Source organism: Lepidochelys kempii, chromosome 7 (assembly GCF_965140285.1).
Source record: "Lepidochelys kempii isolate rLepKem1 chromosome 7, rLepKem1.hap1, whole genome shotgun sequence".
Classification (NCBI taxonomy): Eukaryota; Metazoa; Chordata; order Testudines; family Cheloniidae; genus Lepidochelys; species Lepidochelys kempii.
In genome coordinates this window covers 26,077,191-27,228,634 of record NC_136386.1, presented here as the reverse complement: position 1 = coordinate 27,228,634, position 1,151,444 = coordinate 26,077,191, and the positions used below count along the sequence as shown (strand labels likewise).

The 1,151,444-nt window shown below is 39.8% G+C and overlaps 2 protein-coding genes and 1 long non-coding RNA gene across 12 annotated transcripts; all 3 read right to left on the bottom strand.

Moving 5' to 3' along the window:
• Window positions 1-214,745: 214,745 nt before the first annotated feature.
• On the bottom strand, window positions 214,746-232,376 carry WNT5A (Wnt family member 5A). Of its 2 annotated transcripts, none has more exons than XM_073351520.2 (5): window positions 232,308-232,376; window positions 225,087-225,220; window positions 223,798-224,063; window positions 218,561-218,853; window positions 214,746-216,946 (listed from the first exon to the last, which is right to left on the bottom strand). In XM_073351520.2, exons 1-5 carry the CDS (start codon window positions 232,368-232,370, stop codon window positions 216,488-216,490), a joined length of 1,215 nt encoding a protein of 404 aa, XP_073207621.1. In that variant the 5' UTR covers window positions 232,371-232,376; the 3' UTR covers window positions 214,746-216,487. The 2 variants fall into 2 exon arrangements, with proteins under 2 accessions (XP_073207621.1, XP_073207622.1); XM_073351521.2 differs by lacking the exon at window positions 232,308-232,376 and adding an exon at window positions 230,799-231,840.
• Window positions 232,377-251,455: 19,079 nt separating this feature from the next.
• On the bottom strand, window positions 251,456-1,085,038 carry ERC2 (ELKS/RAB6-interacting/CAST family member 2). 9 transcript variants are annotated; one of them, XM_078853606.1, is made up of 22 exons: window positions 1,084,773-1,085,038; window positions 1,056,278-1,057,079; window positions 953,108-953,131; window positions 952,083-952,499; window positions 857,206-857,280; window positions 842,479-842,634; window positions 833,976-834,143; window positions 759,244-759,411; window positions 711,463-711,600; window positions 699,885-700,025; window positions 697,798-697,938; window positions 693,705-693,740; window positions 686,589-686,618; window positions 685,777-685,970; window positions 649,333-649,468; window positions 587,524-587,684; window positions 471,370-471,517; window positions 470,045-470,164; window positions 444,946-445,080; window positions 425,971-426,036; window positions 323,536-323,725; window positions 251,456-254,323 (listed from the first exon to the last, which is right to left on the bottom strand). In XM_078853606.1, exons 2-20 carry the CDS (start codon window positions 1,056,926-1,056,928, stop codon window positions 426,010-426,012), a joined length of 3,066 nt encoding a protein of 1,021 aa, XP_078709732.1. In that variant the 5' UTR covers window positions 1,056,929-1,057,079; window positions 1,084,773-1,085,038; the 3' UTR covers window positions 251,456-254,323; window positions 323,536-323,725; window positions 425,971-426,009. The 9 variants fall into 9 exon arrangements, with proteins under 9 accessions (XP_078709732.1, XP_078709738.1, XP_078709734.1 ...); XM_078853612.1 differs by lacking the exon at window positions 470,045-470,164; XM_078853608.1 differs by lacking the exon at window positions 686,589-686,618.
• LOC140915249 (uncharacterized) lies at window positions 885,524-886,293 on the bottom strand. The gene is made up of 3 exons (XR_012160112.1): window positions 886,210-886,293; window positions 885,879-885,998; window positions 885,524-885,664 (listed from the first exon to the last, which is right to left on the bottom strand). It is a non-coding gene; the product is annotated as an uncharacterized LOC140915249 (long non-coding RNA).
• Window positions 1,085,039-1,151,444: the final 66,406 nt, after the last annotated feature.

Here is a 1,151,444-nt window from a genome sequence, read left to right as displayed (position 1 = left end):
AACCTAGCTCCTGCCTCTCGGGGAAGGGGATTAACTACCGTGATGAGAGAACCCTTCATGTCACAAATATTAAATTTACTAGGAAGATAAACAACACAAAGGTGACTGTATTAACTGTGCTGTTCCTTAACATATTTAATTAAAGACTCATTTTTTTTGCTGTAAATGAAGGTGACTCAGAATTTCCAGTCTGTCACATGAGAGTGCCGCAGAATTCAGGGCCCTAGATATGGAGGTTAAATCCAGTTTGCTTATAAGCCTTAGTTATCTGTTACTGAATTATTTATCAAAGGGATATGAGGAGTTGACAGCTAGCATGGCCTCCTTAAGATCAAACTCAAAAGCTGAATCTTTCCTTCCAGATGTGGTCTTGAACTGCACTTACGTATGCTAAAAGCAGCCATTTAAGAAGAGTTACACTTGACAATGTTGAGTCAGACTGAACCTTAACACCAGTAGTTCAAGTGGCTAATGCGGCGTTTGTTTGACTATGTTTGGATTTAGTTTGCAGCTTTAAAATAATAGGTATATCACTTAAATGAGAAAAGGAAGGTCAGGTTTCAATGAACAGCAAGAAATGTTCTGAATTCAGCTATTTAAACCTCTTGTAAGAGAGTTAACTGGTTCATAGAAAATAACTAGTTGGAATAGTTGAAGTAATGAAGAATGCTTTTGGCAAATATGCAGATAACTCCTAGATACAAGGACATGCTGGTTTCATTTCTTCTCTTTAGTGGTATATTGGCAATGGTCAGATTAGGTTTTATGAAATTTTTTTTAAAAAAGATGTTATTTTTCATTTGCACAGTATGTCACAAGAAAAAATGATAAAATAAAGTGATTTTACTATTTATAAGCAGACAGCTGGAGCTCTGGATCTTCTAACGCCACCTCTGAGACATGAATGTGATCACTACTACAGTTAGGATAGGACCCCAAGTTCCTGTCAATATTTTATTATCGGTTGTAGTTAATGAAGCTGTTTTAGATGCATCTGTCTCCATGTCTGCAGATGTGAGTGAAATAAAAAACAAAAACTCTGCTTACACTGTTTCCAAGCATCAACTGGGACAAAACCTAGACAGAGCCACAATTAATTTGTAATTTTATCATCTATAACAGACTTTAAAAAGCAGTACACGAAGACTACTGATAACGACCCTAATGGAGACTTGTGAGTTCCCGTGGTAGGATCTTTGTGGTTTTCAGAAAGATGTTTTATGTTAAGGATTCCTCTTCTTTTTGTTCTGGAATCTTTAAAAGTCTGAGTCCAGAATTTTACAAGAACACCCAGGAAATCTACCCTCTGGCAAAGTGTTAAGAGAGAATATTCTGAGTTAAATATAAAACCTAAAGCTAATGTAATACATTTAACTGTACTTAAGCATAGATACCTTAAGGCCTGTTCAGTTAATATCCTCTAGGTCCATTAGTAGTGCTACACCTAGAGATCTCTTTACCAAGATAAAAATTCTGTGAGATACAGGAAAGTCAAGAATCATTATTTTCCACAGATAAAACCTTCTCTGGCAAGAAAAACCTCAGGAACTTATAAAAGTGTTTGTTTTATAGGAACTTAGAAAGCCATTTTTCAAGTCCATTTTTTAACCCTGAAATCCTTCTGACATACGGCAATCATTATGTTTTTGCATCTATCTTGAAAGTTTTTTTTTTTTTTTTTTTTTTTTACAAAAGGAAAGTATTTAGAAGCCTTACATTTAACATATTTAGCAATAATCATTTGAGGACTACTTAAACAATGATCTTAAACAGCCTCACCAAGCATGTAAATGAGCTACAATTCCTAATGCACTAAAGACTGTCTCATATTTTCAGCTCTGCATTTGGGACCTCTAGGCGATACTGTTTCAGATTAGGATAAAGCATGAATTTCTTCACTGTGTTTCACTTGAGAGAGGAAGGTTTTATCCTTCATGGCAGAAAAGTTGGAAAGTTGTCCTGCCTATTCCTCTCCAAATATCGCAACCCTCTTTTTGTTAGGACCTGACAGATTTAAGATTAGTATAGACAGGATCCCCTATGGAAAGATTAAAGTGCTGCACGAGGAAAAGGAAAATCACCCTCTCTCCAACTGACTTTCAATGTTATATGCAGGAAGTGGACTACCTTGTAACAGAGCAGGGTTGGAAAGGGAGGAACATGGCCTCTCGAAAGGGAAGAATGAAATCACATTTTTCTTTTCTTTCTGCGGCAACAGTCGTAGAAATATGGGTGTCATATTCTTGGAACTTATCCCCTCACCAGAGTTCTTTGATGTAGCCCTCCCTGGAAAAACTCTCCCATGCCCATGCAGAGGAAATGAAAAGGCGTAAGATCCCATTTTTCTAGGTGATAGAAAGAGCAAGAGGAAAAAATATTTGTGCCTGAATTTCATTTTCATGGTTTCTGTATAAAAACAACTTTCAAGATCAGGGATACAAATCAATATTACTTGTGCAGTATGATAGACTCACCTAGATGAAAAGAGAACTGGGAACACAGTTTAATTTACAAGGAACACAGCTTGTGAGAGGAATCCATTACTATCCAAGAATGGGTTCTTTAGTATAGACATAGATGCAACCAGCTGGGGAGTTGATATAAAGGTACATTAAAAAATTAAGAAGGAAAGAGAGGAACAAGTGACATGAGATTAAGAAAACTGAGTGAACCTGCTGAACTAGGATTCAGAACTAGTCCACCAGAGGATCCCAACTGATAGAATTCCTCGGTATTATCCCCTGCGGAAACAGAGGTACAGAGAAGTTAAGATGTCAGTCCTCTGAAGTACTGAGTCCCCTCAACTGCCATTCAAATCACGGGTAGTTGAGGGTGTTCAAAACTTTGCAAAGTTGAACTCTAAATAAATTGCCCAAAGGTGCTAAATGGGTCCATGGCAGAAATTACAACGCAATGACCTAGTCACCCCATCAGTCGTGCACAGGCAACTCACAATGAAGTTAATGAAAGTTGTGTGCACAACTGATGTGATGATCTGGCCTTGTGAATTGTTACCTCCCAGTCCCTCTGCTCCGCCTGCTGAGCTATGCTGCCATGCTGCATGGCAAACTGACTATGACAAACTGTGCATAAGATGTATATGAGACAAAGATGGGAATAAGATCTTCTATCTGTCACAAATACAGGCCGGATCCATTTCCCATCGAAGTCAAGGGGAATCTTTTCATGAATTCAGTGTGCTTTAGCTTGGGCTGTATAAGATGAAGTCTGTGTCCTTTATCTAGGATAATAGTTATTTTTGAGACCAACTTTGTGATAAAAGGCTGGTTGGAGTCCTGAAGTTTTAACATGTTGAATGTGGGACATGCTTACCAGACCCTTCAGTTTTTTGCCATGACTCTTGAAAAGTGACATCTTGAAAGTTGCCTTGTAAGCCTTGAAGTATTAGCCGAAAAATTTGCTTCATAGATAAAGGGAACTTTAAATTGCGTTAAAAGCCTCAGTTGCAATATATTGTCCAGTCTTCTTGGCATGTTTATCTCTGAGACTGGGAGAAACATGATCATTTCTATTGTCTATATTTTATTCTGTTAGAAATTTGCATCTGACACAAAAGACTAAACAGGTGCTCCATAATGAGTCAATTCCCTTGAAATATCAACAGACTCGTTCTTATCTTGTCTTTTAAATTATTTTTTGAAAGATTAAAGTATCTTCATGGGTATAAACCCCTTCTGTTTCTTATTGTATACAGACATTGAGGAAAATACAAGCACAACACTAAAGAGGAGAAAGAGAGCAAGAAAATGGATGAAAAGATGACATATTCTTTTGTTCTATTGATCAGAGACTTCCAGGGCCCACATCTGTTTCTCCTCCACAGTTTTATCATGATGACTCTTTTCTGATATAGCTTATAGGACTCCATATCCTTTTAAATTCCTCCATTTTGCTTTCTAGCTCTTTTTCCATAAATTTTCAAAAACTAACTAGCATCAAGGTCTAAGATAATAATGGCCTCAGTGAATCTTTACATTGTCATAACATTAGCTACCATTAGACCTAAAAAGATCAGTTCACATGTCTAGGGGGTTAGTTTTTAATTCAGAAAAATTGATGTTTTCGGTTTCGTCATTTAGTCATTTTGTTCATGATAAGCAGAATATCATCCTCGAACGTCCTTACTTTCTGGTTCTGATTACAGCCTCTTGACCCTAGTCTATACATATGCACTTTGGTGCAATAACTTATGGAATATTAGGGGCCATGTATAGTACAAACCGGCCTCTCCAGTGGCAATATAACTCTTTCACAATCTCCGGGTCCAGTCTTCAACTGAGAATGTAAATCCTAATCTCCTTTCCATCCTATGTGACTTTTCAATATAGGGCAGTTTTCCACACCCTTTAGGACAGGTTTTCCCACACATGGTTACATCTGTTCTTCCTAAATAAATAGTTAGGCCTCTTCTAAAATGTTTAAAGCATTTTGGGGGTGGGGCAGGGAGGCAGTTAACAAAGATCCATCTTTAGGGGAGACATTTTTTCAGTTATGTTTATTTTTGACTGAGATTTTCAAAGGAGTTGGGCACACAAAATACCATTGATTTACAAAATAATTTGGGCCCCTAACCCCCTTAGATTCCTTTGGAAATTCCAGCCTTTGTTCCCATGTATTTTAATTATATATTCTAATTATTGTACTGTTTAATATTGCAATTGACTGTGTCTCACCTGAAGTACCTTGGCATGAACACTATAAACAATTTACTTTTCATGGTGCAGTTTAGAATTATGGTTTTAAATCCACTGAGAGGGATAGCGTCATGATTTATCTTATCCTTTGGGTTCAGTACCAAAAGAGACCATCTACTAAGTAACCGTATTTAGTCTCTAGTAGGGCCTGGTTTTGCAAAGATTTGAACAAAACATAAGCATTCTTTTTTTCTCCTGTTTCCTCTGGCTTTGGTGTAGCCTGCCTTGGAAAGGATCAATGTCTCATAATTTGAGAAACTATAGCATTTAGAAGGAATGTATGGGCCTGATCCTGCATTCAACTGAAATTAGCAGGAGTATTTGGTGGCCATAGAATGCAGGGATGGGCCCTTAGTATTTTCAAGGTTGTGTGTAGTTTAGACCTATGTTTTACTTGGAAACATCTCTTGAAAATCTGCTGCTTTTTAAAATTTGAACACATTGGGCCAATCACCTCCATGTGTTAACTCCATGGACTTCAGTGATTTTAGCCCATTAGCTATAACAATAGTGCTAGAAATATTATTTATGCATCCCTGGATGCTGCTTATTTTTTTTTCCTTCCTTGCAACTCTGCAAATCTAATAAAATTACCATAATCACAAAGGTCTGAGAATCTGATTCGTCTTCTGTTTTTTTTTTCCAGTTGTCCCAAGATAATATTTGACCTTTTACCTTAACTAAGGAATTTCCACATATATCTGCTCCAAAAATTTTCCTTGGATGTTCCTCTGTGGACTTCATTCTGTGTTTTGTAGGAGTGAATTATGATTGGATTAGAAAGGCGTAAATCTTTCTGAGTTTTCAGGAGATGAGGTCCTGGATTTCCACTGTTAGCAGTATGTCATTCTATCTTCACCCATACTATAGATTCTCTATCCTCATTCCATGTGGAACTGGTTTGTGCCTGGTAGAACACCATTTGCTTTAACTCTGAGTTCTTAAATTTTAACAATCAAAGTCAACAGAAAGGGTGAAAATATCAGCAAAAGGTTTTGAACACAACTGTTGAAGCCTTTCAAACCAACCAACTGTAATGCTGACTAAACAAAGTTTGGGAAATCTTTTTGTATAGATCTCACCTATCAAATGAGTTCTACTTGGTCTGAAGGAATAAAGAGAAACATCAATAACTACAGCTAAGTAAATAATTCACAGCAAATCACAGATTAATTTCATGTGTTTCATTTTGCAAATTGTGAACAGCTTACAATGTTCTTGCTTGTATTTGTTGTTCAATAGGTATTAGTTTTTACTCTTAGTTTAGTTGTATTTACTTCAGTATTCTTCAATATTCACTTAAAAATCAGCTACCACAAACATTCCCGACAGTAAATCTGTTCAGTATAATATCTGGCAGGGGAGGGAAGATGTAGAGAGGAATACAAAAGGGACTGTCTAATAAATTAGTGAATATTCATCTGAAATTTTAAATTAAACATTTTTAATATTCAACCAGCTCTAAAAAAGGCCCACTTTGTATGTAGCTCTGTCATCAATTAAAAAAAAAGTTAACTGTTTGAGTCTGTCTTCCAGTATAATCTGCTTTTCTATATAGTGCCCTTTATGCAGTCATCAACATAAAAATCCCCCTAAAGCAACAAAACCAAAACCAAAAATCATTTGAACTAGGATAGCCACAAGACAAAAACATTTAAAACCTTGCTTTAAAAATAGATGTGCCATCTGTCAATTGGAACAAACAAGGAAGAGATTCCTCTATTCCAGGATCACAGCACTTAAAGGACCATATCAGCATGCATACAAAGAGAATGTGACATTTCATTAACTTCAATAAAAATGTAAGAAACAGCAACATCAGTGGTGAAGTTACTCAGGTAATTTTTAACTTCCGAAAATAACTAGCTTGTTGTATCTCCTTGGCTTATATAAACAGCTTTTGGTCCTAAACAAGCTTGGTTTGGTCAGTTATGGGATGAAGACCTAAATGAAAATATAGATGCTTCAAGAAACATTGCAGTTGAATGAGTAGATGGAACACTTATTGTCAAGGTTCCTCCCCCACTCTGAACTCTAGGGTACAGATGTGGGGACCTGCATGAAAAACCTCCTAAGCTTATCTTTACCAGCTTAGGTCAAAACTTCCCCAAGGTACAAAATATTCCACCCGTTGTCCTTGGATTGGCCACTACCACCACCAAACTAATACTGGTTACTGGGGAAGAGCTGTTTGGACGCGTCTTTCCCCCCAGAATACTTCCCAAAACCTTGCACCCCACTTCCTGGACAAGGTTTGGTAAAAAGCCTCACCAATTTGTCTAGGTGACTACAGACCCAGACCCTTGGATCTTAAGAACAATGAACAATCCTCCCAACACTTGCACCCCCCCTTTCCTGGGAAATGTTGGATAAAAAGCCTCACCAATTTGCATAGGTGACCACAGACCCAAACCCTTGGATCTGAGAACAATGAAAAAGCATTGTTTTCTTACAAGAAGACTTTTAATAAAAATAGAAGTAAATAGAAATGAAGAAATCCCCCCTGTAAAATCAGAATGGTAGATATCTTACAGGGTAATTAGATTCAAAAACATAGAGAACCCCTCTAGGCAAAACCTTAAGTTACAAAAAAGATACACAGACAGAAATAGTTATTCTATTCAGCACAATTCTTTTCTCAGCCATTTAAAGAAATCATAATCTAACACATACCTAGCTAGATTACTTACTAAAAGTTCTAAGACTCCATTCCTGGTCTATCCCCGGCAGAAACCCAGCATATAGACAGACACACAGACCCTTTGTTTCTCTCGCTCCTCCCAGCTTTTGAAAGTATCTTGTCTCCTCATTGGTCATTTTGGTCAGGTGCCAGCGAGGTTACCTTTAGCTTCTTAACCCTTTACAGGTGAGAGGAGCTTTCCCCTGGCCAGGAGGGATTTCAAAGGGGTTTACCCTTCCCTTTATATTTATGACAGGAGCTTTCCCCTGCCAGGAGGGATTTCAAAGGGGTTTACCCTTCCCTTTATATTTATAAAAAGAAAAGGAGTACTTGTGGCACCTTAGAGACTAACCAATTTATTTGAGCATAAGCTTTCGTGAGCTACAGCTCACTTCATCGGATGCATACCGTGGAAACTGCAGTAGACATTATATACACACAGAGAGGGGGTATTGTTTCATGGTCTCTGTGTGTATATAATGTCTACTGCAGTTTCCACAGTATGCATCCGATGAAGTGAGCTGTAGCTCACGAAAGCTCATACTCAAATAAATCGGTTAGTCTCTAAGGTGCCACAAGTCCTCCTTTTCTTTTTGCAAAGACAGACTAACACGGCTGTTACTCTGAAACCTGTCTTTATATTTATGACACTTATCTTTAAGTCTCCTATTATAAGTAGAGAAATGTCCCCACTATGATCCTTGGAGATGTTCTAATTTGGATAAGTAGTAACAGTGAGGTCTTGATCACATGTGGTCATTGGGTGATGGCGCTTGTCACAAGCATAAGGGCCATTGTTAGCTTTGGTGTCTGAAGGCTAAATTCCAGCCCAGAAAGTGAGTTGCTGCTGGCATACCTAGATTTCCCATGTCATTTCAAGCAGATACATTTTTCTTCACTCCCTGTCCTTTGCTGAGTATTCCCAGAGAGTTGTGTGGGACAGTTGCTCCCTCTTCTCCCTCAGGACGCTGTGGTGTAGAATGCCACAGAGATTACATTTGGTCTCCTATCCTGTTCAACATGTATACAGGGCTGCTAGGAAGGCTTGTCTACAGGGGAAATTCACCAGAATAGCCATAATTGTATAATTATATCATCTTAGCTATGCAGGTATAACTCCTCATGAGGACACTCTTATCCCAGAATGAGAGTGCCTTTTTTTGCTTTAGACCATTGCAACACTACAGTGGTACTGCTGCAGCACCATGGTGTAGACGCTTTCTACATTGACAGAAGGGGATTTTACACCAGTGTAGGTAATCCACCGCCACGAGTGGCGGTAGCTAGGCTGACAGAAGAATTCTTCCATGGTCCTAGCTGTGTCTACACTGGGGAGTAGTCAGCTTAAATACAGTGCCTGGGAGTATGAATTTTTCAACTCCCTGATTGACTAGGTCAATTAAATTTTAAATGTAAACCAGGACTTAGTTTATACTGCTTTCAAAGTGACATAAATTAAACCAGGAAAAAAAGCACTCAGAGGCGTGTCCACCTGGAGAGTTATACTGGCACTTATAAAGCTATGCTAGTAAATTTCCCCACATAGACTGCTCTTAGTTTGGAGGTATGGACTGCAGGGTTTTCAGTATGCTGGTGCCATGCACCTCTAAATTATCATTTATCAGCCAGTGCTGTTTCATGCCTACCCCAGAGTCTGGAGACGTTTGAGGCATGGATGAGAGCTTGCTGGGAGACACTCAGACTAGTTATGACTAAAACAGTAGTAGTAGGTGGAGGGAAGCTCCAAAAGATATGGCAAGGTTAATCTCTCTATCTTTGACAGAGAGTGTTTGCTCCCCATTTGTTACTTGTGTGCACAATCTGGGGTTTGTGTTGTATTGGATTCCCAGGTGCTTGTGGATGTTTCTGTACCAACGATGTCCTGGAATCCTTTTACATCATCTGTGCCTGGAGATTGATGCTTTCTTTCAGATCCAGATCCTGACCCTTTGTTACTTTGAGACCAGACTGCTGCATTGCACTCATCATTGGGTTACACCTTAAGTCAATCCAGAAGTTCAAAGTGGTGCAAGATGCTGCAGCCTGTTTAGTAAGTAACCCCAGTGCTCCGTGGTCCGTGCTTATTGGTTTCGAGATGTTGTTTTTGACCTGTATAGCCCTAAAACAATTTCGGACCTTCCAAATTTAGAGGCTGTCTCTCCTGTGCCATAATGTCACAGTTACACTCAAAAGGGTGCTGAAGGTGGATCCCCCCTTTATTTAAAAGAGAGCGGTTCAAGCTCCGCGACCCAAGGTCCAAAATAGCCTTGGCATGCTGATCTTCAGGACATGTTGCTAGGCATATCTGGTTCCAGGTCTGCTGCAGATAATGGGGTTTGATAGGGTTTAGAGCTGCATGGGGGTTGGGAGTTTTGTGCTTGAGGTTTTGAAAAGTGTTTATTTTGTTATCAGGAACTTGCTGTTTAAATTTGCTTTTTTTTTTTTTTTTTTGGTAACTGGTGCTGTTGGATAGGTGCCTATTGTAGATGACTAGATGACCTCTCGAGGTCCTTCCAGTCCTTTGATTCTATGATTATTATAGACATTTATTTAAATAGATAAATAAACTGTTGTATACTGTTAGTGGCACTGGCATCATTGTACCTCAGAAGCGATTGTATTCCCCGGTCATGTGTGAAATAGTCTAATCAAGTGTATACAGAGACTGCAACGCACTTGTGGATCTGGCTGTTATGAGTAAAGGTTGTTATACTTTTGAATTTTGAAAAAGTGTTTCATTATCACAACCAATCAATATTCAGGAATAAGTATTGTATGTGGAAAAGATGCTAGATGACATGTGTATTTGTAAATCTCCACCTCTGCCTTTCTAATGTTAGTCTTCAGCACCTAAACAGTAGTGAAAAGAATAGTAACACCGACAGAACAAAGAGATGATAAATGGAGCTTTGCAACCCCCAGAAAAAACACCTGGAATTAATGAACCTTCAAATCGTTAAACACATTAAAAAAAGAGAGTCTTGTAATCAAATCTCAGCTGGCAGATTCAATAATTAATGAATTGGATGAATCAGATTAGAACTGTAATTAATAAAGCTGGCTGACATTATATGGAGTTGACAAATCTAGGCTAAATCTTTAGCTGTTTTTCTTCAATTCAAAGAAGTGACAAACACAGATTAGTCTTGCTGAATATAGAGATGGATGCTACTGTTTTAATTTCCCCCCCTTCTCTCTCTCTCTCTCTCTCTCTGTTTCTAACCTGAAAACCTCTATGACTTGTAGTTGATGAGCACTTTTGAGTATAATTTCATTTATTTCACTACTATTGCAACTGGACATAACCACACTATTTTCATTAAGGTAGAAGCAATGCATCTAATGAAGACATTTTTTTCTAAAGCACCATTGTCAGTTCTAATTTTGTCACACTTTTATCTTTCTTTATGGGTATCTATGGTCTAATCCCTACAGTCCTTACATTCGGCAAAACTCCCATTGAAGATAACAGGATTTTTGCCTGAGTAAGGCCATAGCACAATCAGTGCAATAGTTTGTAGCGTTCCAGGTTCCTTTGGGAAGAGAGGTGCTATATAAATTTCAATTATTATATTTAGAGCGGTTTAAAATATGCCTGCTCAAGCTTTTGACACGTCATTGAGGCGTATGTGAAAGCAATAGCAAGTCACTTTAATTAAGCTATCCCCAGGCTCTTGAGCTTGGAGAGCTTTTAGGGGAAATGTGGATTGCCATGCGTTTTTTCCCCAAGCTCTTGCAGCTCTAGTAATATGGTTTGAAGTGAAAGCAAAATACAGAAGCTTAGTTAATTTATGCCCACTTCCTTAGCTCTGTTTAGTACATGAACTGATTCCTGAATTTATTTGGTGATTCTGATGACTGGCCAATGGACTATAATACACTGGATAGTTGAATTTTTTATTCCCTGTTTAATTCTGAAAAACAGTTACAGTACATTACGGAGAAGCTATTGTAACCTTTTTTAAATGTCAGTGCTTATTCAATGTGTTTGCATTTTTGCAATTATCTTTGGGCCTTCTAAAAAACTAGTTATTTGTGCATGTTGTAAATTTAAAAAAATTACAAAATGAAGTTTGATGGAAGTGGAGTGCTTAGAACACAAATAATATTGCCAGGTGTTGTGTGACAATTAACAGCATGGTAGAGGTGGTAGTTAGAGCTGGTCAAAATTGTTGTGCAGAAAGTTTTAATACAACTTTAGTTTAACCCATATGCAGCCCAGTGTCTCCCACAATTCTGCTATGCCTGTGGCTGCTTTCCTCTCTGCAGCTTCCAGAGATTGTTCAGAGCTTGCAGCACTGCTCCTGTTGGCCATGCCCCTTCTCCCTCCTTCCCTCCAGGTCAGCATACAGTGGTGGCTTTCTTCGCTCCCATCCATTTTCTTTTACCTTTATCGTGTTGGCCATTTTTCAGGTAGTTTGAGCATTTTGTTTTGCTTCAAGCATCCTTGCCTCCTCCTGGTCCAGGGTGTGAGCATACAGTGGTAATAGCCACCCAGAGCCGTTACTGCAGCACCTCCGCTCTGGACTCCTCTGCCCCTTCTCAGGCATGGCAGAGCAGCTGCACCAGCACAGGGCAAAATCCAAAAGGTGCTCTATATGTGAGGCAGCTGTCTCAGGCTTGGCAGAAGATGAATTATGATCAGCCTGCTTCAAAACAGATGACCCTAACTCTGCTAGGGCACAGGGCTTTGAGTTAGACAGACGTACTGGGTCTCTTACCCACCCAAAGAGCTACAACTCCACCAAAGAGAAACCTAACCAGGAGAGAGAGAACAGAACAGACAGAGGCTGTAAGGGCAAGGAGGACTTCATCCAGCCTATACAAGGGGTCAGTCCTTGGATAAAACAGGACTGCAAAAATAAGATGCTATTCCTCCCACAAGTCTTGAACTGGGTCCTAGATTCCATGGGAAGAAATGTCAGGATCATAAAGAGCCCCCTTCCCTACCAATCTGGATCAGTGAACTCCAGTAATGGGAACCCATCCCCACACCTGGGGTAAGTGGGACTCCAATGATGAAGACTCAGAGCAAGAACTCTGTAGAGTTCTCTACGTTTTGTGTAAAGCAAGCCACAAGAGATGCATTCTCAGTAGCCTCGACCACAAAGTATGCCAAAAAGTCAAAAAAGCCCAGAAAAAACAAAAAGGAAAAGGAAAAGTGCAAAAAAAAAAAATCCAGAAGGCACTTGAGCTCTGACTCAGCATCCTCCTCCTCTGCTGAGGACAGCACTTGGGCTCTGAGGCTGAGCAGGACTCTGGGAAAATGTACCAAAACAATTTCCCCCTAAGAAGTTTGAGGTCATGTGCAAAAAGGTTGTGTCCATGACTCAGATCTAACCTGAGCAGGCTCCTGAGGACAAGCCTCAATGTAAAAACCTTCCCTCAAAATCCTGTCTGCAGGCTGCAATTCCCCTTCAATCTTCCTTTGAGGACTTGATTAGAAACAAGTGGAAAATCCAGCATATTAATAGACATGATCTTAGATTTCATCTAGTGCAAGAGCCAAAAAGTTCTATTATGGAGATTCCAAATTTGGATGCTGCAGTAGCATCCTTAGCAAGGGATATTGTCATTCTGTCTGAAGGGGAATCCTTTCCTAAGGATTCCCCAGACAGAATAGAGGAGGCCACCCTTACAATGAACTTTGAGGCATCCTTAGCCATTCTCAGAGTATCTCACAGCTACATGCTTTGTGAGTGCTTTCATATCCTGAGCGGAAGACCTCAGGGCCCTGAAGGATAGGATCACACAGACTTCCCTGGCAACAGCATTTGTGGCAGATGCTTCAATGGGTTCATTGAGGTTTTCATCTCAGTCATGACACTCAAAAGAGGTGGTCCTGCAGCCCTCAAGAGCCCATTCTGACAACGAACAGATAGGTCCCTGCCCAGAAATGAGTCTAGGAGGCAGAATTTACCACTTCTCAGAAGAATGCTTTATATAGACCACACACCAGATACCAAATCAGGGATACTTCCTTGAGCTACTGGCTCCACTCCATTCCTTCTTCATCCAATCCCACCCCCGCTCTCCACCAATCCCACCAACACAAACTGATGCAGAAAAAAATCTCCCATCTCCTGACATAGGAGCTATAGAAAGAGTTCCCTCAGAAGAAAAGTTCTCAGGATTCAACTCCATCTTCTTCTTTCATAGAAGCACACACAGGGAGTCGAGCCTTTTGAGAACTATCATGGCTCTAACATCTGGATGAAGAAAAAAAATCTGGATAGAGATCCTAGTTTCTATGGTGCCCTCTCTGTGTCAAGTGGGTCTCCTAACCCCATTGTACTTGGCTGATGCATATCTCCACATCCCCATCTGCCCATTCCGTCTGAGATTTCCTTATGGCACAGAGCACTACCAATAGCAAACCCTCCCATTCAGTCTCTCTTTGGCCTGAGGTGTCTTTGTGAAGAAACTGGTGGTGGTCATAGCCAGGATCACGTTACAGAGGACTCACCTATACCTCTTTCTAGATGAGGTTCTAAACTGAGCTCCAACCCAGACTGTGACACTCAATGACACAGTGCAAACTCTGCACCTCCTGGAAGCCCCTGGCTTTGTGATAAATATCAAGAAAAGTTCCTTAATCTCCTCTACAAGGCTACCCCACTTGGGAGTGGACATCCCCACTTGGGATTTACCCATCACTCAACAGGCTCAAGAAGACTCAGGATCTCATCTCCATCTTGTGCAAATGCTCCATGCCTTTAGCTACTTGGCCTCCTGGTGTCATATGTGGGAGTCACCCCATGGGCAAGATCCCACATTGGGGTCTCTAGGGTTTCCTTTTCTAAGTAGGGGATCACTCCCTGGAAAACATGAAAGATCAGGTTATGATCCTGAGTCAGGTACTTGTTTCTCTAGCATGGTGGAGAGTCCCTGGGAATGTCCACAACGGCCTTCCCACATACCTTCCAGACCCTCTGGTTCTCACAGCTGAACAGTCTGTTGAGGAACACACCTGGGATCCAGTACAGTGTGGGGCACCTGGAACCTCAAGGAGAGGAAACACATCATCAGTTTCTTGGTACCCGTCAAGCTGGATCTCGGGGGATCACAGAGCTATCTACAGGGCAATCATGTCCTGGTCCAGTCAAACAATGCAACCACAGTTGCATACATACACAAACAAGGAGCATAGCTCTACATGCAGAAGCAATGGAGGTAATGAAATGGGCAGAAATGACCCTTCCTTCCCTAAAGGTGATACACATAAAAAAGGAGCTGACTCCGAAAGTAGACTGGCTCAGAAGATGCACAGTTAACAACCTGGAATGGTATCTGAACCAGGAAGTCTTCAATTTGATCCCAAAGACGTAAAGTATCCCATCACTCGATCTGTTTGCAAGTTGCAAAAATACCAAATGGGTGAAATAGTTCGCCAGAGATGTGGATTTCAAGTCTATGAGAACAGATGTCCTATTGTACAGGTGGCTGCAAGTTCTGCTATATGTGTTCCCACCTTTCCCTCTCATTGGGAAAGAAATCCAAACGATAAAATGGGAACAAGCAAAGGTGATTGTGATTACTCCATACTGATCAAGGAGCTGAAACTGGAATCACCATTACAACTGCCACACAGACCAGACATTCTTTCCCAATGCCCTTTTCTCCATCTGTTTGACAATCTGGTTATTGAAAGAGGAGTATTAAGAGCACTATGCCTCTCATATGAAGTGATCAGGAGAGTCTTGCTTGTGACCAGGAGAGTTTTTTCAATAAAAGCCTATCCCTCCATCTGGACCAAGTTCAGCCTTTAGTACCAGGAGCACAATTCTAATTCAAGAGATCCTGGAAGTCTAGCTATCTTGGACTTTCTTCAAGAAGGTGTGAATAAAGGTCTTCAGCCCAGCACAAAACACATGAGGTATCTGCCATTAGTAGCATTCTGTTTGCAGGATGCTTGGGCTCTTTGGCACAGAATCCCCAGATAGCCAATTACTTTAGAGCAGTCAGACTGGCAGCCAGACCAGTCTTCCCTAAAATGGGACCTACTACTGGTGTTGAAGACTCTAACCACTCATCTATGTCAGCATTTTATCTCTCCATCAAAACCTGTTTTCTGGTCACCCTCATGATTACTATGCAAGTTTTAAAGCTGGCACCCTTCTCTATGCAGGAACCTTACTGCGTGTTCTGTGATGATAAGGTGGTACTAAGAATTCTGAAGTTTTTTCTCACCAAGGTGAATTCTTCTTTTCATACCTACCAGATTTTCCTTCCTTCCTTTCTCTTCATAACCATCGAGAAGCTGCAGAACTCAACACCCATTGAGAAGCTGTAGAACTCAACCCTCACCGGGGGGGGGGGGGGGGGGGGGGCGGAAATGGTTTTCTGACCAGCTCTACTGGTAATAAGAGATTGGTGTGTTTGAGCAAAGTGATGTAATTCACATATACCAGAGAATTAAAAACAGAAAAATACAAAAGAATGACAGGTTGTCCCAACAAATTTACTGATCCAGATGCCTGTTATTTCACTAATTCAAAATAATCAGCCACCACCCGCATAAATCCAGTCCTTAGCACTGCAGGATTCTCACAATTTCCAAAAGTCAATGTGGTTCAGGCCCTGATCCAACAAACGCTAAAGAACATGGTTAACTCTGAGTGAGTAGTCCTGTTAATGTCAGTGAAACCACTAATATGCTAAAAGTTAAGCATGTACATAAACACATTGTTGGATCAGGACCCAGCTTCCCAAGGGAGTTTGTTCCCTATAAGCACAGCGCTTTACAAACCAAGTTTTACAGGAATTATGTACACAATGTGCTCTAGAGCTGTGCTCAGTGATGAATATATTATTTGTTAAGAAATGTGTGTTCATTTTGGATTTTTTGGTTCCAAAATGTGGATTTGAATGCAAATAAACATGAGTATGAGCCAAGTGAGAGACCCTCCTCCTACATTAAAGTTATTAAAAGCCTGATCATCCTCAATTAAAAAAATAAACAAAAAAGGCATGACATGACATAATAACTGGCCTGAGACAGTAACAAGCATTTACTTATGTAGTTTTATTTATTTTTTCATGTGTGTAACTGAACACTATCTAGGCAGACCCACAATAAATTACATTAATACATCAGCTTTAAACATCTGCTCACCCCATGTTAGCCAGTGTAAACAAACGAAGTCCCCCATCAAACGAAGAAGCCCTAGGACCTCTCCCCCTTAAATAATCCTCTCACCAAATGCCTGAGGAAATGCGTGAGCCATGCAAAAAAACTTGGTCTCTGTTGGATCAAATAGGGGATCAAGTTCCAGAGCTGAGGACTCTGTTTAAGGAGCATGCTGCCTTCACCCACAAGACAAACATGTGTTATCATATACCCCAGCTGATCATATACCCAGCTGATTTCAAATGACAGGTTTAAACAAAAGGGCACACCAGCAGCCTCTACGCATACAGGACCCAAACTATGGAGCTAAAATGCCAACACCTTATGAACTTCACCTGTAAGTGAATCTGCAATAAAATCTATGGCAGCATCCTAGCAGTTTGGGTAAGAACCTCCTATGCTTGAATTATGGTGTCCGCTATAGAGGCTGAGAATGGTTGCTCAGTTTTCATCTTTATTTTTTATGCAGAACCTGGAGTCTATAGTTTAAATTAATAATCTGCAAAGGAGGCGGTGTAAATGCTATTTGCTACAGCAGAGTTTCTCAATCTTTTTGATACCGGGACCGGCTTGTTGCCTTCCTCAACTGTGTCAGGGAGATCTCAGGGTGTGGTGCCAGTCCACGGACTGGTCATTGAGAAACACTGTGCTAAAGGACTAGAACTAATGAAAGAATACACCTTTGTGTCACAGGAATGAGACAGACCTCAATGTAAAATAGTAAAAGCCTCTAGGCAACAGCAGTGAAGACATTGTGTTCAATGAAGAAATACACAAAGGGAAAAGTTCATCATTGTTCCCATGCCCAACACTTAAGCTCTGTGTTAAGGGCCAAATTCTGGTCAACTATGAATCAATGGTAAAGCAACCAACAAAACGGATTAGGTGATAAATGCTTGAATAAGGCCTCCATGGGCCCTTGACAATTGAGTGAATTTCAACCAAAATGACTATTCAAATGGAGGACCTGGAAGAAAAAGAAGGAAGAATGAATAAAGCTAGAGGGCTGGATGAAGCATTTAATGGTGTTAAACCTTAAACAACAACAACCACAAAAACCTAACATGACCTAGATTGCTCTTTAGGACACAGGACAAGATCATGACAGTATGGTAGATAAGCGAGTGTCATGAGCAGCTGAAAATTTTAGATAGAAAATTCTAGCCCATCTTGGATGAGGGAGAGGATATAATGCCAGCCCTCCCCTGTCTTAGTAGGGGGGTATTTGATCACACCAGGGGGAACAGACAAACTTTGGGGTCCTGGGAAGAGCTGGGGAAGGGCAGGCTCAGCTGCTCTGGAGCTTTCCCAACCCCACTCCTGGGTTGGGAAAGGGCAGGGGAAAAGGGAGAGGTTTCTCCCTCTCTTCCTACTGCCATTGGCTAAGCTGAGGCAGGAATGGAGAGCAGATTGGTGTTGTTGGGTATAAAGTGCACGCAACACCCATCCTGCTGCTGTTGCTACCCTGTTCTGTAGTCTTCTCTAATCCCCAAAAAGAGGGAGAGCTAAAACTGAGGCAGGTAACCCAAAAAAATATAAATGTTAAATAAGTTGTTGTGATGGACTCCCTGCCATTGTTAATAATTTGTGAGCACAGAGGATGATAAGCAAACACCTCACTGGAAGCACCAGGGTTGTGTGCTTTCTAAAGTATAATGTGTAAAGACACTTATTGTAGCAATTGCCGCATAGTAATGACTGATTTAAACCATGAAAACAGACAGGCTTTTTTTCTGGATGCGTTGTAATGGATAAATCTCAAGTGATTAATGAGTTACTGGCGAACATGTATAGACCCAACTGATTACTTTGCATGGCTTTCATTCGCTGTCTGAACACAGCTATTCAGTTGGAAAAGCCTCAGAATGTAGACCTTTGAAAAGCTTAAACACATAAAAATGTAACACTTTTTTGTGCCTGCAGTAAACATACAGTAAAGCAAGACCTCCACCACATATTTAAACCACATACGGATGGAGATACACACACACACACACACACACATATAGAGTGAGAAATAAAAGAAAGTGAAAATAGTGTTCTGAAGCTATTCACAGATATTCTGCTGCATCTTTTTAAAAGGATTGTGCTAGAAAGAGAGAGTGAGAGAAAGCGAGAGCTCACTCAATATTAACAAAAACAATTTAAGTAAATCAGATTTTCAGACATCACTCTGGTCACAGAAAACAAAAAAATATTCTACAAGAATTAATGGGAGAACTAGACCATGAAAGCCAAGAAATGGGGTCTGAAAATAAGCTTGATTAAGAAGATAATGCTCAAGACATACAAAGGAAGACTGATTAGCATAGATGGGAACATCGGGGAACAAGCAGAAGAATAAATCTAACATAGACAGCTGCTCAGATCAGATTGGAGCATATTTAAAAGATGAAAGACAACATGAGGAGCAATTTCTCATTTAGACTGCAGAGGAAGGCCTCCAGCTGATGTATTCCTTCTAAATGGCTTCTGGCCAAGACACAAAGCTCCATCCACAAGAAAATGTGGTAGGTGGTTTGCTTTTATCCTGAGAATCTTTAGAAAGACTATGACAGGAATTCCATTATGAGAAAGGAACTCAAACAGATGAATAAAACAAACTACATCAACAATTATATTTAAAGGTGGAAAGGCTAAGTAGAATTTAAAAGGATAAATATGAGAATCTGACAGGTAGTTCATGTATATGTCAGGTATGTATCCACTCTACCTCTCAATGATTTTGGAGGTAAAGGTTTTCTGTTGATTTTTAAGGGCAAACTCCTCAACTGGTATACACTGGCATAGCATATTGAAGTTAGCTATATGAATTCACTGTTGTTGTTGTTAAATATTTATATTATGGTAGGGCCCAAAGGTTCCTGATGTGATTGGGGCCCCATTGTATGAAGCCCAGTACAAACACAGGAAAGAGACATATTCGCCCTGAAAGGCATACAGTCTAAAGACACAATAAACGATAAGATGAATATGGTGAAGGATTCTTACAGCTTTGTTAGTTACATGTATTGCATGGTTTGTTTTTATTTTTTTTAATTGGGTGAAGAGGCAGGAGGAAGGAAGCAAGCAGAAAGATTGTGAAGAGGGATAATGACAGTTTGTCACCTATGACTTACACAAGATGGGGACTGGCCCCTTTTTTTTTGGTCCCCAGAAGAGTACCTGAAGAGGTGTTAGAAGGCCTCATTTGGCCAACACTCAAATGTGATTCCTATAAGCACTGCTTTCTGGTTACCCCTATTCCTGGACTGAAATTAAAATACAATGGCCTCAACAAGTCTAAGAGCACTCAGTGTTTGGGTATTTTGTGTCAGGCACAGGCAGTCGTGGGCTGATGCTGTTTTCGTGCTGACTCCTCTCTAATCACTCAACACATTTTAAAATAAAAAATAATGATAGCTTACACTGCCAGAAGAGAAAAATCAACAGAGTATCCAAGGGAATATGAAAAGAAATGAAAATTCAAAATATATCTGGAAAAGAAATCTAACGGACAAAAAAACAAAACAAAACAACCAACCGCCAAATAAAACCCTTCAATATAGGCAAGTTCTAAAACCTTGGCAACATCTTTGCCTGTCTCCTTGTTTTGCTTTATGTCAATTTGTATATCCAAAATTAGAAAATAAAAGGAAGTCTGTTCTCTTGACACATTCAGCTTAGTTTCCAGGCCTAGTCAGGTCTGAACATAATATCAGCTCAAATGGTTGGATACTGTTAAGAAATTTAGAATGGAGAAAGTTTTCCATTACAAGAATAAGACAACTTTCTGGAGGTCACAGATACTAGTTTCCATTAAAAAAAATCAGCATTTACAGGGCTGGCCCATTTGGCACCTGAGGCAGGGAGCTCAAATGATGCCCCCATGTCCCCTTGCTTGGACCAAAAAAGGTCTCAGTTCTGACTTTTTCCTGTTCTACTTCTCTCATGGTACTGCTCTGCTACCTACACCAATAAAGGAGAACTAAGAACTTAAAATGCCTTGTTCAAAAAATTTAAGAAACACTTAACTTTCAGACGCCTGAACAGCAAATGTAACTTTTCTTGTCTGCATAGTAAACACTAGCATTTTTATCTGTTCAAAGAATCAAAGTGGTGCTTTCCGTGCCCTCTTGGTTGCAAAGATTTTAACTGCTTCCTGAAGGTCCACGGTCTGGGCCAGCTCACGCTCTACTGAGATGGTTGCAAGGCTGACCAGCCTCTCCTGTGTCATTGTGGAGCATAGATGTGTTTTTATAAACTTCAGCTTGGAGAAGCTGCGTTCTCCACTGCAACTATTACAGGAAGTGTTAGAAGTATGCACAGAGCAACAAAAGCATTTGGAAAGAGGGTGGTCATCTTATTTGTGCACATATATTCCAGAACAGCCTTTGGAGTTGATCCTGCTGAAATGTACCTTGAAAGGGCTTTCAGTTCATCACCTAAATCACTCGCATCAATATCCCGCATGTCATCCTGTGTCAACACTGTCTCTTGTGCCCTGCATTGCTGGTGTAGGTCTTCTTCAGGTATAGTGAGGAGTTTTGGAATATCATACAACATCCCAAATATACTGCTGTGTTTCTTGAGCTGCATGAAACATTCTTCAACTGACTGTATTGCACAATCGAGCAGCTGGTTAAAGAATTCAACTTTGAATTGTTGTTTGGGGTCTCTTATGGGATTATCCCATGCCTCGTAATCAAAATGTCGTTTTCTTCAGTAACACATGTATTCTTGAATGGGTGGGAAAACCGCTTCAGTGTGAAGTTCCTCTGCACTCGTCAGAATGTTTTGAAATCCCTCATCTGACCGGTAAGACTGTAGGTATGACTTTGCTTTGTCCAGTTGTTCTATTGCTCCAGATATATCAAAGTCAACACCTTGGAGTCTCGTGCTTAAAACATTTATTTCGAACAGTAAGTCATGCCACAACACTAAGCCACATAGAAATTTGAAGTTATGTATGTTTCTGGTGATTCCATTTCCCTCTGCCACTGTTCTCCCATGAACAGTTCCTGTCATAGCATTATCCTCCATAATGGCAACTATGGCATCCTCTGTCTTCCCAGTTTGGTGTTTGATAGGCTTTATCGCCTCCACGCGACTTTCCCATTGTGTGGCACTCAGTGGTTTCAGTGTCAGAGAGGTTTCAGAGGAACAGCCGTGTTAGTCTGTATTCGCAAAAAGAAAAGGAGTACTTGTGGCACCTTAGAGACTAACCAATTTATTTGAGCATGAGCTTTCGTGAGCTACAGCTCACTTCATCAGATGTTTACCGTGGAAACTGCAGCAGACTTTATATACACACAGAAATCATGAAACAATACCTCCTCCCACCCCACTGTCCTGCTGGTAATAGCTTATCTAAAGTGATCAACAGGTGGGCCATTTCCAGCACAAATCCAGGTTTTCTCACCCTCCACCCCCCCACACAAATTCACTCTCCTGCTGGTGATAGCCCATCCAAAGTGACAACTCTTAACATAATCAAGTCGGGCTATTTCCTGCATAGATCAAGGTTTTCTCACATCCCCCCCGCCCCCATACACACACAAACTCACTCTCCTGCTGGTAATAGCTCATCTAAACTGACCATTCTCCAGGATTAAATCCAAGTTAAACCAGAGCATCTGGGGGGGGGGTAGGAAAAAACAAGAGGAAACAGGCTACCTTGCATAATGACTTAGCCACTCCCAGTCTCTATTTAAGCCTAAATTAATAGTATCCAATTTGCAAATTGACTTGATTGTCATGCACATTGTGTAAAGAGTTGTCACTTTGGATGGGCTATCACCAGCAGGAGAGTGAATTTGTGTGTGGGGGTGGAGGGTGAGAAAACCTGGATTTGTGCTGGAAATGGCCCACCTGATGATCACTTTAGATAAGCTATTACCAGCAGGACAGTGGGGTGGGAGGAGGTATTGGTTCATATTCTCTGTGTATATATAAAGTCTGCTGCAGTTTCCACGATATGCATCTGAGGAAGTGAGCTGTAGCTCACGAAAGCTTATGCTCTAATAAATTGGTTAGTCTCTAAGGTGCCACAAGTACTCCTTTTCTTTTTATTGATTTCAGTGAGTGTTTTGGGTGCTCCAGGAAAGCCTGCTCCAGTAACATATTTAACTATGCACTGAATTGTGATCATGTGACTCTTCATAATGACTTCCATGGGACTACTGACATGCTGAAAGTTAATTGTGTTCTTCAGCGTTTTGCTGGATCAGAGCTGGAATGCCTGAGTGATTCCCCGCATGTGTAACTTACTGATACATGAAAATGAGTACTTGTGGCACCTTAGAGACTAACAAATTTATTTGAGCATAAGTTTTCGTGAGCTCACTTCATCGGATGCATCATAAACTACTATACCACAAGTCCTTCTGTGCATTTGAAAAGCACATGATCTTCAGTCTCAGATAATGAATTCTTCTTTTAATTTCTGTGGAATGTCAGTAGAAGGCTTGAAAGCTCTTTGGGGCAAGGACTGCTTTTTGATGTGTGTGCAGCACCTTGCACAGTGGGGTCTTGGTCCTTTATTTCTACTCCTAGGTGGTATGGTAACACAAATAATAATTAATAATAATAGATTTAAAAATGTATTAGACCCTGAATCTTTATGACCCTGAACTACCCTTGTAAACGAGCTTCAAGAGATGGCTTGCAGTAATTGCAAGAAAATGTTACATTTACATATTATATTGTAAATTAAATAGTAATACTTTGATACCACAAACAATGCATTCTAATTCTATGGTTTGTTCTCATAACTTGCACTTAGTTTTAAAAAAGCACTTCAGGAAAAAATTCATACTCCATGACGATCCAAACAAATTGGGAAATAGTTCCATACGTTAGCTGAGTAAACCACTCTATTCAGTTTCCTAATTGGTGATAATATATGCATTGTAGAAATCATCAATCTTTTTTGTTTCAAACTACTACCTATAATTTCTAATATATAGATATCTTGTCTGGTTAAAATGTTTTCACCTTGGCTTTGAATACTTATTGAAATCCACCTACTGTAAAATACAGGCTAAAATATCCTAGCAAAAGTCTAACAGAAATATACAATCAAATAATAAAGAGCAAAGTCCAGTTAAAAGTCCAATAAGATAATTTACTGAAAGCTGCAGAGTAACAATATAGAATATTTTCCTGAAATTCAACAAAGGCTTCTCATATGATAAATCACTGAAAACTATGTAGTTTATCTTAAGGATTTTTCAGTATGCTCCATCACCGAACAAGATGCAACAAACCCCTTTGATGCAAGCTCTCTGGTTTTTAAATCATGGTTGATGTTTCTCTAGTCCTGTTTCCGCTAAGGTGATGTTGCTTAATCAATGTGCAGCTATGTACAGCTGACATCATTTTTCTATCATCGTAGTGTTTCCCAGAATGTAAGTAAACTTGCAGCTGTTTTAAAGATGCTAATTTAAAAATAATAATATTCTGTCATATTGACTCATTTTAGGTCCATATAGTAATGGGTAAACATCACAAAGTTCAGAGGTCTGGTTTGGATTCTAATCTGAATGTTATTTGCTGATTTATGAAAGCATTCATATCAAATCTTGAATCCGTTTGAACAGGCTGTAATGGCTGTTGCTTTCATGAACCTCAGACTATGACCCATGAAGTTCACAAACATATGCTTCCATCAGGTCTCAGAGTGAATGAATTCAGGGGCAGAGTCACTATTGTGTAGGTTCAGGATTAGCTAATCTCTATTTTAGTAGCTAGGGAGCCTGTAGCAACTGTGTATTTTGAAATATGGCCCATACATGCTAACACAGCGTTGGGAAGGAACTCATAATAAATCCTAGCACAGTGTTGCTAGGGAACCCTTCATAAAGTCTAGCACAGTGTAGCTATGGTTACAGAACATTTCTGCTCTGCACCCAGGTCTTTACTTAAATAGCTACAACAGGGAGTGGGAATGTTTCCATGCCCCTGTTTCCCTACTGAGTTTGTATTTGTGCTCTGCTTTCTCCCACCCCCTCCCCTTTTATGAATTGAGGGGGAGAAATCCAGACCATGCAGCATGGTAAAAAGCCTTTTAGAAGGAAAAATGGCTGCCTGGTATCTCCTAAAGTTTGAGGAGGGGGCCACCCAGTATTAGCATAGAGCCAGGGGCAGGGCATGGAACATCCCTTAAGATTTCAAAGGTAAGGCAGAGCAAAGAGATCCACTGCTTAAAGTTAAGCATATGCTTAAGTGCTTTGTTGGATAAGTGCATAATTTATATAAAGAGAGAGATGTATAGTATTCTAAATGTTTATTTTCCTTGTGTTCTCTTCCAGGTTTGAATTTATTTTAGATTAAAAAGAATCTAAAGCATGGAGCCATGCTCTTTTTTCTCACTCTATCTAAACAGATTTTTTAAATGACCTATTATTATTTTTTAAATTCTGACAAGTTTAGGGGAAAATATTTAACGTTGTAAGATTATCATCCTGGTCTAGGTAATATTCTGATGCCTAGAATGCATCAATATCTTGTTATGAAAAATTACCCTAAGGCACTACCTGTGCCATAATAAAATAATAACAGTGAAGTCAAAAAGAAATAGAGTATATAAAATAGCAACAGCATATGATACCAATTATGCAACAGCCAAAAATAATACTTTTGGGCATGCTGTCCTCAAACGATGTACTGTTAGTGCTGCTTAGAAATAGGCAGTTTTCTATGTACACTTAGAAATATTTCTATTTAAGAACTATTAGGAAAATATTTTGGAATTACAATGTTTGAGCATGTGGAATGAGTTACCTCCCACAATTATGTGAACTACTGTATTGCAGAGCTACATTAGCTTCCCTGTAGCTAATGAACCATGTAATTAATTACAGACATGAAAAATAAAAATTACGCCAAGGCAAGCCAAATATTTACAATAAATAAAAGGGTCAAGAACTACAAAGTAGCCATTTGATTCTAAACCAATTGTGCTTAATTTTTACCCTCATTCTTCTCAAATTTAATTTGAAGCAGATTAACCTGATTTTATATGTCAAATATGACAGCTATATATGTGCCCACAATGAAAATTCTCTCAAAGGTTACGATCGCTCAAAGACTTCCAACAGAAGTGTGAAGTACTTTAACGAACTGTTTATTACACTCCTGGCTTGCTCTCACTCTGTGATCTTATTGGATATAGCTAAGAAATTAAGTTTTGAAGTATTTCCCTTTGACTCATTGAGAAAATGACCTTAAATTATAAATGAAGCATTATTAAATTGGTGAATAGTAGCCACAGTTGCCCACCTGATATGTGAAGAGGCTCACCACCCCAAAAGGGCTGATTCTGCCTGAAATGCAGTAATGTGCCAGAGCTCTGGGACCTGCAAAGGAAGCATAGCGGCTGCATAAACCTTGAAGATGGTGGAGTGTCTGATCCCTGCAGTTCCCAGCTGCTCTGCAAGCCATGGCAGAAGGGAAAAGGATCCGTTAGTCCTGTCCATCCCTCCTCACTCTCTTTGTCTTGGCTAGAACTGAGAACTATAGGGTTAGTTGTGTCTATTGTGCAAGGACTGCCATCGTGTCCCACTGACTTCAATGGGCATTGTAAGCAGTGCATTCAGCACTTTGCATGATTAAGCCCCTATTATCTTAGGCTGTGGCATATCACAGGCCCAGATCCTAGAACATCAGAGAATGCTGAAGAAGTCCATCACTGTTAAGTTTGTAAATTTATTGGGATGGATGGTATCCAAGAAATGCCTGTAAGTGCATTAGACAAAGACTGAATGGTCCCAAATGAAGTCTTACTTTCCCCCAACATTAATAGCTGCTGCTGTTCAAAAGCCACAGCATCTGTTATGTCCACAGGAAAGTAAACCTGCCTTATAGAGCAAATGTCACTTCCTTTTGTTATGTTTCACAGCATAAACATAGAGAAGTTAGATAAAAACAAAATACTGTTGCTGGAAGGTGGCAACATAACACTACATTATTTCCTAAAATTCAGAATGTTAACACACAAGAACCCAGAGACAGAGAGAGAGAATGGACGCTGCTTCATAAAGCAGAAAAGTAAAATGCACCCTACCTTACTCTAGCTGGCTGCCTGCTGACTATCTGCTTCTAGGCCTAGGTCACACACTTCCTTACAGAACTCCCTGCAAGCAGGACCAGGAAAAAACCTTGAGCATTTAAAATGACAGCTTACAATTTCAGTACACCACACTTCCTCAGTACAGGTGTAATCATGCTCCAGAGTTCTCACTCAGTATGTTTTCGCCCTGTGTCACAGGAGTACAAGTGAGAATAATGGCCTCCATTTTGAATATAACATTATTCTTTTCCTTCTAGACAATGGAGGAAAATTCTCCCACACCAAGCTTGCTGTGGATCTGTGTAGCTAAGAAATAGATGAGCATTCGGTACTGCATGCTGAAAGTGCCACTGTTCATTCACTTTCAGCTCTATTATTTGACTTTTTATACTGAAAGTGGGTTCAATAGAAAAAGATCACATCATTGTTAAAAGGCATATGCTTTTCCTTACTCCGCCCATTGGATAGCCCTTTTCATGGCATTACTGAAGAACAGTCTATATGACAGACTGTATGTGTATGTTTCAGATGAGAACAGGTTACTTGATTATTGTTTGAGGTACCTGGTAGATTGCTTATTTCAACAGAGAGAGACTTTGCATTGACATCAACATGCTTTGGATCAGGCCCTTTGGACTGTTACATTAGGCAGTCAGGTTTGAAAATACTGACCTTTATGTCGGTCTGTTTTTAAGTAATTACTTTTAAACAGTAGAATGGTGCGGAAAAAATCTCATTACTGGTAAAATTTGTGTTAAAAATATTGTTTGTGAAATATTTTGCTTGTTCATGTCCCACGTTTAGGTGAAGATCAGGCCTGAGAAATTTAAGAGATTTAGCTTCTCTTGACTCATCGTGATGGATTGTCTTAATCATATGTTACATCACCTATGCTTATTTAATAATTTATATACATAGCACAATTTGGCACTCCATCTTCCCTCTTCTTTCCTCTGGAAACCACATTGCTACCTCTCCAAAAGCCAGACATAAAGTTAGACAGATATGCTGAACATATGGATACCAAGCAAGTGGTTTCCCCAATGAAAATAACCACATAAAAGCGCCTCAAACTTCCTCCTCTACAAATGTAACTTTTTAGTGGTTGGGATGATGGAGATAATAGAAGCAGATAAGCATCCCATCTAAATTTATTGCAGGGGATAAAAGCAGCCAAAATGATAAAATATGGCTGCTATTAAGAAACCAGAAAATGTCCTGGCCAGGGCTCCAAATTATTTTCATTTAGTTTCTATTCTATTCATGTCCATTTTACCAAAGTAAAAAGAAAAAGAAGAGGACTCAGTGAAAGGCAGTAACTTAAGTCGGCTTTGCTGGAATGTGAGAAAGTTGCTAAACTCCATATTAAAATCTACAACTGCCTTCAAAATATGTCACGGAGACGAGGAGGCTGTTTTTAATTAAATGGAAGTATCACCCACAAATAAAAGTATGTGTAATTAGAAAAAATTACAAATCTTTCATTCATTAGTCTTGGGATTGATTACATGGTAACTTTAAAGTGACAACTTTTACAGCTGTACTAGGCATTAGTGGTGAAATTCTGGATTCACTGAAATCAATGGCAAAATACCTTTTGACTTTATTTGAGCCAGGATTTCACCACAGAGCTCTGTCTTCTCTCCTTCTTACTTGATAACTGTACTGTGAAATAACTGGCAATTTTTTTCTGCATAAATCCAGATCAAAATTCCAATTTTCTACTCAGATCTCAAGATTATTGTTCTATTTTCTGACACTTTTGGTTTGGTTTTGTTGTTGGGTGTTTTTTGAAGAGTTTGAAATTATTGTCCATACCATGACATGTTCTAGAGCTATATTGTCCATCCAGTTGTGTGGATGGAGAGGATAAAAATCCAACAGATGTGGAAGGTTATCAGGGCCAGTAACTGAAAGGGGGAAGTGCAACCTCTGGGGCATTGGTAACCACTTTCACATGACCAAAAGAAAACCCTTCTTTGGGCTCCACAAGGGTATCACATTCCACAGTTTTGGGGAGTGTGGGGTAGGAAAAGGATGTAGGCGGGTCCATGGTGTTGTTCCCGCCACCCACCACATGATACTTCAGTTGATATATTAATGCTTATACTTTGAGGATTGATCCCATTTTATTGAATTTATGCTGGCACCTGCTCCTACAAGCTACTAACTGCCTTAATGCTTTGATTCACCAAAGCATTTAAGCACATGCTTAATTTTTAAGAAAGTGCTTAAGTCCATGTTGACTTCAATGGGACTTAAGCATGTGTTTAAAGTTAAGCATCTGCTTTGCTGAATAGGGAGAGACTTAATACATACTAAAATGCTTTGCTGAATTGAGGCCTAAACTCCCATTGAACTCAATCCTGTGAGGTGAGATGTTCATTGGACTTTTTAACCTAGAGGTACATTTGGGGAACTTATTACCTCGAAGCAGGCCCTCTGCATAGTGCAGGATAAGATTGCTAATGTGTGTGGAAGAGGGATTTATGATGCAAGTTAAGAGGCTCATAAGACTCTTCTGATAGAAGATGAATATTTGCACCTATTTATGGGAATTTATGCCTCTGAACATAAATGTTAATCTAGAAAACTGCATGAGATTAATGAAAACTCAAATGAAGAGAAGGAAAATGTAGAACAGAAAATTATAGATATATATTAAACTCTTACTTTGCATCATCATTTAATTCAAATGTATCTGCCAGTCGTATCATTTCAACTGCATAAATTAAAGATCATCCAGTGTTACACCGTCCAACCCACCTAATATTCTTAATGTCCAATATAAGAACATGATGAAAAGCAATGGTGATTGCATGCCTCCCTTCTCTTACACCAAACTTGAACCAGTTGCTTAATTTTCCACCAATTCATACAGCAGTGAGGGAGTCTTTGTACATAGTTTTTATAATTGCAATGATCTTATCATAATGCTTCCCTTAAAAATAAATCAAATGCCTTTTGAAGTCGATGAAAACATCAAACATCTTTAATTCCCATTCTTGCTTTTTTCCATCAGCTGTTGGAGGGTGAATATCTGATCAATGCAGCTCCAGCCTGTTCTAAAGCCACACTATTCCTCGACTTCTACTTCCTCTAAAACTAGCCTTTTTTTGTTAAAAATTACTTTCCTCAAGATTTTTCCTGGTACTGACAGTAATGTTTACCTCTACAGTTATTCAGATCAGCAGGATCTCCTTTCTTCAAGACTGGTGCAACTATTGCCATTAGCCAGTCATCTGGTAACTCCTCTTCCTCCCAGACTTTCCCATGTATTTTTTTCCAGTGCTTTGATATCACTTGTCCCACCATCTTTTTGCAGCTTAGCTGTTATATTGTCTATTCCTGCAGCTTTCCCGTTTTTTATCTGCTTCGCTGCATTTTTCATTTCTTCTTCTGATGGTGGTACACTGCTGATATCCATTCTGCCTTGCAAACTGCCCTATTCATTTAGCATGTCTAGAATTATTGCATCTGGATGAACCAAAGGGTTCAGCAGTACAGCACTTTGTCAAAACGCTCCTTCCATACTTCCAGCACCTCTCTGGCATGTGTTCTCAGTTCACTTGCACTGTTGACTTGATAGTGTTTCTATACAACCTACCTTTTTGCATATTATTTTTGTATTCTGTTTCCTTGATGCCACCTCTAATTGTTGAGCCTCCTCTTTTCAAAACTTTTGCTTGTCCAATCTTTATGATTTCTTTGCTGCTTTGAACAGTGCGTTTACTACTTCAGTTTTCCCAGCATTCTTAGCTTGTTTACATTTTTCCTGGAATGTTCTTGTTTTGTTGATGGTTCAGATTTTCCTTCTTTGCTTACATGTTCCAATAACTCCTCCCCGCACTGTGTTTTGTTTCGCTTCCTTGAATATTTCACACCCAGTCTGTAAGTGAGACTTCTTCATCTCAAATTAATGGCGTGAAATGCCCTAAAAGTCCTACTTTCTAAGCCTCCTTAACAATAACCTTTAGTTTATCAAGATCGAAATTTGGTCTTGTTGCACCCGTCTTTTATTTGGACTTTAACTTAATATTAATCTTTCCCATTAGTAGTTTATGATCGCCTGCACTTTTAATAACTCTCATATCCAACAGTGACTCTCCTTGATAATAATGTGACCAGTCTGGTTTTTGGTTTGACCATCTGGTGAATTACACATAATTTTGAGTCTCATCTTCTGATTTGAGAGGAAAAATAAGTTTTTAAAACTTCTGTTATCATAGCAGAGCAACACAACTATGGGAAGATGAGGTAGATTATTCTCTGGCACATTTATTAATTAAATTTCGATTCCAGAAGCTTATTTTTTTATTGGTAATGACAAGAGACCTATAAAAACCACAGCTTGACTTTCAGATCCAGAGGGAGTTTGCACAGATAGCAGTTAGGATAAATATTATATAACTAGTTGACTGATTATTTTTGTTCTTGAAGATATTGAGAGAGAATAAACAGAACCCCACATTGCCATTTTTAGAGAGTCACTTTTCAGAGAACAGTATTACCGCACTTTGTTTGAGATTACGTCAAGAATCTATTTGTGATACTTCCATGAAATTCAAGATGGTGGGAACTAGCAAGACCTACCAAACATTGCCAGAAGGATTGTATATTGCTTCTTTACTGTTTCAATATGCCAGTTGTTTTTGCAGCTATGTGCAAATCCAGATCTGCCATGTGACTTCATGATGGGAACTAAAGATGTGTGTCAAATGACAAAACCATGATACTAGCTAAGACTAAGGATTTAAGTAACAAGCAATGGTTGAGGAAATTAGAGTTGTTCTCACTAGGAAAGAGGAGACTTTGTGGTGATCTAATTGATGTTTTTCAGTATATGAGGAGGACTGATAAAATTGATCTAGACAAACTTTTCCCACTGGCAAAAACACAAAAATAAGATGACATAATGCCCGGACTAGGAAATTAGGAGCAGATAGGAATTTAACACAAAACTACTGTATTCCACCCAAAGGGAAATACACATATTGAAAAGATTACAAGGAAGGACCAGGAGAGCTGGCAAAATCAATTTGTTCAAGAGATAGTTAAAGAAACTGCAGGCAGAGATGATTGAAGGGCATGGGGAAAAACAGTACCCTGAAAATGAGGGAAAGGGCAAAGTGTTCCTTTGGTTTTCATGCACCTACAACTTCTTAGTCTTTTGAAAAAACATAGACTGAGAAACATGGAAGCAGGAACTTGAGTACTGAGATATTGCAACTGGTTGGTTGAACTCTGAGATACCAACACTGAAATACATTTGTAACTATTTTCAGATGACAGGATTTCCCCCAACTTCCTCTGAAATTTAAACAGACCAGAGTTTCTGAAGATACGAGCAACATGTACCTTTCCCGGCCATCCCATGCTGATGTTGGTGAAACGTCCCTTGTGATCACCAGTGCTTGCAGCACTATTGAAAAGTACCCCTTGTGGTTTATGTACTCGCTGGCTTGGTGCTCCTGTGCCAAGATAGGGATATGGGTTCCGGCTATGGCCCCACCACAGTTAGGGAATCCCATTGCAGCAAAGCCATCCACTATGACCTGCACATTTCCCAGGGTCACTACCCTTGATATCAGCAGATCTTTGATTGTGTTGGCTGCTTGCATCACAGCAGCCCCCACAGTGGATTTGCCCACTCCAAATTGATTCCTGACTGACCGGTAGCTGTCTGGCGTTGCAAGCTTCCACAGGGCTTTTGCCACTCACTTCTCAACTGTGAGGGCTGCTCTCATCTTGGTATTCTTGCGCCTCAGGGCAGGGGAAAGCAAGTCACAAAGTTCCACGAAAATGCCCTTCTGAATGCGAAAGTTTCGCAGCCACTGGGAATCTTCCCAGACCTGCAACACTATGCGGTCCCACCAGTCTGTGCTTGTTTCCTGAGCCCAGAATCAGCATTCCACCACGTGAACCTGCCCCATTAGCACCATGATGCCCACATTGCCAGGGCCCCTGCTTTGAGAGAAGTCTGTGTCCATGTCCTCATCACTCTCGTCACCGCGCTGACATTGCCAACTCGCCCGATTTCGCTTTGCCAGGTTCTGGTGCTGCATATACTGCTGGATAATGCATGTGGTGTTTAATGTGCTCTTAATTGCCAAAGTGATCTGAGCGGGCTCCATGCTTACCGTGGTATGGTGTCTGCACAGAAAAAAGGCGTGGAACAATTGTCTGCCGTTGCCCTGACGTAGGGAGGGGCGACTGACGACATGGCTTACAGATTTGGCTTATAGGGAATTAAAATCAACAAAGGGGGTGGCTTTGCGAGAAACAGAGTGGCCCCTAAAGGATAGAACTCAAAACCTCAAGGATAGAACTCAAAACTGGGTTTAGAAGGCCGTTGATTTCATGGAGGGAGGGAGGAGAAAATGAATACAAAACAAATCTGGTCTATTTCTTGTTTTGAGCCACTTCATCTATATTTATACATCTTGCTGGCAGCAGACTGTGCAGTACGACTCCTGGGTGCTTGGCAGAAGACGGTGCAGTATGACTGCTGGCCATCATCTTCTGCTGGCTGCTGATTAAAAGACAGTGCACTGCCGGTAGGACTCAGTCGCCATGAGACGAAACTTAAAAGGGAAATGACCTGGCTGAGTCACTCCCATGTTTGCCCAGGCGCCCCGACCTCATCGAGGTCAGTTAAAAGAGCACCCAGGACTACGTCAGTGATGGCTACCAGTCATACTGCACTGTCTGCTGCCAAAAAGCAGTAAACTGCTGCTGTGTAGCAATGCAGTACCGCGTCTGCCAGCACCCAGGAGACATGCGGTGACGGTTAGCTGAGCGGGCTCCATGCTTGCTGTGGTATGGCGTCTGCACAGGTAACTCAAGAAAAAAGGCGCAAAACGATTGTCTGCCCTTGCTTTCACGGAAGGAGGGAGGAAAGGGGGGGCCTGACGATATGTACCCAGAACCACCCACGACAATGTTTTAGCCCCATCAGGCACTGGGATTTTTACCCAGAATTCAAATGGGCGGTGGAGACTGCGGGAACTGTGGGATAGCTACCCACAGTGCAACTCTCCGGAAGTCGATGGTTGTCTCGGTACTGTGGATGCACTCCGTTGACTACATGCACTTAGAGCATTTGTGTGGGGACACACACAATCGACTGTATAAAAACACTTTCTACAAAACCGACTTCTATAAATTCTACCTATACCCTAAGGGTATGTCTACACTGCAATTACAAACCCACAGCTGCAATTACAATTACAAACTGTGTGTTGGGACCCCAAAGTGAGTCACAAGCCCATTTTAATGGGGTTGCCAGGGCTGGCTTAGATTTGCTGGGGCCCAGGGCCAAAGCCAAAACCTAAGCCTGAGCCCCACCATCCAGGGCCAAAGCCCCAAGGGCATCAGCCCTGGGTGGCGGGGCTCAGGTTACTGACTCCCTGCCTGGGGCTGAAGCCCTCAGGCTTTGGCTTTGGCCCTCGGGTGGTGAGGCTCGGACTTCAGCTTTGGCCCTCCCACCCAGGACGGTGGGGCTCAGTTGGCTCGGCCCCCCTCCGGGGGTCATGTAGTAATTTTTGTTGTCAGAAGGGGGTTGCGGTGCAATGAAGTTTGAGAACCCTTGCCCTAAGGTATACCCGTTGGCTTCAGTTGTCTTTGGATCATGCCCTACCCTCCTGTCTCCTCATTCAGGACATATATATATGAGCCAATCAGCCCAAAAGCCATTCAGCGGTATCCACAGGCAACAATGTCTTTCAGCAATTTGGCTTTTACTTGCATGAAAAAATACTGTCCCATAATAGAGACATTTAACTTGAGATCAAGGATGAGAAGTATTGCATTTTCTTTGCTTCAGGAAGGTGAAATATTTGCGTACACCCCTAATTTTCCCTTTAGAGATGGACCAAATTGTAAGTCACTACACCTATCTTTCGACAGATCTTTAAACTGTTGGGACTACAGTTTTTCTCATCATTGTCAGAAAGACTGCTTTCAGAAGGTAAGAGCTGAAAATTCTTGCTGTGTCATCTGAACACTACTGTCTATCTTTGTGATGTTATTTTTTAGGAAGCAACCATCTGGGAATGGAGGCGAAATTAATATTATTGGCCTCTGAATTTAAATTGTGATTGTGATAAAGGATCTATTTTTTCCATTTTTTTTCTAGCATTTTTGGCTAAACTTGTTATACACTAGGGGCTAGCTTTAGAAAAGTATCTAGGTTCCTGCAGATGCAGAGAGGCACCTAGTAGGATTTACAAAAGTGGCTAAATCCCACTGACTCCAATGACACTTGCTTAAAGTTATGAGCATGCGTCAATGTTTTGGTGTATCACGGCTTAGGGCCCAGATCCACAAAGGCACTTAGGGGCCTAACCCCCAGACTTAGGCACCTAAGTCCTGTTTATAGTCACCACTGTGACCCACAAAACTGCAGCTTGGGTGCCACCTAAACTCATTTGGCACCTACATTTTTGCAGTAAAAAAATTGCACTGGACTATAGCATCATTCTCACTCTTTCTCTGGCCTAATTAATAGTTAATTATTTAATTAAAGTGGAATGCCTTCAATTGGAGTGATTGCAGGAGACCCACATCAGAATATCCTGTAGTCCAGTGGTTAGGACATTCCTGTTCTAATCGCTTTTCCTCTCATCAAGCAGCTTAAATACGGGGTTTAAGATTACAAGCTATTGACCCTCTCACTCTTTCCTATGTCTTTGCCTCTCATTCACCTTAACTGTCACTGAATGAGAAACACACACAAATTTTTATAAACCAAAATACTGTCTTTTGAAAAAAGACTTCTCTGTGGATGACTGAAAACCTTATATAGATGTTAGTGGGTTTAAAACTGTCCTCTGATAGATAATGTACTGAACACTAACATAAGGATAATTAACCTTTGGAACCGATTACCCACGGATGTGTCAAATTCTTTATCACTTTACATCAAAGTTGGATATCTTTCTAAAAGATGTTGGGCTAGTTGCAGGAACCACTGAATGAAATCTGTGGCCTATGGTATGCAAAAGGCCAGACTAAATGATCATAATGGTCCCTTCTGGTCTTAAAATTTATGAATATACTATTTTTTGGCAGTAGAAAAAGATACCCTGGACAATATGAATAAAATATGGAGGCTGATGCAGGTTTTCCTTTACAGAAACAAAAAAAAATGTATTTGAAATATTCAAGCTGATCAAGAAAAAACTTTCTGTGCCTCTTGAAATGCATATTTTGCATCTATTGTTCCAATACAAACCCATCACACAAGTGGAAGTGTCAGCCTGTGGGCTGTTGAGTACTATGAATATTTCCAACATGTTCCAACTCAGTTAAGGCTCAGGAGGCTCTGCGATGGCACAGCAGACAATTAAAGTGGGCTATCAGGATTTAAGAGAGATTTATAACCAGTGTAAAGAAAGTTTATCGATTAATTATGCTCCCCTTATTCAAACCCCAATTTAATATCATGGTGATTTTTGCTAGGAATATAATCAGCTGTTGTTTATTTATAGTATATTGCATTTTTATAGCAATGTGATCTAGGGTTCAGTTTACAATTTTCACATTAGCTTAAAAAAAGGCTGTAAGCTTTAGGACTTTTTTCAGCAACTGCTACAAAAGGATATCGTCCTACTTTCACTGTAACCAGTAGGATTTTTGCTATTGCCTATAATGGGAGCAGGATTGGATCCTTGGCTTTCATTTCCTTCTCTTTGTATATTTTTTGATCAAAAGATTTTTTTGGTTATCTAATCTGAAGTGCACTTCCCCATCCATTAGCTGAGATATTTTAAAGATCTGAGGTTTTAGTTTTTGTTTTTTTTATCTCACCATGTTGTTCCTCATTATTTACTGCTCTTTGAGATTGAGTATTATTTGAAAGCTTGGAAATCTTGCTTTCAGTACCAACATCCAAGTAATTTCTATAAATAAAAAAGCTGGAGTCACTTAAAATAGTTTCAAAGACTCCCCCACATGATGTTAAATTGAATGGTCTGTAGTTTTCTGGTATTAATCTATGATTTTATTTTAAATAGTAGTATTATGTTGCCACTTTCTTTAGTCTTCTGGATCACTCCTGAAATGCATAAGGTTATACAAATAAATGATAAATCTTAAGAATGCTAAAGTTTCTCTAATTTCTGCTTACTCTCATTAGCTCTTTGGAATATATTGTCTTGTTTTCAGACCTTATCAACTTTAAAAACCTTTAACCCTTAAATAGCTAATATCACTGTTTCATGAATATATCTTAATTCTTAAGAAAGGGCAGATTGTTTACAACTATATATTGTTCCAAGGAGTATAGATAGGAATAACTCTTAAAGTAGGAGTTACATCTAAACAGAAGAAATTATAATAGCAATCTGCTCTTCGCAGGGAAATTAGCATATTGTAGGACTCGATAAACTGATAGCAACACACACATGTTGAGTGGCAGTTTGATATCACACTCAGTCCTGAATGTTGCAGCCAAAGTGAATATTGGATTCATGCAATGTAAGATAATACAGATATTGCAGGACTGCTTATGCATCAACTTCTTTTCCTTGAATGACAGACTTGGCTGTCTTTTTTCTGTCATAGTGGTTTCCTTGAATTAGCAGAAATATTCTGAACTCTACAAAGAAAATCAAACCCTTTTCTGGGAACTGAATTCTTTGACATCCCATCTCTGCTCATCAGGGCATTTCCATTCCATCTGATGATGGACAATATATGCCACCCAAGAATACAGGTACTTAGGAATAGATGACATTATTGTCTGAAGCAATGATGTCCTTGCTATAAATATTGCCTTATAGATACAGTGCCCATTGGTACCTAATCCCATATACCCTTACTCACCCAAAGAGTCCTTTCTTATGTGAGAAGTCCCATCAAAGTCAGTGGTACAGCTCATGTGAATAAGGATTGGTTTCATGAGTGTTTGCAGAACTGAGTCTTTGGTAAGATACAATAACATTGTAGTCCCTTGGTGTTTGATGTACCTCCAGACACTGTACAATGAGGTTTTGAGGGGTACCCACAAGCAGCTAGGCAGATTTTCCAGATGAAAGTTGAGTCTAAATATGTGATTCCTCTCAATCCACAATTTTAAATCTACCCTTTGAAATAATGATACTTTCCTCTAAACTGTTGTCATACACAAACATCTCAGAACTAGCAATGATATTTCCATTAGACACAGACCCAGCTCAGATGCCAGAACAGAATCTGAAACAGCTCCTTCTCATTCCTGCTTGTTCATTACTCTGCATACAAGGCATGAGCTCTTAGTATCCCCAGAATCATCTACTTTGCTACATGCATTCCACAATCCTAGTCACTATCAGATGAAAATGAATTTTTTCTTTTTTTCCCTTTATTTTCTTCTGTCTGAATATTTCCTGTTCTGACTTCTCTTGTTTTACAATTACTCATCTGGCTTTAGTTCGTCTTTAGCTCTCTCTTCCTTGGTGGTTTTCTGCCTCTATCCTTTTTCTTTGGACAATTCTAGATCAATCCAACATATTATTTCCCTCTTTTTAATGAAGGTAATACAGCAATTCATTTTCGAATCAATCTGGTATAGATTGTTTTGATGACAGTAGATTTTTAGTTAGAATGCATATTTTTAGTAGAGCTTGGTGAAAAATGCAAGAAAATATTCTTGAATGGTCATTGGAATAAAATCCAATTCATTTCAGTATTTGCAACCCTTTCATTTACTTTCTGCAAGCATTCAGACAATTGAATTTTTGAATGCAGTGAGATTTATGGAAAGAGTAAAAGTTGTGAATATGTATTTGCATGACTATTTATGTTAGAAGTCTTTATGTGGCCATCCTGGAAGCCCATTGTGGGTTTGGGATTGTCAAGGTTCCTCCCCCATGCTGAACTCTAGGGTACAGATGTGGGGACCTGCATGAAAAACCTCCTAAGCTTATCTTTACCAGCTTAGGTCAAAACTTCCCCAAGGTACAAAATATTACACCCGTTATCCTTGGACTGGCCGCTACCACCACCAAACTAATACTGGTTACTGGGGAAGAGCTGTTTGGACGCGTCCTTCCCCCCAAAATACTTCCCAAAACCTTGCACCCCACTTCCTGGACAAGGTTTGGTAAAAAGCCTCACCAATTTGCCTAGGTGACTACAGACCCAGACCCTTGGATCTTAAGAACAATGCACAATCCTCCCAACACTTGCACCCCCCCTTTCCTGGGAAATGTTGGATAAAAAGCCTCACCAATTTGCATAGGTGACCACAGACCCAAACCCTTGGATCTGAGAACAATGAAAAAGCATTCAGTGTTTTACAAGAAGACTTTTAATAAAAAATAGAAGTAAATAGAAATGAAGAAATCCCCCCTGTAAAATCAGGATGGTAGATATCTTACAGGGTAATTAGATTCAAAAACATAGAGAACCCCTCTAGGCAAAACCTTAAGTTACAAAAAAGATACACAGACAGAAATAGTTATTCTATTCAGCACAATTCTTTTCTCAGCCATTTAAAGAAATCATAATCTAACACATACCTAGCTAGATTACTTACTAAAAGTTCTAAGACTCCATTCCTGGTCTATCCCCGGCCAAGACGACTACAGACAGACACAGACCCTTTGTTTCTCTCGCTCCTCCCAGCTTTTGAAAGTATCTTGTCTCCTCATTGGTCATTTTGGTCAGGTGCCAGCGAGGTTACCTTTAGCTTCTTAACCCTTTACAGGTGAGAGGAGCTTTCCCCTGGCCAGGAGGGATTTCAAAGGGGTTTACCCTTCCCTTTATATTTATGACAGGGATAGTCCGTCAGGGATAGTAATAATAGCTTGTGACTAAGGTGACCAATTAGAGCATTTCAAATAGTGAATTTAAGTATATGTAATGGCAAATCATTTTTCAGCAATCCCAAGGCTGAAATATATTCACAGTACACCACCGATGTATAATTTTAAATAATGGTCATATTTCTAAAATTTTAGTAGGGTCACAGATAATTTTCTAACAAAAAGGGACTAACTCCATCAAGTAAATTGTTTGCTGAGTGTAGTTTGCCACATTCTATCTTTAACGTTCTGCCAGTTTCTGATACTGTATATAATTCATTTGTACAGAAGGAATTTGCATTCACTTATCTCTTAGGTTTTTTCTCCACTTCTCTTTATGTCTATCTCCAAGGAATGATCATCTGTTTGTATTGTTGGTTTAGTACTTTTCTTGTCATTCTTCTATTCTCCCACTGAGAATGTCTCTCTCCCAGTAAAGACCATCAAATAAGCAGAAAACATAACAAAACACATAGTTGAGCAAATCAGATGCCTACCTAGGAATTTTGTTAAACTTAAATTTATACAAGTATGTATGAGAAATTAAATATATATATAGCAGAGTGTTCTCCCTTCCCTGGCCAACAACACATTATACAACTTAAGAAATATTGTTCTTAACATGGCAATTAAAAAGAAATTCTATTTTTGAATAATGTTAAAGGTCAGCCATCAAACCACAGAAGCCAGGGCATTCAAATTTAAGGTTAATAATCCACATAGCTCATACCACTATGACTTCTTTTTTTCACAGTAGCAAGAGTTATGGGTGGTGTGTCAGGGGCTCTGTGGCTTTTGTTGGTTTGTGTAGTAATTTTACCATGACTGAAACATAATTTTTTAAATACCCTTTTATTTGCAGGATTCATCATCATCTTTTCATTTGAAATTTGACAGTATTGACTGAAATCCAAATATTGTAACAAAACAAAGGATCTGGTACTGCTATGTAACAATGTAATATGCCAATGTATCTTTTATTCATTAACTTTATATGCGACTTGTACAAACACTCACTCAAAGAGATGGATGGATAGATATAGATATGAAATCTGCTTTTCCCAATCCTCTTTATCAAACCTCGATAAATTCTACTTGGAATCTCAGCCCATATGCTTGTGGGAATGAACAAGCTCTTATCGAGTTGTTCTCCCACCAGAAGCATCTCTCTGGGAAGCAGATTGGAGTGGGCAGAGGGCATCATTCATAAGGTCAATCAATTCGTTTTGAATTACTTTGCTGAAGGTAATGGTCCACAGCTTCTTTATGAACTACTCAATGTAGGTGCTCATGCATGACATCATCGTATTTCTCAAAGAGCTGTACCATACTGAGGAAATTACCGTTATGTTCAGTGAACAACTTATCCAATGAGCCCCAGAAAGCCAAATTATTCTTTTTAAGGAAGAAGATTATTGAGATCAGATGCTCAAGCATGTTCCTCCTATGCTGGGTTTCTACATTAATAGTGTGCTGGTTTTCTGCATCTGTGCATTTATTCAGCTCGAGCCTGGACTCCATCTCCATCCATTTGGAGTAGGTCATAAAATGGCTGGATGGCTTTTCATGTTGCTTCAGAGCATCAGCTAAGTTATGCCAATAATTGTACCCGGAAAGTGCAAACAACGATTTGGCATTCTTGTCAAATATTTTGCAACAAAACCAGAACATTTTGTCAGTTGATTTTGAGTAAACTAGCTAATGCCGATTCAGTTTCTCACCATTTTCAAGCAATCTTTCGCAATGTGACTTTGAGAAGTGTCGCTTCTTATTTACTGGAAACGTCATATCCTCAGTTTTGCCCAGCCCATTCAAAAGTGTACAATCAATATCAGCAGAGTTTAGGATTGCTGGCCATAAAGCAGAATTTGATGTATCAATTTGTGATGTGCAGTTTTTCTCACTGATGTTTCTGTCCTCATGCAAAGCTGATTCTTCTTTATTGTTTCTCCCCTTTTCACGTAAACCAGATTGTTCTTTGCAATTACTCTCCTTTTTCATGTGAGCCACATTCTTCTTTATCATCACTCTCTTTATGCCACCAGGAAAATTGAATGATCCTTCATCACTTTTCTCACATTTCCATTCCTTATCTTCAGGTAAATCTGCTAATTCCTTAATAATAGGACTTCAATAATTTACGCTTCACTCCTCAATGTCTTCTCCTCTGGGACGATTACTTCTGCCTAAAGTCTGGTCTAGGTTGTTCTGTTTCAGATATTTTTCCATCAAATTTGCCCCTTGCTGCAAACTAGATTGCAATTGAGCTTTTCACTTCCTATATTGCATCTTTTATTTTCTATGGGGGAAAACAGACAGTATTAGGGAGAGCAAAACTCTATGTTCTGCAGTCTTAGAAAGTCATCAAACATGTTAAGCATGGCAAAAGAAGTAACAGTATTTCTTTTATATTGTTGTATGGATAGGGGTTTGGTAGATATCTCTGGCATCTCATTAAATATGTCCTTTAACACACTTTTCAAGTCTTAAAACACAAGTACACTTCCATAATTACACAGTAAAACAAGGTTCGCAATATTGCAACTGGGCTCTCACTTCACTTCACTTCATTTCTATATCTCACTGACTGACTAGTGATGTCCTGCCCTTTATATACCCATCAGGGCAGGGATGACAACATTCTAGAAGGCTGAAGGAAAATGTAGTGCTCAGAAAGTCTGGAAGGTTCCACAAGATTCTACAAAGGTCCAGAACGTTCTAGGAGGTTCGTGAAAAATGAATCTACATATGGAATACCTGAAACATTTTACTTCAAACATTCTCTTTTTCCTTTTGTTGCTAACGATAAAACCAGCACCCTGAGTCTGGCATCCCCTCCCCCAATCCCAGCACTCCAGTCAGTCCCCTGGGTCGCCTGCCCCTAAATCCAGCCCAGAGCAGAAGCTCCCATGCAAATACTGTGTGGAGCAGTTGCAAAGGCATCTTTTTGTGGAAGACTCTCCATTTCATCCTGAGACACATCATTTGTTCTCCACTCTCGATATTTAGATTTGCTGGGTGGCTGGCAAAAACATTCTTCCAAATCAACACTGGAAGGAGGGCAGCTTAATCACCTGACAGCAGCTAAGAGAGAGGCTGTAATTCTCTAATTTGGAACTAGGTGCCAAAGGATTTTGTCAAGCTGTGTAAATTGTATTGCCACTTACATGGGATTCCACCAAAACAGAAAGATGACTATGCGAGAGGATAGATTTTTCCTAGTGGGTTTTGGATCCATTAATGATAAAAATACACTATACTTTTCAGTTCTACAGGAGTTTAGAGGAGCTGCTGGAAATACCAGAAGAACCAAGAGAAGAAAGAGAAATGGTGTGTTTGATTCTGTGTATTCTTCCTCTCAGTCCGGTCATTAAACTGTCCACTAAGGCACTAGATTTTAAAAAATAAATATTTTTAAGTGTCACAGAACATGCTGGGCCCTTTAAGAATGGATGGTGCTAACCCAGCCATTATTGAGGCTTAGCCCGGTTAGGAGATGGAATGCTGGGAGAATGAGTCTGGAGGACTCCTGGGAAGTGTAGTCCCAAGGATCAGATGACTTGTAACACCCAAGCATTACAAGAGGCTGCTTGAGCTATTCAACATCCAACAACTTATATTGGTAGCATTACAGAATTACAGCCCAGTCTTGCAATTTGGTACATGTGGGCAAATACCCACTGACTTTGAGGGGGCTCTGTGTGGGCATAGGAGTCCACATGCATGGAGTCCATTTTCTTAGCTTCTAATGTTCTTAAATTGTGGATCAAAACAAGAAATTGAGTTATTATGATAGCAAATTACAGTAGAATATGATAGGAAAATTCATGTTGGAAAATTATAACATTGACATATTAGGTACATAAAAAATACAAGGAATGCCAACTTGAGAGTGAAAGACATTCTGTTCCTAGCCTTATCTTTGAATATGTGCATGTACAGTACTTTATAATCATTAGTTTACTCAGACGTGTATGAAAGAAAAAGTTTATCCTACAAAACAATATAGGCCCAATTATGCTCTCACTTACATCAGTTTTACATTGGCATAACTCCATTAATTTCAATGGAGTGTAAATTAGAGCAGAATGAAGCCCTTTGACGTACAATGATGCTACTGCAGTGTTTTGAATCTGTAGACTACTGTAGGTTTCTTTTATAGGGTTGACATGATTTTAGGAAAATAAAGCATTATCCAGGTTGCGATGTCCTGGAGATGGTATATTATCTCTTGGCATCGTAATGGTCATGGGTCATTTGAAGCCCCAAGTTGTGTACCAAAGAATAAGTGAGGAAATCACCAGACATAGTTTCACCACTGCTGAGATAATCTTTAGGGAGAATGGATAACTGTAGTGGTACAGTGCTGTTCACTCTCTGTCTGACTTCACATTAAGTCTGATTTGCTTGCGTTGGCTTTCTTGACTGTTAAATTCATACTGGCAGAGTCACTTTGACTTAGTGAGACATCTGTTTCCTGAATCTGCTCCTTGCTGTCCAATGTCGAGAGTGATATTGCATTGTTTCTTCTTCCTGTTTGCTGACTGTGTTTGCATATAGCGTTGTGCCAAGGTAAGTTGCAATCTTTCCATTGTTCACTATTTTATTACTAAAGTAGCAAATAGTTATGCGGCCAGCATCTGTTTCAAGTTGAGTGTTTTGCCTGAGTAAGGGCAGCAAGTTTTTTCTAATTTTTAAAATTGCTATCAGATGCATGTTATCTTTGAAATGGGTCATTCAGATCTCAACCCTACCTTTCCTTCCCTATCGAAAGTCATAGAATCATAGAATATCAGGGTTGGAAGGGACCCCAGAAGGTCATCTAGTCCAACTCCCTGCTCAAAGCAGGACCAATTCCCAGTTAAATCATCCCAGCCAGGGCTTTGTCAAGCCTGACCTTAAAAACCTCTAAGGAAGGAGATTCTACCACCTCCCTAGGTAATGCATTCCAGTGTTTCACCACCCTCTTAGTGAAAAAGTTTTTCCTAATATCCAATCGAAACCTCCCCCACTGCAAGTCCATTGACATTAGACACTTTCATCTTCTATTGCCATAGAGAAATCTGAGATTTTAACTCTCTGTAGCACTTTTCTAGTTTTATATGTCCTCCAGTGTCCAGAATTTGTTTTAGCTTAGCTATTTGCCATTTTTAGCAGGACTTTTGGCACATTTCATCCCCTCTAGTTCCTCTGTCTCATATTTTCATTTTTTAGATTTAAGAAGTCAGCTCACCTGTTACATAGAAAAAACCTGAGGGAGAGGTTTGTCTCCACAGGGCCCAGGGTGATAATGCTTCAGAGGCTGATGAGCCCCACCCCTTCCCAATAGAAACAAGATACATCCACAGATCTGAGTGTCAAGATGCCTCTGAGGCTGTAGGGGATTGAATTATACATTGAGTAATTTCTGCTACAGATTGTATTTGTCATTGTTTAATGTTATTGTTAGCTTAAAAAAAGTAATTTCAATGCATTACAATACTTGCAAACTATAACTGGTAATACTAGATGATAATATTTTGGCAGGAGTAGCAGCTTCTTCCCTATGCTTTTGGAAACATATTTTTATTGAATGGCTTTCCTAAAAGTTAAATGAACTTTTTAAAACATTCATGTGGTCTTGCCATACTCAAAATGGAAAATTATATATTTTCACTCTCTGTGACTTTTATATCAGATCGGCAGAAAACACCAAAATTAAACAGAAAAGAAACAGAATTTTCCTGAGAGCATACAGTGTCTTCCTATGTAACATGCAAGGTCAACTCTGCTTTACAAAATATTAAGTGACCGTGATGACAAGTAAGCCTCAGAAATGGGAAGGTGTTCAGAAAGTTCAGAGGTAATAAAGTCATAACAGTTACATATACCACAATGTGTTTGGTTTCAGTTCTGGTCCAAGGTTTAAATAGTTTGTATTTTGTTCAGGCTGGTTGGTTCATGTGGCATAAATACTCATATTGCAGCTAGTACATACATGTTAGAAGCAGCTTTCAGGGCTGAAGATCTGGAAAACATTCAAAAACAAAAGATACAAGTATATAATCTGCTTAATTTGTGGATCAATTATTCATCCAGTATTTGATTTCATAATGATCCGCAAACACAATGCCCAATTTTTGGAATATGAGCATTTGTACAACTGTTTCTGTGTATCTGTAGCTCTGCAGTTGAACTCGCAAATTACAGAGAATAAGAATTAATGAAATCTAAATGTTCTGCAAGTCGCTCAGGATTAATATGCTTGGTTACTCCAGTAATATTATTTTAATTTTATTTAATCTTTTTTTCTCAATGCAGTATACAACACTGGTCTTCTAGAAGAGATTTTCTCTTGATATATCTTAGTAGAGAATGGATAATATTTATATTGTGCCTTAGGGTTTTAAGGTGTAAATTTTAAATTTTAGTAGTTTCATCCATAATCTTTTATATTCTGTGGGATAGAAAGGTGTGTTTTAAATTGTTCAGCACCAAGTAATTTTCTCCAAAATGACTAACATTTTATAAAGTAGAGAAACAAGAAATGGTAGGGGCCAAATCCTAAAAATTGTCTCTTAATGCCAAAGCTGGGATGTGACTCCCGCTATTTTAGTAGTATCTCCTTCATTTCATGAACATGCAATCTGCTTAATGAATATGCAGCAGAGTTGTGAATTGTTTTTGCCATTGTGAGGAAAATTCTCAGACATCTTTAAAGACAGAATTTTAACTCTTTCTTCTATTCAGCTCATTTTCTGAAATATCCCTTTAGTTCCATCGACAGCTGTTGAAATTCTGTTTCAAATGAGTCACAACACGTGTATTTCCTATATATATATATCTTTCCACTCTTAAAATAGTCTTTTTTAAACTTAAAAGACTCTTAGAGAGACTTTAAATGGTCATCAAAGAGGGTATTGTCTTTTCTTTTTACCAGTACTTGGAGAGGTTCTTCTTGTTTTCCTAAGTTTTGTAAGTAATTGCATAAGCATTGACAGATAACTAATTAATTTCCCAAATAATAAAACTATTTTATACTGTTAGCATCTTACATTAGTAAACTTTTATAGCATCAAATGATCCTGCTATAGTTGTACATAAAACATCTTACTATTTACATAACAGTGGTATCAGGAAGTTTTTAGTATCAGGAAAGCTTCCATTTACATTCAAAATATTTGCAAATATACATCTCAAAAGAAGCTTATATCACCTTAAACATTTGAGAAACAACCAAGGTTTTCACCTTTCAGTGGAAATACTTCTGTAAAACATTTTCCAACCATAAATTTTCTCCTTAGAGTTTAAAGAATGAAGACTTTAGATTGTTTCCAAAAGAAATAAATAAGAATATTTCTAGAGATCTTTGTGTGTGTTTAAAAAGAGTGTTTTTCTTTTTGTGAAGAGGAGGGATAACTAAGGCCCACTTTTATGACTTTATAGAACTGATAACACAGCCCTAAGCATCACCCCTTTTTGATCCTGGATAGAGAGCACCCTTACACAGCCAGGTCTCTTTATCAAACATAAATATCCCAGCAAGTGTGGTTCTTGCAATAAAGATCATATCTATACTAGAACTTGTCACAGGTTTGAATTTGAATTTCATGGGAAATATTAACATTTCAAAATTTGTGTTTATTCCAAATTGGAATTAAAGCAAATATTTTCGAATTTTCCAACAAAATGAAAATTGCAAAAAACAATAATTTTGAAACTTTTCCGTTTGGAACAATTCAAACATTTCATTTAGAAATTTATTTTATTTTCTGATTTTTCTTTTTTAAATTATTTTTACATTATTTTCATGATGTTGGTAGTTGTACTACTTACATGACATGCCATTATGCACTACTATGACTGACATTAATAATAGTCAAAATAGTCTATTTTTAAATTGATTTTATTTTTTACAATCATTAAAGGCAACTTCTACTTTGTACTGATTGAAACATCTTATTTTCTAGATCAAAGTATCTCTTGCTTGTCTGGTAAGGAAATAGTTTGACACTTTTGGTATGTCCACACTGTGTTGAAAAACTCATGGTACCGAGTCTCAGAGCTTGGGTCAGCTGACTTAGGCTTTCAGGGTTCAGGCTGCAGAGCTAAAAATAGCAATTGGGGCTCTGGCTCCAGCTTGAACTCGAATGTCTACACTGCAATTTTATAGCCCGCAGTCTCAGCCCCATAAGCCCAAATCAACTGACCTGGACCAGCTGCAATCTTGCCACAGGTCTTTTATTCATAGAATCATAGAAGATTAGGGTTGGAAGAGACCTCAGGAGGTCATCTAGTCCAACCCCCTGCTCAAAGCAGGACCAATCCCCAACCAAATCATCCCAGCCAGGGCTTTGTCAAGCTGGGCCTTAAAAACCTCTAAGGATGGAGATTCCACCACCTCCCTAGGTAACCCATTCAAGTGCTTCACCACCCTCCTAGTGAAATAGTGTTTCCTAATATCCAACCTAAACCACCCCCACTGCAACTTGAGACCATTGCTCCTTGTTCTGTCATCTGCCACCACTGAGAACAGCTGAGCTCCATCCTCTTTGGAACCACCCTTCGGCTAGTTGAAGACTGCTATCAAATCCCCCCTCACTCTTCTCTTCTGCAGTCTAAATAAGCCCAGTTCCCTTAGCCTCTCCTCATAAGTCATGTGCCCCAGATCCCTAGTCATTTTCCCTCCACTGGACTCTCTCCAATTTGTCCACATCCTTTTTGGGGGGGGGAGCGGGGGGAGGAAGGGGGAACTGGACACAATACTCCCGATGTGGCCTCACCAGTGCAGTGTAAATATACCCTTTCACTTTTAATAACAAAATAAAATAAGCATTCAATGTAGTAGTTACAGGAGCAGCTATTTTTAGTACTCTTGCATTAGCCTGGAATAATTTTTTCAAGGATATTTTGTTAGAAGCTACTTGACTTGATGTATTTTAAGCTTATATTTGCCTTTTTGTTAAAATATTTAGTCATGTAAAAAGATTTCCCCATGTGACAGTAGCCACTGATGTCATGTGACAGGGGTATTAATCTTTTTTTTAACCATGTCAGCTGACTGGGGCCAGAAGACATAGACTAGTATCTTACCAAACTTTTGTGTGTCACACCTTTAATTTCAGTCTTCTGAAGAAGTCAGTAACAAAAAGGTATATGATACTAAAAATAATCCAGTATGGAGACATGTATAGAAGCTGTATAGAGCTGACTACCAGATATTCTATCAAAGCAGCGTCCCTCTTTATCCTAAATGCATTATTGCTACTCTGTAAAATTTTGACATCAAAGAAAGAAACTCAAGGTTCCATTGCAAACTTTGTAAAGGTGATCTCTGGGCATTGCTTGTACAATAATTCAATAGTTTCCTGTATATAATTTTGCTGACTATAGGAAGGCTGTCTCCTACCTATAGTACCATCTGAACAAAGCTGGCTTTGTTTTGAGTTGGTATAAAGCATTGTGCTGCTGATTGGCCACAAATATTTCAACAGCTATAATGGAAATATTAGTTCCAATATACTATAATGTTGCCTGTTGTTTACAAATACCATATTCCCTTCCCAATGTGTTTGTGCACATTTCCCATCAGCAATAATAATGGGGGTTACATAGGTAGTTTTAATCTCTGCAATATGGGGTGGTATCACATCATTTGATGAAGCCCCAAGATGCCGTTTCCTCTGCACAATAACACTGCTATGCCATTAGTTTATAAACGTACAGAGATATACTAACTGCTTTTAGTAATCCAAAACCTGAAACCCTAAATCAGATTAATTGTAATCTCTGGTAAATGTGGGGTTCCTAGAACATTTAAGCTGTGGGCGGATTATTGCCTTGGGCACACTCAGATCTGATGGAGAGAGGGTGGCACAGAGGGGCCTTATTACAGCTGCAGCCACCCTTACTTTGCCTCCCCCTCCCCTTTTGGACAGCAAGTGCCCGTGGGAGCACTAACCAGGAGCAATTCTACATGCTGCATCAAGATTCTGGCTAGTACTTGCTCCTTGTACATTTCTCCCACCTGCCTTGCACTCCCATATCCAGGCTGGAGAGAGAGAGAGAGAGAGAGAGATGATTTTAGGCAGGGGAAAACGAAAGACAAAAGTCATGGGTAAATTTCTCTATGGTGAGATCTATGAAACTGTGCAGTCACCTGCAAAAGGGCAATTTAATGCCCTTTTACTTTAATCCTTTACAAGTGACTGAACAAAGTACAGGGGACTACACTCCATGGAACAATCATGCACAGGCACAGGTGTGAACTAGATGACCTCATGAGCCTTTTCATCTGTAGCTGATTTTATCCTGTCAAATACAGATATCCCCTGTTTAAATGCACAGCAAATAACTTTGGAATTTAGTTGTATTTCCTGATCTAAGGGGGACTCCACCATTGATTTTAAAGGGTCTGGAGATTTTGTGACCTTTAGTTGAACTTTTGTTCATTTTATGGTTAGAGTCTATTTACTTGCAGACAAATCTGTTAACCTCAGACTTACCTGTTTGAGATGCAAATCTGTTTGGATTTTTTCAAGCACTTGACTATACACACCATGACATGAATGTTTTCCCTATTTTAGTATGATAATCAATTTTACCCATGACAACAATGGCATTTCCCTGGTCTGCATTTATAGTCCAAATGCTTTTAAAGTTAAGAATTTAATTTCACTTTGGGAGCAAGTGGATTTTGTGGTAAATATAATTAAAACTCTAGAACATTTAGTTCTAACAACCTTTTGTGGAGCCGGGGTATGTATTTGGTAAATATAGCCACGCTATTGCTGCTATAGTCTTTTCTTTACACAGGAAATAAGATTGACGTTTTGTTTTGTTTAAAATGCTGAAGCAACATGTCAAGTTTTAAATTTCATCATTTTTTTAAAAAAATAGGCTAATATTATGCTCATTATCAAAGTTTAAAAAGAGCATTTTGAAGTGTAATAAGGTCTTACTGGTCTTAAGATACATTACTAACTTTAAAACCACTAACTGCCCCTGAGAGCAATGAGTTTAACATTACAAAATGTGTGGAAAGTTGACAAAGTCTTTTGATATCTTATAGCAGAATATTTCAGCTAATAGTTCTTTACTTGAAAGTACCTTTTCATACCAATGGTTGCAAGTGCATTGCTGCATCTCTGTAAGTCTGATATCCATGAAAAGACAACCAAGATCTGTTTCTTATTGTGCATTAAAGAGGATTCTCTGGGACTTGTTGAATAACTCCACAGTATGCTCTAAATCAGTTTTATGGATGACAAGGGAGATGTCATCTCTGTTGCATCTGTACATAGTATCTTCTTGAATCTTGTAGATACTGCAATCTACATCTTTTTTCAGATAGGAAGCACAGCCTTAAAAAGCCCTGTAAATTGGCAAATACCAGGATTTTCAATCCGGAGTTTTGGGAATCAGTGTAATGAGTCTGATTAAAGAAAAGAAGAAGCGCCTTCTGCTTCAGAAGCATAACAAGGTTCTGTTTTTTAATGCTGAATATGCTTTATCATTTAAATTCTTCAGATCTCAGTCTCAGAGTGGATAATATTCAAAGCTGCTACAAATTGGTTTGTCCTCCCGTAAAGGTCAGAACAGCTGGCCAGACAGTGGAGACAAACTTTTATTATATTTTGGTGTTTAGATTTACTTCATTCTGTGTTTATCTCTTTTGTACTTGTAACTAGAAATGGGCAAACCCTTTCAGATTAAGATCCAAACTCCTTCTCACTCTGAGAGAGGCCAACATGAGAGTCTCAGTTGGCTATAATCTGCAAAACAAAAACAATAAAAATCAGAGCTAATCATGCAGTCTTTACACCAGTGGACTATACAAGGACTAAAGAAGTTGGTGTTTAGACTTTGCAGCTGATGCCCTTATCTTGAGATTGAGTATCTAATGGTGCATCCCTATTGCCCCACATGTAGTCAGTTGCAGGACTGGAGCCATAGTTGTTATCCATGGGATTCACAAGACATGAAAATTAGTCACAAGCCCAGTAGTCACAAGCCATGGTTTAGGATAACCAGGTATGCCTTTGCAGAGCACTATGGGGCAAACCTGTGACGGTTCTTTGGTTGATCAGGTGATTCTGTCTCTATCTGAGAAAAGACACTGGAAGTCCACAATGAATACTTTGTCTAATTGTGCTTGAGGCACTGTGTAAAACACATTACTACAGCCTTTTGTATAGCTAGTACAGGAAGCCTAACTGAGAAAGGAGGAAGTCGTTATTCCATAGGACTGAGTAGAATAACTTTCAGACTTTACTAATTTACTGTAAACATTCTCCTTCTTAAAAAAAATAAGTAGAGCAGTCAAGCAGAGAAATAAAGGGACAAAGAGAGAAAAAAAAGGAGTCTTATATGTATTGCTGTTACAGCTGGATAGCGTCACAGACCAGCAGAGATCAGATCAGCTGCATAACATTTTGACACACATTTTTAAATACAGAAGGGACAATCATGTGTCAGGCAACGGCAAGAAGTGATTGACCATGACTGAAGAAACTTCCTTCACCAGTTCATTAAGCAGTGCCAGTCCAATGTCACTGCTATATCATTAACCAATGGCATACAGTCAATCTAATTTTTTTTATTCTGAAAATGTTTGGAATGGTTATTAAGAGGATATGGCAGTGGAGCCCCTTCCTCATATTCCTGATCTAAACCCAAAGAGGCCATCTCTGGTATATCCTGTTTGCACAAGAGCAGAGTGTCCCTTCTGACAATAAAGTTACTACATGACCCCTGTGGGGAAGGGTTGGAGCCCAAGCCCCACCATTCTGGGCGGGGGGAAAGGAGGCCGTATCCCAAGCTCTGCTGCCCCTGGTAAGGGGGAGAAGGGGTCGCAGCCCGAGCCCCACTTCCCCAGATGAGGGTGGAGCTCGGGCTTCAGCTTCAGCCCTGGGTCCCAGCAGTCTAATGCTGGTCCTGTCAACCCCATTAAAATGGAGTTGCAACCCACAGTTTAAGAACTGCTGCACTAGAGATAGTTTTGGCCTAATGTTACCCCAACAGTAAGATTTAATAGTCATCTTTTTTACCACAACAGTTCTACCACCAAACACATGTCATCAAATTTATCCCTGGTTGAATTTGTTCCCTGATATAACAGAAGCAATGACAGCGCAATTCACATAGAAAGGATGGTCCTGTGTTTATGCAACAGGCTGGGACTCAAATGATCTGGGTTCATTTCCCAGCTCTGCTGCAGACTTCCTATATGGCCTGGGGCAAGTTACTTAATCTCTCCATGTATCTGTTCCTTGTCCAGAAACTCCATCCTGTCCTGCAGGAGGATTTCCTCCTCTGTAGAGTGAATAGCATTGAAAATCACTGAGTTCCTGTACAGAGGCATTTCCTTGTGGGAGGGGAGCTGGAATTGCAAGGGTCTAAGGCTGTCATATCAATTTGACAAAAGGGTTGTGTTTGTGGAGCGTCAGCTAAATCCTTTCCTTCCACTCCTTTGATAATCCTTTAGAAAAGACATATAGAGTAATAACCTCAAGGTGGCAGGGAGAATTTCTTCTTGCTTTGTCTACCTGATGACCATCTGCCAAATCTCATTATAAAAGGTGTGACTGGAGCAAAATTAGATGTCTGATCGCGTATGAGAAATCAGTATGTGTGTCTCATTCACTTTGTTTGGTGGGATGCAGAGAATGTAAGGTTTGCTACTTAGAACTGGTCTGTGCCATACTGAGAGACTGGGGAAAAGACAGAGGAGTCTTTTTCCAAAACACAGGGCTACAGTTAGCTACCAGTTAGTAGAACGCTGGAGGTTAGAGATGGGAGAGAATTACTTTTAAAGTCTATGTAACAGTCTGAGCAATAATAAAGAAGAAACAAAATGGCCAACCAGTTGGACTCAAGATCATACTGAAGATGACAGGTCAACACAAAACATTTTCATTCCAAATTCTCCCCTGTGCATAAATCAGTAAAGTCCTCTACACCATCAGCATCTTCAGTTTCCGCTGCAGCACTATGGAGCCCTTTCAGATTTATCTGCCTGGTTGCCTACTTTGTGACTTCTTCCCACACAGTGCAGCCGTGGCAAAAAAGTTAAAAGGTAATGACCATCCCACCACTCGATCCAAACTGGGATAAACTAACAGCAGTGTACCCAGTCTGGACTTGTTACATTGGTATCACTGAAGATTTGTAATGATTATATCCAGATCCATATTTCTCCAAAATCCAGTGTGTTCACATCTGGGATATTGGGTCAGCTCATTATACATGTAATTGGTCATCCATGAAGTTCGGATCTGAATCTGGGCTTCCCTGAAGTTTGAGATGTTCAGATGCAAGGTTTTGATCTGAGCCCATCTCTAATTGCTGCTATATCTGACAAGTAATTAGTAAAAAAATAATTGTAGAGTCCCACTGAAAAGAGCAAAATTGATGAGTGGGGTAAGAGGATGCTCTTTTCTCACAGCTGTTTCCACTGTTTGCTATGTGCCTGGTTCCTCAACCTCCCTCACAAAGAAAATGTGACTTGCACAAGCTAGAAGACTGTTAGTATTAGTTTACTAAAAAGAAGACAGAATGATCAAGTTATCAGTTTTACTCTACGTGCAAACTTTCCCCCCACAATTTTCGTTCTGATGATATACGAGTCAATCAGATCAGAGTTGCTCTGTGGTTTAAGATGTCATCAAAAAAACTTGATGCATTTGGTGAGAGCCAATTCTTAGTTGCCAATCATGTATGTCTGTATAAACAGCACATCTCTATATTTACATATACATAGATACACTGGTATATGGTATTAATATATTTTATGTTTGTATAAACGGACTCCTAACACTGTGCTTCTCCCAACCAGCTCCCTATAAATCTCGACCTCCAGAGATACCTTATAATGACTTAAACATTATACCAAAAGAGGGATTCCAAGGGGACATGATCAGGATATAATAATGGGCCAATGTCAAAAAGGATTTATGATTATTATTCATATGATTCAACCATATGCTCCAGCTACTGCTGTAATCTTGCTAGTCTTGGTCTGACATCTGTAGTGATAATGAGTAAAATTGCATTACACCACACACACAAAAAAAATCAAGACACTTAAAAAATAACTAGAGGGCTGCCAGGAGAAACACTGACCTCCTCTATGAGGTCAAGAGATGGTTTTAAAATATGCTGGATGCTCCTGACAAAGTTGAAGCAATCTGTGGGTCTGGCAACCAGCTGTTCTAACATGATTAGGGAAGAAATGGCATATAATAGAGTTGCTAAAGTATATGTATTTATCACTGCAGTTAAATATCAAGCATGATCATATCACATTGATTAAAAAAAATCAAAGCTACCTATTTTGTCCAGTAAATTAGGAAAAATAGTATATGTATTGAATAATACAAAGTGAGATTGTAAGCTGGGGTAAACTCTGAATGTGTCTGAAATAATTCAAGATGCTTCTTAGTTGTTGATATTGTATATTGCATAGTCAAAAAACACTTACTCATATGTTCTTAATTATCTAATGTTATATGTAAGCACAGAAGTTTCCAAGGAGCCAGAGAGAAAAGCAGCAGTTTCACCATTTTATTTCTCAGCAGCTCTGAGGCTGCTCTCTCTGTTTGTTCATGAGTAGTGTTCAGCTCTTCTGCATAGTTCTGGCTACATAGTAGACATAGATGCAAGTTAGAACATAGGTTGCAAAAACATATCAACATTTAGGGTTTACAGGCACCTACCTCTAGCCAATAAAAACATAAAAGATATAAAATGACTCCTGCTGATCAGATGTGCATATATTGAGAATTAATTAACCTGTAGTTATTGGACTAAAATAATTTTGTACAAGACACATATCTAACAGTATGGATGTCCCTGTTTTGTTTTCTTCTTTTTAACTTCACTAAGATTCCGTTATCAATTACAGCACAAGAAACTGAGTTATAAGAGGGGAAGATACCTTTTTGAATTCTTGCTAAGAGAAGGGAGTTGAGAGAAGATTGATTGATATCATGTTTCCTAATCTTTTCGTGGTGTTTAGTGGAAGGGCAATGGAGAGAAAGCAAAGAGAGGTGGATGTATAACATGGGATAAAGACACTGTCACAAACTACCAGAGTTGCTACAAAATCAAAGCCAAACATAGCAGTGAAGGACAAATATTTTGGGCAGTGTCAGTCAGTCAACTAATGTGTGTATCATCGTATCAGTGAGGAAATCCCCCTAAGCTCCATGGGAGGTTTTGCTTTGATCCTAACAGCACCTGCCAGTCTGCTGACACTTTCAGCTGTAGGATTTACAGTCAGAAGACAGGAGACAGTGGTTCACCTGGACTTGTAACGTGGCTCTCTAAAGGCAAATATCTACTGCATTAATTCAAAGAGCAGGGTGGGCAACTGGCAGCAGGTGGGTGGCCACGAGATGTGAGCAAGAAGCAAGGGGGCAGAACAGAGAAGCGAATCAGACTTGTATTGAGTGGGACGTGAAGCTGTTCTGCCTGCCAGATGGAACTGTACGTAAAATTGCTGAGAAGTACCCACTTTACCAATTATTAGTAGCAGTAAAAGTTCTCCAGCCCTCTCTCTCTGTAACCACCCCTGTGAAGAATTTGGTATTAATTTTGTATGTTCTCAGCTTTACTTAAACTCTTCTTGCCCTCTAGAGTTCTTTGGCCAGCAGAAATGCTCAACATCTGCAGCAAAGCCTGCACTTTTGGTGGTTTGCACAATCCCGAGCCATAGTCAAGTCTGTGATGTTTTTTTAAGCACCTGGCATCCTCCATCTATCTTCTTTATTTTTAATTATTTCTAGTCTATAGGGTGAGCTAATCAAATAGGCTCCTGTCTGATGTCAGGGTTTTTTCTTTGCTTTAATCTATTCTCATTTCTGTATAATTCTTTTTTTTTCCTTCTGGAGCTATCAAAGTATTTTATTTAACAAGCCCATCAACTAAAACAAAGTCTGCATTCTTGAATTCTAAGTCACACATAAACTTTAAAGATGCTGTTTGTTCAACGTTGACAGAAGCAGTCGTCTGTCCTAATTTACCTTCTTTGTATGTTTTTATTAGTGCTGTGAGAGCATGCAAAAACCCACTGGGGAGACAAGCTCACTAGATTGGGTTGTGTTTTTTTAAAAGCTCTGTCATCAGCCCAAGCTCAAAAGACTGAGATACTGTCTCTTGTACTGGGGCGGTAATGCAAATTGTTTCTTGTGACACTTCTGGTACCTGGACAGCTGTCCCTGGGAACACCCCATACGCATATAGCCACAGGTACATGGGCAAGGTGGTCTTCAAGGGATCGCCTTTGGGAAGTTTCGTTCTTCCCTCTACTGATCTTAATTTCCTGCTTACTCATGGCAAGACAATTAAGGGGGCTTGAACCCAGGGAAACTTAGGTTTAGGTTCTAATGTCCTTTATTTTAGGCATACAAACAGAGAACAGATAACCATGAGCTGTAGCAGTACATGCTTCTTCCCCATTACTCACCCATGTGGGTCAGCTCTGGCCTGCAGAAATCACTTCGAAAACAGAGACGTTAGTTAAGTCTCAACGACCATTCAGTCCTTGCTTCTCTGCTGAGATAGCCAAGCAGTTTGCCAGACTAGTACCAACTATAGGGTTGCTACTGGGTGCACTGAACCTGGGAGGCTTCATGCAGTCTTGCTATCACAGGCCCCTGGCTCACATTGGAGCAGTCTCAGTGCTGCTATAACTTGTATTGGTAGAAAACAGCCCACAATTGCTGGAGTGCATTACATTCCAGCCCTGTCCGCTGCCATGTCCCGAGCCTGCCCCAGAACGCCCTCTGTGCCACGGGTGGAAGGAGGGGCTGATGTAGGGCTGGAAATGCCAGTCCCTTCTGACATGGAAGGGGGATACTGAGCTACTGCTTTAAGGCAGCCTTACATTTCCTTTTTGCCACTAGTGGGGTTGAGGATCTGGCCTTAAATGACTAATATATATTCCAAAGCATTTAGATTGATATTTTTTTAAAAGCAAAAACATAAAACAGACCCTACCGATAATAGGTGCAGGTAAGTATTTGGAAATGTAGAACTCGCTGTTAAAATCATGTAACCTGAACATGTGGCTTCCCATAAATCTGTAGATGGTAACACATTCTGTGCATTTTTGTTTTCTTCTTTTTTTAACCACACTGAATGCTGGCGGCTGAATTTGTTCTGAGACTGAGCCCCAGCATAGCTCCAGGACTGAGCACATTCTCGCACATGATGTTCTAATAACTGATATTTTGTGATCTATTTCACTTACTGCTGCCGTCTTCTGTGTGTCTGTTCTCTATTTAGAAAGTTAGCTATGGAAAGGAGTTTGATTATTTTGCAGGATGTCATTTGCTCACGTCTTACACATATTGTTTTCTTGCTTTTACCTGAAAGAGAAAATATCAAACATTGCAGATTCCCAGATGGACTGTCTGGAATTTAGCCTTTTTAAAAAAAGCTCCATCCTAGCAGCAGACCAGATTCCAGCAGCAATTTCTTGAAATGTGAGCACAAGGATATGGAGAAAACATTTTGGGGTGAGTGTGCATGGGGTGGGCTGGAAAAGAGAGCAAGGGGTTGTTTTGTTTTTATTTGCTTATATCCGTTGTCATTTTCACTTTAACAGTGATCATGGCAGCAATTACCAATAGCATCAAGCACACACTTTCTCCTACAGTTTTGTTAGGGTCTTAAATTTGTGCTTAAACTTGTTAAACAACACTTAACATCGTGCTAGGTATTTGAGAGGACAACCAGAAAGACAAAGTCCATGAACTGAGCAGCTTACACTCTTGGTTTACATGTGACATGTCAGCTGGGGTTAAGAAGGAGAGAAGGGGATGAATGAAAAAGGACAAGGCATACATCAGTAATACTCAGCTGAGACACAAGCACGTCTATATGGTTCACTCAAGGTTTGTATTTATTTTTAATTAATAATAATAATGACTGCTTTACTTGTTGTGGCTATCCTGGAAACAGTGCATCTACTGGAGGGATTTGAATGAAGAGCGTTTCATAGCTTTGAGGAATGGAATTAGGAAGGGATTCAGATATTATGGGGCAGCATGGTCAGAGGCACAGAGACAGTCGTAGGGTATTGGGGTTGGCATTAGTGGTACAGCCGGCAGGAGTAACAACAGCTGCTGGAATCAGTGGAGAGTGACTTCTGCTGTGTGACATGAGTAGGATTTTTTGTAACCTTGACGTATGCCATGTGACGGTGGCCAGGAAATAAAATAACACTCTCTTTCCAGCACTCCTAGGAGTCACACAACAGCACTGACGCAATTATTAGAGTCTAGATCAGCACTGCAGTATGCTGAATTATGTAGATCCTTGAAGATCAAGACATGGCATTTAAACTCAGTGTGGTGGAGAATGGATAGAAGTGCAGAGATTCAAAGAGGGCGTGTAGGGTTGCCAACTTTCTAATCGCACGAAACCGAACACCCCGCCTCACCCTTTCTCTGAGGCCCTGCCCCGGCCCTGCCCCGTCTCTAAGGCATTGCCCCCCACTCGCTCCATTCCCTCTCCCTCCGTCACTCACTTTCCCCCACCCTCACTCACTTGCACTGGGTTGCGGCAGGAGGTTGGAGTGCGGGGGAGAAGGAGGGTTCTGGCTGGGGGTGTGGGCTCTGGGGTGAGGCCAGGGCTGAGGAGTTGGGGGGGGGGGCAGGAGAGGGCTCTGGGATGGGACTGGGGGTTGGAGTGCAGGGGGTATGGGCTCTGGGCTGGGGGCATGGGCTCTGGGTGGGGCCAGAAATGAGGGATTCAGGGTGCAGGAGAAGGCTTCAGGCTGGGGCAGGTTGGGGTGCAGGGGAGTTGAGGGATCTGGCTGGGAGTGTGGGATGAGGAGTTTGAGGGAGGTGAGGGATCTGGCTCTGGGGTGGGACTGGGGATGAGGAGTTTGTGGTGCAGGAGAAGGCTCAGAGCTGGGGCAGGGGGTTGGGGTGCAGGGGGGGGTCCCTTTTCGACTGGGCTTCCAGTCAAAAACCAGATACCTGGCAACCCTAAGGGCATGCCATGGATCAAATAATTGATGAGGAAGATTATTTCATTAGCTGCATTTTGGCTCGTGCAGTTTATACTCACACTTAAGGAAAGTGAGTCAAATTCTCTTCTCCCTTACACTGGATCATGGTTTACAACGGAGCTATCCTAGATCAACGGAGAGGAAAACTTGGCCTATCTACTCCAGCTATTTTTAAACGATACTATTGTGTACTTCGCTATTCAGAGAAAAATATCTAGTGAATAATTTAGTCCACACTGTCTCAGGAGGAAAAAAGAGATGCAACGGCATACACAACATATTCTTATTCTGTACCCATTTGTCATCTTTCTTGGTATCAATACTCTTAGCTGACTGTGGAATTGGAAATTGGTCTTAATAAATGTACAAATAAATGCTTAGTGCAAATGCTGGGCTGGCTATTAGTAAACAATTTCCTCTTTGTTTCTTCACTTCAGACAGCTTGGGCCAAATTCGGAGAGATACTGAACACCTTCAGCTCTCACTGAACTGGAAATGAAGGCACTCACATTTGTTCTGGGTATAGTCTCTTGAACAGATCACGTGGAACTATCGAAGGGTTTCCTGTGAGGTGTAGATAAGTGGGTTCTTGCCACAGATGATTAACAAAAGAAAGGCGGAGGTGGAGGAGGGAAAGTGGTTAGAGCATAATGCTTTCTTCTACCTCCAGTTCAATCACTGGGAAGAACTGAAAATACGACCATTTAAAATGTCCCTGAGCCAGATCCTCAGCTAGTGTAAACCAGCATAGCTCTGTTGAAATCAATGGTACTACACTAACTAACACTAGTGGAGGAGGGAGCTCCCTGACTTTTGCCAAAGCCTGTTTGAAAGAACACGTTATGCTATGCGGTATAAGAAGTTTTATCCTCCTGATGTTAGCCATTTGCAAATTACTTTGTTCATGCAGGTACCTGCATAGAAATGCTTTAGCTTTGCCAAAGGTGATGAAAAAGTCCCATCTAAATATAAATAAATAAACCCACTTGCCGTGAAAAGGATCAGTTGGCAGGTTGTAGCCTGTATCTGCTCATGACAGCATAGCTAATACTATAAAAATCTATAACCCAGTCATGTGGTATCTAAAACCAAACCAAAAGAAATTTTCTTCCCAATAGTCACAGTGTGAGAATAATCACTGCCACTTTTGTATCAGAGGGATTTCATATCTTTCAACAGATTTTTCTATCATCCTTGCAGTAGTGGTTTGTGTAACGAACTAGGTCCCATAAGTGAAAACATAAGTAGAGTAAGTGACCTTTGTACATACTGGTATAAAATAACAATTCAAGCATTGCATCAACCCAATAGCAGAGTGTGCACAGAGGGAGGCAGGCAAAATAAATTAAACCAATGTTGATATCTGCTGTATTCCCCAGCATCTCAGAATCCCAGAAATGTTGTATGCCTTTTTTATAATGATGATTTCAACTGCTCTTTTCCAGATCTACAACAAAAAACTAGGATCCGTGATTTTGAGCAATTTAGCTATAATTTGACTTAAGTGCTGCCACAAATCCACTAATTAATTGGACTGATAATTTCATCATAAACCTGATGGCATGTAAAGTAGAGATTTCTTATTTTCAATAATATTTTTCAAACTGTGATTTCCCCCCCCCCCCCAGTATGCTCCTTGATATGGTCCTTCTGTCATTTTGGCATTGATATACACTGCCATCTTAAAAATTAGAACAGAATAAGGGGTAATAAAAAGAATTACTTGAATTATAGTGTAGACTGTATTTATTAGGAATATTTTTCAATGAAATACACTGGTGAAATAATGTTCACGTATCCCAGTAATAAATGTATATTTAGAAAAATGTATCTGTAGAAGAAAATCAGAACCGGAAAGGGGTGGTTGCTGGTAGTAGCACAGCCATATGCAATGCCAAGATTTGGGATCAGTCTCTGCTCATTGTTGTAACAGTGTAAACATGGAGTAATGACACTTATTTCGGTAGCGTTGCTCCTTATTTACCCCATGGAACTGGAAACGCAGTTTCTCCATGTAAGTGCCAATAAAATGTTCATTGCCGTACCTGCCTTTAACTGTTAGTGGTTCTAGTCAACTGCAATAGGAAACTTACATGTGGCTCTGAGAGTAAATTTGGCCCATTTACATTGTTTTACCTTGAAAGATATTCATTGTTCACTAAGTTGGCACAGTTTTTTAGAATAGCGTTTAAATGTTATTCCCATAAGAATGCCTTCCATAAGTATAATTATAACAACACACTGAATTTGATGGAGTTGCACTGGGGAAGAAATTTGGCACAGTAAACTTAGAACATAGTGTATATGTAATTTGTATATGTTATTTGCAATACTTTACTGTGTTAGGATGATTATCTTCAAATCTTACACTTCATCTCAGTTAAAAATTGAGTGCTAAATTATTGAGAGTTAAAAATTTCCAGTGGGTGGAGGTCCTGATGTACATACAAAATGTGTGTCCAATTTGTGTTTTCAGCAACCCCAGTCACATGTGAAAATGGGTATATAGATATCTATATATCCAATTACATGCAGAAGCTGCAGAAGCACAGTTGCACAAGCATTTTTGGTCTCAGTCTATAGCTATATTGCAGTCTTATACTTCCTTCCATCATCAGTAGTGACTTAAGTTAGAAAAAACTCTCCTGCACATGACACAGGTTTAAATTGGAGAGAAAGATCTGGGCTATTGGTCAGACAATTCAAAGGATTGCAGTGTTTATTTTCTTTGTGATTTCAAACATACTTACCCTAGTATAATATCTAAAGAAATATTTTAATAGATGCCTTTTTCCTAGAAGAATATGTATTATTTGCTTTGTATTTTTTGTGTTGAAGACTATCTTCAGCCAGTCGTTTACAACATTTTGCATTGACATAGATTTTGGTGTGAACTAGAGAACACATTGTGTTTCTGCTTTATTAACCTTTGAGTTTATTTTTTTATTAATATGTCTTTATTATTCTCAATATGTTTCGGTTGTTTTCCAGGAAAAATAAGAGTGCCCTCTGGTGGTCAATTTAACACCTGTAAATTTTCATGTTTCTTACAACACGAAAAGTGGGTAACCTATACGTTAATGGGTTTCCCTTACAGTTCCAACTTGATGAGCAAAAATACTTGTATGGTTTTATCTTTATTTTGTAGAAACACATGTCCTCTCTCAGCATCAGATGGATCGTTATATTTTCATCACAGGCACTTCTATTATTCAAACTTATTTTTGTTATTGTAGTTAGTGAAAAATGTTCAAACGGATCCATGTGAGTAGTGCCTATTCTTGTGAGAAGACACAGTGGGTCTGATTCTTATTTATACAAAAGTCCCTTCACACTGATCTGGCAGAAAATTACATTTACATCCATTTTAGGGCCGCTTTATATTTGTAGAGCAGTATAGTGAATGTATTACTAGCATTATTATACTGACACTACTTATTAGTAAACAGCAGTACAATAGCAAACTATAATCAGACCTATTGACTTCAGGAGTAGTATTCAGTGAGTAAGGACTACACACGTGAGGGGCAGTTACAGGACTGGGACCCATAACATAATGTAAGGAATTAAACTTCTTGTGCTGTGAGCGTCTCATCAGGGTAGGTTTCAGAGTAGCAGCCGTGTTAGTCTGTATTCGCAAAAAGAAAAGGAGGACTTGTGGCACCTTAGAGACTGACCAATTTATTTGAGCATGAGCTTTCGTGAGCTACAGCATCGGATGAAGTGAGCTGTAGCTCACGAAAGCTCATGCTCAAATAAATTGGTTAGTCTCTAAGGTGCCACAAGTCCTCCTTTTCTCCTCAGGGTAGGTTACATATATGAGGGTTCATTACTCAGACTTGTGTGTACTCACATTGAATATTACTAGGATAGCTGTTTTTGCCACTATAGCTAAGATTACAGTATAGTTTCCATCCTAACCCCTGATTACTCTCTCTCACACACACATTTCCAAAACATACAGTTTGGGGAATAAGATTTTTACATATAAGGCCTCTGCCACAAGGCGATTTTTTAAAATGTTCAGCAAAATCAATTTAGCCAACTTTGAGTTATGAGCGGATGAAAATAAGGTTCTTCCTATTGTTGAAAAAACTTCTAACCGCCGTTTATTTCAGCAAACAACAAACAAAACCAGACTGAATCCCACAATTCTAGAGTCTCTCCACAAATCTCGTCTTCTCCAATCATGCTGAGTTTCTCAATTTTCCCTTTTCAGCCTGCAATGTTTTTTTCTCACTAATTGCTAGAAGCTGGGAATGGGCGATGGGATGGATCACTTGATGATTACCTCTTCTGTTCACTCCCTCTGGGGCATCTGGCATTGGCCACTGTTGGAAGATAGGATACTGGGCTAGGTGGACCTTTGGTCTGACGCAGTACGGCTGTTCTTATGTTAATTTTCATCAGATTTCTCAGGGCTCTCTTTCTTTCTCCATGACCTCCTTCCCCTCCAAACTTCCTCCTATAGAGTAATTTTTCTCCTTCCACATCAGCTCCTCATTGTTTCTCTCTCTGTATCCCTCACACTCATCTCCACCCAGATTGTCTCTTCTCTCATCCCCCAAATCCCCTCTGTGCCTCTCACTCTCCCCAAGTATATCTTCTTTCTCCCAAAGCATTATTTTGTCTCTCTCAATCTCAAAAAAAAAAAAAAAAGTAATCCCCTTTGTATCCTTTCTTCCTCAAATCCCTTTATCGCCCAGAAATTCCTGCCTTTTCCCATCTTTCCTCAAGCCTTTCCACTGTTCCTGTTCCTCTTCAGGGAGGAGAGGTAAAACCAGCAGGTGCCCATTCTTCCTGCTTTCTCCCTAGAGAGAAGAGCCAGCAGGTGCAATGTTATCAGGTTGGCAGAGACTGGAAGACCACAGTGGTGAAATTCACTCTCGTGCAGAGGACCAGGGTAAGGCCCCAATGTTGAAGGTCTAAGGGCTGCCCCTCTGCATGGCAATATTTCTGCCTGCTTAATCTCAGGCAAAGAGATAGATTAGCCAGGCAATAGAATACTAATTGCGGACCCCATGGCCTGCTGCTTAAAACCGAGCTGCCTGGTTTCCATTACTAGTCAAGTGGAAGCTGTGTCTGACAACTTAGGGGACATACCCCTGAGGAGACCACTGCTTGGAAACTCCTGCATTGATTTTCATTCTCTTTAGTTTGTCTACTGTTTAAGTTAGACAAAGAGCCCAAACCACCTGCGTCCAGTTCAGTGGAGCTAGCAAGAGTGTAGGCTGGAGCAGGATTTGGCTCCACTACTCTATGATGCCATTTCACTTTATATTAATTATGCTTTTCTGTACATCAGTTCTGCAGGAAGCAGTGGCATCTGATGTTTTAAACTAATCTTGTTGCATTACCCTTCCAATACAACACATTGCATTGCTTGTTAGTTTGGTTTATCTTTACTGTTGTCTACCAAAAAGTTACAAGTGCCACATCTTTTCAAGAAACAAACACAACAGGCAACAATCATTATTCAAAAAAACTGAAGCAAACCACATTTTCTGTTAAGATTCATAATAGCATGGAGTTAAAAAAAGAGAAAATAGGTGCTTTGGAGCATAACATCATAAAATGCTAATGTCAGTGACACAGTGGTGGACTGAGTAAATATAGAAAGGATTTATTATAAAATTCTTCAGTGTTGTTGGCACTAACAGCAAATTGCTGGGCAACATCATATCACCAAAATCCAGGAAACAGCACAAACATTGAACCACGGTATTTTCAATGACAATAATGAGGGAAGCTTTGGTATTGGTTGGCATCACCACAAAAGGCACATGTTGGCATGTTCAAGAATGTAAATGATAGATCTGCTGCTTGAAGTTTATAATTATTTAATCAAACCCAGACTGCAGAACCTGGAGGAATAGTGTGTAGCCTTAAAAAAGAGAGAGAGAGAGAGAAAGGAAAAGAAAATAAATCCATATTTTGCAAATGATGGCATATATCAGTCCCTGGTGTGTGCCTAGCCACACACTTGTGATTGCTACAGTTTTTGTGGGTGATCTTTACTGCCTGCTACATCATAGTATGTGTAAGAGTTCCTGCAGAAAACAAATTACCAACAATCTCTTTTATGTGCTGATGGAAGTCAGATCAGCTCTTTCCATTTCCTTTCAAAGAAGAAAATAAATGTACAGATCAGGTCAGGAAACAACTCATCTGATGAACTAGATGCGCACGCATGCACATGCTCACAAATGATTTTCATCTCACATTTCATATTTAGCTGATTATTACGGAATGTTTTAGAACTCTTATTTTCTTTCCATATGCTAAAAATATGATAATGAACATGCCATTTTTCAGAAATAAATCTCTCAACACTGTATGTCCTGGCTTGTAACAGACTAAGTAGCAGAAGTCGGGTATGTTTGCAGCCTGGGCTTTGCTCACCGACTCAACTTTCAATTTAGTCCAAGCCTGATGGAAAAAGAAAAAGTCTTTCAAAAGCAGTAATTGTGTGTTTCTGGGGGGGAGAAACAAATTACTAAATTAAATTAGCATTACATTTCATTCCTAGCCCCTAGGAGATTCAGGAATTTACAGAAGGTACTTTCTTAAATTCTGATGTTAATTTAAATGTTAAGATTTTGCATAAAAGCCCAGAGAAATGGTGCATAGTTAGGTGAAGTCATAATAAAAATTTATAATGAAGGAGGAAATGCTTTAGGTTGAGATAGTAGCACATGGTTATAACATTTAAAAATGAAAGAAATGCATTATTTTAATATATTTTAGACAATTTAATGTTATTAATCCTTTTATTCTATGTGTGGTGACTTAAGAAATATTTGCATAATACTTTTTTCTGTACTATCCCTGGTCTGTTTTCTCTCTCTCTCTCTCTCACACACACACATCAAAAATATTTGCTGTAGGATATTCCTGGACATACAGGGTGAAATCAGTGGAAATTTTGCTATTTACTGCAGTGGGGCCAATAATTCACCAAGAAGTTCTAAACAAGGTGAGTGACATAATATATTTTATTGGACCAACTTCTGTTGGTGAAAGAGACAAGTTTTTGCACTACACAGACCTGAGGAAGAGCTCTCTGTTGCTTGTCTCTTTCACCAACAGAAGCTGGTTCTATAAAAGATCTCTCTCTAGTATCCTGTGACCAACACGGGTAACAACCACTGTTCCCTTTAAGCTGTGCGCATGTGCATGTGCACACAGATCCTAAACCCCCCCCACACAGTGAAACACCATGTGCACAAAAATTTGCACAGAAGCACAACAATTTGCACAGAAGAAATATTTTGCACACAAGGCCTGTCAAAAATTAGAGGGAACATTGGTAACAACCCAGCAAATTAGGAGTGCTCAACTTTATTCTGCTTGTGACCCCAACAGAACAGACTTTTTTCTCGAGTCACTCCCTCTCATTCCAGAATCCTTTGTATTTCTAGCTGAGATTATAGCAATTTTTTCAGCCCCAAAGACAGCATAATACCATGAGAAATCCACGATACATGGGTACTCCTCTGCAGCCACACAGAGCCACATTGATAACTATGGCAATGAATAGCAGGACTAGGGCCTAATTTTCTTTAATTTTCTTTAATTCATTATGTCATAAACTATGCCACAGTGAATAAAATAAAATCATGCAATGTGGCAGCAACATTCAGGGTACATACATGGGATAATTTCATATTTAAAAAAAACCCAAAGTATTTAGATACATTGTGCAGTTCATGAACTTCAGGTTTCTAATATATTTTGAATTATTAATATTTCACAGTGCCAACTACAGCAGTCAAAATGGGACAAAATATTTTTGGACCTTAAGATATATACCTTACTGTATATGTAATATTGCACATAGTTATTTAAATCGATCTATTTCTGTTTAATAATTCAAGACCAGAAGATTACAAGAAAACATCTGCTATATTTAATTTTCTTTAAATGATATGGAAAAAACCCATAAAACATGGACAGTATTACAAAAGGTCAAACAAATCTATAAATGTGCAAAATTATTGTATGTATGTTTAGAAGTTGGACTAATTTTTTTATTCAAGAATTGCATATGCATTTGAGATATACATGCTACATACAAGTTTGTGAAATAATATGCAATATATTTAGGCGTAGCAAAATTAGCTTTTTATTTTTTATAATTTTGAAGAATAATATAAATGTTTACTTTTAGCACTTTTTAATTTTTATCTATTTCAGTTTTCATAGTTGAGGGAAATTATAGGGGGCGGTCAGACAATAATAAATGATAGACTTTGAGACTCAAAAAACTAAAGCTTTATGACCATTAAAATACAAATTGTCAACATCAGATGTCAAAATATACAATGTAAATATTCTTAAATCAAACTCTAATAAGTTCTCAAGCAGCATTTTTTCTTTATCTATTCATAAATTTTGATTATTATCAATAGACATGTTTTGGTTTGTGTGAATATGGTGAAATCAGTGTTTACTGAAATTTACCAAGAAAAATCTAATCTTTTCAAGTCTAAATATATTCAGTAAAACTAATTACTAAGTAATTTATATTTGGAAAACTATCTTTACAGGCAGAGGGATAGAAATATTTTTACAAAAGAGAGTTTAGATCCCAAAGATAATTTCATATATATAATCTGTGTATGGAAACAAGAACAATATTGGCAGAATAAATTCAACTGATGAGCTGCATAATGAAAAATATGTTGATTGCAAAATAAACAGCACAATGCTAAAGTTCCAGGTATTTTTAAACACTTTTAAAATAATTATGAAGCTAAAAGTTGGGTACATTTTATAATTTCTGCCAAAAAACTTTCTGCTTTTGTGTAAATCCAGATAATGTGCATTCACATTAATACAGTAATGAAAGCTAATGCTGACCTTTCCCTCTTAACTCTGTTTTCTTGCTTCTTTTCCTGACATGCAACATGAACTTTACACTTGAAAGTTTTTCAGCATTCAAACCTTTTACATGATTTACATTTTTTTCATTTAATGTTTTTTCTTAATCAGAATAAAAATCTTCATTTTACCTCTACTGTTAAAATCTCATGTAATGTTAACATGTTTTATATAATGTTTATGAGTAAAGAAAGATGTGGGTTGTTTTACAGTTTTTCTTTCTTTCTTTCTTTCTTTCTTTCTTTCTTTCTTTCTTTCTTTCTTTCTTTCTTTCTTTCTTTCTTTCTTTCTTTCTTTCTTTCTTTCTTTCTTTCTTTCTTTCTTTCTTTCTTTCTTATAATGAATTAAAAACTGTCCCAGTTGGTAAAGATCATTACTCACTGAGTCATCAGTAATGATCAGAGATGGGAAGGGAACAGCCATAAATTCTAATTTTAGTCAGATGAGATATATAACCATTGTTAATTTTTTCTGCCAGTGTTGCAAGTAGCCTCATTTCCTGCTAAAGTGTTCCTTATAGTCTACAGTGAATTCATGAGCTGCTTGCCTTTCTTAAGGACCTTATTTTCAACTGAGGCTAGCCCATGATCCAAATATATTGATCACACACAAACAATGGGTCTGTGGGAGATCTTCCATTGATTTCAGTGGGCACTGAATCAGGCCCTGATTCAGCTTAGCTCCACTGAAGTCAATGGAGCTACACTGATTTACACCATCTGAGGATCTGGCTCAGCTTATTTTATATGTGCTCTTTTGAGAGCTGGCTCATTGTCACAGCACATAAATGTTGCAATGCTAGGTATATTTTAAATATATATTGAGAACTGTAATAGATTCGTTCACAACAATTAAAAAAGATCAAATTCTGCCCTCCAATACAGAGCGGAAACTCCAGTTGACGTTCCTGGGAGTCAGACATGATTATTTGAGGATAGAATATAACTAATAATAAAAATATATTTGAGGGGATGCCCCAAGGTTGTTAAACCAATATTTTTCCACCCTAAATATTTTTTTCTGCATTTCCCTTAAATTCTGTTAATTTTCCTTTCTCCCGTAACTGTCCTATAAAGGCCCTAATCCTTCAGCCCCTCCCGAAATCTTACCTGCACGCTGCAATACATTTTAAACTACAGTTGCACACCTACTGTAACCTTATGAAAACAAATTCACGGTTCCCACAATGAGAGGCACCCAGATAGCAGAAATCTTCTATCAGTACAGTATTGCCTGATCACAAGAACTGGGAAAAGAAACCCAGCAAGAGAAAAGGTGACATAGGTACTGGATGCGATTATGCACGTGCATTTATGCCTGAGTTCCAAAATACATTTGTCGTGTCGACTGATATATACTGACCAGCAACTATGTCCAGTTTTGTGCTTTGCATGGTGTGTGTGTGTGTGTGTGTGAATGAATATCATACTATCAAATCAGTTTACATGCACACTTCTTATTTGACTTGTCTCACAAAAATTAATATATTTGAATTTTACCTAGGAATCAGAAAGGCCACACATGTTCCTCCTGTTTTACCAAGGCAGCCGACTGCATTAGCAGCCTGTATTTTAGAAATGAGGAAAATGTAAGTTAAATGCCAGATACTGCATATGCCTAAATCATCTGTTGATGGGGAGTCCGATTTGTAGCCAGGTATTCTTGGTCTCATTCAGCACGTGGAAAGTTTGCATTCATTAGATACATGCATAATCTGCCATTTTATCACATTCTCAGGTAAGTCAACGAAATAAAGAGTTAGCTGCCATAGAACAGCCAATAGTTTCCACTTTGGACAACATACAGGCTGTAACTGCTGAAGGCGAATGTGTTGCTTCAGTTTGTGCTGCTACAACTACAGTTAGCATCTCTGTATATCTGTCTTCTACTTCTCACTTAGGAAACCTAAATTCATTCCTTGAAGAGTTACACGCAGCTGAGGAGTTCACGCAAGAGGACAGAAAAAAATATTGCCAATACATTTGTGCTACTGGATTCCACTGGTATCTATGAATATAGAACTCTATACGTAATTAGTGCATATGAATATGTACACGTATCTTTGTATCTAATTTGCATAATACACCTTTCCCAGTTTGCACTTATGTGAAACAGTTAAAAACACATACATCTCTTTCTTCCTATGTCAGCAATGCTATAGAATGCCCCTTTCCTTGCCCACAGCCCTCCTACAGAAACCTAAACCCATCACCCACTGGGACTGATCCACTAACTACTGAAGTCATTTGGAATCCTTTCTGTCAATTTCATCGGGCACTGGCCTGGGCCCATACAACTAAAACACACCAGAAATAACCAAGGCAGTATTAAAAAGAAAATATGAGCGCCAGTCAGAAGTTTTTTGATGGAATTGTTTTCAGTCGAAAAAACAGCAGCTTGATGGAAATCTAAATGTTTGGAGGAAATGTGTTGATTTCAATTAAAATTTTTAATGGACATTTAAAAAAATCATTTTGATAAGGTAAAAATATTTCATTCTGAGTTTATCATTTTGAATCGCTTCATTTTGATGTAGTATCTTTAAAGAAGGAATATTTAAATTGAAGGATTGAGTAAGGAAATGCACATTTCCCCACTCTGTGCCTCAATTTCCCCAACTGTAAAATGGAGAGTAACAACATTGACCTCCTTTGAAAGTGCTTTAAGATCTACTGACAAACTATGCAAAAAGAAAAGGAGGACTTGTGGCACCTTAGAGACTAACCAATTTATTTGAGCATAAGCTTTTGTGAGCTATAGCTCACTTCATCGGAGCTTATGCTCAAATAAATTGGTTAGTCTCTAAGGTGCCACAAGTCCTCCTTTTCTTTTTGTGAATACAGACTAACACGGCTGTTACTCTGAAACCTGACAGACTATGATTGCACAAACAAACATCTATGACCAGCTCCTCAGCTGAGCTGTGCCAGTAGCAAAAAGTTGCCCTCAAGCTGGCTTAGCTAGCTACTTGCAGATTCTCCTTGCCTACGGAAATTTTAGATGGTGTAGAGCCACCAGAGTGGCTCCTATATCACTTGTTCCATACACGCCTCAGCACAGTTACTGAGATCAGAAAAAGGGGCTTTGTCAGGAAATCCCTAAAAAGCTGCTCGAACAGCCCTTGGTCGCTGCTGGCAGCTGGCATAGTTTAGAGGAGCTGTGCCAGGAGACCTGGGTGGGGTTCAGAAGGCAGTTTTGCACTGCCTCTCTGAACTCCTTGGCCATACCTCAAGGTCTGGCCCCTCATTTAGCTTTTAGTCTCTGATCTTTGCTTCCACTGAAGTCTATGGCAAAGCTCCCTTTGACTTCAGTGATGCAGTATCAAGTCTATATAGAAGAACTAAGTAGTAGAAGAAGTTGATAGAGTGCTGCATGAGTATGGACCTGTCCATGTGATTTTCTTTACATGAAGAGGGCCTGAGTTAGGTAACCATATGAACTGTTCTTCATTGCCCTTCTCCTCCATTATAATATTTGTTAGATCATGGTTCAAAGCAGAGTGTAAGCTCTTTGGGGACTGTAAGCCATGTCTCCCTATGTGTCTGGGTAGCACCTTGTACAATGGGTCTGCTGCCCTGACTTGGTCCCTTCGCAGCGAACGGGCTGCAAATATCAATAATAACTCCATATCAACCTTGGCACTGCTCTGTATTAGACAAGTGGACTGTTATTTATTCCAGGCAGAATATTATTCCGGCTTATAAAATGCAAAATTGATATAGGAATAATACACTGTATAGACTACATGACATACATTAATCCTTCCATATTAAATTAATTTAATACTCAAGCTAATATGATACTGTGCTAATACAGTGGAGTAAATGCCTTCTGATATGAATATGATACGCATGTTAGTATACAGTTAGACAAATGGAATGCACTGTTAGATACTACATTGAATGCGCCTGGTTTTGCTGAACATTTGTCATTTAGATCTTTTATCCTGTCCTGGATTCTCGCAGCAAATATTTTTGTTATATGCTGCAAAGTAAAGTCTTCATCCTATCATCTTCAGTTATGAGAATGAAATGTGCCTTCACATTTTCAGATTTGAAACTAAGCACATATTATATTTGTGTTCGCATGACTCAGCTCCTCCAACAGGTAATATCCACACTATGCTCAGTCAGCAGGTAGGCTATATGGCTGAGTTTGCATCCGATGTGCAGTCCAGATGTTCTCCCCAAATAATATCCCAGGGTGTAGAGTGTAGGAAACAAGATCAGGATCAGGGTCTGGGGTTTGAATCAAAATAGGTCTTCAATCTCCACAATTAGAAAGGTGCCTTTGATGATAAAAGCACATGCATCTTGAAGCATAAAGGCACTAGTTGTCATAAGCATATCCTTATGGTTCTCTCCCTTACACATGTGTTACACTTTTGAATGCTCCAAAATGCACAAGACCTTTCTATGCAATATAAGAATCTGAAGATTATTGAATGATCTAAACTACACGCTTGGAAAATATTGGAGATTGTGGAGATATTGGAGATTGTGTTGTCTCAGCAGAAAGTGCTGCTCATTATCATGCAAGAGGACTGGGTTTGGGAACCTCCAGATGAATCTTCTGATTGTAGTGTACAACCCTGAGAGAAACACGTTGCCTCTGAGCGCAGTGGGTGGGAGGTAGAGCGGTCTGGCAAAATTGCCATGAAAATTGATAACCTCCTGTTCAAATTCTACTCACACACTCTTTACCTGGATGATGGAAAAACTAATGAAATTTTACTCATCAAATAAATAACTGTCTGTGAATTAGTGACTTTTACTGAGATGTTGAAAATTGCATCTGATTGCATGGTGGGTAGTCATAAAAGGATTAATCCTGCAATATCTGCATTCATGTGGGAAAGGAAGGCAGGATTGTGCCCTGTCAGGTTTCTTTCTTTCCATTCATGGTGTGCTTGCTGAAAGAAAAGGGCCAAAAGGTGACCCTGTATAATGTGGAGACTTTAGCTTTGCTTTCATGTTAGAGAAGAGGCAGGCCTGTGTAGTTCCATTCTTTATTCAGCCTTCTGGGCAGAGCGTCCCTGCAGTTCTCCATAGCTCTTTAGCTCTTAGGCTGACTAATAAAGCCTGTGATGTGTAGTGTCCCCACACAGGGTTTCTCCCAGGCTACACTGTTGCACGTATGCTCACATACATTCCCTGTGCCTGCACCCAGGGTCCACATATGCTGTGCTGAACACAGGTATAACACTGTGTACACATGAAAGCCATATATACACTGCCACAGTTGTTATGTGACATTACCACTACCATTTCAGCGGTGGTATCTTAGGGTTCTGTGCATCACAGAGAGATGCTCTAGGAACAGCTTTGCTGTATGGCATTGGCACTCTTCCCCTGCCTTCGCACATCTTCTGATGGCAGTTCCTTTTCATGTCCCACCTGCCAAACTGGGTGGCTGACATGGAGCAATGGGATGATGATGTGGTTCTGCTGCGGCTGCTTATTGGCGGACAAATGGTTATGCAATGGAGCAGGTGATTCATGAGATGCTGGCAGAATTTGGGCAGAACTTTCTGACAGTTCATTCAGTTTCTGTGGTACAGATAGGGTATTGCCACGGTATGCCTGTGTATAGACCATTGCTTTTGGTGCAGGAGAATCAGCACAGTTTGATGGGATCACATCATTTTGGAAACCTGGATAACCAGCAGTGGCTTCAGAACTTTTGAATGAGGAAACAGACCTTCATGGAGTTGAGGGAGGAGTTTGCACCAAACCTCAGTGCCTGAACTTAATTTGGGGAAGCCATACTGGTGCAAAAGCGGGTGGTTACTGCTCGGTGGCAGCGAGCAACACCAGACAGCTATAGGTCCATTGCAAACCTCTTTGTGGTTAGAAAGTCCACAGTCGGAATTGTGCAGGGTTGTGAGGCAACTAACATTGTGATATATCCATGGGTTGTTGCCATAAGAAAAGTTCCAGAAATAATAGCTGGATTTCAGAGGATGGGGTTTCCAAAGTGTGCAGAAGCCACTGATGGCACCCATATCCCAGTACTTTGCCCGCTAAAAGGAGCAAGTATGCAAACTGAAAAGGTCACTTTTCACTTGTTCTGCAATACTTAGTGGGCCACAGAGGCAGATTCAAATGTTGGAAACACTGGAAAGGTTCATGATGACAGGGTGCTTAGCAGATTGAGACTGTACATGAAGGGCAAAAAGGGACTTTATTCCCCTGAAATGACATGGTTCTGGATGGTGTGTCTGTGCCAACTGTTATTTTGGGGGATAGCTCATACCCTTTCCTAACTTGGTTCATAAAAACATACCCCAACATTAATGACCTTGGGAAAAGGGAGTTCAGTTACAAACTCAGCAGCTGCACGATGGTTGTGGAATGTAAATTTGGTAAGCTGAAATCTTGTTGGATGCCAATGTGTCCAACACTATTCATATAATTATCATTTGCTGCACACTTGAAAACATTTGTGAGGGTATAGAGGAGTCCTTCTGTCCTGAGTGGGCACAGGACAAGTCTGCAAACTCTATACAGGCAGCCAGATCCCACTCACATGTACACTGTCCCAGTCCAGTAGGCAAGTAGAATGAGGGATGCCATATGTGCAAGCATCTTGGCACAACAGGGAGGCAGAGGATGACATCTGCCTGTGCTGAGGGACACCTTCACACCCTATGCAGCTGCTGGAAATGCAAATGAGGGAACATTGACACATACTTGTGGGGCTATGTAGCTTTATGAGGATTTTTCCCCACTGTAGTTGAATGTCATTATCTGTTTGTTCCTGTGACAATTTACACAAAACAGATCATTATAATCTCCTCTGGTTTAATACCTTTGAGTTGGCTTTGTGCTTTGGGGGGGCGTGACTGAGCTATAATGTGGTTGGAACTGGTCAAGGTTTGGGAAGGGGAAGGGAGAGGCTGTTTAATCATTGGGTAGTGGCAGATGCTTTCTTTGCCCGTACTGTTACTTGAAATGTGTTTCGTATTTCTGCATGTCAACCAAGCCATAAAGACTCTACCCATTTTCTGTGTTGTGGGTTCTGCTGCATTTAGAACAGCAGTGCTTTCTGTGAGCACGTAACACTAACTGAACTTTCCCTCCCACCGGTGTATCCTTAGGACTGCAGATTTTTTTTAACCTGGGGAGGGCAGGGTGGGTGTGGGACAGACAGAAAAGTAGTCACATTATGATAGCACCAGACAGTTACACCATACCAATTCCTGCGCTCTGAACTGTGGGGCCCAATCCTGAATCTGAAAACACCTTACGTTCCTCATACTTAGAAAGGAGGGTCCACACATAAGTCAAGGAAAGTCTAATATTTATTAGCAATATTATATGGAACATGTAATTGAAATATGTTAAAAAACAAATGGAGATCCACAAAACATGAGAACTGAATCTGTGAACAACAGCCCAATGTAAATGTCTCTGCACCCATCTCCTTGCCCTCCCCTGACAAAGGGTGAAAGATGTGGGGAAATTGTTCATGGGGACAAATGGGAGGGCCTTGTGTGGCAATTTGGGGAGGCTTGGGAGGCTTCAAGGACTTCTTAAGACTCATCATTCCCCTCCTGGATGCTCAGGGGAGTCTCCCTGTGAGGGGTTCCAGATGCTGCTCTAGCGTATGGTCCTGGAGTCCTGCAGGCTCCTGCAGGTCACTTGGGGTGGTTGGGCCCTCCACTTTAGCAGCACTCTGGGGCAGAAGTTGGAGGGAGAGGCGGCCGCTCACGGAGAGGTGCCGTGTCCGCAGCAGCAGGCAGACCCCAAAATTGTTCCTCTACCAGTTCTATCAGCCTCTCCATGAGGGAGTGCGCCTGTTCCCTACGGTGTGCCTCCTGCTTCATGAACCACTTCATCTGCCTCCTCCTGCTGAAGTGTCCCAGCCTCCCATGCCCGTAGGAATTAAACCTGTTCCTGGCTTCTTCCGTCCACGCCAATGAGCAGCTTCTCCACAGTCCTCCTCTGTGTGCTGTCTCTGATGAATAGTTTCCATCTCAGGAGCCAAAGGTGTCCAGCCCATTGAAAAAGAAGGGTCGCATTATTTTTTCCCTGTGGAAGAAGCTGATAAATCCCCCCATATAACATGACTTTTTGCTGTGGAAGGTCACAATTTTGATACTTTTCTGCATTCCACAAATCTGACTGCGAGACTACCCTTGGTTCAGACAACTATTGTGGCCCAAGAGGAAGGAGCAGAAGCCAATAACGATAAGGAAAATGTACTAATGTTTTAAAAAATGTAAAAAGTTCATAGTGTCTAAAAGGTGGACTGGGGTGCAGTGGCAGTTTCTTCCAGGGGCTATGTTACGAGATTGCCATGTCTTCTTTAAAGCCTTGTCAACTTTTGGAGAACTTAGCAGTTTTCAAAGTACCAGAATGGAAAAGAGAAGTGACTTTCCAGTCCTGTGGAGGAGATCCAGGAATCGATGCCAGAGAGAGGTTTCTGCTAATGGTTATCCCTCTACAAATTGTTGAATGCTGGGGTTTGGTCAGCTATGAAGGTGGACCAAGCAGATTTGCAGTGCTGTTGACCCTCAAGACCCAGCTGGAGTTTCTGCTACACCAGAAATTTATTGAAATGTGCTTACAGGACTGGAAATTCGACTGGAAATTGACTGTATTCTCAACTAGCATATGGAGTGTGCAAAGGGAGATGTAAACTACATCATCTGTTTGTAAGGGGATGGTAAGACCGGGGACAGGGTGAAGCACTGAGACAAGGGACAAAAGCCAGCTGTAGTTAACTATAAGTTTTCTACAACTGTCCCATCCCAAATCGGGACCTTTCTAAACCTGCGCCTTCCCTTCCTCTGGTCCATGCAGCCCTGGGACCATCACTGCCTAGATGCTGATTGAGAAATGCACAGACACCAGGGCACAATGATTGTTCCTTAATAATGTTTTATAGCTTCTGCCAAATGCATAATAGTATTAATAAGAAATCAATAAAATTGTTGACTTATAGCCATATCTTCCTTGGGGATCATTTAAAGGGTTGAAGCTGAGCGGGAGCTGGGCTTAAAATATGTATCATCAGAGCAAGAGAGGATATAGGGAGAGTGGGGGTCCATTGTAATGTACCAGCCTCGGGTTTTGGTTGCTGACACAGCTCTCAGTCCTCTTCGGGTTTGACAGGCCCTGTTGGACAATGAGACCAGTGGGGTTGAGGGGCTTGTGAGCCACTTCAGGCTCTGTACTGGGAATGCTTAACATCACCCTGCTATTTAGACTCACTCACACTAGCTCTCATCCAATTAGTGTATGTGTACAGGGGCAGGGGGATCCTACCAGTAGCTCATAGTGTAGATATAGCCTGAGGGGCCTGATACAAAAAGGGTGTGTGTGAGAGAGAAACCATGTTAATTACAGCATTCCTCATTGAAAAGAGGCAAATGAGTTAGCACACTCTTCAGTGTTGTCTTATTATCCAGGTAATACTAGAAGTTGTTTTTCTGTAACAATAAGATTTGACAGTTGTTTTTCAACTTTTGATTATTGTGCAATAGCACTGCACACTGTGCTGAATTTCGATTAGCACTTGTTACGGTTTTCACAGGAAAATGATGGATAGTGCCATTACTGGTACAGCTTTATGAAAGAAAAATGAAGCTTGCGCTTTTTACTTTTTGTAGTTATGGCAATTACCCCAATTACTTTCAAATTATAGTTTGCACAGGACCTACACCACATCTGAACAACCGAGAACAATCATTCTTCAGCTTTCTCTGATATCTGCATGCACAGCATCCAAATTCTGGGCCTTTTACTGACTCCCATGAGCCTGTGGAAAGGTCCTCTGAGTTTAAGAATATAAAGTACTTACAGAAACAGTACAGGGCCATTTTCATAAAACTTAACTATTGTACATGCAGAAGGGCCTTACACCTTAATTTATATCACTCAGGGCAGTTGGGATCAAGCCCTATAATAATAATGGCACATTCCTTGCCATCTAAATTCTATAAATAGATAAATAATCTATAATCTGCGTGACTGTATGTCTCTGTATAGCACTGCTCTAATTTGGCTATATGTATATCTAATACTTGTACCGGGGAGTCTGTAGCTAGCAGAGCTGAAGGAAGCGTATCAAGGTCAGGTGGTCTGTTGCCCTTCCGTTAGAATAGTGAAGTACATAACTTCCTTACTCCTAAATTTTGTGTAAAATCCTGCTCCGTTGTAATAGAGAAGCCCACAAGTATAAATCCCCTCTGTTTCTCTTAGTGGACCCTCACCCTTAACATCCAGGGTAATTCAATGCACCTAATTAGACATATAAAAAAACCCAGATGATATTATTGAAATGGAAATTCAAAGATTTAGGATTGCTACGAGCACTACCTATCACATTTACAGTGACAATAACCATATCATTTTTTTTATTTCCATATAAATTGCTAGTCATATAAGTCAACATACTTCATGCTTGCTTCTGATCTGTTGTGAGACTAGCAAAATGTATTGTTGTGATTTAGCCTGATAAAGTTTTACCCACCGTACATAATATGAAACACAATCATTCTTACCAACACGTTTAGTTTCTGAGGAAAAGAGATTCCCCTATCTTGTTTCTTGTAACCAACCAGTTATCCTCATTCTTACAACCCCCCTTTTCATATCTTCCTGTTGACAGCATGATTTATTTTTTCTGGTAAAGCAGCAGCATGTTGATCAAAGGTTTATGGAGCCTTGCCTCTCCCTGAATTCACAAACAAAGGAGCAACAAAGACAAGATCTAAAAGTTTGCAAACCATTATCAAAGCAACAGAACTGGCAAACATCAAAGGATCCTAAACAAGTAAAGAGATGAGAGCATCTGTGCTGTGATCCACATATACAAAATCCATTGGGCTGTAGAATGAGTTGTGCAGTACAATGCACACTGATTCAGACCTTATTTTGTAAAATTGTGAGGAAGTAATCCAAATATTTTGCATCAAATCTCCAAAAATATTACATCTGTAACAGAGCTGAGCCTGTCCTAAATGTCAGACTGAACGCCCTCAGATTCTGAGGAAATTCTGAGGGGCATCAAAACATCGCAGCTTAAGCCTGTGTCTAGTAATACACAGTCTTTCCCCTTGAAGGCAAACTACAAAATTTGTCTGGTTTCTGGGCTTTTTTTTTTTTTTTCCCTTCAAATCTATGATGAAATCCTGGCCCTATTGAAATCAATGGGAGTTTTGCCATTAACTTCACTTGGGACAGAGTTTCACTCCTGGTACTCCAAGGCTTGCAATGGTTCTGGAAATATTCAGGTGGAAACAATGTGAAAATCAATTATATTGTTCTGAGCCAGGCAAAAGGTGAGCACGATAGGATGAGTTTTGTTTTGAGTTTTTGGGAACTACAAATGTCACATACACCTTACTGCAGCCACACTGTGCAATAGGCTGTGAGATACAAGGGAGGAGGTGGTGAAATGCATAGATTTTTAAGGCCAGAAGTGACCATTAGTTCATCTTGTCTATCCTGTATAACACATAGGTCATAGAACTTTACCCAGTTACGCATGTACTGAGTCCAATAACTTGTGTCTGTTTATCTTCCAGATTTACACACATTTGTGCGCCAGCCTTGATTTGATGACACTGAGAGATGGCGAATCCCCCACTTCTCTTGGTAATTTGTTCTAATGGTTAATCACCCTTGCTGCTAAAAATGTGTGCCTTATTTCTAATTTGAATTTGTCTGGCTTTAACTTCCAGCCATTGCTTCTGGTGATACCTTTCTCTGCGAAGTTAAAAAGCCCTTTAATACCCGGTATTTTCTCCCCATGAGGGTAATTGTACACTGTAATCAAGGCACCTCTGTCATTGTTTTTGCTAAGTGAAACAGCGCTGTTTAAGTCTCTTACTATAAGGTATTTTTCTCCAGCCCTCAACTCATGTTGATGGCTCTTTTCTGCACCCTCTCCAATGTTTCAATGTTCTTTTAAAAAATGTGGAGAGCAGAACTGTCTGGTGGCGGAGGTACAGAAGGAATGGCCCCAGTGCAGGTTTTTATTGTGGGCCCCCTCCCCCAAATTTAAATGTGTGTAACACTTATTTATACACCTCAAACATGCCCATTCAACTGTTCTGTCACACCCAGGATAGAAACTCCAAAATCTAGCCCCTTCTATGTACCCCACATCCAGCCCTGCTCCCCCTCAGTGTCCCTGGGAAGGAGTTGCCATTGCAGCCTGGAGTGCACAGACCTGGTTCAATAGGATCACAATACCACTGAAATTTGGCCCAGCTGCCCTTCCCTCTGGAACAGCAGAGGGAGAAGCTGGGTCAAATTTCAGCAGTGTTGCAACCCTAGGCATCAAATGCCCAAACACCACTCTGGCCTGGATTTCAGGTGCTGGAGGGATGCTATGTGCTACTCCAGCAAGAGTACTTTCTTGCCCTCTACATTGCGTGGACCCTGGTGCAGCTGCACCAGCTATTCCTCCACCCGTGGAACTGTACACAGTATTTTAGTATCAGTGTCACCAATGCCATATACAGAGGTAAAGTCCCCTCTCTACCTCTACACACTACTCTTTTGTTGATATATCCAAGGAGTGCATTGGCCTTTTTAACCACAGCACCACATTGGGAGCACATGTTAATTGTCCACTATGACCCCTAAATCCTTTTCAGAATCACTGCTTTTCAGGATACAGTTCCCCCATTCTGTAGCTATAGTCTTCTTCTTGTTCGCTTTTTGTTTTGTTTTGTTTTGTTCCTAGGTGAATGCCCTTTTATTTTACTGTATTAAAATGTCATTTGAATGGGCCCAGCTTACCAAGCAATCCAGATCAGTTTGTATGATTGCCCTGTCCTCATCATTATTTACTACTCCACCAATCTTTATGTCATCCACAAATTTTATCAGTGGTGATTTTGCATTTACTTCATCGATAAAAATACTGACTAACATCAGGCCCCCTACCAGTCCCTCCCCATTCAGTGATGATTCCCCACTGGTGACTAGTTTTTGAGATCTGTCAGGCTGCTCCTGTGATCTCTCCCCCCCCCGGTCTTTTGTGGACACTCCTTCCAAGACACAGGCTGCTTCTCCCTGCAGTCTTTCCAGAATGGGACTCTGTGGTTCACCCCACCTTAAACTGGATCACCAGGCTACAACCATGGGCATAGTCTGGCGATGCACGGGGGCGGGAGGGGGGGCGCATTGCCTTCCTAAACAGAGGTGTGTGTGTGGGGGGGGGTTACGCGGGGTCACATGTGACTCCCCCTCCCCTGATTTCTGGGAGCACCGAGCTCCTCTGCAGCAGGGGTTGCTCTGCTCAGCCCACGCGGGGGCGGAATTGGGAGCTCTGTCCTTCCCACGCTGCACCTCCCCTCCCAGCACATTTCGGCTCGCGGGGAGTGGATGGGGCGGGCCGGAGCAGCTGTTCTCCAGCGCTCTGGGCCGCTGCCTCAGCAGCTGGACACCGCCTCCTGGGTCTTAGCGCCCGCCTGTTCCCTGTAAAAGGGTGCGTGCCTGCAGGGCAGGGGCGGGGTGGTGTAGGGGGGAAGAGACAGTGGGGAGAGGAAGGGGGAGGAGACGGGGAAGATGTGAAGGGGATCTGGGAATGGGAGGGCGGAAGCAGGAGCCCGGCATGTGTCATTCCCTTGGCAGCAGCCGCAGGGCAGTGATATCGAGGCAGCAGCTGATGCCGGAGTGGCCCCCAGCAGCTGCTGGGGGCTCCCCTGTTAAGCCTGCACCCCCCACCCCCAATCACTGGCAACCCAGGTATCACTCCAGACAGGGGGAGAGACCCAGTGAGCTCTTTGATGTATCTCCATGCAGTCAGCCAGAATAATAAGTAAGTAAGTAAGTAAGTATACCGAGGCACATATAATCATACAAAATAGTTCTCCACGTGATATAACATGTACAGGGCTAATCTTTTTAATCAGAAAGTTGTGTAGTACTAAGTCAAACTTGCACAAAGTCTACGTATTTTACATCTATGCAGTTACCTTTATCAACCAAACTTGTAGTCACCTGAAATCAGGTTTGTCTGACAAGATGCATTTTTCATAAATCCATGTTGACTGGCATCAATTATATTCTCATCCTTTAATTCTTAATTAATTGAATCCTGTATCACTTATTCCATTATTTTGCTTGGGATTGTTGTAAGGCTAACTGACCTACAGTTATCTTGATCCTTCAACTCGTCTGCTTTGAATAATGGCACAATATTAGGACATTTCCAGTTTTCTGGAATTTCCCCAGTATTCCAAGATTTTTAAAAATAACATCAGGAGGCCAGAGATTTCCTCAGCCAACTCTTTTAGGATTCCTGGGTACAAGTTATTCAGGCCCACTGATATAAAAATGTTTAGTCCTAGTAGATGCTGTTTAACATCCTCCTTAGTCACTAATGGATTGGAATATAGTTAATCATCTGCATGTGATATTTCTACATCTTTCTGCTTCTTTCCAAATACAGAACACAAGTATTGAACACTTTTGCCTTTTCTGTATCATTATTAAGAATTTTACCATATCCATCTAGTAACAGAGCTATATCATTGTTAGAGTTGTTTGTTCCTGATATTTGTAAAAAAAAACAAAACAAACCCAAACCTTCTTATTATCTTTAATCATGCTAGTCATAGCTTTCCTCTTTATTTCTTTTGCTTTCCTTATCACTTTTCCATACTTCATAACTTTTATTTTATATCAATTGCTGTCTGATTCCCCTTTCTTTCATTTCATGCACCAGTATCCTGGGGAAATGTCTGTGCTCAGAAAGAAAACTCATTGCAAATACCATTCAAATTTAAACACATGAACAAATGTCACAACTTACACTGAATCCTTCCACTTTAGAGTTCTTTTGACATACTGAATCACTTAATCTGTGCTCTGACAATTTATTATTTCACCAGATGCCCTAATGCAATTTCTTCCATATATTACTTTTTGCTAGTCTCTGTTTTTCTGTTTAATTAATAGTATGGGATTTTTAGTGAATCCTTTAAACCCATTTTGAATGCATCAAAATTCTCTTCGTCTTTTAATGTTCAAGGAAGTGTAGTTATGCCAGTATGATCAGTACATATTGTCATAGCACATTGCAGATTAACAACATCTTCTTGACATACTGAAGCCTTCTTTCCCATTTGACTGGTCACTTAGTGCGTAGCAGGCTAGTGTGGTGCAGATTTATGCCCCAGCTCACCATACACTTAGCATCTTTATGGGGTCAAAGCCTTAATCTAGAATAACTACTGATTTCAATACAGTTACAACAGTGTAAATAAGATCATACTCTTGCTCTCTTGTCTTTTTTCTTCCTCCCATTATTTCATTTATTTTGTTTTAGCCTACGTCACTTCCCCTATCATATGCTAGTCTATTTCAATTTATCCTCTGTTCTTCTCCTCCTCCACCATCCAATACAAATATGTAGACTTGTTTAAAATGAGGTAAAATGGTATTTCTCCTGGATTACACAGAAATACACCTGTAGGGAGCACAACGCTGCTTCCCCATGTCTTTTATTTCCAAAACAATGTTAATGGCATAGATTAATGGAGAGAAAAGGACAATTATAACTGATCCTAAATTTAGATTTATGGGCCTGATACAAAGCCCACTGAAGACAATGAAAGTCTTTCCATTGACTTCACTGGGTTTTGGATCAGGCCCAAGATTACTTTGGTATTTAACACTGCTTTATTTTAGAGCTGTACTAAGAACCAGGAAAAACTGCCTTGAAAACTAAGCCCACCTTTATTTTGAAAAGGAAAGCTTGACAAGTTTTGCCGGCTCTGAAGCTTAATTAAAGTAGTGGAAAATTTCAAAGTGACAAGTAACTAAAGGCCTATTTTTATTTCTTTTCTCTTTTTCAGTTCTTGTGAGTGGAAGAGCAAATGCATGTGGATCAGGTGGAATGAAAGAACAAGACTTCCTTACATGTTCTCAGAGCTTGTTCATTCATCCAGATGCCCACCCAAACTCCCTTCAAAAAACAGAAAAATGACTCCTCTTGACTCCTTTTTATATTCTCCTATAGATTTTTCTCATGAATTAAGCTGTGTGGGATATCTCCAAGTTTCCATCTGTTTGCACTGGGATCACAGAGCTCTCCCTTCTTGTGATTTTAAAAAAATGTTTTGTGCTGAACATTTCTTAAAATGAAAATACACTCCCCCCACCGCAGCTTTCATTGGTACTGATCCTAATACCAATCTAGCTAGTGATCTCTCTACACCATAACTAAGTTAATTAGGTTTCAGAGTAACAGCCGTGTTAGTCTGTATTTGCAAAAAGAAAAGGAGTACTTGTGGCACCTTAGAGACTAACCAATTTATTTGAGCATAAGCTTTTGTGAGCTACAGCTCACTTCATCGGATGCATACTGTGGAAAGTGTAGAAGATCTTTTTATACACACAAAGCATGAAAAAATACCTCCTCCCACCCCACTCTCCTGCTGGTAATAGCTTATCTAAACTGATCACTCTCCTTACAATGTGTATGATAATCAAGTTGGGCCATTTCCAGCACAAATCCAGGTTTTCTCACACCCCGCCCCCCCACACAAACCCACTCTCCTGCTGGTAATAGCTTATCTAAAGTGACCACTCTCCTTACAATGTGTATGATAATCAAGGTGGGCCATTTGCAGCACAAATCCAGGGTTTAACAAGAACGTCTGGGGGATGGGGTTGGAAAAAACAAGGGGAAATAGGTTACCTTGCATAATGACTTAGCCACTCCCAGTCTCTATTCAAGCCTAAGTTAATTGTATCCAATTTGCAAATGAATTCCAATTCAACAGTTTCTCACTGGAGTCTGGATTTGAAGTTTTTTTGTTGTAATATAGCAACTTTCATGTCTGTAATCGCGTGACCAGAGAGATTGAAGTGTTCTCCGACTGGTTTATGAATGTTATAATTCTTGACGTCTGATTTGTGTATAATTCTTGACATCTTTTACATAGAGACTGTCCAGTTTGACCAATGTACATGGCAGAGGGGCATTGCTGGCACATGATGGCATATATCACATTGGTGGATGTGCAGGTGAACGAGCCTCTGATAGTGTGGCTGATGTTATTAGGCCCTGTGATGGTGTCCCCTGAATAGACATAGAACAGAACAGATAGATAGATAGAACAGATAGATAGAACAGAACGCCACTAGCCGTCACCTTCAGCCCCCAACTAAAACCCCTCCAACGCATTATTAAGGATCAACAACCTATCCTGAAGGATGACCCAACACCCCCACAAATCTTGGGAGACAGGCCAGTCCTTGCCTACAGACAGCCCCACAACCTGAAGCAAATATTCACCAGCAACCACATACCACACAACAGAACCACTAACCCAGGAACCTATCCTTGCAACAAAGCCCGTTGCCAACTGTGCCCACATATCTATTCAGGGGACACCATCACAGGGCCTAATAACATCAGCCACACTATCAGAGGCTCGTTCACCTGCACATCCACCAATGTGATATATGCCATCATGTGCCAGTAATGCCCCTCTGCCATGTACATTGGTCAAACTGGACAGTCTCTACGCAAAAGAATAAATTGACACAAATCAGATGTCAAGAATTATAACATTCATAAACCAGTCAGAGAACACTTCAATCTCTCTGGTCACGCGACTACAGACATGAAAGTTGCTATATTACAACAAAAAAACTTCAAATCCAGACTCCAGCAAGAAACTGTTGAATTGGAATTCATTTGCAAATTGGATACAATTAACTTAGGCTTGACTAGAGACTGGGAGTGGCTAAGTCATTATGCAAGGTAACCTATTTCCCCTTGTTTTTTCTTCCCCCCCTCCCCCCAGACGTTCTTGTTAAACCCTGGATTTGTGCTGGAAATGGCTCACCTTGATTATCATACACATTGTAAGGAGAGTGGTCACTTTAGATAAGCTATTACCAGCAGGAGAGTGGGTTTGTGTGTGTGTGTGGGGGGGGGGGGGGGTGAGAAAACCTGGATTTGTGCTGGAAATGGCCCAACTTGATTATCATACACATTGTAAGGATTCCGATGAAGTGAGCTGTAGCTCACGAAAGCTCATGCTCAAATAAATTGGTTAGTCTCTAAGGTGCCACAAGTACTCCTTTTCTTTTTGCGAATACAGACTAACACGGCTGTTACTCTGAAAATTGTAAGGAGAATGATCAGTTTAGATAAGCTATTACCAGCAGGAGAGTGGGGTGGGAGGAGGTATTTTTTCATGCTTTGTGTGTATAAAAAGATCTTCTACGCTTTCCACAGTATGCATCCGATGAAGTGAGCTGTAGCTCACGAAAGCTTATGCTCAAATAAATTGGTTAGTCTCTAAGGTGCCACAAGTACTCCTTTTCTTTTTAAGTTAATTAGTACCTCATTGCATGTAGTACTTTGGATATCTATAAAGGACCATACATACAAAATATGATTTTAAGCAAATCTCTTTAAGAATTCTTGTCTCTGATCTGCAGTGCAGATTTCAAGCCTAAGCCACCTGTCATTGGCCACTGTCAGAACACAGGATACTGGGCTAGATGGACCTTTGGTCTGACCCAATATGGCCGTTTTTATGTTCTTATGTAATCCTGTTCCTATAAAAATCAATGAGCGCAAGGTTGGGCTCCTCCCACTGCTTATTTTATACTTATTCCATAGGTTGACCTCCCATGGCTATCAGTGGAAGTACTGGACAGAGCACAAATGCAGAATATGCTATGGATATCTGTAGTAGAGCTCAGAGAGGATGCTTTTAAAAGCCCATGGTGCTTGTATGTCTGTATGTCTACATATTCAAGCCCACCTAGAACCCTAGGTATGTACTTGAGCTGCTAGCTTCTGGTCCTACTTGAGCTGCCATAGCTTCAGTGTTATTGTTATTCAAACTAGCTAGATCAAAGCTTGCTCAGGTATATCTACATGTGCTTCAGTCACACCTCTGATTGAAGTGTAGACATTTCCAGAGAGGCATATGATATATGTATTAGCCTGTGACAGGTTGCTCTACTCACAGCTGAATGGCGCAGCCTCCTGGAGGTTCTGGGTAGTAGCGTGGTCAGGCCAACACTCTCTTTATCTACAGCCCTGCTCTCGCTCCAGGAGCTGCTGCGGCCTCTTCATGACTCAACCCTCCGGGGTGGGGGTTGGGTGGGGTGGGAGAGTCTTTTCTCCCACACAGGCTCAAGCAGTCTTCCTATGCACTGCCCGACTGGTGCCACTTTCCCAGTGGCTGGTTGGGGAACCCGGTAAGCTTCTTCTACTAAAGGCTTTCCTCTCCGCTTTCAGCCTAACAGGTTAATTGGCCCAGCCTGGCCTCCATTAACTCTTTCAGGGTGAATGTGGGGTGCATTGTGCATCACATTGTGATATTTTTAAAAGTTTGCAAAGGGAACATGCATTACACCTCCCTGCACTAATTAAGTCAACTATCCAGGGATGGGATTCCACCCTTTCACTCTGCCCCACCCCATAAGTAATCTGCTATGGGGGTTATCACATCTGTTTAGGCTCTGACTACCTTGTCCCACTCAGTGCTGTACTCTTATAGTTCACTGGTATAAGGTGGGGTATAGTTGCTTTATACCACTACAACTTGATTTCCTGTTAAGACTTTCTGCCAAAAGGGACATTTGGCTCATGCAGAAGTAAATCTGAGCCAGTATGTTTATGAATATGCAGAGTGTTTATGTTATTGGAATTTTATGTTGAATATTTACAGTACACTATGTAAAACTGACCTACATGGTACAAAATGATTGGATGGCAATAGTATTTGCATACATTCAGGTTTCTTTGCTAGGACTGATTGAAAATTCAAGCTTTTCATTGTTTAGATTCTCTATCTAACTCTTTTTAGATAACAAGTACAAAACCACTATCTATTCCAAGTTGGAAAACAACATAGCAAATTGAGAATGCTATTGTTCTCTTTTTGCGGTTTATAATGTACTGTAAGATGCAGGTTTCTAACAGTCCCTTAGGGTAAGTCACAAACAAAAATTATCACATCATCAACTTAATTGCCTCTTCCCAGAATCCCTAGTGTGTCTGTTTAAAGTTTTATTTAACAATGGACTGTATCAAAGGAATATCACCCTTAAATGATTACATCCATTCCAAATTCAGTGGAAAAGAAGAGTGGGCTGAGGTTTTTCAGGCAGCAGCCAGACCTTGGAAAGTTCAATTGTGGACATTCATAGCTAAAGCTGCATTTTTGTCTCATCAGTCATGGGTGGCATGGAGTCCATGATTTTCTTGTTTTTCAACTATATAGCCATGATTTTTGGCATGTGGGGATTTTTTCCTGACGGGTGGATGGACGTTGCGGTAACTGTTCAGTTGATTTCACCAAGAATCTCAAGTGCTGCCAAGTTAAACCCCAGACTGCATGGCTGGTTTATAAAGAGCTCCAGGAGCTCGGCAAGAACAATACAGTGATGCAAAGGACCCAACCAGCGAACTCTGGGGATGATGAGGTTTCTTCCTCCCTCAAGGTAACATTCTGTAAGAATGGAGTTTGGTTGGGGTCATAGTAAGGAGAAAAAACTAGTGGAACTATTTTCATGCACCGCTTTCCATAACCATTCCTCTTTGGGCACTGCTCCCTTTGCCTTTTCATGATGTCTTCTGCTGCTCTCTCCTGGTGATTGCTGTCCCTCTCTCTTTGAGGCTCATTGGTGCTTTCTTTTGATGTCCGTTGGAGGCTGCTTGCCTCTTTTTCCTGTTTTCTGTGGAAGTAGTGTCATCTCATTCCCTGTCATCTCCTTCCCCATCAGCTGGCATGAATGAAATTTGGGTTAGGTGGCAGAAAGAAGGTTACATGCTGGATCTACAGTTTTGCAGATTAGGGAACTACTTGATTGACTATGCAGAAGACCCCAAGTATGTCTCAACCAGATCCAGAAATTCTCACTGAAATCAATGAGAGCTACATACATGTATCTGAGAGCAGAACTCAACTTTTAAGAATTAAAAATCTTGTTTTCAAACTTCATACAGTTGAGAGAAGAGAAAATCAGAGCATATGTTTATAAGCAAAATAATTTTTAAAGAGTGGGCCAGATTGTCAGCTTTTTGTCCAGCTGTTTTGCCATTCTCAAGCAACAAGAAGCAGTACTTTAACTCCCCTAATGGGTTTGGGGGTCTCATGGCATAGGGCATTCCCCATGGTACATAACCATAGCTTTGCCACCTGCTTTCCCTCGCTTAGGAGGATGTGGCTGGAGTGTGCAGCATTCCAGAAATCTCCTGTCAGTAGAACAGTCCGTAGGGTCTAAAAAGTGCAGAAAATCCTACAGTTAACGTGACGTAAGAGTAAGTGATTAAACTGAGCTGTGTAAGTTAAGAACACACAACAAGCTGTTGATCTCTGAATCTCTCCAGAAAGATTCTCAACTTGAAATAGTTGGAAGTGTCTTTGTGGTGTTCCCAGAAGTCACCTACTACAGGACAGGCCTAACAAAGAAAATAACAGAACGCCACTAGCCGTCACCTTCAGCCCCCAACTAAAACCCCTCCAACGCATTATTAAGGGATCTACAACCTATCCTGAAGGATGACCCAACACTCTCACAAATCTTGGGAGACAGGCCAGTCCTTGCCTACAGACAGCCCCGCAACCTGAAGCAAATACTCACCAACAACCACATACCACACAACAGAACCACTAACCCAGGAACCTATCCTTGCAACAAAGCCCGTTGCCAATTGTGCCCACATATCTATTCAGGGGACACCATCACAGGGCCTAATAACATCAGCCACACTATCAGAGGCTCGTTCACCTGCACATCCACCAATGTGATATATGCCATCATGTGCCAGCAATGCCCCTCTGCCATGTACATTGGTCAAACTGGACAGTCTCTACGCAAAAGAATAAATGGACACAAATCAGATGTCAAGAATTATAACATTCATAAACCAGTCGGTGAACACTTCAATCTCTCTGGTCACGCAATTACAGACATGAAGGTCTCTATCTTACAACAAAAAAACTTCAAATCCAGACTCCAGCGAGAAACTGCTGAATTGGAATTCATTTGCAAATTGGATACTATTAATTTAGGCTTAAATAGAGACTGGGAGTGGCTAAGTCATTATGCAAGGTAGCCTATTTCCCCTTGTTTTTTCCTACCCCCCCCCCCCCGACGTTCTGGATAAACTTGGATTTATGCTGGAAATGGCCCACCTTGATTGTCATACACATTGTAAGGAGAGTGCTCAGTTTGGATGAGCTATTACCAGCAGGAGAGTGAGTTTGTATGTGTGTTTGGGGGGGGGGGGTGAGAAAACCTGGATTTGTGCTGGAAATGGCCCACCTTGATTATTATACACATTGTAAAGAGAGTGGTCACTTTGGATGGGCTATTACCAGCAGGAGAGTGGAGTGGGAGGAGGTATTGTTTCATGGTCTCTGCGTATATAATGTCTTCTGCAGTTTCCACAGTATGCATCTGATGAAGTGAGCTGTAGCTCACGAAAGCTGATGCTCAAATAAATTGGTTAGTCTCTAAGGTGCCACAAGTACTCCTTTTCTTTTTGTGGTGTTCAAGTTTTCCATATTTAGTGAACATTAAGGTTCTGATAGCTCAGCGGGAAACTATTAGTTTTTCAAGTTTCCAGATGCCTAGATTCCTCTCTACCAGTCTCAGATGAAAGACATCAAAGACTTGACTGCACTGATGTATACCTTAAATTACCCAATACAAAAATACAGTTATGTTAGATATGGTCTCACTGATGCTACCTGAACAAAACCGTGGAGCAAATCACTATTATCTATCCTATTATCAACAGCAGAGCTCGGGAGCAAATCTGCTTTAAAATGTGGCTATTTTGCACAATAGAGCACCTTTTCACTAAGGACAGATGAATTCCTCTAGATAAAACAAAAACCAGTAACCTGAAACACCATTCACAACTTGGAATGTACTCTAATAGCAGGGTTTTGAAGTTCTTTTTTTTCCCATGCTTTTTTATTTGCATGGCCGTCTCTTCTTTCTAGGTTCTCAGAGAAACCATACTTGCAGTGTTTCTGACCTAGGTGGTAGCAGAATGTATCTTTACACATCATATTCCTGAATCCTGCCATATTTCTAGTTCAGTTTTTCCACTTCTGTGAGTTTAGGTGTGAAATCTAGGGTTACCTGGACTGGTCCTCTGAAAAAATTGACATTTTTAACACATGGGCATATATGCCCTAGCTTTGTCTCAGCACTTCTGGGGTGGGTTAAATTCTTGTAGCAGAAAAATGAGTTGATGCAGACTAAAGCTATTCTTTACTAGCCTCTTTTTATATATAGTAATATGCATATAGTTCCTACCAATGCTGTAGCTGAAAGAGCAAAAATAGAAGAATGCTTACATATATACAGAACACAAGATTTCAAAAACCCAGCAAAGCAACTCTGGTCAAAATGTTAGTCAGGCTATTTGCACACATAAGCTGTTCCCAAAAGCTAAGCAAAACTTGTGTGCCTTAATTCCACTCCAAACAGATTCAAATCCCTTGGTAACAAAATGTGTTTGGGGTTGTCCCTCAAAGAAAAGAAAACAAAAGAAAAGAAAACCCACAGTCCACTGTATCCAGCTCCAGATAGGTATCAACATGTCTAGGGATTGTCTGGATTAGTACATTAAACTATTTTAAGATAACATATTTGCAGGAAGTTCAGCTTTTGAAATGTGATTCCCTCTTTAAAAGTCTTAAGTACTGATGGGTAAATTAAGCCCTGGAATAAGCAGGTGAAAATCCTGTTGCCTTCAATGAGATTTGCACCGATTTATGACACAGATTAAATCCAACCCATGTGGTAACCCCCCTGGAAACCTTTCAGGAAGCCTCCCTTCAGATTTTCATTCCAATAAAGATATTGATTTAATATCTTTATCACTTTTCAAGTAAAGTTAGCACCACAGATATGTAAAATTCATGAATTTTCAGTCTGCAAATATTTTAAGGCAAAAATGTTCATGAAATCAAACTCTTACCCCTTTTTTGACCCAATGGTTAGCCAACTTTCAGGGTTGTGTGGGTTGTTTCAGTTAGGAGGAGAAATTAGTGACAGAGTCAAGTATTTCTTTGCTGCTATCCTGTTTGTTAGAGAGAATATACATAATGTCCTGTTTCCCTGAACACAACAAGAGTCAAGCAACAAGAGACAGTTTCTTTGCTCACAGTTCCAAGACCCTTTCAAGCCAGCAAGTAGCCCAAGAACTCTCTATCTCTTTCATCTTTTTCTCAGGGTGGCACTACCAATGCTTGTGTGACAGTGTCTGGTTCTTCCTTGCTACCCTCTCTCTCGCTCTCGGCTTCGTTGGTCTCCTGCTGCTTCTTCCATAGACACATACACCTCCAACCAAACAATAGCCAGTGAAACCTCTCTGCCAACATGTGTCTGTGTTTTGGGTGGAGGCTCCTATTGTTTCAGCCACCTACTTCTATAAAAAGCTTAATCTTTTCTTACATGTGTCCCAGAAGGAGGGTAGCTGCTACACCCACCAGCTTGAACAAGGTTTAATCCAATCCATAACACACACTGATTTTGTGCACATGCAAACAGCCAGAGTAAAACAGGGCCCAAAATTCACTGACTTTCACAAAATCTGGCTTTTTTTTTTTTTTTTAGAGAGAAAAGGTGCTGGCATTTTGTGTGACTTTTATGTCCATCAGGAAGGACTATTGCTATTTTTAGCAGAGCACTGTGCCAACAGATGGTTGGACATGAGGAACTTATTCTTGGATCATGATGGAGGAAAACAGCCCCTCTTTCCTCCAAGTATTAACTAATAAGACACATATATGATACTTAATAATCAGAAATCTGACATTTATACATCTTTCATTCTGGAGAATCTTAAAACATTTTACAAACATATTTTGGGATTGTAAAAGCAACATAAGGGAAGTTAGCCTCATATCTTCCACATTTGAAAACCTCAGTTTAAATTCACAAGTAGTTTACAATAAACATGTAGCACCACTGAGTTGAAAGATGGCAGCCAGGAGGGCAAATGGCACAGCCTAAGAGTGAGCCTAGCTCAACAGTGAGATGAGGCAGTTATTTGCCTGGAAGACCATAGTAACACGCTTCATCTTATGAAATATGCCATTGGGAGACAGACTTGACCTTGGTTTTTTAAGGTCCTAGCTATGGCATCTTTGGTTCATTCCCATTTAGCTGCAGCATAACATTTCCACTATATGGGGTAAAATGTACCTCCAGTACTGTCCCATGAACTTGGCACATCACTTTCAAGCACTGATGCTTCCAAAAAACGCCCCTCTGTTCCACAGCAGTGTCATGCAGTGAAGCCAAAGGGATTGGGAATTCAACAAATAAGTGTCATAATCACTGAAATAAAGTGTATTATTTAGTAACTTAATTAAAATCCTGGCAGATTCTGAAGCTCATACTTCTTGCTTTGTGTTGCCCATCACAAAACCTGCTTTTTATGTGGTGTCACATTATCAATGCTTTCTGTGCTGACTGACTTTTCCTTTTATTTCTCGGCGTTAGCTCATGACTACTTATTTTTTCACTCTTGAGAAATGTCTGTAGATGTTTGTCGTGCTTCAGCTTTATGACTCTTGGCATTAGCCCCTAAAGGCAAACAGGCAACTGCTGCTCTCCAGCTACCATGAAAGTGCCTGATTCTTCTCCCAGTCACAAAATTCTGAGATTAGCTACTGACAGTTAAATTCATGCATAGTTGGTTAATATGATGTGGTATGTGAAACAATCCAATCCTGTTCACAAATTCCTGGCATTTTTGTATTATTTTTCCACCCTTATTTTGAAATTGTGAAATAAGTTTGTTACCATGAGTTAGAGTATTTCTCCAAGTACTAACAAAAAATTGAAATTGTCTCATTGTTTCCTTGTACCGTCTGTGCATCTGTATCCACTTGTCTCGTCTTATTCTTAGATTGTAAGCTTTTTGGGTCAGAAACCATGTTTTTGTTCTGTGTTTGTGCAGTGCCTGGCACAATGGGGTCCTGGTCCATGACTGTGGTTCTTAGGCATTACCACCATACAAGTAAATATATCATTATAATAATAAAAATGATGATAATGCAGTAATTTGACCTAATGTACCTCAAAGAAACACAAATCAGTGAAAAGATAATTATGGTGATAGTTTCACAACACATTTAGTTTTTCTTTTAATGAATTCAGTGCTTGTGAGAGGTAGATCATCAGACTCAGAGACTACAGTCCATTTATGCATAGCAAAAGAAAGAAGAGGAAAGGAACTGAATATATATATATACAATTATGACACATATGTCAATGATAACTTAAGGGCCACAAATTAAGAGTTTCATATGACTTCATATGAAGCAGCTTTCATATGACCTTGCCACTTAATGTACAGTCATACCACGTAATTAGAGGAAATGAGGCTGTGCTAAATGACCTTGGGAGTCACAGGTATGAGGCACTTCAGAGTTTAATACTTTGTTTATTATTTCCCATAATGATGCCACGGAATTACTGTGTGTTGTATAAATATTATTTAACATTCAGATTACTTAAACAGTCTAAATGAAGCTTTGAAATAAATTCAGATTGGTTCCTAGGGAATTGCTGAATAAGAGAACCAAACCTAGAAAATAAAACCTGCAAAGCTGTTCAGCAAATTTTTTACCTTAGTTTGTATCTTCGCAGGAAATGGATTCTAAGAAAACCCTGCTTCAACCCTACAGCCAGAGAAGTATTTCAGGGACTGCCAGGGAGGACCCCTTCTGTCACTTCTGGTCAATGGCACCTGCCTATGTTTCCAGGTAGGCTGTCACAAGCCAGTTTCATTCATCTCTATCAGACCTGGACAGGGGCTGAAGGCTCCAGGATCAGTGACAATAAAGGAGGGTGAGCAGAAGTAGCCTCAGTTCTACTCCACCTGGAAATTTATCCTTCACAGCCATCAATCATAAAAGAGTTGGTTACATTTACCACCTTAGAGAGATTGATATACCTGCCACAAGCTTTTGTGAAGATTTCAGATTTGTAGATTTAGTGTCTCCTGAGGGATTCCATTTACATTGTTCAGATATCACAGTATGTTGTGTGGGTTTGGTGCGGCAGAGCACAATCCATGTTTTAACCTTTACATATTTGATAACTAGGATCATAGTTTTTAAGCTGAGGATGAAGTACCCTGGTAGTAAAGGTTAAAACAGTCCCCTCATTGATTGTGGGGGCAAGCAGTGGGTAACTGGCAGCCATGGTTTCCCCAAGGTTGGGAGTTAAAGTATATAATATTGTTAATAAATCATAAACACACTATCTGGAGTGGACATGGGATGTGTCAGCAGATATAGGCATCCTATATGTGTGGAATTTTGTGTATCCAAGAACAGTAGCTAGTCATAAACAAGCCTTATTATAAGCCACAATATCCTTATTTTATAGGTTAGAGGACAGCTTAGGGACATCGTGCCCCCGCTCAGTGGTGAATGTGTTCTGAAAGGACTGAGGCCAGTGATGGGGAAAAGACTGTCCTTGCCTCTCTCCTTTCATCAGCTGCCAGCTCACTTAGCCTGTGGGTCTAGTTTGTTTTTGTTTGTCTAGTAATCAAGCTGTGGCCTCTTTAATCATCAGAACATAACTTTTCTTGTTCACATGTGGCTATGACACACAGGTCCATCACAATTCCTTTCTACTGAATGTAACATGACCGTAACATAGCCTCATAAACCATGCTCCACCAACAGCTTGATAGCCTCAGTTCAGACTCCCATGTTGTATATACTCAAACCACCACATTTCTCAATACAATTTGCCACTTGAGAGGAGCTCTCTAAAATGCAAAGCTTTAGGCTAGAGAGGCAGTTGATTCTTGATTCTTATTTACTTATTGGGTATGAACGTAATTGGACTTTCATCACAAAATATTATCATTAGCTGGTGCAGGTTTTGTTTGACAGGCCTGATAATCATCAGATGTCACCACTTGTTTTGCGGCATTGTATTTCATCACTTGGTACAGTATGTAACATTATGAAACACAAGTTTGTTAACTATTTATTTGAATGGGTTTCACTATAAATAAAGGTTCTCTCTATATTTTTTAAATAAAAAAGTTTATTTTTACACCAACTATTTGCTTTCCTGTGCTAAATCTGTGTCAAGGAGAAATCCAGGACTGAAGGAGCATGAAAACCGATTTGTTTCTCACCTAGAATGGGTGATCCTTCCAGGTCAGATAAGAGGCTTTTGGTGGGTTACTGCTTCACTGGTTCAACAGAACTTGTATTTTTTTCCAGCACTGTAAGTCACTTATCCTTTGAGAAAGAAAAAGAAGGCTGGTATAGATTAGATATGGTAATGTAAAGCTTCTACCCACTGCATAAAATTCTTTCAAATTAATACAAGCATTAAATTGTCAATGCTTTTTCCATATACTGCAGATATTAAACAGGACATGCCCGCTAGGGTTGGTATAAAGTTTTGTCAACATTTTTGGCATACAAGGTCTCAGCCTCGGGTCAATATTTTCTTACCAAATTTTGTTGTTTCAATTGCCTTTTTTACACTCAGATATAGTAATTCAAACAGTTAAAAAAAAAAGAAATTTGGCAGGCCATTAGTCCATAATGTGGTCAATGCCTTTGGGTATTTTTTTGAATGTAAATCACCAAGATATTTAAGGTTTGAGGTTTAAAAACGGTGCACACACTTTATCAACTTCTTTTAGAAATATTTAGTATGCATATTTACTGCACATGTATCTTATAGAGAGTGGAGATTAAACTGCAGATTACTTGCTAAAATATGCAAACTTTTATCCAGGAATAAACAGTCTCGTGCACTCCTATTGAATGTTTTTTATTGTTACAAAAGTTGTGTTAAAATTACAATAAAAGCAAAGGAAAGTAAGATGTGAAAAAGCAACGTTGAAGTAACAATAATGGCTTAACTTGGCTACACAAAATAAAGAAGTTCATTTATTCTCCTGGGATCTGATCCAAAGCCCACCAAGATCAGTGAGAGTTTTTTCTATTGATTTCAATGTACTTTGGATCAGGCCACTGCTCTATTGCTAACTTACCCTATTGTGCTGATCTGTTGCAGCATGAATACAGAGCACAGTAGCACATTCATCTCAGTCACCTGCAGAATGTATTTTATACTTTGAGGCAAGTCACAGATGGCATAGAAGCTTTAATTCTGAATTTCTTTGCTTCTGTAAGTTTGAGTCAAACAGTTTCAGATTTCAGAGTAACAGCCGTGTTAGTCTGTGTTCGCAAAAAGAAAAGGAGTACTTGTTGCACCTTAGAGACTAACCAATTTATTTGAGCATAAGCTTTCGTGAGCTACAGCTACTCATGAAAAGCTTATGCTCAAATAAATTGGTTAGTCTCTAAGGTGCCACAAGTACTCAGTTTCAGATTTGTGTTTAATAGTCTATATTCTTCATTTATTAAATAATAGAGGCTCCAATTGAAGAACACAGTTAAACCCCTGTATAGTATTTAAGGGAAATATTACAGACTTTAACAAACATACTTAATACAATGTACATAGGTTAGGGAATTCTAACAGATATTACCTCATCTGAAAGTAATTTTTAACAATTAGCTTAGAAAAGTATTTTGTAATTTTTGTTAGACTCACACAAACTACACTTTTCTTGTAATCAATTAAAAGTGGCAGTGTAACATACAACACTCATTAGGAAGTGATTCCTGAAGTTCACGTACAATTTGTTCCTTATAGTGATTTGTGGGAGCTTATAGACTCTTACTGAGATGCTGGCAACATCCACCAAACATCTCAGACACATTGTCTTTCTGAACCTGAACTTTTTTAAAGGTGCTTAAACATGTTGTCTGCTTTAGTTTCCTGTCTATCTTCATCATAAGCCAGCACCTGTTTCCAATAAATTATACACAGTGCTGTATCAGCAACACCTTGGCAACAGCTGCCACCCCTAAAAGCAGAATGCCCTTGAGGACAATACACCTGTGAACACATACAGTGTTTATTTAGCTGAAAGCCAAAACTTTAAGTTACATAAAGCAATTATCTAAAGCCTAATGTATGCCATTATTAACACAAAATAACCTTGTTCTTAAAAACCAATAAAAATCTATTTAAAGGATTTTTTCCAAATCCCGGTGAAACGTACTAGCACCGCTGATCTGCTATTAGCCTAGGACTTAAAAGTCTAATGGTGGGAAGGGGTGGGAGGTTGTGTGTGTAGAGTTACAAAGTAATATTCATGGCATAGATTTGGATTTCATTTTACGGAGAGAGATGGGAGACAAAGCCAAGTATTTCTGGAGACATTGTTGCACACTCATTATTTTGGTTCTGTATCAAGAAGTAGCATTTTGTTGTTGAAGAATATAAGTATCATGTTAAAATAGAGTTTGATGTTTCCATTTGCATTAGGCAGTAACAGCTATTATAGCAAAAAAAAAAAGCTTTCATTGCTAATACAAGTAGTCTTTCACCTCTAACAGCATTATCCTTTAATGTAACATTGAACCTCATCTTAACAGCAGTAAGTGGTGTTTGGCTGTTTGTAGCAGATCACAGGATAATGCAACTGAAAAGCATTATAATTAAAATAAAACAAAAGTATGAAATAAGCTCTCAAGATATGGTAGAGCAAGGAGAAACTTGAGGAACTCCATAATTTATTTTAAATAAACTGTAATACTGTATACTTTCAGCCAAATATTTTTTTTATAAAAAATGTTTTTTATAATACTTGGCACATATACCTTACTAGTACTTTGTACTTAATGTCTCCAAAGTTAACATTAAATATCAAAAGTTATATGTGTTCTGTATTAAAATGTTGTAAAACACTAACATTATTTTGCTCACAGTTTACAGTGCTTTAATCCCTGGCTATGCTTCCTGATGTCATTTACCGAATGAGCCCATATGCTCTTAGGTGACAATGTGTGTTAACACTTCCGTTTGGTCAGAACCAAAATTTGGAAGAACCTGCTAATGAGCATTGCTGCTTCAAAATTTCTAAAATATCACTCTTATCTACCCTCATCATATAGAGCAAAAAACAAGTGGAAATATACATACAGTATCAATGCCAACATATAATTATTCTTGCATTGATAGTTTTAGAACTAGATTCAGTGGGCTTTGTTATGCTTTATGAAGTGCAGTATAAAATTCTGAGATAATCACATTAGTGTGGTCTCACAATGCATGCCTTGTCTTTCAAGAGCGAGTCCCAATGTCACAAATAAATGTAATATTTTATTTCATATTTTATCAGCTAGTTGTAATTTTATTATCCTCTACATTTTTTCAGTTGACACTTTTTAAACTGCACGCCATTTTCACCACATAACTGAGCAAGGTATATTTCAGAACTTCCAACCTAAAACATATGAAATGATGCCAATGATTGATTCAGTTGCTGAAACGCCAAATGACTGTACTTGTCAGACTGATTGTTCATGGTAATAACATGGAAATCTACATTTTTGCCAACTTCCCTTTAGTAGAATGATTAGGAAAATGTATTTTATTCCTTTAATGAGCCTAAGAGTATGATAATTTGATGTTCTCCATGTACAGACAGGCTTCCTTCTTTGATTTCAGTCCTTGATTAGGAACCTCTCATATGATTGAATGAAAATGCTAAAAGCACCTAGCTAAGATTCCAGACAAGAAGGAAATTCAGCTGTGGCTGCAGAATAAAAACTATTTATTTTGCCCTGGATTGTTCAGCTTTTTTTAAAGGTCAACAAATTTAGAAACATACTTTCCTAATGGGAATGCTTTGTATGGGAAATAAGTCACAAGCACAAGTTTGTGTAGATATGGTTTCTAGTTTTTAGATAAATGGGGTTCAGAGTGCTGAAAATGTCTCAAAAGCATTTAAAAATCTATTGGTTTCCTTGAATATTTCCCATTGGTAATCACAGAATGCCAAGTTGAGATTTTGAGTGATTAATGAAATGGGACCTACATTTGTGGTTGTTTGATATTTACTGTGATAATGAGTCCATCTATTAATTTCTTTCCTGTTTATTTTCCCATGTAATATTAAACCAGGATGTTAAGTTGTCAAATATGAAATTTGCAAAAGAAAAATTGTTGCTATACTGGCAACTCTCGCTTTCTGTACTCCCCAATCAGAAAGAAATTCTGGAGTATCAGTATAACATGCACTGAAATCAGGTTAGTGCTGGAACAAATAATGAGATGTACCAAAATAAGGGGGCATGCCTCTCTGCTTCTAAGGGTCTGACACTGTACTCCTTATGCAGGCTAAACTCCTATTGACTTCAATGCAGAATCCACAAGAGTTTGGCCTGCCTAGGGACTGCAGACTGGAAGTGGGATCAGACATAGGGAAAATGACTTGCATATGAGAGAGAGCAAACTAAAAGTGATGACTCAAAGAGAACCAGAAGGACAAATTATGCAGAGCATGTTAACTTTGCAGCAGACTCCAGCCTGCAATACAGGTTCCTGTCTATGGATTTCAGAGTAACAGCCGTGTTAGTCTGTATTCGCAAAAAGAAAAGGAGTACTTGTGGCACCTTAGAGACTAACCAATTTATTTGAGCATGAGCTTTCGTCTGATGAAGTGAGCTGTAGCTCACGAAAGCTCATGCTCAAATAAATTGGTTAGTCTCTAAGGTGCCACAAGTACTCCTTTTCTTTTTGTCTATGGATTAGATCCCATTGCTGAGATACCTGAAGCTTAATGTATGCATCAGCCAAATACAGACCTTGCTCCAAGCCTCCAGTCACATTACAGCCACAGAAACAAATTTCACAAGATATCCACTGTGTTGCTTCAGCAAACCACACACAGGAAAATACAGCTTCAAAATGTGATTTGAAAGAACAACAATAAAAACAAACCAAAACCTGTATTTCAAACTAATCTACAAACTATGATAAATAATTCTCTCTGTGTATCAGTCTTTCTTCTGTAAGATCATTTCACCTCAGCCAAAATAAGGTGAGGAAAGATCCATCAGTAAGAAGGTTTCCTTTATGTAATAATGCTTTTTTTTTTGTGATTCTTTTTTATCATAATGAACAGAACAAAATGCTGAGGGTTTCTTTCTTTCTTTCTTTCTTTCTTTCTTTCTTTCTTTCTTTCTTTCTTTCTTTCTTTCTTTCTTTCTTTCTTAGATATACAAACAATAAAGGGAAGCAACATGAAAGCTCATGGTATGTAAGACTAATCTTGCTTTGTAGGATTTGGTTTAAACACATTTTAAACTGACATTTCATTGTTTAAAAATGCACACCTGCACATTACTAGTTGTGGTAAGGAAGTTTATTAGCAAAGGAATGTCTGAATGCTTACTGGAAATCCCATATAAATGCAGTAATGTTTTCTGTTAAGATCCCCTTGTGGTACGAAACACTATCACATTGCCCTGCTCTTGGGACAAAAGAGGTAGATGATGTAACAACAGGCAGGAAAGATGAAGGTAAAGAGATTCACAGAGCCTATTGACTGCATCTGTAAATATTGTTTTAAAATAGGGAAAAAATGAATGACTGTTAGCCATTTTGGCTGTGATTCTGTCACCCCACTAACCTGGAATGGTACCTTACTTCAGCCTTGTGAAATCAGTGGGACCCCTTTCAGAGTAAAGTATTTCTCAACATGAGTAAAGGTGGCATAATCAGGGCCTTTATGATCATCTGACAATCTCCCATTTATAAAGCCAAATTCTCTTCTCTGACCCCAGTGCAGTCCCATTTAAATTGTGGTATTTAGATAATACAGTGATTGACACTATCTAGATATACAGACACGTGAACAATGATGTTACGGAGAAGTACGTTTCCCCATACTATTTTATTTGGAATGTGGACTGTAAACCCTTTTTTTCTAATGGACTATAAAAATGTGCTCCAAATACTGTAATAGGAGTCTTTAAGAATGGATAATCTGTCATCTATTTAAGACAAATAAAAATAGGAGATATAGCCCTGCTGTCTATGGAAAGATCAGTTTTGCTAAATAACTCTTGCCATATATTGGGTGAGGAACATGTTTTTACTCTTGCTGTAATATTTATCACTAGAACTTTATTTTGGCCATAGGGTGTCACTTCTTCCTTCTACTACAATCTCTGGCCTAAATCATTATTCAAGATTGGATGGCTATAGCCAATAATTCCATAATTTACTCTTAAAGAACTACAGCATATGACTTAATCAATATAAACAATATGCACTTTGCCAGAATAACTACCCTGTTTCTCCTAATGGAGATTTTTACCATTTGAGTGGCTGAGATTGGATACATTTCCATGTACTGAAGTGTGACTTTGTGATTTTCATTAAAATCTCATTTATTTATTTTTTAATTAGTAGAAGGGGTTCAGTCCTTCATCTCTCAAATTATCAAATTATCAGGTACATAATTTTTAATGTATTTTAATATGTATGCCTGAGTTGGCATATAGCTCCTATAAGCAAATCTAAAAATTGAATTACTTCCAGGGTTCACCCAAGACACTTTGAAGATGAACTGTTTCTTTCTTGTATGATTCTTTCTTTCAGTTTTGTAAGGGTTTAGATAGAAATCAGAAAGATTATTCTGCAGTCACTGAACATACTGAGATTCCATGGTACCTTACAAAAAGAGACCTAATGCTAATAAACTACATGTACATTGCTGTGTATTCTGATAATAATCTTTTCTTACATGCACATTATAAATGAGAGATTATAATCACACCTTGGGCAGGCTACAGCAATGTACTACATGGTCTTCCAACTCCTTGTGGGAGTAACTACAATATTACTCATTCCAAAAATACCAGGTGTTTTAATTGTTACTTTTATTTGAATATTCATCTTTAAAGAAGACAGGATTTCACATTAATTCTAGATATGTACAGACAGTGTATGTGCGACTATTCATCTGAAATTGTGGTAACTCTCAACAAGCCTCTATCTGCAGGGTATTTCTGTTGCTCAAATGCTTTAAAGGAGATGTTCATCAGGATGCCAAGTCAAAGGTAGAGTCAAACTTGTGAAATCTCTAGATTCCATTAATTTTCAATTAATCAATCAGTTCTTTGATGAAATAAAATGAAAACCAACCTGAACCTGCACCAAAAAATTCCAAAGAATTTTTGTAAGGTTCAAAAAAGTTCAGTTAAATTTATTTTATGTTTAGCTCCTTGCTCTATACTCAGGTTCAGTTAAGGACTATCATATGAAGCTTTTTCGTGGTATGACCAGAATAGGAATTATCCAAAATTTCATAAGTGCTATTCAGTTTTTATGAGATTTTTCAAGTCATTGTAGAACAAAGAAGTTTGAATAAACTTTATTAAGCCATCCACCGTTAGGGTTACTTATCTGAACCAAACCAAAGCTTTCAGGTAAAGTCTTCCCTAATAAGTATCCTTGTTACTAAATCTAGAATCATTTTCATTTCCAGGAGATGTTTGTCCCATCAAATCAATTACAAAGTATGTGCAGATCTGGTCAGATTAGCTGCTGACTTCCAGTCTCGCAAACTCCAGAGCTTCCCTAGGTTCAAAGGCATGGGATGCAATGTGGAGTGCCTTGTTGCTGGAGTTGGAATGCACAGGAGAAGGTAGAGATTTTGGATATGGGGAGCAGATAGGATGTGGAAAAGAGAAAAGGAAATCATTTTCAATGTACCTATCACGGTAGCATCCGATCACCATATATAGAAGTTCAAAACATTAGTTGAGTCCAAAAGGAGCTCATTCCATATCTCCTAAGTGATTTTGATACTTTGGTATTCTTGTTCTGTCACAAAGAAAGATACTTCTAGACTTTCTGAAACTTTTGAGGGAAAAGCAAAGAAACACACCTTGGATTGTACTCTGAAGGTTCTAAAACTCGACCTGATCCTGATTTCCACTGGGAAGGATTTCTACATGAAAGGGCATTCAATTAAGAATAGCCAGCCCCCCAACAGTTTTCAGCTTGGGCTCCACCAGCTGCTGCTGCCCTCTTGGTCACTGCTGTTACAGAAGCTTGTTAAGTGAGACACAATGTCTAATATAGCTACTTTCTAGCTAAGACTTGGAACTTGTGTTGAAAGTAAACACTTCCTGCTGAATTGTTCTACCCCTAGAACTTTTCCCCTGCCACCTGGTACTCTTCTCCCTCTGCTCATGCTTCTTGAATACCTGGTTCCTTTCTCCTCTGGGTATACCACTCAGTTGTCTGATCCTCCTCACTCTCATTCCTGGACATTCCTCTCCAAACAGCAGTCCGATACCCATTGTCAGATCCTGGCTCCTCTCATTCAAGAAGCTTCAAGCTCATGTCCCTGAAGGTAATTCTCTCCTCGGGGAGGCATCCAGGCCTTCAGCATCTTCTTCACAATGAAAGGGGTGGATGCCTGTGGAAATGAGGAGGAAGAGTCATCAGCATGTATTTGTCAACTCTATGGATCACCAGTCCCCATTTTGAGGACTACAGCCTAGAGACACTTCAGCCAATATCAAGACTACAAGAGACAGTATCAGGAGGTAATAAGCTTTATCACAAAGGAGCTATGGTAACAGTTCAAAAAACAAAAGTTGTACAGGAGTCTTGAGATGTATTAGCCAAGTCAAATGCCAATAATGTGGCTGGTCAGCTGTGGTGGTACAATTGTTATCTTCCACATGGTGCAAAGGCAAAAATAACACACAATGTGTATGCACGAGAAGAATCCTGTTTGTATGGTGAATAGGTGAAGATCAAAGCACACAAAATCGATCACCTGGATGTCATCCACATTCAGGATGTCAATATGAGTAAAATAACACTAGGAGCTTTGACTATCTTGAACAAAAACCTAAAAATTACCTATCAATTTATAGTGCGTGTGTGGAGACTGAAGAGGCCGTCAGCTATCCTCACTGTTGTCTATGATGTAATTGTTTTTGGTGGTCAGAAAAATACGAAACAGAACCATTACATTTTAAAACCAGGCTTGATGTCTCCAGCTTAGCCTAATACATGATATTGTCCTTTACTGGAACTGTGTACACACTGAAAGAGAATGACGGAACAAAAGAATGGGCTTTATGCCATTGCATTAGATAAAAGGGACATTGGTGGATATTTGCCATGGAAACACTTGACTTTTAAGCACTTGATCTAATGTCTGTGAAGTCATGGGAATGGAACTAGGGAACTCAAGAAACCTCAAGTAAGTCACTCCTATTACATATACAATGTAATCTGAAACAGAATTTGTCAATGAACAGTTGCTAACGGTGTTGGTGGAAGAAGCAAAGATTTCCACAGATCCACACTAAGATAGATGTGCCTTTTTCTTCCATATATGCTCTTTAATATCAACAAGATGGATAGTCTGGAGTTTGCAATTACTCCAAATAACCCAACAGCCAAATTGTGTGCTGTTGTTAGTAGTAAGAAAACTTTACTTCCTGCATCTTCAGGATAACATGGGGAACATTTTAGAAATAACCAGATATCAAGTTCTTGCATCAGATGAGTTTTTAGCTAGGTTCATCATTGCAAAGCCATGCCATAGATAGTTATGGACAAGATGATCAACTCATTTAACGTGACTTTTTAAACAAAAATGTGAGAAGTCTCATTTAGTTTCTTCCACATTAGCGTACTACCATTTATCTTTTAAGTTTTGCAAAAATTGTCATCTAAACCAATCAATGTGCCTCCACAGAGAAAACTCTGTTTCAAATCCTTCCTTAGCCCAGAGCAGCTAACTTTGCTTTTGTCAATCATCTGCAGACACCTCACATTAAACAATTTATGCATTTTTAGCTAACTTCCTAAAGGGGATTTTTTCCAGTACTTAATAGAAACCACCATGCCATGTGAATCATCACGCACAACTAACATATTGGCTTTAACAAGCCCAAGACAGAACAACTGTGAGTCAACCATCTAGAGTTATTATTCTCACTGAGAGACACTGGAGAGGAATTCAGAGTTATTATACAATTAGCCAACATAAATAAACACAATTTATGAAATACCTGAGTTACTGTAGGTATCAGTATAGTGAAGCAGTGTGGTGGTGAAGAAAGGGACAGAAAATTTAAAATAATCTCTGAATGCATAACTTTAGAAGGTAGTATTCTAGATACCAGTGTAATAGCGGCCAACAGTGTTCTTCCCATGCTGCAAAGAGTTAGTTGTTGCAAGTCTTCTTGCCTAGCTGACCTGCTGCCTTGCTTCAAATCTTATCTAAAGCCATATTTTCTTCCTTTCCTATGCCTCTTAATTGCCATTATTTTCTGTAGCAAGTTAAAGAACAGTTAAAGTTGCAAATAAGCTTCTATTATTGCCATATTTTGCCTCTGATACTCCACTAAAATTGAGACACAGTCAGAACAGCTTCTCCAAAATCGTCTCTCCAGAGATCCCCTTTTGCCTGCTACAGATATCCCAAGCAGAAGAGGAAGCTACAAACTTCATCTGAGCTACAAACTTCAGAAGGTGAGAAGCTGGAAGGAGGAAATTGCTCTACTAAAGCTCAAGAACATAGAGAAAAATAGAGAAGAAGGTTCTAATCCCACTCCCACAGCATCAGCTAGCCTAAACACCCTCTGTCCCAAATCCCCTCTATCAACCCCAGCCTGATGCACTAAAATCTTCCCATATGCAAAAACTGCATGCTCAAAATCTTAGCACTTTAAGTATTGTTTATTGCTGAAAAGTGACTTCATCTGGATTCCATATCCACTGTCTTCGCTATCAAGTGTTATGATTTTGTTTTATATAAACCATTCGCTTCCAGTATGCTTTCTTATGATCAGCTGAATCTCTGTTCTTTCATAATAAACTTATTCTTGTTTTCACTATAAAATTTTATTTAAGTGCTGTGTGATAAGCAGAGTAGTGATCCTGAGTTGAATCCAGTAAGCTGGCCTTTGCAAGTAGAGAATCTGAGCATTCTGGGGGTGTTTAGCGGAGGGGCACTCCACAGAAATGCTCAGAGGACTCGGGGGTTAGTGTGTGCCTCTTGCTAACTTATACAGAGAGTGCAAGGCATGAGGAGGCCTGAAAGATAGTGCTTGTGTTGCCAGAGGCTGGTGCATGCAGGGAACTGATCCACATCAGCACAAACAAGACTTCCTCATAGTAAGGTCAGGTGGTAGCAAGATGCCTCCCAACCCTGGGTGTTCCTGGGAACCATCACAGAGATGCTAACAAGAGAGGTGTGTCCTAAACCTAAACCTTGTCCCTGTCACAGAATTTGGCACGTAAGTCCAGGCTGCAGGGAGGTGCCTACCAATGCTTGTGATCCACAGCCAGGAATGCCCACTTCTGGAATCAAGCAGCTTAGATACCTAACTCATTTCCGATGGAAATGAGGAAGGCAGGTTAACTCCACACAAAATGGCTGTGGGTGGGAGGAGGCCTTTGTTATAACCTTCAGTGCAACGAATAAGGCACTCATTAGGGAGATTGTGATTCAATTAACCCCTTCTGTCTGATCAGAGGGGATCCAAACGGGGTTCCACACCACTGAGGTGAGTGTAGTAACTACTGGAGTGTGGGTCTCTCAATCTCTTGAAGGTGTTTCACGTTAATTAAATGGTTACTGGGCCAGTGAAAGACTCTATAGCCCAGTGGTTAAGGCACTCACCTGAGTGGTAGGAAACCTCTATTTAAATCCCTTTTTCTCATCAGGCAGAGGGGGAAATTGAACTGGGGTCTCTCCCATCCCAAGTAAATAATCTAACCACTGGCCACTTTGTGAGGAGCTAGGTGGTCTTTGAGCCCATCTACCTGATCCAGCCCCACAACCAAGATAGGGGCTCCTCTCTATCTTCCCCCAGGGAGCCTCTTTCCGTCCCACCCAGTCCCAGGGGGCTGGTTACAGATAGGCAGGTATCCTAAGCCTAGCAGCTCCTCCCCACTGCCAGCCAGGTCATCTGCATTTTCACTGACCATTTCCCTCTCCGCCGATTGGTTCCCTGGATTCAAATTCAGATCCTCGGCCGTTACAGGAGCAGGGCCTGGATCCTGTCCCAAAGAGACACAGTCACCCCCCAACAGGACCTCACGGCCCATATCCTGGAGAGCCCCAATGACCAGCCAGCCCCACCCCTCCTGGGTCTGCACAGGGATCTGGGCCACAGGCAGGGCGAGGGGCTTTGTCCTTGGGACCCTCACCCAGCTCACACAGCCCCTCAGCATCTGAGGCTGCACCACCCAGGGCCTGACACCAGTTCTCTCTGTCGCAGGATCTCGCCACCCCAGAAATGTCTCCCCATTGACCATCACCTTCCGCTCCCACTGGAGGTCTGAGGGGCCTGACCCCAGGAAACTCCACACAGACACATAGGCTGGGGCCGGGAGCCTGTCCACCTCCCCACCCATCGGGCTGACGGTGTCTATGGCCTTGGGACCCAGCAAGGGAGCTAGTCACCGGGGCTGTTCCACAGGGTCCCCTGGTTCAAATCGCCAGCCTGCTCAAAGGCAGTGAGGTGGGCATCCACATCCCCCCCCTTAACCAGGGCAGCAATTTAGTCTCGAGGTTCCCTGCGGAACTGGGGGTCTATCCACACTCACCCCTGGGAGGTCCCCTGTGCCTCTCCGCTCCACCATCACCAGTTCATGCTGCTGCTTTTCCTGCAGCTCTTTCTTTGGCTCTCGCTGTCTCTCATAGTCCTCGGACTCAGCTCCAATCCCGTCCGATTCCCTGATGGCAAACCCGATTGTGAAGACCCCCGTCTGGTTGGGGACAGGAGTCTTGGGGATGCCTGGCTACTACTCCAGCTGCTCTCAGATCCTGCTATAGCCCCATTTGGGGTCAGGACTCTGTTCCTTAGGGCGGTCATCGTCCTCCAGCTGCACGATGAACTATGCTTTGGTGATCTTTCCCATGCGCAACCCTCTCTTTTTGCACAGGGTTATTATCGTGGGGAGGAGGGATAGCTCAGTGGTTTGAGCATTGGCCTGCTAAACCCAGGTTTGTGAGTTCAATCCTTGAGGGGGCCATTTAGGGATCTGGGGCAAAAATTGGGGATTGGTCCTGCTTTGAGCAGGGGGTTGGACTAGATGACCTCCTGAGGCCCCTTCCAACTCTGATATTCTGTGATTCTGTGATTGCACCAGGGATTAGGCCTGAGGTAGGTGTCTGGACACCTAGAGGGCGGCGGCAGTGTGAATGCTTAAAGGCAGAAACTTTTACTACAAAAACTTAGATACTGAATGAGTTTAGGTGCCTATAGCATTAGGCAGCAGCCAAGTGAGAGTTTTGTGGATTACAGTGGTGCCTAAAACTGTGACACATGTTACATCTACACTGAGCTAGTAGTGTGATTCCCAGCTTGCATACACATACTCACCCTAGCTCGATGAGAGACAGCGAGAATATGAGTAGTAATGTGGCTGTGATGCCATGGGCAGCAGTGGCCAAGTATGTACCTAGGGGGTTCAGGTGAGTTGTATTTGGTATGGCTAAGCCATTCTTCCACTGCTGCTCTGCATGCTCTGGCAGCTACACTAACTACAACTTATACTAGCTTGAGTATGCACATGTGAGCTGGGAATCACAACCCTAATTTATTGTGTAAATGTAACCTGAGGTGCCTAACTCTGGGTTTTAGGCACCAAAGTCCCTTTCTTGTTCTGGGTCTAAATGTAAAGCTGAGACAGGTTCTTTCCATCTGATGCATCATCACCAACAAAAATGAGGTCCTCAGTAACATTTGTGCAGTACTCCCACTGTCTTCAGACTATGCCCTCATTGACAACTGTGCATAATCTATGAGTTTTCACACATGTAATTTAAGGTATGGTGCAGGCTGACAGTAGGAGGACTACTCAAATGCACTGAATTGTCGCTCTATGTATGGGTTTCAGAGTAACAGCCGTGTTAGTCTGTATTCGCAAAAAGAAAAGGAGTACTTGTGGCACCTTAGAGACTAACCAATTTATTTGAGCATGAGCTTTCATGAGCTACAGCTCACTTCATCAGATGCATACTGTGGAAACGTTTCCACGGTATGCATCCGATGAAGTGAGCTGTACCTCACGAAAGCTCATGCTCAAATAAATTGGTTAGTCTCTAAGGTGCCACAAGTACTCCTTTTCTTTCTATGTATGGGGAGACCATAGGGGAAAGGAAAAAAATCATGAAAGTCTCAGTTATGGGATTATTCACATGTTTAATGTTGGGCTTGAGTACCTGGCTAAACTGGGAATTGGGACCTGTATGATACCTTTGTCTTGTGTATGTGGATTGCATTCTGCATACATTGCTGCATTCAGAAACTCAGATGTGTGCACAATTTGGCATGAGCAATCAGGCTTTCACGCATTATTTACCTGTTTTGAATGCAAAAGGCTCTCTGCCTCTGTCTCCAGGCTGTAGCGGCGGCTGCGATAATACAAGAAGTGGCGGCCGCAGCAAAAGGGGGGAAGCCTGTTGGATGCTGCAGGAGAGTCAAGCTCCCTTTGTGTCTGTGGGATTGTTCTCTGACCTCCCATAGCTTTTCTTACTGTGCTTGCCGGGAGCACTGCTGATGGAGAATCCCTGCAAGACTCCTCTGCTGAAGCTTCTCCTACTCCTGAGCTTGTGTCCTTTGCTCCTGGGGCATGCCACAGGCTGCAGTGTCTGTAGAACTGTCTAACATGTGCTCCAGCTGCCCCATGTAGACATGCTGGCAGACTCTAAAGATTTCCTAGAGCGAGTTAACATAGTCCTCTTTGAAAGGGGACTCTGTCAATGCAAACTAGATACCTTTTAGAGTGTGCCAGCACTGTTTACGTGGGACATTTAGAGTGTAACACATTTAGAGTGCTCTCCAGTCTGTGACTGGTGCAGTGAATCCACCGCCCCAACCCCACTACCATAGCCACAGTGCACACCTGAGTCAGACCTTGTAAATCACTACTGAGAATGTGCTACATGGGTGGTGGAGAAGAGTGCCCCACAACCTCTATAGGTTTGGTGTGTTCACATCACTTGTGAGTGACATACACACATCAATTAATCACACACACACACGTGTGTATTGATGCACACACACACTTTGGTGGGGCAGTGCCCCAATGCCCTCTATACAAAGCCCACGACAGCTCAAGGCACAGGTGAAACCTGTATCCCTTTCATTGTGATTTCTTTCTTTGCTCTCCATGTCTTGTGTTTCTCTTTTGTTTCCTTTCTGTTATTTTTCCCCCAGTTTTCACTCCTGAACTGGTTTTAATATGGGCTTTCTTTGAAAAACACACATACAAATACAAACGTACACCCACACACAAGCTTGCCCTCCCAGTAGGTTTTTCTAAGCTCTCACAGCTCTAGTAAAAATACTATATATGTGGGTATTGCAAACCAACATTATTTTTGCTGTAAAAACACCATGTGCATGTTCTTACACATGAGTCCCCTGTACAGGATCTTTCACACATACAGAAACAGCTGACATTTCATCACTTTCATGCAGAGAAAAATAAAAGAATAGTGGAAGAGAGCTGTTTCATGCTCCACCGACCCAGGTATCTACTTCTCTGGTTACACTTGCTGCTTCCACCAACATCAGTGCTGCTGCTGCTGCTATTTCTTGCAAAACTCGGTGTGTTATATATCGTCTGCTTCAGTAGATGTTACTGCAGAGTTTTTAATTATTCCTTACAGCAGTGTGCCTTGTCAGCTGTCACAAGCCCCTTGCAAAATAAGAAGAAACCCAGTTTCCCAGACCATTTTCCTGCTGAATAAAGCGCAAATACAAACCTAGTGCGTTCCTTGCAAGTATGTGAAAACACTTAAGCAGTGTTCTGAAATAGAGCAGAGCCTATGTTCAAAAGCCCTTGGATGAAACAGGCAACACATGAAGTGCAATATGACTGGGGGGGCACCTATCAGCAGTAGTGAAATAGAAAATGAGAAAGCAGTACAAGAAGCTGAGCAGCTAAAAAAATGTAATCTGCAGTAACTGGAGATTTGTGTTATAGTCCTTATAGCACACATAGCGACTCTTTATAATGTACATCTCATATAGTACAAGTGCTCAGTTTCTCTTCTTTGGCCAACCATTAATGGAAAAAAGGAAAATTAAGCAGCAGGGAGAAGAATGAGAGCAGGAGGGCTTTGTATAGTGTTAGGGGTAATCTGTCCATTTAAAGTTTATGAATTCTGTTTGATATTGGGGAGTCTCTACGTGTATCGGTGTCAGACTGCAACCTCTATTTTGATTGGAAGGCTGGTCTTTGCCTTCCTGCTGTTTTTTTACTTTCATATCTTGGACTGACATTCCAAGGGTGGTGGCACAGAACTAACAATGGAGGGTTACTAGACTTTGATGATCATCCATTTAACATAGCACCCTTGCACAAAGAAATGGCTACCACCCAGGGCAAACCAGGTTTGCAAGGCTAACCTCTGGGGGCGTGGTAACTAAGCAATGGATCACTTGGTTGTGATCTATGATCACCTGATCAGGCGGTCACCTGACAAAGGCATTTGGAGATTCCAAAAGCAGTGTCTCTCAGCAGCCATTTTAGAGGGAAGGGTGGCATGCACTTCAGCGGTTAGTGAATGGCAGCATTGTGATTTGAAGGAGAGGGCAGGGGAGAGAAGGATCCTGGATTCCTGGAAGGACTCTGACCTATGGCCAAAGAATGCTCAGGTGTGGTAAAGAAACTGAGGTAGGGGAAAGCGTATAGGTGTTTTATAGTTTGGGTTTTGGAGCCCTTTAAAGCCCATGTATCTGTTTGCCTTCACCTTTCATGTGTCACTGAAGAGGTGAACTGAAAACCCAGTGTGCCCACAAGGTTGGAGCTCTGGGGAAGTGTGAGCTTAAGCTACTGTGGAATCTGGGGGTGTCAATGCTGGTCCTTGGTGCCTTGGGTAGTTCGACCATCTGATCCCATTTCCATGAAGGGATAGCAGAGTCTGTGTCTCAGAACTGTGCCAGAGAGGGCGGAGGGGAGGGGGAAGAGTGCTGCAGCATGCTCTGTCCAACGGAAACTTAAAAGCACACGAGCCCGGTATGTGAGGTCCAAACACAGCAGCCTGGTAAGTGTCCAACCAGGGGGAACTTTAGCAGGGCTGTGTGTCACCGTATGTACACATACATGTGTGTATATATAAAGTGATCTTACGGCCAGTGCAATGTAATCTGATGAAAAATGTTTGATGCATTAAAAAGTTACATTAGGAAAAGAACAGTTCAGTGATAGATAGATAGAGGTGTTAGGTGTGCCAAAAGTGCAGTTAGATTAACTATTTAAATGGTCAAATTAAACAAGACCAAATTAGTTGATTTTCACACCCTTAACCCCTATCTAGCTGAGGGAAGTTTTCTAACCCTCCCCTCCCCATTGCTAACAGCAGTTTTGCTTTACCCAATCTTAACAACGTTGGCAATCTGTTATGGTTCTAGGACTAGCTGCACTTCTGGCACCTTTCTGGTCTCTCTGGTTGCACTCTGTTACATGGCAGCTTGCCCCTTTAAGGGCTGGGGTGGAGTGGGGGGTGGGGAGTGAGCAGCCAGCCCTATTCTGGAGAGGAGCCTGGCAGACCAGGTGCTGGGAATCCTCTGACACAGCTAGACAGCATCAAGTGTTTGAGGTGGCTGATTTCCAGCTAGGTGGTATAAATGAGGGCATCTGGGACCAGGAGAGGGCTGGGAGTACCTGCTTCTGTGTCCGCAGCAGAAGACGGTGAGTAGGCCTTGTGGCTCCTCCTGGAGTGGGGAAGGTCCTAACTATTGAGTGGCTGGAGGCTAAGACCCCCACAATCTAGGCTGAGAACAGGATCATTACTTTGTTACTGTTCCAGATTTCCTTGTCTCTTGTTGAAGAATAAACAAGGCCCTGAAGTAAGAGCTACAAACTGAGCTAAGCATGGCCAGTTGGTTTTTCTGAGGCCTTGTCTACACTCACTGGGGGTTTGAAGCACAGCAATCAATGCATCAGTGGTCGATTTAGTGGGTCTTCACTGCTAAATGGACCACAGATTGTCCTCCCATTGACTCCTGTACTCCTGAACGAGAAGTGCAAGGGGAGTCATGGGAGAGCGTCTCCAGTTGACATCACAGAGTGTGGACCCCACGGTAAGTAGATCTAAGTATGTCGACTTCAGCTACGTTATTCATGTAGCTGAAGTTGCGTAACTTAGATGGATCTCCCCCCGTAGTGTAGACAAGGCCTGAGGCTGGTGATTGGTTCCACCAGTTTATACATTTCCTTGGGCGTTTGGCTTTGTGCCCTTACCAATACTGAGGTGGAGTTTCAAAGTTTTGACCCACATGCTGTGAGCATCCTCCATCTACAATATTTTCAATGGTAGAGCAATTTTAAGAGATGAATTTATTTTTTGTAAGAAAACAATGTTTCAGTTGGAGGATTATGTTTCAGGAACTAGTAAGAAACATCTGGGGCCAGAGTCTGGAGGATGTTACTCTGCTTTGCACCCACCTCCAAGGTAAATCTGTTTTTTACCAGAATGCCCAGTCGAAAAGGGACCTGGTCTGGTCGGTAGCGTGACGGGACTAAGGCAAGCTCCCTTCCTGTCCTGGCTCTGCACAACTCCCGGAAGTGGCCGGCACATCCCTGAAGTTCCTAGGTGCAGGGGTGGCCACAGGGACTCTGCGCGCTTCCCCTGCCTCGAGTGCTGGCTCTGCAGCTCCCATTGGCCGGGAACTGCAGTGAATGGAAGCTGTGGGGGCGGTACCTGTGGGCATGGGCACCATGCAGAGCCCCCTGGCCCCTCCACCTAGGAGCCGGACATGCCGGCCACTTCCGGAAGTTGTCTGAGGTAAGTGCGGCCCGGGCGAAACCCCCACCCCTCACACCCTCCTGTACCCCAACCCTCTGCCCCAGCCCTGAGCCTCCTCCCACACTCCAAACCCCTTGGCCCCCACCCAGAGCCCCCTCCTGAACCTCATCCCAGGCCCCACCCCAGAGCCCACACCCCCACCCGGAGCCTTCACCCTCTCCTTCATCCCAACTCCCTCCTCCACCCTGATGAAAGTGAGTGAGGGTGGGGAAGAGTGAGTAACGGGGATGGAGTGAGCAGGGGACAGGGCCTCAGGGAAGGGGTGGGACAGGAGTGAGGCAAGGGTGTTCGGTTTTGTGTGATTAGAAAGTTAGCTATCCTATATGGAAACACAGAATAACACGGGTTGTTAAGCAATCCCTGCTGCCAGCATAGTAGGGGAAGTGTTGCTGGAGGAAAGGAGGTGTGGCTGGAATATTCTTTGCTGCACTGATTCTTGGTGGCACTTCTGGCCCCTGTGGCCATTGTCGCCTGGCATAAATTAGAGCAGCCCTTGGGCTTTAGAGCACTGTTTCCCATACACATCTGACCTGTGCTCTGTACTCTTTGACCAAACCCAAGAGCTTAGCCCATGATCGTAATATGTGCTGTGGCTGTACTCTAGATAACTTACACGTTATCTGTTTCCTGCTGTTGACTTATTTTAATAATTGAGAGCCAAACTCTGAGCTTGGAAGCCTGTAGTAAATCTGAAGAAACATTTTCTGTTCAATGAAGTTTTGCAGGATTTATATTAGTGAAAATGAGGTTAGAGTTCGGTCTTATGTGTGCTGAAACAATATCCATTAATATCTGAAACATATAAAATATGTTCTTCCTATTTCAATAGCTAGTGCCTAACAGCGTCGTCCCTCCCTTTGTTGATATCTGAGCATTTGTAGATTTAGCCCTGAAGAACTCTGAGTAGTACAGGGCCCAACTGCTCAGACTGGCTGTTTAAACTCTATGATAATACGTATTTGTGCACGCTGACATCTATTCACACATGCAAAAGCAGGATTTGGATACACAGTTTAGCTGACTCATCTGAAAAAGTCATGTTGAAGCTGTAGCATCTAAAAGATTTGGATCTGCACCATGTGCTGGTTGACTGAAGTATTAACACAGTAAATTGCAAAAAGGTGTTCAGAAAGGCTGAGTTCCTATCGTCATCAGTAATGTATTATTTGTGCTACATTTCTGACTTATGCTGTCATGTCTGGCTATTCCTATGGAACTGACCATAAAAGGGCGTGATTTCCTAATGTCATTATATAACTCCAAATACTATTTGTATTTTTCCTTAATAAACACTGAGTATTCAGTATACCTCTGTGCAGGTAACCTGTTTGGCATCATACATGCTGATTAATAGGTTTAATTTACAGCAATAATTCAATGGTAATACAGCCCCCTAGGAAAAAAGTTCTTTTCTATTGAGATAAAGCAGCAGCAGCTCCATTAGCTCAAGCCAACAGTGACTTTTTTTTTTTTTTTTTTTTACTGTTCCCGCAATTGCTTTGACCAAGATTTTTCTTAACATCTATGCATCTGAAAAAGGCTAAAATATCTGAAGAGAACTATTAACATGCATGCTTTAGCTTAACATCTTTTTCATGTTTGGCTCTGGGGGGAGGGGAGGGATTATCATATTTTGATATAAACATCTGTTTTATGTTTTTCTAAATGTGAGCTTAGTATGAACATTAACTCCTGAATTTTCAGGGTGTTGTGTAGGGTTTTAGCCATTTATGAAGTCCGGTTTGTTAAAGACAGGTCCAGCACTGCTACAGAAGCAGTCAGCTCTGCCTTCTGGAAACATCTAGTCCACACTGGACATGCTTAAAGGCTTAGGGCTGGTCTATACTGAAAAGGTACATTGGCATAGCTATGTCTCTGAAAGATGTGAAAAATCCACACTCCAAGGAAGATTCCGCTAGGTTGATGAATTAATTCTTCTGTTAGCCTAGCTACTGCCTCTCAGTGAGGTGGATTACCTACAGCAATGGGAGAACCCTCCCACTGCTGTAATAAGTATCTATACTGAAGCTCTACAGCGGCCTAGCTGCAGTGTGACAGTAGTGTTTTAAGTCACTACCATGCAATTATCCTTTGCTTAGGCATTGCAATACCAGTAACTTGATATCTATTGTCCCATTATTGCACATTCTAATGGTATTCATGGTGTTTGAATCCCAGTTGTTCTTTCTAGAAATGTGTTTAGTTACTAACAATCTTGTTTAGCAATGTTAAAAATACTGCAGAGTACAGTAGTCTCCTCAGAGAGACCAAATTCCTATTGATTTCAATGACCATTTAGCCTCATTAAAGAATTTCAGGATCTGGCCCTAATATTTTTTAGCTCCCACGATGAAAGCAATTGTGTCCTGTTAATGAACAGTATATAAGCTCTAGGCAGTGACAGGTGGAAAATCTCCAAAAGTTGGGAAAGTCAATTCAGTTCAGACAAGCACCTAAAATGTCAAATACTTTTCTGAATTATCCATACTCTCTGAGCCAACAGAACTGGGCTTTCTAGTACTTTCTGCTTCCAGCTGGGTCAGGACTACTACAAGAAAAACACCTCATGCGAAAATTTGGCACTTCTCTTTCACAGTTTCAGGGGAAAGACAAAAGCACTTTTTTAAATTTTTTTTTTAACAAATTAAGAAAGACGTGATCTGAAATGTTTTGAACTGCCCAAATTGTTTGATTCCTGGATTACATGAAATTCTGAGTCAAATGCTATTTATATATTGACAAATATGTGATTTTGGGTAATTGGCATGCCCTCCAACGTATGGATATGGTGAGTATTTTGATACTCCTCAATCCATCCTTTACATGAGGGGAAACCATTGCTTCCCTCACCATTGTGGTAAACATTTGTATTGAGAAGCACTTGAAAAAATTCCAGCAGTTCTGCCTTTCAAGGATGTTGTCCCCCACAAAAGATGCTTAAATTCCATGGCTGATGAGTAGCTGGCCTTTCATTACCTGTGCATAGTTGACAAATGCAGCATGTATTCCATTGTATTTCTGAGGCTGTCAGTGACATCCAGTGGCCAACTAGATTAAACCTAGATATAATCCATATGCTTCATTTCCATCCCATTGGTGCTTGTTTTAATCAATTAAATTCATAGCGTTAATTGTGCGATTGGGTTTTTTAGTCTAATCCCTACTCAGGACTTCAGTGAGAATGTTGCCTGAGTAAGGATTGCTGGTTTTCACTTTCTCACTATTGCCTCTCCTTTCAAATTTTCAAAGTCAAAACATTCCACAGGAGGCAGAATTATGACATTTCTGTTCTGTCTTTTTTATTACAAGAGCATGGCAAAATTGAAAATATACCCTTTTGCCTCTTTTGTTGTGAAGCTTTAACTAGAGTTGTCAGCCTGAGTTCAAATAGATATGAATATATTGCACAGTCTAAAAAAAATCTCAACATTATCCTATTTCTTGGTGTTTTATTCATACAATTTCATTTGTATTGAATGAATAATTTTGAAAATGGTTAATTTGTTTACAAACTAACATATAAACAGCTAACAGAAAAAGCAAGCAGAACATATAAACATTTGCTATAAATGGCAATTTTGGTGAAAGAATAAATGAGAAAGGGAGGAACATCCTTGCTGCCGTACCAGCTGATAAGCATGACACATACATGGCCATGGAATAATTATGACTTCATTGAATATCTTCTTGTTTTGTGGGTGAACAGGGCCTACAACAAAGGGATCCTATCTTTGATTGGGGCCTCCAAGTGCTACCACAACACAGATAATATATAATAATAATAATTCTATGTTGTGGTATTTCTTGTCTTATGATTTCTCATAATCTTAGCTGATAGGTGGTTCAGGTGTTATGAAAATTTACTAATGATTATACCCCTAGTTTTCAAAAATCAAACAACACACACTTTCATCTTAGGAATAAATACAGTACACTTAAAAAAAAAAAGGCAATTCATGCCAACTGCTACCATTGTCATATTTGTGATTTATTTTTCCCCATTATCCTTTTTCCATAGCTGGCACAAACTAAAAAAAAAATTACAGAGGGCTGCTCTTGAAATATAGTTGTGGTCATCAGAAATGAGAACAAAAAATAATAAACTCCAGAACTTGAATTTAGAATAATGTGTTTCATCAACAGGATATATACCATAAGCATGAAATAGCAACAAATGTGGATTAAATGTCTGGTTTTTGTTAGGGAAACGGATAATGAATTACCAGTATTTTAATGATGATAGCATATAAGGTCACATTCTGCTATCATTTATATCCGTGTAAAAACTGGAATAACACCAATTAAGTTAATAAAGTTACACCATATTTACATTAATGTAACTGAGAGCAGAAACTGACTCAGTTTCTATGTACCATACTTTGTTTCTTTAAAAACATAAATAGTATGAGTTTTTATTGCTTAGAAGCATCCTTTTGTTTGAGAAGCCAAGCCCAAAATTCTGGTTTCATGATCTTACATATTTTGAGTTCACTAACTACCCCTTAAACTCCAAGATAATGTACGTTTACTAAATATTCTTGATTCTTGCCAAGGACAGCCTGGCTCACAGATATGCTAGACTACAAGAACAAGCCACAGCAGATATGCCATCTCCTCACTGCTGAGAGATGCACTTCGTCATCTCTCAGTGCAAATAGACATACATGTTCAACCCCACCGGCTCTTTAGCAGCCAGGCAGTCATCTTAAATGGTGGTTCTGTGTGCTGATAATGCAAGGGAGTGGTGCTGGGATTCAGAGACTGCATTTTTTTTCCCCCTGAGCACTTAACTTAGTGGTCCTGGGTAGCACTGGTGTATTCTGAGTGGAAGGTGGCCGTGAATGTCATAATTCAAATTCCAACCTTGATATTTTGCATCTTTTCCATGCAAGAATAGCTGTTTCCCCAAATTTCACAGAAAATAAAAAATGTGAAAGTTGCAAAATTATTCTAAATGAAAGTGAGAAAACAGTTTGTGCATAGTAATTGTCTCTAGTAATTCCCCTTACAAGACAGTTATCCATTTAGGTACTGATGACCATACGTGCTAGGTATTATTGACAATTAGCAATAAAAAAGTATTCAAATAGATGGAATACTACCATTTTGCTAGGTTGTGCTGTTTCCTGTTTGTTCCTTATAGGTATTTTTACGGCTCTCATCACTGTAGTTTGTCTGTTTTCTATGGTACAGAAAACTAAAGTCCAGTGTTCAAACCACCAAGAAATTAAGATAACAGCGTAGTTACTTTATTGTGGAAGTATTCCTAGAACACTTACAAAAGAATTGGCCTGAGTGAGCCAAACATCACATTTTAATTGGATCTTTGACCCTTCAAGCTCTTAAAATCACCATGGGGTCCATTTTCAAAACATTGCATGGGGCTTCAGACATATGACTCCCATTGCTTTTAATGAGTGTCAGCTAAAATCCCACCCAAAGCTTTGACAGTATAGGCCAGTGATTTTCAGTGGGAGCTTCTACTTCAAGGAGTCCATAGGAAGAAGTACCAGATGGCATGTCATAAATTAAGAAGCACAGTTACTGGCAGATAAAAGATCTGTTCTTTGTAAATAAAGGATCTACAAATGCTGGCTGTTGTACACGTTTGTGAAACTTAAACAAATAAAATGGGGGAATACATATGTAGGGAACCAAGATTTTGAAATCTGCAGAATCTGAGTTTGGATCGTGGAAGCAGAAAAGCCAGGTGCAGCACAAGCTCTCCTGCTGGTAATAGCTCACCTTACTCGATCACTCTCATTACAGTGTGTACGGTAACACCCATTGTTTCACGTTCTCTGTGTATATAAAATCTCCCCACTGTATTTTCCACTGCATGCATCCGATGAAGTGAGCTGTAGCTCACGAAAGCTTATGCTCAGATAAATTTGTTAGTCTCTAAGGTGCCACAAGTCCTCCTTTTCTCTATGTATGGAGTTAATCCAGATTAAGAGTTTCCCCACAGAATTATTTAGGAATAGCTATTGTGCTTTAAATTCACACTTTACCTTAATCAGAATTAACTTTCAAGCAGAGGCAAGCCCTCAGGTGTTGAAAGTGTGGTATTCTAAGCTGCACTGTGGGATTTTCACTGTGCTGTAGCAGCTCTACAGGAGATGTTACTGGAGGGCAAACTAGTGTGCTGCAGATTCACGCACTAGCTTGCTGCTCAGTGACTTGCTGTGTAGACAAGCCTTCAAACTGCCACTTGCCCGTACATGGCTGAAGAGCACTCTAGCAGGAGAGAGAATTCTCCCACGTGGAAAATGGGACAAACATTTAAAATATGACTCCTTCCTTTTACCTCCAAAATCCCTAGGAGACTTCTGCCTCAAGCTCCCCATTTTCCCCTGAAGCCAATCAAGGAGTGCGGAGGCCCGTTTTCAGATCCTTAGAGTGAGTAGGGTAGGGTTCAAGACCTAGAAAATTGGGACCAAAGATTTCATTTCATCCCTAGCAATGCCACCACTGAAATATGGTACTCCTGGGGCTGACTGCCATTTCCACAGCTGTAACAGAATTCTTGGGAGAACTATCAATCCTTGGTGGCTTATTTGGAAAGACCATTTTACAAAATGGTCTCCCATTAGGTATTTAAAAACACTTCGTTTTTTTGTACCCTCAGAAGTAGCTAAACCTTTATTGAGGTAGTGGAAGCATCCTCCAGTGTATCTTTGGAGGTAAAACCTGGATGAGGGTGGCATTGCAAAGAATACTGATCCCTCCCCTTCATGGTCCCTCCAGCATCAAGCACCCACCTGCCGGCCTACCTGCCTAACTCTGCCCCCAGAATATGCTACCTGGGATACTGAAGTGCAGCTAGTGCTCCAAAAGTACTACTTTGCGTAGGGCCCTCTTTATGATGGACAAAAGACAGGTTTCAGGGGTATGAGCACTTTACTGAGGTTGCTGAGCACACCTAGATACTGGCTCTCTCCAGCTCGCAGACTCGGGACGCAGCAGCCTGTCACCACTTAGAGTCTTCCTAAATCTTGGTCTGCATTAAAGCAACTTTAGAATGTCTTGTTGACTACACTACAGCCCCACAAAATGAGATCCAGCTCAGTTTATATAACCTTCCTTATGTAGAAAGGTGATGAATGGAAGCCAAATGTATTGCACACCGAGAGATGTAAAAGTTAAAATACCCATTATATACTTGAACCTGTGGATTGCAAACTAATGATGTACTTTTGGTATGTTGTCTGTCCTGCAACGTTTGGGACAGATATTTTGAATGTCATTTACATTGCCAAAGCTTAGACTGAAAAGAATATACAAAAGTGAGAATGTTTTGATCTTTAAAAGAGTCTCAACACATGTTTATAATCCCCTAGATAGCTTACCAGTTTTACTAATGTTGAACTTTCCTCATCAGTCCTAGGGAATTTATTTTAGCCTACACGTTGCCCTAATTTTCATCCTGTATGATGCCATAGATTTTTTTAGTGCAGTGGTACATCATTGCTCTGTTTAGCACATTTGCTTTTTAGATATAAATAATGGCTTGCTTCTATGCCGTATTATGGATAATAATAAGTAAAAATGCCAAAATACATAACATGCATGAGAACCTAGTGAAATTAACAGTTTAGAGGCACCGAACTTCTCAAAATTATATTTATCTACTCATGTGGTGTGCACCTGCAATATGTGGCTAGTACATTTGGCTGCAGCATGAGACTATAAAGATATAGTTACATTTGTGTTTTTCACATGTGAGTTTCTTGGATTTTATCCTCCCAGACACACTCTTTAAACAACTGTAGCATAGGCATAGAAATGCTCCACCAAGTTATATGTAAACTCTTATTTTCAAATGTGCAAATATGTATGCAGGAACAAAACCACAATGACAGGTTGTGCCCCTACATAGAAAAGATGGTGTATTGGAGAAGACCCCTTGAGATGTTCCCTGTGCACTGTTCTGTTAAAGGATGGGGGCAGGGTTTTCCCCCTTTCTCTTCCCTGGCTATCCTAGAGATCCCCTTTAAGGGTGTTTCTTAACATCAAAGGAATTCCATAATAAAGTTAATTATCCTCACTAGTCTGATGGGGACAAGGGTACATAATCTGCATGCCCAACAAATCCTTCCCTAATCCATAAAATCCCAACACCCTTTCTACCCAGAGATTTCAGGGCACACAGCTGTCCTCTGTGGGGTTCAGAAGAAGGGGGGAACACTCCTAGAGGTGGCTATGCCATTCCATTTCAGAAGGGGGGTGGTGATTTATGTTCAGAGGATCCAGTCTGCAAGCAGATCCTTAGGAAATGACCTTGCCTATATTTAACAGGCAACATACTATGTTATTTATTATACTTTGCTCTTATATCAAATATTTTCTCTGAAGAGTTCAGTAATAAATTGTCTTACAACCCTCTTCACCCTCCCCCTCCTCCCAGTGAAGTAGGTACTATCATCCCCATTGTTTCTGATGGGTAGGTGGAAGCATACGTGCTCAAAGTCATACAGCAAGACAGTGGTTAAGAGTGAATTGATCACGGAAGTCCTGGCTCCCCAGCCCATGCACTAAGCACTAGAAAATACTTCCTTTCAGAGGAAGTTAGGGCTCTGACAACATTAGAAACCACTAAATATTTGCTTTTATTGTTCATGTTATCCTCTTTAGCCCTCAGTTGATTTAGGCGAATGTATAATCAGACTGTAATCTTTATTCTAGTCGGTATAGTCAAGGGAGAGGTCAGAGAGACAGTTTCTTCAGATTTAAAATTATAGAGTGCTTGGATTATCCACAAATACAAAGTTAGTTTTTAAAAATCATATGGTACATATAGTACATAATCAGCAATAACTGAGATTTAGGTGAATGAATTTAATACAGTTTAGATATTAGCATCCAAGTATTCAGGTACATCATTCATGAAGTTATACAGAGTTCGGTGTGGAAAGCATAATATATCAATCAGTGAAGATTGTCCCTCAGTAATTGAGAATTAGAGTAGGTTGTCCATTTAGAAAATACAATCCATGAGGAAAGTATTTCAGATACTTTCCTGACTGCGCTTCTAATCAGCACTCCAGCTCATCCCTCCTGGTATTGCCAATGTGCAGTGATGTGTTCTATGTAGATGTCCCTCGACCACCTGATGAAGTCTGACACTATGAGTTGCTGCATCAGCCAAGCGTAATGTTCACCAATTCTGCATTCCCACAACACTTGCTTGTTACTGGGGTCCCATGAGCCCAGGGCTCCAACGATCAGCGCATGTGTCTGGACTTGGTAACCCCTAGCTCTCAAAGTGTCAGCCAGAGGGTGTATTTCTCTACCTTTCAAGCTCTGGCATCGTGGAAGGCCGAGGTCCTGTTCTTGAAGAGCACTCTGATGTCCACCATGATGATCATCTTCCGCTCCTCGTTGCTGGTGATGATGTCTGGTCGCAGTTGGCTGTCTGTTCCGGGGATGGTGGAGTTCACGGCAACCTTCCCTACAGGCAGTGGGATGGATCTGACAATCTTGTATGGCATTATGTGGCAGCTGCCAGGCTCTAAATCAGTCCAATTGTGTTATGTTGTTTCAACATAGTAACAAGCAGTCTTATTAGGTGGGCAATTTATATTAAGTATAAGATCACAAACAAGAAAATAGTAATTATGCTATACTAATATGAACAGGATGAATTTTCTAGGGTCTTAAGGCTCCTAGTGTGCCCATATCTTATCCAGGTGATCCTCCACAGAAGAGTATTGGTCCAATCTCTACTTCTTTCTGCAGTCACTAGGACAAACCTGAATTTTGTTCAGCTTTAAACTCTCCTTTTGAGGTTTATAGTAATAGTTTTCTTAATTTACAGAATAATCTCTAAAGAGTATTTTAGAGACTTTTCTTGTCTTAAATCTTTTCCTTTCATTCCCCTTTCTTATGCCTCACTTGCCTCTTGCAGCTGCTTATTCTTGGTGTCAGATCATTGGGTATCCTTCGATACAAAGCTCAGTGATCACAAATGTATAGTACAGTCAACGTTCCATTAGTAATAATAATCCACCTGGACAGCACCAGGCAATCTTTCAATAAACACACCTGCCTCTTCTGACAATCCATCCTTTGCTCTAAGGTCTTATTTCTGCTTGTCCCTGAAAGGTCCATGTCTCCAGTAGCTTCTGATCTCATAAACCAGATTTTCTATTGTCCACTTTCCCCCTTCTCTTGTCTGTGTCTGTCATCTCCCTAATAACATAGTGGAAAGGTAACTGTAAATTAGGCCATAGCAAGAGGAAGTAAGTACTGAAGGAATAAGTAGCATGATTACAAGTGCCTCAGATTATTATGAAACTGCAAATTTGGCTCATCTATACTATAGGTACCTGGAAGTAAAAATAAGGATAGCTCACAAAAAATTACTCTCTAACGGGTGCTGCATCATTAGTGTTATTATTTTGTATTATGAAAGTGTCTAGAGCCAGGGCCCCATTAATATATGTAAAATGAGGGCCATGAATCTATGGCTATTCATCATATCTAGATTTTATTTGGCCATTGTACTTTAACCAAAATTGCCTGCACAGATCAGATTGCTAGAATACCTTGTTCAGTTAGGATACTGCTCCCATTAAAAGCTGTGTTTAAAATTCCCATTGACTTCAGTGGTGGTAGGCCAAGCCTTTCAAGAGGTCCAGAAGCTCAAAGGAGGGACAACAGAACAGAGTTGATATAAGAAATAAGGCTGCAGGCTGATCTAATTTTTCTAATTTATATGACCAATCCTTCCACACTTTGATCTTTTTCAGACCTTCATTGTGCTTCTACAGAACTTTTCCTGAACTCTGTCAGCCAAGTCTATATTAGGTATTTCCATGGCCCTGACCGTATCACCTCAAAAATCTTATGTATTTATCCTCACACCATCCATGTGAGAAGTGCTATTATCCCCATTTAACAGATGGGGAACTGAGGCACAGAAATGCTAAATGACTTTCCCAGGGTTATATAAGAAGTCTGTGGCAGAGTAGGGAATTGTGGAAAAAGCAACTTTTAAGCATGAATCTTTGACTTTTTACCAAAAGCAAATTTTGAATTATATAGTTTTTTGTAATATTTGTAATTTGCAATTCATGCGGTGCTGGTTAGTTACATAAATCATCCACTCAGGGAACAGAAACAATACCATGTCTCCTATGTAACTCACAAAGCCTTTTGAAATTTGACTATTGAATAGTTGCAATAAATTGATTTGTGAGCTATTCAAATGGCAAAAACCATTTTGAAGAAGTTAGCAAATACACAAGAAAGTTGCAATTATTCATGGTAGATTATTAGCTCGGCTTTATTCTCAAACTGAGGTCTTGTTCCTGCAAAGAGAGTCCTTGCACCCATGCTGTCCCCTTTGCAGGATCAATACCATAATAATATTTTGATATAGTACTAGTACGCAGGAGAAATAGATATATTTCTTGTTTTTTCTATCAAATACTATAATTATCTGGAATAGCTCTATTAGAGAAGATGGCTAGTTCTAGAAAATCTTATGGACTTTTTGAGAAATATAAATTATTACAAAATAAATATATTTGTTGTTTTCTCATTACAGTTGTTATCATTGTCCTCTTTAGATGAGGTCTGTTGTACTTTTGACTTCTCCTAAATTGTGTTTTCTTGTATATCACTTCAAGCTGATTTTTTTCAATAAGTTGTCACGTGGCTGCCTGCCAACCTGAAAATCCCTGTAAATGTGAAGCTAGCCTCAGCGGGTCTTTTTGGAAGCACGAACGCTTTTGGTTTCAGTAACAGACAAGGCAGAGTCCAAAAAACATTTTGTGATATTTATTTATACAGCATGAATGAGCAAAACATTCCATATAGTGATGATGGGGCCCTAACTCTCAAATTGCAGCTTAAAAAATTCAGGGTTTTTTCCACAATGAAGCCTGATTCTTGCAGGGTTGAAGAGAAGGAACTGAGATTTCTTGAAATGTTATAAGTTACAGATGAAGAGTCAAATTTTACCTCAGTTACACTAGTACAAATCTGGAATGATGCCATTGATTGTACACTTAAAATCACTCCACTGAACTCAACATAAATGATAGTAGAATTTGGAGCTATGCGACTTGATTCTGTTTCTTTTTCAACTCTGCAGGACCTGCCAAGCTTAGGCCGTGTTACTACACACTCTTACACAGGTAGGGCTCAGTTGTGCAACCTCCAGAGCACTCAGGCTCCAGTGTAGCAAAGTACAAGCATACACTTAATTTTAAGCAGATGAGCAGTCCCACTGACTGAATAGGACCTGATCACAGTTGGGGCTGACATTTGACCTCAATGGGCTTACTCAGATGCTTAAAGTTAAGCCCATGACAAGTGCTTTCCTGGATCAGGGCCAGAGTGCTCACCAGGATTAAGAGCACCAAATGTGATCAACGGGAGTTTTGCTATTGACTCAAGTGGGATCAGGATTAGGCTCCTGAGCAATCCTTCAATGGGATAACTTGCATGAGTAAGGCTTACTTGTGTGAGCAAAGGTTTTGGGATCAGACTGCTGGCCTTAATTTTCTTGTCTTTCCATTAAATGAAGCAACTGCATAAAAGGTACTTGAACAGTAAACCTTTCTATTGCACAATAGAAGCTAGAGATAGAAAAGCTGTAGTAGATCATCTAGTCTCTCTCTCTCTCTCTCTCTCTGCCAGTTCAAGAAAAACAATGGTCACTGCCACCAACCTTTGCAGAGAAACCACAGTGGATTCGTATCAGAGTAACAGCCATGTTAGTCTGTATTCGCAAAAAGAAAAGGAGTACTTGTGGCACCTTAGAGACTAACCAATTTATTTGAGCATGAGCTTTCGTGAGCTACAGCTCACTTCATCGGATGCATACCGTGGAAACTGCAGCAGACTTTATATACACACAGAGAATATGAAACAATACTTTGGATGGGCTATCACCAGCAGGAGAGTGAATTTGTGTGTGAGGGTGGAGGGTGAGAGAACCTGGATTTGTGCTGGAAATGGCCCAACTTGATGATCACTTTAGATAAGCTATTACCAGCAGGACAGTGGGGTGGGAGGAGGTATTGTTTCATATTCTCTGTGTGTATATAAAGTCTGCTGCAGTTTCCACGGTATGCATCTGATGAAGTGAGCTGTAGCTCACGAAAGCTCATGCTCAAATAAATTGGTTAGTCTCTAAGGTGCCACAAGTACTCCTTTTCTTTTAGTGGATTCATAGTTAATTTCTTTAACTCATTCAGCTACAGTACAACTGCAACAGTCACCCTACAAAAACTACAAACAATGAATTACAGTTCATTTAAATTACATCTGAAAATACTAATATAATCAAATGTAGACTTCAGAAATTCTAAAAAATATCCTGAAATCAAAATAATGATTTTTATCCCACAGCACACAGCACCTGCATGATACTCACAATTAAGAAAGGCTGTGTAGAATTATGCAACTGCAAAACTGGACAGCCATTAGGGTATAAACAGGACTGCTACTTTCAAACAGAAGTGGGGGGTGGGGTCTCCCAAGTTCCTATTAATTTGCAGTGCAAATATATAAAATACATGAGTAATTTGTATTGTGCTTAGATCAGTTATAGACAAATTAAAGGGAAGAATAAATAATAGTAAGTATATGATGATGTGTGTCGATTAAAACAGGAAAGGCTTAGGTATGCATTTTAGAACTACCAAATCTCTTTTAGAGATTTGGGTTAGGAAGCAGAAGACTCTTGGATTGAAATATAGCAATGGGAATTTATTTGGTTACTTATTACATGTCTAAAGTGCTCATTGCTGTAGTATTCTTTGTTATATTTCACAAAAGAAAATATTTCCCCAGAGATATGCTCGTTTAAAAAATACAATGGACTAGATCTTTGGCGGTACAGATTGGCATAGCTTCATTGAAGTCAATTAAGAGTTGGTCCAAAGTTTTTATTTCTGAGCAAAATATGAGAATTTAAAAACAACAGGCATTGTGCAGTAGTAAGTAAATGTTTGATTTGTGTTGCAATAGTGCCTACAGCTCCCTAGCACTGAGACACATTGGGCGACACCTGCAGCAGGGGAACCATCTCGGCAAAACCGCAAGGAAAGGCAAGAAGAAACCATCACAATGGTCTATACCTGAAAACTCTTGCACCGTGCCAAATTCCTGAACTTTACTAACTGAAAACTCTACTCAGCCAAGCAGCTGGGGAGTAACAGAATTACGTAGCCACTACAAGCCTTCCTGGACTCTGCTGTAGTCACTGAAGCACTCACGATCACCTCCACAGATTGCCTTTGTTCTCACAGAACTGGAGTCAGAAGAGGGAGGAGATATTACTTGATACAGATAGACTCCGATTTAAAGAATTTCTACAAACCTATGCCATTGTCCAAAAGGAAGCAAAGAGTTCTTACAAGGCACATTCCTTCTGAGCCAGGTAATGGTACTAGCAGTGCTAGCTAAGCTTTTCTGTTCTGATGCTTGTAGCCAAATTAGGGCTGTCTCCTGTACAGACAGGATGAATAGAAAATTGGTCTTCCATAGCACCCCACTGCAATGGCATTTAGCTGTTCCTTTTAGGCTTTCTATCTAAGAACTGACCTAGCCCTCCCTCCTTCCCCCCACTCCCAATCTACGAGAGAGCTGACAGAATGCATAGCACAAGGTGCTGTGGCTGGAGGCCAGATTGAAACAGATACAGTATCTGCTCGTTTAGGGGAGACCATCCTATTTGGGCATTAGAAATATTTAACATTCCATTTGAAAACCTCACACTAACAAGGTTTTTATTTAAAAAAAGGAAAACTCAGTTTGATTTCGGTCATCATTACCTCAGCTATTGACTGTCACATTTCATCATCCACTATAACTGATATTGGCTTATTTAGTAGCAAAGCGGTGTGATATACAATTCTTCATGGAAACAAATTCTGAGCTATGTTCATGGACAAATCTCAATGAACTTGGAGCAGAATCTCACCATATATAATATAAATTGTTCCGGATTGTAATAGTTAATAGGTGCTATTTCTGAATAACAAAGCTCTATTTTTGAAGGGAAAAAATAGCATGCTTCTATTTTTGGCAAGAATGTCCCTCTCAACCCTGGGGGTAGACTGAGTGTGTAAAAGGAACCAGCCATTATGAACTGAATGATTAAGAAAGAAAACTCTTCTCCTGTTTGCAAATAGAAAAGGTTCATTTGTGTATTCTATGTAAAGCTCACAATAAAGTCTTTTGTGTCATAAGCATAGAAAGAAACTTTTATACAGGCAGGAGATTAGGACGATCAGCAGGAATCCCTGCCACCAGAAATTCAAATGTGAATGGGCAAGTTCATGGGAAGTTGGGATTTTAAAGGGATTGTTCTGATGATGCCAAAACATAAGTCTTCCATGGGGCCATCCAAAAGCCAAACCCCAGTGGTGTCTCCCAGTGAAGATATGCTGCGGGGGGAGGGTGCACGGAATTATTTATACTTTCCCATAACACTCCTATGCAGAAAACAGCCGTAAGGGTGTTGTTAGATGCCCTGAGCTCTAGGAGGATTCAAGTGATTCTGGAAGTGCCCAGCACTCCAGAGTGGATTTATCTGGGTGGAGTGGGATAAGGTGCAGGCCCCAGTAAGTAGACTCACCTCTTCACACCAGCTTGTTTTTAGAGGTCAGTGCCGGTAGTAGAGCTTGAAAACGGGTTTAGAAAGGGCCACTGATAAAATCTCCCAATCCCCCACAATGCCATTTTCCTGCTGAGGCTTTAATCACATGCCTAATGTACATGAAAGTTGAATTTCTTGGTCAAAACTGCCACATAGGGCACACACAGAAGCCAATAGCTGCTGCCATGCTGAGGCTGCAATCGTAACCACATAGGGAAGAAGTGTGTATGTGCAGGCCTGCCCACAGCAATTCTGGGCACCAGGGCAAAACAGTCAATGGGCCCCCTAGAAAGGGACGTGGTCCGCTTGACATTGGGGTGATGCTGCTGGCTGCGCTGCTGGACACGCTGTTCCGGCATGGCCAGGGCTTCCACATGCCCACCCGGCTGCCGTCACTGCTGCTGGTACCACCCCATGCTCCAGAATGTGAATACAATGTAAATTGGCAGCATCAGTTTAACCTGGCTCGTCTTCCTCGTCCTATCTGCAACAGGGAGATATTAATACTTAACCATCTCCCATTCGAGGCAGCTCAGTAAGCCTTAATATTTGTACACTATTTGCAAATGTAAGGCGCTGTGGAAAGGCTAAGCAGTGGCTGGCAGCGGACTCACTGGCTGGCTCTCTTAGTTGCGCACTAAGGAGGAAGAGACCGCCGTGCTCTGGCTGTTCGCACCCCCTTGGTCCCATGAGGGGTTTGTAAAGCCAGGAGGTTTGAAGCAGCGGTGTTATGTTACCGGCCTTTGCTCTAATTTGCGGGGGTTGTTCCAGTGCTGCCTCCAAGGCCTGGGAATGGGGACCGGGCAGTGCAATGGGGCTTCCCTTGGTTTGGGGGACCTAAAAGGGACAGCACCCCCAGTTGGTTGCCTTGATTCACAGCAATTCACATGCAGATAAACCCGAGCAGCCCAGTTCTTATTTCAGTGCACCTCTTCAAAGGGGCAGCCAGCTCCTCACTACTCCCTGGGGAAGTAGAAATTAAGTCTCAACACCTCTGAGACCTGCCTGAAATATTTTGTCTGATGCTATTTAAATGCAGGGGGGAGGATGTTAATACAAACAGGGCTTGGCCAGACATAAAGAGAGGCCCCTCTGCGAGATCAGCCCCGTGCACTGCTGTGAGATCCTGGGCCACACCTCCAAGGGGGAGTGTTGGGGAAGGCTGGCTTTGGGCACAGCCAAGAGGCCACCATCCCCATGTTCCCAACCTTCTGATCAGCCAGGAATGGGCAGTGTCTGCGAGTCAGTCTCCAGGCTCTGCATCCCAACAAGTCCCACACCCTGGCCTGGCTCTGCAGGGTGGCACTAGGCACGGGCATTGCTGCTGGCCCTGTTCTCGCTGACTCAGGGTAGCTACAGGGCACACGCCTAGGAGCCCTGCGGCCTGCCCTGGCAATTTAAAAGGGCCCTGGGATCCCAGCCGTTGCTGCCACCAGTACCACAGAAGTGGTGGTGGCCAGGGACTCCCAGGCCCTTTTAAATTGCCTGCACCCCTGGGCAATTGCCCCCTTTGCCTCTCCCTCCTCCTCCGTCCCCCCCAGTTGGAAGGCCCGTATGTGTGTGATGTAGGGTCTTATTGTATTTTTTTTCTTTTTACTCTACTTGCTGCTGTGTGTTTCTATTAGAGGAAGAAAGTTCAAAGAAGTACACTTCAAAGATTTTGTTTTTTGTAGGCCATTCCATTTTCTTCTCCTTTGCCAGTATGCTGGCTAATTATTTAACCTAGAAGTGGCCGAAGTGCAATTCAAGGCCAATCTCAGCTTTCTCATATATGAGAAAAAAGTAAAAAGGATGTAGGGTTAAATTTTGCCATTCTCAGGGGTGGCGCACGTGGTGCAGGGGCACGCAGAGACAAACCAGCAGCCAACCGCTTCTGGGAGCGGCATGACACCACAGCATGCAAGCAGCCTGCCTAAGTCCTGCTGCACCACCGGCTGGTAGCAATCTTGCAGCCCCTCCTGTACCCCAACCCCCTGCCCCAGGTCAGAATCCCCTCGTGCACCAAACTCCTTCCCTGATCCTGTACCCCTCACCCTCTGCAGCACCCCAACACCGGAGCCCCCTCCTGCACTCAAACTCCCTCCCAGAAAGAAACTAATATAACAGCTGTTCTAAGGTACGAAGAAGGCTATTTTGAATTAACTTAACTATATTCTACACGTGTTAAGACTGAAATGTAACCACAGAATGGCTTTATGTTAATTAAAAGGCAAGTTCAGTATAGCGTTAATAGTCTTGATGCCATAAGTGTGATCATTTTGTTTTAAATTAGGAAAGAGATTTGTATACAGGGGCCCCACAAGAATCTTATAGCCCCAGGCCCACCGGAGAGTTAATCTGGCCCTGCTTGAACCTAGTGGAAGATCACATTATACGTCTGGGACTGGTATGCCAAGATTTTTAAAAATGACTAGCGATGGGCCTCAGCATTTGAGTGCCCTGTTTGAGAAGCCTTAAAAGGAGCCTGGTTTAGGTGCCTGCAGTCTGTTGCACTTCAAGCAAAATGTGATCCTAAGCAAAGTGTGAGCACCCCTGTTTTCATTCACTGTGTAACCTTAAGTAAAATGGTTTTTACTAGAGGTGAAAGACTTTTTACTTTTTTAAACTATGCAGCTCTTATGCCAAAAATATTTTTAAGACCATATGAGCTGACTTTCAAATAGATTCTGATCTTTGTTTGGAAACCATCTGGCTGAAGAAAAATAGCCAACTGTTTCATCTCTTCTTCCCCCTTCTTCCCCCCAAAATATGTTTTGAGATCAACATCCCTTTTTGAAAAATGTGATTGAGGACTTAAAAATTCAATGTGTGTATGCTATAAATAACAGCGTGCACACTATCGTCTTGTAGCAGTAAACTACTGTACTTTTCCCCCTACAGATGGTGCTGTAATTATAACTTAGCTCTCTGACTCTAACTCAAGGTGTGGAAAAGATATATTAAGTTTGTACACATGCTAGTCCACACTTTTTCACAATTTCAAATTTAACCATCTTTTTTTTTGTTTTGTTTAATGGTCATGTTGAAAATCTCCTGTTGTAACAGTTTGGTTTTTTGCATAAACACCTGGATTCAGAGTTTCCTAAAGGAGTCATCTGAAAATAGGTGCTTTCTGCCAAGATGTCACGAAGATTTATGTGCTTATATTTGTGGATTAAATGGAAGACAGGTGGGAGAACACTCAAGCATGAGGAGGAATGATAGAAAACTTATATGTAAAAAAGGTTAGTTGTTATGATGACTACTACTGGTTTAGCTAAAACGGACACAGGTCTTGTAAAAAGGAAGGTGTACCATGCTTGAAAAGCAATACTTCAACAGGCAAATAATTATCTAGAAGACCATGTTTCCTTTAAAACAAAATAGAGGCATTCTGGAATTGAAAACACATACTGTATTGCATTCAGCCACAGTGCTAAATGCAACTTGCATGCCTTGTGGCACATCTGAACAGATGGTTTAAAGAAGAGTGGAGTACTGATGTTGCGAATCTCAGTGGGTCTGATACAAACAGAGGAGTACTCCAGTTTGGCTTCATTATATTGGATGGAATAATTTCCCTCCATCCACACTCTGATTGGTATATAGAGGAAACTACTCCCACGTATCTCTCTAGTCTCCACTTCTGTAGGGATAAGAGAGGGGCTCCACTGTTCCTGCAACACCTCTCCCCCACCCTCGGAAGGTTGGTCCATGGGTCTGGGATCCATACTGGGGTTGTGGGCGGGGCAGTGGGGCACAGAGCTCAAGCCGAAAGGTAATGCCGTCTGGACTATACTTTTTAGTTAAGTATTTATTTTGTACATATTGCCCACAAGGGTCTTGGAAGCAGCCACAGCCAGGACTACCCCCGGGAGTGTGCTGGGAACCAGAGCTGGATGACCTAGCCTCCCATGATTCCCTTGTTATCAGGAAGGAGGTATCACTGCCCTCCCCCACTCCAAAATTAGGGTTCCTTGCTGAGATTTCCTTTTGTGGAGCTTTCCACAAAGGGGGATGTTGCATGAACATAGGAATTATAGCAGTGATTTTAAAATCATGATTTTCATCAATGAGAGAGAAGAATCATGCCCAATGACTCTACTTTTTTTATGGAGTCAATTATATGTATGTAACTACTCATTTTTTAATGTGACTCCTATTTTAAACACTAACCAATCTAAAATATATCATCACTTGATGGGCTGCTCCCTTATGGCCTGATAGGAACAAGTGCTGTAGTCTGTGGATATCTGCCTACCTATATTGGAATTAAGCGGCGGTGGGGTGGATTTTGCATTAAAAATACTACTATGTACATTCTCTTACCAAAGAAACACTCAAATTGAATTTCATGCTGAAGAAAACTGCAATATAACTCAGTAGTCAGCCAGGTCAGCTGTATTATTACTCTGTAAAACACGACCAAATCCACCATTGGCCTCTGCAGTTAAGATACTTTATAAATCAAGCTGGCTGCTATATTCCTTTTAGATTCAAATTAAAGTTCAAGTTGTTCAAATCCATGTACCAAAGGTTTACTGTGTACTATTGTTACTTTTAAAATGGTGGTACAATTAACATTAAAATATTCCCAGCTTTTAAATCACTACAGATGATTCCACCAACACAGATGAAATCTGAAGCATATTGACAACTTCTGTTTCTTTTCCTCTGTAGGAAATTACTGTACTTTTAGGCATGCTAGTGTTCCACAGAAGTGTACTGTTATGGGAAAATGACTGCTAAATTGACTAACTATGTAGCTGGGAATGGTAATAAGAGTTAAAGGAAATCAACAGAGAAAGTACTGTGTAATTCCCAAACTTTTTGTGTAAGTTTATTTAGTAGAAAGACTAGAGGAAAAAAACATTTTAAAATTGGGTTTGCAAGGTGTTAATGGTTTGATTAGATAAATGTTTGCTTCCAAAGGTCAGATGCCAGAAGAAATTTTAACACGGTTAAGAAGCGATACAAAATTCTGCCATCCAAGAAAAACATGTTGTTCCGCGCACAAATGAAACTATCGAGTATTGTATCTTAATGTAACTTTGGTGTACTATTGTATTTCATTTTCTAGACTCCAGGACAGCTCTGTATTATTGTGTTATATACATTTCTATACATACATTTATTTTAAAATGCTTAGAAGGAAATTGCAAAAGTATGTTTCATAATCTGAATTTTTAACTCCGTATTGTTTGTAATAATTCCTTGTAAGTTTGAAGCTGAAATCTGTTTCCTCCCTGAATGTATTTTGCCTGCACTGCACATGCATACTGGTTTATTAGTATAGGGGATTCTCATGATTTCAGAGCTGCTGGAATAGATTTTCTTACTGGCACTGAATTAAATTAGTTACACTGCCTAACTGCAGGATCAGGCCCGAAATACAAAAATCAATATACCTTTTGCAAACAAGTGGGACTGAAAAGCAGATTGAAATTTAGCATCTACCAGCCTTAGCAACATCCCTTTGAATTGTAGCTCCATGCAATTTAAGAAGCAGCATTTAGCTGAGTAGATTAGACACTTGCCAAGGTCAATTTGACAGTCTCAATACAAATGTTTCCCATTATTTGAGTTATTTCATATATAGGGCTTGATTCTTTCACCCTTAATTATGCTGAATAGTATTTTAGTGCATGAGTAGTACTATGGACTTCTGTGTGGAGCAAGGTACTACTCAACAACATAAAGGTTTGGCCATTTATTTATTTTTGAGGGGTTTTTTGGAAGATATTAATCTATTTTTTAAAAATATTTCTATTCATTTTACTCAGCCAGGTACCTTTGATACCTCTAGGTCTTGATTATCCTAGAAATTATACAGTAATATTTCTTGTCAAGGGGCTACCAGTTTAACACAACCTCTGAAAATGTTTAAATTAAGTTAGACTAACATGTTATAGATGCATTGTTTGCAAAGGGTTTGTAAACTAGTCACATTCAAAGCATTCCTCCTCCTCAGCAGGATATTATATTCTATAATCTGTTTACACAGTGGGGTCAAATTCTGCCCTCCATTTGCATCTGCACAATTCCACTCTAATAAATGGGAAAGAGAAGATGAAAAGGCAGGCAAAATTTAACCCTACATCCTTTTTACTTTTTTCTCATATAGACAAAACTTCACATAGCGGTGTTGTTGTTCTCTGGAAAAACTATTAATTAAAGATCAAATTAATCACGAACACAACTTCATTGATTTAACAATTGTGTTACACCAGGGATGAATCTAACCCCACTGCATTTTGTTGGTCTCCTTTAATAAGCCACATTATGTCACTCAGTTTGCATGCAAAAGTATCTCTACTATTATTTAGTTACTTTGTTTTTGTAACACAAACTACCAGATTCAGTTGCGTGTAACCAGCAGATTTGGCCAAATCAAAGTTGTGCACTCCAATCCAAATATTTTTTACTTTGTTTCTGCACACATAATTGCATGTGATTTATAGTTGTGTACAGAATTTTATGATAAAACCTCATTAATCACAAATTTATCAATGCAGCAAAAATATATCTAGGCAAACATGGTCTAACATTACAAACATAAGACATGTTTTAGGATGGAAAGAGGCCAGGATCCCCATCTTCATCTATCCCTTAACGTTTCATAAATGACAGTCATCATATCAGTGGTTTTCATATGGAAATATAAACACCACTGGAATTCCATACACTGTAAATGACTATGACTCTAGTACTTAGAATTACCAAGAGTACTGCGACTCTTGAGTGGTGTATTCAACATCAATTCAAGAAAGAAGATAACCCAGGCAATTGTGTTAGCGTGGTCTAATAGATAGGGCATTAGAGGGGGATTCAGGAGACCTCAGTTCTGTACTACTGACAAGCTGTATAACTTTACAGGCAAGTCACTTCTTGTTGCCTTTGTTTCCCCTCCCATCCCTTTTCTGTTTTGAAGTCTTTCAAGGTCTTAGGGGCAGGAACTGTCTCTTGTCTTAGTACATGTGTACAGTGTCTAGCACAATGGGGCCCTGATCATAATTGGGGCCTCTATGACCTACTATAACTGAAATTAAAATAAATAATAGAAGATATTAGCCAAATTCTGTTCTCCTTCACATAATTTTAAATCTGAAGTGAGTGGATTGACTCTAGGTTCTAGATTTGTAAATCTAATGGGGCATCTCATGCTATTGATTTTTAAGCCAAATTCTATTACAAATTGCTGGCACAATGGGCTCAAAGAACCACACCTATATTATTGTTTTTAATGGCTTTCAGTTAAGAATCAGACAAGCTATTTTGAAGGACCAAATTATATCCTGTTTGCACACTGTATGCTGAGACTAGTTTGCTGGTTTGACAAGTGAAAAAAGACTGAAAAATCATGCAGTACATGTCCAAATCCTTACCCAGGCAAACCTCACATTGGTTTCAGCAGGGATTTTGTCTGTGTAAAGACTGGAGGATTTGGCCCATTTTGAACAAGCTAGTGGTTAACATCTAGCACTAGCAACCCAAGCCAGTACATCTAACATAGGTACTTATGTGTTTCCCATCACCATAGTATTTTAGCACCTCAGACATACTGAAACACACTTGCGCTAGCCCTCATCAAGCTAGAGTGTAATTTTCCTTCTGCTGACATTCACCCCTTTTTGTCAATTGTTGAGAATAGGCCACTTCACCTTGATTGAATTAGCCTCATTAGCACTGACCCCCCCCACACATACACTTGGTAAGACAACGCCCACCTTTTCATGTGCTGTAATATATATTCTGCTTACTGTATTTTTCACTCCATGCATCTGATGAAGTGGGTTTTAGCCCACGAAAGCTTATGCCCAAATAAATTGGTTAGTCTCTAAGGTGCCAGAAGGACTCCTCGTTGTTTTTGCTCATAGAGACTAACACGGCTACCACTCTGAAACCTAAAACTAGAGTGTAACCACAGCCATGTGAGCGGTGGGATGGGCTAAGTGCCCCAAATACATGCTGGGAGCTGGGTATGTACTCAGGGCTGCTCGCCCCTCCCACAGTTACTATCATCCTCCCTTCTTTCCAGTGCTTTGTTACATGCACTTCTTATGTATTGTCTTTAATATTCCAAATATGCTTAGGGCAAGGAGTGACTCTTACTATGTGTTTGTAAACAGCCTAGCACAATAGGGTCCTAATCCAGATTCTGGCCTCTGGGCACCATTATAATACAAATAAAAAAAAATTGGACTTGTTACAGACACATTGAGAATAAGTCTGCTACAGTTATTTATGTTACAATTACCTCAAGCTTTGGAACATATCTGGGAACAGCCACATCCTTGATGGGGATTTAGATACCAAACGCCCATGTCCAAACCCTTTTGCCCTTTCCTTTTAAGAGTATATTGCTTCTGCAGCCATGCTACACCCTAATTAAGTGTTTTTTAAAGAAACTCTTGAAGGTTTCTCTAGTACTCGGCTCTATTTGTATCAGTTGTTAATATTGATCTAAAGAGCAGATTACAGAATTTAAACCTGAGAATATGTCCGCGGCACAGGCTACACAGTATGTTAGCCTTCCCTACTTAAAATGGACTCTTGATATGGGTGTTCACTGTAAGAAATTGGAATCTGACTTCTTATGCAACTTGTGAGCTGCTTGAGTCAGATCTTGTAAACTTCATCTCTCCTTCCAGTTTAACAAATAAACCTTGTGGTTGTGGAATTGGATATTGATCCACTTCCATCCGGAGTTTTGTGGTGACTACAGTCCTCACAAATCCTCATTCTACCATCAGATTTAGGAACAACACACAACCGGGATAACCCATTCACTAACTCAACAGGTGAAGTTATTTCTTGCTTCTATAGTTCTTCTGATTGTCTTTTTTTGGATTCTTGCAAAGTGTAAGGCACATGATCAACCTTAAATAATTTCAGTTTGGTATTTTTAATCAGGTATCATTTTTCTTGTATGCCTTATACTAAACCTATGCAGGAATCAAAAACTGATTCATATTTTCCATTTCACTGCTGGATCTTTCATATGATGTAAAGTACACCAATCCAGCTTTGTATTTTAACCCAGTTTCTACCAATTAGTGAAGCAACCTTTTCTTCTTTAATAAATAATTAAACTGTAAACAAACACATTCGGACTTTGTATTGACTCAGAACATCTCAGTAACCATATTTCCATTTGACTGTATTTTTGCATCAATTTTTACAGGTACAATATGCTTCAATGCCTCTGAATTTAACATTTGCAAATTTGTTAGTATTTTAATTTCAAAGTTACAGATGCTGGACCAGATGCTCAACTACTGTGAGTTGATATTGCCAGTTTATATTAGCTGAGGATCTAGCCCACTGTATCAAATTCTATCCTCATATTTACATCACTTACATTGGCCTAATAAGGAACATTGGAGTCCATTTAGTCATGTGTCACAAACATCTGAGTATGATCACAAGTCTTCTAGTAATGGGCAGGTAAGTTTTTGTGACAGGTTGCTCCCAATTTACATAGCTGGTAAGTATTTTCAGGCCGATAGGTGATAATTACTTCATTTCACTGAATTTCTCTCTCTGCTATTGTGCATAAGAACAGGCCCTGCATTCAGCTTATTGACAGAACATTGCTCTGAATGATGTGATGTTGCCAAGTAAGAGAAACTCGACTTCTTCTGGCTTCCTGGGTCTAGTGACTCCTCAGACAAGAAGAAAATAGGACTAGGGGTTCCCTTCCTTTACATGATGTGTAGGCAGAGGTAATCTTATTGAACTAGCAGGCTGTGCTCACTGCAGCATCCAGGTGGTGACTCCTTGCTTGGTTTGCTGGAGGAAAAGGAGTTCTCACCCCCTTTAAAGGGAGCACTTCCCCTTACAATAGGTAGTGGAGGAGGAAGGAGGAAGTTTACAGGAATGGAGCAGGGAAGGAGATACAAGCAGGAAGCAGCTGGAACACGTTGGGGGAAGGCACTGCCCTTCGAGCTGACTGGAAAATTATGTGTGGGTATTTATGGCCTGTGCAGTCCCAGAAAAGCCCGCTCTTACCAGAAGTGGGCTGGCAGCACCCACTCTCCAAAAGGACTAGGCTGTGGGCATTATGCTGGTCATCCTTTTCTGTGGTGGCTGTGAATCTTTAATCTTACTGCCAGATTGGCTGAAGTAGGGTAGGATGTTTTTTGGCTTCCCCGCTGGAGGTCTAAGGGCCCAGTGAGGTAGAGGAGGGGGGTTAGGTTATAATGTTGAAACTTAGTATGTAAAGCTTGTGGCAGATGTCCAGGGCAGGTACTCAGTATGGATAAAATAGATTGGAAAAGGATTTAAATGAAAGCATCCCTTAAAGGAATGGAAGAAGCAGAGGTTGGGGGCTCCTGTGTCTCATACAGTGGGGAGTGACCTTTTTTTTTCTAGCCCCCTCTTAAGGGAGCTGAGGAAGGGGAGTTCAGGGCTTCTACATCTAGTACAGTAGAGAGCCGATCCCCCTCCTTTTATAGCCCCGTTTCACCTGTGACAAGAAGAGCGGGACAGGGTGGAAATGATGACCTGCTCTATACAATTTATTGCTGAGAACCCCCAGATATTTTAGGCTATTAAAGTTGTGGCCTAATTAAACCACATCCATTGCCACCTGTCTGTTTTTTCAGTGTGGCTGGACAAGTTCCTGTTTGTAGACACGAACATAGTGCGATATCCACTGCTCCTTCCAGGTTGGGTTTTTCACTCAGTCACATCTCTTTGTAACTGGATGTCTGACTCCAAACAAAAAGTGATGCCTGAGGGCTTTTCACAGATGTTTCATGGCTGGGAAATATCCAGCTCTTCCGTTTCTTCAGTGAAACTTATATCTCTGAGGTAGGAAGCTTTTGTGGGGAACATAGTGCTGAGCACTTCAATCAAGTTCTCATCGTCTGTCTCAAGTGGTTCTTGATGAAAACAAAACTTCAGGGCTGAAACTGTTCCTCTTTCAAACATAATTAGATTAAAATATGGATCTTTTCCTGAGTGCCTGTGTCATTAAAAAACTGTATTTTTGTACAACCTGCATCTTAGAACTGATGATCAAGTGATGATCGTTGAAGTCCCTGCTTTTTGAGAGCATCTTCTTTGCTCACAAAAACATCCACACACTCTGCTCAGCTTATATATTAATTTTTGACCACTTGCACAGCCTTTGGCATTTATATCACAATGATGAAAGTTCAGAATGAGTTGAGAGAGACTAAACCTCTGCTCTCTCCCACTTCCACTGGCTTTCTGCACTTAACAGTGGAATGTCTATTCCTCACTAATATCAGAACAAGCTTTCAATGTGAAAGGTTCCTTTCCTAATTCCTTCAGACTTTCTGTGAGCAGGGATGAAACTGGCTTTTGAAATATATAAGGATGTTATAGTTAGTTCTTCTCAGGGGTCTGTCATATGATATTAGCAGTTATCTAGTCATATTAGTGTCAAAATGTGCTGGCAATACATTTAACTTTACTAGTACCATATGAGTGTCTATTCATGTTAACGTACAACCTGTGACTCAAGTGGCTGAAAATGAACAGGGTATAATGGAAAAAACTGCTAATGATTTTAGATTTTCATTGTTGCAATTATGTTAGTAAAGGAATAATATCCTTCACCACATAACAACTTGTATGCACGCTGTGTGGTGATGTGGTCATGTGTGCTTTTTTAAAATATTCCTCCACCTCTTTTGTGTCCCCATTCTTTTATACTCCAGGTATTCTTGTCCCCCTCCCTAAATCCCCTTAGATCCATTCAAATCCCTCTCTACATCTGATTTGTGGGCCAAGTTTTCATTGCAGCTCAGAAGTAAAACATGTCTGCTTACTCTACCTAATAACATTAAATTTTTCATTTGTAGTCACTTAAGACTATTTTATTAATAGAGCCATATATGTTTAATCATTGTGAGGGATTACTAGTAGATATTCCAATAAATAATTGTTCATTTTAAGGATAAAAGCAAGCAGAAATTTGCTTCCAAAGCATATTCATCAGTGTACTGACAACTTACTGTTGATACCTTTTAATTACATAAGGCTTTCTTCTAGAGATTTATCCTTAAATCTCTTGATAATCCCAGCAAATAATGGACCACTCCCTCTACAATACAATAGTATACACCTGTCAAAAAAGCAATCTAAATTATTCCAATCCCTTTTTGTTTGGGTTACATGCCTTTCTCCAAAGATGGAAAAGGCAAAATTCAACTAAAGCACTTTGCTCTGCAATTTCATCTTATAAATAGTTTATTCAGACTCACAACTGAACACATTTTCTTAAAGGGGGATAAATGTACCTACAAAAGCTCAAAAAGGGGCACTTACAAAAATATTTGAGATTTGTAGTCATTTAAAATTAACCAAAATACAGTTTTTAAAATGTAATTTTGGTCATAAGCAATTATCAATATCCTAGAGCTGCTCTGTGAAATTAAAAAGAAAAGAAAAGAAACTTGGGTGTGAACATTCAGTTGATCTGGGCATTAGGCAAAGCGCCATCCATTAAAGACCCACGGAGGTTTTGTCCACATTTTTCTGATTGAATACTATTCTCGTAGTCAGTCAGAATGCAGTACAAGTTGCCAGAAACCATTCATCAGACCCTTGCAGAAAAGCCTGTCAGCTAGGGCTGTAGGCCTAGAGCCAGGCTGTCAAATTTTGGGATTGCAGCCAGTCTGTCATGGTCTGAGGCTGGTAGCCAAGCAGTAACTTTGATGTTTAAGGGGTTAGCCAACTGGTATGTGAGGGTGGCCTATCAGCTCAGAACTAATATACCACACTCAAAGGTCATGAGTTCTGAAACTAATCTGGCTGTTAAAGTATCTCTAATAAAAACTGAGGTAGACATTTTATATTGTAAAAAATGTTCAAATTATTTCAGCATTTGTTTTGATTAAAATTTCCATTACACGTGCTTTTCATTATGCAAGTCAATTAGTATATAAAAGATTTTCTGTTTTAAAATGTTCAAATGAGCATAATTGTTCAACTTAGAAAGATTACAATGCTTTTATTTAATTAACACTGCAATAAATACTTCATTCTGTAATGAACCCCATCCTTTTAGGCCATTAACCATTCAATAAATGTACAGTATGGAAGGTTCTTTATGGGGAAGAAGATAAATAAAGCTATTTAAATCAATGTGCAACAGCTATGATGGTAAGCAGCAAATTATAGCTTTTTGCTTCTCATCCACTAGAGTTGTACCTCGATTACAAACATATGGGACTGCAATAAACACTAAACATTTCAATTGCAGTTTCGAACATAAGCTACACTCTGTTCTTTCAAATTCTGCAAAACAGAAATGCACTCTGAAGTGATGGCATCTTACAAACAAAAGAAGAAATTAACAAACACCTATATATATAGAGAGAGCGCTTCTTTGGTTATACAAACTGTTGTCAGAATTTTCAGATTTAGAGCTAGATCTTTTATTTCCAAATGGGGGAAGGGGAAAGACTAATAAAACTCGATACTATTAAATAATTTACCACAGTAATAGGGCCAGGAAAAAAATCCCCTCACAATACTGAAGCATGGAGCATCCACATCAGAACAATCTATTGCATGAATTAATGTAGTACTGAAATTATACTTTGAACCTGCTACTGTAAATGGGCCCCTATACTACATTAGGAATACTGTACATACTAATTCTCTTCAGCCCCTCTGTTCAAATAACATTAGCTATTGGTATGCTCTCCTCTTGTGCAATGTAATGTGTGCATTTAAGTATGTAAGTCAGAGGTAAAATTGAACTATGCAAGATTCAAATGTAAAGCAAAATCGTGTAATCCTGGCAGTTCAGTGGGAGATTTGACTGAATAAAGAGGGAAGGCCCTAAAAGACAAGGTGTTAAATGTGTTCTAATTCCATCCAAGTCAATGGAAGCTGAGGGCTCTCAGCACTTTGCAGGAGATTCTCAGCATTTTAAATTATCCAATCATGGCTAGACTCCAGGATTTGGTCCTAAATTTGTAAGGCTTAAAGGCACCAGTAAGATTTAAGAGTAATTTAAGGGAAATTCCACTCTGTTGTATTTCGTGTCATTGCACTGTCATATACAACAATGTAAAATGTGGGGACAAAACTATTGGAGCTTAAAAATGGAGGCTCAGCCAAAAACTCACTGACCTGAAGCTTGCCAAAAATGGCAACATAACCACTAACTAAATCTAATTTGTGAACTTCACAGAAAGAAGGCCTCTTTGTCAAATTGTAATATCATTTAGGAATATGGATACATCCAAGTTTTTGTGGGACAAAATATTTTATTGTTTGATTAGCCAAACCATCCTTTTTGCTAATCCAGGTTCAACACGCTGGAGCCTTAAAAAAAATAATTTTTTTTTAAACATTACTGTTCTTTTAAAACACATTAAGTTTTTGAAAACTAGTGGCTAGCATTCTTGTATGGCTCCCACTGAAGTCCCTTACTATGTTGCACTTTTAAATTATTAGAAAGTTAAATTAAGCCGCACAAACATGTAGACAGTCCTCGTTATCCGGAATCACCTAATAAAATTCTTGAGAAATGTTACACAACACTGTATTTCTCCACTACTATTTGAAGTGTTTGTTTCCAACCTGAAAATAATCTATTTACCTCATATAGAAATAAAATAAAATATTTATTTGAATTTTATCCCATCCTGTATAATTTGAAAACTGCTGAGTAAAGAAAAATCAACAATTAAATGTTCGAAAAGCCTAAGACTACAGTTTAAAAACAGAAAGTACTGCAACAACTTCTATCAATGTAAAGTGTTTTTCAGACCTTTTAAATACAGCTGAAAACAAGTTAACATTTAAAATTAATTTTCTCAGGAAGTTTAGCCACCGGTTTTTGTATATTTTGTGGAAAGGGAAAAAAAAACTATATTCCTGTTATGCAAAAATAAATTGTATAGTTTGCAGGCATTTTATTTAAAGAGTAACTTTTTAAATCCAGCAGTGAGATTTCACACAAGGAGTCTCCTCCTTCTTCTTCTTCAAGGATGCTTTAAATAAGGATATGCCTGTTTTTAAACTCTAATGGTTTACAAGGAAAAAGGAGCAGAATACTTTGACATATTAAAGTCTTGCCAATGAAAGTGTTAAAATCAGGTAAAAGCTCAGTATGCTACTTCTGGTCCGTTGTCTCACATAATTGTATTAGCTCATAGCACTTAAAACCTAATGGATTAGATTGTGGGTTCTGCAGACATTTAGGACCGAAGTAGTATCACCCGCTTTTGATAGTCCCTTGTATATCAGTGGAGCTTGTCTCACAGTAAGATGCTTAGGTCTGGGCAACTAACTCTGGGGTTTCGATGCCTAAGTCCCACTTTTTTGGCTCCACAAAACTCCTGCTGAACCCTGTAGGAGCCTAAATTCTCTCTGGCCCAATGACTATTTAAGTATTTACCCACAGTGGAACAGTCTTTTAGGAATAATGGGTGAGAGCACATGTCTGACTCTGTAGTCCAGTGGTTAGGGCGCTCACCTGGGAGACCTACGGTCCAATCCCCCTGCTCCAATCACTCTTTCATTATTTATCCAATGGCTGTTGTTCAAGTCACTGAAGACAGGTAGCGAAACGACAGGTTTCAGAGTAACAGCCGTGTTAGTCTGTATTCGCAAAAAGAAAAGGAGTACTTGTGGCACCTTAGAGACTAACCAATTTATTAGAGCATAAGCTTTCGTGAGCTACAGCTCACTTCCTCAGATGCATATCGTGGAAACTGCAGCAGGCTTTATATATACACAGAGAATATGAAACAATACCTACTCCCACCCCACTGTCCTGCTGATAATAGCTTATCTAAAGTGATCATCAGGTGGGCCATTTCCAGCACAAATCCAGGTTTTCTCACCCTCCACCCCCCCACACAAATTCACTCTCCTGCTGGTGATAGCCCATCCAAAGTGACAACTCTTTACACAATGTGCATGACAATCAAGTTGGGCTATTTCCTGCACAAATCCAGGTTTTCTCACATCCCCCCCGACCCCCATACACACACAAACTCACTCTCCTGCTGGTAATAGCTCATCCAAACTGACCACTCTTCAAGTTTAAATCCAAGTTAAACCAGAACATCTGGGGGGGGGGGGTAGGAAAAAACAAGAGGAAACAGGCTACCTTGCATAATGACTTAGCCACTCCCAGTCTCTATTTAAGCCTAAATTAATAGTATCCAATTTGCAAATGAATTCCAATTCAGCAGTTTCTCGCTGGAGTCTGGATTTGAAGTTTTTTTGTTGTAAGATAGAGACCTTCATGTCTGTAATTGCGTGACCAGAGAGATTGAAGTGTTCACCGACTGGTTTATGAATGTTATAATTCTTGACATCTGATTTGTGTCCATTTATTCTTTTGCGTAGAGACTGTCCAGTTTGACCAATGTACATGGCAGAGGGGCATTGCTGGCACATGATGGCATATATCACATTGGTGGATGTGCAGGTGAACGAGCCTCTGATAGTGTGGCTGATGTTATTAGGCCCTGTGATGGTGTCCCCTGAATAGATATGTGGGCACAATTGGCAACGGGCTTTGTTGCAAGGATAAGTTCCTGGGTTAGTGGTTCTGTTGTGTGGTATGTGGTTGTTGGTGAGTATTTGCTTCAGGTTGCGGGGCTGTCTGTAGGCAAGGACTGGCCTGTCTCCCAAGATTTGTGAGAGTGTTGGGTCATCCTTTAGGATAGGTTGTAGATCCTTAATAATGCGTTGGAGGGGTTTTAGTTGGGGGCTGAAGGTGACGGCTAGCGGCGTTCTGTTATTTTCTTTGTTAGGCCTGTCCTGTAGTAGGTAACTTCTGGGAACTCTTCTGGCTCTATCAATCTGTTTCTTTACTTCTGCAGGTGGGTATTGTAGTTGTAAGAAAGCTTGACAGAGATCTTGTAGGTGTTTGTCTCTGTCTGAGGGGTTGGAGCAAATGCGGTTGTATCGCAGAGCTTGGCTGTAGACGATGGATCGTGTGGTGTGGTCAGGGTGAAAGCTGGAGGCATGCAGGTAGGAATAGCGGTCAGTAGGTTTCCGGTATAGGGTGGTGTTTATTTGACCATTGTTTATTAGCACTGTAGTGTCCAGGAAGTGGATCTCTTGTGTGGACTGGACCAGGCTGAGGTTGGTGGTGGGATGGAAATTGTTGAAATCATGGTGGAATTCCTCAAGGGCTTCTTTTCCATGGGTCCAGATGATGAAGATGTCATCAATATAGCGCAAGTAGAGTAGGGGCTTTAGGGGACGAGAGCTGAGGAAGCGTTGTTCTAAATCAGCCATAAAAATGTTGGCATACTGTGGGGCCATGCGGGTACCCATAGCAGTGCCGCTGATCTGAAGGTATACATTGTCCCCAAATGTGAAGTAGTTATGGGTAAGGACAAAGTCACAAAGTTCAGCTACCAGGTTAGCCGTGACAGTATCGGGGATAGTGTTCTTGACGGCTTGTAGTCCATCTTTGTGTGGAATGTTGGTGTAGAGGGCTTCTACATCCATAGTGGCCAGGATGGTGTTATCAGGAAGATCACTGATGGATTGAAGTTTCCTCAGGAAGTCAGTGGTGTCTCGAAGGTAGCTGGGAGTGCTGGTAGCGTAGGGCCTGAGGAGGGAGTCTACATAGCCAGACAATCCTGCTGTCAGGGTGCCAATGCCTGAGATGATGGGGCGCCCAGGATTTCCAGGTTTATGGATCTTGGGTAGTAGATAGAATATCCCAGGTCGGGGTTCCAGGGGTGTGTCTGTGCGGATTTGATCTTGTGCTTTTTCAGGAAGTTTCTTGAGTAAATGCTGTAGTTGCTTTTGGTAACTCTCAGTGGGATCAGAGGGTAATGGCTTGTAGAAACTCGTGTTGGAGAGCTGCCGAGCAGCCTCTTGTTCATATTCCGACCTATTCATGATGACAACAGCACCTCCTTTATCAGCCTTTTTGATTATGATGTCAGAGTTGTTTCTGAGGCTGTGGATGGCATTGCGTTCCGCATGGCTGAGGTTATGGGGCAAGTGATGCTGCTTTTCCACAATTTCAGCCCGTGCACGTCGGCGGAAGCACTCTATGTAGAAGTCCAGTCTGCTGTTTCGACCTTCAGGAGGAGTCCACCTAGAATCCCTCTTTCTGTAGTGTTGGTAGGGAGAACTCTGTGGATTAGTATGCTGTTCAGAGGTATTTTGGAAATATTCCTTGAGTCGGAGACGTCGAAAATAGGATTCTAGGTCACCACAGAACTGTATCATGTTCGTGGGGGTGGAGGGGCAGAAGGAGAGGCCCCGAGATAGAACAGCTGCTTCTGCTGGGCTGAGAGTATAGTTGGATAGGTTAACAATATTGCTAGGTGGGTTGAGGGAACCATTGCTGTAGCCCCTTGTAGCATGTAGTAGTTTAGAAAGTTTACATTCTTCTGCTTGCATGTGTGGGATCTTCTTGGTGTTCTCCCCCTCCTTCTTTTCACCATCGCTGTTGCTCTCTGGTTCTGCTGTTTCTCATACCAATTCAATTATCTCATGCTCACGAAGAAGAGGGGGTCCATTCTCATATTTATCTGCGTTTAGCCATTCCTCTTGTTCCTCTATGGTGATATCCAAAAACTGTCGCTCTTCAGAAAAAAATTAGTTGATTCATTTCCATCTGATCATTGTTTTCCGAATTATCTCATTCAGTGTTATCAATACATGGCCAAAGTGCATTCCACCAGCATCTCACTCCAGGACTCAGCACAGACATAGACAGCATCCTTTGATTGTCACAAAAATCTGTGTAAGTTTCAAATGGCACTGATCCCAGTAATAATTACCGTAAGAGGTTTCACTTGTATCGATGTTTCATGTTTTCCAGAACACCTTGGTCCTTTGGCTGAATGAGGTTTATGACATTTGGTGGCAAAACCAAACACCGGATGCTTCCGTCTTCCGTCAATAGGTTTTCAATGGCACGGTGAGATGGAGCATTATCCATGAGCAGCATAGCTCAGACGGGTAAAGATTTTGACATAAGGTAGTCTTTCACAAGTGGAACAAAGCGTTTCAAAAACCAGTTGCAGAAAATGTATCTATCCCTCCAAGCATGGTGCTGGCTGTAGTAATAGATGGGTGGAATTGACAAAGTGATTGCAAAGCAGCGAGATTTTGCACTTTTGTGAATGAACACCAATGGGAGACGGAAATTCTCACTTGCATTAGCAGTAGCCATCCATGTGACCCGATCTTCACTGGACTTGAAATTCTTTGCCTGTTCATTGGAAAAAGTAAGGATCGTCTTTGAGCATTATATTTGATCTGGTCTGATGCCTGCATCCAGTTTAGTTGAATGAAAAGACAGTGGAAGATAAAAGCATCTCACCCTGCCCCCACATGAAGTGTTAATGAAGTGACAGCTAGACCAGAAATAGTTTCCTTTTAATTATTTAATTATCTTGAATGTAATATCAAATGGAGAATGAGATTTAAGATAACGATCACTACATACCTAGAGTGGAAAAAAAATGTAAAGAAAGAATCAATTCTTATCTTAAAAAGAAAAGGAGGACTTGTGGCACCTTAGAGACTAACCAATTTATTGGAGCATGAGCTTTCGTGAGCTACAGCTCACTGGCCCCAACTCTTAATCATTGTCATCTACTACTAACTGTGCAGTTAAGTAGCTCCCAATCTTTGGGGGGCAACTTGTGTCATTTCACCAGACTATATGTACTTATTTGTGACCACTACTTTCCATGCGGTTGTGCAGTGATGGTTTGGCTGATTCTAACCCCTCTTCTGCAACTGCAACTGCCAATACTGGTATAGTTAACATGAAGAAATAGGAGTAAAGCTAGAATGGGATCATTTAAGAACTGAGAAGTAATGAGCAGAAATAGAGTTGGACAGCAAATTGCTCAAGATTGAGCTATTTGAACAACAACAATGAAACAGAGGATAAATTGTATAGACAAAAGTGGAGATGAAACACCAAAAACTTGAACTCGGGACTAATGTCAGAGGCTGCCCTGAGCATTACCATGAAAAGAAAGTAACAAAAAGGGTGAAGGAGAAAAGGATTACTTTAATTTAATCTTTCAATAAATCCTTTAACGCTAAAAAAAATTAGGCCAAATTATGCATCCTTTCTGCTAGCGCTGGTGAAAAAATTTCTATCAAAAGTGTTTTTCAACAGATATATATATATTTTTTTTTTACAAAATGAATTTTTTCCTGAAAAGTGTTTGCTTTTCATTTAAAAAAAAAATCTAAAAACTGGAAAGTTCTCTCTCTGGGGCTGAAACCCAACAAAATTTGCTTTGGAAGTACACCACCACAGTGCCTTGTCATGGTAGTTCAGTCTCATATCTCCCTTCTCTTCTATAGGCCAGGGTCCCATTCAGACTACAGCTCCCATGATGCTTCAATGCTATGGGACCCATGGTGCACCACAGCTTCTCAACAAGGGGGAGATTGTGATCATAGGATACATAGTATGGCCGGAAAGCCCAGAACATAGTGGCAAATGTGATAATGAAATACCTGAACTACAACTCCCAGGAAGCACTGCAGTGACATTTCTGAAATAAATTTTTCAGGTTTTTACATCCCCAAACTTTTTGGTTTTCAACTGAAAGTTTTCATATTTAGATTTTTTTTTTGCTGTAATCCTTCTGCCAGGCCGAGTTGATAGCAGCCAGGGCTGGGTTCAGTACACAGGGGTTCCCTCTCATCAAAGCAAATGCAAAACTGGCCTGAGCCCTCACCCAGTGACCTGGGAAAATCTTACACACACCCCTGGGCACCTCAAAGAGGCAATACTTCCCCTCTCGCAAGCACAGAGTCTCTGTGTAGCAGAGAATCTTTAATAACATGAGGTAAACGACATCAGCATTAAATTGGGAAAACACCACAACTAGGGTTCATCAACCAAACCATGAGCAAAGACGCACCCCAGCAAATTGGGCCATGTCCTTTCCCTCAGGTTCTTGAGTCCCACAACCCAAACGTCTCTTGAGTCCAGCAATCCAAAAATCACCCAAAGTCCAAAAAGTCCAACAACCGCAAAAGTCCAGCCCCAGAGTTCAAAAGTTCATCTGCAGAGTGTTACTCCCCAGTCTGGGTAAAAATGTGCAGGGGGCGAGGGGAAGAAGAGGTAAGGGGCACCTTATGTGACCTGAAGCTGACTTCCCCACAGCTCCACAGGGCTTCACTCTGATCTGCTCCACAAGCTGCTCTGCTCTGATCCTCTACCCATCCCACGAACTGCTCCGCTCCACCAGCCATCCCACGAACTGCTCTGCTCTGCTCCACCCAAGCAGCTCCCGCCGTCCCACGAACAGCTCCGCTGCACTCTAGATCTTCAGGCTCCCCACTACTTTGACACAGTGCTCAGTGTTTTCAGCTCTTAGTAATTTTAGCTCTTTAGTGATTTCAGCTTGTAGTAGTAGAAGCCTTAGTGCTGGTACACCATAAGGCCAAAGTGAATTCAGCACAGTACCTGTAGCTAGACTCTTAATAGACCCAAAATTAGCTCTGACATTCTATAGTGTAGAGAGACAGCAGTGCAATTGATGTTAGATCCTCACAAAGGGAGCCCACACCACCAAGTACTAATACCTGTCCCCAGCCTCTCTCAATTCACAGAGTGTTGGAACCCATGTCCCTTGCCTAGCGAGTGCTACTTAGTTGATGGCGAGTCCCTCCATCATAACAAAAGGCCAAGTACAGTTCCACTGTCCTTGATTCCCATAATCAGGGTAATAACAATTTATTCTTCCTGCCCCAATAACAGAGACACTGGGGATCCCACAGCAGCCAAAGTGACCATTTGGGCAGCTATGGCCTCATTCTAGGCTGGGCGGGTGTGCCTATGCAAATGAGATCAGCCCCTGAAGTTCTTTTCCACAGCTTGCCATACCTCACCACCAAATGTCAGGGTGGAGCTCATCCTGACTCTGCTTACATTGCCAACAAGTAGAATTTTATTTTTTTCCAATTTTTATTTTTTTTTGCTGAATTTCTCTGCATATAAACAAATTCCAGCCAGTTCTACTCACCACATATGGAACTCCCACTGGAATTCAACTGTTTTATTTCCCTGAGAATGCTGTGCTTGTAGGATCAGGCCCCTTACATGGAACAGAAACCAGATTAACTGATAAGTATTGGAATGTTTCATAAGGGCAACAGTGGGCTTGGCAACAGGTATGCCTGAAGAATGAGAAAATGTTTGGATTCAAAAAGTATCCACACACTTTCCAACATAACTCTTCACCTTCTTGCATTTCAGAACTCTGTCTTTATTCCATACAAGCCTGTATAATCTTTAGGGCTTCTGGTTTTAGGGGTTGAATAATTTCATTTCTGAGGATTTTGAGTTTTATGTAGATGTCCAATAACCAGGGTTTTGTATATATTTTAATGAGCAATGTACACATTAAGCAATCGTTTTGTAATGTTCCCTAGTGCACTTTAACATAGTACTGTTTCAAACAGTTCAAACTCTATTAAAATGCACTGGGGAACTCTTAGCGCACATCAGTAGGGTCTACAGGACCCAATTAATGCTCAACACGTTAGTGCACTTTAGAAACCTCTCTCTCACACACACACACACACACACACACACACACCATACTCCACATTACTGCTCTGTGTAGACATGTCCTTGGATATAAGTAACCATTTACAGTGTTTATTAGATAAACACCGATTTCATACAGTAGGGTTTTGTTTTTTTGTATCTCAGGTATTTTATTGGTGTTTCTCAGTTAAAACTGAAAACCAGAAGCCCTATTAATCTTGTATATCAGAAACACTGAATTATGAAATTTAGGTTACAGAAAATGTTACTTTTGATAAAGAATCCCACATCACTAAGCTTCCTGTAAGGTCATCTGGTCTGTGTCATTCAATTTGGCATTTGCTCTACATTGTATCCCATATTTAGACCTCAATTTGTTCATATGTAGCTTTATAGATATGGCTAAAGACAGCAGGATTTGTGTGTGTGTTTGAAAAGAGAACCAGAAACTCAAACTGACTGTACAATGGGTGTAGCAACAAATAATGTATTTATTTTCATCGGTTCAAGATGCCAATTTAATTTATGAGCAGTTGAGTGAAATGGAGCCATAAGTGAATTCAAATAGGTGGTCATCCCAAATGAGTAAAAATAAGCAGCCTTCCCCCGAATTTAACCACTGGAGATGTCTGTCATGTTGAACTGTATATGTTAACTGTGCCGAAAGGGGTGGAGCTACTTAATGTTCTTCAAGTTTTCTAAAGTTTGAAGGCATCGGTAAGCAATTGTGATGCAGGAATTTGGGTGGTTGGTTGTCTTGTACTGATCTGGGAGTTGTGTTCTCTCTGCAGCACATGACAATAACATGTTGGGATGCCACAAGTATGTGGGTACCACTTGTGTAACCTTCAGCCTTTGTGGGAAAATAAAAGCTTTTGTTATTTGGGTTTGACGCACGACCAGATGGTATGAATAAATGTATACAATGCCAATGTTGCTCAGCTGAGCTGATTGATTCTGTCTTACCGTCAGAGGTAGAAAGTGCTTAAATAACTGATTCAGTATGTAGAAAATATTTCTCCTTTCCTGTTGCAATGGTTTTATTTACAAGCAATGCCATTCTGTCTTCCAGCTTCTCAGTCTGAGGTATGCCTGAAGTATGCAAATATTTTTCAACTTCACAGTGGAGTTCATATGGCAATTCATCTCCAGACCTGCCACTCACTTTTAATTCCTAGTAATGCTCAACACACAGTTGTCACTGTTTTTGCCCATACTCTTCTTTTACTAACCATAGTTCATGCAATATGAAACTATGAACCAAATCTACATTAAATCCATGGTGCAACTCTAATCTGGCCTTTTTAAGACAGAATTTTTGCACAAAATTCCTTAAGCTCTTTGGGACAGGAACCATCTTTTGTGATGTGTGTGTGCTTATAATGCCTAGTGCTATGAGCCTTGATCTCTGACTGGGGCTTCTAGGTGCTAACAGTACAAACAACAAGAAGCTAGAACATACTGGATCTGTTCCAAATTTCTTTTCTCCTCTTTTTCTACCCTGTGGGATCCAGGGGTGTGGGTGCAGCAGTCAGGACTTCCACATGTAGAGACACTGCCACCTCACTAGCCTTGTCTGTTGGTGCATTAAATCCCCTAACTTCCAAACCCCAGTCCTCTCCCCTCCCCCTGCCCCAACATGATTGATCAATGAAGCTTACCCTAGTTCCATGTAGTGTGTGAGCTCTATTAAAGCTGTGCAACAGTTCAGAAATTTTGTTTTACAGAATTTCAGCTGAAAATTTGTGTAAGTCATTTCATACATCATCATCATACCCCCCTGCCCTCAAGTTTTGCTTGATGTGAATTTTTGCCAGAATGGCTATTTGTGCTTTGAAACCACATGGGAAAAGTGGTCTACGTGGCTTTGATGCAAAAATTAACACATTTGCATTTTTAAAAAATGAATTAACTTAGCAATATTTGTGTACAGACTTGTAATCATTTTGTTCTTCCAAGCTGAGAACTATTTTAACTTCTCTTCTCCATCTGAGATACATTCTGTCACTTTGGGTGCTATGAGAGCTCATAATCTTTAAAGGGTTTCCCAGTCTATCCATAAACCATCTGCAGCACTTATCAGTTATACTCCTGCAAATAATGCCTCACTTTTCTTAACATGCCACCTCAAAGCCTCTAGCTAATCTTTTGGTCTTATGGTCTTTATGAAGGGGAGGGATGCTCCAGGCTGTACAAAGCTATTACTACAAAAAAAGAAAACTCTGGGACAAATTCTGCTCTGGGAGGAGTAATTCCACTGAAACCAATGGTGTTACTCTGTATTTACACTACTGTAACTCAGAGCAAAATTTGCCCCCCTGAATTTATAAAAGATGCACAAGTGCACTGAACTCCCAGGTTCAGAGCCAACCTTGTGTCTTTTTTGTTTTCTCGTATGAGATGTTTTTAAGCTTTTCTCCCTAATCTTTACGTGGCTTCTGTGTATTCTTAAAAAACTCTCCCCCCATCCACCTGTTTTAAGAATACAAAATGTATTTTAAGTAAAAAAATATGCATCCACTGTAAGTAAAGAGGAACAAATGTAAAAGGAAGGGATAAAAGTATATCACTGAAGTGGTACTGAGCCTATGTCCTATCCTATATGTTTTGTAACTAAAGCTTAATGTTCAGACTAGATTAGTGGATCTCAATTGCATTTATGTTTTGGATAACAGTTGTGTTGGAAAGCACTTATAAAATTAAAAACTATACCTGGTTATCAGGCTGTTTAACTATGTTAACTCAGTGTTATGCATTTGCCTCTGCCATAATCCCTGTGCTCCCTGCTTTTGCCTGTGTAATGCTTATAAGAAGCACATGGGATTTTTTTCAGGGGAAAAGGCAATACGCCGCGTTTACTGAAGATACAACAATTAGCATATGTATTTAATTACACCACACACACACACTGTCCTGGCCGTTGATGTTATAGTTACCAGTTTAGAGTTTGGATCAATTTAGTGGCCAACTAGGTTGATCACGAGTAGGAAGGAGCTGAGTCCTGTCGGTCACGACACAATGCTCCGGGGAAGTCTTGGCAGGACAAACCCAAAGTTTCATGGCAAGGCATTTTGTTTATATAGGGATTTTTTTTTATTGGGACCAATGAGTTTTGCACCGTTATGCTGTAATTAATTGTTGTTTGAGTGCTTGTTTCTTTAAATTGTTCTTATTTTTTATGACTGCTATTTTGTTTTTTATTAAATGTTTTAGGGAGTTATTCCATGCTGGTTTTGATTATCGCTATTTTGTCCCCATTGATAAGTGCCTGTCTCATTTTTAGAGTCATCAGTCTGCCCTCTTTTGACATTTTAATAAGGGCGTGTTGCCCTGGTGCCATTGCTCCTCCCTAGGCCATCTAGGTTCAGCAATGGCCTTTACAGTTTTCTCTTAACCCACACATTCCGTATTCACACACAAAACAGAATAAATTTACACAGAACATTTTGAACAGGAACATCAAATTGCAATGCAAAAGAAAACAATCATGGCATTCCTTTACTTAATTTAAAATGCTAAACCTACAACAAATTGGTGACTCTGTTACCTGTTACTGCCTTGAAATCAGTCCAGACACAGATTCTGGCTGCTGTATCTCTACCAATGGCCCATTAGGCCATTCCTTTCTGCTATTCAAAAAGGGTGGCTGGCAGGATATGATCAACTCATACACCAATATATTTAATACATACTACATTATTATTTTTATTTTAAATTATATAAAATACAAACAGAAAATCTTACTATTACATGTCCCCCTTTTGATAGTTCAAGAACAATTCATGAGTGGGTCATAATTTATACAATTGTTTTATAGCAACATACTGAGAGACAATATGAGCTTGTGGTTGTAATTTAACAAACATTTTTTTTTTGTTTACCAGCACATACAACACATTTTTAGCAAGAAAACACAGGACAATACTAACACGACTAGTAAGGGGTGAAATATAATAGACGATATGCCCTCAGAGGTCGGGGACCAGCCTGTAAAAACATTGTACCAGTGATAAGCTGTCAGGTTTTTTTTTTAGATTTAGCAATTTTTAGTATATATTCATTTGCATGTGATATTTGAATGACACACTTTTCTATATTCTTCTATGTTTGTTGCAAAAACGGAGTCACCTTTGTTTTTGACAATAAGTGATTAGATAGATTGTGCCAATTCAGGCCAAGGGTAACAGAGAAATTAACTGGGGTGGAGGTTACAGTGCTCTGTGCTTTTTTTATTTTTGGAAAATAGTATGTGTGATTGCTAGTATATAATACAAGGGCATTAAACCTACATTCATCCACTGGAGGTTGGCTAATACTTGCATTCTTTAAAAATACATTTTTTTAGGATGTAACACATACACATTGTTTATTGTACAAAACACGTGTTGCATTTTTTACTTTGTTTTATACATATGTTTTCAATTATGTGTTTTTGCTGCATGGTTCTGTGGTGACAGGTAGGGATAAGCATACCCATTTTTGAGGGCTCCATTCTGTACACCCTTGGGTGTCCAATAATTTTTTTTTAACCCATTGACCCATAACCCCGGGTAGCCAAAAGGATTCCATGGTCAGTTTTGGGAGTGGGCTTACTTTCCATATTTTTGTTTTTACAGACTGTTGGTGAGCAATTTTAACAATAATTTTACCTAATAACAAATTAAGCTTAACCATGCTGGAAACATATGGCATTCATTTATATTTGTAGGTGTTAAACAAGGACCTTTTCCATTGTTTTAAAAGATGCGTTAATACCCAAACATTTCCAGATATTACCCAAAAATTTTGTGTTCAAGTGATGCTAAACTAAGAATTTGCATTTTTGTACATTTTATGGCCAAGGCAGTTTTATTTTCTAATTTTATTTGTTGTTTATATAGCAGCCAGGAGGTGGTGTTTAGCCACCACCACATATTTTATGTTGCTTTTAGGTTTCCCCGATTTATTTGTACCAAATTCACAGTAGTGTTTGTGAATGAGACTATCTTGCAGTTGTGACAAGAAGCTCAATTTATTTTTAATTACCTTTAGGTCTATAGTATTTATTATTTTTACTTCAAATTTAACTTCTTTTAATATGGTGTTTACTACATTTTTTTTTTTGGCTTGGCCATTGGAGTGTTGATGTGTTTTTAGTGAGGCCATTATAATAGGAAGGGAGTAGGGTGAACTTTGGGGTTCCACGCTCAACTGAGTCCAGTCTATACCAATTTTTATTTTTACTAATAGTGGGTTTAACAAAACTTTTACTGGATTATTTTGAGTTACAAACAATTTTAGGTTTTTTAGTGTTCCTTTTTTGAATGTATATTTTTGGTCCAGGTTTTGGTGCATGGGTTCGGGAACCATAGGTTCAATTTACTACAGGGTAGTGGACAGTATTGCACAATAACGGTTAGTATTGTTCCTGTCTTAACAGGCTTATTTTATGATATGGAAATTGTGAGTAGCTGGAACTTCAGGTGATATCCCTATAGGGACCTTTTATTTTAACCTCTATTCTTTTAGTGGTTTGGTATTTTTGAGGTGTTTATAAGATGAACCTTAAGTTCCACTCTTCTTTTTTAGGCATACATACTGATATTTTTAAGGGTTTTAAGAGCTGGCTAGTATTTTTATTACATTATTTTATGAGGATTACTGGATTACGGGTAGGAAGCATGATTGGTTGGCAGGGAGTGAATTATATTTTAAATATTGGCATATGATATTGGCTGCATTTTTTTTCATGATTGCTCTAATTATTTGGGCACTAAAAGTTTTCAGGAGCAGGTAAAACCAGACCTTACACTGGGGTCTTATTTTTTGTGGATTAAAATTGTGGTGGTTAAGCAGTACTTCATGTTCAGGTTCTGGGATGTCCCTTTTTGAAAAGAATTTAAATATTATTATTTATGTAAACAATTTAATTTGTGAAACATGTACCCATTTGAGTTTTTCGTTTTTTTAAATATGGTATAGCAATGGGCTAAGGTTGTTCACTCATAGGCGCTGACTTCTACTCGAGCCAATGGGTGCTCGAACCCCCTCTGCCCCGGCCCGCCCCGACTCCATCCCTTCCCCACCTCCATTCCAACCCCTTCCCCGAAGTCCCCACCTCAACTCCATCCCCTCCCTGCCCCCATTATGACTCCTTCCCCAAATCCCCACCCTGGCCCTGCCTCTTCCCCACCTCCTCCCCTGAGTGTGCCACAGTCCCGCTCCCTCCTGGAGCGTGCTTTTTGGTGGCGGCAAGTGCTGGGAGGTAAGCAGAAGAGCGGGGATGTGGCGTGCTCAGGGGAGGAGGCAGAGGCGGTGGGGAAGGGTGGAGGGGAGGGGAGCTTGGCTGCCAGTGGGTGCAGAGCACCCACTAATTTTTCCCTGTGGGTGCTCCAGCCCCGGAGCACCCAGGGAGTCAGCGCCTATAGGTTCACTATGGAGTAAGGGCCTATTCATTTTGATTCCAGTGAGTAACCCCTTTTTTTTTATTTTAAGGTACATGACTTGGTTTCCCACAGGGCTGCCCTTGTGGGCCTTTGTTTTTGAATTTTGTTGTTTATGTGTTTCGTGGCCTGATTAACCCTATACTAGAGGGTGCTTTTATTTTTTTGTAACTGTTTGAGCCACTGAAAATAATTATGCTGGTTATATTAGAGCTCTCTTCTTGACCCTGAACCAGGTAACTAAGATTAATTATTAGGTGCATTGGATGTCCAAACGGGATTTGGAAGGGTTGAATTTTTGTCCTTAGTTTATTACTGTTGCAAATGGCAGCCAAAATCAGAGGCAGTTTATTTGGCCAGTTTTTTCCTGTGTTATTTACTGCCTTTTGGAGCAGTAGTGTGATTCATACACTTTACTTGGCCTGAGGACTGAGGCTGGTATGGTATAGGGAGCTTTTCTTTAATTTTCAAGGCTTGTATTATTGTTGTAAAGATTTTTTTTTTTTAACAAAGGCTTCCCTATTATTAGAATTTATTATTTTGGGGGTGCCATATTTACATACTACCTTATTAAAAAACTTTTTGGCCACTAACCTGGTGCTATTATTTTTAGTAGGAAATGCCTTTACCCATCCTGACAAGGAATTGATTATTACCAATAAATACTGGAATTTTTTCTTACTTTTTGGCACTTTTTTTTGTTTCCTTTGAATTCTGTGCCATGGCCCGAGCCTTCACTGGTGCGTCATGGGTTGCCAATGCAGAGGACGAGCCTTGTCCTGAGCGCACCGCACACAATTTTGCACTGTTTTAACATAATTTTTATACACTTCCATTTTGCTACTTGCTCTAGCCTTTTTAAAGTTTCTTTTTTTTATGTCTTCATGTATAAACTGATGGGCTACATTAAGTAACTTTTGTATTTTATTTATAAATATAAATATACATAGGCCGTGGGGAATTTTCATTTTGCCTTAAAACCTGATAAATTGCGTGGAGCTCGGCATGCTGAGCTGATCCATGGTTTAAATGTCCCTGAATGACTTTTTTTTAAGTTAATGACAGTGTATTTTACACTTTTTTTTAACTACTATTGCACTTCCATTAGTAAAGCAGACGTGCTTTTTTTGGCCCACGGTATTTAATACTTCCAGTGGGGGTGCCGCTACCAAGGCAATTCTTTGCTCCAGAGTGACCTCTGGACATTTATGTTGGTTCCCTTTTTTAATTAGGGCATGTGTTGGCATGTCTAGCTTGGACGCTGTTTTTGTAATTACCTGTTTTTTGTGGTTAATTAAAGTAAGCGTTCATTGAGCCATTCAGGTGTTTGAGACTTTACCTGCCATTAATTTTTCTGATAAAATGTACTTGAGAGGAGTGTGGGTGCTTTGGATAGTAATAGGGGCCATTCCTGTAAGAGGCTCAAAAGATTGTACTGACCAGACGGCTGCTAGACACTCACACTCACAGGGATCAAAATTTATTTTTGCTCCTTGTAATTTCCTGGATTTATGTGCTTCCGGCACTAGCTTTCTCTGTTCGTTATTTTGTAATAGCGTGGCAGCCAAGGCCATGTTATTAGCTGCCAAACGAATACCAAAAAGCTGTGATTCATTAGTGAAATGGAGGCCTGGGGCTGTGAGGGTTACAGAGGAGGGGGAAGTTACAGAAAAGGGGATCATGGGTGCAGGCTCCGGGTGGTGCTTACCTCAAGCGGCTCCCGGAAGCAGCAGCATGTCCTTCTCCGGCTTCTACATGGAGGAGTAGCCAGGTGGGTCTGCACGCTGCCCCATCTGCAGGCACCACCCTTGCAGCTCCCATTGGCGGCAGGTCCTGGCCAATGGGAGCTGCAGGGGTGGCACTTGGGGTGGGGGCAGTGTGCAGAGCGGAGCTTCCTGGCTGCCCCTATACTTAGGATCCAGAGGGGGACCACGCCACTGCTTCCGGGAGCCACGTGGAGCCGCCCCCAATCCTGCTCCCCACCTAGAGCACTGGAGTGGAGCCATGCCATTGCTTTTGGGAGCTGCATGGAGTAGCACCCCCAATCCTTCTCCCCCGTGAGAGCTTGAGGGCTGGATTAAAACAGCTGGTGGACCGCAGTTTGCCCGTTCCTGGTCTAAAGGTTTCATGACAATGCTATGTCTATTATATACTCTATCAAAACTATTTAAAAATTATATGCACAAAACAGTTGTTAAAAAGTCTGTGGCCTAAACTATGGTAATTTATCAACATTTCCAATCAAAAATGTTAGCATGAGTGTAAAGAGCATTTGTGACTGGCATTGACCTCATTGTGAATTGCAGGTTCTTAGCACCTCTCAGGATCAACCCTGTGTATCTTGTATTGTGTTGTATTGTATTTAGCACCTCCAGGCTGTACAAACACACATGACCGCTCCTGCCCCAATCTAAAAGATTGTAGTTTGTGTAGCACTCAAATGATACAGCGAGAAGCACCAAAGGAATTCCTTGTACATACAACACATTCTGTTCTGGGTTCACTGCTCATTGCAGCAGCTTATTGCCTATGCAAACATTCAATTTCTGCTTCCTCAGGGAAACTTGCTTGTTGAATCTCATTTATATATAATGAGTTTACATCCCAGAAATGGATTTGGCATATTTCACTGTCAACTCACTTGCATATGTTTTCATCTTCTTGAGCACTTCATATAGCTTATATAACTAAATGTAGTATTCTTGTCCTCTCTGAACTTATTGTGCATTTTGCTTCTTTAAAAAGTCTGATTAGTGTTGCAAGCACAATGGTCTAGTATGACTATTTGTTAATACTTTTCCTTATTATTTTTACTAAGCTTCAAATTACATTCAAGGAACAACATGAAGTCCCTCCTACAGCTAATGTAACATTGGTACATTGGAAAGTCAGCCAAACAATGGCTGAGGTGTTAAAGGCATTGCCTTTTGTTTCAAAGGTTGAGAGTTTTAGTCTCATTCAAATTGCTATTAACTTTTTTCAACAGTATTTTATAGATTAATTTTTACCACTTTTCTAAAGGATAAATATTTCTCACCAAGATATTTCACATGTTAAAAAAGTCAGGGTTTAAACCAGTCATTTATGGAAAGAGACAGATCCTTCGGGGTAAATTGGTATAGATACACTTCAATTTCTAGATCAATGGAACTACATTGATTTCCACCACTTGAGGATCTGTTTCAGAATATCTCTAAAACAGCCACTTTGTATGGCTGACTGGTTTTATTCAGTCTTTTCTGTTTAGATGTGAAATGTTTTGGACTAGATATGTGATTAATCCAGTGGAAATTTGCTCTTGTAACCCATGACTTTTCAGCAGTTTGATTTAGATTAAGGGAGTGGAGAGATTGTGTTTACTGATGGAGGAGGAAAAAAACTAACAGCAGTTATAAACTCCACTCTTTGACATTGCTGATGCACAGGAATGCCTACATACCATCCTGTCAGCATTGCACCATGTTTTCATAATTCTCATCTCTCACAGTTTACCTGAGAGATTCAAGATTCCTCCAATTCCCAATGTGCCTAACTCTTGTAATCTGAGGCAAAAATCAACCAGTCCTTATTAATTTCAATGGACAGTTTTAGCCTCCCCAATTTGTAGCTTTAGGATGCAAAAGATCATTTTTCACTGTTTGGAGCTGAGGAACGTACACTTTGTAACTAGATAGTATCATCTAATTAGAAAGATGTGTTTCTGGCTTAAAATATATGACATGGAAGAAACAGATCAGCCTTCCCCTCTCATGTTCCCCAAACCAGACTTCCGTATGCTCCTGTGGCATCCTCATCTTTACAGGAAGACAGCAAGGGAAGGGGTGGTATGGCATTTAAAATGAATTTAGTGCATTTATTAGGGTATCAACCTAGACCACTTGGTGATCCCCTTTCCTCTCTCGGACATACACACTGCCAAGCTGGGGAGCCAGTCTCCTTTTGATTCACACCCAGACCAAGATCAGCAGGCTCCCCTTCTCCCTGCAAACTAGCTCCTGTTGTCCTCTGTTTGGCTTCCTTATCGGTCTACCCTATCTGTGACCGTTTGCTTCAAGGGCATACAGAGTTCTCAATCCTGTCGAGCTCATAATGTGAACAGAAATCTAAATAATCCCACCTCCAAGCCTCCTCGATAAATCAAGGAACAATTTTCCTCACTAAATCATAATTACAACCCTCTCGCATGTCATATCAGAAAGTAACTCAACAAATTTGAATCAGTTATGCCTGTTTACTTATTAAAAAGATATTGCATAAGCCATTTCCTTTTCATTGTAGCAGACAATTACAGTGCTGTAATATTGATACTGCAAATTATTATAAGGCAAAGGTCCTCAAAATAATTCATAGTGTGGAACACGTTAATATATTGTCTCACAGACACCTCCCCTCCCATTAGTGACTGTGGGGACCACCTCATATCTCATTGCATAGTATCCCTAGCACAGCAATTGCTAACAAGAGAAAGTGTGTAATGCATTTTTAGCTGTCTTTTAATGAGATGTAGCAGGTGGAAATAAGGAGAAGAGAGGTAGCCACTCACCACAGACCACCAGTGTTCCACAGACCGCAGTCCAAGAACTGCTGTCACAGGGGATTAGTTCTACAATGTTGAATTAGGTTCCCGGCACTCAATACTGCTGGCTCCACACATTCAAAAATCATGAGTCAGACTCCCAAAATCATAAGATTGGTTTAAAAATAATGGGATTTAAAAGTAATACTTTTTTTTCAGTTGCCTGCTGATTCTGAGCCTTTAGGGTTCACATTTTAAAACTTTGCTCTGCAGCCATGAGGGGTAGAAACTTAAAAAAAAATAAAAAAACAAAACAAAACAAAAAACCAAGTTGAGCTCTCCAGTAATCACATGCCTCTGGAAAATACCAAATATTGCAAGATGTGAGATTAAATTGTAATAGTGGGGAATGCTGCTAACAGCCAAGGGCCTCATCCAGTAGAAAGGGATCTTTCACAGCTGCTGACACCACAAATGCTAGTGGCCTCCCTGGCTATGCAGGCTAGTGCGCAGGAGACTGTGTCAGCACCCTGACAACGAGGTGAGGTGAATGAGGTATGCCACCTGATATTTGCTGGGGAACAATTTTAAAAGGGCCCTGTAGTGGGGTGGTCACCTGCTCCGGCCCTGACAGGGTTAAAACAGCTGGGGGAAAGGGCTGCCCCGAGGGAGCCAAAGGCTAGGCTGATGGGGAAGGCAGCCACAGCTGGGGCTATGCCCAGAGATGAGCTGCCAAAATCTTAACAACGGGTTCCCTCCTCACCCAACGATGGGGTTGTTGCCCCCCCCGGACTGCTGCCCCATCCAACACCCCCCCCTGCGTTCCTTGTTGCCCCTCCCCAGGAGCCCTGCCCCATCCACCCCCCTCTCCTGTCCCCTGACTGCCCCCAGAACTGGGCAGGAAGGTCTCGTGGGCCACCTAGAGGGTGCCCACCCCACCCCACCCCACCCCTAAGAGCCAGAGGCACCTGCCGGGGGGCGAGGTGGGGAGTCCTGGCGGTGCTTACCTGGGGCAGCTCCCAGAAAGCATCCAGCAGGTCCCTCTGGCTTCTAGGGGTGGGGGAGCATAGCTGGGGGGGGAACAGGGGGAGCAGCCGCTCCCCCACTGATCACATCAAAAGTGGCGCCTTAGGCGCCGACCCCCTGGGTGCTCTGGGGCTGGAGCACCCACGGGGAAAATTTGGTGGGTGCAGAGCACCCACCGGCAGCTCCCTTCCCCGCCCAGCCCCAGCTCACCTCCACTCCGCCTCCTCCGCTGAACGCATCGCCCCGCTCTGTTCTCCATCCCCCGCTCCCCCGCCCCGCTTCCCGTGAATCAGCTGTTCAGCGGGAAGCTGGGGAGGGCTGAGAAGCAGGCGGCAGCTTCACACTCAGGCCGAGCGTGGCGGAGGTGAGCTGGTGCGGGGAGCGGTTCCCCTGTGCACCCCTTCCCCGGGTTACCTGCTGCGGCGCAGGCGGGCATCCTCTGGCCCCTGTCCCCAGCCCAAGCTCACCTCCGTCTCCCTGGGCCTGAGCGGGAAGCCGCCGCCTGCTTCTCAGCCTGCCCCAGCTTCCTGCGCGAACAGCTGATTCGCGGGAAGCCTGTGGGGGTGGAGAAGCAGAGTGGGGTGGCGCATTCAGGGGAGGAGGTGGAGGTGGAGTGGAGGTGAGCTGGGGCCGGGGGTGGGGTGGGGAGCTGCTGGTGGGTGCTCTGCACCCACCAAATTTTCCCCTTGGGCTGGAGCACCCGTAGAGTCGGCGCCTAAGGCGCCACTTTTGGCTGGTTAAATTTAGAAGCCCTTTTAGAACCAGTTGTCCCTCGCGGAACAACCGGTTTTAAAAGGGCTTCTAAATTTAACAACCAGTTCTAGCGAACCAGTGCAAACCGGCCCCAGCTCATCACTGGCTATGCCCTGATCAGGCCAAAGGCTGTGAGCCAGGAGCTCAGGCAGTCTCTCTCAAGCTGCGGAGAGAGATGGGCCAGGCTGCTTGGGAGCTTACCAGGGTACCTAGAGTGAAGCAGGGCTGGGGAAAGGACTGGGGAGCTCGAGGCTGGAAAACCCCAAGCCTGCAGGCCTTGCTGAAGGCCTAAAGCAGGCACTGGGGTTGCAGAGGGGTAGCCCATGGTTAGGCAAAGGCAGCAGGTCCAAACCCTCCTTGCCGATGACGAGTGGCCATTACACTGCAGTCTGTCCCAGGGAGCGGGGACTAGATGATGACTGGCAGTAGCCACTGAGGCAAGGGGGGGAATGAGGGTTGGGGATTCCCTGGGGCGGGGAGACCCAGAGACTGTGGGAGTGCTACAGGGGGCAGAATCCTGATGTAGAGGGACACCGGGGTCTGGGAGAGACATGGGGGCCCGAGGCAAGTGGGACACCAGCCTGCAGCGGGCGCTCTGGAGGCTGAAGAGCTAATTCTCGGAATGACCAGCGGGAGGCGCCACACCGGTGAGTTGCGCCTTGCTACAGGCCCCCACAGACAAAGATGCCTCCCTGACTAAGGGTGTTGGGGCCCATCAGCAAAGTAAGAGAGAGTCCAACCGGCTGAATACCAAAAAATGTGTATGGAAAATACAGAACCCTCCACAAATACCTGCCTCTCTCCAGAGATTTTGGGTGAGAGACCCCTGCCAACTAACAGCATTGTTTACATGGTTTTATATACAGAGTGGCTGGTCCTGAAAAGGAAACATGGTCCCTTACTGGGTGAACTGCCATATCTATTCAGCTGATGCTCTCATTAGCTCAAGTGGTTAAGCAAATGGAGATGATGTCTATCTCATTTACAACCATGAAGTCCTGTACTTCCACAGACCCTCCTACGTCATCCAAGTCTTTGTTTCTCTCCCACTCATGGAGTGATGCCAGGGAATTATTACAATTTGACTGAATGGCACATCCCCAAAAGGGGAAGAAGGATTGACCCAGTGTCAGGAATAGCTGAGCATGGGGTGGAAAAAGGAGCACAGTTACTTACTAATCCTGAACTGCTCTACAATTCTCTTGCACCCAGGATTGTTTAGAGCTTACTCTACAGTAACGTGACCAGAAGCTGGAATAGGCTGGAGAGCCAGCATCCAGAACCTTTCACAGCTTGTTTGGCTCAGATTCACTGTGCTGGATGGAAACCTTAGATATTAAATATTTTTGTAGTAAGACCAAATTTCTAACATCTAATTTAGTTCTCTAGTAGTTTAAGTTGAAGTCACATGCTGTTTTCCAGGCAGCATTTAATGAAGACTGATTTGGTAAAGAAACTATTTATTTGCTTAAAAGTTTTACATCCCCAAGCTCCCTAAAGTATCAAATGGAATTGAATGTTAGGTTTATAATTAATGTGGGGTTTTGTTTTGTTTAAATTTTTTACATAAAAGAACATTTCCATAAATCATGTCTGTGATTGGAAAAATATGGTCATAACAGATTCTACTGCTTCATTCTGCATCTGTTTCACACATATAAATGTGTCAGGTTTACATAATTCACACTGATAACAATGAAAAATAAGGCAAGAAAATGATAAAAAAATAGCCTATGTTGTGTCAGTAACACAACTTTTATAATAATAATCCATGATACCATTGCAACCAATCTCATTACTTTTCTCGCCAGGTTTAGTTACTTCTTACCTTTTAATAACTTAACTTTAACTGAATTAAGTTCTTATTCCAACTCTGGAAAAAACTGGCAAAAGCAATGTGTTTAGATTTTTTTTTTTTAATGACAGTTTCAAAGGTAATGACCCCAAATGGTCTCATCCCAAAGCTCAATTCTACATCCACATGCCAAATGAGGTCAGATTAATAGCTTTGATTTCATGGGCCAGATTCTCAACTGGCATAGCTCTATTGATGGCAAGGCAGCTACATCAATTTACACTCGCTCAAGATCTGGCCCTGGTTCCTACAAAGTAGCAGCAGCAAAGGAAAAAAGGTTGCCAACACAACCACTTATCACGTGCAGTGTCCTACTCTTTATATTATTTCAGCAAAATAACATGTCTTCTGAATAAATAATTCTGCCAACAATCTGTTACTAATAAAAAAGAAAACTAATAAATTTCTGCCAGATATTTTTAATTAAAATATACTTTTTGACTCTACTTGACTTCTTTTACCACAGGACAGCAATTTGGCATGAGATACTGAAGAGAAGAAGAATACACAGCAAAAATAAATTAAACATTTAGCCTATCAACATTTTGGTGGGAAAATCATATGTAGTAAATTATTCAACTGTGGTAATGATTTTTACTTTTTTTTTCTTAGTAGTTTCTTAGTAGTATTTTTTTTTAAAAATACAAAGGATGGCCATTCCTTTTTAAAGCAAAACTTTTTTAAACAATTTTTTTTAAATTTTCTCATGAACTAGTTTCATTTATTCCGGAATCTAGCATGTTTACTTAGGAGTTAAACATTTAACGGTTGTTCCCTCTGTCTAGAAACATTACTCAGTTCTTATTTGATACTACATATTGTAGCAGCAGTATGGATACCCTGAACTTTTTTTGTGTGAAACCTGTTTATGGCTTAACTTCACTATGTCATGCAAACCAGTGCTTTTATTTTTATGAGATTTCACTTAGAATGTTATTTTCTGTCATTAATCTGTAAGGTAATGAGGTAGTAAATAAAACTATAACTTCCAAACTTATCAAAGTTGTAGCATGTGTCTAAGTGTTTAAGGGAGGAGCTGACTACTCTTACTTACACTCTCCTCTTACAAGTTATTTCTTCTGCTACACTGCTCAGTTTGACTTCCTCATTGTGCCAATTCTAGCTGCTTAAACCCACTTCCTGACATGTGACAGCCCTTTGGACACTTTCCTGCAAACTCTACCAGGTACAGTGCTTATTACTATATACAGTCCAATTGAATGTACTCAGAATACCAAGCACTCCACCCACGATTTATGTGTGTACAGGATTGTAGTCTTCCACACCACCGCTGCAGCTGTCCTATAGTGGCCAAGCCAGTTCACCGTTGTCAGAGAAAGTTGACCTGACTGAGAACTATTGGGCAGCAGAGTCTTCTCCCTCTTCCTAGCTGAGAATGGAGAAAAGCAGAGTTAGGGGTGATAAACATTTTTAAACCTATTGTATTTTTGTTTATTGATCATTGATTTATGTACTGCCCTATCTTTGACTGGTATTTGTCAAAGTTTACACAAATAGTCCTGATCCCTGTTTCAAAGAATTTACAACCTAAAGGCCACACTGAGGCTGGCTATTTTGTGGGTAAGCTCGAAGGTGTTCCCACTTGCCCTGTACAGTTCACAAAAGAATCAGTCAAAATTGCAGTCCCTAAATTCAGTGATGCATATGGACTGTTCCCTCCCTGACATCTCTGTGGCTGCAATCCATCCCAAAGCGGGTTTGGATAGGCTAGGGCCATGGCTCCATCCCCCCTGCGCTAGCCCAGAAAATGAGACGGGACCAGAAGACATATGCTAGGCCACCTTCCCCTTGTGTACCAGGGAGCTTGCTGAGCTATTCTGCCTCTCCTCCCACAGCAGTGATATAGCTCTGCCCCACTCCTTACCCCAGGCAATGTGCAGTTTGCACAATCCAGACCCAAGTCAAGCAGCAGCCCACAATTCGGTGTCACTTATTACAAAATGTTAACCACGGGCTGGAGAAATGAGTTTAGATGGACTGTTCACATGCCCCGCTCTTGAACACTTTACTGACGTGTATACAATGCTTCCTTGAACGAATAAAGGTTGAAGGATTGGGCCCATAGCTTGCATCATGAATTTTAAAATGAAATATTTCTGCTGTTGCTTTTATATTCCAATCTCATGCATTAGCCAGCCTACATCGTTGCCAAATTAAGGCTCTAGCTTAAAAATACCAAGCAAGAATCTTCTTCAGCTCTGCTATCTCAAAATGGTCACGATATATTACTCACAAACTAAAAATTATACTTTTGCCAAAAATTCTTTATTAGGGAGAGGCCTGCTTAGACTGCTCACTTTCCAAATGTTTCTGCAAATTACAAATTCTTCTTAACTGTGAAAGCATGCCCAACACACCCTCAGTCTTGTGTCATGGCACCATGCGAGACTGGAATCTGATGTGAAAGGATTCATTCTGCTGCCAAAAGAACAGATGTAGGACTAGCATGGCCCATTCAGGTGCCTCCTGAAGTCTCAAACTCTGAGTGACTGCTGTGTTATTGTTTGGTCAGTGGAGATCATCACTGTACATCTTACCACCATTAACAAATGTAGTCTCACAACACACCTGTGAGGCAGGCAAGTGTGATTAGCCCCTTTCTACAGATGAGGACACTAAGGCATAGACAGGTTAAATGCTTTGCTTATGGTCACACAGGAAGTCAGGCACCCAGGCAGAAAGAGACCTCAGCTATCCTGATGCCCAATCTAATGCTCTAATCACAAGCACATCCTTCATCTTTTCTCTCTGAAAATGACCAACAGTAACACTAGGGCAACAGTTCTGGGAACTAAAGATGGGCCCATCCCAAAGTTTCATTCTAGAGGTTTGGAAGCCAGGATTTTGGTATGGCCCGTTCTAGAAATGGTCAGCCATGAAAGTTCAGACCCAGAGTGAAAACTTGCCCTGCCTGCATGGTTTCTGGTTTGAGTACAATGCCTCTGAAAACCTGCTGAATGAGAAGCTATAACATTGTTCAGTCCAGAGTAATCATTAACAACTAAAACAACAGCAAATGCTTTGCATTTCTATAGCATCTTTGAACAGGTGATGTCAACGCACTTTCCAAACCTAAAAGAATTTAGTCTAACACAACTCGTATAAACTAGGTAAGTATTTATTAACCCATTTCACATTGTACTTTTAAAAGTACATGGCAAGAACAGGGGCGGGCGAGCAGGAGGCAACCACTGAACTGGGACACGTTATTGACACACTTTTTTCCCCAAGGCAAACTAGAAAAACCCTGAGGATTCCAGGCAACCTCAGATGTGTGACCAAACAGATTTTTGAGCACATGTGCTCATGAGCAATGGAAAAAAAATGCACCTGCTGTGAACACAATTTGGCTGTCATTGCCTAACCAAGAGTTAACTCAGCCCTGCTTCAAAGGGTGGGGGGGCGAGGGGCTCTGTCAAGTGTTTACAAATCTTCAGCCCCTGAGAAGGGTTTTTGTTTGCTTGGTTTTTTTAAGGGCAATGGGGACAATGGCAGCGATCACTCAACCCTACAGATACTATGACATTCCAGGAAGGAAATCCTCATCATGGCCGTTCTGCACAAGGAAATTTACCAGCATAACTATACTGGTATAATTCTACTGCTATAGTTACACCAGTATAACTCCTCATGTGAACACTCACTTCCAGACTGCGTGTGTTTTTTTACTTTGAAAACAGATTAAGCTAAACAAAAACAAAAACAAAACAAGGTACTCTGCTACCCCAGTAAGAGTATCCACATGGGGCGTTATACCAAGGTATACTATAACAGAAAAATATACCAGTATAATTTTGCTGGTACAGTTCCATATGTAGACAAGCCCTCAGAGGCATGCATTTAGAGGAGACTATCTGGACGTCTCTCTCTTTCTACTATTGCTTTCCCTCTACCTGCTTCCCGCTAGCATCACAATGCCTTCTGAGGCCAGGTCTCCACTTAAAACTCTTGCTAGTATAGTAATGCTGATTAGGAGTGTGACTTTTTTTTTTATACCAACAAAAGCCCCAGTGTAGATGCATTTGTACCACCAACAAACTAGCAATTGCTCCCTTTTGGAGTTTCCCATAAAATGCATGTCAATAGCTCGGCCTATAAGACCATGCGACATCAGATTTCAGAATAAAAAAATATCATTCAAAATGTTGCAGAGAATCAACATTTTATGCCAGCGTTATTACTTGCCTTTGCTAGATTCATTTTTTAAAAAAAAATAGAGGGTCCTAAGGAAAAAAAAAAGGCTGTGTGCATCAGAAAAATGCTGCAACTGTGCCATTTGCTAAAATTGGCAAATTAAAACACGTTATTTCCTTAGGTGGGGATCAAAGCAGCTGTTCAGCTTAGTCTCCACCAGGGTGGCACAATAGGGATATGGAAGGCGACCATCCAGCAATGTAGTTTCTTGTATATAAATTTAGGATTTTTTTCTTTCTTTCTTTTGCACAAAATCTTGGTCCACATCATAAAAAGAACATGTTAAGTAGCTATTCATCTAGGGAACTAAGAAATGGCAGCATTGAAGCTAAGCAAGTCACTTTGAAAGATATTTTGAGGCACTCTGTTAAGGCTTTTAACAGTATTTGAATCCCTTTTATCATATTTAAGCAATTTATATTGCTCCATTATAGATGTAATGATGTCCATCAACATTTTTCCATGCAACTCAGTCTTTCCCCATCTCAGGTTTGTGAGATGTGGATGTGTGTGAATGTGTGTGCGTTATTTTATTTTTACTCATAAGATCACTTGTATCCTCATCAGGCTTGTTAATGACACTTCTGAGGAAAGTGATGTGCTTGACATTTCCTGCAAACCCCGGGAGTTTTCAGTCACTTAGCAATTGGTCGTACAACATTAAAGGTAAGATTAAATTTACTAAGCACTGAGGTACAGACCTGCTAATTCTTGCCAAAGCCTGTCAGAGTTAGTTGTTCATTTCCCAAATGGTTAAGTGATTTCCCCTTGGAATCACTCAGTACAGTATCCTAGTGTAAGTACTCTTCTATTATAAATACAGATTGGCTCTGCCATTAACATTTTGCTGCCTTTCCTGCTAGTGATAAACGTCTGAAATTACCCAGTTCCCCTGTTGGCTGCTCTAGCAAAAGGGTTTCTATACCACTTCTGCGGGAAGGAGGGACATTATATAGACTATGCCATAAGCTTATTAGGTAATTTTGCATTCTCATTCACCCTTTTTCCATCATCATCCTTTAACAATAACCACATACCAGTGTACTTTTTTTTAATTCCAGAAAAAATGATTTCAGCGTCTGTCTAGAATGGTTTTTCTAAAACTTTTTTTTACATTGTGCAATCATGCTCCTTATGGACAAGAATCTGACACCTTTAATTACACTTGCATAGTGTCTTACTCCACAAGTTGGTCCATTTCAATCAATAGGATTACACACAGAGTAAGGTACAATGTGAGTAAGGGGTTGGCATTTGCCTCTAAATGATTTGGCATAATTATTTGTCATTATTGTCCCTTCCAGAGTGTTGTCTAATATGTCTGAGCCAAAGTCATTCATTCATGTTCCCCCTTTCCAACCTCCTGGCCACTTTTCCTAGGACGACCTTGGTCTAAATTGCACACGAGCTCTTGAAATTGGGAAAAAAGAAAAAAAAAAAGGCTTCTGAGGCTTCTTCTACAAAGTCATTAAAAGTAAGATCTTCTTTCTTATGCATTATACAATTCATTTTTTACAGATTAGTAGATTTAGGAGGGTTTCTGTTACCTTTAAAGAAAGTGCTGACAAGCTACCAGAAGTTTAACCAGCTAAGTTGCACAAGAGGGAAAGTGGTGCCAATGACTGTTTGTTAAAAGACTGCTCATATCTCTTAAAATAATAGTTCCTGGTGCAGTTGAAACCTGTTTATCTCCTCAGTCAATCTTTATTTACCTAAGAATGCAAGGAATATTACAAATGAGACAACCAGTTTGGGCTATTCACCTTCACCTCTCGCACTTTTCTAAATGCATTAATTTACTCGTTTCAAACCATTAGAGCCACTACGGGTATGTCTACACTACAGTAAAAGACCTTCAGCAAGCCATTGTCAGCTGACTTGGGCTTGCAGGGCTGTAAAACTGCAATGTAGACATCCGGGGTCAGGCTGCCTTGGCTCTGGGATCCTGCAAGGGGGAACGGTCCCAGAGCCCACACTCAAGCCTGAGCCTGGGCGACTACATTACAGCCCTGCAGCTGAAGCCCCTACATGCCCAAGTCAACTGACGTGGGCCAGCCACAGGTGTTTTATTGCAGTGTAGATATACCCTAAGGACATCGTCCTGTGAGGTGCAGAGTCACTGGGAGAAGAAGGTAATCAGCACCCTCCCAAAGGCACTCAGCAGCTTGCAAGATCAGGCCAAAACTCAAATACTTTGTTGTCAGTATTAGTATCCTGGCAATGCCTAAGAGTTGCAGTCATGGACCAGGACCCTGTTGTGCTAGGTACTGTACAAACCCAAAACAGAAAGATAGTCCTTGCCCCAGGACCTGGGCATATGAGACAGAGGGTACCATTTGTCCATTGATGTGTTTATTTATTACAGATGTATTGGATTTTATCACTTGAAGCAGCTAACATCTCTTGACCTGAAAAATCTATAGCCAAAAAGTTCAAATGTTGATATTGAATCCGATTTCAGGGTAGCCTCATCGGTAACCTCTGTAAGAAATAAATGAACCTTTTAAGACAGTCCTAAAATAGTGGAACTCTATCCAAATCTACTACATGGAAAACAAATGAAATGTTTTCTAGGTCCCAGGATTAGTATTCAGTGTACCGTTTGTAGGATTCAGGCAAACAAGAGAAAAAATAGAAACCCAAATCCTTAAAATTGTAGCAGATTTATACCTGAATTACCCAATGTAATTATACGGACATTTACTCTGTTTCTCAGTTCAACATGTTATTAATACAAGATAAAGGCATACCCATTCCTCAACTCTATTTCTACTTCCTTTTAAAACTATGCAGTCTTATGTGTTCCTGCATGCAAAATTACCCACACACAGTTGGTATCATGAGCATGAGAAGAAAGATCATACACACATTTTTTTTAAAATTCTCATGACTTTCAAGCCAATCTTTTGATGTTTTTTGGTGAGGGGAGGAAGAAGGAGCAGGGAAAATTCAGTTTTCGAATTCTTCGAGCTGTAATATTGATATTGTATGAGCAGCATATCTAACCCTAAAAAAACGTATTAGCTGTTTTATGCCCCATGAATCCAGCCATACCAATATTAGTGTAATTAAAAAGGAAGAGGTCAACTTTCAGAATGAAAATGTTCTTCTGCTGTCTGTGTCTTGGGCCTAAATTGGAATTCTCACCATATGGATTCCTCATTTTAAAAAATAAAATACCTAAAGCATTGTAACAAATCTTACAGATTTTACTGGACTAAGTAACAGAGCTCCCCCTAATGGTTTTCCATAGATATAGCCAGAAACCAGATTGTGAGACCTTGTTCCTCCGACTTTTTGTTAATAAAGTTACATCAAGACGATCTCCATCTGGGTGTGTGCATGTGCATGCATGCACACAAGTGCCTGTGTTCACATAGCTGCACACACACACCTCACAAAGGCTATAACCCAAGAAACCCTAAAAGTTGACCTCATAGTCTTTCTGGCAAAGTCCTATAGAATTTAATGGGGCAGTAACCAATGGTGAGGCATAAAAAAACCACTCTACATCCCTAGATAATTTAAAAGTTACTTCTTTACTTTCCATAGGACCCTCTACTTTTTGAACCACCCTATAAAACTCTATCCAAGTGATACAGTTCTGTATTAAATTCTGCAGAATGATTTTTTAAAAAGGGTAAACGAAATGTATTGTTCTTTATTAAAAGCTACAGGACTTTTCCAAAAGAAGAATGAAGGACTTGGTGCAGCTCATCTTGAATAGCTAAAGGATTTGTCAGGGAAAAAAAGTTTTTTATAAGTGAAACAAACTAACAATAAAAGAGAGACCACATTAGCCTGTTGACAGGGTTTTATATGACTTTTTTTCTGCTTGTGGGTACTACTTAGTTATTCCCTGTAGAAAGAGGGATTGGGGCTAGTTGCATGATGAATTTTAAGGTTTAAAGTATAAATTCCAGGGTCAAGCTGGTTTGGGCTTGCTTAATTGTTTTCTCATCCTCCTATCTCAGCAGAAGAGAGGCTGCTGCTCTCCTGGGGATATTTCTAGCACTGCCATTGTTGAGGGGTGTGATGAAGTGAATACAGGATGCATGGAAAGATACATTAGTTGACAAAGAAAAAGTAATACCATGTTAAAGGCTTGGTGATTTAGTACAATAGTTCACTTGCCTCTCCTCTAGAAATTGGCCAAAGACAGAACCGTTTCACAGAACCTCTCCCTGCCCCACCCCTGATCTGTGGGAGTTCAGATGAAATGGGACCTAGATCCAAACCACTCCTGGTTTTGGTTTTGAAAAACAAAACTACGATCAAGTAGTTTTTTACAAAACCAAAACCATCCCAATTTTGGCCACCACAGCTCTTGATTCCATAGATCTATGTTCAAATAGGCTTAGGTCACAAATGAAAGTGTGTTTAGTGGTCTCATCCTGGTCCACATTTGGACACATCACAAAACCACCATAGAGCCTGGTACATTTTAGCAAAACTGACAGCCTCTCAGCTCAGTGGAAGTGTAGTAATGAAATGGAAGGGGTACTGCCAGTCAAAGTTGAGGTACCTTGACAGGGCTATGTGAAAAAGTCAGTGCTGTTAGTCCATCTCTAATACAAGTACAAAATTGACTCATATGTTTTAAAATTGAACAGGAATACTCTACTCATACATAATGATGAAAGAAGAATGAAGCAAGGAATATCTTTCCCGCAAACATTAAAAAGGGAAAAGGGAAAAAATCATCAAGGCAAAACCTTAACTGTGCACAGTGGTATTTATGTGTATTTTTGTATGTTATAAAAAATATGAGCACACAACATGTTGGTTTAAGGGGAAAAAAAGAAACAGAACTACTGAGTAAAGTACAACACACCCTTGGCTAAGTATCCTAGTCTTTCTCCCCAGAGAGAGAAAGCATTCTATGGTAGTCAGACAAAGAGGAAAGAGAGGATTCATTATTATTGTTGTTGCTGAATTATATTCTGCATATAAAAGATGAGGACAGGCAGAGGTCATTGATTTGAACTGTCTGATGCACTTAATTACTAGCACACACGGTAAATAATTCAGTCTAGCTCTCGCTGCAGTACCTGACCATAAAAGAGTTTGCCAGTTATCTGGTCTTTATTAAGTGTGTATGTATGTATATATATATATATATAAAGGAGCTGGATTAAGACCAGATTTTTTACCATACCAACTATATATGTACTATATATATAATTTTTACTATTAAATATAGTTGGCATGGTAAAGAATCTGGTCTGAATCCAGCTCCTTCTTTCTAAGTAGGGTCTTAGTCACGCAGCTCAAAAACCTGTTAATATGGGTTCCATTCCTTAGCTCTTGCTCTGCAGGTATATGGGTTGAGTCTCTTTTAGGTCACTGTATGTAGCAGTAGTGGGTGGCACTAACATTGGCTTATTTGATCCTAAGTAACCATCTTATTTTAGCATGAAAAGCTGCCTATTTGTGGTTTTCAAATTACGGAATGAGCTTAATTAAACTGTAAAGCATTAAACAACAGTTGGAAAGATGATACCCCTGTGGGCAAGAACAATAAATCAAGTGCTTTGCAGAAAATAAACGAAATGGTGGTAAAAATAGATCAACAGTTTCCAGTCCCACCCATTGCATTGCCAGTTGAGATAACAAGGTGAGTTTGCCTTTATTTAAAGCAAATCTTTCTCAAGGAAAAGAAAAAGAAGAAGAAAAAAACAAGTCCAAGAGGAAGTTAACACATATAAATGTCTTCTGAAAAAAGCACACTTACTCAGGTCTACAGAAGAAAAGGGTAGCGCTACCCATGCTAAAAGTTACACGCAAGGAACAGTCAAAATGCTTTCTGGAGATGAACTGAAGGAAGCTAAACTATGAATGACTGTAACTTGTCACTACAACTTTCCAAAGTTGAGGGAATTTTGAAATGTTACAGGGGGCAAAGTTACAGTGTTTCCTCCCCCGCTCCCCCCATTTGTTACTCTACAAATTTTACAGAGTTGGAGAAGTTTTGAGAAGTTTCAGAATAGAAAATGGGAAAAGGAAAAGAAAGAGGCAAAAGCAGAGAACAAAACCAAACCAAATATCATGCATTCTGTTACAAAACAGTAACAATAGGGTGGGGGAATGGGAGGGGCACACACAGCTACAATATTTTAAAAGATATTCCTTTTTCAAACATTGAATTAAAAAAATTCACTTTGAATTGAAACCAATATTTCCTGTATAAAAATGAAGGACTGCTTAAAATCATTCTGGTACAAGAGACAAAGCATAAAAAGTGAAAGCCCTTGCTCTTTAGGCAAAATGTGGAACAACCAAAAAAATGTTTTTCAGTAGATCTCAGAGAACAACCAGGAATGTGGAGACTAAGACAATCAAAGATTAGATAGGCCGTGACTATGTAACACCTTGCAAACAAGCAGTGCAATTTCAAAACCAGTATGGAATTTGACTGGCAGCCAATGCAACTTTTTCAAAATAAATTAAATGTGCTCCTGTCATCTCCTTTTCATAAGAAACCTGGCAGCCACATTCTGTTCTAGCTGGAGTTTATGTAAAGTCCCTGTTTCCCTGAACATAGTGGAAATCCAGTCTATGCTATAAGTATTTTCACTGCTCTTCTTCTGAAGTATTCTTGCACCCTCAAATACCATCCTGTGATTTTTTTAATCATTCTACTGTAATGAAGAAGATTTAATGGGAAGAGCCAGTTAAATCAAACTGATGAAATACTAGAAACTAATTTATTTATCATTACATGCCTGCATGAATGTAATGATCAGCATAGATATTCTGTATACACCCTTATGTGCTTTAAAATCTGTTCCAGCATTTGTAGGAAAGAAATACATGTCTTAGTAAAAATTCAAGGGGAATTGTTCCAGTATGAGATAAATTTTGCGTTTGGGATTAGTATTTTTGAAAAATACTTAATTTAAAATATTTTATTTGTGGCCACTTCTGCTCGTAGGAAAGGAATTTTGATGTGCTATTCACTATAAGAAAGAAAAAATTCAGTCTCACTTGATTCACTGAACTAGTAGCAAGTCAAGGAGAACCAGGAAGGTATCATAAAATCAGGAAAAATTCAATCTTTAAAAAGGGAGAAAATAGCAATCTTTGCAATTATGGCACATTAATTCTAACTTTAGTCCCTAGTAAATAATGGAACAAATAATCAAGAGAGAAAAATCTAGGTAAACAGAGGAGAATGGAACATGCACTAAACAATAGGGGCCAGATCTTGAGCTGGTGTAAATCAACATCACTCCATAGCAATGCTGATTTACACCATCTGAGGATCTGGTCTGACATTTATCAAAAACAAATTATACCAGGTTAATCTGATTATTTTAAAAGCAATTTACAAACTCAGGACCAGATTCTTATTCTTAGTTATTTGGATGTAACTCAGGAAAGATTCCACTGCAGTTCATGGAATTACTCCAGATTTATAGCAATGTAAATGAGCAGAGAATCTTGCTGTAGTCGATGGAAAGAATGCAGTGGATGGAATGTATTGAGACATCAGAAACATCTTATACTCAGTGTCGCTCAGTCTCACTTGAAAAAGTAATTCAGATTGGTGTGTGCACTTACACATGGATGGGAAACTGACTGAGGACCATGACGTTCGAACAGTCTCCACGGGGTTGGGAAAAGGGATCCAGTGGAATGCCAGACAGATCGGTGTTGGCCTCAGTTTTATTTGAGATCTGTATTAGTCATCTTGAAAAGGGGGGGAAAACAGCATACAAATTAAATGTGCAGATTATACTAATTTAGGAGGCATTGCAAACCCCAGTCAGGACAAAGAATACAAAAGGACTTGAAGAGGTTAAAAACATGAATAGGAAATAAGAAATGGGATGCAATATAAGAGAATGGTTGCTTATAGATCAGGAGTATGTGTGTACTACCTATTGTATATTATACACCTAACTTGGCAGTCTTGTAGTAGACCATGCAACTGTCTCCCAAGGCAAGTGAAAGACCTGATGCTTACTTCATTTAAAACTATACTGGACATAGCCCTCCAGAAAATCTTGAAGGGGATAGCCCTGCTTAAATCATTGGTCTTTTCCATCTCTAATTTATATAGGTCATATTTTGCCATTGGTTTTTAAGCAGAGTTCCCCTTTAATTCCATGTAATTCTACTTAAAAACTGATGGCATGATATGGCTGAATTATTCTAGTTTTAATTTGTAAATATCTTTGTTAGGTATTGAGTTTTACATTTTACATGTCATTGTCTTTATTATGTGGCTTCCATACAAATAATTGCTCTTTATCATTCAGATCACTATGTCTCAAGATAGCTGAAAGTTAATTAGAAATTGTTCAGTGGTTAGCCAGTACAGTCTTTGATCACTACTTGCTTTTAAAGTTTGTACCTGTGCCCATCCTGCATTCTCAAGATGTTTTCATTTACTGTCAGGCAAGCAGACAGAATTAGATCATGTCACAGGAGAGAAGTGCTGAAAGCATGAGTAAAAGCAATGATAAAAAACTGTTATAGTTTATCCCAGAAGTTAAAAACTCAAAGTATTTTGTCAAGATAATAGTGAAATAGGTATGACCCTTCCAAAATGCTCATGACTAAAACTGCAGTGTGGTAGCCAAATACCCAGCACTTATTGCTTACCTTCATAGCTCCTTGTTAGTTCACTTTGCTGGAATATTGTAGTTATCATGTTGGGGAAACCTGACTCACCCACAGTTGTTCTTCGGCTCTCCCTCAACGCGAGGATGATGTCTGCTAAGGGGGTTCATTGGTGAGTTTTTAAGTGGCTGGGGAGCCCAATTTGTGCCCTGCAGATTTTCCCACAGAAGTGACAAGTGTAATCTTGGAGGAGACACAGTTGTTGGTTGTGCCCTTTCTTTCCTCCTTTGTCACTTCTCTGTCTCATGAGCACATCTGTTCTCCTCAAAGTGAGCTGTTGCTTGGTGTATGGGTGATGCCACTGTGTGCTGTTCTGCGCCAAGTCCTCCCAGTTTGTTGGGTTGATGCCTCTCTTTTTAAGATGGGAGTACTTTCAGTATGCCTTTGAAGTGCTTCCGCTGCCCTCTGAGAGTCCTTCTTCCCAGACTTAACTGAGAGAAAAGTACTTGCTTCAGGAGGCAAGTGTCAGGCATATGTACACAGTGGCCAGCCCAGTAGAGTTGGTGTTTCATGACCTGTGCATCTCTACTGCTGAGAGAATGCTGATGTTAGTGCATTGGTCTTCCCAGGTGATACATGGTCAGATGACACAGTACAGCTCCCCAACTCTTTATTATTTTAGATCTTTCTTCCAAAGCCTCATCATGCCTTAAAGATGAAAGGCAGATTCAAAGTCACTAGTGCTGGGCTCTAGTTTTGATCCAGAAACCATGAGAAGGCTCTTGCCATGTTTCGGTGTGGACAAGGAGACTGTTTATATAGTACTGGATTAAGCTCTTGGAGATACTACTGTATTCAATATCACAGCCCTGGTCAAGCTGCCCTGGACTTTCACTCCAGCCTGCTAAGTTTGGATTCCACATAGATCACTTTTAAGCATTCCTGAGTCTGAGCAGGATGCAGGCATTGCCTCTGGCTCTGGGTTTCTAGGCATATGCTCAGTGGCAGAGTCTTTTTCTAGCATCCCCTTCTGAGGGCTGACCCTCGTGAAGGTCCAGCTACTTAGGTCCTATGATTATTGATGGCTCCCCAGACTCCCCAGTTTCTTAAGCACAGCCTTTCCCAGAGCTCCAACTTTATGGATACTCTGATTTACACTCTACTTTTTCAGGGACACGTGATAATTGAAGTAAACAGACACAGGCTTTTCAGAGGCCTTCTAAAACAATTACTCTTTACTTGAGATAGTACATGAGATTTACAGATCTAGGTAAAACAACAAAACGCCTATATATCATTCCCTGCCCCAGTTTACTCACCACCGTTAAATGTTTCTGAGATTTGGTCAGTGTCCTCTAGGATGTTCAGGATCCCCCTCCTGACACTCATGGTGTCTCCTCCAACTGATGGAGCCTCTCTGTGACATCAGTTTCCTTCAGCTTTGGCTGGTCCCACTAAGAGTCTCCTCTCCCGCCAAAAGTCAGCCCCTCTGTTCCTCTCCTGCCCAAAGTTTCCTTTGAGTTTTTAAATGCTAGTACTAACACTTGTGTTCTTCATTCCACTGCTCCAACACCCCTCTCCCTGCAAACCACCTTGAATAACCAGAGTCTTCCAGCATCTTAGCCTGCCCATAGTCCTGCCAGAGTAGAGTCATTAGAATGTTAACAACTGCTTTTGTTTGTCCTGTCGCTTTTTCTAGACAGGGTGTATTACACATGAGAGAGTCCTTGACTGCCCATGTCTACTTTACTACACATTGAGGGCTGAAGTTATACTTAGGGTTCATAAAATTAATCTGAATTCAAAAGATGTACATAGGCAGAGTCCCCAAATTGTCACACAGGTATATGATGTGGGCTAGTAGACAGTTTATGTAATACTGTCTTAAGCTCTTGGGGATATTCCTGTGTTCAATATCACAGTCACTGAGGAAGATATCAGGACTATCTCAATACCCTGATGCATTTTATACTTGATTAGGTGGCTATCTTGCCACAAAGGCTGCTAAACAGAAGTATCTCAAATGGCTCAACTGTCTCAGCATATGAGATCTGGAACCCACCTCTGATTCCCTCATTATAAGTCTAAGTGTCTTTGACCTCAAGCAGAACATATTGATCCTATTTAATTCTGCAGAACATCTACTTCAAAGAATTTTCCTCATTACAAGTTCTAGTAGGAGGAAGCTCGACTACAAAGGGCAGCCTAGCTGACTGCACAGCACTTATCAATACTAGCTCTCTCCAGTGACAGCTAGATAGCTCAATAGCACCGTGTTAAGGTGGGCGCTTGGAAATGGAAACCCAAGTAACTAATAGGGGCTCAGGTAAAGTTTCAATTAAAATGCTCCCCAGCAATGGTGATCAAATTTTGTTGCACCCAGAGTTTTTTCTGGCAACATGCCGAGGACCACACCCAGTGGTTGAGGTAGGCCTGGTGTACAGCTCTGCCTACTACTGAAAATGAGTAGTTAGTGCTTCTTCCTCATGTGCCTTCAGGAAGTACAGAAGTTGTGATGTGTGCCACAATGCAAATGTCATGAAAAAACTTACATTTTATGCTCCATCTCCTTTTGAGATTTATTCAGACGTCTACGTGAAGCTAATTAGCAGGACTTTCCTGACATCATCTTCACCTCTCCAAACTCCCTGCAGCCTTTTGGGAGCAAGTGAACTGTCCAATATTTTGGCTACTGGGGGACATTTTCTCCTTCGTATTGTAGAGGAGGAAATACGGAAACTAGGAGAACATGCAGAGTGTCAATCCACACTGCATGTGTGTGGTGAACAATGGTGCTTTTAGCCTCTTAGATGTTCTGATTGCACACAATATGGACTGCGTCACAGATATTAGGCCATCAGTATGGTTTATCTGAAGGGAACGTATAGGTGTAACTTCCAAAAGGTTTTGCGTTTGTATTATAGATACAGCACAGATCTGTTGTAGTTCATTGTCTCTGAAGACGGTAGCTAGTGGTTCTGCATATTTAACTCACTGTGTATTGTGTGCTCCCCTAGAGTGGCAGTTTCACATAAAAGGATAAGAGTCAACAGCAAGCGCTAGTTGCTGCTTTAATTCAAGCAGTCAAGGCTTCTGATTTTAGTGATGAAGATCCTAAGTTCAGTTCTTGCTGCCAGCCCATAGTGGAGAGATTATTAAGTTTGCAGACACAGTTCTGTGATCTCATTTCTGTGTTGCTCTTTTGGAATTTTCTTGTGATTGCTAGAGCTGGCACTTGAGAAAAGGGTAAGTAAGTCTTCTGTTTCCATCCATGTCTAAAAATAAACTTCCAGCACCACCCAAGCAGCACGGCAGACTACACTGGGAACTGCATCGGCTATTGTAAGTCCTTGTGTGGGAGACTCGGACATTAGATTTGAAACAAGTCATGTTGCAGAGCAGGATTTGATATATGGAAGACTAGACTTCTCAGAGACTGTCTCTGCTATTGAAAATAAAGTGGAGTCTTTTTCTAAGAGATTAGTAGGTGCTGAAAACAGGTTTGCTGGTCTGCAAACTAGCTGTGGAGGATATGTTGGCATGTTTAATACATTGCTCAAGGAAAATAACGTGTTACAATACAAGATGGACAAAGTAGATATAAAGCCAGAAATTGAAAATCTAAGAAAAGCTGGTGCACCTGAGAAAACTGAAACTGGGAAACTTGATGGTTTTTTTGCACAATGGCTTAAGGATTTGCAGTGCTGCTAGGAGGAGGGTTGGGCATCAATTACTTTGATCTCTGCCAGAAGACTACCATGGAAAAAGTCTACAGATTCTACAGGATTCTTCACTCCTGTGGCACAATAGAAGGTCCTACAATAAAGGTAAAACTTATCTGTGCCGGAGACAGAGTTTTCTCAGGGACCAGACAAAGCCTGTGGAATGAATTCCCCTCAAGAACTAAGGGCCATCACAAACTAAATTCCTCTCCTAGGCAAGGTGCATTTTTTTTACCTTGACTTCTCTAATATATATATCAGAGCATTCTGCCAGATGCTGGCAGCAAAAAGGGCCAGGTTCCTAGAGGTTCCTTCTGAAAACTTAAACGACGCTATCTCAATGCCCCAACCAGAAACTTGGGGAAACTAAATTAGCTCCCTTGGGCATCCTATATAGGCAATACTGCCCCACTCACAAGCATAAATCTGGGAAAGCCAGCAACTACATCATCAACAATATCAGGTAAGACTCCAGAGTGTCTTGGCATTTGGCAATTGTCTTAACCTTAGTCCTCCTTTCACGGTTGTGAGTGGTTAATGAGGCAATGCCTTCTAGCATTAGCCACTTCCCTCCTCCCCTCTCCACTGCTCCTCATTGCAGTTTCTTTTCCAAGGTTGGCAGACTCCAAAATTAGGCAGGTGAGGGTCCACTCCCTAAAGGAAGTGGTGCCTGGAATGCTCAAGGGCTCAGCAACTTATCGCAGCTGAAGTGATCAGAGCTTTGGTGGTGGGTAAGGAGGCCCTTACCAGAATCCCTCTGCTAGGCTGCTGCTCTCTGCAGTTTCAGCCAAGCTGACTCCACCCCATCTCCCACTTCAATGCTGTCTCTGCACTAGCTGCTTCCTGAAGGTGCTTTCATGATGTCTGCCACCTCAGCTCTACCCTGAGTCTTCAGAGATGGAGCTTCAGCATATACATCCAGCACAAAGCAGAAACCTCTCACCTGTCTCTAGTCTTTCCAGGCTATCTTACCCAAACATGACAGACTAAAGTTATGGTCAAGGTGACTCCTTGCTGCAAGCACATTCAGGCAGTTCCCTGGCCTGTTAGTTTCCCAACAGGTTTAGTAAAGTTGCATCACCCTCAAACTTCAAACTTAGCCAAAATGCCTAAAACTATCACATAACAGAAAAGCAGATGGGGCCTGGCCCCTTCAGCCATTTCCCCATGCTCACCAACAGATGCCGGCAGAGCATTCCCTCTCTATGGAATTTCTATCCAACTGGAGTTCTCAAGCAGCTCTGAGCTGCCTTTTTCCCTTTCACCTACAGGTGTCAATAGTGAGCTCCCTACTCTTTAGGGCTTCAGGACACATGGTTTACATATATAAACTACCAAAAGAAAGCATTCCACAGCACACATTTTTCCCCCAGGGACAGTATGAGAAAGCAAACAGAATGTGACAGACATTAGTCCTGCCACTTAATGCACAACTGGAAGGCACTCAGATATTACCGTGGTAAGTGTGGCATAAAGAACCTCTACAGAAAAATGCAGCCATCCTCACCCTGACAACTCTGCACATCCCTATTTATCCACTCTTATATCTTAGCTCCACTCGCTCTGCCAATGATACCACCTGTTTGTGCCATTCAGCTCAAATTTATCGTTGCTTTCTTCCATGCTGTTCTACATGACTGAAACACCCTCCCTGAACTAGACCATAAAGCCAAAAAAACTCTTCGCTTCCCAATTCTTCCTTAAGACCCTCTTCTGGCATACCACCTAAGAGACGTTACTGGCTCATAACAACTAGGCTGATGGCCAGTAGGGACTGCCAAAATCTACTTCCTGGCTGAGTGAAGCACAGTCTTATGTGCAACTCAATGGCATTTCTCTGTTTGTCTGCAATGAAATATCTTTTGGATGCCACAGCTGATCAATTCCAAGGAATATTCCAGCATCAATGGACAGAGCCACAGTGATTTTGTTGTGAATATAGCACAATGGGTATCTGATCTTGACTGGCACTACAGTAATATAAATAGACAATACCTGCAGGTTGTTGAATCTAGAAACACAGCTTTGGCACATGCCTTAACTACTCTGCATTAACTCCGCAAATTCAGCTGGTTTAGAAGTCTTTGAGTTGCATGCAAAGGCAACAGATTCCTTCAGATTGCCTGGTTCTTCCAGTCTTTCACTTCTGCACACTATCATATGGGAAGATAAACAATTTCCTACATGACAAAGTAAAGTAAAGGTCATACAAGCTGTTTGTTTCAGAACCAGTGAAAGCAATTCTGTTTCATTTTCTCTCCTGATGATATTATAGTATAGGTATAAGATGTACAATATAAGGACTAAGGAACCATTTTGCAAGCACCTATACTTTTCCCTTGTCCGTAGTCCCAGACCGATGGGACTGTTCGCATGTATAGTTATCATGTATATCAGTGAGGGCAGGCTGGGGCCTAAGATGGGTGAATCTCAAAGAATCAGAAATTTTGTGCACTTTGTGAATTATTTTCCAGAGTTCACAAGACAAATACTCTGACCTTGCAAGCCTTTTGCCTGCCATTCAAACACATGGTTTTTTGTTTAAGGATGATTAATATATTTTAATGTTTTTTCTATCTAAAGGGAAGCCTGTGGTATATATTAGAGGCAGTAGAAACATCCCCCCGCCTCCCGCCACCCAAGCTGAGCTGGCGCAAGTGGGCGGCCTGTATATGATTGTTTTTAATTGTTTTTTTCCTTAGAACTTCGCTCGTTCTCTCCACTGTTTTCCTACAGTGTCTCTTTGCATTTGTCTCTCTGCCCTCTTTTGGTTTTATTTTTCACCTTATGCTTTCACTGGAATATTTTCTCCCGCCTCATCTTTGCTCCTCTTATTTCCCACAGTTAAGTTCTAAGTAGATTTTGAACCAAATGACCTTTGAGTTTGAGTCAAAGTTTCAAAATCATGATGGTCAAGTAAGTCTGAACTTGGCCAACAAGGCCCTAAACCTGAAAACACCAAAACACATGCTTAACTTTGCTCCCATGAGTAGTACCATTGAAATCAATAGGACTATACACAGCAGTAAAGTTAAGCACATGCATAAATGTTTGCAGGATTAGGGCCTTGGTTTCTCCTCTCCCTAGTGGAGACACTTCTCAAAATGACAGATTGAACAAAAGGGGGCGGCTGCAAGTGGATGTGGTCTGGAAAAAACAGAGGAAATGTCTACCAGCAAAAATTGCAATATGAAAAAAAATATGTTTATCTGAATGCATAATACTTGGTAAACATGCTTAAGCTAGGGGAGATAACAGGTATAGTAGGAATGGCCAAATTATCATGAGGTCAAGGTCGGTGGTCAAATCCAAGAAAAACCTCCTGTTCCATTGACACATGGTACAACCTTTATCTTTTAGTACAAGAATCAAATAAATAGTATTCCAGGAGGCATTGACATTCATTCATTCATACCCTCACCATTTCCAAATTATAGATAAGACCTGGGAATAATTAACTGTATTTTACTTTACATTCCCTGCATTTGCTGCTCTGAAATGCACAAATACAGAAAGAGAGCCTCCAAGCACTGTGCCCCTGTTTAATGCTCAGTGTAGAGTTTTTGTTTTCAATAAAAGTTTATTTTAGGCAGTGTTCTGCTATTGAAAAAGGAAGGGCCCAGTTTCAAGGATGTATCATTTAAAAAGAAGCACACTACCCTAACTGTGTAGAGGAAAGGCAGATTACCCCCTACCAGCACATTTTAGAGCAGCTCAGTGGGGGAAGGAGTCAAAGGAAGGATGTAGTGAATTTCCAGATGGGAAGGTATTGGGAAAAAATACATGTCATCAGAAGAATACATTCTAAATGAATCCAAATTCTAATATGGAGATATGTGTAAAGTAGTCTATAGAGAAAAAGAGATTCTGTACTATCCTTGTAAATATATACAGTAATATAGAAATATGATTGAGGTATGCATGCTGTATTATTTATTTCTATATATAATATTTCTCTGTATTCATCTATATTACCTATTTCTATATCTCTATTATATGTTCTTGAAAAGGATACAAGCATGCATACACAGAAGATGAAGCATATTGCTACATCTGAATTATATATATATATACACATACAAACATTTTTCTTCTGTTTGATATTAAAAACCTCTTCAGAAACAAAAATGGATGCTTGGGTCACATTTGACAAACATTACAATTTATATTAATAGCCAAGTGCCTATGATGGCTCTGTTTAAAATATTTTTGGGTGTAGTTTACTTTTTTTAAATACATTCAAGTATAAATAGTTCACAAGAAAATGCAAATGAAATCTAACAGAATGAGAGGGAAAAGAATCAATTAATGTTGACTGACACCTAAAATGTAGGCTTTGTTAATGTTTTCTTATTACCTTAGTAAATATTTTACAGGAAGTGTAGTAAATCCACCACAGACGTGATAAAAATTAAAGCCTCTTTTAAAGTAAGACTATCTATTTAAAAATAACCAAAAAGCATGTGCAACATGGCACCATAATCTCTCTACTAGCTGGTGAAACAATAGTTAACACTGAACTAAAATGTTTTGTTAAGATTATACAAATAAAATCTTTGTTCATCTACAGGAAACATGCAAAATCAACATTTTCTCTTCCTGTGTAAGGTATATAATAAAATGTAATTAGTTTTTTTTAAATGGAGGTCCATTCACCATAGCACCATGTCATCTATCACATTACCACACAAAACCACTTGCAGTAGAAGATATGAGATAATGTAAGGTCTGGATTTCCCTTAGACATCAGCTTGAATTTAGAACAAAGTTCTTAATATTCAAAGTATCTGCACAAGAATTAAGATCACATTGCGTGGAATCCTGGCCCACTGAAGCCAATGGCAAAACTCCCATTGACCTCAATGGGGGTAAGCTTTCACCCATTGTATTTTTTAAGCTTAGATTCTCTTTGCATGTCATATGATGAAATACTGATATTAGGTATACAGATATCAGTCATTCAGTGGCATATAACTCCTATGTACAGATAAATGTACACCCCACAACTGGCTGGCAAATTAATAATAGCTATATGCATGTTAAATCAGTACTTACATAATTTAGCTTGACAGTATGTGATACAATCTGGTATATTTAAATGAGGGCTTAAAAATAAGAATGAAAACTAAGGCTTTAGCATGATAATGTGTTGTATGTCAAACTACTCCAATGAGTCAGCTGGAAATATTCTACGCACCTTTTTGCAATTATAATATACTATTTTGCCATGCTACCAAATACTCTAGACAGTGCTTTTAAGACAGCAAATGAAAAAAAATGTTTAAACTAGTGACAAACATCAAAAAGCACACGAAGAACCCAACTGACTAACAGAATCGCTTGTCTGTGTCTTTTTGAGAACTAATTACAACCTGCATATTACACACTCGTCACAAATGTGGCAGATACAAAGTATAAGAAAATAAGTGGAGATAGTAAGGCTTATGGGAAATATAGCCTTAGGCTCTGATCCTGCAGACATTTACACATGTATTTAACTGTACTACCATGAGTAGACCGTTTCAATCACTAGGTGTACTCACAGCAATAAGTGTTTGCAGAATTGAGGCCTTTTATGTGGTCACAGGAAGTCCCTTCATACTGGAATTCTAACCCTTGTCTTCCCTATCCCCATCTGTGTGAGTGATAAGAGTAACAGGAAAGGCTTCCTCAGGAACAAGGCCAATCAGTAGATAGGACTGAGCAAATTGGCCTCTGCAACTGCCATATATGAGACATTAGTTTAGATCTTTTGTTTGAAGTTTTATTTTTAATAAAAGCTCACTCATTCTTGCTCAACAAAAAGTATGAAAATATTCAGAAAAGAACCAGTGCATGTGTGTTCCATAACATATCTATATAGAATATTAAGTATACATATATTTAACATTCATATGTGTTAGTATAAAGCTTTGATTGGCAAGAACTAACTGCTATTCGTGAGTAATCTCGGCATGCCAAATTTATGCCAAGAGCACTTATTTACAACCATACTTCAGCATGTTTTATCTCAGATACTGTAAAATGTTCATGTGTACATGTGTGCCTTTATATAAGCATGCACACATAGTTCAAAAGCGCTGTGCCATAAATAATAATAATAAATCAAGAGGGGAAATAGTTGCTTCCTGCACACTAAACTCACAAATAAACATGGGCGATGTATGGACAAAAAACGTACTTGAATTTAATCATGATGTAATTGCTATTACAGAATCACACTGAGAAAGTTAACATTTTACCCAAACTGACGTGAAGTAGACTATTTGGCTGAAACATTAAATTTCTTTCTTTTGGTCTTAAAAAAAATTACTGCCAACTAGGTACAAATAAATAAAATATTGAGAGTACAACTCCATTCAAATGAAAAATAGCACAGTATGAGGATCTGAACCCTAGTTCTTAGGCTAAATACCCATTGATTTTAATGTGGAGTTTTGCTGGAATGTGGACTGCTAGGTCAAGGCCTGATAAAACAAATATAAGGATTCAAAATGCAACATTGCATTTTACAAGGAAAACGGGGGGGGGGGGGGGAGGTTGTATTCGTTTATTTAATAAATTATTAAAATAAATAATTGCAGTAAGTACACAGACATTACAGCCTAAGAAATTTTCCCTGTGGATGGAATACCGAATTTGGTTCATTACATTTGTTTTCCATACATTTTATACATGTTCCTATAACTGAATTACATTATGTCTTAAAGCATTATATTTAGATAGGAACCTTAGCTTCTGAAATTCTGCACTCATTTACTTCCAATAGTTTTACACAGGTGCAACCAAGAGAAAATTTGTCCCCAAGTAATTCAGAAAAATACCGGATCAAATTTTACCTTCAGGTAAATATGCAGTTCCCATTGAAGTTAATGGTAGGTACAGTTTCTAAGGATAAAATTTGACAAATAAAAAGAGCTGGAAACCTATTTGGAATCCATTTGGAGAACTGAAGGCTTTAAAAAAAACCTATATTTTGAGAAAGACAAAGACATATGTCTTCCTGAGAAGCAGAAAATGCACGGGATGGTAATGTTCAGCTCTAAAGATAACAAGCATTAGAATTTGTATGTCAGGTATTTATCCAAACCTCAACAGCACCTCAACTTCATCCTCAGCCCACCATACGGGAATGCTCTGTTTGTATAGGGCTGCCATAGCTGTTCCTTTCCAATTCCCCCAACACTTGCCAGGTCCTAATATCCAAAAGGAGCTTCTCTATGCCTCAATAATTCCAGGCTGCTGGAATGGCCCCTCAGGTCAATGGGTGTACTTTAGAGCATCCATAAGGCTGCTCTGGGTTCTACTGGATGTCCAGCCAGGCTACAGCTGACTCCAGGAGCAGGCAAACACAAAGGTGGCTTGGAGCCGCCTTTGCCCCATTCCAACAACATCAAGCATATCTTGGCTGTTCTGTTCCTTAGGATTTAGCCTCATGACTGTAAATGCTGCCATGAGTCATACGAGTTGCATCTGCTAGTAAAACTGATATGATTCTTTTTACATATACTTTTCAGGATTGCACTAAATTTCTTATAGTCCAAAAACCACATCAGTTATAAAAATGAATTTAATCCACACTATAAAAAAACATCAAAACACCCAGGTCAACACACAAGTTTGCCATATAGAACACTCTGAGGACTCCTAACTAGCATGATAGATAGAAATGTCTATAAAATGTGGACAGCTGGAAATAATATCACAGCATAGATGTCAAGGACTCTGCTTATTGTGCATTAAACTCCCTCCATTTCAATTTAAAAATGCTTAAACAAACCAGCATAAACTAAGAGCAAACAGCATTTCTGCTATTTACCTATTCACCCTTGGGTAAGAAAAACAATTAAAAGTACTTATAAAAATAAGATTTTAATGTGTGTTCAGATAAGAAATACAGATTACCAGTACATATAAAAAAGTCCTTTAATTTTAAAATATTTTAGAATGTGTCTTTATAATCTGCCTTCATATGGCTCTATAAAATATTTCTTTATAAACTAAGTTATAGGCAGAAACGACAGACCCGATTTTCAGAGGCATTTCAGCTGAATGGCTCAGCACCTCTGAAAGTCAGGCCCTGGCAAAATAGAAAAGACAAGTGTGTAAGATGACTGTGGTTATCTGCCAAACTATGACCTAAGATACACATGTACAACTCCTGTTGTTTTTGTTGGCCTGGTTTTCAGATGTGCTGGGCTCTTTCAGCTCCCTTGACTATAGTTGGCCTCGTGGGTGCTCAGTACTTCTGGCAGTCAGGTCCCAGGTGTGACCATCCAAAGGCAGAATTTTGCCTTAATTTTGTACCTGATTTGAGGCTGAATGGCAAAACCATGATTTTTGTAAAAATAATGGCTCACACAAAGATAAACACTGGGTCAAGGGAATTATAGCCTTCCTCTTGCCTTTCCAGGTGCAAGCCAACTACCATTTCAGCAGAAAAATGAAAACCATTCACAAAATTTTCAGGGTTTATCTCAAGCCCAGGATGACAGCTACCAAAATATAAATAGTCAAAGTAACCATCAGCTGGTTCTATATTAGGCGCTTCAAAAAGCAGCATTTCAGTGCAAGGGCTTATAAAAAGCATCCATCCATTTAAATCAAAGGATCATATAGGGTGTGTTTTTAACATAAAAGTAGTAGACCAGCTGCTGAGCTGTATTAGAGAGGCTTTGTGCTGCTTCCCCAATGCAAAACAGGCCTAAAGCTGGTTTAACTAGCCCCAGGAGAAGAGCCATCCAACCCAGGGTTATCCTTGGATTCCAAAGTGCTACAATAGCAGCTCCTATGCCCTCTTGTCCTGGCAGCTGGTGGAGGGGTGTAGCCAGAGAAAAGGGAGCATGGCCCCACCCACCTGGTCCCTGAGAGTCATAGCCCCATGGGGCCACTGCCACCTGGTGCAGGTTTGACCAGTTTGTTCAGAGCAAGTCTTGGAGTGCAGCTTGCAAAAGGCACTTTCGTAACCTTCTCTTCAGCTCCCTTGAGTGCTCCTTGACTGCAGCTGAGGATCTGGTGCAGGACACCTGAAAAAATTATGACCTGTAGTTGCTCATTGTTGAAACAATAAGCTGAGCGGTCAGCGTACTGCTCTAGCTCATGTACATGTTTGTTAAGGGGGTCCTTCATCTTTTACATACAACATGCTTTGTAACATTCGGGGATTCTACACCAAACAAAATTTCAATCGCCAGCCAATAATCTCAATAATTTCTGTTGTGAAAATTAACAAGACGTGAATTTCTGTTTGTGACCGATGGCCCTATCAATCAAGACTTACAGTTTTAGAAACATAGGAACTGCCATACTGGATTAGCCCAATGGTCCTTTTAGTCCGGTATCCTATCGCTGGCAGTAGCCTGCAGCAGATGCCTCAGAGGATGGTACAATAAATGCTGCAACAGGCAGTTATGGAATAACTGGCCTATAGAGAAAGATTCTTCTGAATCCCCATCAGAGAGAGGTTAACTTATGCCCACAAGCATCAGTGTTTACAGCTCTTCCAAACTTTTAACTTTATTTATGCTTAATGTTGTAACCCCAGACATAATTTTGTATGATCTGTACATTGTCTGAATACATTGTACTCAAGGTCCCAACCATCCTCAGTTCTTTACAGATAGGTATTGGGAAGTATGTATATGAAATCAAATAAATTAATGACTCCATAGGTGAGTGTCAAAGGGATGACCAGGCAATAGCCTAAATCACTTCTGCTAATTAAGGAACTGGAGAGAGGGGAAAATCAGCCAAATCTGATTTCAAACTGATGATTGACATATCTGAGCGGGCCATTAGAGAAAAAAAAAACCTGACTTTCTGATTAAGTTGGAAGCTGTTTCCCAGAATAGCAATGGACACACAAGTATACACAAGGCTGAATATGTGAGCTGAACTAATTACAAAAAGACAATTTTAGAAAAGTAGCACAGAAAGCCTGTATGATGAGCCAGCCTTTGAGCAGTGAGTCAATCCCACATACCTAGTATCCTCAGTGCCAGTATGGGAAGCAGTTAATTCTTGAAATTTGATGGAACTTCTTTAACATATGATGCCCCATCCCAGCTGCTCCCAACACCTAGAGTTTTGTTTGTTTTTAAACACTGCTTCAGAACAGTGGGATGGAAAGGGCTGATATTGTGAAAAACATTGGCCTTTGAAGTCTTGGTTCAAACAAAAGGTATGCAGCCATCTGCTAAAATAAAGTGAACATTGTTTAAAACAGCAGGCCTGATTCTACATAGCCTTGCACTTTGTGTAGTTATACACATCTTGCCAAGTGGGTTTAAAACTATCGCCCAATCAGCACTATCCACTCACTTGCTCACACTGGAGCTCATGTGTAACCATTCTGCACAAGTGTAAGTGACAACATAAGGAACAAGGCAGTGGAGAAGCAGGCCCGATACTTTTTCCTAGACATGGTCACTGAGGCCCCGGCCCCTTTTCTCTCTTATTTTTGTTTCTAATTTTTATTTGGATGGCCCACTCCAATCTCACCCGTCTACAGACACCCCAAGACCAGAGAAGGGGGGAACCATTTTGCTCAGACCAGTTTTCTGCCCATCTGTCAAAGACGTGCTGGAATCCTGTCAATCCCAAATCATGCAATTAGCTTGAAGCTAGGAAAGTCTCCTCTCAGTCAAGCTGTCCCAGTTACCACATGAATATATACAAAAATCGAATACAGCACAAAGATCAAGCCCTTTCTAATGCTGTAGTTTTAGAAGGAAGCTATAACTATCGGTCACAACATGGCATGTGATTTGCATATCATCTGACCAGAAATATGTGATGTGAGATAATATTCAGAAGGACTCAACACTTTCAGACATCTCTGGCTTGGAAAACAAACACAAACCTCCCTACCCCTGCAATGCTAAAAAAAAGTTTCATAGTGTGTTGGGATGTTCTCCTATCTTTTCCCATGCTCAGGACAAAGGCTAAATAATCCTTGGATTCCTCATACCAGAGTCAGAAGTTTGATATAGTTTTAAAAAATATTTTACGACATCTTAAAATATCTCCTTTTATCTTTTCTTCTCCCCCTATAGCATTTGTAGATTATGAGCCGATTTTAAAAAACCCTTGGGTGCCACTTTTGGAGTCAAGAGGATGCATATGGTGTGCACATTTCCCACTGAGTGATGACTTCCATGAGAAGCAATATTTGTGGGTAGCAAGTATTACATTTAAATGCAAAATTCAAATAAGGGCATGAATTTTCAATAAAAAGAAACAAATTTGATGGGAGAAATTTATTCGCTGCCTTCAAAAGAAGAGCTTGGTATTATCCCAAGGCTGCACAAAATGGCAACATGGAAGATCTTTCTTCAACAAAATCTGCATGGGACTTCATCATTAGTCTCCTTAGATGGCATGATCCAGTGTACTGTTCCATGACAAACATGAATTGGTTGCATTTTGCCACGTGAACTAGGCACAGAAATATTCTCATGCTCAGTTCTAATTAATTCAGAATTAGGGCTCATGCACATCTTTCTCCATCAGAAGAAACATCTTTAGATATAGGTGGTGTAAGCACCCACTCGGATTAAGTTTTATGAGGCCTCTGCTTGCGCATTCAGTTCCCTCCCTTTAACTGTTTTACCATCACCCATGCCAGAAGCCAAACATGCTGTTGTTAAATTACCGCACTTTATTTCAGTTCCCATTTTTAAATATGATATACCCATTTTAAAATGGAATGAAAGTTAAACTGAACAGAAGTATTTTCTTTTCAGCACATAATTGGCATAGAGATGCTATGGCTTTAATTACCTATAGCAGTGGTGTTGAATTACATTTTCTGGAAGGCCAGATAAGGCAGTGTGCAAATCTTGGGAAGCCAAAGGACTCTTCAGGTGTTTGCTCTCGCATGAGCCTCTGAAACCGAAAACACCCTATATTCACACCCTACATATTATTGCAATAATCTTTGTGCACAATCTGCCTTGTGAGGTATAATTTAAAAACGAGTAACATGCTGATCATTAATATTCTTGTATAATGTATGTACAAAATGTATATTAAGAATTATGAATATAAACTGAAATTAGGACTACAATGTGTTTGACCAGGCGAGTCAGGGAGGGGGCTAAACCTGTTTCTCAAAGTCAAAGGACAAACTGATGGGTCTAGCCAGGTGTCATCAAAGGTGATTGGCAATCACCTGTCAAGTGGCCATTCTTTAGCAAAGAAGCTGGGACAGGAACAAATTGGTTTTCATTTTACCAAACACCATCATCAAACTTCTTTCACCATGAGACTCCATGTCTCTGTCCTCACAGCAGGAATGAACTTTATCAAGGGGTAACCCTGAGCAAAATGCATTTCAAAGCATGACTGGACTATAAAAAGACTATAAAGCACCCCCAAGCCAGCTCTCTGTCATCTAAGACGACAAAAGAACCAGCCCTTTGACTTAGTGGGGAGCTCCTGACCTGAGAATTTGGTCAGCCCTGCGGCTGGGACCATGTGGTAAGGAGTTTACCTTGTTAAGTTTTCGCACTGTGTTATGTTTATTTCTCTTGTAACCATTTCAGACTTTAATACCTTATATTTGCATTCACTTAAAACCCTCTCTCTTTGTTGTTAAATAAACTTGTTTTATTTTTTAATCTGAACCAATACAGTGCTGGGTTTAAACTAAACTGTTCTATAGCTCCAATTAAAGTAGCAAACTGTTGAATATTGACCCTTTACAGGGGCAATGGACCTTTAATATCTGAACTGTGAGCCATCCCTGCTCACAGGAGGGGTGGGAGGAAAGAGGTAGTGGAGCCACCCTGAGATACAAGCCACCCTGCTCCTGCTCCTAAACTAGGCTCCTGAAGCCAAAGGGAGAGAGAGCCCTGCTGCTTCCTGAGCAGTTCTGATTGGCTGCTGCGTCCCATGAGGCATGAACAAACAGCTGATGGCCCTCTTGGCTGACTTTGGCCAAGTAGCTGAAGAATAATGCTATACAAGTTGCAGTGGGGGAGGTTTAGGTTACATATTAGGAAAAACTTTTTCACTAGGAGGGTGGTGAAGCACTGGAATGCGTTACCTAGGGAGGTGGTAGAATTTCCTTCCTTTGAAGTTTCTAAGGTCAGGCTTGACAAAGCCCTGCCTGGGATGATTTAGTTGGGGATTGGTCCTGCTTTCAGCAGGGGGTTGGACTAGATGACCTCCTGAGGTCCCTTCCAACCCTGATATTCTATGACATTGTGTCTGTTGGGGGGTGCTCAAAAGCAAGACCCTAGGCTGTAGCTTCTAAAGTCTCTGCATTAATCCAGCCCTGGGACTCCCGACGATTCCAGGATGCCATGTTAGACGGCAGGCTTTTGAGGCTGGCCAGCCATCATTCATTAGTGCATTACATCGCCATGCTGGGGTGCACAGAGCAGGCACTTACCCCAGCTTGTTTGTATTTTATTTTGGGTTTTTCTGGCCTAGCGCATGCGTACCACTAGGGATACCCCTGATCCTCAGCACTAGAGAAGCAGTTACATTATTTTGTAATATAGTGAGGATCATCAGTGTTCTTAACAGTGCAAAGTACACTGATGAACCCTCTCCCCTTCTCTAAGGAGTTTAGGGCCCAACCATGGAGAAAATGTACTGGGTTGGAAAAATCATGTTATAACATGGTAATTTCCCAAATATATTATAACATGGTTTTCTTCTATCTGTGTACACCATGCTACTGAATGGTGTTACAGCCCTGTTCTTTAAAGTAAATGTTGACAGGCCCTTCACTGGACTGACAGCACAGTAAATAGTATGAGAGGTGACCACCAGAGAGCGGGAGGTCCAGTCTCAAACTGGAACAGATCTTTTTATAAAATGTTAATTTAGTTAGTGACTTAATAATGAAAATTTCCATGGAGGAAGTGGGTTTTAAGAAGGATTTGAACACAGAGAAGGTGGGGGGGTTGCCTGTTGCACATGGCCGCATGCCCAAAAATAAGTGAGAAAAGGATACAAAGTTAATGAGTCTTGGGTGGCAAGAAAAGAGCAAGAAGTTGCGTAGAAAAAATGATATGTGCAGAGTGGAAACCACTGTACTATCCAGGGATCAAATCCCACTAGTATCTCATATGATTAAGAAACTCATTTTTTCCTATCAGATCTAAGACTTATACCAAAGGAGAAAAATGGTTTTTCACTTGGCCTATCATCAAAGTATTCTCGGAAGTCAAGGAAATCCATACATCCCCGCACTAAACTAAGAATTTTGTGTAGAGGGAAAAATTACATTTTTCTCCTAATTGGCTATTTCTACAGATTAAAATTAGAGTAGGTGGGAGGAAGCTTATATAGATGCCAGATCTTCCCATTCCATCTTAAATTTGAATTCAGCCAGGACACTACCCTTATGGGAGCCTTTAGTGGTCTCATCCAAAAGATGCCACCTCATGAAGGTCAGCTCTGTGCTGAAGTATTCATCGAGTATTGACTCAGAGAAGTCACCTACCTACTCGATCACACCTGAACGTTCTCTAGTAGTCTCCCAAGCAAGTACTGAATAGGCCCAACTCCACTTACCTTATAAGAGCTGATAGATTCTGACTCAGTGGGGGATGGTTGCAGACTTGAAAGACACAATGCTTAAAAGGCTGTCTCATGTTTCAGTTGACCATGTGTTTTCTCTTAGTAGCCTGAGAGTTCAAATACTCTGCATAACAAAAGTCAGATTGAAAAGGTATTTGTACATAAAATAATTCTTATCCAGGTTGGCACAAACTTTTTTCCTTTTTCAAAACAATACAAAAATCGGTTGTGTGGTATTAATTCTAATTTGTACCAATAATGGAGCTACTTTGTATTAAAATGTTGGCACTATTGTGTCCTGTTACATGCAATAAAGCTGGTAAAATATTCAGTCTTGGTTTAAAAAATACGATCTGCAACAGCACTTATCTTATAATGAATGATACCATTAAACTTTGGAAATACGTTTTTTGAATCATCAAGCAAAATTTTAAAATATAAGATATTAAAAAGGTAACATCACTGAAAAGGCGGCTCCCACTTAAAATTAAATCCCAGCAATTTGTACAATACATTTTAACTATGATGCATTGCTATAGTAAACTGATGTGAAATGAAAGTCAACATGACCTGGAGTGAACATTATTAATTTCCCAGTGCCAAAATGTTCAAAAATCACGAGTTGGGCCCCCCAAAATCATAAGATAGGACTTAAAATAATAAGATAAAAATGGTAGATTCATTTTATGTGCCTCTCTTAAAGCATTTAAGGTTCACGTGTTCAAGCTTTTCTCCACAGTCATGAGGGCTAGAAACTTACTTTCACTTTAAATGAAAGCTGAGCTTCTCGGCCAGTAATCTGACTCCAGCAGCTGGTGATCTAAGAACAACAAATATCAGGAGGTTCACTATAAAATACTGAAGCTAGCATATTGGCGCATATTAATCTCTGTTGGAACTGTTGATTTAAGTGGAAAAACAAATTGAGTAAGATAATATATGTTATTTGACCAACTTCTGTTGATGAAAAGGACAAGCTTTTGAGCTGGGGTCTTCAACACAGCAACAACAAAATCGCAAACAAGAAAGGCAATTTCAACTGAGTTAATTAATGGACCAAAGTCATCTGTAGTGTATCTGTCAACTTCTTTTTTAATTTACTTTTTAGTAGTATTAAGAGCTGCTCAGACAGAAAGTCCTTAGCAGTGCAACAACAACTTTATTGAACCAACATATTTATGAACAATACTTACATACCACTTGATGACAATCTTTCCATATACTAACTTTTTACATATACATATACAGTATATAGAAATACTTCTTTTAGTACAGAATTCTAGATGTAACTATTTATGCCAGGTCTGAATTTAGCCCACAAACTTGTTTTCCAATCGTTATGCTATTTATATTTAACTGTCTTCTGAGAAAGAACATGTTATTTCTATGCCTGATCTTGCACTCTTTATATATACCTCATTCCTGGTGAAGTCAATGCTATTATATCTGTTTAAGAACTGCAGGATCAGGCTCATAACAACAACTGACAACTAAAAATAGCACCAATACCAAACTCAAGAGAAAGGTCCATCTCTTAGTAAACAAATGTGTGAGTCATCCCATCAGAGCCATCCCAAATCACATAGCTCCATTGACTTTGCTACACCAATTTCAAGTCATTGAGTATATGACCCACAAGGCTCAGTACAAAGACTATCAGAAGAGACACATCATGTATTTGAGCCAGCAGCAGTCAGGAAAAAAAATCACCTCTTGCTGTAATGTCTTCGCTGCAGATCTGACTAATTTCTTTCTTGGTGTTACTGCTAACCCCTCTCCCATCCACACACAAAACCCTCTCACCCAAGTTTCATGATGCTTCACACCCAGACTAGCTGACCCAGATGGAGTAGAGGCTAGAGCTCAGATGCCACTTTCACTTGAGCTGATAACCTGCCCACTTTGTAGTGAGGACATAAGGTAAACCAGTTCAGTGCTGGTAGTCCTCCAGTGGCTACATGTTCTCCCATAATCATGGGGGGGGGACATAAAGCAGCAGCTTACTTCAGCACAAAGAACTATGGAATATACCCTTAGAAGTCCTACCAAGACACAGTTAACATTGCAGTGAGGACATACCTTTGGAATAGTATACTCCTTGCGGGGGGAGGGGGGAGGGAGTGGGAGGGTGCCTGATACAAAACTCAAAGTGTGGACTATTCCTGACTGCATTTTTCTCTCTCCTACAGTAAATTTCTTTTCATGTAAGTAATAAAAGTGGCCATGAGATTGATTTTCCTTTATTAAAGTAGAAAGGTGTTTCTACTATATGTAAGATGAACTTGGTATCTAAGTATAACATGATGTATACCTTCCAAACCACAAGGAATAGGCTTTAGACATCACCAGATTAGCAATAGTGAAGCTTTTCTCCCTTTTAGGAGAGAAAATCTGGAGGACTTGTTTTAATTCTGATTTCTAAATTTCTTTAGAAAATGATGTATTCAGAGTTGCTATAATTAAACAAACATAGGTATTTGGGTAATACCTTAAATTAAGTATCTCATAACCAACCACTGTATGTTTCATTGCTAACTATATAAACATTAACTTTATTAGAGTGGCCTTGTGTCTATTGGCATAGAGCCAGAGTACTGGGAATCAGGACTCATTCTATTCTTGTTTCTGTCACTGACTCATTGTATGCGGATGGGCAAGACTTTTAGGGTGAATCTTGGCCCCACTGAAGTCCGATTGATTTCAATATGGCCAGGTAATCTTTCTGCACATTTTATCCATCTATAAAATATCTATAAAATATAAAATCAAATATAAAATTTGATGATAATGATCTACCTACGAATTGCTTTGTGAAGCCTATTTAATGTTTGCAAAGCAGGTTGAGCTCCTCAGATGAATAACATTACTGCAAAATATAATCAAGATCTACAGTAGTTGCATAATCTAAATCTCACAACTTTTCATAACATGGGCAAAACTCTTCAGTCAGCAGCATTTCTACCATCCACCACTCTTATACCCTGATCCTGCAAACATTTACATGTGTGCTTAACTTAACAAATATGAATAGTCTCATTAAACTCATAAGGCTACTTATGTGGTTAAGTGTGTGTAGGATTGGGGCCTAAATTATTACTCTTTGAAAATCTATAGAGAAGATCCCAGCAACATCCCTCAGGCTCCATTAATACTTTTTTATTAGCATCTGCAGAACTCAGAGCAAAATATTTTATATTAGAAGATTGTTTAGCTAAACAGGACAGTAGCATCAAGATATCTAAGGCATTAAATAGACCGAATCTGAAATAACTAAAATAAATGTGAGAAGTAAAAAATCAACAGCCCTGATTCTTGATGGTAATTTCTGGGTGCTGACATACCAAAAATAAGTCATATTACCAATAATTAACTAGTTTTACTGGGTATGTGCAATATGGCTATTAATTGTAAATGATTACAAAGGAAAAAAGGATCTAGGCTCCATGATGTAAATTTTAACTGTGAGAAAATGTTAACTTAAGCTATTTCTCACTAAATCGAACCCAGACAATTGTTTTGCTCCCTTTACCCATCACTAAGTATTTTCTTATAAACTTTCGGGGCAGGGGGAAGTGGGGAGAAAAGTGAAGAAGGGGGAGGCAGTAACACTACCATCGATTTATAGATGAACATCAAAGTAAGTTATTGGTCCATGCTGCTGAAAGGCAGGAATTGATATTTGTACCAGAGCACTCAAGACGTAACCAAATGGTACAAGGGGAAACCTCTACAAGACCTAAAATCAATTCAACTTATTCCATTATTTTGCTAATTCACAAGTGTCTCCAGTAGGACACTGTGAGATCCCTACACTTCAGTGAAAAGCCAAAGGGGTCAGCTAATACATGCAGTCAATGGTTTATTAGCAGCTTTGATTCCCAAGTCCAGCTGTGACGGAAGAGGATATCAAGGTAAGAATAGTGATAAAGTAAAATTCTAAGCAATCACTGAAATGACATATTGCTTTCTTCTTGCAGATCTATCCAATGTTATGTTTAGCATTGGGACAGTTTAGGATTCTCATAAGACCAAAAAAACCACACACAAACAACATTTGAACAGTGGTTAGATTGCACTTGAGTAACCCAATAATCATGCTTCAAGGGAGAAAAATGATTTCCTGTCAGAACTGCAGACTGAAACTGCCAAGCCAGTCTCTCCAAAACTGCAAGCGTATTGCCATTCATCCATTAGCGTTGTGATGAAGAGAGAATCACAACTCCCTAAGCCAGCACATAAGCCACAGCCAGCACATCACTAAAAGGGGGCGGGGAAGCAGACGGTACTAGAAGGGAAGGTGGATTGAATTCCGGTAAGCACTTGGGTTTCAAAAACAGAATTTATAGAAGTCTGTGGTGTAGATGAAAATATACCTACACTGTGGTTTACACTTTAACATTTCTTGTAGAACGCTGGCAGTGTTTCGTATTATTCATCGGGCCATTTATTAACAACTTTCCAGATACCGACAGCCCTCAAACATCACCAGTTCTGATGCTGTATGTTAGTGGAAATATCATGTGTAACAGTATGTCTGCATTAGGAGGTCATCTGTCTACTAATGGGCATGTGTTTGGGGGCAAAAGATCAGGCAGCAAGTGCACGAATCTCCCGTGGCTAACTGCACCCCCCGATTACAGTCTGTTAAGTGTATTAAAGTCTGCCACCTTTTAGAGATCACCACCTTTTAAAATTAAATAAAATGAAAGGCAAGTTTGCTTGACAGGTGAAATTTTTCCAAGCTAATTGAACTGCATTTCCGCATCTGTAGCGGGGACCTTGCTCCCAGACATGGGGAATCAATCATAGAATATCAGGGTTGGAAGGGACCCCAGAAGGTCATCTAGTCCAACCCCCTGCTCAAAGCAGGACCAATTCCCAGTTAAATCATCCCAGCCAGGGCTTTGTCAAGCCTGACCTTAAAAACCTCTAAGGAAGGTTTTTAAGAAGTTACACTTCTTTTCCTTTTTAGGACACCAACAATAGGAAACAAAAAATAAAACCCACACAATTGCATTTCCCGCTTCTGCTGACTTTAACCTTCTTGGCCTCTTCTCATCCCCTTCTGTTAGAGTTCCACTTGCTGAGCCTGAGGCAAGGTCACACCCCAGAAATGGATGACTGGTTTGTCACCACATTATCTCATGCATCTCGGAGATTCCCAAAATGGACCAGTGGCAATAAAAATGTCCATTCTTTTTACAATGTCCATTGGAGGCCGGAGCAAGAGACAGCATCATCATTAATATCTTCTCCGATGTATTATTTCAACCCTCCAATGAGAAATGGGCTGCAAATACACTTACCTATCTCTACAAGCAACATGTACTATGTAATGAAAACCAAAGCTCAAGTAGATTGCATTTTTTCATATGGTCCTACAGGCCCAAAACTGATCAAGAAATGAGACCCACAGTAGGCGCTGATGCTAATTGTGAATTCTGACACAACTTCCCTAATAATGATTAATGACCAAGGGGGGGAAAATGTGGCTACATGAGTAAATGCCAATGTAAACTGACACTAAGACATAAAGCTATTTTAAATATTTTCCTTTCTAATTAAATATTTCATTCTACTGTATAAAACTCAATATAAAAATGGACTGGATCTATTGTCTATCGTGAAAACAGCAGGCAAGCAAGTTAGTTAAAAGAAGTTATTTTGACTGCCACAACTAAAGAAACAGCATTCTTCCCTTTCTAAGCCAGACATAGAAATAAAGGACTTCACTCTCTTCTCACACCAGTGTAACTCGGGACTAACACACTGAAGCCAAGGGAGATACACTGGGTGTAAACAAGAGGCAGAATTACAGCTCCCAGTTTTGCACCTGCAATTCACTGGGCATGAAAGTAACGCTGGGCCAGCACCTGACCTATGCACCACGTAAGTCTGATTAATGAGCACTGCACGAATGCTCTACAAAAGAGAAGTCTGTATAGATGAAGATAGTTAATAAGTAAGGCTATGATTATGTCACAGAGGTCACGGAAGACATTTTCTGCCCCGGGACTGGAGCTCCCAGCCCTCACCAGCTGCAGCAGGGGGCTGGCAGACCAGTCACGGCAGGCGGCGGGGGACTCCCCGCAACTGTCCAGCCATGGCTGGCAGACTCCTAGCAGCTGCCCAGCCGCTAGGGGCAGCCAGCGGACCCCACAGCTGCCCAGCTATGGCCAGCGACTGGGGGACCCTGCAGCTCCCAGCTGCTCCAGGGTTGAGGAGACTCCGCAGCAGCCCAGCCCCACAGGCAGGGGGACTCCAGAGCTCCTACACACCTCAGTGGTGGGGAACCCAGGAGCCCCAGTGGCAGTGGGTGCTGAACCCACCTACCCCTTTTGTCAGGGATATTTTTAGTAAAAGTCAGGAACAGGTCTCAGGAAATAAACAAAAATTGATGGAAGCCCGTGACCTGTCCCTGACTTTTATTAAAAATATCCATGACAAAAATTAGCCTTATTAATAAGTAATGTGCCAGTAGATGGCACACAAAAATATTCAGCATTGTTCATAGGTTTTCTAGATCCAGTTACAGTGGCTCTTGTGCACTCCCCATGGCTTCCAACATGCAGCTCTTTATACCATTGGTACATAGCCCCTGGCCTGCAACACAGAGATGCATTTCACAATCCAGGTGCAAAAAATTGGGTTAATTGTTAACACTTAAGTGTCTAGCTATCTCCTTCCCAGGTGTAAGTGAGAGAGTTCGTTTCCAAATGTTCATTTCTACCCAGAACCAACTGCGGGTGCAAGATTAGAGGCTGGGTTTATCAGCGAGGTCTCATGCTGTTTATTACTCCCCAAAGTGGGACGTTTGATATTCAAATTACATTCCCAGTTCATGAACTGTGGGAAGCTATTGGGTGGTGAACATATGACAACAGTGCAGGAAAGGGAGCCCCCAAATCAGTGGTGGCAAGTCAACTATTCCTTTGGCAGGGGAGTGTGGGAACTCCAGTCTCTGCCCCATCCAACAGGGACCCCATTCTTGTTCCCCTTTATCCCTCCCTCCTTCCCTGGGGACTGAGAGTATCCCTCAGTCAGGGAGTCTGCCCCCATCTTACCACACAGTGCATGAGCTGGTGCTGCCAGTAGAGTTCTTGGTGAACCCCCCTGCACACTGATATACAGGAGCAGATTCCCCGTGCATGACAACTCCATTTGGCTCAGACACCCCTCCATTTCAACCGAGAGGCAGCCAGGCCAAATTTCAATGGTGGGTTACAACACCATGCACCAGCTTGCAACATTACTCATTGAAATTTGGCCCAGCCAACCCTCTGTATGTATGGAAAGATGGCTGGGTCACACTTCAGAGGTGTTGTGACCATGCAGCTGTAGTAGCTATACTGATTTAGTACAGGACCACTTTGAGCAAGTGAAAAACTTTTGGGGAAGGGCAGGGGGTTATTGGCACCACTGCTCCAAATATGTCAGTGATTGGTAACTTTTATTGTGCTTTATACCCAGATACCTCTTTGCAGTGGAGTGGTCACAAATAGTGGACGGAAGTCTTTGCAGAAGTAGACATTTTAATACATATTATGCAATTGTTTGGGAGAAGTAAATTTGACTCCCCCACAGTGCAGGTATTCAGTGACGGCCAGACTTGGAAAGTGCAGTGGACCCATAATCTCTATTGACACCAGTGGAAGTTGAAGCCCTAAGCAGAATATATTCAGCAGCACCTTGCAGAATTAAGGCCTACATGGGAATTCTTTAAACAAAGAAATGTTCCGCATCGAGTTTGGGGAACAGTTAGGTTAGCTCTGGCCCATTAGAGTAATGAGGCAACTCTCCTGAAAACTTTTTTCTAGCTACCTAAAAGGATCCCCTTAGTATAAAAGGATCCCCTTAGTACCATGTTGTCAGATAATACAAATACCGTGCTTTCCTCGGGGAATTGATGAAGACTATGCCAAAACTATTGTAACAAATAGTCTTCAATGATGTTTAAAATTGCACCGTTTGCCCTCATAACAGCCCATGTAAAACAAAAGGAATGAGTAAAACAAATAAGCTATTTAACCTAAGTGCTCTTACTGCTGAACACAAATATAGTGTATAAAGTGATTAAACACCATCAACACGCTTTAGCCAGAACTCAGTGCAATGTTATAACTTCTCAGAAATCCTTCCTCCTCCACATACCTTCCACCAAGGGATTTTATGTTGAGTCAGTCTCCCATCAGGCCCTGAGACTAGTTGAGGCCCACTTCTGTCAGATCTTCTTGCTGGAAAGGTAATTCTGTCAAGCTGACTTCTATGACCACGCTGCACTTTTAAGCAGTGTGGGCAGGAGCGTGATATTTGGCTGGCTGGCTGGCCGAATGAAGGGAACAGTGCTTTATGGCTTGGGTGGGGAATGAAAACTGCTGCAAAAGGGTCAGCATGGTCGCTGACTCATCCCCTGCGAATGCAGGATTTAAAAGGGGCAGCTCTGCGCCTGAAGCCTCCCTTTCACATGGAGCAGGCTGAGGCTCCCTTACCACCAGTTGGGGATTTTTTGCCTTCCCCACAGCTGGTTCTGGTGGGCTCTGTTCATGCATGGCATGAAGGGCGGGAGGCCGTATGTCACAACTCATTATGGAAGTGTAGGACAGATTTCCACTTCAGGTACTCCATAGGGAAGGTATACAGTGACAGGATAAATGGCTCCGAAAAGGACTTAAAAAGAGGTGTTCATTAAAGGAACAACTGGCGGGTGGTTGGAGACTCCTATGATTGGTATGGCAGGGAGCCAACTCCCCATTCTTATAGCCCACCTTTACCATCCATCCCCACCTCGTAGGAAGGTTAAGTCCTGGCAATGGATTTGCTGGAAGGACCTGGATGGAAAAAGAGTGAGAGCTGATAAAAGCCCCCTGGGGTAATTATGGAATAAACATGGGGGTTACCTGAACAGTACACTGTTATCGGCCAGGTAGTCCCAGACATCTAATAATAAAGTTGTGGCCTGATTAAACCCATGTCAAATGTCTCCTGTCCCTCTTTCGGTATAGCCAGACAAACCTTCACAACAGGGAATCTAGGGATAGTGGTAGAGAGAGGGCTCCCATCACAGAGATGAACATATAAAAAACTAAATAAAAGTGATCATTCTGAAGCTTTTCACAAGGAAATCTCACCTTACTGTACAGCAACAAAAAACCTAATAGTTCTCCCTCCACTCTGGTTACCAGCAGGGATGGGGCGGGGAGGCACTTATAATATTTTAAAACATTTGCAGAGTTTGAGAGAAACGGTTTCTGTTTAACTGTAGCTGGTTTAGAACTGCCTTAGGCCTGGAGAAACACATTTTTGGACTGCTCTTAAAGAACAGCTTGAGCTTTGAAGTTTGGGTGTGGTTTTTCTTTCTTTTTTTCTAAGATTAAATGTTAAATTAATAAACATCAACACTGACAAATCTGCATGAGATCTGCACACATTTTTAGCTAAAAAAAACACGTATTAACATTGACAAAATGTATAATTTTCTTTCTTATTCTAACTTTGTGCTAGATTCTGCATTTCAAAACCTGTGACTTATTTTGCATGGATGTTTTTGTGGTAATGAAACATGCTTGAGTAACATCGCATACTTTCAGCTGGCCCCTGAAAGTCATGAAAATAAGATTGGTGTGTGATAAGGTTATTGCAGAGTTATCTAATGAATCTTTACAAATGTATTTGTAATCTTTACATAGTAGTATCAGAACAATATATTCACCTTTACTTTCCTCATTACATATTTGGCAGCCATAATACGCTGTGTTCTGCACAGAGCTGATTGATTAAGAATTTTTCAGTAAAAATGTAACTCAACAGTGAATGATCATTAGCGGTTGATAAAAAAAATTATAGTGCTTCGGAGTTATTCAGCATCCTCTGAATTTTTTGCCCATTCTTTCTAACTGAGGGGTTTTAGTAATTCACAGTTGCTATCAGTGGGTTGGACCTAATTCACCTTTCATTAGCTGGCTGAAATGAAATTACTATTGGTTTAAACACCAGATTAAAGTGGAAAAAATAGGCCCACTGTTCCAGCAGCTACAAAAGTTTAACATGATCCACCCTAATTGTACCGGAACATTCCTACAGTAAAATGGTATCTGAGGTAGGATTTTTGATTATTTTATCCTTGTATAATCCTATTTTGGAATCACTCACTCAAATTTGGCCCAGCTGTTCCCTCCATGAAGGGGGCCCAGAGCAGTGCAGTGACCCCAAGGGCCAAGTTACCATGCTTAGAGTGGTGAGCTGAAGCCAGCTAGCCCCTTCAGACTGGAGCCACCGTTATGGGGTCAGTGCAGGGCGGGCTCGGTCTGCAACTTCTCCACTCCCCCCCCCCCCCACACACACACACACAGCCCCCAATCTCTGGGAGGCAGGACCCATCCCAAACTAGCCACTGCAAATGTTGGGAGGTATGAACTAGCAGCATCAATGGTGCCAAATCCTGAAGACCTCATTCAGTTCCTGCAGAAGCAAAACTCCTATTGAAATCCATTCAAGGTCTTCTGCCTACATAAGAAATAAGTTGGAAATGAGGGCCATGTTCTGCTCTCGCTTTATCATTGGCTTCAGTGGAGTTACTTTGAATTTACCCTGATGTAACAGAGAATTTGATCTTGGCTCTAGACAGCATGATTTGACCTACGAGTAGAATCAGTTGCATAGGAGGAGAGGGGCATGGAAAGGTGACACTACTGGATGAAAACAGGAGTCTACCAAAGCATGGATCATGCCTTCTAACTCCCAGGCCCCACTGCACCATTCCAAAGCTTCTGTCCCACAAGGAGCCCCTCAAAATGGCCTGCTTACAGGAGCCAAAGCAGGAGTGAAAAAACTTTCACTTGAAACTTTCACTTGAGTGTTACTGTCTGCTACCCATGCCAGAATTTTGCTTGGAGTGTTTGTTGTAGACGGTCATTGAGACTGCCTCCTACGTGTACCAGAGAGCTCAAGGCAAGGACTAAGACACCTTTTGTGATGCAAGTCAAGATCAATTTATGATGTATATAAACAAGAAAGAATTAACTTCATCCCATTTTTAGGTGTCAACACAGCATCATGAAGACTGAGGAATTCATAACTAACCATCTTTCCACAAAATGCACATAACCACCCAGGAACCACTCAAAGCCTATCATCATCAGCATTTGTCTAGTCTTATGTCTATAAATCAGACAGCTCTGCAGATTATTAGCAATATATTGTCTTTGACAGAAGTAACCAGTTGTCTGTTTGAGAGCTACAGGAACACTAATTCTTAAGAAAAGTATATTCGTCTGCCACATCTTGCATTGTTTATCTTCTTTATAGTGGCTTTTATCAGGCCTGGTTTTTGGTTATGGTTTTACTTCCAGTTCATTAACTTCTCAGATTTGATTTACTTTCAGACTCTTTACCCATCAACGTACGATGTAAGAATATGAAAAGTAGTAATGGGGGAATTATTCTTTTCCCTCTAAAAAGCAGAGCTGCAGAACTATACGTCTTCTCTGTTTTCCATGAATTTATAGGCAATTTTGACTGAGACAGTTCCTTGCTTGGCATACTAAGTCACTATATTTGCCTAACATAATTTGGACTCTACTTACCCACTGTCTTTATCCACTAGTTCTTATCTTCTCAAATCAGGGTAATCTCTCACTTGCTCAGTTTTATAGCCTGTAGCTTGGATAGTAAATTACAGTACTACTGAACTCTCCCTTCTTACTCCCAAGTAGTGGTCAATTCAAATTTGCTCAAGCATTACTCTTTACTTTTGCAAGGCTGCCAATTTACAAAGTAACGAGACATTGGAGGATTCCTAAAAATGTTTGCTTACCAAGCAGGATCTCTGCTGAGATCGGTAGTTATTGAAAGCAAACCCCATCTTACTTGGGAAAAGAAACTGTGAGAACATGCCACTCTCTTTATGAAAAAGAAAGGAAAAACTTACCAGGAGGTAGGAGTGCTTTACCAGCTGGAAGAGAAAAAGACACAGGAAACTGCAACCAGTAGCAAAATAGTCACTTTTGAGGAGCAGCTGGTTGGCTCTGCCAACTTTAAAGGGATAGTCCATGAGAGTGTGCTGGGGGGAAAGGTTCTATAGGAGGGCAACCCTGCACAGAGGAGAATCATTAAAGACCTGGAAGTCAACAGGACAGGCTACTTTTGCACTGTGCATATGACAACTATATCACAGGAACAGTCTCCAGTCATCCACACTATTCCTTTGTCGTGAAAAGACTGTGAAAATTTTTTCTAAATAAAAGAAGCCCTTTTGGAATGGGATGCATCTTGTTTGAAACTGTTGAGCCATGCTATAAACTTTACGCTTCAGTTTGCATATTTTAAATTCCTTGAAAATGGATCTGGAATAAATCAGCAATGGGTCAAACTGGTTCAGAAAATGTTTGAGTAACTCTGTCTACAGGAGCCTTCAGGGGTTCTCGATCAGCTGAATATTTTGACTACTGCCGTTCAATCGCTACTCAAGAAAGCAGAACCGCTGGGAAAGGCAACACATCATAAAGCAACATTGATTGTAAATGATCCAGTACTCATTACCTCAGGTCCCAAGTTTTGGCAACAGCATTTCCAGAAGCAACTTCACAACATCGCACCACCCCACTTAGTCAAGCCCTAGCCAACATCACACAAAATCAAAGTTAAGAGTTTTTAGAAGGGCACATTGCTTAGATAACCTAACCTAAATTTATCTCACTAATAAAAAAGAATCTGAACTTGCATATGACAAATAACTATTTTAAAAGTGAGAAGCAGCATAGAATCTTGCCAAACTTCCCCCTTTGATAGGCAGGATCAGACATAAGTAAGTGGGTGGTTTATGGTGAGGGAGAAATGTCACTATGAAAATACAACCATCCTGTATTATTGCTTTTCAGCTGCAGCCAAAAACTTTCCTGTGTGTGGTTTACTGGCACACACACACACACACACACACATACACAATTTAGAGCAATATGAAAAGCCACCTGCTCCCAACACAGTTAGCATCATGCAGTGCCACTGAAGTTGATAGCATGGTATCACCGAGAGCAGAGTTTGACTCAACAGATATACAAACTATCAGCGTAGTATAAACAAATGCACACAGCCCTCATGTAACAGAAACATGGATTACGCGAAATAAATTAGAATTACAGGTTGTAATCACAATTTTTTTTTAAAACTACATCTACCAGTCTCACGCTACCATCAAGTGTGGTTCCCTTCCTCCCCTATATTTTTATTTATTAGATTTTTCTTTTTTTGTTTTTAAATGCTATCTCAAGAGAATTAAAGGAACAGATTACAGAATGCTGGGACCAACCGCAGAGCTGGCTCAACAAAGTCAGTCAAAGTTTGCAGCTTTCAAAGGAGTTCATACATAAGTCATATGTCACTACTGTTACATAAGCCTTCCACTCTTTTTTCCCTGTGCCCGGAGATGATTCCAATTTGCACATATACTATTTGTATTAAAACAAAATAGTGTAGGACAATGAACAAACACAGAGATTTAATTTTGTAGCTGGATCCAGTTGTCATGGATTTGTTTTACTAAATAATATCACAACCTAGAAGTCTTCTTTGTTATCATGTTTAAATATTAATAAAGATTCCAGTCTAGTTTTAAATTCAAAGAGAAATTAATTTGGACTGTTGATAGAAGTGCTGAGAAAAAGAAAGATTTTATTAAATGGTGAAACATTAGGATCATATCTCTAAATTTGTTCAGAACTTGGATTTTAATGCCAACGTGTGTAACATTTCCTATAGAAACAGCTTTGGGGGGTTTTTTGGGGAGGGGGGTGTTTCTCTTTAAAAAACAAACTATTTTTGTTTCACCATTTCATACAAAAATGATCATTGAGAAATAATATGACCTTCCCCCAATAAAAAGTTTTGGTTTATATAGCACATTTGCAATATTTTAGGCACGCTATCTTAAGGAGGCTGATCCAAAGTCCATTGAAGTCACTGAAAAGACTCTACACACTTAGTATCAAACTCTTGTGTTGCATGTGTATGACATCATAGAACTGAAAGCTTCTCTATAGAGATGAAACATTTTTGATTTCCATTTCCATACACTGCCTGCCTCTGTTCCAGTTCACTACTCTGAGTTTTCTCCCTGTTCCTGGTACACTTCTTGATAAAACCAATGGCTTAAATAATGTTTGGCAAAAGCAGATTGAAAATTGGTATTGGCAACATCACAACAATAAGAAAAAAGGTGTGTAAAGGTTTCTAAAAATATAGGGGTCCATCCAAAGGATAATAGCACTTTAAAGAATTGAACAGATAAACTTCACTGAAACTTAAAGCAATCTCCCTTGTGTCAGAGGCCATGACTATTTTGAACATGGCTGTTCGGTGCTGCCAATCAATTTGTTTTTTGTTAATTTTCCTGCTATTGGGAAGAGCTTGAACATAATCCAGTCCAAAAAATGCTGACTTTTCTAAATAGGGGCTGTGTTTTTGCAATAAAGAACACTGGTCAATATACAACTAAAGAAAAACTGAACCAGATGTGAGTAATAGGACCACAGAACTTTGCATTTGCCCAGAATCGCTATTTTAAAACACACAGATGTTGGTCTACTGTTTTTGTGGGATAATACATTCTTGGCAGCCAAAAAGGGGTTTCAGTATGTTAGAAGGTTATCCTGGAACAAAAAAAAAAAAAAGGCAAAAAGAAAAAAAGAAGGGGGGGTGCTAATTTATCAAGCTTTCCGCTATGGCAAAAATTTCAGAGGCACATTCAGGAAATCAGTTCAGAGGATGCTGGTCTCAGGACAGCGAGCCTTTGCTTTTTACTTTTGTTTTCCTTTGCTAGTTTACTTCCTTGCTTGTAAAATTTCATTGTGCTCTTTTAAAAAAGGAAACTTATGTTGATATATACACTCCAAATTTCAGGACAAGAAGTCTGTGCAGAACTGTTGATTTTCCATAGTTTCAACTAAAAATAATCTTTTTAGACTAAAAATTTAGTCAGACAAAAAACAAAAATCCAGCTACAATTCCCCACGTCCTACAAACTCTTATTCCTGGATAAAGCTTTGATTCACACTAGTAGCTCAGTTGAAGCCAGTAGGGCTTCTCGGGTAAAAGCTATTCAGAGGATTAAAAGGTTTACAGGATCAGGCCCCCATGACTCCAAAACTGCTAAAAACAAAACAAACCGCTAAAACACTGAAAGCTACATGCATAATTGTTCAATAATTCAATTCCTTTGGCCACTTGTCAGCTGGGCTCCTAACCATCTACAGAATATTTTGTGGTGCACACAGTCATAAGGTTTTTTTCCCCAAAAAAGTTATTACATTGGTAAGCTTTCTTAATATAGAATAAAATTTCAAGCTGTACTTCGTCTGTTTGGCATAGGGTCGCTTCCTTGTCTTACCACGTAGTAAATTTTTAAAAAGTCAACCTTTTCATTGTTGTAACAAATCCTCCTCTGAAAGATAATTAAAACTGCTTCCCAACATACAACCAAAGTTTTATTTTTATAGTCTATCTTCCATTATGGCGTAAAGCCTTTCAAAAAAAAATTTTTAAACCAGTGAAATATACAAATCACGCAAGACAGAAATATGTACATTAAATGTACAGAACAAACAGAGGAAATGACACAGAAGATTTACATAATATCTGAATGACAAGTAAAATATTTTACATTAAATAGTATTTTAAAAGCTAGGATCGTTAGACTCAGCTCTGCTCACAGACACGAGTCACTAAAAAAGGAACAAGATGTGATTCAGCAAATAAAAAATGACGATGGTTTTTGTATAATAAAAACCCAAAGTGACATATTCAATGAAGTAGTGCCTTTTTAAATTTTAAGATACTTTGTTTACAAACATCTGGAAGAGAGGGGTAAATATGTTCTTAATAAATTAAGAGCAATAAAGCATCATTTAAAAAGCTGATAAATGATCAAGATGAACTTAATGCAACAGCTTATAGGCTTGTGAGAAGTTAAGGCTTTGGTATGACTAAGCTAAAGTGGAGGATTTTACTTGTTTGGTATTGAATGCCAATTTGTTTAATTTATGGGATGGGAATGATTTGGGGTGAGGTTTCTGAACCAATGACAAATGCTAACTGCGTTTTTGTAAATACGCTGTACTGGGCGAAATGCAAGAAGTTGCTGTAGTAGGTACTGATTTCCATCTCAAAAAATTTAAAAACCCATAAAACAAACCAAAGGCCAAATACAGTTTGTGCTAGGAAATTTTAAGGTTTCTGTTTCAATGATAATCAATAATGCCCTTGCAGGAAAGTAGAAGAGAGAAGCAGTCTCCAAACCAGTGTGAATTCAAGTGCGTGGTACCTTGTCTACCTGTAGCCCAAGAAGCCCCCTTAGGTTGAGAAAAGGCTTACTCCTTTGTGATTAAAATATTCTTAAAATCTCTGTATTATGACACCAAGAATTCTCAAGTCAATATAAAAAACCCTAAAGAAGTGATTTGTAAAAGGAAATGGGGGAATAATATGCTCCTAACTGATGAACTGCCTCTGTAACTTTAGCAGTTTTATTAAAAAATCACTGGCTGTATTGAAATATATATGTACAAAAAGCTCTGAAATATCAGACACCAGCAGACCACAGTTTTCCCGTATATATATGTAACTGCTCAAGTATAGTCTGAACAGTTTTAATGTATACCTGCAATATATTATCTAAAGCATGTGTACTGAAGACATCAGATGATAAAGTTGGCATTGCTGCAATATTTCATTGAACTAAAATAGCAACTTAACATCAAGACATGAAACTATTGTCTCCTCAAGTCAAAGCTTTCCCAAAATCCACAATAAACCAACCATCTTGAGAATGATTGATGGTTAATGATTAATTTCCTTGGATAAGAGGGGTTATTTACTAAGCTGTGTTTTCAAAGATGGCCAGCTATCACATCACTTTTTTAAAAAAAGGCATTTCAAATTAGGGGAATTCTGTTTCCTAAAGGGCTTTCCAGAGAGTGGGACAGTGAAACAGCTACAGTGGTGCAATTTCTATTGGGTCAGACCAGAGCACACTGTTTGGAGAGATTCAGAGGTCACTTGCTCCTGATATTCTTTATCGGTAAGGCATTGCTTGCTACGATAGAATACTCACACTTCATACATAATTAGATGAAGAGCTGATCGGTCACATCCTGCTTTGATGTACACCTTTAGTGTCAATCAAGGCAGATTTTCTCTTGGTCTTGCTACTTACTGGACCCAAGACTTTAGGTCCTGAATAGCACAGCTGAACCCTTTAGAAGTCTTATGCACTCGTACCCTTTAATTATCTCACATTTAAATTGGCACCTTGCAGTCACGTGATTGACATCATAGTAACTTTGTGCTGAGCCCTCCTGTGGATATACCAACCCTCCTTTTATGGACCCCTGGATGTATTGATCAGCTTTGTATGTATCTATCTGACTCGTTTTGGTGACTGAAGCTAAAATCATGTACAGGTTTGTGGGTTATTGTGTTCATAAGGATCATTCTCAGATCCCAAGCACCTAAGAATTTTTTGCCTGCTGCACATGTACTCTCTCTCATGGGACTAAGTTAGGATATGTTGGATTTCCCTTCAAACTACACTATTTTTTGAAAGTCTTTTTTTTTGGGGGGGGAAATAAATATTTTCTCGGGTTCTCCCCCATTATTGCCAAAAATATAAACCACACAACAGCCCTAGGATGGGCGCAGAAAGGGTTCCAGTCACTTCTTTTTGTAACTTCTGTAAAAAAAAAAAAAGAAAAAAAAAAAAGAAAAAACTCATTGGACTCTATAAATAAAGTGGAGATTGTCCTGGGAGTAGCCCCCCCTGCTGGCAGGTGGGAGAAGCTCCTTCCACCTCCTCACCCCCTATTTGCACACAAACTGGTCCACGATCTCCGTGCACTTCTTGCATTTCACATAGCAGCACCAGTGGAATTTGCAGTGGCAGCGCTCCGTCTGCACGGTCTTGAACTGGTCGTAGCCCCGGCCACAGCACATGAGTTCGCAGCCGTCCATGCCCTCTGAGGTCTTATTGCAGAGGCGGCTCTGGGTGCCCAGGGAACCGGTGCTCTCGTTGCGCACACAGTAGTCGGGGCTAGGGTCAATGTAGACCAGGTCATGGATGGTGGGCGTGTTGAAGCGGCTGTTCACTTGCACCAGCTTGCCCCGGCTGTTGAGTTTCATGGCAGCCGCGCTATCATATTTCTCCTTCAGGGCATCGCCCACTTTGCGGAAATCAGCCAGCTGCAGCCAACAGGTCTTCAGGCTGCAGGAGCCAGACACCCCATGGCACTTACAGGCCACATCAGCCAAGTTATACACTGTCTAAGGGAGAGAAAAGAGGAGGAGGGAAAACAAAAGTGTCAATGTGGTTGTTACACAGCCTGTGTGCTCCCCCCCCCCCAATCCCCATCATCCCTACACACATGGGAAGAGAGCCCCTAAAACTCCCCTGCTTTCCCTCCCCCACCCACACCAAAGGGAGAGAGCTCTCAACCCCTCTCTCACACACCACGTGCACACGAGTCCTCAGTAGAATCATTCATGTTGCATTCAGTTTTAGGAATTTGCCCTATTGCTGGGGACAGGAGTTTGCTGTTTCACTGAGAAATTTCAAATAGCCCTTTATTTTATTTTTACTCTCTCAGCTGAGCTCAGTTTGAGGTTTGTACTAGAGAAAAAGAGTTGAGATTTCTTCGGTTACAGGCTGTGCGGCATGGATTATCGGCTCTTGGCTCAGCAGTACCCTCCCGTCCAAAATACTGCTGTGTAAGAGAGGCTGCATCCAGAAGAAACCCCCAAACACCTTTGGGTGGGGGACTGACCTACGCAACAATATCCATTTTATAAAGCTTTGGCAGCAAGAGCTCAGTCATTTACCCTGTATAAATAGAAATAAGAGTCAGGGTTGACACTGCCCCAAAAATCCTGGGGTCTGACACATTAGGTGGATACTGTATGCAACTTCCACCCAACATTTAAAAAGAGTTTCGATGCTGCCAAATGGCACTGCAAAGAGAAGGCTGGGAAGGGGGGGGGGGGGGAAACTGCTGGAGTATCTGTAGACAACTGTGAAAGTCATTTTTCTTCTTTCTAGTAGTAAACTGACCTTTCCGTTGCTTTCAGATGCCCTCCTCTCACATTTAAATAATATTAATTTTCAATAATCTTTCATCCGTCCTCACCTTCAAACACAAGAGTAAAGTCTCCAGCAGACTATTTCTGGCACCACAGGCTCAAGGAAAATAACGACTTTGGCTCTTTGAGTTCACAATATTGTAAAAAAAAAGTTTACACCTATTCATTTAAGGCATTTTCAAGATAAAAAAGCCATAAAAAACATGTTTCACCACAGAAGAGGGTGTTTTCTAATAATAAGCTTTTCACATCCTCAAAAGGGGTGGGGGAAATTATGTTAACCTTGCAAGAATATTCCGCTCTGGGGAGTTTCGTGCTTCTCTTTTCCTTCCAAAGCAAACTGGATTGGTTGGAAATATAAACCAATAAAACTCTATTCTGCAGATAACTCACAGTGAACTGTAGGGTTTTAACTACCAGAACATGGAGGAAGATAAGATACGCTGCTGTCCCACTGATCCTACGGGAAAGCCAATGGCAGTGGTGTTGTCGCTCAGGAATACTCATACACACACACACACGCTCTCCCCCTCCCCATACTTAAACCCGTCATCACACTTTCCCCCTGCATTTGAAGAAGACTAAGTATTAAAGGTTTTGATTTCTGAGCTCACCAGCAGATTTCATTGGGGACTAATAAGAAAGGCAAAGAAAATATTTCCTTGAAAAACCAACATGTGCATGAGCTAAGGACCTTCAGAGCAAGTTATCCATGCCACTGTTCTTTCTCTCTCTCTTATTAATTAGGTGTGTCCCTTCCCAGACAGGCTGCTTTGGGGAAGGAGCCACTCAGCCACTTACTCGTCTTCCAGCCTCGTTGTTATGCAGGTTCATCAAAATCCTAGCACTCTCGTAAGAGCCTTTCTGATAAATTCTCTCACGCTCCCGAGCATCCACAAACTCCTTGGCGAAGCGGTAGCCGTATTCGATGTTATCCCCACAGCCACCCCACAGCCAGTCCCGGGGTAAATCTTTGGGCCTGGCCGCCCTGCTGCAGCCGCAGGAGGAGAGCTCCCCCTCTCGGCAGGCGCGGCTCATTGCATTAACCACCCCGGCAGCGCTGACTGCGTAAGTAAAGGCAGTCTCCCTACTGCCTGCAAGGAAAGAAAAAACAAGTGTTAAAGGCAAGTCTGCACAGGTTCTATGACATTCAGTACAGGGCACAGGGAAATGCTATATATGAAATTCATGGGGTTTTGAACTGTGCTTTAGCCTAAGAGGTCTCCATGGAAACATTTTTATTCCTCCCCTCTCCCCCAAAAGCAAACAAATCAATGACAGAAGGTGGAGGTTCAGTGATGTAGAGAAGGCACTGGATTCTCCTCTTACACTGTTTTTTCACCAGGGAACACTGTAGAGCAATAATGGCACAACTGAGACCAGACTCAGGCCATAGGAGTATGTTTAGCAATGGGTTACAACAATAATTGTGTCCAGGGGCTAGAGAGCCTGGCTGCTTCCCATCTTCTCTTTTTAAAGATGTTAAAATACAACTTTTAGAAGTCTGCTCCTTAAATTACTACTTCTTGAACGTGATTTATCTACTGTACTCATTTATTCCAATTGATTTAAAGTTATAGCATTTCACAAAGCCTGCTGGTGTCAAAGAAAGCACACACCAGAATTATACTTGTTAATATTCTGCCCTGCACATAAACTGGCCAGCAACTTTGAAGAGGGCTATTTAAAAATAAAGATATAATACCCCACTGCCCTCTAGTATCTAATTACCCAACTAATAGGAAGATTTCATACAGCAAAAGAAGCCACTGCCAATCATTTCTATAAGTTGCAGGGAAGAGTGAGCCTGGGACAGGATCGTGTTAAATGTTTTAGTCAAGGACTGATGATTCCCTTACATTCAAGTTTTTCCAACTTTCATTTTAAGATAAATAAGTTTCTTTCAAGGTGATGACAGAAAAAGCTCTTTGTTCATATGTGCTTGTCACAGGATATCCTCACTGGAAGATAAATTCATTAACAGCTTCCTCAACAAGACAGCACACAGATCCATTTTTACCTATAACCCAGCTACATCCATCTCCTTTCTCAGGAATGGCAAGAGTTCTATTTTACAACAAATGTCTTCCATGAAAACAAGGCTAACATTAGAGAGTCTTCTGGAAGTCTGCATTTCTTCTTATCAGCAAGTAGGACCAAAACCGCTACTTTTCAGGCTCAAGCCTGAAGTCCTTCTCCAGGAAGGACTACCAAAATGACTGCTGGATCAGTCTAAAACATAATTTGAAGTTGAAAATCAAAGAGAGTTAGCTATTGGTTTAACCATTAGGTTTTACTTCTATTCTTTAGTCCAAAAATAGAGTTGGTCTAGGTAAATCTCTTTTTTACCAAGCTTGTGGGAGGAACATCTTTGTAAAAATCAGGGTTTTGTCAGATATGATTTTTAGGTAACAGTTCTTTGAGGCAGGGACTGTTTGTACAGGACCTACCATCAAAGGCTCACTTCTGATTTAGGCCTGTTGGCACCACTGTATATTAAGAACAGTACTCACAGTTAATCTGTATTTAACATAGATCTAACACTATGTTCAGAGCAGCTCTGTTAATGTAACAACTGCTGCCTTTTCGAATAATTTATGTTCTGATTCTTTTCATTTAAAGAGGTCATATACTGAGGAAGACCATTTCTAAAATACTAGAATCAGAACCACCGTTCCCCTCAGTACTAGGATCCATTCCAGCAGATACTCACTCATTAGACTACTTGCAAGAGTTATGCGTTACTCCTGAGTGTAAAGGTTCACAAGAGTAGTCTAAGGGGTCATAATAACTTTGGTGTTATATGTTTTTGATTTTGCATTTACCATAAATTAACTTAAGGAACTGCTTGAAAATCTTTTCAAGCTAAATTCTGGATTGTACTGTAATGCATGTTTTGGATTTATTCTGCCGTTCTTATTCAATGGGATGTTTGCCTAGGTAAGGAATGCAGAATTTTTTCCTTTGTTCATGATCTTTTTTTTGAAAAAAGGTATGGTTAGTTCAGGTTTAGACATATTAATTATCTTGTGTACTGCATAAAGTTAAAAAAAAACCCGAGTTTTAAATCTAAGGTCTTGGTGCATTTTTAAGGAATCCTTAAGGAAGAAAGGATGTGATGGAAGGGTGTGAAAAGAGAAACAAGAGGGAGAGAAAACTGTCCCTAAAAGAGCAAGCTGAATATATTCAATTCCATTTTTTAGTTAAAACAAAATTTGGCTAATCCACTGAAACTGATCTCAGGGCAGGCAGTTTTAGATTGCACAACCAGTATTATCCCGACACATCACCCTACGTCTCATTGACTTTGGCAACATTTCCACATGGATAAATTGCTCTGGAATAGTTTTTCCAGAGTATTTAGGTACAAACATGTTTTCCTCCAGCATCCAACATGTCTGTCTTTTTCCACATTTCTTCAACATCCATCTCTATTGTGACCATTGCAAGAAAACACACTATCTAAACATGTTTGAGTTCCTCTATGTCCTTCAGATGTAACATAAAAATAGGACATTGTTCCACATACATATTACTGTTTAAATTTATTTTTCTGTGGCACTTCTCTAAAGAAACACAATCTAAATCTGGGCGTAAGATACAAAACATTCTCTTTGTCCTGTATTTCAAGAGCATCCAAAACTATCAGGAGACATGATTAGACTGGACCTCTCCCATGCAGTTGTTGAGAAGATTTGTTTGTTTATGTTAATATTCCTTTCCTATATTTAAAATATAGTCCAAATATGCCTTAGTTTTAGTCCTATTGAGAAACTAAAGGACAGCACAATATATTGCATATAGCAGGATTTTAATAGTCTAATTAAGAGATGATCAACTGAGAGGTAGCTATGGTAACAGAATAAAAGCCCTGTAAATTTACTATGTTCAGTAAACTATATATTCAGTTTCTATACTCAATGCTTGGTTTATTGGTATAGCTTTAGATAACTTTGCCTGATAAATCTTAGAAGAAAAAATATAAATGGACATAGTGTAATAAATATCATAGCTAAACTATCAAGTCAATGCTTTTCTAAAAAGATTCCTCAATGCAGAATTACTTATGTTTTAGTCATTAACATAAATGACAAAATCCTACAAAACTATGCAGACTCAGGATCCAGTTATGATCATCTCACACTAGGGAGAATAAGGAGCAACTCTACTGACAATCAAATTATTATTCCAATGGAACACTGGCTTAAGTATAATCAGACTCAGACTTTTTCTCTTATTCAAGAGGAACAGCAGCTAGTCATGTACTTCACATCAAAATGTAAATTAATACAACTATAAAACAACAATACTTTTCTTGTTCTTAATACACTTCTTAGGATCTCTAAGTGTTTGCTATACCCACTTGTATCTGCAGTTACTACAAGTGACTTAATTACATGATAAATTGCTACATAGCTATTAATTAATACAGTCATATAGTCGTGAAGAAGGCAAAGTTTCTCAGCTTGCAATAAACCCCTGGGACCAGATGTGTGACACTCTTGAAGGTGTGAGCCTTTCACACTGGAAACATTGTCAACACAGATACGGGCCCAATCCTGCCACCTTAATTCACACCACTGAATCAGCTGAACGTAATTGAGTAATGACGGTTGAAATTTGGGGCCAGAAATTTAAAGATTTCTTTACTGGTTTTAGTTGTAACCTCAAGAAGATTAAAGCTGAAAAATCTCAAGGTTGTTATATTTGTTTTTCATGTTTAGCTTGCTTTTTTGGCTCTTGCTCAGCTTGAACAATGAGAAGCGAATTTAAATTTAAGGTTCTCAACACTCGGGTTGCAAAAAAAAAAAAAAAAAAGACGACCAGGGAATGTCTATTTGTTTAAAAAAAAAAAAAAAAAAGTGTTCCTTGGATATTTTTAAACTCTGGAACTTTTCTATTCATTTCAGGTTTTATAAAAACTTTATTTTTACAAAAAGTTAAGTTTAAGGCCAAATGTAATTGACAGTATTAATGTAATTTAAAACCATTCCTTTTTGAAACAGGATAGGAAAGCATTGGAATAAAGGATTTAATTTAGATCTCAAATTAAAAAGCTACTGTACACAAGCTATGAGCTACAGCAGTGTTGAGATTAAATGCCAGTACAAATGTTGTATAAACCACAGAAGACGATAGAAAGTAGATTCTTCTGGCTACGGATTCAGTAGATAGAGAAACAGACTGGAAAATTTAGAGGAAAGTTCCATCTTTGGGTCCAATCCTGTACCATTGATGTCAATGAGAATTTTGCAATAAACTTCAATGGGAACATGATTGGGCCCCTAAATTATAAGAATTATTTGTACTATGTGGGTTGCGTGGACCAATTGAATTTTGAAGACGGGTTTAACAGGAAAGAGGATGGAACCCCAGCACACTGGGATAGGCAGATTCCTTTGCAACATCCTTTCCTAACAGCTATGTTATTATATGCAACATAAATTACAAGTACACTCACACACTTTGTCCTGATCAAACTGATTTTGTATGGATTATAGAGCTGCTTCATTTCTGTTATAAAGCCAACTTTCTTTAAACCACAGAAGGATTTTGCCACAACTGGCAGTAAATGAGAAGGAATAGTTTATAAACACTATGGAGATTTTCAGTGAACTGTTGAATTAACGAAATAATCAGTGAATTAATTTATTACACAACATGAGCAATTTTGGAACCCAGATATTTTTGCCACACACTACTACTTTTTAGTAAGTTTTAAACATACCATTATTTTATTTCAGATTTTTTCCTTAAAGTTAATGAGTATTTTAGTGCCACTTTTTGTTTCCTACTGCATTCTTGTATTCAGATGCTTTTTTGCCTTCACTTTTTTGAGGGGCAGGAGCAAGCGGAAAATCAACTCTGACCAAAAATAGTGTGTGTGTAGGGGGGCGGGGGGTTGTCAGCTTCAATGACACTAAATTAGGTACCTTACACAGATTAAGAACTTGGCAAGAATGTCTAATACAGAACATTAAGTAAACATCACACACATTCTTAGGCAACAGTTTGATCAGAAAGTTTTTGCTTCCTACCTATCTGCATGACTCTGCCAAAAACAGAGTTGTTATCCACAGTGCTGCAATTCCATCTTCTGTGTCTGAACTGATACTGGCATTCCTTAATGCCTGTCTTTGCCCCCTCTCCAATATACTGCATGTGGTCCTGATACAAGTGGCAGAGTTTCTTCTGTCCTTGGGAAAGTCCTGCTAGTTGACTACATAGTGGCTGTGCTCCTATTATATATACCTCTGACATCTGAACAGGGTTCATAGGATTCATATGATTCATACCTAAAGACCTGCATAAAGAAAGAATTAGATTAACATTGGGAGGACAAATACAGTATTAGTGTATAAATCTACCCACTCCTGCTCTTGAGAGCAAGAGGAAACTTTTGAAAAACAATGAAGATCATCAAACTCTTATTTAAAGGCTGTACATGCATGGAATGATGGCAGCATGCTTTAATGGCTGTCTTTGCCAACACTTCAATGTACCTGAATGCCAGGATTCAAATTTCACCCCATCCCTACAAATTTCTGTGGGCATGGTAAAGCTACAAGAAGTCCCAAGCAACTGCCTGGTCATAGAAGTACATAAAACAACAACAAAACAATTCCCACCATACCACAGGATTTTCAACCTCCACTTTCAGTCTTACACAATTATGAGAAAATAAGGAAACCCTTAAGTACTAACAGTTAGATACTGTTACAGACAACTACTAGTTCCTTCTAACTGATAGAAAAGATACAGAGGCACGTACAGACACTAAACAAAATCAATCATGTTTTCCCAATTCTTAAGAGGTCCATATGTGCTTTCACATGATTAAAACAAGGCTGCAAGTCAGAAACTGTTCAGCTGAGAGAGCAAAGGTTTTGCTTTAAAAAAAAAATCCTCAAATAATAGAAACATTTAAAAAATATCTAGATATTAACTAGAGTTTTCCCCCCCAACAGCTACAAGAAATATAAACTCAGCTCATGGGTCTCTTTAGAAAGTTGTTTAAATAATAATTAAAAAAATATCTGTGTGTTGAATTTTTTGTACATGGAATTCAGAGCTTTCCCTTACATTTGTTATTTCAGACCCTGTAGAATGAGATTTTAAGTGACCCATTTATAAATTTAATTTTGCTACTTTGATGGTGATAAAAAATAAATTCCCTTTGGATTTACAGTTATCCCAGAAATTGAGTATTACTAAAAATCTCCTATTCATACAGCACTTTCCCCAGAAAGAGATAAACTATATTATAAACCAAACAAAAATTAAATATATTATTTTAAATAAAGTCAGTATATTATAAGATGCTTACCACCAAGAGCTGGCTTCTATTACAACCTGGGCGAAAGAGGAGAAAATGGCCAGAACCACTATGAGGTACTTGGAAGCCATTGCACTGCCAACTGTCCCCAAAGCACCTCCTTGAACTAATATTCCAATGGATTTCTGGAGGAGAAATAAAAGGAACAGATTGTTTATTGTTTCTCAGATCATTTTCAAGCATACAAGTTTAAACAAGGGCGGTATCCTGGGTCCCTTTTAAGTTGACTCTTGACTGACTGCCCTTCTCTCAAGTGAGTTTTTGGTGGCAAAACGCAGGCAGTTTCTAGTCCAAATTAGTCCACCCACGCAACCTGACAAGGAAATTTTATTCACTGCGATTCTGCTTGTAGGGCTGCCCAGCGACTATAGACATGTCTCAGTGCCGTTGAATTACAGCTCAGTGCCAAACCCAATCTCTTGGAAAAATCCCTTATTCTCAGTCACACACTTTAACAGCAGCAAAAACACTTACTCTACTTTCATTCTTCTAGGAGCAGTCTACAGAGTGCCCGGACAGGGGAGAAGCAACAAGTGGAGTAGACACATCAAGGGCAAAGTGAAGATGATGCATCAAGTTGCGGGGGTGTTTTGGGAATGGGGAGGGCAGGGAGATTCAGCTGTTACATTAACTCCAAACTAACAATGGATGTTCCTCGGCCCCCAACCCCCACACACAAACGACACCTTTATGGGCCATTTTGGGAGCTGTTTCCAGATGAGAACCACCGAGGCAGCTCTCGTCCGAGAAAGTAGGTGCAAAGCTCATTCCGTTGTCAGGCGATGCCTCTCTAACCCAAAGGGGGAATTCCGATTCTCCTCATTTGGGAGACAGACATTTGGGCCCTCCAAGAATCCCCATTCCCCAATCTGATTGAGGACGGAGGTGGGGCAGGGAGCTAAGAAAGCCACCAAGGGAGTATGGGATAAGATGCCGGTGTGTGGGGATCTCCCGCTTGATTTCGCCAACCTGGGCGGGGGGACAGGATCGCTTTGCGCCGCCACTACACGTAGGGCGCCTGGGAGCTGGAGGTCGGGTAGGGTTTGCTGCTTCTGCCAGGAGGCGAAGCGCCCGCGGGTCGGTATTGTGTCCCCGGCTGCCCCGCGCACCCCATCCCAGCTTCGCCAGCGCGCCGGGACTGGGGGGTGACCACACGGCGCTTTGGCTGGGGAGGTAGCAGCGCCGTGACAGGAGTCGATTCAAAGCAGCCCCCTGCGGGAAGAGCCGGCAGATCCGTCCCCGGGGAAGAGGGAGCGCGGAGCTGGGACGCGGGTTCGCCCGGCAGCAGCCCGGGGAGGGGACGGGGTCCGGAGCGCGCTCAGAGCGAGTGACCAGGCGCCCCGCCAGCCCAGCTCCGGCCGGCTTTCAGCAAAGGAGCCGGCGATCCACTCCGGGGGAGAGGCAGCTAACTGGGCCCTGGGGAGCCCCCGTCCGTCAGCGCCGACACGGGGGGGCCCCAGCTCCCGGGGGAGTCGGGCGCTGAGCTCCGCGGCCAGTGGAGCCTGGGGACGCTTTGATTCAGTGACGCGTGGGTTAGCTCGGGGTGAGGCTGGGACTACCCGGCGCGGAGCACCTGCAGGGCCAGGGGGCTGGCGGTGGCACGCAGCCCGGGAAGGAGCCTTCCCGTCTCCTGGGGCGCCGACCGAGGCCCTTCTCCCCGGGGTGTGGCGCGCCAGAGGCTCCCTCGGGGCGCGGGTTGCGGGACACTGCGCGCATTTGGAGACGGAACGCGGAGAGGCTACGCTCTGGCTTCCCGAAGTTCCGCGCACTCCGGTTTCCGATTGGAATCGCCGACAGAGGCCCTGCTCCGGATGGGTACTATTAGCCTGGGGTCTAATTGCTATTAAACACTCCCAGCTGCCTAATAGGGGGTTTAAGGTTTTCAGAAGGAGTTGAAGTGGGAAGGAAGGGGCGAGCCTCATGCCCACAGATTAAGGGAATTTCTTTGTTACAGGAAAACCTTCAACGATTCCCAACAGCCTGCAGGGAGGAGAATCGGGATTGTCAGGAACAGTCACGCACAGAGTTCGCTAGGGATCAGAATCCCCGAGATTGCTGCCCGCTCAGCATGACGGGGAAAAGCAAGGACTCCCCTGATGGCTTTAAACACTTTGCGTCGAAGGCTTTCAATTGGATTTATCCAGTTTTTCCTACCTCGCCTGAATGGTCTGAAATAATCCTGAGTTACAAAAGGGCATTGCTCTGAAATCCATAAATCCAGTCCTGTGTTTTTGTTTTGTGTTTAAATAAACTCCCCTTCCACGAGCACAGCCAACTCTCTGCCTTTACAAGGTTTCAGGGGAGAGCGGCCAATGCGCGCGGCAGAAAAGCCAATGGTAAACGGAAATGTGTGTGTTATTACATCCCAACGTCTCTGCCCGCGCATAAAATATCGATGCCAATTAATAAGTTAAACACTTCCAGTAAATAGGTTACTCGATCGGACTTTAGTTCATAACGCAGGACTTATAAGGAGAGTAATTTAATTTTTTTTAAAGACAGTTCAACACTTGGGGGCTCCCTATTCATTCTCAAAAACGTTAGTAGCGAATTCAAAGGTGCTCTTAATTCTTCTTCCACAAGTACTTCTTTTCTTAATTCTTCTTGATTTTTTTTTTTTTTAGGGGGAGAGGGGGGCACTTGGAGAGAGAGAGAGAAGAACTGTCACAGCAATACAGGAAATTGATGATAACATGAAAGCTGCCCGGACACACGCAGGATTCAAGGGGCACAGAAAGCTAGGATTGGTATACAGCCACCTGCCTGTGCCTGCGTGCGATGAGCTTTGTTACAGCCCCACCCTCTCGGTCACTTGGGATGCAGGGCGGTAGCACTAGGGACTTTAGATCCGCTTGCTTTCTCTTACTAGATGGTAAATGGTTCCTCCTCCACCCACTGCGCGTTTCACACCAGGCAAGTCACCCAACGCGCTGAATACTGTACTAAGGTTTTAAAAATATGACAAAGAAAATAATGTAAGCTTAGAACTCAGACTGGCCTCTCCTAGGTGACAATAATTAAATCTGGGGAAATTAATGTGTGTATAAGTGACAGTTTGCGGAGGGCACCGTAACTATTAAAGTTAAATGTACTTTTTAGCAGCAGTTTAGGAAATCATAAAAAGATTGATGCACCATAACCTAACTTCACAAGATTGGCAGTGGACTCAGACACCCGAAATAGGGATTTGGACGAATTTGGATATTTCGGTGCCCAGAAAAGGATACAAATTGAAACCTAATTAACTGATCGGCTCCTACTGACAGCAACTAATTAGACATTGCTCCAACTCAGTTACTAGTCACTTGTCTTCACAAGCATCTGTAGCGCAGATGTGAAACGAGCGGGTGTCTCTGTCATTTCGGGGTAGAAATGAACTTTATGGGGACAATGCGGGCGGTTATAAGAGCAGCAGTACACCCATGCAACCGAGGTTGATTTCGGTTCCTAGGCGCCCTGCCAGTGACACCCTCCCGAGCGTTTCTGCAGGAGGGAGATTAAGCGTCACCACTGCAAATCATTGACAAGTCAACTGGTTCATGGAGCCAAGAGCGCAGGCTCTTTATGGCCAGCAAAAGCAGCCAGTCCTCCGGCGCATAACGGGCCAGCCTCGCATGGGGGAGTGCGCACCTACAGGAGAACCACTGTGAGCAGAGGCAGGCCTTAGACGGCTCTTAGAGGAGAGCTCAGAAAGGAGCCACAATCAAAATCCTGCAGAGCCAGAAAAATCCCAATGAGTAAACATCTGGGGCAAGGTCAAGAAGGGAGTAGCCGCTCCCCCGTCCTGTAACAGCTCTCACTCCGCTGTGTCTCACGCAGGATGGCGCTGTCCCTTAGGTATGCTGGGTTTCAGGAATAAAAGAGAGGGAAGGTGTAAAAGGAAGTTTAGAGGGCTGGAAACATTTTCTTCTGGCTCAAAACCCTCTGGCCTGTACTCCGATTGTGCGGTTGGGGAGTGTTTACATGGGGATTATTACACTTTGCTGGTCGGACACTAGATCATTCACACACAGCCCGGAACGTTGTCGGAAGAGTGGAGTCTGGCGGGTTTCGTTAGGTGGAGTGGAACGAAGTGGGCCTCGCCTGGTGCGGGCGGCACCCGTTCGGGGAGTCATACAGCCCTTCTCCCGACAGGGGGCAGCCTCAGCCGCCAGAACCCCCGCCAGGACTGACGCCTGCTTCGGCGCGGAGCTCCATCGCTACCTCCAGGTTGTTTTGCCCACCCCCGTTTTTTTTTTTTTTTTTTTATTAACACTTTACTGGGACTCCCGTCTGAGAAGTAAGCCCGAGAAAGGGAGATGAGACACCTGCGATCAGTGAAGACACGGTCAGTCTCCGCTGCTGCAGCCACTTCAATATCACGGAGCTCACAAGTTGCTTTCAACAAACTCCTGGAAGTACCAACTATCGGCCCTAAAGTCTTACCCACCAGTTTTACTTTGTGAGGCGCTTTTGGGGAGGGAGGGAGAGAAGGGGGTAATGCACCAAAGGCTGAGCAGTAGGCTCTTCGGTCAGATGAAAATGGACTCGTACAGATTCAGCACAGCCCTGGAATCGCCTGTGATCCTGTTTTTTACACAGCGTGTCTGGAAAGTCTGTTCAGGCATCTGGTTTTATGGTAGCTTTTATGTGAGCACTGCCTTTGGTAAGTAGGCATCCAGAGAGCCATTCGGCGCTGGTGGGTTGTAAAATGCAGAAACGATTGCTGTATGCTGATTTGCTCCATGGTTTCAAAGCAAACGATTGACAAAAGCGATGCCACCCCTTTTCCCTCCAGTGGTTTTCAATAAAAAGGGGTACGTGTATTGCAAATTTGTAGGGTTCAAGTTTATAGAAAAAGCCACTTACTCTGACACCAATGTATATAGTTAATTCATGGAGAAAAAGGCAGAGGGTTTTTTTCTTAGATTTTTTTTAAAGTAGACTCCAATACTTTACACTAACAGAGTTGAATGAACTTAGAAAAGAGTCGTTTCTCAGAGAAACTGAACTTTCCCTGACCCTCCGAGTGTAACTAATTTAGCATGCAATTGACAATTAAAAACAAACAAACTAACTAACAGACTTTCCAATATGGAGTCCTTAGAGCATCAAAGGAGCACCGAAAAACCTCGTTTCTCCTTTGCAGACCCCAGCAGCAGAATCCTTTACAGATGCCAAGTGACAATCTCCAAAATGTAGAATAAAATTAAAAGGGGGAAGGGGGAAAAATAAGCCAGGTTCGAAACTGGCCTTGAGCCAGAGTTCCTTAAAGGTACAGGCCTCCATTACTGCCTGCTCTCGCTCCTCCATGGCTATTCTCCCCAGAAATGAAGTCCCGAAAGATGTCTTTAAAACTTCGGCTACTAGAGGTTGCAAGAAAGATGTACCGCGTTAGAGAGCTGAATTAAAACAAGTGTCTTAAACACTCTTCACTTACTTTAAAAGAAACCGGTTCATGATAGGCAGGGGGCAATTTGGCCGTAAGAAGTGGGGTATTTCAGACCCACAGATCTCCAGCAGGACTAGATGAGTGAAAAAGCTTAGAGTTTGGGAAGGGGGGGGGGCAGGGGGTCGCCAAGGCTGTCCGTTGGGGGGGGGGGAAGGGGGAGAATCCCACACATCTCACTACCGAAATACATGTAAATTCTCCACCACCCCCGGACTCACACAAGCGAGCTCAGCGTCTTAACAAGTAGCCCCTCATCCCAGCCTAGGACTCACCTCCATTGCAGGGGGATTCACCGAGCGAGGGCAGCCAAGTAATCCAAGAGGGGACCGGGGGAGAAAGGGCGAGGAGGCGGCGAGAGTAAATCCGGGATCGCAGGAGCTATGCGGTATCCTCCAAAGCAGCGAGCGGCGGCGGCTGCCGCCAGGGGCCAGGAAGGGAGCGAGCCCGGAGAGGGGGAGCGCTGGGGCCCGGCGAGCTGACACCAGGCAGACGCAGACCTCTGTCCGGCGCGGGCGCTCCCAGTGCGGAGCAGGGCACCAGGGCAGGCTCCTTTCCAAGGTCCATCAGCACTGGCAGTAATTAGGGCTCTCCAGCGAAACACACGCGCGCGCGCGGCGGGCCCGTGGGCGTGATCGTGCGGAAACACTTGGGAAACAAACACAATCTTCACGGGCTACTGCAACGAAAGCGCCCTGGGCTACGATCCTTTCCACCAGCCCAGCCCAGGTGGTGCACCGCTGCCGCCGCCGGAGCGGGGCTCGCCGCTCCCTCCCTAGCAGCCCTCCGAGGAGCTCGCTGGCTGCCTCTCGGCCGGCGCGGCCCCCGCCGAAGCTCCGTGCGGGAGAGGGGCGTGAATGGAAGCGCAGGAATCCCCCCCCGCCGCCGCCGCCGCTCCCCTAGAGGCTGGGCGCCGCGCAGCTGGGTGTCCGGGGCTGCCGAGCCATCCGCGGGCTGCGTCCCTCCATTTTAAACCGAGGGGGAAGCCAGACTTGACTCTTCGGCGCAACTGGGGAGGGGGTGCGCGTCTTAGAGGGGGCGGCTTTTCCTGCAGCCCAGACGGGGGCTCGGGCAAGAGGAGCTGGGGGAAGGAGGAGGAGGAGGACGGGGTGGGGGGGGAGATCCCGGGCTCAGGGGCTGTAACTCTCCCAATCCATTGCAGGGCAAAGCCCCTCAGCGCCGGGCACCAGTTACACACAGGCGGGACCCGGAGCGGTGGCGGAGCGGCCGCGGCGTTTCCTTCCTGCGCCTCTCGGCTGGGTCCCCGCGCGCCGCAGACAGCCCGCTCCCCCCCCCCCCTCCCCTAGGTCTCTATCGCTCGCGGCTCTCCTCGTCGCCCTGCCTCTGAGCAGTGCACGGAAAAAGTTATACGGCCAACAGCGGCCGAGAAACTTCAGGAGGTGCGCATGCGCCTTGCGCCGACCTATGGCAAAGCAGAGGGGGTTTTAAAGCTGTACCGCAGAGAGGACCCCGGCGCAAACCTCTGCAATACAGAGATGCTCCACCCGCCCCCCCCCCCCCCACTTCAAACTGTTCTCAGTCAGTTGCATCCTTCGTAGGAAGGAGACGCATTCCGATAGATTATGTGCCGCCTGCTGTAGCCAGAGCCTCCTTCATCAGTGCAGGCGAGCGACGCGGAAACTCCCATTAGACCCGCTTCCCCTAGGCTCGCTCTGGGGGGACCAGGTCTGGGATTAAAACCTGTCTACGTGCCCGCCCCATAAAGGGGAACCCACGAGACGTGATTATATGTGATATTAGAGACACAAATACACGAACCCTACCTTGTGTAGTGTAACTTTACAGCTAATCCACCGTGTGCCCATTCTCTCCATACACAAATACATACGCTGTGCATCACGCGAGAAAGCTTTGCGCGTGCGTACAAATACATATGATTCGTGTTTGTTGATGAAGGTCTCATTTGACAAGTGGATTTCTTGCGTGCCCAAGGTTGTGGATGTGCTTCCCCGGACGCTTGACAAATGCTGGGTTACTAAGCAGGCTTGATCATTTGATTTCCCCTCTTCTCCAGTGTTTATTTCCGCTGTAAATTTGGCAGGTTGTTGTCAAAACTGTTTAAGTTAAATAACGCAGGACCTAATGAAAGCCAAAGTCGAGGACGGTTTCCTGAAACCTTTGTACTTCACAATGGTTTCTCCACACCAATCCTCCACCAAAGATTTTATTGTGTTTCTCGCATCTCACATGCCCCCAAGTGCAGGAAGTAGCAGCATTCCCTGAACCATTTCTTAATTCCCTATTATTTCCCTTTTATTCCTCTATAACTGGAGGGCCACTGGGGAGGGGTGTGTGTGTGTGTGTGTCACATTATCAAAGCAGCTCTGGGAAATCCAAACAGTGCTGAGAAAGCAGCCCCAGTATCAGTAAATGCATTCACTCTTTCCAAGTCATTCCAGTGCAAATAAAATCCCTTCGGGAGTGCAACAGGGGAAACACAACACATCTCAGCTGGTCTGATTCCACTACTGCGGTACACACTCTTTCAGGGCCAGGCAGCCTCTCTCTCACACACACACACGTAAGTACAACTTTCCTTTGCTCTTTGACAACAGAATTTTCTTAGCACAGTTGAACAGCCTAAACAGTGCAAACCACGCTCATTAAGACAAAAATGTAGTGACTCTTCTGGGGGCAACTGTTTGTGCCCGGTCACAGTGTAAAATCGCTTTTTTAAAAAACATTCCTTTCCTTCTCAGTTATTAACCATTTCTGTAAACAGCCCTTCAGTTTGTCCAATCATTTCAAAACCTATTTGGCTCGTGTTGAGTTGTTTCTGCTGACAGCAGACATTCTATAGGATCAAAGTCGTTTGTAAAGCCCGTTTATTTCATACTTACGTTGGAAGATAGTGGCAAGGGAAAAGGGAAGATTTGTTTTGTAAACTTGCTGAATCTCCCTGTTCAACTTTTAGAACCCCAAAACGAGATTGCAAGTACTAGAGGCTGCAATGAAAAATTCAGGATGCTGTCAGACACATAACCACGGATGGATGTGTAATGTACGGAAGAACTGTACCAAAGCTCGTTCTGAGAGATGAAAGTTTATGGAGAGGCCTTATTTGCACATGCCACTCATTGAATGATCAAACGAACACCGTGTAAAACAGGACTGTAAAAAAGCACAGATCCTTTATTCCGATAGATTTAGGTTTAAGGGACAATAAAGTACTTCAGATTACTGCTAACTGCCTTGAATCTTATCTAAGCACCTGAAACAGAGAGCGGTCTGTTATCAACACAATTTATTGTTCTTGTTAGCTGTTCCTGTTATTTAGCAAACCTCTCCTTGGTTTTAGGTAGATCTTCAAAACCTTCAGTGGGTGTGTAATCAGTTATTTGTGATAATCAATATCTAACAGAAAAGTGAGGAGTCCAAAGAATGTATCTATTCTCATCAGGCACAACAGAACAGTCACTCCTCGCTTTTAGCAATAGCAAAGGACTAAACCTCACCAAACGAAGTAAAAAAAGGAGGACCTGTGGTACCTTAGAGACTAACCAATTTATTTGCTCAAATAAATGTATTAGTCTCTAAGGTGCCACAAGTCCTCCTTTTCTTTTCGCGAATACAGACTAACACGGCTGTTACTCTGAAACCTCACCAAATGAAGTAAAAGAGCCAAGTCCCCAGCTGGGGACAGGCCATTAAGAATGCTCGCCCACGTCTGCACAGTACGCAATGTGCTGGCCCTCCGCTCCCGAAGCAATGCAATGGCAGCTTTTTTATAAAAAAAAAAAATCAAACTTTTGTTGAGGTGTTTTCCTCTCTCTTTCAAACACAAACACACACACACCACTACAGGCAGAGTACCCCTGTAACACGCTGGTTTTATACTATTGAATGAAAATACTTCGTATGTAGTCCATTGTAAATAAATCACTCTTCACAACTTGAGATTTGGTTCCTTCACCAGAAACTGCTATCGAATTTATACATTACATGGATCACCAAACTTCCAATTCCAGGCGGGGGAGGAAATAATGGGGGTTTGTTCGTTCCTTTTAGGAAGACCAACCTTAAGTTTTATGCCTAGTAAATAATATTTTATTGCCTTTGATTTACTGGGGCATTTCTATTATCCCCCTCCAGGACTCTGCAAACTGCTTGGGTTAAAGGTCATTTGCCAAATCACTAGAATTAGTGAAGAATAGCAGAAACCTGTAAAAGGGGGAGGGGACGCGCAGTCAAACAAGCAGGATCACCTGAAATAAACTAATAAAGAGCCCCAAGCTCTCCCGTTTGGATGGCAGAGGGCTGTTTATCGTCGTGTAATTGAATAATGTTATCGGGCAGAGGAACACGCCGAGCGCTGGACGATCAATAGAGAAAGGCGAGCAGGCGGACGTATTTTAGCAGCAGTTTGGCAATAACCAAAGCAAACGCTGAATCGTTTCGTTGCTGGAATTCTTGGGGGGGGGGCAAAGTCATATTTCTGAACAGGGAATTGGTAAATCTCAGGCAAGTTTTCAAGTCATGGGGCATAGGAGTGGAAATAAGAGGCAGCAAGCCAAACAGCCTGCAAGTCTTTAAGAATTTTAATTTCTTCTCGCTATTTAAAACAGCTGGGCGAGGCAAAGGGGCGGGAGAGAGAAGTATCAACAACATTATAGCCTCTCATGCTTCCCCAGCTTTTGTTTTCCAGTTTTTGAGCAACAGAGATCTCAAGTTACTAGAGCCTTCATTCCTGTATGTCTTCCAGCTAATAATTAAAGTGTTTTCATCAGAAATCATGCTAATTATAATTTATATTAAGAGGAAAATCTATGGCTAAATATCCCAAATAGGCAAGTCGGGACACAGCAGTTATTGACTGATTTTTTCAGTGCTTTAGTTCTTTTTAGTGCTGTTATAGAGCCTGTAATATGATTAAATATTTTTAACATGGAAAACACATTATTTCTTATCTTACAGATACACTTACATAGTTAACTGCACAGTGTAATTCATGTTAGCAGAATACTGGATACATTTTGTGTGTTCATTTCAACATGAAACTCCATATGATTTATATTCTGACACCTTGGCTGGTGGCCATACAAAAAGCAAGATCCATTCAGAGGTTGATAGAGATATTTCTCCTCCATCTACAAACTGTTTGGGGGAACAGGCAGCTGTTTCCTAGAAGAGAAGGCAAGATTTTCTAAATTACTCACCTTGAATATATTAATGCATATTGAATGTTATTTTAACTTGTGTGTATGTGTAATCACACACGCCTAATCCTGCAAATACTTGTATATGCCCTTAACTTTTATTTGTCCTGCATAGTCCCAGGAGCATATGTGTTTGCAGGATCAGGGCCATAACTGGTAGTGGGAATGGCCATGTGATAAAAAAGCATTTATCATGTTACTTTGATCTCTTCACCTGTACTCTCACAGAGGAGGCAGTGTGGCCTAGAAGATAAATCACTGAACTGCAATTCAGGAGAGGCCTGGGTTCTAGTCCTAGCTTTGCCACTGACCTTAGGCAAGTCAATTTCCCACTCTGCCTCAGTTTCCCCATCTGCAAAATGGAGATAATGATACTGACCTCCTTTGAAAAGAGTTTTGAGATCTACTGATGAAAGGTGTGATAAAATAGCTTCACCTGCACTCTGCTCACTAATTCATCTGCCCAGGGACTATTTCTAACATTTCAAACTCCTAAGCACTTTCAAATAGCTGCAATTAAAAAAAAAAAGCAAATAAACAAAACCTCTCCAGGAATATTTCCGTCCCATACCCCTAAATGTGGAATTTTTCTCCTCTACCAATCATCCATCTCTACCCCACCCCCTAATAAAACTGCAAACTTGCCCTGAGGTAGAGAGGTTAGAATGTGTTGCCAACTCGCATGATTTTATCTCAAGTTTTGCAATAATTGGAGTTGGTCCTAAAGTCCCAGCTGCTGTTCAAGAAATTGCATGAGAAGTTCAGCTTTCATTTTTTTTTTAAAATAACTTTCTAGTCCTCACAATTGCAGAGCGAACTTTGAAAAGGAAAAGCAAATGCATCCAAAAACTTCAGAAACTAGAAGGCAAGGGAAGAGAATCCAACAGATAAGACAATGTAATATATTTTAAAGTCAATCTCCTGATTTTTAAGCCAATCTCATGAATTTTTTTGGTCAGGAAGGGGACTTGATTCATGATTTTTGAACATCTAGGGTTGGTAATATTGGATACAGAAGGGGAAATATTGAGTCCTGGTTTAGAGACACATTTCATTCTTATTTATATCTATTATTGTAATAAGGTCATGCAACTACTTAGTTTTGGTCTATGCACATATTAATGGACCTGTTAAATGTATAACAATTTAAAAAAATTGTGTGTGTGTGTGTGTGTGTGTTAACTCCTTGTATTGGGTCCCTCTGAGCTGTATAGACAGAATGCACAGAACCTGATCAGCAGGGGTGGAGATGAACCACTGAACTGCAGTGAGTGCCGATCAGTGAAAAGGTGTGCACAAGTGGCTTAAAACTCAATTTTTATTCCACAGGGGAAGGAACACAAGCCAGAATAGGGAAGGGACAAGTTAAAGAATATTTAGATAAATTAGATGTATTCCAGTCAGCAGGGCCTGATGAAATTCATCCTAGGATACTTAAGGAACTATCAAAAAGAAAAGGAGGACTTGTGGCACCTTAGAGACTAACAAATTTATTTGAGCATAAGCTTTCGTGGGCTACAGCTCACTTCATCGGATGCAATCTCAGAACCATTAGCAATTATCTTCCTGAACTCATGGAGGATGAGTGAACTCATGGAGGATGAGTCACAGACAACTGGAAAAGGACAAACATAGTATCTATCTTTAAAAAGAGGAAACAAAGACAACCTGGGGAATTATACTCAGACCACACAGCCTAACTTCAATACCGGGAAAGATACCGGAACACATTATTAAGCAATCAATTGGTAAGCACTTGGAGGATAATAAGGTTATCAGGAATAACCAACATGGATTTGCCAAGAACAAATCATGCCAAACCAACCTAATTTCCTTCTTTGACAGGGTTACTGGCCTAGTGGATAGGGGGAAGCAGTAGATGTGAGATATCTTAATTTTAGTAATGCTTTTGATACAATCGCACGTGACATTCTCATAAGCAAACTAGGGAAATGTGGTCTAGATGGAATTACTATAATGGGGTGGTGGTGGTGCATAACTGGCTGAAAGACCACACCCAAAGAGTAATTATCAATAGTTTGTGGTCAAACTGGGTCCCACAGGAGTCAGTCTTGGGTCCAGTACTCTTTAATATTTTTATTAATGATTTGGATAATGGAGTAGAGAGTATGCTTATAAAATATGCAGATGACACCAAGCTACGAGGGGTTGCAAGCAGTTGTGGGACAGGATTAGAATTCAAAACAACCTTGACAAATAGGAGAATTGGTCTGAATTCAACAAGATGAAATTCAGTGACAACAAATACAAAGCAAAGTACTGTATTTACAAAGGAAAAAATCAAATGCATAAATAGAAAATGGGGAATAACTGGCTAGGTGGTAGCACTGCTGAAAAGGATCTGGCGGCTACAGTGGATCACAAATTGAATATGAGCCAACAATGGGATGCAGTTGTGAAAAAGCTACTATAACTCTGGGGTGGTATTAACAGGACTATCAGAGATAAGAACTAGGAGATAACTGTCACACTCTACTCTGCACTGGTGTGGCTTCAACTGGAGTATTGTGTCTAGTTCTGGGTACCACACTGTCGGAAGGATGTGGACAAACTGGGGAGAGGCCAGAAGAGCAACAAAAATGATAAAGGTTTAGAAACACTGACCTATGAGAGAGACTAAAAAACTGGTCATGTTTAGTCTTGAGAAAAGAAAAACTGAGAGGGGAGTCTGATAAGTGTCTTCCATTATGCTAAGAACTGTTATAAAGAGGATGGTGATCAATTGTTCTTTATTTCTACTGAAGGTAGGGCAAGAAGGAATGGGCTTAATTCGCAGCAAGTGAGATTTAGGTTAAATATTAGGAAAAACTTTTTTACTGTAAGAATAGTTAAGCTCTGGAACAGGTTTCCAAGGGAGGTTGTGGAACCCCTGTCATTGGAGGTTTTTAAGAACAGATTAGACAAATACCATTCAGGGATGGATAGGAATACTAGGGCCTGCCTCAGTGCAGGGGGCTAGACTAGATGATCTCTTGAATTCCCTTCCAACAGTCCGTTTCTCTGACTGTTACAGCTGTCTGCAGGACTGCTCTCCCTGTGCTTCATCAGAGCAGCCTGATGGTTTCTCTAACTTATGCTAGGGGAGAAAAAATGCAGCTGAGGATTGGAAGGGTGTGATGCTGTCTCACCCATGCCCTCTTTATTCCATCGGTGCTTTCTTTTCACAGTTATAGCATCAGAAAGGAGAGGGGCAGAGTGGGAGCCCCTGTGCTACTTGTATGCCATCGGAGGATCAGCCTTACACAGGGGGGATCTCTCTGTCAGTGCTTTATAAACTGGCTGCCCCAACTCAGAGATTCTGACCCATGTTTGGAAGTGTGATATTAGATTGCAAGCTCTTTGGAGCAGGGACTATCATTTTGTTCTGTGTTTGTATCCACCTAGAACAATGGGGTCCTGGTTATTGGCTAGGGCTCCTATGCAATACAATAATACAAATAATAATAGTATGAAAAATATTTTTCCTTCCAGGGCTGCTCTGCTATAAGATCTGCTTCACAGTGCTGTTAACACAATGGGAGGTTACCGCTAATCTATGAAAAATATTTATGTAAGCAGTGTCAGGATGAGCTCCACCCTGACATCTGGTGGTGAGGTGTGGCAAGTTGTGGAAAAGAACTTCAGGGGCCGATCTCATTTGCATAGGCACACCCACCATGCCTAGAATGAGACCATAGCTGCCCAAATGGTCACTTTGGCTGCTGTGGGATCCCCAGTGTCTCTGTTATTGGGGCAGAAAGAATAAATTGTTATTACCCTGATTATGGGAACTGTGCTTGGAACTGTATGTGGCCTTTTGTTATGATGGAGGGATTCACCATCAACTAAGTAGCACTCGCTAGGCAAGGGTCATGGGTTCCAAAACTGTGTGACTAGAGAGAGGCTGGGGACAAGTATTAATACTTGGTGGCATGAGCCCCTTGGTGAGGGCCTTACATGCTAATTGCACTTCCTCCTCTCTCCACTGTGGAATATCAGAGCTAATTTTGATTTCATTAGAAGTCTAGTTGTAGGCTGCTGAGCTCATTTTGGGCTGACAGTGCACCAGCACTGGGGCTCCCCGACTACAAGCTGAATTCACCTAAGAGCTGAAATCACTGAGTGTTGTGTTAAGTAGTGGGGGAGCCTGAAGATATATTGTGGAGCAGTTTGCGGGACGGCTGGAGTGCCTTGCGGACCGGCTGGTGAAGCAGTTCGACGCGGAGCAGTTTGTGGATGGCAGGAGCTGCTTGTGGGCCGTGGAGCTGAGTGAAGGAGTTCGTGGGGCAGCTGGCAGAGCAGAGAGCAGCTGAGCGAAGGAGTTCGTGGGGCGGAGCGGAGCGCTGCTATGGAGCTATGGGGCGGTCAGCTTCAGATCATGTAAGGTGCCTCTTACCCTGTCCCATTTCCACCCAGGTTGGGAGGTAAAGCTCCGCAGGTAAACTTTCGAACTCTGGGGCTGCCCTGACCAGGGACAGAGACTTTTGGGGCATTGGACTTTTGGGACTTTGGGTGATTTGGGGTTGCTGGACTCAAGAACCAAAGGGAAAGGGGCATGCCCCAATTTGCTTGGGGTGGGTTTTTTTTTTTTTTGCTCATGGGTTGTGTTATGAATCCTGTTGGTGGTGTTTCCCCAACATAATGCCACATTGTTTCTCTCTGTTATTAAAAGGCTTTTGCTACACTCAGACTATGTGCTTGCGAGAGGGGAAGTATTGCCTCTTGGAGGCGCCCAGCGGGGGTGGTATATATTTGTCCCAGGTCACTGGGTGGGGGCTCGAGCCGGTTTGCATTGTGTTGTTCGAATGGATCCCCTAGATATTGAACCCGGCCCTTGTTGCTGCCAACTCTGACGGGCAGAAGGGTTACATTTATCATATGGTATTTCACATCATGCTATCTGATTGGCTGGCCAAAAGGTGCAGCAGAAGCCCATTGGCTTCCACACACCTGAGAGGAAGGCATTTAAGCCCTTTCCTCCTAGCTGTGCATTATTGCACACCAAGAACAGCACTGTATGAGTTATTGCTGGATAGTTACTGCAAAGCAGGGCATCGACACACTCTATATCAAACTATTAAAAGAAGCAAATTCTGACTGCACTACAGATATAACTTTATTTGATACCCCCATTCACATCCCAGTTAAGAACAGTGCTAAGGAGACATGATTTCACCAAAACTCTTCACAGCCTGCCTTGAAATGGGAATGAGGCAGATGAACTGGAAGGGTGGACTCAACATCAGCAGAGAGCAGTTTAACCATCTCAGGGGTTCGCGGACAATATTGTGTTGATCACTGAAAATACTATCAAACTATAGAAAATGCTGCGAGAACTCAACACAAAAAGCAGCCAAGTCGGACTGAAATTAACTGCTCCAAAATTAAATTTCTGTGATCTGATACCGTACCAAAAGCCCAAATAACAGTCAAGGGAGAATAAATAGAAGAAGTCAAGCAATATGTCTATTTGGGCCGAGAAATTAACCTGCACCACGATCAGGAAGGTGAACTCTCACGAAGAAAGAAAGCATATTGGTGTGCATTCAATTCTATCAAGGATGTCCTCCAAGGAAAAATCAACAAGGCAACATGCACCAGCTTCTTCAACTCAACAGTACTGCCAGCAATGTTGTACGGCAGCGAAACATGGGGACTAACAAAGACAGAGGAGCAGCAACTGTCTGTCACGGAGAGGACGATGGAAAGAAGAATTCTGGACATTTCAATCCGCGACTGAGTCCCCAGTGAAGTGATCAGACAGCAGAGTGGAATGCAGGACGTCATTGCTGAGAGCAGGCATAGTAAAATGCTATGGGCTGGGCATATAGCGAGGCTCACTGACAATTGATGGACTACAGCTGTTGCCAAGTGGTACCCATGGGAACTGAAATGATGACTCGGTCGACCTCCAAAGAGATGGGAAGATTTTATAGCGACAAGACAAGGCCACATATGGAGAAGGAAGACCAGGTTATGAGAAGAATGGAAGATGTGTTGTGGATCAGCGCAATCTATATGAGGGCTGAAGGACCGATCGATCAAGGTGTCCAAGTTACTGGAGGAGTTTAGTTAACAAAGTTGCAGTCTAGTTAAAGCATGTGCCTTGCATCTTGCGTGTCTTCCTGCATGTCTGGGACAATTCCAGGTCACCTTGTGAGCACCATTGTCAGACTGAAAATTTCTCTTGATACTCCCAGATGGGGCTTGGTAACAAACTGGGTGAGGGCTGTTGGGGTAAGGCAACTGTCTAGTCAGCCACCCTGGTGTATACTAGATATCAAAGTCCAGTTCCTGTGTGCATGAGGGAGGAAAACCACCACACTGGGTTCTGGTGGGTTGCTATTGTAATCTCAGATCTACTGAGGTTAGGCCTCCATTCTCCACTATACTCTAAAGCAATCCTTCTCATTCGTGAAGTAGCTTCTTTCTGTAACAGTGACAGGCACTCACCTCTACCCAATGTGCTCCTTCAGACTACTGTTGTAACCATCCACTGTTATCTATCATTATTACAATCTTTCTTCCAGCTGAGCATTCTTCGGTAGCAACCCTTAGTTCAAAACCTAGTAGCCACAGTGTACCACTGTCAGCAAAACAGCCCAGCAAAGTAACAGCTACAATCACAGATACGCACCTGTCTGATGATAATTGCTCTGTTGTAGTTAATTATAACTGTCTTTATTGTGGGTTGCCAATTTAGCAACATTCATTCACTTAACCAGCTCTCCCTCGAGCTAGTTATTGTGATCCTCACACAGCACTTCCTTTCTGAACTCCAAGGGGTCATATGGTAGCATGTCCAGATTACATTACGATTGCCAATATTACCTATGGGGTGAAATCTTAGCCTTGATAGAGTCAGTAGCAAAACTCTCCTTGACTTAAATGGGCCCAGGATTTCACCCATAATGAACATCAATTTTTTTTCTAATGGGCTACTTTTATAAATGAATTAAGATACTGTTGAATGGTGACACCTAATGTGTTATCTAGTTTTGAAGGCAACTGTTGCTTTCTTGAGTTGACCTGAGGAGGACAAAGAGAGAGAGGAGGAAAATAGGGAAAGGTGAATAGCAAAGGTTGCGTTATCTATTATCTCACAATCCTGCTGCTCTACAAAAACTTCACAATCCCATCTGTAAATAGTAAGATGTTCACAGGGTGGGAGAAGGAGGAGGAATAATAGAGAGGGAGAACAGAAGAGTAGGTGGAGAAGGAGTTCGGTCTCCTTCAACCTGTCTATTTTTCCCATGTGCAGAGAGCCTATAAAATAGTGTGATGCAAAGGTTTTACTGACACAAGTTTGGGATGGTTGTGTTACTCATAAACAGCCAAGCCATGAGTGAGTTCTCCATGCAATCCCAAAGGAATGCTGGTAGAGCCTTTATCCCATACTACACAGTCAAGTCTCAAGGAAATTACCACCAAGTGTTAAAATATTTTATTTGCCTATTCTTTGTATCCTTCCTCTTGCTTAGACAGGTGCCTTGTCTACTGTAAGTCCCACTGTATAGGCCTCAATGGATGAGAAAAGATTAGAACAAATACATTTTAAAACCTCTACAAATTACTTAACATAGCTTTTCTATACATAAAATCGTCACCAACGCAATGTCTGATACTTCAGTACCTTCCACTGCTGTGGACAGCTGGGACTCTCCCCTTTGAAATACTAGACCTTAAACTTGTCTTTGATGCAGGACTGAATATTGTCAGTCTTGCACCGGATACCAGAGTAGTTTTGGGGGAAGGGAGGAATTCCACTTTTAAAATATAATTTGAACATTGACTTGTGTATTATTTTGTCATGACCTTGTGAGTGTATAATCATTGTTGGAACTCTGCGCGGGAGGGGGAGAATGATGTTGACTTCACAGATTAGGGTGCACAGAGCTGAATATGGCCCATGATCTCTCTAAATGATCATATATTTGGCTTTTGGATAAGAAATCACCTATTCATAAATGAATCATCTAAAAGATGCTGTCCAATCTAAGATTGCTTAAGCTTTACTCAGTTGAATTAATGAAGCATGTAACAATCATTTTCACATACTGTACTACTTTAAAAAATATATTTACGTTTAAAATTCTTTGCTGCATTTGTCTGGATGGGATTTTTAAAACCAATCCAAAGTGAAATCAGATTTTTCAAAATATTTGTTTTAAAAAAAATCAAACTTCCTATAAATGTGGTATTCATTTTAACTAGATCTCCTGTATTTAATCATAAATGTTAACATTGTCTTTGTCATGTAATTGCACCAATTGTACTATGAATCTGCTCTGAAAAAAAGCAAATGTTCCTTGCATCTTAATTCTTGTGGTGCAAATAGGATATGCATAATATCAAATATCTCTCTTCAACCATCATCTTTTTTGTAACATATGGGTTACGTAAGATGCTTTCAAATGCTTTGGTTATGCAGAGAGGAAGAAAGTTACCAAAACATAAAGATCAGATTTTTAAAATTGAGAGACTTCCTAGTCTACACATGGTTGAACTGCATAAATTGGCTATCATACATCAAGGCATCATGCATGATTGGTTTCATCTGTTTTACCCAAATTGAATAATTATTTACCTTATTTTCAGTCTCTAGTTCAACATCTTTGCCTTTAAATAAACTATATTCTTATCAGAATGGGATAAAATGTCAAGATCTGACAAGTTTTTTAAAAAATGCCTTTTTAGTACAGTATATTTAGGCTCGGCAGAATTTGATGTTTTTAATCATTTGACACATCATCAAAGCTTATTTTAAGCATTTATTTATTTTTATCGCTTAACATTTTCACAGTTGCACAAAATTATGGGGTGGTCAGACAATTATTTAATGACAGTAGAAGCTGAGATTCAAAAAGTTAATGCTTTATAATTAAGGCTGCTTGTCTGTCATGGACAGATTCCATGACTTTCTGTGACCCCCGTGACTTCTGCAGCCAGTGCAGCAGGCTCAGGGGCTGCCTGAGCTGTGCAGCCCCTGGACCAGCAGCAGTTTGGGTGTGGGAGGGAGCTAAGGGATGGGGCAGAGTGTTGGGGTGCAGGGCAGTGCTTACTGGGGGCGGGAGAGCTCCCTGGCTCCCACTGGCATGTCCCTGCAGCTCCTAGGCAGAGGGGCCAGGGGGCTCCGCACATAGCCTGCATCTGTAAGTGCTGCCCCCACAGATCCCATTGGCTGTGGTTCTCGGCAAATGGGAGCTGTGGAACCAGTGCTTGTGGCGGGAGCAGCACGTGGACCACCCCGGCCACCCATCCTCCTAGGAGCTTCAGGGACATGCTGCCAGCCCTACCAACCCTCCCCACAGCACCAGTGCGGGTCCTGGGCTGCACACCGCCACCTCTCTCCCCACTGCCAGCATGGGTTCCAAGCCACACACTGCCGCCTGCCTCCCCCCAGCATCAGCAGGGGTCCCAGGCTGCCTCTACCCAGCACCAGCACCCGCGGCCCTCCCAGCCCAAATTTTATTTAGGGGGAGATAGTAAAAGTTATGAACAGGTCATGGGCCATGAAGTTTTGTTTGCTGCCCTGACCTGTCCATGACTTTTACTAAAAATAGCCCTATTTATAATCATCAAAACATAAATTATCAACATCACATATCAAAATAAACAAAGTAAATATCCTTAAATCAAACTCTAATACATTTTCAAATGGCATTTTTCTAACTTTGCTTATCTGTAAATTTCAATTATCATTGGAAATAGTTTTCATCAGTTTGTGTGTGTGTGTACAGTGAAATCCATGTTTATCAACATTTACTGATAAAAATCGAATCCTTCCAAGCCCAGGAATATTTTTATACAATTTCTCATTAGTAATATGAGTTTAATAAATATGCAAGGCCAAATGTGTCACAATTAGTATTTTTAAAAAGTAGAGAGCTGAGAGGGAAAAGTAATCTTCATACCCAAATGATTAGAAAACTGAACCCTTTGAAGAATTGGTACTTCAGAATCACCTCTTTTCAAATTCCATGATACACTTGGTAGCTGGAACCCTAATAATTAGGACCTAATGATTCTGTCAGGAACATTGAACAGGGTTCCATATTAGGGTCCAGTCATAGAATATCAGGGTTGGAAGGGACCTCAGGAGGTCATCTAGTCCAACCTCCTGCTCAAAGCAGGACCAATCCCCAATTTTTGGCCCAGACCCCTAAATGGCCCCCTCAAGGATAGAACTCACAACCCTAGGTTTAGTAAGCCAATGCTCAGACCACTGAGAGATCCCTCCCCTTCAAGGTACTGAGCATCCTCAACTCCCATTGCATTCAGTGGAAGTAGTGTATGTTCACTAACCACTTCACAGGGTAGGGCTTCTGTAGATCTGTGTTGAAAGGTGTGTTTAATTACAAAATCAGTCTTAACTTAGGTACCTCCTGGAGCCAGCTGTCCTATGCTGCAATAGACAGCTCTTCTAAGGAGCAATACAGAGGAGCCTAAAGGAGCAAAAGATCTTCATGGTTCTTCTGGAGAAAGTTTGTAAAGAATGGATATGGCATCTTCAAGTGAGGGAATTTTAAGTGAGAATTGGAAAATGGGTAGAAAGTTATGAAAGGACAAAAAATATCATTTCTTTATGCCCAAATGGCTACATGCTGACTAGGACCATGGCTATATAATGCAACATATTTTCAACTGGATCTTTCCATGTGAGGTACATGGTCCGAACAAATGTAGACAAGGATTATCATGAAAGTTATCAGTATCATCATGGGCACTCTTGTAATCCTACACAAATTACAGTGGGGTTTTAGGCTCCAATCCTGCAAACATGTATATATGTGAGTAATTTTACCCATACGAGTAGTCCAATTGGGCCATTATTATGTAGCCACAAAAATATGCTCCTTAGGGGCCAAATTCTCAGACCCATACTCATTTGAGAAGCACCTTAATTTTATGAATAGTGCCATTGATTTCAGTAGGATTACCCATGGAGTTAAGATGCCACTCTCAGAATCTGCCCTTAAAATTAACATAATTTATTTGAAGGACACAGACCAGAATAACACCTCTTACAATCAACTGAACAGTAAGCTAAATAATTTTAGCATACTAAACTGTTTCAGAATAGGATAACATATGTTAGAGCTAGTTACAATTTTTCAACAGCACAGTTTTCTGTCAGAAAATGTTTTCAAATCAAAATGGGAATCAACAGGAACACGATTTGACTAAATTTTTGACAGAAATTTCAAAACAATTTGAAATCACAATAGAGAATCAATTTTCTTGTTTGTGTTGACTTTCTTGTTTTGTTCTGATTGTTTTGTTTCAACTTTTATTTTATTTAACTTTTCCCTATATAACAATACTGTAATATTTAACATTTTAAAATATATTATAATGTTTTGACATTATCAAAACAATATTTAATAAGGTTGCTTTGATTTTCCTGACCTGAAATATTTCAAAATTTCTGCTTTTCCTATGGGTTTGTGATGGGAAAAAATCTGAAATATTGGACTTTTCCACAGGACAGAAATTCCATTTTCAGACTAGCTCTTTAAGTATATTTTAGTTCCAGATGGAGGAAAGACAATAATGAATCTCAATTAATTCCACCATGAATCAGTGTTACCAATCTTTGAAGAATGATCAAGAGTTCCTTCTCAATATTCAAGACCTTAGAAGAAACTTCCACTAAAGTCCTCTTTGTCACTTTGTTTTTCTAAGCAAGAACACATTTTTATTTTTTTTAATCATATGAGCTGGTCGGGTCTTTTCCTGTATTTTTCAAGCCCTAATGTTTTATTAACCAAACTCGTTGCTTTAGACTTGAGCTCATGTTCTCTGAGGAAGTACAAGTGGTAATTATGCAAGTCTTTCCTTCCCTGTCATAGGCAACATTCACCAGGAAGATTTACAACCTTTACCTTTCAGATATGGGGACTAGTTGTTTAACTAGAGTAAGAATAATTCTGACAATGTAAATACTATCAGAATTGGAACAGTTCCTCCAGGAACTAGTCATTTGGAAGGACCTGGGACTTTATTCTTGTATTGTTGGGGGTTTTTTTGTTTGTTTGTTTTGGGGTTTTTTTTGGTATAACACATTGGTTCTACTGTGATTCCTGAGACAGGAATTATTTGTATTTTGTTTAGTTTCAGAAGCCAGATAGACACTTTATATGTGATTTGTTTTACCTAACTGCATTTGTAAGAATCAAGATAACTTTCAGTCTGAATGATACCTATTCAGACCTAAGAAATACTATAAAATAACCCTGGACAAATTCTTATAATTTGGAGAGATTTTAATAGGAGATTATATTCTTTCACAGCAATGGAGTACTGATCTCCAAAAATGCAATCATGAAACCTATAAACAGACATTCTGTAAATTAACTTCCATATGAAGCCATAATGTGGTGATTTCATTTTCTAGCTAAAGAGTTCAACATATGGGATACTCAGTCTGTCTCAATTCCATATGGGCCAAATTCTGACTCATGTGGGGGAAATGGTATTGCCCCCCATTCCTTTAAACAAATATGAGCCAAAAGCAGTAGCAGGGTCTGAACCAAAGCATGTTGAAGTCAGAGAGAGTCTTTCTATTGACAACAGTGTGCTCTGGATTTGGCCCCTAATGCATATGCTTATTCTGATTGACAACAGTCCTTTGCACAACTCCTGGCTTCACATATTCTATTTGAGCCAAAAGTAGGGCTAAAACATGGGAGCGGTGTGTGCGGAGGCTATGCAAAAGGCTTGGTTCAGACAGGTATTGTTTATACAGGTATAATACTTCTAATAACCAGGTCCCTCTGTGCCATGCATCAACTTTGTCACTTTTCAGTGGGGTCATAATAAGGACCTTTTTTCATACCAGGTACAGATTTGTTCAGTGCTTTTATGGCCTATGATTGTGCTTACACCTAGACAGAATTTGGCCACCTATGTTAAAAACTACACAAATGCCCCTCATAAAAAAATAAAATTAAATGTAAACTCTATAAACAAACTGCATATGGAGAGCCAAATCTTTAGACGTCAGCACCTAAGTTAAAGCTAGTGCCTCCTCCTTCATGTGCTTGCACCATCAATTTGGTGTCTGGAATGGAAAAACACCTAAGTACCCATAGCAAGTATTTCAGTGGACAAGTGAAGAATTAATCTCAGAGTATTTTTCTACAACCTCACTCTTTTATTGTGTGTGTGTATTGACCCAAACGAGTGGTATCGTTTATAAAAAATAGAAATATTAAAAAAGACAAAATAACAAAAAGCAAACACATGTCCCATGTAAAATAGGTGATGACAGTATGATGTGCGATATTTTTATTACCACATATTTGGCAAGACTTGGATAACTCACATTTAGCCAAAATATATATAAATAAAAATTTGCTAGTACTCCACACGATCACATATTCGGTATGTATATTTCCTCTCATCATATATAAAGCAGACATTCCTTACCTTACCTGCATTCTGGTTAATCATAGATCAGCAGTAATGTCCCTCAGGTTGTACAGCCTTTTAAAAACTGGACAGGTAATCGTGAACTGTCATGTATCATCACTTCACTGCCTTCTGGAGCCATCTAGTTTCTCTTCACTGCCTTCCACAGCCCTCTTAGCTGGCTGGTACATCTGAAGTTTGCTGGCTGCTCTTCACTGAGCTCTGGGATGGAGAACCCAGAGCAGTTTACAGCTGCCAGAACATCTGGAGTCCACTGGCTTCTCTTGGGTAGGGACCCAGAGCACAGTCTTAACAGCTGTGCAGCTGGCTCCCCCCTTCATCTGAAATTGTGTTTATCCAAAGGTTTCAGACTTTGCCAGAGACCTTTGGATACATGGGTTATACTGTGCATGTATGTATGCTCTTCTATATTGCAAAACCTAGTGTTCATTTCAATCATTATATACATTGACATTAGGCTGCATTTATAGATGTCACTAACTCTCCCTCATACAAGTGACAATCTTGTGCTGCAGTAGCTAATGTAGGCCAAAGAGGAAAGGCAGAGAGAGTATAAAAACAAACAAACAAAACAAGTCCTGATTCTACAATTGGATCCATGTGGGTGGACATCTGTGGCTGGAGCTTCATTGTAGCATCAGGGCCTATTTGGAATAAACAAAATACATAGTGGTGGGGCAGGCTACATCTAGTGGAGGTAGGGGTTTGCCCATTGTTTGAGAAGCCCTGCAAAACTCACTCATTGCTCTGCTACATGTGTAAAATAAGGTCACTCCAAGCTGCTTGCAGTAAAATGCAGACAGTACCCTACATCATCAAATATCCTTTCTTATCTCTGGGCAGCGTTCTGCCCTGGGATCTGTGCAGAGTCCCAGCTAATTTCAATGGGAGCTGCACATGTGCTTTAGAGGGTAGAATTGGCTTTATTTCCCATGGATCAGTAATTAAAAGTTTTACTTTTTGGAGTAGAGAGGTGACCCCAAAATCTGAAACTAATGGAAACAAATTCATATAATTACAAAGCCTCCTGTTTCATACTTCCTGATAGGTCTTAATGCCAGCCAGGATGTACTTTACGTAGATTACCAGATTTCTTTCAGGGCCAAATCCTGCTCTCAGAGCATAGCACAAGCAACCAGATATGAACTGGAACTTCTACAGTCGATCAGTTGGCTTCCCCCAGGCTACAGAGTAGCATTGAGCCCCTCTGTCCTATTACTCATCCTCAGAGCTGCAGCACTTCTCCATCTTTGAGCCACTGGGCAGAAACACAGATCTGTCACCTCCTTCTGCACAGCCAAGCCATAAATCACCTGATTCTGCTGTGCCCAAGATGGGAAAGAGGCAGGACCTGCCCCTAAAAACAAGTAGTGATCTACTATGAAAAGCAGAATTAAGAATGAGCATTGATATGTTGCTGGCTGAATTCTAATGCACCATATGTGTTGTCCGAATAACGAGCCAAGCAATCATGAATGATTACAGTTGGTCCAGAAAGAAGATGTTATGAGCAATCAATGCTCAATTTATAGTGTTCCAACTCCAATCCAGATAGCATAAGTAAAATACATAATAAATATAAATAAATGCATTTAGATGTAGTTAATAGTGCAACTTAATATCCCATGTAAGTACAATATTATATAGCCTTATATTGCTCTTACCGTGAGGAGTAATTTATAGGTAAAGAAACAGAGCTTAAAACTAAGAGACTGTGTTTTTAAATAATCTACCTGAAAAGCATACTTACTTACCTTTTCTTCTCCTGCTATGCGTGCACTGAGTTGGTCCAGGGAGTTCTATGAGGTAAGAAATTCCTGCCCAACAAAAGTTCCTTTTCTAAAAAAATGAACATAATGGAAAAGGCGAATAACTTACCAGGCAGCTGAAAAAGGAGCTGACTGTGTAGAGAATTTCACACCTAATGGCTTTTGGTCAGTAAAGTATATAAACAAAATGTAATTTTCTATGCAATTATAAAGGTCACACAAAATACTATGTTTTAGAAAACCACTCAAAGACTATATTGCTCACTAAGTCCTTAATTCTGAAAACACTTCCTAGCATGAGTAACTTTACCTACCTTACATAAGTAAAGTTACTCTGGTGTGTAAGTGTTTGTGGGATTGGGGCCTAAGAGACAGTTTTCTTTTTGAAAAAGTTTGTGTAACAGCAACAGGAAGATAAATTACTTTGAATGGTAGCAATTAGAGAAATGAGGAGTGTGATGAATTTACCATGTGGAAAACATCTTATATTGTTTATAGTCATTAAACTTAGCTTTAATGACACTACACTGATTTTCAGAAAGAAACAGTTTATTTGATGAATAGAAACAAGCTGATCAACAGTAAGTACTTCCCATACACATGATAATAATGTTATGATCTCTAAATACCTTGGTACTTCACACTTTTACTGGACATTAAATTACAATGACTGTCTAATACATGCCCACTGGTAATTTCTAAGGATTCCTTAGTTTCATATCAATGTCCTTAACCACATATCAATATCACAATCCAGAACATGCCACTCACTTGAGAAAATTATTACATGAAGCACTATCAAATGAGGGGTTAAGGTAAATAGAGAATACTGACCCATTGTTGTAGAACATCACATTCCAACATCACTCTACACAAAAAAACAAAAAAACAACCCTCCCCCCACACACATTGCAGATATAGTTTGTGTCAACACATCTGAGGTCTTTTCATAAACACTGTTGAAAAAGAAATTTAAACCCACTTTCAAATGAAAGTCAATGTGCAGTTACGTGCATACTAGATACACAAAATTCATTAAATACAAAATTCATACTGTACATTTAAATGAAAGAAAGAATGTGCAGTACAAGCCTGATTCCACACTAAAATAATAATTATCTTAAATGTTAGCCAAAAGTTGGTTTAATTGGTTACATTTGGAAGGGGTGGGGGAGCTACCAAACATTGCTGAAATAAAATATTTTCCCAACATCACAGTGTTTATTGTAAACCCCGAGATTCTATTTCAGTATATGAAAAGATTTTTCTCCAAACATCATAGATATCACATGAAATGAAAAAAACAAAATGTTAGACAATTTCTTTTTCTTTTGGGGCTAACTCATAGCCCCTGATAAAAGTTTAGGTCAATACTCTTACAATATGAATGGAGCAAAAAGTGCTCCTAAAATAATGTCTGTGACAAAATTGGCACATACATATAAATATCTAACTATACAGTTTTGTTTTTATGACCCTATTTTCCCCTAGTTTATTTCCTACTTCAAGTATTCAGTTGCAGAGTTAAGGTAAAGACCTGATTGTAAGAGACACAGAAGGTTGTCCCTTACTGTGACAACAAGTTCTTCACAAGAAACTAGTTCTGTTGTCTGAGTTTGCAAGTGCAACATTTGTCATATGTGCTAAATAAACTCCAAGAGCTTTGCTGTTTTGAAAACAAAGATCTAAAATTCCATTGATAGTTAAAGGACAAACTTTTTAAACATGAATGAATTTGGATCACTTATGCTATCCTAATTCTATACATTTTATTCTATTTACTGAGATGAAACATCAAGAAGGACTCCTGCTTGACTTAGTTGCTCTTTATTTGTACCAAAAATGATGGTACAACTAAATAAGATACTGTTTTCTACACAACAATCATTTTAAAGGGGTTAATATAGGTATGGCTCACACAGGATGTTACTTCAGGGATAATTGCACCAATGATTTAAAAAAATAACATTTTTCTAAATTCAGTGCAAGACTTTCGGAATAACCACATTAGAATCCTTTTTTTACAGCAGCAAAGAAAAAACTACTAAGAATTAAGGCCACCCATGCTTAAATTCATTGTTTGTCCTTTAATAATGCAAATATTCAATTGCCACTCACGTCAGTATAGAACTACTTCTTCCACTGACAAAAAGAGAGATGCATCAGTAAAACAGCTGAACATTTGCATGTTTGCCAGACTGACTGAAAATGGTTATGAAGTTGTAAGGATCCTCTCTCTGAGGAAGTGGTAGAGATTTAACTCTCATTTGTGTCTCATCACTCCATTAGAAAGACTTCAGATTTTTCTTTTTCCTGGCATGTGCTTTAAATTATTCATCTTTACTTGAAATTCTTTGTTGACACAGACAGCTTTTCATTTCTCCTTACTCACTGATATTTTCTTGTTTAACATTGAAAATTCATTGGGATCCATGATGGAGGCTGTTTGTTCACTATAGAAAACAATGACAAATGGTCCTTCATTTATAGGAGGCCTAATGCATATACTGTATTCACAGCATTCTTATCTTGATATATTTATGAGTCCCAGGTTTTATTAATACATACCTGTATGCATGTGGATGGTAAAAGGTTGATCCACTTCTGTATATGTGTGCATGTATACACATATGTACATTTTCATACCTCAAGCTTTTACCATCCACTAATATATAAATTTGGTATGTAAATTATTGATGATCAATTTAGATGCCCCATGCATTGTCAGAGACACACACCATATTTTCATAAGGCTAATCCTTGCCAACAGCAAGTAGTACCAAAAATTGATTTCATTTCCAACCTGGCCCAGAGCTTAATACTCGTTACACTATCAAAATGTGATTATTTGAGTAACAGTAGATAAGAAAACAGAGGAGGCTTTTACTTAGTTTTTACTTTTCTGAAAAGCCCACTTCTAACTGGGGGTAAGATTAACGCAGACTCCATTATATAACAGTGTACTAATTCCTTGAATGCACTTTAGAAGTGTTACTGTAGAATACGCTAGGCAGAATCAGCAGATGAAGATACTGCACCTAACAGAACCTGAATTACACATTAAAAATCAATACCAATTAATCAGCATTGCTTAAAAGACTCCATTTAACTGAACTTCATTAAATAATAATATTCTGAACACAAGGCCCATTAAAGGTGGAAATGAAGTTCTTACAATTTCTGATTGAGTCCCCTTCATTATCATCCAGAGTATCTGACTTCATAATGACTACAAGAAATAATGGAGAAGACACCAATTTATGCAGCATTTCATCTGTTAACAACCTCAGCATTCATCTTCTGTTTCTATGATCTGCTCCAGGATGTCATGGTTACATTTGGAGATCCACTGCAATAGAGTATCAGTTTAATTCTGCAGTGCTGCATTTTTTCCTCTTCTTTCTCCAGCTCCTCTGATAACTGTAACAACACAATAAACCATTCCAATTATTAAAATGCTTGACAAGTACAAATAGTCCCAATTCTTACCCAGTCAAGGCTCTCACGGAAGTGAGAAGAAATTTTGCTTAAATAGAGAGTGAGTTAGAACTTAAAGATGTCCAGATTTGAACCTATTATATTTATAGAATGCCAGTCATCCTAGTACCTAGGCCCATGTTTATTTCTTCTACTGTTTATTTGTACAGCAAGATCTGAAAGACTGGGCTGCTTTTAAATTTCAAAGATGTGAGAAACCACTGGATATTGTGATTTTTTTTACATGTTAAACATATTTACGTTTCTTATGCAAATGGGCAGGATCTTAGGAGTGGAAGTGGTGCAGTTGCTGACAAACCTAAAGGTCTTTATTTTGAAAGAAGGCAAGATCCTTTCATTTGCCTGCAAGTAGAAAAGCAATTACTATTTGAAATAAGAGCCTGGTGCTGCTGCCCCCCGCCTCCCCCCGCAAGAGGTGCTGAGGGCCCTTAATTCCCAATGAATTCCATGGCAGGTCAGGGTATTCCGTACCTCTCAGGACCTTCCAGAATTGAGAGTACTGAAAACAACAGAACATTTTACCAGTATATTTTAAAGTAAGTCCATTTCAATTTGCTAGAAAGTAGATTGAGGTATTTTAGAAATGCAAATCTCAGATTTATAGAAGGTTAAAATATACAAATGTTCACTATGACCATTTTTGTCCTGTAACCACTTACCCACAAGAATTGTACTTACTAGTATGAGTAGTGTTATTGAAGTCAATGGGATTTCTCAAAATAATAAGCACTATGGGCCGGAGTCACAACCCTAGGAAGTTAGTGGAAAGACTCCTACTGCCTTCCATGGGCTTTGGATCAGGCACAAAATCTGGTAGTAAGTATATGCAGGGTCAGGCCCAACTCATTGTAATTGCAACAGAACTCAAGTAACAATAAAATGCCTAACAGCCTTGAATACAGTGCAGTCAAACAGTCTTATTCAGTACATGTATACGTCAGAAAGTGGGAGTGGGGAGAGAGAACCAAACAATTATCCTGCAGTGCATGTGCACATTAATTTACTGAGTTTGTGAATAAAAAAGGACAAATGCATTTACCTACTAGGATTCTCAATTGTTGGTCTCACTTTCACGTAACTGACAAGTTTCCCTAATGTTCGTTTAAAAATGACATAAAATATATTATTACATTCAACAAATCATCTTTCTGGTCTTGATACTGTTAAAAGACTATGATGAAGTTGTTTTGTAAATAGAATTATTTGGCTAAAATGGCGTTTTATTTTTAAAAGCTAACACTTTATCAGTGTGGTTATTCTGAAAGTGCAGCTCCACACTGCTTAAGTGCTGTGGACAAACAAACATGCAAATAATTTGAAATCTGTATTTACAGGTACATATCTGTGTGGTGGCTGCGTATATTTATAGTCAGATGAACTATCAATCTTCCTACAAGAACTTCTTACAATTCTTTTGGTTAAAACACTTAGGGCCTGATCCAAAGCCCATCCAAGTCATAGGAAAGATTCCCACTGACTTAAACGGGCTTTGGATCAGGCCATTGAATAGGAAAAAAATGACTTCTGCAGAGCTGGAAAGCAAGGGAGTTCCTAAAGTAGATCATGTTACTAGTTCTGGCACATAAAATCTTTGCAAACTTTTTATGAAAACTGTAAGTCAGAGCACGTGTTACATTTTGTGAACTGTGCATAGTTCCCATTCTTTTGTGTACTGAGGATTTTATAATCATCCAAAGAGATATATAGATACAGGAAACACCCATGGAAATTAATTAGAAGTGTACATTCCTGCAAGTATTAGAACAAAAAATGTCTACACCATTTTTTTAACAGGTTGGGAAATGAATAAAACAACCACAATGACTGTTTTATCACAATCTTCTATATACCTTGATATTTTACAAGCTAAAGCACCTTTGCAATTAACACTCATTTATGCTGTTAAACGTAAAGAATTCAGATCAAACAATGCTAGTCTGAGGAAAAGCAATCAAAGGCAAAATACAATCTCTCTGAAGTCCATTTTCCTACTTTTCATTTAGGGTTTGATGTACAATAACAGAACTCCTGGATAAAACTCCACCCACTTAATCAACCAATCCATTCTTCAGGAAACTAGATTATTGGAAGTACACCACACATGGGAAATGCACAAAATTTTTCAAAAAAGTCAAATAAATATATAAAAGGATATTGCTGTCAAACGCCTACTAGGTCTGAGTAAATATAATTTATATTTGTGTTTCTTCAATGCAGTACACAGCCTACACTGAAAAAAATATAAACCTAAGATTTGGCTAGATATATTGGACCTGATATTCAGAAGTGCTGAATACCCAGAACTCCGAACGATGGCAATTCGGGAGCTACAAGTGCTCAGCACCTCAGAATGTCCGTTAGATATCACTGAATGAAAATTACACAGGGATCTGAAGATATAAAAAGTGTGATTGCTCATAATGTATTTTCAGAATATTTTTCTTTTGGATAAAGACACCTGCCTGATTACTAGTTTCTGCCTCCAGTCCAGTTCCTTTCAGTGGTTATTTGCAGAGAGGGTAAACACAAAGGGGTTAAAGGGGAAACTGTTTAATAACGGTAGTAAAATGCAAGCTATTTTTGACATCTGGGTTAATGTCCATTATGTTCCATATGCTTTCCAAATGTTTGCAACAAGCACCCTCATACAAAAACAGATACTCATTCACATAGCCTTAAATTGCCCTCTTCTAACCTGTTACAAATTGTACCAGCAAAAAGACCAATAACTGATATGGTCATTAGTGAGTGAGAGAGAGAAAATAGCCAGTTATTGTTAGAAAATTGGTATCTAACCAAATGTTGGTACTACAAAGCTATCATTAATCAAAATCCAGTAGGGCCATTTCTGCTCCTTAACAATCTATTAGAAGACATCTGCATTATGACTTAATATCTTTAGAAATGTTGTCAGAATGAATTCCCTGTATTCCTAGTGAAGATTTATTTATTATTATGATCAAAGTACTAACAGATTATGTTAAATAATTTACTTTTCTTGCTCTAAGCAACTAGCCAAAACAGTAATAATTCAAAAATAGGATTAGAGACCATTGATACTAGCAGTTTTAATACTGTGCTATGGAATGCCACATTATAATCTGAATGCAATTGCGATCCAAATGCATTCTTAAGTATTTGTGGTCAACCCCAAACTATGAAATATTGAGATGGGTAATGAAAAATGGCATGGAATTCTATTCCTGATTCTGCCACTGACTCACTATCTGACCTTGGGACCTTTCTATGCCTTAAACCCCCTTATATCGGAAGGTAATTAACACAGAACTACCTCACAAGGGGTTGTAAGGCTTAATACCTTTAATGTGCTTTGAGATTCTTGGATGGGTGCTAAATATTATTATTTTTCAGTCTCTGTATTTGATTAAAACTATATGTCATAATAAAAGATTACTTTCATATACTGAATTACGAGTAAAAAGTGAGTCTGTGGTTTGTTCAGATACTTGTAACTGTCAATATTAGCATGTATTACAGAATAGGTGATTCCCAAGGTCTTCAGTGACAAGTACCATGTGGGCATAACTGAAAAACTGCAGTTGGATTCAGCTAAGAATCTGCTCACGACTTCAGGGCAATCCTGCATTTTAGATCAATGAGAATCTTGAGGACTGTTTTTCCCCTTCCTCTCAAGTGCAGATGCAAACATAGTCAAAATTTAGAAACTTGAAATTCAACACTCAGGACAACATTGGGTGCTTTTGTATGCAAATCTAATAGAAATGTGCTCCACTATAATTTTTCTTATATTAATACATTATTGAACACAATAGGCTACCTACAATTTGAACTCCTCTGTCACTGCAACCTGAGGACTTGTATTTTTCCTGTAATTTTTTGACTGCCAAATTCTTGGGAGGGGACAGTCAAATCCACAAAGAAGATTTTAAATGAATAAAGATCTGCCTGTTTCTAAATGAGTATAGCATTCTGTCAAACACTACTATATGGATTTAAAAGTCTGTAGCAAAGAGGGCCAAACCAGGAGAAATAATTAAAATATAATTTTTTATCCAACCTGAAATCGAAAACTTGCAATACTGAGATGCCAAAGACACCTAAGACACTTGCTGAGTTAAGTGAAAAGGTAAAATCTTGTTTGAATTTATAGCATTCCTTCAGTGTCCCTCTAGGAGTTTGGCTTTATGCCAGTGTTCCTTGTTAAAAATTTGTTAAACGTGTTTGGCATTAATGCAAACACAAAGTACTCATTTGTTACCAATTCTATTGGAATGCATTCATTTAAGGCAATGAAGTAGTTACCAGAAAAGAAAAAATGTTCATTAAGTACATTTTAAAAATACAATGATGTATGCAGTGCATAACTATGGCGCCCCAATGGCTATATAAATATCTGACAGAATAACCACAAGTTGTGTTTGGTTTGAAATTGGACTCTTTTAAACATAACTGATAGAACAAAAACAGGTTTTGTTTGTTGTCAAAACTGATGTTAGTTTTTCTTGTTTAGAACTAGTTACAATAACCAAAGTTTTAGCATACAATTTCTTACATCTCAAATCAATAAAACATACAGGTTAAAATAATGCAGAAGGAAGTCTCTTGCATCAAATTGTAAACTGAGCACTGCATATTCTATCCAGAAAACAAAACACCCTGCTTTCAGGAGAGCAAATTTTAGTCATTCTTAAAAATGCCACGTAGAGGAAATGACACCTGTTAGTTTTGCTATTGTCTGACAACATTTGGGTACATGTAGGCAAAATGGGCACCGTTTAGTCATAGTACAGCAAGAATAAAACAAACATCCCAAACCCTGTTTAAACAATTTAAATCTTAATAACTTACCCTCTTCTTCATGGTAACATTAAATATTCCTGAATAATGATAATTTCTTTATGAGAGACCATTTTGAAGTTTGTTTCTCAGACTTTAGAGACTATCATTAAATTGTTAAAACAGAATCATTCTTCCTCTTACTATACATTGCTTTACAGATCATTTACAGTAAATCTTAAAATAGTAGAAGTATGAGATAAACTATGCTTTTTGAAGATTCCAAATAAAAGTAGATAGAGTGAAGTAAGACGATGCAGGTATAAATATTTAGTGATTCGCAATAATCTTCTATAAAACCAATACTTTTAAAGAAAGGACTTTGTTCATTTTCTGGAAGGGTAATTCAGAAATGATCACATTTTGTTATTTATGTTTTAAATTCTTTACACAATAAAGTTAATCTGCACAAAAAGATCTAGAGCTGGTGGAATTCCTGCATAGATCTGGTGAATTTTCCAGATTTCTATAATGCCAGAATTGTCAAACTACCCTAACAGCTTTCTTTGACAGGATTGTGGATGGAGGGAAGTGGGAGATGTGGTACATCTTGACTTTAGTTAGGCTTTTGATACTGTCTCGCATGGGTTTCTCACAAACAAACTAGGGACATACAGCCTAGATGGATCTACTGTAAAGTGGTTGCATAACTGGTTGGAAAATTGTTTCCAGAGAATAGTTATCAGTGATTCACAGTCAAGCTGGAAGGGCATAGCAAGTGAGGTCCCGCAGGGACCAGTTCTGGGTCCAGTTCTGTTCAATATCTTCATCAATGATTTAGATAATGGCATAGAGAGTACACTTATAAAGTTTGTGGCCAATACCAAGCTGGGAGGGGTTGCAAGTGCTTTGGAGGATAGGATTAAAATTCAAAACGATCTGTACAAACTGGAGAAATGGTCTGGAGTAAATAGGAAGAAATTCAATAAGGACAAATGCAAAGTACTCCACTTAGGAAGGAACAATCAGTTGCACACATACAAAATGGGAAATGATTGCTTAGGAAGGAGTACTGTGGAAAGGGATCTGGGAGTCGTAGTGGATCACAAGCTAAATATGAATCAAATACGTTTAGTTTGGAGACGAGAAGACTGAGGGGAGACATGATAACTGTTTTCAAGTATATAAAAGGTTGTTACAAAGAGGAGGGAGAAAAATTGTTCTCTATAGCCTCTGAGGGTAGGACAAGAAGCAATGGGCTTAAATTGCAGCCAGGGTGGTTTAGGTTGGACATTAAGAAAAACTTCCTGTCAAGGTAGTTAAGCACTGGAATAAATTGCCTAGGGAGATTGCAGAATCTCCGTCATTAGAGATTTTTAAGAGCAGGTTAGACAAACACCTGTCATGGATGGTCTAGATAATACTTAGTCCTGCCTTGATGCAGGGGACTGGACAAGAATTTCTCTTGAGGTCCAGTCTTATGATTCTATTTTATGAATTGCTAACCTGAGTTACGAACAACAGCAGATACCATAGGAATGAATAAAATCAAATTGTTCCAAATCATCTGGGCAATGAGAGTCCTTGAAAACTACTGTACCATTATATGATAGAACTAGATGAAGTTTGTGAGCCTTGAGACTATTTAGACAAGGATGCTTTCTCTACTAGGAATGTTTATAAATCAAAGTTAGGACACTGATGTTACTTGATAGACTTTTTTAAAAGATACTTTTTTATAAAAACAAGTCTAGTGCAAAAACAATGCTAATCAGAACTGTGCCAAAATTTAAAACATATTCTTCAGTGTGTAATTTCCACACTGAAATAAAAAGGAGATCACAGGAACTCCACTGAGAATCACTTCAAAATGTGTTCTCACAGGGCCTGAATCAAAGTTTACTGAAGTCAATGGACAAAATGCCTTTGATGTCAATGGGCTTCGGATCAGGCTCAGAGAGGGCAGAAAGGAGTAGTCACTAGGGCACAAAGCTATTTGTCAGGATGCTAATGTCTCCCCCACGGCGCAGAGTTTGAAACAGGACATTTGCTAACATTTTAAATGAGCAGAAATATTGAGTCATGAAGTGGCTCAAACGACAAGAGTTCCCAACATGATGCGAAAAACTAGCAATAGTAGAGATCACCTAATGAAATTTGATGGAGCCTTTTTCATCCTTGCTGATGTGGAATGCCATTTATTCTCCTGCTAGGGACTAATTAGAGACCTTGTCTGAAGATCAAGGTTTTTCAATCTCTGCTTCTTAATAACATGGTTTGCCCGTCCGCCACCTGGGACAAGGCAAGGTACTCTCTTTTACTCCCAAACAGCAGGCACTGCCTTAGGCCTGTGCATGTGCAGGCAGGAAACTGTTCTGGCACTTTCAGTAATTTAACCACTTCGCTATTGGCCTTCTATAACCATACTCAAAGTCCTGAATAAGCAGTGACCCATCCAACAGGAGTGCACCTATTTAATATAAATTACTATGTGATTGGATATCAGATAGTAAGGGAAAACTTAATATATAATTATGATAATAAATGATGACATCAGAGCTATGTGGTCTATTTATAGATGAAGCGGAGGACACAAATCAACAAACCATTTATTTTGTTTCAGAGTCAGAGACAATTCAAACTTTCAGTGGCTGACAAATTAAGTGGTTAAATAAAAGCTGTGTCAAGCCCCCAATCTAATAAGTCATCTTATTAGGAAGTTGTGATGCCCTGCTTGCCCTGGCTTGTGGCTTGTCTGCTCTTCTGAAAGATCTCCTGCTGGGACCTTTGTGGCATTACATGAGGCAGAGAAGGCTGCTGCAATATATGAGCCTTGATTCTGAGCAGCCAAAACAGCAGGAGAACTAAGCTGCAAAGAATTAAACATGTAACAACTCTACGGCACAGACAGTGATTGAGGTTGGCCCTTTTGCTGTTGACACATTCTGGCCCCTGTAGGTTGTGGTCACTAAGCCCATTAGAGTTGCAGTGTGGCAACAGCTAGTTCAGCAAGTTCAATATGTTTTTGTTTTATTTCTAAACACAGGGCGCAAGCTCGCAGTGATAGCAGAACGAAGTAAGGCAACAGAACCATGCTATAAACACAGTCGTCATTGTCAGGGATGTGAAATTTGTTTTCAAACTGTTTATTTTTGGCAGATGGAGGTTGGATGTATTTTTGCATTTTGTTAACTATATTTTAATTTCAACTAACTGCATACTTTAAACAAAAAAAAAACCAAAAGCCCTGAGTGATGTTATTTCCTTTTAAAAGAGAAAATTGTCACTAGTTAGAGCAATCTCTTTGTTACTAGGAATTCATGGAAAAAATGAAAACAGATGGCATGAACCCACTAAAATCTCATTTGGGGTCAATCCCATTCACTGACACTCACTATAATTAAATCCACGCTCCTCAGAAGTCTGGCAAAAAGATATGCAAAATACCTCTCATTCAAAAAAAACCCAGAGAACGTGAAATGAGCTCTAAATGCTGAACGCACTTAAACAAATGACATCTCTATATGATCAAGACAGATTTAGGGCAAGATTTAAAAGAAAAAAATCCTAGGCAAGTCATTTAAGCTAGGCGATATGTATAACACAAACATTTTAAAATGGTGATCCTCCCTCCACAGGATTAGGCTTTTCGGTGCACTCTGCGAATGGTGAAAGCTTCTACTCCTTGCCAGGTAGGGTGACTATCAGGGTGTTCCTGGATACTGAGAGGGTTCTCAAAAATGAGTGTTTGATCCCGTTTTTCTAAACTCCTGCAGACCTGTCACCTGAAGGAGCCACTGGCCAGCGCAGATGGTGCAAATGACAGCTGGCTGAGTGTATGTGTCCCTCAAAGAATTCCTTGCCCACCAAACCTGTTGTAAATTGCCAGCCTGCTTTTGGCCCACCTCAAGGCCTCTTGGAGACTGTCTACCCCCACTGCATGAGTCCTCGAGCCTAACATTCCCCATATTTAGACTTAAATCCACAGGGCGGTGGCGAAGGAGGAGGAGGAGAAGGGAGCTGCTTGGCTGAGCAGGAGAAGGAAATTTCTCTCGGTCTATGCATATTTCCCTGACACCCTCATCCCATCCCTGCACAGGTGAGGTGATAGGCTTTACACTTTAAAATATGGTCACTTAACATCATTTAGTTGCTGGTGAATTTGCAACCCCATGCAGTATGACTAGTAGATTCTGATCCTACTATTTCATGGGAGTAGCCAGCTACCTTTTCCAGACAGACACAAAGCTGCTGGCAAGAGCAAAGCACATTCTTTGTCAGCTACCACTGAAGAAGGAATAGCTTTCCCTCCCATCCCCCATTTTGTGTTCTTGATAGTTGGCCTGATCTGAGTTAGGACGTAGCTGTGGAAATCCATTGGTTGATGGGCTCTGGAATCTCCAGTTTTGTGGGATTTACCTTTTCTGTCACGCCTAGAATTGCGGATAGCACGTTGGGGATTAGAAGGGAATACTCCCATGTATCTTGGCCTGGCACTGAGAAGTTTGTTCTAGTTTCCCCTGCAACAGTCAGCTGATAGTTAACAGTGAAAACTGTCTGTAGTTGTGTTTAGCTAACTCAGGTTACCGTGGGTTTCACTGTGCCTTGCTCCTGGAAGCATATTGGTCACTACATTTTTGTTGTGCTGGAGTGCCTCGTGCTAGTGGTTGGAGACTCAATGCAAAAGGATCATAAGCACAGAGCAGGGATGCAAGGGAGCTAGTTTTGTGCCTGGATCAAGAGTGTGGACAGATGTTAAGATGGAACACAGATTTGAAGTACTTCATGTGTGGGCCCGTTTCTTTCCCCTGAGGAAAAGGCTGGATTCTTGGCTTGGGAGGACATGTCTTCTTGGAAATGCTGGGCACAGAGTGGTGTTCTTGGAGCTGATGGCTCCTGTGAATTGGCAGAGAATTGCTGGGATTATCGTTTTTGGTCTGGTAGCCATTTTGTTATTTGATTTAATACAAGTACATCGAGCCTGAGATGACATGTACATGCTTTTTCCAATCATACGGGGGGCAAAAGCAAAGTTTGTTTATTTGTAAAGTTTTGTGTAAGCTAATGAGCTTGACAACCTTGTTCCTTGGATATGTATATTCATACTGACAGTTATACCTCTAGTCACACAATGGGCTTGTCTATACAGCACCGGCTAAGCACGCTAGAGAGGAGTGCTCTAACATGTTGAGCGCCAACTGCCCAATGTAGACCCTGCTGGCATGCTCTGAAAGGTAGCTAATTCACGTTAAGATACAGAGCTATGTTAATGCAAAATAGATACCTTTTAAAACACACCAGCAAGGTCTGTATAGGGCAATTAGAGTGCATCACATTAGTGGACTTTACAAATGCTCTCTGGCACAGTTTGACACACAGTGTAGACAAGCCCTCGTTGTTGCTTTTTGGGGTTTTTTTGTGATTTAAACAAATTATTAGCACACTGTTTTACTAGTGCATTCTGTTAGCTATTAGTCATGTACTGCTCAAATGGAAGTTATTAGAATCTGAAGCCATCACTTGATTGTTGTAGTGTGTTGCAATTAGGGTTGTCAAGTGATTAAAAAATTAATTGCGATTAATCTCATGATAAAAAATGAATCGTGATTAATCGCACTGTTAAACAATAATAGAATACCATTTATTTAAATATTTTTGGATGTTTTCTACATTTTCAAATATACTGATTTCAATTACAACACAGAATACAAAGTGTACGGGGCTCACTTTATATTTATTTTTGATTACAAGTATTTGCAATGTAAAAGAACACAAAATAAATATTATTTTTCAATTCACCTAACACAAGTACTGTAGTGCAATCTCTTTATCATGAAAGTTGAACTTACAAATTTAGAATTATGTATAAAAATCCCTTGCATTCAAAAATAAAACAATGTAAAATTATAGAGTTTGCAAGCCCGCTCAGTCCTACTTCTTGTTCAGCCAATCGCTCAGACAAACAAGTTTGTTTACATTTGCAGGAGGTAATGCTACCCGCTTCTTGTTCACCTGAAAGTGAACAGGTGTTCTCATGGCACTGTTGTAGCTGGTGTCACAAGATATTTATGTGCCAGATGCGCTAAAGATTCATATGTCCCTTCATGCTTCAGTCACCATTCCAGGAGACATGTGTCCATGCTGATGATGGGCTCTGCTCGATAACAATCCAAAGCAGTGCGGACTCACACATGTTCTTTTTCATTATCTGAGTCAGATGCCACCAGCAGAAAGTTGATTTTTTTTTAGTGGTTCGGGTTCTGTAGTTTCTTCATCAGAGTGCTGCTCTTTTAAGACTTCTGAAAGCAAGCTCCACACCTCGTCCCTCTCAGATTTTGGAAGGCACTTCAGATTCTTAAACCTTGGGTCGAGTGCTGTAGCTATCTTTAGAAATCTCATATTGGTACCTTCTTTGCGTTTTGTGAAATCTGCAGTGAAAGTATTCTTAAAATGAACAACATGTGCTGGGTCATCATCTGAGAGTGCTATAACAGGAAATATATGGCAGAATGTAGGTGAAACAGAGCAGGGGACAAACAATTCTTCCCCAAGGCGTTTAGTCAGAAATTTAACTAATGCTTATTTTTTTAATGAGTGTCATCAGCATGGAAGCATGTCCTCTTGAACAGTGGCCAAAGCATGAAGGGGCATATAAATGTTTAGCATATCTGGCACATAAATACCTTGTAATGCAGGCTACAAATGTGCCATGAAAATGCTTTTTCTCACTTTCTGGTGACATTGTAAATAAGAAGAGGGCAGCATATCTGCCTTAAATGTAAACAAACTTGTTTGTCTTAGCGATGGACTGAACAAGAAGTAGGACTGAGCGGACTTGTAGGCTCTGAAGTTTTACACTGTTTTTGTTTTGAGTGCAGTTATATAACAAAAATAAATCTACATTTGTAAGTTGCACTTTCACGACAAAGAGATTGCACTACAGTACTTGTATGAGGTGAACTGAAAATTACTATTTCATTTGTTTATCATTTTTACAATACAAATATTTGTAAGCAAAAATAATATACACTTCAATTTCAACTATAACACAGAATACAATATATATGAAAATGTAGAAAAACATTCAAAATATTTAATACATTTCAACTGGTATTCTATTATTTAACAGTGAAATTAAAACTGTGATTAATCACGATTAATTTTTTTAATTGTGATTAATTTTTGGAGTTAATCATGTGATTTAATTGCAATTAATCAACAGCCCTAGTTGCATTATGTGCTTATTTTATTGCAAGATAAATAATTCTAATTATGAAGCAAATGAAGACACCTTCGAAGTAATTTAGAGATGTATTACATATGGTAAGCCTGTTCTTGCATTAAACAAAATATAGTTTCACCTTCTGCTCCTTCAGACGATTCTTAAATAATATATTTTTGCACATGGCTTATCACAGGAACCTGTTCATTTATGCCTAAAGCTTGATAGTTAAAGTGATATCTTATTTTAATTTCTAGAGGAAAGATGCAATTCTTTGAAATGCTAACATGATTTGTTGTTTTGAAGCTGGACCAGCTAGCCGTACTAGCTCTTAGAACTGATAGAACAATACCATGCCGCCTGAACATGAGAAGCTACTTCTTACTTTTCAAATACCAATCCAAACAGCATGCAACAATATGAAATCTAACCCACGTGGGCTAATTATGCAACACTTAATACTTTAGGCCCCAATGCTATGAGCTGCTCTACTCTTCAGGTCTGCCCATGCAGTTTTCAGTAAAGGATCAGGAAGACTTAAGGCCCAATTCAGGTGAACACTTATGAACACGCTTTAATGTTTTGACTTCAACAGGATTTAAACATGCACTTAAAATTAAAAATATGCTTAAGTACCCTTTCTGAACAGTGATGCTTTCCTGAATTGGGGCCTTAGAGACGATCTTTCTACGATGGGGCAGTTACAGAGCATGGGTAAGGATATATCATGGAGTCACTGACAAGTCTGTACAAGAAGCATTGATGCAGTAAGGAAGGAAAAAATAAAATAGAGACAACCAATGTTTTTTAACGAGACCTTAAGCCACAATCCTGCAAAGATTTACGGGTGTTCTTAACTTAAAGCATGTGAATAGTCCTACTGAGGTTTACAGGACTATTTGTGTACTTAACAGTAAGCATGTGTAAGAGTGTACAGGATGAGGGCCTTAGACTACAAGTTCTCAAAGGCAGGTAACAAAGTTTGCTATGTGACTGTAAAGCACCATGTAAATTTACAGCACTATATCCATGAATTTCAATGTTTAAATAGTAATACAGTATAACAAAGGGCACTATTAAAAAAGCAAACCATTTCTACTTGGCATGTTACTACACATTTGGTATATTACAAATGAAACTAATCTAAAAACTGCACTTATTTTGGGGTTGTGACCTGACAAATAACAAAAAATAACCAGAACAACCCAACACACAATTGCAATGGTTAGTATTTTTATCCCACAACAACTTCTTTCCCCTCTAGCTCATTTTCTTTTCCCCTGTTGTTCCCTCATTCAAACTGTGGCTGGAGCCTGGAGCTAACCACCCCTATTTTCCCTTTTGTTTCAGTTGTGCTCCTTTCCAAGCACCTTTCTTTTCTCCCCCTTCCCCTTAGTAGTGCTTTTACTGCTGTATCCATCTTGGTTGCCAACCTATGAAGAGCTCATTTTCTGAGTGGTGACATTGTGACAACTCAGAATTACCATCAACATCTACTTTACTTGCATACTACAGGCCTATTGATTGGAATGAAGAGAGTCATCATGGAGGTGAGTCACAAAGATATCTTTGAGGTCAGCAGAGCTTCAGTTTAAATAAAAGAGTAAGAAGAGAGAGACCTTTATTGTGCATCCACAGGGCACTAAATTTTAAATGGCGAAACATCAGTGGAAGTTAATTCCTGAAGACAAACCTGTGAAATTATAATAGAGATAATACAGCCCACACTTTGCTACTTCTGTTAGCTTCATAGGGACTCCCAGGAAAGTCAATGGGACTTATACTCCTATTTCTCTTGGCTGCTTCTGAATCCCTTTCCCACAGAGACTAATTCTGACACAGGTTACATGAAAGGTTGGTTGATTCAACCAAAGTTCAATGCCTTGTGCATGCTGGTCCCTTTGATTCAGGAAGGGGCAACAAGATTTTATAGTATTAGAATGTTTATCAGCCTTTTCCCCTTTCTCTGAATTGAGCCAGAAACTTACATGCTGAGGACTAGTGTAGGTTAAAAAGCTCTCTCCTCTACCAGCACCCATCTCTGACCTTCCAAGACTGGTTTTTTTTAATACCTAGATGACTGGCCTCTTTCCCCAGCTCTCATATGCAGCAGCCAGGAAATGGCATAACTGAAAGAAAAGATGGCAGGAATCAACAGAGACATTGCTCGAGCATGCAATTCATTTCTGAGGTTATGAGGAGAGATTATGTGGTCTAGAACATAAGGTGTGTGGAAGAAGGCTGCACTGCAGTTGTGGATGGGAAGACATTTTTGGTGCGGATGCTTATCCATTCCAAACCAAACCAACTCCAATCTTGCTGAGGTTCCCCAAAGCTATTTGTGATTTTGGAACAAATCATTATTTGTACTTTACATCCCTAACCACAGCTTATCCATTGCTTTATAGGCAGAAGCATTTGATTAAATCAGGAGTAGCTTCTTAGCAGCAGCTCAATAATCAAAGATAGTGTAGGTAAGTAGCTGTACTTTCAACCGACAGAGTCACAAAATTAGAGAAGGAAAAGAGGTAGCAACAGTCCAGCCCTCTCACTGCCTCCGCAGGATTATTTCCCACAAAATACTTTCTAATGTTTTGTACAGTTTTATTTTAAATGCCTCAAGGGATGGGTCTTACAGTGTTGCAAAGTGACACTATAATCAAAATAAATGGTTTAATAGGGGTTCATAGAAAATTCAGCCAGTTAAAACAGTTAAATTATTTTCCAGGTTAGAAAACCATTTAGGACCTGATCTCTCCCAGGACTGGAAGAAGGGAGAGGAGCAGCAACTCACAACCCAACTGAAACCTCCCTCCCATCCTCCAGCAATGGGAGTGGAGAGGGAAGCCACTCAAGACCGAATTTCCCCTTCTGGCTTCTTGGGGATCTGCCATAGCTAGAGACCAGAGTTGATTATATGTCTATAGGAAAACTTCCCTAATCAGAGTCTTATTTAATTTATTTAACAAGATAAAGAATTGGAATTATTCACAAGGGAACATTTTAATGAAAGTGAGTTTACATATATTGAGATGAAACAATAATTCTAAATAATATTAAAGCAGTTTGTGCATCATGATTTAGAATATTCAGCTATGCACCAGTGTATATCTTTGTAGAATGCAATTAGCTACTAATGGTGGTTGACACAATCTACATTTGTCAATATTATGACAGTATCAACCTATGTTGGGATTTTGTAAATATACTGAATAAAACAGTGCACTTTTTCCATCTTTATTCCATCCTGTTATGAGCACTTCCTGTTGGCTGAAGGTAAACTGCTTTGCTTACTTTCAATGGGCTTGCTTGGTGCTCCTGCTGTTAGATAAACTTTCAAGGATATTTTTGTGACAGTTACAAACCTAGACAGGAAAGCTTGTGAAGAAACCCTAAATTAATTATATGTCAACATTCAAGCCACAAGGAGCAGCAACTGTCATAAATTTTTTGAAGGTTAGAATCCAATTTTAGTTGAAAATGTAAAGAAGTTCACTAACTCACTTGTAAGTCAGTGCCAAAAAAATGATATATTTTACATTCTTTAATGGCTTGTTTTAGCTAAACATAGGGGAAAAGAAGTTATGATTTTATTCTCCTGAAAATTGAATTGTTAAATCACGCAAAATAATGACAGCTATGAGCCAATACCAAATAGTGTTGAATTTACACATTGAAATTCAGCAATCCCTAATCCTCTCTGTTTTGTTTGTTTTTCAAAAAGATATATAAGGGATAAAACATTTTTGTGCTAAATGAAAATATCTTCACCACTTGGAATGCAGTCATCCCATGCTCATGCCAACAAAACCTTTATACTATACCACACATCGTACATTCCCTTTGTCTACGTATTTATATGCATGCACGCGCGTACACACACACACAGAGTGTATAGTTGGTTTTATACATGCTATTAATATTTGAACACAAGAGGGGTTAGAAGAGGGAGAAAAGAGCGAGAGTGTTGAAACAATATTGGTCCACTGAGAGTTGTTTATGTTTGGAAATATTTACTGTAATCTTAGTGCTGCTACAGGTTTCTTGAGAGCTTTTCAGTTTATGTTTTTCAGCCACTGACGTTGACGTGTCCTGGAGAAAACTCTGGACGCTGAAAACAAGAACGAATATGTAGTTAGAATGCTCCACGGACACTACAAGCTGGGAGGATGGCGGAGCTACACGCTACCCTGTTCCCCTCCATCTCTAAATTATTTTTTTACAGGAATGTGGCACAGTACAAGAACTCTAGCTGTGCCCTTGCCCAGCAGAGTTTCCTCACAGTAGCACAGATCCACACGGTCTTCATTCTGTGCCTCAGCTGGAAGTGCTATTGTCATCCACGCCTAAATGAGAACAGCTGAAAAAGCTGACCATGGTGCGTCAAGGAAGTTACTAGTACAATGTCCTTGTGCTCTATCCTGGTAGGGGTACACTTCCAGCCAAACAGTCTAGGGAGGAAAAATGCTAGGTTAATTATAGCCTTAGCATTAAGAGTGATGGGATTGGGGGAGGAGAAGGGAAGGGAAAGGATATTGGGCCACATTCTGGATGCCGATGTGGGCAGTACATAGGAGCCAGTTATGGCCCCCGATTCTGGGGGCAATTCTATGATGACCCTGGCAGAGATTAGACTAGCCAAGGGGCTGCTCTAAATCAGGACGACTTGACATGGACCTCAGGGAGGGATATAGTCAGGTGGGTATATAGCTGTAGTAAAGTGTGCACGGCCACAACCATTACTTACTTCTGTGCAGGGGACTGTAGTGAAGGTGGCTGGCTACACTGGCTCTGTACCTACCTGACATTCCTCATGTAGGAAAATACCAAGCAGGGAGATCGAGCTGTTCTCACGGTGCAAAGGGAATGGAGAAGTTCAGAGAATGCAGCCCCTTGCACTGAGCATGAGTAAGAGGGACGAAAAGGTAGCATGAGCTCTTGATTAGAGCAGAGGGTATGAAAGAGTCCTATTACTAACTTGGTGTGAGACCCTGGCACTCAACCCGTTTTTCTCAGTCACTTATAAAACATGGATAATACTTACCTGGCTTTGCAAAGTGCTTTGACTGCTCTATAGATCCCAAACAAAGCCCACTGATGTCAACAAAAGTCTTTCCAATGATTTCAGTAGGCTTTAGGCCAAGCGCTATACATGTAAAGCAATATTGTTATAGTCCCAAAATGCCAACACTCAACGCACACATGCAGACTGTTTTCACCAAATTCTGGCTATCAACATATATATGTATACACCAGAAATCCTGCAGGCAGCAGCATGAGCACATTGCAGTTAGCTGGCCACCCTGACTGCTTCTTCTGAAAAGCTGTGGATAAATCACTCCACATGTCCTCCATTGGGAAGAGGAATAAGTGATATGGATATCTGGCCACCTGGATATTTTATATGAAAAAATGCTTACATTGTTTGTCCTTATGAAAAGCCAGCCGTGCAAATTATTCCTACTCTTCTCAGGAAAAAAAAACCCATCAAACAAAATCCATAGATCCCAAGGGACTGGGCATAGTGGCTAGTGTCAAGAAAAACAGAGTGTATATTCATGCCAGTTTTGCGGTCTATACATGTGTCTATGTATTGATATGGTGTGGGAGAGGGGTTGTGTTGCTTTCTCCACAAGCCATTCTCACAAAAAATTGATTCTATATGGTGGAAATCTCATGAGACACACAAACTTGCAAGATTTTAATCATTTTAGGCCAAAATCTATTCTCAGGACTTTCTGGCTGCATCTGAATCTGAAACAAAACGTAGGCCCCTTATACATTTGGATCTGACAAGAAACCAGAACTAAAGAGCTGGAGATTTGAATTCAAATCCCTTGACATTTGAAGGGGATTGGTTCTGCGGTTTTTGCTTTGGTCCATCTTTAACACTTCTACATTTGTATGTAAATAATGTTTACATATCTGTCAAACTAGTCCTAATTCTGTATATTTGATATGTGTAAAAATTAAAAATAAGCTGTACCATGTTTTGCTCTGGTTGGATACTGACCATTTTACCTATACAAGGAGACATATTAGCAGCATATTCTTCACTGTTAAACATCCCACATGGCTGATTGTTACGTTTGGACATTAGCAATTTGTTTATTTATCAGAATAACTGTGGATAATAGGATGGCCTGAAGTAGTTTCACTTCCTCCTAAATGATAATAAATTGGCAGCATGAGTGCTGACTTGCTGCAAAACAATTTCATTATTTCAGAGGTTAACGGAGCAACTTCTTTCTGTTGATCTTCCTGTCACCATAGGCTACAAAAGACTGTCTGACAGAGTCCAGTTTTCAGGAGAGGTGTAAGTATAACAGAGATTATCAACATTCAAAGAAAAACTGTCCTCCTCCACTAAATTCTGCAGAGCTAGCATGCAAACCAGTGAAAATGATGAAAGGATTGCAAAACTCAGCAATATGATTTGACTTGTACTAAAATAAAATTAGAACATTACAAGGGTTATGACTCAACATGACTGATAAAATGGCTTCCTGGCTTACAAATAAACACTCTTCTAATGAAGAGATAGAACAAAATGGGAATACTTTAATTGTGAGGTAAAACATCAGTGGCTTCAGATCTTGAGCTGCTTTTTACAGTGGGTCTACAGGACCCCCTTTTACTGTATCTTTCAAGTAACCTTGTCAATGATTTTGTCAAGCTATGTAGACTCCACATTCTTTTGAATGCTGAATTTATGTTTTTTGTAGGAGATGAAGACTGAACGGGAAAAGGTGGCCTCTGAGAATCAGAGAGGATTAAATTTATTGCTGGTTAAGTGAATAACCTGCTTAATGAAAATGTATTCACTTACAGAAATGTGCCTCTCCTTTTTGTGTGTTGCTGGGCTGAAATGCCTTTAAGCCATAGTAATTCTGTACAATTCAGGACTCCTGTTGATCACTAGCAACACTTGGAAAGAAAATATAACCCATGCTATTTGTGAGCAGACAGCATTGCCAAAACAAGCAGAATGCTTCACACATCTTGTAAAAAAAAAGAATTGGGAGTAACTTCCAGGGGAAAGTATTCCTCCTACACAAAGCACATTAACGTGCTTGCACAAAGTATTCAGTCTATCTAGGATGGTAGCTTACTTGGTGTAGATATCTTAAAACTGCCATTCTGTGGGGAGGAAATTAATTTTGCTGTTTATGCCCAGTTTTTCCCTGAAATATGTTTGTACCAAAATGTGAGCTTAACTTGTGTTTGCAGTTACCATAAATATATGCACAAATCAAGTAATTGTACCTGCAAATGGCCAAATATGTTTCTGACCATTTGTGAACACAATTACCCAATTTGCACATGCAATTACTGTAATATCATGTACAAACAAGGCAAAGAATTGCACATACATTTTTGTGCATGAAGTTGGCCATTCATAGGTTAGAAAATCAGGCCCTAAATGGCTTGGAATTGGGCCACTCTGGATAGAGCCACATTTGCAACTGACAAGGACAAAGAGGCTTTGAGGTTTTTGAGGCTTTGAGTTTAATTCACCACTAAAATTCATAGCTTTTCTCTTTAAATCTGTATCCTTTCAAGAAACTGCAAAAATGTGAATGGGTACCTGTAGAATTTTAGAACTTTTCTTTGATTTCTTTTGCTTTTTATAAAACCCTGCGAATAAATGTTCCTATTGGTTATGTAGAATTACATTGTTTGACTGTATAAACGTTTTCCTTTGATCTCTGATGCATTAATATATTTTCAAGTAGTAAAACAATGAAGCTGAACTGCCCCCACTAATTTTTTTTAAAAGACTATGACATTTCAAAGTCATTAATCCCTTATGCAATAGGGTTGGGTGAACAGAATATGAAACAGAATTGGCCTCAACTTCAGCCTCTTTCATTACTCCCTTTTCCTTCCTGCAGTAGGCCTTCTGATCCAGCACTTGATCTGAAAAAGACACTCCTTTCACTCTGTTTGATTTCAGGCAGTCCAATCAATTTCCCCTCCTCCTAATTTTGATATGGAGTTCAGTAGGTCTGACAGTGTATCTCCTGGGTACAAGCATGAGTCCTCTATTCAGATCTTATTTTGTGGCTGCCATATTTAGAAGCAAGCAGTTCTGAGTGGGGAAAACCTCAATCTGAATAAAAGTGCAGATCTTATTGACATAGTGCCAGGGCCTCTGGACTTTCCAGTGAAAGGGACCATCAAAAGTAAGAGGGGAGGAAGGAACTGTTAGAGATGATGGAGAGGGGGAAGACAGAGAGCCTTTGTTGAAGAGGTGACAGAATGGAACAAGAGCATGTTGAGAGTCCAGAAAGGAGTAGGGCTCTGGGGAACATAGCAACTAAAACTCAATGCCCTTACACACTTGTGTTCTAGTAGTTTGAACATGAGACAGGGACTCTGGGTTACTGGCTCACTCTATGACACTGAGCAAGCCACTTAACCTTTCTGTGCCTCAGTTTCCCCATCTGTAAAATGGGGATAAGAATACATACTGTGACAGGGTCGGGCTAGATGGCTACTGGAGAGTAATAGAAGGCAGATATATTAGCCCCAGGCTAAGTAGGTCCCTTTTCCCTGGGTAAGGGAGCAGGGAAGGTTCCAGAACAATCAGGAACCTTCTGGAGACAATTAAGACAGGCTGATTAGAATACTTGCAGCCAATCAAGAAGCTGCTAGAATCAATTAAGGCAGGCTAATCAGGGCACCTGGGTTTTAAAAAGGAGCTCACTTCAGTTTGTGGTGTGCGTGTGAGGAGCTGGAAGCAAGAGACACTAGGAGCTGAGAGTGAGAACGCGGACTGTTGGAGGACTGAGGAATACAAGCATCATTAGACACCAGGAGGAAGGTCCTATTGTGAGGATAAAGAAGGTGTTGGGAGGAGGCCATGGGGAAGTAGCCCAGGGAGTTGTGGCTGTCGCACAGTTGTTCCAGGAGGCACTCTAGACAGCTGCATTCCACAGGGCCCTCGGCTGGAACCCGGAGTAGAGCGCGGGCCCGGGTTCCCCCCAAATCCTCCCAACTCCTGGTCAGACACAGGAGGAATCGACCTGGACTGTGAATTCAGAAAAACGGCCAAGCTGAGGGCTGCCGTGAAGCTCCAAGGCAAGCAAATCCGCCAAATAAGTGCAAGACCCACCAAGGTAGAGCAGGAACTTTGTCACAGTAGCAAACATGGTAAAGTGCTTTCAGATCTATCGAGAAAGTGTGATGTAAGTGCAAAGTATTATTTTGTCTTATTGTATGTGGTAGTAATTTTAATGCTTTAAAATACAAAATATATGCAATGTGATTGAGTTATGATTATTTCAGAACTATGGCCTAACATTTTAAAAGACACTTTAAAGGGTCCTGATTTTCACAGAGTAGGTGTTCAGCACTTGTCAAGACTCAGGCCCCTTTAAGGTGTCTCAGGTTGGGCATCCAAAAGTCAGTAGTCAGTTTTGAAAATTTAGGCCCATAGTTTTGAACTTCTTGACTGTTGTGCATTTAAATAACTACTATAATTTTTCCTTATATCTATTTTTGTGCTGAATTTCCTTTAATATAATAAATAAGAACAAAAAAAATAGGAAAATAAATGTGTATTTGAATGCTCATCTGCAATAGCAATCCTGTGTTTTCTTGACGCTTGGGATGGGCACTCCAGGGATCACTGAATTCCAGACAGCTTGAAACATTTAAAATTTCAAGTATTGGAGTTCAGCAGGAAGAATGCCCTATGTGTTTGGCCCTTTTCAATGTCATGTCTACAAGTAGTTGTGGGAATTTTGGGAAATTAATATGGGGAGGGAATCATTGCTCAGTGTAGTTGATGTTCTCTATGCAAATAATTGATGTTTATACAGGCACACAGTGAAATCAGTAAAGTCAAGTCTTGAGTGCATCAGCATTATGTTATTCACCCAGTATTTCTTAAATCTCCCTCTCCTCTTCTTTGTTTTAAACTAAGCAAACACACATCCATGCATGGAAGTCTACACACTGGACAAACCTGGAATAATCAGTTCAAATCATTGATTAATTATCTGAGTGAGGATGGGGAAGCACGGGAAGCACAGAATAGTGTCTGAGTTTACTTTTTCACTGTGAAAAAACACAACGTTTTCACCCACACAGATAATTCAACACTTTTTAAAAAGTCAGCTTTCCACACATGAGAAATTTCAATACCAAGACTACATTTTTGAGATATTATAAACACCAAAAAAGGGGGGCTGATAACAAGAATGACTTTTTAACCCCAGGGAAATTTCTGTCTCCCAAACTTAAACAATTGTAGAATGGATACAGTGTATGCTTATCAAAGCAACATTATAGTGAATCTGTATTCTGACCATTAATGGCCACAACCCTCTTAGTAAGAGAATTTTTCCTTGAAGAAAGGATAATCAACTTCAAGGGTAGGTGGGTGAGAGATGTAATAGTAGTTGACAGGTCAAAGATGTCTGAGCACAAAGACCATGCCTCCTGGCACCAGGATGCCTTTCTACGGCTCCTGTAACAAAGCGCCTATGGAGTGCCTTGTCCATAGGTTATAGAGGGGAGCCAGAATTGAGGTGGAGAACTTCCATCTCACATTTTCTGTGCCCATGAGTCTTCTGGCATGCACCCATGGACAATTGGACTGCCAAAATTTGACTGTTTAGTGAAGTATTGCTACTGCAATGCCAGAGCACTTTTCAGATGCAGAATATTTATATTATCTAGTTAAGACTCGTATTATCATGAATACTATTCATGGATTCATTTATATTAGAATGCTTTGTTTCAAAAAACATGGAGAATTTTTTTTGCACTGTAGAGATTATTCAGTAATTAATCCTAACACAGTGTATTTGATTATAGGTGGTCAGATCAGATAATGGTTATAGTAAGTGGATATGAACAACGGGGAATCCCAAGATAGCAGAGTGGGTCTTTCGCTCACTGCTATGGTCATATGCTCTCAGTCTGATATCAGGTACCTGTTTTATTTAATTTTTTTATATATTTATTTATAGGTGCTCATCACTGTATAATCTTATCACAGCTACACACTTTGGCAAACAAAGTCAGCAGATCTCACCCACTGAGTTCAATTGAGTCAATCAAGCCTTCTCATTGTCATAAACAATGATTGAGCACGGACAGCTGCTTTTTAAATGCAACTATCTCAGTGCTAACACAATGAATGTTTTTCACAAATTTATTTGTACCAGATAAAGTGGAAAAAATGAAGGATTAAAATCAATAAACATTCACAGTAGAGAAGAAACCCTTTGGAGTTTATTTCTTAATTGATTTTTGTCGTTACATACCTATCACTTTTTTATTTAAAAACTCATTAATTTTGATTAAACTGACTTCTTAGCTATAAAATTGCGACAGAAAAAAACAAGACTACCTGTAAAAATCTGTATTTTGGATGAAGTAGCAAGTATTGGAAAGGGGTTTTAGCGTTGAATAGCTGATATTAATAAGAACACACTAAAGTTTATGTCTATTTTTTTTTATCTTTGTTTTCATTTGCTTGGTAGAAGCAATTAGCGGGATGAAGTATTACTGTCATGAATGACAGAATAGATTCTCCAGTGTAATAAACACAAAAATTATCCATCAGAAATAAAACAAAAAGCTTGCATACATACTGTAGTCTCTTTTTTTCTTGAGATAAATTTTTATATTGGGTATAATGCTAGCAAAACAGAATTTTTCTATTCACTTTTTTTCCCCTATTGAAAAGCGACACTCTCTTTATCTAACCTTTTCAAAACCACCACTGAAAATTGTATTTTCTGATTCAAACAAAACACTATTTTTCTTTCTGCCTCATATAGCTAATAATAAAGACTTGAGGTAAATCTCCCTACAGCTGCTTTCAGTTCATTTAAAGTCAATGAAACCTATATAATCCTGAAATACAGTCAATTGTTTCTTTTCCACTAGGCCTGAAGGGCTGCAAGCTCAGAAGGGAAAGAATGACTGTTTTGCTTTTAAGCACCTATTAATATGTAGCCCCTCCAGTGGTTCTTTTTTCCCCCCCTTTGAAGCCTTTTCCCCACTAAATTAATGTTTAACAATTAAATCAAGCTGAAGGAGATTTTACGAGATCTAGACAATTACTGATTGGGTAGAAGAACAGGCCTTTAATTTAAATGGGAAACATCTCTGAAATGAAGGTATGAGACCCCACAACTAATTACATAATTTTCTGCATCTGAAAAAACATAAGCTGAGAGAATGCAAATAGAGCCACACGTGTAATATTAGGAAGAAAAGCTGGAACTATAACATCTACCTATTATCTTTGAAAATAGAGCAACTTGTAGAAAAACAAGCTTTGTGCTACTAGATCTACAGAGAGAAAATACAACTTTGCAAAGAATGAGAAAATCCAAGTGATGGTGTCTCTTTTTTCAGTCAAATATTACTGATACACCTGGAATGGTATCACTAAACTTTCTATACAAACATGACAAGCAGGCCTCAGAGCTCTTTTGAAACAGCATATTCTTAGTATACATAATATGCTTTTGTATACTTGCAGGATACAAGTGTTCTAAGTTTATACTTTCTTCTAAAGTAATGAGTTAATTTACCTCAAGAAACTATAGTGCTGAAGAACAGGATAATGGTGGCATTTTTGGTTTTTGTCTTATGTAACTAGAGATTGGCTTGAACCAACCTCAACACCCAAACTTTCAGGCTGGTTTAGTGGATACCTCATCTGTTAGAGTGCCATGTCAAGCCATTGTTTACACCAGTCTCCTTAACTTAGATGGCTCCTTTGATGCTGAGCCACTGTCAGGTGCATGCCCCTTGTTGTTCCTTTGGATCTGACTGGAGCCTTGTTAAACACTCAGATCTCCACTTCTACTACCACTTCTCCTTCCTAATCAAGGGAAACTCCATCTGTTTCAAGCTGATGATATCAATGGAGAAACACAAACAACTGGGTTTCTGAACATGTCTCAGCTCCAGCTCTGTCTTGAATCCAAGACTGAGTGATCAGTCGAGTTGTTGGAATACTTGGCACCCGGACCATGGAGTAATTCAATGTAGTCAATTACTCTGTCACAGTCTAACCGACGCAGATGTGGAATCAGCTGAGGGAACTTGGAGCATCTTCTAAGAAGCAGCATTTCAAAAAGCACTCCTGAAATCAAAGACAAGGGGTGCAAACTGCACAAATGGAACCCGCTTCTGGAGATGGCCCTTTGCACAAGCACTTAGGGACCAATTTTGAAAGGCATTTAGGCACCTAAAGCAGCAGATAGGCACCTAAAGAAATGTATAAAGGCACCTTAGCAGGTTAGGTGCCTAACTCCCATTGTACATTTTCTAAGAAAATAAAGGAACCTCAGAGGGTTTAGCAGTGCTGTTCTGTTGGGATAATCATCCTGAAAGCATGCTTCCTTTGGATGCTTTCCTTTGGATGCTTCCCCAAACCTTATCCTTTCCTCTTGGTGTTTCAAAAACTGTCACAGCAACTCTCAAAGGGGGGGATAAGATTTCTGGTACTTCCTGTCAGTGGACAGGCCAGAAATTCCAAGACCCATGGTATTTTGGCATTCATATTTCTGTCTGGAACAAGACAATGCAGAGCTAGATGAAAATAATAACAGTAATGATTAATAAAAATTTTAAAAGGACCATTAATAGAGCTGAAAGGTTTGGTTTGAATTTTGAGTGTGGTTTTATTTCATTCAAATAGGTTTAACACATTCCTAAATCAAATCAAAACATCATCTGAGCAAAATCATCATCATTCAGTTCTATGAGCCATTGAAACTTTTCTGACACACTAAACATCTAAGCCCACAATCTGTTATACAACCTCAATGCAAGTAAAAATTACTACATTTTTGGCTAGCAATCCAAATTCCATCTTTAAAAAAAAAAGATGACAGACTACTATAAAGGAGATATGCAACCAACTAAAAATTGTCTGGCACTTCCAGGAATTAAGTCCCTTATTCCGATAACAACAACACAGAACTACCACTGACATAAGAAAGTCATGTCCTTTCCATGGTTTCAACAATTTTTTAATCAAGTCTATCAATTTATTTCCACTTTTCTCTGCATTATTAACAAAGTAAATTCAACCAGCACATTAAACAGCGAGGATAAATTTCTCTATACAGAAATGTAACTGATTTTATGTGTACGTACAGATGTATGGGATTGTATCCCTCTCCAGATTCCTTTCACTTAACCCCAAAAGGGATGCATGGGTAATGACCCCATGTTTGCTTAATTTACCCAATAATCTGTACAAACGGTGAAGCTGGGCAGAAAATATATTTTGTGCACTAAACCTGGATATATTATAGTAAAAGTTTATATATTTTCAAGAAGGTATTAGATAACTTTTGGGAAATATATTAATATAAATTAGTGTATCAAAGTGAAATTCATCCTTGTACAGAGGGCTAACACTGGACTTATTTTCAATTAAGTTCCACTTAAGCCTTGCTTTGAATATCATCTCTAACTTGGTAACCAATAAATAGCGAACAAAGATATATGTACCCAGTGACAACAGTCAGCATTAAAAGTAAATGTGGGAAGCCTGGAAAATGTAAAAGGTATTTATGTTGCTAGGCACAGGCAGTGAAACAAATTCAAAAGTAGCACCGTGTGTCAAGTAGAATTCTGTGAAGAAGAATTTGAGAAACAGAAAAGGCGAAACTGAATTGTTATTTAAATTTCTGGATTTGGAGTCTTTCCATAATCTGACAATGAGAAATGATAGAAAATTCATGACATCTGTGACAAGGAAAGAGGAGGGTGATACTCAGTTCTCAGATATCATTAGCTAACGGGCAAAGGGAGGTTTAAAACTATCACCATTTATAATGGTGATGATGAGTGAAAAGTGACATGGGGAACTTACTGACTGTTTTTAATCACCCTTGGGTAGCTGTTAGACACACAATAAAATGGCAAACAGGACATTATAAACAGAGCAAGCATGAGTGCCTTCTGTGACAAGGAGAATTGTTACAGGCTCCTTTACTCAGACAGGTTGGCTTAAGTATTCAATCTGTCATCTTCCACAATTGGTTAAGGGCTTTGCCCAATTCTAGAGATATCTAAACTTGTCCAAATTGGTTTGGCCCATCTCAGGTTCAATATAAAAGAAAGAGAGGCTTACAGGATAGTTAGTTTAAAAAAAAACACTCTAAAACACTTTTTTTTTTTTTTACAAACAAGTGTTTCACAATTTTTTACCAAAAGATAACAAAGTTGGTTTCAAAAACTTCTGATATATTTTAAAACACGTTTAAACAAACTGGAATACTTGGCAGGGAAGTACTTTTTCAGAAAAGGCATCAGTTACACTGGGTTAGGTTGGTTTTGATTTTCTTGAGCGTTGAACTTCATGGACTTTTCTGGCTGTGTCAGAACTGAGTCTTGCACGTCTGTCTGCAAAACACTCAGCAAACAGCATTGCACAACACTGTGCTTTGATCTGTTTTTCAGTGATGCTTTGTACCTGCAGCTCCCATTAAAGTCAACAGCACACAACTAATGGAAAGGTACTTGAGCACTTCTGTCAATCGGAGGTATTGGTGCTGAGCACCTTTGAAAATCAATCTATTTATTCTCTGAACACAGCAGACAGCATTTTAAATTCCAGACATCACTCACAAATTACTGTGGTGTTTCCAGTAATCTGGTCATAACCCTAAAACAACATAAACACAAATATCATTATTTATGTTGTTTTTGGATAGTTGGGTTTGGAAACAAAGCAAGGACTTTATTTTATTGCAGCATGCAAGTTGTAATGCTGACAGTAAAGTAAATAACCCTTTACAACAGGCAAAGGACAATTTTAACTCTGTTTTGGGCATCTCTTTTATTTAGTTATTACATTAGAACAGTGAGTACATGCACATATTTATTTTGTTTTGGACTTTGAGCACAGAAGGCAAATACATTGGGTTTAAACCAGTTCCTCTCTGTGAACTACATGAGGGTCTCTACTTCTGAAAGCAGCCTATCAATATTTGTATTATCTAAATATATTCAATGGCGTTTTATTCCACTGCATTACAACAAGTTACCTTAACATACAGAACACAACTAATGTATAGGAACTTCAATGCCTAAGTCACTTCAAGTCCTTACTCATCTTCCTTTATCTATACATGTGTTCCATGTTTGGCTAAAATCACTTGTCAGTCTCAGAAATGTAAAATAGAATGAAAAAAACTCTCCAGAGAGAAAGCTAACTTCCCACAAGGCTTACTGTCATGGAGGACTAAAGCATTCAGAGGGGAGAGTTTACATTTTCTGAAGTGCTCAAAAATGAACAGGTGTTCACAAGACCTGAGTTTTCGCACATTTTTACCCTTCCTTCTCTCCCCAAACAGAGCCGAATATCATTTTGAGACAATGAAGTGTTTTGTGTCTGTGTGTGTGTGCGACCAACCTGAACAATAAAAACGAAACAAAGGCAGAAAGAACAAATTAGAATCTTGAAAGGAGATGGAATTGTAAAGAAATAAGAGAATAGATAATGCCACATTCTGATAGGACTTGTTCTGAAGTGCTTACTTCATACATGCTGTGTTCCTTGGCTCATAACTTGCAGCAGCATTACAAAGTTTTTCCTTCCCGCTGAGCATCTGACTAATAGCATGGATGAGATATGTCTATGGGCATGGTGAGAGCTACAAAGTTTGTACTGAGAGAATACATAACCCTTTGTTATCACAGGTTATTTGCATGAGTCTGGGGGAAACAAGAAGTGCATCCACAAGTCAGTTACACAGTCTCACCTCAAAAGGCAAAGGTATGCTGAGTAGGCCACACATTCAATATGCCATAACAAATTGACATCACTTCTTGAAGTCAGTAACATGACTTCAGCAATGGATATTACATATTATGCATCCAATGAAGTGAGCTGTAGCTCACGAAAGCTTATGCTCAAATAAATTGGTTAGTCTCTAAGGTGTCACAAGTACTCCTTTTCTTTTTGCGAATATAGACTAACACAGCTGTTACTCTGAAACCCACATTTTTACTGTTTTCAAAGGTTCGGTTTTTTGTTCTGTTGTGGGGCCATTTGTTTTTATGGCTTACTGTTTCTGCACAGGTACTTTGAAATGTCGCCACTCCTTCTATGGCCATTTCCATTTTACTTCATTCAAGAACAATATAATGAAAACCATTTTAAAGTCTTTTCTCTTATAAAATATATCTTTATAATTGAGTTCACTCTGAAATAAGTAAGATTGCTCAATGTGAACTTAGAATGGAAATTTTGCAACCCTGAGAAATCTCGCACCCCCCCATCATAAGAATATTGCAAACATCAACTTAAAGATGTCATAGGCAAATGGAGGGAAACATCTGCAAGGTCTTTCTGTCATCAGTTCACCCCTTCTATGCTCACATCACTTGAATCTGAAAAGTGGGCATGATCCATGCTCTGGCCCCATCTCAAGAACCCTGAGAGAAGGGGAAAGAACCAAAAGCTAGAAATGAAGACGAAAGTGGTAATAGTTGGAAGAGAGTTGGATAATAGGAAGGGAAACATGGAAATAAAAGTTAAAAGCTGAAGACAAAAAAAGAAGTGAAGAAAGACCAAAACAGGACAGAACACGGGGAAAATAAAGAAAGAAGGTTTTAAGAGAAGGAAAAGCAGATTTTAAATTGGCTTCTTTTAATAATTTCAGGGGTTAGTACCAGCATAAAGGAAAATTGCACTACAAGACTTGTGCATGATGGAGCTGGTGTATGTGCTTGTGTGTCACAGCCATATCCAGACCTGCATAGACCTAAAATGAGGAGGGGGCAGGTAGTGATATGAGAGATACCCATCAACCCCACCAAACTCCATGGGAAATCTGCCAAAAAGTTAATGCAGCTTAGCATTTAATTAAACTATGAGCAACTTACCATGGCACTGTGCCAATCTTTCCTTCCTCCCCACATTTAAGGAGCCATGAGGGAGAGAAAATGGGGTACCAAGAGTTAGTGCAGAGGCACAGGGCCTCCCTACAGATGGCCTGGTGCTGCTAGAGGATCCCCTGAGGCCCACACAGGACTTGCTGCCCATTCTACAGAGGAAAACCACACTGCCCCCTTCTCACCCTCCATGACTGAGAAACTAATGTGTAGAAATCCACAAGGGGAATCCTGTGGAGTTTTCCTCCTCTCCCTTCTTGAGGGTATGTCCATGGGAGTGGGCAATCTAGTGCTCTGATGTAGACTTTTTTTTAAAAGTCTGTGAATTTAACCTGAAAGTGTCCCTCTAAGGAAAGGATTTTTTAATTGTTCTTTAAAAAGCATATTTCTGAAATCATTCCTTATCAATGGAAAAAATTTTCTTTCTTTGGTTGACCGTAGGTACACATATCAGTGTAAAACAATAGCTTGATTACTTGAGCATTTACGTAGTTTTAATGAATAGTTACTAAAATGCTCCAGCAATTCCACACACAAATATTTAACCCCAGGGCTGCAGTAATTTATGGACCTTCCAAAAGTATTCTATTTTTTTTCATAACCATATGTTTCTTTTGCATTGCACTTGGCCTGTTCCTTTTATTGCCAACTCCATATTCTCTCACACTCTTACCCTATTTTTTTGAGCTGTAAAATACTGTCACACATAATGGAAAGGAGTCTAGTTAGACTGTTTACAAGCCAGGTAAACAAAGTATAAGGAATCATGGAAAAGTTCACTTTCTGTGGAAAAGTTGATTACATAATTTTTTGTTTTCCTATAAATACTGAGTGGAAAGGTTCCCAAACTTAAAGCTAGGGTCCTTAATTTAGGTTCAGTGTGATGTCAAGCACATTTGCCCCTAATTAAAAGTCAAAATCCTACCTTTTCAAAGATATGTCAATAACTAATGTAAATGTTAATGAGAGGAAAAAACTGAAATTTTCATTTAACTCAAACCATACTAGAAACATGTTTGTATTGTCTAAACTGGTATAGATACTATATCATGCATAACTAGAGCATATTATAATTTTCATTAAAAATCATTATTCAATTATGAACAAAGTACTGGATGTCTCCTTATAAAGTCCAATATAAGTAATATATTCCAGTGCTAAAAATCCCATGATTGCAACATTAAAAAGTGACTGGGGAGGAAAGGAAGACACCCAAAAGTAACATCAATCCAATTAATAAATATTTTTCCAAATACCAGAAATGGCTATAAAAATCATTTGGATATGGAAGAAAAGCTTTGGTGCTAAATTAGATAATGAAGACAAAGAACATTTTAAAGTAAAAAAACCAAAAGACTCTCAAGGACTTCTGTTGAGATTTAATATTTACATCCCCGTCCCCAAAGAGAGCTTCACAACACACAGAGGATGTGAAACTGATAACAAAGAAAAGATGCCAAGAATGTACAAAATAGGAGGAATTTCTGCATTCCTGCTCTGAAGATGGAAATCCTCCCTCTGAAACAATTAATCTTGGCTGAGGGATAAGTGAAGTGGGGTGCCCAAGACAAACCTGTCAGACAAAGATATATTTGTTTGCTTTCTATTTATCTTAAAGTCAAAAGTACAATACACAACAGTGCTAATAAGGATGTTTCCCAAAAGATCTTCACTCTTCAGTGGGATATGGTGGGAGAGAAATATTTGTTCTCAAGAGAGGATGGATCTGTTACAAACTGTTTTTATCATCATCAGATTTGTAGCACCTGAGGCCCCAGTCTCAGTTGCAGTCCCATTGTGCTAGTTCCTGTATAAATTTATAGTTAGAGGCAGTCTGAGCCATGAAGAATTTACAGTCTAAACAGACAAGATTAAGGATGAGAAGAGAAAAAAAGACAGAGTGTTGAAGTGATTTGCTCGAGGTCATACAGTAGATCAGTAGCAGAGCTGTTTACAGAACCCACGACTCTTGACTCTCAGTCCAGTGCTCTAGTCACTAGACTACACTGCCTGACCTATGCTAATCTCTTACACCCAGGAAGGAACATAGGTCCCAAAATTAACATAACAGTCATTTTAGGCTGTCCTGTTGATACTAAGAAAGATAGAAGGTGACACGAAGATCCCTTTTTCACATTTTTCATTCCAGGCTGTTTGCACTGAACAGCTGCTTTTGAAGACAAGTTACTATATAATAAATATATAATAAATAAATTATCTGCAGTAACATAATACTAGGAAATTTACTTTAGGGAATAATTCTGCAGTGCAGGGAGATGGACTTGATGAACTGATAGGTCTTTTCTATTTCTAATGTCTATGATTCCCTAAATGGACAACAGCTGTATTTGAAAGCTAACCCCTGAGTAAGAGTCAGTGAAAGAGTATAAGCTTGGCACTTAGAAGAAATGGCCAGACAAACAAAGCTCTACTATAAAGAATTATAAGTGTATTCTGATCATAAAAAGTCAGAAGTTAATATCGGAGGATTTCGACTTATCCATACTGCCTTTTCTGCCGGGGCGTCATCTGCTAGAGGCAAAGAGGGCAGTTTTTTCTCCTGCAACTTTTCATAGGTCTATATGCTTCATTATGCCTTCCACTCCCCACCTCCGAACTTTAATATAATAATATAATCACATATAATGTTCTATATGCTGACACAACTTTGTCCGTCCCCCAATTTTCTGTAATGATGCCCCCACTTTTCAGGTGTCACAACAAGAATTCCATCATGAGGAATTTACTATAGATTAACTTCATGGGAAATGACTGGCTCAACCAATTCATTTATGCCACTTAGCTTAATTAATCATACATTATATTATATCACTTAGATAATTTTTCTTATCAATAGTTTTTTTTTTAAATGATGGGTGTAACATTAACATATTCTTAATTTATTTAAAAGTTTCAGATTGCTAATGTCTAGACTATTGAAAAAAGTCACAGAATGGTTAGGACATTAAAGTTCAGAGGGATCATTCTGGTATTATTGGCTGTTACATGTTCTTTGGTAACAAGAATAAAAAATGGCAAAGCCCTAATCTTTTTCTTGACTAAACTTGATCAATTCTTGTTAAAACCTTAAGGAGTATAATCTTATGAATCCTTTGGGCTTTCTGTGTTTGGACAGTGCTAATTAAACTTTATTATCTTATGCAATGAAAACTGATGCAATCTGACATCATGCACGTACCACTCTGCTGCAAAACGGTGACAAACAAAGCCCTGATTTTGTTGTTCCAAAGGGGTGAAAATCCTCGACTGACTGATTTCAGTGGGAGAGGAGGGTGCTCAGCATCTTGCAGGATCAGGACTTATTAAAGGGATAATAATAAACTATTTGTTATCCAATACTTAGCAGTTATATGGTGTACTAGAACACATGATGCAGCAAATACTCCTAACTTGAACTTGTCTTCATAGTCCTAAAGCAACCTAAACAATGTTATTTATTTACAAAATTGCTTTGAAGACAGAAGATATCTGTTGCAGTTCAATAGTTTCTGGTAAATAACTATAGACTAGACTTTGTATTATGGTATGGTTATGTATTTCATACTACAAAGGGAAACAGATGTAAATTAAGAAAAGCATCAAAATAAGGAGGAAAAAACTGCAGAAAACAAATTAACAAATTTCAATTTTCTTCAGGTTTTTTTTCCTGTTGCACTCAAATCTGTTCAATCGTATGCTACAAATGGGGTGCATTTTATAATCTAAGCAGGATTGGGTTGGGTCACTGGATGGGAAACCTCCAAGGAAAATCTAAATGCTGCAAGAAAAGGTTATAGTGATTCAGTAGGTGTCACTCCTCCTTCTAAGCCAGTGTGAGAGGTTGAGTCTGTGCTGGCATCTTATTAGGGGGCCTTACGTTGCTGGAGATACTGCCTTTCTAAAGTCCAACTCCTGACCACTTATGGTCATTACAGATCCTATGGAACCAATTGTAACAGGAGTGTCTTAGCCAAATTTCAAATTAGCCAATTAAATATGCCTGCTTAAATCACACACACTAGTCATTTCCTGTTTCAATTGGATGTAGTATTCTTTACTTTCTATTACACAGAACTGCTGTCCACAGTTAGGGAACTTTTCCCATATTAACAGATGCCATGATTCTCCTCAAAGATGGCTGCATTTCAATGGCTGGGGAAAATGATCCCTATGTATAGTTCGACTATTAGTTTAAGTTCCCTTGGAATCCTTTGGAATGAATAATAAGGTATTACTACTAAATTACATCTGTATAGTTTGTTTTAGATTATTTAGTGTTTTCCTCAGTCATGTGTGTTTGTTACCATATCAACAGAAACACCTCTGGTAATTATCAATTCAGAACAATTTCAGAAAGCAAACTTTAAGCCTCGAATAGTTCCTTTCTGACCCTCTACTAATCTGTGCATTAAACAGGCTTTTCACCAGTTCTGGTTCACATGTCATTGTAACTTACAGGGTTAAGCTAGTAAGATCACACAGGAGAAATTTCCACAGAACATCAAATGTGGAGTGGAACTTTCAGTATGTAACACATTCTCACTCATGGATCAACATCTGACATTTACTTTATAAACAGTCAGTGACTAAACTGCAAGAAACAAATGTCAATATGTTGCCAAACCTAGCAACAGCCTGCAATGTGTACACACTTGAGAAATCTGCCATCCTGAGTAAGAAACTGGGCCAAAAATCTAAATCTTGAACAGAGTGGAGTGTAGCATGTTGTGTTTTCTACAGATTTTAGCCCTAAAGTACAGAAATCCTAGAAAATTATCCCCTTTAAAAAGATTCATATAAAATGCAAAACATCTAAGCACATGATCTTCAGCTCCTTGGAATACAGTGCTATAAGTGTTGTTATGAGCCTTCCGTTTAATTGCTCTGCTGTTTGTCCCCTAACACTGTGCCTCTCAACTTTATATGGTTACAAATAGGATTCAGTTTGTTCTAGTGTTTCGTATTCTCTTACTGATATAAACAGACTTGTTCATTCATTTTCTTTCAAGCATGTCTATTTCTCATGGTGCATAGTTTGTATTTATACAGGTATGCATGATGCGCAAACCTCAAATGCTTTTGCCCCATAAAGTTTGGACAAGTAACTGAAGGTTACTTGACACCTTTGAGGTAATCTTTCCCTTTTCCCCATACTATAACTTTCTCTCAACCCTAACCAGAACCTTTTCCCCCCATCCTCTAAAATCCAAGATGATCCATCTTCCTCTCTGTCACCATTCTCCCCTTCCTCAGATATGGGGCGGTGGTTAGGATCAGGTGGTATCTCGTGTTTTCTGTCCTCCACTCTGCAAGCTTCTGGGTCCAACTCCACTAAGTCTCTGATTACCAACAAGTCCTTTAACTTTTAGGACCATGTGAAAGGTTCCCATTGAACTAAGGACACACCTGAACTCAGGTGGATTTCCGTTCTGTTTCTTCTGTCATCCTCAGCCCAGGTTTAGGAAAGGGTCTCAAACCTGCGTGGTTATGGTTTATATAGAACGTCTTCTGTCTGCCCTACAGTTACATAATTCCAATTAAATACTGCTGCTGAAAAATGAGAGAATGAATTTATATCAGATTAATTTGGATTAGTGCTTATTGATACAGCTCTGGATTCTGCACTGTAAGGTCAGTGTTAATGTTCTGTCTTCAGATATTTATAACTTCTGCTTCATGTACAGACAAGATGGGATCAATTGTCCACTTCTCACTAAGGAAGCTTCTCATTTGAAAATTTTCACTGACCAAGTCCCTGATTCTACAAGTGACAGACCTCTGTGCCCATGCAGAGACCACTTGACATAAACAGGGCTCTGTGTGGGTTCAGGAGTACTCCCACACAGAGTAACTTGGCAGGATCAAGGATCAAGGCTCAAGGTGATTCTTTCCTTGAGTGGAGCTGTCAACTCAGTACAGGCCCTCAATTTAGGTTTTGTTGTTAAAAAAAAATTACAAAAGCTAAGAGGAACGGAAATGTTTTGACTTCTTTACAAGTAATTTAAATGAATAATTTTGTTTTGGATTGAGAGTCACCTACAGTGTTGTGAACCCAAATGCAACAGGAGAGTGTATGCAAACAAGGAAGTGAAACTAACTATAACCAAATGTGAAACTGACCAATCTTGTTTCATTGTTTCAGCTGAGTGAAATGAAAAAGTAGTCAAAGAGCATAAAACCTACAAAAATAAATACTAGTTTTACATTTCCTTCATTATTTAAGAAGAGGAGACTTTCCCTTACAGATTCAGTACCAAACTCCTTTATTGCACCTTTACCTATACACATTGCTCTTGTAACTGTCTCATGCAGGTCGAATGCAATTTTGGAAGCATTGTTGCTGTTATTAAATAAACCTTTTTAAGTTCCTTCTAGCTATATCTTTCTTACAGGTGCAGCTTTCTCCCCAAAAGATATCATTAAGTACTGTTTGCCTTCTAAGATATGTGTACCTATCTTAGTACCTGCATTGTAATTTATTTAAAGTAAAACATGAGGGTGATGTAATAACAAATGAATGTTGGCAAAATGTCAGATGACAGGCATAAAATTTTATGAACATGCACATTCCAATGTAATGTGGACATAAACCATCTACTGTAGTCCATTTTGGCAGAAATATTACAAAAATATAAGTTTGGCATATATTATAATTCATTTAAGGATGATTAAAAACACATCCATCAACCTCCAAGGGAAGGTCAAAGAAACATATGAATACACCAAATTAAACAGTAACTGATAGAAAAGACAGCCTGAAACTCAGCCTTAGAAACTGGATTGAACAGATGTTTGAAGTCTGTTTTACTGGTTTCTTAATGCTGGTTGGGGCTAGATGTTAAACATAGGTCTAGAACCTGAGCTGGCGTAAATCAGTACAGCTACATTGACTTCAGTGGACCTACTTGATTTACTCCTACTGACGACTGAGCCTATAATATATATATAAAAAAATTAAAACCTATTAGAATGAAGGTAAAATGTAAGTCATTCACATTTTTTGCCTGTACATATTTTGGGCCACATTTTTAGAAATCCAGAAGTTGGTTTCCAAGTGTTCATTCACAAACCCAATGGAGCAATTTGCACATACAAATGACTGTGTGCGCAAAGACGATGCAATTAGTTGCAGGCACAAAATTGTAAAGACAGGCTGGAAATCTGGCCCTCTAAATCTTCCACATGTCACCACTTAACAGTATAGCATCTGAGCTGGCTATTCTGATTACCAGCCAAACCCTTCACCCTTCACCAATCTGTAGCAGCAAGCAGGGAGAGTTGGGGGTGGAGGCTGTGAATCTGCAACGATGAAAATCTAGAAGCCAAAAAACACCATTTATAGCAGGCCTGATCGAAAGCCTGTTGAAGTCAATTGGATTTTTTCCATTGACTTCAGTAGACTTTGGAACAGGCCCAGCATATGCAGTGATCACAGCCATTGGATTTAGTAGGGACCATGAGGCAGCTATCGTGATTCTGTGTGACCTGCCACCAGATTGGGTTGCAGTCTGTCACTTCCAAACCTCTGTGTGGGTCCCAGGAATAAAGATTGTTTGTATATCGCTCAACCATGACTGAAAAAAAAAGTTTCTTTGTAAATCCATTTAAGCCTACTATGGATATATAGCCAACATTTGGTAGTAACTCACTTCATAGCAATATGAGTGTGAGTGAATTACAGTGTTGAAAACTTGGTTAAATCATTTGTCACTCCTAAGTTTTGCAAATAAAATATGTGTTTATACATATGAAATCGAGTAATTTAAACACTGACTCCTTGGGAATTAGAAGCTTTCAGGATGGATGCAAATCTCTCTCTCTCTTTAAATAACCAATTCAGATTCATTAAGCAAAAAATGATAACATCTGCCTCTTTGGGCCTAATCCTGTGAGGTATAGTATACCCTCAACTTCTAGTGAGCTAACTCAGCCCCTGGCAAGAGGGGGTCAGCACCTTGCAGGATTGGTCCCTTTAGATCTTTATCCACTGTTCCATTATTATTAGATTTATTAAAAAATAAAAGGGGTACCCATCCAAGGCTTTAGGGCCCCCTTCATAAATTATTAAAGTATATTACATCTCCTATAGAATACCAAATGCCCCTCACCAGACAACACCTGATTTCCCTCAAAGGCCCACCTCCCGTGCAGCCTGTGTCTTGCAGATGGATAGGCTTGAGCTATTTCAGACCAATGGTGAACATCTGTTCCAGAGCTGAGCCTCATTAGAGATAGGTGATGAAGCAAGCAGGCAGAGTAGTTCGAAAGAGATCTTTATTGAGCATGCACAGAGGCCAGCGTTATATGCAGAGAGGCCTGCATTTACCTGCTAACAGCAGGGCCCCCGCTTGCATTCCTGACCCACTCATGTCTTACCAAACCAGGTCCCTTCTGAAAACTGATCCTATTTCTCCAGTTCCACTCATCATACTACATGCACTAACAAATATTATTTCTTTTGGTATCACCCAGTGACACCATTTAGGACTGGGGATCCATTGTGCTGGGCACTGTAAAATCAGAGATAAAGAGGCAACCCCCTACCATGGAGAGGTTATAGGCCAAAAGACACTAACCGGATGAAAGGCTTGGGATGGACACATAGCATACAAGAAAATGAACATAATGATGAACTGGCATAGTTTTCTTGAGTATGTAGCTTTTTTTCATTGGGTTTTATAAAAGGGCATAGAGCTAGGATAAAAGGGAATGCCAGAAATGAGGGAGTTAATAATAATACGGGACTAGAAATGGGAAGGAAGGGGAAGAGGGACTCAGTCACATCTAAGTCACCTGCCATTTTTGTCATTCCTCAATCCTTAATTATTTTGATCTTTAGTGATAGTACAGACATTTGGCTCGTGTCTATTTCCTGAGACATAAACACAGGCAACCTGAGAAGCCATTACTGCTCAATAAACAGGCACACTGTATCTGGAGAACAAACTGACCAGAATGAGCTTCCCAACCTGTCTGATTAAACAAATAAAGGAGAAAGACAGACCTGGTAAAACTAAAGGATTTAAAAACCCTCCGTGGTTACCATTATCTGAGCAGGATCTAAAGAGCATATCTGAACACACTCTGCTAATGTGATAAAACTAAGTGGTTAAAGAAGATATTCACAGAATAAGAAGGAACCCTATGCTAAGGAAAAGGAAGCTTCAAGGAAGAAGAAACTTTAATGAGGGCATGATAAAGCCCAGACATGTGGAAATATTTCTCTTTGAGGATATTCTTTATACCCATTACCTTCAAAGATACCATATTAACTTTTTTTGGCATAAGATGACAATTAAATTAGATGAATAGTTTCCAGTGTTTTTGCATCTGATGTGCTAAAAAATGTTCTTTTGCTGACATTTTTAGGCCATCACCCTCATCTTTTACTTTGGCAATTTCTATAAACACTGACTTCAATTAAGTCAAGAATTTAAAAACATTTCAGCCTATTCATCTTTTTTATGACATGACAAATCATGAACTGGCTTTCATTATTGTTTCTTGTTTTCCAAAGCTATTGCATAGGGAGAAAAATTGCCAATAATTTTCAACATCTCTATTACATCTTCCAAATTGGCTTATTTTCCCATTTTTATTACAACCTTTTTCCTCTTAAGGATTAACAATGTCTTGAACTTTCCAACCCTGTCCAATTTCATGCTCAAAAATTTCCTTTGTCTTGATGTGCTTCTGGTATTGGCACAGTACAGAATAACAGTACAGTAATTCCCTGATTAAACTAAACACTAGGACACAAAGAGGGAACCTTTTCTAAGTAGCAGGTACAAAAGGAAGAGGCACACATGCATCTGAGTATTTGCCAATGGGATAAATATCTCTAACTTCCCTGCACACTTTTTTGAAAAAATTAACCCTGCATCCCAAAGACAATGTTTCAAACCTAGTCCTAACAAACTGTAATAATAGCAATGGTCTATTTTCTTTTTTGTTATAAAAATCCCTTTTCTCTGAATATCTGCGGGAAGCTTATCCATTCTATGACAGTTTTGTGAGGCTCCTGCACTCCTCATTCTTTGGCCATATTTTTCTAACTGTCTTTATATCATGGCCATAGCCCACACTTCCTTGCTTCCTAAGACCCTTGGAAAGTTATGCTGGGCCCTTCCTTTTCTTCCCATGACCGTACTGATTTATTCTCTTTTTCTGTAGCCCTCCAGTAGGTCCTTCACTCCCTTCCTGCATCCATCCAAAGGTCCTGGCTCCTTCCCATGTTCCCCATAAGTCCTTTTTCTTCATGAAGCCCTATCTTTGAAGATCCTTCTGCAGGGATTTTCTGGCCTCTGTTATTAGATTCCCATTTCTCAAGTTCTGGGACTATGCTTGTCCCAGATAAGTGACAACAGTGAAATGAACTAAGTAGAACAACTGGGGCACATGCTATCTTCAAAACACTGTGAGGAAGTCCATGGGAGTTGTGGCCAGTTGGGAGCTTATGGCAAGGAAGTTAGCCAGGGTTTACTGGAAAATAGCAGAAGAGAAGGAAGAAAATTGCTCATAGAATGGAGAGTCATGGGGAGGGAAATGTGCAAGGGAGAAAGGACTACTCTTTTGGAGATGGGTCAAGAAAATGTTTCCTAAACTAGTTCATCCATCCCTTATTTCCATACAGTTTAGCTCAACAAGTCCTTAGTCATGCATTGGAATGCATATTGCACTCTGCATCTTATTGGGACCTTGAGATAACAACCTTAGACAAGTGACACTAAACTGCTGTAACTTTTATAAATCAGGTTTGTAGTAAATTTAGATTGGCAATGCCTTTGCCTTTTACATTTTGAAACAGGTAGACAGCTCATCTCTAACTTTTTTTTTTCAAAAAGAACAGAAAACACAGTAAATAAAAAATTAACACATACATTAAGAGGATGCCAATGCAGCAAAATGGGCACTACGTGCATCAGTGCCTTTCTGGATTTGTCCCTCAGTGTATGTGTCCCAATTCCTTTTGGATCATGGATCACACAGTCAAGTCTGGTTCTTACCTATTCATATCTTTCCCGTTTCACTACTTAATGCAGTATTTTAGTCTTTTTATTAGATCAACTCTTTTACAGTATACTATTTAATATCATACTCATTTTCTTTAAAATGAAATGTATCCTAGCATCCTCTGAGTTTTATGCCCACATTTCATTCTATTTTACACTTTAATTGATTAACATGTTAGGAGCTCTTGTATTAATCAAGAGCAACTGGATCTAGGTGATGATAGACTATACATTCCCTACATTGCCTAATGCTATAGGGAACATTTCCAGGTGTGTTCAGGACTTTGTCAGTATTTTTTGTATGAAATAGTAGCTCATGAGCATTAAAAACCCCTCAAATCATAAAAAGAAAGGAGATATTCTATGCCTGTTACTAATGAAAATAACTATAATTTTGTACCTCTAAGTCAGGAATATAACTATGTTTTTTTTTAATTAGGAAAACAAGATGGATGTGAGAGGAAACTATGTAATTGTTGTACTCTTAGACAGAGTCATAAATCTGACCTGACTTAAGTGCTTTGCTCAAAATTAGTATATGAGGCAGGAAACATTTACCGTAGTTCTCCTAGTCTTCCTCTTTTTCCACAGCACAGTTTTCACACCAACGAGCCAGTTAGCATTCATACTAGATCTTTATCCTCAGTCAAAATAGGTTGATCTTGCACCAGACACACCTGGTACTTTGACAGAGTTTGTCTTCCTACCTATTAAACGAGCTGCTTCTTTCTGCAGGCAGCCAAGCAATGGCACGCACTATAAATGCTAAAGGAAATATGAATGGAGACGGTATTTGTACAGCAAGGTGTTTTAGCTTGCTGACTATAATTACGGAACATTCCAGTAAGCGTGTGGAACAAAGCAGTCAGCATACAGCCTTTTATGGTGAGACACAGGTCTACCAGTAATGACAGCAGTGAAAGATGACGACACAGAATGCCTTTTATAACACAGTTAATTCACTACAGATTACAAAACACATCAGCTACAAGACAGAAACGCTGCATATATTACAATCAACTCCTGCATAAAATACAGTCAAGTAATTTTAAAATGGGTACTTTGATAAAAGACACTGCAGACATTCCAACCAACACTGGACAGTTACCTTGGAACTATAATGCTGATAATTATGAAGAAAAGTCTGAAAAAAGTTATTGGGTGAAAAATATATAAACTTTAATTTTTGGCGAATACATTTTAGAGGTCTTTTCATCGATGTGTGTGTGTTTTATTCTTTCTTTCCTAAATGCTGTATATTTCTGGCTTCCTATGGACACTACTTTAGAAGGCGGTGGTGTGCTTGTTCAGGATTAAGAATCCTCGTAAGTGGAGTGTCCAAAATTTGTCTAACTGTAGGCTGAATCTAATCAGCATTAGGTCACTGATGACCTTATCTTTAACACAGAAGTTTTACCTGTGGAAACAACAGGCATTCTAAACATGGGTTTCTAGGACCTATAATCTCCAGAAGCCACAACTCTGTGGGCCACATTCAGTTCAGGTTTCAGAGTAGCAGCCGTGTTAGTCTGTATCCACAAAAAGAAAAGGAGTACTTGTGGCACCTTAGAGACTAACAAATTTGTTAAACTCTAAGGTGCCACAAGTACTCCTTTTCTTTATTCAGTTCAGAGGTTCACTTTAATTGTTTTTCATAAGTGTGTGACTTAGTCCGAACTTCTTTGGTGCCAAACATGACGGTTTTCAAAATATGTAGGAGCTGATCAGTTGGACTGAATGAAGAACAATGTCCTCCCCGATATTATTGTATAAAACACTGTGTAACAGTGTGACTCAGCAGCTAGCACACCCAGTTTTGACTGGGTGCAGTGTACCAGGTTCTCCTCCTTTTGCTGACAGGTACTCCTGCCCTGGGGTGTTGTGCTTCTTCTTGCAACTTGGTCCTCTGGCTGGGTCACATACAGTCCCAGCCATTCTTGTGGAAAGTGATAGTCTATTGACCTAACAGTGGGCCTTTGGTCTGACTCCAGACTCACAGGTCCTTACCCCTTATATCAGGGGGTTTCAATAGTCCAAAACCTTTGTGCCCAGAGGGTTTTGCCCCACCTTCCTTGGTGGGCCAATGGGAGAATCGAGGCCCTTCCTATTATCTGGGTTCCAGGCCAGGGTCCCTTTAACAAGCAGACAATGCCTGGCTATACCAACCCCTTGCTGCCTCACTGGACCATTTCCTACCTCAACCTGACTGAGGTCTTTCCCACAGACTCTTCCCAGGCTCATTGTGTATCAGCATCATTCTCTCTAAACCTAATCTCCAGGTTCATTGCAGAGCTTCTTAGCACTTTTGGCCATCCAGCTGATTCCACTCCTGGAGAGTTTTCTCAACTTCCCTGGCAGAGCAGCCCCTGTAGGAATCTTCCTGCTCCCTGCAGGCCTCTCTGACAGCACGGAGAACCCTGGGAAAACACCCCTCCCCTAGTTACCCTTTACAACTGCCTTACACACCCTGTTGCAGGCCTACCTTCCCTCAGGGAGGCTCTGCCTGCCAGCAGCCCAACTCAGCTCTCTAGCTCCAGTCAGGCTTCTCTCACTGAGTGATAGCTAGCTTCTGCTCTCCTTCCCAGTCAGGCCTCATCTGAGCTGGCTTCAGCCCTTTTAACTCCACCCAGCAGACAATTACTGCAGGTTTAGCAGAGTGGGGCTGATTGATCCCACGGATCCTTCAGGCTCAGAGTTGGGTTTTTACTGCTAAAAGACTATCTTTCAAAATTACATTTTATTCTGACAATGATTAAGAACATAATAAATCAGGTTAAATCTCCTCTGAAGTGGAAAATTCTTACTTTGCTGCATTCAGGCAAGGTTTTCACCAGCTTTTTGAAAATACCTAGTCCTGCAAGATTTCTATAGGATTGCACATAAGCCCCTCAATCTGCCTGCACAGTTCTTCTTGAAGGACAGGGGTCTAAATGGCTGAAAACAAGGCTTTATCTGTGTTAGGTAAAAGATGTTGATCCCAGAAATGAAGCACTGAGGATGTTTAAAAAAAAAAGTACACAGGGATCCGTTTTCAGGAAGGCAGCCTGCTTTTTGCAGGGGTAATTTGTGATAGCAGTTGAATTGCAGGTACCATTTTGAATACTTACAATTCTACCTGACTGTGGGTGAAAATAAAAACATGTACCTGTCCATTCTCTGCACTTCAAAATGAGAAAAGGAAAATATAGCTATTAGAATGACTGTATGTTTTCAGTTCTGGTAGTGCTTGGATGACACTGTTATAAATGGATAGAGACCTTTCGTTTGTCATGAGGTAACCTTTACAGATTTCACAGAACCATAGTGAAACTTTATACACTTTTCATTCAGATCACATTGGTTCTCTATGTATGTTTCCTTTCAATGTGTGCAAAATCCCACATATCTAAAAAAAATGTCAAGTTTTGCACAGAAAATTTCCTTTAGGGGAAAGCAGAATTTTCCTCCACTACCACATTTCATATTCTAATAATATGTAAGTAAGAGACTGAATGGGAAAATGTCAGATGTACATATCAGAGAGAAACTGTGATCGAGACTTGGGACCATGCTATATGAAGATTGTCCGGAAGTAGAGTTTTTCACGTCCTGATATTTGTGAATAAAATATATATGTCCTACCTCAATTCACACAATATAGACACTCTCTTTTGCCAGGTCCCCCCACCCCCCATTCATCTGCTGAGTTTAGACTTCATATGAAGAAGAATAAGGCCTACCTGTCAAAATAAAATAAAATGCTATAATAATGAAATATACAGCACATGCTCTGGGAAAGTACTCAGTTTACTTACATATGCTGCAGCTGGTGAGTGCTATTGAAAAATGATTAATTCCACCACCCAGAAAAATAAGTATGTTTACAGAATATTTTAAACAGAATACATCTTCATCTTTTCACATGCTCAGTGTTCAGTTTTTGATTTAATATTAATGCTCTTCACTGCAAAATACCAGTTCCTATGCTGAAAAAGGTTAATTCCTATATTTCTTGATAGTCCAGTGCAATATATTCTTACATGGTGAAGAAATCAAAATGTCTTTTAAATCTTGCTCCAAGTACCCACACATTCCATGTTAAGCCGCAATGCTTAATTTAATATCTGTATGGCAGTGGTAAGGGTTTTAAACAATAGACTGTGTAGCCTAAGGGACATAGGAACAGAATTCAGAAGGTGCTATAATAGGTTTGAAAAATGATTATATATTTGAGATGAGGCAGAAAAACCAAAAGCAAGGAACACTTTACCACAACTGCCAGAAAATAATGCAGTCACTATGTGAGCACACCCTGAGGCACTCCTCTGTCAGAAAGGGAGAGAAGTCCACAGTACTGTCATGGTCCACAGGCTACAAATGTTCCCAATGTAGCTGGGTATTCAAAGCTTTCTGACATAAAAGCTCAACAGCTGTGGTTCACTGGAAGTCTGGGGGCAATAATTCTGTATTTTAATTACATAAATGACAATAGTTTTTCAACAAGAGAAAGAACAGGAGAGGGAGAGAGAGAATGGAAAATAAAATTAGTCTTATTTCATTTCCTTTCTAAATTACTTCTTGGAAACAAGTGCAAAATATCATTCCAAATTCCCTCAAGTGCTTGAAATCATTGTTCAAAATGAAAGGCATTAATTACCTGCAGCAGTGGTGTTCATCAAAATGCAGTTCCAGATTTCATTTAGCCTGTCATCCTATTCTCCTAATAGCCATTCTTGGTCTTTTCTTTGAGGTGGTGAGAAGAATCTGTATTTGTTATTACAAGATTCAATCCCAAATTCTCCCACTAAAGATCCCCCCAGAACAAAACAACCCACCCAAACTTCCCCTTAGATGCTTGCATTTGTAATTTTTTGAATACGTAGTGGTACTGTATGTATACTTGTGTTGTTAGTAAGATGCAAAACAAGTACCGTACATAGCACTGTAATCTGCAAAACTATGAAATGATGAAACAAAACAGACTGTGGGGGGAAATAATAAATTTCCTAGATCATGATAAACAGAGCGTTTAGGATGAGCTAAACTATATTCTACTCAAGGCTGATTTCTACAGCTTGGAGACACCAGTCGCACAATATTTACTGGACTCAAATGTAAAGCATTTTTTAAAATACTGATAATCTTACTTTGCACTTTGTGTGTAAAATTCTGTCTATTCCTTGATCTGCTTTTGATTTGTGATGGGGAAACCTCGCAAGATTCAGTCCAGATAAGACACTCAATAGATTTGTCTTCAGCTCCATTGAGTCTCCATAATCTGTCTTTAGACTCCACAGTATGCCGTTCCTCCCATTGATGATGTATGGCAGCTTCATCTTCCTTCCCTCCTTCAATGACTTCCTAACAGCCCGATTCCCAGACTCCTTCTCTATCATCTCCATGAGCTAATCTTGAGATCCTTACTCAGTTTTTACTCTTTCCATACTCAGGCAAACTCACAATAAAGTTAATAGGTATTTGCCTAATAAGGAATGAGAAAAAATTGAGGAAACAGTCTTAAAAAATTTACGCCTGTAGTTGTCTTTACGCACATGAGTAGTCCCATTGACTTCAAAAGAATGACACACGTGTATAAAGTTAAGCATGAGTATAACTGATTGCAAGCTCATGACCTGGATGAGGACCTCGAGATCTGCCTCCAGCAGCACAGCCCTGAGTAGCGTGTGCTGATAAGTCTTATTTTAACATTAGTCAATGGGGTAAGGCACAGAATGCTGTATGTTAAAAAGGTTTTAAATACACATGTATTTTATTTAAATAATGTTGAATTTCTGGGCATTCTCCCCAAAATTCCTTTAGTTTCCTTAACAATTAGAGTCAGCTTTGGCATATTTTTGTAACAATGCAGTGAAAGATTAAATTACAAACCATATGTATATGAAATGTATATAAACGAGGCATTCAGTGGAAGAGAAAAGTAAAGGCAGGCACAAATGAGACAGTGGGTTCTGTTTTATTCTCACTATGGCTCAATTTTAAGGTAGAAAACTATCAACTTTATTAAATAAATTCATCCTGGCTTGATTTCTACCCAGAACTGAAACAAAAGGTGTACAGCATGCCTCAGACCACACAAATTCCCATTCTGGGGCCACCCTATCACTGATGTACAGTACTTCTGAGGCATTTGAGGAAAAAGATAGTGAAGTAGCACATGGAAAACAACCACAGGTAGATAGATTCTATGGGAATATGGAAGTATTGCCCTGTGTGAGGGACTCAGACAGAGATAATTTTTATAAAGAGTAAGATTGTTTAAACCCAAACTAACAATATATGTCTCATCCTTTAAGAGAAAAGGGACAAGATTCTCATTTCTGCCTGCCTAGTCACTTTGCTATTAAGCATTTGCAAGCTTCAGAACATGGTGACTGGAAACTACCACTTTTATATGTAAAGATACAGAGGGGCAATTAGCTATCTAAGCCACACAAATTCAGGAGGCATTGCTAAGGTACAAAGAACATAGCCATAGTTTCCTGTTTATCTTGTTTGCCAGGGGCTTACCTTTATACAAAGGATGTGTGAGCCCTTCCCTTGTGGTATGCTACAAGCATTTAACACCTCAAGGATTCACGGAAGCCATTCCAAAGCAAGATTCAGAAGTACTTGAAAATGGAATGGTTTGCTTTCCACAATTCTAATGGTATTTTTTCTTATCACATTTGTGGCTTCTTTGGCCTTTCTGGGTTGGTGTGATCACAATTGCCATGTAAATTCCCGTGAGCAAGGGGCTTCTTAAGAAAGCAGTATACTTAGGACACCCTGCATGGATGCACAAGGGGGAGATAGGGTTCAAAGAACTTTCACCATCATCCCCTTGTTCCTCTGTGCAAGAGCCAGTTACAATGGTGTTCCTGTTACCTTGGAACACAAGAACTTGGCCAGTCTAACACTGTTGGTGATGGTAAAAACACCCTGAAAGGGGTGCAGGGGGTAGTCCCTCACGGAGCTGAGATACTGTGCAGTGAATAAGTGGCAGCATGTGCTGCACCCAGTTAAGGACATAGCAATGAACAATGATCTCTGCATGGTGCCAGCATTTACAAAGATATTGTGCCCACCTCAGGTAAAAGGCCTTCAGTGACTTTGTGCCTCGGAATCCTTCTCCACTGGAAGATGTGGGTTAAAAGCCACATTAGAGCCATCGGAGCAGTCACCATGCCATTCTTCCATATGGGTAAATGTTTTTAGAAATGAGAGATACCACTTTATTTGCATCTACCTCAGCTCTAAATCAACTTTTAAAATAAGTAAGTAATAAAATATTCCATTGTCACCTAAAGTTGTTTTTTAGCCATTTTGAATTAAAGAAGGTGTTATAGGCAGAGCCAAAGAGTGACAATAGAAAGTTAAAGTGCAATCTGAGAGATACCCCACACAGAATCTAACACTCATTGCAGCTAAACAGATCAGTAGATTATGAAAAAAAAAAAAGGAGTACTTGTGGCATCTTAGAGACTAACCAATTTATTTGAGCATAAGCTTTCGTGAGCTACAGCTCACTGCATCCGATGAAGTGAGCTGTAGCTCACGAAAGCTTATGCTCAAATAAATTGGTTAGTCTCTAAGGTGCCACAAGTACTCCTTTTCTTTTTGAGAATACAGACTAACACAGCTGTTACTCTGAAACCTGTCAGTAGACTATGGAATCCTATTCCATAACCTTCCACATATAGAATAAATAGTGTCCAACACTTTAGGCCAAACTTTCAACAGGCTTTCTGGGCATTGGTCACAGTAGTTTGAGTGAGATATTGTAAATTAATCATGGACTAAAAGGAATTCTACCTCTTAAAATCCCAATAGTTAAAAAAACTGAAACCCAGAATAAAAGGATGGTAAAAAACAAAAATGTTAAAATGAAGCCTGCCTCTCACCCATCTGATTTATAAACCAATTAAGAAAAGCAGTTGATGTGGTTCATGATCCAGTTAAAAATACTTAACACAATAACGTTTTTATGTACATAATTACAGTAAGTTTACTAAAATTGTTGTTACCATACAGTTTCAAGTTACCTTAACAATAAAAAGTTAAGTACTATGTTTGACTACAGGTGGCCAGACATTAGTGAAGACTGAACCTATTAATCAAGTCCACCCTCATGTTTGTGGACTGTTCTAATAAATGAGCCAAAGGAAGCCTCCACGAGATTAGCAAGTAGGAACTAAAATAATCTTGTCTCATACTGAATTTGCTCTTTCCATATCTTATATTTCTCCTTATCTTTTGTGAGCTGATCCAACTCTCATTTCCAACTGTGATTCCCAACTGGCGGTCAAAAATTGAAGCAGACATCTGAAACTAGTGAAGACCCCTTTCAGGAACCTGGACTTGCTGTATGTGCATCTAACACCATCAGACTTGAACTGGAGCCTTGTGATCTGTAGGCAGCAGTTCTTTTAGGTCAGCTGCCCTACAGGGAAGCTCTCTCAGGTTGATTGTCTCTTTGCATGTACTGCATTAACAATCCCTCCCCGCCCCACCCCCTCCAGCAAAAGATGCCTACTGGTATTATGTCTCCCCAACTCCCATCATTCTCAGTTATCTGGGGACCAGAACACATACATACACTATATGCGCACACGCACCCTTCCCATTCTGGGGCACCATGTCTGTGATGCACACTGCTCTTGAGGCACCGGGAAAAAGACAGGAAAGGAGCACATAGAAAACAATCACAGGTGTATTGTATTATATACTATATATTATATGTTTCAGAGTAGCAGCCACGTTAATCTGTATTCGCAAAAAGAAAAGGAGGACTTGTGGCACCTTAGAGACTAACCAATTTATTTGAGCATAAGCTTTCTTGAGCTACAGCTCACCTGAATGCATCCGATGAAGTGAGCTGTAGCTCACGAAAGCTTACGCTCAAATAAATTGGTTAGTCTCTAAGGTGCCATAAGTACTCCTTTTCTTTTTATATATTCTATGGTATATCAGCTGTAAACTGTGGATATGTAATATATACAAATTATATATATAAAATGCCTGACCTGGTCTCACCTTGAGTCCCATTTACGCTGTGAACTGATAATGCCAAACATTCCATTTAAATGAACGGTGCACGATGCACCTGGAACAAACAAATGAAACAAAAACCTCCATTCCTAGGTAAGCAGTTGCATTCGGAATCAAATGACTTTTCCAAGAGTGATTTTGTAACAGAATCAATATACAGAATCAATGCCATGGATTCACATGCTTGCTCTAAAATTCTAATGCAGGCATCTGTTCATCACAGATATGCAGCAGTGTGCATACATCAGCCCGATAGTGGCACCTGATAGCTTCTATGCAGCTGTTTGTGTTATTAACTAGATATCCTGTGGCAGTGCTAAGTTAAATGCTTTCAATGGAATGTTGTTTAGCTAAACTACTGACTGTTCATTGGCCTGGATTTACAGTAGTATTATAAACATATTGCTGCTTTTGACATTTTGCACTTATAGAAGATCATTAGTCACTGAGCTTTGAGACTTATTTACTGCAGCTTTACCCACAAACAAACAATGTAACACATGTACCAGTTAATTCCCTCTTTAGATTCCCAATTTAGATATATTGTTTTTCAGCATATGCCATATTCATTATTATTGCTAATTGGTTTATGATGAGCTAAAATAGTTTTTGCCCATTTCAGGGAAAGATCAGCCAATAGGTATCTTCTTCCAAACAAAAAGAATACAGAGCATAAATGTGCAATAAAAATTGAAAACAGATTACAAAGCATTTTCCTTTTGAATGAGACAAAAGCAAGGAAGGATTTGGATAGCTCTGACTGACTTTGTTTCAGAGATTCAATAATTCACTTCTTCTTTAGTACAAAGAAAAGGAGTACTTGTGGCACCTTAGAGACTAACCAATTTATTTGAGCATAAGCTTTCATGAGCTAGTACAGAATTTAAACTGCATTGAGACAGTTCACATGCTGTTTTCTGTAGTACAGGATGTTTGGTGAAATTTTTAACTAGTATATTTCTAAATCTTGGTCCACTTGAATGGATTTAATCTACATGAATGGATTTAATAATTAACTAAGGGTAAATCTAAATTATTTTGACAGTCTCTGAAAAATGTAATTAAATTATCTCTGGTCAAATAGAAACATTATTAACTTCTGAATTACTTCTGAATCTGAGAATTCAGAATTCACACTTCCTGCAAATACATTTAATTTAGACATAAATCCAATGTGAATATGGCATGAATGTTTTGTATCATAGACCTCTATACATCTTTATTAATACTTATTCTTCTGAAAGTACGTTTTTTCACAGATATGGTCCAATTGATTGATTGAAGAAGTTACTGTAAAGCCTTTTAAAATTCCATTCATTCTGCTTCTAAGAAAATATATGCAGTCCCTTGATCTCTGTTATAGGCATACCAACTCCATTAGATTTAATGGAAGACACCAAAGCCTTGCAGCAAAAAAGTTGTGAATATTCTTATCATTGGTCATTTTTGATGTGCAATTTACCTTTAAATGATGCAAGTCAACAGGCTAAGGGTCTGGCTAACAAAATACTTTGTGTTGTGTGCTCTTTGTATTATTAATAATTATTATTATTATTGAAATTATATAGGAAAGATTGAATTGTTGAAATAATAAGAGCACCCATCAACCCACACTGAGGGCAAATATTTAGTCAACCTTGCTGCTTTTACTTCCTTACCAACAGGATAGTCTTTCCCAAGATTATTAAACACAGTAATAACAGTAACACAGATACTGACTCCATAGGACTGCTGAAGCACATAACTCAGCTGCTCACATGCACCGAGACAGTATCATTCATATAAATACCTTACAGCACTTTTCAGTTACTACGCTCACATCAAATAATATTCAGCAATTTAAAGCTTGATTTCAAACTCAGGCCACAGTATGCCAAAAGACATGCACGCCTTCTTAAATGTGGCAGAGAAGATCCCACATATTGGGGGATGCTGAAAATTTACTTATGAAGGAGTAGTAAAGCTCTCAGTACAAGACTAATGTCAGTAGACATTTTGGCAGCCAAGTTTTGAAAAAAGTAAAAATCACAATTTTTTTTAAAGGTAAGAGAGGTGGCACAGAGACCAAGAAAAAGAGAATTATACTAATCCTAAGAAGAGATGAATAGGAGCATGCATATTAATCTGGATAGTCTTTACAAGGGCACACATATGGAGACAATGGCAAAGATCTAGATCATAGTTAGTGAGACTGCAATAAAAAGGGAACAGTTGCCACACTGTGGTATCTCAGATATTAAATCTGAAAGACCACCATGATTTCCTATTCTAACCATACTATGACTTCAGTATAGGGTGACCAGATGTCCCAATTTTATAAAGACAGTCTCGATATTTGGGGCTTTTTCTTATATAGGCGCCTATAACCCCCACCCTCTGTCCCGATTTTTCACATTTGCTATCTGGTCACCCTACTTCAGTGTATCAGACAATACAATGTGATAAGTGTTGTTAAATACTGATTTTCTAATAGAGACCACTATTTTTTGCTATTTTTTTGTTTGTATTATAGTAGTGCCTCTTTCAGGAATGGAACTTAATGATCAGGCACTGCTATATAAAAACATTTCTTGTGTTGCACTAATTACATTAGCTTAGTAAGCAAAGCTCTTCAGGGCAGGGACCATCTTTTTGTTATGTATTTGTATCATATCAAGAATAATCAGGCCCTGATCCATGACACTGGCTCCTAGGAACAATACAAATAATGAATGAATGAAAAAGAAAACATCATTTTACTCTGCTACAACAAGAGCAAATGCCATAGTTCATTTATTAAACACTATGGGTTTGATTCACTGCTAGGGGAGGGCTGGTGGAATTACCACTGATATAAGGATTACATTGAGTTTCGCAAACTTAGTTTGCATCTGGGCTTTATAGGAAACTCAATGGAGGAAGCTAAAGATCAGTGCATCGCCAGGCTGCCTGGGTTTCTCCCTAGCCAGCACTTGTTTTGAGTTGCACTGGCTCCCTAAAGTTGCTCCAGTAAAGACGACATCTGGCAGATGTACAGCTACTGGTGGCCTTGGATCTTGGTTTACACCAATAGAAGACAACATGTACCAGGTTGGGGTGACTCTAGCTCATGTGTAATGTTCAATCTGCTGGCACATTCTTTTAAAAAACATAGTCTAACAGAAGACCATCTGAGATTTCATATTTGCAGTCAAAATCCATTATAGCAACCCAAATGTGAGTTATCCATATTGCATTTACTATTTATTTTTCTTCCTTCTCTCTCCTACTTAAGAAATTCACTAAACAGTAAAGAGAAAGGCAGAGAGAGATGTTATCTATTTACTGAACATCTGACATGTGTGCACTGATTGTGGGATGAGGTAGCTGTCTTTTTGCCATTTTCTCATCTTTGTGGAGGGTACTAAATGAGGGGTTGCTACTTGAGGATACTGGTATTAAGTTAATAAGTCATCCAGTGAGTGGGATTTTTCTTGTAAAAATCATATTACCTCAGTCACATGTGGTTTGCCTAAAGGCTCTGTTCAGCTTGCTACAAGTGAGATTGCTATACATCCCTGCACAAAAGCTTCACACTAGACTAGCTGGGTATCTTAATACAGTCAAATATAAAGAAGAAAAGCTAGTCTTGTGGCTAAATCATAGGACTACCATTCAGGAAACCTGGGTCTATTTCTAGCTTGTAACAGTTTGGGCATTTTGCCAGTGTCCCCAGTCTGATTTTGAGGGGTGAGGGATGTATTGTAATTCAGCCTCCATTTTGAGTGTAACCTTTCACTCTATATGCTTGTTATGTTGGATGGCATCATCCCCCTTGTTTGAGGGAGGGTGGGTGGAAAGGTAGATGGGCTGGTGCCTACGTGTCTGAACCTGAATGAAATCAACAATTAAATAGCCTTACTGTGGCAGGATAATGGGTGTTACCAACCCTCTGCCCAGCGGAGCACCCAAAGGATTGGAAAACGGAAATACCCCAGGGCAAGGATAGAAGGAGAAAAGGTGTCAGACTGTTTTAAAAAAGACACACTCACTGTTAAGGAGGGGGGTCACATTAATACCAGAAAAAGAAGACTGGGCAGGAGGAGCCTGGACCAAGACCCAAAAGGACACTGACCAAGACCCAAAAGACTCTCACAAGTGGTGAGGGATATGGAGGGAGGGAATTGTGTACAAGTGTTTGTTGTTTTTTCATAGATCTGTAACTCTCTTGTGCTTTCTACTGGCAAAGTGTGCTTGTGTTTAACAAGTTTCTCTGCAAAGCCTGAGTGTTCCTTACTGTAAACATCATGTGGTCCCTGAAGGGTTAAACTGTAAATCAGAGTGCCCATGGGGGACACCTCTAGGGACGACATGCATAAGCTACTGGGGATACTTGCAAGGTTTAGAACTGGTCCTGAAGCCTAGCACAGCTGGACCATGGGGTCCCATATCCCAGAGAAGGGGTACCAGACAGGGAGTCTGCACCCCAGAAATCTGTCTGAGAGGCTGCACTTACAGACAGCATCTGGATGCTGCTAAGACCCAGGGAGTTTGGAAGCTTGTGGAATCCAAACGCTGGGTACAACAAAGCAGCCTGATTATGGTCCACAAGGGGGACCTCAGCCAGGACTATCACACCGTTCTACCACACACTCCCTTTCAACGTTGGACAAAACACAGACAAATATTCAAAAGTGGCCACTGATTTTTTGTGGTTTCAGAGTAACAGCCGTGTTAGTCTGTATTCGCAAAAAGAAAAGGAGTACTTGTGGCACCTTAGAGACTAACCAATTTATTTGAGCATGAGCTTTCGTGAGCTACAGCTCACTTCATCGGATGCATACCGTGGAAACTGCAGCAGACTTTATATACACACAGAGATCATGAAACAATACCTCCTCCCACCCCACTGTCCTGCTGGTAATAGCTTATCTAAAGTGATCATCAAGTTGGACCATTTCCAGCACAAATCCAGGTTTTCTCACCCTCCACCCCGCCGCCACACAAACTCACTCTCCTGCTGGTAATAGCCCATCCAAAGTGACAACTCTCTACACAATGTGCATGATAATCAAGGTGGGCCATTTCCTGCACAAATCCAGGTTCTCTCACCCTCTCAGCCCCCTCCAAAAACCACACACACAAACTCACTATCCTGCTGGTAATAGCTCATCCAAAGTGACCACTCTCCCTACAATGTGCATGGTAATCAAGGTGGGCCATGTCCAGCACAAATCCAGGCTTTCTCACCCCCCCCCTTTTTTTTCCCCCGGGGACACACACACACACACAAACTCACTCTCCTGCTGGCAATAGCTCATCCAAACTGACCACTCTCCAAGTTTAAGTCCAAGTTTAACCAGAACGTCTGGGGAGGGGGGTAGGAAAAAACAAGGGGAAATAGGCTACCTTGCATAATGACTTAGCCACTCCCAGTCTCTATTTAAGTCTAAATTAATAGTATCCAATTTGCAAATGAATTCCAATTCAGCAGTTTCTCGCTGGAGTCTGGATTTGAAGTTTTTTTGTTGTAAGATAGTGACCTTTATGTCGGTGATTGCGTGACCAGAGAGATTGAAGTGTTCTCCGACTGGTTTATGAATGTTATAATTCTTGACATCTGATTTGTGTCCATTTATTCTTTTACGTAAAGACTGTCCAGTTTGACCAATGTAAATGGCAGAGGGGCATTGCTGGCACATGATAGCATATATCACATTGGTGGATGTGCAGGTGAACGAGCCTCTGATAGTGTGGCTGATGTTATTAGGCCCTGTGATGGTGTCCCCTGAATAGATATGTGGGCACAGTTGGCAACGGGCTTTGTTGCAAGGATAAGTTCCTGGGTTAGTGGTTCTGTTGTGTGGTATGTAGTTGCTGGTGAGTATTCGCTTCAGGTTGCGGGGCTGTCTGTAGGCAAGGACTGGCCTGTCTCCCAAGATTTGTGAGAGTGTTGGGTCTTCCTTTAGGATAGGTTATAGATCCTTAATAATGCGTTGGAGGGGTTTTAGTTGGGGGCTGAAGGTGACGGCTAGTGGCATTCTCTTATTTTCTTTGTTAGGCCTGTCCTGTAGTAGGTAACTTCTGGGAACTCTTCTGGCTCTATCAATCTGTTTCTTCACTTCCGCAGGTGGGTATTGTAGTTGTAAGAAAGCTTGACAGAGATCTTGTAGGTGTTTGTCTCTGTCTGAGGGGTTGGAGCAAATGCGGTTGTATCACAGAGCTTGGCTGTAGACAATGGATCTTGTGGTGTGGTCAGGGTGAAAGCTGGAGGCATGTAGGTAGGAATAGCGGTCAGTAGGTTTCTGGTATAGAGTGGTGTTTATGTGATCATTGTTTATTAGCACTGTAGTGTCCAGGAAGTGGATCTCTTGTGTGGACTGGACCAGGCTGAGGTTGATGGTGGGATGGAAGTTGTTGAAATCATCATTTTTTGTGCCAACTCAAAGCACATATGGTGGATTTTCAGAGGTGCTGAGCATTGACCCCAAATGGAATTTAAGGATTTCATCTTCATGCAGGAAGTGTAGCTAGAGGCTGTGATGGGATTTTTGTTTCCATATCCTGGTTGTACAAGAACCATGAAAAATAAACCTGTAACCACAGAGAGGTTTGTTTCTACCCTCTAAATCTGGCTCTTCTGCAAAGTTTCTCTCCAGCTGTCCTATACTCTGGTCCTGCCACACTTGCCCTTGTGCCAGAATATTACACTTTCACATTAACCAGTTATGTTTATTTGTAAAACATACTTTGCAATATACTTAATGAAAACAATTAAAGCAGGGCCAAAACCAGAGACCCTTGCTAAGTTTTTAAATAGTCTTACTCATGAAAGCTCCCCCCTAACTTCAACAAGAGCCTTTAAAAATAAACAGGGCCTTATTCTTTTTTCTTATACAGAAAAATTTAAGATTGAGATGTAGGCACAGGCCCAAATACAGTTTTGGTGTAAGTGGGAACAATTCCTATTAACTTCAATGCTACATCTGCTTATATCAAGTCTGAATTTGTTCTACAGGGTCTGTAGAATTTTCTTATATTTTAAATTAAGATTATACTGTTGATAGTTCTGGTTATATCTGAAATGTGCAGCCTTTTGATTATCTTTTTCTCTTTCTATTCTATTCTATTATCTTTTGCTCCTCCATTATTCCATACAGTACATATTTTGGATAATTAGAACTGTGAATATGAATACTTTAAATAAATTCACATAGTACTTTTTTTATTTACTGAGAAAGAGCTAACAGGAGAAGGGGTTTAAAGTGTTCTCTTGGTAAAGTGTCTAAAAGGCGATATACCCAAATATCTAGATATCTGTTTAATGTAGACAGAAAGAAAGAGGTCAAAAAGGGACAGATTTTAGTTGCTTATCTAGAACAGGATGCATTTAAACTAAATAATTGTTTAATAGCATCTCTCCAATATTGGATCTCTTACTTAGGCCTTGGCTTATTTTACACTGAAGGAATTCTGTCCCACATCAAAGACCTCTGTTAAAGAAAAAAAAATTCCTTTAAAAAGAAACTTTGGCTGAACAAATAATTTTCAATTTAGGAGCAGGTGACAGTAAGATATCTCCCAAGGGCAGACTATTTAGACTTTACATAGAACTAAACAACTCTGTTATGATGAAAGCCGGACATTCCTCAGCACTGGGATCTAATGAAAACGTCAACATTTTATGCAGTTTTGAAGCTGACAATTTAACAGTTTTACATGATCCTTTGAACATTTATCATCAATTTCTACAAGTTAAATTTAGACAAGGGGAATAGTTACATAAAGCAAACAATTTTTGCATATACTAAAAAAACTGCACAAGTTCTTTAAGAAAGCAAATGTGTATTTAACTATTATGTATCTCTTTGCAATAAACTGTCAGTATTATGGAGTCCCATACACAGGAAATCAAATGTTAAAAAAGAAGAATAAATGATTCATCGTGCTAGGCACGATATGCTTTCTCTCTTTCTCTGGAACATATGTTGATAACTGCCACCAATCCCAAAGTCTATTGTGTACATGATTGATGTCTTGTGCAGACAAGGGAGCCAAGGTCAGGATAGCCCAGTGTAAATTATGGTGGCCCAATCTTTCAAAAACTTCTTGTCACTCTGACAAGGAAAGGAAGAGGTGGAAGTGGTAAGATGCAGCCCCAACATGCAAGAGCAGAATTTCAGTTTTGGAAACAGTGGATTTGAGGTGATGGCGACACATCAGTGAGGAAAGGTCTGTAAACACTTTGAGACAAGACAGGTGAGAATGGGGAGAGTCTGGAGGTACATTTGGGAATCGTTTGTATAAAGTTACTAGTTGAAAATATGGGATTGGCTTTAGTCACCAGAAACAGTACAGAGGGAGAAGAAGAAAAGACTGAGGATACAGCATTAAGATTCATGATGAAATAGGGCCAAAGCGGAGAATCACTAGAGAATACAGTGAAGGAGACACTGCAAGACTGGATGAGAACCAAGAGAGAAAAGGAGTTGCAGAACCTAACAGAAGAGAGGAAGTGGAAGCAGACAAATCAAAAAGAATGAGAAAGTGTCACTTTGGATTAGCTAGCCAGGAGTCATTACTAAGTAGAAAGGTGCAAATAATGGAAAATTACTAACTGAATAAATTATTCAAAAATATTGTAGAATTTGTCAAATAAATTATCCAATTAATATTATTTACTTGACTCTATTAGTAACCTGTGGCAGGATGGCTTTGGTGGAGTGTAGAATAGAAGCCAGATTGGAGGGAATTAAGATCAGAGTTGATGTTGATAGAGAGCACACTTGAGGATTTTTAGGTAAAGAGGGACCCAAAGTGTCAAGGGAGTTGAGGGAAGGTTTTCTGAAGATGGAAGATACAATGCAAACAGAACATGGGCTTGTAACACATGAAACAAAGGAAGCCTTCATACTTCAGCACTGTGCTTTAAATATTGTACAGGTATACAATGGCATGGCACTTAGTTAAAACAGATGGAAAAATTACTTCAAAAGAGAGTTTTAAAAGTTTATGCTATTTCACCAAGTGATATTCCTGCTGCTCCTCATGCATTTTGTTTTTAATAATCCTTTGATTGAGAACATTAATTTAATGTATGAAACATATATAAGAAGCCAGCTTTCCACAAGCCTGTTTGCAAAACATTATTTCCAGAAGTGTAGCTTGCTGTCATTAAACATATTTAAATGTTTGTGCCTAGATCATGAATTCATGAATGTGTAATTCATTTCCCTTTTCTAAGCATTCATTATTTTAGAGTTCTGCTTCTGTGAGAAAAAACAGATCTGTATAGAGATTTACCAGTATACCCTTAATTAGTATACAAAAAAACTAAAACTGCTGGAAATGCACAATGGTGGTTCAAGCTTGCCTGAATGTCAGCACAACGACCACACCTGGGACCTAGAAAGCCTATATCTAATGGGTAGTGAAATATAGTTTACAGAAATGGATTCCTTATAGCAAATGTAGAATGACAATACATATGTGGGATATGATTCCTTTACACAAAGTGCCTTATGTACTGTTTATTTCCCATCAAATAAATTTATTAGAGACTGTCATAAATATAAAGGGAAAGGTAACCGCCATTCTGTATACAGTGCTATAAAATCCCTCCTGGCCAGAGGCAACATTCTGTTACCTGTAAAGGGTTAAGAAGCTCAGCTAACCTGGTTGGCACCTGACCCAAAGGACCAATAAGGGGACAAGACACTTTCAAATCTTGGAGGGGGGGGAGGACTTTTGTTTGTGCTCTTTGTTTACGTGGTGGTTGTCTCTTGGGACTGAGAGAGGCCAGACAGAAATCCATCTTCTCCAACCCATCCTAATCCAAGTCTCCAATATTGCAAGCAGTATAGGTAAGCCAGGCAAGGTGGATTAGTTTATCTTTTGTTTTATGTGAATTTTCCCTGTGTTAAGAGGGAGGTTTATTCCTGTTTTCTGTAACTTTAAGGTTTTGCCCAGAGGGGGATCCTCTGTGTTTTGAATCTGAATACCCTATAAAGTATGTTTACCTTTCTTTTTTTAATAAAATCCTTCTCTTAAGAACCTGACTGATTTTTCCATTGTTCCAAGATCCAGGGGTTTGGGTCTTTGATGATTTTGTAACCAATTGGTTAGTATATTATTCTCAAGCCTCCCCAGGAAAGGGGGTGTGTAGGGCTTGGGGAGATATTTTGGGGGGAAGACCTCTCCAAGTGGTCTCTTTCCCTGTTCTTTGTTTAAAACACTTGGTGGTGGCGGCATGCTGTTCAAGGACAAGGCAAAGTTTGTACCTTGGGGAAGTTTTTAACCTAAGCTGGTAAGAATAAGCTCAGGGGGTCTTTCATGTGGGTCCCCACATCTGTACCCTAGAGTTCAGAGTGGGGAAGGAACCCTGACAGAGACTCTTTAGGGCGTATCTGAGAAACTATTTACCTGCACCGGTCAACTGTGGAACAATTCTATCAGGTGAAGTATTTTTTCATATGCACCCTGAACTGTTTATTCATTGTTAGCTTTTCTTGCAGGTTACCCAATTTTTAAAAAAAAATATATTTAAAAATATGCCACATTTTAAGATGTATTTGTCTGCAATTAACATTTGGTTTACTTCTCCCTGTTTCCCTCCCAAATAGCTGAATGCTACATAATTAATACTTCTGAACCAAGAATAAAGCAAATTATTGTTTTCTGGTAACTAAAGGAGTAAGATACAACTAAAAAGAAATAAAAGTAACCTATCATTAGCACACACGAGTTAAGATATATACAAACTGAAATGATGTTTTAGCTTCATATAAAAATAATATTTGGAGCTCAAAGTCCAAAATTTACCTAAGTACATTATTAATTTAAGTCCTCACAGCACCTTCAACCCACAGTGGGTTAAGTAGGAATGCACTTAGTACCTAACTGAGGTACTTGGGTTGAATTGTTAATTCACTGTAACTGGAGGCCAGTTTCTAGTTAAAATGATAAAATAAAGGGTTCCCAGAGTTAAAAGGCTTGCAGTTTCGTGATGGGCCTCGGGCTCATGGGATAGGGTGAGGCCTTCGTGGGCCAGGGTCATTACAAGTCAAGGTCCCAACCGTTCTGCATCCTCTGTCCCCCTCACAGGAGGGAGGGTGCTTGGACTCAGAGAGAGCTGAGTCCAGTGGGGAAGGCTGAGAGGAACATACCTCGAGTTATGGGTTACATGGTAAGTAGCCCTGTAATCCCTGCACTGAAACCAATTAAATGCCTGGCGTGGAAGAGTATGGGCGATGGGCAAGTAGTGCCCCTCCCCTGTTCTAAAGTTTAAAAAAAGTTACAGCCTGCCGCTTAATTCCATGCATGTGTCTGTCCTCAATTTGCTGCTGTGTCTGCGTCAAATGGCTACAGCTAGGAATTTGTTTTGCAGATCTCATTGAAAAAGTCTGCTTGAAGAAAACTTTGAAGAAAATCAATTCAGCAGCTTTGAAGTTGCGGGTTAAAAACTAAAATTTTGTGCATAACTTTTCTTGTATTTTTCTACTTTTTAAAATACATGTATTAAGGACACTGCATTACCGAAACCAGCAGAGGCTGAAAGTGTATCTACAGGCCAAGGAATTTATTAATGCTCTAGGCCAAAAAGCTCTGTATTAAGGAATTTAAAGGATTAATTAAGGATTGCTCTATCTGCTGGAGCCAGGAACCGGGGAGTTGTATGGTGCTCTGCAGAGGAGAGAGTTATTGGGCTATGGAGCCTTTAGTGTAGATATTTTACTAAAGTGTTTTAAACAGGTTGATTTACATAACGTATTTCAGCATAGGGATAGCACCAAAGTTTAGGTGTAAACAGAATAGCTCAGTTTCAAACAACTTTCAAACTCTACAAACTGATTGCACTGGACCAGGGTATACACAAGTTCTGTGAGCAAAGCATTTCTTTTTTTCATATTTCTTTTTCAAAACCATGAAAGTTTAAAACAAAACAAAACAGATTAATTCAATGTTAAGGTTCAAAAATCAAGACCTCAAAAGTCAGGAAATTCCCGGCATGATTAAAATTAATCTGATAGCTGTAACATGACCATGCTATCAATATGTCACATTTTGCAGTTTTATTTTCCTTGTTAAATGAAAACCCAAATTAATATTGTCTGCTACTAATGTGTACCATAAAATAAGTAGGATGTGCTCTGTGTCTAAATTAATGTTGTCAGAGCAACCTTAGTTTTCAGAAATTCCCAATTTTTGAGACTTAAACTTCACATGCCATTAACACAAGTTCATTATTTTTAGTGATGTATGTTTGTATTTATATTGTACAATGCATAAATGTGGCTTTATGCATTTAGGCCTTGGTCCTGAACTACTAAAGTCAGTGGGAGCTTTACCATTGACTTCCATGAGCATACGGTTCAACATTTAAGGAGCTAACAGTAACCACTGCACCTTGTTGCAGATGTGCTGTTATTCTCTCATCCTCTGGAAAGGGTGAATATCTCTAGCTGTGCATGTTTTCCCCTCTTTATGTTGCAGAACCCCACAAAGGGGCAGGTATGGCCAGAGTCAGTAGAATTAACATAGTATCCCATTAATTCCTATATTACCATGTGAAACAGAAATAGCTGGAAGAAAAATTTAGAGTGTAAGTTATTATTAACTTTGCTAAAGCAGCATGCACTTTTGTGCCGCCTCAGGTATTCAGTGAATAGATATAACCATTATCAAAATAAAAGGTAGACACTGTACTCCTTTAAATGTAAATTATTGGTTTTGTAAAGTTAAATGGAGGAGATTCACGTTAATTAATTAATTGTTTATGTGTAATGCATAGTAATATTGTTTCTATACATTACATTTATATTTTGTTTCTTGCATTGTATGATTTTGCCTTGTAAACAGTGTCCATATGTGCTATATTTATAATTGTCTTTGTTTTAAAAGACTCGTTTATAATTAAATATATTCTATGTTTGATCATATTTAAAAGGCATATTACAGACAAGAGGATCGAGACATTACAGAAGGGGCTGATCTAACCACATTAAGTGGGTACGCAGAAAATCGTTTAAACCAGACTCCAAAATATAACAAAAACCTTGTCTCATTCCAAGACAAGCCTGGATGGACTGTACCACTGGTTGTAACCTAGACTGTCCCTCCAAATTTCATATCATATGTATCATATAGACAAAGTATTGAGACATCTGGGAGAGGGTGACAGCAACAAATGTCCATGTGACAAAATCATGCAAACTTTCATTCATAATTTTGCAATGCATAAATGTCACATATATACCACCACTGCACTATAAATATAAATCTATATAAGTACACTTTTAATCAAAATTTTACAATATGCAACTTGTTTGGTATATTTTTTGCAACTATCCATCACAGAAGTATCTTTCACATTATGCATAGGGTTTTTTTTAGCACAGTCATAAATGTATGTCCAATTCATGCTATTACCAGTTAGGAATAAAATCATTGTGCTTTCAAGTAAGAAAATTACTAGGAAGTCTGTTCTGTATTTGTAAGCAAAAATGAGGCACCTTGAATGAAGAAGGAGAATTAAACTAGCCCCAGATATGGCTGAACACTGGCCATGTGTTTCTGAAGCGGGTATCCGCAAACCCCTCCCCACAGAGTCTTTATAGCCAGATCTGTAGACATATAAATGTGAAAATCAAGACATAATCTGGACAAGAATTTGCTGCTATATAGCACATGGAAATCCATCCATTTTTTAGCTTAAGCATTTTTTTTTCTAAAGGGCAGCATTTGGCCTTTGAATAAAATATTTTAAAAGACACTCCCAGCCCCCAATTTATACTGAAAGCTTATTCTATGCTTGAGATCCTATATTTACTTAGTTCAAATATTTATGGGTGTGATGTATATACAGTATTGAACAAAACAGAAACCAGATTCATTCCTTAATGAGTGAGAAGGAATAGAGTTCATATGGGGTGGCTAAATATACCATAGTGTTAAAAAATTGCCAGTTGTTCTTTAAACCAGCAACTCCAAGACATTTTAAGTTATCCCAGTTATTGAACAGAATAACAAAAACAAAAGAAAGTGGCATTAGTTTTTCTTCTATATTATCCAATTTTTAAGACAATGGTTAGAATGTTCAAAAATGTGTTTGAATTTATTCAGCTGTTCTCATAGTTTCATATTTCCTGAGTGACTGCTACACTGTGTATGTTCCTATATGAGTGGGTTGAAGCTATCTGACAGGCTGGTTAAAGTTATTAGTCCAGCATCTGAATGCTTGTTCAAATCCTCAGTCATCATTTATTAACAAGCTGGTAAATTCAGATTGACATCTCCATTTTTTTTAACAAAATTAGTAGCTGGTATTTTAAAGGCCAATACATGAACAGATTGCTTTTCCTCTAGACATGTACATAAACTAAAAATGGTGTTAAGTCTTTAAAATACCAGCATTCAGGGGATGGGTAATGGGATACACAGCGCCTTTCAACTGTAGTTCATAGGTATAAATACAGCTCAGGTTGATCATGACCAAAAATCATTATCATCTTATAGATGTTTGTTAGCCTATCCAAAAGATATGGTGGATTCAATCTGCTTTCTAGTGGACAAATGACCACATCAAAACCACCATCACATCTGGCACCCTCACTGGTCATCTCCATAGAATGAGTAAGTACTGAAAGGGCCTAGAAATAAGCCTGACGATAGTAGCTTCATATATCACTTCAACCATCAATGCCACATATTCAACTTAATTCTTTTGTAGAAGATTATCATCTTCAGGTGTATAAAGAACAGGATAGAAAATAATATGGAAAATGTTATAATATCATTAAATAAACTGATGATATACCTCAAGTGGAATATTGAGTTCAGTTCTGGTTACTCCACCTAAAAAAGATACAGCAGAAACAGAAAAGGTCCAGAGAAAGTCAACAAAAATGATCCGACGCATGGAAAGACTTCCATATGAAGGGACTGTTTAGTTTACAGGAGATATGAATAAGAATGGCCTGGAAGAGGTGTATAAAATGATGAATGTTATATATTGTGGGTTCTTAACCTAGGGCTCGTGACCTCCAAGAACAGTTGCAAACAGGTTCCAGAGGGTTGTGAATATCCTCCTTTCCTTTATAGCTAAATTAAAGGGAATAAGGCAATGTGGGGGTCCTGACACCTTTTTCTGTTGCAACAAGGGGTCAAAGCATGGAAAATTTGAGAACCACTGGTGTAGAATGCTGTTATTTAATCTCTCTTTATAGAAGAACGAGGGCATATCCAATTAAATTGAAAGGCAATAAATTTTAAACTGGTAAAAGGAAATACATATAAGCATGAGATGCCATATGAACATTCTTTCACTGAATGTCGCTAAAATGGGTATCTTCCTACTGTTCTTTGGAAGAGAAACACCTCTATTGGAGCTTTTAGCTAATCTATATCTTTTACCCATTATATCCATAATCTTGGAGTCATTCTTGATCCCACGCTCATTATAAGTTCTCATAGGGCTATACTGCAAGCCTGCCTATCATTTCCACAACACAGCCGCCCATTGGCTACGGTCTTGATACTCACTCGGGTTTCTCATTCATCACATCATAGAATCACAGAAGAATCATAGAAGATTAGGGTTGCAAGAGACCTCAGGAGGTCATCTAGTCCAACCCCCTGCTCAAGCAGGACCAACCCCACTAAACCATCCCAGCCAGAACTTTGTCAAGCCGGGCCTTAAAAACCTCTAAGGATGGAGATTCCACCACTTCCCTACGTAACCCATTCCACTGCTTCACCACCCTCCTAGTGAAATAGTTTTTCCTAATATCCAACCTAGACCTCCCCCACTGCAACTTGATACCATTGCTCCTTCTTCTGTCATCTGCCACCACTGAGAACAGTCGAGCTCCATCCTCTTTGGAACCCCCCTTCAGGTAGTTGAAGGCTGCTATCAAATCCCCCCTCTCTCTTCTCTTCTGGAGACTAAATAAGTGCATTTCCCTCAGCCTCGCCTCATAAGTCATGTACCCCAACCCCCTAATCATTTTAGTTGATTACTGTACCTCCCTCCCTCTACGGTTTCCCAAAGTCATGCATACCCAACCACCAGTCTTTCTAGAACATTGTAATAAGTGTGACCACTCATAGGTAAAAACACAACCATAATACACCCATCCTGAAAGACTTCCACTGGCCTCCAAAACCCCCCCCATCCATTAAGAAATTGCTCTCATCTTCAATGATTTTCATAGCTATGGTCCTACCAATTTCTCTCTGAACTCCCAAATACTCTGTCAACTCAATCATCCTTTCAGACCCCCCAGTCTCTATCTTCCTATTTGAAGTCAATACTTTTTTGACACTGCACTAGCTATCACAAACAGTGTATTCACTATCTAGCTAGTTATATCATATTCACCACCTTGGTACCACTCTCTACTTCATGGACATAATTGTTTTGGAAATGCAGCTCAAAACCTACCTCTTCTTTGCAGTGTTCAACAATCATCCTACTAGTTAGTTCCATGTACTGGCACATGTTCCCATCACCTCATTACACTTCCTATGTACTGCCCCCACCTAGGTAAACTAATTATAGTACTGACTTATAACACCTATTGTTGTATTTGCCGTGCACTATGAAATACATTGTTTATGAAATATATGTAGCAATATTAATCTGTAGGCATTGTAAAGAGATGGTCCTTCCAATGAAAATTTAAGGCAGAGTGACAGAACTGAGTGGGGAACCATGCACTGCTGCCAAATGTGCTGTATCTGTCTTGTGGAGAAATAAAGGACCTCAGTTTCAACAGTGATGAAATTATCATCTTTCCCAAAAGTATCCTACTTTTGCACAGATTCTACCACCCCTGCTCATACTGATTGCTTCCTTACTCTGTGAGTAGCCTCGCTGCAATCAATAGGGATACTTGTCGAGCAAGGTACTAATTAACATAAGCATGAGTGACAGAAACTGACCCTTTTTAAAAAAGGGCTCTGTGTATTTAATTTTCTGTTTCTGTTTTATATTTTACCAGTTTATGTGGCATTTAAAGGGCCAGTTCACAATATAGCAATTTCAGATACCAAATTAAGTGGTATATCTACTGGATGCAAAGTAACAAAAATATTGCACATCACTTGTTTTCTTGAAGTATTTGGAGCAGACATACAAAAGTAACAAAAGGATTGCCAAGCAAATCTACAGTTCTAGTGTTATACCAGCTACATCCCTCAAGAGACTTTAAAAATATTTCTCAGCTGTCATTATGAAAACTAACATTTTAGTGCAACCAAAAAAAAAAATCTGGCCTGATATTGCAGACTGTTACTCACATGAGTGCACACATTTAAGTCAGTAAGGTCTACTTGCATAAGTCAGGACTACATGTGTGATTAAGCATCTGCAGGTCTGGGCTCAACGGTAGCATAAATAATGAAAACATATATTATCTAATCAGAAATATTGATTAAATATTCAAATTGATTTGATAATGCTAGTGATCTAGTCAAGTTTTCTAGGTTCATATTTAATGCTTACTGATCCATTAAGTTGTATCAAAAACATTAACATTTAAATAGATTGAACTGCCTTCAGAGCTGGGCACCCGGCCAGCAGCCACCACTCTCTGGCTGCCCGGCTCTGAAGGCAGTGCTGCGCAGCAGCTCCTAAGTAAGGGTGACAATACCACTACCCCCCTACAATAGCCTTGCGACCCCCTTTTGTGTCAGGACCCCCGGTTTGAGTAACACTGGTCTCTCTCATGAAATCTGTGAGTAAAAGTACACAAAAGACCATATTTCACAGTCCGTGACATGTTTTTCACGCCCGTGAATTTGGTAGGGCCCTAGTAATAAACATGATTAATAATAACATTAAATGAATGAGAATTATCTAAAATCTCATACACCTTTTATTTATTTTTTACTACCAAATTGGAAATGGAGAACATTAATAAAATAGAAATAGACCAGAAACCTTAAGGTTTCATCTAGAGTAATTTTATATTATAACCGAACAACACAAGAACATATGATAAAGGAGTATTCTCAGGTTAAAAATAATATTAAAAAACAAACAAATTTCTTTACTGTGTTACTAATGTTGCCTTGGATTGTTATATTTGAAATAATTTTTAAATCTAACCTTTCAAGATTTATATTTGTTTAGTCTTTGCATTTCATTTAACAAACATAATAAAAATTGACTCATCACTTTCAGTATCTGGTTCTCGGTTACAAATATTTTTACTTTCAGGTTCTCGCTCACTAGCACAACATTGCAATTTGTGGGTTGCAAATCCTGCAGGAGAATGTTTAAATCCAAACAAAAACTGTTTACATTGAAATTTCCACTCTAACAATTTCATGAAAACATTTCTGTTTTTGCTAAACCTTCTTGGTACAATATCTACACTCTCGGCCTAAACCTATATATCAGTGTCACTTTCAATAATATCTCATGAATGGAAATGTACTGCAAATACTGTTATATCAAGACAGTTCAGTTACACAACAGATCTAAATGGCTTCAGCATATTTACTCTATCACACCATATGTGAGGCTGTGGTCTCCACAACAAAACCTTTACACACTGAAGTCATTATCTCTATGAAGTCTGCAACTGGCATTTAAAACTTATTGATGGCCTGGGTATTGGTGGCTCAGTAGGCAGCCCTCTTGCCTGAGGCCCACAAGGTCACTGGTTCACATTCTGCTTAGGAAAAAAGCTGGACATATTCCAGAATTGTGTGTGGGCTGTGCTAGGCTCCTGGAGGGGAAGTCCTTAGGATAGTAAGTGAAACCCTGTCTGTTTTGTGCATATCAAGGTTCTCATGGTAATGGAAGAGGAAGAATGGGTAAGAAATGTAAGTTTAATATGCCTGGAGCAAATGAGTGTACGTGTTGAAGATCCTGCATTCAACTATGTAAGCACAGAATGGTAGAAGAATAACATAACCTCCATATTTTTGGACTTCTTCACAAATCATTTCTGACTTTGTATTAGGCATGTTTGCAAGAGACATGTTCAAAGACACCACTAAACATGATCATCATTAACTGATTTCTTTATACTTGCTGGACTGACCTGGGATTCAGTTTCACACTTTGGGCCTGTGAAAAATGTATGCATAATTTTGGTAAGTAGGACGTTTAATCAAGAAATTTTTAAGATGGTAAAAACTTGTCACATACTGCAATCTGTCTGTTGACATTACAATATGCATCAAGGAAAAATCTTCAGCAAATATTAAAATCAGTACTGGCAACTGATTTAGAAAACAATATAAAATTAAGATTCAACCTGCTCTGGTGTTAATCTTTGATATGTGGTTATCCCAGATGTCTCTCTCTTCCTCCTCCTCTTTATAGACAGGTAAAGATGGATCTCTTGAAGGAACTGGGGATCACACTCTAGGCAAAGGTTGGACAGGTGATCAATGTACAGCGTGAGATTTGCCATGGCTATGTGCCTCCAACAGTGACTGGATCATCTAGTTTAAAAAGACAACACATTCAAAATTGTAATATTTTATTTAAAACATGCATAAGGGAAAAACAAGTATGGGGAGAAATAGTGTATTTGAAGAACAAGAAATATATCCAGATGACCAAACTTGTCATATTGTAAATTAGCCCATTTCATTTATTTCCCTTTTTAATACTCTGTTGCCTTAATGATTTAACTCAAGAGTCAGGATTTATTGGCCAGCATCCCAATACCACTGATTGGATGTGTCCAACAATTGTCAACAAGGTGCTAAATTGTTCTTGTCATCTTTAGTTTCCTGCTTGTATCTCTTCAATGACATCTGATGCAACTCTGAAAAGTGGCATGCATCACCAGTACCATGAAAAATCAGGGATTGATTCATTGCGCTAAATGGGCTTTGCATCAGGACTTTAGTAAATAAAATGAGATTTCACTCAGCAATGCCCTAGAAGGCAACTCTAAATCCAGTCTCATAAGAGTGCAACACATTGATTCTGTCAGCTGGCAACTCCAACTCTGATATAGTAAATAACTGCCTTTTTTTTTAACATGGGAAACCCAAATAACTGTTAATAACCTGGATCCTTAGGTTTAGCTTTGGCCAATGTTCATTTTCTAGATGGAAAAACTATGATGTATTTAAGCAACAGATTTTGCACAATTGAAAGGGATCATGAATGACCAGCATCACAAAATCTTTAGGGTATCACCAAATTCCAGAGTAAGTAATAAGATTCACCCCGAAAAAAAAAAGACAGCATTACTTATATTTTAGAAAAAATAGCTTAATATAATCCTGCTGCAAATCAGCAAATGTTCTAAGGTAAAACAAATTCATTTTTTCTCTAATATATAACAAGAAGCCATTTCATAGAGGAGTGAAGGATATCCTCTTAACCTGTGATAACAAATTTGTTTGTTTTTTTCTCTTCTTAGTAAGAAAGCAATTAGATTTTTCCAATAAAAATATCCTTGTGCATATATAAACACTACTGGTAATCACGTAATTACCTTACCCAATCAAATTAAATTGCTGTCAGTTGAGTTCCCACTGCTGATTAACTTTCGTATATTTTAAATCTAAATGAAGTCTTTGGTAAAGTGCACTTAGCCATTTACAAAGCTGTCTCTATGATTCTACAAGGCATAACAGCAATATATTATTTGCCATAATCATCCAATGTTCAAGGTCAAGGATAGCTCATACTGAACCCCTTTTATAAAGCCTTAAAGAAACACAGAATTAAACTATGTTGCTTATTTTTGTGTTCTTTGCCATAACTTCTAAATGTAATAGTAACCTTTGACCCCCACACATTAAACACTGTAATTATGTAATTAAAACTAATTATGTAATTTATCTTACATATTTTTATCCTACAGGAGGCAGGTCAATTACTTCACTTGTTGACCTTAGAAGATTTCACAATTTGAAGCGTAACAACAAGGTTTTAAAGTACAAGTAGAAAAGTACACTACATCTACAAAACTCATCAAATGAATATTATGGAAGCACTTACAAATCCTTATACTTTATATTTTGTAAAATAAATCTCTTGATGATTATTTCATTCCCTTATGTATCTTCCATAATTAGAAATATTAACATATTATTTATGGACAAATCTTACATACAGTACCTGCCAACTGTAATTGCCTGTGTAGGGGGGTTCCATATTTCCCTTCCGTCTAATCTGTCCTAATTTCCTCTCTTATCATACACTCTTCTCCCTACCGTTTTCCTTTAGTCTGCTCTGCATTTCTTTCTCTTCTCTCTTTTCCACTTATACTCTCATACCTTTTTCTTTCCCTTTTTGTCTTCTTTGTTCTAACTTCTGTATCCCATCACCATCAGGAAAACCTATTAGTAGGTGAAATATTCTCTCAGTGCCGTAGCTGTACTACTGGTCTGTTCTCATCCCCACCCGCAATGCTGCGCTGACATTTCACATCAGCTAATGACCACCCTGCACTTTTAACCGGGGGGGGGGGGGGGATTTGGCTGTCTGGCTGTCTGAATGACGGGAACTCTGCTTTATGGCTTGTGGGGGAGGAGATAAAAACTGCTGCAAAAGGGTCAGTATGGTTGCTGACTCATCTCCTGGGAATGAGGGGCTTAAAAGAGGCAGACCTGTGCCTTAACCCTCCCTTTTTCGTGGTGCAGGCTGAGGCGGCACAGACCCTTCCTCCCCTTTAGGTGGTAAAATACTAGGTTTGGTCTAGACCTGCTGTGGGCATTACGCTAGCCGCCCCTTTGTTGAGAGGGGCTGGGACAGAATTTTTCCCTTGCTACCATATTGGCCTAGGTGGAATTGGGTTTTTTTGCCTTCCCCACAGCAAGTTCAGGTGGGCTCTGTTCATGCATGGCATGAAGGGCAGTAGGCCATATGTCACAACTCATTATTTAAGTGTAGGGTGGATGTCCAGTGCAGGTACTCCATAGGAAAGGCAACCAGTGACCGGATAAATGGCTTGGAAAAGGACTTAAAAGGTGTTCGGTAAAGGAGCAAATAGGGGGTGGTTGGGGACTCCTATGATTGATACAGCAGGCAGCCAACCCCCATTATTATAGCCCACCTTAACTCTCCTACGAGGGTGGGGGGTGGATGGTAAGGTTCCAGCAATGGATTTGCTAGAGGGACCTGGATGGAAAAAGAGGGGGAGCCGGGGAAGCCCCTGGGTATGGCAAGGTCCCAGGAATGGATTTGCTGGAGGGACCTGAATGGAAAAACAGGGGGAGCTGGTAAAAGCCCCCTCCCCCCCGGTAATTATGGAATAAACATTGGGGTTACCTGCACTGTACACTTTTATCTGCAGGGTAGTCCCAGACATCTAATAATACAGGTGCGGCCTCATTAAACCCATGTCAAATGTCTCCTGTCCTTCTTTTGGTATAGCCAGACAATGGTTGGAGTGGCTTCTGGTAGTAGTGAGTCAGCAAAGGGAAGGAGTAGTGGATTAGAGGCAATCACAGCGAAAGCAAGAAAACATGGTACAGTTTAAAAGTGGGCCTCTCAAATGTACCATATTTTCCAGCATGAGAAATTTGGTACAACTGAAATACATACAACTAAATTATTCAGTGTGTATCAATTCTTTAATACCATCTTTAACCTTTTTGAGAAGTACACACAGCATTATAAGTTTTTAAAAAATTACATTTAAGGCACATACAGTACCTCTTGATGCATGAGGAAATCCTCATTTTTGTGGTATGGTAAAATGATGATGATCATCATCATAAATCAACCATTTTTAACTTTTCAGTAAACTAATTCCTATGTAATTTTGGTCAAAGCTGTCTCTCAACAGAGAAAGGCCAACTGACAAAAAAAGCAGGCATGTATGCCTGTATGCTCTAGCTCATTAAGGGCCAGACTGTGATTCCCTTACTCAAGGAATAGTACCTTACATCACAAGTAGTCTCTCTGAATTCAACAAGTAGTCTCTCTGAATTCAACAGAGTTAATTGTAGAGCCAAGCACTAGACAATCTGTCCCTAAATTTGCTCTGTTTACGTTTTGCTATGTATGGGGATCAATTTATACTTTTACAGAAACCAGTTACTGGCAAATTCAAGGTAGCTATAAGTCTTTGCCATATGCCAAAAAGTAAAGCAAAGATAGCTAAAACTGATTTCCTTACAGAAGCATTTTTGGTCATGCATCAGTTATATCAGACACACCATCTTCCTTTGTATTCTCACCTTAGAAGAGGCTGACCACAGTGAAAGAACTAATGAAGGCTGCGTACAGACAGGTTGGACGGATATCAGTTAACCTTTGACATAATAGGAACCAAGATCAATGAACTCAGAATAGAGAGTTATAACAGGAAAAAACAACTTAAGAAGATAGCAAACCTGACTTCAGCAGGAAATCATGAACTGTAGCTGATTTATATAATATTAAAGTACCATAAAACTTTTGGACAACAGATCAAAGGAGAATATATATAAATATATATTCTACCCAGGGGAGTTGAGGAGACTGTTCCTTATGCTTTCCTTTGAGGAAAAGGTCCCTTCTCTTTTGAAAAAGAACATTAAAACTCTGAAATCAATATATGTTGTCCCAGCTTAGAGAACCTCACATGGAAGAAAAAGAATTTGCAAATGAGACCAAATACGGTGCTATTGAAAAATACTGAATTAGAGGAATTGGGACAGAATCCTACAATTGGCCAAATAGCAGCAGGAAATCAGCTTCTAAAACAGCAGGATTCAGTTCTTTCCAGACGTGAGTGACATAATACAGGCAAAACAAGGGCACTTTTAGCAGATAGATGTATGCTTTGGAAAAAGAAACTGATGTAGAACTTACGGGTGATTTCTCTAAACGCAATATACATTTTGGAAGATTATGTTGTATATGGGTAACACGGCATTACATTTTTAAGACAGGAACAAAGAAGAATCATCTCAATGTGGGATACGTATGACTATATTCTGAAACTGCTGCATCAGAGGGATAAAGCCAAACACATTTTTGATACTTTGGCTGCTGTAGAAGCATGTCTTCAATCTTTTGCTGGACAATTCCCTGTCTATTAATTTGAATATATATGCAAATATTAGTCCAAAATGGCTGAGTTATCTGGAATGAATCAGTAACAGAGTGTCTATGTAACTTTTACTGATTATTCATGTATTTTGTGTTATAGTATTCATGGAAATGAACATTTAAAGGTTCTGCAGGGAACAGTTTTGCGTTTGCAGAAAGATGAACTGGATAATCTTACAGCTCTTAGATACCACAATAAAAGGTGTTATATGAAAACAGAAGATCAATAGACAGATCTTTTCCATTTCCAACTTCTCTATGATTCTATGAAATTTTACTTTTCTTATAAACTCCTATTTTCTCAGAATGTTCCATTTGGGGGCTGAGATTCCACATGCTTTGTCTCGTGCCAAATGTAATATTTTTGGGAAAAGCTTGAAGAAAATCCATTTAGATGTTTTTGAACTAGGTAACTGAGAAAATTCTGCTTACACATTTCAAATGGTTTCCCCCACTCACAAATAATTCAAAAGTGACTATTTTAAAGTATTTTACAACTTGAAGTAAATGTCTCTAGTTCTCAAGTAATAGGTACTTAAGTAAGTTTGGAAAAATTATCATTCCCTCCATAGGCAGAAGGATCCCAGGGATTCCAGCACAGGCCACAGCTACTTCTACATCATCATCTATCCCTTCTCTGGTTGTCTGGAACACTGCAAGATGCAAGATTTCAGGATGAGAGGGTTGTTGGAAGAGCTACAGAGATGGCATCCCCTGTGGTTCTGTTTAATCCTTGTTAGCATTAATTTACCCAATTTTCTTCTCCACAGTTTGGAAACCACCCTTAAGTAGTTCCCCATGGTAAATGGATCCAACATAAACCATGCTAAAAGGGAGAAGGAGCCACTCAGAGAAGAACCAAACCTCAGTGCAAAGGCATAGGTTTTCTATGTAAATAGCAGGTTTAGAGGGTTGGAACTCTTGGCAGAGCTAGGAATAAAAGTCAAGTGCTTAATCTCTTGCTCACTCTACTAGTCAATATGGCTTTCCTGTCAACTACAGTATTGAGTAGTTGCATAAATAAGTAGCCATCTTGTTTTCATCATTACAGGGAGTGTGACGACTTACGTATGTGAATGTATTGTACATTTATAGCATGTATGGTGCAAAGCAATTCTGTAAAAGCTGATTAAGACATTAAACTCTGCTAAAAATTGGATGTTCTGTGAATGTTTGCTTTTTGGCCTTTTCCCAACCTTTTCCCCTACCAAGTGATGGAGGACAGCTGGAATGGACTAACATTCGAGAGACAAGAGATTTTTTTCCAGTTTGAAGGTATTACTTGCATGTTATTACATTTACATAAAGGATTCTCATTTTTCCCATATATAGTATTGTGCTACAGTATGTGAATGCTCTTTAGCCACCTCCTCCCTCAAAATGCAAAACAGAATTATGCTCACTGTCATTCAATTGTTTTCTAAACAAAGAGCTGATGCAAATCTACTTTTGTTTGGTCTGCATTATGCTGACAGCAATTAATTCTGTATGTAGCCTAAAACATAAAGGCATACAACTATCACACATGTTTTTAGTCTGCAAGCAAGTTATCCAATTATTCTAGGTAAACTTTATGATCACAACCATTCTTACCAACTTTCATATGATAGGTTATTTTCTTCTTAATGGCTTAAGACTCATATACTTAGCTATGAGGAATCTACTCTGAGTGCTGGTCATGTTTTACTTCCTGATCTTGAAATAATATATTGAATGTGCACACTTTGTTTATACATATTAGTAAAAAGATACTAAAAGCATGCTGAGAAATAACGTTCCATGCCTCAGGACTAAAATAAGTTCTCCTTATAAATAGAGCCTGTGTAAATCATGGACAAAGTTGACAAATTTCATGGATTAGTCATGGTGAAAATATCAGATTTCATGGTTTAAAACAGTTTAATAGGAAAGCCATATTAGAACTCCTGATTAACAAAGCTTCTACATATTTCTGAAGAATAAAATGTAATGATTGTGCATAGAAGTCTGTTAACCTTTTTACACTTGTACAATGTCAGTGTAGTATAAATCGTTCTCATCTACCGAATGCATTCTAAGGCTCTGAAATCTACATTTAGTTACATTATGCATGATACAGTAGAACCAAAAGGTCTACAAATCAAATTATAAGAAACATTACATTAATGTTATTATTGTCCATTCCTCTATTCAATCAGCTTTCATTGCCATTTAATGAGAAAATACTTAAGTCATACAGAAAAGACATATGCCTCAGCATCAACAGAATTACAGTAGGAAACACAAACTTAAAATTAAAATAGTTGATCTTGCAGGGTAATAGGTTATATCTAGTGTATTTCATTAAAGAAAGAGCGAAGGGGAAAAAAATCAACTCCAGAAGTGCCACTTTAACAGAACATCTTGGTACTATGGTAAAGAAATAAATTTCATATAAGTGAAGCATCACTTGGAGGAAAGAAAAACAATCATTTTTTCATGTAAAACTTTTAAGTCATTCCTGATGATGTAATTTAAAATGAGGCCTTATTTAAAAGAGAAGTTACATGAGAGCATGTGATTCAAACAAATGTGTTGACTGTATCACTATCTGGCCTGAAGCCCACATCTCCTCTTTCTGGTTAGCCATATAGACCACTTGTCATGTTTGCATATAAAGACAGCCAATTTGTCAGACATTTGCTTTAATTCTCTTTCTTTGTCTTCTTAACAATAACCTACATATATATCATGGTCATCAATATTATATATCTGACTGGAGAATGGAAATTCATTTGTGTCTACGACTTATTTCCTTTGCATGCAATCCTCCTGGGTCTTTTAGGATGTACTTAATAAGAACCACATTATTCTGCTTGAGGAAGTCCTTGAGCAGACTTTGAGAAGCAGTATGGCAAATTACTTTCAGAACATGGAAGGTCAGGTTGGAAATAAAAGCTGCAGTTATCTGTAGTACTTTTTTCAGTTTAGAAAGTAAGAAAGGGGGGGGGGGGCTAAACTTCCAAGAAAAGATTTGTTGTCTCTTTGTGAAGGGTATGTTTATTTACTCCTAATACAATAATGCCTTAAACATTAACTGTAATACATTCAAACTACATTTTTCAGTTAAACTGCGTGTTTTGAACACACAAAATGGAGCTATTTTTTCCAAACATGTTTAAACACTTTTGTTACCACAAATCTAGGAGATCCAGGCTACGTCTACACTTGGACCTACAGGTGTAACTCTCAGCTCACATAGGCATACTTGCACTCACTCTCATCGAGTTAGCATGCTAAAAATATTAGTGTAGTCATAGCATGGGCAGCCGCAACACAGGAAAGCTACTCTAAGTACAAACCTCCTTGAACCCCTTGGGTATGTACTTGAGTCAGCTAGCCTGTGCCGTCGCTCACTGCTATTTATGCTACTGTGACTACACAACTATTTTTAGCATGCTATCTCAATGAAAGGTATCATGAATATGTCTATGTGAGCCGGGACTCACACCCCTAGCTCCAAGTGGAGACGTAGCCCCAGTATCACATACATTAAAAGCATATTAAAAGAAAAATATTTTGGTTGCAAAGTCAAGCACTTGAAATTTATGCAATGCCCGGTTTAAGCTTGCTCGTGGAACCTTAATTCTGCTCCCTTGGGTATATGCATTATGATAACCCTGTTCCAGTCCTTAACTACACGATAACATGCTATTATCTACACAGGATCCGTGCCTCATTCAGTGAAAAGGCTGGACAGTGCTAAGGGAATAGGGCATCTGTTCAATCTATAAAATATTTCTTATTAATCTAATCTTTTAATGTGTGTCCCTATACTTTATTAACTGCACACCATCCAAATCCAGCCTTTATTTATTATGAATTGCTTCACAGACTTTTCAGTGCTGCTCATCATCACAATATCTGAGCACCTCATGACCATAAATGAACTGACCTGAATATTTCCCCTGTGACACGGAGAGTACATTTAGCAACTTCCCCAAGGCACAAGTCCTTCCTTGTCCCTGGATGGGTACTGCTGCCATCACCAAGTGAGTTAGATAAAGATTCAGGAAAAGGACCACTTGGAGTTCCTGTTTCCCTAAAATATCCCCTCAAGTTCCTTCACCCCCTTTCCTGGAGAGGCTTGGGAATAATCTACCAACCAAATAGGTTAACAAGGTGAGCCCAGAGCAGCCCCTTGGGTTTTTAGGACACTAAAAACCGATCAGGTTCTTAAAAACAGAACTTTATTATAAAAACAAAATAGAAGTACCTCTGTAAAATCAGGATGGAAGGTAATTTTACAGGGTAATCAGATTTAAAACATAGAGGATTCCCCTCTAGGCAAAACTTTAAAGTTACCTAAATAAATAAATAAATAAATAAATAAACAGGAAAAAACCTCCCTCTTAGCCTAGGGAAAATTCACAAGCTAAAACAAAAGATACTCTAGCACATTTCCTTGCTATTACTTACTATTTCTGTAAGTTTAGATGTATTGTTCAGTAGGAGCTAGATTACTTGCTTGGTCTCTCTCTTTGTCTCCTGAGAGAACAACAGTCCAAAACAAAAACCTTCCCCCACAGATTTGAAAGTATCTTCTCCCCTTATTGGTCCTTTTGGTCAGGTGCCAACCAGGTTATCTGAGCTTCTTAACCCTTTACAGCTAAAGGAGGGGTTTTATGCTACCCATATCTGTATGTTTATGACACTTACTTATTCTCTTTGTGTAAACTTGGGAATCTATCCTGAGAGGCCGATCTAACAAAAGTGGGGGAATAAGACCTTTGAGTTCTCTAAACCCAAAGACTCTCTTGCTGACTCAATATGGTCTGCACCAAGGGCTACTGAAGTCAATGTGAGTCTTTCCATTGACTTAAGTGGACATTGGTTTAGGCCTATATGACCTCAGGCAAGTTACTTAAATAGATAGTCATCTAAAAATAATGGGCCTATTTCTGTCTTTGCTTGTATCTATTTTTCACTGATGATAGTCCATTGACTTCAGTGGAGATCCTCCTTGTTTACATTAGTGTCAATGAGATCAGAATCAGCTTCAAAGTTTTAATCAAATACATTTGTTCACATAAGTAATTAATATATCTTTAAAAAAAGAAAAGGAGTACTTGTAGCACCTGAGAGACTAACCAATGTATTTGAGCATAAGCTTTCGTGAGCTACAGCTCACTGCATCCAATGAAGTGAGCTGTAGCTCATGAAAGCTTATGCTCAAATAAATTGGTCAGTCTCTAAGGTGCCACAAGTACTCCTTTTCTTTTTGCGAATACAGACTAACACGGCTGTTACTCTGAAACCTGTTAATATATCTTTAGTGGCCCAATGACGCATCCATTAAAGAAAATGGAAGTTCTGTTGTATACTTCATTGGGAGCATGAGATTATTAAACCTGAATAGTTTTAAAACTCCAATTTATTTATCACCATTTCTACTTGTACTTTTTCTCATTACTTATTTGTTTCTCTTTTCTTGGTTTACGAGTAATAATGGAGCTAGTTTCACTTTTAGGTTCTCAAGAACTGGGGCTCTAAATACTTCAAATGGAATGTTTATTTGTTTAAAAACAACTGTTAACGTTGAAATTAAAAATAAACCTGGAAATATTTCCATTTGCCTTCTTAAAAACAAAAATTGACACAAAATCTAAATTTTGGGATGAATTTTGAGTTCAGGGTGTCTTTTTCAAACTCTCTGCTTCAGTTTTGTAATATGGATATAACAATACCTACCTCACTGGGATATTGACAGGTTCAAGTAACCCATGTTTTAACGTGCTCTGAGATCCTCAGATGAAAAGTACAGCAATGTAAAGTATGATCATTGTTACTATGAAAAAAATGTCTAGTTCTGCCCACTACGCTCACTGCCTTAAGTAACACAGTGGGTACCCTGTTATTAGTAAAGGAATAAACTTTTCATCAAACACTCTTTATGAAAATATTTCCCTGGAAATGTAACACAGCATGTAGCAAGACTACTACAATTTTCCATCAACTATGAGTACATGGAGCACAGGTACTGTATTTAAATTATTTTACTTGAGCTTTTTGGCAACAGTTCCTCTTAAGGAAACTTAAATTAACCTGAAATTTAGAGTCTGTTATCCCCAGGCTAGCTTTGCTGGAATTTTTAATATGGCACTGTCTATTCAACAGTTGTGTGTAAAATGCCAATAAACTGGCCAGAAAAGAGCTGAAGGGCTAATTGCCTTTTAACTCCACTGTGATGATAAAGTCACGTAGAAAGAAAGGAAAAACTCCCACTGCTTTAACAAGTTTATCTGACTGCCACTTTAACATTCTCTGTCTGCATGCACTTTAGTGCATTCACCAATAAAAGGATAAAAGCATTCAGAATCCTATACCCTCAATAACTAAGAAACCCCAGATTCAAAACGTATGCTCTGCCGGAACCAGCCCATTAGCTCAACTAACTTTTTGTATGGTATTTGACTTCAGCAATATAGTATCTGCAGAGTGGCCACTAACCTAATTTTTCAGAAAAATTCCAGTTTTCCTTTTGCTTTATAAAGATTATAAATTCGTATGAAATGTAAGAAAAGAGTAGCATAAAAGAACATTTGAGCCTATTACCTAAAAACCAAGGAAGAAAACTTGGCCCCATTCAAATCAATGGCAAAATTTCCATTGACATTAATAAGGCCAGGATTTTACCCCAAAAGAACAGAATTTGTGCAAACTATAATTTTTATTATAAAAGTTGAATGAAGACTTGTGTGAAAGTAAATGTTTTTCGATCATTTTCATTCAGTGAACCATATTTTTACACCATTTTTCTCCATTGCCACAGCTCTCTGTTGAAAAATTCAGTTTTTCTATGAACTATCTGTTTTCACCTGATTTTTCCTATGTGCTACAGTATCTTTTACCTTAATTGTCATTGTAGATAAATGAGGAATAGTAGGCATGCAAATGGAGAAGAGTAAAATCAAAATGATACATGAAATGAAAAATCAGAATTAAATTTGTATATCTGCAAAGAAGTCCATATTCCAGTGGGTTTTTTTTTAAATAAAGCATATTCTCCATTCCCATTTAAGTAGCAACATTTCTTTTTTTCCTAGATGAATATACAAATGACATGGATCTTAAAAGACACTACACAAAATGTTTTAAAAAAAGAGAGGTGATGGATCGCTCAAATTCTACCAGTTCTTTATTTTATTTTCACCAGGGAAGGAATATATCCAGCTCTTCTATTAAATTGACCTGTTCCACTTAATAAAATAAAAGCAGCAATAGAGGCATTGTGATTGTCAGCTGCAAAACTGAGTGTTGTTTTTCTATTAGAATCTCTTCCACATTTTTCTTATTGTAACCTGGAAAGAGTACGAATTCTAAAATTCAAAGGGATTTCTGTAGAAAAGAATACGGTTAACACCAAAAGTTCTTCAAGTACTAAACAAAACAAACACTATATCACATTACAGTGAAATTTAAAAGCAGAAGTTCAAACTAAAAATAATATGTCCTTCATAACAGACTTCATGTGCATCAGAGCCTGTCCATTCATGTGCTTATTTCCATACATTTCTGCATTTGCCTGCTCCATAATTTCATAATTTGTTCCAGATTTTGTTATTTCTTCCACATTTGAAGTCACATTGTTCCACATTTGGGTGATGAAAGGTTGAACTGGATGGAAGTAAAGTGAAAAGTAAGATAAAATGAAAACAAAAATGAATTTTTGTTTTCAAATTACAAAGTAGTAACAAATCTAAAGAAAATGTAATATTAAATGATTCCCTGACTGGTCATATGGAAGGATAAAGACATATATGGTCACAATGCAAAATAAACTACCATGCTAGCAGCCCTCCTATTTTTAAATGACCATAGCTAAGGGAAGTGATGAACTTGTATATAACAACATATTAGATTTAGCCTGGTCTTTCACTGCAGTAGAGGGGTACTCCTGAAGTTTAGATCTTTGTTACTAGATTACAAAACAGGGTAAACTAAAAGATCAAGTAATCTAGGATAAAGTTCTTGTCCATAGTTCAAAGACATTGGCCTTTCCCCAGGTTCAATTGCAAGTTTCTTTGAAGACTTGCCCTCAAGTTCATTAAAGAAATTTTACTGACTTGAACAGATTTCAACATTAAAAAGATAATGTGAGCACTTCACCGCCAGAAAAAAATGACAATCTGACTTTGAAGCTTTGTTAGGCAACCTTACACTATCTTTCATTCTTCCACTCAAAGACTACTTTATTCAAACGTACCTTCCTGTTTAAAATAAATCATTAGGTGATTACTCATTTGCTTAATTCTTCCTGAGGAATCTGAACTCAGCATCACCGATTTTTCTATTTTATTTCTAATTTGACAATGTTTAAAGATGGCGGTAGCACATAATAAATTATTTATTGCTCCTGCAGCACTGTAGCTGTCCATGATGCTTTGCAAAGAAATACAGAAAGAGAAAGAAGGTCCCTGCCCCCAACAACTTGTGATTTGACTAGATTTACATCAAGATTTAGATTAAGGGTACACACTTGTCTCCCTAACAGTGGCCCAAGAATCTGCGTTAGCTGTAATTTTAGCTAGGAAGTTCTATTTAAAGTGAATCCAACTTCCATTGACTTATTATCTGGGTATATCTCATTTAATCATTTCTCTGCCATTGCACCATGGTCCCTTCTATTCTCTGCCTGTGACACACGATAGTCTAGTCTTCTATGGGTCTCATCTCCATTCCTGAGTTTAGTGAGGGGGTGCTGGTGATATACAGGAGGTCAGACTAGGTGATCTAGTGGTCCCTTCTGGCATTAAACTCTATGAGTTTAATGGGGGTTATATCTAGCCCTTCAAATATAACTTTGATTTTCATGTTGGCTTCAATGCTGAACTCCTTAATCAGTCAAGATTCCCATTGTCTCCTTAGGGTATTCAGGATGAGGACTATTATTTGTACTGCAAATAAGAGGAGAGAGAGAGATTTATAAAGTGTCACACTTTCCAGAGTTATTGAGGAAATGTTTGCAAAACATTCATGTAAAAATGTTTTTAAAAGATTTCACTTTTTCTAGACCAACAACAAACATATTCGTGCCAGTTTATGGAATAAATATTCACACACCCCTAATCGTCTAGCCATACAATATGCAATTTAAAATGTTTTATTCCTTGCATGCACCTGCGTATTCAACTTAGGGATTTTGGAAGCTTAAATTTTTACAATGCAAATAATGCAAAAACTGTTTGCAAATTATAGGAGTTGTGAATTTGCGACAGGGTGACTCTTTTTTATTCAAGAACTCCGCCTCCAGTTCCTAACCAAAATCATGAAATTTAATTCTTAAATTTCATTCAGTTTTGCACATGTTATAAAGCACAAATTTGCTAACCAGTTCCCATCAAATAAAATCCCTACATGAAATCTGACAACTATCACTTTGTAAACTGATAGCTGATGCATGGTATTTTGCTTTCTCAGGCCGTAAATTCTATATATTTATACCTGAACTGTTGTCGTTTAGGTCAATTAAGATACTTTATTGGCTCAAAATAACTAGCTACAGGACATATCAAATATTTTGACAGTGCTTTATTACCCTTTAAACTATTTTATCTCATAAGGGCACAAGAAACTGCTGGACAGGAAAAGGCCATTTGTACCAACAAGCCTGTCCCCTTTAAGTTTATTTGAACCCCACATCCCTGTCACTGTATTCTTCGATGCTCTCTCTCTTCATAAAAATGTCTAGCTGTCTCTTAAACCAATTCATGCTATTTACTTTGATTGCTTTTTTGCTTCAATGACTTTATAATAGTTAGAAGTCAATGTTTACAAATTTAGTTCTTATAGTAAAAAAGATATCTATAAATTGCTTGACCTTTAAGTGTATAGATAAAGTTCACTTAAGGAAGTTGTGTTTTTTCAAAAGAATGAAATTGATCAAAAATTCTAATTATAGTTATAAGTGAAATGACAGAAGAAAGGCTGCTATAAAACTATTTGTTTAAGATTAACATTGAAATTTAAATTGCAGATTTTATCTTTTCACCAAATCAGTCATCATACTTTCAGCCTCACATACCAATCAACAAGTAAATACCTGCTGATAACAAAGGTATTGGGAAACTGATCCCCCTTCCTGTCACCCAGATTTAATATATTTCACTATGATTAAAGGCCAACTGTCAGTAAAACACAGATAATTTTTTCCTAAAAGTATACAAAACTAATTTGTATCAGTTTCCTACATAGTCTCCTGAACATGTATATATTATTACATACAAAAAAATGTTAAATTAACATTATGTTAAAATGCCAGAATTAAGGTTGCCTGTGTAACCTTAATGTAGTCCCCTTGTATGTATTTATGGTACTGTCTTCAATTACATGAACACACTATTTTCTACAGGACCCATGCCTCATTCAGTGCACAAAATGGACAAAGTTCTGTTCAATATTGTTTTCTCATAGTTGTTCAGTTGTGGCTCCATGCCTTATTTACTATTCAATATATTGAAACGCTGCTCTAAAGACAAAATTATTAATTTCCTCATCATTTTCCTATGGTGCTCATCACTATGGTATGTGAATGCTACACAAATATTAATACATTTATTTTCACAACACCCCTATGAGATAAAGGTGGTATTTTCCTCATTTTACAGTTGGGGAGCTGAGGCACTGAAAGATTAAGCTCAAAGTATTTACTAATTTGGGGTGCTCAATTTGAAACACTTAGAACTGATTTTTCAGGCATTATATAGCATATATAGCATTTCATATATTCAAGCATAGCTCACATTAACTTCAGGTACAGTTGTGAGTGCTTAGCACTTCTGCAAATCAAGCCCTAGAGTCTCAAGTTAGTCACCCAGAAATTGAGGCTCACACAATTAGTGAACACTTGTGAAAAGTTTGGTTTAAGTGACTTGACTAACATCACAAAGGAAAAAGAGGTTATTTACCTGTACAGTAACTGATGTTCTTTGAGATGTGTACTCCATATACATATTCCAGTTGGTGAGTGCATATCAAGACTTACCCTCTTCTCATGCACTTTGAGAGGGTATAAAGGGCAGATCCACCCTGCCATATCCATTTCCTTCACCTCCAACAAGAGCCCAGGGCATCAGGACCCTGAAGTAGTGAAGATGGGGAGTAGGTCACAAAATATGTATATGGACTACACATCTCAGTTACTGTATAGTAACTTCCTCTTCTTCAGTACTAGTCTGTATACATACTCCACAGTTGGTGACTCCCTCCTTAGGACCGAGTATGAGGAGTCTCTGTAAATATGTTCTGTAACACAGATCTTTCAAAGCTTGCATCGTCCCTGGTCCTTTGCACCAATCTGTAGTGCTTCATGAATGTGTGTACAGATGACCAGGTTGGTGCTCAGCAAATATCCCAGATTGACAGGTTTGCCAGAGAGGCCACAGAGGTGGACTATGTCCTGATGGAGTGGGATCATATTCTGCTAGGTGGCTGCTAGCCCTCTAACTGGTAGCATGTCCTGATGCATTGGGCAATCCAGTTCAATGTCCTCTGTGTAGATATAGCCTGTCCATTGATTCTCTCTATGTAAGCCAGAAATAGCCTGAAAGATTTCTGGAAGGGTTTTGTCCTGTCCAGGTAGAACTATATAGCTCTGCGCACATCCAGCATCTGAAGCCTTTATTTCACTCTCCCACAGTAAGGCTTGGGGAAGAACACAGGTAGGTGGATGGCCTCATTGATGTGGAATTTTGACACCACCTGAAGAAGTAATCTGGGTTGAGATCTAATGGATATTTGGTGCTTGTGGATGACTACGTAACATGGCTCTGCCATCAGAGCCTGTAGCTCTCCAACTCTTCCGGCAGATCTGATTGCCCAGATAAAAGCCTCTTTCATGGACAGATAGGGCTGTGATCATGTAGCTATAGGTTCAAAGGGAGCAGTCACCAGTTTTGAGAGGACCAGGCTGAGGTCCCACATTAGAGCTAGATCCCTGACATGCATGTACAGACTCAATATATCCCTCAGGAACCTCTTTGCCATGAGCTGGGAAAAAACTTGGGCTTGGTCAATCACTGGGTGAATCACTGAAATGGCCACCTGATGGACCCTCAGTGAGTGGCTGTAATGCTTCAGGAGCAACAGGTACTCAAGGGGATATCCTGTGCTGTTTTGCCCAGCTTATGACCCTTGTCTGTTTAGAGAGGCAGTACACCTAATGGAGTCTTTCCTGTTACTAATAAGTATCTGACAGATGTCTCAGGAATAAGCCCTCTCTGCTGGTGTCGGCCAGTGAGCATCCATGCTGCGAAGTGGAGGGAGCTCAGGCGCAAGGCTGAGCTCATTCTGAACTAGAAGGTTGGGTATCAAGGAGAGATTGATTGACGGTGCTAAAGAGTGATCATGGGACTCTCTGAACCATGTTTGCCTTGGCTCTGCTGGGGCAATGAAGATTATTTTGTCTTTCTCCTGCCTGATTTTCTGTAGCGCTGAAGTAGGGGAATGGGAGGGAACACACAGAATAGCCCATCTGTCCACGGAAAGAGAAATGCTTCTGAAAGAGAGCCCAGACTGTGACCTTCCCCTACAAACAGAAGTGGTGAGACTTCCTGTTCTCCACTGTCACAAAAAAGTCAATGTACAGAACCCCTCATTATTGGAAGATGTCCTGGAGGATCTGCTGGTGCATCAATCACTCATGATTGCTGACTACTCAGGCTGTCTGCTTTCACCTTGTCCACCCTCAGGAGGTGGACCACTAATAGAATAATGCTGTGTCATATGGTAAATTCCCATAGGCAGACAGCCTCCTGACACAAGGACTACACTCTGGCCCCTCCCTGCCTTTTTAGGTAGCAGACTGCTGCCATATTGTCCAACATTGCCATGATTGTCCAGCCATAAATGTCTGGAAGGAAGGCCTTACTGATGTGTAAGGCTCTTTCTGTCAGTAACCACAAATCCTGCATCATGAGATCCCTCTATGTTAGCCCCTTATCCATGAACTGAAGCAGTATGGAACATCCTTGTGAACTGGAGTTGTATGGAACCCTCTTGTGAATGTTGTCAGGGTCTTTTCATCAATCTAGTGTCTGAGAACTACTGGAGGGAGATGTACTGCCTTGTCTAGGTGGTATTTTGTCAGGTGATAGACTGAAGTCACCAGAAGTAGAGTCTTGCACATGAGGTAATAAATGTATCTGCATGCTGCCATAAGACCCAGAAGCTTGAGGCAGGAACAAAATTGTTTCAGGGGGTGGAATCTGTTGAGTGGTAGGTAGGCGGTCACCACTTCTGTGTCAAGTACAGCCTCAATCAATTCTGGGTTGGACTAGATGACCTCCTGAGGTCCCTTCCAACCCTGATATTCTATGATTCTATCTTCCTCACAGGCATTAATGTGCAATTCTTCTTGTTCAGCAGCAGGTCCTGTGGAAAGTGGGCATGACATTGACTAGGGACCTGAGATTCTGAGGCATCCCTGACCAGCCATTCATCCAAGTATGGGAATACCTGGGTGCCTGTCCTTCTGAGGTAAGCCACCACCATTGCAAGGCACTTTAAAATAAGTGGGGGGCCAAAGAGAGCCCAAAGAGGAAAACCCAATACTAGTAGTGATTAGTAGTGATTGTTGTCTAATACAAACCTCAGGAAGCACTTGTGTACTGAGTGTATCATGATGTGAAAGTATGCCGCCTATAATGTGGGGGCTGCATGTCGGTCTTTCTGGTCTAGGGTGGGGATGATGGATGCAAGGAAGACCATCTTGAACTTGAGCTTGTTGACACAGATGATCAGGCCTCTGAGGTCTAGTATTGGCCAGAGGCTCCATGTCTTCTTAGGGATGGTACAGGACCTCAAATGGAACCCCATTCCTCTTTGCTGAAGGGAAACATCCTCAATAGTGCCCAGAGCATGAAGGAACTGAATTTCTTGTCAAAGCAGACACTTGTGGGAGGAGTCCTTGAACAGGCATGGGGAGGGAGGTTGGTTGCACGGGTAGAGAGAGGAACTGGATGATATAGACTCTTTGGACCATCTTCAATACCTCACACTCTGAGATGATGCTCAACCAGGCTTGTTGGAAGCGAGCTAGACAGTTGTCAAAAAAAGAGGAAAGGAAGGATTGTAGAATGAATGGTAAGTTGTCCTCAGGCACGGAGTCAAATCTGCTACCTGACTGGTGCTGAAGCAGAGTGGTGTGACTCAAAGGTAAACATACACCCCCTGGGCTTTTTTCTTGAGGATCTCTGCCCGTGGCTTGAGGATTCAGGCAGCCTGCACTGGAAGAACAGTAGCAGCTGCCATGATAAGATGCTTCATCTTCTTGTCCTGGGAAGTCAACTTCTGGTGACCCTGATTTGTTTTCTCATTGGCCAACATTACCATGAGGGTCCCTGGTACTGGATGTAAATAAAATAGTTCACATCAAGTAGCCAGGAGCTGGTACTGTCTCTGTTTGTCCATTTTTTATGTCTGTGCCAATGATGCCATTGTCTGCCAAAGGCTTTTGTGGGCTCCAACAGCTCTTGTTGATTGCTGTGTTCTGGTACTGACGAGTATAGGATATGGAGGAGTTAGTGTTGTGCATCCCACACCACTTCAGTAAGTATCCCCAAGGCCATGGTTACCTGCCTCTTGAGGTCTTTGAACATGTTGTAGCCTCGTGGAGTGTAAACTGACTGATCCAGTGCCAAGTTATTGTCTGGAGATGATGAGGATGTGGCTGGTACCATCTGTTCATTGTCCCAGGCCTGTTGCACCGAACCTAAACACTCTTGTTTCTGCTCCCGGGGATGCAGCAGGGATGGGTCCAGTGTCTGGTGCTCAGGCAATAGTCTGTGCCTTAAGTATGCTGTGATGCCATTTCCAGTCTCCTTTCCACCAGGCTCTTTGTCCCAATATACTCCTCTCCCGCAGATCTGACCTTTGTCCTCCCTGCATTCAGATCAGGCACCTCCTGCTCTCAGTTCCTGTGCCTGGATCTGGTACGGCCTGCAGCACCCCAGAGCTGTCATTGCAGAGAAAGTCCTGCTCAGTCCTGGGCTGGACCATGCTCAGGGTGGAAGGACTCTGGAGGGAACTTACAACTACAATACCCACCTGCTGAAGTGAAGAAACAGATTGACAGAGCCAGAAGAGTACCCAGGAGTTACCTACTACAGGACAGGCCCGACAAAGAAAATAACAGAACACCACCAGCCATCACCTTCAGCCCCCAACTAAAACCTCTCCAATGCATCATCAAGGATCTACAACCTATCCTGAACGACGACCCGTCACTCTCACAGATCTTGGGAGACAGGCCAGTCCTTGCTTACAGACAGCCCCCGAACCTGAAGCAAATACTCACCAGCAACCACACAACAGAACCACTAACCCAGGAACTTATCCTTGCAACAAAGCCCGTTGCCAACTGTGCCCACATATCTATTCAGGAGACACCATCATAGGGCCTAATCACATCAGCCACACTATCAGAGGCTCATTCACCTGCACATCTACCAATGTGATATATGCCATCATGTGCCAGCAATGCCCCTCTGCCATGTATATTGGCCAAACTGGACAGTCTCTATGTAAAAGAATAAATGAACACAAATCAGATGTCAAGAATTATAACATTCAAAAACCAGTCGGAGAATACTTCAATCTCTTTGGTCACTCGATTACAGACCTAAAAGTGGCAATTCTTCAGCAAAAAAATTTCAAAAACAGACTCCAATGAGAGACTGCTGAATTGGAATTAATTTGCAAACTGGATACAATTAACTTAGGCTTGAATAAAGACTGGGAGTGGATGTGTCATTACACAAAGTAAAACTATTTCCCCATGTTTATTTCCTCCCTCCACACTGTTCCACACACGTTCTTGTCAACTGCTGGAAATGGTCCACCTTGATTATCACTACAAAATGTCCCCCGTCCCCCCCCCCACTCTCCTGCAGGTAATAACTCACCCTACCTGATCACTCTTGTTACAGTCTGTATGGTAACACCCATTGTTTCATGTTCTCTGTGTATACAAAATCTCCCCACTGTATTTTCCACTACATGCATCCAATGAAGTGAGCTGTAGCTCACGGAAGCTTATGCTCAAATAAATTTGTTAGTCTCTAAGGTGCCACAAGTACTCCTTTTCTTTTTGCAGATACAGACTAACACGGCTGCTACTCTGAAATCTGGAGGGAATGGAGCTGATAAAAATCTAAGTCTCTGCTGAGCATATGTGAACTGTAATTTTTCACATATTTATAATTTGGCCAAATAGTAGATTTTCACAGGAATGCCAAAAGAAATCTCTCTGATACTAAGACCGCTCTGTTGCCAAGTTTTAAACTCTTGCTCTAAAGCATAGAGATGCTAAATATTTTTCAAATAAAAGGTCTCCAGAATATTTTACATTGGGCAAGACAATGTATTTTTCCTTAGCCTTGTTCTTGGAAATGGCTACACTGTTTTGGCTGAAATTTTCCAAAGTCAATCAGGCTGAGGCAGATACCTGGCAAGAAAAACTTCAGCCGAAGTGATTTAAAAGATAAATGGAAAAGATATAAGTAACTGAAATGGGTTCTTATAATGGAAAGTGTCAGACAACCTTAATAATAGGCAGTTCTACCACACCTGGCTATAATATTCATAATAATTAGATAAGTTCATGGAGCATATGTCCATCAATGGCTATTAGCCAATATGGTCAGGGGTGCAACCCCATTGCTCTGGATGTCTCTCAATCTCCAACTGCCAGAAGCTGGTACTGGACGACAGGGGATGAATCACTTGAAATTCCATTGTTCCATTTCCTCTGAAGCATCTGGCACTGACCACTGTCAGAAGACAGGATGCTAGGCGAGATGGACCATAGATCTGACCCAGTTTATGGCTGTTCTTATGTAAAATACACACAGAGACACACTTTACAGTAATATTCTCAAGTACCTTCAGTTGTTTCCCCTTTAATGTTAAAATTAGGAAGGAAAGTCCATATTGCTGTACTTATAAAGTAAAAAAATGAAGATGATCTTTGTTCATGCATATTAGCTGTGACAGCTGAAAATCTGCTTGGAAAAATGTGACGTAACAATATTATACAAAGTGTGATAATTCATTGTCAAAATGTCTCATTGACTTTTCTGATAGTCAAAAATCTACAAAGTCCCATTATTCTAGCTGAGAAATCAAAAACGACACCCCAACAACAAAGCTGGTGCAACTAAAAATATTCTGTAAAAAGCTGAAAAATATATAATACACTTTCAAATGTCATTTTTATCAGAGAGAAAATTTAAGACACCTAGACTTGGCCAAATAATACATACATTGATTCACACTTATTTTTGTGCATTAAACCAGAGATAGTTCATATCACTATTATCTGCAGGCTCATATTATTAGTGATATTGTGAGTAGTCATATTGTGAGTAATCACTTGGTCAACAGCCATATATGAAACAATTGGAAAATCTCAATAGTTTAACAAATTTTACATAAATTAATATTGGTCTGAAAAATCAGGCTGGAGGTGCACTATTCATTATTTACCACTTATAAATAATTAATTATTCTATCATTTTAAATGTTTCAATCATCCAATCACTGAAAAGAAACAGTAACATGACACTTAGGTTACTAGTCAGACAATAGAAATAGCAAACAGTCCAAGTCAGTAGTTCAAAAGCAACCGAGGGTTTGGAATTTGTTCATATAAATTATTAGGTCAAATTTATAACAAAGTATTTGTAAATTGAGGATCAGTTTGCCAATGATTCATGAACAAAAAAGGGCTCCTGATTTCACTGTCCCTTTCTAATTTCCCTCTCTCACAAACTCCATGGCAAGACCTGCTGCTGGATCCTCATAAGCTTTCCATTTGTCCCAGGTTCCTGCTCCACCACCAAACTTTGGCACCCCAGAACAATCCTTGAAACCTGTTGATGCTTACTTGCTATTCCACCCCTTAAAACGCTCACATTACAATCCCAGTTAAACAGCTTTCTCTAGATGGTCTCATGGTTAAGGCATCAGATTGGAACTCATAAGTGCTGAATCCTATTCCTGGCTCTGCCACATGACTTCCCACATGACCTGCATAGGTTACGTAATCTCTTGTTACCCCAGTTCCCCAAAATGGGAATAAAACTTCCCTGCCTTAAAGGGGTGTAGTGAAGATTAAATTCATTAATTTTTGAGGCACTCAAATACCACTTAAATGAAAACCATACAAAAGCTTATAAATAAAAAAGATAATGGTGCCTGAGCAAGCCCCGAGTAGTATGGCAGTGAAGGTATCTTAACTTTTAGGACTTGAGGTAATACCCATTAAAGTTAATAGCAGATTTTCAATTGACTTCAGAGGGTATTGGCTCAGACCCTTATTCATGATTGGACAAATTCTGGTTTTCATAGAAGTGATATTACAACCATGAATACCGTTGGTGGAGTCTAACTATTCACCAGAGTGATATCATAGAATCATAGAATATTAGTGTTGGAAGAGACCTCAGGAGGTCATCGAGTCCAATTCCCTGCTCAAAGCAGGACCATTCAAATGTTAAGATTTAATTATATTTATTTTTATATGGGCTACCATGTTTAATACTGCAATCCATGTACATGAAGGGCACTGAAAGCATTTCCTTTTAATTTTTGTTCCGTTGGGTAAGGTATTAGCTGTACTAGCTCTGTTTCTCATTCTAAGTGTAAAAATACCTGCTTATGCGAATAACACCATACCTAATTATAAAAGGTAAAAGGAAACCTTTTAGGGGTGCCCCCTATACAATACTATATAAATGTATTGACTTCTTAAGCACATAGAAGTGAGAAACTGATAGCACTAGTTAGTGCGGAGGACCGTGCTGCAAGTGCATTTTGGCTCCTTCTAAGTCACACCCCACCAATAGTGTTTATTTGTATACAAACTCTACAGAAGTGAGCAGTGGGTATATTTGCCCAGTGGACAATGTAGCTCCTCCTCCAGCAGATGGTGTCTGTAATAACCAAGTGAAATCATGATTCCATTGAAGTCAATGGCCACCCATCATTGTTTAGTTTAATAAATGGGAGTGCTTATTGCGATGGGACACCCCCCAAAAAGACCCCAAAATCTAGTACAAGGGGAATTCTTGAGTTAGGATCACAATAATTTGGCATAAAAGTTATCCAGCACTATCTGATGACAAAGAAAATGCTGATTTCATACAAACTGCCTCTATGCTGAGCTCAAGATGCTCAAACTTTAACCCAAAGCTCATTTATAAGAACGGAAACACACTTCATCTTCCTCAGGCTCTCAAGAATGACGTTTTTGCTAATTTAAAGCTACTGTATTTTCCGTCTTAGGGAACCTTATTAAAACGCAGCCTCATTAAATTAATACCTCATATAAAATTCAAAATGGCTGGCTCCCAAGAATGATGCTATATGCAGAATAGATTTATTAGCTTATTGCATTTCCTTTTATCTTCAGCCAATCCACTTCCACAACAGAAACCAATTTTTTCCAATAAAATTAGAGTGCAGAAAAATGTTGATTAACTCTATGGTTGAAGTGAAATTATTAAATCAACAAATGACAAGTCCTTTGTATTTTATATCATGAGACAAAAAAAGATGACATTTTGAACCAGTGATTTACCTGCCCTTTTAAGCCCTGTCAGCAACATAATGGCTCAAACTGAAGTTAAATCCAGGATACATTAACCCATTAAGCGGCTACTGTATTGATCCAGGGGTTTGGAAGGTGCATCTTTATTTCTATAAAGGGTTATTTTTAAAGAACATCCCCATTGTTTAGTCCTATTTAGAGTTGTAAAGAACTTTTCTTTTGTCTCTTACTGGAGTTTGTAGAACCATATACATATGAAAGCACTTTATTTATTGAAGAGTTGAGTCATCTCATGTTTGGTTGGTTTTTTTGTACAATATAAACACATGCAGAAATGCATAATATTAAATGTATTCATGTCTGAAAATGAAAGGCAATGAAGTATAAGCCAGAGTGAAATTCTTCATAGGCATTAATTCCACCCCTCTTTCCCTCACCATGCATTCTTGCCCCTTCTAAAATAGTCCTTGATGTTTAGCAGCTTGAAATCATATGTCTGTCTGTTAAGCTGCTAGGTATGTGGAAACAAAGTTTTTAGGAGACCCATAAAATCAAACAAGATCAGATTAAATTATCTGCTGCTGATCTGCACAGATACACTACAGCTAGTCACTAAGCCAGTCAATTTAGGTTCTGAAAGAAATCAAGGGTAGTGAACCATAATATGCAACTTCATTGTGAGCTAGTTAAGCACATTATCTGACAGAATAAGTAGTTCAGACCTTCATAGTCGTCAACCTGGAAAATAAAAAGACTGATAATTACTCTACATCTTTGGCACTAGCAGAGACCAAAAGCAGTATTATAGTCTGATTAATCTTATTACATCCTCTGATTTCCTTTTGATTACAGATGTATACAGTTAATTTTCATTTGGGGTAAAGAAATTATTGTACAGGGAACTCTTCAACAAAACCACCTCACCTCACAGCCTAATTAATTTTATGGCATAAAGGCTACAACTTTAATCACTCTCTCCAGCTCCAGGCCCTTCCAGAGACCTGGATCACTCTAGCTGACACTGCCCCTGCGGTCACTCTCTCTTTCTCTCTCACTCCGCATCCTGGATCAGGTCGAAGCGAGAGTATTGGGCTTCACCTCTTCTATTCCTACTACTTCCAAACCCTCCTTCCTTTTTCCATTTCTTCTCCTCTTTTGTACACACTGCAACAGACTCTTCTCCCTCTGTGTTGGTGTCCTCTCTATCCCCCTTCTCTTTGACTTTGGCTCCTATGTCCCTCTCTTTCTCTAATAGACTCTCAGATTTTAAGGGCAGAAAGGACTATTGTGACAATCTAATCCAATGCTTCTAAACCTTTTCAAACTGGTGACCCCTTATTCTAAACTAAAATGTGTTACAATCCCATTACATTTACTATAAAAGTCAGAGTAAAAATGTAACAAATGAGAACAATGCTAAACTTATATAATTTATTTGCATGTGTATTTTGAGAGCTTGACAGAGAATGCTTAACTTTAAAGGAAAAGATTGGGAAGGGAGTGGGGAGCAAGATTTTCTTTGCTTTAGATTATAACAACATTTTCAATGCCTCATAAGCCCCCTGATTACTTTGCATGACTCCCCACGGAGTCAGGACCTACTAGATGAGAAACATTGATGTACTCTGATCTCCTGCATAATACACAGGCCATAGAATTTCCTATGTGGGTCCTGCATCAAGCTCATCACTTCTGATTTAGCTAGAGCATATCTTTCAGAAAGGGTCCATTTTGATTTAAAGACTTCAAGTGAAGGAGAATCCACCACATCCCTAGGCTAGTTATTCTAATAGCTAATTACCTATGCTATTAAAAGTCTGCAACTTATTTCTACTATGAATTTGTCTAGCTTCAGCCACTGGATCTTGTTAAAATCCATTCCATCACAATCTCCCACACTGTCCTTGATGCCTTCAACTTCTCATCCGAGTCCACAAGTTGTTTTACTCCATGTTCACATCTCCTCATTTGAGCTACTCTCTCACTCACCAAAACATGCACTAACTTGACCCTATCTTCACAAAGCACAGCTCTCTCTCTGATCTCTCCATCACTGTGTTCCCCCTCCTTGGCCACCACCTGCCCATCAATCTTTTCCCCTGTCCTTCCAAGACATCAATGTTAATAGAGTAACAGCCGTGTTAGTCTGTCTTTGCAAAAAGAAAAGGAGTACTTGTGGCACCTTAGAGACTAACCAATTTATTTGAGCATGAGCTTTCGCGAGCTACAGCTCACTTCATCGGAACTTCATCCGATGAAGTGAGCTGTAGCTCACGAAAGCTCATGCTCAAATAAATTGGTTAGTCTCTAAGGTGCCACAAGTACTCCTTTTCTTTTATCAATGTTATTGCGTCTCTTCTATCTCAGTTCTCTCCTTTCTGCTCTGTCTTCCTTTTCTTACATTGATATTGTTGTTGATTCTCTCCATTCTACACTCTCCTTCACCTCTCTCCCATTGCAGGATCCACCCAGCCAACCTCGGCTCACCCCCAGCATCCACTTCCCTCGTTCTTGCTCTCATACAGTGGACTGTTTCTGGTAGAAGTCCTGTGAACATGCTGATTTCCTCCACCACAAATTTGTTTTCTTCTCCTCAATTCTATCATTTGCCTAGCCAAGCAACTCTCCTTCTCCACCTTGATTAACTCCAGCATCCACAATCCCAACTGCCTATTTGCTACCTTTGACTCCCTCCACAAACCATTCCCTCTTTCTAACCTCTCTACCCCTCTCTGCACAAGATCTTGCTGACTTTTTCATACTATCATAACTGATATCTGACAAATACAGATGTTAGAACTTAGAAATGGAGAAGGCCTGTTTGACAGATAAAATTCTATTCATATGCAAATGAAGGATATAGGTCCTACATAGGGTATGAGATATTAAACTGATACGACAGGATAACAACCAAAAGACAGAGGATGATGACTTGGTAGGTGTATCTATCTAGGAATTTCTAGTGTTTGGTTTGGTCCCACCAATAATTGTAATTGTTTCTTTGCTTCACAATTAATTTTGACTATTTATTTAATTTAGCTAGGATTAAATACAAAAGAAACTCATAAAACTTAATAATTCTGTTCTAGTATGACAATTGACAGACTAAATGCCGCTTTTGGTAGCCATTTTAAATATAAGACATCAACTGAATACAAAGAGTCATTCATCAACAAGCAACAGCTACAGTATTTTAAACAGCTAGTATAAAGTAGACAAGAATAAAACAAGCCTGAAGGATTCAAAACAACTCTAAATTTAGAAATAACATGGGAGTAATATGTATGAGTGAGGTGATGAAACACTAAAAATGAAAATTTATTAAAACTTTGTCTTATGGAGACAGACTGCCAGTTATAGCAATAATACTCACAATACACTGAAAAGCCCTAATAATAAAAATATACAAAAGCCAAATCAGATGGTGTATTGGTTATCAGCATGCACTGGTCAAATATTACACATGGTTTCAAATTATGGCAGTAGAGCAAATAGGGAAGTGTTTTAAAGGTAAAGATGTGAGAGATTTGAGTGACAAACTTCAGCCAGAGTTTTGTAAGCCTCTCATAAAGGTCTACATGTCATAATACCCAACATCCACCCTGGAGGGGATTAGAGAACAAACTCATGATAGCTGTTAGTCATGTTGCTTAATGCACTACTAGAAGGTGCTCAGATACTAAAGTGATGAGCATGGCATAAGAACCTGAATAGAACAGAACAGCATCAGTATAAGGTGATGGTTTTACAGATTTTGACTGGAAGTTTCCCCATGCCTAAGGGGCAGCCTGAAGGAAAGTGCAAAGTTGTTTGAGAAGAAGTGGACTACCTGGCAGTAAAGATTGGAGTTGCTGATGGAGCAAAGGCAGGAGTTGACACTGTGATAAAATAGTAGATACTAGAGTACTGGCTATTAGGAAGGGCAGAGCTAGATGACGAAGGGTCTAAAGGATAAATTTCTTATTAAAAATAAAAATAAGAATCCTAAACGTCTCCAATTTATTGCATAAGCTTTCTTGAACAGCCAAAATGCCTTTCTTAATACTGACTGATTTTCATCCTGATAACAGAGACCCTTCATTTTTCCTCCTACACACACTCCACGGATCACAAGCTGATTCTTCCATAGGTGAATCAAGTAAGAAAAGAAGGAATCCTTGAAAAAACAAGTCTGATTGCATTTTTGAACCCACTAAATTACCAAAGAACCTGCTTTTCCTAAAAATGCTACTACTTGCTGTATAGGAATCTAATTATTTGAATTGTATTGATAAAAGATACAGTCTGCTTTATACTGACTTTGTCAAGAGCTCGGTACCAAAATTATTTGCATATAATGCAACAGATGGCAGCCTCTCCTCTGTAACCTGTAGCTGATGCCCATGTCCACACTAACTTTTGTAAAGGGCTTTGAGATCTTCCTATGGAAATTGCTATACAAGTTGAAAGTATTATTTTATTATAGAACTCAGCAGCACACAATATTCCTCACTTATCTGAGTGGAAGACTCTTTGGAATAAATTAGAACATTACATGCCAAGAGTCTCTTTGTGTTACACTTCCATATTAAAGATGAGGGAGGCCAGGCCACTGACATTACCATGGAACTCTGTGTACTACATCTAAACAGCACTCTGAACTCTCTGCTTTATACTAAAAGGATTTTTTTTTCTGAATTTCTTCACTTACTTTAATTTTTATATTTAGCCAGACACACTTGCTCCTATCAACAACTATTTAGAAAGTGACTGAGTGACCACATAACAAACTTTTAAAAGTATAACAGTTGAAATTGCCCAGCACTCAGTTATAACTGTGCAGCTTGTTTTTGGCACCTCTTTTAAATGCAAGACTTTCTCTCACATAGATGAAATTATGAGTTTTACACACCTGCATGCCAGTATGTGGGAGGGATTTAGGATTTACATGTGGAAATCAACTGTGGAGAACCAGAAATGCCACTTTTATGATATACAAAAGCTGGTGGTATGGTCAAAAGATGGAATGTAGCCAGATCCTCATTACAGCAGTCCCATTTACATTGGTACAATTAAGGTAGAGTCAGTGTTTCCACTGTAAACTCCTATTTGCAAGAGCTTATAAATTGTCTGTAAAAATTCACTCCAGGCAAAACCTTAACACACAAGGTCTGAGGATAACAGTACATTATATATATATTATTATTGTTCTATATTCAAGTTACTTAGTAGTGCAAAACAAGTTTCCTATTCTTGTTTTGGATATTCTCTGCACTCCTTTCACTCAGAAAGACTAACTTTTAAGTGAGTGAAATAATGGAATTTTCCATTCTAATTATAATATTCCATAGTGGATAGCAGTTTTATTTTTTATTATTTTTTAAAATACCCTAATTTATTAACTAGTTTTCAAATGTTATCATCTTTTGAAATAATATTTTAATATGTAAGAGTTACATTATAGCCATTTTACACAAGAATAAGTACAGCTCTACATAATGTATCATCTTGGTTGAAAAAGACCCATTATAACTTTTCAGCATATTAAAAATTACCAGCAATATAAAAGACAGGATTCAGTTAACAAAGTGCCCAGTTCTCTATTCCTGAAATCAGTGAAAAAACTTCAATAGGACTTCAATAGGAGCAGGATCAGACCCAAGTTTTCCAAATGTATGGTTATGCAGTACTATAATTCGGTAATCATTTATTAATTCTCCTGCTTGCGTGCACAGTTCAGATCACCCATTTCTAGGAAGTCCAGTCTCTTGTCAATGTTTCTGCTTACTCTATATTAAGGCTGAGGTCAGAAGCTATGTTATCCCTCCAGCATGTAAGAGGTTATCCATGAGGTCTTCTCCATCCAGCTTTTGTTGGATCATCTGGTGGGCTGGTATGGTCTCTGGTATACAGACCAGATGGCCAAGCCACCTGAGCCAGTGTTGAATCACTTGGGAGGACATTTGAGGCTGGTTGGTCTGACGCCTGACATCCTCATTCATAATGTGATAAAACCACCATATGCCTTCAACATGTCATTGCTGTTTCATGTCAAAAGCGTCCAGCTGGTGCATTTGTGTTTCTGTGGTGGCCTCGGTTTCAGAGTCATACAAAAACACAGAAGCCACTGTTGCTTGATAGATACAGCATCTTAATCTGAGTTGATACATCATGTTAATGCCAAAGAGACTTTCAAAAAGCATGCATAAACACCCGTAGCCTTGCTGATTTGATGTTTCATGCCAGCAAGACAACCTCTCTCCTTGGTGACAATGGAGCCAAGATTTAAAATGAGCTGACAAATTCAGTTTCTTGTCCACCAGTTATGATGGGTATGGGTAGAAACCCATCAGCCACTTTCATGAGTTTGTCTTCTTCCAGCTGACTTGTAGACCAAATTTCCTTGCTTCCTCCATAAATATATTCAGAGCATTGATTAGATATAGTTCACGAGGATGTGTACATAGCCATGCCATCTGCATATTCCAGATACGTTGTGCAGAAGTCATGAAGTACTCCTGCCAGTATGTGGCTAGTGATGGCTTCCATTATTCCATCAATAACAGTATTGAATAGATCGGGGCAGCCATGCATTCTTGAGGGACACAACTGTTGTAAATAAATCAATTGGAGTTCCTACTACCTAAGTGAACACAGTTCTCACTTTGGTGGTGCATTTCTATGAGAAGGTAGAGGAGCTTACCAGTCACTCCAACAGCTTGCAGTCAGCGCCAAAGGGAGCGATGATTAACAGATTCAAAGGCAGCTTTTAAATCAATAAAGACTATAAACACTTCGTCCTTACAGTGCTGAACTCTTGGGCTTTCTCAAAAATTTGCCTAAGGCATAAACTCAGTTTGCTGTAGATGATGTAGATTCCTTATGGCAGGCGTAATGTGAACTGTTTGCTTGGAATGGAAAGCAAAGTGATGCTGTGGTGACTGGAACACACCAGAACACCATGTTTTCCTTTCCAAAATGGGAGAATTATCCCATGGTGCCAGTCACTGGATTTCTCATGAATCCATACTTTGTTGATATTATGGATCAGCCACTCCAAGATGGAATCCCTGCCACACTTGTTCAGCTGAGGAGCTATAACCCAGATGCCAGCAGCATGGCCATTCTTGAGATTATAGACTATGCTTTGAACGTTTTTGACAATAACATCGTCTTTATTACACAAAGAGGCAGTCACTGGACTCTGCATGCTCTTGGAGCTGTGGATTTGCAATATTGGTGGGGTGGTTAAGAAGCCCCTGAAAGTTCTTTCCATATACTCACACATTCTGCCTTGGTGTTCAGTATGTTAATACGTCCATTTTTGAAAAGTGGGGATTTGTTCCATGGACTGGCTTTTAAAGTGCACATTTTTTTATAGACAGCACCATAGTCATTTCTGGCCGGTGCAGCTTCCATCAATTGAGACTTAGTTGCCCAAAACTTCCCACTGTCCTGCTTTAAAGCTGTGTTACACAAGGCACTGACATGTTGGTATCCTTGGTTGTTCCTATTTAAGCAAGTCACATATCATTTTTCTATGGCATCCAGGGTCTGTTGACTGATCCATTGATGCTTAGGGTTGGGGCGCCTTTTCTCCAGCACTGTGCTGGTGGCATCTTATAACAGAAGACTGGAAACAGTTCTTCAAATTGTTGCTTTGTTTATATTCAAGCCTTTCATTTGCAAGGGCAGGAGTGTCAAATCATTTTCGGAATTCAGCCTGATATTCAGCCTGATTTTTTGACAGTAGCAGAGTCAGTTTCTGTAAATCTAAATGAGTAACGGGTGACTTGGTTTGAGTTGCCTTCAACTTCAATTTCACCATGACCATGAGAAACCTCTGGTTGATATTGCCAACTTCAGTACCCCTGAACACTTGACAGTGGTGTACCAGCTTCTCCACTGACTGGATATGAGACTATGAGCTAGTGCTGCGTGGATTCATCCATCGTTCAAATACCAAGTCCACGTGTATATGTCCTTCCACTGAAAATCAGTGTCAGAAACACGGAGTGTGGCTGCAGCACAAAGCTTGAACAGCTGCTCACTGTTATTCTTCATGGTCACATCGACAACAATGGTCTATACTTTCCAGTAAGTGGATACTCTGCTGATGACATCATACATTGCTATATTATACTTAATTACTAGCATTACTTAATATTCATTGAGAGTTGACAGTGGGCTCAGTGCTGGACAAACCAAAGAAGACACATCCCTGTCCCTTGGAGCTTACAATCAAAAGACAACAATTGACACATAAAACACCAGGCAGTGGGTGTAGCTCACAGTAGTGCACTGACATATTTGTTTTCTTGTAAATAAAGTCGAACTTCGTTGGGGACAGATAGTCTTCACAGAAGTGTGGTTTAAGGAGAGTTTGAAAAAAGAGGGATAGCATACTTCTAGCACTAGGGCTCCCACAGCCCCAGTCATAAGGGACAGTATAGCACTGAAGAAAAAAATAAACCTCTAAGGACTCAATAGCCAATTGTTACAGAAAAATGTGTAGATACCACTTTCAAGAAGCTGAAGTTATATTCAGTACCTATATTGCTCAAGGGGTTTAAGACACATGGTCTTTGGACTTCCCAATACATGTACCCCATGCATAAGAGTATCCCATGTAATTGCATGCCTAGTTATGTATTAGTGCTCTGACTGGTGAGGAGAGATATATTTAAAATATTTTTTTAAGTGTAGGTGAAGTCTTTTGTGGTGGTGTTTGTTGTGAAACAGAAAGGTAAATGTAAAGAAATATCTTGTCTTTTTAAGGTCCAAACACAAATATAACTAGACTTCCCTCATTCAACCCAAAGAAAGGCTCTAAAGTGAGGCTTCAGCCAAGTTCTGGAGACAGGGAAACTGGCATGATTCTCTTTTGATCTTCCTAGAGATTTTTCTGGTTGGTTGGTTTGTTGTGGACTCACAGTAAGCTGAGTGTCTTTTTTAAAAATAAGTTAGTTGAGTGCAATAATGATTGCTTTGTAAAAGAAATAGAAAAAAATCTTCCAATGGGACTGGTACATTATATATTAAGTGTGAAGAGAGACACTCAGATCCTGCATGATACCTGTCAAGACTGAATCCCAACTCTGTCACTCCGAGTGCAGAAGTGGGGCCTGCAAGGATTCTAAAAATTAATACCGGCCACTCCAGGCTTGTATTAAACTCCCAAGGTTACAGCTTTTCTCTGATCTGGGCTTGGTAAACGCTGCCACCACCCAAATGCAACAAAACCCCCTTTGAACCCAGGAAGGCACACTTGGGAATTCCTCCCTGTGGGGTGCCCTCAAGCCCTTTCACCCGCCCTGCAGGGAAGAGCTGAAAAAGGAAACAAAGGAAATTAGCTGTGGCTACCAGCTAATCAAACAACATACACAAACCTCTTAGGACACCAAAAATCCAATCCTGTTCTTAAAATAGGTAAATTTTATTAAAAACAAAAAGAAAGAAAATACATCTGGAACTTAGACTTTTGATAGATTTTAAAAGAGCAATTCCAAAAATCGAGCACCCCAAATAGCATCCTTGGGGGTTCAGCTAAAAGGTTACAAGCAAACAAAAGCATCTGGGGTTAGCACAGAGGAGTCCACAAGCCAATAAGAAATAACCCTAATCGCATCTAGCTAAACATTCTGATCTACTTACACAATGGTGTTCAGATAAGTAGTTCTAGGCATGATTTGATGACTTATAATCATACCTGGCTTAGTTGCTTATAGCATGGCTGCTCTGACCCTTCAGCCCAGAGAGAACAGACCAAGGGAAAGTTTCTTTCCCAATTTTAAAAAGTTCTACCTTCCCATTGGCTCTTTTGTCAAGTGCCCACTTTTTCTTTCTTTACTCAGGGGACTTTTTAACACTTTACAGGTAAAACAAATAAAGGACAGCTACCAAGAAAAAAGAAAAGGAGTACTTGTGGCGCCTCAGAGACTAACAAATTTATTTGAGCATAAGGTTTCGTGAGCTACAGCCCACTTCATCGGATACATCCGATGAAGTGGGCTGTAGCTCACGAAAGCATCCAATGAAGTGGGCTGTAGCTCACGAAAGCTTATGCTCAAATAAATTTGTTAGTCTCTAAGGTGCCACAAGTACTCCTTTTCTTTTTGCGGATATAGACTAACACGGCTGCTACTCTGAAAGCTACCAAGAGGGATTTTACAGCTAACCGGCTGGCTGGGTGTCCATCAAACGGAGCTATCACCCCCCCCCTTTATTTATTACAGCACCCTGAAACCTTGCTGCGTTGTTCCCCATTGGAGACCCTAGAACAAGGCCTTGCCACGCCAGACACCAGCCTGAGTTTTTGGGAGTTAACTGCCAATTCAAGTTCAGTGTCAGCTCAGGGAGGACTGAGCCTATCAGCTCCTTAAAGATACTCTTGGTTGACCAGAACTAAAGGCAGGGTATTCTGAGGAAACATAACAGTCACTGTCTTTGTAGATTTGTTTTGGAGTTTACTGGCTGTAAAACTGTATGGAAGGTATTTTGCCATAAACTCTAATCAAACTTTGTGTTATTTCAGTTTATGCTTAGATACAACTCTCAAGAGAGGATGATGGGGAGGTGCAACACCCTAGCAGGAACTCCTGGAGGCACTGTAACTTAGGGCATGGCTACACTTGCAGATGTAGAGCACTTGGAGTTAAACCAGCCTTCGTAGAGTGCAGTAGTAAAAGAGCTGCAGTCTGTCCACACTGACAGCTTCAAGCACACTGGCGTGGCCACATTTGTGGCACTTGCAGTGGCATTGGGAGCAGTGCATTATTGGCAGCTATCCTAACATGCAAGTGACTGCAACGTGCTTTTCAAATGGGGGTGGGCTGGAGTGTGACAGGGAGTGTGTGGTGTGTATGTGGGGAGAGAGAGAGTGGGTTTTTGGGGGGGCTGAGAGTATGTCAGCCTGCTGTCTTGTAAGTTCAGACAGCAGCAGACCCCCTTCCTCCCCCACCTCTCTCTCACTAATTCCACACTAATGGTTGCTTTGTCTCGGAGCAGATAAGCAGCCAGCTGTCAGAAACGGAGCTTTCAAAGGGCATATCTGCATTCATGCAGCGATTCAAAAACAAGGACAAGAGTGGCCACCTGATTTAAGGGGATTTAAGGGAGGCTGGTCAGAGCCCAGTAGTCCAACACCTTGTTCACACTGATGCCCAGGTGTTTCAGCCAAGACGCAGCAGGCGTTAATCTTCTCACTGAGGTGGAGTTCCAGGAGCGCTCTAAATGTGGAGTCAGAGCGCTCTATGTGCCTTGCCAGTGTGGACAGGTAGTGAGCTAGGGCTCCTGGGGCTGCTTTAATGCTGTCTAACTCACAAGTGTAGCCAAGCCCTTAGATAGGAACAATGGGCCAAATGCTCATATTTCCTCCCCCAGGCATTTGAAAATGGCAGGGAATTATAATTGTCAGGGTGGGCCATAGTGTGAAAAGAAAGGATTTTATGGTGAGTTATCTTAGGCCTTGGCTACACTTGCGAGTTACAGCGCAATAAAGGAGCCCCAGGCGCACTAGCTCACAACCCGTCCACACTGGCAAGGCACGTAGAGCACTCTGACTGCGCGGCTACAGCGCTGCGGGTTCTCCACTTCGGCGAGTGGAATAACGTTTGCTGCACCCCTGCTGGAGTGCCACAGCACCAGTGTGGACGCCCTGGTCCTATAGTGAGCTCTGATCGGCCTCCAGAAGTGTCCCACAATGCCTGTGCTAGCCACTCTGGTCATCACTTTGAACTCTACTGCCCTACCCTCAGGTGACCAACCGTCAGACCTGCCCTTTAAATTCTCTGGGAATTTTAAAAAATCCCTTCCTGTTTGTTCAGCCAGGCGTGGAGCGCTCTCAGTGAATCTTTCCAAGTGACTATGCCTCCACGGGCCAGGCGATCCCCAGTATGGAGCAATGGTGAGGTGCAGGACCTCATCAGTGTTTGGGGGGAGAAAGCTGTCCAGTCCCAGCTGCGCTCCAGCCGTAGGAATTACGATACCTTTGGGCAGATATCAAGGGACATGATGGAAAGGGGCCATGACCGGGATGCACTGCAGTGCAGGGTTAAAGTGAAGGAGCTGCGGAATGCCTACTACAAAGCCCACGAGGCAAACCGCCACTCCAGTGCTGCCCCCATGACCTGCCGTTTCTACAAAGAGCTGGACGCGATACTTGGGGGCGACCCCACCTCCACTCCGGGGACCACCATGGACACTTCAGAGCCCAGTGCAACAAGGCAGGAGGAGGAGGAGAAGCAAAGCAGGAGCAAGGGTGCTGAGGTGGAGGAAGACACCCCAGAATCCCTAGATGCATGCAGTTAGGAGCTGTTCTCAAGCCAGAAGGTGGCAGTTGCGGCAGCCGGTGCTTGGGGAAGGACAAACATCAGAGGAGGTTCCCGGTAAGCGGCTTTTATTTTGGGAAGGAAATTATTCGGTGCGGGCTCTTGTGACAAGGAGGGTTAGGGCTGCATGCAAGCCTAGATGCGGAATAGGGCATTGATGTGCTCTCTCACATCGCGGTAATCGGCCTCAGTGATCTCTTCATAGGTCTCATCCAGAACTTGGGCAATGCGCTTGCGCAGGTTTCTCGGGAGAGCCACGGTGGTCCTTGTCCCAGTCAGGCTAACTTGTCCATGCCACTGTGCTGTGAGGGCGGGGGGACCATTGCTGCACATGGGCCAGGGCAGAAGCCGCATTGCAGTAGAAGACCCTCCCTTGCTTCCCAGGTCACCCTCAGCAGCGAGATATCTTCCAGGATGAATTCCTGTGGAAAATGTGGGGACAGTGTTTAGTATAGGAGCCCCCTGCCGCTGTTGGCTCTCCCCAAGGCACAGAAACCCAGAGAACAGTACAGCCATGAAAGAATCAGTCACACTTGACCTGTGCTTACTCACCATTTTGGGGCTCCCATGGGTTATGTGTGCTCGCTTTGGGATGGGCAAATTATGCTATTGTGTAGACTGTGCTTGCCCTTAAGTATGGGGGAATCATTGCTCTGTCTGGTGTGAACAATGCTGTCTCAGTTAAGTGTTGCATTTTGCCTTTACAGATGCAACCTTGAGATCTCAGCCATCAGTGTTATCACCGGCTGAAAGACTCCAAAGAATGAGAAAGAGGCCACATAGAAGCAAGAAAGACGTTGCATGAAGTAATGCAGCATTCAAGTAATGAAAATCAAAAAGTGCAGGAGTGGTGGGAGAGTGAAAGGAGGGTCTGCCAGCAGAATGCGGATCACCAGCACCAAAGCATGGAGCGGCTGCTAAGCATCATGGAGCGCCAAGCGGACTTGATACAGGTTCTCGTAGCAATGCAGACAGAGCACTACCATGCCCGCCCTGCCCCCTGCAGCCCTTGTCCCAAAACTCTTTCCCTTGTGCCCCCACGTCACCTCCAACCCACTTTCCCCAACAGCCAGGTTCTTACCGCCACCAGCTGCCTCCAACACCTGTAGTTTCACCCCCCGGCCCTGAAAACGATGACCCTTACCCACTGCACTCCACCCCCATCACCATGCAGTATAGCCATCCTAAAGTGCAGCACTCATTGCACAGCACTCCAGATAGGACATATGCAAATCTGTGATTGTACTGTTCCCCACCTCCTTGCCCTTTCTGTTTCCCAAGCTGTTGTGCCTCTTTTCAATAAATGAATTTTCTTTCCAATAAAAGGATTTTTTGGCTTCGAAAACATTCTTTATTATTGCATAAAGTAAAAGATACCTCAGCCCAGGAAAGAAACAGGCACTGCAAGTCAGTGTATCATATGTAGCAAACACAGATTCCTACTAACATTGGAACTACTGCACTTCGCTCCCGTGCAGGGCACCAGACATTACTGGTGGCTTTCAGCCTCAAATTGCTCCCTCAAGGCATCCCTAATCCTTGCAGCCTCGCACTGGCCCCCTCTAATAGCCCTGCTCTCTGGCTGTTCAAATTCAGCCTCCAGGTGTTGAATCTCCGAGTTTCATGCCTGAGTGAATCTTTCACCCTTCCCTTCACAAATGTTATGGAGGGTACAGCACACAGATATAACCGCAGGGATGCTGTCATCGGCCAGGTCCAGCTTCCCATACAGAGAGCACCAGCGGCCCTTTAAATGGCCAAAAGCACACTCCACAGTCATTCTGCACCAGCTTAGCCTATTGTTGAACCACTCCTTGCTGCTGTCAAGGCTCCCTGTGTAGGGTTTCATGAGCCATGGCATTAAAGGGTAAGCAGGGCCTCCAAGGATCAAAATGGGCATTTCGACTTCCCCTACGATGATCTTCTGGTCTGGGAAAAAAGTCCCAGCTTGCAGCTTCCTGAACAGGCCAGCGTTCCGAAAGATGAGTGCGTCATGCATCTTTCCGGGCCAGCCTGCGTTAATGTCAATGAAACGCCCATGGTGATCCACAAGCACCTGGAGAACCATCGAGAAATACCCCTTCTGATTAATGTACTCGGAGGCTAGGTGGGCTGGTGCCAGAATTGAATATGTGTGCCATCTATCAGCCCTCCGCAGTTAAGGAAACCCATTTGTGCAAAGCCAGCCACAATATCATGCACGTTACCCAGAGTCACGGTTCTTCTAAGCAGGATGCGATTAATGGCACTGCAAACTTGCATCAACACAATTCCAATGGTTGACTTCCCCACTCCAAACTGGTTGGAGACTGATCACTAGCTATCTGGAGTTGCTAGCTTCCAGATTGCAATAGCCCCCCATTTCTCCACCATCAGGGCAGCTCAATCTCATGTCCTTGTGCCGCAGGGTGGGGGCGAGCTCCTCTCACAGTCCCATGAAAGTGGCTTTTCTCATCCGAAAGCTCTGCAGCCACTGCTCGTCATCCCAGACTTGCATGATGATGTGATCCCACCACTCAGTACTTGTTTCCCGAGCCCAAAAGTGGCATTCCACAGTGGTGAGCATGTCCGTGAATGCCACAAGCAAACTCGTGTCATATGCGTTACTCAAGTTGATATCATCGTCAGAGCCCTCACTGTCACTTTGGATCATAAGGAATAACTCGACTGCCAAATGTGATGTGCTGGTGAGACTTGTCAGCATACTCCTCAGCAGTTCGGGCTCCATTCCCGCAGACCGAAAGGGAAGACAGAGCGCGCAGTACAAAAACTGTTGAAAGATGGCACCAAATGTGGACGGAAACAAAGGGAATGCTGGGATGCGAACCGAAGCATCACGGGGCGTTGGGACAGGACCCAGAATGCCCCGCACTCCCCGCCCCCTTCCCACATACCACAGCACCAGAATGGGAAGAGGTGCTCTGTGGGGTAGCTGCCAATAATGCACTGCTCCCAATGCTGCTGCAAATGCTGCAAATGTGGCCACGCCAGTGTGGACAGACTGCAGCGCTTTCCCTACTGCGCTCTATGAAGGCGGGTTTAACTCACAGCGCTCTACATCTGCAAGTGTAGCCATGCCCTTAAACATGTTATGCCAAAGTAGTCTAAAGAACAAGCATTCCTATAAAGTGAAAGTAAATAGTGTAATTAATTGATTCAGTTGACTTACACTAGTGATAAATTTAACTCAATGCCTGCAGGAGTACTGGGGTTGAGGAGGGGCACTGGAGAGTATGAGGCAAAAGCAGTGATTTTTAAAATCACTAAGGTGATGTAACAGACTCCCTTCAATCTACTTACTACTATGTAATGGAATTTAAGTTAGTGTTACTTGCAAACAAAGAGTTGGAAGGAGGTGCAAGTTAAAATAACCCCACAATTCTTATTTTAACAAACATTTATGTTATTTTTTCTTGCTACATTACGCTCTTCTTATGCCTCAACATATAGGCCAAACCAATTTACTCTATTAAAGACACCCTTGTACTCTCTTAAACTCAGTAGACAAAATTCAGAGGTTATGTGTAATTTACATGTTGGTAACTAGCTATAAATCAAAGGGAGGCTAGAGGAAGTATAAGCTGGTATAATGTACGTGTTGTGGATATGGAAGGAAATTTAAGTTAAACCTCACTGGACTCCATCCAGATTAACTACTCACCTCTGAATTAAGTCTTGGACCACCAGCTCCCAGGTAGGTGCTTGCAACTATTTCACAGTTTATCTTTATCTTGCAACTATTACATAGTTCTCAAATAGTTTGAAGAGTGAAGCATAGATAGTGAACAAAGAAAGAACTGAAGTTAATAAATGACATGAGTATGATGAGACAGTCTTTTTTCAAATATCCCTGGTGTAAAAGCTTAGAATTTCAAAACACTTCCAAGTTGGATGCAACCCTGATAAGATGCTTTTCCACATATCAGTGTACTAGAATGTTGGATGTCAGGTCAATGGATGCGGTTCTGTAGACAGCACAGAGACATTTATGTTTTCATTCACATCTCTAAAAGTCTCTGTATAATTGTCCATAAAGCTCTCTTAAAATATACTTCAGGTGGTATATTCTAATCTATTTATTGCAAAGCCTAAATATCTCTGAGGATGGAATGTCATCACTTTTGAGGGATTAAATAAGGACTTTAATGGGTTACATTTGCATATTTTAAGGTCTATGGAAAGATTGCTTTAGTTAACGTTGAGTGCCCATTATCATAACTCTTTGTGCATGTGTTCTAGTGAGAGCTGGTTGGGAAAATTTTGACAAAACAATTTTTTTTGTCAAAAATGTTGAAAGGTTTTTGTAGGTCAAGGATCGCATTTCTGGTCAAAATGAGAAAGAGAGAAAGTCCACCCCAGAATAGCCAATAGTCTTATGGTTAGGACACTCACCTGGGAGACCAGGTTCAAGTCTCTGGTGTGCATTATCAGGCAAAGGAGGGACTTAAACCTGGATCTCCCATGTTCCAGGTAAGTGCCCTAACTACCAAGCAATTGACTATTCAGGTGTGGGGGTTTCTCTTATTTTTTGTCAAATGTTTGCAGTTTTATCCTGAGATGCAACAGGAAATATTTTTTGGGACAGGAAATCAATTTCCCACCCAACTCTAGTTCTAATCCAGTTATTCTGATTTGAATAAGACTGAAACTGGACATAGCCTAAATGAAAGTTTTAAATAAACCCTAACACCATAAATAAATCTCTATATCCACTGTGTTAGAAACAGCATGATAAAAAATGATAGAATGTGGGAGGTAAGAATTCTATTTATCAATCATCTTCGCTAAGTAAAAAAGGCACTTTAAAAACTAAAATATCTAAAGGATCTGAAATAATGTAAATTAGAAGATACTAATGAATTATATTTTTACTTTACAAAAATCTCAGGAGCACTAATGCAATGACAGTACATACTATGTTATGCATTGAAGGAAAATATGTTCCATTTCTAGTGGATCAAACTCTGTCTGGTACTAGAAAAAAGAAAAAATGTAGCAGAAAACAAAGAAGTGGTAGAAGTGATTTTCCTCCATTTTGGCTTCCACTGACAGGGCTCACTGAAGGTCTTCCAAAGGTACACTGTCAGGGCAGATATATAGGGGAATGAGAAAATAATTTGTGCTTTTTTAAACATATACTCCCTGATGTGGTTGTGGTCTAACTTAACCCCATCCCACACTGATTGCTCCTGATCCTGACAGGAATCTTCTCCATGGTTCGGGGAAGGTGCATATGCAGGTATTGGATTAAAGCCAATCAAAATACAAGCACACATGCAAAGCTGTCAGGAGACTCCCTTCAGATCCTCTGCCCTTCCTGCTGACAGCTACTGACTTAATGCAGAGATTACCTTCCCCTTACCATTGAATGAGGTTTTTTACTTCCAGTTGACTTCCCACTGCAATTCACTCCTTGCAGATCTTGTCTCTGCTGCCCTTATCCTCTCAGCCTGGCCCTGTATCCAAAGTTTTGTTCTTTATTTAATTTGTTAAAGATACATACAATTTTAATTTAATCATAAGCATGGTGTGGGGATGCATCATTACACAGGGGAGTGCCCTAATCAAGTGGCTCCACAAGGGCTGTGTATTGACTCAAACTGGCCCTGACTCCTGTGAGACTCCAGGGGTAAACTTCAGTGTGGTGTAATATGGTATAGAAGCCTTAAATCTATGTTTTTTACCAGTAACAATTTAACAATTCAATTTAATTTTAAATGTTGCCATTTGTGTTTATTTAACAACTGAATGGAATAGCAGCTACCTTTTGCAGATCATCCATTACAGCAAAATTAAAGATACATACAAAAATTACATAAAATCAACGAAAAAGAAAAATATGTGAAAACTATTTTGGTTATTTCTTAATATTTATAGCCAACCATGTTTTTAATAAAATAAAAATTAAAATAATCATAACATGAGAAACAAAACTCACCTACACAGGATTAACAACTTTGAATACACTTTTACTTGAACACATATTTCATTAACTGTGCAATCTTTAAAACTGCATGACACACTGAAGTGTTTCTCAAGTTGCTGTCTCAGAAGAAGTGTTGTCCCAGTTGATGGTAGGTGACTGTCAAGGTAAAGTATAGGTTTTTTCCTTTTTATTAAGCACTAGAAGAAATAGGCTTTAAAACCTGTGTCACCTCTTCACACATACATTACAACTGCACCAAGGCTGTTACAGCTTCCACAGGGTTGATTTTTTTTAAGTTTACAGTTCTTTTTTCTTGTTTTTAGTATTGCTTATGTTAGAACTAGTTATAGCTCCATCAACTGGCTACACACATTCTGGAGCTCAGCTCTTATTCAGAGAGCTGTGCATATTTATGCCTATATACATTTGAAAGAGGGAGAAGTCTAGGAAATTTCAGACACATATTTCTGATGTAATAAAAATAGTTTATATTTTAAAATGAATTAATTGCAATTAATTTATTTTTATTTTTATTTAAGTAAATTCAAAATATTTATTCATAGACAAAGAACACAACCATTAGTTGTGAGTAGTTAGTAACTGAACCAAATATCTGATAAACCCCATATGAAAAGAAATCATCTTAACCACCAGAAACGACATGTATATCTCCCCTACTTGGTGCATGGTGGGGTACACTGCAGGGAGGGGGGATAAGGAAATCTTCTGTTTTCTTGAAAAAGGCTATTGCAGATATCCTTGGTGATAGCCAGGAAATATCACGTGGAAATGAATGGGCACGTTGTCACAGAAGTTCAACCTCTGGTTAGAAATTATTTTGTGAGTGAAACAATATGGAAATGACATCTGAAATCTATCAAAAGAGAACATGCTTTGTGATTTATGGTCTGCAATAATGGGAAAATTCTCTTCCCATTGTGCTGAATCAGTAAAGATGTCACTGGGTGAATCTGTTTGAACTGTAAAAGAACTGCATAAGTAGGTGAAATGCAAAGATCTTAGGTCAGAGAACTGAACTGGACACAGGAAAAATGAAAACTGTATTGGTTGAGTGAATCAGAATTAAAAACCCAGTATCATCTGGTTCTCTTTAAAATAATATCTTGATGAAGGGCCACACAACTATGAATATTAAAAATGTTAGTTTGCATACTATAGACCAGAGGTTCTCAAATCATGGGCCGGGACCCCTCCGTGGGTCACAGCCCTGTTTTAATGGGGTCACCAGGGATGGCATTAGGCTTGCTGGGGTGGAAGCTGAAGCCTGAGTCTCATTGCCCAGAGCCAAAGCTCAAGGGCTTCAGCCCTGAGTGGTGGGGCTCAGATTAGAGTCCCGCCTCCTCACCTGGGGCTGAAGCTCTTGGACTTTAGCTTTGTCCCCCCGCCAGAGGTGGTGGGGCTTGGGCTTTGGCGGGGCTCAGGTAGGCTCTGGGTTTGGACCCCCATCTTGAGGTCATGTAGTAATTTTTGTTGACAGAGGGGGTTGCGGAGCAATGAAGTTTGTGAACCCCTGCTCTAGACTTTCCATATACATATTGTTCTGCCTATTTTGCTCTTTTTAAATATTGATGCTCTCTTCTGAGATGTACATTTTAGTGAATCACATTACATGAGTATAAAAATGATAGTGAATATGAGTTTACTAGAAGGCTACGACATCTAATGAAGGTTAAACTCGACAATTAATAGCATGTTTATTTGATTTCTATTTATCTCACCTGAAAGCTGGGTTAATGGATGGCTCAGGGGATTAGAAGTGCAAATTAAAATCTGTCATCTCTAAATAACTGGTTCAAATCCACCCCAAATTGGTAGTGACTGAAAGTTGTTGCTGTCTGTTTGGTGGCCTATGTGAAACGTTTACTTCATCTCAGCTGAGTCCTACTAGACAGTTGAAAAATACTATGACATTTGGCAGGAATTGCTTTATTTGTGATCTAAACAGAGAGGCCAAGGACTGAATGGGCTTGGAAAATGAATTACTTTCCGATGAAGTGAGCTGTAGCTCACGAAAGCTCATGCTCAAATAAATTGGTTAGTCTCTAAGGTGCCACAAGTACTCCTTTTCTTTTTTCTCACCACTAGAGATGTCTTTTCCAGTTTGAGGTGATAGTAGATTAATAAGGTAGCAGGGGAAGGTTTGCCCTGCTGCCCATATTGTGGTAGAATAGATGACATAAGTCTCCAAACCTATCAATTCTTTCATCAGCACTAAATTAATTTTAATACAAACTATCTATAAACATTATTTGTATAATTATAGGCAGAGAGATGAACATTGTTAAGGTTGCACACAAGTGTTTTCATTCTGAAGGGTCATTTTCAAATGAGTGGAACAACGTCAAAGTTTTGCCATTTGTGCTGAAGTTTGGCACATTTGTTCTCAACTGAGCTGTTATTTTTTCTGAAAAACTTGAATAAAATAATTCAGCGGTTTTGAACAGTTCTAGTGTTCCAATGGAAAGTGGTAGAAACTTGAAATTTGGCAGGAACATACAGTGGGAGTTTCAAAAGTGAAAAAGTGACTTAGAATTACAAGTCTTATTGACTTTCGATGGAACTTGTACTCTTAAATCACTAAGAGACTTCTGAAAATCCTTAGGTTTCAGAATATCTTTCAATAGCCTTCCAACAGAAAATCTCTTTTTATTTGGCTGAGTTAAACAGGTGTAAAACATGTACTTTTCTTTGATAAACTATCTGCCAACATTCAACTGACACTGCATATGTGTGTATATGTTCTAATAAACTGAATGTCAATTTCAACTGAATATAAATTTCTAGCAAGTCTATTGGATTTGCATATGTGGGAATAATAAAGTGCACAGGGTGAAGTATGAATATGGGAGAGGTCAGAGGACCTTGTGAGGTATCGTTTGAAAACTAATAACTCACTGGTGAATAATATCATGAGGAAATGTGGGTAGCAACATTATATGGAAAGCTATAGTAATAAGCTGAAATCAGATCTGAAATGCGTTTCCAGACAAATCTGAGTAAACCAGTTTCTCAGCAAAAGGGCAAGGTGATGCCTCTAACTAGGTGTCCTCAAAGCTGATGGGCAATCACCAGAAAACCTTTTGTAGCGATAATCGAGGTGGGCCATTTCCAGCAGTTGACAAGAACATCTGAGGAACATTGTGTGTGTGTGTGTGGGGGGAATAAACATGGGGAAATAGTTTTACTTTGTGTAATGACCCATCCACTCCCAGTCTCTATTCAAGCCTAAGTTAATTGTATCCAGTTTGCAAATTAATTCCAATTCAGCAGTCTCTTGTTGGAGTCTGTTTTTTAAGTCTTTTTGTTGTAATATTGCGACTGGATACAATTACACAAAGTAAAACTATTTCCCCATGTTTATTCCCCCCCACCTACTGTTCCTCACACGTTCTTGTCAACTGCTGGAAATGGCCCACCTTGATTATCACTACAAAAGGTTCCCCTCTGCCCCCCCGCTCTCCTGCTGGTATTAGCTCATCTTAAGTGATCACTCTCCTTACAGTGTGTATGATAACACCCATTGTTTCATGTTCTCTGTGTATATAAATCTCCACACTGTATTTTCCACTGAATGCATCCGATGAAGTGAGCTGTAGCTCACGAAAGCTTAATAAATTTGTTAGTCTCTAAGGTGCCACAAGTACTCCTTTTCTTTTTGTGAATACAGACTAACACGGCTGCTACTCTGAAACTAGACTTAAAATGAAGCAGAAAGTTTAAACAAAACTTGAGATCATAAGCTTTGCTTTATATTAAGTTTAGATTCAAATCCAAAGAAACGGATACCCTAATGGATTTATGTTAACTGTGGTGAGTTTGTCAGCACTTATCAACCCTCACAGAATATTGTGCATTAGTCAGGTTTAGCATGGAAAGCAGTGGTTCCCTTGTCCTCCAAAGAACATGATATTACAACTGATCTGAGTTGCTGCTTGGAATTAAGGTCATTAAGTGCTACAGACATGAGGATGGTTTATATACATCTGTGTATTCTATATGTAATCACATAACCATAAGTAATTTATTTTCTTTGGATATTACATTTTATGTACACGTGCATTCTTCAAGTACATTATCCACAAGATTGTCTTAAAGCTACTTGCTATATATGCATATATATATTAGCTTGTTCCATTTATTAGGACCAGCTTGTTCTCTTTCTGCAGTACTGTCTGAACCATAGCTATTAAATATTGTCAATCTTTTCTGTAACATAATCCCAACTGAAATTCACATGCAAGATGTAATCTCAACAAGCCATTTGGAATCATTTCTAAAAAATGTAAAAACCAGCATTCTTCTAAAGGAATGAACCAGTACGATAAAAATGTCTAAAATGGAAGTCTAATCTGTTCATATGAGAACCTGTCAGTATACCATTCACTTACACTGTAAGATTAACCCATCTTCATAAATCGTCATTATAAGGAAGAGTGAGTGATCCATTCAGTTAAGGTACTTCTCTCAGATTTCCAGTTAAAATCTTCGTTTCACATTTTTAGTACGTTTACATGGAAAAAAGCATCTCTAGAGCAAATATAAAAACATTCAAAAAGTCTAATATTGCTCACAAATCCTGAATAATTTTATTCCTCAAAACAAAGGCACCCTCCACCCAAATTCTCCCCCTAGCTTAAGTATATAAACATTGACTACTAAAACAATGTTTTTTCAAAGCAGCTCTCAGTTGTGACCAGCTAGTAATTCTTTTTAACACATATTCATTTTTCAGTTAAACCTTCAAAGATATATTTAAAATACCAATGAAATCAGTTGTATACTTTTTAAATGTAGATAATGTGCCTAATTCATAATGATGATAGTAATACAGAAAATACATTCTATGTCTGAGTCAAGGTTTAAATAATGAGGAATCCAGATATCAACTTAATAAATTATTTTAAATGGAAGCGAGTCTAAGATGCCACATAAAATAGAATTTTACATAAACCAATCAAAAGACCAATGATGCCTTTAATCACTAAAAAACAAACCTTTCCAAGATAAATATGTATGGCATCTAGTGACTGAAAACATTATTTGGTGATGCCTATGTAATGGAAAAAAAGATATTTTACTTTAGAAAATAATTTCTATTGACATTTTTCTCATTACCATTTTGCCTGGGTAAAAACTATACACACTTAAAACTACTCCTCCAGAAAGCAAACACCTCTACCACATAGTCTCCACATTGATTCAGTAACAAGGGGCTACAATGTTAGATTTAAAAACAGTCAGTAGTAGAAGAGGAAACATCTAGATTAGGAAACACAAGATGAGTAGTAAGCAAACTCTGACAACCCTATCAATTACATGGCAAACCATCTCAACAGAGAATTTGGAAAATCACGACGACTTACATTTTTATAATGTCTTTCATCCAGAATACTATGCACATAGTTTATAAACTATATATACTGGAATCATTTCACACAGCACAGCCACCTTTGGGATGAAACACAGCTATTAAACTATTAAAAAACGCAAAGCAACACAAGAGAATGCTTTAGGATAGAAATTGAAGAATACGAATCTCCAACTAAAAATGCCAGGGAAATTTTTAAGGGAAGGATGTTATCACAAAAATGATAACTTGATTAGTACTTCCCTACCTCATTAAAGATTAATGAGATGCTCAGATATCATGGTAATGGAGGGCCATATATGAACCTATGATAGATAGATGCCTACAACATACTGTCCCCTAACCTCACGCTGAGGCACTGATTCAGTACTCACTCAAGAGAACTGTGTTACCATGGCATACTACCCTGCAATTTATTTGGTGAAGTCTCATCCAAATTCTGACTAGGCCAGACTTTGTTTGGCTTGTGCGATCTCACAAGAACACAGCCCAAATTAATGACATCATAAAAACTGATAATATAAAATATCAACTCACAAACGTAGATACAGGTGCAATTTTAATGACAGAGTTAATAGTTAATATTTATACTGATATCTGTGTGCATTTAATTTCTATGTATTCAAACCTGTAATTAGCATAAATTTACAATTGCATACAATCAGTTACAATAATAAATTAGTAAATATTGTGCTATGGGATGTGAGAAAGTTGTATTATTATTTACTTGGGCTGTCAAGCAATTAAAAAAATAAATCGCACAATTAAAAAAAAATCATGATTAATCGCGCTGTTAAACAATAATAGAATACCATTTATTTAAATATTTTTGGATGTTTTCTACATTTTCAAATATATTGATTTCAATTACAACACAGAATACAAAATGTACAGTGCTCACTTTCTATTTATTTTTATTACAAATATTTGCACCTAATACAAGTACTGTAGTGCCATTTCTTTATCATGAAAGTTGAACTTACAAATGTAGTTTTATGAACCAAAAAAAAAGGATTAAAAAAAACAATGTAAAACTTTAGAGCCTACAAGTCTACCCAGTCTTATTTCTTGTTCAGCCAATCACTCAGACAAACAAGTCTGGTTACAATTTGCTGGAGATAATGCTGCCATCTTCTTGTTTAGAATGTCACCTGAAAGTGAGAACAGGTGTTCGAATGGCACTGTTGTAGCCGGTGTTGCAAGATATTTACGTGCCAGATGCACTAAAGATTCATATGTCCCTTCATGCTTCAAGCACCATTCCAGAGGACATGCATCCATGCTGATGACGGGTTCCAAAGCAGAGCGAACTGACGCATGTTCATTTTCATCATCTGAGTCAGATGCCTTCAGCAGAAAGTTGATTTTCTTTTTTGGTGGTTTGGGTTCCGTAGTTTCTGCATCTGGGTGTTGATCTTTTAAGCCTTTGAAAGGGTAACAAGTCTTGTGGATGGGGGGAAGCAGTAGATGTGGTATATCTTGACTTTAGTAAAGCTTTTGATACATTACCTTCTCATAAACAAACTAGGGAAATGCAACCTAGATGGAGCCACTATAAGGTGGGTGCATAACTGGTTGGAAAACCGTTCCCAGAGAGTAGTTATCCGTGGTTCACAGTCATGCTGGAAGGGCATAATGAGTGGGGTCCCACAGGAATCAGTTTTGGGTCTGGTTCTGTTCATCCATCTTCATCAATGATCTTCATCAATAAATCTTCATCAGTGATTTAGATAATGGCATACAGAGTACACTTATAAAGTTTGAGGATGATACCAGGTTGGGAGGGACTGCAAGTGCTTTGGAGGATAGAATTATAATTCAAAATGATCTGCACAAACAGGAGAAATGGTCTGAAGTAAATAGGATGAAATTCAATAAGGACAAATGCAAAGTACTCCACTTAGGAAGGAACAATCAGTTGCACACATACTAAATGGGAAATGACTCCCTAGGACTGAGTACTGCAGAAAGCGATCTGAGGGTCATAGAGGACCACAAGCTACATCATTCTGGGATGTATTAGTTGGAGTGTTGTAAGCAAGAAACAAGAAGTAATTATTCTGCTCTGCTCTGATTAGACCTCAACTGGAGTATTGTGTCCTGTTCTGGGCACCACATTTCAGGAAAGATGTGGACAAATTGGAGAAAGTCCAGAGAAAAGCAACAAAAATGATTAAGGGTCTAGAAAACATGACCTATGAGGGAAGATTGAAAAAATTGGGTTTGTTTAGTCTGGAAAAGAAAAGACTGAGAGGGGACATGATAACAGCTTTCAAGTACATAAAAGGTTGTTACAAAGAGGAAGGAGAAAAATTGTTCTTCTTAACCTCTGAGGGTAGGACAAGAAGCAATGGGTTTAAATTAGAGAAAGGGAGGTTTAGGTTGAACATTAGGAAAAACTTCCTAACTGTCAGGGTGGTTAAGCACTGGAATAAATTGCCTAGGGAGGTTGTAGAATCTCCCTCACTGGAGATTTTTAAAAGTAGTTTAGAAAAATACCTGCCAGGGATGGTCTAGATAATACTTAGTCCTGCCATGAGTGCAGGGGACTGGACTAGATGACCTCTCGAGGTCCCTTCCAGTCCTATGATTCTATGCTCCACACCTCGTCCCTCTCAGATTTTAGACTGCACTTCAGATTCTTAAATCTTGGGTCGAGTGGTGTAGATATTTTTAGAAATCTCACGTTGGTACCTTCTTTGCATTTTGTCAAATCTGCTGTGAAAGTGTTCTTAAAACAAACGTGCTGGGTCATCATCCGAGACTGCTATGACATGAAATATATGGCAGAATGCAGGTAAAACAGAATAGGAGACATAATTCTCCCCCATGGAGTTCAGTCACAAATGTAATTAACATATTATTTTTTGAACGAGCATAATCAGCATGGAAGTATGTCCTCCAGAATGGTGGTTGAAGCATGAAGGGGCATATGAATGTTTAGCATATCTAGCATGTAAATACATTCCAACACAAGGTACAACAGTGCCATGTGAATGCCTGTTCTCACTTTCAGGTGACATTGTAAATAAGAAGCAGGCAGTAGTATCTCCCATAAATGTAACCAAACTTGTTTGTCTTAGTGATTGGCTGAACAAGAAGTAGGACTGATTGGACTTGTAGGCTCAAAAGTTTTACATTGTTTTGTTTTTGAGCGCAGTTTTGTAAGAAAAAAATCTACATTTTTAAGTTATACTTTCATGATAAAGAGATTGCATTATGGTACTTGTATGAGGTGAACTGAAAAATACTATTTCTTTTGTTTATCATTTTTATACAGTGCAAATATTTGTAATAAAAATAATAATATAAAGTGAGCACTGTACACTTTGTATTCTGTTTTGTAATTTAAATCAATATATTTGAACATGTAGAAAAACATCAAAAATATTTAATTAATTTCAATTGGTATTCTATTGTTTAACAGTGCGATGAATCGTGATTAATGTTTTGAAACGCAATTAATTTTTTTGAGTTAATTGCATGAGTTAACTGCGATTAATCGACAGCTCTATTATTTACTTTATACTAGTGTCTAGAATCAAGTTCAGGGTCCCATTATACTAGGACACTTGCAAACACATGTAGTAAGAGACATTCCTTGCCCTCAAAAAAATTATTAAATAGTCAATGGAACATCAATTTCTATTCCCTTAAGGCTGACCCTATTAGGATTGTCCATACAAACATACATATAAACACAGAGCCTGGTGATCAATGCAGAGGCCACCTGGGAGGGAGTGGGTATATAATACCTAAAAAAGTGCCATGTATGCCTAACAATAGGGACCAGCTCACAGAACCTGCATATGCCTTCAGCTATACAGGTTTATTTTGGCCAGATCAGGCCCAGTATATGCTATTTCTAACATTTAGTATCAACAGTATACTTCTTATCTCAAAGGATTCCTGTTAATAGCTTATCCACAATACATAAGGCTACTTGTATTCTGACTCCGATATGCTTTTAAGTCTTTTTTTAAGTCCCTCTCCACACTGTGCACTCTGTTAAACCATCAAAAATCCTTGACTCAGCATCAACTTTTCGTAGCAAATTTAAAAATAATGCTACAACAAAAGGATTGCCTTTCAAGGGATAAAACACCATCCCACAAGAATATGTTTGAAGGAAACGTAAATAAACTTAAAATGTGGCGGTTTTAGTTCTTATATTGGAAATGGTTGTTTTCATATTTAAAACTGCAATTTGCACGCCTCTGCACTCGAGGTGGGGGATCAAACATTTGTAATTTGTTGTATTTTAACATGAAACATGTACTTCTTGTATACTGTCTTGTGAATGGGTTTATAAACCTGTGGGGAAATTATAGATGCCACAGGTTTAAGGTTAGAACAGTGACAAGAACATGAAGGAAATAGCAGATTGATGGGATACTTCTGTGAATAAAATAAATTTATTAACAGCCTTTACGCACAGAGAGAGAGAGAGAGAAAGAGTGAGTGAGCGTATGCTGAGAAGGCAGTGGTGGAATCCAGATTAGAGTTATAGACAGGTTTCAGAGTTGAGTCTGTCTAAACATGGTGTTAGTGATTTGGATTTTGAAAATCAGCTTGAATCTTGCAAGCTGTTCTCATGAGATTTAGGGTATATTTACTCTGCAGCTGGGAGCGAACCTCCCAGCCTGGGTGGACAGACTCATGCTAATGGGGCTTCAGTTAGTGTGCTAAAAATGACAAGAAGGATGTTGCAACTTGAGTGGCAGCTTGGCTCTTAGGCCCACCCAACTCCTTGGTTGTGAGCTTGGATGACTAGCCTGATCTCTATCAGAGCCGCAACCTCCACACTGCTGTTTTTAGCATGCTAGTTCGAGCGCTGCTAGCACAAATCTATCTACCCAGGCTGGGAGGCTCACTCCCAGCTGCAGCATAGACATACCACAAATTACAAGGACTTTGCAAGACAAACTTACTAACAAGAATTCCATGCTCAAATCTCATTAGGACAGTTATTGTTATGAAATTTAAACTGAATCCAAAATCAGGAATGGAAAACTGGCTTATTTTAGGTTTTAATCTGACTTGAAACTGAATCAGTAGGGATGGGCCTGAATCTGGGAAACAGAATAAAAGCCCATCACTCACAATTCAAAGGTTTTGACGTGGAGTTCTACTTTTGCCTCCACTCTAGTACTATTAATCAAAACATGAAAATATGCACGTCTGCAATCAGAGACAGATACTGACAATTGAGAGTGGTCTTTTATTTTTGTGTACCAAAAGGGTGGCCTATAATGTACAAATAAAATATAAAGGTCATTCCCTCCAGGAGATATGTTATTCAACTGACCACCATTAGACATTTTTACATTACACCAGATTTAAGATACTGAACTTAGTACTTCCCTTTTTAATGTTTTTATTATTATTATAATTTAATTCAATTATAAGGTTGGTCAGGAATGACCTATCACTTCAGAAGAATTCCCGGAAGAGTCAGGCTAGAACAATTTTTCTGTTTTTTAAAGAAACCTATAAAAACAAGCACTTGCTCCCCTGACCCCCCCCCCCATAAAAATACATTAATAAATAAATGTTATTAAAATATTTTTATGTTTGTGGCTGGTTGCCAGAGCTTCACTTGGCCTCCTTGAGAGGCTGATAAAGCTGTTTTAAGCGCTACCACTTGGTTTGAAAAAAAAAAAGAATGAAAAACCAGGGCAGTTAAAAATGTCTTGGTTTACATTCACTAATATATATATACAAGAGGGCAAAGAGCGATAATGGATACAATAAGTATAGCTGAGCCAATATTCTGCAAAGAAGAAAAGCAACAAAAAACATTTGAAAATAATTCCATCTTTCTTTGGAAAGTTTGTTGTTCTAATTGTTTTCTGTTAGGGATTGGCTAACTGGTTAGACCTGAAACTCAGCCCTTTCTCAGAACTGAAATCAAGCCTTGCTGAAGCTTTATGGAATTTTAAATAAGGATATTCATAATTTGCCTACATCCTGGACATTTATTCTACTCTCCTTCCTTTTCTGGGATGACCACAAAGTCCAATTATTCCCTGATCATGACACACTGACAAGATCCTTACTTCCTCCTAATGGCTCCCTACCAGGAGGATTCTAGTTTGCTCCATCTTTTCCTCCATCCCCAAAGGTGCTTGATGTTATACAGGTTCCTTAAAGATAGTAGGGCATGAGGAACCTGGTTCCTGTTTGGAGGATTGCAAAGAGATTAGCCTCAAAAGGTTTGAATAAGAAAAAGATAAGCTATTCTGGATACAACCACTATAAACCTTCAACCCTTTCTAATATTTACACATCAGAAGAGGTAAGAGAAAATTTCAGAAACAATTGTAAAAAACTGTTGACAGTGTGAGTATTTTCTCCAATTTTTCAGATATTTATAGGAATTTTCCAAATTTATGACAGGATTATTGTTACAGTTTTGCAAAGCACTGTGATGATCAGTCACATATTTTCTTACAAGTAGTTGTAGCATGCATGTTCTTTTAAAGTAGTTTAATCAGGTATATTCCAGAAGAAAGTACTGTAACTAAGCAAACCAAAAAGTAGCTTGAAGTCAAAAACAATATTACACACAAGCTTCATAGATAAAACTTAACAGAAGATGAGCTTCTGCTATTTGATCTTTAAGACTCTCCCGTGTGCGTCTGCTTTCCTCCACAAATACAGACAGAGCTTCTGAGGTTGAAGAGTCTTTGATTTCTGCTGTCTTCCTGTTATGAAACAAACACCTTATCCTGCAAGGTGTTGGGTATTCTCAGCTCCCATTGACCTAAATGAGAGCTCAGGGCATTCAGCTGAGGCACTCAGCAGCTCCTAGGATCAGGCCCAAAGTTTATAAATTGGTGCACATGATTTAAAAAAAAAAAGTGACTGATTGTTCCATTTTAACCACCATCTGCTTTTGAGCAGAAATGTCTGAGTCCTCCAGAACAGACAAAATATTCCTGCATGAAAGTTAACAGTCATCATCTCTGTGTTGTTACTTTTGCAACACCAGGAAAACCTAGAACTTTGTAAGACCCCCTCTTCCACCAATGTACCACATAAGCTAGCTGTGCAGGCAAGGCATGATGTTCAGCCTAAGCCCTAGATACAAGCAGTGTCCTTCAGTTTTATCTCAATTACTTGTGCGTATGTGAACTCAAGCCTCCATGGTTTATAACTGAATTAGCAAAGCGCCAAACCAGACATTTTGTTCTGACCTTTCCGATATCTAAAGTTCCAAGTAGTAAAAAGTCTGCTTATGGGAAACAGTTGAGAGAAATTTCAAAATTTCAGGTGAATGCAGTTTGAACAACTAAACTGCACATTTGCTCTTTAAATCAAGTATGGGGTAAAAATTACCAACTCTAAAATGCAATACTAAGAGCATTCCCCAGATGTTCCATTTGTCTTTTTTAGTTGGATAATCTTTCACTTAATGGTTTTCTCTGAGCTTATAAAGTACTGAGCATTTGTGAATTGCTCCCTTATTGCTTTTTTCCCCAGCAAAAAGGATCATCCTTTTGTCTCAGAGTGTGTCTATGCTGCAATTGGAGGTGTGATCGCAGCTTGTGTAGATATATCCAAGCTAGCTTAAATCTAGATAGAGAAGTGGCTAAAAATAGCAATGAAGATGCGGTGGCTGCATAGACCTGGAGCAGGCTAGGAACACAAGAACATACCTAGAGTCCCTAGTGGGTTTGTACCGCCTGCAGTAAAGCCGATGTTACTGCATCTCCACTGCTATTTTTAACGATACTAGCTTGATTAAAGCCCAGCCCACGTTGCAATCATATCTCCATTTGCAATGTAGTCATACCCTCAGTCTCTCACAGTTTAATTTCTATTCTACTCACCAAACCCTGCAACAACCAATATTAGTCCATGATCTGAAGGGCTGAGTGTATTGAATTTAATTTCTTCCCAATTATGGGCTTGTTAGAATAATGTGACACTCCAGGAATAAATCATGCCTGCAGAAGCCTGTGTGTTTCAGTATCTCCTACTGGTGAAATCTTTATTTCCAGGTATTCAAATAGCCCATGACTCCAAACATTTAACAGAAAGCCTAAGATGTGTGGGTGCTATCTATGGTGGGAGTCTACTATTTGACAAGGTAATGAATCAAAAGAGCTACTTGAATTGCTCAACAAGCCAGAGAAACTTTATATGTCACCCAGCATCTTTCAAAAGTATCTAGTAATCAGCTTAAAGTTCCTCTGCACTGCTTGTTATTGTGGTTCACAATTTGGGAATGGTTGTGGTCTCCCAGTTGTTACCAGATGACCTTTTTATTCTACTGACCAGGAAATGCTTTTCCATACATTCCAAATCCTACACTGCTGAGGTCAATGGAAGTTTTGTCACAGATTCAAACGGGAGCAGGATCAGGCTCCATATGAGACAGAGATGCAGAGCATTTCTCCATGAGGGTCCCTTGCTTCTGGATTTCACTTCCCCCTTGGTCCAAAATTGCCTGAATTTGCTGACTCTATTTAACTCTATTTATCTTGACCCTGTCAGAGAGTCAAGTGTAGAGTGGAATGGGGTTGCTGTGCTTTGTGTATTGACTGAAGTGTTAACATTTCTTATTGTATTGGTCTGCTGGGTGTTACTTTTACTGACTGCAAATTTAATTGCTGGTAGGGTGCCAAGACTTCATGTAGATATATTTGTATTTTTTTTAAATTAAAGAACAAATAAGGGGAACACATTCAACGACACAAATGACAGCTAGGAACATAATCCTCATCCATTGCCTCTGAATGAGAATTTTGACTCAGTGCCATTGAAAATCTCCTCCTAAATAAAACAAAGTATATCCATTTGGAACAAAGCCCCAGAAAAAAAAATGTTCAAGCCCTTTTTGCTCAACATTATGACCAATGCACTGAATGAATAATAGCAATGAGAACTGTAGATTTCAGAATGTTAGCCATGTTAGTCTGAATCAGCAAAAAGAATGAGAAGTACTTGTGACACCTTAGAGACTAACAAATTTATTTGGGCATAAGCTTTCTTGGGCTAAAACCCACTTCATCAGATGCATGCAGTGGAAAATACAGTAGGAATATATATATACACACATGCCCATGGCAACCCTCAATTTTTCATGTTCTCTGTATATATATTTTCCACTGCATGCATCTGATGAAGTGGGTTTTAGCCCACGAAAGCTTATGCCCAAATAAATGTGTTAGTCTCTAAGGTGTCACAAGTACTCCGTGTTCTTTTTTTAAGGAGAACTGTAATACACATGTCATCTAACCAGACTAGGTAACACAGTGCCTGCATCCCAGTCTATGTAACAGCTTGCCTCTGTTGCTGCTACCACCACAGGAGAATTTGTAGATCTGATTTTCCCTAGTGTAAACAAGGCCTGTGTTTAGCCATCCATTAACTTCTCATCAAATTGTTCTGTTTCTTCCACCTCACATTGATTTGCTAAGAGCATATCATAGTGTTCCTTAATCTAAACTGTCATAACCCTTTTACACATTCCTTCCTGCATTGTTCTAGCCTATCATGTGCTCCAATGAATCACTTGGCATTTAGCTTTTTTTCCCCTAAAACCATTCAAGAATCAACATTACCCATCAAAGAATTTTTCATGCTATTATGTACTATTAATATGATCAGTTTGGATAATTCAGTCCCACTGCTGTGAAATCTGTAGCATTTAAATGTTAATTCTACCCTAAAGTTAAATTGAAATAATTTGGAGCAATGTGAATATCTCAGAGCATGGGATTACTCAGAAGGTATTCTGGCTTCCCCGCCTACATAAAATTATCCAACACCTCCTCCAAATAGTATTTTTCCAGGAAAGATTCCCAGAATTGGAGAGTAGTGTAGTGTGCTAAAATCTTTCTTAGTAGTACTGTACCACCTTCTGGAAGAGGTAAAGTACTTTAGGTAATAATGCCAAAGAGATGTCCACTCCAATTTCAGGGGATTCAGAAGAAAGGTGGGTGTGTTCAGTGGTAACCTAAAACACACATTTTTCAAGATCCCCTGCTGATTTTGTGCAAGTCACTTGGCCATTTTGTGTCTCAGTTTCCCCATCAGTAAATTGGGGATAATTATATTTCAGTATCTCACAAAGATGTGAGAATCAAAATGTTTGTTCTCTGCTTTGAAGCTGTAAGGTGCCATATGTACTATGATAGTCAGAATAATAATAAATGTAGCCTTAAGGTTAAAATTGTATACTCCTCCATTTGCTTTTATTTGTTTGAATTTAAAAGGCTGGTTTTCAGTGTGCTTATGCTACACTGTACAGCATCCCAAGGACCTTGATGGGAGGAAGTGCATGATGTATAAATAAAATTATTATTTAAAAAATCCACAGTTAGAGGTTTTCCCCAATGTATATAGTTTTGTGACCGAATTTTACTTTTGTGTTGAATCCTTAAGCTGTGAAAAGGGACCAGAATACACCAGAGAATCTGGCTCAGTATTTCCAAAACAGTCTGTCTGCCGCAAAATAAGACCCCACTTCTGCAGAGACTTATGCATGTGCTTAACTTTATGTACTGTGAGGAGTTGTCCAGTGATGTTAACAGGGCTGCTCACAGACAGTGAACCAAAGCCCATTGAAAATAACTGGAGTCTTTTTACAGACTTCCAAGGGCTTTAGATTAGGCCCACAATGCATAAAGTTAAGCACATGCATATGTCTTTGCAAGATCACGGCCTATGAGTTTGAATGGAAGTTTTGACATTTTTTTAAATAACATATCAAGAGGAAATATGCATTGTTCCAAATATTTGCCCTGGTAATAATTTACTGTCAACTTCTGAATGTGTAATATTTAACAACTTTAAGTGCTACTTAATATACCTGGTACATAGTGAAACACACATCAGGTACTGCTAAACGTATAGCATTTGGAAGCAATAGAGTTCCAAGGGATCACAGGAGCTACAGTGAAGTCCAACAATAAAGGAGTTAATGAAGATGCATAAGCCAATTAATATGAATTTCAAACATGTTTATTTGATTCTACTGGACATTTAGAACAAAGTAATACAAATATAATTTAAGGGCTAAAAATAAATAAAAATGTTAAATTCTATTGTTAGTGTGACACATCTCATACGATACCAGTGAGTGAAAAGATGGGAGACTAGAATCTCCTTTCACCAGGCTTATTTGCTAATATATCATTGTGACGGGATCCCCGGTGTGCAACCTGATACTGTGGGACCACTGTGCTCCCTTAACCCTCCAACCTGGGCTGTCTTTCACAATGCTTTGCTAGTGACAAGCAGCAAGCCCCTCCAGGTGCTGTTATCACTCAGCACAACCTCATGTGGAGCCCCACACCTGCTAGATTGCATGAATGCTCCCAGAGCCACTCATGAATCACACAGAGAAAGGCACCAGCCAAATTTGCCCCAGCTCCCAGCCTTGTACCTCAGGAATATACTTATATATCTTGCACTGCTCAAGATGAGCAGTGCAAATCTATTAATAGGTTCACCACTTCATCAATGGAAAGTGGATATCCACCAGCCTTTGCAAACCTGACACTTCACCAGACACTTCAGGCAGACTCACTGGTAAAGATAAAAGGTTAAATAAATGTACTGACTACAAAAGACAGATTTTAAGTGATTATAAGTGACAGGAAAAAGTCAATTAATTACCAAAATAAAATAAAATATAAGCGCACAGTCTAAACTCTCAACCCCCTATTAGACTGAGCAACATGATTAAGCAGTTTTTCTCACCGCACTGGATATTGTAGTTCTTAGTTTACAGGTTTGTTCCTTACACCTGGGCCAGTCTCCTCTGTTGGAGTCTTTAGTCTTCTGAGTGTCTTTGAAGTTTGCAGCATAGGTGGGGGAAGGAGAAAGGCCAAGCATGGGACCCCCATGTTCTGTTTTATACCCTTAGTCCTTTTGCTTGGAGAACACAAGTCCAAGCATGTGTGGTTGGCATTGCTGAGTCCCCAGGAAAGGTTGAGTGATTCCCCTGGTGTGGCCTTATGTAGGTGAGTCATTGAATTGTAACTCCCTTGCTGGCTGTTGATGGTTGTTTGATACGCGCCCAGACGTTGGTTATTTTCCTTGCTGTTGTCTCGGGGGAGCTAATATCTGGCCCATTCCCCAACTTACATCATGTTTTACTGACAACCATACAACACAATCTCATAACTTCATATGCACTAATGATATATATATTTAGACAGAACAGTGAATTTCACCAGATCAAAACCTTCCCCCTGATACTGTACATGGCATACTTTACACGCAAGATCACAATTATATATAAATGAGGAACATGGGGGTTACAGGCTACTCCCCCAAGGTATAGAATGTCACAGTCATATCAGGCCAAGTTTATTCCTGCTTTAATTCTACTGACATAAACAGAGTTTCAGCAGAGGTAAAACTGGTGCACCATTTTATATAATATATTCATAGATGTATGTTACCAACAATCAAACAGGACCAGAAGAAACTGAAGGTGACCATTTCTTTAGACCTACTTAGCTTCTGGCAACCCTCACTGTTTGTCAAAGCATTTGGGCTCATTTCCTAAATAGATTATTTCTCATCATTAAAAAAAATTCCTTATAAGTTCTCATGTTGATAATTCTCACTAGTATTTTGTGTCAATAAGGGCCCACTTTTTATTCTGTGAAATGCAGAAAGAGCCTTGCTATGGGTAATTGTTAATTATAACCGCCACAAAGTATAAAATGGCCTGTGAAAGAAGGTCTATTTGGCAGCAGCTGTGAAAGCTGAACCAAGCTATTTGGGGATTAATCTGCTGCTGAATGTAGTCTTACAAGTGCAGCTTTGGAAAAGAAGATAAAAGAAACTAATGCTGTTCAGCCACAAATCACTTCAGATAAAAAAAAGTCTCATAAGCCATCAAAAAGGCAAATCATAATCATAAGGGTTGACAAGGAGAAATCTTACAGAACTACTATCAAAGGACAGCCAATGTCTTCCTGTTCTATGCTTTTTAGTTTACAGTGTTATCCATGTATTTTTGACCCAAGAAGAACAGAAACAAAAGCAAAAATATCTTTAGGCAGATTTAAATATATCTTGTAAGATTATAATTCAAATCACGCATAAAGCTCAATTTCAGCATTCCTTAACTGCTAGTAATATTACAAAGGCAAGCAAATTGGGAGGTAAAGCTGCTTTGGAAGTGATGCTTATCTGATTCCAACACATCTTTCTTCATGTTTCAATCAGAGAACAGCTGCTATCATCCTACTGAGAAATTAATGACAGCACAAAACATAACAAGCCTTAAAAACTACTGATACAGGAGCCCTATTATTGTGGGAATAACTCATCTGCAGTTAAACTGCCCTTACAGAAAATAATTTGTAGCTAAGGTGAAAGGATTTATTTTAGCTGCAACATTCTTTCAAAAATCTCACTACTCCTTTTTAAGGACTTAGCCTCTATAGTGCCTGAGGATATACAGCATCTATTGTGTGAAAGAGAATTTAGTTATAGCCCTGAGATTGTTCACTCCATGTCCACAGTGGTCATTTAGTCCTTGTGCCCTGCCACTGAGTAGGCATCAAGTGTGGGGTACCTGCTATGAACAGGAGTTTCACAAGCTTTTCCTGCACTGTGATTGCTTGGTTTAAATCAGCTTGATCATAATCATTGTGGGAGGGACAATCATCATGTGCTCCTATGCTTGGAGAGCACTAGGATGGTTCCTAGTTCTGCCATAGAAGAGGTAGCTCAGAGGTGGTAGGGACTTCCCTGCCCCCTGGCATTAAGCAACACCAGGTAACCAATGGTTGAGGCAGCAGTTGTGGGCTGGGGTAAGTCTCTCCCCTGCAGGTAGTGTGCCCACATAACCATCCCTTCTGGAGGGCAGCAGAAGCATTTGTTCCCATGGTTGGAGAGAGCCAGGCTCCAGCGGCATTTCCAGTCCCTTTCTGCCTTGAAACAGCAGCAGAAACTAGCAGCCAGGCAATGACAGCCATCAGAGCAGCACTATTCTTCTAATCTTTGAGATCATTGCAGGTGCCACAGGGGTTATGGTAGGGTAGTGGAGATCAATAGGTCAATACAGGTTTACTGTTCCTACACACACACTTCCAGCCACAGATGAGGTGGATACAACCCAGGGTACCACCAGCCTTTCAGCAACACCTAAGTGACAATGGTGAGTGAAACCAATGTGTTTGGATGAAAAAGCCTTCCTTTTTCACACTGGCTAGCTTGGTGGCCTCTGGGAATAATGGCAACCAGTTCATGTCATCAGCTTCTGCTCCATCCCTGGCATCCAGTGCCTGTCTCTTTGCTACATCAGTGGCTAATGGTTTGGGATTTCCAGGCTTCCCCCATTTGGCACAAGACAGCACTAACCAACATCCTGGAAGGTGTGAGGGCTTCCACCCTCTCTTCACCAAGAGGTAACAAGCTGTCTGGTTCTACTGGCTCAGAAGCAGAGTTGACTTAGGTTTTGCCCTCAGATGTCCCTGACAGCTCTGTTCCCACAATGATAGGTATGCCTAGATGATTTGGCACTTTGGGTGCCAACAGGCCTTCAAGACTTACATGATAGAGAACTACAAGGACAGATGGCTCTCAGGTAACTGTTGGCTAATCTGAGTTGTTATTAATTATCATTATTATTTATTATTTATATTGTTGTATCAACCAGAAACCCTAATCAACAACAGTCAGGGACCACAGGTCTTGAATGCTGCTCCATAGGGCTCTTAGGAGCTAACAAGTTCCAACCTGCCACCCAGTGACCTGCTAACAGTTGCCAGAAGAGAAGCTGAATCCTGACAGAGGAGACCAATCCGGGAATCTGATTGGTGGAATGCTGGGAGTCCTGACTGATTCACAGCTTCTATATAAACCAAGGACAGGAACAGGAAGTTGTCTATGCTTTGGGTTCTCCCTGCTTAGGACTGCTTCCCCTGCAATACCTGCACCTACTGCGGATCTCCTGGTCAACTGATCTGTCTGTCTCCTGACACCTGGTTTGCCCTCTGGCCTGCCTCGGACTGACCTCCTGGTCTTGGCCCAGCCTGACTCCTGCTTTGACCATTAAGGAGGGATTTGAAGGCAGATAAGGCAATTGCTTCCTGAATTTTTTTTATGGAGTGTGCTGCATATAGGAGCTGGTACGGGATAAAGCAAGGAGGTACTTGCTGGAGAAGTGGACTAATGGACGGTAAAGGCTAACAACAGTATTGGAGCTAAAGCAACAGTCAACAGAACGTTGAGGTTTTATATAAGTAAATAATATAATAATAATAATATAATATAAAAAGAGGCCTTAAACAAAACAAGGTGCCATGAGTTTTAATGGCATCACTTGCAGCTGGCTCCAGCAATTCATTGTATTTCACATGTAACAACGAGAAGTTATTTTAAAACTATCTAATTATTGTGCTGTCTGGACTGTTATCTGGACAGTGCACTGCATTAGATTTTTTCATTTGTTTTTGGATTAGATAACAGTAGACTTCTCCAACAGGAATACAAAATATTCTTGATATCTAATAATTTATTTAGAATAGCATACTGGGGTGTGTAGCAGATTTAAACCAGGTTCTTCAATTATAGCTCAGGTGAAAATCATGTTTAGGTGAAAATCAAGGTAAGAGTTAGTGTAGTAGCCTGTAGAGAAATCATCCACAAGGGAAATGCAGCAATAACACTATAGTTTAAATACGAGCATTATCAGTGGTTCTTAACCAGAGGTACATATACCCCTGGGATACACACGCCCCTGGTGGTAGGCAGATGTCTTCCAGCGGGTACATCAACTCATCTAGATATGTGCCTAGTTTTACAACAGGCTACATAAAAACACTAGCAAAGTCAGTACAAACTAAAATTTCATATGATAACTTGTTTATATGGTTCTATACACTACACATTGAAAAGTAAGTACAATATTTATATTCCAATTGATTTATTTTATAACTATATGGGAAAAATGAGAAAGTAAGCCATTTTTCAGCAAAAGTATGCTGTGACGCTTCTGTATTTTTATGTCTGATTTTGTAAACAAGTAGCTTTTAAGTGAGGTAAAACTTGGGGGTGCACAAGATAAATCAGGTTTCAGAGTAACAGTCTGTATTCGCAAAAAGAAAAGGAGTACTTGTGGCACCTTAGAGACTAACCAATTTATTTGAGCATAAGCTTTCGTGAGCTACAGCTCACTTCATCGGATGCATAGTGTTGAAAGTATAGAAGATCTTTTTATACACGCAAAGCATGAAAAAATGGGTGTTTACCACTACAAAAGTTTTTCTCTCCCCCCACCCCACTCTCCTGCTGGTAATAGCTTATCTAAAGTGATCACTCAATGCGTATGATAATCAAGTTGGGCCATTTCCAGCACAAATCCAGGTTTTCTCCCCCCTACACACAAACTTTGGATGGGCTATTACCAGCAGCCCATCCAAAGTGGTAATAGCCCATCCAAGTGACCACTGGTCACTTTGGACGGCCTATTACCAGCTGGAGAGTGAGTTTGTGGGGCGGGGGGGCAGAGGGTGAGAAAACCTGGATTTGTGCTGGAAATGGCCCAACTTGATGCTCACTTTAAATAAGCTATTACCAGCAGGACAGTGGGGTGGGGGGAGAGAAAAACTTTTGTAGTGGTAAACACCCATTTTTTCATGCTTTGCGTGTATAAAAAGATCTTTGCGTGTATAAAAATGAGGTATTGTTTCATGGTCTCTGTGTGTATATAATGTCTTCTGCAGTTTCCACGGTATGCATCCGATGAAGTGAGCTGTAGCTCACGAAAGCTCATGCTCAAATAAATTGGTTAGTCTCTAAGGTGCCACAAGTACTCCTTTTCTTTTTAAGGGGAAACAGGTTACCCTGCATAATGACTTAGCCACTCCCAGTCTCTATTCAAGCCTAAGTTAATTGTATCCAATTTACAAATGAATTCCAATTCAACAGTCTCTCTCTGGAGTCTGGTTTTGAAGTTTTTTGTTGTAATATCGCAACTTTCATGTCTGTAATCGCGTGACCAGAGAGATTGAAGTGTTCTCCGACTGGTTTATGAATGTTATAATTCTTGACATCTGATTTGTGTCCATTTATTCTTTTACGCAGAGACTGTCCAGTTTGACCAATGTACATGGCAGAGGGGCATTGCTGGCACATGATGGCATATATCACATTGGTGGATGTGCAGGTGAACGAGCCTCTGATAGTGTGGCTGATGTGATTAGGCCCTGTGATGGTGTCCCCTGAATAGATATGTGGGCACAGTTGGCAACGGGCTTTGTTGCAAGGATAGGTTCCTGGGTTAGAGGTTCTGTTGTGTAGTTTGTTGTTGCTGGTGAGTATTTGCTTCAGGTTGGGGGGCTGTCTGTAGGCAAGGACTGGCCTGTCTCCCAAGATTTGTGAGAGTGTTGGGTCATCCTTCAGGATAGGTTGTAGATCCTTAATAAAGCGTTGGTGGGGTTTTAATTGGGGGCTGAAAGTGACGGCTAGTGGCATTCTGTTATTTTCTTTGTTAGGCCTGTTCTGTAGTAGGTGACTTCTGGGAACTCTTCTGGCTCTATCATTCTGTTTCTTCACTTCCACAGGTGGGTACTGTAGTTGTCAGAATGCTTGATAGAGATCTTGTAGGTGTTTGTCTCTGTCTGACAGGTTGGAGCAAATGCGGTTGTATCGCAGAGCTTGGCTGTAGACAATGGATCGTGTGATGTGGTCAGGGTGAAAGCTGGAAGCATGCAGGTAGGAATAGCGGTCAGTAGGTAGATTTTTATGGCTGACTTAGAACAACGCTTCCTCAGCTCTTGTCCCCTAACACCCCTACTCTACTTGCGCTATATTGATGACATCTTCATCATCTGGATCCATGGAAAAGAATCCCTTGAGGAATTCCACCATGATTTCAACAATTTCCATCCCACCATCAACCTCAGCCTGGTCCAGTCCACATAAGAGATCCACTTCCTGGACACTATAGTGCTAATAAACGATGGTCACATAAACACCACCCCATACCGGAAACCTACTGACCGCTATTCCTACCTACATGCCTCCAGCTTTCACCCTGACCACACCACACGATCCATTGTCTACAGCCAAGCTCTGCAATACAACCGCATTTGCTCCAACCCCTCAGACAGAGACAAACACCTACAAGATCTCTATCAAGCATTCTTACAACTACAATACCCACCTGCGGAAGTGAAGAAATAGATTGATAGAGCCAGAAGAGTTCCCAGAAGTCACCTACTACAGGACAGGCCTAACAAAGAAAATTATAACATTCATAAACCAGTCGGAGAACACTTCAATCTCTCTGGTCACGCAATTACAGACATGAAAGTTGCGATATTACAACAAAAAAACTTCAAAACCAGACTCCAGTGAGAGACTGTTGAATTGGAATTCATTGGCAAATTGGATACAATTAACTTAGGCTTGAATAGAGACTGGGAGTGGCTAAGTCATTATGCAGGGTAACCTATTTCCCCTTGTTTTTTCCACCCCCCCCTCCACCCCCAGACGTTCTTGTTAAATCCTGGATTTGTGCTGGAAATGGCCCACCTTGATTATCATACACATTGTAAGGAGAGTGATCACTTTAGATAAGCTATTACCAACAGGAGAGTGGGTTTGTGTGTGTGTGTGTGTGGGGGGGGAAACCTGGATTTGTGCTGGAAATGGCCCAACTTGATTATCATACACATTGAGTGATCACTTTAGATAAGCTATTACCAGCAGGAGAGTGGGGTTGGGGGAGAGAAAACCTTTTGTAGTGGTAAACACCCATTTTTTCATGCTTTGTATGTATAAAAAGATCTTCTATACTTTCCACAGTATGCATCCGATGAAATGAGCTGTAGCTCACGAAAGCTTGTGCTCAAATAAATTGGTTAGTCTCTAAGGTGCCACAAGTACTCCTTTTCTTTTTAAGATAAATCAGACTACTGAAAGGGGTACAGTTGTCTGAAAAGGTTAAGAACGACTGATTTAACTTACAGGTGTGGAGCAGGGAATCTAAGATGACAGTGTGAAATTTTTGCAAACAAAATTAATGTTTCAATTGCTCTAAAAGTATCCTGGCATTATAGCAATAATCTCCACATAAAGATACATAAATAAATTTTAAAGCAATCCTGATATATATTTAGCACTTACATATAACTTTAAATCTTCAAAAATCTATCTGAACATTAATTAATCAATATTACTAAAGGACAGACTTTCTCACTCTGAACTGGACAGGTGACATCTTCTTCTAAAAGGCAGGAAAAAGGAAACCTCTGTGGAACCACTTTTTGAAATTAACATCATGCCTGTCACTTCCAGGGCACATACAGTGTAGTTGTAGCCATGTCAGTCCCAAGATATTAGAGAGACAAGGAGGGTGAGGTATTATCTTTTATTGGACCAACTTCTGTTGGTGAGAGAGACAAGCTTTCGAGCTACACAGAGCTCTTCTTCAGGTTTGGGAAAGAAACTCCCAGTGTCACAGAGGTCCCAAGGTGGAACAGATTATTTAGTGTAAGTAGTTAGCACATATTGTAGGGTACCATTCAAGGTAGAGTGGAATGTTAACAACTCCGCAGTCACAGGACAAAAAGGGTAGAGTCACTAACTTTTAAAATCTCAAAAGACCAAAAACAACAAACCACAAGCACCAACATATTGAAATTCTAATGGAAATAATGTCTTTTACTGTTTTGACCTTGCAATTACAGTTGTTGTGCTGCCTTAATAAATAAAACAGCAGATTAGTACTGTGCTACAATCCTACAGTTCCCTTGTTAACATAAGAAATTCCCATGTAGAAAAGTGTGAAAAGGATACTTCAGATCTGGATGTGCTCTCTTTGCCAGTTGCTAACCACTCTGGTAAGTAAAACTTCCTGGCAATATGAGCAACTAGATCCTTTGGGAAGGAAAACTGGCATGCTCCACCTCATCATGCTGGCTCTCTCACCACACAGCTAGTTAAAGAGACATTCACTAATTCACACAGAGATCCCAGCATGCATGTGTACAGCTCAAACACTAAACTAGACACAGCAGACTGCAGATGTACAGCAGACTATGTCATTCTTTCTAAGCATCTCTCCTATATCTCATTCCCCTTTTTATGCAGAATCCTAGAGAACCACATTTTCAGACACAATGGGCTAAGCTGCACTTACAAAAAATATGTGCACTGTTTTATTGTCCCCACAAAAAAAATACTCACAAATCAAATAACTACATATGCAAATTACCCTGAATGGGCAAATACCAAGTGGATATGCATGAATTTTCTGTGGCTTTAGTTAAGGTGTCAATGTGTGAAATAACTGGCTCTGACAAATAAGGATGAATATGTGAATGTAAACCTTTGGTCAATCTAGTCCATTTCCTTGACTGTTGGCAAGCAAATCAAATGGACTGACCAAAGGAATGTAGACTTTCATGAACATGTTAGAATGATAAACGACTACATAAAAGGACTTATTCACTAAACACAGATACACATTACTTATTCTCTCAGTCTAAAAGGTCTATATATTTATGTTTTAAAGTGTGTAAAATTTTCATACATTCAGGAGATTTCATAATGACAAAATCCTTAACCCAAACAGCACAAATTATTTATTTCTGCTTTTAAGTTTTCAAGTGTGATGGCAAATGTTAAAAGGGAAGGACTAGACATAGCAAATACATCAAGGGGCAATTGGTGTGATTTACTTGCAGTGGATAACAACACAGTGACTAGGTAACAGATCTCACAGACTAGGGAAATCATATCTGACAGTCCCTATATTTTTTTATTGTATTTTTTAAAATAAGCAGTCATGGACTAATCTACAATGATGGCACTGTAATTATCACAACTCTGCCTCACTAGCAGTACAGTAATTGATTGGGTTCTAGATAACCATGTGGTGAGATTCCTACTTGGAACTCAGTAAACAGCATTGTCCTAACCACCAAACCAAAACAGATGAGTCTCAACTTGGGCTGTCAAACGATTAAAAAAATTAATCGCGATTAATCGCGCAATTAAAAAAAGTAATCACGCTTAATTGTACTGTTAAACAATAATAGAATACAGTTTAAATATTTTTGGATGTTTTCTACATTTTCAAATATATTGATTTCAATTACAACACAGAATACAAAGTGTACAGTGCTCACTTTATATGTATTTTTGATTACAAATATTTGTGCTGTAAAAAACAAAAGAAATAGTATTTTTCAATTCACCTCATACAAGCAGTGTAATGAAATCTCTATCATGAAAGTTGAACTTACAAATGTAGAATTATGCACAAAAACTGCATTAAAAAACAAAACAATGTAAAACTTTAGAGCCTACAAGTCCATTCACTCCTACTTCTTGTTTAGCTAGTCACTCAGTCAGTCACAAACAAGTTTGTTTACATTTTCAGGAGATAATGCTGCCCACTTCTTGTTTACAATGTCACCTAAAAGTGAGAACGGGGTTCGCATGGCACTGTTGTAACCGGTGTCGCAAGATATTTAAGTGACAGATGCGCTAAAGATTCATATGTCCCTTCATCTTCAACCACTATTTCAGAGAACATGCATCCAAGCTGATGATGGGTTCTGCTCGATAACAGTCCAAAGCAGCGCAGACCAACGCATGTTCATATTCATCATCTGAGTCAGATGCCATCAGCAGAAGCTTGATTTTCTTTTTTGGTGGCTTGGGTTCTGTAGTTTCCATATCGGACTGTTGCTCTTTTAAGACTTCTGAAAGCATGCTCCAAACCTCGTCCCTCTTAGATTTTGGAAGGCACTTCAGATTCTTAAACTTTGGGTTGAGTGTTGTAGCTATCTTTAGAAATCTCACATTGGTACCCTCTTTGCGTTTTGTCAAATCTGCAGTGAAAGTGTTCTCAAAATATACAACATGTGCTGGGTCATCATCTGAGACTGGTATAATATGAAATACATGGCAGAATGTGCGTAAAACAGAGCAGGAGACATACTATTCTCCCACAAGGAGTTCAGTCAAAATTTAATTAACACATAATTTTTTAAACAAGCGTCATCAGCATGGAAGCATGTCTTCTGGAATGGTGGCTGAAGCATGAAAGGGCTTACAAATGTTTAGCATATCTGGCATGTAAATACCTTGCAATGCTGGCTACAAAAGTGCCGTGCAAATGCCAGTTCTCACTTTCAGATGACATTGCAAATAAGAAGCAGGCAATATTATCTCCCGTAAATGTAAACAAACTTGTTTGTCTCAGCGATTGGCTGAATAAGATGTAGGAGTGAGTGGATTTGTAGGCTCTAAAGTTTTACATCATTTTATTTTTGAGTAGTTATAAAAAATAAAATCTACATTTGTAAATTGCACTTTCACGATAAAGAGATTGCATTATGGTACTTGTATGAGGTGAACTGAAAAATACTTTTTCTTTTGTTTATCATTTTTACAGTGCAAATATTTGTAATAAAAATAATAATATAAAGTGAGCACTGTACACTCAGTATTCTGTGTTGTAATTTAAATCAATATATTTGGAAATGTAGAAAACATCCAAAAATAGTTAATACATTTAATACATTTAAATTAAAGCTTATGCTCTAATAAATTGGTTAGTCTCTAAGGTGCCACAAGTACTCCTTTTCTTTTTGCGAATACAGACTAACACGGCTGTTACTCTGAAACCTACATTTAAATTGGCAATCTATTGTTTAACTGTGAGATTAAAACTGTGATACATTTTTTTTGAGTTAATCACACGAGTTAACTGCGATTAATCAACAGCCCTAGTTTCAACTTTTAAGACTTGTGAGTAACAGGCCTTGTCTGTACTAAGAATGGATAACTCTTGGCGAAACACTAAGATTCTGATTTTGGATCTGTTAAGTCTGCTTTCGAGCAGTCCTCTTGCACAAATCAGGCTTAAATTGGCCCTCTCACATATTACCACAGCACTGTTAAATTCTCTGACGTAGTGGTGTTCTGGCCTGACACTGGAGCAATGCAAAGGGTTTGCATTGGAATGCATGTCTATCCTAGAAAAATGAAAACTTCCTTTGGCTGAAATGAAGAAACTGTAGCTATCCAAGAGGTATATTTTTTCTTCAGCTATCTAAGCAGCTGAATAATAATAGAGTTGAATTCTGGAGTTGGTGGAATTTCATTAGATGTAATGAATGTAAATACATTTAAGAAGTCATACCAATTTCAGACAAACCAAGATTTTCAATCCCATGTGCATGATTGACTTGTATTTGATGCAATACCCCAATTAGTATGTGCAAATTGGGATTTGTGTACATAAAAGGTGTACAAGAAGGGTTTGAAACTCTGAGCCTTGGCATGTTATATCATATTGCATTCTAGTCTTATATTATGAAATGTTTTAGTTCTCCTATTTGTGAAAAGCCCTTGATCACTGACTGTGAACGTGAGTAGATGTTCATATCGTTAAGTTATTTAAAGTATGTACATGCCCTGCAGATTAATATGTGCCAAATTCTCCCATTGTTTCCAAGTGGTTGCCCTGTTTAGCTGTCCTAAACAATAGAAGACTACCTCTGCCAGCAACCCTGCTGAAGTGAGAAGAAGTGTTCAAGATTGCCTTCAGCAGTTGCCTTGGAAATTGGCACTGGGGAACCTAAATTCTTTCTCTGCCGCCCAGCAGAGATCTCTTCACCCATTCCCGATTTCCCTGTGCCCAATTTAAGGGGAACAAAATTTTACTGTGAATAATATACTATGTGCTTCTTAATAAAATCTCTCCTTCAAATAATACAGCCAAACAATAGTGGGAGTTGTGATTTTTGTTTGTTTGTTTGTTTGGTTTTTTTTGGGGGGGGTAGGGAGGAAGGGCATAATAAAAGATTCCTGTTTAATGATTATTTGAAAGTTTAGACCTCAAAAACAGTTTAAGGACAAAGTTCTGGTGGGGACGGAGTGGATGGCAATGACCCCATAAATAGCAGGCAATCTACTCTCCCCTGCCTTTTAGGGCTAAATTAACCCTTTACACATTTCTAGACTATTGTGTGCATAAAAATAAACCAGCAATAACTATATGCTGGAAAACACAGAACACCCTGTTTTAAAGATTACTGATTGATGCAACTACTTCTAAAATTCAAAGCTTACTTCTTGTTAAAGCTGTACTGTAGTTGCTCCAACTGATGTCAAGATAAGTCATGAGGCAAATGGTACAGCCATAGTTTGAGTGATTATTTCAAAACATTTGTCAATAAGATCTACTTAAAATAGATGCTATTCCTGCAACTTTACAAACTGGAATCACTGGCAATCCCATGTTGGACAAGTCTAATGAAAAATGTTAGAAGTCTAAACGAGCTCACTGATCCTGCTTGATCTAGACATTTTTGGCAAGAAATATGTAATTTCTCATCCAATGTAACTCCAATTTGTTTTGGAGGAGAACAATAACTCTGACCAAATGTTCCTCCTTTTACTCAAGGCTATTTAAGAACTAGCTTTAAAAATGGAATAGAAAGAAAATCACATCCTTACTGTGCATAAGCCACTGCTATGTCCCTGTGGCAAATAATAGTATCTGAAATAATTAAATGTACTTACAGTACTGGAGTCTTAAAATTCCACCTGTCCATTAGATAGTGAGTGTCTGTTTTACAAGAATTCAGCATTATTCAATAGAATTCATCCTGCAACACAGAAAATCCCTTGCAGGACATGAGGAATTATAAGGTTTAAAGGACTGCAATTGAAGAGTTAAACTGTTGTATTACTCAACACCTATGTAATTTCTGTATCAATAGTCTGTAATTTAGTCTGAGATCACTCCTCCCAAAGGGCCTGATTGTACATCCCTTTCTCACACTGATAAGTACTTGCTTACTTGAGTAGTTCACTGAAGTCAGTATGATTACTCATGCGAATAAATGCTCACTAACATGAATAAGAGTGGTGCACTCTAACCCAAAGCAGAGAGAGAAGAAAGAAGGCCTGACATGCCTGAATAGGTGGGGATTGAGGATAATATCCCTAGACACCAGGAGTGGGATTTTCAAGAGTGCTTAAATGACACAGGAGCACAAGTTGGAAGCTTTGAAGCTTGTCTAGATGGGAAAACTGACCAGCACAGCTATAGTAGAATAGTTATTCCACTATAGCTACACTGATAAATTTCCCCATGAAGACCAGCCCTTAGATGAGTGCAAATTAAACTTAATGGGCCAACTATGGCTATGCCTTCACTGCAGAAATGGTGGAATTTTTATGGCAGGATAACTATTGTGCTTTCGCTATCCTGTTGTATAATCCTAGTGGAGACAAGGCACCTGTAATTTTTAATTACAAAGTAGCTCATTGAGGTCAACACTGTGCCCATGGTTGACCTGGCCTGGTTTACCTTGTGGTAAAACTACAGTGCCTTGTCTCCACTAGGATTTCACAGCACAATAGCTAATGCACAATTAGAATTGGAAAAGAGAGAAGGGCAACAAAAATTATTAAGGATATGGAACAGCTTCCATATGAGGAGAGATTAAAAAGACTGGGATTTTTCAGCTTGGAAAAGTGACTACTAAGGTGGGATATGATAAAGAGCCATAAAATTGTGAATGGTGTGGAGAAAGTGAATAAAGAAGTGTTATTTACTCCTTCACTTAACACAAGAATAAGGGGTCACCCAACAAAATTAATAGGCAGCAGGTTTAAAACAAATAAAAGGAAGTACTTTTTCACACACTGCACAGTCAACCTATGGAACTCATAGCCAGGTGATGTTATGAAGGCCAAAACTATAAGAATTAGATAAGTTCATGCGGAATAGGTCCATCAACAGCTATTAGCCAAGATGGTCTGGGATGCAACTTCATGCTCAGGGTTTCCCTAGCCTCTGACTGCCAGAAGCTGGGAGTTGACAACAGGGGACAGATCACTCACTGACTGCCTGTTCTGTTCATTCCCTCTGAAGCACCAGGCATTGGCCACTGTCAGAAGACAGGATACTGAGCTAGATGGACCATTGGTCTGACCCAGTATGTCCATTCTAATGTTCTTACATTTATGTTCTTATGCAATAAATAAATTGCAGTAAAAACATTTTGGGGCAGAGGGTGAAGACAAAGCCAGTATCCTGCTCTTTAAGTCTGAAACAAATATCCTAAAGGAATTCTCACACACATAGCCTGAAGCATGTGTTATAAAATGTCTAGCTAAACCCAAGGGAGGGAAAGGAAAAAAATACTAATTTTAGCTCCACACCTCTTTTCCCCTCTAAACTCAATACCTGCTCTTTGGGGATTCAGTTGCCTATTGCCACTGAGGCTCACATACATTCCTGTGAGAGTCATCTGCAGATCGACTTAGTCTTGTTAGCATTGCATCTGGTTGGTGGGTTGCCTAGGGAATGGTTTGTACTTTGGGGGTCCTTCACACCACCACAATAATTAAAATTTCTTCTTTTAACTGGCAGCATCAGCTGCCCAAAATAAATGGTGAAGCACCAGGTAGCAATCTCCCCGTTCCCTTGCTCCAGCTTGATAAAGAGGAAGATAATAAGGTAGCTATTGCAGAGGTTTTTCTGGAAGCTCCTGCCAAGTGTGAGGGGCAGCATGCAAGAAAGCACAAAGATCCTTGTTTGAGAATTTAACAACTGGCAATGAAAGCTGGCATCCTAGGTCAGTTGGAGGCAGTAGTTGACATTTCATTAGTGAATGAGAGATGATCGATTGGGGCAGAGGGATAGACTGTTAAGGGCCTTTAAAGTGAAGACAAGCAACAGAGGGACATTTGCAAAGACCGGGGTGTGATGGGTGAAAGCAATAGTCTAGGAAAATGATCTTTGCAGCAGCATTCTGAACAGATATGAGCATGGCAAGATTACAATTTTCCAAGGCTAGAGAGAAAGATGTTGCAGTAATCAAGATGCAGAATGTTGAGAGCCTGGATGAGAATTTTAGCTGTGTGGATGGATTGGAAAGACTGTATCTTACACCTTGCCTACACTTGCGGTGGTGTAGTTATGCATCACAGTGAAAAGCAAGCTGCATCCACACTCACTGAAGTGTGTAGCTCCACGGGACAGTGAAAGGCTCTGGAAGGGGGGGAGGAAGCTGGGAAAGGCTCCAGTAGTGGGAGCTGTCAGGGCCTTTCTCCACTGCCTCCCTCTGCCCCAGCTTTTCCCCACTCCCAGAGTCTTTCACTGCGGTGGGGGAAAGGCTCCAGCAGCAGGGAGGCAGCAGGACACTACACTGCTAAAAATAGCAGTGTGGATAAGGGAAGCACTGCTTGGGGAAGTCAAGAGCCATGTGGGCTATATGCCCTAGGGTTCATGTGTGTAGGGCACTGTACTCACCTAAGCAGTGTCTCACCATCTACACAGATATTGATACCTGTGCTAGCTGGGCATGCATTGTCTGTACTCTATAAGCCATCATAACTGTAGACCTATACTTAAGAACTATTATGCAGAAAAAATTGGAAGATTTAGCCATAGCCTGGATGTGAGGACCTAGAGCGGGGTCCAAATAAAAGATAATGCCATGGGACAGCATGACAGGCAGCATGGTGATGTCATTCACAGTGATTGAGAAAGGAGGTAGTATGGAGGATTTGGAGAGTGAAGATCAAGAACTCTCTTTTACCCATGTTGAATATGAGCTGATGGCTCGACATCCCTAAGGAGATGTCAGTGAGATGGGTTGAGATTTTAACTTTGACAGGAGGAGACAGGTCTTGAGTAGAGGTAGATCTGTGAGTTGTCAGCATAGAGATGGTAGCTGAATGTATGTCTGGGGGATGAGATTACTCAGAGATAAATTATAGAGGGAGAAGAGAAAGGGATCAAGGACAGAGCCCTGTGGAACTCCCACAGAAAGATGAGGAGGGTTTTCCAAAGGTGTGATTTAAGAATTAGGAGAAGAACCATACTTCTCCCTCTCTCAATCCTTGAATGCTCTCTCCTAGTCCCAAACTCTCATCCTAGAGTCAAGCTGTACCATTTATCCCATCAGCATCACCACACACAACCATTTCATGCACCAATTGACTCCATTCCCTAGTTTGTTCATCCCTACCCAAACCAAATCCTTTCCCTTCTGGTGCCAAAACTCCCCATGTCTCTTCAGCTTCTTCCATCTCTACCCCATCCACTTGGAAATACTGACACACACCTGTGCCCAAGAACCCTTGCTATTTCTGTCTAGCTTCTCCACAGCTCAGAACCAAGCTCTGAACTCTCTCCTACTTGGCACTTTCAGGCTTGGAGTATCCCCTCCCACCCAACTTTCCAGGCTCAGAAAATCAATCCCTCAGTTCAAAACTATTCCCATTCCTTACCAACATGTATCATCACTAGGTTTGTGGCTATGATAGTAAAGAGAACCAAGAGGCATTCAACCCAGCTAGAAGCACTGAATCATTAGGAGATATGCAGTAAGTCGGATAATGAGGAACCTGTCTTTAGAGGAATGGAATGAAAAGCTATAGGGAATACAATTTATGGGCTGCCTTTTGGTAGCGGCTTGCTTCATACCACAAGAGGTTTATCAACTACCCTAAGATGGTAAGCAAATATCATCACAGTGACTTCATATTAAGATAAGTGAATAGAGAAGTTGGCAACGGACACAAGGACAACAGGACAGTTTGCTATCTCCCTGAAGTAAAAATACGAGACGTAACTGCAAAGTTCGATGGGATTATGAAGTCGTCTGGCAATTCTCCATTGGTGATGATACACACTGGAACCAATTAAAAGGCAGCATGTGGAATTACACAGATTTTTCTTTTCTTAACTGCCAAGACCCAATTTGAATGGTCTGTGTTTGGTTTACATTTGTTGGGGACATCACAACCATCCCTCCCTGATGCCATGAACTGTGGTAGAAGAAACCCAGAACTCAAGAATAGATGGTTCAATGAAAGATGCATGAATTGCCAAACATTTTATTAATTATTGTTATTAGTAGTCATATTTCTTTATTTGCAATACAATAGAGCTAGAGACCCCAATCATAGATCAGGAACCCATTACACTGGGGCCTAGACAAACACGTAACAAAGAGACAGTCCTTAAGGACCTTACAATCTAAATATAAGACAGAGAAAACAGGTGGATACAACAGATAGACAGGAGGAACACAAGGAAATAATGAGACAGAACTAGTCAGTATTAAAAGCACATTTGCCATTTCTTAAGTCTTCACATATGTTTTGTTCTTAAAGTAGGACCTTAACACAATTTAAAATTGTTCCTTAAAAAGCTTTTCAGTTCACAGTACCAATGGAGTATTTAACCCTAAGTAAGTCTTCTGGTTATCACTTTGCTATAAACATATAAGAGTGAATGCTCCTTTTTTCCTTTCCCCATGCCCCAATATATTACTGGGAAAGCCAAGTTCTGCTGGAATGATTTGGATCAAGAGAGGCTCCAGGGTACAAACTATGATGCAGTTACAGCTGGTCAAATAGTATTCATTGAATAATTTGACAGGTTTCACATAATTTTTAAAATTTTAAATATTTTGTTATTAGATTAATATGTTTCCATTAGCCACCCACCTCTAGCTGAAACAAAGTAAACAATTACTGAAATTTCATGGACCATTGAGTGGACCAACAACCCACCACTTTACTCATTTATGCTTAGTAGTCCATTTGTTTTGGTTACCAAGACAAACCATAAAAAAGAGACAAAATATAACTTACCATACTATTGATTTCAAAATGTACATTTAATATTCTATGTACTCGGCAGTACATGTTTTCATGTATCAGCTGTACGAAGGCACCTGCCAATCAAACGGCTTTTCCATGTGACATTTCCCATGAGCTTCATGTTTGTGGTTTAAAGCTAACTTTTATGTTTTAATCCAGTATTTCAAAGCAGCATCTGGGCAAAATATGCCTTTAATACAATCCAGTGATTTATTTATTTATTGCTTGCGACACTGTATTTTGGCAAATGAGACATATATAACAACTCCATGCAAAACAGCTGCAGTCAAACACATGCAGTAAAGAGGGCATTATATACCTTAAAACAATTATTTTTATAAGAAAAAAAGCAGTCAATCATACGCATTTTAACTGAACAGTACATCCAAATTTAAAAGGCAATTTCCAGAGGACATTTACATTTGTGAATCCCTTTCCTTGTTCTTTTTATTATTAATTATTATTATTATTATTCTCTAGATGATAGGTGGCAGTGCATGACAAATGCATCTAATTTCAGTGGGCTTGATGTCAGTTTGACTGTTTTAAAAAAATATGCACTTGATTGTGCATTAGGTGAGAGGTCAGTGACACTGAACACTGGCAGGTGTAATAACAACTATAGGCTCTTTGTATAGGAAATGCAAACAAGAATTTACCCCGAAGACATTCATGACAGTGCCTGCCTGCTTATGGTACCAAATGATTGACAGTTGTGACACCACGTCAAGGGCAAGAGTCAGGACACTTGCTGGTGCTTCACAAAGCTTTATAATAAAAGAGGCTTCAGCAGTGTCTCAGTGGAACTGATCCTTGCAGTTGATACCACAAAGCAACACAAACAATACATTGTATAGGAAAGAAGCTTTCCTATTTGCACAAAACCAACCTAAACTACATAGAATTCTGACTGCATCTCAACACATGTTTTGTTAAGGTTCCCCCCCCCCCCCCCTTCTTATCTGTCATTACATAAAACACCTTTAGTGAAGCTACCTAATCATTAATCATTGAGATTCCTGCCAAGATAATTTTAGATGGTTTGGAAATCTTTAGGCCCATGTGTGGAGAAAATGCAGACAATGCAAAAACTTACTTAAAGTACTCTTATTTCACCATATTTTCACAATCTTTGCATGAATTTCTAAAATATTTCCCTCCCCCAATTTTGGTGGTTTCATACTACAACTCTTATTTTTCTTAATAGAAAGTGACTGTCTGACAAACAATATTTGTTTTTCTTAAGACTGCAATGGGCTAAACTTGCAATACAATATCAAATGAAAGACATGTACTGCAGAGAGATTGTGCTGCATTTTTGCTAGTCTAAATGCAAAAGATTAGCTACAAAGGAAGTCTCCATTCGAATTTTTAAAGTTTTTTTTTGTATGCAACATGCATATTCTATTTCTGGACACATGCATTTGTGTTCCTTTTTAGCCAAGATTTCTTTACTTCATATGATTTTAGATTTTGACAATGCAGCTTTGTTATATAGGCACCTAAATAAAAAAGCCTTGCTTTTCAGAGTAAGAGGTGAATGCTCAGTGCCTCTGAAAATCAGGCCACTTTTATTTAGACATATAAATATGGATTTTGGTACTTAGCTAAAGGCACCCACATTTAAAAATGTTGGCTTTTATCTTTTGCAGTTTATAAAGCTTCTGCAGTGTATACAAATAGTTTGCAAAGCACTTTAATGACTTTTGGTATAAGTATGATATACATATAAATATGATTAAGATATTGTTCATTAGTTCATCTTCTCGTGCAGTCTTATGTACTTAATATATTTGAGTGTGTTGTACAATCAATTAAATTGATTTAATATCATGTCCCCTGAGATATAATGCTACAACTGCTTCGGTAACTCAAAAAATTCTCTACTTTACTTACTGAAATCCTTCCCTGAAATTAAATATTCCAAATAGCAGTGTGTTACTGATTCTAAAATGAAAGTCTGAGATGGCATGATTATTTTTTTCACCTGGTTGAAAAGTGTTAGAGATATTTAGCATTTATTAAGATTATGGTCTCCAGATATTGCAAGTGAGGTGACTAATTGATAAGATTTCTACCATTAATAGAACTTTACTGTCATCCAACTCTCAAAACAATGAGAGATGTGTTGAATTTCTGAAGTCATATTCTGAAATGAATATAAGGGAAGTCAATACATAACCACAGAAGTAAGGACAATATTGCTCAAGTCAGATCCTTTTTAGAGTCACAGTGTGAAATCTTGTTCCCAGTGAAGTCAATGGCAAGACTCCTATTGACTTCAATAGAAGCAGAATTTCACCCGTAGTGTTTCAAAAGGTGGAAAGGTACAAGGAAAAACACTCATCAAAAAGGGTGCTCACTGACAAATTATTAAGGTGGTAAATTTACCTTTGAAATTTCCAAATACAGTAGAGCAAACATAAGCCTTTGGACACACTGCAGTCCTAAACTGAAAGGTGATAGTGAGAATTGTTTAAAGTATAATTTTAGTCACTATAGAATTTTGCTTTATTTTCATTTTTGCTGAAATAGGTATTTTCAGATACAAAACCATGAGTGTGTATGTTTTCAATGTGAATCCTGCCCTGTTTGTGCAACTTGGCCAAAACTACATAGTTTACAATGAAAGGCAAACCACTTCATAGGATGTAACTAATTTTTTATTTTATGATTATTTCATACATTATGCGAGAAGTCAGCTATGGATAAAGACAATATTACAAAAAATACGTATAGATACATTATCACTTGAGCATAAGCTTTCATGAGCTACAGCTCACTTCATCAGATGCATTCAGTGGATGCATCCGATGAAGTGAGCTGTAGCTCACGAAAGCTTATGCTCTAATAAATTGGTTAGTCTCTAAGGTGCCACAAGTACTCCTTTTCTTTTTGCGAATACAGACTAACACAGCTGCTACTCTGAAACCTGTCATTATCACTTGAAAAGCTACTGACTTAGGGTTTAGCTGTGTTTGATGATTTATAAAAATTGTTAGTTCCTTTTGGCAGTGTTTTGCTCTTCCCCATCAGCAAGCACACATTTGGCACATTTAATAAATAAAATATCCATGGTGATTCCATGGGAAAACACAAAGCAGTACTTTATTTCCTGGAGAAACAAGGCAGAACAGCCTTTGTCATTAAATTTGAAGTAAAAGCAATCTGTGGTTTACAAACCTTCAAGTTGCTTAAGTCTGCCTCTGAATTGCCGTTGAAATTAAAATTGAGGCCCACCACACCCTGTCTTATTGTTTTCATCATGCTTTTATGTTTCCAGAATTTTATCACCCGGATGAGTATTAATGAGTATTTTTTCCAAATGCAGAAAGTATACATGACTAGAAGATATGCAGCATTTATTTGTGTAAATGGCTCATTTTCTGAAAGCACAAAACACAGCTTCAAGAAGTAGTCAGGTGCTGGAGCCAACTGCTTGGTTTTCCTTCCTTTGCAAACTTGCACATTCTCAGATAACTCAGCAGACAAACTATATAGTGGCAAACTTACTTTCCTGACAATCATTTTAGATCACATAATCTCATTTACAAACTTGAACTTGCAAAGAGTTTTAAAAATATTCCTGACACCAGTTTACCTAATGTTTGCTTTGGGGGCGCTAAGCAGATATTTAGTTTTGTCCAATCAATGCCACTTAGAAGAGAATGTACTTATGTGTTAATCACCTGCTGGGTGGTGGTGGGAATCTATCCTTTGATCAAAGGAAGAAATACTGGTTTTACTTTACATCCTGTCTCTCTCACTCTCAACTGGCCCATAGCTGGAGGGATACATTTCAGGACTTTTCTTTATTCCTAGTATTTTGTTACTTATTGCATACCACCACCCAAGGCATCAGGACTAACACCAAACGCTCTTTGTGGTGCACCCACATGACAGACTTCAAAATGGAAACAATATTTAAGTTAAACCTGCAAGATCAAGTTTGCTGAAATTTTGCAACACAGGCAGCTTTTGAAAACTTCAACATCAGATCAAAGTTTGACCGACAGACTTAAGTAGCTATGAGGGAAATGGGTATTTTTATATAAATCTCCCTACTGTATTTTCCACTGAATGCATCCGATGAAGTGAGCTGTAGCTCACGAAAGCTTCTGCTCAAATAAATGTGTTAGTCTCTAAGGTGTCACAAGTACTCCTTTTCTTTTTGCGAATACAGACTAACACGGCTGCTACTCTGAAACCTTTAAAACCTATGAATCCCCAAGTAAAATGGAGTGTAGAAGTAAAAACGTAGTACTGCAAAGTGATTATTTTGCCTTGGTGCTTACAGTTGTTAAATTTTAGTACAGATTTCAGCTGTTTGTCTGAGTAGTATCTTTTTGTATAGGAAAGAGTGGGCTCTCTCTCACCTTGTGTTAAAATGTATATTTGGAATCTACAGGCCCTCAATCCCGGAAGAGGAGGGGCTTTTCTTCCAATTTAATTATTCTGGGACATCATTTTTAGCTAAAACACCCACAAACTCTTTTTTCTAATAAGTAAAACAGTGTCTGCTGAGGATTTACATATGACTTTAGGAGGAGGATTACTGTTAGTGTTCAAGCTCTCTTTCTTGCCCTTTACCAAAAGTCAAGGTATTCCAAAACATTACAATCACTGAACAAACAGGCTTCATCTCATCTGAAATCTTTTTTCTTTTAATCACACTGAAGATGAGACCTTCCCTCTCTTCAAGTTAGTTGCAATCTGATCAGCTGACAAATTCAGTTCTAAGAAAACCCATTACCACTGGAAGATTATTTATTTTGTGCTTAAAATAAATTGAAAAACTGAGTTTCTTAAATATTTTTCTATCAAACACACACCTTTAATGGATTATCAGTCATATGGCAAATGGTTGGGCAGCTTCCCAATGGTGGGACTGCTAGCCAGAAGTTGGTCCAATAAAAGATATTACATCACCCATGTTGTGCCTCTAATATCCTGGGACCAACACAGCTACAACAACACTGCAAACAACCAATAGCAGAGTGTCATGCTGTTCAGTTTTTTCATCCTCTTTCCTTTGAACTGATATTGCTGTGCTTGCCAGAAAGTAGGACAAAAGGATATCCATTATAAGGCTTCTCTCAATGACTCTAGAAACATCTTAAACAAATCTCCAAACAACAAACCTAACACCAGAAAATGATAAACTGCAACCCCCAAGAAAGGCAGAAGAGAAACTGGGTTAACTTCCTGCTAATGAAGTTAGGGAAGAAACAGTAAACAAACATTTTGAAGTATTCTAATGCTGAAAAAGGCCAATATATAGCTGAGAAATTATCATTTCTGACCCAATATCCCACAGACTGAGTTTATGGGTGCTGAAGGAACACATCTTACCTCCTAGACAATTTGGTCTGTCTAAAGGGAATCAAAATAAAATGACAGAAGGTGGAATGATGTCTAGATGAAGAGCGAAGAGTGGTGTTGTCCAGCTATACCAAAAGAAGGATGGGAGACACTGGATATGGTTTAATCAGGCTGCAACTTTATTATTAGTGTCTGGGACTACTCGACAGATAAAAGTGTACAGCACAGGTAACTCCATGGTCATTTCAATAGCTACCTGGAGCTTATGCCAGCCCCCAACCCCCTTTTTCCATCCTGGTCCCCAGCTAACCCATTGCTGGGACTTTACCATCCCCTCATCATATGAGGGTTAAGGTGGGGTATAAAGGAAGGGGGAGTTGGCTCCCTGTTGTGCCAGTAATAGGAGCCTCCTCCCCCCGCCCCATTCAGTTCCTTTAAGTCCTTTTCCAAACCATTTATCTAGTCACTGGATCCTTTCCCTGCATTGGACATCCATCCCACACTTACACAATGAGTTGTGACGGCATAGAATCATAGAATATCAGGGTTGGAAGGGACCTCAGGAGGTCATCTAGTCCAACCCCCTGCTCAAAAGCAGGACCAATCCCCAATTAAATCATCCCAGTCAGGGCTTTCTCAAGCCTGACCTTAAAAACTTCTAAGGAAGGAGATTCCACCACCTCCCTAGGCAACGCATTCCAGTGTTTCACCACCCTCCTAGTGAAAAAGTTTTTCCTAATATCCAACCTAAACCTCCCCCACTGCAACTTGAGACCATTACTCCTTGTCCTGTCCTCTTCCACCACTGAGAATAGTCTAGAACCATCCTCTCTGGAACCACCTCTCAGGTAGTTGAAAGAAGCTATCAAATCCCCCCTCATTCTTCTCTTCTGCAGACTAAACAATCCCAGTTCCCTCAGCCTCTCCTCATAAGTCATGTGTTCCAGACCCCTAATCATTTTTGTTGCTCTTCGCTGGACTCTTTCCAATTTATCCACATCCTTCTTGAAGTGTGGGGCCCAAAACTGGACACAGTACTCCAGATGAGGCCTCACCAATGTCGAATAGAGGGGGATGATCACGTCCCTCGATCTGCTCGCTATGCCCCTACTTATACGTCCCAAAATGCCATTGGCCTTCTTGGCAACAAGGGCACACTGCTGACTCATATCCAGCTTCTCGTCCACTGTCACCCCTAGGTCCTTTTCTGCAGAACTGCTGCCTAGCCATTCGGTCCCTAGTCTGTAGCTGTGCATTGGGTTCTTCCGTCCTAAGTGCAGGACCCTGCACTTATCCTTATTGAACCTCATCAGATTTCTTTTGGCCCAATCCTCCAATTTGTCTAGGTCCCTCTGTATCTTACCCCTGCCCTCCAGCGTATCTACCACTCCTCCCAGTTTAGTATCATCCGCAAATTTGCTGAGAGTGCAATCCATACCATCCTCCAGATCATTTAGGAAGATATTGAACAAAACCGGCCCCAGGACCGACCCCTGGGGCACTCCACTTGAGCCTAACTTCTTTCCCTATGCACCATAACAAAGCCCCCTGAACCTGCTGTGGGTGAGGTGAAATCACCTTGGCCAATCTGGTGGTCAGGGAAAAATTCCTACCCAGCCCCCCAAGAAAGGAGCAGCTAGTACAATACCCACAGTGGGTCCTGACCAAACCTGATATTTTGCCACTTCCAAATTGTCTTGGTTCTGACACTCGGAGAAGAAAATGGGAACACAAATACAATTTGTATGTGGGCACTTGACTGTTAGACTCAAAAAAAAAATCTTCAGAAATGAGTGGCTGTACCAATAGCTGTGGAGGAAGTTCTGCACATACTACAAAATAAGAGTATTTTAACGATGTGGTAAATAGGAACTATATGTTTCATTTTGGAAAAAATATGCGATAGAACAGAGGAAAGGGTGATATCTATTAAGAGGCATGCTATTCCTCTGGTGGACAACCAGAGGGCCACATGGGGACCAACCAAGATATTTGTGTGAGTCATCAATTTCTGAAGACTTTCTGCAGAATTTAAGCTTGCCCTGCAAACAGATCGCCAAAGGTGAAGCAATGCATTGCTGTCATGTTGAGTGTGCAGACTCAAAGTCCAAAATATTAGCTGCAAGAGAGCTTCAATCTGTCACCATTTATACAAATGTTATGTTGACTCTGAAGTCTAATGACAATATTGCTGGCAAATAGAATGTCAAATATTTCATTGATGATTATTTTAGCAGAAATATTTAGTTAATGTTCTCTTCAAGTATCACTGAGTCTCAGAAAAATTAGATGCGGATCAGACCGTTCAGGCATATATACCTGGCTTCAATATCTCTTTGGAGGAGGAATACTGGCTAGAAGGGCATGGGGAAAAGAAAGGAGAACTCCAATACGTATAAGGCAGGTTGGGTAGGTTCACAGCACAACTAATCTAGCACATTTGCACGTCTGAAACCACTTCTTGACCATCAATGATCGACCAAGCATTATTTTCAAGTACCTAAAATTATTAAACTTTGAAGTGGGGACATCATTGGCAGGTGAGGGAGGGTCCAATGACTTTGCTGACAACTGGCAGTACAGGAGAGGCCTCTGAGTAAGGCTGAGGTAGAGCACAAAGGATAGGGTGTCTAAGCTTTCTGTGTTATGGGAGAGTGAATTAACGGGAATAACAGGCTGGCTTGGGTAACCAACAAATTGTTTGAGGGAGGGTTAGTAAAAATTGGTGTTTCTGAAACAAGACCCATCTCCATCAACACAATATTGAAGTGGGAGACTGCAGAAGGGATTTTTCTGAAGTTGTTGGCATCACAGTAGAGAGTACTCCATCAATCGTGTGAACAAAGTGGGACATAGTATCACTCTACACCCATCTGGATGATTTTGAAGGAAGATTAATTTGGTACGTTATAAAAGCTGCATGGGAAAGATATAGGCATTAGTGATGTCATGACTGTAGTGTTCACTATGTTGAACTTGACTAGCTCACATGGCCTAAACTGGTCTATCCATCTACACTACATTTCAATATTGTGCTCATCACTATAGTATTGTATGTAAATCATCATCAATGTAAAGTTATCCTTGAAGAAATCAGAGATGAATAACATGATCTGCTGCACTAGACTGTTGAGGAGAAGGACTTTTTTTTTCTTTTTTTTTTAAGAGATAAAGGCTTTTTAACTGGCAGGGACCAGTTGAATTTATTTATTCCAATTTATAAAAATCTCTCTATACGTGCTTGCAAATTATAAATGGTCCTGGGATATTCCATTTTTCATATAATTACTTACAGCAAAGTGAATAATTTGTGAAATTTCAACTTTATTCGGTCATTAATTGTCCATAAATAGTTTGCAATTTACACAAATGTATCCGTTATTCAAAATTTACTGAATAATTTTTGGACTGTGTGAGGAATGTAGATTTTGAGCACTTTGTGATTTTTAAAAAATATTTGAAATTCAAGAAAGTGTTACTTTGGATGGAGATGTAGATCACATGGTTTGGTTTCTGTTTCCTGATTGGATTAATACAACTCAGACTCAAGCTTCCAGTGTGAATATTTATGCTTCAAGTTCCAAATTCACTCACTGTATATATTCACTATCAGTTGCTTAAAATTCAGTCTTTCCAGGAATGTTAATGCTACTGAACCTGTGCACTAGTATATCTGTGGAAAGAAATCACAAAAAAGTGCAGAAACACAACCACAACAAATTTGTATTTGAACAAATATCCACTATATTTTTAAAGATATTTGATCTGCTTTAGAGATGACATCGTATCTAAATTATTTGATTTTCTCAATTCAAGATAAAATCAATTATTTTCTGATATTGTTTGTAAGCTTCCCAAACAAGGCTTTTTCATAGACAGGTTAAATATAATGGCATTTTCCACTTTCTGACTGAACAATTTTTAAAAAATATTAATTTCCATTACATAGCATATACAGGTCTCAAACAGGGATCAGGGTCCATTGTGCTAGGCATTGTGATTTCTATGCTGAATGGGTTGAGAAGCTTCAAGGTTTATTTCATTAAACAAATTTTCAGGTTGTTTACAGTCCCATTTTCATCTGTAGCCGAAGAAGCTGAGGCCAAAGTTGAGACGGAATTGACCGATTTACATTGCTATGATACAAGTTTCAAGAAAGAAACTTATTGAATTTATATAATAAAAATTCCACACCTAGCTACCAGGGTGACTGCTGTAATATAAATACCAGAGATAAGATAAGGATTAGATAACATAAATGCCTGCCTAATGAAAGCCAGAGTAAGATTATAGACCTGCTATTTGTGAAAATCTCTTTGGAAATACTTATATTTGTGAACAGATCTTTTTTCTACTATGAATAGGAACAAATCAAAAGACTGTAATTGCCTAACAGACTCTGGGTGAAATCCTGGCCCCACTGAAGTCAAATAGTAAAACTCCAATTTTACTGTCTGACCTTAATACTGTAGTATATTTTGCCATATCAGAGCTAAAACCAAATATCAAGAAACTGGTTTCTTTCCAGTCTTCCCGTTGATTCTCCCTCCTCTGGAGATCTCATGGCATATATTTTGTGTTTGTGAGAAGTATTGTAAAGTGCTGCATTCACTTACAGCACAATACAAATTTATTTTTTTTAAAAAAACCTGTGCATTTAGCTAATTGAAGGGCTATGTACATTTAATGAAAATTAGCTCTGCCTTGTCCACTCAAGAGCAGAACTGACATAAAAATACTAGTGATGACATTCTACAGACAAGGATGAAAGTAACTTCATGCTTACTTTGAAAGTTGCACATTAAAACTATAGATATTTCTAATAAAAAGAGAAATACTATCACAAAACAGAGAAAGAGTTCTCCTAAGTCCCTTCCCAGCTTTCAAAGGAAAGTTCCAGGAAGGATTTTCCTTTTCTTCAGTAAAAACAAGTTCCAGTAAAATAGTCGAACAACAAGCATACCTAAAAGTCTCAAATCCAAAAGGCCCTTGGGCTCCAGACTATGTAGCAACACCTGTCTAGCTAACTAAACATAGCTAGCATTTATACACTCACGAGCCTTCTTTTTTTCCACTGCTTTTCCCTGCTATGGACACTAATTTCAAAGTGAACACATTTTTCTAAAGCACTGCCTAAACAGAATATTCAAACATGAAAACATTTATTTACAAAACATTTGATATAATGAAATAAAAAGTGAACAATGGCTATTAGTTACTTTCCTCCAACATATCCTCATTTGCATAATCTTTGTGATACTTGAAAGTGCTCCTAGGAAAGAACTTTTAAAAAGGAGATTAAAATGAACATCTCTGTACATGCAGTCAGATCAGATACAACACTATGTATTGTGTTTAATTTGAAAAACAGCCCTTTCACTTCTCTTCTCTTGCAGGGGACATCAGAGACCAGGGCCGGCCCACAACATTTTGGCACCTGAGGCAGGGAGTTCAAATGATGCCCCCATGCCCTCTCACTTGGGTCAAAACTTTGAAAGGTCTCAATTCTGCCTTCTTCCCGTTCTACTCCTCTCATGGTACTGCTCTGCTACCTACCTCAATAAAGGAGAACTAACAATTTAAAATGCCTTGTTCAAAAATGTTCGGTAACACTTAACTTTCAAACGCCTGAACAGCAAATGTAACTTTTCTCGTCTGCATAGTAAACGCTGGCATTTTTATCTGTTTGAATAATCAAAGTGGTGCTTTCTGTGCCTTCTTGGTTGCAAAGATTTGAACTGCTTCTTGAAGGTCCACAGTCTGGGCCAGCTCATGCCCTATTGAGATGATTGCAAGGCCGACCAGCCTCTCCTGTGTCATTGTGGAACGTAGATGTGTTTTTATTAACTACAGGTTGGAGAAGCTGCATTCTCCACTGGAAACTGTTACAGGAAGTATTAGAAGTATGCACAGAGAAACAAAAACATTTGGAAAGAGGGTGGTCATCTTATTTGTGCACATATATTCCAGAACAGCCTTTGGAGTTGATCCTGCTGAAATGTACCTTGAAAGGGCTTTCAGTTCATCACCTAAATCACTCGCATCAATATCCCGCATGTCATCCTGTGTCAACACTGTCTCTTGTGCCCTGCATTGCTGGTGTAGGTCTTCTTCAGGTATAGTGAGGAGTTTTGGAATATCATACAACATCCCAAATATACTGCTGTGTCCCTTGAGCTGCATGAAACGTTCTTCAGCTGACTGTATTGTACAATCTAGCGCCTGGTTAAAGAATTCAACTTTGAATTGTTGTTTGGGGTCTCTTAAGGGATTATCCCGTGCCTCGTAATCAAAATGTCTTCCTCTTCGGTGACTCTTGTATTCTTGAATGGGTGGGAAAATAGCTTCAGTGTGAAGTTCCTCTGCCAACTTCTGTGCACTCTTCAGAATGTTTTGAAATCCCTCATCTGACCTGTAAGACTGTAGGTGTAACTTGACTTTGTCCAGTTGTTCCATTGCTCCAGATATATCAAGGTGAACACCTTGGAGTCTCTTGTTTACAACAATTTATTTCAAACAGTATGTCATGCCACAACACTAAGCCATAGAGAAATTTGAAGTTATGTATGTTTCTGGTGATTCCATTTCTCTCTGCCACTGTTCTCCCACGGACAGTTCCTGTCATAGCATTATCCTCCATAATGGCAACTATGGCATCATCTATCTTCCCAGTTTGGTGTTTGATAGGTTTTATTGCTTCCACTCAACTTTCCCATCGTGTGGCACTCAGTGGTTTCAGTGTCAGAGAGGATGTTCCCAGATGTTGCTTCAAAATTTGCCATTGATGAGTTGATGCAGAGAAAAATAAATAGATGCTTTGAATTACATTAAAAAATTCAGCAGCCTCACTAGAAGCTGATGTTACATCACTGACCACCAAGTTCGGTGAATGAGAACTCCATGGGACAAAAAAAGCTCGAGGGTTTAACTCTCTGATCCGTGTCCACACTCCTCTGTTGTTTCCTCTCATGTTGGCACCATTATCGTAGCCCTGACCTCTCATGGTCAGTTTTCACAATTCCGATATCTTCCAGCTTTTTAAGAAGCACATTTGTCATACTAGCTCCCATAGTATCATCAATGTCAATAAATTCTAGAAAATGTTCTCTGACAGTCAGGTTCTGTTGTTGTTACAAAACGCACCATTAAAGTCATTTGTTCCGTATGGCTGATGTCAGGTGCAGTCCAGAATAACAGAGTAATATCTTGCTGACTTCAAATCTGCCACAATCTTCTGTTTGACTTTTGTTGCCAGTAACTGTCTGATCCCATTTTGAATTGTTTTTCCAAGGTAGTGGTGTGTGTACATTTCTTGGGTGGTGACTCTTCTTAAGATGCTCCTGGAGTACAGCAACAAACTCAGCCATCAGCTCCACAATTTTAAGGAAGTTTCCATTGTTTGGCACATTCAGCTGATCTGAAGTGCCACGCAGTGCTAGGTTTTGGGTAGCGAGCATTCTCACAATGGCAATGAGCCTTTTCAGAACATTTTGCCAGTAAAGAGACTCTGATGCAATCTTCTGTTGATGCTGATCATCTATGGCGGCCTTTAACCTTAGTCTCATCTCAACCTCTTTCCACCTATGGAATGCTCTCTGGTGATTTGCTGCCTTCTCATGGCATGCCAGATTTCTAGCCAGATTTTTCCAGTCCTTTGTTCCTGTAGAACCCAATCTGGTTGGAACATTAGACTGGAAGAGTTTGCAACGAAAACAGTAGGCAGCATTCTGGGTTTTTGAGTACCTAAGCCATGGCCTCTTCACTTTGTCACCATTGGGGATTTCACGCCAGTAATGTGTTGGATGGAAACTTCTATTTTCATTGTCTTTGGGGAACATGAAGTTTTTCACTTGCTGTGGCCCATGCAGTACAAGGAAGTCCCTCAGGCTACTGCTCAAGTGGGTCCACAGTCCTGGGTCATCTAGACTTAAGGAACTAAACTCAGCAGCAGCTGTTTCTTGCACCTCCACCACACTCTTCTCTGATCTACACTTTTCTTCAGGAATGTGCCTGGTTACATCCATTTGAGACGGAGATATGGATGCTGCAGTAGCTGCCAGGTCACCTGCATTCTGACTAACTGGAAGATCAGGCATCTCCTCACCACTTATATCCTCACTGGGGCCGGAAGGCTCACCGTGAACATTTGTGTCTATGTATCTCAGGAGTGCTCCTTCCTGCTTAGATAGAAAAGCTTCCTTTGCTTTCTTTCTTTTTCTGAATGCTGCCCCAGAGGGGCATTTTCTTTTTTCACTCATGACTGCTGTTCTGTGCCAGCTATAGTGGCTCTCAACACTCAGTTGAAGGGGACAAATAAGCAGGCTGGTAGCAGGGCCTGAGTGAGGGAAGATATCAGCGTCTTAAGGGCCTAACTGGCTCCTTATACTTCAGTTGACTGCCTGTTCTCCTCAAGTGGGTTCAGGGAAGCAGCAGGAAACAGGAAGCTCCCTGAGAAGCTGGTGTTAATCAGTTCAAGTTCCTCGGGGTGCTAGAGAGGTACTTAAGAGGGTCCTCCTCCTCTCTCTCCCTGCAGCTCCTGCTGCTTTCTGTTATTCCCTCTCACCTTTTCTCCTGCCTGCCTGTTATGTCTCTTGTGCCCTCCTTCCTCCAGCGCAGCACTCCACCATCTCTGTGCATCTAGAGCAGAGAGAATACATGTGCACCAGCAGCAGACACAATTTTCTACACTTTGGGTCCTAGTGGCGCCCTCCCCCCCACAGTCTGCCACCTGACGTGGCCACCCCAGTTGGCCTCATGGTAAGGCCTGTCCTGTCAGAGACACTGAATAGCTACCAGGTACCAGTAAACAAACATTAAAACTATGTTGCCTTAATCTTGTTAATAGCTTAGAAGCCTTAAAATTGCAACCATACTGCAAACAATTCCTACTTTGAAGAAAGGTTCCATTTTATAACTCTAAGGTCTCTCTAGAGAAGATATTCCCTTACCACAGTCTCTAAGGGGCCACAAGGACTCCTTGTTGTTTTTGTCCTTACCACAGTGACTCCTGGACCAAGATTTTAAAAATGAGTACCTGAAGTTGGGTCCTAAATCTATATTTAGAAGCTTAACTTTAGATTTCTATTTTTGAAAGTGTTGGTCTTAGCTTGTAGTTGACACTACCTAATGGTGAAATTCTTCCCTATGCATGATTTAAATCCCGGTCAGCCTTAGGGATGACTAAAATCGGACATGGGCCTTCTACTGGCCTTAATCCCAGGAGTGAATTTCACCCTGTTCTCAAGATAAAAAAATTGTACAAAATATCCCTATACACCACCATGTTTGATTCATGTCACAGCTGCCAAAGAATAAAATCTACAGTACTGGCTGCCAATCTGTTCTGTGTCTATTTGGATTACAGACACACATGGATGAGTAGGTGGCAAAGTCCCAACTATCTTCCCATGTCTGCTGCAATTTACTGGTAAACAATAGAAAATTAAAAGTGAGAAGTTATATTATGCCTGCATACCTCAGGTGTGTCATGAGTCATGCTCTTTGAAAGCCAGGTGGTTTCAGTCACCCATAATAGACTGCTATATAGCCTAAATTCTTAAAACATGTTATTGCCTTTATAGATTTTTTTAAAAAAAAGTTAAAGGTCTTGTTTCTAACAAGCCTCAACCAGTACAGTTGCATGTACTGTCAAATTTGTTGGCCAATCAGATTTTCCCATATAGCCAGTCTGTTTCTTAATGAGTGATGAGTGCTCTGTGACCCTACAATACATTCCTATCCAGTCAGTCTTTTGTTCCCCCATCTCTCTCTCTCTCGCTCATTCTTTCATGGGATATCAGCACCAAAGTGGTAAAGTTAAAAATTACATTAGAGGACTATATTCTACCACTTTTACTCATGCAGAGAAGTACCTTACAAAGGAAGTAGGCCTGTTGATTTTAATGAGACTACTTGTGTGGTAAGGTACAAATCAACACGAGTAAGGCTGGTACAATCTGATCTAAAGAAGGTAAATAATGAACACAAGGCAAAATTGGAATCTAGAACACAAACCCTTTCAAATTTCAGGGACTTTTGAATTCAAACTCTCAGGTCAGGACCTATTCCTACAGTTCTGATTGCAATTAGATCCACAAATAGAATGGGCCTATTTGCCCAGTTAGATGTAGGCAAAATCTCAGAAAAATCTCAGAAAACCTAACTCTCAAGCAATTTCAAACAAAAGCCATAGTCTAAACCTAATGTCAATTCAGTCCTTGAATACCAGAATGATAGCTGCTACATAAAGCCCATAGATAGATACATCTAGATTCAAATACTGACTCCTCAATCTATCTCTTAAAAAAACTGCTCCTAATTCACTGCCACACACAACTACTAGTTTGGCTTAAATTCATAACCATTCATGCAAACATTCTGCTTAGTTATGCAAGGTACTGAGGAGGTACCCAAAAGAGGTGTTCAGCACCCCACAAAATCAGGCTCATTATTGGCCAATTACATGAAATTATTCACAACATTAGTATTTCATCCACCTCTACATCTCCCCATACTTTCTGCAACAAAAAAAACTGAACAATAAGTGAACTCTGAACTAGATCTTCAGAGATTCTTCAGAGCATCACTTACTGAAGATTTGTGCCAAAAGCAAACAATATATGGCAAGTGGGAAACACCCTTTTTTAATCACAAAGGTTTTACATAGCAGGGATTTATACTGAAGTTTTTCTCAACATGCAATTACGTCAGAGTTGAAGGTGAATGAAAGAAGAAAAGCAGCAGTTAATTTCACCACATTCTGACTCAAGACATTCCCAGAGGCATTCCAACACTGCTATTGCAGCTACCTCTGTATCAAAATAAGGAAATAAAATAGTACTAATAGAAAAATATAACATTTAAGTTTGCAATTCTAGTCCCTATTCTGTGAATAGAGAAAGAGAGCAGCATAACCTGCAACTTTGTTTAAAAACTGTTTTGTGCACAGAATAGCAAAGAATTTTGAAAAGCTAGAAGAGTTCAAAAGACATGAACAGAAAATATTTTATAAGGCAATGAGCATCAGAAAAAGTCTGACTGCAAATGAGTTAGCTGATTATGAAAATCCCACATCCTTTGGTTATTCATTCAATATACTAAGATGGATCAGTGAAAACAGAAAGTTATTACTTTTAACACTGGAGGCTGCAATTTCATTCGCTGAAGTAAAAAAGTACTAAGTAAAAAAAGAAATTGTGTCTGTTGAGAGTTCCAGGAGAGGGAAATGAACCACCAGAGCTCATGTGGAGGAAAGGCAGTCTATGGAAAAATTGGTCTTGTGGTTAAGGAACTAAACATGGACTCTGAAGATGGGGGTTCAATTCCTGTCTTTGGTCCAAAGGTGTCCATGAGCTCCAGGGTAAATCACTTAACCTCTCCGTGCCTCAGCTTCCAATTTGTAAAATCAGAGCTATTAATACTTCCTACCAAATAGGGATGTAGTGAAGATAAGTTAGTTCATTTTTGTGAGGAGCTCAAATATTACAGTGATAGAGGCCAGACAGAAAAATATCTGCAAGGGAGAGCAAACCATGGACATGAATGGAAAAATCTGGAGGAAAGTCCAGGGAAGGGGACAAGGGGAACCACACAGCTTTCTGCCTTACTGCTTGGGAAATTTCACAGGATTTGGCCCATTCAGAAGCTCACTTATCTTTCCCAACTCTGACAATGCAATTCTCTCAGATTTTTTTGAAGTGGTGAATGCCTATCAACTGGCATTGCAGTCATAGGAGGAGATGCCTTGCCATCTGTTTATGGAACATCCTATTTTCACACCTTGCTCAAAAATGAGTGTTCACCAATACAGTTTTTAAATTTGCCCACAAAAAAAAAATCCAGGAGCAGTTTTTGTCTACAAAACATTTAAAGAATTTACTGAAACCACTATTATATTACAGAATTATATAAAAACAGACGTTTATGAATTTTGGATATCTGCTAGCTTAAAAAAAGGATTTCTTAAACACAATTATTTGGCTTTTCAACCCAAAGTGTGTCCCCAATTTTAGACTTGTCCTTTGAGCTGAAAGGAAACTAATGTTTCCACTGAACTACATATTGGGGAAGATTCCAACTGGGGGGAGGGATAGCTCAGCGGTTTGAGCATTAGCCTGCTAAACCTAGGGTTGTGAGTTCAATCCTTGAGGGGACCATTTGGGATCAGGGCAAAAATTGGGGATTGGTCTGCCCTGAGCAGGGGGTTGAACTAGATGACCTCCTGAGGTCCCTTCCAACCCTGATAGTCTATGATTCCATGAGAAGAAAATGTTGCCAGTGCCTCAGCTCACAAGAATACAGCCTTGGCTTCAACCTTCAGTTAAAAGCAGCTGGCACTGTGACCATACTTTAAAAGATTCAGAATTAAAATTGGAAACATTGTGAACAACTTTAAGAAGTGAAATTTTGAAACATATTCTCCTGAGGTTTATTTCTCTAGCTGTTGATTTTTTTAAGCTTTAATTTGAATAAAGAGTCCAAATAAAATAGCTCAGTGGTTTGAGTATTGGCCTGCTAAACCCAGAGTTGTGAGTTCAATCCTTGAGTGGGCCATTTAGGGATCTGGGGCAAAAATTAGGGATTGGTCCTTCCAACCCTGATAGTCTATGATTCTACACGTACAGCTTACGTAACCTTTATGGGAACTCCACATTCAAAAAGCGTGGAATTGACTTGCTCTAAGAACTGCAACTTTCAGTTCATGAAGTTCTAACACTTAATGCCCCAAATGGTAAATGTGCAAAAATAACAAATATGGGTTTATATTCAGAGAGAAGGGAAGCGATGGATTCACTTTTCAACTGAAATGAGTCTATTATGAGTGTTGAGCAAAAATTTTTGTCTGAAACTTTTTCAGCAAAATATGTGGAAACACCAAAATGTTTTGTGAATTCATGTCAGTTTTGCTGAATTGTTCAGTTTGGAAAAAAAAAAAAAAACAACACAAATTTTGGAAAGGTAAAAACATTGCATTTTGATATTTTTGGAATCAGGCATTTTGATAGTTTGTAATCAAAATTACTTGTTGCTTCTAAATTTCTTTTGATTTGCAGCAACATTTTGTTAAATTCTTTAAACGAGGATGCAATAAATTTGGGGGTCCTGATTCTCCAGCTGCGGAATATGAGTGATTTCCATTGATTACAATGGGAGTTATGCATATACATTAGCCCTTCTATGAAAACTAAGATAAACTAAAAATGGAGGGGTTGATGGCCACAATTGTCTGGCTATGCCGAAAGGACAGGAGACATTTGACATCGGTTTAATCAGGCCACAACTTTATTATTAGATGTCTGGGACTGCCCAGCAGATAACAGTGTACAGTGCAGGTAACCCCCATGTTTATTCCATAATTACCCAGGGGCTTTTACTAGCTCCCCCTCTTTTTCCATCAAGGTCCCTCCAGCAAACCCATTGCCGGGACCTTACCAACCATTCCCACTTCGTAGGAAGGTTAAGGTAGGCTATAAGAATGGGGAGTTGGCTCCCTGCTGTACCAATCATAGGAGTCCCCAACATCCCCCACTTTCGTTCCTTTAATGAACACCTCTTTTTAAGTCCTTTTCCAAGAAATTTATCCGGTCACTGTATACCTTTCCTATGGAGTACCTGCAGCGGACATCTGCCCTACACTTAAATAATGAGTTGCGACATACGTCCTACCACCCGTCATGCCATGCATGAACAGAGCCCTTCCTGAAACCCGCTGTGGGGAAGGTGAAAAAACCCCAACTGGACCCAAGCCAATATCATGGCAATGGAAAAATTCCTTTCACAACCCCCCTAAAAAAGGGTTGGCTAGCGTAATGCCTACAGCGGATGTTGACCAAACCCAGTATTTTACCACCTAAAAGGGAGGGAGAGTAGGCCCTGCCTCAGCCTTGGTCTGTGTAAAAAGGAAGGCTCCCAGCACCACGCTGTTCCTTTTCAAATCCTGCATTCCCAGGGGATGAGTCAGCGCCCACTCTGCCCCTTTTGCAGCAGTTTTCACCCCGCCTGCCCGCAATAAAGCACTGTTCCCTTCACTCGGCCAGACCAGCCGAAAAAAACCCCTACTTAAAGCTGCAGGGTGGTCATTCTCCCAGTTAAATAAAGTTGGGGGAAGCCAGAGAGAGTTCCCTTTTAAAAATATTGACCTTTCAAGCTGTTGATCCATGAACTAAACAGATTACCATTCCCATTTGATTGTCATTTACAACTATTGACTTACTGATACCTTGCCATTATACAGGTACATATTCATAATTTTTCATTTTGATTTGAGCATGGATCCTGCTGTAAAGGGGACCTGATCCTCAGCTAGTGTAAGTCTGCATAGTTCAGCTGGAGTCAATGGAATTACACTGATTTATACCAGCTGAGGATATGGCCCAGGATCTCTGCCAAAACATATTAATGTCCACATCTGTATTTTTTTATGAATCAGATCCTAAAAAAATTGCATATGTTTCTAATTTTAAAAGACTTATTCTACTCTAGTGCTTTTAGAAAATAAAAATGTTCTTGTATTGCATGAGACAAATTCTGCCCACAGTTATGCTGGTGTAAATCTGGAATAAATCCATTGAGTCTGATGGAGTCACTCAGATTTACACTTACATAATTTAGTGCAAATTTGGTCCCATGGCTTTATTATTATGAAAATTCAATGATTAAATCATCACTGCAAATTGCCATTCTTGTGACAAACTCAAATTTAATTCCGACTCCAGCATGCATACACTGTACATGCAGCTCCTCGTATGCCACATAAGCAGACCTCTTAATTTTAGTAGGAAAAGCAATGTCTCTCATTTAAAAATCATCCCTTTCAACTCAAAGGCTGTTTGTTTATTTGCTATTACAGCTACAAGAATTACATTATTATGTCTTTAGGCTCTTGAGAAAAGAGTTTTAACAGCAATATATACTTCGTATGTAAGTTTCTGAAATCAAAATTAATCTGACTCTAAAATATCATTATTAAAATGTTGCTCATGCACAAAAATATGTAGTAGAATAGAGCTGTTACACCCATAATTTACAGTTTGAAATGTATAACTAAGAAGTATGGGGGAAAAAACCAACCCCTCATGAACTACCAGAACTAAGGTGAAGGAGTTCCCTAGAAATCTACATACTTGTGGTCCAAGTGTTTTCAAGTTAAACTGTTGCATGCTAACTTCAATTTTCCTCTGACATACTAATATTCCTACTTGTCTCTTGTTTCTCTCTTATGTTCACAATTAGCTTTTGATATAAGTTTGAAGCTAAAAAAATGTCCTACAGGGAACATAAACTGAATTAAATTATACTGAATTTGAGGTTTAACATTACTTCAGCTGACTGAAAAAATTGGTTTCTATGTATCATACTCTTTGCTTTGGAAAGGGGGAGTCTGTTTAAGATATGTCTTGTCCCATGTATTGATGAGTCTCCTGGGAGCTCTTAAATTCTGGAGGCTGAAACCATCTGTTCACTCTAATACCGGGTACAGTGTAAACTTCCCTTCACTCTCAGTTATCATCAGCTTCATTGACCACTGACATAGTCATGTCATCCCTAGGGGTTTATCACCACTGGAACTACTTCTGAGCAACATTTTTAAAACTGTGGTAAAATTTTCACAGCAATTCTAAAGAAGATTAGATTTTTGTTACAGTTAGACAAGTACATTCCTTTAATCTTTTACCATTGGTGAAATCTGAATCTAAATAAATGTGAAGGGTTAACTAATATTTTCTGCTAATCCCAGTTCATTTTACTTATCTTTAGATCTACTTTATCTATCCAATGAGATGTTATGGACCAGACTCACTGGACCACTCTGCTCCAGAGTGCAGTTAAAATACAGCTGAAACCACCCATATCTTCTCATTTAGTTCTATACTACCACTATCCAGAGGTGGTGGCTGGAGTGAGGTGTGCCTCAGTTATGTTCAGTCCCTTGGGAATCATTGTTAGCCAGCCTCGGTTAGGATAGCTCCCAGGTTGCTCTCAAGTACACTGAGACAGAGCTCAGTAGAGAATATGGAAGTGGAACAATGCTGCCACAGAGAATCTATGCCTTATCACTTTCGAAGCCTGGACAGAAATATTAATTATTGCCATGAATGCTATTCCCATTATAGCACTAAGCCACTTAAAAATCCACCAATGAACCCCTCTTGACAGACATCGTCCTCGCATCGAGGGATAGCCGAAGAAGACCCATTGTAAAACATTTTTATTATTTCTATTTTTAAGATCAATAAGACATTCCACCATGTTAATTTTTACTTGGATTATTACTCTTCTTAGTTATTAAATTCACTTAACCTTAGGCCTTATCCATCACACCAAGACATGCTCTTATTGACCAATGCTTTTGCCCAATGTGATTCAAAAACTCAAAGGCTAAATCTCAGACAGTATTCATTCCAGTTTATCTCCATAACATCTTAAATGAATTCTAACAAGAATATTACTTAAAAATCTTGCAGAACAGTCCAACAATCATGCTAAATGCCAATGTCTTTTTGTGCAAAATAAATTTATAAAAATGACTGGCTTTACAGATATTATGCTTCCTGCGTGGTACACTCAAACTGGTCAGTAGTCTTGTAACATATCATTTCTTTCAGAAACGTATCACTGTCCAGGTATAACATCCAATATCCACAACTTCAATATCACAATTAATATAAAATCTAAATAGAAACTGAAGAGAAGCCACTTCTCATAAACTAGACCATCATGGGCCTGATTCCTCTACCTTACAGAATACAGGCTGCAGGCCACTTGGCAAAATGTCTCCTGCAGTCAAGCCACTGTCAACTTCTGTTCTGCTAATATATCAGGATCTAGCTGGCACAGCCTGCAAAGTGAGTGGAGCTAGTCAGGGAGAAGGTGGGGCCAGGCTAAGCCATCTAGGGCAACGTCTGCTTGTAGAGCTCCTATGAAGAATCAGTGAGAATTTAAAACAGTCTTCCCCCATTCTAATCCCTGAGGGAGGAAGAAGATGGTAATGCCTCCTAAACTACCTGACGGGAGTACCCCTGCAGGCAGAATGGGGTCAAATTGCATATGTGTGATCATATGGGTGAATCAAGCTCGTAGCTTTCTTCTTTCCTATGGCCATAGTGCATTATTATAATATTTGTTTATTTTTATTTTGTTTGAACTCAGATTGTGGATTAAAATAAAACACATACATCTTTACAAAATGAACATAAGATGCCTTATTATTACTCACATTTACTTTCAAAAGCCTATTGTCAAATGAATACCCAATTAGTTATTTTTCCCTTAGGAAGTGGTCTATATCATGAGGTTTTCACTTTATGATAACCTATCCCGAAGGTCCCACACTAAAACCATTATTCTTCTGCATCAGGAGGCCTGACTGGGATTAACTTTGAAATCACTTTGTATGTGAGACAGCCTCCCACCAGGGGTATGATTTGCTACATTTGCGGCACTCCCAGCGTATGCCGACTTGGAAAGAAAGATCAAATATGATATTTATCAGTGCTCTGGAATACAACAATATGATATAAATTACACTGGCAACCAAACAAAAAAGTCTAAGACTAAAACTTTGTCAAAACTGGAATTACATATGTGCCTGAAAAGTAAACAAAAATCTGCTTTACACACCCAGGACAGACGAAAAGAATCTGACAAACAGTTGAGAACTCTGCTACTTGTAAATCACAGAAGAAACTTATTGAAATAACATACAACTTTAGCTGAACAGCACTTGCTAATTACTCACAGCACAACATGAAAACATCAAAAACACAGACCTCTGCTAAATTTTCATGTGAAACAGAACTAAAGTTTTGGTGGGTTTTTTTGGGTTTTTTTTTTTTTTTAAGAGAACCCTTATTAGCAGGAGAGAGGAAACTGGGACCAGAAGTAGTTAGAATATGTATGCTAGGTGCTGTTCCATTGCTACTATACAGGGTGTGTGTGTGTACACATTATACACACATACATTATATAAACACATGATATAACATTTTAAGTTGAATCAGAAAAAATAATGATTTTAATTGTATTTTGATAAACAAGTTTGGTTTTGTTCAGATGCTGACTGGTACCACACTGTTCAGAATAACCTTTTTATTTTACTACCATTGGGTGTTAAATTTCACAATCTGATGTAGAGTTTTAACACTTTCTTTTTTAAAAAAAACAGAAACCATTAAATAGGAATATCACTAACTCAATATCACCTTACAGTCATTATGTACAATGAATACATACTTTCAATTAACAAGAAATTACTGTCATGAGGAAAATATCTATTCTGGAGATGTGAGTCTCATCAAGTCAAGTCACTAAATCTTATACATCCATTTATAAAATTACAATTAATTCATGTAATTTTCCATTTTTTGATGACAGATACCAGAATCATCAGAAAAGTAATGTAGGAAACTTCAACAAGGGCTTGATCCTGCAAATTGTTACTCATGTGAGTCCTCCTTGCACCCATAAACACTCCCACTGAAGTTAATAGAACTGTTCCAGTGAGGAAAGCGCCACTTACGTTATAAAAGTTTTGCACACTTAAGCCCAGGCGCCTGATTTTCATGTACGTTAACGCCGCTTGACACGGCCAGAGTGGTGTAAAGTGCCCTTAGTTTAAATAAGAATCAAGCCCAATGTCATAATCATAGGGCCACTGCCCTATTTTGAGCTATATGTTAAATATAACTTACAAGGCAAGAATCTATAAGTGGCTACTCATTGAACATATAATTGACAAGTAATGACAATATAATACTCATAGTTGAAAATAATTAGCATAATAAGCCACATTTTTCTATTCTTAAACTTCATGGAGACAACCTAGGATGTCGTCTGTCATATTTGAGTCAGAATGGAATTGGTGTATGAGAAGATTGCAGCTTTCTTACCAAGCATGTACTTCTCAATTTAAATTTTCACAAAAATATAATATTCATTTATTAGCATCACTTTTTCATGCACATGAACATATCAGATTCCTATGGGATGCAATATCTAAATTGTGCCAAGTATTTTAAACAACAGACATTCATTTTTAATCTGAAAAAAACATTCTGAAGTGAGCTGTAGCTCACGAAAGTTTATGCTCAAATAAATTGGTTAGTCTCTAAGGTGCCACTAGTACTCCTTTTCATTCTGAGTTCTTATATTGGCTTTCCTAGCTGACGTAACATGGCAGGCTAACTCCAGTTTAAAGTTTACTGCTAGAGGATATCATTCTTATCTACTAGTGACAGGAATCCATTATTCACAAGAAATCCACAAGAGTGGATGCAAATTACTTGGAAAAGAGCACTTTGGACCTATATATTATGAAATAGGTTCTTAAAAAATTAAGCTGCTACAAATTGAAAAACCCAAGAACTTATACTGGGTGAAGCATCATAGTTCCAAAAAATTGCACATCATTCTAATCCCCTGTGGCACATAAGAAAATTTGACATTGTTACTTAGATAAATTTCAAGACACACATCTATGAATACAGTTTAAAATTAAAACATTAGACTGCAACTTGAAATAGATATAAAAGATCATTTCTCACCCCTCAGAATAAAACTGGAACTTTCGTTTATAGGAATGGCTATGCCCATATACCCTCCTCATCATCCTGCGTGCCAGATATTAGGAGATTCACAGAGAAGATGTTAGCATTGGAATGAAAGAAGAAAAGGTTAGTTACCTTGGTGCATGTTAAGGCACAGTGATCTTGGCTATTAAAAGCATGAGTTACAAAGAAAAAAGTTTTGCACTTTTAAGCAGCAAAAACAACTGAACAATAGTTTTCTGTAGATCAGAGAATCTGCATCTGTAGCAACCAGAATAAGAACAATGAAGTAAAACATTCTTCCCACCCAGTTAAAATTAAATCCAAAAGTGGATTATAAAATTAAATTTTAGAAGATTATACTTTTTTAAAAGCTGATTGTTTGCAGACGATGTGAATTCATGCTTACTGCAGAAACACTTTAAACCTCATAAGTAAGCAAAGAAGTAATTACTATAATCAAACAGCTTCACATTCTGTAAGGTTAAAGGATACAATAAAAACTGCTGAGGTATCAAAAATCTCTTTTCAGTGAAGTACACTTTTCTAACATATAATCAATCAAATATATTATTTAACGAAGCCTTAAATACGGTATATTGCTAGAATACTATAAGACAGTTTCTTTGCTCTTTTACAGTTATTATGGTAGGGTTTTTTTGCTTGTCTCAGTGACAGTTGCTCATGGAATTTTCATAAACTCATATTTTAAAAAATCATTATTTGGGATACTGCTGTAACGAAAAAAGATGTTCTTTCCATTTATTATAGGCTTGAGGTAAAAAGGTTCACCAGAAGAATGAAATGTTCCTCCCCGAGTATGTTTATTTGCAGATTTCAGTTTTTAGTATGTTCCTTAATCTCTCTGCTCAGAGATGTATATATATGTACACATGCTACACTTGTCTCTCTGGACTTTCATCCTGAATGCAAGAGTTAGATATGTATGAATATTGGGAGGAAGATAAAACAAGGAATAATATATAATTTTACCTGGCCTTTTTTTTACATGATACTCAGATACCTATGTAGACAGACAAGCATATACCATGTACATGTAATATGTGTTTCATTTAATTTAACATTTCAAAACAAATAAAATCTTATATTTTATATCCACCCATTTATATTTTAGAAATTAAAAAAAAATACATGGAACTTTTCAGTTTCCTAACATTGAAAGCTAGCTGGTGTAATGTAAATTGCTGGTACTTAATTCAATTTAAAAAATAAATGAAATGAGTGGCAATTAATTATGATTGAAACAGACAGGAATTTTAGCATGAAAATATACACTGCCGGTATCACTACTGTTCCTAGTCCATTCTAGGAATTAAAAAAAGAGCTCCCAGATGTCAACTGTTATTAAAAACCAGATGTTAAGAAAGATGTCTTCCATGTTGCTGAATTAAGTAAAGAAATCTGACAGTCAAATATAAACTTAGCTATCATTTAACACAGAAGAAAAGTGGGCAAATTCCTTTAAAGTTAACTTGGAATATTTCTTAGTTTTAAGGTTTGCACAACTATAATAGGCAGTAAAGAAAGTGTAATGTCTGAATATTATTATTCTCAATGAAGGGCCAAAACTTGCAGAACTCCCATTTGGCTTGATGCTCCGAAGTGACAAGATATGAATAGGTCCCACTGAATTCTGGAGGAGTTACTCAGGCCATTCATTTTGACTGAAAGAAAAGGAGTACTTGTGGCACCTTAGAGACTAACCAATTTATTTGAGCATAAGCTTTCGTGAGCTACAGCTCACTTCATCGGATGCTCAAATAAATTGGTTAGTCTCTAAGGTGCCACAAGTACTCCTTTTCTTTTTGCGAATACAGACTAACACGGCTGTTACTCTGAAACCTGTCATTTTAACTGAATAATTTAGAAGTCATCAGGAGTTTTGCTAGATTAAGGCCTGAGGAAAGACTACATGATTTCACTCATATAGAGTAGTTTGATCCCATTTTATTCACCCAGGAAACACAAGTTATGTTAATCTTTGTTAGTAACTTAAAAAAAATAACTACAGAAATCAACAAACATAGGGAACTCCATGTTTACCAAGAACCTTCCTTAACCACATACAGCTGTTCTACTGTCCAGTCCAGTGATGGGCAATGTGGGCTGCACGTGGCCTGTTAGGGTAATCCGCTGGTGGGCCGCAAGACAGTTTGTTTATGTTGACCATCCACAAGCATGGCTGCCCACAGCTCCCAGTGGCTGCGGTTCGCCGTTCCCAGCCAGCGAGAGCTGCGGGAAGTGATGCGGGCCGCAGGGACATGCTGGCGGCCGTTCCCCGCAGTTCCCATTTGCAGGAATGGCACACCGTGGCCACTGGAAGCTGCGGGCGGCTGTCCCTGTGGACGGTAAATGTAAACAGACTGTCTCGCGGACTGCCAGCGGATTACCCTGACAGGCTGTAGGTTGCCCATCACTGGTCTAGTCCATTGTTAATTTTCAATAGGCAAATATTAATTTCTTCTTTAACTCTCTCAAAATTAAGAATTATGGCCTAAATTCTGTTCTGAGAATGCCGATGGACTTCAAAGGCAAATATACCCATGTACCTGAGAACAAAATTTGGGATTTTCAATAAAGAAAAGAAAAGGGATACAAACATGGAAAATGTTCACTCCTTACCTCCATAACATGGAATTAAACTCCCATATTCTGCCCTCCCTATATGTGTGTCTCTCTTTTTGAAATAGAGAAAGCAAAATATCAAAATTTGGAGAATGACCTCACCCAGAGCCAGCGCTAGACATAAGCAGACTAAACAATTGCTTAGGGCCCTGAGCAGCTCAGGGTGCCCCCTATTAATTATTAGTATTTTGGGGAGGGGGAAAAATATTCCTGAGGGGTCCCCAAATGGGCTAGCCCTGGCACAGATCTCACCACACGTTAAGCTGTGGGGGTCATTTTCTGGTTTGTTGGAAAATGTGTGTGCTCCTTTAAGGGCTAGAGAAATAAGTGACTTTTTGCTGAAGCTGCAGACCAGGTCAGTGTGGGGATGCTGAGCCATCCCTGCAGGTTCAACCTGAAGCAGAAAAGGGCTTTTCCTCAACCAGGCAGAGCAGCACCCACCCTCCCACGCTTGGGTTTTGTCAGAATTTGCTGTGGGCATTGTGCTAGTCACTCCTTTCTTGGGAGCCTGGGAGGAATTTTTCTCTTACTTCCAGATTGGCCAAAGCAAAGTGTGTGTGGGGGGGGGGAGGGTTGCCTTCCCCACAGCAGGTTCATCTTAGATTGGGTGAACATGGAATGGAAGTTAGGCTATGATGTTGCAATTTATTATGTAAATATATGGCAGATGTCCAGTGCAGGTACTCTGTAGGGAAAGGCTACAGTGATGAGATAAAGTGGGCTGGTAGAGGATCTAAAGGAGGTATTCTTTAAAGAGGAGGAAATGGGAGAAGAGGCGTTTTGGGACTCCTATGACTGATATGGCAGGGAGCCAACCCCCCTCATTTATAGCTCCCCTCCCCCCCTTAATCCACATTCAAGGGGAGAGAGAGTGAGGTTGCAGCAGGGCTGGATTAATCTTTTGTGGGCCCAGGCAACCGGACCATGGCCATGACCCCTGCTCTCCCCCAAGGCCCCACCCCACTCAGCCTCTTTCCCCCAAGGCCTCACCCATGCTCCACCCCGAGTTCCCACTCCCGCTTGGCCTTGTCCCTGCAAGGCCTTGCCTGCCACTCGCACGGGGGTGAGAGGGCAGAGAGGAGTGAGCAGCAGGCAGGGCCTCAAAGGGAAAAGGCCAAGTGGAGGTGGGGCCTCAGGGCAGACAACAGACAGACAATGATGGAGTTTGTGGTTTTATGAGACACCACAGTTGAACTATTTCTTTATATGACAATTCCTTTCGCAGTGCTATTACAATTTTTGCATTGCAAAACTAAAACTACTGTACTGAGCTATGGTAAAAACTTATCATGTATATTATACTTGCTCACTATGCATATTCCTGTCAACAGTATTGCATACACATCAATAGGAGAATAGGTCCAGGTTGTGAACTATGGGTATGTCTATACTACCTGCCGGATCGGCGGGCAGTGATCGATCCAGTGAGGGTCGATTTATCACGTCTAGTCTAGACGCGAAAAATCGACACCCCCCGAGTGCTCTCCTGTCGACTCCTGTATTCCAACGGAGCAAGAGGCGCAGGCAGAGTCAACAGGGGAGCAGCAGCAGTCAATTTACCACAGTGAAGACGCTGTGGTAAGTGGATCTAAGCATGTCAACTTCAGCTATGTTATTCACGTAGCTGAAGTTGCGTAACTTAGATCGAGAGCTGCCCCTCCCCAGACAGTGTAGACCAGGCCTATGTAAGAAATACCTGAGGGTTAAGAAACTCCACAAGATTCCACCTGTGGATTTGTGCATAATATGATTGGCAAAATGCAGTTTTAGTGTGGTTATAGAATGATTTCTAGGGGCCAAATTTTACTCTTGGATTTATTCACATGACTACCACTGACTACAATACAGAGCCATTTGTATGTGATCTTATGTTAATAAAATCATATGTAGTTAGATTGAAACTGAAGTTTATTGCAGGTGGATTGTTACTGTATTCATTTGCCTTTTCTGATTGTTTTCAAAATTATGCTATTCAACTTTTCTATTGAATTCACCATTCTCTTTGTGTCTTCCCCTCTTTTTGAAAAGTTTGGTTCTTTTCACAAGCTTTGTCTATCTGTTCAGTTTTAATTTTAAAAAATATGTTTGCCACATAACTCAGATTGGCAACTGATTATCATAATCTTTTATAAAGAGAAAAGGAGGACTTGTGGCACCTTAGAGACTAACCAATTTATTTGAGCATAAGCTTTCGTGAACTACAGCTCACTTCATCGGATGCTGTAGCTCACAAAAGCTTATGCTCATATAAATTGGTTAGTGTCTAAGGTGCCACTAGTCCTCCTGTTCTTTTTGCGAACACAGACTAACACGGCTGCTACTCTGAAACCTTTTATAAAGAGTAAATTTATACAAATTGTTTGGAGGATTTCAATATGGGGGACAGGTCTCATGCTGCCACTAGTAAAGAAGTGACTTCAGAACTATTAGAAATCTTTTCCTCTTGTAGAGTCTGATCGTGTTTTTTAATCTAACAGAAAAAGGCATAACAAGATCCAATGGTTGAAAGCTGAAGCTAGACAAATTCACACTACACATAAGGCATCTTTTTTTTTTTAAAGAGTGAGGGCAATTAAACAGTGGAACAATTTACCTAAGAATATGGTGGATTCTCCATCATTTGCACTCTTTAGATCAGGATTGAATATTTTTCTAAAAGATTGGCCTAAACTGAAACACAAATTATGGGCTTGATGCACCTGGGTGAGGTTCATTGCTCTGTGATATACTGGAGATCAGACCAGTTGATCACAATGGCCCCTTCTGGCTTTCAAAACTATGAATCTATCAATATTAATAAACTTCCTCTTCCATCTTTTTCTTTTTCCTACATATGTTTTGTTGTGAGACACTTGCAACAAAATCTTATTTTGGGAAAGTTAATTTAGTTAACACTATAATCTATTATGCTGCACAAATGAGTCAAAAACTTTAGCTGGATTTTTATTTTTCTAACGGTAAAAACAACATCAGGCAAGTCTCAATTTACCTTGTCTAAAAATCTACGACAACATTATTGTGACTTAATTTACAGCTTCTCTAGAAAATAAATTGCATACTACATCTCTACTTCCTACCCCACACCCAGATTATGTACAGAAGACCCCCAGTATTTTATGATCAAAGACATATGCCCACCATAATTGGGCATATCCCCAATCTCAACATCTCTGAAAAAAATTATCTTAATTTATTCATTATATTAACTTTTGTGTCAATACTCATAATATTAAATTATGGCTTCTATGGATAATAGTGATGGACTGACCTAAAAATATTGGGTGCTGGTGTGTGGTTCAGACAAAAGCTGAAAATTTTTGTCCATTATCTGTCTCATTGGAGCCTCCTCCCTATGGTACCTTAATCTATCTCCAATATCCTGATGGTTTAAGATCTACAATTTTTGCCTTTGCTATTGTGCACTCTTTTTATCAGTTTCCCAGGATTACACTGAAGCAGGGGTGGCCAGCCTCAGCCTGAGAAGGAGCCAGAATTTACCAATGTACATTGCCAAAGAGCCACAGAAACATGTCAGCAGCCCCGCATCAGCTCCCCTCCCCCCTGCTCCCAGCACCTCCCGCCCACCCGCCCACTGATCAGCACCTCCCCCTCCCTCCCTGCACCTGCCGATCAGCTGTTTCATGGTGTACAGGAGGATGGGGGGGAGAGGGGAGGAGCGAGGACACAGCAGGCTCGGGGAGGGGGCAGGAAGGGGTGGAGTGGGGCAGGTCCTGTGGCAGAGCCAGGGGTTGAGCAGTGAGCACTCCCCAGAACATTGGAAAGTTGGCACCTGTAGCTCCAGCCCTGGATTCAGTGCCTATACAAGGAGTCGCTTATTAAATTCTGAACAGCCACATGTGGCTCCAGAACACAGGTTGACCACCCCTGCACTAAAGTGACAATCTCACTGATAAAATAATTGTAAATCTTGGCCCTGGTAAATTTAACACAATTACACAGAGGATAGGGATATTAAAAGGACCTATTTACCATTGTCCACACAAATTATATGTAAGATATGATTTTTCATATCCCTGTAATACCTAGTCACAGTGGTTTCTGTTAAAAACATGAGGACTGCTTCTGTACTATCTTACACCTTCTGTAATCATTTATGCTTGTGCAAAGTGGTGTAAAATGGTACCAAATCAGAACCATAGCACTTTACACTCACCTTGTAATTCCTTTGTTTAGATATAAATGATTATCCAAAGTTCAAGATACTGAAGAATCAGGATGACAGTGTTCAAATCAAAATATTCTACTATGAGCTAGAGTTTGATAACTCAATGAAGACAGATAAGTCAGTGCAAAAATGAGTCTATGATTCTTTGAAGTACACTGAGGTATATTGCCAGTCAACACATTATTGATGCATTATGGTGCAAACTGAAATTTTAAAATGCCCCAGCAATCGTTACTATCAGAGACTTGCACCAGAAGAAGTGTTAGTCTCTCATGTCAATGTGTACCATAGAGAGTCATTAATCTATGGATCTTTCAAACAATAAACCATAATCAAGCAATTTTGACTAATGTATGTGTATACATTAGCTGCTTTTCAAACCTTGATATTTCAGTTGGTTTATACATTTTAAAATGCTGAAAAGATACCAGCTCGCATTACAGATTAATGGCATCCAAAACTTTAAATCAAAAGCAAGTTTTCAATTATATACATGCAAAAAAAGCATCTGAAAGCCAACATATATCTTTATTTTTGCAGTGTTATTTACTAAAAATGGGTAATGATTGCATGCCACGTACATTTTGATAATCTATGTATAAATCTTTTAACTTGGCTTTACCACAACACTGCTGGCCATTGAGATCAGTCTAATGCTATTATGATGGCCCAGTGATTCTGATCTAGTACCTACTGAAATTAATAGCAAAACTTCAACTGACTCCTGTGTTGCCTGGTTGGGCCCTTAACTTGTTATGCTTGATGAGCTTGTATAAAATATATTTGTTATAATACTGAAGTGTATCTAAAAATTGATTTCACAACCATATTTCTCAGCTTCCAGATCTTTAAGGTCTATCTATCAACAGTAAAACTGTGGCAGCTGAATGGAACTCTACTAAAGAAGGCATTAGAAAAGGGGTATCATGTTAGCCATGGCTAAAATAATATGTATGTGAATTTTGTAACACATCAGGTGACTGAAAATTATAAGCCCAAATGACTGTTGCTATGCACATTGGGTACTCCTGTACACAAGTGAGCGCAAATTGAATGTAAAAGGCTCTCATTCTGATATGGTAGCATCCTGCACTCTGTAGTTCATTGGCATAAACAGCTACAAAAAAGCACAGAGCAAGAGTGAATCAGGCCTTATGTGTCTGATTCAAAAGCGAGCCAAGAAATCCCTTCATGAAGCTATAATACTGCAAACAAGGTATTTTTTCATTAACAACATTTTAGTATTTTTATAACATTCTTTATCTAAAATAAAATAATTCTAAAATATTAGCTGAGATAAAATCTCTTTTTAGATAAAAGCTCTCACAACACAGGTAACAGAAGAACCTAGATGAGTTAAGCCATTCTGCCTTTCTTACTACAAGAGACGACCCTACCTGACAAGGCTCATCACAGCTCCCTTTCATGTTGCATGCATGCTAAAAATTAACGTCTTAATGTGGGGTAAGTAAATGTGGTGATAACCTGCTCATCTCTTGAACTAGCTTTCTAAAGACTGATTTACAATCATATCTCCTTATTGTGTGTGGCTAGTGATGGTTCATTAAACATGTAACTACAAGTCCTGAGACATTGCAAACAATGATGCTTACATATATTAATTCCCTCAGAGCTATTTCTATTTCCTTTGATGTGCACGTTTACTTGCTTTGTAATAAAAGGTCTTTAAATTATACCTTTTAAACTCAGGAAATCTTAAATATTTATAACAACTCTGAGAATGTTTTATCTGTTAGTCACTTATAAGAAACTTGAAAGGTCAAATATATCTTAGGGCCCAATCCCACAAGCCTTCCGCACATAGAACAATAGTTGATTTAAGTGAGAGTTCTGTGCACGAATGACATGCAGAACTGAGCCTGTAACTGGAAAATGGGAAGAGACTGGCTGTGAAGATTCATTTGCAACTTTGGTGAATAGAGCTTTGGGAGCTTCATATTCTGGGGGTCTTTTTTATACTCAGAAAGTTGAATAAATCTTAAAAATTCCTTTAGCTTTAGCTACTGGAGTCACAGATATATTTTCAAATCTGTCCATGACAAAAGTGGTCACAATTAATAATGAGTCAGCAAGTTATAAGGAGGGCCTTAAAATAAGTTCCATAATTTGCCTATTTGTGTATACTTAAGATGCACCCAAATATAATAAGTAGGGCATATAGCTTGTGACCACTGACTTTATCACTCCCTTACTAACAATAATATGAATAAGATGTTTCACCATGTACTTATGTATTTTAAAGCTTTGTCACTAGATGAAGCAGAAATCCAAAGCTTCCTACAAGAAGCGGTCCATGAAATTAGATTTGCAATGCAAAAATTTATAATCTCCTTTGTAATGAAAGCCTATGACATGCTATCTCACGTATATAACCAATATTAGAAGTATCAGATATGCAATTTTTGTTATCAAGTTACTGTAAATTACGGAATGGAATTTTTTTTGCCTCTTTCAGCTGCTTTGTAAACCTACTTTAGACTGTGATGGTGGCAGTTAATTTTTCTACTAAGCAATGTAAGATAAATGTAAACCTCTATATAAGTACTGTATATCCTAATGCACACACTCTTGGGAAGTGATGGGAAGAAGTTTCTACAGCTAAACACAATCTCAAGAAATTCTTCCATATGTGGAAAAGACTCTGCAAAGCTGACATATAAATATAGATATATATAAATATACACACAGGACAGTATGTATACATTTATATCACATTCATTAAACCTCAAAACATAAAATAAATTTATTTCTCTAAGCAAAGGATAGGTATACAGAATCCATCTCCAGGAGGTAACATAGACAGTAAAACCAAACCTCTGCACTCCAACTTATCCGCCAGAAAAAGTGCAACTTTAATATAATTAAAAGGCATATGAAAATTCATATTGATGTAATAATTATAAATATAAGGCTAGGGATAACAACAATAATAAATATTTCAAAACTACATAGCTTTTTACTTGATTAAAGAGCTTACTAAACATTAATTAACACTGTGATATGAATATAAATGCAGCATTGTCAAATTAGAATAAACTAGGGATGAGCCTGAGCTACAAAACTGAGATGCAGATCAGAACTTCCCCAAAGTTCAGGGCTCTTTGGACATAGGGTTTTCATCTGGGCTATTACAAATATAAAAAATCTGCTGTGAAACTTCAGTGTGAAACCAAATCCAATCTTCCCCAAAGGCCAAAGGAGGTTGGATGAAGGGTTGGTTCAGTCCCCTTTTTGGAATAAAGTAGGTATTAATGGCTATGTAAATATTAAAGGCAGGACTAGTCCTCTGCACATTCTCTAATCTGCAGTATGAAGTCATCATTAAGGCCTTGAGTCAGGAAGGCACATAAGCACACGTTTAATTTTAGGCACATGACTAGTCTCGTTTACTTTAGCTAGTTACTCAGTCAAGGCCGAAGTCTTGACTTTTGACTGTATAAAGAGAATGAGAAATACAGTGGCTGCCACTCAAAGGCCAGCATTAGCTAACAGCTGGCACACAGTAGTATGTGATATACCAGTTTTCCTCCATGCCTGGAACAAAAAATAACCGTGACAACTGTGTACTACATGATGCTGACCATGATAAAAGTTGTTTTTATTGTATTTATCTTAATAAGGGTGCAATATCTTTATTAAATCATAATATTTTTAAAATAAAATATTTGTAAAATAGGCAGGATTGACTGTTTCATCTGAGGAATGTTCTATTTTCCTGAGCTACTATGACCACACGAATTGGAATTATTCACACCCTAAGCGCTCTAAAGTGCATGTGCCCAGCAACATGTGAAAGTAAGGGGAAATACTGTAAAACCTGAAATTACTTTTACTATCACTTTGCACTTCACTCTAGCATCTTCATCTTTGCATCTCAAAGTGCATTACAAGCATTAATTAATTAACACCATCCCTGTGTGGTATTAATTAATTTATTATTACTATTATTATTATACAGAATCCATGCCAAAGTTGTATCAATGGTTTAGTAATTTTGTAGTTTAATGTTTTCCGAAAGTCAAACAATGAGTCAGTGTCTGGAACCCATTGACACTGGCTCTCAAGGCTGTGCACTAAACTGCTATACCACAGTAGCTCCTTCTTATATTAGAAACTGAGTTGGTACTTTCCTTATCAGTCCAATTTCTATTGTTTTTGAGACATGTAAAACATTTAGTTTTACATACTGATGGGCTTAGAAAGCAAGCTTTGGTTTTGATTGTGGCAAACTCTCGATCATGTTTTTCTTTTCCAGTCACAAACCAAAACCAGACCTAGTTTAATTTGGGTTTTTGATTCACAGCCTATATTTTATACTTTTCAAATTACCATATTCACTTGATATATTAATAAGCTAAAGCTCCTGGCTAACCCCCTGTCCTTCCATAAATTTGTAATATTGAACCTGGTTTTTTACATTTCCATCCATATACTTAGAAGCAGGGTAAGAGTCAGGTAACAGAAAAGCAGTGTTGCTACCTCTCACCATATCTGGTGGTTTGTTTTCTTTTTAAAGCCCAGGGTCCTAGAATCCTGTGATTATGTGAGAATCTCAGATTTCCTTTTAATAAGGTACATTTGTAATCCTCGTGGCTGCAGAGAAAAGTATGAAAACATCACCAATGTGTACCCTAAAGGCTCTAAAACCAGAAGGCAAAGAAAAAGCACCTAAAATATTACTTTTTAAAATTTCATGATTTCGTGTGGGTCAGAGTAATAATTGTTGAATGCTTGGTATTAGCAACACTAACAAAGATCAGATTTCTTAGGTTTTGTTCCTGGTTCTGGGAGCAGACTTTCAGTAGAGAGCGCATTATCACATTCTTTCTGAAAGGCAATGTGGCAGAGTGGATGAACATTGGGTCTGTAATTATAGAAACCTGTGTTCTATTCCCAGTTTAGCCTGAAGTGAGCTGGTATCGGCCCCTCTATTACCTTATCTGTAAAATGGATGAATGACAGTTGCCTCCCTCTAAGGCAGGGATGTGACACCTCAGTTAATAAAAAGGGTTGTGAAGCACAGAGAAATATTATCAGCAGTCAATGGAAGATCTGGGACTAGAACTCAGTCTGCTGGTCTGAAGCACTTTCCTCTAGACTACAAAGTGTTGGGAGGAGGAGAGTCTCTCGAGAAAAAGCTTCCTGGAGGTCTATACAAGACTAAGGGGTCAGGAGTGTCCAAATCTGGGTGTTCAACTTTATCCCCCATGAGTTTTTTTGTTCCAGTGATCCAGATTAAATTATTGCAATGCACTCTACATGGGGCTACCTATGTTACAGCTACTTGGAAACTGAAGCTAGCTCCAAACGCTTATTAAGGAGAATTTCATTTTGGGAGCAGATTAAGTCAATGCTCCAGGATCTGCACTGACTGCCAATAAGTTTCCAGGTGGAATTTAAGTAAGTTGCCAACACTCAGGCACAAGCTGAAGGGAAAGAATCAAATAATCTAACTACAAAGTTGCAGATTTAATTTGTTTTTAGAGTTTGTTAACAGCCAATTCTGGATGAAAGAACTGAAAATTACAAATACTGTACTGAGGTGTATTTATTTTACTTTTTTGAACTTACTCAATACCAATAAATACTGAGAAAGATTTTTATACAAAAACCAGAGGTACAACAATCATGTATGTACATATTGTGTCTGACTCTCACATTGCCACACAGGGGAGTATGGGAGAGTAAGAATATCCCTATTGCCTATGCGGCTTTCTTAGGGCTTCTCTGGACATCGAGTCCAGACATATGAGGCTAAGCTGGGGCTGTGTACCTTTACTCCCTCCTCTCCCAAACAGGTGGGCAGAAAATGAGGGGAAGAGGGGCAGGGAGTAGGTAGAGACTTAGTTATTCTCCCATAACACACCAGTCAGTGGATTTGATCAGGCTGAAGAGGAGGAGTGTGCTACACCCAGTAAAGGAGTAGTCTCCTCGGCCAGGAGTCACAATTCCTACCCTGGGTTACTTCTGGGGCAGCACACCCTCATGCTGCTCCTTACTCAGGGTGAGCTGTAAAGTCTCAATCTTGCCCTGACATAGCATCTGTAATGTAAATATAATATATAAATTACAGCTTGAGCAAACAGCATCATGTGAAAAATGGGAGTGTGTTTATTCGTCGCCTAGGTTGTGTGTATATGTTATCTACATATAGATTGATAACACACCCTCTCTCTTTATAGCAAGCATATGCACACACAGACATACATAAAGGGCAGAGATGGCCTTACTCTCCCAAATAGATGCTGAGGGGTAGAAAATCTCTTACTCTCTAATGCAAGCGCACACACACACACACACACTTTTTCATATATGCAATATATAATATCAAAGTTTTCCAGAAAGATATGTCTCTCTATATAGATACATGTCTAAAACTAGCAACATTCAAAATCATCAATATCAACTCAATACAACTTTGACAAACATATTTTTCAAAGTTAATGCTGTGTGTATTTCAAATATCTTTTTTCTGTCAAGAACTTATGCTTTATCTTTTGGAATTTCTGCTTAGTCTTCAAAATTGATAGACAACCTTGAAAGGGTAACTAACAGTCCCTGTTAAGTGGCATATGTGTTACAGTGTGCACCATCTTTTTCTTCTTATAAAATTAAAAATACCCCCCTGACCATTTACACGTTTATTTTTCCAGTTTATTCTGTGGTTTCACACCATTACCAGCATGTTGGATCATGGTCACCAAAAACCACACATCCAGAATTTTGTATGCAATATACTGTTGTGAATGGGAAATAAAGGTTTGCATAATAAAACCACATGACAATCAAACTGCAATAACAAAGAGTACCGTATGGAATGGCAAACAATAACGGCGCACAGACAGAGAAGAATGATTCATAATTGAAAAATGCAAGCACAGGCTAAGATTAGTTCTCTCATATTCATAGCTAGCATGCTGTTCTGTTGGAGATTCTTTTTACAATGATTAGCCTATGGATCTATTCATTTTCTCGATGCATAATTAACTAACTGCCATGGTTTAATTGCTGTACCATCTGTTTGCTGTCTTGCTGGTTTGTTGATATATTCACCTTCCATTTTATTGTTACCTCCTGTTCTTCAGGTCCTGGACTGCATAATCTTCTCTCACTAGTGTCCTACAATTCTCATCACACCTCTTTTCTGAGTCACTGCTCCCCTTCCTCCTCATCTCACTCCTCTCCCTTACTTCCTGTCATCTCTATCTCACATCCCTTCTTCACTTCCCCTTTACTGCTCCAAGTCCACCCACTCTACCCTCAACCCTCTGTCCTCTGCTCACACACAACTGCAAGTCCATATCTCACTTCTGCATCCTCCATCAATTCCCCTCCTTGTATCTGACATAATCTGCCCAGAAACCAGCTTCTCAAATCCCACAACCATCTCTGACACCATCTCCACTCCAGTGGCTGCCCCTTCAAACCTTATACCCATCCGCACCTTCAATACCTTCCTATGCTCCTTCTCTTGCTCACTCTGGAATACTTATTTCACTCAAAAAGAGATGACTGCTATGCAAAACCTCCTCATCTCTCCTTCCTTCCATCTCTTCCTATCCACGGAAACAAAAATTTCCATTGCTATGCCACATCTCTGCTTTGGTAGCTGCTCTTTTTTGGCCTCTCCTTCTCTTACCTTTCACTCCAAATATCAGATAGTGGCATCGGGCTACTACTCTCCTGTTCCTGCTGTTTACAACTCCCCCCATTCTCACTCATTCTCCTCCTTTGACCCTCCCTCTCATCCACCTGCTTTGATTTTGACACCTGGCTTTCCCTCTTCTTCACCTAACATTCCTTCACTTTCACCTTGCGTGATTTCACCCTCCACATTGATGCTTCAGCCAATTATTTTTACTCTTACCATTACTTCCTCTTTATGTACTACTCTGGATCAACTCTCCCATTCACCCAAATGGACACTTCCTCACCCTTCTCTTCACCAGACATGATTTATTTTTCTCACCTCTCACTCTCCAAGTTCTCTCTGACCAACTTTTGATTTCCTTCAACATCGCCCACCTGCCACCTACTTCTCCTCCTCAGTCTTTCTCCAGCCTCCACTCCACCAGTGTAATGATTTTTTTTACTGCTCATATGCCTTCTTCTCTGTTCCTCTTCCGTCTTCTGACTCAGCTGTAAACCCTCTTCAGTCTCTCGTTCTCTTTGGGTTCATTCCTCTCACAAGCATGTTTTGCTCTATCCTCAAACACCTCAGCTCCACCTGGCTGTCCAATAAAGCCCAATTTCCCTTCATATCCAAACTCAGTCAATGTGTCATCTACCATCACTGACCTAAGTTTCATTTGGACCCCCCTCCACTCTGGCTTTCACTCTCTGAACTGAAACTTCTCACATTAAGGCTCCAAGTACTTTCTTCTCAACCAAATCTTATGGCTTCTACTCCATCTTCATCCTCATGGACCTCTCTGCTTTCTTTTTACACAGTTGATCAATGTACTTCATGATATCTTATCCTCTTCCCAGGGCTTTCATTCTTCCAGTCTCTGCTAATTCTCCTACCTCTCTCTGGCTGTTTCTTCAGCATCTCTCATCTCCATGGGAGGACCATAGGATTCCATCCTTGCCTTCTCCTCTTCTTCTTTTACATCCTTTCTTTGTACAAACTCTTCTGCTCATATGGCTTCAATTGCCATCTTCATGCATGTCTCTCAAATCTACCTTTCTATATCTGACCAGAATCCCTCAGTCTAATACTGCACCTCAGCCTCTCTCCTCCTATATGTTTCACCATTGACTTAAGCTTAACATGGTACAGACTGAACTCCTTACCTCTTCCCCTGCATTTTCTGTCACTATTGACAATAGTACCATCCACACTGGCTGAACATTCTCAATTTCTTAACATTTGTATATTTCATGGTTGTTTTTACAAACCACACAATTTTTTCATACCATTATTTAATTTACCTGCCAAAATAAATGAACTACCAAATGTTATTGGAATAGATTTTGCATTCTCGTGCACCAGTGTAAATCAGGTGTAACACCATATTGTCAATAGAATTGTGAGATCAGAATCAGGCTCTCTTCCTCCTCCTGCTATAGACCCTGTGCCTTCCTCCTATGAATTTTCTTCCGTGCTCTCCTGTCGAGCTGGTTCCCAGACCCTTCCTCCAGTTGCTGATGGCTTCATCATGCTCTTCAACTCCTCCCCACTTCTTCCTAGTCTGAGCATACTATTGCTTTGACCCCTCCCTTTTCTTTTAAGCAGCACCTGCATCCTTCTCTCATCCCTGCCACCCTCTCCAAACCCTTCCCCCACACTCACCTAATACACTGGATTTCATTCTTGCTGCAAAAGTCTCTTATGACCATTTTCAAACTTGATATTTTAAAAAGCCAAACCCAGCATTCAAAAAGTTTTCATCTATAGCTGGCACATTTAACTTCCACTCTTTACTAAGCACATTCCATTGGAATTTGGAAGGGATTATTAATGGCTACCTGACTGCAGTGGAAATGCTGTTGAAAGGTATATAGAGATATATAGATATATTTTCTTATCTTGAAATGTAAGGTTGGTTCATTAAATAGAATAATTTCAGGCTCAGCTTCTTTTAATTGTATTTCCTCTGTAGTGAGGACTCTAACATCCTTTCTTACGATAACAAAAATGATAATAGGCAAATATCATATCCATGTGCTCAAAAAACTTTTAACAAGTATGTCATTGCTTTGGTGTTCTGCAGAAGGGTATCAACGAAAGAGTTCAGGCTCTTACCAGACTCCCCAAACTGTAGGATTTAAATGACATTTTGGTAGGGACATGTTAATTCTTTAGCATCAGTGTATCTGTAGAAAAATCTTACAAAATCTATATCTCCAATTTTAAATATTTACTTTTAAAGACCACATTTTTTACTGAATATAAAAGTGTGTATGACTTCTTTACAATGCAGCTTTTGACCTGCAGTCATATTGTGCAACCTGCAAAATTGCAGCACTATGTTGGCTGTGCTCTTATGGTGCAGCACAGTGTTGGCTGTGCTCTTATCAAGTCTTACTGTGACTAAGCACAGCCCTGAGCAAAGGTTGGTGTCCTCTGTAAGTTGCCACCAACAGAGATGTAACTCTGGGAGGCACTGTGAGTCACAATTCCTCCCTCCCCTGCTTCCTTCTTTCTCCCTTGGAGGTAGAAAACCATTTACTGCTTGGTAAATGGTTTGGAAAACTAGTCCCTGAGTATGTCACGTAATCACTTAGCAGCACCTGGGTGGTGCAGGAGTACTGAAATAACCATCCTATGTACAGACAAGAGGGCACTATCATATGTGAAGATACTGTATCAAAAATATCCTAATGAATTCAGCCTACTTCTAAGTATAGTCTCTTCAGAGGAAGACAGGGGGCCATCAAGTGTCTAAACTATAAATAGAACAAAGTATTGTATTATTCTTTTCCAACATACTGAATATTTCACAAACCATCTCATCTAAAAACTGACACCCAGAAGCACAATACTGTAAGAGATGCTGCTGAGTTTCGCTGTCTTGGTTTGCTGTGTTGGTCCTCTGGCTCTCATCAACCCCACCCCACTGAGCTAGTTTCTTCTAATTAGTGGTGAGGAAAGGAGAAAAGGGGGAGGAAGAAAACCAGAGGTAAAAGAAAATAAGAAGGAAAAGATTTTGCAGATAGCAAACAAGAAAAACAAGTATTTCAATAACACGATATAAAGGAAAAGAAATAAAAATCGTAATCCTTATAGTTTCACACAGTTAGGGTCAAATATAATTTGGTAATAATAATGTAATATAAACAAAAATTTAAACACAAATATTCTGACAACTGTTTAGCAGTTTTCAATACATTTCTCAGAAATCCACTTCAAAGCCCCAATCCTGCAAAGACTTTAGCATGTACATAACTTTATGCATATGCATAGTCCTATTAATTCCAATGGCACTACTCATATACATAAAGTGATACACGAGCTTAAGTCCTTGCAGGATCAAGGCCTTAGCATTTCAGAAAACAAAAGGCCCTCAGTTTCTGTTTGAAAACATATCCATCTTAAACATAACAAAATCATAAAGTTTATTGTCAAGGTATCCACTTTATGCAGATTGCTACAATCCAAGATTACGGAGGCTGAACATTTGACACTTACCTATTATTTGCCTATTTATAGCAACATTAACTGCAGAACCAGCATAAAAAAAACTTCCTAAAGACAAATTTTTGGGGTGCCAATAAAATTATGCATATTATGTATTAAAATTATAGGCAAGGTGATGTACATTGCCCTAGAAATTGTGCTAATACAAAATTAAAATGGAATCACATTTGAGTAATTTTTGATTTACTTTTTCATATTTTGTAAAAATATTAACATTTTAATATCATTATTATAAACAAAACTTGCATATTTTTATTTAAAAAACAAGTTCTGATATTTGTAAAAGTGATTCGTGATTTAGGTGATGGCTCAATTTTGGGGTGTCCAAACTGACATATTAATGGGTCCCAATTGTCAGAGGATAGTTACTCTGAAACAAAGGTCTCTTGAAGATGTTTCAAGTTCAGCACGCAAAGACTGAGGCCCTCCAGAATCACTAGTCATTTTTGAAAATTCACTCTAAAATATATCCCAAAACATTTACATTTTGTTTACTATAAGACAACCAAAACTGAGTTAATGCAATATTTGCCAATGAATGGTTTCAATTCAAAGATATTTTCATAGCCAGCTTAGGAACAACTGAACACAAGCTCATACTGGAAATGCTGACCAAGTCTTTGAATAACAGTTATTCCAAAAAGCAAGTACCTAATAGTGAAGTTGCAGTAACTATGCAGCTCTCCAGTAACTTTCTATTTAAACAGTTGAATGGTAACTCTGCTTAGAAGCTTAAAGCAAAAGAAAAAGGAAGAGAGGGAAGGAAAATATTATAAGACAGACAAAAAGAAAAACAGAAAGAGAAACGAAAACGTTTAGATTCCCTGAGTGATGGAAATAAATACCAAAGCTATTAGTTTCAGTTCAAAAAGTGTATCACTTATATTGTTTATTATTTCTTTGGAATATTTATTTTATCTTGAAATTTCAGAATGGTAAAAGGGTAAGTGTGAAGGTAAGAAAGGAGGTGACTGACCTGATCTGGAGAGGGTCGGTGATTTGAGTGCTGGGTCCTCCCAGGAGACCGGTGGTGGTGGTGGTGATGGTGGTGGTGGAAGTGGTGATGGTCATCATCATAGTTGTCTGCCATCAGTTTCATTCTGTTCTGTGTCTGATCAGGGAAAGGGACACAATTCCATTGATTGCCTGTTCTGTTCATTCTCTCTGAAGCACCTGGCAATGGCCATTTCAGAAGACAGGATACTGGGCTAGATGGACCATTGGTCTAACCCAGTATTGCCACTCTTATGTTGTTAAGTGCTGGAACATATCGGTCAACTACAGACTTGAAAGGATGTACAGTACGGCACCCACAGTTCTCCTTTCATTTCAAAATCTAAAAATGTTATCATAAGTCAAATTCTAAGCCCTTGAGCCCATGATTAGCTCTATGTAGGTGCAAGGATCTGCCAGCAGAAGCCAAAGGCAGGACTGGGCCTAATTAAGGAAAGAAAGAAAACACAGTTTTGTTTGTTTCTGTAGATACCGTTCCAACCCCACTGAAGTCACTGAGCCAAATACGGTGTCAATGCCCCATGCAATCACACTGATTTCTACACAAATAGGATCACAGAGTGCAGAATTTGGCCCAGTAAATTCACTGGCTTTTAGGACTGTAACAGAGCAAAATCTAGCCCAATACTTTTATGTTACTATTTTAAAACATGAGTTCCTGGATATTTCTTTTTCAATGTGTAAAGTCTTACTGAATAATTGCAAGATCAGATTAAAAGGAATATAAATTTTCATGCATACTAGCAATTACATTAGCATTCACAGTAACAAAAATGAGAAGTTATGGTGAACGCCGTATCTTCGCCTATTTTTAGGGTTTAATTGCAAAGTTTTTTCTTTTACTAGGATCAGGCTGTTAAAACAATCAGGTATAAGAATCCGAAGACTGTGTAATACACATACAGGTACACCATGTTAATCAGTGAAAATAAGTTTTAACCAGATTCAGATTATGAAAACAATTTAAAAGATTTGTCATTTCAGTTATTGACTTCTAGAGGTAATAAAATATAGATGCCACCAGGTAATAATAAATAAGACACTGCCTATAATTGCAATTACATTTATTTCATATCATGTGACACTCAGAGCTCAGCAATCCAGACCTTGGTGGGTCACACTAAAATATCTGTATTATGTAATTTCCCAATCATGCAAACACTTATAACTGGACAGAATACTTACTACTGTCAGTAGTCATTATTTAAAATAATTTCAGCCATGCTTGATACATTGTAATCAAGAGATTACCTACCTGCACCTGACAAACCCATGAACAAAATTCAGTTGTTTTCAAATTCCTTACCCAGAGTTTGTTGGAGCAATTAGATGAGGGTGCAGTTAATATAATTTAGATGTCAGAATGATATCATAGGAATCTGCACCCATGTAGTTTTAGTATTAAATAATCCAATACAAACTTGAGTTGAACTACTGTTTGGGAACATTTCATTCTTAAATATGAAAATTAATGCTTACCATTAAATTCACCAAATTTTGCAATTTTTTTCAAGTAGAAAAGCAAGAGGTCTGTACAATAAACAACCCAACAAATAAATACCATATATTCTAGTGCTACAACCAAATTTTATATATAACTATTTTGCTGTAGAAAGGCACAGTATGGGGGAGGTTGTGAATTATAGGGATAATTGAAAATAGAGATGTCGTATTTGTACTTACTATACAAACATATACTACAGCAGAGCTCCCCAATAGGATTGTGTCCATTGGGTTGTGATGAGGGCGAGCTCTGTTACCTCAAGTGAAATACCACAAAGCACCCACAGAAAGTGCAGGAGCAGCCAGAGGTAAGATACATAAAACCTCTTGGCAAACACTTGGCAAATATTTAGTCACTATCAATATTTTTATAGTATCTCGGGGGCAATAAAATGTTCAAAAAAGGATCACCTCAGTGTTTCAAATAATTAATTCCTCCAAAGGCCAGGTGGCAGAGTAATTGGAACAATGCCCCATCCTTGTAATCAAATACACTGCCACATGCTAAGTCACTGACAAACCCATATTTTCCATTTTGTTTAAAAAGAGATGATCTCCCATTTCCTTTTAAAACAATGGAAGGATGAACAGCAAAAATGACTGAATACCAGAGCTGGTTGGGAAACAAAGTTTCAATTTTGTGGGAAACTGTGATTTCTAAATGGGTTTTCTACTGAATAGAACAAATGTCAAATGTAGAAATTCCCCACAAAAGAATTTTTGTGTGCAAAATTTTGTTTTTGGGACAATCAAAACATTTTGTTTCAATTTTGACTTTTTAAATGTTACTATTTTATTTTGTATTACTGTTTATTTTATATTTTAAATTAATTTTATAAATATAAAAATTGTACAACAACATAAAAACATAAAATAAAAATAATAAAAACCCTATAAAATAAAAATTTCAAAATGAAATGTTGAAATCAACATGTTTTCACAGAATGTTTTGACTTCAACAAATAGGTATTTTTAGACCAAAACATTCCACTGGAAAATGTCTGACCAGCTCTACTGAAAATCAGCATGAGTAATGCAGAGGGAGTAGGTGAGACGGAGGAAGAGCGAGGAGGCCTGTAGTTTAGGAGAAAATATGAAGTAACGGAGGCTGGCAAAAGGGAGCAACAGTTGAATATGCACCGTTGGCTTCACAAGAGCAGCCACTTGAGGCTACAAGGAACAGAGCACTTATGAAGGTGGAAAATTTGGAAGCTACTACCAGCAAACTTATCTCAAAGAAAAATATATGGAATGGCACAGAGGTACCCCAAATTTTGACAGGTTTCATGGTGAAGATTCTGTGAATCTGTCAAAGATGGGAGTACAATTAATTTTCTGTCTTATCCCCTTGCCCTTTATGCACTAAAATAAATACCTACAAACTGAAATTGAACAACATACTAATTAAAAACATACCCTTGATATATGTTGCATCTTTAAGTTAATTACTGTAATAAATGAACCTACATCCAGACTCTTGTTTCAAGGGTAAGAGGTATAGGAAAGGAAACCTCTAAATAGGACAATGGTCTAAGATCTGTAGAGGGTCTTCATTTACAACTGCTCTTGCATTTGGATTAGACTTCCTGCTAAACAATGGAAATGGGTTCCAGTCTTTTATCTTTGGGCCTTCTCTGTACCTGAAGCAATGGCAGCATGACTTGCACAGGTGCCATACTGATATTAAATGGTGGTCCACGCCTGATACTCATCCAAACCCCCTCATAAGATGTGTGAAAGCTGCAGAGAGGATGTTATAGCCTGTTATTCTAAACTGAACTGTTAAAATTGGAACCACTGGAACTATTGGTTAAGTCTAGCTGACTATTATGGAATTTTTGAATTATTATTCCGTTATCTTTAAAATGGCAGACACTGAATTAGCATGATTTCAAAATGTTTATAAAGATAAATGATATGCATCTTAAGAAATCAGCACCATACCAGCCAGCTACCTATAGTTTAGCAGAAAGATTAGTTTAAACAATCAAACAAGCTTTGGGTTCTTTGCAAAGAAGACAATCAGTTCATGAACACCACAGACAACATGCTAATTTCTTTTTAACTTACTGAAAAACAGCAAATGCCACTAAATGGAATCTTTGGCACATCTAATGTTTGGGCAATAGTAGCATACCTACTTCATCTTACACTGGTCACCTGAAGAAGAGCTCTGTGTAAGCTCAAAAGTTTGTCTCTCTCACCAACAGACATTAGTCCAATAAAATATATTACCTCAACCATCTTGTTCTCTAATATCCTGGGGCTGCAACAACACTGTATACCTTGGAAAAAAGACATTTAATAACTGAGTTACAACTTACTACTATGATGTATATTTGGAATAGGAAATAATGTTGCTAACTCCAGTAACGCAGTGTGGAAACTACCGGTAAAAGGTGGTTGTTTTTTTAATTTCAGTCAACAAGGATAACAATGTAGGCACAAGACAACAGGCACAGGTAGAGAAATGAGAGTCAAGAGTCAACGGCTGATATTTTAAACCCAGACAAGCAGTTCTAGATTATACCTGTGCTACAGGTGTTAAATGGTTCCTGCTAAAAAGCATACCCAGTGGACATGTAAAACAAATTCACATCGCAGAGACATATTGAGCAGGCTTTATCAGATGATGAAGCTGAAAGTTCAGCAGTGCTAAGACAGGTGGGTGAGATGCATGTGTGACAGAACTTTTCCATCCTAGAACGATCTCCATCATTGGTGTCAGAAAAAAATTTCATACCTGCTTATTCCATATTGGCACCTGATTCTTTTTAGACCTCTATTTTGCCTGTCAACATTCCAGTTCCAGTGCACCACAATACATTCAACAAGAGTCGACACCTCCCAATCATTTCAACATAATTATAAATGGAAATTACCATGGTTGGGGGCAAAATAATCCTGGGCTAAGAAAGGATTTGCAGTAGTGTACCCTCATTTTCTGCTTAACAACAGTGTAATAGAACATTCCTAATACGTGGAAGGAAAAGATGATATGTATTTTCATTAAATGGCCAGAATCATTTAATAACATGGAATGGCTGCAGGCATCTTAAATCTGTGTCTTTACTAGAAACAGAATATAGAGTTTGTGCTGACCTGTAGCTGTGTGCTTGTTTGTTTACATTATAAACTTAATAAGAGGAGGAGAAGAGACCCTGCATTAGTATCTTTCTCATCAGCATAGCACTGAATGTTTTCAGTACAATTAGGGCCATTCTGCTTCCTCCACACTGGATAAGGGGAGAGAAGCATATGACTGTGTGTACTTATGAAGGAGTTTCTTCTAATTTTACCAGAGGATCAACTCTATCTGAATTATAGGTAGATTGTTTGCATTTATATTCAAGAAGGAAGGCCTTTTTCACAAGGGTGAAAAACATGGAGAACTAATGGACAAATAATAACCCAGTTACTGTAAATACTGTAATATTTTTCCCCTTTGGGGAAGCTCCTAAGATTTTATTAGTTTATTTTCCTATCAATGAACAGCCTTAAATTTCCTACCTTTCAACTGTATCCCATAAAAGAATGCAAAAGCTAAACAAGATGATATATGCAATCCTAAAAGTGTCTCCTCTAATGAGGTGCTGGGGATTAGAAGTGTCCTGGGATAAGAACTGTAAATGAATGATGTAATCTTTCTAATTCGGTGCTGAAATATAAATAAACCACTTCTAATGTTTCTTTTTTGTGAATTCCGGATTGCAGTAAAAATATGCACAAAGCAACTGTGAATGCTATAGGAAGCTTCCTTTAACTTGTCTATACTGGGAGCAACGTAGTAAGAAGTGCAGAACAGAGATGAAAAAAAAATCACATTTTGATCAGACACCCTAAACCTTTTCAAAAATCTTGCTTTTAACTGGCCTCTTAAAAATGGCACCAAATTCTGGTAAAATATGTTTTGTTTGGTTATCCCTCTGCAGGAATGAGTTAATAGGAACATTTTAAGATTAAATTTTTGTTTCACTTGATGTACCATTAAAAATACAGTACTTCTGTATTAAACTCTATTTTCCTTAGGATGTTTCTTATAACTTAAGAATGAGATCTTTTGTAATCTTTAAAACATTTTATAAATAGAAGTCCTTTTTGGAAAAAAGTAAACACAGTGAGGAAATATAATAGAGGGATATAAAAATCTTTTCCAGCCCTTTCTAAAAAGCACAATACTCTGTACATTACGGCTGAGTGTTTCACTTGCAAACTCTTTTAATGTTTGGTAAGCTTTGAAATGTCAGGTATATTTTTATTCCCAGAAGAAATTAATTAATCACACTGCAGATACCTCAGGGCGTCATACCTACACTTGCAAAAAATACCATGGGATTTTTATTGACCACATGTGTTTACAGCCTAGGTTTAGCTGAAAGACAGCACCTCCAACAGTAGTGTCCCAAGACAACATGCTAGAACATTGGTTAAATACTGACTCAGAGGGAAGAGTGCCACCTACTGACTTGGCAGTACCATCACTTCCTGCAGCATCTTGAATTTACTTGAAGATTTCCCAACCAAGCGCTTGCTAAAAGTTTTCTATTTAGCTTGTGACGCTATAGTACATCAGAACCTACAGTTTTAGTTTAAAATATTGGAATCTCTTAATCTTAGAACATGTATAGTTCAGTACAATCTATGTGGGTGTTTAAAATGTGTCAACTTCAAGTCTGCGCCACTTTTGGCTTTATAACTATTATTTAATAGCTCTTAAAGGACAGTTTTTGAATATGTGGTATTTAAATTGTCCTCTCAAAACCATTTTAAATAGAGCAGAATAGGGTCTTAAAACACAATTACAACTGCCAATTATTCCATTAGCCAAAAGCTAGTATGTTTTGGGTCTAATATATCTTTATATATTTACTCTATATATTTTGTCAATGATGCCACAGTACCAAATATTGTCCTATCTTCATTTTACTAACTCCCACTTTATTCTGTAATTCCACAGATAAAAAACTAGTCCAACACATGCACTCTTTAAGTCAAGACTGGATATCTTTTTAGAAGATATACAATAGCTCAAACAGAAGTTATGGGTTTAATGCAGAAATTACTGGGTGAGGTTCTTTGGCCTGTGCTATTCCATTGTTCAGACTAGATGAGGATAATGGTCCCTTCTGACCATTAAATCTATGACAACTCCAAGAGAGTGTTTTCTCAAATGCAAAATCCTGGATATCTAGGTATCGTTTTAGTAATATATGTTATTTACTTCAAATTCTAAAACAAAAAGGGATCGACCTAAGTTTCTAAATGCCCAGCTTCACTTAAAATTATATTTGATATTATGGAAACAAATAAAGGAACACAATAAGCCTTGCTTCTTAGACATATTCAATGACAATAAAATAATAAATAAGCCAATACACCATTCCACGTAGGGCCTTATCCCATCCCACCCCTTATAACCTCACCATCTCCAGAAGACTATGAAAATAGATGAGCCTTACAATTTGCCCTGAAGATCAATATATTTGCATTGTTTTCAAACAAGAGTGAGGGAATAAATTCCAAAGGCTGAGAGGCGAGAATGCAGACTGTCCTTTTGGACCCTCCCTCTCTTTTATACTGAAGTGGCTCCAGTTTCAACATCTCCACTTACCACCCCCGTGGCAGTATGGCACAGGGAAAGAGAGAATCTTTCAAGTAGCCAGATCCCATTACAGTTAAGGCTTTACAGATGCAAAACACCATCATATATCCTATCTGGAAACCCAAAGGAAACTCGTGTCTTTGGCTCCTAGTCAGACTCTCACAAAGTAGGCAGCAGCATCCGATGCTAGTTTCAGCTTCTCAGTAGACTTACTCCCCAGAACAACAGAATCTTTAAGCGTGTGCTTAAATCCATTTGCTTTCTGCAAAGCCCTTAAGCATATACCTAAGGGTTTTGCGAACTTGGGACTTAACTTAGCAATTTTGATATATGTTGAAACATGTACAGAGTCAAACCCCTTTTTAATAAAAAGTAAATTAAAATAATGCTTCATTAATAGAAATATTAATCACAATTGAATACAGAATGTTGGCTACATGCAATACCTCAGGCCTATAGATTCAAAACAGTTTTTGCAGTGAAAGGTGGCAAACTGACATCTTTTCATGCTATCTGGGATCCTGTGAACTCAGTTATAAATTAAAGTTTGGATGTAATAAAAAAAAAACAGATACGTAAAACTGGTACCTTACTACTTAGCAGATCTTCTCCTTATATCTATTCAGAGTAATGAACTTTTTACTAATTTTTATTCATGCTAGCAATGCAGAACTAATTTAGTTACTGGTTTGAGGGAATAAGATGGATTCCATTCTGGCTCACACATCATCAACGTAATTTTAACTATGCTCCATTTGTACAGTATTCATTCCTGGTGATAAAGCACTAGCCAGAAAGACCTGAGCTTGATTTTAAGATACCAAGTTGAATTTGCAGGACTGGCAGTTTGAATGAGATATCCTTTTATGTATAAAATGAGCATATATGATATAAAATAGCTGAAAGACAATGAACATGAAATTCTACAATCTAATATTTCCCCCAGTCACTTTTCAGAGTACATTGTTAATACATGAGGCTGGGATTCAAAAGATGAGATTTTTCTTCCTGATTCTACCATTGGTTCTGTGTGGGACAGTGACATATATCTTAATTTTTCTGAACCTTATTTTAGCTATCTGTAAAATGGCAGTTATAATACTTCATATTTGTAAAGCACATAGGGGCTTTGGCTGAAAGGTGCTATAGAAGTGTAAAATATAATAATTATTGTTATAGTTTCATTGCATAGTGTATTGCGGATCCTATACTATCACAACAAATCATTTACTTATTTTAATTCTATTTTCTTATGTTAAAAGTGTTACCTACTGATATTACTCACACGAGCTTTATCCAATTGAATATTTTCTTATTTCTTGTTATGATATTGTTTAGAGTATTTATATTTATAATGAAAATAGATGAAAAGCCTGAACATACAAAATGCAATATATTAATTAAATGTATCTTCTATAAAGATAACTAATTTTAGCCTGAACAATATAAACTTGCCAAAACTGTTTACTCTGAAGGAGTTAATAATTTATTGAGTAAATACAGAGGGGGGCATCCCTTCTGTGATATGGTTATGTAATCAATGAATGAAAGAGAAATTAAAAGCAGCTAACACCAAGATACATAAGTATAATAATCTTTAAGGCTTGAAGCAATTATCTTTGATCATTCAACATTGCTATTCGTTGAGTTTCCAAAGTCACACATTGTGGGGGTAACTGAAATTTCACCCATTTACTAGAGAATTTATGACTAGCCTCTGAAGGAAAACTGACAGACATTTCATGTCCTCCTAAGATTCAGTGGCATTTAAGAAAGGATCTACTGAAATGAAATGAAAGTCTTTGATTGACTGGTAATAGACTCAATAGCTTAACAACAATATGTAGCTGTAAAACTGTAATATTAAAACTGTCTTTAAAAAATATTTTAGCAAAGTAGCAATAGAGAACTATGCTTTGATCAGTCATCTGGATAAAGTTAACAATAAAACTCTCACAAATGTGGTTTAAATGAAGAAAAAAATAGCAAGATTTGTTGCTAAGGGATATATAGAGATAATATCGTTCAATAGCTATTACTTACCTTTGGATTTTCTCCCCCATCTCTCCTCACCAAATGGAATTTGAAATATTTTCAGAATATTCCCCTACTGTAGCTTATTTCTTTTATGTAAAGTGGTGAGGAGGCAGATATAAAGACTACTGCTATGCTGCAGGCAATGCGGGCTGATCATTAAAACATGCAGTTGGAAATCTGGACACATGCATTCTAGTTCTGATTTTGTAATGGATTTGTTTGACTTTGGGCAAGTTGCAAAATCTTTGCTCTGTGGATGCTAATACAGACAGGGATCCTAATATTTACTCACTTTCATAAAGTACTTTGAGAACTTTACATGACAAGTGCTATAAAAGTACAAAGTATTATTATTAATGATTTATTATTAGTAGAGATTAATTTGGTCTTTTTAAAGATATTAATTTTGGAAAACAAGTGACATCCCTTTTAACTTTGATATCCCCTATATAAGAATTGAAATAAGAAACTATACAGAACATAGCTCAAATAAAGAACCAAAATATTTCCAGAATATGTATAGATCGGTGGGACCAGTTCAGACCTAGTGTATGTAAATGCAACACCAATTGCTTTTTCAGTAGCACTTGCACCGAGAACTCCAGGACTAAATTTGGTTGGATAACCATTAAAAAGTTTTCCTAAACAAGTCATCTAAATCCAACACTTGTGATCTCCAAATAAAATCAAGTATTTTGTCTTAGAACAGCATTTTTACACATACATTGTAAACTGGTATCAACTGCAGACAAGTGAAGAATCTCAAATGCTTCTTGTTTGTGCAAGACACAGAAAGCATTAACTGCCTATTGGAAGACGCTGCTGTAACTGATTTGTAGCCTGACTAAGTTACATTTAATTAAATACTGGACAATACACACTTTACTTAGCTTTAAACACTTGTAAAGTCCACTAAATCAATTTATCTTACTTGTCAACTGACAACCTTTTCAAGGATTGTAACAGTATGCATGAAATGAAGAAGCCTATGTAAACAGTATGTATTTTTATAAGCTAAGGAATCCAGACTGTGCTCCAACATGCAGACTGAATATAAATATCCATTAGAGGGGGGTATTCCTGAAATAAAGTATGAAAATACTTTGTGAAATAGTTATGACTTTTTAAACGAACATTATGGTGACTTCTAAGGATTAGTGAAGTGGCAATAGCAGGCATTTAAGATGGTGTCCGCAGAGCCTGAGCTTCCAAAAATTTGGCAAAAGAGAAGTCCAAGTTTCTACTTAGTTGTTTCACTTTGTTGCTCGTTCACCATTTAGTCTTGTGAGTTTCTGGAATCAAAATTGGTAACTACAAACTCCAGTTTGATAGGCCCTGCACACATGTTCAACCTAACTGCCATTTATCTTCAGATCCCGAACCATTTAATTTTGAGTATATTATCACTGATTAGTTTCAGAGTAACAGCTGTGTTAGTCTGTATTCACAAAAAGACAAGGAGTACTTGTGGCACCTCAGAGACTAACCAATTTATTTCAGCATAAGCTTTCGTGAGCTACATTGAGCGTATGCTCAAATAAATTGGTTAGTCTCTAAGGTGCCACAAGTACTCCTTTTCTTATCACTGATTAGAGAGCTAAATCTCCCCAGATAAGTGCTCTGTCACTGAGACAATCAAATACTAGGTTTAATTTACCAGCTAGATATGACACTTAACCATAGTCCCTTCTGCATGAGTTAAGCTGAGCCTGGTGGCTTTGGTAATTTTTTTGTTTAGCCTCTCAATTGTAGTTATGGATTCTCTGAGTGTGGATTCATTGTTGTGAATGCACCCTGGCTAAAGCAACACAGATATCCTTGAAAAGCTATGAAAATTCTTATGAGACAGCTTTCAATTCTAAACAGTTGATTTTTTTCCTGTTTATGATAACACACTCTCTGGATCAACAGATGACTCAGAATAAAACCTTAATCTCTAAAATGCCATCAGTAGTACCTGTTCTGAAAATAACTCTGCCACAGGGACTTCCTTGAACTGAACATGGCAATTCCTCCCTCGTCAGGAGAAAGGATTGCTTAATGGTGTGGACTATGAATATTATGATATCCATGGAATCAAGCACTGAATTCCACTAAGAAAATTTTTAACAGGAGCCAAAAATGAACGTTAGCCCCAAAACACCAGGATTGAGATTTGCAAAGCTAGCTGATTAGGAGATTTGGAGATAAAAGAAGCTGGTGAAAATGAATGAGTGATAAGTCCGAATCTTCTAGTTAGCTTTAAAAATCTTAACGTAGATCTAAGAACGGCATCATGAGATTCAAAGGTCGAAGACCTGACATTTTGGGGAGATAAGTTATATAGAACCTTAATTGACATGGTAAACATCTTTACAATTTCCTCATACTTTTACCTACATATTACAGAAGTGCTAGTAATTAAAGTTGAGTTCCATTTTGTAATTAAATCAGGGATCCAACCTCTGTGTCTCCTCCCCAAACTTACAGCACCTACTCTTTGAGTACAAAATGAATTTTCTGAGAATTTACAAGTAAATCTAGTAACAGTTTATAAATTAAACAATTTTTAAAAGTGTCCTTTACAAAATGTAGCATCTGTCAGTCTTTTCTTTCTCCCAAATGACACAGACCCTTCAAAATCTCCATATAATTAACATTCATTCCAAACTTATGTATTAGCTTAATTACAACTAATATCTTTCAATATAGCCAACTTATTAATGTGTATTGTTAATTATTGTTCTATCTAATTGTTATGCTTATACAGGCTACAGACATCAGGTCATCTCACGTAACTCTTAAGTGATGCCATTGTAATAGAGGTAAGTCAACCAATCACCATCCTTCATCTGAAGCTAATTTACATGCAACAATTCTATAGGGTTGTAATGAGATGGACTGGTCACATGTCAAGACTTCTCATTGGTAGTTTATTTGCCCCTTTATCATTGTTCTTTCGAGGTTCTGTGGCTGTATATTAACTTGGATATCAGTGCTTGAAAGGCCGCCAAGGACACACTGAGGCAGATGTATAGGGGAAAACTGAGGCAGTAATATAAAGGGAGCCATTACATTTCAGACACATTGAGGTGCAGGGACTATGATCCCCCCTTTCCTGTAGAGCTTGCTGGTCTCTGTATAAGATGTAAGGCTCATATTATGTATCTTGACATAATTTGAAGTATTATTCTTTGGCTTTCTTATTTATTGCTCATGTATTATATTTATAATAATTTTTTAAAAAGCTATGTTTAGATGAAGATAAGGTAGTGAATGCAGCTCAACAGCAGAAGGACAAATAAAAGATGTCAGGGATGCTGTAATTATTATGGGAGGGAATATTTAAATGTTTCTTTGAAAATCAGTTTTATTTAGTCTGAGATCACAAATGCTAAAACGCCTTAATCATGATTGTATGGTTATTGGATGGCATCACTACAGAGCAGAGTTTTAGTTTGTCTGGGTGACTTAATTGTGTATTTCCACACTTTAACATGTTTGGATTTCTTTTAAATGTAACCTTGCCTCTGAATCTCCTGGGTTTGTAATTAATGGTTTGGGATCATTATAACATCTCTGTAATTTTTTTTTACCTTTAAACTACTGATATGTACCCTCAACCTCAACTTCATTTTAACATATTTTTTTAATCTTGGAATATAGCATAAAGCACTGCAGGTATAATACATTTGAGAGGTTTCTTTGTTTTTAGAGTTCTAACTCCAGACTGAATAATAAGGGTGCTGTTTCTCTTACTCATACAAGAGATGATTTATGATGAGAAGTGTGCTGGTCAAGATAGATGCAGAGGCATGACATTTTATTGAAGATGGGTTTAACTATTCTTCTACTTCCAATTCCTGTGCTGTGACCGGAGAGACAATTAACTTTGACTGCAGTTGGCAACGTATTCTGAGCATGGATATAAGAATTTGAAATGTTCTTTTACCAAGGTAAAGTGTAGGAATCCATGGTGCTTTTGGGCTATAGGAAAGACAAATTCTGTGTTCTTTTCCCTCCATCCATATGCTAGTCTATATTAAACAGAGCCTGCATGGTATCTAGAGGGTCCACTAACATGGACAATCGGTAGAAAACTTTGTAGAGTGCAATCATTGGCAGATGTGTGCTTGAGCAGAAATGTCTGTCATCAAGGTCTAAAGTGCCTGAGAATAGGAGTAAGGAATAATTGTGAGGAATACTTTAGTTCTCTTAAAGGCCAACTTTCATCCAAGATCTCACACAGCTGCAAATGAGACCCAGATTAGATCCCTGATTAACTGTGTAGTAATATTTTAGGAAAGAAAAATGTTGGCAGATTCTGTACCAGAAATAAAAGTACAATTTATCATGCAAGAAAAATCCTAGGAAATAAAAGCAGAATGAGCCCCCAATAATTAGCTGTTTAAAAAGTGATGGAACAGTTTGCAGATTTTTTTTTAAATTAACTGCTAATTTGAAAGTTAAACAGAGGTATGTCATGGGGTAGAGCTCAAAGAGTAAGTATGTGATGCAGAAAAGATCCTGGGGGAAGTACATGGCATGAGTCAGAAGAGCCCTGGATGGCATAAATAAACCTTCGAGCAAAGCAGTCTGTCTGCCTAACCACCTGAAAGCAAGTTAGGCCCAATCTTTCCATTCAAGATCGCTAGAAATGATGAATGGAAAGTAGATGGGATTGGTTTCCTCCCTCCCTCTGCCCCCCTAGTGGACCCTGCCAGAGCCTCTGATTTGATCATTTAAATAGCTGAACAGTGGCAGATAAGCTTTGCATAAAATACTATTTAACTGATATTAATGGCCGTGACACCTGTTGCCATGCAATATTCCAAAATGTGATTGACTTATCCTGAGACAAGACAGAGTGCCTAATAAGTCTCTCTCTTTTAAAGCTGAAGGGTAATAGTCCTGTCACAAACACCAGCTGGGATATTAGAAACTTGGCAGACTGAGACAGACTGCAATTCCAAGTGCCAGGTAAACACTTATCGGAAGTACTGAGGCCAAATTTCAACTTTCATGACACTTGTGATCGAATAAAGTTATACTGATCTGAACATGGTCCATCTGATTTTTCTGTTGTGGTTCACTACATTTGCAGCTCACGTCTTCTAAACCTTTTCAAGTTCTGTGAATTAACAGCATGACTCACGCACAGGAAATATCTTGTAATAATACAGCATAGTCAGTAATGTATAGGTTAAAGTCATGCTAAAAGTATCTGTCTGAGTCCCACTACTAAACTTGGTAATTACAAAGAAGTATGGAAGAACACAGACACAAAGAAGTAGGTTAAAAAGCATAATTAAAGCTCTGGAATAGAAGCTGCCTGGGGACATTTCAGGCCAGGTCCTACTAAAAGCAAACAAGCAATGTAAGGTTGTAGGTCTCTTTTTTGATATTTTACAATGACAGGAAATAACTCATTAAAAGGATAATGCCCCACAATAATTATTTAAAAACAGACATGAATCAGAAGCTACTGTAGCAAACCAATATCTTTAATGCTGCAACTATATGGCTAACAGCACCAATTGTCTTTCCATGTCTTGTAGAATCTGCATGATACACTGAATTTTTGCTGTTTCATTTTTGGGTTCAGCTCTCCTGCTTGCACCATGTAAAGTATACAACCCAAGTGGAAAGTACTGGATTTTTTCCTTAGTAGGCAAGAAACAATTGAGAAAGGAAATATCAATTTCAACCCATTGTTGGCTTATTAGAATAGAGATGGGTGGCAAAGAGAGAGAGCAAAGAGACATCACAACACTATGCTTAGCTTTTTTTTGTTCAGGCACTCTATCTATAACCAGTTCTTCTTTGCAGTGGTGATAGTTTGGTCCAATATCACAGGGACATTTAAAAACTAAATGTCTAATGGGGTAGCTAAATTTGAGATCAAATAGACACTACCTAAAGCACAGCCTACCTTCATTAAGCTTTATCACAGTTGAAAACTTAATAATAGACCTGAATGAATTTCTCCATTTATGCTTCATAAATGCCTCATGGAGAAAAATATATTTTAATGGAGATTCACGATATTTTTAATATAATGCAAATGTTTTTCATTTTCAGGGCAAAAATGGTAACACTTGGGACGTGTAACATCCTTTCCCAATCCTTCCAGCCAAACCAAAAGCTACATCTTCCCAATTTCCATTGACCGCCTAAACAGCAGCCTTTTGGCTAGCCCAGAGAAACATACATTAAACCTCAATTAATTTTGAAATACTTGCTTGAACAAAGTTAATTGCAGCTGCTGTGGCTGTACAGAAGTTATAGCACAAGTTTAAACTGAGAAGATCACCAATGAAAAAGATTATCACTAGACATCTCTATGGCTCATTAAGGATTTAGGACCCTCAATAAGCACAATGCTGAGAAGTAGGTGGTGATTCTAGCTTAATGCATCCGATGAAGTGAGCTGTAGCTCACGAAAGCTTATGCTCAAATAAATTTGTTAGTCTCTAAGGTGCCACAAGAACTCCTTTTCTTTTTGTGAATACAGACTAACACGGCTGCTACTCTGTAACCATGAACTGGTATTCTAGGATTGATGTACATGATGGACTAATATATTACAAAGATTTGAACATCATTTAAAACAAGCCAACCATAATAAAACAAAGTAAAATACAGTGCACACTGGAATGTGAGTAACATTAGTGACAAGAAAACTTCATGACTGAGAAAAATAAAAAATATTAGAAAGTAAGTTTGTGGGACTATTCATGTGCTTAAAGGCAGGCATAGGCTTAAAGACTGCTGAATTAAGGCCACTATTATAAATGATAATAACAAACATAAGTGGAAGGGAGAATAAAGGTTACAGCAATAACATCAAGTAGTTGTATCAGTTAGTAATACACATCTTGACGTTTTCATAATATAAGATACTGTTACTATGACAGAAAGACTGGAGATGCTTGAGTAAATACTGCAAATACTGATTTCCACATTCAGTTCTTGTTTTCAAGCACCGTGAACAGATATGCCTGCAACTGGAGAGGCTGGTTGAAAATATGGACTTTGATCTTTAACTTTCAACATTGTATCCTGGCATTACAAAGGTCCCAGATGTGTATATAATTATGACCAAGAATATCAGTTCACTTGGAAACCCATCCTGTCCCGACACAATGGAGTCAGCAGCAAAACATCCACTGACTTTGGTGAGAGTAAAATTGGACAATATAACTCCCAGTGAAGTTTTTGGTTGGTTAAATCCACACACCATACACTGTTTTGAAAATTCACCACAATGTATTGCTAAATTTCTTTGATTTTGTTAGTTTGTGTCATAGCTAACATTATTTAAACTTTTTTTGTGAGAAAAATACTTAAAAGAGTCGGTTTCTTTCACAAAATATACTTAGTTTGAGGCGAGGAAGAGTTGGCCATTGTTCACAAAAATTTCAACCACTTTAAAATAAGAATTACATCACTTTCAAAAGAAATGAAAGATTATAGCAAATATATGCATTTCCTTACAAGCCCCTGATGAAAAATTATGGAGAATAGGGTCCAACAGTCTGCCAAGTCCTCCTCTAATAAAGATCTGGGATGATGATAATAATAGGAGTAATACTTTTCATTTCTATAACATCTTCCACCTGAGGAACTTAAAGAACTTTACACACATTAATTTAATTTATCAACAACTCTGTGACATAATTAATTGCTGTCTCCATTTGACTAATGAGGAAACTGAGACAAAAAAGTCATTGAGGGCCAAATTTTAAAGAGCGTACACAAAAGTGCATTCTGCTTGCAAGTAATAAAGCGGGATAAGATTGCAACTGGTGATCTCTGCAGAGGATGTAAGAAAGTAACACTTGGTATTTTGTCCCCTCATTCCCTAAAAATTAGGAAAATTAAATCCGATGAAGTAGCATTAATGTACCATTATAGTTGCAAAATGCAGACCCCAGGCGTCTGAAATTCCAAAAAATTATGTTTTGAACTACAACAGTAACTTGGTCACATCACACATTTGTAGCAATTTCTATTCCTGTTTTCCTTGTTAAATGTAAATATACTATTACTATTTATATTTCTGATACATAAAATATACGGGATGTATGCAATATAGCTGAATGAATGCTGCAAGAAAAACCCTAATTTATGGAATTTCCTGACTTGAGTTCTTGATTTCACCCCCTTAATGTCACATTAACACTATTTGTTATGTACTTAAGATGTATAATGCAACATGTTTCTTTCATTTTTCTCTGGTGTTGCTGTAAGCACTATTTGCACATATACCAGCTCTAGCTCATAGTAAGAAACACTTCCATAGATTGCTTGAAAGAGAAAACATTGCTAGCAATTAACATTGTTGCGATATTACAGGTTCCTTGATTGGTTCTCACACTGTTTGTTCCATCAGCAATATGTTCATGTGCTGAAATATGAAGCAATGAACTAATAGGTTAGAGAACACTGCCAAACACCAGTTTTGCCTCTGGCCAGAGTATCCCATACACCTGCAGTCTCAAAAATGTTGGAAAGGTTTCTAATTTCTTGTTTGGAGAAGAAGAACAAAATGCTCTCAAGGAGTTGGAAAACCTCTCAATTTGGCCAATTCCACTTACGTTTTTGGCTGAACATCCCAAAAGCGTAAAGAGACAACTGGGAAATTTACTCACAGTATCTGAGATCAGGATAAATCAGGAACATTGAATATCTTCTGTTCTTAAAAAAAATCCCTTGAGTTTTTTTTTAATAATGGGCTTTAGGTTAATTATTTCATGAAGGGTTGCATCATTGTACAAATGTCACTAACAATAACTATCTCTGAATACTCAAAAGGAATCCTTGCTAGGATGATTAGACATATTATACAAGCAGTCAACCACAGCCCTAGTGGTGGGTTAATACTTTATTTCTGAAAGCTCTTTTAAACCTCACACAAACATTGTGTTTGAGGCCTATCAAGCATTCATCATTAGTATACACATGTAAAACACTCAGAATGATCCTAATTGTTCAGTTGTTGGTGTTTCACTGTGCTTCACTTTGATTTAAACTCCTACATAACGAATATTTGGTTTCAGCTCTATAACAACTATCTATAATTCATTGCACTTAAATGGTGGCATCTGCCAGCCAAAGATCTCAAAGTGCACCAATTGGGTGAACATTATTATCCCTGTTTCTGCAGATAGGTAAATTGTGTCACAGAGAAGTTAAGTAACCTATCTACAGTTATCAAAACTACATAATACAGAGAGACCTGTTATAAACAAATGCATCTTCTGGAACACAGACATTCACTGGTCTTTTAAATGGACTATCTCAGCAAGATTCTGTGTGTGTATTACACATTTTATGACGAGTTCAGGCATAAAATAATATCTTGATCTTCAATATGTGTCTCCATTCATATCAGTCCATAGATTTGCAATGTGTTGTAATATTCTCATTTGTTTATGCAAACACTTACTTTATTTCAAGTATTTAGGGTGTCGCTTGTGTTTCTTGCATGCAAGGAAACATGACAAGCTATTGCTTCACAACTCAGAAGGGGTATGCCTATGTGGGTTGGGGTTCCATTCACTGCCTAGCATGGCAAATGCTACATTTTTGTAGAGGTCTAGCAACTCCTGCTGCTGAGCTAGTATGATTGGAAGCATTAAGTCTGCACTACCACTGGAATACTTTGACTAGTCAGAGAGACAGCCCACCACATCGGTCTAAGAGCCACAATTTGGCCCTATATATTTAAAAAAACCACCAAAGATGTGAAATTTGCAGTGAAGTCCTCTAAGCATAAATATTCTATACCTTGTTTTATTTACTTTTAGTTTAGCTTGCACTTACGATTTGCTTTGCCAACTGCCACTTTCATCACAAATCAGTAAATTTGTCAATTGAAAAAAATTATTATTGAACTGATAGAGATATTTGAAAAGACAACGCACAAATCTTTCTTTTAAAATGTAGCCTTTATTTTTATCATTTGATTTTAAAGCATGGTTATCACCTAAAAAGTGAATATGGAAAAACAGATTTTGCAAGTTGGGTGTCTATTGACTTTCAACAGTTTCCAAAGCAAATTTTACTCAATTTACAAACAATATTAGGTGTTTCTAATTGCAAAATCAAATTGGAATCTGAAAGTCAAACTGAGTTCTTTCTGACAGCAGGTAAAATTCAGAGAGTGTACAAAATCCATTTGAGCAAGATCGCTTTATTTATTTATTTATTTACTGTAACTGTGTTTGAATTTTAATGGGTTTTAATCTCTTCCTCCTAGCCAGGATGATGATAAATAATAAATAATACTTATTGATAATAATAATAATAATCCCACAACCCTAAATAAATAATTTTTAAAATTAAATATTAGAACAGATATTAACAAGGGCGTTATGCACATAAGGCCCACCTATTTCACACACATAATTAGTGTGACAGTACATGTATGGGGAGGAGGAGAGCAGACCTGAGCACTGAAAGAACAGGTTAAGGACTATTTAGAAAAGCTGCACATGCACAAGTCCATGGGGCTGGATCTAATGCATCTGAGGGTGCTGAGGGAGTTGGCTGATGTGATTGCAAAGCTATTGGCCATTATCTTTGAAAAAGCATAGTGATTGGGGGAGGCCCCAGATGATTGGAAAAAGGCAAATATAGTGCCCACCTTTAAAAAAGGGAAGGAGAATCCGGGGAACTACAGCCTCAACTCTGTCCCTGGAAAAATCATGGAGCAGATCCAACATGGATTCACCAAGGGCAAGTCATGCTTGACCAACCTGATTGCCTTCTATGAGGAGATAACTGGCTCTGTGGATATGGGGAAAGCGGTGGATGTGATAATATCTTGATTTTAGTAAAGCTTTTGATACAGTCTCCCACAGTATTCTTGCCAGCAAGTTAAAAAAGTGTGGATAGGATGAATGGAATATAAGGTGGATAGAAAGGTGGCTAGATTGTCAGGCTCAACAGGTAGAGATCTAGGGCTCAATCCAGTTGGTAGTCGGTGTCAAGCGGAGTGCCCCACTGGTCGGTTCAACATCTTCATTAATGATCTCAATGTTAGGATGGATTGCACCCTCAGCAAGTTCACAGATGACACTAAGCTGGAGGGAGAGGTAGATACGCTGGAGGGTAGGGATAGGGTCCAAAGTGACCTTGACAAATTGGAGGATTGGGCCAAAAGAAATCTGATGAGGTTCAACAAGGACAAGTGCAGAGTCCTGCACTTAGGATGGAAGAATCCCATGTACTGCTACAGGCTGGGGACCGACTGGCTACACAGCAATTCTGCAGAAAAGGACCTGGCAGATGACAGAACAAGGAGAAATGGTCTCAAGTTGCAGTGGGGGAGGTCGGGGTTGGATATAAAGAAAAACTATTTCAGTAGGAGGTTGGTGAGGCACTGGAATGGGTTACCTATGGAGGTGGTAGAATCTCTATCCATAGAGGTTTTCAAGGCCCAGCTTGACAAAGCCCTGGCTGGGATGATTTAGTTGAGGTTGATTCTGCTTTGAGGACAAGGTTGGACTAGATGACCTCCTGAGGTCTCCTCTAACCCTAATCTCCTATGATTCTTCTATGATTCTACATGCAAATAGTGGAATTATACATGCAAATTACCATAATCAATCTGCTTGCACAATTTTCTGTTGTTTTTTTTCTTGGTTTTGTTTTTTAATTGAATATGTTCTTAAACAGTATGTAAAATTTTGAAAGCATTGTGTGTGTGCAACTATATGTCTTAAAAAAAAAACCCTGGCCCTAATTATGAGTTATGTAGAAATGTGCTTTTCTGAAGTATTGCAAACAGACAAATACTTGCACTGAAGACGACATATGGATGAAACTTCAATGAAAGAAAAGGGTGCAGCTGGCTAAACTGTCATACATGGGAAGTAAATGTTTTTCTCCAGTTTTTTTTTTTAACTAAGAATTGACTTGGTTATAACACAATTGAAAATAAAAGCCATTAAATAACGTTAAGGTTATGACACAGACTGACAAAAGGAAGGAAATTCATCGTTAAGGTGGAAGCATAACATATGGCCTCTGAGGCACAATGGGGCTGATTAAGAAAGCTGTTCAGGTGCTGCCCGGTTATGCCTAGCTATTGAAAACCATATGGTACTTTTCTCCGTCACAGGGGAATTTCTGTGCTTTCATCAGTTTGTGGTACACCCTTAATGTTCTTTTGAAACTATCTTGCAGAAGTGTTGTAGAGAGCCAATCTGCTTCCATCTGAAGTACTAAATACACCATGATGCTTTAGGACTCTATCACAGCAATTAGAGCAGTTTATCACAGTGTAAGCCTGTGGTAAATCCAGACACATTTGCATTTAGGCAATTCAATCTCAGTGTAAATCTGCGATGCATTACAGCACTGTGATAGAATCTGTTTTTCTGGCGTTAATCCAATCACAATAAAACTCTATGAGAAACCTCAATACATTGGGTTACTCCACTGAGTTTAATAGAGTTGACCTCTTGAACTGTTAAAACACAATAATAAAAATCTACTACATACTGTCCCATATCTCTTTAAATATGAAGCAGATCTTGGATGCCTATATGAATACACACTGTGGGAGTACCAGATCCTGCTGTAAAGTGTTTTCGGCAGCAGTAGGCGAATTTGCAAATGTTTAGATGTTCCTGCCAGATAAGCACCTAGACATTTTAAATCAATCTTCGGAGATGCTAAATATTTTGAGGTCTCCCCACCAAAGTTCTATGACCCTTCCCTCACACCCTACCTCCATAGACCCAACCCAGATCAGAACATATTGGGAAAACTCCTCGGCCCTCTCTCCTGCTGGCAGAGGTTTTAGGAGGGAAGCTTCAGCATTTTCTCCCTATCAAAGAATCTGGGGATCTCATCCCCATCAACAGGACTGTCCCCTGTTCCCCCACTAAAAACTTGAGATTTCAGGAGGATATTCCATGGCTCCTCATACGAATCATTAAGATTCGTTGGGAAAGGCAGGGGGGAATTACAGTCCTCCTTCCTATCACCCTCTATGGTTTTCCCTGCTCCCAGGGCAGATTTCTTTGATGGAAGTTTAGGATCTCTGTGGCCTATCAAAGACAGGAATTTCCTAAATGAGACACTTCAACTTCCCATCTCCATTAAAAACAACAGGAGTTTCCAGAGAGACGTTACTGTGGCCTTCCCTACCAGTAGCATCAGGACTTTCTGAGACACTGCAATCATTCTTCAGTGATAGTATAGCAGACTGGCATGCTAGGTTCCACATCTCCCAGTGCACAATGTTGTTCACTTTGAGGCTTCACCATTTGTGATGTCCCAGAATGAAATGTGGTTTGGAGACTTCAGAACACAAGAGTTTCTCTCATGTGTTATGCATTCTGGGCTGCCACCGGAGCAGACAACAGCAGGGCCAGGGAATGTTTGCAAGACTGAAAGAAAGAGACCCCAGCCTTAGAATATGGCAACAAAAGCAGAAAACTAATGAAACAGGTCTGAGATATATAATGGTGCATCTTGAACTTTGGTCAAAGTTTCAGGACAGTTTTTATTTAGGCTGAGCTGATTTGCCTATAGTTGATGCTTTCAAAATAACAGCTGATTCAAACAGTATTTTCTTAAGTCAGCCACAAAAAGGCCAAATAAATTTCTATAGTTTTAAAAGGATAAACCATCTCCTGACAGAGAGCCAGATTATTTGCTTGCTAAAGTTACTAATCTTTGAAAACAGAGATGTAAATGGGAGTGCTAACTGTAATATCATTTTGGAATCATTACAAATCAGCTATTCTGTTTTAAATAGGAGATTGGTAATTATCCCCTGGTACCTGATTCATACCACATGTCAGTATCTAGAAGGGATATGGGAGGGCTGCTGCTTTTATTACATGACTATTGTTTTCTCTTTTGGAGCAGTAATAGTAAAATGTGTCTAACTGGAAGGTAAAATGAGAGGCAGTTCAGCAGAGAAGAGTAAAAAGTTAGCGTTCATTAGACCAAAACCTGGAGAGCAGCACAAAGGTTCCCATTGGAAGGTATAAAAAAGAAGGGAAAAAAGAAACATTTCTATTTATACTGGCGCACAATAGAAAGTACCAGTGTGGCATGAGTGTTATGAAGAAACCTCCTGCAAAATAATTGATATAACTGGAACATTGTAGATCATGCAGCAATACAATATGGAGATAAATCTGTTTCATACATATTCTTTGCTACCCAAGCTATGGCTGAATTCCTGTACAGGAAATGAACACAGTACCATAAAAGGCAGAAGCTGAAAACTCCCTGTGAGCAAAAGACAGTCTAGGCACTGGAACCATTAAATTACCCATTTCTAACCTCATTTGCTCTCACCTACTGATGTCTCTTTGTGAAATAAAAAAAGTCTACTCTTTGTTCTGCTAAAGAGATTCTCAGCGACACCTCTTCAGTCTATTTATAGTGGGTGCCCAAGCAAACCTGTCCCCACATTACCACTCTCACTGCAGCCTCACTGATGAGGAAGCTTACTCTGAGCTAGTATGGGGGGTGGGGGGAGTTGGTCACTTCAAGGACTGACCTCCTCTACGCCCCCCATGGGCACCCAGCTTCCTTGTGGGCTTGAGAAGGGGTGCTCCTTGGCTGATTGGCTAGACAGAGGAGTATAGCGTAAACCTATTAGCTCCTGTGCACCCAATGGGAGGTCTTACAGGCCTATCGCCCTGCTTGAGATGCCAGCCTGTGTGCCTTGAATGAAAAAGCTCCCTCACTCGGGACTAGAGTAGGACTGGGTTTTGGAACCTTGCTATTTGGCATCATATAATCACCTTTCTGCTCTGGAAAGGAATATTTCCTTCCAGATTGGTCTGGGCAGGGTGTTTTCGTTTTATTTTTTGTTAGTTTGGTTTTTTTCGTTTTGTTTTGTTTTGCCACCCTCTCTTCTCAGGCAACAGGGATAGGTTAGCTTGTAAAATTAATGTTGTCACTACTTGGCAGATGCCCATCATAGTTAATTATTCAATAGGGTCTGGTTCCCCTGATAAATCAGAATTGGAAGCAGATTAGGAGAAGGCATCTCCTAAAAAAGATGGGGAACAGGGTCAGGGTTTCTAATGTCCAATACAGCAAGGAGACCACCGCCTTTCCCTATACCCTTAAATCTTGCATGAGGAGAGGGTAGTGGTGACCAGCAATGAGGACTGATATCAGCCCTCCCCCAGATCACACAGATTACAGAAGGAAGGATGACCTACACTGGACAAGTTATTTTCAGAGGATTCCCAGATGTTTTACTTAATAAAGTTGCAGCCTAGTTAAGCCACATTCACGGTATTTTCTTTTTCTTCTTGAGATGTCCAGGACAATAAAATGAGGTAATTTTGTCATAAATTTTATGTGTATTAAAGCTGTAAGTAGTGAAGTAGCATGTAGTACTTGGTTAAGTTTCTAATCTAAAATATCCAAAATAATGCTTCTCTTCTTCTTGCTTACATCTGTTCCTACATTGTGGCTGAAGGAAATTATGGATGTTTTGCAAACTTCAGAGAAATCAGTTGAAGAGAGATACTCCAATAGGTGTATAGGTATCTACAGTGCATTTCAGAAATATCCTTGATGGACACTGTAAAGGTACGGTGCTCTATTGTTTCACTCTTCAGTCAGGAAAGATGAAGGAGAAGGAAAGAAGGAACTTATCTGAAGTGGTCACAGGAAATATCTAATATCATCTAACAAAAAGAAAGAAAGAAAGAAAGAAAGAAAGAAAGAAAGAAAGAAAGAAAGAAAGAAAGAAAGAAAGAAAGAAAGAAAGAAAGAAAGAAAGAAAGAAAGAAAGAAAGAAAGACTACCATTGTTTGAATCCATGCTGCTTGGCTGCAGCATGGAAAATCCTGGGATCAATAAGTGAAAAGAATGAAAAAGCACAAATGTTGATGTATCTACTGGGTATATGGTATTGGCTGAAATGTCTCCTAAATAGCTGACTGACCTGAGACATATGTGCATCATGGCTGGAACCCAGGTACTTGGCAGCAATGTCTGTGATGAAGTCAGCATCACAAATGGATGATATGTTCATGCTCAGGGGCTGTTTCCTATTTCTATAGACCTGTGGGAAAAAGCTATAATGATTAGGTGCATGAGGTCAGAGCTATAGGGAACTTAGCTAAGAAGCAAGGGTTTTCCTTAATTTTCTGTTGCTGAGTGAATGAAAATCTACAGTATGCAATGTATGGTTCAGAATAAAGAATCATAACATTGTCTAACTACAGTATTAACATGGCATGCTCACCTGTGAAATGACCCACTGATTGATTACTTTGAGAGGCTGAAGGGACTAGCATGACTTTGCCTTGTGATATTTTCCTGCTTCTCAGGTAACAATCACAAAACTCAATGATGACACTACCAAACAAAGGAAAACACCAAATACAACACTATCTACCAGTCACAATCTGAAAACATCCTTCTCATCTCTTCGCTCAGCATTACTAGAGAAGGTGTTTGACAACATGCTCATATGACACACGACACAGATAGTTACTACTTAGGTTATCTGAGCATCCTTCCCTCATTTACTTGCTATTGAGCCTATAGTACCTACAAGTGCTGTGACAAAATAGAGAGCAGTCAGTGTACAATGTGTGTTCACATTATTGAAATTAGTCAGTGAAGATGTCCGTAGATACTGTATGCTGTATCACATATACATCTACAGATGTCCGTAGATACTGTATCACAAATGGTGATTTTCCTCATTTGTAAGATAGAAAATAAAATGACATTTACAGAGTTTTTCATATAGCAAAACTTATTTCTAGAGCCTATAACTAAGCATTCATCTGCTACAATGTATTTATAAAAACAAAGATAAAAGTATTTTTATTAATTTTGGGGTTTGTTTTAATCACAATTATGATTTCCAGATAACCTCTCAGAAAACATGGAACCTTCTGAACAAATAACTACTTACTACAAATGTACACATATCTAAACAGGTTTGAAGCGATGCATCTGCTCTTTGATGTCTTTTGTGATAATGAAGGTGGCAGCTTTTATGGAAGAGGGAAAACAGAAAGTGTGTTGGCCGCATATAACATGAGCCAAGCAAACATGCATCTAAATACTAAACAGCCATCAATTAAGTAATAGTACGGCAACATTTACACTATTCTTACCCTACCTTGCACAGCTGCTGATACAAGATAGACTTGGCTTGAAGACTTTCAATATGAGGTTAGAATAAAACAGTGAAAATGAAAATACCACCAAGCCGCAGCCCCCAACAGAAGAGTAAAATGAATGTTCTCCCACCTGTTGTTTTAACTGATGTACTAATCTGTCTTTCTCTCGTTTAAGAGCCATTACTTCCTCTTGAGTCTTCTTCTTCTTTGAAGCAGACAGTTCAAGCAAGGCTATGTTTGCATCTTTTTCACTGATTGCAGCAAGCAGTGCTTCCTGCCTGATAAAATAAAATTAAAAAATGCTATTGTTTCTCATTTAAATAAATCAGAAAACACATCGGAATATTTCTTGTAAGTGATAATTGAAAAATCATTTATACTTTGAGTAGTCATCCAGTTGCAAACTGTGGCAGGTGTCATGAAATCATGAAAAGACTATGTGCCAACAAATTAAGAGAATGGGCTCTCTCTTCATCCAAATATTTCACATGACATTTAGCTGAATACATGTAGTACATTATACAATGCAATTTTTAGAAACGTTTCTTTGAATTCTGTCATGTTAGAAACAGTCTTGGGCATATAGTTTTAAAACACACTTTGCTTAATCCAAGTAAACTTGTCACTAAAAATTCATATTAGAAATATCTAACAAGAAAGACTTAAATGCTACAAATTAAATATATTTTTCCAATCAGTTCTTTGTCTCTGCCTCCTGGAGATTTAACCACACAAATGACAGGTCTCTGGACCTCCCTCTCATTTACTCAATATTTTCCTATTATTTATAAGCATCAAGCAGGATCTGTTTTTAAATTATCAGTGAGTACCATAATACAAGAGTAATTTCTGGCAAAAAGTGAAAATGATGAAACATGGACTTCAGGGTTACTCCCTCTCCTTCTCTCACTCCTCCTTCCTCTTAATCCATGCTTTGGAGCCATTTGCATTTGCCAGCCATGGCATTAATTAAAATAATCCTGCAATGGAGATGCAGGGAGTCATGAAGGGATGTGGAAGGATCTTACTCCCCCTTACATTCCCAAGCATCCTTGAAGTCAAGACAGCAATCTTTCTCTTAGTTTCTTAAATAAGAAGAAGAATGTATTAGATTTGTGTAATGTGTGCAATGAGAGAAACAAAATATTCCAGCTCAGAAAAAACACATAGTATATAAAAGCTTTCAGAATAGCATACATTATGGCTTAGGTCTTCCTCCAGAAATACGTAAGATCAATCATGAGAAAAAATAAACACAGATAAATGAGTCATACATTAACCCTAAACTCCACCTGTTAATAGCTGTAAGAATATGGCTCATGAACTTCATACAGTCAAGGTAAGCTAACAGGCTGGAATTTTTATGGCCTCCAAGCTTACCAGCAAAAATGTCAAGAGAGCTATATCACTTTTATTTCAAAGTTTCTAATGTATTAATGTAAATATTTAGAGGACAATATTTCTGGTGGAGCCAAAGAAAAACAACCCATATATTCTGCTCTCAAAGGTATGAGATGTGGATTAATTTTAGATAAACAATTGCATTTTATACATAGACTTAAAATTCTCATTTATTATTCTGCCTGTTCATTATAATCAAAGTTTCTTTGTTTTTAATTCTATTTTTTACAAATCATGCATAGAAGGATGCCATATTTCTCCAACAGTCTTTGTTTAAGTACAAAGTGACATTAGAAAGCTTAGTTTTATAATTATTATTAATCACAAAATATGTGATTACATGAAACTAGCTAAGCTTAATGATTTGATTCTTCAGTTGATAACAGACATTTTTATTACCATACATAACTAAAATTACAAGCAAAAATTGGCCATAATGTCCTATGGTTTTTGTTAACTAAAAGAATATTTCTGAAATAGTCAGTTTTTTTCATTAGCTTCCATTGAGCAACCAATTTTTGTCAGTATCTTGAACAATCCTTTAAGACGGCTTTTGCTGTATTAGTCTTGCTTTCAGGACAGCTAGAATAAAAATGTGCACTGCTTTACTACATTAATGCTAATGGGCTCAAAGCCATTTTATTATTTGTTGCTATTAAAGTAGATACATCAGATGAATATCAAGTTATACCATACCTAGAACTTCTAATAGGAAGTAGAATATATAATCACTGTTTGGATGTGCAGTTGCAAAAGTTCACAGAATGGTCAGAATAAAAACCTAACAAACGCAGGCTGAGTACGGACTAGATGGCCATATGGCTGATTTTCCAGTGGTTCTTAAATCTGGTTAAGTTAGAAATTAAGATATGTAGATACAGTTGCATATTCTCTAGTAGGTTTCACTTTATATATTTGCCAGCTGGTGGATTTCAAATTTTCAGTTGCTACATTGTCATATTTTACTAAGTGTAATACAGAGTTTACCCAGCTGTAAAAGAAGAGGACTCTCTCAAAGAATCATGTGGAGAATGAAAATGTTAGGTCAACATGAAGGGATAATTTTTTTGTCAACTGCTAAGGAAACTAAATAAGCTGCTGTAGTGAATCTTTATATTTCCTCCAGAATTAAACTGGTAGTGAGGCCCCAAATCTGAATAGAGAGCAAGGGCAGTCACAGGTATTGGTAAATCTGGTAGCATTCAGACAACTGACACTTAGATTTACTCATATTTGTCTTTATTTTTCTACCTGCCAAAAATGCCATATGTACTTGAGACCATAGAAGTGTGTGGATTTGTAACACTATACAACCCCACTTTTAAGAAGCAGATGGGTACACAAAAAATCTTCTGAATATCAAGGGAGCAATCCAAAAAATGTTGCCAAGTCTGCACTCTGGGTCCTCCAACTCAGTGGACACCCAGACATGCAGACCTACAGCAGTGTTTCATAACCAATGGCTTATGTCCCCCACATACACACAGGGGTATGAAAGGCAATCTAAGGGGGTTGCAAGGCACTGACAATTTTTTACAATCTAAAAACCCCAAAAATCTTGATCCCCAACTCCCTGCATACCCTTGCTCTCAATGTCAATTATTTTCTGTCAACCTCTCAAAACATGCACAAAAAATACAGGGTTAACATTAAAAGAAAAGGAGTACTTGTGGCATCTTAGAGACTAACAAATTTATTTGAGCATAAGCTTTCGTGAGCTACAGCTCACTTCATCGGAAGCATGCAGTGGAAAATACAGTGGGGAGATTTTATATACACAAAGAACATGAAACAATGGGTGTTACCATACACACTGTAACAAGGAGGGGGGAAACATTTTGTAGTGATAATCAAGGTGGGCCATTTCCAGCAGTTGACAAGAATGTGTGAGGAACAGTGGGCGGGGGAGGGGAATAAACATGGGGAAATAGTTTTACCACCATCAACCTCAGCCTGGACCAGTCCACACAAGAGATACACTTCCTGGACACTACCGTGCTAATAAGCGATGGTCACATAAACTCCACCCTATACCGGAAACCTACTGACCGCTATGCTTACCTACATGCCTCCAGCTTTCATCCAGACCACACCATACGATCCATTGTCTACGGCCAAGCTCTACGATACAACCGCATTTGCTCCAACCCCTCAGATAGAGACAAACACCTACATGATCTCTATCAAGCATTCTTTCAACTACAATACCCACCTGCTGAAGTGAAGAAACAGATTGACAGAGCCAGAAGAGTACCCAGCAGTCACCTACTACAGGACAGGCCCAACAAAGAAAATAACAGAACACCACTAGCCATCACCTTCAGCCCCCAACTAAAACCTCTCCAATGCATCATCAAGGATCTACAACCTATCCTGAAGGACGACCCATCACTCTCACATATCTTGGGAGACAGGCCAGTCCTTGCTTACAGACAGCCCCCCAACCTGAAGCAAATACTCACCAGCAACCACACACCACACAACAAAAACACTAACCCAGGAACCTATCCTTGCAACAAAGCCTGTTGCCAGCTGTGTCCACATATCTATTCAGGGGACACCATCATAGGGCCTAATCACATCAGCCACACTATCAGAGGCTCGTTCACCTGCACATCTACCAATGTGATATATGCCATCATGTGCCAGCAATGCCCCTCTGCCATGTACATTGGCCAAACTGGACAGTCTCTATGTAAAAGAATAAATGGACACAAATCAGACGTCAAGAATTATAACATTCAAAAACGAGTCGGAGAACACTTCAATCTCTTTGGTCACTCGACTACAGACCTAAAAGTGGCAATTCTTCCACAAAAAAACTTCAAAAACAGACTCCAATGAGAGACTGCTGAATTGGAATTAATTTGCAAACTGGATACAATTAACTTAGGCTTGAATAAAGACTGGGAGTGGATGAGTCATTACACACAGTAAAACTATTTCCCCATGTTTATTCCCCCCCACCTATTGTTCCACACACATTCTTGTCAACTGCTGGAAATGGCCCACCTTGATTATCACTACAAAAGGTTCCCCTCCGCCCCTCACTCTCCTGCTGGTTATAGCTCATCTTAAGTGATCACTCTCCTTACAGTGTGTATGGTAACACCCATTGTTTCATGTTCTCTGTGTATATAAAATCTCCCCACTTTATTTTCCACTGCATGTATCCGATGAAGTAAGCTATAGCTTACGAAAGCTTATGCTCAAATAAATTTGTTAGTCTCTAAGGTACCACAAGTACTCCTTTTCTTTTTGCAGATACAGACTAACATCACTGCTACTCTGAAACCAGGGTTAACATTGTTCTCATTGTTACTGTTATTTTTATACTAAATGTTAGAAGATCATGAACATTTTTGACTTTGATTAAGAGGTCATCAACCTGAAAAGGCTGAAAGAGCATAAACTCTGCTGATGCCTTTTCATTGGGACTAAGAGACATAGATCATGCATGACTTGAATAGTGACACAGTAACAATCCCAAGGTAGACAATCCAACTGTATTTGACCAGGAGTTTTGGTTAACCAGAGTTCAGTTAATCAGATTGAACTATATATTCTACCAAAGATAACATTTGATTACTCTCTCTTGTCTGCTTAAATTATCAAGCAAGTGGTAGCTCAAAACAATATGCATTATCATGACATATATCACTATAATCATTGAGGTTAAAAAAAAAAAACAAGAGCCAGACTATGACAGACCTTTATACAGGCGTATATAGGGACACTAGAAGCCCTCCCCATCTTTTTGTGGCCCGTGCCATGTGGTCCTAATGCCACTGCAGTCCCTGCACTCAGACTCCATTAAATTCCAGGAAGACATAGCTTAATAAAATAGGATATTGGAGGTTTTACTAATTTATTTTAGGTGAAGTGAACTGAGTGTTCATGGGAGAGGCCAGATCCACAGCCTTGGAGCCTAAAGGTCTCTGTTGTTTCATAGAAAATGTGCAGCTCTGACAGCAGCTGTGAAAAATTCACCACACTACCTTGCCAATGGGCCTGAAACCTCCTCTGAAGGGAACTCTGAGATTCATAGATTCATAGATTCATAGATATTTAGGTCAGAAGGGACCATTATGATCATCTAGTCTGACCTCCTGCACAATGCAGGCCACAGAATTTCACCCACCACTCCTAAAAAAGACCTCACACCTATATCTGTGCTATTGAAGTCCTCAAATTGTAGTTTGAAGACCTCAAGGAGCAGAGAATCCTCCAGCAAGTGACCCGTGCCCCATGCTACAGAGGAAGGCGAAAAACCTCCAGGGCCTTCCAATCTGCCCTGGGCAGTTCAGCTTCTATGCCTATTAAGGATGGTAACTACTGCCACTGTTGCTGGTGGATTTTAAAGCCATGGAACAAGAAATTAAGTGGCAACTAATTTCGTATTCACTATCAAAACAGCCATTAGATGGTAATGACTTTCTCACTAACCAACATGGACTAAATTTGATTCAGTGACCTAAAAAGATGGGAAGCTCCATATATAAATCTCCCCAAGTCAGAGATGTACCATTCTTATCCTGGCACTACTAGAAATTGAGGCCTACAATGTATGCCCTCTGAACATACAATTTGAAAATTAGGGTTTGAATGGCACTGAGTACAACATAGAGTCTGATACAGTCTCCTGTTCACAAACTTAAAAGCATTAGCATCATTTATCATTCTTAATTACATCCCAAGTCAGCAAAAGTAGTAAATATCAAAATACAGTTCTATAGAGATGTTATCACGTATTGCAGCCAAAATGTCTCCTTAGTGTTTAATAAACAATAGTAATAAAAATACATTTTAAAATAATTTATTAGAGCAGTGAATTTAAAAACATTCTCCAGCATTAATATTTACAGACAGCAATCCTTTTTGCTAATAGTAACTTGTCCCTGTGTCCCCAAACTAATCTATTACATAAATATTAGAGTAATATTTCTAACATCAAGAAAAATTAATCCAGCCTTACACGGTCAAATTAGAAAAATCTCTAAATTAACAAAATAGTCCCTAAATCCATCAGCATTTTCTTCCAATTTTAATAAGAATTCCTTCTTATTAGTATTGCACTTTGAATCCCTTTTATCCATGTAAGGAAGTCATTCTTGCCATTCCTCCAAAAAACAAAACAAAAAACAAAATAAGCAAAATATAGTTAACTACTAGAGAAAAATACTGCTGAAGATGCAGCTAAAATATCAAAATCTGGTTGTGTATTGCAGTTACATGATGGCTGTGAGGAGGGAGGGTAGTGACGTCCCAAGGCTGCACACTCGCTTTGACTGGTGACTGCAAAGCCCTATGGAGTCTTGCAGCTGATCAGCTCCCAAGCCAGCCAACTGGCTAAAAAAGACAGTGAATGCAACAGTTTCTTCATTATTGCACTTGCCTGACAGATTCACTCAGCCGATCAGACAATGAGAATTTTGAGACACTGGGGAGAGTCATTTGTTGATTTGGGAAGTTTTGTGGAGGTTTGTCTACTTTAACTTATTTTTGTTTTCTATATTACAGTTTAGGGCCTAATTGTGCAACCTTGGCTCATGCTGAATAGTAATTATTCAAGCAAGTAGTAACACTGAAGTTAGTGTCTTCAGACACTACTTACTTGAGTAAATACTACTCAGTATAAGGGTTGCAGAATTAGGCCCTTAGAAGGAGGCGGTAGTTTACATGCTTAAAACTAATTTCCTATCTGTGCATCTACAGTTCATTTTTTGTCACATATTCATGAGCTATTTGAAACATTTTGGACCCCATTCAAGAACAAGGTAAGTCTTTAGGATACGCACGTTTTTATGCAAATTATGGTCAGAGTAATTAGAAAGGGAAATGACTTATTAGAGCATAAAGTTCATTCCTCAGAAATGGCAGTATGCAGTGCTCCACCCAGAGAAATGTATCAGTTATTAAAATGATAATACAATGGATTTTACACAAAGGCACAGTACTTTAAAAATTTGTACAACCTGCCTTTTTTGTGTAACAGATCAAAAAAATTTATTAGCAATGGATGAACTGACTTGGATACTAAAATCAAGCTGAACCTTTACTGAAAGCCTAAGCTAAATCTTTTGAGGTTCAAAAAGTTTACTTTTAATTTTTGGGCTCCTCTGTGCTCTGGTTCCATCTTGGATTAGAAATGGAAGTACTAGAATACTCCGAGCATTGCAAAACTTGTTTTATTTCCAGCATGGTTGGCAGCAGATTCTGAAATCTCATGTATCAGTCTTGTTTCCACTCCTACTTTACAGATCCAAAAAAGTTCAGATATATTCGGACACTACATGTTTGAACCTGCAAAGCTTCTGAGATGTGTTGACTCCTTACTGAAATTCAATAAAATATATATCTAACCACTACTCTCTGCTCAGCTTGAATATAGATTACTATTGATTTAAAGATAATACATAAAGTGAATAATTCATCTTGACGGTTATCTAATATGCACAGACGAATAGGATTGCTACCTCTCATGTCTGAAGTCTGCTTAAGTAAAAGTTTGTGTAGCATTTGGCAATACATTCACTCCAGTTATATATTTCTGATTATGGTCACAAACTACATTCAGAGGACATGCATTTTGGGCTATAGAGAAAAATCATAAGCAGTACATGATTACTTAAATGTTACTTAAAGGTTTAACATCAACAATGAAGCACAACATTTATTAACTTTATTAATGTTCATAGTATCTTATATTAATATATCAGTTTACTTTCCAAATGTTCCCAAAGCAGTTTACAGATATTGGCCAAATTCACAACTAGCATATGAGGTGCAACTCTAATAACTGGTTTGGATGAATGCAACTCATTTCTGATGTTCTCAAAATATTGTTGGATCCCAAGGGTGCAAATTGTGGGAGTGTGTGTGTGATGACATTCTTCCATTCAGTAAAATTATCAAAACATTAACACCCAATGCTAATTAGTACACTGCTATTTTAAAAACATCTTCAGACAGATGATACTGTTTGGACGAGGGACAGTTGGCTTAATCTCAACCTGTACAGAAACAATGTTGTGCTTCGGTATCAACAGTAACATACGGAGGGTTTGTGGATAGTCCATTGGATCCACAGGTTTGGTTAATTCAGAGTATTTAACTCTCTCATATACAGCATTCATGTGCCCTTTTTAGGTGACAGACCCTCAGTAAATTACCTTAATAGCAAAATCAGGCAATAATTTTGGTGTTACCTTATGAAAACATCTGACTATGCCCAGTTTACTTAGGCCCAGATTCTGCTACTCTTACTAATGTCTGACCTTACTCAGCAAGCAGTCCCACAGATTTCATTGGGACTTCTTGTTGCTAAGTTACTACTCAATGTGAGTGAGGGTGGCAGAATCGAGCCCTTAATTTGATGTCTCTGGGAGCAAGTTTGTGGCCCATTTCTAGAACTAATAAACAAGGATCCAGTTCAGCAACATTTTTAATCAGAATTACTTATGTGTTTAATGTTATGCATGTGCTTAAGTATCTTGCTCACAGGGACAATAAACAACTAAATAGCTCCACTATCTAAAGGGCTAAAACCTGTAGTCCGTATTAATGCAAAACTCCCACTGAAGTCACTGGGAGTAGCTTTAAAGTATGTTAACCATTTTTATTTACACAAAAATATTGGCTATGGGACTTCAGAAAGTATAAGATATGTAAAGCTGCACATATTTAAGTGTGAGCATAAAACTCGCAAAACACAACCCCTAGATGATCTCTAAACAACAAATAGAGGCATATACTATAAGTTTGTGAAACAGGCTGTCTTGGACTGAAAAAAAAAATTACTTAATATAAAAAGGAAGCCCAAGCATGCTAAAAGGAAGATAAGATAATGCAAAGAGAAATAAATCCATGAAATAGTCTGCTGAATGCCAAACTGAAAAAGTATACTGTACACAGTATTTTATCAAACTGCAGCCTAAACAAATGTCAAAAGGAATAATTTCTTTAACAAATACGGGCAACAACTGAGGGAAAAGGGTTGTTCACTAACATATATTTAGTCAAGATTAACAATGGATAAAAGAATGTACTAAGAACAGATTTAATAACCCTAAACTGTCATTCACCTTGTAGGAGGTATTCAAGATACAGCTAATAAAACACACAAAAAATGGTTTTAACCACTCTGAAAAAAATTCTCTGTAGACTAAAACACTGAAGGATGACCACTAAGATAAATGCTCTCTTTTGAGTGCTGCCTTGCCGTTAACCTTCATAAGGAGTCTCACAGAAACCTACAACCGTAATACATTGCATTGCTACGTTTGACAGTCAGTTTAAAAGGGAACTTCGTAAATGCTTCTATTTTATTCCCTGACTGTGTTAGTTTATCAATAATTTTCTCAGCTTTAATAACAGAACCCATGACAATTTTTAGGGGTGGAAGCTGCAGACAGTACAATTGTCACATAAATAAAATGCCAACATTAAGATTTATAGAAACAAGATTCTCTAACAAGAACCTTTACAGTCTTGATTACTTGCGCCATTCTGCATAAAATACAAAAATGCAATTTAAAATGTAGCCATTAAAATAATTCAAGTCAGAAATGTTTGAACTAATGATATATACAGAGTACACAGCCCACTTCTCATGTGCTAATCATACCGAGGAAGAAAAAAAACAGCTCAATCAACTTTTCCCCTTTAATTATTGTTTTCTTTCCCTCATGACCCTGAGTATTCAACCTTAAGTTCAGTAGGAGGTGGCTTGAGATAGACAGTGATGAGAGATCCTGTTTGAAACAGCTTCTCTCTGTCACCCTAAAGAAAAAAACACTGTATGTTAAAACATGCCGTTAATCCATTATGGATGCACATGCATCTTTAGAAAATAAACAACGGAACATTATCTGTATTTTAAATAGAAAATGTGTCAATTGCCTGCATCAATGTAAAAACTGTACATTCAGTTACAGAGGTATGAATCCAGAGTCTCTATTGACTTCATTGGGATTACTCTGGAATTATATTTCTGGAGCTAAAAGCAGAATTTGGTCCACGCAGATTACATATTATTATATAATCGGTGAGGGCACCATTTATAAACTATTCTATTTAAAAGCTAAACTATTTAAAAACTGTTTTCAAACAACAACTCTCTTTAGTGTAAGCTATTTTCCGAAAAAATAAACAATAATATGAAATAGCAATGCCGGGGAAGCTGAATACCTCTGTGCCAAGCCATAAGTGCATCAAGGGTTCTAAACAGCATAGACTTATTGGGGAGCAAAGACAGCAATGTCAAGAAGGCTCTTTTCAGAGTAGCAGCCGTGTTAGTCTGTATCCGCAAAAAGAAAAGGAGTACTTGTGGCACCTTAGAGACTAACAAATTTATTTGAGCATAAGCTATCATGAGCTACAGCTCACTTCATCAGATGCATGCAGTGGAAAATAAAGTGGGGAGATTTTATATACACAGAAAACATGAAACAATGGGTGTTACCATACACACTGTAAGGAGAGTGATCAGGTAAGGTGAGCTATTACCAGCAAGAGACAAAAGAAGGTTCTTGAAACACCAATGGCTTGGCATCAAAGCACTGGCTTCCTCTGCCTCCAGCATATCCATATGCCCCCAGTCCCACCAATCTAATCACTCTCCTCCACATCATCCTCTTTCCTTCACAGCTGGGGGATTCTTGCACCCTCTGCACCACCCTGCTCATACCCTCTTGCCCACCATGAGATGTTGAGGGGAGGCTGAGTGCCCATGTAGAGAGGACATGAGGATAAGAAGGGGAGTGGAGTGAACTTGAGATTGTGAGCAGGAATTCAAAAGATGGCAGGGTTGTGCAGAGGAGCACAGAGAAGTTGCATTTGATTTGGAAGTTCAGAATGCAAGAAATGTAGAAGAGAGAGTCATCAAAATGCAGTTCTCTTTCCATCCTCCCCTTGCCTCCCGCATTTCTCTTAGAGCAATCTTTTCCTCCCTCATTTCCCACTATGTCCCCTCTCCCCATTTAATATCTATGTTTTTCATATTGGCAACACTGAATAATTCTTTTATTTTCCAGCTGCCTAAAATATACAAATGGAACTTTTGTCTAAAAAAAAATAATTAAGAAAAAAAATTAGGTGCAATTTTAAAGGCACATATGGGAGCAGAGTACCTAGTGAACTCCCACGGACTTTCCATTAGGGCTAGGCATACAATTCCCCTGTGTGCCTTTGAAAACCACCCCCTTAGTCCCTGTCATAATATACTTTTTACTTATTAACTTGTATTTTGTTTCATTAGTGGCAGATAAAGAAAACAGATCCCTTGGAGAGGAGATATATCTGTCCATTAAACTAATTACATCATAGTCTCACAGACCATGTCTTTCCAATAACTGCCATATCATTTGCTACAAATTGATAGGAATGCTCACAAGAGTAGGCAATACCCATGTTCAGGCTGTGTAAGGAATTTAGAGACTTCTCAATGGTGACCTTTGGTAAATCAGGGTAAACCCAATGCCAAAGCTATTTCAATGCATAATTAAAAATAATAGAACACATAAATCTGTGAAAAAATGATGTTAAAATATTATAATTATTTCTGGTTACTCCGATTCTTAATTACGATGTGTTGTTATTTGCCCATTTTGCCCTGGTGCTCTGCATACCAGCACAAGCTTGCTTGTCTAAAATACCTCTGCAATGCAGAGGATTAAGAATGTTAAGACCAATGACATCTGAATGCAGGGGTTTGTGTTACAGTGGGACACAGCACTGCACAAAGTCTATCTAAGCTAAACAGGAAAACAAAACTATAGGTAATCTGTCACTGTCAAACTACTTGTCTTTCAACATTGCTCCTGGTGTTTACAATGGACAAAGATAAAAGTAGTTTTCAGGATGAATGGTTTGATCCCCAGAGTATAATTTTCAGCCAATTTTTTAAACTACCAAAATGACAGTGTGCTTTTGAAAAAAAAGTTACTATTGTTTTGTTTGCTTAAATTTTATAGAACTTGAAATATCTATTTTATAAAGATTTCTCTCATATGTTAGAAAACAACTTTTTGTTTAATTTTTTATTTTATTTTTATATTTATAGTTGACCAAATATTCCAAATTGCCAACCCAAATTGCCTACATCCAATTTTTCATAGCATTTTGATAATGGATCTATGAATATGATCCTTTGGGCAAACAAATAATTAACAATACACTTGATGACTTCTCGGCGTTCCCGTGCATAGGAAATTTAAATAGAAGTATGGTGCACATTTTTGATGCAGTTACGTGAGGGTTTCCCCCTTAATTTCCATATACTCACAGCAACAGCACTTTCAAGAGTAGGAATTTCAAAACTAGTAACCCTCAAAGACTGGCAGGCTAAACTTTTAAGAGAACCATCAACAGAATAATTAGCTCCATTCTGAAACAATAAATAGAAACCCATATTTATTTGTGATAAAACATGTGCGTCAAACTTTATGACATACTGGTAAGCAATGGCCAGAGAAAGGGCTCTGTTTGAATAGATATTTTTACCAGAATGCACTTTTCATGGGGGTACATGACTAATATCATTTGAAAACTGAAGCTAAGGCAGAATTTGCTCATCGTAACCTTCCATGAGAGGGATCTTTATCCGCCTAGTTGGAGGAAAAGGCTTGCCCTTATAAGGGTTCCCCTACAGTAGGTGGGCAGTTGTGGAAAACTTTACAGGGAGGGATAGGAAGGGCAGGTCAGGGAAAGTCACTGTGTAACACTGACAGACCCCAGTTGTCAGTGGGCAGAATCGAACCTAGGGCCTCTGGAGCTTAGTGTATGAGCATCTACTGCATAATCTAAAAGCTATATGGCCCTTAGCGAAGACTATAGAGCAGACTCATTAATCTGCCTCTCTCTCTCTCTTTCTCTCTCTCTCTCAGTGGTCTTGGTGTCACTAGCTGGGACAGCACACCACACCCAGGAGGTGTGTGAATTACAACTGCACTGCCCTTTCTGTGTAGGAGGGTGGGGTACGGATACCACAGGTAGCCCTGGGATTGGCCTGGCAGCAGGAGTAGCAGGGATCCGCTGGCAGCAGTGTCTCCATGTGCAAGCAGCCTATCAGACGGTCTGGATGCCTGCTCACCATAGCTACATGGTAAGACTGGAGGTGGGGTGGGGAGACACTCCCCTTCCAGCAGGTGCAGGTCAACTAGAGGAAGGAAGGGAAATCCCCTCTCTGGGCTTCTTTATCAGCATGGCTGGGGTGGTTGAATCCCTTCCTCCTATGCAAGAGGAGGATTTAATCTATACAAGGGAAATGGAACTGGGCTAGGGCACAGAGAACTCGGTCTTTACAGGGAACATGGGCTGCCCTTGAAAGGGATAAAGAGGGCCTGGGAAACCCAGGTGGAGACCCCTTTCCCCAAGTAGCAGGGGTCACTTGGAGGTAAACCCTGCCAGGGCAGTACAACAAGCATTAAGGATTTGGGGGAGGCCAAAACTTGATTGAAATGATGCATGATGTTGTAGCAGAAGTTATTTCAGCATCAATTCAAGAGTTATAGGGTGCTACAAGACAAGCAGAGTCAGACCAGGGGGATCAGCTACCTCTAAGACCCAAGAGGCAGAGCACAAGAATGGCAAGAGACACAATCACTAATGGCAGGGGTGGAACAACACCAAGGAGTGGTTGAGGGGCAGGACAGTTCAGGAGAGAGAAGTGTAATGGGCATAGTTTGGGAGAGCATGGTGCCACAACCAAGGGAGAGCCTTGCAGCAGTTCAGGCACAGGATAGTTGATACACGGCTCTCTCAGATGTCAACAACTTCTCACAACTGTTACAGATTAATTTACAATTGTTTCAGAGGCCAGGGGCTTACCTCACAGGGGAGTCCTGGTCACCATGCATGGGTTCAGCTTTGGGATAAAGGAATAACTGGATGCTGCAGTCCCCAAACAATGGGGTCATTAACACAAGAAGCATGGGAGAGAAAAATTCAGGGATAGGATTGCCCTTGAAGGGGTACCCAGAGAGCCTCGGGACTTTGAGGGATCCATGGAGGTTAGTTAGGAATATGGTAATGCAGAAGCATTGGACCCAACAGGAATTTACCTTCTCTCCAATACTAAAGATAAGATATTGAGAGGTGAATACATAAACATTGATCGCTGCCTGACAAGGAAGCTATGAAAGACAATAAGACGGGATAGGATAAGCAAACCAGTCATAGAATCATAGGGTTAGAAGGGATAACTAGGGTCATCTAATATAACCCCTTGCCAAGATGCAAGATTTGATGTGTCTAAAACACTCAAAAAAAATGGCTATCCAGTCTCCTTTTGAAAACCTCCAGCGAGGGAGGTTCCATGACCTCCATAGGCAGTCTGTTTCATTGTACTACTGTTTTTACAGTTAGGAAGTTTTTCCTGAGATTTAATCTAAATCTGCCAATGTCAAACAACCAAGGCTAGGTACAATCTGAGAAAATTGGGAAGCAGCTTTTTTAACCTACACATATGTTATTTTGGAGCAATACCCCGAAAGAAGCCCAGCATTATTAAAATATTTGGACATAATATGGCAGGCATTTAATACATTTGGGGGCATGGACTGGTTTAATTGTGATGAACAGTTTAGGCTGAGGGCTGCAACACAGGCTAGAATTCAATGGGGACATCCCGCATCACATGTTCTGGTTGGGGTGGATGAAACCATGGGGGCCAGGTGTTCATACTGATAGAGGCCTATCTATTACTCAGCAAGCCCAAAAGAGAGCCCATGGTCTGAATGACATTTGCTAGACTTTTAACAAGGGCAGGTGTTTGCTTTGGGGCCCACGCGGCCCACTATTGCTACAGCTTTTGGGGAAGGCCAAAATGTGGTATAACATTGAGGTAAATCCACTTCCCCTCCTGCTTGCTTCGGGGTACAGGGACAGGGGCAGAGTAGCTGGCAGCAGAGGTATTGGCAAAAGCTTCTAAGTCCAGTTAAACTCAAAGTGTTATGGTTACTCCTTTGGGATTATCCCCAGCAAAACAGATGGATTGCATTTATGGAACAGGTTTACATCAGGATTTAGGATTCTCTATATGGGGATAAGAAGTCATGTAATGTCCACAAATCTGAGGTCCATAGAATGGTTAGAGAAAATGGTAAAGAAAAAGATTGCACAGGAAATAAATGCTAACAGAGTTGCAGGCCCATTCAATCATTTACTTATGAAGAATATCTGAGTTTCTCCCTCCAGTCTTGGCTCTTAAGAAGGCACCTGGCGCTTGATCCACCATTTGTCCTACTCACACGATAGTTCAGTTAATGATGCAACAGAGCCTGAATTATGTTCAGAACATTATTCTTCCTTCAGTGAGGCTGTGTGCATGGTTAAGACCTGTGGCCTGGGGGCGCTGTTGGCAAAATGTGACATCAGGTTGGCTTTTCTGTTATTGCCAGTGCATCCTTCTGATTTTAACTTCAGGATTTCTGTTTCAAGAGTCAGTTGTATTTTGATAAGTCACTTCCAATGGGATTGTCTGTCTCCAGCTCAGCAAAAATTCAGGACAATGCTGGAATGGGCAGTGACGTGGGAGTCTGGTTTATACCATGAAGTATGCTATTTGGATATATCTTGTTTGCAGACAGGGCAGATTCTGAGGAGTGTTCTAGATTACTAGCCACACTGCAAGGCCTGGCTGGTAAGCTGGAGGTACTTCTGTGGAAAAAAGAGAGGAGCACTCTTCGAAGCTGACCTACCTGGGGATTGAGAGAAACACACAGGCTGCTATAGCTAGACCCTCCCTGGATAAACTGGAGGAACTTCTGGGATTGATCATCAAGACTAGAGCAGCAAAGAAGGTTACACTGTGGGAGTTGCAATCTATTATTGGGCATCTTAACTTTGCATGCCAAGGGGTGGTCCTAGAGTGGGCATTTTGCATCAAATTGTCATCTGCCACACAGAAATAGAAAAGTCCAACTATTTTATAAAGGCTAATAAAGAGATAAAGGAAGATTTAGAGGTTTGGGAACAGTTTCTGAATCAATTTAATGGAGTGTCTTTTTGGAGGGAGGAATGGATGATAGAAGCAGATTTAATGGTTCATTCAGATGCATCAGGAAGAGTAGGTGTTGGAGTATTTTACCAAGGCAGGCGGTGTGCCAAGAAATGGCCCTGAGATTGTACAGTAAAGAATATCACATTCCTAGAATTCCTTCCAATTTTGGCAGCAGTAACTGTTTGGAAAATGGATTTTTCAAACAAAAGTGTGTTTTTGAAATGACAGCATGTCAGTGGTACATGTTATGAATCACCAGTCCTCCAGATCACTCAGGATTATGAAGTTGGTAACAGCATTTGTATTACAGTGTTTAAATCTTAAAATGTTTCTCTGCCAAGCATGTCCCCAGGACATATGAATTGCTGAGGCCACACCTGAAGCCTTCTGGCAGGGGCTCCAACTCACTGCCAACTATGCTGCAGAATGGATTGGTAAAGATTAGATTTCAAGAGAAGCATCCCTGATGGGAGCTGAGTCAGGGGGTGTTGGGGCTCTTACATCTTGTACAGCAGGAAGCTGATCCCCCCCTTTTTTTTCTAACGCCCTTTAATGGAGTTGAGGAACGGGGGTTGGTGCTCCATCTGGAACAGCAGGAAGTCTACCCTCTGCTTTATTCACTTCCTTTCACCTTATGTGAAGGGAGGGTGGTGGGGTCCAGGTAGCAGGATAGCTGGGACCTGGTTGGGGATTATATGGAAATGTTCAAGGAAACCTGCACTGTAAAATTTGTCGCCTGCCAGTGCCAGATATTTTAAGTGGATCAAGTTGCAGCCTAATGAAATCACATTCATTGCCTCCTGTCTTTCTTCTGGTGTGGCCAGACAACATGACTGCCAATTTATTAAGTACAGTGTCTTTCAGAAATTACGTAACACCAATGCTCCATAATTTCCACTGGCTAATAATACATGCCAAAATGGAATTCTCGTTGTTGGTTTTCACCTACAAAACCTCTCATGATTTGAGTCTGGTTTGCCTGACATGTTACCACTCTCTGTGCCACACTACAACAGGTGAGACCAATAAAGTCACTCACACAAGAGTTTCTAGATTTAAGATTCACAGGGCTGCTGGCAGAATTTTCTCTGAGAGTCCTTAACTTTGGAATGTGTTCCCCATTATGGTCTGTCGGATTTTGAATTTACTAACCTCCTGGGCATGCTGCAAAGTCCATCTTTTTTCTTAACTATTTGGGTTGGTGAGAGATATGGTGGCTTTGATCTGTTGTAGTCATTATTATAATCAAGTGGTGGCTTATTGTTTAGCATTGATGTGTGTGTAAATTCTGTAAGAAAGTGAATTATCTTAATTTTATTTTAAAACTATAAGCAATTTTACCAATAATTGCAACAATTTATTGCAACTTACTACTTTTTGTTTTTAAAAATACAATGATCTAGTCAAATTTATTTATTTGACAGGGGATTGCGATGTTAGAGGATGAATTTTCTTTCACTTCCCACAGCATTTTGTCTCTGAGGATTTTCTTATACTGTAAAAAATTATCTCTTTACTCATTAACAAACCACAGCAAACTTGTTATCATATTAATATTCAAAGAAGTTTGTCATATCCCATTTATTTAATTTTATTTTTTATTTTTTTCAATTAAGTATACTCTGAGTAATGAATAAAGGGTAACCAAATATTTCAATCTTTATTTGCTTTCTGTCTATGGAATACCAATAGTTTTAATTTTGTGAAGCACCTAGAGACTAAGGGTTAGATTGCAAACACTGTACTTCCACTGGTGTGCAGTTACTAAAGTAAGCACTATAAAATCTAAATAAATAAATAGAATCACCATTTTGCTCTTGCTCATTTTTCAGCAGTAAATGAACACCTTAACTTCTTGAGGACAACTGTCCTGTCTAGATCAACCAACCTATTCCAGCAGTAACTATAGCATACAAAATGAATGCTTTCAAAATGCAACACATCAAGAGGGAGAGTAATATTGGGAGGTGAAGAGAACATGGAATGGCTCCAAGGTATTTAAGAAGGAAAAAGAGAGGAGATCAGACAACAGTACACAAATATTTCCCTAATTAGTATCTTAAAAGACTGGTCATGAAAAAAGAGGTAGGATACCAGAGTCATGTTGACTAATTATGACTTCCTTGTTAAGGGAGTTACTGAAGGCATTGCCAGAAGCATGCATATCATCATATGATTCAAATTTGTACAGGACAGCTGACTCATTGATCTTCTTTGGTGGGTAAATGGTTTCAAAATTTGTTTCAGGCTAAAGAACCAATTTAAAAAAAGACAGATGTACAATTTTAGGGATGAAGACATGCATTGATCAAGAACTGGAAGACAGATTACACTGGCTTTTTCAAACATAGACAAAACAAACACAGTGAATATCACTGAACTGTAGCAATAAGAAGACATTTTGCCCAGTAAGATCTATGTCTGCATAGTAGTCAAGAGTCATTTGTTTGGGCCACACAATAGGAACCTGATAGTGAGACATTTATGTCAGGCACTTCCAAAGATAAGCATTGTAAAGGCAAGTTTTAAACAGGACAGGTTAATAAAAAGGGTGCTGAAGTAGGAAATAATATTTCAAAAGATAAAATATCTACAAAAAGTAAAAATAATTGACAGTCATCAAATGGAACAAAGGAGCTGATGTGAACATGAAAGGGAAAAGATTTAGAACTAATTTCTGCTGTCTGTCACAATAATGCAACTCCAATTAAAGTTAATGGAATTCCATTGGTGTACATGAAAATAAAATTTCCTAATTTCTAAGTGACTAATATCACCTTTCAGAAATATAGCCTATAACAGACTCATGTCACAGCTATAGTAGCCTATGAGAATGTCTGGAGCAAAACATTTATAAAACATATTTCTATGTGAAAAAATTAAGTGCTTGTTAAAAAGGTACCAGATTGACAGTATGGAAACTGAAGTTCTCCACTGATCCACAGAACTGCAGACAGTGTTCTAAGTAACTGCTTGCAAATGCACTTCAGTATGAGGGGCCTTTTCTAGGAGTCAGAAAGCAGTTAAGTCTCCAGTAACTACGGTATTTGTTCCTGAGCTTCCATGTCAGACTGCCAACAGGGAGTGTGCATTACACTAGCAGTATTGATGACTGTTTCTATGAACTGGGCACCTGACCTCACAAATCAGACTGGAACGACCAAATTCATTTCACATACAGCCAGCCACTAAAAAGTTGGTTGATGGTAATGACTTGGAGGTAAAATGCCCTATATCCTACTACCAATACCCTGAGTGTGATAATCAGGTAGCCAGGCTTCTCCTCCGTCATCTCAAAGCACAATGTTTTAAATATCAAGGTCCTTGCCTATTTACATCTTCCTCTTTCTTAGATGTCAACTAAGAGGCATTAACTTCCAGACACTTATGTCTGTAATCATTCAATCACATTTTAGGGAACCAAAGCATGCAAGATTCATCCATATGGCACACAGCTGGGTTTATCCCAACAGTAAGACACATGTGTGCTGGCAATGGATGTAATGCTATATTGTAATAACCTTCAAAGAGATAGTGAGGTGTAGGGCTATGTTTGGCAGCTAATGTCTGTATATGTTTTCAGATTGTTTTGCCCCAGTTTAGAATGCAAATATCTACCATCAAGACCTTTCCTCTTTCTCCTGCTGTATAACAACATGAGGTAACCTCTGGAAGCTTGCAAATGTTCATCTCCTGGCCTGCACCTGAAAAAATCTACAGGGCCTGAGAGCCTTGTGCCTCGCTTATTGTAAATCAACTGGGATTGGGCAGATGATATTTCTATTTGAATCACAATATGAATTTGTCCAATAAATACTTGTATGAATGAACCTGACAAACAACAGCATTTCTTTTTACAATTCCCTAATAATAGACCATGGATAAATTTTTAACACTTTCACACTAACAGCTGAAAAATGCCAAATGGAAGTTATTTTGCAAAATTTGGATGCATATATCTTACAAAAAATGATGTAAGTAGTGTGCCTTTTGTTGAGGAACATAGCAACAAGGAGACATTTGTGGACTCATTTTTGGAGGTGTTGAATACCAGAGCCTCAGCAGCACCCAAGAAAGTCAGTGGGATCTGTGGGTGCTTAGTACCGCTGAAAATCAAGCCACTTAAACCTCATCCAGATCTTAGATTATATTATGGCACCGGATAATTCAGAAGCAAATCGTACTTTTGTTTAATGACAGAAACCAAATCAGAGGCAGATGATAACAAATAGCTCTGAATATTAACTGAAGGTTGACGATGCAATTTTTTTTTTTTTTTGCCAAACCCATGATACACAGTATCACAGTTGACTATAAAAACATTAATTGCTGGAACAAACATTATAAGAATAGTTGGTGAAAGTAGCAGAGTTGAAAAGATTAAAAGAATTATAGGATGAAAAATAAATAAATCCAGAACTTAAGAACATTAAACAAAGCAGCAAATCATTTAAACTTTAATTGCTTTGATTCAAATCTGCAAGTCAAAAGAGGGATAACCCAATTAAAAAAAATAGGGCTTTTTCTTCAAACTGTAACAATGTTAGAAAAAAGGAAGACAATGTAAAAACACTAATCTGTGCAATATATTCACACTATAGGGATGACCAAATTTGCATTGTAACAGGGGAAAGCGGTAGCACTACTAGAGGCGAATGAATCACAACCTATAAATTACATACAGTTGCAGAAGCATATTCAATAACCATAAATTACTTTCAGAGAGCCTAAAATTCAGATCAACGTCATAAATTTAAGGAAGAAATGCTGCCTGTGGTATATAATGGCCAAGAAAATGAAATAAAAGGAGAGTGTAGCATGAACGTGACCACAAAAGGAAAAAGTACACTTCACTGTTTGTTGTGGTATCAAACGGAAGACATTTTCCATTAGATGAATGGGTCTGTATATGTTTCAATGTATTAAAATAACGTACAAAACTACAGGTCATGATGACCTTAAACAAACTATAGACTCCAAAATATAGAAGAGAGAAAAGGTTTCGAAGAATCATTTCAAATACTACTTGAAACAACAACACATCTGGAAAGAATTGTGACAGAAACAGTAAGAACTAGCTGCTATGGAAAATGCTCTCAAACTTAAAGTATGGGTGGCCTAGTGGGTCACACAAGTGATACTTTCCATTCTGGGATGAACTGCCACTAAGAAGAAGGACTACTACTTAAAGCAAATAGCATCATAATTACTATTTCTATGTGAAATGAAATCCTTGAGAGTCTTTAGAGACATCTGTTTACTTGCCACACTTGAAAAAACACATTGAACAGGTCATAGGAAATAGCAGTCTATGTCTTCAATATCAGTACTACTATTCAAAAGATCCAGTGCTGATAGAAACAGTGCCTGCATATCCATGGGAAAAGGTAGGTTCTAGCTTTTTCCATTGTCATGTAAAGGACTATATGTTAATTATTAACTATTATTGTACCTTTCTGTAGAGAGCTGTCCTGTCAAGCATATCAAGTGTTGCAATTATAAAATCCACACATCTACAATCCAAATCCAAATGTAAATGAAATTCATATTCTCTAGGTATATAATCCTTGTAACAATGGTCCACTGTATTCTGGCAATGAATTTAAAACATTTGCCTCAACCTCTGAGTCAGGTTACAAACAAGGCCACTCTTTCCCCAAGTAAAATGGCCATGCAGAAACTGGGGAAAGGGATATTGAAAAAAGAATCAGAAGGGAACACTAATAGATATTTGTATTTTTCTGGATTATGAGATGGACCCTAGCTTAGTGCTGTGCAAACTGCCCCGCACAAGAGGTACGGGGGGGTGGGGGGAGCCATGAAGAAACTTCAGCCTTTCACCCTTTTAAAAAACAAACACACAAATAAAAGTACAGGCTGACTTATTTTCAACAATTTAGTAAATTTCATAACTACAGTAGGCCTACTATGCCTTTAAATTAATTTTAATTCTCATTCATTTTAATTCATTTAATGATTAATTGATATTAAAAGACATAAATTGGCAACATATATCATAGTAGTTGAGAGCCCCTAACCTCTTGAATGAGTTAGATGTTCTAACACTAAACCAAATGAATGAATAATCTAATCTCTGTGTTTTCCCTCCACCTTCTGGAGTGAAAAAGAGTTTCAGATTACAAGTAATACCAAAAAAAAACCAGTTTCAGATTCAGTTTATTACATAAAAGTACTTCAGTCTAGCAATCAAAGAAATGATTACTTACTGTAACTGTGGTTCTTCAAGATGTGATGCAGACGTGTATTCCATTTAGGTGACTCACAAGCAATACCCTGTCCAGGGGTGGGGGCTCGGAATCTACTGAAATTTCAGCACTATGGCATTGGAAAAAAACTAATTTTCCCTGAATAAGGGATGAAACACTGATTTTGCTGCCAAACGCACTCTCGGTGAACTAAGCCCAATTTCTGAAGACGTAGGAGGTACTCCAAGATGTCCTGGATGGAAGTTCCTGTCGGTTGGGTCCCACGGGCCAACGACCACACCAAAAACCTCTTTCACTCTGTTAAGTAGGCCATCCTAGTGGAGGGCTTCCTACTGTTGAGTTGTACTTGTTGAACAGACGCTGAGCACTGCTCTTCCTCTTCATTGAGCCATGCAGCAGCTGTGTTGTAAGGGGCAGAGAGCTGAGCACAGGATGGAAGGTGAGGTCATGGATCTGAGTGAATAGGTCAGGATGGAGAGGAAGTATATGGGAGGCTGAACTGAGAGAGCAAGAAGGTCTGAGAACCAGCACTGTCTCAGTCACACTGGAGCAATGAGGATGAGCTTGGCCTGATCTGCCTTGAGATTCAGGATGACCTGAAGAATTATCAGAATGGGGGAAAGGCCTTTGGAAGAGTCAACTGCCAGCTGCAGTGGAAGGCGTCAGAGAGGGAGCCCGGGTTGAGCCCCTCCCCCAACCCCCTTCCCCCCCCCCCCCCCCCGGAGAGCAGAATAGGCAATATTTTCTGTTTTCTCTCATCACAAAAAAGATTGATCATAGGGATGCCCCACGTTGTCAAGATGACCCAGAGGACACTCAGCATCAGGGACCACTCAGGGCTCAGAAAGAAAACCCTGCTGAGATGGTCTGTGAGACAATTCTGCATCCCTGGCAAGTAGACTGCTACTGGAGTGATGTAGAATTGCCACAGGTTGATCACCTCTAGGCAAAGTAGCCTGGAATGTGCTCCCCCTTGTTTGTTCACATAAAACATCACAATGGTATTGTCGATGAGTATGTAAACCACAGAGTGTCTAATATGGTCCCAGAAGGCGCGACATGCACTGTGCATGGCCTGAAGTTCCAGCACGTTGAGATGGAGTGAGGGTTCCTGACCACAGGCCCTGCACTCAGTGAGCCCAGATGTACCCTTACAACCCAGAAGGGAAGTGTCGGTAACCACTGACTTGGTTGGAGAGGGCTGAGTGAAGAGGATTCCCTGGCAAACATTGCCTGGGGCTGCCCACCAGCGGAAGTAGTATAGGACTAGTGGAGGAAGGTCTATCCAAAGAACACAGAGCAGGGCAGTAGACCTGAAGTGGGCGAAGGTGCAATCTGCCAAACTGGACCACCTGCGTACAAGTGGAGATGTATCCCAACAGGCTCAGACACTTCTGGACTGTCATGAAGGGCTTGCAGACTGAGGCAGAGCTGTTGAATTCCCTGGATGTGGTCAGTCAGCAGAAATGCTCTCGACTTTGTGGAATCTAACAGGGCACCAATGAACTTGATTTTTGCGTGAGAGCCAAGGTTGACTTTCTGATGGTTGAGCAAATGCAATGTGGGGTTGATGCTACCCCTCAGTAACCAATTGTCAAGGTCCAGGAAAGTATGGATTTCTTTCTCCTGACACATGCCATAACCACAGCCATGCATTTGATGCAAACTTTGGGGGAAGAAGAGAGGCCGAATGGAAGAACCACATCCTGAAACTGGCATTCTCCTACCAGAAAATTAAGACATTTTCTGGCTTGGCAGAACTGCATGGAAGTAGGTGTCCTGAAAGTCCAGAGGAGGGATCCAGTCATTCTGAGACAGCTCTGGGAGGATACCAATAGAGTGACCATGCAAAACCTCATGTATTTGATTGATTTGTTGAGCCTGCAAAGGTCGAGAATGAATCTCATCCCTCTCTTAGGTATTGGTATCAGGAAGTAGCAGGGAGCAGAAGCCATGGCCCTGCGTTCCAGCAGAACTTCCTCCACTGCTCCCAACATCAGCAGAGAGCTGACCTGCTTGATGAGCAGTGTCTCATGAGAGGAGTCCCTGAAGAGGGACCATGATGAAGACGGGTGAGGAGGGGGTGAGGAGAAGAACTGGATAGCATAACCCAATCTGACTAAAACCCAACTGTTGGAGGTGATCAAGCTCCAAGCACGGTAAAACAGGCCATCCTGTCACCAAAGGGAAAGGGGAATGAAGAGTGTGGAGCAATGACGGAAACACTGCTCTGGAGCAAGGTGTCAAGGTGGGTGCTTAGCAGGCACGGAGGAGGCTATGAGGACTGGTCAAACCCCAAGCCCGACTCCTTCCTCTTATGAGATCTAGCCCTCTTTCTGGATTAGGTCCAATGCTTCAGGGGGAAAGGCTGTGCAAAGGAGTGCTGTGAGCAGCATTCTTGCTGCTGCTGAGCCCCATAGAAGCAACTCTGCATGTACACTCCCATGGACTGCAAAGTAGCCCTTGAATCCTTAGTATCAAAGTGTCATCAGCCTTTTCCAAGAACAAGATCTGTCCGTCAAAAGGCAAGTCCTCACTAGCTTGCTGGAAATCCAAAGCAATCCCAGTGTTTTTCAGCCAGGAAGCTCTCCTCATAGTAACCGCAGGGGCCATAACCTTGGCTGAAGTGTCTGCAACATCAAGGAAAAGACTGAAGGGATGTTCTGGCTACAAAGCAGCCTTCTGTGATAAATGCCCCAAACTCCTCATGCAAGGCCTCGGGCAACAGGTTCAAGAAAAATCATATTTGGAAAGCAAAGCTTGTGCATTTGCGATCCTCATCTGTAGGGACAATGAGGTATAGATACTCTCTGTCCTTGGGGGTGGACATGAACTTATCCTGCTGAGCCCTATCAGTCACCGCCATTACAACCAGGGAATTCAGGACTGGATGGGAATAGAACCCTTCAAATCCATGCATAGGAATGAAGAAGCACTTCTCCATGTGCTTAGCCACCAGTAGTACTAAGGCCAGTATACTCCAGAGGGCTCTCGACAGTGTGAGGAGTGCATTATTAATCGGGAGGACCATTCTCCAGGAACAAAGGGCTATATAAAATGTTCACCAGCAGTGGGTGTTCTCCTAGAGAAACTCTATCAGGATGCCAACGGAAGTGACTATGTGGCGTAAAAAGTCCTGGTACATCTTAAAGTCCTTTGGTATGGAAGGGGAGGATGAACCAGGCAACATGGCATCATCCGGAGATGAGGACAAGGCTCTTGGTTGAGCCAAAGCCAGCTCTTGCTCACAGGATGACGTAGCCAGACAGGAGGACTCCGCTCACTTGGCAGGGAGGAAAACTGCCAATCCCTGGGCTTGTGGCTGATCCATCATTGATTTGGTGGGTGATCTTGCCTTTGAATGAGAGATGCGGAGTGGGATCTCCATGGGCGAGGAGCGTCCCACTGAGTCCAAGGAGGCCACTGATACGGGTAGGGCATTGTGGCCAGTAGGAGCCAGGACACGGGTCCTCCATTCAGGCCACGGGTTGCATGCCAACCCTGGGAGCCATGCTAGTCCATTGGTAGCCCTTGGAGCTCATCAGGTGATGCAGAGCAGGAGGATGACTACAATAACTTGGAAGCAGAACAGCCCCAGGATCTCAGAGACATGGTCAGAGTGACTGCCAAAGGAGCCAACAGGCAGTCTGATTCACTCATTGCCTAGAACAAAGTAGGAATTGGTGCCCCCAATGAAGGTAGTATCATTGGTACCGAACATGTCGGTGCTGCAGGCAGGGCTGGTTCTGGCTCAAAGAGCCGCACTGTAGCACCCGAGTGCATCAACATTGAGGGTAGTGAAAGTCCCCATGGAAGTATCTGCACCACCGACTGTAGTGGGGCTGTCGAGGGTCCCAGTACCGAGGTCCCTCATATTGATTCCAGTATCAGTTCCATCCCAACCCCTGGAAGGGGAAGATCTGGATGTGGTATTGAGGGGCTTGAAGATTCAGTAGCATGCTCCATTGGAGGGGCTGTCAAAAGTGCAAAGTCCCAGAAAGTCCTGGACCAGTGATGAGACTGGAACCAAAAGGCTGAGAAGGTCCGCTGCAAGCTGGTACGTCGACACAGTGGATACAATTGGTGCTGGCATCGCCCTTGTCGGTACTGGACTCAACAGATGCCTGGAGGCCAGAAGTGGAGACAACGGTATGGGGTTTCTGACCTCCCTCCTCAGTTCCAGGGAAGAGTCAGAGGTACCCGCGACATCCCACACACTGGAGCCGGCCCTGTACCAGTCTGCGCTTTTCCTGGGGGAGGCAGAGGAGTCACCCTGAGACCTGCGTGGTCTCAGTCTTATAAGAACTTTTCCTCAGCACCAACAATGGAGAACAGCTCCTGTTTCTCTTCGGAGTGATGCCTGTCTCAGAACAAGATGCAGCAGCACTCTCCAAGCCCAAGGGTGATCTTCGGCAAAGAACTTGGTACTAGATCAGGCCGCATGGCCTGCTTAAGCAGGTGCTGCTTGAGGCAACAGTCCCGTGCCACATGAGTCCTCTTCTTGAACAATCTACAGACTGAACAACGCTATTTAAGCTGCCCTGAGAGCAGTTTGACTACACTCCCATTGAGAACAATGTGAAGCGGCGGCCATTTTGAAAGAAGGCATTTTGCTAATGGCAACCCCACAGCTAAAGTACAGAAATGCACAGTTAAGGCATCCAAACAATCCAAATTTAACCCTGTCGTGGCACCATAAGAAAAACAGTATTTTTTTTGTTTAGAAACTATTTTTATCTAATCTTGGATTATATACACTGTTATGCACTAACAACAACTCTATGGTTATTGTATAGTGTCAATAATAGGTGGAGTAAAGAATGTTTGGATGTCTTAACTGTTAATTTTCATATCTTAACCTGTTTGGATTTATTTTAAATTTTTACATTAATTATGAATTTTCTGGATTTGTAACCTTTGTTTTTGGGATGATTACATCCCTGTAATGTTTCTACTCTTAAATTATTGATGTGTGCTTGACCTTAACTCTAGTTTAACAGTTTTCATCTGGGAATACATAGACTCAGAGACTGAGACAGAAAACAGTATACTGCTGAGTAGAACAATGCTGGTTGATAAAAAAGGCATTCAGTACAGGGATAACATCAGCAAATCATAATACCATCTAAATATTGTGGGACGAAATACTCTTAAAGACCCAAGAGCCCTAGTCAGGAGTTTTCAGTAAATTGGGAGATTTTTTTCCATGTTTCTCTCTGCACATGGAAGTTGTGAGCAGAGCTTGAGGGCCATACCATAAAAAGATATGACAGACAAGGCTGTGGAAAGACACTGGGTTGTGTACAAAAATCTGTATATGGAAATGGAGGCAGTCACAGATAGGAAGGTGATGGGGAAGAGAATGGCATTTCGAATGGGGAATGGGGGAGGACTTAGCATCTGCTGAATTAAGCAATAGTGAGAGTTTAGTCCCATAACTGCTCTTGCTAATAAACAGAGATATGGACATGTAGAAAATGGAGAAAAAGTACCAACTACAATCAAAGTTAATTTCTTTCCAGGACTTACTTGGTAGCCTACGAGTTGGCCCTCAAGTCCTCTCTGGTGCTTGACTGCAAGTTCTTCAAAATATAACTGTAACTGTGTGACAGAATTCTGTAGACCTATTCTCTTATCGCACTGGAACCTTTCAGTGAAATACTGATTCTTGCTCATTCACTGTAATGGGGCAGCATACAAGAATGGTGGACGTGGCTCTATGGGCATACGAAACAGCCATATTTAAGCTTACATTTTTGTTGAGGTTTACATTTTTAAATAAGCTTACCCACTTTGTTGTCCAGTCTAATTGTGGAGAGAAGCCAAACAGTAAAGGTGAATGGCTAGATCAATGGAAAAGTAAAAGCGGTAGTTCCATGTTAATGAACATTTGTGGAAGTCACTCAGATAAACACAAATATCTCCAATTGTTTGGGCTGAATGGAATGTACTTGATTCTTATGAAGGTCGATATATTCAGTTCACATTTATAGGATATTACTGAAGCTTCCATGAAGTCAGAGATTAAGCAAACTTCAGAAGATCATGGAAGATTGAGTATTAGTGCTTACCCCCATAGGAAAGTTGTAGTTGATAAACAGAAGCCTTTAGTGACTGGGAAAGATACACTCAGGCATGTTAACAGCTTACCTTGTTTTCTAAGAGGGGGTTGTCTGGTCTGCCTGTATTGTAAAGGAGAAAGGTCTACTCTGGAATTACTGCAATGTCTAATAAATGCACATTTTATGGTGAAAGAAGATAAACTGCTAATTAATGTTTGTACAGGACTTTTGATATGTAAATCTGATATCTAATAGTGATGGCCAGATCCACTGTTATAGCAAAGGAGTCCTTAGTGCATTTAGTGGGATGGGAAGGGGGAAGCTGCTTTTATACCCCTTTCATTCTGGGCCAACCAGCTGATGATCTAGTACAACCCCTTGCATAAATGAGAGCTGCTACAGGGGTGCTGTAATTTGTACTAGCTGCAAACAATGTCCACCGGCCATTATGGTAGCTGAAAATCAGGTCTACCTCCTTCACACATGAAAGAGGGGTGGCATAGTAATCACTACAGTGGGTATCTATCCACAAAGAATCCCTCTGTGCTGGAAACAGCTCTAATGTATCAAAGGACAAGTCCTATGCATTTATTAATTACTGTGACTGTATTGGAGTTGGGCTTAGTTTTGCAAGTGAAACTTAATGCCACAGACTAAAAATGGCAAAGTAGAAAAACTGTCAACAGCTATGATCCTTCCCTAGTCAGTAACAAAAGGAATCCCTAGAAATCAGTGTTATGTTGTTGATGTGCTAAAGCGGTTAATGATGAAACATTATTGTTGTAAAGTTGTGCCCTTCATTTTTCTGAAGATAGTTCAGTCACTGATTGTCTTAAGATAAGATCCCACTGATGGAATAAATTCTTAGTTTCTATAGTCAAGAAGGCACCAGATGGATGCTAATTACCTAACCAACTAATGAGATTAAATGTACCATCTCCAGACACTACAATTCTAGCGTCCTCCCTGATGGTGATCTGGACAAATATTTTTTTTCTGCATGAAAATAAAAAGTACTGAATTACAAATAAATTGTCATTGTACGTATGTTAATACCCTATTCTAGACTTTACTCTGTGTTCACTTACAAGGAACAAAAATTATTTGTGTCTCTCTTAAAAGCACAACTATCTTACAGAAAAATTCCAAAGAGGTTCACCATTCCTTCACTGATCTTCTACAAATCTCTTTAGAGGGTTGTATTCCATTTATTTACATGACTATTAAGATCATAGCTAGATGAACTGTTTCAGTCACACTAAATCTGAGCTTGTTTGCAGGTTTGAACCCTTTTTTCCCCACTCTGCTACCTTATACGCTAAAGAATTCGACATGACTCCTACAGTTCCTTCCAGAAACTAAATCCCTTTAGCTTACTGGTAAAAGAAAGCTGAACTGTATGGTAAAGATTGTCCACACCACTGCAATATGAGAAGGGGATACTCCCACATGCAGATATCCCCTTTCAACATGGCTCAGTTGCCTCTGTGGCACAATCGTCTCTGAGTCTGGAGGATTCAGACTGGGCTAGCCCACTCTGGCTCCACTCTGACCGTGAAAAGCTTGGGCAAAAAAGATAACATAGCCCAATATGGGGCTGTATTTGCATGGAGCATGGGGGGTGGTTTTGGAGGCTACTGTGGCAAGTGGGAGTAGAGTGGACACCAGAGGCCAGTGCTGGGGTGCTGATCAAAGTAGACCCTACAAGTGAATGATCAGGGAAAAACTTCAGGATGATCAAGGAGATTACCTCCTTCCAGAGCCCAACTATAGGGCTTTTTCTTCAGGATGGGATGCTCTGATCACAGCTGCAATAGTATGATAATAGTCATAACTTCTGTACAATATTCACAGGAAACAAGTGCAGTTTATAGTAAAAGAGAGAAACTACAATTATTGCTAATATGTACTACTAATAAAGTGTGTTTACATATACAGTGAAATGAGAATGTTTTCAGTCCAGCTGATAGTACCTTTACCTTATAAATACTACTACTAAGTAAAGCAGTTGTCTGCACATTATATGTTGATCAATTAAAAATAGTAAAGATTAAGAGAAGCAACTTTCAAAATTGGTCCTTTTTCTTGTTGTGTAAGTCAGGTCTAATTTTCCTCTAGAGGCTTTGTTATTAATATTTTTCTTTACTTTTAAAAATTATTTTGCATATTCCTAGGCTCATGTTAAATAAAATCAGGATTTTTATTCATCAGTGATTATTGATTATCCAAATACTCAGAAAAACAGAATCTATTAAACAATTATGGTGGGTTCTACAACAATTATTGTAAGAGCTCTAACTATATCCCAAACCAAGGACTACGGCAGACTCCAAATTAACAGTGCTTTACTAACTAGAAATGATGTGACTGCCAAATGCAGTAGTTAAGATATTATTGCTTCTGTAAACTCTAAACTTAAGTATAAAGTAGACATGTAATCTTCAACTCCCTAAACACTCCAATTTGGCCACTGTTGAAAGATGCTGTTTTACATTTCCAAACATTTTCCCCTGTCACTACTTTTTATACTTCAGTTCTCAGGTTGTAAGTATTTGTTACTTGCAAAGCAACTCCTTTTGAACACAGAATCATGGGAGGCATTTGTTACTAACTGCTAATGCAGCCTGCCAAACAACAACTCCCTGCTGGTGACATGACCACCTAGTGACCTCTAAAAATGTTTTAACAATGTGAAAAATATCTCCCTCTTGTAGGAAACAGCAATTTTTTAAATTAAACGTACATTGAATGTTCGCTTACATACAGATAAATGGTATTCAGAGTCACCTTCTCTGTTTCCAATTTCATCTTTTGAAACCCAGCCCAAACCTAAATAAATAAACGTTGATACTAAGAGGAAACTAAGAGCTCAAGAGCCTGGTGATTTCACAAACAGCTTTTTTCCATTTTCTAAAATCTAAACTTCAAGCCAGACATAGAACAGGTAATGAAAAGAAACAAGTTTGGCAGCCCCTATATGGGTCTAAGATGAAAATATGTCAGGCAAAAGTAAGTGGCTATAATTTGGCAGACTTAACATCTTTAAAAGTTTGCAGCTTGCTAGGAAGATTTTTTTTAGCATATAAAATTTACAAATTGAAACACTATCACTGTGTTGAAAAGGCACCACGACACAAAGTCATCATCATCAATCTTTTGAACATAATTTTATCATTATGTGCCCTTTAAGTACTAGCACAGCACAATGAACAAATAAATTATATCTATATTTGTGATGGTGAACATCCTATGTGAAAATAGTTTATATTGTTTTAATACCGTTAGAGAATTTTGTTTGTCATTTTATGTTACCAGGCCATTAGCAGCCTTCATGTCCAATATAATGTTGGCCAACTACAACAGATTTGATATAGACCTAATTTTCTTATGCAATCTGGACCCAGAAGAAACAACAATGAATTTTATGTGAAAATGCTATTTATTTTTGTAAAATGTAGGAATTGTTGTAATAATTCCTTTCCGAGCTATAATTATTTATTTTTGAGATAGTATTCATAAAAGGCCTAAATTTGCAATACTCATTCCATCAATAGTTCATTAATTTCACTAATGAATGCATTAATCTCAAAAAGAGTTTGGGATTAATCAAGACTGCAGGATTTGGTCTCGGCCAAATATTTTTTGTGCTAAATTTTTCCCTTTGTTACTCTGGTGAACAGAAATGCAAAATTTAGCCTTTATTTCTATTATGATTTTTTCCAACTTAAAGTACATTTAAAAGGAAGATACACATTCAGCCTAGTTTTACCTATGCTGTGTCCTTTGCTTATCATCAAAAACACCTGCTATGATTTTAACTTAAACAGAAAGTAAAGAGTGCAGCACTCATTTTGGAACTATTTTAGTTATTCCAAACAAGACAGATAGCTTATTCCAGTACGTATTATCTATATACGAGCTACTGAATCATCATGACAATTCCAAGCAGACTGAGATGTTTCATTTCTCAGGTAATTGTCCCAAGCTTTACATAAAGTCTGTTAAGACTTTCAGTATATTTCTGTGTGCATCAGTTAGAAGAGGAAGGGATTAATCTACATAAGTGTTATTAAAATTAGGCATTTTCCTTTTATTATCATTTGGCCAACACCAATATCCCAAATACCAAAGTAAAAGTATTTTAGTATCTATGGAGTATATCCAGCTTAAAACAGGCATAACTTTCAAGTGCATAACACTGATGGAAGTCATGGGTTCTGCAGCTTCTAAATTATTGAAGTGACAACACACTGAAGTGGAGAACATAAGAAATGTCATTATTTTTAAGAAAGATGTGTGTTTCAGTTTCCTCACTCACTTTTGTATTGTTATCTACTAGGTATGAAGAGGTTTTCTTTTCTGGGATGGAGGCTAGCAATTAATTGATTGGGTGTGCATCATGTAGACATGTCTGGGTTGGAATGAATGGTCTGTCAAGAATAGACAACATGTGACTGGACTATCTTGGAGATACAATGGAGACCAACAACCAGACCTCTAACTTTTAATGACTGCCAGCCAAGAGGATGTCTGTGGACAATTATCTGTCTTCTGACCACAAACTCTTCCTTGCCTGACCTCAAGGGATTGGGAGCCAGGACATGTGAAAACAGGATGATTGAAATGGGAGACAAACAACAGAGGTCTGTGCAGACTGTAATGAGAATCCTGCTTTCCTAGTGCAGGGTAAGGCAATCCAGGACAACTGGGCAAGGCAGGGAGTTTTGCTGCAAGCATGGGTCTGTCTTCCAGGCCAGAGCAAAGCAGGCCTGCCTAAGTGAGCAAGCAGAAGTTGAGAAGTTAGATGAGAGACCTGCCTGTAAGCTTTGTTTTACCGTTTTAACGCAATGTCACTAAATACTGTATTCCAGTTGACAAATAATGGCTTGTTTTGAAAAGGCTGCCCTGGGTCACGGCAAACATTTGCTTTGGTTGCAAGATGGTAAATCTCCAAAGGAACCTAAGGTCATTTGTATCTTCTGAAGGAGCCCCAGAGAGAAACAAGGGTGATGAAGATAAGGACCCAGTCTCAGAGTAGCAGAGTCCTGGGGCTACCCCTCTGTAAAAAGTGGAGCCCAAGGGCCTACCACAAAGAAGGGTCCACTCACAGAAAGACTGTAAAATGGGTAGAGATATAACACAACCTGTGGTTTTGTGACACCATATAAATATATATATTTTTGTTTAATTCCAAAATCAGGGAGGCTACATGTAAATTTAGTGCCATCAACAGACTAAGATGAACAGAAGACACTATGGCCTCTTTCTGCATTTGGGCTTTTAACACAAAGTTATAATTTAAGCTGTCAGGGACTGAACTGCTGAAATCTTGATATCAGTCAGGCTCTGAAAGCTCTATCCAGGGCATTTTGAATACGCTGAGTAAAGTCCATGTTACATCAACATAGTTTTACTCGCTAGGGTTATTATGGTCTGACTTTCAAATCCACCCTACTCAGTTCCAGGACAACCAGCATCCATCATTATTATTGGGCATAGATTAGTTGACTTCTGGAGTCAAGAGGAACACTCCCTCCAAGTACTATGATGGGAATGCCACCAAACCCTACAGGATATGCCATTTCAGTATATCAGAATTATAGGATATTCAGAGATACCCAGAGATCTATATATAACCAACAATTAGATATGAAAGGGATTTTGGTGCAGAGCTGTCATGAGCTATTCTAAAAACTTACTCTATTGAAGCACATCCAGAGGTCATACAGCTGCAGAACGTGTCTGCTTGATTGTTAGTTAGTTAAACCCACCTTCTGTAACTACATTGGCTGCTAATGGTCAAAAGGATGTAATCCATGGTCTTAATATTGACATACAAAGCTTTTAATAAGGTAAGCCCTAAGTACCTTGAACAATTGCCCCTCACCCTATTTCCCTGCCCATTAGATACTGTTACTTAGGTTGGCTTATATCTAGTTCCTGGCTGTAATCAGAAGAATTTTAGACCAAGGCTTTCTCAGTTCTAGGCCTCTCTGACTGAGGATGTCCAGCATAGTCCCTCACAGATACTAAGGCATATGTATCTAGGCATTCCATGGTATGGAACAGTCAGACCGAGTCTCTAGGCTGATTACACATTTGAGAATACAACTGATGAAATAAGAAAAATATTAACATGGTTCCCCTGTGTTACAACTGTTTTACACTCATATAGGGCCACTGACTTCAGTGAAGTTACTCCTGATTTACACTAATATAAGTGAGAGGAGATTCTCACTTGCACACAGATCAGATTCTCACCCATAATCTATGCATTTAGAACATCTTCATCTAATGTGAATTCCATTTAAACTAATGGATCTACACAGTCAACACCAGCTAAAGATCTGGCCCAAGGAGCCTTACAATGGACCCCACTATCATACATTTAGAGGTGAAATTAGTTACCTATGTTTGCAGTTCCTTTTCTTTATGTAATCCAAAACAAAAGTTGAAGTAAGAATTAGGCAATGTGCTTTATTACTCTCTCAGATATTTACTATTTTATCAGAGTTCTTTTCTATATTACAGACAACAATGCCGGGTTTTCACTATGTCTGAAAACTAGAACTAGCAAATATAACATATAACAATACTATGCATTTTGAGCTCTGCTATTAGGTTTTACTCACTACTCAAAAGATTTCTTTTTTTTTCTTTTCTGTTCACAACAGCAGGAGACATGCCAGCTGGGATATTTTAACTCCCTTTCATTTTAAAAAAAAAAGGTTAAGGTCAAAATAAGTATGATAAACATGGTAGTTTCTATTCTGAATACTCAAGGATGAAAGACTAAACAGAAAAGAATTTCTAAACCTCACTAACTGTAAAATCAAGGTTTTTTGTGCAACACAATTAGAGGTAAAACTTACTTGGGAAAACAACAAAGTTTTTACAATAAAATTCTTGTCTTTTAAATGTCTAGTTAATTTAGCAGCTGTACATTCCTTAAATTTATTATATGTTTTCAATTATCTGAATGATTGACACTTTCAAGTTTTATGGTAGATTATGAAGAGCAATGCACTTAAGGAGAGATGAAGTATATTTTCCCTCTGTAACAAAAAGAATTCAAATTGTATTTTGGTTAAATGAGTTCTTCTTTGTCTAAAAATTCCTCAGTGCTAGGTCTTGGACTTTCTTGCCTGTAGGATTAAAATGTAGTAAATTCTATCACTTTGATTTCTTACAATAAAATACTTTGTTACAAGAACAATAAAATATGTTTCCAATAATTTGCCTAGAGGAAAAACAGTTTAAAGGTTATCACGCTAATGGGGACAATAGATTAACTTGCAAAGAACTATAGTCTGTTTCTTTTAAAGGGAAAATAAATTTATAACACATCAAACTTTTACTCCCAAGTGGTTAAAATAACTGAAATGCTGAGATCTAAAACTGGTAACAAGTAGAGCTGTACAAAACATTTGTAATGAAACCTGAAACTTGGCAAAGTTACTCAGAGGTGAAGGGGAGATAGGATAGGGAGCTGGGAAGGTAGACCTGTTCTCTCCAAAATCCACAGCAAAAATCTTCTCAGTGGAGGAAAGCAGGCAGCAACCCCCAATTATGCAGTAGAGGGTTCTGAACAGGTCTTACTGGAATGTATTGAGCTTGCACTGCCATATCAGTCTACAACGGGCAGATATTCCAGATGGTACCCTACAATATCTAGCAATAAGAGTACACTGTAGTAAGGGGAATCTCCCTAAGGCCTAGAGTTCTGTTATGTGGACTCTAGATTGACCTGGTGGAGCATATTAGGTCCCGTTGGTACAAACCAGGCTGCCTTCTCCCCCCGCTAATCCTTCCTGGAGATTCGGAATGGAGAATAGTCCTACTCCGCTGTATACATCCATTCATTCCCAAAGACTGAAAATGTTGGAGTGGGCCAGTCAGTTGTGCATAATTAGCTCGGGAGAGTCAAAAGGATCAATTAGCCTCAACCCTCAAGGACATCAGAATTAAACATCAGTTTACCCCAGCAAATTAATGCTGAATCCTTTGGAAATAAACTATTGAGATCGCTAGTAATTACCTTTCAACAGAATGCATACACAGTACAGCATCAATATGTATGATGGCAGAAAGTGCTCCAGATACATCTCTCATTGGAGGAGGAGAAACTTCCTAGTAAGTAAGAGAAGGAAAAGCAGCTGGAAATGGAGCAGAGTGTTGACAGCTAACAGCCAAATTCTGTCTTGATTTAAGTACTGTGCAACCTCACTGGGATCAATGGAGTTGCATGGAGAGTAAATTTGGGCAGAATTTAACCTTGCATGCCCTTCTTGGACCAATTATTGTGATGCTGGATTACTGCATTTAACTCAATATGAGGATACTTTTAATAGCCGGTGCAGAGAGAAGTTCGAGCTGATGCAGAGAGCAGCAATCCATTTGGTAAGCAGTGTATTTTAGCAAAATAACTTGACACGAGTGCTCTATGACCTGCAATGACTGACTGCCAGTTTCTGGGTGAAATTGAAAGTGTTAGTTTTGATCTACAAAATCCTACATGGCTTGGCACCCACTTGAAATTTAAAGTGTTGGTTTTGAGCCACAAAATCCTATACGGCTTGGCACCCACTTGAATGACTCTCTCCTGTATGTGCCTTTGTGGTGGTCAGCAGAGGCACTCAATGTTGGAGCCACTTGAGTTTAATACAGAGGGCTAGTGCTATAGCTTTTTCCACGAGGGCCACTCAGCTGTGGAACAAGCTTCTTCTCTTGGTCTGACACAGCCAAGGATTATTGACTTTCAGGGTATGCTACAAGGACCATCTTTTTGCCCGGGTATTTGAAAAGCATAGGTCTTGGCAACAGTGACTGTTTCTGGGTGCCAGAGTTTTAGTGGGGAAAGTCCTAAAACTTCACTGTGTTAGTGATGAGGTTTTTGTGAGTCTTTGCTGCTGATTTGTTAATGGTGTCCAAAATAACAGGGGTGTTATGTGTCATTATCAATCTAAAAAAATAAAATAATCATCCTTTAATTTAATTTAATCTTTCACATGATGCCCAGATACCATGGTGAAGGGCACTGTCTATTAATGATCAACATTTTTATCAGTACTGTACACGATACAAAAGAGGAAACAGACACCAGCCTGAGTTGTTTACAGTCCTTGTTTTCAATGGGGCTATTTTAAAATTACAACAAGGTTTTTACTGAGAGCAGAATCTTGCCTAAATATAAAGACAGATGTTGAGACCACTGGAAATAAAATTCTGTAGAAAAACTTTCCAGATAAATACCCTCTCCACAACAGTAATAAATAAGATTTAGAGATTTATAATTGAATCTTCTTGAATGATCGATGTAAAGGACATTGCTTCTATGACCATTTAAAGAACACTTTCACTACTCATTACACACTGTCTTTTTTGTGCATTTGGCAACACATTTTTACTTTAGTAGAGAAACAGTTAAAATGTACTGAATCAGAGAATAAGAAAAAAGTCATAAAATACAGTTGTTATTCAATATATGATTGCAGTATTTTTACATACACCCTGGAGGAAATGATAGAAGAAACAGGCTGCACAGTTAATACATGGTTCAGCTATGAGACTACTGTATTCAAACAGTAGATAAAGTCTGGGAGATCTCCCATAGGATATCCCTATTAAATACTCATCTGTGATTAAATCTAGTTAACCACAGGGTGTCAACACTGGTCCACGCAGAAACAGCTCATTGAACATATATTTGCCAATTTAAAAACGATTCTGAAATAAAACAATCTAGAAATAACAGTTTGAATAATTTGACACATACAATAAACATATGGAATAACTTACTAAGAAAGGGGATTGAGGCAAAAGAGAAAAACTGAGTTCAAGAGAAATCTCTACTTTTTTCTGGAGACGGGAGACAATGAGAGACCCTGAATCAAATCCTGTTCACTTAACACTGAAGCCAGTAGGATGGTGTATGTGACTAAGGCAAACTGGATTTAGGCGATAGTGAAAAAGCAGGAGGTTAAGATTAGGATGAACTGAAAAAAGATGGCCAAGTATGTTGTTCTCCATGACATTTTCCTGTTCCCAAAATTTCTTCCCAAACAGACAGACAATCTCATTCCCATTTACTCTTCGAAAGTTGATCATACTTTAAAAAATCTTTGAATAATCCATCAGAGAGAAGAATAACAGTGTAGGATGCACCAATATTGTCAATGCCACATCACAGGTTTTTCTCTTTCCGACACATTGCCAGATTTAAAAAAATCAACCCGATTAAATGAATTAAATCAGCAGGCCCGATCCAAAGCCCATCGAAATCAATAGAAAAAGTCTGAGGGCATGTCTACACTGCACACTGAGCAAGGGCTCTGACTCAGCTTTGAGCCCAAGCCCCCTTTCTGTACACACACAAATCAGTCTGACTTGAGTCAGCAAGCACTCACAGATGTGGGTCAGAGCCCGAGTCCTGCTGAGATGCAGGTTTACAAGATAGCGTGATAATCAAGCATGGGCTTAGAAACACCAAGTCCTACAGACGTGGGCTGTGTGTGCAGACATATCCTCACTGATTTTAACAGATTTTGGATAAGGTGCAGTATTTTCAAATCTCTGTACAAATCACATTCCTACTGTGGTCCCAACAAATAGATTGGATTCATATTTTTGGCCACAGACACAAATATATCTATATCAATGTATATAAAGTACTCATAGAGTATGTGTGTGTGTAGTTATGTAGTAATAACAATGGACAAACTACAATAGAGCACAGAAAACATTACATACCATACAAGTGCCATTACTAAGAAGAAATTTAGAGGATCACTGGCCTCACTTCAAATAACGTGTTGTTTTTTTTAAAAAATACATCATTTATCAGTGAGAAACTAAACTCACAGAACTGCCTTTTTTGTGGAACCAAACATTTTTGCTTTTTCTGTTGATTCAACCCAAGCTGTTTACTATCTAACAGTAATCCAATATTGTGACTTTGCTGGCCTCTTTGTCATCACAAATGAAGGGGTTTTAGAATGATAGGCTATATTCCTAACTTGAAGTGGAAAAGTCTGTTGAGAGAGAGCGCAACAGGAATTTGAATGGTTCAGGGGACTAAGAATAACACCTAATTCCTATCTAGTATTTTTCATGTGTAGATCTCAAAGTGCTTTACAAAGGTGGTAGGTATCATGGAAAATGATTGCCTAGGAAGGAGTACTGTGGAAAGGGATGTGGGAGTCATAGTGGACCACAAACTAAATATGAGTCAAAAGTGTAATGCTGTTGCAAAAAAAGTGAACATCATTCTGGGATGTATTAGCAAGAATGTTGTAGTAAGATACAAGAAGTAATTCTTCCACTCTACTCTGTGCTCACTAGGCCTCCACTGGAGTATTGTGTCCAGTTCTGGGTGCCACATTTCAGGAAAAATGTGGACGAATTGGAGAAAGTCCAGAGAAGAGCAACACAAATTATTAAAGGTCTAGAAAACATGACCTCTGAGGGAAGATTGAAAAAATTGGGTTTGTTTAGTCTGGAAAACAGAAGACTGAAAGGGGACATGATAACAGTTTTCAAGTACATAAATGGTTGTTATAAGGAGGTGTGAGAAAAATTGTTCTTCTTAAACTCTGAGGATAGGACAAGAAGCAACAGGCTTAAAATTGCAGCAAGGGAGGTTTAGGTTGGACATTAGGAAAAGCTTCCTAACCATCAGGGTGGTTAAGCACTGGAATAAATTGCCTAGTTAGGTTATGGAATCTCCATCATTGCAGATTTTTAAGAGCAGGTTAGACAAACACCTGTCAGGGATGGTCTAGATAATACTTAGTCTTGCCATGAGTGCAGATGACTGGACTAGATGACCTCTGGAGGTCCCTTCCAGTCCTATGATTCTATGATCATTATCCCCATTTCACAGATGGGAAAACTGAGGCCCAGATACCATGCTGAAGAGCAGCTTGGGCTATAGACAGCTCCTACACACCACACACCCCTCAAACCATTGTGTGCACCCTTAAATGGTAATTTGCTACATCTCTCAGCACTCTCATGTGACATGTGAAAGAATTCTGACTGGCCACTAAAATCATGCTCAGCACTGTTCATGCAGAGTTTGTGAGTGGGGGATGACTCCAGTGCACAAGCAGGGTCAGACTTTAATGTCTGTACAGATCTCATTAAATATAAAGTGCTATGTACTTGCTAATTATCCTTATTAAAGAAGGGTGGTGGCATTCTTATTAAACTAAAATATTTTCAGAATTCTAAAACTAGAGGGAGGAAGGCTGCTAAAGGCCCAGGACTCTGACTTAGGGCTTTTCTGTGCTAGCCTGCCCTGTACTATGTCATTGTTTGGACCCTACCACACACTAAAAGTTCTGTCGTGAGCTGTGCACTTTGACCCACTATAAGTCTTCATATAGACAAGCCCTAAGAAAACTTAGGCTCAGATTTTAAAAACGTTTATGTGAGTAGTCCCTTTGACTTCCTGTGCTACCTTCTGCATGCCACAGCCTTTCTATATCTCGGTCAACTCAACTATCAAATAACACGTAGCTAACTTATGGTGTAGAAGACTAATTTTATTAATATCTGCAAAACATTTTGATGGCCTCAGATGGATGACACTGTAAACATGCAAATTATCTTTATTACTATAAGAAAGAAAAGTTAATTTAAAATGTAATACTATATAATTGATTTTGTGTCTTTTTAAAAGAATTAAAAATACTCCAATAATTGCAGTGCCATATTTTGCACTAATAAAACATATTCTTCAATAGTCTGCAAAATAAGTGAGACCAAAGTGTACCGTACATTTTCTAACTGATGAGAAACTTGCATATATTGGCCTATCCAGCATTACTCTGAAAATTTTTGTTTTTAATAGCATAAATCTCTCCATCAAAACCTGATGAGTGCGTGTTGTGAGCATTAAGATACATGCCAGCTGGTGATATTTTCTGTTGGTCGTTTTTCACAGTCGTGACCTATGGACTTTGAGCACAGCTGCCAAAACCTGCAAAGCTATTCTGCTTTGGCAAACCCTGTACATTTTTAAAAGTATTTCCTTATTCAAAATTTCTGAAAGCAAGTTGTCTCATTATGTAATAAATTTTGGATATTTCAATTAATTCAGACTTTCCTCAAAGGAGGACTCTCCTCCCTTCTACCAAAGACTTACAGGCTTCTCACATGCAATGACAGCAGCTCACTGAAAAATGCTTGGTTTTGCTCTACACCAGTACTTTGTAACAATCAGTGAAATGAGGATCTTCATCTATGCTACTATTAATCAAATGTAATAATTGTATAGTGAATGAATAAATTTTATGTTCATAAGTCAAGAACAATTCGCAGTACTAATATTAAGGTGCTGAAAATATACACAGGTCATAACACAAATGCACATGTGACTCTTGCATGCTGGGGAGTCCAAATGTGTAAAAAGAGCTCTGCAACCACCTAAAACTCATTTTGGTGTAAGGGACTATTTTCCAAGACAATGGAATCAACCTAGGATAACTTCCCTTGACTGATTCAAGGAGGATCCTGTAAAGTGCTGAGCACTCTGGCCTCAGTCCAGCAGAGCATTTACGCATGTGCTTGGTTGTAAGCACATAAATAGTCCCATTGAAGCCAGTGAAACTGCTCATGTACTTACAGATAAGCATGCGCTTAAATGCTTTGCTTGATGGAGCCATAATACTCAGCATCTTGCAGGAGCCTTAAATCCCCATTCATCTGTGATTGTAGGGGCTGGTACAGATTAGTGTAATAATTCTGCAACATTGACATTCCCAGAATTTTTATTTAATCTGTAGTTAAAGACAGCCATCAATCTTTTCAGCATTCTGTGACAACTATGTTGTTCACTGTTAAAGAAAATGATCCTTTAGTCTTTTGTCCCAATAACTTAAAATAAATATTTTCAAGCCATCAAAAAAGCTGGCAAAAACCAATCACTGCAGAGGACAGATTTCTGTTTGGATTCTATCAGTGTTTTAGGAAACATCTGTCAATTTGCTCTTTTAAAAATTATTTAAATTTTTCATTTTCAGAGAAAAACAAAATTATAAAACAATATTACATGAGAATGATCTCCTAAAAGGAATATCAGAATAGGACAAGTGAGTCCAACACAAGAAAAAGAGGATAGGAAGGAAGTGGAGCTATGCTATGTTTATGGAGAAATACAAAATATCTTTTGCAGTCCACAGTTACCAGTTTCACAAGTTCAAGGACCTTTTATTACTTTGTATTGGGACACTGTTGGCACATGCTACTGCTCCACATCATTTTCTCAGATTAACAGAAAGATTGTCTGTGACACCTTTGGCGTTAGCTCTTCAAGGGAGTCTGGACTGACTACAGTAGCAACTTAATATCTTTAGGATACAGTGTCTTTAAAGAAAACAAAAATACTTGCTGTTTTGAGCTGGTACACATGTGATCCTCTGGTCTCTCCTATTACACATCTCATATAAGAGAGGACATGATATACTTCTGTATCCCCCATGACAGTTGCTCATTTCTTTGCTATCAATCGCTTTTGGTCCATGGTGGCTTCACTAAATCAGATCGTCACAACCAAATTTTCAAAAATGGCCACTGATATTGAGTGCATCACATCAGGTTAGTGTCTTAACCTAAACATCAGAGGTAATGAGCACCCAGAGCTGCCACTGATGGTGTAGTTGTGCATGCTCAGAACTTCTGAAAATCATGTTAATGTTTCTAAAGTTGAGCACTCAAAAATGGAAGTATCCAATCAATGGCCACAGTCAAGGATTAAGCCACCATTTTATATCAATGACGTCATACGACTCCTCCCCTAACTTCCTTTTGAAGCTTCTAATTACCAATGTAAAACTGTAATTCTAGTAACTTCTCTAGGTTACAACTCCTGATATCTCATGTTGATATAGCCATTTAATTTAATGAGCCTTTATACAGTGTAAACCCTTACTGCTTGACTGGACTAATCCAGTTCATTATATGGGGGTGCCATCTTGTTATTTTCTCCAGGCAGCTGTAGTTTGTGCAAAGCTTTCATGCCAGAATTCTTTATCCAATTCTAGACCCCAGAGATCATTACTTCTCTGCTGAGAGACTTTACAGAGAAGCAGTGAATCAATTTTAAGATTCTTTTGCTAACAGACAGTGCTCTGCATGACCTTGCACTTTGCTCTATCATGTTTACATTCCCTACTACAGTATGTCTCTGATCCCCAAAGTGTCCCCAAGGGAACTTAGCTGTTTCTTAAGTCAGAAGAGTGCTGAACTTTGCACAATATACCCAGTGCAAACAGAAGGCATTTGAGCTGTCCACAAATCCCTCCTTCCTATCATCTTACTTTTCCATTAAGTGTTAATGAGGGGTTTTTTGTCATCATATTAGAAAGATCTTCTAGAGCTCTGGTGTTTCCACTCACCTTTTGCTTTCTTCCTGTAGTGATTTGTATTATCCTAATGCTTAATATTTACACATCATCCATTACCCTGATACCCAGAAATTAATTGCATGGGTAAAATGGGGTAATATTTTCAATTCAGAGGAGCAAAATCCAATGCTTTCCTGCAGCCAGAGCTTTTAAAACAAAGAAAAAGAAAAAGATCTGGCCAGCTGGCTAAGTACTGATCCACTAACTATATTTAAGGACAAACTGCTGTGGAGATATCTTCTCTCACTACATTTCAGCTAGTCTGTCTGTTATCCATTTTAAAAGTATGTAGTGTGGAGGGAGATAAATAGCAATGTTTAGCCCTTCTCTTTAAAAAGGTCCAGTGCGATAGCTACCAAAAACTTATGCATGCATGTGTGTGCTCGCTGCACATATAAAAACAGAGAAAGAGAACAAAAACTCTGAACTGTGAAAACAAAAAACACTTTGGCCTCTTCTCAGCATGAAGAGAGAAGGAAGGGGGAAAGTGAAAAATGCCCTTTTTCCATTGTAAAATATCGTGATAATTTTTTAACAGCCAAAACAGGTGGCAGTTGGAAACTGACATGAAAAGAACTCTCAGTGAAGAGCTCTGTGTGTGAAAAGTAATTTAACTGTACAATGAAATGTGTATTCAAATAAACTGCTGCAAACTGGAAGGGAGGACTGAAGGGATCCAGTGGTCTTTGTATGGTTTCATGCACTCAGACAAAGAGTTCTGAGGAAGTCCTTGCCTTAACCTCTATAGAGAGGGGTTGAGAAAGGTATCCTCTGGACTTGGTAAGATGCAAAGGGACTGAGAAACAATACCTGTGTAATGCTTTATTGATAGTATCATATTTCCACCTAGTTAGTACTTCTACTGGGGGGCCACTGGACTAAAAGTAACCAATGGTATAGGCCATTCCAGTCAATTTAAAAAAAACCTAAAAATCTAGTTATGTGCCCTGCTCAGCTAGTAGTTGATATTTTATCATCAAACTTTGTTTTTGGTGGAACAATAAAAATTTGCAGAGGTTGAAGACCTTAAACATGTCACTGTGTAGTCAGTGGTTGCTGTGTACAAATTCAAAACATCCTTCTGAAAAGAATGTACAAAGTCTGTGGCTCCTCATCTCTTAAGTGCTGTGGACATATTAACATGAAGTTTGGACATTTTCTTGTCAATGTGAAGTTCTTGTAACAATGAGGAATCTTGATTGGCTTGTGAGGAACTTGTTTTCCTTAAAAGAAACACCTGTACAGATTATCGATATTAAATGTATCGGATACCAAGTGTGACAAAACAAAGTAAATTTATTTATTATTAATAAGTGTCAATGGGCATAAACTCTTAATATGTGAGAGGGCTCTTCTGTTTGCCATAGAGATGCCTGAACCACTCTGTTTTGTGGTTCTTTCACCCTTTCCACTCACGAAATGCCTTTTTCCATATACAATGTACTAAAGATATGATTTTAAAATTTTACAAATAGTAGAATTTTATATAAACTAACATGATTAGAATCTCAATGAAAACAGTTCAAAAGTCATTTTAAACATTTTCTGCTCGTGCTGTGAACCCAAAACAGAATACATCGTGCATCTCTGCTGCATGAGAATCAGATAAGAAACAGACTAATAACTGAAGTAGGCATCGTAAATAAAATTGAAAGTGACCAGGCTATTTTAATTGTCTAAACAAGAGAAATGCCAAATATAAACAAAAAACATAAATGGCAGTTTCAACATAAATATGAATTTTATTTAAATATTTTATCTTGATAGCTTCTTAGAACATATGGGACTGCACTCAAGAAAAATACAGTTTAGAAGGCTAAAATACATATTCACATGCATAGGGTAGAGCTTGATGTACTGAAGTGAGACTATAACAGTATTAGAATGATTCAGGAAAAATTTAACACACCTTTCTATGGAAGTGAGTTCATAGAAATTCTTATCAATTTATGAGATAACACAAGTTCCATAACTGGAAATGCTTACAGAGTGAAAACGAGGTTCAAAGTTCATTCTGTAGATGAAAAAATGAACTGTGACATATATTTGGACCAAATCCTGAAAGTATAAAAAGTAATGTTTTTACTTTTTAGGTTAGGAATGGTTTACATTTTCAAAAATATTGATTTATTTCAGTCTCCTTAGGCACTTTTTTCCACTGATTAAGAAAAAATAGTAATGTTTATTTTTTTCAGAAGGCTCAATATCTAAAGTTATACTGTAAGGTCATCATTTTATCAAACAAAGTTTCTCATGGGGGATGTTATTTTTGCTGCAGTTTGTCAGGCTTTCCTTTTCAGTCATCAATATATAGTCATTAACAAAGGATATATTGCCCAGCAGTGTAGTAAGGAACAATCATGTTACATAGAGTCTGGAATATCACCCTCAACTTGATCCTGAACTAACTTCACAGAAAGATAAATGATATTTCCATTGCAAAGTCTCCGCAAACTGTTCAGTGTTTTAACAGCTTGTACTACAGACCTGTCTTTTTCTGTAGTCTTTCAGAAGCTACATTACACAATATATTACAAATTAATAATATTACAGGAAAAAATAATTTTGTAAACCAGTATCTATATATTTTGCATTTTTAGGACAAGATTATAACTGATCCTACATAAGTGAACAGGGGTATGGAGAAGGCACAAGATTGACAATGTAGCCATCTTCAGTCAGGGTGGGGTCAGGGTATGCAGGTTCAATGTTAAAAAAGAAGCTGCTCAAAAAAGGGCTCAAAGATCCCCTAGCCTTGTTAGTTCCTCCGCACCAGCCAGCAAAGCTGAGCCAACACGAGGAAAGATCGTGCTCTCCCATTGCAAAATGTGCCACAGCTTCTGTCCAGCTTGCTCTCCCTAAAGCCCCCCAGGAGGAATTCTGGCTGAGTTTGTCATTGCCACACCACACATCTAAAAAGCAGCCAGTGGTTTAAAGATGTAATCTGGCCAATAACAAGCCTGTGGACTTAGGGAAGAAAAAACAAACCATAGAACTTACTCAATATTTTCTAAATATTTGCTTGCTGGTTGTGGAAAAAAGTTATTTCAGTACACATATTACAGAAACCCCACAAAATTAAGCTATCTACAACTGTTTTCAGTAACTTAGTGCCACGATAAGGCATCTGGTAGTAGTGATGTAGCAGGTATTTTGTTGAAGTTACCTACTACTTGAATAAACAATAAATATTGCATTGAAGACAGGGTGACCAGATAGCAAGCGTGAAAAATCAGAACAAGGGGTGGGGGGCAATAGGTGCCTATATAAGACAAAGCCCCGAATATTGGGACTGTCCCTATAAAATCAGGTTTCAGAGTAACAGCCGTGTTAGTCTGTATTCACAAAAAGAAAAGGAGTACTTGTGGCACCTTAGAGACTAACCAATTTATTTGAGCATAAGCTTTCGTGAGTTACAGCTCACTTCATCAGATGCATACTGTGGAAAGTGTAGAAGATCTTTTTATACATACAAAGCATGAAAAAATAATGAAAAAATACCTCTCCCCACCCCACTGTCCTGCTGGTAATAGCTTATCTAAAGTGATCACTCTCCTTACAATGTGTATGATAATCAAGTTGGGCCATTTCCAGCACAAATCCAGGGTTTAACAAGAACGTCTGAGGAGGGGGAGAGGGGTAGGAAAAAACAAGGGGAAATAGGTTACCTTGCATAATGACTTAGCCACTCCCAGTCTCTGTTCAAGCCTAAGGTAATTGTATCCAATTTGCAAATGAATTCCAATTCAACAGTCTCTCGCTGGAGTCTGGTTTTGAAGTTTTTTTGTTGTAATATCGCAAATTTCATGTCTGTAATCGCGTGACCAGAGAGATTGAAGTGTTCTCCAACTGGCTTATGAATGTTATAATTCTTGACATCTGATTTGTGTCCATTTATTCTTTTATGTAGAAACTGTCCAGTTTGACCAATGTACATGGCAGAGGGGCATTGCTGGCACATGATGGCATATATCACATTGGTGGATGTGCAGGTGAACGAGCCTCTGATAGTGTGGCTGATGTGATTTAGGCCCTGTGATGGTGTCCCCTGAATAGATATGTGGGCACGGTTGGCAACGGGCTTTGTTGCAAGGATAGGTTCCTGGGTTAGTGGTTCTGTTGTGTGGTATGTGGTTGCTGGTGAGTATTTGCTTCAGGTTGTGGGGCTGTCTGTAGGCAAGGACTGGCCTGTCTCCCAAGATTTGTGAGAGTGTTGGGTCATCCTCAGGATAGGTTGTAGATCCTTAATAATGCGTTGAAGGGGTTTTAGTTGGAGGCTGAAGGTGACGGCTAGTGGCGTTCTGTTATCTTCTTTGTTAGGCCTGTCCTGTAGTAGGTGACTTCTGGGAACTCTTCTGGATCTATCAATCTGTTTCTTCACTTCCGCAGGTGGGTATTGTAGTTGTAAGAATGCTTGATAGAGCATTCCCAGAAGGACAGGAGACACTTGATATGGATTTAATCAGGCCGCAACTTTATTATTAGATGTCTGGGACTATCCAGCAGATAAAAGTGTACAGTGCAGATAAACCCTGTTTGTTTTCTAATTACCCGGGCGGGGGATCCCACCAGCTCCCCCTCTTTTGCCATCCAGGTCCCTCCAGCAAATCCACTGCTGGGACCTTATCATCCCCCCCACCTCGTAGGAGGGGTAAAGTGGGCTATAAGTAAGGGGGGTTGGCTCCCTGCTGTTCCAACCATAGGAGGCCCATACTCCACACCGTTCCATTCCTTTAACCAGCACCTCCTTTTTAAGTCCTTTACTAGGTCATTTATCTGGTCACTGGATGCCTTCCCTATGGAGCATCTGCCACAATGAGGTGCCAGCAATTAGCTTGGCTGCCTCCCCCTCCCACACCTACTTGGGGTCCCAGACATCTTCCAGTGGACTTTTGTTTAGCAGCCCAAAAACATGTCACCTCTCAAGTTTGATAGGTGAACTCCCCTCCCCGCCCCAATGAACATGGTTGTCCTTTGCACTACGCAAAAATCATCAAGGACTCCAGCAGCTGGGTTGCCAATGCCATGTACTGCAACACCCATCCTTTCCTGATGGGCCATACAGGTTACCAGCCTCCCAGACCCTCCTATGCTACAGCTCCATAGCCCCAGCGGCATCGACTTGAGTTAGTCGTTAGCTCTTGGTGCAGGCCCCCCGCACTCTGTTGAACTGCATATGAGACAGGGCATGTGCTATGCCATCCTCCAACTGTGGGCACATGCTTGGAAGGGAAAGAGATGTTAAGGCTCAAACACCGTGACACAAATTCGCTCACTAACTTCATAATCCTGTGTGAGATGGAAGTTTGGCTGCCATGTTGTCATACAGGAAACACATACTTTTATTGGGAGTGAGCTGTAATATGCCCGCCTTTGTGTTCACTCGATACCCAGGTATGCTAATGTAGTGGAAGGGCCCTCTGTCTTTTCTTCTGAATGGGTACCCTCAAATGTTTTGCCAGGCCATCTGGTTCATTGTAGTGTGAACGGAGCTGCCTCCTGGGTATGAAAAGTGATGTATTACTCGATACTCCCTGGGAGTGCTGTTGGGGACTGAACCCAGAGGGGAACCCTTAGGTTCCCTATAGGCAATTGATTAATTTTTTTTTACCTTACATGGGTGCTACTCCCCCAAAAGGGGATCAAAAATCCCAAAGTTACCCCCCTCCAAATATGCCACATGCGCTTTATTAGGGTAATACCATAGGAAACCCTGAACACCTTAAGCCTAACTGGCAATGGTGCCCATGCCCATTGGACTGCCTCCAGCTTGTGTCCCCTACCCTGCTTGTGTTCTGTATCTCATGACCTGCTTCAGCCGAGCCAAACCTGCAGTTTGCACTCCACCCTCCCCCAATCCTGTTTTCCCCTTGTGATTGTCCCCTACCGCTTCGGCAAGAACTGGCCAAATGGGTCTCAAAGTATATCTCGCACACATGCTTGAATCTACAGGGGCTATGAAAACAACCATTGTTATTAAATGCCCAGCAAATATTATGTGACTTGTGCCCCTCCTGAGCTTGCAGGGGAAGGAACAAACCACAGTCCATGTGAACTTCTGGTCCCCGTGGAGTCATCCACTCTAACCATAGTGTGTGATGAGGTATTTCCCACCGGATCCCAGTTTCTGTTGCTGCCCTTAATTGAAGCTGCTCGTCATAATTAAACCAAGACATGCCCCCAAATGTATTGTATGCCCGCCTGATTATGTCCATATACTTAAAGAAGGCTAGGCTTCTCTCTGGATAAGCCTGCATAGATAAGGAAGGTAGTCTCCAATTTTTCCAATTTCTAGGCACCTGTGGCTGCTTGGGCAACTCCTTAGTCTGTGTGATCTGTCCCAGCTTCCTCTCTGTCAACACCCCCGTGTTCAAGACTGATAATATGTCCATGTATTCCCATCTCAGGATTTTAACCTCAGTTGTACTGAGCAGGTGAACTCCCATTGGGTCACCCACCCCAGCATAACCGGACTCGGGACTGACTGATGGGGCCTCCTCGGTGCCTTGTTCCCCCACAGCTTCCCCAAGAAGCTCAGTTGTATTCCAGAAGGTTATCTGTCTTAATGACCAGTGAGTTGACATATGCCATGGGGTTTCAACCACACCGTTTTCCCCCCACCCATGCGGGGGTTCTGCTCCATCTGCCGGTCTCCCGCCTCCCAAACTTGTGCCCATGCTGGGCCTCCCCGGAACCCAGGCCAGACCCATCACCCACAGATGCCTGAAATTGTTGCAGCAACTGCAGATTAGCTTGCAGCAGCTGCCCAACACCCTTAGTGTCCCCAGCAGGGGTATATCCTCCAGATGCATCTGATATGGATTCTGGGACTCCCATTCCTGGCCCTGGCCTATTTGATAATCTGCAAGGCTCACCACCTGAAAAATCGCTGAAGCATTAGCCAGTTCAGTGTATCCTTGAATCTGTATATAGTTCTTTATTTTTACATAAAAAGAGAACAGAAGCATATCCGTTTTCTTCAAGTTACTGATATTAATGCATACAAAATAGCTTACATCATGTGAATGAAAAAATATATCAGAAACACTTTGCAAACTAATATATAGGGCTTGATCCTAAACGGTGCAGGTGCAGAGTAGGTTTACATATAATTGTTTGGTAAAAACAGAATAGAACAAGGAGTCAGGGGGACATAATATTGCATTAATGAGAGCACTGCTGCAAGGCCATCCAGTTACTTGGCTTGTAGCACAAGGGCTACGGCTAAATACCCTGCTACAACCTATAGATTATCCATAAACCCATATTTCCCCAAATATTAACTATTCATGCTCAACCCCTTTATCATTCTGCACTTGAAAGTAAGGGAGCAGGTGTGCAAAGGGCTTAAGCATCTGATTGATGCAGAGGACCATACAAAAGGCCAGATTTTCCAGTGTTCAGCACTCATAAATAGGGCCACATTTTTGGAAGAGCTCAACTCTAATGTACAGTATTGATTATATGTGGCCACATTTTCATGCACACAAACTGATGAGCTTTTTTGAAAATCTGGTTCTTAGTACATAAAGGCTCCCCATAAGTACAAGTGAAGGTGTTACCACATGAGCTGGAGGGCAACAACCTTGTACTCCTTGGTGTGCACCCCACAAGGATTACAGGATCAAGACCCTCATTGTACATGACTATAAGTTTAGACTTAAAAAATTCCAAACACTTTCTATTCACTCAGAAGTTTTGTTTGTTTGGTTTTGATTTTTGCTTTAATTTTCTTATGTTGCTCGACAAGATTGCAGATGCAGCAGGTAAACAAACCGGCCCTGCCTGCCAGGGACTTTCCCTGGCAGGCCGCGTGCCAGAGGTTGCCGATCCCCGCTCTATTGTATAGAATACCAAAGTAGAGGGTAGGAGGGCAGATAGTGGAGCTGTTGAGAAAAAAGAAGAGAGTAATCTTCTCTTCTTCAAGTAACATCCCTATGGGTGCTCCACTCCAGGTGACTACCAAGCAGTACCTCTACAGAGGGGTGGGGCTTCAGAGTTGAGTCAAAGATTGAAGACAGTACAATAGATCCAAACATGGCTTTACAAGCTGAGGCAAGAGTGACCGCAAAGTGTTCAGAAAATGTATGTACGGAGGTCCAAGTTGTGGATCTACATATTTCTGGAGCATTCTTAAGACAAGCTATTGAGGTAGAGTGTATTTTCTTGGAAATTGGAGATCCCCTAGTTCTGTCCGCAATGGAGAGAAACAATCTGGGAGATTTTCTCAAGGGCTTAGTCCTGTCTAGATAAAAGGCTAATGCCCTCCTGACAGTGAATATATGTAATGCCACATCTCCTTTATCCTAGTGTGATTTAGGGAAGAAAACTGGTAGATGGGTAGATTGGTTTATGTGGCAGTCTGAGGATACCTTTGGTAAGAACTTGGGATGCTGTTGCAATGTGACCTTATCCTTAAAAAAAAGACTGTGAAGTGGGTATGCCATCAAAGCCCCTAACTTTCCGACTCTTTGAACAAATGTAATGGCTACTAGAAAGGCTGTTTTCCTAGACAAGCGTAGAAGGAAGCAGATAGCCATAGGTTCAAAGACGGAGCCTCGTAAGGCAACTGAGCACCAAGTTGAGGTCACAATAACTGCCAAGTGCACCGTAACAGAGTTAGAGACAATCCTGTCATTTTTAGGTCTATTGATGTAATCCAGTATAACTGATAATGGAGAGGATGTAGGTGACAGGTCCTAGGTAACAACAGTGACTGAACCTTATCCACTTTTGCATGTAGGTATCATGAGTGGATTGTTTCCTACTATGTAACAGCACTCTCTTTACATCCTCTAACACTGTGAACCATCTATCAGCCATACTTTGAGACAAAGAACCTTGAGGTTGGGGTGAACAATTTGACTGGCATTCTTAGAGAGAAGGTAGGAGGCAGTCTAGAGGGAGATCAGTTGACAAACAGTGAGGTGGGTGAGGTAAGGGAACGATGTTTGTCTTGGCCACATTAGAACTACTAGGATAAACCTGGCTGTATCTTTTTGTATCTTGAACAGCACCATGGATATTAAGGGAGTTGGGGGAATGCATACAGCAGGCCTGAACTCCAACAAAGATTAAAAGAATCCCCCAAGGAGTGGTGACCCAGCTACTTCTGGAGCACTTCTTGCTCTTGGCTATGGCAAACAAGTCTACCAGCAGGACACCACAACACTGAAATATCCAGTGGCGTGTAATGGGATCTATCTCCCATTCATGATCTTGAAAGAAGCACCTGCTGTGATGTTTTGTATACCCAGAAGGTAAGCGCTGAGATATTAATCTGGTTTTGTATGCACCAATTCCAGAGCCTCACTGCTTCAGTGCAGAGTGAAGGTGATCTCATTCTCCCTTGACAGTTGATATAAAACATGCATGACATGATGCCCATTATGATCTTCACATATTTGCCCCTGATCAGGGGAAGGAAATGGAGACAGGCATTTCTCACGGCTCTGGTTCTAATGCAGGATGGACTTGAGAGGAGACCCGCTGTCTTGAACAGTCTGAGCATCTAGTGGGCTCCCTATCCTAGTAGGGATGTGTCTGTTATAACTAACATTGTTGATGGTTGATCAAAGGGGAACCCTTCACAAACATTGTGCGTGTCCTTCCAGAAGTCGAGGGAGCTTTTTATGATCTAAGTCATCAAATCTAGTTTGTTGAAACTGTTTTCTTGGCAAATAAACAGTTCTGAGCTACCCTTGGAGGCAGCACATGTGAAGTCTTCAATGCTTTATTACAAAAGTGCCAGCCAGCCATATGTACTAACAGCTGGAGACCATTTCTGGCTCATGTCTGGGAGCTGATCTGGACTATACTGGGTAAATTGGTGAGGGTTATGAACCTATGCAAATGGCGGTATGCTTTGTCCATTATTGCACTGAGGTAAGCTCCTATGAACTCCAAACTTTGCACTGGGGTTAAGGTGGATTTTTGAATGTTTAATTGTAGTCCCCGTCTGAGAAATAGGTCGATGGCCCTCTTAGTGGCCACTGAGGCTTTGTTGTGGGAGCATACCTTGAGAGGCAATCATCGCGTTATGGGAATTCCTTGTCTACGAAGATGAGCAGTCATCACTGAAAGAACTATATAGCCAGGGGTGCAGGGCACAAGGTTGCAGGGCATGCATACACTGGCTGAATAGACACAGCTACCAAAAATCTGTTATCTGATACGCATGGGGTGCAAGTGCACCTAGATGGAGCATCCATAGGGAAACTACTAGAGTGCAGCACCATTAGGGACACTACTCAAAGAAAAAGTAGGAGTTTTATAATCTATACCACCAGACCACCAAATTCATACAGCTTGTGATCTACAATATTCACCATTTGAATCCAGATCTCTGAAAATAAAAGCCAGGGTCAATTTGTGCTCTAGTCTCAGTTTGAATAATGGAAACACAAGTTGAGGTGTAGTATAGGATGTCAATTTAGCAAAAACATTTCTTTTGGAGTGAGGACAATAATTGCAAGTCAGCAGGAAATGGTAATAGATATATTTTCTTGTCAGTTTTGCGGACTGCCAAGAATTAAACTTTTAAATACAACAAAAGAATAATATGATTCAATTACTTATGTTCAATTTTATGCAATTTAGTAACATCCCTAGACCAGTGAAGGAAAGATACAAGATAAAATAAAAGACACTATGTCCTATTTTTTGTCTTACAATTACTATTATTACTGCTTATAGTGCTGCACTTTCTCTCAAGACCCTCACCCACGATTGTGTATCTTATGTATCCATGCACATGGAAGACATAAAATACATGTCAAACAAAACAAAGCAAGTTATTAAGTAGAAATAGACCCTAAATCTCAGTGAAAGTCAACAGATAAACATAGTATAGCTCTAGTACACCCTAAATACACAATGCATAATTCAAAGATGAACTAAGTTTATAACTTATTGCAATATTTCTTATTCACAGAGAAGTCTGGTATATTAAAACTTGGTCTAGTTACTAATTTAGCAAAACTACAGAATCTTCTCTTCTTTCTTCTACAGTAAAAAAAAAGGGGGGGGGGGAATGCCAGTACAATGCTGTCTCTGCCATGATTGACAGGACTGGAAAGAAATATCTTTTGTCTGTATTTGTGTCTAAAATTATCACTAAATTGCTTATACACAATGCTCTCATTGCCACATACACAGAGTACTGTATATATATATTTTAAAAAGTCTGAGTATACCACCATCAAAAGTCTAGACACTGCCAAATAAATTCTGGTAGCCAATATTATCGGAATGAGTTAAAGTGGTAATGGGAAATACCATATGAATATCAATTGGAGATTGTATAGAGAGGCATTTATCTTGGTCACCATTAAAATCTTGGCAATTATCTTAGATAATGATACTCTAACTACAGTTTAGGGAAGTATAGAAAATACTGCAGGTTTTAAACTAGCATTAGCTAAGGCACGGTAGGCAAATCTTTAGAAGATGACCACTCTACTGCAGAGAAACACAGTGGAACACATTTTGTCCTGTCTGCATCCCATACAGCCCAGAAAGGTGCAAAAAAAAATTTCAGCATGTTAAGGTAGGTTCTGGTCCACACCCTGTCCTAATTAAATCTATCCAGGACCAGAGACTTTTGAGTTCAGTGGATGTCACAGGTTTCTAACTGACAGCAAATTCTGGTCCCTAAAATAAATTGGCAATTTATTAAAGGTCCATATAGTGTGTGTATATGTGTACTGAGTATATGTAGTTACATAGATCAAGATGGATGGTTTATAAACTAATGATCTATAGAACGGATATGATTTTTGGGCCAAATCATGGCTTTCCAGAAACCCCATGTATAGGGAAGTATGCAATAATGCTGACCGGCAAGCTGCAGAAAAGTGGCAATCTAGTAGCCTCTGCTCAGTCCCCACCCCTTTTGCCCATTTCCTAGGCCACTCAAGGAGGGGAACAAGAAATGTATGAGCTTAATAGATGCCACTCTCCCTTCCATGCTGTTACAGTATAACAACACAGATAGCTGGTGGATGATGCCCTCTTACTATTCTATGCCCAATCTTGCCCTTTAAATAGATCTGTGTAAGACTTCAATATTTGACAATAATTTCCCCCAAGTTTTTTTTTCTTATCTCAGGGAACCATAAAAATATTCCTTCGGTAAATATCTTATTTATGGTAGAGCGGGCTTGATACATATAGCCAAAAGGGCCTAATACTTTTAAACTATTCAGACCGAATTTTTTCCATGTCTGGTGTCTGCTGCAAGCTGATTTTTTTGTTTTTTTAATTTCAGCAAAAATGGTTCAGCCATTTCTGAATACAAGGTTAGGGGAAAATGCATTGTTTTACCAGTGTTATAAAAATGTGTGTAACCATTGCTTTGAGAAGCTCTAGTGCTCACATACTCTGGAGCGGGTTTGGCAGGGTGGTCAGCTTGAGGTTAGAGAGGTGCCCTGTGCTGCCCCATGAATATTCACCCATATTTGGCCCAAGTTATAAGCCTCTGAAAATCACTTTTTCCACATACTCAAGAGGCCTGTCAGAATAGATGGCTAAATTTTTGAAAGATTCTGTCTGCTCTGAGTATGCTAAAGCCCAGGCTGCAGGGGCTAAACAGAACTTCTCTTGCAATTGCGGGGGCCCACTGTTTGCATTGGGCACCAGAACTGACATCAGGGTAATTGTGTGTCCTGTGAGCTCAGTGCAGAGAAGAGGTGGCAGGGGCATGTAGATGGGTACTTGCTGGAAATAATAAGAGTAGGGGAGACTGGGAGAGAAGAGGGCAAGTTGGTTGGGATAGGAGTGGAGAGGTATGTACTCACTAGTCCAAACTCCCCTGCAGAATCAGGAATAGAAGCGAGGCTTCCTGAGGCTCAAAATTTCTCTGCTGTCTAGCAAAAAACAGTAAGACCCATCTATAAAGTGTGCGTCTCATTCCTCTACTAATTGGTCCACAGAGAGCATAATGTCTAATATTGCTAATGGTTACCCTATTAACTTGCGCTGTCAAGAGATTTTAAAAAAATTAATCGCTATTAAAAATGTATCTCGATTGATCATGCTGTTAAAAATAATAGAATACCATTTATTTAAATATTTTTGGATGTTTTCTACATTTTCAATTATATTGATTTCAATTACAACACAGAATACAAAGTGTACAGTGTTCACTTTATATTTATTTTTGATTACAAGTATTTGCACTGTAAAAAAACAAAATATTTTTCAATTCACCTCATACAAGTACTGTAGTGCAATCCCTTTATCATGAAACTTGAACTCACAAATGTAGAATTATGTACAAAAAACTGCATTAAAAATAAAACAATGTAAAATTTTAGAGTCTGCAAATCCACTCAGTCCTGCTTCTTATTCAGCCAATTGCTCAGACATACAAGTTTGTTTACATTTGCAGGAGATAATGCTGCCCACTTCTTGTTTACAATGTTACCTGAAAATGAGAACAGGTGTTCGCATGGCACTGTTGTAGCCAGCATGACAAGATATTTATGTTCCAGATGCGCTAAAGATTCATATGTCCCTTCATGCTTCAACCACCATTCCAGTGGACATGTGTCCATGCTGATGACGGGTTCTGCTCAAGAACAATTCAAAGCAGTGCCGACCAATGCATGTTCATTTTCATCATCTGACTCTGATGCCACCAGTAGAAGGTTGATTTTCTTTTTTGGTGGTTCGGATTCTGTTTACACATCGGAGTAGTTTACACATCGGAGTGTTGCTCTTTTAAGACTTCTGAAAGCATGCTCCACACCTCGTCCCTCTCAGATTTTGGAAGGCACTTCAGATTCTTAAACCTTCGGTCACTGGTACCTTCTTTGTGTTTTGTGAAATCTGCAGTGAACGTGTTCTTATAAGGAACAACATGTGCTAGGTCAACATAGAAGACTGTTATAACATGAAATATATGGCAGTATGTCGGTAAAACACAGAGCAGGTGACATACAATTCTCCCCCAAGGAGTTCAGTCACAAATTTAATTAATGAATTTTTTTTAACGAGCGTCATCAGTATGGAAGCATGTCCTCTGGAATGATGGCTGAAGCATGAAGGGTCATATGATTGTTTAGCATATCTGACACGTAAATACCTTACAATGCCAGCTAAAAGAGTGCCATGCAAATGCCTGTTCTCACTTTCTGATGCCATTGTAAATAAGAAAAGGGCAGCATTATCTCCTGTAAATGTAAACAAACTTGTTTGTCTTAGCGATTGGCTGAACAAGAAGTAGGTCTGAATGGACTTGTAGGCTCTGAAGTTTTACATTGTTTTGTTTTTGAATGCAGTTATGTAACAAAAAAAAATCTACATTTGTAAGCTGCACTTTCACAACAGAGAATGCACTACAACACTTCAGTGAGGTGAACTGAAAAATACTATTTCTTTTGCTTATAATTTTTACAATGCAAATATTTGTAATCAAAAATAATATACGCTTTGATTTCAAACACAACACAGAATACAATGGATATGAAAATGTAGAAAAACATCCAAAATGTTTAATAAATTTCAATTGGTATTCTATTGTTTAACAGTGCAATTAAAACTGTGATTAATCACGATTAATTTTTTTGAGTTAATCGCATAAGGTAACTGTGATTAATTGATAGCCCTACTATTAACTCAAATATTAGAGATCTGTACCATAGAATGGAAGGATCCAACCCTGCTGATGACCCTTGTCAAGGTTAATAGGGTCCCATATGATGTGATTTCTGTTTATTTCTGTTTGCTTTTTAAAATCTTAAGATATTGCATACAAAAACTATGTTAAAGGAATGTTAATGTTGTAAAGTCAAGCAATCAAAAGTTAGAAATTGATAGAATTAAGGTTGCCTGAGCTGATGCAAATAGAAATATAACAAATGCATATGTGATTTTTAAAATAAATATTTTATTGGATGGCAGGATGCTTAAGTTAATTGTCCTGGACAGAACTATACTATATTATATTATATACTTCAGAACTAGCCCTCGGGCTCCATTATTTCAGAAAGTGCCCTTCTTGTCTTGGTTAGTTCTGGAAACTCTTAAAATCATATTGTAGTGCTGGTCTTGGCACTTATCCAAGGACAGGAAATACCATAATTCTTTACTCCGAACTTCCACCTCTAGGAACCAATACAGAACTTTGGAAAGTCACAGGCCAAATGCCAAGGTTTAAAAGGATATCTGTGCTCTAATGTTTAGAGATTTTTTATTTGTTTCTAAACTTTAGGTTTAGAATAGTAACAAGGACCTCCATCTCGATTCTTTATCGGTCAGATAAAGTTTACTGGCAGTATGTTAAGTGCCTGAGGTGAAACTATCCCAGTGAGTCCTTATCTAACTGATAAAAGGCCGCTTCATCAGTCCATATTGCTTATTATAAACCAGACAGAGTGTTGATTGGTGCAATAAAGGTCATTATCTCACAGATAAAGTTTTGCCACTAAAAACAAAAGCTTGTTTAAAAATAACTGTGTTCAAAACAAACAAATGTAGAAAGTGCTGCTGCTCTTTGGTAGCAGAGTACATTTTAATAGTACTGCACATTGGTATAGCCACTGAGCTCTCATTAAAATCAATGGCTGTCTCCATTTTCCAAAGAACTTTTCAAGAATTTCCTCTTCCCCTGCTGCTTGCTTTCTTCATTTTTCTAACAGCACTAAATATCTTAGTTTAACTTTTTCTCCTTGTTTCTCAATAGCTATTATCTATTATTTGTCCTGGCTTATTCCATCAACAAAACAGGAAGCTGATGGCATCCCTAATTATTTTTTGAATGTTTTGCAAATTTTCCTTACCATTTTTCCAGTCTGCTTTCTAGAACATCACCCATGTACACTGCAGCATATCAGCATTAAAATACTGCTGCTAAAGCAAAATAGCTTTTATTAGTCTAAGTGTATATGTGACAGGAGACATATCTCTCATGAGTGCCTCCTGTCAGTGGGGTGTGGTGCTGCAGTCTTTTTTCTCCTGGCTCTTCTTGTAGGTTGTCAACCTTGTTAGGCAGGTCTTCAGTGGCTCAGCCATCCAGTCCAAAATGGACAAACCCCTTCAAGAGTAACTAAAGTCCAGCTGAAAATCCAAACAACTATCCAAACAAATTATTCTTTTCTTTCTTTTGACTTATTCATCACCTTGCTTTCTGAGCTTAGTTCTCAGCCCCTTCTTTAAGCTAACTAAGTCCTTCTCTGATTGTTAAAGAGCACTGACTCCACAGCTGCCTTCCCTGGAGTTCTTCTCATTGTCCATCATTTGCCCTGTTCCCTGTTTTTTGCCCCTACATCTAGGTTCTGCAGAATTCTTCTTTGCTCCTTTATCTGAGCACTGCCCAGGGCTTCCTCCCTGGAGACTCAATCTTCACAGGTTCTCACTACCTCAATTCTCCAGTGAGATCATCTCTCAAGTTTAGTCCCCCTTGCAAACAGTTCAACAAACTCTGCCATCGCTAGGGTCTTCAGCCGTGCCTCTGGGCCCTTTAAACTCCAGCTCTTTCTTTGTCTTTTAAAATAGCCATGTCCCCCTTTCTCCAGGGCTTAGACCACTCCAGCCCTGGCTGGTGGGGGGGAGGGGGAGGGGAGTGGACCCAGGCCTGCTCAGTACTCTGGGTCCCAACCTAGAGACCCTATACACAGGAACCACGTACCTCTGCCTCCAATCTAATGCTGCTCTTCCCTGGGCTCCGTTTTCCTATGTAGCCCCTTTCCTTTCACCCATTACCTTAGGGTTGTCAGATCTTGTCATTGCCAGAGCCAGTAAACCAGCCCATCAAGCTCCTCTGGCCAGAGTGGAGCACGCTTCTTCGCCCCTCTGGTCCCAGCCAGGAACTGACCTGCTTCAGCCATTCAGCCCCTTTTTTCTGAGCCTGCTTGGCTCCAATTGGCTGCTTCTATGCAGCCTCTCCAGGCAGGCCTGGAGGACCCATCTCAGCTGCTCCTTCCTGGGGGTGCATGTGGTAGGACCATGTGGCTTCCAGCAGGGGGCCTCAAAGGGCCTGGTATGCCACCACAGTATGTTTTACACTGGAAACATTAAGGAGCGCCAATGCAGCACTGAAGCTGTGCCACTGTAATGTAGACACTTATTACAGCAACAGAAGGGGTTCCTTCCACTGCTGTAGTAAATCCACCACTCTGAATGTGGTAGTGAGGTTGATGGAAGAATTCTTCCATCAACGTAGTGGTGTCTATACCAGGGATTAGCTCATCTTAATTTTTCACAGCCCTGAGTTATGCAACTAACTTTATAGTGTAGACACTGAATTTATGTTAAATAGAATGGTTACATTTTGTTTTAATGTCATATAATTTTTAAGATTTGAAATTATGTAATTATACTAGCACTTGATAAACCATCTTTAAGGATTTCACTGAGGTTATGCTATCATTTTAAAAATTCCATTCTTTATAGTAATTTTTCAGATACAAGGGTTTAAAAAGGGGTATTATAGATAGAAAGACAGAACTGAAAACATTAAAAGATTATCTTATATTGAGTTATTAGTTTTCAAGAGCAGCATGAGTGCTAGTTTTCTTTTCCTTTGTTTAATCTCCAAGAGATTTCTTAATATAAAAAATCCATATCTTAACAAGGCTGGATAAGTGTGACAGCCTCCAACACAAATCCTAAAAAGCCAGGATATGACAAATTATGGGACACCTCTTAACTGCACTCTAATGCCCACACAGTGCATTTCCACTGACAGTGACAGGTACTTCCTTCTGTCGCCAACTGATGAGGAAACACACCACAGACAAACACATTAATCTCCTTCACAGTACAATGTAAAACTTTAATTACAACCTCATGCTTCCCTCACAACCACAGAACACAACACATACTATGTACACATATGAACTCTGAATATTTGCTAAAGTTGCTGAGCGTGTAATCAAGGTTTTGCATTGTGCCATGAGGGATATTAATGTTGCATACAGTATGTTTCTGTATCAGTTGTGACTATGTAAAAGATTTAGTTTGAAAATCTCCAGAAAATTCAATCCTTTCCTTGCAGATTTTGTTCTGTAAATTCAGACAAACGCACAGTTTCCTCATACAAAGAGGTCAAAGTCTCTGCTATAAGTGAAAAACTGAACCCAATCTTAATCTGGAGATGCCACCACACCTGTATAATAAATGCAGTTTAATGAAGAAGTTAATTATTTTCTAATGTGCTGTATGCTGATCATACTCAACTCTCTAACAATTTTTAGTAGAACCAAGCCATTGTGTTTCTTTGTTTTCCCAGTTCCTGGCTTCAGTAGAGGCCTGACTGAAAACTGGCTGAGGCTCAAATCAGACAAAACTTATCCCAAGAAGATAAAATGTTGTTTGAAAAGGGGAAGCAACTAGAGTATTGAAGGGGGTTGTGACAGCTCCATCAATTGGTGGAATACATTCACATTTTGATTAAAAGGATGAGAAACATCAGCATCCTTTTAGATTGCTGCCTGATCCTGAATCCCAAGTGACTTATGCATTAGTACTTATTTTCATGTGGTTAGCTATGAAAGTTTGGCCTTCCCTCTTTTTACCTCCAGCTTGCGTTACTGTAATGCCCATTACTTCACATTAAGACCACTAAGAAGCTTCACTTAGTGCAGCTCAGTGCCTAAAACTCTGGCATGAAGAATGAGAATGTTGATTTCTGAACTACCAGTCACTGAGAAACATGGTCTATTCCAAACATATTTAGTAATTTTACAAAGGCTTTCAAAGAAAATCTGAAGATCACACTACAGCAGAAAATGATTTTTCATTACTTAGTAGTATTATCACTTTTATAGTGCCTTTTAAAAGAAAAGTAATTGCAAATATACAGCTTCAAACTGAAAACACACGATGTGCCAATTTCTTTGTTTCTCTAAAATGTCATAAAAAGGTAAACTCTGAAAAAAGTGCCTTATCTGCAGAGGTATGCCAGAAAAAACATGGATCATCAAATACTTCCAAAGAATGAACCTGTTCCCAAAGTCATTTTCAAAGAATTACATTCCAGCCCCAAGAACACAATTCCAAGAACTTCTTGTAAAAAATTCAAAATTGAAGACCCAGTTATATGAGGAGTTCAGAACCTTTAACTCTCCCTAAAGTCAATGAGAGTTTAGTATGCTCAACATCTCTCAGGAAATGCTCAGTATCTGGCAGGATCAGACCCTAAAAGATGGGACTGTGCTATTAGGTTCTGGTCATTTTTACAAGGTTTTAGTGAAAACAAAGATCAAAAGAAATGTTTGTATCTGGTGTTCTGTTGATTTATATCAGTTTAACTGCCAATATTTCTTAATTCACAGTGAAACTGCACAGGCCACTGTTCATAAATATTTATGCAAAATGTTAGACGACTGAATTTAAGTAGTGTGTCAAGCTATAAACAAATTCACAGAATATTTGTTCCTTCAGAGAGCAGATGTCAACGTACCCAGCTTCTTTATTCATACAGCCAATCTAGAGGCATATCTCTTCCATTTTCTTTTAGTAACTTAGTATTCAGATGAATGGTGATTATTTAGACTACTAAATGTGTTGGAATTTAGATTGTGAGGTAGACCCACTATTTGTATTGTTATAGGATAGACCTGCAATCTATTCTTGAACATGAAAATTACATGTAATGAGTAATTTCCTGAGTGTACGATTGCTTTTTAGGGCTATTTATTCATTATAAGAAGTTATTTTTAGTGATTATCTTAAGTGAAATGTAATTCTAAAAGTAACAGGAACCATACATATGCTACAGTAGTTTATTTCTTATATATTATGTAAGCATCATGCATTGGGTAATTCTTATATCTTATTACCATTCATCTCTTTTAAGTGTCACATGAAATATCTGATCTTCTGCCTATAGCTTATACAAAGCTGAAAGGTTAGTACTTCCACCTTAAGAAAAATGTCACTAATAGATCCTGTGGATGTGTAAATGGTATTAAAAAAGGTCAGAGAGACCAAAGTCTGGTTTTCATGAGGTCTCACAGCTACAAGGTGTTTGGCTTTGTTGTTGGTGCTAGTTAAGGCATGTCTGGGTTATTTGATCACACAGATTAATACAAAGAATATATTTGAACTGTGAAGGAAAAAATACACAACAGGAAGCTTAAATGCAGCCACATGGCCCATCTGATTCTTTCAACCTCCTAATAGATGATGGGTTGAAATAACTGCCTTTACTTGTACGCTAATTAAATAGTCCGAACAGTGTATAAAATGGCTATAATAAAATTGAGTTTAACCATAACCTCCAGCTGTGTTCCACTATGACTCACATTCTAGGGCATCTTACCATATAATATGTAACAATTTTGTTAGCTGAGGTGTAATAAAACCCCAAATATATTCACAGCTTAAAAAAAAATTCATTAAAAAAATTAATGGCATTCATAGCTAATTACACAAAACACTAAGTTATATATTAATATGCAGTACCAGGTACCTTCCCTATCTATGATAATTCAGACTATTTAGCAAGAACAAATGATTTCCTTTATGTTGATTAATTCAAATACGTTCATCACATTTTCTTAACAATTGCTCTACAACAGGAGTGACCACCAAGCGCTCTTCCATTGACTCCAGTACTCCACCGGAGCGAGAAGCGTAGGCGGAGTCAATGGGGAAGCGTCAGCAGTCGACCTACCACAGTGAAGACACAGCGGTAAGTAGATCTAAGTACGTCGACTTCAGCTACGTTATTCATGTAGCTGAAATTGTGTAACTTAGATCGACCCCACCCCGTGTAGACCAGTCCTAAGATATCTCAATTATTTTCCAGTGTTAATATAGAGAAATACTATGAAATCACTGTCATATCATAGAATCATAGAATCATAGAATATCAGGGTTGGAAGGGACCCCAGAAGGTCATCTAGTCCAACCCCCTGCTCAAAGCAGGACCAATTCCCAGTTAAATCATCCCAGCCAGGGCTTTGTCAAGCCTGACCTTAAAAACCTCTAAGGAAGGAGATTCTACCACCTCCCTAGGTAACGCATTCCAGTGTTTCACCACCCTCTTAGTGAAAAAGTTTTTCCTAATATCCAATCTAAACCTCCCCCACTGCAACTTGAGACCATTACTCCTCGTTCTGTCATCTGCTACCATTGAGAACAGTCTAGAGCCATCCTCTTTGGAACCCCCTTTCAGGTAGTTGAAAGCAGCTATCAAATCCCCCCTCATTCTTCTCTTCTGCAGGCTAAACAATCCCAGCTCCCTCAGCCTCTCCTCATAACTCATGTGTTCCAGTCCCCTAATCATTTTTGTTGCCCTTCGCTGGACTCTCTCCAATTTATCCACATCCTTCTTGAAGTGTGGGGCCCAAAACTGGACACAGTACTCCAGATGAGGCCTCACCAATGTCGAATAGAGGGGAACGATCACGTCCCTCGATCTGCTCGCTATGCCCCTACTTATACATCCCAAAATGCCATTGGCCTTCTTGGCAACAAGGGCACACTGCTGACTCATATCCAGCTTCTCGTCCACTGTCACCCCTAGGTCCTTTTCTGCAGAACTGCTGCCTAGCCATTCGGTCCCTAGTCTGTAGCTGTGCATTGGGTTCTTCCGTCCTAAGTGCAGGACCCTGCACTTATCCTTATTGAACCTCATCAGATTCCTTTTGGCCCAATCTTCCAATTGGTCTAGGTCCTTCTGTATCCTATCCCTCCCCTCCAGCGTATCTACCACTCCTCCCAGTTTAGTATCATCCGCAAATTTGCTGAGAGTGCAATCCACACCATCCTCCAGATCATTTATGAAGATATTGAATAAAAAGCGGCCCCAGGACCGACCCTTGGGGCACTCCACTTGATACCGGCTGCCAACTAGACATGGAGCCATTGATCACTACCCGTTGAGCCCGACAATTTAGCCAGCTTTCTACCCACCTTATAGTGCATTCATCCAGCCCATACTTCCTTAACTTGCTGACAAGAATACTATGGGAGACCGTGTCAAAAGCTTTGCTAAAGTCAAGAAACAATACATCCACTGCTTTCCCTTCATCCACAGAACCAGTAATCTCATCATAAAAGGCGATTAGATTAGTCAGGCATGACCTTCCCTTGGTGAAGTAAGATATGATTTGGTAAGTGTTGCCTTCTTAATGGCAACTGCAGTATGTAAAACACAGACACACACATAGACACCCCCCTTCTATTTGTTCTTTCTGAACAGTACCTGCTTTATTATTTGTTTTGCTATTTACTTTAAACTTAGAGATCTTCTCTCCATAGGCTTGTCTTGACCCATAGCTAAATCACTATGTACGATAAGAGTAATTTCAAATATTATTGTTCATGGTGTATACATATCTTTCATATACCAGTTCCTTTTCGAATTCTTGCTCTGCCAAGTTCAGCAGAACTTTCTAGTAACTTCTGCAGCTGGAGAAACTTCAGGAGGCATGATCTTTGCAATTGCAGTGATTTTTCCCAGGGTGACTGAAAGGTAATGTATGTCTCTGATGTTTCTCAAAGACAATTGTACATATAGATGCGTATTTATTTCTCCTGGACAGGAGCAGCCAACAAACATTTCTACCACATGACTTTCATGAGAAGACATGATGAATGTCCCTCTCAACAGCCCATCCTTCCATAAAGAACTCACAGGATTGCAATGAATATATTCCCCAGATATCACTATCAATTACCTATTTGACATGCACGGTAATTGTGCTAGGTGACACTACAATCTTTGAATAACATGGAAGTATGCCATCTAATTGTGTAGCCTTTTAAGACGGTATTTCTTTCTGTTTATTGCTTAGGGTTGTATTTGTCTGTCTTTGCTAGAGAATTTGAATTAATTACAATTTACAAGGCAAATGGTGCCAAAAATTGTGATGCAGAGGGCTTTTCACTGGTCCTTCACACCGAGTGAGTTTTACTCCATATGTATATTTGCAAGATCACTTTTCTTCTTCACATATTACAGTTTCATGGGCACTAAATACTGCAGTTTTTAAAAGGCACTGATTATAAAGTGGCAGGGTGAAATCCTGGCCCTGCGCAGATCAATTGGAGTTTTGCCTGATTTTCAGAGGTGCTCAGCATCTAAGTTCCCTCTAAGCTGTGCGGCCATGCAGGGCCTATTAAGCACCATGCAGGTTCGCAGGGCTGCGGTGAGGAGAGATGCCTCTCCCCCAGCCCCAAACCTGCTGCAGCGGGGATAGGCACTCCTTCCCCAGGCCCAACCCAACCCAGCACCAGACCAGCCACGGCTGGGGAGAGAGGTGCCCCTTCCCTGACCCCAACCCAGCCCAGACCTGCCGCAGCTGGGGGGAGAGGCACCTATTCCCCCCCAGCCCAGGTTCTGCTGTGGGGAGAGAGAGCTGGGGGGAGTCCTCTCTCTCCACTGTAGCCCTGGGGCAGCCTGTACTCCAAACCCCTCAGCCCCAGCCCACCACATTAATTTTGTTATGTGCACCAATATGGAGCACCATACTGGAGTACCATATTGGTGCACACAACAAAATTCATTCCGCACATGGATGTAAAAAATTAGAGGGAACACTGCTGAGCCTCCATAGGTCCACTGGAAATCAGTAAGAGTTGCTGGGTGCTCAGAATCTCTGAAAATCAAGTTTATGACCTTGATTCAGTGAAGTACTTAAACAAGTGCATAACTTTAAGCACACAAATGTTTAAATTCACTGCTTAAAGTTACACACATGCTTAAGAAATTAAACAGAAAAATGTGAATGAAAATTGGAAGCTGTTTAAGAACATTTTAGTAGATGCCCAGAAAACCAGTCTCAACTGAAAAAGAAAGCTACATTGATTAAGAAACTAACCTGACTTAGAAGGTAAGTGAAAGCAGCTATACTAGGAATTGTAGATAATTGATAAAGGAAGTAAAATGACACAAAAAGTCATCTATGGCCAGCAAAATTAAAGCCAATAAGGAGTTGTTAAAGTATATTAGGAATAAAAGAAATCCTAACCATGGTATTGGTCCATTAGTAGATACATATGATATAATTGTCAATAATTCTATGTTTTTATTTGGGATAAAGCCAGATGATGATGGTGACATCTACGACAATGAAATACTTCCCATTCCAACAGCAATTAAGGAGGATGTTAAACAGTAGCTACTAAAGTTAGACAGTTATAAATCAGTAAGTCCTGTTAAATTGCAGAGGTTTAAAAGAACTGTCCGAAGAGCTCACTGGACTGTTAATGTTGACTTTCAATAAGTGTTGGAACACTGGGGAAGTTCCAGAGGACTGAAAGAAAGTTAATGTTGTGCCAATATTTAGAATGTGTTTATGGGATGACCCATGTAGTTCTAGGTCAGGCAAAACAATGGAATGGTTGAGACAGGACTCAATTAATAAAGAATTAAAGAAGGGCAATAATTAATACCTATCAATATGGTTTATGGAAAATAGGTCTTGTCAAACTAACTTAATACCATTTTTATGAGATTAAAGTTTGGTGATAGTATTGATATAATATACTTAGACTTCTGAAAGGCATTTTACTTGGTACCACACAACATCCTGATTAATAAACTAAAATGATACAAAATCTACATGGCACACATTACAATGATTCAAAACTAGTTAAATGATAGGTCTCAAAATGTAATCATAAATGGAGAATCACCACTGAATGGATGGGTTCTCACAGGGATCAGTTCTTGGCCCTATGTTATAGGGATAAAAGTGATCTGGAACTCCTGGTAAACTGGGCACAGGCAAACAATACATGTTTCAATATGCCAAATGTAAGGTCATATCTAAGAACAAAGAACATAGGCCATACATACATGATAGGGGGCTCTATCCTGGGACGCAGCGACTCCGAAAAAGACTTGGAGGTCATGGTGGATTATCAACTAAATATGAGCTCCTAGTGTGATGCTGTGGTCAGGAGGGCTAATGTAATCCTTGGATGTATAAACAGGGGGATATTGAATAAGAAGAGAGAGGTTATATTACCTCTTTGTTTGGTGCTGGTGTGTCTGTACTAGAATACTGTGTCCAGTTCTGGTGTCTCGCTACCAGAAGGATGTTGAAAAATTAGAGGGGGTTCAGGGGAGAGCCATGAGAATGATTTTAAAGAATTGAAAAAACCCACCATATACTGAAAGACTTATAGAGCTCAATCTATTTAGTTTATCAAGATTATCTGTAACTACCCAAATGGGGAACAGAAATTTGATAATAGAGATCTCTCCAATCTAGCAGACAAAGGTACCATGAAAACCAATGGCTGGAAGTTGAAGCTAGACAGATTTAGACTAGAAAGAAGGCATAGATTTTTAACCGCAAGGATTATTAACCATTGAAACAATTTACCAAAGGTTGAATTTTTTAGTTAAAATTGGATGCTGTTCTAAAAGATATGCTCTAGTTCAAGAACAGCTATTGAACTTAATGAAGGAATTAATACAGACGTTCTATGGGCTGTGTTACACAGATGGTGAGACTAGACAATCCTTTCTGGATTGAAAATCTATGAATTATTACATTACAGGAGTAACATGATGCATTCTGCTCCTTTACTCCCTGAGCAAAGACAAAGGACGAGCCACAATCTGATTCTTTGTGATTCAACTTACCTATTTTCAGTTTCTAACAATGCAACATTATACAACATTTAAAATCACTATGTTATCATGAAAAAAATCACTTAGTGGGAATTGATCATTCATTCATTTATAAAAGTAAATTTATGACTTTTATCCAGATGATGTTTGCCGGGGGAAGGAGAGAACTGTTTCGTTTCGCTACCTTAAAAAACAACTTAAGTGATGTCCTAGTCAGGGTTTATGCCTTCTCCAGCTGCATATTCCATCCACATATTTCATACTGTAAGTTTCTGAAGGCAAACAATAAGAATTAAGTATATTAAAAGAAAATATATTTTCCATAAATGTTCTGTAGGAAATAAACCACCAGCTATAATGTGGTTTAAGTAACACAAACAAATTTACTGCCGAGATTAACACGTGGGAATGTCATAAATGCCTGTTATCACTGACAAAATCCTCTTTGGACAGGCTAAAAGTAGTATATGCTTGGTCTCAGATTATAGCTATCTCTGCATACAGCAACTGCTGGTATGAGACTGATAAACTTTAACATCTCACTAATGTGTACTTTAATGCAGAACCTAAATATATCTGTTAGGAGAAATAATATTCTTCTGAAAAATAATACATTAAGTGCCATATAAATAACAAAAATGTTAATTTTAGTTGGCATATTTGAGTCATATTAATACTGCAATTTCCAAAGCTGCATAAGACATTTGGATGCCCAACCTTACAGCTATTATTCGATATAGCGTTCACTAGCATTTCAAACATGCAAACTGCAAACTATTAATGTTCACTTTTGGAGGGAAAAAGTTTTACTAGATTGTTTATAATTTCCTTGATGCTTGAAGTTGCTGCTATTACATTCTGTAATTTAGTAACATCCAAACCGAAATTACAAGTTCTGTTTTGTACAAAAATCTGTAAAAGGTTTCCTGGGTATTGATTGCTGTATTCTAGGTACTGATCTGAATTTTTGCACTGGATAAGCTCTTGGATACAACACTGTCTTCTTCCTCTTTATTCTGATCGTCTAATACGTTTCCATTTTGGATTGTAGATCACAGAAATGTCTTTTCTTCCTAGTCTTTTTTGAGCCCCTCATCAACATGCAGCTCATCTTCAACTGTTTCATAATCTGCATCATGCATACTATTCAATAGCCAGTTAGTTCATCAAAAGGCTGCATTTAATATTTCCCAGAGTCACCTGGGAGAGCAGCAGTAGAGATTAGGATTTTGTGTATTGTCAAATTAATAATAATAAATTATGATAATGCAGTGTTTTTAACCATCCTGATCTTCACCACATTTCAACCTGCAGCAGTTATACTTTCAAGTGCATCCTGGTTATCAGTTAAACTTGTCATTAAATGGTAATGATAGAAGTTCTTAAACAGTTTGGGCTAGAAGTTCAATTTCATTCAATGGAACTATATTGCTTCGTACCAGGTGAGAATTCTGGTCCTTTGCTTAACACAGAATCAATTTTGTTGCAGATAAGAGGGAAAATCTGGCTCTCAATTACATCATTATGGACCTGGAAAAACTCCACTAGCTGCAGTGAAAGTGTTTTAGATTTACACCAGCATAATAGTGCAGAGTTTGGCCCTGGATGCACAGTTTACTTTTTTATTTTCAGATTTGAAATATTAATTTTAACTTAAGTAGGGGCACTGTCTATACAGATGTCAGCAGCCTCAATACACAGTTTTTGAAGCTTACAAAATAATTATGTTTTCAGGTCTTAAACCATATGTTAATAGCATATAAAAAGTGTGTCTTGACTGTTTTGCTGTCTCTTATACCTGATTTTGCAATAATTGTTCAATAACAACAGTGTTCTTCTGTCTTACAGCTTTAAACTATCCATTCATGGTTTCACTAATGGCCCTTTTTTTTTTATTTAAGTGCCTGAACCATCAACATTTTTCTCTCCCTCTCCTGTTTCTGGGAATTTCCTGGCTCTCTATTTGACCACAGGAACCACTTCTGCTATTTTCCTACTGTTTTTAATGGTCTAAATCAGGGGTAGGCAACCTATGGCACGCATGCCAAAACGCGGCACGCGAGCTGATTTTCAGTGGCACTCACACTGCCCAGGTCCTGGCCACCGGTCCGGGGGGGCTCTGCATTTTAATTTAATTTTAAATGAAGCTTCTTAAACATTTTAAAAACCTTATTTACGTGACATACAACAATAGTTTAGTTATATATTATAGACTTATAGAAAGAGACCTTGTAAAAACATTAAAATGTATTACTGGCAAGTGAAACCTTAAATTAGAGTGAATAAATGAAGACTTGGCACACCACTTCTGAAAGGCTGCTGACCCCTGGTCTAAATGTCCATGGATTTCTTTTGTCTCCCAACTCAACAATTTCCATTTGGCATTCTTTTCTTCTTCTCTGTCAGCTCTATTCTCTGCCCCTTTGCCTACAACTACATACATTGGCACTCTTTCATTGATACGGAGACCAGCTTACCAGATTCTGATTTAGCTTCCCATCTGACAGCATTAGCAGGTGGCACTGAATAAAATGGCAACACAGGGTGGATCAATCATTGGTTGGAAAAATACATCATCAATAGTCACTTTTCATAAATGCACTAGATATGTGTGTGAGGGGGACATTAAATGTGGCAAATTCAAGGAATCTCACAGTCATTAAAATACTTTACTTTAGAGCTTTCTGCAACAGGTTTTCATCATATTTAAAAAACGTTTATCTACAAAAAGGAAGCTGATGGCATATAATAGTAATTTGCAGTCAGATACAAAGGAGAAAGAAAAAGATGAAAATGCCTAACATCAATAACTGCAAGAATAGGAGAGTCAGGTAGGACTTTTTTTAGACTGAGGATAATGTCATTAATTATATACTTTGAACCATTATTGTGCCCTCTGACCAAAGACCACAGCATTCTTTAGAAGCATTAATTAAGTCTTTTACCTCTGAAAGAGAAATTTGTATTATCTCCTTTGAGATCCAGAAAACCAAGGTATAGATTGATTAAATGATTTGCTCAGAAAATCTGTGGCAAAGCTCGGAAGAGAACCAACATCTCTTGATTCAGTGCTTTGGTCACAAAAGTATCTTTTTCCTCCTTATTAGAAGCCCATATGCCTACATAATTAACCAACAAAGCAGGCTAGAGGCTAGGATGTGGGGGATTCAGCACGAGGGGGCAGTAATATAAAAAAAGATTTGAGCAAATCATGGCAAAAACCGGGTAAAGTACAAGCCCCCATGGCATCTCTAGAAAAAATGAATTAACTGGACAAGTGAGTAAATGACCAGATACAATGTCAGGAGTCAGTGAAAGAAAAGATACAGGAGCTTAAGAAAAAGACCACAGTGGAACAAGGAATTCTTGTGAAAACATTAGTCAAAACAAAATGATGAAGATTGGACCACGAGGTCCGGTCACACAACTTTAGAATTCATGATCTGTCTGTTGATAAAGATTTGCCTGACTCAGCAAAATTTGCTGAAAGATCATAGAATCATAGAATATCAGGGTTGGACGGGACCTCAGGAGGTCATCTAGTCCAACCCCCTGCTCAAAGCAGGACCGATCCCCAATTAAATCATCCCAGCCAGGGCTTTGTCAAGCCTGACCTTAAAAACTTCTAAGGAAGGAGATTCCACCACCTCCCTAGGTAACGCATTCCAGTGTTTCACCACCCTCCTAGTGAAAAAATCTTTCCTAATATCCAACCTAAATCTCCCCCACTGCAACTTGAGACCATTACTCCTTGTTCTGTCATCTGCTACCACTGAGAACAGTCTAGAGTCATCCTCTTTGGAACCCCCTTTCAGGTGGTTGAAAGCAGCTATCAAATCACCCCTCATTCTTCTCTTCTGTAGACTAAACAATCCCAGTTCCCTCAGCCTCTCCCCATAACTCATGTGTTCCAGTCCCCTAATAATTTTTGTTGCCCTCCGCTGGACTCTTTCCAATTTTTCCACATCCTTCTTGTAGTGTGGGGCCCAAAACTGGACACAGTAGTCCAGATGAGGCCTCACCAGTGTCGAATAGAAGGGAACGATCACGTCCCTCAATCTGCTGGCAATGCCCCTACTTATACATCCCAAAATGCCATTGGCCTTCTTGGCAACAAGGGCACACTGTTGACTCATATCCAGCTTCTCATTTTTTTTATTTTTTATTTGGCTATTGTGGTTTAACTGAACATAAAAAAATTATCTAAATTTTGCTGAGAAGTATTACACAATCCCTCCTAGAACTTCCAACATGGTGCATGCTGATGGCAACTGCTTCTGCATTTCCCCCAAAAGAAATGCTTTTGTTGTCTCTATTCATTGTAAACCACATCATTTTGTAAATTGTCATTCCTCTAAAATGGAAGTTAACTGCTCCTTTAATATTTTCCAAAAAAAAAGGAAGTTTTAAAACAATAGCGAGCACTACCTATGTATATGATGTGACTGTTCTATAGCATGGAACCTTAAATGAAGAGTTAGAGGATAAAATTACTTTTCCTTTCTGTTCCTCTTGAAATAGTCATTTTTGGATAATGGAACAAATTTACAACATCACAGATTGCTTGCAAATTAATGACTCTGATCCAGGCTGCCAGACACAAGTTTGTCTTTTTCTGGAAACCAACTATCAGTGTCACAATAATTGCAGACATTACAAAGATTTTGTAATGTATAAGTCTATTTGAAGCACTGGATTTCAGCCATACTGATATTGTGAAAGCATCAAATTAAACTTCAGCAAGAACTGAAAATGGAGTTCCATGAGGCCAAGACTGACCATCATCTGCTCTGTTGAACTTTTGACCTTCATGGGTGCCCCTTTTTATACTTTGTACTTAGTATCCAGACTGAGATGCTTTGATTCCTGGAAAGGGCACAATGTTTAATCAAGTTCTTATTTTAGTGTATTGTAGCAGTATACATTGTACACAGTCGATAGCGTGTATAGTGGGAACAGTCATACACAATCTTAAGTATAATCATGCTAAGGGTACAAGTGCTGCCATAAAAATGTCCTTCCTCTTACTCACTACAAAATATAAACAAAATGTTAGAGATAAGAAAATTACTGTTACTCAGATATTTTGCGAATAATGGTTTTTCTCAGACAAAACTAAACTGAAACATTCCTGGTTTTCTTTATTAGTATCCTCAAATACAGAATCAGGGTTTTCTCTTATGTAACACAAGGACTTAGAACAGACACATAGTCTGCTGTCCGTATTCTGCAATATTTACAAACAAGCACACTTCTATTTCTGTTACTGTGCCTTCCAAAAATCTTTTATGTCTGAAATTCTGTACACCACCATCTAATTTTCAGTGGTTCAAAATGAGACCATTTCTCTATCAGCACAACTATAGGATAAAGAGTTTGCCCAGTCATTCATACAAGTTGGTTTGCATTTAGCAAAAACCTCTTGACAGCTAGCAGCTGCAGTAACTGGCAGCCAAGTTCTTCTACCTCAAAAGTGCAGCCAAATATATATACATTAAACATTTAAAAGACATTTTCAGCATTGAATTGTAAATTATATTATAGGTACATTCAGGTAGCTTGGCTGGTATATGGAAATGAATGTTTTACACTTCATAATACCATAAAATATAGCCACATGCTGCATTATGCCATACAAATGTCTATCTATACGGTATACTATACATTTAAGTGCATACATACACATAAAAAGACAGAAAAAAAACTTAGTGACAAGGAGGCTAAATAAGTGGATTAAAGAGATACAAATATGTTAAGGGATTCAGTGAGGCGATTATAGCATTTTGTCTTTGTCCACTGAGATTCATAATACAGAAGTGTAGTGTCAGAAGCGTGAATTAACTTTAACAATAATCAAAATATGGAAACGTTTTAAAAAGCTGCCTTTGCAAATGGAGAGCATATGTAGAATATTACCCCATTTTTATCACCACAGTATCTCAGTTCTATTGTCTTCTTAGTACAATGGTGTGCTGTCAAGAAGTTGGAATTCACCTCAGGGCAGTGGTAAAAAGAAATATGCATAGAAAATTAGAATATAGCCAAAGAGGATTCCCATTATCAAAGTAAGCTTTCAGAAAATCAATAGAGAAATTCTGAACTATACTACAATAGCATAAAAACAGCAGGATAAAGCAAACTTTGTTGTTTGAATATATTCAAGCCTCAGGGCTTGAGGCTATATTTCATTAACCATGCTATAGAAGAAAATAAAACAAGGAATATGGACGTCTCAAACATCCAGTCAAGTAACTGGCTTATTAAGTTACTCTTTTCATTTCACCTAGGGTCCCATACACGCAGGGTAAACAAACATCACTCTCTCATACAATTTACTGCCAAACACCTCAACTAGTGGCTTAAGCAAAGCTATCTGCAACACATTCCAACGCAAACAACATCATCATCAAAACTAACATAGAGCATAGAGGGCTATATAAAATATTATATTAAAATAATATAAAGTCAATAAAGCCACAATTATGATACACAAACAATAGTCACATGTAATATTCCCTGTGGATATTCGACCAAAAGAAAGTAAATGAAAGCACTAGAAATGCGTATTACCAAAGGTTTAGAAAATATTTTAGAAGGGTTTTTTAAATAGAACTATTAACCAATCCACATTGCTTCCCCTCACATATGCACCCTATTAAAGCTATTTTGATCAGCCTGCTGAGTGAGACCTTTGCTCAGCAAGGAGCATTTTGAATGGTTGATAAATGCTTCTCTCTTCTGAAGGGTGGATTGTTGCAGTTCTTTACTTGCAGGAGTTCCTGACCTTGCTATCTCTAAAATGCAGCAGCTCACACTATCACAGGCACTCCATTGTTTCAATACATCACTCCTATTTAAAAACCTTAAACTGCCTTTCCAGAAAAGTTCATATCTTTAAAATTCTGCTATTTAAATGCAAGAAATGTAATATTTCGGTCCAGCATACTTGATGAATTTTTAAATTTTAATTAATGAGTTTTCTATTGCACTCACTGAACTTTCAGAACTTCTCACTAACATTAATGGCTTTATCTGACAATCTCCCTAAGGTAGGGAAGTATTATTGTGCCTATGTACCAGGGCATGCAGATGCAGAGCGGTTAGGGTCTATGTTTTCAAAAATATCCCCTCCTATTGAGCGCCTCAATCTTTGGGTACCCAGCACCTCTTAAAAATTTTGTCCTAGGAGCCTCCAGTGGGACCCCTAGCATTACTGGGCACTTTTGAAAATTTGAGCCAGAGTTGGCTAACCCAAGCTCACACAGGAAATCTGTGGAAAACTAGGGAATAGAGCTCCTATCTCTTGATTTCTATTCCAATGCCTTAAATACTAGGCACTCTTTTTTTTTTTTTTTTTTTTTTTTACTATTTTTGCAGTCAGCTAGGTCAAAACCATCTGGTTACTTAGGACTAGATTCTGTACTCAGTTATGCATATGCAAACTATCATTGACTTTAATAGTATCTAAAGAAAGATTTTTGACAGTAGCCCTAGTTATAACCTTTAGATGTTGGAAATTAGAGTACTCTATATTCCATGGCTACAGACTGACTTCCCGAAGTACCTAAAATGTCCTGTCCGTCCTGGCATTTAACATTTATCATATCTTTGATGCTGTACTCAATCATTTCTATAAAACAAGAATTTCTATCAAGTATTGTACCATGAAATACCTTACAATTTTTGTAAAATATGCTATATATGCACATTCATATGATGGATACTATATAACAATAGCTAACTATATATTATAAATTAAATCTATTGAATACATACATAATATACTGTAGTGATACATACAACCCAGTACATACAATTTTGGATCAAATGGGCTGATTTCATTGGCTTTAATTTGGATTTACACTAGTGTAACAGAACAGAATTGGCTCCAGTATCCATATCATATACTCCCCACTAAATCACATATAGCACATCTACTTATTGGCATTACCGTTTAGCTAATTTTTATTTTATTTTAATTTTGAGGGGGTCATTTATATTTTGTTTTCTAAATTGACTTTGAATATTTTTTCTTTTGCTTTGTATATTGGGCCCTGGCTTGAAATAAATGCAAATAAACATTGTTCAGTGCCAGAATTGCCAAAGGCAAATACTTTTCTTTCAATGGTCCTGGGAAGTGGTTTGTTAAGCTATTGTTCCCAATTAAAAACTCATGTGTTTGTTCAATAGAATATGGGTCGCTGCTCTGAGTGAAAGATTCTCTTGACATGGCAAAACCTCTAATTGTAGCAAGTCTATGCCAAGTATTTTTTAATAAGATGCAGCCCCAGGTTTGATTAGCAGCCACTGGATTCCATGTACAATCAGATAATGATAGTTTTGCTCCTCTCTGCTGAGCAAACATCCTCAGCTTTTAACCAAGTATATATATTATAAAACCTCTACATAAATAACTATGTGCAGCACAACTGTCTTAAATCCATGGTTCATCTCAACTTATCTGACCTTTGACTGTTTAATCTTAGGAGGACCTGTGCAATACCAACTAAAAATAAATGGAATAAAATATTTATTTTGGCAGATATCATACAGATATAGTAGAGGGACATGTGGTGCATGGAAATTTTCTGCCCACATGTAGAGTGCACAGAAAAGCCTCTGGAATACATTTTTGTTTTCCCACTTGTGGGATAGCATCTATTGGATAATGATGATATTAGGATTGCAAAGACACGTGTCATTTTGGAACACAATTCCAATACTCCTTCAGCTATGCCTGAGGAAAGGTGTTGAAGATTGGTGATTATTTTATTTAAGAGGGCATCTAGGTCGATGTTTGCCAATACAAGTTGAATAGTTGGATTTTTTTAATTGTACATATTCACAAAGACCATTATATTGGTGGACTTTTATAAAATGTTAATAAATATATAATTTTCTAGATACATTTACATGGATGTTCATAATTAATAAACATGAAACTGAAACGTTTTAATCTCCATACAAAGTATGTTATTATAACTGTTCTTAAGAGTAACTCAGTGCTTTTATCATGGGAATAAATACAGTACATATTATCCCTTAACAACTGTTCAGACTATCTCAACATAATCTTGCATATAAGGTTTTAAGTAACTGTCCCTCCTCCACACAGTGTTGTAGAAACAGCTTTTATGCTCTAGTTTAGCTTGTTTTGGTCAGGCGTTAGATTTCTATTCAAAAGCATAGAATGAAATACAAAAGCATGAGGTTAAAAGGAATGGAAATTAATTTGTTATGAAAGTTCATCTTTATACTATAGGGGAAATGTAAAATGAACTTGAAATAACAAAATATCAAGATTAAACTGAGGACTGTTGGGGAGAAATACTTCTGTATTTCCAGATGCTTATCTTTCATAAACAGCAGGAACAGGTGTTCTCCAGTATTGCCAAAAACATATTTTCCCCTCACGGAAGTATCAAAAGCATAATGATTTATTTTCATACAAGCCACTGTTGTTCTTTCAGTGAACAATGTGTGTGCATTTTTGCTTCAAAAATATGTCAAAATGCTAGTCATTATAGAAATTCATCATAAACTTATATAAACTGTAAATATTATGAGTTTCACTTTGATTTGCTTGCTACTGAAAGTAAAGCAACTCTTCATTTAACTACATCTTCAGGGACACCAGATGCAGGCAGCACTGGTGCTCAGGTTTCTGAAAAATTTCTTTCATGAAAATCTGAAAATGGTATGGAAAAAGTAATTGAGGGCACCTCAGTCATGCTCTTTGGACCAAAGCTGGGTAGCTCTCTTATTCCAAGCAGTTTTATACTGTAATATTTTGAGAAGAGGAGGAGAATAAAGTTAGTACACTTACAGACTCTAAAATTAGACTTACTGGAACAGTTTCTGCCTTTTATAATAATGAACAGAAAACAACAGAAAACTTTTCAGTTTTCAGCACTGCTGACTTAGAGCATTTGTGGTTTAATTTTTCTAATGAAAGTTGATACAGTGTAACATTTGATAATGAAGTTACCTGCACTATTTTCTAGACATCTGAAAAGAATAGTAGCATCTGACTGTTATAAGCTGCAGGTGAATTTTCACTAGAAAGGCAAGCAGGGACAGAAAGCACTGCAACTCAGGTACAGTCCTACTAGCCTTGCTCCTTGAGACCAACTATGTTTGGATTGTGCTGCTTTTTATCTAGCTATGTATGTTATATCTCTTTGTGTCGGTCATGAAAATTCACACTACACTGAGCAAACAAACATCAGTAGACTTCTTAAACATATAGGAAACAACAAATCAGTGAGTAGGTTAAAATAGGCATATATAAAATAGATAAACTAAATAGATAAACAACAAATCTACCTGTATTAAATTACCACCAACCAACAAAGCAAAATAAAATGTCTAGGATAGCCATATTATTATGAATAGAGCTCTTAAATCCATTATTTGAGGTTACATTCACTCTTACAAAAGCAACAAATTCCTAGAAAACAACTGAACTAAAACCTAAATTACATAAAAACGCTGTATACTTGCATATACTCCATGCTATATACTCTCCACATACACAAGTCTATTAGGGACCCTTACAGTTTTTGCAGGCAAAAATGTTAACAGATACTGTGGCGACAAAGACACACACATAAGGCATATTTTATCGGTCTCTTTGCAATATTTCCTGCTAAGGACCCATCCTCACACTAATTTTGCAGAGTCCTTTTGAGCACTTGAACTTTTCCCACTTTCAAAATAGGTGGAATCCCTTGAGATTTTTTTCCTATTGGAAGGCAGAAATTTCCCCAGTTTTCTCATGTCATCACACTAGCCTGGACCCCTATATGTATAGGACCTGTCAAGTCCTCCCTTTGTAACTCTGCTTGCTGGACTAAAATAGCTTGGCTAATGTTCTTCTTTTCCTCTGAGTGCTTTTAATATCTTTTAATATGCTGTAAATAAGAAACTTTACTGTGTGTGAAATAATGCACAATTTGTTTGACTTGGTAAGTTGTACCGTAAATTAGGTTTACCATTGCCAAACATCTTTTGAGTGCACAGGTTGAGATATCTGCCTGTTTCTGAAGCAACTGGCAATTTGAGACAGAAGAAAATTAGCACATGTAGGTTATTTTGCCAAATAGCACTCCTCCCTCCCTCCCGTCCATAGACGGGTATGACATATGGCAATACCCTTTTTCCACAAATAAAATCACAGGAATTCCAGCTGACCATGAGCTGCTCAGAGTAAAAGTGGCAGGCTGAGAGAGCGGCAACACAGAGAGAGAGAATCTGAGGTCTGAAGGTTTTGTGGCAGCTGGAGGAAAGGAGAGCAATAGGGGACATGGTAGATTCAATTGGTGGTATGGCAGGTTGTGGAGGAAGAGGGCTGGCAGATGGGGGCAGAGGAGAGGTATATTTTTCAAATTCCTAATCATTAAATGTGTGCAGGTCTCTGTACCACCATGAGCCAGTGAACCATGAGGGATTCACCCCCAGGGAAGAGCAGGAGGTGTTTCCCTGCTTTCCCTAAGGGACTATATTTTGGGGAGAGTGTGCAGAGGGTACAAGGTAATATTCTGGATCAGCTCATCTTCTGGGCCCTGCAGTCACATTCCTCCAAGGCCGGTTCTCTGCATTTTTGATTCAGTGTTGGCTGCCAGCTAAACTTTCTGTCTGGGAAAGGAAATGGGCCTTGCACTGTGCCCTGAACATAAAGAAACTCTGGCTTTGTCAGACCAGGGGGGAATGAATTCCTAAGTCAATGGACCTCCGCTGAGAATGTCCTGCCACCAGATGTTTAAATCAAGGGATTGTTAGTGCACCAGCTGATCTCAATTGCTGTGGTGGTACAGGAGACGCTTTTGGCTCTATTGTTTGATTTGAGCTGTTGGCTCTCTAGGTGGGGGCTGTCATTTTAATAACAGAGAGCATTGTACTTCCCAGTAGGAGGCCCAGTCTTATGATCCAAAGTAGGATGGGGAGAATTAAGCTCCTGTTTAATATTTTGTTGTTATATCACATCTCACAAATCACACTGTTTTATTCTAGAATCCATGGAAAGATCTCATGCATAAGATTTGTTTGGAGAAGACAGGATTTCCAGTTTGGCAGGTAATTGTCTGGGATTCAGCAACATTTGGGAACTGCTTCAAGTTCTGACACACATCATGAATTGTCCAAGCATTCAAGTGGAGTTTGTAAGCTTACACTTCAATCTGGCACATACACCAATGAAACAAAGCAAGGAGTCCATATGTAACTTACAAACATTGAGTGTACAAAATACATCGGTGCTGGAACTAAGGGTCCTGTGAGTGTGGAAGCACCCCCTGGCTTGAAATAGTGTTCATTATATACAGGGTTTACAGTTTGGTTCAATGGCTCTCAGCACCCTTACTATATACAAATTGTTCCAGCATCCCTTACAGAACATATAGACTTTAGGAGCTCCACCAAAGATATGATATACTATAAAAAGTAAGAGAGGGACACAGAGATTTTGTGTGGTCTAGTGATAATGGCCTGGGCTTTCAGGGTCTGCAGCTCCTGGACAGCCCTTCCATGCAGACTGCTCCAGGATCAGGGATCCCAGGGCCTTGAGTCTCCCAGCTCTGCCATAGGGAGCCTGGAAGCCCTGAGAACCCTGGTTACCAAACTCAGAGGCTCTTAGCTTAGCTGTGGTTCCCAGGGCTTCTAGGCTCTCTGCTGCCTGTCAGTCTTCTAAGGCTCACAGGGAGCCAGGAGACTAGAAGCCCTAGGAGCCCAGGAGCTCCCAAGGCTCATTTTTGCTTCAACATTTTCTAAACAAACTCTTTTGATTATTTCTAAACAATTTTTCTTGGGATTTGCTTTTTGGTATATATGTCAAACGTCAATGGAATAAAATGAATGACTGTACTGATTACAACACTTAGCAGACACTATTCAGGAATTAAATGAAAGTACAACCTGTCCAAGAGGGCTTAAACCATAAAAGACATAGGAAACCAGTTTAATTTGTCAAGATGGCAGCCATTAACTGTGAAAGGTTATGCAAATACGGCAGATGGATGATAAAGTGCAGGCCACCTCCACTGCGTCAAACATAAATAAACTCTATATGAAACTGACAGGTAACAAATTTGTTGTGTAGGAAAGGCAGGTGAGGAAATGCTTCAGTTCCACAACAGCCTGCTTTATCCCTCCCATCGTTGGAATTGTTTTTGGGTAAAGGCACATGTACCATCATTATCTGAAAAATAGCTCCTCTGGGCTTTTTGTAAATAACTAAATTGTGCATATCACACTACCTAGGGTTTTCAGAAAAAAAAATTCTAAATCTCTTGAAATATTGTATCTTTGTATCATGATGGAACATGTCAATTGATAATTATAGACTTCTAAGAAGTAGTGAAAGATAATTTAGGTATAAATTTAGATGTAGGGATTCTAATGGATAACATTCCTGACATGAAAAACTTCGATTTTAAGAATACGTGATGTTGTTGACTTTATGGGAACATTCACACATTCATTTTCTAAAAATACATATTTTCTGAATCTAAGATGATATCAGCAGAGGGCAAAGGCATCTTCCATGTTTTGAAATGCCCTCCCCCTTTTCCCCCAGCCCTTTCCTATATAAGTATTTTAAGTCCCATAATAAACAATTCTGAACCAGACAAACATATAAAACACAATGGGGCACAGATGAGCTTCAGAATCCAAGCTGCAACTTCAAAGCACTGTCTATACAGCTATTCTTATAATGCTAGCATGAGCCCGCTAGCCCAAGTCTGTCAACCCGGGCTGGAGGCTCACTCCAAAAATGCTCTGTAGACATACCATTAATAGCTCTAGCCAGCTTGGAATGGGGTGGCGGTTAAGGTTTGTGGGGTCTCAGTTTGGACAAGAGAGAATCAGACTGAAAGACCCCAAGACACTCAAAGAGGATCTGGGCTGACTAGAAGAACATAAGCTAGTTCTGTTCTACTCCTGTAGGGTATGTCTATGTGGCAGTCAGACGTGTGACTGCTGCATGTGTAGAAATACCCAGGCTAAAATCTAGCTAGCTCAAATAGCAATAGCAGGGAAGCAATGGATGCATATGCTAGCCACTTGAGTACATACCCAATGTCCAGTGTGTGTGAGAGGTCAGTTGTACAGCCCAGGCTTCTCACTGTGCTTCATAGTTTACACATTTACTGTTTTGAAAAAGGATTTGAAACTTCAAATAGCAGAGAATACAACCTTAACAAACCCATAAGACATATTTATGAACATTATCAGTGCATATAAGCATATCTCAACTATGGGAGCTGTATCATTAGTGATACTTATGTTGGAAGAGCATTGGGGGAAGTGAATCTGCTCCACCAAGGGATGCAGAATATACTCCAGCCATAATGAATACCAGCTGAGAGGCATGGAGAGGCTAGCACGGCTGTAGGCAGTAGTTTCACCTAATCTTTATGGTTATGGAAGCTCGAAGTCTGCAACTGTACCTGGTCTTTGAGCCCCTAACTCTACTCCATTTGTGCAGGTCCTATAAGGTCTGACACATTCTGGCCCTATATGTTTTGACTATAGTGATCCAATAACTTCAGATAGTAAAAAAAAAAAAAAATGTGTTTTGGAAAATCTTGCCCACAGAACAATAATACCCATTTTTATAACCTTCTTTAAATCTTAATACAGCCTATTTTATCCTTACTAACAGTTGGTCTTGAATAAATGGACTCCCTATTCCTAGAGCCCCATGTTGATTAATCAGATTATTTTCTGTAACTCAACTCTACAGAGATTTCACTGAAAATAGCCCATTGAACATACATTCCACAGCATCAAAAATGTAAAAATAACACAAATAAAACCTCCATTTAAATACCAAAATCACAAAACAGCTATGTTCTCTGAGAAGCAGTGTAATCTAAAATACACTATGACACAATGTGAGTTAAATTCAGGTCTTGGCTCCCATGACCTTCCGCTCCTGGGCTTGATTTTGGAAGGTGCTTAGCCCTTTGGCTCTGATCCAGCAAAGCATTTAGGCATATGATTTGTCCAATTGAAGTCAATGGGATTACTCATGCTTAAAATTAAGCACATGCTTACATTCTTTGCTGAATCAAGGCCACACTGCTAAGGACCTTGCAGGATTGAGCTCTTTATTTAATTCCTACCTTGAGGAACAACGTTTTGGTATCTTTCTAGCTTCCCTTCTTCACCTATCTGTCAGTGTCCACCTTAGGGTCCTCAATCCCCTGTTGTTCTCTCCAAACTCTCTACTGGCAACTTCATCAACTCCCATGGCTTCAACTATTAACAAATCTGAAAGACTACTAATCAGCCTCTCAACCACTGAACTCTTCTCTTTCTGGATTCTACTCTTTAAGTTTCTTTCTGACTTCTCCTGTTGGATATCCCACCACCATCTGAAATATAACCTTTCTAATAATAAACTTCTCATCTTTCTTTCTGATCCCTCTACTCTGCTTCCCTAGTCTCTTAATACTGAAAACTCCCACTATCCTTTCCCCTGTGAGATTTACAGCTTTGCTGTAATCTTCAATTCTCCAGTCCCAGTCTCTTACTACGTGCTGTAGCATCTTCTCCTGTAATACCACCAAAACCCACCTTTAGACCATGATCCCAATTGCTAAAAAACCCTTTCCATTCCTTGGTTAATTCTTTCTTTGGTTACTGAGGAACTCTCCTTTCTAGCCTTCCTTTGTCTCACATCTCTCAACTGCAATCTACCAAACATGCCACACTACTATGTCATTTTCATTTCCATTCACTCTGAACACATAATCCCTTTAATCCCTTCATTGGCGTTCTGTTTTTAATCCTTAATACCTATTTACAAGGTCTTTCACAATCTTGTGCAAGAACCACTGTCTTTGGCAAAGTGGGGAACTTGAACTTTGTAAGCAGTCTATTGAAGGAGAAAAGTTGGGTTCAGAACCCAACAGCACAAACAGGGAAAGTTATCACATTATCCTATTGGCCAAATACTGTACAGAATTCTTCTCATAACCTATTAATGCTGTTCTTTTTTATAGACTATAAACTGGCCAAAAATGCCAGTGGCATGGGGCAATACTTGTACTTCATGAAAGCACTTCTCATACTTATCAATATGTTTTTTCACAATTAAAATGGTTAAAAAAATCTTTTTATTTGTCACGTTTATCCAGAATAGGCTCTCCCTTTACTCATTCATTCCGCACAGATTTAGCTGGGTCGAGAGGTTTTCCTTATTATCTTCATCTCTGAGAACTTTCTTATATTATTTCATTTCCTACAGTTGGTTGCCATACAGAAGTGTCAGACAGGAGAATGAGCAAATGGCTCATTTTAATAGTAAGTGACTATTCACATAGTTGATTTTCAAATACCCCAGCAAACTCTGGAGCACAAATGTACATTGTGTTTTCAAGCTTGAAAGAGCCAGAGTAACTGACCAAGGTAGATCAGATCCCACTGCTGCAGAATGAAGGCATGGGTAAGGCAGTTGCCCCCTAACAGAGATGAAAAGGGGAAATTAGGTGTAATTAAGAGCACCAGACCACCTCCCTAAAGAAGTAACGGCAGTCTAGACAAACATTAAAAACATCACACGGAGACAGCAAACTTCCCCAACCCATCACCACAAGAAGACCTACTACAGCAGCAAATGTGAGGCACAGCTGAGGAAGAATCCTCACTCTCAACCCTGCTCCCACCCACCTAGTTTCCTCTGGGAGTGATAGAAGGAAATCTTATCTGAATATATTCACATCTTAAAATATGAGCAATCTTGTCAGTCTTATATAGGACAATGAAAGTTTGGGGGGGCATGAGGTCAGGGGAAGGAGTTTCTATTTGTTTGAACATGTTTTCCCCTTCCTGCTAAGTTCTTCCCCCCCATCCCCCCTCCTTTTTTTTTTGAATATATGAAGTTTGAAAAAGATATGGAGCCACAGGAAATGTGTCTCCGAAATTTCACTAATGAACAGGCAGATCTTAAGGCTCTTGCTGCTATTGAGCTCATTTATGTTTTTTATGAGCTCATGCACTTGTGGGAAGAAAAGAGACAGACTCTCTACTGGCAGATTAACCAGCCCTTTAAGGGTGTCTGCTGTTAATTTTGATTATTCATCTACACATCTGTCTCTGCCCAGCTGTGACATGAACATAGCTCTCTGCAGCTAACTCCATTTAATCAGAAGCTTTTCTCCACTGAAATCTGTCAGCTTGTTTTGACCTCCTAACAGATCTGAATCTAGCATTACAATCTAGTACAAAGTCAGATCTAGCACTGCCAAGAGCTTGGATAAAGAGAGATCTCTGGTATCTAGGTATCTGGGCCTGGTAGCTGTTGACCCTGGCTGCCACAATCATGACCTCTGATAATTTCCTTTAGAAAACAGACTTTGGTGGTTTTTCACACCAAGCCAGAGACTGATAGAGCTTCAACTCTTTGGGCCAACTCACAATGCCAAGATCTGTGATTGGAATAAATACTAAATCCTCTCTCTCCTCAGAAGGTTTGATAGACAAATTTCACTTATCTTCTTATGCAAGGAAGATTAATTTGTACCACTTTTGAGAAAATAGATTTTATTGTGCCTTCAACTAGAAAATTATCTTTTATTCTATGTTCTGTCAATCCTGGGTCATCTGTCTTATGCGCCTGAATTCCAAAGAAACAAGACTATTGAGATATTTAAAAATGTATATGGTACATTACTGTGCAGTTCACTGAAGCTCTGTGGATCCTGTCCTACTACTGAATCAACTCATTTTAGGTTAATACTGCAGATTTCTCTTGCATTTCACAGAGCTGGCAACTAGGAAATGGAATCTGTTGTTGCTTTCTTCTCCTCAGTATTCATAGCTGCTATAAACTCATACCTATGAAAATAAAAATTATCTATACTCCATATACTATCCACTGCACACATGTATGGGAACCCTGTATGACTACTTGTGCTTCATCTGATATAGTACCATGTGATGCAGCAGGATCAAGCTTTTATCGTATCATATATGTTGTGTTGGTGTTTAAATATACTTTTGGATTAACTTCTACATTAATAGGCCCTAGGGTAGACTGAGGATTACTATTCTTCTCAGCTGAGGAACCTACTGTGAAACGTTCACCAGTGGAAGACACTGGAAGACTATCAGCACTGGAGTGATTTAGCCTGCATCTTCACTGCAAAATGGGTGAGTTACCAGCCTGAAAGAAAGCAGAACCCAAGATCTAGGTTTTTGTGGGGATGGGAATGTGGGTAAGGGGCAACACCAAAGAAAGCACGGGCTAACTCTGCAGTGAAGACATATCTTTGGTGTCTAGGCACTGACAACGTACAGGGATAATATTTCTAATTTAAGTGGGCTCCAGGATCACCCCCCCTACAGGAAGGTCCCATACTATGCCTCTGTCCCCGGACTGGCTTGGAGTAATTCTTAGAATCAGATTTCTGGTGTGAATGCTTACTTATGTGTTCAAAATTCTCTAATATTTACTGGAAATGTGCTGTTTCCGTAAGCAATTATGTCAGTAAATTCCCTTGCTAAAATATTTTCACAAAGCAAACAAAAGAAACATAAATGGAGCTGAAACAAATTTTTTTTTATTCCAGTGAATATTCATTGAAATGTTTCTAAAGTATTCACTGACTCTAGTGATAATGTATTTCAGAGAAGTGTATATTATTCAGAACCTTTCTTCTTGAGTAGGTATGTTTTTCTACAGTGTATTTACTTTATTCAGTTGCCATTAGTATGGACTGATGGGATCTAAGTAATAATTCCCCAGAGGGGGAAAGTCAAAAGACCTATTTGCTGATTGCTATTTGTAGCAGCATGCTCGTTAAATATTCAGGAAGACTGCCTTGGCTTCTGTGTTTTAGCAGGAATTTTCTGATGGAGAAGTTAGGTCAAGACTGCATAGTACTACTATCTGATCAGATGTTGTATTTGAACTGAGAGCTAGAATTACTGTAGATGTCCCAGAGAGCACTGTTTTGTTATCACAAGATTTCTTTAAAGCATAGTCTAATTTTTCTACAAAGAGACAAGAGCCATTAAAACAGAGAGATAGGAGCTGAAGTTTATCTAAAGAATCTCTGAAGCAGGAGCCAAGCCAGAGGATCCTTCTGGCCAGAACAAAGAAGCTCATATTTGTTGCCAGTTGTACTGAGTACTGGGAAACATCCATTAGGCTGTAATTGTCATATGCATTTACACATAGAAAAAACTCTGATTCCTGAGGAAGGTGAGACCAAATTATATGATACCCACTCTATAGATATCCAAGATGAATATACAGTAACCTCCAAGCTCTGGACCCTTTGAAATATCAGAACAGTCTTTATGAAAATTATAAGACGCTGATCAAGCTGAACAGAAAAAGATTCCGTATATGATGCTACAAAAAGTTGCACTCCAGGAAAAAAGAGAGAGAATTCCTTAATTTCTTTAGACACAATTTTTTATAATATAGATATTTTTTGAAGAGTTACTTAAGTAACTCAGATAGCAGCTATTATCTCTGCTTTAGAAGAGAGGCAAGTGCTTTTTTTCTGGATGTCTTGAGAAAAACAGGTAGACCATTTTCATCTAATGTGTCAAGCATTTAAAGGTTGTTTTGAGAGTTAAAAACTGCCATTCCTGGGATCCCCAACAGGAGTGATGGGCACAAGATTAGGAGATGTTATCCTTACTGCCCTGCTGTACAGCTTCAGGGTAAATACACCTGTATTCCCCCTCTGACATCCACTAAGGGCACCCACTTTTAGGCTTCCGGTTCCCAGCCGTCACCTCTCTTGGGGAGAGACCTGCATCTCTCTCCCTCCTGACCAGGGAATCTTCAAAGGCTGCACAGTTCCTTGCCTGTGCTGTGATATTCCCAGCAAGCCAGAAAGCCTAAACAGGCCATTTGCACTTTCCTTCCTCTCCAGACGCTGTGAACAGAGTAATTGTCAGCCATTATAAGCTGCCATTCAGCTCTTCTTAAGCAAACACATTTATTCTTAAGGCAAAACCATTCAAGAAGACATACTAAAAACAATAAAAGAACCTACACACATGCTAAAAAGCTGACCAGAGGTCACTCCAGCTCCAGCCCTGGCTCTAGTAGGTGTCAGTCCTTCAAAACCCACAGATGGGTTTTTCCTGTGGTTTCAAGTTCATGAATGTCTCAGATTCAAAACCAGAACCCAGACTGGGTAGGTCAGCCTGTTTTTATTAATACAGCTTGGATCTTTGCTCTCCAAACTTCAGGAACAGGTAATCAGAAGACAATCAACTTCTCAGGGTGCAGCTTCAAAAGGCTCGGTTTTTGCATAACCAGAGAGGGAGGGGGGAATTTACATTCACCTCTCCCTAAATATTTCCCACAAAACCTCCTTTACACTAATTGTCCCAGAAGTCTATTTTTTCTGGCACAATTTCAATATATTCCCTTGAATTCATAGGCCTTATATCACATCTCCATGGTAGCAGGTTACAAATAATCCTGGCCCACAATAATAAATAAACTTGGCATTTAATACAATAAGGTTTTTCAATGATATTGCAGGAAATTGCCATATCTGTCCCAACTGCTATCTAAAAAGGTCTCCGTGACTCATTGGGAAGTAGCAGCAACTATTAAGGGAGAATTCATTTTCCTAGAACAAGGACATTCTCAGAGGAGACTGAAAGAGGTCCAGGATCTGTGTGCCACTGGGAAGCAAAGAAAGCTTGATTAAACCATGAATTAACCCTGGAAGCAAGAAACTGATCAATCAAAGGCACCTTTTTCCACGTGCAGGGAAGCATTGCTTTCTTACTCAAGATATTCTTCTGTCAAAATGTCCTGTCTAGTCAGCATAAACTCCAGGGATGAACCAGATGAATAAGCATGAATTGTGAGTTCATTTCCCTTTGAAGGGGCACTTGAAGTTCCTATCTCCTGTGGAGATTGCAGGCTTATGGTTTAGTGAAGTTTCTTTCCACACCTCCACCAAACTATATATTATCTATCTCTTAACATTCAATAGCTCCCCAGACAGAAAATGTGCTCACTGCTACTGAATGTGATGACTCTTTGTCTGGGCAGCAGGAAAAGAGGCTGGTTTTCTACTGCATTTGGGTCATGAGGGAGGGGAAAGGGACATGTACTTAACTGAGCAGAGCCGGGGGGGGGAGGAAGGGGGAGGAAATGGCCAAACCAGATAGTGGTGCTCACTCAACATGTGCATGAGGGAAGGGGGGGTATTTATTCTGTACCCCTGTATTCTGGAACTCTCTCTGTCACTGATAATCACTGTGTACTGTCCCACCCATGGGATCAGAGTAGAACTGAGATTTATAATCTGATTTGGGCTTGCGGTAGTTGCCTTTTTTTCTTTGGGACTGGAGAAAAATTTTACCCTCACAATCAGGGGTAGGGTGGGGTTTTTTTCTCCACTTTCCCCACCGCAGGTCAGGGATCCACCCAGAGAGGTAGGTAAGGAGGTTAGGTTAAGATGTCACAACTTAGTAGATGGCAGTCTTGCAGTACAGATCTCATTACAGAGAGGCTATAGTTCCATGATAAACAAGAGTTGGAAACAGATTTAGTGCAGAGGATCTCAAACTGTGGTCCGTGAACCACCAGTTTTCCGCGAGCTCCATTCAGGTGGTCTGTGGATAGTTCCCTCTAAGGTGCGTGCCTGGGCAGCCACACATGAGAGAATGAAGGGCCACCCACCTAATTAGTAGACAGGTGTGGCTCCACTAATTAGGTGGCTGGGCCCTGGAGAAGACACATATGTAAGGTGAGGTAGTGGCCTTGGGGGGAATAGGCGATAGGTGGGAGGGGGCAGTGTGGTGACAAGATGGAGTGGGGGGAATTTGGGATGTGCAGGGCTGTGGCGGCCAGAGAAAGAGGCGACTTTCCCCAGCTCCAGGGCTGTGGTTGCCGGGTAGAGATGGCCCTCCTTCCCAGCGTCAGCTCTGTGGCTGCTGTGGCGGGGGAAGAGACACCCCACCTCTTCCCAGCCCCAACTCGGGGGCTGCCACGGTGGGGGAGAGAGGGAGAGACCTCCCTCCTTCCCACCCCAAGCTCAGCGCATCCATCGTATTAGAAAGGTAAAACTACTGATATTAAAATATGAGTTGTGTGCTTTTATTTGTAGAATAAAAAGCAGCTTATTATAATTGTTTTTTTATTTAGCGCTTTTATCCAAAGTGCTTTACAATAGTTACCTAACGGTACAAACAACATTTGGAAAGATCATTAAGTGGTCCACCGAGACACTCAGCAATTTTCAAGTGGTCCGCGAAAAAAAAGTTTGAGAACCACTGATTTAGTGGAAAACGTCTCCTAAGGAAGCAGGGAGTTGTGGCTCCTTACATCAGGTACAGCAGAGAGACACCTCCCTCTTTTCAAGTCCTCCTTAAACCTCGTACCAGAAGAGGAGCCCCAGCAATGGGCTAGCTGGAACCCAGTGGGAGGGGGTGGGCTGATGGTAGCCCTGCCAAATAGGTGGAAACAATTAAGGAAAGAATGATTACCTGCACTGTATGATTTATTGCCAGGTATTCGCAAGAGATCTGAATAAGCATCCATATTTTGGAGCCCTTAACTACACCAAACTTTTGATATATACCCATCATTTCATCTCAACAGAATAATGGTTTTGATCCTAAAGTTGTGCTTCAGCTTTTTTGCTCCATTCAACAGTGCAAAGTGGTTCTCGATCTGGCAGATCAGGCCACCTTGTATAGGAGGATCATCAAGCTGCCATAGCAGCGCTTTGCCATCCTCCTAACTACTCAGCCAGCACAGGGGATGTGGTGGAGGCAAAGAGGGATGGACTCTGGCTAGACAGCATCTAAATGATCCTCAGTTGTTACAAATTCCCCTTGGGACTACTGACAGCCGGTGCAGGTTAGAGCAGGTCTTGTAACCGATACTGAAGGACTGGTGTGGTGCTGAGTAGCACCAGGAAACACAAAAGCATACAATTCCTCACCTGTGTCAAGCATTCCTCAAGCTCAGCTGAGGATATGGCCCAAAGTTAATAAATGAAAGGAATGAAAACTGATATTTTTGAGTAATTTACCCTAATTCAGTGAGAGCCACAGTACAAACAAGGTAGTGCTAACCAATAGGTCCTCATTCTGGAATTCTCACTGAAGTGTACTTTTGTTCTACATTTATGACAAATAAACTACAAACATGAAACTTAAAAGAAATATTAAATACCAATATTAGGTAATGGCATATGGAAAGGGATCTGGGGATCACAGTGGACCACAAGCTAAATATGAGTCAACTGTGTAACGCTGTTGCAAAAAAACAAACATCATTCTGGGAAGTATTAGGAGGAGTGTTGTAAGCAAGATACAAGAAGTAATTCTTCTGCTCTGCTCTGATTAGGCCTCAACTGAAGTATTGTGTCCAGTTCTGGGCACCACATTTCAGAAAGGATGTGGACAAATTGGAGAGAGTCCAGAGAAGAGCAACAAAAATGATTAAAGGTCTAGAAAACAGGACCTATGACGGAAGATTGAAAAAATTGGGTTAGATTAGTCTGGAAAAGAGAAGACTGAGAAGGGACATGATAACAGTTTTCAAGTATGTAAAAGGTTGTTACAAGGAGGAGGAAGAAAAATTGTTTTTCTTAACCTCTGAGGATAGGACAAGAAGCAATGGGCTTAAATCGCAGCAAGGGCAATTTAGGTTGGACATTAGGAAAAAATTCCTAACTGTCAGGGTGGTTAAGCACTGGAATAAATTGCCTAGGGAGGTTGTGGAATCTCCATCATTGGAGATTTTTAAGAGCAGGTTAGACAAACACCTGTCAGGAATGCTCTAGATAATTAGTCCTGCCACGAGTGCAGGGGACTGGACTAGATGACCTCTCGGGGTCCCTTCCAGTCCTATGATTCTATGACTGGGATTAAAAAGATATTCAGTCTGTAAAGACATGTCATTTATACCATACTGGCTCAGGATTACTATTATGTGAACAGAACAGAACAGAACAGAACACTTTCATGATAGCGGTTACCAAATACCAAACACGGAGACCTTAAAAACAAGTTGCTGAACTATGCCTCTCTAAGGGATTCTGCTTTAATCTGAGCTGATAAGATCCTCCCCTCCACCCTGCATATGAAAAAATCTAAAGTGACCAAAAGCATGCATGTTTGTGGTTTGATCACACGAAATATCAGGAGAGAGCATTTGGAGATACAGCTATCCTACATTTTTCACACATGCACGCCACTTTTTAAGAATTAGACCAATCCTAATAGTTTTCATTTAAAACAATCCTAGCTCAGAAATCAATAACAACTATGTGAAAATGTTGTAATTTAAACCTCACCATAAAAGAGGATCATATTCTTCTGTTGGAGGGTTAATTAATAACACTAACATAATGGAACATTTCCAAACTAAACAACAAGAAACCTAATTTTATTGGAATAATGAAGGTTAGTCACAATAATAACAGTATCTTAATTTCTAAGTTCTCTTATTATGTCCCATTTGCTTCTATTCAAAACAAAAGAAGTCAATATTGTCGCATTTTAAAATGTGATTTAAAATTTGCTATGTTCTAAAGGGACAAAATCTATTTACTTTAAAATATGAGCTGCTATTCAAAATGTCATGTAAAAATACCTCTGATGTTAAAGTACTAATTAGAATTTTTTTGTTCAAATGCGAGTTGTCAGTTCCTGTTAATTTGGACAAAGCACACAGTAATAAAATAGTAAAACCACTATATCACTACCACAATTATATTATTTTTGGTATCTACAATGAAGTACAGAAAGAATATTACTGTGTGCTGAACAAGGGGGAAAAAGGGGAGGGGGGTTGAGGAGGGAACCTGGGAGAAATAACATAATTAGTATATTTAAGTTAGCATTCTCTTCATTTATTTTATTTGCAAACAAAGTTGGAACCAGGGTGTGTCACTAGTGTTCAAGCAGAAGTATCCATGGCAATCAATGCTAAATTCCGCTTAAAAATCATCAGCATGGTCTATCTTTTGATAAAGCAATTTCTGACCAAAACTCAAATCAGTATAATATGAATTAAGACAAACAAATCTACACAACAGCCTAAAAGTAACATGTAAAATAATCACACGATTAAGTTGGTTTAACAAATGCTATTTCCTTGTTTAAAATTATAGATCTTATTTCAATATACTGGATGTTTTCAGATTGTCTTGGTATATTTGAACAAAAGTTTGCAGATTCTTTTATCTCAGCACATACTCTATTTGTCTGTTTGTTTTTGACTTGCCAAAGCACCATCATATGAGAGTCAATGGCAATATTTATTCTGCTCTTGCAAACCTCTATGCTTCATTCCAAACTTCAGTTTACCTTGGGTTGTATACCATGGATGCCCACAGCAACATTTACTGGTTATGATGAACAGTGTTTGTATTTCCCCAAAGCAATCCCAAAATGCTGAACATTTTCCATCAGACTCCTTAGCAACTCAAAATCATAAGGTTCCTCAAATCTCCCTCTTCAGATTTTCCCTTTCCCAAGGGAGCAATCACTGAGAAAAGCAACTATAGTTCTATTAAGGTATAGAAACTTGCTTCTCCCCAGGGATGTGCTTCTCTAGCAGTGGGAATCAGCTTGCATTACTTTGTAGCAGTAGGCTCTGCATGCTTAGTTCTTTAGTATAGAAAGTCACTTCATCAGTTCAATTCTTTGTTTCCTCTTTTTTTCCCTCCAAAGTAACTCTAAACTACTTTAAAACACCTTCATTACAGAAATGATTCAACCACCACGGCTGCAAACTGTGGAAATGTAAAAGCTGTTAAAAATGTATTAAATGTTGTCCATGCCACAAGGGTACTAGTGTAAAATGACCTTAAGTTTAAAGGCTCCCTATGAAGGCAGAACAGTAATCTGCTCTGCTTCTCCTAATGAATAACAAATGGGCCTTCACAATTCATTTACTTCAGTACAAGCTGCCATTACAAGTCATTTTGTTTTTTTAAAATTTTGCAGTAATGTATCATCTTGCCTGACTGTATGTCATTTTTAGAAGGTCACCAAAGGTATGTAACTCCACTTCTTTCTTTTTTTTCCTCTAAGATATGACAAACTTTGACAAAGTGCTGACCAGCCTGTTCTGATATACTGTATCATACATCTTGAACTCATACAAAAATACTTCCTGTTTTGTAAAGGAAGTTGGGAAAATACTATATTCTTCAACATGACTTTGTGTTATTAAATGAATAACTAAAATATGACAAATGAAGGACTAAAATTAAGACTTTTAGTTTTCTATTTATTTATTTATTGTTGATATTTGTTGTACCCTAAAATTTAATTTCAAACTGCATGTTCAAAAGTCAATTAAAAGACCACTCCTATTTATCATTATTTCACAGGTATTTGGAAACACGTATTACATTGCTGTGGACAATTAGCCTTTTATCCAATTTTACTTGATAGTTTAACTCTCCTACCCTAAGGTTTTAATTATCCCCTCTGCCCGCGTGCTTAGCCCTCAATTCATGCAGCTGGAAATCTGCCTCGGTGATGTTATAACCTTGTTAATGTAACAAAAGAGGAGTTTACTTAAAACTGTACTGACTATGGACTTAAGCCAAATTTACTTGAAAGAGGAAAGAGACTGTCAAAAATCCTATAGTAAACACAGAAAAGCAGTTCTTTCATAACCTTCACCTTAATTCATATAGACAAGCAATTTACATGTAAGTGGATTCATATGGCCTGCAAGGGGCCTCTTCTCTTGAGCTGGACTATTCTTTGTACCCTGCCCCCACATTAAAAAGAAAAAAGAAACAGCTCACTTTACTGAAATGGCAGAGGATCTGCAATCTTTTTAATCACAATAAAACATAATTAAGATAAACATTTCTAAAGCTACTCAGCATCAGTAAAGACAGCATGAATTTCACAAAGCCATTTTCAACTTCAGCTGGTCCTCTGTCAAATACATATTTTAAATTCAATAGAAGTTTTTATGTGAAGAGTGTAAAGTTGCACTTCTAATGAGGTAATAGTTACATTAGCCTTAAGTGGAAGTTGCTCATCAAATATTGATATCCCCCATTCATTTAGTTGCCAAATTACAGTAGGGATTTCCTAACTTCATCTGTTAATTAGATTCATTTTAGGGTATATTCTAACAAAGGCTTACATTAAACCAAACAAAACATTATTATATGAAAGTGTTGAAGGGAGATCTTGCTAAGAGAGCAAAAAATATAAACCATATTTCTTAATAGAACTGTGAAAATACTGTAGGCATTTTTCAATCTGATTGGATCCCTAGCTTTTTATTTTTTGAGGGGGGAAGAGAATCAGATGTGTTGGGGGTGGGGGAGAAGAGACTGGACTGATTTCCCAAAAAAAGCAGAAAAGAATTTGTGTTTTTGTTTCAGCAGTTTTATTTCAGCTGTGTTCTGTGACAAAATCCATCCTAAAGAGAAAAAACTGAATAGCAATCAAGTTTCTTTTATGCACACTGAAAGTTTAAATATTTTTGAATAGGTAAAAAGTTTTTCTTTACGCTCACAAATGTTAGAGTATTTTCTGCTCTGTTAAGAGGGATGTCAAATGAAGATCTATGACAGTGCACAGGGTTCTATCTTTTGGATGCTATTGTAATCCATGTCTACTTTTATGCTACTGAATCACACAGCATTTCCAACACCTACTCTGCTCTAAACTCCACAGACATGCACATAGTTCATTCCCCATTTGCAGACAGACCACACAGAAGACTAAAAGAGAAGATCGCAGACTACCCACTTCTTGGGATAGCCATAAAAGACCAGAATTAGGCTATTCAGTTTCTAAAAATATTTGTAATTGAAAAATACTTTATAAAACATGGTAATACTCCAAAATGTTAGATCATCAAAATTTTACATAAATTGGAGCTATTTTTAGTGACTGCTGGGAGGCTTTTGAGTCCTCCACTCAGGGCTCAGAGAATTAATTATTATTATTATTATTATTGATTTCTAGTACGGTAACAGGTAGGAGTCTAAGTCATGGACCAGGACCACACTGTGCTAGCAAGCAGCAGAAGGGACTAGCTGCCCCACCACATACGTAGAGTTTCAGACAGGATCGTACTTGGGGAAGCTAGCTCTTCCTAGCTACAGTTCAATTTTTAGCACACTACCTCACTCAGAGCTAGCACGGGTATGTCTCCTCAAGATAGAATTTACGCATTCCAACTCTAGTGTAGACATACGTAGAGTATGGCTTAATTTTGTTTCCTCCAATTCCTCCCACCCTCCAGGCCCTACACTATAAGCATTACCCCTTGACCTAAAGAGAGCAAGACATAACTACTACCAGAGCATTCAACGATACTCATGGATTATCAAGTGAGATCACTGTAGATTGATGTGGTAACGTTCCTCTACTTATGGTTGAGTGCCTTTTCTCTGAAGCATTCTCAATTTGGTAGATGTGAAAAACTAAGTTTGTGGACCACTTACACTGATGTAAATTCAGAGTAACTTCACCGAAACCATGGGATTATTCTGGGTCTATACCTATGTAATACAGTATAAATTTGGCCCCATATCTCAAATCAGGTCCCACTTTATTTTTGTACTGTCATAAGACTCCCAAGCAGGCTAAGGTCCTTACTCTGTGAACACTTAAGCACATGTATAATTTTATTCAAGGATCAGGGATTAAATTATACACACACACCTTTGTAAAACATTGCATCAACAGGCATACATTTTACAAAAAGAAAAAATGTCTGTCAAATGGGAATATATTGATAAGCAAGGATTTTTTTCATTTTAAGCTAAATGTTTCAAATCTTTACTATATATTGTGAATGTGAATTCTTTGAGGAAAATATAAAATAGTAAGAGAAAAATACCTTATATCAAATTACTTGTAAATTAAAGTGTAATAATAAAATAATAGTAAAATATTACTTTTGTATAGGACTTTAATAAACATAATGTCAACACTCCCGCGAGGTAGGAAATAGTATTACTTCAGTTTTACAGTTAGGAAATTGAGACACACAAGTTAAGGCCTAAATTTTCAGAGGCACCCCCTAATTATAAATACTGCAATTTCTGGTTGGTTAAACTGAAACACACAGGACTTAAATTTTAGTGATGTACCAACAACCCTAATTGGATCCAGTAAAAGGAAGGACGCTTAGCACCATGAAAAATCATGCCTCAAGGTGATAACTCCAAATTAGTGGACATGTGTGAAAATGTAGGGCTAAGTGACTTGCCAAAGGTCCCACTGGATGGCTATGGTAAGGCCAGGAATAGAAGCAAAGTTTCCTGACCCTCAGTCTTAGATTTGTTACATACACAGCTTGGTGGCAGAAACACAAGGGAGCAAGGTTTAGAAGCGTCTTTTTCAGGTCTTTTCTTCTTAGGCCAGTAGAAGTCAGAGTCAGGCAAGGCAGGACCAGAGTTACAGTTGGACCCATAGATATAGAAGAGATTTATGTTCTCTCAAACTACCCAGTTGCTAGTGAGCACCTGGTTAGGTGTGTTTCTCCAAAGTGTTCAAGGCAACAGAGTGAAACTGAGTAAAATCTAATGCCTGGCCTGTTGCTAGTCTGGAGAAGCACAATTAAGCCTAAAATGACACAGGTAAATTATTTATGAAACAGACAGTGAGTTAGGTATTGCAAGTACCAAGACTAGCTTTGGTTCTATGATCCACAAGGAGGGGGTGGGGGTGAAATATTTTTAGCTTTCACATTACACAGCACCTACCTAAACTATCTCTTAGGGGCTTACATGTATTTCCTACACATTAAAGCTGCCCATGGGGCGTTGAAGAACAAGGGGATAACAGATGATAAACTTCATGATTGCCGCCACTTGACTAATCCACAAAGATTAGTCACCTGTCCTCTTGACTGGAAGATGAGCACTGTATAGTTAGTCACTGAAAGAAAATGAAGTTAATTGAAAGGAGCATACTCGAGGAGTTCAGGGATAAAAACAATAAGTCCTAGAAATTAGAAGGACATGGGTATTAGGCTGATCTTCAGGAGCTTGTGTGGACTGGTTTTGATCAGGGTCAAGTGCAACAAGGATAAATGCGTGCATATTTGAGGTGGGGGATTCTAATCACAAAGTCTTTTTAGATTTTTAATTTAGGCCAATGAGTCATAGTTGCCCTTACTATCTACGCATTTACAAAACCAAAACTTGGTGTACACGGAGAAAAAAATATTTATTCTAATAAAGGAAGAGTGTCTTTCACCTTCTTGTTAACTTGAAATACTTCTAAAAGAACAGTAGTAAATATAAGATGCAGCATAATAAAATTGAATATCAATTAAGAAATTTGCATCATGCTAACTCTTATAAATTGCTACACTATTCACCAGCAAAGGTCCAAAATACAACAGCTTTCAACAGTGATTCTGCATGGTTCTGGAACATTACTAATATCATATTTTTAATAAGGGAAAAGTGTATCTGTATAGGAATAGAACATGGTGATATTAAAAATGTGCTCCAACCTGATTGTCACTTTGTAAAACAGTGAGTGTCAAGGTTAGTAATGGCTCATTATGGGTAGCATTTAAATAGATCCATTTAAGTCCCCTTTCTCCTTCCTAGCCTTTCTGATTGGGAGATTTCTTGCCCCTCTCCCTAAAAGAGGAAAAGGTCCTTTTCCTTTGTATTTCTATGTCAGCTGGCTTCTCTTCTAATCAGGATCATATGCCATGTCCATCACAGTGGCACTTGAGCATCATCCAGTAGTGCATTAAAGTGATGTGAGTAGCAATATTACATGCAATCCTTTCCTTTTCTCTCTCTCTCCTCTTCTACACAGGGAGAAAATTGTGTGTGTATTTATTTTATTGTTAAGAACAAGATTGAGGAAGTGCACTCTACACTTGAAACAGTAGTAATGAGATTTGTGGTTGTTCTTAGTTTTTGAATTAGTTTGTTCCACAGTCTTGGGATGGCCCCAAAGAAATGCTGGCAGTGTATGGTTGTTGTTTTTTTCTTGCTTTTCCATCTCCACAATTAAAGCAGGATTCTTTGGATGCCCTCTGCTCCCCCAAGACAGCCATCCAGAGCACATGAGGTTGCCCCTTGCTGCTGTCTGGAGGGAGCCCTACAGGTCCTCTTCTCAGATGTCATAGCAAGAAGTGGGGCTGATTCCTGGTTTGGGGTCCCTAAACAAAAATTAGAAGTGACTGGTCAACTAACGTCCTTAAAGCAGCCAGAGATGACCAATGGAGTATTCTCCCTCTGCAGAGAAACTTTCCACTGGCATACGCCTCCAGTGGTAGAAATGGCTATGCCATCTCTTATGCCAGCTGTACATAAATTAGGACTGAGCCCATGCTATCCCTCCTAATTTATGCTGGGCCCAGACAGCTCTGGATCAGGACGCTACAAGCGGGATAACATGGAAAATCAGGGCTTTATTAAAGTAGCGTAAATACCCTTTAAAGATTAAGCACCACTAACGTCAAGGTGATCCAGTTGGGTTTTTTTGTGGACTTTTAATACTTTAGAGACCTAAATTCAACAAAAATCATAAACAAATAGGATTTGGATGATTTCATCCTAGTTCCTACTACAAACGGCCATCACACAACTCACCCTAATTTGGCAGCAGCTGCTCAAGAATGGTCCAGGAGTAAAAGCAGGGATGTTATCTGTTAAAAATTATGTGCCTTAGCACAGTTGTGTGGGAGTAGTTTTCATAATGGCTACATATGCAACTTAAAGTTCACACCTCACACCACTATTTTGGATTACAAACCATACTAGAACCAAGTATTTGCCCCCCCCCCCTTTTTTAAGGCTGATGATCTGTTAAGCAGTTTAAATGAATTCATCTTGAGAAATATACAGAAATATTCTAGGTATGCTACTTTCTGTACTTACACTGTTTCCATGTTATTTTCTAATATGCTAAGGAAAGGAAATGCAAGTATTAAGGTAGATAAAAGCAGATGATTGACAGATCTCATCTGACTTGTCAAGAATATTATTCAAATCTTTCCCTACCATGCACACCATTTTAGACATTATGTAACATCATGTTATAAGCTGCATTTATTTGAAAGAAATGTCTCATGTAAAATTTTACAATATATAGTACAATACATATTTCTAATGGTTTTTTTTTTACTTCTGTTTACACAATACTAATTCATAAGCAATCAATTTAGTTTATATGACATGAACCCGTTAGCTTTTTGGTTCTCCAACTTCAAAAATTCAAGTTTTCACTAAGTCCAAAACCATACTGCTAGCGAGGCCATCATCTTTTAATTCCTATTGTTAAAGTGTCATGTCCTACATCTCAAATATGCAGGATTTTTGTTGGAAGAAGTGAAAGACTGACCCATCCTATTTTGAACGCCTAAAATACAGACACATCTCTTTGAATAATAACCAATTTGTTGGCTGAGGTTAGCAATATTGGAGCCTGCAGTTGATCAGTGCTGCCCTAGGTGTCACTGAGGCCTACGGGAATTACACTAAGAGGGTTTCAGCAGACAAGGGTGTAATTCTGTCAGTTTACCACAAAAAAAAAAAGTCCCTAAAAACAGAAGCTTAGCTTTTCTTTCAATTTCCCACTCCCCCATTGCCGTCTTTGGAACCACTTGTTCTTCTGACTATGGTATCAAAAATGAATGCCCTCACATTCTCTCAATGGCTACAGTTCAGTCCAAATATCATCCTATTTCATCATTTTGACCATTCCTATTTCCTGAGTTAATAAAACTATAAGAAAGCATATTTTAGATTATATTAAAAACCAAAGCACAGTTTGACTGAGATCAGTCCTGGAGGAGTACAGCTTTCTTCCTGTGGAATTATTTTTTTGATAAAATTCTTGTATTTTTATTATTTTCAGATTTTAAAACTAAAATTATGCAATGGAAACTTTAAAAAAAGTTATTACAGTTTTCAATATAAAACATTTTTATTTTCATTTACAAAGTAAAACTAAGCCAAACTCCAAAATCACTTAACTTTAGATTAAATTAAAACATTTCCAAAGAAAATTAAGTACTACTTCTAAACCTCAGTATCCCTTGATATAATCCAGATCCACATTTTCATGATTTAGATCTGTAAGTCCATCTTCTTTTTATGAGGACAACTTTTTAACAATATATACCAATACATAATTAGTGTATGATACAAGTTATTTTTGTATAGTGTTATTCATACTAAAGGATTATGAAACACTGAGCATGCAGATAGCCTGCACTAAAGAGGCACTTTAATTTGTCTTAGAATAGATATTTTGCCAAATTCTCAGCAAAATTTTGATATTTGGTCTTGGCTGAATCATTTTTCAAATATCTAGTCAAAGCTCAATAGTTAGCAGGCAGCACTAGTCCCCCACCTACTGTACTGGCTGCATAAAAACCTTGCCTGTTTCTCCTTCCTTCTGGCTATTTAAAATATTAACCACAACTACTCAGGGAAAACAGGAGTGATTTTCAGGTAGGGTGCCCAGACATCAAGTATGAAAAATCGGGATAGAGGGTGGGGGGTAATAGGCACCTATATAAAACAAAGCCCCAAATATCAGGACTGTCCCTATAAAATCGGGTCATCTGGTCACCCTGTTTTTAGGCAACTCTGGTCCTTTCCAATTCTGCACCGCCACCCACAGTACTAGCCACTTACTGTCATACCTTTCCTGGAGTCAGCTAATTTAACACCCTCTCCATTGCCTTCCTGCCTCTATATCCCTAACCGCCATTCCTTCTCACTGTTGTTCCTCTTCAACAGCCTCCCCCAGTAACTAAACCCTGCTCCCACTCAGGAATGAATCTGGGAACCTTGGAATACTGGAAATCTGAGGTGTGCCATGGACTAATCTGCCAAATTAAAACCCACTCAAATAATGCAAGTTTGCAAATTCAGCACAAAAGCCCCTGGGTTTGCATGTCACTCATGGGAGACTATAAGAAATAGAACAGTGAGACACTGGAAGAAACACAGGGGAAAAGGGGATTAAAGAACAAGCAGAGTGATAAACCCAAAGAGGATGAAAATGCATAAAACAGGCTCTCCTTTGGGTATAAGACTGTTTTAAAAACTTAACTATTCTTGAAAATATAATGGTTTAAAATGATAAGAGAAGGGTTTACAGACTACAGTACCTTGTAAACTTAAAAGAGTAGTTTATACTGTTCTTAAAACCTAAAACTTTGTGAGTTTTGCCAATCCTCTAAGTATTCTAGTCCCTAGGGAGGGCACTTGTCTCAATCCTCACTCTTGCAATCTGTACTTTAAAACTATCATTTTGCTACTTGTATCCTCATGCAGACTCTCTTATTCCCTGTAGGCCAATAGCACAAGCAAAAGGGCATTCAGAGTTACGGTCTTTAACCTCTCCAGTGTGCATTAGTTGACTTCATGTAACAGGTTCTTGAAAAGAGATTTGAAAAGTCATCAGGTTATTAACTAGGTGCAGTCAGCCTGTTCCAGCCCATGGTGGTAGTGTGGGAGAGAGCTTTACTGTCCACTATGGAGAGAAAATAAATATTTTAGGAACCTAGAAAACATGATTAAAAAATAAAGGTCAAAGAGACAAAGGGAATGTCTTGGGAGGTCCTGGAAGAGTCGGAGGGAGATTTTATATTGGAGTCTGTATCAAAAAAGCCCTGTGAAGATTTCTGAGGTTGGGGGTGATTTGTTCCCATTTCAGAATAAACATAAGACAAGCTGCCATGTGATGGAAAAATTGTAGTTTTTACTGTTTGGACACAGTGAAGCTATGAAGAAAGGAATTACATGGCAGGTTTTTGTTTTGCTTTCCACTTTTACTGACAAGGAAATAGAGAAGGAACAAATGGGTAATATTCCATACATAAAAACTAGAGAGATGATCACAGGAGTGTGGAAAAATAAAGATGGGGATGATAAAAGCAAAAGCAGCAGCTGCACCCCCTTCCCTTCCAGGTTCTGCAGAAGACCCCACACTTGTCTGTTTCAGTGTGCAAGGTTTGGGTGGTATGTGGCTGGGCACATTCAGAGCTGGGGGTTTGCCACTTCATGCAGCAGCATCACCCCTAAACCCATAACAATTCTTTGTGGAATTTCCAAAAGAGATAATTACTTAAGCATAAAACCTCTTAGTTTTCAAGATCTACATCTCTTTCTCCCCTAAACTGACTGAGGTAGGGTATAAGAATGTCTGGAGAACCAATGGCAACATGATCTCTAACAATAATATGCTGCAAGGAGATAGGAACTCAGAAAATAACACACAGGGGCAGCCCTTCCATACATATTCCCTTCCTGCCTTGCAGATGCCTCAGAAATACACCCGAATCACTGGTCTGTCTCACAATTAGAGGGCCATGCCCATGGTGGAAAAGAAAACCCTTTGGCTGGAAGGGATGGTACCTCAGGAACCTTGCAAGTTAAAACTTGCTGTTTCCCAAGTTACATACCCTGTGCAAGGAAGATGATGATGTAAAACAAGATAAGTTTAATCTAGTTACAACTACAGCCCTGTAACACAGCATCTTACAATGTAAAAATGATGAGCAATACAGTACAGAAAAAAAATCTCTTTCCAGCACCTGTTTGAAGGGGATCTTTCCCCTAGAATCCAAGCTTGTATATTTCATATTTAGAGAGCTGACATTTGGCAACTCCCCCAATTATGAATTGTCCAGATTCAGCAGCTGTTACCATACTTTTTCTAATTGGCTGGGTATGGCTGGTTGAATTCCATGTAGATCAAAAGGATTAGAATGTATCCTTTGTAATTGCACACTGTGTGCAGTTGAACCACTGTCATTTGGTTTATTGTGTGACGGCCATATCGTTAGTGAAAAAAGCACGGCAGCCATTCCCTAGTGAAAAGGAAAACTGTGGTTTTGGACTGTACACTCCTAGCACTTCCTACGTGCAAGGGCTGCTATTCTGCTCAACTGCTGCAAAGGGAACACAAGACATGACAGAGGCTCCTTGCACTTTCTCTTCCCTGGAAATACTCAGGCAAAGACCGGACACAGTACTGCCCCTTTTTTCATATTCTGAAGATTGCCTGAACTGGTCTAATGACATTCCAATGCCAGGTGCTGACACGTTATGAAAACAAATTATAACTATAACCTACAGAACAAATGAAAGGAGGAGATGGTACACTTTCTTCCTTGGGGGAATGAATAATCAAATGTCACAGATTTTATCAAATAAAGCCATGGAGAAACCATAGTATTTCACCCTAAAAGCACTATTACTGGGTTCTCATCTAAACAGACATGTGGTGATAGTCATGTGTCTTTAAATGACTGAAGCAGTTTGCCCAGTAAACAGTTCACTCAAATTATTCTCACAGAGAGAAGCATTTTATTGCCCTGTTCCCCTTGAGTGTTTTTCTTTTTTAAACATCTCTTCATTTTGGTCAAGCAAACTTCTGTTCCAGAGAACAAAGCCTTCATTTGGATTCCTCTAATCTTTATGGTGTTTGCAAGGTGGTGTCAAAAAAGTTAGTCAAAGCATGCTGAGCTACAGGTCTGTGGGGGCAAAAAGCTGTCACAGGAGACTTTCCACCCACCTTAGAAGGAGACCACATTACCATTCTAACTACTTCCTATGGAAGTCACAGTTGTATCAACATCCTGCTGTTTTGTTTGTATTTAACTTGGGATATGACTCTCTATACTCTCAGCATGAATCCTACAATTAAATGGAAACAGTCCACAGGTTACAAAAAACAGCCTACTATTCCACTTTTCAAAAGGTATATTTTTAGAGAGAATCAATTTGTTGCCTATTTACTGATCATTATAGTGAATATAATTATAGCTCAAACAAAATAATGTAAAATGTTAAATTAGTTTAATGAAAACACTTTTTCTCCACAACTATACATTAGCAAAGTATCTAATGCATATTCAAATCAACAGCTGGCTGCTTAAATAATTTATATCATAGGGAAACTATTAGAACTATCTTTCCCAATATGTAGCTTGACATTCATAGTGCTTTGTGTTAGGACTGAGCAAACGATTTAGAGAAAATTGTTCATATGCATCCTATTTTCAGAACAGTAGACTAGAAAAATCTGATCCTGGTATTTTTGGGTAGATTTGGAGTTTATCCAAACAGTATAGGGAATCACATAATATCATACATCCAGTCCTATTTGTTCTACAATTATCCTCAAGGCACTGCTTGTTAGAACAACAGTCTTGAAACTAATTCAGTGATATGTCAATATTTTTACAGGAACATCCACAAACATCTTCCAGGTACCAGGTGCAGAGAGAGATTCAGGTAAGAGACTGTATTATCCACTTACTTGTTTTCCTCCTTGAACAAGAACAGTGTTGCAAACTATAACAAATGAAGGAGGCAGCATCACTTCACAAACAGATGTACATTAACAAGACATCATTAGCTTAAATTTTGGTAGTTTTAAAAAGTAAGGTAAAAGTACTTTCAGGGACTAGACCTACCCCTAAATCACGCTGCTAATCTTTTCTATTTTGTTCATGTGCTTTTCTCTCTGCTATTGCTGCATGAGCGACCCACACAAACAACAGGGGAAACTAAGTAACTTGCTGACTACACACAATGACTTAACCACCAAAGATAAGGAAAGACAGAGAACTTCACAGTACTGAGAGTCCTTCCCCAATACACTCCCCCAAAGAGGTCCCAAAGAGTATATGCTGCCTCCTTCCCTCCTATATCTTCGCCATCAACAAAGCCCTAGAAACACTTCCTTCCCCCACCAAATTCCCCAAATGAGACTGTCCCACTGAGCTCCACCTGGACCCATCCAAGGTCTCCCCCACCAAAAAACAAAAACCCTTTCAAGGCAGGCAGGGACAGAGCTGATCAACTTTAGAGACCAGCCTCCTGCCTGAGACTGGCCTCTAGTGGCAATTGCAGATGCCTCTTCCTTGCTTTGCAGATCAGCTCAATCATTGATTGGCGGGGAGAAAAGTGTTCAGCTCTGCTGCAATATGCAGCAGTCTCAGATTTTCTCTCTCCTGCTCTGCTTCTTCATTCACTCTTCTGCCCTCTCCCTTCCTTTCCTTTCAGGTGGGGCTAAAAGTTTGGTGGGAAATAAACCATGGAGCGTATTCCCCTTTTCCCCCTAAAATTGCAAACATAAGAATACACAGCTGCTGACAAAAGCACAAAGAAAACATACCGAAAAACAGAGACAAGTAATGTTTTATTTCCTATTCTCTTTCAGTTATAATAACCACAAGTGTTCCTGTAACAATGGAAGTGATTTTTAAGTTGGTGATATCAACCACTCATTGGAGAATCTTATGAAAAAAATGAACGGATTTTGTGGATAGCACATCACAGTGTTCTGCTTGTGCTATTCAACGTGGGGGAGGATCGTTTCGTTAGGGACCACAAAGTATCCTCTCTTTATGAACAAGCCATCGACTTGGTACAATCTGGCCCATTCTAAAGGGCGAAATAGTTCTTCACAAATATGTTTTTCCTGAGTATCAGGATTAAGTCATCTCCGGCTGGACTGCTGGACTGGCTGGACTAGAGGGTACCTACCTCTACACTTCAGCTGGGAGCTGCTTCTTAGTGCAGGGAAGCAGACATGCAGGAGCTCTGCTCAACTAGCATGCTAAAAAATAGTAGTGCAGTCAGGACAGCAGAAGTGGCATCTTGGGTGAATAGCCTGGGTAATCCCACCCAGATTCCCCAGGTACATACTCAGCCAGCCCAACCCATTGCCCCTGACATCGTGGTTAAACTGCCATTTTTAGCACGATAGCTCAAACGGAGCTAGTGTGTGTCTGTCTACTTGCGCTGGGAAGCACACTCCCAGCTGCAGTGTAGACATACCCATTGTGATGGTATGAACTATCAGAGACAAGGAAATTACCCAACTTTCCTTTCAAATTGCTGGCAGGAATTGTGTTCCGGGTTTACTAAGAGTCCCCTCCAATACATCACTAAACTGATCAGATGCTTAAAAGAAAAATTCACTGCATAATATTAACGTCTCAAAAACTATGGCTGCACTGATCTTCAAGTCAAAACTGTGATGTGCAGTTTCTGTATAATGTGTGGAACTGATCCTGTGAACACTTATTACCAAGTGTAGTGCTTACCACCCTCATCTTCATTGACTTGATTAGAACTGCGGAGGAGTCAGTTTTTGAGATCCTAATTTTAATCACTGCATTCTGCAAGAAGTCAATTCGTGGATTTTTTTTTAAAGGAAAAATATCAGTCAGTTTAGGTGTTAAGGAATTTTGTTAATGTTTAATGGTTGCGGTTTGGATTTTTTATATATAGAATAAAAAAATGGAACTAACAGGATGTGTGCTAATTATCACTCTGCCATCTTTGTGTGATATATCCATTCCCCCACTCTTTGTCTGTCTTCGTCTTAAGACTGTGAGCTCTTCAGAGCAAGAATAGGATCTTCCTCAGTGTAAGATAATACTGACACTTTTAGGAAGATAATAGCGACCCTATCCACACATTGAAACCCACTCCACATGAGAAAAGTATATTGGTTTCCTGTGCAGAGATAGCACAGCAGTTTTCATATGTTGCATGTGTGAACTACATGTGATTCCATATAAGTCCAATATAGAAAATAAGAGCAATTTGCAATTAAGTGAAATATATTTTTGTTCAATGTGGGCCTATGAAAAGCCTTTGGCAGCAACCTCTGTCTGGGACTGAATGGAAGCACTGCTTCTGGGGAAATTATGCTGCCATGCAAAAGGGAAGCTAGGCCATTGTGAGTGCCCTGTGATCTGAAAAAGCTCCTCACAAATATGGGGTCATCTGAAAGATTGAAAGGATAGACCTGCTGCCCACACCACATAGAAGAAACGCCTCCTTCCCCACATTCTTAAGTTTTAAGATAATGGAGTGGCTGATATGTGACTTGAGTAATAAAGAATTAAAGGAAGGTAATGTAATTAATGCCAATCAACAAGGGTTTATGGAAAATACAGCCTGTCAAACAAACTTAATTTTTTCTCATGTGATTACAAGTTTGATTGATAAGGGTAACAGAGTGCATGTAATACATTTAGATTTCTGCAAGGCACGTGACTTGGTACTGCATGACTGTTTAAAAAACTAGGAAGATATAAAATTTACATGTCACACATTAAATGGATTAAAATTTGGCAAACTGATAGGTCTCAAAGCGTAATAATAAAAGGCAAATCATCACAGAACATGTGTGTTTTTAGTGGAGTCCCCCAGGGATCAGTTTTTGGTCCTATACTATTTAACATTTTATTAATGACCTGGAAGAAAATATTAAATCATCACTGATAAAGTTTGCAGATGACAGAAAAATTGGGGGTGTGCTAAATAATGAAGATGATGGGTCACTGATACAGAGGCATCTGGATCAGTTCATAAGCAGGGTGCAAGCAAACACGGTGTATTTTTATATGGATAAATGTAAATGTATACATCTAGGAATAAAGAATGCAGACCATAGTTACATGATGAGGGACTCTATCCTGGGAAGCAGTGACTTTGAAAAAGATTTGGGATCATGGTGGATAATCAGTTAAACATGAGCTCCCAATGAGACGCTGTGGTCAAAAGAGCTAATGTGTTTCTTGAATGCACAAACAGGGGGATCTTGAATAGGAGAAGAGAAATTATTTTACTTCTATATTTGGCACTCATGAGACTGCTATTGGAACGATGTGCTCAGTTTTGGAGTATACAAGAAGATGTTAATAAATTAGAGAGGGTTCAGAGAAGAGCACAACAATAATTAAAAGATTAGAAAACATGCCTTATAGTGATAGACTTGAGATGCTCAATCTATTTAGCTAACACAGAGAAGGTTAAGGTGTGAATTGATTACAGACTATAAGTACCTACCTGGGGAATAATTATTTAATAATGGGCTTTTCAATCTAGGAGAGAAAGGTATAATGTGATCCAATGACTGGAAGTTGAAGTTAGACAAATTCAGAATGGAAATAAAGTGTCAATTTTTAAGTGAGAGTAATTAACCATTGGAACAACACACTAACCGTCATAGTGGATTCTCCATCACTGACAATTTTTAAATCAAGATTGGATGTTTTTCTAAAACATTTGTTCTAGGAATTATTTTGGGGAAGTTCTACGGCCTGTGTCATACAGGAGGTCAGATTTGATAATCACAAAGATCCCTTCTGGCCTTGAAATCATGAAGATGAAAGAAACTTTTCAAGGTAAGCGTTATTGAGTTTCCACAAGATTTTTAGTTTTCCACTCATTAGGTATAAGGAAAGGATTCAGCCCTAGTATGTATTTTTAAATTGCAGGGTCCAATTTCAAGACAACTGAAACATTTTAAGAGACAGTAAATAATTTCTGAAATCTATATTAAGTTATTGACATTATGCAAAACAGAAACTTTTGAAAAAATAGTATATTTTACATAATAATTAGCTCAGTGATTTTATTATGTTTAGAAGGCACCAGTTATAAACCACGCAGAAAGCATTAGGACAAATAGGCAAAATGATGGATTTGAACATATGGTATATTTTAACAAGTATGCATTACTCTCATTAATGCCAGTATGAATTATGTGTGCAGATCGAGAAAATAATATGCACCATAACACAAATATTTTCTCTAGAAATTATATCACTCTTTATTGTCAATAACATGCGACTCTTGCTCCAAACTTTAATGTTGTGGAATTCTTAAAAAAATAAATCTCATCTTTTCACATGTTAACATCAAGCAAAGAATATAAGGAGATGTTTATCTCATTCCAGTGAACTTTCTCTTCTTTGAAGGGCACTTATCTAATGAGTGGTGCTCTCTCTCAGAGTCCAGATCAAAAAGCCCAACTAGATAATGCACTAGATTAAGTTGCTACCTGGTTTTATTCTAAACTTCTTTAAATAACTTAGTGTACATGGAGACTTGTAATGACAACTGGAGAATTTGTCTAAAACTGACAACTGATTATACCCAGTGAATTAAGATGGATCTTGGCAATTTCAGCCAGATGGGTTTAGAATGGAGAGCTACGTTTGGAACTTTAAACATAATATAAGCATAGGAAATCATCATGAAAGTTCTTAAATACACAATTCATGCCTATGTGACTATAAGCCAGCAGTCACAAATTGTATCTACTCTGCATTAAATAATAAAATGGTAAATATCAGTTATGGAGCTATAGTCTGGTCTGCTAATTAAATTAATATATTATCAGAGAAAAAGCAGATGAATAAACACTATGCTAGTGTATTACTACTATGTAGAACTGTCAGTATTCTGTCATCAGCCGTATGGATCTAATTTGATTCACGGTTTGGTTATTAGAACATAATGTATATTAATAAAAATAATTAAATGTGTCATAAATATAAAGGGAAGGGTAAACCCCTTTGAAATCCCTCCTGGCCAGGGGAAAGCTCCTCTCACCTGTAAAGGGTTAAGAAGCTAAAGGTAACCTCGCTGGCACCTGACCAAAATGACCAATGAGGAGACAAGATACTTTCAAAAGCTGGGAGGAGGGAGAGAAACAAAGGGTCTGTGTCTGTCTGTAGTCGTCTTGGCCAGGGACAGAACAGGAATGGAGTCTTAGAACTTTTAGTAAGTAATCTAGCTAGGTATGTGTTAGATTATGATTTCTTTAAATGGCTGAGAAAAGAATTGTGCTGAATAGAATAACTATTTCTGTCTGTGTATCTTTTTTGTAACTTAAGGTTTTGCCGAGAGGGGTTCTCTATGTTTTTGAATCTAATTACCCTGTAAGATATCTACCATCCTGATTTTACAGGGGGGATTTCTTCATTTCTATTTACTTCTATTTTTATTAAAAGTCTTCTTGTAAGAAACTGAATGCTTTTTCATTGTTCTCAGATCCAAGGGTTTGGGTCTGTGCTCACCTATGCAAATTGGTGAGGCTTTTTATCCAACATTTCCCAGGAAAGGGGGGGTGCAAGTGTTGGGAGGATTATTCATTGTTCTTAAGATCCAAGGGTCTGCGTCTGTAGTCACCTAAGCAAATTGGTGAGGCTTTTTACCAAACCTTGTCCAGGAAGTGGGGTGCAAGGTTTTGGGAAGTATTTTGGGGGGAAGGACGCGTCCAAACAGCTCTTCCCCAGTAACCAGTATTAGTTTGGTGGTGGTAGCAGCCAGTCCAAGGACAACGGGTGGAATATTTTGTACCTTGGGGAAGTTTTGACCTAAGCTGGTAAAGATAAGCTTAGGAGGTTTTTCATGCAGGTCCCCACATCTGTACCCTAGAGTTCAGAGTGGGGGAGGAACCTTGACAAAATGCCATGCAGTTTTGAAATGCTCTTTCATTATGTACTTCTTTCAGTAAGCAAGTATATAGAATCAAACTCCTTTGACACGTATTTGTGAATTATTCTTATTGAACTATTTAGTAAATATATTATACAATGTACTGCAGATTTTATTAAATCAAACTACTCCCTTAATATATATATTAAGATGTAAATTCATATTATAAATTATACATCTTATATGTTCTGAAACAACATTTAGCATTAATATAGCTCTTTTCATCCACAGAACTCAAAGCATGATTTATTACATATTTTTTTATGTTTTCTAAACTTTTTATTAAGGCAAAGTTACAATTTTTTTTTAAGTAGCTTTAATGCAGTAATAAGATTGTGGTAACAAGCACTTAAAAAGTAACAACATTAAGAAGTTGAAGTGCAGGTCTCCACTAAAAAGGGCCTTTGGAAAAATGGCGCTATGAAGTTCCACATTAATGTGTACCTCATTGCTTTCAATGTCATATCAGCTCTATTTTCTATCTCCTGGCTCTGCAAAATCATCCTGGATTCCGATAGTCATAATAAATTCTTTCCATATTACACATCATCACAAGTGATAGAGGTTATGCTGACCAAGGCACAGATACACCCGTGCAGCCCGACTGTGTTAAAATTATATCATCAGATAATCCCATTCAAATGTAAGGATTTTCCCAAACATTAACTCAGCCTTATATCACATCTCACATAGCAGTATTTTATGGTATGCTGTAAAACAATAATACATTAACATCTGTTTTATTTACCAAGGAAAGTAGGCCCAATCCTGTTCCTCCCTAAATCATTAGCAAAATTCACATTGACTGCAATAGGACTGGATCCCTGTTGTAGGCTCCAGGGAGATCCCACATGTCTAGAGAGAGAAGAGACTTCACAAAAGGCACAGGTTTAAACTCCAAATCTCTCTCTGGAGTTTTTAAAAATAGATGGAGTTACAACTGTTTAAAACTGGAGTAATAGTGAATCTGGGACTTTCACTTAATCACACTGGCCTGCAAGTGGCCAAACTGCAAGAGAAGATGACAGTTAGCAGACCTTCTGCTGCCTATGAGTAGAGCCCTACCAAATTCACGGTCAGTCCATTTTGGTCAATTTCACAGTCATAGGATTTTAAAAATTGTAAATTTCATAATTTCAGCTATTTAAATCTGAAATTTCACACTGTTGTAACTATAGGGGTCCTGACCGGAAAAGGAGTTTTGAGGGGATCGCAAGGTTACTGTGTGTGTGCGGGGGGTTTGTGGTATTGCTTCCCTGACTTCTGCACAGCTGCTGGCAGCGGTTCTGTCTTCAGAGCTGGGCAGCTGAAGAGTGATGGCTGCTGGCCAGAAGCCCAGTTCTGAAGGCAGAGACACTGCCAGCAGCACTGCAGAAGTATGGATGGCATGGTATGGAATTGCCAATCTTACTTCTGCACTGTTGCCTGGAGAGCTGGGCCTTCAGACAGCAGCTGCCACACTCTGGCTGCCCGGCTCTGAAAGCAGCAGCACAGAAGTAAAGATGGCATGGTAACGTATAGCCACCGTTACTTCTGCACTGCTGCTGGCTGGGCACTGCCTTCAGAACTGGGCGCCTGGCCACCAGCCACCGCCCTCTGGCCTCCCAGCTCTGAAGGCAGTGCAGAAGTAAGGGTGGCAATACTGTGACCCCCCCCCCGCAACTCTCTTTTGGGTCAGGACCCCCAGTTTGAGAAACTCTGGTCTCCCCCATGTTATCTGTATAGTATAGGGTAAAAGCACACAAGAGACCAGATTTCACGGTCTGTGATGTGTTTTTCACGGCCGTGAATTTGGTAGGTATCCTTTATTTATGTATAACAAGTAAGTTTGCTTGGTTTAGGTGTTTTGTTTTGTTCTGTTTGCTTGGTTTAGGTGTTTTGTTAGTTGTCCTGGTTCATATTTTAGAGATAAACGTTGATTTTAAAAAACTGTATGTTAAGGGTCGAACATACATGCATTCACAAGTCTAGAAAAATTATAAACCAAGAAATTAAAAGGCCACAATGTAAAAAATAATTAAGCTGGCTGTTAAAAGTAATTATCAAAAGCTGAAGAACAAACAACATTGACAACTATGTAAATGAAGTAAAAACAGTATCCCATCCATCACAAATACTTATTTCCTTAATTAGGTATGTGTGTTACAAGATATTGTCATCACAGCATTAGTGGCTCTGAGAGCTACTAATTGTCTGCTCCTATATCCAATCTCAGTCTTTGACACCTTTCTATTTCTGGGCTAGGACAACTGAGGTCTTCTATCCTCTCTTAGGTGCTTTATCCATAAAGGTAGGTAACCCATTTCTGTCCAAAGTGAATTAAAGCTCTACATAGGCTTTAAAAGCTAAGAATCTCAATCAAAAGATGCACTCCAAATATGTGTCTCCAATACCCATGAGTGTCTGTACAGCCACCCAAGCATCCCACAGAAACAGCCAGAACTTCCCTTACAATCTTTATTAATGTTACCCAACAATTGATAGTTGTGGTCAGTCATACCAAATATGCATCCTTTCCATTAAGGCGGGACCTTATCACTTATTTAATGCAATTGACTACAGCAAACAAAATTATACAGTCAAGACAGATGATCATTTGAAGTTGTATGGCACTAAGCCTCTGATTCAATCGCAGCTGAATCAGCAGCTAACAACTATCTATATGAAAGAAAGCTATAAGAAAACAGCAAAGTAAATAAAAACTGCTTATGACTGCATCTGGTTCCCTATTTGCTCACTAAACAGTAGTATCATCAATAATGAACCATGTACATTTCCACTTTTTAATGTAGACCAGAGTGAAAACACCCATTGACTTCATTGGGGATATGATTGCACCCAGATATTTATAACCAACCTACATATTATTTGATATCCCTCTTTCAGTTTGACATATGCAGAATTATACCATATGTACCATATACCAGCTTTTTTCAGGATTCTTACTGAAAGATGTGACCGCATCCTAGTTTTAACATAACTCAGTGGACAAATTTGCTTTGTGCCACAGGTGAACCCTTTTCACATCAGAATAAGGCAGAACATTATGGAAATTTAAAACACTGATAATGAATGGAGACCGATTCATATTAAAATATTTCAGAAACTTTCAACTTAAGTTAAACTGTGCTGATACTGTATTAGTATCTAACACTACAAGGCAAATGGAAGTTATAACAAAACACTTTTTCAAGAATTCTACCTGTGCGTGTTGTTGACTTCCCAATAAATACTACCTTCATAATCCAAGGATATTTTATTGTATTTCTTCATTTTAAAGGGAACCTAACTCACACACATTTCTTAAGAGGTCCTCAGTTTCAGACTGTTTAAATATGAATACAGAACATATAGAGCAGGGGAAAAAATGGAAATTGCAATGCATCTAGTATCAAGAGGAGTAAATGTACTTACTTCATTTCTAATATTTCTTCAAGCTGTTTTCTCCGCTCTATTCTGAGGTTAGCCAGATGTGCTTCTTTCTCAGCCAGAGACTGCTGTGTTGAGGCAAGACGGGCTTTGGTAGCATCCAATTCCTGTCTGGTCTTTTCCAGTGCATTCATCAGTTCTTCTAACTAAAAAGCATAGATTGTTTAAGTTCCATATTCTTCATAGCAAATAATATTTTATAAACACAGAAAAATCATAGTAGGGATGAATATAAGTGGAAGCATTGTTCAAATCCATTCCCACTTTTTACTGGTTAAAAAAAAATCAGTTCTTAAACATCAGGAAATGATCAAGTTTCCAAAAATCCATCTAGTCACCAATAACATTTATACAAACCATTGAACTAATGTACATTACCAAGAGCCCTTCAACCTGTGCCATTGCCATAAATACTTCCTACACCACCTAGTCTATGGAATTCATTATGGACCTGTGGTAGTAACTCTATAGTTCAGGCTCTAATAGCACTTCCATTATAAACTGATCTTGACACCACACAAAACTTTCACCAAAAACCGCTCCTTTCAGACTTACGTTTAACGTGAGAACTGGTGAGAATCTCTGATGAGTGTATGGAGCATGCGGAACAGGGGAAGAGCTAAAGTTCTGACATTTGAACATCTATTTTTTAATTCGTGGAATATATTCTCAACCTCAGCTCCGTTTTAGCAACTTTTTGGGAGATTTCCCAATAAATACGAAATGCATTCATGGGGAATTGATTAAAAAAAACAACCCTACTTTAAAAAATAGCAATTTAGAAAAAAGTGTAGGCTGTGTTATAAAAGTGACATAATATTATTTAAAGAACAAAACTCAACCTCTGCAGGAAGGAAAATATATATTACACTTGCCTGGCAGCAGCAGGACTGTCTTGTGGGTGGATCATTACATTTACAGAACTGTTAAGTTTATATGACAGGGTAGAAGGTCACTACATGGTTACTGCTAAAAAGCACATTAACTCCAGCATGGCGTCCCCTTACCCTTGGCACAGAAACTCAGCAAGTTAATGAATGAGATAAGACTGAAGACTGCAGGCCAATCAGACTTGATGTCATCCACAGGTCCAAATTTTGCTCATGTGTGAGCAGAGAATTAGGCTTCCAGTACATAAGTGCAATGGTCCTAAATTGGGGTTTTCACTTTGAGTTTTTTTGTCAGAGTAAAACCATTTTGTATTTGTTATATGTACCTCCTACAAACACATGACGAATAAAACACTTGAAAAGTAAGATTGGTCACTACAGATATTTTGTTGCTCTTTTCTTTCTTTCTTTCTGCCTACTTGTAATCTGCTAAAAATATAGTAGCCACTGTAGTAACTGCCACATCACTAAATACAGACTGTGGTATACTTTGGGGTATAATGTGAAGTTTTATACTTTTTGAAGAGTTTTGTGTGAACAATAGGTGGCAGATTTCCCCAAGATCCTGCAATTATGATATTTAGAGAAATTGTGACACACTTTCTGTTTTGTTTTCTTACTCACCCACTCCCCTCTCCAAAAAATTAAAATGATATAAATTAACCAACAGCGGAGGAAAATATGTGATGCATTACATGAGACTAGCCAGAAAGTGATAGGGGAGGGAGCCAACTGGAATATATCCAACCTGACTGCTTTTTTTTTTTCTGTGCTACCATATTGTTGATACTATGGAAGCCAAGCAAAAATGTTTGCTTTTGCTGGTGTACAGAAGAAGTCTGACAGAATTCAGCTACGGTCATATAATCAGCCTGCCTACAGAGAAAATAAGATGTTTTCCCCAAGTTCATTTTTAATTACTGCTTGTCTCTATGTTGTTATTTAAATCCTACTACCATGCAATCAGCACATATAAACCACATACTTCTTTTTCAAGTTGAGCAAATACTGTGTTGCTTTTCTCCCACATAACAGCTCTATGAAGCAGAATGAACACTATTATATGAATCAAACAATAGTAATCAGACTCAAACATTATTTAAAAACTTATATATTACTTAACCCCTTTACCATAAGTACAGTGCAGCCATTCTCTATTGACATTCCTTTGAGGTTGATGGGAAATTAGAAAGTGCCTGGTACATTCAATACAGAAGAAGATATGTTCTACTAGGACATACCTAGAATTGTCCAGCTATACCGAAAGGACACTTGGTATGGATTTAATCAGGCTGCAACTTTATTATTAGATGTCTGGGACTACCTGGCAGGTAAAAGTGTACAGTGCAGGCAATTCCATGTTCATTCAATCCAAACGGCTACCCTTCCTCTGGCAAGACTGGACAACGTCCGTCCTGCTTCAGGTGCAGTGCAGTCATTAGCAACAGCAATGAAGTGGTTAATACCTTTCAATATCTTTCCACCCTGCCCCTCAAAAAGTAAAACTGGCGAAATACAGATATAAATGAAACAACAAAGAGAAATGATGTTCATCCTGCGACCAGTTCTGTGCAGGCGCAGAGTTACACTGATGCAGAGCCTCTTGCAGGGTGAGGACTTCACATTTATTTGAAAATAGCTATTACTGCCTTTCCACAGTGACTACTTTCTAGAAAAGTTATACTTGGGAAAATACATATTGAAAAAGAGAGAAGATCTGCACTGTGACCTACAGAAAAAAAGAAAAAGTGAACAAAAGGAAAACTAAGGATGAACACAAGGGGGTGGGGGTTACTTGCAATAATTTATATCATCTTTGATCATATAATGTCAATATGTTACCATAAAAATACAAATAGAATTTAATGTTCTACATAGTCACATACAAAGGCATGTGAATTACCTTACCTTGTCCCCAAAGAAGTCCAACTATATATAAAACTTAACTTAATATTTTTCTTGTTTTAATAGGATTATTCCAAAATCTCATCCTTAAATTTCTCCAAACCCTGTATGCTGTTTTATCTACTCAATTCACATTAATAATAAGTACCATGTAATTAAGTCCCCAATCTATTACTTAAAGTCAGTTGCATCTGTTAATAGTAACATCTATAAAGATCCAGGCCTACAAAGTGATTCAAATGCATGGACCCTTATTTCACAACAGTGACATCAAAGTCAGTGGGACTCTGGAGGTGTGGGCCTGTATGCAGTACAAGACCCTGAATTGGAACAACAGCTTCATATCTAAAGTTTTAAAATTTACTTTTTCCTTCTCCTGAAGCATTAGCCAGATTTGTCCTACTGTGTGTTGATAGACACAACTCACATCAAGTTTCCTATCAAATCATTTGAGAATATTTTTAAGCATGTAAAGCATGTAAAACGATCATTATCTTTCAACTGTTAATGTGATGACATTTTTATTTATTTATTTTTTACTTTATTTTGGGAAATAAAAAAGTCAAGTAGATTTGTAAAAATATCTACACATAGAAGTGATGAGATTTTAAAGGTAGAGAGAATTTTTTTTGAAAGGTGAATAAAAAAACTTTAAGACCACAAATCATTAGCATGTGTAGACTCAAAAGCTATACATACATTTACATTTTTAACACAATATTTGCAAATCAATTCCTCCTTCACTTTTCTGACAAAACTTAAGTTCAGGGTTCTATGTTTCCTTACCTACTTATCTCACAAATATCTAAAGCAGTACCAGGATTTGATTGGCAGGCAGGCTGGTAGCATAGAAGTGTAAGACTGGAAGGGACCTCCAGAAGTCTTCTAGTCCAGTCCTCTGCACTCAAGGCAGAACTAAGTATTATCTAAACCATCCCTGGCAGGTGTTTGTCTAACCTGCTCTTAAAAATCTCCAGTGATGGAGATTCCACAACCTCCCTAGGCAATTTATTCCAGTGCTTAACTACCCTGATAGTTAGGATTTTTTTTCCTAATGTTCAATTTAAATCTCCCTTGCTGCAATTTAATCCCATTGTTTCTTGTCCTATCCTCAGAGGCTAAGGAGAACAATTTTTCTCCCTGCTCCTTGTAATAGCCATTTATGTATTTGAAAACTGTTATGTCCTCCCTCAGTCTTCTCTTCTCCAGACTAAACAAACCCAATTTTTTCAACCTTCTCTCACAGATCAAGTTTTCTAGACCTTTAATCATTTTGCTCTTCTCTGGATTTTCTCCAGTTTATCCATATCTTTCCTGAAACATGGCACACAGAACTGGACACAACACTCCAGTTGAGGCCTGGAACAGTGGAAGAATTACTTCTCATGTCTTGCTTACAACAGTCCTGCTAATACATCACAGAATGATGTTTGCTTTATTTGCAACAGTGTTACGCTGTTGACTCATATTTAGTTTATGATCCACTATGACCCCCAGATCCCTTTCTGCAGTACTTCCCAGGCAACCATTTCCCATTTTGTATGTGTGAAACTGATTGCTCCTTCCTAAGTGGAGTACTTTGCATTTTTCCTTACTAAATTTCATCCTGTTTACTTCAGACCATATCTCCAGTTTGTCTGGATCATTTTGAATTTTAATCCTATCCTCCAGAGCACTTGCAACCTCTCTCAACTTGGTATCATCCACAAACTTTATAAATGCACACTCTATGCCATTATTTAAATCATAGATGAAGATATTGAACAGAATGGGACCCAGAACTGATCCCTGCAAGGCCCCACTTGATATGTCCCTCCAGCTTGACTATGAACCACTGATAACTATTCTCTGGGAATGGTTTTCAAACCAGTTATGCACCCACCTTATAATAGCTCCAGCTAGACTGTATTTCCCTAGTTTGTTTATGAGAAAGTCATGTGAGACAGTATCAAAAGCCTTACTAAAGTATAGCAGGAAGTGATTTTCAAATACCTTCTTTGAAAATGTATGTGTGTGTGATTGCTAATGTCACAATCAAGGTCAGTGCCCCTACATATATATATATTAAATATACACACTCACATTATATTATAATGTAAAAGTATCAGCCAATCTTAACTATAGACAACGTTGCCAGCTACACCTGTAATACATTTAAAGTTCTAGAAAGGGAGAAAGATCAACCGTAAGCCCGTACCCTAACGACAGAACCTATTCACATCCCTGACGTTGGGTTAAAATGATAAAATGTTCCAATCCCTGCTGAGAGGAAGAAAGGGAGCATTGGGGATTTTTTTTTCTTCCCTCTCCCCAGAAGGTAGAAAAGTGACAACAGATTGCTGTACTCTGTTCCCCTGGAGGAGCAGTGAGACCAGCACTAATATTATCCTGTCTCTCACAGGAGTTCTTCAATTTCTCCATTGTCCATGGAAGGTAGCTGAGGGATCAGCTTATTGTTGGTCAAATAGCAGCTTTATGCGTTTTTCGCACACCTCTACAAAGTATAAGAGAAAGTTTGCACTGAAGGACATATTCAGCAACTTCCTAACTTTATTAGTCCGGCCTTTAGTGTGGATCCACTTTCCTTCCATAGTGAAGTGTCTATTCTCCTGTCAGTCCATGTATGTACATTGATAGGATATTCTATATACAAAAATCACAAGAAGAATTTCTCTCAAAGTCACTTTCTCATCAGTAATCTAATTCAAAATCCAAGCAGTATTGTAAAGTATTTTAATTATCTGCTGATGGCAAGTAATGATAATCTTATTCTTCTAATTACCCTTATTATGGGATTTTTCTACCCTCTATTCTAGCTCACATCTCTTCAGCATTACTGCCTTACAGTGACACCTATTGGAAAAGGTTGAACTTGTAGCATCCAGAAGCTCCCCCATGGCTGTTGGCTTGATGTTGTAATTACTAAGTAAAGGTTTTATTTTATCTCAACTGTTGGAAGAATTTATTTTGGGGATCTCATTGAATTTCGGGGTCGGTCTTTTAAGACGAAACCCTGAACATCCCGAATCCATTACTAGTCCCTTTTTACATTTCTGAAAGGCCTAATTTCACTAGTTTCCTTATTATAATAATATAATAATTGAGCTATTAAAAACAGTGAATTTTTTCAACCCAGAAAGCTTAACCAAATGTCAGCATTTTGAGGATCTCACTTTGACTAAATATGTTTATTCACAATATCTGAACTGAAGTTCATCATTTCTGGGTGGCAGAAAAACAACAAGCCAAGCTATATGCATGTAACTCTCATTCTTAGTTTTCAATATGTTTTAAACAATCCTCTCTCCCTCCAAGTCCAATTAACACAGTTTCACACCAAGATATGAAAAGAAAGAAGTGAATGTGCAAAAAATATACATCTGAGTAACCAGATTCTGTTAAACTAAACAGGGTTAGAGTTCAAATGAATGACAGTTTGTTAAAACTGCCCTTGGGCATTCTTAATTCCAGATTGGATTCGGCTCAACGCACCTCACACTAACATAATACAGCTCCAGTGAGTGGGAAAAGAGGGAGGGGGGAAGGGGAATCATATGTTTTTACAGTTCAAGTATGACATATTTCTGCGAGATGACGAAAAACTGGCGATCTTCCAACAATCAGGACTAATATTATTAGTAATATTATCTTAAAAGGCTTGGCACTTCATTTTAACAACAATAATCATGATAAATACATGAGTTTTAGATTTCCCTTACTGATTTTTTTTCCACATACCAGTATGCACAGCGATCATACTAATTTAAAATGTAATATTTTGTTAGCATATTTAGACCATTTATGAATTTTACATACTAAAATACATGTGGAGATATCGCACTACTGCTTATGTAGAGTTATCTTAGTTACCACTGTTATCTAAACAATATTAGAATTAGTGAGAAGAGGTTATCAAGAAAGCTACAAAAAACAACAGATCTTCTATTGTATTTGCTCAACTGAGAATCAACTGGTTTAGAAGTTGTTTCAGTTTTCTTGGAAAGTTATTTTTCTTCACATCAGCTGGGAGCAGTTCTCATTCTTTTGAGATCAAACTCTATTCTGTGTAGACTGCAATAATCTGCAGTTCTGTGAATATGGAATTGATAGGAGCTAGACAGCCCTTCCAGTGTAAAAATGTGGGACTGGCCAAAGAGAATGATTGCGTAAGATTCTCGTCATGTAGCAACTACCAAATAGTTCTATCTTTGGGTTGGGAGGGCAAAGTTTGTCCCTCTGCAGAGCCAGGCCCACACCAAATCACACAGATGGGGGAGCAGTGGAAGGCCAGAGCTCTTCACACACAGAGGCCTCTCATAGTGTAGCCCTGATGGGAATTCCCCCTGGCCACAGCTGTCCCCACAGTCTCACTTAAATGGTGGGGTTCCCTACCCCAGGGAGCAGATGCAGGCAAGATAATACAGACCCAGCCCAAGTAATGGAAGACAGAATGAAGATGATTGGATGTAGAAGCTGCGGCACATACATGATCCTGGAGGGGGTACCTGGAAAGAGTTTTGTCTGCATGAAGTGCTGCCTGATAGAGCTGATGGAAGAAAAGATCCGAGGATTGGAGATGCAGGTGGAAACGCTGGTTGAGTTTAGAAGAGGGTTTGAGCAGATGATGGAGCAAAGACATGAGGAGGCTGAAGGGAAAAGCTCAGATTTGCAGATGGAAGCAGGACCAAAGAACTCTGAGGGGATACTGTTGGGTGAGGAAAGTGGATAGTGGAAGCATGTGACTAAAAGAACGAGGCAGAGGAAAAGATGGGCTAGTGAAGGAGAAACAGAGCTCAGGAACAGGTTTGCGGAGTTGGAAAATGAAGAAGGGGCACAGCAGGTGGTCTCTGAAGGTGAGAGGGCAAGGAAGAAGAGAAGAGCAGCTAGTCCTATAGGAAGAGGGCAAGAGTCAATGGAGATAACACAAAATATGAGCCCTAGGAGGATACGGGATGGGATACAGAGGATTGCAAGGGATAATAGGAATCGAGAGGACTTGCAGCCTAAGGGAACAGGGGATAGACTGGAGAATTGTACCATCACCAGGAAAAGACAGGTCTACGTCATTGGGGACTCCTGACTGAGAAGGATACACAGGCCTGTAACAAGAGCATATCCAGAGAACAGAAGCGTGTGCTGTCTGCTGGGTGCTAAAATACAGGATGTGGACCTGATGCTGAAGAGGATTCTAATGGGAGTGGGAAAGAATCCACTGATTGTCCTTCATGTGGGAACAAATGATACAGCTAGATTCTCGCTGGAACATCTGAAGGGAGACTATGCCAGGCTGGGGAAGACGCTTAAGGAAATTGAGGCTCAGGTGATCTTCAGTGGGATTCTGCCTGTTCCTAGAGAAGGGCAACAAAAGTGTGACAAGATTATGATGCTCAATAGATGGCTCAGGCACTGGTGCTATAAGGAGGGCTTTGGGGTGTATGGCCACTGGGAGGCATTCATGGACAGAGGACAGTTCTCTAAGGATGGACTTCACCTGAGTAAGGAGGGAAATAGACTTCTAGGATGGAGGATGGCACAACTGATCAAGAGAGCTTTAAACTAGGAATCTGGGGGAAGATGGCTGGGAGATGTCCCGGCAATCTCCATGCTGGATTTTAACATTGAGAGGGAAGAAAATGAAGTAAGAAAGGACAGAGCTGTTGGTAGCAGAATGGACATAAGGAGGAAGGGTAGTGTACATACCAGTCTAATAGGTGATACTGGTAGTAGAATGTCTGTGCCTAATCGGGTAAAGAATGTGAATGAGGCCAAACAGCAAAAATTAAGATCTTTGTACACCAATGTCAGGAGCCTAGGTAACAAAATGGAGGAACTAAAGATACTGGTGCAGGAAGTGAAACCAGATATTATAGGGATAACAGAAACATGGTGGAATAGTAGTCATGACTGGACTACAGGTATTGAAGGGTATGTGCTGTTTAGGAAAGACAAAAATAAAGGCAAAGGTGGTGGAGTAGCATTGTATATCAATGATCAGGAAGACTAAAGAAATAAGAAGTGATGGAATGGATAAGACTGTCTGGGCAAAAATCACATTGGGGAAGAAAGCTACTAGAGCCTCCCCTGGGATAGTACTTGAGATGTGCTATAGACCGCCGGATCCAATCTGGATATGGATAGAGACCTCTTTAATGTTTTTAATGAAGTAAATACTAATGGGAATTGTGTGATCATGGGAGACTTTAATTTCCCAGATATAGACTGGAGGACAAGTGCTAATAATAATAATAGGGCTCAGATTTTCTTGGATGTGATACCTGATGGATTATGTATGGATCACCAAGTAGTTACTGAACCAACAAGAGGCGACGCCATTTTAGATTTGGTTTTGGTGAGTAGTGAGGACCTCATAGAAAATGGTTGTAGGGGACAACCTTGGTTCAAGTGATCATGAGTTAATTCAGTTCAAACTAAACAGAAGGCTAAACAAATATAGATCTGTGACTAGGGTTTTTTATTTCAAAAGAGCTAACTTAAAAAAATTAAGGAAATTAGTTAGGGAAGTGGTTTGGACTCAAGAACTTGTGAATCTAAAGGTGGAGGAGGCTTGGAATTACTTCAAGTCAAAGTTGCAGAAACTATCAGAAGCCTGCATCCCAAGAAAGGGGAAAAAATCCATAGGCAGGAGTTGTAGACCAAGCTGGATGAGCAAGCTTCTTAGAGAGGTGATTAAGAAAAAGCAGAAAGCCTACAAGGAGTGGAAGATGGGAGGAATTAGCAAGGAAAGCTACCTTATTGAGGTCAGAACATGTAGGGATAACGTGAGAAAGGCCAAAAACCATGTAGAGTTGGACCTTGCAAGGGGAATTAAAACCAACAGTAAAAGGTTCTATAGCCATATAAATAAGAAGAAAACAAAGAAAGAAGAAGTGGGACCGCTAAAGGTAGATGGAGATGGAGTGGAGGTTAAGGATAATCTAGGCATGGCCCAATATCTAAACAAATACTTTGCCTCAGTCTTTAATGAGGAGCTTAGGGATAATGGTAGGACGACAAATGGGAAGGAGACTATGGAGATAGATATTACCACATCCAAGGTAGAAGCGAAACTCGAACAGCTTAATGGGACTAAATTGGGGGGCCCAGATAATCTTCATCAAAGAATATTAAGGGAACTGACACATGAAATTGCAAGTCCACTTGCAAGAATTTTTAATGAATCTGCAAACTCAGGGGTTGTACTGTATGACTGGAGAATTGGTAACATAGTTCCTATTTTTAAGAAAGGGAAAAAATGTGATCTGGGAAACTACAGGCCTGTTAGTTTGACATCTGTAGTATGCAAGGCCTTGGAAAAAATTTTGAAGGAGGAAGTAGTTAAGGACATTGATGTCAATGGTAATTGGGACAAAATAGAACATGGTTTTACAAAAGGTAGATCATGTCAAACCAACCTGATCTCCTTCTTTGAGAAGGTAACAGATTTTTTAGACAAAGGAAACACAGTGGACCTAATTTACCTCAGTTTCAGTAAGGCATCTGATACGGTTCCACATGGGGAATTATTAGCTATATTGGAAAAGATGGGGATCAATATGAAAACTGAAAGGTGGATAAGGAACTGGTTAAAGTGGAGACTACAATGGGTCACACTTAAAGGTGAACTGTCAGGCTGGAAGGAGGTTACTAGTGGAGTTCCTCAGGGATCAGTTTTGGGATCAATCTTATTTAATCTTTTTATTACTGACCTTGGCACAAAAAGCGGGAATGTGCTAATAAAGTTTGCAGATGAGACAAAGCTGGGAGGTATACCAATACAGAGAAGGACCAGGATATCATACAGGAAGATCTGGATGACCTTGTAAACTGGAGTAATAGTAATAGGATGAAATTTAATAGTGAAAAGTGCAAGGTCATGCATTTAGGGATTAATAACAAGAATTTTTGTTATAAACTGGGGACGCATCACTTGGAAGTAACAGAGGAGGAGAAGGACCCCAGAGTATTGGTTGATCACAGGATGACTATGAGCCGTCAATGTGATATGGCCGTGAAAAAAGCTAATGCAGTCTTGGGATGCTTCAGGTGAGGTATTTCCAGTAGAGATACAGAGGTGTTAGTACCATTATACAAGGCACTGGTGAGACCTCATCTGGAATATTGTGTGCAGTTCTGGTCTCCCATGTTTAAGAAAGATGAATTCAAACTGGAACAGGTACAGAGAAGGGCTACTAGGATGATCCAAGGAATGGATAACCTGTCTTATGAAACGATTGCTCTCTATAAATATATCAGAGGGACAAATACCACAGAGGGAGAAGAATTATTTAAGCTCAGTACCAATGTGCACACAAGAACAAATGGATATAAACCGGCCATCAGGAAGTTTAGACTTAAAATTAGACAAAGTTTCTAACCATCAGAGGAGTGAAGTTCTGGAACAGCCTTCCAAGGGTTAGCAGTGGGGGCAAAGGACATATCTGGCTTCAAGACTAAGCTTGATAAGTTTATGCAAGGGATGATATGATGGGATAGCCTAATTTTGTCAATTAATTGATCTTTAACTATTAGTGGTAGATATTCCCAATGGCCTGTGATGGGATGTTAGATGTGGTGGGATCTGAGTTACTACAGAGAATTCTTTCCTGGGTGTCTGGCTGGTGAGTCTTGCCCACATGCTCAGGGTTTAGCTAATCACCATGTATGGCGTCGGGAAGGAATTTTCCTCCAGGACAGATTGGCAGAGGCCCTGGGGAGTTATCTCCTTTCTCTGCAGCGTGGGGTACGGGTCACTTGCTGGAGGATTCTCTGCACCTCGAAGTCTTTAAACCATGATTTGAGGACTTCAATAGCTCAGACATAGGTTAGAGGTTTGTTACAGGAGTGGGTGGGTGAGATTCTGTGGCCTGTGTTGTGCTGGAGGTCAGACTAGACGATCATAATGGTCCCTTCTGACCTTAAAGTTTATGATTCTATGATTTTGCAGGGGCTATGAGGGAACACTGTGTTACTCTTCAACTTTTTTCCACCCAACAGAGGACTGCATGTCCTTTGTCCACAGCCCATCTGGGTCCCTCCACCTTCTTCTTGAAAGGCTCCCAAACCAAGAAGAATCATTCCCAAAGTTTTGGGAAGGTGCTGATGGATATGGTGCTGTGGAAAGTGGCTGACCCTGCCCCTTTCTGCATGGAGGGGTGTGATCCACATACAAACAATCCCCCTGATATCTGGAAAAGGGGAAAAGAGAAGTGGATGAACAGGCTCTAGAAATGTAATACATAGGCACTGGAATAAACTATGTGAATGATTTAACAAAAAATTAAAAATAAGCTACTTGGATTCCAGGAGGGTAGTTAATGTTCATTTTGGGTCATTTGATAATGGTATAACCAATGTAAGGGACGAGGAAATTGCACCCAAGAAATATCAACCAGCAAGGTATTGTACACATTTTTAGTAAACATATACTGTATAATTTAAATCTGCTTTAATGTAAATTAGCAACAGCATTTAAAATGCCACCCTGATTTGGTTGGTTATCTTTTCAATAAGAAGGCAGTAATAATTGTCAAAGAGATGTCATACCGCTGACAGCAAGTGCTGAAAAGAAGGTCCATTATTTCAACCTTATAATTATTGCTTCATAGTGAGTAAAGTAGGCTTTTAAAAAGGGTGTTTTACTGCTTATGACATGTACTAGACTGACATCTCAAGTAGCTGAAACCTATTTAATGACAAAAGAGAAGCAAGACAGGTACCAGCATGAGTTTCCCCACATGGCCCTACCAGGATCATTACTAAGGATGAGAGGCAGTTCAGTCTCCCTGATATTCATGTATTGCTTTCTCAGCTGAGTTTATCAACAAGATGCCAGTTATTGTCAGTTGGGCCTTTATGATGGGGATGCCTGCCATCCCTATGTAAAAGTCCTGTAGAATTTAATAAAAAAGTATGACTTTCCTTTAGGTATTTTAACAATTTAAAAGAAAATGATAGCCCTCCTAAAGAATTACATAGGATGATTAACAAAGAGATGATATAATTCTCTATTAAACTCTATAATAGACTAATTTCCATAGAACCGTATTCATTTAATATGTATTAAATTCTAGAGACTTGTCCATAAAGGTTCTGAAAACTGGACTGAGCCCAGTTCTGGAAAATGGACCAAGTTCACTTCATGTAGGCAACAGATAATTCATCAGATGAGAGTTTTATTTTTAACTTCATTAGTTAATTAAAAAACAAAAACAATACTGTGCTTCTTGGATACATTACCCACTGTTACACTGAATGTGATGATTTTGCCTAGAAATGATACCGATTTTCAGTGATGTATTGTGTCCAAATATCCAAACTTAATGAACAGTTTGGGAAATAGTTGAGTGAATTGGTTACAAAAAAAAAAACAAACCACTCTAAACTGGCTCATTATTGGGTACAATGTATCATCTAAATGGAACTTAAAGCTTGTATCCATCTACTCTCCCTCTTAGAATTAAATACAGTGCGCTTTAGCTTCCCCACACATCTCTCTGTCTCCCAAAGTACATTCTGCATAGGTGCAGAAATCACTCCCACCCGAGTCACACAACTCAGAGGTTTCTCCAACTGCTGTCTCAGGACTGGAGTATTCTACACAGACCCTCAAAAAGAAAAGGAGGACTTGTGGCACCTTAAAGACTAACAAATTTATTTGAGCATAAGCTTTCATGAGCTACAGCTCACTTCATCGGATAGTCTCTAAGGTGCCACAAGTCCTCCTTTTCTTTTTGCGAATACAGACTAACACGGCTGCTACTCTGAAACCTGTCATTACACAGACCCTGCCTCCCATCTTGTGCAAGACATCTGGTCTATGGATCCATATAGTGGCAGATCCACCAGATCAAACATCTCACCACTCTCAAGTCTCAGCTGTGCAGACGGGTGCAATGAGCCATTGCGGAGCTGGACTTTGTGGTGCAGACTCCCAAAATTCTGCTGTTCCTACAAAATTGAAATGCAGGGGAAGATTGGCAAAATCCTCTGCACACGGAGTAGATTTGCTCCTAAATAGAAATTACTACAACAGCAGTGGATTACTGTATGAAGTTTGGTAGCCTAGACAAGGGCCTGATTCTGATCTCTCTGGCACCAGTAAAAAACAAACAGGAAGAACAATTACATTAGTATAAAACTTAATTTTAACATAGGTTTTAAATATCAGAATCAAGCGCCAAATATTTCTTTATAATTACAGCCTGCCAGTTGAAGGCTGCTCATATTGATGTTACTGATTTTTTTAGGCCGGAGGAATATAAGCAATGTTTCAGTCAAACACTCTGAATAATTTGGAGAAGAATCTTTTTGCTGCTGCTAAAGAATACATGGCAAATTAAGAGGTATTCTCATTGTGCACTTCTGAGCTCAGATTCCTTTTGTTACTTTAAACGTTAAACTGTTAAAAACCTATCATAAATAAGTATAACAAACATACTTTTATCTGTTTGCAGTCATTCTGATTATACACTGTATTTTTAAAAACATAATTAGCTATAGAGTCAGAATACTGTTTTCTAGATAGAAAAGAAATCTGATCTGAAAATATCATCATGTAATGTTAAAGACTGCATATAACACAGTGAAATAAAACCTGTCCTCATTGTACCATGCAACTCTATTCCCTGCACTGGGTCGCCAAGGTGTAACTGTGGACAGGATTTTGCCTGGAATGCATGCACTTTTACATTTAAAAGGTATATATATTTACCTGCCGAAGCAGTATGTTTAGGGGCTAGAGAACAGGATTAGAAGTCAAGAGATCTGTATTGTATTTCCTACCCTGCCATTAAGGATTGCTACAAGGGAAAATTTAATTGAATAACTATAACACCACAATTATAACACTATAGTTATAAAAATAATTTCTCATGTGGATACTCTAGTAATTGGACATCTAGCATAGTGAATGCCAGTGAAAATGAAATAGGAACAGAGGCTAAAATAGGGAAAAACAAGTTAAAAATTACTTAGACAAGTTAGATGTTTTCAAGTCACCAGGGTCTGATGAAATACATCCTAGAATACTCAAGGAGCTGACTGAGAAGATATCTGTGCCATTAGCAATTCACTTCAAAAAGTCATGGAAGATGGGAGAGATGCCAGAGGATTGGAAAAGGGCAAATATAATGCCAATCTATAAAAAGGAAACTGAGGACAACCTGGGGAATTACAGACCAGTCATCTTAATTTCAGTACCTGGAAAGATAATGGAGCAAATAATTAACCAATCAGTTTGCAAAAAGAAAAGAAGTACTTGTGGCACCTTAGAGACTAACAAATTTATTTGAGCACAAGCTTTTGTGAGCTACAGCTCACTTCATCGGATGCTGAAGTGAGCTGTAGCTCACGAAAGCTTATGCTCAAATAAATTTGTTAGTTTCTAAGGTGCCACAAGTACTCCTGTTCTTTTTGTGGATGCAGACTAACTTGGCTGCTACTCTGAAACCAATCAATTTGCAACGACCTAGAAGATAGTAAGGTGATAAGTAAATGGTCAATATGAATTGATCAAGCACAAATCATGTCAACCCTAATAGCTTTCTTTGACAGGGTAACAAGCCTTGTGGATGGGGGGAAAACAGTAGATGTGGTACATCTTGACTTTAGTAAGGCTTTTGATACTATCTTGAATGACCTTCTCATACATAAAAACTAGGGAACAACCTATATAGATCTACTAAAAGGCAGGTGCATAACTGATTGGAAAACCATTCCCAGAGAATAGTTATCAGTGGTTCACAGTCAAGCTGGAAGGGCATAACGAGTGGCGTCCTGCAGAGATCAGTTCTGGGTCTGGTTCTGTTCAATATCTTCATTGATAATTTAGACAATGGCATAGAAAGTACACTTAAAAACTTTGCGAATTATACCAATTTGGGAGGGGTTGGCAAGTGCTTTGGAGGATAGGATTAAAAATCAAAATGATCTGGACAAACTGGAGAAATGGTCTGCAGTAAATAAGATAAAATTCAGTAAGGACATATGCAAAGTACTCCACTTAGGAACGTACAATCAGTTGCACACATACAAAATGGGAAATCATTGCCTAAGAAGGAGTACTGCAAAAAGGGATCTGGTGGTCATAATGGATCATAAATTAAATATGAGTCAACAGTGTAACACTGTTGCAAAAAAAGCAAATATCATTCTGCAATTTATTAGCAGAAATGTTGTAATCAAGACACGAGAAGTAATTCTTCCACTCTACTTTGAGCTGTTAAGGCCTCAGCTGGAGGAATGTGCCCACTTCTGGGTGCCACATTTCAGGAAAGATGTGGACAAATTGCAGAAAGTCCAGAGAAGAGCAACAAAAATTATTAAAGATCTAGAAAACATGACCTTTGAGGGAAGATGGAAAAAATTGGGTTTGTTTAGTCTAGAGAGGAGAAGAGAAGACTGAAAAGGGACAGGATAACAATTTTAAAATGCATTAAAGGTTGTTACAAGGAGGAGGGAGAAAAATTGTTCTCCTTAACCTATGAGGATAGGACAAAAACCAATGGGCTTAAATTGCAGCAATGACAGTTTAGATGAACATTAGGAAAAACTTCCTAACTGTAAGGGCATTTGTGCACTCGAATAAATTGCCTAGGAACTTTGTGGAATCTCTGTCATTGGAGACCTTTAAGAGCAGGTTAGACAAACACCTGCCAAGGGTGATCTAGGTAATATTTTGTCCTGCCATGAGTGCAGGGGGACTGGTCTAGATGACCTCTCGAGGTCCCTTCCAGCCCTTCGTCTCTATAATTCTATGATTCCTATACACAAGTGTTCTTTTTCTTTTTGAGCTTTATATTACTTTGAAAATTATATAAACCAAGGCACTCTTATTCTAGAATAAAAGTCTTCACATGGGGACCGTTGTACCACCAGGGCCATCCCTAGCCATTTTAGTGCCCTACGCTACACCCCCCCGTGGGGGGGCTGTGTGGGACCCCAGGCCTCCACGGGGGGACAAGAGGGAAATCGCCCACCGGCACGAGCCAGCGGCATGGCTGGGAGCCGGTGGTGCGAAGTGGGCTTCGGCCTGCTCGCTGCACTTACTGCCACCCAGTGAGTGCAGGCCTGACCCCTGCTGCAGTCCTCAGGAGAGCATGGGTGGGAAGAGGCGGGGCTAGGGCACAGCAGGGGTGGGGGCCATAGGGAAGAGGCTGAGCAGGGTCTGGAGCAGCATGCAGCTGTGTAGGGCACCAGGAAATTTGGTGCCCCACATTTTCTGGTGCCCTATGCAGCTGCGTACTTTGTGCATGGGTAGGGATGGTCCTGTGTACCACCATAGTTACGTTCATAATTTTCACGATGTCAACAAGTCCTAACTTACTGGAGGCCCAAACCAACACCAACAAAGTCAGCATGATCTGCCCACTCACTGTAAAGGATGCAGATCAGTACCTTTGACCGGCCGTGGGTATCTCAAGTTGATCACCAAAAATCAGCGGACACTTTGGCAAACTTTGATCTTAACATCGTTGTGCCTCAATTTTAAATTTGCAAAATAGGTATTAACACTGTCCTTGCTCACGTTTTTGAAGTACACTGATATTCTCTGAGGCTACTACAGGCACTGTCATCCCAATTTAAGAATATGCTGAGATGCTATCCTGGTAGGGATGCTTTCCTGAATCCGGGCTTGTGTATGTGCAACGTATTATATTTACATAAAAGCATTTGCCTATAATTTCACTTCTCCTTTTAAAAAAAAGTATATTATTTGCACTGTTTGAATTAATTTGAAAAGTAAGGTTTCAGAGTAGCAGCCGTGTTAGTCTGTATTCGCAAAAAGAAAAGGAGGACTTAGCTTATGCTTAAATAAATTGGTTAGTCTCTAAGGTGCCACAAGTACTCCTTTTCTTTTTGACAAGTAATTCTTTCCTTAATCAATTTTACTGCATCTCCTCTCCTTTTTTCATTTCAGCCTCAGTTGAACATGTTGACGATAGCTGTAATGAGATAGGAAAAAGATAATGGACAATATCCTGCTCTAAGTTACACTAGTTTGACATCATGTAACTCCAATTATACAAGCAGTATTAAATCTGATTTCCATTGATATAAGTGAGAGCAGAATTAGACCTGATATACGTATGTTCACAAATCATACAGTCTAGCCTAATATTTCCAAAATTATTTAAAATATATATTATAGTAACTATATCTACTATCAAATTTATATATATTTCAATAGATACAGTATCTTGTAGGGTAACTGAGTGTATCTGGATGAGAACTCTTTTAGACTGAAAACGATTAGGCTGTGTGGTTTTTGTGTTGAGTCTCTTTAGATAAACTGTGCAAGTAGAGCAGAGCAACTCTTTTGCTGGTGTTAAAGTACAGCGCTGTCAGTCTGGCCTCTCTGGTTAATGTCAATAGCACTGCATATAAAAGGTGACTAAAGTGTGTACAAATGTTGATCTTTGGAGAAGGCATGCCTAGAATCATACACACATCTACTATTTCATCCACCAGGTCAACTTGAGGGGGAGGGGGCAAATTAGGAATTTTCTTGCCAAAAGTTGATTCTTAGCACACTTGCTAGGCTATTCTACACAAAGCTACTTCCCCTGCTGCATTTAATCCATAATCCTGATATATTATTAAACTTAGAAATGCTTCTCTCATAGAATAGTTTCAAAAGCAGCAGGGAATGTATGTGTAATGTGTTATTGCAAATAGGTATTTATGCAAATAAAGTAGTTTTGTACTTGCATTACGTGTTTAAACTTTGTCCAATGTGAATACCTGGATGTCATAAAAGTACCTGAATAGCTTGACATGGGAAATTTTAAAGTAATGTAGTGTGACCCAAGAACCCCTTAATGCCAGCTGCTAAGAGGGTTACAGGAATGTCCTGATTCTGGTTTGTACATTCTGGCTCACCTAATAATACCAGGTGATGTCATAAATGAAAGCTGAAGTCACATTGGTCATTAATACTGTTGTGAAATGTAAGTATAGATACTATGTACAGAGTTAAGTATATAGATTGAAAATATGTTCTGAGAGTCTGTATCAGGGTATGAGTCACTAGAAGAAGTGAAGAAACAGGTCTTCTGTCAGACAAGAGATGTTTATTCACCTCTCTGTCAGATGTAAATTAAGTATTGTAAGCTAACACTATGGATGCCCATTTACATACAAAGTTATCACAGAGATGTGAAGTCAGTAGGCATGAGCACAAAGGGAAAATAAGCAGTAGGTGATTAATACGGTCTCTTGGTACAGACAATGGATTTTGGGGAGCAAGTAGAAGGCAAAGACAACATCCATTTATCTTGCACCTACAAAGTAAACAAGCAGTGTGTTTATTCATGAAAACAGGATCTCAGCCAACCATGGTTGAAATGCTGCTGAGGACTCTGAGGTTGGGAGGGGGATAAAACTTCTTTAGACAGGAGATTAACCTATTAGTTATACTCGCTATCATTTGAATCTCTGGTAATAAACTTATTCTTGTTTGCACTATAAACATATCTAAATGCTATGATATTAAGCAAGGTGCTAATCCTGAGCTGATTCACACAGGCTGGTGTGTATACTTTTCCTTTGGGGACAGCAGACCCAGTATTTTTGTGAAGGTTCAGTGGATACAGGTCTGGACCCTACAGCAGAATGCTTCAGAGAAATCTTGGAGACTGCCTTGTGAACCTGCAAGGCAAAGAAAGGGCTGGCATAGCCCAGAGGAGAGTGTTTGAATGGCTAACAGGCTGGTGGAGTCAGGGAGCTGACATCCAGCTAAGCACAAACAAGTTTCCCTCTCACTGATGGTAAGGGGTAACAAAAAAAGTGACTCACTCCTGGGTACCCTAAGGACCATCGCACACAAGATTTACTTTGTAGTGTTCTTACAAATTTAACGCCAGTAATCTCTCTTCCTCTGTTTACTTTATTCTATAGCACTTTTGCGATATACATATTCATATATATTAGTTTGTAACTATGGCAGATCTACAAAAAACCCAATGAGTCACAAACATAATGCATGCTAAAAAAGCCCACATTGCTACTGTACATAATGCACATCTCCATAACAAATAATTGTAAATGTATTTATGCTTTTGTTATAGATCAAAGAGTAAAGTTCTTATTTTTGGTATATCATTTGTAAACAGACCTTTTTTAAAAAAGAATTATTTGCTGCTATGCAAAGTAATTCATATTCTAAGTAGTATTTTATGGAATTCCATTTACAGTCATATGTAAAGTACAGCAGAACACATGGAAGAGAACTAGAAACTGTTCCCCAAATTCATTGTATGATACATGGCAACCCACAGAGTGAAAATCATCCAGTGTAGAAGACCCAGAGCTTGTGTATGCAGCTCTGCCATTTGGATGACAGAGGAATTGCACTCACTAGCACGCTGTCCTGCAAGTGTGAACTAAAAGTTACCTATTTTGTGTTAACACAATCCTGTTTGGAAAAGTACTACATTAATATGAACTAGGTATCTTTCATTTTGCACCAGCATCCACATGGGGCAGATAGAGCACAGCATGCTATTAAGCACAATTCGCACCCACATAGACGGATATACGGGGCTGTGTAGACATAGCCTCAGACTCTTAAAACATGGATTTACGTTTCCTTCTTCCTCTGATATTTTTCTTGCCTTTCAGATCATGCCAAATGGTGAAAAGGTCTTGTAGAGGGCACTTTAATTGTTTTTAATTATTATTATTTTTAAAACAGGACCGTGCAGCAGCAGCATTTGCTCAGGGTGGGCCACCTCTGGCAGAGACGAGCCAGCAGGAGTCAACACTAGAGCTAGGCAAGAAATGGTTTTCCCATCCAGCAAACATTTTTGAGATTTCACATATTTTTCCTGTTCTGCATCAGGAGAGATCCAAGGCCTTTTGGTGTTTTTTTCACAAAAAGAAAGAGGCCACCCCAGAATAACCAATAACCTGGTGGTTAGCGCACTCACCTTGACTGTGAAAGACCCAGGTTAAAGTCCTTGCTCTACCTGATTCAGAACAGGGATTTGAGCACGGGTCTTCCACATTCTAACTGAGTGCCCTAACCACCTGGCTAGTGTGGGGTGGTGTCCCTCAAGTTCTCCTGTTGGAGCTATTTGACTCTGTATAAATAATTAAATAGTCAGCAAGGCAGAAAAACTGTATAGACTGGCCATTGGAGCACTCACCTGGCATGTGGGAGACCCTAGGTTCAAGTCCCTGGAACTCTCTCACTCTAATACCTACCCTAAACCTGAGAAATCTTTCGAGTCAGAAGTTTTGTCAAACCTGTCCCTAACCCACAAAAAAACTGTTTCAGCGAATCATCATTTTCTGACAAAAAACGTTTTCTCGAAATTTCCTGACCAGCTCTAGTCAAGACTGAGGGACTTGAGAGCCTTGCCAGTTTATGTCAGAATAACAAAATATCTGACAATAAAACTCTATCACTGGAACACAAGATCCCGAGGAGTGAAGACCATGGAAGAGCACACGACTCAGCAAAAATATCACCCCCAGAATGTGACTGCAGGAACTTCACTATGATGGTAACTTGCAATCAATATGCAAAATTCTATGACTGCTGAGTAAAAATCTGGTTCTGAGCTCCCGCTTAGTAAAACTATCCCCATCTCTATGTATGCAGTAATAACTCTGCTGGATGAAATGGTCAGGTTCATCCTACATCCCTTCAATAAGATGGAAAACAGTTCCCTAAAGGAGGAAGAAATGGTGCTGAGGGAGCAGCATATCTAGAAGTTGGACTGAACTCAGCAGCAGTCAGCATAGGAAAAGGCAGTCTCAAGAGTCAGGAAGTACTCTGTGCGCAAGAGGGAACCAGATCTGAGTGAATGCATAGCCTATTCTCCCTGGAACTATGGCAGCAGGCAGTAAGCAAGGATTGAGAGGGAAGTACGAGACATTGCTATGTTGCTGCATAAAGGAGACCCACAGACATAGTAACTCAGAGGGAGTACTTGTGGCACCTTAGAGACTAACCAATTTATTTGAGCATAAGCTTTCGTGAGCTACAGCTCACTTCATCAGATGCATACTGTGGAAAGTACAGAAGATCTTTTTATACACACAAACCATGAAAAAATGGGTGTTTACCACTACAAAAGGTTTTCTCTCCCCCCACCCCACTCTCCTGCTGGTAATAGCTTATCTAAAGTGATCACTCTCCTTACAATGGGTTTAACAAGAACGTCTGGGGGGGGGAGGAAAAAACAAGGGGAAATACGTTACCTTGCATAATGACTTAGCCACTCCCAGTCTCTATTCAAGCCTAAGGTAATTGTATCCAATTTGCAAATGAATTCCAATTCAACAGTCTCTCGCTGGAGTCTGGTTTTGAAGTTTTTCTGTTGTAATATCGCAACTTTCACGTCTGTAATTGCGTGACCACAGGGATTGAAGTGTTCTCCGACTGGTTTATGAATGTTATAATTCTTGACATCTGATTTGTGTCCATTTATTCTTTTATGTAGAGACTGTCCAGTTTGACCAATGTACAAGGCAGAGGGGCATTGCTGGCACATGATGGCATATATCACATTGGTGGATGTGCAGGTGAACGAGCCTCTGATAGTGTGGCTGATGTGATTAGGCCTTGTGATGGTGTCCCCTGAATAGATATGTGGGCACAGTTGGCAACGGGCTTTGTTGCAAGAATAGGTTCCTGGGCTAGTGGTTCTGTTGTGTGGTATGTGGTTGCTGGTGAGTATTTGCTTCAGGTTGGGGGGCTGTCTATAGGCAAGGACTGGCCTGTCTCCCAAGATTTTTGAGAGTCTTGGTCATCCTTCAGGATAGTTGTAGATCCTTAATAATGCGTTGGACGGGTTTTAGTTGGGGGCTGAAGGTGACGGCTAGTGGCGTTCTGTTATTTTCTTTGTTAGGCCTGTCCTGTAGTAGGTAACTTCTGGGAACTCTTCTGGCTCTATCAATCTGTTTCTTCACTTCCGCAGGTGGGTATTGTAGTTGTAAGAATGCTTGATAGAGATTTTGTAGGTGTTTGTCTCTGTTTGAGGGGTTGGAGCAAATGCGGTTGTATCGCAGAGCTTGGTTGTAGACAATGGATCATGTGGTGTGGTCAGGGTGAAAGCTGGAGACATGTAGGTAGGAATAGTGGTCAGTAGGTTTCCGGTATAGGGTGGTGTTTATGTGACCATCGTTTATTAGCACTGTAGTGTCCAGGAAGTGGATCTCTTGTGTGGACTGGACCAGGCTGAGGTTGATGGTGGGATGGAAATTGTTGAAATCATGGTGGAATTCCTCAAGGGCTTCTTTTCCATGGGTCTAGATGATGAAGATGTCATCAATATAGCGCAAGTAGAGTAGGGGCTTTAGGGGACGAGAGCTGAGGAAGCGTTGTTCTAAGTCAGCCATAAAAATGTTGGCATACTGTGGGGCCATGCGGGTACCCATAGCAGTGCCACTGATTTGAAGGTATACATTGTCCCCAAATGTAAAATAGTTATGGGTAAGGACAAAGTCACAAAGTTCGGCCACCAGGTTAGCCGTGACATTATCGGGGATAGTGTTCTTGATGGCTTGTAGTCCATCTTTGTGTGGAATGTTGGTGTAGAGGGCTTCTACATCCATAGTGGCCAGGATGGTGTTATCAGGAAGATCACTGATGGATTGTAGTTTCCTCAGGAAGTCAGTGGTGTCTCAAAGGTAGCTGGGAGTGCTGGTAGCGTAGGGCCTGAGGGGGGAGTCTACATAGCCAGGAAAAGGCCCAACTTGATTATCATACACATTGTAAGGAGAGTGATCACTTTAGATAAGCTATTACCAGCAGGAGAGTGGGGTGGGGGGAGAGAAAACCTTTTGTAGTGGTAAACACCCATTTTTTCATGGTTTGTGTGTATAAAAAGATCTTCTGTACTTTCCACAGTATGCATCCGATGAAGTGAGCTGTAGCTCACAAAAGCTATGCTCAAATAAATTGGTTAGTCTCTAAGGTGCCACAAGTACTCCTTTTCTTTTTGCGAATACAGACTAACATGGCTGTTACTCTGAAACCTAACTCAGAGGGGAGCATTGTGGCAGAGAGACTGAGAACCTTGCACAGCCAAGGAACGTGCAGCTTTGCACAGACAGAAAGCATGTGTATAATTACACATAGAGCATGCAGCATTACAGAGTAACACTACAGTGAAGAACAGAGGGAGGGTGTGCAGAATTACACATACAGAACATGGAGAATTGAATGAACAATGTGCAAAACTGCTGTCCCTCTTAAGTTTCCTTCTGCATCCCTTCTTCTGCACGTACCACACAGCTGGTATTCCAAATTAAGATCTCCTCTCTGGGGTCTGATTTATAGATCATTTCAAGCAAACGTATTTAGCTCTTCACCCTTGCTTCTTGGCTTCCCCAGCTCCTTTCTGGCCCGTCCTCAGGGCTTCATGGTTACCCCTAATATAAGGATTTGGACCTTCTCCAGGACCTTCTGCTAATCTTTTTGCTGGACTCCTGCCCCAGCTCCGTATGCACACGGAGCTCTTCTCATCCCATTCTGGCACCCTGGCCACAACTTTTCTACTAGCTGCTGTGGAGTGATCCACACCAGATTTCTCCAAGTCTCCAGTTTTCATCAAATTGCATTTAAGATACTTTTGATAGAATCCTCACAGGAACTCATCTGACTCCCTAAACAACATGACTCTTCACAGTGATGTGGTCCCTCCAGTCAGGTGCTTCACCTGTCCCACCTGGGAGAATTACAGAACCAACAAATCCCTCTCTAAGACTTAAAGGATGGAGGGCCATAATAGACATCTTGGGGTGCACGCACACGCGCAATAGAACCCACAACCTGTTACGCCACTTTATAAAATATAACAGAGAATTGCATTCAAGCAGTACAATTCTGTGGGGGGAGGGGCTAAAACTACAGAAAATACATCATTCTTCATTAAGTTCTATACGTTTTTATAGAATATTCATAGAACACGACTACATTTCTGTAGAATCCTTTTGGCTTCATTCTTATTTCATTCTATAGGACTCTCTCATAGGGGGTTATGATTAGCTTCTAGCTCTTAGTGGAACAATATTGAATAACAACCACCATTTATATAATTTATCTATTTATATTTATATATAAGCTTTTCATCCTGATGTTTCGCCTACTGCATTTCAGATTTTGTGGGTGAGTGATTCCTATATACAACGGAAATGGAACCTCTTTGGGTTGAACATGGTAAATATCTTCACTAGCAATATTAAACAAGTTTTTATATGGGTAAGTGAAAAACAATTTCTACTATTTTAACTTAAAGGGAAATTGAAATATTAAGTCCCAGTCTGGACAAATTGAAATAAAATCCAGATACTCCATGAAATTCATTGAGACTTCATTAGGACAATCATTTTTTACTTGTAAGGCATTCAGATACCATGGTGAGAGTGGCGGTCTGAAATCCTAAAACAGGCAGATTCACAACAGAAATTTTTAGACAGAATACATTCAGCAAGGCAGAATTTGGTTAGGACACTGGTAATACCATTGCATATTGCTCAAAAAAATCATGGAATCTTTAATCACCATGAATCAGCAGGATTGAAGTGTTGTATAAAAATAGAAGCATGTGAAAATAGAGGATCATACTATCAGTAATTGACTTGCAACCTTCAAGCCTTTTCTCCAGGAACAGAATGTCTCTGATGAACAGAGCAACAGCAATCTCGAAAATTCTTCACACTTTGGGAGCTCCTACACAAGTTGGAGGTGCAGATCCAAGCGTGAGATGATATTACAACTTTCCTTTTGGAGTGTCAAGGTTCCTCCCCCACTCTGAACTCTAGGGTACAGATGTGGGGACCTGCATGAAAACCTCCTAAGCTTACTTTTACCAGCTTAGGTTAAAACTTCCCCAAGGTACAAATTAATTTTATCCTTTGTCCTTGGAATATCCACTGCCACCACCAAACTCTAACTGGGTTTACTGGGAAACGTAGTTTGGACACATCTTTCCCCCCAAAATCCTCCCAACCCTTGCACCCCACTTCCTGGGAAAGGTTTGGTAAAAATCCTCACCAATTTGCATAGGTGACCACAGACCCAAACCCTTGGATCTGAGAACAATGAAAAAGCATTCAGTTTTCTTACAAGAAGACTTCTAATAGAAATAGAAGTAAATATAAGTAAAGAAATCACCTCTGTAAAATCACGATGGTAGATATCTTACAGGGTAATTAGATTCAAAACACAGAGATCCCTCTAGGTAAAGCCTTAAGTTACAAAAAAGACACACAGACAGAAATAAGAAAAGGAGTACTTGTGGCACCTTAGAGACTAACCAATTTATTTGAGCATGAGCTTTCGTGAGCTACAGCTCACTTCAGCATCCGATGAAGTGAGCTGTAGCTCACAAAAGCTCATGCTCAGATAAATTGGTTAGTCTCTAAGGTGCCACAAGTACTCCTTTTCTTTTTGTGAATACAGACTAACACGGCTGTTACTCTGAAACCTGTCATTATGCAAGGCACTGCATTTAGCCGTATGGAGTGGAAATCTATCAACTGCATGAAAAAACTTGTACAGATACAGACAGACATCATCTTCCTTTCCAAATGCAAACAGATGGACATCGTACCAAAAGGACTGAAGGTAAAAAATCCATTACAATCTACATACCACACAGACTATGCTGACAGCTTGTGCCACACGCTCTCAAAGAAACTGCGGAATCACCTGATCAACATCCTCTACAGCAAACAGGGAAAGATTAAGAATGAGCTCTCAAAAATGGATACTCTCATAAAAAACCAACCTTCCACACAAACTTCCTCATGGCTGGATTTTACTAAAACTAGACAAGCCATTTACAACGCACACTTTGCTTCTCTACAAAAGAAAAAGGACACTAAACTTCCTAAACTACTACATGCTACAAGGGGCCACAGCAATGGTTCCCTCAACCCACCTAGCAATATTGTTAACCTATCCAACTATAATCTCAGCCCAGCAGAAGCAGCTGTTCTATCTCGGGGCCTTTCCTTCTGCCCCTCCACCCCCACGAACATGATACAGTTCTGTGGTGACCTAGAATCCTATTTTCGACGTCTCCGACTCAAGGAATATTTCCAAAATACCTCTGAACAACATACTAATCCACAGAGACCTCCCTACCAACACTACAGAAAGAGGGATCCTAGGTGGACTCCTCCTGAAGGTCGAAACAGCAGACTGGACTTCTACATAGAGTGCTTCCGCCGATGTGCACGGGCTGAAATTGTGGAAAAGCAGCATCACTTGCCCCATAACCTCAGCCGTGCAGAACACAATGCCATCCACAGCCTCAGAAACAACTCTGACATCATAATCAAAAAGGCTGACAAAGGAGGTGCTGTTGTCATCATGAATAGGTCGGAATATGAACAAGAGGCTGCTCGGCAGCTATCCAACACGAGTTTCTACAAGCCATTACCCTATGATCCCACTGAGAGTTACCAAAAGCAACTACAGCATTTGCTCAAGAAACTTCCTGAGAAAGCACAAGATCAAATCCGCACAGACACACCCCTGGAACCCCGACCTGGGATATTCTATCTACTACCCAAGATCCATAAACCTGGAAATCCTGGGCGCCCCATCATCTCAGGCATTGGCACCCTGACAGCAGGATTGTCTGGCTATGTAGACTCCCTCCTCAGGCCCTACGCTACCAGCACTCCCAGCTACCTTCGAGACACCACTGACTTCCTAAGGAAACTTCAATCCATCGGTGATCTTCCTGATAACACCATCCTGGCCACTATGGATGTAGAAGCCCTCTACACCAACATTCCACACAAAGATGGACTACAAGCCGTCAGGAACACTATCCCCGATAATGTCACGGCTAACCTGGTGGCCGAACTTTGTGACTTTGTGCTTACCCATAACTATTTCACATTTGGGGACAATGTATACCTTCAGATCAGCAGCACTGCTATGGGTACCCGCATGGCCCCACAGTATGCCAACATTTTTATGGCTGATTTAGAACAACGCTTCCTCAGCTCTCGTCCCCTAAAGCCCCTACTCTACTTGCGCTATATTGATGACATCTTCATCATCTGGACCCATGGAAAAGAAGCCCTTGAGGAATTCCACCATGATTTCAACAATTTCCATCCCACCACCAACCTCAGCCTGGTCCAGTCCACACAAGAGATCCACTTCCTGGACACTACAGTGCTAATAAACAATGGTCACATAAACACCACCCTATACCGGAAACCTACTGACCGCTATTCCTACCTGCATGCCTCCAGCTTTCACCCTGACCACACCACACGATCCATCGTCTACAACCAAGCTCTGCGATACAACCGCATTTGCTCCAACCCCTCAGACAGAGACAAACACCTACAAAATCTCTATCAAGCATTCTTACAACTACAATACCCACCTGCGGAAGTGAAGAAACAGATTGATAGAGCCAGAAGAGTTCCCAGAAGTTACCTACTACAGGACAGGCCTAACAAAGAAAATAACAGAACACCACTAGCCGTCACCTTCAGCCCCCAACTAAAACCCGTCCAACGCATTATTAAGGATCTACAACTATCCTGAAGGATGACCAAGACTCTCAAAAATCTTGGGAGACAGGCCAGTCCTTGCCTATAGACAGCCCCCCAACCTGAAGCAAATACTCACCAGCAACCACATACCACACAACACTTTTAAATAATTAGTTATTTAAAAGTGTCATCTCTCTCTCTCTTTTCACAAAATATAGATGAACATTTCCTAATGATGAAGCCTAAAAAATTCTTAGGCATTGTCTACAATAAATAAAATACACATGTATTAACTGAACAATTTTAAAAACAAAAAAGTGTTTCCCATCCATCTCAAGGCAGTTAATTCCTAAATCTGATTCGGTTAATGCTTAAATTATAAGTACTGTATCAGGTGGGCTGTTTGGCCTGCAAATTAGCTCCAGTACATACTACTTGCTACTGTAAATGAAATTTGTTGAGCACCTGATATGAAAAGCCACATTAACATGTTTTAAGGGATCTGACCCTCAAATGTTCAGTGGAGAACTGTAAAATCATATACTTTCATCCACAGAATGTCAATGAAAATAGAAACTATTAATCCCGGACCACAAGCTGAATGTACTTTACCACCATTTGATGGCTTAGTTAGAAGAATGCCACAGGTTGCTGAAATTAGGGATAGTGTGTTAACAACATGTAAATAAGGTGCAATGACCAGCAGGTTTTACAGATATTAAAATATTTTTCTTCATATATTTCCAGTAAGGAGCACCATTTATATAAAATCCTTGGGTCTGAGGCTAGTCTAAATATAATATACTTGTAGGGGAAATAACATTTGCTTCATTTAGACCTCAAGCACTGCTGATTGCAGAACAAGACTGGAATGTGCAGATAATTATCTTTGAGGCTAGTCAACTGCTATAAGTCCTTCATAATATCATCTTTAAGATCAAGCCAAGACATTCCAGTCTGAACCAAGGTTTATTTATTAAAGGATTTAGCACTTTTAGATCCCATATTGCCTGGAAGACCACCAATTTCTATTTCCAAATATCCAATTTCTCCAGTTTCTTGGTACATGCACAAGACCTTCAAAATCACTTCATGCATACACCTACTCCCACCCCTAAAATTCCTTTCCCTCTGTGAGGAGAATTCCATTGAAAACTCCTCCACAAAGTAAAATCTCCACAGAGACTTGTGGAAGATTTGACTGGTTCATAAAATCTCAATCATTTAAACACTAACAGGGGGAAAAAATCACAGGAAACAAACACAAAACATAGCTGGATGGTAGTAATTTAAAGAGACATGAACCATAGGGACTGCTTGCCTCCTTTACTGGTTCATGATAGGTAGAATTCACCCAAATACAGAAGGCCTCTGCAACCACTTAAACCTCAGCTGAAGGGGCAAATCCTACCTACCCTTCCTGAGTATGGAAGATCCCTCTTCCAGTGGAGCCAACCTGTGCAGTAACACCACAGAAGGGGAAGGGATTAGTAAAGGCTGTATAGGTGCAGCAGAATTCCTAGTGGGACATCCAAGTTTAAGATGCAGAGCTGGGCTGTAAGTGTCAAACTACACAACATTTTTATACACATTAATAGGACACAGAAGTATGGACATTTATTTCTTGGTTTGATCTCTTGCTGTTTGTCCAGATGCATCTTTGTCTTGTACTGGATATAACCTGTTAGTGATTTGGTGTTAGTTGTATTTGTTAACATGTGGACCAGTGGACTTCTTACGTGATGATCAGGTAGTAGGGATACTGTGATATCTACTGATTATTTGTTGTGCTTTATATATTAAAATGTTGCACTGGGACAGAATTGTGGATACTGAGGTACCTTATTTATCTTTGCATGTTTAACTCTTTTTAAAAAAATCTTGATTAAAAAGTAGAAACAGATACAATTGTTACCCATAATTAGAGCTCCACAGTCCTCGGATTGCAATAAATTGACATTGTGAAGAGATTATCATTTTGGAATTGGTACTACTATTTTTTTAAAGTTCACTGTACAATAACAAAGGCAATGGCTTACAATATACCATCTGTTCTGTAAATGCAAGTGATAGTGGAATATTAAAGAAGCTTTATGTACAGGCACAGAAGATAAATACATGTCTTCCTACAGAAAATAGAGCTGGTTAACAGAAAACTAAATATTCACACTATGAACCTATTTCAGAGTAATAGCCGTGTTAGTCTGTATTCGCAAAAAGAAAAAGAAATAGAGACTTGGAGTGGCTAAGTCATTATGCAAGGTAGCCTGTTTCCTCTTGTTTTTTCCTCCCCCCCTCCCCCCCAGATGTTCTGGTTTAACTTGGATTTTAACTTGACGAGTGGTCAGTTTGGATGAGCTATTACCAGCAGGAGAGTGAGTTTGTGTGTGTATGGGGGTGGGGGGGATGTGAGAAAACCTGGATTTGTGCAGGAAATAGCCCAACTTGATTGTCATGCACATTGTGTAAAGAGTTGTCACTTTGGATGGGCTATCACCAGCAGGAGAGTGAATTTGTGTGGGGGGGTGGAGGGTGAGAAAACCTGGATTTGTGCTGGAAATGGCCCACCTGATGATCACTTTAGATAAGCTATTACCAGCAGGACAGTGGGGTGGGAATAGATATTGTTTCATATTCTCTGTGTATATATAAAGCCTGCTGCAGTTTCCACGATATGCATCTGAGGAAGTGAGCTGTAGCTCACGAAAGCTTATGCTCTAATAAATTGGTTAGTCTCTAAGGTGCCACAAGTACTCCTTTACTATGAACCTAGTTATCCAAACTTCCTCACTGTATCTAATGAACTGGTAACCTGTCTTCCTGTCTCACAATGACTCTTAATTATACAAACTCCCAATTATCCAGAAAAATTTAGACAATCTGTTTGAATAACTGGCATCCTACTGTGCTGCATTAAAAATATGTATAGTGTGACCGAAGCTATATCTTAACATTAATGTAATATTATGCGATACTCCACCCTCAGGGAGGAATGAGATAAGCCACTTCAAAAGAGTAACTCTTGTTTGTATAAACCCACCCACAGTGATACATGTCAATATTTAATTAGTTTATTATTTGGTATGGTTATAATGGTGCAAAGGTATTTCACAAAAGTATATGATCTTAAATTACCCCTGACTACAGGAAAAAGAAAATAAAAAAGACCAGTATCTACTTCTCCAGGATATGTCTTTATCAGAGTTGTCACATTCATTTCTCTCCTTTACTTTAGTTAGTAGACAAGCTGCCAACAAGAGACCCAGGAAGATATAAGATTTCCAAGTGTGAATCCTGGTAAGTTTTCCTGCATATAGGAAAGAAGATTCAGCCCTTTATTCCACAAAGGTTTTTGGAGGGCAACAAAATCAGTTAAGCTAGGTCAGGAAAGAAAAGCAGTTTATACCCTTTGAACTCGTGGGACACATTCTGCTATCATTTATCTTTTTTGACTTCGGCAGGGTTGAACCAGTGAAACTGAAAGCAGAATTTGGCTTGCTATCATTAATTTTCCAATCTGCATGTAAAATTCACTTACGAAACAAAAATAGTGATCATGCTAATCTTTCTTAACACAGACCTGAAGAAAAATATCACAGGTGGGCCCATGCAAACTATAACAACTAGAATTTGAAAATTGTGAGGAAACAAAGCAAAGAGAAGAATACTGCTGTTCTTATCATAGAGAACTAAACATGCCTCTCCAGGAGAAAGATATGTAAAGCATTCAGTTTCTTAGTGATGTTTGGTTTTATGTGTATAAATTATGTGCACAAATACTCAATGCTGGTATAACCAGAACCACAGATATCATGCAACCAAAAGGGGGTGGAGGGGAGAACCAGGAAGTATAGGAAATTCATAGATACATAGAATATCAGAGTTGGAAGGGACCTCAGGAGATCATCTAGTCCAACCCCCTGCTCAAAGCAGGACCAATCCCCAATTTTGCCCCAGAACCCCCTAAATGGCTCCCTCAAGGATTGAACTCACAACTCTGGGTTTAGTAGGCCAATGCTCAAACCACTGAGCGATCCCTCCCCCCAATGTGGATATATGATACATTAGGCAGATAAATAAAACTAGAAAATTTATTTGAAACACTCAGTTGTGCACATTTTTACAAAAGCAAAAACAAAAACAAATGATGTTGACTCAAGCATGAAAACTGTCAGGAATCTGCCATTAGGTCTCCTATAGTTTACTCTATTTTTCTCCTCCAGACGTTGCCAGTGGGAGGTTTTATAGGATAATGATATACTGAGAAACTTATGACAAGCATGTCCAAACAATGTAAAACATATTTTTCACAACACGGTAAACTCTGATAACTTTAAAGCCATGGAGCCAAGGGTAGTTTGACGAATAATTATAACAGAATTGTTAACCTGAAAAACCTGTTTAAGGTATTTAAGTATTCTTGATTTTTTTCCAGAAAATACTTTTACTGCAGAAAGTAACTTTTATAAAACAGAGTAGAATGAACTATTAAAAATGATTGGTCGTAAAAGTATTTAAAAGAAATGTGTTTTATAGCTTGATGAGAGAAAGAATAATAGACAAATACCATAACTAGCATCAATTAGTAGCTTTTCTATCATGTTCAGCAGAAAAAACAAGGATTGAGTGGGCATGGAGCTTGCTCTACCCTCTCACTCAGAGAAGTTTTCCCTTCTAAGTCACACTTAATGTACACTGTGGTGAAATAAGAGAGTGTACTTCTAAGGCTGCTGCTGCTCATGCTAAATTTATAGTATAGATGGAGATCTCGTCAGTCTTCAATTCTATCAATCCAGCATCTTTTTCTTTACAAACACCACATTTACTTGAGAAATAAAAAATCTTGAAAAGCCCATTTTAAATATTAAAATAACCTAGTACATGCTTTAAAAAATAAAAGACCAATACAGCAGAGCAGAAAAAAAAGTATTGTAAGTGTAAAAAGTATTGTAAGTGTAAAAAGTTGGGCTTTTTTATAGTTTATTGAAAACACAAAATATTTCTAAGAATTTTCAGCCTCTCATAATTCAAATCCTGGCCCAATGAGCCCCTTCACCCTGGAGCCAGCCAGAGCTACACAGAATAGGAGGGTTTTGTAGACTCAAATGCCGAAACAAATCCTAAGATTCCTCTATTTTGGTGTGAAATACTTCTGAGGCTAACCAATTCTTTCACAAGGCCAGGGCAGAGTCTAAGTTTTAGCCACTACCTAAGTACTGGAAGTTGATGTGAAGAGAATACTGAGCATGTACATTGTCTCCCAGAAATTCACTTGTAGAGGTGAGGAGGTTCCTCCCTGCCTGATGTGCCAGAGAGACAGATAAATAGGCCACAGGGACCAAGACATGGATTTCCAAGCAGAGATATGTAATTAAGCTGTCAGCATGCAGCAAAATCCAAGAAACTGGCCTTCATGGTGGGAGAGGACATGGTCTTCCCTCTTAGCAACCTTACATTGGCTGCCCAGCTACTACTTTTCTTTCTTTAAATTTGGAAACCCATCCATGTCTTTTGATGCCTATCCAGTAGGACCCTCACCAGGAGAGGGGTGACATGGGTATGTGTTCAGATGGCCACAGAGAGGAAAAATCTCATCTGCAGAGCTTTACCCACTCCCAGACAGCTGCCTGGGTTACAATCACACAACCATGTCAACCACTCTTCCTCATGATGCTCATCTGTCCTCAGGAATTGGTAGGCAGTTGGGGAGCCAGGTTTTGCAGCAGGCTAACATACTGAGCAAGCTGCTTTTAAAGTAACGTCAGGATTTGGCCCTAGATGAGTAAATTAAGTATATTTTTAAGCTACTGTTTTCAGATACAGCAGTGAGAGCATAACACAAATTCCTAATGCATCATTCATATTTTAATCTGTAAATTCTCTAAAGTCTGTTGTTACTGAAGTCCTACCTTAAATACATATTGACTAATCTATGGTTTCATACATCAAGTGGACTATTTTTCACATACAGACTTAAATCTGGCTTTAAAATTGTAGGATGAATTGTAAAAACAGCTTAAAGTTATGATTGGCTGATAAAGTGAAACTGTACTCCAGTTCACTTGGATTACTGTACAGCTGCAAGATATAAATTCTGTGTGAGAAACAGTACATTTTTTAATGCTCTTTGAATTATCATGTTTTTGTTAAATGAAAGACAACTGGTTTCATATGCAGGTAAAGAAATATTGGCATAGGGAGTGTTATTTGATTTTAACTGAGTCATGTTGCCAGAATGCATGAAACAGCTGCTTAAGTTGAGTATCTGCCTGAGGCTACAACTAACTTTCCCTCATCCCCATACCACCTGACTGCTCTAAAGTTACTGGATATTAGTAGGTATCAAACCCCAGTGGGATCTTTAACTACCATGATGATGAAGTGCATTCCACACTACCCTAAACAACATCTTGACACTTCCCATAGACATGCATTTTACAGTATGGGATAGGACATTATTTCCCACCCATCCCCTCTTTTTTTTTTTTTTTTTTTTTTTTTTGCTTGTTTACTTGTTTTTAAGGAATTTCACAAATAAAGAATATCACAGACATACAAAATGGCAAGGCTTAATTGAAGGTGTGTGACACTGAACTTTATTTATTTCACTCTCTTCAATACATCTATTCCATTTCATCTATGTGCTTTTATTATATTTAGTGACAAAATATGCAACAAAATGTCCAGACAAAACCACCCAGACTAGAAAAATACTTGCCCCAAATATTTTCAGTAACAATAAACTTCTCCTTCTAATAATGCCAAATTTCTCAACTCACTCCCATGAGAAAAGGTGAGATTTGCACTATGTCGCAATGATTAACAAATTCAGACTTTTTTCAAACCAGAAGGGGGAAAAGGTTCATAGGTTTAACATATTTAAAACATTAAATTGATTAGAAGCTAGCTAACTGCTAGGTTTCAAAATGTAATTGTAAACAGGGAATCATCCTCAAGCAGGTGTGTTTCTAGTGGGGTCCCAGTGGGATCTGTTCTTGGCCTTATGCTATTTAATATTTTTATCAATGGTCTGGAAGAAAAAAGCAGATCACTGATAAAGTTTGCAGATGACACAAAAATTAGAGGAGTGGTAAATAGTGAAGATGATAAGCACTCATACAGAGTTATGTGGATTGCTTGGTAAACTGGGCACAATTATGCGTGCATAATTAATAACGTGCATTTTAATACAGCTAAATGTAAAGGATACCACCTAGGAACAAAGAACACAGTTTATCATTAGAGGATGGGAGACAATCCTGGGAAGCAGTGACTCTGAAAAAGATGTGCAGTTCTTGGTACATAATCATCTGAACAGAAGAACTAATGCAATCCTGGGATGCATAAGCAGGGGACTCTCATGTAGGAGTAGAGAGGTTATTTTACCGTTCTATTTGGCATTGGAAGTAGAGAGGTTATTTTACCATTCTATTTGGCACTGCTGGAACACTGTGTTCTGTTAACAGTGAGAGTAACTAACGACTGGAACAATTTACCAAGAGTCGTGGTGGATTTTCCATCTCAGACAATTTTTAAATCAAGAGTGTAAGTTTTTCTAAAAAATTTGTTCTAGGAATTATTTTGGGGAAGTTCTATGGCCTGTGTTATACAGGACGTCAGATTCAAATATCACAATGACCTTCTCTGGCCCCAGAATTTAGGAATCATTCCTCATGGAAAATGCCCCGCCAACAACTCACTCTCTTTATAGCAGGGGACTAATCGCCTAAGCACCCTCACTGAGTACAGCTACAATATATAGTGTCTCTCACATCCCAGATCACAAACCACTTAGAGCTACAGAGCTCAAAACCAACACCCAAAACTCTACTCAGATGCCACTGTAATTTATGCAGTCTGGTATAGTGTGCTCTCTGTGTAAAACATTACATAATAAGCAGGCAGGCATATTCTGCAGTAACTTCAGGTTCAGAATGTTAGCCACAAATAGGATCATTTAGAACTCACTAATGAGGCCTACTATCAGGTGATGAAGTCTTGGGCAACTGTGACAAGGTCCAGATCTGGGAAGAAAGTCATAATCATTTTGTCACATACTGATGAAATCACACCTGGCCAGAACTGCTACAGTACATGATCAGCAAAGGGTTTATAAGAGTAGAAGCAAAAGTTTACATGTCATTCTTCTGCCTCTACACTTCTGCATACAGTAAGGAAAAGTACATTACATCCAACGGTTTATCATAGCAACTGGAAAAAGCATAGCAAAGATGCTAGACTGCTGCATGAAAATAAAATAAGTACTTAGGAAAGAACAAAATATACCAGACATTGGAAAGGCTCACAATGGTTATGGAGGGCAAAATGTTTAGCACTGAAAAACGAGATGCCCCAACCTGACAGAAACCAGAAGCTTGTGAACTGCCCACTAAACTCAAAGAGAAGGTCACGTATTTCCTACTCCCACGCTTTGGGAATCCTTCACTGTTCAATAGACAGCTTTGCAAACATCTCAAGTTGTTCATAGGGATGTACTTTAGTTGCTTAAGTACAGCTGTATGTATGGCTAGATAAGAGGAACAGATAGAAAGACTTAGGCTCCTGATGTAATAAGGCAGCAGTTCTCAACTAGGGGTTCAGGACCCCTGGGGGGCTGTGAACAGGTTCCAAGGGGGTCGCCAAGCAAGGCCAGCATTAGACTCACTGGGGCCCAGGGCAGAAAGCTGAAGCCCCACCTCACAGGCTGAAGCCTGGGGCCCTGAGCCCCACCACCCAGGGCTGAAGCTGAAAACTGAGCAACTTAGCTTTGTGGGGGCCACCTGCAGAGTGGGACCCTGGGCAATTGCCCTGCTTGCTACTCCCTAACGCCAGCCCTGGCTTTTATATGCAGGAAAACAGTTGTGGCGGCACAGGTGGGCTGTGGAATTTTTATTGCATGTTGGGGAGGCCTCAGAAAGAAAAAGGTTAAGAACCCCTGCAGTAAGGCACCCCATAGTACAGTCTTGTGTAAATCACAGCATGCAGCACTGCAACACAGCATTCTTGCCATGACAAAACTGCATGTTAAAATGCATACACATTGTGTCATTACCTATATAGTAACTGTGGATAATTAAAGAAACTGTAAGTGTCATAGCCACATTAACACTGCAGCAAACCCATAGGTCTTAAAATACCACCTTACAATTCACATGGCCCATGAAACCTGACACACTGTAGCTGCCCTTTTGGATTATTTCCTGAGACAACGATAGTCCCAATGGGTTGGATTAGGGGCCTTGATTTCTGAAGCTTATTCTGGGTTTTTACAAGCCAGTAGTGACTTACACACTGAAGTTGTTTACATGTTCAGTATGTGCTGTTGTAGAATGGTGGAAAAGTCAAAGAAATCCCTATGACTCAGTGGAATTATTCTCCAGGTACAGCAGGTTAAGACTTTTGTTTAGATTTAAAAGTAAAAACATCTCTATAGAATAGATTTATTTCACAGCCTCTTGAAGGAACCCAAACATAATATTTCTAGCTTTTTTCCCCCAGTTCCAGAGATTGCAAAACCTTCCCTTATGTATTTCTTTAGCGTTGAAGTAACTATAGAATTGGTTGATGGCTGGTATGCCAAAGTATATAATTCAAGATCTTACTACTAGTCTATAAAGCCCTTTAAAACCAAGGACCTAAATAACTGAACAACCACCCCTGGCACTATGTCCCTGCCCAGCAGTTAGAGTAGGCCAGGCTTCATCTGTATAGTAATTGCTAGTCTGTAACTGTGCTCAGAGATTGCCCACAAACAATTCTAAAAATCAGGGCCCAAATGTTAAAAATGAATGCCCTCAGTTCTGTGTTAAAACATTTTTCAACTACCGTGTGACACTACAATTTGAGACACTAGAAATTCTTGTGCTGTGTATTTTACCCCATTACCACCCAGTAGTCTCATTCATTACCAGTCCTGATTCTTCTTATCGGCTCTTGCTTTTGTCTGACAATTACACTGTTTTTTCCCCCACTGTCAATTAACTTTGTGACATATTAACAGGAGAAACCTTTCACCCACACATGCAGCTTCACAAGAGCTTAACTGTAGGGTCTGTACTCTACTGCTCCTTCCAGGAAAGGATGCTGGAAAGGAGACCGGGTAAGTGATCCATGCCCACCTATTCAGCAGCCTGAATGGACATAACAGGGAGAACAATTTGCTCTGTCCTATTGATGGAGACTGTGCAGTCTCCATGTAAATGGAAAAGCCTGGGAGATTGTGGCTGGGTGAGCTCCCTGGTGTTCCTTTGTGGGGCACCATGACCCCCCACACACACCATCATGCAGCGCTGTGGCAGAGATATCACAATTTAGCCTTTTGCCCTGACACCCTGTGATATATTTTTAGGTAAAAGATACACAAACATCATTTCTGACACCACTGAAATGCAGTCACTTCTGGGGTGAATGCAAAGCACTAACATCACCTACTAATACGGCAAAGCTTTTTAGGCTAAGAAGCAAAAACTTACATGGTATCAAATTAAAACTAAAGAGGGAATTTAGGAAGGTAGTATGGACAATAATTACTGGAGTTTTATTTGATCAGTACACCAAGATTAGCATTCCTACCCTTCAGTAAAGTGGCAAGGGATCCTAAATGATGACATGTAGTCTTCATGCCACATCTCAAAGACGGCCCACTCAGCAACTTAGCGCCACTAAAAAAAGATCTGGGACGCTACCTGAATACTGACTTGGAGGGAAATTATCAGTGACTCAAAATCAGCACTACCTTCTTCAGCTCACCTAGATATCGTGTGCAGATCTACATCAAAGTACTCACCCTGCTTAGTTTATGAAATGTAATAGGGAAACAGCACAGGAAAATGCAATCAAGAGAAGAAAAGAGCTGGAGGCATATAAACAACAATTCTACTAGAAATGTTAAAAAAATTACTTGCATGCTCTACTGCATTCATAGTGCCAAATACGGTACGTATCAACACATAATGAAAATAATAATAATTTTTTACCAAAACATATACTGAGTCCAAGAGGAAGCATTGTCTGCAGTCACACACCAATTGATTTCCAACAAAAAAATACTGCACCTCATATTTGTAAATGTTTTTAATTCTAGCTCAGTCTTATTCTTAAGAGTCTGAAGTTTAAACTAAGATTTTTAAAAATAACAGGTAGTAACCTAAAGCAAGAACAACAATTAAAAGAACATTTCAGGGGTGTCAATCCTGATACAAAACTATAAAAGGATGTAAGATAAGGCTAATATTCTGTCTTTATGTTAAGGAACTGTATGTGACAGGATTCACAAGGTTGCATTCCTTATTTAGAATACTCTATTATTCTACACTAAAACAATGGTCCAAAATATCGAAGTAACATGTTTGTCGTATTACTACTGTAGGATACTGGAATGGTTCTTTTAAGCAATGGGTAAGCATTTGTAAGGTATATGCTGAAAAACTAAGGCACAAAAGGGAGAGTTAAGAGCAAATAATAGTGAACATTGCTTGCTTTTTTCAGTTTCAACCACAGCTTTAGCATTACTGAAACATCAGTGTTTTGCACACTCAGATTGGACACAAAGGTATTTAAGTCCTGGCACTTAGAAACAAGAAGTCCAATTTTCAAAGGTGCTGAGTACTTACAGCTCCCATTGGCTTCAGAAGGATTCAGCACATCTGAAATTACTTTTCATGGAAGTAGGTTTCCTTTTTGCATACAGACATGCATCTGTTGTTCCTAAAGTCACTTTTCATACTGTATAGATTTCCTCCTTTCTGTAAATCTATATTAAATCCTTTCTTCATGTTTTGCTAGACAAACTACCCTTGAGAGTTGTCCTCATTCTAAATTCTTTCATTGTCAGTCATAAAATAATTCAGTATTTCAAAGTGAGCATAGAGGAGGCAGCAGGAGGCAGTCATTGCTACAAGAGACATAAGATTTTCATATAAAACACCTGTAAGGCTGGGAGGGACAGCACAGTCAATCAGAAGAACTGGAGATAAGCACCTTCTAAGTAGGGTTGCACTATTAAAAAAAAATTCATGAAAAGGTACTCAAAATAAAGTTGCAAAAAGAAAAGGAGTACTTGTGGCACCTTAGAGACTAACCAATTTATTTGAGCATGAGCTTTCGTGAGCTACAGCTCACTTCATTGGAAGCTCATGCTCAAATAAATTGGTTAGTCTCTAAGGTGCCACAAGTACTCCTTTTCTTTTTGCGAATACAGACTAACACGGCTGTTACTCTGAAACCTGAAAATAAAGTTGGGAAATCATCAGTGAAGACTGCTTGGAAAATTACTTTTGTTACTGGGCATGCAACAATTCCCATGCTGGAGTCCTACTTTATTAAATCCAAATTAAACTTGAAATAAAGTCTTTCCCTTTGGATTTAGGGGTCACACAGCCCTCCTGCTTGGGGCCTGTGTTTCTCTGGGAGCTCCTCTCCATTAGGAAAACTCCTCACTCTGCAAGTACCTTCCTGCCACTGAGCCCCAATGGACTTTTATCAGGCTCAGGTGTTCTTTATTCAAGCATGAGATAGGCATGTTCTATGTTAATTAGCTTGTCACAGGTGGCCCTGGACTCCGTTAAAGGAGCCCAGCAACCCTGTGACACCTTTCCACTTAACTTCTAGTTGATAAATACATTAAAATATTACAAAATTAACTTTTCAAAATGAATCTTAACTTCAGTCCATCTGTGCTGTAATATTTGGCTAAGGTTGCATGTTAAATTTTCACCACTCTAATTCAAAAATTGCTTGGCTGATCCGCTTCAGACCTTAAACAGTCTGACAGCATGAGCTTAACCAGGAGAATTTTTAGGCCAAAAGGAGGCTTAATGTATAATTACTTTTGCAACCTTAAAAATGGAACCATGAACTTAGCTCTATAATACAGACAGTAGTAAGTTTTTTTACTTGAGCATGTGATTTAAAAAGAAATAAAATTTGTGGGGGACAGCTTGATGGACTAAGAGAACTTCCCAAATCCCGTAAGGTATGTGTACTATTTACCAGATGTATAACAGTTGATGTGCATATCTGGACTGTGGATTTGAAAGGCACTTTCAGGCTCCCAGTTTCAGGAGTTCCAAATAACGAGTAGCTTGTATCCTTAGCTATACAGCCATGACTATGTCTCAACAGAAAATACATAACCAGAATTTGAGAGAGACTTATTAACAAGTGTTAGAAGTTCAGTCTAGCAGTCTATTTCTATTTAGATGTGTCAGTTACATCATTTCTTATTCTAAAGCTATATCAAGAGGGTTACGTTTAACCTTGCGAGAGATACCAGAAAAAAATATTGCAAAAGATACGCACATCTTATGGCTTTTGTCTGAAATTCAGAAATACAGGTAGATATTTGACATGTTTGAAAATGTGCTATGCACTTGAAATAATTAAGGTAAAAGCAAATACAGACAAAACTGAAGAGCTTTTACTTTTGTAGCCCAGTTACCCATGCAAAAAATGATTTTACTGAGTATATACATCCCTATACCCTCACAATTAGAAACACAGATCTCAGCCATGGAAAAATGAAAAGAAAAAAAGAAAGAGGGAAACTATTATCATAATTAGAGCTATGTAAAACTTGGATGTTATGCTTTGCAGGGGTTCATTCAAACCTGTTCTTTGGCTTTGGCTCACATCCCAAATGTTGCTTTGACTTTTGGGCTCAATGGAAGCCAAAAGCTCTAAATGAAATTTGGCCAAAGTCAACATATTTTTACAGGTTTGGGGTCAAAACCGTACAAACCCACCAAGTTCCTCCTACAACTATAAATCAGCTCAGGTTTGCCAAAAAGTTTGTAAGCTGTTTGGCATACCAAGCTTGAGCTTCATTATCATAGTTTGATAAAATGTTACTCAAATCCATCCTCCATTTCTGTGTGCAGTCTCCTCCCTTTCTCCAAAAGTATTAAGGCCCAGTGCTGTAAAGTGCTGAGCATCCTCACCTTCCACTGAGTTCAGGGTCACTGAAGGCATTCGGTACCTTTCGTGAGACACTCTGCATCTTGTAGTATTGGGTTTATAGTGAATAGTTAGGCATTTGGGAGTGCAACACAGAAACACATTTCACTTTTATTCCTGGTAATAATGATTAAAGTTACATAAATAGCTGTAGCATATTATCAGAGAGACAAACTGTATCTGGAGGCACCTTCAACCAACATTTGCAATAGGGCAATATAGTTTGAAATATGCATACACTTTTGTAAGCAACATTTGAAAAAGCAAATTCATACTTTATGTCAAAAGGCGTATACGGGGGCGGGGGGCACAAAGAGAAAAAAAATAGGTCCTTATTTAATTTTTCAGCCTTGTATGAATGTTCATCAACAGGTACTCCACCCTACCCCAAAAAAGCACCCCAAACCTGATTAAAGAATTAGAAAACATGCCTTATACTGATGGACTTATGGGGCTCAATCTATTTAGTTTAACACAGAGGAAATTAAGAGGATGACTTGATTACAGTCTTTAAGCATGTATATGGGGAACAAACATTTAATGATGAGCTCTTCAATTTAACTGAAAAAGGTATAAAACTATCTAATGGCTCAAAGCTGAAGATAGACAAATTGAGAATGGAAATAAAATGTACATTTTAAACAGTGAGAGTGATCAAGCATTGAAACAATTTACCAAGGGTTACAGTGATTCTCCCATTGCTGAATTTTTAAATCAAGATTGGATGTTTTCATAAAATATATGCTTTAGCAATAATTTTGGGGAATTCTATTGCCTGTGTTATACAGGAGATCAGATGTGATGATCATGATGGTTCCTTTTGGCCTTGGAATCTGGACCTATGAAAAGGAGTCAACAATGCAACGCAGTTGTGAAAAAGGCTAACATCATTCTGGGGTGTATTAATAGGATGGCATTTGTATAACAGAGTCCCACTGTACTCAGCACTGGTCAGGCCTCAGCTGCAGTACTGTGACCAAGTCTGTAGTAATATCAGGAAATATGTCGACAAATTGGAGAAAGTCCAATGATAAAAGGTTTAGAAAACCTGACCTATGAGGAAAGGTTAAAAAAAACTGGCCATGTTTAGCCTTGAGAAAAGACAACTGAAGGGGATCTAATAATAGTCTTTATATATGTTAAAGGCAGTTACAAAGAGGACCTCAATCAATTGTTCTTTGTGTCCATTGAAGGTAGAACAAGAATTAATGGGCTTAATCTGCAGCAGGGAGATTTAGGTTAACTATTAGGAAAAACTTGCTAACTGTAAGGGTAGTTAAGCTCAGGAATAGGTTTCCAAGGCAGGTCGTGAAATGCTCATCATTGGAGGTTTTTAAGAACAACTTGGACAAAAACCAGTCAGGGATTGTCTAGGTTTACCTGGTCCTGCCTTTATGGAGGGGTCTGACCTTGATGTCTTCTCGAGGACCCTTCCAGTCCTACATTTGTATGATTCTAGGATTCTTCACCTTCTCTATTTGTTCATACTTCAAATAATAAAACAGAAGGAGAGCATTCATTCCAGAGAAAATAACAAATTAACAATGCTTTCAAACCCCCACTTGTTTTTGTATTGAAAGTACACCTACACGATTCATACAAGAGGTAAATATGGACTGTAAAAAATATACCTGAGTACGTAAAAGTGCACATATTCAGAATATAGGCACTAGACTGACTAAATTTCTTTCAAGTCCTCATACTCAAACTGCTGGTGATTTTCTTTTACCTATAAATGTTCACCCAATCGTAAGCATCTCAACTTACAGTAAAAATAATAAAATGTATTGTGGCATTCTAATAATTGGAAAGAGACATTCAAGCCTAATCCTTTTTAATATTGGTTCATTTAAAATGTATTTCACATTTACTAAGTTTTCCTTAAAAACACAAATGCTATTGTTACATTGTGCCTGTTATTCAAACGAAAGATTTGGCACAGTTGTTTTATTACTTAAAAACTAGTTTGGGGAACAATAAACGTAACAGAAGCCATCATCATAGAGGATATACAAAAAACCCAGACCATTCAGAACATGGCTAGAAGAGATAGGTTTTTGCTTGTAACAACAATATATTTGGGTTAGAAGACAGATGTTCACAGTGCACATGTGGTTTACCTGTGAAGGGAAATTTTATACATGTGCCCAAAACCACAGGGTAGTTATAGTTTTAAGCCTGTAATAGGAGCAAGAAAAAAATGTCTGTAAGATGAGTAAATGTGTAAACCCATCACTAAATCAGGTTAAGAGAAGAGCATTTCATTTAAAAATTGGGACCTTTATGATAAGGTTCAGGTATTCAGCAAACATTTAAGAATATTGTTCAACTGTGAGCATTTTAGAAACTGCGGTTTGCTAATTTCTCATAAGGTTCCTTTCACAAGGAAGAAGTGCAACCAAAACAAAAACAAATCTGCTGTAATGATACAGGGAAGCTGTGTGCTTCATTTTCAACAAGTATAATTGACTTTGACAGCACACCAGTAATTTAATGCACTAAAATCAACACTATATACCTCAACCATCTGGGCATGAAGAGGGCAAACCTGCACCTATATATGAACTTTGACAATGGAAGCATTTTCAAAAATCTAAGAAACCTCATTAAAGAGAGGCAGCAATTATGTCAATATCTTCTCCAAATCAACCTTCTGCATTCAAAATCTAGAACAAGCATATATTTAAAGCCAGGCAGTTATACATCCAATATTCAAACCATTTCAATGAAAAAATTGATTGGCGTAAACTTACTTTCTAGAAAATATAGAGAATATAAGTGTTTTTGTCCATTTTAAGAACTTTTTCTTTAATTAACTTGTTGTATGACTTTATTCTAAGGCACAATTACAAGAATAAAGCAGAACAGCTCACACCTCCTCCTGGGTGTTCAGGCTTCTTTCCATGTTTACTTGCTCATTGGCATATTTTCATTGGGAGAGGACACCCCTGTTTATGCCCATTGCACCAAGAATAAGGTGTGAGTACTCCTTCCTAGGCAGACATTTCCCATTTTGTATGTGTGCAACTGATTGTTCCTTCCTAAGTGGAGTACTTTGCATTTGTCCTTATTGAATTTAATCCTATTTACTTCAGACCATTTTTCCAGTTTGTCCAGATCATTTTGAATTTTAATCCTGTCCTCCAAGGCACTTGCAACCCCTCCCAGCTTGGTATCGTTCACAAACTTTATAAGTGTATTCTCTATGCCATTATCTATATGGTGAAGATATTGAACAGAACCGGACCCAGAACCAATCCCTGAGAGACCCCACTCATTATGCCCTTCCAGCGTGACTGTGAACCACTGATAACTACTCTCTGGGAATGAATTTCCAGCCAGTATGACACCGCTACATGGCTAAAGAATGAGTGTAAAATACCTTTCACTAAGCTGTTGCTATTCTGAAGTATTATTGAAATACTTGTTAGCTAAACCAAGGAACAAATGCAATCTTTACAATATTTCCAGTTAGTGCATAGAATCATAGAATCATAGAATATCAGGGTTGGAAGGGACCCCAGAAGGTCATCTAGTCCAACCCCCTGCTCGAAGCAGGACCAATTCCCAGTTAAATCATCCCAGCCAGAGCTTTGTCAAGCCTGACCTTAAAAACCTCTAAGGAAGGAGATTCTACCACCTCCCTAGGTAACGCATTCCAGTGTTTCACCACCCTCTTAGTGAAAAAGTTTTTCCTAATATCCAATCTAAACCTCCCCCACTGCAACTTGAGACCATTACTCCTCGTTCTGTCATCTGCTACCATTGAGAACAGTCTAGAGCCATCCTCTTTGGAACCCCCTTTCAGGTAGTTGTAAGCAGCTATCAAATCCCCCCTCATTCTTCTCTTCTGCAGGCTAAACAATCCCAGCTCCCTCAGCCTCTCCTCATAACTCATGTGTTCCAGTCCCCTAATCATTTTTGTTGCCCTTCGCTGGACTCTCTCCAATTTATCCACATCCTTCTTGAAGTGTGGGGCCCAAAACTGGACACAGTACTCCAGATGAGGCCTGACCAATGTCGAATAGAGGGGAACGATCACGTCCCTCGATCTGCTCGCTATGCCCCTACTTATACATCCCAAAATGCCATTGGCCTTCTTGGCAACAAGGGCACACTGCTGACTCATATCCAGCTTCTCGTCCACTGTCACCCCTAGGTCCTTTTCCGCAGAACTGCTGCCTAGCCATTCGGTCCCTAGTCTGTAGCTGTGCATTGGGTTCTTCCGTCCTAAGTGCAGGACCCTGCACTTATCCTTATTGAACCTCATCAGATTTCTTTTGGCCCAATCCTCCAATTTGTCTAGGTCTTTCTGTATCCTATCCCTCCCCTCCAGCGTATCTACCACTCCTCCCAGTTTAGTATCATCCGCAAATTTGCTGAGAGTGCAATCCACACCATCCTCCAGATCATTTATGAAGATATTGAACAAAACCGGCCCCAGGACCGACCCTTGGGGTACTCCACTTGATACCGGCTGCCAACTAGACATGGAGCCATTGATCACTACCCGTTGAGCCCGACAATCTAGCCAGCTTTCTACCCACCTTATAGTGCATTCATCCAGCCCATACTTCCTTAACTTGCTGACAAGAATACTGTGGGAGACCGTGTCAAAAGCTTTGCTAAAGTCAAGAAACAATACATCCACTGCTTTCCCTTCATCCATAGAACCAGTAATCTCATCATAAAAGGCGATTAGATTAGTCAGGCATGACCTTCCCTTGGTGAATCCATGCTGGCTGTTCCTGATCACTTTCCTCTCATGCAAGTGCTTCAGGATTGATTCTCTGAGGACCTGCTCCATGATTTTTCCAGGGACTGAGGTGAGGCTGACTGGCCTGTAGTTCCCAGGATCCTCCTTCTTCCCTTTTTTAAAGATTGGCACTACATTAGCCTTTTTCCAGTCATCCGGGACTTCCCCGGTTCGCCACGAGTTTTCAAAGATAATGGCCAATGGCTCTGCAATCACAGCCTCCAGTTCCTTCAGCACTCTCGGATGCAACTCGTCCGGCCCCATGGACTTGTGCACGTCCAGCTTTTCTAAATAGTCCCTAACCACCTCTATCTCCACAGGGGGCTGGCCATCTCTTCCCCTTGCTTTTTCAGTTGTTACAATTCATTTTATTTCTCTGGGACTGGCTTTTGATTTCCGATGTTTAATTTAACATCGAGATAAATTTTTATTAAATTCATTGGAACTTGATAAGGGATCCCAAGTAGGCCCTTTCCTCTGTATGCTGGATTCCCCAAAATGCCATTTAATATGTGAATCCATTCAGCAACATTCTGTATAGTTTAAGATTTTTAAAAAGTTAACATTGCTACAGACTAGTTATATACAGGGTAAACTTTTTAAACTGGTTCATCTCTTTTTAAATTGCCTGTTCTCTCCGCCAGTGGCCACAACCACAGACCCTGGCGGCAAATCCTCAGCTGATGTAAATTGTCATAATTCCATTGTTTTCAATTAAAATTAATGTATTCATTTAATACAATGGGAATATTACAATTTACCCACTTGAGGATCTGCTCCCATATATTTCTACTCAGGGAGTCTTTTTCCCGGTGAAGGTTGAATACAGCATACAATGTTTTCCAGATCCAGTTAGGAGCCCTAATGTCTCCCCTAACATTCCTCTACTCATTCCACTCTCTCCCTTCCTCCCTAGCAGTTACTGTTCTTTCATGTATTCCTGTTTGCTCTTTATGCAGCCCCTTATCACATTAGATCAGTACAGTCATACAGGAAAGTCTAATAATCAAATACACCATAATTCCCATTCCTGACCAGGTCCCTTATAGGGTTCATAAAACAGTTATATCTCTGCATTCATAACAATATTACATATCAGCTTCACATCTGTCCATTATATGTTACCAACTCTATTTTTGCCATAAAATTCTACTTTGGATTTTTTTTTAATGAATTTGTCTTCTTTCCATAATGGTAATTTAGACTTTCTTATTCATTGAATAAATTATTATACCAGCTATGACCTTGCATAACCTACCTACCAATCACAGTAGCAAACCAGATAGAAAGGTTAATCATCAGTAACTGAAGTTATTTAAGTAGATTGTCAATAGATATCCATCCCATTCTTAGAATGTAACTGATGCTGCACCAAAGCTCGCAACACTCCGGAAAGCTTTGATCACTGGGAGAGATAGGGACTTCAACTCAAGCTATGGGATGTTGTAGGAGGCACAGCCTCTCCATACCCTCACACCTTCCCACTCTTTCAGAAATCAATGAACACTGCAAAACAATTGGGATGGAGTGTAGATGGTGTGGATATGTGCTACTGATAATCTACTCAAAGAATTCCCATTTCAGCTAAGTAACCTTTCTTTCTCCAAGCTAATGGACCAGGTGCCTTAGCTTGGAGGCAGTACCAGACACATAAATCTTTATGCATGGTCTAGCCACTAGAGGGAGACAAATAGCCACACTGGGTTAGCATATGCTACACACACGTGAACACAAAACAAAAGGAAATTATGACATTAGGTATTTCACCCTCATATGGCCTGTTTTACTCAAAGTTTTTTCAAAGCCTTCTATTTTCTTCAGACAACCTCTCAAACTAGTCACTTATTTTTAGACAGTAGAAAAACATTGTTATCTGAATGAAAGTGAAGCAAAGTATTTTCCATTAAATTCTTGCTGTATATAGCTAATTATATTATATAATAGTTATATTTATAGCACCTGAAAAATTATGTCAGCAAATAAAAGAAAACGGGTTTGCTTGCAAAAAGAAGTTCAGCATAAGCATCGTTTCTGATAAACCAGGTAAATAGGATAATCTATATCATGAAACTGTCTTTACATTACACAGTAAAACTTCCCAAATTTGTGTTAAATGAAGGACAACTACAAAAATAGGTTCAGACATTTTATTGCAGTTTTGTTTGCAGAATTTCAGTCTAAATTATTGTCTTTGTCATTGATTATAATTTATATAATCTACCATGTTTAAATATATAACAGCAAGATACTGGACAAACTATAAGTCAAAATTAACATTAAAAAGCTAGCAATGTGTGTTTTGCTACACTGGACTGTGATGTGCTGAAATACTAACATCTATTATAATGAGGTTATTGATGTAGAGTTGACATATGACTTGATTCGCAGATGCCCTACTGACTAACCTTTTGCAACTATATCTCACTGTAAACCTGTGGTAATTTTTGCTGGTAGGGAGAGCTGGTTTAACCGAACTATTTCTTTTGATACACACTGAATGTGATTTCCCCCTGGAGATTACAGGAGTCCCACATGTGTGAGTTATTACATAAATACTCAGGGGGGGAAAAAAGGTGTATCACATTAAATTTTCCCTGTTTCTTATTGTTTTAGGGTTTTTTTCCCCGAGAACTATTTTTCTTAAAGTGCCCATTAATATATATTACATACATCTTTCAAAACATTTATTAAAGCATATGTTCTATAAACTGTACCCTTATTAGAAATAGTCATTAGAAATGTTGTTTAATGAAACATGCAAATATTTTCAAATAATTTTTCATAGACTTTAAAGTAACTGTAACTGGAATATATGAGTAAAACCTAGTTTGTGATATCAGGATATCTTACTGTATTGCTTAATGGATTTAAGTCCTAAAAGTCAGGAGATCCAGGTTTTAGGTCTATTTCCGCTGTGTTTCTTTGGGCAATCCCACCTAAAATCATAGCTCATAAGAACATAAGAATGGCCATACTGGTTCAGACCAAAGGTCCATCTAGCCCAGTATCCTGTCTTCTGACGGTGGCCAATATATGGGGAAATATATGCTTGCCAAACAAATAAATTAATAAATAAGAAAAATCATTATTTCTGATGCACTGCTAAGACAGGGAAATCTACATTCAGACTTTTAGATGAAAGATGCTCCAGAAGTGCAAATAATATTACCATGGTTGTTATAGTGAAGTATTAATAATGTTCTGTAGTACTCCTGGCTTAAGTCACAAATCCTGAATGAGATTAACATGTTTTTAAGAATAAAATCAAGTTATTGAATATGTATATGTAAATAACTGTTGGTGAAGAAAAAGAAGATATGAAATGAAAAAACAATTGTAGTTACAAGATATTACATATTTTTGTAAATGGTCAGTTAAAAATACACTGTACAGAACACTGTCATTTCTGTCAGTCTATCAATTACTACAAAGAAAGAAGGATTTTAAGAGACTGCAAGTCTACTCGAAACTGATCTTCAAATACGATTTTCATAGATTGTCTATAGGGACCTTTTATAATAAAAGTCGTTTTGGCTTCTGGGAATTACACTGTGCAATGAAAACAAATGTCAAAGCAAATCCCAAAAGAAGAAAAACACTTCTGGTATTGATCCTCAGACCTACCAATCAACCTTTCTGCCCTCTGTAGATTCTCAAATAGTTAGAACTTTTCTTCATCTGAAACCTTTTAGAAAAATTCTCTTCAGCATAATCTTAAAACATTGGCTGAAGTTCAACACACATTTCAGCAACACATATGGAATTTATCCAGAACTTATGGAATCTCCACTGCCCAAGAAAAGAAAATGCCTAAGTGTTCATTCATGTTAACAATCTGAATTAATATTCAAATGTATGTAAGCTATCTGTGTCTTTAAATGTATTTATTTTGATTATTCTGATTTTGTAAGTATGCTATTTTTTAAACTTATTGCAATAAAACATCAGAAGCAGATTCAGCTTTTCTATGACTCCCATCATAAATCTCAGTACAAAGTCTCAACATCAAAACAAAAACAATACATCATAGTGGAGGCAATTTCCTCAATTTAAAAAACAAATAAAATATATATTATAAATATGTGCATATTATAGGTATGCATACAAGATGAATGCTTTCAAAAATGCAACTGCTTTTCCCCCAGAGATATTTGAAGGAAAAATCCCTCAGTGAACTGTGTGAAATTCATAATAAACTATACATTTTGCTGAGGCCTGGACATTTTTGAGGTTGAAGTTATTAGTTACACTTCCTATCCTGGCAAAATTCAACTATAATTAGAGAAGCAGAGAAATGGCAAAGGAACAAATGCCCAGGAACAAATCACTGATGTGCACAGTTGTGTAATCTACCATGCTAGGCTCTTTCTTTTCATACCTCTTGTTTTATAAAGGGTAAAAATATTCAATACATATACGCTCCTTATTTTTTTTAAACTGATCACACTTCAGCTTAACCACTGGAAAAGAAGAAACTTTACAATCCCTAAGGAACCTATAATTTGAAAACGGAAGCATACAAGAACATACTTCAGTTTTCAGGCAATAAATTGAAAAGAATTTTGCAGATGTATTACAGAAAACTGGCATAAAATATTGGCTTTTACATTTCTTCATATGTTAGTTCATTAACTCAATAGACAGTATATGGAGAAAGCCAAAAATTACAAAGATTGCCCATTTGGACTTGAAATTGGCTTGTTTATCCAAAAAGTATTTGCCAAGACCTGGAAAAATGTATCCAATTTAAGTAATGAAAATTTAGTGTGAACATCAGAAAAGAAACTTGTGCTGAAAATTCTTCTGTGGAGGCTAGGCTACTACATTAGAGCTCTAAAGCCCCAGGTATAGTAATGAGCCTCAGGATCTATAATCTTGTCTTAAACTGCAGCTTTAACCACAGATATGTTCAGGTAGCACAGGTACCTGGTTCAGGGTAGCAAAACTGTCACGCGTTTTAATAATAATCAATGAACTTATTACCCCCACATTTTTCCAAAACAGATTTTCAGAAGCTTTAAAGAGAGGCCTCTTTTCTAACTCTAACGCGGATATATTTGAAACCTGACACATTCTCAAATTCTGCCTTCAGATCTTTACCACAGCTCTCTAATTTTTGTATTAATTCATGAGTGAAGAAAGGAAAACAACCTTTTTATATATATAGTGATGAACCTAAATTCTGCTATCTTCCCAAATGTGAGTAGCTTTTTAACCTATGCTGTCAGCAACTGAGTTAGAAGCTCTCCAGACAATAGGCCAGATTGTCCATGGCTTTTATGCCGAGGGGAAGGCACAAACAGCCTTTCCTCCACCACTTACACAAAGTCCAAGGTCTAGTGCACTTGTGCCCCCCTCATTTCCCCCGGGTATGCACCACTTAAAATTCAGTGGGAAGAGAGAGAAGAATGTGGGCTAATCCTCTTCTCAATCCCTTCCCCTTCGCCACCCCATCTTTGTGTAGCTAGGCAGCTGTAGAGAAGGGCTGAAACAACCAAAGGTATAACACACTATGCATTTCCCCCTTTCACAATGAGGGAAGATCAAGGAGGAATTGTATCCTGAAAGGCAAAATCCTAACCTCAGCTCCCTCTTCCCACACAATGAAAGCCAATGGCTGAAAGCCCAAAATTGTATTTACACAAAATAACCAGAATTATTAAAACCTTCAAGATACTACATCTTCTTTCTGAGATGGATAGAGACCCAATTTCAGATAAATGCATGAGTTAAAAACTCTTTTGTTTGCTGTGTCATTGTAGCTATGTTAGTCCCAGGATATTTGAGACATAAGATGGGTGAGGTAATATTGAATTGAATCCGCTTCAGTTGGTGGAGAGACAAGCTTTCAAGCCTCACAGAGTTCTTTGTTAGGTTTGGAGGAGGTAACCAGAGTGTCCAAGCTAAATGCAAGGTGGTATGGATTGTTAAGCATAAGGGGTTCACACATGCTGTAAGGGATGTATTAGCATGAAATGAGCAATTAAGGGTTAGCAAGCAGTAGGGTGTGTTACAAATTGTTGTGATGAGCCATAAAACCAGTGTCTCTGTTAAGTCCATGTTTTTAGTTCCCAGTAGAGGGGTGAATTATGCTAACCCTTACTTGCAGAGTTTATTCTAAGTGGTCTCGCTACAGCATGTGTGAACCACTTATGCTTAACAGCCTATCCCACCTTGTTTTAACTGTGACACTCTGGTTATCTTCTCCAGACCCAAGGAAAAGCTCTGTGAAGCTTAAAAGCTTGTCCCTTCCACCAGCAGAGTTGGTCCAATAAAAGATTGCCTCACCTACCTTGTCTCTAAATTAAAATTAAATTTGAATACAATAACTTATGATTTTGAGAGTCCTGAAAATGGGAGCAGTGTGTGTTTCAGTATGAAGTGAGCTGTAGCTCACAAAAGCTTATACTCAAATAAATTTGTTAATCACTACAAAGCTGTAATTTTATGGATGGGATTTCATCCTACCTTGTTTGAAAATTCAGAAATGCATACTGACATCTGTTTGTGTAATGCAGTCACACTGCTTCTTTTATCTCTAAATAGATTACACTGTTGTATTTGTTTGTGATACTTCATCTCATCTTCAAATCTTCTCTTTTTATTAACATTTTAATATCACTGTTTTTGACATGTCAGAAAGAAAATTCCTTCTACAGCATATCATAATAAATGTACATCAGGTATACCACTTGGTTAGGTTTTGGTTATATTTTAATTTAAGAAGACTAGAGAAATGAGATGTGACAACACATTCTGTCTTCAATGTATCTTCTATTTCTAATGCTGTTAGGGTGGTAGAAATTATACCAATGTGTCAACAAACTGGTAAATAAGATTGAAGGATTGTTGGGGTCCTAGAGAAAATGGAATTGTAGAGCACAAAACAGTTTAGTGCTGAGTTAAATCACTTGGGACCTAATTTAATTGAATGGGTGTCTACAGACTTTCACATGCCGAGAATCATACTTCTACAAACCTAGAACCATTTTGCTAGCCTGCAAATAGCGGAGAACAATTTATTTAAAGGAATAGTACTGTGGATAAACTGAAATCCCAGATTACAATATTCCAGATTAACCTGGATTTTGCTCTTAAAGAAAAGGAAATCTCTGCAAAGAAAAATCTCTCTTCATGATATGGTCCTCTGCTCTCTTCTACTCAACCTGCTTTCAGGAGAATTATTATTAACTTATTTGTTTAAATTTACAAAGGAGGCAAAAAAATTTCATAAAATAAATCTCAGGGGAAAATGACAGAAACAGATTTTGAAGTTGAGCAGATCAGAACAAAATAGGCAATGAACATTTTTTACTTCTCTCTTCCTGCTGGCCCAAAAATCTACCTTGGGACATGTATGTGTGTTGCTGTTTAGATAAATACACACACACACACAACTGAGTTATTGTGCTCAGCATGAATATAATATGTCATGTTTTTGATCAAATTTTATAGTGGGAATTCTACATTTATGAGATGTAAATCAGGCACAAGTAGAAATGTTTCCTATGAAAGTTATTCTGATAATTTACTTTGTATTTGATAAGAACAATTTGTGTAGTATTATGTGCAAATTTTCATTGTTTAATATTGTGGTTGGAGCACATGAGATACTCTTCAAATAAAATTATAATCACCGTACAGTTTGTGAGGTCCACTGGATACTTTAGAGTTCTTTTAAAAGTATTTAGTTTCAGACTAAAGTATTTGGTTTCCAGACACTCTGCTGTGATTTAAGATTGTTGGTGGCTCATGCTTCTGAGGGAGTGCGTAGGCCATGCTGCAGTGAGGTAATGGCTATGTCCAGTCCCTTCATTAGCAGTATTCAAGCAATTATGGAACTGGTTGAAGTAAGACTTGACCTTAGATTTTCTTTATGTCTGAGATACCTTTACATTGTTTTAGTGTATAAGTTTTTATAAACACATGTGATTATGGGAGTATTTTAATCTATATTCTTAGCCAGTTTTCTCCACTCCCCCAGTTCCTGCCATTTACTTCTTCCTCTTTAGAGGATAGAGAGAGAGAAAACTGACATCTACAAAATCAGTCATCCACTTATTGGAAAACAGTGCTGTTTACTTGAACGGCAAGTTATCAATAAGAGAAAATTTTGGAATCACACAGGATGGGAGATAATATTTTGCCATCTTCCTCTATACAAGTCACATCAAGACATGCTAAGCCTCCTTCTGGCAAGCAAAGGTATTTTCCTATTTTAAAAAAATCAATCAACATATTTTTACAAAAATAAATAATTAGTATATCAAAACAGGAGATGGTCTGTAAGCATTCTTAACTGGATGTTGCCTTACAAACTTAATTTTATTCTTATTGAGAGGATTGGGAACTCAATATTTATTAGCAAGCAAATTAGTTTGCTGAAAGTAACAAGTCATAACACATGTTGGCGAGTTATTCTGATATCTAGACAATATAGCATGAAAGCTTGCCCTGTAATAAAAGAGAAAGGAGAACTACAGAAAGATAAATAGTTGAGGTTTTTTTCAAACTTTTTACAGCTTGGAATCCACACCAGAAAACATAGATTTGAGAAGTTCTGTGGAAAGCTGCAAAAAACTTTAACACTGAACCAAAGATTTTTGAGGGCCAGGGGAAAAACTGAAATACTCAAATTAAACAAACCTCTCAACTGCAAATTAAAAAAATCATAAACAGATATAATGATCTCAGATATCTATACATGTTTTGATAATATTTTGTCTTCAAAATGTAAACAGATCTTTGGCTTTATAGTCAGGGGAGTAAAAATCTTCCTTCTTTGAATGCTTAATTTCACGATTGAAAAAGCTGTGTATTGATAGCCATCTGTTGATCCCATATCCACAATAAACTGCATAATTTACTCTAAAATAAAGTTTAAAATGTAGCAGGAACTACTGTGTGTTTTTTTTTTAAAGAGAAAGAGAGGGTACTTACCAACAGTAATAGCTGCAGTCCTTCACACAGATTACCAGTATAACCACTTTCAAGTTTTCCTAGGGACCTATGCACTTTTGGCATTGATGTCACGACCCTTCAAAAAGCAATGGTATGATCCCTCATGCAACCAATGTTCAATAAAAAGAAATATACAGAGCTACACCCCCAACTCCAGCACAGTTCTTTTCCCATTTATCAATAACATAACAACAACGATAGAGGAAGGAATGTGTACAACTTCCTATATTAGTCAGAAAACCAGCATCCCTGTTATTCTGTAGACCCAAACAAGTATATTTCTTGTTCCCACTTGCCGTAAAGAAAAGTATTTAAGAAGTTCGTCATCCATGAAAAGACTGAAGTCACCACGAAGAGTTTGAGAGACTATCCATGTTGATCACTATAATTTCTGCTCAAGTCATCTGCTTGCAAGACAGATGAAGAGCCAGGGAAGAGAGGGGATGCTTGATACACCATTTTCAAAGTCACACAGCTTCTTGACAAAATGGACATGGGCAGCTCCTCCCTCTCTTACTATTTCAGTAATATAGGCCAGTGTTTACACGGTGTGCCTCAGGATTCGCATTGGTCTGCCCTTGATTTGTGAAAGGAAAGCTCTGAAAACTATATAAGTAACCTTAATTTCCAAGACATTATTCTGAAGTCAGGCCTCTTCATATTTCTGAAGGCCCCTAAATTTTATAGCAATCCAAATATGACCCTAAAGTTATGCCTGAAACATCAATCACAATTTAAGCCAACAGCTAAGGGAGATTGAAATGAATTCCCCCAGCAGACGTCCTTGGGCATTGTCCACCACAATAGGGGGTCTAGAATCTTCTGAGACATGATCACTAAAGGCTGGAGATTGTCAAGCCAAGAAAGATACTCAATTCTTAACCAGCTTTGAAGGTGCCTCACCCTGAGCCAAGTGAAGAGTATCGTATACTCACAGGATGCCATGAGACCTCTAAATTTCAGGAAGAAACTGATGTTGTTGTGAGGCTGAGGTTTCACAGAAACTACTGACTTCTGAATTTCTTGAAACCCGTCACATAGCAAGTAAGCAGTTGCAGTCTTAGGGACCTTCTCAGCTGTGTAAACTAGATGGAAATCCAGCTAACTTATTTCCTTGGGTTTTCCCTAGGGCAGTGGCTCTCAACCTTTCCAGACTACTGTACCCCTTTCAGGAGTCTGATTTGTCTTGCTTAACCCCAAGTTATACCTCACTTAAAAACTACTTGCTTACAAAACCAGATATAAAAATACAAAAGTGTCACAACAAACTATTACTGAAAACTTGCTTTCTTTCTCATTTTTACCATATAATTATAAAATAAATCAACTGAATACTTACATTTCAGTGGGCAGTATAAACAAGTCATTATCTGTATGAAATTTTAGTTTATACTGATTTCGCTAGTGGTTTTTATGTGCCTGTTGTAAAACTAGGCAAATATCAAGATGAGCTGATGTACCCCCTGGAAGACATCTGCTACCCCCAGGGGTACATATGCCCCTGCTTGAGAACCACTGTCCTAGGGGAATCTCCAAGTAGCCTAGAGCCAGCTCTATGGTCTCCCGCACCAACTCCTTCCCAGCTCCCAGTGTAGGAGCCCTACCTGGGGAGAAAGGGGATCTGGCCAGAGCTACACTGTGCTCCAGCACAGGATGTGTCCTGAACTGACATATTAGACCCTTGGAGCCACAGCCAGCTGGCTATGGCCTCACATATTATCAAGAATCTATTATACTTGGTCAAAGAATTTTAGGTCACTCTTTACATTAAGGTTGCATTTTTAAATGGTTTATAAAAGGTTAATAATTTAACAGATGTTATAAGCATATACAGACATGAGTAATATGTGCTATAAGCACATCCAGTAGAAGGTATTACAGAGGGATATAAGCCACATGAATAAAGCAACATATTGAGCTATTGGACTCTATAGTAATGTATAAGAATTAATTCACCATGTATTAAAACATCCACAAATAATTTATTAACTATTTATATACTATTTATAAATGAAACCTTAATATAAAGATTAACTATGTTTTCCATTTTATCTGGTTGTTCGTTGGGACAACACTAAAATCACATCTATGAATTCACTATGTGCCCATTTCACTAAAAAGGATTTAAGCAGAAGCCACACAGGTTCAAATTCTATCTACTGATATAAAATATTATCATACCTTCCAACTGATAACAAATATCCATATTCCAGCAGTGGGCTAATTCCTCATTGGGAGAGAAAATGAGTAGACACAAGTTACCTCATTATAATCTAATTTATTTACAATATGTATCATTTAGAACACAGATATTAGAAAGCAAAAGCCGAACACAGTAGAAATTCAGTATGCTCACAAATGTAGTCAAAAGCTCAGAGACCTGCAGAAAGCAGCTGTATTGCATCCCTCCAGCCAGATTCTTCGTAACTAAGTTTGCAGGAGTATTTATATTATGCCAAATAAATTAAATTATTTAATATGATGAGGTGCTAAAGTTTTAAGTCCAAGTCCCCTTCAGTCAGATGCCTCAGATGTCAATCAAAATCACCTCTGAGTTAGTGCAAGCGCTCTGGGTCAGTCTAGTCTTTTCTATAAACATAGCCATTTGTATTTCCAAAAGATCTCCATTTCACATTTCAAAGATTTCTTTTACATTTGACATTGGTTTCTATGAGCTCTCTGTTCCTCACTTACCTGCTTTTGAACACTTGCCCTTTAATCCAACCTGCTTTGCACCCCTAATCAATGGAATGAGAGACAGTCTAATTCACTGAGGGAGCGGACAGCAGAGAGAGAACACATCTAGTCCAGTGAAAGCACAACAGACATCAACAGGGAGTGGACAGAAAGAAGTGAGAGCAAGGAGTGAGGAAAAGTTATCCAGATAGCCAGTCAGCTAATAGTAAAACCAGGATAAAACTTGGATTTCACTGGAACAGGACAACACTAGGACTGACCCTGATCACCTTACTTATGGGTTAGATTGTGCCATAGTAAGGAGCAGTGTTGAGCTGCCTCTCCCCAGAGAAAGCACTCATAAGCATTCTGCAGCAGAGTCTGTCCCAGAGTTTCAAGCACATAGAGGTTGTGGACCTGCTTCTAAGGCCTTTGTGTGGTTCAGGATATCAGTAAGCCCTGTGCAGTCAGCTAGATCTGCTGGCTGGTGCTTTGTGGTGGGAAGGGGCAAAGCCATGGCCCCACCTCCTTTTCACTTCCAAGGGAGTAGAGAAGGTACAATCCAGCACTCCTCCTGAAAGCAGGAATTGCAACTGCCCAAAGGGAGATGGAAGCTCATTGTACCCTGACCCTTCACATGTGCATTTAGGGCCATGCAGAGTCTAACTCTACACGATGGATACTACTCTGATCAAGATGCCCTATAATGTCAATTCCCAAGTTATAAATAAAGATTTGGTATCACTGGCTTTTACTCACATTACATTATATCTTGCAAAGTGTTGAGCGTCTCCTTCAAGATGCTCGGAACCTTCAACTTTCAGTGATGTCAGAAGGCACCTAGTGGTTCAGAAATCAAGCTACCAACAGTGAGGTAACTTTCAAGGACCAGTGCGAAAGCCGGGTCTGAGAGAGATTAACCTCTTTTTTTGTTTTGTCAGATCTTTTAATGCCTCTTTAACCTGTGGGTCACAGTCCCATGTGAATAAGGCCCTCATGTTAGAGAAAGTTAAAGCACTTTCCATTTAGGAAGAGGTCATTCAGTTTTTCTGAACAATTGTATCAGACTTCCCTCTCTTTTTACCTACAATATGCCACATATACTATTACTGGGTATATTGTTGTTTACAGAAACAAGTATCCAAAAGTTGTAAACACACCCAGGACGGAAACACCACATCTTTTAATTTCCAGATAAAGATAACCACATATGGTGCATTCCTTCTCAAGGTAAGTTTATTCTGTTATACAGGAATTAAACACATTATAGCGGACATTTATTTCTGCCTCATGTAGACTTCTAAAATATACATTTTAAATGAAAAATTAATGTAATGAATATAAAGAATATTAATATTAAAATAATTGTTCTTAATTATTTAACATTTTCATAATTAATTACTGGCAAATGTTTGATAGCAACTGAGTTGCAGAAGAGGGATATATCCGAGGCGCAGCTTATTCTTTGAAAATTCAGCCAAGGTATCACTCTGGTACTATTTGATGGGCACATTATAATTATATATAAGAAGATAAAATGAGAGAGATATGAAAGCTCCACATGGTTTTCTCTGAGGGTACCACATCAAAGACTTAGAAAGAGAGTTCTGAAACTATCTTTTAGTGAATGTTTCCACCACAACAGCCTTCTGAATTATCAATGGCAAAAATAAAGCGCTCTCAGGCTATTAAATCAGATTCTGTTTACTGGGATAAATTAATTTATAAAAACTAATTCAGTGTTCTAAATGGTAATTCTGTACTATAGAAATCTAATTTTATCCTTATAAATTACATGGTCCATGGTAAACCTACATAAACTTCATGATTTCTTTTTTTAAAACCCCAGATAGTATAGTACAGTGCAGTATACAACACTGCAATTTATAAAATTTCCAAGAACTTGGATGATATATAATCTCCTATATCTGATTCTGACATATCTAGCAGTTGTAGAGCCTACACTAGGTAGCAAATAGTGGTGTTAAATTCTCCATATTGCACACAGACATACTTGGAAACACAATACAGAACATAGCACATGCAGGCCAAATTTCATCTATTAGAAACCATTCAGGGAGCCACTATACCACCAGATCAAGCAAACAAGCACCTGGAGTACTGTAACTTAAACTTTACCTATACACACTGATTCCAGGTATCCCCATGTGGTTCACAGAATTTTGTAATATTAGATACTTTTGATCAGAGGTTATTTTTAGTCAATTGTCAGAGAAGGCTAAATAATAACTGAATGCAGGTATCAAAATGATGTGTTAGTCTCTGCTACAATATTACTTCGTCTGTACCCATTGTATTATTGAATTGTATCAGCTGATTATCTTGCAGAATCTTTCTCTCTGAATTTTGATGATCCATTAACTGTATAAACTCTTCTGAAACCAAGGTAAAAACCTGTCTTTAAAAATGAGGATCTGTTGGTTCATGAAGGCTCTGCTTTTTCCTTGTGATACTTGTTTTTAAATCTTTGAATGTTTTTATATATATATATATATATATATATATATGTGTGTGTGTGTGTGTGTGTGTGTGTGTGTGTAAGAATAATATAATGCTTAACCTATAATTATTTTACAGGGAAAAACACACAAAACAAAAAAATACGTTCACATTCCTTTCATTTTGAGATAAGTCAGGAAATGGAAATGGAATATCCTTCTTTCCTTTACACTAAGGGAAAATGATGTTACACTGAAGAGAAGACCAATAGATTCCACTCAGCATTCCTTCAAATTACTCATACATAAGTCGGGTCACATAGGTATAAATGGGTGCAGAATTTGCTCCAAGGAGTGCAAGTGAAATAAATGTAAGAGAGAATTGTATGGCTATACTATACAGATTTAAAATTCTCAATTCAAATCAAGTTGTCAGCATTTCATATCTATGATTAATACTTAATGTATTTAGCAAATTCTCATTCAGAGTCTTCTTATTCTGCATTGCATGGAAGATCCCCTTCTAGCACATATTGGACCTAATCTTGTGAGGTTATGAATGCCTCCTCTGATGGGAGTTGAGTGATCACTGTGTTGCAGGTTCAGACCCATTATGCATCTTTGAAACAACACATAAATTGGAAAAATACTTTTTCTGGCAATTTTAAAGTGTAATTAGTAAACCAGTATACAATTATGAATTAAGAAATCGGCTCACCTGCAAGTGCTGAGAGTTGTCTGTCATATTGTCTTCTCGCCTACGAACTTCTTCCAGCAACTGCGCATTCTTCTTTTTTTCCATTTGTTGATTGTGCTTCAGATTGGCCACTTTCTTGTTTTGATCTTTCGTGTGTCTAAGAATTGTATGCATATGTCCGTTAATTCTGATGGCTACAATCACGTATCTCTTGCTCCAATTTAAACTTGTGAACATGATTTATCACCAGACGTCACGTTTAAAACATAACATTTTATCCTGTTTTTAAAATGATATATCAAAATGGTCTAGATGAAATGAAATTTCCAATGATAAAACAAATATTCTGGCCCACAGATTATTTTCATCTTTGAAACCTTCTCACAAGACATATTCCAAACACTCTTTATGCTAAAATAGATGTATAATCTCATGATATTGCTGTCATACATGACATAGTAGAGAATTTTTTTTGAAGAGTTTGTTGTATGTTTGGCTGAATGTGTTTGTTATGAAGCTGCCTGCTTCAAAAAGAATAGTTTCTGACAACGGACCAGATCCTGCAGTCTTCACACAGGCACTGACTTCTCAGACAGTTTTGCCTGAATAAGGATTACAGGATTGGACCTTGCAGTAATATTTAATTATTAAGATACAGGGAAATAATAGGTAAAGTATACTGAATGTTCCAGCTGTGCTGTTTGCTGAAGTATGCTGCACATTCATATTTTTACAGTTCATTTATGGATGGCTTTTGGGGGAAAAAGATAAAAACCAGAGGAGCCTTATGTTTTTAAATGACATAATTCTGATTTCTACAAAGGAATTAAGTAAATAAATCATTCCTGGCTAGCATTTCATGAAATTAGAAATATTTTCTCAGAATTAAACATTTTGTTAAGACTGAGCTCAACTTAAGCTAAAAATTATATTATTCAATTGTTTCAAAGTTGACTCATATTTCACTAGGAATCCTATTTATTAAAATATTCAGAATTCTCCTGCTTCTTGTACTTAGAATATTTCCCTAGATAATGGGGTAAAACACTTTTTTGCCATTTATCCTACATCGTCAGCAACTGTCATGTCAAACTCTGAAAAAATTCTTAGAGCTGTGTTTTCTACCTGCTTGGGTTCCTAGATATTATTTTCTTTGACTTTCTTTTGATTCTGAGGAATTTGCTTCTTTTTATCTATATAATAATAAAGTCATGTGCAAATTCCTAATCAGATCTACAGGCTAATCCTTTTTTGCCAAATGAAGGGGATATTTTCCAGTGTCTATAAGGAAATTCCCCAGTTGCTTCTGCAGTGGACACTTTAAGAAAAGGTCTAGTTACAATGTACATTTGCTGCACAGATATTAGGATGCTGCAACAATTGGGCCATGTTTTATAATTTTAATTGTTTTCTACTGACAGTGCCACTTACTTCCCACAATGGGTCCTGCCATTTATTATTTACACTACAAACTTTCCGGTGAATCTTAAGGAAACAGCAGTGTCATTATGCTTTTTTTTAAAAAAAATTAGAAAAGAATGGCATAGAACAAATTTGTAGGTACAGCACCATTATACAACAGATAGTCTATTATTATTAATGGAAAAATCACCAGTAACTATGTAAGAGTAAGAATTTATAAAAGCAGTTAAATTAAAAACCAACACTACTTGAAAATAGCCTAATGTATTTCTACTAGGAAAAGCCTTAAAAAGTTTCAGGGAACAATGCTGTCTGATCAGAGATATAGAACTCTAATTATTGCAAGTACTATAAAATTAAATGAATTTTCCCCAGATCTCAGTCCAGCCACACAGGTTGAAGAAGGGCTTTGCTATTCTGAAAATAAATCTGGTAGACAAGGGAGCTGAAACCTCTATTTTTCCACCAAGCAAAACTAAAAAGGGCCTGATTCTTTGTTGCTCTCAGCACCTTACCTAGTCATTTGCAACAGTGAAAAATGAGTGTAAAAGGCTAACATCATGATTTGACAGCATTTTACTTTTACTTTGCACTGGCATAAGGGACTACACAAGGTGCAGGGCAATGGAAAATCATGCCCAAGGTCACTTTTGTTGGGCAATCTCATATATTCTGGGTCAAGCAGCAGCAACCAGATTACATGACTATCTCTTAAATACTGTTGAAGGCAAGGGCAGGGATGTACAAGAAACTAACAATGACTGAAACAGGACTCAGAGCATGATATTGATTTCCTTCCTTTTTTGACATGTTCCCTTTTTTCCCTTCCAGCACTGGGGAAGACCTCCCGATAAATCCTTGGTAATGCAATGTTCTTTCACACAATGTATTTTTTAGATATATTACCAGTGTGAGACTGTATAAATGCTCTATATTACATCAATTAGAAGTTAAGATGGCAGAGTAAGAAACTGGAACTTTATCCGTTACAAATCTTCAATTACTCAGGGTTTCTCCCTTTCCGTGTAATGATGGATGCCAACATATAATAGTTTGTTCCTTGGTGATTGGTTTTGGTTAGAGTGCAGAGTGGAGAGACTGGTATCCAGTGCCGCCAAAAGCCGAAAGGGCCAGCTTCTGAAGATAACAGAGACCTGGGTTTCACTGGTAGACCTTGTGTCTGTGGAAAGAGAGAGCCTGAAGTCTTCACAGACTCCTTTTGTACCTTCCTTCTACCCCTTTGCAGGAGGGAGGGTGAGAGGATTTGAAGTGAGCTGAATTCTAGAATTAGACTGAGAATGGTCTACTCTAAGTTATGGGTCATATGGTGGGAGTCCTATAACCCCTGCACTGAAATCACTTCAGTGCCTGGTACATGAGAGATGTGGGACATACAGCACACCTCCCCAGTGTTAAGTTAATAAAATTACAGCCTGCCACTTAAATCCATCCCTGTATCTGCCTTCATTCACCTACATGTCCTGATCATGCATGAGATGGAGGGAAGATGGGAAGTTAGGTGGCAATATTACAGCATCACATGCTGTTTCTCAGATTATACAATACAACATACAAATGTTTCTAGAATTTTAGACAATGTAGCACCTTCTGTTACTGACTACTACATAGCATATGGCAATAAGAGAACTGATGAACTTCATATAAAAGTAAGTATGCAAAGCTGATATGCAGAGCTCTGCCTCATTCACTGTGTGAAAGAGGCACTTTACAAAGGCTGTAGAAAAATATGTATGAAAGTTATAACGTATTATTTAAGAAAGAGTTTTTGATCATGTGATTATTATTATTTGCATTGCAGTAGTGCCAACATCCCCCAATCAGGGATTAGGGCCCAACTGAACTAGGCACAATACAAACAAATCAAAGACGATCCATGCTCTGGACAGCTTGCTGTATAGGGTTATGATAAGAGGCAACATATAACCAGCCAAATGGGTGGTGGATGTTTAGCAGTAAAGGTCAATATATGTGCATAGCATTCGTAATCTCAGAGCTCACAGTAAAGATTGCATCCTAATATGCATATACAAAATAGAGCTAAGGTTGCAAGTGGAAACCCCACTGACATTCCTTGACTACTGGGTACTTAAAATGCACAGCTAACCATTTCTTGAGAAAGATTTTGAGAGACTCTGCTAGATTGTGGTTATTTTGTATATTTGTTTATTTTTTAAAGAAAAAAGAAATATAATCTTAAACTATATTGCTAGAAGTCTCTGGAATGCTCTCTCTTGTACACTCCGGTCCCTATTCAACGAAGTGCTTAAGCAGGTATGCAACTTTGAGCACATTAATCCCAATGACATTAATCAGACTAATCACACTCTTTGCTGGATTGAGACCTCATCTGGCGTGTCTACACTGCAGTTAAAATCCATGCCAATTGACTCAGGCTCATAGAGCTCAGCCTAAGGGGGTGTTTAACTGTGGATGGAGCTTGGGACCTGGGACCCTGGACCCTGGAAAGTAGAAGGTTCGCAAAGCTTGGGCTGCAGCCTGAGCCCAAATGTCTATATCACAATTAAACAGCCTTTTAGCCTGGGCCCTGCAAGCCTGAGACAGCTGGCATGAGCCAGTTGCGTGTTTTTAATTGCAGTGAGGACTAGCTTCTGTATAATCCTTTCTCACTAAGAGCCAGATTCTGCCACTCTACTTTCACTCAGTGGTGCTACTCACATTAGCAGGACTACTCAAAAAGTGAGGTCACCCTCAGTGGGCAAGATTGACACAACCCTTACTCTGCTCTCCAGATAAGGAATAGGGTAAAAGGCCCCCTCCTACCTCCCACTCATAACAGGTGAGATTGTGATTCCAGCTGCAGTGGAGAGAGAGAGAGAGAGAGAGAACAAGAGCTATTTGCCTGACACTCCTTGCTGTGAGCAAGTGGTGAGGAAGGGGTGGAGGAGTAGGACCCTTCCCCCTCCTCTGCCCTCTCCCCACCTGCCACTAGCCATCCAGAAAAGTTAGCTGGGACACAATAGGGGAAGAAGCTGCTCTATAAAAAGAGCTAAAATAACTTCTCTCCAGAATAAGGAGCGAGCAGGGGAGGATCGAGACTCTGATTCCCGATTAATTCTCTGGTCTGCTTCTGGGGCACTGGACTGTGCATCACCCTTTAGTGAGGCCAGATCATAAGGTTATAATCTAGCTCACAATTTGGCTGAGCATGCACCTTATTTAATGAGACAAAGACTCATTTCCTGCACCAGTAAGTACATTTCAAATAAAGCTGCAATCCTACAGAAAGATCTGGTGCACAGACCTTAGAATCTTTCAATTTAAAATGCAGATGTGCATGTACCAAAATATCATACACAGATATGCACATGTAAATTTGCTTACTAACAAGTGGATAATCGGCCTCCTAGAATACAGTATTTTCATCTGTTTCGTGACCATTTTTAACTAACTGAAATTCCCCTAAAGCTAAACACATGGGTTGGTATTTGAACTTTCAGTGATTTAAGTCCTTCTATATAATTATTTCCAACACAATCGCTTTTATCAAAGGGTTTTCATGATAATATCTAGGAAGCAAAATAATAAAAACAAGAGAACTTTTATTTTTAGAGATTAATCGAGAAAGAAAGAACTCTGTGTTTGTGCTGTTAGTTTTCTTTATCTTTTCAGTGGATGGAGAAATGATCTGTGACAAAGACCCTGCTTTCACCAATGCTTGCAGGAGAATAAAGCTTTTTTTTTTTTTTTTTTTTTTGCGCTGCACAAACTATTGCTGTTGTTGATGAAACTGTCTGTGGAGTTGTATTAATATATTTTACGACCATTCAGTCAGCTTTGCAATGTTTCCAGCCTCCAGCCTCTCTCTCTCTCAGTTGGAAGAGTAACTTATTGCATTAAATAGAAACGGAAGCTATCATGACCTAAATGCTGCTCAATTTAGGCCAGTTATTGGGAAGTTCAATACCCTTCACTTTTATAGGATAGCCAACAAAATTGCTATCCAGGGTATCAGAGAACTTGATACAGATGAAGTAATGGTACAGGAATGTTAGGTTTTCACCAAGGGAGCTTCAGAATGGAAGGTGAGAGCTTAACAGCTTCAAACTTAACAACAGTGATATTTACCAAAATGGGGAACAGAGCTCTGAAATAAAACAAGGCACTCAGTGAACTAAAAGCAACAAGAGTGCTGTGCAATTTCCCTATTCATTTCCTTTTCTGAAACCTTCAGCTCCAATGTGAACACTTTTTTAGCAAACTGGTAGATTCGATGTAGCTTGCTTCAGTACTACAACATGTATGTTTTCTCTATTTGGTTTATTTCTTATCTTAAATGTGTTAAGAATTAACTATGAATTTAGTTCATCTTCCTGTAATTTTCAAAACAGATTTAAGAAATCAAAGATATATGCATACAGAAAACAGTTCAAGACGAAGACAGGATGGTATCCATTAATGAAAAATAAATAAAGATAAAACAGAACTATAAGGATAAAAACAGCAGACAAACAAACAAAAAGTCAAAGATAAAGCCAAAAAACTAAAAAATTTGGAATGACAGATGCACTATACAGTAGTACTAAACTTGTGCTATATTGTTGGAGTTAGATGATTAACGAAGACACACAGATAAGGTAACCTGACTCGAGGCCCATTAACTACCTGTGTCTTTTATACTCAACTTCTAAGACCAGAAAATAGAATTTGCAAGAAAAGCGTATGCTTGCCAACATTCCATGTTGTTGTATATATTAAAAAGCACAACCCTCTTCGCAGCAATTTATTTTCTCAGCTCAGTTAAGCAACACAATCAAAAAGTTTCCCGCTTAAATCACCCTTTGGTTAATTCAATCACATTTTGAGTTACACAAACCAGTAACTGGAGTATGATAAACTGAAATCCCCCAGGCTGAGACAAATAATCAGGAGCTGAGATTTTGGGGCACTGGAGAGCTCGAGGCTTTTGTTTGTATCATCATTAGAGACGTAGAGTAAATTTTTTGAGAGGGGGGAATCTTATCTCATATCCAGATGAGGAACACTCCTCTCGGACAGCATAAACCCAGCTCCATAGGTGCTGGAACTAGGGGTGCTGGCTTGAAGTGGTTTCCATCAGGGTTTACAGTTTGGTTCAATGGCTGTCAGCACCCCCATATACAAATTATTCGAGCACCCCTGACTAGCTCCCAGATGCATTATTATAGACACTCTCTCCTTTAGACATGTCCTTGCAATTTGACAGGAGTAAAGGTTCCGAACAGAGAAACACTTTCTTCCCAGCCGCAAGAGGCCACCAATATCGTGCCACAGCTGCCTCCTGCCGAAGATGCAGAATCATATTTAAGTCAATTCAATTTGATTTGGAACTGAAGAGCAAGAAATACACCAGACGATGGTGAGAACCACCACCACTGGGTCATCAGGTCCACTACAATAGATTTAGTAATTTAGTTTAAACACGGTCTTTTATCACACTGTTACATGTAAGGAAAGGTTGATGCTATGAAATACACAACAGTATGTGCCAACAAATAATCAGTAACAGTTAGGCAACATAGAGCTAAGAAATAGCAGAGATATTTCCATCCAGGTTGTACTGCCAGATTATTGGAGGTGGGGGGTGAGGGGAAATACACAAAGTTTTTATCAGTTTGAAGCTGATTCTTAGATATAAACAACAAAATGGGTTTAAACCCACAGTTCTGTATCATTTATTAAAATACTCTCAGCATCTGGATGAAGTCACTTCTATTTTTATAATCGTATGCCAGTCCATATGTTAGAAGTATTGTGCAAATCCAAATGAAAACAACTCAATTACATGGGTTCATGTAGGGAAGATCTTAAGTATATAACCATTTCTGCATGGAAAAAGGGCGCGCACACTGTGAAATGTCTCTTTCTGGCCTAACAGTCTGATGTGGTGTTCAACTGAATGTAAGCAGTGTATTATTCAATTTAGTATGATTGGATGTTATGGTGCACCCTTCCAATGAAAAATGGTTTTCAAACATAGTGCAGAGTAAATGATAAACTAATTTACATTTGGCCCCTATAAAGGGGTTTGTCTTTTCTGACTGAACTACATGCTTCTTGTCATCACCTTCCCCCTCCATTACTCCCTATGCCAGCTTCTTTCCTGTAGTGTGCAACACAGAATGGCAAATGATAACAAGCTCTAATCCTGTTTCAAAGGGCCTAGATTTAAGCACATTAACAAACTATTAATGAGTGTCAGGTGGCAGCAGATGGAGCATGGCAGGCTCGTGTGGGGTAGATTCACACTTCAGCTTGCCATGAACTAAATGTTTGCATAGACAAACCCTCAGTCCCCATTTATGGAGGAGGTCAGCACATCTGCCCTGTGTGGATGTGGTGCCATACCTGAGGTGCGTGGATGTGATTCAAAGTGGAAGTGAAAAGCCATTTGGTTCTTTGGTTGGGTCCTTGTTGTGGACGTTAGTGTCCTTCCACCTTGCTCACCGCTGACCTTTGGCAGGAGCTCAAGTCTTTGAGCTCTTGCATTGCAAGCCAAAAGGGTCTTTTGGATTGGAAATCTCAGTATATTATTTAGTATATTATTTCATGTACTGGAAGATCCTCATTCCCTCGAATACAATGGCACTCCCAAAGGATTCTCATGTCACAACAAATTTGGGATGGATAGATGTGTGCCACAGTTGTGGTGTGGTATTGATTTTACTGTGCCCGTAATGATCTGCATGAGTGTATTACGTTGAAGATTAACAAGTGATGTATGTGTTCAGATGGGGGAGCAGTATTCTATAGTGGAGCAGTCAGGGGCCAGCGAAGAGGTCTCTAGAAGTTTTGCATGCCAGTATTCCTGCCAGTTTCTGGATGAGATTTATATGCATCTTTATTCTGTCATGGATAATTTTCAGGTGCTGGTGGCATATGAAGCTTCAGTCTAATGTCACACACCAAGACTCATCCCACAAAAGTCCCTGTGCAGTTCCTTTCTAGCCTTTCAATCTTTTAGATGAAATGCTAACACATTAGTCTTCATGGGGTGTGGTTTTAACTGCCAATGCATGAAATATTCTTCCATGGTTTTAAGAGCCCTGGTTAGAATTTGTTCTGTTGTGGGTAAATCCATTGCCTGTGTAGTCAGAGGAATATTATTAGCATAGACAAATTTCCATGATGATGTTTGGGGAAGGTCACTGATGTATATAACGAACAGGACTGGTGCTAGAACTGATCCCTGTTGTGGGCCATCGCTGAGAGTGCATGGCCTGCTGACCTGGTCACCAAGGAGAATGCAAAACCTACACTTGGTCAAAACTTTGTGGAATAATTTTATCGATGCATTTCATAGGATAATTTTGCTGGCTTTTGCTTGCCATCCCTCCATACAGTTCTGTAGACACCATATAAGTCTATGAAAGTTGCCCCCGTCTTGAGTTTTTCCTGGAATCCTGCTTCAGTGTGTGATGTTAAATCTAATACTTGATCACTACAGCAGCAGCCTAAACAGACATGGCTTGTTCATTCAATAACATTAATTCTACAAGAAGCATATAATCCTTGCTGGTAATAGTCTCTCTGTGAATTTGTATGATATGCAGAGGAGTGATACAGGCCAGTACGATAAAGGGTTACTGGTTGGCTTCCCAGGCTTAGCAATAGTCAGTGAATCCAGTCAGTCACTGTAGCTTCTAACAATGCAGTAGTATTATAGAAAGCTTAAGAAACTAAGGAACTAACTTTGTGGGAGAAAGTTAGTAGAGATTAATTGTAAGAACTATTTCAACCATCAGTAGCGGGTAAGTGGTACCCAGATAGTACACTATATGCATATTCCTTAAACTCCAACTGATCTTAGTGTCAAAGTCACTTGAAGTTTAGCATATCACTTATATACAGGCCACTGTATATAAATTAGGAAAACTGAGACAAAGTGGTCATAAGTTTCTTATTCAAACACATTTCAATTCATTGTAATCAAGAAAAGTTTGCTTATAATCCGTTGCAGTGTGTAATAATTCTGGTTTCAGAGTAGCAGCCGTGTTAGTCTGTATTCGCAAAAAGAAAAGGAGTACTTGTGGCACCTTAGAGACTAACCAACTTATTTCAGCATAAGCTACAGCTCACTTCATCGGATACATAAAGTGGAAAATACAGTGAGGAGATTTATATACACACAGACCAGGAAAAAATGGGTGTTTATCACTCTCCTTACAATGTGTATGATAAACACCCATTTTTTCCTGGTCTGTGTGTATATAAATCTCCTCACTGTATTTTCCACTTTATGCATCCGATGAAGTGAGCTGTAGCTCACGAAAGCTTATGCTCAAATAAATTGGTTAGTCTCTAAGGTGCCACAAGTACTCCTTTTCTTTTTTAATAATTCTGAGTTTCTCACTGATTGCTAACTTTTAGGTAAAGACATTACAACAAAACCAATTTAATTTCCATAGGGTTTCACTTAAAAAAACCCCAAAAGCCAGCAAACCCCCCCCCACACACACACACACAAAAAACCCTTTGCCTTTCTTTTACATTTAGAATTGGCACCAAAACATCCCTTAGAATTATAGCTCTTGCACACTACACTGGTACACCTGTCAGTAGCAGAAGAGGGAAGGGTTCTTTACATCAGGGTCCTGGTCAATTAGAATAAACTGCAAAAAAGGTTTAGACATTACAGAAACTTTCTATTTCAGCTAATGCATACCACAGTTAAGTTTACAGGACATGATTTCTTAAATGCAATAGATTGCTGTATTTTCCACATCAAACTTTACAATTTTCCTAGAGCACCATACACAAGAACCCCCCATCTGTAGTTTCATATTTCATTATATTATACTTCCTATAATTCTTTCAAACCATTTCACCACTGAAATTTATGTAAATTGTGGAGACATAATTTGTAGCTGTCTTGGAGAATGCAGCACATTATGCAGATGCCCCTCAAAAAAAAAAAGAAAAAAGAAAAGAAAAGAAAAAGAAAAGAACAACCTTATCTAAGTATTTTCCCCCATGAATACATACATAAACTGGAATATTTGTATCTTTCCATTTTTCACATTTTGTAAAATTTGTAGTCTACTATGAAATGAGTAACACAGATGATCTGTTATGTAGGTGGCAGGAGAAAGTAATCAATTAAGCATAAGAAATAGAAAAATTCTCTGGAAAGAGTTCAAATAAAATACTATTGTTTAAAATAAATGTTTGAAAAGTCTGAAATGTATTCTTTATGGGTATGGGAAGTTGAGTGGATCTTATTGTCACCCAATCTTTCATGTTACATGTTAAACTGCAGAGAAGAAAGGACAAAGGCATGTGGGACTTTACAGGTGAGGACAATGTGACCTCATAGGTTTAATGCAACCAGTTCTGTTATCTAGTAGAGAAATGTGTTGCATCCAAATAACAACCATACCACAAAGAATATGAGCTAAAGGTATAAAATAAACTGTTGAGCATCATTTCCGTGTAGGAGGACTTCAAACAAGCATAAAGGAGGAAAGATGAATAAATTGACACATTTGTCCAAGTATTAGTTATTAATTTCTAAGACTGTGGGGCTTTTTAATACTAAACTTTTTTCAATTATATCCCCTCATTGGTATTTTAGGGCTAGACTGAACCTTTGCTCTGAACCCTTAAAATAGGGCAGAATATAGATATGCTGCCCCGGGAGAAACTCCCAGTATCCTCAGAGTCTCAAATTTTCCTCTCTGTTGCCTCTTGCTCATGGAAGGAAAGGGAGAAAGGGAATAATTTTCTGCAACTTTTTACAAGGCATACCATGTTCCCTACCCACACTCCAGCTCCTCTCTGCTGGCCAGTGCACAGGGGCAGGAAATGGAGCCTTGGCTCTGCCTACTTTCCTCTTTACTCCTTCCATTCACCTGCTCAAGAAGGGTATATACCAGGCACACAGCTCCTACTCTCCCCACCCCCCATCCTTTGGCCTAAGATCTGGGGGAGCCCTAGTGCGGGGTGTAAGAGGGGTACTTATTCCTGATTACTTCCCTGTGCAACCACATTAGGGATAGTCACAATTTGGACCTTAAACAGAAAACTTTAGTAGGGAATGGCACTGATATACTACCATGATGGAGACCACATTAGAACCTAGATCAATAAAAATAATACAGAAACACCAAAGTACTTTATGTTAAAATGGGTATTATTTTTAACTGTGTTAAACTTTGTTCTTGTTCTTCTGAAAGAACGTTACAAAAGCTGATCTCTTATCCAAGCAGCAGGTCATTTTGCTCCTTTAGTCCAGAATTTTAAAATTCCATTCAGCAGATAGATATAGATAGGTCTCTTTCAGACTTCATCTTACAATAGTGCATAGCTATAGTTCACCCTCAAATGACTCGCCTTCTGATATTTACAGAAAATCAACCCACTGCTAAGTTACCAATTTTAATTAGAGGCCTGGGTGCCTTGGCCAAAAACTAAGCAATGTCAGCCAAAACTAGGCAATGTCAGCCAAAAATAAAAAACGTTTCATGCTCATAATAGCCTTTATCGGATATCGCAAAGTAAAAATTGTTTTGTTGTTGTTGTTTTTTAAAAACTTCCAAAAATGCAAACATGCAAAAATACTGCTACAAGAGGAAGAGCAGGGTTTGTAATATTCCCCTAAGGAATACTTCATTTCAACAACTTTGATCACATTAAATATCATTACAGTGGGACTACCAGTCAGAGCCAATTAAAAAACTTCACCATTGTACCAGAAACTCTTACCTTTCACTGCCAATTTCAATGCAAAAACATGCAATACTCCATGTCTGGAATAATATACAATAGGAAATAGGATTAAAAATGCTCTGTTTTATGTTTCTAGCACAGGAACAAAATATAAAAATACAAAATGAAACAGTCTTACCAAAAACATGATAGACCATGTTTTTAGTACAAAATAAATCAAATTTTTAATTGTATAAGTGTAACAATTTAGTCTAAACTACTAAGCATTTTTAAATTATTCATGCCCCCAAACTAGATGTGATGAAAAATCCTAAAACTCTACACGTTAATTTAGAAAGAAATCAAACAGATAGGATAACATGCAGTGAAAGATGTACTTTAGTAAGACTCTTGCTGAGCTTGCTACTTGAAAATATTTTTCTGAAGAAATATTCCTTGAAAAATAGAGTATGATGATTTTTTAAAAAATCTGTCAGAAACGAATATCTTCTTCCTTTATCAACTCTACACCTTAACAAATGACTCTAATGTATGGATATTGCATTGTACCCTGACAATTTATTATATCTACTGGGTTCAAGTAATCAGCCTCATAGAAGATGCTGTAAAGTTTTAAGACTAATCCTGCAAAAGCTATATATGTCAATAACTTTATGCATATGAATAATCTCATGGAGCTCAAATACTTCTGTGGGATTCCACATGGACATATCTGCCTGTCCAGATCTGACCTTATACCTTAAAAATAAAAAACATATACAGAAAACAGGAAATGTCTTCCTTTAATTTAGGTGGTTGTTTTTTTTTTTAAAAAAATCCATTTTGATTTTCTAATTGAATCAAACCTTAACAACAATAATGTATGTTATTTTAAAAAATATTTTAACTAGTTAAACAAAAATACATTTGCTCCATAAAATTCTTAGGATGTAGGGTCCAGTCCTGCTCCCACTGAAGCCAATGGGCAAATGAGAAAACTCCCATTGACTTCAAGAGGAACAAAATGAGGTCCATATTTTGGAATATTACTGGAACATGAAGATCTGTTACTATGAATATACAAACCTGAAGAACAAAGATGTTGTTTTGTAGCCATCACAAATCTATATATCTAGATTGTTCAGCAATCTAACTGCTGTTTCGTCCAGGGTAGCAAAGGACTGCAGTCGGCCCTCTGAGAGTTGCATGTGCACTCCACCACCATGTTCGATTGTCTGCATTGCTGCCCCACAGTTACACTGCCAGGAATGAGCTAAGGAAAATTTCTGCATTGTGGCAGTCACTCTTGCCATTCCAATTAGCAGCCTGTTCAGCGTAATCTGGGATGTGCATCCCAGGTTACAAACAGGTGGATGAAGGTTAGGGCTTCTGAAATTTGTCAGCATGCTTGTCTCTCTCCCCAGAGTTGCTGCCACTCTACAAGCACAGAGCTGTCGACCCTGATATGCAACTGTTCATCTGAGATTGGCACTGAGCTGGCAGCTCTGGACATGAGTTCATGAACAGCTGCCATAAAAGAATGTCACCAAATCAGTCATGGCAAGTCAGCAGGGACTGGAGGTGTATGTGTTTTCCTCCGGATGCAGGCAGATCTTACAGGAAGTGTGCACTGCTTATTTGTAAATGTTGGAGTCACTGTCAGCCTGGCATACTTAGCTGGTTGTTTTCTTCGGTCATAGCCCTCCTTGTAGTTTTAAGGGTAATGGCTACAACAACCACTAATGACATAGGTGACTATGTTCAGCTCTGAATCAATTAGATGTGTATGCCATCTGCTGCCTCATTTTGTGCTGGAATGAATACCAGCACCAGCACTGAGGTTCATTAAACAGTTACCTCTGCTCCCCAAAAGGTTCCCACTAGCATGGGAGGTGATCTTTTTATTTCAGTACTCTAGATGGGACTGGTACATTAGACTGCAGTCTAATTTGATTCCCAATTAAGTGACAACTGGCTGGAAAAGGAGTGGAGGATCCTCAACACAGATTGTAAGCAATTGTTCACATGTAATGTTGTGGCCACCATCTCAGACTCAATTTAAGTGTCCACTGACGAAGGAAAGAAGTCTTGTTGCCCAGATAACTATGTGGGGCACCCTCCAGGGTTAAATAGGATGGTTGGCCAATCAGAGGGCCACAGGGTACTATCATTCTGGGTCCCTTGGAGAGTACTTCCTGTGGCGCCTATTCTCTATAGTGCTCCTTGGCTGTGGCTCTGCATGGGCTCCTGGTAGCACTGTGGGGACATCAGCCATGCCAGATTCTGCAGACCGAGGTTCTAGTCCCCACATCCTCAAAGAAACATCGTGTGAGTAACGGCAGTAGCCTAGTGAAGTAGGAACTCTATATGGATATAATCCAGGCCTGGAGCCTTTCCTCTTTTCATAAGCTTTATGCCTTGGTGAGGTGTTGAGAGGGTTACTGAATGAATTCATGGCTCAAACATGAAGGGAAATTGTTTATTTGCTTAAAATCCATAGATGGATTGGTCTAGGGAAATAGGTATCATTATGATAAGAAAACCCACACCCACTTTAGACTGAAATCTTTGAAATAACAAAGAAAACACAGTTGAAATAAGCAGCATTATTTTCTTCAAGAAAACCCTAGTACTCAAATTACTAAATTAATCAAGGATACCTAGATTATAAATTATTAGGATTTACAATAAAACACGTTATTAAAGATCTGACACATATTTTAATAGGTAAAAATATCTAGCTGTGCTGTCATTTGAATTTTATATACTTTCAGGATTAAAAACAAAAACTATGCATCTGCAATCCAGAAAAAGGATTATGTTCTTCAACCTGAAGAATGCCTAATGTCCAAAACATCCTTGAGTACTTTAATCTGTTCCTTATGCCTAAACCCTTCTTGCTTTGCTTTTCATTGTCTAACCCATTTGACATGATGACCAAAAATGAGAAAGAATATTTTAAATGCAAAAACAAGATGAATCATTAGAACCATGGAGAATTAATTACCTTGACACAGCCAACATTTCCAATACAGTTGGCCTTGAAAAAAAACTTGGTATCCTCAGGGAAGTTCTGGTCTGGATAAGACCTCTGTTTAAAATGTTAGATAGATCTCTAATTTTAAACAGACAAATAACATTACTTATGGGAATGACAGTTCAAACATTTCAATCAACTTTGTACTTCTATTTGGCAAACATTTCTATTAGTAAAATTAAAAATACCAGCTCAAACGCTGTAAGGGCCACATCCAACCCTCATTAAGTAAAGACTCCCACTGACTTGAATTGATCTGGATCAGGCCCTTACACAAGTCCCAAAATAAGATGGGCAAGAGCAAGATAATGCTGTAAAAACAATGAGAAAAATCAGACTGTCCAGGAATACTTTCCTAAATATGGTACCTGCCTTACCCACTGTGTATGTTTGTTATAATGGGTCACATTTTAGCTCATGTCAAGATAATAATATTTGTGGAGTGTAAGAAGTGCTATTGTGCCCAGCCCTTGTGCATGATAGGGGAAGGAGAGAACAAGGGCTCCTTGTGTTCTCCTCCCCCATCTTCACATCCATACTATACCCAGGCATAATCTGGCACAAAGTGATGATCATAAGCACACAGTGTACAATTTTAGATAACAGAGCTCTTACTATTTTATCTCAGGAATGTTTTGTTGTACAAACTGCACCTGGGCTGTATCCAACTGCAAATCCAGCTCAAAACTGGCACCCCCAGCAGTAATTTTCATGGGAGGTCCTCACATGGCAAATATGTTAGAAGGAAGCAGAATGCAATTACCAGCTTCTGATTATTAACTTATTGCAAATATAAGAGCAATTGAAGAGGCAGCAGCTAAGCGCAAAAACAAAAGGAAACGAGTGCTTTTCACTGGAGCAAAATCAGGAGGTTGAAAAACCAAAAGGCAATGATGGAGATAGTATCCGTCCTGGAACAGCTATGATTCAATTCCCGAAGCTAAACAGGAATTGTCCCCCAAACACACAGCATTCTACACACTTTAGAGAGCTTTTCAGGAAAGGTGAACAAATTCACCACTGCCAACATCTTTGGTGGGCACCTATCAGTACAGATCAACAATTCACACAAACCATGTGCCAGTTCACCATTGTCACAATCTAATCCACCCTAAAAACATGCAAAGCCTAGGATGGAGCCTAAGAAAGCCCAAAAGCTAAATTTAGGAGGTTTATAATCTCTACATCCTTACACCCCACAGAGGATTTTTTGAGTTGTGGTTTCTGTCTTTAGTTTGGTTATCAGATCTAGTTTTATATGACGTATGCTATGAATATGTGTTACTCTTTTAGCAACAAGACCAAACCCTATAATTAGCTCTCTGCATAACCTCTTTTATTCCATTTTATAGCACTATAACATGTGTCCATGCCCTGAGCATTTGAATAGCCAAATTATTGGTTTTAAGAGGAAGTGACTCATGTAGAAGCACCAGTAACTAAAATATGTAAACAGATTTTTATTAACTGTCAGTTTCTATTTCAAAGGTATCTCACAATTTTAAAAAATTACCTTTTTCCATTCATTTTGAATTGAGGAATCTTTAATTTAATGTAAATGATTAATGTAATGTAGATGGCAAATGTAAATAAGCAGCACAGATAGATAGATACAATAACATAAAAAATGTGAGGGTAATGGAAGCTCCACCCTATAAGTATATCAAATTGACCATCTGTTGTTGAATGGAGCCTTCTTGCACGAAGCATCCTTCCTTGCAAAAGGCTCTCTTGATTGAATAGGACTAAATCCTGAGGGTCCTTACTTGGTTTTTGGTAGGCAAATTTCCAGTGAAATCAATGGGAGTTTTCTATGATGAAAAAATGAGTAAAAACTGAGTAAACACCATAGAATTTGGTTCATTGCAACTTTGAGTTCAACATGTTTTAATTTCTGTGATCCCAAAGACCATGCTTAGCCTAAGTTCAACACTTTAGATGCAGTGAGGCACAAAGGAGAAAAAAGAACAGGAGTATTTGTGGCACCTTAGAGACTAAGGAGAAAAAAGTTTAGCAAAACAGTGCTTACTCTTCCACACTGTAAAATCTGTGCCTCCTAATCCAATTCTTGATGGTGCTCAAGGGTTTTCATTTACTTTGACTGTGGTTGCTGATCAGAAAAAAATGTAGAAGTTTGATGCTCCCTTCAGAAGTCAGCTAAAGGTAAGCAAGGAGTAGTACAGGGCTTTCTGTGAAGAGGGGTCATGTGGGAAGGATGCCCTCTTATTAACCATGCCCAACCCAATATCTTTCTATAGCAGAGATCTTTCTTTATTCATCTCTAAGAGCCTTAGAGGAAGGTATCACAGGGATCCATTTCTGCCTCCTTTTTAGAGACCAAGGAGAGGGAGAAGAAATTTTGGTGGGAGGCAATTCTTTTTTCCCTCCTTCTCCTAGAGACTCAAATTCTGTCTGCTGTCTAAGTTAAGTGAGCATTACTCCTAGTTACTCTCTGCTGCTTTAAGAAGGTGTCTACAGAATGAGGCCAAGTAAATGAACAGCATAAAAAGTGGCTGAAAATACCTGGTTCAACAAATATGGCTAAAATTTTAGTTATCTATACATGATCTGATTCACCCATCACTAGCTCTCAAAGACACAGTAGAACGCAAGTATGTTACAGTACTCAATGTTGCCAACTCTCAAGATTAACGTATCTCATTATTTGGTGTTCTACTTAAATGTCCAGCTCCTCCAGTCTAGTGATTACATGAGAACCTCAACTTTCAATTAAAACACAAATTTGTCATGATTGCAAACAAGAGCTTGAAAATGTAACCCAAGTGTATCCTATAGGTGTAAAGAAAAAGAACCCTAAATTTACTATTTTTAAAATTTCACCATTTTAAAATCTCATGAATATTTGAAGCCTGATTTATGAATGTGTGGGGTTACTGAGTGCTTCAGTGAGGCCCTATCACTTTGTCACAACAAACATCTACAAGAAAATATTACTGCATTGTGCACACCAATGTCTTGGCATTATGAGTCGGTACAGCAGAATGTTGTCACAGAATTTGTATCTCCCACCTTGAAAATAAATATCTGTGATTAGATATTTATTTAGCAGATGTATAATCTGGGAATTTTTCCAGAGTCATTGTTTAAACAAAAATGGTACTTGATACATTACTCATTACATTAGCTCACTAAGTGGAGTCCTTTAGTCTGCAGCACTTCCACCTAAAGCATTGGAGACATGCTGGATTTGCATGCTGGAGAGAGAAGTGCATGGAGGAAAGCAGAGAACTGAGATTCTCTAGATTCCCATTGCTACTTTTTTCATAATGTCATTTGTGACTCAGACCAGTTTCATCTCCACATACGTCATGGATTGTGACCACTGAAAGCTCAGTACAATATAGTTGCTTATCTCATCCCACTCTTACTGAATAACACTTTAGATGGTTTAATTTACAATGAAAACGACTCAAATCTAAATCAGAGGGTTCATCTGTCACAGATCCATTAGACCATCAGGTGTGTGTGCTGGGGAAGAGGGCAGTAAAGAAGTAGTTTGCTTGTTCAGCTGTTATTTTTAGCAGCACCTTTAGCCACAATCACAACAGAAATTAAAAATAAAGTTTGTTTTCTGGAGGCCTGATACCTGGAAAATGAGCTACGATTACAATTGTGGACCCCAGTTAAATAGACCTTCCTCTGTTCTTAACTTAGGTTAGCTAACTGAGGTTAAAATAGAAGGCAACTCATATTTTAATTTGGGTTAGCAACTCGAGGTTTTAACTCAAGCACCTAAACTGAGTTAAAATCTGAGTTGCTTTAACTTCCCTGCTATTTTAACCTAAGTTAGCTAATTCAAGTTAAGTTAAAATATGCCCTCAGAAGAAAACCTACCCAAAGACCAAACCTTGTGTATCGCAGTAGGCCATTGAGAGTAACTTTCTCCATATTTCAAATCGATAATCTATAATTAGAGATGTTTCCGAGTAACAGCCGTGTTAGTCTGTGTTCGCAAAAAGAAAAGGAGTACTTGTGGCACCTTAGAGACTAACCAATTTATTTGAGCATAAGCTTATAATTAGAGAGTTTTCTTCTATTCTAGTTAGCACGTCCTTTGTATCATTATCCCTCTTTGGTCTCCACAATATTTTCTATGCTGCTTCTTTCCTTTACACAAAAAGAATGATTTTGTGACTTAGTGAACAAATGAAATAAATGTACATCTGCCAAATGAGGGACCATCTGACTGCTCCCCAAACGTAAATCTCTGATGCATGGGGGAGTCATTGTGACTCAGCCAGCTGCGGTATACCCTGGAAAGAAAGAGCAGAATGGCTGCTTCACCGTCCTGTCACATGGTGCATGATATGCTTGGGAGAAACCATGGCCCTGCCCTCTTTGGGAAGATTAGTGCTAATAGCGACACAAGGGAGCATAAAGGCTGTCCCAGTGCTGGGAAGCATGGAATGGAAACGGAGAACAGTTTCTTGTGGCCCTGCTTCCCGAGCATATCAGTGGACAGCCAAGTGCATTCAACCCAAAACAAATTTTTGTACTCAGGGAATTAGAGAATCCTCACCCCACCTAAGTTATGCTGCCCTCTCACATTCAACTTTGCCCCCTAAAATTTGCATGTCAAAATAATAAATTACTAGGAGATTATAAATTCTCCTTTCTTGTTCAGGGATCAATTTCTAATGATCTCCTAGTAATTTGTTATTTTGACCTTTGCGTATAGTTTAGCACATTGTAGGAGGCAAAGTAAAATGTGGGTAGGGTCAAATGGGTGGGATAATGGTGAGCAATGAAGGATTATATTGCAGAGAGGAACAGACTGGATCTTTTAACTGTTCATCTCCAGGTATTCTGTTTGTTGATTTTTTTTAAAAGATTCAGAGTTTTTTGTAAAGAAAGTGTAATAGTGACTTTTATATGTTAATTAGACTCCACTGAAACATACTTTTGACTTTAATTATTTTTTTACCAAAATATTTTGATTGTGAATATTATTTATATATATATATAAACAAACAGATAAGAGTGAAGCATCTTTCATCAAATCTTTAAATATTTTTACAAGGCAGTCTTATTCAGTAACACACTATAACAGAAAAAGATGACAACACTCTGTCAATTACCCAGTAAATATTTACAACTATGATTTTCACCAAGACTAAGCAGTCTTTCTGAAAAAGACAGTATATCTAGGATTCTCTCAGTGCTCATTAGTATAACTATCTCATTTTCTCCAAGGTGATTATCTTTGAACAACATATCACACTGCTCTTGGAACCATCAAACTGACATTTAACAAAACTGCAGAAGGCAACTAAGTTAAATTTAAAATCCCCTTAGACCTTGCCTTGCTCATCTCATTGAGCTTTAACCTCCCAAGAAAACAATTAGGCAGACCAACAGCTAAGGCTGGTGGGAAAATTTCTTGCATTTCTCAGTATATTAAAATCTGTTGGAACACATACCCTCCTACAGTTTGTCTATATACAGAAATGGAGGAGGTGGTTGCAATGTACTGTAACCTAAATGAGAAATATTAAGTTGGTTCATTAAAAGTTCAAAAGTGCTGTTTCTTGTATTTAGGGCTTATTTTATTTAACAGATTGAAAATGTAATCATTTCTATAATATATTGTATTCTCTAGTCTGCCATCAGTATAGAACATTATGTTATCATTTAGACACCACATTCTAACAACCACAAAGCAAAACAAACATAATTAAAAAAACACAGTTAGCAATACATTGATTAACATAACTGAACAATTAAATACAGCCAGTTCCTAAGTGAAGCTCTGACACTAATGATTATACAAGCTTGGAAACCTTAATGCAATCACTGGAATCCTTCAATAAACCCACATTGTACTCTAGTAGCCTTAACCAAGACTCGAGGGACAAAATTTGGCAGAGTTAGGACAACAGTTTTCTTTAATGAGGTCAACTACTCTTTTAGGTCAATATAACAAAACAAGAATCACACCCACAACCACAGGACAGATATTTCCACACACCAATCATTAAATACCACAAAAATTCAATGCATGGCAATAATATTGCATGATATTCTTTCTTTAACTTTTATACTGCAGATGACCTTTTCAATATATATTGAATATTTGCTGACCCAAATGCTGTAACACCAACATTAAAATATTAAATTCATCAAAGGTTATCCCAAAGTAAGCATCTCAAATTCACATCTGGATGGAATAAAAAAAGAAAACTACTGTTTTTCAAGTGTTGCAGTAATAAGCAACCAATGATTTCCAAATAAATTGTTTCTTAATGATTTTTTTAATCCTTGGATTTAATTACTACTCAGCCCAGCTTCTCTAGAAGCTGTCTATCCTATGCATACAATAAAGAAGAAACTAAATCAGTGTTCATCCAGTTTACTAATGCTGTTGACTGCAAACAGAATAGGATAATGATGAGATTCAAATTTCACGAAAAGCAAACTACATATGTAAAGAAATGAAATCAGCTTTAGTTGGAAAATGATTTATAAAAGCTAAGCTTAAACACTGAAAAAATGCTATATGTGAAGTTTTAAACAATGAGCATCTTCTCCAAAGATTTCAAAATTGCCAATATTTATCCAGATTACCAAGGTAGAAGACTAACTTTGAGGCTGATGTGAGAAAGATAAAGATTTGTGACAAGCTCATCCTTGTAGGGCTAGGAATTTGTTGAACATTTTTCTGTCTGAGGTTACAACTTGAGGTTTAAGAGGCCTGCAACCTCGTTAATATTTGTCCTCCATAAAATTGCACCCACATATCCCTCCTCTTGGATCCTAATCTGCAGCAACCCCCCCCCTTGGAAGTGGGCTGAGTGCTCATTTGTGGAGATAAGATACAGCATCTCTCCCAAAATGATCATCTGGCCCAGCCTCAATATACAAAGAATAACGTGGGGGTAAAAAGTGTGAATTAGCATAAATGTAGGCTTTCTGAAATGCTCAGATACAGACATGTTACAAAGGCAGACTGAAGATTCTGCCATAGCTCTATCTGAATGTGACATCAGGCCATCCGATACCTGGAACCTTGCCTGAGAATGAAAAATCTGTATATCTCACAACTATCTACCTGGGAAACCTCTGCATTGAGATAGGCTCATCAGTCTGGATGATTTCTGGGGCAGGGGGAAGTTCTATCTAGATATTGTCTGAAAGCCTGCCTTAGTGAATGGAACAAAGCTGCCAAAATAAGCCATGTAGTATGGGGAAGAAAACTAGCAGACAAATGGACTAGTTTATGTGGAAGTCAAGAGACCACTTGTAGCAAAAACTTTGTATGAGCTTGAGGCATCACTTCTTCCTTAAGAAAAATGATGAATAAGAGATGAGTTTAAGAGCTCGGATGTAGTTTATACAACTGTCAGGGGACCATAAAAAAACCCCACATCCTAGGACAATGATTAGTACGATGAAGGCTTGAAGAAAGGTTTAAAGGAAGGGATAATCAATCACCTAGGGACCAAAAGCCCACAAAGCAGTTGGATCCTTCAACTTGAAGTAGGCTTTTAAGAAGCTCTTCTTCATTCATTTCCAATGGCAACAGCCATTCCACAGGAATGCAAAAAGGAAAATATAGCTGCCAAGTGTATTTCAGAGAAGATAAGTGTGAGCTAAATTTCATTAGCCAAAGTGTGTATTGCAAAATGGAGGATATTGAAATAACTCAAGGCAACAATGGTTTACTGAAAGCCCAAACAGAAAACTTTTTCCACATTAAAACATAAGTGTTATGCTTGGAAGATTTATGGATTTCCTAGAACATCTAACACTTCACGGGAAGCACCAAAGTTTCTACAGCTAAGAGCCCAGAATCTACACTGCTAAGTACAGAAAACCAAGACCTGGGTCTGGTACCACTCTCTCTCCCTTTCAGCTAGAAAGGGTTGAAAATTTTCTGAAAATGATGATTTGACTAAATAAAGTGTTTAGAAGGAATGTATCAATTTTGTCAAAATTTTCAATGAAAAATTATCAAAATGCTTCTCTCTGAAAAGGTCAAAGTGCTTCATTTTGATAAGTGTTTTGTTTATCATTTTAACTTTATATTAAGTTAAAAAATTGAAAGAAAACACTTTGACCTTATCAGAATGAAACATTTTGAAAAGGTAATTTTGATATTTCCCACATTAATAATTTTTGGGGAATTTCATTTCACAGGAAATTTTGAAATTATGATTTTTGTTCCAATTCTAGACAAAGGGAAAATTCAAAATGTCAGCATTTCCCCTGGAACAGAAATTCTGAGTTTCAACTAGGTCTACTTTCAACTGCAAGCATAAAATTATAGAATAAAATATGAGAGGCAATTTAGTTGTATGTAAATGTGATAGGGATACAGTACAGTAAGGTAATTGCAGAGCTACCTGAATTTACAAAGGATTTGATTTCAAAGCACCTCTAACTGAACTTTTGAGAGAGACGCTATAGAATTCCTCTGAGAGGGTTATAAAAAGACATCTGCAGTACAATCACCATGAACTCATCTGTCTTAAACAGGCATCTGAAAGGGGGCTAAATCATATGGAGAAGTACAGTAAAAATTCTTTCTGCATCTAAGCACCGTAACTCATCAAGCCAGTTTCCAGCTAAGTATTTTCTTCAACTTCAGCTATGATAAGTAATGGAAAATATTTTTTTAAAAAAGCAAATTTTCTATTGTATGTTGTTAATAATAAGGACCAAGAACAGAATGCTTATTTCTAGAGTCCCTGTTATTTTGATATGTTGGTTGATATAAATAAGTGTTATTTTCTTGGAGTATAGGAATGGGTCGTAAAAATGTCTATTACTTATTTTTTATTATTATTATTACTGTTGACTAGAGCTGGTTGGGAATTTTTTGATAAGAGGTTTTTTCTTTGGAAAATGTCCATTTGTTGAAATAAACTTTTCACAGGAAAGGGTCTTTTTTAATGAATTTTTCAACTCAACATTTTTTGAAAAAAGTTTCTAAATTGTCAAAATTAAAAATTCCAGGTTTCCAGTTCACAACAATTTTTCATTTTGAAATGTAAGCTAATTATAGTTTTAAAAAATCTAAATTAATAAATGTTTCAAAATTATCTAAATGAAATGTTTAAAATGATCTGAACAGAGGGGTTTTTTCCGATGTTCAGTTCACAAACATTCTCAAGATTTAGACTTCTCATCCTGACTTGGAATAGAAACATTTTTCGATATCTGAGTTTACAATCATTTTCTGTCCAGCACTACTCTTGACAGCTTTAGAAACTATTATAATGTAGATACTTTCATACTGATAAGTTTTGACTATTTCTTAATGAACTTTTGGTTTATATCATGATTTATTGAGCAATCTTCCTCCCACTAACAAGCAGTATGACTTTGGTAAGTCATTTCACCTTTCTGTGTCGGTTTCCCTGTCTAAAAAGTGTGGATAATGAGACTTACCGTTCTTTGTGAAGTGTATTGATATCCATGGATTAACAGTTCTATATAAAAGCCAAGTACTATCATTTACCTCTTTTGCAATAGATTTATGGACCTCCTCCACCCTGATTCCCTTGCCCCCACCTAATATAAGTCTCCAATATCCCCTTTCCATTCAGACCCATGTGGCCCACAAACACACCCTTGCCTTGGTCACGCCAACCCCAATGGAAATTTATTCCATCCCTTAAAACCAGGCTTGCAAAACTCAACACCTTGTCCTAAATCCATATAACAAACATTTCTAGTTCAGAGAGAGACACTCTCATACCTTCTGGCTAAAGTATTGTGAACCCAACAGATCTTCACTGTTCTCTCTAAGACCAGAACTCATTTCTCATTCTAGTTCTCTAGAGTTTGGCAATGCCATCCCACAGCACATTGCACAGCGCAAGTGGAAAATAACCAAATCTCGGCACAGTTTGGAAAGGAAAAGGAACCAGGGATCAGCAGAAAGACTGGAGAGCTGATAGGTTCATGTATCTTTCATGAAAGGTCATGGGACTGGATTTAGGGACCTGGAGGTGAGATGGTCTTGTTCTTGATGGGGGAGTGAGCTGCCGGTCTGGAGATTTAACTAAGCAATCCAAACCTTTAAGAAGTTTTGATTTAATCTGGCAATAAGAATGAAGCTTGAAGGTTGATTCAGCCACCCTTAATATTTCTCTCTGCTGGACTGGACTTTGTCCAGTCACAGAAGTGGGAAATTGGAAAACTGAGGCACAATTGCAGGAGGAGGGCAGGATTAAAGTTATTCACCCCCATTCTGGTACTACCTAAAAGAAATCCATAGAAAGGCTGCTCCAGAGACCCATCCTATAACAGGAGCCTTGGAAGAATATACCAAGCATGGATTGCAAATTTATGCATGTATACCCCTTGATCCCATGAAATGGCACCTATGTGCCTACACACATTATTCAAGAATAATGCACTTGAATCAATTATAGCAAGAATAATATGAATCAAAGAGAGGGAGGTTGTGTAGAGAATTACTTCTGACCAGAATACAAATTAACACTGCATTTGTGCACCTGTTTGGGGATTATTTACATATTAGTCCTTAATTTGGCTCAACTGACATCCAGCTGCCCCAAACAGCTAAAAGTTTCTGATCTAGAGGTCAAATTTGCAGAGTAATTTATTCTGATGCTCATACTTGCTCTGTTATATTTACAATAATTCACAACAGTATCAGTATTAAAAGTGAGTCTTTGATTATCAATATTTTTGTATGCTATTATTGCTCACATTCTTTGAACTAGTACATGACATTGTATGTAAATGATGAATTCCTTAATAACAATAAAAACAAATTTAAAAAAGTAAAAGATCTTCACACAAAACAACATGTGGATTCACTATGTGGCTAAACCACTTTTTCTTAGAAAACTTTTTAAAAACGTTGTGATTTATTAAAATAAAATGGCTTAAGCTACAATGTTAACATAGCTGCTCTACTACTGCCAGAACTTTTGTTGTATGGAAAATGTATAACATTGTTTTAGCCCCATCATTTTACACAGTGCTTTAGAAAATGATGATTGAGCTTGAAACACAACTGGTGATCTCCCAGTAATTTCTGACAAAATTATCATATGAAAAAACAAATTCTGAATATATAATGAAAATGATGAAAAATAAATTGTAAGAGGAAAACCATTTAAGAAATATATTATATCAATGAGAAGATCAAGCTTCACTGAACAGCGAGTGAGGTAAGAGAAGAAAGCAGAAGGTACTGACCTGGAAGTCAAGCTGGTTGGAGCAGGGGTGAAAGCAGCAGTTTGGAGAACAAACAGAAAGGAAGGGAGATAGCAAAAGAGAATAAAGGGAGGATAAATATTAGTTTTTTCCAACAAATAGTGAGCAGATGTTATAACAGTCTTTATTTAAAAAAAAAGGCAGTAAAATAAAACTTCTGTATAGTATTTCTTTGATGAGCATGGACCAAACAAAAACTTAAAAGCAAAAAAGTCACCTAGTCACTTACGGACTATAGAAAACTATATATGTTTATGAACTCACTGTGTACATATACAAATTGTAGTTAATAATATAGGTGGCAATTGTTAAGGCATTTGTTTGGCAACCTGCAGTAATCGTCATGAAACCATTATTTGAACCAGTGAGGATGACCCACATTCAGCATGTCCTCTTCATCCATGAGAACAAAAAACCTAAACAATTTGGCTACAGGTTCAAAGATTTTAATTTTAGAGGTTCAAAGTATTGCACCTAACAATGATCAAAGATATTGCTTCCGTATCCCCCCCACGCCCCCGGTAATACAGTCCCTTTCAAAGCTGAGAGCAATTTTTTTCACTTCTGAGAATGTGGTTAATACTTAATTACTGAAAATATCCAGATGCTTGATAACTTATTTGTACAAAAATATCTAACGTGCCCTTTCAATTAGCCAAGACCAAAAAAAAAAAAAAAATCCCTAACTTATGCCAAACTAGAATAATTCCTAGAGTTGTCACAGCTGCACATTGAAAGATAATTTTTTTTAAAAAACCACAAAAATAGCTTTTGACAGCTATTCAACAGGCTGATTCCTTGTATTTTGCATACTGAATTATGTCAGTGCTGAACGGCTTGAATGCTGGCAATTTTTATAGAATAGCCATTGCTTTTGTTTCCACCTCAATTCACTACAAAAATACCCAGTGAAATAAAGTTTTAGACTAAATCCCACAAAAGTCAGGATATTTGAAATTGAATATTCATAACTGTGCATCTCTAAGGTGGCATGCGTAAACACACAGTTGCAGGTGTGAAGTGGATAATTACATGCACGAAAGAACTGCAAATTGTGGGCTAGAATAGATTGTGCCATTTAATCAAAGCCTGCAGTGAGAGGCATACTGCACTACACTGTTCCAGGTGATCACAGGGGAATTCTGCTCCAAAGAGGCTGAATTGCTCCCTGGAAGAACCCAATTGTGCTATGGAGAATACAATATGATCCTAGCTCTGCTGGGTGATGTGGAGGGGGTAGACTGCTTGTCTATCTTCCCAGTGCAGGAAGAACTAATGCCACTCCCAAAAGTGTATTCAGGTCTTTCCTTCAGGGCAACAATTTTATTCTTCAAATACAAAACTCACAAACACACACATACAAAGCTATTCCCCTGAATAAAGCAAGTTGGAGGGGCACAGAGGCCTTTCCCCTTGAACCTCTCCTCCCTACTCTAGGACCAGCCACAGGAGCTAACTTTCCTGCAACACTCCTCAACTGACCCCTTCTCAGTTGGGGCTGATATAGGAATAGAGCTCGACTGGCTGCAGGCCCTTAAAGAGGGTGGATCGATGGCTTTTGGTGACTTGCTCCCAGGAAGACTGGCAGTGGAGCAGAGAGGCCATAATTCTGACCTTGTATTAAGAGAACGCTATCTTCCCTACTGCACAGTCACCTAAGGACTAGCTCCAGTCTAGCACACCACAAAGGATTTCTGATGCAAATGCTGGCAGACTCTTACAATAGTACTGCATATATTTACTATACAATTAAAGTCCCACAAAGAGAATATAATCAAATTGCATCTAAGAAAATGCCTCAGCAGTGTCTTTGCCTCAAAATAATATCTGTTAGAAATCTTTGTAATTCCTAAGGGCTCTGCTAAGTGGCTGGATTCAATTTAACAAAATGATTAACCAGTCTACATTTTCCTCCCTGGCGTAACTCCAGGCTTCAGGGATCTGCATCACGATTTACTCTCTCATCCCCCTCCATCAACCTCATGGCACTTCACTCTTTATCCAACATCAGGCTGGAATGACTCAAGTATATACCTGCAGATTGCCAGATGGGTTAATCTGGGGCTATAGCTCATAGAAGCAACACACATAACTGGACAAAACTGTAGCTTAGACCTGTTTTATCTGTTAAAAATCAACATGTGCCTGATCTGTTTCTGCTTCCCTCAGGGGTGGTCCTCCAAACCTCTGTTGGAGCTTAAAGACCCACAATTTCCTAAACTGGTTTCTTCTGCAGAGTAATTGAGCTGATTTTTTGGGCATACATTGCACAGGCTGCTTAAAGTGATTCATGGAAAGGGCTGTCCAAGCAGAAGCCCTCTCCAAAAAGAAATTTGTTATTAATCTAGTCCATTTCCTTTGTGGACTTTTCTTCAAATACCCTCCTCCATGGGATGGAATTTATCATCCTATGAAGCGTGCAGTGCTCTTTAAACAAATAGAGTCCAGACATTTGCAGGAAACTGTTTATAATTCCCAAATCTTGAGCTACAAATGAGCAGGGACAGCCTCCCTATGCTGCTTTTCAGCGACACACGCTGTAGTGCGAAGACAAACACGAAGAGCCATGCTTTAAGTAGCAATTATAGAATTCCCTGAACTGGAAGTTCCCTCATTTATTAAGCTCTATGATGCAACATATAATGGTACTGGTTGGTATGTGTAGAGGACCAGGAATTCTATAAACTACTGTACATCTTCCTTTCTTTATAATAAATTGAAACTTAAATCATAAATCAGTGTCTATACATACAATTCAAAAAAAACTTCCAATTCCTCAAAACTATTTACAATACTATGTCCCTTTGCCAATCCCATTTACATACTCCTGAGCAATATTCAAAAGATCAAGCCTTTGAGGGGATCTGATCAATCTTCCAGACCATGTTCTCACTTTTGTTGAGTTTGTGTGTGCAGTTCTCCAGGGAAAGGAGGGCTCACTTCCTGACAGAGTACCTGCAGGTCCCAGATCCACGCCTTGTTGTGTTGGGAAATATTTAAGCTGAACCAGATTTTTCTAGAGAAGTCATTTTGGAGCCTCTACTAGGTAGGATCTGGGAGTGTCTGCCTGGTTCTGAACAGTTCCAAATGTCTGGGAACTTTTAAGCCAACCTTTGCTCCTTGGTCTCAGTTCAGGTAACGCTTTTGTTCTCTGCCAATCACTGAAGTTTTGTTGCTGCTTAATTTTTATTTCAGAATCCCATTTTCAAAATTCCTTCAGGTTGGGCTATTTAGATTTAAGCACAGATACAGGCATCCTTAGTTGTCTTCACAGCAGACATTTTGCTGGGAATCGACCAGACACAAGTGATGTTGACTGCTAGGCCCTGGGTGCTTTATATAGGTACATTGTTTTTAATATGTCTTTTTAAAATCTACACTGCTCTCTCCATCTCACCGATGCTCTGGAGGAAATGTGGACTACTAGTACAATATTAAAAATCAAAGTCCTGTGTGAATGGTAAGCATATTTCAAGGATAAATTGACACCTATTGCTTGATATGGAGACTTCAGGAACTCCATGTTTTGCAAATATTCACTTCAATCTCTGGCTGTCCTGTGCTGAGGAAGTCTAAGTAAGTATAGCCAAGTCAATATACCCAGAAAAGTAATCAACTACAATAATGTGTGTCCTTTCCAGAAAAGCAAATATGTTGTTACCCACGGTCAAGCTCCGTCAGGTAGTTTTGTAGAGATTGGGTTTGTAGAGATTGGCTCTGGAGATTGGGTTTTCTCCCCCCTTGTTTCATACCCCACAGTCCTCTACAAAAGTCTGCATTTGCCCACTCAGACTGGGTCACCACCCAGACTGTTGTGTTCATGCTCTGCACTTGTTTATTCCTTGGTGTCCTGTATGGATTTTGGAGAGAATTTCTTTTTGTAGTACTGTAGGGATAAAATTGTTCTATCCTTTCAGAAACAGGCCATCAGCCCCAAGAAGGTCCTTTCATTCCTGCCAACACAACAATAGGTCTCTTGGAAGTTGACTCTGAGCCCACCATCTTTGGCAGAGTTGAGTAATTTCTGGTAAGTTTCATCCTTTAGTTGTTCACCTCTAGTTAGCTGAAGTCAGCTGACAGATGCTAGAATCATTGCCAGAACAAAGTCAATGTAGACTTTGACATCTTTCTCTAAACTCTTTTCCTTTTCATTTGGTGGCTGCTTAATTGGGGTTCTAGAGTAGAGTGTCTACTGTTATGAGAGCTTTCCCTAGTACATGATCAATGTTTAAAGAAAATTGCATCAGCTGTAGTTGAAATCTTTGAATCTTAGGTGGAAGATCCTCCAGTGGTTTTGAATCCACTAAGGGCTTATGGTGTGTTTCTATGTTAAAATCCAAGCTAAACAGATATGCACTGAGCTGTTCACAGACGTAAGTGTCTGCTAGAGCTTTCTTTTTCACTTCAGCATATCACTGTTCAGTTTCTGAGAGGCTCCTTGATATAAATGCAACAAGACTCCGGTTTTGTTTGAGTTCTGCTCCTAAACCATAAGACGATGCATCCACTGCTACTGTTGATGGGTAGTTTAGAGTATTGTGCCAAGACAGGTGGCGAGGTCAGTAGTTCTTTTATTCTATTAAATGCATTTTGTTGTGTGTTCACCCAGATCCGCAAATTGTGACTATTATGGAAATCTCTTAAGAATTTTGTTACATGAATAAATTTGGTAAGAATTTCCCAAAATGGTCTGTCATGCCCAGGAACCTTTTTACACCAGAAATGTTTTGTGGTTTGGGTAAGACAATTAATACTGTCAGTTTGTAAGAATCTGGCTGAATTCCCTGTTTGCTAATTATGTGGCCTACAAATGTTATCTGCTCCTTTCCAGATTAACATTTCTTATTCAGAGTGAGTCTGGCTTCTTGAAAGCACCTCAGAACTGTGTGTAGTCACTCATTATGTTCATTTTTATCTCTGACATATACCAACACCTCATCTGCATGGAAGAGGATGCCAGGAAAACCTGACAATCTGAGAGATTCTCTTTTTGAAATGTTTCTGGCACTGACAATATGCCAAATGGAAGAGGAATGAAACAGAACCTTCCAAACCAGGTGATGAATGTAGTTAATGGTACAGATGTTTTAGCAAGGGGGATATGCCAGAAGTCTGTCATAGTATCTAACTTTGAGAAGACTTTGGCCTCTGATAACATAGCTAATGCCTGATCAGCTGCAGAAAGCATGTGTCTTTCTCTGCGCACCTTTTTATAAAGTTGTGTAAAGTCCACACAAATGCAGAATTTGCCATTGAGCTTTACTACTACACCCATTCTCACACACCAGTCAGTCAGTTCTTCTATCTGGTAAATAACCCCACTCTCTTTAATTCTTCTTTGACTTTTCCTGGAAAAGGTATAAGGATGCACTATGACCCTGAGAGAGCCGAGGGAGTTGGTGATGACACTGATTTTATTTTGTACTCTCTTGACAACATTCCTAGTCCTGAGAAGATGTGTGGATACATGTCCTGTATGGTTTGCTTTCTGCCATTAATGCATTCCAGTTTCAGTAATAGGTATAGTCCTTGTATTGCTGGAAACTCTAGTAGGGGAGTTGTTAGTCCTAGTATGACACATATTACTTGTTAAAGAACTTTCAGTCGTTTCACAATTTCCTAGGGAACTCCCCACAAACATCCAAGTATTGTTACTAGCCCCAAGTAGAATCTTATTTGATCTTTGCTGATCTTCATCTGGGATTGATTATAAGCTTTTGGGAACTGCAGTGACTGCTGCTCCAGTAACAATTTTAAATTTAAGTTTTTGATTGTTTAGATTCATGCTTATGTATAAAGATATTGCCTGTTCTATTGAGGATATAGTCCTTAGAAATATAGACTCACTGTCATCTGATAACAATCCCTCTTGGACAGTTTCCACTATTCTTGATGACCTGCGTGCTATTGCAAAATATCCCATTTTGTGGCATCTCTTATATTCTGCCTCTTTAGCTGCACATTACTGCCAGCTGTAGCTTGGTGTCTTGCCAGATCTTCCACAGCTTTTCCAGCCATCCTTTCTATTAAGGTTTAAACAAATGGAGTCCAGACATTTGCAGAGAACTCTGTTTACAATTCCCAAATACCGAGTCATCCATGAGCAGGGATCGCCTCCCTATACTGCTTTTCACCCACACACACTGTAGTGTGAGGACATACACAAAAAGCCATTCTTTAAGGAGCAGTAACTAAAGAACTTCCTGACCAGGAAGTTCCCAGGTTTAGTAAGCTCCCCACTGCAACACATCCTGATCCTATTTGGTTACCCTGGAGGGCCAGGAACTCTTTAACCACTCCACCCATCTATAATTTAGCCCCTGGTGCACGATGTTGGTAACAGGATATCTGCATTTCTCAGGTTCTGGAAGCACAAGATCTCAGTTCTCATTCCCTTAACAAACCACTCAAGATGTGAACTCATAGAAAGTTAGATAACATAAGATTGTTGTGGGAAAAGCATATTAAAGACTATTAAGAGTATATATTGTTATTGTTAGTTATATTGATACTTGTACAAGAAGATCTTTTACACTTTATTGAAAATGAGTATTAGACCGATAAAGCAGAAAAAAAACCATGACCAATGCAATAAGTTACCAATGAGTGCTAGAAAACTTTTAGGTTTATCAGATTGTAACAATAACCAATTTGAAAAATAGAAGTCTTTTATTGTATATAAAACGTAATTAACATACAGACCAACCTACAGTATACATGATGTATTGTATACACTATAGGCATTTGTTAGAAGTAAATGATTAAACTGTCAGAAATGCAGTGATTTCTGAAGTAGAAATATAAAGTTCAAGCCAAAGAGAATTACCATATGCATAAAAGTTCCTTCAGTTTTGTTAATAATTCCTGCCTGTCTGCTATTCAGCACGTACATTTCTTAGACTCTGTCCTAAATCAGACATCTTTTCTTTCAAACATTTGACGTTCTCTAGTATACTAGTCAACTGCACAGTTTAAAAAGTGATTTCTCTGTGTTAAGTTTTATTTCAATCTCTAAAATACAAATTTATTTCAACAGTTTTTAAATTTCAGATTAAAGGGTTTAATTATAAACTTCTCCACAACTCTGAAATGGAGATGTTTTATATTGGTAAAAACACTATAACTAATAATATTATGAAGTATGACTTTTATAGTTCAAGCCAACAAAATTAGATACTGGGCAATTTAAAAGAAGAGTACCTTGCAGTGCAAGGAAGATGTTAGAATAGGAATACACATACAGCTCAACAGATTATGTATCAAAATGCATACCTGGACAGAGCACTCACTTTCCTAAGAAATCCCACACAAGCCCCTGTAGCTGGAGCATGTGCTGTCACTATCCCTAAACAGAAGACAACTTGCTCTTTGGAAACTGCACAGGCGAGTAGGGAACAAGTCGGAGGAAGCAAGTTTGCAGAGCTGCAACTCATCTTTTTACCCCAACAAGGAATGGGTGGAGAGTAGGTAAAGCCTTGGCTCTGCTTTCCCTCAGATAACCTGCCAACAGAGCTGAGCCATCACAAGGGGGAAGTATGCAGCACCTTGTAAAAAAACTGCAATAGTTTACTTCTCTCTGGAGCAAGCGGGAATCTCTGAGTCACAATTCCTTCACTGGTGTACCACCAGGTGGCACAGCCATACATAGATTTAGACATTAGGGACAACATTGTCAAAAGAGACTAGGAATTATAAGTGTCTCAAACTTTGGGTCATATTAAAGGAGCCTGATTTCCTAAAAAAGGTTAAGCACCAACATTCTGAAAATCAGGCTTCTTCATTGTTTCTCTATACCTAGAGCAGATTACTTTTCCTGGTGTGCTCACCACACATTCCCCACCCCTTAATGCAGGAAGGTGAATATCCTTATGCTTCCTTGTTCTCCCACACAGCAGTCTAAAACAAGGGATAATCTAGCCCTTACATTCTAAATAGATGAACCGACAATCTATTTCTAAATCAACATCTGTGTTTTATTTTGGAATAGTTAATCTGCTTCTTTGTGGAATACTTTCTTATGTACATTGTATATCTAGGGCTCAATCCTGAGAAGTGCTGAGTACTCTAGCTCTGATGCATGATACATGTGCTTGACTTTAAACATGTGAGTAGTCTCAATGAAATTAACTGGATTCCACACAGGGGCCAGGGGCCATTCTAGCAGATCTCAATGCAAGTTAGAGGCTAAAATTTATAACATTTTATAGCCACCATCTGGTCATACTCAGCTATTCAAATAGACTGTACACAACGTTTCTCAGAAATACGTCACCAATTTTGTCACACTCAGTATACATGTGATTCATTTCTTTGTGTGAAATTGAAGCAAAACATGTAAAATATCCACTACTCATTAGAATCCTGGCCATTTGCTCTATAATCAATTGTCAGTAAATGACTGAAACTGCTTCATGTTCAGACTAAGGTTCACATAAATCAAATAAAAATATCATGCAGGAAATCACATTCATATGTATGAAGAAAACCATATGATCTATTCTTATATTTATGTTTCTGTATTTGATTATATCCTTTTATTAACTATGCTGGAAGTAAACTATTAAACATATTATTTACAGTGTGGGAATCTAAATCTTTATTTTGCCAAATTTCCCAAAACAAGAAGGTTTAAAAGGAAAATTGGGGCCCAATCCTACCAGGTGCTTGGCACCAGTAACTTCTGCTAACTTCAGCAGATGTCAGTACTTCTTAGCACATTAAGGCCTGCAGTTACTATAATTCCTGCTCTGGGCAAGGAGAATTTTCTATATATATATATATATATATGTATATCAAAAATGTCACAGTAACTTGTGGGTATTGTGCACATCAGGTACATGTATTTATTATGCATTTATCTACAAAATTTACCTATCATCCATCCTACATCTCCTGGGCACATGCAAATTACTCATACAATTATATATTGTAATAATAGTAAATATATTGTATAGTAAAATAATATGTTGAACAGAATGTTGTTTTCGTGATTTTATTCTTAAGCATTTTATTCTACACCATCCACAAGCAATTATTGGTAACCAGATCTTTGTCAAGTGCCTGCAAAAAGTAAATAAATAATTACAGTAACTTTTGAACATCTGAGTTTCAAACCACGTAAGAAGGATGTTTTACCTCTAATTCACACAAGCCTCCTTCTGTAAAAAACAGATCTTGGCTTTCTCCCTCCAATAACAATTGAAATAACTAGTGGGTCTGTTTTGTAGCAGGATCTTTCTTCTGGGACAGTGCACCACTTTGTCCAGTAGTAGCTGATAGATTGGCAGGATCTAGCAACAGTTATACTAGGACCCACTGAACTTGCTTTTGATTTATGTGGCCCCTTGGGGCTCTCCTCTCACAACACAACCACTGGAATACACTTTTGAAACACCCGAACACACAACATTGCTTCCTTCCTTCCTTCTTTCCCATAAGAGTGGCTACTCTGGGATAGGAATGGAGAAACCTCACAGACTCAAGAACTTCAAATATATAGTACAGCCTGGGGCACAATCTGCAGGAGGAGCTTTACAGTACTGTTCACTTTGAAAGGAACAAGATTAGTGGTTCCTATAGCATCTCTCCCTCCATTAGAGAAAGGCTGAACAACTTCCCCACATTTAAGAAGAAAGGATACTTGCCAACCTTCAAAGGATACCTGCCAACAGAAGAATGTGAGGTACCCCAGAAAAATACCCAAAGAAGATTTACCACGTCTTTCCAGAATTTCTCAGCGGTATACTGTACATGCTGTTCCAGGCAAGGACAAATGTCTGGAATGGTTCTTATTTGGGTTCACCTAATACTAATACAGTATCAGTAAAAAAGCATAATTACTCCCATAATGCAATATCTCACCCAGGTTTTGCAGACAGGGATGTTACTATGTAAACTGTGTGGTAGTTTCCCTATATATACACTCTTTGATATGTAGACTACCAAGCCTTTTCTAGCCAAAAGGAGGAGATTCCAAATCTGCTTCAAAGCCAGCACATACACTTGTTTCTTAGGTACAACTCGTGAAGTAATGTGAATTGACTTTTTTTGTTATTTTAGGTCTTTCCACAATGGAGATCACTTAATAAAAAGGCCATTCAGTATAAAGCAAATAATACAAAAATTACCTTTCTAGCTCAGCAATTTTCTTATCTTTGTCATTCTTCTCATTCTCTACTTCCTTGAGGATTTCTAGAAGTCTGTCAACCTCAGCTTGAGCTTTACCACATTCTTCTCTGTAGTAAGATGCCTCTTTGTCAAGCTGTTTCATTCTGTCTGCAAATTCTGGGTTCAGTCGAGCTTCTTCTTCAGCTTCATGAGCCTTTAGTGTTAAGTTAAAAAACAACAACAATCATTTAGATAGTTTGGTGGCGCTACTTCTGCAGCCTCAGAGTTCAAGTCTGCATGAAAAAAGGATTATGGGTATTTTTGTCAGTTGGAAACGTATTTCCATAGAGGCACAGCAAAGAGAAATGAAAATCTGTCTGTATTCTTTCTATAATCATCAGAGGTTTGTATTCACAAAACTGCATCATGAAGAAAAAATAATAGATAGTAACAATTTAAAGGAAGGAATCAGTGCTGTTTTTAAAGGTAAAACTAGAAGAATGCTTTCAGCTGACAGTTTTAACCCAAAGCCTTTTTTTCTACTGTTAATACTTAACCTGAAACATCAGAGGAACAAGCCCATTGGTGAACAAGGCACAAATAAATATACCTGGCAAACACATGCATGGGTGGGTGGCAATTTCACAGACAAGAAAGAACACAATGAAAACAACAACAACAGTGTGGAGTCCTGTCCTACTCCCACCAGAACTAATGGGAAAGCCCCATTAACTTCAATGGGAGCAGGATTGGGTATAAAAGTGTTTTAAACTGTTGGCTGAAATAATCACAGACAGATGGAAACAACAATGCATTGCAATGCTTAGCCTACCCCTTGTTTCCCATTATTCCTAATTGGCATCTTCAAAGAGCAGGCAGGAAAAAAACAAGTAGTTTAACCACAGTGCACATTAAACATAGAAAATTCAGAGAAAATGTACAAAAATTTACAAAAATTAATTAGAACAGTAGGTCTTCCTGCTATCTTACTAAACAGAGCAGATGTTGATTTGTTTTATTTTTAATTTCAGGGAATAAACAAGGCAAGCAAGCAATGAAACAACTGCTGGTCAAAATGAAACATGCATGTTTTGAAAAAAAGATCAGTACCACGAACTACTACGGTTAGAAGGTTGACATTCTTTGCAATGATTTAGTAGAAATTTTTTAATATATATTTTTTTAAAGTTTTGTGTTTAAAGGAGGAAAACAATAAATTAAATTACTGAAGAACAAAAATATTTTGTTTCTGCATGTAACATAATTTAAGCATGAGGATAATAAGGAAATAATGATGCTTTCAAATTCTATTTTTCTACTTGGGGATTTCTATTCACACAGGAGATCTAATTGTGAAAAGAACAAGGAAGTGACATAAGAAGCTCACTATATTTGTTTTTCTTGTTACTCCAACCTGCCCCTCTAGACTATATTACATTCTTAGGGTACAAGCTTCACACAGATGCCGGGATCTCCCTACACTGAGCTCATTGCAGGGTCTGGTACTCAGAGTATTTCAACTATATTGTTCTTGTGGCACATTTACCAATAAAATATTTTTTATCCTTCAGAAATCCACAAAGTTGATAAATATCACACCGCGGCGCAGATTAGCTACAGTCAGTGATGAGCTGCCAAAATCTTAACAACCGGTTCCCTCCTCACCCCACGAGGGAGTCATTGCCCACCCCCCGGGAATCCTGCCCCATCCAACCCCCCACGTTCCTTGATCCCCTACCCCCACCCGGGATCCCTGCCCCATCCCCCCTGACTTCCCCCAGAACCGGGCAGGAGGGTCTCGTGTGCCACCGTACTGGGTGCCCACCCCGCCCTTAAGAGCCAGAGGGACCTGCCAGGGTGCCGACTCCATGAGTGCTCCAGGGCTGGAGAACCCACAGGGAAAATTTGGTTGGTGCAGAGCACCAACGGGCAGCTCCCCACCCCGCGCCCAGCCCCAGCTCACCTCCGCTCCGCCTCCACCCCTGAATGCACCGCCCTGCTCTGCTTCTCCACCCCCTGGCTTCCCGTGAATCAGCTGTTCACGCAGGAAGCCTGGGAGAGCTGAGAAGTAGGTGGCGGCTACATGCTCAGGCCCAGGGTGGCGGAGGTAAGCTGGGGTGCGGAACAGTTCCCCTGCGTGCCCCCCAGGTTACCTGCTATGGCACGGGTGGCCCTCCTCACGTCCCCCCACCCCAGCTCACCTCTGCCTCCCTGGGCCTGAGCGCGAAGCCACCGTTTGCTTCTCAGCCCGCCCTGACTTCCCGCCCGAACAGCTGATTTGCGGGAAGCCGGGAGGAGGGGGAGGCCGAGAAGCAGAGCGGGTCGGCGCATTCAGAGGAGGAGACAGAGTGGAGGTGAGCTGGGGCCGGGCGCGGGGCTGGGTGCTGCCGGTGGGTGCTCTGCACCAACCAAATTTTTCCCGTGGGTGCTCCAGCCCAGAGCACCCACGGAGTCTGTGCCTAAGGTGCTACTTTTTGATGTGATCAGTGGAGGGAGTGGCTGCTCCCCCTGTAGCTATGCTACCCCACCCCTAGGAGCCAGAGGGACCTGCCGGATGCTTCCTGGGAGCTGCCCCAGGTAAGCACCGCCGGGACTCCCCACCTCGGCTTTGCACCCACCAAAGAAAACCCAAATTCCCTGAAGCCCAGACACACACTATACCCACTTCACCACATTGCTTTACAGAAATAGTCTCTTTAATCATTATGGATGCTTTAATTAACGTTAGTTTGCATGCCAACTTTAAATTAAAATTGTACACGTTTGATGCTGCTTTATATTATTGTAACTGTGAAGAGCGTTATATACATGTACTGGATGTTGAAGGCAAAACAGTCATGTTTTCAATTTTTCGTGTTAAAATTAGTTGTGTAAAATGAAATCACTTGGAAGACTTTTCATGTGAACAATAATAATTCCCGGCGGCTCCAGGAAGGGGAAGTAAATGGCATCAGGAGACTCTCTATTCCCCTTTGCACTCCTGTTCAGTAGCCAGGAACAATAAAAGCCCAATTATTCCCCCAACAAAAGAACTATGCCTAGCCTGCCCAGTATTCAAGACACTTCAAAAGGGGAATGGTGAAAGCAGAGCCAGGATTCCACACAGCAGAGGCACCAGAGCTAGCTGGGCATGCATGCAGAAATACGCTTCACTCACAAAAAGGTATAGTTGAAGGTATATTCCCCTACATACTGGCAAATTCCATGAGGAATTCCGCCTTCCAAAGGCACAATTCCTCCTGGATACGTTCCCCCTGGAGCAATGCATCTCCACACCACTCCAAGCACGAAACAGTGCCTATAAAACTCGAGTAAGCCCAGAACTGATAAATTACTTACCCCACCCTACCAAGGCTCTGAAGATGCTTCACAGAGATGCATAACAATTGAAATAATATAAAAAGCACAATGCAAATACCAGGATAAAAACATTCTAATCTAAAAACATTAGGAAATTAAATACTGGGCCCAGTATTTGAAACCATTATTAGGTTGTGCCTACTTGAATGGGATTACCCATTCAATAGATTGGGACTAATTGGGAGAATAAGGGTTGTTTTGCAGAAGGAATGCAGGATCAAACCCATGCACACTACTAAATGGAAGGAAAAAAGGAAAGGTTCTAAATATATGGAGGGCTGTTGGAGCAATATCATAAAACATCTTTGAAACAGAAAAGTTTTCTGGTGTTATTCAAAATTTGCAAAGGACAGACTGATTGGTTGTAAATAGAAAGTGAGGCTATGTCTACGCTACAGCCTATGTCGGCAAAATTTATGTCGCTCAGGAGTGTGAATATTCCGCCCCACTGAGGGACTAAATTACACCGACATAAGCACTCATGTGCACAGCGCTATGTCAATGGGAGACCTCCCACCAACATAATTTATGGCACTTGCGGAGGTGGGGTGTTTTTATTCCAGTGAGAGAACTCTCTCCTGTCAGCATAGAGCATCTTCACCAGACGTGCTACAGCTGCACAGCTGTACCAGTACAGCTGCGCTGCTGCAGAGTAGTACGTATAGACATGGACTAAGTTCACAACTAAGTTATTCAATTCTCTCGCATTGGGGACAAATAGAGAGACAAGGTGGGTGAGGTAGTATCTTTTATTGAACCAACTTCTGTTGGTGAGAGACACAAGCTTTCAAGCCATGCAGATCTCTTCCTCAGGTCTGGGAAAGACACTCTTGGTTTTACAGTTAAATGGGCTAACTTAGGGTTGCCAAACTGTGGCTTGTGAGCCACACATGGCTCTTTTACCTTTAAAGTGTGGCTCATGGTGGCCCCCCACCCCCATTCTTCACCTACCAGACTGGGTGGGAGGATGCTCAGGACCTTTGCCTTGCAGCAGGGTGATGTGGTAGGGGCTTCTGCCCAGCGGAGAGGGGGGTCTTGGGGCTTCAGCCCTGTGGGGAGCACCTGCCAGGGCTCAGGGCTTCAGCAGGAGCAGCGCTGAAGCCCCAACCTCTGGCTCTCGAACTTCTGAAGATTGTCGTATGTGGCTCGGAGGGCCAGTAAGTTTGGCCACCCCTGTGCTAACTACTTGCTAAACATTGCGTTCCATCTGAACAGTTCTTTACAAGACAAAATTTTCTTATTAATATTCACCAGTTACATATTAAATATAAATGCCTTTAGCTTGTTTGTTAATTTTAGGGGCTTGATACTATTTTTAATTTGAATAGTACTGTAACCATCTAACAACAGTTTCTCAGTAATAAAAGTTAAATATAAATACACACTTCTTATTCCAATTATTAATTGGGATGTTGCATTTTAAAGGAAATATACTACTTGCATACAATTATTGAATTGATACTATGCTGTATTTCATTTTGGAAAATACATTATTATTTTTTGCAATCCCCAATACATGCAAATGAAGAGACTGTCACACTAATGTTTGAACTTCTCTGATTCTAAAAAGCATTTCATATTTTCAACCCTGGTTTTTATTTTGCATTCCACAAGTAGAGGCAAAATATTTTTTCTATATAATTACCAAATTGTCTACAGAAATATTAAAGTGTGATAAAGACATATAAAATTAATGAATTTATTATATATTATGCACACATCCTGCATTCATTTTTCTGTATCAGATGTATGCATTGGAATAGTATACCTTAATTTAAACTAGCCAAAAATATCAAATTAGAGCTTGAACAAAAATAATAATTAAATGAAACAGCAGAAATGTACATGCAAAAAATACTTTCTAAGATCCTTCAAATTTTATCTGGTTCAATAATAAATTAAATAATCTGTTCTCCTCTTAAATTTTAAAATGTCTTTAAATTTAAGTTATTTTTAAGCTAATTCCTGGGACTGAGCTAAGCAATTTAGAACTAAAGTTTGCTTTGGTTTTTGATCTTTCATTGTTTCTGCTCAGTATTTGCAGAATCAGGTCCTCAATATTCAGAAGCAGCTTGAAGGACTAGAAACGATCCAATAAATTGTAATACCATATTACAAAAAAATAACAACCATGCAACTGTTTTCTAACCATTATTTACTAGCACAGGGCATGATTGTATAATTTAAACCGTGTTCACATCTACACACAAAAGGCCCAAATTCTGTTCACATTATTCAGACAAGTAGTCCCTCTAAATTCATTTTGAATATTCTCATGAACAAGGTGACCAGGATTTGGGACCCTTTTATATTTTTCCACTTTGCTACCCAAAAAACTTAGAAGTGTGAAACAGAGTAATCTGTTTGTTCTGTGCATTTTTAAAATGTAGCTTCAGTGATAAGAGTTTCAGAGTAGCAGCCGTGTTAGTCTGTATCCGCAAAAAGAAAAGGCGTACTTGGGGCACCTTAGAGACTAACAAATTTATTTGAGCATAAGCTTTCGTGATAAGAGTGAGTGCCCCATAGTTGAGCTTATGCTCAAATAAATTTGTTAGTCTCTAAGGTGCCCCAAGTACTCCTTTTCTTTTTGCGGATACAGACTAACACGGCTGCTACTCTGAAACCAGAGTTGATAGTACTCTGTGGACTAACAAAGGTTTATCATTCTACTGAAAAAGGAACAGGCAGTATGAGGGAACAAAGGCTTACTTAAAAATGGATTGTTAAATGCCAGAAAGGTTTAAAATGAAGATTGGAGTTCAACAGGACTGTATTTTGCCATCCACTTTATATAAAGTCATTTATCTCATATATGGAAACACACATTTGGCTAGCTTTCTGTTAATGGCAATCATGTAGTCTAAAGAACAAGTCTTTAGATCAGTCTGAAAAAATATTATTCTCACATTGTCAAAAATAAACACAGAGGGAAAAATAACTAAAGAAAATGTGCATTGAGGATAAGATGTAACTACCTGCTACATTAATTTAATATAAAAGATTTTCCATCCAGTGGTTTTGAACCGCTGAGAGATAGTTCTTGTAAAAAAGAAGTATGCAAAAAGTTAAAATTGATAAGATTTGGGATACTATATGCAAAAAGGTTAATGGTCAACAAATAGCAATCACTACAGCAATGTGATTAAAACTGAAATAATGAAGGGAGTGGTCTACATAGAGCAAGAGAAAAGGTAACCGAGGAGTCAGCAATAAACAAAAGGTGTGCACAATAAGAGTGCGGAGGATGTGCATGAAAGTATGTCGTCTACCTATGAAACAATCATGTATATGACCCAAACTAATATAAGGAAACAATGCCATTGTACAAGAGTACAAACCATTTGATCACTACAGTATGTTGGATGAGAAAGTGGGTATATTATTAGGTTTTATGTTCTCTATGAACAAATTATGAGTGAATTTCAAATGTAATTACATGATTTTCAAGAAGTAAATATGGTAGATTCTATGGGATCTATTCCCCCATTTATACACATGAAATTTCCATTACATCAGTAGAAATACTCAGCATCAGCAACAGCACAACGGACCCTAGGGATGAAATCCTGGCCCACTGAAGTTAATGAAAAAAAAACCCATTGACTTCAGTGGGACCAGTGTCACCCCAAGTGTATAATACCATATTTTTATAGAACCCTATAAAATCAAGATCTATCACACCTTCTGATTGGAATTACATGGTAATTATATTTAGAATTACTATGTAATCCAAAGGTCATAAATTGCTATGTTATCACAATCCAGTTACATCTTTATTTCTGCCCTGTGATGCTCACAGCATATTTTTAGTGTTAGTTTGTACCAGCCAGAAAATCTTCTACAGATAAGAATGTGTTTGTTCTTCCTCAAATTGAAAAATGAATACAATAGAGACAAAATAAAATTGCTTAAGAAACTATATTAAAGAAGGCATCAAAGAATAATCCCAAACAAACAAAAGTATTATTACATTTTCTTGTTTAAATTATAGAACAACATTGCAATTTGTTTTCATCATTCTATATTTTCAGCCTTTTCTTGGCAAAAATATGTTTTTTAAATGTATAAATACTGAACATGCACATTCTTTTACTGAAAAACTGATCTTTTGCCTTCTGAACTAATGTGATCATACTGCAACTTTACAAAAATATGCTGAACAGACATTTACTAGGTATTATTACTGATATTATCAATTGAGATATTATAAATAAATCACTGCATATTATTTTGAATTTGAAGGATCCAGTAAAGTATTCGATGAGCATAGCAGTAAAATAAAATAAAACAAAAAACTATCTTCTGCATGCTTTTAAAAAAATATATAATAGAGAAGTTGAGGACCTGAAGGCAATGACATTTGAACTTCGGAGGATGTTATATTAATCCAATTACCAGTTAATACATATCATATTCAAAAGAAATGGCCTTGAAGTCCACAAAGCTCATTTATTTTGACATAACTAAAACAGGTGATCATCAAAAAAGTTTTTGCAAAGCTCCATAGCGGAAGAACACAACACAGTGTCAGGTCAATGGATCCTCATGCTTTCATATGTTACAGCGGGCACTTTCAGAAAGGACTTACTGGATTGTACATCTGATTGAACAACTGTTCAGCTTGCTACATTGCAAAGTTGGGAAGGAGTGAAGCATAGACAGGAAAAGAAGGAAAGATCCAGGAAAACAGCGTTAGCTCAACAAATCCAGTGCATTTGCACAGAAGAACTTGTCATAAAAAGTAGAAATTTAAGTTTCTAAACATTCCTCGGTGAAAGCGAGAGGCACTGGGGAAACATAAATGTTGACTTTGGCTTCTAAAAAAGAATAGCTGGAGTAAAAAATTTAAGGTTTGTGTTACTTTCCCTTTCTCAAGTTAAATAACCCATGAAATAAAGAAAGGTGTCCACTTTTGATGATACATTAAGTGCTAGTCTCAAGCAATGAATCACTAGAAGCGCTTTTAGCCAAGGCTGCAATTTATCACAAAAGTTTCAAAGACAGTAATAATAAAAGATTAATTAGACTTTATCACTAAATTTATGGTTTTTATTTTGTATCAACACAAGCCTGAATTTTTGATTCAATATGACTTTTGAACAGTACAGCTTGGCAAACAGTAGTTTAGCGACAGCAAGTATGTCAGTAAGCATGGAAATTTAAAATCCATGATAAACAACAAAAGAAGGAAATTCTAAAGTGGATAATAAGATTCAGGAAAGCAACATAAAAAATAATTAACTACCTATGAGGTAATTCCTGCTGTTCCATCATAATTAGCAAAGGAAAATAAGTAAAAAAAAAAAATGCCTGTAGAGTTTTGGCACAAAAGTGTTGGGAGCTCTCCACTCATTTTGTTCCCATCAATTCCAAATCATAATCCTTGTAACAAAAGGCTTAATAAGCATGCTCATGGTTTTAAACAATTTTGGTGTACAGTAAAATACAATATGAACACAGGAGCAATTATTCTTTTTGAATGCTCTCCTATTTATTGGTTTTTAAACACATATGCTATTTCAATTAATAATGGGGCTGCGGTTCAGTTTCTTGTAATCAAATATTTCAAGTCTGCCTCAGGATTTTTGTTTTACTTCTGAATATATTCTTTCTGAGTCTGCATATTTTCTCCCCCAGAAATACAAGTATTGTATAGTGTCAAGTATATAATACTGAGAAATAGTTATAGTCAAACCCTGGGAAAAAGATCTTGGAGAAACAAAATTTTATATAGAGAGAGATATATAGAGATGTATATAGACATATATAGATAAAGGAGGAATATAAATATTTGATAGATAGATATCATCAAAAAAAGGAGGAATTTAAAAAATAATTGAAAAAGGAGAGGAACAAAATTCCAAGGCAAAACTGTTCCTCGTCACAAGTTTGATTAGGCGTTGTATCCCATAAACACTTCTTCGGGGCATGCTTAGGACTATGACTTCTCAGAACTATTCACTGTTGCAAATATGTTCTGGATTAAATCAATGTTTAGGAATAAAAATTGATACAACTAAAGAATCATAGCTAACGCTGAGCAAGTTTACTAACAGTACCGCCACTCTGATTTATTTATTTTTTAAGAATGATAAATGATATGCAAGTTGTTAATATTTTTTAAAACGAATGGATACATATTTGGAGTTACTTTTCAGATTATGTCCAATGAAGTGCCACATCTCTCACCTCTGCAGTGTTGAGTGTTCATTGATACAGTGAGCATCCATATGGGACATGCAGATTTGTACACTGTGTATAAGAATGAAGAAATGTATACGCTCCCTCCCATCTCCATTCAACAAAATTCTAAAATCCTCCCAAAACTGACTTCTGTTTCAGTTAGTTTGTTAAGGGATAAAATCAGCGACTGAAGGTAGGTTTCAATTTCTGGAGAGCGAGTTACTTTTATCACAGGATATTTTTAGGTTTAGCTGAAATTAAAGCTTTTACTAAAGTAAATGTAAAATTAAAAATTACTGTTTGCAGTCCATTGTCATTAACAGCCAGTGTTTCTATTCTCCTAAACACATCCAACAATGTTGAATCTGCATGTTATTGTGGAAATACCAAATCTCCTACAAATCTTGGGCCAGTTCCCATTGGGAATTCATGTTGTATTTATGGTATAATCAAACAATTATATTTTCAACTTTCATTTGGTAACCCTTTGTATTTTATTCATAAGCACCATACTTCCTTTTTATTTGAAAGGAGGCCCAGACACTTACAGACTTTTATAACTGCTTATTTTTCCATTACTAAATGATGTGTTGATATATACATTCATAGATGTTGACTTAGAATTTCAACTATTTCAAGCAGATTTCAATTTTTTTTAAGATGACGGGTGCTTTAGCATTCTAAAGAACTATTTATTACAAAAAACCTCTCAAAAATAAGGCCACTGAAAAAATATTTTGAACATGTGAATTCATTTGAACTAATACCGCTAAAAGCAACAACATGAAATATGAAAGTTAACCATAGAGGTAATAATATTTAAATTATAATTATCTGAACTATAATGCAAATAAAGATTCTTCACACCTTAAGTAAATAATATTTATATTTCTTTTAATAAAATAAAAATGATCTCTGGCTACATGCTTTATGTAGGTATTTTAAGTCTAGTGCAAATGGCATTGATAACCTATCAAATATTTACAAGAATTTAAGATTTTGTTAAAAGCTCTCTGCATGCAAGTTATTTGAAAAGATGCCCTCCTCTCATCCAAAATACGAACGGCCATAATGGGTCAGACCAAATGTCCATCTAGCTCAGTATCCTGTCCTCCGACAATGGCCAAAGCCGGGTGTTTCAGAGGAATGAACAGAAGAGGTAATCGTCAAGTGATCCATCCCATTACCCATTCACAGCTTCTGGCAGACAGAGCCTAGGGACACCATCCCTGCCCATCCTAGCTAATAGCCATTGATGGACCTATCCTCCAGGAATTTATCAAGTTCTTTTTTGAACCCTGTTATAGTCTTGACCTTCACAACATCCTCTGGCAAAGAGTTCCGCAAGTAGACTGTGTATTGCGTGAAGAAATACTTCCTTTTGTTTGTTTTAAACCTACTGCCTATTAATTTCATTTGGTGACCCCTATACGGTCATCGCAACAACTGTATATATAGTGTGTTTTATACATGTAAAATTCGTATCAGATCATAATATTTTGAGTGTGCTCTTCTAAAGTATACATTACAGCACATATACGTACTCTAGAAGTACGTAATAAAATCAAAATTTTAGGTAAAAATATAAGACTCAAATTCTGAAAGCCTTGCTCATGCTTGAGTAATACCTTACTCCACAGGTAGTCCAACTGAAATCAATGAAGCTAACTATTCCACATGAGGAAGGGTATGATAATCTGGACCTAAAAATGTCAATATTCAAGCTAAAATAATCAACCTCTTCTAGATCACATAAGCATATAAATCCACGTCCAAAGTATGTTGGGGGTTTAAAGTTTTATCTACACTTCTCACTGGCTTATTTAATAGTTGCAGAAAGAAAATATGATGCTTAAACCCACTTAGTATGTCATGAGTTTGGTGTTCAAACAATGAGTGCAGACACTACCAAATGACACAGCAAAAAGTCAAATAAACAGATGAAAGAAAATGTGAAAATTTGGAGATCAGTTAGTATTGTAATGCAGTAATCTACATATAATTATTCGATAAGTATTGTATTTCTGAAATATTTGTCTTTAAATGTTTGCTTCTACTTCTTGGTGGATATAAATAACGCCAACTGTGATATATTAAACCTTATTTTCTTTAACTACCTCAAATTTAAATTCATTAAATAAATAAAATTAAGGAGAATTTCAATATAAGACCTAGACATTTTTCACTAGAAAGAGTAGTTTATATTCGTACATATAGTAATGGCTGGTTTCTATAACTCCCCGCCCACCCCAGTATTTTCACCAGTTTTTTTCCCAAGTACCCCTTAGACAGGAAACTTAAGATAATTTTTCAGGCTCACAGACAGCTTTTATACATGCTTCTTAAGAAAAAGTCAACATTGTTTGATGCTAGTATCAGCAGATAGCAGAAGACTGCCAGATTTTAAAATGGACCTCTTGCTTCATTGCCAGTTATATACTAGAGAAGTGAAGAGTTTAGTCCATTTCACAATAAGAATTTTCTTAGAAGGCACTTACCTTTTTCAGCTGTGCTTCCAACTTACTACATTCTTCTTTCTTTTGTTCTATGGCTATTTCTAAAGACTTTAATTTGGAGTCTCTTTTCAGCCCTGTTGATGCCAGTGATGATGCATGTTCTTTGAGGTCAATTAAATTAGACTGAAAAATTATCCAAAAAAAGAGGAAAGAGATGGTGTTAGAAATTGCATTGATCCTAGCCACGAAGAGCGTAAATTATCGTTATCAGCTATGTTTTCAGTCAAAAACTTTGTTTACATAGTACATGTATGCAGACATGGGGATGGGTATTTACAGCATAGTACAATATTATTAGATAATTTTTAGAAGGTTAACAAAAAGTTGAATGTTTATGAAAAAATTACTTGTTTTTGAATATGCCATGTTCCCTCTGCTGAAAGAATAGAGGGTAATTTCATCGGGGAAATGGATGATTCACCTGTATTTTAAATGTAATCCTTGAGAATTAGAAAATAGTCGATTCTATATTTTACACTGATCAGTGTTCTCCTTCATATTTAGTTTAACAGATTTTACTTTTGCCAGTTACCCTATGATAGAAGGGTGGCGGTAGCTGCACACCTCAGTATTCTACATATTCATCTGTACTTAAAATATTATCAACTTCTATTGTTAATTTTGTCTGTTTTACTTATAATAGCCTAAGAAGCTTTAAAATAAATTAGAATCATAGAGGTTGAGCCCCAGAAGGGACCACTGGGTCATCTAGTCTGACCTCCTGTATATCACAGGCCACTAACACCTGCCCAGCACCCACACAGTAAACTCAAACAATGAAATTAGACCAAAGTATTACAGCTCTCAGGAGACAGGCACAGAAGCGGAGGGACTGGGATTCACCAAGACGCGAGACCCCTGCGCCTGCCGCCCACCCCTGACCCCGCCCCAATAGCAGGGAATTGATTAAGTGAGATAAATACAGATAATCCTGCAAGTGACCCACAACCCGTGGACTTCTCACCATCATTTCTTGTAGCCCCTGCAAAAATGGCAGCAGGCTTTTATTAAAATCATCATCATCAAGCTGGTGGTGGATTTAAAAAAAAAAAAAACCCGAAGATGGATTTGAATAGAGAAAACATTGTCCATTAATTCATCACAACTTTAATTACTTATAAATTCTCACTTAATATCTTTACTTTAAAGGGTACTCAGACTCTACAGTAGAAGTATTCAAGAGGAGAAAAACCAAGAAGTATCTTGCAGCATGACATGAATAGGATTTAATATTATCACATAGTTTATAAGAATCTAATGAAATGAGCACAGAGCAGTGGTATGCAATGGCACACCAAAACTTTAGTAGAGAATCAACCAGACCAGGGACTCACCAAGTAAAACCCCTTATCAATAATCAGTCTGACTGAATCAAATACTTGTGGACCTTACTCTCGGAAGGTCGTGCTCCTGCTAAGCCCATTAGTTCAAATAAAAACTGAAAATAGGACCAGCAGTGGAATACTAAAGCCGTGTCAAACATATGTAAAGGAAAGGAAAGGAATATAAACAAAGAAGAAATAAGGGAAAGAAATATACTGCTTTAGGAGTAAGTTTCTAAAAATAGTTGAAAACCAATAGCTTAAACCAGGTTTCTCAAACTTCATTGCACCGCGACCCCCATCTCACAACAAAAATTACTACATGACCCCAGGAAGGGGGACGGAAGCCTGAGCCCCGCTGCCCCAGGTGGGGGGGCTAAAGCCAAAGCCTGAGCCCCACTGCCTTGGAGCAGGCCTGAAACTGAAGCTTGAGGGCTTCAGCCCTGGGTGGATGGGCTGCTGTCACCTGAGCCCCGCCACCCAGGCCTGAAGCCCTTGGGCTTCAGCTTGAGCCCTGAGCAGTGAGACTCAGGCTTCGGCTTCAGCCCCAGGCCCCAGCAAGTATAACACCAGCCCTGGCAACCCCATTAAAACAGGGTCATGACCCACTTTGGGGTCCCGACCCACAGTTTGAGAACTGCTAGTTTAAGCAATTGGATAGTGTCTCTAATTAACTTGTTTATATCAGTGAAACTTGTTAGAAAGATCAGAACAATAAAGATTTTTAATTTTACTGCAAAGGCTGACCTCCTTCTCTGTTAGTTCAGCTTGTAAAGCATTAACTTTCTCCTTCAAGTCTTTGTTTTCCTTTTTGAAGGATTCTATTTCTTCCAGTCTTTCTCGGTCATCCCGTTCCCTCTGCTCCTTCAAGCGCTCTATTATTCTCTCCTAACAATAAGAAAGAGTAATAAAAATGTAAGGTATGGTACATCAATTCAGAAAACAAAAACCCTCTTTGTATTAAGTTGCACTGTGAAAATTGATCTTTGGAAGCACATATATCACCTTAATTTTCGAGATAAGGGAAATAAGAGGAGGATCCATCCAACACTTACTGAAGACAATAGAAATACTTCCACTAGCTTCAATGGGCATTGGATCAGCCCCAAATGCTGAATTGTGGTACCATCCCAGACAAAGTTCAACAAAATTTGATATTAATGCAAAATACATATACTTTAAAAATATTTAGAGAACATATTTGGACAATGCACCTGCTTTGTTGTTAATCCATAAATTATGAATGAATGGTCAAAATGACAAAACCACGTTTTCTACTGTACTCAGTTTGAATTTTCTTATTACTTATTATTTACTTATTCTTATTACTTACTTATTTATTTGTTATTAAAGTTCTATGCTGGTTGCAATACAGTCTTCATGAGAGTTCTAAAGTTTAGTTAACAATTGTCTGGTAATTTAGAATGCAAGCAACAATCTGCCAGTTATCGGTAAAGCTATATTCACAGGTATTACATTTTGAGGCAACTAAGAAAAATATTGAATGAGACCGAGAAAAAGGTACCTTTATTTTGATTGTTTATTGATTTATTAGATTATGGGATAAGTCTCCCATGGAATGTGATGGAAGCCATATCACTCGGGAAAGTTAAACCTGAAATACTACTACACTGGCAGGAAAATGGATGGCATAATCCATCTTTTCTGATTCTTTTGGTGTGCCATTTTAGTGCTCTTGATTGTTTCTTTTTAAGTTCTTTTTATACTGATACATGAAATCTCTATTATAAAAGCAGTACCAACTCTTAAAATACTGCTGCATAGCAACATATGACCATGGCTAGTGAAAGTCTAATAGTCAGAATAACATACATTCTCTTTCTCTCATGTTAATTTGCTCTATGCATAGCTTGTTATACTGTAATACATGTAATGTTTTATTCATCAGCTCACTTTATTTGTAAAAAGCTTAGCTATCGTGTAAGGGGGGGGAAGCATTCATTCATTTACAGAACTTATACTGAAATTTATTATTAAGAATATCTAGTTATTTAACTGTCCTCTCTAGACATTCAGTATAATCCTTCTTAGAGGCTTAGAGGCCCTCCAAAACTGTTCCCTTCCTATCCCCCCAAACTACAACAGAAATCTGTAAAAGGCATAACCTCAACCTTTAAGACACATAGAATGAGAATAAAGTGAGGAGTGTGAGCCTAACAAGTTCAGCTCCCACCCCTGCAGCAGCCCTTCCTTCCTCCTCTCCTCTTTACTCTCCTTCCTCCAATGAAGACGTTCCCCTTCCTTAGCCCACTCTATGAAGCATCAAAAAAGTCCCTTTCCTCCAAAAAGGCAGAGCCTTGCATTCCCCAGCTTCTGTACCACAGTCACTAGTTGCTTTCCCTCACTTTCCCCAAATATCTACCATGTGTTCTTTCCCCACCACTGTCTTCAGTGGCCATCATGTATTGTCTGCCTGTTCGCTTCCCAGCATGAGAGAGGGTGTTGGAACTGAGTGGTGGGAAAAGTGGAGCATGAGTAGTGTTTCCAGCAGACAGGGAGGGCTTTTCCAGGCCTCACCAGTCTTTTCAGCTTCCATGGCTCCAACTTTACTTAAGCACAAAACCCTTTGGTGATAACAAAAGATGTAGGTGTCAATAGAGGAGGTTTGGGAACAAACTGATAAATTAAACAGCAACAAGTCACCAGGACCGGATGGTATTCATCCAAGAGATCGGAAGGAACTCAAATGTGAAACTGAGGAACTACTAACCAGACACATGGAGGATAGCTAATGTGATGCCATTTTTTTTTCTAAAAAGAGCTCCAGACATCATCTTGGCAATAACAGGACAGTAAGCCTAACTTCAGTGCCAGGCAAACTGGTTGAAACTATAGTAAAGAACAGAATTATCAGACACATAGATTAATACAATTTGGGGAAAGAGTCAACACAGCTTTTGTAAAGGAAATCATGCCTCACCAATCTATTAGAATTCTTTGAGGGGTCAACAAACCTCCGGACAAGGTTAATCCAGGGGATATAGTGTACTTGGACTTTCAGAAAGCCTTTGATAAGGTCCTTCACCAAGGGCTCTTAAGCAAAGTAACAGTCATGGGATGAGGGGGAAGGTTCCCTTATGGATCAGTAATGGATTAAAAGACAGGAAACGAAAGGTAGGAAAAATGGCCAATTTTCAAAATGGAGAGAGGTAAATAGCAGCATCCCTCAGAGATCTGTATTGGAACCAGTGCTGTTGAACATATTCATAAACGATCTGGAAAAAGGGGTAAACAGTGTGGTGGCAACATTTTCAGATGATACAAAATTACTCAAGATAGTTAAGTCCAAAGCTGACAGTGAAGAGTTAGACAGGGATCTCACTAAACTGGGTGACTGGGCAACAAAATGGCAGATGAAATTCAAAGCTGATAATTGCAAAGTAATGCATATTGGAAAACACAGTCCCAACTATATAGGCACAAAATAATGGGGGTCTGAATTAGCTGCTACCACTCAAGAAAGAGATTGTGGAGTCACTGTGTACAGTTATCTGAAAATATCCACTCAATGTGCAGTGACAATCAAAAAAAACTAACAGAATGTTAGGAACCATTAGGAAAGGGATAGATAATAAGACAGTAAATATCATAATGCCACTACATAAATCCATGGTACACCCATACCTTGAATATTGCATACAGTTCTGGTCACCCCATCTCAAAAAAGATATATTGGAGATGGAAAAGGTACAGAGAAGGGCGACATAAATTATTAAGGAGATGAAGTAGATTCCATATGAAGAGAGATTAAAAAGACTGGGACTGTTCAGCATGGAAAAGAAAAGACTAAAGGAAGATAATGATAGATGTCTATAAAATCACAAAGAATGTGAAGGGGTAAACAGCACTTTTTCCTACACATTACACAAGAACCAGGGGTCACTCAATGAAATTGGTAGGCAGCAGGTTTAAACAAACAAAAGGAAGTACTTCTTCATACAATGCACAGTCAGCCTGTGGAACTCATTGCCAGAGGATGTTGTGAAGACCAAAACTATAAGTTCATGGAGGATAGGTCCATCAATGGCTATTAGCTAAAATGGTCAGGGATGCAACCTCATGCGCTTGGTGTCCCTAAGCCTCTGAATGCCAGATGCTGGTACTGGATTCCAGGAGATAGATCAGCTGATGACTGCCCTGTTCCGTTCATTCCCTTTGAAGCATCTGGCACTGGCCACTGTTGGAAGACAGGATACTGGGCTAGATGGACCATTGGTCTAACCCAGTATCGTCATTCTTATGTGTTTCTTGCATAAAACCCCTTCAGGATTTATCACTTTCCTGCAGTTTAAAGGGCACATTATATGTATTTACTGGGTTTTTAAAATAATATTCATTTAATGGGGTCTTTTGAATTGAAATAAATATTTTCATTATTTTAATTGTGCGAAGAATATTGTTCTATGGTCTTGTGATTAAGGGGAACGTTTGGAAGTCAGGAGGAGATGGCTCTCCTGAAGATCCCTCATGCTCATAAGCCCACCTGGAAGTGGAACTATTATTAATCTCCAAATGTGAGAAGAAAAATTTACCCATTCACCTAGCTCAGAAGACACCCTGACTCTCAACTATGTCCCCTTCCCAAATCAAACTGTCTAAAAAGCTTTTCAGACATGAATGGCCAAGGGGGAGATAATCTTCATGCTGCAGTGGACCTAGATAGAGCTGGAGGTTAGGTAAACCTGTAATGGTTAAACAGGAGAAAAGAAGGCAGATGATGGAGACCAGGAAAAATATTTTTTTTCCTTTTTCAAAAATCTCAGGAAATTAAACTGAAAAGTCTAAATTAATAGGCTGTCCAGTGCAGGTACTCCATAGGAAAGGTATACAGTGACCTGATCAATTGCTTGGTAAAGGACTTAAAAAGGAGGGATTGTTAAAGGAGCATAATGGGGGGGGGGGGCGGGGAAGGTTTCAGGGCTCCTATGACTAGTACAGTAGGGAGTCAATTCCCCTTTCTTGTAGCCCACATTAACCCTCATTTGAGTGGGGGATGGTAAGATCACAGTACTGCGTTGCCTGGAGGACCTGGATGGAAAAAGAGGGGAACTGGCGAAAGCCCCTCAGGCAGATACTTTTATCTGCCAGGTAAGTCCCAGACATCTAATAATAATAAAGTTGCAGCCTGATTAAACCATATCAAGCTTCCCCTGTCCTTCTTTCGGTATAGCCAGACAATGCTAAATGTGTGCTTTACAGTATGTACAATGTGAGCATAGCTGCATGACCGTGAGAATCATAGCTTTCACACTTCCTAAATTTTGTGTTTAATGTGCAAATACCACTGTATTTACCCACTTTTAGCATTTATTTGTATAACAATGTTGCAAATGAAAAGATAAGGAAGTTATCAGCTATTTGCTTCAGGTATAAAAATTGGATGTTTAATAATGGATAAACTGAGAACTCAGTCATGTCTCCTGCTTGATCTGTACATGTAAAATATGTGCTATGTTTCAGTAGTGATCATTATAGACCTGTTTTATTAGTACTGAAAATATTTGTGCTTCTCCAAGAAGTTTAACTGTTTCCTTCTGTTATACAATATGGTACATCAGGCTATCGCGCTTCCTGTTTCATCAATCCTTCAAAGCAAAAACGTACATTATATTGAATGCTCTGTAATTTAACTGTATGTATTAGCACAAAACTAATGTTTAATAAGGTTGTGAGTTTTTAACGTTCAAGTGAAGGCTTTTTTAACTATATAGTAAGGCTTCACTTGCGGGACTTTTAGTACATACATTTGGGAACTTTTTGACATAGGAAAATAATCAGCACTAGGTTTGATGTTCTTGTAATAAGAACATTGATACAGAACAGATATTATTTGCTACTGCACTTCTGAAGAGCAATTTTTTAAAGAGCCTGAAATTCAGTGTTCTTCTCTCATTTTACATCCTGCATTTACTTGTCAGAGAAAATCACCTTTATCCCCTTGGATAAGTGTACATCTATATTAAAGAGTTAAACACTACTACGAGAACCTCCGGCTGAAGACAATGTTGAACAATTATATAGTTCTCTTTCTAACATAGATAAGCTACATAGTGATGACATTCCTTTATGTACTTAGATGTGTTCCATCTTGCATACAGCAAAAAGAAATTGTCAAAGGCAGAGGACAAAAGGCCGACTAGCCATTAAAACCCTTTCCAAGACTATATAATTTTTACAGTGGTAGGCTGCCCAGCTCTATACACCATATTCAAAAGAGAGTGAAATCCTGGCTTCATACAGTCAATAGCAAAATTCCCACTGACTTCAGAGAGGTCACGATTTCATCCAGAGTCTCACAATTTCCTTTAGCCACTTCAATATGACTTTGTGTAGGCATAGAGGTTCGCCCATGTGGATGACGCTGCAGGAATGGGGCCTTAAATAGAAACATCATCACTTTTTTTATTTGAGCAGTATGACAAAAGTGTACTAAGTTTACTTTTTAACATGTCACATATTGTGAGCTACACAAGACATGGATGATGTATGTTATTAAGAGCCCAAACTCACTCCTAATAATAAATACATTCCCAGTTTCTTAGGCGGATATTTAAACTGTAAATTCAAAGATTATCCTGCTGCATTGAATGTAAATTAAGAAATGTTAAAGTATATACATGCTGTAGGCATAAATTACTTTAGAGTGTTTTTATTTTGTTTTTCATACCAATGCCACCTTGAAGATTTAGTTACATAAGGTAATATTCCCTATATAATGAACTATATTAAATGTATACATAATACTCACTCTGACATTTTATTAATGGTTAAATAGTATAAAATTATTCTCAGTCAATCACAAAAGAAGGCTAATTTAACTGTCAGCTGCAGGGGGCTAGATGTCAAAAACGTGTTAAAAGGGCCTAATATACCATGTTTTACTTGATTAACAGCTAACTTGCAGAAATCCCAACAATGTGGTCTTGTATTAGTCTTATTTGCACTGGCAAGCTTTCCTTGTGCACTAATCTAGTACCTCACAGGTCTAATCTACTTGCACTTTATCACAGAAGCAGGAACTGAATTGTAGCAGCATGCTGCTTTATTATCAGACATACTCAATTGCTTATCTACCATGTGGGGCTACAGCAGTTGTATGGCAAGACCAATTTCATAAATATCTGCTTCATGAAAGCAACCTCTTGAGCTGGGCCAGTGCTAAAGCTAAGCTATTTGAAAAGTTTAATATTAACATCAAGGAAGTCAATAGTGTTTTTACCTATTCTTATTTTTAAAAAATTATCTGGGCAGGAATAAAATTATTTTTGGCTTAATACAAAGTGTACCTTTAGTCTTTTTTAAAGAGCTTTCATTGCCTAGAAGAAACTGCAAATATATCAATTAATTATTCCTGCATAGTCCTAACTAATTACTTCCTTAGAATCTTGCACATTATTGCAAGTTATTTGACACCAGAAACAGAATCAATCCTAATTATTCTCAACACCAAAACAGCTATAAACATTTGGTATTTTGGATAAAGGACTGTTTGCCCTATGATGTGATTGGAATAACAGAGACTTGGTGGGATAACTCACATGACTGGAGTACTGTCATGGATGGATATAAACTGTTCAGGAAGGACAGGCAGGGCAGAAAAGGTGGGGGAGTTGCACTGTATGTAAGGGAGCAGTATGACTGCTCAGAGCTCAAGTATGAAACTGCAGAAAAACCTGAGTGTCTCTGGATTAAGTTTAGAAGTGTGAGCGACAAGGGTGATGTCGTGGTGGGAGTCTGCTATAGATCACCGGACCAGAGGGATGAGGTGAACGAGGCTTTCTTCCGGCAACTCACGGAAGTTACTAGATCGCAGGCCCTGGTTCTCATGGGAGACTTCAATCACCCTGATATCTGCTGGGTGAGCAATACAGAGGTGCACAGACAATCCAGGAAATTTTTGGAAAGTGTAGGGGACAATTTCCTGGTGCAAGTGCTGGAGGAACCAACTAGGGGCGGAGCTCTTCTTGACCTGCTGCTCACAAACTGGGAAGAATTAGTAGGGGAAGCTAAAGTGGATGGGAATCTGGGAGGCAGTGACCATGAGATAGTCGAATTCAGGATCCTGACACAGGGAAGAAAGGAGATGTTTTCTAATTCAAAATCTAATTATTTATGTGCAATTCTCAATGCACTAAAATTTGTGGAAATAAATTATAGAACTTGCAAACTGTATGCACACAAAGTTTGCACAGCTGCCCTTTGTACGTGCAAATCTAATGTAAGCGATAGTGTGCCTAGAATCATACACACAAAACTAAAAGCCAGTTTTAGGGCCCTTTTTACAGTAAAACATTTTAAAGGAGAAAAACAGTTAAACCATCTGATTGTGGGGCATCAAGTGGGATTTTTTGTCATTATTTGGTTTGCTATTTTTATGTTTTAATATTCTCTGGACAAAATTCTTCTGTGGAGCGTTTTCAAATCAAGCATGGACTTTTTTTTTTAAAGATATGATCTAGTTCAAATACACCTATTGGACTTAAGTCATATGACTTGTGTTATGCAGGATGTCAAACTAGATGACCACAATGGTCCCTTCTGGCCTTAAAATCTATGAATCTCTGAATAAAGCCTTGTCCACACTAACAAAAGTAAACTGACTTTGAATTCAGTTCAACAACACGCTTAAGTGTTTTGCTGACTGAATTTTCAAAACATGGTTTCCACATTCAGTATTAATACTCTGGGAACTGTTTTAGCACATACAATAGTAGCGAACTAGTGACCTAAACTTCAGGTCTAATTTTCAAAAGTGTGTGAATTAGAAACATAAGTCTCAATAGGACTTACCTTTAAAAATCAGGCTTTAAGTGACATAGGCTATTTAGGTGCCTAAACTTGCAGAGAGACCCCTAGTGGGATTTTCAAAAGTGCCTAGATACCTAATTCCCATGTATTTCAATGGGAGTTTTGAACTGTGTTAAGTAGACCTAGGTTAAACCACAGTCAGTGAATAATCCACATTTCACATAGTATAGACAGGGCTCAAAAAGTCTATCTGCTATTTATCTTGTGGAGATCAAGTGCTGACTCCTGTTCATTAAGACCATCGTTTGCATGGCTGTGAGAATGTATAGAAATCTGTAGCACTACATAACAGTAGATCAGGGATTAAATATCTGCTGGGAAAATCATAACTTTTTTGTGTGTGTGTAATTTTTCTTTTAATGTGTGGGGTGATCTTACCCTTATTAGTCATAAGTGTTTAAGAGGGAGCCTTTTGGGGGAGGGGGAGGTTTACAAATACTTTTTTAAAATGAACCTACAAATAATCACTTTAGGGAAGTGGCAAAGCCACTTTTATGGCGATTGTCTAAATGGCAAAACTGTTGAGCTGATGTCTTCTGCTGAGAACTATAAGAACTGTTCTGAACAGCCACAGGCATCATGATCATGCACTTCCTTCCATAGCATTAGATAGTGCAGAGAGGGATGTCTCACAGATAGTTTCAGGAACAACAGGAAACCTAACAATGATCTAAGTCCTTTATTAGATGGTGTGGTGATTTGGGTGAGTTGTCTGTACAATTTATTAAATTGTAAAGTCCATTTGGAATGTAGGGGCTAGTGGTCTTCTCTGTTGTCCCTGAGTCTCCATGTTGGACTGAAATTCCAAGGCTTAGTGACACAGTGCTGACCATAGAGCATTGATAACTTAGGGTGGTCCTCTATTCAAAGACAAAGACAGGAGACTATATATGGATTATTAACTATCCACTATCACATTTGGAGATTAATAATAGTTAACTTATATATTGATAACTTAGGGTGGTCCTCTATTCAAAGACAAAGACAGGAGACTATATTGCTGGCTCCCACCCAAAAGAGCTGGTTTGTCAGGGGAGAGGTTGCCTGGCTATGAAGCCACATGATAGGAGTATGGGATCACCAGTTGAGGCTGATCTGGGGGTCATATGATGGAGGCACTGGAACATTATATAAAGGGCAGAAGCTGATCTATTCAGGGTATTCACCATCTTCAGCTACTCAAGAAGGGTGATGCAAGGGAGAACCCTGCCTACCTGAACTCAGGTGGTCCCCCAGGGAAAGCATGAGTTGGAAGGAGGAGCATTGCATTCAGCAGGTTTGATGTTTTTATATGATCTTTACTCTCTCTGTTTAATCTGATAGTGAAGAGCAATGGTGGTTTAGGTCTTGTGCAAAGTGCCTGTGTGCTATGCGTTGCACCTATCATATGACCCACTGAAGAGGATGTTGTTCATCCTTCAAGTTCGAATCGGACCATGACATCACTGATTGGTTTGGTTTCTGTGAACACGTGAGGCTGATCAGGCCAATTTGAGCTTTGAATTGTCTGTGGCACACTGAACAAGAGATGCCACTATGGCTTACTTCATTACTGGCAGACATGCTACTGTTGCGAGATTTATGCTGCTGGTGCTTCTGCTCTGCCTCAGCAATTCTCCTCTGTTCATAGACTGTAGCTCAAATACGGATGAGGCTTCACAAGGTAGAACAATCATGAGTGAGATCTTCCCAAAAAAACTCTCAGTCAACATTGAAATGCCCCAAGGATAACTTGAGGGTGACTTAAAACATTTCTTCTGGCCTCCCTAAGAGCACCTTTCCCTCCTTTAGCTTGGCATAAAAGATCTTCTTTGGCAGTCACCCATCTGACATTCTGGTGACATGGCATGTCCATCTTATCTGTATTTTCATCAGAGTAGGGATGCTTGGAATGCCTGCCTGTCTGAGAACCTCAGTATCTGGAACCTTGTCTTGCCATCTTATCCTCATTAGTTTCCTCAGACAGCACATGTGAAAGTGATTGAGCTTCATCGCATGATGTCTGTAAACTATCCAGATTTCATAGGCATACATCAGAGTTGACAACACAATGGCTTTGTAGACCTTCAGCTTTGTTGATTAATGCCTCTACGTTCCCACACATTTGCACGTAGTCTGCCAAAGACCACATTCGCTTTGGCAGTCTCACGTTGGTTTAATCAATAACGTGAACTGCACATGAGAGTGTACTGCCGAGGCAGGTGAACTTGTCCACTGCATACAGGGTTTGGCCATTCACTGTGACAGTAGGCTCTACATGAGGCTTTCCTGGTGCAGGCTGATATATCACTTCTGTTTTCTTGATGTCAATTGTGAGACCAAAGTTGTCACAAGCTGAAGAGAAATAGTCCATACTTCACTGTGTGTCAGACACAGATTTGGCATTCAGGGAACAGTCATCAGCAAACAGAAGACTGCAAACAGTCACTGCCTGTATCTTTGTCTTCACCTGCAGTCTCCTCACATTGAAAAGCAGTCCAGTATCTGATGCCAATCCTGGTGTCTCAGTCACAAAGGGCATCTGTAAGCATGACAGAGAACATCATACTGAAGAGGGTTGGGACCAATATACAGTCCCGCTTGACTCCACTGGTGACTGGGAATGGTTCAGATAACTCATCTTCCACAACACGAGCGATCATGCCATCATGGAATTGCCGAACCATTGTGATGAATTTCTCCAGGCAACTGAATTCTGCCATCATCTTCCAAAGGCCTTCCTGACTGTATCAAATGCTTTTGTCAGGTCAATGAAATTCATATACAGGTTGCAGTCCTCTCCTTGGACCATTACCTTGTTGCGATGGAGAGTTTTGTGTGTCCCAATGATCCTCAGAACTATGCCAGCTGGAGACTTGTGCTCCTATTAGGGCCACCCTTCGCAAACTGAAGAGGTAAACTATAAGGCTCACACTTTTGGGTGGAGTTCTGGAAGAGGGGGAGTTCAAGGTATGGGGAGAATCTGAGGGATCAACACTAGTTTTAGGGGCTGGGCAGGGGATTGTATAGTTGTGGCTCTCAGGAGGGGGTGCCAGATAGATCTGAACCCCAAGAGTTTGCCCAGAGGCTCTAAGACAGTAGTAATGCCAGGTGAAAACAAAACCAGGTTATGTACTACACTGACTTGGGTACCAATAGTCCCCACCCCTCTTCTGGTCACCTGACCATCCCCACACTGACCTAGCATGGTGCTGCATGTGCCTCCGCTCTGTACCAGGTAACTTTCTGGTTCTCTAATCCTTAAAGGTGGAACTCACCTTCTCCAACAACCCACCACTTAATGTGGGATGAAGTCATTTGCAAGTTAAAGGCATAAAACTCCAAATAAAAATAAAGAGCAGATTATTTAAGGGTTAATTCTGTAATTTTACATAAACTTTCTTTCATTTCTTTCTTTGGTGCTCCACCACTTCAAAAAAGCATCTTTTTATTCTGGACACACTTCACCCCCTCATTGAAAGAGCACCGTATAACACTGCTACATGCTAAACATTACCTTCTCTGACAGAGCTTCTTCTAATGTTGCTAGAGCTGTGTCCGTGTTACTGGAATCCGTCTGCAACGATTTCACTCTGTCTTTTAAATTGGTTAGCTGTTTATCTTTGTCCCTAAGTTGCTCCTGTAGATTTTCGATCTGAAAATAAAAATAGATCACAGTATTAATCAATATTTTCTTATCATTCAAGCAGAGAGTTGGGCCATAATAATCTGCATTACTAAAACAGCTACATGTACATGCACTGTGCTGTATCCCTCAGGATACTGCAGATCTTCTATACCGCACATGATGAACAACAGAGAAACTTCTTCTTTTGCTCAATTCTTTCAGTATTCATGGTTACATATTAGAAAGTTTTGGGGCAGAAGGGGTGGATTTGGAGGGTGTTGCGGAAGAAGAAGGGAAGCCTCAAAACCTATGGATAAGCGTCTTAAACTTCTGAATGTTTATTTGAACCAAACTCTTGGAGGTGCACCCAGCATTCGTTAGCCTTTTGAAGGTGCAACCAGCAGTACTGAATATGTAAACTGCAGCTGGTCAGGGGTAGCTCTAATTTATATGTCTAGATTTTTTTTAATGATACATATTTTGACACGATTCTCTCATTTTTCTGAGTGCTCCATTGTATAACCTGAGCATGGCCCCAAAGGCATAATTCACAGACAACTAGTGGGGCTTGGTCCATCTTAAATTTTTGGTGGAATGCACAATCTGGGCAGCCAGTCTCCACCAGCACTTTTGCTCTTAGCCACGGTTTTGCTAGCATGAATGTATGAACATTAAAAGTTGGACCAACTTTCACTTCTCAAAGGCAAATACATAGTAACACGGCAGGAATGGTCAACTATGATATAAAATGGGGAAAATCTGTTGAGGTATCAGTTTATAATATATGTCAGAATATCCCTATTTCCACACAGTTAGAACTAAACATATCCTCCTTGTGCACTGAAAGCTCCTACTGACTTCAGTGTGAATCATGCTCACAAAGATTTCAGGACTGCAGCTGAAAAAATGTGCCAAATCTGTTGAGCAAAGTCTATACCATAAAATATTTTTGTGGGTAACTGATTTAAAGTAACTGCATGTAAAGCAGGCTCTTAATAGGAAGAACTTGTGATATGGATCAAGTTAAACAAGTATGAAACAGCATATTTGGCAAATAAACCATGTACTGGCAGCAAACCAGGCACTTTTATCCATTATCTATAGCCTGAGAACAAACAAGCTAAACTGCAGATTATAACTCTTGTACATGATTGGTAGCCTGGATCTTCTCCTGGGGACTACATTAGTTACCATTGACTATATGCTTTTATTTCTCTTACTTCATATCATGTGCCTCTTATCTAAAAAAACCCAGCATATGCAAAATATTCCTTTTTTACAAACTTAAAATGTCAAGGAGGAAAAATAATACGACTTAAAAATACATACATTTAAAATATTTCTTTTGCATTACATACTTTTAAGGAACTTTTTTTTTATTATTATTATTATTATTATTATTATTAAAGAATCATGTACAAATTGTATCTCAACAAAAACCCCAAAGAACATGCTAGAACCCACGCAGGATATGATCAAACAATTACAACCCATACTTGATGAGGATCACATCATGGAAGATATCGTTCCTGAACCCTCTCCCCCTTCTGGCCTTCAAACAACCCCCCACAATCTGGGCAAGATCATCAGCAGAAGCAAGCTCCTCACAGGATTAGGACACACCAACTCAAAGCGGCACCAGACCCTACCAGAACAACAGGTACAAAACATACAGATATACCTCCCCTGCTACAATGATCAATACCCCCCCAACACACCTTTCAAGATGCATGGGTCCAACACATGCCTATCACAACATGGTGTGTACCTCATCCAGTGCATCAAATGCCCCTACAACTGCCATGTGGGTGAAACCAGACAATCATTACACTCTCAGATGAACTCACACAGAAAAATGATAAAAGACAAAAAAAACCCTATCACTCACAGGTGAACACTTTTCACAAAGTGATCACTCCGTATCTGAACGCTCAGTCCTCGTCCTCAAAGGAAACGTGCACAACACCTTCAAAAGACAAGCCTAGGAACTTAAATTCATAACTCCGCTAGACACTAAAAACCATGGACTTATCAGAGACACTGGTTTTATATTACCTCACCCACCTTCTCTCTCATATTATGTGACCAACAGTGGCTCATAGCCTGGCTGCAACAACACTGCAAACAACATAAAATTTCTTAAGAGTAAGAAGGCAAACATGAGCAAAGCTTAAAAATATACAAGAGGGAAAACAGACCAAATCAGAGCTGATAATATGGCTATAACTACAACGTATATAAAGTGTGACAGGGTCAGGACAGATGGCTACAAAAGAGTGGTCGAAAGTAGATAACCTGGAACTAATGTAAGCAGGTCCCTTTTCCCTGGGTAAAATAACAGGGACTATTCCAGAACACTCAGGAACTTTCTAGAACTAATTAAGGCTGGCAGGCTAATTAGGACACCTATAGCCAATTGGGAAGCTGCTCGAATTAATTAAGGCTAATCAGGATACCTGGTTTTAAAAGGCTCTGACTCCAGTTAGTGAGGTGTGCGTAAGGAGCTGGGAGCGAGAGGACATGCTGCTGGAGGATTGAGGAGTACAAGTGTTAACAGACATCAGGAGAAACGTCCTATGGTGAAGAAAAAGAAGGTGTTGGGGGGAGGCCATGGAGAAGTAGCCCAGGGAATTGTAGCTGTTGCACAGCTGTTTCTGGAGGCCCTCTACACAGCTGCAGCCCATAGGGCTATGGGCTGGAACCCAGGATAGAGAGCAGGCCCGGGTTCCCCCCAAACCTCCCAACTCCTGATCCAACACAGGAGGTTCCACCAGAGGGGAAGGTCTCTAGGCTGTTCCCCAACCCACATGGTGGATCAGCAGAAACTGTGGGGATTGTTCTTACTCTTTTTTCCCCCATGCTGGCCACTGATGAGGTTATCTGAGTGAACGGCAGATTTGAGCCACGAAAGTGGCCAAACTGAGGGCTACTGTGAATCTCTGAGGCAAGCAAAATCCGCCAATAAGCGCAGGACCCACCAAGGTAGAGAAGGAACTTTATCACAAAAGCCATATTTATGTAAGCTTACAACTTTCAATATTCTCAAATCAAAAGAAAACAGTCTAGAAAATCAGTGCCACTTCCATCACTTCAGCTTTCCCCTATACTCCTTATGTTGTTCCTCCCTCATTATGGTACTTCATTTTGATTTATCTTATTGAATGCTTTAGGGGTGTTAGAATCGGGAATCCAGTGTTCTATTCCCAGCTCTGCAAATGACCATCTCTAAGACCTTAGCAAATTGCTTAAGCTGTCTACTATGTAAATGGGCATAAAAAGAGTATAACCTTATCTTTCTGAAGTTTTCCAAGTGATATGACATCTTCAAAAAAGCATGCCTTTGGATAAGTGTGATATAAATGCCACCCCGAATGGTCAGAAAATGTCATCACAGAGTAAGACAACTTTCATTAATCATTCTTGAAGCTGATTTTCTTCTATTACATGGAGTTTAGTTAAATATTTTTAAAAGTTGATTTATTACCTAAGGGTGCTCAATTCCAATGGACAATGTACAGTAAGAACCTATTCCATATGAATACCTATATACACACACGAATGCAGAACTATCATAGCAGTTTTAGTTTTCTGGCTGTTGTCCACTTCATATCTTCAGAGGTGGATTAGAATAAAGAGAATGATATACCCACATGTATCAAAAATAGATCAATGGAGCTACCATACGCAATGTTCCCGTTTGTGCAACTGATCCTGCAACAACAGAGCCTTTGGTCAGGTTGCTCTACTATCATGTTATTTCTGTTGACAGTAGTCCCTCAAGTACAGATCCACAAGTGAAAATAAACACAATTTATGGCAAAAATCACTTAAATTAAGAACGTTACACCTGGCCATTATTCATCTAAGCAGCAGCCCTCGGATAGTATCAGATATTATATTCACTAAAGCTTAATGAAGGAACTGTCAAGGATGTTATCCTCTTCCTCTCCCGGATGAAGCACAGAACTATTTGGCTGGAGGAGGGTTAAACATACAGTAGTGTTAAAGGCTCAACAACTATGTTTTTATACTCAGAGATACTGTAGCTTGGGCTTACAAGATATATGAAGACAGACTCACTGGTTGAATCACTTTGATTTTCCTCTACTTAAAAATAAACATTTTAGCTACTATGCTCACTTTCACACAAACGTGTCTCCAAGAATTTTATCATATATATTTTTAGGCAGTTTTATAAAACCCTTATTCTTCCTTAATATATTATAGATGTGAATGGCCAAGCAACTGCCACAGACTTCCTGTCATTGACTTACTACTGTGCATATATAAAACCTGAAGTTGGAAGATTATTTCATAGCTGTTGAAAATCTTTACAACTAAAGCCTTATATGGTAGAAGCCAACCACATAATGCTGAATAAATAGACATCTTTAGCATTGTGGTTGGTTTATATGAGTCTTCTAAGAGTCCCATTTGAATATTGATGCAGGATAAAAATAGACCACTCTTTTCAATAGTGTTTTGTTCCTGCCTTTTATGGCTGATGTAGGTTATATAAAATCCCATAATATATTAATGCATAGTAATAGTAAAGGAAGATAAATAATGGGAAAACTGCATTGAGAGGTTGTCAATTTATAATAGAACAAGCTGTCATGACATTTTATAAAACAAATTCTGAGACGCTTAAACAAACATTAGTTTGAAGCAATAATGTATTGATTAAATTATCTATATTCTGTCATTTTTAATAGGAAGCAGTTTTTTAAACTTCCCGTATGACATTTACATAGGTCCTGGCAACCTGGCAAAAAAACAACAACAACGCTGAATATGATGGAAACTGCAACCTTAACGGTTCAGTGGGGCCTTTATTGAGGAAATGCTTTTCTCAAATCACTGCACATCAACCTCATGGGTGATCAACATGTTCCACATTAATCACAAAGGTTCAGTGTACAGATTAATCCAGCTGCTCCAATGTTATCTCTCATTAGTTTAACATTAATCTGGAAAAACTGTATAAATAATGTGTTCAAAATCCAATTGCAGTGAAAGTCATTAAATGGATCAGTGCTCCAGTCTCTATATGAAAAATATTACCTCTGCAGAGCTTGACATGTGACCTCATACAGGCAAAAACTCCCATTCATTTCACTAAGTCTTCCTACTTAAGGTCTTCAGATTAAAGCTCCAATTCAGGAAAGCATCCCCGGTCAGGACAGCAGTTAAGAACATGTTTAAAATTAAGGAAGCACCTAATCACTGTTTTGAATCAGGGCCTGAATCTTTACTTTGATAGACTCCAGCAGAGCACACATTAGACCAGATGCTGCATGTGCTGAAATCAATAGAAAATTTGCCATTGACTTCATATAATAATGCAATACTTTGCACATGCAAAGCAACTTTCATCCAAAAGAGCTCAAAGACTTCAGCTGAACCAGAATCAGACCCACTACTACTGTTATAGCTGAACTAGATTATTTAGAGGATACTAGAGTATTTATTACAAACCTAAAGCCAAATTCTCTGCTCATTTAACCCCACTGAATTCAGCAGAGTTATGCCAGCAGAAATTTGGCCCCTAATAAGCAAGAATGTATAACCACTGCAAAACGGGGATGCACATTGGCATGAAAAAACATCTTAAAATGTGTGAGGTTAATTGAAGATATTTTTGACAACTTATAATTAGCAGTTAGGGCTTGCGTGTAACACACACACACACACACACACACAGAAAGAGAGCGCGAGTCTGTGCGCACATGCTAGTGGTAATTTCTTTATCGAAATGTGTTGCAATCTGAAGAGTGGCTAGGTCGATATGTCAGATAGTACTATGCCAATACTGTATCCTAATTTAAACTTCTTATAGTACAGTGATGTGAGTATGACATTATTACTATGGGTAAGAAATCCCTACTTGCTCTGTGACACAGTAAAATACTAGCTTTAAAAAAAAGACACACCAAGTATACTCCATACATTTTCATCATTGCTATCAGCGATATTGGTGACGCTATTTTAATTTTGACATTTAAATATATAAATATGCATCATAGCAACTGGACAAATTCTGTCCATGTCTGGAATTTGGCTCTGTATAAAGAGTTAAAGCTCAAGAGACACTACATGCTCCATCTCTCTGAGTATTACTGGATATCTGTCTTCTTCGAGGAAACAGAAAGGGAGTGGGGGTGGACAAGACGCTGGAAAGATATTATGTAGATTTCTATTTCATACATAGTAATATTTTTGTTCATGCATATATTTTTGTTCAGACATAGATATAGGAGATAAAAGTTCCAAACTCATTAACACCTATTTTATGGCATTTGTAACAGTCACATCCAAAATTACACTAACTGGTACTTCGAGATTTGCACACCATGTTTCTTTACTTTTATCCAAGTATTAATGATTCTAACAACTACTTCATGACCCCCTGTGGAATATTTAAGCCACTGCATGTTTCAGCTTCATCAAAATATATTTTCAAATAGAGGGGGGAAATACCAGGAGAGTGTTTCCAAAAACATGTAATCAATATTCAAAGTTGGGATCTGCTCTTCTATTATTATCAGCTTGACCTACCCATGTAGGCACCCCAAATTAAAGTACTTATTTCCTATGTGCAGTGCTTATCTGAATTCCAAAGTATTTTATACGATTTCCTTCCCCTTCAAACTAATTTTAAAATATGATCCAAGCCTTAACCAAGAAAACATGTTCTAAAATATTACAGCATTTAACAAAATTCTTCCCTCAGAGGTAAAGAGAACAGGCAGCAAATTAAAAACATCCACATTGAATTACAACGGTTTTAATGACAGGTTTCAGAGTAGCAGCCGTGTTAGTCTGTATCCGCAAAAAGAAAAGGAGTACTTGTGGCACCTTAGAGACTAACAAATTTATTTGAGCATAAGCTTTCATGAGCTACAGCTCACTTCATCGGATGCATTCCTGTTTTAATGTAGATCATTCAGTTCATGGCCCACAGATAAAGCAATACACAAATAGCCTCTTTCGTCTCCTACTTACACTGGTACAAATCTGGAGTAGCTCCAAGAAGTTATTTAAATTATACTGGTGTAAAATGAAAGGAAAAAGTCTTTTTTTTTTAAAAGAGAGGTTGGACAGGAGCTTAATAATCATCTTCTAGCACAGAAAAGATCTCATGGTTAGCTAAACTTGGACCGATCTCTCAATAGGGGTAGGGAGCACAATGGGATTTTGTATTCTTAAACACTAAAATCTTGTAACACATCAAATTAACTGGCTCTTCGTGGGCTTTTTAAACTGAGAATGATATAGTTTATGACAGGTTATTGGTCTCTCTCTAACATACATGTAGGTATGTACATGCATATATATACACACACACAGATACATATACACACATATACATACACAGACCCCTACTATCTGAGAAGATAGATTAGACAGAAGCAGCCAGTTTAGCCCATTAGAGATGTTAATTTTATTTCTCACATGCATGCCTCTGGCAAGGTGGGACATGCATTACCATCAGGTTGTCAACATGTAATCCCCATCTACCTTTGCTGCCCTGACATTGCGCCACTATCTTTAAAAAAATAAATTCATCTAATCTTTCAGTATTTTAATAAATGTGTATATTCTCATCATTTAAATTTGACACTACTGATACATTTTTTTTAAAATACATTACACTTTCTGATAATAGTCTGGTCTATTAGGCATCCTGTCCATAAACTGCAAGTGCTAATCCTGTCACTTTTGGGGGACTGTCTCAGGAACACTCCTTGAATACTCAACGGATTAAATTAAATCTCACCTGCTGACATTATTTGTAATTCTACAGAAAGCTACATTCTCAAAAAAAAATTTCATTATCCAAGTTAAAGCTAAGATACTGTACTCTGTAATTTGCAAGAAAATAATATAATCAAAGACAATTTACAAAATAGTGTCTTTAACGATCTATAATAAGGTGTAACAGAATTTTTCAGAGAAAATTTCCTATGGCCTTTTTATGAAACCTTAAACATTTGCTAATACAATTAATTTAGCTCAACATACTTTCTACTCTGCTTTGGATTTATATGGGTTTTAATTGACTTAAACAACAAATATTTTGTAATACTGGCTCTTTGAGTCCTAAAACTAATTTTGTTTGACTCCTCTTAGTTTCTCTAGACCTAAATCATTTTCTGAAATTCGTTTCACATTACAGAAGGAATCAACATATTCCAGTAAAGTGATTCAAAAAAGATAAGATTAGTTTCATTTACATCGAAAAGGAAAACCCAGGAAAAACAGAATTTGTGATTATAAATTTTTTTCATTCTTTATTTAGTAAAAAAACTTATGTATTTAAAGAAACCAAATTCCAAACAATATTTTGAAAATTATTATAACATTCTAATGAAAAAGTTAACAGAATCTGAGAAAGATTGAATAGAAAAAACATTTATGCAATGGAAAAGACAGAATTTCAAGCTCCCCTTTTCCCTCCCCAGATATGTTTTTTTCTTCAGAAACTGTTTTCGTGGTTGGATTTTAAGACTAAGAATTTTGAACCCTAGCATCCATTCTCACATGTTAGTCCCCTCCCAGAGGCACACAAACATAATGAATGATACAAAAATGAACTACTCAACTGAAAAAAGACAATATTAAGGGTAGCTCAAATGCAAATAACCATACCTGGTTATTTAAACACAATTTACTTTATATTGGTTAGTGTGACTCATGGTAAATGTTCTGACTCACACTGCAAATGGTCCATTTCAGACACATCTCAACATACTTCAGAATCTGGTATCACTAAAGAAATAACTCTGGTAAGGACCTAATACAATAGAAAAATAAAAAAATAGAGAGTTGTACAAAGGACTGTGCACTTTACTAAATTTTTAAGCCGCTGTGATAATACATTCTTAGTTAAAATCAGTTAGAACAAAACCAATTTTTTTAAAGATGCAGATTAAACTTTTTTGCCTACTGTAACATACTCGGGCAAAAAAATACGGCTACATGATAGGCAGATAGCACAGGGAATAGTTTTTGGAAAGAAGCATTGATTTGTATCCAGAAACATTTCACAGAGTGAAGTGTGGTCATCAAGTGTCAAGGCAGATGAAAAGTAATTTTTAATATTACTTTAACAGACTTTACGGTAACTACATAAGGTCCTGATCCAGTAAGAATATACACAATCTGCCTCCACAGCCCTACATCAGCTTCCATGGCATGGAAGCTGCACTCTTATTTTATTAATCAGGGTTTTGAGTAACAAAATGTTTTCACTGTGCACTTCTTTTGCTTCGATAGTTTGACATTTCAGAACACTGTAATGATCAAGCCAGAGAATAGTCCTTGTAAGTGCTTGCAGATTTAGCACATGAACAGTGAACTTTTGTTCTTCTTTGAGGGGAAAAAAATTATACAACCTACACTTATATAAATTCAAAAAAATCAAAATATATGGTTATAAGACATTTAGATATAAAAATTACAATAAATATGAATTAGAAAAATATGTTAAAATACACAGCATTTTTTGGAAAAATGCAAGATTTTGTTTATGAAGTAGAGTTAAAGGAGGAGGATTTGCTGCTTCCAATTACATATATGATGGTAATTTATTTGTTATTACTATTCTCTTGTCTTTATCAGGGTAGTGAGGAAATGGTCTATAAATCTTTTCGAAGTATGTTAGATTTTCTTCATTTTTGTATGTCGTTTCAATACTTATCACAGTTCTGAATCATTCACCACACTCCTAGTGAAAAAGTGTTTCCTAATATCCAACAGGTTTCAGAGTAACAGTCGTGTTAGTCTGTATTCGCAAAAAGAAAAGGAGTACTTGTGGCACCTTAGAGACTAACCAATTTATTTGAGCATAAGCTTTCGTGAGCTACAGCTCACTTCTTCGCATGCATACTGTGGAAAATACAGAAAACCTGGATTTGTGCTGGAAATGGCCCACCTTAATTATTATACACATTGTAAGGAGAGTGATCACTTTACATAAGCTATTACCAGCAGGACAGTGGGGTGGGGGGAGAGAAAACCTTTTGTAGTGATAAACACCCATTTTTTCATGATTTGTGTGTATAAAAACAAACATCTTCTGTATTTTCCACAGTATGCATCCGATGAAGTGAGCTGTAGCTCACGAAAGCTCATGCTCAAATAAATTGGTTAGTCTCTAAGGTGCCACAAGTCCTCCTTTTCTTTTTGCTAATATCCAACCTAAACCTCGGCCACTGCAACTTGAGACCATTACTCCTCCTTCTGTCATCTGCTACCACTGAGAACAGTCTAGATCCATCCTCTTTGGAACCACCTCTCAGGTAGTTGAAACCAGCTATCAAATCCCCCCTCATTCTTCTCTTCTGCAGACTAAACAATCCCAGTTCCCTCAGCCTCTCCTCATAACTCATGTGTTCCAGTCCCCTAATCATTTTTGTTGCCCTCCGCTGGACTCTTTCCAATTTTTCCACATCCTTCTTGTAGTGTGGGGCCCAAAACTGGACACAGTACTCCAGATGAGGCCTCACCAATGTCGAATAGAGGGGGACAATCACGTCCCTCGATCTGCTGCAATGCCCCTACTCATACATTCCAAAATGTCATTGGCCTTCTTGGCAACAAGGGCACACTGTTGACTCATATCCAGCTTCTCGTCCACTGTAACCCCTAGGTCCTTTTCTGCAGAACTGCTGCCTAGCCATTCGGTCCCTAGTCTGTAGTGGTGCATGGGATTCTTCCGTCCTAAGTGCAGGACTCTGCACTTGTCCTTGTTGAACCTCATCAGATTCCTTTTGGCCCAATCCTCTAATTTGTCTAGGTCCCTCTGTATCCTATCCCTATCCTCCACCATATCTACCACTCCTCCCAGTTCAGTGTCCTCTGCAAACTTGCTGAGGGTGCAATCCACACCATCCTCCAGATCATTAATGAAGATATTGAACAAAACCGGCCAGAAGACCGACCCTTGGGGCACTCCACTTGATACCGGCTGCCAACTAGACATGGAGCCATTGATCACTACCCGCTGAACCTGATGATCTAGCCAACTTTCTATCCACCTTATTGTCCATTCATCCAGCCATACTTCTTTAACTTACTTGCAAGAATACTGTGGGAGACTGTGTCAAAAGCTTTGCTAAAGTCAAGGAACAACAAGTCCACTGCTTTCCCCTCATCCACAGAGCCAGTTATCTCGTCATAGAAGGCAATTAGATGAATCACTTGCCCTTGGTGAACCCATGCTGACTGTTCCTGATCACTTTCCTCTCCTCTAAGTGCTTCAGAATTGATTCCTTGAGGACCTGCTCCATGATTTTTCCAGGAACTGAGGTGAGGCTGACAGGATCCTCCCTCTTCCCTTTTTTTAAAGATGGGCACTACATTAGCCTTTTTCCAGTCGTCTGGGCCCTCCCCTGATAGCCATGAGTTTTCAAAAATAATGTGTTTGTGCAGTGTTTAAGCACTACAACATTTTAGAGTTGGAACAGCAGCATTTGTGACATGACATATGTTTTCACTTCATTAGAAAGTATCATAATCTGGCTTTCCATCTTTGCTTACTCTTGTCTACAACAGTACCTTAAAACAATTTAGAATAAAGCTGGATTCAAATTTTTAATGTGAACTGTGTTAACCATAAGAACGGCCATACTGGATCAAACCAAAGGTCCATTTATCCCAATATCCTGTCTTCCGACAGCGGCCAATGCCAGGTGCTTCAGAGGGAATGAACAGAACAAGTAATCATCAAGTGATCCATCCTCTGTTGCCCATTCCACCGTTAGGCAAACAGAGGCTAGGGACTCCATCCCTGCCAGTCCTTGCTAATAGCCATGGGTGGACCTATCCTCCATGAATTTATCTAGTTCTTTTTTGAACCCTGTTATATAAAATATATGCCATACAGTGATGCTACCAAGTTACTTATTTAGGACATAGCCTTCCCTTGATAAATGTGTGCAACTCATATTAACATTAACAAGAGTTAGAATGCACACAGAGCTCAAGAGGAGACTATACCCCCCCACGCACATGCATGTGTGCATTTACCCTTGTATGATGTACTTACATTTTGAATTAAGTTGCACACTTTTATAAATGCACTGAGTGTACAGTATAATATACTTTTAAAAAATCAAATTCTTATTATTCTCAGTTATTTTAGGCCAAATTTTTAAGAGGAACTCTTCAAGCCGGGACACAATTAAGAAACACCATACTCAGTCTTCTCTGTTGGGCTTAAATATATATTTATTTAACTCTGCACCAACACATTCACAACTGTGAAGTGTGAACTGATCAAGTACAATCTAAAATAAAACCTAAAAAGCATTTTTAAAAAGTCATCCTGACATAGAGGTATGTTTGATTGCTATGTTTGTTGTTCACAAAATATTCTCCTTCCCCACATCACTGTATGTTACATAGGGAAACAACTCTATAGCAGCAAAAGAGAATAATTCAGACTCTTCCAATAAACTGCCAACCGTACATGGCAAATGCATGAATAACTATCGACAATCCATGGAGAAGAAAAACAACAGTAGTGGCAAAAGTAGGACCAGGGCAACAGATCATCCCATAAATGAACTGCAGGTCTGCCTAAAAGCTCCACCAATTCAGCTGATACCAAATCCACTATAAGTATATACACAAAAACCTGATCCAAGGCTTAATGAAGTCAGTGGGGCATCTAGCAAGAGGGGTGGGGGAGAGAGAAATAGCACCAGAGCACTCCTTTGCTTGTAGACTTATGGTTCCATTTTGAGTTATTGCCAAGGGGATGGGTCTGAACTCATCAGCCACCTCTAGGTAAGTGACTTGCATATTTTTTCTTCTGAACTTAAAGATTTATGGTAAGATTTTTCAAAGTTGCTACAAGGATCTGGACACCTATTTGCTCTGGTGGCATAATAAATCCTAGCCTTCTGAAGCAGATATTGGTTGTTCCAGAATATACACAAACCTTCCGTTTTAAATTCCAAAAACAGCAACACGATATTTCTGAAAGAGTATTTAATTTAGAAGTATGTCGTAAACAGAACTTCTTGCCACCAGATTAAGATTGTCAGCACTTCTGTTATACACATCTATTTTCCTTAGGGAACACTGGCAGGGTACTGTCTGAGAGGTGTCCTGGATTTTGGAACTGCTCCCCACTATGTTTGCCAGAGCCCAGATTTGCAAAACCCATTTGAATGTTAAGGTTGTTGAAGAATGTATGAGCTAAGGTAGATATATTTAAGGGTAGACCTCTGTTTATGTTTATACTGTGATATTTAAGTTATGGGATAGGAGCCCAGAGCACTGGATGGACACCTGTACTTATATTTCTAAAAACACCCTGAATAAATAGAGAAATAAAATAAATGGAACAACTTGGCTGTAAAAATCAGTTCCAGGCTGAATCTTGTCATATACTATTGTTTTCTACAATTAGAAAAAAATTCTAAGTGACTGGAGTGTCAGAAAATAAAGTTTGGACAGAGATATCAAACACATTTTAGTAATCTGGCAACTCAAAATTAGTTTTGTTTTCCGAATTTAAATTCACCATCACAGTCCCAAACGCTGCTTTGATATTTTAGAGAAAAAATATAAGAAGACCAACATAGAGAAACTTATATTTTAGGAGAAGTACGATGCTGGCATTTAGCAAGTTTATAAGTGTACTGTTAGCTCAATAAAACCACTATAATATTTAACGTAAAAAAATAGTCTCAGAGAACTAGATAATACAGGAATGCACACCACCTTCAGATTTGTGGGATGATGGGAGGGAAGATATAAAGATAAACTCTGGGGAAATTTCTCTCACACTCACTCCATTGGTGTAACAAGATAAAGAGAAATAGGACTTCTTTCTTGTCACTAGTCTGGGATTTCCAATGCCTGGAGTCCATTTTCTATGGGAACATTACAAAGAGACTTTCAGCTCCTGAATCACACTCAGCTATCACAAAAGCCTATCAAGGTTCATTGGCCGAAACTGCAGAACTCAAACTTTCTGCTAAATAGACCTAACAGTTATCTCTATTAAACTTGATTTTGCCATGGATAACTTAACCATTTGTTTAAGTTTGTCTGCTCTGTAGTAGGAAACAGCTAACTTAGGAATTCAGAAATATTTTGATGCCCATGTTATATTTGGCTAGAAAAAGACAGCTGTGAAATTCTGTAGTAACATGGATTTACTGTATCTTTAACTTTCTTATTTCACAGTCCACTCAATTTTAACCAACCAGCCCAGAACAGCTCTAAAGCTACTACCAAAGAATAGAAAGGATATGCTCAATGGAAGGAACTTGGTAAAACAAATAAAACCAGTGATTTTGACTTGAATAATCTGGAAAGGCCAGAGATTGGGTAAATAATATTTCATAGAAGAAATTAAAACGATCATTAATACTAATCTGTTCAATAAATAAGTTTTAGTAAACTAGACTTAGGAAGAATAGTCTAGTGCTTAAATACACAAGATGAGGAATCAAGAGATCTGGGTTTATTCAAACATTAGCAACAGACTTCATGTGTGATTAAGCACAAGACGCTCTTTGTGCCTCATTTTACCAATCTGTAAAATAGGAATAACATCCATCAATACTAGTAAAAAGCTTAAACTACTCAAAAGAAAAACTCTACAGATATGTAAAGTGTTATTCTATTATAAAAACAGAAATACAGTTTGGTTGTAAATTAACTGGGGGAATATTTCCCTTGGTTACAAAATACGTACAGAAAAGAATTAACAGCTCTACAAATAGTCACTAAAAGATAAAAACATATACAACTATGCTGGGAACATGCACTTGTACACATACGATACAAGGGGTCTTTAACATACAAAAAATGTACAGAAAGTTTTTTCTGATTACTTTGTAATAAAAATACCTCCAATTTGCTAATAACTCCTGTATACTTAGACACTGCGATAGTATCATGCCTAAAAGGTATGATTTGGTCACGGCGGTCATGGATTCCGTGACTTTAACCCTTGGCTTCAGCTTCAGCCCCCCCATGGCAGGGCTCGGGATTCGGCTTCAGCCCTGCCTTGACCATATCATGATTTTGTACATTTTTACCATGACTGCTCCATGAATTTTGCCTAGTTTTACCATAATGAAACCATATCCATAATCATGCCCTATCGATGAATGAGTTAAAGGAGTAATGAGAAATGATCAGTACTAGCAGAACTGATCAAAAATGGGAGGGAGAGACATTTTTACTATTTTTCCCCTACAAAAAAATCCATTCTCTCTCTCTCTCTTTGATTATATATATGTCTGTTTTCCATGAATAAACTCTGCTGGAAAATTTCTAACTAGCTCTAAATACTATGGGAGGATTCCATCTTTCCCCCATAGTATATAGGATGCAAATTTACCTGTTCAGGATACTGAGGCAGCCACATGGCCTTCAGAGGGAAGGGACTGGCTGCTGAGTTCCCACAGAGCAACTAGGAAAAAAAGGAGGAGAAAGCCAAAATGAGCCGTGGGGAGGGAGCTGCCCTCGAGCGTGCTGACAACTTCTACAGAACTATAAAAGCTGGTCAGCGGGCAGACTAAGCCAAGAGAACGGAAGGCTGTCAAAGGAAAAGGAGCTCCTAGACTGAGGGCCTGGCTTCTACTGCCAGACTCCAGTTGAGAGCAAACTGGACCCTAATGCTAAAATTAACCTCTAACAGGAAGCTGACCAAAATAAGCCTGGGCTGATACGATCCACTTGTGTATCTGGAAATACTCATTTTGTGTCCCTTCTAAACTCTGAACAAAACAACTTTGCTCTTGAACTCTTTTAAGCAAGACTCATACGCCACACATCCAAAATGTATTGGGTTCTTTCTAAATACAAAGGAAGACACGCTCAAGGATCTTACAATTTAATTAATATATGCTACACCAAGATGTGGACAATCCTCCTTACTTGTTAATCCTCCTTACTAGTAATTTTCTGTAGGTGCATTGGCCCAGCTGTTCAAAAGACTTCAGCATAATGGGTGTGAACTCTTGAAAATGTGTCCCTAAGTGTCACAGTGGAAGCTGCTGGGTGCTGAGCTCTTTTAAAAGTTTGACTCTGGTTGTGTATGCTGAGCAGTTGAAACTCTGACCCCTTATTGGCTAGAATACAAAGAAGTCTGGCTTTGTTCTAACTCCTTGTATGGTTTGTTTCACCAGATGATACTCTCAGGCGCTTCCAGACATTTTGTGGCTCTACTGCACAGGGCCATTTTTGTACTGATAGTTGGTAAGGCTGCACCCAAGTAGGAGGCAGTGGCATAAGCAAAGAATTTTCAAGCAGATTTTGCAGTAAGTTGCTATGCTATTTGGCATGAAAGACACAGAAAAGCATCTGGCCTTAAATATGCACTAATATAAACAAGTTGAAAACTGGCTGCTGTACAGTATTTGTATAGATTAATACACATCACTTAAAGTGGACAAGCAAATCCCTTTCTGTGAATATCATCTTGTCCACCTTACTCGATGCTAATTTTAGGTGGACAAACTTGGGGGCCTCTGTCTAAAGTGAGAAATTACAAAGGCTCTTCGGAAGAAATTAGAATCACAGTGGATAGTTTTGTTCCAGAAGAGAGAGGCAGCAGAGAAGAGGTATATATAAATATCAGGTGATAGAACTTATCTAGTTCTTTTTTAAACTCTATTACAGTCTTGGCCTTCACAACATCCTCTGGCAAGGAGTTCCACAGGTTGACTGCGCATTGTGTGAAAAAATACTCCCGTTTGTTTTAAACTTGCTGCCTATTAATTTCATTTGGTGACCCCTAGTTCTTGTGTCATAAGTAGTAAATAACCCTTCTTTATTTACTTTCTCTACAGCAGTCATGATTATCCCCCCTTAGTAGTCTCTTCTGCAAGCTGAAGAGTCCCAGTCTTATTAATTGCTCCTCATATGGAAGCCATTCCATACCTCTAATCATTTTTGTTGCCATTTTCTGAACCTTTTCCAATTCCAATACATCGTTTTTGAGATAGGGCGATCACATCTGCACATAGTATTCAAGGAAGTCAACTTACGTGTGCATGTGGCGTGAGTATTTATAAACTGTCTCATTTGCATATAAATTAGGATAACAACTTGAAAAACTAAAGAGCAATCTGCTTTGGAAACAGGTTATGTATTTTGGATCCTCAAGTGTCACAAGGAAGGAAACTAAGAAGCACATTATTGGAAACTAGGGTTGCCAACTTTCTAGTCACACAAAACCGAACACCCTTGCCCTGTTCCTGCCCCACCCCTCCTAAGAGGCCCTGCCCCTGCCCCACCCCTTCTCCAAGGCCCTGCCCCCAGTCACTCCATCCCCCCTCCCTCTGTCGCTCGCAATATATATTGCTGCACTCCACTCTAAAAAGGTTTCCCCTACACTTACAATGTTATACTTGACCATTTATCATATATAATGCCTGCAGTCAGTTTTCAAGCTATGTCTAAGATGAGCTGATTTTTCCTTTATTTTTATTCCTTCTCTTATTCTTCACTCTTTGTATAGTTATCCAAAGAACTTCACCTCATAATGCAGGTAATATAAATATTTGACATATAAAGCTACTGGCTCTACTAATTCTTCCCTTTCCATCTCTCCTATTTAGAGATTATGTATATCTCTATTGACTTTCCAGTTATAAGAATTGTCAGGGCTGATTCCCCACTCCGGCACTTAGAGTGCAGAAGGTGGGGGCCCGCAAGGATTCTAAAAATTAATACTGGCCACTCCAGGCTTGTATTAAACTTCCAAGGTTACCCTTTCTCTCTGACATTGGATGGGTAGATGCTGCCACCACGCAAATGCAAAAAACCCCTTTGAAACCAGAAAGGCGCATGTGGGAATTCATTCCTGTGGGGTACCCTCAAGCCCTTTTCACACACCCCCAGGGAATTGCTGAGAAAGAAAAACAAAGGAAATCAGCTGTTGCTACCAGCTAATTAAACACATATGCACAAACATCTTAGGACACCAAAAATCCAATCCTGTTCTTTAAAAAGGTAAATTGTATTAAAAACAAATAGAAGGAAAATGCATCTGGAACTTAGGCTTTTGCTAGATCTAAAAAACCCACTTACAAAATTTAAACATCAAGAATAACCTTCTTGAGGTCCAGCTTAAAGGTTACAAGCAAAACAAAAAACATTTGTGATTAGCACAGGGGAGTCCACAAACCAAGAAATAAACCTAATCGCATCTTTCTAAACATTCCTGATCTACTTACACATTTGGGAGTTCCAAATAAGTAGTTCTAGGTATGATCTGATGATTTATGATCATACCTGGCTTAAAGCTTCTCATAGAATAACTGATCCCTGTTCCCCTCTTTGCCGGAGAACACAAAGGGGAAGTTATTTTTTTCCTCCATTTTAAAAAGTTCTAGCCTTCCCACTGGCTCTTTTGGTCAGGTGCCCTCTCCCTTTCCTTTACCTGGGGACTTTTTTAACCCTTTACAGGTAAAGCAAGCAGAGAACAGCCACCAAGAGGGACTTTATAGCTAACTGGCTGGCTGGGTGTCCATAAAAGGGAGCTAACCCGGCCTTCATTTATCACAAGAATTAACACCAGCCTTAGTCTAAACATCATAGTTTAGTAATATTGCTATTTTTTCTTGATTTCCAATCTCCTTGCATTTTCATGAAGACACTTTAGTATCTCAAGAGTTTTCTCATTCTTCATATTTTGCTTCAGAACTTCACCTAAATTTCCTTTTTACTTTAACTATATACTTTGCTTTCTATTGGTGCATTTCTATTTCTATTTGCTTTCTATCAATTTACCATTATTTAAGATATAAGACTATTTGTGTTAACCAAAAGTTCCCCTTTGTTCCCTTTCCTAGATAGTTTAAAAAACATTTAACAAACCCTGCCAGTTTTGAATTTTGGAATTCAATGAATCTTCTATTTAAGTATAGACCATACTATAGCCCCGATCTGACTCTAATGGAAAGCTACAGAAGATACAGGAACTAAGGAGGAAAAAAGGAAATTCACATTTAAACATTAGGCTGTGCCACAAACCCACTTAAGCAAGAGAATACACAGTTATAGCAGAAACGTAGCAAGTTTCTGATGTATATTTTCTAGGGCTTAAGTTGACTAAGTTGGCCACAAATTAAATTTTGAATTCAACTATATTTTTACTTGTATATGCGAGTTTGTAACTAATTTTACATTATTTATGCAGTCTTCCATGAAAATGATAGTTGGAGTAATGGCATTTAAAAATACGCATTGATAATTACCTCTGGAAAAATATGTAAATTTATATCCTATTGTTCTCATACGTGACTGAACACAGAACATTTCATACTTGCTCTCATTATTTACAGCATCAGTTAAATAGAGAACTCGTAGGGCACAAAATGTTCATACAGTAGTGTATAAATCGCTGACTTCACACTTGAAAGGGAAAAAGGCTGTGAGCCAAACTCTTCAAAGTTTATCTGTCATCTGTACTTCTGAAATGTATATTTGTCCCCACAGTCCTCTAAATTCTAATTTTTCTATAATATTCTTGATAGACCAATATTTCCAATAAAAGCAACAGATGAAAGAATTCAATTTTGTTTACTGATCCACAGGCCTACTACTTGGATTTGGGGCAAGGAAGGATTTTGAACAAAATAAGAATGATCTATGGTAGAGGTATTTTTCTGAAATTTAAAGTAAGAGAATTATATTTATAGGTCCAGATCCTCAGTAAATAAGCATAGCTTCACAAATTCAGTGGAGCTATGCTGCTTTACACTACCTGAGAATCCATCCCCCAAAACTGTATACAAAAGCTTGCTACAGGTAATCTGATTTTAACTGGAAAAAGTTTTATATACTTTTTTTTCAAAGCACTTATTAGAAAATATACATTCAAAAAACTCACAAACATCTTAAGTGGTCACATGCTATTAATGAAAAGAAATACTCCACTGTCTGAGATACCTTTCAGTTTGCACTGATGAGAGGTAATATCTATTTTTATACTGGGAATAACAAGATTTTGTTTACTGTGACGAGTCAAGCCAGATGACTACAGGAGAGTAATTTTTTTTTTTGAAGCAGAAAAGAATTTTATCTGTGTAACACTTACAAAGAATCACCAAAGAGGATAAAGCAAAACTATGCAACAAAACAAGAGCAAACAGAAGGTATAACACAGCAGCCTTCAGGAGGGAGAAGTGTTCAGGCTAGCCTGGGCCCAGAGCGGGGGGGCTTCCTCGACACTCGTGGTCTTCCACCCTCCTGAGTTACCTGGTGGCCTAGAGTGGGGGGGCTTCCTCAACACTCGTGGTCTTCCACCCCCTCGAGCTACCTAGTGCCACACCCAGTGTCACTGATTATTCCTCTCCTGAGAGTGCCCGACAAGATGGGTACGGCTGCAGGGTGGGCGGTTTGGGGTGGGGGAGGGTTACACCCACGTGTTATAGGACCCCTCCTAGGTGACAATGATGATGGTATCCACAGCGGCAAAGGCTGGGGCTGGGGTCTCTCGCTCTTCCCCTCAATCAAAGGGTCAGGCGGAGGGAACCGGACGGGGTCACCAAGCAGAGAACCTCGGACAGCGCCCACCGTTCCTCAAAGGTGTCAAGGGAGTCGGTGGACGCTGCCCAGAGGAACTCTGCCCGGATACGTGAATGTACTGAGGATCGGAAAACGGCCCTACAATCGCAGGACGCTTCATTAGCCAACCTCCCCTCTCCGGTTTTATAAATGGCTGTTTTAGCAAGGGCTAGGAGGAGGTTAACCAGGAGATCTCGCGATTTTGTGGGGCCACGGATGGGGAGTGTGTAGATAAAGAGGTGAGGGGGAAAGTGTAGCCAAAAGCGTAATAAAATACTCGTGAGGAGCCGGAAAAGGGGCTGCAATCTGGCACACTCTAAATATACGTGCGCCAGGGTTTCCCTCACGTTGCAAAAAGGGCAAGTATCCTGGATGGGGGTAAACCGTGTCAAAAACACGCCCGTGCTCACAGCTCCGTGAAGGAGCCACCAACTAATGTCCCCGACGGGCCTCGGGACCAAGGTGGAATACAGGCTGGCCCACCGAGGTTGCTCACCCTCCAAAGGTGGCAGGAGGTCCCGCCACTTTGTATCGGGGCGGGATACCAGGGTGTGGGCGTGAAGGGTGTGAAGCGTGAGTGTGTATAAATATTTCCGTGGCGCGATTTGGAAGCTGACCGGCTGCAGTTCATGCAGCCGGCTTGCAGTGAAAGGGTGAGGGGTTTGTTGGGATCTATGGGGTAGTGGCCCAATTGAAAGGTCCGGCGGGCCTGGGGTAGAGGGTGGGCGGGGTACGCCCTCGCGCAGGGCTCGATTAAGATAAGCCTGAGCAGCGGGCGTCAAGGCGGCCTTCACCTCCTGAAGTGGTAGGGGGGGTATGCCGGGGGGGGGACGAGGTCTGGAGAGCCCCATGCACCGGGCGAGCGTCAGGGGATCCAGCCAGTCTCCCCGGTCGCAGTCCAGGAGGTCTCCGACTCTCGTGACTTCCACCAGGACCAAACTCTGGCGCACCGAGAGGGACTCCGCCACCTGCACACGGAGCTGGGGGTAGTGTAGCAGGGGCTCCGTGAAGAGATCTGCTCCCACGGTGGCCGCCATGGACCTGGTCATTGAAAACAGTTTCCAGGTCCGGAGGAGGTCTTGGTAGAAGACCGGCAGCCCGGAGAGGTCTCGCGGAAAACCTCTCGGACAGAGATAAAAGAGCTGCCGGTTGTATCGGAGCCCTTGGAAGCGGCGCAGGAAGGCGTGCGCCAATATGCTCCACATCGAACTACCTGCACTATAAAGGAGCCTCTGCAGGGCCTGGAGGCGGAACACACGGACCTGAGTGTGCAGACACTTCAGGCCCTGCCCTCCTTCCTTCAGGGGTAGATGAAGAACCCCAACAGGGGCCCAGTGCATTCCTGACCAAAAGAACTCTAGAATCAATGACCGGAGGTTGGTCAGGAAACCCGGGGCTGGGACCAGGGTATTGAGCCAGTACCAGAGCGTGGACAGGACTAGTTGGTTAAGCACCAGTGCTCTCCCTCGGAGGGAGAGACATCGGACTAGCCTCGTCCATTTCCGGAGCCACTCTATCACCCCGCCCTCTAAATTTTGCCAGTTCTCTGGCGGGGAAGGGTGCGTGGCAGAAAGGTAAACGCCTAGGTAGAGTAGTGGACCGGATGGTCCACTCCACTGGATGGTCTGAAGCGTGGGTGGGAGGGAGCTCACCTGCCGCCAGTCCCCCACCGCCAAGCCAGAGCTCTTGACCCAGTTGACTCGGGCAGAGGAGGCTGCCGAATAGATGGCCTGGCAAGCCTCCACCCGCGCCAAGTCGTCCGGGTCCTGGACCACAAGGAGCACGTCATTGGCATACGCCGACAGGACCAGCCGCAGCTCCGGCTCCCACAGCACCAACCCTGTCAACCTCCTGTGGAGGAGACAGAGGAAAGGCTCGATCGCCAGAGCGTACAGCTGGCCTGAGAGGGGGCACCCCTGCCGTACTCCTCGCCCGAAGCTGACTGGCTCGGTCAGGGTCCAGTTGAGCCTAACCAAACACTCCGATGAGGCGTACAGCACCCGGAGAAAACTCACAAACTGAGGTCCGAATCCAAACGCCTGCAGAGTGCTCAGGAGGTACTCATGGTCTACTCTACCGAACGCCTTCTCCTGATCGAGAGACAGGAGGGCGAACGACAGACCATCTCTACACCCAAGTTCCAAAAGGTCTCAGACTAGAAATAGGTTGTCAAAAATGCTGCGACCCGGGACAGTATAGGTCTGGTCTGGGTGGACCACGTCCGCCATCACGGACCCTAGCTGCAGCGAGATTGCTTTCGCTACGATTTTGTAGTCCGTGCTAAGGAGTGAGATGGGACGCCAGTTTCGTAAATCGCGGCGGTCCCCCTTCTTTGGCAACAAGGCGAGCACTGCTCGCCTGCACGAAAGAGGGAGGACCCCGCCCTGCAAAGAGTCAGCCCAGACAGTGGCTAGGTCTGGGCCAAGGATGTCACAGAATGCGCGGTAGAACTCCACGGTCAGCCCGTCCATGCCCGGAGATTTATTGGTGGGCATGCGACGGAGGGCTTCCGAGAACTCGGCCAGGGTGAGAGGTAGCTCCAACCGGTCTTGGTCGCCCACGCTGACTGTGGGGAGTTCCTCCCAGAGCACCCTGCAAGCGCGAGGATCGGTCGGATCCGGGGAGAAAAGGCTTGTGTAGAAGTCACGGGCCCTCTCACACATCTCCACCAGATCAGTGAGGGGGGCGCCGTCCTCTGCTAGAAGGCAGGTGACGTGTTTCTTGGCCCCCCTCGTTTTCTCCAGGGCGTAGAAGAAACGGGAGCCATGATACATCTCCCGAAGGAGGCGGATGCGGGATCAAACAAAGGCACCTCGGGCCCGATGGTCCTCGAGGGCCCGGAGCTCCTCCCACTTCTCCCAGCATGCTCCGCAGAGGAACGGGTCCTCGGGGCTGGCGGCCAGATGCCTCTCCATCTCTAAGACCTCCCATTCCAACTGCTCTATCGCTGCATTTCTCCGTCGGCTGGTGCCCTGGGTGTAGTCACGGCAGAAGAGCTTGGCGCGCACCTTCCCTAGATCCCACCATCGCCGCGCCGAGGGAAAGGCATGCCGCTGCTCTCGCCAGGCCAGCCAAAACTCCCGGAAGGACGTCACGAAGCCCTCATCCTCCAACAGGCTGTTGTTAAAGTGCCAATAGGCCGGCACCAGCCTCTCTGCACGGAGGGAGGCTGTTATGGTGGCTAGATGATGGTCTGAAAATGGGGCTGGCCAAATGTTGGAGGAGTGGGCCTGTGAAAGATGGAAACGGGATAAATAAATACGGTCCAAACGAGAGTGGTGTGACCGATGGGTCTCCACCCGAACAAAGGTAAACGTGTAAGTGTCATCTGGGTGGTGGTCACGCCAGACGTCTACTAGGGAGTGATATTCAACTATTTCTCGGAGAACGTTCGCAGAGGCCGGGCTCAGCTCGGCCCCTGAGCGGTCCCGTTCCTCGAGGGTGGTGTTAAAGTCCCCTCCCAGGACTAGGCACTCGTGAGAATCTAGGGTGCCGAGGAAGTCGGACACCCACTGATAGAATTGTGGCCGTTTCGGGCTCGTTGTTGGGGCATAGATATTAACAAGGTTGACCACAAGCCCCTCCATACGGACTCGGAGATGCAGCAGGTGGCCCAGCACGGCCTCAGTAACCCCTAGCACCTCGGGCCGTAGGTTGGGGGAGAACAGGGTCGCCACTCCAGCTTGCCACATCGTGAAGTGGCTAAAGTAGACCCCGTCCCCCAACTCCAGCCGCCAGCTGTCCTCGGCGGTCGGATCTGTATTGGTCTCCTGCAGGAAAACTACAGAGTACCCCCCTTCCCGAAGGTAAGAGAGCACCTGGGACCTGCGGAGAGCCATCCTACAGCCCCTGGTGTTCAAAGTTGCAATAATGAGAGGCGTCATACGGAGGGCTGGGGGGGGTGGGGGGTCTCGTATTGGCGGGGGGGTTCAGGGCCCCCGGCGGGTTGCATAGCAACCCATGACCCATCCCGTGGGTAAGTAGATCGTGTCGGAAGCTGTGGGCTCACTCGTAGGCCGCAGCACCGCGCTTTCCTTGCCCCCTGCCCTCCTTTATAAGGGCTCTTGTGGCCTGGAGGAGTTGATCAAAGTCCCCCCATAGCCGAAGAGCCAGCTGTGCCCTATCGCGGGCGCCACGGGAGTGCTCTAGGAACTTCCGTAGCGCATGCCGCAGCTCATGGGGGGGTGGGGTTACAATTCCCGAGGTATTCCCTGATGGGCCTCTTAATACAGCCTCGTGGTCCGCTAAGGCAGGTAGACAGGGTGCGGACCACCGACGGGGCGTCTGACAGGCTGGGGTTATTAAATTCATTTCACGCCTTGGGGTGGAGGGGGATGGCAGGGGAAAAATTGCCACTCCTAATGGGTCGCGACTAGAAAGTGCAAAGACTGCTCCCTGGGGGGAGTCTGCAAAAGGCGGAAAGGAAATAACCCCAGGGGCGGCATTAACATTGCAGGAGGAGGGACCTTGGGCAGGGGCAGGGGTGGGGGCAGGGGCAGGGGTAAGGCTCTGGGGTGCAGGAGGCGAGCAGCTAAAGGAAAGTGCCTCCTGAGCAGAGTCAAGGGTTAAGGGGGAAGGGGAGGGGCTCCCAATAATGCTAGGTGCTGGCTCCATGGTGGTCTTAGCAGTCATGGCATCAGGTGGTGGACCACCTTCTGTAGGGTGCCCGCCCGGGAAGGCGGTTAGGGGGAGGGAGCATGGGGAAAGGGGGACTGGGGTGAGGTTGCCCAGATCGAGGCCAGCCGGCAGTAGATCATCCTCTCCCTGGGTGACCGGGGTCAAGCCTAGGGCCTCAATCTCCTCATACATGGAGGAGAGGTCGTCTTCTGCTACCCCGGGGGCCCCTCCTCTGGGGCCCGCCTCGACGGTCGCTTTGGGGTTCACGGGGGGTTCGGGTGGTATCCAGGTAGAAGGGGCTTCCTCAGGGGTCTCGGAGGGGAGGGTCTCCCGTGGAGGGAAGATTCTACCTTCCAATGCCATTCTGTCTTCCCCTCTCGACACCGGCAGATGGCTCTCACTCGTGGGCATAGCGGAAGGCTCAGTATCAGTGCCTCCCTTCCTGGTCTTCCAGGGGGCCTCCGCAACGGATGGGTACAGCGGAACTCGAGTCTTCCGCTTGCCTCGCTTCCCCTGGACTAGGGTCCAGCCCTCCATAGCGTCGTCTGGGGGTTGGTTAGCAGGGATCGTGTCGGGGGGCAGAGGCGATGGTTCAGGAGTTCGGGGGAGTAACGGTGAGGCAGCATGAGGGGCGGGGGGTTCTCCTTGGGGCGGGCCCTCTCCTATACCCGGTAATAGCTTTGCTGCACCCTCCTCCATAGGCTCTGCTGGATTGTTGCTAGCAAGGGTGGGACTCCCTTGCTCGTCTGGGCGTTGTAGGGGACATGTCTCTTGGGCCCGGACGGGAGCAGCGGTGGATCGAGCAGGAGGAGAGGTGGTTTCAGGTGCCGGGCGGCCAGGGCCGACGTCCTGCCAGGTCTCGGGGGCCCCTCCCCGCTGGGTCAAAGAGCGGTCTCTTCGGACATGCCCCACTGAGCGGCAGAGGTAGCACCGGGCCGCTCCGGTGGAATAAAAGACCCGATAGCAGGCTCCCTGGTAGGGGACTAGGAAGGACCCCTTGAGCACCTCTCCGTCACACGCTGCCAGCAGCAGTAGAAGCTGCACTTGCCGGCAGAACAAGAGGACGTGACGGAGGGTGGGGTCCTTGCAGCCCAAAGGGAGAGGGCTGATGACAGAAACAAGCTTCCCCAGGGTGGAGAGAGCGGGTAACAGGGCGGCATTGGGTAGAAAGGGAGGGACGGAGGTGAGGACTAGGCGAACGCCCAGGTCCTCTAGCGGCTCCAGGGGGACAAACACCCCCCCCACCGCCAGGCCCTTCTCCACCGCCTCCTGGGCGGCAGCCTCCGATGCTAAGAAAAAGACAACCTTCCCGTACATTTTGGAGGCTGCCACGATAGCCGTGGGTCCTACCACCCTCGCCAATGCCTGCACGTATGTCTCCACGTGGGGCGAGGAGGGGACCAGGAGGCAACGGACGCCGCGCCTCCTGGTCATGGTGGAAAAGGGGCCCCGGCCACTATTGATGGTAGTGGAGGCGGTGGGTGGGTGAGATGACGAGGCGGCAGGCGGGGGGGGGAGCTGCCACCGCCCGGGCATACGTCCTGGGGGCTGGGGGAGGGACACTCACAGACCTGGTGGAGGGAACAGCGGGGTGGGACGCCATGGTCGATGACGAGGCCACAGCGGTAGGGGCAGCCCCTGCCATGGAGGGCCTGGTGGTTTTAGTGGGGCCTTTTCCTTTCTTCACACCCCTTTCCGGCCAACTGGGGGGGTTTCCTAGAATCTGGGGGGGCGGTGGACGTTGCAGCAGCAGTCGTCGCCCCGGTGTCTCCTACTGCCGATGCCCCAGCGGGGCGGTGGTAGATGTTTTGATAGCAGTGGTGGGGGGGAGGGGCAACTGAGGTTGTTAGAGGGGCCTCACCCCTCTCATTCCCTGCCATTGTGAGCAGGGAGAGATGGGGAGACACCAGAAGGAGGAGGGGGGAGAGGGGAGCAGATTAACCACTCCTCCCTGCTGGGCTGCAGGCGGGGGGGGGTGCCAAATGGGTCGGACTGGATGGGGGAGGAAAACAGGAATTGGGGTCCAGTAATAGGGGCAAACTGTGGGGTAAACAGTCCGGGGGGGGTGGACCCACGCACGTTTGTCCAAAGAGTCTCGTTTGGTCGGCTGTTATGTCTGGTCCGAAACGGCAAAATTCAAAGCAAACAGCTGAATCCAAAGGCAGATGGAAAGTTGCCAGCAGGGACGGATAGTGGGGGGGCCGTGACGGTTGTAATAGTGTTGGGGGGGGGACCGATGGATCGGGGGGCAGCTCCGTGCCACACCCCCTGTGCCCCCACAAACGCAATTAAAACACAGTCAAACTCCCCCCACACGAGAGTACAATTCAAAAGTTACTCAGTCTTATGGCCCCCTCCACGATGGTTCGTAGCTTCCTTGGGTGATTTTTTCTGTCAGCTATCTTCTCTTCCGGCTTTGTAATGAGGCTTTCAGCAGGCCAAGAATGTTGCAGAGATAAGAAGAATCTTCCTAGCTCGGTACGGGTTTAGAAATAACAGCAAAACGGCTGGGTCTGGGGGCTTCCACTCCCCTCCTCCGGGTAGCAGCTCGGCAGTCCTCCCCCCTCCTCCGGGGGTTTCAGCTGGAGCAAAAGCGGCGTCTGAGAGCAGGCGTGAGGGTGGCGGGGGGCTGGCAGCAAGCTGGCAACCGACCAGCACTTGAACGGCAGCAAAAAAAAACAGCAAAAAACCCAAAACAAAAAAAAGCGTCTGACCCAGTCAGGCGGGTAGGGGGGGAACTGAAGCGGGGTCAAAAAGTAAGAAAAATCCAGGCGAGGGGGCTTTAGGAAAGAATAGAAAGCAGATAGCTGAGCAGCAAGCGAAGGAGGTCCATTTTCCCTGGGTAAGGGAGCAGGGAAGGTTCCAGAACAATCAGGAACCTTCTGGAGACAATTAAGACAGGCTGATTAGAACACCTGCAACCAATCAAGAAGCTGCTAGAATCAATTAAGGCAGGCAAATCAGGGCACCTGGGTTTTAAAAAGGAGCTCACTTCAGTTTGTGGTGTGCATGTGAGGAGCTGGGAGTGAGAAAGCGGACTGTTGGAGGACTGAGGTGTACAAGCATTATCAGACACAAGGAGGAAGGTCCTATGGTGAGGATAAAGACGGTGTTGGGAGGAGGCCAAGAGGAAGTAGCTCAGGGAGTTGTAGCTGTCGCACAACTGTTCCAGGAGGCACTCTAGACAGCTGCATTCCACAGGGCCCTGGGCTGGAACCCAGAGTAGAGGGCGGGCCCGGGTTCCCCCCAAATCCTCCTAACTCCTGGTCAGACACAGGAGGAGTCGACCTGGACTGTGAATTCAGAAAAATGGCCAAGCTGAGGGCTGCCGTGAAGCTCCAAGGCGAGCAAATCCGCCAATAAGTGCAAGACCCACCAAGGAACTTTGTCACATTACCTAAAAGAAAAGTGTAGTAGGAGGCATCTATAACATTGGTCTTCGATTTTTAAAGATGCCCTTTTTTAAGTCATTCAAAATTAACATATGATCAGTGTATGTAGATGAAATTAAGAGTTGAAGTGTTTCAAATGTTCTTCATCGGAGACCTAAGGATTCTCATTGCTATGAGATGTAATTTAATATTTTCAATATAGCAGTACTAAAAAGACAATGCACGTATTGAGTTGCACCATTACTTACTTCAAGCCAGACAAAGACTTTCTATGTGTATAAACTATCAAAGTACCACTAAACTTAAAAAGAAATTTTAAACGCAGCAACTTGGGCCTCTTTAATCAACATCTGTTTAACAGTTTGTACCTTTCAATAGCAGCAAAGGTAACAAGGCAATGCCTTAATACTATAAATGTCTGAAGAGGAAGTAAAATAATCTGAAATAGTGCTGTGTTCAGGATAGGTGTTTTCGGTGTGAAGAGACATCTGCATTTTGTTTTTTGCTACATTCATTTTGTTTTCTCTCTCTTCCTTTGACATAGCAAATTTGCATACAAAACTTATATCATCTACAATGAAAATAAAAACATCCGATGAAGTGAGCTGTAGCTCACGAAAGCTCATGCTCAAATAAATTGGTTAGTCTCTAAGGTGCCACAAGTACTCCTTTTCTTTTTGCGAAGACAGACTAACACGGCTGTTACTCTGAAACCTATCTTAGTGTAGTATCTGAATTTTCCTCTTTTCAACAATTTGTTTATAAAAGGTTCTGTGGTGTCATTAACATGTCTGAGATTTATTATCTTACACAGCCAAACATGTATTTACCCAGCTTTCTTAAATCCTATTTATTGTGGAAATTAAGTGATGAAAAGATCTCTTACACCAGCCTTTCTGGCAAATGAAGAATGGTTCCTTACAACAGTATAATGAATTTTGGAGGTGCTTTTAGATCTCATCCAGTGCTGCAAACTTAGTTGACACTGATGGCCAAAATCTTCATTTCTCATCTACATCTGGTAAAGCATTTGCAATACTTCTCAGTTCTGGATCTCATTGTAATTTTCTACATTTCTGGGACCTCTAGGTTGGATAATTTTAAGGTTTCCTACAATGCGGGCGGGGGGGGGGGGGGGAGAGGAAGGAACTAACTTTGAAGTTTAGAAGATTCAGCTAGCGTGAGATGCAACTGCTTGCCTAGTGATATTAGATACAGAAAGCATGTTATACCAGTTCTCTAGTTCCTTACCGACTCCTGGGTCCAATTCAACTACTTTATTTGATATACAAAGCCAAACATGGCTACCTATGAAATTACATTTTTCATAGCACACAAGTTAACATACCATAGATTTTAACTTCACGAAACTGGTGGCAAGGAGTTTTCAGCTGCTGGACCTTTGAGTTCAGATGATGATGATGCATTTATTAAAAATACATTACCTCCCTTATTTATCTTTCCTAAGACTGGAACTATGACAAAATGTCTTTTCAGGCTTTCCTGAGTGTTGAGTGGATGTATTTAATATGGTTTGTTTGGGGAGTTGGGAAAGGACAAGACTATCCCCCCCCTTACTTTGTCTTTAAAATTAATCTGTTAGGTTTCCTAAGCATCATTTGACATATGTTTTTATAAGTGAGGACATTTAATACATTAACAATTTTCATTTGTTTTGTTGCAGGTCTTTATAATGGCACAGAGCAGACTGGAGTGGCAGTAAATAGTTTTGCTTTTCCAAAGCTGCTCCTCCAGCCTTGTTTCAAATTCTAGGAAGAGACGCTAGGGAAAAAACACAAAATTTTTGTTTTTTGTGGGTGGAAGGTTTTGTTTTGATTACTTTATATTTTCATGTTTACTTTAGTCTTAAAAGGAATAAAATAAAGATAAAAGTTGTATGTAATTTGATGTTCATTAGTATTTTTCTTGACCTCTATAAAAGTCTTTTAAAGTTTTTATCCAAAATTCTTGGTGTCATTTATCTTTGCCCTGTGAAGTTTCCAGAATAATGTCTTAAAAAGAACTCACTATGCAATATAGAATTCTTATAAAAATATTTATCGTGTTTCAGTAAATTTTTTTTTTTATTTTACATGCCACTGTAGGTCATAAATGTAAGTCTGTGCTCCAGGATTCATTCTATGAGGTGCTTTACAACCAAGGATCTGATGTGCTTGAATTTGCAAATAAGTATCTACCATCATGTTCCATAAGATGACAGATAACAGTAATTGTCTAGACTTTAAGTGACTAGCAGATGTCTAGTTTAATGTTTATCAACTTACTGCAGTAAGCTCATTACCTAACAGACAAAACTAACACAATAAAAAGTAAAATAAAAACAAATATTAATTTCCATTGCACTATCCAAGACAAGCACTAGTTTTGGTTTTACCATCAATAGAGAGGTATCATAGTATTTATAGATAGTATGTTAAACTTTACCAAAAGCAGGAAAGATCTCTCATGCTAGTTTCTGCAATGTTTTTCAGCAAAACACTTAGGACTACATTTTGCATGGTCCTTACATGGCTGCACAGCCCATGTAAGAGCCAAGAAGATTGCAGCTACTACAGCAGGGAACATAAGGCCTGCTCTGTCTCTACCCCCACTAAGAGTGCATAGTGCCTCCGAGGTAGGGTGACCATACGTTTTGGGTGGGACAATCCCCCTTTTCAGCTCTGTTCTGGCCGTCCCTACTTTTTCACTGAAACTGGGCATTTGTCCCTGATTTGTGCAGGCAGCGCCTGCTTCAGTGCTGTCCCCCCAGGCAGCCGCCCCCTCTCTCCAGCTGCAAGGCAGAGCAGAAGCTGCTGCTGGGGGGAGTCACTTCTGAATGCAGTACGGTCCACCAGCAGCATGATGGGAGAAATTTGCTGTAGACAGGCAGCACTGCTTTCAGAGCTGTCCCCTCCCAGGCAGCAGCCCCACTTGCCGGCTGCAAGGCAGAGCAGAGAAATAAGGGTGAGATGGTATCACCACCCTTACTTCTGCGCTGCCTCAGAGTCTGAGCCTTCCTTACTGTTAGGCTCAATACAGACTGCTTTGAGCATTGTGTAGGGTTGTAGGATGCCCCACGCAGGTCGTCCAATGGGGGTTAGTGGCAGTGCTCTAATTTGTAAACGCTGATTTTTGTTGGTTAGCTGAGTTGCAGCTGCAGGCTGAAAGCAGCATGATGGTCTCTTGACAGCTCCAGTGTTTGCCTAGCTTGGGCGCCTGAATGATGAGACAGTTTGAAATAGGAAGGGTTTTTAATTGCAAATTTTGTGGTAGCTAAGGAGTCCCCCTGAGCCAAACAGGCTGCCTGGCGTAGAGGCAGAGTGCGGTGTTCAGATGCTGGGCTAAGCCAGTGTTCAGAGAATGCCTTGTGAAGGAACACTTGCAAATCAATTCTACCCTGGTGTTTCAGTAGCAGATTTACCAGGGCACAGAGATCTCTGGTGTAAACCCTTCGACTTGGAGGTTAACTTGGCCCATAGCAAGGAATTGGTTCAGCAAAACAGGGGCTGTCTGGAGCAGGGTCCCAGCCAGAGGCAGGCTGACATCATGTATCCAAACATCCCTGCAAGGAGCATAGACAGTTCGTTCACACACATGTTCTCCTTTGTCAAGGGCTGGTTGTGTTAGAAGTAAGGGTGGCAATACCACCATACTACCCTTACTTCTGTGCTGCTACTGGAGGGGGCGCCATCTTCAGAGCTAGGCACCCCAGCAAGCAGCTGATGCTCTCCATTGCCCAGCTGTGAAGACAGTGCTGCCACCAAACACATGATGTTGCCAGGTGATGCTTTTGTTCCTTTTGTGTGTGTGGGTGGGGGGAGGGCTTGCGCATACCTGTGTCATTAGAAGAATCAGTAGTTTGTGTGTGGTCAGCTTTTGCTATTAAAATGGTCTAGGAAACATCCGTGTAATTGTAATGAAGACCTCCAAAAGCAGTTCAAGTTTTTGTAAAAAGACATTTCAACATTGGACAGCAGCAAAGTTGTATGCAAGGACATGTGGAGCACATTTCTCCATTCCCCAAGGCGGTCGAAATGACATTACTCAGCACCTTCAAAGCAAGAAACACAGAGATGCTGATAAAAGTAAGCGTTTAACACCAAGTGTTTCAGGATTTTTTCTGAGGCAAGACAAAGACGATGAAAAAGCACTGGAGACCTGCCTTTGAGTGCACCCAAAAGTTTGAGTGGGCTCTGCTGAGAAACATGCTGCACCGGGAACAAATGCAAGACAGCCTCGCTGCATGCCACACCAGAATTCCCACCTTAAATACATGGGAAGAGAATCATCTCTTTGACAAGTGATCTAGTGCAAAATCAATTGTCTCCAGTTGTCTTTCAGACTGAAATTATCAGACAACGCCCATCACCGAAAAGTGGCAGAAGATTTTTTGAGAGATGGACTGTAGTGCAGTATAATACAAAGATCTAGCCAATGCTTTGGAATTTGTGCTATGTCTGCCTGTTACTACAGCGCCTGCTGAACGTGTCTTTTCAATTATGAATGATGTATGGTCTCCTGAAAAATCACATCTTGCGTGTGCGAGTTAACTTTTCTCTAGACTGTCCTGCATTCTACGACAAGTTGCTGAAAGACAAGCAAACCCTGACAAAAATAGCATCGTCGGAGAAATATAACTGGTATCAAGCAGCTTCACACCCTGAAGAATGGCAAGACAAGGAACAATGCCAGTAACTACTGAGTTTTAGGTAAAATATATGAAACCATGAAATATATGAACATATATATAAAACACATGAAACTGCCTTCTTTTTTGTGTACTGTAAGTAAACTCCCCTGAGTGCTGACCATCTCGTACCCGGTGTCCCATTTTCTTTTTAGGGAAATATGGTCACTCTATTCAGAGGGCAAGGAGGAGGTAGGGACAAAAAAATCTAGGCCAGCACTGATGAGGTAAATAAGCTGCACCCACAAAAGAATGTAGTAGCAGGAATGCAGCCTTTGCACACCCAGGAATTTTTAGGCAGAATATGTTTTCCTGGGGTAGGGCAGCTCCATGTCTCCACATAAACCCCTCAGTCTAGCCCTTACTGAATAGTATGAGCTAGATTGTGACACTGTGTCAAAAGTTTAAATGGGGTAGATGTAACGACAGACAGCCCTAGCTGGAACTCCAGGCAAGACCGTGACTCAGAAAACACAAACCCTCCCAATCTCTCAAAGGGAGTACACCTATTGTGCCATCTGTTGGATTGGCACAGATTGCTGTCAGCTCTGCAGCCTGCCAGGTGTGTGAGATGCAACCAGGAGGGCAGAGGAGCCCTATTCCTTACTGCTTTTGAGTGCTTTGTGGTCTTCCACTCAGGGAAGAGGTTCTGATTATCCCATGCCCTTAAGGAGGGAGGGGTTTCTTGCATGCATACACCACATCCACTACAGTACACACGCATAAGGACAGGGACAATCTGGCTCAAAAGTTTTTAGTCAGGGAATTAAACTTGTGCTTTTAAAGCTTTTGTTAGGACTGTGATCTTAAGGCAAAATATTACTAATTTATGAATTTAGAAGACAGGCTGAAAGTAACCTTTTTTATTCAGTTTTAATGGAAAATAGTAAGAACAGTGCAAGTGCAGTGAGAACAGTGAGGAACACAAGTTGCCATACCAGAACGATCACCCTTTGTAAACCTAACCAAGCTATATCTGTAATTTGTTACCTTGATCAGAATGGTATCTCATGACCCCATAGAGGGGACTGAAATCCTCTGTGATAGTTTACTGGCTTGATCGGTTATAACTAATTTGCTAAATTCCTGCTTTCTATTATCTTACCACACAGTCCATGTTTTAAGCTTTGCAGCTCTCAAAGTTTGTTCAACTGTTTACCATCATATCCACCCACTGACATGCAAAAATCCCAAACTCTCAAAAGTCATGGATTGTTTTAAACAAACATTAAAATCATGTTATTTATGGCTCCCCTGACAGCAATGACAAAAACCCAGACTTAACTATGGATGAATATTTTAGGATAGCTCACAGCAAGTATTTCACTGGAGGTTAAAATATATCTCTACATACTTTCAATCCTCTTTATCAACAAGCAGCTGCTTTTAAGACTAATTCTTTAAAAATTCAAGCGGCACGTTAGCAATTTCTCACCCTGAGTGAGGAATAGCAATGGGCACTGTAAGCAGCTGCACCCAGAAGCTCTCTTGTTCTGATCAGCAGTATGGTCAATCCTGCATAGTGCTGCGTAGATAGTAATAACAGGACTCTAAGGTAGACTCATATGATCCCCATGTTCCCTCCAAGACTAGAAACAGATTTGTGCCTTCGATGCATGACATTTCTTATGCAATAAAAACAGTGGGGCTGATCTTCCTCTCACTTACACAAGGTCTTACACTGTCATAACTGACTTTAGTGGACTCACTCCAGATTTATAGCTAAGTGAGAAGAAAGTCAGGCCTAGCATCTCTTTCACATTTCAAGATCAGACAATGTTATGCCATTTTCCTCTTGCTTCTCCAAGTAACTCTTCACCCCATGCACTTTATTTCACTTTGATCTTAGCACTGTATCTGGTTAGATGTTAAAATTAAATTCAGGTGTATGAGAAGGAAGTGAATTAGCTTCAGATTCTATTCTGAAGTTGGTTATTTCTACACTTATTCAAACATACCACCATAGGTTCTACCTCCAAGAAGTACATATTACTTGGCAACAAGAAAGTTATCAAAACAATTGACCAAACGGGCACTGTTAGCTCTGACTACATCTGGTAACCATAACATGAAGGGGGAAGCATAAGGAGAACAAAGAATTCTCATTTATCATTACTGTTAAACTTAACTACAGTATGAAGTCTTCAAGTCTTTGAACTTCATGCTTTCATAACACCAATAATAGCTTCCCTCAAAGGTGAAGGTGATGCTTTTCCAAGAGTGGTAAAAGGTCAAAAGCATTAACTCACTGGAAACTCTAGCGATAGTATACACAGTAACCTGGACAGAAATGACCAGAAAAGCCTGACTGCTAGCATCAAGGAGTTCCAGAAATGCAAAAGTTATGGGGTTTTTGTTCTGTGGCAACGAGAGAACACAAATGTAATATACTATATGTAAAACAAATTCTAAATCAACAAGTCTATTTTTCATATTTATTAGCAAATTTCCAAAGTAGATTGAGATAATTCAGCATAAGGCACTCTTATTCTGGAATAAGAGTGTTCACACAGGGAGTTAATCAGACATACCTATTCTGGAATAATTCTCTGTGTAGTGTGACAGAGTGCACAGGGTGAACAGCAGTGCCTGCACTCTGATCACTTAGATCCAATTAGTTCCCCCAGAGAAAGCTGACTGAAAAAATTAGATAACCAGGTGGGGATGGGGGGCTGCATGTGATAAAGAGCCAATTTACCTATCAACCCAAATCTGGTGATGAGGCACAGGAAGGAAGTGCTGGGGTGGGGAAGAGAGGGAAACAGGGCTAGCTGAGCCCAGTGGCAGACTTCTCAGGGAAGGGAGACTTTTTTTTTTCCCCTCATGTCCAAATGAGAGGGTCAAAAGCACACAGGATACCATAAACAGACTGTTGCATGGGAACAGTGGTGGTATTTGTGGAGGAAACTCAAAATAAACAGCACTGTGAATGCATAACTAGTGGGGTTTGCACAATTTCTGCAGGACAAGACAAGAGGAGTGGAGCTGCATCCTGTTACACTAGACAAGCCCTAAGAAAAAAAAAATTTTGAACCACTCCCAGAAAAATGGTTAATGGAGATATATGGAAAAAGGGTTCCAAAAAGCAGTTCTCCCAGTAACCATAACTGTAGCCTTCTTTGATATCAGTAGATGAAAATTCTAATGCAGGTTTGTCAGAATATGAATATATCTCACTAGAGAAAAGAGAGAATGATTGCTGGCAAATCTATCCTTGTAATTTTTGACAATTTTTTTTAAAAAGGAATAAAGAAAAGCATGACTGGGCCATCCTGTATTTTAAATAATTATTGTTTCTAATTTCTACAAAGATCAGATGTCTTCATGCTAAGTTCAGAAAGCTATAGGCAATGAGACATAGGACATCTCTTAATAACAAGTTTCTATAAACATTCTATAAGTCAATATAGTTGTGAACTACAAATTTCAACTTCATATTTTATATTTTAAGAAAGCAATGTTTCCATCTAACTTCTACAGACTGTATGCATAGGGAGGAGTCCCCTGTTTGCTTAGGTTTTCTGCAACCTTTACTCACAAAAAAGGTACAGAATACAGCAAAAACAAGTGAAGGCCTCATCTACTCTGAGCAAATGACTAACTGCTAATTGCACTGCTGAAGGGTGTTCAAGTAAAAGATTAGGTAGAGTCTTCAAAGAAGTATACCGTGTTCAAAAACATGAAGTCTTTACAGTACTTCATATAATATATCATTTTAAATTGCCATAAAGACTGTTATATCGTGAATTGCCCAGGGGCTGTTTTAACTTGAGATCTAGATAGTCACATGAAAACCTACATAAACGCTTCTACATGTTTAATGTTCATTAAATATGGGTACTTGCCATAGCAAATCCATTACAGAATTCACCCTTTTACAAACTTACACACAAAGTACCCCCTACTTTAAAATGTACACTCACTTTATTTTCTCTTTTGCCATTTTCCATTTTGCCAGGGAAGATATTGTTATAATTAAGGATATTTGGGGCTTTTAATTATAAATGCTGTTTTTCAGACACTTTCAACAATCTTTTTTGGAATATAGGATGAAATCCTGATCCCACTGAAATCATGGGCAAAACTTCTATTGATTTCAGTGAGTCCAGGATTTAATCCACAGTGTTCAGAACACAAGTTTAGCACATGAGGAAATGACAGAAGTTAGATCATCCAGAACATCTTTCTGCCAATGCAAAAATTATTCTCTCAAGTACATTTTGCACTGCTCTCTTCTGTTTTATTTTTTAAATTCCCAACCATTAGGGCTTGTACCACATCCTATGGGAAACTATTCCATAGCCTAATATGTTTTTGTGTGAGTCAATTTTTGTTTTCTTAATCGCATTCCATTATTCGTAGTTATACCTCCATGTGCCACACTAAATAATTCCTCTCCATTCCTTAGCATCATCCAGATATGTACTTTTTTCTGTCATTACTTAGCCATATTATATATAGCGTAGTTCTCTTACACGGTGCCAGAAGAAATTTCCTCCAGTCTATTGAAAATAAAACACCACTATTTTCCTTTGCTTAGCTTAGTAGTCAGTTCACATGTTGGGAGTCACTTCTCAGCATGAATAAATGTAGTATCTTATTTAAAGATCATTATTTATTGTTTACTTAATAAAGATAATTGTTAATTACTATTGACATTTCAGAGCTCAGCAGCAGCTATCTTGCCAGCAAGTGACATTGGTAGCATGAGACCCTTATGTACAGGTCTCATTAATTTCACATTACAAATGTCATACAAATCAATAAAGGTACTTCAGTATATTCTATCTAAACAATTCTGAACTATTAAACAGTCACATTTTTGTATGAACTATGTTTGAAAATAACTTTGTCACAACTTGCTACCATAAAGCTTACAATGGGCACAACTTATTTACTTATCCTGTTAAAAATTCCCTATCAAATCAAACCTCCCTGTTCTCCCTTCACATTTGCCCTATACCCACAAAAATGTGAACCTTGCTCATATTTTAATCTTTTATTATACTTTATATTACTTTTATTTACCCCACACCTGTTTATCTCTGTTCTATATACATTTTCCCCAACTATTTGTCTACCTATCATCATTATTAGCGTTGCAGTAGTACCTAACAGCCCCATCCTGGACCCGGGCCCCATTGTTCTAGGCACTGTACAAACATATTACAGTAGTTCCTCTCCCAAAGAGCTTTCATTCTTCACTCACACACACACACACACACACACACCCCTCAGAATGACCTCAGATAACATGTCCTCCCGCCCCCCCTCTCTGCGATGTGTTCTCCACACAGGGCTGGAAGGGGTAGGTAGGCCCCTGCAGGCGTGAGGTGCAAGAAAACAAAGTCCATCAATCACTACTGAAGCATAAATTTCTGATAGTGTCTATAGCTGTAAACCACCCAGTGTCTAACTTCCTACTTGGTTACACAAAATAGTGAAGAGTGAATTTGTGGACTTACCTTTATGAAGTTCACAGTCTCATTAGATACCTCTTTTAATAGTTCCAGTAGCATCTTCTTTGATGCCTATGCTCTGTGGTGAACTGAACATGGCCCAGGATGCAATGGATTCTAGTCACACAGGCCAGATTTTTAAAAATATTTTTAAGAGTATGAATATGTAGTTAGGTGCCTGATGGGATTTTCAAAAGCTCCTAAGCAGCAAACTCCCAATGGCACCATCATTTCAAATACCAACATAGTGACGTCAGTCACAACATAACTATCATGAGACACAGGGCACAACAATGTTTCCCCAATTATAAGGGGCTCACTAGCTTACACTATCTGCAGTGATACCAACTATGATGCTCAGAGAACTTTCATGTTTGCAGGACTGCTACTTAATAAAACACCCTTCTGATTTTGTGAACTCATCAGCTTTCACTTGAGGAATTTAGTAGATTTCTTTTGTCACGATGGATGCTTGCCCTCCAAATGGCTCACTGCTCCCTCCTTCTCATGCTAGAATCCTTCACCAGCTACTGAGAACTGACAGCAATCTGGTAGGTGATTTGGTCTAGGTGTGCTGTAGAGGGAAATGAAGGCTGTAATCAGCAAATCCACAGTGGAGGGGCAAACAGTAAGAAATGATGAATGGTCAGGAGAATTGTGCTGCCACACTCCTTAGAACAGTACAGGGAGAATGTGCTGTAATCCAATTAATTTCCTCTTGAAGGGAAAACTAGAGAGCAAGCAGCAGCACAGGCAGGTCCCAGTAGAGCAGGGAGACAAAGCAAAGTATTGGGTGCTCAGCCACAGCAAAATGGCAAATTCCACGCAAAAATGGTAGATTCAGCAGCACAGTAGAAAAATCCATGACTGTAGAATCACAAAGTCCACAGAGTCTTGAGTGAGATAAACGCTTTGAGCTATTGTTTCTGGCTGGCTGTAGATACAGGCCAGTATAACTGCATTAGTTTATGCTCAGTTTGTTTTTTAGGATCTCTCTCTAACCATAAGGGCTAGAACCATAATTTTGTTAAAAAGGGTAAAGCAGGGTGTGAGGGGGGAAGACAGTGGTCATAACCACACTGAAATCTTTTCATGAGCCCCAACAGATTAAGAACAGCCCTGATTTAGAGGGACTGATTGGGTCTGTGCTAGAACTTGTCGGGGATTGCTAACAAAATATTTTGTCAGAAAATACAAATTCGTTTAAACCAATTCTTTTGCCCAAGAACATATCAGTTTTGACTAACCATTTGTTGGAAAGGTTTCTCGGGACCAGAATGGAATTTTTAATGATAGACAGCAAGAGGAGGAAATAGCACTCCCAAATTGCAAAACGCCCAGTTCTTAGGGCACTCACCCAGAATGTGGGAGACCCAAGTTAAACTGTCTGCTCTGAGTCAGTCTCTCTCTGGCCCAATGAACGTTTAATTAGTTATACAAAATGGAACAGCTCCAACTGAAAAGACTGAACCAAAGAGAGACTGGCTCTATAACCCAGAGGTTATAGCGCTCACTTTGGCTGTGGGAGTCACAGGGACTTGAACCTAGGTCTCCTACATCTCAGGTGAGTGCCCTAACTACTGGACCAGTGGTTATTCTATGACAGATAGCTCTCTCATATTTTTCATGACAATATTTGCAAGGTCTCAGTTTCATCCCACTGGAAAATAAGAAAAATTTTAAGGAACAGGAAAATAATTTCCTCCCTGGCTCTAATCTGTGCTTTCTAGTTTTATTTTATTTACTCAGCCAGCCTCAATTTGTTTCACAAGTATTGTTTAAATGCTCTAAAGTTGAGCTCCATTACAGAACCAATTGAGATTGCTCTGATATCAATTCTATGATGGTATGTTCTTGGATTAGTGCTGATAGTCCAAAATAGAGTAGTTTTTCCATCTGTGTGTATCTCCTTTTTATCCTGGAGTGTCCAAGGAAACATTATCTTGTGTTGCACAGCTTCACCCATCAGCAGATAGTGACAACATTTTCTGGCATTCAGTACTTTGAAGACAGTATTCTTATCTGGGGTATCTACTTCTACAGGTGTTATTTCTTCACATGATACACAAGCCAACCGTCACCTGAGCAGCTTTGATGTCATCATTACCTTGCAAGTAACGGTAATTTTTTAAACAACAATCTGCTGTCAGAGCCCTGGTCTGTTTTAAGCAACAATTACATAGTGCAGCATGTGTTGTCTCATTCTAGCACTAATGCGGAACACTATAGTTTGGTTATTTCCAAACTCAGTTCATGTTGCACCTTATTTAAGAGCTCTCTGACACAGTTTGTAGTAACATCCAGTGCTCTACCACCAATGTCTTGCCAATGCTAAGATCCAGATTTTTGAAAAGGTATTTAGACATTGTTGCACTCAGCGTTGCAATGGTTAACTGAACCCAAATCTCATTTTCAAAAGGGATTTAGAGCACTTAGGAGTCTAACCCCACCAACTGGATTTAGGCTCCCACATTCCTAAATCCCTTTTGAAAATGAAATTAGGGCTCCTAAATCAGCTAGGTGTTGCAATACTGACCGCAGCAATGCCTAAACACTTGTAAAAATCTGGGCATAGGTATTTTCAGTACATTCCCCCTGTTTCCTAACAATAGTAACACCTGCCATTAAATATTCTGAAGCTTGCAGTGGGATTTTGAGACCACACACCAAATTTAAAAATCTATAAAAATCTGATGCAAACTATTTTAGTGATGTGCTTAGGCTTTACATGCCAAGCCAGGTCCAAAGGTGCAGCAGTTCTTCCTGTTTCAAGGCATGAATGTTCTGAATTCAGAATGTGCAGCTGTTTCATGCTTCTCAGGCAGAATCCCTTGCCTATGTAAATTGATAATATTAATATAGTTTCAAACTTTTTAAATTCAAGATTAAGACTCATTTGCTTGTTTCAGTATAGCCTTAATCAGACAAGATGTAAATTTACTGTTTTTAGAAGATACTGAACCACAGGGCACACAACATACTGTTCAGTACATTATAATTTAATCTCAGAAACACACCACCACCAAGTGTGCAGCATCCAGCTGCTATGCATGCACATTCTAATTATTACATTATAGTTAAGACTTCAAAGTTTGTAGGAAATATCATAATTAGTTGGTAGTTTAGGGCCTTCAATCATGTAGCACTTCATCAGTCATGAAACTTAAATTAGTAGAGATGGAAACTATAACAATTTTACATGAAAAGTTTATGTGTTGTAGGGGAAAGCAAATAGTCTCTTAACCCACTTGTATTATCTCATTTTAATCCCCTACCAAAGTCTCCCTAAAAACTTCCACAAGCTTCTGTCCTAAGAAAATCTAACATTGACTCATCTACTTTCTCCTCTTTCTACAAAGCTCCTGTTTTCAACACCAAAGAGTCATATATCAGGGTGGTATGTAACTAGCTTTCAAACATCTATGAATTCCAAGGGCTAAATGTATCAGGATTAGCCACTGTATTCAGGAGGAAATTGGGAACACAGAAAGACATAAAAGACTTGTCATCCACTTCAGCACTTTCTGCCTTCTGTAACACTGCATATCCCTTGGCCTTTCAATCTACACTGTGGCTGCAGTCATAGAACATGTAAATATTGGTAAGAAATACACAAAGATTTCTGAGGTCTGCCCCTCTGCATACTAAACTGACAGATATGAGGTGCAGGACTAGCTTTGCCAGGTTAAACATGGTTATTAAAGCAGCATACCTAGTTTTACTGGCACTAAAATGAAATGCTGGTGCCAAAATTTCTAAAAGAAAGAAATATTAAGCAACACTGCACCTCTGACATTGACATAAGTTTATTATTATTCCATGCCAATGCACCTTGATCCAAATCATCCAAGTGCATGCTGTTCCAATCCTGGGGCTCCATTAAGACTGACAATTATACTGAATAGTGTAGTGGTTTTCCAGTTTGGTCAAAACTACACACAGTCTCTCATGTGCATATGGCATCTGCAGAGCAAAATTCTATGGATATAGTTGTAGGTCCATAAGCCATTTCAAGACCTCTTCTGTGATGTTATTTGGATATCATCCACAACTACACTGAAATTACTGAGTAAAAGGAAAGTGCATTAATCACTCAGCATCTAGCCCACTACTTTTCTCTACTATATTTTGGCTACATGTGCTCAGATGCCTACCTGTAGAACTCACCTCATCAATTCTGTGAGGATTTTTTAGTTGTTTTTCATATGCATAAGAAAGACTCCTGGCTATCAAAATATTCCCAATGCTTTTCTTTCTTTCCCATCTTTATTAATAAGTACTCAATAGAATCATTTTTATGCTTCCACACTAGCAATATAAAAAAATAAGTTAGGGCCAGATTCTGATACTCTGCCTTATGTTGAGTAGGACCTTAATCAAAGTAGTCCCACGGGGGGGAAAAAAAAGACTACTCGCAGAGCTAAGTGTTATTCAGCAGGGAAAAAAACATCAAAATCTGGCCTTGCATAGAAGAAAACGAAGGCCTTCCTAATTAGGCTTGTAATACTTTCAGAAGAGGCTAAGGACTAGTTTGAACATTTTAAAAATTGCAGTTCCATCATATTCAATGTTTTCAAGAGACTAACTTGGCAAGCATGCATTTATCTGCAACCCAGCAGTGGTGCTGGAACAATTATTATAGAGGGGGTGCTGAAAGCCATTGAACAAAACTGTAAACCCTGTATGTGATGGAAACTACTTCAAGCAGGGGGTGCTGCCACATCCCCAGGTCCCCTAGTTCCAGCACCTACGCCAACTTGTTCACTGCAAGAGACGTGATATTTCACTAGAAGGACCAATAATCTGTTTCTGCGGAGGCTCTTATGTTCCATCTGAAAGAGTTCATATTCCATTTCACATAATATATTTGGAATATACAAAGTTCTTGCTAGAGATTGGTGAATCTCAAATGTTAAGCACCAAAATGTCTGGCTGCCACCAGCTGAAGTAAAGGCCCCACAGGGAGAGAAAATCCAAGGGACCAAAAAGAAAAGTGGAGCAGTGACTGGACACCAGTGGAGCATGAGAGAAGGATGGCAGGGATGTATATACTAGGGGAGAAAAGGAGAAAGGAACCCAGCAGCAGCAAAGCACAAATAGAATAGGGAGGCTAGATTTAAAAAAAAATAAAAAGAAGAAGAAAAAGAAGAGGAGGAGGAACAGAACCGGTGTAAGGGGGAAGACAAAATGAAGTGTAATTAACTTCTCAAAAAGGACAAACTTACTGCATTAAACACAGCTAAATACAAATTTATTATTTTACAAATATAATTTTTCCTTGTAAGCAATTGCTGTAGAGGCCAAAGTGATGTTATGTGGTCATGAATCTGAGGGAAGTTGTCCAGAAATTGTCCAAAAATATTACTGTAGTATTTGGGGCTACTACTATAGAATACTGTAGTATTAACAAAAAATAAGACATGAAACAAACAAAAACAAACATTGAAAAAACAGCATATGGTCAAACTGAGCCAAACTTTCTAAAATTAAGACACAGAATATAAAAGTCTATAAGGCATGAAGATAACAAATGTCCTCCGCATCTTTAGCGGATAAAGGATAAAATAATTTACTGGGTCCTGGAGAAGGGGTGAGACATCCCTTTGGGACACACGGGATAAAAATGGGGAGTGGCTTTTTTTTTAAAGGAACACATTCTGCATAATCAGTCTCAATATAGGGGGGCTCAATAAAGAGATTAACTTTTTAGCTTTGTGTAGAAAAGTCTGTATTTTTGATGGAAACCTACAGAATTTCTACTTTGGGATTGTACACCAGACAGAAGGAAAATAAACAGAAAAAAATTCCTTTATAGTGTCATGATGTGAATTTATTTAAACAATTGGGGAGAAAGGGCGATAATGTTTCAGTTTGAACTTTCTTCAGATAAATCATCTGTGAATGAATGTAACCTTAAACATATTCGTACACTACTGAAGGCCTCATACTAAAGTTGTAAATGTGACCCAAAGGTAAGTCTAAAAGAATTTTCCATGCATTATATCCATACCATACAAATAAAATTATGATATTTACACAATAATTATGTCTGGGCATGCCAGGGTAAATCAGCACCTAGATGTTATGGCAATGGGCTCATTAGACATACCCCATATAGTCTACATCTACACATACATTTAACTCTATGATCCCAAAGAATGATTTAGTGCCAAATCCCCATGCATGTAATCCCATTGATCATTTCGTCTGGAAGTAAAACAAGAATTTGGTCCTTAGCGCACAACATGGACATCAGACATATCCTGATGCAGTACATTATTCAAGTAAAATAAAGTCAGGCACTAATTCCAACGTTAGAGAACCAATTCGGTACAGACTCATTTTGCAATTAGTTCTTACGAGGATTTATTTCTGGCACTGTATACCATGCACACTCCAGGGAAGCACTGAGTAGACTGTAACAGGAGTTCACTCTGGGATTCAGTTGGGAGGGGTAGTGCAACTCTAGAATTGTTATTGTCAGTAAAAAGTCAGATATTTTGAAAGGCTACAAGTCTATTTATATATGTATGGATATAAAAGAACAGACATGCATTTTAGTTAATTGGATATGAAAGTGTACAACTTTGGGATCAAATGGAATGAAGATCTTTTGGGCAAGATTATTAGGTAACCCAGGGTTTTTTACAAAATGTATGGTAGGTAGAGAATTTACTGTATCTTTTCATACACCAATGGAATAATCTTAAACCATAAAAACAAAAATAATGCAATACAGTGTATATTCAAAAGCATACATTCACTATGTATCAGAATCATAGAAATGTTAGGCTGGAGGGAAACTCAAGAGATCATCTAATCTAGTCCTATGCGCTAAGGCAGGATCAAGTATACCTAGACCATCTCTGACAGGTGTATGCCTGACCTGTTCTTAAAAACCTCCAGTGACAGAGATTCTGCAACCTCCCTTGGAAGCCTGCTCAGAGCTTAACTACCCTTACAGTCAGAAAGGTTACACTAATATATAACCTAAACCTCCCTTGCTGCAGATTAAACCCATTACTTCTTGTCCTGTCTTCAGTACCTAAGTGTAGTACTTTGCAATTGTCCTTACTGAGTTTCATCTTGTTGATTTCTGATAGTTCATTCTCCAATTTGTCAAGGTCCTTTTGGATTATAATTCTGTCCTCCAAAACTATAGCAACTCCACCCCAGTCTAGTGTCACCCACACATTTTTAAGCACATTCTCCATTCTATTAGCCAAGTCCTTAATTAAAATATTGACTAGTATTGGACACAGGATGGACCCTGCAGGACCCTACTAGATATGCCCTCCCAGTTTGAAAGCGAATCATTGATAACTAGAGTTTTTCAACCAACCAGTTATGCACCCACCTTATAGTAATTTCATGTAGACCACATGTCCCTAATTTGCTTATGGTACTTCTGTGACAAATTACATTTATCAAACCCATTTGACCACCTGTCCTGCACTCTGCCTAGTGATCTGTATCTCCCAGAACTAATTTTAGTGATATTCCAAACCTCTGACCGGCTTCAAATAATTGCCCCCCCTTTTTTTTAAAAAAATCACAAGCCATAACATTTTTTCCCTCTTCAAAATTATCCTCATTTGAGGCCCAGAACAAATAATATTCAGTCCAGGATCAATGAGAGGTTTAAGATTTGATATCTTCAACATCATCAAGGTTACAAACTAGAATTGAATATCCAAGAATCTCAACTTGTTTTTTTCTTAAAGAATTTCATAAAACAAAAACAGAGGGCAGGGATCCAAATTCTGGTCTTGAACTCAGTCCCTTATTCCCTGGGCCTACAGGGACAATGTTCTCAATTCCTGAGAATGCAAGTACATCTTGCATTGCTCAAGCATCTACATCTAGCCAACCTTCAATAGAGCCACATGCAGCCCATATGAACCCTTGAGTTCTAAAGACGGAGGAATCCTGGAGAAGGATATATTTGGTTTGCTTTTAATTTTGTTCTTATAATTAGCAACAGTCTGTTTTAAGAAGTGTATCATTTAGACATACTATACATACATTCATATGTATGTATGTATGTCACAAAACATTGAGCAGGGACCTGTTGATAGGCTACAAATTGAAAGTGAATTTATTTTTATTTTTAAAAATATACATTAAAACATATTTGTTTCCAGATACTAGTGGACCTTGTGTTTTCTTCTCTTTCTTCTTTCATTTTATATAGGGAGAGACTGTACACAGAACAGATGCAGCGCTATGCTAGTAGCATTCCAAAAAGGTTTCCTTCCCTAGAGTGGACAGTATTAAGGTAAGGCGAACTTCCCAAATAGAGTAAAGTGAGTTAGTGGAATCTGTGGAAAATTTGCTATTTTTTACAAATTTGGGGAGTGGGTGGGAGGGGGAATAAATTGAGTCATGATGGCATTTGTTCCCCTTTTGGGGGAGCATCTTTGGTTTCTTGGATTTTTGCATACACAAACCACAGGATATAAGAGCTCAAAGAATTTAGGTTCTCTAATTAGGTTTTTTTTCAAATCTTTAAAATGTGTAGTATAAAAAGTGAAAGAGTTTGAGCCACATTCTGTCACCCTTTCATTTAATAGTACCTTATTCCTTAAGCAGTCCCATTCACTTCAGTGACGCTACTCAGTGTGAGTAAGGCTAAAAGAATCTGGCTTTTTTGAAAGTCAAAGAATTTTATCTGAATTTATTAAAGAGTTTTTTCCTTAACTTCACATTACTTCATATGGTGTTCTCTATACTGAATGTAATAATTGCAGATGGTGGGCCCAATCTCAAAACCTTCACTTATGTAAATAATCCTTACAGAAATAGTCCCACTGAAGTCAATAGGACAAATCATGTCAGTAGGAACTAGTTCCATGAGTAAGGATTGCAGTCTTAGTCCCTATGTTTTACATCACATTAAAGGCAGTACACTGTAATAAATGAATACATATTCTTGCTGGTTTCTCACATATTTTGTTAGAAGTCTTACCTTTTTCTGAAGGACATTGATTTTTCTTTCCTTTACTTCTAACATGTCTTTCATATCTCGAATCTCTCCAGCCAAGGTTCCCTTCTCTTCTGTGAGGTCTTGCAGTTGTTTTGTTTTTTTATTAAGAAATGTTTCTTTTTCTTCCAGTCGTAATCTCAAGGCATCAACCTGTAATCAATAAATGAAACAGAAAGACTTTAAGGAAAGAATAATAGTTAATGTTACATAAGCTTTTCCATTTTAACCATTTTCTGTTGCATCTGAAATCTTCAATTTTTGGGCTAAGATTTTCTCTGCCCAAAATTGTTTTTGTTTTCTTAAGAGAATGAAATAAACATACTCCCTCATTAAAACATTATCCTTTAGAGTTGTGGTGGTGTTTTGTTTGTTTAAAAACTCTAAAACAGTAAAGGTCGGAGTACTAAGTTGAAATTTGATGTTAAAACAGCCTCAACTAAATTGAGGTGCTTATGAATGATCTAGGAAAGTTCATTTTGATTTGATAAACATATAGTCCATCGAAAATAGTACGTGAACATGCAGTGCATTTTACTTTGAGTTTTCTTGCTGAAGTCATGAAGTACACAGCTAGGGAGGGTACCCAGCCTATGCAATACCTGAGTACTTTATCTGTAGAGTGAAATAGTGAAGGTGCCACTGAATAATGAGGTTTCAACAGGAGCCTTTACCTTCTTCAAGGTACATCATCTTGTAAGGCTCTCAATAAATGAAGTATAAGAGTACTTCCTGTATTCACTGCAAATCTTGTAAGATAAAAATTGAACATATCTGAAGGAGAAAGGTCCTTTCCTCAAGTCCTTGTGAGGTGTATCTAATCAAGTTGTTCTATATTATGGATTTTCTTTTGTATTTCTTTGTAAAAAACAAAACAAAAACAAACTATGAAATTCCATCCAAATTATTAATAGAGTGTTAAATTTAAACCAGTAACCACCCCAAGAGTCAGGAAAATACATATTCAACTTTAACTGTGTCATTTTCTGCTTTTTGAATACACAACCATGCAACTTTGCTGTTCTTTTAACATAGGTTGTTGGTGGAATGTATTAGTAAGATAAAAATACATATTGAAACAGTTGTCAGAATATGGTCAGCAGAGCACTTGTTGGTGATCTGGAAAGAATTGGTAGGTCATGTGATACTGGTTCCTACTTGTGTACAGCTGTTTCTACAGGCAGCTAGATTTTTCATAGCAGTTAGGAGTCTGGATATTTGTAAAAGCATTGGAAAGAAGGGGGAAAGCAAGGCCACCTGTCTACATCAGAAATAAGAGAGGAAAAATGAAGCCATCTTCAGGGACCACAGGCACAAATTGGATTGAAGCTGACACGCATTAAGCAGAATAATCAACAGGAAAGGAATGTCCAGTGGAGAAAGGAGCAAAGTAACCAGGCACCATAACCAGGGTAAGCATGGGAGGGGATGACCAGGTGGCTAGGCAGCATGTCCCAGGAAGTAGAGAACCAGGCACTGGGCAGTACATATACTGTAGACTGAGACAAAGCAGACAGGAAGTACATACAATTGTAAAGTGGAAAGAGGGCCAGGGTGGCAGACAAGCCAATGCCAGGGGGAGAGAGGGGACAGAAAAGATGGAAGAGGATGATTGAAGAGCAAAAAGACAGTGTGACTTTTTCAAAAAGGACTAAATTATTATGGCACTACACAGTTAAAATATGTTAATGCTTTTCTCATGTGACATTTCTATGTAAACAACTGCTCTACAGTAGTTGCCACAGGGATATTGCATAGTTAACAAGTGGAATAGGAGTTGGGCTACACCATTGTGGATGGGAGGGGAAGAGGTCCACAGGACATTCTTTGTATGAGCGCACAGTCTGCACTAAGATGTAGTATGCAAACTTGACATAGTTACTATCCATACCATCAACAATCAGGCTTTACTGTGTTTGAAATTTTCTTATTGGGCTACGATTTATGATAATCAAAGGCATTTGAAGTAAAACAGTTTGTCACAGCTTCTTTAAAATAATAATAATTGCCCAGATTCAGCAAAATACTTAAGCATGTGATTAAGTTAATATATGTGAGAAATTCCATCCCAACCAAGCAAAGCACTTAAGTGCTTTAATGAATAAGGGCCATAATAACTAATACTGGAAAATGTAACAATATAGGATTTAAATATGCTGCATTGTACATGGAACAAAAGAATTAAATGATCCAACACTGAATAATTTAAGATTGAAAAGATCCAACCTTGGAATGACTATCGAGTATAAAGAAAAGGAGTACTTGTGGCACCTTAGAGACTAACAAATTTATTTGAGCATAAGCTTTCGTGAGCTACAGCTCACTTCATCGGATGCATTCAGTGGAAAATACAGTGAGGAGATTTATATACATAGAGAACATGAAGCAATGGGTGTTACTATACACACTGTAATGAGAGTGATCACTTAAGGTGAGCTATTACCAGCAGGAGAGCGGGGGGCTGGGGGGAAACCGTTTGTAGTGATAATCAAGGTGGGCCATTTCCAGCAGCTGACAAGAAAGTTTGAGGAACAGTGGGGGGTGGGGATAAAACAAGGGGAAATCCACCAATGTGATATATGCCATCATGTGCCAGCAATGCCCCTCTGCCAGGTACATTGGTCAAACTGGACAGTCTCTGTGTAAAAGAATAAATGAACACAAATCAGACGTCAAGAATTATAACATTCAAAATCCAGTTTGAGAACACTTCAATCTCTTTGGTCACTCGATTACAGACCTAAAAGTTGCAATTCTTCAACAAAAAAACTTCAAAAACAGACTGCAATGAGAGACTGCTGAATTGGAATTAATTTGCAAACTGGACACAATTAACTTAGGCTTGAATAGAGACTGGGAGTGGATGGGTCATTATACAAAGTAAATGTATTTCCCCTTGTTTAATCCCCCCCCCCACCCGTTTCTCAGACGTTCTTGTCAGCTGCTGGAAATGGCCCACCTTGATTATCACTACAAAAGTTTCCCCCCCCACCCCCCACCCCACTCTCCTGCTGGTAATAGCTCACCTTAAGTGATCACTCTCGTTACAGTGTGTATGGTAACACCCATTGTTTCATGTTCTCTATGTATATAAATCTCCCCACTATATTTTCCACTGAATACATCTGATGAAGTGAGCTGTAGCTCACGAAAGCTTATGCTCAAATAAATTTGTTAGTCTCTAAGGTGCCACAAGTACTCCTTTTCTTTTTGCGAATACAGACTAACACGGCTGCTACTCTGAAGTCTGTAGAGTATAAGAGTCCAAAATACACTGTGTAAGCTGTGCTGAGCTTGACATTCAGTAACATTCATGTATAAGTTTTCCATTTCTGCAAAAATGGAAAGTGCAAAAGTAACATCTCTTCGCTGGAAAATGCAGTAAAAGATGGTGCTTAAGTAGCATAGACAGTGTAGTAAATAAAGCAGAACTGGAAAAGAGAAATAACAGAAAATAAACTGAATTGGAAAGTATACCCATTAAATACATCTCAATTTTTTCTCTACCCTAAGCATTACTGTTACAGAAAGGGCTTGTTGCACTGAAGCAAAAACCAAAGGGTGGGGGAGGGAGATAAGCCCAGGTGTTTAACTTTTTTTCTTTATCAATCATATTGTTAAAATGAAACACACAAAAAACAATTAAATCCTCATCAAAGCCCTAACTAAGCAAAGCACTTTAATACACACTTAACTGTAACCATTATTACTGAAATGGGAGTTACAATTCACGCTTGGTTCCTTGAATGATCACTTGAAACATCTCCCTCTATATGCATACTGCTGCACTGAAATGAAACTAGCTATGCTGCAGTGAGAAGAAACCAAGCGGCAGAGATGGGGAGGGGAAGTTTTGGCCAGGAGAACAGAGTAAAGGCATTTTCTTCCCTACTCTGTTATTTTTAGTTCAAAATAGCTAAAACAGTTTTTTTGTAGTCTTCTTGTGATTAAGTTTAATTTTTAAAAAATAATACACGTATTCAATCATGAAATAGCTCACAGAAAAATCTATAGCCACAAAAATTTAAGATAGACTAGCTGAACGTAAAATTTGATCATCTAACATAAATCCATTCAAAAGTTCCTCTTCAGAAATTCCTCCTTTTTAAATGCCACTGGAGATCAATAAAACCAAACCACTGTTAGAGCTAAGCTTTATGGATTCAATTCTACATTCCTTGCACACCCCAAACTCCCATCAAAGCCAAGCATGGGTTACAGAAATAAAAACAATTTACTCTTAACTGAAGTATTTCTGTTTGTTTTTCCAGAAGAACGGCTACTAGGCCCAAATTTTTAGCTGGGGCCCTCCTGGAATGGGAAAGGAGATGCCAAAAATGGTATTATATGCCTACTTTCAGGGTCTGCTTTTTGTCCTCTGGAGAGGGAGGACAGTCTCTGTCTACAGTTTGGAAAGCAGAGGCGATTTTGGGGTGGAGAGAGCCTGCAGGTAGTCCACCAATACACTGACATTATCACTACTTGGAAGTTAGAGAATTCAGATTAAAACACCATGATACAAAGAATAAAGCCAATGGCACATGCAATACTCCTTGAATGAAGGTAAAAAAATTTGGACCCTTTTTTCTCTCTATGGCTGATCCCTGAAATCATCCACTGTCTGTGTTAAATAGATCTCACCAGGCTAAGTTAAGCAGTAAGTTCCACTCAGAGAAGGCATTATTATACTTTTATAGTACATGGCAGTGTAGTCCTAGAACACTTCTCAGGGAGAAATTTTAGATTTATAAATCCAAAATTTCAAATATAAAATCTGTAACACCAGAAAGTGGTGGATTTGGAGTTAAATCAACATTTTACTGAAATATGAGAAATTTAATTCACAATAAAAAAGCTAGCACTAAGTAACAATGATAAATGTTATTTTGGCATTTTTAAGCAGTGCAATAAGCCTAGTCAGAAAGGGTCATGTATATTAATCAATCAACCTTTATTTCTAGTGGTTAAACTGCACATTGTTAGAGTACAAAATAATCTGCAAAGAAATCTGATTTGTTTTGATTTATATTGTGAGTTTTGTAATGCTAAATTTGTTCTGAACAAAAGTCTTTGCAAAGCCATTTTTAAAATTCAGTTTGGGACCAATTTAGATGATCTATTGAATCTCAGGATGCGTGTTCTTCCTGCTCTTAAAATGGCTCATTGCTTTTCTACACACTGCGAAAAAGATTTACACTATAGTTTATTGGATTTTTTTTCTTTTCTTTTTTATGAAGATTTTGAATAAGAAGAACATAACAGTAATAGGTCTTACAGTCCACCCAGCATAAAATGCAAGCCTCAAAGTGACATTTAAAACAAAACAAAAAAACCCAGGAGACCTGCTATGTTGCCCTAAGCAAATCTATTGTGCCTTTTTAAGGCACTAGCCTGCGACTGAGTGGATGAGAGGCATCACTGCAGCAGGAGCTCTAAGCGCGTTGCTCCTCAGACAGGCGTAATGAGACTGATTCTCAGAAGTGCTGAGCATTAGCAGTTTCACACAAAGTCAACAGGAGCCAAAGCTGCTCAGCACCTCTGAACATCAGAATTGGTACCTCTCAGAGTTCCTACTTGTGCAGTGGAACTATGGCTGCTTCAAGGGGTGCAGCACACACTTCCCTCTGCAGACAGCCTGCTCTCTTGGCTAGATTTAAAGGGGATAGGCCCATGGCCTCCTTCCTTCCATCTCCCATTTGGTGGTTAACTGCTAGGCCAGTCCAATTACATTTAGATTAGCACATGTACTGTGATACTGCAAATTGCCCTTCCACACATGATACAGTAAGGAACACTTTATGGCTTTCTACAATATTAAGGTAAAACCCAAACCTCCAAAAGTATTATTTTTCTTGTTAAAAACTGTAATGGCTAAATTCTTGCTCAAGTCCATCAGAATATTTGCACCTTATCACAGTGATGTGTTCTGTTCAGGCCTATAGGCGTTTTGTACACTGCAAAGTGAGCAGATCATGGTTCCCCATGTAAAGGCTCTTTCATTGAGATTAATTACACTCTTCCATAAGTGGCAGGATCTGGCCCAAGGCAGGAATAGATTTAAACATAAACTTGTGCCTAGATTCCCAGCTGTTGGGATCAGGTAATTATGACAGTATTTCAAGCTTTCACTTTGAAAAAAATAAGTTTCTATCTCTAATGGTTGCAAATAAAAGCTTGAAAACATGATCCAAGAATAACTGATGCAGTGACATCTGCCTGCCAACATCCTGTTCAATGTCCCCTGTTCTTCTTTGTGCAGAAACTGTGCGTTTTATTACCAGTTTTTAATCAATACAGCTTCAAATGTATGCTAGGCACTTTACATACAAGCACGTGTGAGAGCTCAGATTAAAACCTGCAGGTGACAGAAAGTCCACTGCAGATCTAAAGCAGAATATTAGACAAAGTACACAATTTACATGCCATCTATAACATCCCCGTCGCCCTTCTGGCAGCTAAAAGAAAATGGTGAGGGGATGTGTGCTGGAACTTAACACACACATTCAAGCTTTCTCCACTCCTGTTCTCCAGGGGAGGAGGTGCAGTTCAAGTTAGTAGCTGCTCCTTCTTCCCAAGGCGGCTGGCAGGGGGAAAAAATAACATTATCAGGTGTTCTACCACACCTCTAGGACTTTTTCCTTTACTCTCCCAGTGGTGAGTAGTCCTATGCCTAATGCTCTGCTGTCTGCCTATATCCAAAGGGTCAGCAGGTGATCCTCACTGTATCACACAAAGGCAGCAGCAGTCAGTCCCTGTGATCAGTGCTCTGCGCGAGCCTATTCAGAAGGGCAGTCAGTTGGGAAGAGTGAGTTGGCACACATACTGTGTAGGGCCTTGCGAATATGGATTTATTTTCCATTCACAGGCATACATATGGCATTTGCAGGAAAATTGATCATGCTGATCAGTCATTTCCGCTGCTTTTAAATTTTTCTCTCAGCCTTTAATAATCATGAGCCAAAAAGTTTGCATTTCTCAGAAAGTTAAACTATCTCAGCTGAACTGCATTCAACCTTTTAGAGTATATCATCAGCTTGGTACTAAGCAAGAATGACATTTCATATGTCAAATTTGAACCTCCAAATGGTGTGAAACCAAAAGCTGTTAAATCATCTTCATGCTCTGTAGAAGCTAAGGAGCAAAAGAGTGTATTGTATACACCCAGGTAGGTTTTCAGAGGTTACAAATTATCTTTATCTTCCCTAAAAATGGGATCACAAAATCATGGGAGAGAAGAAAAAAACAAAAACAAAAACAACTTACTGCAGCATGCTATGAAAAACTGTCCGCCTCTTCCTCTTCCGCCTAACTGCATTTTAAATATGATCAAAAAATAACTGGAATGTAGCTCATATTACAGCATCAGATGCATGTGCGCGTATATATAAGCAATTTTTGTACACAAGAACCCTCTCTTTGTTTTTTCACTCAAAGTCCCTCTTCACTCCCCCCACCCCCTTCAAACTTTGGCAGTTCACTTACTAATAAAACTTGGCAATTTAGAGAACATTATCTCTTCCCGAAAAAGAGAGCAAAATCAGATGAGATACCTCATACACAAACACCTTTCAAAGACCACTGTACAAAGTAGACTGCTTTTTATTTTTTGTCTAGCTTATTTTTCTCCTACTTATTTCATTAAATACATTAATTTATAAATTTAATACATTAAAACCTGTCATTTGGTCTGGCAATATGCAACACTTCTATAACATTTCAATACTAGGGTATACTTTAAAAAAAAAAAGGAAAAGTTCATGTAAACAGCAAAAAATGTCACATTAAAAGTGAAACTTTATTAGTCTTCATGCCAACGCCCTCTACTCATGTCCAGTTCCACTAGTGATGTCTATTTTTGGAAGAACCTCATTGTTAAATGTTTAACTTGTATGCCATATTATATATATATTGTTTATGAAACTGCTTTAAAGGTTGTGGAGTTCTGCTAGGAAATAAAATGTACAGAAGTAATGCTGTGTTTCGCTGGTAAGAATTACTTATTTTAACACCACAATTAAAAAATATTTGCTAAGACAGAGGTTTGGCTATATTTTTTCTTTTTAATGTGTTAACAATACACTCCTGATTTTTCAAGTCCAATGCTATGGACTAGATCATGAGATAATGATCTCTACTGAATAAAAGGCAGTGAGAGTCTCCCTCTCAGTCCATCTATTGCTCTAGCAAGCAAGGGAGACTAAACTCAGCTGGGTCTCTATTTGGCACAGAATATCAACATTATCACAAAGGTTGCCAACATTGTATTTAAAAAATAAGGGACTGTTTTCTTAGCACCCCATCCCATCCCTCCTCCCGATATTACTAATTATCATTAATAAATAATAAACGAATAATAAATAGTAAATAATACATTCACCAGGAGTATTTCTTGCTTCTTTCTGCAGCACTCAGTAACTCCCAATCTTGTTGTACAAAGATGAAAAATTACTGGACTCCCTTGTAGTAAGGAACTATTGGCAACCCTACTTAGCACGTAGGGGGACAGAGCCACGGTTCTATCCATTCTTCCCCTTGTTCTGTCCCCTCCTGTGCCAGCTCTGCAGATCCTGCTCCACTTCTGTGCTGCCACTCATTACATGGGCAGTTGGTGCAGCAGCCTTAAGGGGTGCCACATCTGATAAACTAAGAAATGCCCCCTCCCCCATCAGAAATTTGTGTGTGCTCATCCGCTTGTAAACACACAGACCTGAGTTGTACATGCACAAAAGGTGTTTTTCATGCTTTTTAAAATTCTGCCCTATATTTTAAATGAAATTTAACCATAAAATAAAACTAAATTCCCACCATATTTGCCTGTCATATTTTTAAAGATTCAAATGTTACAAAACAGAATGTATCAAATACAAACTTAAATTGTGGACTTGAATACACATCCATTTCTCAAAAGAAAAGGCAGGAACACAACACACCCATTTAAAAGAAGAATTTTTCCCTGCTGCAAAATTGCAGATACTTGAATCCTGTGCAATTGAATATTATACTTTTACTATATGGAACTATGTGAAAATGTAGAATGGATACATTTATTACTACTCAGGCAGTTTTCAGATGCTGAATTCCTGACGGGTTGGTGAGATGGTTAACCATTTCCCAGGTGGATCATCTCAGAAAAACAGGTTCCTAAAATGTTTTAAAGTGAAGATTTCTTCTTAACAAAAAAATTATGCACTATGCCTGCTAAAATGGCCCCATTCTGCACAGCAGTTCCCTAATCCATGTTACCCAGGACATGATCCTTGTGACAGGTAAACACCAGAGATTTGTATCACAATGTATCATATACTGTTTTATAATATATGGCTCCAGTCCCATAAATTCCTGCATGTGAGTGGACTCCTATCCCCATATAGACACCCCCCACACACACACAAACTGATTTCCATAAGGCTCTACAGGAGCATAGCAATCTGCCTCACACAGGAAGATGCAGGATCAAGATCTGTTGTAAACGCTTGAATTTTATCATTTAAAAAAATACATTCAATACCCATATTTGCATTAAACTTTTAACATATTTACAAGAAGTTAAAGATTCTTCCTACTGAGATATTTTGATGTGCTTTATAGGATTCATCAACACTCCCTTAATTGTCATAGCATATCTAGGTATTTCTGGAAGTGTGTATCACAACAGATTCCTCCTAATTTAAGTGACACAGGCTGACTCAGCTCTTTTGCTATATGCCAGCATCCCTGAAGTATGAAAATCAGAAGCACTCATTTTACTTTTTGAGTGCTAAGTTTAAATTCTGTAGTTGCAGACCTCGCTGAATTTTTAATTCAGCAATTTTTTTAATCTTAAAGAGTTGTTTATTGATTAGAGATGTAATCTGATTTAGTATCCTCCTTTTAATACTTAAACAATAAATACTTAAGGAATATTGGCAGAAGGGGGAGAGATGTATGGCAGTTAACTCAGTTTTCGCCTAGGAAGGGAGGACAGCCTGAGATCTAGGCTAGAACATAGTTTGTAAACACATAGCCAAACTGTCCCCTGCATGTATATAGAAAAGGAAACTCCACAAAGTTCTCTTCATGGGAATCCCACCAGATGAATTCCATCCTGTAGGGCAAGGGAGGGGAAATCCCCTTTCAGTGTAATAGGCAGGATGTATTAACTTTTCCAGTGATTCCCCGCTTGTTTCTCAGTGGGGCAGTGGTTGGACACTGCATGAATGACTCCCATTCTGCCATTGCAGAGTCTAGCTAGACCCCTCCTCTAGTGAAGGTCCCCAACTTGGCAGCAGGCTCTTCATGCTGCAGAGGAGGCTGACCCTCCTGTCACTCTCCTCTAGGTCAAAATTTGCTTGGTTATCATGCCCTCCCCATGGAAGTAATGTTGGGTGGCCAAATAGTATTAGAAATTGGCTTAGATGGAAGAGAGCTTAAATCGAGTATAAAAATCATTCCTTCAGTCAGTTTGAAACACAGTGTAGATTGGACTTTACATCATCTGCAGCACGGAATTCTGATCATATTCGGATTAACAATGCAGCCAACTGTATAAAAGAAGCTATTTTATTAATATGTACATTTTTGGCTACTTCTAGCACTAAAATTAGGTGGTTTTAAGTGACTTGTCCAAAGTTCAGAATTTAATGTTCAGTTCAGTTCCAGCAAATTTCAGAAAACACAAGAGAATTGTAACTCATGTGTTAATACTTAAACTTTTTGTTAATAAAACTTCCAACACTAACCTTACCTCATTGAACTTACCTCACTGATTTTTATGCTCACTATAAAACTATAGCTGTCATAATATTTTCTGAATTACTGCAAAAGGAAGTAAGTCATTCCAAAGTCAATGTTATTTTGCAACATAATGATAGTTGTAAATTCAAAATACTTAAAACCAATTTACAAAACTATCAATCTTGGTAACTTAACTTTTGAAAATCCTGTATCCAATAACCTTCCGATTTTATTTTTAAACAAATAGAAATTAAATTCCTCACACCCAACGCTCTTCCATAAAATTGTGTCAATGCACTGAACTGATTCATGCTAAAATAGTGTATAATTTACTAATAATGTAAAAAGGTACCAATGGATATCAACTACCTTTATATATAACAAGTACCAAGAAAAAATGGCAACAGTGCCGCTTTTTCAGATTATTTTACTATAAATAGTTGAGGTCAATGATTATAAATAGTTGGGATACCAATCTTTTCCTGAAAACTTATTAGGTTGCTAATTTAGTCACAACAGCAAAATGCACCTAAACAAAGGACTTGGAAATAGATAAAATCTCTATTCTATAAAGGCAATGGGCCTGTATACTGGTTTGGGGGTAAGCTGTATCTTTGACTTCTCATTCTCTCCATGAGCACCTCTTTCAAATGACAGGCCTACACTTCTTCAGAATTGAACATAATCCTGCTTTGACACTGGATTACTATACTACAGGACCCCCCTGTTTATCAACTGTGTTTTCCTCAGCAGATCCAACTGTTTGGCCCCTGCTATAGAGAGCTCTCTCCGGGAGCTGTGACCAGTTGATAAATGCAGTGACACAACACAGCTTGTTCAAGCCAAAGTATTACTTGTTTATCCAGAGTAACATAACCAACAGAGTAAAAGTGTTAAATAACAAGAGCTTAAAGGCATACGGTCTTACCTAAGCTTCATATTTCCCTCAAGTAGTTTGAAAGGCCCAACTTAAGTCTTGATACAGCCTGCTTTTTTGCAGACCCTCAGGGGTCTCCAGTCTCCTCAAAGGTTCAGCTTTTAACCATTTTCAAACTCTTTATTTCACAATTCCCACCTGAATCCCCTTGAGGACACAAGCCGGGACCTTCTCCCGCTTTGGGAAGCCAGACTCTAGATTCCATATTAGTGGAGGTAAACTTCAAAGGAATTAACATTTACATTTTCTGAGTAGTTTCAGAGGAGCAGCCGTGTTAGTCTGTATCCGCAAAAAGAAAAGGAGGACTTGTGGCACCTTAGAGACTAACCAGTTTATTTGAGCATAGGCTTTCGTGAGCTACAGCTCACTTCATCGGATGCAATTGGGGACCCTATGGCCCTGATGAACTCCCACTCCTGAACGCTCCCCAGGCTGCTGTACCAGACCCAAACCTTGGGTACCACATGCTCTGGACTTGCTGAGGCTAGGCACAATTTAAGCCATGTCTCTCTGGCCCTTGGCATAGGTTTCGGGTGCAGACCTCACGTCTGAGACCTCTTTTGGCAGTGGGGACCCCACAGTTCAATAACCTAGGCCCTGAAATCAGTGGCAGCTCTCCCAAGCCTCTCTAGTAGCTGCTGAATGCTCCCAGTATTCCACTAAACTTGTGGACTCTCTGGTTTACTATTTTCCTCTTTGGGAGTTACATGACCGCGTAGGAAAGCAACACGCACACTGCAAAGGAATTTCTAAACACACACACACTTTACTCTCAGAGAAAGCACAAGAGATATACAGATCTATAGAAAAATAAACACCTGTACACAAGACCCTGCCTCAGCTTCCTCACCCCTCCATGTCCTTTGCATCTTAGCCAGTGTTTTCCAGGAAGTTCAGGATTCTTCTGCACCCCATCTCCTCCAGCCCTGTCATATTCTGGTCTTTCTCTGCTCGAGCACACACAGAAGCCCTCCTGTTTATAAGCACAGTTTTGGTCATGAGTCCCAGTATGGGACCTCATGTCCCAGCCATGCTGTACTCCTTTGTCTCACAGGGGGTAGTGGGGAAGAGTCATTAACAAATAAATAGCCTTTCCAGGGAGTCTCCATTGTCCTGCTAGGGCATGTTTATTCAATTGTCCAAATGTACTCACACAAAGTCTACTGTATGTACATATCCGGGGATCTGCACAGGAATTTAAGTATGTGCAGGAGAGTTTGCTTGCATGCAAGTCAGTTGTACACACTTTGGAAAATCTGGTTCAACCCTCTGTGCTTCAGTTGACTCATCTTTAAAATAGAAATATTACTCATCTTGTGTGGAGGCTTAATTCATTAATTTTTGTGAAGAGTGTAGTAGGCAGTCTTCAACATGTGTCTAAGTAAATATGAAACTGACACACTGATGTGGGGAGTCACTACATGAGTGCAACATACGAAATCACCAAGTTAAATATATTTCTCTCTCTAAGAACAGCACGAGTTACTCCAAAGAGAAATGCTTGAGTCATAACTCCTGCTTGATTCCCCATAGAATTCATTTTGAACAAGGAACAGAATATCTATAGAAAAGTATGTCTTCAGTGCATATACAATTGCATATTAGCAAGAGAAATGGGGAACAATAATTAAATACCAAGAGACCATTTTCATATAATGTAATGTTACATAATTAATTTTGCAAACGTTCATGTAAATACTTTTAAAAGAATGTGAATTAATAGCTGTTAATCTGTGCCCTTTAGAACTGTATCTTCAGTCAATATTTCTCTGATTGACAGTATGTAATTTTACATTGCAAACTAGGCAATGATTGTAAATGTGGTCTGCAGTGAGATACTTTCTCTAAAAGGTGTACTATAAGGAGCTGGTTTGTCTGTATTTGATAGGGTATTTATAGTGACATTTACAAGATGGAGAAAAAAATCATAATAAAAATTAATGGGCCGAATTAGAGCTACCACAAGGAACCCCGGGCCCTCCTTCCCAAGAGTCAGGCTTAACGAGATGGCCTGCACTCATTGTGCAAAAGAGTGGAGAGACGATGCTGCAGAAGCCACTGACGAGCGTGTACCTTTCTGGGTGCCTTAAAGCATTGTGCTAATTCTCAAATGGTGTAAATCCACTAACTTCAATGGAGTTATGCCAACAATTGGCCCATTCTCTCTCTTCCTGGATTATGCAAGCATTATGCACCCAGGCACCACTCCCTCACTCACATGGACAATCACCACTCAAGTACAACAACAGCTCTGTCACATCCACCGTACCATAATCTGGTCCAAAACACACAAATTAAACATGACTGACGAAGCTCCCCACAATGCAGCTACAGTGACTTGCTGCCTGGATGTGCTCTACCTTCTCCAAAAGGGCTCACAAAGCAAGTTCCTTATTTCTTTCCCCTGCTTTTCAGACACACTCTTTGTGACCATGCAGATCATTGGTCACACATTTTCCTGTGGTACGAAGTTATAAACATCATTGTACACAATTATTTTCTTAACTCCTTTTCCCTTCACATCTCACAGTCTGGGGTGCAGGATAAATATCCTGACTATTCAACAGGCAATAGATAAATTAATCATTGCTAATGCACAGAAAGCAAATAGAGTATCTGGGATGTTTTACCCAACCTATAAAAACAAAACAAAAGCAAAGCAGATACAAAACAAGAAATCTTTCTTGGAATACAAAACGACTCTCCATTTTTACCCCCTACCACTCTGATTGAACCATGCAAGCGTAGCAAAACTTTGCAAATCTCAGCTCAGAGACTCTCTGTTCTGTCTGTTACCTTTATTCCCACTGAAGTGAACTTCATGGACGGTTGTGGCCTTGTATAGAAAAGCAGCCCATAGTTATCCCAGAATGCCCTACTTTGGGAAAAAGCCTGATGACTCATGCGGTCTCAACCCAGTGTACATATACTGCAGTCTAAACAGAAGCTCTGCATAATCCCCATCTACACAGGTGGGATAATGTCAAAATGTAGTCTCTTAAATTAGACTTCCAACTCTCACAGTGTGTAACTTGCTGGTTTTGAGGCCATCCATAACTTGTAAATATATTTATCATTCCACACAGCCTGTTATATTTATCTGTTAACAGAAAGGGCTGTTTATTCTTCTGTATTCCAGGATCCCATGCAACAAGAAGCAATTTAATATAATAGTCATTACCCAGACTCTTGCAAAGTCCCCCAAAACATATCTATATTATTACTGCCTCTTCGGATGAGGATATGACAGACACCACAGCTGATCTCAGAATTTTTGGATGTGCCCACCACATTTAATTATTGGTGGGGCCCCCTCCCTCCTTGATCCCCAAATCTACTCCACAATTATCACAATTCTATGCAGAAGGCCAGTTTAACTATTTCAGAAAGGATTAGCTAGATGGGAATTTAACGGTGTCATGTTGCATCAGATGTATGTGTGGAGAGACCATTCAAGTACCCCTAGCCAAATACTGCAAAAGTAGAGCCCAGCTGCTCATTTCTTTCAGCTGTAGAGACTGATCTACATTTTCAAGTCTTAATTTACAAGGGGAAGGGCTACAGAATTATTTTTAAAAATACAATAAAAGCTGAAATTCTCTTTTGTTTCTAGTTCCACCAAATCAGTGGAGACATTAACTGCAGGTTTAACTCTGCTAAATGAGGGAGATTATATGTTGGATTCTTAAATTACCTCCCTAGTCTTGAAATAGGACTAGAAATTATCTAACAGCAGAATCTGTCATAAGAGATGCAGTACTTCCTTGTTCCTCAGGTTGTGAGCTCCTGAGAGCAGGGACCATTCTTTCTTGAATGTATGGAAAGTAACTACTTTGTTATGGGTGCTACTATAGAGAAATAGTATTTTTCATTATTTCAAAGCGGAAGTTCTCGGTGATTCATCCTTGACTCTGGAATTTACTTCTCCCCTTCTACTAACAAAGCTCATTTCAAGGACTGTCAAGGTATTTTGCTCCATAAAAGCCTTGGGAGAACAGATGCATCCTGCATGAGGTGGAAGTTGAGAGGGGTTAAGTTGGAGGGGAAGTTGATGTCTGAGAGAGTCATTTCTTGTCATTATGCCATTTCATAAATGTTCTTGGTGTTTTTTTAAAAGTACATGTGCTAAGAGAGTGTTGATTAGTGCATTTTAAAAGATGTAAATCAATAACTATGAGAAGCTGAAACAATTAATCTTCTCTCTTTTTGACATTACTGAATAATTAGGCTAGCACAACAGTTTTCTGTTATATATTCTCCTGATGTTAGGGAATTTTAGAAAATTGTAAGCCTTTGCCTTTTTGGGTCACACAGATTTTGCCCAAGGCATTATTCCTAGTAAAACTAGGCTTCTGTAAGATTTGCTGGCTGAGTAGAGAGTTTAAATTTAATTTTCTCTCATCACCTTCCTACAAAGTAATTGCATGTGTGGAACTAGCTGTGAGGGGTGCAGTCAGATCCTTTTCTGACTCGTTTAATTTCCGCTGTGCCAAAGTAACTCTCTCCCCCTGCTGCGTCAACTAGTGTCCCTTTCTATGTAAAAATACACCACTTCCGTTGCAGATACTTACACACGCATTCATGAAAGTAAACGCGATCACTGAAACATTGGTGGTAAGTGAACACAAAAGGAGTATAAGCAGAGATTAAATGAATTCATTTTTAAATTCAAGTGAATGCTAATGGTAAATTTGCCTCAGTCACCGAGCTGTAATTCTCCTAACAACACTATTCCTAGCTATGCTGAGTTATTCAGAAAAGGGGAAAATATGATATTCTAATTGTTCTTTAAACAGTAGAGCTTGGATAACATCCTCTTGAAAAGAATGGGGGTACCCAATAATCTGTCATAATGGGTCTCAGAAGACTGTGCCTCAAACACAGGCTAGATGCTTTAGATGTCAATCGAGGGAGTCAGATGCTGCCTGAAAAGTTCTGTTGTATTTCTCCAGATTGATTTAAGGGATTCCCAGAAAGCATGATTCCTGCAGATCAGAGAAGAGCAAAAACCTCTGCTACCTTTACAATTTTAGGAGGTTAAAACATTTTGAAGTCAGAGGCTTCATTGAGAATTAACTAGAGTGAGTGGTTCTCACAGCCCCTAATATACAGCTCTAAATCCAACTAGAGAACCTTGGCAATGTGCCCTTTAATTCCCTGAAGAAAAAAGGACTCCAGCTCTCTCTCTTTTGCCTTTGAGTGTTACAAAGGGCATTTCTACACTTCAATGTAAGCCCAGGTTTAGTAGCACTCAAGTTATTAGATCCTGGGTTTGTTAAACTAGGAGGTGAACATCTGCACTCATTTGTAACCCCGGATTAGAAATTGTTGAACACAGGCTCCCAACCCAGTGCTCCATATCTACACTATATTATGCAGGTCCAAATCCAACCACCCATATTTTAGACTTCCTAGCGCCCTCCCAAAATACGCTTTGTTCATGGTGCTGTGTGGAAAAACTTGTCTATCCAACAAATTTGACTGTCCAGTGGAGTAAAAGTCAGCCTTTGGAATTGTGGAGTACTTTTGGCAGACTCCCAGAGAATGAGTCCAGGGGGATTGTATCTATACTGCAAAGCAACAGGGCTTGAATCCTGGGTCCTGGCTTGGCTCAAGCTCGGACCTTCCACTACATCTGGGACCCTGGGTTCAAGCTCTGGATTAGCATAATTTGTGCATAGACAGAAAGGGGTCAGGCTTGAGCCTGAGCTCAAACCCTGGGTTTACATTGCAGTGTAGACATACTCAAAGAGATCCCGAAAACAACAGGCAGTCCATTCTGGAGCATCAGATGGATCTTGTGACACTGAACCCTGTTTCTCCTCCAGAGGCTGCATAGGAAAAAATCTTCACACCCATGAACCTAAGAATCGATAGAACCGAGATGGATATAGTACCCTTACATTTAAAGGGAGCCTTTGATCCTGTCATCAGTTCTTGGCCTTTCAGATTCTCAACAGCTTGATTCTCATAAGGAATCCTGGCCTTAGGAAGATTAATTAGTCCTTAGGTCTGAGCAGGGAGCCCAAAAGAACCTTAACTGTTCCTACCCAGAACCAATGGAACTGACAATTCTGGAACCAAGTAAATTGGCATCTACAATTTCTGACAATAAGAGTCTAAGAAAAGATCCATCCTCGTCTTTTTGCCTACAGTGGGAGGGTCTGATAGATGGAGCATCAGAAAGGGAAAACCTTCTCCCAAGCAAACAGGGCATCAAGTGTGTGCGCATCTGAAAATGGCCAAATAGGAAGCACAACGTGAAAACATGATCCTAAAACACGGATCCAACAATCTGATCAGCAGCTTATAAAATATCGCCCCCTGTGCAGAGTTGTGAGGGTCTCCACACTGAGATGCTTGCTCATATCACCACTAAGCTCGGCACAGAATCAGTAAGGCAAGTAGTTCAGCAAAGATCATGGTATCAGAAATGGACCCACTGATCTGGGCAGGTCAGAGACCTCAGTGATACAGAGCCACTAGACAAGTGACAACAGTAAAAGCACAGATCCAGTCCCTTCTTGATAACTATGCTTGGCAGTTCTTGATATTGACTTCTGAATCTGGATTCAGTCTTTGACACTGAATCCAAAGACATACTTATCAGCCACAGATCCATACATAGTGGGTGTGTATACTTTTTAAGTTCTGGGTCTGTGCTCTCTTGTGGATCAGAGCTTTGTAGCTCCCAGATACACGCCTGGCTGCCAGATCTGGGTTTTGCAGATCCAGATCTGTTGTAAATTGGATCTAACTGTGAGATAGCCACTTTAGGCACACCTCAACATCACCTAGGTTAACCTGTACAGACCCAGAGACCTTGACAGTAGCCAGTCAGATGCCTCCCTTGTGCAGGGATGTGAGAAGCAGCCAAACCTCCTCCAGCAGGACAATCTTCAAAGTTGACACTAGATATATTCAAGTGCCAACTTAGCAGACTGGGCCTCAAGAGTTTCTCCCCATCAACAGTAGGCTATTCAGCCCACTCTTGCAAACCCAGACAAAGCCCAGGCTGTACAGGCATCTCCTCTCACCTTTTAAAAGGAAAAACCCAGCTAACTATAAACTTAAATTTGCCTCAAAAAGGACAGAAAAAGAGAAAAGAAAAAACTATAAGTAAAGTACTGAGGACACTATGTGCTATCTGAGCTTGCTGAACATTTGCTGATTAGAAAGGAACTAAAGGGGTGACTGGCTCCACTCCCTCTTTCGTACCCACAGAATCCTCTGGGATGCAGAGCGGGTGGGAGGGGCAAGTGGCCCCAATGAACACTGCTTTCCAGAAGGTTCAGGAAGCATGAGGCAGAGGTGCCTGGATTCTACAAGAAAAACTGTAAATGCCATAATTTCTGCTGGAAATTTTGGCATCAAAGAGGAAACTCACTGCCGACATCACTGATTTCTTCCTGATTGATGAAACTAAAAAGGATTACAGTTCCTTTTACAAGTCCATTGTGGTATTAATGTTATAAATCATCTAAATGGAAATTTCTAACCCAGGCACTGATGATGATCCATATGAGCAGTGTGACAACCTGAGTTTTGAATATTAACTTGAATATTAACTCTCACTTCCCTCCAGGGGAATAAAGAGGTGCTTAACACATGCAGCTCACACAAAATCTACTTCTTTATAGGAGGAGCGACAAGACAAGATTTCGCTTGAGGAGGAAGTAAAACTTACCATGTCAGTTTGTGAAGAAAACTTTAGAGTCCCAAATGATTGTAAAGGAGAAATTTAATTCTCAAATCAAAGGATGGCAAAGAAGTCTCCTTCTCCCAGCTTACTAAGAAGGGGGGGGGAAGTGAACTGGATGAGACCCCTTATCATGGGGCCATTGAGGTGTGCCAGAGTGTCTGAAAGACTTCAGCCAAGTATTCCTTATGAACAGATATCTCTTCTATTTCAAAACACTATATCACTGAATGTGTCCATATTCTTTCACAAAAAAAGGAGAAGGATAACCATACCTAGGGAGGACTGCCTGATGCTGTAAAAGTTCAGTCCTCTGATTCTGCAACCATAGGGGATAACAGTATGACAGGAAAGCTCCTTTCTAACTGACCTTTGTTGCAGTTTAACAAGTTTATGAAGAACCCCACTGACACCGGATTTTAAGCTTAAAAAGGGCCTTGTTAAGAAGCATAATAACTGAGTTCAGAATGACTTGTAGAGATGAGGTAAGACAAGAACTGAGGATCATACATGTATTGAACTTCCTAGTGTTGACCTCATCCAGATCATCAACAGTCATGCCTGGTTGACTTTCCAATATTATCAGAGAGGAATTTCTGAAATTTCAACACACTGTAGCATAGTTGTGTGTTAGTCAAGAGTAAGGAGTCTGCCAAATAAAGAACCAGATTACAGCCATCCCGAGCACCTGTGCAAGGGAGCAGAGGTGGTATAAAGTGCTTCGACTCCACGCCATCATACCAGGCATCCTGGATAATGTGACACATCAGGGAGCACACATTGTGACAGATAGTCATGTTGAGATTTAGTCCTTCACCAGAGCAGTGCGGAGGTCAGGAGACAGGGACTCTGACTCAAAGTCACAATCTCCTTCTCACACTGCTCTAGGGGGAAGGCAACAATGGTTAGATCATCTAGTCTGACCTCCCGCACAACACTGGCCATAGTAATTCACACAGTTGCCCAATTACCTGTGTTTGGCTCAAGCATCTTCTAGAAATACATCAGTCTTGACTTGAAGACATCAAGAGATGGAGAATCCACACTTCTCTTGGTAATTTGTTCCAATTGCTATAAATGTGACATTTCTAATTTGAAATTTTTTGGCTTTAACTCCTAGCCATTGCTTCTTGTTATGCCTTCCTCAATGAGACTGAAGATCCCTTTAGTACCTGGTATTTTCTCCCCATGAAGGTACTTATACACCATAATCAAATGACCTCTAATCTTTTTATAAACTAAACAGACTGAACTCATCCAGTTTATTACTATAAGACATTTTCTCTAGTCCATGAATCTTATTCTGTAGCTCTTTTCTGTGGCCTTTCCTTTTTAAAATGTGGACACCAGAACTGGACACAGTTTTCTGATATCATTCTCACCAAATCCACATACAGAGGAAAAAGTCATCTCCCTACTCCTACTCACTACCCCATTTGTTCAACGATGATCCCTAAATCCTTTCAGAATGACTGTTTCCTAGGATACAGTCATGCCCTTCTTCCCCCAGTCTGTAGGGATGACTAACATTAGGTGTTAAAACTTCTTAGGAGATTTTACTCCAACATTAATTTGTTCATCCACCTTTATGAACTCAAGTATTACAAATGGAAAAATGGGAACATCAAAGTCTCCAAGAATTTTTTTCTAATTATTTCATTAGATTTTTCTTCGTATTCTTCCAGCCCACTTTATTTTCTTTGGTTTCTTTGTGAGGAAAAACTTTGACACACACTAGTATCAAAATAAAGTAGCATAAATGCGTCTGCCTGCATAATTTCAGTCTTTGTTTGGTGCCCAAACCTAAACAAATTGCTGTTTTGTCTCCAGATCTTATGGGGATATTCTTAATGAGGATATTCTTATCCTCCAAGTCTAATTAGGTCTTCCTAATGAAGAAGGTCTTATCCTACTGAGGCTCCTCAGGTAAGTACTCTTTCCTGTTATTCTGGGCATCCTTGTTTGAGCACTCCCCTTTCAGGTCTGGGCAGTTCATTAAGGGCTTAGTTAAGGTCTGGGGCCCTAAAATTTTGCTTGATCAATGAACCCAGGTCATCAGAATTTAAGTAGAGGGTACATGCAGGGCACCTGAGGATGGAATCATCTACAACATCAGATGTAAAGCAGCTGTGGAGCCACTCTGAAGTTTTCAGTGCCACTGCTAGACTAACCTATATTGAAATGGATTCTCTAGCCTCACCCTCAACCTGTCTCCTGCTCAGTGCACGTGGGCATGCAGTAAACTTATCTCCATGGCTTTCAGGGAGTGCACACTTCAGCCATTGCATTGCGTCCAAATCCACAGTCCCACCCAGCCCTTTCTTCTGCAGGAAAGTAGTTTCTGCTTCCAAGAGGAACATTGCACCTGCAAAGGAAGGGGCAGGATTTTCCCCTAAGAGCAGTGAAGTATATTCATTAGATGAGCCAAGACCTCCATTTTTCTCAGAGGTAGACACCAGTGACATTTACTGAAAGAAGAGGCTGAAAAAACACTAAAACAAGAACAAAGCATAAAAAACCTGTACATATTAGAAAACAATCATCCAAATTCAATTTTATAGTTGGGTAGATGAAGCAGTGGAGGAAACATCTTACTTTTTCCACAGTAGCAGTGGGGGAAAAAAACCCACTTTAAATATGTCAATATTGTAAACTCAGAACTGTTGGCTAATTGGTTTTCTGTATAATGCCACTTGTCTTCCTAGTTCATTGACAGCAATGGTACTTCATTATAAACATGTTCATGTAGCACAAATGTAGAAGCCTAAAATGCAGTCAAGACATGTAAGCAACGGACATTAAAGCCTTTTTGAAGCTTTAAAACAGTGTTAGTATTTGCTAATTAAAGGCCTATCCTGCATTCCTCACTTAGGTTAGCATTCCCAATAAAGGGGTACAGTCTACTATCTCTTGATTAAATTATCCCGTGAAGTCAATGGAAGTTCCAGTTTGAGCAAGGCATAACCCATCAGGCCTAATAAGTGAGCAGTGTAATGCATCAGAAAGTCTTCAGTTAATCTACCATGAGATTTAATAATTAAAGCTACTGAAAGGGAATTGTTCATTTTATCTTCTCACAATCCAAGTGTTCTGATATTAGATTGTTAAATAAGTAATCACTTTTCCCCAGCTTACTTGCACAGGAATAAAACTTCCTCCAAAGCTGTTTTGGCTATAATCAGGCTACTTTCTAAAATACATAAATAGACTAGAAGACTGAACACAAATTATAGCCATCAAAATTTAGGTGAAACCTAAATGTACAAATATGTCCTTGAATAATAAGGAAAACATAACTGTTAAAAAAAACCCAACCATACAATGTTGAATTAAACAGGGTCAAAACCAAGCACAAGGACAAAAACATGCATTTCCAAGAGTTTTGTAGTAACTTCTCTTATTTACATTTCTGTCTGGTACAACACTGTTTCTTCTTATAGCTATATTAGGTTCCTCCTGTAACCTAGAGGTGTATCCAAATACGTAATATTGTAACTGTTGGCACACATTAGAATACAGATTATTTATTACAGCAGTCTCTGGTAGCTAAAAGCCAAAACCTTAGAAGTTTAAACATCTATTTAATATATTTAATGTAATTTTATATATTCAAATACAGTATATAATTTAAGAGTCCAGGAAAAAAGCTTTCATGACCATCAGACTTCAAGAATAAAAAGCCACTAAGATTGCACTATTTGTGCCCTTTTCTTAATTAAAATATAGAGGATACGGTCAAGACAAAAACAATGGGCTAAATTCTCAGAATGGAGGTGAACCAAAGCTGCATGTATCATTTGTGGTAGTGGGAGGGATGAAGGTGGTTTTCTGTCCCCTGATCCCAGGAGTAGCCAAGCAGAGTATCTTCAGGGCTTTTCTGTGTTGCGCAGACTTTTAGTGTCGTCATTGCATTGGCTGGCGGGAGCAGAGTGCACTTGAGACATACCCATCACTTTGGCAACGAATAGGCAACAAAGGGGTGGTGTAAAGCAAACAGAAATATAAAAAGAAAAGGAGGACTTGTGGCACCTTAGAGACTAACAAATTTATTTGAGCATAAGCTTTCGTGAGCTACAGCTCACTTCATCGGATGAAGTACCACAAGTACTCCTTTTCTTTTTGCGAATACAGACTAACACAGCTGCTACTCTGAAACCAGAAATATAAAACTAGGTATTATGCCAGCTACTGTTTCCAAACACCAGGGAAATCTCAGTAGCCTGGATAGGAAAACTTTAAGTTCTACCAACAAAAAAGGGAACTTTCTGTCAATTGGGATCTGCCCAATATTTCTGAAATAATATGACAATTCCTAGTCTACAAGTCCCTATATCCCTGGGATTATGAACAGTTAAAGTATTTTAAAAATCTATATTCCAACTGTCACTTCTGAGAAGATTCAGCTAATCAGCATCTCACCTCAGGAATGAGGGAGAACCCAGAGCTATCTACACATGATCTCCATCTTTCTAGAGCACATGGAAACTAGAACTAGTCAGTACATGATTTGGTTTTCCCTGTGAAAAAAAAAAGTAGTTTTTTTTTAATTTTAGTAGAGTTTTCATCAATGAAAACCCAAAAATATTTAATTCAAGTATTCTCTCATGAAAAATAAATTGTTTTATTGAAAAAGCCATTTTAACAGAAAAAAATTCAATGACCACTTTTCAATCAGCTTTAATGGAATTGATTCTATAAGAGCTAGATGAGGCTTTTTTTAGTTTGGCTAAGGAGTAGGTGTATTTGCTGCCTGCAGCATTCTCCTGTTTCTATATGTAAAATATTCTAGCAGATAATCATGCTGTGGTGGTGCTCACTCATCCTTAGAATGCCCCCTTGCATCTGTGTGGGATGTTGCCACTACATTTGACTTCAGTTCCTCCTGCTTGCTGCCTGTCTCCGATTGTAGATCTTCTCTGGCTCAGCACTCAAGGCAAGTCACAAAGTTCAACCCCCTTCCAGGGTATCACAAACAAATCCAAATGAATCTGGATAATTCCTATGCCTCCTTGGGCTACTTAAGTCCTTTCTTGCACTTGCACAAACCTGATCTCGAGGCTTCCCTCACAGGAGCCTGCACTGCTCCTGTTATTGCTGTCTTTTACCAGAACCCTGGGCTTCTCTCAACTAGAGAGACCTATCTTATCCGCAGTTTCTCCCTCAACTGAGCTCCACCCACTGTTGCCAGGAGCCAATTAACTATTCACCTCCCCACCTTTATCCCTCCCACTATCACAAAGTGTGCCACACACAGCTTTGGTGCACCTCCACTCCGAGGAGTTAGCCCATTGTTTTTGTCTTGACAGTATCCTCTGTATTTTAATTAAGAAAGGGGCACAAATAGTGCATCTCCCCACATGCATTCACTAGCTTTGCAGGTGATGGGGTTGGGGTTAAGACCTATCACACGTGCCTAATCTACTACTTGTAGCAACTTGAATTTTGGTTTTGGCCCTGCATCGCTCCAAGAAGAGAGGGAGTGATGGGATAGTTGCCTAACAGCAGCTTAGGGACCACAGCAGCAATATAGAAGACAGCCCCAGCTGAGAGTTTGGGGTTTCCCTGTTCTACAGATCTTGAGAATATACTGAAAGGCCACATTGCCTGTTCCCAATTGGCTGTTCTTCACACCCAAAATGCATTTTGGGGAACATGCAATATGATATGGGGAGCAGCTGCAATGGTGCTCTTACATCTGGCTCATCATAGAGCATATGTGGAGTTTTGTGCTACCAACACAATCAGAGTAATATGGAGAGACTAGGCAAAGTTTTAGCAACACTCAAATTATGAGCCTAAACTATTTGACAAATGTCCCTTGAACTCAACACCAGCAAAAATTACTGCCTCTGATACAGATGGTGGTATTCATCTGTCCAAAAGAGAGCTGAGCCAGAAAAAGAAAAGATACTATGCTAGAGCTTATTGTCAAGTTCTCACACAAGGAAACAGCTGCTTGTTGAGCAATAAGTAATTACAGAAGACCTGACCCACATGACCTAAGATTGAAAATCTGTTGCTGGAATACAAAACTCTTATTCAACATGAAGTCTCATCTTATACAAAACTATTTTATGTTCTGTGTTAAGTTGGTCACTTCTATTGTAGTTACTTGCCTTTAACCTAAAGCTTTGACAAGTCATGGAGACTAGCTGCAGTGGGCTAGTCTATTGTGTCCCCTCACTCATGCTAGAAGGCTCTGAATGGCTTAATCAAAGGTTGCTTGCCCAGTGGCAGTTGCCAGAGGTTAACTGAAGCCACAGGTGTACACGATTTCCTCAATGCCTTTTCCTTTCAGTGCCTTATAGAAAAAGTTAAAGCACCTAGTAGTAGTAGTAGTAACAGCATTATATTTGTAGCCTGGTGTGTGGATCACTCGTGGTCCCCAAGAATCATAGCATCCACTTGCTTGTCCCTCTTCATAAGTGCCTCTGTGGCCCACCTTAGGACCAACAGGTCCTCGATTCATGGTGCTTCTTAGGTTAAGGGCAGGACTCAGTCTTTAATTTGCAGGTGTTGCCAATTCTTGCAACTTAATTGCAAGTCTAGTGATATTTGGTGTTTTTCTTAAAAGTCCCAGTTCCTCCCATCATGAGAATCTCAATTTTAAATTAAAGAAAAAGTGTCTAGCCCTCGTGGTTTCAGAGAAAAGTTTGTAAATGTAACATGCTTCAAAATGTGGATTCTATCCTTTAAAAACACAGTAATCTTTATTATCTCAGTGTAAAAGCCCTCACTTGGGGTGTGGTTGGGGAGCATGGCCTAGTGGTCATGGCTGCAACCCCTGACTGCCAAGGGGGTTGTGGAGAGGAGAGCCCAGGCCCTCCCACTCCATCAGGCTCTGACCCAGGGCCCTTTGGGCTACCAGTAGTCTGGCAACCAAGCTGCTTAAGGCTGTCCTCTCTGGGCCTTTTCCTCTCCTCAAAGGCTTTCCACTGTTGGGGAAGTCAAATCATAATAAGTAAGGGGGGTTACCAATGTCCAGAGTCCACAGATGGGCGGGTATACTTCCCTTTCTGATTGTCTCTGAGATGAGTCCTCCCTTCCCTCAGGAAGAGCCCCTTTAGGCTTCCCTCTGCTCTGCTCTGCGCTGCACTGCTGCGCTATGGGCTGCAGATCTGCTCACCTCCAGCTCTGCCACCCAAATGAGCAGATTCCCTGATTTTTAATTTCTCCAGAAGATGGCACATTTGCTGCAGGTGTACCAGGGTGGGGCTGTCTGAGCCCAAAATAATCCCTTAACCCCTTGTTGCCCAGTGTGGGGTTTGTACTCCCCATCACACTCAGTTAGTACAAACATACAGCAGTAACCCAGTATCCTGTCACAGAGTACTCCACCCCTGTTGTCCAGTCCCAGTTTCTGGTAGTCAGAATTTTAGGGACATCCAGGGTTTGGGGTTGCATCCCTGACCATCTTGGCTAATAGCCATTGGTGCACCTGTCCTCCAGGAACTTATCTACTTCTTTTTTGAACCCTGTTATACTTTTTGCTTTCAAAACATCTCCTGGCAACAAGTAAGGTGACCAGGTGTCCGGTTTTTGCCCAGAACACCCAGTTGAAAAGGGACCCTGGCAGATCCAGTCAGCACTGCCAATCAGGCCATTAAAAGTCCAGTCGGTGTCTGCCCAGCTAAGGCAGGCTAGTCCCTACCTGTCCGACTTTCTGGCACCGTGCTGTGCTGGGAAGCAGCCAGCAGGTCGAGCTCCTATGCTGGTGGCGGGTGGGGGACCACAGGGCTCTGCGCGCTTCCCCTGTCCTGAGAACCAGCTCCGCACACCAATTGACCGGTTTCCAGCCAATGGGAGCTGGGGGGGGGGGGAGCAGTGCCTGTGGTTGAGACCAGCACTCTGCGCCTCCTAGTCCCCCCCCACGCTTAACACCTGGATCTGCTGGCAGCTTCTGGAGTGCACTGTGGTGCCAGGACAGAACAGGCAGGGAGCATACCTTATCCCTGCTGCACCACTGACTGGGAGGGGGAAATTTAGAGAGTGGGGGCGGGGCCTCCAGAAAGAGGAAGAGGGTAGGGTCTCAGGCTTGGGTGTTTGGTTTTGTGCAGTCAGAAAGTTGGCAACCCTAGCAACAAGCTCGACAGGTTGACTATTCATTGAGCAGAGACACAGGGTCAACTTAATTGAGTCTAGGGGTTTTAAATGATAAATGGGGTTTTTGGAAATAATGACATCCCTCCCAACTGCCCTGGATTCTGGTTGGCCCCAGAATCCACTGTTCCAGGCTTGGGAGCTTCAGGCCCTGAGTTCTGGCTGCCAGGGTTTTTTTCTGTTGGTGCTGCTGTTGCACCACCCAGGTACGGTGGCAGCCCTCCCCTTCACTTCTGATTGGTCAGTGTAAATAAGCGGTAAGGAATAGGTCATATGTGGTGGCAAGTTAAATATACACGCACAGTCGGCAGTATCACTTGATAAAACTTCAGCCATACTTATATGGCTGGGTATATACATATCAGAATCTGGGGCATCTACTTCCTTATCAGCATTGTCCTCCATTTGCTTATCAACATCATCCTCTAGCACTCCAGGTCCTACCAGTAGCTTGAAGGCTTTAAAAAAAAATGGTATCATAGGTATGTTGTCACAGACAATGTTTTTGTTGAGTCCAGATCTAACAGAGTGGATCTCAGTCAACAGAGAAACAATCTTGTTGTACAAATGTGTTCCAACAATGTGTTGGAAGCCTAAGACTGCTGCCACTCTTGTTAGGTTAGCTGAGTCAGTGCAGTAAAAGGTAATACTCGAGCTTCTTGCTTGATGTGTTCACATGTGTGTTGTACAAACATAAGGCACAGATGCCAGTTTGTTTTTAATTCTTTCAGTAACCGAGTTGTACTGTCCCATTAATTGACTTTTTAATGTTTTCTGCACACATAACAGTGGCCTTGTGAATAATTTTGTGAAGTACAGTAAGTGCAAAAACCACTCCCTTCATCAACCAACAAGGGCAGCATATCACTAACAAAATACAGTATTAACGTATCTAATTTTTCTACGGACACTAGTCCACCACAGAATCATTGCTACAGGAAAGTATTCAAACAGGGAACCTTGTACTCTGGGGTTTCTGAAGATGCTGTGAACAAGTCATCACTAGCTTACTTGCATCCAAAAATCCATACTTTTGCATGTCATCTTCAAATATTTATCTCCATTGCTGCACAAGAAAAATAACAAAACTATTTCATTCAGCGCTACTATGTATATATTAACTTTACTTAATGTTCTGATCAAATACAAAAGGAAAACAAAAAACTAAATTCATGTACAAAACATACCATAAATACAGCTTGTATCTGTGTTTTACTAACATAAAAAGAGTAAATATGGTATCATAGAATATCAGGGTTGGAAGGACCTCAGGAGGTCATCCAGGCCAACCCCCTGCTCAACGCAGGACTAATCCCCAACTAAATCATCCCAGCCAGGGCTTTGTCAAGCCTGACCTTAAAAACCTCCAAGGAAGGAGATTCCACAGCCTCCCTATGTAACGCATTACAGTGTTTCACCACCCTCCTAGTGAAAAAGTGTTTCCTAATATCCAACCTAAACTTCCCCCACTGCAACTTGAGACCATTACTCCTCCTTCTGTCATCTGCTACCACTGAGAACAATCTAGATCCATCCTCTTTGGAACCTCCTTTCAGGTAGTTGAAACCAGCTATCAAATCCCCCCTCATTCTTCTCTTCCGCAGATTAAATAATCCCAGTTCCCTCAGCCTCTCCTCATAAGTCATGTGTTCCAGTCCCCTAATCATTTTTGTTGCCCTCCGCTGGACTCTTTCCAATTTTTCCACATCCTTCTTGTAGTGTGGGGCCCAAAACTGGACACAGTACTCCAGATGAGGCCTCGCCAATGTTGAATAGAGGAGAACGATCATGTCCCTCGATCTGCTGGTAATGCCGCTACGTATACATCCCAAAATGCCATTGGCCTTCTTGGCAACAAGGGCACACTGTTGACTCATATCCAGCTTCTCGTCCACTGTAACCCCTAAGTCCTTTTTCTGCAGAACTGCTGCCTAGCCATTCGTTTCCCAGTCTGTAGCGGTGCATGGGATTCTTCCGTCCTAAGTGCAGGACTCTGCACTTGTCCTTGTTGAACCTCAACAGGTTTCTTTCGGCCCAATCCTCTAATTTGTCTAGGTCCCTCTGTATCCTATCCCTACCCTCCAGCGTATCTACCTCTCCTCCCAGTTTACAAACTTGCTGAGGGTACACACCATCCTCCGGATCATTAATGAAGATATTGAACAAAACCAGCCCCAGGACCGACCCTTGGGGCACTCCACTTGATACCGGCTGCCAACTAGACATGGAACCATTGATCACTACCTGTTGAGCCCGATGATCTAGCCAGCTTTCTATCCACCTTATCATCCATTCATCCAGCCCATACTTCTTTAACTTGCTGGCAAGAATACTGTGGGAGACTGTGTCAAAAGCTTTGCAGAAGTCAAGGAATAAAGTCAAGTATTGATGGCCTTTTCTGGCCTAGTGCACAACTACTTCAGGAAACTTATGAAAACAGCACTTGAAAAAATGATAAATATGTCCAGCTGAGATGAAAATATAGCTAGCAAAAAACTGAATGAACTATATCCAATTAATAATATGTAATTATTTACCTGCACATGTTCAGTGAAATTTGATCGTGCCTTATTTTGTCCATGAACTGTCTTCCTTTTTGGTTTGCCACAAACTGCTTTAATAAAGTTCATCATCTTCAACACCACCTTTTGAGAAGTAAGTTCTCATAACAATCAGGAAAACTTCATTTTCAGACTCTTTCATTGTTGCTCTCTCTCTCTTCCACTATGTGCTTATACTATTTAGGTAATTGTCCATGCATGAATCAGACAAGTGCAGCGAATACAGGAGTTGAAAGTACTTGCACTTGTACTTCTACTTATGGCTCACGCTGCCTCTGAGGATCACAGTCGGGAGTTGACCAAAAAGGTCAGTCACTGTGCATTCCCTTTTGTGTATGCTTTACATAAATGTGCACACTAAGACACAAAAACCAGAAGGCCAATAAAAACAAATCAAAATGAATTATCTTTATCTGATGTTTTGGGGACCTCATTTGTAAACACTTGTTTGGCAATGTTCCTGGAGCTAACCTACATTCTTAATGTGAGGTACTTCCACTTAGTGGGCTGGGAGCCTTTTACTGACCAGCAAAATATAGCTCTCTCTCCTACCTTAGGGAGAGCAAATGGGGGGGTTGGGGGGGAAGAAGAATGCATTTACTTCTGCTGGTGGAAGCAGACTCCCATACCCAATTACAAACAGCATGCTGGTTTGTGTGAAGGATCCGAGCCATGTGCAGACTATTCTGGACTTGGCAGGTTGTCCTTAAATTGGGAGCCTTTATGCCTGACTGGTTATTACCTTCCCACACCAGGGCTCAGCCGGTGAAGCATACTGTGATCACAGAAGGCTCAGGAGTTGGCATCTAAAAGAACTATGTGACTGTGCATTTCACTGTATTCTTCTGATAAGTTTACAATTCTATTGCATAGGGGTGATCTGTTGACCTTCCAGCTACTCCATTACCTGTATCTCCTTGGCAGCTTGATGGAAAGAAGTTCTACTGCTTAATGTTAAATTTGACAGACATTAATCTAATCTGTATGGTGGATGTTTTCCAACAGAATTTACAAAAAAAAAAAAAGTCTATATAGCATTCAACACAAGTAAAGGAAAGGACAGTAAAATATAACAAGACATACTCAGTAATATGAAGATATGATGAATACTGAATACTCTGCATAGTGTAGGTAATTATTGCTTTTGTAGAAAAAAAAATGTTGACAACTTCCTATCTAGCTGAACCACATGAAATTTCCAGTAATGACAGCAGTAATCTCAGAGGAAGTGCTATCTGAGCTGAGGGGCAGGAGGAACTGTCTAGTAACTACATCTCTGATGATTGATGCATCAAATACCCTGAATTGTGTTGGAGAATGAAATATCAATGAATAAGCTTACACGGATAAAATAACCATAGATTCAGGAACAGTTTCTCCCTTATAGCACCTTATAGAAGTTATAACACAGAAAAAAGCAAGCAGGCCTTAACAAGAAGTCTCAGACAGAATATTAATGTTGCTTCATAGGAATTACGTTTTCTTCCAATTCATATAGGGCTGGTGAAATTCCTAACTGTTTACAAATTCAAATTAACATTCAGTGTTAAGTAGTGTAAAACCTATTTCACACAGGTATTATAGATTAGTTTTAGTGGTTACAGCACAGGATTGGCAATTAGGAGACTGATCTAACAGACACTACCTCACTATAAGAAAAGGAGGACTTGTGGCACCTCAGAGACTAACAAATTTATTTGCGCATAAGCTTTCGTGAGCTACAGCTCACTTCATTGGATGCTGTAGCTCACGAAAGCTTATGCTCAAATAAATTTGTTAGTCTCTAAGGTGCCAAAAGTACCTTTTTGTGAATACAGACTAACATGGCTGCTACTCTGAAACCTAGCTCACTAAGTGTCCTTTAATAGGTTCCCTCTAGATCTCAGTTTCCCTAATAGATAAAATGGAAATACTTAGATCTCTCTCACACAGGACTATTATTAGGCTTAAACAGTTTGGGACAGATGACTGGTACCTTACACAGATACACAGGGGAGGGTATAAAGAATATGCCTATTGCCCCAAATACAGTAGGAAGGAGGAGGGGTATTGAAAGAATAAGACTGCACCAAGGGTAGGAGCCACAGAACTCTATATAGCTCCCTGAGATGCAGTACACCCAAAGAAGTCCAGTGACTGATTGCTCCTGTTTGCCCCTTAATGTTTGAAGGCCTCTGTTGGAAGGAACAATATAAGTGTTAACGATTTCTATTACTGGGCAACCAGAGATAAATGTGAAAAATAATTAGATAAAATATTCAGTGTTATGTGCAGAGTATTATTTTGCAATCCAATCCCTGTTAACATTATTATGAATAGTGTGTGAAACTCTGAATATTAACCCTGAAACAGTGAAATGCACCCTTGTCCAGATGGCCTATGCAACTCCACATCGTTTGAAGCTGACATAGGGTTGCCAATTTTGGTTGGACATATTCCTGGAGGTTTCATCACATGACATAATCTTTAATTAAAGATCAATCTTTAATTCCTGGAAATTCTAGGATAATCCTGGAGGGTTGGCAACCCTAAGCCCACATGAAGACTAAAACTAGGGCCAAGGGTGCTGCATGAGTCCCAGAATGCTAGGGTAAATTTCACTTGAAGGGTAAAATCCCAGTGGGGCCAGGATTTCACCCCAATGCATTGTTGAACATATGTGGCCCAAATACTCAGCTACCGTAAACTGACAACTGTGTATTCAGGTGAGAAAACAGGAAAAGGGTGTACAAACAGGAAAGTAAGCGATAAAACCTCTGCTATGTGTATTTGGATATCCTGATTTTTTTTGATGAAGTTGAAATAATTCATAGTAGCTTCTGGTTAGTATAAAGTACAGTAAATAGATCACCATGTAAAGTATCTTGTTAGTACCTATCAAAATTTAATATTGCAGAAAGAGCATTAGTGCGGAATATACTTCATGAAAAATCAGCCTATTCACTAATTATTATATAACAATATAATTAAGGCAATGTGTGTCTTACAGATTGAAAAGGGGAAGTATGGTATGTTACTTCCTCGTAAGTTATGGTAACACTGCTATCTTGCTTAAATTTGACACTGCAGGTGAAAGATAGTAACATTTTATCATGACCTGCTGCAAATGTGTATTTTATGATCATTTCCAGAGCTTACAAATTATTAATGGAAAAACAAAGGTCCTAGCACCTCCTAACAAAGTGCCCTGCTCTGTTCTATAGATTATTAGAATGTTCATCTAACAATGAACATTATAGCTGAATCATTGGTACTGCTTTGCAGATTAACCAATCACTGGTGACTTTTTCCACATATTCATGCAGTTCTGAAAAAATCCCCTTTTGATCTGAAATTTTTCAATCTAATTATCTGTGTTCTTATATTAGTACATATCACCATATCTGAGTGCCTTTTCTTGGTCTGCCCAAAGGTGACTTTTGGACGGAAGTGTGAACAAAATCTTAAGAACCATTTTTGAGCTCTGTGAAGGTAAAAATAAAGTTTTTCCACTTTATGGAGAAAAGAACTTAACACTTTTTCCATACAAATAACTTCAAAATGCCTGAATTCTGAAATGTGGCATGTAAATGGTCCTCAGTGAATACGGCCTCACTGATGAAATAATGAGTAAGCTATGATAAACTGAGTATACATTAATGCATGCATACCATAGAAAATTTAGTTAAATCTGTGTTAGAGAAAAACATTGTACATGTATACATCCTTTCATAAGTGTGATGTTAAAATGGATTAAGCACTTATGTAGCCCTGAATACTTAGACAGTAAAATGTTATGTCATCTTAGGTGTTTATGCCACTGCAATGCTGCTTTAACTGTTAATGACAGGTTTCAGAGTAACAGCCCTGTTAGTCTGTATTCGCAAAAAGAAAAGGAGTACTTGTGGCACCTTAGCGACTAACCAATTTATTTGAGCATAAGCTTTCATGAGCTACAGCTCACTTCATCGGATGCATTCAGTGGAAAATACAGAAGATGTTTGTTTTTATACACACAAATCATGAAAAAATGGGTGTTTATCACTACAAAAGGTTCTCTCTCTCCCCCCCACCCCACTCTCCTGCTGGTAATAGCTTATCTAAAGTGATCACTCTCCTTACAATGTGTATGATCATCAAGGTGGGCCATTTCCAGCACAAATCCAAGGTTTAACAAGAATGTCTGAGGAACAGTGTGTGGGAGGGAGGGGTGGTGTTAGGAAAACAAGGGGAAATAGGCTTGAATAGAGACTGGGAGTGGCTAAGTCATTATGCAAGGTAACCTAAGTTAATTGTATCCAATTTGCAAATAAATTCCAATTCAGCAGTCTCTAGCTGGAGTCTGGATTTGAAGTTTTTCTGTTGTAATATCGCAACTTTCATGTCTGTAATCGCGTGACCAGAGAGATTGAAGTGTTCTCCGACTGGTTTGTGAACGTTATAATTCTTGACATCTGATTTGTGTCCATTTATTCTTTTACCTAGAGACTGTCCAGTTTGACCAATGTACATGGCAGAGGGGCATTGCTGGCACATGATGGCATATATCACATTGGTGGATGTGCAGGTGAACGAGCCTCCGATAGTGTGGCTGATGTTATTCGGCTCTGTGATGGTGTCCCCTGAATAGATATGTGGGCACAGTTGGCAACAGGCTTTGTTGCAAGGATAGGTTCCTGGGTTAGTGATTCTGTTGTGTGGTATGTGGTTGCTGGTGAGTATTCGCTTCAGGTTGTGGGGCTGTCTGTAGGCAAGGACTGGCCTGTCTCCCAAGATTTGTGAGAGTGTTGGGTCATCCTTCAGGATAGGTGTAGATCCTTGATAATGCGTTGGAGGGGTTTTAATTGGGGGCTGAAGGTGACGGCTAGTGGCGTTCTGTTATTTTCTTTGTTAGGCCTGTCCTGTAGTAGGTGACTTCTGGGAACTCTTCTGGCTCTATCAATCTGTTTCTTCACTTCCGCAGGTGGGTATTGTAGTTGTAAGAATGCTTGATAGAGATCTTATAAGTGTTTGTCTCTGTCTGAGGGGTTGGAGCAAATGCGGTTGTATCGCAGAGCATGGCTGTAGACAATGGATCATGTGGTGTGATCAGGGTGAAAGCTGGAGGCATGTAGGTAGGAATAGCGGTCAGTAGGTTTCCGGTATAGGGTGGTGTTTATGTGACCATCGTTTATTAGCACTGTAGTGTCCAGGAAGTGGATCTCTTGTGTGGACTGGACCAGGCTGAGGTGATGGTGGGATGGAAATTGTTGAAATCATGACGGAATTCCTCAAGAGCTTCTTTTCTATGGGTCCAGATGATGAAGATGTCATCAATATAGCACAAGTAGAGTAGGGGCTTTAGGGGACGAGAGCTGAGGAAGCGTTGTTCTAAGTCAGCCATAAAAATGTTGGCATACTGTGGGGCCATGCGGGTACCCATAGCAGTGCCGCTGATTTGAAAGTATACATTGTCCTTACCCATAACTATTTTACATTTGGGGACAAAGTCGCAAAGTTCAGCCACCAGGTTAGCTGTGACATTATCGGGGATAGTGTTTTCTTGGGTTTGTGTGTGGCGGGGGTGGGGTGGGGGAGAAAACCTGGATTTGTGCTGGAAATGGCCCACCTTGATTATCATACACATTGTAAGGAGAGTGATCACTTTACATAAGCTATTACCAGAAGGAGAGTGGGGTGGGGGGAGAGAGAGAACCTTTTGTAGTGATAAACACCCATTTTTTCCATGATTTGTGTGTATAAAAACAAACATCTTCTGTATTTTCCCCCGTATGCATCCGATGAAGTGAGCTGTAGCTCACGAAAGCTTATGCTCAAATAAATTGGTTAGTCTCTACGGTGCCAAAAGTCCTCCTTTTCTTTTAACTGTTAATGGTATCTTAAGGGTTAACTCACCTTTAAATCTATGCCACTGCAAAGTTTTAAAGTAAAGTAATTTAAATACTTAGACCAGCCTTATTATTTAAGGCAATTTAAAAGCTTACCTCCTTCAGCATTTAGGCTGTCTACAACACTACATTTCTGTCTGTAAAACTTTAGTCCATCAAGGGGGGGAGGGGAACACACCCCCAGACCAACAAAAGTTTTACCGACAAAAAGCGCCAGTGTTGACAGCACTTTGTCGGAGGGAGACACTCTCCCGTCGACAAAGCTACCGCCCCGTGTTGGGGGGTGGTTTTATTTCCTGCCGACAAAGAGCGGCTACACTGCGTACCTTACAGTGGCACAGCTGTGCCTTACTCTGGTTCAATTGTTTATACCACTTCAAAGTATCTCTCCCCTTCCCTCATTTTTCCCCTCTTCTTTTAAAAACCTGGACATAAAATACACCTGTGCTAAGACTACATTAAGACCCGAATCCTGCAAATACCTATACACACGCTTAACTTTACGCACATGAATATTCCTGTTGAGGTCAGATTACTAACAAGTGTAATCAGTGATGAGCTGCCAAAAGCTGAAGAACCGGTTCCTTCACACGCTCCGGGTCTTCAGCCACACTTCGGTGGCGGGTCCTTCAGTCGCTCTGGGTCTTCGGCTGCACTGAAGGACCTGCCGCTGAAGACCCAGAGCACCAGAGGGTGAGTAAAAAATTGAAAAGGGATTCTCAGGGGAGCCTCCCCAGCCGAGAGCTCAGGCGGGCCGGACAGGATGGTCCCATGGGCCACCAGAGTTTGCCCACCCCTTTAACAACCGGTTCTAAACCGGCTTCAAAATTTAATAACCGGTTCGTGCAAACCGGTGTGAACCGGCTCCAGTTCACCACTGAGTGTAATCACATGCATAGTAACCTTATGCAGGATCTGGGCCTAAGGTTGCATAGTTAAAGTTACCAAAAATCAGGAAACTGGAAGTTCTACATCAATGTTAGTTTATCATTAACTACTAAATGTTGTACTAACACTATTTTTCACATTTAATTTTTAATTGCAACAGAAACAATATTTGTATGATTTAGAATGAAACATTGTGTAGTGATCTCATATTCCAACAGCTGGAGACCTGACTTCTGTATCTTCTTTATTGGTCAGATGAAGGTGCTGCTGCTTCTAGAGATCCTAAATTAATTTCCAGTGAATGCTGCTTAGACATTGCATCTTTTTATAATGGTCTTCTCTAATTCAGCTGATTCTATTTTTATGCATCTTGAAGTGTAGTGGTTCTCTGAAAAGCGTCTAAATAAAAATGGCTCCTTCTTACTAAAGTGATTTGCTCCTATTGTGAATTCAAAACAACATAGTCTTAATTTAGTGACAAATAAGTTTTCAATACTTTAACTCTTGCTAGCCAATGCAACTACAGGAGAGGCAGCTAGATTCTATTCTCGTTCTTACACTTTCAACAGAACTGTGAACTCTTAGAGTTTTGTTCACTTATGAGATAGTCAAGTTCTCCTTGCATTTCTACTTTTTATTTAACCAGGATATCCCCAAAAGACCCATCTTTCCCCGACGTTAGCTCCTGAAACTAAAAGCAGGTTCCTTAAGCTATCTACTTGTGATATTAAATCTTTTTGGAGTAGTGCAAAAGCCGTTTCCTAGGTACTGTGGATGCCTTTAAAAGAAAACAAATACTATAGCGTGGTCAGGACTTTTCCACTGCATTTCCTATATTTGGAATACATCATATAGCAAAGTATTTATACTGCATTGCAATAACTGTTCACTTTTTAAAAGGTGCCAACTGTGCATCTACATTTATTGCTTAATTGTTCTTAATATTCTTCTTTAGTGGGAATATATGTATTTTGATCACTGTTTATACTACTGATAAAATAAGGGAGTAAATTGTTTAACCACAAAATTAGATGTGACATGAAAGCAGATTTCCCAGGGAGATGGAAACAAAACCTTAGTAACAAAACTCATTCTCCAACATCTGACAGTTGACAATAACATGGGAGCCTTATAAATCTGCCATTTAAGAATATTCTAAAATAAAAACATATCATTCCTCATCTGGTTTTTTTTCTTTGAAACATTCTGAAAGTGATCTTTTTTCCAGACGTAGATTATTCCGCATGAGTGAAATTCTGCTCCTTTTTCTAATCTCTTCAAAAGATTGTGAAAATACAGATACATTTCACAGAACAGGATAATGCCAGCATACAGAAGCAGTTTAATATAAAGTCTACCAAAGATTAACTGCAGAAGGTCCTGCACTATGCAAATTTAATTACATATATGCCAATAAATGTATCACCATATCATCTCAGACAAACAGAAAAGCTGCTTTCTGACCTTGTTAAAGATGACATGCTAACATTTCTGTCTGTAGCTGTCCTAGGCAGTCTCCAATGGCTTTCACTAACCAAGAATGGAATGGGGCCAACTCATATGTAGTGGCACACATTTCATAAAGTTCAGTTAAATGGAAAAGCACAAGAGATCATTTAAGCTTAAAAGTATCCTTCCAACAGTAAAAATACAGTCAAAATAATGTCTATAGCCAGGAACAAAGACTGTGGTTGGTAACATTTAAAGTGGAAGTCAGGAACACAGGAAATTTGAAGAGTAAGTAGTTAAAGAAAAAAAAACCAACAGTTACCAAATCTATATAGTTTACTATGAAAAGTTGTGCTGTAAAAATAGTTGTGGGGATTCAGGCTTATCAATCCCTATGATTTCTATCTCATATGTGCTCCATTCACATTTTTTAAAATGTTTTTTCCCCTGCCAGTCCTGAAAGTTTAAACTAGGATCTGAACGTCAAGCTTGGTTCTTCTCTTCAAGTATATATGCCCTTATTGGCTCCTATGCAGTCCCTTTACCGTCAATAAGTTTGCACAGGTGTAACTAATTGCCCCTGTAATATAAAGTTAAACTCTTCTATTACTGATGCACAAAAAGAAATATAATCTAGATCATGCACTCCTAGCTCTATTGGTTCTGTTGGACTCACAGGAGTAAGACTGATCAAACTTACTTTTAGACACTAAACTCAGAATATATACACATGATTTTGAACACACACAAGGAAGAAACCCGAGGAGTAAGAAATGTGTCATTTTTAGTCACTCGCCAAAAAGCTGTACCTGTTTACTAGGAAGCACTCCCTTCTGGGGATTATAAAAGAGCAGAGGTCAACTCCATTATGAAGCACTTGCTCATAAGTTTGGTTAAGGAAACTGAATATCCATGTGTATTGGATCTTCTACTATTTTTAACTATCTTAAGTCAAAATGGCTGTCTAAAGACTTAAACTGGAACCATCATGCTAGAAACAAAAATCTGTTACTGCCCATAACTGTTGCTCTTCAAGATGTATTGCTGAATATAGGTGTGTAGTTGCCCTGAGCACCACCGCCAGAAGGTTTTTCTCTCAGTGGTACCCATCAGATTGGCTCTGGTACCCACTAGCATTGCACACCCATGGCACTAGTATAAACAGTCCCATCGACCTGCTACCCCCTCACTTCCTCCTTACTGGCTAACTGTAACAGAGAGGTGGGGATGGGGTTGAATGAACATGAACACCACATCTCAAAGAAAAACAATTATGGAAAGTTAAGCATTTTTTCTTCGAGTGCTTGCTCATGTCCTTTCCAATGTAGGTGACTCCCAAGCAGTTATGCAGGTGGAGGGTTTGGAATTTACAGGCATGCTTATTCTAGTAATGCTTGGCCAAATCCTGCATCATCTCAAGACTGTGGGGTAATGGTGTACTGAGACGCAAAAGTGTGAACTGAAAACCACGTAGCTGCTCTCCAAATGTCCTGGATTGGAATTTGTGCCATTTCTCCTGAAGATGCCTGGGCCCTTGTGGAACGTGACATCAGGGCAGTAGGTCAGGTCATAGCATGTGCAGATACAGGAGGTGATCCATAATGAAATTCTCTGGGCTGAGACTGGAAGACCTTTCATCCTGTCTGCAATGACTACAAATAGCTGAGTGAATTTCCAAAATATTTAGCCATTTCTATGAAGAAGGCTAGTGTGCATCTAACATCCAGCAAGTGGAGCCTCTGTTCCTCTCTGTTGGCATGTGATTTCAGGTAGAAGATCAATAGGAAGATATCCTGGTTACTATGGAATTGTACTTTGGAAGGAAGGCCGGGTGCGAATGCAATTGAACCTTGTCCTTGAAGAATATTGTATGAGATGATTCTGAAGGGAGGGCACGGATCTCTGAGACCCTTCTGGCCAAGGTAATGGCACCAGGAAGGCTACCTTCCATGACAGATGGAGCAACAAGCATGTTGCCAGAGGTTTGAAAGGAGGTATTGGCAAGACTGACAGGACCAAGTTGAGGTCCCAGGGAGGGATTGGTTGCCATACCTGAGGGTATGGTCTCTCAAGGTCCTTCAGAAACTGACTGCAGATCGTTTGAGAAAACAGAATGATCATTCACCCATGAATGGAAGGCTGAGATTGTGGCCAGACGGACCTTAATAGTTAACACAATTAGCCCTTGCTGTTTCAGATGGACTAAAGTAGTCTAAAATGAATGACAATGTTGACTGCACAGCTGAAATGCCTTTTTGTGTAGACCAGATCAAGAACCTTTTCCACTTTGCCAGGTAGGTGGCTCTGGTGGATGGTTTCCTGTTCCCTTAAAGTACTTCGCAAATAGGCGCTGAGCAGGGTAGCTCCACAGAGTTCAGCCATAGAGCTTCCGGGCCATGAAACGAAGTGACTCCAAGTGAAGATGACGAAGGCAGCCATGGTCCTGAGAAACAGCTCTGGAAACAGAGGTAGACATACTGGCGTTTCCACTGAGATTTAGGAGTGTGATGAACCAGTGCCGAGGTGGCCAGGCTGAGGCTATCAGGATGACTCGTGCCTTGTCGCTTCTGACCAAAACCTTGCATATGAGAGGGATGGGAGGAAATGCACAGAAAAGATGACCTGTCCAAGAGAGGAGGAAGGCATCCGCAAGCTGCCCCAGGCTGTAACCCGGGAAGGAGCAGAACTGGAAACACTTCCTGTTGTGCTTTGTAATGAACAGATCTATCTGGGAAGTCGCCCACTTCTGGAAGATGATTTTCACAATGTCTGAATGGACAGACCACTCATGGTGGTTGAAGAAGGATCTGCTGAGGTGATCTGCTAGCTCGTTCTGTGATCCTGGCAGATAGAAGGCCTCAACGTGAACCGAATGGGCTATGCAGAATTCCCACAAGCGGAGTGCTTCTCGGCACAGATGAGAGGAGCACTATCCACCTGCCTGTTGATACAAAACATCGCTGTTGTGTTACCTAAGGACTGACATGCACTTGCCTACTACATGGAGTTGGAATGCCTGGCAAGTCAGACAAACCACCCTGAACTCTCAGATGTTGATATGTAGCAAGAGCTCTTCTGGAGGCCCTGAGTTCTGAGGGACCCCAAGTGAGCCCCCAAGTCCATCACTAAACAAGAGACGCTGAAGGTTACAAGAGACGCTGAAGGTTGGGGTCCTAAGAATGGGACCCCTACACACACTGTCTACGGGTCTAACCACCAATTCAGCAAGGCAATCATCAGTAGGGGGACTGCGATGACTCTCTCCAGATGGTGTTGGCTTGGTGGGTATATGGATGGCAGCCATGCCTGGAGAGGTCTGAGCCAAAGTTTTGCATGCTGTAACATTTAGGTCAAGGTGAGCACATTAGAATGGGCAAGCACTCAAAGAACTAAGGATACACTAATCCAAAGAATAATAAAAGGTTTTGATCTTGATGTGGGAATCTTGGATCAAAACCACATTTCAAAGAGCACAATCTGAGATAACAGCATATAATAAAGAATAGCTGATTTCTGGTTATTTGACATAAAAACAAGAATAATTTTAACATAATTTCTGTAGCAATTCTTGACAAAGCGTGTGTGTTTCTGTGTGCACACAGGCACATACTCTTGTGTGCACAGGCATATGTTTCCTCTGAATTAGCTAATACTGAGCATCTAAGGAACGCATAGGAGCACTTGCCTGGAATTCAAGTCATATACTACACTGATGAAAAACAGGTCCTTGTGTAAAATGGCACAAGTTTGATTTTGCATGTGGTACAGCCCCCAGAACACGGTACTGCAGAAATCCAAAAAGGACAGCAAGACACTCTATACACACACAAACTCACTGTATAGAATATAACCATCAAACAATAGCGTTACTCAGGTCAGTTTTCAAAGTTGGGTTACAATCAACAAGACTAGTCTAAAATTCTCTCCTCTGATTTTGACAGAAATTTAGTCTTACATGACTTCTGGATTTTTCTTTCAACCATGTCACTGTTCAGCCAAGTGAAACTAATTGCACATTACATTAAAAATTCTGGAGTCTTTTTCTTTTGGTATTTAACAACAGATGCTTGATTATGCCACTTCAACAAATCTCTCTGAATTGTTTAACTTAGTAACAGTTAAAAGCTAAAATACCCAAATCCTAAATATGCAATTCATAAAGCAGCATATTTTCCTTAATTAATTTTCTCAAAGTTTACAATATCTATACTAATGCTCTGTAACTAGATATGTTCTGAATCCATTCTAAGAGAATCTGTATAGAACAAACATTTGAAGCATCTTAAAACTAACCAAAAACATCTTTCTACTGTGCTGCAAGGCAAATGATTTTTAGATGTTTTGCATTTTTATGCTAAATAGTGCAGCTGCAATAGATAAAAAGCAATCAAGCTAATTTAAACCAATCATGTCCAGGAGGTTCTCCTCACTTGTATAAAAATGCTCTCACACTCACTTTAAAAGCTTTACCACAGCGAATAGTGTTTTCTTGCTTTCAGTTTCCTATGATACAAACAGCACCTTATGTAACTAAGAAAAGGACGGTTGTAGATTTTCTGATAGTAGTTTACAATATAAATCAAACTTCTAAATCCTATTCAGGTAAGAAATTAGGTAGACAACAGTAACTCATACTAGGATTATCATTAAGATATAATAATGGCACACCTTAAATGTTTTGTGAGGCAACAAGTCAAAGACAGAGTAACCTTTTAGCACTTGAGATGTACCATTATTATCCCATAAAGCACAATCTGGAATATATTATTGGGGTCATAAAATGTGTTTTGAATTTATATTTTCTTCAATTATCAGTTTGCCACATCACAGCTCCTCATCCTGGATTTCCTCTCATCTGCTTCATTTGAAACTTTAAATGATGATTTGTTTTAATTTTAAACATTTTAACTGTATTTTAAAACCAAATAAACCAGCTTTTAAAACTGTGGAGGAATTCCTTCTTTAGACATAGGGGGTCACTACAGTAGTTAGAGAAGCCTGCAGAGATTGGAGGAGAGCAGCATTGGGGTGGGGGTGAAGAATCTGCCAGATTTGTGTACCCCTTACTTTATAGCTCAGGGTCTGAAGCCAGACAGAGTAGCCAGTAGCAACTTTTAAACCACATGTCTGGCTTCTTCTCATGTTCTCTTTGAGCAACTGTCCATCCAGAGTGCTTGTCCAGTGCTCCAACATGATAGTTACAAACATCTAGGGATGCTCCCTCTCTTCCTCGCCTACCAGACAGGTTCTTCTGATTAGCTTAACCAGGGCCACATTCTGAAAAATACTCCGGGAAACTGCTAGTCTAGCCAATGTCTCAGGACTGTGAGGCAAACCACTATCAAGCAGACTGGGCCCTCAATCTCAAATAGCCCCCTGGCTCCAAGTTTCAGCTTTCTCCAATTGCTTCTAGAGGTGTGTTCAACTCAGCAATGGGAAAAATGTGGACCAGATGCATGTGGTAGAGAGAGGTACCAAGCAAAGAGTAGGGCAAAGGGCCAATGAGCTGCACTCTTTGGTGTTTTTCTGACCACAAAGTATCAAGGGGGAGAAAGAGGGAAAGTTATTAATCATTGAAATAATTTTCCTGCTTGATCTTGGTCCAAGATTGAAAAAGATCTGTTTGAATTAAACAGGAATGATTCCCTCTTTATTAGTAGACTATTACTCAGATTTTATAAAAGTAAAAGTAACACATTGTAAACTGCAGTCTGTTCACCATGGGATTTAAGTTGAATTAATAATAGATAATGGCTCACTATTAATGAGTAATTACATTTGTCAAGGGGTTCACTCTGTCCCCTGACTTCTATCTTAGCCCCTACTGTTTGTGTTGTATTAATTGGCAGTATTCATTTGTGCCTCTTATTGTTTGCTGATGTATTTTATTTGAATCCGATTTTTAAAAAAGAAAGAAGGGGAGGTAAGTAATAGTACCACTGGAATAAGAGGATACTGACCCAGTCACGTGATCCTTTTCAACTGTGACTCACATCATGTTATCATGTTCAGGAAGTATCACACCTTTACTACAAAGTGGGAATGAGGATATTAAAATAAAGATCATGAAAACAGCTACTAACACACTAAAAGTCAAGAGAGGCTAAAGGCTAGATTTATTTGAGAGGCTACCTTGGCATAAACAAGTATGTCCTGGTATATGGCCTTAGTGGCATAAAGTCTACAAAGGAAACATGTAGGGGATGAGAACATGCCAAAAAGGTGGCACTTTCTAGAAGGAGCTATTCACAGCAGCTGGAGGGCCAACATTAAGCTAGCATAGACCCTCAGCAGCCTCTGTTTTTGATGCTTCTACGTAGCCCATGCAAGAACATAATGCTGCTTTCCCCTGGCATACTCTGCAAGGTAAGGCAAAGATGGAATCACTGCCTGCCTGCTTCAAGAGTGAATCTCCCCTCATACCGGCCAGGATGACACTGGAAGCATTAGCAGCACATTCCTCCACTACAAGAAATGAACATCACCCTATATAAAGTGAAATGGATACCAGTGTACAGTAAATACAGAAAGGACAACAACAAAGAAGGTGGCATGATGAAAGAAGTCCTTTTCAGGTTCTGTTTAGTTACACTTGACGCATGCTGTGATAACAGGTACAGCACAGCAACATCTCGTGTACTATACATACAGCAGAAGTGGGCAAAAATGTACCAACTGTGAAAGAAGGTGGGCCTTGTGGTTATGCTGCAATCTGAAAAATCAGGTCAGGTTCTGGTCCCAGCTCCACTGCAGACTTTCTGTGTGACTCTTAGGTAAGTCCCAAACACACTGTACTTCAATTTTCTCAGTTTTAAAACTGAAATGATAATATAGCACAAGGATAGCATGATGTTAAAATTTACCAATCAGAGATCCTCCAATCAAAGGTGCTGAAATAGTATTTGTTAACTATTATTATAATAAACAAAAAACACAGGAGATAGTGGACTTTGATAGTGGACTTACAGCTCAGCAATTGCTTTACTAATTTTCATTTTTGCTGCAGATATTTACCCACACAATTTCTCACAAAATTTTAGTTCACCCTGGCCACACCTAAAACACTACTTAGTCTCATCATTGGGGGGGGGGGGGGCAGGGAGGAGGGGAGATTTCAGTTATGGAAAAGCTGTCATTTAAAAATTTGTGATAACACAATATTCTTGGGTATTTTAAACAATCTGTGAATGCACTATTCTTCTCCCAGGAAGAGTCTGAATCACATGGCCATCCTCTCACTATTTGTGTGAGGACCTGTGTTACCCTTTGTATCAGAAGAGGCACTTAGAATACTATACTGGGCCATTACCAAGTATGATGGGGCATGCTCATTTCTTGTGAGCACCTCCTGTTGGCTCTTGGCCTCGTCAGGTGGGTCTTCAGTAGCTCAGCCCTCCGGCCAAGTCTCACACAATCAAATGTATGGATCCCTTTCCAGGGTAACACAGTCCAACAAATGGTTGGGTCTCTTCAGGGTCTTCAGCCCCATCTCTAGGCCTGTTTAAATTCTAATCCTTTCTCAGGCTTTTAGTACTGAGTCTTATTCCCTTCTTGGGGCTTCGGCCACTTCCTCAGTGGCAGGACCCAGACCCACACCCTACACCAAGTCCCAACCCAGGAACCCTATGAGTAGCAGCCACTTGCTGCTTTAATAGTTGCTGTTGCTGCATTCACTGGGCTACTTCCCACTCTGTCCCATCACCTTCTTGGATTCCCTGTCTGTTCCCAACAAGGTCTCTCCTAGGCCTCCTTGCCTGGAGAGTTTCCCCATTTGTCCTGATTTCTCAGGGTCTTCCCTCAGGTCTCTTTGCCTGGACAGGCTGTAATAGTCTCTGCCCCCTCTTTAATCAGGGTTCTCTCTCCCAGGCTTCTATGCCTGGAAAGCTCTCGAGTCCTATCCATGCTTGAGCAGGGTTTCTCCCTGGTTTCTTTACCTGTGGAGTTTTACTGCCTTTTAATCCTTCTTCAATCCTCTGGTCCCAGTCAGCAACTGAACTGCTGAGCCTTTAACTTAGCCTGCTGAGCTCTGATTGGCTGCTTCCCTCCAGCCTTTCTAGGCAGGGTTGGAGGACCCATCTTCACTGCTCCTTTCCTGGAGTAAGGTGTGGTAAGATCACAACGCCTCCAGCAGGGGGCCTCAAAGGGCCTGTTACATCTAAGTCATAGGTCACCAACCCAAGTGGGACCATCAACAGTTGATGTGGGCCTTGGCAGATCAGTGCACTGTGCCTTGGCATGAGTCACAGGCATTGCAGGTTTGGGCAACGGCGTACGTTACCAATGTATATGAATCTGTGTCAAGTCTGCGTACGTTACCAATGTATATGAATCTGCATCAAGTCTGGCCAGGATTTCCTGCCTGATTAAGGTTAGCTTATTTGGTTCAGTTGGTTATTTAATAAAAATTGAGACACATCTGTCTTTATTTGCGGCGTGGCACTTGGCAACATAACCTTAGCTATGTTTACAGTTATAGTTAGGAAAACTGCTGTGAATGGTTTCCCTCCAATTGCAAGCATAAACTAACAAGCAGTATTAAATACATACTATTTTATTTACCACAGCTTTGTAAAATTTTCAAAACATCCTAATAAGATATAAAAGTAAAACTGAACTCAATATTTTTGCCAATTCCTGGCAACTTCGCAATAACATCCTTGCATTCAAGGATCAAACCATGCCTTTAATTTATATATAGTTTAACAGAAGTTGAGTTTATTTTGGGCCAGCTTATTCAGTTGTGATTTATTTGATAAATTGAAAAATTAGATCAAAACTGGTTTGTCGCTCTCCTGTAACAGGTTTGACATTAGAAACATGGTTTGGACTCGCAGGAACTTTTTACTACAGATCTTTACTCTTTTTACTGTAGAGTGAAGTTTTCTCAATAATCCACCATTCTGGACCCAAGTAGCCTGGAGGAGAAGGGTGCCTGATTTGAATACAGAACGCACAAGAGCCTGATCTGTAGTGTGGGCAGGGGGAACAGACTGGAAGAGGTAGTTATGGGGAAGGAAACTTTGACTAGCTGGGGAAGGAGACTGGACTGAGAACCAGTGGCTTGAGGCGCCCCCTACATCACACACTTTTTTGATGCTGAGGGGTGGGGGAGACTGGGAACAGAGCTTCTTTTGGAACTGCTGCCTCATCTAGCAGCCCAGGCTCCTTCTGTTGCCTCATACAGTCCCCAGGTCTCTGCTCCACTCCCCCATAGACAGCCATTGACCACTCATTGGCCCAGCTGCCTGCCTGCCTGTCTCTCTCTCTCTCTCACACATACACACACAGGAGGGCTGTGTCCATGGGAGAGTGGAGCAGAGGCAGCAGCTTGGGAGTGGGGATGGTGCAACCTAGAAGCTGGGAAAGGCCAGAAGAAGCTGCTGGGAGCATGGACTCTCCTCACCGTCTGCCCAGTACCTTATAGGGAGATATGTTCAGAGCAAGGACAAAAGGGAAGGACAGGAGCACCTTACTCAGAGCCAGGCCCCAGGGCCTAATAGAGACTTTCCATCCCCACTGTCACTTCACCCCCAGTGTAATACCCTCCAAATTTCACTGCATCCTCAGCACTTTACCCCAGAGAGACACAACCCCAGTATGACCGCAATCTCCATTGAATCTCACTGCACTTCCAGACCCTTATCCCCAAAGATATCTCCAACCCCACTGAATCTCACCACAGCCCTCATCCCTTGAGACCCCCTCAAATCCCACAGAACCTAAACCCAAGATCCCAAACCCTACCGAATGTTGCTGAACTCCAGTCCCCAGAGACACCCCCAACTTTGCTGAATGTCACTGTCAATGTGCACCCCATGCACTAGCCTCAGAAAGATCCTTGACCACACAATCTTACTGTACCCCCAGGCCCTAATCTCCAGAAAGACCCCCCCCAACCCCACTGCATCACCATCCCCAAAGAAAGCCTGCAAATTCCAGAGAACACCCCCCCATCCCAGTGACTCTTTGCACCGCCAGACCAAGGGAGATCAACCCCACTGAATCTCACAGCACCCTCAGCACCCTACCCTACCCTAGAAAGACCTCCAATACTACTGAATCTCACTGCACCCCCATCGAGAACCCCTACTCCAATGAATCTCACGACATCACAACCCCTGCATCATCAGTGACCTCTAACTCCACTGAATACCACTGCACCAGAGGCCTAGCCACCAAACTCCCAGACTGTATTGTAAGAATTTGTATGAAACCTGCTGCCTTCTTTAAAAACAAGTATAAAGAGCTTCATGAGCTAAACAGTGAATGTTTATGTAATATATAAAAGAATGTGAATTGTCTGTATCAAGTGCATGAGAATTTACTGCAGCTGGGATCATGATAGACCCCCCCACACACACACTTTTTTTCAGACCACTTAAAGCACTGGCTTGGGAAAAAGGAGATGAGAGAAGCATGGATACAGATCTGAAGAGGAACTGGTTTGTAGGGGGAGAACTGGAACTGGCTGGGCAAGGAGACTTAGACAAGGAGATGAGGGGTTGAGACAGGACATAACACAGACTGAATGAGGAGCCTGGGGAGGGAAATTGTAACTGGGAGACAACGGGGACAGGCAATGTAGGCAGAGGACAGAGGCAAATCAGATGAGGAGCTGGGAGTGAGGAACTAGATTTGACTGAGAAAGACGATGGGGATAAGGAGCTGTAGGTTGGTGGGTGATGGAACCAGTAATGGCTGAGCAGAGACTGGGTTTTGGAGGGAAAACTGGGAGTCCAGGAGTGAGACTAGGACTTGCTGGGGAAGGAGACTGGAACTGACTTGGTGAAGAGAACAGAACTGGAACAAGGAACCAGTGTGGGGAATAGAGAAGATGTGGACAGAGAAGGAGGGGAACGGGCAGAAGTGTATGTGCCCAGTACAGCATACTCCTTACCGGAACCTGGAATGTAGATTCTTGAATTTCACCATTCCTCAGCGGTCAGCAAATATCAGTGAAACCCTCAGCCAAAGTGTCCAATCTCAACATACTTCAAGAATGATAACCCAACTACTACTGCTGCTGTCAATTACTCCATTCGCTCAAGTGGCAAAGGTCTGTGCAGTAGCAAAGTTCCAACTCTGCTGATGAACCATGTGGTGTCAATATGATGAAATTTCTGTTTTTTCACTTAGCTTTTGGAAAAATCTAGGAAATTACACAAACTACATTACTAGAATATTAAAGTTGCAAAGTTAAGAACTCAAAAGTTAAGGCATTTTATGCTTTTTGGACTAAAGCAGCCATAATCTGAAAATCTGCCTCTACAAATTCTAAAGTATTCAGCATCCAAAACTGTGCTAGATTCGCTATTGGGTGGAGAGCACTTTTGCAAATCTGGCCTCTTCACTATAAGACCCTGTTTTCTGTTTATAACTTTATCAATTTTTAACTATTCAGGCTTAGAATTTCCTTGCCAGGTGTCTACTACAAACTGAGTGTTTTTGGGAAGTGTCCGCAAAAATTTAGCTAGGCTAAACCTGATTGGTGCTGCAGTCTCATGCACCAGGTCACAATGCCGCTCACTCAGATTTTCCCAGCACAAAACCTGGAGCAGAAAGCCAGGCCCAGACCCATGGTACAGAAGCTGCAAGTGAGGGACAAGTGAGGAGTGGGCTTGCTCTCCTAAGCATGACCTCCCTGGTGCACTGGGCTAGGATTAGGGTTGTAGTACTGGGTTGGAGAGTGCTGCTGAAAGAGGCTGGTGCCCCCTTGGCGAGGAGGAGGATGTAGGCCTGTGATTTTTCCCCCTCTCCCACACAAATTTGGACCTTGGATGGGTTGCAGAAAAAGATAAAAATGCAGTTTGTGAGTCACCTTACTAAAAAGTGTTGAAAACCACTGTACTAGGGGACAAAAGTCGAAGGAGATCAGCTTCAGAGAGCCTGGGGCATAAGGCTCTGTACCCAATAGAGAACACTCCCCTCCAGAACCTGTAACAGAACCCCAGGATCTGAGTATCCCAACATTGCACAGCTGTTTAGCAAATAGCTGTAAAACTCATTGGCAAAGTGTGTTTCTCGTCCTCCACTAGTGGCTGGTCCACAGAGAGGTTAACAGCTCACTACTGCTATCACTTACTCCCTTCGCTTAAGTAGGAGAAATATATGTTCTAAATCTAAAGGTTTCAACAGTACTGATGGCCAATGTCAGGATCAACAGGGTTCCACATAATGGAATTTCTGGTTTTTCAGTTTGCTTTTTTAAAAATCTAGGAAATTATATATTTTAAGAAATATGTTAAAAGAACATTAAGGTTGTAAACTCAAACCCTAAAAAAGTCAGGAAATGCCAATTTTTTTAAACATGAAATACTCTCAGAATTCAAAATGCCTTTTTAGCCCACTATTACAACACATTTTTAATAGATTATAGGGCAAGAAGGGACCACTGTGGTAATCTAATATTATCTCCTGTATAACACAGCCCATAAGACTTTTAACAAATGAATTCCTGTTTAATTAGAGCATATCTTGTAAAAAAACATCTAACCTTGATTTTTAATTTTTCAGTGATGGAGAATTCACTGCAACCCTTGGGTAAATTATCCCAATGGTTAATTACCCTCACCATTAAAAATGTGTACTTTATTTGTAATGTGAATTTGTCTAGCCTCAAAATACGGCCATTGGATCTTGTTATAGCTGTATCTGATAAGTTCAAGAGTCCTCTATTATCATTTTTCTGTTCCTCAGAACTAGTAGAAAAGGAATCCTGAACTATAGAGAGTTCTGCTCTGACTGACTAAAACACTTGGTCTTCCTTCCTTCAACAAGCCTGTACTTTAGATCACTGAACACAGATTCCCTTCCCCTTCTCCCATTACTGCATTCATTATTCTCTCATCAAATATCAAGGCTTCAAGAACACTTAACTTGCATCTTTACAACTATTGACTTTATTCTCTTTTTTAAATACTTTACCCTTTGTAGTTTGTATTACATAATGTTTAACAATGAAAAGAGATACATAACTGTAAACCTAAATATGTCCATGATTATTTTTTAATGTTTAGGTGCTACATGTGTCCCAAAATACGTAAAGATACAGTTCTGTCCCGAAGAATACACCATGTCAGTTCAACATGACAAGTGCAGTTCCTCAATAAACAAAAGCGCTGATGGAATGGACATGGTAACACAGTAAAAAAAAATCACATTAAAAACAAGGATAATAAAGATAAAATCAAATAACATCAGTGAAGACATGGAGGATTTAATTCCAAAGGTCTGGACGATTCCATTAACTTTTCCCTCCCTTCTTGTCTTCTCCTACCTCACGTCTCATAAATATAATGACTAAGTGGGTGTTTGGGAAGTTTTTGAATTAGGGAAATGGTCTGGTGAACAGGTTTGGGAAGGTGTTCCACAGAGGAGGAGAGATTCAAAGACTTTCTTTTTTAAATCTTATTTTCCCCGTGACAGACAGCAATCCTAGCAATTATGCAAATTTATATTACATAATGCTGCATAGCAAGTACCATTTCTTTAGCAATTACATTTTAAAAAATTAAATATACAGAAACAGAAATAATTTGACAGACAGAGCAAATATAATATGCAATTCAAAATAAGAGAATACCAGTATACAAAGAAAGTGTGCATAACATTGTACAGGAAATGCTCCTTTCAACTGTTTGTTTCAAGGACTAAGATTTAAATTATTATTACAATAAATTAAAGATTACAGAAAAAGAAGGAAAAAGGACCTACATACTGGGGAGGAAGCGATACCCAAGATGGCTAACAGACAACACTGATTCAGCCGAATAAACAGTTTCCTAGTATCTCAATTGCTTCAGTGACTAAAAGTATAAATAGACCATTTACCCAAGGAAATTAAATAATTCTGAAGTTATCATAATACATTATTTTTCTTCTAGAAAAACAAACCCAGCAAACTCAGAAGTTTTGTATTTTGCATTTTAATTTAAAGGTATTAATTCAATTAATAAATTTCTCATTAATTCTGTCTCTTAAAAATCCTGCTGTAACAAAGCTATTTTTTTATCTAGGTGTTATTATGCACAGTAGTAGTTTAGTTCAGTTTCTTCTCAAGTATAAGACCACAACTTTCATGGCTCACTGTGCACCACAATTGTAATTCCTCCCTGCAGCAACTGAAAACTCAGAAAATTGTTGCCACATGTCAGTGCCAGCCAATCCACTCAGGCTTTTATTTACTAACGCCTTCAGGCTACACACAACTCAGCTACCATTGCTCACCAGGGTAAAACCCTGAAGTAGCAAATCTACTTCAGAAAGACAGCCTTTGCTCCACATGTATTATTCCTTGCCTGAATAGATGAAAGAGCACTGTTGTGTCTGGGTTTTTATATTGCTCAGCTTACACAAATAGAAAAGTTTCAGAGTAGCAGTCGTGTTAGTCTGTATCCGCAAAAAGAAAAGGAGGACTTGTGGCACCATAGAGACTAACCAATTTATTTGAGCATAAGCTTTCGTCAGCTACAGCTCACTTCATCGGATGCATTCAGTTGACAATACAGTGGGGAGATTTATATACACAGAGAACATGAAACAATGGGTGTTACCATACACACTGTAAGGATAGTGATCAGGTAAGGTGAGCTATTACCAGCGGGGGGAAGAAGGGGGGTTTGGACACAAACTTTTCTTTTATGATCTAGGCTCTAGCTGTACTCTGGACTCTGAAGGTAAACAATGTTATTATTTTCAATTATATAATCTACCTTCTTAATATATATTTCACCCAATTTTCTCTGTTAGCATGGTTCTCGTTGCAAGATCGGGGCCTTAATATCAGGGCCATGTATTAAGGTCTTTTGATAATAACCTTTTCTTCGTTACTTCTCACTTAAAACATGGTACTACATTGACATTAACTCTCACTAATTTAATCTAAACACTACCTTTTTATTGTAATAAGCAAGATGAGATTTAGGACACTTCCCAAATACACATTTTACTAATCCGGCAACATCTATATAACTAGATTAAAGAAGACGAGGTTTTTTCATATGAAAAAAATAAAGCATTCTACCTACAGAAGTGACATGTAAATGGAATCCTCTGTTGACTGATACTCACTGATAGATTTCAGAGTAGCAGCCGTGTTAGTCTGTATTCGCAAAAACAAGAGGAGTACTTGTGGCACCTTAGAGACTAACAAATTTATTTAAGGATAAGCTTTCGTCAGCTACAGCTCACTTCAATGGATGCATTCAGTGGAAAATACAGTGGGGAGATTTATATACATAGAGAACATGAAACAATGGGTGTTACCATACACACTGTAATGAGAGTGATCACTTAAGGTGAGATATTACCAGCAGGAGAGCCGGGGAGGGGGGGGGGACATTTTGTAGTGATAATCAAGGTGGGCCATTTCCAGCAGTTGACAAGAACGTGTGAGGAACAGTGGGGGGCGGGGGAGATAAACATGGGGAAATAATTTTACCTTGTGTAATGACCCATCCACTCTCAGTCTGTATTCAAGCCTAAATTAATTGTATCCAGTTTGCAAATTAATTCCAATTCAGCAGTCTCTCGTTGGAGTCTGTTTTTGAAGTTTTTCTGTTGAAGAATTGCCACTTTTAGGTCTGTAATCGAGTGACCAAAGAGATTGAAGTGTTCTCCGACTGGTTTTTGAATGTTATAATTCTTGATGTCTGATTTGTGTCCATTTATTCTTTTACATAGAGACTGTCCAGTTTGACCAATGTACCTGGCAGAGGGGCATTGCTGGCACATGATGGCATATATCACATTGGTAGATGTGCAGGTGAACGAGCCTCTGATAGTGTGGCTGATGTGATTAGGCCCTATGATGGTGTCCCCAAATAGATATGTGGACACAGTTGGCAATGGGCTTTGTTGCAAGGATAGTTTCCTGAATTAGTGGTTCTTTTGTGTGGTGTGTGGTTGCTGGTGAGTATTTGCAGCATGGAAAGAGCAGATTCTACAGGGCTCTAAATATTCTCAGTGCATGTGAATGGAGAGTGGGCAGAACACTCTCTCTGGCCCCTCATCTTGCTAGCCAGTGCTGCTGTATTGCAGACATATGTTGCACCAGATATACGGTCAATGCACATTACACCCCCGAAGTTCAAGGAAACAGGAAGACAGTTTGTGATTCTCCAGGTCAAATTTTGCTTCCTGGTCTGCTCCTGGGACAGTACAGCTACACATGCCCCCATAAATAAGATTGTAGCATGGGCACAATTGACTAGGCTTTAGATTTCAAAATGTATTTCAAGTACAGCATGTTATCATGATATAGAACTAAACACACTTATTAAGTTCTCTCACTCACATAACATGGCTTTTTAATAAAACAATTAAGTTGTTAATACACGGTCAATAAACATGACTCGTTGATCTATATGATTCACTGTAACTAAATTAAAAATAGCTTCATAAAGGTAATATTTAATCATAATTTTCATAAAATCATAGGAAAATCTCTTCAACTGTTAACATTCCAGAGAACATTCTAAATAAAAATCCAAAGGAATTTAACTTTCTAAAACAAATGCCTTCAAGAAGAGAAGAAAATCAGACTTCAACATACACTCATTTTGTACAGATTATTGTGGATGGGGGTAAAATTAGAGAGTTAAAGGGCTAATGAACATTCAAACACAACTCAGAATGATCTTAAACCTCTCAATGGTAACTGGTGTTATAACACGTTATAAGCTGCCCTGCTTCTCATCCAAATCACACCATACTCGCATCCCTTAATGTTTCCTGAATAGTTCTGTCACAGGTGGTAATCATTTTGGAGACTGTTTATAATTCTGACATCCTGATTTATTATCACTCTACTAAACAATCCCATTAAATGTTCCTCAAGAGTTTTTAGATCTTCCTCATTATATATTGTCAAATCCTAATGATAGAATTTAAGATGAGTCACGAGCAGATTAATAATTACAATGCAGCATTTGTGAAAGGTAGCAGATTTTTCAGTGTAATTACCAATGTGATTTTAAAAAAATAATTTTTTTCTGTTAGAGAAATTAAACACGTGTGTGAGAAAAACCATTCAGCTGAGACTGTCAAAATTCAAAGGTTTCAGAGGAACAGCCGTGTTAGTCTGTATTCGCAAAAATACAAAAAAAAAAAAAACATCTGATGAAGTGAGCTGTAGCTCACGAAAGCTCATGCTCAAATAAATTGGTTAGTCTCTAAGGTGCCACAAGTACTCCTTTTCTTTTTTCAAAATTCAAAGAATTTCTAAAGGAATAAAGAAATCTGTTAGGTGCCAACACTTTCATAGAAAATAAGTTAAATGACTTTTTCCACTTCTTTCTTAGGTACAGCAACCAATATGCATGTTTAAGATAGCAATCAAATGCCTTTACTTTTAGGAACTATATTAGAAATTTAGAAAAGCATTTCAGCAGAAAGAATGAGTCTCGTACAAATATTTTAGATCAGGTTAGGGTGCCCCTGATGTGGTTCCACAAGTTGATGTTACCATTTCTGATACTGAGATTGCCTGGCTGAAGAGGAATGAAAGCAGGATCATAACTAACCATGGTTGTTTCTCCTTGCAAAAAATTGCGAGTCATGGCTCTCTCATAGCGAAAAATGCAAAACTCAGAATCTTAAAAAAAGAAAAGCCATCATACACAGCATTTTACTGACATTTATTTCCCAATAGAAAACAATAGTTAAAAGCATATAAGGATAGGGGGGAAAAAACAAAATAAATATATATGCAACATTTTATAAAACACATAATTTCATAAAACACCAGCTAGTTAGTATGTTAAGGGAAAGTATAGTCTTGTGGTTAAGGAACAAAAATGAAAGCAAAGAATTCTATGTGGGTTCTGTTGCCGGCTCTGCCACAAATTTACCATGTGATCTTGGGCAAGTCACAAAAGCCTTGATTCAGCAAAACTCTTAAGCAGGTGCTTACTGTGTTGACGTACCACAGACTTCAAGGTTAAGCCTATACTTAACTGCTTTGCAGAACTGGGACCTTGTCTGTCTAAGTTCCCCCATTTCCCCAACTGTAAAATGGGGCTAATAGTACTTCTCAACTTAACCAGGATGTTGTGAAAACAAATGTATTAATATCTGCGAGGTTTTTAGATACGTCAGTAATGAGGAAATTTCTACAAATAAATACATTTTAAAATATTGGCCAAATTCAAAAGTAATGTATAAGTGACAGTTAAACTCCCTTACATTCAAACTCCCACAAACCAACTTATGCCTTTTCCACCCATGTGTAAAGGATGGAGTCTCATTGGTCTAATTTATCCAGCAAGGTGGTTTACAGAGGTGTAAGTACGGAAAAAGTGAGACTACTGTAGCTTATATCATCTTCTAACTCTTTGACATATAAACTAGACCCCCTTACACATAAGGAGATCAGGAGTAAGTAGATCTAAGGCAGTCTAAGTGAATGCAGTGTGTCCAAGAATGTGCATAGAAAATTTGCTGCACCCTATGCATCACTTCTGAATGTGGTCCTATGATTCATTCTGAGAAAGCATAGCATGACAGGTCTCCTATAATTTCTAAATGCATCTTTACAAGAAGAGAGGATGATAAAGACCTTGTTTTTTAGGGCCACGGGTGTGAGACTGGGAAGAGGACACATGTTTTTGTCATATAAATCAAGGCCGTGGTAGGTATCTAGCCTTAGGCCCTGAAACTGCAAACTGATGCACCATCATAGGATCTTACACCAGTGCAGAGCCCTATAAGCCAATGGAACTCGAAATAGGAATGAGGGACTGCACCAAAGTATCAACTTGCGGGACTGGGGCCTTATTTCTCATCAACAAAGGTAACACCATGTATGTTGCTCCAACTACCATACACTGGACAAAAACATTAAGAAGATACTGGATTTCTTTTTGTTTAATACATATATAAACTTGCTGAATTTACTAAAACAAAATCTTTAACATATTAAGTATAATGGTTTAAAATAAAGTTTGAATTTGGGTCCTAACAGCAGAACCTGTCAAACAACACACTATGGTCAATGATGGGAATAGCTCCACTTGCCTTTCCCCTATACACAATAGCTAAGGACTCGTCTTCTCCCACCTTCCAGTTTACTGTTGTTTCACACCTTGCAATATAACTAGGAGTAATTAGATCAAATGAAGGAAAGGAAAACTTCTTAAGTGATAAGAAAATATTGCTCTATAAAATGGTTAAAATAAAGAGATGGCAGTCCCATTTAGAATTGGACTGATCTGGAAAATTCACTACTAGGAACAATCCTGCATTACCTCCTAAAGGATGGACTAGTTGGCTTTTAAAGTCTTTTCCATCTCTAATATCAAATACATTCCATCTCATGGTAAGCACGTTAGATGGATGATATTACTAAAACCATCAGCAGCAAAATAGTTAATCATGTTTATATTTAAATTCTCATTGTAAGGCTTCAGAGTTAATACCCCTCTGAAATGAATGGAGCAATTCCTGTCTCTCTTAAAACTGCTTGTTCTGGGTCTCTGCATACTGATTCAGACAACACAGCATGTTCAGCAGGTTTTCTTCTCATATAGGTCAATATTTTCAAAACTTAATTGCATTTAAGGCTGCTCAGCACTGCTGAAAATAACACCTTTATTTCAGTGCCTCAAAATGGAACTAGGTTTCTTTAAGAAATCATATTTTTTCAATTTTGGCTGTCTTTTTTTTTTTAAAATGAAATGCTTAAATTCTATATAAATTGATGGGAGGCACCAATAACTACTGGAACAGTATTACAGACAATTCTGGCTTTGGTATAGAGAAATAAGTGCATGATAGATGAGCCACATTTGAATCTAATGATGACTAAATGTTCATACCTGAGGGCTATATGCATTATTACAAGTAGATCAAGGGTTCATGATCAATACTTTGAGGCAGATTCTCTGCCCTGTTTATCTCCCTTTGTGCTGTTCAAGTGACACAAAGGGAGCAGAAGTCACCCACAATTCTCCTGTTGATGATTCCACAAACATGGTATGTTCCTTGTGGTATACAACCAGCATAATTGATTCCTACACTTACTTGTACACAGCCCTCTGCTGTACTGATCATGGAGAAGCGAAGTGGTTGGAGCACACTGAACTGAAGCACACTAACAGTAGGGATCTATTATTGACCACCTGACCAGGACAGTGATAGTGAAGATGAAATGCTAAGGGAGATTAGAGAGGCTATCAAAATAAAGAACTCAATAATAATGGGGGATTTCAATTATGCCCATACTGACTGGGTACATGTCACCTCAGGTCGAAATGCAGAGACAAAATTTCTCAATACTTTAAACGACTGATTCTTGAAGCAGCTGGTACAGGCAACTCTCGATCTAGTCCTGAGTGGAGCACAGGATCTAGTCCAAGAGGTAAATATAACAGGACCAGTTGGAAATAGAAGACCATAACATAATAACATTTAACATTCCTGTGGTGGGAAGAACACCTCAACAGCCCAACACTGTGGCATTTAAGTTCAGAAAGCTTAACAACCATGTAAAAGAAGCTGTGAGAGATAAAAAGGCATCTTTTAAAAAGTGGAAGTCAAATCCAAATGAGGTAAATAGAAAGGAGCATAAACACTGCCAAATTAAATGTAAAAATGTAATAAGAAAAGCCAAAAAGGAGTCTGAAGAACTGCTAGCCAAAAACTCAAAAGGTAATAACAAAATGTTTTTTAAGTACATCAGAAGCTGGAAGCCTGCTAAACAACCAGTGGTGCCCCTGGACGATCGAGATACAAAAGGAGCACTTAAAGACGATAAAGTCATCGCAGAGAAACTAAATTAATTCTTTGCTTCAGTCTTCACAGCTGAGGATGTTAGGGACATTCCCAAACCTGAGCTGTCTTTTGTAGGTGACAAATCTGAGGAATTGTCACAAATTGAAGTGTCACTAGAGGAGGTTTTGGAATTAATTGAGAAACTTAACAGTCACCGGGACCAGATGGCATTCACCCAAGAGTTCTGAAAGAACCCAAATGTGAAATTGCGGAACTATTAACTATGGTTTTTAACCTGTCCTTTAAATCAGCTACTGTACCCAATGACTGGAAGATAGCTAATGTAATGCCAATATTTAACAAGGGCTCTAGAGGTGATCCTGGCAATTACAGACCAGTAAATCTAATGTCAGTACCGGGCAAATCAGTTGAAACAATAGTAAAGAATAAAATTGTCAGACACATAGACGAACATAAATTGTTACGCAAAAGTCAACATGGTTTCTGTAAAGGGAGATCATGTCTTACTAATCCATTAGAGTTCTTTGAGGGGGGTCAACAAACATGTGGACGGGGGGATCCAGTGGACATAGTGTACTTAGATTTCCAGAAAGCCTTTGACAAGGTCCCTTACCAAAGGCTCTTATGTAAATTAAGTTGTCATGGGATAAGAGGGAAGATCCTTTCATGGATTGAGAACTGGTTAAAACACAAGGAACAAAGGGTAGGAATAAATGGTAAATTTTAGAATAGAGAGGGGGAACTAGTGGTGTTCCCCAAGGGTCAGTCTTAGGACAAATCCTATTCAACTTATTCATAAATGATCTGGAGAAAGGAGTAAACAGTGAGGTGGCAAAGTTTGCAGATGATACTAAACTGCTCAGGATAGTTAAGACCAAAGCAGACTGTGAAGAACTTCAAAAAGATCTCACAAAACTAAGTAATTGGGCAACGAAATGGCAAATGAAATTTAATGTGGATAAATGTAAAGTAATGCACATTGGAAAAAATAACCCCAATCATACATACAATATGGTGGGGGCTAATTTAGCTACAACTAATCAGGAGAAAGATCTTGGAGTCATCGTGGATAGTTCTCTGAAGACGCCCACGCAGTGTGCAGCAGCAGTCAAAAAGCAAATGGGATATTAGGAATAGTTTAAAAAGGGATACAAAATAAGATGGAGAATATCTTTTTGTCCTTATATAAATCCATGGTATGCCCACATCTTGAATACTGCATACAGATGTGGTCCCCTCATCTCAAAAAAGATATACTGGCATTAGAAAAGGTTCATAAAAGGGCAACTAAAATTATTAGGGGTTTGGAATGGGTCCCATATGAGGAGAGATTAAAGAGGTTAGGACTTTTCAGCTTGGAAAAGAGCAGACTAAGGGGGGATATGATAGAAGTATATAAAATCATGAGTGGTGTGGAGAAAGTGAATAAGGAAAAGTTATTTACTTGTTCCCATAATATAAGAATTAGGGGCCACCAAATGAAATTAATGGGCAGCAGGTTTAAAACAAATAAAAGGAAGTTCTTCATTCAGTGCACAGTCAACCTGTGGAACTCCTTGCCTGAGGAGGTTGTGAAGGCGAGGACCATAACAGGGTTTAAAAGAGAACTGGATAAATTCATGGAGGTTAAGTCCATTAATGGCTATTAGCCAGGATGGGTAAGGAAAGGTGAGAAGAGAATAAGAGACGATGACTACTTGGCGAGAAAAAAATGAGCAAGCTGAGACCCACCAGAAAAACCTGGAGATCCTTTTCCACGTCCTGCTGACCTCAAAGAGAATGAGATAAGAGGTCTATACGAGTCCTTTCCATTTTCCCTGCTGATGTGATAGAGTGAACAAAGGCTGAAGAAACGAGGGCTCCACTTTATTCCCTCCTGTCAACTTTAGTAGAATCCCAGGTGGGAGAATATCTTTGCCCTGGTCTCAGCATATGTACACCTTACAAATTGTGCTGGGGTTGGAAAATGACTTCTATACACTTTACAAGATGTGTAAGAAAGAACTTCACTCTGAGGCACCTCTAATATGCCTTAGCAAAGATTTCCAAATAGGACCAGGAGGAGATGGAGTTAAGTTCCCACCTCAACTATTCACTGGCTTGTAGAGCAGTAGCCATGCACCACAGTGAGTAAGCTTAACCATATATACACAAAATGTCTTCCAGTACTTTCTCTGGGGCAGTACATCTCTGCATAACCCAGAATTATGAGCTGTACCTTAAATACAACTGTGTGAGAAATGGTTTTCCCATCCTGCAAAATATTCAAAGATTTCAAAATTTTTCACAGTTTTACATTGGGGCAAAACTGAGACCTTTTGAATTCCTTTTGTGAAAAACTAGAGTAAGAGAGAAACCCTAGGATACCCAAGAGCCCAGTGGTTAGGCCACTCACCTAGGATAAGGGACACCCAGATTCAAGTCCCTGCTCTGCCTGATTTAGAGCAGAGACTTGAACCTGGGTCTCCCACATGAGTAACCTAACTGCAGAGCTATTAACTATTCTGGGGGGGTCTCTCTCTTTCTCTCTCACTGAATTCCATCCGAGACCTGAGAAACCTTTCCCAATGAACTTTTTACCTAAAGTGATAGGTTTCTGCAAACAGTTTTGATTTCAATGAAATGGCATTTTCCAGCATAAAAAACGTTTACTTGGAAAATTCAGCTCTAGATTTAAAGTCCCTAGTAATCAGTATGTTGGGAAACAAAAGCCAGAAGAAGACAGGCACAGTGCTACGTCGGGGTTTGTCAACAGAATACATTAGCTACATATATTCAAAAATCAGGCATTACAAAACAAGGAAATTTAGAGCTAAGGTTATATTTAAAAGAAATCCAAATAAATTAAGTAGTGGAAATGCACAGTTAAAGCACCCAAACAAACTTAATATGTTCAGATTTCATTAACAACAGTCTCATAATGTTTGATACTCTTGAGTTACTCATAGCTACTGTCTATCTACTGTATTTATGTATGAAGGGAATACACCATATTATTCAGACAAAATTGTTGAATCCCTTCTTTACGTGCAAAACTCAACTTGACCTTATAATCAATTAATCAAAAATTGATAATTTTATGGGTTCAAATTTACTTAATAATTAAAGAGACTTCAGATAACCAAGCTTGACTGACTTTATTAAAAAACTGTCAGTCAGAACATAACAGAAAAGATATGCGCTACCAAACCAGAGTCTGTTAGATCCAAGCCTAGCAGCAGTGGCATGTTTGATCTCAGCTGATTTCAACCTGCATGATTCTGATTGTCTGCTTTTAGTCTGTTATAATTATACCCCTAGGTTTTCAGACCATTTATAGTTTCAGCTGCTGTTCGTTAGACTCAGACTCATACACTTTAAGGTCAGAAGGGACCATCATGATCATCTAGTCTGACCTCCTGTACATTGCAGGCCACAGAACTTCACCCACCCACTCCTATAATAAACTCCTAATCTCTGGCTGAGTTACTGAAGTCCTCAAATCATGACTTAAAGACTTCAAGTTATAGAGAATCCACCATCTACACTAGTTTAAATCTTCAAGTGACCCATGGCCCATGCTGCAGAGGAAGGTGAAAAAACGCCAGGGACTCCGCAAGTCTGACCCAGGAGAAAATTCCTTCCTCTTTTCTACCTGAAATACCTCTTATTTTAATACATATCCAGACTGTCATATTTCATAAATTTCTTAACTGCAAAATTAATATCTGCTGCTTACTCACTGAGGTGATACATTACATTTATATATCTTCCTGCCTGTTGCAGTTAAGACATTACTTGTGGAATCATTGGGCTCTGTGTTAAAGGTCAATATATCTTTCCTAACACGTTTAGTAAGCTTGTATTTTTCCCATTTTAGCATGGCCATAGACAATTATGTGAATCTGGTTCATGAGCAAGGTATAGGCCTTATAAAAGTCTGGTTCATAGATGAACAACCTTAACCATTAGGTCTTCACCAGAAGTACAATAATTAAGATTGTGTAAATCAGGGATAAAGTAAAAAATGCTAATTCACTATAAGACCATGAGAACCTCCCGCCACCTTTTTTTTTTAAGCACTGGTTGGGAGGCAGATGATCTGGGTTCTACTCCTGGAGTTGCCAAGTGTCCAGTCTAAAAGGGAACCTGGCAGTATCTGGTCAGCACTGTGGATCAGACACTAAAAGTCCAGTTAACTGCAGTAACTGGCCTCCATCACTGGGGGGGGGGTAGAAAGAGCAGCAGCTGCTGCTGGAGCCTGGAGGAGCAGTGGAGCACTAAGGAACAGCTCCAGTGGAAAGAGGTACCAGCAGCTCCTCCCACCTCCCAAGTGCAGCTCTCCCTGCCCTGCCCCACCCCAATATGGCTCTCCCTCCCCCACCCTGCCCCAGTCACCCCCCACCCCAGTGTGGCTCTCCCTCCCCCACCCTGACCCAGTCACCGCCCCTCACCATTGATGCCTGGCTCTCCCTGTCCCTTTCTGGCCCCAGTTACACACCCCTGGAGCCTGGCTCTCTCCAACATCCTGCCCCAGTCACCCCTCAATTCCTAGAGCCCTGCTCAGCTGGCAGGGGGAGGGTGGTGGAGAGAGCAGCGAGCTGGGGGAAGAGAAGCAGGGGTCGGGGCCTCAAAGGAAAGAGGTGGAGCAAGGGGCGGGGCCTCGGGGAAGAGGTAGAGCAGGGGAACTGGACTCAGTGTCCAGTTTTCACAAATGAGAAAGTTGACCACCCTACTCCTGACTCTAACAAAAACTGCCTGTGTGACACTTGTTCAACACAAACTCTATCTTAGCTTGCCTAGCATGAGTGTTGTGAGGCACAGTTCAGTGAAGCTTGTTAAGTGCTTTAACGTGCACATATGGAAGGTACTATACACCTGTAGAGTATTAATACTAGGGTTGTCAATCGATTAAAAAAATTAATTGTGATTAATCACACTGTTAAACAATAATAGAATACCATTTATTTAAATATTTTTGAATGTTTTCTACATTTTCAAATTACAACACAGAATACAAACTCTACAGTGCTCACTTTATATTTATTTTTATTTACACTGTAAAAACGAATATAAATAGTATATTTCAATTCACCTAATACAAGTACCTTTGTGCAATCTCTTTATAATGAAAGTTGAACTTACAAATGTAGAATTATGTTCAAAAAATAACTGCATTCAAAAATAAAACAATGTAAAACTTTAGGCCCTACAAGTCCACTCAGTCCTACTTCATCCAATTGCTCAGACAAATAAGTCTGGTTATAATTTGCAGAAGATAATGCTGCCCATATCTTGTTTACAATGTCACCTGAAAATGAGAACAGGTCTTCACATGGCACTGTTGTAACCAGCATCACAAGATATTTACATGCCAGATGCGCTAAAGATTCATATGTCCCTTCATGCTTCAACCACCATTCCAGAATATATGTGTCCATGCTGACGACGGGTTCTGCTCGATAACAATCCAAAGCAGAGTGGACTGACACATTTTCATTTTCATCATCTGAGTCAGATACCACCAGAAGAAGCTTGATTTTCTTTTTTGGTGGTTTGGGTTCTGTAGTTTCCACATTGTAGTGTTGCTCTTTTAAGACATCTGAAAGCATTCTCCAAACCTTGTCCCTCAGATTTTGGACCGCACTTCTGATTCTTAAACCTTGGGTCGAGTGCTGTAGCTATTTTTAGAAATTCACATTGGTACCTTCTTTGCGTTTGTCAAATCTGCTGTGAAAGTGTTCTTAAAACGAACATGTGCTGGGTCATCATCTGAAACTCCTATAACATGAAATATATGGCAGAATGCAGGCAAATCAGAACAGGAGACATACAATTCCCCCCCAAGGAGTTCAGTCACAAATTTAATTAACGCATTATTTTTTTAACGAGCATCACCAGCATGGAAGCATGTCCTCTGGAATGGTGGCCAAAGCATGAAGGGGCATATGAATGTTTAGCATATCTAGCACGTAAATACATTGCAACGCCAACTACAAAAATGCCATGCGAATGCCTGTTCTCACTTTCAGGTAACATTGTAAATAAGAAGCAGGCAGCAGTATCTCCCATAAATGTAAACAAATTTGTTTGTCTTAGCAATTGTCTGAACAAGAAGTAGGACTGAGTGGACTTGTAGGCTCGAAAGTTTTACACTGTTTTGTTTTTGAGTGCAGTTATGTAACACAAAAAAATTACATTTGTTGGTTACACTTTCATAATAAAGAGATTGTACTACAGTACTTGTATGAGGTGAATTGAAAAATACTATTTCTTTTGTTTATCATTTTTACAGTGCAAATATTTGAAATCAAAAATAATAATATAAAGTAATCACTGTACACTTTGTATTCTGTGATGTAATAGAAATCAATATATTTGAACATGTAGAAAAACATCCATAAATATTTAATAAATTTCAATTGGTATTCTATTGTTTAAAAGTGCGATTAATTACAATTAATTTTTTTAATCGCAGTTAGTTTTTTTTAGTTAATCGCATGAATTAACTGCGATTAATCAATAGCCCTAATTAATACTAATGTTGAATTATCTATATAGTGGAATCAGTAATTATTATTGATTCTCTAGAAGGGTAGTTCTACACTGTCTAGCTTTTGCACTACTATAGCTATGAACGACTTTATAGAATTCTATATGTGCAATGTAATAAAAAGGATTGATGAAAAATTAAGAATGCCTTTGTATAAAATTGACAACAGAAATTATATTCGTGTATGAGCATTAACATGGCATGTTATGTGCCAAAATAAGTTGAGAATCTGATGAAACCTTGTTGATTTTTATTATGTACCTAATACACCTAGTATTCTAGAAATTCACTAAGTACAGGGAGTATAATTCATTTCTAGATAACAGATAAAGTCTGTTTTTACAGTATAAAAATAAATATGACTGTATTTAGCACATCTGGGACTCAAGATCATTCAAATAGAATGCAACAGCCCTGCCAGTAAAGTAAAATATATATCTACAATAAAGCATGAGAAACTATGAAGCATTGAGTATATTTCAAAGGAACTGAAAATGGAATTTCTGTAATATTACCTAACGTATACACATTAGGTAAGAGTATACAATCAATGTATATAGTATAAATGAATAAAAATTTTAACACAAGTTATTTAAATATTCTGTTACAAAGAATATATTTTAAATGTATAAATAATATTAATATTAATAATATTTTAATATTATTAATATTTAAATGTATACACTATAATTGTATGCATCCCAGAGAAACACAGACATTACAGAGTCAACTAAAAAGTATTCCCCATTCTAAATTTCCAGGTAGATGAAAATTATTTGGTAAGCAAATTTCAAGGAATTTCATTTACAATCTTCTTGAAGTACATTGCATATATTTGTTTTGAATTGGAACTCATTTTCTTTTTGTGACTTTTACTGTATGCTGAAATGTATATCACTGCATTAAGACTAAAACGCCTATTAACCCATTACATAAACAGAGGTTCTCATTTCTATCTGATCTCCCAGGGAAAAATAAGTCACTTTAATGTGTTCAACCCTGCGGCCAAAAATCTCTTGCACATGAACAATTACAGCTAATTTAAACCCAAATTGCTTCCTCTAAGAGGTGGATATCATTAAGCAACTTTCCCCATTTCCTTTCACAAAGAGATCTTAAAGAGAGAAAAGAACTAAAGAAAATTCCTTGTGATGCAGTATGATAAAATCATTAGGCCTACACTACTTACTTCAAAGAAGAAGTAAGCTTTTCTATGGGGCATATAAAGTAGCTTGCTGTGCTTCAAAGCCTCATCAATTTATTAGGTCATTTAATTATTAAAGTGTGACCAAAACTGTTCAAAATGTCAACAGGTTTCTTTGTGGAAGACTAGATCATCGTGTTTCAGGTTTAGTTATAATCATTTATTACTTAGCAAAGCAGAGAGGAGAAAAAGACAGTTAAAGTTAACATATATAAAAATACACACACACATATATAATGTATACATATATATATGAAAACACAATTTCTGGTGATTAAGTCATTGACAAGTTCAAGTCCACTCTGCATGGATTTAGCCAGCCCCTACAGCACATTCAGGCTTCCCCACCGGGTGCCAGTAAAAGCCATAGGAAAAATGTTTTAAAAGTGCAAGATCTCCACAAATACAGAACAAACTTAAAGCCTTGCTTCATTCATAAACAGATCAAGTCTTGTCTTCTGGCACAGAGGTGAATTAGATCCAGATAGCACTGGGAAGTGATGATATTCAGCAGGAATTATATAGCACCTGTTCTTCAGTAGTACACAAAATCTACTGCTATATGGATCCTTTTCTCATTTAAAGTTAACAGTATCTCACACTATTGGATCAAAATCTCATTACCATTTATATAGTACCATAAATATACATGGCAAATAATAAAAGTCAGGTATGTTCTCTGCCCTGAAGAGCTCACACCGTACCATTCCACCTATCCAATCATTTGAATATTCATCTTTCCTTTGGTTTTCCTGAGAGGCTAACAATAAATGGATGTGTAACAATTGGATCACATCCTTTGCACATCAGACAATTAGGATAATTTTAACTCAAACTGCTTCCTGTAAAATGTTCAAGCTTGAGCCCATTGTCGTGTAGCAAATGAGACCAGAAGGGACTGGAAGCACGGGTAAAAGAAACGTCTTCTCTGTCATAATGCCTGATGCCAGCAATGCATCACAAAGTACCACTGCAGTTTCAGAGGAAACGGTCAGCCCTTTTTTGCCACAGTCCACATGATAACAATAAATGCTGCACTTCCCTTAACGTGTATTGGCTAATGAAGAATTAGGTAATCAAATCAGTGGAGAACTAACTGGAATACATCACTATCAGTATGGCAGGGAAATTAGCGGGGGAATCTGCTCAACATCTTAGATGTCTGTACACAAACACAAGGAGTATGGTGAATAAACAGGAAGAACTGGTGTATCTGTCCATACGCTAATTTATGACTTAACTGGCATCACAGAGATGTGGTGGGCTAAGTCTCATGACGGGAATATTGGTATAGAGGAGTACTATTTTTTCAGGAAGGACAGGCAGTATAAAAAAGGAAGGAGGTGTTGCATTATCCATCAAGAAGACTACACTTGTTCTGAGATCCAGAAGGAGGTGAGAGGCAGAGCAGTTGAAAGTCTCTGGGAAAAGATAAAAATGGTAAAATGATAGGATAGACTAATAGAGACCTGTAAATCAGAAAGAGGAGGTAGATGAGGCATTTTTACAACAAACAGAAATATTCAAAACTCAAGACCAGATAGTAATGAGGCACTTTAATTACCCAGGTAGCTCCTGGAACAGTAATATGGCAAAACACAAAATTTCCAATAAATTCTTGGAATGTATTAGGAACAACCCTTTGTTTCAGAAAGTGGAAGAAGTAACTAGGGGAACTGCCATTTAGACATGATTCTGACCACCACGGAGGAATAGGCAATTAGGGTGAAAGTAATCGTGAAATGATAGATTTCAGGAGTCCAGGGAAAGGATGGCGTGAGAGCAGCAGAATAAGAACAATGGACTTCAAAAAAATCAGACTTTAACAAACTCAGAGGACTGGTAGTTAAGGTCCCATTGGAAGAAAAATCTAAGAAAGAAAGGAGTTCAGGAGAGCTGGCAGTTGCCAAGGAGACAATATTAAAAGACACACTGCAAACTATGCGATGTGAAAGAATTATAGGAAGAACAGTAAGAGGCCAATACAGTTCCATCAGGAGCTCTTTAACTACCTGAAGATCAAAAAGAAATCCTACAATAAGTGGAAAACATGGATAAATTGCTAAGGAGGAGTACAGAAGAACAGCATAAGCATGTACAGACAAAATCAGAAAGGGTAAGGTAAGGGTAAGGAGTTATAATCTGAGTTCTAAAAAGGTTCATGATGACAAGATACTCAACACAATTAATATTAACAACAATGGGGAAGAAAAATAAGCCAAAACAGGGAAAGGTCAGGTTAGAGAATATTTAGGCAAGTTAGATGTATCCAAGTCAGCAGGACCTGATGAAATTCTTCCTAGGGTATTTAAGGAACTAGCTGAAAAAATCTTGGAACTGTTAGCAATTATCTTTGAGAACTCATGGAGGATGGGCGAGGTCCCAGAGGACTGGAGAAGGGCAAATATAATACATATCTTTAAAAGGGGGAAACAAAGGATGCTGGAATTACAGACCAGTCAGCCTAACTTTGATCTCTGGAAGGATACTGGAACAAATTAATAAACAACCAATTTGTATGCACCTAGAAGATAATAACATTATAAGGAATAGCCAGCATGGGTTTGTCAAGACAAATCATGCCAAACCAACATAATTTCCTTCTTTGGCAGAGATGCTGGCCCTAGTGGATAGAGGGAAACAGTATATAGGATATATCTTGCTTTTAATAAGGCTTTTGTCATAGTCCCACATGACATTGTCAGAAGCAAACTAGGGAAATGCAGTCTAGTTTCATTTAATATAAGGTGGGTGCACAACTAGTTGAAAGACCATACTCAATGGCCAATGTCAAACTGGGAGGGCCTATCTAGTGGAGTACTGCAGGGGTCATTCCTGGGTGTGGTTCTATTCAATATTTTCATTAATGACTTCGATAATGGAGTGGAGAGTATACCTATAAAATTTGCAGATTACATCAAACTGTGAGGGTTACAGTTAATCCTGGAGGACAGGATTAAAATGCAAAAGAACCCTGACAAGTTGGAGACTTGGTCTGAAATCAACAAGATGAATTTCAATAAAGACCCAAGTGCAAAGTACTTCACTTAAGAAAAGTCAAATGAATACCCACAAAATGGGTGGTAGCACTGCTGAAAAGGATCTGGGCTTTATAGTGGATCACAAAGTGAATATGAGTCAATGTGATGCAGTTGCAAAAAAAAGGCTAATATTCTGGGGTGTATTAACATGAGTATTATAGGAAAGACATTGGAGGCAATTGTCCCATTCTACACAGTACTGGTGAGGCCTCAGCTGGATTATTGTGTCCAGTTCTGGACATCACACTTTAGGAAAGATGTGCTCAAATTGGAGAGAATTCAGAGGAGAGAAATAAAAATGATAAAAGGATTAGAAACCTGACAAATGAGGAAACATTAAAAAACGGGCATGTTTAGTCCTGAGAAAACACCAGATAACAGTCTTCATATATGTTAAGGACATGTAATAAAGAAGACAGTGATAAAACGGTTAACTACCTATAACTGTTGTTCTTCGAGATGTGATACAGATATGTGTTCTATGGGGGGGCAGGGTGTCCTGTGCAGTGGAGCCGGATAACTTTGCCTAGCAGTACCTGTAGAGGTATGCTCATGCCCCGCAGGCATAGCCCCTCCTCTGGTCATATAAAGGTGGCTCCACCCTGACCCTCTCAGCTCCTTCACACCAAATATTGTAAGTGCAGACTCTGATGCAGAGTAGATGGGGGGGAGGGGTGACAGAAGTAGGTAACCATTTTTTCTTCTTTGAGTAAATGCAGCTGCGTATTCTATGTGGGCGACTTGCAAGCAGTACTCACAGAACATAGGGCTTGGAGATTATTTAAAGCAGGATTACAGGACTGCTTTCCCAAAGTTTGCATCTGATCTGGATGCAGCCTTAATGGCACAGTGGTTTGTACAGATATGCACAGAGGACCACGTGGTCACCCTGCGAATGTCCAATATAGCAACGTCATTTACAAATGTCGCTGATATCACCGGAGCTCTGTGAAATGAGCTCGTACCCCTTGAGGAGTTGTAACCTGGGCTATGCTGTCATGATACAGGAAGTTATCCACCTGGAGACTCTCTGTGAAGGCCTGTCATTCGGTCTCCACAGGAAACAAACAGGCGTGGTGAGGAATGGAAAGGTTCAGTTCTGTCAAGATAAAATATTAGACATCACCTAACATCCAGAGTGTGGAGCCACTGCTCCTCTGGGATTGAATGTGGCTTAGGAAAAAACATTGGTAGATCTATGTGGTTCAAATGAAACTTGGATTCCACATATGAGAAAAACTAGAAGTGCGGACACATGGTTTCTTTGTCTTTGGAAAATTGCATGTAAGGAAGCTCTGCCATCAAAGCATAGAACTCGCACACGCACCTTGCAGATGTTATCACCACAGGTGAGGCAGTTTTCTGACACAGAAGGGAATAAGAAGAAGTTGCCAGAGGCTTAAACAAAGATACTGTAAGAGCTACTAAAATAATATTAAAGCAACCGGCTCTTTAACCGGATAGGTGGAGATGAGCGACATCTTTCACGAACCTCACTGCCATAGGGTTTGAAAACACAAACTTCCCATGGATAGGTGGATGAAATGCTGAAATTGACACCGGTGGATCCTCAGTGAACTAATCACAAGGCCAGAAGACTGAAGGTGTAATAGGTACTCCAAGATGTCCTGGATACAAGCCCATGTTGGTTGAACTCCCCAGGCTAATGACCATACTGAGAACCACTTCCACCCTGGCAGAGAGCTTCCCACCGTTAAGCGAGACCTGTTGGACTGCCTCCGAGCATCATTCCTCCTCCTCATGTAACCATGCAGCATCCATTCTGTGAGATGCAGGGAACTGATCGCTGGGTGAAAATCCTGACTGGGCTATTGAGTCAGGAGGTCACGATGAAGAGGAAGGGATATGGAAGGTTGGACCAACAATGTGAGGAGGTTGGAAAACCAATATTGTCTCGACTGCACTGGAAAACAAATCTCAAGATGATCAGAATTGGAGGAATGACATATAAAAGTGCCAGTTCCCAGCTCAAGTGAAAAGCATCAATCAACAAGCCTGAACTGAGACCCCCCCCTTGGGAACAAAACAACTGGCATTTCTTGTTTTCTCTCATAGCAAACAGGTCAATTGTCAGCATGCCCCAGAGTGCAAAGACAGACTGCAGGATGCTGGGCTTTAGAGATCACTAGCGATTCAGGGAGAAACTCCTGCTGTGGTGATCTGCCCAATGAGTGTGGGTCCCAGGCAAGCAATCAGCCACGGGGGTAATGTTTTCCCTGGTGCAAAACTGCCAGAACCTGATTGCCTCCTGACAAAGCACATTGGAGTGTGCTCCCCCACTGCCTGTTCATATAATACATCACAGTGGTACTATTGGTGAGCATGAAAACCACTGAGCCCCTGATGAGATCTTAAAAGGCCTGACAAGAATCATAGATAGCATAAAGCTCCAGGACATTGATATGTAAAGAAGTTTCACATTCTGACCACAGGCCTTGAACCTTCAGTGACCCCAGATGCAGTCCCCAAACTATTAAAGGAGCCATTGATGACAATAGTTCTGATGGTGGTGACCAAGTGAAGGGAATGCCCTGGCACAAGTCCTGAACCATCCACCACTGCAAGAAATCCAGGACTGGGAGTGGAAGACTCACCAGTCTGTCTAAAGGATGACAGTATGGACGATAGGCTGACTTCAGTCACATTTGAAGAGGATAAAGTCACATGGCATATTGGACTACCTGTGTGCATGCAACCATATGGGCTAGAGACCTCAGGCATACTCAGGCTGTGGTTGAAAGCTGGGTCTTCAGCTCTAGACATAAGTGACAGATTGCCTGGAATCATTTGGTCAGCAGAAATGCTCTCGAATTCGTAGAGTCTATCAGGGCCCAATGAGCTTGATTCTTAGAGTTGGAACCAAAGTTGACCTCCCGCTGTTTAAGAGGAGATACAGATGATTGAGTAGGCATAGTGTGAACTAGATATGACAAAGGACATGCTCTCTTGACTTGCCACTCAGTAACCAATCATCCAGATAACAGAAGATATGAATTCCCCTCTTCCTGAGGTATACTGTTACTGTGACCATCCATTTCATAAAGACCCCAGGGGCAGAAAACAGGCCAAAGGGCTAGTGTTGGTCCACCACAGCAAACCAGTTTGAGAGAATTGCTACATGAAAATAAGCATCCTGAAGGTACAGGCAACAAACCAGTCATTGTGGTTTAAGGCAGGAAGTATTGTTGCCAGGGTGACCATCTGGTATCTCATGTATCAGACATATTTGTTAAGATTACAGAGGCTGAGGATATGTCTCCCAAGGGTTTGGGAACCAGGAAATACTGGGACTAGAATCCCTGTCCCCAGTGCTTCAGGAGGCCCTCCTCTACAGCCCCAAAGGCCAGTAGAGACTGAACCTGCTAAAAGAGTGGTGTCTCGGGAAAGGGGTCCCTGAAAAGCAACGTGGGAAGGGTGGATAGAGAGGAACTGTATGGCATAATCTTATTGGACAGTGCTTAGGATCCAATTGTCTATTGTAATAGAGTCTCAGACATTATAAAAGCAGGTCAGTCAGTCCCCAAACCAGGGGAATGGGGAAGGAGAAGGTACTCCTGGATCATTGTCCTGAACACATGAGTCAGAACAGGCATTTGCTAGGCGCTGTGGGGATGGTGATGGGAAGGGGAGGTGTAGCTGGCTACACCCAGAACCAGAAGACTGCCTCAGTCTCCTTTGGGATCTGTGGCTCTTTCTGAAGTAGTGGTAGGCAGCAGGATGTTTTTACTCTTATTCTATCATCATGATTTTATATTTATGTTTCCTTCTATTTTATTTGACCGATGAAGGCAGATTTGCAATTTCAATTTTTTATTTGTACCTTATTAACATGTAAGAGGATGAATCCTGGGACATGCAGTTCAATAGACACCTAGAATCTCAGAATATATATTTTAAAAATAGAGATTAATGTCAGCTAACTTTTCTCCGTGAATATGATGAACTAAAGTGATATTTGGCCCCTGGAATTCCTTTACCTAGGATTAAACTTTGAACTATCAGGCAAGAAACCAATCCATTTAAATTAGTTTACTTTCCTGAATGTAAAGAGTTTATTTTCCTTTTATAAATGCAGTGTCTAACTGTTCATGTTCTTTTAAAATGCACACCAATTCAAAACTTACAAATAAAACAGTTAAAATATAAATTTAATTCTTATTTTGTGTTTCATACCTTCACAGTAAAAAACAGACATGGAAAAGGAAGACCATTTTTGTGGAGAAGACCATTTTTAACACTGAAATGGTTTATTTAATCACATTTGAAAACCATCTCAACTGCGTAAAGCATATTTAAATATCTATATTTTCAAGCTCTGTACTTTAGACACTACACATTAAAAAACCCTAATATACTGGTCTATTAGGATTAACAATCTATTCACATTTGAAAATCAAAGCTAATTTTCTAAGAAACAAAGACTTCACACCAATAACCTACACCCCTCCTATATTTATGCACCCTTCAAAACATATAAACGCCCTCTCTCTTTAGAATTGAAATGTACAATAGAAGACACAAAAATGAGCATTAGGTCTGAGGAAACAGGTCTGAGGTTCCAAACTATGTCAAGACAATTTGAAATTAGGAGTGAAAATATTAAGAAGAAATGAATTTAGTGGAAATATATTTCACTAAAGACTAGGGAAATCTCAGCTACAGCTACACACCCTTAATGTTGTGGATTCCATACATGGGTCCAATCTTGCAATGCTAACACATGCAGGACTGCTACTGAAGTCAGTAGGTTCTTTTCAAGAACTGCAGGATCAGTGTTAACATACTGTAATAAGGAAAATATGCTAAATGTATTAGCACATGGCAGGGTCTAAGCTGTTACACTATTTTTAACAAATTGAAAAAAAGCCCAGAATATATCTTCTGCAAAGATTTGTAACTAATACATCATTTTAACCCTGACACACTCTGTTAACTAAACACTTATATTGCATTGTATGATGAGAAAATAACTTACCTCTGTCTGAAGTATGGCAGCTCTCTGTTCTTTGGCAGTAAGCGACTCTTTAAGCACTTCAATGTGTTGCTTGCAATCTGAATTCTGATTGCTAAGGGTTTCAAGCTTAGTTTGTAAGGCGAGAAGTTCTGATTCTTTCTTTGAAAGTTCCTGTTTCAATTGGTCAATCTGCAAAATTAAAAAATATTGTTTTACATCATTAATCTCCAATTTATACTCACATGAGTTTGGAGAGATGAGAATAAATCTCCTGTGATGCAACCCAGCTACCTTCTGGAGAGGCAAGAGAAGCATTAAGGTTCTGACCCTGAGATGCTCGGCACCCACAATTTCTATTAAGTTTATGTTTGCAGTGTTGTTATAGTCATGCTGGTCCACGGATATAAGAGACAAGAAGTGAGTGAGGCAATGTCTTTTATTGGACCAACCTCTGTGGTGAAAGTGACAAGCCTACGAGCTCCACAGAGCTCTTCTTTATGTCTGGGAAAGGTAATCAGAGCATCACAGTGAAGTGAGCAATTAATATTTTTTGCAGTTAGAGGACAAAGGAGGGTAAGTGGGGTATAGATTGTTGTAATGAGACATAAATCCAGTGTCTCTACTCAGTCCATGATTTTTGATGTCTAGCAGTTTTGAATTTAAGCTCCCAAGATCAACTTTTGAAGGTGTTGTGCAGGTCTCCTTTGAGGATGAGGTCAGATATGGAGTTATTGTTTTGTGAAAAGTGTTCACTCATAGTTGATAGGATGTTTTTGTCATTTATCATTTTTCTGTGTGCGTTCATTTGAGAGTAGAGTGACTTTCTTGTTTTACCCACATAGTAGTTGTTGGTGCATTTGATGCACTGGATGAGGTACACCACATGTTGTGATGGGCTTGTTAATTGTCCATTTTATTTTGAATGGTTTCTATACAAAGGAAACATAAAGCTTTCATGCATGTGTAGATTGAATGCAACACCATACTCCCTACAAGACCACAGTTATCATTACTATTGGCTGGGGTGAGCCCAGGTTATGAGCGTGGCAGTAAGAACTAGCTGTAGATGAGGAATTTAACCAGGGGGTGGAGAACAGAGTGATAGAACTCTAACCATCTTCCACTTGCCACACAGTTAATGTCCTTCACCCTCCATTTTCCTTCCCTGACAACTCATGCGGAGCTCACCAGTAACAGGAAAGCCGAAGGAAAAAGTCATAATTAAGAAAAGGTTGGATGGGGCGGGGAGAAGGAGAGAATTGGGGAAAAAAATTCCAAATGGTAAGTCTATTAGACTGTAAAAGTTGTGGAAATCCCATCATTTACGACAGGGGTTCTCAACCTGATGCTCATTAACAGGTGTCAGAAGGATCACAGCTACCCTGCCCTTCCCATATTGCTAAATGGAAGAAGGTGTCCTGGGATGGAAAAGACTGAGTATTTCAAACATTTAAAATTGGTCAAAGCACTGGAGAATATATTATAAAGAACAATCCTAAATATAAGATCACATAACAGGTATTCTTCTTCTCAAACTTCTGTGTGACAACAGTGGACCAGCAAATTAGCTACTCAAATACTTTATTGTGAGATACTTAATATTAGCTATTTAAATTACCAAATAACTTTAGCCTGCATGGGGCTGAATGGGCAGCAACTTTTCAGAGATATTATTTCAGTCTGTCCCTCTGCTAACTGTGGCAGGCTCTTGGTTTTCATTTAAAAGTTTTTCCTCACAACCAAAAGGGCCAGGAATTTTTATTTTAAATCAAAGTTTAAATGCTATGAAAGTGACCAAAGAGGAGCTGGAATTGCCCTATCCATTCTCTCCTTTCAGTTTAATCCCAAAGGCCACTTGGGATGAGGTTAAATCTAGAGCTGAAGGGAGTGGTAGCCCAGAAAATAAAAGTTTGTCATGTTTAACCATATCCTCAAAATCAAAACACAATAATATATCACAGCCATAATTCTGAATTACACATTTAGGGTTATTCTCTTTTTCTCTTCACAGGTTTCAGAACATTTTGTATCCACTAGATTGGAGAATTTGGCTGGTCACCCTTTGTCTATTGCACAAAATCCTAATCTATACAGGAAGCTAAAGCAATAGCCTTTATAGTCTTAATTTAGCAAAAGAAAGAAAAAGGAGTGTAGAAAAAAAACAGATGTTGGGAAAAGTAAAGAGAAACATAAAACATGTATCCCAAAACTACTCAAGAAAGAAAAAAAATTCAGCTTGAAAGTAAACCTTCTTCTCTCCTCCCCATCATTTATTTATTTTGCCAGCACATGTAAGAAAATGCGGAAACTAAAACAAAAAGGTACTCAAAATATAGACTGGGAAAATCTGAGTACATAATATAAAGGAGGAACCCTAGATCTGAGGCCAATCTAATTGTATTACATGTTTTATACTAGACCCTTGTGGACATCACACACACCTAATCTCTACTGGAAGCTTTTCACAGCTTTGTTCATGACACTACCAACACTCTGAGAAATAAACAGCCAAGGAAAATGGCTTCATTTTCATCACAGATATGCTCCTCATTGCTCAGAAACTCTCTGCTCATTAGCATGCAGTTCCGGTTTGAAGATCTGTGCACTGTAAGGAGTTCAAGAAAATGTGTTACAGGTCCCAAACACAAAAGAACAGATCCAAGTTAGGATACCAGTGTCTGCGGCAAACTCTTTAATAAAATTAAAATAAAATAAAACAAAAATGAAAATGAAAATGAAAAAGAATGCAAGAGCTGGGACGTCTCCCTTAAAAAGAAATATCCAGGACAGAACAAGACCTCACAATTTTTATCTGATACATTCAGTTGTTAAAAGATTCTTGTACAGTATGGTTCCCTGTAAAAAGTTATGCACTTCTTTAAACAATTCTTTGTCCTCGCTGAAGTGGTTGCATTCCCACTCCATTAAACATCAAGGTGAATGTAAGAAGAATGTTGACATGATCCAGTGAGAACTCACGCCCCCCTATTGGAGTCAAAGTAAAACAATGACCACAATTTCCGTGTGAGTTAGAAATAAAGACTACAATGAAGATTTACCTGGATGTCTGGATATAGATTCTAGATCCAAGTCCAGAAGGGACCCATTGTGATCATCTAGTCTAACCTCCTCTATAACACATCACAAGCCCCAGAACTTCCCCAAAATAATTTCTCGAGCATATTTTTAGAAAACCAGCCAAACTTCATTTAAAGTGGCCAGTGATGGAGAATCCACATGACCCTTGGCAAACTGTTCCAGTGGTTAATTACCCTCACTGTTAATGATATACACCATTATTTCCAGTCTGAATTTGTCTAGCTTCAATTTCTAGCTATTAGATAGTATTTTACCTTTCTCTGCTAGATTGAAGATACCATATATGGTACCCCAGGATCACTAATTGTCTTTATTCCTGACCCTCTCATTCTCTGGAGAAGTTTGGAGGTGTGTGTTTATTATTAGTGTGTTAGACTTTACGAAGAAAATACCTTGATGCTGTACAAATGCAATGTTCACTAATGGTCTTCATGCAGCTGATACACCTTCCTTTCTAGATTTAAATTAAGAAGAGATGTAAACTAAATACCTATTCTTTAAGTATAATAGTATAAAGAGAATTCTAACACCTAACCATGAAAAGAGCCTTGTTCTATTGCTTGGCATCAATCAGGACTTATATTTATCAAAACTTCTTATCAGCAATCTCAGGTTCGACAGACCAGGTATAATAAGATCTGCTTGCTGACAGCCATATAAATACTTTTTCCACCATGAAAGGTTCTCTGATGAATGGCAGAACTAGTATCTTTTTCTGCAAATCTCAGTTGTAAGAGGAAGGACAGGGCTGGTGAAAGAAGGTGTACAGTGTTTCATCAGAATGTGACATACTTATCCAAGTACTGATCTGAAGGTCATGATGAAACAATGGTAGGTATAACAGTCTTCTTCTCATTCATCCGCTCTTTAGAGAAAAGAAATATATTGAACCTCTTCCTCTCAGTAACACTGGAACTCCCCCTTTATATACAAGATTTTGGACATTATTTATACCTTAAAAGCTTCAATATATTTTCTGAGATATTGTAGTAATTACATTGTAAGTCACTGAACTGCATACTTCTAGGTTAACCACATGTGAAAGCATACTGTAATCTCACTAAGGGTAACCCCACTTATGAGTTTTAAAAGACTGTATTGAACATAAAAAGTGCTAAAAAAAAAAAACCTTTAAAAATAAAGTAAGCTGCCAAAAGGGCCATAAGCTTTCATTTCTCCAGTGGGAAGAATCTAAGACATTAGCTAAAACATGGCAGGTGGCATGGGATACTGAAGATACAGGAGATCCCACACTTTCTAAAATTAAGGTATTTTCTGAGCTGGCAAATCCTAATACCTTTAATACCATACAATGATAATTGTTCTCATTGTCTCCATTTTATGGTCGGTATAACTAAGACTCAGAGAGTAAAATGATTTGTCTAGAAGCCAATGGAAGCTGCAGAGGCAGTGCTCAGGGCAGGGCAGGGGCATGTGCAGAGCCGCCTGCTGCACCTCCGCCTAGGAGCAACTGGGACAGGTCACCGCTTGAGGGGAATCACCCAAAGTAAGCACCCCCTGGATCCGGCACCCCGCATCCCCTCCCATACCTCAGATCCCCTCCTGCACCCAAACTCCCTCCCAGAGCCCACACCCACTCCCGCACCCGAACCCTCCCCCCTTTCTCCCTCCCCCCGCATCCAAACTCCTTTCCTCTTTGTTAACTGGCATTTTTTACTTATCAGCACCTCTAATCCCCAAAACATTCTGGATAAAACAGCTTTTACTGTATCTTGACTACAGTAAGGCTTTTGACACTGTCTCATGAATTTCTCATGAACAAACTAGAAAAATATAGCCTAGATGAACCTACTAAAAGGCGAGTATACAACTGGTTGAAAACACAAACAGAAAGTAGTTATCAATGGTTCACAATCAAACTGGAAGGGCCTTTTGAGTGGGGTCCCACAGGGATATGTCCTGGGTCTGATTCTATTCAATATCTTCATAAATTATTTGGATAATGGCATAGAAAGCACACTTATAAAGTTTGTGGACAATACCATGCTGGGAGGGGTTTCAAGTGCTTTGGAGGACAGGATTAGAATTCAAAACGATCTTGACAAACTGGAGAAATGGTCTGAAATAAATAGGATGAAATTTAATAAGGACAAATGCAAAGTACTATAAACAGGATGGAATAATCAATTGCACAAATACAAAATGAGAAATGACTGCCTAGGAAGGAGCACTTCAGAAAAGGATCTGGGGATCATAGTGGATGAGAGTCGTCAATTTAATAATGTTGCAAAAAACCCACCATAACTGTGGGATATATTAGCAGCAGTGTTGTAATAATCATGCCATGAGAATTAATTCTTCCACTCTACTCAGCACTAATAAAGCCTCAACTTGAATACTGTGTCCAGTTCTGAGCACCACATTTTGGGAGAGATGTGGATAAACTGGAGAAAGTCCAGAAGACAGCAACAAAAATTATTAAAGGTCTAGAAAATATGACTTATAACGAAAGACTGAAAAAAAAACCTGGGTTTGTTTAAGCTGGAGAAAAGAAGACTGAGAAGGGAAATAACAGTCTTCAAATACATAAAAGGTTGTTATAAAGAGGAGGGTGATAAATAGTTCTCCTTAACCAGTGAGGACAGGACAAGAAGTAATGGACTTAAGTTGCAGCAAGGGAGATTTACGTTAGACATTAAGAAAAACTTCCTAACTGTCAAGGCGGTTAAGAACCGAAACAAATTACCTAGGGAGATTATGGATCTCCATCCCTGGAGGTTTTAAGAACAGGTTAAATAAATATCTTTCAGGAATGGTCTATATAATAGTTAGGCCTGTCTCAGTGCAGGGGACTGGACTAGATGACCTATCAAGGTCATTTCCAGTCCAACATTTCTATGATTCTCCACCAAATCATGTGGGTTCCTCAGAAGCAGATGTAGCACTGCCCCCTTCAGCAGCTTTTTCAAAATTCCTAGCTACACATTTAAGCACAAAAGGGGCTTTTCCAAAAATTATCAGCCCCACAAAATTTCACATAAAAATAGATGTTGGATGCAGAGGAATGAATGCAAAAAAAAAAAAAAATCAAGAAAAAAAAATGTAGTTTCACAACCAAAATTGCTACAATGCTTTTGACCAGCTTTACTCTGTTTATTATGGTCAGTCTCAACTTCATTATAAATAGTCAGCCAGCTGTCCTTCCTCTCCCGCATTCCCCTCCCCACTCACTGCTCCTTCTCATCTTAAAGGAACTTATAGGTAAAATGCCTTCTTTCCCCACTTCCCGAGATTCATCTATGTGAATGTTTCATTCCCCGCCCCCCCCCCCCCCCACCACCACCACCCCATCACTGCTGTCCTGGTTTCTCCACTTTAAAAATCTGATCACCGTACACCTGTATTGTAGAAGGTAGCTCCCTATCAGTACCTTGTTACTTTATAAACAAAGAAGAATATAATCAGAAACACAAATTTTGGAATAAACTCATCAATGTTTGTATTTTTAAAAAAACTATTTAAAAAAATTAAATTGGTTGAGGAAAGAGAATCGGAAAAAGTAATCCGAAAGTACAAAAATAAAATGTTGGGACTGCTCTTTAACTACAACACAGCCAAACAAATGTAAATTAAGTGTGGTAAAAACATGCAGCTGGAATCACAAGTTAGGTGCCAAGCTGAAGTTTGATTATTTTAAAATAACTGAGTGGCTGTATTGTTTAGTGAGTCTAGGAGGTAGGTCCCTGGGGTTCTATTCCAAACTTCACTACTAACTGGTGTGTGACCTTAGCCAATTCATTTAGTCTCTCTCTATATATACATCTGTAAATTGAGGATAATAATGTGTATCAACCTTTGTAAAATGTTTCGAGATTCTTAAGTTAAAGGCACTGTGTAAGTGCAAACTATCAGAATTATTCAATTCCAGTTTTGTTCAATATCTTCATTAATGATCTGGAGGATGTCGTGGACTGCACCCTCAACAATGAAGTGAAGTGAGCTGTAGCTCACGAAAGCTCATGCTCAAATAAATTGGTTAGTCTCTAAGGTGCCACAAGTACTCCTTTTCTTTTTGCGAATACTGACTAACACGGCTGTTACTCTGAAACCTGTCAACAAGGACAAGTGCAGAGTCCTGCATTTAAGATGGAAGAATCCCATGCACTGCTACAAACTAGGGACTGAGTGGCTAGGCAGTAGCAGTTCTACAGAAAAGGACCTAGGGGTTACAGTGGATGAGAAGCTGGATATGAGTCAACAGTGTGCCCTTGTTCCCAAGAAGGCTAACGGCATTTTGGGCTGTATAAGTAGGAGCATTGCCAGCAGATCGAGGGACGTGATCATTCCCCTCTATTCAGCATTGGTGAGGTCTCCTCTGGAGTACTGTGTCAAGTTTTGGGCCCCACACTACAAGAAGGATGTGGAAAAATTGGAAAGAGTCCAGCGGAGGGCAACAAAAATGATTAGGGGGCTGGAGCATATGACTTATGAGGAGAGGCTGATGGGACTGGGATTATTTAGTCTGCAGAAGAAAAGAATGAGGGGGGATTTGATAGCTGGTTTCAACTACCTGAAAGGGGGTTCCAAAGAGGAAGGATCTAGATCTCAGTGGTAGCAGATAACAGAACAAGGAGCAATGGTCTCAAGTTGCAGTGGGGGAGGTTTAGGTTAGATATTAGGAAAAACTTTTTCACTAGGAGGGTGGTGAAGCACTGGAATGCATTACCTAGGGAGGTGGTGGAATCTCCTTCCTTGGAGGCTTTTAAGGTCAGGCTTGACAAAGCCCTGGCTGGGATGATTTAGTTGGGGATTGGTCCTGCTTTGAGCAGGGGGTTGGACTAGATGACCTCCTGAGGTCCTTTCCAACCCTGATAGGCTATGATTCCATGACTTATAAAATTAAATTTTTTAAAACTATTAGAATTTTAAAATACTGTACATGTAACACACATTTACAATGGAAACAACAACTCAGCATCATTTATGGCATAGTGATACTAACCACAATACCATTATCAAGGTAATGAAAAAATTAACAATTAAAATGGTATGAATATATTGTAGGTCAGAATGGAAACCAATAAAGTCATAAAGCAGCCTTTGGGGAGTGAAAGCAGGAGTTATAAAGCTGAAAGAAGAGAAAATGAAGAGACCATATATAAGATGTGTAGGAAAGAAAAAGAAACATAAGGAAGAGTAAAACATGAGAAATGTAGTAAATAAATTAATGTTTTTGCCACTGAAGTGTGATAGATTAGCCTCCGCTCTACCTCTCCTGAATCAATACTTACAAGCGCCTTTTTTTTAATCCAAAAAAGGTTCCTGCAGCAACTCCTTTCAGTGCCAAGTACTGCAGATCTACCATAAGCAAATTCACAGAGGACTGCTTAAACTGAAGAGTACAGTTAAAGCTTCTGTTCACATTATTTTAATACCATTAAACTATTTTATTAGTAGACTGTACCTTATTTTTCATGAACTTTGAGTGACTCTTGTAAACTTCTATTTGTTTGATCTCTTCTTCTCGGTCCTCTATATTCAGAACTCCGTTTGTCTTTAACATCTGTATTTCATCTTCGAGATCCCTTATATTGCGTTCAAGTGAAGCTATTTTTGTGTCCTGGATTAAAAATTTAAAAAATAAAGAGAGAGAATGTTTTGTAATTATATGAAACCTGGATGTTAAAAATGCAGTATTTGTAGCAACGTAGTACAATATTAATACACCAGCACAAGAAACTGGAACAAATTCTGCTCTCATTTATATTGATGCAGGGGTGCTGGAATCATTTGTATAGTGCGGGTGCTGAGAGCCATTAAACCAAACTGTCAATCCTCTGTATAACGGAAACCACTTCAAGCCAGGGGGAGCTGCAGCACCCTCAGTAGCCCAGTTCCAGCACCTATGATATGTGTATTGATGTAAATCCTAGGTAATTCCACTGACAGTAGCTTAAGGGAAAACAGAATTTGGACCTCTGCTCTCAAACGAAAGACAGCACAATGCTTGATTTTATTTTAGTATCTATTAAGAATGAGCATTTTGATGCTCATGCACAGTCTGGGCAAAATCCTGCCCTACTTCCTAGAAGGCACACAAAAGAAGGACAGTAGATGAGGATAGCAGGGCCAGACGTATATGGAAATACCTTATAGGCCTTGCAACTACTCAGGGCTATCAGGAGCTGGCTGGCCTCTCAATCTAGTGGTCTCTCGAACACAAGGTTACAATCCTGTCCTGCTGTTTTGAGAAACAAGAGGAGTCTCCTTATGTCCATTTCCTCCACTGGTATACCCACATATAGCCAAGGGCAGGATATATACTTTTCATCCTACAGTCTCAAAGAGCTTTACAAACAGTATGTAACCAAGTTAATATGCAACAGAAATGCTACCTCATATACCACGGATTATATGTCACCTCATAGACTGGTTATCAGCTTGTGCCAGTACAGCACTTAAAAAATCCAGTGATTCAGCTCTCATTTTCATTTGTTGTCTGGAAACTAAAAAAATCTACTCACTTGGGGATGGATAGAGATCATTAGGACTTATAATACCTTCTCACACAACTTTCACTTTGAAAGAATATAGCAAAATGACTCAGTTGGCAATCTGTTTTCAAACATCTATTAGGGAACAAATTCTCCATGGATCAAGAGGAACAGCCGTGTTAGTCTGTATTCGCAAAAAGAAAAGGAGTACTTGTGGCACCTTAGAGACTAACCAATTTATTAAATTTAATAAATTGGTTAGTCTCTAAGGTGCCACAAGTACTCCTTTTCTTTTTCCATGGATCAAGCGCAGCAAAATTAAGTCCAAGAATACAAAGTAGCCAAGACATATTAAAAACTGGGATAAAATCCTTGCCCCACTGAAGTCAATGGCAGAAGGCCTATTGACTATAACGAAGTCAGGATTTTATCCATTTTCTCCCACAAAAAATACAAGTTCAACCAAACCTTTTCCCAAGACAACTAAATTTGAACCTCTGTAGTAAAATAAAACTTTGTTTCTGTTTTCAGTTGACTGTACTGCCTGTCTTTAGCCAGAAGCTGAAGTTCTGCAATATTAAAAAAAGGTTATTCCTACACTACCTACAGACTGTCTTAAAGTAGTCAGCACCCAAACTTTTGCATGATAGCAAAGCCTGTTTTCAGGATACGGTCAGGCTAAATTTGCAATTTCAGAGGTTGGATAACCTGGATACAGCTCTGATAAGCATCTGAACTTTTGATTACTAACCCAAAATGAAACTTTGAACCTTTCAAATTTCACCAACTATTGTTATAAACAAGAGACTGCCTTGTGAAATATTACCTTTAATGGATAGACCCCAACTATCAACTGGCCAATATTGCCTCTAATATCTGCAATAACATATGGTCACTGCGTGAATCTTTAGAGTGCTACAAGCTATTGGAAAGTCTCTTACATAGCAATAGCTAGTTGGCAAGAGGAGCACAGAACGTCAGCTTATTTGACATCTTCTGAGGGGTTATGACATCAGGGCTGTACCCATCGATGGAGACATTCCATATCTGGTAGTAGATGTTTGATGGTACCTGCTTGCTGGATCCAAAGACCTATTTTCAAAGTTATCCTTACAATTTAGAGGGCCTTTCTTCTCAGTAATTCCACTTAGTGATAAGGGTTGTATATTTTGAAAGAGGGACACTTATTGTCAGGAAAGTGGGAATAGTTGCTGAATACCTATCCTTACTCTAAATTTTGGGGATTATAGATTTGATTGTGTATGTCACTGTTCTAAAATAAGATAAATCGAGACACTTATTTAGGAGATTAATTTGGGATTTAGGATACTGACTTTCCATTTTTGAAAATATTGCTATTAATTAGCCAAAATGCAATATAGTATTATAATGTCTGTCATATGTACCTATATTACTCCCTCTTAAAAAGATTTTTCTATAATCCACATGTTGTTGGGTCACTGCGCCCTATACAGCACTGTGGCAGAGCATGGGGCAGCAATGGCTCTGCCTCAGTTTTCCCCATCAAGGTTTCCAGTCCACTCTGGTGGCTTATGACTCTGGCCAAGTTACTATGAAAGTTCAACACCTGCATTTCTGGGGTAGAAAAGTCCAAAGTCACATCCCCAAACAAACATGAAATAAATGACTCTCAATCCCAGCTATGCTTAGTTCTCAACCATTCTGAAGTTATTCACCGATTCACCCTCTAGCCTCTGCTCTCAGACCTCCCCCACTTCCCTTCAGGTAGCTTAACCACCATGGCAGATCCCAAATACTCCCATGTTAGGCATGCCCTCCCTCTTCTGAGGCTCTTTCTGGCTGCAGCCTTATTCAGTTTTTGGCTCCAGCCAGGTTTCTACCGCAAGTGAGAGCAGTTGCTCTCCTTCCCAGCCAGCTGTACCTGAGCAAGCTCTCCTCTTTTCAGCCCCTTCCCTCAGTTCTGACATCCACTACTGGTGCAGTGGTTGGGGATGATGTTGCTCATTGCAATTAATTAATCCTTTCCAGCCCAAGTGGGGTTTGTAAACCCCATCATACCAAGCAAAAGGAAGTTGTGAGAGGCCAGATCACTGAGTATTAGTGCAGCTGTTTTGTGCTGCCCAGCAACAGATTCAGCCCATAAAGCCAGCTTAACCTGCCACAGGAGAATCACCCTAGTGTAAGGTATCATCCAGTAGCATAGAGCCAATAGAGTGGCTTCAACACCATTCTCCTTCTGTACAGCTGTGTCTGGGGCTTCCCTGTGGCCTGCAAATTTCTGTCCTGGAGATTTTGGCAGAAATCACATTTTAGAGCAGCCTTCATGTTGATTTAATTTACACTTAGGGACAAGCCCAGCACAAACTCAGAATGAAATGCAAAGGCAAACTGTATACCATCCTTGTATACACTCCCACACCCCTTCTGAACTGTACCATATGCAAGATGAGCTGGCCACAGGATCTGGCTCAGGGTTTTTACACTGGCAAAGAAGACTCTTTTTATAGTGTATTACTATGCACATATTTTATTTTATTTTTTTTTAAGTACAAAGCTATGTGATGTGCATTTCCCAGTCTAAGTAAGACGATATTAACTGAAGACTACAGAGTCATTGAGCCACTCTCTAACAGAAGAACACTAAGTAGACCAGTAAGGGCACTGAGCAGATCTTGTATGGTGAGGACATTGGTGAGTGATTGCATCCTCAGCACATGGATGACTACCAGGTATGCTACACATTGGTCGCAGTAGTACCATATTCGGGGTCTTAATCTGTTTTAGGCATAATGTAAATCTTCTTGTGATATCTGATTCATTACTCCATTTTAACTGAGAGGAGAGAAATTTAATTCATTAGCAACAGTAGCAAGCAACCACCATATTTAACAATCATATTTTCTACATATGAGTTAGGAAGTTCCTTATAACATTGCACAATAGCTGGGGAAAACAGCTGTTTCCTATTCTTCCAATAACCCAGCAATACTGCATGGCTCAGCCTCCACTTCCATTTTGGGAGAGAAGATTATTTCCTCCTTGATCACCTTCCTCATAATTCCCACAGAAACCTGTTCATTCAGGCTTGCTACTCTGACATGCAGTGTTTTAGGAGGCTAATCTTCAAGAATGACAAGGTAACAGTAAGAATATTTTCTATTTTTAATACTATGACTCTAAGATGGAATATCTGGTTCTCCTTCCATGGAAGGAATATTTCTACATTCTACTTGTAGATTATATCAGGTTTCGCCCCCTTTGGTGATGACTCTCACAAACAGTTATGTAACAGAATTAATTATAAAAACAACTGTGCGGACATTCCCATCTTAGTATCGAAAATGGTGGGTGGTTTGTTTTTTGCGCCTTTTCTTCCTTCTGTTTAAAACAAAATGTCTTGTTAAAGACCAAAGTCACACAAAATGTTACATCCTGGAAAATTTGTGATTTTATCTAATTAATTCCCTTTGTATTTAATCATGTAGGCAAAATGCCATCCAAATTACCTAGTTTATTAGGTGAAACGCTCTAATATGACATGCTTCCATAGACAGAATCATAGCTTATCACCATGGTACCTAAATCTTGACGAGAGGATCAACATTATTCATATTCGCAATGAGAAGAGCTTGGAGAATTAAGGTACTGAAAGAAGCAAACAGAAAAATCTCTTTGCCATTACATTACCTACTCAGATAAAACTCATCTATTATTAGGCATTTATTGTGCTATCTGCAGAACATTTTTCTGAAAGGCTTTTGTGATGAAGGAAAGAACAAAGTGTGTGGTGGAGTGTAAGACAAAGAAAAACGGAGGTGCCTGTTGATAGAATTCGTCTTGTTTTGGTGAAATCATCTCCCCCAAAAAAGGGAGGGGGGGCAAAAGAGCCACCAATTATCATGGTTATGATCAGCCTTAAGAAGGGACAAGGGTGAACAAACAAACAACTACTGTCGTACCCTATAACATGGAAAATTCCGTAAAGGAGCAAACCAATTTGCTCCAGGCAACCCCACATCCTATTTCTAGCATCTTCTTTTCCCCGTTACTCCAGAGTACGACAAAATTAAAAAAAACAAAAAACTCGTAACTGTGTTTTACTAATTCTGCAATTCTATCCTGGGTGGGGCGGGGGTTACATCTCCCTACTTTCACCGTCATTGGTTAGTTTATGCCCTGAGGCATAAAATTTAACTCTTGTAAGAAATTTCTCACTTAATGCCTTGTAGCTATTTATGTATCTGTTCACATAAGCCCTGAGTGCTGAAATCAAACATTTATTTTTAGTCTCTACTCGAACAGAGTGTTGTGACTAATGTTGTGGGAAAATGTCACATTACTGATCTTTTTTCATTCAGAATCAGAATATAAACCTCAGAAATGCAAAATTTTCTGCGGCACACAAATTTTTGAAAAATTCCATTTTGGAAGAACTGAAATGAAATTTTTCAAGAATTTACATTACAGCAAGCTAGCTCACCAGCTGGGCAGCCAGGCAGCCTAAGAGTCCCATCAGGCAAGCTACAGGGGAACAGAGCAGGCTGGGAAACCTACGAGGCAGGTAGATGGAGAATCAGGATAGCTGGGCTGCTAGGGAACTGGGAAGACTGGCAGGAAGTCTGCCCAGCCAGTCAGCCTCCCTGGTTTCCATTCAGTTGAATCAGCATTTCAGACAGAAATCTGTTCTCTCAGAAAAACTTCAACAAGTGTTAGTTGGGGCTAAATTTACAGACACTTGGTTTGACAACCTAACAACCTGAAAGAAGAGCAGATGCAGTAGCGCTTAATTTGTTCAAGGGCTTGCCAGGGCTGAGCCTCAGCACCTCTAGGTATGACAGTTCATAGCCCCAGCACCTCTGGGCTTGCTGCATCAGTTATAAATGTAAAAAAATTGCTTGAGCCCCAGCACCTCTTTCATTACAAATTAACCACTGAAATGCAGTATCTTCTTCAAGCCTGTGGTTTATCTACACCAGCAACATTCCAAATCTGGGATTGTTGGAATGATGTTGGTATAGATAAGCCACAGAGCTTGGGGCTTGAATCACAAAGACAGAAGGTTTGGCTACAGTAAGATGAAGGAAGAAGTATAATATTACTAGGACTAATAACTCTTCTGAGTTCTCCAAAAATATGGCATCCGTGATTGAAGTTAGGCCTTCCAAACCCTGTTAACAGACACAGAAATATGTAGCAGGACTTTCTATACTGACTCAGACTATTAATCAGAATTGGTACACTACTTCCAACAGTTGCCAATGCTTCAGAGGAAGGGACATCTCTCCTCCCCCATTAATCACCCTACCTAACAGTGCAATCCTATATTTGGCCTGGGAGAAGATTCCTTCTTTACTGGTCCCAGCAGCGTTAAATTTTTGCCTTGAAGCATAAATTAAGAGAATTAATTAATATAGGATTGTCCTGATTATGCAGAGAAAAGTTGAAGTAGTACTAGGCTGACTCTTCAGATTAGTTTCCAGTGATAATGACTCATATATCCCAGAACATTATGACAAAACTGCTGGTAGCATATTGCCTGACACATACACTGTAAAATATAGAGCTGGGCAAATAATCTGCAAGACATAATTTATTCAGGGCATTTTGCCTCTTTTTCTGTTCATGTCAGCAAGCAAATCACTATTCCCAAATGTATTTGTTACTTAAAAGCATTCATCAAACTATTTCCGTGAATAACTCTGTAGATTGTTCACAAGCACTCGATGGCAGTATTCGATATTTGAAATTGCAAATTCAATCTGTCTTGATCAGTTTTAATTGAACACACACATCACATAGTATGTTTCTATTCCCTCAATTGAGAAATAGAGCCTTTAGTTTCATGTGTTTTTTTATGTCAATATTTGAGCATTTGATCATTGCCTTTTTTCTGAAAAGATTTATTTTCTAAGGTGATAGTATCACCTTAAGGTTAGGCCCAAAATTTAAGTTCTATAAAAAAAGGATATTAGCAAACCTATTATGAATAGACATGGTTTCATTATTAATTTCACAGAAAACAGGTTTTTGGGATAAATATTCACTGATTATAAGCCCAGCATGACAGCTATTGCAAGAGAGCCAAAAAGAAAAAATCCTTAGGGAAAAAGTGAAATACAAATAATGATAAATAGACAGTGTCTGTATAGATTTTAAAAGTACAGTGTAGAAAATATTCTGGTTCACCTTTAAAACAAGAGAAAGGGAAGATTCGTGCAACTGGAACAAGAAGAACACTTTGCACTACACACACAAGCAGTTTTCTAGTAACATACCTGAAATATCAAAGCTGGATCAATATATAAAGATGGTTGTTTCTGCAAGTAAGGTAAAATCACAAATATTTTCATTCACTTGAGATCTTGCCATTTTAAATGCTTTTTGCTCTTGTCTCTGTGCTATTCGTACTTCAGCTTGATTGTCACTAGTTTACAATGAAGATGAGCATTGTGCCAAATTGGTAGGCAAATTCTGCCTAACTTACTCACACAGGTAGTCTCACTAGTTTAAGTGGGACTTTGCATGAACAAAATTTGGCCCTGGTGTTGCTAAGTACACAGTATTAGTTCTTAATACAAACAATATATTCAACCTCCTTTTCTTTTAATGTTTTAGGTTATTTTAACCAATAGTAACCAATCTTACATGCTTATATGCCAAAGAGCATATAAAATTATTACAACACATATCCCAAACTTAGAGTGTAAGTGGGTGCAATTCCATTGGAGGCAATGGATTTAAATACACCTGCCTCACTCACTATGTGTCCCTGCCTCATTTATGTACATCATTCAACTGGTGCATTGAATGAGGCAGGGGAAATAATAGTATGATCATGTAATGAAAGTCTATATCATAGTGCAGATGCACATGGAGACAGAGTTAAGGCTGCATTACACATTTCTGGACTTTTTAGTGTTTAGCTTGGTACTATTATATATTCTTAACTTTGTTATATCATGTATATTCCATACTAAAAAACTAACTATACTGCAGTAAATAACCTAGCATTAACATATCTTCTAACATTTAAAAAAAACAAAAATATACTACTACTACTCATGGTTTTGCCAATTAAATAAAACTCATTTCCGGTTTGCATACATAATTGTTGGTAAGACTTCACAGTAAAACAGTTTTCATGTCATGTCATGTTCTGCAAAAATGGAAGATTTGAGATGGGTGACAGCTGGAGAAACTGTCCACACCAAAACATGGTTTCTTAAGCAAGAGTGTAACAACTGCTTCTTTAAGAAAATCCGACACCTTGCCCTTGTTAAACAAGACACTGACATTCGCCACCCTGCACTTAAGCAGGGAGGAGTTTGTCTGGCTGGCCAGGAGAAGAAGGCAATGCTTTCTGGCTTTGGGGAGCAGGGGAAACCTAAACCTGCTGAAAGAGCAGTCAGCATGGTGGATGACTCACCACCCAGGAATGAAGGGGTTTAAAAAGATCAGCTGGGCCTGGCCCCTCCCCTCTCCACTGAGAACAGGCTGGGCAACACCCACCTTCCCTCCCTAATTAGGTCACAAATATGCCAGGTGTTTAGCTATATCTGCTGTGGGCATTACACTAGCCATCCCACGAAGGGGGGCTGGGAAGGAATTTTTTCCTTACCACCATATTGGCCAGGTGCAGTTCGGGGGGTGGTTCGCCTTCCTCACAGCAGATTCAGGTAAGCTCTGTTCATGCATAGTGTGATGGGCAGTAGGCCACATGTCACAACTCTTTATTTGAGTGTATAATGGATGTTCAGTACAGGTACTCCATAAATTAAGGCACAAAAGCATAGAAAAATGTCTTGGAAAAGGAATTAAGGAGAGTGCTTGGTAATTGAGCAAGCCGGGGGCAGTTGGAGACTACTATGACTAGTACAGCAGGGAGCCAACCCCCCATCATTATAGTCCACCTTAACCCCTCCTACGAGGGGGTGTGGTTGGTAAGGTCCCAGCAAGGAAATTGATGGAGGGACCTGGATGAAAAGGCGGGGGAGCCGTGGAAGCCCCCCACAAAAAAATTGGCTGGAATTGGTAAGGTCCCAGCAGGGAATCTGCTGGAGGGACATAAATTTTGCACCTGCACTGCACACATTTTCTCCGCTGGGTTAGTCCCAGACACCTGTCTAATAATAAAGTTGCAGCCTGATTAAACCCATATCTAATGTTGCCTGTCATTCTTTCGGCATAGCCAGACAATCCATTCCAACAAGGTCCTCAACACCTCATTGCTGCTTTTCACAAGCAAGAAGAAACATGGATCTAACATACAGGTTTTGTCCTGTACATCCTCAGCTTCTCCACATTCATCAAATAATAAAATGCAACATAGAAGATGCTGGATTTGTTCCCCAAGATTTAGCCACCATGGATACAGAGAACTCAGTCCAAATATGAGTAATTGCATATTACAAGTAATCTGACAACTCCTTGCAGAAAGAAACACACACGTGATCAGATGCAAATGATCCAATTTAACTAGATTAACCATCAGGAACAGTTCCACTGACTGGATCTTTGCAGAAAGCTACAAAGGAGGTGAAGAATATTTTCTTCAATGCCTGCACAGCCACAACATAAGATCTCAGAAACTCTATGTCGCCAGCACTCTAGTTTTCTTCCCTTCCACTTCATTACTCATGTATCATCTAAATTAGCACTGCAAGGACAAAGCTGAGGAAGAGGATGTGACAGATCATTTCTATCACTGGTTATGGAAACAGATCATTATAATATCTTAGCAAACAATCAAAGGAGTTTATTGTCAAATCCAATCTGCATTTAATGCAGGACATACACAAAACAAGTATGCCACTTCTCCAACACTCAATTCACGCTGAACTACATAGCTAGCTGGAGGATCTGGACTAACAACAGGCCTGAGGTATCATCCAATAACCGATGCCTATTATATTATTAACCAACGACCTTTCATTCAACAGAATAATCAGAATAGGTTTACACACATCACAAACTCCTACAAACATGCCCTTAGCAAGGCGGATTACACCAATATTACATGCTTTTGGCTTACATCTCATTCAGAGAAACTATAACCTATACTAATTCAGTTATTCACTTAACATTTTGCTAGCATATCAGAATACCTCAGATTTTCAGACTATTTTTTAATGACCTTCTTCCTAAAACAAGCATTTTATGCCTGGGTATTATTTTAAGGAGGGAGAAGAAAAAGGCAGACTGTCCCCCTGCAAATTTCAGCCTGAAAAAATTAACCAAAAAACCCTACCACCGTTTGTCTCCACCAACTTTCGCCAGCTAGTGCAGAGCAAGGGGAAACAGCTAATGGGAGTCTGAAGCTGCTGCTTTAGGTACCAGTGCTCAGGAAATGCTCCCTGCTTTCCATTTCTGGGTGAGGATCAGCTAGCTGTTTATTTGATTTGCTCAGCTAACAGGAGGCAGCTGCAGACACTGCACTGAAGTCTCCCACAAATAGCTGTTGCTGTGCTCCTTGTTGGGCAGGCAGGAGACGACAGTTAGGATTCCTGTTAAGAGGTGAACTCTCCCCTAGCCGTCTAGCTTCCAGCTTGGAGAGGCTGAGGTCAGCAGAATGAGAAGGATGTTAGCCTGCTGAAGAGGAGTCCAAGTTACTGGCTTTCTGCCTGCCCAACAGCTTCTGCTTTTCCTCCTCTGTGCCTGAGGGACAGATAAGGGGATGGAAGAACACAGGTGGAGAAAGGACAGAGGAACCTTGGGGAAAAGTGGGGGCTGAGAAATAACAGGGACAGATGGGAACCCCAACCAGCGTTGCCAACTCTCTGTCTTGCAGTATTTGTTTTCCTTAGTGAACCAACTGATAGAATCAGGAGTCTACATGAGGATCTCAGCTTCCATTTTAAAAAAAAATAAGATTCTTGCCTTCCTGGTTGCAAATTACAGCTTGAAAATGTAAAGCAAAGCACCCTAAGGCTCAACAACCAGAAGGCAAATAAAAATACCGCAAAATGTATTACTTAATAAACCTCTTGATTTGAACCCTGATTCATGATGTTTGAACATTTGGGGTTGGCATTACTAGAACTCTGGGAACAATAGCCTACAGAGTCAGTGAATACTGACCTCCATCATATGACAGGAACATCTTGTACCCCATCCCATGTAGTGTGATTGATGCCAGGAAATAAAGAGCATGTCTATGTGCCACCCTTATTACAGACAGGAAACTTGGGGAGAAGAGACCCTTTAAGACCAAGGAGTAAATCTGGATAAGAAAGTTTGGGAGAACAATACATCTTGAAGAAATGAGGGATAGGCTGGGACAGAGAGCTGCAGTTTCCTGGCTCTAGGCGATCACTCTGTCTTCTGACCCATCTCAGCAGAACCGTGCTTTTGTGGAGAGTGAAGGGACAAGGGAGGTGAAAGATACAGGGGAAACTGAGGAGGAGCTAGGCACTTTGGAGAAGAAGGAAGAGAGTGGAAATTAGGAGCAGGAGGCTGTGTTTGAGGAAGCAGGCAGGGAGAATTAGGGGTCTGGAGAAGTCTGGAAATTTGGAAGGAAAAAGCGAGTAAGGAATTTTGAGACAGAGAGGGGTTGGTATCTGGGAAGATAGGACTAGGAAAAGAGAACATGGCAGTTCTGAGTGGGGGGAAAGGAGAGATGAGGAAGGAAGAGGATTCTGGTGAAGAAGAGGAGACATGGAGAGTGTAGGAATTTGATGAAAAGAGGACAGGTTAAAAGGCTCTGGGGAAAGGTAAAAGTATCAGGTGAGGGAATTACAGACTCAGCAATGACCAGTGAGAGTGCTCATTACAAAGATCTTCCAGGTACTAAAAGCACTGCTCTCAATCCTTTTTCAGTGGAAACAATATATTTCCAAGCCTCCTGAGGAGCCAAAAGACAGGACTTTCTGACTTCAGTGGCAGAAAAATTGTGAGACTACCTGTGACTCTGGGACGTTGCCCTCCTACCAAATGGAGAATGGGTTTGCGGGTTTGCAGAAGAATTAAAATTTATTTTGCAGCTTAACCTTTAGGGCTCTCTTTTTGTTGTTCCTATCCTCACAGGTGCAACACGTCAGTTTGACTATTTTTTAATTGATCTTATTCAATATTAAGCAGTCAAAATGGTCATCCCAACAAAACACAGTCTCCTACTTTCTAATATGCTGTAGTTGATGAATTACTGCAAAAATGCTGGGCAATGTTCTTGTATCAGTTCATACATGGATTACTAGACTAGAATCAACAGCAAGTTCTGCATAAAATATACAGCAGTGTACGGGACACTGCCATGGGTAGAACATTTTTTCATTAGACGTATAGGGTAATCCAAGCTAATAATTATCCATTAAAAAGGCAAGTCCTGTATATTTACTTCAGCATTCAGATTCACTTATAATAGAAGTCAGTGGCAAAACTAAGGTCCTTAATTTGCACTTCCTTTATGACGGAAGTGAAAGACCATCGTTATCGTATTCAGGATGGTTTGCCAACTCTCAGAATTTTATCATGAATCTCATAATATTTGGGTTATTTCTTAAAGACCCACCTCGTGCATTTACATAGTTTTGTGAAAATCTCAGCTTTCATTAAAATATTCTAGCCCTTATGGTTGTGGAGAAGTGTTACAAATTGTTACCCCTGCAGAGTCAAAACCCAGAAGGCAAATAAAAAGATCCCAACATAACTCTTCTTTAAATCTCATAATTTTAAACCAATCTAATGGTATTTTTTTGAATGTCTGAATTGGTAATTTTTGAATGTGTGATGTTGGCAATGCTATATATCAAACAAAGCAATCAAGGACTCTTCGCCTTAGACAAATTTCTGAGTTGTCTCCAGTGTGAAAATGGTTTTAAGAGACAGGAAGGCAAAATAAGCAAGTGACCTTCAACAGAAAAATTATTTTTAAAAGGTTTGTATGAGAGGCAGATTTCAATTATTTGGTCAGAGACAGGCTATTAATTTTTCTTTTATGCCTGATCATTCTCTTTGGGCTTAGCACACCTGGAACTATGTATTGAATATTTAGCATTTATTCCTTAATATTCAGCAATAGAGTACTTAGTTTTACTAAGCCTCAAGCAAAAAAAAAAAAATCCTTTGTTGTCCCCATTGTACCTGAATTTCTTTGTGCTTCCAGCAGGTTGCAAGGAGCCCAGCAATTTACAGACTGAGAAAAAGTGGCTTAGACACAATAATTAAATATAATAATCAAAAGAACAGTGAATTATACAGAAACAGATAATGGCATAAATACCCAGACGTCCTGTTAAAAAAAGCTGATATAAAAATATACCTTTCATTAATATTCATTTATCCACTCAGCTTTGACAGTAGTTTGGCAAATCACACACATAGTTTTGGGAAAGAAATAACAGCTTTGTAATAGAAGAATTTCACATCCAAAAAATGAGTAATATGCAGCTCAGTGCTGAAGAGTCATTTATCTTTTAAGGTGGATGATAAGGTTGTTTTCGGGTTTTTGCCATTTATAATATTGTATCATATGACAAGTGTGCAGCATAAATACATAGGGCTTATTCAGACTTCCTTTACACCAGATTTACACCACTGTAACTTCATAGACTTTAATGGAGCTAGTCCAGATTTACATCAACATCCAACCAAAAGCAAGCCATAAGCAAGTATTCTCATTATCTGTGGCAAAAGCTGGGGGGGGGGCGCGGTATGTGTGTGTTCTGCACTAATTCTTTATTAATAAATGTATGATCCAATCCTACTAACTCTTGCTCATGTGAGTAGCCTCATCAAAGGACTATACACAGGCATAACAGTTTGCAGGATCAGGCCTCTGAAGTTTTCTAATTACTAAAGCTAAAAAAGTTTCCCTGAAATATACCCCAAGCTGTTCTGATAACTAAAATATGATAATGCATTGATTGTCCAACTTTTTTCTGTATGTTATTTAATTGACACGCCCTAGAATGTAGCCAAATTATCCTTGCAAAACTTCACTGAGCAGAACTTGTCTGCTTTTTGAAGGGGACTACTAAGAACAGTGATATGAGTGTGTGGAGGAGAACCACTAAAAAGGAGGTTAGTAAGAGGAAAAAATGTTTACTATGCTTTAGTAGAATATGAAATTCTACTGTATGATTACAGGAAAAAGGCCACTACTTTCTGTATGATCTAGTTTCTATGATCTGCAAAACCAGTTCATCAGCTTGCTCACTGGAAATCAGTCATCTTTCTAATGCGGGGATGATTTATTGAGGAAACAGGTGGAAAGGGGAAAATTATTTAATTTATCAATAATGGGTTTGGAAAAAGATTAATTATTTGTTCTTTCTGGAGACAAAAGAATATTTTTATACCTTTCTCGGAATGCTATTCTCATGTTTGTGAAATTGCAGGCCTTAGTTTTTCACCAAAAAGAGGTATTAATCAAATGCAAAAATGTATGTGCAGTTACTATGAATAAGATGTTTACAAGAGCAAATGGTATCTAAATTTATTTTGGGGAAGTTCTATGGCCTGAGTTATACAGGAGGCCAGACTAGCTGATCACAATGATCCCTTCTGGCCTTGGAATCAAGGAATCTAAACAAACTGTTTTACAGATCTATGAAATTTAGGAATTATTGAGGGGGGGGGGAATACTGATTATCCTCTTGCTTTACACAAAAATGAATTCTATAATAAAAGCTACAGCTCATTTCTTGTTTTAATATTAACTGGTATTAACTGAGTTCAAACTAAAAGACTGCGTATTGGCAAGCATGCAAAGTCCATACCTTCATCTCTATAACTGTCTGAAGAGCTTTTGTCTTTGCTGGTTCAGGCTGAAGTTGGGTTCTTCTGTGTAGTTCCTGTGGAGGGACACGATAAAAATAAGCTTGACGACTCATCTTTCCATTATTTTGTGTCTCATATAAATGTAGCACAGTCCACAGCAAATTAGAAGTCTGATGTTCAGGACTGCACAAGTCCAAATGCTACAGGTGCATCTTTCTTATGATCCCTCTAGCATCACTGCAGTCTCTATCTTATATTACAGTCATCGCTGTCGGCACATGCGCTATTTCTGAAACCTCTATCAATAATTAACGTCAACTGTGACAAAGCCAGCAAGTAATTTCTTAGTCCAAATACAACACTGCTGCTTCTGCCCAGACATCGAATCATAATTCATTCAATTATAGTACACTGTGTTGCTAATTCAAAAACTAAGAAAAATAAATGCCGTTTAAAATCTTTTACTGAAGTTCTCTGCTTAGAGTTTTTCTACCAATATTTGAAGCAAGCAATTTAAAACCATTAAATTCAAATTTGACATTTTAAGAATAGTAATTATATAATGGGTTGATGCAGCACCATCTACAGTAGCTTTTGCATTTCAGTTTTCATGTATTCACAGTATGATATTTTTCACAGTTTAATCTACAGGTAATAAAAATATAGGGGTTACAATTGCTACACAAAGATGTACAATTAACAAAAGCAAACATCAGCCACTCTTCAAAGCTGAAGATTGGGGGTAGATATTGACAACATTGAGAACTGTGTACAAACTATTAATTGAAAAATATTTTAATATATATTCACAGTAGTGCTTCTGATGCTGATGTGAATGTTTTTCACATACTGTAGGTGACTGTAAAGTCCATGATTTTCCATATGTGGTTATCTTATAGTCTCTGTCCATGTCTCCTTCACATGCATGTGCACAATTAGAACAAAATGGGTTTCAGATGAGGTACTCTAGGGTTCTCATAGGATCTGCTGGAATTCAGAATCATCTGTGTAAAGGCTATTGTTTTCTGGCCCTCTCAGCCCCACTGACCTACATGAAAGTACAATGCCATAGGACATTGCCACCAAACCTTCCTACAACGAGTTTCAGAGCTGTGAAGGGGGCGGTGACTAAAATAATGCTGATGGGTTCAGAATTAGCTTACTTGATGATTCCTTGCAGGATTAGTGGGAACTATACTATGGACAGGCTCTATGTCCTGCAAGTCCTAACTTGTCCATTCCAACCTTATTCCCATCTATAAAGCTCAATTCCTGCAGAGACACATCTTCAAGGATGGAGGGCAAATGATTCTGTGGATGTGTCATCTTCCCTCCTGCCCTCTTCCTTCATCCATATCAAGCAATTTATCATCCCTGTCTTGTTGGATCTCCATTCTTTCTGGTGAGACTTCAAGGGGCCATATTTTGGATTTTAATTACATAATCCTGTATTCATGTTTCTTCTTTATAAGCCCAAATAAAGGTGCCTAAGAGACCCTCAAACTATATCTTTAAGCAATTGCTTTTGATGTTGTAAACTAGTCCCTTTCAAACCAAACACTAGAAACAGAGGGAACACGTTCCTTAGAGTATCTTAAGAATAGCCTACTCCTTGGACTGCTAATGAAGTACATTTTCAAGGGGGGGGAAAGCTTCTCTGTAACTGTCAATGGGAGTTCAAATGACTTGGAGACTGTTTCATAACCTGGACAGTACAAAATCAACATCCAAATCTTTCATAAAATTTGGTGCCAAATGCTGCTCTCAGTTATATCACTGCATCTCCATTTCGTGCTGTCTTCCATATTGCTCCTTATGAATGGGCAAAGCTTCCTCTCAAAACCCATAAAGCCATCTCATCATCATTCAGTTTCCTCCTCAAAACTCATCTCTTTCCATAATGCAACAGTAAAGAACAACCTGATAAGGGCTAAGCAGGTGGAGAGCTGTGATTATTACTACTAACCAGATAAGTATTGGGCACATCCCATTGTCTCAGACAAACAGAAAAAAAGAAATGATGCAACAGATGTGTTTTAATTAGACCACAACTTTATTCACTTAACTTATCTGGCAGTAAATCATACAGTGCAGGTCATCACTCTTTCCTTAATCTTTTTTACCTATTTAGGATGGCTGCCAACAGTAATCCCTCTTCCCAACCTAGTCCCACATCACTGCTTGACCCCACTGCCCTCCCCTCATATGGGGGAGGGAGGGAAGCGTCTGGAAAAAAAACAAGGTTCTCTCTCCATTGTACCAGACATTAGGAGCCCCAACACCCCCTTTTCCAGCATCCTTAGGGCTTGCCTTCCCTTAAATACACTTCCAACTCCTGTTTATCAGTGAACTATATCCTCTGTAATGAGTACCTGCACCAGACTCCTGCCACATCTGCTACCTACTAAGTTGCAACATCTCAACCTCCTTACCTACCTCATCAGTTCCTGACCGGCTGTGGGAAAAATGGAAAAAAGCACCCTGTCTCAGCCAATCTGGCAAAGATGGAAAAATTCCTTCCCAGCCCACACCCCACAAAAAAAGAAAAGATAAAAAGCAACCAGCGCAATTCCAATGACAGATCATTAAAAACAGTCATACTTTCACCACATGGGTGAGCTGGTGGCTGCTGCTGATTGTGACTAATGAGAGAGTTCTTCCTGAATATACAAATATCTTCCCTTTCCCCCACCTGGTCCAGCCACTTACTGTTCCCCCTTTGGCTCCACTAAGGTAAATCCCTTTCCCCTCCTTGCAACCCTAATGTAGTAGGATCCCTATCCCTTTTTTGCTACTGTTGCCCAGACAATGAATGACCAACAGCATTCAACTGCAGTGAGCATATTATATTTATCTCATCTTCCCACTCCGGCACATTTGTTAGTCTTATCCACCCATTACACACCCTTCTCTTTTAGAGTACATCTACACTGCAATTAAAGACCCACAGCATGGCCGCAACTGGCCCAGGTCATCTGACTTAGGGCATGTCTACATTTACCTCCGGAGCGATCAATCTAGTGAGGGTCGATTTATCGCGTCTAGTGAAGATGCGATACATCGACCGCCGAGCACTCTCCCTTCGACTCTCGTACTCCACCAGAGCAAGAAGTGCAGGCGGAGTCAACGGGGGAGCATCAGCAGTCGACATACCGCAGTGAAGACACCACGGTAAGTGGATCTAAGTACGTCAACTTCAGCTACATTATTCACGTAGCTGAAGTTGTGTAACTTAGATCGAAAACACACACCACACACACCCGTGTAGACCAGGCCTTAGGCTTAAAATTGAAGTGTAGACATTTGGGCTCAGACTGGCACCTCAGACTGAGACTCCAGACTCAGTGCCACAGGGTTTTTTATTATACTGTAGACCTACCCTTACAGGTTAAACCTTTGTAATCAGGGGCTGTCATTTATTATATCTTTATGCACAATGGAATCCAACCCGGTTGCAGTTTTTAGTTGCTACCACAATATAACTGTTAAATAAAAATAACTAATTTGGCTCATCATATTAAATCAATTACTACAGTATTTTCAGACTCTAAAAAACACATCCTGAAGAATTCAGGATTTAATATTTTAAATATCTATACAAACAACTGAAAAAAAGGAAAGCCAATTAGTTATGAGTTTTCCATGTAAGTCAGCAAAGATTCTTTAAACAACAGTAACTAAACGACTGCATACAAAGGAAGATGTCAATAATTAATACAATAAAAGCTCTTCTTACACAAAAGAAAATAATTATTTAGCAAAAAGGAACTCTTCCAGCAAAAGGTTTAAGAGAAATGCATTTTCACTCAGCTTCCTGGCTAATTGTATTTCTTAACCCTGCTATGCCTGTATGTGATGTTATAACTCTACAAGACAATAACTCAGCAATCTACACCTATATAGCATGTGAATGAACTCAATAAATCAATACAATTTTCCAAAAATCTTAATTTTCACAGTCAAAGAATCATTTTATACTTAAAGCATACAGGAAAAGTAGTATGTCATAGGACAGAATTTCATGAGATTTATCCAGAAACATTCATCTTTGACAGTCCATACATCTTTGGCTAAAGAGAAGGAAATGATAGCTGTTTCCATAGATAATACATGTAGTTCTATTCATGCTTATGATCAGTTTGTATTACATTTGGAACAGTTTAGTATTTAAGTTATAGTTAGGACATTGGTATGCTGAGAACTGCCTATCACACTGACCAATATTTTCTCATTGTTTCCTTTAAATCTCCCTCTGTCAATATCCATCTGTTGTGTCTTGTTGTATACTTTGTGACAGGGATGGTCTTTTTGTTGTTGTGTATGTACAGTGCCTAGTACAATCGTGTCCTAGTCCATGTCTAAGATTTCTAATGCTCCAGTCAATACAAACAATAAATATTAATAAAATAATTCATACTTCTTGATAATCACATAGGAGTTGGATTTACTCTGACTGGCTTGTCTTATTCCACCACTTCCCCCAACCCCCATGGCTTCCATAGAAGGAGGGCATGATAAAAGTCCAAACATACCATTCAAAAATTCTTACTTCTGGCCTGCAGAATCCCACTGACCAATGTCATACAAAGCATCATGCTGCAATGCCATCACTACCAGAAATTGCACTGGCCATAAGGGCTCTGGTAATTAAGGATAGCTTGTAGTGCTGCAAACATTTGGGTGTTTTAAATTTGTTTGTTAAAAGATATACAGTATTTTGTTTTTTAGAAGTTTAAAACTACCAATTTTTGGCCCACTATGGTGCATTACACCAGTGAATTTCTAGTACCTGCCCTAAAAATATTTTTTTAAAAGGTGCATTTAGAATAAAGCAATTAGTGAATGCCCCTTTACCCTTTCTGTTCTGAGCATTTAGCACACAACTAATTTTTCAAAAGAAAGAAAATAAACGTTTACAAGTCACCTTCAATGATGAAATCTCTCAATCACTAACTGACTGTCTCAGCAGACAGTTGAAAACATAAAAATTAATTAAATGTCAACCTCATAATGGATTTAAACACTAAGTGAATGTCCTAGATTTGTAATTTTCTTCTTCCATGGAAATTGTGGGGAAAAATAAGCTGGCCAATCATTTCCCTATCTGATCAACAAAAATTACAGCTAATTTTAAGACTTGACACTGTTCCCAAAGGGCATATAAAGTGAGTTGGAGTATGAACAGAATTCCATACATTACCCAGGGAAACAAACCAGAGTTCCACCCCTTTGGCCAAAGATGAACAGACTGCCAACGATGAGTATTCCTAGATGTCTATCATAGCATAAAGCCTTGCCTCATAATACTTTTCCTGTTAGCTTTATGAATCAATCTGATGCAGGGTGACTTAAAAGCTTTTATTCTCTAGCCCTGCTGGAAAAATGCAGCAGACTTTGGGATTCTGGAGAAGATCAGAAAATGACTCCCAGTTTATTATTTTGTGGGGGTTTTCTTCCAATCAGGTTCAAACATGTGGGGATATCACAAGGCTGAGTTCTTGAATTTATGTTGTTCTGTGTACAATTTTTTCTATAGGGAAATTGATTCAGAGACATGTTGATATCACTTTATGTGCATAATATATTGTTTTTCTAACGGAGATCATTTAAGGGGCTTTATAATTTGATTAAACAGTTACCTAAGTGACATTCTGAACATGCAGTTACTATAATATAAGGAAAGCATATTTTTCCACAGTATGTCTTTTTTTGAATTGATGCTAGTTTTGTCTTTTGAAATTGCTTTTATTAAAAGGACCAGGGCACCTTCTAGAACTTTTTTAAATAAGGTAGTTTTTGATCCTGAAATTTTTGCCTGAAGCTCCATTTGCTTACATTACAAAATCTTTAAACTATCCCCTGTAACTAGCAAGGCTTCTACAAATAACCTTGGAGGCATGTTCAGTTATTAATGTATGCTTTCATTATATCCCATCTGAAGTCTGGATTGTTGCAATTCCTAGATCTAGATCTTTCTGGTTAATTACTTTGTATGTACAATTTAAACGATTCTCTCAAGAGCTACACAAAATACTGCATACTAGTACAGAGATACCATGATAGTGCCTGGTCATTATGGTGACAAGTACACAAAAAATAGATCTTTTCTTTGGCATCCATGGAGGTTTTAGATTTACTATAACTTTTTAGGGTATATGGGGCCTAAACTAGAACTAACTGGTTGCCCACTTTCCCCTCCACATGTATTTCTGGGGTGTTGGATTTGAATACTGGAATGGAACCCAAACCCAAAGTACTAGTTTGGTTGTACGCAAAAAGCAGAAGGGGAATAGAAAGGGGGTCTCGTCTCAAAATTCATTCCAGATGGCATCCCAAAATGGTGGAAACCCAGAAGATCAGTTGATAGAGATTCTGCTATTCTGTGCTGAAATTAATCAAGAAAAGCATGCAACATTTGAGCACTATTGAACTGGTATTCCACACCTGGTTCAGCCCTAGACCTGAACCCTGAACCCTAGTCTGAACCTAATACAAATATAAATCCTGCCTTTTCGTTCTCACCTCTTCATCTCAGCTATACTTTTAAAACAATTTACCACCTTCTCTCAGGAATGTTTAGGTACTGCTGACTGATATTGCTTTTATTCTACTTCTGCTGTGTTTTACAGAGTTTCCTAAGACTTCAATGGCTACATTCTATTTTTAGTATACGTCCATGGTCTGAAATTCTTTGCCAGACAAGAATAAAAAGACACTAATATGTTTTTACATCAAAAATACCTAGAAATAGTAACAAATTTCCTACACATTGAACCAACAAGTAGGAAAAGGATATAACCCAAGGAGTTTATATTCTAAATAGATGACATATGAACATGGATTTGCTCCTCAGTTTTAAATTTACCTCAGTGGTTACATACCTTTAATTTTAAGATGGACTATTAAAACCTGCAATGTCAGCATTCATTTTTACTGCTTAAAACATGGCATAACAAATAGTTAGTGTTCTTTAGTTTTGTTCATTTTTGATCATTTAGCTTCTTAATTACCCTATTCCTTATAGTGATGTCTCCCACACTAGAATTGTCCTTTGTACAAGGCATAGGAGAATTTGTAAGATCTGCTGTACAGAACTTACATGGTCCCCATATTGTAGTGTCGGAGCACCTCACAATTTATCATCCCAACCCATCAGAGTTAGGAAAGCGCTATTATTATTTTTCAGATGGGGAACTGAGACACAGAAATTAAGTGACTTGCCAAAGGCAACACAACAAGTTTATGGCTCGCCTTGTGAGGATTCGATTTTTATCAGTTAAATGCCAGTAAACATTGATTTCACATACACACACAAAAACAGACAAACTATTTACATTGATAATAATGGAAATTTACAGATGGGCAAAGAAAGAGAAATGCTACTTAAGAACTTTAGAGTTTGAGTTAAGGTATTTACTTTGTATATTTTGGTGTGATGTTGACAATTTGCTTAATAGTTACAAAGCTTTGACCTTTTGAATCTCAACATCTACTGTCTTTATTGTCTGCTCCCCACTATTTTCTGACAGACCCTATAATTTCCCACACTAATGAAAAAATTTGAAAAAAAATGTTTAAATATAAACATCTAAATTATTCCTCAAAATTAAAAATCAAATTCTGCCAAGTCTATTTATGGCAGAGTGGGGACAGGCTAACACCCTCGCCCCTGAACCATCCTTCTTCTCTATCTATCCCTGTGACAAAGGTACATCTGTGGCTATGGGTAAAGCAATGGGTCATTCCTTGAAAGCCAACCAGTTTCCATCCTTGCTCCCACTGATGTCCCAGGAGGCTGAAGGCTTAGGCAGCAGCAACTCAGAGGCCCAAAGATTTCTCCTCTGAGGCAATTAGAAGCTGAAAGAGTATGTGATCCAGCCCCAGGATGGTAACAGGGGATGCCCCTCTCTCCAAGCAGCACATAACCTTCTGCAGAGTAGGGAACACAGAGGAGGAGCCACAAGACAACACAATCAGCCTGTCTGAACTTTAAAATTGGAGATCAGCAGTATTTTAACATTCTGATCAATTATTTCATTTAAATAAAAGCATAGGCACTTAACTAAATTGTCAACTTAACTGTAGTGTCCTCCAGCCAAAAACACCATTACAAAGACAGATCAAATTATATTAAAACCAGAATCCTAAAAAAATTCTGTAACGTAAGAAAGTTACATTATTCTTAATTTGTCAGCATACACTCCGCCTCTGATCTCTCCCACTTTCCCCCCCACACCAAAAAACAAAATAAAATACGGTCATGAAACACTTGAGATAGCATCTCAGTAAAAAAATTATGATCAAATATATTTTATCTTTCTGAGACAACTATGAATTGACAACACTGACATATTCCATGCCTGGCTGCAGCAGCTAGGAAATAAAACAGCATTTTTGCTAGGTGGTGTTCCACATTATCTTGCCACTAACCTTCTGCTAGAGGCCCTCCATCACATGGAGGAAATAGTTGAAGGACATTTTGTTGTGTCAAGTGTATATTAAATCAGTTATTTAGTGTAATAAGACATGGGATGGCTGGTATTGGAATTGGGAGCATAGCAATTCACAAATTTGCATTCTATAAACCTCCTTTGAGGTATTCCACGACAGGGGTTTGGGTCAGAGGGCAACATCCATTTTAGCACATTTTCCACCCTTCTCTCCTCCATATGCACCTTTATACTTCTTCCATTTGTACTCTGTGTGCCCAGTTCGAATTTGGACAGAAGATGGGTAAAAAATAATTTCACCTTTATCCCTCAAATGGGGGCAAAATGGTGCTGGAAAAACAAAGAGAGAACCGAATATGAATCAGAGCGCAAATTATCATATGTCCCTTATCCTACACATATGGCAGCCAGACATTTTAAGATTGTTGAAAAATATGCCATCATTAACATTTTTAATTGGTTTTAACAGTTAATATGCACTAAACTTTAAGGGTACTGTATATCTTTTTGCATAATTCACTGTTGCAAACTACACACATCAAATATAAGATTTTTAGTAGAACTGGCATTGCAGATAGCCTGCACAGAGCCACAGAAAATGCTGGCTACAGCAGTATGGAAGGCAGAAATCTGTACATTTCTGATAAACGGTGACTATTAGCAATGTTTTTCTTTTCTTTTTTTTTTAAAGGAATTTTATCTTAGTTTCACAATGTTGCAGGTTTATAGTTTAGAATTTGTCAATATCAACGTTTGCATTTAATTTTTGTCAGTTTTCTTAGCATTGTGCTAGCATAAAATCTGCTGTACCTTGTGCTTCCTTGTTTGTCTTCACTTTGGGTTAAGGTGACCAGACAGCAAGTGTGAAAAATCAGGACAGGGTAGGGGGTAATAGGTAACTATATAAGAAAAAGCTCCAAATATCGGGACTGTCCCTATAAAATCAGGACATCTGGTTACGCTACTTTGGGTCAATAAGTCACTACCCTAGAATCATTTGATTTTCTTGGTTTCTTACTCTCTCAGCCTCTGAGATTCTTTTTTTCTAACCAAGGGCAAGTGTTACCTATATTTTTTTAAAACATCATTAGTTCAGGCTATATGGAATTTGTCCAACAGGGCTCCTTCAGAAAATGATGCCAAACCTAGATCCCAAAAAGGGGCAATCAGAGAAGCTAGTGAACTATTTACAACTTAACTCCAATGCTGGATGATGTGGAGAATTGACTGATTTGTGAAGAAAAAGTTCTGTGGTGACAATAATTGGAGCCTTCTAGAAAAGTGGGACCTTTCAGCTTCTGTATGACCACAACTGGGGTACATCAAGTTTCATCAATCCTTCCCTTTGACAGGAAAACTGAAGCCCACTATTCCTCTAACATTGTCCCCCTCCCCATGAATCATATCCCTCAGTTTTACACAGCTGACCTATTCTATTCTATTCCTATCCAGATAGCATAATATAGGAATTTTATAGTATAAGAGTTTGGGATTTGGCGGGGAAGGGTGGGAAATCACACACTGAATCTTCAAAAAGAAAAGGAGTACTTGTGGCACCTTAGAGACTAACAAATTTATTTGAGCATAAGCTTTCATGAGCTACAGCTCACTTCATCGGATGCACGCTGAATCTTGGGTGTTTCAGTTGGTGGAGAAGGATCCAATAAAATATCTTTGCACAGACTCAGTCCTAGAGTTGTTTGAACTAAATTTGTTCATAAGTATGAACTGCTAGGTAGTTGGATATGGCTTCTCCATCTGTATTTTGAAAGTCAATGTCTCTCCTGTTAAGGGTTTGCTTTTCAGCCATTCTTTTTGCTAGGTTCTCAGTTATGTCAACCATATGGGATAAACAGAATGCTTAGAAATACTTCTCCATACTTATTATCTTAAACTTAATAGAAAGCCAGTATAATGTTTTATTTCATTTCTACTTATTAGGTTAAATGATTAAAAATAACTTACCAAGTGCTAGCATAGTAGAGCATCTGAGGCATTGCAGAATTTTCCCTATTCTTAGAACACTAAGTAATACAAGTACCAGGGGGTAGCCGTGATGTATCCACAAAAACAACAAGGAGTTCGGTGACATCTTAAAGACTAACAGTCCCTATTCAAGCCTAAATTAATGGTGTGGTTGGGTCCTTTGATGGTGGAGGACCCAACCACATCAGCGACACCATCAGTGGCTCATTCACCTGCACGTCTGCTAATGTTATATATGCTATCATGTGCCAGCAATGATCTTCTGCCATGTACATTGGCCAAACCAGACAGTCCCTACATAAAAGAATAAATGGACACAAATCGGACATCAGGAATGGTAACATACAAAAGCCAGTAGGAGTACACTTCAATCTTCCTGGACATTCTATAACAGATTTGAAAATAGCTATACTTGAACAAAAAAAGTCAGAAACAGACTTCAAAGAGAAACTGTAGAACTAAAATTCATTTGCAAATTTAACACCATTAATTTGGCCTTTATTATGGACTGGGAGTGGCTGGCTCATTCCAAAAGCAGCTTTGCCTCTCCTGGAATTGACACTGCCTCATCAATTATTGGGAGTGGACTACATGGACCCTGATTGAATTGGCCCTGTCAGCACTGGTTCTCCACTTGTGAGGTGACTCCCTTCTCTTCATGTATCAGTATATAATGCCCGAATCTGTAATTTTCACTCCATGCATCTGAAGAAGTGATTTTTTACCCACAAAAGCTTATGCCCAAATAAATCTGTTAGTCTTTAAGGTGCCACCGGACTCCTTGTTGTTTAAGTAATACAGTATCTCATATACTTTGATTTGGTAAACATTAACTTTTTAAGGAGAACCACTGTATGTGATTATAATTCTTTAAGATTAGTGATGTTTGTCAGTAACATGCTCTTTTAGAAAGTAGATGCATTTATAGGGAAAAAGACTTGGGACAATATATCCTGTGGAAGTTTCAAACCAAACAAACACTGCTGAATGCTATCTCTTAAGAATAAATATTACTATTCTAAGCCTAATTAAATACTATGCTATAATGAAGTAAGGGAAAGTAAGGAATCTGCAAATATTCAAAATGTATATACCAAAATTCTGAAGCTGAGATAGTAGATGCTTGACAAATGTTTTGTATTCTCTCAATTCCAGAGGGAGGTGCAGGTTGCAATGTTCTGCCCATTTAATGTGGCCAATGTTCGCAGAAAACTGCAGTCAGCAAAGAGAGGGCCTATAGCCTGATGTCACTTAATATTTTTTACTATACTCTGATACCTACAATGTGGCTGTATTAGTTTCTATTCAACAATAAAGTAAACCTAAATCTTGAATTCAGAATTAAAAGAAAGTACTGGACTGCAGTGTACATTTGATTGATGCTAGGCAATTAAACTGCTTCCCCTTATTTTTTGCAACGTGTGCATTAAAGCACATGTACTTAGTTTCTTGTTTTTCCTTCATTTCTTTCTGGAGACAAAAAAGGTACACTTCTTTTTTCCTGACTTGCAATTTTGGGATCTCATATTTTTCTTGGATATCAGTTGGATGGCAAGAGTCTATTGCCAGATATCCATGGACATTTTACAAAAGGTATTTTAAACAAATTTACCTTTAATGAGACTTTAATAGGTTAAGTTTGTTTCTTCAGAGTTCTATTGCTTAGATGAGCCCACCTCTTCCATACGTAATAACACCCCTCTACCACATACAAGATAAAGCAGATTTTATAACATACGGTTGCCATTTTGGGAATGTAACAAAATATACAGACAAGACGATGTTAACCAAACACAAATGTGTCTTATTAAAGGAACAAATACAGGTTATGAATAAATTATGTTAGTACTTGTATGGAAAGTTTATATGTTAATAGTGATAAAATAAAAAAAAAAACATTGAATGGTTATCCTTCCTGAAACTGTCATAGAATTTATTTTTTAAAAACAGTCTTCTCCACTAAATTGAATCTCCAATTGAATGATAATGGCTCGTGTACTCTTTTAGCTAAACTGCTCAGAAGGATGCCAACTGATTGCACAAGCACCTCAGCCAAAACTAACTATCTGCTGTATTGCAGTCTGTTGCAATGACAGATCTTTTGTAGGGACATTTGATGACTCATTATGAAGTCTTAATTGAATAGCAAGAATCACGTTGATGAACAGAGGGAAATTATTAATAGTACGACTTCCAAGAGGGGAACAGTATCAAATGGAATTTGCAGCAGTGATAGTGTTTGATATTTTACTCTCTCTAAATACTTATATTGCTCCCATCACTGTAGTATCACAGAGCCTAGTTTAAGTATACTAGAGCATGCCAAATTAGAATAAGGCATAAATGAAACTATGATTAGGCATTCCAGTACTACAAAAATAAAATTAAAATAAAAGCTGATGCATATCAATCATGCAGAATGACAGCCATAAATTGTTGGGTCACTTGAAGAGATTTGGAAGAGTCAGCCACAATGCAGCAAGATGAAATTCAGTACAAATAAATTTGAAATCCTACATAGTATTTTGAGATGGAAAACAGACACATTTGGGGACAGCTACTGTACTTTATTTAGAAAGTAATAAATTCACTGAAAACCTAAACTCACAGGTGAACAAAATACAAAACAAATTTGCTACACATGTATGTGGTGAAGAAACCTACTGTTGTACTAAAGTCTATATACATAGCCATGGTGTCAACACAATTCCAGTCCCTTCAGTTCCAGAAGGATCATTCAGAGAAGAGACAAAATACAAAGGAAAAGAAAAATGATTAGATACAAGATTGATGGATAAGTCACAAAGAGGGATTGAGGAAGCTAAATGTACATAGTTTAGTACAGAAGACTCAAGATCAGTCTATCGACATCCATCAGGTAACGCTACATATTATGGAAATGCATAAATAATTCATAATTGTAGAAGCTGATTAAGAGCACAAAGATCTAAAGCTATAGTAAAGAATGAAAAATTAACACTACGTCCTCAAAATTTTAACAGTAAGAAAACTAGACAGGTGAAGAGACAATCAAAGATTGGGGGTTAAGACACCATCGTAATAAGTGATTTTTTAAAGAAAAATGGTTAGGGAATTAGACAGTAAATAACTAAGTGGTCTTTGGGGACCATAATCTAGGATTATTCAAACAAGGTGCCACAAGTCCTCCTTTTCTTTTTGCGAATACAGACTAACACGGCTGTTCCTCTGAAACATATCTCCATTAGTTTTTGTTTTGATCTTGATAATGGATGAAGATGAATTGTGGCTTGTGCAGAATAGCTTAGAACATGGACTAAGCTTTGTCATATTTTCAAGTACTCTGTGATCCAATGTGTGTTATCTCTCAATACTATCTTTTATTTTAAAATACTTTCCATGACTTAAAGCCTGTGAATACATAGATACTTACAGTTTATGGCACAAAATGTTCAGCTACCTTAGCTATGTTGATTATTAAAGTATGTTTTCATTCTTCTCCACCAAGAAATATGTTTTTATCAAGAACATGAAAATATTGGGTACTTTTAGGGAAAGACTAAAAACTTGTTTGAACTACTGTAGCATTTTAAGCTAATTTATGGAGTTGGCTATGGCTGGTTTTCTAATGTAAAACACCTGGAAACATTTGGGGGGGGGGGAGAGCTCTGTTTAGTTGTTATGATATGAAATTTCATTCAAATGCTAAAGACAATTGTCATCTGTAATGAAAAGATGTTTTGTGTCTTCAAATCAAAACAGCGAACTTAAACAGCTAATAAATGACATCAGCTATTCTAGAGAAAAAAATTATACAGAAGTATGTGACATTATTGAAAATACTGATTTTGCTCTTAAATCTTTTTATTTAGAATGTGTTTTTGGCAAAAAGAAAAGTTAATATTGTCTTTAGGCTGCTATTTCAAGAAAGACAAAGCAGAAGCCCCTTTGTCCTGGTGAAATCTAATCTTCTGCTGGAAAATATTTTTGTCCATTAACAGCTTATCAAGGACCATCAAGAACAGGATCACCCAATGTCTGTCTCCTTATTTACTTAATTAAGCTGTCACAATGTGCTTGAGAGATACTGGATAGCATTACCAATTTCACCCTTAAAATAGCTCTGAATATTTTAAAAGTTGAAACAGACAAGACTGCTCTGACTAGTTTTGTAGTTACTGAACTTCAGCTTGACCACTGAAGAGAATTCTTAAAGATATGAACAAAATACTTCAGGCATGATGTCTTTCAGCTTTGTGATACACACATGAAAGAATGGTTTTCAGCAAGTGCACACCAATCATCTAAACCACAGTAGAATGATTTCATTAATATTTTAGCATCATTCCTTTTATTTTCAAATAACTATTTATATGCAAGGTGTGGACTGAGTAGGTTGCATATTTAATGAAAATTATTAATTGTATTCTATTTTATTAGAAGCCAGGCATCGGATAGTATTGAATTGTTTGGGAAATGTTAGTCAAAACAGCCAGGACGTTCTCATTAAAAGTCTAAAATATAGTGGCCCATGTTCCTGAGCAGCAGCAGAAGAGTGCTCAGGAAAGGAGGCTGGGGAGGGGGATGCAGTAGAGTTTTAAGTTAGGCTACTCTTACTACTCCCTGATTGTGGGGCATACTGCTGTACATTAGAGCAGCTCTTAATTGTGACACCTGTTGATGGCCCGAAAGGTCCATTCCAGCAGCGAGGGATCAGTGGGGCATAGGGATGCCCAAGCCACCCTTCCTTTTCTCCCAGTTAAACACTGTGTAGAAGTGAAAATAATATAATTAGATCAGTTATAGACTACTTTTTATCTCTTTGATGTTACAAGAAACCATGACCAAAAAAAGACAAATTTCTACCTCTACATCTTCTCTGTGTGTGATTTCTATTGAGACATCAGTGCCTTCCTCTGCTCTGCACATGTAGTGCCTGTCTTGATTGTCCATTTACCAAATTTTTTTGATAATCATCTGTTTGTTCACAAGAATCTCCCTGTAAACATCCACAGCGCCACCATGTTGTCATTAAGATCTTCTCGAAACTCTCTTCTGCTATCTGTGTTAGATACTTATACAGCCGGTAAAACCATAGTCTCTGAGTGCCTCACAATGTTTAATGCATTTATCTTGGAGGTACAACAACACCCATTTTACAGATAGGAATCTGAGGCACAGAGACCCAAATCCACCAAGGGACTTAGGGGTTACAACACCTCACTTTTAGGTGCCTAGCCACCCAGTAGACTCCACAAACCCTGGATCAGGCACCTAGGCTCCCTAAACAGTGCATAGGGATCTACAAAAGCCAGCATACTAGATCAGGAGCCACTTATGCTAGCCAATTGCAGTTAAGGGGACAGAAGGCTAAGCCCTGCCCCTCTCAGGCAGTTAAGTATTTAATTCTAGACTGGAGGGAAATGACTATCTCCACATGGGATCCACAGCCATGAACCCTCTCCTGGAGTCAGGTGACAAAGTAATTTCTTGCAAGACAGACAATAGCCCATGCCTAACTCCACACAAAAAAGTAGGAGGTGGCAGCAGTGACGGCAGCTTTCCTTGCAACTTTTAGTCCAGTGATGAGGACACTCACCCAGGATGTGGGAGACCCCAGTTTGATTCCCTTTTATGATGAGAAGAGCATCTCCCATCTCCCAGGTGAGTGCCCTAACCTCTGGACTGAGGAGTAACACTCTCCCAATGGCCTAATGCATATTTAATTATTTATACACAGTGAACACCTTCAACAAGAAAAACTGAGACATGCATCTCAGAATATCCCATAGTTCAGTGAGTAGGGCACTCACCTGAGAGGTGAGAAACCGACATTCAAATCCCTTCTCCTCATTAGGCTGAGGCAGGAATTGAATCGGCTCCCACACCCTGGGTGAATGCCACCCTAGAGGCAGAAACTTAGGGGCCTCAGGGATTTTAACAGTGAAAATCTAGGTGCTGAGGGACTTTAGATGCCTCCAGTATTAGGCAGCATCTTAGCTGGCGTTTTAAGGATCTCAGTGGCACCTAAATTTTGTACTTCAGTGACTAAAGTGGGAGTTAGGTGCCTACGTCCTTTTGTGGATCTGGGCTAGAGAGACTAAGTGGCTTGCCTATGGTCACACAGAGTCTGTGGAGGAGCAGGGAATTAAACCCAGGTCTCCCAAGAGCCCTTACTACTGGACCACCTTTATTCTACTGTGATGACATTGGTTAAGAATTTGGTGTTCTACGACCACTGCTTCTCATGCTGTTCATAATCATATCAGTTATCTTTTCCTGGTATCCACCTATTGTTTCTCCTTATATTTAGGCTATGTGTGCCCTGCTTGTGTGCACGCACTCATTGAGTTAGCACATGTATAAATAGCAGCGTAGCTATGGTAGCATGGGTAGCAGCAGAGACAGCATGGTTAAGCTGTGCCGAGTACAAAACCATCTGAACCCTTTGGGTATGTAGTCAGCATGGGTCAGCCATGCTTCCACTGGTGCTACTTGTGCTACCGCAGCTACACAACTACTCATCCTGGCACTAGCTCTCATTGAGCTAGCAAAATCACTTATACATGAGGAGGGGAAGTTACACCCCTAGCACACAGCACACAAGTAATCTTCGATTATAAACCCTCTGAGCTCAGAACATCTGTTTGATAATTGCCTGCACGCAATGAGGTCTTGGATGCCTGACTGAGGGTTCTACCATCACCACCACAACGTAACCCTTCTACCAGGTGGAGTTGGCAGCAACAAGGACCAGGTTCAATATCTAGGGACTTCCTCTTAACAAAACAAAACAGAACAGAACAGAACTGGCTCGAGCCCCCTCCCAGTAATCTGGAAAAACTTGCCACCACCCCTGGATGCCTCTAAAAGGTGATACTTCTGCTCTCACAAGCACTGAGACTGTATATAACAAAAGAGAAATTTTATTCAAAGGGAACGGGAACCTAGCATTAATTTGGGAAAACACCACAACCACATTCAAAAACATGCGACTATAAGCAAACCCAACCTCACAGTGCATTGGGCATTAGACAGATTTGTAACCCAAAACCAGCCAAAATTTATCTACTGCACCTACCTAATATTTAGATCCATTCCACCCTTCTGCTTTACTTCCAAGTAGTTGAAAATAAGTGTAAGTGAGTTAGGCCAGATCAACACACAGGAACCTATATTATCTGAAGACAATCCTTATATACACTGAATTTATTTTAATGATACAAACTAACCAAAGAATATTAATGTGTATGATGTATTAATTTCATTAGGGATATAATTTTGATTTAGAGGTGTAACTGAAAATGATTTTAAGAGACAACATTTAATCCTTGTATAGATTACACATCAGTAAAAAGGTTACTTTTGGATAAAAAGCACTATTTACCTGTAAGGTCATGGCAAAATATCTACTATGGGAGGAAAAAACTATCATACCATAGGTATCTAGGACCTCTAACCTCTTTACTTGGAATGTCACAACCTCTCCAGATATCACAGCTGAGGTACAACTCTCTCTCTTTCAAGGGTTTGTTTTTCAAAAGATTTCAATATCAAACATGCACTTCACTCCTTTCTAAGTATCCTTTTCCCCAGAATAACATTAATGCATCATTATAAAAGCACATTTTAAACCCATAATACTCTAAAATAGTTTTGAAATTGCAGAAAAGAACTACAATATAAAATCAACCAGATCCTCAGGTTTTACTGTACCTGAATCACAATAACCAACCCACACATACTATTTAATATTCGATTAAATATTTTATCCTATGATTAAGTCTATCAATGTTTTGTTTAGAGTAAAGTTCATACATCAACTCACTAAAAGAAAAAATGTGTTTTAAAATTAAAAGAAACAAATCCACTTAGCAGTCGCTATCTATCTCCATTGCCTGGGAAACAGAACAGGATTTTGCTGTGGTAACCTGAATTCAGCTGACCAGCAATTTCCCTTTCTCAGTCTTCTGCTTCCATTGTTACCAGCCCATGAAAGAGTATCCGACTATAGCGGATTGTCCTCATGATACATAAATGGCACTATGTCCTCATCCATATTACAGTTTTGACGATGGTAAGAAATATTTGAGATAAGCTCTTGAAATCATTTTCATGATGTTTCCAATCAACATTTTTGTTTAAAATATTTTTCCTTATCCATGAGGCACATCCGTATAGCAAGTATGTGGTTGTGAGTGCAGCCTACACATTATTATACCATATATTGTTATTCACCACACATGTTGACTACTTAAAATCAGCAATGGTGTCTAAATGACTGAATTTCTCTCACTACTGAGAGAGAGGAACTGAAATCAATGAGGTCACACCTGTGTAAAGCCTGTGAGAGACCAGAATCAGACCATAAAGAGAGACTGCCAACACTTGTGGCTCAAGAATTCATATCACAACGTAGTTATTGTTGAACTGATGGTTTAATTATGTCGATGGGAGAGCTCTCTCCCATCCGCATAGAGTGGCTACACAAGCGACCTTACAGCAAGTGGTATAGCTGTGCCGCTGTAAGCTTGTTAGTGTACACATGGCCTAAGCCCACTGTAAAATTGTTTAACTATTGTTAAAATCATTTTAGAAATTATTTCAGGAGCCCAATTTACACAAGTAAATTAATTGTTTCTATTACATTTTATGCATAAAGTTTTTTAACTTCCAAGTATTCAAAATATTTGGCAACAAAGTAGAGAAGATTTTCAGCAATGTGATATGTGAAATGTGTGATTAGTTTTATCAGATCCAGACAATGTAGGAATAAACTGTTGGTTCTGCAGGCAGATTTTTCAATAACTTTTACAGTACATCATCTTAAATAGGGTAAAATTTCAACGATTCTGGCCATCAAATATCAAATCATAAAGATGTCAAGATGACTGCAACTAGCAGGAACACCATTTACTGCAAAGAATTGCAAGCCAGTAACTTCTTACTGCAACTTAGCGACATAATATTTTATGTAGAACTTTTTTTAAAAAAGTAGAGTTAGTGCCATACAGTCAGAAAGCCTGATAACCTTAGATTTTGACCCCTTGTTATTGATTAAATGCAAACTACAAAGTAACAGTAAGGTTGAAATTACAACTTTGCAGAAGTCAAGTCAGTCAAAGTTACACATCTGTAGCAACAGTAATGCAGCTCCCCCTCCTCCCCCTTCATCCCATGCCAGCCCTTCCATGCTATTGTTTGGGGAATGAGGTCACAGATTGCCATATATCCATGCCAAGGCACTTTCATATCATAGTGATGAGCACAGTAAATTCATGCATATATCAATGTGACAATTTGGGGAATCTGTATTTGACATTTTCTAACTCTTTTTGCTATTGAAAACTGTGTCAGACCACAAACTACATTTGAATGTGAGACTTGTTGCCTTTTCTATTGTCATTTTACCTCCACGTTGGATCAAAATTCCAAGGGATGGTAACATAGGGGCATGGAGCCTACAAACCTATCTTAGAGACAGTTGTTTAGGGCTGTTAACTAATGAATAGAACTGGCCCCCCAACAGAACAGTAAGATGGCTGAAGGTGGTGGGGAGCCAGTTTGCTCTAACTTCTCTGCAGGAGATTGGAATTTGAAGAGTGGACTTTCGTCAGCAGCTGTACCAAGAAACCAGATTTTAGTGGTCGGACTTATAAACTTAAGGGACTCACAAAGTAAGAGAAAGAGGAATCTGTGGACAGGAGGGGGAACAGAGGGGCTTTTGTAGCAGAGGGGTCCTGTTTAACAGTAGGACCAGCCCAGGTCAAAGAAAGCAAAGAGACAGACACTCCATGTTTCAGAGAAGAAGCCATGAGCTGCAGGGAGAGCACCCTGGACAATCCAGAGGACTCAGAACTAAGCCCAAGCATGCTCCAGAGTAGTGAGAAAACTGAGGCAGGGAAATTAGTATAGGTGTATTTATTATTTTTGTCTAGCTCTGTAAATCTTCTGTGCTATGTAAATAAGGAGTAAATTGTGTTTATAATCCTTTTAAAAACCTATCTGTGGGTCTGTCTGCCTCATCTATCAAGTATCCCAGAAGAGAGAATTGTGGACTTCAGCTATTAAGAAGTAGGGGGGCAGTGCTGATCCTAGAGCATTTGGGCCATGCAGACCCACTTCTGTGAAGGGGTAAGAGTGCTGGTGCCCATGAAATGCGCCAGAGAGGCCAAAGAGAAAGACTGTGCGGTAGTCTTCTCAGATCCATGGAAGCTTCAAGCACACAACTCCAGCAGACTGAGAACCAACACAGCAGCCTGGTGCATGTCCAGCAGAGGGAATTTTACCAGAACTGTGCATTACAACCACATACAAAATTAAAGCCATTTTCCAACCCAACTACCTCCCTGAGGTCACAGTTCCTCTTCAAGGGGCCCCTCAATAACTGTCCCTAACAGTTCTGAAATCAAAGTCATGCTAATATCACATTAAAAGAAAAGTTTTACAGAAATAGAAAACAAAATAAAAGCCAAAATAATGTGTGTTGCCAAATACTAATGCTGACACTAAGCTTCATTTAAAAACAATATTGAAATTTTACCTGTTTCCTGATGAAAACAAAAGGTGTCTTCCTCTCTCAGATTTCTCTTTCTGCCTGTCAGCTCAATCTTGGCATATATCCAAGAGCATAGATGGGTTTTGGTATATGTAGTGGTGAGCTGGAGCCGGTTCGCACGAACCGGTTGTTAAATTTTGAAGCAGTTTTAGAACCGATTGTTAACCTGCTTCCCTGCAGGGGGCGCTGAGGCTTTGATGGGCTCCGGCCGTGAAGCGATGTAATTCCTCCTCCGGCCGCCGGGGGGCACTGTGCTGCGGGAGCCATGTGGGCTGCCGCCTGGCCCTGGGCAGGAGCCCTGTTGCTGCTGCTGCTGCTCCCCCGTCCCCTGGCCCTGGGGCTCCCGCTGCTGCCTGGTGGGTCCCCGGCACCCTGCCCACAGCCAGCCCGTCTCCAGCCACCCCTGCACCCTCTGCCCTGCCCGCAGCCAGCCCCTGCCGCACCACCTGCCCTGCCCGCAGCCAGCCCCTGCCAGACCCCCTGCCCTGTCTCCAGCCAACCCCTGCCACACGCACCCCCTGCCCTGTCTGCAGCCAGCAGAGGGACTTTTACCAGGACTGTGCAGTACAACCACATACAAAATTAAAGCCATTTTCCAACCCAACTATCTCCCTTAGGTCACAGTACAGTTCCTCTTCAAGGGGCCCCTCAATAACTGTCCCTAACAGCTCTGAAATCAAATTCATTCTAATGTCACATTAAGTCAGCCCCTGCCTCTGCCCCGCCTGCAGCCAGCCCCTACATCTAGTCAGCCCCTGCCCTGCCTACAGCCAGCCCTGCATCCCCTGCCCTGCCCGCAGCCAGCCCCGCATCCCCTGCCTCCAGCTAGCCCTGCCCCACGCCTCTGTCTCCAGCTGGCCCCACGTCCACTGGTGCCCTGCAGTTCCCAGGGCAGTAACCCTGAACACCTGCTTCAATGAGGGGAGCAGGGAGCAGCTGGGACCCACACATGTGCACACCATAGGGTGACCAGACAGCAAGTGTGAAAAATCAGGACGGGGGTGGGGGGTAAGAGGAGCCTATATAAGAAAAAGACCCCAAAATCGGGACTGTCCCTATAAAATCAGGACATCTGGTCACCCTAGCACACCCCCAGGGAGTGGCAGGGACCCACACATGAAACGGAGCTCATTTCTAGTTCAGGCCCATCTTTTTAAAAAAGAACTTTAGGTAGGGTTAACATGCACCCATATTTTCCCAGACAGGTCAGGCTTTTTGGTTCTTAAATCGCTGTCCGGGAGGAATTTTTAAATTTTAAAAATTTCTCCCGGGAAAATACGGAGGTATGGTAACCCTAGTGGTACAAAAAATACATACTGTGGCACATGCCTTAAATCAGAACTTTTTATAGGGAACCGGTTGTTAAGATTTTGGCAGCTCATCACTGGGTATATGGGTTTTGGCAGTTCAGTCTCATGTTTCAATTTGTATTGTACATTAGATCACCCTTCCAACCCAGATTAAGATAATTTCCCTTTCCAGGTAATACACATCAGTAAATCAAGATAGATTGCTTTGGGAATGACAAATTATGACACAACATTGGTTAGCCTATCTCCAAATATGTGAATATCACTCAGTAGTCTTGCCACGTTGCCTTGCCCCCTCTAAGATTTGAATACTTAGGCCCCAATGCTGCAAACACATATGGAAGGAACTCATGGGTCCCATAGTCCAGGCTCCTGTCTGAGCCCAGATATTTACACTGCAATTTTATAGCCCTGCAGGCTGAGCCCCTCAACCCCAAATCAGTTGACACAGGCCAGCCACAAGTGTTTTACTGTATTGTGGACATATCCTAAGTGATTATATTCTGCCCTGTCATTTGTGTGCAGGTAATTTTTGCTAGTTACATGTAAATAGAAGATTAATATAATCTGTGCACTTATGGGATAATATACTCTTCAACCTCTCGAGTATAGCTAGCAATCACAATATGTGATCAACAATGTTTCTAGAAGGTACAATCTACAAGCAGCTTTTCAAGCCCATGTCTCTTACTGACTCCTGTGCTACATGCTACAAACATTAATTTAAAAAACCTCTTCAAAGTACTTTTTGCTATCAACCAGACACATATAATATCTACCATGCAAAAAAGATGGAAACACATACAACACATGGCGTCATAAGTGAACTGCAAACACAATTGCCGATCTTATTTCTTCCTTCTCATTACGAGACAAAGACTCCATTTTCATACAGCAGTGAAACTACCTGTGGGCTGATAAGTCTGACTTACAAAAGCAGACCTTGGCACAGGAAACTACATGTTACCATGGAGATTGCATTTGTGGAGTTTGATTTAATAAGAGCCATTATCTGTGGAAAACACAATCTGCTGAAGACTTCCTAGCTGTAACAAGAAAAAACATTCTCAAAAAAATGGCAAGTCTGTCAGTTTTCGAAGCACTTAATAAATTAGCAGCACTCAAAAATTCTATGTACTCAATAAAAACTTTGCATAACAACAGGATTTCTAAAGAAGTGTAGAGAGGCATAGGGTTTATTCATTTTATCCAATGTGGTATAGAAATCAGAAGAGGGGATTGGGAATCACAGTTCCTAAGTTTTTTTTCCCCCACTCTGCCACCGTGACTTGTTGTTACTTTCATAGAATCATAGAATATCAGGGTTGGAAGGGACCCCAGAAGGCCATCTAGTCCAACCCCCTGCTCAAAGCAGGACCAATTCCCAGTTAAATCATCCCAGCCAGGGCTTTGTCAAGCCTGACCTTAAAAACCTCTAAGGAAGGAGATTCTACCACCTCCCTAGGTAACGCATTCCAGTGTTTCACCACCCTCTTAGTGAAAAAGTTTTTCCTAATATCCAATCTAAACCTCCCCCACTGCAACTTGAGACCATTACTCCTCGTTCTGTCATCTGCTACCATTGAGAACAGTCTAGAGCCATCCTCTTTGGAACCCCCTTTCAGGTAGTTGAAAGCAGCTATCAAATCCCCCCTCATTCTTCTCTTCTGCAGGCTAAACAATCCCAGCTCCCTCAGCCTCTCCTCATAACTCATGTGTTCCAGTCCCCTAATCATTTTTGTTGCCCTTCGCTGGACTCTCTCCAATTTATCCACATCCTTCTTGAAGTGTGGGGCCCAAAACTGGACACAGTACTCCAGATGAGGCCTCACCAATGTCGAATAGAGGGGAACGATCACGTCCCTCGATCTGCTCGCTATGCCCCTACTTATACATCCCAAAATGCCATTGGCCTTCTTGGCAACAAGGGCACACTGCTGACTCATATCCAGCTTCTCGTCCACTGTCACCCCTAGGTCCTTTTCCGCAGAACTGCTGCCTAGCCATTCGGTCCCTAGTCTGTAGCTGTGCATTGGGTTCTTCCGTCCCAAGTGCAGGACCCTGCACTTATCCTTATTGAACCTCATCAGATTTCTTTTGGCCCAATCCTCCAATTTGTCTAGGTCTTTCTGTATCCTATCCCTCCCCTCCAGCGTATCTACCACTCCTCCCAGTTTAGTATCATCCGCAAATTTGCTGAGAGTGCAATCCACACCATCCTCCAGATCATTTATGAAGATATTGAACAAAACTGGCCCCAGGACCGACCCCTGGGGTACTCCACTTGATACTGGCTGCCAACTAGATATGGAGCCATTGATCACTACCCGTTGAGCCCGACAATCTAGCCAGCTTTCTACCCACCTTGTAGTGCATTCATACAGCCCATACTTCCTTAACTTGCTGACAAGAATACTGTGGGAGACGGTGTCAAAAGCTTTGCTAAAGTCAAGAAACAATACATCCACTGCTTTCCCTTCATCCACAGAACCAGTAATCTCATCATAAAAGGCGATTAGATTAGTCAGGCATGACCTTCCCTTGGTGAATCCATGCTGGCTGTCCCTGGCCACTTTGGTGGTTCCTGGCCACCTTGGTGAATCCATGCTGGCTGTTCAAGGCCACTTTGGCCTTGAGCTCATTATATAACTTCTCTCTACCTTGATTTACACATCTGTATCATATAGATATCCATACATACCTCTCTCAAATATTAATAAATTATATCTGATAGATTCCACAGTTTGGAAAGTGCTTTCCAAAAGGCACAATCTCTGCTCTGAAGAGTTTACAATCTAAAAATATTGCAGCGTTTAGTTATCTGTAAAGCTTTTTGAAATCATTAAATGGAATACCAGTACTAATATTACTGCTGTGGAATTCACTCTACATTCTCATTGCACTGCTTGATGCCAAGCCTCCAGAGATTAATTAGCCCACTGTCTCCAACAAGTTGAACTATCCCCGTTAACTCTTATGCCTAGTTATGAGAAAATAGATGTTGACATTATTAACTACTTCAATGCTTATCATCTTTGCAGAAACATTTATCTGCTTTGAAATTAAGAAAAGACCTGGAGTAGGGGAAACTCCCATTTTCCCACATTTACCCACACATTCAATTTGAACCCCACGTACATCAACATATAACTGGTATCATATTCTTATCCACCTTTTACCTTCAGGGGTATTCAAACTTTTCAAAGCTCTTTCACCCATCTTTAACTATCAGTTTTTCTTAATACTTCATCTCATTTTTTTTAGATTTCCCTAAACATTTGTTGAAGTCTGACACTTTTCTCTTTAGGCACTTCACAATGGGTATTCTATTTTTTTCTTGTAACTATCACACTGTACATAAAGAGGCTTATCAATCTGATTTAGTCAATTTGCTTAGTCTCTGTAGCCCAGTACATACTGTCCTTTGTCTGATGACTGCCTGGAATGTTTTATTCTGCACATACTTCACATCTGCTACTCAGCTTTATATAGTCTTGGACAAGATCAGTCATAATCATCTTCAGCACAGTGGTATACTTTGTACAACTTACAGCATCTGCCTTGGAGCCAGTTGACCTATGACCCTCATATTTGCACCTAAATTCAGCTCATGAGCCTGGGTTTTATCTCCTTCACTGGTCTCTAAAATACACACCACCAATTCTTACAGGCCAGATCCTCAACCTGTGTAAACACAGCAGTTTACACAAGCGGAGGGTATAACCCCACCTTTTTTTTTTGCTTGAAATTGATTACTACTGTATATTTGAAAGGCCTCAGATTTTATGTACTGTATGTCATCATTATTGACAAAAAACAGCCACTTGTTTAGTAGCGCTTATAAAAAACAAGTAGTTGTGTTGCCCTTGGCTCTGAAATAGCAGTTAACTAATAACATTTATTCCCAGAGGTGTGCTGACACCAATTAGTAAAGTTAATGCACAAAGATGTTTTGGCACAAGGCTCCATATAAGATGAAACTAAACACACATGAGCTCCACATGTTAAATTCAGTTCAATTTAAAACATTAGGGGAAGGGAGGGGAAATCAATATTTGTCCAATAGAAAAAACCCAAACAGTGGAGAAAAATAAATTTTAAACTTTATTCTAAACACTAGGCTTTGTACTGTAACTATTCTATTTAGGGAAGTCCCATTTAAAAAAAAAACAATGAGAGTTCTAAGTACTACTTTATTGCAAAAATCAAGCTCCAATATTATTAGGAAGGTAGAATATTACAAACTGTGTAAAGAAAGAACCAAAATTTAGAAGCTATAAAAAGTTACCTGCTGGAAGCTTTCCAACTCTCTAACCTTGCTAACATAATATCGCAACAATTTGCCTCTTATTTTACTCATTCCATTGCCTCTTGGTTAAATGCTTTCTAGTTATTTATAGCTCTCTATAGACTCTCTCCATAGAATCCAACAGATTTTCTGGGCCCACATACTTTACTACATGGCCTCCATTCTTAAAGAGCTAGTCTTTTACCTGGTCTTTCAAACTGACCGATATCCCATGAACATCTACAATTCTTGGTTTCCTTTGAACCAAAACTCTCTTCAGAAATAGGTACATAATCCAACATCTCAGTGTGTTGAAAACTCCCTTCAAAATACATTTCATATTTTCTATTAGTTGATATCACAATATGCTGTTCTTCAGGAGGCTGCATTTTAGTGGTGGGTGAAGTGATCCCTGTAGATCTAAGGCCTGATTCTCATCATACTTCCATCCGTGTAAGACAGGAGTAACTATTAACTAGTGGGATTTCATTGATGTAAAACAAACATAAACAAGATCAAAATTAAGTCTGTGGTCTCTCATGGACCTTGGAATAGAAAACTATGTACAAATTTATATCTGTATGTTTTAGCTTTTCCATATGTCACTCAGAGATCATAAAAAGGACATATGTAGAAAAATTCTATTTTAAAAAAATTGTATTGCCAGTGTGTTTGCTACCAGAAGTTAGCTCTAGCTTATGCATGTCTCCCACACAGTTTCAGAGGAACAGCCGTGTTAGTCTGTATTCGCAAAAAGAAAAGGAGTACTTGTGGCACCTTAGAGACTAACCAATTTATTTGAGCATGAGCTTTCGTGAGCTACAGCTCACTTCATCAGATGTTTACCGTGGAAACTGCAGCAGACTTTATATACACACAGAAATCATGAAACAATACCTCCTCCCACCCCACTGTCCTGCTGGTAAAACTTCAAATCCAGACTCCAGCGAGAAACTGCTGAATTGGAATTCATTTGCAAATTGGATACTATTAATTTAGGCTTAAATAGAGACTGGGAGTGGCTAAGTCATTATGCAAGGTAGCCTGTTTCCTCTTGTTTTTTCCTACCCCCCCCCCCAGATGTTCTGGTTTAACTTGGATTTAAACCTGGAGAATGGTCAGTTTAGATGAGCTATTACCAGCAGGAGAGTGAGTTTGTGTGTGTATGGGGGTGGGGGGGATGTGAGAAAACCTTGATCTATGCAGGAAATAGCCCGACTTGATTATGTAAAGAGTTGTCACTTTGGATGGGCTAGCACCAGCAGGAGAGTGAATTTGTGTGGGGGGGTGGAGGGTGAGAAAACCTGGATTTGTGCTGGAAATGGCCCACCTGTTGATCACTTTAGATAAGCTATTACCAGCAGGACAGTGGGGTGGGAGGAGGTATTGTTTCATGATTTCTGTGTGTATATAAAGTCTGCTGCAGTTTCCACGGTAAACATCTGATGAAGTGAGCTGTAGCTCACGAAAGCTCATGCTCAAATAAATTGGTTAGTCTCTAAGGTGCCACAAGTACTCCTTTTCTTTTTCCCACACAGTGTAGCTCCTCCAAATTATTAATTATTATCTGACTTTTTAAAGGGAAATCATTGCAGAGGGCGCTTATGGTATTTACATCAATATTCAAAAGCTTTTTACACTTTCAGTAAAAATGTATATTTAAAGCACACTGTGTGAGTTAAATACATTCATTTTAACAAACTTTTTGTAATTTTGGATGTTACTATATACTTTAGATCAGTTTACAATGTAAGGAGGTATCTTTAGAAGGAAGACAAAGTGTAATTTAATCCTTGTGTAGACAGCCTCTTCAGAGTCTCCCATCTTCCTGTATTTTCTCGGAGGAAACTAGCAAGTAAAACTGGATGACATCATCATATACAAGATCTATAGGAGAGAAAAAAAAGATACTATATTACTTGAATACTTTTACCTTTCATACTCACAATCCCATTATCTAATTATGATCTGTATTATTTATCTGTATGATCAATACTCTGCCTCATACATATATGCCCACACAGCATTCTTACAATACAGCTAGTGCACAATCCTCACATCAAATGAAAAAGGAATACAAGTCAAGGAATTGTAACCTTACCTGCCTCAGTTTATAATCTTTCAGGCCCAGTTGGGGGGAAGGGGAGAGGAGGGAAATCATTAATTCCCTCTTCTTACTCTTCTCTTACAGCAAAGTAATTCCTAGAAGATGATACAGTATCTGCAAGAGAAACAAAACAAAACCTAAATTGATCACATCCTTTGCCAAGCCCCTCTCCCCCACCAATAAAGATGATGAATGAAGAGGAACTGAAAAATAATGTTAAAGTAAATTCAGTAGAAAACAGAAAAACAGAAAAATGAGTTCAGTGATGACAAATGTAAACAATGTGAATATAGCTGCAAAATAAATTCACTCACTATAAACTTACCACAAAAGGGCTCCTCCTAATGACTTCTGAGTGGTTCACTGGGAGAAGTGGACCTCTGCTTAGGCGCCTCCATTGTTTTTCTTCTGCTGCACCCTCTGCTCTCGATAACTGCAGCTCATGTATGCACATGGAATGACCCCATTTACAAGAGTAAATGCCCAGTTGTGGTTTTGGTTGTTAAATGATCATCTGCAGTTTTGCAGAAAGAAACTGTCAGGCCATTAGGAATCTTTGCTAAGAAAGCAGTGCAGGATCAGGCTCAAAGTTTCACTAATGAGTCCATTCCTATTCCTACATATGCTAATAAGCGCAAACAAAACCCTCTAGCTAAACATCTCCAAACTTTAAACTTAAGCAAGCCCATGTTACAAAGTCTCTTATATCCCCCAAACAGTTTCAAGATCAATTCTTGGGCATTGTTCCAGGTTACACAGCTGGCTTGGTGTTTAAATTATTTGTTAAACCGTTGTCAAACTATTGAGTTAAGGCTGTAAGTATGTATAAGAAATTTAGGGTTAAAAATACAGGGATGTCATAATTATGCCCAAAATAAGCATTACAAACCCAGGATATTCAGAGTTAACCTTAAGTTTAACATGTCGGGTTTTACTTTTAAGATATGGAAACACAGAGTTTGGATATCTAACCAACCATAACTCTGCCATGTAGTGGGAATGGCCGGGGGGAGGGATGTTTAAAAAAAATCAAATGTATACTCTGAATGAATCAGTTTACTCTGATCTGGGTCTATTAATTGTACAGTTATTGCATGATGTTGTTACAAGGAAAAGTTACAGTTGTTAAAGATGTTACCCCAATATAAGGGATTTTTTTTAAAAAAGGGGGGATAGCAATTCATACTGCAGGATACATGACAACCACTAATCATCTTGGGTTAGGGAAAAACAATAGGTACATTAGTCTACAATTGTCCAGATATTACAAAAGATTTCACACATGTATATTTCTATAGTTCAGAAAGGCCTGTGGTCCTCCAGAACAAGGGAGAATCAGGACTCTTAGTCTAGAGCAGATGATTTTTATCCTTTAGAATTTTCATATCATGTTTTATAATAGGAAAAGGCTGGATCTATGGAGGAGCTTAAGAGAGTTAGGCACATACAGGGAGTTGTTCATCTGCCTCCTTGAGGCTGCTTTGAAAATACTATCCACAATATTCAGAGTATACTTGCAACAATGCTTTCTGAGTACACACGTCCATGTATAAATAACATTAAAAGCAATTTTTGGTCTTGTACATAACAAGACCAAGTAAATTGTTTAGAAAGTGTATTAAACTGATATTTGCAAATGAAGATTGAGGTTTAGTAATCTATAAATAAACTGTCATATTAAAAACTATTTAGAGACTGGTGAAAACTAGTAGTAAGTTGGTTAAAGACTGCTCTTCAAGACAGAACCTTCTCCTCCAATGGCTCAAGGGAAAGCATCTTTGAAATGAAGAAATTTCTCAAAGTGAACTGTCACAAGTATAATTGACTAGTTCTATTTTTTTCCAAAAACTAATAAGCTATATTTATTATTCATATTGTTGTCAATTTTCCCTGTTTTTTTCACAAATATAGTTCACAATTGAACTATACTACTAAGTTCAAATAAAAATGACACCCATCCATTTTGTATATTAACTCTCTTCAAAGAAGTTGGAGTGTACAATCTTACCAGTCAAAGGGAGGGAACCTGGAGAATCCTTATTTGCCTAGGTAAGCCGGGGGCGGGGGGAAAGGAAAACCCTAAAGATAGCAATATAAATTGAGAAAGTGAATTAAATAAGGAACAAATATTATTTCCGCATAAGCCAATACCACAAAGGAAGATTTAAACATGCTCTTCCCTTTTTGAGTTTAATCAGAAACATAGTAAGTTGTCCGATACTATGTTAAAATCAGCAGATACCCAGCTGTTTGACTGTTCTAACTTCAGAAAAAGGGATTTGTCTACCTCCACAACAGATAGGCATTTTCACATTATCTTATGGTAATAAGTAAGGCCCTACTTGAATTGTGGGATGACTGTCAAAAAATTACATCTTAGTTATGGACAAGTCATGGAAAATTGTGGAAAAGTAATAGTGGACTTTATTATTTGCAGTTATAAAATCCATTATTACTTGTCCATGATTTTCCACTGTTGGTCGCCCGAGGCTGACAGCGAGGGCTCCCACTGTCAACCCCGCTGCACAGTGGGGGTCCCACTGTCAAAATAACAGTGGAATCTGAATATGGTAGAATCCGCAATTTCTACAATATCAGAAGTAAAGTAGGGCCTTAGTAATAAATATATTACAGAAATAGGGATACCTTAGCATAAAAACTTGCTAGACAACAGATAGGTTGATCTTGAAGCATCCTGAGACTATGACAGTAAAAAACTGGGCATATTTGGTTTTGAGAAAAGAAGACTGATGTGGGACCTGATAATCTTCAAATATGCTATGGGCTGTTATAAAGAGGATGGTAATCAATTTTTCTCCATGTCCACTAAACGTAGCAATGGGCTACTCTGCAGCAAGGGACATTTTAGGTCAGATATGAGGAAAAAATTTCTAACTATAAAAGTAGGTAAGCTCTGGACTAGACCTGCAAGGGAGGTTGTGGAACCCCCATTACTGGAAGTTTTTAAGAATGGGTTGGACAAATACCTCTCAGGGATAGCCTAGGTTTACTTGGTCCTGCCTCAGCACAGGGCGGGCTGAACTTTACTGTGAAGGCCCTTCCAGCCCTACATTTCTACAATTCCCACAAACAATGGAACTCTTACAGGCTGTTTGAGAGCCAGGAAGTTTCCCCAGTGTGGTTACCGAGGTAAACCCTGGACTATTTGGTAATGTCTGGCTACTTTAGCACCACTCTGGAGACTAAAGGTTTAGTGGTACAATGAACTGTCTCCCTTTTTTCTGCAAACTCCCTAAGGAGTGCTCTTCCTCATATCTTAAGAAATTAAGTTTTCTTAGTTCCTGATAATTCTGCTTTGCATAACTTCATGTCTATTGTTCCACCAAATTCTAGCTTTTTCTGATTGTTCTCATTGACAGAAGTACATGTAAAGATAATGTTTTCAGGTGGAAAGCCACAGTGTGATTGAAAGTGAATTATGCATGACTAAGCCTGTACTCCTGCCATCTTATTTCTCTCATGTTAGGATAATGAGAAATTTCTAATAAATAGCATGGAGAAGGTGAGGAGAATGAGTTATTTGTATTATTTTTATGAATATCATATGCACCTCAGTTTACCTTCTTGATATTATCCTACCTGACTGCACAGAGCTAAATTCAAGGAGCCTATTGGAGGAAACAGACACGCATGGAAACAATGATAACAATAAGGTACCACCAGAGAGAATACCAAGGGTCATTAAGGAAAACAACAAGGGAGTCATTAATAGAGAAATGCCCCCGCCCCTGGCCTAGCTCCAACCAGGCTAGCAGGTTAATTTTCCCTCAGCCCAAGCATAAGATCAAAGGGATGAAAAGGTGAGCAGGGCAGCAGTAGTTGGAGATGAGTCTCTGGCAGAAAGACTCAGAGACTGCTGCAAGGACTGTAGGAGTAGGGATGATTGGACTGAGTGAAATTTACCAAAAACTTCAAGGAAAGAATAAAACTCAAGTGAGATCCTTAACCCTTTTCTCTACTTATGTACCTTTGGATGAATAAATATTTTGTTTGGAAGAAGCTATTTTTGAGTCACTTTGATCAGCCACTGGTCACAGGCTTTCAAAAGGAAGAGTTTTCAGGTGCCAAACAAAGTTGGAGATGTCCTATTAACACAGTTGGTAAATGGGGGTGGGCCTACAGCCCAAAGATCCTGTCTAAGAGCAGTAGGACCACATGGATCCATCCAGAAAAAGGGACGGTAGCAACACCAGTCACCAGAGAAGTGTACTTGACAGGGACTAAAAGTGGGTCTGAATCACAGGATGCCCTTTAACAATGACACCAGGTATTTTGTTGGGCTGACAAGTGATTTAAAAAATTGCAATTAATTGCGCTGTTAAAAATTAACAGAATACTATTGGTCACGGAGTGTGCGGGACTCAGGGCCCTACACCCCCACTTCCTGTGATTCACCATGACTCTCAGCCAGCCAGTAAAATGGAAGGTTTATTGGACGACAGGAACACAGTCCCAGACAGAGCTTGTAGGTACAACCAGGACTCCTCAGTCAAGTCCTTCTGGGGGGCAGGGAGCTTAGATCCCAGCCCTGGGGCTCCCTCCATTTCCCCAGCCAGCTCGAAACTGATACCCCATCCAGCCGTCTCACCCCACCTCCCCCTGGTTCCTCCTCCAGCCTTTGTCCAGTTTCCCGGGCAGACAGTGTTACCTGGCCCCAACCCCCGACCTGGGCTTTCATGTTACATCCCTCAAGGAAAGTCTCCCATCCCCAATGCAGACAGTCCAAGTAAAACTCACCTGCAACATTCCCAGGTCAATACTCCCCCCTTCCTGCTGCGTCACACTATTTATATAAATATTTTTGATGTTTTCCACATTTTCAAATATTGTTTTAAATTACCACACAGAATACAAACTGTACAGTGCTCACTTTATATTTTATTATAAATATTTGCACTGCAAAAATAGTATTTTTCAATTCACTTAATACAAATACTGTAGCACAATCTCTTTATCATGAAAGTTGAACTTACACATGTAGAATTATATACAAAAAATAACTACATTCAAAAATAAAACAATGTAAAACTTTAGACGCTACTTCTTGTCCACTCAGTCCTACTTCTTGTTCAGCCAATCGGTCAGACAAACAAGTTTGTTTACATTTTCAAGAGATAATGCTGCCCGCTTCTTGTTTATAATGTCACCTGAAAGTGAGAACAGGCATTCGCATGGGATATCTTGCAACGCCAGCTACAACAGTCCCATGCGAACGCCTGTTCTCACTTTCAGGTGTATAGCAGCGTCCTTGCAGGGTCCTCCTGGCTCCTGCCCCCACTGGGCTAAGAAAGTCACACAGAGACCTTTAGATGGAGTGCCCACCTGAGGCTTTTATTTATATGCTGTGCTCCCACCACCTTTCCACCATACAAGTAGTCCCTTTCTTGTAGTCCACTGGCAGGAGAGAGGGGGCAAGCTATCTCTCTCTGCTTCCCCTCACTGCCTTCCCTCTACTGCAGCTTTCCTCTTTCCAGCACCTGCCCCGACTGTCTTCCCCTGGGGCTCTTATCCAACCCGGCCTGATGAATCATGTTGTTCAAGCTTCCCCAGTCAGGGCCAGGTCAGCTACCCAGCTCCAATTCGTCTCCCTTAATTGGAGCTAGAGTGACAGAGTGTAGTTTTCTGCTTAGCACCCTGGCACAAGGTGACGTTGTAAACAAGATGCGGGCAGCATTATCTCCCATAAATGTAAATAAACATGTTTCTTGTAGTAGTTGGTTGAACAAGAAGTAGGACTGAGTGGACTTGTAGGCTCCGAAGTTTTACATTGTTTTGGTTTTGAGTGCAGTTATGAAACAAACAAACACAAAAACTACATTTGTAAATTGCACTTTCACAATAAAGAGATTGCACTATGGTACTTATCTGAGGTTAACTGAAAAATACTATTTCTTTTGTTTATCATTTTTATAGTGCAAATATTTGTAATAAAAATAATATACAGTGAGCACTATACACTTTGTAGTCTGTTGTTATTGAAATAAATATATTTGAAAATTTAGAAAAACATCCAAAATATTTAATAAATTTCAACTGGTAGTCTATTGTTTAACAGTGTGATTAAAACTGCGATTAATTTTTTTTAATCGCAATTAATTTTCTGGAGTTAATCACGTGAGTTAACTTCAATTAATTGACAACCCTAGTATTTTGGTTTGTGAGTTACAGTGCACATAATAGCAAAAATATCAAAATGTAAAATTATTTATTAGGATGAGACAGCCAATTCAACAGGGCAAGATCTTTTAAAAGTGGAGAGAAAGGAGACTCTAGATTACACCAGGAAGCATGCAGAGATTTTCCTTTAATCTAAAGTTCTTAACATAGAGTTGTCCAACACAGAACCATAATTTTATACTAGTCATAGTCTTTAGGTAGCAATTATACAGGCTGTATGGAAACAGGAGGGAATGCAATAGGAGAATATAAATTGTAAAATAAATAAAAGTTTTGGCTTGATAATGTTATGAAGTGACAATGGCCAATCACATTTACACCTGCTGGGTGACCTTGGGCAAGTCATTTCCCTTCTCTGGGCCTCAATCTCTCCAATTTTAACATAAGGACAAGAGAACTTACCCACCTATGTAAAACATATGAAATCGACAGGTGAAAAGCACTATAAGGGCCAGGTATTATGATGAAAGGCAAATTTTCAAAGGGGGTGCATTGGATGAGTTCATAAAAGTGCTTGTGTACCTAAACAATTCATATTACACATGCAAGTGGATAACTGTGTTCAACTCCAAGTTAGCAATAACAAACACTGGATTTGCATGTGTAAATTTTAATGAAGATTCAACAGTGCTCACCAGGCTTTAAAAATGCAAGTTTAAATACATCTTTTGATGTCTAGATTTTCTATTTAGATAGAATGCTAGCCCCCTTGGCTCTCCACACCTCTTTCAGTACTTCAGGCTTGAGCTCAAAGAAATCAAGAATTTGATCCTGTGAGATTGCAAATACCCAGAACTCCAACTGAGTTTGCTCAGTTGGAGCAAGAGCTGGGCCCAAGTTGAGGTCAATGTCAGGAACACTTGTCATAAATATAAAGGGAAGGGTAAACCCCTTTAAAATCCCTCCTGGCCAGAAAAAAAAAATCCTCTCACCTGTAAAGGGTTAAGAAGCTAAAGGTAACCTCACTGGCACCTGACCAAAATGACCAATGAGGAGACAAGATACTTTCAAAAGCTGGGAGGAGGGTGAGAAACAAAGGGTCTGTGTGTCTGTCTATATGCTGTTTCTGCTGGGGATAGACCAGGAATGGAGTCTTAGAACTTTTAGTAAGTAATTTAGCTAGGTATGTGTTAGATTATGATTTCTTTAAATGGCTGAGAAAAGAATTGTGCTGAATACAATAACTATTTCTGTCCACCATGATTTCAACAATTTCCATCCCACCATCAACCTCAGCCTGGTCCAATCCACACAAGAGATCCACTTCCTGGACACTACAGTGCTAATAAACAATGGTCACATAAACACCACCCTATACCGGAAACCTACTGACCGCTATTCCTACCTGTATGCCTCCAGCTTTAACCCTGACCACACCGCACGATCCATCGTCTACAGCCAAGCTCTGCGATACAACTGCATTTGCTCCAACCCCTCAGACAGAGACAAACACCTACAAGATCTCTGTCAAGCTTTCTTACAACTACAATACCCACCTGCGGAAGTAAAGAAACAGATTGATAGAGCCAGAAGAGTTCCCAGAAGTTACCTACTACAGGACAGGCCTAACAAAGAAAATAACAGAACGCCACTAGCCGTCACCTTCAGCCCCCAACTAAAACCCCTCCAACGCATTATTAAGGATCTACAACCTATCCTAAAGGATGACCCAACACTCTCACAAATCTTGGGAGACAGGCCAGTCCTTGCCTACAGACAGCCCCACAACCTGAAGCAAATACTCACCAACAACCACATACCACACAACAGAACCACTAACCCAGGAACTTATCCTTGCAACAAAGCCCGTTGCCAACTGTGCCCACATATCTATTCAGGGGACACCATCACAGGGCCTAATAACATCAGCCACACTATCAGAGGCTCGTTCACCTGCACATCCACCAATGTGATATATGCCATCATGTGCCAGCAATGCCCCTCTGCCATTTACATTGGTCAAACTGGACAGTCTCTACGTAAAAGAATAAATGGACACAAATCAGATGTCAAGAATTATAACATTCATAAACCAGTCGGAGAACACTTCAATCTCTCTGGTCACGCAATCACAGACATGAAGGTCGCTATCTTAAAACAAAAAAACTTCAAATCCAGACTCCAGCGATAAACTGCTGAATTGGAATTCATTTGCAAATTGGATACTATTAATTTAGGCTTAAATAGAGACTGGGAGTGGCTAAGTCATTATGCAAGGTAGCCTATTTCCCCTTGTTTTTTCCTACCCCCCCCCCCCGATGTTCTGGTTTAACTTGGATTTAAACTTGGAGAGTGGTCAGTTTGGATGAGCTATTACCAGCAGGAGAGTGAGTTTGTGTGTGTATGGGGGTGGGGGGGATGTGAGAAAACCTGGATTTGTGCTGGAAATGGCCCACCTTAATTATGCACATTGTAGGGAGAATGGTCACTTTGGATGAGCTATTACCAGCAGGATAGAGAGTTTGTGTGTGTGGTTTTTGGGAGGGGGGTGAGGGGGTGAGAGAACCTGGATTTGTGCAGGAAATGGCCCAACTTGATTATCATGCACATTGTGTAGAGAGTTGTCACTTTGGATGGGCTATCACCAGCAGGAGAGTGAATTTGTGTGGGGGGGTGGAGGGTGAGAAAACCTGGATTTGTGCTGGAAATGGCCCAACTTGATGATCACTTTAGATAAGCTATTACCAGCAGGACAGTGGGGTGGGAGGAGGTATTGTTTCATATTCTCTGTGTGTATATAAAGTCTGCTGCAGTTTCCACGGTATGCATCCAATGAAGTGAGCTGTAGCTCGCGAAAGCTCATGCTCAAATAAATTGGTTAGTCTCTAAGGTGCCACAAGTACTCCTTTTCTTTTTGCGAATACAGACTAACACGGCTGTTACTCTGAGACCTGTATCTTTTTTGTAACTTAAGGTTTTGCCTAGAGGGGTTTTCTATGTGTTGAATCTAATTACCCTGTAAGGTATCTACCATCCTGATTTTACAGAGGTGATTTCTATTTACTTCTATTTCTATTAAAAGTCTTCTTGTGTGAAAACTGAATGCTTTTTCATTGTTCTCAGATCCAAGGGTTTGGGTCTGTAGTCACCTAGGCAAATTGGTGAGGCTTTTTACCAAACCTTGTCCAGAAAGTGGGGTGCAAGGTTTTGGGAAGCATTTTGGGGGGAAAGACATGTCCAAACAGCTCTTCCCCAGTAACCAGTATTTGTTTGGTGGTGGTAGCGGCCAATCCAAGGACAAACGGTGGAATATTTTGTACCTTGGGGAAGTTTTGACCTAAGCCAGTAAAGAGAAGCTTAGGAGGTTTTTCATGCAGGTCCCCACATCTGTACCCTAGAGCTCAGAGTGGGGGAGGAACCTTGACATGGTGGCATAGTGGTGGGATTAACCTGAAATCATTTTGAGATCCAGTTGAGATTTTTTGAACTAGAAATACCGATTTTAAAAAGGAATTTTTTTTTCCTTTGGAAAGGAAGTCCAGAAAGCAGCTGAAACTGAAAGCAGCTTGTTTTTTCTCTGCTTTGTGGCCAAGTAGAGACAAAAGGGGATTATCTTTGTGAATTGCAGGTTTTCTTTGCCTAGAGGCAGGGTACTTAACTCCTGCAGGGAAATTCACAGTCTTCCAACCCAGTTTTTTTTTTTTTCCCTAAAAGTAAATAAGGGGAAGTGGTGTTCTACCCATTTGCCTGGAGACAAAAAAGGCAGGGGTTTTTGGTGGGTTTTTTTGGATTTTGATTTTTTACAAGGAGCACAAGTTTAAAAAGGAATTTTTTTTTTCCTTTGGGCTGCTGGTAAGCAGGTTTCCAAGTAGTTCAAGGTTTTTTGCTTTGATTTGGGCCCAGAGCAGAGACAAGGGAATTGTCTTTTTCTGTAGGCTGACAATCACTATCAGAGAATAGGTATTCTATTCCAGCACAGCAAAATTTTACAGCCAAGTTTTGTTTGTTTATTTCTAAACCTCAGGTGTAAAGTTAGTTAAAAACAGAGAGGTAAAGATGTCAGGCACCAAGGCACTACACAAATTGGAGTTAGCCAAACTGGAGACAATGAAAGCGACCGAAAAAGCTCTAGAAGCTGCTCACAGGAGAGCAATGGAGGCAAAGGACAAAGAAACGGAGGCAAAGGAGAAAGAAAGGGAGGCAGCGAAAGAGGCAGAACAACACCAAGCGGTTGCTCACAGGAGAGCTATGGAAGCAAGGGACAAAGAACTGGAGGAAAAGGAAAAAGAGAGGAAGCATGTGGAGGAGATGGAGAAGATAAAGGCTCAGCGGAATATACCAACAAACCCTAGCAATCCTTCTCCAGGTACCACTTCCCATCCCAGAAAGTTCCCCACCTACAAGGCAGGTGATGATACTGAGGCCTTCTTAGAAAACTTCGAAAGGGCCTGCCTTGGGTACAACATCTCTACTGACCAATACATGGCAGAGCTGAGGCCGCAGCTCAGTGGACCCTTAGCTGAGGTGGCAGCTGAAATGCCTAAAGAACACATGAACGAGTATGAACTGTTTAAATCCAAGGCGAGAGTCAGAATGGGGATAACACCCGAGCATTCTCGTCGGAGGTTCAGAGCCCTAAGGTGGAAACCAGACGTGTCATTTACCCAACATGCCTACCACGTTGTGAAACATTGGGATGCCTGGATATCAGGAGCAAGTGTTGAATCTCCAGTAAATTTGCCCTTCCTAATGCAAATGGAACAATTCTTAGAGGGTGTTCCTGAGGAAATAGAAAGATACATCCTAGATGGGAAGCCCAAAACTGTAATCGAGGCAGGAGAGATTGGAGCCAGATGGGTGGAGGTGGCAGAGAAGAAGAAAACTGGTTGCAGTTGGAGCGGAGACCAGAAGGGACAACCCCAGACCACACCCTATTACCGGGGGCCGCCCAAAGCCCCACCTACCTCCCAAAGAACCCTCCAGACCCCTTATCGTCCCACCACCCCATTCTCCAGCAACCCACCTCACCCCAGTGACCCGTCAGCTGGACGATGTTTTAAATGTAACGAGCTGGGGCATGAGCTCTGTTCCGGAAACTTCTATCAGGACCCGGTCAGAGGTGATGGACCCGGACCCCAGGCCAATGTCTGCAACAGCAGTAGTGGATCCAGTCCCAGAGACCCAGACGGAACCAGTCCCAGAACCGGAACCAGCCAAACAACCAACACCAGACCCATTGCCAGCACTGAATCCAGTACTTGCAACCTCAACACCAGAGGGCCCCACCGAACCTGAACTGGCAGCAGCCGATAACCCTACACAAGAGGCTCAGCCGGAGCCTGAATCCCAACATAGTGCACCAGTGGAAAGCGGTTCACAGTCAACGGAAACAGCCCCATCCCCTACATCGCTTCCAGAGGGACCAAGCCTAGGTCCACAATCCCATGAGGGACTGATGTCTCCAACATCAAGGGAACAGTTCCAGACCGAACAGGAAGCAGATGAAAGCCTCCAGAGAGCTTGGACGGCGGCACGGAGCAACCCACCGCCTCTCAGCTCTTCTAATCGATCCAGGTTTGTTGTAGAAAGAGGACTTTTATACAAGGAAACTCTTTCTGGTGGACACCAGGAAGACTGGCATCCTCAGAGACAGTTGGTAGATCCAACTAAATACCGGGCCAAGCTCTTGAGCTTAGCCCATGATCACCCTAGTGGCCATGCTGGGGTGAACAGGAACAAAGATCGTTTGTGGGGGTCATTCCACTGGGAGGGAATGGGCAAGGATGTTTCTACCTATGTCCGGTCTTGTGAGGTGTGCCAAAGAGTGGGAAAACCCCAAGACCAGGTCAAAGCCCCTCTCCAGCCACTCCACATCATTGAAGTTCCATTTCAGCGAGTAGCTGTGGATATTCTGGGTCCTTTTCCGAAAAAGACAGCCAGAGGAAAGCAGTACATACTGACTTTCATGGATTTTGCCACCCGATGGCCGGAAGCAGTAGCTCTAAGCAACACCAGGGCTAAAAGTGTGTGCCAGGCACTAGCAGACATTTTGGCCAGGGTAGGTTGGCCCTCCAACATCCTCACAGATGCAGGGACTAATTTCCTGGCAGGAACTATGGAAAACCTTTGGGAAGCTCATGGGGTAAATCACTTGGTTGCCACTCCCTACCACCATCAAACAAATGGCATGGTGGAGAAGTTTAATGGAACTTTGGGGGCCATGATACGTAAATTCGTAAATGAGCACTCCAAAGATTGGGACCTAGTGTTGCTGCAGTTGCTCTTTGCCTACAGAGCTGTACCACACCACAGTTTAGGGTTTTCCCCATTTGAACTTGTATATGGCCGTGAGGTTAAGGGGCCATTGCAGTTGGTGAAGCAGCAATGGGAGGGATTTACACCTTCTCCAGGAACTAACATTCTGGACTTTGTAACCAACCTACAGAACACCCTCCGAACCTCTTTAGCCCTTGCTAGAGAAAACTTACAGGATGCTCAAAAAGAGCAAAAAGCCTGGTATGATAAACATGCCAGAGAGCGTTCCTTCAAAGTAGGAGACCAGGTCATGGTCTTAAGGGCGCTCCAGGCCCATAAAATGGAAGCATCGTGGGAAGGGCCATTCACGGTCCAGGAGCGCCTGGGAGCTGTTAATTATCTCATAGCATTCCCCACCTCCAACCGAAAGCCTAAGGTGTACCATATTAATTCTCTAAAGCCCTTTTATTCCAGAGAATTAAAGGTTTGTCAGTTTACAGCCCAGGGAAGAGACGACGCTGAGTGGCCTGAAGGTGTCTACTACGAAGGGAAAAGTGCTGGTTGTGTGGAAGAGGTGAACCTCTCCATGACCCTTGGGCGTATGCAGCGACAGCAGATCAGGGAGCTGTGCACTAGCTACGCGCCAACGTTCTCAGCCACCCCAGGACTGACTGAATGGGCATACCACTCCATTGACACAGGTAATGCTCACCCAATTAAAGTCCAACCTTACCGGGTGTCTCTTCAAGCTAAAACTGCTATAGAACGGGAGATCCAGGATATGTTACAGATGGGTGTAATCTGCCCCTCTGGAAGTGCATGGGCATCTCCAGTGGTTCAAGTTCCCAAACCAGATGGGGAAATACGTTTTTGGACTACCGTAAGCTAAACGCTGTAACTCGCCCAGACAACTCTCCAATGCCACACACAGATGAACTATTAGAGAAACTGGGATGGGCCCAGTTCATCTCTACCAAGGGGTACTGACAGGTACCGCTAGATGAATCTGCCAAGCCTTCACCACACATCTCAGGCTGTATGAATTTAATGTACTCCCTTTCGGGCTGCGAAATGCACCCGCCACCTTCCAAAGACTTGTAGATGGTCTCCTAGCGGGATTAGGAGAATATGCAGTCGCCTACCTTGACGATGTGGCCATATTTTCAGATTCCTGGGCAGACCACCTGGAACATCTGCGCATAAGGGAGGCAGGACTAACTGTTAAGGCTAAGAAGTGTCAAATAGGCCTAAACAGAGTGACTTACCTTGGACACCACGTGGGTCAAGAAACTATCAGCCCCCTACAGGCCAAAGTGGATGCTATCCAAAAGTGGTCTGTCCCAAAGTCAAAGAAACAGGTTCAATCCTTCTTAGGCTTGGCCGGTTATTACAGATGATTTGTACCGCAATACAGCCAAATCGCCGCCCCACTGACAGACCTAACCAAAAAGAAACAGCCAAATGCTGTTCAGTGGACCGAAAAGTGTCAGAAGGCCTTTAACAAGCTTAAAGCGACACTCATGTCTGACCCTGTACTAAGGGCCCCAGACTTTGACAAACCGTTCCTAGTAACCACAGATGTGTCCGAGCGTGGTGTGGGAGCAGTTTTAATGCAGAAAGGACGTGATCAAGAATTCCACCCTGTAGTGTTTCTCAGCAAAAAACTGTCTGAGAAGGAAAGCAACTGGTCAGTCACTGAAAAAGAATGTTACGCCATTGTCTACGCTCTGGAAAAGCTACGCCCATATGTTTGGGGACGGCATTTCCACCTGCAAACCGACCATGCTGCACTGAAGTGGCTTCACACCGTCAAAGAAAATAGCAAAAAACTTCTTCGGTGGAGTTTAGCTCTCCAAGATTTTGATTTCGACATCCAACACATCTCAGGTGCTTCTAACAAAGTGGCTGATGCACTCTCCCGTGAAAGTTTCCCAGAATCAACTGGTTAAAATCGTCCTTGAGATGTAGAAAATATTGTTAGTCTTTATATACATGGTAGTATATTTAGAGATACATGTGTCTTATTAACTCTGTTTTCCTAGAGCTCCAGGAAGAAATCCCAGCCAGTGTTTCACCCTAGCGGAGATTTGAGGGGCGTGTCATAAATATAAAGGGAAGGGTAAACCCCTTTAAAATCCCTCCTGGCCAGCAAAAAAAAATCCTCTCACCTGTAAAGGGTTAAGAAGCTAAAGGTAACCTCACTGGCACCTGACCAAAATGACCAATGAGGAGACAAGATACTTTCAAAAGCTGGGAGGAGGGTGAGAAACAAAGGGTCTGTGTGTCTGTCTATATGCTGTTTCTGCTGGGGATAGACCAGGAATGGAGTCTTAGAACTTTTAGTAAGTAATTTAGCTAGGTATGTGTTAGATTATGATTTCTTTAAATGGCTGAGAAAAGAATTGTGCTGAATAGAATAACTATTTCTGTGTATCTTTTTTGTAACTTAAGGTTTTGCCTAGAGGGGTTCTCTGTGTTTTGAATCTAATTACCCTGTAAGGTATCTACCATCCTGATTTTACAGAGGTGATTTCTATTTACTTCTATTTCCATTAAAAGTCTTCTTGTATGAAAACTGAATGCTTTTTCATTGTTCTCAGATCCAAGGGTTTGGGTCTGTAGTCACCTAGGCAAATTGGTGAGGCTTTTTACCAAACCTTGACCAGAAAGTGGGGTGCAAGGTTTTGGGAAGTATTTTGGGGGGAAAGACGTGTCCAAACAGCTCTTCCCCAGTAACCAGTATTTGTTTGGTGGTGGTAGCGGCCAATCCAAGAACAAAGGGTGGAGTATTTTGTACCTTGGGGAAGTTTTGACCTAAGCTGGTAAAGAGAAGCTTAGGAGGTTTTTCATGCAGGTCCTCACAGCTGTACCCTAGAGTTCAGAGTGGGGGAGGAACCTTGACAAACACGAACATAAATCTCTTATCTCTCAGGCCCCTGCACTTGAAGTGTTATTTAAAGACTAAACACATCTTGAACACTCAAAGTTATGGCATCTTAAATTTCCCAAAACATTGGTGAGAAAATAGCATTGTAATGACACTAATACAATTCACAAGAGTTTCCCTTAGTCAAAAAAAAAACCACTGCAATATTTTTAATGCCAGTAATTTCTAACAGAAAACATTCTGAGCTCTGCTCAAGTTACAATGAATGTGTGTTGTTTTTTAGCCTTTGCATTACAATAACACTGAATTATCTCATCTAATTTCATTTTTCCAAAACCTGTGGAAAATGAACTTTTTGCATGCCCTGGATGTTTGTTTATTGACTAAGAAGTGTACAGGAACTGAACTATCTATTACAGTAATGGAGGATATTAAAGAACAATGCTACAGTCTAATGGTCTACAGAAAGACTTCTATAGTACCAACTTGTAGTTATTGTTTTCATCCCAACACATGTCTAAAACATATAGTAAGACAATAATATTTATTGTTCTTGATTTATATAGGTTTTTCTCTTCTCCCAAAAAGAACATTAAAAATAGCAGATGTTCACTAAAAAATAACAGCACTATTTGATTAAATTGGGTCTATTTTATTGTGGAAAACTAGTCAGGCAACATCCATTACTGCTCATGATTGTTTCCACAGAACACTCTTATAAGAATTCCTCACATATGATACTTAAAGGTCTTGACCTCCACGTCCTGACTCAGGCAAAATTCCCCTCATGCACTGCCCAAATGTATCCCAGCATATTAAAATTAAACAAATATTAATGTTAACCAGGGGGAAAGAGTCAAAAGGCCAAAGACATTTTCACCAAGTATTATCTATTTCCCATTATACCAGATGGCCCTTAGGCCTCAGTGGTGGTGGTGGTGGTGATGAGGGAGAAGAATGTGGGCTCTAGAAAATCCCACAGGTTCAATAGACTAAGTAGAGGAGGAGATGATCAACAGGACTATAGTTGCATACAAAGGTCCCCATTCAACATATCCCTAACCCCACTGAAGTCAACTAAACTACTCTCCTACTTAAAGTTAGGGATGTACTTAAGTTCCTTTCTGAATGCAGGCCAGAATGAACTGTTTTGCAACTTCTCCCTGGAGTACTTTTTTTGGTCTTGCTGAGCAGACCACTTTTTCCCAGTATAGGTGGGCAGCAAGCATCCACAGCCTTTTGATTATTTCTAGCTGCCTTAGGGTGACCAGATTTCCCGATTTTTTAGGGACAGTCACAATTTTTGGTATTTTTCTTATATAGGCTCCTATTACCCCCCACCCCATCCTGATTTTTCACATGTGCTGTCTGGTCACCCTAAGATGCCTCCAACCCTAAGTAAAACTGAAGTAACATGCAGATATGGCTATTGCATATTTTTTAATCTCATATTTGAGAAGTCTTAAGTCAAAACTGTATTTTTCTTAAACTCTTGTATTAATCCACAATATTCAGAAACAGTTAATTCTGTAATTTGCCTACAACAAAATAATTGTATACAGTATATTAGTTTTTTCAGCCCCCAAAGACAAACACCTGAATTTCATTGCACTTAATGCACAATTATACCATCCTCATAAACTTAAATGTATAGGGAAAAAAACCTTCAACATATACTTGGCATCTAGGAAGTGTGGTGCGAGCATCACAGCATTCAGAAATCAGCAGAGACACTCCTCACATATACAGCATGGCATGATAATTAATTCTGGATTACTTCTAGGGAAGTCTGCATTTTAAAAGGCTAGAATTTATTTTTTGTGTCAGTTTACTAGACACTTATCAGATGTTTTACTTTTCCCCACACACACACATTTTTCTTCTGCAATCTATCCCTAGTACACTATGGATCTCAACTAACCTTTTGGATGACCCAGAAAATGAACCAGATCACAGAATTAACTCCATGCTGAATCTCCACTGGGAACCAGCTTTATGCCCTTCTACCTTGACTTCCCCCTCCCAAAAAACAAAACTCCAACAGTATGCCTGGTGAGGAATATACATGTATACAGAGGAACCATGTAATGGAATCACTACGTCCTTCCTCACCCCCATCGCATGTTTCACTATTCAAATCTTGAGCCTTTTATTCAATTCAAATCAATCAAATTCAAGTCAGTGGAACTTCTCCTTTGTAAAAATGGTTTCATCAGGTCCATAATGTACAAATAACAAGGGATTTATTTTGCTTTAAAAAAAATGGATCTCAAATAATCTAACACCATTTCCCACAATTCCTTTCCCTGGTTAAAAAAAATTAAAAAGTTTCAGACCAAAGTAAAATATGACTTTTTACTATAAAATATACAACTGTGCGTTGTTTTTCTGTGTTCATTACTTTGAAGGGGAAATTGAATACCATAGGGCAGAACAATATATAAACATCCCTTTCTTGGGTTCAGTTGATTTAATCTGATGTGTAGCAAATTCCAGTAAAACAAAATAAAAGCTATCAGATCTGTGATCCTCCCATTTACAGGTTGTAATCAAGTTTAAGCCCAACCCAAAACAAAAGCAGAACTTAAGTAAAACTTGTATTCACACACAATCTTTGAGAGATACCCAACTGGGGAAACTTGTTTACTCTTTGTTCCCCTTCTAAGGGAAATCAACTTTTATTATAACACAAAAAACTATGCTAGAAGAACATTGTTAAAGCTTCAGCTTCAAGTGAACAAAAATTAGGAAAATGCCAGTGCTGCCAGGGTTTTAAATTTTTCCCTATGCATAATTCATTATGAGATCACATATTGTTTCTATCTGCAGGTTCATTCAGGCTCTGATTCAACAAGGTACTTATGTCCATTTAAACTTTATACAGACAGAACTGCTCACATTGTTAGTTATGCATATGCTTAGCTATCTTGCTGAATTTGTGAGGCACTGTATAGGTTGGACAGTGATTAGTGAATGAAGTAGCTGTTCAATATTTGCTCTCTCAAAATGGTGGCCTACACTTTATTTACTGTGCTAAACAAAGCATGGACCACACACTGAATGAGAAATTTAGTATTTAGCTTAGATATGGACGGATAGGCAGGCACTTCTGCAAGTTTTGGCCTTAACGTTTCTCTCTCTCAATTCCCCATCTGTAAAATCGGGATAATTCCAGCTCCCTACTTCTTAGGAGTCTTGTGAAGATAAATTCATTAATATTTGTGAGAAACTTAATATAGTGATGATTACCACAGAAAAAGCTCATCAGGAATTTAAGTACTTGTGGCACCTTAGAGACTAACCAATTTATTTGAGCATGAGCTTTCGTGAGCTACAGCTCACTTCATCGGATGCATGCCGTGGAAACTGTAGCAGACTTTATATATACACAGAGAATATGAAAAAATACCTCCTCCCACCCCACTGTCCAGCTGGTAATAGCTTATCTAAAGTGATCATCAGGTGGGCCATTTCCAGCACAAATCCAGGTTTTCTCACCCTCCACCCCCCCACTCAAATTCACTCTCCTGCTGGTGATAGCCCATCCAAAGTGACAACTCTTTACACAATGTGCATGATAATCAAGTTGGGCCATTTCCTGCACAACTCCAGGTTCTCTCACCCCCTCACCTCCCTCCCAAAAACCACACACACAAACTCACTATCCTGCTGGTAATAGCTCATCCAAAGTGACCATTCTCCCTACAATGTGCATAATTAAGGTGGGCCATTTCCAGCACAAATCCAGGTTTTCTCACATCCCCCCCACCCCCATACACACACAAACTCACTCTCCTGCTGGTAATAGCTCATCCAAACTGACCACTCTCCAAGTTTAAATCCAAGTTAAACCAGAACATCTGCGGGGGGGGGGTAGGAAAAAACAAGAGGAAATAGGCTACCTTGCATAATGACTTAGCCACTCCCAGTCTCCCCCCCCCCCAGATGTTCTGGTTTAACTTGGATTTAAACTTGGAGAGTGGTCAGTTTGGATGAGCTATTACCAGCAGGAGAGTGAGTTTGTGTGTGTATGGGGGTGGGGGGGATGTGAGAAAACCTGGATTTGTGCTGGAAATGGCCCACCTTAATTATGCACATTGTAGGGAGAATGGTCACTTTGGATGAGCTATTACCAGCAGGATAGTGAGTTTGTGTGTGTGGTTTTTGGGAGGGGGGTGAGGGGGTGAGAGAACCTGGATTTGTGCAGGAAATGGCCCAACTTGATTATCATGCACATTGTGTAGAGAGTTGTCACTTTGGATGGGCTATCACCAGCAGGAGAGTGAATTTGTGTGGGGGGGTGGAGGGTGAGAAAACCTGGATTTGTGCTGGAAATGGCCCACCTGATGATCACTTTAGATAAGCTATTACCAGCTGGACAGTGGGGTGGGAGGAGGTATTTTTTCATATTCTCTGTGTATATATAAAGTCTGCTACAGTTTCCACGGCATGCATCCGATGAAGTGAGCTGTAGCTCACGAAAGCTCATGCTCAAATAAATTGGTTAGTCTCTAAGGTGCCACAAGTACTCCTTTTCTTTTTGCGAATACAGACTAACACGGCTGTTACTCTGAAACCTATCAGGAATTTAATCATAGGTTTTTTCCTATGGCACTCATCACCATGCTGATGTCTGACAAATATGAATTAATTTGCCTTCACAGCTCCTCTGTGGACCAGGGAAGTATTATTTCCATTTTACAGATGGGAAATTGAGGTACAGAGAAATTAATTTCAAAATTTGCAGAATTGTCACCTAATTTTAGATGCGTCAGAGATTGGGTGCTCAACTTGGGACATCCAGAACCTGATTTTCACAAGTGCTGAGCATCTTCAACTCCCATTAACTTCAGTTGCACTTTGAGTACTCTGTATTTCTAAAGATCAAGCCCTAAGTAAGCTGAGCACCCAGAAAATGAGGAACACACACCTGTGAAAAGTTTATCAGATGTGAAATTATATAGGTAATAAAGTAGCAGCTGTGTTAGTCTGTATCTGCAAAAAGAACAGGAGTACTTGTGGCACCTTAGAGACTAACAAATTTATTTGAGCATAAGCTTTCATGAGCTACAGCCCACTTCATTGGATGCATAGAATGGAACATATAGTAAGATATATATATATATATACATACACACACACAGATAAGTTGGAAGTTACCATATAAACTGTGAGAGGCTAATTAGTTAAGATGAGTTATTATCAGCAGGAGAAAAAAAAATTTTTGTAGTGATAATCAAGATGGCCCATTTAGACAGTTGACAAGAAGGTGTGAGGATACTTAACTTAAGAAAATAGATTCAATATATGTAATGACCCAGCCATTCCCATTCTCTATTCAAACCCAAGTTAATGGTATCTAGTTTGCATATTTATTCAAGTTCAGCAGTTTCTCCTTGGAGTCTGTTTTTGAAGCTTTTCTGTTGCAAAATTGGTACCTTTAAGTCTGTTACTGAGTGGCCAGAGAGGTTGAAGTGTTCTCCTCCCCGTTTTTGAATGTTATGATTCCTAATATCAGATTTGTGTAATACACACCTGCTGAAGTGAAAAAACAGGTTGACAGAGCCAGAAGAGTACCCAGAAGTCACCTACTACAGGACAGGCCCAACAAAGAAAATAACAGAACGCCACTAGCTGTCACCTTCAGCCCCCAACTAAAACCTCTCCAGCGCATCATCAAAGATCTACAACCTATCCTGAAAAATGATCCTTCACTCTCACAGATCGTGGGAGACAGACCAGTCCTCGCTTACAGACAGCCCCCCAACCTGAAGCAAATACTCTCCAGCAACCACACACCAAAAACACTAACGCAGGAACCTATCCTTGCAACAAAGCCCGATGCCAGCTCTGTCCACATATTTATTCAAGTGACACCATGATAGGACCTAATCACATTAGCCACGCCATCAAAGGCTCGTTCACCTGCACATCTACCAATGTGATATATGCCATCATGTGCCAGCAATGGCCCTCTGCCATGTACATTGGCCAAACCGGAGAGTCTCTAAGCAAAAGAATAAATGGACACAAATCTGACATCAGGAATCATAACATTCAACAACCGGTAGGAGAACACTTCAACCTCTCTGGCCACTCTGTAACAGACTTAAAGGTTACAGAAAAGGTTCAAGAACAGACCCCAACGAGAAACTGCTGAGCTTGAATTAATATGCAAACTAGATACCATTAACTTGGGTTTGAATAGAGACTGGGAGTGGCTAGGTCATTACACATATTGAATCTATTTCCCCATGTTAAATATCCTCACACCTTCTTGTCAACTGTCTAAATGGGCCATCTTGATTATCACTACAAAAGTTTTTTTCTCCTGCTGATGATAGCTCATCTTAATTAATTAGCCTCTTACTCCACTTTTTCGTGTTCTCTGTATGTGTGTATGTGTATACACAAAATTATATATATCTTCTTACTATATGTTCCATTCTATGCATCCAATGAAGTGGGCTGTAGCTCACGAAAGCTTATGCTCAAATAAATTTGTTAGTCTCTAAGGTGTCACAAGTCCTCCTGTTCTTTTTATATAGGTAATGTGTGGCAGTGCTCCCAACTGAACCCAGTACTTCTGGGTCACAGTCAGCTGCCTTAACCCACCACATTACTTTTCTTTCTTCCTTCTTTACTTTTTATTCATTATATACTTTCCAACTACTGCAAATGGGGCTAGGGTCCTACAAACAGCCTCATTCACTACACAACACTGATTCAATAACCGAGCACTGTCTATCTTGTTCACTAAATGAGGTACAGGTCTGGTGGAAAAAATAGCATATAATCATGTAACTAAAGACCATATCATAACATATATACACAATAGCGTCAAAGTAAGGTTACATTGGCAACATTAATTCTGCACTTTCCTTAATCTGAGTGCTTGATTTTGCAACCTCAGTAAAATTCTATTAACAAATGCATGGCATGGTTATATTTAAACCATTATATTTCTTTAAAAGTTGCATACAATATAATTGAGTGGTAGGGGAAAGAGGGGGAAGCATTTGGCAAAAGTAGAGTAGGTACTCATCCATCAATAATGTTTTGTAGACAAGAAAGGGCAAACCATTAAAAACCTCCCCAGACTTTCCTAAAACTCTCCCTCAGTATTTTTGGGCCAGCTCTTCTTAAATATATTAGCACACAAAACCTCAGCCACTTTATCCTTCCCAATCATTGTTAAACTGTGTTTCACACACATACCTTTCAGCACCCACCATGCACTAGGCATTTAAATAAGCAGAACAGTGATTTTTTGCCTCTTAGGGAAAATGGTCACAGTTCCATGGTAATCACCAGATCAGACATATCATTTGCAATTTTCATATGCCACTGTATTCATGCAGTAGTGGAATTCCTTAGTTAGCTTCAGATATTGTTCCCTTATAGCCACATTTCCATCCTTTGCATTGCAAAAGCAGTAGCAGGAATGGATGATCTACCAAGAAGAGTCTATGGCCTTGTCTACACTAAAGGGAAAAGTCTATCTAAGCTATGCAATTTGAGTTACGTGAATAGCGTAACTCAAATCAACATAGCTTAGATCTACTTACCATGGGGTCCAAACTACACGACGTTCATGGGAGATGCTCTCCCGTCGACTCCCATTACTCTTTTCGAACAGGTGAAGTACAGGAGTTGACAGGAGAGTGATCGGCGGTCGATTTAGCGGGTCTTCACTTGACCCGCTAACTCGACCACCGATGATCCTCCGGTAAGTGTAGAAAAGCCCATAGTCTTATATTGTTACTCAGTTTAACACCATTCTTCAGTTCACAGGTATGGACTTTTGTTTTTGCCAGCAGGTTCTTCTCTTTGCTCCTTCCCCCATGCGTGTGGCAGGCAGGGCCTTGGGGTGAAGGGGCTGAGCGGAGACGGGACCTCCGGCCCTCTGGGTGCTAAGCACCCCCTATTTTTTTCGGTGAGTAGTTCAGCCCCAGAGTACCCACGGAATCTGCATGTATGCTTAGTTCTTTTCTACTTCATACCACATAAATATACCTGACAGACTTCCCTACATTAAAAAGTCAGTAAGCATTGCTACTGTTAAAATTTTTCAGTAAGAAGCATCAACTTCTCAGTGTTTTAAGGTTGCCAAGATGAAGTAATCAAAAAACAGCTTAACTAATCTTCTGTATGCTATTAAAGCAATATGAGGACCCTTACCACAGTCTTTGGTGGGAGTGGGAGATAGACAACATATTACTTCCCTCTGTCACCTACACAGACTGGACAGTGATGAAAGAACATTGACATCTTTTTCCTATTCCCTTCCCCTCGGTCAATAGTTATCCTGTTCTCTTCTCAGGATCAAAAACCACAGTGAGCTTTGTCCTTTGCTGCTCTGTTTCCATCTTAATTATCTTGATGTTTTCCAGTTAGGTGTGAATTTGTCTCTGTGGATGATGAGAGTTCACATTCCTGTGCCCTACCGGTATTTATTACTACAGAAATATGCAAAATATATCCTACCTTCTACTTTAGTTTGTCACTGCTAATATTCACTTGCAATTTCCATTATCAGTTAAGCAACCTCATTAAATATTTTTATTTTTCAGGCACCACTGTGTATAAATCCAATCCTGGGAATACTACATGTTTGATCTGGCTGAGAATATACTGAGAATTTTAAAAGGATACATTTCCTTTTCCTGGCAAAGTTTTGACAGGTCATTCATTGGAAAATGGTTGGAAAAATCTTTTCTTACAAATACCATCCACATCTGCAAGACGTTCCTTTAAAGAATGTGCAGAGCTGCATCTGAGAATACTGGTTGGTGCATGAAAGCAATTCTTGCTACAAAATGTCAGCTTTTTATTTAGGGCTGAGGATAAAGTAATACAGAATTTTGCCCTGTATCTTGAAGAATGAAAGGAATGATTCACGCACCTACATTTCGAAATATGTTGGAAGATGCAAACTCAGCAAAGCTAGTAAGGACAATCTGTTTTTACTCTTTTTGAATCACAAATATGTACTGCATATGGAAAGCATTCCAATATATTTAAAACAAAAATCTTTTCTGTCACTCATCCAATTTTTACTTTGTCATTAGAGAAAAGTTACTTGTGCATTTGTATATACATATGGAGATACACCTTTTTGCCCAGAGGAGGCAACTATAGTTTGCACAGCATTATCAGTGGGGATCTTTACAGGAAGAGTAAGGAGCCATGTTTTTATACAATATGTTTTAACTTGCCATGTTTAAATACAATATGCTTCTTTGCACACTCGTCTAAATTATCTTAGGAAAGAACTCTTGGCTGAATGAGAGTTCTACTTTATTAGACTGCATTTCACATAATATTCATGACATGCAAAAGAATGTCATTAAGAAAAAACGATCACTCAGAACATTTTTACAGACGGACAAAGAATACCAGAAATTCCACGGTAACTAAAATGCTGCATATCATATGAATTATGGTTTTTTAACCATTAGTTGGTCATTGACGGTAGCTACCATCCCACATACAAATCTCTCCTGAGACACTTTACATTGCATTGTGTGAATGAAATCTGACTATCTAAAAAACAATTGTATTAACAAAGAAAATCAATGAGCCCAAACACTTAAAAATCAAATCTCCAAGCACAGAAACAATGCATATTGTTTACTGATAATAACTTTCACTTTTAACTTGTACAAAGCTGTATTTTGTAACCTCAGTGTGTTTTCTAGTTTCTCAATTTTTTTACACTTTTTAAACTAAAAAGAGATGGATGTATTCAATATGTACACTAATTGCACACCAAATGTGATATTAGGAACATTGCAATTCTGGAGTATTGAGTATAATAAGGAAAAACAAAGTACTACAGAATAATTATATTGGTTTGAAGCCTATCCACAACTACTCAGTAAACACATACATTGCAGTAAAACCTAAAAAGTTACACGAAGTAGCACTCTATGGCTACAGTGTTTTCCATGTTCACATTTAATTGATCTACCTAGACCGGAAGGGAGTGGAATATAAAACATTTTTAGACTTAGATCATCCTATTACTTTGAGAAAGGTACAAATAACTTTACAGGTCAAACGAAGGCCAAAAGCTAACAATACATAAGAGTTTGGGCTAATTTTCTTTTATCAACACTTCTGAACCTAAGGTAGTAAAATGAAGATATCCAGACACCAGTGCCATGTCAGTATATCAAGTGAGCAAAAATCTATAGTTAATGGATGTGTTGGCTGCAATGACCAAACTACCAGACATCCTACTGCACTACTGAGTGACATTTCTGAAGTTTCAATCAAGATTCTGCCTTTATGAATGAAATCTACAAAGTGAGCCAAAAATATCAAGGTCTCCATGAAAACCAGTCCTCTACATCTTGAGAAGTTTATTTAACAGAACATTAACTGACACTCATAAGTAACTAATCTGTGTCATGATTTAAGGCATTAGTAAAAATGTTTCCAATCTTTAACTTAAAGGTTGTCAAGACCTTTATTCTACTAACTGCTGTTGACTTTAAATTTGATAATAAAATCTATAGCTCTAAATAAAATTGTGAAGTGTCAACAAATTATGAATATTAGGCAAAGTAACATACATGTTCACACATAGCACACAGTGTGTTAGGGGTCTGGTCCTGTAGCTAGCAAACCAGCAGAACTCCGATTGAATTTGATGGGTAGTGTCTGTTTTTATCTAAATCTATGATGAAGAGATAAAGATCAATTCATAGGAATATCATGGGACAATGGGAAGGGAAACATTTATTTTCATGAGTTAAAAGTAATGTCATCATAACTCAAAATAACATCAGAAGTATGCCACTCATGATCTCCCATGTTAAGTGTAAATGAAGCTTATTAGTATGGGACAGTTGATCCAATCCCTTTTTTCAACTGGAGCAACTGCTTGGTGAATTTGTGCACTGCTTCCCCCATGCCAGGCACATACTGATACATTTGCCACCATCTATCCTTTTTCCTGTTTGTTTCTCTCTTGCTTCTCTGCTCTTTCTAGTCCTTTCTATTTTGTGAGTCTTGCTCTTTTCCCCCCTTTCTTTCTTTCAAACTTTTTTAGTTTATAGTACGACAAGACAGTCATCACAAGTGACTCAACCAATAAACCTAATTACTTTAGCTTATATGCATTCTGCAGTTCTATTTGATGTCATAATTCATGGTGATTATATCAGAAAACCAGGAGGTCCCAGCTGTGAAATGTGGTTTTGAGCATGTAAAATAAGAAATAGCTAATCAGTCAATACATGTATTTTATTGTATTGCTTATGCATTATCACCACAACTGTATTATCTCATCTAATTTGATTGTTCAAAATTTCTTGAAAATGAATTCTGTGTCCCCTGAAAGTTTGTATCCATCTTTCCATGGCGTACACAGAAGCAGAAAAATTCAGAGTTAAATGTGAAACTCCGTCTTTCATTTACAGTGCTGACCCTGATCATTCAGTAAAAACCTGTGGGATGCAGCTCTTGGAGAAGAAATTTCTCCCTGATCATTCCATTCATAGGGTGGGGTTTGCCTACCCAATCCCAAGAACAGATCACAGAAGCAGCCCACAAGCCTGATGGATTCCTGGGAATCTGCACAGCCCTAGGAATGCAACACCCATCCAAGCATTTGTCTGCACAAGATTTTTCCCCTGGCAGCACAGCTCCACTGGATCCACAATACCAAGGACTACACCTGATCACAACAGCTCTGGAAACAACAAAGGAAGACTCATCACAAGTGTCATAAATATAAAGGGAAGGGTAAACCCCTTTGAAATCCCTCCTGGCCAGGGGAAAGCTCCTCTCACCTGTAAAGGGTTAAGAAGCTAAAGGTAACCTCGCTGGCACCTGACCAAAATGACCAATGAGGAGACAAGATACTTTCAAAAGCTGGGAGGAGGGAGAGAAACAAAGGGTTTGTGTGTCTGTCTGTAGTCGTCTTGGCCAGGGACAGAACAGGAATGGAGCCTTAGAACTTTTAGTAAGTAATCTAGCTAGGTATGTGTTAGATTATGATTTCTTTAAATGGCTGAGAAAAGAATTGTGCTGAATAGAATAACTATTTCTGTCTGTGTATCTTTTTTGTAACTTAAGGTTTTGCCTAGAGGGGTTCTCTATGTTTTTGAATCTAATTACCCTGTAAGATATCTACCATCCTGATTTTACAGGGGGGATTTCTTTATTTCTATTTACTTCTATTTTTTATTAAAAGTCTTCTTGTAAAACACTGAATGCTTTTTCATTGTTCTCAGATCCAAGGGTTTGGGTCTGTGGTCACCTATGCAAATTGGTGAGGCTTTTTATCCAACATTTCCCAGGAAAGGGGGAGTGCAAGTGTTGGGAGGATTGTTCATTGTTCTTAAGATCCAAGGGTCTGGGTCTGTAGTCACCTAGGCGAATTGGTGAGGCTTTTTACCAAACCTTGTCCAGGAAGTAGGGTGCAAGGTTTTGGGAAGTATTTTGGGGGGAAGGACGCGTCCAAACAGCTCTTCCCCAGTAACCAGTATTAGTTTGGTGGTGGTAGCGGCCATTCCAAGGATAACGGGGGTAATATTTTGTACCTTGGGGAAGTTTTGACCTAAGCTGGTAAAGATAAGCTTAGGAGGTTTTTCATGCAGGTCCCCACATCTGTACCCTAGAGTTCAGAGTGGGGGAGGAACCTTGACATGGTGGCAGCGGTGGGATTAACCTGAAATCATTTTGAGATCCAGTTGAGATTTTTTGAACTAGAAATACAGATTTTAAAAAGGAATTTTTAGGAAGTCCAGAAGGCAGCTTTGAAACTGAAAGCAGCTTGGTTTCTCTCTGCTTTGTGGCCAAGCAGAGACAAAAGGGGATTATCTTGTGAATTGCAGGTTTCATTTGCCTGGAGGCAGGGTACTTAACTCCTGCAGGGAAATTCACAGTCTTCCAACCCAGAGGTTTGGTTTTTTTTTTCTTTTCTTCCTAAAAGTAAATAGGGGGTGTGTGCTCTACCCATTTGCCTGGAGACAAAAGTGGCAGGGTTTTTTTTAGGATTTTGATTTTTTTTTTTTGTTTTACAAGGAGCACAGGTTTGAAAAGAATTTTTTTTTTTCTTCGTTGGGCTGGGTAAGCAGGTTTCCAAGTAGTTGGAGGTTTTTTGCTTTAATTTGGGCCCAGAGCAGAGACAAGGGAATTGTCTTTTTCTGTAGGCTGACAATCACTATCAGAGAATAGGTATTCTATTCCAGCACAGCAAAATTTTACAGCCAAGTTTTGTTTGTTTATTTCTAAACCTCAGGTGTAAAGTTAGTTAAAAACAGAGAGGTTAGAATGACCAAATCCTCAGCTCGACTACAGCTGGAATTAGCCAAATTTCAGGCTGAGGAAAAACAAAGGGAACATGAAAGACAGATAGAACTCATGCGGCTGGAGAAGGAGGTACAGGAGGCTGCCCACAAGAGGGAAATGGAGGCAAGGAAGCATGTGGAGGAGGAGAAGGAAAAAGAGAGGAAGCATGTGGAGGAGATGGAGAGGATAAAGGCCCAGCAGAATATACCAACAAACCCTAGCAATCCTTCTCCAGGTACCACTTCCCATCCCAGAAAGTTCCCCACCTACAAGGCAGGTGATGATACTGAGGCCTTCTTAGAAAACTTCGAAAGGGCCTGCCTTGGGTACAGCATCTCTACTGACCAATACATGGTAGAGCTGAGGCCGCAGCTCAGTGGACCCTTAGCTGAGGTAGCAGCTGAAATGCCTAAAGAACACATGAACAAGTATGAACTGTTTAAATCCAAGGCGAGAGTCAGAATGGGGATAACACCCGAGCAGTCTCGTCGGAGGTTCAGAGCCCTAAGGTGGAAACCAGACATGTCATTTACCCGACATGCCTACCACATTGTGAAACATTGGGATGCCTGGATATCAGGAGCAAGTGTTGAATCTCCAGTAAATTTGCCCTTCCTAATGCAAATGGAACAATTCTTAGAGGGTGTTCCTGAGGAAATAGAAAGATACATCCTAGATGGGAAACCCAAAACTGTAATCGAGGCAGGAGAGATTGGAGCCAGATGGGTGGAGGTGGCAGAGAAGAAGAAAACTGGTCGCAGTTGGAGCGGAGACCAGAAGGGACCACCCCAGACCACACCCTATTACCGGGGGCCGCCCAAAGCCCCACCTACCTCCCAAAGAACCCTCCAGACCCCTTATCGTCCCACCACCCCGTTCTCCAGCAACCCTCCTCGTCCCAGTGACCCGTCAGCTGGACGATGTTTTAAGTGTAACGAGCTGGGGCATGTAAAGGCCAACTGCCCCAAGAACCCCAACAGATTACAGTTCATTGCACCGGAATCACACCAGAGGTCCACAGGCCCAGATACCTCCCAGATACCCTTGGAGCGGAGGGAAACTGTGAGTGTGGGCGGGAAGAAGGTCACCGCGTGGAGGGACACCGGAGCACAAGTGTCAGCTATCCATGCTTCCTTAGTGGACCCCAATTTAATCAACCCAGAGATCCAAGTGACGATTCAACCCTTCAAGTCCAACTCTTTCAATTTGCCTACAGCCAAGTTGCCTGTCCAGTACAAGGGCTGGTCAGGAATGTGGACTTTTGCAGTCTATGATGATTATCCCATCCCCATGCTGTTGGGGGAAGACTTGGCCAATCATGTGAAGCAGGCCAAGAGGGTGGGAATGGTCACCCGCAACCAGGCTAAACAAGCCGTGAGGCCTAGCTCTGTTCCGGAAACTTCTATCAGGACCCAGTCAGAGGTGATGGACCTGGACCCCAGGCCAATGTCTGCAACAGCAGTAGTGGATCCAGTCCCAGAGACCCAGACGGAACCAGTCCCAGAACCGGAACCAGCCGAACAACCAACACCAGACCCCGTGTCAGCACTGAATCCAGTACTTGCAACCTCAACACCAGAGGGCCCCACCGAACCTGAACTGGCAGCAGCCGATAACCCTACACAAGAGGCTCAGCCGGAGCCTGAATCCCAACATAGTGCACCAGCGGAGAGCGGTTCACAGTCAACAGAAACAGCTCCATCCCCTATATCGCTTCCAGAGGGACCAAGCCTAGGTCCACAATCCCATGAGGAACTGATGTCTCCAGCATCAAGGGAACAGTTCCAGACCGAACAGGAAGCAGATGAAAGCCTCCAGAGAGCTTGGACGGCGGCACGGAGCAACCCACCGCCTCTCAGCTCTTCTAATCGATCCAGGTTTGTTGTAGAAAGAGGACTTTTATACAAGGAAACTCTTTCTGGGGGACACCAGGAAGACTGGCATCCTCAGAGACAGTTGGTAGTTCCAACTAAATACCGGGCCAAGCTCTTGAGCTTAGCCCATGATCACCCTAGTGGCCATGCTGGGGTGAACAGGACCAAAGACCGTTTGGGGGGGTCATTCCACTGGGAGGGAATGGGCAAGGATGTTTCTACCTATGTCCAGTCTTGTGAGGTGTGCCAAAGAGTGGGAAAACCCCAAGACCAGGTCAAAGCTCCTCTCCAGCCACTCCCCATCATTGAAGTTCCATTTCAGCGAGTAGCTGTGGATATTCTGGGTCCTTTTCCGAAAAAGACACCCAGAGGAAAGCAGTACATACTGACTTTCATGGATTTTGCCACCCGATGGCCGGAAGCAGTAGCTCTAAGCAACACCAGGGCTAAAAGTGTGTGCCAGGCACTAGCAGACATTTTTGCCAGGGTAGGTTGGCCCTCCGACATCCTCACAGATGCAGGGACTAATTTCCTGGCAGGAACTATGAAAAACCTTTGGGAAGCTCATGGGGTAAATCACTTGGTTGCCACTCCTTACCATCATCAAACAAATGGCATGGTGGAGAAGTTTAATGGAACTTTGGGGGCCATGATACGTAAATTCGTAAATGAGCACTCCAATGATTGGGACCTAGTATTGCAGCAGTTGCTCTTTGCCTACAGAGCTGTACCACATCCCAGTTTAGGGTTTTCCCCATTTGAACTTGTATATGGCCGTGAGGTTAAGGGGCCATTGCAGTTGGTGAAGCAGCAATGGGAGGGATTTACACCTTCTCCAGGAACTAACATTCTGGACTTTGTAACCAACCTACAAAACACCCTCCGAACCTCTTTAGCCCTTGCTAGAGAAAACTTACAGGATGCTCAAAAAGAGCAAAAAGCCTGGTATGATAAACATGCCAGAGAGCGTTCCTTCAAAGTAGGAGACCAGGTCATGGTCTTAAAGGCGCTCCAGGCCCATAAAATGGAAGCATCGTGGGAAGGGCCATTCGTGGTCCAGGAGCGCCTGGGAGCTGTTAATTATCTCATAGCATTCCCCACCTCCAACCGAAAGCCTAAGGTGTACCATATTAATTCTCTAAAGCCCTTTTATTCCAGAGAATTAAAGGTTTGTCAGTTTACAGCCCAGGGAGGAGACGACGCTGAGTGGCCTGAAGGTGTTTACTACGAAGGGAAATGTGCTGGTGGTGTGGAAGAGGTGAACCTCTCCATGACCCTTGGGCGTATGCAGCGACAGCAGATCCAGGAGCTGTGCACTAGCTACGCGCCAACGTTCTCAGCCACCCCAGGACTGACTGAACGGGCATACCACTCCATTGACACAGGTAATGCTCACCCAATTAGGGTCCACCCTTACCGGGTGTCTCCTCAAGCTAAAACTGCTATAGAACGGGAGATCCAGGATATGTTACAGATGGGTGTAATCCGCCCCTCTGAAAGTGCATGGGCATCTCCAGTGGTTCTAGTTCCCAAACCAGATGGGGAAATACGTTTTTGCGTGGACTACCGTAAGCTAAATGCTGTAACTCGCCCAGACAACTATCCCATGCCACGCACAGATGAACTATTAGAGAAACTGGGAAGGGCCCAGTTCATCTCTACCTTGGACTTAACCAAGGGGTACTGGCAGGTACCGCTAGATGAATCTGCCAAGGAAAGGTCAGCCTTCATCACACATCTCGGGCTCTATGAATTTAATGTACTCCCTTTCGGGCTGCGAAATGCACCCGCCACTTTCCAAAGACTTGTAGATGGTCTCCTAGCGGGATTAGGAGAATATGCAGTCGCCTACCTTGACGATGTGGCCATATTTTCGGATTCCTGGGCAGACCACCTGGAACATCTACAAAAAGTCCTTGAGCGCATAAGGGAGGCAGGACTAACTGTTAAGGCTAAGAAGTGTCAAATAGGCCTAAACAGAGTGACTTACCTTGGACACCAGGTGGGTCAAGGAACTATCAGCCCCCTACAGGCCAAAGTGGATGCTATCCAAAAGTGGCCTGTCCCAAAGTCAAAGAAACAGGTTCAATCCTTCTTAGGCTTGGCCGGTTATTACAGACGATTTGTACCGCACTACAGCCAAATCGCTGCCCCACTGACAGACCTAACCAAAAAGAAACAGCCAAATGCTGTTCAGTGGACCGGAAGGTGTCAGAAGGCCTTTAACAAGCTTAAAGCGACACTCATGTCTGACCCTGTACTAAGGGCCCCAGACTTTGACAAACCGTTCCTAGTAACCACAGATGCATCCGAGCGTGGTGTGGGAGCAGTTTTAATGCAGAAAGGACCTGATCAAGAATTCCACCCTGTAGTGTTTCTCAGCAAAAAACTGTCTGAGAGGGAAAGCAACTGGTCAGTCACTGAAAAAGAATGTTATGCCATTGTCTACGCTCTGGAAAAGCTACGCCCATATGTTTGGGGACGGCGTTTCCACCTGCAAACCGACCATGCTGCACTAAAGTGGCTTCACACCGTCAAAGAAACTAACAGAAAACTTCTTCGGTGGAGTTTAGCTCTCCAAGATTTTGATTTCGACATCCAACACATCTCAGGAGCTTCTAACAAAGTGGCTGATGCACTCTCCCGTGAAAGTTTCCCAGAATCAACTGGTTAAAATCGTCCTTGAGATGTGGAAAATATTGTTAGTCTTTATGTACTTGGTAGTATATTTAGAGATGCATGTGTCTTATTAACTCTGTTTTCCTAGAGCTCCAGGAAGAAATCCCAGCCAGTGTTTCACCCTAGCTGAGATTTGGGGGGCGTGTCATAAATATAAAGGGAAGGGTAAACCCCTTTGAAATCCCTCCTGGCCAGGGGAAAGCTCCTCTCACCTGTAAAGGGTTAAGAAGCTAAAGGTAACCTCGCTGGCACCTGACCAAAATGACCAATGAGGAGACAAGATACTTTCAAAAGCTGGGAGGAGGGAGAGAAACAAAGGGTTTGTGTGTCTGTCTGTAGTCGTCTTGGCCAGGGACAGAACAGGAATGGAGCCTTAGAACTTTTAGTAAGTAATCTAGCTAGGTATGTGTTAGATTATGATTTCTTTAAATGGCTGAGAAAAGAATTGTGCTGAATAGAATAACTATTTCTGTCTGTGTATCTTTTTTGTAACTTAAGGTTTTGCCTAGAGGGGTTCTCTATGTTTTTGAATCTAATTACCCTGTAAGATATCTACCATCCTGATTTTACAGGGGGGATTTCTTTATTTCTATTTACTTCTATTTTTTATTAAAAGTCTTCTTGTAAAACACTGAATGCTTTTTCATTGTTCTCAGATCCAAGGGTTTGGGTCTGTGGTCACCTATGCAAATTGGTGAGGCTTTTTATCCAACATTTCCCAGGAAAGGGGGAGTGCAAGTGTTGGGAGGATTGTTCATTGTTCTTAAGATCCAAGGGTCTGGGTCTGTAGTCACCTAGGCGAATTGGTGAGGCTTTTTACCAAACCTTGTCCAGGAAGTAGGGTGCAAGGTTTTGGGAAGTATTTTGGGGGGAAGGACGCGTCCAAACAGCTCTTCCCCAGTAACCAGTATTAGTTTGGTGGTGGTAGCGGCCATTCCAAGGATAACGGGGGTAATATTTTGTACCTTGGGGAAGTTTTGACCTAAGCTGGTAAAGATAAGCTTAGGAGGTTTTTCATGCAGGTCCCCACATCTGTACCCTAGAGTTCAGAGTGGGGGAGGAACCTTGACAACAAGAAATTAAACACTCCCAGGCTCTATTATTGCTTCCACATAAGCTCTTCATGGCCAGTGTGCATCCCCTTAGCCCAGCTGCTCATTCCTCTCCCTGGCCTGACTAGTCTCTGTCCACTCCTCTGTGTGGTACATGGGCCCTCATATCCATGAGGGGTGTGGAGGAAGTGGGTGGAAGACCCTCCTTCCCCACAAGAAGGGACAGATCTGTGCATGGAGGAACCCCTCTATATATATGTTAATTCATTTTACAATAGAAATGCAGAGAGGCCCTTAACCATAGTGATGGTAGCGGGTATAAGTGTTTGTGCATGTACACACACACAAACAGTACATATAAAATGTTAACATACAAAACAGGGTTCTGTTCACTTAACACAAAACTGTTCTGAAAAAAATTAATTATTTATTTCATGAGTTTGAGATAAGATTTTTTAGCACATTATAGAACCCCATAGGAGCTTCCTGTATTAAAGTCAAAGTACATAACTATACATATACAATGATGGGGTCTAAATTAGCTGTTACCACTCAAGAAAGAGATCTTGGAGTCATTGTGGATAGTTCTCTGAAATCATCCACTCAATGTGCAGCGGCAGTCGAAAAAGCAAACAGAATGTTGGGAATCATCAAGAAAGGAATAGATAATAAGACAGAAAATATAATATTGCCTCTATATAAATCCACGGAATGCCCACACCTTGAATACTGCGTGCAGATGTGGTCGCCCCATCTCAAAAAAGATTTATTGGAATTGGAAAAGGTTCAGAAAAGGGCAACACAAATGATTAAGGGTATAGAACAGCTGCCATATGAGGAGAGATTAATAAGACTGGACTTTTCAGCTTGGAAAAGAGGCGACTAAGGGGGGTTATAATAGAGGTCTATAAAATCATGAGTGGTATAGAGAAAGTAAATAAGGAAGTGTTATTTACTCCTCCTTTTTACAAGAACAAGAGGCCACCAAATGAAATTAATAGATAGCAGGTTTAAAACAAACAAGAAAGTATTTTTTTCACGCAATGCACTGTCAACCTCTGGAACTCCTTGCCAGAGGGTCGTGTGAAGGCCAATACTATAACGGGGTTCAAAAGAGAGCTAGATAGATTCATGAAAGATAGGTCCATCAATGGCTATTAGCCAGGTTGGGCAGGAATGGTGTCCCTAGCCTCTGTTTGCCAGAAGCTGGGACTGGGTAACAGGGCATAGATCACTTGATGATAACCTGTCTTTTCATTCCCTTTGGGGCACCTGTCATTGGCCACTGTCAGAGGACAGGATACTGGGCTTGATGGACCTTTGGTCTGACCCAGTATGGCCATTTTTATGTTCTTACAGTATTATTAATGCTAAGTATAGGAAAGTCTTTAGAAATACAGCCAAACATATTTGAATATGTAGTAATCACACACAAAAAAATCTTGATGTTGCAAGCTGGAGTAACATGGGCAGTTTGGTTTTCATCTGTTTTGTTTGTATGCAACTTTTTTGCAATCTTGTAACAACATGACCTGTTCTGACTCTGCATCACAAAATCCTGCACCCAAATTCCATGCCATTACTGTCATGTTATTTAGAAACCTTTGCTTTCTGACCAGACTATTGATTTTTAAGCTTAAGGCAGTGATACTCAGACTGAGGCTTGGAAGCCACAAGTGGCTCTTTAACGCGTCTCCTGCAGCTCTTTGCAACACATGATATTAAAACTCTGTGTGATTTAATTATTAACAAGTCTAAGTTAATAACCAATCAGGATGCTTTTACTAACCAATTATTATTTTATTAACCAATTGTAGTTGATAAATAATAATACTTGGTCAGTCATTTTGCTGAGATTAGATTAGAAAAGATATCGATATAGATTAGATGTTGAGTTAATGCTGCTTGAAGTGTCTCTTGAGGTGAAGGCAGCATATTAACATGCAGCACAGATGTTTCCTAGTTCCCTCATCTGACATTCATAGAATCATAGACTTTAAGGTCAGAAGGGACCATTATGATCGTCTAATCTGACCTCCCGCACAACGCAGGCCACAGAATCTCACCCACCCACTCCTGTAACAAACCCCTAACCTATGTCTGAGCTACTGAAGTCCTCATATCGCGGTTTAAAGACATTCTTCCCACCACCTCAAATTCCCATGGTCCAAGCAACCTTATAGGCACATAGAGCCACTTCTGCCTGCTTGGGGTCAAGCAGGAGTATGCCACATACCCATGTAGCCAACTAGTTAGAAGGGTCCCAAAACATTTTAAGTCCTTTGTTCCTACCTGCACTGTACAGCAAAGAGGAATATTTAGTATTTAAACCCCGTAGCCACTGAATGTCATTCAGAAGCTGCAACGGTTCCTCAACATAACTGCCCATTCGTAAGGGAAGAATTATTAATGCCCACTATCCATGTACTGCACTGATTTCAACTCTGAAGTTGTTCAGTTCAAGGTTTCTTTACAATATATAAAGTCCTAAGTGTCTGCCTCTCTCCTATATTGCTCCAAAGCAGTGGAGTTTGCCAAAGGTCTCCGCTCTCCATCACAAGTTTAATTCTAAATCAGGCTGCTGGCAAAGCCTTTTTAGAGTCCAGGAACCCTTTCTATCTAGCTCGTTCCCCAAGGATATCTATCAGAGTCCCACTTTGGATCCACAAAAGCTTCAATGTTGGGCAGAAGGTAAGTTCTATAAATGCAATACCTAATTGGGTGATTACATCCTAGGATCAGCTTGTACTCCCCTCTTTCATCAGCTCCTCTCTTTTCAATATTTTGCCCTCCAGGTTTGTTTGATAAAATAGCTGTTTTTTTTCTGGCCCACTAGATCCAGTTTTGGTTTAATCACTGTTTGCATTTCGTTCTGCATCTCAGCTAGATGGAGATGGGCAGTACAGAAAATATTAAAACAACTACATACACATCACTCATTGAGTTACAAATACACATCCACATTACTCACTGCTGAAATGCAGTTATTTATAGAGTGCAACACAATGACTGTTTAACAATCCAGAGCAAAGCTAATCAGTTTAGTATGTGAAGAATACTGAAAATATCACATCCCACTAAAACTGTATTAAGTGAAATTATCATCCATTCCAAAAAAAGATATATTTTTTCTTTACACTCAAAACATTAAAACTTAAAAGGTGGAAGCTTGGTTAATTTTTTAGGACTGAGCTTGTATGTTATGTAAAGAAAGCTTCACTATTCTCTGTGTCATCTTTGCGTCAGTTCTTACTTGCGATTGTTCCACACTGCATTTAGTTAAACTGCTCTTATAAAAGCCCAATAAGTGTCCCTGATATCAGTTTAAAATAAAAGTTTCCACCTTCTCTTTATTTCACTACAACATTATAAAAGAAGTGATTAAAATAAAAAATTGGGACGGATTGTTTGTGAATGAAATGCCAGCCCAGGAATAAATCACAAGCCTCATTCAAGAGTGCCATCTAGTGACAAAAAATATACAGGTTTCAGAGTAACAGCCGTGTTAGTCTGTATTCGCAAAAAGAAAGGGAGTACTTGTGGCACCTTAGAGACTAACCAATTTATTTGAGCATGAGCTTTCGTGAGCTAGAGCTGTAGCTCACGAAAGCTCATGCTCAAATAAATTGGTTAGTCTCTAAGGTGCCACAAGTACTCCTTTTCTTTTTTAAAAAATATACAAACACACTATATTATTTATGCAGACAGAACAAGTTATATGGTGAATTATTTACACTTGGTCAGATTGCCCCTCCTGGCTCTGTGGATGGACAGGTTGACAGGCGTGCAGCTGGGGATCTTTGGGGTAACTGATCAGAAAGCAGATTTATTTTTAGTAATTATGGGGCATTTCCCCAATAACCTGGCCATGCTGCTTAATATAGTAGCTAGCCCAGTAGCCACAATCTGGGGCTTGTATTTTGTAAAGGCTGAGGAATATAAATTTGAATATCTATAGCCCCAATCCTGTGTGCATATGTATATTCATATACATTTGAGCCTGATGATTGTGTTCACATAAATTTATGTCTGTATAGGACTCAGACATTCTTAGAGAGCGACACAAGTGATTTGATATGGAGATTTTGTTTGGAGGTTGTTGTTTTTTCCAACTCATACATGGATTACTTGTAAAGTAATAAATGACATCCATTTTTAGCCTAGCAGAATAAATTGCTAGGCTCTCAGTTACACCAGTAAAACTATACTTATGGTGATGGGTTTGTGGTGTAAATAAAAGAGTAGTGTGGATCTTAAACTGATGACTACAGTCCCAGTACTAAACACTTAAGCACTGTACAACCTTACTCACATCAAACTACAGACATAAAATTGTGCATGTGCATAACTCTTGGCAGGATCAGGCTTAAAGGTCATATCCTGTTCCCACTGTAGTGAATGGCAAAACTCTTGTTGACTTCAACTGAGGTAGGGGAAAGTCTTAAAATAAGGTCATTTTCCACAAGTTATACAAGTGTCGGGAACTCTTTGGGTGATTTTTTTTAAAGTACTCAGCTAGGCTATATTAAACCCCAATCCTACAAAGATTTACATAGATCCCTAACTTTAGAGACTGAGACATCACACTGAATACCCACAGACTCTAAATTTAGGCAGCTGCATGAGTCTTTATAGGATCAACGCCTCTGTGACTAAATGACTGCAAAATATACACTATATATAAAGTTAGGGAGTTATTTGGTGGCAGGTTAAAAAGTTTAACCTGTATTCTTTCATTTTACTAATCAAAGTAGTAAAACTCTTGAACCCAAAATTAAACATTCCTTGCTCCTGGACTATTGCCTAGTTTTTCTTTGTTCTATTATAATGTCACTCCTCCACAGTTTCTCAGAGGATATGAAAAAAAAAGTATACCACATCAAGTTTTTTCTTGACTTCAGGTTTTCCATATGAGTTACAGTGTGAAACCCTGAAGAATGGGACACAACCTTCCCTCTGACATTATGAATACAACAGAATAATATGAGAGCCCCACATTTTCTGAAACTCCATTTGGTTTGAAATTCCTCTAATATATATACTCACATAAAATAACATCCTCTATTTTGTCCATTTAGCATAGTAATTGGACTAACAGCACATCAAAACCACACAGGAGAGTTTATCAACTTAAAAAAATTCTTGAACCATATTTTAAAAATCACATGTTCACATCAAAAGCATTATGTCTTTTCTTTCCTATTTCACTGGGGCTCTTCAGTACATTACCCATTAGCAAGATGTTTTGCCAGAAGAACAGTTAAGAATGAACAACTACCATACTTCAAAGGAAGTCATATTTGAACAAAAGTCTGAGCATTCTGTAGTTGTGCTTTATATATATATATAAACACACACCCCAAAAGTTAGCAACTTGGTTACCAAACAGCTGTTTCTGATCAAAAGTTATCATGCAGAACAGGTGTTAAACCTCATTCTTTTTCTGACATTTGCAATTATGCAATTTCACACAAAGAGGAGAAAGCTGGTCACAGGATGATGTTAAATCAAGCATTAAAAAAATCTTGTGTATTACTAATAATCAAAAGGGTTTATGTGATAAATGCCAGCACAAATTAATCTCACTATTTTTGAATGCCTTCACTGGCATCTAATCAATAAGATGTTATTACTTGTTCAATACACACATAGCATTACTGTAGTTAGGAAATCTTTTGGAATCCTACCTGAATAGAAAAGGGTAAATATAAATCCAAACAAACTTACCATCACTTTTTAAGAACAGATTCATATGAGTTCATCTTCTGTCTTCCTCCTTAACAAAAATAGCTTGTGTTGATTTAGCAAACTTCACATTCGTGACAATCTCCTGTCTGGGAAAATATTCTTCTAGAGTAAGGTATTTTTATAAAAGGTATTTGTAGTAATAACAATTTAAAATGCATGAGGCATTCTGGAACACAACTTAGCTTCCTTCATTTGGATAAGATATGACATGCATAAAAACCAAAGAGCCTAAGTGTCCTGACTGCCCCTAACAGTTTTAGTTAAAGCCTAATGAGGATTTGTTTGAAGGTTAAGAAAAAAAGTGAAAGCACCTTGAAAAAAGAGAGAGGCAGCAGTTCATAAATTAGTCAGCTGTTCCCTGTGTCAGTAGGATCATATCCATTTCCATAAGTAAAACTACATAAAAAGGGATTGCACATTTTTGCCATTACCAGAAAAAGTACCTATGTGATTTAATTTTTAAAATTTGGTTACAAAAGTAAAATTTAAGGTCCAAATGTTCATCCCCATACATGTATTTCCACAAACACATGAGGTACCTGAGTTAGTACCTCAGGTATTGTGGGAGAAGGAACACATAATGCTATCAACAGCAGTCAGAGGTAATAGAAAGGGCATGTTGCAAATGGTAGGTTATGAAAGAGAGGAAAAAAGTGTGTTCAGAAGCATGGTCCCTTTAATGAGGTGTACGTTTTCTTCTGCAGGGCTATCCCCTTTCAGGAAGCTTTTGAAAGCAATGTTTGCTGGAAGTGAGTTAGGAAAGCGATCACTTGCATAGCAGAGCAATGATAGTATAAAGATTCAGTAAAGTGGAAAAACAAAAGTAGCCAGAATCTGTTTGCAATTATCAAGTCCAGAAGCAGCAAAATGGGTAAGCAGTCTTTTCAATTTTAATTATTTATATTACTACTTTTCTTTTACTAGATTACAACAGTTTGAACTATGTACAGAATCTACTGACCTCTTAAATGTGTAGTACAGAATATGAACTATATGTGGTAAATTTAAAAACTTCAAGTAAAATATTTTGTGTTTGTGTTCTGTTGGTTACACTATAGCTTCTTTGCACCCTACACTCAACTGGGACTACAGCTTGAAAGACTAGGGCTCCCAGTTGCATAGCTGAATATATTTTATTCTGCAGCTAAACTAGACAGTGTTTAGGAACGTTTTGCTAAATGTTTGCATTTGCATGAATATTATAATTGAAAATAATGTAGTCTACACCAAAACTCAGGAAACCTAATGTGTTTAAAAAAAAAACAAAAACAAAAAAAAACACCTCACCACACTAAACTAGGAGCTCAGCAGGACACAGAGCAAGAAATGAATGAATGGATATTAGTAAGTCATGGCACATTTATCATATACTTGAATCCAGTTTACTGTGATGACAGATATAATATATCTGAATGGGAATTTACAGAAACTAAAAAATATAAAGAAGTGCAGTTATGATATAATTTATTTGGAATTTTATATAACTAATGTTAATTTTCTTTAGCAATTTTATTTTGCATAGGAGTGCAAACCCAAAGGCCAGATTTTTTCTTAAGCAGAAGAAAAGTCTTTTATACATTTGTCTGTTATGCTTCCATACACTTGCACAATGTTGATCTTATAGAATATGCACACGCTGTATGTACCTGAAATCTTAATCTTTACCCTAAAATGTATTACACTAATAACTTAACTAAGCTCTCAACACAAGACTGAGAGGCAGAACCAAACTCTACTCCTAGCTTCTCTCTGGAACACTGAGGAGGTAAAGATATGGAAAAGTAGCAGCCATGTGGGGGTACTCTGAGGTATTCTGCCTATCCAAGGCAGACAAAAGCAGAATGCCTAAGAGAAGATGCATGGTAGAACTCCTTACAACTTCTTCAGTGAGTACTTCCCCCACTGTCTAGAGCCAATTCTCCATATCCCTCATTTATGGCCATACTAGGCATGCTAACAGGCTTGTCTTTGATTGTAAGCTGTATGGAGCAGGGACTGTCTTTTTGTTACATTTCTACAGGGGAGTCTAGCAGGGGATCCTCGTCCATGGCTCGAGCACCTAAGCACTAGAGTAATGTAAATAACAACAACCCTGTTCTCAGGAAATAGTATTAACAGTATTCTACCAAGGTCCTGCACTGGGCATTGGAAGAAGAGTATCCCTACCCCTTTTGCTGTGCAATACACTTACATAAAACAAGCCAGAATTTAGCCCATAATAAACAACAGATACAAAAATTTTAAATTTATAAGATTATATTTAATCAGAGCAGACCTTTTAAAATAAAATAATATTGTTTTGCACATATAGAGTTCCTTTCAATGAGGGATCCTAAAGTGCTTCACACAGGGGAGTAGGTATCACCAGTCTAGATAGTTAGGCAGAGACTTACCCAAGGCCAAACAGTGAGACTGGCAGACAGGAATAGAACCCAGCTAGGATGGCACAATGTAGTGAGAAAGTTTTGTTTTGGGGGTTTTTTGGGTGGGGTGAGCTCTTTTAAAGGATCCAGTGTCATCTGAGCAAAAATGGGATTTATAAAAGATAGGAATTAGCAGAGTATTCAAATAAATGGAAACGAATCAGCTTGTGTTAAATTCTTCTGGTCAGCCAACTATATTTCTATCTTTTGAATAAAGGTTTTCCAGAAACGAGCTTCAGTTGAAATAGCCTGCATTTTTTAAATACGGTATTTTACCTTAAAATAATTTTAGAAGATGTTACTATTCTGTCCATCAGTTCATACTATGAGCTATACCTTGAATGTGTATGACCTGAGGGTTTTCTTGTTAAATACATTCTGTTGGGATGGCAGAGCCTACAAGACTAAATAAAAAATTTTCTGGGATACTAACATCTCTGTGACTGACGGATACTATAATAGTTAGGCTTGGAAAGATTATATATTTGTCAGTAAAAGTTTATTTCATTGTACACATATAAACCAAAAAAAAGAAAAATTCCTTCAAGAATAAAATTTACAGACAGACAAGTAAGAAAAAGTGATGCTAGAGAACTTATTAGAATTTTATTTAAGGATGTTTACTTAGTATATTTTGACATGTGATGTTGACAATTTGTGTATTAAACAGTTATAAAGCTTTAACTTTTTGGATCTCAACATCTGTCATTAAATAATTGTCTGATACCCACTGTGTGACCCTTCCCCCATAGCTTCCTACAACTGTGAAATTTTAAAATAATAAAAATATAATTTAAAAGGTTAAAAGCCATTATTCTGTGCAACTATGAACATTTAAATCAATAAAAATAGGAAAAAGTAATTAAAAATAAATATTGATATTATCCATCGATTATAAAAAAATAAAATCAAATTCTGCCAAGCCTAATGATAGTCATTAAAAACCTCTATCTGAAAGGAAATGACTATTGAATGTAAAACACTATGTAAAGTTACAGAGTTAGATATTTAAAGGAAATGGGACCACCAATGTTGTTTCTTCAGTTGTACAGCCAAAAGGATCTATTATACAATAGTTAGGGGGGAAATACTTTATTTTAAATTTGGAAGCTTACATTGGTTCAGATTCTAAACTGGCTATGAGAAAGTCAGCAAGAGAAAGTCTTGAAGAGTCTCCATTATTTTAACACTTCCTGTTCTTCATGTGCATGAGCGGACTCCTACAACATCAATGGTAAAGGCGCCATGGATTTCAGTGGCAGCAGGATTAGGTCAAATATATCTTTCACTTAAGACGTGGTCAAGCATCCAGGGCCGCTGGGTCATTTAAGTTGTGAAAGAGCTCCAGTGCTCCTCCAATGCTTCTAGCTCTGCATCTCTCTTGCAAATTTTATCATGGCCAAACTTGCCCTTAGAATCATGGAATCACAGTATATCAGGGTTGGAAGGGACCTCAGGAGGTCATCTAGTCCAACCCCCTGCTGAAAACAGGACCAATCCCCAACTTATCACCTCCAGGTTCAACTGTAATTTTAATATAGGTGCATGGGACTCAATCACATCTGTTCACCACGAACTGCACTGCCTGCAAGTAAGTCTATCAGACACTTCAAAGTCTTACTGCTACATAGAGCCGTTCATAATTTAGGGCCAAGGGACCTGCAAGACCATCTTTTGTCTCCTAATACTTCCTATTGTACCAAAGAAAGTGAGACAGGTTGGATTATTATCTTAACGCACATTCTAAAACAGACCAGGGACTGGCCTCTCTCAGTAGGTCTTGTCAATGGAACTCCTTCCCTGTGGGCATCCCTTGGACTCCAAGGGTGCTTCTAAAATTAGAAGGTCATTAGAAGACTTCTGTTTGAAGTCATTTTATCTATTCTTCTGTACAAGTGAAGAGTTGTGTCCTGAGGGTTCCCTAGCCAGTCCTTTGGCCACAGACAATTTTTAATTAGATGAATTATTCTATTTACTACATTTCCTCCAGGAGCTTTATTGGATATGGATGCTCAAATTTACAAAAAATACTACAGAAAAAGTTAAATGTAACAAATCAGCTTCTGAATGCAATCAGATTCTGAATGCTGCTTTTTGCCACTTTTGAATAGCATACAATTCCAGATAGTCACACACATGCACACTGTATATATAATCTAAGTGTTCCCGTCCAGTGAATGAAACGTCTATTGCATGTAAACACAGTAGAGATTTTCCAATGGTCATAAATAGGTACAAATGAAAAAAAAAAAAGTAAGCCAAATAGTGGCACAACTCTTCAATGAGGACTATGCCCAGGGCAAGTTTCCGCCATTTTGAGCGACAGTAACAATGTACAAATGAAAAGTGTAGTCAAAAAACCACAATAAGGTTTTTTCATCCTAACTAAATTCAAAACTTCTAAAATGTTTTTGCTTAAATTGAAATGTCAATAATTTATCTTCTGACAGAAGCCAAATATTTCAGCCCAAAATATATTTGTTCAGAATGTTTTAAAACTGCTGAATTTGTGACAGATTGATTCTGCTGTCATTAGAGTTAATGGGTGTTGTGCCATTGATTTCTGTAGAAATAAATCAGGGTCCCAAAACTTTAATTGACAACAAACAAGTAAAATAAGGCCCTAAATCTGCAACAGGATTACCATTAGAATAATTATTTTTTGCCTAATTAATGTTACTGTTGTATTCTAAATAGCAATGCTCACCTTTTACAACAGTTTCGATCCTAATATCTCATAAATGTACATATAAATAAATGAAAGGCAGCTTTTTCTGAAAGTAAAAAAACAATGCCTCCTTCCATTTTTCTCTTCTTCCCTTGGTCCTTTGCATATATTAGGAAAGAACTATCTTGACTAGGCAGACAATGTGCCCTTAAAAATTTTACAGTAAGAGTCAGCACACTGCTATGTGCTGGAAGCCTAAATGCGGGCTCTGTCGCTCATCATTGCTCAAGAGTCCATCTCCATGGTCTGGATAAAGGCTGCACTATTCACACATGTATAATAAGAAAGCACCTGATACTTGCCAATTAATCATTCTGTCTCTTCCTTCTCAGAAGTCTCTGTCTAATTAGCATGTGTGCTGCACTAGCAACAGCAGTTTCAGTCGGGGGTTCAGAAAATACATAAAGGAAATATCAGCGCTAACAATGACAAAATGGACTTTGCTAATACTCTCCTGCTTTGATTGGGCCTACAGAGGCAAAAGAGCTTTAGGAAAATAGGTCTGTTACAAATGGAATTGTACTTTACAGATCTATTTTACAAAACTTGAATTTCTGTTTAGCTTTTAAGTTTCCTGGTGGGGGAAAAATAACCTCCTGTTCTGCTTGGTTCATCTCTATAGCTAAAAACTGTCAATTTGGGGGCACTGCTGCAATAAGTATGGTAGTATTTCCTCAACATTTGTACAGTAGAGGAGCACTATTAATCATAACAAAAATTAACAACTTTGATATAAAAGGTTCTATAGAATTATTTTTCAGGCAGTTTCTCTTTCTGGATATTGAAGGATTATACATCTGGAATAAAATATGTTCATTTAGGTTTGAGATCTAACTGGCTATCAAATTTCAAGTATCTTATGCTCTCTGGTTGAAGGTCAGTTGGGTTAAATTACTGCAGATTCTTGTATTCAGACATGGTTGTTATTCTGACGCCTGCTAAGTATGATTGTAGTATTTTTAACCTTCTTTTTATTGAGTTTTATACAGGAAGACAGGTCTGACCATATCAGACCAGGCCATTAACCGATCAAGTCTGGTATCTAGCCTCTGGCCAATAGCTCATGCCTTAGAGAAAACTCAAAAAGTTTCCTAATGCAGTGGCTCTCAGTCTTTCCAGACTACTGTACCCCTTTCAGAAGTCGGATTGGTCTTGCCTACCCCAAGTTTAACCTCACTTAAAAACTGCTTGCTTACAAAATCAGACACAAAAATACAAAAGTGTCACAGCGCACCATTACTTAAAAATTGCATATGTTCTCATTTTTACCATATAATTAAAAAATAAATCAATTGGAATATAAATATTGTACTTACATTTCAGCGTATAGTATATACAGCGGTATAAACAAGTCATTGCGTGGGTGAAAGTTTAGTTTGTACTGACTTTGCTAGTGCTTTTTATGTAGCCTGTTGTAAAACTAGGCAAATATCTAGATGAGTTGATGTATCCCTTGGAAGACTTCTGCGTACCCCAGAGGTACACGAACTCCTGGTTGAGAACCACTGACCTAATGCATTTAGCCAATTGTGCAATGATTTTGGGGCGGGAGGAGGGACAGAGAGAGACAAAATGAGGATGGAACATATGGTCTAAAGCAAAAGAGGTTCTCAAACTGAGGGGGCCACAGAATGTATTTGGGGTGGGGGGGAGCATGAGAAGCTTTAGAGAAAAAAACAAACTTACTGTGCACATTCAGAGCTGGGTGACTAGAGAGCAGCAGCTGCTGGCCGGGTGCCCAGAGGAGGAAGGCGTAAACTACTACAGACACAAAGAAGGGGGCATGATCAAATAAGTTTGAGAAACATTGGTCTGAAGTGTGAGATTTTATTAGCTTAAAGTTGTTAGCAGTCACAAAATTGTTCAGTCCAGTCCTCTTTCTGAACCACCTATATTCCAGGAGTAAAATATACTCAGGCATATCTGATCCAAATTTGCCATTTTTTAATTTTAATCACATAATATCTGGCGCTAATATTATGGAACAAGGTAAAAGGAGAAACTGAACAGTTTTCATTACACTCTTCATTCTGAATACCTCAGCTGCTTTTCTTTTCCAATCTAAATAATCCTATTTTGTGGAATCTATCTTCATATGCCACACCTACTGTACATATAGCCATCTTTACTGCTCTTTTCTAAATCTTTTCATTCTCAGCAATATCCTTCTGATGGTGAGATGACCAAAGTAATATACAGTATTTCCTAGAAGGACAGACAACTCTTCAATATAATGTCAAAATATCTTCTGTATTAGCTTCTACGGTGTCCTTGGGCCCAACCATTCTACTCCTATTTTTAATGTTGCAGGTCCACTTACATGCTGGACTGAGAAGAATAATAGTCCAGTGGGACAGGAAGGATGGTCCAGTGGTTTTAGGGCACTGGCCTGGATCTTGGGAGACCTGGGTTCAATTCCATGCTCTTCTATAAACTTCCTGGATGACTTTGGGCAGGTTGCTTATTCTCTCTGTTCCCCATTGATAAAATATTGTAAGGTGCCCAGATGCTGTGGTGATGGATATCATATAAGTACCTAAGACAGAGAGGCCAACCAACATGATAGTTCCTATATGTGTCTTGCAAGTTCAAAGTCTATCTGAATATGGTTAGTATTTATTACCTTACACTTTTCCATATTGAGTTTCCCAAGTTTCCCAGCTATTGTGGTATCTAAGATCCAAGATATAAACAGGCTACCTCTTGTGTTTATGAAAAATAAGCAATCATTCACTAAAATTATCAGTGGGATTTTCAATCCATAACAATGCTTTCCCCCCTTTTCCATGCTTATTTATTTTCCTTATAGATTCTCTAATAGCATTACCATCATCATCTATTTTAACTATTTCAAAAAGCGCTGAGAGTTTAGAAATTATGATTTTCTGTTACAGGATCAAGCAAACATTACTTTTGTCAGGTACTTTCCAAGTGTTGTATTGTATACTGTAATTAGACATTCTCTCAGTCAATCCAATTTCCTTGCAATCTTGAGAAAGCAGAATTACTATGTTCTCCCTTCTTTAAAAAAAAAGGCACAACCAACCAGCAGAAGAATTATTATAAGAAGTCTTAATTGTTAACTGATTGGAACAGGATCATTAGATCAAAATGTTTAGAAAAAGAAAACATTCTGAAAGTAGCAAAATACCACAAAAAGAAATTTTCAAAGGCATCATTTCTAAGTATAAAATGAAAAAAAAATCTATTAAATAAATACTGTAAGCCACTGCATTTCAAAACTGAAGAATATGCTAGCTCAAACTAAGATTTTATTACCAACAAGTAAAAATTTTGCATCCCATAAACTATTGTTTAGGACACTAACTGGAATTTATGGTGGCTACAAATTTATTTCTAAATTGTACTGGGACTTGGTAAAAGACTGAAGCAGATGAGAATTTTATAAAGGAACTTAGAGCCGGACAGCCAGGGACAGCTGGAGGCTGGGGAATGATGGAAGGTGTGAGCCCACCGATATTTCCAGGCAAGAGCTGAAACTCTACCTGGGGAGGAAACAGGGTGAAGAAACACTCCAGTTACAAAGGTGGGGTGAGGCATGGTGAGACGCCAGAACCATATTTGGTGTTGGACTATTGGAACAAATTTATTGTTTGGACTGTGCTTCAGGGGATTCTGGTTTATGGCAGTGGGATTTTTGATATTAAATTAACTGTGCAAAAAGGGTTAACTCTGAAAACCGTACTGAGTTTGAGGAATCAAGAGGGAAATTGAGACCACACATTTACAGTGACCCAGATGCTCCAGGCCACAAGACAGATTACTGGCCTTATACTGGAAGAACCAATGAAGTGATGAACAGATACCTACAAAAAGCACCTATTATGAAGCACATACATGGAAGAAAAGGCTGGAAACTGGACAGTGAATGACACAACTGAAAGACATAGCAGTTCTGGAAAAGTGACTAAACTTCAAAGAAAACATGGAGTATAAAATGATCTGGACACCAGATCCAGAACAACCAGAATCTTAAAAACTAAGCAATGACTGACTTCTCTCAGACTCATCTGTAGACTGGGAGAAGTTTGCTATTTCATTGCCTTTTAAGGTTTCCAAATTTCCAGACTGATGTTATTGTTACCAGCATCCCATTCAGGTAAGGGCCTGTGCTAACATGTTTATGACTATATAAAATTGTTTTCACCTATACAAAAATAAAAAGTCCAACAACAGCAAAATTAAATATAGAAGGAAGGAAAAGGTATTCACATGTGTCAGTCTTTTTTGTTGTCAGATTCAGCTGTGATGCACTGTGTGAAAATGTACCAGTTACACCAAAACTGACCAATTTTGGTATCTGTTCCCAACTATCATATATATTGTCTCTTCCCCCACATCTTGATATTAACTAAAGTTATGCCAGGAAGGGTAATGAAGAAATACTTTTTGTTAGAGAAAGCAGCTCTATGGCCCTCCTTTCTGGCTTTGGTTACCAGTCTCAAACCTGTGAAAATGAATATTTAACCACTGTATTTAAAGTCCTTCATTTGTCCTACTACCGTAAGGACCCTTTCTCCATCCCACTGATCATAATTATGTTGTGTTTGCCCTGTTCTTGTGAGTGAGGATCCTGTAATGTGTAAATGGGACTGTGTGCCTCGTGTATTTATTAACTTTAAAAGTAGTTTTTCAAAAAAGGCTGTTTGATTCAGAACCTTCTTTTCACTGGGTACATTCATAGTACATTTTTGTAAATTGGCTGCACGTCCTGATCCAGTAAGCACTCAGAGGCCACCTAACTCCAAATAAAACAGCCAAGGAGGGGAAGGGAAGAAGGAGGACCTCATAGCCTTTAGCCCAGTGGTTTGGGTACTCAACCAGGATGTGAGAGCCCCTGGTTCAAGTCACCCCACTCAGGTGAGTGCCCTAATCCCTAGGTTATTGAATATTCTGATGAGGATCTCCCTCAATTTCTCCTACAAATGTTGTTTCACATTAAATAATTCAGTATTTAATCTGGCCAGAGAGTGACTGTATAGCCCAATGGTTAGAGCTTTCACCTCAGAAGTGGCAGATTCCCGTTCAAAACCCCCTCTGCTTGATGAGAAGGTGACTTGAACCAGAGGGTAAGTACCCTAACCACTAGGCTAAAAGTTATAAAGGAGGTCAGAGGTGGGAGATTAGCATAAATGTTTCTCATCAGCATCTCCCCATTGGTTAGCTTAGGCAGTTCCCTGCCTAGCATGCTGGCTTTATCAATCACATTCTAAGGCGCCTATCTCTCCCTACTGATTGCATAAGAGCCTTGGTGTCTAACTCAGACTTTGTGGATCACAATGTTGTTCCTGTGATTTTCTAGGTACTAAGAGTTAGGCATTGTGACCCTGGGCATCACAACACTTCAGTCCTGTTTGTGGATCCAGGCTAGTGTGACTGGATAATGGAAAAGGAAGAGAAAAACAGGGAAGATATGGAAAGAAATAAGAGAAAATATGGTGGAAACAAAAGGAATTTCAGGACTTCTCCATTTAGTTAATAGTCTCCTTAGATGCTTATGTCAAACCTGCAACCATCAAAAATGTGTGTGGATTGGACATGCAGCCCTGCCACAATATAATTTATATACTTGGGTCTAAAGTTACAGTTTTACAATTCGAGATAGTTCCTAGAAAATTACCTTCTGAAAATTGCACCTTCCAGGAATGCTGTCAAGATGCCTTTATCACCTCCATGTATTGGAAGGTATAAAAACTGACTTATCCGTAAATTCTGGATTCCTGCAATACCTTTGTTACCTCCACCTATGATTATTTTTTCAAATCTGCAACACTGCAAACTACTTCTTCACTTGTTACTCAGAAGTATCCACTGCAGTTTTAAACTGACAGATTTATCATGATACAAGTTCTAAACTTGTTGTAAAATCTTCATTGAGAGTGGTTCTGTCTTTTAAAGAAACTGAATCTTTAGTCTGTAACCTTTCCAATTCTTCACATGCACTGTACAATGTGTTGTAACTGAGCACCCTCACAAGAATAATATGGTGCATAATGAAAATATAGCTGAATAGGTGACATTAAGAGTAGTTACTGTCCTCCAGGGGATAATCATATTTCTATTTTTTCATATCTGGAGCAACTACTACGATTGCAAAGTCCTCTTCCAAACCTAAGAGGTCACCTTAAAATGTACATATTACATTTACATTTTGATAAAATAATTGCCTTAATGAGGCTCGTTTGTATAAGGATGTATTTTTAACCAACATATTAAGAATCCTGTATTAAAAAGGTTTAGGGAGGCCAAATTTAAATTTTTGACTTAATCTTTTTAAAATAGAAGGCATTCTTCTAGTAACTGATTAGATTGATATTTTGAGCCTGGTCAGTAGAAATAAAAGAGAAAGAGGCACTAATGAGCCTAATAAAGAGGTTTAGTCTAGAGTGGTTGTTAATCTGTATAACTAACTTCAGGGGGAGAAACGTTTGGTGTTGATAAAGTATTTCCTTAGTAAATTACTACTGGCTCCAATGCAAGGCATTTACAGTAAACATTGAAAGTCTGCAAGGCATCTGTTCTATTCATAGTGGAAGAAGGAACTTTGTTCCATTAATAACTTTTAAAACATGCAATAACTAATTCATGCTGGCAGTTCAAGTCCGATCATCAACCTTCAGTATTTGACCAACTGAGTTCAAAGATAGAAGCAGAATTTTTTTAAAAAATCCTGAAAGTTTGAAGTACACAAATTATAATCAAAAAGTTTTTACAAAGTATAAAAAACTGTAGCTATAAACTACACATTATAGCATTATTTTAAGAATACATACAGGAAAAGGGTTAAATTGCATGTATGAAACTAAATATGATCTCAGATTCAGTTTTAGCGAAATTATACATTATATAGGAGATGCTGTGTGTTATATATAATAATACTTACTGGAATTTTAACATTTGACTTTACTAGAAATTTAGTGGGACTTTGCCTAAGGCAAGTTTTTAATAGCAATAATAAAAAAATACTTAATGGTACTTAGGGTAAATCATGTGTGGTCATCATGTTTAAAAAAAGTAATACCAAACATCTGTGCTAGATTTCCACATGATAAAACCACCATATTACCTAAAGTTCTCCCAAACTTATGGAGAAAAATGTTTATTTAAAAACCTAGAAAAGATACATGATAACCAATTTACAAAGTATAAGGCAGGCATCTCACATTTTGTGATAGGAATGTATGTTTAATGATCTTCATAATATTTAATTCTGAATGCCAACCAAACCATAATAAGACTTCATATGACTTCAAACACATTTTAAACTTTTAAAATGCTTAATTTAAAAGGGACACTGCAATGACTAACACAATCTTTTTTCTTATGTGTGTATATTTGCAAGGACCATGTAGTTCATTATACTGTATGTGATTTTCTTCTTCAAGCAAATGCTTCAATGCACTCACCTCTTAAAAATATCAGTACAATCCACCTAACACTGAAAAACCCTAACAAAATGAACGTGTGTGTACAATTAAGGCAAACAGTTACAGACAAGGGTTCAGTTTTAAGCTGTTGAAATATGATCATGAGTAAAGAAGTTCTAAAAATCATGGAAAATAACTCCCTGTCCTTTCAAAAAGCTACTCTTTAAAACTGGATTCAAAATTCAGTATAATGCTTTGGGTTATTTATATAAATCTTTTTTGTTCAAAGAATGACACTAGACTGTGAAATAGCACCTCATTCACACTGTATGTTATAGATGCAGACACCCGAGGAATATATAAACCCGTTTTTTCCTTTCTCAGAAAGAAATATATTAAATATATTTAAATTTCTTAAAAGATGGAATATAAATGAGACCCCTCTTCAAAAAAATCATATCACACCCATACAAATATTAAATATTAATATTAATAGCTTAAATATTTAAACTAACTACATTGACATTTTTCCATTTCTGTGATAGGATAGCAGGATATCAAGTTCAGTCTAGCTAGCTTTTTTCGCCTTCTACAAACCTCAATAGGCCTCACTCCACTTTTACTTGCCTCTCTACAAATCTTCCATTCCTACAGGTATATCTTCCTAACATGACCCAGAATGACCCTCTCCATTTAGCCTTGAGTCCTGTTACTTGTGATCTAAAAGGTGCAGTTTTCATGTATTCCAACACGAAGGCTTTTCTGATCTCACTCCAGGGAATGTATCACTGGAGTAAACATGATATGACTGCACGGTTACCTCTTCGCTGCTATACTAGTTAGTGCAACTGTAACAGCAAACACAGTAGAGCGAGTGCAATGGGTCCAGGATTGTGAAGCACGAAGTGTTAAATATCTCACAACACTGATTCCAATCAATTAATAATAGGAAAAGAAGAAAAGAAGAATTTTTATTTCTCAATGTTATTCCTGCTTGTTGGACATACTAACTGCTTGTACATCTCTCTCCCACGCTCTAATCTCCACAGAGGTCACTGAAATGGAAGGAAGGGAATGCATAGGACATATACTTTCACAATACCAATGACAGGAGGAGCAGGAGCACACAAACAGGAGGCTTCTATCATTACTTCAATTGCTGCTTAATCTCTGAGCCTGTCCTTTCTAAAGGAAGAGTTTGACCTTTTAGCCATTCTCAGGGATAAAGACCTATCACTAGTCTCCTCAAATTGCGTCTACTAATGATGGAGTCAGCAAAAGGCAAGAACACTAAAATGGCTAAAACAACTTCTTGTAAGAGGAACACTTCTTGCCTTCTCTCTGTTATGCTTTTCAACTGAAAATAAAATTGTTCATCTTCAATAAAAAACAAAAATGGGAGACTTAAAGAACAGGAGAAAAAGTGAGAGAAAGATTCAAACCTTGGCACCAAGAATTCAGTGAAGCTTATCATTTGCATTTATAAAGACTCTTAAATAGGTTCTCAATGCACTTGAGAGACATGAATAATAGAAGATTCACAACAGACTTAGGAGGTAGGGAAATATCGTCATTTTACAGATGGTGAAACGTCTTCCTAACATGGCCCACAATGACCTTCTCCACTTAGCCTTGACTCCTATTACTGGTAATCTAACAGCTGCAGTTTTCATGTATTCCATGAATATTAAGTGACTTACCCAGACTCACAGCAGATCAGTGGTAGAGCTAAAACTAGATCCCATCTCTCATGACTCTTGGCCCTGGTCTACACTACAGGGTTAGGTCGAATTTAGCCACATTAGGTCGATTTTATAATGAATGCGTCTACACAAGCAACCACGTTCTGTCGACCTAAAGGGCTCTTAAAATCGACTTCTGTACTCCTCCCCGGTAAGGGGAGTAGCGCTAAAATCGACCTTGCTGGGTCGAATTTGGGATAGTCCAGACGCAAATCAACATTATTGGCCTCTGGGAGCTATCCCAGAGTGCTCCAATGTGACCGCTCTGGAAAGCACTTTCAACTCCGATGCACTAGCCAGGTACACAGGAAAAGCCCCGGGAACTTTTGAATTTCATTTCCTGTTTGGTCAGCGTGGCGAGCTCAGCAGCACAGGTGACCATGCAGTCCCCCCAGAATCGCAAACGAGCTCCAGCATGGAGCGAGCGGGAGACACTGGATCTGATTGCTGTATGCGGAGAAGAATCTGTGCAGGCAGAACTCCAATCAAGAACAAGAAATGCTAATATATATGCCAAAATCGCATAGGACATGATGGACAGAGGCTACAACAGGGACACACAGCAGTGCTGCGTGAAAGTCAAGGAGCTCAGGCAAACCTACCAAAAGACAAAGGAGGCAAATGGTCCTTCTGGGTCAGAGCCCCATACATGCCGCTTCTATGATCAGCTCTATGGCATTCTAGGGGGGGACCCTACCCCTACACCACTACTGTCCGTGGACACCTGCAAGGGGGGAGTCTCACGCAACACGAAGGAGGATTTTGTGGGTGAGGAAGAGGAGGAGAAGGAGAATGCACAGCAGGCAAGCAGTGAATCCGTTCTCCCCAGCAGCCAGGAGAACGGATTTTCTTTTCATCACTCTGGAGCCAATACCCTCCCAAGGCAGGATCCCTGATTCTGAAGGCAGAGAAGGCACCTCTGGTGAGTGCACATTTGTAACTACAGTACAGGGTTTAAAAGCAATAGTGTTTAATGTTTGATTTGCCCTGAAGACTTGGGATGCATTCGCGGCCAGTACGGTGACTGGAAAAGTCCGTTAACGTGTCTGGGGATGGAGCGAGAATCCTCCAGGGACATCTCCATGAAGCTCTCCTGGAGGTACTCTGAAAGCCTTTGCAGAAAGTTTCTGGAGAGGGCTGCCCTATTTCGTCCTCCACAGTAGGACACTTTACCACGCCAAGCCAGGAGCAAGTAGTCTGGAATCATTGCAGCACAAAGCACGGCAGCGAATGATCTTGGGTTTTGATCGCATTCAAGCAACATTCAGTCTTTATCTTTCTGAGTTAGCCTCAGGATAGTGATATCATTCATGGTCACCTGGTTGAAATAGGGGAATTTTTGTAAGGGAACAGTAAAAGGACCCTGTTCATGCTGGGCTGTTCACGCTTGGCTAAAAGGGATCATCCCATAGCCACACGGCGGAGGGAGGGGTGAAGGAATCATCCCAAATAGCCACACGGCGGGGTAGAGGGAAGCGTGTGCTGCACATCCACCTGAAAACCTCAGCCCCTCCTTTTAAATGGCAATCCCAACCGGCATTGCTTGCTATGGGAAAGGAGTATGCTGCAGTTTGAAAACATTCCCACATGTTATGAAGGCGTTAGAAGCCAAATCCGCATACCCTTTGGCTTACCATGGCTGCCTGGAAACCGAATTCTGTTGCCCAGCCGTGTGTGATGTGTCACCATACCAGTAGGCACTCAATATAAAAGGCAAAATGCAACCTTGTACCTAAAACACATGTACTGACTGCTGTGAATTGCTTGATTCACTGTGAAAGAGTCTCCCTTTTGTTCTCAGAAATGTATCATCTTAAATTTTACTCTCCCTTTTTATCCCCCTGCAGGTGCAAATGTTTCTATGCTCCTCCCCATCATCTCCATCCCTGAAGTTATTGCAGATTAGAAGGCAAAAAAACACACTCGCGATGGCGTGTTTTCTGAGCTCATGCGGCCCTCCCACACTGACAGGGCACAGCTGAATGCATGGAGGCATTCAGTGGCAGAGTCCAGGAAAGCATTAAGTGAGCATGATGAGAAGAGACAGGATGCAATGCTGAAGCTAATGGGGGAGCAAATGGACATGCTCAGGCACCTGGTGGAGCTGCACGAAAGCCAACAAGAGCACAGACCACCGCTGCATCCACTGTACAACCGCCTGCCCTCCTTGCCAAGTTCTATATCCTCCTCACCCAGAGGCCCAAGAATGCCAGTGGGGAGGGTTCCAGGCACCCAGCCACTCCACTCCAGAGGATGGCCCAAGCAACAGAAGGCTGTCATTCAAACAGTTTTGATTTGTAGTGTGGCTAAAATAAGCAATGTGCCCTTGTCCTTCCCTCCAACCCTCCTCCACCACCCAACCCTACCCCACCCAGTCTACCTTATCAGTTATCTCCCTTTTTTTGTTTATTAATAAAGAAAGAATGCATGGTTTCAAAACAATAGTGACTTTATTTTCTTTGCCAGCTGTGATCGAAGGGGGGAGGGTGTTTGGCTTACAGGGAATTAAAATCAACAAAGGGGGCAGGTTTGCAGCAAGGAGAAACACACACAACTGTCACACCGTAGCCTGGCCAGTCATGAAACTGGTTTTCAAAGCCTCTCTGATGCGCAGCGCGCCTACCTGTGCTCTTCTAATTGCCCTGGTGTCTGGCTGCTCAAAATCGGCCACCAGGCGATTTGCCTCAACCTCCCACCCTGCCATAAACATCTCCCCCTTACTCTCACAGACATTATGGAGCACACAGCAAGCAGCAATTACAATGGGAATACTGGTTGCACCGAGGTCTAACCTAGTCAGCAAACAGCACCAGCAAGCTTTTAAATGTCCAAAGGCACATTCTACCACCATTCTGCACTTGCTGTCCTGTAGTTGAACTGCTCCTTACTACTGTCCAGGTTGCCTGTGTACGGCTTCATGAGCCATGAGAGCAAGGGGTAGGTTGGGTCTCCAAGGATAACTATTGGCATTTCAACATCCCCAACAGTAATTTTCTGGTCGGGGAAGTAAGTCCCTTCTTGCAGCTGCTCAAACAGCCTGTAGTTCCTAAAGATGCAAGTGTCATGCACCTGTCCCAGCCATCCCACGTGGATGTCGGTGAAATGTCCCTTGTGATCCACCAGCGCTTGCAGCACCTTTGAGAGGTACCCCTTGTGATTTACATACTGGTTGGCAAGGTGGTCTGGTGCCAAGATAGGGACATGCATTCCATCTATCGCCCCACCATAGTTAGGGAACCCCACTGCAGCAAAGCCATCCCCTATGACCTGCACATTTCCCAGAGTCACTACCCTTGATAGCAGAACGTCAGTGATTGCATTGGCTACTTGAATCACAGCAGTCCCCACAGTGGATTTGCCCACTCCAAATTGATTCCCGACTGACTGGTAGCAGTCAGGCGTTGCAAGCTTCCAGAGGGCTATCACCACTCACTTCTCAACTGTCAGGGCAGCTCTCACCTTGGTATTCCTGCGCTTCAGGGCAGGGGAAAGCAAATCACAGAGTTCCAGGAAAGTGGCCTTACACATGCGAAAGTTTCGCAGCCACTGGGAATCACCCCAGACCTGCAAGACTATGTGGTCCCACCAGTCTGTGCTTGTTTGCTGGGCCCAGAATCGGTGTTCCACTATATCAACCAGCCCCACTGCCACCATGATGTCCCAATTGCCACAGCCCATGCTTTCAGGGACGTCTGTGTCCATGTCCTCCTCACAATCATCCTCGTGCAGCCATCTCTTAGCCAGGTTCTGCTCATACTGCAGTATAATGCACAAGGTATTTACAGTGCTCGCAACAGCAGCAGTGAGCTGAGCTTGCCGTGTTATGGCGTCTGCACGGGTAACCCGGGAAAAAAGGCGGGAAATGATTGTCTGTAGTTGCTTTCACGGAGGGAGGGAGGGGAGACTGACAACATGTACCCAAAACCACCCGCGACAATATTTTTGCCCCATCGGGCATTGGGAGCTTAACCCAGAATTCCAATGGGCAGCGGAGACTGCGGGAACTGTGGGATAGCTACCCACAGTGCACCGCTCCATAAGTCGATGCTAGCCACGGTACTGAGGACACGCTCCACCGACTTAATGCACTTAGTGGGGACATACACAATCGACTGTATAAAATCGATTTCTAAAAATCGACTTTTAAAAAATTGACCTAATTTCATAGTGTAGACATACCCTAGGGTCTTATGCAGTTAGCCATAATAAAATATGCTTGGTTCTGCTGCCTGACACTCAGAGCAACCTACTGTCTAACAATCCAGTAAAAGGTTTTATGTGGTTCTTGGACATGCAAAAAGTTATTTTGAATGAGAGGAGGATTTTGTTTCACCATTCCATTCGCTAATTTTTTAATCGAGAGGCTCATTTTTTAAGAAGAGCTTGTGATAATTTTGACTTCTTCTCAAAAGAATCTGAATACACTGAAACAATATTATTATGACAGGAGTTGTGTGAATCTTCATTGATGCTGGTGGGCATAGTAGCCACCCTTCAGTCAGGACAAATTTAAGAAGCAGTTAAGTGTCTTTGTAGAGAAAGATAGCTGAAACAATAACAGCCACTGTCCAAAAGAGAAGCCACATGCAAGGTCAGTCAGGAGCCAAGCCAGAGGTGGGCAAACTACGGCCCGTGGGACCGTCCTGCCCAGCCCCTGAGCTCCCGGCTGGGGAGGCTAGGCCCCAGCCGCTCCCCTAATATCCCCCCGTCCCCCATAGCCTCAGTGGGCAGCCAGCGCTCTGGCCCGCCACTCCTGCCAGGCAGCGCAGGCGGCGTGGCTGGCTCCGGCCAGGCGGTGGGGCTGCGAGCTCCTGCCACTCTAAGTGGCATGGTAAGGGTGTTGGGAGGGGGTTGAATAATGGGCAGGGGATTGCAGAGGGCAGTCAGGGGACAGGGGGGTTGGATAGGCATGGGAGTCCGGGGGGCCTTTCGGGGTTGGGGCAATCAGGGGACAGGGAGTGGGGGGGGTTGGATACAGTGTGGAGTCCTGAGGGGATGGTTAGGGGTGGGGGGTCCCAGGAGGGGGCAGTCAGGGGACAAGGAGCAGGGGGTGTTGGATGGGTCAGGATTCTGAGGGGGTCAGGAAGTGGGAGGGGGCGGATGGGGTCTGGGGCCAGGCCATTTAGGGAGGCACAGCCTTCCCTACCCGGCCCTCCATAGAGTTTCACAACGCCGATGTGGCCCTCAGGCCAAAATGTTTGCCCACCCCTGAGCTAAGCTATGTGGGCAGAGGGGTTAACTGGGCACTGAATGCAAATGCAGAAGCCTGTGTATTACTTTGGTGGAACCATATGTGTAGCAAATGAAAGAAACATCTCAGAAGCAGATGAAGAAACCAGCAAAAGCCAGAGTAGCAAGAGAAGTACTTGTAGCATGACCCTGAGGAAAAGCTAAGAAAAAAAGAGCACTTCTGATATGGAGAGCAGTTTGGAATATCGAGCAAGGAAATTGTTTCCTGTTTGATTCCTACTGGGTTCAGGGAAACAGGACTTTGTGTACAGTCTTTGTATCAAGGAAGTACCTGTCTCCATCATCAATTTCTCATCCTAACACAAGCAACCAAGACGACCCCAAATACTTGCAAACCACTTGGATCAAAATGGGTAACAATACAAAACTAAATACAAGCTGTTAATTTTACCAAGACTGACCTCTCTCTTACTCCTTCCTGAAGATCCATTAATCATTCTTACAAAAAGAAATCAGAGCGGTGTCATCCAAATCAGAAGAGAGATGCAGTGAGCATAAAGAATTCTGTACTTTGAAACAATGAATTTTACACATCGCTATAAACCAGCCAATAAAGAGATATATATAGAAATGTAACAGATTTATTTTACAAAATATTGGTTTCTTGTTCTGGCAGAAATGTGAGAGAAGATATTTCAAGATACCTTTAAAAGATCTTTTTTTAAAAAATCAAATATAGTAGGGCTAGAACAATACAAAGGTTCACAGAGATTCAGGTTTGAGATTAATGTCACCCTGTCTGGATGGGGTTTTATTGAACAGATTCTGGCACAGTCTAAACTGAAACTAATTTGGCAAAAAGTCTGTGTATTTCATTCCATGCAGTTCTGCAAGAAGTAAATTTATAAACATAATACCCCACAGTACAAACAATACAGAGTAACTCCAAGGGGTTGATAAGAGCTCTCTGCTTCTGGACAGCTCAATCGTCTCTCTCTCTCGCTCTCTCCACCCTGTCTGAAAGTGATTATTTCTTTAAGGTGTTGATCTTAAATGGACTCCACTGCATGTAATTTGCTCCCAGCTGGCAATGCCTCCCTGCATAGCCTCCAAAACCAGGCTGACAATTTATATCAAACCCCAGTGTTGTCTGGGTCCTGGTTGGCTCGGTGGGCCTTCTTCCTATCAGTGCCACTGAGGTGAGGTGTGGCACGGTTTCAGGGTCCCATCCATGGAGCCTGATCCCTTTAGATCACAGCTTTTCTACCTTTTCAGGAGAGAAAATCTGAATTCAGGTGTCCTCAAGTAACATAAGACTCAAAGTATACAGCCATAAAGAGAGGAAATGCAGTACCAACTGAAGATTGGAAACTTTCATGATGTGTTGCCAGTGCAGAGGGGACATAGTCAGTTACTAGAACAAAAAGGAAGGCCCCAAGAGAACACCAGAGAGCAACCAGCACCTACCTGACATTCTAATATTCTTTTTCTATAGTGGATAATCTAGCCTCATGGAGTTGAAGCTTCTTGGTGAATATTTCATCACAGAGTGGAGTCCAAAACATCTATGTTGGGACCATTGCTTTGCTAATGTTTGTTAAGGGAAAGACCGAGGTGGCAAAATTAGGTATGATTCATTAATAGCATGCAGTCTGTCTCAAAACTGTTCCTAACTTATGGACAGGACTCTTTCTGAGGGCCTCCATTTTGTTGGGGGGTGGGCAGAAGTGGAGGCTGAATTTGCCCATTTGGTACCCCAAGTTACATGTTTCTTTATCTTAAAATTAAATTTCTTAGTGCTGGATGTAAGTCCAGCCTCCCTCAGCAATGTTCAGCAAGTATGACTTCCAGTCCAAACCAAAAATCATCATCCCAATACACAGATGTAGTTTAGGAACTGTTTAAAGGTAACCAAACCCTCATGTACTCATGAACGGTAGTAAGTGGAAACATCTTTGGGACACTTTTGACCTTCAGAATCCAGGTGCACTTAAAATTTGAATATAGCAGCCATACAGCACTCAGAAAAGTGAATCTGAGTCCATGATCTCCCGCCCAGAGGGATGTTAAAGGTAATGGGCCTGACAGGAAGAAAATATTTGTGGGGAGAGCCTACTGAGAAGAGAAACCTGAGGACCTGTTTGATGTAAAAGAGAGAGAATTAGTAGAAGTTTGGGGTGTGTGTGGTTTATTCCCTCAATTTCCCTCAACAACATGTTAATTTAGTCCTCTAGCTAAATCAAAATTCCACCCCTTCCAAGATAATGACAGACGAAATCATAAGTCTCAAATCAATGCCAAACCTTCTCCACTCTTTGCCTAGTTCACAGGTTTCTCACTGGAGAGGATGCAGTCAGCTTGCCCCAGAGGCATGGGGGGAGAGTATATATGTGAAAATGAGTTTCCGGCCTCTCTTACTCAGAAGTTCCAGCCTTGGGCCCTAAAAAAAGTAAGAAGTTGCCTACTCCAGGCCTCAAACCTACACTTCTTCTGCACCCAAAACCACTGTCTTTACCTTCTTCCAAAACTATCTCCAATTCTGGGTTCCCAATACAAAATCCCAATGGCAGCAAAAGTTCCAAAAACCAATAAGTCCAAAAAGCCTTTTCCTCAGAGTAACAAATGGTGTCTTCCATATTCTTACCCATATATAGCTTCAGGTCCTTTCAATGCAATGACCAAGAGAGCTCCTGCTCCTTCCAAATCTTTTAGCCTTGTGTGGGAAGCAAGTTATCTATCTACCCTGCTACTTATATTCCTACTGTGCCTTGTTATAGAGACCTACAACTTAATAAATCCCAGAAACCTCAACTTTCACCATCGTTCTGGGCTGAACCGGGAACAAGGCAGAGTTACACCTGAACTTTATTTTAAGAGGCAGCACACATTACAAAAAGGGGACATTATCTGGTTGAGTTAGGAGAAGGGAATTTCAAAAGGTTAAAGTAAGTATGTATATTTTTAGGATTTTACAGATACAACCTGTTTTTACCCTTTATTTTATTGGCACCCAGTGAACATTAAAATACAAGGTTTCAGAGTAACAGCCATGTTAGTCTGTATCCGCAAAAAAAAAAGGAGTACTTGTGGCACCTTAGAGACTAACAGATTTATTTGAGCATAAGCTTTCATGAGCTACAGCTCACTTCATCGGATGCATGCAGTGGAAAATACAGTGGGGAAATTTTATATACACAGAGAACATGATGAAGTGAGCTGTAGCTCACTAAAGCTTATGCTCAAATAAATTTGTTAGTCTCTAAGGTGCCACAAGTACTCCTTTTCTTTTTTCAGGTAAGGTGAGCTATTACCAGCAGGAGAGAAAAAAAACCTTTTGTAGTGATAATCAAGGCGGGCCATTTCCAGCAGTTGACAAGAAGGTGTGAGGAACAGTAGGGGGGGAAATAAACATGGGGAAATAGTTTTACTTTGTGTAATGACACCTCCACTCCCAGCCTCAAGCTGTTTATTTCCCCCCCATACTGTTCCTCACACCTTCTTGTTAACTGCTGGAAATGGCCCACCTTGATTATCACTATAAAAGGTTTTTTTTCTCTGCTACCTGATCACTCTCACTACAGCTCACTTCATTGGATGCACGCTCTCGTTACAATGTGTATGGTAAATAAAATCTCCCCACTGTATTTTCCACTGCATACATCTGATGAAGTGAGCTGTAGCTCATGAAAGTTTATGCTCAAATAAATTTGTTAGTCTCTAAGGTGCTGCAAGTACTCCTTTTATTAAAATACAAGCAGGCTAGATTCAGTTAAGATCCCAAAGGTTTCGGTGTTTATGCCCAACTAAATTTTGGGGAGTTAAAACACTCAACTGAAAATTATTTTTATAATAAGAACCAACAATGGAGTGTATGAGAAGAGAACTGAAAATTAATTCTCATCAGTTACAAATGTAATGTTGAGCCTGAATAAGGTCTTGGATTTCATTTATTTTATCAAGTTTTTCCCCACACCCAAATTGAGTAAGTTGGTCACCTTGACTTAACGGTATTTTTCAACACTAACATTTTAGTGGTAATTACGGTGTCAAGATATGAAAGGGGTTTCAAAATGGAAAACTGCATAAAACAGATATTGTATTTATCAGTATGGCTGTAAGTCATCGACTGAATGATTTTTACATTTCTGGGTCCAAAGTCCTCCTTCAGCTGTCTACAGAGTTGGACAGGAGAGATCTGTATCAGCAGTCAATGTCTAAAATAGTAACAAGTACGATTTTTTATCTTCTTTTTAAAGATACCAGTTTTAATTATTGTTATGCTGGAGATTGGCTAGCTCTCAGAGAGTATTTTTTTGATTAATGGGCAGTTTCATGATAGCCATCCATTCAGCCTAAATGAGGGAGCCATTAATGCCTTTCGTTTAGCTATAGCTGAAATAATACAAAACACTGCCCAAATCCCAGGTTAGCATGGCAAGCCCAGAATAGGAGTTGAGCCATGTGGTCTGAGAGGTTTTCCCTAGGGTCTGAATGCAAACACAGAGTTCTGTGTATTGTTTGTTGGAGCTGTGTGTGTCTACAAGACAGAAAACAGAGGCATCAGAAAGGAAGCAGAGAGGAACAAAAAAAGCCAAGGAGACAGCAAAAGCAACACTCGTAGCATGAGCCTGAGAGAAAGCCAAGAGATAGTATTTTGGGTGCAGTGTTGGCTGAAAAGAGACTTGGAATTCTGATGAAGGAAACTGCCTCTTGTTGTTTGATTATTAACTACTGTGTCCACGGAAACAGGACTTGTTTACATTCCTTGAAAATAAAACAGGATTGCATCAAAGAAATACCTGATTCCATCAGAAATTTCTCCTCCTAACAGAAACTACCCACCAGACTGCAAATACTAGTTATCTACTGGAGCTAGAAAGGGATGACATTATTACCATTTTTATAGATGTAAAAGAAGAATCACAGATGCAGTTATGGGAAACAGAGGGCACACCTCTGAGGCAGAATTGCACCTCTATCAACAACAGGTAACAGCAGCCGCTGGAGTGTTTAAGGCACACCAGAACAGTCATAATGATTAAAACAAACATTGAAGACCATATTGTATTTATGTCACATATAGTAAAAAGAAAGCTAAAGGAAGGGTGTTGACATCATATAAAACTGAGATTCTCTTTAAACACGCCATTCTTCTGTCACATGGAGACTAGTGCAGAAACTAGCAGTGAAAGGATTAAATAGTACCAGAAAGCAAATGATGCAAGTAGGACCTCAACCTGTTGCTGCGGAGAGAATCACTCATCTTTTATTTAGTGCAGGTGCAACATCAAGCAGTCAAACAGCAGAAGTAAATACAAATTAAAAAAAAACTTTTAAGGGTTTGATTGACACTGTATACAAGATGGCCTCCAAAAGAAAATACCATTCCTAGGGACAAAACATGGGCTCTACAGATCAACCTCTAAAAGACAGTAATTATTATATTTTAGTTGAAGTCCCCAAACAACAAATACTTTTTTAGAGAGATTAAAATGTAAACACATCCTAAATAATTCATACACTAGTTTCATAATATATCAGAGTTTCAAACTGCTTCCAAAAGTATTCTCCATAAAAACTCCAAAGTTCTTCCACACCATACAGTACTGGAAGACTATACTAAATGGACCAAAACCTCACATGCACTTCCAATTATTCAAACAAATAATACAAGTTCACAAGAACTCCCCATCTATGACTTCAGAGTAGAATTAGAACAATTACCTTTGGTAATAAATATTTTTTTAAAAAAGAGAAAAAAGATACGACCTTATTTCAATCAAAGCAACAAACATCACCTCCCATCACAAAGCAGTATATGAAACCTGAAAGTAAAACACATTCCATTCCTATACACTGTAGCTTTACTTACAGACCTAAACAACACTGATACTAAGCTCCATGATACAAACAGTGCCAATGAAAAAGAATAAATCATTTAACCCTAAAATAAACAGCACAGGTCATTCTGACAAAAGCAGATCAAAACCAGGAAGCTAGATTAATAGCCTATAGAGTACAACACAGATTAGCAGACTTTGAGCCAAATTCAGTGCTGATGCAAGCAGGTGCAATTCCTTTAATATCCCGTTGACTTCAGACCATACTAATGGATAACTTAATGGGAGTTTTGCCTGAGAAAGATCTTCAGGATAAAGGCATTATCAACCACAATGCCTAGAGAACAAAACTTTACTCTTCCTCCCTGAAAAGGCAGGGTGTCACAAAGACATTTGCTGTACCAGCCAGTTCCCACCACTTCACATTCAACATGCAATGCTTTGATCTGCCACAGATCTTCGTCTGATTCAACCCCCCAGAAGCAGAAACCTGCATGTGTTAATGCCAAGAACAAGACAGCCAAAGAGAAAAAAAAATAAGCTTGCATCATTTTACTCCATTTTTGTCAACTCTTCCTTATTTAATTTTCAATATCAGTAGCTATTCATTCTCTCCTCAATAGCTGCATAAGTTTGACTTTTCAAAGAAAATGTATCTTGGTGGTTAAAGAGACACTATCAAAGCAGGAAAACCCAAAACGTGACCTAATTTCTTTTCTTATACCTGTTTCCAGAGTCCATGTAATTCCTTACGTTTACGTGTTTGTGGATTGGAAGAATTTGAAATTAAATGTTTCAATATCCTTTTTGATTTAAGAAAAGTCAAAAAGAAAATAGATTCCAGTTTCAAGTTTCAAAGTAGTATAAAATATATTTTCAAAATTAGGACAAATGTCCTTGCCAGTGTCCTTTTATCTGAAAAGATTTTAGAGGAAGGTGCTTTTCTTACCTCTCTAAGATGTATGTTTTCCTTCTCCTTCTGGTCTAAAATCACTTCTAAATGATTAACCTGAGATTCAGCCTCGGCCATCCTTCGAGCTCTTTCATTGTCATCTTCCATTCCTTTGGATGGCAAACCTTTACTTTGCAACATTTCTAGGAGCTTTTTTATTGATTCATCTCTAGCATTTAGTGTTTGCTTTTGTGTTTCAATTCTCAACTCCATTTCTTCTAGAGTTTTTCTCAAGAGAAAGAGCTCTTTAGCCTGTCTATCGTGTTCTGCCTGAAGTCTTCGAAAATTCTCCTCTGTAAGCTCAATAGTAAAATGCTCAGTTCCTCGGTTTCCGCTTTCTTGTTGAAGAAGATGATTAAGGTCTCTCTGAGTTCGAAGCTCATCTTGAAGTGCCTGGATGGTCAGTTGCAAATGCTATAATATAAAAAAAAAAAAAAAGGTAACTGAAGGATCTAAATGTAGTTTTTCTTCTGTTAAGCTATTGGTAGGTAAAGGTACAAAAGTTAACAGACTCAGTGATGATTCTACCAAGTGGCCATATAAAAATGTCAAATGCATCTGTGACAAAATACTTGTAATGAAGGTTTTCAACTGCTACTGGAAAAATTTAAAACATAGATGGAAACACAAACACAAAATAGTGTCAGTTACAGGTAAAATTAATGCTTAATAAAACTAGGCAGTGAAGAGAAAGTGAACTGTTGCAAAAATCTCAAAGTGACACAACCACTAGTACACTTTGTGCCTATAAAGCTTGAAGATGCAGTATTCCTTGTTTTCTAAGTTGTTTCATACACTAGAAGTAATTCTGCCTTCCACTTTTTTCAATGGCACTGTTCATGCTATAAGGCAAATCATAGCCCTCACCATAAATAAAGATTAATTAATTTTTTTTTTTTGCAAATAAAGCTATGAACAACTTTAGTAAACAGGATTACTGCATCTCAAACAAACAAAAATAGAACAAATGGTAAGCAATACTGAATTTTGCAAAACAAATTGACTGCAAATAGAGGACAAACCTTTGTTCTCCTGGCATCCAAAAACTGAACAGCATGGTAAATGAAAAAATGAAGCAAAATCAACATAAAGAAAGGTCAAATGCAAGCAAAGAATATTCAACTGAAAGAACTGAATTCAACATAAAGTACTTTCAACAGAAAAAAAATCATTTTATTGTATTATACCAGTGGTTCTCAACTCTGGTCCATCGCTTGTTCAGGGAAAGTCCCTGGCGCGGCGGGCCAGTTTGTTTACCTGCCGCATCTGCGGGTTCGGCCGATCACAGCTCCCCCTGGCCGCGGTTCGCCGCTCCAGGCCAATGGGGGCTGCAGAAAGCGGCGTGGGCCAAGGGATGTGCTGGCCGCCCTTCCCACAGCCCCCATTGGCCTGGAGCGGCGAACCGCGGCCAATGGGAGCCGCGATCGGCTGAACCTGTGGACGCGGCTGGTAAACAAACCGGCCCGGTGCGCCAGGGACTTTCCCTGAACAAGCGGTGGACCACAGTTGAGAACCACTGTATAATACAGTACAGCACCAACAAATTTATAAGCATTTAAACATATCACTCTAAAGCTATGACATACTCTAGCCAGTGGATATATTACAAATAGATTTATTAGTGTTCCAAAAGTTGTAATTCCATCACTGAATAAAGACGACTTGTATTGATCTGACTGTTTTCTTCTAGATTACCATATATTTCGACACTGCAGATTGTCCTTAAGTATTGTGTACCTCCATACTCTGCCTGCATAAAGTGGTTTTCTATTCACTGATAGCTTGCAGTCCTTATTGAAGGCAGAGTCAGTAGGAGATTTGCCTAAATGAAGACTAGATTTGGCCACAAGTAATTGTCCCAAATTATTATAGTTAATGGTATAATTTCAGATCATATTATTATTTGCAGATTTCACAGCAGTTACTACTTCCCCTATATTCATGAAATTGTCTAAACAATGTACTAAATTTCATAAAAATATAAACTTTTAGATAGTCATATGATCCAAAGTAAAAGCTTTTCAATCTCAGCAGCATATCAGTGAGATTCTGATAATTTTGGAAACATGGCACCATATATTTTAATCCTAATGTACTTTCTGAAGCGCCTCAACTTCTCATATAAAATCACTGATAAGTAGGGCTGTTGATTAATCACAGTTAACTCACATGATAAACTCAAAAAAATTAATAGTGATTAATCACAGTTTTAATCGTATAGTAAAACAATAGAATACCAATTGAAATTTATTAAATATTGTGAATGTTTGACATTTTTCAATTTTATTGATTTCAGTTACGACACAGAATACAAAATGCACAGTGCTTGCTTTATATTATTATTTTTATTACAAATATTTGCACTGTAAAAATGATAAAAGAAATAGTATTTTTCAATTCACCTCATACAATTACTGTAATGCAATCTCTATCGTGCAAGTGCAATATACAAATGTAGATTTTTTTTTATACATAACTGCACTCAAAACCAAAACAATGTAAAACTTTAGAGCCTACAAGTCCACTCAGTCCTACTTCTTGGTCAGCCAAGCACTAAGACAAACAAGTTTGTTTACATTTACAGGAGAAAATGCTGGCCACTTCTTATTTACAAAGTCATCTGAAAGTGAGAACAGGCATTTGCATGGTAGGACTGCCAACTTTCTACTCACACAAAACTGAACACCCTTGCCCCGCAACTGCCCCACCCCTTCTCTGAGGTCCCACCCCCCACTCACTCCATCCTCCCCCACCACCTGTCTCTCCCTCGCTCTCCTCACCCTCTCTCACTCGCTCATTTTCACTGGGCTGGCTCGGGGGTTGGGGCACAGGAGGGGGTGAGGGCTTTGGCTGGAGATGCAGGCTCTGAGGTGGGGCCAGAAATGAAGAGTTCGGGGTGTGGGAGGGGGCTCTGGGCTGAGACGGGGGTTGAAGTATGGGAGGGGGTACAGGCTCTGAGCTGGGGATGCAGCTTCCGGGGTGCAGAAATGAGGGGTTCAGGGTATGGTAGGGGGCTCTGGCCTGGGGCAAGGGGTTAGGGTGTGGGGGAGGACTCTGGCTGCGGGCTCTGGTGTGGGGCTGAGGATGAGGGATTTGGGGCTCAGGAGGGTGCTCCAGGCTGGAATCGAGGGGTTTAGAGGGCAGGAGAGGGATTAAGTCTCGAGCAGGGGGTTGGGGCGTGGGGGGGGTCAGGGATGCAGGCTCTGGGCAGTACTTACCTCAAAGAGCTCCCGGAAGCAGTGGCATGCCCCCCCTCCAGCTCCAATGCGGAGGCGTGGCCAGGCAGCTCTGCGTGCTGTCCAATCTGCAGGCACCACCCCCGCAGCTTCCACTGGCCATGGTTCCCAGAGCCAGCGTTTGCGGTGGGGGCAGAGTGAGGAGCCCCCCAGCTGCCCCTACACGTAGGAGCCGGAGAGGGGGCATACTGCTGTTTCCGGGAGCCGTGCGGAGCCATGGCAGGCAAGAAGCCTGCCTTAGCCCTGCTGTGCCGCCAACCAGACTTTTAACGGCACAGTCCGCAGTGCTAACCGGAGCTGCCAAGTTCCCTTTTCGACTGGATGTTCCAGTCAAAAAACAGACACCTGGCAACCCTATCACATGGCACTTTTGTAGCTGGCATTGCAAAGTATTTACGTGCCAGACATGCTAAACATTCATATGCCCCTTCAAGCTTTGGCTACCATTCCAGAGAACATGCTTCCATGCTGATGATGCTCGTTTAAAAAAAATAATGCATTAATTATATTTATGATGGAACTCCTTGGGGGAGAATTGTATGTCTCCTGCTGTTTTACCCGCATCCTACCATATATTTCACATTATAGTCTTCTCAGATGATGACCCAGCACATGTTCCTTTTAAGAACACTTTCACTACAGATTTGACAAAAAACAAAGAAGGTACCAATGTGAGATTTCTAAAAATAGCTACAGCACTATACCCAAGGTTTAAGACTCAGAAATGAATTCCAAAATCTGAGAGGGATGAACTATGGCACATGATTTCAGAAGTTTTAAAAGAGATACACTCTGATGCTGAAACTACAGAACCCGAACCACCAAAAAAGAAAATCAACCTTCTGCTGGTGGCATCTGACTCAGACAATGAAAATGAACATGCGTCGGTCCACGCTGCTTTGGATGGTTTTCGAGCGGAACCTATTATCAGCATGGATGCTGTCCTTTGGAATGGTGGTTGAAGCATGAAGGGACATATGAATCTTTAGCACATCTGGCATCTAAATATCTTGTGACGCCGGCTACAACAGTGCCATACAAACGCCTTTTCTCACTTGTCATGGTGGTCCCACTGAAGGGGAAACCCTGCTTTGTCCCTGCAGCCCTGATGGATGCATGAGAAAGATATCACAAATCAGGCCCAGCTAAAGCCTAATACAGCTATTTGCATTTTCTTAATGTACATAAAAGTGACAGGAGTTTTTATCATTTTGTTCAGGCAGGCTGCACCTGTAGGGTGAAGCCCCCAACTCTTGAAAATGCCTGATCTAGAATGTAGGATTTTTGTGTGTTTCTACATTCAGCTAAGATTTTACACACACACACCCCTCGAAAGCACCATCTGCAGCTAATATTTTGATGTTATGGGACACCTGAAAGGCCACCTTGCACTATCATATTATCTCTTCACACTGTGAAAAGAAATGGAATACAGTTGCCCTATATGTAATGCCCTGTGTTTTAGGGCACAGACATATAAAATTTTCCAGTTGGTACCAAACCTTTAGTCCATCAAATCCAGTATCCTGCCTCCAGCAGTGATACTTCAAAGGAAGGTGAAAAAATTCTATTACACAGCTGACCAATTGCACAATGCTACACAAAGTGGAAAAATTATCTTCTGACCCATTAGGTGACCAGCCTGCATTCTGAACCATGGGATTTGGTTTCTTTCTTACTTTGGGGGACATAATAGCAAATCTTGTTATTGTTAAGAAAATTATTCAGTCCTTTTATAAATCCAACCACAGTTAAACTGTATTACTTCCTAATCCACTGAATCCAGTCTCACTATACACTGTCGAGAGAAGTGATAGTTCCTTTTCCAAAACTTTACTATAATCTCTTGCTGTCAGATAGTTTTTGGCCCCTTTCCATATACTATATTCTTTGTAATACATATTTAGTGTATTGTAGTCAATCCCTAAAGCATGGGAGAATATTAATCAATTCGGAGCATTCTTTGCATATAAAATCCATTGATACAAGTGTCAAATATCCCTCCAGGTTTGTTACATGGAAGCATGATCTACTTCTTTCGCGGTCAGTGAACTAATTTTAGTACTTTTGAATTCATCCTGCTCCTAAAACGTGATCCTGTTCTGAACAGAGCTGGTTGAATACTCTGTTCAGTGAATAATTGCTGTTATTTGTCAAATAATGTTATTAGGTTTTCAAACAGCTCTGGTTTGGCACATCTCCTGTGAAGTAATATGCTCCTTCAATTCCCATTTTATCAACAGGAACTCAGAGCATGCAGCATCATGAAAGACGTCTTCAGCATATCACAGGACCTTGTAGAACCCTCTTAGTAAAATATTTTTATCCGTATCCTCTCAGAATTGGTTAATCAATATTTTTCCCCTTACTGGTAGAAGCAGTCCCATACTCATGGATTAAATCCTGTAGTCCTTACTCAAGCAATACAAATGATTTCTAAAGCAACCAGTTGCTGTAAGAGGAATGTTTGCTGTGAACAACTGCTTTCAGATGTTATAAAATACACTGGAGAAAAGGACATTTATAAAGTTGAAATATCAAACAAAATGTTAACAGAAAGTACACATACATGCACCAAAAAATTAACAAATGGCCAGCAGCCAGACAGTTCCTCAGATCCCAAAATAGCTTTACATAAAGAATGTGCATCATTAAAACAATCATCATCATCACCACCATCATATTATAACAAAATACTGATGCCACGGGTGTCTTCAGACTGCAACAAGGTGTGGTTTCTAAGGGTATGTTTTTAAACAATTAGTCATCCTTCTTTCTCGTACCTTTGGAAAAATACAGCATGATTTCTAAGGCAAGCATTTCTAGGATAAGCATTTTTTTCAAGAACTAAAATTCTCCAACCTTCACTCACTGAATAGTACTTTACTGAGGACTATTTGAAAAGTAAGGTGCTTCCACTGTGAGTAAGGATGGGAGAATCTGGCCCTAACAGATTAAAGTTAGTAAATTATATAAATAGGTAGAAACAAAAAATGTATAAAGAACAGAGTCCAAGAGTCAGGATTAGATTAATATAGGCACACTAATTAAAATTTTCAAACTTTGATGTCTAACATTAAGTATCTAACTAGAAGTAGCTTGAGTTTTAGAGGTGCTGAGCACCTGCAGTCTAATGTTAGGTATCCATGTTTTAAATTTTTTTCTTCTGCAATTAAAGTAACAACATCCAGGGCAGGGACCATATTTTTATTCTATGTTTATACAGTGTCTACCAAATGGGGTACTGATCTACTAGGACCCCTACTAGGCACTGCAGTAATACAAATAAATAATACCACCACCACCACCAATATGTGGTGGTTGGAAGGGTGGGAGGGAGAAAAAAAAAAACTTACCCTTTTTTTTATCTGCAAAGATGTCTCATTTTACTTCTCTGTCATACTTAACCTCATCTGTTCTCCTTCAGAACAGAAGTGCTTAGCACTGCTTTAGGGAAGCTTTCTAGGATATTTGGGTCCCTCAAGTAAACCTTACTCCTGATATGATTTCTCACAACCTAAAAGTCAACACAATCAATCCCTTTGGATTTAGATTCCAAATGCCTGTTGTCTACGAAAGATGTTCAGAATCTGAATCTTGCAGTTACTCCCGGCAACCTTCTGAAGTCAGAGAGCAGGATCCCCAGGAGTTATTTTATCACAGCAGTAAATGATTGACCAGAATATTAAGGACATTCAAAAGCACTCAAGCCTCTTCAAAGAACAAGGAGAAAGAAAATGACAAAAAGCATTGTAAATTGAAAATTAAACTAAACCCTTCCCATCCCTTCCTGGCCTTCAGGAAAGCAAGTTTCCAATCTGCTCCCCAACTCTGTATCTGAGGAAGAGAATCAACCTGCAGTTCCACTGAGGTGCTGGAGGAGACTCCTGGAAACCCCTTGCTAAAAATCTGCCCTGCTTCTAATGGGGTTCACCTCCCTATCTGGGTCCTGCTAAAGCAGTCCTGCAAAAGATTACTGAAACCTAGATATTGTAAGTATACTTCTGAAATAAAAAAAACTTGCTTTCACAATGTGCCAAGTATTTTCAATATTGTTTCTGCAGAAGAGATACTTACACACATTCTTAGATTTCAAATTATACAAGTTGAACATTGTGCTGTACTATCAATATACTCAGTATAGTTTTCTTAGAGCTGATTTGAAATTTTTGAACCTTGCTTTTCAAAAGGAATACTCAAAAATGTTCAGGTTTTTATTTTCCCATTTTCTAACCAGCTCTAGATTTTATGAACAAAGTGCAAACACTTCCAGGGATGTGCAGCTTACTTTACGTTTAATTTGCCAAATAGCATTGCCTCCCTCCTTAGCTATAATTATGATTAATATTCTAGATATGGTTTATTTCATGCCTGGATACCACAGCAGTTGGTTGATAGATGGATTAGGCTGATTAAATAAAGCATTTTTGTTTAGGTTCCACAACCTCTCATTCCACCTCTGGGGCTTATCAAAAGCTAAACAGGTAAAATTTTATGGGTACCAGGGGTTGCCAGGGCTCACCTCTAGGCTTGGCAGTTCATAGCCCCAGCACTGCTGGGCTTGCTGCATCAATTATGAATGTAAAAAAATTGCTTGAGCCCTGGCACCACTTTCATTACAAATTAAGCACTGCTTTGGACACTCTAACAGGGAATTTCATGATTTGTGTTTGTTGCTTGTCAGCTTGAAGGAGTTCTACTCCTATTGACTTCACTGGAATTACTCCTGCAGTTTTCATCCTTAACAAACCAAAAAAAAGTCCCATTCAAATAACAAAAATCTTTATTTTTACTTTTATATTGTCTTGTCCAATCCCCTTCAAACCTCTCAAAATTTCTTCTGTGGGCTGAGGTCGTCCAGGGCAAATGGAGCTTTTCTGTTAAACTGAGAGGAGAGGCTAAAATAAGGTTTTAATGGAAAACCTCCTCCACTTGAAGAAACTGCTATTGAACAACTCACTTAAATCAAAGAGCACCAATTAAGGAGAATAATAGGGAAAATAAGAAAATTATTATTCAGAGCAGGGGATCCATCTTAACCTTTTAAGTACTTCATAACCTGCTGAAGCACTTTTGCTAGAAATGTGATTAAAATGACATTTAGATAGCAATGAAATCTTTCAGAAGTACATATTTACTGTTTAAAATGTGGGCACAGTCTTCAAAAGACTGAATTTATATTTTTTCAGCAATTTGTTACTCTATTAAAATAATTCATTTTAACTTTAATATATATTCAGATATATCTTAATATGAATCTGTTATATTATATTTGTCAATCAACATTATGTTTGGCCTATATAAAATAGATTTTAAAATAGCCTTTGCTTCAGAGAGCTTAAAATCTAGAGAATACACAGAGAAAGACAGTACAAACTGGGAAGTTCAGATGAAAGAGTCAATTACATAATTTTTTTTAAAATCAAAATGTCTTTTCTCTGTTTGTGGGCCACATGGCAGAAGTTAAAACAGGAGGAGAAATTTGAGCGAGGAGAGCAATGGAGGCCTGCAACAGAGTTTTTTTCCTACAGTGGAGCAGCATGTAAGAATGGACAAAGATTCAGAGCCAGATCCCCTTTTAGGATCAAGGCCACAAAATGGCAATACAACATATTTAGTATTAAGAAAAAGAAAAAAATCAAGCAATACCTTTCAATGTACATAGCAGGTTTGTCATTTTTTTTTTGGTTTCCAACAGCCATTATAATAAGTTGGCTGTTTAATAAATAATAATAGTAATCAATAAAAATAGTAATAACTACTTATTTTACACAGCACCATACTACATGAAGGTTCCCCAAATGTTCTGAAAACCATATATAGAAAACACGTTATCCATGCTGCCACCATACAGTCATCTAGATGGGTTGAAACATGACAATTGCTGAACAGTGAACACTATATAATGGTTTAGAACAGGTCAGGAAAGACACCTCATCCAATGTAATTTTAGTTAATCACATTGGAATTTAGCCAGAACATTAATGTTTAACACCCCTATTATTGTGAAAAGTGCATCGATGGCTCAATAATTCTAAGTGATTAGCACCTCTGCTTTATGTTTCATCTAAAAGACAAAAACCGGCCAGTTTTTCTACCAGCAAGATCAAATAAATGTTGTCTTAATATTTTTTAATTGGATAAGATCTACCTCTAATCTCATGTTAACCAAAGTAACTATTAAAAATTATTTCCGTCATCATTTTCTGCAAGTAGGTTCTGTTCTAGTGTTTCCATTCTAACGTTTCCAACTAAGAAAAAAAGGCAGTATATTTCTGGGGATTTTTTTTCCTCTTTTCTGGTGTTAGCTGTTAATCAGGTTTCATCTTCATGCCTTAGAACAAGCCTTAGAACTCTCAGAAAGGCACTCCCTTGCCTTGGCCTATTGCTTAAATACAAGTTTGTTTTAAGGCAACCACTTTTGAGTTTTCAAGCCATAGACATGTATTATTAAATACTCTGGAGTGCCAACAACTACAACTCCTTCCATTCAACCACCCTCTGAATTCAAATTGTCAGCGTCTTATTACAAATCACTTGACAGACATGATGCAAGTCTCAGAAAATAACTTTTTTGCTAGCATTAATAGGTTGACTCCATGTTAAATCGCAAACAGACAGAAAGATTACCTACTGAATTACTATTCCTTTAAGAAAATATGATGTACAACAGATTTACAAAGAACAACAATCCAGCATGCTACTGCATTAAGCTCATATATTAAAAGTGCTAACGGGAAAGGGCAGATTAAACTCAGTTGTAGAATTAGCATCTCAGAAATCTCAAATGGGAGGAGGTAAAAATAATGGTTCTGTGTGAGCAAATGTTCATAGAATTTTCAAGGACTGTTTATAATTCAAATATTTCAATCCTTTTTAACAACCAAAAAATTAAGATTTCTGATAAAGTGAGCTGAAATTTTCAAAAAGTTGTTGCCACTTTTTAAAAAAATGACAATAAACTGGCTAAAGCCATTACCCACCTGGAGGAATAAAATAGGATTTCACATGTAGAAATAAATGGAGTGTAACTTTCCCAGGAAGCTTACAATTACAGCAGATGGTATCATATGATCCTCATCCTCCTAAAAATGAATTATGCTAGGGGTGTCTGATCTAGTTTGCATTGCAGTCAGTACTGAGATTCCTGATGATTTCAATAGCCTGAAAGCTGTTTATAGTCAACTTCAATCAGGTCTTATAACATGAGGACAATAAATCACATTCTCTAAACTATTATATTCCATAGTCTTATTTACACCATTAAAAGCTGTACATATATTAGTATAATATTGGCTATAATATTATAATTATAATGTGGGTCCAGGGGCAGAATAGGCCTACTGCTCCTCCTGCATGTCATAAGAGGCAACTAAAAAGGGGCTGCCTGGAGAAGAATGGGCTCCAACAGGTTAGAAATTTGACCAAGACACATCATATGATGAGCAAGTCAACCATGTCCATACCAGATTGGTCACAGCCTGAGTTAATAATGACCGCGTCATCCGTATCCCACCAGGGCGGATGTGACAAGTATACTACTGGTGTAACCCCAACAAAGAGAATCCGTGGAAGAGATAACATCATCATAGACATATGGAATGTAAGGACACTGAGACAATAGGGAGGTTGAAAGAACTCACGTACGAAATGGAACAATATACCTGGCATCTCCTAGGAATCTCTAAGGTCAGATAGAAGAACTTTGGAGAGGCACTAATGGAAAAAGGCCACTCTATGACAGTGGAGAGGACAAACACATCAACAGCGTAGGATTTCTTATGCATAAAGGTATCAAAAAATCAGTATTAGGATGCCGTCCAACGTCCAGCAGGGTTATTTCCATCCATCTAAAGGCAGTACGGTTTAATATCACAGTGGTACAAGTCTACACTCCTACAACAGACTATGATGATGAGCAAATTGAGGATTTTTACAATCAGCTCCAAGACATCATCAATAAGGTACACAAGAAAGATATCCTGATTGTACAGTGAGATTTAAATGCTATAGTGGGTAGTGATGCACAGGCAGATTGGCGAGATTATTATGGCCCTTTCTGTAATGCAGTAACCAATGAGAGAGGATTGAGACTTTTGGAGTTTGCCAGCTATAACATTCTGGCTCTTACAAACACATTAGGAGCACATAAAGCATCATAAAGCATAGGAGCACATAAAGTAGATGATTAACGTGGCACACACCTAATGGTCTACATCACAGCCAGATTGACTACATCATGGTGCAAAACCGATTTCGTTCTGGGATTAACAGAGCTAAAACAAGGAGCATCCCCAGTGCTGATATAGGAAATGATCATGACCCTATGATATTAAATTTTTGGCTTCAGCTAATGAAAATCGTCAGGCCAAAGTTCACCAGAACCAAGTTTGATTTAGAAAGATTCAGAGACCAAAACATTGCAGAGTCATTCCAAGCAATGATGGGCTGAAAGTTTACCCCGCTTCTTGCTCTAGAGGAAGACATAGAAACAGTGACCAACAGTTTCAACACTGTAATGAATGAGGCAGCAATGGACATCCTTGGGAAACATCGTAAGAAGACAAAGCCATGGGTCACAAATAAAATACTACAAATGTGTGACATTACAAGAGAACTTAAGAGAGACAAGAACAGCACTGAGGGAGCTGATAAATACAGAGCGATTGGCAGAAATATCAAGAAAGGAATGAAGGTGGCGAAGGAGATATGGATTTAAAAACAATCCTCTAAAGTTTAAGAGTGTATCAATAATAAAATAGCAAATTAGCCTTCCAGGTTGCAAAAGATCTGATGAATGAAAGCTAACTCAATTCAAGACAAAGAAGGGAACAGCCTTACAGAAGAAAGGGACATCATCAATAGGTGGACAAATTACAGCTCTGATCTAAACAACCATCAGACAAATGGAGATCCTAGTGTCCTAGACAGATTCAACAGAGGAGGATTACTTTCCAGTACTGCGTGAAGAAGTGGAGATAAGCTGTGAAATCACTCAAGAATGGAAAGGCTAAAGGTATTGAAAACATCCCAGCCAAACTGATGAAACTCAGAGTAAAAATAGTAATAGATGTACTCACCAAGATCTGCAACAAGATCTGGCCCTCTACATGGTCACAGTCACTAATCATCACACTGTCAAAGAAAGGCAACCTGCAATTGTGTCAAAATTACCACACCATAAGCTTAATTAGCCATCCCAGCAAAGTGATGTTGAAAGTCATATTGAACAGATTGAAGCCACAAGCGGAGAATATCACTGCTAAAGAACAGGCTGGCTTTTGTGCTGGAAGAAGTACCACAGAACAGTTTTTCAACCTTCGTGTTCTATGTGAGAAGTACTTACAACACCAGCAGGACATCTACCATGTCTTTGTTGACTTCAAGAAGGCGTTTGACAAAGTATGACATGAAACTCTCTGGGCAACCATGAAGAAGTACAATGTTGGTCATAATCTTATTCTTACCATTAAACAACTGTATGCCAAGACCAACAGTGCAGTTCTCATCAATGGCACAATAGGAGAGTAGTTTCGCATCACTGTTGGAGTCCAGCAAGGCTGCCTTCTTTTGCCCACACCCACACTGTTCAAAATCTACTTGGAGCGCATAATGACTGATGCCCTAGAAGATCACATATGCACAGTCAGCATTGGGGAGCAAAAATCTCAAATCTTTGGTTCACTAATGACATTGATGGCCTGGCAGGCAGCAAAGATGAACTTGCCAACCTTGTGAAATGATTGGATGAAACCTCCGCAAAATATGGCATGGAAATCAGTGCAGAGAAAACCAAGCGAATGACAAACAAACGTGACGGGATCAGCTCACATATCTCTGTCAGTGGACAAGGGCTGGAGACAGTGAAACAGTTCAAGTATTTGGGGGCAATCCTCACTGATGAAGGATCAAAAGCAGAAATTCTGGCAAGAACTGCACAAACAGCAGCAGCAGCAGTGGCAAAGCTAAAGCCAATTTGGAGGAATAAGAACATCTCCCTGGAATCCAAACTGAAACTGCTGCACGCATCAGACATCTCCTTTTTTCTGTATGCAGGCAAGACATGGACCCTTACGGCGGAACTTGACAGGAAAATACAGATAGTAGAGATGAGATACTTCCGTAAAATCCTGGGCATCTCTTACTTCGACCACGTCACTAGTGAAGAGGTCCACAACATCATCACCCAGTGCGCTGGGTAATATGAAGACCTCCTGATGACCGTGAAGAAGCGCAAGCTGAAATGGTACAGCCATATAACAGATCGTCTGGCCTATCCAAGATCATCCTCCAAGGGACAGTACAGAGGAAGAGAAGAAGAGGTAGACAGAAGAAGAGAATGGACAGGAATGGACTTCGTGGAGACTCAAGCACTGACACACAATGATCAGGGGTGGAGACGATTGATTGCTCATCAATGATGGTTCCCCAACGACCAATGCGGTTATGGGAGTGATGATGATGATGACCATGACAAGTTATCTACATTGCACTGCTGAAAATGTTCTTTTTGATAGTATCCATTGTACCTTTATTAATATAAAATAAAAGCCATTAAAGTCAACATTTTCTAAACCTTATCACAGAGTTACTGTGTTTATTTTCTTTGCTAAGTACAGCATAGGCTGAAATGTGGTAACTGCAGGGAAATGCTATATGATAATGATTGTACTGTACTTATTATTCAAAAACAATTAGCAATGACCAGACAGAATCCACCAGGCAGCACAAGTGATAGTATATGAAGGGTATATGGTCTTATTCTTCCCTGATGTTATTCCTGCCAAACATTCTAGCCTGGGAGAACTGGTGGAAATTAAAAATACCTTCACTGATGATGAGAGAGACTTCTGCCCATTCTTCTCAGCCTTCAAACGTGCCAATATGTGGCTAATGAAATGTGACAAATTTCCAAAATGTGGGATTTTTTTTCTATTTTTCACCATAACTATAAAATCCACTTTTAAATATGCCTTTTCTCCATGGGAACTAAGTAAGCCAGCTGTTTGAAAAGAAAACAGGAAAATCAGAAATGTTATAATGTGCAACCATAAAGACCCCCTGCCGTAGGCCAGCAGCAGGATGAACCCAGGACTATCAGATCCCCAACACAGATTGGTACTCACTGAGCTAAGAGTACTATTCTCCATGCATTAGAAGGAAAGTGGCATACTTTGCACAATCATTTGCTAGACAGCTGAAGAAAGCTGGGGACCAAAAATCATAGATTCTATCCTTGGGTATAGGGGGAGTGTTGTCTACTGGTTAGAGCAGTGTTTATAGACGGGGGGGAGGGAGGCAGGCAGTGAGATTCATATTAGAGACCAGAGTTCTATTCCCAGTTCTGTTAGAAGTGACCATGTGCAATTTTTCAGTTAACCTGTTTGTAAAATCTAAGGAATTATACTTGCCTTCCTCCTAGGGTAAGGTATATGAGATCATGCTCAATAATAAGTGAAGAGAAGTGTAGATACGAGTTAATGGAAGAGAGGAATTTTAGGACTCATGGCCTCTTGGCTACCAGCCTAATGTAGGGTTGCCACCAGTCCAAGCTTTACCCGGATAATCCAGTTTTTGGTTTCTGTGTCCAGGTGCCATTTAGGGTTGCTGGGTGCCCGGGACCTGGCAACCCTAAATGGCACTCAAACCAAAAGGCTGGTTACTGTAGGTCGGGGGGGAGGCACTGGGTCATTAACCCGTGCCAGACCCTGCTCAGGCAGGGCCACCTCCTACCTGCCAGCAGGCTCCTTGAGACAATCAAGCAAGCAGCAAGGGGCGGGCCTCAAGGGGAAGAGGCAGAGAAGGGGTGGGGCCTCCGGGGTCCAGTTACCAGCAATTAGAAAGGTGGCAATCCTAGCCTAAGGCAACCACCTCTAAGTAGGGTTGCCAACCCTCCAGGATTGCCCGGGGTCTCCAGGAATTAATTAAAGATTATGTCCTGTGATGTAACCTCCAGGAATATGTCCAACCAGAATTGGCAACCCTACCTCTAAGCCAAGGGTTTTTTGGAAGTCTCTCTCCCCTGCACTTCAAATATCATCCAGTTTGGTGGTGGCTGCAGACAGTGAGGCTAATTCACTCTAAATGTGGAATGTGCTTGAGAGGTCTGCTTCTCATAAAAATTAAGATTACGCATGTGAAAAAGAGTTATTTTTCAGTCACTTATTCAGCAAACCACTTACTAAAAGAGATTAATGAGAGCAATCAAGGTCAGATTTCAAACACTGAAGAACCTGTGGATACATAATTTTCAATCCTCTCTTATTTGACTGGTTTTCTTCCTTAAGAAGATTTGGGGACTCTCTGATAGGATGTTTGTTAAGATCCTAGAAAAACTTAAAAGCAGAAATTATTTCTTGAATAACATCCTATGAACTGGGCTTCGTTCCACTGCCTTGTAGAAACTTTGTCCAAGAAGAAAGATTTAGTTTCTTCCACCATAGACAGAACAAAGAGCAAAAACTCCACAGTCAAAAAACTTAGAGATTACTGCCCTACTAAGGAAAAAAACCTAACATAGGGGAGAATATAGCCCTTAAAAACTGAAGCCAATAGTAAACTGAATTCTATATTTTGCCTTTATTCATACTGCTTCAATAAGGAGAATGTTTCAAAGAGGAATCAGCAACTGAATATAGGTTCAAACATATACAGATTGTTGCCATTGTCCAAATATATTAATACAAGGTGAAAAATTAATAAATCATATTATAATAAACATATTGTAGAATAGAATGGATCAACTAAATTCTGGTAAGAAATGCAGGTAGATTTGAAACACTGTGCCAGACATTTAAATAAAACTGAAATGATTGACTATCACTAGCATCTAGGCACCAAACGCAAAACATTATGTGTCCCCGAGAAATGATGACGGTCTGTTCTTGGCTTTCATTATTCCATGAAAGCTTTGCGGAAATATGAGGTTTGTATTTTGCTTTGAAGTCGTTCTGACATCTTGCTTTAATGAGCTCCACAGTAAAGGGGCCTCTAAAGAGAGCTCTGTCCTTGCTGCTCCTGAGATTTTTGACTCTGGACTGGATCAGCCTCAGTATTCCCACTGAGTCAATAGACCATTCAGAATCATGAAGACTAAGACAAGTACCTTGAAGTGCATCCACAATCCAAGAGGAACCAGTAAAGGGACTGATGTGATGTGCTTTTGACAGCTTTTCTTGCTTTAAAAGGCTGGCTACTGCAAGCAGTGGTTTCTATGCAGCCTTCAACTTCACATTCAGTAGACAGAGTTGAAATAATCTAAATTGCAGATGACAAGATGATAGACCACAGTGACTAAATACTCAGCCAAGAGAAATATGCATACATTTCCTCAAGGATAAGGAGGGTCAATTCAGTCTATATAGACTAAAGTGGCAAAATAAAGGAAATAAGCGTAAGTGACTTTTACAATTCAAGAAGCTCCATCAATCATTGATGTCTTCTTGTAAGTGCACCAAGGCAGTAGATACCATTAAATTACATTGTGAATGGTACTGAGGCACCAAAACTATCTAAAAATGTAATGAAAGAGCTTTTATAGACCTAATGAGAAGGATTTGTTGCTTTCTCAGGGCTTGTCTTCATTGCAGCAGTTAGTTCAATTTAGTAGACTCAGGTTGCTGCACTCAAGCTAGCCTAATTTGACTGCCAACAGCCATATTTTAAGAGTGATTTGATTAGCAGCACAAGTGATTGAATTAGCTGATAAATTGCTGTAACTTGAGCTGTTGCGTTTCTACTGCATTGCTAGCTCAAGTATCAGCATCATTGGAACTTGAACCCTCACCGGGTATATCTACACTGCAGCTGGGAGATATGATTCCCAGCACAGTAAACAGACTTGCGCCAGCTTAACCTGACTTGAGTGCTAAACATAGCATAGATGTTGCAGCACTGGCAGCAGGTTGGGCTAGCCACATGAGTCCAAGGCCACCCAACCCGCTGAGTCCAAGCTCAGGCAGCTAGTTCTGCCAAAGTCCACCCTGCTATTTTTAATCACTCTAGTTCAAGGTGAGTAGACAGAATCATGCTAACTCATGCTGGGAATCACACCTCCCAGCTGCAGCACAGACATACCCTGAGGAGCCAGCGAGCTCAAGCTTAAAGCACCACTTAAGCACCAGTCTAGAGATTTGTGTGTGGGGACAGGAGTTAAGTTAGGATTAATGCTTGAGTGACAACTCAGGCTAATTGTGCTGTGGGAAGATACACCCTCAGCTCACCTCAGTGTACTGTATACAGTAAATTAAAACCTTACATAAGATGCATTAATAATGAGATGTGGGGAAATGCCCTGAAAAGTATAAACACAAGATATGTAAGCTCAGTCTTAAGAAGCAAGATTCTGATGATTACTCTATTACATTGAAAAAGAGAATAGAAAGACAGAGTGAGACCTCTGAAGAACTTTAAGACCAGGTACAAAATCTCAACATTGCACTGCTAATCTAAAGGCTCTCTAAATGACAAGCAAAGGTGTCCAAGTAGTCACAATGAGGGAGATTTTCAAACGCATAGAGGGCAGTTAGATGTCTAACTCACATTGTCTTTCAATGAAGTTGGGCACCTAGCTCTTTGTGTTTTTGAGAACTTCCTTCTGTATCTTTCTGTTACTGGTTATTAGACAACACATGAATTGATGTTACTGAGGGAGACAACATCACAATTTTAAAAACAGCATCTGGTAATCCAGAAATAAAACAAGTGATCGTCCAAGCTCCAATCCCAGCACATCCCTGATATATTTTTTCAGACAAAATAACAAAAGGAGAATATTCTCCAGACTCAGTCTCTTATTCTTCTCTGCTCAAACTAGCAATAGTTGTGAGAGCTAAATAATGCATAATCAGTTTCTATTCAAATCGTTTGAAAAGGAGTTCTAGCACTGTGTGCTCTGTTAGAGATGGGAAATTAAAAAAGACCAATATACAGGGGTTTTAGCAGTTCCAATCACAACAGCCTTCAGTCAAATCCAACAGAGAAAAATGTGATGTATCAAAACCTGGAATGAGCATCTGGAGATGATGTTACATCCCAAGTTAAAGCACGACAGAGAAATTATTCGAGAGACACTCTCTGACTTGTCAAATCCACAAAGTAGACCACAGCATGTTTTCAGAATACAGAATGCTCAGATTTCACAGTAAACTTCATTAAACCTGTATTTTCCCCTCTCAGATTCACCTACAGTATCTACTTTGTGGCTTCGCAAAAAGAAAAGGAGGACTTGTGGCACCTTAGAGACTAACCAATTTATTAGAGCATAAGCTTTCGTGAGCTACAGCTCACTTCTTCAGATGCATATCGTGGAAACTGCAGCAGGCTTTATATATACACAGAGAATATGAAACAATACCTATTCCCACCCCACTGTCCTGCTGGTAATAGCTTATCTAAAGTGATTTCCAGCACAAATCCAGGTTTTCTCACCCTCCACCCCCCCACACAAATTCACTCTCCTGCTGGTGATAGCCCATCCAAAGTGATAACTCTTTACACAATGTGCATGACAATTAAGCTGGGCTATTTCCTGCATAAATCCAGGTTCTCACATCCCCCCCACCCCCATACACACACAAACTCACTCTCCTGCTGGTAATAGCTCATCCAAACTGACCACTCTTCAAGTTAAAATCCAAGTTAAACCAGAACATCTGGGGGGGGGGGGGTAGGAAAAAACAAGAGGAAACAGGCTACCTTGAATGCCTCCTGTACCCTGAATAAGAAAATAAGAAAGCTGCAATTGTGACACTTCCCCACAAGATGGCACCAAATCTATAGCCTACAAATAAGGATCAAAGGGAAAAGAGCAGTGAAAAAATTATGGTCAGATTCCTAAGCAACAGAACACTTTATAATGTTTGATATAAAATTTTACTAAAATAAACTTTCTTTTCTGTCTGAGGTATTAAATACTGTAGAACCCCAAAATTATAGTCTAAACCAGGTCCTTCCTTCCTGAAGTCAATGGCTACTTTTCCCATTATTGAAAGGATTTTAATAGTACGAACTGTTTCTAAAATCTAAAACATTTATTCTCCAATGTATTCATAAATGAGCATAAAATATTTTAGATATTAAGAGAAGCCACACAACCCTGATTATTCATTCTCCAGTCTATAACATTGTCAGATTAGGATCAACAGTCTTGCACAGTTTTATGTTTTTGCTAAAATTAGAGATGGGACTAAACCCAAAATCCAAGAGGAATATACCATAAGCTTCGGGAAACTTCAAATGAAGAGTCAAGTTTCACAGCTGGCCCCATCTTTAAAATAAGGTGAAGCAATATCAATGGGTACCTAAACTTTGAGATGGCTCAAATATAGATTAGAATTTTGTGGGTCTGGACCATCTCTTGTTTTTAATGAATTCAGATAAAGACATGAACCATAATTCACATGAAGGGCTAACATTATCGCTAATCAAAAACATACATACCGTCTTTTCTCCAAACTAAGCATAATGTTCCTGCCAAAAACTTTTTACAAAATTTACAAAATTGTTATTAAAGTACCAAACTGGTAGAACTCGAGGCTAAAGTTTATCCACAAATCAAGTGAAGCAGCTTAACAAGCTTACCTCTTCTCTGTCCCAACCATTACTGGAAGTACCACCATGAAGGCTTTGAAGATAGTTTGAGCAGCTTGGCACACTAATACAAGCCAGTTAATGCTGAATATGATCATATTTTATGTGCTGTGGATCTTTGTCCATTAAGAACTGGATCGAGACACCAGCTCATTTTACACAGACTACCAAAGAGATGCTGGCAACTGTAGTTTATTACCACATCGGTGTGGATTTGAACCAGTGACCTCTAGGTGCTCTATCCTATCACCAGTCCCCAGAGCTTCTCTAATGTTTAGCAAATGTGTGCAACAAAGGCTGACAAAAATCTGTTTGCTTCTCTGACATTACTCCTTTTTTTAAGGAATTAGGAAAAAAGATTTTTCTCCCCTTTTAATATTTTATATATACTGCTAAGACAGTCTTTCAGGCACTCCAGAAAATACTTTCCATAGAAGTTTTCAATTAGTTGGTTGAAATATACAGATAAACATTCTGTTGTTAAAAAACGCTGTGCATTATGACATTTATTTGAAAGACACACCTCAGAGAGAGAAGCAAAAAGAATCTAGAGTGCTCACTACTTTAATAATCTATTGGTAGTCCTCCCATTTTACTGTCAATCAGGTAGTCAGGGAGAACTGCAAGCCCTTTCTACCTTAGCTATTTCTACAAAACTGGATCCAATGATTTTTAAGAGCAGCTTCAGCAATGACAAAACACAAATGATTCAGATCAATACAGGCAGCTGACACAAAGAGAAAGGGCATTTACAGTACATCATCATAAACCTACAACATACAACAGCCATTACTCCTACATGCACTCTCAGAATCACCAAATAACTGGTTTAGGTACAAATGAATGTTTATAGCACCCTATAGGAAATACCTGCATAATTCTTATTGTTATTAAGGAAAGATCTGCATCATGCTACAAATACCTTTCTGATTATTTTTTTTAAAACAATATGGACGTTTTGCATTTGACCACGGGACAAGACTTGCCCAGCTAAACAGAGTGAGAGGACATACATCATCCCACACATGGCCCCACAGAGATTAGGCAGAAAAAGTAACGCAGAGTTGTCTGTTATACCTTTCCCATGGGATAGGAAAGATGTCCTAGCAGACATGGCACTGAGCTGTGACTCAGGAGACCTGGCTTCAATTTCAAGTTCACTCGCAGATCTCCTGCATGACTGTGGCAAGTATAATCTGTGCCACAGTTTCATCTCTAAAATAATTAGGAATATTAGTTCTCTACCTCACAGGGTGAAAAGAAAATCCATTAATAACTTTGACGTGCACAGACAGTATGGTGATGAGGGCCAGATAAGTAACTAGCTAGAAATATAGACTCTGAGGCAGCAAGGTTCCATTGTAAGGACTGCCTAGCCTCCTCCAAAGCTTTAAACAACCCTCTTCAGAGGGACAACAGAAGATGTTGAGCAGTGAGTAAAGCCTGCAGTCTCTAACTCAAACAGACAGATTAAATAGTATTGTTCATGCATGTTCTAATACAGAACGACCCATCTCTTTGATAAAGATTAACAACAAATTAATACAGTACATCCTTATCTACCACATGGTTGATAAATCACCATAAATGTTTCACTAATCACTGTTTAGCACACAGTGCTGCACAATAACTGTCTAATTAAATCTCAATTATAGGAGTACAGTACTTGGGAATATGATTTTAAGCACTGACAAATTGTGTTAACCATGACTGTAAAAAAATGTTCTGTATTTTTTCCCCCAACAAAAATATATCAAAATAGAGATGTGAGAAAAACTCAGAACAACATGAAAACTCACAGTTAAGGAATAAATCTCCAATATTAAACCACAGCAGGGGGTTCTTAATGTTGTACTGTTGTGTTTTATTGCACTGGAGGGTTGTTTGTTAAAAAAAAAAATCATGAAATTTTCCTGTGTTTGAGGGTTTTTAATTGGATCCATGGCAGTCTTATTACAATATGAAAATGCTAGTGTGCCCATATGCTTATTGTGAAGTTCTGGGTGCCTCCTGGGAGCTGCTGAGTGCCAAGTGCAATGAAATAAGTGGATATTGAGGGTGCTCAGCTGCTCCCCACATGGGGTCCTTTCTGGCTGATTGCGCTCCCTAGTGCTGAATGTTAAACTGTTGGTATTCCCTCTTTTTCTGTCAGTACATAATCTGAGGTATTGTCTGTTTTCCCTGTTTTAAAAATCTGTTTGAGAAACAGTAAACATGCAACACAGGCATTTTATTTATAAAATGTTCATAAAACACATTTTACTTTTTAAAATTTGTGATGGTTTACTTATTGGACACAACATAGAGAAATGTCTGTGATTAAGGGTACACATGCAATCCCAGCTATAAATGGTTTCACAACCCACTTCAGCTTCATCAAGTGCTTTGCTCGCAAAAGAAGTTTATATCGCTTGAGAAGAGATGCTGGTCTGGCATACCATACCCATGGGACTAGCAGGGCAGCAGCTGTGCAGAGCAGAACGGTTTAAATAGGAGTTTTAGCCCGAGATCCACAGCAATAGATAAGGAACATCCACAGACCTCAAGCTGTAAATGTGATCCCCGCTTTGCCTCCACATCCCTCCAAGCCCCACTTTCATTAAATAACTGGCTCCTCTGCAAATCTCCCTCCCCACCAGCCCACGGTCACCCTCCCCCTCTTCAGTTTGTGACAACTCTATATGGGAACTTAACGCTTCTCTGGGCAGCAGCAATTTAATGCCTTATCCACTACTGCTTACACTGCCCAAATTCAGTGTCACTCTAATTCTTTCCCATATATTATAGCCATAGATACAGCTATGCAACGGCAGGCAACATACTGCATACTTGCCATTCCCATACACATGTCCTTCCCTTGCTCCCAACTCTCCTGTGTGATTAGAGCCCACCCTGTTCCCCTCGACACTGTGCAAGTGGAGGAGAACTTATGGCCCTTAGTACTCATGTTGCCCTCCAGACACCTTGAATGTTATCAAAGAACGTTTGTCTCAACAACACATGGACTTAACTATTAAAGTCAGCACATTGTAATTGTAGGCTTATTTCTGAAGCTGGCTGAAACTTGGGATTTCTGGTTCACAGAAGATTTTGCTATTTCATAATTTCCTGTGAATTGGAAACTCCCCTAAAAACTGTTTCAGGAACACAATCACATGGTGTTTCCAAAACAAAATATGCTCTGGGGACCAGCAGCTACTGACTGAAATTGACGTGATTCTTGTCAGTTTTACCACACTATTCACTGGGCTCCCAGAGCTCCCACAGTCTGAGGCTCCCAGGTAGCCTTGGGATAGTCCTGATGGTAGACTCCAGGGCTTCCAGACTCCTGGGGCAGCTGGTTACCATGGCTAACCACTTCAGAGAGCCCCCCATGACTCAGTTTCCAGGAGCCTGGCTACACAGCAGGGAGCATGGAAGCCCAGATTCAAGATGGTGTTCTAAGGGCTTCCAGACTTTCTGCTGCAGGTCCAAGGGGGAGCCAAATCCCAGCTTGAGCTGGAAGTCCCAGGATTTTCACACCCCAGCTCCACTGCACAGAGCCTGGAGACTCTGACATGGCACGGCTGTCCCAGAGCACAGGCTCTCCAGCAGCCTGCCAGAGAACCAGGCAGGATTCCATCAGAACTCTGCATGTGAGTCAATGAAAATTTGTTGAACACAACAAGTTTCCACAAAACATTTCGGGTTCGAGGAAACAGCATTTTCCACCCCAAAAAAAATATTTTATCAGAAAAATCAGCTCAGTTTGTCATCATAATCTATATTACAATATACAAACCATTTTTCCCCAGTGGGAGAGCAAAATAAATAAATCACATAACAAAAATTATGTCAATGAAGAGTCAATATCCCTTCACACTCTGATGCCTTCATTGCATCAGAAATCACTTTGCAGTGGTTTGAAAGACAAGAAGAAAGCAAGGCTGAACACCATACTGCAACTTATGCACCATGCCTACAGTAATTTTTCAATTATATGAATGTTTCGATTTTATGAACTCCTCATTCTCCAATTAGATTATTAAGAGGTTTTACTGTACCTCAAGTTATTCCGAAGTCAGAAATTTATCATTCTGACTCCACAGTAGAATCTCAGGGAAGGTGTGAAGGAGAAACCCTTTGCTTAAACAGAAATGGTTTACATAATTAGCAAACATGAAAAGATTTATTAATATGAGAAGTAAATGGATTTTTGTTTAAAGATTAAGGGCCAGATTCTGTCTCTGCTCCGGCTGCTTTGTGCTGCCTGATCAATGAAAACCAGTTGGAAACCTGGCTTAAATAGCTGGACTGCTTGGATGGCATAGGATTGGACTACCTGCTCCTCTGCAACGCCACGTTCTACATTGTGGTGTAGGGGGCACTGCTGGAGAAAAAGGAGTATAGCCAGGTTTTTCAATTTGATTCCCCAGCTGCTATAAGGTTCCCTTTGAGTCAATTTCACAATCAGTGCAATACAGAACAGCCTTCAGCTATCTTCACACCGCAGGAGACCCTAAAATATGAACTCTCATCAGCTCCTCTCCTGTAATCTTTTGAAGGCGTAATTCAGACGGTAAGTTCCTGACCAATTTAAAGCAACTTTGTCTTGCTTAGGGGACCAGATAGTACGGCCCAAAGCAGATCTGGCCCTAAATGAGAACTAGTGTCAATCTATGTGAATAAAAAGAATGAAGCCTGCATCCCCAGAAGGACTATATTTTGCTTTAGGGATACTACCAGAAGACTATACTTCTGAAGAAACACGTGCAGCCTTTTTTTTCTCCCACAAGAACAAAAACAGAAGCAAGAGAAGAATGCAATTGGAAATGATTTCTACATATAGAAGATTATATGGGCTGACATGCCTATAATCATAAACTAAATCTCCTTTGATTCAATCTATTAGTCCAAGAGGGAAAGTTTGTATAAATTCTGCCTTTAAAGTGTCTTAAACAATATAAGAGTTGGTTAATTAAGCAGTAATATTCTATTCAGTGCATTTTGTTACACTTTAACGGCACAGTTAGACCAGTATTCAGCTTAACATTGTCCCTTAGTGCCTCAGAGCAGAGGTTCCTAAACTGGCATCTGTGGACCTATGGTAATCTGTAGAGTACTTGCTGGTGGCCAGTGTTGAGCTGGCTGTTCATATGGTACAGGGTCTATCTCTTCTTTCCAACTTCTCTGCAGGTGGAGGTCTAGCTGCCTCTGTTAGAAGTTGCTGTTAAAAAGCAGAAGAGGAAATATGCATTTCTTTTTAGCAAAGCAAATGGTACTGCTGGTCACTAGTGGGAGAGATGTTCTTGACACAAGGGAATGGGACAGCCAGAGAAAACAGAGGAGAAAGGTCCAGGCAGCAGGGAAAGCAAACAGAACAGATGGGAGAAGAAATGAAACACAGAGCAAAAAAAGGCAAATAAGACAAAATACTTCTTGACTAAAAACAGGTACAAATACATTAAATAATTGTATCACAGACCATCTGTCTTCCGTTTTGTGATGACATAGTGTCTATGTAAAAATTACAGCAATTGCTCACATGGAAAAGTAACAGCAATCTCTCAATGCCATATCATAAATAAGTACTTCAACAAACAAAAAACCCACTAGCACACTACTTTTCTTCCTTGCCCTGCTTCCAACTGCTTCTTAGTAGTGTGCTGTATTTACCTTATTTGGGCCATAAAACAGTGTTCAATAACTACAATTTTATTCAATGTGACCACAGAACTTTCAAATACGGAAGATCCTTATCTGCCATATAATGTCTCTAGTAGACCAAAGTACTACAGTGCTAAAGACAGATTCTGGAACAAACTGTAGTTCTATTCATAACTCAGTGAAATAATAAACCATTCATTGCCCACACTCCCTCTGATACCCTTCAACAGCCATCATCATCCCAACACAATATCAAAAATATCTCCCTATAGGGCAGGGGTGGGCAAACTACAGCCTGGGCCTTCCCCTGCTCTGGTACTCCAGCGGGGGAGCGGGGTCGGGGGCTCCTGAAAGCAGTGGCATGTCCTCCCTCCACCTGGGAACCATGGCTAATGGGAGCTGCAAGGGCGGCGCCTGCAAACAGGGCAGTGCGCAGAGCTGCCTGCCCGCGCCTCTGCATAGGAGCTGGAGTGGGAACATGCCGCTGCTTCTGGGAGCTGCTTGAAGTAAGCGTCACCTGGAGCCTGCACCCCTTACCGCCTCCCATGCCCCAACCCCCTGCCCCAGCCCTGATCCCCCTCCAGCCCTCTGAACCTCTCGGTCCCAGCCCGGAGCACGCTCCTGCACCCTCAACCCTCATCCCCAGCCCCACCCCACAGCTCACACTCCCAGCAGGAGCCCTCACCCCCTCCCACACCCCAACCCTCAATTTCATGAGCATTCATGGCCCGCCATACAATTTCCATACCCAGATGTGGCCCTCAGGCCAAAATATTTGCCCACCCCTGCTGTAGGGCCTCTTTCCCTCACCAACCACCATCTTATCCCCAGTCACATTTCATAATCATCTTAATGAAAATTTTCTTCCTGGGCCTTCTAGTTTCTTTCTTCAAAGTAAATCTTTCTTCTGATATCACCTACTGATATCACCATCTTAAGCAGCTTTCTTGACCATGACACCTTGCTAATTTTCTACTCTCTCTAAAAATCAAATCCTATTCTGCAAGCTTCCCATCTTCCATGTTCAGGACACGACCTGGATTTTTCACCAATTATAAAAAAAGGTTAAAACTGGAACACTTCTAGTGGTTTTTTTTTAGGTCAAGAAATAGTCTCCCAGAAGATGAGAGTGCACTTAAAAAAAAAAAAAAGTCTGACATTTTTACTGCCAACTTCTGATTCAACATGACACATGCATATTTCTCAAAGTAGGTGATTTTTTCCAGCATCTTGATGGTATAAAAGAGTTTATCAAAAAACATTAAACAAGTGTCATTAACTCGGAATGAAAGAACAAGAAAAGCTATGATAGTGTCTACATTCATTCAGCTTTTCCCCTCACTCCAAACTCTTCATCACTTTATTCCAATGAACAGGGCAAATTCTCAGTATGGCAATAATTTGTTTTGACTACAAAATAAAAACAGATATTTCAGGTGCTCCAGAAGAAGTCATTTGGACACCAGAACACTATATGAAAAGCAGGAACTATCCCAGTAAAACCTGGACATGGGGTTTTTTTTTATCATAGTCCTCTTCAACCCCACCCTATGACATTTATAGATGATATGTGTACTTTATATTGTACTATATATAGATTACTTGCATTTGTATGTATGGGGCCAGACTTTGGCTCAGTGGCCCTATCCCCCTGTGGTCTCCCACAGACAGTGTCTGTGAAACCCAACCCCTACCCCCTGCTAGCTTTCCAGAGCAAGTGCCAGCAGCATCCTCAAACAGGTAAACACATTTCTTGCAAAAGCAGTATTGTTCTGTGTTCATATTCGGGCTGGCAGCAGCTCCAAGCACAGCCCTCTCCTCCCTCCCAAATTATTCCTACCAGGAACACAAACAAACAAACAAAAAATGTATGTGGGAGATCCAAAGGGACCTATGCTAGAGTGGACAGAGGTGAGTACAAGTGTAAGGAGGTTCACAATGACTCCTTGGCCCTTTCCTCTAAAGTACATATGAAGATCCTACAGAGAGGCTTTTATACAATCATGACTGGTGTAAATGATGTCTATCCAGATATGCCCTGCACCTGCTGGAATTTAGGCTATAAACTGTGGTCTGGTTTGAAGCATCTTGCGATACTTCACTATGTCCAGTGCCATACAAAAATAAACAATGACTAACAATCATACATTTCCCTGCACCATGCCAAAGCATAAATAGTGGACATCTACTCCTCCTAGAAGAGCACCCAACAGGAATACAGGTTTGAATAATAAAATATTTAAGTATATGGAAAGAAAAAAGTTATTCCAATAAAAGAATAAATCCATCAAATGATTTTGGTTTTGTTTTTTTTTGTTTGTTTAGAAAACCAATTACACTTTAGATAACAGCAGGTGACTCTGAACAAAGGGCCCTAACTGCAGCAAAAGCACCATGGTTTTGTTGCTCAGCAGGAGCAGGCTGCACAGTGGGACTGCACCCCCACTGCATGTTTTTGAACACTGCTCTGCAGCAGTTCTCTCCACAGCAAGGTGGAAGAAGTTTCTGGGCCAGGGCAGTAGAAAGAACAGTCAATTGGTCTACAGCTACATGAGTCCACTGGCCAAAACTGTCACAGAAGAGGAATACAGTGGCTACAGATGATACTACAGAACTGGAAGTACAGGAAAATAATCCCTCTGCAAAGCCCATTTATTTGCACTTTGTGCACAACTCAAAGACTTGGTACTGTTAGAAAAATAAAGCTTCCATGTAACAAGATGGATCACAAAACCTCCACTGTAATACTCTCTAAAACCTATGTCTGACATTTGTTATACTAGTATTCCTCTTTTCATAATGCAGGAGAAATTGCAGCACCCATTAGACAATGTGTTTATCTTTCCTAGCAGCTATTCTGCTGGTTGGTCTCTGCACTATTTTTACTGAAAGAAGAGTGCTGGGGAAAAAAAGCTAAAATGTATCTAAACCCCATATTCTCTCTAATTGGCCTACGCCATTCTTCAGGCTTCCCAGCACCTTTGTTTCTTCTTTCCCTCAATACTGCAGGAGGTTCTATAAAGCAGAGACTGGGAAGGATTCATTCTAAGAATGAATGCAAGATACCAGGAGCTCCTTGGAGGATAAAACTGAGGGCTTACCTGCCAAGTGAAAAGTCTTCAGCCACCTGGCTGATTTGTTTTTAACTATTGCAGGAGAGAAATAAAGGAGAAAATTCAGTCAGACCTTTCAAAAAATGAAGACAAATAAGACATTTAATTAATTTTATTCTCTCTTTGCTTGTGTGTCAGTCAGAGCCATAGTGTGCACATGTGTATTTTTTCCTATGGATGGACTTTACTTGAGTATTATTCTGCAGAATCTTATCTTTTTCCTCATGACATCTATAAAGCAACATTAGCTATGCTCTCTGGAACACTAGCTGGTAATTTCTCTTTTTGGTTCTTACTGCTTTAACCTTAAGGTTTCCATTTAGATAGTTTTATTAAGAATACTCCAGAACTGTAAGCATGGACCAGTTTTACTTATATTTATTGTATAATTTCACAGATACATTCTTCCTGACCAATGCCATTTAAAACAGACATTTAAAAAGAAATTGTGCTGAAAGTTACCATGGTGAAATGAGTTTCAGAAACTGCAGTTACCACTAAATAAGGTGTGTTTGAGACAGTAGCCTTTCTGTATAATAGAAACTACAGAGTGCACAGAGTGCAAGGATGCTGTATAATTATTAATGTAAAGCCGTGTAATTTTTTCCAGCTAAGCATGACCCTGAATCACCTAGTCACTATACAATTATTTTGCAATAAACATACAGTGAATATGCAGAACGGTTCAGAATTTTCATGGTGTTCGCCAGCAATAAAGATAGTACTTCAGCCTCTTACTCCTCTTTGGGAGGCAGAAAAATTCTAAAGTTTGCATGAAAAAGAAAAAAAAAAAATATATATATATATATACACACACACACAAACACCCCATAACAGACAAATTGTTGACATGTAACAAAAGTTACTGAAGAAAGGGAAGTGTTCTTTAAAAGAACTTTAAAAGCTCCTTTGACAATCTTTCTCCCATTAAACAGGGTTTTATTCTTCGATTCAACCTCAGAATTTGAGTTGAGGACTCAACAACTCCACCTTCAATAATAACCCTAAATTGTTAATACCATCATAATCCCACTGAAAGCATTATTAATTACACAGTAACTTAAGTTAATGTTGTTCTCATTAATCGAGCAATTAACTTGTGTCACCAATGCACATCTTAGTCTCTATTATTTGGTGTTGTAGACACAGTAACTAGTGCTATACAGGTTTTTGCTTATCTCTACAATGGCTGTGGAATATTCTATGAGAACTACTAAATACTTTCTAGGAGTCAAATGTGACCAGGGGACAAGGGAATCATTGTATTCTGCTTCTTGCATCTTCCAAGCCCACAGAGAACACTTTGCAGTGTCTCTCTTCACAGCTCTGTGGAATATTAGAGGGGGTGCAGAGATGATCCCACTGTTTGTGGTGTATGAGGGGAGGAAAGGGGGAGGGAAGATAAGTGCTCTGGACAAGGTGATATCCCAAGAAACTGGCATATTCTAATGCCAGAAATCTCCATGGAAGTTAATGCTTTTCTGTATTACACCTCACAGTTTCTAACAATCGTGCTCCTCTCCCCCATGAAGTAGGAGCATGCAATCACAAGCAAGAAATCTGACAGAACATCCAACAAACCAACTGTGATACCAAGGCACAGCACATAACAGGAGAACTGCATTTGGATGTCATACGTTCTACAGATTTCGGTCCAGTATACTTTATAGATCCAGGATTCCAGGAGACTCCAAGGCTATGTCACACTCAAGGACATGATGCCATTAGCCCTTTCCCCTAAAATAGGATAGTTAGATAAATATATTCCAGAGAAGGGGTCTGTGTGGATCTTAGTTATTTAAAGCACAGCCCTCGCAGTTACTGCTGTAATAAACTGCAAGAAATGGTGTTTGCTTCTGTGCACCTCTGAATAAAGAATCTATAGAACAAGGTAATGTGACTTTTGGAGAAACAGAGGCTATTAGAAAGTTGGTATAGCCTCTTCTGTGATTGGTGGGATGAGTTTCAGAGTTTTTATAATACAATATGCAGCCATCCACAAAGTCTTCCAAAAGTACCATTGTTTAAAAAGAGATAAATCTGAATATTGACTGGAATGTATCTATTGCCTTGGATTTTAAGTGCTTTCCAACATAACTGGTGACCACTTGAAGGAAACTTTGTCGCTGAAGGTCAGATTGATCCCAACCAATGGGATGTATCAAAAATGTGATGTCTCTGAATAAAATGCATAGATTATTAAACCCAAATGCATTGTCCTTTAAAATATTCCAAAAAGGTTATGCTTGTCAAAGTTTGGATACTGAGTAGCCATTTGACTTTGTCAAAGGGCAATTCTTGTTTAGGGACCGCAAGCTTTTGGTGTTCAAGGAAGTATTGTCAAAAGAGTTAACACAATCTGTCCAAGAGTATCTGTTATAAATTTGATGATGCCTAACTTAGTTTTGTTGTCAATGTGGCACTAGACAGAGCTGTCCTCCCAGCATCTTTTCATTTGTTTTGGAGACACAATCCCTGGCTGAGGCAATGAGAATGAATGAGAGAATGTCTGGAGCAGAGACTGATAGATATGCTCGCAAGATATCATGCATTGATGACCTTATGTTATTTATTACTTACTATGATTGCTCTGTTCTTAAAGCATATTAATATCATTGACAGGGTTTCGAATAGAGTCCATATAGGTGATTCATTTTTGTAAGTAACAGATACAGGGGTGGGTGTAATTGAAGTATCAAATATTGCTCAAAGACACCTCAGAAGTGTATTCCTCCAATGCTCACAGATAAATCATTAGCATTGGTGCATGTCATGTGTAGCTAGAGAAAAGACTATAGATTATACTTCCTTCTGTAGGCAAATGGAATTTAACTCTATCCACAGAACAATCCACTCTACTAAATGACCTCTATTTTTACAAACACCTTATTAAAAAATTTGTGTAACCCACCAACTACAAAACAGCATCCCTTTCATCTCGATAGAATTTGGAGTCAGTACTTACCATAATTGATTTGCCCTAGATCCTGTATTGGGACAGATAGTTTAGAGCCCTTTACCCAATGAGGAACTCCATTGACTTAATTTGGTCTTTACATGAGCTCAGGGGTATGTTACTGTAGACCGAAACACAAGAACGCCTAAATTTAGTGACTATATTACATTTTGGTGGATAAAAACAACCAAATTACATAGGTAAAACTGAAGGGAATTTATCAGTTTGTTTAGGCAGGCCAAAATATTGCTCTACATTTTAAACCTGTATGCTTTAACTTGAAAATAACTTATTTGATCATTAAAATACTGAAATGGGAAGTAACTAATATATTTCTGAACCACCTTTTTTAAACAGAGTAGCAGGTAATCAGACTCAATGCTGTACCTGAAATACTGCAAGCTCCTGGAAGCTGTAGCACTGGGTGAACTGCTGCTTAAAAAAGACACACTGAAAAAGTGTTTTACTTTTTTAAATTAAGGAAAGGTAGCCCCTTGGGACAGCTAATCAAAGTAACACCCAACAGTGTTTAATCATAGTGGGTCCTGTGTTTCTCCCCTCCTTCCCTCATGAAACTGTTGATTCAGAAATGTTTAATAAACTTTTCTCAAATAATGACTTAAGTGCCTCCCAAGAAAGAGGAGATGCCAGATTGGAATAGCTAATATGAATGGGAAAACTAGAAACAAGTGGAGATGGCAACTTTCTACCAAATATAATATGACAAAGGTGAGTGTCATGCTGGGATATTGCCATACCTCAGCTGACTGCAGCACTCTGCCTTGAGACTTGTGATTAACTGTATAATCATCCATAAATTTTATGAGAATCTGTGCAAAGTCCAACATACTGGACTTCAATAACCCTTAGCATGAGGGAAAGAATGTAACAGCTGGAAAGGGTGAGGGGCTGCTTTCACAAGAGATGTGAAAGTTTTGGCAATTCGCAAAAGATTATTGCATTTATTGCATGCAGAGAAGGAGGGCATAGGCTCCAAAGTTGCATTTTCTCAGAGAGTGTGGTACTCAAGTTTAGATGTATCCTGGAGCTTCCAGCTCCAGAAAATTTTCAAGTTAAGTGAATAGAAGGGTCTATTCCTGCAAACACAGGCTACTGAAAGCAGCATCACTACTGTGAGCAGACTAGCTGAAGTCCACACCTCAAAATCAATGCAGCGAATCATAGCAGTAAAAACAATACCCTTCTAATAAATGTTTTCAGTACTGGACCCAAAACATTCCAATTATGAGGCAAAACCATTCAACATGGCTACATTAATTTTATTCTCAGAATTCCACTAGACTTTCTTATGACTATTTTTAGACACTTGATAGACACTATCAGGTTACAGTACTGTACTCCTGTCTCCCCATCATTGCTAATTGCCAAGATATCTGTGTATAAACATAAGCTCTCTCCTTAATCTGCCTTCTCTCATCTTAATTTTTTACAATCAAGTTTGTGACATTACAGTTTACTGGTGATGACAGAAACCCAGATCATAATGTAACCAACATAATGGGATACATGAACAAACTGATTAAATGCCCAATTATGAGACTCTGAGCTCCTCATAGGATACAGCCCTAAAATATAAACAGGGACGGAGAATTCTACATAGCTTGGTAATGAGCAAACACGTAAAAGAAATACTTTTTTTTGCATCACTATTAAAGATGGTTTTGGTTTATTACACACACGCACACACACACACACACACAAAATGCCTGAGGAACATGACATTAGCACTCTAGGCTATTCAAAGAGAGGATCCCAAAGTTAGGCTCCTAAAACCATATCTAGAAGCTGACTGCTTCTCAAAAGTTCTCAGCACCCAACAACACTCTCTGATCTCAATGAGAGCTGTTTTGTGCTGAGCACTTTTGAAAATTTGGCAGATGTTCAGATTTAAGGGCCTAAATTTTTTTAAAATCATGGACTTTGTGTATGTCAGTTCTAACACCAATTTTTAGGTAAGATATATTGGAAACAATGAATGATAAGGGTATCCACTGCATGTAAGAACTGTCCACCAGTTATCTGAAAGTCACTGCACAAGTTCTGTGGAATATTCAGAGGCAGCATAGGCTGACCTGTATTCATGTAATGCTTATTTTAAAAAAAGTATGAATTATTTGAAGGTTCAAAGGATATTAAGGGTTCAAGGGATACATTTTTGGAAAACACTATACCTACATTTGAATGTAAAAAAGGTACTGAGGTATGCAACTGGCCTCTGGAATCCACAAATGAAGTCAGTAGAATTTCTCATATTGCGTGGTACGCTCTTCTTTTGCAAAACTAGAGCAAACGTTTTTACTAATAATTCAGAAAAAGAAAAAAGAAACTCCTTACTACCTTTTATGGAAGATTCATTTTTTCCTAAACAATTTTATCAAAATGGAATAAAGGGGACAAGTTAAAAAGACAATAAATAACAGCAGTTCTGACTGCAGTCCCATACATAACAATTTTGATGAAACAATAGATATGAAATAATGATATTCACTAGTAGAACACATCACACTATCAAATAAGCTCAGAGCCTTCAGGGACTCAGCATCCTCAACTCCACTGAATTCAGCCTGATAAATTGTAGTGGGTTAGTATCATCTAAACATTTTCAATAAGTCTATGAAGCAGCCACGAGACAAGAGAGGGAGTTATTAACATGATGAGCAAACAGATTTATATATTTAAAAAAATGTTCAGACTTGTGGTTTTATAAAGTCAGAGAATTCTCTCTGAATAGACTCTAATCTAAGAACTAATTATTTTGTAATGTTTGTGATGTTTTAGTTCCATCTTGTTTGTTACTATTCCGATATGGATGATAGGAGAGATTCCACTTATGGATCAGGAAGTTTTGCATCTACAAGGTGATCAGAGCATAGACATGGATAAAATGTCATAGCAGAAAGACATGGGACGTTACCAAACAAGAACATTTTAGGGGGAAGGGCAAAGTAATTTTACAAATATATAAAATAAATTTCTAAGCCAGCTGTTCTCAGAATGGGGCCTCTGACCCGGGAGGTATTCTGCCTGAATGCAAACAAGTATCAGAGGGGTAGCTGTGTTAATCTGTATCCATGAAAACAACGAGGAGTCCAGGCACCCTAAAAACTAACAGATTTATTTGGGCATAAGCTATTGTGGTAAAAAATCCCACTTCTTCAGATACATGGAGTGAAAATTACAGATACAGACATAAATATATATTGGCATATGACGAGAAGGGAGTGGAGAACCAATGTTGAAGGCCAATTCAGTCAGGGTGGATGTGATCCACTCCCAATAATTGACGAGATGTCAATAGCAAGAGAGGGGAAATTGCTTTTATAGTGAGCCTAGGGTGACCAGACAGCAAGTGTGAAAAATTGAGATGGAGATGGGGGGGGGGTGGGTAATAGGAGCCTAAAAAAAAAAAAAACCCAAAGATCGGGACTGTCCCAATAAAACTGGGACATCTGATCACCCGAAGTGAGTCAGCCAGTCCCAGTCCCTATTCAAGCCCAAATTCTGTTTTTGAAGTTTTTCAAGCCCAAAGTCTGTTTTTGAAGTTTTTTTTGTTGAAGAATGGCTACTTTTAAATCTGTTATTGAATGTCCAGGGAGATTGAAGTGTTCTCCTGCTGGCTTTTGTATGTTACCATTCCTGATGTCTGATTTGTGTCCATTTATCCTTTTACGTAGAGACTGTCCGGTTTGGCCAATGTACATGGAAGAGGGATATTGCTGACACATGATGGCATATATCACATTAGTAGATATGTAGGTGAATGAGCTCCTGATGGTGTGGCTGGTGTGGTTGGGTCCTACGATGGTGTTGCTAGAGTAGATATGGGGACAGAGAAGGCAACAGGGTTTGCTACAGGGATTGGTTCCTGGGTTAGTGTTTCTGTGGTGTGGTGTGTAGTTGCTGGTGAGTATTTGCTTCAGGTTGGGCGGCTGTCTGTAAGCAAGGATTGGCCTGCCTCCCAAGGCCTGTGAGAGTGGCGACTGTTTTCCAGGATAGGTTGTAGATCATTGATGATGAGCTGGAGAGGTTTTAGCTGGGGGCTGTATGTGATGGCCAGTGGTGTTCTGTTATTTTCCTTGTTGGGCCTGTCCTATAGTAGGTGATTTTTGGGTATGCATCTCACTCTGTCAATCTGTTTCCTCACTTTCCCAGATTGGTATTGTAGTTTTAAGAATGCTTGATAGAGATCTTGTAGGTGTTTGTCTCTGTCTGAGGGACTGGAGCAAATGCGGTTGTATCTTAGGGCTTAGCTGTAGACTTATTTGCAGTGTAGTGTCTACGAAATGGATCTCTTGTGTGGACTGGTCCGGTAATAATGGTCCAGTAAACAGTAATAGAGGTGGTCATAAAATAATCTCTCTGTTAAAGTGTGGTCCACTTTATGCATGAATCTGAGAACCAATGTTCTAAACTTCATATCGAATTACTCCAAAATGTAGCATCAGCCATGCTGATCTCAGTATTTCCAAGAGGATATTGGATAGTCTGATCATTTGGTATTATATTTGATCAAGAGATGCTCCTCAAAACCTGAAGGATAGGCACAACTCTTTTGTGAATCAGGTATTTTGCAATCTTTACCTACTGCTTTAAATTTACTCTGACTGCATTTTTACATGTTAACCTCACCTATTTGTTTTAAATGATGTAGGATTTTTTACTTCTTTTTTTATTTACTGTGTATAGTAAATTCTGTTCCATTATAGATTGGAATGATGATTTTTACTGAAACAGAAACTCAGCTGCATCCTTAATTATGGAATGAATGCTGACTGTTCATATTGCTCTTCAGGATCTACCTTCGCACATTCCACAGAGTGGGGAAGTTAGACTGAGTTAATGTTGCTGAGGTTATCGTTAAGGCTTTGTGTTAGAGTGCATGTCTGAGGAAGCTGGGGGCATGTATTGCTCTTCAATATCTGTTGGAGGTGAAAGAGAAAGCCTTATGGACTGCTAGAGTGTATTATAGTATTGTCATCAACCTGCAAGGAATGCAGAAGTTCTTCCACAGAGTTATCTCTATGCTTTTCAGGCTTTAAATAGGTGGGGTGTGTCTTGAGGCATCCTTAACTGTCCCTGAACTAAACTTTTGTGCATGGACTGGGTGTTTTGTGGTTTGTTTCTTTTTTTTTTAAACAGCAAGCATTGAACTCGCAATACAGAGTGGTGTTCAAAAAATAAAAATGCATGGTTCAGTTATTCCACATTGTACCAGTGCTTATTGGGCCTTTAGGATTCTGTCTCAAACAAACCTGCACCCTATCCTGATTGCAGTTTGATTTTTTTCATAAGCAATATAAATGAGGATTTTCCTTTATGTCAAGACTAAACAATATTGGGAACATTATACAATTTAAAAACTAAGTTTATTAGCCAATAACTCACTGGCAAATATTTTCATAACCAAATTCATAAATAATATCTAAAACCTTGAAACACATTTATACAAAATATATCACCTGAAAATATAATATCCTCTCTACAATTAAAATTGATTTTGCTGAAAAACACAAAACCAAAACAAACTAACAAGAAGTTTAAGAATAATTTTAATGAAAGCTTTCAGTGCGTCAAGACACTCAGCATGCAGTCAGCTAAAGAATCATATGGCCCTCCAGATGCATTCTGTGAGTCATGTCCTCCCTTTGATAACAGTCAAAAAGTTAACGCTGACAGTGACTCCCAGGAATTCATTTTTGGAGAGGATAACTTCAGTGGTGAAATTATTCCTTTCTGATATAGTTTCCAGATAAAAAGCTAAATATTCAACAGAACTTGCCCTGTAAGGGACAAGAGGGAATCATGTGACATGCCAACAATCCTACCTTAAGTCAACTGTACTCGTTTACACCAAACCCATTCAAATATTAAGGTTTCAGATTCTGGTAGTGGCTGTCCCATTTTACTCTATCAGAAGAACACTGCTAGTTACTTATTTAAGCTGCTTACTTGAGTATGGTTCAGAAGGATGAAGACAGCTCCTTAGTAATTCCTACTTCCCAATATCATAACAGCAGCCGGCTAGTAGTCCTCCCTTCCTCCCAGGCAGCACTATAAGGCTAAATGATGACTCATCAATTAAACGGAAAACCTTTCTTGTCTGTGAAAAACAGGTTTAGATGAAAAGCCTAGCAGTGCTTGCAATTGCATCCCCAATCTTATAATATTACTGTACTATCAATTTTCTTCTAAAGATATTTAATGTGCTTATCACAAGAGTACCTAGGCACCACAGCTGATAAATAAAATTAACTTTGCCAACTGCTTTTGACCAGGTAAAAATTCAACCTGCTTAGAGCAATACTTCATCCCATAATGACCTTATTTTTATCCATCAAGGTACAAATAGTCAAAGCCTCAAATTTTAGTCTAGTCAATGCAGAAGCTTTGTCTATCCTTTGTTGTAAATACTCTTAACAGAGAAACGCTTGTCACTCTTCTGCTCACATCACATGAAAAATAACATCCAATCCTATATCCAAGAAGTTCCAGAACACCTAGAGTGAAGAAAGTGACTAAGTACATTCACTGGAAGTTCTAAACTCTTATAAACAGTAAGAAAAGGCATTTTGAATTCCCTTAGTCAATGGCTACCTGATAAAGAACACCAAGTACTGCTGAAACTTTAAACAAAAGAAAGGAGGTGAGTATGAACATGAGACTTTCTGCTACCATCACCACTCTGCCTGTCTTTATACAGACTATTGTGCATATCCACACCAGCACAGCTTTTTGAACCACTAGATCTTTTAACATAAATATAGCTTATTTTAAAGAAAAAGCTTCTGATTTAATTTGGAAGACAATGAACTCATTTGACAGTGAAGTCATTTTGTCCTATTTCAAGCACACAAACATCATGAGTTCAAAAGTTTATTGAATTCACATTTTGCTTAACAGGGAATCAGAGATGGCACAGAAAGAAATTCTAGGAACAATAGCTTAGGTACAGAACATATATAAGGCACTACTTTTGTCAACCTAGATGTTTGGGCAGGTTCTCCAATTGTTATTAAAGAGCACAAGAATCCTTATAAATAGAAAAAATTGTTAAACCGAACTGGGCTTCACATGACTTTAAATTACAGGAAGAAAGGTTGCAGGGCAGACACTGGTGCCCACTTATGGCCAGGAATAGCATTGCTGCTCTCTCCTGGGACTAGCAACCACTACTGATGGTCACTCATGCACAGTGCTTGTTTCTCTGCCAGTAATTCATCCCGTGACTCAACCCTCCATAGACTTTAGTTAACCCCTTCCAGGGTCACAGTTATCCAACTAAAAATCCCAAAAAGATCTTTAACGCAAAAGAAATCCTTCTGCCTTCTCTGGGCCCCTCTCTAATAAGTCCTTGTTTCAGCCTGCTGCCCTCTTGCTGGGCTCAACAGCCATTGTGGAGGGTTTGTACACCTACTCCTTGGGGTTGCTAGGTGAACCCACTCCCACCCTCTACTCTGGGTACCTCTAGGCTGACTAAACCAAACCTGGTGTGGAAGGGGTGTACCAGAGTACGCTACGCTACACAGGTGCAAAAGATGACAAAGCCACCTTTGCATATCACCATCCAGGGCTGTGTGTCACAGAAGGCACAGTAGAGAATCTGGCCCTGTGAACTCAAATTAATTTTTCAAACCCCAAATATCCTAAAAATTAGTCTACACAGTTAAAGTCTCAGACACAACAAGATTTGCTTATCCTTAATGCAGAATGATATTTCTTCTTGAAGCACCTATCTTGAATAATCTTGTTTAAACACTGTATCACTCAGATTATCTTCTCTTGTTAGCAATGTTGCCTTGGTCAATATTTGCCAGAGCAGAAATATACCATAAAACAACTCAACCACTAGCCACACCTGCCCACTAGTAAATTCTGGGGATTACAGTGGTATCAATTCTGTAATCACCTTGTTATCCTAAATTCATCAATTATATGGAAAAGAACAGCTTCTCAGAAGTGATTCTTCCACCCTAATTGCAGTTCACTTAGGGGTCAAACTAACTGCAAGACTGATCCCACTATAATCTCCTATATGTATTAAGTGGGCAGGTGTACGCGCTGGATGAGTTATTTTGTTCACACTTTGATACACAGAAGGAATAATATAACTATTGGAAAGCAGTACTGTGTGTGATGTAAAACTGAAGACAATAAGGAATATTAATTCAGTGACATTGCACATGACTGCAAGTTTATAATCTAATAGTTCAATATCCAAGTACCCTCTAATCACAGAAGACCAAATCCTATAGCCCTCACTCAGGACTAAATAATCCCTTTCATGGTTGAAGTGGGTTTCCCTGGAATCATATCAAGAGGTGGACAAGGAATGGTATAGATTGCCTCCTTGCAGAATGGGCAACACTGCAGGAAGTATGCTCCTCCAACCCTGTGGATGTTCCAAGATCCATGGGAAGATACCGTGTATTTTTGCACATCTGCAAGAGTCTTGGAAATTTGTGCAGAGAACCAGAGTGCCTCCATTCTTTTCTCTATGGCAACATGGCTCTCTTAGGAGCCATGTTCCCACAAATTCCCAAACAGCTGCCCCAAATGCATTCTCTGGGGTCAAAGAGTGCACTGAGCAGAGTGGGAACCCATATATAATAATGCTGTTTCTGACAACCCAACCACCTATGGTCTTATGCATCAGAGTCAAAAAATCATGGAGATTGTGTAAAGGGGCTTTTGTAGAATCACCGAGGTGTGGAGGAAATTCAACCCCCTCTATAAAAATCTGTTCATTTTTGCTGTTTTTTAAATTTTTCTATGTGGAAAAAGAGAGGGCTATCTGACCCTGAATCTTTTACTCAAGGGAAATACCCACTGACTTAAATTAGCATTTGACAGTTATGGCCACAATAACAAATCCCATTTTTTATATTACAATAATCTGTATCTGAGATGTAGCTGTATGAGTACAATTATTAAAGTATAAATAACAAAATGTCAGAGTACTCAAAAAAATCAAAATCAATTTGCTAGATTTGCAATTAAATTCAGTCAGAACAAAGTTATATAAATATAATTGTTCACTATTCGTCTGAAAGTCATAAAAGATTTTTTTAAGATGTATTTACGTTTAGAGAGACCAACAGAGGAATGAGTCTCTACTAATCTTTCAATTTGCTCCTGAACCCCTCTAAAACTAAAAAAAAATAAATCTGAAACAGAAATTAATTATTTCCATCTCTATGTGAAAATTGTGGGTGATCTGCCTTGTTAAACAATTCAAAATTATTTTAATAGATAATTGAATATCAAACAGGATAAATTTACACCTACAATCCCACTGAAACAAGCTGAAACTGGGACATCTGCAGGAGGGGAAAAAAAGGCAAAAAAAGCCTGATTCTTCTCTCATTTGCTAAATCGGGAGTATCGCTATTAAAGTCAACTGAGCTATGAAAAAATGCCAGTGAAAAAATAGTGTAAGTCAGAAGGGAATCAGGCATTTATGCATCAAATCCTTTTCAAATATAAACTGTCAATACCTAAGTCTCCAAATAGCTAAACCAAGAGCATTTTAAACAAACACATCACATAGCTGATTATTCTTTGCATGCTTTGAAAACTGTGTGAGAGCTTTATATGATTTTGATGGTGTAAAAAAGTTCATGCAACCCTCAACTTTATCTTTAAAAAAGGCAAATTTCATATTCAGCCTGTCTCTCTCTTTTTTTTTTTTAAGTAATGTACTATAGTTTGAATGGACTGCTAAAATTTGGACTTCTTTATTTAGTTGCATGGTAAGAAGATTTTAAAAAAATTAATTACATTATATAACTTGGATAATTCCTTCTAGAAAAATAAATGCAAATTATTATACAGGTAAAATTCTCTCCTTCTTTCTCTCACACCCCACTCCCCAAGTAAATGTACACTGTGTCAAGCACTACATGCAAGTCTCAGGGGGAAATACTCCACCTCCCAGCAGGTGGCAGCTACCTAGTCCTTGCTTGGTCACTACTCCAACTCCTTAGGCTACCACTCCTGTGTACCCTGGTGTTCATGGTCACTGGACCACACAATCACACCCAGAAGCATGCCCTTCATGCTTGCTCCACAATCCCTACAAACTCCTTCCTACCCCTCCCCCCCCCATACACAAAAAGCTAATAACTATTAATTTACTAAAAACAAATTTTAAAAAGGTAAAAGTTCCTGGTCTCAACAATTGTCTCTACTCCTTTACTCCCAAAAGCGAGTTTTCTAAATACTAGTCAAAAGCCAACAGGGAAGCAGCCCGTGGAGGGGAGATCTGACACCCACAGAAAAACAGATCATTATTTACTTAAACAAACTCTGGTAGTTTATTCAAAACTATACAAAGAAAGATGCTGCCCCCGCCCAAAGAGCTAACAATCTATCTAGACAAATAGTGCCATACACCTACATACTGGGAGTGCATAAAAGTGCTAACCTGGAGCATCATTTTTATTCTTAAAGCAGAGGCACAGTTTTGTTTTAGTAATGAGATGCTGAGCACATCATAGTGGCATCAGTTAGCATTCATGGGTCTTGCCAAAGTAGCACATTTTATGGATATATTTGAAAGATGAGAAGGTGGGGGTCAACAGACATTTTGGGATAGGGAAAGTATTCCATGTGTACAGGTAGCATGGAAGACACCATCAAGACAAAAGCTGTGTTACTGAAACAAAGGAAGTTTCTTTGGCAGATAAATGAAGGCATGAGGTGGGAGTGGTCTGGAAGGACAGAAGAGACTGCAACTCCACCCCTGGCTACAGTAAAGAGCACTGAAAGGGAACAAGTATCAGGGGGTAGCCATGTTAGTCTGTAACCACAGAAACAACAAGGAGTCCGGTGGCACATTAAAGACTAACAGATTTAGTTGGGCATAAGCTTACCAGACTCCTTGTTGTTTTTGAAAGGGAACAGGAGAAGCTAGAACTATGTAGAAAGCAAGAGGAAATAATCCAGTGGAGAGATTATTATTACAAAGAAGAGAGTAACATGGTCTGAGGGGCAGGGAAGAAAGATTATTCCAACTAGAAAGCACCAGGAGAAGCTAAAACTGAGGGAAGCAGGATGGAAATGGGGGTGGTCAGTGAGGATAAGGATATAGTAGTTAGGTAGAAGATAACCAGTGTTGTAACCATGCCAGTAGAGAGGAGAAGTCTGATTTTCTTCATATGCTGTAAAGATCAGACTGGGTAAGAGGGAGAGCAGAAGGAGGAGGAAACAAAAGACTTTTGTGAACCTCATTAACAATGAAGTTGATGGTGTTGTAAACATAACAGGAATGATACAATAAATGCCAAAAAAAATTACATTTGCCAAAATAAATCCCCCCTCTAAGTTTTCCAAGAAAAACTGAATACTTTTCATGGCAGCAACTGTCTCTTATGATGTGTTTGATATTATTTGATAGAATCCTGATTGTGGGATCTGGGCCCTAGTACAGTAATTTTCAATGGGCCAGCTCCTCCAGCCCTTACTCATTCCATATTCAGGCAAAAAACTCCAATTGACATCAAAGGGCATTTTGCCAGAATAAAGAGGACTGAGGACAGCTAAAGTTGGCCCACTGAAAATTTTGAAATGGAAGCAGAGAACTTTCCATTTTAGATTTTGACACAGATGCAGATGATTAAAGGAGCACTTAACTCTCTGGCTCCTCCAATATCACAGTATCTAAACAGGTTCCACTCAGGCCTATATATTATTAAACATATTTTATAACGTACTGTAAATTCCAACCATAAATTAATAATAAGCTCCAATCTCTAACTTCTCGGAGAGATTGGAACCTTACTGTTTTGTCTCTCTTTGCATTGTATATTCATTAAAATAATTACATTTTTCTTATTCAGGAGAGAACAGTATCCCTATTACAAAAGATAATAGGAAATACCTATTGAGACAATACAATATTTAGCTGGCAAAGCAGAAGAATTATTTTTTCAAAATAGAAATATCCCTTTAACTGGCATTCATTTGAAAGGATTCAATTGAGCTATCACACACTATAGTTTGTTTTGACGGAATCTCAACGTATATTTTTCAACAGGTTTTTTCTAGCACCTAGTATCTATTTTCTGAATTGTACTGTGGATAACCAGTAAGGGGTCCAGACATCCTGAACCGATTTGTTAAATCAATTCTCTATACATGAGAATATAGAAATATCAATATGCATAAACTTTCCCTTATGCAGAAGTCCAATATAATTTAATAGAAAATGAAATGTTTTATAGATATTTTAACCATCCTAAAATTATTTAATATAAAATATTCTGCTACAGAAATATACAGAATGGTTCAAAATACCTATAGAAAAATATTAGTTATTAAAACCTTTTAGAGAGTCATACAGAGAACCCCATTAAATTTCCATATAGCTTCTATAGAATTTTCCATAAGGGTGCAGTCTTTACTAACAACTGAAGCCTTAGATAATTCTTAGCTATAGTTTTTCCCACAGAGTACAACCAGTTGGCATCCCTTCCCCCAGGTTACTATACACAGCAAGAGACTGTTAAAGGTAAGTGCATTCAAGTTGTGTGACACTTTCTTAAAACTGGTATATTATTTTAGGAGGGGATTTCCAAAAGCACCAAAAGGATTTTGCAGCACAAGTCCCCTTGAAATCAATATGACGCTTGCTCCAAATCCATTGGGCATTTTTCAAAATCCTCCCCTTAAAGCATTGAAACACTGAGTAGAAAAGTTTATATTATTTACACACAGTGATATTTTATGTATCTCAGAAGAACATATTCACTGTACTACATGTTATTCCTTGCTATTATAACTCTTTTCTTTGTTGGAGTACAATAAGCAGTCACATAAAATATATAGTAATTGCCTGACTTAAGTCACTTTTCCATCTGAAAAAGTTTGCAGGTTGTTTTATATTTTAATAAAAGTGCTCCCACACACCAAAAAAAAAAACCCACAAAGCAACAGGATAAGCATTTTTTTTACTCCTACCACGTGCATATTCATATTACTATTCCTCCAATGCATAATAAAGATGATGCACAAGAAATTAGGATTAAGTTAATTCATCAATTAGATTTATATAAGTGCTTGCCAATATACCATGCTGCAGATCATCCCGTCCGCTCTCTGTGACAAAATATCTTCAAGAGATTCAGAAGAACAGACGTACCAACACCCTCATAGCTTCCCCTCCATCTCCTTTGGACTATAGAAAGGTCCCTTCGCAGGTGCTTGACAGTCTTCTTTCGTTAGGGTCATGTGAACAAGGCTGATCATGGGTCAGCAAGAAGCAGGGACCAATTACTCTTCACACAAGCATCCCCTGCTCATCCCCCAGAAAGAGCAGCATTAACTCCAGTGGAACTTCCTCTGTGACTGCTATTTACTAATAGAGGGACAAGGTGGGTAAGGTAATATCTTTTTACTGGACCAACTTCTGTTGGTGAGAGAGAGATGTATTAATAGAGTGAGACTCAGCCAATGGAAATTAGGATTTAAGATTATAGTGTGGGTTTCTTCCCTGACGAGAATGATAATAATTACCCAATTTACTTTACACCAGAAATACATATTGCTTTAATTGTTTGGGTAAATAAAGAATCAAACTTTCAGGCTTTCCAAAGTAAAAATGTTGCTTTAAAAATACACATGATTGGATACCTCATAAACTGATGATGCTAAAAGGGAGGGAGCACAAGACCATGTGATAAAGCTCAATTGGTAGAATCCTAAACTTTCCAGTAATCAAAAGACCTTTCGCAGAGGTTACATACAAAATATTAACTTTCACAAAACTTCAGGAACAAGAGTCTAAGATACTTTACAACAAACTGTTTAGTACAAATTAATAAGTACATTAAACTTCAAGGTTCAGGATACCACACAGTATACTTTCATGGTAACATACACAGTCACACATACACACACACACAAAATATCATGACACATCACATACGGGAAAATAATATTCCAGCCTATCTTTTTGTCAAAATCTATTAATATTTTTCTTACTTTCTTTTCTGTCAGTTTCTCTCCCTGTGCAAATATTTGTCTCTTCTTTCAAAGAAAAAGGATTACAGTATTACAGGATGCTGATTGTACAGAGCAAGACACCCTTGTGTCGCATTGCCTGCCAGACTCAAATGTGGAGGGTAACAGTAATCCTCAGCTTTAGCCAATCTTCAAGTTAAATGTTACCCTATCTTTTCTTTTCTTCTTTTTTTGGGGAAGGAGGTGATGATGGGATGAGATGGAATGTTACAGAATATTGAAAGTATTACAATTAAACATATATATCCATATATTTAATACTTCGAAATTTGCCTCTAAAATTATTATGTAACAAGTCTGGCACTGCAATGAAAACATGACACTATTTCTGATAAAAGCAAATAGATTTAATTAGGCAAAAATAAATGGAACAAAAAGAATGTTTATTTGTTTATGGAAATTAGAAAGAACATAACTGCTGTTCTATATGACCACCTAGTGGTTTTGGTATTTCAGCCAACAAAAACTTGCAGGGATAGTGGAATTTACATCTTCACACACATGCACATACACCCCTCTCAATTCTACTCTAAAAGTAAATCTCTGAGTACTTGAATGTACTTGATTACATAAAGTATTACTTTAGTAGATCACTGGAAGTCTAGCAAGTATATAAAAAAGATTCACAATGTACGGTACCTTGAAAACAAAAGCACAAGAAAGCTAAATTGGTACTTGACATATAAAGATACAGAATCTCCAGAGGCAATTTTTATTGTAAGACTTGCCAGCTTGATATGCAAGGCACAAAGAAAAAACTACTCTAGAGATTAATTTCTGTGCATATCCATAACCCTTTTTCTAGTGTAGTCATTAACAACTATTTTATGGATCACTATGTTCTCATACAGGCTGCAACAATTAAGCTATAAAGTTACAACACACTTTATGCTAGTGCTGATTAATGCTAGCCTCAGGTATGTGGCGAGGTTTTGCCATCTGCGTTTTCAGCACACCTGAGGTATACATTAATTAGAACAATTACGCATAGTCTGAAGACTTACTGTGATTACAAAATGGGACTTCATGACCAACTTCCCTCTTGTTTGTCTGTGCACATCCCGTTACTTCCACTGTACTGGAGGCCAGAATTTGGGGCTAACTTTGTTTAGATACATCCTGGACTTTAGAACCAGCACCTTGCCTCTTGGCACAGCTCCACTCAACTAAGTCAGAATATCAGAAAAAGAGAGTGAATAATAAATAAATAAATAAATGCCTTACATCATCTTTTCATCTGTAGAACTTAAAGTACTTTGCAAATGTAGGAAAGCATTATCATCACTGTTTTACATTTGCTCTAAGTACACAGATTTGTATGAGCCACGCTGTAGACTACACTGTACAATACCCACCTGGGGAAGTGAAGAAACAGATTGACAGAGCCAAAAGGGTACCCAGAAGTCATCTACTACAGGACACGCTTAACAAAGAAAGTAACAGAATGCCACTAGCCATCACCTACAGCCCCCAACTAAAACCTCTCCATCGTATCATCAGTGAGCTACAACCTATTCTGAAGGATGATCCCTCACTCTCACAGACCTTGAGAGACAGGCCAGTTCTCGCTTAGAGACAGCCCCCCAACCTGAAGCAAATACTCACCAGCAACTACACACCACACAACAGAAACACTAACCCAGGAGCCAACCCCTGCAAGAAACCCCATTGCCAACTCTGTCTGCATATCTATTCAAGGGACACCATCATAGGACCCAATCACATCAGCCACAAGGGCTCATTCACCAGCACATCTATCAATGTGATATATGCCATCATGTGCCAGCAATGTCCCTCTGCCATGTACATTGGCCAAACCGGACAGTCTCCACGCAAAAGAATAAATGGGCACAAATCAGACATCAAGAATTGTAACATTCAAAAAACAGTAGGAGAGCACTTCAATCTCCCTGGACACTCAATAACAGACTTAAAAGTCACCATTCTTCAACAAAAACACTTCAAAAACAGACTTCAACGAGAAACTGCAGAACTGGAATTAATTTGCAAATTTGACCCCATCAAATTAGGCCTGAATAAAGACTGGGAGTGGCTGGGTCACTACAAAAAATAATTTTCCCTCTGTTGATACTCACACCTTCTTGTCAACTGCTGGGAATGGGCCACATCCACCATGATTGAATTGGTCTCGTTAGCACTACAAAAAGTAATTTTTCCTCTGTTGATATTCATCCTTTCTTGTCAACTGTTTGGAATGGGCCTCATCCACCCTAATTGAATTGGCCTGTTAGCACTGACCCCCACACTTGGTAAGGCAACTCCCATCTCTTCATGTGCTCGGGGTGGCCTGAGCAGGCTGGCACTCAAGGCAGCAGGGGCTCAGGCCAGCTCGGGCAGGGCTCCTCTGGCCATGGAGAGGGGGGCTTGGGGCTCCTCTGGCCCCAGCAGGCAAGAGTGGGGGTGGGGAATAGCCTCAGGCAGAAGGGGTGAGGAGGGGGCTGGCCTCCCTGAAGAGGGAGTTCATTCACCGCCCATGGTCCTTGTAGTTAAACCCTAGCACTGGAAGTCAGAAAAACAGGGTTGTATTCACAACTCTGCTACAGACTGCAAGTGTGATTTTGGGTGAGTCACTTAGCTGTGCATTAGTTTCTTCATCTGTAAAATGGTAATATTACTTGTTTGAATTTTCACAGGGGAAAAAATTAAGCTAAATTATGATTTGTAAGTGCTTTAAGATTCTCACGTGAAAGGTGCTGCAAGAGCGCAAAATATTTCAGTCTATAAATTCCATGGGACACAGCTTGTCTTTTTTTTCTGTCTTCTGAAATGCCAAAACACATATCTGGTGCTTAACAAATAAATAATAAACTATATTTGCCTCAGATTATGTGCCCTGAGGGAAGATACATCACAGGGAAACTCTTCTTCCCCCGTTTCAGAGGGGTAGCCATGTTAGGAGGAGGAGTCCTTGTGGCGCCTTAGAGACTAACAAATTTATATAGCCCACAAAAGCTTATGCCCAAATAAATTTGTTAGTCTCTAAGGTGCCACAAGGACTCTTTGTTGTTTTTTCTTCTTCCTCCAGTTCACTTGCACAGAAGCCAGCCATGATTCAGACTACCTTGGGTTGCCCAGTTCACACAGTGGCACTCCTGGCCCAAATGGTTTATGGATATTGAAGTAGGAACATGGCAAGGGCATAGGTGAGGCATGCTGCACCTTTCAGCAGGAGAAGGAAGTGCTGCTGGTAAGCACATTCTCCTAGTACCCCAGACATTCCACCTGCATTCATTCAGAAAATCTCAGGCTACCTCGGTTCAGTTTCTCCAGTTCCTCTCAGTGCTAGCCACCCACAAGTAGGACTCAGATGAAAAAGCCACAAATCAACCCTAACATAGTTATTTAAGGTGTGTGTATGTTTATGAAATAATAAGTTTTAAAATTAATAAGAACTTGGTCCCAAAGTAACAGTTTAGAAGAGAGGGGTGGTACTAAACTCCACTCCTAGTGCAAGTCAGATTTTGACCTTGCCTTTTCTAATACAAACACATAGCAACCCACCAAGACAAGACACTCCATTACACATACTTCTCCCTCTGAGGAGAGGATGAAGAGAACAGACAGCATGTGACAGAAGTGTAATCACATTGCTTAATGCGCTACTGGAAGATGCTCAAATACTATGGTGATAAGCACAGTATAAAAATCTATATAGAACAGAATAACCCAATGATCTACAGTAGAACCTCAAAGATAGGAACACCAGATTTATGGACTTACCTCTCAACCGGACACCATGTGGAACCGGAAGTAATCAATTAGGCAGCAGCAGCAAGAAAACAAAAACAAAAACCAGAAAATACTGTACTGCCTTGGGACTTTAGCCCTGAGGCTCAGGGCTTCAGCCACTGGGGAGTTGGGGCTGCAGCTGTGGGGAGGGGGTGTGTGTCAAGGCTTGTGTGGAAGCTCCGGGCTTCTGACGCTTGGGAGCAGCAGGGTTCAGGACTTTAGACCTGGGGGAATTCTGGGGATCAGCGCTTCAGGCCTGCGGCTCCATTCCCGACTTCAGCACCCCACGGGTCGCCGGGGCTTGAGGCTTCAGCCCCACAGATCCGTTCCCAGCGTCAGCCCCAGGGGAGGGTGGGAGCACTGGGCTTGGGGCTTTAGTTACGAGGGAAGCACTGGTTTCAGCCCTAGTGCTCCCCTCCCCTGTAGCTAAAGCCCCGAGCCCTGGCATTTCCCCCCCAGCTGAAACTGGGAGCGGAGCCATGAGGAGCCCTGAGCCCCAGCACCCCCCGCAGGTCAGAAGCCAGGAATGGAGCTGTGGGGCTGAAGCCTCGAGCCCCAGTGCTCCTCCCAGCTCTAAATCCCTGAGACCTGGTACTCCCACAGGCAGAAGCCCTGAGCCCCCTGCCCAGGAGCCCGAGACTCAGAACCCCTGCCCCTGCCCCCAAACCCTGCGGCTGCAGCCCCTACCCCCTCATGGCTGAAGCCTGTAACGTCTTGTTCCATGTTACAAACAACCTCCATTCCCGAAGTGTCCGTAACTCTGTGGGTCTACTGTATGAGATTAGAGAAAACAAACATTAACGCAGCGAATTGGCCCAATGGGAGATGCTATAGCGAGCATCCAAGACATTTCTGTGTGGCAGATATTACTATTCCACAATGTAGGGTCTTGGGATTGCCATGGGGCCACCAAACCTCTAAAGGAAGCGGACAACATAATAGATAACTATATATCACACACATATTTTATTGACCTATTTGTATTGCACTAATTATAGACAGCTTGTGTCTAGAATCAATCATACTACAGATGACCTGAAAGGGCTGTGAAGACAGATCCAATTGGTTAAAACAGGGGTTCCCAAACTGAGGAACGCCCAGGGTATGCAACACATCTCTGGGGGAGACATAGGAGAAATAGTGTAATTGTAGATTTTATTTGTTAATTATTTTATTTATTGCATTTTCATAATAGGCTACTCAGACAAAACTTCAATACAGTGGAGTCGCATAAGGCAAAAATCATGTATAGTCAAAATTACCCTCGGCCCGCGCCGCTTCCAGCAGCTCCCATTGGCCTGGAGCAGCAAACCGCAGCCACTGGGAGCCACCATCAGCCGAACCTGCGGATGCGGCTGGTAAACAAACCGGTCCGGCCCACCAGGGGCTTTCCCTGGACAAGCGGCGGAACAAGTTTGGGAACCACTGCTCTATCATATCCCCCCTTAGTCGTCTCTTTTCCAAGCTGAAAAGTACCAGTCTTATTGATCACTCCTCATGTGGAAGACATTCCATAACCCTTAATCATTTGTGTTGCCCTTTTCTGAACCTTTTCCAATTCCAATATATCTTTTTTGAGATGGGGCGACCACATCTGCACGCAGTATTCAAGATGTGGACGTACCATGAATTTATATAGAGGCAATATAATATTTTCTGTCTTATTACCTATCCCTTTCTTAATGATTCCCTACATTCTGTTTGCTTTTTTGACTGCTGCTGCACACTGAGTGGATGTTTTCAGAGAACTATCCACAATGACTCCAAGATCTCTTTCTTGAGTGGTAACAGCTAATTTAGACCCCACCATTTTATATGTATAGTTGTTATTAGTTTTTCCAATGTTCATTACTTTGCATTTATCAACATTGAATTTCATCTGCCATTTTGTTGTCCAGTCACCCAGTTTTGTAAGGTTATCCTTTTGTAGCTCTTCGCAGTCTTCTTGGGACTTAACTATCTTGAGTAGTTTTGTATCATCTGCAAATTTTGCCAGGCACTGGTACTGGCATTGACAACAGAAGCATCATAGTGTTGGCTGACCAGATGTCAGAGGAAGCTGCTACATCTCCAGCACCAACCGTGTCTTCAATGGCATTACACTCTGCACCAATACACATCTCAGACCTCATGGTACTAATGTCGCCTCAAAGATCAGCACTAGAGATAGTGTACTTCTCTTCTTGCTCGCTGGAACCCACCTTCTCTAAACTTTCCAGTAGGGAAACTTCTACCCTCCATTCAAATGTCAGGAGAGGATCTCTCCAAACAAATGACACTCACTTCAGAGTTCCAACTCATCTACTTCACACATGGCAATAGTCTAACCAACCTTATCCCTACAATGCTCCACCTTGGTCCTATTTGAGATACTGGAGACTTCCATCTAGGATCTGATCTACCTCCAACCAGCCAAGAAGATTCAGAGGTCACATTCTATTTCATCAATTGCCAAACCACTGACTGTGGACAGGAAGCAGCAAGAACAGTTTGCAGATGAAGAACAGGCAGGTCTTGAGCTATCTGACCAATGTCCTTCATCTTCTTCCAGAGATCTGTCATTGCCCTACTTGACTCTAAATCAGCAAAAGCATTTCTTCCTGAGGACAGATTTCACTCTATCCAGGTGATTTATCACCAGCATCAAAATGAATCCATCAATCACAGTAAGAACTTGCTTCAAACTTCTAGCCCACATGTCAGTGTACACATGTGTGACACTGCTAGTAGCCAGGCTTCACTTACGTCCTTTACAAGGCTGGCTATGATCCGTGTATAAGCCTATGAGACATCAAATACACATGCATGTTGTGGTCCAAGCTCGCATTCTGTTTTCACTGAAGAATGTTCAAAAGGGGGTACCCTTCTCCACACCATCTCCTACAAAGACATTGATCACTGAGGCATCAGAAACAGGGTGGAGTATACACCCTGAACCATTTTCAGATAAAAAGAACTTTGCTTCCAAAAGGACACAGCTCTACATTTGAACATACCAGCCCCACAGAACTCACCTTTGAGCCCCTCTGAATGCAGTTTACACCATCTTACTTCAAGACTTCTTTAAACTAAGGGCTGGGGAAAAGCCGACAGGTGTGGAGGAGCATGTGGTTCAGATATCCCTTAGGGAAGGATCTATAAATGGAGATTCCCTATATCCTAATAAGGAGGAGAGGATGGAAAATGATAAAATACAGGGAGGATCTGATGAGAAACAGTCAAATGAAAAAAAGTCCCATTCAATTACGTCATGCAATAGGAGACAGCCAAAAAATGACAAGTTTTTAAAATCTGGCTTATATACCAATGCTAGAAGTCTACATAATAAGATGGGTGAACTAGAGTGCCTAGTATTAAATGAGGATATTGATATAATAGGCAACACAGAAACCTGGTAGAATGAGGATAATCAATGGGACAGAGTAATACCAGGGTACAAAATATATCAGAAGGACAGAACAGGTCGTGGTGGTGAAGGAGTGGCACTATATGTGAAAGAAAGCGTAGAATCAAATGAAGTAAAAATCTTAAATGAACTAAATTGTACTATAGAATCTCTATGGATAGTAATTCCATGCTTGAAAAATAAAAATATAGCAGTAGGGCTATATTATAGATGACCTGACCAGGATGATGTTAGTGACTCTGAAATGCTCAGGGAGATTAGAGAGGCTATTAAAATAAAAATCTCAATAATAACAATAATGGGGGATTTCAACTATCCCCATATTGACTGGGTACATGTCACCTCAGGAATGGACGCTGAGATAAAGTTTCTTGACACCTTAAATGACTACTTCTTGGAGAACCTAGTCCAGGGCTGGCCTTACCATAAGGTGAACTGAGGCGGCTGCCTCAGGTGCCAGACTGTGGGGGGGGGGGCACCACTAGGACCCAGAGTGTAGAAAATTGTGTCTGCTGCTGGTGCATATGTATTCTCTCTGTTCTAGATGCACAGAGATGGTGGAGTGCTGTGCTGAAGGAAGGAGGGCACAAGAGACATAACAGGCAGGCAGGAGAAAAGGTGAGAGGGAATAACAGAAAGCAGCAGGAGCTGCAGGGAGAGAGAGGAGGAGCCTCTTATGTACCTCTCTAGCACCCCCAGGAGCCTGGACTGATTAGCACCAGCTTCTCAGGGAGCTTCCTGTTTCCTGCTTCTTCTCTGAACCCAACTGAGGAGAACAGGCAGTCAACTGAAGTAGTAGGAGCCAGTTAGGCCTTTAAGATGCTGATATCTTCCCTCTCTTAGGCCCTGCTACCAGCCTGCTTATTTGTCCCCTTCAATTGAGTGTTGAGAGCCACTATAGCTGGCACAGAACAGTGGTCATGAGTGAAAGAAGAAAACACCCCTCTGGGGCAGCATTCAGAAAAAGAAAGAAAGCTTTTCTATCTAAGCAGGAAGGAGCTCTCCTGAGATACATAGATACAAATGTTCACGGTGAGCCTTCCGGCCCCAGGGAGGATGTGAGTGGTGAGGAGATGCCTGATCTTCCAGTTAGTCAGAGTGCAGGTGATCAGGCAGCTACTGCAACATCCATATTTCCTCTCAAATGGATGTAACCATGCACATTCCTGAAGAAAAGTGTAGATCAGAGAAGAGTGTGGTGGAGGCACAAGAAACAGCTGCTGCTGAGTTTAGTTCCTTAAGTCTAGGATGATCCAGGACTGTGGACCCACTTGAGCAGTAGCCTGAAGGACTTCCTTGTACTGCATGGGCCACAGCAAGTGAAAAACTTCATGTTCCCCAAAGACAAAGAAAATAGAAGTTTCCATCCAACACATTACTGGCGTGAAATTCCCAGGGGTGACAAAGTGGAGAGGCCATGGCTTAGGTACTCAAAAACCCAGAATGCTGCACACTGTTTTTGTTGTAAACTCTTCCAGTCTAATGTTCCAGCCACATTGGGCTCTACAGAAACAAAGGACTGGAAAAATCTGGCTAGAAATCTGGCATGCCATTAGAAGGCAGCAAATCACCAAAGAGCATTCCATAGGTGGAAAGAGGTTGAGATGAGACTAAGGTTAAAGGCCGCCATAGATGATCAGCATCAAGAGAAGATTGCATCAGCGTCTCTTTACTGGCAAAATGTTCGGAAAAGGCTCATTGCCATTGTGAGAATGCTTGCTACCCAAAACCTAGCACTGCGTGGCACTTCAGATCAGCTGAATGTGCCAAACAATGGAAAATTCCTTAAAATTGTGGAGCTAATGGCTGAGTTTGATGCTGTACTCCAGGAGAATCTAAGAAGGGTCACCTCCAAAGAAATGTACACACACCACTACCTTGGAAAAACAATTCAAAATGAGATCAGACAGTTACTGGCAACAAAAGTCAAACAGAAGATTGTAGCAGATCTGAAGTCAGCAAGATATTACTCTGTTATTCTGGATTGCACACCTGACATCAGCCATACTGGAACAAACGACTTTAATGGTGTGTTTTGTAACAACAACAGAACCTAGTGAAAATGTCCCTGCAATGGTGACTGTCAGAGAGTATTTTCTATAATTTATTGACATTGATGATACTACGGGAGCTAGTATGACAAATGTGCTTCTTTAAAAGCTGGAAGATACCAGAATTGCAATAGCTGACATGAGAAGTCAGGGCTACGATAATGGTGCCAACATGAGAGGAAAGAACAGAGTGCAGACACAGATCCAAGAGTTAAACCCTGAAGCTTCTTTTGTCCCATGCAGTTCTCATTCATTGAACTTGTGGTCAGTGATGAAGCATCAGCTTCTAGTGAGGCTGCTGAATTTTTTAATGTAATTCAAAGCATCTATTTATTTTTCTCTGCATCAAAACATCGATGGCAAATTTTGAAGCAACATCTGGGAACATCCTCTCTGACACTGAAACCACTGAGTGCCACACGATGGGAAAGTTGAGTGGAAGCAATAAAGCCTACCAAACACCAAACTAGGAAGATAGATGATGCCATAGTTGCCATTATGGAGGATAATGCTATGACAGGAACTGTCCATGGGAGAACAGTGGCAGAGGGAAATGGAATCACCAGAAACATATATAACTTCAAATTTCTCTATGGCTTAGTGTTGTGGCATGACATACTGTTTGAAATAAATTGTTGTAAGCAAGAGACTCCAAGGTGTTGACCTTGATATATCTGAAGCAATGGAACAACTGGACAAAGCAAAGTCATACCTACAGTCTTAATGGTCAGATGAGGGATTTCAAAACATTCTGAAGAGTGCACAGAAGTTGGCAGAGGAACTTCACACTGAAGCTATTTTCCCACCCATTCAAAAATACAAGAGTCACCAAAGAAGAAGATATTTTGAATACGAGGCACGAGATAATCCCATAAGAGACCCCAAACAACAATTCAAAGTTGAATTCTTTAACCAGGTGCTAGATTGTGCAATACAGTCAGTTGAAGAATGTTTCATGCAGCTCAAGGGACACAGCAGTATATTTGGGATGTTGTATGATATTCCAAAACTCCTCACTATATCTCAACGGCAATGCAGGGCGCTAGAGACAGTGTTGACACAGGATGACATGCGTGATATTGATGCGAGTGATTTAGGTGATGAACTGAAAGCCCTTCCAAGATACATTTCAGCAGGATCAACTCCAAAGGCTGTTCTGGAATATATGTGCACAAATAAGATGACCACCCTCTTTCCAAATGTTTTTGTTTCTCTGTGCATACTTCTAATACTTCCTGTAACAGTTTCCAGTGGAGAACGCAGCTTCTCCAAGCTGAAGTTAATAAAAACACATCTACGCTCCACAATGACACAGGAGAGGCTGGTCAGTCTTGCAACCATCTCAATATAACATGAGCTGGCCCAGACTGTGGACCTTCAGCAGGAAGCAGTTCAAATCTTTGCAACCAAGAAGGCACGGAAAGCACCACTTTGATTATTCAAACAGATAAAAATGCCAGTGTTTACTATGCAGACAAGAAAAGTTACATTTGCTGTTCAGGCATTTGAAAATTAAGTGTTACTTAAAATTTTTGAACAAGACATTTTAAGTTGTTAGTTTTCCTTTACTGGGGTAGGTAGCAGAGCACTACCATGAGAGGAGTAGAACAGGAAAAAGGAAGAATTGAGACCTTTCAAAGTTTTGGCCCAAGCGAGGGGGCATGGGAGCATCATTTGAGCTCCCCGCCTCAAGTGCCAAAATGTTGTGGGCCAGCCCTGACCTAGTCCTGGAACCCATAAGAGAAAAGGCAATTTTTGATTTAGTCCTAAGTGGAGCACAGGATCAGGTCCAAGAGGTGAATATAGCTGGACCACATGGTAATAGTGACCATAATATAATTAAATTTAACATCTCTGTGGAAGGGAAAACTCCACAGCGGCCCAACACGGTAGCATTTAATTTCAGAAAGGGGAACTACACAAAAATGAGGAGGTTAGTGAAACAGAAATTAAAAGGTACAGTACCAAAAGTAAAATCCCTGCAAGCTGCGTGTAAACTTTTTAAAGACACCATAATAGAGGTTCAACTTAAATGTATACTCCAATTTTTAAAACATAGTAAGAGAACAAAAAAAGAGCCACCGTGATTAAACAACAAAGTAAAAGAAGCAGCGAGAGCCAAAAAGGCATCCTTTAAAAAGTGGAAGATAAATCCTAATGAGGAAAATAGAAAAGAACATTAACTCTGGCAAATGAAGTGTAAAAATATAATTAAAAAGACCAAAAAAGAATTTGAAGATCAGCTAACCAAAGACTCCAAAAGTAATAGCAAACATTTTTTAAATACATCAGAAACAGAAAGCCTGCTAAACAACCAATGGGGCCACTGGACGATCAAGATGCTAAAGGAGCACTCAAAGACCATTGCAGAGAAACTAAATGAATTATTTGCATCAGTCTTCACTGTTGAGGATGTGAGGGAGATTCCCAAACCTGAGCCATTCTTTTTGGGTGAGAGATCTGAGGAACTGTCCCAAATTGAGGTGTCATTAGAGGAGGTTTTGGAACAAACTGATTATTAATTATTATTATTATTACTAAACAGTAATAAGTCTCCAGGACCTGATGGTATTCACCCAAGAGTTCAGAAGAAACTCAAATGTGAAATTGCAGGACTACTAACTGTCATCTGTAACCTATCATTTAAATCAGCTTCTGTACCAAATGACTGGAGAATAGCTAATGAGACGCCAATTTTTAAAAAGGGCTCCAGAAGTGACCCTGGCAACTACAGGCCAGTAAGTCTCACTTCAGTAACTGGCAAATTGGTTGAAACTATTGTAAAGAACAAAATTGTCAGACACATAGATGAACATAATTTGTTGGGAAATAGTCAAAATGGTTTTTGTAAAGGGAAATCATGCCTCATCGATCTACTAGAATTCTTTGAGGAGGTCAACAAGCATGTGGACAAAGGAGATCCAATGGATATAGTGTATTTAGATTTTCAGAAAGCCTTTGAAAAGGTCCCTCACCAAAAGCTCTTAAGCAAAATAAGCAGTCATGGGATAAGAGGGAAGATTCTCTCATGGATTGGTAAGTGGTTAAAAGATAGGAAACAAAGGGTAGGAATAAATGGTCAGTTTTCAGAACAGAGAGAGGTAAATAGTGGTGTCCCCCAGGGATCTGTACTAGGCCCAGTCCTATTTAACATATTCATAAACAATCTGGAAAAGGGGTAAACAGTGAGGTGGCAAAATTTGCAGATGATACAAAACTACTCAAGATAGTTGAAGTTCCAGGCAGACTGTGAAGAGCTACAAAAGGATAACCTCACAAAACTGGGTGACTGGGCAACAAAATGGCAGATTAAATTTAATGTTGATAAATGCAAAGTAATGCACATTGAAAAACATAATCCTAACTGTACATATACAATGATGGGGTCTAAATTAGCTGTTACCACTCAAGAAAGAGATTTTGGAGTCATTGTGGATAGTCCTCTGAAATCATTCACTCAATGTGAAGCGGCAGTCACAAAAGCAAACAGAATGTTGGGAATCATCAAGAAAGGGATAGATAATAAGACAGAAAGTATCATATTGCCTCTATATAAATCCATGTTATGCCCATACCTTGAATTCTGCATGCAGATGTGGTCGCCCCATCTCAAAAAAGATATATTGGAATTGGAAAAGGTTCAGAAAAGGGCAACAAAAATGATTAGGGGTATAGAACGGCTTCCGTATGAGGAGAGATTAATAAGACTGGGACTTTTCAGCTTGGAAAAGAGGCGACTAAGGGGGGATATGATAGAGGTCTATAAAATCATGAGTGGTATAGAGAAAGTAAATAAGGAAGTGTTATTTACTCCTTCTCATAATACAAGAACAAGGGATCACCAAATGAAATTAATAGGTAGCAGGTTTAAAACAAACACAAGAAAGTATTTTTTCACGCAATGCACTGTCAATCTCTGGAACTTCTTGCCAGACGGTGTTGTGAAGGCCAGTACTATAACGGGGTTCAAAAGGGAGCTAGATAGATTCATGGAAGATAGCCATTGATGGACCTATTAGCCAGGATGGGCAGGAATGGTGTCCCTAGCCTCTGTTTGCCAGAAACTGGGATTGGGTGACAGGGCACAGATTACTTGATGATAACCTGTCTGTTCATACCCTTTGGGGCACCTGCCATTGGCCACTGTCAGAGGACAGGATACTGGGCTTGATGGACCTTTGGTCTGACCTAGTATGGCCGTTCTTATGTTCTTGGTCTCCATTATATCAGCCTAAAGGGTCAGCAAACTCTGCAACAAAAGGATCTGTGTAAAGATCCCCAACACTATCAGTTGTACGCACCAAGTGTCTTCTGTCTCTTCAGTTCTGAGCCAGATGGTGAGCCAGCATTACTTGGCCCTGCTGTATGAGTGTGCTTAGTGCTCTATACCTTGGAAGACAGTGAAGGTTTAAGCTTCACTTGAGGGAGAAAAGAGGGGGATCAGCATCAGGAATCATGTTTGGTCCAGTTTTCTGATCTCTCTTTCTTGATGAGGAGGCAGAATCAGTCTTGGGTGATTTTCACTAGTCTTGGTTCCTTGTCCAATGGTGCTGCAGATCTTTGGCCAGTACTGACCTTAGGTGTTGTGTGCCAGCTAACAGGGACACTGGCTGAGTGGGACTTAGAAGTGACTATCCCATCTTGAAAGTCAATGCCTATTCTTCAGGGTCTGAAGTTCCTCTCATCAATTGCTTGGGAAGGTACAACTTCAACTGAGTGTCCCTGAGAATTTTCTTGTTCTTTTTTTGAAGCTCAAGGGCTTTGAATATGCCATTACAGGTTAAGATAGTGTTAAGTGCCAAGGATAAAATTAAAATTTAATTTCAATTTAAAAAAAATCAAAGAAACAAAGAAGGAATTTCACTGATAAAGTTATCTGCCTAATTAGATGTTTAAAAAAATCACAAAAAGTAAAAGTCTGCTAAGGGGTAGTGGGTGGATACCTTCTGTTCAGTTTGCCCATGGTGGCAAGAAGGAACTAAGGGACAGTTGCAGAAGCTATGCCCTTTATGTCCTCAGGTGAGAGAATACGCACAGTGTAAACACAGCCCAACAGAAATTGCTGTTCAAAGATTCTGATCTCATTCATGAGGCACACCTGGAGTGGGATCCACGCAGATACAACCCTATGTTCTTCTTCTAGTATGTATGAGACATTCCAGTAAAATTCAGGACTACACAGTTTGTTAACTAACAAACAAGAATTTAGGCAAAAATGACAAATATGTGTACAAATATAGCAAGGCCAATTGATGCTATGACTGGTTACTAAGTAAGAAGCCATTTGAATATATTTTTACATTAATTGGGAAGCTAATTAGTTATGTAGTAATGATACAGAAAAATGTGGAGCTTATTAAAAACAATAATATTTAGACATCCACACATACGCCAGAATACTTGGTATAACTTAGGCCTAAATCTTTAAAGAATCAAACAGAAGATGCTGCTTCTGTTTCACACAGAGGAGATGGAGGTTGAGTAACTAAGGGTATGTCTACACTTTGAGCTGGGAGTGTAACTCAGCAGCAGGAGGGGCTGGCCTTCCCGAGTATGTACCTGTCCAAGTTGCCATGCACCTACTCAGAGTGGTGAGCCCCTCCTACTACTATCACCATTATAGCTACGCTCTATTTTGAGCATGCTAGCTCCATCAGAGCTAGTATGGATATTACTTCTGAAGCTGGGAATTACATCCCCAGCTTGAAGTGCCTACAGAACTCATAGCAGCTAACTAGCTAGGCTTAAACACAAACTCTTACTAGTTTGTGAAATAATTTCCTTTTACCTTTTTCTTCTATTTTACCAGATTTATACAAATAATTTTGTAATAAAGATACAGTAGATGAAGTGATGCTGTTTGATACAGTATCATAAGGTGTAGTTTTATTATGAGATAAAATAAATCTAAAAGGGGTAAGCAGTACCTTATTAGACAAAAAAGAATCTTGTTGGTTGAGTTTAGGCTCTAGAATGCATGAGTTGATTTTGTTGTATATAAAACCCTTTGTTTCCAACATTTCCATTTGCTATCATATGAATATCTATTCTTCATTAAATAAACATATACTTGCTTTCTCTATAAACAAATCTAATTGTTGTGTGTTAAGAGTAGGGCGTCCAAACATCCCAAATTATCAGACTTTACCAAAATTCAGGGCTTTGTCTCATATTACCTCCAAGCCCCTGTCCCAGCTTTTCACACTTGCTATCTGGTAACCCTAGTTAAGCAGAGCTATGTTTTAAGGTGAGCTAGTAAGCTGTGGTATACTGTTAGTGTCCCAACGTACGGTCAGGATGCCATCTGTCCTCATATTTGGCGCAGGACTGGATTGGTCACCCTAGCTGGCAGGCTCCTTACCTAACTCCGTGGAGCTCCTGGGAAGCTCCGGGAGGGGAGAGGCTGCTTGCCGTGTGCACATTCGAACCTCACCCCCTCCTTGATCTTCGCTCCCACACTGCCGCCAAGGGCCTCACGCCGGCGCCTGGGAGCGGAGCGGAGCCCGCTCGGGCTGCTGCTGCTGCAAGGGCAGGAGTGGGCTCTGCATTGAGTGTCCTGGCCCCCTGTGCATCACGTGGAGGGGTGGAGGGATCAGGGGGCAGAGAGGAGCCAGTGAGTTTGGTGGGGCCTGGGGATGCAGCGCAAGTGGAGTGGGCCACACCGGGGCCCCTTCTGAGTGAGGGGTCGAGCCATGGCACCACGGATGCCATTGTAAATCCGGTACTGGAAAGAGCTGTCCTTTCCTTGAAACTGGGAACAAAAGCCACGCTTCAATTCAACTGTCACCTGCCAGCAATTTGTGACCAGGCTTAGCACTACACCAGATCCAAACCCGCTCTTGGCGAACGAGCTTTGGGATCCGACCTATCCAAAGTAAACTGAAGGGGCCAATTTATTTTTAAGGGGCAGGGACAACACCCCCAGAAAGCTCTGCCATTCAGGAGACTCACTCTGCAGTGACAATAGAGAGGAAAACCCACCCCAGCCAATTGAGCCTGGGCAGCTGCTGATCCCTGACCCAGCCCCAGCGCTGTAGTGTTCCAATGGCTCTTGGCACCCAGGGCTGAGTGACAGCCCGGGAGTGGGACCCCTCTGTGCTCGGGGTGCCCCTAAGAAGGGCAGGGCAGGGAACCTCGCGCCCAGATCCAGGCAGGGAGTCCCCCATGGCTGGTTCTGTGGATGCAGTGGAAGGGCTAGAACTGCTGCCTCTGAAATGAGACGCAACTCTATGTTCAATGAGGGAGGCTGCTAGAATTGGAGAGTTGCCATTTCCAAGCTTTTCTTTCCTCACCTGTTTTTGCACAGGGGAGGTGGGGCAGGTGCCCTGCAAAGATAATAGCTGCATCCTCCCCACAGCAGAGTATGTGCAGACCGGCCCACCTAGCTGATGGTAGAGCCAGGGAAAGGAGGGGCCCAGCCAGGCTGGGGACAGGGTTGCAGAGGCTGCTGCTGGAGCTCTGCACATGCTGATTCCACCCAGGGCAGGCCAGGGCTGAGCGCTGCTAAGTTGCTGCCCAGGTCACTTACCCACACTGTCGAGCAGGGTCTCTACCTGGGGGCATGCACCTGACTGATGTACGATTGAGACACCATGTTTTACCATATTCAGGTAAAATTTTAAACTTGGTAGTGAAATAGAAAATTAGTCAATTGGGGCTGTCCTATTTGTTAAACCCAATTGAGCTCTATGTTATCTGCTGGCAATTTTGGTTTTTCAGGTTGTTTTCAGGTGTAATACAATTTATAGTCAGCAGTGTGCCCTTGTTGCTGAGTCAGCAGTGTGCCCTTGTTGCCAAGAAGGCCAATGGCATTTTGGGATGTATAAGTAGGGGCATAGCGAGCAGATCAAGGGACGTGATCGTTCCCCTCTATTCGACATTGGTGAGGCCTCATCTGGAGTACTGTGTCCAGTTTTGGGCCCCACACTACAAGAAGGATGTGGATAAATTGGAGAGAGTCCAGCGAAGGGCAACAAAAATGTTTAGGGGTCTAGAACACATGAGTTATGAGGAGAGGCTGAGGGAGCTGGGATTGTTTAGTCTGCAGAAGAGAAGAATGAGGGGGGATTTGATAGCTGCTTTCAACTACCTGAAAGGGGGTTCCAAAGAGGATGGCTCTAGACTGTTCTCAATGGTAGCAGATGACAGAACGAGGAGTAATGGTCTCAAGTTGCAGTGGGGGAGGTTTAGATTGGATATTAGGAAAAACTTTTTCACTATGAGGGTGGTGAAACACTGGAATGCGTTACCTAGGGAGGTGGTAGAATCTCCTTCCTTAGAGGTTTTTAAGGTCAGGCTTGACAAAGCCCTGGCTGGGATGATTTAACTGGGAATTGGTCCTGCTTCGAGCAGGGGGTTGGACTAGATGACCTTCTGGGGTCCCTTCCAACCCTGATATTCTATGATTCTATGATAGTAGGGGTATGTAGTTTACATTACAGTTCTGAACCACAGTGCATACCGTAGCACAAACTACAGTGGGTGCATAATAACATGTAAGAAGCACAGAGACTGCGCGGTTCTTTTCAGTGGCTAGCCATCTAGCTAATGGTCTTCAGCCGAAAACCCCACCTGAAATGGCAACAGCAAGTGAGGAACCAACTACCAAAAACAAAAAAGTGCAGGTACAGGACAGAATGGGAAACCACTTACACCTGGATTTGGAAATCCTATAAGTGTGATTCAAAAGCCTTTTGTAAAGCATGCAGGAACGAATTTAGCATTTACCATGGCGGCGAGTCCGATGTTAAGCATCATGCTGATTCAAATAGTCATGAAGAAAACACCAAGACTCACAAGAGCAATACTTTGGTCTCAAATTTTTTCAGCAGGCCAAATGAAGCCTTCAATAACAAGGTTATCACTGCTGAGCTAACAAGTTTACCACACAGTAGTCCATCAGCACTCCTATCGCTCGTGTGACTGTGAACTTAAACTGGCACCTACCCTGTATCCAGATTCAACGACTGCAAAGCATGTCAGCTGTGGCTGAACTAAAGCAGAAGCATTGATCAAAAATGTGCTGTCGCCGGTCTCGACAGGATTTTCAAAAGACCTCAGCGAGCCAGACGGTCCCTATTTCTCACTTGCCACAGGTGCCGCTAACAAGGGCAATTTGTAAACTTACCCCTTATCCCCGAGATACTGGCCACCTGAACATGGGGTCCAAGATAAACTGTTAGACTTCTATGAGCAAAGCAAAGAGACTGCAGAGGCAATAAGCAACACATTATTTGAAAAACTTGCGACACACAAACTAGACCTGAACAAAGTGCCTTCCTACTGCGCTATTAATGCAAACGTGAATTATGGAAAGTGACAATCAGTGTACCAGAATTTAAAAAAACAAAACAAAAATATCTTGCCTGCAAACTGCCCTGCCCATGTTGTGAATAACGCCATGAAACATGCTAGCAATACCCTGCAAGTTGACATTGAGACTCTGGTGATAAAGACAGTCAATCATTTCAGCAGTTCTGCAAAGAGAGTAGCAGCACTGAAGGATATGTTTGACTTTGTGGATATGGAGTATGCCACTTTACTGTGCCAAGTTCCGACATACTGGTTGAGTCTTTCCCAGCTGTAAACAGGCTTGTAAATATGTGGTAAGCTGTTAAGTAATACTTTGTTTTTCTGGGCAGTGATGAGTGTCCAAAATCTCTATGGATGCTGTTCTCCGACATGGAAAACAGTGAACAAGGTGAGGAGCCTAGCAAAGTTGAGGTTCATCTGTTTTTCCTCCATAATGTCCTGAAAATCTTCAATGATACTGTGCTCTGTTTGGAAAATGAGAGTGTGACAGCATGTGAAGTGTTTGCCATAATGACTAATCTGAGAATTAAACTTCAGCAACGGAAGAATGAAAAATTCTTCGGCTCCAAAGTTTAAAATGCATTAACTGAGATGCTGCCTGTCACTGCTGAATGTCTCCAGAAAGACTTCATGAAATTTTACAATGTGTCAGTCCTATACCTGGAGAAATGGTTTGATTTTTTGACAACTGGCTACTTGTTCAATACCCAGTGCTTGAACATCAAAGTTAATAGGGAATTAGAATACAGGGATCAGTCTGCGGCTGTGATTGCTGTAAACCTACAGAAAACTGTGGCTCTTGATCAGCTCTATGATGAATACATCAGCTCCATGTTGGAGCCTGGCAAACACTCAGTTGTGGAACTCTGGTCTCAAGTGCTAAGAAACAAGGAAGGTAGCACTGAATTCCTAAACATGACAAAGCTGGTGTCATACGTGCTCAGCATATCAGTAAGCAATACATACACAGAGTGTGTATTTTCAATTATGAAAGTTGCATGAACCGACATCCAGAATCCAAGCAGCACAGACTTGGTGTGGTATGAAAACCCTGTCAAAATGAATTTCCGGATGTGTTGCAAGGACTTCTACCGCTTTGTGATTGCCCAGAAGCAAGTCATGACTATGGCAAAGTCATCCAAGAAGTACTAGACTTCTGGCACGTCTGAGAGGTATGCAAATTGTGAAGTTGATTTACTGACTGGATAAAAAACCCTGCCCTTTACCCCTGTTGTCTGTTTAGTGTTCAAAAAAATCTGTATGTTTAACTATGGATTACAACAAAGTCTACGATTTAGTCAGGGAGGGCACGGCAGTCACTGATTCTGTACCTCCCTCACTTAGTTTGCTTCAGCTGTCAGCGGCTGAAGCCAGGGCTGAAGGCAGGACTGTGAGCCACCATCCGTGACTGCAGCTGGGGCTGGAGCCAGGGCTAGAACCGGGACCCTTCGCTCCCCTGCCCTGCAACTGGGGCTGCAACCTGGACCCTTCACTTCCCTGTCCTGCAACTGGGACTGGAATCGGGATCCTACGTCCCAGTCCTGCGGCTTGCGATGGGAGTTGGAACTGGAATGATGTGCCGCTGTTCCGCAGCTTGCGGCGGGGGCTGGAACTGGGGCCCTGCGCCTCTGCCCCGTGGCTTGTAGCAGGGGCTGCAGCTGGGGCCGTACGCCCGCCTTGCAGCTTCTAAGGGCTGTGCGTCCCCCACCCCCATGGCTCTGATCAGGGCTGTGCGCCTGTGGTTGTGTCCCCCCCCCTCATGTGTCCTGATATTTTACTCTTGCGATCTGGTCACCCTAGGTACTGTTTCTTTGGAAACAACAGGTCTTGTAATTCTGTGACTGTCCAATGACTAAGAGGCTGGGCACCACAAGGAGACTCTCAGAGGACTGAGAATGTGGAGAATGCACATCGCAAACCTGCACGAGGAACAGCAGATGCTATGTGGGCTGAGAGAGGAGTGTTTCTTTTGCCTCTGGCTGGGAGAATAAGGGAGCCGACCCTTGGAAACTTTATGCTAAGGCTTCTTCATGGTAAGGGCAGAAGGTTGGGAGGTGTCTCACAACTCTGAGTACCCCTTGGAAATTTCACACTGGTACAGAGATGTGTACAGCTATGTTGCATGATTTAATTAATTGCTTTCTCCAACTGATGACTGGTCAATCAAATGAGTCAGATTACTTTATATTGCCGCATGCTGAGCTACTAAACAAGGACAGAACCACCCAGGTGTGTGAAGAGCCATGACATATAGACTGTTCTAAACATCAAAAGGGCCATTTCTGTAAACAGCCAAGAGTGCTGATGTAAAGAGTATGGCATTGTGCAAAGTTGGTCAAATGATCACACAGCAAAGGAGCTTGCAGAAACAGATTGTTGACCAGAGTTAAGCCAATAGTTGTTGGGCCATATGTTGAAACATGTCTTACACAGACTGGTCTCGCACAAGACGTTTTGCATAAGGATATTGGAATTTTCCAGACAAAGTTGCAAGCAGCCTAAAGGAGAAGACTCTTTTCCTCACTGGATGATGGAAAGGGACACAACTCACCTCCTGGTCTGACATTTCAAATCTTTTTTAAAAGTCACTTTCTGAGTGGCCCACTTCAGTGTTGCCAAAAAAAGAAATCAGGACATGCTACCCAGCAGAAAATATATTAAATACCCTGTATCGTTCAACACATTGCTCCCTGAAGCCTAAATATCTGCAGAGAGTCCGAGAGGTACAGCAGGAGCACTCTTTGCATGGTTCAACTAAGCACCCTGTTGTCTTTTAAAGTCCTATCTAAGGAGACTGCTGTGAAATACAGAAAGAGAATAAGAGTACATCTGTCATAACACCTAGAGTGAATTGCCTGAATGAGCTCCCTATCTATCCAGGGCCAGCTCCAAAGTTTTGGCTGCCCCAAGCAGTGAAAAAAACTGCCGCCGCGGACGGCAAAAGGAAGAAACGGCCACCAAATTGCTGCCGCGGCCAGAGGAACTGCCGCTCCTTTCGAACTGCCACCCCAAGCACCTGCTTGGAACGCTGGCCCTGTATCTATCTTGAGAAACCAATCATTGCAACTGTGAAGCTGAGCTGGAAAACCCACCTTTATGCCAGTTCCAACTAAGCAGTCAAATGACTTTTATAGAGGTATTGTTTACTCTAGTGACATCTTGGTTATGTCAAGCTAAATGCTTCTCAGAAGTATGTACATGAGTTAATGAACAACTAACATGTATAATGTGGACTTGTGTTTTAACAAGTTTAGTCTCAGTCATCAAGAAGTTACTCTAAATCAATAAGTAATTGAGAACGTTAAGGCTGTAGAAACTCATTTCACTAAACCTAGTACTGTTGCAATAGGAAACTGTGCTCTGCTACAGCAAAAGTTACTGTGAGAAACCCTGAGTGTTTCAAAGAGTTCACACACAAAAAATAATACACACATTTTGTGGTCTAGAGAACTGACTGCTTCTTAGACAAAAAGAGGAATGAACTTTTAATTGACTGATACCACTGTTTCACCCCTTGGCTAAAGTGGTGTAAGAGCTTAAAGTACTGGTAAAAATCCTGAGAAATTAGAATAACATCAAAGTTATTACCTGCATATTTTGTTTTGAGTTTAATATGTGATAGTCTTGCATGTGTAAGTGGCAATGCTTGGCTATGAGTATCACCCAGGCAAGGTAATTTTGAACTGAATTCACATTCTTTGATAATTAAGTAACTTGCCTAAATTTCTAAATTCTATTTTAGAATTGTTTGATTGAAGTAGCATGAACAGGCCCATAATTCCCTTGTCTTATAAACTTGACTGGAAATAAATAAGGATCCAGAGTTCTGTGTTGGCACCAAAGTCACCTGCCCAGACTAGTATAGAACTAGATAAAAGTCTGCCTTTGTTACAAGATTGTGATGCGACCTTGAATTAATTCACCTGAATTATTATGTCTTGAAAATTGTGGCATTCCATATGGAGTTCAATTTGACATAGTGAACACTACCATCTAACTACCTTTATTTTGCCTGCTGTAAATTATTTGCTTTAAAAGCTATTTTAGCTAATAAAACTCAAATTTATAATAATTCTCCAATCTGTATTTTAGCTGAGTAATACAGATCCAAAGAACAGTGAGAAACCTAGTAGACGTAATTGGTTAAACAGTTTACTTAAGTAATGTGTGTTTTATAACCTCTCTTTCTCACAGTTATCTGGCAATGTTTAAGCAACTCTTTACCAAACACAGGAAGACAAGAAGAATTCTCCAAAGATTGTTAAGAAAAGATAATACCTCCACTGATGACCATTTAAATTTAAAGACTCTCTAAGAATCATTTAAATTAAAAAGAGCTAGAAGACATTCAAATAGGAAATAGGAGAGTTTGGGCTCATTTGAAACAGAATTTCCACTCCTATTAAAACCTGATGGAACTAACGGAATATTTCAGAAAATGAACCGAGGAAAAGAAGCTGGGGACATGCGACCACCCTAAGCGTGACCTCTGCAGGGAGAAGGGCAGAGGTGACTGAGGAGCACGGGCAGGAGGGGGATCAGGGAGGGACAGGTGAGTTCCCGCCCATTTGCCCGGCTCTCCCCGGTCACTCTCTAGGGCTCCGGCGAGGCCCAGCTCTCTCTCCCCCACCTTTATTCCCCATGGAGCCTCCACTCCCAGCCAGCCCCACAGCAGCTCATGCACTGCATCCTGAACCCCGCCTCAGTGACAACCTTGGTAAACAGAGGAACATAGTGGGATTTAATTTGAATTTACAATTCCTAATATTAATTATTTTTCCGGTTTCAAGTTCATTCCTTGAATGGCTTAAGTAATTGGCGTCATCTGACTTACTATAGATAACATACCTCTCTGCTCAGTAATATATTCTTTATGTTAAACATGATCAACACAACAGAAATCACCAACACTTGAATGAAATTATTTTACCCATCCATAAACTGTTCTAGTTAACTAAGATACACTAAGAAAGGACTCATTCCTGATATTGGGAACAGTATACTTGGTTTTAAGTCACCGAGAAAAGAATGTCCTCCACCAGAGGTGAACCCACTTTTAAGGGGCAATTTCTGCTGAGAACAATTCAGAGACATACAGAAGATTATAACTGAAGTAATCATTGTTTACTGCTTACTTGTGTTTTATTATTAAAAAAAAGAAAAAATAATAGTCACTTATTTGTGATTATTTTGTCTTTAATCATGATGCCTTCTGGGCCCAGCAAGAACTTCATGTGTGTAAAATAGTGGGAGTCACATCTCTGAATTGGCAACAATTCCCTCTGGAGTACGTGGTATTGGCCACTGTCAGAAGACAGGACACTGGGCTAGATGGTCTGACCCAGTATGGCCATTAGGTTCTTAACAAGAAAGACAACTATTAGCATTCAGCCTGTACCATTTCTTGTTTCTCTAGAATATACAATTTTAGTAATTTTAGGGACAAATTACTTGGCCCTCAATACTGTAAAACACTTTTTCTACCCGAAACAGTTAATCTCAGAGGACTGCCAAACAGCAGCCTACAGTAAACTCATTAACTCAGTAACAAGGAAAGTGCAGATTCTTGTTAATGATGATGATGGAGCTGCAAGATCTCACCTTTTTCAGCAATATAGTAGACTCTCTTCCCACGCACAGATAATACAAAAGAGGCAGAAAAAGGAGGACAAGCTTCTTTTCAGAAGCAGTGTCCTTCTTGGATTAGGAAATTCTGTCCATCTTTAAATGCTTTCCCATATAAATGCACAGGTATAATTTAGCAGACAGCAGCCTGGCGCTGTGTAAGCCAAATTGTTTTTAGCATCAGAAAAAGAATTAATTTGGGGTGACACCAGAAGGGGAGGTTTCAGTCTGAGAAAATAAAAGCCTTCCTGAATAGTCTGCATTTGCTTTGTGTACAACTTGAAGTGCATCTTTTCCTATGATCCGGAAAATGGAGAATCTCACCATGAAAAACTTGGAGGAAGAACTCATAACAATTTAACTCTTTCTGTTCAAACTCTTTCTGACTGAAAAAGAGTATGACCATAGTGAGAACAAAAAGGAACCTACGAGTACTGACTGTAAATTACTAGTGTAAGAACAGTGCCAGGTACTATAAACTTGCACCTTTACTTGACATTTTTCATGGGGACAAAGAGAACAAAATTGTGCCTCTGCTAAAGTCTTTATTCATGCCTAAATCCCTCCCACTTAGACTACTGCAATTACCTTTTAATAGTCTTGCTAAATCCTAATTGCTAAAATTCTGTATTCCAAAATGCTCTAGCAACTATTTTCTCACTTTCAAAAGTAAGAGTACACAAACCGCAGACTCCATCAACTTTACTAGCTTGCTGCCCATTTCCAATCTAATTCAAATTTGCCTCTTTGGCTTTCAAAACTCACTAGTCACTCACTGAACCATACTTCAATCAATTTATATGAACAAAGACATCAAATTTTAACAACTTTTATTTGGACATGAGCTGGATTCACACTACTGACCTAAATTTTTAAAGATATTTAGACGTTGCTCTATTCACCATTTCAAGGCATCATTGACTTTCAGTGAGACTCAGGCTTCTCAATGCCCCAAGCCATTTTCAAAAATGGAATTTAACCACTGAAGGGCATGTCTACACTATAAACTTAAGTTGACCTATGTTACTGCAGTGGTTCATGTCCACACTGTCCTTCTTCTGTCAGTGGTGTGCATCCTCACCAGGAGCATTTCCAGTGACTTAAGAGGGGCAGTGGAGGGAGCCCGGCAACCAACTGGACTCCGCACATGGAGCTCCCCACCAGGCACAGTCATGCTCCTGGTGGGGAGCCAAGAGCCCAGGGGCAGCCAGGCTCCTGGCAGGGAGATCCACCTGCAGTGTCTGGTCGGCTGTCCTGTTATTGGTGTGGAGCAGAGAGCTGAGAAGCCCGGTTCAGTTGCCCTGCTCCCAGCAGGGAGCGAGAAGCAAGGCTATAGTGTGTACACTGACCTAACTAGGTCAACATATGCTGCCAACCTAGCGCTATAGTGTAGACCAGGTTTCAGTCACTTAGGCCTTTGCAATGGTGAGCAGAGCAATGCCTACATATCTCTAAAAATCTGAGCCCCTAGAATTGAAAGACTCCATATCACACTACCAATCCCCTGTGTCATCCAGTTCCCCACAATTTAAACTAAACTAAAATTGAACAAACAACATACATTAGAAGACCTTACATAAATTCATCACTGTCTTAACTGTGCTGCAATTAATGATATTTCATCGGATATGAATATACCCCATTAAATGGATACTGCTCAGTTTGAAATATGGATTGCTGAAGCATAAAGAAAAGAAGATTAGGCAACATATCAATAATTGCAAAGAAAGAAAATAAGGCATTTCAGCAACAACAGATAAGTAAAGTGATCTGGAGAATTGCTCCAGACGTAAGAATTATCAAGATGAATGGAAAACTCATAAGAGCAAGGCTAAGGTCTCGATTCAACAAAGTACTTAAAATCATCATGTACTCAAGCAAGTGAGTAGTCCCAGTGAAGTCATATGTTTAAGTATCTTGTTGATTCAGGGCCTTGATTCTAAGGATTTTTTTAAAAAAACCTCAATGATAGAAACAGCCCATAGATCTTTTGGTCTGAAACCTGAACAAAGCCTACCAGTACATCTAGAGTGTTTATTTTCTTCCTTGTGGGGTTTACAACAAATTGATCTATTTTGTTTAAGTTTCTTATATGACAATTTGGACAGTGGAATGAAGAAAACTGCAGGGATGTGTTCAATTACTTGCTATTTGCTTGCTATTCTGAAGGATACTGGGAGAGTTGAGGTGTTTACCTAGCCTTATTACACTAGTATGCATTCTGCTCAAAGACCCTGCTGGTTCTCATTAACTCCCATCTTTTCCTTATTCCACTTCTTTTACTTGCATTCACTGTAGTATAAATAAGTTTTTCAGTGTAATTTCTTGGAATGCAAGACAGCTACACAGCCTTTAGAAAAGGTTTGGGCTTTATTAAAAAGCTTCATCCACATCTAGTATTTCCAGAGGAAATCCTCTCCTTCTCTGAAGGAACAAACAGCATTAAGAAGTCAGTGGGAGGCTCAAGCCTTCTCATAATTTCCTTACATGGTAGGGGAACTGTGATATTTATTTGTGAAAAAAACATTTTCTTCCAACTGCTGGTATGAAAATCTAACAGATGAGCAACATAACAACATGTCCTAATAAAGAGACAAAGTGTTTCTATAAAATGACCTGTTCGCTAATTTATACACCCTTAATTGTGATGATCTCTCCTTAATAAATGTTACCATTGAGTTAGAAAGTGATAATACAAAACTTCTCAGTAGCATGTGGGAGTATACCTAGAACTTAATGTTCAGTACCATGCTAAACAGAGCTTCTAGAAACCTGTTTGTGTCTGGTACAGAGTGAGTCTTGTCATTGATCCCAATAGGGGAGCCTCACAAAGCGTCAATCACAGGGTGATGTGGGAGTGAGGATAGGCTGTCAGGGACTCAAACCTAGAACGTCCCTGTCATCTACCCTTAATCCCAGCTGATGAGGATCTGAGCCTAGAGCAACTGCTGGGTCTATATTTCTCCTCCAAAAGCAAAGCTCCCCCTTTCCTTTTTTTTTTTTTTTTGCAAGGGAGGGAGAAGTGGCATGTGCAGAACTGAACTAAATCTCTGGGCTAACAAGAGAATATTAAAGACACAAAAACCTAACCCATGATGACAAAATCCTTACCTCACTCAAACAACCTGAGGAAGGCTGCACCAGAGAGATACAACAATGGGTGAGTTTCCAAAAGTCAGACTAAGTCACATGGACCCGTGATGACTAGAGGATACTGAGGTGTGTGAGAGAGGAGTCACTGAATAAAGGAAATAATGGAACGTGGCTTTCTGAAAGTCACTTCAATAACAAAAAATAATTATGGTGAAAACTGCAGTCCAATTTCAGCCCTGATATAGCTCCAATAAACTGAATGTCACCCAATATATTTTATATGGATAAGCTAAGCTAAAATTCTATATTAAAATTATACATCTGAAGAGAAGGATAATTTTCGTATGTGAGATATTTTAAAAAATCAAATGGAAGAATAAAGGGAGAAATAGAGAAAAGAGAAAGAAAGGGATGACAATGGAATAGGGGAGAGCAAAACAAGAAGGGAAAGAAAGATATCAAAATACAGAGAGGAGAGACAATAGAGGGTACAACTTGCAGTAACGGAGTCTGTACAGTCAGAAATCTAGAATTTTTAATCTGACAGGAAGAAAAACTCCCTATAAGTTAAGAGTAATTTAAGTCTCCCCAAACAGATCATCAATTTCAAAGTCTCCATAAAAAAAAAATTGGTAGTTGATAGAATAGTTGACTCTTCAGAGATTCAAAAATACATTTATCATACCCTGCATTTGAGATCCCATATTATCTGTTAATAGTGAGAGAGGAAACGGAGGCAGGAAAGAAGATACAAGGAGGCACAGAAAAGTACTCTGGGATCACATCCAAGGACATCAGTAAGCCTGTTACACTCATCATCTGACCCATCATGGGGGAACAAAGTGTATCTCTTGGCTGATGTACGAGGAGACGATGCCCACTTTCTCTGGTACAATCCATACACTTTCTTATATGGCACAACCATGCTAGAGAAGTGCAGGAGGCCCACTGCATAAGCAATAGTGCTGGAGGCGGAAGCCCTTTGCAAAGCATGACCTCACTACTAGAGAACTTGGAAATACAGGAGCAGGCGGAATGCAATGAGCAGGAAGACTTGATTCATTCCTTAGAATAGTGGCTCTGAACCTTTCAAGACTACTGTACCTTTTTCAGGTATCTGATTCATCTTGTGTACCCCAAGTTTCACCTCACTTAAAAATTCAGGGTTTGGCATCAGCCCCACACCGCACGGCTTGGGCTTTAACTTTCTGCCATAGGCCCCAGCTAGCCTAACACCTGCTTTGGCAACCCCATTAAAATGAACTCACTCACAGTTTGAGAACTGCTGATACAGTATTTATAGCAGTATAAACAAATCATTGTCTGTTTGAAATTTTAGTTTGTACTGACTTTGCTAGTGCTTTTTTATGTAGTCTGTTGTAAAACTAGGCAAATATCTAGGTGAGTTGATGTATCCCCTGGAAGACCTCTGCGTACCCCCAGGGGTACACGTATCCCTGGCTGAGAATCACTGCCTTAGAAGGAGTAGCCAGCCAATGCTCCCATTGAATCCCAATTTAATGCGAGTTTTCCCTCAGTAAGGATTTCAGAATAAAGGAGTATGTTATACCACAGTCAAGGTAGCTGATCTATTTTAAATAATGATGTATGCAGGTTCTTCACTTGCTGTTTTTGTTATTTTTAAAGAATGCCCTCTAGTCACAGCATAATAAAAAAAATGTCCCAAAACCTCCATTGTGTTTATTTGTGGCTAAATAATAATAGTTGAGACATGATTGATACCTGTACTATGACCAAGCTGAAAGGCACTCATATTCCATTCTGTCCTGACCCCATCTTGCCTTTGGAATTTACAATCCTTGAATTTCCTGCAGGGAGTTCAGCATACAATTATATCTAGAAAGTGACACTAAAAATGATGTGATCATCCTAAAACAAGAATCTACTCATTCATATCAAGTTAACTTCAAGATTTAGGATGCATTTAGATAAAGCAGCTACTTTCATATTAAACAATATTAGCATTGCATTACATCAAAATCATTAGGGTAATCTGTTTACTAGATAAAACAAGAGATATCTTCAGATCTATCACCAAAAGGCAATGTTTTGACCAAGGCCTGTATGGTTTTTATTATGAATGGGTAAGCAGCTAATTTAAAAAAGGAAGGGGGAGAAATTAAATTCTTGGTTACAGTTTTATCCAGATACAATTTTCTTTTGAGTATGTTTATGTATTTACTCTTTACCTTTTATAATTAAAAAAAATCATTTTTCTACTACTTCACTGATGAGAATTTTCTGAAGCTATAAAATTAAGAAAAATGCCAAAAACAACCCAACCCCAAAACTGTGATATAATAACGGTATCTTGTGGCATTATAGGATGATTAGGAGTATAAAAGGCATACATAGAACATAAACATTGTGGTTTGGCAGAGACATTCATTTTCAAAGGAGAATACTATTATCCTGTCACTGCACTATACTCCAGTGACTATCTTTTTGACCAAATTATTTTTAAAAACAATAGGAAATAAAACAAAACATTGGTTAATTCTCCAAAACAGAAACTTTTGATACTGCACTACACCAGTCTCTCACATTTTCATTGTATCATAAGACAATCTGCATCCTGACTGATGCACAGAAAATATATATCCAGTCTTTATCCTATAAGCAACGCATTCATGACATTACATCTTATTAAAAGTTTATTAAACATCTCTGAATGAGCAAGTTTCTGATTAAGTGGAATTTGTTTCCAAACTCTGAGTAAACATACATCTGCATGCTATTCATACTTCCCAAAATCGCAATCCACTTTTCCGATGTTCCCTAACCTTACTCTAAATTTGAGGAGACCAGATTCTATAATCCAAGAACAGCTTGGTTCAGCACAGAAGGCCCAGCCTAGGACAAGTGGAAAGGCGGCTTTATGTCTCCGTAATCCTGAGCTGCTCTGGAGGCTGGCATGACCCTGAGTACTGTTCTGCTTTACAGGAGCAGCTCATAGGTAGCCAGGTAAGGCTTTGTACCCCAGAGTAGCCAAAGTACATTGTGGTCTTCCACAGCTCCTGCATTCTCATAACCTGAAGTGTACATAGGAGGGCAATGTAAGTGTCCCTACTTCAGCCCTACACGTTCCCACAGCACTAGAGTATTCTCCAGGGGGCTCTTTCTGGCTTCTTTATGGCCACCTTATGCCAGCGGAACATGCAATGGGGCCACAGCAGGGTCTAGAATATGGTCCCAAGACTGTATCTGTTATCCCTTTATATCTAGCTTCAAATCCAATTTAAAACTGCTCGCTTTGCTTTTCCAAAGCCTACACCTACTTCTGACTTTGTAAATCAGCCACACTCCTGACTTCTCACTTCATCCAATCTATCACCTCCTTCACAAACCTCCAGAGCTGTGGGCTGCTTTTTTAAAAAGAATGTTGTAGATGAACCATTTATGTTTGATTATCTTTTACATTAGAAATATAAGACCTGCACTTCCATCTCTTTTCTGAAGCACTTTACCATTTATTCTGTAGAGCCAGGTCTACAGGAGAAACTTTTTCCAGTATAGTATTGTTGTTAGGAGTGAGATTTTTTTATGACATTTCTATACCAGCAAAAGCCCAAGTGCAGACACAGCTTAAGCCTGAATAAAAGTGCTTTTCCAGGTATAGTTTATTTTGCTTGGGGAACCGATATAAGCTATATGAGCAAAGCATTTTTTGCCAGTATATGCTATGTCTGCATTAGGATGGTTTGTCAGTATAGCTATACTGGCAAACCTTTTCTATTACACCTGGCTAAGGACTTTAATAGGGATGTCATGTAAGGCTATAATTTAAACTACAGCTCTCCACTCCATCTCCCAAATGAGGGAGAGGGGATACTAGTTCTTAGATCATCTAAAAGGGAGGGAGAGCAACAGCTTACATGAAAGCCTCATGTTACAGTATAATTCAGATTCTTCAAAGACCTTGTGAAGATCCTTCAGCAAAGAGAGAGGAAAGTGAAGACCTGACATTGCAAATGCAAAAAAGTAGGGAAATATTTTTTAAAATGCTTGTGAGGCCACATTTCCACATAAAAAAGGAACAGTAAAGAGCACAACAAAAATATTTGCTTTTACTAAAAAAAAGATGATTATAGCTGGATTAGATAGATAGAATAAAAAACTGTCCTCTACACTTTAGACCACAACTAATCCTTTTCGTTAATTGGGTAACTCTGCCCTCTTGTCCAATTAAACTCTCTGAAACCTGAAAACAGTTGCTAGGTAATACTACTATTTCTTCCTAATAGTTTACAATAATGGCCATTATTTAAGGGCCTGATTTTCAGAGGTGGTGAGTAGCAGCTCCCATTATCTTCAGCTAGAGCTGTGAGTTCTCAGCACCTTTGAAAATAAGCACTGCTATGCAGTTTTCCAGCAGATGTTTTCCTTGAATCATTTAGATAGCAATTTTTCTGAGGTCTAAGGAGTAGGGCATGTGTAGTAGTGACGTTTGTGTCAGAGTAAATGCAATTAAACTGGGAAATTTCACCAGAAGAAACATTAGAAACTTCACACACTACATTTGGAAGTTTTGCCACAAAATATCTTTAGGGCTCACTGTTCATCGCAAGTAGGGCTAATGTGGCTATAAAAGTATCCAACAGACAATATATCAGTAGCATTAGCAGATGACAAAACAAACAGTACAAAAGTGACTGCCAAATAGGGTTCCATTTACAATGAATGACCTGACAAATATTAGGCTCAATTTTCTGCTCAGAGAATGTCCTTGTGCCGTTTATGATCTTTTACTTATTTTGAATTTTTTTCTGATGCTCTGTGAATCATTTACAGAGTGTTAGATATTCAGTATTCCACTTATTCAGGCATGGGTAACAATATTGATTTAGAAGCATGGAAAAAAAAACTTCCATACTTGGAAACACTGAAATGACTGGGACTGTTCAGGAAAAAATGAATAAGAGCAGGGGTGATTGAGGTATACAAAATAATGAATGATATAGAAGGGGTAAAATGAGCTCTGTCATAATAAGAGATCAATAAATTAAACTGACATGCAACAATTTTAAAAGAGGAAATATTTTTAACACAATGAAAAATTAACCTGTGGAATGCAGTGCCAGAAGTTATCACTGAGATAAGGAGCTCAGTAGGATTCATAAAAAGGATTAGACATTTATAGGGATAATAAGAACATCCACATATAAGCTAAAAACATTTTAGAAGGGATATAAACACTTACACTCCAGGGCATAAGCAAGCCACTAAGCAATAAGAGGTAGGAAGGAACTTCCCCTCCATAACCATCTACAATGAGGTTTCTTGCACCGTCTTTGTAAAAGTCTGATGTTGCCCATTGTCACAAATAGGATACTGGGCTAGATGGACCACTGCCTTGTACCAGTATGGTCATTCCTATGTTCTTAACATTTCATATATGTTAATTAGTTGGCATTAGCCAGGAGTTAAAAGGTACTGTTTTTGTTCATTACTTGGATGATCGTGACTCTTATAATCAAATAGAGAGATGGGGGTAGGAGGAATCACTGTGATTTTGAATCCCTTGGGATGTAGCACTTAAGAGAAAGTGAAAAGATACTGTCCTAATCTTGTTTATAGAAATATTTAAAATGTGTTTCTTTCCTGGGCCACACAGAGGCATCATTCCTAACAAATAAAACAAAATAGGTTACAGTCAGATTTATTGGTTGAGTGCAGAGTTTTAATTTAAATTTTTTCTTTATTGCATTGTCTGGCTGGTTGAATTGTTTCTATGCCAGGAGAGTCTGGTGAGGAATTTTGGGAAGCCTGTCCCCATTCTGTGTTAAAAAGTTTCCCAGCCTGTATAAAATATTCCCAATTTATTATATTTATCAATATGTAAGTTTCTGTCATGATCACAGTTTGCGTTAAATTTTAAACCACACACACAATATGCATATGCAGCCCTAGCTGCAAAGGCTGTGTTCAGATATTCATTCACCTCCTTTTTTTGTTTGCTTAAAATATATTTTATGTTAATATTCCTGAAGTAAATTTGAAATTAGTTTGCTGAAAACATAACCTTTTATTCATTCAAATGTTTGTGAAAAGTGAAGGCAAAAGAAGTGAGTGTGGCTAAAGCAAGGAGATTTTTCTCATTCAGGCAATTCACAGAACATTTTTGACCCACCGCTACTACCAAACATATTCCCCTGTTGTTTCTGAAAATGCACCCATCTTCCCCAATGTTGATATCCTCTTCATTGGAGAGAGATATTCTGACAACATAAATTGATCTAATGCTGAAAGAGAGCTAATTTGCCAACTTTCCTCTTCTTTCCACAATCTATTTCCTCCATATCAGATTTTCTTGCTGAAATATTTTTGCTGGCATAGAGGAATGATCTTTGTTCACTTTCCTAGGGAGCTTTGTTGAGGGTATAACATGTTTTTCTTTTTCTTCATGCTCAGCTTCAGCCTTTTCAAATATTTTCCCAAATAATCTCACTCTACAAAACTTTGCTGGAATTTAACAGCTGCTTATCATGGCGATCTATTGTCCATGGGTGTAGTCACATGTGTATTTTTACACTGCATTTGCATACAGAACTTACAGATAATTTCAGTGCATCCTTTCAAGCACCTAACATAAAAGATGGGGCAAGATGGTGCATTTTACTCAATACATATCTAAACAATTTATCTTCTGCAGATTTTTTCAAATTTGTTGCACCATGCTTCTATAGCTCTTTTAAAAATGATGTGGCAGATATAGCAGAGCTGCCTAATTGCATGTGAAGCAACAAAATTCTCTCTCAAAGATTATATTTTTTGATTACTCTGGACCTTAAGGGAAATTTCCTTCTGATTGGATGACTATGCTTTTGACCAAAGATACAACAGCAGCAGCCACTTTAGGAATCTGGACTTAACATAATATAGCTCTCTGAAGTTTATACAAATTCACTGCTTGTCTATCTGGATTACATTTACTAGGGTAGTCTCCTTTCTTATTCTCTAATTACCTGAGCTAATGCAGCATTCATGGGAATAATAGAAATCCATCTTAGAGCCAGAAGGGATATACTTCACTGCTTGTTTTAGTTGGTCTTTTCATCATAATTTAAAAAAAAATCACTTTTTCTAAGGGAAAAAGTTAATCTGCAGCATACTGTTAGAAGTCCAAACTAAACAATTATGCCTCTTAGCACTCAAAATATTGTGAATAGAATCTCATAACATGGTTATTTTAGTTACTTTTGTATTTTTGATCTTCTTTCTTTTTTTAGAGCTCTAAATAACGTTACTCCAGCTTTTCCTGAATTTATACAAAATTATAGCTTACTGCATTGCACTTCTTTTTAAAAAACCATAAAAACTAATCAACCATGCTTTCAATATCTGAGCAATTGGTGTATAGCTAATAATTAATATAATAGGCAGCAAGCTTAAGTAACTTGGATTGATATAATCAGCATCAGGTTTCTCATATTCATTTCTCACATAAGTGTAAAAATTCTTTCTGACTGAGTAGGAACCAGTTTGGCTCCAACCCAGCTGCATGAGTTCTTCTGCATGAGTTGCAAAGAATGTAGTGCAGGAACCTTCTGACCTGTTAGTGGAATTTTGGAATGGAAACAAGGTACGTTTCCTTCAATACCCTGGTTTTTAGCCTGGCAAGAATTATTTTTAAATTGATGAAATAAACTCTGCACATAATTCTCTCTAGCAGTGAAATAAAAGTAAACATTATTTCAAATGGTGATACAATTCAGTGCTCCAATACATATCATGTTCCTCTCCTAATTCCTTGGAGAGCCACATTAAATTTTTGTGTTTGTGTATCTTAGGCCGTGTCTACACTAGGAAAAATAGTGTAGTCATGTTATTTTAAAGCCCAAACTTACTGCCTTAAGATATTTGAAATCTTCAAGAATTTTGAAATGAAAGAAAAAGATTCATAGTCATAGATTCCAAGGCCAGAAGGGACCATTATGATAATCTAGTCTGACCTCCTGTATAACACAGGCCATAAACCTTCCCCAAAATAATTCTATACTCTAAGAAAAACATCCAATCTTGATTTAAAAATGATCAGTGACGGAGAATCTATCATCATCTTGGTAAATTGTTCCAATGGTTAATTATTCTCAGAGTTAAACATTTTAATTCCAGTCTGAATTTGCCTACCTTCACCTTCCAGCCATATGACCGTGTTATGCTTTTCTCTGCTAAATATTTGTTCCCCATGTAGATACTTATAAGCTGTAATCAAGTTACCCCCTGTACCTTCTCTTTGTTAAACTAACTAGATTGAGCTTCTTAAATCTATGACTATAAGTTTTCTAATCTTTTAATCATTCTTGTAGCTCTTCTCTGAACCCTCTCCAATTTCTTCTTGAATTGTGGGCACCAGAACTGGACACAATATTCCCCACCGCGATCGCATCAGTGCCAAATATAGAGGTAAAATAACCTCTCTACACTTATTTGAGATTCCCATTTATGCATCCCAGGATCACATTAGATCTTTTGGGCACAGCGTCACACTGGGAGTTCATGTTCAGCTGATTATCCACCATGACCCCATAAAAGTCATGGAACAAAGAATGTAAGCCATACTTACAGGATAAAAGAAAAGGAGTACTTGTGACACCTTAGAGACTAACAAATTTATTTGAGCATAAGCTTTCGTGAGCTACAGCTCACTTCATCGGATGCATGCAGTGGAAAATACAGTGGGGAAATTTTATATACACAGAGAACATGAAACAATGGGTGTTACCATACACACTGTAACAAGAGCGATCAGGTAAGGTGAGCTATTACCAGCAGGAGAGCGGGGGAGGGAGGGAACCTTTTGTAGTGATAATCAAGGTGGGCCATTTCCAACAGTTGACAAGAACGTGTGAAGAACAGTGGGTGCGGGGGAATAAACATGGGGAAATAGTTTTACTTTGTGTAATGACACATCCACTCCCAGTCTTTATTCAAGCCTAAGTTAATTGTGTCCAGTTTGCAAATTAATTCTAATTCAGCAGTCTCTCGTTGGAGTCTGTTTTTGAAGTTTACAGGATAGAGTCCCCCATCCTGTTAGTATGACCTACATTCTTTGTTCCCAGATGTATACATTTACTCTTAGCAGTTTTAAAATGCATAGTGTTTGTCTGCTTCAGTTTATAAAGCTATGAAGATCACTCTGAATCAGTAACCTGTCCTCTTCATTATTTACCACTCACCCAATTTGTGTGTCATCTGTAAACTATATCAGTGTTTATTTTATGTTGTTTTCTTCTAGGTCATTGATAAAAATGAGTAGGGCCAAGAACTGATCCCTGCAGGACCCCACTGGAAATATACTTACGTGAGGATGAATCCCCATTTACAATCACATTTTGAGACCTATCAATTAGCCAGTTTTTAATGCACTTAATGTGTGCCATGTTAATTTTATATCGTTCTATTTTTTTTTAAAAGTGTCTTGTGGTACCAAGTCCAACACTTGAAGCATATCATGTCAATGCTATTATCTTTCTCTACCAAACTTGTAATCTCATCAAAAAGATAATATTAAAAAAAACAAATATATAAGGCGCTATTGACCTACAGAATAAAATCCAGTGATGAATTATTTTGTATAGTATGTTGTCTGGCAAGAATGTTAATATATACTTTCAACCAGTTTTACCAGGCACTGAATCTTGATTGTGATGTGCATATTTGACTACAGAATATTTCAGATGGTCTGAACATTGTACTCTGAAATCAAGTATCTGTAGCTACTAAAAAAGGCCAGATTTAAAAACAAACCACATTTCTATCCAGTTCTCTTTCCCAGACACACAATTCCATGTCACATTAACACCTATGATACACTTATGGAAACTTTTAATGACTACATATGCTTAGAACAATCGATGCTCTCATTAGTTTGAAAACTCACCTTATTCTTGCTACTGCAGAACAAAGACATCTACCCTTCATAGATATGCTTTGAAAGTGCATCTTCAAGGAGCATCCTATTCTGTTATACAGTAGAGGATTTGGGGTAAGTATTAGGGGAACAGACTCGCAGGGCATAAGAGGGCAGAGATCCCGCAAAGAAGGCAGGGGCAGGGACATAGCCCCAGATTCTGTTCTTAATTATACTGCTGTAAATAAGGAAAACCACTGAGACCAGAATGTGGCCCAGAAATCTGGGAGAGAAGACCTGGTAGGGGGACAAAGAGACCCAGAGCCCTTGCATGAAACAGAGCCACAGGGGTCAGAGGCTGTATGGAATTTGGGAGGCACTTTAGGTTATTATGAATACCAATATAGTAAAATTGCAATGAGTTATGCCAGATATGCCATGTAAGGTATCTGCAAAAATGTTACAATTTGCCAGGTCTGATAATCTCATTTATGTGTTTGTACCACTTTTGTACTGTAAGTTATATGTATGGTATGTCTGTAGTTCCTAATTTGTGCTGTGCATCTAGATGACACCCCCAGACAGATTGGCATTAGCATTGCCTAGCCTGCTTGACTGCCCATCAAGGGACATCAGCTATACAATTGACCTCTTCAGAGAGGGCAAGGGATACACCTAACGACTCAGCAAGGCATGCAGGGGCATGTTGATGGATAGAACTCTAAGGGTATGTCTACACTACGAAATTAGGTCGAATTTATAGAAGTTGATTTTTTAGAAAGCGATTTTATACAGTCGATTGTGTGTGTCCCCACTAAGCGCATTAAGTCGGCAGAGTGCATCCACAATACTGAGGCTAGCGTCGACCTTCGGAGCGTTGCACTGTGGGTAGCTATCCTACATTTCCCGCAGTCTCCGCTGCCCATTGGAATTCTGGGTTGAGCTCCCAATGCCTGACTGGGCAAAAACATTGTCGCGGATGGTTTTGGGTACATGTCGTCAATCGCCCCTCCCTCCATGAAAGCAACAGCAGACAATCGTTTTGCGCCTTTTTTCCGTGCCGGTGCCATATTGCTTTCAGCAGACGGTGCAGTAGGTCTTCAAACCGTCGTCATCGAATGACCGCTTCCGCTGCCACTCTGCTCTCCTAGTGGTCTCGCAGGTCCTCTATATGACCGTCGTCATCCGCCGCTTCCGCTGCAACTCTGCTCAGCTGCTCTTGTCTCACCATACCACGGCAAGCTTGCAGCCCACTCAGCTGTTGTGTCCTGGCAGCAGACAGTGCAGTAGGTCTGCAAAACTGGTCATCCAACCACCGCTTCCCCTGCAGCTCTGCTCTCCTGCAGACGCCATACCACGGCTCAGATCACTGCAGCAGTTATGAGCATTGTAAACACCTCGCGCATTATCATGCAGTATATGCAGAACCAGAACCTGCAAAAGCAGGCGAGGAGGCAACAGCCGTGCAGTGACGAGAGTGATGAGGACATGGACACAGACCTCTCTCAAAGCACAGCCCTGGCAATTTGGCCATCCTGGTGGCAATGGGGCAGGCTCATGCCATGGAATGCCGATTCTGGGCCCAGGAAACAAGCACAGACTGGTGGGACCTCATAGTGTTGCAGGTCTGGGATGATTCCTGGTGGCTGCGAAACTTTCGTATGCGTAAGGGAACTTTCATGGAACTTTGTGACTTGCTTTCCCCTGCCCTGAAGCGCAAGAATACCAAGATGAGAGCAGCCCTCACAGTTCACAAGCAAATGGTGATAGCCCTCTGGAAGCTTGCAACACCAAACAGCTACCAGTCGGTCGGGAATCAATTTGGAGTGGGCAAATCTACTGTGGGGGCTGGCTGTTATCCAAACAGCCAGCGCAATCACTAGCAGCTGCTATCAAGGGTAGTGACACTGGGAAATGTGCAGGTCATAGTGGATGGCTTTGCTGCAATGGGATTCTCTAACTGTGGTGGGGTGATAGACGGAATGCATACCTCTATCTTGGGACCAGACCACCAAGGCAGCCAGTACATAAACCGAAAGGGGTACTTTTCAATGGTGCTGCAAGCACTGGTGGATCACAAGGGACATTTCACCAACATCAATGTGGGATGGCCAGGAAAGGTACAGGACGCTCGCATTTTCAGGAACAGCTGCAGGAAGGGACTTACTTTCCAGACCAGAAAATAACCGTCGGGGATGTTGAAATGCCTATAGTTATCCTTGGGGACCCAGCCTACCCCTTAATGCCATGGCTCATGAAGCCATACACAGGCACCTTGGACAGTAGTCAGGAGCTGTTCAACTATAGGCTGAGCAAGTGCAGAATGGTGGTAGAATGTGCATTTGGAAGCTTAAAAGCACACTGGCGCAGTTTACTGACTCGGTTAGACCTCAGCGAAACCAATATTCCCATTGTTACTACCGCTTGCTGTGTGCTCCACAATATCTGTGAGAGTAAGGGGGAGACATTTATGGCAGGGTGGGAAGTTAAGGCAAATTGCCCGGCCGCTGATTACACGCAGCCAGACACCAGGGCGGTTAGAAGAGCACAGCAGGGCGCGCTGCGCATCAGAGAAGCTTTGAAAACCAGTTTCATGGATGACCAGGCTACGGTGTGAAAGTTCTGTTTGTTTCTCCTTGATGAAAACCCACCCCCTTGGTTCATTCTACTTCCCTGTAAGCCAGCCGCCCTCCCCTCCCCTCTTTGATCACCGCTTGCAGAGACAATAAAGTCATTGTTGTTTCAAATTCATGCATTCTTTATTAATTTGTCACACAAATAGGGGAATAACTGCCAAAGTAGCCCGGGAAGGGTGGGGGAGGAGGGAAGCACTGGGTGAGGTGGGGAAGGAGGGAAGGACAAGGCCACACTGCACTTCAAAACTTATTCAATGCCAGCCTTCTGTTGCTTGGGCAGTCCTCTGGGGTGAGGAGGCTATGAAACTTGGGGAGGAGGGCGGTTGATTACACAGGGGCTGCAGTGGTGTTCTGTGCCTTTCCTGCACCTCAACCATATGCCGGAGCATATCAGTTTGATCCTCCAGTAGCCTCAGCATTGCGTCCTGCCTCCTCTCAGCATGCTGCCGCCACCAATCCTGTTGCTCCAGCCATCTGTCCTCACATTCATTTTGTGCTTTCCTGGACTCTGACATTGTCTGCTTCCACGCATTCTGCTGGGCTCTTTCAGTGCGGGAGGACTGTATGAGCTCAGAGAACATTTAATCGCATTTTTTTCGCCTTCTTATCTGAGCTAGCCTCTGGGACGGCGAAGCTAGTGGTAGCATTGAAACATTTGCAGCTGTGGGAGGAAAAAAAGGGAGAGTAAAATTGAAAAAGACACATTGGCCATGTAAAAGGAGGAGCTGATGTTTTCGGCTTAACGTGCAGCACAAATCCAACTAAACCCCCACACACACCCAATTCTCTGGGATGATTGCTTCACCCCTCCCCCCACCGCGTGGCTAACAGCGCGGATGATTTCTTTTCAGTCACAGGCAAACAGCCCAGCAGGAACGGCTGCCTCTGAGTGTCCCCTTAATAAAATTCCCCTATTTCAACCAGGTGACCATGAATGATATCACTCTGAGGATAACACAGAGAGATAAAGAACGGATGCTGCTTGAATGCCAGCAAACACCGGGACCACATGCTGCCATGCTTTCTTATGCAATGATTCCAGACTATGTGCTACTGGCCTGGTGTGATAACGCAATAAGGCTGCCCTCCCCAGAAACCTTTCGCAAAGGCTTTTGGAGTACCTCCAGGAGAGCTGCACTGAGATGTCCCTGGAGGATTTCTGCTCCATCCCCAGACACTTTAACAGACTTTTCTAGTAGCTGTACTGGCTGTGAATGCATCCCAAGTCTTCAGGGCAAATTAATCATTAAACATGCTTGCTTTTAAACCATGTATTATATTTACTCACCAGAGGTGCCTTCTCCACCTTCAAGGTCCGGGAGCCCGGGTTGGGAGGGTATTGGCTCCAGGGTGATAAACAGTTCCTGGCTGTCAGGAAGAATGGTTTTTCTGCTTGCCTGGTGTGCGCTATCATCTTCCTCCTCCCCAAAATCCTCATCCCTGTTGCATGAGACTCCCTTGCAGGAGTTCACATACAGGTGTGGGGTAGTTGTAGGGGCACCCCCTAGAATTGCATGCAGCTCATCATAGAAGCAGCATGTCTGGGGCTCTGACCCCGAGCAGGTGTTTGCCTCTTTGATTTTTTGAGCTCCTTAAGTTTCATGCGGCACTTCTGCAGGTCCCTGTTATAGCCTCTATCCTTGGAGATTTTTTCAAATATTTTGGCATTTCCTCTTTTGGAACGGAGTTCTGATAGCCCAGATTCATCTCCCCATACAGCAATCAAATCCAGTACCTCCCGTTCGGTCCATGCTGGAGCTCTTTTGCAATTCTGGGACTCCATGGTCACCTCTCCTGATGAGATCTGCTGGTCACCTGTGCTGATCAGCTTGCCATATTGGCCAAACAGGAAATGAAATTCAAAAGTTCGTGGGGCTTTTCCTGTCTACTTGGCCAGTGCATCTGAATTGAGAGCTGTCCAGAGCGGTCACAATGGAGCACTCTGGGATAGCTCCTGGAGGCCAATACTGTTGAATTGTATCCAAACTACCCCAAATTCAACCCGGCAATGTCAATTTCAGTGCTAATCCCCTCATTGGGGAGGAGTACAGAAATCAAGTTTAAGAGCCCATTAAGTTGACAAAAATGGCTTTGTTGCGTGGACACGTACAGGGTAAATCGATCTAATGCTGCTAAATTCGACCTAAACTCATAGTGTAGACCATGACTAAGGCTTCCAGGCCATGTGCTGGGCAGCTTGTGTTTGGAACAAAGGAAATCAAGCTGCATGGCAAAAGACTATAAAAGGCAGCTGCATCTTCTCCATTTTGTCTTTAGTCCTGTTTTTGGTCTTCAGTCCTGCTTCTTGTCTTGAATCCTGCTTCTTACCTCTGGAATAACTTTTCTACAAACTAAGCTCTGAACAAAGGACAGAATGACCCATCCAAGCTGTGGAGATGTTATAGAGGGATTTTCAAGCCAGCAAACTCACCAGTACTGCTAGAAACCTGATGTACTTTGAAGTCTTTGTATGTATGTGACTGTTTTACCTGTTAACATCTCCCTTCTTGTTCTTTCTTCTTTCTTTATAATAAACCTTTAGTTTTAGATACTAAAGGATTGACTGGCAGCATGGTATTTCGGGTAAGATCCAAACCTATATTGACCTGGTAATGTGGCTGACCCTTTGGGGTCAGAAGAACATTTTGTATATGTGAGCAGAGTTTTAAAATAACTTCTCACTGTACTGGACCTAGGTGCTGACTGGGAGCCAGAGAACTGGAATGCAATAAAGGGGCTGTGTGATTTCTCCTTTTTTTTTTATTTTTCCGCTTCTTGATAACCAGTGTGGGAATCAGAAGCACAGTTTGTGACTGGTTGGGGAGTTTAACTTCAGTGTTACCCACCAGTCTTGGGAGTATCTGCTCTCCCTTTTGCATTTCCTTGGCATTTCCAGTGAGGGCTGCCCTAGGCACACCAGGCCACAGACACCAACTCCTGTCATGGGTCATAATAGACATGCTCCCAAGAGAGGCTATAAAAACCATGTTGCTGCAACCTGCAGGAGTTGGAAGTTGAAGTAAATGTGACTCAAATACTACCCATTTCCAAAAAAAAATTGACAAATGAAAAGCAAACACAAAGTGGCCCAACCTTACAATAAGTTAAGAGAGTAATTCTAGCTGAATGGACAACAGGTAAAGCCCATACATCTTCAGGTATAAAATCTTAATGGGACTACAGAGATAAAGTTGATGCACATGACGGGATTCCATGCAAACATCATGGAATAACACTACACAGCATGAGGTCACAAATGCTAACCATAATCTACAGTGCCCATCCAAGTATTGAGAAGTGCAACAACAGCACTTGAGATAATCTATTTTGGGTGAAGCATGAGTGCAGTTATTGAAGATAAAATTGTCAAGAGTGAAACCAGCAATAAATACAGGGACAGAATTCAAAAGAACCACTGAAACCACATACAATTTAAGAGCAATCTTGGTCCAAAGTTGGCACCACTCTATTTGATTTAAATATTTGCTCTTAATAGTGCACTACTAAAATATTTTTGAAATTGAGATATTGAACAATAATTCAAGTAGTAACATAACACACTGTAAATCAGTTTGTCCTGGGATTCACATTGAATTAATAACAAATAATTGCCTACAATTCACTAGTGGCTCATTTCAGGAATTTTGATACATCAGATCAAGCAGACCATATCAAGCCCTTACCGTCTACAGTCAAACAAGTTAGCAGAAAAATCACTACAAATAGTGAACGAGAAAACAAACGGAATATCAGGGAAAAGAGGAAATTTGGGTCAGAGCTCCTGCGAGGGAACATGGAGAATAAGATGGAGCAGTAAATAGAAGTGGAGCAGGAAAACTAGAAGATATGAAGAGGAGACAAGAAGGAATGGGTGTGTTAATGGGGAGGAGACAGGGCTGGAAGAACAGAACATCTAGAAGAGAGGGAGAGACCATGCGCACCAAAAGGGAAGTGTAAGACAAGGAAACATGTAGAGAAAAGGACTCCCCAAAAGGGGAGAGACAAGTTGAGGAATATACAGAGATCCTGGAGGGAAATGAGAACTATTGCACTGTATAATGGTATGATCATCGTGCCATGTGTCCTTTTTCATGGAAACCAGAGAAAATATACACACTTAGAAACAGTCGTAAGTGTAAATTCCTGGTTGCAAGTGTCAGTCAAGGTGTTGCTGTGTAGCCTTGAAGGGAGGACAGAGGGACTTACATAGATCCTAGTGAGTCCATAGATGTGCAAGGTTATCTGCAACTCCATGTTTCCTCCCCTCCTTACAGCCTTTGGACCCAAAATGACCCCTCTAGATGCATCTAACAGAATATACTGCTAAGGAAGTTTTTGAATGGCAGATTTCAAGATACTGTTTTCAGCTGATTCTGTGATTTTTTTCCAAGGCCATTGTAACAAGTACATGAAAAGGGGAGGATACTTGCATAGCTACAGCTGATGCATCAAAATGTCTTCAGGGAAATTTTATTTTCCCATCACTTGAATCTTTTGAGGAAAAATTCTCCTTCTGATGCGGTGGTAGCATGCTTGGCTAGGAATGACACCCCTTTGCCTGCTTAGGTGACACCTTGTATAGTGAAAGATCCTTTCAAGCATTTGTAAAATGTAATGGTCTGTCTGGTTAACCTGCAACCTTTATTGCTGGGGTGCTCCTATACCTATTCCAGCTTCGTAAAAGGGAATAATAGACTACTTTCTGGAACTAGCTTTGGAAATATACCATTTTAAGCTTTATGGACTAGCTCTGTCTGCTCACTTTGCAATTCTAACGTCTTAATAATAAATTCAAAGTGTTCAGGTGGAAAAAGTCTACAGTGGGTATTCTTATCTAATTGTTCAGATTCTCATTCCGACAGCTTTCCCTCTTCAGGTGATGAGCTGCCTGACCGAGATGAAAACTGCTTACCGTTGCTTTCTTAGGTAATTTTTGTACTCCAACTGGTTTCTTTACTTCTCCTGCTCTTATTGGCTCAGGAGAACTTGAGGGCAAAACGTGCTTCTCTAAAGTAAATAAAGTATTACATTGCCTGCTTTTAGTTATAAAGTCATATATTCCATCTATATCGAAATCCTCTAGAGCCTTGCACAGACTAGCAATGCTTACGATGGATACCTTCGGTATCACAGATGGGAGAACTACCTTCTAAAACAGAAGAAACAAAATACAGGCTGAAAATTATGATTGCAGAATGCCAGGTACTTGTCTCTCTCTCTGAACTGGGCCAGGAATCTCTGGTAAAACCTATGTTGGCACACACCAATATGTCATACCCTCTGAAATAAAAAACATTATTATAAGAAGTGATGTGTACTTTTCACTCTAAATGCTGCAGCAAGAATCTTAAATTTCTGAAACAAAGCAATGCTATTTCAGTGGAACGATGCCATTTCTGAAGCAAGATCTGAAATGGTTTCAGGGTAACTGCGTCTGTATTCCCCCACCGTGGTCCCTCAAAAGCACCCACTGAAGGTTTCTGGCTCCTAGCCATCACCTCTCTTGGACAGAGACCCATGTCTCTCTTCCTCCTGACCAAGAGCTGTAAGGCTGTGTAGCTCCCTGCCTTACACTGTGATATCGCCAGCAAGCCAATCTGCCAAAGGTCAGCACCTGTGCTTTGCTTTCTCTCTCAGAGCTACAAACAGTGTTTTGTCAGCAATTACAAGTTGCCACACAGCTCTTTCCTTTATTCTTAAGGTAAAAGCATGACAGTTAAAACATGTAGAAAACAAAAAACAGGTTGAAAAACACACTAACCATATCAGAAGTCACACGCCAGTCTTATGAGGCCCTAGCAGGCCAAAGACTTTCCAACCCTTCTCCAAGAGTTGGGGCCCCCATTGGACAGGAGTTCCTGTCCATGTGCTGGATCAGAAAGAAGGCCCTGTGTGAGTTCAATATGACTATTATACCAAAAACTCTTTCTTTGTCTCCTAGTCTCCGTAAAACCCATTTTGAACCAGTATATGCAAACCACTCCCGAGGTAGTACCCCCTAGAGTTCTTAGTTTCAATGACTGCCTTAAATACCCCCACCATTTTCAGTTCTTGTCGAAGCTATGGTGACCCTCCCCCAGGAAGTAGAACACAATCATACATAAACCATTCATAGATTTAATACAGTGTGGTCCCCAAATATACTGTATGCAATACATAGGATCAACTACATTCAGAAACAGATTATTTATTGAATTAGACATGAAAACCAATACAGTTAGTACAATATTCTTCATATTGTTTATTTTGATACTAAATTCAATACAGAACTCTATTTTGGAATGTTTCAAATTTTTATACAGACAAACTTTCAATCTTCCACTGAATTTTGTGCTGACAACAGTTACGTGCATTGTAGGAGTTGTATGCTGGAACCTAGAGCTCTTGGCAGCTGGTGAAGGGGTAATTTGAGTTTTTTGGCAGCCATCCAGCATGGATGGGAAGTAGTTTAGGTCTCTAGTGCCTGAAGAGTAGTGGAGGTTTTGGGCTCTGGGGAGCCAGTGTAGGCACCTTGAAAAAATTTGGAGGAGATGCATGAACTCTTAGTTTCCTATTCGAGTAACTTATGTCCCAAAGCAGTAAAGTGTGTTTGTAAACCTAAGCATGTGAATAGCACAACCAATTTCAATGGAACTATTCACGTGCTTAAATTTACATCAGTGATTAGACACTTTGCTGGATGAGAGCCTCACAGCAACCAGCTTACTCACTATTCTTCCTCCTGCTGCCCTCACATGCACCTAGTATCTTGTTGCTGCATCTAGCAGCAATAGATAAATACATTAGCTAGATGTTTCTCCAGTGAAATAGTTAACAAAATTGACACTAAACTGTCATGATTAGATTTTGACATTAACATCACACTAAGCTGAATGGGGACTTTTCACCCCTTTGGAAGTCATGGTTTCAAGCTGTCATCTACCGATCCGAGGAGACAACACTGTGTCCATTTACACTTGGCTCATATGAAGAAGCTTTGGGTTTTTCACAGGTATAAAAGCCATTAAAAATGCAATTTTTCAATGGAAACCTGGATTCTGCAGTAAGAGGTGGATTCTGTAACCAATTACACTGTTACAGAATCATGGAAAACATGGGTCTCTGGAAAAAGCAGATGATGTCTCAGAATTTACTGTGCCTCCATAGCTGAATCTCGCTGTGTCATGCTTCTTCCTCCAGTTTATGCTGACCTTTGTTTTTCCTCTATAGAAATGTGAGGTGGAGACCCCACATTCTCACTCCATTACAGAGGGGCTTGGAATAGAGATCACATTACAAAACCTTGTTGCTCTCTGACCCTTTAATTAAAAAATATTTACATTTATTTGCCTGAGGATTTTGCTGTTGGCAAAGAAGCATTTGTTCCCTTCATTTCAAGGTTGGAAGAGCCTTGATTTCACATGTGTTTTTTAGTGTTGTCTACCATCTCAAAATGCTGGAAGTCAGGGAAATAACTGCATTGTGGGAGATGCCTTGGGAAATTTGAAAAGTAAATAAACTTCCAACCCATGAGCCAAATATTCTAGTACTAAAAATCAAACATTTATTTCCTGTAGCATCAGGAAATAAGTTATTACTACATAAAATATATCAAGAAAACTTCTGAATGTTACCATAGGTGACCCAACAGACACAGACCTAATAAGTTAAAGCGGCAGGTCAGAGCTCATGACAAACAGCTCTCCTGAGGGCCCTCTGGCACCTGAGCAGAACACAATCCTACAGCCAGGAATACTGGATGTACTTTGTATAGAGAAAGTGACTGACAAAGGGCCTAATCCTGAGAGGTGTTAAGGACCCATAACTACCGGTGTTGCGGGCACTTAGCACCTCTCACGATTAGTCACCATCTTAAAGTTAGAGACTAACCAATTTATTTGAGCATAAGCTTTCGTGAGCTACAGCTCACTTCATCAGATGCATCTGATGAAGTGAGTTGTAGCTCACGAAAGCTTATGCTCAAATAAATTGGTTAGTCTCTGAGGTGCCACTAGTACTCCTTTTCTTTTTGCGAATACAGACTAACATGGCTGCTACTCTGAAACCATCTTAAAGTTCTCTTCTTCTACAAACATCTGAATTTGTCTTTGAAGACAATCTGAAACATTTCCTATGAGTTTAGAAATAAAGCAAGAAAGGAGGAAAGTCAGGAGGTGGCAGGCAAGTTTATCCATATATATATATATATATATATATATATAAAATGTTCTGCAGGGTACCTAAAAGGGTTTTACATATTAGAGATAGCCTACAGGGAGGAATTCTCTGCTGCAGACTAATTGAGGATGATACTGTCAACTATCTGACAAAAAGATTAGGGGCAACACTGAGAAAATTAAGATGAAAGGACCTAAATGAGGGGCAGTGTCTGAACCAGTAAAGACTAAACACTATAACAGGAAAGAAGTGAATCCCATCTCTGACTGTCCCCATTTGCCACCCCATCCGCCACCTCAGATGATGAAAATACAGTCACTCTCTGAAAATTAGTTCTTCAAACTAACCCTGTGGCCTCTGGGTTAAAGGTGAGAAGGAAAACATTTTATAGAGACTAATAGATAAAGAGAAAATGCAAGATTTCCTCAGGGCTTCGTCATGATCACAGAGGATCCCCCAGGGGGGAAGAACAAAAAAGAAAAGAAAAATTTACCCAGGACATACATTATGTTTGATGTACAATCTACAGTACTTGTGAAGAACTGTACTAATTCATGAAGTAAAATCTTTACTTAATTTTTTCTCCTGATTTGACATACTAATTAGAAACCTTGTTTAAAGAAAAAAAAGATTTCAGTTAGACAGATAACTAGTTATTGGGTGCTGCATCCAACGTTTTTCATTCCAGCAGAATCCAAATCAATTTACACCCGAAGTTCCCAAGTTCTCCTCACAAGGCCCCTTTTACATCACTCTGGCAGTGTAGAGTGGCTCCCTGTGGAACACTGCTGCCCTCCAACCTCTTGTTCAGAGGATGGACAAGGAAATGGGAGGGGGCATATCCACAACACATTGTACTGAGTCTGCTCAGGGCCATGGGAGTGGCCCATAAGTAGTTGTGGAAAGCTGCAGAAGAGGCTGATTTAAGTTGTACTGGGAGCTCAGAATCTAGGAAGTACAAAGGTGACAAAGCCAGCTGCGCCCCCCCCCACCCCACCCACCCACACACACTCCCTGCTGGGGCTGCACCTCCTGAGCTGTGCATCTGGGAGGCTCAGCTCAGAATCGGGGCCTCTATATACAAAAATCATTTCACCTCCCCACAGAAATGTATGAGACAGCAACTACTGAACAGCACATAGCACTAATTCAAAACATATCAGGACAGGAAATGAATAATATCGTACCCAAGTGAAATGGCAAAGGAAATACAGTTATAGTGAACAGAATGTAATTACCCAATTTGGAACTTGTCTAGATACTGACATCTAGCAGTACAGTGCACTCAGAGGAAAGCCACCTGTTGAATCACCAACACTTCTTGTACCACTCTCAGATACTGTCCAAATATTAACTAAGCATGCCTGTGTTTAACCTGAGGGCTGATGAGCTCACAGCCCTTTGTCATATGGCAGCAGGTAAAGTTCTTCTAGTCTGTTCAGCTTTGCAGTATCCATCTTTCCTCAGAAGTTGACTTGTTTTCTTTTTAGTTCTTTCTAATGTATAAAAAAGGCTTGAAACATTCTGTGAAAAAAATTTGACCTGTTTTTACATCAGAAATTCAGCTCCTGCCTAGACTAGAAGACTATGATTATTGCAGAATACAATGACATCACCAAAAGAGCCAAAACAGTTGTTCAACTGAGAAAGTAATATTTTTTTAGTCAGCTTTATTAAAACTCTTTTTAAAGTTGTTTTTGCTAACACCTATTTCATCTCAACATCTAATTAGCACTTTGGAGAAAGGAAGTCTGTTTTAAATTCAACACCAATTCCCCTTCAACTACAGGTACGTCTATACCTACAGCAACACAGCTACTGCAGCACAGACGCTCCCCACATCAACAGAAGGGTTTTTCCCCCCCTATTGATATAGGCAATTCACCTCTCCAAAGGTGCATCCTCGTTGCATGCACAGTGGGGATTAGGTCAACCTAACTACGTCGTACTGGGTGTGATTTTAAAAATTAAAAAGAAAAAGAAAAACAGCCCTGAGCAATGTAGGTAGGTAGATCTAATTTATCGGTGTGGACCAGGCTTAAGATGTGAGAACATATATATAGCCTCTAAAAACCCGACCACATCCCAGAGCAAAACCAAGATCAACATTGACATTCCTGATATTTTAAGGTAAACCATTAACAGAAAAACCCACACATCTTTCATACCTCCTTTATAGCTCATAAAAATGCAAGAAAGGACATAGCCTTTATCAGGGCCAGATTAACTTTTGTGGGCCCAGCACCAAACATATTTGTGGGCCCCCATTGGGGAAATAGGGCATGTGATGGGGGGCAGCCCACAGAACGAGGGGCTGGTTGGGGGCAATGAGGAGTGGCCCCACTCAGCCCAGCAAAAGGGCACTGTTTACAACCGACAACTGCTAGACACACACTGGCCCACCCAGCCCTGTGCTGCCAGCGTGCCCCTTCCACACTGCCCCCCTGCCCAGTGCCCTGCCCTTATGCCCCGCACCCCCTCACCCAGAGACTTCCCCCACAGATCCCTATACCCAATGTCCCCCCCCGCCCCCCGGATCTGCTATGCCCAGCACCCACTGCCCAGAGACCCCTCCCGCTAACCTTCCACCACAACTGCACAGCAACCTGCACACCATACCCCCTGCAGGGGTGGTAAGAGGAGGGGTGGGGGAAGAGCAGGGGTGGTAAGAGGAGGGGTGGGGGAAGAGCAGGGCCAGGGGAAGCTTTCTTGGCCAGCTTAACCAGCTGGGGGATTGGGCTGGCCGGGGCCCCTTTTGACTCTGAGCCCAGTACCATGGTGCCACTGGCACCATGGTAAACCTGGTACTGGCCTTTATCAGGTCATTTTTGACACAACTGGCTGTTGCACAGCTGGAAGAGATAAATTAGTTTCTGATAAATAATAATACAGATGTGAATATTGTGTAATATTTACATCACAATAGCTCCCAGCCCCCAAGGAAGGATCAATTAAGAACACCACAAAGATGTTTGAAGACCCTTTTCCATCCAACACACCCCCATTCGATAGCGCCTCCGCGTTTGTGGTCCTATTTATCACAAAATACTGATGGCCAGTATTTCATTCTGCATGTGTTTTTAGATTATAGCATTTTTGTTCTTAAATTAATATTTAATGCACTCCACATACTTACACAGGTTACAAGCACTTTAGGTTATAGTTATAATCACAATAAAAATTCTTCTAAGAAGGTTTAATATAAATTACTTAAGAATGCCTAAATACATATGTATAAAAGGCCACTATGAAACAACACACCAGACTTACAATCAAAAGGTCCCAACTATATCTGGCACAACCTGACAGTTTTATTAATAACCCTGTATTTTTTCATCATTTTTTCACATCTTAAACAGTTAAAGCAGAAAATAAACTGGAAATGTGTCTCACTTACCTAAAATGTCATCAATCTCAATGAATGAAAGTGAAGAATTTAATGAAAATACCATCCAAAATAAAGTTAAAACCAGCAAGTAAACATGCAGCTGTTAACAGAGAAGAGATTTTAAAAAGAAAAGTTGAAGAAAACAGAACAGCAGAATACTGAGAAACAGAAAATAGGGTGTATGAGCATGCTGAACTACAAGCTCAAAGTGAGACCTTAAAATAGACTTTAATAAGTCTCAAATACTGAGTTATGAAGCGGAGGTGAAAACAATTTAAATGGCTTACTTTATCTTGGTGAAATAAATGTTCAATACAAATATTTCAGGTAATATGTTTTCTTGGGATTTTGTAACCCATTTATAAAAGTGATAACACACCTCATGAAGACCAGTAAGACAAGCATAGAGTACTTGCACTTCTCAGGTTATTCAGATCATCATTATGCATGTAACCTTGTACTTTATGATGAGTATGTACAACAACAACTTCACAAATTGTGATATTGTTTGTGTGTATGTGTGAATACACATACACACAGCGATATTGATATACACTACTGTACAGCAGATAAAGAGCAAATTAGGGCCCAGTTCGACAATGAGCTCCAATTAGGCCCATGCAGAGCCACTTCACCTGCATGAAGCTCATTGCAGCGTTGGGGCCTTAGTTTGAAAGTAGATATTATACGGGTAACTCAGGGATTAGATCATACAGCCAAACAAAATGATTAACATAAAAAAGTATAGCTTGTGTGATGTCATCAGAACTGCAAGATGAGTAAAGCTTGTAATTCATGTTAATATATTTGCTTGAGCATGCTAGATTTTATTGTAAATAAATGTGAATTAATTAATATTAGGAAGTGAAACTACTTTCCTGCATGTTTGTTCATTTATTTTTATTGACTGTTCGGGACACTGGTCTTTAAATCATATGTTAACATTTGAGGAGCCAGTCGCAATTCAAGTTATTTTACTACTTTGCATATGCTGATTCTATTGGTTAAATCTTCTTACTTTTATCAACTTTATCCTTGTAATTGCAGTATCCACAATTCATTCATATTTCTGTAGATATGCACAACCCATTTTAAGAAACACTTTTACATGCAAATCTATCAAACTTTCAGAGGATTTGCTATTATCCTTCCTACCATTTATCTTTTTCTCATTAATCAGAAGCAAACTCTTATCATAACAGAGAAGAAAATTCAACATAAAAGATCAGATAATTTATAAATACATATTCAAAGAGAAAATAATAACCACCTTCACTGGAAGTTTGCTTTGTGAAAAATCAAAGGACCAAATTAACCCTTGGTGTAACTCCAGTGAAGTCAACAACATAAATTAATTTAGAGACTAACCAATTTATTTGAGCATAAGCTTCCGTGAGCTACAGCTCACTTCATCGGATGCATACTGTGGAAAGTGTAGATCTTTTTATATACACACAAAGCATGAAAAAATATCTCCTCTCACCCCACTCTCCTGCTGGTAATAGCTTATCTAAAGTGATCACTCTCCTTAAAAGATCTTCTACACTTTCCACAGTATGCATCCGATGAAGTGAGCTGTAGCTCACGAAAGCGAATGCTCAAATAAATTGGTTAGTCTCTAAGGTACCACAAGTACTCCTTTTCTTTTTGCGAATACAGACTAACACGGCTGTTACTCTGAAACCTGAAATAAATTAATTTGGCCCATTATGTCCAATAGTGGATTATTTGTTTTGATAATCAACTATTAAATAATGACATTTACATGCAGTTTTTTTTCATTCAGTTATGTTATAAGTGTTGTTTATGGACATCAGAGTGTGATATAAGTAAATTATTGCAATGTCACAAAAGTAGAATTATATGGTGGTTCTTCATCTTGGAATCATCAGTTCAAATGGATGGTGCTAGTTTTCTCTCCTTTTCAGGCAGCAGTGCAGGGAGCAAATAGAATTGAAGGATTTTTAGTGCACTCCCTGCTCTCAGCCTTCTGATCCCCATGCAAAGCTTCTATAATATCCCTTCTGAATTATACACTAAAATTAAGAAGATTAGTAAGAATACCAATCAGGAAAAAATATACACAGAGTATCTGGTTGGGACATTACGGATTGGTGATTCTAAGATGCAAAACCACCATTTACAGGTTAAAAATCTTAGACAACTTGCTTCCCCTTTATAGATCACCAATCCGTATTCTGGGCAATCCCAACAACCCCGATTAAAAACAAAAACAAAAAAATTTGGCATGAGCAAGGAAGAGATAGGGAGACAAGACAATACCTCTACCCTGTGGACATGAAACTCAAAGGACATAGCTGCAGAGGGGAAAGTATTTTTAAAAGGGATGTCAGACTGACCAGGTTGCTGTCCTTATAGACCTCCACTGCATAGGATCCTTCTCTCTCCCCAACAAAAGAGGGCCCTAATTTACAAATGAGGAAAGCACTCTTTCAGCTTTGTAAGCTTCAGAGATAATAGCAATGAATCAGTTGAGCTATGGAAAATCCCGGCACCCGCTTTTTGGGGCCCAGAAAAAAGGGGAACAGTCTCCCACTCTCTCAATAGTTCTTTGACTATTGTAATTTTAAATATGTAATGTAATATTTAAATACTTTAAATATCCAAGCAGCATCAAAGATATCCTTTCTTGCAAAGATCCAGACCCAAAAAAGACAGAAAGGAAGATCTCCTGATAAAAATGGAAGGAACTCAAAACAGATTATTAATTTACTTACACTCCGAGTTAAAGAAATAGTCTCTAGAGAAAAGGAGTACTTGTGGCACCTTAGAGACTAACCAATTTATTTGAGCATGAGCTTTCGTGAGCTACAGCTCACTTCATCGGATGCATACTGTGGAAACTGCAGCAGACTTTATATACACACAGAGAATATGAAACAATACCAGTGGGGTGGGAGGAGGTATTGTTTCATATTCTCTGTGTGTATATAAAGTCTGCTGCAGTTTCCACGGTATGCATCCGATGAAGTGAGCTGTAGCTCACGAAAGCTCATGCTCAAATAAATTGGTTAGTCTCTAAGGTGCCACAAGTACTCCTTTTCTTTTTGCGAATACAGACTAACACGGCTGTTACTCTGAAACCAGTCTCTAGAGAATACCTTAATGTAATAATAAAGGCAGAGTTTGTAGTCATTAAGAACCAGACTTAGACTATATAGGAAATAGTATCTCTGGACTGAAGGCACTAAAATGACACTGCCCTAAGAAAGCCCACCACAATACAGTGTGATTATATAAATTCTAACAGTAAAAATGCTGACTAAGCTCAAAGGTGTGAAATTTTATAGAACAAGAGACCAGACCCTCAAACAACCAATAAACCTGTAAACAAATTCCAAAATATGAGGTAAACAGCAATTTCTTTATTCTGGTCTGCCACAGGAGTCCACTCACTCACCATGGGTGGAGCCTCCTCAGGGCTGTTCTGGGGATTAGCTCTCTTCCAGGTCCCACACCTCCCCCTGCATTCTCTCACAATCTGCAGCCCCTCTCTCATTCCAGGAGCTGCAGCTTCCTCTTCATAACTCAGTCCTCTGGCCAGGCCACTAAGTGGTTTCCCCTTTTGGGGCAGAGTCCCACTAGACCCACTGTCCAGGTGATGCCACTTAGTCAGTGACTGGCAGGGGAACTCAGGCCCACCCACTACTCCAAGTTCCAGCCTGGGGACCCTACAACACAAAGCCAAAGTCTGTTGAGTCCCCAATCCTGCTGGCTTTTCCCCTGGGCTGCTTCCTACTTCGCTTCACACTGGCTTTCTTCTGCACCCTTCTCTCTTCTGGGTATGTCCTTCCCTCAGGGCCAGGCTCCCCGAGGTCCTACTCTTTCCCTTAGTGCCATCTTTCCCTCTCAGACTTCCTTACTGCAACCCTTTCTGGTGCCAGCTTCCTGGCTTTATGCTAGTCCAGCCTCAGCTGAGCTCCATCTTACAGTCAGGGCTTGCTTCTCCAGCTTAAATCCCTCATGTGTGGCCTATCTCACTAACTGGCCCCTTTCTCAGCTTTCTTAACCCTTTTGGGGCTGGTGAACACCCCTCCCGTGGTCCTATAAAACTGAAGGGAGAAGATTATAAATATCACATGGAACACCTAGATTGTAAAAGAGTATCAGACACTATATCGGATAGCCACAATCTCTCTAAATTTAAACTTTCACAAGCAAGATCATTATAGGAAGAGCTGCCGTGTCAGAATGCAGAAAGGAACCCTTTGACATGCAAGACAAAAGGAGATGGTCAGCAGCTGATAGCTGCAACAGATCTGTAAGCCAAGCCCAGGCAAAGAGTTTTGTGCTGGATCTTGTTGTGACCAGTTCCTTGCTATACAACCCCACTTTTGAATTAGAAGGTTGAATGCAGAAGGTAGAGGTGCAGGGTCCCTTGCTTTTGATGAGGGCAAGAACTAAAGTTTGTGTGTAAATAAGCACTGCTTTGATTTAAAGAGCACTGAAAAAAACTGAAGTGCAAGTTTACTAACCTGAGCTACACACTCTTTATGTGGATTTCTCTTTTGGATTATGTCCAGTTTGCTTGAGTCCTCTGACTCCAGATGAGCTCCCCATCCTGTGAGATGGAGACTGACATTCAGGGTTAGGATTAAACCAATCCAGCTCATGGAAAAGTACTACCTCCATTAAGTTTGTTTTCTGGAGAAGATTGAATGGCTCAGGGGATTGGTAATGGAAAAAAGATACTTTTGCTTCTAGATTGCTGATTTAAATATAGAAGAGATTAGGAGTGACTGAAACTCATTACCATATTAAGGCTGTTGGTTGTCTCAGTCCATATCACAAGAAACATCACCAAGACTGGCACACTCAAGGGCATTCTTAAGATAAACCAAGGACTGAATAGGTGCAGACAGTGAAGCACTGATGAGAATAGTGATACTTAGCATCTATACAGCACTTGGAATCTTCAAATTCTGTACAAACATATATCAGCTAATCCACCCTCACATAATAGAAGTGGTCCCCTCCAGATTAAAACTGAGGTACCTAGGTAGAACCTACAGTACATATACAAGAGACAAATTTATAAATTCATTTCAGTTTTAGAGATATTATGGGTTCTAGAATTTGAAGAATACAGAATATAACAGCAACTAGAATGAAATTTTCAAGTGCATTAACTATAAACAGAGGTCTTCAGTCTCCATGGCAGTCAGTTTGGTACCTGGACAAGTACTACATTCATGCACTACTGTCTTGCTGCCTAGACCAGAAAATTGAGAAATAATTTTATTGTGAGTGAAAAGAAACATTTGATTCAACCCAAAATAAAAAAATTTGGACTTCAATTTTATTAAAAAAAAATAAGAAAAGTTAAAGTAAATTTTGAAACAAAGAGTTATTTAGAAAATGTCAAAACAAAGAGAGGTTTCAGAGTAGCAGCCGTGTTAGTGTGTATTCTCAAAAAGAAAAGGAGTACTTGTGGCACCTTAGAGACTAAACAATTTATTTGAGCATAAGCTGTTGTGAGCTACAGCTCACTTCATCAGATGCATTCAGTGTTAGTGTCTAAGGTGCCACAAGTACTCCTTTTCTTTTTTCAAAACAAAGAGTTTTTCTGGTTTGGGAATTTTGTTTGGTTTTTTTCCTCCCAGAGTGAAACAATTCAGCAAATTCAACACAAATGTGTGAAATGTTTCAGATGACCCAAATCTGCATTTTGTAGTAGTCTGGTTTTTTAGGAGACAATGGAGGCATCAAGCTCCCAAACCACACCTCCCATAAGGCAATGTTCCAAAATGGGAACATGCAGTTTAATGTTGAACTGACTGGAAATGAAGCATTTGGGGTCATTTCAACAAACCAAACCAAACCAAAATGTTTTGAGTTTGCGACTGTTGAAATGTTTAATTTTGATCAAAAATGTTGAAACAATTGATCAAAAGTGAACAGAAATGTGACATTTCTGAACTGAATTTTTTTTTAAATTTCTGTTCTATGAAAAGTATTGAGACTTTTCATTCTGATTTAGAATGAAAACAAAAATGTTGAAATGTCAGAATTTTCCACAGGACAAAAATTCTGAATTTTGCTCAATACTTGATTTTTTTGAACTGAAGGAAATCTTGAGATATTTCTTGAAAGATCCTTTTTTAGCTCAGGACTCCAGAAAGTCTTGAGACATATCTTGAAAGATCAAGTCTGAAAAGCTGACCTAGTGCTTTCACCCAGTCACACATGGTACTCTACTTAAATATTTGTGGAGATAGAAATAATATACACTGAAACATCTAAATGCACTGGGAAGTTCAGAGAGGCACACTACCAGTAGTGCTTCTGCACAGAGAAAGCAATAGTGGTGATTAGAAACCTGGGAAAAAGAAGGCATCAAAAACCCTGATTATTGCTGCTTGCCTGTCAATGGAGGAGCATAGATTGGAGATCTCTAAGGGTGAAGAACATATTATGTATTATATTATTTCATAAGAGAATCAATAGATGTTCTAAAAAGGGGCAGCTTTAAATACACAAGACCATGAATGAAAGTGTGTGTAGGAAACTTGTGCAAAATAGAAACTTGCAATCTCACCTTTGCCATTGATCTATATCGCTTCTTGGAAACAGCTCAGAATAGCTACTTTTCTGCTGATGGCACTATATATTTAATCATGAATAATATGAATCATTAATGACTATATCTTTAATCATATTATAACAGAGAATGGAAACATTAGTAATTACACTTCCAATATAACTAAACATTTTCAAATTGTTCATTTCCTAAGGATAGGTCTCTTTAAGGAAAGTAGCTGACAGAGCACAATTCCTGTTTCCTTCATGGTTGGTATAATACAGAATATTATCAAATGTAATCGATGGGATTTAATATCATGTCTCCCTTTAGCTTTCATGGAAACTAGGCCGCTAAATCCCTATGCACCTTATACAAAATGTGTCCCCACATACTTACTCAGACCTTTCCCAGATATGTGTAGAAGTGGTACAATTCCCTCTTCAGTGAAGCCTGCAGAATGTATTTAGGCTGCTGTTGAAAAAAATACTACAGAATGTCTCACAGATAAGAAAACAGGTAGTGGCAAAGTCAGTCAGTCAGTCAGTCATTCTCCTCAGCAATAATGTAAAGGAATGCTGCATCAAGGAAATTATAAGCTACATCCAGCTTCTTATTAGTGTGCTTTCCTACTGCTTAGCAGCCAGAGGCAGATATACAAGACACAGAATTCCTGTTGATTATGCCAAACTTGCTCCAATACAGGTCACAGTATCATAAGCAAAATATAAAGTGCTTAGTTGTAAATTGGTAGAAATAAACTTTCAGGATTACTTACCTGGTTCTCTTCATGAGAAACCCTCATCTGCTCTTTAAGAACTGACATTCTGGCAGCTTCTTCTTTCCTCAAGACTCTTTCCTTTTTTAGCTCAGGACTCCAAAAAGTCTTGATGCTATTCATGGAAGATCCCAGCTTACTGTCCTTGATATCCAGTTCTTTTCTCAGAAGATCATTCTCTCTTTGTAGTTCCTTGAGCTGAGCCTGTAGATCTAGCATGGTGCTATCCCTTACCTGTCTCAGCATAGAGGGAACTTGATGATGATGATGATGTGAAGATGTGGTCAGACCTCCATGCTGATCAGTATAAGAAAGGACATCTGTGTGAGAAAGTCCAGCTGAAGCAATATTTGGACTACTCCCCATAGCTGTGACTCGACCACCATACACAGCTCGATTTGCAGCCCTTCCAAGAGTCATTGTGCCCTTTGGGAAAGTAGTAGACGCTACACCTTCATGGTCACTAAGATACATCGGTCCAGATGTTGCATAGGCTGCATTAAGGGACTGGATGTTTTCCATTGATAGTGTCTTACCTGTTCCTCCCCCGCTGCTTGTTCTCCTGTGGCCCAGACGAGGAGATCTTGGCAAACGAGGAGACCTGGAAGGACTGCCTTCCAAATTACTGATTGTTCTTGCACTTCCATACATTTTTTCTACTACTGTGAGGTACTATTTAATAAGAAATTAGTAACACTGATGCTGGATATTAAACCTATAATTCCAGATAATAATGCTGGCAAATGGTTTCACTGCATTCTTCGAGTAGGAAAAAACTGATAACTTCTCAAACACTGAAGATCTGGAAAAAAAATAATTAAGGTTGAGTAAAGTAACTTAAAACAAATACAATATAAAGTAACTTTACAATGATGAAAGTGGGTCATAAAGCACAGTATACATCAACTGGTCTTGGAATAATTATTTTTAAAGTAAGAATAATGCTGTTTTACATTTAGGATTATTACCTGTGAATTTCCATATTTAATGGAATTTCAAATGGAGAAACAACTGTTCATTTTTTTCGTGCTAGAAACTATTTTTGGCATTTTGAATTAGTAACACTGTGGACCAAATATATCCCTAATGTAACTTCAGTCATTTAAGTCAATTCACTTAATTAATAATCACAATGAAATTACACCAGGGATGAAACTATCTGGTGTCTACACAAAAACAAATTGAAACCAGAGGTCATGAATATATTTTCAAAACACAACATATCTGTTTTCCTTTAATAACATTAGCTTAATAAATACCACATTGGTGGGGACATGATGGAGGCCAAGAGAGGGGACATTAAATAAAACACAGTACTTCTGATAGCTCAGTTTTAGTGGAAGAAACAGATATTGTTAAGCTAAATTTCAAGGTTTACAATAAGACAGTTAATTTCAGAGAATAATTGTCTTCAGGACAATTATAAATTATTAGAAAGATGACTGGAACTATAAACCACAGACTTGTTGGTATTTGTTGTTTGTCTATTCGAAGGAAAAAAGTATATTATAAACAGTTAATTCTTTCCTCAAGTAAAGGAGGGACTGTCAAATCTCCTTTTCTGCATTTGATGTCATAATGGTATTTCTGTAGCAGGCTTACTTTTGTAACTGATTTAAATAATCAGAACAGTTAAAGTTACTGATAATTTCATAACCGATAAAAATAAAATAATAATAAAGAATCTGATAATATCAGGAACATCTGATCCACATTTATCACCCATTACTATGAACCTTCACTGATTTTTTTTTTAAACAACAAACAAGCATTCCAAGCAATCTGTGAAATTAAGTAACTTGGCTGCGATAACTAAACCAGATCTAAAATAATTTCTTAAAGAGAGGATTCATTCAGAGCAGCAGCACCAAGTCTAAGTCACTTAAATCCAGCAATTTTTAAGCATTTCCCCAGGACATAGGGTGATCAAATGTCCCAATTTTATAGAGACAGTCCCGATTTTGGGGTCTTTTTCTTATATAGGCTCCTATTACCTCCCACCCCCTGTCCCAATTTTTCACACTTGCTGTCTGGTCACCCTACCAGGACATTACCACTACATACAGGTACCCTATTCTAATTCTATAATGTCCATTCTACATTTGTGTTGAGAGGAGGGTTTTTTTGGTGGAGGGGGATAGAGGGGGAAGGAATGTAAATATTTTTAAATCAAGAATAACAGCTAGAATATTAAATCATTGCCACTGTGTTTGAACCATTTTAGAAAAAACAATTACAGACATTAGTGCAAACAAAGACAAAAACAAGTCCCCACTTGCCATAGCCCCTACCTATCTCTATACTAGAGAAATGTACCTTTGTAAACCATTCTAATCTCCAAGATTTATAAACCATCCATGACCTCATACAAGGATGTTTCAACTGGTTTACATGGATTCTAAAAACTGTTGGGGGTAGACTAGCTTTTCAATAGGTCTAAGAATCAGTATAGCGTAAACCACTTCAGTCTGAGCTGTTTCATTGCCAGCATGGATTTGGACGTGCTAAAATGTTTCTTCTTGGTCCCCTCGGTACTATTCTGCAGTGCATCAGTACCCTTTCAAATTATTCCAGAATCCACTTTTGATGCCAGTTGGGCCAGTAATTATAGGAATAGTACCTGGATGGCATTGCAATGGAAATGGTTTAAAATAGTGGCTGTGGATATGGGGCAAAAATGCAAGGTTCTGATGTCCTTCAGTGTGGCTAAAATGGACACACTGAACTGTTTGTGCTGAAACTGTTTCTATCCAAGCAGTTCAATTTCCAATAATTCCCTTCTCTAGTGCAAATATAGCCCTAGGCAAACTGGATCAACCAGTGCTAACAAAATATTGGTTTGTATTAACCAGCTTAACGAGAGTCACTGTTTCCTGTTGGTTTGTATTTTCCCCAGCAGGTGAAAGGCAGTTCTGTTGTCCCAAAATACAGATGTTTCTTCCATATAGAAATAAGCCTCAACTTTTCAGGATGCCGCACAGGCACATCCATTCCGATAAGTACTGGAATTTTGACTATTTAAGCAGAAATAGTGGATATGAAATTAGACTCTAGCAACGCTCTCCGGCTGAAGTATACAGGTAAATTCTAATGAAGTCAATGGGAACTACTCAGCCTGTAGAATAATGCTGAACCATTTTAATCATATAGGCCAAAGGCTTGCCCAAGGAATTGAGCCCTGAAGCTGTCTGGAGTCTTACGGGACTCTACTGCAATGGAGGCAAACTCAAATCCTAGAAGAGACCGATGCAGTTTCCCTATCTAAGTTCTTACGACAGTGCCTATTATCCTAGTATTTGAGTGCCCAAACGTACCCCCAGTAAAGAGACAAAATCCGTGTCTCGCCAGCTCCAGCTGCCACATGGTATATAGCACTTGTTTCACTAGGGTACACAATATTTCTGACATCTCAGCTCCAAAACAGTCAGGGAGTGAAGTTAAGGTCACTGAAGCAGAGGACACACAACACCTCATGACTATTGGGGTCGGGACGATTTGATCCTTTCTCATAATTCCCCAATCACCTCACCACATATTTTTTTTTGTAATATAGTCAGAAATCCCTGACGATCTCTACTTCCCCATAACAGTGCAATAGGTATAGAGTGAGGATCCATATATATGTAACCCTTCTGCCCGTCAGAGTTGGCAGCAACAAGGGCCGGGTTCAATATCTAGGGGATCCATTCCAATAACACAATGCAAACCGGCTCGAGCCCCCACCCAGTGACCTGGGACAAATATATACCACCCCCGCTGGGCACCTCCAAGAGGCAATACTTCCCCTCTCGCAAGCACATAATCTGAGTGTAGCAAAAAGCCTTTTAATAACAGAGAGAAACAATGTGGCATTATGTTGGGGAAACACCACCAACAGGATTCATAACACAACCCATGAGCAAAAAAAACCCACCCCAAGCAAATTGGGGCATGCCCCTTTCCCTTTGGTTCTTGAATCCAGCAACCCCAAATCACCCAAAGTACCAAAAGTCCAATGACCCAAAAGTCTCTGGTCAGGGCAGCCCCAGAGTTCGAAAGTTTATCTGTGGAGCTTTACCTCCCAACCTGGGTGGAGATGGGACGGGGGTAAGAGGCACCTTACATGATCTGAAGCTGAAAGAAAAGGAGTACTTGTGGCACCTTAGAGACTAACCAATTTATTTGAGCATGAGCTTTCGTGAGCTACAGCTCACTTCATCGGATGCATACCGTGGAAACTGCAGCAGACTTTATATACACACAGAGAATATGAAACAATACCTCCTCCCACCCCACTGTCCTGCTGGTAATAGCTTATCTAAAGTGATCATCAAGTTGGGCCATTTCCAGCACAAATCCAGGTTTTCTCGCCCTCCACCCCCCCACACAAATTCACTCTCCTGCTGGTGATAGCCCATCCAAAGTGACAACTCTCCACACAGTGTGCATGACAATCAAGTTGGGCCATTTCCTGCACAAATCCAGGTTCTCTCACCCCTCCACCCCCCTCCCAAAAACCACACACACAAACTCACTATCCCGGCCCAACTTGATGATCACTTTAGATAAGCTATTACCAGCAGGACAGTGGGGTGGGAGGAGGTATTGTTTCATATTCTCTGTGTGTATATAAAGTCTGCTGCAGTTTCCACGGTATGCATCCGATGAAGTGAGCTGTAGCTCACGAAAGCTCATGCTCAAATAAATTGGTTAGTCTCTAAGGTGCCACAAGTACTCCTTTTCTTTTTGCGAATACAGACTAACACGGCTGTTACTCTGAAACCGATCTGAAGCTGACCGCCCCACAGCTCCATAGGCCTCCGCTCCGCTCTGCTCTGCCAGCCGCCCCACGAACTCCTTCGCTCAGCTCCGCTCCACAGCCCACAAGCAGCTCCTGCTGTCCCACGAACTGCTCCACCAGCTTGTCCACAAGGCACTCCAGCCATCCCGCAAACTGCTCCACAATATATCTTCAGGCTCCCGCACTACTTAACACAATGCTCAGTGATTTCAGCTCTTAGTCAGTTCAGCTCTTTGGTGAATTCAGCTTGTAGTAGGGGAGCCTCAGTGCTGGTGCACTATTAGCCCAAAGTGAGCTCAGCAGCCTGTAACTAGACTCCTAATGGAATCAAAATTAGCTCTGATATTCCACAGTGGAGAGAGGAGGAAGTGCAATTAGCATGGAAGGCCCTCACCAAGGGGCCCATACCACCAAGTATAAATACCTGTCCCCAACCTCTCTCCATTCACAGAGTTTTGGAACCCATGACCCTTGCCTAGCGAGTGCTACTTAGTTGATGGTGAGTCCCTCCATCATAACAAAAGGCCAAGTGCAGTTCCAAGCACAGTTCCCATAATCAGCGTAACAACAATTTATTCTTCCTGCCCCAATAACAGAGACGCTGGGGATCCCACAGCAGCCAAAGTGACCATTTGGGCAGCTATGGCCTCATTCTAGGCGGGATGGGTGTGCCTATGCAAATGAGATCAGCCCCTGAAGTTCTTTTCCACAACTTGCCACACCTCACCACCAGACATCAGGGTGGAGCTCATCCTGACACTGCTTACATAGAGCAACTCAAAGATCAGGCAGCTAATTTGTATGTTCTTCCCACCACCAAGAGCAACTCCCTGCCACACTGATAAGCAGTTGGCACGGTGATAAGCACGGAGATGCAGTGGTAATGGACTACCAAAATCCTTAGTATTGTTTAAACTGAACTCACTTAAAAGCTGCAGATATGGGAGGGTTGAGGCACTGGTGAGGTTGTGTCTCAGAGAAACATAGGACTCACCTGCAGTATATCAGCACCGTGTCTGGTGTTCTAGTGCCACCATTTCTACCACCATCTGGTATGGGTATGACATTGGCTCCTTCAATTGGCTCCTTTAATTCACTTATTAAGCTACTTAGCCCTCCTTTTTTAGCTGCAGTCTGTTCAATGCCCTCCTTCTCTAGCATGTATGAAGTCTGTAAGATTAATGACTGTAAGAGAGCAATAATTTGGGTCCTGTTCAACACCGATTTTTTTCTTCAGTGCCTAAAGCTGAGCTTGTAGAAAGAGGCCTTGCTTTTCCCTAGACTCCTCCTTTACTATGTGCTTGTGTGATATGCTCACATTTCTGTTTTAATAATGTTACCTATATGTGAAAGTTCTGAAAACAAGAAAAAAAAATAAGTGAAGAAACAGCAACTGAAAAATTACTTAAGAAACATCTGCAGTTCACGTGTATTTTAATTTGAAATCCATTGCATATCTAATTTTGAATTTTACAGATCTGTAGCCAGTGCAAAATACAGCATACAAAAGTGTTTCCTTATGTGGGAGCAAATCAATTAATTGTGGGCAAATCCTGTCGCTTTCTGTATGGCTGTGAAGAGCCCCAGATGCAATAGAAGCAGTTTAGAATTGCTGCAAGGAGGAGACAAGAAAGGTTTTGGGGGCACCTACACGGAGGGTCCCCCTTCCTGAGATCCATACAAGCTAGCTCCACAGGGATTTCCTGCATCCCCCAGGTATCAGAATTCAGGGGCCAGCAGGGGACACTTACCTCAGGGTCATAGTAGCAGCCACCCCTCACCACTTTTAGAATCTACTGGCACTAAACCTAGTTAGTGAGCTTGGGCTGAGGAGGAGGCACATGCAGGGGATTTAGACCCTGGAAATTAAATTCCATTTACAGCGTTTCTCTTGAATAAATGCTACCAGCACAAAATGTAATTCATATAGAAACAAACACTGCCGCCCCCATCCCTCAAGCATGGAGTGTCCTAAACCAGAGAAAAACCAATGGGGTTCCAGGGCATGGAGGCTGGAGAGAAAATCAAAGAGAGATCATGCCAATGATAAGCATCTCCTGCATATTACCCCAGAAGGGGCTTTAGGAACAAAGTCAGGAGATCCACAACCACATGCATCCACCTGCCACTGAAGCTACAGAGGTTGTAGTAGCAGGCCTGGAGCAGCTCCAATACAGCTCTGTGGACAGCTTGGGAGGACTGCATTCTTCCCCATCCCCACCCAAACTTTTCTGTGGCCCCTCTTCCTCCCAAGCTCATTTACTCAGGACTGGGACAGAGTGTAGGATTTGGTCCACATTAGATATGGATCAGGGTCATATTTTCTTTAAACAGTTACTTTCCATTTTTTAAAAATCCAATCATTTCAATTTAGTGGCCCTAGAAATATTAAAAACTGCACATTTATTGTCTCAACAGTTTATTTTAATAGCTTTTAAATGTGTATTTTATATTAATTTCTAAAGCTACCTGTTATTATTTTAATATCAGATATTGTTTAATGTATAAAAGGATTTGGGGCCTCTTAAGCACGCATGCTCAGAAAGAAAATTATTGGGTATTTTATTCTAGGGTCTCCCCTGAAGATCTCAGAGAATAGAGAATAGTCTTTTTTAGGAAGAAAGTACTTCTTGATGGCTGTTCTAAATTAGGTTTCATTTATTTTCAAGATTTCTGCCTCATCTCATCACCTGTACTCTGCTGACAATAATATCATGCATCCGACAAAGTGGGTATTCACCCACGAAAGCTTATGCTCCAGTACATCTGTTAGTCTATAAGGTGCCACAGGACTCTTTGCCGCTTTTACAGATCCAGACTAACACGGCTACCCCTCTGATACTTAATAATATCATGGACTCACTTGATCTACTTAAGTCTCACACACTGGATTTTATTTGAATTTTACTGTCTATTTTTATTTAGCCTTAAAACTCAAGCTTTTAAATCTAGTACTGGTTTACTACTATATTTCCAAGTTCACGAATATTCTTGTGGTATACATTATACAGTTTTCATGCAAGAATATAATCTTCACAAAGCTCTGAGATTTGTTTTATATTCATTATTATATTTTCATTCTGTTTACATATTTCTACACAGAACCACTAATTTTCTTAAGATCCCGTTTGGATTTTGCTAGAGCTAAATCACTTCCAATGAATTGAAGCTTGTGAGAAATTTTCTACATTTGTACCTGTCTATATTTTTATCTCCTAATGACTCACAAGCGCATTGCATGCATAGATGATATCTGTCTATTTATAACATATCCCCCATTGTAGCATCTGATCATCTGTAAACTGAACAATCAGTCTACATGTAAAATGTTGCTGATTGTGTTATATTACATAGATTTCCTGGTCTGTGACTTGTAGACCTTAAAGAAACAAAAACAAAAAACAAACAAACAAAAACACAAGAAGCTTGGTACAGATCCCCAGTACACAGGGTTGCCAGGCATCCGGTCTTTGACCAGAACACCCGGTGAAAAAGGGACCCTGGTGGCTCTAATCGGCACTGCCAACCGGGCTGTTAAAAGTCCTGTTGGTGGTGCAGCAGGGGCCCTGGGCGAAGGCAGGCTCCCTACCTGCCCTGGCTCCATGCAACTCCCAGAAGCAGCCACCAGGTCCCTGCAGCCCCTAGGCACAGGGAGGCTCTGCGCCCTGCCCCCGCCCTGAGTGCCGGCTCCGCATCTCCCATTGGCCGGAAACTGTGACCAATTGGAGCTGCAGGAACAGCGCCTGCAGGCACGAGGGCAGCACGCGGAGCCTCCCTGGCCGTCTATGCACCTAGGGGCTGAAGGGACCTGGTGGCTGCTTCCTGGAAGCTGCAGTAAGTTCCTCCCAGACTCCACATCCGGAACCCCCTCCCGCACCCCAACCTCCTGCCCCAGCCCGGAGTCCCCTCCCACACCAAACTCCCTCCCTGAGCCCACACCCCACAACACCCCCACACCCCAACTGCCTGCCCCAGCCCTGAGCCCCCTCCTGCATCCCAAACACCATTCTCAGGTTGGATCCCCAAAGATTTTGTGGGTACTAAACTTGGGCAAAACTCAACAGATAGAGACAATTTTGACCTGTATCACGTCAATAGTTTGATCTCTATCTCTGAGCAAAAACACCACCACCACATCTCCTAAAAACTTTTTGAAAAAATGGCAATTTTTTCAGGGTTTATATCTCTGCAACTCCTAGCTCAAATGACCCTAAATTTAGGTCACTAATCCTACCCTGCACTCTCGTAAGGCACATCAAATTTCAAAGGGTATCCAACTAAACATGTCAATTTTAGATAACTTAGAAAGGTCAACCTTTAAACAGAAGTTGTGACGCAACCTTAATTATTGTGGCATTGCTGCACCACGATAATCCTGGCAACTCCACTTGGGAATCTCAAACACCATTTACAGTCTCTTTCTCCTCCCTGGTCCAGCATCTCCTAGCTGTCACCACCAAACCCTGGAAACAAGCTCCTCCTGCAATAGTGAAACACCTGAAGACTTGCCAATGTTCTCATTACGAGAGCTCCAACATCTGTAACTTCATTGAAAGCTTACTAAAAAACACAAAATAATATGCATTGCTAAGTAAGTATAGACATTAGCAACCTGATTTTTAATATGCTCAGAAAGCCCTCCAAACAGTCTGGATATAGTTCAGTACTTCTAAAGTTCCCTGGGAGTAAAAGGAAAACAAAATAACAGATATAAAAAGGACTGGGAGATGAGAGAAAGAAAGAAGACACAGTGTCTCTGTACTCTCCCTTATAATTTATCCTCCCAACATTTTTAAACACCTCAGTTGACAAAAGGTTTCTGGAAAAGATGCATGCCTACTTCACAAATAAAAGTGTCTTGGCACTCTTTATGAATTCTTTAAAATATACCCTCACCATAGACTGGTAAGCAGGACTTATCCAAGTTTTGAGGAATGCATGCTTTTATAACCAGTGGCCCAGAACTGGAGGTATTTATGCTTTATTGTTAGCTTTATCTGGGATTTTTCTTGTTTTAATTGTGACTCAACACATTACCAAGAAAAGCAGGATATAATTTTCTTTGAGTTTCTTTTTTTACATTTATTACTGTATTAAAAACAAAAAGTGAGGAAAAGTTGGAAAATGGAGAAGTAAAGTACATTGTATAGAAGGGTGCATTCATTAGCTAATCTGAGTTCTACAGCACTTTTATCATTTTACTTTATCTATACTAAAAAGATAATGAACAAAAAGCCTGTTCATATATGCACTAGACATTGTGTTTATCAAAATTAAAATGTCCTTTCTTGGTTTATTGCATAGAGGTATGAGCAATGATCAAATGAGAGGGGGGGTTGTAAACCAGTCACAACCACACAATATGATTCTTTATATTTTAAAATATCTGTTAAGAGTTTGAAAAACTAAATTAAAAAAACTAGAGGGATAAAAATACATATTGATATGTTCAAATTTTTTAAAATGTTGCTAACATACACCATTACAATATACCAAATGGCAACATTCACATTTAGATTATTTTTAAATCATGCTCTGAAACTGGATTGCTGGTATTATTATAGTCTTTTTACAAATATAGTAAATTTCATCTAACATATAATTTAAGCAATAATTTCAGAAATTTTCAGAATACTCACTGTTGTAGTGTGTTACAACAATATATATATATACTGTGCATGAGAATTTAACGGATTACTACCACCTGATCGTCCACGTTGCTGAGCACCCTGAACCCCCACTGATGTTAATGGGAGTTGAGGGCATTCATCACCTCACAGGAGGTGCTCTTTCCTGGATTTGATTCTCGCTAATGAATGGAATGGCGCATGAAGGCGAGAAAAGGAATGTTGTTGAATATGCATCTTAGAATGTATAAGATTGTAAAATAAAGCTGTCAGGCATTCTACTGCTGTCAGGCAAAGTGACAGCAATTAATACTTATTGTGTGTTCACAAAATTCCAACAACGAAAACCGTTTGCCCCAAAAGCAATATTAAGCATGTTGGATAGCAGGCATGCTGAATGAATGAGCAATTACATTATTATCAAATATAGGTGAGTAGAAAGTCAGTACTGCCTTTTAAAAATTTTTTGGAGGTTTAGGTTTTTTGCTAACTCTAATATTCAAAATAAAGACAAAAAAAGCAGTATTATTTTTTTAAAATGTCCTGGCTCTGCACTGAGTTTAAACCATCACTTTTTTTTTACTACAATGTTTTGGACAACTAACTTTTTAGAATAGCTTTAAAGCTAAACCCCTGTTTTAATTAAATATTTACATTAAAGTTCAGTCAGTTTTCAGCTGACTAGTACTTTACATTAGCTAGTACTTGAACAGTGTAAAGAAATAATCTTTAAGGTCTAATCGGAAACTCTCTCATTTACCAGTATTCCAAACATATCATCTTCTGCCTGAGTCAGGATAACCTGAACTGGCCTTGGGGGAGGAGGGTTATTTTGATACATCAAAAGGCCTGAAAGGGGATGTGTTTTGTTTTAAAAAACATTTTATGGCTTTTCTGAGAGTCTGGCTTCACTTAAAAATGCTACAATGGCAAAGCTGTGCCGTAGTGCTTCAGTGTAGGTACTACCCACACTGATTCTGCCATTAACGTAAGTAATCCACCTCCCTGAGAGGCAGTAGCTAGGTAGATGGAAGAATTTTTCTGTCATCCTAGCACTGTCTACATGGGGACGTAGGTCAGTTGAATTACGCCACTTAGGGAAATGAAATATCCACATCCCTGAGTATAGGCACCGACTTCCCCTCCTTCCCATGGGTGCTCGACCCACCCCAGCCCCGCCCCCACTACACCCCTTCCATGAAGCCCCGCCCCTGCCCCATCTCTTCCCACCCCCATTCCAAACCCTTCCCCAAAGTCCCCGCCCCAACTCCACCCCCTCCCTGCCAATATACCAATTCCTTCCCCAAATCCCCGCCCTGGTCCTGCCTCTTCCCCTGAGCGCGCCACATTCCCGCTCCTCTCCCACCCACCCCCGAAGCTTGCTAACGTGGCCAGGCAGGAAACACTGGGAGGTAAGTGGAGGAGCGGGGACGTGGGGCGCTCGGGGTGGGGGGAGGAGGAGGTGAGCTTGGCTGCTGGTGGGTGCAGAGCACCCACTAATTTTTCCCCACGGGTGCTCCAGCCCCAGAGTGCCCACGGAATCAGTGCCTATGCCCCTGTGCAACATAGTTATGACAACCTAATTTTCTAGTGTAGACCAGACCTAAGGAATAGCAGAATTATCAAGTCTGATCTCCCCTAATTTTTCCTGTAGAACATATTGCATATCTTTATAAATGCCACCCACCCGCATCAAAGGGTGGGGAAAATTGATGGCGCCAGTGGTAAAAAAGAGACAGTCCCCAGTAGTAAGGGCACTTGCCAAAGGACTATTGGTAACTCCTCCCAGTGGAATCTCTGTCACCCATTGGCTAGTTGGGGGAGGAGGGTGCTGATAGGCCAGCATTCCCCAACTCCCAGGATTCAGATGAGCGCAGGGGCCACGTGGAGCCTCTTTCGGCTACATTCCAGCAGCACAGTACAGCATACCTACCAATACTTGGCAATCAAAAATAAACACACTTTACAAAGCAAACTGTCTTCCAAAGAAGGTTGGATGTCTCCATGCATATTTATTTTGATTTCTTGCTCCTTAACTGAAAGAGCCAAGGATGTTTAATAATAAAATCCTTTATCGAAAATGTTGGTAATTGAATTTAACTAAGTGCTAACAAAAAGCAAAGTTCTAAGAGTTAGGTTAGAAGTCCTTTCCCCTCTCAGTTGCTCAATTCTCACACTTCTGGGCTCTTGTCATGTCATCATTTCACTAATTCTTTAGTCACCAGGAACTTTTAAAAATACAGGTCCTGTCTGCTTTTAATGTAAAAACAAAAACAAAAAACAAACAGAAATTCACCAAAACAAACAAACACACACAACTTTAAAACTTTCATAGATTTTACAGCCAGAAGGGACCATTGTGATCATCCTGTCTGATCTCCTGTACAGCACAGGCCCCAGAACTAAACCAAAATAATTCCTAGAGCATATCTTTTAGAAAAAGATCCAATCTAGATTTAAAATTTGTTAGAGATGGAGAATACATCATGACGCTTGGTAAAGTATTCCAATGATTAATTACTCTCACCATGAAATATATATATAAGTAACTTAATTCCAGTCTGAATTTGTCTAGCTTCAACTTCTACTCATTTGATCATGTTACACCTTTCTCTGCTAGACTGAAGAGCCCATTATTAAATATATGTTCCCCATGTCAGGGCTCAGACTGTAATCAAGTCACCACTCAGCCTTTTCTTTGTTAAACTAAATAGTTTTAGCTCCTTGAGTATATCACTATAAGGTATGTTTTCTAATCCTTTAATCATTCTTGGTGTAGAAATTCATTTCAAGTGTGCCTCTTTGGATCTTCTTGGGCCATGCAGGTCCTTTCAGCAGGCGGCAGGTGACCCTCGGGCAGTGACTGGCAACCTGCGGCCATTCAGGGTAATCCGCTGGTGGGCCGCGAGACTGTTTACATTGACCAGTAAATGCCCGTCTGCCCGCAGCTCCCAGTTCATCGCTCCCAGACAATGGGAGCTGCGGGAAGCAGCAGCCAGCACATCCCTGTGGCTCGCGCCACTTCCCACAGCTCCCACTGGCAGGGAACAGCGAACCACAGCCACTGGGAGCTGCAGGCAGCCATGCCTGCAGACAGTCAATGTAAACAAACTGCCTCGCAGCCTGCCAGCAGATTGGCCTATGGGCTGCATATTGCCCACCACTGCCTAGAGATTAAGGAAGCTTACCCCTCACCCTCAAGTAAGAATTCAGAAGATTAATTTCAGTCTTAGTATGTCTTCAGCCTTCCTTTGAGCTAAATCAATAGTTTTTCATTGTTTTAATTCCCCCACCCTATATTGATTTTGATATGTTTACCGAATGCTCCTGCAAATGCTAGGAGGTACTTTTAAATAATTCTATTTCCATCTAGAAGAAACAAATTTCACTTCTCTGAAGCTTTCTACACAGAAGTTAGTTCTTCCTAACCCACATTTTCTATGTAGTAGTATTGTCTCCAAGGGAGTTGACTAGGTTGGCAAGTGCTGTACTATTTTAATTTTGACATTTCATTAAATAAAATGCTCAGTTTTTCAGCTGAAAACTAAAACAGAAAAAAAACTGTTACTGCAGCAATCATGAAGACCCGGTTTTTACTATAAAATCTGAGTTTTCCCTCATCACAATTCAAGTTCCAGATTTAAGATGACATATAACAAAATAGCCATTATTGTAACCCTCCCAATTTTCAAGTTGATGTATTTACCATTACAGACTGAAATTAACCTTAGTTTTTAAAAAATCGTAAATTCTTGGTTTACTCAATTAATTCACATATACAGAATCAAAGCAGTCTTTCAGACACACCTTCCCCACACATAAAAACATTAAGGAAAATATTCATTACAACTTTTGTTTGTAAAAGCAGCCTGAAGCAACCATTAACATGATGGAGCAGATCCTCATTTATGTTAGGGGCAGATTTGTTCTGGTCCACCAACAAGAAGCTGCCTGAAAGGTACCTTATTCAGCAGCTAGAAGATTTGGACTACAGCCAGCACAATTTAAGACTGCCACCAGGCAGATTTAAATTGTGCCAGAGGGTTGCAAATTTGTAGGGGTGGGATTCAGCCCAAAATAAAAGGAGAGTAAAGGTGGCCACTTTTTGACACACATACCTTCTCAGGTATGCCTCTCCACCACCCAACCTTGTCAGCATATAAAATGGACAGAGGTTATAATGTATGATAGTTACAGAGTCAGATCTTTAGCTGGTTTAAATGAGTTTTGCTCATTGAAGCCAATGCAAGTATGCAAATTTATGCCAGCAGAAGATCTGACCCGTAGTCTTCATCTAGAATGATGGGTGTTTTACTAGAATTTACAGTGTTTGGATGAGACTTTGAAGTTCCCCAAAGATGAGAGATTGCGATCTAGAGGGTTTTTTTTAAACTTGCTTAAAAATATGTAATTATGGGAGACTGTAGTTACATCCTAGTTAGGGTTGGGTTCAACTTTGCATTTAAGCCAGGATTCATCCTCTTTGTATTGTATGAAAAATACAATTCATCTTCCCCAAATTTACAGCACAATCTCTGAGTAAAGACTGAACACACCGATAATTTTTAAGTAAGTCTGTAAATTTACGAGTGCTAATCAATTAAAAATGGATCTTTAAAAAGTTCATATTTTACATCATGATTTTTGGGTCTTTCGAGCTTAAAGACTACAGACTAAACAGTTTGACATTTGTACATGGTGATATTTAGGATCTCTCTCTGGGGACAGAATTGTTTTAATTAATATTGGGAAAACATAATTTATCATAACATGAAAAATATGCACAATGGGTAGCATACAATGTGGGGATTTTTTGTTAACACCTATTTAACTTCAGTTATTAATTAAAATTTTAAAATAAAGAATGTCTTGATTAAAGATTCAGCAACATTTCCTCTTTCAATTAAGGTGTTAGAGCTTGCAAAAAATATGATTGGAGGAGGTCCACCAGCAAACTTAGGGAAGACCAATCTTCCGATTCCTGATATTTCTAGTTTTAATGCATTTTAAAAAAAGCACTTTTCTAACAATCTTCCAGGCCTTGTTTTTAAGTCATAAAGAAGAAAAAATGGCACAAGCCCAATTTTTAAAAATTCTTTTGCAGATCATCTTTAAAATCAAGTGGAGTATGGAGGGGGTTCCAGATATATGAAAGAAAGCTACCATTTATGGAAACAGTATGTAACTGCAAATATAATATATATTATAAATCAATGATTCATCATATTAGGCCAGACTTTCAGCAGGAAGGAAAGTGTCCAGTTTACATACTGTTAGAATGCTAGCGGAATGGCCTAAAATGAGAAAGATTAAAAAAAATAGAAAACAAAAATGGATAAGACAAACTGGAAGTATTATGCTTATAGTACAGTTTAAATATTCACACTATTTTGCCCCAGTTGGAGACTATAATTTGCATTTGAGTGTCCAACTTTATTTTAAACAGTCCGGTACGATTCATACATGCAGCATGGTACAACTAATTCAGCATCTCACCAGAACAGAGAGAATGTGTATTAAGTGCATAAAGAGCTGAGAGTCTTGACAAACAAATTAAGACTCTGGTCCTGCAATTGGATTTGTTAGTTCAGACCCCTTCATTATTAGATCCAATTGCAAGATTAAGGCTTAAATCTTATTTATAAATAAAGGCTATTATATTAAGGCTTGATTTTTATATATACCTATTTTCTCATAGGGAATATATTTGTGTATATTCTTCCATTCAGGCCCTTTAGATAAAGGAAGCCCATTAGTAGAAGAAATTAAGTTGTTTATAAATTTGAACATTTTAGGAGGATTTCCTTTAATCACTCATATTAGTTGCTATACTATGTTGTAAGAATATGGATAAGGAAAAAGACCCATACAAAATTTAGGGGTTAAAGACCCTGGGTACAGCAGCTATTATATTTTAGACTTTGCAGAAATTTGTGATGTAGATAAGGCCATGTTTGATTTTTAAAAGTGGAACAGACAGAAGAGCCATTTATACTGTTTCACGCAACAGGCTCATTTAACACAATATCAACTCATTATGGAGGATCACTCTCTATATTTGTTTTCCCTTTGATATCCAATAAGTGACGCATGATTTTCATAAAACACTATTATAATTCATCAGCTCTGCAAACTACAAAATGAACTCATACAGATAACCAGTTCAATCAAAAAGTGATAAACATGTCATGATATGAAAATAATTTCTTTCCTTATAAATTAAATTAAGATATGATTGTAAAAGTCATACTTGGACTGCATGATGGAGGTTTCAGTAATCCAAAATAAATTTTATTATTTGCATAATGTAGAAGCTACTGGTAGAATAGTAACCAGAAGGCATGTAAAACATGCCTACAGTACTTCAAATATCTATGATTGTCTATATATACACACACAATAATTATAAATTAAATAACTTTTTGAAGCACAAAGTGTCAATTCACTAAGCATACAGTGTGACCTGTTTACTAAAGATCAGCTATTTATTTTCATATAAAGAATTCACAGATAGGAGTTGAACGCAATGATAAAACTACCTCAAAATTCCCTAAAATAAATAAATTATATATATCTACAAACACACAAAGTACTCAAGCAAATCTATAACTAGTTGAGCAAATTTGTGTACAATTCTATATCCAATTACTAACATTGTTATTAAACAAATGAATATCTAAAACTTGATCCTTTCATCTCATAGGCTCCTAAAGTGCCTTTAAAAATTATGCACTTACACACACACACCAAACAGCCCAGACCTTTATGCATAGGAGTAGTTTCCACTGAATTCTTTAGGACTACTCCTGTTAGTAAAATTATACAACTCAACTATTTGCAGGATAAAACCATATATCAATTTTTCCTTTTAGTAATAAGAACATTATTTTTGTTCAGGAAATAATAGAATAGCATCTGGTTTTAGGTTTCAGAGTGTTAGCCGTGTTAGTCTGTATCAGCAAAAACAATGAGGAGTCCTTGTGGCACCTTAGAGACTAACCAATTTATTTGGGCATAAGCTTTCATGAGCTAAAACCCACTTCATCAGATGCATGGAGTGAAAAATACAGTAAGCAGTATATACTGGGGATCGGCAACCTTTGGCTTGCGGCCCACCAGGGTAAGCCCCCTGGCAGGCCGGGCAGTTTACCTGCCGCATCCGCAGGTTCGGCCGATCGCAGCTCCCACTGGCCGCGGTTCACTGGCCCAGGCCAATGGGGGCTGTGGGAAGTGGCACGAGCCCAGGGATGTGCTGGCCGCCACTTCCCACAGCCCCCATTGGCCTGGAGCAACGAACCACAGCCAGTGGGAGCTGCAATCGGCCAAACCTGTGGACACGGCAGGTAAACAAACCAACCCGGCCAGCCACAGGGCTTACCATGAGGGCCGTGGGCCAAAGGTTGCTGATCCCTGGTGTGTATACACACACACACACACACACAGCACGTGAAAAGATGGGAGTTGCCTTACCAAGTGGGGGGGTCAGTACTAACGAGGCCAATTCAATTAAAAAAATATAAAGTCATAAAATATAAAGCAAAATTATGTGGACGAACCATTTGAGCCAGTAAGGATATGTATGCCTGTGCACGTACTATGACTTGCACCATAACATTTTAGGCTGTGTTTTCATCAAAATTCATAAGGAACCCAATCCTGTGAGATGTGAAGCACCCTTCAGTTCCACTATCTTCAGCATGAGATGAGGGTGCACATCACTTCTCAGGATTGTGCCCAAAATGAACTGGGCTGGACTGCATCCAGGCTTATATTGTAGCCCTCCAAGGAATATGCAGGTGCTGTAGGAAATGTTTTTGGTGATTATGTCCTTTCTCTCTGAGTCAGTACAGAACCAGTTCCCTAAAATACTGTTAGAAGGCACTCTGCTACTAAAGTTGCCATTTTTCTGAGGAGACAGAACTGAATTCCCAAACAACTGAGGTTATTAAATATTTCATAGTACTTTTCTGCTATATTACACCGTCCTTTCCTGCCTTAGTACAAAAGTTGAGCCTAATATGTTTGAGTATTATCCATGCCAATTCATAAGAAATTGTGAGCCATCATTGTAGACATCTAATATGAACATCTAACATCTGTTTTCAGTGTTATTCTACTTAGCAAAAAGAGTTGTCTGAGCAGATTTACAAATGATTTTTTTAAAGATGTCTGTATAAAAGCCACAGTACAGCATACCTGCCAATATTTGGCAATCAAAAGTAAATGTGCCTTTCACAGCAAACTGTTTCTTCCAAAGGAGGAGGCCAAAAGAAGCATTTAGGAGCACCTGTATCTTCCTGTAGTAGCAGCAGAAAAAGAACCAAGACTGAATGCAGTTATGCTTTATCATGTTCTACTATTTTGCTAATCCTGCCTCAGTATTCAAAGAATGATGTGACAAGGAAGCTGAATTTCAAAAAAGTAATGTTTCTTTTTGGGAGAGGAGAGATGGGAGAAAATTGTAAAGACATAGTTCATGAGGTCACAGAAAAATTTAGACCCTAGGAAGTCTTTTTAGAAAACAGAAGATTCATACAGTGTATAATATACACACAATGAAATACTACGTTGGTCATGTATCTCATGGCAAATTAATTTTTAAATTAATTTTATTGCCTGTGAAAGGTGCTGGGTTAACAGCATTGAAGACTAAAGGAGCAGCAGCAATGCAATCTCCCTCAAAGTTTGACATGAAGGGACCATTTCCAGCAATGAGATAGTACAATCTCCGGGTCAATTCAGTTAATAGCCTCTGGGAATCAGAAGTGTGTTATTGGTTCCATTTGTGAGGTTGGACTGTGTAAACTTCATTTGCAACTGGACTGAGACCATCAATGTATGTTACATAAGCCACTGAGAATTCATCCTATTTTACTAACCTTACATCAGCATCAGCTGCACTGGATCTGAACTACCAGTAGTTACCTGGAGGTAAAATGCTCTGCATCCTATTAATAATACCCTTATTGCATGAGTCGCAGCACTGTACTTCTACTTCTCTCCTTTCCTCTAAAACAAGTCTGTTTCCCTTGCATTCACAGTGATAACCAGACTGGCAACTAATAACCTGTCCTACCAGTTCCCCTTTTCCAGCAACACCTATCCCACCTGCACACAATTATCTGAATGACAATAACACTAGCAGTTTTCACAGGTAAAGCTACCATTTATCTTACTCTCTTGTCAGATCTTTTGCCTCCCTTTATCTTTTCATGCTTACATCCTACATTTTTATATTTTTTTAATTTTTAATTATTTTAAACTCTAAAGCACAATCTTTCCAGTCATTTTACTTGCTAAAGATACTTATTTCTCCAAACACCAGCCACTAAGTTCTATTGCAGCATTGGGCCATGAGTAGTCAGAGCAGTACCATAAAATGTGCTAGCATGACATGCAAACAGTTTAAAACTTTTAAATATGCAAATAGACATATTAGAAATGGAAAGGCACTTGAAAAAATGGTAATTTGGTCATTAAAGAAAGAAGACAGGCTGGCCAGAGAGTAGTTGTTCCAAATTCTCACTTAAAATAAGTGCTATACTGTAAAAGTAGGTTTCTTGGAGAATGGTCTGTGTTAGCCCAGAAAATTCATCTGTTCCTTATTTCCAGAACATGACTTCAGAAGTAAGGAATTTCTCTAGGCAACTGAAGGGCAAATCCACCTAGGCATTCAAGGACAGCTTAAAACCCTACTGTGGAACCAAGCTCTTATCCTCAGATGTACCTTACTCACTGCCATAAAAAGTCCTACTGGAACTAAAGGCAGGTTATATGCTACGAAAGACTTCTGCCTGGACCCTAAGACAATCAATATTTCTCCACTGTCCAGACTCCCCTGGAAAGAAACTGGGTATCTTTAGATGAAAAAGGACAGGAAATTAAAGCCATTTTCACCAACATAAGGTCCAAAAGATCTCTCATGTGTGGTAGTATGCTGCCATGCAAGTTTATTAGCATAGCGATTCTCTGCCACAAAAAACACTGTCACTGTGGAAAAACCTTTTCAAGAGCAACATCAACAGACATAGATAAATGGGGTTCTATAGATATATTGAATGCATGATAGGAGATGGCTCCAGAGACAAAGACAGGGAGTCACCAGTCTCTCTCCAAATTCTGGATACCATGGTTGATGAGGCCTAACTTGCGCTATCAGAATCACCATGATCCTTGCTGGACCAGATTCTTCATGGAAAAAGAAAAGAACCAATTATTACTTTAAGAAGTAGGGATTAGAAATCACAGGCAAATAAACCAAGTAAATTGCTAGACTTCCCTGAAAAGAGCCCAAACTGTTACACTAATTCTAAATATCTTCTGAAGCTCTTACCTCTGTCCTTAACACTGGAATTTATCAAAAGATAAAAAGCACCAGTTGTCTGGTATAAATAATAACACAGAGCATGAGAGTTGAAGCTCAGGAACCAATATTTAGTAGAATGGAGATGGATACCCAAAATTCTTCTGTACAAATGCACATTTGATATCTACGTTTATAGCCTTGCCTAGACCCCAAATATAGCCTACAACCATTCCGAGGCAGAACAGAAAAAAAACCAATTTACTTCACACCTTAGATATGCACAGTGATAGCCTAGAATAAATCCAATCCACTTTACTTCAAGGATCATTTTTTAAAGAGTCGTTAACACACACACTCAAACAAAAAGTGAACCCAATTAAAGGCAAAAATGCTCTGGAACAATTTTAATTGATTTTTCTGCTGATCTATATTTTCAATTTCTTCTTTTTAGTATCGCCCAGAAGAATCACCATTGCTAGTACAAACTAGAGAGGGACAAAAAAGGGGTGATGGTTTTGCTTTCAATTTTGTAGTCTCAATCACTGGGTTTTAATTTTGCAAGCCTGAAACCAAAGCTACTCTACCCATGGTTTTTGATGCAGTTTCTAAGAATGTGGTGTATTTTACTTTTCCCAAGTTTTCCCTGCTGACCGGTGATTCTCAAAATGAAGTTACCTACTTTAAAGTAACACTTGCCCTGCTTCAAGGACTATGAAGAAAATAAAAGTAAAAAATCATGAAAATCCAGCATTAACATTGCAAACTAAAAGTCAAAGCATCTGGTAAGCCACACTCAGCATTGCCAAATACACAAAACAGCATCCAAAAGACTATCATATATATTGAAAAAATACATTGAGGATACACACTAAAGAACCCCGAAGACTGGAAAAGATATACATAAGAGCACACAGTACATCAGCCTCAACACTACAAAAATGCATGCAAGAATATTACAAAGTTGCACCTGGTATTTTTAAAGTGAAAAAAATTTACTGACTGCCTCTCACAGTCTATGTTAGATCAAAAACACAACATGTTAGGATGGATAGAAGTACTATAAATACTGGGAGAGAAGTTGTCTCTGAAGAAGACATTTACAGGCCCTAGTGGCCTTAGATCTCTTTCTCCTTTTCACCTTGGGGGAATGCTCCTCTGAAATGCTTCCAGCTCCACATGCAGGGCCAGTTAGAAAGGCAGAATTGTAGGATCTAAATAAGTGGATGAGACAGTGGAGTTGGGAGGAAGGATTTAGGTTTATTAGGAACTGAGGAACCTTATGGGAAAGGAGCAACCTATACAGGAAAGATGGGCTCTACCTAAACCAAAATAGAACCAGATTGCTGGCATGTAAAATTAAAAAGATTGTAGAGGACTTTTTAAATAAAGGGCTGAGGGAAAGCCAACAAGTGCACGAAAGCACACAGTTTGGACAGAAACATCCCTTAGGGAAGGATTTATTAAAGGAGATACTCTATATCAGGGGTCCCCAAACTTGGTTTGCAGCTTGTTCAGGTAAGCCCCTAGCAGGCAGCGAAACGCTTTGTTTACCTGAGCGTCCGCAGGTATGGCCACTCGCAGCTCCCAGTGGCCACAGTTCACCGTTCCCGGCCACTGGGAGCTGCGAGCAGCCATACCTGCGGATGCTCAGATAAACAAAGCGTCTCGTGACCTGCCAGGCGCTTACCTGAACAAGCTGCGAACCAAGTTTGGGAACCCCTGCTCTATATCCTAATAAAGAAGAGCGGATAGAAGCTGAAAAAGTACAGGTTGGAACAGAAGATAAACAATCTAACAAAAAATAATGCCATCCAATTACATCACATGAAAGCAGACAACTAAATATAGACAAATTTTATAAGGGTTGTCTTCAAATGCTAAAAGTCTAAATACTAAGATGGGTGAACTTGAGTGCCTGGTATTATTAAATAAAGATAGTGATATAACAGGCATCAAAGAAACTTGATGGAACTATAGTAATCAATGGTGGTATATCAGGGTACAAAATATATAGCAATAACAGAGTAGGTTGCACATTTGGGGGAGTAGCAGTATCTGTGAAAAAGCAAAAAGAGTCAAACATAGTAACAATCTTAAATGAAAAATCAAACACTACAATAGAATCTCTATGGACAGAAATTCCATACTTGAATAATAAGAGTATAACAGAAGGAACATACCACCAATCATCTGATTAGGTGGTGACAGTGATTGTGAAATGCTCAGGGAGATTAGAGAGGCTACAAAAACAGAAAACCCAATAATAAAGAGGGATTTCCCAACTATTCCCATATTGACTGGGTAAATGTCGCCTCAGGATGGGATTCAGAGATAAAATTTCTAGACACCACTGTTTCTTGGAGTAGCTAGTCCTGGAACCCACAAGGGGAGAGGCAATTCTTGATTTAGTCCTAAGTGCAGAACACTATTCGGCCCAAGAGCAGAACTACTCAGTAATAGCAATCATAATGTAATTACATTTTACATTCTTTAAGGAGGAGGGGAAATACCAAAGAAATCCACCATAGAAGCATTTAACTTCAAAAAGGGGAACTACACAAAAATGAGGAAGCTATTTAAACAGAAATTAAAAGAACAGTCACAAGAGTGAAATGCCTGCAAGCTGCATGCCGACTATAGTAAACCTGCCTTAGAGACCACCTCTGAAGAGAAACCACCTAACATGAGTGACTGCTTGCAGAGGCCTTGGAACACCACCACTCTCTGGTGTTCAAACCTTTGAAGAGAGACCACCTCTTACAAGCAACCACTTTTGCTAACTCCCATGAATGGTTGCTCTTGGCAGCTTTTACTGTATTTGAAAACATAAATAGAGGTTCAAACTAAATATGTATACTCCTCACCCAAAAAAAACCAAAACAGTAAGGGGACTAAAAAATGTCACCATGACTAAACCACAGAGTGGTCAGAAGCAAAAAAGCATCCTTTAAAAATTGGAAGTCCAATCCTACCGAAGAAGACAGACAGGAGTAAATTCTGGCAAGTAAAATGTAAAAATATAATTAGGCAGGCCAAAAAATAATTTGAAGAACAACTAGCAAAAGACAAAAAAATCAACGGCAAAAAAGAAAAAGTGAAGTACATCAAAAGCAGAAAGCCTGCCAAACAAACAATCAGTGGAGCAACTGGATGATCAAGGTGCTAAACGAGCACTCAAAGAAGACAGAACCATTGCAGAGAAGTTAAACAAATTTTTTGCATTGGTCTTCACTGCAGAGAATGTGAGGGAAATTCTCACATCTAAACCATTCTTTTTAGGTGACAAATCTGAGGAACTGTCCCAGATTGAGGTGTCCATAGATGAGGTTGTGGAACAAATTGATAAATTAAACAGTAATAAGTCACCAGGACCAGATGGTATTCACCCAAGAATTCTGTAGGAACTCAAATATGAAATTGCAGAACTACTAGTTGTGGTATGTAACCTATCAGTTAAATCAGCCTCTGTACCAGATGACTGGAGGATAACTAATGTAATGCTGATATTTTTAAAAGGCTCCAGAAGTGATCCTGACAATTACAGCCTAACATCAGTATCAGGCAAGTTGGTTGAACCTATAGTAATGAACAGAATTATCATATATATATATAAACACAATATGTTGGGGGAAGAGTCAACACTGCTTTTAAATCTATTAGAATTCTTGGAGGGAGTCAACAAGCATGTGGACAATGGTAATCCAATCAATATGGTTTACTTGGTCTTTCAGAAAGCCTTTGACAAGGTCCCTCACCAAAGGCTTTTAAGCAAACCAAGCAATCATGGGATAAGAGGGAAGATCCTCTTGTGGATTAGTGACTGGTTAAAAGACAGGAAATGAAGGGTAGGAATAAATGGTCAGTTTTCAGAATGGAGACAGTAAATAGCATGGTCCCCCAAAGATCTGTACTGGGATCTGTGCTGTTCAACATAGATTCATAGATATTAAGGTCAGAAGGGACCATTATGATCATCTAGTCCGACCTCCTACACAACGCAGGCCACAGAATCTCACCCACCCACTCCTACGAAAAACCTCTCACCTATGTCTGAGCTATTGAAGTCCTCAAATCGTGGCTTAAAGCCTTCAAGGAGCAGAGAATCCTCCAGCAAGTGACCCGTGCCCCATGCTACAGAGGAAGGCGAAAAACCTCCGGAGCCTCTTCCAATCTGCCCTGGAGGAAAATTCCTTCCCAACCCCAGATATGGCGATCAGCTAAACCCTGAGCATATGGGCAAGATTCACCAGCCAGATACCCAGGAAAGAATTTTCTGTAGTAACTTAGATCCCATCCCAATCACAGGCCATATTCATAAATGATCAAGAAAAGGGTCAACTGTACAAAATAACTCAAGATAGTGAAGTCCAAAGCTGGCTGTGAAGAGTTACAAGAGGATCTCACTAAACTGGGTGATTGGGTAACAAAACAGCAGATGAAATTCAATGTTGCTAGGTGCAAAGTAATGCACACTAGAAAACATAATTCCAACTATATATACAAAATGGTGGGGTCTAAATTTGCTCAAGAAAGAGATGTTAGAGTCATTGTGGATAATTCTCTGAACTTGTCTGCTCAACGTGCAGCAGCAGTCAAAAAAGCCAACCATTAGGAAAAGGGACAGATAATAAGCCAGTAAAATGCATAATGCATGCAGTTCTGGTCATCCCATCTCAAAAACAGTATTAGAATTAGAAAAGATACAGAGAAGGGCAAAAAGTTATTAGTGGCATGGAACAGTTTCCGTGTGAGGAGAGATTAAAAAGACTGGGACTGCTCATCTTAGAACAGAGACGAATAAGGAGGGATAGGATAGACATCTATAAAATCATGAACAGTATGGAGAAAGTGAATAAGGAATTATTATTTACCTCTTCACATAACACAAGAACCAGGGGGTCATTGTAACCCAGTGAATCTAATAGGCAGCAGGTTTAAAACAAACATAAGGAAGTACTTCACACAACACACAGTCAACTTTTGGAACTCGTTGCCAAGGGATGTTGTGAAGGGCAAAAGTATAACTGGGTTCAAAAAAGAATTAGATAAATTCATAGAGGATAAGTCCATCAATGGCTATTAGCCAAGATGGTCAGGGCAACCTGTGCCCTGGGTGTCAACAAACCACTGATTGCCAGAAACTGGGACTGGACAACAGGGAATGGATGATTCAACAATTGTCCTGTTCTGTTAATTCCCTCTGAAACATCTGGCACTGGCCACTGTCAGAAGACAAGATACTGGGCTAGATGGATCATTGATCTTACCCCGTGTGGCCATTCTTATGTTATGGGAACAGTAGAATAGTTTAGGTGGGCAAAGCCTTTTCTCCCACATAGGGCAGTTGAAGAACTACTGAGAGAAGGTCTCCAAACACACAAATGTTGGAGGTGTCCCTCTAAACCCTTCTACTTCCATAGGGCAGTGAGAAGACCTAGAGAGAGTCAATTTCCTATACCAGCATAGGGGAATCAGGGAATTGGGCCTCCACATCAACATCCGAGCAGCACGGACTTGCTTCCAGCACCAACTGGGCAGCCAGTGGAGCTAGAGTGAGTCTCTTCCCACCCCCAGACCGTAAAACAGTGAAAGGATCTGGGAGACTGTCTGCCTCACTGCTACCACATAAGGCAATAAGAGGACCTCCAGAGAGTCTCCTCTCCCCTCCAGGGAAGTAAGGAAAGGGGAAGTCTCTCCTCTCCCCCAGGAGGCACTTCAGGGGACCTATGCCAGAACGTATGTTTTTCCTCACTCATCCATGGGGCAGTGAGGGGAGGTGGGGCAAGTCCTTCCCTTACTACCACAGCAGTGAGAGGAGCCTGGGAAGGAGTTTTCCCCTCTGCCAGAGCAACGAGAAGCACTAGGGGAGAGAAATGTCTCACTAACACACCCCACTGAAGAGGGGAATCTCTTTTCCTCTTCCCAGGGAGACGACAGTGAGGGGAGCAGTGGTGAGCCTTTCGTCCACCCCGCTCCTTAGCAGAGGAAGAGATGGGGGGCACTCTTTCCTCTCCTGCTCGGGGGCAGCTAAGGGAGATGGGAAGCCACCTCTCCCGTTCATGGGGCGGTGTCTCTCCTCCTTCCCCCAGCGGGCAGGAAAGGGAGCCGAACTGAGCCCATTTCCTCCCTAGCTATCCGGGAACCAGCGGGCGGCGCTGTGAGGCGGAGGGACACTCGCCCTTGGAGCGGTGAGGGAGGGGAGGCCGGTGGGAGCTTCTTGCCTCCATAGAAGCAGGAGAAAATTTCCCGCTCCTCCTGTGCAACGCGAGGAGCTGCAGACTTCTCACTCCTGGAGCAGGCTCGGGGGAGAAAAAGCACCTCCCCGGCCTCTGGGGTCCGTTCACACACGTGCCATGCAAGGGGGGTGGTGGAAGCTGCAAGAGTCCTGGGGGCTGGTGGGGCGCTTCACCCGGGCACGCGAGGGGAGCCTGGGGGCCTCTCGGTGCACTGAGGGTTGAAAGGGAGCCTAGGGTTACGGTGGGTGTCTCTCCCTCATCGCCCCGGGCGGTGGGGGGGGGGGGCGGAGAGTGGCTCAGGAAAGCATTAGAGGAGTTGTCTATGTCCCTGTGATGGCAGGGCGGGGGAGCTGGCGCGTAGCACGTCCTCCCTTCCCGCGGGGTGGCATGGAAAGGGGGCGGAGGCAGGTGCTGAGTCTCTCTTTCTACACCCCGCGCGCCCTAGGGAAATGAAGGAGCACCGCAGAAGCCACTTAGGGGGAGAACGCTGCCCGCCTGTGGGGGGAAAAGGAGGCTACAGAAGGCTTCCTCCCCCTTTCGGTGGAGCAGTGGGAAAGGGGCACTGAACGGGGAGAGGGGGGGACGGGGACCGGGCCCGCAACTGATTGGAAAAATAACAAATGGTTAAGTGATACCCTTGATTTAAAAAGCCAGAGCAGGAAACTATCCCTGACAAGTGAGATTTGCCCTCCTCTTGGCTACACGTAGTGGCCGTGCTCATTGCAACGAGCCAGTTTCTGCCAGTGCAAGTGGCCTGTTGGATTGTCCATCAAAAGGGAAATATCAGTTCGCCGCTAAGGGAGTAGATTCCCTTCCATCCATCACAAGCCTTAGCAGGTAGCCGCCTAAAAAATCAATCACACACTAATAAAACAGACACCACCCTTCTCCCACTCGCATTACTCCAGCTCTTTAAGAAAAAAAATTGTTTGTATGTATGATAAATCTATTCCTGGGCTTTATCATCTGCATCATAATCTTGAGCCACCTAAAATGATCCTTAAACCCACACAGCATTGTAAACGTGCAACCCCACTAAGTATTCATTCATTATATAACTGCAAAATAATATCCTGTTAGTCTGACTCTGATTTCCCTTTCCCAGCCACAAAAAGAAAAAATAAATCAGGTTTTTCTCTGACACTGTTTGTCTTTAAAAAGAAAACACCAAGCTTTACAAATTATATGAGCTACAAAGCTAGGAATTTAAAATTCTCATCAAGTCCATGCTAGACTTTAATACAGTAATAATAATATTTGTAAACTGTTCACAAAAATGACAATTATATGGCTGATTTTAGGAGAAATTGCAAGAAAGGTATATAGATGATTCTGTAGGGAGAGGCACTCATTGCTACTAGAATAAGATGTGCACTTGGTCACATTTATTGCAATATATTAAAGGGATGGGGAAAAAAACCTTTTTTGCCATTTTTTTCTTAATTTTCAGCCACTACATAATTTTAGATAGCAATATATAACAATTTTGTTAATCAAAATTAATACACACATCTATTATGGCCATATTCTTGCTTAAGCTTCTCACCTTTCAAATCATTGCATCTGTCTTTCCTCCTCACATGGATTTTACAACATCAAGTCTAGCTGACAGCTGATTACACTGAGGAAAGAGGCAGGGTGGAGAGCTGGAACAGGCGAACATTTAAGAGGCAAGGGAGAGAGGGAGTCTGCTGCAGTCAGGAAAGGTTTGTGTATTTCTATCCCTCGTCTTTCTGTCCCTCAGCGAGTCTCTCTCAGTAAACTGCGAGCCTGGCTCTTTGGTTTGCTAGTCCCTGACTCAACATTCCCAGCATTCCCGAGGAGCTGGGTTTTCATTAGGGCTGAGCAACCTGCCACAAGGGGCAGCAGCAAACTCCTTAATAACAGAGCAAAAAGAGCTCTAGCAGCAGAACCACGGGCACTGCAAGCCCATGGATTCCCACCCCAGTATTTGTCTCTGTCCACTCATTGCAGACCCAAGGGTTCCACTCTCCCCACCTAATATGTGTGGGTCTGAAAGGAAGTAGGGCTGATGGTTATAAGACAGCCCAAAATTAAATAGTCGGCATGCAGAGCCAGTTGTGATTAAACTATTCTCTTGCCTCTATTCAAAAGGCCAACATTTTCAAAGCCACATGCCTACATTAGGTATATATATATATATATATATATATATATATATATATATATATATATATATATATATATATATAGGCCAAATTAAGGCTATGGAGGGGGGGGGACAAATAGGAAATGAGTTATTGCAACTGCCAAATTAAAAGTTCAAGTATACAGAGTCCAATTTATTTCACAAGAAATGTATTATGTTGCAAAATGTATTAAGAAACTGATACTTTTATTTATTAATTTATTTTGTAAAGAGGTGAACCAGGAAAATGTCCCTTAAAAAACAAACAAACATTCTGTTTCCTAGCTCTAATCACTGACTTTTCATGTTGGGGAATGTACTTTTTCCTTTCTGCTTCTCCCCCCCCTTTGCTCACTATCATATTTTTTGTGGTCAAAATTATCATTTGTATCATTGTATTCTGACAGATTTACCTCAGACTACAGCTTCAAGACTTCTCCTCCACTCCAGGAATTTCACAAATAAATCAGGTTTCAGAATAACAGCCATGTTAGTCTGTATTCGCAAAAAGAAAAGGAGTACTTGTGGCACCTTAGAGACTAACCAATTTATTTGAGCATAAGCTTTCGTGAGCTACAGCTCACTTCATCAGATGCATACTGTGGAAAGTGTAGAAGATCTTTTTATATACACACAAAGCATGAAAAAATACTTCCTCCCACCCCACCCTCTTGCTGGTAATAGCTTATCTAAAGTGATCACTCTCCTTACAACGTGTATCATATGATTCTACACTTTCCACAGTATGCATCCGATGAAGTGAGCTGTAGCTCACAAAAGCTTATGCTCAGATAAATTGGTTAGTCTCTAAGGTGCCACAAGTACTCCTTTTCTTTTTACAAATAAATCACTGTCTGCCTCTTTTTAACCATGTTGCTATAGGGTAATGGCTTCACGGAGCACTTCAGATCTGTGTTTTACTTATTCCTGGCTCACCCATATATATAGACACTGTTGAACAGCCTTGATTGGAACAGATTTTGTGGCATTTCTATAATAAAATATTATGCCCAATGAAGTTGATTTCAGCCAGTCAGATTGCAGACTGATTTAATCCCTCAGTGGTATGACATTTGCATTATCCAAAGCCAGCTGAAATCATTTTCTGTCATGAATATTCATTCAGAGATGTTACTATTCAAGACAATACTGGAATCCAAACAAACAGGACAGGGTGCATAAAAAAAGTGTGTCTTCCTTTAGAAAATATGACCCTCCTTGATAGGGTGACCAGATAGCAAATGTGAAAAATCAAGACGGGTGGGAGATAATAGGAGCCTATATAAGAAAAAGACCCAAAAATCTGGACTGTCCCTGTAAAATGAGGTCATCTGGTCACCCTACTCCTTGATGCTTCTAGGTCTTTTACGTAAAAATACAATATGGGACTGAAATCCCCCTTTTTTTCCCCCCTGGGCTCAGGACATAACTAGAATAGAGACAGCAAGCATTATCACAATCTGATCAAGTCCAAATTTTACTCTTCAAAGGCTGCATATCTACATGAACAGATCTTTGCTGTAAGTAATTACCAAAAGTATGACTTGGTATAGAATAATGAATGTTCACATGGTCAAAAAAGCAACTGGGAAGTGATTCTCCTTTCTAGATTTGAGGATCTATCAAGCCTGTTATCCATGAGGATATACTGACACCGGAAAATATGATTCACCTTCCTGAGTGGCATTTTATAGTAACTTTGCCTTATTTTCAAAAGTTAAATCCTATCCTGTCTACACTAGGGAAATTTCACAAACAATTTTTACTATTGTTAACAGCAGTTTTGCTCCACCATATTAACAGTGGTAGTTTTATTTTAGATGGGTCACCAACTGCTGACAGCATTTTAAGCACTGTAGCCATGATATATCCCTGAGCCAGTGTAGGAAAAAAGCAGCTTCTGCTTTCTGATCAGCAGGGTTGTCAACGGCCAATTTGGCAACCACGAATTAGACAGTCATCTAACCCAGCTCGGAGCAGAACTAATCGTAGCCAACAACCCATCTGCACTAGGGTTCCCAATGCTGCTAAAACCAAAGGGCAAAATTTCCCTAGTATAGATAGGGCTATTTGGTAGAAAACTTCTGGAGACACACACCCTTCCCATACCCCCACCTCCTCATATATTGTCAACTACAGGCAGGGGAGGGCGGTGTGTGGAGAGACATTGTTAGAGGGGAAATATGTAGAATTATTCAAGCAAAGAGAGCTGCCAGGATTCTGCAGATAGCCTGCATGGGTTGTTAGTAGAGACAACATGGGCCCAAACCAAAACAGCAAATCCAAACCTTCCCAATCATTCAGTAAATTCTGACATGAATCTGAGCTTCTTAAATCAGGCCAATTTCTAGTTATTACTCTTTGGTGTTGAGATGTTAATATTAAGTATGAAGGGGAGAAAGCCTGACCAGATGAGTGATCAGCAACTACTTTTTCATATGGAGAAGTTCCTGGTATATGACCAGTGAACAAGACTGTTTAGCCAGCTCTTTGAGGGAAGCAGTCAGAATTGCTTTTTATGTTATATTCTTTAAACATAGCATAGCCCCTTTGCAGCCAGAGCAGCTAGTCAAAGTTCAGGGACCTGAGAATGTTCCATTAGAAGCAGAAATTGATGGGGTCTGGTATTTTCTTTGATGCAATGTTGTTTATATATAAGGAACGTACAAAGTCCTGAACTTCTCTGAACACAGGAATACTTCTCTGAACACAGGAAGAACCAAAACAAGAGGAGTAGTTTCTTAGCTTACAGCCCAACCCTCTTTAGTCAACAGACCCAATTGCTCTCACTCTAGGTTTTTCCAGGGTCTCCCTGTGCTCTCTGGCTACTGCTTGGCTATCTTGCTCTTTTGCCTCTCCCTCTTCAAACTCTTGGGGGAGTTCACAACACATCGTGACAGTTATTTTAATTAAAGGGTACATTCACACTCACTCTCAAAGAGGTTTAAACTCAAACCTATAATAAAGTTTCATCCAGCTCATATAAATATATTTATTAACATATCCACATACAATGTAATATGCAATGTCATGATATTTTTATTTTACATAATTTTGATTTTAATATATTTTATACAATTTTAGGCATGCTCTGGCATATTTTCTGGTTGGTTTATAAATGACTTTTTCCTGAAGCCCTTTCTGTGTTGAAAATGTAGCAATACCTTATAGCTACAATTCTTCGTTTACATACCATGTATCAGAGGTTTTCAAACGGTGCGGCACACCCCAATAGGGGGGCATGGAGGAATGTTCAGGGAGGCCAGCAGTAACACCAGGCAGCTTGTGCCAGCCCTCACTGGGAGTGTGGGCAGGGAGCCCCACCTCCACCCCAACTCACCTCAGCAGGCCACTCAGCCTGTGGGTCAGTATCAACATCCACCGTGGCCATGCCGATTTCCATTCCTGACAACGTCCGTGTCCAGCACTGGCTCTGCCCCCAGATACCATCACGTGCATCTTCCCCCACCCTGAAAACCAGAGAGGGGAGGAGCAGGTATTGGCCCTGCTCTTGTCATGCAGTATCACTGCAAGGCAGAAGCAGCCCACTGCTGAGGAATCCTTGACTGTGCCATTGGTAAGTATCTATGTATTTGACACTTACAGGTATAGGTAATTTAATTAAAGTTGTGTGAAGGTCTCTGTTAGGTTTATAAGTAGACTATCAAGCATCCTTTTGCATGTGTCTACTTTTGTCTGGGCTGGTGTACAACCAAAAACACAAAATGGGAGACGGGGGGGCCTCAGCTCAAAAAGTTTGCAAACCACTGATGTATTGGAACCTCTGAAGGTCCAATTGAAATCAATGGCAAAACTCCTGTTGACTTAAATGGGAGCAAGCTTAGGCCCCAAAAATAAAATACACATAAGAAAAAAGATAAGAAAATCCAGTTTTATATTTTCCTTCCCCATCTCTGTTGCAACTCTGGTTTTAGGACTACGTACCAACTAAAACATGTAAGGGTTGTTTGATGGTATTTTTCTGTTCCGTTTTTTTTATTATTTTAAAAAATTCAAAACAAACATTATAAAAAGTATAATTTTTTGCTTTTCTTCATCTGCAACACGTTCTTTTATTCTCACCAGCTCAATCTCCTTTGCCCTTATCTCTGCCAACAACACTTCAGTAGCAGCTGGCCCCTTTTCATATACTAGATTATATAAAAATAGTGAAGACAGGAGCTGTTTAGCAGACCTGTTTTTAAATAGGAATTCAAGTGTGAACAGAACATTGTCACTGCTGCTGCATAATTGAAAGCAGCAACAACAGGTGCATGCTTTAAAAATAAGAGAAAAAACTGCATTAAAAATTTTATTCCCATGAACCGTGTCCCTGCCACTTTCATCTGTGCCTCCCTAGTGGCTGAGCTGCTTTCAGTTTTCACCATCTACTACAGAAGTTAAATCAGGAGCATTAAATAGCAGCCCATTGTACTTTTTAAAATACAAATTCAAAGTTGAAAATGGCTTGGAAAAGAAAAGTAATGCTTCCATTATATAAATGTGTAGTGCACAAAAGTTTTTGGTCACAAAGAACAGAGCCAAATTAGAAATAATGCAGCAAAAGGCATGGAGATGATTAGAGACACACAGTAGGCTTCCAAAAGAGACAAAAATATAAAAAGCTAGGGCAGGACTGAGAAGTGTATTTTATTTGACAAGGAGCAAAGTAAAAGGATACAAGTACAGAAGCTGGTACTAGTACAGTATACACTACACTAGTACAATGAAGGACAACCAGTGCTCCTATTTATCCTATCCCATAATTTAAAAATAACAAACAAAAATATCAAGGTGACGCACTTGATAAGTTCAATTTAAGTGATGCTGATAATTAATCTGTGGAACTCACTGTCACAAGGTATTATTGAGGCAAAGACCTTCATGAATATTCAGAGGAATACACATTTTTATTGAAAAAATAGAGTCTGCAATTACATTAGATAGGAAAGAAGTTATGATTCATAATATCAGCTGATTTCCAGCTATAATAAAGAAGGAATTTTGCCTTCATGGTACAGTACTGCACAATTGGTTAGGTGTGAAGAGGGAAAGAGAAGGAGAATGTATGTGTGCGACCACATGTGTGTTTACCCATCTTTTCATCAGATATAGGCCACTATTGGAGACAGGATACTAGATGGAACTAGATGGACCATTAATGTGGTATAGTCTACCAGTGTTTAAAAATTTTTAGAAACAAATATTGTTTTTTATTGATTAAACAGGAAGAATGCACAATGAAGTAAAAACAAAAACTATGTAAAATGTGCATACAGATAACAAACTTGGATTATACTCTTAAAAAGAAAAAATGACCAGAGGAGTTCTTCCCATTGCATAAAGCCTACTTTGTGCCATTTATGACAGACCATGCATCCTGTTAATAATGCATTTTATTTACTTTTAAATGTATGAAAAAGACCATTTTAGAGGGAGAGGAGAATTACTGTCACATAAGTATACTCATACTCCTGGAATTAAAAGTAGAAGAAGAGCAGCACAACTTTAACTGGAGGTGTACAAAACAGATTTGTATATCTAACTAAAATTATTTACCATGAGGTGGTGACCAGATATTCATTAAGAGCCTGATCCAAAGCCCAGTGAAATTCCTGGGAGTTTTTCCCTTAATTTAAATGGATTTTGACTCATGTTTTAGTGGCCTAATACTGAAGAGGTGCTGACTGCTGCAATTCTGTGGAATGAGACAAAATGCTTGGGTGGCTCTGAAGAGTTAAAGAGATAGGAGGGGGGGAAAAGCCAGAATAGTGAGACCAGTGTAGCCAATAGTAATCATATAGAATCACATGTGGACTGGAAATGCTATGTACTGCATTTTGATGAAAATAAGGCTCATTTAAAAGACTTTAAGTATGAACTGTGGCTTTGGTTTGCTGGATAAAGGAGCTCTTCTGCTTCCCCTTAATCAATACAGAAGCCTAGAAATGGTAGTTAACTCTGATTGTTGGAGACTATTTCTTTACCCTATACACAAGAGATACTTCACACTTTGCTATCCTTAGGCAAGAGCTAATCCAATGCTGTCACCTTGGTTTCCAAAATTATTAGCTTTTTTTTTTTTTTTTTTTTAAAACAGCCAGCGTGGCACTTAGGGACCACTTTAGCTCATGTTTAAAGAGTATGAGGAAAAGATGTTACTCAGGATGTATGTGAAAAGGAGTTATTGTGGAATTCACTGCAAAATGTATTGTAGAATTCAATTCCTTGTTTTTGTGCTTTTATTGATAACTGCATAATCAAATGGGTTTATTTTGCACCACATCTTACTTAAATTAGAAATAAAACTACTCTAGCATGTGCTCCTGGTTTTACTGTGAACAGCAAAACCATTTCATAGTGAAAATAGTCAGTTGTAGAGCTCTCTTGAGTACCATGTCAAAAAATGTGGATACTAATGGGCATTCCCATAACATATTCCATATGTAACCCTTCTGCCCATCAGAGTTGGCAGCAACAAGGGCTGGGTTCAGTATCTAGGGGTTCCGTTCCAACAACACAATAACATGATGCAAAACCAGATCAAGCCCCCACCCAGTGACCTGGGACAAATATATATCACCCCACCTGGGCACCTCTGCTCCGCCAGCTGCTCCGCTCCACCAGCTGTCCCGCAAGCCACTCCAGCCATCCCACAATATATCTTCAGGCCCCCCCACTACTTAACACAGCGCTCAGTGACTTCAGCTCTTAGTAATTTTAGCTCTTTAGTGATTTCAGCTTGTAGTAGGGGAGCCTCAGTGCTGGTGCACCATTGGCCCAAAGTGAATTCAGCTCAGCAGCCTGTAACAAGACTCCTAATGGAACCAAAATTAGCTCTGATATTCCACAGCAGAAAGAGGAGACGGTGCAATTGGTGTTTCAGACCCTCACCTGGGGCCCATACCACCGGGTATTAATGCTTATCCCCAGACTCTCTCCATTCACTAGGTTTTGGAAGCCATGACCCTGGCCTAGCAAGTGCTGCTTAGTTGATGGCGAGTCCCTCCATCATAACAAAAGGCCAAGTACAGTTCCACTGTCCTTGATTCACATAATCAGGATAATAACAGTCCTGCCCTTCCTGCCCCAATAACAGAGAAACTGGGGCTCCTACAGCAGCCAAAGTGACTACCTAGGCCGGGTGGGTGTGCCTGTGCAAATGAGATCAGCCCCTGAAGTTCTTTTCCACAACTCACCCCCAGATGTCAAGGCAGAGCTCATCCTGACTCTGCTTACACATAAATCTGAACATCTCCTACTCTAGTTCAAGTTCAGGAGGCCCTCAAGGATATCCAGTACATTTGGTGGAAAATCTTGAATTGGATTGAGTTATCATAGAGATCTAATAATTTAATCAATGACACTTTATAAATTGACTGCATCTATTTTCACGGGAGAGCTAGGATAGCAATATTGACTATGGACAGTATTTCATGCTCAGTGACTGAATGCTGCTGCTAGCCCTGACAACCTGTGCACTCCCAGACCCTGGGTAAAAAATTTCAGAAGCACCTAAGGCCTATTTTCAAAAACAACTTAGACGTTTAGGAGCTTATGTCTCATTGAAAGTCACTGGGATTTAGGCCCCTAAGGCCCAGATCTTCAAATATGTTTAGGCACTTAACTCCCATTGGTTGAGGATCTGGGCCTAAATGCCTCACTCACTTTTGAAAATGGGACTTCGGTGTAGAGGTGCATGGAGGTAAAATTTTCAAGAGCCCCCACCACCTCATCCCACATGAATAATCTCTTTTCTATTCCCCAGTTGTGTGCAGCCAGGGAGAAGGAGCTCCTTCCATGTGTATCTAGACCAGTGAGAGAAATAAATTAAGAAACAAACTGAAAAAAAAATTGGCCCAGGCAGAAATTTAACCTTCCAGGTGCTTTAATGCATTAGCTATTGTGCACTAACCTACAGTAACAATGTGCTGGTTGACTAACCTGATTCTTGACAATCTACAACAGAGTGGCAAGAAGTCACAAGTGGATCCATGCACATGTATGGAGACTAGAAACATATAGGCTGGCCTGGCTAGCAGCCGTGCTAAGTATCCTGCCCAGTCACTGACCTTACATGGGAGAAATAGTACTCATGTTAATATCTCAGAGCTTCCACATTTATAGTAATTGGACCTGTTACCTTGCATCTTGGGTAGTCATTGACAACAGTTAAATATAGGTGTGAAGTGTTACTATTCTAACTTGGTAGCATTTTACATCCATTTTGCATTGGTTTAAGTGACTATAAAAGTCAAGGATAATGGAGAAGCAGGCCAATTTTATCTAAAATATTACTCCAGCCAACTTGTGATAATCGTTTACTTGTGTTTTTACACCCAATCCATCCCCCTAATATTCCTAATGAGTACATTTTCATCAAAATATAACAAGTTCCACACGGTTTTGATACAAAACTATCTGACATGTAGGCTCAGGTTCTATCAAAATATTTTAAAAACATGTCAACTTGTAACAGGGGACACTCACCTCTTGAGCACCTCCTGCTGCTGTTGTAGTCCTTCTCCCACTCTTGGTTGTCAACCTCACTTGGTGGGTCTTCAGGGGCTCAGCATACCGTACAATTCACACAGTGAAGAACAGATCACTTCCAGGGTAGTAAAGAGTTCAACAAACTGTTTGCATTCACCAGGGTTTTGTGCGCCACCTCCGGGCCCTTTAATTACAGACTTTCACTTGTGCTTCTCAAGAAGCTTTGTCCCCTTCTCAGGCTTAGGCTACTTTGCCAGTGGGGGAACCTGGGACTACCCACTATTCCAGTTTCCAATCTAGGGAAGCAGCCACATAAACAGCAGCCACATACTGCTTCCTTTAGTTAGCTGCTTCCTTTAGTCCCCTCTTCCCACCTGGTGCCTTTACTTCCACCCATTACCTTTGGGTTAAAGTTCCCAGGTCCTCTTCTCTATCCCTGCTCCAGTAAATACATCCACTCAAGCTCCTTTTGGCCACAGAGAAGCACCCTTGCTCACCCCTGTAGCTCCTTTTAACTGAGCCTGCTGGGATTTGATTGGCTTTTCCCATCCAGCTTTTCTCGGCAACCCTGGAGGACCCCCACTTGGTTGCTCCTTTCCTGGGGATGGGTATAGTAGAACTGCAGAGCCTCCAACAGAGGGCCATGAAGGGCCAGATATACCCCATCAAAGAAGCTTAGCAAACTTTTTACTAAACCTGAGCTGAGTTTAGAGTTTGTAAAAAACTGTTGAGTTTCCCCTAGTTTCAGGGTTACACAGCTCTAGTTAGAATGGCACAAAACATTTCTTATACTTTTTTTTATTTTGTTATGTTACTTTTTCAGATATAAGATGTACAATATAATCTACAAACCCACACAAGCACACTAGAGATTTCTAGCTGAGCTTTTTTGCCTTTTTTTTTTTCATTTAAAATCTAATACCAGATTTAAAGAAATCCAACATTTTAATAGGCTGGATAGTTTATACTCATTTAAAGTTCATATTTTCTGCAATGTTAATAAAATATCTCCAAGCTTTTAATTTTTAGTATAGCTAAAAGCATTTTCCAGGTGATCTGTTAACTTTTGATTGCATTGTATTCTACTTCTGTCGGTTCTGAAAAATAAGAGCTGCTTAATGCTAAGGGCATATGCCATGCTAAGTAAGCAGTCATTCATACTCTGCTCCATCAAAATGTAAACAAAATTAAAATCTAAGTTTAGCAGAATCCATTTATGCTGCTATGATTAAATATCTATAAATATTTCTGCCATCATCATTGATTTCCATGAGTTTACAAATATACTGTGGAATTATTTTCTTTGCTTAAAGCTTGGCCAACACAATTTAACACAACACATATTCATACCTATTATAAATGGGTGCAACTCCATTGAAGTAAATAGTCCAGAGACTATGGTCCAGATTAGTTGCACTCAGCACAGGACCTAAGGTGATGGGAGGATTTGGATTTGTGCTGCCTTCACTGTTCTCTCCTCCTGAGGCCTGTTACAGGCAGCTCAGACTACCGTGCAACTTAGAGCCTTAGGGCTGCTCTAACTTACACCCAGCTGCTGATGGCTTCAACCAGCCATTTTGGCAGATGTAGACTGTCAGAGTGCAGTGGTGCTTCCGTCATGCTGCTTTTCCAAGGTCTATGCCATGTGTGAGGGGAAACCCCAAGTAGTCATTTTAAACTGGCTTTCAGCCAGATCATAAGGGTGAACGGAGGCCAGTCTATTTAAACAGGCATGTAACCTGTGCCTGTCACTCTAATGTTTGAGTACCTTATAAAAATATCAGAGGCAGAATTTCCTGCCTGCTTTCCCCAATAGAGTTTTATATCAATGTTGAATTGGGTCCTAAGACCAGAAGACTGATTTGTATCATATGTAGCCATTTAAATCTGTGCAGAGTGAGTGTAAGGTGCTATTAATGAACTATTTACTTAAATTAAGTTAAAATGGATAAAGCAAAATACTATATATCAAATATTTAGTAATTATTTATAATTATATTATAATATATTTTCAAATATTTGAAATAAATTAGAAAACCTTTGTTTCTATATGCATCAGTTCCAGTTAATTTCTGAAGCCCTTACAAGTATAAAATTCCCATTTACTTAAGTTAACTTTGTGTAAATGCTACAAGACCAGGTCCTCAGTGATGATACAGTCAAGTTCTAAGTCATGCAGTTTTACTGTGTGCTATACAGCTGAGAAGTAGTGAATAAATTGTTTTATTTTTCTAACTCCCTTCATAAAGTTATTTAAGCAATCACCTGACCTCTTTATCTAAAGAGAGATTCATACTTCTACCCAGTAAGATGTTTGTAAATATTTTTAAATGAGTTTCTAGACTCTAGATTCCCAGGTGACAATGACCATATTGGCACCATGTAGCACAAAGGACCTACTTCAAAGTCCATTGAACTGCATTCAGTAATAGTAACAGTGGCAATTCTATGACTTAGCATTTAGGATGGTAGATGGGATGACAAAATGTTTTCCTATGAGACAAAAAAAGCCACAATCACTCCTTTGCTTTCAGTGGTAATATTTAAAATACTGTAGATGAAGTGCTCTGATCCATTTCAAAGTGGTAACTTATCAGTTTAGTACTGTCTGAATTAATTTAAAATGTTAATAATAAATAAATACATTACTAATATCTTCCAGAGAACACAGGGTACAATGGTTAAAGCATAGCATAAAGTCAGGAGATCTAGGTTCTGTTCCTGTCTTCATAACAATGAAGTTATGAGGTTTCCGCTGCAAAATCCTACCTCAGCACCTCATCGTGGCGTAGCGGTGACCCTGGCCATCTGACAGCTATGGTAGTGGGGCGTATGCCCTGGCAGGTCTAACCATGCTAGAAAGGTGTCGGACTACCCAATCCAGGGAGGGGGATTGCTCTCTCAGAGGAAAGAGCGCTTTTCCTTCTCCTTAGAGGTTGAAGGCTAGTTAAGCTTGAGGAGGTATGCATGCCTGCCTGCCCAGCCAGTGGGATGGCTTGAAGTCAACGGCTAAAACAACATGAGTAAATGGGCCTCAGTTCCCTGCGCGTCATTGAACCGTTCTTTGGTGGCGGAGCAGAAATCGAGCAACGAGAAGTTGCTAAAAATGTCAGGTGCTAGGCCAACATGGAAAAGGACACCCTCGCTGTGTGTACTTACAATTGTAGGTTGCTGGCGAGGGAGGAAATGTTAAACCATCTGATGGAGGAGAAGAAAAGGACAAGATGTGACATTCTCGGTGTCTGCGAAACCTGACGAAAGAAGGAGTTGGAAGTCAACTGGAAGGATGGAAGCGCTCTGAGGCTCGGAAAGGGAGATGGCACTAGAAATATTGGAGGAGTCGGATTTATCGTCAGTAAGGATTGGTCTTTGAAAGTCATATCATGCCAGCTAATATCATCACATTATCGGTGTGCTGCATCTTCAGATGGAGTCAAAAGCTACCTTCAAGGGTCATCCAGGCCTATGCTCCTGTCAGGGTTCCTTCCCCACTCTGAACTCTGGAGTACAGATGTGGGGACCCACATGCAAGACCCCCTAAGCTTATTTTTAACCAGCTTAGGTTAAAAACTTTCCCGAGGCACAAATTCCACCTTGTCCTTGAACAGTATGCTGCCACCACCAAGTGATTTAGACAAAGAATCAAGGAAAGGACCACTTGGAGTTCCTGTTCCCCCAAAATATCCCCCCAAGCCCTTACACCCGCTTTCCTGGGGAGGCTTGAGAATAATATCCTAATCAATTGGTTACAAAGTGAACACAGACCCAAATCCCTGGATCTTTGGATGCTGAAAAAAAAATCAATCAGTTCTTAAAAGAAGAATTTTATTTAAAAAAAAAAGAAAACATAAAAATCCCCTCTGTAAAATCAGGTTGGAAGATAACTTCACAGGGTAACAAAAGATGCACAAAACAGAGGAACCCCCTCTAGCCTTAGTTTCAATGTTACAACAATACAGGGATAAACCTCCCTCCAGCAAAGGGAAAATTCACAAGTTGAGAAAACAAAGATAAACTAATACACCTTGCCTGGCTGTACTTACAATTTCTGTAATATGAGAGACTGGTTCAGAATAGTTTGGAGGACGTGGATTGATGTCCGGTCTCTCTTAGTCCCAAGAGCGAACAAACACAGAAACAAAGAGCCCAACACAAAGCCTCTGTCCCCAGCCCCAGGTTTGAAAGTATCTTTTGTCCCCATTGGTTCCTTTGGTCAGGTGCCAACCAGGTTATTTGAGCTTCTTAACCCCTTACAGGTAAGGAGGAATTTTAGGCTACCCTTATGGTTATGACAGCTCCCACAAGTGCAAGTGAGGACAAAGAAGTGGAAGAATTCTACTGAGAAAGAGCCCTCGTGCAAAAGTCCACTTACACTATCACGATGGGAGATTTCAACGCCAAGGTTGGGCGAGGGAAAGCTGGCGAAAAGTTCATAGGAAGATATGGCAGTGGCGAAAGGAATGAAAGAGGAGAAAGGTGGGTAGCGATGGCAGAAATGAAGAACTGTACGTGGCAAACACCTGGTACAAAAAGAAAACCGCAAGCAGGTGGATGTGGATCATGCCAAACGCAAAAAGCAAGAACGAAATCAACTATATTTTAGCAATAAAAGGCACATCGTCCAAGACGTCTCTGTGGTGCTGCAACACCAGCAGTGACCATCGCCTGTTTAGAGCAAAGTTGCTTTTTGATGAAGTGGTGGAAAAGAAGGCGCTACAGATGGCAAACAGGAAACAGCGGCCGAAGACGTTCGATGAAGCAAAGCTGAAGAAATCGATTTCTGGGTTTGACTGGAGCCAGATGGAAAAGTGTGATGAGAACCATAGTATCTTTGCCAACAAGCTGAGATGTTGCATAAAAGCAGCTGAAATCGAAAAGCTGAAGGAGGCAAAGGGAAGAATCTCGAACGAAACAAAAAGCTTTTCGGCGAAGCAGAGAAACATGAAAAGGAGCTCGGATAACAACCTTGAGTACTCCATTCTGTGCAAGCTTATATGGCGAAAACTGAAGGATGACTTTGAGAACTTCCAGAAAGAAAAGTGCCTCAAACAGCTGAATCACGCAAGAGCCTCAGGACATGTAAGTGGGAATTGACGCAGTATAGATTGAGCGTAACAGTATTGAAGAACAAGGATGAAGAGACAGTAATCGACAGAGCAGGGATGGAGGAGGTCTGCAGGGACGGAAGAGGTCTGCAGGGACTTCTATACAGAACTGTTCAAATCAAGAATCAATGTCCCTCTCCCAATGCTCCAAGAGTCAGAAGAACGCGTCCCCCCAATAACTGTCAGCGAAGTCCGAAGCGCACTACACCAGATGAAGAAGGGAAAAGCTCCAGGCAAAGATGGAATAATATCAGAAATTACTTCTGCAGGAGGCAAAGAACTTTGAAAGGTCCTCGCTTTAAGATTCAGTCGATATCTTGAAGAAGGAAGAATACCATCAAGCTGGAAGGAGTCGAATACCATCTTGCTGCACAAGAGGGCGATCAAGAAAATCTTAAGAACTACCGCCCTATATGCCTGCTCTCTCACATCTCCAAGCTCTTTACAAAGGTAATAATGAACCAACTCTCACAGAGTCTGGATGAACAACAGCTGAGAGAGCAGGCAGGATTCCGAAGAAATTTCAGCACGATCAACCATATATTTACCTAGCCAGCTCCTAGAAAGAGCAAGGGAATACAAACTCCCGCTGTGCATTGCTTTCGTCAACTACGAAAAAGCCTTCGATAGCGTCGAGTTTAACGCAATATTAAAGGCACTCACAGAGCAGGGCATTAACACACAGTACATCAGTTTGTTGAAGGAAGTGAATACTGGATGCACAACAGACATTACTCTCCTTGAAACACCCCTCTGCATCCCAATCGAGAAAGGCGTGAAGCAAGGAGATACGATTTCACTGAAACTATTCACCGCCTGCCTCGAAATGGTTATGAACAAGATCAATTGGAGGAGTGGTGTCAACATAAATGGAGAACAATTATCTCAGATTTGCGGATGACATCGTGCTAATTGCCGAAAGCACCAACCAACTGCGGAGCATGCTACGAAGACTCGACAAGAAAAGCAGTCAGGTCGGCCTGAAAATGAACCTCTGTAAAACGAAATATATGTGATCAGACGTCTTACGACAAGCCCGAATAATGGTAGCAGGAGAAGAAATCAAAGAAGTGGAACAGTACATATATGTGGGCCAAGACCTGAATGGAGAACTCTCGAGAAGGATTCGAGCAGGATGGTGTGCATTCAGTTCCATCAAGGACATCCTCAAAGGAAAAACTGACAAGACCACAAGCGCAAATATCTTTAATTCAACAATGCTGCCAGCCATGTTGTACGCAGTGAAACGTGGGCACTGACAAAGAGAGAAGAGCAGCGGCTGTTGGTAGCTGAAAGGGCAATGGAACGAGCTATGTTGGGAATCTCCCTTCTGGATCGCATCCCAAATTAAATGAACAGAGAACGCAGCGGTGTGAAAGATATTGTCATGGAAAGCAGACATAGTAATATGCAATGGGTGGGCCACACAGCATGGCTCATGGACAATAGGTGGACCACAATCATAGCTGAGTGGTACCCATGAGAACAGAAAAGACCACCCAGCCGGCCTCCAAGCAGATGGGAAGATGACACTGTTAAACATTTCGGACGAACGTGAAGAAGAAAGGCGAGAGTGCGAGAAGAATGGCGGACATGTTGTGATTGGCGCAGTCTTAATGACAGCTGAAGACTGATCGATCCAGGTGATCTAGGTTATGAGGTTTAATTCACTAGTGCTTGTACTAATGTTTGGGAAGGCATTAGAGAACAACAAATCTATGGCGACCCTGCCTGACCTCTCATATTGTAAAACACAGACTAGAAAATGACATATCTGATAACCTATAGCTATATCTGTTAAACTAACTAAAGCCTTCTAACGATTGCTGAAATGGAAGAGATGTCTGAGAGGAAAGGATATGCCAGTTGTGGAAGGACCCATTGCCAAAAAGAACAGACATGTTTTCTTTCCCTCCCTCATCCCATTCATCCTCTTAATTCTTTTACTCCATTTTCCATATCTCTTCCTATTCCTTTATCTGTGCCTCAGCCATTCAGAACCAAACTCTTAATTGAAAGGCTCTCTTCCCATTCTCTCAGCCTGGGCTGCTTCTGTACCTCTATCTAGGCACCCACGGAGAGTCCCCATCAGTACCTGTGCTGTGGCTGAAGGAAGCCTACTTACAGAATGTGTAGTGGTTGACCAGGCTTCTCCCCTGTCTGAGGTGTGTTTAGGCCCGCAGCTCAAGAATCAGCTCAGTGCTACCACTAAGATGTCTTCTTCACATCTCTCTCCTCTGAGTTCTACCTTCTCACCCACTGCCTTCCCCATTATTTGATCCAGTGGCACCAAGAAATCTTGCTTCTCTCACCTTCTTACTAGCCAGGCACTCCCTTCTCCCACTGAGAACTTGACATCCAGCTTCAACCCCATATTATTTCAGCCAGTGTTGCTAGCAAAACTTCCAACCTCTTGCCATCTCCCCAAGTCATTTGCTTGGGGGCAAATGGGTATTCTTGCTAGCCCATTGGGGGAAGGGAAAAGGGGTAGTGTCAAAAAGTGCACTTATGCCGTCCCAGCTCAATACGAGTGTGATAATTTCTAGCAAACTAAAATCTACGGGCATTTCTCATGCACAAATGTACCTGGTGCGAGGATGTGTGTGTGTGGAGAAGGCAGTTCTCATGAAAGAACTCTTCCAAATTCAAGCACCAATCTTGCTGAGATCCACTTAATAAAGTGCTGTTTTGGACAGTAAAATTATGACAGTAGTTGATGTCTTTTTTAATTTTGTGGGCTACTTCCTCTTTGAACTGTTTTTTTCTCAAGGTTCTTGGGGAAAAGTAAGGTACAGCCAATATCGCTGACTTCACTTTGCAAGCTACAGACCAACTCTGATTTATATATAAAATATGCTGCTGTAATTTTAGCTCCTTGAAGAGTTCCCTCATAATTTACCTTCCCTTCCACACACACTTATTTTTAGGAAGAAAACCCATCCCCTTCTGACAACATGGGCAGGAATTTCAGAATGAGAAGGCACCTGTACAGCCTGCTAAAACAGCAAAGAATAGCTACAAGCAGCCATTGCCCTGCCTTCCCTCCCTGCCAAGAAGTTTGCCATCTAAAGACAAAGCTGGAGAGAAGCATCCAAGCTCTTGTCAATCTGACGGTTAAGGAGCGGCAAAGAGACGCACCAGTACCCCTCAATCTGGCAGATGGGAAGGAAGGCAGGAAAAAAGCATCACTTATTCCCTTTTCAGTACATAAAATGGGATGAGGGAAGCAGGGGAAAAGTATCTAGGTGCATAGTCAGATCAGCCAGCCAGATCAGGGCAAGGAAACCAGGAAAAGTACCCACGAGAACCCTCTAATTAAGTCTGCCAGCCAGGGGTGAGAAGTAAGGAGAAACACAAACACAAATTTAATAAATCTGCCAACCATTGGAGATGGGGGAGAGGTGAGGAGATGCCTCCCTAGTAAACCTTCATTCCTCTATATTGAAAACATTTTGGGAGCCTCAAAGATGAAAAGCACTTCATGGTGGGGCAGGGAGTGGAATGGTTTGACATGCTGTTCTGGATTAATCCTGAAATCTTCAGACTAATTGGAAAGCAAATATGTAGAGCAAGAAGCAGACAGGCAAAGCATATGTTACAGCATTGGTAGCTACTGTGAAGGGGAGAATAAATGTATTATTCACTAAAGTATAGCTCAATTAAAGGTTTTTATAAGCCACAAAAGATCAGGCTACAATATGGAGAATCATTTCCTGAACCCTGGAGCAAACTGTATTACAGTATCAGTGTTGCAATGAGCATCGTTTGCAATCATTTTTAATATGAATGGGGCAATCAGAACCCCACTAAGATAAGACAGGTGGCAATAATTATAACAGCAATATTTTTAGTAAGCCGTTGTCTACTTCTTGTCTAACTGTGTTGATTTTCCAAGATGTTCCATGATTTCCAATATTCTTTATTTCCATTCTATTGCCTTTTTTTAATACCATGAAAAAGTGGCCATGGAGATGTATAAAAACCCAATATGAATGTAAATATTTTGAATGAATGAATATTTTGCAATGAATTGCTTTGTTTTTGCTGTTGAAAGCCCTTTGCAGGATTAAAAGCCCAAACAGACCTATTGCCTGAACTTGACAGACATGAAAAAAAGCTGACTAAAAATAAGAGGGAATTGAAGCTATTTTTATTGTCTACACTGAGAAAAAGACAAGACAGAAAGAATATAAATGGGAAAAGCTAGGTATTTGGGATTTTTACAATTCTTTCAATTTAAATAATCTAAGGTGTTAGTCTGAGGTAATTTCCTCTCCTAACATAGGCATTTCATGTATTGTAAGTGAAGAATGATACAGTAACAGAAATATTTTAAACTAGAGATTTTCTTAATGCTGTTTTTTCTAATACTGCTCATCTCTTAGCATAAAACAGTTTTTATAAGGGGACACACAAATCAGTTTAACATCAGTTTTGCTCAGGAAAGCATGTGTGGTGCATTTGTTCTCTGCTGCCCAAAATGTGCTAAAAAACTATTCATTTTATTTATATTATCTATGAACCAAATCCTGCAATCTTTCTTCAGTCTTTGCTTAGGAAAAGAACTCACACTGAAGTCACTGAGTCAAATTGCAGATAGTTTCAGTCAGCATAGCTTTACTGAAGTCAATGGTGTTCTGTCAATTTACACCAGCTGGGTATTTGGTCCAATGAGTTTTGCTTGAAAATGGAGTGTAGGTGTGGGCCCTATTTATATAGCTTTCTAGATGGACAGGGTATTTTTATAGCTGCTAAAATGTATTTTAAGTAGGGCTGTCAAGCGCTTAAAAAAAATTAATCGCACTGTTAAATAATAGAATAGCATTTATTTAAATAGTTTTGGATGTTTTCTACATTTTCAAATATACTGATTTCAATTACAACACAGAATACAAAGTGTACAGTGCTCACTTTATATTTGATTACAAATATTTACACTGTAAAAAAAACAAACAAATAGTATTTTTCAATTCACCTAATACAAGTACTGTAGTGCAATCTCTTTATCACAAAAGTTGAACTTACAAATGTAGAATTATATAAAAAAACTGCATTCAAAAATAAAACAGTGTAAAACTTTAGAGCCTACAAGTTCACTCAGCCCTACTTCTTGTTCAGCCTATTACTCAGACATACAAGTTTGTTTACATTTGCAGGAAATAATGCTGCCCTCTTCTTGTTTACAATGTCACCTGAAAGTAAGAACAGGCCTTCACGTGGCACTGTTGTAGCCGGCATTGCAAGATATTTACGTGCCAGATGCACTAAAGATTCATATGTCCCTTCATGCTTCAACCACCATTCCAGGAAACATGTTGATGACAAGTTCTGCTTGATAAAGATCCAAAGCAATGCAGCCCATCGCATGTTCATTTTCATCATCTGAGTCAGATGCCACCAGCAGAAGGTTGATTTTCTCTTTTGGTGGTTCAGGTTCTGTAGTTTCCGCATCGGAGTATTTCTCTTTTAAGACTTCTGAAAACATGTTCCACACCTTGTCCCTCTCAGATTTTGGAAGGCACTTCAGATTCTTAAACCTTGGGTCGAATACTGTAGATATCTTTAGAAATCTCACATTGGTACCGTCTTTGCATTTTGTCAAATCTGCTGTGAAAGCGTTCTTAAAACGAACAATGTGCTGAGTCATCATCTGAGACAGCTATAACATGAATATATGGCAGAATGCGGGTAAAACAGAACAGGAAACCATACAATTCTCCCCAAAGGAGTTCAGTCACAAATTATTTCACACTTTTTTTTTTAAACGAGTGTTGTCAGCATGGAAGCATGTCCTCTGGAATGGTGGCCAAAGCATGAAGGGTCATACAAATGTTTAGCATATTTGGCATATAAATACCTTGCAATGCCAGCTACAAAAGTGCCATGCGAACGCCTGTTCTCACTTTCAGGTGACACTGTAAATAAGAAGCGGACAGCATAATTCCCGTAAATGTAAACACACTTGTTTTTCTTAGCGATTGGCTGAACAAGAAATAGGACTGCGTGGACTTGTAGTGTGGGGCCCAAAACAGCCGGTGTCAAGTGGAGTGCCCCAGGGGTCGGTCCTGGGGCCGGTTTTGTTCAATATCTTCATAAATGATCTGGAGGATGGTGTGGATTGCACTCTCAGCAAATTTGCGGATGATACTAAACTGGGAGGAGTGGTAGATATGCTGGAGGGTAGGGATAGGATACAGAGGGACCTAGACAAATTGGAGGATTGGGCCAAAAGAAATCTGATGAGGTTCAGTAAGGATAAGTGCAGGGTCCTGCACTTAGGACGGAAGAACCCAATGCACAGCTACAGACTAGGCAGCAGTTCTGCGGAAAAGGACCTAAGGGGGACAGTGGACGAGAAGCTGGATATGAGTCAGCAGTGTGCCCTTGTTGCCAAGAAGGCCAATGGCATTTTGGGATGTATAAGTAGGGGCATAGCGAGCAGATCGAGGGACGTGATCGTCCCCCTCTATTCGACATTGGTGAGGCCTCATCTGGAGTACTGTGTCCAGTTTTGGGCCCCACACTACAAGAAGGATGTGGATAAATTGGAAAGAGTCCAGCGAAGGGCAACAAAAATGATTAGGGGTCTGGAACACATGACTTATGAGGAGAGGCTGAGGGAACTGGGATTGTTTAGTCTGCAGAAGAGAAGAATGAGGGGGGATTTGATAGCTGCTTTCAACTACCTGAGAGGTGGTTCCAGAGAGGATGGTTCTAGACTATTCTCAGTGGTGGAAGAGGACAGGACAAGGAGTAATGGTCTCAAGTTGCAGTGGGGGAGGTTTAGGTTGGATATTAGGAAAAACTTTTTCACTAGGAGGGTGGTGAAACACTGGAATGTGTTGCCTAGGGAGGTGGTGGAATCTCCTTCCTTAGAAGTTTTTAAGGTCAGGCTTGAGAAAGCCCTGGCTGGGATGATTTAATTGGGGATTGGTCCTGCTTTTGAGCAGGGGGTTGGACTAGATGACCTCCTGAGGTCCCTTCCAACCCTGATATTCTATGATTCTATGACTTGTTGGCTCTAAAGTTTTACATTGTTTTGTTTATGAGTGCAGTTATGTAACAAAAAATCTACATTTGTAAGTTGCACTTTCACGATAAAGAGATTGCACTACAGTACTAGTAAGAGGTGAAATGAAAAATACTATTTCTTTTGTTTATCATTTTACAGTGCAAATATTTATAATAAAAATAATATAAAGTGAGCACTTGTACACTTTGTATTCTGTGTTGTAATTGAAATCAATATATTTGAAAATGTAGAAAACATTCAAAAATGTTTAATTTCAATTGGTATTCTATTGTTTAACAGTGATTAAAACTGCATTGGGCAAATTATTGTAAACATAAATGACAGGATTTACTCCATAGGCAATCCTGTTGTGAAAGAAAGAGGTTGTATGCATATTGTTTTATTTTAATTGAAGTGATAAAGTGAAGAAGTAAGGTTAATGTTTGCAATCAAGCATGTTTATGCTATCAAGTTAGTAAAATACACCTGTGTTGAAAGAAGCAGTAAATAAAAAAAAATGAAACCAAGTAATGTGTTTATAAGGACACTTGACCACGGAGTGGAATAATCAGAAATGTAATGTTTGGTTAATAATGCACAGACTTAGCTCAACCATATATACTAAGGTCCTACCATTGTTGTTCAGCAAGATGAACAGACATGGAAGATTTATGCAGTCCTTCTGGCCTGCTGGAGAACAACAGTTCCAGAATTGACTGCATTGTATAATGGACAGCTAAAAAAAGTTAAAAGAACATCACAGAATATAGATGAACTTTGTATAAATTATATGAGTTTTAAACTGAACACTTCTGCAGCTAGCAGAGTATTGATGGAGAAACTCCAACTTGAGCAAGCCTAACTGCAAAAGTGGCAAGGGATGCACCACAGAAGGGCTCCCAGAAAGCAACTTGCAGAGGTAAGTTGCTGACCAGAGCAAATCAGCTGGTGTTCAAGGTTTGTCCCAAGAGGGTTGTACCAACATTTACGGCCGAATTTTTCTTACACAGGCTGGTGTGGCAAGATATGTTTCATAAAGAGACTAGAAAAAAATCCAGTTCCAGTTGCGAGAACTCAAAAGTTGATGTCTCTTCCCTGACTGCATGGTGAGAGAGGATGACCTTTTGGCTGGACATTTCAAATCTTTGAAAGAAATGTGGGTCACTAACTGATTGGTTCATGCTACCACCTCCAAGAAGAGAAACAAAGTTGGACCACCAAGCAGAAATACGATAAAATGACCTGTTTCCTTCAGTATATTTCTTTCTGAAATCCAAAGACATGTGCCAAGGAGAAGACTGAGGTCCTGGGCTGCTCACCTGGGAGTTCTCTTGGTGACATTAAGGATCTGTCTTGGATAGGCACCTTTAAGTGTCTTTCTACTTTCCAGCAATTCAGGTGGCCCACTAGTGCACCAGGAAATGACTATAGTCATGTCTGTCCTTTGCTCCACCTGTGTTTGTTCACAGCCAGAGCGGAAACTGCAATAACTGAGCTGAAAGCTGACAGCTGAGTAAAGATCTGGTGATAAGTAACACACAGACTTTGATGTGGGTCATCACCCAAGAGAATCAACTGACCACTTCCTGAAGCTGACTACCCAACTGGTAAGAAAATGTGCATGCTTATGTATGTATTTTAAAGACTACATGAGTTTTTCTTGTCTTTCTTTTGTAACAGGTTCCAATAAAGACTGCTGTAAACTAGTTTTGTAACTGAAAAAGTTACCATTGACTAATATACATTAATTAGTACATATAATATAACTGTACATGTGAAGACCATAGTTAATAGTTTCACACTGTCTTTCAAGTTCTAGGTGTACATAGACATTAAAAAAAACTGAAGTGTTTATAGGGTTTGCAATAATTCTTCCGTGTATTTGTAACATATTTCTATCCAGGGTGGTTCAATTATAGAATATATTTTTCTGGCTCAAAAGAAATCTACGATCTGTGTCAAGCATAATAGTCCTATCCACCACCCAACTCCTTACCTCTTTCCAAAATGAAGCCAGCATAAGTGGGGCCTTCTGTGTGGTCTGTGTAATATGGTGTTTTCTCCTTAGAATTTCTCTCTATTTGTATTTCACTCTGCCATGTTTTTCTCCCTTTTTTCCTGTGCAGTTTTCCTCCTGCAGCAGTCACTAAGGAGAATATGAGCCCAATTACTTGAGAAGAATTTCAAATCCACAACATTTCAGGGGGTTAGAAATTAGGCAAAACCAGTCACTCTATATCCCTCATAACCCTGGGTCAAATTCTCATGCTAGCATCCAACTTGAGTAGCTGGACTGAATAGTGGGCAGATGCAAGGGGGTGCACCACCATGGGTAAGAGAAATTTTTCTCTCCACTCTCTCCTACACAGCAACTACAAAAGGTACTTCACCCTGTTGGCTGAAGCAGCTGTTTACTGCCCTTATCTGTCCCCAACACGGAAGCAACAAAGATCCACACTTTATTATGATGAGTAGAACTGGGGAAAGAGGGTCAAATCTCCAGCAGGATTTAGAGTGGTTTGAGGGTCTCAGGAATGCAAGCTGGGCCCAGGTTGCTTACGCATCAATCTCTAAAAGCACAGCTTGCAACACTTGCCACTTAGCATACTTAATGAAGATCTCTTTCCCACAACTCTGCCTACTTGCCACATCACTTATTCCTAACACAACACACAAAGTGGCAGATATTCAGGTCATACCCTACCCCTTTTCCAGAGCTAACACCCAAGCAATGCCTTGCAGAAAGACTGTGTGGTAATGGACTACACAATGCACAGAGGTTGTATACTTTATAACTGGCCCTTCTCAAATCCTGAGAGCCTACCCCTTTGTGCAGCTGAACTGCACTGGTTCCACTGCGGTGCAATTTGCCATTTTGTTCTCACATAGGCTGAGATTCTTATCTCCAGGAAGACATTTAGTTTTTCTTCTTGCTGAGAAGCTGTAGGTGGTTGTTTGATTTTTTTTTTTTTTGGTTTGTTTGTTTAATAAATAAAAAAACCCAGCAGACAGCCACCATGGAATTGAATGATGCTATTTATCACTTATCTCCTGTTGCTACAGAGCTAGCAGAAGTATAAAAGCATAAAAGAAAGCTTTAGAAGAGGAGTAATTTTCTTAATGTTAAGACATGATTCTCTTAAGAAAATACTTGCAATCAGCATCCAAGTGTGTACAACAGCAGCATTGTGGAAGGCAAAATTGGCTGCTTCACAGTGTTCAGCATGAAGTAGATTGCTGAGGTACTATAGTTCTCCCACACTGTTATTAAATGACAAATTCTGTCCACTGCTGAAGACCATAGGAAGTGATCAGTCTATGAAGACTCGTCTAGTCCCTTATTGATCAAAATAGGGAAAATCCATGTGTCCACATTTGAAATGTAAGCTGTTGCATGTGGTGATTCAAACCCTGCCCACTCACTAGTTTGCTTATATTTTAGAGGTTCCTTTTTCAGATCAATTTGCAGGCAACACACCAATGTGTGTAAAAAGAAATGATACTTGTGTGCAAAGTAAAGTAAAAAAAAAGGAAAGGAGAAGAAAATTACAAAGAAGCCTAGGGTAAATACTGCAAGAATTAAGTTCTTATTTGTAGGCGACTAGAGAAGAAGAAAACTACTGCAGTTGAGTGACAGTAAGACTTATGAAAGAAGCATTAGCAGAGGGGAAAATGTATTGTATTTTAGCTTAGATTCCATTAAAATAAACAATAGGGCCAAAGTGCATCTTTGTATTCATAGTGCTGACCATTCCTTGGCTTGCACTAGTATTGAGTAATCTCTCATTTCATCAATGCTGGGTTTACTAGGACTTCTCTAAATCTTACAAGACTGTATATTTTCAGTGATCCCACACTAGAGCTTCTCCCATACAGCTATTTCTAGCTACCACACTAGCTGTTGCTTTATTGGTGTTAGTCATTATACAGGCACAAACTGATGACTCAGTAATTTTATTTTCTGAATCTCATTCTATTTTTTTTCCTTTTTCAAAAAAACACATTCATTAAGCCTCTGATTTTTAAGGGAAGCTGTCCAACAGTTTAAAATAGTCTAATAGAAATGTTTTTTCCATTTTTATATACTGTTGTATTAAATAATGTAAACCCAATGAACCACTTAACATGAACTTATCTGAATGTATTGTTTTCAGTGGAACTGATTTTATGTGCTGAATGCAGAATGTTAGAAAAAAAAAAAACAAGAAGCTGTTTCACATACAATCCGTATGAATGATATGTGAATTTAATTTCCTCTTAGATGAATAGCTTGGCTGGAGAGTGTTCATTTTGTCATGAAAAAAAATGAATACAGATTTTAAAAAAATAAAGATTATGCACTAGAGTTCATTTGACAGTTATGAGTAATCAAATGAAGCGATAAGTACATTGACACTTTGTTTACGAAGTAAAACACACAGTATAACAGTAGGTTTTTTAAAATAACAAGCTTTATAAACAGCAGTGAACAGGAACAAATTCATTTTTTTTTCCAAAGAAATACTTATTTTTCTAAAGTTACACCCCATCCCAGCTGACTGTGCTCTTCTCCCATCTGACAGGGAAAAAGGGTCAGAAAAGTCAACCAGCTATTTCTCCTGAGTTGCTTCCAGCTATAAGCTTCAACCTTGCTGCAGAGCAGGAGTTTTATTCTGGACTCTCCTTGCTTAGCCAGCTCTAGTGTTAGATCAGGCAAAACAAGGACAGCCTATATCATAAATCCTATTTTTACACTGGACTTGCAGCATTTGGCTGTCGCTGAGCAAAATATCTTGTTTTTCTTCCATCATGACAATGGAGATGGGAAAGAGATCGCTTTCTTCTGGTCTTCAGCATGGAGAGAAATCCCTGCTCTGTACAAGAAAATCTTCCATGACTGAGTCAATCCCTGAGGAGTTCTCCTTCCCTTGCATCGAAAACATTTGAATGGAAGTTGAAACTTGTATAGCACTGTACTGTTAAGCAGACACCACCATTCCTTACACAGGTGGATGAAATGACCACTCTATTCAAGCTCAGTCTCTAAAAGTATTTCAGGATCCTTCTGTGTGAAAAGTGCTATATAAATGTAGGATCAGCAGCTGCACAAGGAAGCCTTGGAGTTCTTCCTGAAGAACAACCTAGACAGAGACTGGACAGAAGGAGTAGTAACAGAGGCCCATCTATTCACCTCTCAGAAATAGGGAGGCTCTGGGGGTGGGGAGTAAGGCGAAGAACTGAAAGAGAGCTCATTCGACTTCAAACAGCCAAAGTGAGTCAGGATCTTCAAATTTATCCAGCATCTGTGAGCCAGAGATTATATAAAAAGAGAAGGCCCTAACAGGGTCCAGGGACAGCAACCTAGTAATAATCTGGAACTTTCCACATTCACATCTGGAAGAGAGTGATAGTTTGCTCACCATGCTGCTGTCCCTGGATCTCACTTGTTCCAGACCTGTGCTGCCTTGATAACTTTTCTATCTACTTCTAGCCTAGTAGGTGTCCTGTACATTTTTCAAGCTCCAGTTTATGCAACATTTTACTATTTAGGAGTTAATTTTCCACTTGGCTCTTTCCTCATGTTAGTGATTCCACAATTCTAATAAAGGTTTCTAGTTAGCTGACTGTTATGAGTTTTGTGACCAGCTGTACATGGTTCCTAGAAGTGCAGCATGAACCTAGACATTCCATGTGTTGGAGATGTGGGAAAAATACTTTCAAGCTGGCACGTGCAAACAAATGGACAGGGTTTATCTTTTAATTAATTTATCTGGCTGGTTGCCCTCTACATGGTAGAGACAGAAAACATTATGGTTTCTGGAGTGGCACGCAGGTAGATAAGGTCCATGACATCCCTTAAAGTTGTAGTGTATTATTTTTCCACCAACTGAAAAAGTGATGCATAACTCAGCAATCTCAGAGGATATATTGGAATATTAAGATTAAATAAAGATACTTGATTATTCATTAGACGAGTTCGCCAGATTTTATCAGCACCATTTTTCTCCTTTTGAGATATTTTATCTGTAAAGGGAGTGTGTGTTAGGAATTGATTGGTCAGGTCTCTTGGGCTTTTGAACCTTGCTCTTTGTATAAGTTACAGTCACATCAATTGATTTTATTTCCTCATTTATTCATTTTTATTTCCTCTTTGTATTGATTCCTTTGGTACTTGGAACATGTTCATTATTACTGAAACTGCAACTCTGTATTTAGAGGCCCAACTTGTGCATGAATAAATTCATATACCAAGTCAGTGATCTGATGTTACTTTTCAGGAAGTGACATATTTCACAGTTGTTGCCTGATACACCGATACATAGAACACCATTACCTTCTTCAGATGCAGTAATACAATTACAAAAATACTTAAAGGTCTATTAAACGTGCATAAAAGAGAGATTAGACCATTTAGTGCATAGCAGATGGAATGTCTGGATTTTGTGGAAATATTGCTGTTAGGAAAGACCCTGGTTAATCAAGTTTAACTACAGTTCAATGTACAGTTTGTGCTATTTTAATAAATTAAAGTATGTATTTAAATTGTCACTTTTCTAGTAGCAGGCAAACAAGGGTGAGGCAAGTTTCTTGAATTATTATTAAGGTTGTTTTGTACCTAAACCTAAAGCCTTTTAGGGTACCCTAAATCAAAAATATCCATAGCTGTCTATGGTTTCTGGTTAGGTGGGAGATTGATTTTCCTAGATATGTTTCCCCCGTCTCTTGCACGCCAGAGAACAATGATCTGTGGAAGGACCCTCCACGGCAATGTGCAGGGATGTGGAGAATGGTATAAGGCCCTGGCTAGTGTCATACAGACAGAGTTTAAGGCCAGAATGGACCATCAGATCACGTAGTCTGGCCTCCTGTATATCACAGGCCACCAACATAGCCCAGGACCCATACACTAAACCCCAACAACCAAAGTTAAAACCAAAGTATTACAGCCCAAAGGAGGCGAAACTATTGTGTGCATCAAGCGAAGAATTGGAGGAACCAAAGTGCACCAAAGTCACTGCAATGGCAAGAAACTGGTTAAGTGAGATATACCCAGAAGATTCCAGCAAGGGACCTGTGCCCCATGTTGCAGAGGTAGCCCCCCCTCCCCCCTCAAATCACTGTTAATCTGACCTGGGGAGAAATTCCTTCCTAACTCCACATATGGAAATCAGTCAGACTCCGAGCATGTGAGCACAAACCAGTCAGCAAAGTAACAGGGTGAGTTTGTGACTATGAAAAACCACTAGCGAAAGCCATTTCTTAGGGATGTAGTGGGCGGATGGATGCTATAGCAGACCCTGTGGATGTAGAGGTGTTGAAAGCCCTGCCATTGGCTAGAAGGGTAAGAGTCTCTTCAACCTCCAAAAAGTTGTTCAGGAGTGGATAGTAACTCCCGTAAATTCTCACCTTGGCTTTCCAAACTCCAGGGCCTTCTCTTCTAGCCCTGCCCATCAACCATGCTGGCTTCACATAGCTAGCAGAAATTACTTAAAAATGAACTCAAGCTGAGTGTACCATGAGGGGAGACCGAGCACTCCCTCCCTAGTCTAAGGAGCAGGAATGTTTAAAATAAAAATCCACACCTCAAAGAGGGTGTGGAGATACCAAGCTGTGGCTGGAGGGCCTCTCCACCCCCCTTCCACCTCAATATCATTGTACAGAGTTTGCCCAAATTAGAGTGGCAGATTCCCACTCTTCTTCGAATAGCTTATGTTTTAGTAGGCACAGGGTGGGAAGTAATTTTTCAGCCCAGTTAGTCTCTCTCTCTCCTCCTCCTGGACTAGGAGAGTGTTTTTAAAAACCTGAATTTTATCCCATCTGTTAGCCCGAGACAGTTAAGACTAGGTTTTATTTCACAGAAGATGGGCTATCTGCAGTACTCTACCCTCCTCCACATCTATCAACAGTGTTTTAGTGTAGTTAAGACACAGGCAGGTTAAGGTTGCAAATAATAAAATGGTGTTTATTGAGATACACAAAAACAAAACTAGGACTCCCTACAACTAAGATAACACAAAGAATAACTGCTCGGTTGTTAACACAAATGGTATAATGGGGGATGAACCCCAGAGCCCAAACCCTTACAGAGTGGGGTTTACAAAAATGACAGAGAAGGACTATACCATGTCTTGCAGACACTAGCCAGGAGAACAGGAACACAGATGGGAACCAGGACCTCATGGAAGGATTAGGATCACAATAGGAATCGGAGTTCAGGAAACTCTGCGACAGGTAAGTACATCTTCGGTAGGATGTCTTCTGACTTCTACTCTTGACCTCGATGTCCTGTGTGCTGAATGCAGACACTACACTGTGTGGTGGTTTAATAGGTGAGTGAGGGTAAGTCCAAAGGAACCTTATTAGGTGTTACTGGTCCACCTAAGTCTTATTCCCTCAGAGCTCTAGCTCCCAGCAAGGCCAGTGCTGTGGGAGGGATTCTATGCCTCACTGGGATAACCTGCTTTCACAGCATCCAGAGACACAGAAAGAACCCCCCTCAGAGTTTGAACACACCCTTACATACGTTCCCTGTTGCTAGGCAGATTTCACTATCTTTCCTGCCTTTCCCTCTGCTTTGGCACCAAACTTGAAAAAGAGTGCCAAGAGCTGAAGGAGAAGGGGTGCCAAGATCAAGGACTGGCTGTCCTTTTACCAATCCAAAATGGCAGCTATGTACACTTAATAAATTGAACTTTTTCTACCCAACACATCCACAGATACCATGGTGAAAGGTGACCTGATACAAACCTAGATAGAGCAAGGTTATGAAAGTCAATGGGACTCTTACATTCAATCACACCCTTGCTTAGTCCGTTCTAGGAAAATCCCATTAGTGAATCAGCCTTCTGGCCAGGTGACGTTTTCAAGTCCTCCCCTTGCAGAGTATATATACGGAGTCTAATATTGGGAAGTCTTCAGGATTAAGCAAGGGAATCAGGGCTTCTTCCTTGGGTCAGGGTGTCATGGTTCACACCCTTGTATTTTCAGGATCTTCCCCTGTCATAAATATAAAGGGAAGGGTAAACCCCTTTAAAATCCCTCCTGGCCAGAGGAAAAATCCTCTCACCTGTAAAGGGTTAAGAAGCTAAAGGTAACTTTGCTGGCACCTGACCAAAATGACCAATGAGGAGAAAAGATACTTTCAAAAGCTGGGAGGAGGGAGAGAAACAAAGGGTCTGTGTCTGTCGGTATGCTGCTTTTGCCGGGGATAGACCAGGAATGGAGTCTTAGAACTTTTAGTAAGTAATCTAGCTAGGTATGTGTTAGATTAGGATTTCTTTAAATGGCTGAGAAAAGAATTGTGCTGAATAGAATGACTATTTCTGTCTGTGTGTCTTTTTTGTAACTTAAGGTTTTGCCTAGAGGGATTCTCTATGTTTTGAATCTAATTACCTTGTAAGGTATCTACCATCCTGATTTTACAGAGGTGATTCCTTTACTTCTATTTCTATTAAAAGTCTTCTTGTAAGAAAACTGAATGCTTTTTCATTGTTCTCAGATCCAAGGGTTTGGGTCTGTGGTCACCTATGCAAATTGGTGAAGATTTTTACCAAACCTTTCCCAGGAAGTGGGGTGCAAGGGTTGGGAGGATTTTCGGGGGAAAGACGTGTCCAAACTACGTTTCCCAGTAAACCCAGTTAGAGTTTGGTGGTGGCAGTGGATATTCCAAGGACAAAAGGATAAAATTAATTTGTACCTTGTGGAAGTTTTAACCTAAGCTGGTAAAAGTAAGCTTAGGAGGTTTTCATGCAGGTCCCCACATCTGTACCCTAGAGTTCAGAGTGGGGGAGGAACCTTGACATCCCCTCACCCAGTTCCCCATTAAAGGATTGGCTTCCATATTTGTACCTCTTTAGAGGTTGGTAGAAAAGCCTGGGCTCACCCTCTCCACCAGGCTCCAATCCAGGGTGCAATGGTAGGCAGCTAAGTCCTGCACCCTCAGGTGCTATATGGTTGTGTCCCTGGATCGCTTCCTACCAGTCCCCTCTTTATCCCGTGGGTAAAAAAGAACTAAACAAAAAATGAATCTCTGAAATCTACAGAATCACAAGCCCCTTTTTTGTAGGCTTGGTCAGGTCAATATAGCCAGGCCTCAGGCAGCAGGAGCTCAGAGTATAGGTCAGCTCTCCTCCACTGAGCTCCCCTTTTTGAGCTCCTCTAGCCTGTGCAAGTACAGTGGGGCATGTCTACCTGGGCCCAGAGTAGCTCTTTAACCCATTCATTTCCAGTGTGCGGTTTGTGCACTCCTTCAGTCACTTACTAGGTTAATAGGAGTTGTATGATTGAATTTTACTGCAGCTAGTTGAGAATATTCATGGTAGTTGAATGCACTGAAGTGACTACATTCCTTAGCGACTGATTCTTCGAAGAATTTCTGTTGTGATGGCTTCCCACTCATTTAAAATGTTTCCAAGTGACCTCTTTTTCTAAGGCTTGATGGCTTCTAAAATAGAAAAAGTGAAAGAGACTCATTAGTAAGAAAGAATAGACACGCACAATCGTACTCTTTCCACAAATGCATGTGTGTTACTAGGGATATTTTGAGATTTCCTGTTATTTATTTGAATTTAACATCCCCATTCAAAATCTGTTCTCTATTTATAACTTGCTTAAGCAGGTATATTTGCAAATTAATGAATACAATATGTTTATATTATATCTCTTTAGGGAAAAGTAACAATTTAGTCTAAAGTGCTGCCACATTTGGCACACAGCTAATTAAACAGTTTACTGTGGAATAAACTGTTCGAGACTTATGACTTTTTAAAATCTAAAATACATTTGAGTGCAACTTTTGTCAGAACTCCTTGGGTCTGCAGAAAAAAATATTTCCCAGAAAGGCAAAAGCCTTGGTCTTAACTGACCTTTTTTCTACCATACAAGATAATCTTGGATAGAAAATGGAGGTGGGATCTCTTGAATAATTTTCATTTTCTTGTCATACATCGCAGAAATGATATGTGAAGACTAAAATCTCATCAAAACCTATGAGCATGTAGAATACATCAGAGGTTCAGGGGTTCTCAAACTGGGGGCACAGAATGTATTCGGGGGGGCTTGAGAAGATTTGGGGGGGAACAAACAAACAAACAAACAACCAACAACTTACTGCCCATATTTTATCCACAGCAATGAATAACTTACAAAACTGATTCCTCCAGACATATCAGGTCATCAGATGGCGCTGTGCATTTTGATGGATTTCTGTTAAGCTTGTATAGCATTATACAAAGTCATTGCCATCTGTACATTAATCCATTTGCTATGACACAGTGTGCACATTTAATTGAAGGTAGACGGGGATCTCGAGATAGTTGTCTCAAGCATCCAACCCAGAAGGGAATTGCTCTGCTCCAAAAAAAGAAAAAAACAGACACACCCATCCCACTATTAACAGTGTGATGCAATTAAGCAGTATCTCACTTAAAATTTACATTACTATATACTTAAATTGGATCTGTTTAAATCAATGCCTTACTGGTTGTAATATTTAGTGAACTGCAGGTTTTAAAATCAATATATGTACTTGTGTGGCGGGAGGAGGGGATATAACCTACTTCAGACACAAAGAAGGGGGGCAGGATCAAATAAGTTTGAGAACCACTGGAATATACAGACCTTCCAGCAATTCAGTAACAATGCTTGGACAAATAATGACAACTAGATATTTTGGTTTCCTCATTTCACAAAACCTTAAACTATTATGCCATTTAGTGATTAGCAGGATTCTATTTCATGCCTCATACCAAAATTATTTGAGGTTTTTTGTTCCTCAGATATCTTTGTTCAGCCAGCTGTACTTCAGCACAGGAATACCTATTACCAGAAAGAAAGTATGTCATTCTGTTCATCCATACGTCAAGCCTTGCAAAGAAAAATATATATATCTTTCTGAATGATGTATCATTATCCTCAAAGCAAGGTGAATCTTCAGGACAGCAAAGCATAGGTAAGGAGACAATACTATTGAAACAACTGGTATTAAGTAGCAGAGACCAAAATTGAAAGGCCAAGATGATGGAACTGGCCTCTCGCCTTTATAGCTGGCTCCTGTTGTTCAGTTGAGACATTATTATTTCAGTAGTGCTCAGCAGCCCCAATCAGAATCAAGACCTCACTTGGCTGGCTGCTCTGTAAACATAAGACAGGCCCAAACTTTAGTTTACACTCTAAATAGGGACAAAGCGTGCCAGGTGGATGTGGAACACAACAGAGGGAGAGGAGGGAGTCTGAATGCTTTAAATTGCCACAAACCATGCCGTACTTGCTATGAAAATAAAATACATCAATCTCCATTGCGGTCAATACAGCATTTCTCATACTGGGGTTCGCTGCTGATTTTTTGGGGGTGAGGGGGGGCAGAGGGGGACAACGATGACAACTCCAGGACCTGCATCCAGTCCCTGGTTTCGCATTCTTTGTGCATGGCTATCCGAGTTCTAGGCTCTGTGGTCCCACCCTCATCTGAGGGGGCAGGCCTTTTGTAGTTCTGGAAGGCTCTGCCAATCAACCCAGGAGTCAAATAGGTCAGCATCTCTTGTGAACTCTTTTTTTTTTTTTTTAAATAAATGCATCTGAGTAATTTAATTTGACATAGTTCAGCGCAAGTCTGTTGGATCAATATGATGTGTTACCTCAAAAAAAAAAAAAAGCACAAACACGACAGTGAGGATTATAAAGTAAGATACAACATCAACATCTTATCTCTTAAGGTCAAGTTAGAAGTGAACATAACAATAAGAGTCAACTTTTTGTTGACATACAGAGATGCAAATATGAATCCAGTCTCAGGCCTAATGCTCGTCCACATGATGGTAGGGGACTGGGAGTACTGTGAAAGTAGGACACCTAGTCTGAGGGAAGAGAGGCATACACTACAGGCTCCTTGATGGTTGACCACAGATTGTAATTATAATTTCAAAAGTAGCAGTCTACTCTGGAAATCTCAGGACAGTGATACAGCTGACATGTGGGAAGCATGACCACAAAGAATGATGGACTGAGTGAAAATTTGTGCTTTAATTATACTAAACTGCTCCCCAAGTCTCTTTCCCATGGATCTGAGTGCCTTGGGCAATATTTCCTTATCACAGTCTCCCAGAGGGGAATAAACCCACTCTCTATAAAAAGAAACTAAAAAACTGAAATGGCAAACAATATTATGGAAAGCTCATTTCCTCATCTCCTGTGAAAGCACTAACATTACTTCACTTATTGTAGTCACTGGTTCTATACTTGTATGCTAATTTATTTTGATTGACATCAGTTATTACATAGAAAAGTAAGAGAGGAGAAAAATCCCTTTCCAAATAGCTTTTGTGCTAAGCTCCAGTGCCTCAGCTGCTTGAATTCCTTACTTCAAGTTTGAAAAAAAAAAAAAAGGATACTGGCCCAGTCAGGCAAGCAGCTAACCTTTCCTATGTACATTTATTCTGATGACATTCTTTTTCCCTAGGAAAAATTACTTCTTTACTTTGATATAATAAATGAGGCCATGGTTTTATCATGATCATTTTCAGAGAGTCATGTAGGACATATAAAGTCAAGTTACATTCCTACATCATAAGATTAACCCGTATTTTTCGGTTTTTAGTAGAAACAAGAATGGTATACAAGGGGTTCCCAGTATACATCTCCCCCTTATCTGTTGTTTTGCATATCCGTCGCTCATCAGTAGGGGAATGTGTTCAGATTCATGTCGGTTCTGATCCACATATCAGTCGTCGGCAGCCAGCGCCCTCCCTCTCCCCCGCAGCACCTCCCGTCTGCCAGCGGCCCCGTGGGTAACTGATCAATTCCTCCTCCCTCCCAGCGCCTCCTGCACGCCCTGATCAGCTGTTCAGCAGCATGCAGGAGGCGCTGGGAAGGAGGAGGAGAAGCGGAGACAGGGTGCACTCAGAGGAGGCGGTGGAATTGGGTGGGAAAAGGCGGGGAGGGTATCCGTCCCCGGTATCTGTCGTTTTGTTATCCATTGCCCTTTTCAAGAACGCAACCCGACATACCCTGGGAGCCCCCGGTATATGCTATATTCTGAGAGAGCCAGGAGCAGTTTTTGAACTTATTCTATACCCCCTCTTCACCTGCACTCATCATTTTAAAAAAAATCAAGGGCCATAAATGCAAAACAGCTTTTACACAACCATTCCCTATTTCAGATATTCTGCTTAAAATAATACTAGACAGACCTGAGCAATGGCATTGCTACTTAATACCTACAAAATTACTTAGAATATTTTTTATGTCTTCATGTGTGTCTCTGTAAATGGACTCTACTGTACCTTGTGATTGGCAGATACAGAGTTTAAACACTGCTCCTGAACAGAAAAGCGGCCACTTATTTTATCTAGGTATCTTAGGTACTTACATGGCCCCCATTACTGTAGTACCTGAGCACCTCACAATCTTTAATGCATTTATCCTCATCACATCCCTGTGAGGTAGGGCAGTACTATTAACCCATTTTACAGATGGGGTACTTCGACAAAGAGACTAAGGCCCAGATCCTCAAAGCTATCGCAATGGGAGTTGGGTGCCTAAATATATTTGAGGATCTAGGGCCAAGTGACTTATCTGAGGTCACATAGGAAGTCTGCATCAGATCAGGGAATTAAACCTGGGTCTTCTAAGTCCCAGGCTGGTACTATAACCACTAGATAATCTGTCCCCTCTTCTAGAACCTCAGGGGAACCCCACCACATGGGGAAAATGGGGCTGGCTGACCTGCAGATTATTTTTAAACGAAAACAAAACTTTTGTAGAAAATGTGTGTACATTTCTGTAAGGATCTATTCCTCAAAAATCAGAAAAAAAGACATGTAAACCTGAACAGTCACATGATCATATTTTGCCATAACCCTGATATGCCCTTCCCCACAGAATAGGCAGTGAAAGCCTTTCTGCTCACCCTTCACAATGTACCTCAGCTTTCCACTACAGAAAATATAGGTGTGAGAGAACTCTTTCAATCTTTGACTTCCTCTGTCAAGACTAAAAACAAAATTTCCCTTCAATTTCAAAACAAGTCCTTTTTTTGTTACGGGATGACTGTGTATTAGGAACTCGAGTGAGACTCCCAAATTCATTCCACAGATATCAAACAGCCTGCAAATGGCAGCATCATGATTAACCTTGGACTGGATTTGAACGTACTACAACCTAGATGCTAAAAGCGCTTGGTACTAATTACCTGAGCTATCTAGTCCAAACAGAAGGTTTCTTTTCTGTTACAGCAATTGGTCCGGAAGCATGTCCAGCTAATTCCAGATGCAGCCTGACAGTATGTTGGCCAAGCTCTTAAAGGCAACCTTTATCCTATAATTATTTTAATTTGGGTTCTGACTCTTTCAGCCCCTGAGAAAAAGATATTTTTCGAATAATGTATCCTAAGTATATTTCTCTGAGATGATATATTGCACTAAGGCATCATTCACAACATAATTTCAGTCTGATAATGTGTTATTTAAAAGATGTCAGCATTATGGAGAGGAAACAATTTGGAGATTAGCTCAGTTTAGGTATGGGACAAATATGTCATCTTGCCACTCCTTGGCAGAAGTTTCAGCACCATAGAAATATAAAATACTTGTCCCTTGTTTCCTGTGACATATCTATGTTTAAATGTATGGCTCAGTTGTAATTGCAAGTTGCTGGAGCTCTGACCAACTAAGATATTGATTAAACTGAGGTCTATCTAGTATGCAAATATTATAGTTATTGCATACATGGCATTGATCCAGCAGGAAAAAAATGTCAGCACTTCCAGCACTCTGAAAATGATTGACTTTGCAGAGGAGTCTACGAGATTGCTATGGAAGTTCTACCCTGCAATCCTCAGCCCTTACCCAAAACATATAAATAATGGCCACAAGATCTTTATCCACCATTTGCAGAGTGGTATGGGATTGTGGGAGTGAGGAGGTTTATCCCTTACTCTGTATAATTTTATCACTTGACTCCGGAAGACAAAACACTACTCACTGGAATAAAAGAAGATTCCACTCTCTTCCTAATTGTTTTATATGCCAAAATTTGCCAGATAGTCTAAACTCTTCTACTATTTGACTCCATTCCCAGCTTTTAATTTGCCTAACATCTACATTCTTACCATTCCCACTTTAAAGGAACCTAGTCCCTGTGAAGAGGGCCAGCAAAGATGCTATCTGCTCCTAGTAGTTGCCCAAGCCCCCAGTGAGACACCTTTGATAAATTAGAGAGATTTAGAAATTAGTCAATCTCTACACAGTAAACATGATATGCACCTTATAACTTCCTCATATGTCAAATATACATAGAGACTTTATTAAAATAAGTAAGGTCTAGATTGTCACAGACCTTAAACCCCTATACATCTGAGTAAGGGGAAATAAGATAACTTCCCTCTTAGTCCCCTACTCAGATCTGTTCAGACTGTGACTTCAGGCATGGGGATGAGCTAGTTGCCCAATACTGCCTCTCGTGAGCAAGTGGGCAGAGATGGGCAAGGAGTGGAAGAAGCCCTAGCCCTTCTGTCTACAGCTCTTCCCAGTCCCTGCCTCTGTAAACACACTTGCTCAGAGGGAGAGTATTGAGCAAGTGGTTACAAGAAAAGGAGTTACTCCCCATAAAAAGGGAGGAAGCAATGGACTAATAATTCATTCTCTGGTTTGCTCACATGGTGGTACAACTGCACACTGCCCCTTACTCAAGGCAGACTGTAAATCTTCAATTTAGTCCTAAAAAGTTAGAGACACCAGAACAGTAAATGTGTGCTGTGTGCTAATTCTCTTACTGGGCTGATACGTAAGACAGGTATAGAGATTTTTAAATAAACCACCTAAGTTATATTATAAGAAAGAAAAATATTGTTAAAACAATTTTCTAAAGAAAAAAAATATTTTTCCCCTAAGTTCCATAACTAACAACCACTTGCTAACCTAAGATCAGTCAGCGAGCCCACATACATTCTTTAGTCTAAGAGTGAGCATGTGAAATTTCAGGGTGAATTTTTTTCAAATGACTATTAGAGGCAGGGTCAGAATCGTCCTTAACCATCTAGATTCTGTAACCGTTACTTATGCTTTACCTTACTGTTCACTTAGATCCACTGGTTTCAATGGGACAACTCTGAGTAAGGTACTATCCAACATGAGTAAAAATATTAGTAACTGGCTTGTACTCGCTATCATAGCACCATAATATATGCCTCCGATATAATAATTTGTTGTAAAAATCAGGCTTCTTTAAAATAAGAGCTAGAGTGAAATAAAGTTATAGAAAACCTTTTCAGAAACTCCACTGATTTAGGACAACCTGCAAAGATTTACACAGTTATAGAGGCAATTCCCTGCAGATATTTGTATAATTGCCTGCAAAATTCAGTTGCCCCAGAGTATAAAAAACAACACTATTAGACAGATGCAGGGCATTGAGGTAGTATGGGAAATCATCACAGGAGAAAAAGTGGACTGCCTGGCTTGCGCCACAGCAGGCAACATGATGATTTGTTGTCACGCTTGTCATCACAAGTTCAGTCTCATCTTGTAGTCTGCGGGATAAACGTATTTTTCTTTTGAGGCCTACAACAACATTTCTGAAAGCTATGTATGGCACAACATTTTTATCTCCTTTCCTTAATAAAGCTTCTTTGCCTGTTCAAAAGAAATATCCTAACTTACTAGTGTCCCAGTATGTTTCCATTCAAGCTTATCTAATTCAACAGCACCAAGCTTTCAGAACAAACAGGGAAAAAAAACAAAAAACAAAAACCAACTTTCATTGTAGAAAAACAAAACAGATGAAGCTTTTTCATTCAACAGGAGTGACTCTTAACCCACACCGAGATTTAGGCTATTTTCCTAATTTTCTGCAAAACAATTATCACCAGATATAATGAATCCCCCTTCCATAGAGACAGTTTGATAAGGATTATTTCTTAAATTAATTTTCATCATCTTTGAAAATTCTAAAGCACAAATAAAAACACTTACATGCAGCATAGAGCATTTGCTGAGCTCTTCTCGTTAAATTTATCTCAAAAATAATCTTAAATCCAAAACCAAACTGGATTAAAAAAAGCAAGTTACAGCTAAAGAGCTTTGCTCATAAAACTTGACAAAAGCAGAGATTTATGTGAAAGAGTGGAGAAAGCATTACATTTACATAGGCCATCATTTTCCTGTTTGCTAAATCTCCATCTGTTATGCTGAAATTTCTTTGCATCAACTATGCTCCAGGGCTGGACAGGTTAAAAAGGCGGCAGATAAGGATAAAAAAGCAGGAATTTTTCTAGTTGCAATAGCCTGGTTTTGGAAAGAAGATTTCAGTCTAGTAGATGGACCTCTACCCATATTAATTTCTGCAAATACCTTTATTCAATCAAGAGCTGAACTCTGATGCTGCTGCTTTAGGGCTTTAATCCTGCACCACTGAAGTCAGCAGAAGGGTTTGCTAAAGATTGCAGCAGGATTAAGCTCAGACACTTACTGAGCTGCATAGAAGTAGTGACAAACCCTAGAACATGAAACTGCAAGGACAGCAGCAAGTACACCTTTGAAGTCAATGGAATATCACATGCCTACTAGGCTAAATTCAGGCCTCAGTTACCTTCTTCAATAGGGTTGCACAAGTGTAATTGATGGCAAATTAGGACCAATATATAAACAAACTTTTTAATGGTCACTTAGTTGTGCAGTTTAAGCAGTTAGGGGCTGATTCTCCATTACCATGAACCTTGTGTTGTAATTTATACTTGTGCAAACTGGGTGCAAAATGCTACTATTCTGATCTGGTTCCTTTGCACAGGTGTAAATGACCACAAAATATAGCAAGACAGAGGAGAATCACACCTACTTTTGTAAAGGACACTGTGCTTGATGGCAGTGGGACTCTGTGGTGTGTGTTTGGTCCATTTATGGTTGGTTGTTCCCTGTGTACAGACTGCTAGTAAGCAGCTGAGACAGGTCTGATTGGTGCCTTGGTGAGGGCCCCAAGGCTCTGATCCTTGGAGCTTTGATCAGCCCTGCTGTTTGAAGTCTCTGAGTGGTTATTCACTCCATGGTGGCGAGGGGCAGAGCCAAGCATGTCATGCCTGACCAACCCGATTGCATTCTATGATGAGAACTGGCTGTGTGGATATGGGGAAAAGCAGTGGATGTGATGTACCTTGACTTTAGCAAAGCTTCTGATACAGTCTCCCACAGTATTTTTGCCAGCAAGTTAAAGAAGTATGGATTGGATGAATAGACTATAAGGTGGATAGAAAGACTGCTAGATCATTGGGCTCAATGGGTAGTGATCAACAGCTCGATGTCTAGTTGGCAGCCGGTATCAAGCGGAGTGCCCCAGGGGTCAGTCCTTGTGCCAGTTTTGTTCAACATCTTCATTAATGATCTGGATGATGGGATGGATTGCACCTTCAGCAAGTTTGCGGATGACACAAAGCTGTGGGGAGAGGTAGATATACTGGAGGGTACGGATAGGGTCCAGAGTGACCTAGACAAACTGGAGGATTGGGCCAAAAGAAATCTGAGAAGGTTCAACAAGGACAAGTACAGTGTCCTGCACTTAGGATGGAAGAATCCCATGCACTGCTACAGGCTGGGGACTAACAGGCTAAGCGGCAGTTCTGCAGAAAAGGACCTGGGGATTACAGCGGCTGAGAAGTTGGATATAAGTCAATCGTGTGCCCTTGTTGCCAAGAAGGCTAACATTATATTGGGCTGCATTAGTAGTGTTGCCAGCAGATCGCGGGAAGTGATTATTCCCCTCTATTCAGGGATGGTGAGGCCACATCTGGAGTTCTGCATCCAGTTTTGGGGCCCCTGCTACAGAAAGGATGTGGACAAATTGGAGAGAGAGGCCAGCAGAGGGCAGCGAAAATGATTAGGGGGCTGGAACATGACTTATGAGGAGAGGCTGAGGGAACTGGGCTTATTGAGTCTGCAGAAGAGTGAGGGAAGGATTTAATAGCAGTTTTCAACTACCTGAAGGGGGGGTTCCAATGAGGATGGAGCGCAGCTATTCTCTGTGGTGGCAGATGACAGAACAAGGAGCAATGGTTTCAAGTTTCAGTGGGGGAGGTCTAGGTTGGATGTTAGGAAAATCTATTTCACTAGAAGGGTGGTGAAGCACTGGAATGGGTTACCTAGGGAGGTGGTGGAATCTCCATTCTTAGAGGTTTTTAAGGCCCAGCTTGACAAAGCCCTGGTTGGAACGATTTAGTTGGTGTTGGTCCTACTTTGAGCAGGGGGTTGGACTAGATGACCTGAGGTCTCTTCCAACCCTAATCTTCTATTATGCTATGACAAGCAGGGAGACTTGGTATAAAAAGTCATTTGCTAGGCAAACTCAAGAGCTGAGAGCAGAGGCAGCTAATGGAGCGTTTCTGAGGGAATTCAGAGAGGGAGTGTCAGAGGCTTTCCTTCCAGGGTCAGCTCTAAGTAAGCTTTCGTGAAGGCCATCAAGAGAACAGTGTTAGTGACCTGCAACGGATGTGCCATGTCTTCTTTCCTGCCTAAAGCCAGAATGGAATTCCTGTACATGAAGTGCAAGTTGGTGGCTGCGCTGGAGGAAAAGATTCTTGGATTGGAAGGGAAAGTGGAGATGTTACTGAGAATCAGAGGAGTTCCTAGACAGCCAAATTCAGAAAACATCAGTACCCTTGGTTCAAGGAAGAAAGGAGCTAGCCACCAAGCAGTCAGAAAGACATGAAGTCAGAGAGGAGGCCTGGCAGTTCATAACCATCAGAGGCAAGAGTTCATGTCAGCATTCTTCACAGCTGGAGTGAGATGAGGATGGGCAGACCATGGCCACCACAGAGAAGAGGACCACAAGAAATTCCATATAGCCACAATGCCAGCTCCTCAGTGTGGCATCCAAGGTCCTCAGTGTGGGATACACTCATGGATAGCAGCTTGGCCCAAGTTGGGAGGGGGAGGGAGAAAGAGAGCAAGCTTGCCCACAGAGACTTCTCTAACCATCCAAGGAAGACAGACCATCCTTGCTGAGAATTCAATACTCAGAAGAATTGAAAAAAAAAAAAAAAAGGATCCACAAGGGACAAGCAGACAACAGGATGTTATGTTGTCTTTCTGGAGCCAAGACATGAGCGGTCACTTGAAGATTAGATAGGCTTCTGAAGTCAGTGACCAAGGATCCATTGATGATGATTCATATCAGCACTAATGAAACTGCATCACAGGAGATTGCACAGATAATAGGGAACTTCAGGAAACTCTGACTTGTGCTGAAGACGAATGTCCAAATCTTCTCTGAAATCCTTCCTATCTCACAAGCATTGGAAGACAGAAGGTATAAGAGTCTGGAAATGAACCACTGGCTGGGTAAGTGGTGTTGGATGGAGGGTTTGGGTTTTGTGGAACACTGGTCCACTTCTATGTGGAGAGGGAGCTATGTAGTTTGGACGGCCTCTACCTCAGTAGAAGGGGAACCAGTCTCCTCGGGGACAGGCTGGCAGAGTACTCAGCGAGGCATTAAACTAAAAAAAAAGGGAGGGTTGAAAGGAGGGAAGATTTAGCACAGAATCAAGATGTTGAAAACAAATTTAATTAAGGAATCAAAGGACATGAAGGGAATACATTTTTTAATTGCCTAGACATCAGTGCTCTAGGAGCCTGGGCAACAAACAAGATGAACTGGAATTGCTCATTTAGTATATGAGCCATCACCAATAGATCCTTGTCAGTGTCATTATGAACCATTTATGAGCATGATTTCAATCTGGTTGGCATTACTGGAACCTGGTAGGATGATTCACACAACTGGAATATTAAAATCAACGGTTGGTTATAACCTATTTAGGAAAGATTAAGAAGGGAAAAGGGGTGGGGGAGTGGCACTCTGTCAAAAGACACATTACTTGTTTCCATGTCACTGATAGCTCAGAAGAAAGGTGTGTAAAGAGCCGGTCATCCTATCTATGATGTGTAAGGAAAAAATGTTGCATGATCATGGGGGAATCATTTAAGGGACATATGCTGGAAATCTCATGCTGCCAATACTAAAACATCCTTGGAATTTCTAAATATTATAGATGACAATTTCCTGATTCAAAAGTGTTGCAACCAACACAGAGCAGTTCTATATTAAACCTCATCTTGACAAATAAAGGGGAACTGATCACAGAACTAAAACTTAATTGTAGCGTAGGAACAAGTGATCATGATTTGATCACATTTATAATGTGCAAATAGAATTAAGTCCAAAACAGTGATATTGATATGATATTGGTGCTTTAGAAGGGCCAATTTCACAAATGTTGAACAGCAGCTACTAAAGTTAGACATTTTTTACATCAGCAGGTCCATGTAGCTTGCATCTAAGAGTTTTAGAAGTGATGGCTGAGGCGCCCACTGGACTGTTAATGTTGATTTTCAATAAATTCTAGAGCACTGAGGATGTTCCAGAAGACGTGAAGAAAGCTAACATTGTTCTAATATTTAAAAAAGGGTAAATGGGATGATCTGGGTAATTATAGGCCTGTCAATCTGACATCAACCCCAGGCAAGATCATGGAGCAGCTGATCTTGGATTCAATTAATAAAAATAAAATTAAAAAAATCAGAGGGTAATATAATTCATGCCAATCAATCATTTTGTAAAGAAGATAACATTTATATTTTTCTTAATTTTTACATATTAAACACTTCCTCCCCAATTTCCAACCAACTTCAATTGTTCTCCTTCCCCCCACCCCTAAACACTTGATGAAAAGATACACTATACGTTAATAGTTGCAACAAGATGATTTTAAAAATATTATGTTATACCTTTATGTCCCCATTATAACATTACACTTTATCTCTGAATATCTTTTTGTCCTGCTCTTGGTTTACAATTAATGGATACACAACTTTAAAAGAAAGAAAGCAAAATGACATGTTTGTATTTCCTCATGTTTATATTTCCATTAGTGCCTTTGATGGTAAAAACAACCCATTCTCACAGCTGACTTCCCACAACCAGAGAGATTCTAACTAACATCACTTTTCAGGATTTATTAAATTTACTTAATGTGTTACTTTGCAGCTCTTTTAGGGTCTGGTCCTGCAAGGTTCTAAGTGCCTCCTGCAAAGTCCTGTGCACCCTCATCGCCTATCGAGTTGAGGGAGCTGAGTAATTACCAAGAGGCACTCAGTACCCCACAGGGCAGGGCTCCCATTTCTCAGACCCTAACTCCAAAGACTGAGGATAGTGTAGAAGAGTGAATACTGAGTATACTAGAGGATGCTGTGATGGGTATCCAGAGAAAACTGTCCTCAGATTTCCTTAAAATATTTACCAGACTGACCGGAAAAAAAAACAAACAAACACACACTCTTCAGAAAACCTTGTGCTTTTTGTTCACTTTATCTGTTCGCTTTTTCCTCTCCTCTTTCTCTGCAGCTAATGTAGGTGAAATAATTGTTAGTCTTTGCATATGCACACTTTTTTCCCCTGGCCAATTTACACTGTGGCCATCTCTCTCAACATGACAAGGCTCGTACATGGGACTCAATGTGTGACAAAGGCCCAAAATGAGGAACATGCACACAAACACCCACAGGAAACTTAAAACGATTAACCGATTTTAGGGCCAGAAAGGACCATGATGATTATTCATACTGGTAAATTGCAGGGTCCCCAAGTATTTGTACTGGGACCTATTCTGTTCAACGTACTCATAAATGATCTGGAAAAGGGGGTGAACAGTGAGGTGGCAAAGTTTGTAGATGATACAGAAAAAGAAAAGGAGGACTTGTGGCACCTTAGAGACTAACCAATTTATTGTGATTGCATCCGATGAAGTGAGCTGTAGCTCACGAAAGCTTATGCTCTAACCAATTTATTTGTCTCTAAGGTGCCACAAGTACTCCTTTTCTTTTTGCGAATACAGACTAACATGGCTGCTACCCTGAAACCTGTCATAGATGATACAGAATTACTCAAAATAGTTAAGTCAAAATTTGACTGCAAAGAGTTACAAAGGGATCTCAAATTTGGTGACTGGACAACACAATAGCAGATTAAATTCAATGTTGGTAAACTCAAAGTAATGCACATTGGAAAACATAATCCCAACTATACATACAAAATGATAGGGTCTGAATTAGCTGTTGGCCTCAAGAAAGATCTTGGTGTCACTGTGGATAGTTCTCTAAAAACATCTGCTCAATGTGCAGCAGCAGTCAAAAAAGGCTAATGGAATGTTAGGAACCATTAGAAAAGAGATATAAAACAGCAAATATGATAATGCCACTATATAATTCCACACATTGCATACTGCACACAGTTCTGGTTGCCCCATCTCAAAAAAAAAAGATATATTAGCATTAGAAAAGATACAGAGAAGGGCAACAAAATGATGAGAAGTATGGAATAACTTCCATATAAAGGAGATTAAAAAGACTGGGACTGTACATCTTAGAAAAGAGATGACTAAGGGGGGATATGATAGAGGTCTATAAAATCATGACTAGTTTGGAGAAAGTGAATAGGGAAACATTATTTATGCCTTCACATAACACAAGAACCAAAGATCAGCTGATGAAATTAATAGGTAGCAGGTTTAAAACAAGCATACAGAAGTACTTCACACAATGCACAGTGACCCTTTGGAATTCATTGCCATGGGATGTTGGGAAGGCCAAAAGTACAACTGGGTTCCAAAAAGAATCAGTAAGTTCACGGAGGATAAGTCCATCAATGAGTATTAGCCAAGATGGTCAGGGACACAACCCATGCTCTGGATGTCCCTAAACCTTTAACTGCCAGAAGCTGGGACAGGATGACAAGGAACAGACCACTCGAGAATTGCCCTGTTCTGTTCATTCCCTTTGAAGCATCTGGCACTGTCTACTATCAGAAGACAAGATACTGGACTAGATGGACCATTAGTCTGACCCAGCATGGCTATTCATAGGACCTTCTGCATAATACAGGACAAAACCCTCACCCAGTAATTTCTGCATCAAGCCCATAAATTCTGTTTGAGTGAATGATATGGAATTCATTAGTTAAGAATAAACAACCCTTTCCAAAGATTCATACTTATTTTTAATGTAAACAATTTTCAATAATAAAAGTGAAGGGATACCAGATTCATGCAGATAACTGCACGCCAGAGTTTAGCATAGAGTGGAAAGAAAATGAAGTAAGAGTGGATACAGCTGTAGGTAGGAGGAAGGGCAGTGTAGATACAAGTCTAATAGGTTATACTGGTAGTAAAATAACCGTGCCTAATAGGGTACAGAATGTGAGTGAGGCCAAACAGCAAAAATTAAGATGTTTGTACACTAATGCAAGGAGCCTAGGTAACAAAATGGAGGAACTAGAGTTACTGGTGCAGGAAGTGAAACCAGATATTATAGGTATAACAGAGACCTGGTGGAATAGTAGTCATGACTGGGCTACAGGTATTGAAGGGTATGTGCTGTTTAGGAAAGACCGAAATAAAGGTAAAGGTGGTGGAGTAGCACTGTATATCAATGATGAGATAGAATGTAAAGAAATAAGAAGCGATGAAATGGATATGACTGAGTCTGTCTGGGCAACAATTAAATTGGGGAAGAAAACTATTAGAGCCTCCCCTGGGATAGTGCTTGGGGTGTGCTATAGACCGCCGGGATCTAATTTGGATATGGATAGAGCCCTTTTTAATGTTTTTAATAAAGTAAATACTAATGGAAACTGTGTGATCATGGGAGACTTTAACTTCCCAGATATAGACTGGAGGACGAGTGCTAGTAATAATAATAGGGCTCAGATTTTCCTAGATGCGATAGCTGATGGATTCCTTCAGCAAGTAGTTGCTGAACCGACTAGAGGGGATGCCATTTTAGATTTGGTCTTGGTGAGTAATGAGGACCTCATAGAGGAAATGGTTGTAGGGGATAATCTTGGCTCAAGTGATCATGAGCTAATTCAGTTCAAATTGAATGGAAGGATTAACAAAAATAAATCTGCAACTAGGGTTTTTGATTTCAAAAGGGCTGACTTTCAAAAATTAAGGAAATTAGTTAGGAAAGTGGATTGGACTGAAGAATTTATGGGTTTAAAGGTAGAGGAGGCCTGGGATTATTTTAAATTAAAGCTGCAGAAGCTATCGGAAGCCTGCATCCCAAGAAAGGGGAAAAAATTCATAGGCAGGAGTTGTAGACCAAGCTGGATGAGCAAGCATCTTAGAGAGGTAATTAAGAAAAAGCAGAAAGCATACAGGGAGTGGAAGAAGGGAGGGATCAGTAAGGAAAGCTACCTTATTGAGGTCAGAATATGTAGGGATAAAGTGAGACAGGCTAAAAGTCAAGTAGAGTTGGACCTTGCAAAGGGAATTAAAACCAATAGTAAAAGGTTCTATAGTCATATAAATAGGAAGAAACCAAAGAAAGAAGAAGTGGGACCGCTAAAAACTGAGGATGGAGTGGAGGTCAAGGATAATCTAGGCATGGCCCAATATCTAAACAAATACTTTGCCTCAGTCTTTAATAAGACTAAAGAGGATCTTAGGGATAATGGTAGCATGATAAATGGGAATGAGGATATGGAGGTAGACATCACCATATCTGAGGTAGAAGCGAAACTCAAACAGCTTAATGGGACTAAATCGGGGGGCCCAGATAATCTTCATCCAAGAATATTAAAAGAATTGGCACAAGAAATTGCAAGCCCATTAGCAAGAATTTTTAATGAATCTGTAAACTCAGGGGTTGTACCGTATGATTGGAGAATTGCTAACATAGTTCCTATTTTTAAGAAAGGGAAAAAAAGTGATCCAAGTAATTATAGGCCTGTTAGTTTGACATCTGTAGTATGCAAGGTCTTGGAAAAAATTTTGAAGGAGAAGGTAGTTAAGGACATTGAAGTCAATGGTAAATGCGACAAAATACAACATGGTTTTACAAAAGGTAGATCGTGCCAAACCAACCTGATCTCCTTCTTTGAGAGAGTAACAGATTTTTTAGATAAAGGAAACGCAGTGGATCTAATTTACTTAGATTTTAGTAAGGCGTTTGATACTGTGCCACATGGGGAATTATTAGTTAAATTGGATAAGATGGGCATCAATAGGAAAATTGAAAGGTGGATAGGGAATTGGTTAAAGGGGAGACTACAACGGGTCCTACTGAAAGGTGAACTGTCAAGTTGGAGGGAGGTTACCAGTGGAGTTCCTCAAGGATCAGTTTTGGGACCAATCTTATTTAATCTTTTTATTACTGACCTGGGCACAAAAAGTGGGAGTGTGCTAATAAAGTTTGCAGATGATACAAAGCTGGGAGGTATTGCTAATTTAGAGAAGGACAGGGATACCCTACAGGAGGATCTGGATGACCTTGTAAACTGGAGTAATAGGAATAGGATGAAATTTAATAGTGAGAAGTGTAAGGTCATGCATTTAGGGATTAATAACAAGAATTTTAGTTATAAGCTAGGGACGCATCAACTAGAAGTAACGGAGGAGGAAAAGGACCTTGGAGTATTGGTTGATCATAGGATGACTATGAGCTGCCAATGTGATATGGCTGTGAAAAAAGCTAATGTCGTCTTGGGATGCATCAGGAGAGGTATTTCCAGTAGGGATAAGGAGGTTTTAGTACCGTTATATAAGGCACTGGTGAGACCTCACCTGGAATACTGTGTGCAGTTCTGGTCTCCCATGTTTAAGAAGGATGAATTCAAACTGGAACAGGTACAGAGAAGGGCTACTAGGATGATCCGAGGAATGGAAAACTTGTCTTATGAAAGGAGACTCAGGGAGCTTGGCTTGTTTAGCCTAACTAAAAGAAGGTTGAGGGGAGATATGATTGCTCTCTATAAATATATCAGAGGGATAAATACCAGAGAGGGAGAGGAATTATTTAAACTCAGTACCAATGTGGACACAAGAACAAATGGATATAAACTGGCCACTAGGAAATTTAGATTAGAAATTAGACGAAGGTTTCTAACCATCAGAGGAGTGAAGTTTTGGAATAGCCTTCCGAGGGAAGTAGTGGGGGCAAAAGATCTATCTTGCTTTAAGATTAAACTCGATAAGTTTATGGAGGAGATGGTATGATGGGATAACATGGTTTTGGTAATTAAATATTCATGGTAAATAGGCCCAATGGCCTGTGATGGGTTTTTAGATGGGGTAAGATCCAAGTTACCCGGGAAAGAATTTTCTGTAGTATCTGGCTGATGAATCTTGCCCATATGCTCAGGGTTTAGCTGATCGCCATATTTGGGGTCGGGAAGGAATTTTCCTCCAGGGCAGATTGGAAGGTCCTGGAGGTTTTTCGCCTTCCTCTGTAGCATGGGGCACGGGTCACTTGCTGGAGGATTCTCTGCTCCTTGAGGTCTTCAAACTACAATTTGAGGACTTCAATAGCACAGATATAGGTGTGAGGTCTTTTTTAGGAGTGGTGGGTGAAATTCTGTGGCCTGCATTGTGCAGGAGGTCAGACTAGATGATCAAAATGGTCCCTTCTGGCCTAAATATCTATGAATCTATGAAAACTGTGGGACTAAAATAGGTGATGTTCCTCAAAACGTGGGACATGTGAGAAGTATGATGTAGCGTCTCTGAGGATATCTTTTCCCCTCAACATTTAACTTCTAAATTTTGAGGGTAAAGGTAAGGGATTCAGCATAAATATTACCTAAAAAGTTCCTATAGCTTTCTTTTAATCTTAAACACTAGAGTGAGAGGTTCCAGAAACAGAAAAAATGCCTTTTAGCTCAGGTATCCTTAGTTTTTCTTTTCCCCATGGATTTTTAAACATAGTCCATCAGCATGAGACCTAGAAGCTTATGTAATTCAGATGCTGAATAAGTTTAGTTTTATCTCAAGAAGCTAAAACACAATATACCAGGGAGTGATGGAAATATAATTACTAGCATTCATTTGCTAAAGCTATCATTTTCTATTATATCTATGCAGCTGGTTTAAATCTGATTACTTTCTCCTAGCACATCATCTGCATTATAATTTCTCAAGAGTTTTACTGAACATAGGTGGTTGCCTGCTGCTTTTAGTGGGGGAAAAAATAGTAAAAGGAAAAATAACATATATGTAGTTTTGTAGCAATCTTTGAAAAATGTCTCCTTAAGAGAAGTTACACTTAGTGTAGGAGTGGTAGGGGGGGAAGGAGAGGTGTTATAGCATTCCCCTCAACACTAATGGACCAGTAGCATGCCAGGGGGATCTAACACTGGCCTTGACCCCATGAGGGTGATTTCAGGGAGCAGAAAGGGTAGTATTGACCTCCTTCTCCCTGTTGCTTGACCAGCTGCCACTCTACTGATAGTATTTTTTTTTTTAAGTTTAAGAACTTTGGAGTGAGCCTTTGGCTTTTGTGGAATTTTCAGAACTTTGTATCTGTATTTTACTTAATTAGTATCCAATCTTTGCTAATTGGCCTTCACATTTAGATGGGAGATCAACAAATACCATGAATGGTTCTAATATTTGGTTAATATTTTCAGTACACAGTACTGGCGGGTCAGCATCCCCCTCCCCCTTCCCCCCCCATGTTTAAGATATGTGGTACCAAATAATACATTGCTTATTTCTGAGTTTTTGTGGGAACACTTTCTGCTTTTTCCACTATTAGCTTGTCTTTTATATCATGCAGAAGTGTAATGGTGAAACATCAGTAGACATTAGTTAATTATAATAAATACTCTTGTAACTTAAAGGGACCTGGAATGATTTTCTCTTTCCTCACAGTCTCCATCATGCTCACTTTTGTCAGTTACTGTACAGTATATGAAGCTGTTGAATTAGCTGATGAGGTCCCCAGTGCCAATTTTCTGACATCTACATCCACTTCTAAAACAAAAAAGGAAGAAGAAAATAATCACCTTCAAGATTTTTAGTCACAGAGGGAGCATAAAAGTCTGATTTGACTCCTCAGCAAAAATACTACACATATTATCTGAAAAGGTGTTACACCTAGAGAGAAAATTCTTAAATAGTGAAGGGGGGGGAAAAATCAGATATTTAATAAATATTTAAAGCTGCAGGAACTAAGCACGCCAGTCCTATGACTGTTGTCAATAAAAGCAATATGGACATACATGATGCATATGGTCTCCACAAGCCCTCTACACTGGAGTGAATTTCTTCCTAGGAATATAGAAGTGTTTGGAATTCTCTGCAGCTTGCAAATCATACCGAAGAGTTGTCAGATTTGTGCATAATGCATTTCAGTCAAGCCTTGAAGAGTAAGAGACTCATTTGTAACCATTTTGCAGAAAAGGAGATGCTTTCCTGACAAGAATGGAGTGTTAAATGGAAATCTTTGCTTTTATGGTGTTATATTAAAATTCATATGAAAACGCATGAATTTTCTAAAAGTAATGATGTATCCTTCAGAAAAGTGTTGGCTAATCTAAAGACTTTGGTGTCACTGATCATTCACTCTTAGCAATTTAATTCTACAAAACATCCAAACAAACTTGACCCTACATTTTCCCCATTATATAGCTGATATTGGGGCTTCAGCACTGCTCAATGCTTAATCTTACTGAAGTGCAAAGTCCCACCACCCCTCTTCCCGGAATGTATAGTGGAAACATACACTATATAGGCAACAAGCACTATAATTTCACCTGGGTTGTTATTTCTGTTCCAGATAACCATTGTGTTTTATAATGTAGTACAAGACACTGCATTTTTATTTCTTTTCTAATGTGAACGTAGAAAGAAATGTAATAAACATGGATATACACTGATATTTACCTTTGACCTAATCCATTCTGCACTTGATAACATTCTCAATCTCTCTATTGCTTTTCCTCATTTACTACAAAGTATTTCCACCTTCACCCCGTTTAGCCTTGATGATCCCGATAAAAAGGTTTGTGTAGTTACTTTTATTAATTTGAACGTTCACATTCACAACAAAGAGGGATTTTTAATTGGTTTGTATTTGGTAACACTGCCATGAAGAGATAGCAGAATAAGTTAGAATGGGTCAATAATAAGGGAGAAAAACAGTATGGAACTTCAAAGTATCAAATACATGTACAGACAATAAATATACAGTGAGTACACTCTTTTTGAAGCAAAAAACTCACTTCAGCCAGGGCCAGATTTCCAATTAGGCACAGTAGGCACATGCCTAGGGGTGCCGGCGTTCTAGGGGCATCTAAAAGTGGGTTAAAAGTTTCATTTTTTATGGAAGACACGAATGGAGTTGTAACAGGTTTTGCCATCTGTTAATATGTTTCCAAGGTGATTAATTTGATCGGTAAAAAAAAAAAAAATCAAAGAGAAATAGGAGTAGGAAGAGATGGTCCCCCTTCGCATGCTTGCTAATAAAGATTCTATATTTACATAAATTCAGGTGAAAATCACCTTAAAGGGGTGTTTGCACATTTAAAAAATTGTGCTGTAATGAACCTCAGTGCGTGAGGATAACTGCATGCTTTTTGGTGTGACTAGAGTTTTTACTGGGTGCCATATTTATTCATGTCTGAATTCTTGTGACATAGTACAAATTTTTGGAAGCCTTCTTGATCCATTGCTAATTTCACACACTCAGCAATTGGCTTCCCAATGATCTGCCACATACCATCTCCTTGCTGGTCATCCCCTACTACAAGGGCCTGCCACCATTATTCCTACAATAATTTTCTCAAGGTTATTCCCATCTCTGCATTTGCCATGACCAAAGTACATATCTTTGTGCCTGTTTATTTCCGAGAACAGAATTTGCTTCTCTCCAATAATATTTCTAAGCCTTCATCTTCTTTTCCATCAAAGAGATATGCAAGATGCTTCACCAGCATTATATCTCAAAGACTTTAATTGCCATCTACTGTATGTAATTAAATAAATACAAGTTTTCCATTCCATGAATGCTTTTATGGTGACAAGCTTTAACAGGCTGGAGTGGGGAGGAGAGCCTGTTAATACTACCTCTATCTTAACTATCACTTAGCCCCAAAAATATCAGCAGGAAATGCTGGAAGTCATGTACTGAGACTAAAAGGATGATGAGTGCACATGTCTTGGCAACAGAACTACCATTCAAATTTCAAGAAACATGCATCACTTCATAGAAGAATATTGGAAGTATTTTAGTGTGTAGATATAGTAGTCTCAGAAACTGACTACTGTGCCATGAACTCATATGCTGTCTAATCAGAATGAAGTCCTATACAAACTATACTGCCAAGCAATAACACTGCTTTTCTTGAGAGAGATTTTTTTGCTTGATTTCAGCAATAAATTTAGTTGACATACAGCTCATATATTCACTTCATTAATTGTCAGATGTGCTAGTTAAAGATTAATACACTCATGCTGGCATTTGATTGCAGAAAGTTGATGATTACTCTCTATTATATTTTTAGTGGAAAGCAATTAAGTAAACAAGTATAAAAATGTACATTTGCATTCCTTGAGGTATAATGCAAGCTAGTACCAAAAAAAGCTTTATGATTTCACAGTTAAGTTATGAAGAGCTAAAAACTGAATAAGAATTTGAGCCTGCCCAATGACACATAATAAGGCATTATGTTGCCTTAAGAAAGGTCCTGGGTTTACAACAGCCTATAGCTGCAGTCTTAAACTGTGGTCTGTAGTCCATTGGCAGTCTATGATGCACTTGCTGCTGGTTTCATGGAGAAGATACCATTTCCTTGTTTCCAACTGCTAAAGTCCACTAAAGAGACAAAGTGGGTGAGTTAATATCTTTTATTGGACCAACTTCTGTTGGTGAAAAAGACAAGCTTTTAAGCTATACAGAGCTCTTCTTCAGATAGAAGATATTACCTTGCCTACCTTGTCTCACTAATATTCTAGACCAACACAGCTGGACCAACACTGCAAAAGCCATTAAAGGCACTAAAAATACATTAACACCTCCTAATTTTACTTTTCTATGTCAGCTGGTTGTTGTAATCCCCAGAGGATGTTATGTAATTACAAGTAGAAGGAGATAAGTCTGTGTGATCCTGAGTGAGAGGAGAGATGTCCACAAGACACTTTCTGTAAAAGTCACGGCCCACACTATGCAAAGTTTGAGAAACTCTTGACTATGGAATCCTATTTCCCAGGCTAATAGAAGCCAACAGGATTTAGACAGTGCTCAATTCAGCTTTAAAAAATATAAATATCTCCAGCCAGATTCTACTCCCACAGAAGCTTATTCCTGGAGCGCTCCTCAGCTTTGCGTGGCACAGAGCCAGCTGGGATTTTCTCTATGCACCTCCAAAATGAGGCCCTTAGTCATCACTGGGGGAAGAGTACAAATCAGCTTGTTTTCCCAACACTAACCACCTGGAAGGGATGAGCACTGAACCCTTCTAGCAAGAGAAAGGGTTCTCACATAATACAGGAAAAGGAGCACAATAGACTACTTTAGGAATGTGGTATGATGGGGAAGGGAGTAGACCCCTCAAATGAAAAGAGCAAGAGCCCTTGAGTGCATTAGGTCACACAGTGCCAGTGATTTTTTTAAAGGGATAGTTCTCACATTTAGAGCACCATCTTCCATATTCCACATCCTCTGTTAGATTAGATGTCATGGCCAATTTCAGCTGCATTTCTTTGCAAATAATCAATCGTTGGCTTTTAAGAAGTATTTTATAAGATATACCTTAAAATTGGGATGAGTGATGTGAATGGAGCTATTGGTGTAGTTCTAAAATTCTGATTCTGTCACTTTCTACTAGTTTGTACACTAAAATATTAGACAAAGCAGTTACAGAAAGTTACCATTCCAGGATGGAAAGGTAATTCCTCTTTCTTACCTTAGAAAAGTGGTGCCTGATCCCAGATCATATTTATCATTGTATGTCATTCCACATGTTTGCTTTTTGACTGTAGCACTGTAGGCATTCCATGTCTCAATTTCCCTTGCCAAGGTGGATTTCCTTGGCTTTCCACACACAGATCCATGCTGCAGACATAGCTTGAGCCCCCAACCAAATTGCAAACAAAACTTCCGAGCCCAACAAACAAAAGGGTTTTCTGCCCTTTGGGGACTTCTCTTCAGCCTATCTTTTAAAGTCTTTCTAGCTCTGGGATAGGGCATACAGCCTTCAGGCTCATTCCCCCGGAGTACTGGTCTCAGCACCTGCTGGGCTCCATTCTTTGCATCCTTCCTTCCCTGTTCCAGTACAGAGAACTGGGTCTCAAGGCTGGTTCCACTAGAGTATCTGACCTCCTGCAGTTGCTGCCTCAAAGGTTTCCACAGGCATCTGCCCACTTCCTGTGATTTCATTACTACTCTTCCAAAGCCTAGTTTAGAGCCTTCTACAGAAGCCTACCCATTCTCTGTGTTTCCACTCCTAGACTGATTTATGAGATCCAGGTGTCTATTAAACTATCTCCTGACCCTCTTAATCCTACCTACTGAGGCTCACAAGCAGCTAATTAATTATGGCACAGGTGTGGCTGGCCACTATGTCCCCTTAAAGGAGCCAGTTACTGCAACACTTTGCACCACACTTGACTTACATATTTGTTCACTTTGTTGTACAAATTAGAGACTAAAGTCCTTAGTTCCACAAAAACTTAGTAGGATGTTCTTATGGACTGCACTTTGCTTTAATTAATGAAAATTAAAGGTAGAAATATTTTAAGATAGACTGTCTAGGACAACTACTGTGGGTAATTGCAGTTGTAGCAGACATAGTTATCAACTAGCCTATACACACATAGCATCAGTGTTAAAACAAACTCTAGCTACAAAAGCAGCGCTCTACCACCTGAGACATTCGCTGTAGTAGCATTGGAGTTGATATCATCTTTCCAGGCCAGTCACAAAATGCTAGTAAAATCACGAATGCCTGCACAACTGACATCACATCCAGCATGACTCCTTTCCTTCCACATGGTGAAATCTTGATCCTATTCCATTGATCCATCTGGGAGGGGATGGATGTGGTCAGGGGGCTGAGGCTGGAGCCACATCTGGTATCAGGGCCAGAAGCGGAGCCTCAGCTGGGGCCCTGGGCATGGAACTGGCAGTTGGGGCCAGCAGCTGGGACTGGGGCCAGGAGCAGAACTGGGTGGTGCTCCCTCTCTGCCCCCCATGGGGGCTGACCTGGGACCCAGCCATGTCCCCCTGAACATTCCTCCGTGCCCCTGTAGGGGGGTATGCCCCACAGTTTGGGGACCTCTGTCCTATTCAAAATCAGTGGCAAAGCTCCTATTGATTTCAATAGAACCAGAATTTCACCCAGAGTAAAACTGGGCCAGCTGCTTCAAGAACATAGTTCTCCTGGAAATGAAAATGGAAGGCCAAATCCTGAATCCTCTACTCAGGTTTTACTTGGTCATTAGGCAAAAATATTGTCTGAAGTTACTAAGGAACCAAATAAAACTGAGTGAGGACTTCCAAATCTGACCCAATGAATCAACAAATGAACATTTCAAGGGATGTTTCTTCATTCCTGGATATGCCACCTTCAGAGATGCTGTATCCTAAGAATGCTATGAAAAAACAGGCTTAGGCCATCTGCCTGTGGGTAACAGTAGTTAGCAAAATCCTGCCCTTCTATTTACTAATTTACTCCATTCCTGAAACAGAGGAACTTTTCATCAATTAAGTCAATATTTTGTAGCAGTGAAGCACATTTCACCTTTGTTTCTCTAAAACACACAGAGTAATGGCTCTATTTTAAAATATATTTTAAAGTTGTGGCAATGGCACATACAACATACAAATAGGTACCCTTTTTACTATTACAATTTGTATTGCAGTAATGCTTATGAGCTCCACTCATGATAGGACCTGACAGTGCTTGTTTTAAGAAGTCTAAATAAATATGTAACATTGCTTGAGCATAAATATGTATCTAGCATTGTCACTAATGCTGCTGCATCTAACCGTTGCACTTGGGAGCTATTTATCCATCTAGAAAGTAGAAAGTGGAAACAGTTTTGAGTGGGATTTTCAAAAAAGTGTCTAAATAACTCAGGAGCACACGCCATTGATTTTCAATTGGACTTGTGCGCCTAAATCACTTGGAGCCAGATTCTTAAAAGTATTTTGGCACCTAAAGATTCAGATAGGCACCTACTGGGATTTTCACAAGTGTGTAGGTGCCTAATTCACATTGAAATCTCAGACTCTCATCTTACCTATTTTGTATGGGGTATTGGAAAGCTTGATTACCCTATGAGTCAGGTGCTTTCAAGGTCACCAGAACAAGAGAGACATAATTTGAAAATACTATTAGTCACTAATTTTTTTCACATATTGCAAATCCTCCTGCATACAAAGTTCAATAATGTTGGCGATTAATTTATCATGAAATGAAGTAGGGCCTGGTATTCTTTTCCTGCAAGTATTCCAATAATCCTTACATTATCGGAGCAAATATTAGCTGCTCTACTCTACTTTCCAGAAGTCAATTTATTTTTATCAGTTTTTTTGGGCAAGCAGTAGTTTGAGGTATCATGTTTAGACTTTTGCAAATACATTTTTCTCATCACTCCAGTCAAGGTTAGTTCCTTGGATTCTACTATCCACATTAAATTCTGCAGTTGAAAAAAATCAGTAACTAAGCAGAAGATTTGCTAATAATACATAATAAAATTAATTCATACTGAAGAAGTGAACCTAACTAGAATGCAGAACACAAAATGAGACATAATTACTCTATTTCTTTGGCCAAATAAATTCATGAATGGGTATACAACACATGCAGAGAAGAGAGGGTCTCTAGTCCGCAAGATACTGGAGGTTCTCAAACTGTGGTCCGTGGACCACCAGTGTCCGCGAGCTCCATTCAGGTGGTCTGCGGATAGTTCCCTTTAAGGTGGGCACCTGGGCGGCCGCACACAAGAGAATGAGGGTCCACCCACCTAATTAGTGGAGTTGTGCAGTCATGGCTCCACTAATTAGGTGTGTAGTCCCTGAGAAGACACACATGTAAGGTGAGGTGGTGGCCTTGGGGGAATAGGAGATAGGTGGGAGAGGGCAGTGGGATGAGAAGAGGGGGTGGGGAGAATTTGGGACATGTAGGGCTGTGGTGGCCAGAGAAAGAGGCGACTTTCCCCATCTTCAGGGCTGTAGCTGCTGGAGAGAGACCCCACTCCTTCCCAGCCCCAGCTCGGGAGTTGCCGTGGCAGGGGAGAGAGGGTACATCCATCACATTAGAAAGATGAGACTATTGATGTTAAAATCTGAATTGTGTACTTTTATTTGTAGAACAAAACAAAAAACACACGTTAATTATTATTAAGGTTTTTTTTTTAATAGAGAGCTTTTATCCAAAGCGTTTACAATAGTTAGCTAATGGTACAAACAACATTTGGAAAGATCATTAAGTGGTCCGCCGAGACCCTCAGCAATTTTCAAGTCGTCCACAAAAAGAAAAGTTTGAGACCCACTGCCCTAGTGTTCTCTTAATTCATCTTTTTTATACTAAATGTAGGGTCTTTAGACACACACATTACATTAAAATGTACATTAACTGGGGTTAATCATTTTTATATTAGTTGAAGAGACTGGTGATAATGAGCTAAGTAAACTGTAATTCAAACTCCACGACTGCATTGTCTATTGCAATCCATGTTAAAGATCACTAACTAAAACAACATGATTAACTGTGTTGACCCCTCCACAAAATTTAAGGAAGTAGGAGTAACTACAGAAATTTGAGTTAAGTAGATCTTGTTTGAAACATATTCTATAGCAGGGTTTATTCTTTGAAGGGTTCTGTATTGTGACAATAAAGCTGTAATAGTTAATTTACAGCATGTATATAAAAGGTACAGTTAAATTTCCTAACTTGTTTGAGACGGTATCTCAGTTTAAAGGCTGGACACAATTAGATGCCTTATAATTCCTATTATCAGCACTAATGCACAATGCATCTCTCTCAGTACTGGTTAGATAATTGCACTGCCATAATAGTTGGATAGAATGCTTCTCATTCCCCATTTTGATAGATGAATATTTTGGGAACATCTTTCCTACAAGAGAGAATCACTACATACCATCTCCTATAAAACAGATGTTCAGTTAAGGAAATTGGATACTTTGACATTACCATGGGAATGATTCATGATATTTCAGTAGGATTTCTCCAGGGTGTTTTAAAAAGTGACCTGGCGTTCAGACTAATATCAAAAAGTGTTTGTATTAGGGGAAGTGTTAACCTTTTTGTTTAAATGCAGAAAGTCGATTTTTATAAGTTATAGTCTGCGTATTTGGAAGAGACATTTTTAAATGTCATGTAAAAGTATATGAATTTATTTAATAATATCTTTACACTAATTAGAAGATATAAAGCAAAATATGATCCATGAAAAATGTATATGGGAAATATTTATATTGGTTGTTAAAGCAATGTACAAAATTAAACTCACTGGGCCAAATTCATCCTTGATGTAACCATTCAAGTTAATGGATACATTTGATCCATAGTGTTTCATGTACAAATCAAACCATTTCAGCTGCAGATTTTTAAAATGTGTGTGTTTAAGAGTTTAATTTACAACTTTTGTTGGTGATGCAAACCTTGAAGACAGCAATTTTTCTCCATTGTGATGAATAATTCTATTATGAAGGTCTTACATTTGTTTTGAATTATGTGCTTTGCTTGTGACAAACTATGAACCCTATGTGAGATTTTTCTTTCAAAAAACCTCATATGTAGAAATGTATGAGAACATGATGAGGTAAACTAGTTAAGAAACTACTATATCTGTTGGCACATTACAGCAATTTGTGAATATTAACCAACTGTTTGGTAAAACGTAAATGAGCCTTTTAAATTTTGTAATATACTTTATATTGAATCTCTTGGAATGTGCATGCTGAAAGATCCCAATTTTAAACAGATGCCATTTTTCAAAGAAGGAAATTATATGCCTTGAATGACCCATATTTTAATTTTCTTCCATTAACCACATTTCATTGATAACTCACAAGTAACAGAGTCATCCAAGGGAATTATGTTTAGATCAAGATGCCAAGCACTTGAATTTTGAAATTGAAACTTCATTTCTACATTTCCCATCAAAATGCAACATTTGATCACACCTTTTCCCTACAGAATTCCAGGTTTTTTAAAAATACATATTATATAAAAAACTCATTAAAATATTTAGACAAATTATAAATATTATCTTTTGATGAGCAACCACCAAGGACTACATCCTATGTTTATGAAAAAAAAACACAACAAACAATTATTGGTCTTTTCTGCTCTCTTGAGAAGGCAGGAGAACTAATGACTCCATGAAGTCTACTGGGAACCTTATTATGACAGTTTAATTTTCCTTGGAGGGGCTCGTATATCATAGTGATGGGTAGCAGTACAAACCCTAAGATAGATAAATCTTCTCAGGAGAGGTCAGGCATATATTATTCTCCATGATACAGGATAGGAAAGTCGATCAAATACAAAACTCTGAACTTTTCCTACAAGTGCAGATACAGTCCCCAGGCATTTTACTAAGTTAACCATAAATGTCTATCAGGAAGAGAATCACCTGTCTGTTGTTTTCAAAACATGCATGTAGATCCATATTTTTGTAGATCACAAAACACAGTGGTATGCAAGGCGAGGTGTACTTCATAGCACAACATTTTCTAACCTATTCAACTAAAAATTGCTATCAAAACATTTTAAAAAACCCTGATACAGGATTTCCAAATAGCAGCCTTGATTGCCTCCTGGAACACACTTTTTAACTGGATTCTAAATCTGTCATTGGGAAGAGATGTAAACGCATAATCCTGCCCATCTTGAAGTCCTCTGAGACAAATGGTAACAGGAAGAGAATGTAAGCCTAGTGGCGTTTTTCTGGCAGAGAAGCTGCAGAGGAACCAGTGAGACAGCAGGAATTGTCTGGGTCTTTCAGGTTGGGAAATATCGTTACATTGGTGCCAGGAGGATAAGAGAGCCTCTTATGGACAGAAGTTGTAAAGGCAATGGGAGCCATTTCTGGCTGAGTGGAATGGAGGCAGCGCTAGGGATATAGAGGCTGATGAAACACCTTCTTCCCTCCTCTCAACATGCAAAGATTAATCTCTTAACTTCTGATAACAGTGTAGTGGAGCTTTCCCCCCCCCCTCCCCGTCCTCCTCATTCATGACTTGAAAACAGACAATAATTTGAATTGCTCTAGAGTTTTATAACTGTTCTGTAGTTAAGGACAGAAACAATTGGGCATATGAAAAACATAGTTCCTGGCGTTTACTTATGATAAATATTGCCCACTACATCTCAACAGCAATAACTCACATTTTACCTGTTTTTTTTTTTTAAAAAGGGACTTAAGCCCAATAGCAAAAGAAGAACGAACAAATTGGTGTTTAAGTGCTTTGTGGGATGAATACATTATGAGACCACAAGTCAAATTCAGAGCTGGTGTAAACAAGTGAAACTATTGACTGACTATACCAACTTATTCCAGTTCTAAATTTTTCCATTAGAGTCTCAGGCGAGAGAGTATGGGTTTGAGTTCTGTATAGTGGGAGAGGAAATAGAGGACAAATTTTGCTCTTGGATGTGAGCACATAACTCCTGTTTATTTTAGTCAGAGATGTGTGCAACCCAGATAGAATTTAGATATAAGGGAATAAATGTCCAGTGAAAGAGATACTTATATATTCTATATATGAAAATTATGCTGTTTTCTTACAGATAGGTATATTGTTAGAAAGCATCAAATGAAGGAACTGTTTAGGTTAGGGATGGACAAATTACGTTCCGCAGGCCAGATCTGACCCACCATCCATTTTAATCTGGCCCTCGAGCTCCTGCTGGGGAGTAGGGTCTGGGGCTTGCCTAGCTTCGGCACTCAAGCTGGGAAGCAGGATCGGGCCACCCCACAGAGCTGCTTGAAGCAGTGGCATGGGTCCCCTATGGCTTCTACGCATAGGGGCAGCCGGGGGCTCTGCTGTGCATGCCGTCCCTGCCCCAAGTGCTGCCCCTGCAGCTCCCATTGGCCAGAAACCACAGCCAATGGAAGCTGCAGGGCGGTGCCTGCAGATGGGGCAGCATGCAGAGCCACCTGGCCGCACAGGAGCTGGAGAGGGAACATATCGCTGCTTCTGGGAGCCACTTGAGGTAAGCGTCACCCAGAGCGCACACCCCTGAGCCCCTCCCCACATCCCACTCCCCTGCCCCAGCCCTGATCCCCCTCCAATCCGCTCAGTCCCAGCGCAGAGCACCCTCCTACACCCCAAACTCCTCATCCCCAATCCCACCCCAGAGCCTGCACCCTGAATTCCTTATTTCTGGCCCCACCCCAGAGCCCTCACCCCCTCCCGCACCCCAACCCCAATTTTGTGAGCGTTCATGACCTGCCATACAATTCCTATTCCCAGATGTGGCCCTCAGGCCAAAAAGTTTGCCCACCTCTGGTTTAGGTAGTCACTATTACAGAATAATCCCCCTAGGCTTATAGTTATCCTTATTCAAATATTTTAATCTTAAAGACAGCATGAAACAATTCCTTCATTTGACTCACTAGGAAATGGTTTAAAGTTTTAAAGAAGTTTGGTGACTCTGAACCAATTGTTCAGATACAGTAGGGCATGTATTTTGATTTTTCTTCTTATTCTTAATAGCACCCCAGTACTGACATGGAGACAAGCATTGTCGGAGCAATGAATGGGATCACGACAGTCCTGCAGCAGCTTGTCATGACAGAAGTTAAAGTGGATATTTGGGACGTGGGATAGGTTCAGGGAGAGGAGACAGGTAACTTAGTTTTGGCTTCTCTGATTCTCAAACCACTTTCTCAGTCTCTTGGGTAAATATGTAATCAGACAGTTTTGCCAAAAGCATAATTAAGGGGAGAAAACATGTGCAGAACCAGGGTTTATTATGGAAGTGATGACATGCTCCAATGATGATGTAATCATTACATTTCTCTGCAACTATCAAATTTGCAGACAGTCTTCTCCCAGGGCTGAAAACATTTCAAAAACATTCTTGTAACATAAAACATCAGACAATATAATATTACAGCCTACCCATACTATATATTTGCTGAGCAGCTCATGTGTATGTGCAGTAGCACTCAGAGACAGTGGCAGATATATAGCTTGATCTGTGAGAACCCTTCATCTATTGCTTCATATGTAAAGGTTTCGAATATTCTTTTCTATTTACCAAACCACAGACTACAATGAAGAAAGTGATTTTGGAAGGCAGAATTGTTCTCCAGCAGGAATTTTAGGATTCTTTTCAGATTCATTATGAAGAAACTGTTAAGTTAATGTATTCTGCCTTTGACACTTACCCCATTCTGGGACCTTCAGTTCCCTTCTATACAGTATAGATTTCCTAGATGGTCTCAGGATTTTTTTTTAAATCCTAAAACCAAGGCCATGTAGATTATAAGGCCTACTTTATCTTAAGTGTGTGACAAGGCCCTTCTCTGTGGCAGAGCTGCTCCATAGTGTATGGCAGACTGGGAATTATACAACAAAAATAATGCCCCATTCACCCCCCCGCTCCCTGCCCTCTGACTGCCCCGACCCCTATCCACACCCCGGCCCCTGACCACCCCCCCAAACTCCCCTGCCCTCTATCCACCCCTCCCCCCCGCCGCTCTCTGCCCCCCTACTGTGCTGCCTGGAGCACCGGTGGCTGGCAGCGTGGCTGCACCAGGACAGGCAGCCGCGCAGCACAGTGCACCGGGTCAGGCCGGGCTCTGCAGCCACGCCGCCCAGAGCATTGCACCGGCAGCGCGGCGAGGTAAGGCTGCGGGGGAAGGGCCGGGGGCTAGTCTTCCGGGCCAGGAGCTCAGGGGCCAGGGAGGACGGTCCCGCGAGCTGGATGTGGCCCGTGGGCCGTAGTTTGTCCACTCTGGTATAGCCTGTCAAGCTCTTTTAAAAACCAGCTAACCATGGGATTAGCAAACACTGAGCAGCCCTCCTGGGTTGGGTGGAAGGCCGAGATGGCGGCTAAGTGCACCCTTATTGATGACATTCTGCAGTCCAGAATGAGCAGTACTGAGGCGAGTATCAAGGACGAAAGGCACTGCGTCGACCAAATTGAAAATCTCTTCCACTTGGCAAGGTAGGTAGCTCTCGTAGAGGATTTTCTGCTGCCAAGAAGGACCTGTCTAACCCGGTCTGAACAGGAAAGTTTCATTGGGTTCAACCGTGGAGCTTCCATGCTGTGAGGTGAAGTGACTTGAACCACCTCCCCAATGGAGGAAGAGCCCACCCGCTCTGAAGCCTAGCTGTAATTTTGGAAGGAGCAGAACTGCTGGCACTTCCTTTTGTGTCACGCGGTGACTAGGTCTATCTAGGGAAGGCTCCACTTCTGGAAGATTAAGTTCATGACATCTGGGCAAAGGGACCACTTGTGGCTGTGAAACGACCTGCTGAGGTGGTCTGCCAGCTCGTTCTGTACCCCGGGGAGGTACGACTCTTGCAGGTGTATTGAATGTTCTACACAGAAGTCCCACAGCATGAGGGCTGCCTGGCACAGGGGAGAGGAGCGTGCACCCCCGTTTGTTGATATAGAACACTGCTGTTGCGTTGTCCATCAGGATTGATACACACTATCCCGTTAAGTATGCCCAGAAGGTCTGGCATGCTAGGCACACCGCTCTCAACTCTCTGATGTTGATGCAGAGAACCAGATCCTCCTGGGACCAGAGACCTTGAGTCCTGCGGTGTCCTACGTGTACTCCCCAGCCCAAGTCTGATGCATCAGTCACTAGCGAAAGAGATGGCTGTGGACTGGCAAAGGGGACTCCTGAGCATAATCTCCAACTCCCTCCTGTGGTGGCTCAGAGGACCGGGTGAGGCAGGGTCACTATCCTGTCCAGGCGAGCCACGACTGAAGAGGTCGAAGCCGGAGTCTGGCATGCTGTATCACACAGGTACAGGCAGCCATGTGTCCCAGAAGCTTCAGGCAGTTTCTTGCTGTGGTGGTGGGAAACTGTCTGAGGCCTCGAATATCAGCCAAGGCCTGAAACCTCGCTTCCAGCAGGTATGCCCTGACTTGGCTAGAGTTCAGTACTGCCGCCATAAACTCTATCCTCTGGACAGCGGACAGTTGATTTTGCTTTGTTTAGAAAGAGACCCAAGCTGCTGAAGGTGACTCTGATGAATTTGACATGAGTTTCCACCTGGGTCCTCGAGTGGCCCTTGATCAGCCATTCGTCAAGGTACGGAAACACCTGGTGCCTGTGTAGGAACGCAGCAACGACTGCCATGCACTTGGTGAAGACTCGACGTGCTGCTGACAGGCCAAACAGAAGGACAGTGAATTGGTAGTGGGTATTGTTCACCACAAACCTGAGGTACTTTCTGTGGGGCTGAGGGATTGCGATATGAAAATACGTGTCCTTCAAGTCAAAGACGGCATACCAGTCTGCTGGATCCAGTGAGCAGATGATCGGGCCAATGGGACCATGTGGAACTTGAGTTTCTTCACGAATTTGTTGAGTTCTCACAGGTCCAAGATGGGCCTGAGGCCACCTTTGGCTTTCGGTATTAGGAAATACTGGAAATAGAAGCCCTTGTGCTTCTAGAAGAACTACTATACTATACTAACTAAACTGGAAAATAACTTTGTAGAGCATAAGTAAAGAACTGCTAAACTGCTTGCCGAAGCAAGAGCAAGGGGAAGTTCCAGCTACTGTCACGGGTGGTAAGATGGAACTGAGGGGGTGGTAAGTCGGCAGGGCTCTATATTGAGTGATATGAAGGTGCGACTCTGAGGGGCACCCAGGCCGACCCATGGATGCTGCTAAGGGAAAAATTATCCTGCTATTGTGCACGTGCGCGCACACACACCCCTACCTGTTTGGAAAGGACATGAACAGGCACTTGAAGAACTGACATTACTGTGGAACCAAAGGAAAAAATAAATACAATAAAGAGTGGCGTCTTGGCAAAAGGGTAGCAATTTGTGCAGGTGTATAATCGCAATATATGGGACTCTGCCTAAAAGAGAACAGCAGCACTAGATCAACATTATTTAGGAGGATAGGATTAAAATTCAAAATGATCTGGACAAACTGGAACAATGGTCTGAAGTAAATAGGATGAAATTCAATAAGGACAAATGCAAAGAATTCCACTTAGGAAGGAACAATCAATCAGTTGCACACATACAAAATGGGAAATTACTACCTAGAAAGGAGTACTGCGGAAAGGGACCTGAGGGGTCATAGTGGATCACAAGCTAAACATGAGTCAACTGTGTAACACTGTTGCGCAAAAAAAACAAAAAACAAAAAACAAACAAAAAAAAACACGCAAACATTCTGGGATGTATTAACAGGAGTATTGTAAGCACGACACAAGTAGTAATTCTTTCGCTCTACTTTGTGCTGATTAGGCCTCACCTGGAATATTGTGTCTGGCTCTGGGTGCCACATTTCAGGAAATATGTGGACAAACTGGAGACAGTCCAGAGAAGAGCAACAAAAATGATTAAAGGTCTAGAAAACATGACCTATGAGGGAAGATTGAAAAAACTGAGTTTGTTTAGTCTGGAAAAGAGAAGATGAAAGGGGACATGATAACAATTTTCAAGTACATAAAAGGTTGTTTACAAGGAGGAGGGAGAAAAATT

Bases quoted from the DNA above. Each gene is read 5' to 3' on its own strand.
- WNT5A (XM_073351520.2), bottom strand. From the start codon at position 232,370: ATGTATTTGTGTATGGAGAGAATGGGCACACGGTGGATTAGCTGTAAA. The intron at 218,854-223,797 runs GTAGGAAGCAAA...CTTTCCTTGCAG, and splicing joins TGGCAGAGTCATGCAGATAG to GCAGTAGGGAGACTGCCTTT. The intron at 216,947-218,560 runs GTAAGTGGCTGA...TCTCTCCCTTAG, and splicing joins ACAACGAGGCTGGAAGACGA to ACAGTGTATAACTTGGCTGA.
- ERC2 (XM_078853606.1), bottom strand. From the start codon at position 1,056,928: ATGTATGGAAGTGCAAGAACAATCAGTAATTTGGAAGGCAGTCCTTCC. The intron at 649,469-685,776 runs GTAATTTTTGTA...TACAATTCTTAG, and splicing joins AAAATTGCTGAGCTAGAAAG to ACACACGAAAGATCAAAACA. The intron at 445,081-470,044 runs GTCAGTCAGCTA...TTCCCTGATCAG, and splicing joins ATGATGCACATATGTCTCAG to ACACAGAACAGAATGAAACT.